Source organism: Gorilla gorilla, chromosome 21 (genome assembly GCF_029281585.2).
Source record: "Gorilla gorilla gorilla isolate KB3781 chromosome 21, NHGRI_mGorGor1-v2.1_pri, whole genome shotgun sequence".
In the NCBI taxonomy this organism is placed as follows: domain Eukaryota; kingdom Metazoa; phylum Chordata; class Mammalia; order Primates; family Hominidae; genus Gorilla; species Gorilla gorilla.
The window spans coordinates 28,763,002-29,724,387 of NC_073245.2; the positions used below are offsets into that span (position 1 = coordinate 28,763,002).

Sequence of the window (961,386 nt, forward strand, 5' to 3'; positions counted from 1 at the left end):
GTGTGGAGCCACATCTGGTGTATCCACCTTTGGGAGGTGGAGGAGGGCCTCAGCATGGCGGGTGGTGCAGATACCCTTTATCCAGTAGCTACATGGTTGTCCATGTATCCAAGTCACCACACCCAGCACTCTGGGAAGAAAGAATCACATTCTGCCAAAGTAATTTCTCAGTTAAATTTCAGTCTACTGGTGGCACACTCAGAGTAGTCATTTTTTGACATATGATTTAATAGCTTTATTTATATATCTAATAACGCTCGCATATATGCTCTTTGGAAAATATTTTTGTATATAGAAGAGACATCCTTAGTTGTGATTTTTATAATGCTGAAACTCTGTCTTCCGTGACCTTTATAATAACTTCTGAATCCATCTAGTCTGACCTAGTCATCTACTTCAAATGATAATAAATCAGAAAATGTGGAAAACAAAAAAGCTCAAAACACATCTCTTGGAATATAGAGTTGGAAAAGGGTCTGCCAGACTGCTTTGTTCTAAACCAATTCAGATGGTCCAGTATAATTCACAATGGTTTAAACCTCTAGATTTGAAGTCATTACATCCCAGATGCAGACCCTGGCCAGCTCCCTAAGCTGTATGGGCAGTGAGGTCCCAGAAGCTCTGCTGTTTGAGTTATCTAAGCAGGGTTTTACAGAGTGAATTCAAATTCACTTTAAAGCTACTTGAACCTACATGTCGATAAACTCAGTTATAGGGTTTGGCTTGCTGGATAACTGTCATGTTTCCCCACCACAGCATTTTATTGCCACCAATTAATGCTTATTGAACAGTTGCAGCCTGTCCTTGTAGTAAGGGGTAACGAGGATTGCATAGAGATACGACCTAAGGATCATGACATTTGGATGGTGGTAAAATGCTAAAGGCCTTCGTTGGTCACAGCCCAGTTCCTGGCTCCCATTCTAAAGGGACAGAGACATACCAGAGAGTAAGCACCATGTGGTCAAGTTGCTGAAGGATCTGAAACCATAAAGGAAGAGCTGAAGGAGCTGGGGCTGTTTCGTCTGGGAGGGGAACTCTAAATGTTTGAAAGATGTGGAAGAGAAGCTGGGTCAGGAATGAAAATAGGAGCAATGGGTGTAAGTTGCATCAACGTAGATTCTGGCATTCTAACAACATGATTCAAAAGTGGAAGGTGATGTTGGGAGCTTTTGGTGTTTGAGCAGAAATTCTGAGCCTATGTGTGTGAGGGGGGATCTTTGATTAATTAAAACATCTTCCTCACAGTATGCAGGAACATGGTAAAAGAAAGCGTTTACTACTTTTGTAAACATTTTGGATTGAAGGGAACTTCTCCATCATCCTGAAAATCATTTTCAACTCCTGGGATCAGAGAAATAGCAGTGAATACACCGAAGTCTGGCCTAAGAGGGTCAGATCTAACCACAGGGCCCGATTATAGAGAAAAATGAAAGCTCAAGAAGAAACTCCATAATATCTGCAGCTGCCTCAAAAAGGTGGTTAATTTCCACCCCCACCTATACTCCTGAAGGTCCTTTACTAGTTGCTTTGAAACTAATGGCTAAAATTAGATTTTGGGTGGCATTCTTGTGGAGAATAAATCTCTCAGTCTTTACATCTCTCCCAACATCTCTGCCTCCTTCTTTCTGCTTATTTATAAAGCATACTGTTTATTGTCCATTGAAACATCATTTGAATGAGGATGGGAGAGGAGAATCGTACCATGTATGGCTTTTCTGAGAAGCCTTGGCAGATCACAGACCCAGGACTTTAAACAGAGTGCTGTGCCGATAACACTGCATAGCAGGACCCATTTAATCTTGCCTTTCGTGGTTTACTTTACAGGAGACCAAGCTCTTGTGGCTACACAAAACATAGACCAAATAAAGGCATCTTTGGGGGCTGGATGTCCATAGCAGCACCTCATGGTTAGTGGTCCGAGGGAGGGCATTTTCTCTACCAAGCAGTGTCCTGGCTCAGATGGGTGCCAGCTGGCATATATATGGACAATTTGGCATTTCATTGATTTGATCATAAGGAACAAATAGTTCCGCAAACACCCTATTTCCTTTGATATGGTATCATTTGAGTAACTCCAAAGCCAGAGAGGCAATCTTTTCTGTCTCTGGTTTGTCAGATTTTCTGCCATTTTTCAGCCAGGCACTTTAAGAATTCTTAATTTGTTGTTCGTTATTGATTCAGGTCCTTTAAAAATAGAGTTAAACACCCTCATCTCAGAAGACATGGAATAATATCAAAAGTAAAGCCACCCACTGGCTGCATCAGAAAAGAAGAGGGAGGCCGGGCGCGGTGGCTCACGCCTGTAATCCCAGCACTTTGGGAGGCCGAGGCGGGTGGATCATGAGGTCAGTAGATCAAGACCATCCTGGCTAACACGGTGAAACCCTGTCTCTACTAAAAATACAAAAAATTAGCTGGGCGTGGTGGCGGGTGCCTGTAGTCCCAGCTACTCGGGAGGCTGAGGCAGGAGAATGGGGTGAACCCGGGAGGTGGAGCTTGCAGTGAGCCGAGATCGTGCCACTGCGCTCCAGCATGGGCGACAGAGCAAGACTGTCAAAAAAAAAAAAAAAAAAAAAAAAAAAAAGAAGAGGGAAAGCCCTGTTTCCCTGTTTTGAGGGGAGTCTGTCTTCTGCAGATGATGTTTTCATTCTCTCCTAGGGTACAGACACCAACGTATTAAATTTTTAGAGGTTCTAGGAAACAAAACCTTAAATTTCCATTAGGAAAGTATCTATTAATGATGCTATTTTAGGTTTGTTAAATCTAAATTACTATGTTACTTTTGATAATATGCTTAATATTTGTAGGGGCCTTAAAAATAACTTGTTTTTGAATGTTCCCTGAGGGTGGATGAGTTAGAGGCTCCATCACTGAGCAGGAAACACATTGGGGTGGTCTGTTGAAGATGCCGCAGCTGACAGTCCCCTGCAGCAGAGAGACGGGCTTGGACCCAGGCCGGGGTCTGAAAAGGTGGCCTCCCAAGGGAGCAGAGTTCAGTAGGAAGAGTTGGCCAGGTGACAGGAGGGTATAGAGGAGTGTGAAACAACCGGCGGAGCTGTCACAAGGTGTGAGAGGAGGGGAGTTTTGACGTCTGCTGGCAGGTCGGTAGGACTGGACTTGGGGGGAGAGGGAGCACGTAGAGGAACAGGGACGTAAACAAGACTTCGTAGGTGAGCAGGGCCTGGACCGCAGAGGTCTTGTAAGTCATGATAATGCGTTTAGGTTCTATCATGCCCCACTTGTCTTCTCCAGGCTGATTTGTTCTAGTTCTTCAGCAGTTTCTTATGTGATATGACTGTCAAGCGACCCTAGAGAACGGGATGCAGCTCTGCCAGTGTGGTGTGATGAAGGCCCACGATGTGGACAGTGGTGTTGTGGTCTTGACAGGCCATGGGGTTGCACAGACTTGGGGTCGAATCCTGGCCTTGCTATTGACCTGCTGCATGGCCTCAGGACAGTTTATTCAATTATTCAGCCTTCTGTGCTTCTGTTCCCTCATCTGTCTGAAGAAGGAAGTGCTTGCCACTTGGAGCATGGTCGTAAGGGTTGAAGGAAGAGGAGGCTCAAAGTCAGCACAGTGTGAACAGTCCCCGTTCCTGTGGCTGCATCACGTCTCTGGCTCCCACTAAGCCTGCGTCTGTATGTCACTGAACCCCCAGGTTTACTCCATGTAACCACTGTCCTCCACCAGTGAAGAACCAAAAGAACTTGATCTTATGCCTGTTGGGCTGGGCCTGTGGTCTGGTCTATTGAAATATTTCCAGGGTCACGTTGGTGATTCCTCTCAGCTTTGAGTTAACCTCGGACCTGTTTTCTCTGTCTTTAAGTCTTGGCTAAACACAGTTCACAGGATAGAGCTGGCACTCCATTTGGAATCCTCTTTCAGATCAATAGGTGCATTACTTCAATTCCCATCCAACCCTCATTCTTCCTTCCCATGTTGCCCATTCTTGCTGAAATCAGGCCATACTGTTTTCACAGTATTCTGATGATTAATTCAATGATCCTGTCAAAAAATATTAGTTCCGCACAGTGCGTTATTTGTGAATTCATTCTCAATTCCAATGATCACTGTGTTCTTTTCCACAGGCTCATGAGCCATCTGTTTAATCATCTATTCTAGAATGATTTTAGGAGCCCACATCTAACTGGGCTGTCTGCAGTGTCTGGGATCCATCTTGTTGAAACTGGGATTTTTTCACTTGTTCAGTTTTCTGTCCCCTCTCTTCAGATTTTTTTTTTTTGTTTTTGAGAAGGAGTTTCACTCTTGTTGCCCAGGCTGGAGTGCAGTAGCGCACTCACCAAAACCTCCGCCTCCCAGCTTCAAGTGGTTCTCCTACCTCAGCCTCCCCAGTAGCTGGAATTACAGGCATGCAGCACCATGCCTGGCTAATTTTTTGTATTTTTAGTAGAGATGGGGTTTCTCCATGTTGGTCAGGCTGGTCTTGAACTCCCAACCTCAGGTGATCCGCCCACCTTGGCCTCCCAAAGTCCTGGGATTACAGGTGTGAGCCACTGCACCCGGCCTCTTCAGAATATTTTTAAAAGTTGTCAGTGGTAACTGCCCCATGTGCACATCTTCAAGTTCTCTCAGAGCTTTTGAAACCTCAGTTCATTCAGAGTCCCTCGTAAGGCTATCTCCTCACCTACTGGGCTTTGAGTCCCCTTTTATGATGTTTATTTTGCCTTTTTTGAGTTTGAAACATTTGCTTACAAGAGTGGATGAAATAACTAACTGAATTTGAACCTGTAGCCATGGCCAGAAGCTAGTCTAAGACCCGTACCTGTGTCAGCTCTTGTAATCCCCACATCTCTTTCATTATTCCCATTTTACAGTTGAGGAAGTTGAGATAGAGAAATGAAGTCGCTGTCAGGAACTGTGAAAGGTCTGGAATCTTACTCTACTAACCAGTAGACAGTTAGTCTGCTGCAGTATCCTGGGTGCTGGCAGGAGACAGGAGATGCTGGGCCAGGGTCAGGGCTGAGCTTTATTACAACAACAGCAGGATCTAGTGTCAGCGTTTATGCCAGCTCCCTAACCTTAACTTCAAAAGGTGACACCTTCACACACAGTGGGTTGTGCTACAGAAGAATCCCAAGTGTAGAGAATCCAAATCTTCCGTCTTTGCCCTGAGAGAGCCACTCTCTCTCTTCCAGGGCTGCTGACTATAGAAATATCCTTGGAAAGAGTCCTAGAACAGAGGTGGACAATACCACGGCTCACCAGCTATGAAGAAACAATACAGACCCACAGAGAATTGTCTCCCAAAAGGAACTTAACCAAAATGGCTCCGTTAGGAGGTGGTGGTGTCAGGATTCAAAGCCAGGCCATCCGGTCCCAGAGCCTGTTCTTATAGCCCTGCTCCCACCATGCTGCCCCCAGGACAACTCAGTGCAGGAAGGAGGTGCTGAGCTGTGGCGCCATGTCTAACTGGTCACCAGCGCCTTCACACAATGATTATTTTACTTGTGAATGTGCACTGAACATTGCTCTCGTTTGAATCCCTCCCCTTCTCACCACTCCAGCCTGCTGAATCAGAAACTGAGGGTGCAGCCAAGAAATCTAGGTATTTACTCATTTATCTTTATTTTTTGTGGGTACATAGTAGGTATATATATTTATGGGGTACATGAGATATTTTGATACAGGTATGTGATGCATAATAACCACATCAGGGTAAATGGAATATTCACCACCTCCAGCATTTATTCTTTCTTTGTGTTACAAACAACCCAATTATACTCTTTTAGTTATTTTAAAATGCATACTAAATTATTATTGACTGTAGTCACGCTGTTGTGCTATCAAATACTAAATCTTATTCATTCTATCTAACTTTTTTACCCATTAGCCATCCCCACTACCCTCCCCACCATTACTTTTCCTAGCCTCTGGTAACCATCATTGTACTCTCTATCTCTGTAAGGTCAATTGTTTTAATTTTTTTAGCTCCCACAAATAAGTGAGAACATGCAATGTTTGTCTTTCTCTGCCTGGCTTATTTCACTTAACATAATGATGGCCAGCTCCATCCATGTTTTTGCAAATGACGCGATCTCATTCTTTTGTATGGCTGAATGGCACTCTATTGTGTATAAGTACCACATATTCTTTGTCCATTCACCTGTTGGTAGACACAGGTTGCTTCTAAATCTTGGGTATTGTGAATAGTGCTGCAATAAACATGGGAGTGCAAATATCTCTTAGATATACTAATTTCCTTTCTTTTGGGTATGTACCCAGCAGTGGGATTGCTAGGCCATGTGGTAGTTCTATTTTTAGTTTTTTGAGGAACCTCCAAACTGTTCTCTGTACTGATTATACTATTTACATTCCCACCAACAGTGTGTGAGGGTCCTCTTTTCTCCACATCCTTGCCAGCATTTGTAACTGCCTTTCTTTTGGATAAAAACCATATTAACTTAGGTGAGATGATACTTCATTTTAGCTTTGATTTGCATATCTTGGATGATCAATGATGTTGAGATATGTTCCTTCTATACCCAGTTTTTTTTAGGGATATTTAATTTTATCAAATGCTTTTTTTTTTAGCATCAATTGAAATGATGCCGAAAAGATCATATGAATTTTTTGTCCTTCATTCTGTTTCTTTGATGTATTACATTGATTGATTTGTGTATATTGAACCATCCTTGTATCCCTGGGATAAATCCCACTTGCTCATGATGAATGATCTGTTTAATGTGTTGTTGAATTTGGTTTGCTAGTATTTGGTTGAGGATTTTTTGCATCAGTGTTCATCGTGAATATTGGCCTGTTGTTTAATTTTTTTGATATGTCTTTGTCTGGTTTTGGTATCAGGGTAATACTGGCTTCACAGAATAATTTTGAAAGTATTCCCTCCTCTATTTTTTGGAATAGTTTGAGTAGGATTGATATTAGTTTTTTAAATGTTTGGTAAAATTCAGTAGTGAAGTCATTGGGTCCCAGGCTTTTCTTTGCTGAGATACTTTTTATTATGGCTTTTATTTCATTACATGTTATTTATCTGTTCAGGTTTTGGATTTCTTTATGGTTCAATCTTGGTAGGTTGTATGTGTCTAGGAATTCATCCATTTCTTACAGGTTTTCCAATTTATTGATATATAGTTGTTCATAGTAGCCTCTAATAATCCTTTGAATTTCTGTGGTATCAGTTGCAATGTCTCCTTTTTCATCTCGGATTTTATTTATTTGAGTCTATCTTTTTTCTTAGTTGGGTTAAAGGTTTGTTGATTTTGTTTATCTTTTCAAAAAATCAGCTTTTCCTTTTGTTGATCTTTTGTATTTTTTAAATTTAAATTTCATTTATTTCTGCTCTGATTTTTATGATTTCTTTTCTTCTAATTTTGGATTTTGTTTACTCTTGCTTTTCTATTTATTTAAGATTCATCATTAGGTTGTTTATTTGAAGTTTTTCTACTTTTTTGATGTAGATGCTTATTGCGACAAACTTTCCTCTTAGTACTGCTTTCACTGTATCCCATAGTTTTTGGCATGTTGCGTTTCCATCCTCATTTGTTTCAAGAAATTCTTAAATTTTGTGCTTAATTTCTTTGTGGACCCACTGGTCATTGAGGAGCACATTGTTTAATTTCCATGTGTTTATATGATTTCCAAAATTATTGTTGTTATTGATTTGTAGTTTTATTCCGTTGTGGCCAGAGAAGATATTTGATATAATTTCAATGTTTTTGAATGTTTTAATACTTGTTTTGTGGTCTAATATATGGTTTATCCTTGAGAATGATCCATGTGCTGAGGAGAAAAATGTGCATTCTGCAGCCATTGGATGAAATGTTCTGTAAATATCTATTAGGTCCATTTGGTCTACAGTGCAGATTAAGTCCAATTTATCTTTGCAGATTTTCTGTCTGGGTGATCTGTCCAATGCTGAGAGTGGCGTGTTGAAGTCTTCAGCTATTAATGCATTGGGATCTGTCTTTCTCTTTAGCTCTAATAATATTTGCTTTACATATCTGGGTGCTTCAGTGTTGGGTGCATATATATTTAGAATTGTTATGTCTTTTTGCTGAATTGACCTCTTTATAAATATATAATAACGTTCTTTGTCTTTTTTTATAGTTTTGGTCTTGAACTCTATTTTGTCTCACATGAGAACAGCTGCTCCTGCTCTTTTTAAGTTTCCATCGGCATGGAATACATTTTTCCATCCCTTTGTTTGTAGTCTATGTGTGTCTATAGCTGAAGTGTGTTTCTTGTAGGCAACAGATTGTTGGATCTTGTTTTTTAATCCATTCAGCTACTCTATGTCTTTTTATTGGATAATTTAGTTCATTTACATTCAATGTTATTATTGATAAGTAAGAACTTACTTCTTCTATTTTGCTATTTGTTTTATGATTGTTTTGTGGTCTTCTCTTTCTTCTTTACTTCTTTCCAGTCGTCCTTTTAGTCAAGGTGATTTTCTCAGGTGATGTTTTAATTTCTTGATTTTTATTTTTTTGTGTATCTGTTGTATTTTTTTTTATTTGAGGTTACCATGAGGCTTACGAATAATATCTTATAACACATTATTTTAAACTGATGACAACTTAATGCTGATTGCATAAAGCAAACAAGCAAAGGGAAAACTAATAAAATCTCTACACTTTAACTTCATCCCCTCACTTTTTAACTTTTTGTTGTTTCTATTTATATCTTATTATACTGTTTATGTCTTGAAAAGTTATTTTTGATAGGACCAGTTTTAGCCTTTCTGCTCAAGATGTGAGTAGTTTATATACCACAATTACAATATTATAATATTCTGTGTTTCTGTGTACTTAGTATTACCAGGGAGTTTTTTTTATTGGTTTGTTTTCTTTTCTTTTACCTTTAGATGAGTTCTTATTGGCCATTAATGTTTTTTTCTTTCAGATTGGAAGACTCCCTTTAGCATTTCTTGTAGGACATGTCTGGTGTTGATGAAATCCCTCAGCTTTTTCTTTTCTTTTCTTTTTTTGGTCTGGGGAGCCTTTATTTTTTCTCTATGTTTGAAGGATACCTTAACTGGGTATACTATTCTAGAATGAAAGTTTTTATTTCAGCCCTTTAAATATGTCATGCCACTCTCCTGGCCTGTAAGGTTTCCACTGAGAAGTCTGCTGCCAGACGTATTGGAGCTTTTCTGTATATTATTTGTTTATTTCTCTTGCTGCTTTTAGGATTCTTTCTTTACCCTTGACCTTTGGAAGTCTGATTATTAAATGTCTTTGGGTAGTCTTTTTTGGGTTAAATTGGCTTGGTGTTCTATAACCTTCTTGTACTTGAATACTAGCATCTTTCTCTAGGTTTGGAAAATTCTGTATTATTATTCATTTGAATAAACATTCTACCCCAATCTCTCTCTCTACTTCCTTTCTAAGGTCAATAACTCTTAGATTTGCCCTTTTGAGACTATTTTCCAGATCTTGTAGGCAGGCTTCATTTTTAAAAAATTCTTTCTGTTTGTCTCCTCTGTGTATCTTCAAATAGCCTGCCATCAGGCTCACTAATTCTTTCTTCCGCTTGATCAATTCTGCTGTTTATAGACTCTGGGCTGGGTGTGGCAGCTCCTGCCTGTAATCCTACCACTTTGGGAGGCTGGGGCAAGTGGATTGCTTGAGCCCAGGAGTTTGAAACCAGCCTGGGCAACAAGGCAAAACCCTGTCTCTACAAAACAAACAAACAACAACAAAAAATTAGCCCACTGTGGTGCACACCTGTAGTCTCAGCTACTCAGGAGGCTGAGTGGGGAGGATGACTTGAGCCCAGGAGGTCAACGCTGCAGTGAGCCATGATTGCACCACTTACAATCATGGGTGACAGAGAGAGACCCTGTCTCAAAAGAGAGAGAGAGAGAGCCTGGGTGACAGAGCAAGACCCTGTCTCAAAAAAGAGAGAAAGAGAGAGGAAGGGAGGGAGGGAGAGAGAGAGAGAGAGAGAGAGAGAGAGAGAGAGAGAGAGAGAGAGAGAAAGTGGCTTTGATGCAATCTTCAGTATGTCAATTGCATTTTTCAGCCCCAGAATTTCTGCTTAATTCTTTTTAATTATTTCAATGTCTTTGTTCAATTTATCTGATGGGATTCTGAATTCCTCTTCTGTGTTATCTTGGATTTCATTGAGCTTCCTCAGAACAGCTGTTTGAATTCTCTGAAAGGTCACATATCTCTGTATCTCCAGGATTAATTGTTCGTGCCTTATTTATATTCATTTGGTGAGGTCATGTTTTCCTGGATGGTCTTGATGCTTGTGGATGTTTGTTGGTGGCTAGGCATTAAAGAGTTAGGTATTGATCATAGTTTTTGTGGTCTGGGCTTGCTTTTACCCTTTCTTCTTGAGAAGGCTTTCCAAGTATTCAAAGGGGCTTGGGTGTTGTGATCTAAGTCTTCGGTCACTGCAACCATATCTGCTTTAGCGGCACCCCAAACTCAGTAGAGCTGTGGCTCTTGCAGACTTATAGAAGTACTGCCTTGGTTGTCTTGGGTAAGATCCAGGAGAATTCTTTGGATTATCAGGCAGATAATTTTGTTCTTTTTTTTTTGCTTTCCCCTAAACAAATGGAGTTTCTCTCCCTGTGCTGAGCTGCCTGGAGCTGGGGGTGGGATGACACAAGCACCGCCGTGACCACCACAACAGGGACTACACTGGGTCAGACCCAAACCCAGCACAGCACTGGGTCTTGCCCAAGGCCTGCTGTGACCACTGCCTGGTTACTACCAATGTTCACTTAGGGCCCCAGGGACTCCACAATCAGCAGGTGGCAAATCCAGCCAGGCTTGTGTCCCTCACTTCAGAGCAATGAGTTCCCCAAGCCTGGGACCAGCAGAGATGCTGTCTGGGAGCCGGGGCCTAGAGTTGGGAACCTTAGGAATCTACCTGGTGCTCTATTCTACTGTGGCTGAGCTGGCACCAAAGCCCAAGACAAAGTTCTTCCCACCTTTCTCTTTTCTTTCCGCAAGCAGAGGAGTCTTTTCTTATGGCCACCATTACCACAGGCCCATGGTAAATAGTGTCTGGCTATTGCTGATGGTCACTCAAGACCCAAGGGCTCTCCAGTCAGTGTGTGGTGAATGCTGTCAGTCCTGAGACTCTCCCTTCAGGGCAGTTGTCTCCCCTCTGGCCCAGGGCAGATCCAGAAATTCTGCCTAAGAGCAAAGGCCTAGAATCAGCAGGCCCAGGAGCCTACTTGGTTCTCTACTCCACTGTGGTGGAGCTGCAAGAAAAACTCCCCTTTGTTCTTCCCTCCTTTTCTCAAGCTGAAATAGGCTTTCCTCACAGCCACCACAGTTGGCAATATGCTGATTTACACCTGAAGCCAGTATGGCTCTGAGTCTCACCCAAGGCCTGTGGCGAGTACTGCCTGGCTACCACTGCCAATTATTCAGGGTCCAAGGGCTCTTTAGTCAGCAGGTCATAAATCTTGTCAAGACTGGGTCCTTCCCTTGAAGGTCTTTAAGGTCTGGACTGTGTCTAGAAATGTCATCTGGGAGCTAGGGCCTGGAATGCCTATTGCCTTGTCTACTGTGGCTGAGCTGGTGTCCACATTGCAAGACAAATTCCTCCTCACTCTCCCCTCTCCTCTCCTCAAGCAGAGAGAAGGAATCTCTCCTGGAGTTAGCTTCTCTGCCTGGGGTTGAGGGAGGACATGCAAATACTCCCTCAGCTGTTGCCTCCCTAAGTCATGTGCACACCAAGTCCACTGACTCCAAGCCCAGCACAGCATCAAGACTTGCCCAGGAATTGCAGTCCTTGTGGCTCAGACTGCCTTTCAAGTTTATTTAGAACCCGGAGCAATTTAGTCCACAGTGGCGAGGCTTGCTGGAACTCAGGTTCCAACAGCTGGGATGGGCGATTCTCTTCTGGCTAGGGCTGGTCTAAAAGCTGTCTCCATAAATGTCAGCTGATTTCTGCCCAGTGTTGCTTTGCACTGTGACAGGGCAGCACTGAGTTTCAATGCAAAGTGCCGTAATCACTGCACTCTCCCTCCTCTAAGTGCACAGATTCTCTCTCCGCACCATGTGGCTACTGCCAGGGGATAGAGGACGGGTGATAAAGGCAACTCAAGACTGTCTTTCCTACCCTATTTGGTGCCTCTTTCCTTAATATGATGTTTAAACCAGGTATTGTGATCATTTACCTGATTTTTGGTTTTTATGAAGATGTCTTTTTGTGTAGATAGTTGTTCAGTTTGGTGTTCCTCTGTTGGGTGTGTAAAAAGTAAAGTAGCGGTTCCTCTTCAAAGACTTTCCTCCCCATTTAACTAGTAATAAATAGTAACTTATCTTAGAAGCAAAATTTATTCAAAGACCTGTGCTAACATTTTAAAATATCTGCTAGCCAAAAAATTACTTCTCTTAGAAGGTCAAGCAAAGCAATTAAGTTAAAACATATTAAACAAGTTTGAAGAGGAATTATGAAATAAAAAGAGGGGGAATTATAAAAAGTAAAGTAGAGGGTCCTCTTCGAAGACTTTCCTCCCCATTTAATTAGGAATAAATAGTAACTTCTCTTAGAAGCAAAATTTATTCAAAGACCTGTGCTAACATTCTTAGATATCTGCTAGCTGTGATGAATAAATCACTGTACTTTATGTTCTTAGATCCCACAATTTAGCCTAAATATGCTGGCATGCTTATTCTGATCCAAGCAAGCATTAGCTCATAGCCTGTTCCTCTTCCTTATTTGAAGGTGTTTTTACCTTTCTCAGCATTCCACAAGTTACTTCCTCCTTCCTTTGTTCTCCTCTGCCTTTGCCTCTTTTAAAAAGTTCTAAGTTGCTAGCCAATCGGGACAAATACAGACTGTGAGGTCCCATTCCAGCCAATGAAAACCAGACACAGCAGTAGGGTGGATGCATCAGATTATAAATAACGCTATCTCCTTTGTTCGGTGTACTCTCGTGGCAAAACTGCTGGTGAGCGTATCCTTTCTGCAGAAAGTAAAAATGGCCTTGATGAGTAACTGAAATTTATGTTCAAGTGCTATTTCTTTATGGTACTGGGGAACAAGCATTTCAAACAGGTGGGGGAATGATTGCTGGAGACTTCTATTTGGCCATCTTGCTTTGCCCCCTCTTTCCAGAAATCTAGGGTTTAACAAGCCTCCAGCTAATAGTAATGTGCCTACATTTTGAGAACCACTGCTTTAGTCTATTCCGAATAGGAGAGTGGCAAGCATCACATGTCTGAGTCTACCAGTGGTCTCAATCTAAGCTGCATATTACAGCCACCTGGGGAAGTTTTGAAACTCCTGGTGCCCAGGCTGCATCGTGAAATTTCGTAGGTGGCTCTGATGATCAGCTGAGGCTGAGAACCACAGGTGTACTAGATTTTACATTGTGCCTTCCACCTTATAAAGCTCTTCAATCATGCCCTTCTTCCTTAAAGCCATAAGGATAATGCACATGGGAACGGTATCTTGCATTTGAAAATGCTCTAGCAGATGTTACTTTTTTTCTGGAACAGATGTGTTCCAGAGAAGATTCTTCACCACTGCACAGATGAAGCCACCTAGAAGGCAACTGACTTGCTCAAGATCAAAGAAAGTGACTGGGCCATGGCTCAAAACTAAGAATCCTGGGGCTCACTAATTTGCTTGTTCATTCATTCATTTATTCAACAGTCTATGTTGGTGACTGTGCTAGTTTCTGGACACATACGGACAAATGTCACTGAGCCCTGACGAAAGGATTTACAGTCTGCTGAGAAAATGGATGGACAGACAGACACACAGCCACAACAATGTGGAGAGTGCTTATGTACAGGTGGCAACAAGGTCTCCTGAGATGATCCAGCAAGAATTCCCAAGACTTTGGTGGAAGGGATAGCTGAGGAGAGTTTCCAGGGAAGTTTGGTTGGTGGTCTGGGACATGTAGGAGATGTCCAGGCAACACCAGACAGCTTATATCAAGGTGTACCTAGAGAACAAACCTGGAGAAGCAGAGTGTTCAGAGAATCTCAAGGAAGGCCTAGTACCCAGACATAATGCCCCATTCAAGACCTTGCAAGTCTTTTTCATCATAGTCTTATTGTCCATTAACAGGTTATTCAGTTACATTGGAGCGGTATCTGAGGGCAATGCCAGCACTCCAGACCCTGCACCATTTTTGGTGGTATTCCAGAGAAAATGGGATTTGTTCTAGGGGTCTTGTCTTCCTTTTCTGGGCCAAGCACAGGGATAGGCTTTGCCTTCTCTGTGGTATAATAAATGGGGTGGAACCCCAGGAAATTGTTGGTGGGGGTTGCTCGGTATGTGAAGTGGGAAACTTTATGCCCCAGAGCTCAGCATTACCAGAACCAGGTCTGGCTTCCGTCCTGTGCAAGTTATTAGAGGCCTGACCCTTTCAAGCCATTTGACCTCTGCATCTCTCATATTTGTACGGCGGCTGTGCCTCCCTCATTGGGTTGCTGTGAGACTTCAAGACAATAATTCGTGTGAACAGGAACAGCGAGATACCAGCTGCTTCACTGATGCTGTCACAGTGGAGGGAAGTAGGGGGCTGGAAGTGGACGACTGTGCTCGCTATGGCTGTGTTCTCTCCAAACCCTTGACTCCAGAAATGTGTTTCACTAGCTGTGGGCTGAGGGCAGATCAGGAGTGAGAAAGCATGAGAGGGGCCTGCTGGGACTCCCTGGCCACGCAACTCTATTCAGTTTTTGGTTTTCTTTCTGGCACACATTGATGCAAGTGTTGCTGCTGAACAAGGAAACAGAAATACCTCGTGGATAACTGACGGCAAATAATGTTCTCCTCACATTTCTTACTACTTCCTGAAGAGGGCTGCTTCTGCATGAGGACATGGAAAGAGGAAGCCCTCCCTGCCCAGAGGTGGATCCCAGAGGGAGCCAAGCAGTGGCTGTGCTTTGACTCGAGAGTGACGACCCTGCGCATAATCATTGATCCCCCCAACCCCGGCACCCATTTGGCTCCACCTAGAGTGGGGTCAATTTCCTTACACAGGCTGCTTCAGATGCCCCTCTTTCCCCAAGATGATGATCACCCATTTTAGCAAACTCACCACTCTGAAAATCAGTCCTTATTAACAAGAAAAACAGACTGTATTTTGGCATTTTGGGGTCAACAATATGGAAGAGAGTAAAAATACGGAGAAAAATCTCTGGATATCCAGGAATGTAGGATTACAAACTGCTATGATAAATGACTTAAAAGATTACTTTAAAGCTTTTTATTTGAAAACAATTTCAAACTTGCAGAAAAGTTTCAAGAATAGTACAAAATATATCCTGTGTACTTTATTCAGATTTGCCTATTGCTAACATTTTCCTACATTTGTTATTTCTTTCCACCCCCTTTGCATATATACATTTTTTCCTGAACCCATTCAAGGATAAATTACCTTCATATTTGAGAGTAATTTACATATCTCATGGTTACTCACCCCTAAATACCTTAATGTGTATTTCCTAAGATTAGGGACCTCCTTTTACTTAACTATTGCATGATTGTCAACTTCAGGAAGTTTCTTGTTCTTTAATTTATTGTCTGTAAGGTGTGTAAGAACAGTAAAATGTGTGTTTCTTTTTTTTTAGTAAAAGGGTATATGAAGGCATGGAAATGTAAACTTTTGCTGAGGGTTAAAGGATTGTTTTAAGTTAGATAAGGAAAGCTGAAGGTTCAAAAAAGTGGTGGAAAAATTGTGAAAATTAATCTTACAGAAGAGGTTCTCTGTGTGAACATGTTGACTAAATTCAAAAGGGTTATAAGGTTTTGCTTCTTTAAAATTTCTGAGTCGTGATTTTGGCAAAATAAATAACTTGCGGTAATCTGTAATTCCCAAAATCAAACTTCAGTTTCAAAATTGTCTTCCCTGGCACCTGGCTTTTCAAATACTTCAGAAGGCCCCCGAAATGTCCAGAAAAGAGAGGTAAACAGGATTATTTGACATGTTCAGGTACATGGGATTGCCAAAATGATGCTCAATCTTCTTTAGGTTACATTTTTGTGAATAATACTAATATATATTCTGAAATTTTATAGGATTTCTAAAATTCTAATGTCTAAGCATATGTTACCAATTACAATTATAGTTAAGTTATTGTAAACCACAGAAATAACTAAAAGGCATACGCTGTATATGACTTTGTAACTTTACTTCATCCTCTTCATTTACATAGGGTGTGCCCCAAGTAGAGGGTAGTTAAACTCACAAAAACTCTGTAACAGGGCCTTTGAGCTCCTACGCTCAGGCCTGCTCCCACACTGTGGAGTGTACTTTCATTTTCAATAAAACCCTTCATTCCTTCCTTGCTTTGTTTGTGAGTTGTGTCCAATTCTTTGTTCAAGACGCCAAGAACCTGGACATCCTCCATCATTAACATATTGACTGTTTCTTGCAGCTGGAGTCCATTTCCACTCCAGTTTGCCCTCTGCACACGCATATACACACCCCGGCCCTGCACATGATGCTGCTGCCACTGCTGCCACTCCTACCAGTGTTTCATAGCTGCTGTGTCCTGTGCTCCGTTTCTTTCCTCATCAATTGATTGTCTAACTTAGTGGCTTAAAATACAACCATTAATTATTTCTCACATTTCTGTGGGTTGGCAATCTTGGCAGTTTTTCTGCTGGTCTCATCTGGGTATACACACATGACTGTTGTCATCTTATGATTAAGCTGGGCTGAAGAGTCCAAGATGCCCTCACTCACACATTTGGCTGTTGGCGGGATGCCTCAGTTCTCTAAATGGCCGCTAATCATCCAGGAGGCCAACATGGGCTTCCTCACAGCATGGCAGTCTCAGGTTTCCAAGAAGTTGAAGATGGAAGCTGCAAGGTCTCTTAAGGCCTAGACTCATGAAACCACACACATCACTTCCACGATATTTTATTGGTTAAAATAATAGACAAAGCCAGCCCATATGCAAGGAGGTACAGAAATAAACTCCAAGGGTGAAGTCTTGATGGGAGGGAGAGCAATGCAACATTGTAAATGGGCATGGACTCATCAGGGGCCATTATTATAATGATCTACCGTACCCCATGATCTGGTGAGCAAGAATTAACCAAAACATGCCCCAATAGGAAAAAAGCAAGCCTCTTTCAACTACAGCACTGGCATGTCAGCTAGTGATCTTTGGTGGCAAACAACAGAAATAGACTGTAGCCAACTTAAACAGAACAGCCTTCCATGAGAAGGGCGTCAGAAAGCTCACAGGCTTGGTGGAGGAGTTTTGCAATGAGACCTCAAAAGCATCAGGAACAGGGCAGTTCTGGGGGTGGGGAGCAGTCTCTGAAGCAGGGATTGATGGACAGCCATTTGAGGGGACTACCATGGGAACGACTTTATTTTTGCTGACTTTTTTTTTTGGTCTTTTTGTCATTTGGCTCAAGATTCAGACTTCTTGGGGAGCACTGGCCTGACTTGGGACATGTTTCCAGGGCTTCGGTGGGTAAGTGGGCAGGAAACTTGATTGATAGGACCATGTGGGGTGGGGAGAAGGGAGCACCCCAAAGGAGAAGATAGGCACTGTGGCAACAAGTGGAGGAGGTGCTAGGCAGGCAACAATGCCCACTGTCTCCTGATGTCCAGCCTGTTCCTGGGGGTGCTTACTTGGATCTCTGGGGTCTGATAGTGATTTAGGAGTGATCACCTAAATCTAACTCAATGCCTCTGCTTTCACCCAATGAATGAAAACAATCATTAAAAAACATTTTTCCCTCCTACATGCAAATGCAATTTTAGGTTAATTTTGTCACACTGGACCTTTTTTTTCTCATTAAACATTGTTTTCATGGGTCTTAAAATCCTGTGACCAATGTTTGGTCAAATAGATTCTGATTAATAAGTACCGATTTTAAAAACTAATAACTTCAAAAAACCGTCACACACACACAAAAAACAAATGGTCCACAAAACATTCTCCTTTCCTTCTGGATGTTTTATGATGCATTTATTGTTAACCAGTCTTTTACTATTAACTTAAATGTCCACTTGAAACAAACAGTTCTGGGACTTTTTCCACCACTGATTAAGACTCGGGTGGCATGTATTAGGGCTAATATTCATTTGGCCTTCTGAGATTTCTGGGCAGACTTGGTGGCCTTGCCAGCTCCTGCAGGCTTCTTGTCCACTGCTTTAATGACGTCCACAGCAACTGTCTGTATCACATCATCAGCAGCAAAGGGACCCAGAAGAAAATGGTTAGAGAAGCTCTCTACACACAGAACCATATCAACAATGGCGGCATCACCCGATTTGAAGAATTTGGGTTCATCTTCCACCTTCTCACCAGAATGGTGACCAATCTTCTCCATCAGCTCAGCAAACTTGCAAGCAATAAGAGCCATGTGACAATCCAGCACAGCGGCACAGCCAGTATTGATTTGGCCTTGATGGTTCAGGGTAATCACCTGAGCAGTGAAGCCAGCTGCTTCCATTGATGGGTCATTTGTGCTGTCACCAACCAGGTTGCCACATTAAGCATATTTGACAGACATGTTGTTGACATTGAAGCCCACTTTGTCCCCAGGAAGAGCTCCACTCAAAGCTTAATAGTGCATTTCAGCAGACTTCAGTTGTGATGTTGACTTAAGCAAAGGTGCAGTATCCACGCTAGGCTTGAGAGCACCAGTCTCCATTTGGCCCACAGGGGCAGTATTGATACCACCAATATTGTGGACATCCTTGAAGGGCAGACAAAAGGGCTTGTTAGTTGGACAAGTTGATGGTAGAATGCAATCCAGAGCTTCCAGCAGTATGGTTCCACAGGCATGGCCATTTTTACGGGTGACTTTCCATTCCTTGAGCCAAGGCATGTGAGCACCTGGGTGCAGCCTTCTGTCACCATTCCTGCTGATAATTGGCCCAAATGCTTCTGTGTCTGGGCTGTAGGCAATTTCTTAATGTAGGTGCTGACTTCCTTAATAAATTCCTCATATCTCTTCTGGCATTAAGGTGGCTCAGTGAATCCATTTTCTTAACACCAACAATTATTTGTTTCACACTCAGTGTGAGCCAGAAGGGTGTGCTCATGGGTCTGCCCATCTTGGAGATAACGGGTTTAGATTCATCAATGGAGGCAACAGTCAGGAAGGACAGACAGCCCCAGATGTTCCCGTAATAATGTTTCTGGTAAAGACTCAGTGTCCTGGGGCATCAGTGATGATCACACAACACTTGCAGGTCTCCAGTTCCCACAGGGAGAGGTGAATGGTGATGCAACACTCACTCTCAGCCCTCAGTTTATGCAAGACCCAGGCTTACTTGAAGGAACCCTTTCCCATCTGAGCAGCTACCTTCTCAAATTCTCTAAGTGCCTCTTTGTCGATCTGCTTAAACTAGAGTCTGTTGTCTGCAACTAAGAACTCTGCCTGATATACACATCACACACACCCCCGCTGCCGAGCTGTAAATGTTAAACAATAGGCTCTCTGTGGAAAAAAATGCTCTGTGCCGTTTTGCACTCCCACCAGCAGTATAGGAGAGTTCAGGCTGCTTTGTGTTCTTGCCAGCATCTGTTTGCCAGCATGTTATTGATGTTGGTAAAAGAAACAATGTAATTAAAAGTTCCAATATCATAGTGTGATTTTGGGTCATGGGGCAAAATATTAACACGCCTTTCTATTCCTCTGTCACTATTTTTACTATTAAAGAAAAGCACACTTATTTCAGCCTAATACCTCCCATTTGTTGACCCATATAGTCACAAATGGAGAATTTGAGGAAGTCTACCCCTTGAAATATTCTTTCATTGAAACCAGAGAAACGTTTGAAAATGTATAGACACAGCTTCTCTAATTGTTCCTGTGCTCTCTGCAGCGGCATGAGCACATGGTGGGCACAGCTGTCCCACCACTGGTCCAGGGTAAATCACTTTATCTCCCTGGGTTGTCCTATGAATGGGAAGGAGATTATGAATAAAGTGAATCAGGTATAGCAGTTCAACTTCAGGATCAGTCTGTAATTTAGGGTCATTTTCATGTTGGATTAGGAAGCATATTCAAAGACAAGAGGCTTATGGTTAGTAGCTAATTAACGGCCTTGATGGAATTCTTAACAATTCAGGATATTGTGCTGATTTGAAGCTGTTGCCAGCTACCTCTGTTAATAAGCTGTGCTCTGTTCCCCCTCATCTCTGACTCCCAGAGTCTGCTGCAGAGCTAGATAAGGATTTCAGCCTATATGCCCATCAGGGCCCAACTTGCTGGGGGCTGGAATCTGACCTCAGGACCCTCAACTTCAGTTTTTCATCTACAGGGAATTTTTCTCGTCTTACCTTCCAAGGCAATGTTCTCAGCACATGATCCTTGACATCCAGAGAAATCCTTGTTATCAGTGTCAGAGTCTTTTAATAAGAGACTGGGCCCAATTTGTGCTCACTGGTGTGTGAGAAGAAGACCGAGAGCAAGGTGGGTGAAGGGGAGGCAGCAGAGCGGTGGTGAGCTCACACATTCCAAAGAACCAAATAAACGATTCTGGATAATCCGCCATTTCAGTATTGCCTTTTCTCCCCTCTTTAGTGCAGATGGCATGGGACTGTACTAGATCAGGTGGTGAGAGGAGGACAAGCACCTACTGAACTGCTCAGGCTGAAACATCTCATCCCCTCTGTCTCTTTAAAAGTAAACGTAGGAATTGCATTCACTCTATTGTAATCCAATTTTGAAGCTTCTAGAAATAGGAATTTTGTTGCCAGGCCTCAGTAGAAGGAATTCCCTTCCCTAACAATCAGGAAGGAATTAAAACAGCATGCAATGGGGCTGGTGAAGTGTGTCCTCGTAAAATATTAGACTTGGCTTGTTGTCTGGTTTTAACTAATATGCCAAACTATAGGTGTGGATATAACTTATTTCTGGATTCCATGATGGTTATTTTGTTGGATGTTTTCTCATTTGTGTATCTGAATTCTGAAGTGACAGAGACCCAATTTCCCTTTGATTCCCCTCCCCACCCAAGGTTTGACCCAGTGTATCAGTTAGCTTCTGCTATGTAATGAACCACTCCAAAAGTCAGTGGCTTAGAATGACATACATTTTTTAAAATGGACTGTACTTTTTAGAGAAGTTTTAAGTTCATGGAAAAATAGTGCAGAAAGTAAAAAGAGCTCTTACACATCCTCTGCCCCCACACATATGCAGTTTCCCTGACTAACATCCAACACCAGAGTGATACATTTGTTACGATTGATAAACCTACATTGATACACCAAGATCAACCAAAATCTACAGTTTACCATAGCGTTCACTCTTGGTGTCGTATATTCTATGTGGTTGGGGCAAATGTACGATGACTTGTGTTCACCATTACAGTATCATGTAGATTGGTTCACTGCCCTAAAAATCCTCTGCTCTGCCTATTCATCCTTCCCTCCTCCTAACCCCTGATAACCACTGATTACCACTGATCATTTTACTGTCCCCCAATTTTGCCTTTTCTAGAATATCATATATTTGGTATCCTACAGTATGTAGCCTTTTCAGACTGGCTTCTTTCACTTAGTAATATGCAGCTAAGTTTCTTCTATGGCTTGATAGCTCACTTTTTTTTAAGCATTGACTATTCCGTTATCTGGATGTACCATGATTTATCCACATACTGAAGGACATCTTGGTTGCTTCCAGTTTTGGCAATTATGAATAAAGCTGTATTAGCCCATTTTCATGTTGCTGATAAAGACATACCCAAGACTGGGCAATTTACAAAAGAAAGGTTTAATTGGACTTACAGTTCCACATGGCTGGGGAGGGCTCACAATCATGGTGGAAGGCAAGAGGAGCAAGTCACATCTAACGTGAATGGTGGCAGGCAAAACAAAAGAGCTTGTACAGAGAAACTCCCGTTTTTTAAAATCATCAGATCTCAACAGACCCATTCACTATCATGAGAACAGCATGGGAAAGACCCATCCCCATGATTCAGTCATCTCCTACCAGGTCCCTCCCACATGTGAGAATTATGGGAGCTACAAGATGAGATTTGGGTGGGGACACAGAGCCAAACCATATCATTCCACCCCTGGCCCCTCCCAAATCTCATATCTTCACATTTCAAAACCAATCATGCCTTCCCAACCATCCCCCAAAGTCTCAACTCATTTCATCATTAACTCAAAAGTCCACAGTCCAACGTCTTCTGTGAGACAAGGCAAGTCCCTTTCACCTATGAGTCTGTAAAATCAAAAGCAAGTTAGTTACTTCCTAGATACAGTGGGGGTACAGCCATTGGGTAAATACAGTCATTCCAAATGGGAGAAATTGGCCAAAACAAAGAGGTTACAGGCCCCATGCAAGTCCAAAATCAGCAAGGCAGTCAAATCTTAAAGTTCCAAAATGATCTCCTTTGACTCCATCTCTCACATCTAGGTCATGCTGATGTAAGAGGTGGGTTCCCATGGTTTTGGGTAGCTTTGCTCCTGTGACTTTGCAGGGTACAGCCTCCCTCGTGGTTGCTTTCATGGGCTGGCGTTGAGTGTCTGCAGCTTTTCCAGGTGCACAGTGCAAGTTGTGGTGGATCTACCATTCTGGAATCTGGAGGATGGTGGCCTTCTCACAGTTCCACTAGGCAGTGCCCCAGTGGGGACTCTGTGTGGGGGCCCCACATTTCCCTTCCACACTGGCCTTGCAGGGGTTCCCATGGGTGCCCCACTCTGCAGCAGACTCCTGACTGGACATCCAGGCATTTCCATACATCCTCTGAAACCTAGGTGGAGGTTCCCAAACCTCAATCCTTGACTTCTGTGCACTCCGAGGTTCAACACCATGTGGAAGCTGCCAAGGCTTGGGGCTTGCACCCTCTGAAGCCATGGCTGGAGCGGCTGAGAGGCAGGGCACCAAGTCCCTAGGCTGCACACAGAATGGGAACCCTGGGCCTTTGGAAACCATTTTTTCCCCCTAGGCCTCTGGGCCTTTGGAAGAGGCTGCTGTGAAGACCTCTGACATGCCCTGGAGACATTTTCTCCATTGTCTTGGGGATTCACATTTGGCTCCTCGTTATTAGGCAAATTTCTGCAGCTGGCTTGAATTTCTCTTCAGAAAATGGGATTTTATTTTCTATTACATTGCCAGACTGCAAATTTCCCAAACTTTTATGTTCTGTTTCCCTTTTGAAACTGAGTGCCTTTAACAGCACCCAAGTCACCTCACAAATGCATTACTGCTTAGAAATTTCGTCTGCCTGATACCCTAAATCATCTCTCTCAAATTTAAAGTTCCACAAGTCTCTAGGGCAGGGGCAAAATGCTGCCAGTCTCTTTTCTAAAGCATAACAAGAGTCATCTTTTCTCCATTTCCCAACAAGTTCCTCATCTCCCTCTGAGACCACCTCAGCCTGGTCCTTATTGTTCATTCATATCACCATCAGCATTTTTGTCAAAGCCATTCAACAGGTCTCTAGGAAGTTCCAAACTTTCCCACATTTTCCTGTCTTCTTCTGAGCCCTCCAAACTGTTCCATCCTCTGCCTGTTACCCAGTTCCAAAGTTACTTCCACATTTTTGATGATATTTTCAGCAACACCCCACTCTACTGGTACCAATTTACTGTATTAGTCCACATTTACTCTGCTGATAAAGACATATCCAAGACTGGGCAATTTACAAAAGAAAGAGATTTAATTGGATTTACAGTTCCACATGGCTGGGGAGGCCTCACAATCATGGTAGAAGGCAAGGAGGAGCAAGTCACATCTTATGTGGATGGCAGCAGGCAAAATAAAAGAGCTTGTGCAGATAAATTCCTGTTATTTAAAACCATCAGCTCTTGTGAGACCCACTCACTATCACAAGAACAGGACAGGAAAGACCTGCCCCTATGATTCAATCACCTCCCACCTGGTCCCTCCCACAACATGTGGGAATTATGGGAGCTATGCAGTCTATGCATGTCTATGCATGCTAACAAAATTACACTTGTACCCCATAAATTTATACAAATACAAGATGAGATTTCTGTGGGGACACAGAGCCAAACCATATCAAAAACTGCTGTAAATATCCATGTGCAGGTTTTTGTGTGTACATAAGTTTTCAACTTTTTTGGGTAAGTGCTAAGGAGCAAAACTTCTGGATCATATAATAATAGCATATTTAGTGTTGTAAGAAACAGCCAAAGTAGCTGTTTTCCAAAGTAGCTGCACTATTTTGCATTTCCATCTTCAGTGAGTGAGAGTTCCTGTTGCTCCACATCCTCACCAGCATTTGTTGTTGTCAGTGTCTTCAACTTCTGCCATTCTAATAGATGCATAGTGGTAACACTCATTTTTTACTTTTTAAGATTCTGTTGGTTGTTCAGGTGGCCCTTCTCATCTGAACTTCTCAGGCGGGATGCCATGGTCTTGGATGATCTTAATTTTATTACTGGGGCTTTGGCTGGAATGATTGTGGCCTCATTCCATGTGATCTCTCATCCTCCAGCAGGCTAGACCAGGCTTCTTCACGTGATGGTGGAAGGGTTCCCTGTAGCAAGAGGGTATGTCCAAGTAGAAAGCATTTTTCAAGCTGCTGTTTGGCTTGTTTGCTACATGAAAAAAAATGCAAGTCACACGTCTAGGCCTAAATTGAAGAGATAAAGAAGAGCTGGATTCTATCTCTTCGTGGAAGGATTTGCTCTATTTTCCCCTTCTATAGCAATTGGTGACTGTGATGTCTAACTCAGCACAGAGATAACCTCTGACGTTACATCCAGTCACTCTAAATCCCCATCTAAGGGGGCACCCATAACATTAGAGATTACTTGGTGGGTACAATGTATGTTATTTGAGTGATGGGTACACTGACAACCTTGACTTCACCACTATGCAGTCTATGCATGTAACCAAATTACACTTGTACCCTGTAAATTTATACAAATACAAATTAAAATAGACAAATAAAAACAGCTTCTTTAGTTAATACAGGGAAATATTATAGAAAGGAGATTAATTAATTCTGCTTTTCTAATTATTCAGTTGGTCTTGTTCCTAGGAGGCAGTCATCATCCCCTAAAACCCCAGCTGTAGGAGCTCAGAATCTTTGGTCTTAATGTTCTATAAAATAAAAGCAATACATTTACTCTTGCCTGCATTTCTTAACTGCTAAACAAGAAGCTTTCGAGGTTTAAGGGCTTACAATTAATTGTACTTCTTTGCCTTCCATCTTTAGAATCAGTTGAGAAACAGATACAAGCAATGGGAATTAAACATCAAAATGATACCTCTATCACTGACAGCATTGGTCCAGAGAAAGCAGCTTGGGGTACAGCCAAACAGGGCTCCTGCTTCTTCCAGTAAGGACAGACTTGGGATGCTCCATGGGAGAGGAGCCTGGGTCTGCAGAGCAGGTCCACTGGCCTGGCCAGAAAAAAGGAAAGTTGTTTCTTCTCACCTTCCAGATTATGGCAGTCAAGACACAGGGATCAGGGAAGGGCTCAGGAACAGGGAGAAAAGGGGCCATCAGGCTGTGTGTGAGTATGGCTCCTTCTCCCACCTCTTCACCAGTCAGCTACAGCCCTGCCCTTTCCAGGGGAGGAGTGAGGAGTGAAAGGATGAAAAAATTAGGTGGAAGTTTTTTCCAAATACTTTCTATTTTGACTTTCGGGGCAATTTTTCTATATGCATATTGTGTTAACTTCTTGTTGAAGGAAAATACACAGAGGAGAGCACTCAACATGAGCAGACAACTCAGCACATTTTCGCAAATGGAAGACACTTGTGTAACCAGCACCCGGAATAACAATTGAGGCATTACCAGCCCCCTAGAAGCTGTATGGGTTCTTTTTGTGTCTGACTTCTTTTGCTCAAAATGATGACTGTGAGGTTCACCCATGTTGTGTGTAGATGTGACCGGTTAATTCTCGTTGCTGTATAGTATTCCACTCTGTGAATACATTGCAATTTACCCACTCTACTGTTGACGGGTAAACTGCATCAACAGTAGAGTGGAATGCTCTGTGAATACATCTAGAAAACATGTCTAGTTTCTAGATTTGACTGGTTAAAACATTCCGATATGTGTCTTTTGTGAAAATATGCAGGTATTTCTGTTAGGCATATCCCTAGAACTATCCTTTAGAACCCAGAGGTTCCACTTATAGAGATATATGCACAAAAGATGCTTAGCAATTTTAGATACTAAAAACCGTTTTCCAAAGTGGAACCGTGTCATACTCCCACTGGCGGCATTATGAGAGTTCCAGATGCCCACCTCCTTGTCTCCCAATATTTTGAAAAGGGCAGAAGTTCTTGTTCTATAGATAAGTAAAATACTGAGAGAGAGAGAGAGAGAGAGAGAGAATAAGTCCCCCTATAATTGAAACAGGAAGAATTTTCCGAATAATTTTTAAAAAGAATTTAAAAAAATGCATCAATCCATCTTATTTTTTGATACAGTTCAAAATAAGCTGCAGACAATTATTAATAACAGACGGGGCCTTTTTAGGTGCAATACCTCCTTACAAGCAGAAGAGTGATTCATGATCTAACTTTAGAAACTTGAGATGCTCTCAAAATCTCATCCAGCTCCGTGGAGGAAGGATTCTGCAGACAAGATGTTCCCTCCACAGAAATTGTGATAAAGCACCAATTAGTGACTACAGCAAAGAAGTGGGAGTGTTTAACCTTTTGGGTGCACCAACAATGTGCTCCTTAATTTGAAAATAGGGTACAAAGTGTTAGCAAGCGAAGAAGAGTAATCGTTCATCACTCAACTTGACATATCTCCTTTGCAGCAGAGGCAGGAGAAGGGATCCTCTCTGCTCCATTTATTTTGGCTTTCATCTAACTTCTCTGAGAAAGGACCAGATGCTCTAATGAGGGGTACCAGACACTGAAAATATCTGGAGATCAGGATAAAACATGCTGACAGCTTTCCCCCTTGAGAAGCCTACCTTCCCTCCAAGCTCCTTAGAGCATTTTATATGCATTACCCAGCAGCAAGTCTTATTATCCTTTTTTTGCAAATGGTAGAAAAGTGATGCAGGGAGGCTGAGCTGAAAAAGCTCACTTGAGGATACCAGGGAAGCCAAATGTTCAGCTCAAAATAGAAACTGAGAACTCTGGGAAACTCAGACAGCCTGAGAAGGTCCTTTCATCTCTGGACCCTTCCATATCTTTTTAGACAATAAGCCTTTCCCTGAAAGAATTTTTCCCCCTAATGACAGGGCTGCCAACTCTCCCTCCAGGATGTTGTAAAAAGGTGACATTTAACTGAGGAAATGGAAACTCTAATTGACTTCTCCTAAAGCAGAAAAATAAGTGGCCTGTATTCCTTCTCTTGGCCAGATGTTTGTAATTGTCCCCTTGGGATTCTACCTTGGGGGAAGCTGAAAGAGGCAAAACAAAATAGTCCACTTGAATTGGTCTACTTACACCCACAAGAATTGTTTTTACTTCATGGTGGAAGATGTGGAGAGCCCATCCAAGAAGACAGTAATTTCAGGAAGAGGATTCCAGCTCATGTCACTAGCTGCCAGCCCCAGAATCTCTTGCAGTGATAAATAAGGAGCTTGAGGCGAACACTCCATTTTTAGATCTGGATATTTGGAGGCCTGTGCTTATTTGGACCAGTTGTGTTCCTTGCTTTGGATAATGGAATTTTAGCAGAGATGATGTGAGCAAAATCTTGAAATGTGCTTGTGTAGGATGTCTTGCCCTCTTGTGTTGCAGTCATCATCATGAGAAGAACATGCCCCAGGGAGTCTGTGGGTCCAAGAAGGATGGACCAGCTGAGCTCAGCCTACATGGGCCAACCACTAGCCACTCTGAAAACATGTAAGCAAGAAGTAATTGTTTACTATTGTGAGCCACTCAGATCACCACTGAGTTTTGTGGTGGTCTGTTATGCAGCACATTATGTTATAATGGACAAATACAGGGCTATTAAGAGTAGAATAAGTAGAGGAGGATTCTTAGCGTGCTGTGGACAATGCTTGCAAAAGTGCTTGGCTTAGGGTAGTCACATAGCAAGCACCTAGTAACTATGAGAGAAATGGAGCTCATCAGGTTGATTGTATATCATATAATTTAAAGATTAGAGTGAATCGCATTAAATACTCTGAATGTCTGGACTGTCTGTTGATATCTTCCTATTAACTGACAGTAACTTTTCTCTCTCTTTTTTTTTTTGAGACGGAGTCTCACTCTGTCGCCCAGGCTGGAGTGCAGTGGCCTGATCTCGGCTCACTGCAAGCTCCGCCTCCCAGGTTCATGCCATTCTCCTGCCTCAGCCTCCCAAGTAGCTGGGACCACAGGTGCCCGCCACCATGCCCCGCTAATTTTTTGTATTTTTTTTTTTTTTTTAGTGGAGACGGGGTTTCACCGTGTTAGCCAGGATGGTCTCGTTCTCCTGACCTTCTGATCCGCCCACCTTGGCCTTCCAAAGTGCTGGAATTACAGGCGTGAGCCACTGTGCCCGGCCACTTTTCTCTCTTTTTTTGTATCCTTTTCCCACGATTTCTTTACTATCTCTTCCCCAATCAGTATTTCGGTATCTATCTATGACTATCTATCTATGACATCCATCTTTCTATGACTCAAACCTGGGCTGAACTATATACTCGCCACATAGATTCTGCAATTAATATTCTGCTGTATTTGTTTTATGTATATGTCTATCTATGCTTGTATACATCCATCAATCCATCTTATTTTTTGATGCTTTTCAAATAAGTGGCAGACATCAGTACTCTTCACCCCTATGGTGAATTTTGACGAATGCATACACTCATTATCCCTGAAGGTGTCCTTAGGCCCCTTTCCAGTTAAGTCTACCCTCAACTCCCAAGGTGAACTCTGTTCTGATTTTTTCCCACCATAGATTAGTTTTGCCTGTTTTAGAACTTCATATAAATGAAATTGTACATGGTGTAATCTTTTGTGTCCAGCTTCTTTCATTAGCAAAGTATTTTCAAGTACCTGTGTTGTTATAAGGGTCCTCATTTTAAAACGAATAATTTGACAAGATCTTTGCAAACTGATCTTTACTTTAAAATTTTGGACTTCTCTGATGTGTATGTAAATACAGTAACCACCTTTAAATTAAATAGCCTAAATACAGTAACCACTTGAACTAAGCCTCTGAAACAGACATCTCTCCCATGTGTCTGTCAGACCTTGTCTTTTTGTTTTCATGCTCCCCACATCCCCCTACCTTGTTTAGCATTGATAAACATTTCAAAACTGCAGAGGGAATTTATCATATTTGTCTCAAGGGCACAGCGCTTTTGATTTACTGTGTTCAGTAAGATGCAGGGGGCTAACCAAGCTCTTAGGATTAACTGCATCTGACTTACCTTCAAAAGGTCATCAGCAGTACATCCGTAGTAGGCCTCACAATAGTGTGTCCACACTACGGGTTAGTGGGAGTGATTGAAAGGCTTGGAGAGTTGTCCTTCTGGGTTTGCTCTGGTTGGGCGATCAGAGTCCATAGCACTGGGTGGGAAAACATGAAAGAAAATAAGTGAAAGTGACATGTTCCTTCAGAATAGCTAAAGGTCAGCGCTCACCCCATTCAACCACTGCATTCCCTAGACTTAGCATGAGGCGGTTTCTAAAAATCAAAGCCACACTTAGCGTGGTAATGTGGCTTTGTACCATGTCAACCTAGCTAAGCGGGAACTACGTTTCCCAGAATTCCCTTGCCTGTAGGTTTCCGGGGTTAGCACAGGCCACGTGACCTGATGCGGGCTTCGTGAGGCGGAAGTGACGCAGCGTTGTCGTCACGTAGGCTTGAAAGGTAGGTGCCCGACATTGGGGACTGTCGCAGCTCGGGGAATTGTCCCGTCTGCTGGCTTACCTTGTGGGCGTGGAGCCCCTCTAACTTTCCTAACTCCCGGGCGGCCCGCGGGCCTGCGGCAGATTCAGCTCTCAGGACTCCACTTTCAGTTTCTTCCACTTCTGGGCCAGGCTGCTTGTCCTGCCGCTCTCAGGCCCCCCACCAGACACGGAAGCAACAGCTGTTCCTAAGTGTTCAACTCGCTCCTTCCCGCAAATGTAGAAGCTCAAATCCTTATAGCAAATTCCATATTCTATGTCATTCTTAATGCTTCCGTCTCTCTGGTTGAATCTAGAATGGATACAATCAGTGATGCACATTTACCAGACAGAGGATGTGCAGCGTTTACTGTTGATTTCTCTCTTTTCCTCCCTATCACCTCAGTTTAGTTCCAGGATCCACACTTCTCCACCATAGTCAGGAGATTCAGGGAAAGCTGGCAGGGTTCAGCTTTCAAGTTGACCCTTGATGAACCATGGCCAACCCTGTTAAGAGGCATGAAAGCCAATCCCAGCCAATGAGACTGGGGAGAAATCACTGAAGAACTTGTGGAAAACAGACCCTCTGGATAAAAAGACACGTGTGGGGAAAAAGGGGCTTTTTAATGTTATTCTTGATGTTTCCAAAAGTACTGCTGCTGCCTTGCCTCCCTGACAGACACTGGCCTTGGGATGACATGTGGCAGGAAGGAAGGACGGATCTGGGGTTTTTCAAGACTCACTGAGATGCACAAGGAACAAACCCTCAAGTAGCCAACTTGTTCCTGTTTGCATGTGTCGACTGAAAAGAATCAAAATAAACAAAATATAACTTTATTTCTAAGAGGTTATAACTTGCAGGCAGGAAGCAGGCCTCTACCTGAGGCCATAAAGCATACTTTGAAGGAGAAAAGGTGGGTATTTATGCTAGGTGGAGAGGTAGGATATACATATTCTGTAGCATACAGGAGAAGCCTATGAAAATTCATGGAGGAAACTCGTTAGAGACACGCACTGGGCTTACATATGAAGAATATCCAAGAGCGGATGACCTGTGTTCACTCTGGGGTGAAGATTTAACATTTAAATGTATTATAATTAGGCTGTAAATGCAAAAAGGTGAAACGTAGGGCACAAGTTCACGATCTGTGCAATCTCCAGAGACCAGTCTGATCTAGCCTGCAGCTGGCAGTCATCTGTCAAGAAGGGGCTCTTTGTAGCCCAGAGTAGCTGTCAGGTTGGAACCATAAAACCAAAAGGAGGGCATCGGCGGTTAGGTGAAGAGAAGAAGTCTTTTGGCCTTTTTTCCTCTTCAAGTCAGCTTTTATAAGATCTAGTAATAATAAGGGGATGGGTGTGGCTGCAGGTGGGACATGTCGGTTCTCTGTCCTGTCACAGCTAAGAACTAAGAACTTTAGAGTCTTTCAGCCATAGAGGGTCCTGTCATCCATTGAAGGGATCAGTCCATTGGGATTTTGCCAGTTTTAGCATTGATCCTGTGTCCTGGGAAACCCCTCAATACTTATCATAGCAGAAGTTCAGCCACTCTAGCCCTACCTCAGGACCGCTTTTATGGGAAAGAATAATTCGTTTAACTGCTTGAGCCATTTGAGTTGTGGCTGCTTTTGGTACTTGTAATAAATTGAAAGCATCTTGAATGTTCTGGGACAGTAAAAGAATGTGCCTTTGTTTCTGACAGCAATTATAAAATCAATTATATGTTTATATTCTAAAAAATGTTTTGAGTAATGCTGACATTGTTGGAAAAGTGCATCACTTAGAAAATGTATCTGTGTGTCAATTTTGTTTGTTCAAAATCAGTTTCATTAATTTGTGGGAAGATACACCTTGTACATTTTACCTAATTTAAAAAAATGTTGCCAGTTGAGCATACTTGTGATATATTCAAAGATAAATAAACTTTTTCAATTTTAGATATTCATATGTCTTTGGGCCTTTGTTTAGTTTTGTCCTAAAATAGGAATGCTTTTATATGGGCCAGATTCCTGCCGTGATGCCATCTGGGAAGGAAGGGAGGGCATGATCTTTGTTCTACATGTTTAAAAGTCTCAAATGAGTTACTGGGATGTAAAAAATATATTCGCACATGAGTTTGGTACAGTTCGGTGATTTTTTTTTTTTTTGAAAGAAAGAAAGGTTTCCAGGGCTTGACACTGTCCTGTGGGTGTGGTCAATTAATTGCATTATTGGTCCCGACTCTTTACACCTACCCTTTGCCATGTAGCCTGGTAGTGGCCTCTCACTATGACACTAGGATTTCCCATGTGATGTTCTTTGGCCAATAGGTGCAAGCAAAGGTTTGAAGAGCACTGGGGAGTTGGGATTGTTTGCTCATATCTCTGCTTTCATGATGACAGTGTGCCTTGGTTAGCCTGGGGAGAATGAGTGTCACATGGTCCAAGCACCACTATTGCCACAGCTGATGATAAGTCAGATAACTGCCAGATTTAAGTGGGCCCAGAGGAGACCAGAAGAATCACCCAGCTGAACCCAGCCTAAATTGCTGACACATTAACTCATGAGCTAAATAAATGCTTATTGTTTTAAGCCACTAAGTTCCGGGGAGGTTTGTTGTGTAGCATTATTGTGGCAATTCATAACCAAGACATCTTTAAAGCATTAGGGACATTTTGGGAAGGGCTGTAAGAGTTAAATATGTTGGCTTTATAGGCAGTTGTACCTTACACAGTTTAACTCAGAAGTTACTCAGTAATCACCCACTTATGCATGTGTATGTCTTATTCAAAGATGTGTGCAACAGTACCATTTTAAGTATATATGTGTGTCTTTATGCCTTTTGCCTTGCCCCAAAATGGGAGTGCCCTCAGATGGATCACATCCCACCAGTGGGAGCTGGTTTCTGTTTCACATGTGTAATAGTTATTGGGGGTTTTAGGAATGGGTTTTTCTATGTTTGGTGTAATTAAGTGATTAAAGACTACATCCACCAGATTCCTGTGTAACTTCCTTACAGTAGTTTATGACCATGTTGGGGTTGTTTCCTACAGTTCTGATGGGAAATCATATAAGACTAAATTTAAGTTAATTATAATTAAATAAAATTAAGAATTCCATTTGTCATTTGCACCAGCCATGTGTTAAATGCTCAGTAGCCACATACAGCTAGTGGCCACTGCTTTGGCCAACACAGATGCAGAACACTTTTGTTACCTCAGAAAATTCTATCCGGCAGTGTTGGTCTCAATGCTTAGTTCACATTTTTTATTTACAGAATCTTTTCTGCCTAGACTTCTAGTTTCTGCTGACCAGTTGCTTATGACAGATCCTCACTCTGGACCTCCCAGGAAAAATATTATTGTTCCCCAGTTTATTATATAAAACTCAAGCTAGCCTGTTTTGACACCTACATCATTGAATGTTCTCTTAGTTTACAGGTCACAGAGCTAGCCATTAAAGTGGAGTTTTTATTTTACAGAGGGAGTATCCATTCTGCCAGGGCAGAGTGAGGCTGTGGGAGGGAGTGATGGCCTCTGAGGAAACCCCCAGCCTGAGTTGTGAAAACCCCAGCAAAACCTGAGGGGAGAAAAGGAGAAGAAACCAAGGCACAGGAAAGGAATTTTGGGCAAAATCAGGAAATGCCCAGGTACCACTGTACAAGGTTCCCTTGTGTTTATCCTCCCATTTCCACCCCACTTTAGCTAGGATTTACTAGAGGGGACAGCCTGTCTCTGCTTTCTGGTTTCCTCAAAGGATTTTCCTCCAGTTTGTCTCCACACTCACTCAGATGGGGTGACCTTTCTGGATGATTAATCTAGGGAGTATAAACTAAGCTCCTCCATGTCTGGAACTTTCCCTGGGTGGGCCCCTCACTACCAGCCTTATGTTCAGAGGCCACCCAAGGAGGGTGACTGATGGGTGGGCGGGCACTCTTCTTTGTATTGTGGGGTTTAGTTGCAGGCCCATTGGGCCCTCATGTTGAGTCTTTTCTTTCAAAAATACTTCTGTCAGGGATAAAGGCAAAATTTTGGTTTCCATCTGCCATTTTTTTTTTTTGGTCTTTTTGTCTTGATTTCTTTGGAATTCAAGTGGGGAAGAAAGATGCTGTTTGTTGGGTGTTCCCGGAGACCTCAAAGTCTTGGTAAAATGTTTTTCCGAGGCTGCTGCATGCTTGACTTGGGCTGCATTTGTTCCCAGTTTAGCTTGTGTCTGAACCTCGTAGTCTGAAGTGTATCTAGCTCTATGTTCTTGTGGATTCTGCTGCATGGTGGTGGAAGGGCTTGATAAAGGCTGATGGCATTTAACTGAGGTTTGAAGGAAGAGCACAGTTTGGGTAAAGATGGAGGACAGGATGCAAAAAACCTAGAGACAGGAAACTCAAGGAGTGTTCAAAAGGGGAGTGTGAAGCCATCTGGGTTGGACTGAAAGACTCCTGCAGGCACATATTAAGAGAAAGGTCTGGAGAGATCAGGATCATCAGCTGGTGATATTTCTCTTCACCTCAAAATCATTGAACATCTTTGCTCATTGTCCTTTCTAGACAGGAACAGGAGTCCTCCACACTCCTTCGAGGTCTGCCTTCCTATCCCCTGCCACCTCCTCCAGCATCTCGTTCCCTTTTGTGTCCCATTTTATGAGAAGGGATAACCTTACTGAGCATTTATCTGTGTTGGACACTTTCTATGGATTATCTTATTTTATCTTTAGAGCAACAACCTGTGACACAGGTAATATGATCCTCTCTTTGTAGGTAGAGCATCAGAGGCACCAAGTGGATAGGCAGCCTGTCCAAAGTCACACTGCTGGGGTTTAAACCAAGGCCAGGGTGAAGCTCTTAACTACACTACAGCTTCTTCCTATTTCTCTTGTAATTTCTTTCTTGTTTTACACTCCCCTTCTGCATATAAAGATGTTCACATGTCCTTTCTCCTAAGAAACAAGAACTTCTTTTAACTGTTCCATCTCCTCAAACTTTCCTCTGCCTCTCTCCTCTCTGTTCCTGCCAAATTCCTGGAGGAGTCTGCTAAGGGACACTTCTTCCCCACCATTACCTCCATTTTGCTGCTGGAACGTGTGACATTCAGTGATGGCTCTCTCTTTATTCCCACTTTTGCAGTTGTCCTGTAGATTTGACTATTTTGACCATTTGTCTTCCTTCTGTCCTTCTTTCCTCTTGGCTTTCTTTAAACTCAAACTTTCAGGTCTTTCTCTCTGCCTGATCATTCTACCTGTTCTGAGAGCCTTCCTTGCTCCTCCTCCTTCCCTATCAATGTCTCACCCAGGGCTTTTAATGCATCAGAGAGCCAAGTCCTGATGGGTCCTAAAAGGCTGAACACAAATGTCTTCCAGGAAACGTCCTTTGATTCACCTCCCTCTTCCTGAACTCTCTTGCAATGTGTGTATTTTGTATCTGTTATCTATTGCTTCTAACAAGTTACCTCCACACTCATCAGCTTAAACATCAAACATTTATTATCTCACAGTTTCCATGAATCATACATTTTGGAGAGGCTTAGCTTGGTGGCTCTGTATTAGAGTCTTGATTGAGGTTGCAATTGAGATGTTGGTTGCAGTCACCTGAAGGTTTGACTGGGGCTGGAGGATTGTCTTCCAAGATGGCTCCCTCCATGACTATTGGCAGGAGGCCTCAGCTCCTCACCACATGGAAGTCTCCAAGGAGATGCTGCTTGGGAATCCTTAAACATGGCTTTTGGTTTCATCTAGAGTGAGTGATTCAAGAAGAAGCAAATAGGAAACCACAGTGCTTTTTATGTCCTAATCTTGGGGGTTATATACCCTCACTTCTGCCATACTCTATTTGTTAGAAATAAATCACTAAGTACAACCTACCTTTAAGGAAGAGGAATTAGGTTCTACTTTTTGCAGGTAGAAGTATGGAAGAATTTGTGAACATATTTTAAAGCCACCATATGTATTCCTGTCATGGTACTTATAATAGGTTGCCTTCTATCTTAGATGTTTATGTATATGCTTTTCTCAATTCTGCTAGCTACAAGCTGCTTCTTAGACATATTTCCTTTGTATTTTTTATTGTGATGAAATATGTGTATATATGCCATTGAAACAATTTTTAAGTGTACAATTCATTGGCATTAAGTACATTCACATTGTTCTGCAGCCATCACCACAGTCCATCTCCAGAACGTTTTCATCTACCCAGACTAAAACTCTGTACCCATTAAACAACAACTCCATATTCTCTACTCCCTGCACCCCCTGGCAAGCACCATTCTACTTTGTATGTCTATGAATTTGACTACTCCAGGTACTTCACATGAGTAGAGTCTTAGAGGATATGTCCTTTGTGAATGGCTTATTTCATGTAGTGTAATGTCTTCAAGGTTCATTCATGTTGTAGTATGTATCAAAATTTCATTCTGTTTTAAGGCTGAAAAAATCCATTGTACCTAATGTAGATGATGGGTTGATGGGTGCAGCAAACCACCATGGCACGTGTATACCTATGTAACAAACCTGCATGTTCTGCACGTGTATCCCAGAACTTAAAGTATATATAAAAAAATTCCATTGTATGTATAGACCACATTTTGTTTATCAAATCATATGTTGATAAACTCTTGGGTTGTTTCCACCTTTTGGCTATTGTGAGAAACGCTGCTATGAGCATGGGTGTACAAGTATTGGAGTGTGCTTTCAGTTCTTTTGGGTATATGCTCAGAAGTAGAATTGCCAGATCATGTAGCAATTCAATGTTTAATTTTTAAAGGAGGTGCTACACTGTTTCCCATAACAGCTGCACCATTTTACATTCCCACCAATAGTGCAATTTCTCTGCACCTTTGCCAATAGTTGTTGCCGTCTTTTTTTTTTTCTTTTTTTTTGGACACGGAGTCTTGCTCTGTCGCCCAGGCTGGAGTGCAGTGGTAAGAACTCGGCTCACTGCAAGCTCCGCCTCCTGGGCTCACACCATTCTCCTGCCTCAGCCTCCCGAGTAGCTGGGATTACAGGCACCTGCCACCACGCCTGGCTAATTTTTTTGTATTTTTAGTAGAGACGAAGTTTCACTATGTTAGCCAGGATGGTCTCAATCTCCTGACCTCATGATCTGCCCACCTCGGCCCCGCAAAGTGTTGGGATTACAAGCGTGAGCCACCGCACCCACTTTTTTTTTTTTTTTTAAAGACAGAGTCTTGGTCTGTTGCCCAGGCTGGAGTGCAGTGCGGCCATGATAGCTCACTGTAACCTTGACCTCCCAGGCTGAAGCAATCCTCCCACTTCAGCCTCCCAAGTAGTGGGGACTACAGGAGTGAGCCACCATACCCAACCAATTAAAAAACTGTTTTTTGTATAGACAGGGCCTCATTATGTTGCCCAAGCTGGTCTTGAACTCCTGGGTCCAAGTGGTCCTTCCGTCTCAGCCTCCCAAAGTGTTGGGATTACAGGTGTGAGCCACAGTGCCCGGCCGCCTTTTGTTTTTGTGTGTATTCCCAGCCCAGTGCTTTCCACACACTAGGTACTTAGTAAATATTTGTTGGATGAATGCATATGGAGGCAAACTTCATATTGTCCAAATTCTTGTGGCATTTCTGGTGAAATATAGTGAAGAAAAGATCTCGGGAATTCTGGAACATTTCCTCTGTATACCTGACTTTTGGAAAGGGGTCACCAGGGGTCAGGCAGGTTATGACTAGGAGCTGTTGGAGTGGGAACCCCTGCCTGCCTGAAGCAAGCAGCAACTTTGTTTTCAAAACTGGCTAATTGTCACCAGATAAAGGTTCAGATCCTTCTAGTGTAAGAAAAGCCAGAAATCTGGATCTTAAAATTTGACATCTCTCCCTTTTTACATGTCAGTAGCTATGGCAGATTGCATTTTCAGTCCCAATTTTGATCCTCTCGCTGCCTCTCACCCAGTTATGGCTTCATCATGGACAGAGAGTGTGTCCTAAATCTTCGACTTTAAGCCTGGCTCTGAGCTTTGCTTTTGCCATTGGTGCATGGGCTGTGAGCCAGTGCTGGGCCTTAAGAGGTCATGTGTGTTTCCGCTGCTGCTCTTATGCTGCTGTCATCATCATGGAAAGAACACACCTGGCTGTCCCAGAGAACAGACGAGCAACACGTGTGTCCCAGAAGAGCTGCCTAGCCAATCTCAGCCCAGGTCTGTATTTCTGACAGACCTGTGAGAAATAAACAGTGAATGTTACATGCTGCTGAGATTTTGTGGTTGGTTTGTTTCGCTTCATAATGTAGCAAGAATTAACTGATGTAAGAAGGAACTAAAAAGCTAAAATTTATGCATCATAATGCGATAATAGCAGTTGGTACTAATATGGAAACTAATTTAAAAAATAAAAATCCAGTATTCTAGATTTGGCTGTGACCTCTGCTTTAGAAAGAGCTCAGACCAGTAGCAATGCAAATCTGCCCACACATCTTTTTGCTTTTCAAGTCAGGTTTATTGAGGTATACTTTACATGTTTAATTAAATCTTTCCCAGTGCAGTTCTGAGTTTTGACAAAGGTAAAACAGTTGTGTAACCACTGCCACAATCAGGACAGAGTAAAGTCCCATCACCTTCCCTGCTTTAAAAAAACCCCAACAAAACTCTGTGCCCCTTTGCAGATAAATCCACTGTCTACCCCCAATCCCTGCAAACCACTGGTCACTTATTTTTGTTTCTGTAATTTGCCATTTTTAGACTGTCTTAAAATGGAATCGTATTGTGTGTTGGAGAATCTGGCTTTTCTCACTCAGCGTAATATATCTGAGATTCATCCCTGTCGTTGAGTGAATCAATTGCTCATTCCTGTTTATTGCCATGTAGTATTCTATTCCATGATTACACCATAATTTGTTGATACAATTTCCTGTTAAAGAACAGAAGATGAAGAACCTAAGATGTGGGGCTGGGTGCGGCAGCTCACGCTTGTAATCCGAGGAGTTTGGGAGGCCGAGGTGGGTGGATTACCTGAGGTCAGGAGTTCGAGACCAGCCTGGCCAACATGGTAAAACCCTGTCTCTACTAAAAATACAAAAAAATTAGCTGGGTGTGGTGGCAGGCATCTGTAATCCCAGCAACTGGGGAGTCTGAGGCAGGAGAACTGCTTGAACCTGGGAGGCGGAGGTTGCAGTGAGCCCAGATGGTGCCACTGCACTGCACTCCAGCCTGCTTGACAGAGTGAGACCCTGTCTCAAAAAAAAAAAAGAAAAAAGATTTGGATCATCTCCAGTGTTTTGCTTTAATGAGTAATGCTGCTGAGAACACTCATTACATGTCTTTCTGTAGACCTATATATTTCTCTTGCATAAATAGCTAGGAGTGGAAATAAAAGATTGTATGGTAAGTCCGTATTTAATTATGTAACAATGCCAAAGAGTCGGCTTCAGAAGCAGCATCATTTTGCACTCTTATTAGAAAAGCACAGGGTTCCAGTTGCTCCATCTCCTCACCAACATCTGCCATTGCCAGTTCTTCCAATTTTAGCCATTTTAGTGGGTGTGAAGAGGAATCTTATTATAGTTTTAATTCAAATTTCCCTAATGACTAATGACGTTGAGCACCTTTCCATGTGCTTCTTGGCCAGCTGCATTGGAATTTCTCTAATGATAGAAGCACCCACTTATAAGAGAGAAACTCATGAAGGGGGTGGAAATCTCTTTCTTTAAAGATATATTTTATGTCTTAATACATAATAACAATTCAACAACAAACATTATTCCAGAAGGATCAGGTGAAACAAAAATTTTGGTTTTGAAATGTCCAAACCCATAAACTCTTGGGTTCAAAGTAGTTAGCTATGTGCCTTTGGACAAGCTACTCAGCCTCTCAATTTCCTCATTTCTAAGGTGAGAACAATGTTAGTAACTACCCCAGAATATTATGAGGTTTAAAGGGCTTTACTACAGTGCTTGGAGGATTGTTATAGCTCAGTAAATATTAACAACAATAATAATAATATCAACAATTGGCTCAGTTGTTAAATACTTCAGTATTTTAAAAAACCTATAAAACAGCATAAGCTTATGTCCACACAAAATTTTGCACACAAGTGTTTATAGCAGCTTTTTAAATAACTGGCAAAAGCTGGAAGTTACCAAGATGTTCTTCAGTAGGTGAATAGATAAACTGTGTTGTAGCCATATGATATTATTTAGTGATGAAAAGAAATGAGCTATCAAGATACGAAAAGACATGGAGAAAACTTAAAATGCACATTGCTAAGTGAAAGAAGCCAAGCTGAAAAGGCCACATCCTGTACGATTCCGCTATATGATATTCTGTAAAGGGCCAAACTTTAGACAGTGAAAAGATAAGTGATTGCCAGAGGTTAGGGAGGAGGGAAGGATGAATAGACAGAGCTCCGAGGATTTTTAGGGCAGTGAAGCTGCTCTGTATGATACTGTAGTGGTGGATACATGACATTATGCATTCGGAAAAGCCCATGTAATGTACCTCACTAAGTGTGAACCTTAATGTGAACTGTGGACCTTAATTAAAAATAATGTATCAATATGGGCTCATCAGTTGTAACAAATGTACCACACTGATGCAAGATATTAAAAATAGGGGAAACTAAGCAGGGGAGCAGGGAGATGAAGTGTTTCAGAACTTTCCGTGCTTCTCAAATGTTCTGTAAACCTAAAACTGCTCTAAAGAATAAAGTCTATTAACAAAAAAGCAAATGAAGAAAAAAATAAAACATTTTTACTTGAAAATGTTTAAATTAAATGTTTCTTCTTAGTTTGAATCATGTTTTTCCCAAAGTGTGTGTGTGTGTGTGTGTGTGTGTGTGTGTGTGTGTGTGTATTGTAAACTTTAACCTAAAGACAAATTACGAGATAGTTTTTATTTTCAAACCAGTGAGAATGCAACAGGTATGTGGGGGATCATATTTATCTATATCTATGTTGTCTATAACTATATCTATATCTATCATCTCTATCTAATCTCTCTATCTTCGTGTTGTAGTTCAGCATATTCCACATTTTAATGAGCAGAGGAATCATTGGGCATCTTGTTAAAATGTGGACACCAATTAAGCAGGTCTGCGTGGGATCTGAGATTCCATATTTCTAACCAGCTCCCAGGGATGCCACTGATGCTGGTCCACAAACATTTTAAGTAGCAAGTGTGTAGACAAAAGCAACTGAGTGTGTGGAGCCTGACTCAGGTAGGGAACATTATGTCATCATCTCAGCCAAGCCCTAGCACTGAATATGTCTGTTTGTCTGCTGTGTGGAAAGACTGCAGGCTGTAACTTCAGTAAGATTTGTCTAAGTACTGAAGACTTTGCCCATAAGGACTGGTTTGCAAGCCCAGCTATTACTTTTTTTGGAATTTACCACAGTCAGTTAGGGCCACAGTAATGCTGAGTAACAAACCACTTAAAAGCTCAGAGGATTAAAATGAGCAGAATTTATTCTCGTGGGTCTACATGGTAATTTCCTGCTTGACTGATTTAGGTCAGCTCCACACGTGTCTCATCCTTCCTGGACCAGCAGCTCCCTAGGGCATGACCTTGTCATGGCCATGGCAGAAGCACAAGCATGAAAGCCCCACTGCGCAAGGACATTTCAAGCCTCTGCTCACATCATCTCCGATAACATCCCGCTGGCCAAAGCAAACCCCACGGACACAGCCACCTTCACAAGGGTGGGTAATTTTGCTCCACTTACTACTACATAATAATCCTACTACAGGTGTGATGGATTAAGACCCGTAATTTGACCTATCACAGTCTTTGCATCAACAGAGTAAGAGGTGAAATTCTACTTAGATAAGAGCCTCACCCACAGTAATACATGCCATTTCCTGAAGCCATATCAAATACAAAAAAAATTTTCACCACTGCCTCTGAACAGGTTTCCTGTTGCTGCTGTCACTGTCTTAGAACTCAAAGATATGTGGGCTGCATACATATATGCGTACATATAGAATGATGCTGTAGTTGGAATGTGTGTTTCCTCCACATCTCATGTTGAAATCTGATATCCAGTGTTAGAGGTGGGGCCTAATGAGAGGTGGTTGAGTCATGGGGATGGATCTTCATGAAGAGAGGATAACCTCATAAAGAGATTAATGCCTTCCCTTTTCGGGGATGAGGCGAGTGAGTTATTGCTCTGTTAATTCCCGAGAAAGCTGGTTGTTACAGCCTGGCACTTTCCCCCGCCTTGCTGCCCCCATGTGATCTCTGTACACACTGGTTCTCCTTTGCCTTCTGCCATGAATGGAAGGGGCCTGAGGCCTTCACCAGAAGCAGATGCTTCTTGTACAGCCTGCAGAACCATAAGCCAAATAAACCTCTTTTTTTTTTTCATAAATTATCCAGCCTCAGATATTCCTTCATAGCAACACAAAACAGATGAAGATGAATGGTGGAACAACCAACCAACCAACCAAGTGCTGACAAGTGTGCAGAGTGTCTTAGGTTGAGCTGCTGTAACAAAATATTATAGACTAGGTGGCTTAGATGACAGAAATTTATTTCTTACAATTCTGGAGGCCAGGAAGTCCAAGATCACTGTGCCTGCACATTCAGTGTCTCCTGAAGGCCCGCTTCCTGGCTGGTAGATGGCCATCTTCTGGCTTAGAGCATGTTCAGGATGGGCAGGGGGGCTCTCTTCCTGTTATTCTCTCTTCTCTGTTCTTCTTCCTTCTCCTCCTCCTCCTCCTTCTTCTTCTTTCTTCTTCTTCTCTCTCTCTCTTTTTTTTTGTAGAGATGAAGTTCCACTATGTTGCCCAGGCTGGTCTCAGACTCCTGGACACAAGTGATCCTCCCACCTTGGCCTCCAAAAATGCTGGTATTATAGGTGTGAAGCACTGTGCCTGGCCTCCTCTTTTCTTATAAGCGCATTAATCCCATCATAGCCTACCCAATTTAATTGCCTCCTAAAGTCCCCACCTCCTAATATCATGATGTTGGAGATTAGGATTTAATATTTGAATTTTGGGAGGACACAAATATTCAGTCCCTGACACAGAGCAACTAGAATCCTCATGCATTTGCTTGTGGGAATACAAAATGGTACTTTGGAAAACTATTTTGGAGAGCTTCCCAAGTGGAGGCTCAGTCCAGAAGTCCTTTCCCAAAGCTTGAAAGGACTAGATAGTTATGCAGTTTACTTATTTATTTGAGTTGTTTTTAAAATTTTAAAATTTAAATTTTTAATTTTAAACACAGTAAAATGCACAGGTCTCAAGTGTACAGTTGGGAGGTGGGTTAACAAGTGTGCACCCTGTGTAACTACTGCTGTCAAGTTACAGGACATTCCCATTATTCTAGAAAGTCCCTGAAAGTCCCCCAACCTTCAGTCCCAGGCAACCATGAATCTGCCTTCTGCCTTCTGTCATTATAGATTAGTTTGCTTCTTCTAGAACTTCATATAAATGGAAGCAAATGGTGCATAGTCTTTTATGTCTTCCTGCTATATGCTATTTGAGTCCATTTATTTTCTGACATAATGGGGCCAGAGAAATGCCATCCCAAAGCAGATTTTGGTGATCCCTGGTTACCGCAGGCATTAGTGATGCCCCACCCATACCCTGCCCCCAACACAGTGGTGCCTACAGCCTGGCTCCCAGCTGGCTGCACTTGCCCCAGGGCTTTCTCTGGCCATTGACACCTGCCTTGTTCCCATCTCTGCATGCTGGAATTAATGTCCTGGGAGCAGTGGCTGATGGAGTGGGTGGGTAAGTCCCAGCTTCCCTGTCCCTCATGGGAGTGGGGTTAACTTGTCTTACATGAGTTTCCTAGAGTTTTCCTGCAAGGTTAAACTCCAGTGGCCCAGGGTAACTTCTTCTTTTTTTTTTTTTTTTTTTTTTTGAGACAGAGTCTCGCTCTGTTGCCCAGGCTGGAGCGCAGTGGTGCGATTTCAGCTCACTGCAACCTCCGCCTCCCGGGTTTACGCCATTCTCCTGCCTCAGCCTCCTGAGTAGCTGGGACTACAGGCACCCACCATCATGCCCAGCTAATTTTCTTTTTTGTATTTTTAGTAGAGACAGGGTTTCACCGTGTTAGCCAGGATGGTCTCGATCTCCTGACCTCGTGATCTGCCTGCCTTGGCCTCCCAAAGCCCAGGATAACCTCTTGAGTACACACCCTCTATTGGCTGGTTTCCCTTCTCCATCTCACTTCTCCATTCCCCCAACTTCATCTCACAAATAAGCTACTTTGAATTCATATCTCAGGTTCTCTGTCTGGGGGCAGACAAACAAGATTCCAGGAAATGATGTTAAGTTTCAGACAAGAGGCTTCTGCCTGTTGGGTGTGCAGAATGGGGATCCTGACGTGCTACCTCATTGTCTTCTTCTGTAAGCAGTTATCATCAATCTCTTCTCATAGTTGGATTTTTAAACTTGTATGCATCTCTCCTGCCCATGTTCTGAGTTTCTGGGAGCAGGGATCACGTATCTGCCCTTCTGTGTATCCCATGCAGGCTCCAGCTCATTATGTTGGGCAGGATTGGTACTTACCAACCCTCAACTGAACCATCAATCCTGTGAGAATTTCTGGGACCCAGGCCAGGGCTCAGCATTGTTAAAAATGTGACTGGATTCAGCAGGGGCCAGGGAAGTGGGTGATGGTCCTACTGGAAACCAGATGGCCCACAGAACAAAGATTTTAAGCCTTCAGAGGAGTTCATAAAAGTTGATTTCCCATCTGTGTCGAGGCTCAGAAGGTATGATGTCTTCTCAATGTGGAGATCCTGGTTTATGCCTCTGGTCTTTGGGTCTTTGGTGGAGACACTTTCAGACCTTCCTCCGGGGACTCATGGTGACAGCCCCATGCTGCCAGGAAGCAGCCTTCCACCTGACGAGTGAAGAAGAAACCCCAGCTCCTGCTTGTTCATGCTTCTGCACACACTGCAGACGGCTCCATGCTCAAGGCAACTGGGGGCTGTGGGCCACGTGGCGTTCAGCTCCTTAGTACTAAAATATGTTATATTCAGGTGTGTGCATTGGTCAACTCTCAGCAAATGTACACTTAAGATTTGTGCATTTCTTTGTGTGTAAATTTTACATGAAAAACTAAAGAAATATTGTACTGTAGTAAATGCTTTGCATGCTCAAGTGTTTGGGGGCTACTGATGCCTGTAATTTACTTTGAAACATAAAAATAAGATAAAAATAAGATGGAGAGCTTCAAACAAGTGTAATATAGTGCAATGATAGAATATTGGTGAATATTTGAGTGTTCACTGTAGAAATCTTTCAACTTTGCAAAATACGCCTAAAAATTTTAAGAATAAGATGTTGGAAAAATTGTATTCAATTAAAAAACCACGGAGAGAGCGCACACTCATTACAAACAAAGCAGAATATATAAAGTAAAAGGTGAAAGTCCTTTCCTTCTCCTCTCACTGCATCTGATAACCAGGTGCAGGCACCTTGTCTGAGGCCCTCACAGCAAGGGTAAACTCGGTGACATAGATTTGTTCCCATTCAGGGGATGGGGGTGGGTGACACTTCTTAATCCCATTCCCCCATTCTGTTTGACCCATCTGCCAGCCCGACACCTGTGAGTGAATACACCTGCCCAGGTGCTGGGTTGGCAAGTGGGAGATGGATTTGTAAACTTTCAGAAAGAAAGCCCCCAGCCACATTTTGTTCCCAATGAGGAGGCTGGCAAAAAAGGGAAATGACCTTTTGTTATTGAAATGTAATGACACCAAAGCTCTCAAAAATGATGGGGTTTCTCCTTGTTGCCTTCCGAGGAGCAATGGAAGAAGCTGTGGGTACCTGTGGTGGGCACTTGTCGCTGTGCAACACCCTTTTCTTTCCTGTTACCCCAACTCCAATTCTGTCCAAGGGACGGGGAGCCCTGCTCAGGGGTGTGAATCCTGATGGACATGTGATTCAGTCCTTGCCAGTGAGACCAGTGGAGGCCTTGGGACCTTTTCTTTCTGGTAAGCAATAGGTCCAAGGAGAGGTCTTTTTTGTCCCTTTGGCTTGGGCTGCTGTCTTCTGAGGATGTGATGGAAGGAGCCATGGCAGCCAAGCAGCCGTGAAGTGACAAGCTGGGGACAAAAGGCAACACATTGAGGATGGTAGAATGCAAGAGTGGACACAGCACAGAGGTCTTGGCTGACCTCTCCAAGCCGTAGTGGAAAAACCCAATTTTCAGACCTTGGAGGGCCTGTTATAACCCCAATTGCTGGCATGATGGTTCACTTTATGTGTCAACTTGACTGGGCCATGGGATCCCCAGACCAGAGGTAAAACATTATTTCAGAGAGTGTCCATGGAAGCATTTCTAGAAGGAGGGGACAGCACTTGAATTGGTGGACTGAGTAAGGCAGATGGCCATCCCCAATGTGGGAGGCATCATCCCATCTATTGAGGGTCTTAATGGGACAAAAAGTCAGGGGAAGGTGGAACTCAGCCTCTCTGCCAGGCCTGAGACGTGGATCTTCTCCTGCCTTTGGACATCTGGGGTCCTGGTCCAGGACTTACACCAACCCCCGCCGCCCCCCAGTCCAGGCCTTCGGACCTGGAATGAGTTACACCCCCTGGCTGTGTCCCTTGTTTGCATGTGGGACTTCTTGACCTCCAAAACCATGTGACCCAGTTCCTATAATAACTCCTTTCATCTCTCTCTCTCTATATCATATTGGTTCTTTTTCTTTGGAGAACCCTGATTAATACAGCTGGGTCCCCTCGCCAGAGTTTTTGATTCAGCAGATCTGGCATGGGGCCTGAGAATGTGCATTTCTAATGAATCCCTAGGTGGAGTTGATGCCACTGGCCTGGGGACCCCATTTTGGGACCACTGAATTGAACCATTATCAGTTTTTATGGTAGTGGTTGTTACTTGAAGCTAAAAGCATCCTATTTAATAAAATGGTTTTGCAATTTTTTATTTTTAAATTTTAATTTAATTGTATTTCTTAGGGAACAGATCTCTATGCCTCTCACATTCCTTTAAAGCATTTGAAGAATTCAGAAACAAAAAGCTACAAATCTGCTGGGACCAGATTCTTGGGTCTGAATGGCAACCAAAGGGGAAAGAATCTCAACAGGGCTGAGGAAGATTGTGTCCAGCTGCAGGGTGCGTGTTTTCAAGATGCCAATGGGGTGGCAGTCAAGGTAGGAGAAGCAGCCTGCCACGGTGCAGGTAACAAGGCAGTAGTATCTGTTGAGAATTTAAATAATAAAACTGACTAGACAGTGTCTCTACTTTTATTATGTCTATTGGAGGACAATTCTAAACAATGTTGTTGAGGAAGTGCTCCCTTGAGTCCTGGCATGTTTTGGATTTCTTATGTATGAGCTGTGGAACTGCGTTCCCCTCGGACACACTGTGGCAGGAGAATGACAGCCCTATTGGGGACCTGCCTGAATAATTTAGATGGGACAACGCTGTCTTTGAGGAAAATGAGATACGGGCAGTGGTGGGGCTCAGTTCTTTGTTGACTGCTTATAGTGAACTTGCTGGGGAATTCCTGCCCTCCTCATTTTAAAATCTCTGTGCTGATGTTGTCCATACCTGGTGACCTCATGGCAAGAACATGGTTTTGGAAGACACTGGGCTTTGTTGAACTGCTCAGCGTTGATAACAGCAGCTCATCCATCTTTGCAAATGTACTTTGAAGCCTTTTTCATTCTTCTGCAACATTCCCAGGAAGAATGAAGTTTCCAGCGACTCCATATGACAGAGCTTTGCTTACACATAAGAGCAGTTTGATGTAGGAAAGGATACAGGCTCCAACTTGATTAAGCTCCCTATGGCCAAATCTGGGACAATTTAGAAAGGAAATAAACAATGATAATAGTAGATTATGACCCACAGAATAAACAAATACCCACAAGTCCATGCTGAGATAAATAAATAATTGAACAAATAAAGAAATGGGAGAGAAGAGGGCACTTTTCCTTAGAGCAGAATTCCAGTTATTAAATCTCAAGGGAGTAAGAAGCATAGAAGATGACTGCTAGGCCTACATCACACTGATTGCTGCAGGGATGGGCCATGGATGGATGCAACAAGAGTGGGCCAGAGGATGATGCAAAACAGGGCATTTGCAAGGTCTCAAGGCACCTCCCCTAAAGATACTAATCACAGAGGGAAAAACAGTAACTCTGCAGTGCAGAAGCCTGAAGGAGCCGCTTTAACCAAGTGATCAAGGACAACATCAGCAGAAATGGGACATAACATCATGGACGCCTGCTATGGCGCAGTGGGAAGAGCATAGGTCACCTCTGTGGCATCCTTGTCCCAAATGCATAACCTCCACCTAACCAGAAGAAAGCATCAGGCAGTCCTCAAAGGAGGGACATTTTTGGGAATAACTGGCCAGTATTCAAGTGTCAAGGTAACGATAGACAAAGACCGAAGAGCTGCCCCAGACTGCAAGGCACTAGGGAGACCTGAAACCAAATGGATATGGTCTCACATGGTCTGTAGATTAGTTAGTTGTCATGAACCAATGTGAATTTCTCAGATTAGATCACTGTACTGTGATTATATAAGATGTTAGTTTTGGGGAAAGCTGGGAGAAGGTTAAACAGGTACTATTTTTGCAAACTTTTTATAAGACTGAAATTATTTCAGAATAAAAAGTAAAGAAATAAACAGGTGGACTTTGGAGTCATTCTGCCTCTCCTCAAATCTGGCTACACTACTTACTAACTGTGTGACATTGGGCAAGTTACTTCATTTCTCCCCTCAGTTTCCTTATATGTAAAATGGGGATAAAAAGAATACCTATCTGGGAGGCCGAGGTAGGTGGATCACTTTAGCCCAGGAGTTTGAGACCAACCTGGGCAGCATGGTGAAACCCCATTTCTACAAAAAGTACAAAGATTAGCCAGGTGTGGTGGCGCATGCCGTATTCCCAGCTGTTTGGGAGACTGAGGTGGGAGGATCAAATGAGCCCAGGAGGCAGAGGCTGCGGTGAGCAGAGATCATGCCACTGTACTCCAGCCTGGGTGACAGAGCAAGACCTTGTCTCAAAAAAAAAAAAAAGAAAAGAAAAAGTACCTATCATAGAGGGTTGTAATGAGAGTTAAATGTGTTAATACATGTGTAGTACTTAGAACTCTGCACCTTGGCCCAGAGTAAGGGCTATACTATTACGTGTAATTATCAGAGGAGACTGGCAGCATCTTCTGATCTTAGGGACATTTAATCTCTCTGTGTGTGTCTCACTGTGCTTCTGGAAAGTTTCTGATGCAGGCCCCTGGACTGATTCCTTCTCCAATCAATTACTCTGGCCTAAAAGCATTTCCCTTTCTACCAGCAGCCAGATAAAGCCAAATTCAGCACTAGGATCTGTAGTATTAACTTAAGTAGTACCCGCTTAATGGGACTTAAGTGTTACCCAGTTTTAGAGGAATAAGAATAACTTCTGTCTCACGTTGGGTTTCACTGAGGAGATGTCTGCATTGGAAAGACAGAGCTCATGTCACCAAAGAAGCTTCTGGGGCCAGTTTCCCTTAACCCCATTGCAGCCTGCAGACCTTTTGGGCTTGCAGGACCAACATCCCTGATTGGTTTGGGAGGGGCGTGTGTGTGTGGATCTGCCTCACAATGGCCTGTCTGAGCCCTTATCTGAGGTCACACGTTATCATTTGTTTGGCCAATAAGACTGTAGCACACACACCAGCTTCAGTCCCCACTTGGCCTTACCTTTGATGTCACAATCTGACCTGTGGGTATTAATCTGGTCACAGCTGCTCACAGACTAGATGGCAAGGTCCAGGGGACTAGCACAGGAAGATGTGGAAGAGAAGTGACCATCAACCCAAGATCAGAGCAGAGGATGGACCTCTGGTGGGCCAGTTCGAGGTTCTGGGTTCAGTTCCAGAACCTGCCATGCCACATCCTCTAGAGCTGTCAGAATTTGAGAGCTTCCCAGTGTTTCAGGACATTAGGCTTCACATCAGGGAAGTGGGAGCTCAATTGGTCAAGAAAGTCAATGCCGTCTTTCAGCTGGACATCACCAAAAATGGGAAGACCATTTTGCGATGGACCATTGATCTGAAGAATGGTTCTGGGGACATGTATCCGGGACCTGCCAGGCTCCCAGCAGACACTGTCTTTACAATCCCGGAGTCTGTCTTTATGGAGCTGGTTTTGGGCAAAATGAACCCGCAGAAGGCTTTCCTTGCCGGAAAGTTCAAAGTGAGTGGCAAGGTTCTGCTTAGCTGGAAGCTGGAAAGGGTTTTCAAAGACTGGGCTAAATTTTAAGCATGCAAAAATACCAAGGAAGAACTTCTCTTCGATGATAATGTCGAGTGGAAATCATGCTTAATCTGAAGATTAAAGTAAAAAGTATCCAATATTTTTACTCAAATTCTTCCTATTCGAGTTTAATTGATTTTCCTGTTGATGGGTAAATTTTCAGGGGGGGTTCTGAAGCAGTAAAAAGCGTTGTAGTGCCTCAGTTAGAATCTTTGTCTTTTTCTCTTTTTTTAGCTCCATTTATGCCCTTTATACTCCATTTATGCCAGGGTGAGAACCACGTGTAAAGAAATGGGTGATTATGATCATTAGAATTAAATACTCCAATGATTGTGTTCTTGAGACATTTTTCCTTTTCTAAAAAAGTTTGATGTTTTGGGGAAAGAAGTGATAACCATCATTGTGCAGGTGTGCATTCTGCATGGTAACTTGATTCCATGAGGAAACTTTACTATGAGACTGTGGGGTGCTAAGGAAATTGGGCACCACAGGTCTGTGGTGGAACCCAGACAATAGAGGGGATGGTGCTGTTGGTGTATTATAATTTCTGATGGTTTCAATTCCAAGAAACTTGAAGGGCTTGGGAGGTGTTCTAGGCCAGTGGTTCTTAACTGGAGCATGCAGCAGAATCACCGGAAAGGTTGGTTAAAGTCTGGATTGCTGGGCTCCATCTCAGAGCTTCTACTCAGGAAATCTGGGCTGGAGAGAATGCACATTTCTAACAAGTTCCCAGGGGATGCTGATGGCACCACCCTTAGAGAATTCCAGCTCTGCTTCACTTCATGCCAAAGCTCTCAGTATTGACTGTAACTATTCTATTCTAGGCCAATGAGATGGTGCCATTAATTAAAGGATCTCCCAGAGACAGACCCCACAGCCCTCTGTGAGCCATTTATAAAGTATCCATGCTGTCAGGAGCTTGTGCATTGAACATTTTACAAAATCAGAGGGCAGCCTGGGAGATTTCCCTTCTGGAAGCTCCCTTCACGTGTTGTCTGGGAGGATAGGATGAAGTCTGATGCAGCTGATGCAAACTCCTTGTGGGTGAGTGTGTGTGTGTTCTTGGTTCACATGTGGTTTGTGTGTACCTTTGACTTGTGGGCTAAATATACACAGTGTGGACACTCTGAAACCTAGAGGAAAGTTTCATCACAACTGCCATGCTCAAATACACGCCTACCAAATAATCCCACCATTCTGTTCTTGGGTATTTTGTTAAGAGAAAAGAAAGCATATGTACAAGCATAAAATAAACACTCGCATGCATGTGAATGTTCATGGCAGCTGTGTTGGGAGTAGTCCTAAACTGGAAACAAGCCACATGTTCATCAACAGGTGAATGGGTGGACAAATTGTGCAGTGTCATACCATGGAATATTACTTAGCCATGAAAAGGAAGAAATGATTGGCATACACACAAATGACAATGTGGATAAATGGCAAAATAATTATGCTAAGTGAAAGTAGACAGAGAAGACTGAGCATATACTATATGATTCGATTTATATTAAATACTAAAAAATGTAAACGTAGTGACAGAAAAAAAAAGGCAGTGGTTGCCAAGAGACAGGAGCATGGGGAAATGAGGAAGGATGGGGGGATTATGACAAACGTCATGAGGACACTTGGGGGTAGTGGGTATATTCATTATCTTAATTGTGGTGATGTTTTCCCAAGTCAAAGCATCACCCTGTGCAATGCATATAAACCCATGCAGTTTATTATGTGTCATATAAGCTAATCAGGTTGTTTTTAAGAACCTGCCACCCTCCCTTAGAAATAAGGCTTTTGTGTGGCTGTGTTCCTGAAGAGGAAGGATCAGCAACTCTCCCCTTCTCTCAGCAAGATGAGCCCTCTCACCTCATCTTGGTCTAGTGTTCAGCTCCTGACTATTTGGGTGGCTCTGCAGAGGCCTTCCTCCATTTCATATTAGAGAAAGGCAGAGTGAGAACTTGTTGCTTACAAAATGTCATCCTCTCTGTGGGAAACGAAGAGATCATTTGTCCTGAGAGTGCTCTACTCCACAGTTAGACATTGCTAAGGGGATGGGCACGGACTTAGTGCACATCCTGGCTTCTTCTCTCATGTGCGTCATTATAGAGGTGATCTGCATCTTGTCCCTGTCAGTGCCCCCAGCCTGTGAATGTCTCAGAGGCTTCCAATGGATTCTGAGCTCTGTTGTGAGCACTCAGCTCCACCAGCCCAGGCCACTCCCATTCAACCATGTTTGAGTGTCAGGCGTGGGGCCGGCAGGTGTTTGGGGTGCCATTGTGCCACATTCCTTTTTTCTTTTTTCTTTTTTTTTTTTTGCGACGAAGTCTCACTCTTGTCCCCCAGGCTGGAGTGCAATGGAACGATATCCGCTCACTGTAACCTCCGCCTCCCGGGTTCAAGCGATTCTCCTGCCTCAGCCTCCTGAGTAGCTGGGATCACAGGCCCCTGCCACCATGCCCAGCTAATTTTTGTATTTTTAGTAGAGACGGGGTTTCACCATGTTGGCCAGGCTGGTCTTGAACTCCTGACCTCAGCTGATCTGCCCACCTCAGCCTCCCAAAGTGCTGGGATTACAGGTGTGAGCCATTGTGCCCAGCTGTGCCACATTCCTTTTTAAGGGAAACGGCTCACCTAAGCCCCTGCTACCTGGGAGTCCTGCTCATACCATGTGTTAATCATTTGGCCCTGAGATGGGGGTTGCTTAGAGATGGGAGAGTGGGCCAGAGGGGTTATGCAGGCTCATGCCTGGGCTGGCATCTGACCTATGACCCATTCTGACTTGGGACAAAAAAAGTGACCTGAGCTAACTCGATTCCTTTCTCAAGAATTTGGAACTGGGAAAGTGAGAGCCTGAGCTACAATCAAGCAGCGAGAATGGAATCGGAGAGGCTGGGATGCAGGGGGTGAAGAAGGGGCTGTGAGGAAGGGCAGCCATGGGGCAGGGGCTGGAGAGATGGAGGGGCAGGAGCCTGCAGTAGGGAGAGAAAGGTGGTCAACAAGTGAGGAGTGGGAAGCCCAGGCCTCGGAAATGTGACCGCAAACCCCTTTCAATCTCAAGAAAACGTTCAATGCTGGATGCCACGTGAAGCTGCTGGAAGGACTCAGATTCTGGAATCAGAAGTGGAATTTTGAGCCCAGCATCACCATTTTACACCTGCCTGACCACAGGTGGGTACTGAACTGCCTCTTGCCCAAGCTTCCTCATCTGTAAACGGGACCAGGAGCCCTCGTGACGGTGGATTGCTGGGGAGCCCTCATTCGGGCGGCCCAACAGATCCCCTGGCTGGAAGTGGGCTTCCCGTGCATGTGAGTCCCTTTCTCTGCTGGGTAAGAGGAAGGGCAGGCATTTAGGCTGGCTCCCCACTGCCTCTAGGGACTTTCCTGCTTTTTCTCCTATACTCGGCTGGTGCCCTAGAAGGTCACATGTGGCTCAAAACACACATCTGTGTTTTGTTTGGTCTATACAAGGTGGGCCAACACAGTGTTAGTAAAGTTTGAATTAGGACATTGTATATAAAAAATTGGATTTCTGTATTCTCTTTAAAAATTCGGTTATTTGGATACACTGAGCCTGTATTCCTGCCAGGCAACAGCTGTGGGTGTGGAGCGGGTGGGCTATCCAGACAGACCGAGGCCCACTCCTCCCAGCTTGGCCTCCCTGGCTCTGAAGCTGAGTGTTGGTGGCTGCAGTTTCCTTGGGCTGGGCCAGCCTTGCAGGGCCCCTGTGCGTATTTGTGCTCATGACTGTGGCTCCCTACCATACATGGTCTTACTCTTTGCCTGTCAGTGTTCTATGGCTGTGTAACAGATTACCACACATTAAGTGGCTTAAAACAACACCCATTCATTAACTCACAGCTTCTGGAAGCCAGAAGTCCAGGCAGGCTGGGCTGCCGTCTCAGCTCCCATGGCTGATCTTAAGGTGTTGGCCACTCTGGGCTCTTCTCTGGGGGCTTGAGGGGAGAATCTTTTCCAAGCTCATTCAGGTTGTGGCAGAATTCACCTTCTTGTGGTGATAGGACTGTTTCCTATCAGCTGGGAATGCTCTCAGCAACTTGAGGCTGGCCAGATGGCTCCTCCGTCTGCAAAGCCAGCAACGGTGTGTCGAGCCCTTCTCAGGCTTTGAATCTCTCTGAATTCTTCTGTTTTCATCTTCTGCCTCTTCATGAAAGGACTCACGTGATTATACCGGGCCACTCAGATAATTCACAGTAAGCTCCCTATCTTAATGTGAATTTATTAGTAATCTTAATTATGTCTGCAAAATTCCTTCTGCCATGTGAGGTAATGCTGTGGAGTGAATGTGTTACCCCAGATTCATATGTCAAAACCTTGAGCCCCAATGTGATGGTATTTGGAGGTGGCGCCTTTGGGAAGTAATTTGGGTTAGATGAAGCCACAAGAGTGGTTCCCTCATGATAAGATTAATGTCTGTATTAGTCTGTTATCACATTGCTATATGAAAAACCTGAGGCTGGGTAATTTATAAAGAAAGAGGTTTAATTGGCTCATGGTTCTTCAGGCTGTATAGGAAGCATGATGCTGGCATCTGCTCGGCTTCTGAGGAGGTCTCAGGAAACTTACAATCATGGCAGAAGGTAAAGGGGGAGTAGCACTTCACATGGCCAAAGAAGGAGCAAGGATTGGGCAGGGGAGGTTCTACACACTTTAAAACAATCAGATCTTGTGAAAGCTCCATCAAAAGAACAGCACCAAGGGGATGGCGCTAAGCCATTCGTGAAGGAGCCACTCCCATGACCCAATCACCTCCCACCTGGCCCCACCTCCAACACTGGGGATTCCAGTTTGACATGAGATTTGGTGAGAACACAGAACCAAACCATATCAGTGTTTTTATAAGAGGAAGAGACCAGAGCGCTCGTTCGTTCTCTCTCTCTTTCTTTCTTTTCTTTCTCTCTCTCTATCTCTCTCTCCCTCTCTCTCTCTCTCTCTCCATTCCGCCCTCTCTCTTTCTTATTCTTTCTGCCAATGAGGATGTAGCAAATAGGTGACCATCTGTACACCAGGAAGAGGGCCTTCACCAGACTGGCACCCTGATCTTGGACTTACCAGCTTCCAATGATAAGAAATAAAAGTCTGTTGTTTAAGCCGCCTGTCTATGATACTTTGTGATAGAGCCCACACAAAGACAAATAATGTATTCATGGGTGTGATATCTCATCCTAGCCACAGTCCTGAAGACTGAGGTGCAGGATCTTCTTGGAGGCCATAATCCTACCAACACCCCCGCCTCCACCATCTACATTCCATGCATGTTCTCAAGGTCATCCTCCAGGAAACTGCCCGATTGAGCTGTTGTCTTTCTCTCCTACAATTTGTATACCTCTCCTTTTTCCAGCTCTGTGTTCTGCCTTTGCATGGGTGTGGTCCTATGTGGGCCACACAAATGCCCTGGCTTATCTGGGACATTCCCAGTTTGCCCCCAGAGATCCCACCTCTTTTGTCTCTGAACAGGGTTAGATGTGCACTGTGCCCTAGGAAGGATGGAGCAAATGGCTCACGGCCCCTGTGGGAGTCTCAATGAGGTGCACCTGGCTGCATGGAGACCAGACTGAGATTCTGGATCCTAGGGCAACTCTTAGGGACCTCACGATTTTGCAGGTGATTTTTTCCATTCTCCAAACAAGAAACAGGGAAGTAGGACTGTCTCAGCTCCCATGGGTGGATCTGTTCACATGTGTTTTGGCACAAGTTCCAGGACAGCACCACCAAAGAGGACAAGGTTTTTATTCTGGAGGTTTTAAGTTAGGGAAGATTTTGGATTTTTAGCTGTAAATTGCCAGTTTCTTCTGTTCACTGACTGAGCAATTAATCTATTTGCCTAAAAAATATTTTTTGAGCACTCATGATGTCTTAGGAGTTAATTACTTTTGGCAGGGCTGATAGTAAGCTGGGATATATGAGGCCAGAATTGGTTCCAATTGGTCAAACACCATTCTGGTTTTCAGTGACCCGTTCTGATGGGTTTTTTTCCCTTTGCCATATGGTTATGAAACATTCTGGAAATCACTCCTGGTTTGAGGAGCTGGTGGCAAGCAAGCTGAGGTTTCTTTTCTCCTGGAGCTTGTATTTCCAGATGGGAGTTGTGGGTGGGTTGTGGGGAGACAAGCAATAGACAGCAAACAAATAACCAGAGAAGACACTTGAGAAGGGAAGAGAATGTGGCTAAGGGGGCCTGGGTGGCCAGGGAAGGCCTCTCTGAGAAGGGGCTTCCTGAACCTCACACTGTAGTGGCAGGCCCTGGGGCAAAGATGCAACTGCCAGCTGTGGATTTGTGTGGTGATTCCAGGAAATATCCCTTGGGGAGTGGGGCAGTGGGACAGGGAGGGAAGGAAGGTGATACAGGGCATATTATTGAGCAGGTCATTGTTGAGGGGCTCAACCCCACAGAGAAGTTCAGGGAGACAGGGTAGAACACCCCTCAGCATTGTCCAGCCCAAGGAAAGAGGGAGTTGCAGAATTTTTAAACTAATTCCCATCAGTCTTTGATTGAGGGCTTGTGATGGTAAATACTGAGTGTCAACTTGATTGGATTGAGGGATACAAAGTATTAATCCTGGGTGTGTCTGTGTGGGTGTTGCTACAAGAGATTAACATTTGAGTCAGTGGGCTGGGGAAGGCAGATCCACTCTTCATCTGGTGAGCATAATCTGATCAGCTTCCAGCGAATATAAAGCAGACAGAAAAATGTGAAAAGGAGGGACTGGCCTAGCTTCCCAGTCTACATCTTTTTCCCGTGTTGGATGCTTCCTGCCCTCGAACATCAGACTCCAAGTTCTTCAGTTTTGGGACTGGGACTGGCTATCCTTGCTTTGCAGCTTGCAGACAGCCTATTGTGGGACCTTGTAATCATGTAAGTTAATACTTAGTAAACTTCTAAATAAATATATATATATATCCTATTAGTTCTGTCCCTCTAAGAGAACCCTGACTAATACAGGGCTGCTCCTGGGACAGGGGTTTTTGATTCCCTGGGTCTGGGCATTTGAGAGAAAGCCCTCCAGCAGTTGGAAGTCAGGTGCAGCAGACTCTGATGATGAGGTCCAGAGAAGGATCAGAGCAAGTGCTGAGTCCTGGCGATCTCCAGCAGCGCTTGCATTTGAAGGGGCACCAGGACACAGCAGTTAGAACTCGAAATCTGGAAGCAGACTGCCTGGGGCTGGATCTTGCCTCATTGGGCAAGTTGCTTTTATTTACTTTATTGTTTTATTTATTTTTATTTTATTTTGAGATAGAGTCTTGCTCTGTCACCCAGGCTGGAGTGCAGTGGCACAATCTCAACTCACTGCCACCTCTGCCTCCCGGGTTCAAGTGATTCTCCTGCCTCAGCCTTCTAAAGGACTACAGGTGTGCACCACCACACCCAGATAATTTTTGTATTTTTAGTAGAGACTGGTGTTACCATGTTGGCCAGGGTGGTCCCGAACTCCTGACCTCAGGTGATCCACCTGCCTCACCTCCCAAAGTGCTGGGATTACAGGCGTGAGCCACTGCGCCCGGCCTATTTACTTATTTTTTAATGCATTTTTAAAATTGAAGAATAACATACATAGGAAGAAGTCTACACATTCTAAGTGTGCAGCTAACAAACTTCCCCAAATGGAAAACACCTGTGTAACCAACACAACATGTGGCTCAAGAAATAAGGCATGACTGGCGCCCCAGTAATCCCCACTCACACCCCCTTCTAGTTACTGTTGTCTCCAGGATAACCACTATTTTGACTCTAATGCCATAGACTTTAGTTTTGCCTACTTTTGTGCTTTATATAAATGGGACCATGCAGTGCACACTCCGCTGTGTCTGGCGCCTTCCATTCAGAATTCTGTGTCTGAGATCCATCCACACTGTTGTGCACAGTTACTGCTCGTTTGTTTTATTGCTGAGTGGTGTTCCATTGTATTTGATTGTTTCCAGTTTAGGGTGATTTCAAATAGCATTGCTGTGAGCCCTCTTGTATACCTATGGGAACAGAAGTCTCATTTTGCCACTTAATATTAGTTAGTGTCTTATCCCAGTTTGCAGTGGCAGCTACAGTGTGGTGTCTTGCACACAGCTGGTGCTTTATAAATGTTTGTGGCATGAATTGAGAGGCAGGGCAAGTCCAGAGGTAGAGAAACAGGCCTTGCTGGAATTTGGTGTCTGGTTCACTGGGCCTCTGACCTCCTCCATGATCCTAGACTTTGGGCCCCACTTGCTGGGTTTCAGAGGAAAACTGACAGCCACAGGGCAGAGGAGACAAAAAGGAAGTCTCCCAGGTGTGCCATTAACATGCGCAGTGCTTAACCATGTTGGGAACTACCCCCAGATGACAGCTGAGAATCCTCATTGACTTTTCTTTGAAGGAAAAAAAATTCTTCCAGATCTGTAACTAGGCTAATCACAAGAAACATCTGTGACCTCCTAAAAATATCTGCTTGGTACCATTTTGTAGAGCATAATATTTATATAGCCCAGCAGTGTAATTAAATTGATGTTTAGTTAACTCTTGGAAACAGCTGAAGGCTCCCAAAGCCCAGGATGAGATCTGCAGGCGGCCCTGGAATGGGCTTGAAAGGGGCCCTGGGAGGTGTTCCTGCAGGCTCTTGGTGGGGGGTCCTGGAGTGGCCACAGAGATTGGGTGGGCCTGAGGAACTAAGGAACATGCTGTGTTGAGGGACTGCGTGGCTCGCTCAGGGGCAGCTGGATTATAGTTGTTTCTATATTTCTGTCCAGCAGCCTCTGGAACATCATTTCCTGCTGAGGAAAGGTTTTCTCTTAAAGGACTAATCAGAAAGTGCTCTGTCTCAAAGCGCCTTTGCTGTTGTTTTGTAGCCTGTGGAGATGAAGTGGGGTAATGGTGGGTTTTTCTGGAGGGTTTCATGCTTGTTTCTGGAGAACTGCTCGTATTGGTGGGGATCTCAGCCGGCAGAGAGCGGAGCCCGTGCTTTCTCTTACTCCTCATCAATAAAGAAAAGAGCAAAGCTGAAGCGAGTTTTTTCTTTTTTGGAAAAAGAAAAAATTCAACTTTTATTTTAGAGTCAGATGTGCAGGTTTGTTACCTGGGCATATTGCATGATGCTGAGGCTTGTGGGCGACTGATCCTGTCCCCAGGTACTAAGCATAGTTTTTAGGCAAAGGGGCTCCATAGCTTTTCAGCTGGGCAAGTTTCTCACTGGAGACCCCGAGGCCTGCAAAGCAGGACTGGAGCCTACTGTGGGCAGGGCCTGCTGTGGGGTCTCTTCTGAAGCCTTGAGATGCCATAAAAACATCAGGCCTTTACAGGGGTGCCTCCAGAGTGCGGTTGGGGGGGGCATTCAGAAGGGTCTCCAGGGAGCTTGAGAAGTCTAGAGTTGGGAAGGCAGTCCAGGGACAGTACCTCCCGTTTTGGCCATCCCCTTTTTTTGGAATTCTGCTCTTTGCATGAGGAAAAGGGAAAACCCATTGATGTTTTGAGCCCATAAGCATTCCTTTATTCATTCATTCTGTGATAATTACCAAGCAACTACTATCTAATATACCTTCTCGGCCCTGTGCTGAGAGTACGGGATGCAAGGCTGAGCAAAATGGACACCTCCTGATATGGTTTGGCTGTGTCCCCACCCAAATCTCATCTTGAATTGTAGTTCCCATAATCCCCACGTGTGGTGGGAAGGACCTCGTGAGAGGTAACTGAATCATGAGGATGGGTTCGCCCATGCTGTCCTCATGATAGTGAGTAAGTTCTCATGAGATCTGATGGTGTTATAAGGGGCTTCCTCCTTCACTTGGCTCTCATTCTTCTCCTTCGTGCTGCCATGTGAAGAAGGACGTGTTTACTGTCCCTTCTGCCATTGTTTTGTTTCCTGAGGCCTTGCCAGCCCTGTGAAACTGTGAGTCAATTAAACCTCTTTCCTTTTTAAATTACTCAGTCCCAGGCAGTTCTTTCTAGCAGCGTGAGAATGGAGTAATACACCTCTGATCCTCAGGGAACTCCCAGTGTGGTGCCTGGCTACACACACAGTGAGGGCTCAGGAGGGAAAGCTGAGGGGCTCTTCATAGACTTGGTAGGGGCTTAGGACAGACTTCCTGAGGAACAAGATCAGAGGAATGAGTGAGAGGTCCCTGAGACAGGGCAGAGATGAGACCATTCCAGGCGAGGAAACAGCATGTGCAAATGCCCTGTGGCTCACAGAGCACGATGAGTTCCAGGAACAGAACAAGACCAGTGAAGATGGAGAAAGGGGGTCAGTGGCAGAAGGTTGGAGCCTGGGGCCCAGCTTTGTAGACTGAAGCCAGAACTCTGGTGGTCATCCTTACATGACCTGAGACCTGGAACCACCTGCTACGGTGTGGACTCCATGCTGGCCTTATTTTATTCTGGAAAAGAAAGTTGGGGTGGGCAATGGCACCCTTAAGGCTGGAGTTGCCAGAAAGATTTAGGTTTTCTCCCCATCTTGAAATGTGTAACCCCAGACTCCTCCAAGCCCTGATGGTGACCATCAAGATGGAGGTGGCTCTATGACATCAATGAAGGGACAGTGAACAAGGACCTAAATCCAAACCCAGCTCCATGAAATTGAGGGCTTCATCTCAGTGTCTGTCCAAGCCACAGCCTAATAGGTCCTTAAACAGACTCAAAGGGAGAAGCGGCCCAGGGAAGAAGGAAAGCCACCACTTGCATTTCCCAGTGGCGCCGCCTTTTATTCCAAGTCTAAAGTTATCCCAAGGCCACACATATGTGGACAGGGGATGGTGTGCTTGGGTGGGCTGGTGGTGTGGTGCCATGGGAAGTGGTTTGGAGGATGAGAGAACGTGGTGCCCAGATCCACAATGCCATCCTTACCTCTCTAATGGGCTCTTGTGGGACCCCTCCACAACGTAGGGATGACTCCAGATGGTCTCTGTTTCCCTTGGATATTTATAATCCTAAAAACAGATCAGTATTTAAAAGTTAATGAAGAAAAGGAAAGTTAGCTCAGTGATAACAATAAAAGGTGGTGTTTTGGGCACATTTGTCTATGTTCCTGGCATTGCATTCAGGGCTTAACATGTATCACCTTATTTCTTGTCACCACTACTTCTGAAATTAGCTCCATTTCCACTGGGAGGGTGAAAACCTGCTGAGGTTTTGGCTTTAGAAAGGTGGTGGTGCTTCCCCCTACTTCCAATCCATGTAACTAAAAATCTAAAAAATAAAACTATGCTAAACCATAAATCAAGTGCAAGATAGATTAACCAAGTTCTGGGTGTTTCTCCACAATGACTAGTTTGATGTGTATTTTGAAACATTATTGTACATAATTGTGGTTCTTTTTATGTAAATTTGAATTATATGATTCTGAAATAGTTTAATATAAAATAAAAATAAAGTCTCACTTTACAACCCAAATATGAAATAGAATACCAAGAGATTAAAGAGAGTTGGGAATCTCATAATTTCAAGGGCCTTAAGATAGACTGGTTTGTGAGCTTTGTTGAAACTTGTCCAAGATGGGGCTGCTCTCAGCTGGTAAAAGAGAAACCCATCATGCTTTGTGTTGTTACTATGGAAAGGTTGGTCTGGACTTCAGTGAGCTGGGATTTACATGAGGTCTTCAGGAAAGTATCTCTCTAATAAATAAAACTGCCATATAGCAAATTATGTTGGAAAAAAAATCCCTGAGTGCCTTTGAATTGTGTGTGGCCACAGTAGGTACTTTCTCTGCCTACTGGGTCACTTAGGAGAAGAGAAGTTAAGTGACTTGCATAACAGCACAAGGTCATGGTGGAGCTGAGGTTTGGAAATGGGTCTGCTTGGTTCCAGGTGTCTTGTTGAGAGAGATCTAGTGTTCCTGACCTCCTCTTTAAATTACTAAAAAAAAAAAAAAAAAAAAAATCAAAGAGCTAGACAGGTCTTTGAAACTCATTTAATCCAGGGCATGCGTTTTAGAGATGAATGAACTCAAATCTACAGAAGAAAAACTGAATGACGCAAAACCATGGTTACTGTGCTTTGGTTGGCTTCACCAGTTTTCCAGGGAAGCTCTTGAAAGAGGCCTGAGCTCTACTTCAAGCTGGTTCTTAGCCTCGCTGTGTGGTCACAAGGAGGCTACTTGCCCTCTCTTGGTTCAAGGCCTGCCTCTCAGGGAATCAGGTGGGTTGGATTATGTGTACTCACATTCCTTCAAGCTTGAAAGCTCTCTATCTCTGATTCCGGCCTCTTCTCATAGATTGAGTTACTTCCCATTGTCTCTTGTGGATAAAACTGGGGTGGTGGTAAGGGGAGGCCCCATAAGAAATGGGGTGGCATAAATGAACCAAGAATGTAGAGTCAATAATTTTTCCAAGGGAAATTTATTTAGTAAAGAGAAAATAAAATTTCTTTCCTTTTTTATTTTAAAGAAGTAGCCAGTATTGGAGTTCAAGATGACTGACCAGTGTACAATGAATTTCCGTTTTTCTTTATTACAAAGAATCATTCAGAGATGCTCTCCTGTTTTCATACCCACACAACACATAAAGCTCAACACACACTTGCACACACATGCACATCAAACATGCCCTGTCAATCAAGCATCACAATGAGCTGAATTAATGAGTTGTTCAAGGCAGACAGCTCTGGGCAGGACTTGGTTATGGCTTTGGTGGGAATCCCTTTGGAGAAGTCCATTTGGTGGGGTGCATAGGCACAGAAGCTTGAAAAACTTTCCGAGATGTCACTGACCAGCTTGGCCGGTATCTAAAATTGTCTCCTGTTTATATTTTCTTCATCTTGAACAACTCTGTGACATATGGTTAGTTATAAGGTTTCTCATATCTCCCAATATTTTCTCTGAAGTTGGATTCCAATGTCTTTTTTGAGTGGCAGTGTCCAAATTACTTAGAGCCACGGCAACACTGAGTCACAAGCTATCTCAAAACTCTGCAATAAGTAGTGCTAAGGCACAGCACTGAATTATACTCATGGACCTGCGGTCTGACTGAGGATCTGCTAATTCAGGCTGGCTGGGCCCTGCCCCTCCAGTCTCTCATCTCTTTTCCCTCCCTGCTATGGTTTGAATGTGTCCCTCAAATTTCATGTGTTGGATACTCAGTCCCCAATGTGGCAGTATTGAAAGGGGGGGCCTTTAAGAGGCGATTGGGTCATGAAGGCTCTTCTCTTTACAAATAGAACTCATTCATGGGTTAATGAATTAATGAATTGATGGGTTATTGTAGGAGTGGAACTGGTGGCTTTATAAGCAGAGGAAGAGAGGCCTGAGCTAGCATGCTCAGCTCCCTCGCCACGTAATGTCCTGTACGGTCTCAAGACTCTTCAGAGAGTCCCCACTGGCAAGAAGGATTTCACCAGATGTGACCCCTGAACCTTGGACTTCTCAGCCTCCAGAACTGTAAGACATAAATTTCACTTCTTATAAATTACCCTGTTTCAGATATTCTGTTATAAGCAACAGAAAATGAACTGAGACACTCCCCTTTAGACCAGTGGCATGGTCCGAGCACATTTTCCCCATGATGATGGCAGAGGGGAAACGCATCATTGGGCTAACATCCCACAGGCCAGAGCAAGTGATATGGCCAAACTCAGAAGCAGGAAGTACGGCATTAAAATGCACATCAGAAGTGAAGGAAGAGAGTGGAAATGTGAAGACAGTCATCATGGTCAATATCCACTGTGACAAACTTATCAGTTGTGGTGGTTTTAAACATTTGCAAATTCTTTGTTACTCCTCCCATCAAGAGGTGGGATCCAGGTCCCCTCCCTCTGAGCTGGGGTGGGCCATTGTGGCTGCCTCGATGAACACAATATGGCAGAGGTGATACTGCATGACTTTCTAGGCTTCTGCTGGTTTCTTGCAGACTTCTGCCCCTTGTGAGAAGTTCTGACACCCCAAGGTCCCCATGTGGGGAGACCAGACAGAGATGCTCAGGGATGCCCAGATTCCCAGTGAGGAATCTCTGGAGAGGGCTGCAGACACTGCATGTCTCTGCAAACACATGGGAGTCCCTGAGCAAGAACTGCCCAGTGGAGCCCAGTTGACCCCCAGATCCATGAGCAAATCATTGTTCCGGTTTTATGCCACTGTTTTGGGGTGGCTCATTATGCAGTATTAGATAACTGGAAAATCAAGGCTACAGTTTCTAGCAAGGAATGGTGCATAGGGGTGAATTGCAGCTCCCCCACTTGCCACTCGGTTGTGACCTTGGATAAGTGCTCTGATGTCCCTGCTCAGCTTTTTCATCTGTAAAAATGGGGATCATGTTCCCTGCCTCCTATGATTGCTGCCAGATTAAACACCTAGCACAGGGCCTGGATGGTGGCAGGTACTCAGTCAATATTGATGGAGTAAATAACTGCTTACTGCTCAACGGGGCTCATAGGGTGAATTCTGGCTGGGTAGAGCTCAGAGGCCAAAAAATGGGCAGATGGGATGACTGAAACAGTGCTGTGATTCAGCCTAGGCTACAAATTATGGCTGTTAGAGACTGTGTGTGTGTGTGTGTGTGTGTTTGTGTGTGTGTGTGTATGCTTTCAAATCTTCCTTTAATAAGGAAGTGGAGACCTTTTTTTTTGCCCTGTTGCCCAGGCTGGAGTGCAATGGCGCGATCTTGGCTCACTGCCACCTCCGTCTCCCAGGTTCAAGCAATTCTCCTGCCTCAGCCTCCCGAGTTGGGATTACAGGCACCCGCCACCACGCCAGGCTAATTTTTGTATTTTTAGTAGAGATGGGGTTTCGCCATATTGGCCAGGCTGGTTTCGAGCTCCTGGCCTCAGGTGATCTGCCTGCTTTGGCCTCCCAAAGTGCTAGGATTACAGGCGTGAGCCACCGCGCCTAGCCCCTTTTGTAGTCTTGATTGATGTGTGTGAAACCCATTTCCTGGAGCTCTCAGGGGAACACTTTTTTTGTGTGCAGATCCCTATTTCATGAAGTTGCAGGGACATAGAATATATAATTTGTTTGGGGCATTGCTTTGAGCAGGCTGATAAAAGTGGAAGCTAAAAAATTAATGTAGTCTCCTCCCTCAGATCCTGTAGCCAGCCTGTTTGGGTTTCTTCCCCATCTCTGCAACCTGAAGGGAAGGATCTTCCTTTTTTTGCCCCATACGATCCACAGGAAGGATCTCCTTTTAACAAACTTCTTCTTGACAAATAACACCCATAATGCAGAAGGTGCATGCATCCTGTGTTCATCTTGATGAAGTTTCATAAACTACAGGCACCCGTATTTTCATAAACCAACTTCCAGATCCAGAAACAGAATCCCTTCCAGCACCCCAGATGTCCCTTCTCCTCTTTCTTGTCCCTACTTAGTCCTCCAACCCAGGGAAACCACAATTCTGACTTAAAAATAACATTGTTTAGTTTCCCCAGTTTTTGCTGTTCCCATAAACAAAATCATGCACTCTGATTTTGTGTCTGGATTCCTTGGCTCCACACTGTCTCTGTAATACTCACGCATTTGTTGCACATCTTTTGGCTCATTCATCCTCTTAGTTGTATCACATGTTATTTTAGGAATATACCACAATTTATTTATCTGTTCTACTGTTGATGGGTAGTTTCCAGATTTGTGTCCCATCTACCTATCTCTCCAGCATGAAACTTATCTAACTTACCTCTCCAGCATGTGGCTGAAATACCTGGAACATTTGCTTGGAACATGAAGGAAGGAAGGCAGGTTCTTTATAAATTCAAATCCATCCTGTCCGGTTGCCCACACTGTGCTGAGTGTCCTCACTGGCTGCTCCAGCCTCTCCCACCCAAATGGCCAGACTTCAAGGAGTGGGGGGTGAGAACCCTCTCCCTTGTCTGTTCGAACGGCCAGTGCCTGAAATCCCACCTTCGGAGGGCCCTTCCTTTCCCACTGTTAAAATACAACAACCCGGCCAGGCACCGTGGCTCACGCCTGTAATCCCAGCACTTTGGGAGGTTGAGGCGGGCGGATCACGAGGTCAGGAGATCGAGACCATCCTGGCTAACACGGTGAAACCCCGTCTCTACTAAAAACACAAAAAATTAGCCGGGCGCGGTGGCGGGCACCTGTTGTCCCAGCTACTCGGGAGGCTGAGGCAGGAGAATGGCGTGAACCCGGGAGGCGGAGCTTGCAGTGAGCCGAGATAGCGCCGCTGCACTCCAGCCTGGGCAAAAGAGCAAGACTCTGTCTCAAAAAGAAAAAAAGAAAAAAAGGAAATACAACACTCCCTCCACCCAGAAGGCATGTTCTCCAAAGTGAGCCTTCTATGTCACTTGTCCCGAAAGAAAAGAAAAGAACAAGACTTCCTGATAACTGATCTGGGCCAGGAATGCAGCAGCACTTGATGTCTGAGGGAAGCGGTTTTTCATTGAAGAGGGGAGGAAGAGGAACGTGCCCCAAAGCAAGGTGGGGACTTTGACTACAAACTCAGTGGGGCTCCGCTTTCTGCCTGTTGCTGGCTCGTTTTATCGGGCACTGCGATTGAAGCAGGAGATTAGATTTGGGACCTTTAACTCAACCTAATCCCAAATGCACCTTTATTTTATGTCTCACTGAGGAAGAACTAACATTGCAATGGAAAATTATGGCATCCTGCTTTCTTTAGAATTTTATTTTCAACTTATTTGAATGGGCTTTACATTTAATTAGGTAAAAATTTTTATAATATAGTACTTGGGTGAATATAAAAAGAAAAATATAAGCAAAATAAAATTGGTTAATATATTCTAAATTTCTTAACATTGACCTGATTTTTCTGATTCACTTTTGACTCCCAAATTGTTGTTGCCTGTGGTCTCTCCACTCCTCTGGCAATGTCATCCTGAGTGCCATGAAGAGCCTTGGTAATATGGTAATTCTGTTCTTTAATTTTATCTTTAACTAACAAAGAATGATTGCATATATTTATGGGGTATAATGTGATGTTTTGGTATGTGTTTACATTGTAGAATGATAAAATCAAGTAAATTAACATATCTACCACCTCATGTACTTATCAATTTTTATGATAAGAATATTTAAAATCCAATCTTTAAGCAATTTTGAAATATACAATGCTATGATTAATTATACTCATCATGCTGTACAATAGATCACTAAAGCTTTGACCCTCTGCCTGGCTGAATATTGTACTTTTTAATCAACATCTCTCTTTTCTCCATCCACCCCCATCCCTGAGCCTTTGATAAACACCATCCTATTCTCTCCTTCTATGAGTTTGCCTTTTGTCATCCATGCACGAACTAAAAGCATTGGCCCTGGGTTCTGAAGCTGGTTTCACAGACTGCTTCTGATTCCTGCTTTGGAGAGAGCTCCTGAAGGCATATTTTCCCTTCTCACTCCCAGACCAATTAAGAGAGGCTCCAGGATTTCCATGCACATGGCGGATACCACTCTGCTGGGTTTGATGCTGGTGCTTTTGATATTCATGCATGTAACAGGCAAAGGCAACTATATGGCATGACTACTTCTTAGAGGAAGTGGTTGTAAGGAAGCTTTGATATATACTAAGATGCATTCCAACTTCAGAGCTGCTAAGATACAGAAAAAAGTATAAGCTAGAATCAATGCAAAAATCACAGCCCCATCCCTGCTTGCTGGTCAGCTGTGCCATCCCCCAGAATCACGGCCTCCCAGAAGCATGCAGCCTTGTCGTGAGTCGTAACCTGTGTCTGAACACTTGATTTATCTTCATCTTTCTGGAAAGACTGTACGTAAACTGATTACATTGCTCTACTCCCCACTTCCCTCCAAACTAAACCAAGTAACACAATTCATTGGCTTTTCTGGAGCAAGAGGAGAGAGACTGATATCAGCATTCAGACCCAGGAGTGCTGTGGGTATGTTCATTATCTAGGCATAAAATGGCTCAGCATCAAAGCAGCCCTGGGGAGGGTTAATGTCCAGGCTCTCTTCTGCTTCTGCTCCTGATCTCCATCATACTTACCTCTTTGCAGGGTGTGCTGCAGGTCTGGACTGGTGAGAACTGAGCCTGGGAGAGGAGATCAAGCAAAGGCTTAATTTTCTGCTCTGTTTTCCCCAGTTTGCCCGGGGATCATCTTTAGTGCTGGCAGATGGGAGGTTTTGTTCTTCATTGCTCCTCCATTAAAGTGCCGTCCCTGAGATCCCTAGAAAGAGTTTGTTTTATTTGTTTTTTGGTCAGAGGTGCATTCAGAAAAAGGCCCAGGCAACTCCCCAGAGGAAGTTCATTGTTTATTTTTAGTGGCTCAGGAGCCTGGAGATGCAATATTAATCTTCTTCCACTTCAGAGCTTGCTGAGAAAGGATTTGGGGGCTTAAAGGGGATGGCTTACTTGTCTTTTGGTTCATCCTGATAGTGGCCACAGACTCTGTGAAGGGACTCTGTCTGTTCTACATGAGGTTTTGAACAGATTACTTTTCTCAGCCAGCTTCCTGGGGAGAGACTCACTTTCATTGAGAAGATGCCCTGAGCTTTGTAGAATAAAACAATGCTTCAGGCCCGATGAAAGAGACACCGTTCTGCAGAGGCCAGGGAATGCTTTTCTTGATGTTCTGGAGAGAGGCAAAGTGGAAGAGAGAAAGGAGAGGGAGGCTGGGGACTGGCAAGAGGCCCCACTGTGGGAGCTCAGATCATTAATCGTTAATTCTCCCACACCCCTGCCATGGCCCCAGACGTGGAGGAAGGGGATGAGGTGTTTTCCTCTGACTTTAACTTTGGCTGTGTGACTTGTTTTGGTCACTGGGATGTTAGCAGATATCACGTGGGTAGAGGCTTGAAAGGCTCTTGGGTGGGGATTTTGCTCTGTTGCACTCCTGACTTTTACCATAGCAAGAACATGCCTTGGGTATTTGTAGGACCAGGAGCAAGAAGAAACACATGGAACAGACCTAGGCCCAACCCACAGCTTGTGCCAAGTCCACCCAAGTCCAGACCCTTAGCCAAACCCCAGCCAACCCACAGATATGTGATCAGAGAATAAATTCTCATTGTTGTGTAATACTGTGCTTTGGGTTTATTTGTTATGCAGCACATTGTGGCAATAGCTGACTAATACAGAACTCTTTCTTATTCTCTGAAATCATTAATAAAGTCAATAAATTCATGAAATGCTTGGGATAAACGATGTTTTAAAAATGGGAACCAGTGAGGGATTGTGTGTGAATTGTAAGGCCGTATTGAAGGAGAAGGAACCATTTGGAAGAAAGTTCCAGATAGAGAGAGGCTGCAGGGACAGCTTTAGAGCCTTATAAGGCCATGGAAATTGGGGTTGGGCTAAGTTTTACTGGCTCTCTGAGAGACATAGACCACTCAGTGGATAGTCAGCTTAAATAAGAAAGGATACAAGACAGACACCAAGAATTCAGGTCCATTAGTCAAAGTTTTCCAGAGAAACAAAACCAATAGGATTTGTGTGTGTGTGTGTATTTATGCATATGTATACATATATTTTATTTATGTTTTAAAAGAATTGGCTCAAATGATTATGGAGGCTGACAAGTCCAAATTCTGCAGGGTGGGCTGGCAAGCTGGAGACCCAGGGAAGAGTCATTGTTGCAGTTTGAGCCTGAAGGTAGTCTGCCATGGAGCCAGGAAGAGCCAATGCTGTAGAACAAGTCTGAAGGCCTTCTCATGGCTGATTGCTTCTTGCTCAAGGGAGGTCAGCATTTTGTTCTATTTCAAGTCTTCACCTGACTGGATGAGGTTCACATTATGCAGGATGATGCTTTAGTTCACCAATTTAAATGTTCATCTCATTCAAAACCACCCTCACAGAAACATCAAAATGTTTGAGCATGTATCTGGGCACTGTGGCCCAGCCAATTTGACACATGAAATTAACCATTACAGTTGGCTTTAATCTTTCTCTAGTTCTACAAAAAGAAACCCATTGGCTCCATATCAGCAAGTTATAAGTTACCAAGGAGATAGCTAGCATCCAACTCAAATCATATCCCAGAGGATGTGACTTGTGGCTATTGTTGAGAAAATTTTCTATTGGGCCTACTGAATACACCAAGCTTTGTCAAAATATCATTGCTACCATTCTTTAAAAAGTCTTTATTGGGCTATAGCATACATAAGCAGAGTGCACAAGTCATAATGTGCATCTTGATGAATTTTCACAAAGTGAACTAGCACTGGGTCAAAAAACAGAATATTAGGAACACCTCCAAGCCCCTCTCACGCTCCCTTCTAATCACTACTCTCTTTCTAAGGGTAACCATTACCTCGCCTTTTAAAACCACAGATTAGTGTTGCTTGCTGTGTACATTATGGCAGGTGTATTTTCCAAAGACCGCTGCACTAATATATCCCATCCTTCCTTTCCTGAGAATGTGCTGCCAACATTCCTCCGTCTCTGTTTCCTCCCTTTGAGTATGTGTGGTCCTGGGACTATAGCAGCAGTAATAGCATGTGACTTCTGGGGCTTAGTTATAAAAGACAACGACTCCCTGATCCTTTTGGGGTGATCACCCTTGGAATCCAGCCACATGCAAGGCCAAGTCGATGTATTCCAACCACAGCTCCAGTTGAGGTCTCAGCTGACAGCCAGCATTGGCTACCACCTATAGGAGGAGAAGCTTTCAGATGATTCCACCCCCCTGCATTCCCATCTTCCCACGTACCTCAGAGTGGAGTAGAGATGAGTTGTCTAGCAAGCCTTGCCGGAATGCAGACTTATAAAAAAATGTTGCTGCTGTTTAAAGCCACTAACTTTTCAGGTCATTTGTTGCACAGCAAGAGATAGTTAGAGTATACTTCATACAAATAGTGTCATCCAGTAGGTATACGTTCCTGACATTCCACATTATGTCTGTGAGAATCTCCATGTTGTTGCATGTAGTCACAGACTGTTTATTCTTTTTGCTTTATAGTATGTGGTTATATGAATAAAATACAATTTATGTATTCATTGTGCTACTGACAGACATCATTTATTTCTAGTTGGGGCTATTAATAAAAGTCAAAGATTCTAGCACATGTCTTCTGGTAAATGTCAGTACATGTTTCTATTGGGCATGTACCTAGAATTGGAATTGCTGTGCCTTAGAGTCCATCTGTGGTCCACTTCAGTAGTTACTGTCAAAAAGTTTGCTAGTATTCTTTTTTGAACAAAATGTTAAAAGCCATGTCATAGGCTTGTTTATGGAGTGATGCTCTGACGTTTGATCCTGTGAGGGAGGGAGGTCAGATCAGAGGTGCCCTAGTCATCTCTAGAAAAGACACTAGGTCAGCATTGGATTTATTCACTCTGTAACCCCATGGCCAAGTAGGCTTGCAAAGAATGTGATCTTTAACAGCAACAATTTGTAGACTGGGAGCGTCCTGGTGTTACACGACTGTGGAGTAGCCCTTTCTTATATTCCTCTTTCTGACTTCCCTTTAACAAATTTGTGAAAACACACACAAAGTCAAAATTTGGCCTTGTCTTTGGAAACAATCATTGCCACAGTCCAAGGAAGTTTCCAGTAGGTGTTCCATGATTAAGAACATTCATGAGCCACACACCACAGGCTTTACCCTCTAAATCAGATTAGTCTGGAAAGACCCTGATGGAGTAAAGGGACAAGGCTAAATTGCCCTTTTATATGCCTTGGTTTGTATTTTCAATGGAAATTAAACCCAACAGCCACAGAACCTGCAACCCACAACTGAAGCGATGACATAATGCACCATGACTGAGATGATGGCAAAGATAACTGTAGTGCTGTTGCTGCCCATCCAACAGCAATTATGAAGACACCATTAATAATAGCCTTGATTTCAGGCTGATGACATATGAACAAAATGTGCTTGTCAGAATGGCCACAACACAGCATTTGAATATCACGCCCAGCCACAATTTCTCTCCTTTTGCCTGTGTATTTGGATTGTACATGCTGATTTTTGCCTCTGTCAGCTTAGATAATTAAAGATAACTTAAATGTGATTCCTGATTCGGTTAATGGTTTGAAATAAGTATTATAGCTTCTCCATGTCCCTATGTCTGAATTTATCAGATGTTCAGGATGGATATTTCCCAAAAGGAAACATTTCTTGTACCTGTCGCTGGTGTTGAGGAACGTTTGGGGTGCTCCTGGTAGGAACTGTTCCCTTGGAAATGAGATCTTAGATATCACCCTTAGGGCTAACAATGTCTGGGAAGCAGCTGAGTGGTCCGTGATGTGGACAAGGGAGAGAGCAGGACAGGGAAGTGAGAGAGATAGAAAGATTGAGAAGAGAGAAGCAATGAGACAGCAGCAGCCAGGATGGCAGGAAGATGTGGAAGAGGGGAGAAAGCTACAGCTGATAGAGATTGGTTAAGGCCTCAGAGGGCCTCCGTGGGCTGCTCCCATGTACTTTGGCTATAGAGCACAAAATAATGCACTTGAAGGGTTCTTGTGAGCTTCTTCTATAAAATGGGATGATGTTAATGATGGTGATGGTGATGATCTATATGTACCTCCTTATGTTATCATGAAGATTCGTAGAGATGATACTTACACGGTCTTTATCTCAGCACCCAGAGGGTAAGTGCTTAAGAAATGTAGTGAATGTTAAAATTCTACACAGGTGGTAATCTAGATTGTAAATAACAAACCTTGTCTGATAAAAATCTGGACAATAATCTGGCCATTTTTTTGTTTTTAGCACACATCAATGACCAGTTTTCAAAACAGATTATCATCAGGTAAATGTAATTGAAGCAAACAGAGTGACATGTAAGACACTTTAGAATCCTGCAGTGTCCCAGGAAATCTGCTGGGACCACGCTTTGCCATAGGCAGTAAAGCCTTTTGGGCAGGAGTTTATGTACTGCATGGGTTCAAATCCTGGCTCTGCCATTCACCAGCTTTATGACCATGGGTGAGTTGCCTAACCTCTCTGAGCCTCAGTTTCTCATCTGTGAAAGGGAAATAGTGATAGCATCCATTACATAGAGTTGTTGTGAAAGCTTAATATGGTTAGGTAGGCAAAAACTTAAATAGGTCTGGGCACACAACACTCAATATGGTAGTTCTCCTTATCCATGGTTTCAATTTCCAACTGTGAAAATAGTTGGAAGTGGCTGTGTCTTTCCAGGACTGTAGCTCCTGTCTGGTCCCTGCTCTCCACCCACCACTTGACCCCTCAAGGCTCTAGCACTCACTGGATTCCAGCTCAGACCTAGGTATGTTAATGAATTCTGAGGACTAAAAATAAAATCCTAAGCCCTGCAACTGACTGAATGGACTCCCTCTTGGCTAAGGGGACCCCAGAGAAACCTAAAAAACTGAGTTGCTGGCCATGACAGGATGGGAGGTCATACACACCTTATTACCCCCACCCTTTTGCAGTTTAGACACAACTACCAGCATTAATGTTAAAATAGAGATCATACCACTGACAGTACAGGCTCTCTGTGGCAATAAGATACCAAAATAGGACCTAAGGCTGTGCCAGGCAAGGGTTAAGTCATACAAGCAAAGAACTACACTAGAAGAATAAACTGTGTTCTACCTGCCACAAGGCTTTTCTTTCTCTCTATCAGCTAAACAAGTACCGGTCTTGAGATAAGCAATATTGAAACAGTTGCAGCTCACCTGCCACCAGATGCTGACCTCCACCTACTGTTCCACAAGTCATCTTTATAGCTTTGATTGGACAAGAGACTGATTTCTGTAACTTACTCCTGATTAAAGACCATTGACAACAGACCGGCTCTGGCTGGTTTTACAGAGCCTGCACGCTTAAGTGTCTTTGTATCCCTGCTTCACCTTTTGCCGTATAGGGCCTAATTGTAATACAGTTCATGTTAAGTCTCCACCCCAAGGTGAACACGGGTCATATGTAACATACATGTTTATTCAGTATGCATGTGTTAAGATTCCCCTGTCATGAATATTCATGGAGCATCCTATAACCTGTTGAATATTTATACTTGGCCAACCCGCTCAGTAAAAATTCCTATCTTACCCTTTCCTCCTTCAAAGTGCCTGCTAAAGGTCTTTGCGGGAGGCTACTTCCCAACCTGTCAGGATGGCCACCTCACAGGCTATAACCCTTTATATGGCAGGATAATCACTTGAGCCCAGGAGTTTAAGACTCTAGTGATCTATGATCACACCACTGCAATCCAGCCTGGGCGACAAAGCAGGATTTCATCTCAAAAGAAAAAGAAAGAAAGAAAAAAAGAAAGAAAGAAAAAAGAAAGAAAGAAAGAAGGAAAGAAAGAAGAAAGAAAGAAGAAAGAAAGAAAGAAAGAAAGAATCTTTTCCAAATTTAAAGGTCTCATGATTAGCCATTTCTAGTCTTTGAGTGCATCAGCATCCTCTCTTTTTGATCTTTTAATCCTTTCCATTTTATTACTATTATTATTTTTGAGACAGGGTCTCACTTTGTTGCCCAGGTTTGTGTGTAGTGGTGTGATCTCTGCTCAATGCAGCCTTGATCTCCTGGGCTCAAGTGATCCTCCCACCTAGGCCTCCCAAGTAGCTGGGACTTCAGGTGCACACCACCAGACCTAGCTAATTTTGCTTATTTTTGTAGTGGTGGGGTCTCACTATGCTGCCCAGGCTAGTTTGAACACCTAGGCTCAAGTGATCCTCCCACTTCAGCCTCCCAAAGTGCAGAGACTTACAGGTGTGAGCCACTGTGACTGACAATACTTTCCGTTTTAATAAATTTCTTTCTAAAACTACCCAAGGTCATTTTCTGTTTTTGCTGAACCCCTAAAATCCTTCTCTGCCAAGACTTGGGTTTTGCAATGTTGCTGCTTCTGCAGTTGTTGGTGTTGAGATTGACGTGTCATGATGAAGGAGTTCCTTGAATTTTGGAGGGGATAGACCTTGGGTGTTCTTTGAGCAAAATTGCATTATAAAAGATCTTTTCAGTCTGTCTTCACAGCTATGGGACAGTAGATGACTGGGCAAAGAATCCCTGTGGCTGGCTGCAGAAGGTTGCAAAAATGGCCACATTTGTTCATTCCTTGCTGTATGCATCTCTCTTGCAATGTGACTTTGCAGCTCCTCCCGTTGAGAAGGGAGTCTATTTGTATGCCCCCTGAATCTGGCTTTTTTACTTGCTTTAACTAGTAGAATGTAGTAGAACAGAAGGTAGGCCAATTCTGGGACTGTGGGCTTGCATGTTCCTGCTTGTTTTCTTTGAACCCCTTTCTCTACTATGAAAATAATCCAGAGTAACCTGCTGGGGGACCAGGGAGCTAATGCTCCAGAGCCAACTAGTCCCAGCTGAGGCCCATACATGTGAGAAAGCCCAGACAAGACCAACAAAGCCAATTTGCAGCTGCAGACATATGGGGGCAGCCAGCTGAGACCAGTAGAATCGCCAGCTGAGCCCAGCCTAAAGTTCTGACTCACAGAATTGCGAGCTAAAGAAATTGCTTTAGACAATTGTGTTACAGAGCTATACACAATTGTTATTCTGTCTGTTGGGTGGCCTAGGCTATAACCCCCATTTCCTGGTGACTCAGAGACATCTTCCAAGGGCATGTGGGTGGGTGGGCATTTTGGTCATGCCAGGCTGTTCACACTCCCCTATCGCTAACTTCATTTCTCAAGGGAGGGAACAAAGAAAAACTCCTTTGTTACTGAGCCTGATAAGGGAAATAGGAGAGAAGCAAAGCAGTTACTTCTGCCTTTGGTGTCAATCTCTGAGCTGAGAGCTGAAATTAGTGGTTTGCCACATACCACTCCGCTCAGCACTGCTTCCCCTATCCTGACTCCCCTGTTTTTCTATGGAAGCAGCTGCTACCCTGCTTCTGGTATGTCTGTATTTCAAAGCTAATCCTGTTTCACAAAGGCAGACTCCAGAAGCAAAGAATTCTCATGTCTTGACTGTTCAGCTGGCTTCTGAGCCATTCAGGAAGCAGTGGGAACCTGTTTGCGTATTGCTCTAAATGGGAAATTAGCAAACACAATATGGTAAAATTGCCCCGAATTGGAAGGATTAATGTAAGGATGTAAGATGGACGGGAGCAAAAACTGTAATCAGAAACAATGGCGGGTGATGAATGGAGGGAAATGAGAACACCCTGGCAGCACCCAGAGCCCCGTCTCACGTTCCTTCCCACTCCATTCCTCTCTTCCAGCCTGGAAGCTGATTTTGTTTGCCAAACCCTTGCCATTGGCTTCCTTGCACCATGTCCCCAGCTACAGGGTGGAGTGAGCACATCTGTGCCCTGCACGCTGGGCTACCCAGACTCATGTGTTTCTCAATAAAAAGATAGTGCAAATGCAGTCCTCACCTCCTTTCCTGCGGACTTGACTGCTCTTGGATTCCATGTCCTGGGTCTACAGGGTATTCTTTTTTTTTTTTTTTTTTTTTTGAGGTGGAGTCTTGCTCTGTCACCCAGGCTGGAGTGCAATGGCACGATCTCGGCTCACTGCAACCTCTGCCTCCTGGGCTCAAGCAATTCTCCTGCCTCAGCCTCCTGAGCAGCTGGGATTACAGGTGCCTGCCATCATGCCGAGCTAATTTTTATATGTTTAGTAGAGATGGGGTTTCACCATGTTGGCCAGGCTGATCTCCAACTCCTGACCTCATGATCCACCCACCTCGGCCTCCCTAAGTGCTGGGATTACAGGTGTGAGCCACCGCGCCTGGCCTCTACAGGGTATTCTTAGTGTGAATTCAAGGGCAGGGGAATAACTTAGGTTAGTGTTTCTCAGCCCTTATCGTCTATTAAACTGGTGACTAGCAGTTTAACCTTAACCCCAAGAGAGGAAGAGGGGCAGCTGCAGTCAGAAAGCAGTGGAATTGGAAGCCAGACTGTGAGGAGTTACCTTTTTGGTGAGCTTCTGTATTTGCGGAGTCCTGAATTGAATGACTTTTCAAAGACAGAATTAGATTCCCAAGAGGCAATTACTGATATGCTAATGATAACTTTGAGGGGAGGCCTGGAAACCTGGAGGTTTGTCTGACTGACTTTGGGATGACCATCTGACTTTGCTCTCATGACTCAAATGAGCAATCAAGGGGTTTGTAAACACATAAGGCTTTTGATGTATACTCAAACTGTTCTCTAGAAAGGTTGGCTTGACATCTAGGCGTGTGTGAGAGTGCTCATTGACCCATCTCTTCATCAGCACCAGGAGTTGTCATGGAAATGGTAGGTGAAAAATATGCCATGTTGATTTGTGTTGCTTTATTACCAGAGAGAGAGAGAGAGAATAAATATGCTTAATTTGATATTTGTATTTCTTTTGTAAATTGCTCAAATTATTTGTTTTTTTTTTGAAGTTTTAAAAATTGATTTTTGAAAGTTCAGTATGTATGAGCTATTATTTTTATACTTCAAGCTACATCTAATTGCCATTGCCACATTTCCCAGTCCAATATAATAGGAAACTCTGGTTAGGTGAATTACATCTAATTATTGAGTTTATCAAGCAATTGTCTTTCTTATGTGGCACACTTTTTTTTTCTAGATTGAATTTTACTTTTAAGTTTGAGTGGATAGTTGTGTTTTTGCCATTCAGAAAACTTTAATTTGTTGTAATGAGATCAATCTTTTCTTTCAAAGTTTCCTCCTTTTAGTGCATAGATAAAGCTTCTCCAACCCAGATTATATGGGTCTCTACTAATTCTATTGTCATTTTTTCTCTTACATCTAACTCATTCAGGCATCCAAAATTTATTTTGGTGTTCACTGTAAGGTAGAGACCTAACTTATTTTTAGAAAATGGTATTTAGATGCCCTGATGGGGCCACAGTTCCAAACATCCTGGGTAGACATCAGGAGAAGGTTGTCCCCACGCACGGCTGGCATCTTGAATGAAATTAAACTCTGTGCTGCATGGAGGCAGAGCATCCCCTGGGCTGGGGGCCGGGTGGATATCCAGCTATTAACTGACAACATGCTGCCTTCCCAGACCATTTCCCCAGACCAAGACCTCAGGAAAAGCTCCAGGCAGGATGATCATACATTTATCGTCCAGCCAGGACACTTTTGAGAGTGAAAAGGACATCATTTATAATTACACAAGGACTATAGGCATAAACTGGGGTTTTCCCCAGGCCAGCTGGAATATTTTGTTATCCCAGCCTACAGAAGACTGACTCTCCCTCCTCTAAGGACTGAGGATTGACATCTCTCTGTGGAGTGAAAGTTGCCTCTTGGCAGCTCACAATACTAGAGACCAGCTTCTGGGTGAGCAAAAGTTAACTAGCTAGATCCTTGGACAAATAGTATGTCTCTTTCCAGAGAGGAAACAGGAACAGGAGAGAAGGGAAGATAAATCAACATGTTTCCATTAGGATGTGCATTATTCCTGAGAGAAAGAGGGGCTGAAAACATGTTGCCTTTGGAAGAGATGCTGGTTGGGCATCAGTTACATAGGAGATTGATGGGAATTTCAATGGACAATTTGCATATCCATGGATCTCTGCTAGTTCTGAGAACAGTAATTAATTTCCTGGAACAAGAATGACTTCATTTTCTAGGAAAAGGATGGTCTGAATGGTTTTCTAAAGAGATATGATAGTCACAAAGGTCTTCCTGTCTCTCCTTTCTCCCCTTTTCAGTGCCAGAGCACAGCAGCCACAAGTATAGATATTGGATTGGCTATTGAAGGAAATTCAAACAATATCATAGTCTGTTGCTGGCCCACAGGCTTGAGGAGCAACATGCCCGCTTGACTTGCTCTGCAGAAAGTTTGCTACCAATTGCTTGGATGTGTCACGGTGTCCCCACTACTTCATGAGGGGCAAAAGGGGTGGTGATAACTTATCACCATGATTGGGGTATAAATGAAAACAGAATCATGCCCTGGGAACAGGTTCCCGCTTTGAAAGCAAATCACTTCATCTCGAGAGAGTTAAAAGACACCTTTCTGTTGCAAATCATCACAGCCTTAGTGGCTAAAAGCAACACCTTATAGACTTCCTTTATAGACCCTACGATTACATCTGAATCCACTCAGATAATCCAAGATAATCTCCCCATCTGTGTTAGTTCATGCTTGCATTGTTATAAAGAAGTACTTGAGACTGGGTAATTTGTAAAGAAAAGAGGTTTAATTGGCTCATAGTTCTGCAGGCTGTACAGGAAGGATGGCACTGGCATCTGTTCAGCTTCTGGGGAGGCCTCAGGGAGCTTTCAATAATGGCAGAAGGCAAAACGGGGCAGGCTTGTCACATGGGGACAGTAAGAGCAAGAGAGAGAGTGGAGGAGGTGCTGCACTCTTTAAACAACCAGATCTCGTGAGAACTCATTATCATGAGGACAGCACTGAACCATGAGGGATCCGCCCCCATGACCCAAACACCTCCTGCCAGGTCCCACTTACAACACTGGGGATTACAATTCAACATGAGACTTAGAGGGGACAACATCCAAACCATATCACCATCTCAGGGTCCTTAACTTAATCACACCTGCAAAGTCCCTTTCCCATGGAAGGTAACATTCACAGGTTCCAGGGATTAAAATATGGACATACTGGGAGTTCATTATTCAGCCTACCACAGGGTCACTTGAGACGCCTTTCAGAAAATGAATTCTAAATTCGATCAAGGCCAATGGCTCCACACAGAACGCCTCTGTCAGGACAGAGGTGATATCTTTGATTTTGACAGCAAATCCCTCAAGCAGTGCTCCTCACCAGCTTCTAAAATGCCAAGCACTTTCAAATGCCAAGGGACATATTGGTGGAGGTGGAGGGCATGTACACAGCAGATGGCATCATGGGGTGACATGTTTGAAAGAATGTTTCCAAAAGCAAACTCCAAAATATCACACCAGCTACAGATCATGGGGAGGCAGTGGAGAAATGAAACACAGTGTCATAGAAGGGAAACAGATGGAGGCCCACAGAGCTAAGAAGGGCGAGGGTTGAGGGAGACTTGCCGCTTCTTGCAGGACACAGAGAGTGGGGTTTTCAGAGGTGCTGATTAGTTGTTTTTTTCCTCTAGCTTTAGGGCACCAGAGTATCTTCTTGCATTTCACCACTTGCTCCACTGTCTGTAAATATGTAGGAGGTTTTGTATAAGCTATATAGGAAAGAATTTCACAGTAGCCTTTGTTTAGTTTACAGTTAGCAGAATAGAAGGAGACAGCAGGCTGAGTCCTTCTATACCTCCGATGCTTGCAGGCTTAGGGGATGACCAAGGAGGAGGGACAGGGCAGATGTCTGCCTTAACAGAGAGAACCTGGAAGGCCTGATATTTCAGAATGAGACACAGAAATTCCAAACCCTGCCTGGACAGAAAAAAATAGGAAATGTAGTTTGGTTAGGAAGTAAGTCTCCAAGACCTTGGACATTAAGGCTCAATTTGGTGCCCAAAAGAAGGAAATACCAGAAAAACTGGCCCCCAACCCCATACATGGCACCTTTTGATCATTCAGGTGGACCTATAGTCATTATTCAATATATGACATCAGGAACAGATTACTTTCTAAATAGGCAGCTTGAGAGAGTGAAAATCTAGGAGCTTTGGATTTGGGTCTGAATCTCTTTTTTAAAGGCCCCAAACATTTGTAGACCATTTGTAAAATGAGAGCTTTATCTAAATCGATGGTTTTCAGATATTTTGGGACCTCCTTGAAGACTCCCACACTAGTAGTTGTATTTTTTTTAATTGAAAGAATATATACATGTAATGTAATTGAGAGATCATATAAGAAGCCATGGCCTCCTACTTGTATTCTACCAAAAGCGGACTCCAAGACAAAAGCTTGAGTGGTGGGAGTTTATTTGGGAGGTGATTCTAAGGTAATCCAAATGAAGGGGTGGGAAAATGAGACTGTAAGGAGAAGCAGCCAAGGAAGTGTGCAATAGCGATCAGGGTGGCCTCTGCGGGCAGTAGGGACTCCGTTCCACTGGAGTCTTCTTGAAGAACTGCTTCTCAAAGGGTGATTCCAAGATCAGCAATGTGGCATCATCTGGAAGCTTATTAGAAATGCAAAATCTTGAGTCTCCACCCCAGGAGCTCTATCGTGAACTTCAACAATCCATGTCATGCAAGCCTTCTGGGTGATTCTGATGCATAAGAAAGTTTGAAAACCACTGGTATAGAACATGCCACAGAATTGTCCCACTGAGCAGTTGAGGGATGAGGAAGCTGGAGTGATAATCTGCCAACTCTCCTCCCTCATGGGTTGAGGTTGCTTGGGAACATGGATTCCTCAGCACACTGGGCTGCTCTGTGCATGGTCTGAGCAAGGTCCCCTGGTGTTAGAGAAAGCTCTCAGGCAGAGAAGCTGAAAGGAGGAGGTGCTTCAGTGTGGATATCGCTGGTGTACACAGGAATTCTCCATCACAGCTGCAGGTGAATCCAAGAGGGTAGCTGAGGGGCTTGGGTGGGAAAGCAACAGAATCTGCTACATATGCTAAGAATTTGGGGGCATTGATACATATTTGCAAATAGAGGTGCATATGTAGAGGTGCCTACATATATTCATTAAACATATGGTTAAGGCTAAGATAGGTGTAGAGGGGATACTTAGGGCCTTTGCATATTTAAATCAGTATAGAGTTGGTATAGTTTGGATATTGTCTCCTCCAAATCTCATGTTGTAATGTAATCCCCAATGTTGGAGGTAGGGCCTGATGGGAGATGATTGGATCATGGCAGCAGATACCTCATGAATGGCTTAGCGTCGTCCCCTTGTTGATGAGTGAGTTCTTGCTCAGTTAGTTCGTGCAAGATCTGTTTGTTTAAAAGTCTAAGACCTTCCCCCTAACTCTTGCTCCCACTCTCACCAGGTGAAGTGCTTGCTCCTGCTTCACCTTCTGCCATGCTTAAAAGCTCCCTGAGGCCTCACCAGAAGCTGAGCATATGCCAGTGCCATGCTTGTACAGCCTGCAGAACTGTGAGCCAATTAAACCTCTTTTCTTTGTAAATTACCCATCCTTAGGTATTTCTTCATAGTGATGGAAAAATGATCTAACACAAGGGTAGTGTTTTCACATCCGTGGATTTACCAGTCTTGTGGTATGTAATAACATAATTTTGCCTTGTCACTCATACTGTAACTTATGTGGAGAAACATAAAATTGATTTTTCTGTGAAAAGTGATTCAAGAAAGAAAGTCATCAGTCAGTTCAGGTAAGTCATATATGTGGAAAGAAGGCAAACAATTTTTTTTGACCTTTTTTTTAATTATACTTTAAGTTTTAGGGTACATGTGCACAATGTGCAGGTTTGTTACATATTTATACATGTGCCATGTTGGTGTGCTGCACCCATTAACTCGTCATTTACATTAGGTATATCTCCTAATGCTATCCCTCCCCCCTCCCCCCTCCCCCCACCCAACAACAGGCCCCGGTGTGTGATGTTCCCGAGAAGGCAAAAATTCTTAGCTGAAAGAAAAACGTTATTGGAGAAACAATAGGCAATGGACCCCTTTATGAGGAATTTGGGTTACTGGGTGGCATGAAGCTGTTGGACTGTGGCTTTTCCAAATGTCAAAGTCTACTTGGCCTGTGTCCTTAATTGTTTTTATTGATTCTCTCAATGTAGCTCAGGAAAAGGGGCTGGCAAGAACTAGGCAGGGTCCCAATGGAGAGAGCTGGGGTACAATGCCCATCTCTTGTTGCAATAGAACTAAAGTGCTGTCTTAGTCCATTTGTGTTGCTAGAAAGAGATACCTGAGGCTTGGGACTTTATAAATAAAAGAGGTTTGTTTGGCTCACAGTTCTGCAGGCTGTACAAGAAGCATGGTGCCAGCATCTACTTCTGGTGAGGGCCTCAGGCTGCTTCCATTCATGGTAGAAGGTGAAAGGGAGCCAACTTGTGCAGAGATCACCTGGCAAGAGGAGGCAGGAGAGCAGGGAGGTGTCAAGGTCCTTTCAACAACCAGCGCTCTTAGGAACTAGTAGAGTGAGACTTCATTTGTTACCCCAAAGAGGGCAACAAGCCGTTCGTAATGGATTCACCCCCATGACCCAAACACCTCTCATTAGGCCTCACCTTTGACACTGGGCATCAAGTTTCAACCTGAGATTTGGAGGGTCAAATACCTACACGATAGCAAGTGCTACGTGAAAAACTGAGGCGAAAGCCCAGTTGTCTTGTCTAAGCTTGTGGCAAAAATTAGGTGAAGGTTGGTGGACATTAAGATGAAGGGCTGCCCCTGGCTGGACACATTCCAGGCCTGCAATACCATGGCAAATTGCTGCTCTCATCTACTGGGTGGTAGGAATGGGAGTTTTCCAAGGCTGGGCGGAAGTGGTGGTGAGCTGTGTAGTGTTCTTGTTGCCTCCCATCGTATTCGCTGGCTCCACCTCTCACTTCTGCTGCAGTAGCAGGCTGTGTTTTCTGGAAAGCAAATGCGAGGTCAGAGTTAGGAATGCAAAATGTTTACCGAGAAAGGAAAAAGGAGGAAGCAGGATTGCACAGGGGGAGCTGTCAGTCCCTGATACAGACCTCACAAAATCTGCACCCATCGAGATTGTGCAAGAGAGGAGTCCTGTGTTGAATGAAGAGGTCTCGGCCCTTCTTTATATTGCTGCCTTGCTCAGTTATTGGTGGGGCACTGCCCTGACAAGAACCTGAACTTGGCTTGATGGTCAAGGTGGATCCTGAGGAGTTAACAGCTGGAGGATGTCAGCAGGACCAGTGACATAATTTGCGAGGCCCAGGGAAAAATGAAAATGGGAGTCTCTTGTTAAAAATATTAAGGATGTCAATCAAGATGATGCCAGCAGACTATTAAGCCAAGTGTGGGACCCTTCTAACTACGGGACCCTGTGAGACTCATGAGTCTCACCTATGACCCGGCCCTGGCTGCCAGCTGACCATCGTTTGCACCTCACAGCATGTCCCGTTTTGAAGGGGATCTTAGCAGGGTCCTCCCATGTCTTCTGCAGGTCAGAACCTTCTCTGAAGTTGCAGGAAGTAGCTCAACCTGTCCCTGGGTGCCACTCATAGCTGTGGGTCTGTGATTCTACTGGGGTCAGCCCTCAATCAGTGGAGGGACAATGCTGAGGTGTGTTCTACAGAGTTCTCAGAGGGTTCCCAGCAAGAATGAGCTGCAATTGTCCACAGCAATGATCAACTTAGTAAAATGCATTTTTTTTTGGCTTTTCCTTCTTCCCTGTCCTGCTTTCTCCACTCTTTTACCCTGGCTTTTCAGAACCATCTCCTAGATAAGCCACCTGCACCTAAGTCCTTGTGTCTGTCTCTGCTTTCAAGAAAACTCAAACAAAAACACATGCTCTTGGTCAGGACTAACTCAGGAATTGGTGTCCCTGGCAGAACATGGCTAAAGAAGGAAGAAGCAGATGTGCATAATATAAGTTATGTTTTCTCATATTCCTAAAGGAAGAGACTGAGAGAAGTAACTTGATTAACAACCAGCCAACACCCACTGCCAGGGAAACGAGGTTATTATTTGCTTTGGCCACAACGGGGATTCCATCCACCTTTTCAGTTAGAGACCCACATTGTCATCGCCAGTAATCCGTCAGACAGGCGGAAACCTTGGATTGGGGCTTTATCGCAAGTGGATTGACCATCCATTCCATGTAATGGGAGAGTTAATATTCTCTCCAGAGAATGGCTATTGGCACGGGTTCTTTCCAATTAAGACCTGAGTTGATATGACTTCTACATCCAATTTGGGGAATGAAGGAGGGAACTTTCCACAGGTCTGTAAAAGTTAGGGCTGCCCTGGTTAACTTTTGTCTTCAACTGTGTGTAAATGTTGATCGTTCAAGGAGGGTGAAGTGCCAACTCTTCATAAAAATTTAGGTCAGGGAGAGTGGGGTTTGCGCTAAAAGAAATGAGAAAGTTATTGTTATAAGTTAATTTTGGAGACTGTGGTGGGCTTTGTGATGATGAGATGTATAGATCCACTTTATGAAAATCTAGCCCTCCCAGCTTCTGAGAGTGCTGCTGGTAGACATCTGTCAGCTGTTAGCCCATTTGGGGACTGGCTGGCTCAGGGTTATACCTCCTTCCAGGGGCAACCTGCATCTAATTACCAGTTGATGTCGGGTAAGAAGGCATGATCCCTCCGTGCTCAGGAGTCAGCTCTGAAGAGCCACTTGGGCACCCGAGCTCACAGGGGGTTGGCTGAGGCCTTTGTTGAGATCACATTGCACCTTAGCTTTTTCTCTCTGCCTAATCCTGCTTCCTTCTCTTCCCTTCCACAAGCGTTGATCCCAAGAATACTTCCTAAGAGGCCTCCTGCAAGCTAATCTTCATCCCAGAGACTGATTTTCAGGGATCCCAACCTGTAATGATGATATCATCCATGATACTATGTATTAACAGCAACCTTCAGCTGGGTAGGCTCTTTGCTGTGTCTTGACAAATTGGGTTTGTCCCAGGCTTAACGTTTTCTGTTCAACAGTCCTTCTTTAGTGACAGTTTCAGGAGCATCTGATGTTTAGAGTGCTGCTGTTTTTTTTTTTTCAGGTTTTATCCAAATGAGTTTATTACAAACTTAAGAAAAATTACTGGCTTTCAGCACTTTTTAGATTTCAGAATTGTGAACAAGAAATTGAGGACTTACAGTAGTGCCATTTTTATAAGATTGTTGAGAAAATCAAATGGGACTGTTCTTAAGTTTTCAGGGAGAGAAGCAGCTCATGCTTCCCAGTGACATCTCTGTTTAGCAGGTGAGAGTTTTGTTTTCTTTTTAAGTTAAGGTGTAATTCATAAACAGTAAAATGCACAGTCCAACGAGCTTTGGTAAATTTATATGCCTGTATAACCAACACCCTCATCATGATAGAAAACCTCTCCCTCATCCCAGATATTTTTTTGTGCCCCTTTTCCAGTCAATACCTCCACCCCAGCCCCTTTCAAGGGGCAAACCTTATTCTGATTTCTATCATCATGGCTTTGTATGGCTTCTTCTAGAATTTCATGTGATGAAATCTTATGGTATATACTCTTGTTTCTAGTTTCTTTCACTTGGCATAGTGATTTTGAGATTCATCCTAGTTTTTGCATATTATTTGTTCTGTCTTCTCATTGCTAAGGAGTATTCCATCATTGGGATGTAGCAAAGTTCATCCATTTTTCTATTGACGGACATTTGGATTGTTTCTAGCTTTTGTTAGAACATAAGCGTGTGTGGACTTAGGAAGAAATATTTTTGTGTGGTCTTTAATAAATGTTTTTATTTCTTTTAGGTAACAAGGAGTGGAATTGGTGGGCCATCAGTAAATATATTTTTAACTTTATAAGAAACTGCTGAACAATTTTCCAAAGTGGCTGTATTTATTTACCTTTCCCAGGGTGAGAGTTTTGCTATTTAATTGTCCTTGATTCGTAGACTCAGCAAATATTAGAACAAGTGGTGATCTTGGAGCTTCTCACATTTTTCTACCAAGTGCCTCTGAGGTCAGAAGAGGAGAAAAGCATACTTTGGGAATGGAAAGTGTAGACTGATGCAGCCAACCAAGCATCAGTGTCTCATTGTTTATACTAAAGGTTCATGGAAACTTGCGTTCTACTCCATGGTATAGATACACTATGTACTTAAAAGTATTAACCGTGGAGTTGGAGTTCCCATAAAGATTCTACAACTTCATCCCATGGCTTTGAGCCCTGTTATCCACCCCCCACCAACTGCCCACACAGCCCTTCTCCTCTGAAGTGTACATCTGATGGATTTAAGCCCGTTCTTCTGAAGCATAGATCTAGTAATTCACTTTGTTTTACTGATTGCCACTCAGATGCAGAGAAGTGAAGTGGCTTTTCTAAGGTCACACAGCTATCTAATGAGAAAGTCAATTACTTGAACCTAATTTGCTTTTTTTCTTTGTTTTTTTCCTTTCTCTATTTTAGAGACAAGGTCTTCCTCTGTCACCCAGGCTGGAGTGGAGTGGTGTAATCATAGCCCACTGCAGCCTCAGACTCCTGGGCTCAAGTGATCCTCCCACTTTAGCCTCCTAAGTAGCTGGGACTACAGGCGTGTACCAACATGCCCAGCCAATTTTTACATTTTCTGTAGAGATGGGGTCTCACTATGTTGCCCGGGCTGGTCTCAAACTCTTGGCCTCAAGCAATCCTCCCACCTCAGCTCCCTAAAGTCTGGGATTATAAGTGTGAGCCACTGCACCGAGCTGAGAACCTGATTTTCTTAACCAGCAGCCAAGAAAAAGGAAATTATACAGAGCAGCACCCCCACCTCCTCCTTGATCCTCAGGTGGGGACAGTGAAAGATTTGGCCCAATGCCCTTTTCTTTGCCAAGGGGAGTTTTGTATCCTTTTAGACCTCAACCTTGCCCTTTGCTGATGAAGCAATTGCCACCAGTTCCTCAGAAGGAAGAAGGAGTCTTTAGTTTTTCAGGCAAATAAAATTCCACCTTTCACTTTAAGCAGCCTCGGGATGCAAGCACACACAAAATTCACATGGATTAAACTGTTAATATACCAAAGGGGATGCCAGCAAGTGGCAACAGTGATTAGAAACACAAGCATCAAACTGCAGGAAACTGCCCAGAAATAGCAGCCTCCTCCAACCCCCTGATGGGGATATTAGCATGTAAGGGGGAAAGATGACAGTGATGCAGGGAGGCATTTGGCTCTGTGTTCTGTCTGTTGGCAGAGAAAGTGTTTCTTCTTATTCTATGCAAGAAGGTAGCAAAGGGCTAGCCACACCCCACCTTAGATGGATTCATAGCATGGCAGCTGCAACAGAGCTGTGAGCTGGCCTGCAGGTGTTCACCCCAGACACCAGTCCTCAGCAGACAGAGTGTGCATAGAGGTGGTGCCATGCCATGACTATTTCATCACCAAGCCATGGTGGAAAGAAACAGAGATCTGAATTCTGTTTATGAATCCACTGTGAACTAGCTATGTGACTTTGGGCAATTTACTGCATCTCATGGAACTGTTTCCTCATCTGTAAAAGAAAGAGTTGTTTGTTTATTCATTCATTCTCTTCCAAGCTCTGTTAATGACTATTAAACACTTCATGGCTGGCACAATGATGAGCTTCTAGGATACAAATGAGTAAGATAGGACTCCTACCACAGGAGCTTGGGGAAGATGGCATCACTGCCCTAGTTCTCTATTCCACCCTGTATCTAGTCTATCCTCTTTGCATTTGATTTTTCAGCATCTCCTACTAAAGAGGTGGAGTCTATTTCTCCAACCCTTGACTTGAGGTTAGACTGCGTGACTTGCTTGGGGTCATAAAATGAGGTGAAAGTAACTGTGCCAGTTCTGAGCCTATGCCTTAAGAAACCTTGGCATATTTTCTGCTTGTGTCTCTGCTACTGCCATGAAAAATACATGTCCAGGCTAGCCCGCTGTTTCCAGAGGAGGATGAGAGACACATGGAGCATAGCCATGCCAGTTGAAGCTAACCCATATCTGCTGACCCCAGTCAACTCACAGACACATAAGCAAGTCAAACTCAGATTAGCAGAGCCACTAAGCCCAGATCAACCAAATCTTGGCTGATCTGTTAGTATGTGACATTACTGTAGTCATAGTTAACTGTAGAGAGTGCCCAGGCAATCAGACATTTCCATACAGGGAGATGAATACTCTGATAGAGGTAAGCCGGGGATGGTGAGGAGGTGGAGGTGGGCAATTTAAGTACAGAGAAAGGCACTTAGCCCAGTCTGGGGCTTTTATAATTGTTCATACATTTACCTTTAGCAGAGATATTTATTTCTTTGAACAGCTACGAGTTACTCTCCAGTGGTTTTTGTTTCAACCTGAAGGACTCCCTTTAGCATTTCTTGCATGGTAGGTCTAGTGGTAAAGAATCATCTCAGCTTTTGTTTATCTGGCAATGTCTTAATTTTTCTATCATTTTTGAAGGACAGTTTTGCCAGATATAAAATTCTCGATTGATGGTTTTTTTCCTTCAACATTTTGAATTAATCAATCCACTGCCTTCTCTCCTCCAAAGTTTCTGTGAGAAATCTGTTAACAATCTTATTGGGACCTCTTGTATATATGAATTGTTTCTCTCTTGCAGCTTTCAAGATTTTCTTTTTGTCTCTGGCTTTTGAAAATTTAATTATATTGTCTTGGTGTGTGTTGTTTTGAGTTTATCGTGCTTGAAATTTGTTGCTTCTTGGATGTCTTTATTCATGCCTTTCATGAAATTTGGGAGAATTTTAGCCAATATTTATTCAAATAATATTTCTTCTCTTTCCTCTCTCTCTTCTCCTTTTGGTACTCCCACAACGCATATGTTGGTCAGCTTGATGGTGTTCTATAGGTCCCTTAGACTTTGTTCACTTTTCTTCAATTTTTCCTTTCTATTTTTCAGACTGAATAATTTCAATTGTCCTATCCTGAAATTTGTTGATTTCTTCTTATGCCTGCAAAATATGCTTCGAATCATTGCAGTCAATTTTTCGTTTTAGTTATTGTACCTTTCAGCTCCAGAATTTATTTTTGGTTCCTTTTTGTTTTGTATCCTAATGTTTTATGTTTTCTGTCCATAATATTCCTATTATACTGTCTTTATATTTCTGTTTGTTCATACATCATTTTCTTCATGTAATAATTTGTCTATGCTTTCTTTTAGGTCTTTGAGAATCTTTAAAACTGTCATTTTAAAGTCTTTGTCTAATAAATCTGCCAGCTGTTCTTTCTTAGGGAGTTTCTGTTGATTTTTTTTTTTTTTTCATTTGACTGGGCCATCATACTTTCCTCTTTCTTTGTATGCTTTTTGTTTTTTTTTTTTTTTTTGGATCCACGTTAAGTTTTTTTTTTAGGGTACATGTGCACATTGTGCAGGTTAGTTACATATGTATACATGTGCCATGCTGGTGGGCTGCACCCACTAACTCGTCATCTAGCATTAGGTATATCTCCCAATGCTATCCCTCCCCCCTCCCCCCCACCCTACCACAGTCCCCAGAGTGTGATATTCCCCTTCCTGTGTCCATGTGACCTCATTGTTCAATTCCCACCTATGAATGAGAATATGCGGTGTTCGGTTTTTTGTTCTTGCGATAGTTTACTGAGAATGATGATTTCCAGTTTCATCCATGTCCCTACAAAGGACATGAACTCATCATTTTTTATGGCTGCATAGTATTCCATGGTGTATATGTGCCACATTTTCTTAATCCAGTCTATCATTGTTGGACATTTGGGTTGGTTCCAAGTCTTTGTTATTGTGAATAATGCCGCAATAAACATACGTGTGCATGTGTCTTTATAGCAGCATGATTTATAGTCCTTTGGGTATATACCCAGTAATGGGATGGCTGGGTCAAATGGTATTTTTAGTTCTAGATCCCTGAGGAATCGCCACACTGACATCCACAATGGTTGAACTAGTTTACAGTCCCACCAACAGTGTAAAAGTGTTCCTATTTCTCCACATCCTCTCCAGCACCTGTTGTTTCCTGACTTTTTAATGATTGCTATTCTAACTGGTGTGAGATGGTATCTCATAGTGGTTTTGATTTGCATTTCTCTGATGGCTAGTGATGATGAGCATTTTTTCATGTGTTTTTTGGCTGCATAAATGTCTTCTTTTGAGAAGTGTCTGTTCATGTCCTTCGCCCACTTTTTGATGGGGTTGTTTGTTTTTTTCTTGTAAATTTGTTTGAGTTCATTGTAGATTCTGGATATTAACCCTTTGTCAGATGAGTAGGTTGCGAAAATTTTCTCCCATTTTGTAGGTTGCCTGTTCACTCTGATGGTAGTTTCTTTTGCTGTGCAGAAGCTCTTTAGTTTAATTAGATCCCATTTGTCAATCTTGTCTTTTGTTGCCATTGCTTTTGGTGTTTTGGACATGAAGTCCTTGCCCATGCCTATGTCCTGAATGGTAATGCCTAGGTTTTCTTCTAGGGTTTTTATGGTTTTAGGTCTAACGTTTAAATCTTTAATCCATCTTGAATTGATTTTTGTATAAGGTATAAGGAAGGGATGCAGTTTCAGCTTTCTACTTATGGCTAGCCAGTTTTCCCAGCACCATTTATTAAATAGGGAATCCTTTCCCCATGGTTTGTTTTTCTCAGGTTTGTCAAAGATCAGATAGTTGTAGGTATGCGGCATTATTTCTGAGGGCTCTGTTCTGTTCCATTGATCTATATCTCTGTTTTGGTACCAGTACCATGCTGTTTTGGTTACTGTAGCCTTGTAGTATAGTTTGAAGTCAGGTAGTGTGATGCCTCCAGCTTTGTTCTTTTGGCTTAGGATTGACTTGGCGATGCGGGCTCTTTTTTGGTTCCATATGAACTTTAAAGTAGTTTTTTCCAATTCTGTGAAGAAAGATATTGGTATCTTGATGGGGATGGCATTGAATCTGTAAATTACCTTGGGCAGTATGGCCATTTTCACGATATTGATTCTTCCTACCCATGAGCATGGAATGTTCTTCCATTTGTTTGTGTCCTCTTTTATTTCCTTGAGCAGTGGTTTGTAGTTCTCCTTGAAGAGGTCCTTCACATCCCTTGTAAGTTGGATTCCTAGGTATTTTATTCTCTTTGAAGCAATGGTGAATGGGAGTTCACTCATGATTTGGCTCTCTGTTTGTCTGTTGTTGGTGTATAAGAATGCTTGTGATTTTTGTACATTGATTTTGTATCCTGAGACTTTGCTGAAGTTGCTTATCAGCTTAAGGAGATTTTGGGCTGAGACAATGGGGTTTTCTAGATATACAATCATGTCATCTGCAAACAGGGACAATTTGACTTCCTCTTTTCCTAATTGAATACCCTTTATTTCCTTCTCCTGCCTAATTGCCCTGGCCAGAACTTCCAACACTATGTTGAATAGGAGTGGTGAGAGAGGGCGTCCCTGTCTTGTGCCAGTTTTCAAAGGGAATGCTTCCAGTTTTTGCCCATTCAGTATGATATTGGTTGTGGGTTTGTCATAGATAGCTCTTATTATTTTGAAATACATCCCATCAATACCTAATTTATTGAGAGTTTTTAGCATGAAGGGTTGTTGAATTTTGTCAAAGGCTTTTTCTGCATCTATTGAGATAATCATGTGGTTTTTGTCTTTGGCTCTGTTTATATGCTGGATTACATTTATTGATTTGCATATATTGAACCAGCCTTGCATCCCAGGGATGAAGCCCACTTGATCATGGTGGATAAGCTTTTTGATGTGCTGCTGGATTCGGTTTGCCAGTATTTTATTGAGGATTTTTGCATCAATGTTCATCAAGGATATTGGTCTAAAATTCTCTTTTTTGGTTGTGTCTCTGCCCGGCTTTGGTATCAGAATGATGCTGGCCTCATAAAATGAGTTAGGGAGGATTCCCTCTTTTTCTATTGATTGGAATAGTTTCAGAAGGAATGGTACCAGTTCCTCCTTGTACCTCTGGTAGAATTCAGCTGTGAATCCATCTGGTCCTGGACTCTTTTTGGTTGGTAAACTATTGATTATTGCCACAATTTCAGAGCCTGTTATTGGTCTATTCAGAGATCCAATTTCTTCCTGGTTTAGTCTTGGGAGAGTGTATGTGTCGAGGAATGTATCCATTTCTTCTAGATTTTCTCATTTATTTGCGTAGAGGTGTTTGTAGTATTCTCTGATGGTAGTTTGTATTTCTGTGGGATCAGTGGTGATATCCCCTTTATCATTTTTTATTGTGTCTATTTGATTCTTCTCTCTTTTTTTCTTTATTAGTCTTGCTAGCGGTCTATCAATTTTGTTGATTCTTTCAAAAAACCAGCTCCTGGATTCATTGATTTTTTGAAGGGTTTTTTGTGTCTCTATTTCCTTCAGTTCTGCTCTGATTTTAGTTATTTCTTGCCTTCTGCTAGCTTTTGAATGTGTTTGCTCTTGCTTTTCTAGTTCTTTTAATTGTGATGTTAGGGTGTCAATTTTGGATCTTTTCTGCTTTCTCTTGTGGGCATTTAGTGCCATAAATTTCCCTCTACACACTGCTTTGAATGCGTCCCAGAGATTCTGGTATGTTGTGTCTTTGTTCTCGTTGGTTTCAAAGAACATCTTTATTTCTGCCTTCATTTCATTATGTACCCAGTAGTCATTCAGGAGCAGGTTGTTCAGTTTCCATGTAGTTGAGTGGCTTTGAGTGAGATTCTTAATCCTGAGTTCTAGTTTGATTGCACTGTGGTCTGAGAGGTAGTTTGTTATAAATTCTGTTCTTTTACATTTGCTGAGGAGAGCTTTACTTCCAACTATGTGGTCAATTTGGAATAGGTGTGGTGTGGTGCTGAAAAAAATGTATATTCTGTTGATTTGGGGTGGAGAGTTCTGTAGATGTCTATTAGGTCTGCTTGGTGCAGAGCTGAGTTCAATTCCTGGGTATCCTTGTTGACTTTCTGTCTTGTCGATCTGTCTAATGCTGACAGTGGGGTATTAAAGTCTCCCATTATTAATGTGTGGGAGTCTAAGTCTCTTTGTAGGTCACTCAGGACTTGCTTTATGAATCTTGGTGCTCCTGTATTGGGTGCATATATATTTAGGATAGTTAGCTCTTCTTGTTGAAATGATCTCTTTACCATTATGTAATGGCCTTCTTTGTCTCTTTTGATCTTTGTTGGTTTAAAGTGTGTTTTATCAGAGACTAGGATTGCAACCCCTGCCTTTTTTTGTTTTCCATTTGCTTGGTAGATCTTCCTCCATCCTTTTATTTTGAGCATGTGTGTGTCTCTGCCCGTGAGATGGGTTTCCTGAATACAGCACACTGATGGGTCTTGACTCTTTATCCAATTTGCCAGTCTGTGTCTTTTAATTGGAGCATTTAGTCCATTTACATTTAAAGTTAATATTGTTATGTGTGAATTTGATCCTGTCATTATGATGTTAGCTGGTGATTTTGCTCGTTAGTTGATGCAGTTTCTTCCTAGTCTTGATGGACTTTACATTTTGGCATGATTTTGCAGCGGCTGGTACCAATTGTTCCTTTCCATGTTTAGCGCTTCCTTCAGGAGCTCTTTTAGGGCAGGCCTGGTGGTGACAAAATCTCTCAGCATTTGCTTGTCTGTAAAGTATTTTATTTCTCCTTCACTTATGAAGCTTAGTTTGGCTGGATATGAAATTCTGGGTTGAAAATTCTTTTCTTTAAGAATGTTGAATATTGGTCCCCACTCTCTTCTGGCTTGTAGGGTTTCTGCCGAGAGATCCGCTGTTAGTCTGATGTGCTTCCCTTTGAGGGTAACCCGACCTTTCTCTCTGGCTGCCCTTAACATTTTTTCCTTCATTTCAACTTTGGTGAATCTGATAGTTATGTGTCTTGGAGTTGCTCTTCTCGAGGAGTATCTTTGTGGCGTTCTCTGTATTTCCTGAATCTGAACGTTGGCCTGCCTTGCTAGATTGGGGAAGTTCTCCTGGATAATATCCTGCAGCGTGTTTTCCAACTTGGTTCCATTCTCCCCATCACTTTCAGGTACACCAATCAGATGTAGATTTGGTCTTTTCACATAGTCCCATATTTCTTGGAGGCTTTGCTCATTTCTTTTTATTCTTTTTTCTCTAAACTTCCCTTCTTGCTTCATTTCATTCATTTCATCTTCCATCGCTGATACCCTTTCTTCCAGTTGATCGCATCGGCTCCTGAGGCTTCTGCATTCTTCACGTAGTTCTCGAGCCTTGGTTTTCAGCTCCATCAGCTCCTTTAAGCACTTCTCTGTATTGGTTATTCTAGTTATACATTCTTCTAAATTTTTTTCAAAGTTTTCAACTTCTTTGCCTTTGGTTTGAATGTCCTCCCGTAGCTCAGAGTAATTTGATCGTCTGAAGCCTTCTTCTCTCAGCTCGTCAAAGTCATTCTCCATCCAGCTTTGTTCCATTGCTGGTGAGGAACTGTGTTCCTTTGGAGGAGGAGAGGCGCTCTGCGTTTTAGAGTTTCCAGTTTTTCTGTTCTGTTTTTTCCCCATCTTTGTTGTTTTATCTACTTTTGGTCTTTGATGATGGTGATGTACAGATGGGTTTTTGGTGTGGATGTCCTTTCTGTTTGTGAGTTTTCCTTCTAACAGACAGGACCCTCAGCTGCAGGTCTGTTGGAATACCCTGCCGTGTGAGATGTCAGTGTGCCCCTGCTGGGGGGTGCCTCCCAGTTAGGCTGCTCGGGGGTCAGGGGTCAGGGACCCACTTGAGGAGGCAGTCTGCCGGTTCTCAGATCTCCAGCTGCGTGCTGGGAGAACCACTGCTCTCTTCAAAGCTGTCAGACAGGGACATTTAAGTCTGCAGAGGTTACTGCTGTCTTTTCGTTTGTCTGTGCCCTGCCCCCAGAGGTGGAGCCTACAGAGGCAGGCAGGCCTCCTTGAGCTGTGGTGGGCTCTGCCCAGTTCGAGCTTCCCGGCTGCTTTGTTTACCTAATCAAGCCTGGGCAATGGCGGGCACCCCTCCACCAGCCTCGCTGCCGCCTTGCAGTTTGATCTCAGATTGCTGTGCTAGCAATCAGCGAGACTCCGTGGGCGTAGGACCCTCCGAGCCAGGTGTGGGATATAGTCTCGTGGTGCGCCGTTTTTTAAGCCCGTCTGAAAAGCGCAATATTCGGGTGGGAGTGACCCAATTTTCCAGGTGCGTCCGTCACCCCTTTCTTTGACTGGGAAAGGGAACTCCCTGACCCCTTGCGTTTCCCAGGTGAGGCAATGCCTCGCCCTGCTTTGGCTCGTGCACGGTGCGCGCACCCACTGGCCTGTGCCCACTGTCTGGCACTCCCTAGTGAGATGAACCCGGTACCTCAGATGGAAATGCAGAAATCACCCGTCTTCTGCGTCACTCACGCTGGGAGCTGTAGACCGGAGCTGTTCCTATTCGGCCATCTTGGCTCCTCCCGCCTTTGTATTCTTTTTGATTTTTGACATTTGAGTCTTATAATTTGTAACTCTGAAAATCAGATTCTTCCCTTTCCACATGGTTTCCTTTATTTTTAATTGTTGTACTGCATTAAAAGTTTAAATGGACTGAAATTAATTGCAACTTTCCATTCAAGCTTTTGCCTGGAAGTTGAAAGCCTTTAAACAGACTCCAAGTTTCAAAATAGTTACATCAGACAGATCCTGCCAGTGCATTTTTTGTATTGGTGGGGAGATAGATTCCTGTGCTTTCTGCTTTGACAATCTTCTTGTTGTCACTCTGCATATTTAGTTTTATAAGAAACTTTCAAATGGGTTTCCAGCATGGATATGTCATTTCACATTCCTGTAAGCAATGAATGAACAATCCCATTTCTCTACATTATTACCAGCATTTGGTTTTGTCACTATTTTTTATTTTAGGCATTTTGATAGGTGCGTAGTGATGTCTCTCTGTAGTTTCAATTAGCATTTCCTGATGACTAATGATGTTGAAAATCTTTTCATGTGTTTTTTTTTGTTTGTTTTGTTTTGTTTTTTGCCATTTGTATTTCCTCTTTGGCAAACTCTCTGTTCTTAAGGTGCAGGTGTCTTGATTCAGCTCCTGGAATCAAGCTTCATTAAAGTCCTTCTACATTCCTTGGCCCTAAATGCCATAATCTCAGGCAGCAGCAGTCTACTTCCTTTTTGCCAGTCTTCATGGAAGCCTCATTTTAGCTCCTGGCTGCGAGCAGTGACCCCGGCTTGCCCTCTTGTCTCAAAATGGAACACCTTTATTCCAATTACCCTAGTTGAAAAGAGCCAAACTGGCCTGTTACTGAGAAAATCCACACAGAAAATACATCCTTCCTTTGTGTTCACTCAGGTTTTTCTGATTGTTCATTCCATAGTACCTGTTTCTTTGTTTTCCAGAACATGGATATCAACTCAACTTCAGGCATATGTGTTTTTTGAAGTTTCTCTGCCTAAAAGCCCTTTGGGTGACAGATGACTGGAAGGAAGATACTATGCTAGTGGGTAGGAGTTAGGTTGTGTCACTCTGGTAGACACCGTAGCTACCCTGTTCATATCCTCTAATCCCATACCAGAGGTCATCTGCAGGCCATTCTTGTACACATCATGGCGTCTTGCATCTCTGCCTTAGGGATTCTGGTGGTAGGCATGTGCTCTGTCCGTGAAGAGGGCAGCATGAAAGTGTTGCAGATTTAATGCCTCAGAGACAACTCTCAACCAAAGAGGAATGAGAGTTGGTGGATTAATGCCCCTGCTTCCTCCCACCTCAATGATACGATATTAAGACTTGTTTTGCACAGACTTTGATCACAGTTTCCTACCAAGACTGAATATTCTGTCATGTTTACTCATAAAGGCTCAATGTCTCTAAATAATAATGGGTTTTATTTTGAAATAATTTCAGACTTAGAGAAAACTTATGAGAATAGTACTATGGAATTCTTTTACTCTTTTCCCAGATGCCCCAAACATTAACATTTATCATATTTGCTTTATTATTCTTTCTCTCTATCTGACTTTCTCTCTCTCCATGCCCCGAGCTTCAGTTTCTTAAAAGACAGGGACATCCTCTTGCATAACCACAGTGCAATCTTCAAAATCAGGAAATTAGCATAGATGCAATACTGTTAGTTAATCTATAGACCTTCTTCAAATTGTGTCAAGTGTCAATAGAATCCTTTGTAACAAAACCAAACCAAAAACATTTCCTGATCCAGGATTCCATCCAGGGTTATGAATTGCATTTAGTTAACATTTCTTTCTTCTCCTTTAATCTGGAACTTATTCTTCAGTCTTTCTTTGATTTTCATGACATTGACATATTTGAAGAGCATAAGACAGTTATTTTGTAGACTGTCCCTCAATTTTGTTTTGTCTGATATCCCTTCTGATTAGATTTAGTTGATATGCTTTTGGCAGGAATACCCCAGAAATGATGTGCATACATCTTTCTCAGTATATCACATCAGGAAGGAGATGATGCCCACTTGTTCCATAATTGGTGACGTTAAGACCAATTGTTTTTTCTAAGTGAAAAACTTAAGAGGAAATCATCAAGTAGGAGCTCTGTTCTTAAAAATGAGGATTCATATGGCTGGTGGAATCAGATTTCCCTTAGACATTCTTCATTCCTATCCCTCATTTACATTATTTGTGCCTTGAGGGAAGGATTATGCATGTGAGAGGTGATGTATACACCCACATGTCAGGCCTGAGCTCTGGCCTCAGGAATTGTATAAGATGAGGATTCTGCTCTTCTGCCCAGCTCCTTGGATTCAGAGGAAGTTGGGAAATGGGGAGATGGGTTAGCGACAGTAATGTCCCTCCAGCATAGTCTGTTTTACCCAGCTCTGGTTGAGACATGGGTTAACAAATCCAGTGGGATCTATGCCTATCTATGTAGGTTTTACCTTCTTTGATAATAGACTAGGCATTCCAGCTGCCATGTTGTATGTTTGTGGTTTACAAATGCAGTGCTGCTCATAAATACTCTTAGAAGAATATCATGCGAGGTTTTAAAAGTTACTTAAACCCTTAAATACTAGTTTCTTCATCTGTAAAGTGGTGGTCCTAATACTTTCTAGTGTAATTATGAAAATTAAATGTTATAATTGATATAAAATGCAGTAAGCACCTGGAATACATAAATGTTCAATAAATATTATTTATTAATGTTAATGATAGTAACTAAAGAGAAGTCTGCACTGTGAGTTAAGGAATCTCAGTTTGAATTTCAACTTAAGTACTCCCTGGCTTAGTGAATTTGGCTAATCATCTAATCTCTGAGCCTTGGTTTTCTTGTCTGTAAATTGAGGGTAATAATATTGTTCCTAGATACCCCCATGGATTATTGGAAGGAAGAAGTGGTCTCATATGTGTGAAAGCCATTTGCACAGTGGAATAATTTTGTAAATATGAGTGGATACTTACATTCCATCTCTATACCATGCTGGGCTGCACATCCATGAAAATTGTCTGTGTTTAGCTCACAGCAATGGGGCTGGAAATGACCATTGGCTCGAAGACCCACCAGGGAAACCTACATTTCCTGCCTTGTCCCTCCCATAAATCCTGACTGTCTTTTAAGTCTGGCCCCAAAATGACCCTTGGAATGCCTTTGGTGATTCCTATCCCTTTGGTGACTGAATAGCCTGCCTGCTGTGGTATTGTGCCTCTATAGTCTCACTGCCCATGTAGGAGGCTGCTAGGCCTTGTGGGGCCCCTAGGCCCTGTGGAGCTCCACCACTGACACTGCTCAGGTCATTCTGCTGACCATGAGATGGGGAAGAACGCTCTCATCTGTGTAGTTGATATTGATAGGATTCATCACAATTTCTTACAGATCCATTGTACCAGTTGCTCTCAACCTTGGCTGCACATTGGTTATCACCTGGTGTGTTAGTTAGATTTCATATATATTTATGATTCTCTTTCTGTGGAATTACACACAGACACACACAAACACACACACACACACACACAAATATATGAGAGACAGAGGTTGATTTATTTAAATAATTGGTTCATGTGGCTGTGGTGGCTAACAAGTTCAAACTCTATAAGAACTTGCCAATAGGCTGAAAGTTCACATAAGAGTTGATATAGTCTTGAGTCCCAGATTCACAGAGCAGGCTACTAGGCTGAAAACTCAGAAAGAATTTCTATATTGCAATCTTGAGACCAAATTCTTTCTTCCTTTGGAAACCTCAGTCTTTCTCTTTAAGGCCTTTAACTGGTTGGATGGAACCCACTCACATTATGGAAAGTAATTTGCCTTAATCCTTGTTTACTGGTTTAAAGGTTAATTACATCTAAAAAATACTTTCACAGCAAGCAACATTTAGACTGGTGTCTGACCAAACAACTGGGCACTGTAGTGTAGCCAAGTTGACACATAAAGTTGGCCATCATATCTGATTCTTTAAAAAATACCAGACTGGAACCCAGATGAGTCATTTTGGGATTTTCCAGCTTTCTGTTACTGATTTCTAGTTTAATTCCATTTTGGTCTGAGAGTAGACATGTATAATTTATATCCTTTTAAATTTGTTATGGTATATTTTATGATTCAGAATGTTGTCTATGTTTAATTTTCTATGTGAGCTTGAGAAGAATGTGTATTTTGCTTTTTTTTGATTAAATAGTCTATAAATGTCCATTATATCCAGTTGATTGATGGTGTTCTTAAGATCAACTATGTCCTTATGATTTTCTGCCTGCCAAATCTATTCATTTTTGATAGAGGGGTGATATGGCTTGGATGTTTTTGTCCCCTCCAAATCTCATGTTAAAATATGACCTCCAATGTTAGAGGTGGGCATGGTAGGAGGTGTTAGAATCATGGGAGTGGATCCCTCATGAATAGCTTGATGCCATCCCCGTGGCAATGAGTGAGTTCTTGCTCTGGTAGTTCATGTGAGAGCTGGTAGTTTAAAGAAGTCTGGCTCTTCCTCGTTGCTCTATTGTTTCCTTGCTTGCTCTCTTGCTTCCTCTTGCCTGCTGTCCCTTCATTGTCTAAACCATAATTGTAAGTTTCCTGAGGTCCTTACCAGAATGAGATGCTGGCACCATGCTTCCTGTACATCCTGCAGAACTGTGAGCCAATTAAACCTCTTTTCTTTATAAATTATCCAGTCTTAAGTATTCCTTAATGGCAATGCAAAGAGACTAACACAGAAAATTGGTGCCAAGAAATGGAGCATTGCTAGAAGGATACTTGAAAATGTGGATTGGCTTTGGGACTTGGTAATGGGCAGAAGTTGGAAGAGTTTAGAGGGCTCAGTCACAGGGGTGGAAGGTTGGAAGAGTTTAGAGGTTGGAAGAGTTTAGAGGGCTCAGAAGATGACAGGAAGATGAGGGAAAATTTAGAACTTCTTAGAGACTTGTTAATTTGTTGTGACCAAAATACTGATAGTAATATAGACAGTAAAAGCCAGGCTGATGAAGCCTCAAGTGGAAACAAGGTAGTTATTGGGAATTAAAGTAAAGATCACCTATGTTACACCCTAGCAAAGAACTTGACTGCATTATATCCATGCCCTGGGGGTCAGAGGAAGTTTGAATTTAAGAGTGATGATCTAGGGTATCTGGCAGAAGAAATTTCTAAGCAGCAAAGCATTTCAGAAGTGATCTGATGGCAGTGAGTCATGGTAGAACCACTGCACTCTGACCTGGGTGACAGAGTGAGACCTTGTCTCAGAAAAAAAAAAAAGAAGTTGCGTGGCTGCGTCTAACAACCTATAGTCAGATACAGGAGGAAATGAATGATTTAAAGTTGAAAATTACAACTAAAAGGAAAGCATAGTGTATTAATTTGGAAAATTCACAGCCTGGCCACATGGTAAAGAAGGAAAGAGCATTTTCAGGAGAGGAATATAAGCAGGCTGTGGCTGCAAAACAATCACTTGCTGGAGAGATTTACATGACTGAAAGGGAGTCAGGTGCTAATATCCAAGACAATGAAAACAAGGTCTCAAAGTCATTTTAGAAACCTTCAGAGCAACCCCTACCATCACAGAACCTGAGGCCTAGGAGGAAAGAATGGTTTGGGACCAGGAGCAGGGCACCACTGCCTTGCTCTACCAGTCACAGTAGGAGACTACTGCCCTTATCCCTGCTGCTCCAGCTCCAGCCATAGATCAAAGGGCCCCAGGTATACCTGGGGCTGCTGCTTTGGAGAGTGCAAACCACAAGCCATGGTGGCTTCTATGTGGTGTTAAGCCTTCAGGTGCACAGAAAGCAAAAGTGAATGAGGCTTTGTAGCATTTACTTAGATTTCACAGGATGTACTGGAAAGCCTGGGTGCCCAGGCAGAAGCCTGATGCAGGGGTAGAGCCCTTGCAGAGAACCTCTACTAGGTCAGGGCTGAGGGTAAATGTAGGGCTGGAAACCCCACACAGAGTTCCCACCAGGGAACTGCATAATGGAGCAATGGGAAGGGGTCCACCATCCTCTAGACCCAAGAATGATAGAGCCACTGGCAACTTGTACCTGGTGCCTGGAAAAGACACAGGTGCTCAACTCCAATCCATGACAGCAGTCATGGGGGCTGCACCCTGCAAAACCACAGGGGTGGAGCTGCCCAATGCCTGGGAGCCCACCACTTGCACAGTATGACCTGGATGTGAGACACTGAGTCAAGGATTATGATGGAGCTTTAAGATTTAATGTCTGTCTTGCTGGGTGTTGAATTTGTTGCTCCTTGCTTTTGCTTGATTTCTCCCTTTTGAAATTGGAATGTTGACTCAATCCCTGTACAACCATTGCATCTTGGAAGTAGTTTGCTTATCTTAAAGGCGTATAGATGGAAGCAGCTCTACTTGAGTCCCAGATGAGACTTTGGACTTTGGGACCCCTGAGTTGATGCTGGAATGAGTTGAGACTTTTGGGGACTACTTGGAGGGGATGACTGTATTTTGCGATGAGAGAAGGACATGAGATTTGGTGGAGGAGTAGGGGGAATGGGGCTGAATCATATACTTTGGATGTTTGTCCCCTCCAAATCTCATGTTGAGATGTAATCCCCAATGTTGGAGGTGGGGCCAGGTGGGAGGTATTTACATCCTGGGGGTGGATTCCTCATGAATGGCTTGGTACTCTCCTCAAGGTAATGAGTGAATTCTTGCTCTGAGTTCACATGAGATCTGGTTGTTTGAAAGAGAGTGACACCTCCCCCTACCATTTCTTCCTCTCTTACCATGTGATATTCCAGCTCCTTCTTCGTCTTCTGCCATGATGTGCTCCCTGAGGCTCTCACCAGAAGCAGATGCCATCACCATACTTCCTGTATGGCCTGCAGAAACATACATCAAAATAAACCTCTTTTCTTTATGAATTACCCAGTCTCACATATTTCTTTATAGCAGTGCAAAAAGGCTAACACAAGGAGTGTTTAATTTCCAACTATAATAGGGAATGAATTTATTTCTCTTTACAATTCTGTCCAGTTTTGCCTCACATACTTTGATGCTCTGTTGTTAGGTGCATATATGTTAAAGAATTTTATGTCCACTTGGAGGATTGGCCACTTTATCATTATGTAATGCTGCTGTTTATCTCTGATAACTTTTCCTGGTCTGAGGTCTACTTTGTCTGAAATTAATACATCCACTCCAGCTTTCTGTTGATGAAAGTTATCATAATATTTCTTTCTATATCCCTTAAACTTAAAAAATTTTTTAATACATATCTTTTTAAAAAAATTTTTCATAAGTTATTGGGGCACAGGTGGTATTTGGTTACATGAGTAAGTTCTTTAGTGGTGATTTGTGAGATTTTGGTGCACCCATCGCCAGTATGCAGTGCAACACATTTGTAGTTTTTTTTATATATATAGTTTCTATTATACTTTAAGTTCTAGGGTACATGTGCACAACGTGCAGGTTTGTTACATATGTATACATGTGCCATGTTGGTGTGCTGCACCCATTAACTTGTCATTTACATTAGGTATATCTCCTAATGCTATCCCTCCCCACTACCGCCACCCCACAACAGGCCCCAGTATGTGATGTTCCCCTTCCTGTGTCCAAGTGTTCTCATTGTCCAATTCCCATCTGTGAGTGAGAACAAGCAGTGTTTGGTTCTTTGTCCTTGTGATAGTTTGCTGAGAATGATGATTTCCAGCTTCATCCATGTCCCTACAAAGGACATGAACCCATCATTTTTTATGGCTGCATAGTATTCCATGGTGTATTTGTGCCACGTTTTCATAATACAGTCTATCATTGTTGGACATTTGGGTTGGTTCCAAGTCTTTGCTATTGTGAATAGTGCTGCAATAAACATACGTGTACATGTGTCTTTATAGCAGCATGATTTATATTCCTTTGGGTATATACCCAGTAATGGGATGGCTGGGTCAAATGGTATTTCTAGTTCTAGATCACTGAGGAATCACCACACTGACTTCCACAAGGGTTGAACTAGTTTACAGTCCCACCAACAGTGTAAAAGTTTTCCTATTTCTCCACATCCTCTCCAGCCCCTGTTGTTTCCTGACTTTTTAATGATTGACATTCTAACTGCTGTGAGATGATATCTCATTGTGGTTTTGATTTGCATTTCTCTGATGGCCAGTGATGATGAGCATTTGTTTCATGTGTCTTTTGGCTGCATAAATGTCTTCTTTTGAGAAGTGTCTGTTCATATCCTTTGACCACTTTTTGATGGGGTTGTTTGTTTTTTTCTTGTAAATTTGTTTGAGTTCTTTGTAGATTTTGGATATTAGCTCTTTGTCAGATGAGTAGATTGCAAAATTTTTCTCCCATTCTGTAGGTTGCCTGATGGTTGCTCTGATGGTAGTTTCTTTTGCTGTGCAGAAGCTCTTTAGTTTAATTAGATCCCATTTGTCAATTTTGGCTTTTGTTGCCATTGCTTTTGGTGTTTTAGACATGAAGTCCTTGCCCATGCCTATGACCTGAATGGTATTGGCTAGGTTTTCTTCTAGGGTTTTTAATGGTTTTAGGTCTAACATTTAAGTCTTTAATCCATCTCGAATTAATTTTTGTATAATGTGTAAGGAAGGGATCCAGTTTCAGCTTTCTACATATGGCTAGCCAGTTTTCCCAGCACCATTTCTTAAATAGGGAATCATTTCCCCATTGCTTGTTTTTGTTAGGTTAGTCAAAGATCAGATAGTTGTAGATGTGTGGTATTATTTCTGAGGGCTCTGTTGTGTTCCATTGGTCTATATCTCTATTTTGGTACCAGTACCATGCTGTTTTGGTTACTGTAGCCTTTTAGTATAGTTTGAAGTCAGGTAGTGTGATGCCTCCAGCTTTGTTCTTTTGGCTTAGGATTGTCTTGGCAATGCAGGCTCTTTTTTGGTTTCATATGAACTGTAAAGTAGTTTTTTCCAATTCTGTGAAGAAAGGCATTTGTAGCTTGATGGGGATGGCATTGAATCTGTAAATTACCTTGGGCAGTATGGATATTTTCATGATATTGATTCTTCTTATCCATGAGCATGGAATGTTCTTCCATTTGTTTGTGTCTTTGTTGAGCAGTGGTTTGTAGTTCTCCTTGAAGAGGTCCTTCACATCCCTTGTAAGTTGGATTCCTAGGTATTTTATTCTCTTTGAAGCAATTGTGAATGGGAGTTCACTCATGATTTGGCTCTCTGTTTGTCTGTAATTTGTGTATAAGAATGCTTGTGATTTTTGCAAATTGTTTTTGTATCCTGAGACTTTGCTGAAGCTGCTTATCAGCTTAAGGAGATTTTGGGCTGAGACAATGGGGGTTTTCTAGATATACAATCATGTCATCTGCAAACAGGGACAATTTGACTTCCTCTTTTCCTAATTGAATACCCTTTATTTCTTTCTCCTGCCTGATTGCCCTGGCCAGAACTTCCAACACTATGTTGAATAGGAGTGGTGAGAGATGGCATACCTGTCTTGTGCCAGTTTTCAAAGGGAATGCTTCCAGTTTTTGCCCATTCAGTATGATATTGGCTGTGGGTTTGTCATAGACAGCTCTTATTATTTTGAGATACGTCCCAACAATACCTAATTTATTGAGAGTTTTTAGCATGAAGGACTGTTGAATTTTGTCAAAGGCCTTTTCTGCATCTATTGAGATAATCATGTGGTTTTTGTTTATGGTTCTGTTTACATGCTGGATTACGTTTATGGATTTGCATATGTTGAACCAGCCTTGCATCCCAGGGATGAAGCCCACTTGATCATGGTGGATAAGCTTTTTGATATGTGCTAGATTTGGTTTGCCAGTATTTTATTGAGGACTTTTGCATTGATGTTCATCACGGATATTGGTCTAAAATTCTCTTTTTTTGTTGTGTCTCTGCCAGGCTTTGGTATCAGGATGATGTTGGCCTCATAAAATGAGTTAGGGAGGATTCCCTCTTTTTGTATTGATTGGAATAGTTTCAGAGGGAATGGTATCAGCTCCTCCTTGTACCTCTGGTAGAATTCGGCTGTGAATCTGTCTGGTCCTGGACTTTTTTTGGTTGGTAAGCTATTAATTATTGCCTCAATTTCAGAGCCTGTTATTGGTCTATTCAGAGATTCAACTTCTTCCTGGTTTAGTCTTGGGATAATGTATGTGTCGAGGAATTTATCCATTTCTTCTAGATTTTCTAGTTTATTTGCATGGAGGTATTTATAGTATTCTCTGATGGTACTTTTTATTTCTGTGGGATCGGTGGTGATATCCCCTTTATCATTTTTTATTGCATCTATTTGATTCTTCTCTCTTTTCTTCTTTATTAGTCTTGCTAGCAGTCTATCAATTTTGTTGATCTTTTCAAAAAACCAGCTCCTGGATTCACTGATTTTTTGAAGGGTTTTTTGTGTCTCTATCTCCTTCAGCTCTGCTCTGATCTTAGCTATTTCCTGCCTTCTGCTAGCTTTTGAATGTGTTTGCTCTTGCTTCTCTAGTTCTTTTAATTGTGATGTTAGGGTGTCAACTTTAGATCTTTCCTGCTTTCTCTTGTGGGCATTTAGTGCTATAAATTTCCCTTTAAACACTGCTTTAGCTGTGTCCCAGAGATTCTGCTATGTTGTGTCTTTGTTCTCATTGGTTTCAAAGAACATCTTTACTTCTGCCTTCATTTCATTATGTACACAGTAGTCACTCAGGAGCACGTTGTTCAGTTTCCATGTAGTTGAGCAGTTTTGAGTGAGTTTCTGAATCCTGAGTTCTAGTTTGATTGCACTGCGATCTAAGAGACAGTTTGTTATAATTTCTGTTCTTTTATATTTGCTGAGGAGAGCTTTACTTCCAACTATGTGGTGAATTTTTGAGTGGGTGCAGTGTGGTGCTGAAAAGAATGTATATTCTGTTTCTTTGGGGTGGAGGGTTCTGTAGCTGTCTATTAGGTTCGCTTTGTGTGAGCTGAATTCAGTTCCTGGATATCCTTGTTAACTTTCTGTCTCTTTGATCTGTCTAATATTGACAGTGGGATGTTAAAATCTCCCGTTATTATTGTGTGGGAGTCTAAGTCTCTTTCTAGGTCTCTAAGGACTTGCTTTATGAATCTGGGTGCTCCTGTATTGGGTGCATATATATTTAGGATAGTTAGCTCTTTTTGTTGAATTGATCTCTTTACCATTATGTAATGGCCTTCTTTGTCTCTTTTGATCTTTGTTGGTTTAAAGTGTGTTTTATCAGAGACTAGGATTGCAACCCCTGCCTTTTTGTTTTCCATTTGCTTGGTAGATCTTCTTCCATCCCTTTATTTTGAGCATATGTGTGTCTCTGCACGCGAGATGGGTTTCCTGAATACAGCACACTGATGGGTCTTGATTCTTTATCCAACTTGCCACTCTGTGTCTTTTAATTGGAGTATTTAGCCCATTTACATTTAAGGTTAATATTGTTATGTGTGAATTTGATCCTGTCATTATGATGTTAGCTGGTTATTTTGGTCGTTAGTTGATGCAGTTTCTTCCTAGCATCAATGGTCTTTACAATTTGGCATGTTTTTGCAGTGGCTGGTACCTTTGTTCCTTTCCATGTTTAGTGCTTCCTTCAGGAGCTCTTGTAGGGCAGGCCTGGTGGTGACCAAATCTCTCAGCATTTGCTTGTCTGTAAAGTATTTTATGCCTCATTTACTTAGGAAGATTAGTTTGGCTGGATATGAAATTCTGAGTTGAAAATTCTTTTCTTTAAGAATGTTGAATATTGGCCTCCACTCTCTTCTTGCTGTAGAGTTTCTGCCGAGAGATCCGCTGTTAATCTGATGGGCTTCCCTTTGTGAGTAACCCGACTTTTCTCTCTGGCTGCCCTTAGCAATTTTTCCTTCATTTCAACTTTGGTGAATCTGAGAATTATGTGTCTTGTAGTCGCTCTTCTTGAGGAGTATCTTTATGGAGTTGTCTGTATGTTCTGAATTTGAATGTTGGCCTGCCTTGCTAGATTGGGGAAGTTCTCCTGGATAATATCCTGCAGCGTGTTTTCCAACTTGGTTCCATTCTCCCCATCACTTTCAGGTATACCAATGAGACATAGATTTGGTCTTTTCACATAGTCATATATTTCTTGGAGGCTTTGTTCATTTCTTTTTACTCTTTTTTCTCTAATCTCTTCTCACTTCATTTCATTCATTTGATCTTCAGTCACTGATACCCTTTCTTCCAGTTGATTGAATCAGCTACTGAAGCTTGTGCATTTGTCATGTAGTTCTCATGCCATGGTTTTCAGCTCCATCAGGTCCTTTAAGGATTTCTCTGCATTGGTTATTCTAGTTAGCCATTTGTCTAATCTTTTTTCAAGATTTTTAACTTCTTTGTGATGGGTTCGAACTTCCTCCTTTAGCTCAGAGTAGTTTGATCGTCTGAAGCCTTCTTCTCTCAACTTGTCAAAGTCATTCTCCATCCAGCTTTGTTCCATTGCTGGTGAGGAGCTCCATTCCTTTGGAGGAGGAGAGGTGCTCTGATTTTTAGAATTTTCAATTTTTCTGTTCTGTTTTTTCCCCATCTTTGTGGTTTTATCTGCCTTTGGTCTTTGATGATGGTGACGTACAGATGGGGTTTTGGTGTGGATGTCCTTTCTGCTTGTTAGTTTTCCTTCTAACAGTCAGGACCCTCAGCGGCAGGTCTGTTGGAGTTTGCTGGCGGTCCACTCCAGACTCTGTTTGCCTGGGTATCAGCAGTGGAGGCTGCATAACAGCGACTATTGCTGAACAGCAAATGTTGCTATCTGATCATTCCTCTGGAGGTTTCCTCTCAGAGGGGTACCCGGCCGTGTGAGGTGTCAGTATGCCCCTACTGGGGGGTGCCTCCCAGTTAGGCTACTCGGGAGTCAGTGACCGACTTGAGGAGGCAGTCTGTCCGTTCTCAGATCTCAAACTCCGTGTTGGGAGAACCACTACTCTCTTCAAAGCTGTCAGACAGGAACATTTAAGTCTGCAGAGGTTTCTGCTGCCTTTTGTTTGGCTATGCCCTGTCCGCAGAGGTGGAGTCTACAGAGGCAGGCAGGCAGGCCTCCTTGAGCTGCCGTGGGCTCCACCCAGTTTGAGCTTCCTGCCACTTTGTTTACCTACTCAAGCCTCACAATGGCGGGCATCCCTCCCCCAGCCTCACTGCCACCTTGCAGTTCGATCTCAGACTGCTGTGCTAGCAATGAGTGAGGCTCTGTGGGTGTGGGACCCTCTGAGCCTTGCGTGGGATATAATCTCCTTGTGTGCCGTTTGCTAAGACCATTGGAAAAGCACAGTATTAGGGTGGGAGTGACCCAATTTTCCAGGTGCCATCTGTCACAGCTTTGCTTGGCTATGAAAGGGAATTCCCTGACCTCTTGTGTTTCCTGGGTGAGGTGATGCCTCACCCTGCTTTGGCTCATGCTCAGTGCTCTGCACCCACTGTCCTGCACCCACTGTCTGACAAGCCCCAGTGAGATGAACCCAGTACCTCAGTTGGAAATGCAGAAATCACCCATCTTCTGTGTCACTCATGCTGAGAGCTGTAGACTGGAGCTGTTCCTATTCAGCCATCTTGGAATCACCCTATTTGTAGTCTTTAATCCCTTGGCCCACTCCCACCCCTCCACCCATGTCCCCAAAGTCCATTGTATCACTTTTTAAAATTATACTTTAAGTTCTGGGATGCATGTGCAGAATGTGCAGGTTTGTTACATAGGTATACACTTGCCATGGTGGTTTGCTGCACCCATCAATCCATCACGTATATTAGGTATTTCTCCTAATGCTATCCCTCCCACAGCCCCCCATCTCCTGACAGGCCCCGGTGTGTGATGTTCCCCTCCCTGTGTTCATGTGTTCTCATTGTTCAACTCCCACTTATGAGTGAGAACATGCAGTGTTCGGTGTTCTGTTCCTGTGTTAGTTTGCTGAGAATAATGGTTTCCAGCTTCATCCATGTCCCTGCAAAGGACATGAACTCACCCTGTTTTATGGCTGCATAGTATTCCATGGTGCACATGTGCCACATTTTCCTTATCCATGTGCGTGTGTCTTTATAGTAGAATGGCTTATAATCCTTTGGGTATATACCCAGTAATGGGATGGCTGGGTCAAATGGTATTTCTGGTTCTAGATCCTTGAGGAATTGCCACACTGTCTTCCACAGTGGTTGAACTAATTTACATTCCCACCAACAGTGTAAAAGTGTTCCTATTTCTCCAAATCCTCTCCAGCATCTGTTGTTTCCTGACTTTTTAATGATCGCCATTCTAACTGGTGTGAGATGGTATCTCATTGTGGTTTTGATTTCCATTTCTCTAAGGACCAGTGATGATGAGCTTTTTTTCATATGTTTGTTGGCCACATAAATGTCTTCTTTTGAGAAGTGTCTGTTCATATCCTTCACCCATTTTTTGATGGGGTTGTTTGTTTTTTTTCTTTAAATTTGTTTGTTTCTTGTAGATTCTGGATATTAGCCCTTTGTCTGATGGATAGATTGTAAAAATTTTCTCCCATTCTGTAGGTTGCCTGTTCATCACTCTGATGATAGTTTCATTTGCTGTGCAGAAGCTCTTTAGTTTAATTAGATCCCATTTGTCAATTTTGGCTTTTGTTGCCATTGCTTTTGGTGTTATAGTCATGAAGTCTTTGCCCATGCCCATGCCCTGAATGGTATTGCCTAGGTTTTCTTCTAGGGTTTTTATGGTTTTAGGTCTTATGTTTAAGTCTTTAATCCATCTTGAGTTAATTTTTTGTATAAGGTGTAAGAAGCAGTCGTTTCAGTTTCCTGCATATGCCCAGCCAGTTTTCCCAACACCATTTATTAAATAGGGAATCCTTTCCCCATTGCTTGTTTTTGGCAGGTTTGTCAAAGATCAGATGGTTGTAGATGTGTGGTGTTATTTCTGAGGCCTCTGTTCTGTTTCTTTGGTCTATATATCTGTTTTGGTACCAGTACCATGCTGTTTTGGTTCCTGTAGCCTTGTAGTATAGTTTGAAGGTAGTGTGATGCCTCCAGTTTGTTCTTTTTGCTTAGGATTGTCTTTGCTATATGAGCTCTTATCTGGTTCCCTGTGAAATTTAAAGTAGTTTTTTCTTATTCTGTGAAGAAAATTGATGGTGGCTTGATGGGAATAGCATTGAATCTGTAAATTACTTTGGTCAGTATGGATATTTTCACGATATTGATTCTTCCTATCCATGATCATGGAATGTTTTTCCATTTGTTTGTGTCCTCTTTTATTTTTTTGAGCAGTGGTTTGTAGTTCTCCTTGAAGAGGTCCTTTACATTCCTTTTAAGTTGTATTCCTAGGTATTTTATTCTCTTTGTAGCAATTGTGAATGGGAGTTCAGTTATGCTTTGGCTCTCTGTTTGTCTATTATTGGTGTATAGGATTGCTTGTGATTTTTGAATGTTGATTTTATATCCAGTGGCTTTGCTGAAGTTGCTTACCAGCTTAAAGAGATTTTGGGCTGAGGTGTGGGGTTTTCTAAATATACAACTGTGTCATCTGCAAACAGATACGATTTGACTTCCTCTCTTCCTATTTGAATATGCTTCTTTGCTTTCTCTTGCCTGATTGCCCTGGCCAGAACTTCCAATACTATGTTAAATAGGAGTGTTGAGAGATGACATCCTTGTCTTGTGCTGGTTTTCAAAGGGAATGCTTCCATCTTTTGCCTATTCAGTATGATAATGGCTGTGGGTTTGTAATAAATAGCTCCTATTATTTTGAGATACGTTCTATCAATACCTAGTTTATTGAGAGTTTTTAGGATGAAGGGGCATTGAATTTTATTGAAGGCCTTTCCTGCATCTGATGAGATAATCATGTGGTTTTTGTCACTGATTCTGTTTATGTGGTGGATTATGATTATTGATTTGCATATGTTGAACCAGCCTTGCATCCCAGGGATGAAGATGACTTTATCATGTTGGATAAGTTTTCTGATGTGCTGCTGGATTCAGGTTGCCAGTATTTTATTGAGGATTTTCATATCGATGTTCATCAGAGATATTGGCCTGAAATTTTCTTTTTTTGTTGTGTCTGCCAGGTTTTTGTATCAGGATGATGCTGGCTTCATAAAATGAGTTATGGAGGAGTCCCTCTTTTTCTATTGTTTGGAATAGTTTCAGAAGGAATGGTATCATCTCTTCTCCGTACCTCTGGGAGAATTCAGCTGTGATTCCATCTGGTCCTGGGCTTTTTTTGGTTGGTAAGCCGTTAATTACTGCCTCAATTTCAGAACTCCTTATTGGTCTATTCAGAGATTCATCTTTTTCCTGGTTTAGTCTTGTGTCCAGGAATTTATCCACTTCTAGATTTTCTAGTTTATTTGCATAGACGTGTTTATAGTATTCTCTGATGGTAGTTTGCATTTCTGTGGGATCAGTGGTAATATCCTCTTTATCATTTTTATGGTGTCTATTTGATTTTTCTCTCTTTTCTTTTTTATTAGCCTGGCTAACAGTATATCTATTTTGTTAATTTTTTCAAAAACCAGCTTCTGGGTTCATTGGTTTTTGAAGGGTTTTTCATGTCTCTTTCAGTTCTGCTCTGATGTTAGTTATTTCTTGTCTTCTGCTAGCTTTTGAATTTGTTTGCTCTTGCTTCTCTAGCTCTTTTAATTGTGATTTCAGGGTGTCAATTTAGATCTCTCCTGCTTACTCCTGTGGGCATTTGGCACTATAAATTTACCACTAAACACTGCTTTAGCTGTGTCTCAGAGATTCTAGTACATTGTGTCTTTGTTCTCATTAATTTCAAATAACTTCTTTGTTTCTGCCTTAATTTCTTTACTTACCCAGTAGTCATTCAGGAGCAGGTTGTTCAGTTTCCATATAGTTGTGCAGTTTTGAGTGAGTTTCTTAATCCTGATTTCTAATTTGATTGCAATGTGGTCTGAGAGACTATTATGATTTCTGTTCTTTTGCATTTGCTAAGGAGTGTTTTACTTTCAAGTATGTGGTCAATTTTAGAATAAGTGCGATGTGGTGCTGAAAAGAACGTATATTCTGTTGATTTTGGGTGGAGAGTTCTGTAGATGTCTATTAGGTCTGCTTTGTCTAGATCTGAGTTCAAGTCCTGAATATCCTTGTTAATTTTCTGTCTTGTTGGTCTGTCTAATATTGACAGTGGGGTGTTAAAATCTCCCACTATTATTATGTGGGAGTCTAAGTCTCTTTGTAAGTCTCTAAGAACTTGTTTTATGAATCTGGGTGCTCCTGTATTGTGTGCATATATATTTAGGATAGTTAGCTCTTCTTGTTGCATTGATCCCTTACCATTATGTAATGCCCTTCTTTGTCTCTTTTGATCTTTATTGGTTTAAAGTCTGTTTTATCAGAGACTAGGATTGCAACTCCTGCTTTTTTTTTCTTTTCATTTGCTTGGTAAATTGGTCCTACATTTCTTTATTTTGAGCCTATGTGTGTCTTTGCACATGAGATGGATCTCCTGAATACAGCACACCGATGGGTCTTGACTCTTTATCCAATTTGCCAGTCTGTGTCATTTAATTGGAGCATGCAGCCCATTTACATTTAAGGCTAATATTGTTATGTGTGAATTTGATCCTGTCATTATGATGCTAGCTGGTTATTTTGCCTGTTGATGCAGTTTCTTCCTAGCATCAATGGTCTTTACAGTTTTGTATGTTTTTGCAGTGGCTGGTACCAGTTTTTCCTTTCCATATTTTGTGCTTCTTTCAGGAGTTCTCATAAGGCAGTCCCGGTCATGACAAAATCTCCCAGCATTTGCTTGTCTGTAAAGGATTTTATTTCTCTGTTGTTTATGAAGGTTAGTTTGGCTGGATATGAAATTCTGGGTTGAAAATTCTTTTCTTTACGAATGTTGAATATTGGCTCCCTCTCTCTTCTGGATTGTAGGATTTCTGCAGAGAGATCCACTGTTAGTCTAATGGGCTTCCCTTTGTGGGTAACCTGCCCTTTCTCTCTGGTGCCCTTAACACTACTTTCTTCATTTCAACCTAGGTGAATCTGATGATTGTGTCTTGAGGTTGCTGTTCTTGAGGAATATCTTTATGTTGTTCTCTGTATTTCCTGAATTTGAATGTTGGCCTGTCCCTCTAGGTTGGGGAAGTTCTCCTGGATAATATCCTGAAGTGTGTTTTCCAACTTGGTTTCATTCTCCCAGTCACTTTCTGGTACACCATTCAAATGTAGGTTTGGTCTTTTCACATAATCCCATATTTCTTGGAGACTTTGTTCATTCCTTTTTATTCTTTTTTCTCTAATCTTGTATTCATGCTTTATTTCATTAAGTTGATCTTCAATCTCTCATAGGCTTTCTTCTGCTTGATCAATTCGGCTATTGATACTTGTGTATGCTTCACGAAGTTCTTGTGCTGTGTTTTTCATCTCCATCAGGTCATTTCATCTCCCTCAGGTCTTGTGCTGTGTTTTTCATCTCCATCAGGTCATTCTTCTCTAAACTGGTTATTCTAGTTAGCAATTCCTCTAACCTTTTTACAAGGTTCTTAGCTTCCTTGCATTGGGTTAGAACATGTTCCTTTAGCTTGGAGGAGTTTGTTTTTACCCACCTTCTAAAGCCTACTTCTGTCAATTTGTCAAACTCATTCTCCATCCAGTTTTGTTTCTTTGCTGTTGAGGAGTTGTGATTCTTTGGAGGAGAAGAGGCATTCCGGTTTTTGGAATTTTCAGCCTTTTTGTGCTGGATTTTCCTCATCTTCGTGGATTTATCTACCTTTGGTCTTTGATGTTGGTGTCCTTCAGATGGCGGTTTTGTGTGGACATCCTTTTTGTTGATGATGCTATTACTTTCTGTTTGTTAGTTTTCCTTCTAACAGTCATGCCCCTCTTCTGCAGGTCTGCTGGAGTTTGCTGGAGGTCCACTCGAGACCCTGTTTACCTGGGTATCACCAGCGGAGGCTGCAGAACAGCAAAGGTTGTTGCCTGTTCCTTCCTCTGGAAGTTTTGTCCCAGAGGGGCATCTGCCAGATGTCAGCTGGAGCTCTCCTATATGAGGTGTCTGTCGACCCCTGCTGGGAGGTGTCTCCCAGTCAGGAGGCACTGGGGTCAGGGACCCACTTGAGGAGGCAGCCTATCCCTTAGCAGAGCTCGAGCGCTGTGCTAGGTGATCCACTGCTCTCTTCATAGCCTGCAGGCAGAAACATTTAATTCTGCTGAAGCTGCGCCCACAGCCGCCCCTTCCCCCAAGTGCTCTGTCCCAGGGTGCTAGGAGTTTTATCTATAAGCCCCTGACTGGGGCTGTTGCACTTCTTTCAGAGATGCCCTGCCCAGAGAGGAGGAATCTAGAGAAGCAGTCTGGTTACATTGGCTTTACTGAGCTACAGTGGGCTCTGCCCAGTTCGAATGTCCCTGCGGCTTTGTTTACACTATGAGGGGAAAACCACCTACTCAAGTGTCAGTAATGGTGAATGCCCCTTCCCCCACCAAGCTTGAGTGTCCCAGGTCGACTTCAGACTGCTCTGCTGTCAGTGAGAATTTCAAGCCAGTGGATTTTAGCTTTCTGTGCTCTGTGGGGGTGTGATCAGCTCAGCTAGACCACTTGGCTCCCTGGCTTCAGCCCCCTTTCCAGGGGAGTGAACAGTTCTGTTTCACCGGCATTCCAGGTGCCACTGGGTATGAAAAAAAAAACTCCTGCAGCTAGCTCAGTGTCTGCCCAAAGGGCCACCCAGTTTTGTGCTTGAAACCCAGGGCCCTTGTGGTGTAGGCACCCGAGGGAATCTCCTGGTCTGTGGTTTGTGAAGACCATGGGAAAAGCATAGTATCAGGGCCAGAATGCACCATTCTTCATGACACAGTCCCTCTCAACTTCCCTGACCCCTTGTGCTTCCTGGGTGAGGTGATGCCCTACCCTGCTTTGGCTCACTCTCTGTGGGCTGCACCTGCTGTCTAAACTGTTCCAATGAGATGAGCTGGGTACCTCAGTTGGAAATGCAGAAATCACCCACCTTCTGTGTTGATCTCACTGGGAGCTGCAGACTGGAGCTGTTCCTATTTGGCCATCTTGCTTCAAATCCCCATTATATCATTCTTATGCCTTTGCATACTCATAGCTTAGCTTCCACATATAAGTAAGAACATACAATGTTTGATTTTCCATTCCTGAATTACTTTATTTAGAATAATAGTCTCCAATCTCACCCAGGTTGCTGCAAATGTCATTAACTCATTTTTTGTGGCTGAGTATTATTCCATTGTATCAATATACCACAGTTTGTTTATCCACCTCCTGATTGATGGGCATTTGGGTTTGTTCCATGATTTTGCAATTGCAAATTTTGCTGCTATAAACCTGTGTGTGCAAGTATCTTTTTCATATAATGACTTTTTTTATTTTTTTTTTATTATTATACTTCAAGTTTTAGGGTACATGTGCACATTGTGCAGGTTAGTTACATACGTATACATGTGCCATGCTGGTGTGCTGCACCCACTAACTCGTCATCTAGCATTAGGTGTATCTACCAATACTATCCCTCCCCCCTCCCCCACCCCAAATCAGTCCCCAGAGTGTGATGTTCCCCTTCCTGTGTCCATGTGATCTCATTGTTCAATTCCCACCTATGAGTGAGAATATGCGGTGTTTGGTTTTTTGTTCTTGCGGTAGTTTACTGAGAATGATGATTTCCAATTTCATCCATGTCCCTACAAAGGACATGAACTCATCATTTCCTCTGGGTAAATATGGAGTAGTGGGATTGCTGGATCAAATGGTAGTTCTACTTCTAGTACTTTAAGAAGCCTCCACACTGTTTTCTATAGTGGTTGTACTAGTTTACATTCCCACCAGCAGTGTGTATGTGTTCCCTGTTCACCACATCCACACCATCTACTGTTTTTTGATTTTTTGATTATGGCAGTTCTTGCAGGAGTAAGGTGGTATCTCATTGTGGTTTTGATTTGCATTTCCCTGATCATTAGTGATGTTGAGCATTTTTTCATGTTTGTTGGCCATTTGTATATCTTCTTTTGAGAATTGTCTATTCATGTCTTTAGCCCACTTTTTGATGAAATTGTTTGTTTTTTTTATTACTGATTTGTTTGAGTTCATTGTAAATTCTGGATATTTGTCCTTTGTCAGATGTATAGATTTTGAAGATTTTCTCCCACTCTGTGGGTTGTCTGTTTACTCTGCTGACTGTTCCTTTTGCTGTGCAAAAGCTCTTTAGTTTAATTAAGTCCAAACTGTTTATCTTTGTTTTTATTGCATTTGCTTTTGGGTTCTTGGTCATGAAATCCTTGCCTAGGCCAATGTCTAAAAGGGTTTTTCCAATGTTATCTTCAGAATTTTTATAGTTTCCAGTCTTAGATTTAAGTCCTTAATCCATCTTGAGTTTATTTTCATATAAGGTGAGAGATGAGGATCCAGTTTTATTCTCCTACTTGTGGCTAGCCAATTATCCCAGCACCATTTGCTGAAAAAGTTGTTCTTTCCCTGCTTGATGTTTTTGTTTGCTTTGTCAAAGATCTTTGGCTGTAAGCATTTGGGTTTATTTCTGGGTTCTCTATTCTGTTCCACTGGCCTATGTGTCTATTTTTATACCAATACCATGCTGTTTTGGTGACTATGGCCTTATAGTATAGTGTGAAATTAGGTAATGTGATGCCTCCATATTTGATTTTTTTTTTTTTTTTTTTTTTTACTTAGCCTTGCTTTGGCTATGCAGGCTCTTTTTTGGTTCCATATGAATTTTAGAATTGTTTTTTCTAATTCAGTGAAGAATGATGGTATTTTGATGGGGATTGCATTGAATTTGTAGATTGCTTTTGACAGTATGGTTGTTTTCACAATATTGATTCTACCCTTCCATGATCATGGCATATATTTCCGTTTGTTCTTGTCATCTATAATTTCTTTCACCAGTGTTTTGTAGTTTTCCTTGTAGCCATGTTTTGCCTCCTTGGTTAGGTATATTCCTAAGTATTTTATTTTATTTTTTGCAGCTATTGTAAAAGGGGTTGGGTCCTTGATTTGATTCTCAGCTTGGTTGCTGTTGGTGTATAGAAGAGCTACTGATTTGTGTACATTAAACTCTTATCTGGAAACTTTGCTGAATTCTTTTATCAGTTCTTGGAGCTTTCTGGAAGAGTGTTTAGGGCTTTCAAGGTAAACGATTATATCATCAGCAAACAGTGACACTTTGACTTCCTCTTTACCAATTTGGATGCTCTTTATTTCTTTCTCTTGTCTGATTGCTCTTGCTAGGACTTCCAGTAATATGTTGAAGAGGAGTGGTGAGAGTGGGCATCTTTGTTTTGTTCCAGTTCTCAGAGGGAATGCTCTCAACTTTTCCCCATTCGTGGGTTTGTCATAGATGGCTTTTATTACATCGAGATATGCCCCTTTTATGCTGATTTAGATGAGATCTTTAATCATAAAGGGATGCTGGATTTTGTCAAATGCTTTTTCTGCATCTGAGATAATCATGTGACTTTTTGTTTTTAATTCTGTTTATGTGGCATATCACATTTATTGACTCGTGTATGTTAAACTATCCCTGCATCCCTGGTGTGAAATCCACATGATCATGGTTAATTATCTTTTTGATATGTTGTCAGATTTGGTTAGTTAATATTTTGTTAAGGATTTTCACATCTATCTTCATCAAGGATATCGGTCTGTAGTTTTCTTTTTTGGTTATGTCCTTTCCTGGTTTTGGTATTAGGGTGATGCTGGCTTTAGAATTAATTAGGGAGGGTTCCTTCTTTCTCTATCTTATGGAATAGTGTCAAAAGGATTGGTACCAATTCTTCCTTGAATGTCTGGTAGAATTCTGCGGTAAATCCCTCTGGTCCTGGACTTTTTTTTTGGTAAATTTTAAATAATCATTTTAATCTCGCTGCTTGTTATTGGTCTGTTCAGGGTATCTAATTCCTGATTTAAGCTGGGAGGTTGTATTTCTCCAGAAGTTTATCCATGTCTTCTAGGTTTTCTAGTTTATGTGTGTAAAGGTGTTCATAGTAGCTTTGAATGATCTTTCGTATTTCAGTGGCGTCAGTTGTAATATCTCCTGTTTCATTTCTTAATTTATCTGTTGTATTTTGTTGTTGTTGTTTCAGTTTCATTTGGTTCTGCTCTGGTCTTGGTTATTTCCTTTTTTCTGCTGGGTTTGGGTTTGGTTTGTTCTTGTTTCTCTAGTTCCTTGGGGTGTGACCTTAGAATGTCAGTTTGTGCTTTTTCAGTCTTTTTGATGTAGACATTTAGGGTTATGAACTTTCCTCTCAGCATCACCTTTGCTGTATCCCAGAGGTTTTGATATGTTGTGTTACTATTGTCATTCCTTTGAAGAATTTTTAAATTTTCATCTTGATTTCATTTTTGACCCATTGTTCATTCAGGAGCAGGTTATTTAATTTACATGTATTTGCATGGTTTTGAAGGTTCTTTTTGGAGTTGATTCCTAGTTTTATTCCACCGTGGTCTGTGTGAGTGCTTGATATAATTTAAATTTTCTTAAATTTATTAAGTTCATTTTATGGTCTATCATATGGTCTCTCTTGGAGAAAGTTCCTTGTGCTGTTGAGTAAACTGTGTATTCTGCAGTTGTTGAATGAAATGTTCTGCATATATCTGTTTAGTCCATTTGTTCCAAGGTATAGTTTAAATCCATTGTTTCTTTATTGACTTTCTGTCTTGATGACCTATCAAGTCCTGTCAGTGGAGTATTGAAGTCCCCCACTATTATTGTGTTGCTGTCTATCTCATTGCCTAGGTTTAATAAATTTGGGGGCTCCAGTGTTAGGTGCATATATGTTTATGATTGTGATATTTTCCTGTTGTACAGGGCCTTTTACCATTATATAATGTCCCTCTTTGTGTCTTTTAACTGTTGTTGCTTTAAAATTTGTTTTGTCTGATTTAAGAATAGCTGCCCTTGCTTGCTTTTGGTGTCCATTTGCATGAAATGCCTTTTCCCATCCCATTTACTTTAAGTTTATGTGAGTCCTTATGAGTTAGGTGAGTCTTCTGAAGGCAGTAGATAGTTGGTTGGTGAGTTCTTATTCATTCTGCAGTTCTGTATCTTTTAAGTGCAGCATTTAGGCCATTTATCTTGTAGTGGTGGCTTGGTCATGGTGAATTCTCTCAGCAATTGTTTGTCTGAAAACGACTGTATCTTTTTCGCATAAATGATGCTTAGTTTCACTGGATACAAAATTCTTGGCTGATAGTTGTTTTGTTTGAGGAGGCTGAAGATAGGGCCCCAGTCCCTTCTAGCTTGTAGGATTTCTGTTGAGAAATTTGCCATTAATCTGATAGGTTTTTCTTTATAGGTTACCTGGTGCTTCAGTCTCACAGCACTTAAGATTCTTTCCTTCATCTTCACTTTAGATAACCTGATGACAATGTGCCTAGGTGATGATCTTTTTGTGATAAATTTCCCAGGTGTTCTTTGTGCTTCTTGTATTTGGATGTCTAGGTCTCTAGCAAGGCTGGAGAAGTTTTCCTTGATTATTCCCCCAAATATATTTTCCAAACTTTTAGATTTCTCTTCTTCCTCAGAAACACTGATTATTCTTAGGTTTGGTCATTGAACATAATCTTAGACTTCTTGGAGGCTTTGTTCATATTTTCTTATACTTTTTTTCTTTGTCTTTGTTGGATTGGGTTAATTCAAAGATCTTTTCTTCCAGCTCTGATTTTCTTTCTTCTACTTGTTCAGTTCTATTTCTGAGATTTTCCAGAGCATTTTTGCATTTCTATAAGTGTATCCAGTTTTCTTGGATTTCTGTTTTTTCTTTATGCAATCTATTTCCTTGAATATTTCTGCCTTAATTTCTTGTATCTTTTTTTGATTTCCTTGCATTGGGCTTCATCTTTCTCTGGTGTCTCCTTGATTAGCTTAATAACTAACCTCCTGAATTCTTTTTCAGGAAAATCAGGGATTTCTTCCTGGTTTGGATCCATTGCTGGTGAACTAGTGTAATTTTTTTTTTGTGGGGGTGGGGGGGATGGTGTTAAAGAGCCTTGTTTTGTCATATTACCAGAGTTGGTTTTCTGGTTCCTTCTCATTTGGGTAGACTCTGTCAGAGGGAAGATCTAGGGCTGAAGGCTGTTGTTCACATTCTTTTGTCCCATGGGGTGTTCCCTTGATGTAGTACTGTCCTCCTTTTCCTATGGATGTGGCTTCTTGTGAGCCGAACTGCAGTGATTGTTGTCTCTCTTCTGGGTTTAGCCGCTCAGCAAGTCTACCTGGCTCTGGGTTGGTACTGGGGTTTGTCTGCATAGAGTCCTGTGATGTGAACTATCAGTCTCTTAGCTGTGGATACCAGCACTTGTTCAGTTGGAGGTGGCAGGGGTGTGAAATGCACTCTGTGAGGGTTTTTAGCTTTGGTGGCTTAATTCTCTAAAGCTGATTGGCCTTCTGCTACGAGGTGATGCTTTCCTGAGAGCATCAGCTGTGGTAGTATGGAGAGGAACTGATCATGGGTGGGGCCCTAGAACTCCCAAGATTATATGCCCTTCATCTTCAGCTACCAGGGTGGGTAGGGAAGGCCCATCTGGTGGGGGCAGGGCTAGGCATGTCTGAGCTCAGACTCTCCTTGGGTTAGTCTTGCTGCAGCTGCTGTGGGGAATGGAGGTGAGGTTCCTAGGTCAATGGAGTTGTGTACCTAGCAGGATTATGGCTGCCTCTGCTGAGTCATGCAGGTTGTCAGGGAAGTGGGGAAAAGCTGGCAGTCACAGGCCTCACCCAGCTCCCACACAAACCAAAGGGCTGGTCTCACTCCCACCGTGCCCCACCCAACAGTCCAGAGTCTCTTTCTAGGCAGTGGGTGAGCCAGGCTTGAGAATTTGTCCCAGGCTACTCGCCTCCCAGCTGGGAAAGAAAATGGCTTGGTTCCTCCCCAGTCTGTGGAGTCTGCACACTGGATTCATGCCCTCCCCCATGTTCTGGCTGGGAGGCTTCTCACCCAGTTCAAATCGTTACAAAACTCAGCTGGAGATTTCCTTCTCCCTGTGGTGTTTTTCCCCACTCCTCTTGCTGCCCTCCTGATGGATCCCTGTGGTGCCAGGCAGGAATGGCCTGTTTGGGGACCCAGTGAGCTCTCAGTGTCTTTCTTGCTGCTTCTTCCACCCCTGTGTTTCACTTGGCTCTCTAAATTGACTCAGCTCCAGGTAAGGTCAGAAACTTCTCCCACAAACAGACCTCCAGTTTCTCCAGTGGGGATGTGTTCAGGAAAGGAAGATCTCCCTTTCCCACTTCTGCAGTTGGGGGCACTCGCAGTATTTGGGGTGTCTCCTGGGTCCTGCAGGAGCAGTCCACTTCCTTCAGAGGGTCTTTGTGTCCTCTTGGTATTGCTGGTTTGTTCTTGCAGTTGATCTGGAGCAAAAATTCACAGTGCAAGCCTCCACATCCTGCTCTGTCCCTCTGAGTTGGAGCTGCAATCTAGTCCTGCCTCCCGTCCACCATGATGATTCCCTCTCGCCTTTAACTTTTAATCCATATGTGTATTTATATTTTAAATGGGTTTCTTGTATACAACATATAGGTGGGTATTGTTTTTTAATCCACCTTGACAATATCTGCCTTTTAACTTGTGCATTTAGACCATTGATGCTCAAAGTAATTATTGATAGAGATGGATTAATATCTACTGTATTTGTTCCTGTTTCCTATTGATTACGCTTGTTCTTTTTCCTATTTTTGTTTTCCACTCTTCTGCCTTTTTGTGGTTTTAGTTAATATAATTCTATTTTCTCTCTTTTATTAGCGTATTAGTTATGTTTCTTTTTTCTTCTTAACTTTTTTAGTGCTTGCCCTAAAGTTTTCAATGTACATTTATAATTAATCCAAGTCCATTTTCAAATAACACTATACTCTTCACTTGTAGTGTGAGTACCTCATAATAACAAAATGTTCCTAATTCTTCCCTCCTGAGCCTTGCATCATTGCTGTCATTCATTTTACTTACACATAAGCATATATAAGCATATATACATATACACACACAAATAAGCATATATAATCAAATATATTTCTGTTATTATTTTGAACAAAATATTGTCTGTTAGATCAATTAAGAAGGAGAAAATTAAAAACTTTAATTTTACCTCGAATATTCCTTCATTGATGCTTTTTCCTTCTTCACATAGATCTGCGTTTCTGACCTTTATCATTTTCCTTCTTGCTAAAGAATTTCTTTTAATATTTCTCTCAGGGCATGTCTATGGAAAAATATTCCTTCAATTTTTGTTTGCCTAAGAAAGACTTTATTTCCCCTTCACTTTTGAAAGATAATTTCACAGGGTACAGAATTATAGGTTGGTAGGTTTTTTCTCTTAACACGTTAAATATTCACTCCACTCTCTCCTTGATTGCCTGGTGATATGGTTTGGATGTTTGTCCCCTCTAAATCTTTTGTTGAAATGTGATCCTAAGTGTTGGAGGTGGGGCCTAGTGGGAGATGTTTGGGTCATGGGAGTGGATCCCTCATAAATGGCTTTGTACTCTTCCCATGTAAATTAGTGAATTTTCAGTCTCTTAGTTCATGTGAGAGCTGGTTTTCTAAAGAAGCCCAGCACTTCCTCCTCTCTCTGGCTCCATCTCTTGCCATGTAACATGCCAGCTCCCCTTCCCTTCCAGTATGACTAAAAGCTTCCTGAGGCCTCAACAGAAGCCAAACAGATGCTGGTGCCATGCTTGTATGGCCTGCAGAACTGTTAGCCAAATAAACCTCTTTTCTTTATAAATTACCCAGCCTCAGATATTTCTTTATAGCAATGCAAAATTGACTAATACACCTGGTTTTTGAGGAGAAGTTGAGTATAATTCTTATCTTTGCTGCTTTACAGGTAAGATTGTTTTCCTCTGGTTTCGTTAAGGATTGTTTCTTTATCTTTGATTTTCTGCAGTTTGTATATGATATGCCTAGGTGTAGTCTTTTTGACATTTATTCTGCCTGATGTTCTCCGAGCTTCTTGGATACGTAGTTTGATATCTGACATTAATTTTGTGAAAATTCTGTCATTATTTTAAAAAATATTTCTTTTGTTCCTTTCACCCTCTCTTCTTCTGGAATTCCCTATGTGCATGCAGCTTTTATAGTCATTCCACAGTTCTTGAATACGCTGTTCTGTTTTTCTGCTCTTTTTTCTCTTTGGTTCTCAGTTTTGGTGGTTTCTACTGAGATATCCTCAAATTTGGAGATTCTTTCCTCAACCATCTCCAGTCTACCAGTAAGCCCATGAAAGGCATTATTCATTTATGTAACAGTGTTTTTGATGTCTACCTAGCATTTCTTTTTGATTATTTCTTAAACTTTCTATCTCTCTGCTTACATTGCCCATCCATTTTTGCCTGATGTCTACTTTATTCGTTAGCATGTTGATCATTGTTTAAAATTCCTAGTCTGATAATTCTAATTCCTGATGGATCTGAGTCTGATTCTGATGCTTCTTCTGTGTCTTCAAACTATGTTTTCTGCTTTTTAATGTCTTGTAATTTTTTCTTGATAGCTAGACATGAGCTACTGGGTAAAAGGAACTGCTGTAAATAAGCCTTTAGTGATGTGGTGGTAAGGTGTGGGGGAAGGGCAAACATTCTATTATCCCATGATCAGGTCTCAATCTTTTAGTGAGCCTTTGCCTCTGTACTGTAAAACTCAAAGGGATTTCATAGTTTTTCCTTCCTTTTAGGTGGCATAGAATGGCTATAGTGAACTACATTTGGGTATTTCCCTTACCCCAGGTCAGTTAGGGTCTGATAAAACAGGTTAGGCTCTGGTTAAACAGTTTTTCCTGAGGGAAGAACAAAGTGCTCTGACTTATTTCATAATGCTTCATTTCTTCCTTCTCCTGCCAAAAGCACAAGGTAATTTTTCTCTGATTTTCCCTGTGAGAACCTGATAGAGCTCCAGCAGGTAAAACTCACAAAAATGTGGAGACCCCTGATGGCTGTGTCCCCTGGAGTTTTGTCTCTCAGACTTGTCCACACTGTGCCTCCAGCAATTTGGCAGTTACAGTTCAGATTTTTTTTTTACCTTGGCAGTTCTGCGGAGATTGCTGTTTGTGGGTTTCTGTTCTGGCAAGCCACAATTCTCTGCATCTACCTGTGTCTCTCCAATTTTGTGGGTAGTGATTTGCCCTGTGGTCCCACTTTGTCATTGATCCAAGAAGAGTTGTTAATTTTTCAGTTTGTTCATCTCTTCTCCCTCAGCTTTATTGAAGGACACTTGGCAAATAAAAATGGTGTATATTTAAGGAATACAAGGTGAGGTGAAATAATTACTATAATCAAGCTAATTAGTATATTCATTACATAGTACTGATTTATTTTTTTGGTCAGAACACTTAAGATCAACTCTATGAGAAAATTTCAATTATATAATACAGTAATGTTAACTATACATACCATACTGTACATCAGATATACAACCCAGTGCACAAGCCAGATATTCTAGAACTCATTCATCTTGTATATCTGTACCTTTGTACAATTTGATCAACATCTTTCCACTCTCCCTACCCTCAGTCCCCCTCAACCATCCTTTTCCTCTCTGCTTTTATATTAAACTTTTGTAGATACTGCATAAGTGAGATCATGTGGTATTTGTCTTTCTGTGCCTGGCTTATTTCACTTAGCATAATGGCCTCCAGGTTCATCCATGTTGTAACAAACTACAGTATTTTTTTTTGTAAAAGGCTGAATAATATTCCATTGTTTATGTGTGTTTTTGTGTGTGTGTATATCTCACAGTTTCTTTATCCATTTGTCCATCAACGGACACTTAAGTTGTTTTCATATCTTGGCCGTTGTGAATAATGCTGCAATGAACATGGTTTGCAGATATGAGGTCCTGACTTTATTTCCTTTGAATATATACTGAGAAGTGAGATTAACTAGATCATAAGGTAATCCTTTTTTTTTTTTTTGAGATGAAGTCTCACTCTGTTGCCCAGTGTGGAGTGCAGTGGTGCGATCTCAGCTCACTGCAAGCTCCGCCTCCCAGGTTCGTGCCATTCTCCTGCCTCAGCCTCCTGAGTAGCTGGGACTACAGGCACCCGCCACCATGCCTGGCTAATTTTTTTGTATTTTTAGTAGAGACAGGGTTTCACCATGTTAGCCAGGATGGTCTTGATCTCCTGACCTCGTGATCCACCCACCTTGGCCTCCCAAAGTGCTGGGATTACAGGCATGAGCCACCACTCCTGACCCCAATCATATGGTAATTCTATTTTTAACTTTTTTGAGGAATCACCATACTGTTTTCCATAATGGTTGTACCAATTTACATTCCCATCGACAGTGTACAAGGGTTCCTTTTTCTCCATATCTTCACTAACACTTGTTACCTTTTGTCTTTTTGATAATAGACATTCTAACAAGTGTGACATGATATGTCACATTGTGGCTTTGTTTTGCATTTTCTTGATGATTAGTGATGTTGACCATCTCTTCCTACATCTGTTGGGTATTTGTATGTCTTCTTAGACATGTCTACTCAGGTCTTTAGCTCATTTATTTTTAAATCAGGTTATTTGCTTTTTGCTACTGAGTTTTTTGAGTTCTTTATATATTTTGAATATTAGGCCTTTATTATATATGTGATTTGAAAATATTTTCTCTCATCCTGTAGATTGCCTTTTTGCCCTGTTGATTATTTCCTTTGTAGTGCAGAAGCCTTTTAGTTTGATGCAGCCTCACCTGTCTATTTTTGCTTTTGTTGTCTCTGCTTTTGTTGTCATATCAAAAAAATTATTCCCCAGGCTAGTGTCAGGAAGATTTTCCCTTACATTTTCTTCCAGTAGTTTTAAGGCTTCAGGTTTTACAGTTAAGTCTTTATTAATTTTGAGTTGAGTTTTGTATATGGTGTGAGAGAAGGGTCTAATATCATTATTCTGCATGTGGATATGTAGTTTTCCCAGCATCATTTATTGAAGAGACCATCCTATCCCCATAGTTCTTGGCACTCTTGTCAAAGATCATCTGACCATAGACGCATGGATTTATTTCTAGTCTATTTTGTTCCATTGATCTATATGTTGGGGTTTATGCCAGTCTCATGCTGTTTTGATTACTTTAGCTTTGTAATATATTTTGAAATCAGTAAGTGAAATGCCTATGGCTTTGTTTTTTCTCAAGATTGTTTTGGCTATCCAGACAGAAAAATCAATAAGAAAACAGAAGAACTAAACAAAATTTTAGACTAAATGAACCTAACAGACATATACTGACCTTTCTACCCAGCAGAAGATATACATTCTTCTTAAGCACACATGGAACATTCTTTAGGATAGGTCACATGTTAGGTCACAAAACAAGTCTTAACTAATTTAAGAGGATTAAAATCATTCCAAGTGTCTTTTCTAATCACAATGGAATGAAACTAGAAATCAATGACAGTAAGGAAATAGAAAAATTCACAAATACATGAAACTAAACAGCACATTCTTGAACAACCATTGGGTCAAAGAGGAAATCAAAAGGGAATTTAAAAAGTATCTTGAGAGGAAGAAAAATGAAAACATAACATACCAAAGCTTATGAGATGCAGCTAAAACAGTGCTAAGAGAGAAGTATAAAGCAATACATGCCTACATTAAAAAAAAGGAAGATTTCGAACAACCTAACTGTACGCTAGAGAAAGGACAAACTAAGCCCAAAGTTAGAAAGAGAAAGGATGTCATAAAGAGTTGTCCAGCCTTTCACTTGTTGTTAGGATGGAGTGGTGACTTCCAGGTTCTTACATGCTGGACTGGAAACCAGAAGTCTGATATGGGTCTTTTTTTTTTTTTTTTTGAGACAGGGTCTTGCTTTGTTGCCCAGGCTGGACTGCAGTGGCACTATCATAGCTCACTGCAGCCTCAACCTCTGAGGCTCAAGTGATCTTCCCACCTCAGCCTCCAGAGTAGCTTGGACTACTGGTATGCACCACCACACAAGGCAATTTTTAAAATTTTTTGTAGAGACAGGGTCTCTCTATGTTGCCCAGGCTGGTCTCAAACTCTTGGGCTCAAGCAGTCCTCCTGCCTTGGCCTCCCAAAGTGCTGGGATTACATGGTTGGCCTTTAAAGCTGCTCCAGTGTTTAAAGATTGAGAACCACCACTCTACATGATTCAGAATTTTAATGATGTGGAAACTCAGAGATAATCTTCCCTATGTGGACTTGGATCTTCCTGCAGGTCAAGAAGTGGCTGCAATTTAACCGACTAGCTAACCAGGGGATCAGTGTGATAGAAAAGCAAGACAACCCCTTTAAGAGCAGTGCAAAATAGTAACTAACATTTATCAGCCTTTAGCCAATTTTGACTCTACATGATTTGCCCTTTTGACTTTGAAACATTCTGTCTATAAAAGCATGGCTGTGGTACTCAAAGTTATTTCACATTTCATTTGGTCCGAATAATGATTCTACAAGGTGAAGACTCATGTAAAACTCACTTTGCAACTGGGAAAACTGAGACTCAGGTGAGCGAATAAACTTCACTAATTACTGAGTGACATTATGCACTCAGGTCCTGCTACTACAGTTCGAGGTCCTACCACAAATCGAGGTCCTACTACTACAGTTTAATAAAGTACTTGCATCTCTAACTTTTGTGGTATTTTCCACAACTTCTAGTACAGGACTGGGCTTACAGGGGATATTTATTATAATTTCTAAAAAGCATTTTATAAAACATGAGAAGTATTTGTAAAGTATCTTATGGTTTACAAAGAACATTCAGGTCCACTCTTTTTCTATTAAAATGCTTGCAAAAATTATGAATAAATGAATGGACACATATAGTTTTGAAATAGAATTTGGGTTTTGCACTAGTGTCCTTTCGAACTCCCTGAATATTCAGGGGACCAGTTTTGTGGTCTTTGTCCATGGATGGCCTGCATCTCCAGTCCATTTAAAATTATACCTTGGTTCCTCATTCCCACTTCCATCCTTTCTAGCAACCAACCTCATCTCATGGAGTGATAAGGCCACTCAGAAAACACTTTGTTTTAATATTGCTTTTGCCACTGACTACCAAGGTGAACTTTAGCAAGTCATTTCTCTGGGTTTCAATATCTGTGCATGAAAAAGGAGAGGTCTGGACTAGACTGGTGGGCAAATACAAGGAAAGCACATATATCTCTCCTGATTGTGCACAAGCCAGACATTGCTAATTGGTCATGCAATGTCCTTCCCACTATATTTGGATACAGTCTTAAGACTCTTTCTGAATCCAGAATTCCAGGCAGCCATTACAAATTAGCCGGGATTAGCACTCAAGATGAAACTGATTAGTCATCTTGGCACTAGATGACATTCGAGTTTCCTTCCAGCTCTGCTATTCTATGGTTTTCTGGTTTTAAAAGCTGGGTTGCATGGATCTCATCCTGCAGGCTGTTACTTGAGGATGATCCCAAAGGTGGAACTGGCAGCATAATTTGGAATGACCAGAGCATTCATGGGGCTCAGAAATTTCTCTAAAAATTTCTTAGCTGTCCTAAGTTTGGCTGTACATTAGAGTCACATTGGCAGTTTTTTAAAAAATTGAGGTAAAAATATATCATACATACTATAAAGTGGAACATTCTAATCTTAGGTGTACAGTTTGATGGATTTTTATGTACATAACATCTGTGTAACCACTACCTTAATCAAGATATAGAATATTTCCAGCACTCCAGGAGGAGAGCTTATGTTCCTTCCTATCAACACTTGAAGGTAACCATTATTCTGTTTTCTGTCACCGCAGATTAATTTCACCTGATCTTCAATTCTGTATAACATGTGTGGTCTTTTGTGTCTGGCATCTTTTGCTCAACCTAGTGTTTTTGAGATTCATGTGTGTTGTTGAGTGCATTGATAGTTCTTTTATATTGCTGCTTAGTATTTCATTGTTTGAATATGTTACAGTTTATCCATTCTCCTGTTGATGGATGACTGAGTTACTTCCAGGTTTGGACTATTACGAGTAAAGCTTCTCTGAACATTCTTACACTTATCATTTTGTAGACCTATGTTCTCACTTCTCTAAGAGTGAAATTGCTGGGTCTGAGGGTACATGTAGAGTCAATCCTCATTATTCATGGATACTGTATTTGCAAATTTGCCTATTTGCTAAAATAGGCCTCAAAAATCAATACTCATGGCACTTTCACAGTCATTGATGGACATGTGCAGAGAGGTGAAAAATTTGAGTCAATTGATGTGCACATTCCCAGTAAGCCTGAACATGGCAAGGCCCCGCCTTCTTGTTTCAGTCCTCGTGCTGTAAACTGCTGTGTAGCTAGTGCCCTGTATTTTGCATTTCTGTATGTTTTTGAAGAGTGATTTCACTGTTTTAAATGCCAGCACCAAGTGTAGTGCTGAAGTGCTATGTAGTGTTCCTAAGCATAAGAAGGCTGGGATGTGCCTTTTGGAGAAAATACATGGGCTAGATAAACTTTGTTCCAGGCATTAGATTAATATGAATGTTATCAACAATATAAATTAAGTAAGAGGTCTTTAAACATAAACACATGTAAAACAAGGTTATGTATTGATTGGCTAAGTAAAGTCTTTTTTTTTAAATTTGAGACAGTGTCTCACTCTGTTGCTGCTGGAGTGCAGTGCTGAAATCACTACTCACTGCAGCCTCAGCCTCCTGGGCTCAAGCCCTCCTCCCATCTCAGCCTCCCGAGTAGCTGGGACTACAGGCATACATCACTGCCTCTGGCTAATTTTCTAAAAAATTTTTGGTAAAGATGGGGGTCTCTACGTTGCCCACGCTGGTCTTGAACTCCTGGACTCAAGCAATTCTCCTACCTCAGCCTCCCAAAATACTAGGATTACAGCCATGAGCCACCGCGCCTGGCTAGCTGACCAAAATCTTGTGATCAAGGGCTGGCAGGCATCTAATCCTGCAGTTCCCCTAGGAGCAGTGGTTCAGTAGTCACCAATTCAATGTTCACTGTGACTTTATAGAACATATACTACTGCGAATAATAATAGACTGTATGTTCAACTTTAATGCCTAATAGTTTACTAACATGATCGTATGATCTAGGGAGCTTTAAAAACTGCCCTTGGTCAGGCTATGCCTAGACCAATTAAATTAGCATTTCTGGTGGGGGACCCCAGGGTAGGCGTCTTCAAGCTGCTCAAGTGGACCCACTCTACAGCTGATGTTGACCATCACGGATCGAAATATAGGGAGAGAAGACAGGGAATAACAACAGAGTGAAGCCTGTGCATAAAGCTGTCACTCAATAAAAAATGGTCAATTTTACTTAATATGCTCTCTTTGGTTTCTTTTTATTCAGCCATTTATTCTCTTTTCTTTATGGATGGTTCATGCACATAAAAACATACAATCATGGAAAAAGCAATCTCTTGCCTGGAAAATAAATGACAAGAACTACCCTCATACCAAGGTGAAACTCTTACTCACAGACCTGGGCTTGATTATAAAGAACAAACAATGGCTTGGCAAACCGAATCACCTACCAGACATATGAACATTTATTATCACCTATGATTCTGCACAAAGGGAGGGAGGAAACGTCTGTGTAGTAATCAGAAAGAAACTGCAATGGAAAACAAAGGAGATGATTGATTGCCAAATGCAAACGAACACCTCGTTCTCATCAGGAAATCAGTATCTCCTACTCACAAAACTTGCAGGGCTAATTTCTGTGGTAGTCTGCACAAATTTAGCCAAGAAAATCAAATTTCCACTGTCCCGAGAAGGTTAGCTCTGTTGTTGAAATTATTATAATCACTTAGTTTAAGGGGTGAGTTTTTAAGAACCACTTCTCCTTTACCAAGGCAGACAGAGCTGTCAAAGGCACCCAGCTTACCTGGTCCTCAGGCACCATATGAAGGTACTTAGGTATTTACCTCCCGGATGGAAAACGCCAACCTTTAGCACTCAGAATTGAATTGGAAATTGCTGAAGGTGTGTCTGAATTGGCCAGTGGTTCTCTAAGTGCGGTTTCTGGACAAGCAGCATCAGCATAAAGTGGGAACTTGTTAGAAATGGGAACGTTTGGGATCCACTCCGGTAAGGTTGTCAGAAAAAATACAGGATGCTCAGGGAAACTTGAGCTTCAGATAAGCAATAATGATTTCTTTTTTTTTTTTTTCGTATAAGTATGTCCTATGCAATATGTGGGCCTAAATACTAAAAATAATGTTGTTCAACTGAAATTCAAACTTAACTCGGAATCCTATTTTTATGTGTAAATCTAGTAACCCTACACCCTACACCCCAGACCTATGGAATCAGAAACTCCTCAGGGTGCGGCTCAGTAAGTTGTGGTTGAATGAGACTTCCAGGTGATTCTGATGCTAGCTGAAGCTTGAGACCCAGTGCTCTAGTTTTAGCTCCCATCTTGCTATTGATGATAGCTCATTATCTTGCTCCCTTTGTAATTCACGTTGGTCAGGGCCCCAATTGTAAAGTGTCATGAATTGACCTCTCCAGATACAGGTGTGTGCTTCAGGGCTCACATTCCCTGGTTTCTGGCATCTGTGCCCTTTGCAGTTCACTGCCGATGCATGAGACCTCTCACCAGACAAATGGTGAGGCTGCCCGTCTCTGACCCATGGCAACCATGGGGACAATCTCCTTTGCCTTCATTGCTGCCACACCACAGTAGCTGTTTGGTTTTCTTACCTCTAAAAGTCCACCAAAGACTTGTGCCACCTGGATAAAGATATGATTAATTAAACAATGCCATCCCAGGCCTCTTTCCACAGCAGCAAATGCCACTTGACTATAGGAACCCATTAACGCAGAGCATCTGAGCAGGGTAGGTCCTGAGTGAAATAATTAGAGTCTGCATAATGGTGATAACAGTACCAATAACCATTTGTTGAGCACTTGCTCTATACAAAGCATTGTATAAGTATGTCCTATGCAATATTTGTAATTAATATTTAATCTTCATGATAACTTTGTGAATGCAGAAGTATTTTCATCATTTTAAGCTAGGGAAGCTAAGACTTGGCAAGGGCATGTAACTTGTTTATAATCTCACAACTATTTAATAGGAAATAGATGAGCTAAAACATAAACTCCTATTTGTCCAACCCCACAGCTGGTGCTCTAAACCATAATGGCTATTGATTTCTTTTGGGAAGAAGGTTCTGTGAGAACCAGTGCCAGGGTAGAAAACCTGAACTGTAACTGATGAACTGATGGAAGCTCAGTGTGGATAAGTCTGAGAACTAAAAACTCCAGGGGGATCCAGACATGAGAGGCCTTCATACTTTTGTAAATTTTACTTCCTGGAACTCTACTAGATTCTTACAGTGAAGATTAGAGAAAAAAAATCTCTTGAGTTTCTGGCATGGGTAGTCAGAATGCCAGAGCATTCACTTCTCAACAAGGCCTGCCCTCAAGAGGAACTGTTTTGCCAGAGCCTAACCTGTTGGTGTTTCGTGAGAGGTGAATTGACCTAGGGGAAGACAAATGCCCCACCCCAGCTTTCTTTAGCCATCCTGTACCACCCTGGGGGTGAAAAAAACCTGAGAAGCACTTGTAAAGTGTACAGTCAATGATTATAGTTTATATATAAGTGAAATAAATGAGAGCAATGGTATAAAGGGCAGGAGGGAGGGATTAAGAATATTTTATTATTATGAAGTACTCACACTACTTGTGAAGCAGCATAGACTTATTTGAAAACGGACTTGGATCAGTTGTAAATGTGTATTGCAAACTTGAGCCACGACTGAAAGAGTTTTAAAAATATAATTGATATGCTAATAAAAAAAGAAAATGCAATCATATAAAATGCTCAACTAATGCCACAAAAGGCAGAAAATGTGTAGAAAACAAATGTAGAAACCAAGAGAAAAGGCAATGAATAGAAAACAGCAGCAAATATGACCGATATTAATCCAAGTATATCAATAATAATTTAAAATGTTAATAGTCTAAATACACCAATTAAAAGACAGATATTATCAGAGTGGATCAAAAAACAAGAGTCAACTATATGTCCTGTCTAAGAAACCCACTTTAAATATAAAGATGCATATAGATAAAAAGTAAAGGAATGGGGAAAGAAATATGAAACACCAATCAAAAGAAAGATGGAGGAGATATATTAACTTCAGAGAAAGTAGACTTAAGATCAAGAAAAGTTATCACGGATAAAGAGGAGCACTAGTACATAATGATAAGGAAGTCAGTTTTCCAAAAAGTCATAGCAATCCTTAATCTGCGTGCGCCTAACAACAGAGCCTCGCATATTCTCACTCATAGGTGGGAATTGAACAATGAGAACACATGGATACAGGAAGGGGAACATCACACTCTGGGGACTGTAGTGGGGTGGGGGGAGGGAGGAGGGATAGCATTAGGAGATATACCTAATGCTAAATGACGAGTTAAGGGGTGCAGCACACCAGCACGGCACATGTGTACATATGTAACTAACCTGCACATTGTGCACATGTACCCTAAAACTTAAAGTATAAAAAAAAAAAGCAAAACAAAATATGTGAGGCTAAAACTGATAGAACTGTAAGGAGAAATAGATGAATCCACTCTTATAATTGGTGACTTTAACATTCTTCTATCAGAAATGGACAGACACAGCAGGCAGAAAATCAGTGAGGACAATGTTGAACTCAACAGTACTGTCAATCAACTGGATATAATTGATATCTATAGATTACTTCATCAAACAACAGCAGAACACACATTCTTCTCAAGCTTACATAAAATATTCACCAAGATAGGCCACCTTCTGGCCCTAAAATACACATTAACAAATTTAAAATAATAGAAATAATACAATTTAAGCTCTCAGACAACAATGTAATTAAACTAGAAAGCAATAACAGAAAGATAGCTAGAAAATCCCCAAATAGTTGGAGATTAAATATCATGCTTTTAAGTAACATATTAGTCCAAAAGGAATCTCAAGAAAAATTTAAAAATACTTTAAACTGAAAAAATGAAAGTACAACTTGTCAAGATTTGTGGGATGCAGTGAAAGAAATACTAAAAAAAATTCATAGCATTGCATGTCTGTATTAGAATAGAAGAAAGATCTAAAATCAACAATCTAAGCTTCCTCTTCAGGAAACTAAAAAAGGAGAGCAAATTAAGTGCAAAGTAAGACCATTTTTGGTCTTATGGAAATAATAAAAATTAAAGTGCAAATCAGTGAAACTGAAAAGAGAAAATTAATAGAAAAAATCATTGAAAACAAAAGGTAGTTCTTGGAAAAGATTAAAACTGATCAGCCTCTAGTTAGGCTAAATAAGGAAAAAAGAATAAATTACTAATATCAGAAATAAAAGCAAGATATTACTACAGATCCCATGGACATTGAAATAATAATAAAAATTACTATGAACAACTCTATGTTCATGAATTCAACAATCTGGATAAAATGAACCAATTCCTTGAAAGATACAATCTGCCAAGATTCACATAAAAATAGACAATCAGAATAAATTTTTGCCTATTGAAGACATTATATCAATAATTAATAACCTCTTCAAAGAGAAAGTACCAGGTCCAGATGGGTTCATCAGCAAATTCTACCAAACCCTTAAGGAAGAAGTTATACCAATTTTCTCTCTCTTCCAGAAGATAAAAGGAAAGGGAATATTTCTAACTAATTCTATGATGCCAGCATTACTCTAATAACAAAACAAAATAAAGATATTACCAGAAAACTAAAGACCAGTGTTGCTCATGAACATATCATAGAAGCAAAAAATCATTGAAAAATATTAGTAAATTAAATCCAACAATCTATAAAAAGACATATACAGCATGACCAAGTGGGATTTATTCCAGGTATGCAAGGCTGGTTCAACAATTAAAAATTAATTAATGTAATGCATCACATCAATAGAAGAAGAAAATCACAAGATCATATCAATAGATACAGAAAAGCACTTGACAAACTAACAACCATTCATGGTTAAATAAAACCTCTCAGCAAACTAGGAATAAAGAAGAACTTCCTTATTTTGAAAAATAATATCTACAAAACCCTACAGCTAACATCATATTGAATGGTGAGGAAACTAAAAGCTTTGCTGCTAAGATTAGGAACAAGGCAAGGATGTTTTCTCTTACTTTTTCAACATCAAACTGGAGGTCCCAGGTAAGGCCATAAGGCAAGAAAAGAAAAGAAAAAGATACAGATTGGGAAGGAAAAAAATAAAATGGTCTTTGCTAACAGATGAATGGTTATCTGGAATCTATAAAAAACCCTCCTGGAACTAATATCATAGCAAGGTTGCATGATACCAGATACAATCACTTTCCTATATAACAGCAATGAACAAGTGAAATTTGAGATAAAAATACTTTACTATTTACATTAGCACACCCCAAAACAAAGTACTTAGATATGAATCTAACAAAATATGTGTGAGACATAAATGAGGAAAACTACAAAACTGATGAAAAAATCAAAGAATGAAAGAAATGGAGAGATATGCCATGTTGATGGATGGGAAAACTCAATATGTCAGTTCCTTCCAATTTGATCTATAAAGTCTATGTAATCCCAATAAAAATCCTATCAAGTTATTTTGTGGATATGAACAAACTCATTCTAAAGTTTATATGGAGAGATAAAAGACTCAGAATAGCCAACACAATGGTGAAGGAGAAAAAGAAAGTCAGCGAACTGACACTACCTGACTTTAAGACTTACTATAAAGCTGTAGTAACAAAGACAGTGAGGCGTTATTGAAAGAACAGACAAATAGATTAGTGGAATAGAATAGAGAGCCCAGAAATAGACCCACGTACATGTAATGGTCAGTTACTCTTTGACAAAGAAGTAAAGATAGTCTTCACAACGGATGATGCTGGAATAACTAGACATCCACATGCACCCTCCCCCACCCTCGCCAATAAAAAGAATCTAGACATGGACCCTACAACCTCAACAAAAACTAATTCAAATGGGATCACAGTACTAAATATAAAACACAAAACTGTAAAACGACTAGAATACAACATAGGAGAAAATCTAGATGGCCTTGGCATATGGTCTTGACTTTTTAGATATAACACCAAAAGTATAATCCATGAAAGAAAAAACTGATATGCTGGACATCATTAATATCAAAATTTCTGCTCTGTCAAAGACATTGTTAAGAGAATGAGAAGACAAGCCACAGACTAGGAGAAAATATTTGCAAAATATCTGATGAAGGACTGTTATCCAAAACATACAAAAAGCTTTCAAAACTCAACAAGAAAATGAACAACTTGATGGAAAAACAGGCTTAAGACCTGACAAAATATCTCACCAAAAATATATACATATAACACATAAACATCTAAAAAGGTGCTCGACATTGTAAGTTAATAGGGAATTGCCAATTAAAACAATGAGTTACCCCTACACATCTGTTACAATGGTGAAGACACAGAATACTGGCAAGACCAAATGCTGGCTGGGATGTGGAGCAATAGGAACACTTATTTATTATTGATGGAAATGCAAAATGATACAGCCACTGTGGAAGACAAGTTGTCAGTTTCTCACAAATAATCTTACCATACACTCTAGCAATCATGTTTCTTGGTACTTACCCAAATGAGCTGAAAACTTACATTCATGCAACAATCTGAATATGAAGGTTTATTTTTAACTGCAAAAACTTGGAAGCAACCAAGATGTCTTTCAGCAGGTGAGCGAATAAATAAACTGTGGTGCATCCAGACCATGGGGTATTATTCAGTGCCAAGAAGCTATCAAGCCATGAAAAGACATGGAGGAACTTTAAATCTATGTTATTATATGAAAGAAACCCCAAAAGCACACATACTGTATGGATTTCCAACTATATGACTGATATGGTTTGGCTGTGTCCTCATCCAAACCTCATCTTGAACTGTAGCTCCCATAATCCCCACGTGTCATGGTAGGGACGTGGTGGAAGGTAATTTAATCATGGGGACAGGGTTTTCCAGGCTGTTCTTGTGATAGTGAATAAGTCTCATGAGATCTGATGGTTTAATAAAGGGGAGTTCCCCTGCATCTACTCTATTGCCTGCCACCATGTAAGATACGCCTTTGCTCCTCCTTCACCTTGCACAATGATTGTGAGCCATGAGAAACTGTGAGTTAATTAAACCTCTTTCTTTTATAAATTACCAAGTATGGGGTATGCCTTTATTAATGGTGTGAGAATGCACTAATACAATAACACTCTGGAAAAAGAAAATCTATCAGTAGTTTCCCAGAGTTGGGGGGTGAGAAGGATGGGTAGAGAGAGCACAGAGGAATTTTAGGGCAGTGAGATTGTTCTGCATGATACTGTAATGGTGGATACATGTCATTATACATTTGTCCAAACACATAGAAAGTACAACACTAAGAGTGAACCCTAATGTCAACTATGGATTTTGAGTAATTATGATGTGTCAACATGGGTTGGTTCATGGATTGTAACACATGCACCACTCTGGTGAAGAATTCAGGGAGGGTGTGCATGTGTGCAGGCAGAGGGTACATGGGAGCTCTGTACTACCTACTCAATTTTGCTGTGAATCTAAAGCTACTCTGAAAAATAATCTATTTAAAAAAACAAAACAAAATCAGCCAAGGTGAACTTGAACACTGAATTAATGATGTTTTACCCAGCCTTTGGAGTGTAGAAGGCTGGTATCTATGCTCAATATTTTCAACATTGAAATACAACATCTGAAAGACTTTTATACCCCAAAATATGAGGACAATGACACGTATTTTCCTTTATTCCTTATTCTTTCCTAAGAAAGCTAGGGTAGAAAAATAAAATGACGAGTCACCTAGTATTAACGCATTAGATTAGGGTATTAGAAGGGGATTTATCAGACTGTATGGTTTATCAATTTATGTGGACAGGGGAGACTAGGGTCAGAACTAATATATCTGAGCCATGTCATCTGTCTTAGTTTTGTTTCTCCTAGAAGCTGAGCTGAGACAAGGATTCAAGTTCAAGGACTTTATTTGGGAAATGAAAGGAACTCCAGTAGGGGAGTCAGGAAGGGATGCAAGGAAGGGAAGTGTGTTCTCAACTCAGCCACTGCTGTGGACAACTGGAGCTTGAGTTTGCTGGGTAAACTGTAAGCCAGTCTGCAAAAGGCTAGAAGAGTTATTGTATTAATATTTTGAAGGATCTCAAAGTCAAATAAAATATAGGAATCAATCTCTAAAATTAAAATGTTTTATTTTGGAGGAAAGAATTGTAATTTGGGGCATCCATGCAGGCTGGCTGGTCTTCGGTATGTCCAAAGAACAAAGGAGAAATGTTATGTATTACTCTTTGAGAAATTTCTTTGGCACTAGTAAGCTTTTGAGGAGCTGGCAAGTTCTGATAGGTAAGTGACGGTGGTGGGCAAAAGTAGTCTTAGTTGCAGCAGGTCATTTCAGCAGCCATTAGATAAAATTGGTTTCAGGTTATGGCAGGGAGTTCAGCAGCCAGGCTTGCAGAGAATTACATTTTTGGAGCAATGTTTTGTGCCCTGAGTACTTTTTCTCCTGGCCTCTTGATTCTGTTTTAGTTGGGTATGACAAGAATGCTCAATGTTTGTGATCAGCTTTCACAAGAGCAAGGGAGTTGGGATAAAAGAAAAAGTTATCCTTTAACACTTGTCTGAGTTGGGGGTTGAGATTCCTACCTGCTTCAGTTGTGTTTGTGGAGATAGAAATGGCATAATGACTGTATGGAAGAAGGAATGATTAATTAGCTTTGTCTGGGGTGTGGCGGGGTAGGTCATGGAAAGCTTTGCAAAGGAGATGATATTGAAGAGGGGTCATGGTGAAAGTTTTGGGGTCAAGAGAGGAAGGGACTTCCAAACATAATAAGTAGCACGTGGAAAGGCATGGGTGTGGGAAACAGCATAGTGAGTCTAGGGGACAGTACCCCATCTGGTCCTCTGGTCACCTGGTCTTCTAGTGCGGTGGAAGCCTGGGCTTGAGATGGGGCAGGGAGTTGGTGGGGAGGGAGGGATGGAGAGATGGACCACAGCCAGTCACAGAGGGTCTTATTTGTCTGGATTTTGTCCTATAAGCAAGGGGGTGGAATTGAAGTGTTTCAAATAAGGTTAGATTTGCATTTTAAGAAGACCATTTTGACCAGTGTGGAGGGTGACTTAGGGCCACAGTGGGGTGGTGGTTCGCGTAGAGCTTGCAGGAGGGACATGGAGGCAGAGAGACTGGCAGAATGCTCTGGGAAGAGCTGAGGGTGATAGGGGAGCGCTGGGAGGAAACCATGCAGGATTCATGGGATAAAGGAGCTCCAGAGAGAGAGGAGTTGAGATGACGTTAACTCTTATTTCAGCAACAGTAGCAATGCTGTGAGGTGGTTATTAACTTCTTTTAACTTTTAAATTTCGACACAGTTTCAGATTTTCCAAAAAGGTATGAGATTTTCTTTTCCTGTTTGAAAATAAGTTGCAGATGTGATGTCTACTGCAGACTGAATGTGTTCCCCAAATCCATGTGTTTAAATGCTAACCCCCACTGTGATGGTATTAGGAGGTGGGGCCTTTGGTAAATGATTAGGTCAGAGAGTGGAGCCCTCATTAATGAGACTAGTGCCCTTATAAAATAGACCTCAGAGAGCGCACCTGCCTTGTCCACTATGCAAAGACACAGCCAGTAAGAAGTCACCATCTATAAACCGGCAAGAGAGCCCTCACCTGAGACCAACTCTGCTGGTGCCTTGATCTTGGAATCTCAGCCTCCAGGACTGTGAGAAACAAATTTCTGTTTTTCATAAGCCACCCAGTCTATAATACTTTGTTATAGAAGCCAAAATAGACTGAAACAATACCCCTTTGCATTTTTAGTTATTGTTTTTCCCTAAAACAAAAATTCTCTTATATAACCATTGCACAATTACGAAAATCAGGAAATTAAATATTTATAAAATACTATTATATAAACTATAGACATGATTTAGATGTTGGTCCCTTATAGCAAAAATAAATAAATAAATAAATAAACCAAGAAATGAAAAAAATCCTGGCTGCCGCATTGAGTTCTGTTGTTATGTTTCTTTAGCCTCCTGCAATCAGGAACAGTACCTAGACTCTTTGTCTTTCATCTCATGTGTGTGTGTGTGTGTGTGTGTGTGTGTGTGTATATATATATGTATACTATATATATATGTATACGATATATATATCGTGTATATATGTATATATAATGTATATATATATCGTGTATATATATATCATGTATATATATATAATATATATATATGTACTACAATCGGGAACAGTACCTAGACTCATTGTCTTTCATTTCATGTGTGTGTATATATATATATGTATATATATGTGTATATATGTGTATATATGTATATATATGTGTATATATGTATATATGTGTATATATGTATATGTGTGTATATATGTATATATGTGTATATATGTATATGTGTATATATGTATATATGTGTATATATGTATATGTGTGTATATATGTATATATGTGTATATATGTGTGTATATATGTGTATATATGTATATATATCGTGTATATATATCATGTATATATGTATATATATCGTGTATATATGTATACAATAAATATATGAAAAAGTACATATATACATACATATACATGTATATGTATATATGTGTATATATACTTTTTCATATATATATACTTTTGACATATTTGAAGTGCACAGGCCCATTGTGTTGCAGAATCTCTTTCCACTTGAGTTTGTCTCATGTCTCCTATGACTAGATTCAGGTGATTATTTTTGGCAGAAACACATAGAGGTGTGTTGTGTCTTCTCAGGACATGTGACGAAGTATGAGGTGTTGACATGTCCATTATGAGGGTGATAGCTTTGATCACTTGGTTAAGGTAGTATCTGCCAATTTCTTTTGGTTTAAAGTCGCTATTTTTCCCTTTGTCATTTATAATGACCTCGTGGGGAGATACTTTGAGACTAGGCAAATAACCCATTTTTCCTCAAACTTCTACCCTGCGGTGTTTACTCTTAACACACACTTCACAGATGAGGAAACTGATGCTCAGAGAGGTGGAGCAACTTGTCGGGCTCATGAGGTCAGCAAGCAAAACTCAAGGTTCAGTTTTCTGACTCTAGGTCAGACCTCTTCACCCATGAGTGATCTCTATTCCTGGCTTAATAATGTCAGTTTCTAAACCATCCTTTGTGTGTCAGACCTGCCATGCCTTGCCGACATTCCCTTAGCCCTTACACTTGAACCTTGCTTCTGGGTGCAGCATCTGAGAGCTCAGCATGGTCACAGCACCAGCTCTGCCACCCTGTGCCCATCAGAGGTGGCACCCCCTGGGAGCAGCCCTGGACTAGTCAGTGACCCCTCATACCACTCAGGAGTTGCTGTAGACATTCCTCAGCAACCTTGCCCATTGTGTGGGACGCTCTGAGGTGTGTGCTCTACATTGTTTCCCAGAGAGTCCCAGCAGGAGGAAGCTGCAGTGCCCACCACAGGGACCTGCTCGAGTGATGTACTCTCATTGGCTTCCTTCACGTCCCCCTATCACCCATCCCCATTAGTTCTGGGATCACCTCCTAACTAAAGCACATGAATCCTTCTCTTGGACATGCCTCTAGGAAAATACAAACTAGGGTCTTTGTGAAGTTTTGTGTTTCCTCTCCATTCTGGTCCCGCCTGTGAGCCCCGTATCAGGGTCTCTCAAAAATCATAAGCCCCAAAATGAGCACAGCCCCGAGGTGGAGTTTGAACAGGCTAGGATGGAGCCTGCTGAGTTCTCAGGAGGGCACTTGAAGGGTAATCAGAGGAACGTATTCCCTTGCTCAACTCCAGCGAGCTGGAGACTTCCAAATTGGAGGCTGGATCCGATTGTATAGTCAGAGACATGGTTGAGAACATGCATATGCCAGAACTGAGGGCCTGAGCTCACTGTAGCCAGCAGTGGCCCTTCCCATCTCCCTTTAGGAGCAAGTGATAGGAGGAGTGTGAAATATGAAGTTGGCTTGAAGCTACAATGTTGGGGTGCACACATCTTTTGAGCTAGCATCTTAGGAGGGGCTTCCTTGAAGCCAGCCGTATGATGACAATCTGTGTGCATGTGTTTCATTAAGGCAGGACTCTGGTGAGAAATTGAAAAGGCAGTAGAGCAGGCAGGGGAGAGAAGCAGCAGCAGCAAGCAAGGGATTAATTTCAGGTGATACTGTGGGCAGTTCTGGAATGTGAATTGCACCAAGAGTTCGCTCCACCTCAAGGCCGGGGAGTGAGGCTTTCATACCCTGCACCAGGGAGGGCAGGCACATCAACTCCAAGGCACTTCTTGCTTTCTTTGTTCTGGGTCATAGTTCCAGCAGTGCAAGGGCATTGAAGTGGGTTGCAGGTGTGAGTGATAGGAGTGAAGGCTGGGTGTAGTGGCTCCTGCCTGTAATTCCAACACATTGGGAAGCTGAGGTGGGAGGGTCGCTTGAGGACAGGAGTTCAAGACCAGCCTGGGCAACATAGAAAGACCTCCTCTCTACAAAAAATAAAGAATTAGTTGGATATTTTGGTGTGTGCCTGTGGTCCCAGCTACTTAGGAGGCTGATGTGGGAGGATCACTTGAGCCCAGGAGGTTGAGATGGCAGTGAGCTGAGATCACACCACTGCTGTCCAGTTTGAGCAACAGAGCAAGAACCTGAGTCAAAACATAAATAAAAAAAAAAATGTGAAGTGCACAGAAGAGGGCTGGGCACCCAGAACTGGTGTATTAGTCTGGTTGGGCTGCTATGACAAAATACCACAGACTGGGTGCTTTGAGCAACAGAATTTTTTTTCTTACCATCCTGGAGGCTGGAAATCAAATATCAAGGTGCCACCGGGTTGATTTCTGGTGAGGGTTTCTCTCCTTGGCTTGCAAGTGGCCACCTTCCCAAATGGTGCCCTTATTTGGCCTTTCTTCTGTGCCTGCACATCCCTGGTGTCTCTTCCTGTTCCTATGAGGACACTAGTCAGATTGGATTAGAGTCCCACCCTAACAGCCTCTTTTTCGCCCCCCCCTTTTTGCCTTTACCTGAGAATCTAATGCTTTATTTAACCTTAATTACTTCTTTAAAGAAGCTAACTCCAAATACAGCCACATTGGGGGTTAGAGCTTCAACCTATGAATTTGGTGGGACACATTCAGTCCATGACAAATGGTGAGAAGGCTCTGAGTTCATCTGGGTGCAGTCCCAACAGTATCTATGCAGACACTTTAAGCTAAGACCTCACGAAACCTTCTTTAGTAACCACTTCACATTGTGGGTTCATAGTAAGTGTTCTGTTACCCAATCCTCAACACCAGAGCTGTCTCCAGCCTATACCTATACAGTTTACCATAGCCATGCTCTTGGTCTTTACCCATCTTCAGGGATGGAACACTCCCCTAGAGCTGAAAAGATCTCTGAAAGAGCTGAATCCATGGCTTCATTTTGCAGATGGAAGAAAATAAGGCTGGGGAAAGCCAAATGCCTCCCTGGAAGTTGGTGTCCTCATGGTAGAGTTGGGCTCACCGTCCAGACCTCTAGACTGAGCAGGGGAGAAAGACCTAACTTTCATTGGATGCTGCTTCTTTTTTATGTGCAAAGGAATGTGTAGCTGTTTTACCCCATCAGATTTGCATATTCTCTTCTGGCTGCCAGGGGTGCAACCTTTTTCTCAGGGTTAATGGTATTTACATCAGTCTGAGACACCAACAGGCGCTCAAGACCCAGACTTTGCAATTAAGCCGTTCCATAAGCAAACAGGAGCTTATGGAGCTTTGTGACAGGTTGAATATTTATAAGCAGGCTTATCTTAATCAAGATTGCTGAGTGGCCAAGCTGGAATGTGTTTTCCTCTTTCACACAATGTCTTTCAGCTGGGAGGTCACTGGCGGTCAGGTTTTCGGGATGGTGGGTGGGGGAAGATATGGCGATTGAATGAGCCACCTGCAGAAGATGGGAGAGGGTCAGCAGCTCATTCACAGGCCACCCTGAAGAACTTCTCTTGAGCAATCTGTTTACTTACCCAGCCAGCTCACGCTTAGCCTGGGGCTTGGCACTAGTTATTCTCTCCAAAGAAGCAATGTGTGCGATATGCAACATATGCATCTGACTATGGTTTATGGTAGACTCTGTCTGGTAGGCACGGAGCTATTTCATCTCAGCAGAGTCATCTTTACTCCCTTGATCCAGCTGGCCAAAGCAAATGGCCTGTGGAACCAACTGGTCCTTGTTTGCCTGGGATGCTTCTGGTTTTAAAAGTCAAAATTCTATATCCTGAAAGTTCTCTTAGTCTGGTAGGTCACTCTATTTTTAGACCAAGAAGAGAAATCTCATTGGAATGAAGGCCCATTACACCTTGGCGGACTCTATTTTAAAAAATTTGGGGAGGAGCCAAGATGGCCAGATAGGAACAGCTCCGGTCTACAGCTCCCAGCATGAGCGACGCAGAAGACGGTGATTTCTGCATTTCCATCTGAGGTACCAGGTTCATCTCACTAGGGAGTGCCAGACAGTGGGCGCAGGTCAGTGGGTGCACGCACCATGCGCGAGCCGAAGCAGGGCGAGGCATTGCCTCACTTGGGAAGTGCAAGGGGTCAGGGAGTTCCCTTTCCGAGTCCAAGAAAGGGGTGATGGATGGCACCTGGAAAATCGGGTCACTCCCACCCGAATACTGTGCTTTTCCGACGGGCTTAAAAAACGGCGCACCATGAGATTATATCCTGCACCTGGCTTGGAGGGTCCTACACCCACAGAGTCTCGCTGATTGCTAGCACAGCAGTCTGAGATCAAACTGCAAGGCGGCAGCGAGGCTGGGGGAGGGGCAACCGCCATTGCCCAGGCTTGATTAGGTAAACAAAGCAGCCAGGAAGCTCGAACTGGGCAGAGCCCACCACAGCTCAAGGAGGCCTGCCTGCCTCTGTAGGCTCCACCTCTGGGGGCAGGGCACAGACAAACAAAAAGACAGCAGTAACCTCTGCAGACTTAAGTGTCCCTGTCTGACAGCTTTGAAGAGAGCAGTGGTTCTCCCAGCACGCAGCTGGAGATCTGAGAACCAGCAGACTGCCTCCTCAAGTGGGTCCCTGACCCCTGACCCCCGAGCAGCCTAACTGGGAGGCACCCCCCAGCAGGGGCACACTGACATCTCACACGGCAGGGTATTCCAACAGACCTGCAGCTGAGGGTCCTGTCTGTTAGAAGGAAAACTAACAAACAGAAAGGACATCCACACCAAAAACCCATCTGTACATCACCATCATCAAAGACCAAAAGTAGATAAAACCACAAAGATGGGGAAAAAACAGAACAGAAAAACTGGGAACTCTAAAAAGCAGAGCGCCTCTCCTCCTCCAAAGGAACGCAGTTCCTCACCAGCAATGGAACAAAGCTGGATGGAGAATGACTTTGATGAGCTGAGAGAAGAAGGCTTCAGATGATCAAATTACTCTGAGCTATGGGAGGACATTCAAACCAAAGGCAAAGAAGTTGAAAACTTTGAAAAAAATTTAGAAGAATGTATAACTAGAATAACCAATACAGAGAAGTGCTTAAAGGAGCTGATGGAGCTGAAAACCAAGGCTCGAGAACTACGTGAAGAATGCAGAAGCCTCAGGAGCCGATGCGATCAACTGGAAGAAAGGGTATCAGCGATGGAAGATGAAATGAATGAAATGAAGCAAGAAGGGAAGTTTAGAGAAAAAAGAATAAAAAGAAATGAGCAAAGCCTCCAAGAAATGTGGGACTATGTGAAAAGACCAAATCTAAGTCTGATTGGTGTACCTGAAAGTGATGGGGAGAATGGAACCAAGTTGGAAAACACTCTGCAGGATATTATCCAGGAGAACTTCCCCAATATAGCAAGGCAGGCCAACTTTCAGATTCAGGAAATACAGAGAACGCCACAAAGATACTCCTCGAGAAGAGCAACTCCAAGACACATAATTGTCAGATTCACCAAAGTTGAAATGAAGGAAAAAATGTTAAGGGCAGCCAGAGAGAAAGGTCGGGTTACCCTCAAAGGGAAGCCCATCAGACTAACAGCGGATCTCTCGGCAGAAACCCTACAAGCCAGAAGAGAGTGGGGACCAATATTCAACATTCTTAAAGAAAAGAATTTTCAACCCAGAATTTCATATCCAGCCAAACTAAGCTTCATAAGTGAAGGAGAAATAAAATACCTTACAGACAAGCAAATGCTGAGAGATTTTGTCACCACCAGGCCTGCCCTACAAGAGCTCCTGAAGGAAGCGCTAAACATGGAAAGGAACAACCAGTACCAGCCGCTGCAAAATCATGCCAAAATGTAAAGTCCATCAAGACTAGGAAGAAACTGCATCAACTAGCGAGCAAAATAACCAGCTAACATCATCATGACAGGATCAAATTCACACATAACAATATTAACTTTAAATGTAAATGGACTAAATGCTCCAATTAAAAGACACAGACTGGCAAATTGGATAAAGAGTCAAGACCCATCAGTGTGCTATATTCAGGAAACCCATCTCATGTGCAGAGACACACATAGGCTCAAAATAAAAGGATGGAGGAAGATCTACCAAGCAAATGGAAAACAAAAAAAGGCAGGGGTTGCAATACTAGTCTCTGATAAAACAGACTTTAAACCAACAAAGATCAAAAGAGACAAAGAAGGCCATTACATAATGGTAAAGGGATCAATTCAACAAGAAGAGCTAACTATCCTAAATATATATGCACCCAATACAGGAGCACCAAGATTCATAAAGCAAGTCCTGAGTGACCTACAAAGAGACTTAGACTCCCACACATTAATAATGGGAGACTTTAACACCCCACTGTCAGCATTAGACTGATCAACGAGACAGAAAGTCAACAAGGATACCCAGGAATTGAACTCAGCTCTGCACCAAGCAGACCTAATAGACATCTACAGAACTCTCCACCCCAAATCAACAGAATATACATTTTTTTTCAGCACCACACCACACCTATTCCAAAATTGACCACATACTTGGAAGTAAAGCTCTCCTCAGCAAATGTAAAAGAACAGAAATTATAACAAACTATCTCTCAGACCACAGTGCAATCAAACTAGAACTCAGGATTAAGAATCTCACTCAAAACCGCTCAACTACATGGAAACTGAACAACCTGCTCCTGAATGACTACTGGGTACATAACGAAATGAAGGCAGAAATAAAGATGTTCTTTGAAACCAACGAGAACAAAGACACAACATACCAGAATCTCTGGGACGCATTCAAAGCAGTGTGTAGAGGGAAATTTATAGCACTAAATGCCCACAAGAGAAAGCAGGAAAGATCCAAAATTGACACCCTAACATCACAATTAAAAGAACTAGAAAAGCAAGAGCAAACACATTCAAAAGCTAGCAGAAGGCAAGAAATAACTAAAATCAGAGCAGAACTGAAGGAAATAGAGACACAAAAAACCCTTCAAAAAATTAATGAATCCAGGAGCAGTTTTTTTGAAAGGATCAATAAAATTGATAGACTGCTAGCAAGACTAATAAAGAAAAAAAGAGAGAAGAATCAAATAGACACAATAAAAAATGATAAAGGGGATATCACCACCGATCCCACAGAAATACAAACTACCATCAGAGAATACTACAAACACCTCTACGCAAATAAACGAGAAAATCTAGAAGAAATGGATAAATTCCTCGACACATACACTCTCCCAAGACTAAACCAGGAAGAAGTTGAATCTCTGAATAGACCAATAACAGGCTCTGAAATTGTGGCAATAATCAATAGCTTACCAACCAAAAAGAGTCCAGGACCAGATGGATTCACAGCTGAATTCTACCAGAGGTACAAGGAGGAACTGGTACCATTCCTTCTGAAACTATTCCAATCAATAGAAAAAGAGGGAATCCTCCCTAACTCATTTTATGAGGCCAGCATCATTCTGATACCAAAGCCGGGCAGAGACACAACCAAAAAAGAGAATTTTAGACCAATATTCTTGATGAACATTGATGCAAAAATCCTCAATAAAATACTGGCAAACCGAATCCAGCAGCACATCAAAAAGCTTATCCACCATGATCAAGTGGGCTTCAATCCTGGGATGCAAGGCTGGTTCAATATACACAAATCAATAAATGTAATCCAGCATATAAACAGAGCCAAAGACAAAAACCACATGATTATCTCAATAGACGCAGAAAAAGCCTTTGACAAAATTCAACAACCCTTCATGCTAAAAACTCTCAATAAATTAGGTATTGATGGGACATATTTCAAAACAATAAGAGCTATCTATGACAAACCCACAGCCAATATCATACTGAATGGGCAAAAACTGGAAGCATTCCCTTTGAAAACTGGCACAAGACAGGGATGCCCTCTCTCACCACTCCTATTCAACATAGTGTTGGAAGTTCTGGCCAGGGCAATTAGGCAGGAGAAGGAAATAAAGGGTATTCAATTAGGAAAAGAGGAAGTCAAATTGTCCCTGTTTGCAGATGACATGATTGTATATCTAGAAAACCCCATTGTCTCAGCCCAAAATCTCCTTAAGCTGATAAGCAACTTCAGCAAAGTCTCAGGATACAAAATCAATGTACAAAAATCACAAGCATTCTTATACACCAACAACAGACAAACAGAGAGCCAAATCATGAGTGAACTCCCATTCGTAATTGCTTCAAAGAGAATAAAATACCTAGGAATCCAACTTACAAGGGATGTGAAGGACCTCTTCAAGGAGAACTACAAACCACTGCTCAAGGAAATAAAAGAGGACACAAACAAATGGAAGAACATTCCATGCTCATGGGTAGGAAGAATCAATATCGTGAAAATGGCCATACTGCCCAAGGTAATTTACAGATTCAATGCCATCCCCATCAAGCTACCAATGCCTTTCTTCACAGAATTGGAAAAAACTACTTTAAAGTTCATATGGAACCAAAAAAGAGCCCGCATCGCCAAGTCAATCCTAAGCCAAAAGAACAAAGCTGGAGGCATCACACTACCTGACTTCAAACTATACTACAAGGCTACAGTAACCAAAACAGCATGGTACTGGTACCAAAATAGAGATATAGATCAATGGAACAGAACAGAGCCCTCAGAAATAACACCGCATATCTACAACTATCTGATCTTTGACAAACCTGAGAAAAACAAGCAATGGGGAAAGGATTCCCTATTTAATAAATGGTGCTGGGAAAACTGGCTAGCCATATGTAGAAAGCTGAAACTGGATCCCTTTCTTACACCTTATACAAAAGTCAATTCAAGATGGATTAAAGACTTAAACGTTAGACCTAAAACCATAAAAACCCTAGAAGAAAACCTAGGCAATACCATTCAGGACATAGGCATGGGCAAGGACTTCATGTCTAAAACACCAAAAGCAATGGCAACAAAAGACAAAATTGACAAATGGGATCTAATTAAACTAAAGAGCTTCTGCACAGTGAAAGAAACTACCATCAGAGTGAACAGGCAACCTACAAAATGGGAGAAAATTTTCGCAATCTACTCATCTGACAAAGGGCTAATGTCCAGAATCTACAATGAACTCAAACAAATTTACAAGAAAAAAACAAACAACCCCATCAAAAAGTGGGCAAAGGACATGAACAGACACTTCTCAAAAGAAGACATTTATGCAGCCAAAAAACTCATGAAAAAATGCTCATCATCACCGGCCATCAGAGAAATGCAAATCAAAACCACAATGAGATACCATCTCACACCAGTTAGAATGGCAATCGTTCAAAAGTCAGGAAACAACAGGTGCTGGAGAGGATGTGGAGAAACAGGAACACTTTTACACTGCTGGTGGGACTGTAAATTAGTTCAACCATTGTGGAAGTCAGTGTGGCGATTCCTCAGGGATCTAGAACTGGAAATACCATTTGACCCAGCCATCCAATTACTGGGTATATACCCAGAGGACTATAAATCATGCTGCTATAAAGACACATGCACATGTAAGTTTATTGCGGCATTATTCACAATAGCAGAGACTTGGAACCAACCCAAATGTCCAACAATGATAGACTGGATTAAGAAAATGTGGCACATATACACCATGGAATACTATGCAGCCATAAAAAATGATGAGTTCATGTCCTTTGTAGGGACATGGATGTAATTGGAAATCATCATTCTCAGTAAACTATCGCAAGAACAAAAAACCAAACACCACATATTCTCACTCATAGGTGGGAATTGAACAATGAGAACACTTGGACACAGGAAGGGGAATATCACCCTCCGGGGACTGTTGTGGGGTGGGGGGAGGGGGGAGGGATAGCATTGGGAGATATACCTAATGCTAGATAACGAGTTAGTGGGTGCAGTGCACCAGCATGGCACATGTATACATATGTAACTAACCTGCACAATGTGCACATGTACCCTAAAACTTAATGTATAATAAAATGAAAATAAAACAAACAAACAAAAATTAGCCGGGTGTGGTGGCGCAGCCTGTAATCCCAGCTACTCAGGAGGCTGAGGCAGGAGACTCGCTTGGACCTGGGAAGCAGAAGTTGCAGTGAATTGAGATGGTGCCACTGCATGCCAGCCTGGGCGACACAGCAAGACTGCCCCCCCTCCACCAAAAAAAAAAAAAAAGCGAGGGACATAAGCTTTAAACAGCTATTTGATAGAAACTATAAAAGTAACTGAAAATATTTATAATTTAGATATTTTAAAGATATCTCATAATTAAATAATTAAAGCCAAATAGTTTTGAGCACAGGCAGTATATCCCCAAGAACTTCCCTCCATTTTCTGCAAATTAATCTGTGTGAAATGCTGGAAATATGTGGTGTAACTATCATGGTGATTTCGTAAAATAAGTTATAACAAGAACAACCCATTAAAAAAAATTTAACTGACAAGTAATAATTGTATATATTTATGCGGTACAGTGTGAGGTTTTCATATGTGTATACTTATGAAATAATTAAATCAAGCTAATTACTCTGTCCATCACCTAATCTACTTATTTTTTGTAAGAATATTTAAAATCTACTGTTATAGTAATTTGGACATATATAGTACGTTATTAGTTCATTTTCACACTGCTATAAAGTTACTACCTGAGACTGGGTAATTTATAAAGGAAAGAGGTGTAATTGACTCACAGTTCCTCATGGCTGGGGAGGCCTCAGGAAACTTACAATTATGGTGGAAGGCAAGGGGGAAACGAGCTTGGACCTTTTCAAATGGCGGCAGGAGAGAGAGTGTTAGCAAGAGTGGGGAAAACTGCCTTATAAAACCATCAGATCTCGTGAGAACTCACTCACTATCAAGAGAACAGCATGGGGAAACCACCCCCTTAATCCAATCACTTCCTACCAGGTCTCTCCCTAAACATCTGGGGATTACAAGTCAAGGTGAGATTTGGGTGGGGACACAAAGCCTAACTATATCAAGTGCGTTGTTATTAATTGTGCTTACCATGCTGCCTCTTCTTTACAGTTCAGCTGGAGGCCAAAGCATTTGGTTTCCTGGGTGTGACCACCTCTACCTCTCCATAGCCATTTTCTCCATAGACTTGCTTGAAGCCTAAGGGATACTCCATTCCCTGTTTTCCCTTCTATAATAGTTCTGTGGATGGCTGAAGGGATGGCATAAGACTAAGGGGAAAGTAAAGGCGTAGGTGACCCAGTCATTCCTGTCTTACAGGCTAGGTTGGCTGAATCCCTAGACTGAGAAGCCAGGCCGAGTGTGACCTGTGGAGACCTAGAAGATTAAGAGGAATGGATATTGCCTTGCAGGGAATCGTAAGCCATGAAATGTTTTGTAAGAAGGAATGGCACATACAAAATATTGCTCCAGAAAGCGTTTACCTTCAGGAGTTGATAGAGTGGGCAGAGCCCTGCAGGCTGGAGTTTATGGACATCCCAGTGAGAAAGGGCATGACTCGGGAGGCTGTCGAACAGCAAGTGGCCCTAGCCTGAGTGAGTCCCTGCAGTGTCCAAGAAATGATGTTGAGACATAACCACCCAAGAGAAGAGACGAGGGTCAGAAAACCCAACTGTCCAAGCTCACCAAGGGGAGAGAGCAGTGTTGCAGATGTGGTTGGTGCCTTGTCCATCTGCACCCAACACTTGCCCTTCATCTCTCCATCCAAGTTGTGCTTGGTCAAAGCTGAGCAGTTTGGGAGATAGGACCCCAATGATGATGCTGTTTGATGGATAAATACCCCCACTTCCTCATGATTGTCCCAAGGTGGGGACAATTCTGAGCTGTGTTATACACCATCTCCCAGAGTGTCCAGCATGATTGATGTCAGTGGCCTGCAGTGGTAACCCAATAAATCCCAGGCATTGACTGCTTTCCCTTCCTGGCCTCACATCCCCCTCCTCTAGTGGTGGTTTCTGGGATCACCTCCCAAATAAGCTACTTATATTCAAATTCTCATTCCAGGGTCTGTTTCTGGGGGATCCCAGTCTAAGACAGATTAAAACCAGACGCTCTGGTATTCTGCATCTAGACATTCTCCTTTAACATTAGACAAATCACAATCACTGCTCTTTGAACTGTGAGCTTCAGTTCTTTGCCATTTTGGGGGAGCAGTTCTCTGGATCTACTTGTCCAGATGTATACAGGTTTCTGACGGTTTGCTGTATGACGTCTCACAAGTCCTCTGCCCGTTCTGGGCCACTGCTTTCCTTTGAGTGTTGTGGTGTCTTTGGGTTTTTGTAAATCAGGACATTCAGGGACATGCTGTGAGAATCAGCTTTGCACTGTTTGGTAGCTCCGTTGATGGAAGAGGGTGCATGGTTGCTGTGTGGCATTTGGAGGCAAGGCCAGATCTAGGGATGGAGGATAGGTGGCAGCAAAGTCCTGGTCATCTCAGCTGGAACTTATCATCCTTTTCTCAAAATGTTGGAGATGAATTTTAGTCTCTCCACTCCAGAGTTTGAAAGTCTTTTACTAGTCCTGACTCAGTTTTCCAACCAACTGACATCCCTGCCCTTGAACCTAGCACCCTCCGTAACCATATCGTTTCCCTAATTGTTCACAAAGTTAAGTTTGAAAATGAAAAGCCAGCAAGGGGATGATTCTAATAAAAGGAAACTGAAGAGGACTTTTACGTCTTAGAAATGCACTCATCTGCGCATCTGAGACTAATAATTGTTAGTGCATGTGCGTAAAAGTAATTTGTTACCTCTCTTTGTCTCTTTTTTACCCCTTTTTCTGAGCCTGACTCAACTATGGCTCCTTGGAGAGGGAAGTCAATGGGACTGAAATGGTTACTAATAACGAGTCCCAAAGTAGGCAATGTAGCCCAAGCCAGAGAAGCTATCAAACACTAAATGGACATCAGAGAAGTCAGACAATACGTAAATATGGATTTTGAAGATCAAAAAGTAATTCTAAGTAACCAGAAGCATTAGTATTGTCATCATTCAGGAAACACAGTTGACGACTGAAAGACCCATGGGGCACTTTTCTTAGGCAAATTTAGTGCCAATAATATTTTGAAGCCTCTTTGTAAGGTCATAGTCAAGCTCGAATTTCATTTGAGTGTCTAAAATTTTGTGACTACAGACATCATGAAATCTTCTCTATTTCTTTTTATGTTCCCCCTGGAACTATCTCTATTGAAAAGGTGATTTTGAGGACAAATTTACATCACCAACATAAATAACATTCCATCTTTAATTAGCTTTCATGATGGGCCCAGGTGGTCCTGACAGCCTTTTGCATCCTAGAGAGCCCAGAGGAATCAGAGAAGGTGTCCATCACCAACTGTTCTTGGTAACATGCAGAGGAGATGAAGATACTTTCCTTAGGGTGGTGTGAAACTTTGATGAAGGTGTAAAAAGACTGATCTGGAAGAGGAAAGGAGTTGGATAAAGGTACCAGAATGAGCATACTTTTGAATCATACTCCCTTCTGCATTAGATCTCTAGAAATTACAGAAAAGACATAAAACACATTCGTTACAGCTGTAGAAAATTAGATCTTGCTTTTCTTGGATGTGAAATTATGTATGCTAGAAGCGAGAGGAAATGAGGTTGAAAGTGGAGTTCACTGATCAAAACACATGTAGGTGAGTTGTTTTAAAAGGCAGAAGTAGTCCAGGGGTGCTGCACAAGAGTCCCAGGAGAGCTCCCAGCTTGAGGCTGTGGATGCAGAGGGTGAGAGGGTTGCCTGAGGTCATCTGCCCCGGTGACTGATGATGTGCCTCGGGTGCAGCCTGGTGGCTTGCCACCTACCTGTGTCAAGCAGCAGCAGACAGAGGCATTTTCTGCCAGGTGTGAGCAGAAACCATGAGTACTTGGGAAAGAGAGGCTGGTACCAGGTAGCTGCTGATACTGGGAGTTGACAAACTACTGACACATACATCTAAGATAACATGTCGATACAAAGTGTCTACCAAACACTATAGCATTTCTGTCAAACCTGGAAAAAAGATAGCACACTCATCACTGCCATTCAACATTATGCTAAAGGCCAGTGCAATAACAGAGGTGAAAATGAGATATTTGAAGATGATATGATAATTTAGAAAATCTAAGAAAATCAAGTGACAAATTATTAGAACTGAGATTGCTAAAAAGGTGTCTAATATAAAATCAACATTAAAAAGTCAAAAGACTTAAACATCAGCAATAATAAATTAGACAATGTAATACCAAATAGGATTCCATGACCACAAAACTGTAAAATACCTAACAAATATAATGACAAATGTGAAAGATTTACACAAAAACTTATGAATCCCTATTAAATGTCACCAATAGAAATCTGAGTAAGTGAAAACCTATACTATGTTTCTATATTGTATATTTCTCAATTCTTACTAAATTAATCCATAAAATACCAGTGTAATTTTAAGAAAGCATATAATAAGTAGAGTAAGTCAGCCAATTTCTTTTTATGAAGAGCATGACAGGGTTCTTGCCTTGTAAGATATAACCATGAAGCTACATGCAACAAATTAACAGCCAGATGCATAAATTGTAACTATAAAGGTAGCAGAAGAAAATACAGGAACATTTGCTAGTAATCTTGAGATAGGGAAATTTTCTTAAGCAAGGCACAAAATACAGAAGGCATAATTGATAGATTTTGATAGACTACATCAAAATGAAAACTTTTATGTAACACTTGCTGGTATAAAACCACACATTAAGACAACTTAAATAACCAGAAAATATTTGCAACATATGGGAGTTAAAGGATTATAAAAATGAATGTGACTGAATCACAAAATTATCATATACTCCAAAGTGCAGATAAAGTTATCTTCTACTTTATTTCTCTATGTTTGATTTCATCTCCTCTATAAGGCCTCCACAATTTTGTCCACTCTAGTAAGTGTACTATGAACCAATGCATCCAAAAGTTTCTTTAGACAATGCGGATCTCGTTTGGATGAAATGCCCAGACTTCCTCCCCAAGATGCAGGGGATGTAGGAATGAGGCTGTGGCTTGTGTGGCCTTGTGTGATGGTAAGGACAATGGAGGATTCATTGCTTGTCTTCTGGATTTCCCCTCATATCTACTTCAGTTCATGGATTAGTGACTGCCCGGGTGCAGCTGGTGCCATGCCTGACTGCTTAATTTCTGGAGGCACTTAGGGCTGAGGTTCACATTGATGTCTTCATTTCTGGTTCCTTTCCTAGCTGGGCCAATGCCTATGACCCTTTTGTCAGAAGCATTCAAACCAGAGTGACTCCATCTTGAGTGAGGGCTAGGAAAATGAGGCTGGGACTTATTGGGCTGCATTCCCAGAAAGTTAAGTATCCTAGCCTCTAGATGTTTATGGTTAAGGGAACAGATTGATAACATTTACTAAACAGACCCAGACTTGAGAGTGTCCTAATATCCCAATATCTTGAAAACAGAAGCAGTCCTAATTTTGCTTTAAAGATAATATTGATTCTTGCAAAATACAGTAATTAAGAAAATTAATCCTTTATCACACACCCTTGTAGCAGAGCACATCTCCCATGATCTTTTTTTATCCTATATAAATGAGTATTGTACCTAGGGTGGACGTGTTCCTCCTCTTATTTTTGGAAACACCCTGCTCTGTCTGTGGAGTAGCTGTGCTTTATTCCTGTACTTTCTTAATAAACTTGCTTTCACTTTACTCTGTGGACTCATCCTGAATTCTGTCTTGTGTGAGATCCAAGAACCCTCTCTTGGCATCTGGATCAGGACCCCTTCACGGTAACACTTTCTGGCTGACCCAGCCCCACTACTGCCCTCACTATGACCTTGCCTGAGGTCTATGTGTGTCCCCAGGCCCTGTGGCCTGTCCTGCAGCCCTCACCTGGGAGCTGCTTCTGTTCATCACACGGGCTGTTTGGTGTGCTCCTGTCTAGCTATCCGGGTACCTCTGTACCTGCTCAGGGCTACAGAGAACTCTAGGTTCCCTTAGAGCCTCATGTAGGGAGTGTCAGATAAAAATACAGGATGCCCAGTTAAATTAGAATTTCAGATAAACAGCAAATAATATTTTAGTATACGTGTGTTCCAAATATTGCAGGTCTCAAATATTACATTATATTAGTATATTAGTTATACTAAAATAAACATTGATTGTTTTTCTAAAGTTCTTATCTAACTGGGTATCCTGTATTTTTATTTGTGAAGTCTGTCAACACTAGCCATGTGGGAGCCAAAGGCTGCTTGGAAGAGGTGAACTCGAGGCCTTCCTTCTTTTGCCTGGCTGCCTGGCACACTGCGTCGACTTGGTTGTGCCCACTCCAGTTAGGCTGGGGGCTGAGCATAAGGCTGCCTCCTTCCTCTGTCTGGATAGAAAGTGAGGTTGAGGTTCTGCTGCTTTTTGCTTTTTCCTCAATTTGTCTCCTCTATGCCTTCAATCCAGAGCAATTAAACTAAGACATTCTCTTTACACAGGCTACTGGGACTTCCCCCTGTTTTCCTGTCTGTCTGTGCGGACTTTCCTTGGGTCCTCTAGGCTCTTAATATGTTCAAGGAGGGAGATAAAGGAATTTAGAAAATCTCTTCTCTCTCCACAAAGCCTGGATTTAGAGCCCATTATCTTGCTGTGAATTCAAACTCTACTTTGAATGTCAGCAGCTGAATATTAATTCTTGGTACCACTGCTATAGATAATTCTAAAATCCCTCCCTGGTCCTCAACTGCAAGGGCAGTCAAATTCCTTACACTGATTAGGGGAAACGCTGCTAGAGTATAATTTCCTAGAAGTTGGAAACGACTTTTATACAAATATAAAGTGAACAGGTGTCAAAGATTTTATTTAGCTCATTAATTATTGAAGGGGCAAGTCAGTTGTTAGAAGAGATTCAAATCAGAATTTGAGTTACAAAAAGAGTTATATTCTCTTTGGGACAAAACTCATTTGCATTGTTAAGGACAGGAACCATTTACATTGCTACCAGTTGTCTTCACTTTAACTGCTGCCCCTACAGGCATGTAAAATAGACTAATAATGGAAAGTCAATCCAAAGGCACAGGCCTCTCTAGACTCAGATCATCCCAGAAGGTCCCCTAGGCAATGCCCAATACTCTACTGAAAGAATTCTCAGGGATCTCTTTTGCCCATTTCCACATCTTGGACAATTTTTTCCTGACAAAGTACAATCTCAAATTTTTTTTTATCCTGTTACAATATGAAAAGATAATAAATTCAAAGAAGAGGAACTATAAATGGCTGACAAATATAAGATTAAATGCTCAACCTCGCCAGCCTATTCATGGGAAACATACTAAAACAACATAAGGGTTTTATCAGTTAATATCCAGGATGGAAAGACAAAGATTTCCACGCATTGATGTTGGAAGTATAAATTGGTTACATCTTTTTGGAGCACGATTTGGTAGTGTCTATTGAAATTTTAAATGTGGGCATCTGTTCGCAATTCCACTTACAGATATATCTTCTAGAGAAATAGTAACAAACATGCAAGTGAATAATGGTGAAAGCATCACTAATTCATTTACCAAATATTCATTAAGCACCTACTTTGTGTCAAGCTCAGAGATGCTTGGGACATAACAGTGAACAAACCAGCCAAAGATCCTGTTTGCTGGAATGTGTATTCTCACGGGTGCAGATAGACAATAAAAAATATAATGAATATATAAATCCCCTAGTTTTTTGGAAGATAATAAATGTGGAAAAAAAGAGTAAGTAGATTAGGGTAAGGAAGAATTTGTAGTGCTGAGAGTTGGGGTGGGGGTAGGGGAACGGGTTTGGGTATTAAATATGGCGGTCAGGGTAGACCTCGTTGAGAAGGTGAAATTTGAATGAAGACTTGAAAGGAGTGTGGGAGTGAGTCATGTAGGTGTTTGAGGGAAGAGCAAAGGCAAGGACACTGAGGTGGGAGTGTGCTTGGCATGTTGGAGAAAAATCAAGGAAGCCAGTGTCTGTGGATCCAGGGGAGGGTAGCAGGAAAGGAAGTTGGTGTGGATAACAGGACACCCAACTTGAGGGGCCTTACCGGGCTTTGTAAGGAATTTAGCAATCTCTGTCATTGAAGTGGGGAGTTTGTAAGGTTTTGAGCAGGGAAGTTACACCATCTGAGTGTCATGTTCCCCGAATCCCCCGAGGTTGCTATGTAGATAATACATATATGGTAGGAGCAGGAGGGTGGACACAGGACCAGTCCAGAAGTGTTGCTCCTGGTCTGGACTAGCCTATTGGGCCAGCAGTCGAGAAGTTAAAGGTGGTCAGCTTCTGCAAGTATGTGTGTGTGTTTTAAATAAATTTTATTGTGTATATACAACACGATGTTATGGGCTACATATAGATAGTAGAATAATTACTATAGTAAAACAAGTTAACGTATTCACCATTAACATATCACATAGTTACCCACACTTTTTTATTTGGTGACAAGGGCAGCTTAAATCTTCTCATTTAGCAGGAATCTCAAATAAAGTAAAATTTTATTACCTTGTAAACCAAAAATAAAATGCTAAGCCCCTCAATCGACTGAATGGACCCTCCTCTCTGCCAAGGGCTTTCTGAAGTAAACCTGAAACACTAGTTCATGTCACATGCCACGTTGGGAATGGGTTGTCAGGCATGTCTCATTATAACTTCCTTCCCCTCATTATAACTTCCTTCCCCTCATTATAACTTCTTTCCTTCGGAATTCAGGCAGAGCTGACCAGCACTAACACTAAAACTTAAGACTCATAAAACGGACTCTTTGTAGCAATAAGATAGCAACATGAGATAGCAGGCTCTGAAAGAAATAAAAGTATTTACCCCAAAATATATTTCTTTGACATATTTTGAAATGGCCTTGCAAAGTTGTCTCTTGTGGGGAAAATCCACATTGTGTAGAGAATTCCCTTTCCTTTGCAGGTCTTTTTCCTGATCCAGGAGAGAGTTAACTAAGTGTTTGGCACCTTTTTAAATCTGATAAGAAACGTTTACAATGTATTCTCTCTGAAGCCTGGTACCTGAAGGCTTCATTTGCATAATAAGAACCTTGGTCTCCACAACCCCTTATCTTAACCCAGACACTCCCTCATATTGATTTCAGGTCTTTAAATAAACTCTTTCAGTCAATTGCTGGTCAGAAAATCTTTGAATCCACCTGCAACCTGGAAGCCCCTGCTTCAAGTTGTCCTGCCTTTCTGTACTGAACCAATGTACATCTTACATGTACTGATTGATGTCTTGTGTCTCCCTAAAATGTATAAAACCAAGCTGTAGCCTGAGCACCTTGGACACATGTTCTCAGATCTCCTGGGGCTGTATCACAGACCATGGTCACTCATATTTGGCTCAGAACAAATCTCTTCAAGCATTTTATAGAGTTTGACTCTTTTTGTGGACAGCCTGTAGTCCTCATGTTATACATTAGATCTGGAGGCTTATTCATGCTACACATCTGCTACTTAGAGCTCCTCATTTCCTCCCCACTACCCTTGTACCCACTGTTTTATTCTCTTTCTCTGTATATTTGACCTTTTTTTTCTTTTTTTTAGATTTTAGGTATAAGTGATACTACAATATTTTTCTCTCTGTGTTTGGATTCTTTCATTTAGCATAATGTCCTAATGTCCTCTGGTTTCATCCATGTTACAGCAAATGGCAGGATTTTCCTCTTTCTTTCTTTTTTTTTTTTTTGAGACAGGGTTTTGCTCTATCATCCAGGTTGGAGTGCAGTGGTGCAATCATGGCTTGCTGCAGCCTTGATCTCCTGGGCTCAAGAGATCCTCCTGCCTCAGTCCCCCAAGTAGCTGGGACTACAGGTGTGTACCACCACATCTGGCTAATTTTTTATTTTTTGTATAGACGAATTCTTACTTTGTTGACCCTGTCTCCATGTTGACTTACTAGGCTGGTCTTGAACTCCTGGGCTTAAGCAATCTTCCTGCCTTGGCCTCCCAAAGTGCTGGGATTACAGGCATAAGCCACTGCACCTGGCTGATTTTCTTCTTTTTTAAGGCTGAATAATATTTCATTCTCTCTCTCTCTCTCTCTCTATATATATATACACACACACACACACACATAAAAAATATATTTATATACACATATACACTACAGTTTTTTTATTCACCTATCTGTTAACGGACACTTAGATTGTTTCCGTATCTTTCTGCAAGTGTTTCGAAAGTAGAACCCACATGATTTTCCAGCACGTGAATCACTGGGAATCAAGGCTGACTCCTGCGTTTTTGACCTGAACAATCTGGAAGGAAGGAGTTGTCTGTCAACTCCTGGGAGGCTGAGGGTGGAGTAGAGCTCCTTTCTGGTTGGTGGGGGCACATCATCAGAAGCTGAGTTTTGTAGAAAAGAGGTTAGCAATAAAGTATTTTTTTGATAATAGCTAGAAACTGAAAACAAGAGATCATCAAAAGGGTAACAATTATGTAAACTAAGGCTGTACAGAATACAGTAGGTCCATTTTTCAGCATCACAAGTATAGGGGCCAAGGAAGAACATCCCCCTTGCCCTCTGAAGGTTCACTGAAGATCAACTGACAAAAGACAGGTTAACAGGAGGAATGACGTGCAAATGTGTTATCACGCACGGGGCAGGGCCACAGAGTGATCTCCCCGTCATGCAATGGGGTAGAAATGGCTGCATACCTTCTTCTTAGGGGAAAGTGGGGGTAGTAAATGATTTTTAGCGGAATTCAGTGGTCTTAAAGAACACACCGTGGCCTGAGACAAAGTTTGTTGGGCCTGCAGAGTAGACAATGATTTGAGACAAAAGTCTGTCCAGGTGAGTTGAAAGACTTCAGTCTTTCTTCCTGCGACATGAATTCAATTAACAAAAACTCAGGGAAGGAACCGGAGGTGACTGTTTTCTTCTTTGTCAGGTCCAGACTTTAGACAGATCAGGGAACTTCAGGAAGCAACTCCATCCTGTGCTTTAGGGGAAACAGAAGATTGAGGGTGGCAGAAGGTCAGAGAGGATGTGAAGCCTCTGCTTCAGTTCAGCATGTCAAAGTGCTGTCTATTAGGATATTGGTTTCTGGGCTCCAGCAGAAGATCTCCAAGGCACAGAATTACAGAAAAAACAATGTTCAATACTACCTCATTCATCTGCACACTCCATTGACAACACAAACAGAACTGTAGACTTTTATATCCATAGCGATGTAGACAGGTATCAGAAATGATACACTTTCAGCTTACATAGATTTCTAACACAATCAGCTTTTAGGTAATGCTCATATAATTTAAATTTAATGCATAGAAAACAAAAGAGAATAATAAAAAACCTTGTCTTACCTTGGCTGGTGTCCTCATATATAAAGTGACCCGCAAGGTCCTTCTGCCTCCAGGAATCTGTGCTGTGTAACATCAGGTGAACCAGATTATTCTTGGTTTGAAGTCCAGGTGTATTTACTCTTTGTAAACTCATACCTGGTTGTGACCAGAGAAGGATGGAATTTGGCTTTTCCCCCTAATAAAGTTGGGGGATCACTTTGAAGTATGACTAAAATTTGGATGTACATTGGCTTTCAATTGAATTTCAGACAGGGGTTAAAGCAAGTGGCTGCCTAGAAAGTTCACACCTGTCAACGTGGTCTCTTAGAAGGAGACAGTGACATGTGTAGTGTTCACCATCAAGTTCAAGTCAGAGAGTAGTCTCATGACTGGGTGGTTGAAGCCTTGGGGCTTCCTTAGGAAATGTTTTCTTTTTACTTTACATGGTTGACCAACCTGTGGTATTTTATATACGTGAGTTTTGTCCATGGTTTCCTGGCTTATCACTCCTAAAATCCTTAAGATCTCCAAAGGGCTGTCTTTTAGAGTGGCTTTTGTCTGACAGGTTCACAATGGGGGCTGGTCACCAGAAAGACCAAGCCAGGATTAGATGGTTGGACTTTCAGCCACCTCCCCCAATATCTGAGAAGTGGGGAAGGGGCTGAAAGTTAAATTAATCACCAATGGCCAATTGTTTAACCAACCATTCCTACTTAATGAAGCTTTTATAAAAACCCAAAAGGATTGGGTTCAGAGAGCTTCCAGATAGCTGAACACATGGAGGTTCCTGGACTGTGGCACCCCGGGAGGGCATGGAAGCTCCAGGCCCCTTTCCCGATGGCTCACCCTATGCATCTCTTCATCTGTACCCTTTGTAATATATTCTTAATAAACCAGTAAATGCAAATTTGTACATTTTCTCCAGCTAATTAATCGAACCCAAAGATGGGGTCATGGGAACCCCAACTTGAATTCAGCCAGCTGGTCAGAAGTTCTGGTGGCCTGGACTTATGACTGGTGTCTGGGAGACAGTCTTGGGGCCTGAGCCCCCAATCTGTGGGATCTGACACTCTCTTGGGGGACACACAGCTGGTGTCTGTTGCATGTCTGTTGTGACCAAACCCCCATACATTTGGTCACAGAAGTCTTCCTGTTTGTTAATGATTGTTGTGATGTGACAGTAGAGGAAAAACATGGTGGGATAGAGTTTCTTTTCTGACATAAACCCTTACACATATTCAAATAGCCAAAGACCTACTGTGCCACTCCCTTCCTGACTGTTTCTTCTGTCTCTTGTGGCCACTCCTTGTGCACTCCTTAACTCTCTGATCAGGTTACCAGTCCCTAATCACTGGCTGATTGGATGTTTGAAAAGAAGATTTGGACAGGGCATGATTCTGAAGGTGAATGTGTTTCCACTAGACACTCCCTTCCACATACCAGTGCCCTTTAGGACGACCCATGGTGGGCAAAGCATTTCTTGCTTCATTGCAACAAAGTGGAATTTATTTTAAGAAGCTAAGAATAAACTTAAAAAATATTTGATAGGCATGGCTGTTGACTTTCGAAAACTTCAAATTAAAATACTTTCATTTAATTTTTTGATTATAAAAATCAATTTGTTGTACTGAAATACAATAAAGTATACAGTCAAGTACCATCCAGAGGTAATCATTCATGTTTGGTTTATTTCCTTCCAACCTCTCTCCCATGTATATGCTGTTAAAGAAAAATTTATTCTGACATTCATTAAAATGCTAAGGACAGCCTTATTCAGGACTATTGTGATCAGTGCCAAGACTCACAATAGAGGAGAGATGGAGCTCAACTCTGAATACAGCAAGGGCAAGTGGGGATTTAATGGTCAATGAGCAAAATGAAGTGGTCAGTGGATGGAAAATTACAAGTGGAGACATCAAGGATGGGGGATTCTTGCTAAGCTGACAGGATCCTTGCTGAAGGCAGGCCAGGGTGATCCAATATCATGGGTGGGGAATGAGGAATTTGGTCAGATATTGAGTGTGATCAGATACCAAGTGTGATGGGACCAAGGCCAAGGCTGAGGCCTCATTGAGAAGAGGGCTCAGAGGAGCCTGCTGGAAGTTTGGGCAAGGAGAGAGTCTTGGACAATGCAATGGGGACAAATGACATATTTATGAAGGACCATAGTTCCTCCTCCCATCTCTCTCCACACTAGCCCACCAGGCAGAACTGGAAAACAGAGAGAGGAAATAGCAAGAATAGGATACTAGCAAGCCAATTGTCTTGAGAAGGGTAAAGTAAGCTGAGCGGAAGAAAAAAACTCCACTTGTTTTGAGGGTAGGAGAAGAAGCTGAGTCAGAGAAAAGGAGTGGGAATCTGGACATGACATGTACTTTCCTCATAGTGCCTCTTGATAAAAAAGTGAGATCGAAGGTAGGGGAAGTAATATCTTTTTCCTGACTCCTCACGGTGTTCATGACTGAGACCCCTATGACAACAGATTAATGAGAAAAAGTCATACAAATTTATGTAATATAAGTTTTGTGTGTGATGGGAGGCTTCAGAAATGATGACCCAAAGAAACAGGGACGCTGCGTATTTTTATGCTTGGATTTGATGAAGAGTAGACAGTTATGCAGAAGTAGAATTGGACAAAGGGAGCGTGATCTAGTGGTAACAAGCTGGGAGGAGCTGAGCAAGGCCTGCTTGTTCAGATTCTTCTTGGCATATCTGTGTCTTTCTTCCAGGCATAGGACCCCTCTGGGATTAGGGTTTTATAACCTACTTTAAATAAAGGTTGGAAAATTCTTTTATGGCCTGCTTCAGGGGAGAACAGCGAGAGAAGGCTAGAGACCCTTCCTGCTCCTTCTCTTTTGCTAAATGCCAAGGTACTATATTTCGGGGTAGTGTGTCCTAATCCACGTCAGGGTATAGCATTAGATATTGGAATTAGTATTTGGGCTTCCCCAGGGAAGCACCAATTTTGACCCATGATAGAATGGAGAGCCCATTATTAGTCCCCAAAGAAGCTAGTCTTGAACTATTAAAACACAAACGATGAACTCAGTGCTATAAGAAAAGGGTCTCTGCATTTAATTTATCGGTCTGGTTCTGATTAGTCGTGTGGCCTTGAGCAAATCACTTGCATTTCTGGGCTTCACGTTCCTTATCAGTGGGTAAATGAATGAATGGAATTGGTCCATTTGTAAGCCCCCATGAGTTTATAAAATTAGAGCTGTTGAAAGGGAGATCTGTGCTCAGCCTTTGTCTGAGGCAGCTTCACCCCCTTTCACCTGGGCGACTGTATGCGCCTTTGCAGTCCTTCAAGATGGCAACTGGCCCTTGCCATCTCTCAACTCCTATGATGTTTCTGGCAGAGTTCCTCCTGTTGACTCATCTTCCAACCTCAGACTGCTAAGAAAATACAGACTAGCGATGACCAGGATGGGCCATGGTGGTTGAAAATTTAGAGCTTGGGGTAGGGTCGACCTGAGGGAAAGAACATTTTAATGAGTTTATGTGGGCAGTGAGATGATCCATGTAATGACAGGTAGAACTTAATGCTTCCTGCTCCCTCCCCTTCCTTCTCTCTTCCCCTCAAGGCTGGCTTTCCACCAGAATTGTGCCATTTAATTATCTTTGTTGATAAAGATAAATGGCAATCATTCAACTCCTGAATGAGTAAAAAGAGAAATTTCACGTGAGTCACCCAGGGTCTTCTTTCAAACCTCACTGGAAACTAAGCTGTGTTTTTTTATGACTTCTGTGCTTTGCAGGGACTCTAATTTCCTCCACTGGCGACCATTACAGTGCTTTATATAGAACAGTAAAAACAACATGGCACATTAACCTTTGTGAATGACACAGTCAGAAGGTGCCTTCGTCAGCAGTGGGCTCTGATGTAAACATGGGGAAGTGAGACACAGCTTTGGTACAGATTGCTTTGTATAACTTACAACCCTGTGGCCCGGGTGACACTTTTAAAAGTCACAGAAAATGCCAGCTTTGTCCCTCCCTATTGGAGGTGGGGGAGGGACTGTCACAAATGGCCAGTTTAGAGCAGGATGTGGACATCTCACCAGTTCTCACGGCCTTCTCTGCTGCCACCCTGCTCTGAGCCACCACCGCCTCTCCCCTGGACAATTGCAATGGCTTTGTGACTGGTTCTCCCTGTTTCTGCCCCCATGGTGTATTTTCAAATCAGCAGCCAGAGGAATCTTTTAAAAACATATTAGATTACATCACTGTTCTAGGTTACCCAGCCTCAGCTCACACTCTGAGTAGAAGACAAAGTCTTTCCAATGCCAAATGGGCTCAGGCAGTCTGCCCCAGGTACTTCTCTGTCCCCACTCCTGGCCCACATTACCTGGAAGGGCCTTGGCTGTGGCTGTTTCTTCTGCTGGTAATATTCTTCACCAGGTTTCTGCAGGCCCCTCCCACTCCCCTCCTTCCCGCCATTATTCAAATACTGTCTTTTCGATGGGGGTCTTTCCTGTCTTCCTATCTGAAGATGCAAACTTATCTCCCACACTCTCTTTCCTTTTTCCTAGCACTTATCAATGTCTTACATGCAATTTTCAGAATTTAAAGCAAAAAAATCCGCTGGTTACTTCCAAAATCACCAGTTTCATATCTCTAGTTAAATAAATAAATACTATATGTAACATTATTGTTATTATTTACCATTTATCTCTCCCAAGTGAAAATATGCTCCATGAAGATGGGAATTTTTGTTTTTGTTCCCTACTTTTGGGACTGTATCCTTTAGGTCAGGGCTTCTCCAACTTTAATATGCCTGGGAATCACCTGGGGGTCCTTTTAAAAAATGTAGATTCTAATTGGTAGCTTTGGGATGAGAACTGAGAATTTGCATCTCCAACAAGCTCTCAGGTGATACTTGCTATTGAATGAATCTGGGGTCTGCCCGCCCAATGCAGCAAACTCAAACACTGACATCAGGATTTCAGTGAGAGAAAATGAGGCATTTATGGTAGGGCAGTAAGCAGGGGGAATGGGGCTGCTAAAGCCTAAGACCCAAATTCCCTGAGGGCTTACAGATAAGGGTTTCTAAAGGTGGGGAGGCAGAGGTCACGGGAAAAGTCATAAGTCAATACATGGAGGCTATGCATTGCTTTGACCTAGAAAGGCAGGACATCTTGAAGCAGGGGCCCAAAGGTCATAGGTGGAGTCAAAGATTTTCTGATTTGCGATTGGTTAAGGAGGTGAAGCTTTGTGTAAAAAGTTTAGGATCAGCAGAAAAGAATGTTAGCTCTGGCTCATGGGTGTGACCTCCTCCAGGCCTTTCAGGAAGAAATTTAGAACAAAGGACAGCAGTGACAGTTTCCAGTCCTCAGTTTCTCCTTATCTGAGGTCTGTGTGCCAGTGGATCTGTTTGGTGTAGATCAAGATTTCTGAAAAACAACTCAGGGACATACTGATATGGTTTGGATCTGTGTCCCCACCCAAATCTTGTATCGAAATGTAATCCCCAGTGCTGGAGGTGGAGTCTGGTGGGAGGTGATTGGATCATGGGGGTGGTTTCTCATAGTTTAACACCATCCCCACTTGGTGCTCTCATAGCAATAGTGAGTTCTCGTGAGATCTGATTGTTTAAAAGTGTGTGGCACCTCCCCTCCTCTCTCTCCCTCCTGCTCTGGCTATGTGAAGTGCTGGCTCCCCCTTTGCCTTCTGCCATGATTTTCTGAGGCCTCACCAGAAACTGAGCAGGTGCCAGCATCATTCTTTCTGTGCAGTCTGCAGAACCATGAGCCAATTAAACATCTTTTCTTTATAAATTACTCAGTCTCAGGTATTTCCTTATAGCAATACAATGGACTAATGGACTAATACAGAAAACTGGTACTAAGAAGTGAGGGCATTGTTATAAAGATGCCTGAAAATGTGGAAGCAGCTTTGAAACTGGGTAGCCAGCAGAGGTTGGAACAGCTTGGAGGGCTCAGAAGAAGAAAGGAAGGTGAGGGAAACTTTGGAACTTTCCAGACACTTGTTCAATAGTTGTGACCACAATGCTGATAGTGATATAGGCAGTAAAGTCTAGGATGAGGAGGACTCAGGTAGAAATGAGGAACTTATGATTGAAGCAACCATTGCAAAATTATAACTGAGAAAATTATTACAGTAAAATAGATCTGACCTAACCAACTTCATCTTGCTTCTAACCTCCAAGCTGTCCTTGTTCACTCCTGGGCATAGGCCGAACTAACTGTGGGAGGAACTTATAGTTTAATTTTGAAGCAAAGATAATAACAGCCCTTTCCCAAAACAAACCCCCTTCCTGCCTGGGGACTAGACTGCCTTTGTAAGACTAACAAATTACCTACAAGATAAGAAACTATGGTTTAAGAATCATACAGCTGGAGGCTACAAGATTCTGACCCTCCCCAAAGTGCTTCTGGGGATAACATCACTATTGTAAAACCTATGATCAGTGATTGAGATATTGATAGATCAGCTGGAACCACCCAGATTGATAAACTGGCTCATCTGATCTTGTGGCCCCCACCTAGAAACTGATTCAGCAAAAGACGACAGCTTTGATTCCCTTTGACTCATCTCCAACCCAACCAATCAGCACTCCCAACTCACTGGCCCCTCTGTGCCAAATTATCGTTAAAAACTTCTATCCCTAAATTCTCAGGGAGACTGATTATAAAACTCCAGTCTCCCACAGAGGTGGCTCTGCATGAATAACTCTTTCTCTATTGCAATTCATTGTCTTGATAAATCAGCTCTGTCTAGGCAGTGGGCAAGACATGAGTTTTGGGAGGGGCCAGGGACAGAATGATAAGGTTTGGCTGTGTGCCTCCATCCAAATCTCATGTTGAAATGTAATCCTCAATGCTGAAAGTGGGGCCTTGTGGGAGGTGATTGTATCATGGGGGCAGTTTTGTCTCATGGTTTAACAGCATCCCCCCTTGGTTGTCATGATAGTGAGTTCTCATGAAATCTGGTTGTTTCAAAGAGTGTGACACCTCTCCCCACTTCCTCCTGCTCCAGTCATATGATGTGCCAGCCCCTTTCACCATCTGCCATGATTGTAAGTTTCCTGAGGCCACCCCAGAAGCTGAGCAGATGCCAGCACTATCTTTCCTGTACAGCCTGTGGAACCACGGGGCAATTAAACATCTTTTCTTTATAAATTACCCCTTCTCAGCTATTTCTTTATAGCAGTGTGAGAACAGAGTAATACACACGTTAGGATGTTACCTTTAGTTTCCATAGGGAATCAGACATCTAGTGACTCTAACTTCCTTGGCTATTGTTTCAAGCTATTATTACCTTCTTGCATATCAAGTTGCTCTCAGGGCTAGCCAGGTGCCTGGAATTTCCCTTGAAGGAACTCAAGATTTTCTTTTATTTCCATGCTTGGAGGGCCCGTAGCCTCCAAGAGGAGTCCCTGTTGTGTCTCACAGTGATTTGGAACAGCAAGGCTGAAGACTATGTGGTTTCATGCCTGGAGGCAGGACTGCTAGTTGTTGTTTTTTTTTTTTTTTTTTTTTGAGATAGAGTCTTGCCCTGTCACTTAGGCTGGAGTGAAGTGGCACAATCTCAGCTCACTATAACCTCCACCTCCAAGTTTCAAACAATTCTCCTGCCTCAGCTTCCTGAGTAGCTGGTATTATATGCACGAGCCACCATGCCTTGCTAATTTTTGTACTTTTAGTAGAGACAGGGTTTCACCATGTGGGCCAGGCTGGTCTTGAACTCCTGATCTCAAGTCATCTGCTGGCCTCGGCCTCCCTAAGTGCTGGGATTACAGGCATGAGCCACCACACCTGGCCCCACCAGTTGTTTTCTTTCCAAAGTCAAGTTCAAAAACCCAGGGCTGAGTTGATGGTATCAGTCACATGGGAGAGCTTTAAGTTACAGATTCCTGGCTGTCTACCTCAGAGTTTGTGATTTAGTAGGTCAGAAGAGGGCCCTAGGAATCTCACTATTTTTTTTTTTTTTAAAGTTCACTGGGTGATTTGGATGTGCAGCTGGGATGGGTAACCAATGATACGGAAAAATAAAGAATTTCTTACATATGCAGATCTGATTCTAGTTGTTGCCAAATTGTCATCTAGTCGGTACAAAATGGAAATTGGCATCTCAAATGAAAATAAAAAAATATCTTTTTTCTTGTTGGCATCATTTGGTTGGCTTCCAAAAATTTAATGATTTCAACAGAGAAAAAGGAAAAATGTGTATAATCATTTCAGAATATCCCTATTCATCACTTTAAAATTCTATTTAGTATTATGAAAATAGCACAAGCATATAGAAAACAGTTCAAACAGTAAAAAGATATGCAATGAAAAGTGAGCTTTTCTTCTATTTTGGACTTCCAGTCTCATTCTTTGGAGGAAATTTTTGTTAACAATGTCTTATCAATATTTCCAGAAAATTTCTAGGTACATACACACACACACACACACACACACACACACACACACACACACACACACACCCCTACATATTTTTTCTTTGTGAAAGCAGGGGAAATGTGACCAAACTGTTTGTACCAGGCTTTTTCTTATTACTGTGTGTCTTGGTTAGCCATGTATGGAAGAGTGTATTTTTACCCTGAGATCTACCATTTCCCAAGCCCCTGCCACCCCTCCCATTGAGAGGTGAGATTTATGGCTCTTTCTTTCGAATCTGGGTGGGCTTTAGACTATGTTGAAAGTGATACTATGTGACTTTTGAGGCTAAATCATGAAAAGTAATACAACTACCACCTGGTCCTCTTGGCATTCTCACTCAAGAACCCAGCTGCCATGCTGTGAAGATGTAGAGAGATGACATGGAGAAGTCATGTTTAGGTTTTCTAGCCAACAGCCCTAGCTGAAGTCCAAGCCAACAGTCAGCATCAACTTTGGGAAATGTGAGGGACAAACTTGAGATGATTCCAGCCTCCAGCCTTCAGGCCACTCCACTGTGGAACACAGATGAACTGCAAAGGAATTGGAGACAGAATGTCCTGATCCCATTTAAGGGCTCACAGCAGGAGTTACAGGAGGGCGGCATAACCTGTGTGTCATTCATGGGTGATCTTGAGCCAATCACTATGTGTTAGTTTAGCTAGTCTAGGCAACACTGCAAGAGCAAACAAATCTTCATATCTCCCAACTTCACAACATACACGTTTATTTCTCACTCTCACTGCAATCCCATGAGAGTCAGGCGGCTCTCTTTCCTATCATAACTTAGAGATCCAGTTTCCTTCTCTGTGGTGTCTCTTCTATCTTTGAGAACTTTCTTGGAATCCTTTATTGTATTCTCTTCATTTGGCTGGCCTAAGAGTGGAAAAAGAGGGCATGGAAAAATCACATGGGAAATTATATGGCTTGGCCTTATGTGAACTACATCACTTCTGCCCACAATCCAGTGTGGCAGACACAAATATATGGCCCCCTCCTAACTGCAAGGGAGTCTGGGAAATGTAGTCTTTTTGAGTACCTAGGTAGAGGACACAAAAGTGGTGGGTGTCTGGCCAGTTTCTGCCGCACCATGCCTCAATTTCCTCTCTTTAGATGAGAATAATAATGAAGTCAACCTCCCCAGGTTGCTGTGAAGATCAAACTATAAGAAGTTGTCTTATATCTGAAGTTGAATGGACTAGACGCATTTTAGGTATTATGGTATTTCCCATCAGAGAAAGATACCTGAGACAGTTTTCCTCAACAGTCCAGGGGCCCCATAAATGATGAACAATGATAGGCCACTGTTCCTTCCCTGGGCTATCCTAAATGTAACCACTGGCAACCACTGCCCTAATGCCAATGCCGAGAATGCTTCTCCCCCCACGGGTGGAGAGAATAACATGTTACAAAAGCAGCCCACCCATGTTCTATTAGGCTCAGAGAAAAGACTCACAGGAACACAGCTGGCCACTCACCAGACAACATTCAAGTGGGACATTAAGCAGAGATACACTTGTTCTTTTTCTCTCCAGCTTTGTACCACAATGATGGCTACCCATGCTCTCTTTCCACAGCAGCATATACATTTCAGATGAATGAGAGAAAGAGAAAATATTAAGTTAAAGACCCGGGAGCAAACATTGGCAACTCTCTTAGGATCTGGTGGTTCACAGGCTTTCTTGTCCATTCCCTCAGTAAAAATATTTAAGTTCTGGAAAATCTCAATCTTCTCACTGGTAAAATGGGGATGATAATGATATCTGAGCTGCAGAGCATACACAGTTGTGGGGAGGATCAGGTAAGGGAATGCTTAAAAAGGGCTTTGTAAAGTTTATAAAGTGCCCTAAACAGAGGTGAGTATAATGGCTCAATCATGATTCACAGCAGTCTCAAACTCTTGTGTTCAAGCAATCCTCCCACCTTAGCTTTTCCAAGTTGCTGGGACTATAGGCATACCCCACCACTCCTAGCTAATTTTTCTTTCTTTTTTCTTTCTAAGCCTAACCCCCTTCTTTTTTTTTTTTTTTTTTTTTTTGAGATGGAGTCTTGCTCTGTCACCCAGTCTGGAATGTAGTGGCATGATCTCGGCTCACTGCAAGCTCCGCTTCCTGGGTTGAAGTGATTCTCCTGCCTTAGCCTCTGGAGTAGCTGGGACTACAGGCATGTGTCACCAAGCCTGGCTAATTTTTGTATTTTTGATAGAGACGAGGTTTCACCATGTTGGCCTGGCTCAAACTCCTGGCCTCAAGTTATCTGCCCGCCTTGGACTCCCAAAGTGTTGGGGGTATTACAGGTGTGAGCCACTGCGGCTGGACAGCTTAACTCCCTTCTAAGTCTAACCCACCTCCTTATTCCTTACTGGTAGGGGGGTCCACTGCATGGTCACCACATCCGTTATTTCATTCCGAGTCCTGAACTTTCAGCTGCATTTTTTTTTTTTTTCAGAGAGGAGTCTCTCTCTGTTGCCATATTGCTCTTGAAACCCTGGGATCAAGCAATCCTCCTGCCTCCACCTCCCAAAATGCTGAAATTACAGGCATGAGCCACCAAACCTGGCCATAATCATCCCTTCTTTATACCCCTCTTCCCACTACCTTTTCTCTGATTATAAAATTTCTGTATAAATCTTGGAAAAGATGAGAAATAATAATTATAACTTCTGCTTACTGAATAATTTCTATGTCCAACTGATTTGCCCTCATGGACGGGTGGTACAGTTCTGCCCTCCTACTTGGATAGCAGACAGCTGAGCAGGCCTGTGAGATTCCAGGTTGTGAAGCCGCTTGCTTAATCTGCCTATTTCCAAAGGAAGTAGCTCATCAGTTTCACGACACGTGTCAAGGGCCCTAAAAGCATCCTTTTCCTTTGATCCTGTACATTTCCTCCTAAGAAACTTCCTTAAACACACAGTCTTTACCACAGCCCAGGTTTATGGCCAAATATTAAAAGATGGCTGCTTCAGCGGTATTTATAAAAGTAAAATTAAAAATTTAAATGTCTGTCATTAAGGTAATTGGTAAGTAAATCATGGAACATTCATACAGTGACATGTTTTATGACCTCTAAGGATCGTGTTTATGTTATACTTCTAATGACATAGAAAATTGTTTATTATGTAAAGGTTCACAGGATGGGCAATGCTACATACAGTTTTATGTCAACTGTGCTCAAAGTGCATAGAATAATAGCTGGGAAGAAATAGGCCAAAATGAACTGTATTGGTTTTGGGTGGTAGAATTATAAGAGACTTATTTTTCTGTGTGTTTCCCTCCCCTACACCGCCTCCCGCTTTCCCATACCTTAAAAAGTTTCTACATGGAGCAAGATTAGAAAAAAAAAATAAAGTAAAATGGTTAATATAAAGTTCAAAATCCCCCAAATCTCACTCTCAAAATGACATTCCCTATCTTAACTCTCTTTGTCTCACCTATCTAGTTTCATTTACTTTTCCTTATAAATGCGTAGGTTGCCACTGATGCTCTCAGAATGAGGTGAAATTCAATTCAAAATACATAAAAACCACAGCCACCCACTCACTAAGCCTTCATGTGCCAAGGAATCTTCAAAGGAACTGAGATGTAAGTGGTTCTCATATTAAATTCCCACCTTCCGTCACAAGTTAGGGAGCACAGTTGAATGTTTTTTATAATACTAAACATATCTTTTGCAAACAAGAGTAAGAGAAAAAGAACGTTTATCATGAATCCAATTATAACTGCAGCCTTTTAGAAATGAACTGCTGCAAAGAATCAGGTCAATGAAGAGAGTACAAGTTTGCCGAAGATACAAACAGCTTTGGTTTCCTTTAGAACTTGACAATTGCTGTTAAGGCTCAGAGGAGTCTTGTGTGAATGCAGACTGAATATTCCTTCAAGGATCTTGCTTGGAGGATAGTCCATGAAAACAACCTACAGCCAGGATTTCCAAACCTCATCAGAAGAGGAATGCCCACAGGGGGACTTGTTTTCAGGATCATCTTGTCTAGCTTATCTGTTCGTGCTGGCTACCCGCAGAGCCACCTTGAAGTTAAATAACATACAGAGTGACTGCTGAGCAGAAGCCAATGAAGTATGATGTGTATTAAATATCATTCAATGTATCCATTTGTGCCAGAAACAAAGGCAAGAGTATTACTTATTTCTAAGTGTCAATATTTTATGAGGCCTTGCAGAGCCCTTAACAACTGGGACCCTACACATATTTACTCTACATCAGAAGATGAGTCAAGTGTAGACTTCGTTTATTAGAAATTGTCTCAAAACTCAAAATAAAATGTTGGTTTGGCTTGGGGTGTGGACTCAGTGAATGCTCTTGGCGTTTGCTGACCCTAACAACCTCAGAGACATCCATGCTCAAAATAAATCTCCAGATTGAGCACTTTATTGCTTTCTGATCTTTTCTGATTAATAGCTGATGTCAGTCTATATATCAAGTGGGGCTGGTGTTTATCAGCCTTGAACTGTTTTGGGAACAGAAGTGTTTGCTAAGTTGGATGTTATATATGAGATAGTGTAGCTTTGAGACTCAACCACTTTTTACTTGGTTTGGTAAGACTACCATTTCCTTGCCTCTCTCCTCCTCTGCACTCACAAGGGGTTCACCAGCTCCTCTTACCTTCCTGGGCTCATTCTCACATTTCCCTTGCTGTCTGTCTGACCGGTTCTGGTTAAGGCACTGCCTTTGTTGTTTGAAGCCCAGAACCTGTGTATGTAAGTTATTATGGCAGGTTCTGCCATGTTTCCTGTCATGAATTTCCTGCTGTGGTGACCTGATGTGTACCCCTGCACACTCTTAAACCTGGAAACCCACTCTGCTCTTTCACGATCCCTGCCAGATATTTAAGCCCTGCCCTGAAACCCAAGGATAGGCCTTTCAGGTGCCAACCACTTCTAAGTCTAACCCACCTCCTATTCCTTTCTGGTGGGAAGGTGCATAAAATGGTCACCACATGTCTTCTTTTATTCTGGGTCCCCAGAATGAAATGGCTGCATTTATGAAATTCAGCCTACCCTGGGGACAGCTGCAGGGAGATACTCCTCCTTAAGAAGATGCTTTTTAGATGACTCAGCTCCACTCCTCAGATCCAAGAGATGACATTGACTAACTCAAGTGACTGCTACCCAGAAGCTGGTGCAAGTTGAAAAGTGGACTTCTTGGGCAGCTTCCAATGACAGCAGCTTGTGTTCACTCTGTGTGAGTGAGACTCAAACAACAAGATTCAGAAGAAGAGATAGATCTCCTTGCATGAAAGGAAGGTCATTCAGGAAAGTAAACAAAATTACAAGGGTAGTTTTACAGCCTCTGATGATGGGGATGGTACTGCCAAATATCCTCACTAATATCATGAGATTGTATAGTCAACTGTGAAATTGTCCACCTTCCTAAATAGAAAAACAAAATACAGATTATCTAAGGAGACTCCTTCCTGTGTGGGGTAGCTGGATCATATGGCCCAGATCTGTTCTCCCAAAACTAACCTTCTTGGAGCTTTCTCACCTATGATCTGGCTCAAATGGGCATATAGCCCTCTCTCTTAATAGTGTAATTGAGAAAAGACTGACTTTCCATAAAGGCTTCTGGGTTGCAAAATGGACGTGCACACCAAAAAGAACCATAAATTAGAAAATCTGACTGTAAGGTACAGTAGTTTTTAATTTTTTTTTACATTTTTAATTCTTGGCTTGGTATGTTTGACAGAGGGTGCACTCTTCTTAGGCCCTGGCTTGCTGCTATATTGGACCCTGGATAGAGGTTGGGAAGTCCATGTATGAATTTTACCAAGGTCCATGGGTCCCCTGAGATTGTAATTGAATGCCTGTGTGCCTATTTAATTTTTGGGAATAGAGTTCATAGCTTTCATGATATTCTCAAAGATGCTTTTGTATTCCCCAAATACAAAGATATTATAGGCATCTTAGTTATAGGCATTTAGTTATATGCATCTTAGTCCCTATAACTGAATCCCATGTACCTGGTCATCTCCACTATTCAAAGACAAGAAAGACAAAGCAAGAAAGCAAGAGTCAGTGGATGGAAACTCTCTCCAGCTTCCTTCCTTGGGTGATTTACTCCAAGAATGATTACTTTTTTCAAGGTGGGCCAACCCGTGCTGATAATCAACTCAAAATACAACTCCAATAGGCATAGCATCCCAACATTTAGGATCATGTTTTATTATAGGGCCAACCTCTACCCACTCTGGAAAATATTCCATATAAATCAAAGTTCTTCATTTTATGCTCTAAGACAGGGAACAATTTTCTTTAAAGCCTGCACATCTTTTCTTCCTGGACCTCAAATGAATTGGGTTTTTAGAATGTTAAGCAAATTTTGTCTTGATAGACACTCAGTGGGGAGAACTTTAATCTGTTGTACGTTCTCAGAAGGTTAGATCAATTAATATTGTAGAAACAATACCGCATGTAGTCTCAGGGATAGCTGTGAATATAAAATGAGACATTAGCTTAATTTCCCCCAATGAATGGCTTATTGTCTTTGCCAGCAAATATGGCTCATGGGTAATTGGCAAAATCACACAGATGAATCTCCAAAGAATCCATGTTGGGCTATTAGGGGATCAGTGGCAAAAAACACTGGTTCCAGTTTGATTGATCAGATGTTGATAGTAACTGATGGAGTCACTGCGAACTAAAATGACAGTTTGGATGTCCTTTGGAAAGAATGCTACCCTTGGAATGGAGAGGCCAGAGTTCTGGAGCTGTATTGGGTACCAACCAGGTGTGTAAACATAGATAAGTCACCTGGTCTGGCTGGGTGCCTGTCTGGGTTCTCATCTGTAGAAAGAGTCTCCCTAAGAGCAGCTTTGACTTCCATGAGTCTACTGGCTGTACAAATTTGAGTGACTCTGAAAAAGTCTTGGAGAAAACAAATGGCCTTAAATGTTGGTAAAAAGAGCAAGTGACAGAACAATTGTACTATGAGTTGGGGTTTGTACTAATATAGGTCTCAAACAATGGTCAATTTAAAAAACTGTTGGGACAATGATGATCTTAATTCACTATCTGAGATGTTCAAGTGGGCATTTCTGAATATATCAAATAATTGCATAATTTCCCACATATCTTTTTCTCTATCAGGCAAGCAAACTTGAATTGATCCCCAGAACAAGAAAGAATCATAAACACATTTATTAATTAGCGTCACATTTTTTTTTTATTATACTTTAAGTTCTAGGGTACATGTGCACAACGTGCAGGTTTGTTACATATATATACATGTGCCATCTTGGTGTGCTGCACCCATTAACTCGACTTTTACATTAGGTATATCTCTTAATGCTATCCCTCCCACTTCCTCCCACCCCACAACAGGCCCTGGTGTGTGATGTTCCCCTTCCTGTGTCCAAGTGTTTTCATTGTTTAATTCCCACCTATGAGTTAGAACATGCAGTGTTTGGTTTTTTGTCCTTGTGATAGTTTGCTGAGAATGATGGTTTCCAGCTTAATCCATGTCCCTACAAAAGACATGAACTCATCCTTTTTTATGGCTGCATAGTATTCCATGGGGTATATGTGCCATATTTTCTTAATTCAGTCTATCATTGATGGACATTTGGGTTGGCTCCAAGTCTTTGCTATTGTAAATAGTGCCACAATAAACATACGTGTGCATGTGTCTTTATAGCAGCATGATTTATAATCCTTTGGGTACATACCCAGTATGTGGTACTGGAACCACTCTCTCCTTCACTCATGGCAGTGATCTGAAGTAACAGGTGTACATTGGACAACTGTGAAGTAAATTTTAGGCTTATATTTCCTGGGAGGATTCAGATTCACTCAACTTCTGCCCTCAGGGACAAGGCACAAGGTCCTAAGCTAGGGAAATACTATTTTCTAAATAGCTCTAGATTGGGGCCTGAGTGGCAGACATGTGGAATGATTTTCATTTGCAGATGTTGCTCAGCAGTTTAAGCAACCTCCATTAGTCTTGCCAATTATGCACATCTTCCTCCCAGCTCTAACTTGATAATTTATTGTTTCCAAAACCTGAAGCAATCCTGGCTCAGTGGTGATTTAGCAAAAGCTGAGTGTCTTCACTTGAAATGTCTACCAGCAAACTCAGATTTGAGCCCCGGAAATATTTTTGATGGACAAAATTTACAGTAATCCCATTCAAACTGTGATCCAACAGAAGGCACCATTTATAAGTATTTACCAATGGGACTAAGGAGAGCAGAGTACAGAACAATAAGAAGACATCCAACTGAAAATAAATGCAGTCATCTTATCCCTCATGGGTTGAAAGTTTTGCTTAGACTCAGCCAGTGACCTGAGAAATTTTTGGCTAGAAAGGTGGTACATCAAAATGTTTCTGAGTAAAATAATTTTCAGCAAATATTGTTGTCAAACATAAGCATTGTACTAAGCAGGACACAAATGCAAATCAGGTACAGATATTCTATCATAAACGAGCTTAAGGGGGAGATGAGTTCATAAGTAACCAGAACATGTAGTGCTATGGGTACAAATATTTGAGAGGGAGGAAAGAGCCAGAGCCATGGAACAGTGGTAGAAAATGCTAGATGTGCACAGGAAACTGTAAGCTTAGCTTGGTTGGAAACTGGGCTGAAAGAATAGACTGGAGTCAGAAGCAGTTCGTGTTGCTTTTGTTACCACAGGCTGGAATGACATTAACCTTTTGAAAGCTAACACGTTGGCCTATCACATAGAGCCTTTGGACTGTTGGAGGCCTCTGGTAGTCAGGAGGTCCCCAGGAGGCCATATCCCAGCTGGATTGTCTTTCAATAGTTTTGAGATACTCATTGAACACCTGCGTAAAAGTATTCTACGAGGCCTTACAAGAAATGCTAAAAAGAATCACTTCTAAGAATCTTGAAGGGTAGAAACAGTTATAAGTATCTTAATAGAGGTCCAAGGAAAGACAAAATAGACACTGAAGGGGCATTTGGTGAATGTCAGTATCTGTTTCTTTTATAATAAAACTCTTTGAACTAGAAAGAGAAGGATGGATCTTTAATTTGATAAAGGATAATTGTGGGGGGCATTCACTGTTTTGGATCATTCTATATATTTTAAAATTGTTTTATAACTTTTTATTTCAATAGGTTTTTGGGGAACAGGTGATGCTTGGTTGCATGAATAAGTTCTTTAGTGGTGATTTCTGAGATTTTGGTACACTCATCACCCAAGCAGTATACACTGTATCCAATGTGTAGCGTTTTAGCCCTTGCCACCCCCCATCCTTTCCCCCAAACCCCCAAAGTCCAATATATCATTCTTATGCTTTTGTGTCCTCATAGTTTAGTTCCCACATATGAGTGAGAACATACAATGTTTGGTTTTCCATTCCTGAGTTACTTCACTTAGAATGATAGTCTCCAATCCATCCAGATTGCTGTGAATGCCATTATTTCATTCCTTGTATGGCTGAGTAGTATTCCATGGTGTGTGTGTGTATATATATATATATATATATATATATATATATATATATATATCACATTTTATCCACTCAATTGATGGCATTTGGGCCAGTTCCATATTTTTGCAATTGCAAATTGTGCTGCTATAAATGTGTGTGCAAGTATTTTTTTGTTTAATGACTTCTTTTCCTCTGGGTAGATACCTAGTAGTAGGATTGCTGGATCAAACAGTAGATCTACTTTTAGTTCTTTAAGGAACATTCACAATGTTTTTCACAATGGTTGTACTAGTTTACATTCCCACCAACAGTGTAAAAGTGTTCCCTTTTCGTTGCATCCACATCAACATCTATTATTATTTTTATTTTTTTCATTATGGCCATTCTTGCAGGAGTGAGGTGGTATTGCATTGTGGTTTGATTTGCATTTCCCTGATAATTAGTGATGTTGAGCATTTTTCCATATGCTTTTTGGACAGTTGCATATCTTCTTTTGAGAATGGTTAATGGTTTATTCATGTCCTTAGCCCACTTTTTGATGGGATTGTTTGTTTTTTACTTGTTTATTTGTTTGAGTCTTTTGTAGATTCTGGATATTAGTCCTTTGCCAGATGTATAGATTGTGAAGACTTTCTCCCACTCTGTGGGTTGTCTGTTAACTCTGCTGATTATTTATTTTGCTGTGCAGAAGGTTTTTAGTTTAATTAAGTCCTATCTATTTATCTTTGTTTTTGTTGCATTTGCTTTTGGGTTTTTGTTCATGAAGTCTTTGCCTAAGCCAATAACTAAAAGGATTTTTCAGATGTTATCTTCTAGAATATTTGTGGTTTCAGGTCTTAGATGTAAGTCTTTGATCCATTTTGAGTTGATTTTTGTATAAGGTGAGAGATGGGGATATGGTTTCATTCTTCTACATGTGGCTAGCCAATTATCCCAGCACCATTTGTTGAATAGGGTGTCCTTTCCCAACTTTATGTTTTTGTTTGCTTTGTCAAACATCAGTTGGCTGTAACTATTTGGCTTTATTTCTCTATTCTGTACCATTGGTCTATGTGCCTATTTTTACACCAATACTATGCTGTTTTGGTGACTGTGGCCTTATGGTATAGTTTGAAGTCAGGTAATGTGATGCCTCCAGATTTGTTCTTTTTGATTAGTCTTGCTTTGGCTATGTGGGCTCTTTTGTGGTTCCATATTAATTGTGTGTGTGTGTGTGTGTGTGTGTGTGTGTGTGTGTTTTGGGATGGAGTCTCACACTGTCACCCAGGCTGGAGTGCAATGGCATATCTTGGCTCACTGTAACCACCTCCCAGGTTCAAGCAATTCTCCTGCCTCAGCCTCCTGAGTAGCTGGGATTACAGGCACCCGCCACCATGCCTGGCTATTTTTTTTGTGTTTTTAGTAGAGACGGAGTTTCACCATGTTGACCAGGCTGGTCTCGAACTCCTGAGCTCATGATCCACCCGCCTTGGCCTCCCAAAGTGCTGGGATTACAGGCGTAAGTCACGTGCCTGGCCCCATATTAATTTTAAGGTTGTTTTTTCTAGTTCTGTGAAGAATGATTGTGGTATTTTGATGGGAATTGCATTGAATTTGTAGATTGCTTTGGGGAGTATGGTCATTTTTCACAATATTGATTCTATCCATCCATGAACATGGGATGTGTTTCCATTTGTTTCCATTTGTTGCTGATTTCTTTCAGCAGTGTTTTGTAGTTTTCCTTGTAGAGGTCCTTCACAATCTTTGTTAGGTATATTCCTAAGTATTTCATTTTTTTATGCAGCTATTGTGAAAGGCGTCAAGTTCCTGGTTCGATTTTCAGCATGGTGACTGTTGGTGTACAGCAGAGATACTGATTTGTTTGCATTAATTTTGTATCCTGAAACTTTGCTGAATTCATGTACCAGTTCTAGGAGCTTTTTGGATAAGTCTTTAGGGTTTTCTAGGTATATGATCATATCATCTGCAAACAGTGACAGTTTGACTTCCTCTTTACCAATTTCTTTCTCTTGTCTGATTGCTCTGGCTATGACTTCCAGTACTATGTTGAATACAAGTGGTGAAAGTGGTTCATCCTCATCTTGTTCTAGTTCTCAGGAAGAATGCTTCCAACATTTCCCCATTCAGTATAAGGTTGACTGTGGTTTTGTCATAGATGGCTTTTATTACCTTAAGGTTTGTCCTTTCTATGCCAATTTTGCTGAAGGTTTTAATCATAAGGAGATGCTGGATTTTGTCAAATGATTTTACTGTGTCTATTGAGATGATCATGTGACTTTTGTTTTAAATTTTGTTTATGTGGTGCATCACATTTATTGACTTACATATGTTAAACCATCCCTGGATCCCTGGTATGAAACCCACTTGATCATGGGACATTATGTTTTTTATATGCTGTTGGATTCAGTTTGCTGATATTTTGTTGAGGATTTTTGCATCTATGTTCACCAGGGATATTGGTCTGTAGGTATCCTTTTTTATTATGCCCTTCCCCAGTTTTTGTATTAGGGTGATACTGGCTTCATAGAATAATTGAGGGAGGATTCCTTCTTTCTCTACCTTTTGGAATAATCTCAATAGGATTGGTACCAATTCTTCTTTGAATGTCTAATAGAATTAGGCTGTGAATATATCTGGTTCTGGACTTTTTTTTTTCTTGGCATTTTTAAAAATTACTGTTTCAATCTTGCTGCTTGTTATTGGTCTGTTCAGAGATTCTACATCTTCCTGGTTTAATCTAGGATGGTTGTATATTTCTAGGAATTTATCCATCTCCTCTAGGTTTTCTAGTTTGTGTGCATAAAGGTGTTCATAGTAGCCTTGAATAATCTTTTGTATTTCTGTGGTATCAGTTGTAATATCTATTGTTTCATTTCTACTTGAGCTTATTTGGATCGTCTCTCTTCTTTTCTTGGCTAATCTGGCTAATGGTCTATCAATTTTTAAAAATCTTTTCAAAGAACCAGCTTCTTGTTCCATTTATCTTTTGTATTTTTTTTTGTCTCAATTTCATTTAGATCTGCTCTGATCTTTGTTATTTCTTTTCTTCTTTTGGGTTTGGGTTGTTCTTGTTTCTCCATTTCTGTGAGGTGTGACTTTAGATTGTGTATTTGTGCTCTTCCAGACTTTTTGATGTAGGCATTTAATGCTATGAACTTTCCTATTAGCAATGCTTTTGCCGTATCCTAGAGGTTTTGATAGGTTGTGTCATTATTATCGTTCAGTTCAAAGAATTTTTAAATTTCCATTTTGATTTCACTTTTGACCCAACAATCATTTAAGAACATGTTATTTAATTTCCATATATTTGCATTGTTTTGAGGGCTCCTTTTGGAGTTGATTTCCAATTTTATTCCACTGTAGTCTGAGAGAGTACTTGATGTAATTTCGATTTTCTTAAATTTACTGAGACTTGTTTTGTGGCCTATCATATGGTCTACCTTGAAGAATGTTCCATATGCTGATTAATAAAATGTATATTCTGTAGTTGTTGGGTAGAATGTTCTGTAAATATCTGTTATCTCCATTTGTTGTAGGGTATCCTTTAAGTCCATTGTTTCTTTATTGACTTTGTGTCTTGATTACCTGTTGAGTGCTGTCAGTGGAGTTTCCCCCACTATTATTGTGTTGCTGTCTATCTCATTTCTTAGGTCTAGTATAAATTGTTTTATAAATTTGGGATCTCCTGTGTTAGATGCATATATATTTAGAATTGTGATATTTTCCTTTTGGACTAGTCTTTTTATCATTATATAATGTTCCTCTTTGTCTTTTTAAACTGCTGTTGCTTTGTCTGATGTGTGTTTTTTCTGATATAAGAATACTCCTGCTTGCTTTTGGTGTCCATTTGCATGGGATATCTTTTTCCATCCCTTTACCTTAAGTTTATGTGAGTTGTCATGTGTTAGGTGAGTCTCCTGAAAACAGCAAGAACTTGGTTGGTGAATTCTTATTGATTCTGCCATTCTGTATCTTTTAAGGGGAGCATTTAGGCCATTTACATTCAATGTTAGTATTGAGATGTGAGATACTATTCTATTCATTGTGCTGTTTGTTGTCTGAATACCTTGATTTTTTTCATTGTGTAATTGTTATACAGGTGAGATTTATGCTTTAAGGAGATGCTGTTTTGGCGTATTTTTAGGATTTGTTTCAAGATTTAGAGGTCGTTTTAGTAGTTCTTGTAGTACTGGCTTGGTAGTGGCAAATTTTCTCAGCATTTGTTTGTCTGGCAAAGACTGTAGCTTTCTTTCATTTATGAAGCTTAGTTTCACTGTTTCATTTATGAAGCTTAGTTTCACTGGATACAACATTCTTGGCTGATAATCATCTTGTTTAAGGAGGCTAAAAATAGAACCCCAATCCCTTCTAGTCTGTAGGGTTTCTGCTGAGAAATCTGCTGTTAATCTGATAGGTTTTCTTTTTGTTTTTAAATTATACTTTAAGTTCTGGTATACATGTGCAGAATGTGTGGGTTTGTTACATAGGTATACATGTGCCATGGTGGTTTCTGCACCCATCAACCCATCATCTACATTAGGTATTTCTCCTAATGCTATACCTCCCCTTGCTCCCCACCCCCCAACAGGCCCTGGTGTGTGATGTTCCCCTCCCTGTCTCCATGTGTTCTCATTGTTCAACTCCCACTTGTGAGTGAGAACATGCAGTGTTTGTTTTTCTGTTCCTGTGTTAGTTTCCTGAGAATGATGGTTTCCAGCTTCATCCATGTCCCTGCAAAGGACATGAACTCAGTTTTTTTATGGCTGCATAGTATCCCATGCCATATATATGCCACATTTTTTTTTAACCGGTCTATCATTGATGAGCATTTGCGTTGGTTCCAAGTCTTTGCTACTGTGAATAGTGCTGCAGTAAACATATGTGTGCATGTGTCTTTACAGTAGAATGATTTATAATCCTTTGGGTATATACCCAGTAATGGGATTGCTGGGTCAAATGGTATTTCTGGTTCTAGATCCTTGAGGAATCACCACACTGTCTTCCACAATGGTTGAACTAATTTACACTCCCACCAACAGTGTAAAAGCATTCTTATTTCTCCACATCCTCACCAGCATCTGTTGTTTCCTGACTTTTTAATGATTGCCATTCTAACCGGTGTGAGATGGTATCTCATTGTGGTTTTGATTTGCATTTCTCTGATGACCAGTGATGATGAACTTTTTTTCATATGTTTGTTGGCCACATAAATGTCTTCTTTTGAGAAGTTATCTGTTCATATCCTTTGCCCACTTTCTGATGGGGTTGTTTGTTTTTTTCTTGTCAATTTGTTTAAGTTCTTTGTAGATTCTGGATATTAGCCCTTTGTCAGATGGATAGATTGTAAAATTTTTCTCCCATTCTGTAGGTTGCCTGTTCACTCTGATGATAGTTTCTTTTGCTGTGCAGAAGCTCTTTAGTTTAATTAGATCCCATTTGTCAATTTTGGCTTTTGTTCCTATTGCTTTTGGTGTTTTAGTCATGAAGTCTTTGCCCATGCCTATACCCTGAAAGGTACTGCCTAGGTTTTCTTCAGGGTTTTTATGGTTTTAGGTCTTATGTTTACATCTTTAATCCACCTTGAGTTATTTTTTGTATAAGGTAAAAGAAGGGGTCCAGTTTCAGTTTTCTGCATATGGCTAGCCAGTTTCCCCAACACCATTTATTAAATAGGGAATCCTATCCTCATTGCTTGTTTTTGTCAGGTTTGTCAAAGATCAGATGGTTGTAGATGTGTGGTGTTATTTCTGAGGCCTCTGGTCTGTTCCATTGGTCTATATATCCGTTTTGTTACCAGTACCACGGTGTTTTGATTACTGTGGTCTTGTAGTATAGTTTGAAGTCAGGTAGTGTGATGCCTCCAGCTTTGTTCTTTTTGTTTAGGATTGTCTTGGGTATACGGGCTCTTGTTTGGTTCCATATAAAATTTAAAGTAGTTTTTTTCTAATTCTGTGAGGAAAGTCAATGGTAGCTTGACAGGAATAGCACTGAATCTATAAATTACTTTGGGCATTATGGCTATTTTCACGATATTGATTCTTTCAATTTCCACGAGCATAGCATGTTTTTTCATTTGTTTGTGTCTTATTTTTTGAGCAGTGGTTTGTAGTTCTCCTTGAAGGTGCCCTTCACATCCCTTGTAAGTTGTATTCCTAGGTATTTTATTCTCTGTTGCAGTCGTGAATGGGAGTTCACTCATGATTTGGCTCTCTGTTTGTCTACTATTGGTGTATAGGAATGCTTGTGATTTTTGCATATTGATTTTGTATCCTGAGACTTTGTTGAAGTTGCTTATCAACTTAAGGAGTTTTTGGGCTGAGATGATGGGGTTTTCTAAATATACAATCATGTCACCTGCAAACAGATACAATTTGACTTTCTCTCTTCCTATTTGAATACACTTTATTGCTTTCTCTTGCCTGATTGCCCTGGCCAGAACTTCCAATACTATGTTAAATAGGAGTGGTTAGAGAGGGCATCCCGGTCTTGTGCCAGTTTTCAAAGGGAATGCTTCCAGCTTTTGCCCATTCAGTATGATATTGGCTATGGGTTTGTTATAAATAGTTCTTATTATTTTGATATATGTTCCATCAATACCTAATTTATTAAGTGCTTTTAGCATGAAGTAGTGTTGAATTTTATTGAAGGCCTTTTCTGCATCTATTGAGACAATCATGTGGTTTTTGTCATTGGTTCTGTTTATGTGACGGATTACGTTTATTGATTTGCATATGTTGAACCAGCCTTGCATCCCAGGGATGAGGCCGACTTGATCGTGGTGGATAAGCTTTTTGATGTGCTGCTGGATTCAGCTTGCCAGTATTTTATTGGGGATTTTCATGATGTTCAGCAGGGATATTAGCCGGAAATTTTCTTTTTTTATTGTGTCTGTGCCTGGTTTTAGTGTCAGGATGATGCTGGCCTCATAAAATGAGTAAGGGAGAAGCCCCTCTTATTCTATTATTTGGAATAGTTTCAGAAGGAATGGTACCAGCTCCTCTTTGTACTTCTGGTAGAATTCGGGTGTGAATCCATCTGGTCCTGGGCCTTTTTTGTTGGTAGGCTATTAATTACTGCCTCAGTTTCAGAACTCATTATTGGTCTATTCAGGGATTCGACATCTTCCTGGTTTAGTCTTGGGAGGGTGTATGTGTCCAGGAATTTATCCACTTCTTCTAGATTTTCTAGTTTATTTGCATAGAGGTGTTTATAGTATTCTCTGATGGTAGTTTGTATCTCTGTGGGATCTGTGGTTGTATTCCCTTTATCATTTTTTATTGTGTCTATTTGATTCTTCTCTCTTTTCTTCTTTATTAGTCTGGCTAGAGGTCTATGTATTTTGTTAATCTTTTCAAAAAACCATCTCCTGGATTCATTAATTTTTTGAAGATTTTTCGTGTCTTTATCTTCTTCAGTTCTGCTCTGATCTTAGTCATTTCTTGTTCACTGCTAGCTTTCGAATTTGTTTGCTCTTGCTTCTCTAGTTCTTTTAATTGTGATGTTAGCATGTCAATTTTAGATCTTTCCCACTTTTTTTCTGTTGGCATTTAGTGCTATAAATTTCCCTCTAAACACTGCTTTAGCTGTGTCCCAGAGATTCTGATACGTTATGTCTTTGTTCTTATTGGTTTCAAAGAACTTATTTATTTCTGACTTAATTTCGTTATTTACCCAGTAGTCATTCAGGAGCAGGTTGTTCAGTTTCCATGTAGTTGTGGGGCTTTGAGTGAGTTTCTTAATCCTGAGTTCTAATTTGATTGCACTGTGGCCTGAGATTCGTTATGAGTTCGTTATGATTTCTGTTCTTTTGCATTTGCTGAGGAGTGTTTTACTTCCAAGTATGTGGTCAATTTTAGAATAAGTGTTATGTGGTGTTGAGAAGCATGTATATTCTGTTGATTTGGGGTGGAAAGTTCTGTAGATGTCTATTATATCTGCTTGGTCCAGAGCTAAGTTCAAGTTCTGCATATCCTTGTTAATTTTCTGTCTCATTGATCTGTCTAATATTGACAGTGGGGTTTTAAAATTTCCCACTATAATTGTGTGGCAGTCTAAGTCTCTTTGTAGGTCTCTAAGAACTTGCTTTATGAACCTGGGTGCTCCTGTATTGGGTGCATATCTATTTAGGATAGTTAGCTCTTCTTGTTGCATTGATTCCTTTACCATTATGTAATGCCCTTCTTTGTCTCTTTTGATCTTTGTTCGTTTAAAGTCTGTTTTATCAGAGACTAAAATTACAACCCCTGCTTTTCTTTGCTTTCCATTTTCTTGTTGAATATTCCTCCATCCCTTTATTTTGAGCCTATGTGTGTCTTTGCAAGTGAGATGGGTCTCCTGAATACAGCACACTGATGGGTCTTCACTCTTTATCCAATTTGCCAGTCTGTGTCTTTTAATTGGAGCATTTAGCCCATTTATGTTTAAGGTTAATATTGTTATGTGTGAATTTGATCCTGTTATGATGCTAGCTGGTTATTTTGCCCATTAGTTGATGCAGTTTATTCATAGTGTCAATGGTCTTTACATTTTAGTATGTTTTTGCAGTGGCTGGTATAGGTTTTTCCTTTCCATATTTAGTGCTTCCTTCAGGGGCTCTTGTAAGGCAGGCCTGGTGCTGACAAAATCCCTCAGCATTTGCTTGTCTGTAAAGGATTTTATTTCCACTTCATTTATGAAGCTCAGTTTGGCTGGATATGAAATTTTGGGGTTGAAAATTCTTTTCTTTAAGAGGTTTGAATATTGGCCCCCACTCTCTTCTGGCTTGTAGGGTTTCTGCAGAGAGATCCACTGTTATTCTGATGGGCTTCTCTTTGAGGGTAACCCACCCTTTCTCTCTGGCTGCCCTTAACGTATTTTCCTTCATTTCAAACTTGGTGAATGTGATGATTTTGTGTCTTGGGGTTGCTCTTCTCAAGGAGTATCTTTGTGGTGTTCTCTGTATTTCCTGAATTTGAATGTTGGCCTGTCTTGCTAGGTTGGGGAAGTTCTCCTGGATAATATCCTAAAGTATGTTTTCCAACATGGTTCCATTCTTGGTTCCATTCAGTTACACTAATCAAACATAGGTTTGGTCTTTTCACATAGTCCCATGTTTCTTGGAGGCTTTGTTTGTTCTTTTTCATTCTTTTTTCTCTAATCTTATCTTCACACTTTATTTCACTAAGTTGATCTTCAATCTCTGATATCCTTTCTTTTGCTTGACAGATTTGGCTGTTGATACTTCTGTATGCTTCACGAAGTTCTCGTGCTGGGTTTTCAGCTCCATCAGGTCATTTATGTTCTCTAAACTGGTTATTCTAGTTAGTAGTTCCTGAAATGTTTTATCAAGGTTCTTAGCTTCTTTGCATTGGGTTAGAACATGCTCCTTACTTGGAGGAGTTTGTTATGCCCACCTTCTGAAGCCTACTTCTGTCAATTTGTCAAACTTATTCTCTGTCCAGTTTTGTTCCCTTCTTGGCAAGGAATTATGATTTTTTGGAGGAGAAGAGGCATTCTGGTTTTTGAAATTTTCAGCCTTTTTGCACTGGTTTTTCCTCATCTCTGTGGATTTATCTACCTTTGGTCTTTGATGTTGGTGACCTTTGGATGGGGTTTTTTCATGGGTGTCTTTTTTGTTGATGTTGATGCTATTTCATTCTGTTAGTTTTCCTTCTAACAGTCCGGCCCCTCTGCTGCAGGTCTGCTGGAGTTTGCTGGAGGTCCACTACAGACCCTGTTTGCCTGGGTTTCACCAGTGGAGGATGAAGAACAACAAAGATTGCTGCCTGTTCCTTCCTCTGGTAGCTTTGTCTCAGAGGGGCCCCTGCCAGATGACAGCTGGAGCTCTCCTGTATGACGTATCTGTCAAACCCTGCTGGGAGGTATCTCCCAGTCAGGAGGCACGGGGGCCAGGGCCCCACTTGAGTAGGCAGTCTCTCTCTTAGCAGAGCTCAAGCATTGTGCTGGGAGATTTGCTGCTCTCTTCAGAGCTGGCAGGCAGGAACATTGAAGTCTGCTGAAGCTGCCCCTACAGCTGTTCCTTCCCCCATGTTTTCTGTCCCAGGGAGATGGGGGTTTTATGTATAAGCCCCTGACTGGGGCTGCTGCCTTTCTTTCAGAGATGCCCTGCCCAGAGAGGAAGAATCTAGGGAGGCAGTCTGGCTTCAGCAGCTTCGCCGCACTGTGGTGGGTTCCACACCCAGTTTGAACTTCCCAGCATCTTAGTTTACACTATGAGGGGAAAACTGCCTACTCAAGCCTCAGTAATGGCAGACGCCCCTCCCATCACCAAGCTTGAGCATCCCAGGTCGACCTCAGACTGCTGTGCTGGCAGCGAGAATTTCAAGCCAGAGGATCTTAGCTTGTTGGGCTTCACGGGGGTGGTGGATCTGCTGAGCAAGACAACTTGGCTCCCTGGCTTCAGAGCCCCCTTTCCAGGGGAGTGAATGGTTCTGTCTCTTTGGCATTCCAAGTGCCACTGGGGTACGAAAAAAAAAACTCCTGCAGCTAGCTTGATGTCTGCCCAAATGACTGCCCAGTTTTGTGCTTGAAACCCAGGGCCCTGGTGGTGTAGGCACCGGAGGGAATCTCCTGGTCTGTGGGTTGGGAAGACTGTGAGAAAAGCACAGTATCTGGGCCAGATAGCACCATCCCTCACAGCACAGTCCCTCATGGTTTCCCTTGGCTGGGGAGAGAGTTCCCCAACCCCTTGCACTTTCCAGGTGAGGTGATGCCCCACCCTGCTTCAGCTTACCCTCCATGGGCTGCACCCACTGCCTAACCAGTCCCAGTGAGTTGAACCAGGTACCTTAGCAGAAATCACATGCCTTCTTCCTTGGTCTCACTGGGAGCTGCAGATGGGAGCGGTTTCTATTTGGCCATCTTGCCCTCTTCCTGATAGGTTTTCTTTTATGGGTAACCTGATGCTTTTGTCTCACAGCTTTAATATTCTTTCCTTCACCTTGACTTTAGATATCCTGATGATTATGTGTTAAATGATGATCTTTTTGTGATGAATTTCCCAGTTGCTCTTTGAATTTCTTGTATTTGGATGTCTAGGTCTCTAGCAAGGCCAGGGAAGTTTTCCTCAATTATTCCCTCAAATATGTTTTCCAAAGTTTTAGATTTCTCCTTTTCCTTGGGAACACCAATTATTCTTAGGTTTTGACACTTAGTCCAAATTTCTTGCAGGCTTCATTTATTTAAAAAAATGTTTATTCTTTGTCTTTGATGGATTGGGTTAATTTGAAAGCCTTGTCTTTGAGCTCTGAGGTGTTTTCTTCTGCTTTTTCGATTCTATTGCTGAGGCTTTACAGTGCACTTTGCATTTATCTAAGTGTGTCCTTGATTTCCAGAAGTTGCGAATTGTTTTTTATTTATGCTCTCTATTTCACTGAAGAATTTTCCTTTCATACCCTGTATCATGTTTTTGATTTCTTTAAGTTGGACTTCACCTTTCTTTGGTGACTCCAGAATTAGCTTAATAAATGACCTCCTGAATTCTTTTTCTGGCAATTTAGAAATTTTGTCTTGGTTTGGATCCATTGCTGGTGAGCTTATATAATCTTTCGGAGATGTTAAAGAACCTTGTTTTGTCATATTACTAGAATTGTTTTTCTGATTCCTTCTCATTTGGGTAGACTATGTCAGAGAGAAGATCTGGAACTCAAGGGCTGCTGTTCAGATTTTTTTATCTCATGGGGTGCTCTCTTGATGTGATGTTCTCCTCCCCACCCTAGGAATGGGGCTTCCTGAGAGCCAAACTGTAGTGATTAGTTTTGCTCTTCTGGGTCTCACCACCCAGTGGAGCTACCAGGCTCCAGGTTGGTACTGGGGAGTTTCTGCAAAGAGTCCTGTGACATTATCCGTCTTTAGATCTTGTGACCATGGATACCAGCACCTGCTCCAGCGGAGGTAGCAGAGGAGTGATGTGGACTCTGTGAGGGTCCTTGGTTGTATTTTTGTTTACTGTGCTAGTTTTGTGTTAGTTGGCCTCCAGCCAGAAGGTGATACTTTCAAGAGCACATCAGCTGCAGTCTTATAGGGAGGATGCAAACTTGCCCTAGGGACACCTGGTTCAGTATCCAGGATTCTCATGTGGCGGGCAGGGTAGGGCCATAGAGCTCCCAAGAGGTTATGACATTTTTCTTCAGCTACCAGGGTGGGTAGAGAAAGACCACCAGGTGGGTCAGGGATAGGCATGTCTGAGCTCAGCCTCTCCTTGGGCGTGGCTTGCTGTGGCTGCTGTGGGTGATGGGGGTGTGGTTCCTAGTCCAGTGGAGTTATATTCCCAGGGGGATTATGGCTGCCTCTGCTGAGTCATACAGGTTGCCAGGGAAGTAGAAGAAAGCTGGCGGTCACCAGCCTCACCTTACTCTCATGCAGCTGGCAGTCCTAAAGGCTGGTCTCACTCCCACTGTGCCCTGCCAACAGCACTGAGTCTATTTCCAGGCAGCCAGTGGCCAGGGCTGAGAACTTGTCCCTGACTATGAGCCTCCCTCTTGGGAAAGCAAGCCGACTCACAGTTTTTTGGCAACTCAGGGAGCCTGCAGCAGTGATCCAGTTTCTTCAAAAGTTCTGTGGATTCTCTCGGCTTTCCTGGTATGTTCCTCTGGTAGTTCTTATTAGCAAAAGTTCACAATATGAGTCTCCACATGCTGCTCTATTTGTCTGAGTGGGAGCTGCAGGCTAGTCCTGCCTCCTATCCACCAACTTCCCAGGATGCCCTCTCTATATCTATTTTTAAATTGACTGAAGCTGAGCAGCATATATATTCAACTTGGCCATCATGATTTGTGCAGGAATGGGCAAGTGACTGTGAGTTGGGCCAGTGCAGCACAAGGATATTTCTTCTGGCTCCTGGGAAAACAGCTCCCTAGAGGGATGTTCTCCTTCTGTTGTATGTGAACTAGAAAACTCACAGCATTGAGAGGCCTCTGGCAGACAGTGTGGAACCAGGGAGGAAAGTGGTCTTAGACACAGGCTGAGCAGAGAGCTGGTTGGCTGCGTCAGGCTTTGCTTGGACTTGCTGTGGGACTTATATTTCACGTTATAAGCCAGTTTACATTTAGTTTTCTGTTACTGAAAACAACTGGAAGATTGCTAACTGGTTAAAACATTGACCTTAAACTAACTCCACCACATTTAATGGAGAAACAGAGACATTTTCATTAAGGTCAGAAATAAGAAAAAATTGCTGTGGTTCTTTCTACAACTGAGTATTGTTTTATATGTTCCAGTCATTCCAGCCTTAGCTAGAACTCACCCTTAGCTAGAACATATAAAAGCACAATTTTTGGAAAGGAAGGCTTTGGAAAGGATGATATTATCATTATTTACAAATTATACAATTTTCTGTTTGACAAATAATCAGCCGAAACTATAAGAGAGTTCAGGAATATGGCTAGAAATAAAATATAGGAAAAAATCTATAATTTTTCTATATAACAGTAATAATCAGTTACAAAATATGCTGGAAAATGAGTTCATTCATAATTGAAAGAAATAGTATATAGGATCATGTTTGAAAATAACAGCATTTGACAGAGGGCAAACATTTCAGAAATACATTTAAATAATCCACAATTTAAGCGGGAGTGCAGGCCCCCTCAGAACACTAATATCAATCATAACAAAAGCTGCATAATTATTTTTGGAACTCTGTAAGGCAATGAATACCAAATGCTATAACAGCCTAAAAACTCTTCATTTCCTTGCCTTTATCTGTCAAGAAATTTATCCCATGAAAATTACTAAAGATCTCTTCAAAGACTTAGTTCCAAGGATATGCACTGGAGTATTTTTTATAAATCCAGGAAATAATTGAAATGTAGCACAAAATGGATAAGGTAAATAAATTCTGTTCTATTCATACACAAGGGAATAGTTTGCAATTATTGAAAAGATGCTTCTTACAAGGATATTTGTTGGTTTGGAAGGACTTATATAATATGATAAATGAAAAAGCAATTTTCTCAGTAGTAGGTACAGAGTGACCTCATTTTAAAGCAGATGTCATGTGACAGTGGGCAGATTTGGGAGAAAGACTGGACTAGGTGTCCCAGGGGGTGTCACCTGGCATAGAGGCCACGTGTCTGCAACGTGGGTCTTCAGAAGGTAGCAGTTCTGAGAGGAAGCACATAGAGACAGAGCCAGGGAAAAGGAAAGCTACACTTATGTACATAATTCTCTCCTATGGCTCCACGTGTCTTTAGTGGAACACACCTTTCTTGTGGAAGGTGCATGGGACTGAGTTTTGCACTATCACTGTGGACAGAGGAGTGCGTTAGTTATTTATTGCTGTGTAACAAATTATCCCCAAAGTTAGTATGTTTTATCTCACATTATTTATGATCTCACACAGTTTCTGAGGATTAGGAGTCTGGGATTGATTTAGCTTGATGGTGCTGGTTCAGGATCTCACACGTCAGGCTTGACTGGGGTGGGAGGGTCTGCTTCCAAGGGACTTTCATTCCTTACCACATGGGTCTCTCTATTGGGCTGCTCACAGCATGATGCCCACCACTGCAAGGAATCAGAGAGAGAGAGAGAGAGAGGGATTGAGTACACAAGACAAAAGCCACAGTCTTTACAAGCTACTTTCAGAAGTGACATACCGTTCTTCTGCCATATGCTACTGTCACAGAGATTTACCCTAACACAATGTGGGCGGGCACTGCACAAGGGTGTGAATGCTGGAACACCATTCTTGGCAACTGTGGGAAGAGAAAAGAGAGTGGAGGTAGGGTGGAGAGTGAGCCCTGATGACACAGGGGCAGACGGTGGGGTGATCACAGGTAATATGTTGAATTCATCAAGTGGTAAAATAAGAGTTTGGAGCTGAGTTCATCTACATCTCCAAGGGGTCTTATAAGCTTAAATTGCCATATGGAGTATACACAGGATTGCACTGAAACCTTTTGCTGTCTATTAGGGAAAAATTTGGGGATCAAAAAGAACCTGCTTGAGAATGGTGCCCTTCAACACATATAGCCTGAGCAGAGGGACTGGCAGTTCGCATGAAGGATCTTTACAATGGAATGCAGGCCTGGAAGGAAGGCAACTGCAGCTTTTGTATAAAAAAGTCTGCAGTTATTATTATTAATTTACAAGTGGAATGGGCCAAGTTGTGCTATAGGAGGAACATGTATTCCTCGTGAAGCTGTAAATGCACAAGCCCTGCTAGCAAGTTCTCAAACCAGCAAAGAATTTTGGTTTTGGCAACTGAGTTGCACTCATTTCAGCTAGGGAAACACTGAACCAAATTCAAGGACAAGGGTTTCCTCCCACCTTTTCATCCCACCCCAGTGAACCCACCCACAGAATCAGAGCTACCCCGCTTTCCCGTGAAAGAAGCAGAAGACTCCTTGGACGTCCAGCTGAAGTTTGAAGCAGCAGTGTCTGTAGGTACAAGAGGAGAGGGGATGAGACTCTACTGTCCTCTGGAGAGGGGTGCTTGGTAAAAGATGGGGCCCAACAGCAGATGGAGGGGGTCTTGAGGGAGGTCTACAAGAAAAGCAAAAGGAAGGTTGGAGGATAGAGAGTTAGGAAGTTAGGGTGTGTCCTTGAGGGACTCCTTCCGGAGGCCCCTGTGCGACACAGGATTCCAGGTAGCTAAGTAAAGGTGTGTCTCCTCATCCGCCTACCTGCAAAAAGGAAACATGTAGATTTCCATCAAAATTCTATGCCTGGTTTGTGGCAGACAGAAGAGGTTGTGCCAGGGAGAAGACAGCCTGAATGCTGATAATCTGATAAGCAGTAACTATCCTCCGTGGGTGCCTGGGTGAAGGCCAACCAACTATGGACAACTCACAGTCCAAGGTGCACAGAGCTGCTTCCTCTGACCTGTGCTTGAATCCTCCACACCCACCACCTCCTGCAAAGCACAAAGGGATAGTAGAGAATCCTAAGGCTCTGTTCCCATACATACACATACACCAGGTGCACACACATACACACTTATGTGCACACATATATGCAGAGACATATATACAGAGACAACATAGGAGTCATTTAATTTTATACAGCTCACGTAAAATCCAGCCCCTTCAGTGGCTCAGTCTCAGTACTGTGTCACATTCAAAGAAACGCAGTCTAGCCAACAAAGGTGACTAAATAGCACATGCTGTTATACTCTTTGCAAATATCTCCCAAAGAACATTAAAGGGGAACTAATTCTTAGCCCAGAGCAATTTTTAAAAATCTCCTCTGCTCCCCTTTTACTGTTTCATGCCCTGCAATTGCTTTCCAAACTCCTGATTCTCTGTCATGCCAGTCTTCTGCTCTTTTCTTTCTCTCTTTCTTTCCTCCCAACCCTTAAGGAATGTTTCTCTATAATTCATCTTCCAAATCTCCAGGGATCAAGGAAGGGAGAGGTCACATCTGCTTGTGGACAATGAGGAAATTGTCCCTGGAAAGGCTGGCATTGGAGATGCCCCCTGATGAATCAGCGATAGAAAAAAAAGGGAGGATACAAGGAGAGAGAAGAGATGGGGAGCTGCAAGTTACCTCAGAACCCCAGACTCATGGGCTCCTGAGCTGGAAGGGCCATTAGGGCCAGGCATGGCCATGGTGCAGTTGAACAGAGCTGCAAAGATGCATGATGCGGTCAACGCCCTCTAGTAGCTCATGTAACGGGACATTGACGGCAGTGGGGTGAGGGCAGTCTAGAGGTTTGCACTGGGAGATTTCGGGAGACACAAAAAGGGCCAGTGGGAGTTACAGAAGGCTTCCTGGGAGAGGGTGAGGCCAGAGGTGAGCTGGATGTATGACATTACTGAGGGAACCAGGGGCTGACAGGCTCTTCCAGGCAGAGGGAAAGGTCTGAGGAAAGGTAGGAAAAAGGGAGTGATCAAGGAAAGTATTATTTGAGCATAAAATATAAAGAAAGGAGTGATGGGAGATAGGCCAGAGAAACAAGCTTGCATGGAAAGTCTTGTTGGTCATGCTAGGGAGTTCAGAATGTGGCCTGTGGGGGAATCTCAGGGGGGTTTTAGCAGAAAGGGGTACAGGTAGACTTGCCCTATCCACACAGTTACCCAGGGATACGTGGGAATGCACTGGGGAAGGGGGAGAAGGAGAGAAGTATAGGACAGAAACTAGAGGAAATTTGGGAGGCAAAGAGTTAGGGTTTGGACATAGCAGGTGAGAGGGCAGGAAGGGCCAAGGGTGATTCTCAGGTTTGTAGCCGGGAGACGAGCAGACAGTGGGGTCTGCAGTGCAGGTGGGAAAGCAGGATTAGGCTGAGGATTGTGGGAAATGTGGTTTTGGCTTTGGGCACATTGACTGAGGGGCTGGACAGCATCCACGTCCTAGTCCACAGGGCAGGAGTGTGTAGAATGGGGAGGGGGTGGGGACAGGACCCTGGGACACCCACAGTCTTGTGGTAAATGGTGGGAGAGGCACCCACGGTGGGGCCTAGGCAAGGGGCAATGGGTGGAGGCCTGGGCCAGGGAAGGAGAGGGAACAAGGGGCTGGAGAAGTGTGTGGAGGAGCTTCAGTGCCAAACCACAGGGGAGTGACGGGGTCAGAGCCTGGACTGTCGGTCTGGCCATGGTGGGAGGATGGCTGGAAGGAAATGGTGTGGGGGTGGCTGTTGTGGTCTGAACACAGGGACTAGAGAAGGGCCCCAAGTGGACAACGCTTCAGCTAGGGGCCCACAATTCTAGAACCACAGTGTCTGGGTTCAGTTCCTAGCTCTGCCACCTGATGGCTGTGTGACCTTGGGCAAATCACTTAACTTTTCTGTGCCTCAGTTTCCTCATCTGTGAAAGGAGTATGTACCTCAAGGGTTGTAATGAGGAAAAAACAAATGGGTAAATGTCAGTTATGACTTGATACAAGGTAAGGACTGTGTCAAAAGTGCTATTATTATGTTACATATGATATTTTATTGTAGAGTATATGTATAGTATCTAAATATATGTTACATATATATAGTACATATACTGTAGTGTGTATATGTATTAGTCAGTTTGGGCTGCTATAACAAAATATGACAGACTGGGAGGCTTAAACAACAGACATTTATTTCTCACAGTTCTGGAGGCTGGGCCGTCCAAGATCAAGGTGTGGGCAGATCAGGTGTCTGGTGAGGGCTTGATACCTAGTTTGCTCTCAGCTACCTTCTCCTTGTATCCTTGCTTGGCAGAGAGAGAGAGAGAGAGAGAGAGAGAGACATAAACATTCAGTCTATAACAATATACAGTAAGTGCTATCTACTTCTATTACATATGTTACACATGCTATTATTATAGTAAATACTACTAATATATATTAGTATATTAGCAGATGTTTGTAATATTTATAATGTATTTAAATAATATGTGACACATGATTTAAAATAATATATGATATATAATATAGTATATATTATGTATAATATATTTAGTAATATGCATTATTATATATAAAATACTATGTGATTGCATGTACTGCTAGTGTAGATTCTGTATATATGATTACTGTAAAAGCAATTATTATCATTGTCTTTGTTATTAGAATCCATTTGATGCCACTGATACTGAGGTCAATAGAGAGATAGTGAGAATAACATAGAAATTGTGAATCCTGTTGATACTAGGATTAGAAATAGATCTGATTGCATGTGTGTTTGTGTGTCTGTGTGCTCACGCACATGTGCACGTTGGTAGGTAATGAATCTGGCTTTGAGCACAAAATCACAGAAAGAACTGATAGGAATACTGCAGACGATGTGGTCCCATTGCTCATTTTGTTGATGAGGAAAGTGACGTCAGTGCTTCATCAAGCAACCTAAGGTCCCACTATTGCTGGCAGGTCTCTTGTCTCCTCCCTTCTTGAATTTGGGTGGAATCCAGTGAAGATGGTTAGCAAAGAGATGAGGGAGTGGTCCTGGGAGGAGGCTCCTCTACTGGAAGATTTGGCTATTCTTCCTTAACTTGAGCCTAGTGCCATGCTTCTCTCCTGCCCTTCCCTGCTTCTCTATGCTTTCACTTCCCACCTTGACATTTAAAACCTCTGTTCTCTGACTAACACTAATGCTAATGTTTGTCTTTTTGGGGTCTCCTTCTGATGCTAGGCTCAGAGGACATTCAAAATAATAACAGATCAGTGCTTCTGAAACCCAATTTAATACAAGAAGGGGTGGGTGCCTGTTTTGGCTTGAAGTCCAGAGCCAGATGAGTCACTGTGCTCCCCATGGTCAATTTCCTGAGAGATTATCATCTTGAGGAGGACATATCAAGTACCTTCCAAGGAGGCATCCAAAATTCAGGGCTGTTTTTCCAGCCCATGGAGTCCCAGGAATTGTTTCTTCTCTATTGATTGATTCTTCTCTATTGAAGACCCTTATTGAGGACCAAAATTTTTTCTCTGTGGATTTTCCATGTAATCTTGGCTTGAGAGAAAATATAGTAATTTTAGGCAGTTTGTGATTCTAGAGGTGTTATGAAAGACATTTCCAAATACATTTTGGGATGTTGCTGGATAAATCTAACCCCTGCCTTCCCCCTGACTCCACCGCACGATCACTGGGAGGCAAGGCTGTGATTGCAGCTGGGTGTCTTTGCAGCATCTCAGCCTCGTCTCCCACACCCAGTTCTTCTCCAGCATCCGGGGCTTCCATGCTGTCGACCGGTGTGACCTGAGGACCAGTGTGACCACTCCCCCTGTCCTCCCTGAGCAAGCCCCTGCCATGCTCTGTCCATCCTCTGCCCCTGACAGGCATCGACCCCTGGTACCTCAGCCTCAGTGCCAGGACTTTGAGCCAGGAGCAGCAAATGGGGGAGCCAATGTGAGGATGGGGAGAATGAGGCCTGCCATGGTCTGGGTCTAGGCTGCTTTTGTCCAGTGACTCTCCCAGGGTGACCACCCCTGAAGTGGACATCATTTCCGATCTAAGTGGAAGAGTAAGACATAAAGGACAACTGAAGTGAGGGTGCAGGAGGCTGCCCCACTCAGACTGTGGTGTTTGTGTCAGAAGCTCTTCTCTGTAAGGGGAAGGTGGGAGCACCAGGATCTTGACTGTATTTTCCAGCTGAGTCTTTCTGATTTGGACACGTTTTAAAACTTTCGAATTTTTAGAGTATTGGTTTAGAGTGATGGAGCCAACTTCATGGGGTCAAACATATGTAATTTACATAAAAGTACTAAGCAGTTCATTTAAATTACAGTTACACACAACTCGATGGAACACTGAATTTTAAAAAGTCCTAGAAAGTGATATACCCTATGAAACAATTTTAATACAATTAAAAGCAACTAAAATGAAACAACATATTTTTAGAAAAACATGTGTTAAGACTATATGCAAAATAAAAAAGAAAATGTTAACCCAGGTGTGGTGGTGTGGCCTATAGTCCCAGCTACTTGGGAGGCTGAGACAGGAGGATTACTGGAGCCTGGGAGTTTGAGGCTAGCCTGGGCAACACAGCAAGGGCCTGCCTTAAAAAAAAAAAAGAAGGAGAAAGAAAAGAGAGGAAAAAAAGAAAATGTTAAACCTTTGGTTAAGTTAATTTTGGAGAGGTGGGGGACAGTGTGGAAGAGAAGTGTATGTGTAGATATAAATTATTCCTAGTATTTTGGGTTTTGTGTTCATAATATATTCATTGATGTTTATTATATTAGATTATTAAAATAATATAAATTATACTAATATAAATTAAATTGTTCAGGCCAATTACAAAAATGAATTATTGATCTAGTTAGCATTTATTCATATGCCAGGTAGTGTTCTAAGCACTTTACATATACCATCGACTCACTGAATCCTCAAAACAGTCCTATAAGGTGGGATTATTATTATTTCTATTTCCATGGGGAAATGGAGGCACAGAGAGATCAAGCAACTAACCCAATACCACACAGCTGAGCGGGAATTCTAACCCAGGCTGTGCGTCTCCAGAGTTCTGCTCTCTTAACCACAAATGTTGTGAATGATGTACTTTTGTGAACCCAGGGTTCCTAAAAAAAGAGGAACAAGTTACCTGAAGGAACTGGTTTCTACAGAAAGCAGGTAGAGTGTGCAGGAAAGGAGGATGTGTGGCCTTAGTCTGGGAGGAAAGTTGGTGGTTTTGTTTAGACTAATGTGTTGGTTGGTTACCATCTCTACCCTCCCAGGCAAAATACTTGCACTTTAGCAATGCCTTACTGGGTTGATTCTAATAGTGGGGATTTTGGGTGACATGGCAGACTGTAGGGAGACCATCTATTGACTGCGTGAGTCTTTGAGCTCTTTTCGTATCATACTGGTGATCTGGCTGCTGGCTAGATGGAGTTAGTGCCCCTTTTTGTTTTGCCTCAAGATTTATCACCTATTAAGCAAATATTGACTTCTTAAATTAAATTGTAATGCCTCTTGCAACAGAAGTCAATAGTTGTTTGATGACATCTGGTGACTAAGTGCAGCGAGGTGGCTAGTCTATCCATCAACAAGACCTAGCATGGAGGCCTCCTTTTCCTGTAAGGCAGAGGTTCTCAGAGAGTAGTTTCCAGAACAATAGGACTAACATCCTTAGGGAAATTTTTAGAAATGCAAATTCCTGGGCCTTGCCTCCTACTGAATCCAAAGACAGGGGGGTGGGGTCCAACCCCACCAGTGGTGTGCTGGCAAATATTTAACAAGTGGCTCTTTGAAAAAGTGCAGATATTTATGTACATAAATTTTGCTGATACATTGAATGTGTAGCACATAATTTACAAATAATAAAATATTCAATATTCTTTACTATAAATGTTATGTAGCCAATTGACTTTTGCAGAATGCTTTCATTCATTGTTTTTTCGTCAAACTCTTGTATCAGAGACAACCTAGAGTTGCAATTGATGAATGAGTGTAGTTCCAACATGAATGTTGATATTTTTGTTTATATTAAGGAGTAAGATGAAAGGGAAACAAAATGAAGACATATTGCACAATGTCACTTGTTTGTCAGTGATGTGAACAATTTGTTTGCTGAATCAAATGTTGGAAGACTATTTTCTCAACTTTTTTTCTATTCACAGTATAATAGCTACAGGTTAACATATTTTGAAGCTTAATCTGTATTTTTACAATTTTCTCCATCACTTTCTTAAGCCTAGACAATCAACAAAATAATAAATCAAGCCCATTTGCTCATTTCTGTGGTGTAAATATTTCTATCATGGCCAGTGTCAAGCCACAACATGATACTACTAAACAAGGAGTTAGAAAGAGATGTGTGGCCCCACATCATTATGTACTATGTCCACTGTTCAGACACAGTAGATGTAAATATCCTCCACAGATAATGGAAATATGTAGTACAATAATTAGGAAGTTGCTTCTAATGCAATTTGTTTTTCACATAATTTCTTTATCTACACATTTTTATCATTTATTTTTTAATGACAGCTTGTGTTTCACAACAGGCTTGCAGAGTTCCTGAAAATTTAACAATGGCTCTCATGAGCTGGTATGAATTCGGCCCTCATGAGCTGGTATGAATTGGGCCCATCAATCTGTGTTTTAACAAGCCTTCCACATGATTCTGATGATGCGAAATTTTGTGAACCAGTGCTTAAGCAGATGGTGAGGACAAGGAATGCATGTAGCTATACTTAACCTGGTACTACATGCTCTATGTCTGGCCAACCAAATGCTATACTCAAATGTTTAAGCAAGTTCACATTGGGGACAGTGGGGAAAGAAGGAAGTATATCTAAAGGAGAACAGAGGAATGAGAAAAGGTTTTAATTTTAGATCTTTGATTTTTTTTCTTCTGGATTTGGCCTGCTTTGGTAAACTGTTTATAGATATTCAAATAAATTAGGACTAAATTATGGCTCAGTTTATTCTCTTGAAACAAAATGGCAGCCAATGCAACTGCTCAAATGACGTATCTTCTGAAGTCTAAAAAACTTCAGTTAGTTCATTCAATAAATACTTACTAACTACCTACGATGTGCCAAGCACTACACCGGGTATTGGTTGTGCAGCATCAAATAAGGTAGATAAGGACACTGATCTCAAGGTTTTAGGAGGAAGAAATAGAAAAACCCAAGTAAGTGCCTTAGGTAAGCAAGATAATTCTTTGAGAAGGAAATTATATGGGTGGAGGGTGTTGGGTGGGAAGGGATTGCTTTCTGGCTGGGGGATTAGAGAGGGCCTCGTTGAGGAGGTGTCAATAAGGTGGGTGGTGAATCCAGCCATGTAACTACCTGGGCAAAGAGTGTCCAGGCAGAGGGGCAACAATTGCAAAGATATTGAGTTGGGAACAGATTTGATGTGTCGAAGGCCTGCCTGGTAAGAGGGCTGATGTGGCTGGAGTAATGTGAATGAGGCCAGAGTGAGAGAAGATGTGTTGAAAGGCAGGCAGGCAGGGGCCAGATCAAGTTTTAGGCTAAGCAAACATTTTGGATTTCATTCTGAGTGATGGGAATCCTTTGGAGGCTTAAAGCAGGGAGTGACTGGTCTAATTTCTGCTTTAAAAAGATCACTCACTGCTGTATAGAGAATAGGCTATAACAAGCAAGACTGGAAGCAGGAAAATGCACTGGGAAAATGTTTAAAGAGTCCCAGGGACCAGATAACATGGCTTGGAATGGAAGTGGCCAGATTTGGGAGGTACTGTGGAGGAATAGAAGATTGTCCTGGTTGAGAGAGTGTGGCAAATTCTAAGTACAAAATAGACCATTAACCCTACCATCTTTAAGCAAAGTAGACTAGAATCCTTGATATTTATGTCTGCTCGTGTCTTACCACACTGGTTGATCTACCTGTTTCAGAATTATGTATATAGGAAGTACTAGATAAGTGGTGACCCCTTAATTGGATGGGTGGCTGAGGAGGTAACACTCGAGACAGTCTAAGAACATGAAGTATAATCCTCTGACTGCAGCCCCATGAGCTTAGGCAGATAAGGGCCAAGCATGAGTAAGAATGGAGATTACCCCATTACCTCCTCATTCCTGTGTGTAGATGTGAGTAGCAATTACTGGTGTGTGTCTGTGGGATTCTCAGCCTGCTTGAATTGGGTGATGAAACCTGTGGCATGGGTCAGGAAACATTCACGTTTCCCATGCCATCTCCCCAGGCTTGGTGTGTGCATTTGCCAGGAGTGGGCTTGGAGAATAACCTTCCAAGGACTCTGGCCTGCAGGTGGCTTAGCCTGTGGATAACTGATAATGTCTTCCGATGCATACAGTACATGAGCTGCCACATGAAGACTCACAGCGATTTCCAACCCGATGCTGAGGTTGTTACTGTGGTCCATATTTTGTGAATTATTCAACATATGATTTTTATTCAGTGACTTAAAAGAAAATATGAACACACTAACGTCTCATTTATCCAGTATTCTTTGAGAACACAACATTCCATGTAAATGCATTTTTCACGTATACCTTTAAATGTCAAGGCAAATTTTATGTCATGAAACATTTTGAGCACTTGGGAGAGAAGGCTTTCTATAGCAAGCAATACCCTGAAGCAGAGGATCTGTATGGTTTAAACTTTCCTTGAAGCCTCCTGTTCATCATTATGATTGTCAATTACCACTTTATGCTATAATGCAGTGACACAGGGACTCTGAGCTCTGTGAATCAGACTATTGTGCAAATTCCTCATTCCCTCATTTTCTCTTTGGAGAACTAGGCCCCCCATTAGACTGTTTTACAACATTAACACTTAGTAATGGCACCCAGGGGCAAAGTACAAGCAAGCCGGGGTCACCTACCACAGCACTGTTTCTTGTTAGAAAATTGGTGCTTTTAAGAAGATGGTTCTTCCATGAGAGAGGTTTTGCCTAGTTGTTGTCCAGTTAGTTATCTGGCCTGCATTTACGGGAAGCAGAAGTCTCAGCGTCTCCAGAAGCTGTATCTCTCTTTTTCTGCTCATCTGAGTCATGTGCACTGAATGTGACTCCCCCACACATCTGTATTATTTATCAATACAAAAACTTAGTATTGCTCCTCACTCATAAAAAGCATCCTTAACATCTGGGAGGCCAAAAGAATGAAACGGAGTTAGAATGAGAAGGGCGAGATGCCTTCTGTGTTATCCAAGCAGAAGCCAAAGGAGGAAATTTGACTGCAGCAGACCAGGGTCTCCCCAGTATGTAAAATAGTGTCAGTGAGACCTGGGTCACCAGTCCTCACCATGGGGGCCATGCTGCAAGTGATAGTGAATAGGTGGATGCTGAAGGGGAGCTCTGGGGCAAACAGGCACAGCTGTACTGTGTTGAATGTTCTCCTAGAGCCCGTTTGTGTGTTAAGATGGACCTGGCTCTTGGAAAGGTTATATCACAGAATCTTCTAGAGGTCTCGCTACCTCGCCATGATGTGTAATGGCTCCCTTGCTCCAGAATTTGTGACAAGAAGCGTTTGATGCAGTCATTTACATTACAAAATAAATGGTGTCTTTCTTCCAGTCCCTGGATCCTGGCAATCAGAGGGCTGTTTCTAGTGTGCTGTGATGGATGTGCTTATCTTCCGCAGCAGTTCATCCTGCAACAGTAAAATTGCAGGCAGCACACAGACAAGTTTCTGCCAACAGGCCAGATACCAGAAGTGTAGGTGGGAAGGTTCAGGGCTGACTTTTGAACCAAAACAGAAGAGAGATGAACCAAGAAAGTGTCTGCAGTTTGCCTGCTGTTTTTTCCCTCCTTTGGGGAAATACATAATTATTTTGTATCTACTTATACACATATGCAGGTAATTTTTCTTTTTTAAAGAGAAAGTTCAAAGATTGTCTGTGTCACATCAAACTGAAACTGCTTCGGCCCCTTCCTCTGTATTTCTGTGGTAATTGGTTCTGTGAGCTACAAATACAACAGACGTGGACTGAATAGGATGAGACCATCTGTGCCAGGTCCAGGCATGCTTTTCACAAATATGGAAAAAAACAGGGCTGTCTTGGGCTGCTGGCTTTGACTTGAAGAGAGATCCATGGTCTAAAGACTCTCTTTTGTTCCTTGTTTTTCACTTAGACCCAAGGAACAAGGACTCCACCTGTCCGGCAGCAGAGGCTGTTGCCTAAGCCTGTGTCATGTAAACTGTCCATGAACCTTTACTGCCATTACTGACATAGTCTTTGGTGCATCTCGTTGTAAGTAAGACCCTGTTATTGGGCTGGGCTTGAGCTGCGTAACATCCATGGCACTATCCTTCAAGGGGCTTACAGTTTGGTTAGATAAACAAGAGTGATGCCTGAAAACAACAACAACAACAAAAACAAAGACAACACCAAAACCAGACAACAACAACAACAAAGACAAAACCAAAACCAGACAGCATAACCACCTACCCCCCAACCAACCAACCAAAATAAAAAACCAAGAAAACAGAAACAACAACAACAACAACAAAAAACCAGCCACCATCCCCCCATTCCTTCCCTCCTCCCTCCTGCAATGTAAGCAGCTAACTTTGTTGCTGATTTCTCTTACACGGAAGGTTTTTAGGGGCAGAGGGGTAACCACTTGTGGATTTCTTGAGCTGGAGATTATTAGAGCTTCATGCCCTATTAACGTGTCCAAAAGAGCTCTCTGTTTTCTAGGTTCAGGGACACAGTCTGCAAATCACAGCTATCCAGGAAACACTTTACAAAGAGTTTTCTGAACACTGCATTTCATTTGTGGAGAGGAAAAATGCCTGTATTTAACTTCTGCCTCCCAATCTGCAGTTGACAGAAACGAGGAAACTGCTCAATTTCAGGTGTTTACCTCAAAATACCCCATCTTAGCCAAGTGCATGGCCGCTCCCTTCTGCGAATGCAAGCCTCCACCGTCATGCCTCGTGTTTTTTCCTCTCTCCTGGTGTTGGCTTAATGCTCATGTCCAAAAAGCAGGCTTTCAGCAAATTGCATTCTGATTGACTGACCTGGTTTTCTGCTGGGGAGCAGAACACTAAAGCCAAATGAATTTGACCAAAACTTGCTTTGCTGAATACCTTCAGTTTCTTCGGAGCAGCCTCGGACATGTTTTATAAGAGGGAATGAAGACTATTATTTAAGAAGAATGGTACAAGCTAGAATCACAGAAAAGAGGGTTTTAGGGTTGGATGAAATCTCAGGTTATTTGTCCTAAGCTATTAGCTATTCACCTCCTGGTCTTCTTTGGAGAGCACCTATTGAGACCAGGTTTCTTTTCTTTTTTTTTCTTTTTGAGACAGAGTCTCGCTCTGTCACTCAGGCTGGAGTGCAGTGGTGTGATCTCAGCTCACTGCAACCTCCGCCTCCTGGGTTCAAGCGATTCTCCTGCCTCAGCCTCCCAAGTAGCTGGGATTATAGGTGTGTGCCACCACGCCTGGCCAAGACCAAGTTTCTAAATTTGTAAAACCATGTACCTTTGAACAATTAGATCTTGTCTTTTGACTTTCTGTTTACCTTGCCATTTGTTTTTAGCTCGAATCTCATACCCGTTTAATCAATCTAACTTAGGACCCTGGTATCCAAAGTGAGGTATGGCCCCATGGACTTCATAACAACACTTGATAGTGCTGGGGTAGAGTGTGTGTGTGTGTGTGTGTGTGTGTGTGTGTGTTTTGAGTTGGAGTCTCACACTGTTGCCCGGGCTGGAATGCAGTGGTGCAATCTCGGCTCACTGCAACCTCTGCCTCCCAGGTTCAAACGATTCTCCTGCCTCAGCCTCCAGAGTAGCTGGGATTACAGGCACCTGCTACCACGGGTAATGTGGTTTTTTAATGGGGTAAATTGGTAAAACCCGGGGATTTAGAATCTCCTGATTGTTCTCACGGACCCTTGTCTAAGCCATCCACATCTTGGACTCCAGCCATTTCCTCTTTCAACCCAATAGCACTGTCTTCCCAAACCCTAGGACTGTCACAGTCTTCCCCAAGCTAAACACTTTAATATCTCCCTATTAGTATTTTTTGAAATGAACTTTTTATTTTATAATGGTTTTAAATTTACAGGGAAAGTGCAAAGGTAGAAGAGGGTTTCCATATACTCCAAACCCAGTTTTCCCTTTATTAATATTTAATATAGTATAAGACATTTGTTCTAATAATGGACCAATACTTATACATTGTTATTAACTGAAGTCTATGCATTATTCAGATTTTCTTAGTTTTAACCTAAAGTCCTTGTTCTGTTCCAGGATCCCACCAGGATACTACATTGAATTTAGCAGTCATATCAGCTTCTCTCAGCTGAGATAGTTACCCAGACTTTTCTTGTTTTCGACAACCTTGGCAGTTTTGAGGAGTATTAGTCAGTATTTTGTAGAATGCTCCTCTAATGAGATTTGTCCGATTTTTTACCCCTCATGATTAGACTGCAGTGATGTGTTTTTTGGAGGAAGACCACAGAGGTCAAGTGACATTTTCCTCACCCTCAAATCAAAGGTCCACACTATCAAAATTACCTATCACTGCTGATGTCAACCTTCAACACCTGGCTGAAGTAGTCTTTGTTGGCTCTCTCCACTGTGAAGTTACTCCTTTTTCCTCTTAGAAAGTAACTTATCATCAGCAGCACCCACTAAAGGATTGGCAAGTTTTGCTCTGTCTCCTTGAGGGTGGAGTATCTACACAAATTATTTGGAATTCTTCTGCAAGGAGATTTGTTTCTTCTATCCTTATTTTGAGTTATTCAAACATTTATTTGGGTTATTATGGACTCAGAGATATTTATTTGATTTTATACTTTGTATTTTCTTTTTTTTTTGGGACAGAGTTTTGATCTGTCTCCCTGGTTGGGGTGCAGTGTTGTGAACATAGCCCACTGCAGCCTTGACCTCCTGGGCTCAGGAAATTCTCCCACCTCAGCCTCCCAAGTAACTGGAAATACAGGCACACACCAACACATCCAGCTAAGTTTTTGATTTTTTATAGAGATAGGGTCTCCCTATGTTGCCCAGGCTGGCCTTGAATTCCTGGACTCAAGTGATCTTCCCACCTTGGCATCCCAAAGTGCTGGGATTACAGGCATGAGCCACTGGTGGTGCCTGGCCTATTTTATGCTTTTAGTTATAATTCAATACTAGTTTATTTTGTTGTTCAAATTGTTCCAGCTTTGGTCATTTGGAGCTCTTTCAGTTGGGTCTTGTGTCTTTTTAACATAAGCCTACTGTTGTGGAGGTTTTTTGAGCACTTCTTATTTCTGGTGGTACAAGATACTCCAGGTTAGGTTCCTTTTGTATCTTTCTTGCCCCAGTCTTTTTTCCAAGGTTCCTTGGTTTCCCTTTTATTTCTAAAGCTACTTAGGTATACACTATTTCCTCAAACTTCTTCATTCAGGTTATTGCATACATTTTTAATGCAGTTAGATTGTTTTATCACATTTTGCATTCCATCCTGGGATCTCCTGACATCCTAAATGATTTTTTTTTTTTACATTGCATACATTAAGGGTCATTCATTGTGCCATCAAGTTCTATGGGTTTTGGCAAGTGTGCAGTGCCATGTATTCACCATTACAATATTTTCATTGGCTGAATGAACCCTCCAAAAATGTGCATGTCCTAAGGAATATATTACTATGAACCTGTGAATATATTACTTTACATGGGAAAAGGGAATTTTCAAATATGATGGATTTCACATTTCAGATAAGTGAAGGATTTTGAGTTGGAGAGATTATCCTTGATTATCTGAGCAGACCCAATGTAATTACAAGAAAGAGACAGAGTTAGGATTTAGAGATGTAATGGAAGCAAGAGGTTGGAGTGATGTGAGGAAGGGGCTATCATCCAAGGAATGAAGACAGCCTTTAGAAACTAAAAGGCAAGAAAATGGATTTGGTCTAAAGCCTCTGGAAGGATTGCAGCTCTGCTGACATATTGATTTTAGACTTTATTGTACAAGAAATACAAGAGGGTAAATGTATGTTGCTTTAAGCCATTAACTATGTGGCAATTTATTGCAGATTTTGGTACTTGAAAATGGAGTGCTACTCTAACAAATAATAACTTAAAAATATGAAAGTGGCTTTGGAATTAGCTAATGGGTAAAGGCTGGAAGAACTTTGAGGACCATGATAGAAAAAAGCCTAGATTTCTTGGACAGACTGTTGATAGAAATATGGATGTTAAAGTTTCACCCTGTGTGGGGGTTGTCAAACACCCTATACAGGAGTGTTCCTACTGGCATCAGGTTGGTGCCCCTCGAGGTCAGAGATCCCAGAGGATGGAGCAGGCACCCATCTTTGCTATTCTCCAGCCTTCTTGAGTGACATCTCTAGGCGTGGAGTGAACCAGGTGAATAGGGCCTGAAGTGAACCCTCAGCAAACCACAGCAGCCCTACTGAAGAGGTACCTGACCATTGAAAGAAAAACAAATAAACAAACAAACAAATGGAAAGCAACAACAGCATCCCAAAAAAGTCCCCACAAAAACCTCATCCAAGTGTCAGTAGCCTCAATGATCAAAACTAGACAAACTCATGAGGATGAGAAAGAATCAACAAAAAGACCCTGAAAACCCAAAAGGCCAGAGTGCCTCTTCTCCTCCAAATGAGTGCAACACCTTTCCAGCAAGGGCACAGAACTGAACAGAGGATGAGATGGATGAATTGACAGAAGTAGGCTTCAGAAGGTGGGTAATCACAAACTCTGCTGAGCTAAAGGAGCGTGTTCTAACCCAATGCAAAGGAGCTAAGAGCCTTGATAAAACGTTACAAGGGATGCTAATTAGAATAACCAGTTTAGAGAGGAACATAAATAACCTCATGGAGCTGAAAAACACAGCACAAGAACTTTGTGAAGCATACACAAGTATCAATAGCCAAATCAATCAAGCAGAAGAAAGAATATCAGACTTTGGAGACCATCTTGCTGAAATAAGGCAGGCAGACAAGATTAGAGAAAAAACATAAAAAGGAACAAACAAAACCTCTGAGAAATATGGGACTATGTAAAAACACTGAACCTATGATTGATTGGAGTACCTGAAAGAGAAAGGGAGAATGGAACCAAGTTGGAAAACACTTCAGGATATTATCCAGGAGAACTTTCCCAACCTAGCAAGACAAGCTAAGTCAAATTTAGGAAATACAGAGAACACCACTAAGATACTCCTCGAGAAGAGCAAGCCCAAGACATAATCAGCAGATTCTCCAAGGTTAAAATGAAGGAAAAATGTTAAGGGAAGCCAGAGAGAAAGGCCAGGTCATCTACAAAGGGAAGCCCATCAGACTAACAGTGGATCTCTCAGCAGAAACCCTACAAGCCAGAAGACAGTGGGGGCCAATATTCAACATTCTGGAATTTCATATCCAGCCAAACTGAGCTTCATAAGTGAAGGAGAAATAAAATCCTTCTCAGACAAGTGAATGCTGACAGATTTCATCACCACCAGACCTGCCTTGCAAGAGCTCCTGAAGGAAGCACTAAATATGGAAAGGATAAACCAGTACCAGCCACTGCAAAAACACATCAAAATATAAAGACCAATGACACTATGAAGAAACTGCATCAACTAGTATGCAAAATAACCACCTAGCATCATGATGATAGGATCAAATTAACACATAACAATGTTAACCTTAAATGTAAATGGGCTAAATGCCCCTATTAAAAGACACAGACTGGCAAATTGGATAAAGAGTCAAGACCCATTGGTGTGCTGTATTCAGGAGACCCATTTCACATGCAAAGACACACACATAGGCTCAAAATAAAGGGATGGAGGAAAATTTACCAAGCAAATGGAAAGCAAAGCAAAACAAAACAAAAAGATACACAACAAAAACAAAAACAGAAACAGGGGTTGCAATCCTAGTCTCTGACAAAACAGACTTTAAGCCAACAAAGACCAAAAAAGGCAAAGAAGGGAATTATATAATGGTAAAGGGATCAATGCAACAAGAAGAGCTAACTATCCTAAATATATATGCACCCAATACAGGAGCACCCAGATTCATAAAACAAGTTCTTAGAGACCTACAAAGAGACTTAGACTCCTACACAATAATAGTTGGAAACTTTAACACCCCACTGTCAGTATTAGACAGATCAATGAGACAGAAAATTAACAAGGATATTCAGGACTAGAACTCAACTCTGGATCAAGTGGACTTAATAGACATCTACAGAACTCTCCACCCCAAATCAACAGAATATGTATTCTCAGAGCCACATGGCACTTATTCTAAAATCAACCACATAATTGGAAGTAAAACACTCCTCAGCAAATGCAAAAGAACAGAAATCATAACAAACAGTCTCTTAGGCCACAGTGCAATCAAATTAGAACTCAGGATTAAAAAACTCACTCAAAACCACACAGCTACATGGAAGGTGAACAACCTGCTCCTGAATGACTCCTTGGTAAATAATGAAATTAAGGCAGAAATCAAGAAGTTCTTTGAAGCCAATGAGAACAAAGAGGCAATGTACTAGAATCTCTGGGACACAGCTAAAGTAGGTTAAGAAGAAAATTTATAGCACTAAATGCCCATATCAGAAAGCTAAAAAATCTTAAATCAACATCTGAACATCACAATTAAAAGAACTAGAGAAATAAGAGCGAACAAATCCAAAAGCTAGAAGAAGACAAGAAATAACTAAGATCAGAGCAGAACTGAAGGAGATAGAGACATGAAAAACCCTTTAAAAATCAATAAATCCAGGAGCTGGTTTTTTGAAAAAATTAATAAAATAGACCATTAGCTAGACTAATAAAGAAGAAAAGAGAGAGGAATCAAATAGACACAATAGAAAATGATAAAAGGGATATCACCACTGATCCCACAGAAATACAAACTACCATCAGAGAATACTATAAACACCTGTATGCAAATAAACTAGAAAATCTAGATAAAACGGATAAATTCCTGGACACATACACCCTCCTAAGACTAAAGCAGGAAGAAGTCGAATCCCTGAATAGACTAACATCAAGTTCTGAAACTGAGGCAGTAATTAATAGCCTACCAACCAAAAAAAGCCCAGGACCAGACAGATTCACAGCTGAATTCCACCAGAAGGAACTTTGAAATAGTTCCTTCTGAAACCATTCCAAACAATTGAAAAGGAGGGACTCCTCCCTAACTCACTTTATGAGGCCAGCATCATCCTGGTACCAAAACCTGGCAGAGACACAACAAAAAAAGAAAACTTCAGGTCAATATCCCTGATATCCCTGATGAACATTGATGCGAAAACCCTTAATAAAATACTGGCAAACTGAATCCAGCAGCTCATCAAAAAACTTATCCACCACCATCAAGTCTGCTTCATCCCTGGGATGTAAGGCTGGTTCAACATATGCAAAGTAATAAACGTAATCCATCACATAAACAGAATCAATGACAAAAACCACACGATTATCTCAATAGACGCAGAAAAGGCCTTTGACAAAATTCAACATCGCTTCATGCTAAAATCTCTCAGTAAACTATGTATTGATGGAACATATCTCAAAATAATGAAACTGAGTCTTGCTCTATCATCCAGACTAGAGTGCAGTGGCGTGATAATAGCTCACTGCAGCCTTGACCTCCTGGTCTCCAGGATCCTCCTGCCTCAGTCTTCCAAGTACGTTGTTTCTTTTTAAGAGCAGTAGTTGTACCCAGCTACTTTTTCTAGTCTCCTTTCAGCTAAGTATGACCATGTGAATGAGTTCTGGCTAATAAGATATAAGCAGTAGCTGTGAAACAGGACTTCTAGAATATTTTCTTAAATTGAGAGAAAGACTGACAGGGTATGCCTCTCTGGCCTTTCCCTTCTTCATCTTTCCTGTTCCTGGAATATGGCTAGAATGGCTGGAGATTCAGCAGCCATCTTGGCCCATTTGGATAAGCTGTATGAACAGGGAAGTCATATGATAAGAAAGGAGGAACAGAGAGAGCTAAGGAACCTAGGTTCTCAGTGGCTTTATACCACAACTGTATACCACAACTTTATACCTGCTGTAGACTGCCAACCTCTGGGATCAGGATCTGTCTGTAATAGTTCTCCATTTCTGTGTGACAAATCACTACACATTTAGCAGTTTAGGACAACACACATTTATTGTGTCATAGTCTCTGTGGGCCAGGAGTCTGGGTATAGGTAATCCGGGTCTTCTGCTCTGGGTCTTTCAGGCTGAAATCAAGGTGGCTGGGACTGTCTTCTCTCCTAAGGCTTGGGATCCTTTTCCAAGCTCACTGGTTCTTACCGTAACTCATTTCCTTGTGGTTGTATCTAGCAAGATGCAGGGCCAGGCTTCGAACCCAGGCAGTCTGGAGTCAATGCCTATTCTCAAATCAACTTTATTGTGCACACGAATCACCTGAGAACCTTTTTAAAATGCAGATTCAAATTACCACATTTTACAGGGCACGTCTAGTTGCCTTGTAAGATCTGCCTCCAGCCCAGTTAAGCCCCCACATGAATTTTCAGCTAATTCTTGAACTTACTTGCCTGACTCCAATGACCAAATAGGTTCCATCTAGAACTCCTTATTAACCACATTCCAAGCTGAGCTTTTCGTGGCTTCCTAACCTCACCCACCTGATTACCGTACTGCCTGGTTGCTGAGCTAGAAGTCACAGGGATGGTCCTGCCCTGCTTTCTCTCCTACTCCAGTAGATTCTCATTCCTGTTATCTTTCCTCCCGCCACTGCTCTGTTCTGATGCTCATCACCTCCTGTCTGGACCTGTGCAAGGATCTTCTTCGTGAGCCTTCTTTCTTTCTGTGTTTCCTGGCTTGTAGTTTGGATTATTGTTCCCAATTCTTCATGCCTCTGTAAGAGAATTATTCGTCCATCCTCTTGCCATGACCTTATGATGGATGGTCCCTTGGCCTAGGGCTTGGTAAGGTGACTTTCTTTGTCAGATTGACATGTTCACAAGTGTGATTGGAGCAGAGGCTTGAAGTGTGCTTGCACAGTTGGGCTTGCCCTCTTACACTGCTGCAAGCAGGAAGATGCCCTAGACAGCTTTTGGTGCAAGAAGCATGAGAGACGTGTGAAGCAGACCTGCACCCCACTTGTTGTCTGGAGCCAAGCCCACCCAAGCCCAGCCCAGGTCAGCCATACTTAAGCCCAAATGCAGGTGCAAGAATGAAAAATAAATGCTTCTTATTGTTTTTGATGTGTTTGTTACTTAGCAAAAGCTGACTAATATACAGCCCTAATTTACTCTCTCCACTGCCAAAGTCACCGTTGTGAAACAGATCTATCCTGTTACTGGTATACGATGTCCAATTTATTCCACAGGATAAACTCCTAAATATTTACCCTGCCCTGCATGTAAGCCAACCTTGCTCAACCTCAGTCTACTGTTCCTGTCTCATTCCGTCATGACTCTGACTCATTTGACATTCAGAATACTTGAAGGGCTGAAGCAGGCTTTGGTCTTTGACCAGTCTAAACCTTTGCTTCTTTCTCTCTGCCTGGACTCTCATCTCACATCTGCTTCCTGCCTTGTCAATTCCTGCTCATTCTTCAAAGCCTGCTCAAATGCCACCACTCTGAAGCCTTGCTTTTCTCTCCCAAAAGCGGCCTCTTGCTGTCCCCATAATAATGCTGTTTGAGTGTTCATTTCAAGGCACTGCAGCAGATTGTGTCTATGACCTGGCCTAGCCCAATAGCTTCAGGGAAGTGATTCTACTTTATTCATGCATGTGTTCCTTACATCTATGGCCAACTCATATCCTGGCATACAATGGATGCTCAAAACAGGTAAGTGAGTAATTTTAAGGGGCATCATTTGGCAGCCTGCCCTTCTAGGCAATGCAGTGAGCTTGTGGAGAGCAGATTAATTCAGAGTTCACATTGCAAGCAGTGCTGCTGTGGTTCTCAGAATAACTCTGCCAGGAAATGAGTTAGGTGTGTTGAAGACTTACCTGCCCTGCTCCAGGGCAGATGGCTAGTGGCATAGTGCCATAGCGGGAGCATGGGACTGCAAGTCGAGAGCCAGCCTGCAGCCCTGGCACTGTCCCCAACTTACCCTTATCTCTTTGAGCTTCACATTCTTTGTACAATGAAGCATGTAGATTTGAGAATCATCCCAGCTCCTGTTGACTCTGATGTCCAGTTGTTGCATTCTGTAGGAGTTTGGAACAGGAGAAGTGAAGAGCCCTAAGGAAAGGGCCTCTCACAGTGCAATTAGGGGAACCTGCCCCTTACTGTGGGTAGGGGACTTGGCTTTCACCAACCTCTCCCATACAATTGTTCTTGTTATCTATTTGCTGGGCAGAAATGACACCCAAACTTAATGGCTTAAGACAGTAATGTTTTATTATTTCTCATGCTTTTGTAGGTTGGATGGGCTTATCTGGGTAGGTTTCACTCAGGGACTTCTGTGCAGCTGTGGGGCTGGAGTTATTGGGGAGCCTGGCTGGGCTGAGTACCTGGTGCCTCATCTACACAGCTGGCAGTAATAAGGGCCGTTGGCTAGGGCTGTAACCAGAGCACTGGTGTGCGGCCTCTGTGTGTGGCTTGGGCCTCTCACAATGCGATGGCTGTGTTCCGAGTAGGAGTGTCCTAAGAGTGAGAGTTCCTAGTGACCCAGGCAGAAGCTGGGTTGACACTTCTTGCAAGATTTCTGATGACCTAGCCTCAGAATTCTCAGAACAATTTTGCCACATTGTTTTGGACAAGGAAGTCACTAAGGCTAGCCCAGATTTAAGGGTGGGGACTCAGACTCCCCCTCCTGTTGGGAGAATGTTGAAGAATTTGCAGCCATCTTTCCTTGCCTCAGCATGGAAATATGCTAAGAATCTTGGAACTTGGAAATCAATTAAGACTGAAAAAGGCCAGATGAATAGCTCTAAATATTTTGGGGTGCTTTGAGGTCTATCCTCAAGGCTGGTGGAGAGGCTCTCTTTCTTATCCCATCTTGAATCAGAGCATCTCTCTGAGGTTCAGCTTCAGATGCTATTAAAAGAAGAATTCCATGGGTTCTAAGGGTGATGTCATGACTAGGGTTAGGTATGCACCCCACAGCCTTAGCAAGCAAATGTATGCCGAGTGAGTTTCTCCCTGGGTGCCCCTAGGCCAACGTAAGTGCCTACAGCAGAAGACACAGATGCAGGCCTGGCCTGGCCTTATAGGAGCTATTCCTTAGTAGGCAGAGCTCCAGGGACTCCCTTTCCCTATTTGGAACTTTGTTAAATTTCTCACTGGGCTATAAATCCCTCTGCATCTTGTTAACTCAGTTTTCTACTTGGAAATTGGGTGTACAGACACAACCTGTAGCACTTGTCATATTTCTATCCTCTGCTGTATCATGAACTATAAAAGGAGCTGCTAACAGGAAGCACTTTTTGTGAAAGTCCAAGAGTCTCATCTTCCTGGGCTGTTTGTTACCATTCTACCTGGAATCTGTTTTAGTTTGCGTTTCCCTCCACAATCTTGCTGCAGGTGGGCACGGGGTTTTCCTCGTCTCTGTGTCCTGCTTGGTGTCTTATTTGCACACAAGAGGCTCTCCATAAAGTTCAGACCTTGGTCCAAGGAGTTAAAGAGCTCCACATTGTCCCACTGACAATTTCCTTGGGGATCCCTCTAGGAGCCTCTGAATAGCTCTAACTTCTCTGCTTTGAGGATGTTTTGCTCCTAAAAGGGAGAGGGATGTCTTTTCTCTTTTGATAGATTGGTGGCTGAGCTGGAGGGAGGAGAGGTTACTCATTGCAGAGGTCAGGGTGAACAGGGAGGCGAGGAGGCCTTGGCTGGCCATGCTGCTTGGGGAACTGCTCCAAGTCTGGGCTTGTCATACTCCTTGCCTGCTTTTAGTCATCGGGGTCATTAGGCTCTGTGGCACATGGCCCCGACTCTCTCCTTGTAGAAGCATAGAAAGATTGGCTGAGGACAATCCAAGTCCAAAATGTCATAAATTTGTCACGATTTGATTTCCCTTTTTAGGCCCTGCACTGTGTATGTATATTTATAGGTGCTTGAGGAAGGCCTGGGAATTAGATAACTCAGGGACAGTTGGCTGTCCGACCACATGTTCTTGGCTCCTCTGGAGTTAATGTTAGTGGAGAAAATGCAAAAGCAATAACTGGTGCCTGTGAGGGCAGTCTTCATTCTGCCTCTTCCCTCTCCCCGGAGTGAGTGGTTGGTTCATCTCTCTCTTTTTTTCTTTCATTTTTTTTTTTTTTTTTTTGGAGACAGAGTCTCACTCTATCACCCAGGCTGGAGTGCAGTGGTGCCATCACAGCTCATGCAACCTCTGCCTCCTGGGTTCAAGGTATTCTCTCACCTCAGCCTCCTGAGTAGCTGGGACTACAGGTGTGCACCACCATTCCCAGCTAATTTTTGTATTTTTAGTAGAGATGGGGTTTTGCCATGTTGGCCAAGCTGGTCTCAAACTCCTGGCCTCAAGTGATCTGCCTGCCTTGGCCTCTCAAAGTGTTGGGATTACAGGCGTGGGCCACCATACCTAGCTGGTTGGTTCATCTCTTAAGAATGACCAAGTTGAGTGATTCTTCCTAGTGTGTGTAGCTGTTCCTTGATGGGGGCTCAGGAACAACAGGAATGACTCTTTCTGGGTTGACAAAGCCAGACAATTCTGAGATCCTGTGCCTTCAGTAATGGAATCTGTCTTAGTTTGAGTTTCCCTCCAAAAGTAGAACCTGAGAATAGAAAGTTGAGTGCAAGTAGTTTTCTGGGAGGTGAACCCAGGAGTCAGGTGGGAAGAGCAGGTAGAATGAGACAGAGAAGAAAAAAGAATCAGTTTGAGAATGTGTTGCTTTGAGCAGCAGGACTTGATTTTGCTCAGACCTCTGAGAAGCAGGATGAGAGGCTGGGACACTTATCCGTGGGCCTGGCTTCCCTGCTGGTTGTGGTAGCCCCCGGGATGTTCACCTCCCTCTCATCTGGCTGCTCTGCTGCTGGACCTGAAAGGGTCTGGTGCACTGTAGAAGCAGACCCTGGGGAGAGAGAGCAGAAGAACAGGGGGCATGTGCATGTGCTTGAGGCGAAAAGCTATCATTGCTGGATGAATCTGAGCTCCTAAGGAAATGTCCACCACTCTGCCTGGAATCAGAGGTGGGCTGAGCAGACAGGATGTAGAGCATCTTTTACTTTCAAGTGGGGAAAACCTCTGATGATGTCTTCAACCGAAAGGAGGCATGGGTCCCTAAGACCTACTCTATAAAAGGGAACAGGAGCAATGGGTTAGGCACTGGGCTTGACTAACTCTGCAATGTTTAGGACAGAATTGTTACCACACAGAAGACCCATCACTATTGTTTCCTCCTGGCTCTTCTTTGACCAACTTCAGGTAGTTTCTCATCTGAGACCAAAAAGCCACCCATGGCCCCTTCTTTGGGTTAAAAAATATTCCAGGTCATGCCTACTCTTTTTTTCCCTTCCGCTCTACTTCCTTCTTTCATACACACACTTGTTTGCTCGCTCTTGTCTTTCTCTTTCTCTTCCATTTGTCCTCCCTCTGTCCTTCCATTTCTTCAATTTCCGTCTCCTTCCTTCCTCCCTCTTCCTCTTTTTCTCCCTTTGTTTCAACAATTATTATTTAATTTCCAAATACTTAAAGATTTTCAAGATTTCTTTGTTATAAATTTTGAGTTTAATTCCATTGGATAGAGGATATATTTTGTATATAGAGTACATATTTTATATGAATTGAATGATTTTAAATTTGCTGTGATTTGTTTATGGCCCAGAATATGGTTATTTTTGGTGAATATTTCATTTGTACTTGAAAATAATGTGTATTCTGCTGTTGTTGGATAGAGGAGGTTCTTTTTTTTTTTTTTTTTTTTCTGAGACGGAGTTTTGCTCTGTCGCCCAGGCTGGAGTGCAGTGGTGCCATCTCAGCTCACTGCAAGCTCTGCCCCCCAGGTTCATGCCATTCTCCTGCCTCAGCCTCCCAAGGAGCTGGGAGGCGCCCACCTCCCTGCTCTTTTAATTTTTTTGGTGTTTTTAGTAGAGACAGGGTTTCACAGTGTTAGCCAGGATGGTCTCGAACTGGATAGTGGAGGTTCTTTGAAGTTAAATAAGTTTTACTTGGCCCAAAGTATTGTATAGCTCTCCCATATCCCTAACTGCTTTTTCTGTTTACGTGCTCTATTGAGTACTGAGAGGGGAGTGATAGTTTCTCCAAATGTAATTGTGGATTTGTCTATTCTCCATTCCGTTTTATGAGCGTTTGTTTGATATATTTTGAAGTTATGTTGTTAGGCACCTACACACTTAGTATTGTTATATCTTCTTGGTAAATTGTTCTCTATATCATTATCTAGTGATACTCTTTATCCCTGGCAATTGTTCCTGTTCTGAAGTCTAGGAGGTCTTATTCCTTGTCTGATGCTGATACAGCATTCCAGCTTTCTTTTGGTTAGTGTTTGTATGGTGTACCTTTTCCCACGCTTTTATTGGTTATCTATCTTGTCTTTATATTAACGTGGATTTCCTGTTGAAAGCATGCCAATTTGACAATCTCTATATTTTACTTGGGATGTTTGAGACCATTTAGACAAATTCAATGTAATTATTGGTATAGTTGACTTAAATCTATCATCTTTCTGGTTATTTTCTATCTGTCCCATGTGTTCTTTGTTTTGTTTTGCTTTTTTTTCATTTTCTTGCCGTCTTTTGGATGTGTTGGATATTTTTTATGATGCTAGTGTATCTCCACTATCGGCTTATTTTGCATATCTATTTTTATACAGTGGTTGCTCTAGTTTTCACAATGCACATCTTTATTTTATCACAGTCTACCTTCAAAAAATATTATAGCACTACAAATACAGTATAAGAATGTTAAAACAGTAGATTTCCATATTCTCTCTCATCCTCTGTGTATTGTTGCCGTATATTTTACTGATACATATTTTATAAACCTCAAAATCTATTGTTACTATTTTTGATTTACATAGCCAATGATCTTTAAAGTTACTGAAAATAACAATGTGCTTTATATTTCCCCTCATTTTTACCATTTTTTACTCTCCATTTTAAAAAGTAGATTCAAATTTCCACCTGGTAACATATTTCCTCTGCCTGAGGGACTTTCTTTAACATTTCTTGTAGTGAAGGTCTAGTTATAGTAAATTATTTCAAATTTCATGTGTTTGAAAAAGCCTTCATTTTGCTTTCAATCTGATTTGACAGTTATTTTCATTTAGTATTTTAAAGACATCACTCCACTATCTTTCTGCTCACCTGGCTTTTGATGAATACTCTGCCATAATTATTCTCATTATTCCTCTTTATGTAATGTTTATTTTTTATCTAGCTGCCTTCAGATTTTTATCTTTGGATTTCAGCAGTTTGACTATGCTGTGCTTGTGTGTGTGTGTGTGTGTGTGTGTGTATGTGTGCTTGTGTGTCTATGTTTGTCTAACTTTATCCTGATTGGGGTACACAGAGCCTCTCACATCTGTAGTTTATAGTCTTTCATTAATTTTAGAAAATTATTGGCTATGATCTCATCAATGTATTTCTTCTGTCTAATTCTCTCTCTTTTCTCCTCTTAGGACTTAAATTACATGTATATAAGAAAACTTGATATTGTCCCACAGATTTTACATACCTTGCTTTTTTGCCTTTTGTGTTTCAGTATGTATAGTTTTTATTGACCTACCTTCAAATTCACTGGATCCTTGCTTAGTTGGGTCTAGTCTGCTAATAAGACCATAGAAGGAATTTATCTCTGAAATTGTGTCTCGCATTTACATTTGACTCTTGTTTTGACTCTGCTGAAATTCCCTATCTATCTGCTCGTGAATGTTGTTAACTTTTTCCATTAGATTTTTAACATCTTAATCATAGTTATTTTAAGTCCATGTCTGGTAGTTCTAACATGTAAGCTATCTCTAAGTCTGGTTCTGTTGAGTGTTATATCTTTCTACAATGTGTTGTTCTTTCTTGCTTTTTTGTGTCTTAAAATTTTTCATTGCATGCCAGACATTGATTGTAGAAAAAGAGTAGAGACTGAAGTAAATAGTATTTACACAAGAAATGGGCATGCCTCTTCTTTCAGGCTGTCAGCATGGATGGTTCAATCAATCTCATCAGCAATTAAGCTGGGTTTTGATTTTGTTGTTGCTGTCACTTCCTTCAGTACATCACAGGCTTCATATACCTGTATCAGTGGACTTTTGTTAGTGTGGAGATTGGAGTGCTAGAGGGATTGTTTCTCTGTTCCTGTTTTACACACAGCTCTTAACAACAGTACCTGTGTGGCCAGTTTCCCCGAGGTTTTGCCCCTCCCCAGTAATAGTCTCTGTTGCTTTTTACTTGGCATTCATGATGGGGACTGGGGGTAGAAAGGGTCTCAATTTTCCTCGTCTAGCCTCAGACTTAGGTAAGGATTCTGTACATGAGTCTTGAGGATAGAATTTTATCAGCATATTCCCTCCCCACACCCCCTGCCATGGAAACCAAATTCTGTTTTGTCTTTGTGTTGTGTCTTGGTTGGGAAAGAGTTTCCTGCCCCTTACCCAGTAGTAGCAAACCTCTGCTTTGTCTTGGTGCAGGATTCTGAGCTCAAGAGCCTTTCCTTCCCCTAATCTAGCAGCTTAAAGCTGTTGCTTCATCTGAATGTAGGGTCTGGGAAGAGGGCACGATGTGTACCTGTATTTTAGTGGCATCACCTGCATACCTGCTCCACTCTGGGGATGTTGTTCCAGTCTCTTTTCTCATGAGTTCCTGGTGAGGGCCCATGGCAAAGAATGTGTGAGTGACTGTGAACCCTCCTGGTGTCTGGGGATCCTCATAATTGCAAACAGATATGCTGGCCCAGACATGACCTTTCGAATTCATTAATATTTTAGCTGATATCTTCTTGTCTACTTTTGTGGTGGGTGCTTCTTCTTCCTGTGCTCTGACAAAGGTGAAACACTTTGTGTGTCCCATTTCTCCTTAGAGGGGCTTTTTGCCCTTTAGAATTTTGTTCATTTGGTTGCCCTGTGACCTCAACACTGATGGGCTCAAAAAAGTTTGATTTTGTAGATTTCCTGGCTTTTCCTCATTGGTATCATGGGGAGAAGTATTCTTTTTTGGCTTTCCACATCCTAAGTGGAAGTGGGGCAACTCTTACCTGAATGTCTGTGATATGCAGGAAACTGGGACAGGCCCTGGTGGTTGAGTTTGCACCATGACTTGTCCCTTTGGACTAATCCCCATTAGTTGGACAACTCTCTGGCCACCTTTTTGATTTGTGGAGTAGCCACCACCTGGATTTATCCCTCAACTGTAAGCACCACAGTCTTGGGGAAAAGAAGGTACCATTCCACTTCTGTGCCTGACATTCTGGGATACTGCCACCCCCCACCCTAACCCAGCAACACTTGCCTGGGAGAGACAGTGGACACATCTCATTTGCCATCTAAGGACAGTGTGGTAGAAGGGGAGATCAGTTATGTTGTCAGAACCACCAACTCCATGAGGGCATGAACCAGGTCAGATGTACCTTTTAGCTTGTGGCTGATCCCTCTTTTCCAGTTTAAGCAAGTCTCCTGAACCCTGGGTCACAGTTTTCTTGCCTGTAAAATTAGAGGTTGGACTAAATTATCTTGGAATGGATGGCCCTCAGACCGTGGTGTGCCAGTAGTTCCTGGGGCTGTGGATTCTATCTGCATATATGCATTTTCTCACTCAAGAGGCAATGAAAGGGAACTGCTGTTATGTGGGGTTAGGAGAAATGTTCTGTGTTAAGAGCAGTGCTCAGGTTTGGGAAGAAGGAGATACCTGCTGAGCTTCTGTGGTTTTCAAACAGGGTTTCTAGCTCTGCCCCATTTCATCCAGGACAAGTGCAGACTTCACATAGCTTATTTCTTGGGCTTCCCCTCAAATGTCTGTTTGAAGAAAAGGTTTTGTGAAAAAAAAATCCACTCAGAAATCAGGTCAGTGGTTGCCTGGGAGCAGGGAGTATAAACATGGGCTTCAAGGAGGTGAGAGATTTTTTGGCGGGCGGGGGTGTTCTGCATCTTGAATATGGTGGTTGTTACAGGAGTATGAATCTTGGTCAAAACTCCTTGAACTATACATTAAGATGGGTTAAGTGTGTTTTATGTAAATCATACTTAAGTTGATTTGAGAATTGAAAGCCACCATTTCGGACCAGTGTTTCTCAAACTTTTAAATATCCATGCTCCTTTAGATTAGACTAAAAACCTCACACTTTTCTTTAGTTACTTAGAATTTTGAAATGAATTAACTGTAGTGGGAAAGATTAAATCAAAACAATGGGAATTTTAGAATATGCTCCGTTGATTTGGAGACAAGAATAATAAAGCAGGTACACAGTTTTGAATTATTCAGAGTTTGTATTTGCACTTTTTTTTTTTTAGTGTGAAGGATGTTTTCAGGACTCTGGGAGGTGCTAATCTGGGAAGTTTCAGATAACTTTGATAACTAAAATATCATTTTTTGATAACTATATAATCATATTAATCATAAACATTTATTGATGCCTACTCTGAGGCAGGCACAGTTTTAAACAGTTTATAGAAATCAATTCAGTTGATCTTATACTGATAACAGATAGACTATTATTATAATCTCCACTTGCCAGATAAGAAACTGAGTCCCAGAGAGGTCATGCAGTTTGCCTAGAGTCACACAGTTGGTAAGTAGGGGCACTGGGATTTGAACTCAGATAGCATAAATACAGAATCTTTACTTTTAACTTCTACTGTACTACCCCACACTTAAAATAACACAGGGGACCTGGCTGAACTTTCAGGGATTCCTCTGTAGAATCTTTGTGCAATTTTCAGTTTGTTTACTTTTTTTTATTTTTTATTTTTTAAAATTTACCTTAAGTTCTGGGATACATGTGCAGAATGTGCAGGTTTGTTACATAGGTATACCCGTGCCATGGTGGTTTGCTCCACCTATCAACCTGTCATCCAGGTTTTAAGGCCTGCATGCATTTGGTATTTGTCCTAATGTTCTCCCTCCCCTTGCCCCTCACCCCCTGACAGGCCCTGGTGTGTGATGTTCCCCTCCCCGTATTTGCACTTTTTAAACTTTCATTTGTGTGTGTGTGTGTTTCTGTGTGAGGATAAAGTATTATTGATACATTTGAAGTTCCCTTTGGCTACCACCATTTCATCTCTGTCTCATTTTTTCCTCCCTCCTTTTTCTTCCCTCTTTCTTTCCTTCTCTCCCTTTTCTCCCCCTAGAGGCAATAGTATAAAAATATCGTGTACATTCATTCTTCCAGTCTATTTGTTGACATCTTTTCACACACACACACGTGCGCGCACACACACAGACACACACACACTCCTGAAAACAAAGTCTTATTTTGAACTTTTGTTTGTAAATGTATGCAATCAGTTTCAGAGTATACAGCTCATGCTGCAATTTGCTTTTTTCTAATCAACATTTTTGAGATCCACTCATCATGATATGTGTCTAGGTCTCGATAACTTTTTTAACCTTTTACTGTTGTGTAGATTTCCATCCTACTAATACAGCACAACCTAGTTTTCAATTTCCCTTGTTGTTGTTAGGTACCGCGTGGCTATGACCCTCCTTGCACGTGCAGCAGGGTTTCTCTAGCTTAAACCTACAACTGAAATTCCTGTTTTATGGAGCTAGAATATGCTTCTTTCCCAACTACACATGTACATCCCAATTCTCAGCCGAAGATTGTGATATTCACATCTTCTCCTTCTGTTACTTTGGCTCAATTGAGGGTCACAGCTGTGGACTGTGAATGTTGTCTTGTGAATGTGGTCCGTGGATGGTGAATGCAGACTGTGACTGTGGGTTGATGAATGTTTTCTTAAAGAGCCAAAAAGTAAATATCCAAGGCCTTGCTGGACAAGAGTTAAAATGGAGGAAATTATGTATGGAGAATATTTAAAATGTAACTATTAAAAAATGTGAAAATAAGCTGGGTGTGGTGGCTCATGCCTATAATCCCAGCACTGTAGGAGGCTGAGGTGGGAGGATCGCTTGAACCCAGGAGTATGAGACCAGCCTGGGTGACATAGTGAGACACCCATCTCATTAAAAGAAAAAAAATTTATAAAAACTAAAATAAAATAAAAATGTGAAAATCAAATCATCCTTAGTTTGCTGTCTGCAAAAAGCAGCAACTGGATGTATTTAGGTAATGCACTGTAGTTTACTGACCCTTGTCCTCCATGGTCTTCTAGTTCTAATATAAACTTACTTATTAACAGAAAAATCAGTGCATGTGTTGATACACACACACGGTTTTTGAGCAGGGTGAGAAGTTAGGTTGTTTGCATACACACTGGCTGTGGCTAGCCTGGGGGAAACAGTGTCCCATTTCCTAGAAGGCTGCTGTTGCCCTTCGCTCTCAGAGGCAGCAAGTCCCGAGACTGGCCTCATTTCTCACCCCAAGGTGCCCCCTGCCTCTCTGCCTTCTCTGCAGGTGCAGTGCCCCTTCCTTGGTGAGTGGACACACAGCACTGATGCTCTGTCTGCAGTGGGCATTTGCAGGTGCTGCACCCAAAGGCCTGTCTTCCTCAGCACCCTATGACACTGTCTTACAAGGATTGTGAAGTATGTGTTGGGCAGGGTCTCTCCAGTGGGCTCAAGGACAAAATGCTGTGAGGCGTTTGGAGGGACAGTGGAAGGGAGAGCCACAAAAATGGGCCATTTTGAAAATATGAAATCAGGGGGGTCAAAGGGTTCAGGGCCTTTTTCCAAAGACGGGGTCGGAATGGGATATAGACAAGGCTGATAGGGTGGAAATAACCCGCCTGGCTTGTTCCCTGAGATAACTAGAGGTAGTAGGATTAATGGAATAAATGACAGTTTTAAAAAGGCTCAGGTAAAAGCAGTTGTTTGTAAAATCCTTGTCCTAGGCAGAATTTGGCATGGCCATTTCCTGTCCTTCCAATAGCACTGCATTCAGATTCACCGTGACCACTAACATCCAGTGTACTTTTTACCATTTCTTTGTAAGGCGTCTCTACAATCACTTTCTCCAACAACTTTGAAGTTACCATCTAGGAGGTGCCTGCCCTGGGGACTCTGTAAGTTCCTCTGGTACAAGGCCCATCATTTGCAGGGAGTGGGAGGGATTACAGGAAGAGGCAAAGAGCGAACCACCCGTGTGCATGTGTGTGTGTGTGTGTGTGTGTGTGTGTGTGTGTGTGTGTGTGTGTGTGTTGGAGGGAATAGAGATAGAGAAACTTTCCCTTTTCACAAATGTCAAACTTGCATAGAAAATATTGTTGCAAGGCTGGGCACGGTGGCTCGCACCTGTAATCCCAGCACTTTGGGAGGGCAAGGCAGGTGGATCACGAGGTCAGGAGATCAAGACCATCCTTGCCAACATGGTGAAACCCCATTTCTACTAAAAATACGAAAATTAGCTGGGTGTGGTGGCGCCTGCTTGTAATCCCAGCTACTTGGGAGGCTGAGGAAGGAGAATCGCTTGAACCTGGGAGGCGGAGATTGTAGTGAGCCGAGATTGCACCACTGCACTCCAGCCTGGCGACAGTTCAAGACTCCGTCTCAAAAAAAAAAAAAAAAAAAAAGGAAAATAAGAAAAAAGAAAATACTCTTGCAAATCTGAGTGCCCACTTAAATTCTGTCAATTCCACCCAGTGTGGATGAATTCAGTGCTACCACTGTCCTCTCCCCAACCCTGCCTGCCTCTTGCTGCCCACCTCTCCAGATTAGGACAGCCCTTTTTGTATTTCCCTCCGGCAAACATGCTCCCTACTTCTATCCCAGCCTCATTCATTCAATAGAGATCAGAGAAGACATGACAACAAAGAAGAGACACAACTGACTGAAATTCTTCAAGACCCAGGACGCACCTGAGTCCATTCCAGGCCCCAGATCTGTGGAATGGGGCTTATGCCACGGCTCTGCGAGGCAGTCCCATGAAAAGATGAGCTGGAACTGTCAGAGATGGTGGACCAGGTGAGGCCCCTGGCCTTCTTTTTCAAATCTCTCTACATACACCATCCGTCTTTGCAGCGATGACTACGCAGGGCCGGAGGTGGTTAGCTGAGAGGGCTGGCAATCAGGTGGAGGTTTCCCACTGCTGGTTTTGTCATCTATTGACTCAAGCATCCTGCCTTTTACCTAGAGCAAACAACTCAGCAATGAAATCCCATGATTCCCCAGAGCTTGGGTTTGCTGCAATCCACACATGGAGGGCTAAATTAAGCTGTTTGCACCTTGGCTGACATCTTCTAAATGGTTCTGTGGATAATGGTGTTTATCCCCTGTAGAGACGGGGCGACACAGAGGGAAGAACTCAAAGGTAGGATTCCTTGAGTAAACAAAGCTCACCGGTGAACTAACCATCCCCAAGTTTAAATATTTAAATTCTAGCTTCAGTGGAGAGGAGAATGTGTCATTAAATGTTGTCAGGCTCCTGTGTTTATTCCCATTTCAGTAACACAGGGTTCACTGGAGAGTGTTTTATCCCCCTCTGGCCTTTGTGCGCACTGCTCCCTGAGCCAGGAGCCTGCTTCTCCCTCCCACTCTTCCTGGCTGACCTTAGTCAGGGGTTTGACGTCACTCTCTAGCTGCCCCTCCCATGCTCCTGCAGTACCCTGCACTCTCCTCATCATAGAACTGATCAGAGTGGGTTGTAATTGCCCATGCACTTGTCTAAGTCCTCATGAGATCAGAAATAGCTGCTGCGTTGCTGTCCTCACAGCCTGGACCAGGCTGAACAGAGCTGAGCTGGCTCTGAAATGGCCAAAGGCACAAAACTCAAAGAGCAGATTCCCAGAGTTCAAGGGTCAGAAAAGCAAGAGTCTTCTTCAAGCCAGTGGCGCAGTGAAGGTGCGGCGAGGAGAGGCAGGCAGGCAGGAGCTGCGGGCATGGGGACCAGGCCTTGGAGTAAAATTCCTGGTGGCTGGAGTTCCAGATGGCAGTGGTGAACTGTACCAGGGTGCCCAGGACTCACTCTGGTGCTGCTGGCTGAGGATCAGGAGGGGCAGGCAGGGGTTTCATGGTGCTGGGATGGGCCAAAGGCTTAACACTGGGCATGAAGAGTCCTAAGCTGGTTCTAGAAGCCCACCCTGAGGGGTGCCTGGCCTCTGCAGCACTGGTCCAGAGAGTGTGGCAAACTCAGGAGTGGCTTGGACATGGAAGCTCCAACAGTCAGGCAGGTGAGATGCTGCATACCAGGCAAGTTCAATTCATAGCAGGATTCATCTGGGGCTTGGGGATGTGGAGTGCAGGAGCCAGGCCCTGGAGGTGGGAGATGATACCAATAGAAGGGTTTCAGGGTCCAAGCGGAGCCAGCGAGGAAAAAAGCATGAGCTTTTATTAGGCTGGGTTTCCCAGAAGCAGACCCTGTGACAAGGACTCCAGGGCAGGTGGCTTATTTGGGATGTGAAGGAAATGGTGGGATAGTGAGGCAGTGACACAGGAAAGGGAAGGCCGCTGAGGTGCGTTATGCAATGAATGACTACTGTGGTAGCTGGGGCTCTGTCCTGCTGGGAGCTCAGGAAGCCAGGGTGGAACATGTTAGGATTGCCCCACCTGAGGAGTGAGGGAGCTGGGGCATTTACCCACCACGTCCCATCAGCCACTCGTTGAGAGCTGGTCTCCAAGGACATTGATTTATTCTCCCTTTAAAGTGACTTTAGTACCAGAGGAGACCCTCAGACAGAGATGGGGGTGCTGGCAGTGGGAGGCTGGGCCAGTGTGCACTGGATTCATCAGGCCTGACGGCTAAGCTGCTACAAGCTTCAATGTAAACACTCATCCCTGGAGTATCTGACCTGAGGGCTGGTTTTGAGCAGCCAGACTGCGTCGTGTGGCTATGAGCGCACTTGAGCAGGCTGCTGACACACCTCCAACCCGTGGCTCTGCATGTGGCTACTTCTGCAGGCAGCAGCTGCCGGGACTCCCCCTGGACTGAGTCACTTGTGCAGAGACACCCTACCTGGCTCCTCTGCATACCCCTGTCCTCTGGGCCTGCCGTGTAGAAGACCCTTTGGAACTACTGGTTGAACAGAACTAAAATCCAGTTTGGGAGGGTCAAAGAGGAGAGGGGACCAACTGCTCACTTGAAGGTCCTGAGGCCACCATCAGTGACCTATATCCCAGTAGGAATGCCCACCACATGTGAGCCCTTGATAAAGAGCTGCAGCAGCCATATTAACATCAGCTGATGTCCACAGAGAGCTTTCTGCCTGCCAGGCATGGTGTGCTAATGCTCACATACATTCTCTCATTCCCTCTGAATTACCCTCCTAGCTAGGTCCTGAAAGTATCCGCACTGTACAGATGAGGAAAACTTTCGCCCAAGGACTCAGTTTCTCTTGAACTTCTTCTTTGAAAGCAGCTGCACGTGGGTTACTTACCTCTTCCTTGCCTGGTACTGTGAATGCACAGCCTTTCCCAAACCCAGGCTGGTCATGCTGGGGTGAACTCTGAGCAGGATCCTTGCACTATGCGAGGGCAGAAGTGGACAGGACTCCAGCTCTCTTTGAGCTCAGCCCTCATTTCACAGCCAGAAAATGCCTTCTGCAAGGTCACAGAGCTTGGCCTAGCAGCCCCCTGTGTGGACTCCAAGGGTAGAGCTGTAGTTATTCCTCCACACTCCCTCTCCTGTGGATCAAAGGCAGTTTCTAAAATAATTTGGCTTATGTAGCCCATTTTCTGGGCTGTATTTTCTCAGATGAATAACTTTTTTTTTTTTTCCGGTGGGTAAGTGGATGACTTATGGGATTGTCATGCAACGTTTAGTCTAGGAGAAAAGGCCAATTTTTGGCTAGAGTCTTGTGGCTAGTAAGAAGAGCTTTGTGACCAGAGCAAGGGCTGAACCTTGGGAAAAAACACCGAAGGAACCTGAGGCAGCCCTTCCCTCAAGTGTCCTCAGCTGCCTGGTGCTGAGGTAGGTCTGGCCTAAGAGCAGGGCTGGGCAATGCCCTTGGAAGGCCTGCTTTGCCTCTTTCCCTGGTTTCAAAAACCTCACATCCTTATTCCAACACCAGGGCATTGTCTAGCAGAATGATTTTGACTGTTGCTGAAAAGGCATGTTTCTTCCTGAGATTTTTGGATGAGTTTAATTTCCACTTGTGAAAAGTGAGAGCAGTGTTTTTCCCACTGGGTCACCATCACTCTTCTGCCAAGCCTCACTCTCTCTCCCATGTGCTCCTGTCTGCCATTGGCCTGGGAGGGCCCAGGGTCAACCTTCTCCTTCAAGGCCCTGGAATGTTGTATCTCTGTCCTGTCCAACTCATCCTCCCTCAGGCCCAGGTTTCCAAGAGACAGAAAACCCGCGTGTCCCATTTCTATATCTTCTATTTGTCCACATCCAACGTGGAACTAGGCTGTGGTTATTTATCATGACTGTTCCCCAATATCACCTGTCTCTAGAATTAACCTGGAAAATGCCAAACTTTTCCATCAGATCCCGGGGTGGGGTCCAACATTGCCAGGCAGACCCCATTCTCTGTGGGAACTGAGAGGGAGTGGGTCTCGGGTAGAAGGCTTCCCTGGAGGCCTCCTTCTCCACGCCCCACTCCCTCAGCAAGGCCACAGCCATGTTCACATAGTGACACTGGAGGAAAGGTAGTGGGAGGTGGTGGTGATGGAGGTAAACACAGCATGGGGTCCCAGAGCAGACTGCACCATTGCACGTGCCTGGAGTGCTTAGAGAAATAATCAAACCTTGGGTCTTACATCAGTTAGCTTTTCCTGCATAACAAGCTCTTTCAAAACTTGATGGCTTAATTTGCCAAGAAAGTAGATTTTAGATGCTGTTACCATCCACCTCCTCCACCAAAGAAAAGGATGTGAAGAGATGGATCTGTTAATTTGCTGGACTGTGGGAATCATTTCACTATGTAGATATACGTCAAAACATCATGTTATATACCTTAAATATATACAACTAGAAGAAAACACTTAATAGCTTAAAACACCAGCCATTTATTTAGCTCACAATTCTGCAGGTTTATTGCAGGAGGTCAAAGCCTGTCATTTGGATAAGCCCAGAGTCACGTGGGATGGGACCACCCACGGCCGTGAATACGGAGAGGTGTGGACAAATTGGAGCGTGGCTGCTGTCGTTCACCAGATCTCTACTCCAGACTAGAATAGAGCCAGGCTCTGGGGATGCCATGACTCAACTTTTAGCCCATTTCCTGGGTGATTCTCACACAGCTGCAGCACAGAAAGTCAATTGGGGACCACTGCAAACAGTGACTAGCTGGGATTCCCACTTCTCGTTGTAACATCATCATGAGTTAGAAGTCAAAAACTTGCAAGTAATGTAGGTGCCTGAAGTGTCTGGTGTGGGGCGACCTGGAGTGCTCAGCCCAGGAAACACAGGCAGTCCACAGTGGAAGGAACTCAAATTCAGTTTTGCTACATGCTGACCAGGCCCAGTCTTGTGTCCGAGTGGCATGTGGCTGTAAGCTGCTGTCCCTGGTGGGCTCAGCTATATGGTGACTCTTTCACAGACTGTAAGAAAGGCCAGTGGTCCTGGAATGAGGGTCCACATCACTCCACGCAGACCCCCCATTTTCATCCCGGCTGTCCCAACCGTTGGGTCAAAGCAGGGAGAGGTGCTCAGCGGTCCCCGCTTCCTTTTTCTTTGACTCCAGTTCAGCCTCCTGCTGAAATCTTCCCTATCATCCCCTCCACTTGCCTGCTTTATTTTCCCTCCTTACCACCATCTGATGTAGAGTTTCCCCGTGTATTTGTTCACTGCCCCGCTCTCTCCCACAAGAACATAAGCTCCATGGATGGACTCCAGTCTGTTCTGTCCACTTCGGAATCTTCAGGGCCTGCTGCACAGTGAGCCCTTATGAATATTTCTTCATTGAATGAGGCCCCCTCGCTGGCATTTTTCAATGTGGTTGTTTCTCTTTGCTGGCCAACCTGGCCTGCACCCCCCTCTCAGCCCTCTGTGCCTCGCTCTGTGGATGGAAGCTGTGTTGATGGCATGGAGCTTCCTCCCTTGAAGGCACATCTTCCCCCAAGTCCATTTGCATTGCAAGAATTTTCTCTTGAGGAGTCTCAGAGAGATGATAAAATCTCCCAATTCCCTCAGAGCCAGGCCTCACCTGGAGGCAGAGGCGGGAGGGAGGGGGTGAGGGAGGGGCCTGAGTGTTGGAAGGGGTTTGAGGCCTTGGCTTCCAGTGTTCCTCCCATCCCAGGTCTAGAACATAGACCATTAGGACTAGAAGGTCCGTAGCTGTAATTTGTGCCAGAGAACTAGAGATGGGGAGGCTGTGTGAGTGTCTGGTGTGGGACTTGCTGCTTAGGGAATCACAAGACCCCTTACCTGGGGCATTTTAATTTGTGCCCCCAGGTCTTACAGGTGAGGAAATAGAGCTGCAGAGATGTTAGAAATTTGCCCAGGGCCCCAGAACCAATGTGAGATCCCACCTCACACCTCCACCTCCCACCTTGTCCCACTATGCCATCCTGTCCCCCTATATCTTGAGAGGGTGAGCAAGATGGAGTTTCTTTACCAAATCCAATTTTATTGTATTTTATTTTTTATTTAGAAATTAAATTTTTAATTTAAAGTATTTTTGTTGTTGTTGTTGTTGTTGTTGTTTTAAATAGAGACCAAGTCTCACTGTATTGCCCAGGCTGGTCTTGAACTCCTGGGCTCAAGCAATCCTCCTACCTTGGCCTCCCAAAGTGCTGGGATTAACTTGAGTACTCCTGAAGCAAAGAATATACGTGGACCCTAAACCATTTTTAGCAAAAGAGAAAAGGATTTTACAATTTTATAAAGACAAAAACTGCCAGGAGGCCTGGGGTCAAATTGTTCGAGACAGAACGAAAGCCCTCCAGATAGACTTTTGATAAGTCAGTTTAAAATACAAGGGACAAGGAGAGCAACATGGCAGGACTCAGTCTCTGTGGCGGTTGGGGGCGATGTTTCCGCAGCACAAATTTGGTACTGTCATTTCTCAGACACCATCATCCAACTGCTTGTTTTCCGTCTTGCTGGAAGCAGCCGTGAGCAGCCCAGGCTGTTTTAGATCACGGTTTATTGGCTGGAGATGTGGAGTGTTTCCAAGGGCCAAATGTTTCAGGCAGACACACCATGTTCCTATTAGGAAACTCGGGACTTCTTGGATGAGAACATCTCACATAAAACATGAAAATTCAGCAGTTCCAAGTATCAGAGAAGTTGCAGATCCGGGTCCTTTTCCAATATGCCTCAGAACATGTCCAGACGACCCACTGGAAAAGGCGTGTTGCTTTCGGATGCTAGGAGGGTGGCCTGCAGAGGTCTCCCCTAGTCCAGTCCACACGGGGCTGGTGGTGTCACCCCACCACCCTGGGGCTGCACCTCCAAAAGGGCTCAGCTTCACATGACACTCCTTCAGAGGAGATGCTCTGGGCTTCATCTGTGGGGCAGTGGATTTCCCCTCAGCCTCCCTCCCAGGGGCCTAGCAGAAGGGGAGGCTAATCCACCCCTGCCAGAGCGTCCCAGATTGTAACTGGATCTGTGCATTGGGGCCCATATTGCACAAGGACAGTGTCTGCTCAACTTGCCTCCCCCAGCATCCTTGGCTTTAATGTCAACAGCCAGTGCCTGAAGCCAAAGGGGTGCTGATTCTCCATTGGTATCCGTGGAAGGACATAAAGGGGCCATTCACCGGCACCTCTCAGAGTTGTCAACCACCCAAGAGAGAGCTACCAAGAGACAAGCCTGGGCAGAAAAGGTCTATGGGGATGAGCAAAGGAGAGACCTGGACATGAGTGAAAGCCCAGCCCTATGCCCTGAGAATTTGGGAGCCACATGAATGTTGGAAATGTTTCCCTACTAAAGGGATCCTACTGGGTTGTCTGAAGACCAAGAAGGGAATTCTACGGGCTGCCAGAAGGATTCATTGTCAACTTCCAAAACAACTGTCTGAGCCCAGCAATAATCAGTAGGGGAGTTACAGGCACCCTCCAGTTTAATGGAGTTATTATTCATTTTTGTCCTCAAAGGTATATGTTCATGTGGAGGCCAAAGCATCTCCATCTTGAATGCTAATCCGCCATGTTGACTTCTGATGAACCTCTGTTCTGGGAATGCCTCTAAGATTTCTACTTTATCTACTAATACCAAAAATCCTACCCTTAGGTCAAATCAAGCTTGACCATAGGTCCTGTCCTTAGGCAGGTTCACATAGCATTCTTGCCTTTCCCTGGTGGAGAAGTGGGGGCTTGGCTTCAATTGTCCTACACATTACTTCCCTATGGCATACAAGCCCTGGGTCTGGGGGTGATGGCACAGGGATCCACCACCTTGTCTTGCTGTCCCCCGAGATACAGATGTGGCTTCTGTTCATAAGTCCCTGTTAAATATTTCTTTCTGAGAAACTGCTTATGTCAGCCTCTTTCTTCAGCCTCTCAGCTTCCTTGAACTTTTTGGAGGTAGGTCTGCATAGAACAGTCTGGCCCAGATCTCTGCCCTGAAATTCACATCTATCTATCCCACTGCCTATTTGGCATCTCCACTCAGATGCCCAGGAGGCATCTCCACTCAGATGCCCAGCAGGCATCTCCCATTTCACATGTCCAAAGCAAGCTCTGGACACTTCCCATCGACATCTCCTCTTCCTGGTCTTTCTCATCTCAGTTAATTGCAAGTCTACCCTTCTGGGAGTGTAGGCAAAACATTTTCCAGGCACCCTTGATGCTTCCCTTTGTTCACACTGTGCATGCTCCTGGTGGCTTGACTTTCAAAATATGCCTGAACTGCCCATTTCTTACAGCCTCCGTAGTCCCCATCCTGGTCCAGAACACTGTTACCTGTTGTGTGCAGTATTGTGGCAGTCTCCCATCTGGTCACCCCTTACTATCCTTCCTCAGCACAGCAGCTGGAGGGATTCTCTTAAAAACAGGTTGGATTGTGCTGCTCTGCTGCAAACCATGCAATGGCTTCACATTGTACTCGGAGTAAAATCCAAAGTTCTGACTGTGGCCTAGAAGGCCCTGCATATTCTGGGCTGCCACCCTCTCTCTGACCTCATTTCCCAACCTGCTTTCCACGTTCCTTCCTCAGGACCTTTGTGCTTGCTGCACACCTCTCGTTGAGCTAGCCATCATTGAAAGCACCTTTGCAAAATGATAATAGTAAGAGAAATTTGACAGAGTTGACTCCATCTTGCTTCTAACCTGCAAGCTGTCCTTGATTATTCCTGGGCATAGGCCAAGCTAACCTTGGGAGAAATTTAGTTTATAGTTTAATCTTAAAACAAGGATGCTTGGTCAGGCACGCTGGCTCATGCCTCTAATTCCAGCACTTTGGGAAGCTGAGGTGTGAGGATTACTTGAGCTCAGGAGTTTGAGACCAGCCTGAGCAACACAGGGAAACCCCGTCTCTCCAAAAAAATAAAAACATAAAAAGAAAAAACAGTAGCTGGGAGTGGTGGTATGCCCCTGTAGTCTCAGCTTTTTGGGAGACTGAGGTGGGGGGTTGCTTGAGCCTGGCAGGTTGAGACTACAGTGAGCAGTGATTGTGCCATTGCACTTCAGCTTGGGCAACAAAGCTAGACCCTATAGACCCTATCTCAAAAAAAAAAAAAAAAAAAAAAGATGCTGTTAGCCCTTCCCAAACTAAACTGCCTTCGGGAAACTAATGAAAGGTCACAAGGTTAGTATTTTGAGAGGAGAGCCTGAATTCTTTAAGATGTAGGCTTAGTTAACCAATAACAAGCCATTGTTTTGGAGGTCACAAGTGTTGCAACGTCCCAGATTGCTCCTATAGATAACATCACTACTGTAGAACCTAAGATTGGTCTCTTGAGATGTTTTTTGGACTTTCGCATTCCTGATAACTGGCTGACTCCACCCAGACCAATGACTCATGACTCAATGAGTCCTGTGACCCCTACCCAGGAGCTAACAAAGAACAATTCCCACACTCCTATGATTTCATCCCCAACCAATCAACATTCCCCATTCCCTAGCCCCCTGCCCAGCAAACTATCCTTGAAAAACCCTAACCTCCAAGCCTTCCAGACTAATTTGATTGAGAACTTCATCTCCTACTCACCAATTAAACTTTTTTTTTTTTTTTTTTGAGAAAGGGTCTCACTTTGTCATCCAGGTTGGAGTGCAGTGCTGTGATCATGGCTCACTGCAGCCTCCATTTCTTGGGCTCAAGTGATCCTCCCACCTCAGCCTCCCAAGTAGCTGGGACTACAGGTGTGCGCCACCACACCTGGCTTTTTTTTTTTGTAGAGATGAGGTCTTACTATGTTGCCCAGGTGGGTCTTGAACTCCTGAGCTCAAGCAATCATCCCACCTTGGCCTCCCAAAATGCTGGGATTACAGGCATAAGCTGCCACGCCAGGCCATAAACTCCTTTTTCTTTCTTCTTTTTTTTTTTTTTTTTTTTTTTAAGGCAGCGCCATGGTCTTAGTGAATTGATTTTGTCTGTGTAGCAGGCAGGAAGAACCCATTAGGTGATTATATCTCCGGGCAGTCAAGTGATGGCTTCCACCAGCTCTACTATGGTAGATGCCTTGGCACTTTGTCCATCTTTAAGGTGGCTCAGATAGACACTGCTGATGCCTGTCCATAGCCCTCAGTGCTCGTCTTTCTCATGTGTGTCAATGGCATCCTTCTGGAAGCACCTGCCACTCTCTACATAGTATGCTCATGGCTTGCATGGCACAAGCCAGGTGGGCTTTGGAAATTACCCTTCCTTCCTTGTCCATTGGTTGGGACAATTCTGAAGCACATTTGACGTGGTCTCCCAGAGTTCCCCAGCAGAATTTCCATTGCCCATAGTGTTAACTGACCCGATAGCAGATGTGTTATTGGCTTCCTTCTCTTCCCCACTTTCCTATGTGTTTACTTGGATCACCTCCCAAATAAATCACTTGCCGTCAAATACTCATCTCAGGGTCTGCTTTTGGGCTTCAAGCCTCTGCTGGTGTGACAGCTATCTAGGGAGGCATCCAAGTAGCCAAGACCCCATCTCCTTGTGACTCAAAGCTTAGTGTGCAAAGTCCCTCTTTCCTAGAGCAGTTATTGTTCATGACTTCACGTAGGCAAATGACTGTAGGTCTCAAAAATATAAAAGCAGATACATCCTGGAGGCCAAGAAAGCAGTCCTGCTGTGGTTCCATATGTGTTCCTTATGTCCCAAAGCATCTAGTCTGCAGTTAAAATACCCATGCAGACCCAAAGAGGCACTGGCTGAAGATGATGTAGCAGGGGATTGTGGCTGGGCTTGAGCTGGGACCTACTTTCTTCTGCCAGGAGGTTGGGTGATTTCCCAGGCCAAGTGTCTGCATGTTCCTGTAGTCCTGCTCTGTTCCTCGCTCACATGCCAATGGACCACCATCCTTGCTGGTGTTAGTAATTTAAGCTTTGATCACCCAGGGGGAAGGGAAAATCAACCTTAGTTCCTATGAGACCTTGGAGTTTCAGAGCCCAGGTTTTGCAGATTGTCCTGGTAACTATGGCTGTGGAGCAAACCACCTTAAACCTAGTGACTTAAAACAATGACAACATTTATTTTGCTCATAAATCTGCAATTTGATCAGTTTGGCAGTAGCTCATCTCTGCATCCTTGGCATCAACTGGAGCACCTCAAAGGTCAAGGGCTGAAATCTTCACTCATCCATGTGTCTGGGAGTTGGTGCTGGGAAGATGTGAGCAGCCAGAGCTGGGACAGCAGGGGTCTACAAGAATCTCTCTGCTCTCAGTGGTCTCTCCATGGGATCTCTTCAGGGTGATGACTTTAGGGCAGCCAGACTTCTTACCCAGTAGCTCAGAGCTCCAAAGCTACATGTCCTGAGTGAGAGGGATCCTGGTGGAAGCTGTGTGACTATTTATGATTTAGCCCAGGAAATTATACAGCATCACTTCTGACACATTCTGTGGGAAGGAGTTATAAAGCTTCACCCATACTTGACCATGTTCGGTAAATATAATCTGCCACACGGATCTTTGATTTGGAGTCGGATGGTGTGATGTTCCTCGTGGCCCAAAGTATCTAGTCTGCAGTGAAAATGCCCATGCAGACCCAAAGAGGCATTGACTGAAGCTGATGTAGCAGGGGATTGTGGCTGGGCTTGAGCTGGGACCCACTTCCTTCTGCCAGGAGACTGGGTGATTTCCCAGGCCAAGTGTCTGCATGAGTTATACATATGCCTTGCTGATGCTGTTGTTGAAGAGAGAGGAAGATTTTTGGTAGTAAAAAAGGAAAGATGAAATGAAGGGAGGGATGGCAAGGGGTGGTTCCCTGCCCAGCCTCTGAGACTGCTTAAAATTCCCAGTGGGAGAGCCAGAGACAAAAGGCAATAGAACTTGTTTACACAAGGTGCTTTTGAGATGCTGAGCACAAGCATCCATACTTCAAGGTCCAGGCAAAGAGGTGCAGCACAGAATAGGGGAGCAAGGAATCCTGTTCTGCTCCGGCACCTTGGGAATCAGGGTTTGGGCAGCTCTGGGAGGAGGGATTTACAAGAGTGTGCTCATGGAGGGCACTGATATTGAGGGCCAAGGACCATGACAAAGGCCTGCAATAGAACATGGGAATATTTGTGCCTTTACATCTGTAAAACACCAGCTGGGAACATTCCAAAATAGTGGGAGGAGATGAGGGAGGACCTGTGTCCCTGCATCGCCAGGTGCAGCCTTGGAGCTGGGACAGGTATATGATGTGAGTATGTCCTCATTGTGTTCATAGTCACGGGTGTTTGGGGAGGGTAATAGAAGGTTAAAGATACAGTCACAATCATAGCCATTTTTGGTAAATTGCAGTGGCAGTCATGTCTGTGTGTATGTGGCTAAAAAGTGAAAGACAAAAGTTGAGTGGGTGAGTGTGTAAGACTGACATTTATACAAGTACCTGAGTCATTCTGAAGCAGGTGGCCTACCACATGGCCTTGTTGATTAAAAAAAAAAAGACCACTCTTCCATGACATGTCTGCTACACTGAGAATCCTGTCATTTCTGTGGCTGGGATTTGAATCTCAGCAGGAGACGAGGAGTTGGGAATTTTTAACTGAAAAGAGGCCATATGGCTTCAGTGTTTCAATATGGAAGATGTCTCCTAGAGACATCCTGGGGACATCGTAGCAGTCCTGGACCTCTCCAGAAGGTGGTCACCATTTCATGGCATGATTTTTTAACAACATTCACAGGAAATTTATAATTCCTTCAAGGAAAATTATGAGACTTCTAAATGCTACTGTGTCCAATATATTTTTATCATTCAAGAAAGATTTTTTATCATTTAGCAAAATGCATGTTGACTTTTGAAAAATCAAAGAAAAATTTGAATAAGCAAATAAGATAAAATCCCTTTACATCTTAACACTCAGATATATCCAATATTAATAGTATATATACACAAAAGACACAAAATAATAAATCATAAGTGCCTGCATTTCTCCCCTCCTTTTCTGAGAAGGGATGTCTTTATTATTCTGGGTAGAGAGATTGGAGGAAAAGAAATCTGGACAAGCTGAGAGAGACCAAGTTGATCTATACAGGAAAGGGCATGGAGATACCAGAAGGAAGAAAAATAGGGAAGGGGAGGAATTTGGAAGAGAAGGGGGAGGGGTTGCAGGGAGAGAGAAGAGGAGAAGGAAGAGAAGAGAGTAGTGAGGAAGAAAGGCAGAAAAGCTGGGAGTTTTGGGGAATGGAGAAGATCAAAAAGAGAATAGGAGGATATCCCAATAGTTGTAGTACTGAGTAGAATTTTAAGGAAAATATGGCAAAATATCATTATTAAAGAAGTATTTGTGGCCAGGCACGGTGGCTCATGCCTGTAATCCCAGCACTTTGGGACTCCGAGGCGGGCAGACCACAAGGTCAGGAGTTCGAGACCAGCCTGACCTACATGGTGAAACTCCCTCTCTACTAAAAATACAAAATTAGCTGGGCCTGGTGGTGCATGACTGTAATCCCAGCTATTCAGGAGGCTGAGGCAGGAGAATCATTTGAACCCAGGAGGCAGATGTTGCAGTGAGCCGAGATTGCACCATTGCAAGCCAGCCCAGGCAAGAAGAGCAAAAAACTCCATCTCAAAAAAAAAAAAAAAAAAAATAGAAAAAAAAAGAAATATTTGTTAAACACACCATCAGAAAATTTATTAACATACATTACCCTTCAGTTCTGGCTTGATGATTGGAGTTGTATTAAAGCCTGAAGATGACCCAGTATTATGACCTGCCAGTTTTTACTTAACAACATGCGTAGAACATAACCTTTAATGGCTACATAACATTCCACTGCATGAAAGAATGTACTATAATTTATTTAATTCATTCCTCATTGGTGATTGGAATTATTTCTTTTTTTTTGGTATGATTCTAAGCCATACACCAATGATGAATAACCTTATAAAAAATCTTCATGCACATGTATGATGATTTACGTATAGGATGACTTCCTTTGGATATATTTCTTAAAGTAGATTTACTGAGCCAAAGGATTATAAAATATTATAGCTTTTAATACTCATTGCTGGACTGTCTTACAGAAAACTTAACTAACTCTTCTCCCATTGTGAGTATAGCTCCTCACCTATTGATTCTAAACCATCTTCCTTTGCATTGTAACAATATCCAGAGAGTAAGTCAGCCAGAATGTAAGCTCCGGAAAGGCAGCAGTTCTCTCTGACTTTACATAACATGGACGGGAGCTCAATACACACCTTTGAATGAATGAATGATTGACGTGCTGGGTGGCTGGCTGGCTGGAATTGGAGTACTCAAGGGCAGGGTTTCTATTTATCCGAAGCCCTCTAATGTCTGGTACACTGCCAGGCACAAAGTAGGTATCTAATGCTAATACTCTCAGGAAGTTGGTTTTGGTCCAGCTATATTGCCATCTGGGAGTCAGTAATACTTTTTAATCTAAGAAAGTGGATGTTGACTTGAAAATGTCTGAATTCAGAAGAAGTCTATTGCCCCAAGAATGGGTTATATTTCCTGGAGGATTGTCTATCAATATTTAGTACAGCATCCATGCTAATGACTTCTGTTGATAAGTTTCTCTTGGGGTAGGCCCAACCTGAGTAAATCTTTGCTGTTTTCAGATAACAGACCAAGCAACCTCTTGGACATTGCTTTAAAATTCTGTGTTGTGAAGATTGAAGGACAGAATGGATGGGAGGCAACTAGCGCAGTGCCTGGCACAGAGTTGCCCCTCAAAAATGGTGCCCGTTACTGTGAGTAAGTCCATCACTCAACAGTGTTGCCTGGCCTCATCCACTTAAGAATAAAGTGAGGCTGTGTGTGGTGGCTCGTGCCTATAATCCCAGCATTTGGGAGGCCAAGACAGAAGGATCGCTTGAGGCCAGGAGTTTGAGACCAATCTGGGCAACATAGGGAGGCCCCGTCCCTACAAAAGTTGAAAACTTGGCTGGATGTGGTGGTGCATGCCTGTAGTCCTAGCTGCTTGGGAGGCTGAGGTCAGAGGATCTCTTGAGCCCAGGAAATCAAGGCTACTGTGATCCATGACTGTGTTACAGTAGGTAGCTAGTCAGTCATGAGCCCAGCAGGAGAGGGCTCCCGCCACCACCAGGAGTGTCAGGTGACCATCAGGTGATGATCAGGCGGTTGTTACGTTGTCTCTCCAAAGTAATAATTGGTCACAGCCAGCACCAGGGAAAAGCAGTCTCCCAATAGATAGAAAAACATAAAACTGGTGATCAGCAGCTTCTGGATAAGATCTCAGGAGTTGGGCGAGTGGGCTCATGCATGCACACTAAGAGGCAAAATGGTGGAGCTTAACTGGTATAACCTTTCTCTAGAAACACTGTTAAGGGAAGACCTCAAGTGAGCATACACACAACTTCAGTAAACACACTACACATGAGGCCCCTCCAAAGTGCTGGAAGGCCACTGTGCATGCTGACAGCCCACCCCAAGGGAAGAATCAGGGGAGAAGTAAGGCAAGAGCCAGAAGCATGCCAACACATAAAACCCCAAGTCCAAAGGTCAAACCATGATCTCTCATGTTACCCACTTGGCTCTCTTTCAAGTGTACTTTATTTCTTTTCATTCCTGCCCTAAAACTTTTTAATAAACTTTCACTCCTGCTCTAAAACTTGCTTTGTTCTCTCCTTCTGCCTTATGCGCCTCATTTGAATTCTTTCTTCTGAGGAGGCAAGAATCGAGGTTGCTGCAGACCTGTAGGGATTCACCACCAGTAACAATTGCGCCACTGCACTCCAGCCTGGGCGACAGAGCAAGGCCATTCCTGTCTCTTAATAAAATAAATAAAATAAAAATAATGAAACAGCAAATAACTCACATTTTGTTAGCTTTTGAGTTTATTTCTCCCTATGCTGCTATGAGTTAGTTAGCCAGTATCTTTTCCATTTTACTATTCAGGAAACTGGGGTTTGGAGAGGAAAGGCGACACTTCTGCCATCTCACAATGGTTAGCGGTCCGTTTGACTCAAGGAATGTGCGCAGCATCAGTTTTAGTCACTGTGTAAATTCCACCTTGAGTGTAGCTGCCCTTTTGACCAGTCAGTGGAGATGAAGCACAGAGCCGCCTCTGTCTCTTGGGCACTGCTGGTTGCCTGGTGCTTGTTATGTCCTTGATGAAGGTGGAAGCCATTTTCATCACAGCCGCCTTTCTGACATCCAGGCAGGTAGAGGCCAACTGTGTTTAAGAAGCTCCACTGAGGTCAGACAGACAAGCTGTGATCGCTCAGGTCAGACACTGTCTGTAAAAAGGAAGGCAACTCCTAAGAATTCTCTCGCCAACATGAGGAGAAGGTCCTGTGTAGAAAGCACAGTAGTCAAGGTTCGTTGCATCAGGTTGAAAGTGAAATGCTTATATTGAAAATAAAACCGACTGGGAAAGGCCAAGTTTTTTAACTTTGGTTGACTCAAGGTGTGGACCTGGCACTTTATTTGGCCTGGGTTTATGCAATTTTTAGTCAACTCCTGAGCTGAAGGAATACAGTGAGTTCCTATGGCTGGGCACAAACACTTGTTCTTCCCTTTGAAGCCCCTTCACTTGATTCTCTTTCCGTGTTTTCCCAGCTTTGCCAGCAGCAATAGAATAGTGAATTTGCTCAAGATGATTGCTTTTCCTTTTGGATGGGGGAGTTTTTGATCTTGGGATCTTCATCGTGAACCAGACCTCAAAGTCTAAATAGCAGCTGTCTATGCCCTGGTGTGAGGGATAAAAGCCGGTGCTTGGAGCAAAGGCTTTTCTTTTATTCTGTCAACACTCAGCTCTCCACTGCTCTGGACGGGGACTGTGTCTGGTGCCACCGACTTACCTAGAGGATGGTTAGGTGGACAGGACTGAGCAGGCTGGGAGGAGAGGCAGGCGTGTGTACGTGTGCGGGCACACACATCACAGACATCGCAGAGAGCGGTTTCCTTTTCATAACTCTTCAAACTTGATTTGTGTGTGCGTCTAAACAGATGCCTGAAAGAGGATGTCTGTGTGGCAGACACTGTGCTTGCAGGCTTCTCAAGGGCATGACAGGGTGCTTGATTCTTGACCAGCCATGTGACTTTGAGTGAATCATTTAAGCACATGGAACTTCATTTCTTAAGTGCAAAGTGAAGGCCAATGGTATCCTGGGTAATGTTAATATATTTAAAAGGGCCCAGCACATAGTGAACACGTAATAAACTCCCAATTCCATCTTAATTCCTTCAACCTTAATTTTTATTCAAATGCTCTGGATTACCTAACACAGATGCCCTTTAGGCAGCTGATTGTAAGGACAGTCACTGCAATTTGTGCTGGGTTGAATTGATGCCGCTTCTAAGGCATTCAAGGTCATCTTCTTAGGAAGTCTAAGAGACAAATCTCAGACAGTGTTCATTCTTTTCCAGATGGAAAATGCAAAAATGTGGTCAAGCATCCAAATGTTTGGTCTATAAAACACTGAAAACATTCAGACATTTGGTATTGGGAGAATAAGGTGCCATCTAAGCATGTGAGTGTCATAAAGTCATCTGGCCCTGCCATTGGGATCTTTGGCCTTAATCCAGTTACCTAGGAGAAATAACCCTGGCTTTGTGGTTTAACTCATTTTTTTTTTCCTCTTCTTTAGGAAAATTTGAATTTTTATCCTCACTCCAGAAGGTTAAAAAGAAGATTGCTTTGAAATTAATTGATTTGCAGGGGCTGGCTAAGATTCTTATAAATTATAAAAAAGATGACTTTATAAGGATTCAGATTTGGATGTTGGCTCCTTATTTCAACCAAATTTGTTCCAAAGGAAATTCTGAATTTACCTTAAAGAAAAAAGAAAATAAATTATTTGTTTTCAAGATTAGTTTTTTTAAAGCCAGGTCTTATTTAGTTCTTTCACCTACATGTTAACCCAAAAAATATTTTTCATATTCCTTAGAATATGGGTTTATTTTCAATGCTGTTTGCAAATGGATGCCATAATGTTAAATATTTCCCTTAAAAAAATGAAAGTCTTGCCACCAACGTTTCCTGCACCCATGGAGGAAGAAAGGGTGTTGGGCATATGAGATCCATGTGTCTAGGGTAGATTTGCTTACATCAATGGCCTCAGTTGACTCCTGGCTCAGCCATGTGACTTGATTTGGCAATGGGATGTTAGCACATGTGATGTGTGACATATAAGTTTGAACAATGCTTCTATGTTGGGGCTTGTTCTCCTGCTGCTCTTGTAATAACCTGGAGAACATGCTTGAGCTAGCTTGTTTGGATTGTTACACATGAAACAGAGTCCCATTTTCCCTGATCCCAGCCAAGGCCATCATGAACCAGCTGACAGACCTGAGCGCCCCACTGAGAATAGCCCCAAACCTATGGCTAACCAACTGGGGAGGACAGATCAAAACCAGCAGAAGGCCCAGATGATCCACAAACTCAGGAGCAATGAGAAATAGCTGTTGTCAGCTCCTGAATTTTAGGGTGTTTTGTTACAGAGCATGATTGTGGTCATTGACAACTGATACATTGCTGTGTACACTGCCCTGCGCTCTGAAATCAAATGGACCTGCTTCACCCTAGCTTCGTAACATACTACAAGGAGCATGCCGCCTAATCTCTTTGATTGCCACTTTCCCCACCTGAATTATGAAGAAAACAGTTCCTATCAGGCAGGATGGTTGAGCAAGTAGATATTAATTATCACTGGACAATTAATAAATAGCCCCCTTAATAAGGAGGCTGCTATTGCCCTGCCTTCTTCTTTATGGGTAGCAAATGGAGAGAGTGAGGCAGCTGATGTCTTGTTGCACCAGCGTGGATTTTATAGACCCTTTTGTTCAAAGTCCTTGGGTTTCAGAGACTCACTCAGAGGGAAAGTCCTGGGATATCGTGCTTGGAAAACAGTATGAATTTTACTGCCAAGAAATAACCTTTGAATCTGAATTTTGGCCTTAGTTTTCATTTTTTATATTGAAGTGAGGATAAAGTAGAGACCAAAGAAACCTAGAGACATTTCCAGACTGAGTTAGTCTCTTTAATCCTGAACTTTTGGATACCCAGGCAGGACCAGTTCATTGTCTCTTAAGCAAAGACATGTGAGTCGGATATGGAGAATAACAGAGTTTCAGAAGATAAATTCCACTGCCTCAATAGGTTTTTTGAAATAAATACGAGGAATTGATCATCTGGGGCCCAATGCTTGGTTGATGGAATTGCGGAACTGTCCTTTTGGGTTGGGTCTGTGTTTGCATTCCAGGCTAAGAGTTAAGAGAGCTGATCATGAGAAATACAGTTATGTTTCTACTACATCCCACTATGTTTCCATGCTATGAGGCCTCTTCATTCCAAAAGTCTTGTTCAACAGAAGTCTCAACTCTTCAACTTCCCACAGAATTCAATTGGTGTCAGAGCATGGCTGAACACAGACACTTATTGAATGGCTGTTGGATGAATAAATGAGGGTATAAATGAATGAATTCATCCTTGCCATGAAATGGTAGTCTTTGTAAACAGAGGAGACCATTGATTAAGCATGGTAAGACTCTTAGGATGTGCACACAGAAAGGCACTTTAGGAAGCACTTTGTTCAATTCTCTCATCGAGGAGGAAAAAGTCTTGGACAGATGAAAGAGCTTGTCCTGGGTCACCCAGGCAATAATGTGCAGACTTAGAGAGCGGCCCAGGGCAGGAATCCAGCTCTCCCATCTGCTATGCCAGGATTTCTCCTGCTCTGGCCTGCTGGTTCCTCACCCAAGATTCCCTTCTTATATGCCAAGTTACAATGTATAGCCCAGGTGGTGGGAGGGGCTGGTCCCACATGCCTAGCATTTTAACTTTAATGTGTGTACTGTTACCTTTGGGAAGTTCTTTAAATTATCAGAATTTTCCTAAAGTCCTGCATTTTACCTATATACATACACACAAGTGTGTGTATAGTATATACATATATATTATGTGTGTACATGAATAAGTGTATAATATATACATATATTATATATTGTATACATATAAGTATATAATATATACATATATTAGATATACATATGTATATATTATATATAATATATGTAACATATATACATATGTGCACATATGCATATATGTATATGCTATATATACTGTACACATATATGTATATATTATATATAATTTATATATGTATATATTTATATAATATCCAATCATTGTACAAAATAACTTTCTGCAGCCATCAAGCTATAACCATCACACTGGGGCTTCATCGTTTCCATAGCAACTAATGTACTGCAAAGTGAGGAGCCCAGAGAGAAACTTGGTAGAGGATTAAAAACTATACCAAATGGGGATGGTTAATGGCTACAGAAAAATAGAATATAATACCTAGTATTTGCTAGCACAACAGGGTGACTACAGCCAAAAATAATTTAATCATACATTTAAAAATAATTAAAATAATATAATTGGATTGTTTGTAATACAAAGTATAAATGCTTGAGGTGATGGATAAAAACAAAAAAAATGACCCACCCTGACAAAACTACACCATATATGAGCATCAGTAAAACGTGCCATTGGATAGGGTGAAGGAGTGGCTCATAATCTTTTAAATTGATGCCTGCTTAGGAAATCTCTGCCTATCTGACTCAAGGCTTTGCTATTTATAAGCAGTCAAAATTCTAGCATTCCTAGGCATTGCGTCCTCTCTACTGATGGTGCAGAGGTGTTGAGAAGCTGTTTGCTGTCTGTTCCTCACAGAGGCATTGAAGTGAAATATTGAGGTTTCCAATTTTTTATATGTGTGGAGACTTCAAGGACTACAGGAGGTTCCAACTTTCTACCACTGGCACTTACTTGCTAAATCAGCCTTGCAAATTAGCACCTGCCCACATGCCTGGTGCTTGTTAGAAAGCCGGCCAGACTAGCAGATAAATGAGCTAGTGAACCACTAAGGGCTTTAAGGAGCTGGGCTTCTGGCCCAATCACAACTTCTTTCTCCTTTTCCTGCTTTGTTTTGATTATTTTATTCTTTGATCGCCTTTCTTTCTCACTTTTGTTTCCCCCTTCCCTTGTTTTTTCTTTGCTGTGCATGCTTCTAGTACTCATCTTCCTACAACCCCTTACTTTTGTCCTGGTTGCCCATATGGTTATTCTCCCTGGTATTTTATTGTTGCAGCACTTGCTTTCTCCTTCCTCCCACATCATGGACTCCTGAAGGACAGAAGCTCTGCTTCCTCCCAGCTCCTAGGACTGGGAATAAGGTGTGCCTAATTAATGAGCCTAGGTCAGTGGTCTTTCTATTTTAACATGCACTGGAATCTTGTGAGTTGCTGGGCTCCACCCCCAAGAACTTCTGATTTGGTAAGTCTAGGCAGAGATGAGGACTGAGAATTTGAATTTCTAATCGGTTTCCAGGTGATGCTGATGCTGTTGGCCAGAGGTCACACTTTAAGAACCAGGATCCTAAGTCAAGCATGAACCCTTGATCAAATGACATCTTGTGGTTTATTCCTCTAGCGTTTCTTGCTCTCTTTCTTTTTTTTCTTTAGTAGAATTGGCATCTTGCTGCACACAGTTTTGTATTCTGTTGGTTTAACCTCTCATACCCATGGGAATATTTCCCTGTGGTGAATATTCTCTAAGTCCAGGTGCAGACCAGCTCCGAAAAGCTAAATCTCACTTGAGGGCAGTGTTAATGGAAAAAAAGGGTTTTGCTTTCTCTCAACAAAGTGGAAGAATTTATGGTAAGTGGGACCAAGAGTTCCAGCTGAAAAAGCCATGCTTGTCTTATGCTGGTGACACTCAGCTGAGCTCAGGGCAAGGCACAGCCCCTCTTGATGGCTGGAATGTGCTCCAGCTGAATGCGTTGCTGAGGGGATGAGCTTAGCTACCTGTGAGGACAGCCAGAGCCCAAGATGCAGCCAGCAGACGCCCATCAAGGGAGCGCTTTCTGCAGTTAGGGTGGGCAGGGTCGGCCTGGATCCTCCAACCCCTGTTCTTGGAGCCTGGAGGAGCTGGAGGGTAGCCTCCATGCTGAAGTTCAGGCAGAAGCACAGATACGTGGGTGTGAATATAAGGAACTCCTCCTTGGATTTCAAAGTACATCCACAGGGGATGGGTGTTTCTGCATGAAGAAAGTCCTGGAAGAGTCTCACCTCCATTTTCTGTGTGGTTTTTGATAATAAGCATATGATTTTTAAGGAGATGTCCTGCCTTTGAAAGACAGCCTCATGGCATCCCCAAGGACACGGATGGGTCCAAAAGTGCTCATGTCTGATTTCAGCCACTCCGAGGGGGACAGTCCATCCAAGCAGCAGGAGTGTAAGTGCAACCCAGACGTGTGTGCGTGCGTGCCTGCACATATGTGTGGGGAGTTAATGCCCTGGGGCAACTCTCTTTCAAGGAGGTTCAGAGCTAGTGATAAATACCCAGCTGCCTTTCCTTCAGGCAGATACTTCTGGGGGTACCGTGTACATTTCCCAGTGGAGCTGAACCCCTGTTGCTCAGCAGAGACCTCAGTAATGCACCCTTTCAGGGGAGTGCCTCTTCTCCCCTATCTCTGTTTTTTTTGCAATCACTCTCCTAAAGAAATTACCTGTATCCAAGTCCTTATCTGAAAAGTCCTTAGTTTTGGGAGAGTCCAAACTGAGAGGGGTGACATGATTTGCTTGGTCTCTTCTGGGTGACCATAGGATGGCAAACCGCCATGACCCTCCATTCTATGGGGCCATCAGCAGATCTCCAGACATATCCCTGAACCGCACAAAATGTACTGATTGAGAGAAGAGGGCACCAAACGTTAGGACAATGGTTTGAACTGGGTTTTATGGGAACCTAGAGGTCCATACAAGGGTTGAAGGGCTGCTGTAGGGTTGGGGAGGAGAGTGGACAACAAAGACCCCGGCATCAACCACAGCAGCTCTTTGTTATCTATTTGTGCTGTGGGATTACTAAGAGAGAAGCTTAAAAAAACACATGATTTTGCTGCTAAGAAATGTCCCAGAGCCCCTGGGTTAGGGCCTAATGCATGTCCTAACAGGAGTGAACACTTTTCAACAAAGGATGTAAGCAACACTCTCTTCTCCCATGTATCTGTTCTGTGTTTGTGCCTTTCTTGGCAGGAGGAGGTGGGCTGCACCATCCTGGGGGCACAGATGGGAAGTTGAGGCCCTTAACTTCAGGATGTTCTCCCATTCCCTCTGACGGAGCTGGAGAGAAGGCTCCGGTCCCCACAATGGTCATACTCCATGCCCGCCATCCCTGTTGGGTGAGGCCAAGAGTGAATCACCTGATGCTCTCTGTAGCATTCTTGTTCATCTGAAACCAGGTTAGAACTCCCATCAGGGGCAATAAAGAAGGGGGATAGAAGTCACAAAAATGCACCATGCTGTCTAAATTAGGATTTAGGAAAAGTCTGAATCCATAAGGCAGAAAAGGGTTGATACTTTGCCATGGTGGATTGTTGTTGTTGTTGTTGTTGCTGTTGTTGCTTATTTTGAAATGCCCATAGTAGGCCTAAAAATATACACATGGGCTGTTACATAGACAATGTGAATGGATTTGAAAATCACTGGCCAGTGACCTCTTTGTGAGTTAGGTTTAAAAGCACCACCTTTCTTGGCCCAAAGTTCCTCCAGGGTGGTGGCTCTGAGTTGAGTGGGGAGGTATTGAGCTGGATGCCTGGACTCTGTCCCTGCAGAGCCTAATTCAGTATGTCTGGGGTGGGTCTTGGCATCTGGATGCCTTTTTCATGCTCCTTAGGTTATTCTGACATGCAACCAGACTTGGGAATCATCGTCAGGTTAGGGTGTGTTGGTCTTGTTTGTAGGTCATTCACAGCAAGAGCCCCTGTGGCCAGTTCTGAAATCTTGAAAGCTGTGGGACAACCAGCTGTGGTGCCCCTGAAACTCCTGGGGCTAGGAGACGCAGCAACCCTTGTACTAGCAATGCAGGGAAAAGGGCAGTGTTCTCTGATAGGAACTTCCAGAGATGGGGACAGAAGAGCTGGTTAAAGGGCAGATTGGATTAAATAGCTGCCAGGGACCTAGCCTGCAGTTCTTTCATGCCAATTTGAAATGTCCCAAGTTTTCAAGTTTCTCAGGGGATTAATCAAGGCAACCCACTCTCCTTTCTTCTAGAAAGCCATGTATCATGGACATGAGTACACTAGTCCTATTTTATTCTGAAGAAAGTAGAAATGTAGACTGAAGAAGGCTTTGCTCCCAGGGTATTGGGAATTGGGAAGGGAGAATCGGAAAGGGAGAGTGAAAGGAAGGAGAAAGCTGTGATGAGAAGAAAGAGGGATGTGGAAGAATGAAAGGGAGAGAGAAATGGAAAAGACAGAAAGGGAAGTGGCATAAGGACTGGAAAAGTGAGAGGCAAAGGGCACCTGTGGCTTGCTCAAGACTTCATATCCAGGTGGGATAGTTTCCTCCAACCCGTGGGGTAGACACAGCTCCAACGGTGCCACTGATGAGCTGGACTGTTGTGGAAACTGCCTTGAACCTTGCCTGCCACATACAATACCTAGACGTCAGGAGGCAAAATGGGAAGAGAGGTGTGGGGCACCCTGCGTGTCAGGGAAAGGGCTGAAGTAAAACCATGGTAAAGCCAGAGTCAGACTCACTGCTGGTGCCTTGATGAACGCACGGGATGGCAACTCTATGTAGACAAAGTGCCTCCACAGCTAACCTCTCATCTTTTGGATTCAGTGGTTTGTATCTCCTTTTGGGAATCTGCCTGTTTCTTGGCATTTGGTTGATTTCAGGTTAAAATATGTTTTGCTTGGGATTAGCCTTAGTGTCCAGATTCATCTTTTTCAGCACTGCCTTGCTTCTGACCTTGACCCTTTTCATGTTCCCCCTGCCCAGCTTTGGCATCCCTCTGGTCTACCTGGATCACCAAGGGCTCTGGTTCATCACTGTTCTGCATTCGTTCTTTTATTCATTCATTCATTGAATACCTATATATTAAGTATCTGCACAACCCTGTTGAGCCAGACACTGTGGTACAACTGAGGATGCATTGCTGCTCTTTTGGGGCTTATGCTCTGATACATCAGTTCTTAACCCTATCTGCACATTACAGTCCCTTCAAAGTCCCCCTGCCCAGGCCTTGTCTCTGACTTGTTGCATCAAGATCTCTAAGCTGGGGATCCAGCAGATTCTGAGGCTCCTCTAGGCTTTATTTTTTCTTTATTTTTAAATTTTTTAAAAACTAGTTTTCTCAGGTTAAATCCTCCAGGCTCTAGACCACTGAGAAAGAATACTCTCTAAGCACTGGTATTATTTGGGTTCTAGAACTGCACCCTAGCCCCTCGATGAGGGGCATGAAAAGCATCTGACTTTCCGTCTTTGCTCTGGGTAGCATTTCCTCCCTGGCTCTCTTGCTGCTGGACAGCTCCTTCCTCCATAGCCCTAGACCCACTGCTCATGCCAGCCGTGGCTTTAACTTCTGCACCGCCAGTAACACCATTTCCTCTCTTTGTCCTTCCAGCCCTGCAGGTGGAGTGGCCTCCAGCTGTCACTAATCTTTATGTGGCTTCTCAGCGGTTCCATCACCTGTGTAACCAATCCTCTTTCATGAATTCCCTCTGTTTGAAATGTCTGGGGTGAATTCTGTTTTCCTGACGTGATCCTAACTGATATAACATGAAACATAATGAAAGGCCTCTGTAAAGCGGCACTTCCCCATCTCTTGTGAGATGGTGCCTATGGTGTACAGGGAGGCAGAGACCAAGGTTGCTGGGAAAAGGATGTTCACGTCCTGCATCTGAAGCATCTGGAACAGAAATTTTAATAGATGGGCCATGGCCTGCCTGCATCCAACTCACCTGGGAAGCAATTCCTGGCTGTCACCACAAAAACGGCTGAATCAAATTCTCTGGCTGGGGTCAGAAACTGTCAATTTAAAGAAGTTCCTCCTGAGTTGATATGTCTCCTGATACATGCAGCCAGGCTTCCATAGAAAGCTGCCAGTAACAGGACACACAGTTCTTGCCAGGCACACTTCTTACAGGTCCAGTTTCAGTTCTGCCTCTAACTTGTGATCTCTTGCAGAAGGGAAATGTCCTTCCCTACACAGGGCAGTTATTTGAGGGATGACTGATCTATGGTTGGAAAAGCACAAACTTACCTGCAGCTCTCTCAAAAATCACAGTAGTTTTGGAATCAGGGGAGTGGCTTGTGTATAAAGCAGTGTGACCTGCCAGAGAGCAAAGGGCATGAGTCTTTCACCCTTTCAGGCCTGCATTCAGATCTAAGCTCAGAAAACCCTGGCTGGATCCTTAACCTCTAGAAATCCTCAGTTCGTTGACAGTAGCACCTCCTTGTACAGTGGGGGTGAAGCATAAATGAAATAACAGCTCTTACAACCCAAGCACCTCTTAGGCATTCACCAGTGATTGGTTCCCCTCCCTTCTTTCTCCCTTCCTCCCCCAAGTTGAAAGATGAGTCCAGCAGAGGAGACTGAACGTCAAGAACTATTTGGGTTTCCACTCGGCTTGGTCACTCCTTCCTCTTTCCTGTCACGGTAAACCATGGATCCTGTTGCTTGCTTTGGGTATTTCCTTTCTGTAAGCTCCAGTGACACATAATATTTATCATTATTTTTTCTCCTTATGTATTTATTGCTTTTTAAGCTAATCTCTTTTGAGGGTGGGGACAGCATTACCTCATAGTTTCTAAGCATCTTTCTGGGCACGTTATAGGTGTTCAATAAATATAATTTATTTCAATTATTCTTCCAGTGATAACTACAACCTCTCAAACAGGATTGAATATGCAAGGTATATGCCCCTAGAAATGGAATAAGCTCTCTCCGATCCTATGCTTGCAAATGGAATAGCTGTCGTTAGATGACGGTGTGGTACTGCGGAATGCCATTGAACTTGTTTGGCTCCTCGTCAGGCATAGGGCCTGACACAATACTATCCACTTGACCTGCTACAGAGGAAAAAGACCCTTTACCAAAACTACCTTGTAAAGCATTTAGCTAATCATCGATTAACTGCATATTCTCTGGTTTCTCTGGCCAGTCTTTTTCCCGCCCACTGCTTGTTGTTTTAAATGACCTCATTGCACCCCTTTCTTCATTTACATTCTACTCGCATATTCAAATAGCTCTTCCTAGTCCATGACTCTTACTTTCTTATTAGAATGCTCACCTGAGCACACTTACCTTTTAGGGTTGGAGGCTTTCCCCTCTCCTTTTCGTTTCGTGAATCATTTACTAAGATTCTGCTTGCTGTGGAATAAATGCTTAATTAATCAATACAGTAGCAGTCTTTCATTTTTTTTTCCCAAGAAAACTGCAGAATTTGCTGGTCGGAAAGCTACAGCCATTCTCCACTGGGAGGTTGTTTACCTTTCTTAACATTGGAACTGAGCGAAATGGAGCTAGAGAGAGAACTTTAACATGAGTGTGACATTGGTTTCCTCACTGTGCTCTCAGGACAGCTTTGTGTGGGTTCATGAGACACAACTGTAATTATTTTCTAAAGCGTGATATAAGATTATGATTACCAGGAAAACCTCTCTGCCCTTCCAAGTACAGCTTTCCAAGTTTTGGGGGTGAGAAGGTGTGTGTAACATAAGTGTGTGTGAGGGGAGGGTAAAATGTAAGAGCAGAAGTCTATGTTTGCCCACAGGGGCATCTGGGGTCTTTTTCTCACCCAGCCATCCTTAGAGTTCTGAAGTCTGAGCCCGTCTACACTTGCTTCTTCCTTGGGACATTATCTCCAAGCAGAGAAACAGAATCTGCTCCCCATGTGTGAAAGCACAAACATCTTTTGAGTGGTGCCAAGCAGAAAGGCCTGGCTCTGAAATCCTTCCTGCTGAAAGGAGGGAGGGCCAGTGAAAACAATCAATGGGGATAACAATATCTGATGCCATTTGGTGAGTGGCCTAGGGGTTTTATATGCATTATACCAAAGCCTCCCTTACCGTCCTATCCTGCTTACCTATTGCTGTGTAACAAACCTTGCCAAGACTTAGTGGCTAAAAATGATTATTGCCTTATATCTCATGATTTGTGGGTCAGAAATTCAGACCAAGCTCAGCTGGTGATTCTTTTGCATCACACCTGTCACTCTGTGTCATTTGGTCCCACTCAGCTGGTGGATGGACTCCTGTGGATGACCCACATGGCTTTGTCACATGCTTGGTCCCTTGGCAGGGATGGCTGGAAGGCTGGGCACAGCTGGACAGTCACCCAGAGAACCTACACATGGCCTCTTCAACAGGTGGCCTCGGGGAAGTCAGACTTCTTCCTCGGGGGCTCTGGACTCCCAGAAAGAATGTTCCAAGAGCTGCAGAAGAAAACTGCGAGTCCTCTGGCATTGTCCTGACATTCTCACAACATCTCTCTGGCATATTCTCTTGGTCAAGCAAGTCACAAAAGGAAGCCTTGATACCGGAGATGGGAATTAGGTCCCACCTCCCAACAGAAGGAGTAAAATGAGAAGGAAATAATATGTGGCCACCATCCTCTACCTCATCTGCTTTACATTCTCTTTCCTGTACCATGTATCACCCAACTTACTGTAAATTTACTTATTTATTAGGGTTACTGCTTATTGTTAATCTGTCCATACTTGAATATAAGCTACATGAGGGCAAGGATCAGTGTCCGTATTATTCACTAATGTATCTTAAACACCTAGAAATAGCGTCTGGCAGTGTGGCAATTCCTCAAAGATCTAGAAGCAGAAATACCATTTGTCCCAGCAATCCCGTTACTGGGTATATACCCAAAGGAATATAAATCATTCTATTATAAAGATACATGCAAGTGTATGGTCACTGCAGCACTATTCACAATAGCAAAGACGTGGAGTCAACCCAAATGCACTTAATGACAGACTGGATAAAGAAAATGTGGTACACATATACCATGGAACACTATGCAGCCATAAAAAGGAATGAGATCATGTCCTTTGCAGGTACATAGGTGGAGCTGGAAGCCATTATCCTCAACAAACTAATTCAGGAACAGAAAACCAAACACCTCATGTTCTCACTTATAAGTGAGAGCTGAATGAGGAGAACACATGGACATATGGGGAAACAGCACACATTGGGACCTGTCGTGGGGGTCCCATGATAAGAAACTGAGGCACAGAGAGGTTAAATCACCTGTTCAAAGTCACATAGCTAGTGAGTGGCAGAGCCAGAATGTGAGCTCAGGTCTCTCTGATGTGGTTTTGTAGGTCAGAAACTAATGGTAAACTCAGCAGAGGAGAGAACAAGCAAAAAACGGTAACTGTGGCCTCTTCTTGGCCCTGGATCCATGGTTCTCCCTTGAAATGACTTATCTCACACACTGGCTTTGCCTTTTTTTTTTTCCCCCCCCAGAAAGACATGCAGGGAGAAAGCAAATGTGGGACTGCTGGATTGCTGTGGAAGATCGAGTGGGGGTGAGCTTGTTGCTTCTTTCTCAGTGCTGCTGGTGCCAATAGACAATATAGGACTCTTGGAAGTAAAAAACGTTCTTCGTTTGATTGTGAAATCAAGCCAGGCCAAATGGGGATCAGCAGCAAATCAGCTTTCTGCATTCCTGTTGAATAATTCTATGTGCTGGCCTCCTGGCTATATTTAGAAGCAATTCATGGTCTCTATCTTTGCTAAGGAGATGGCACAACCCAGGGGATGATGTCTCTGAAGCCACCCCATGCAGGCAGAGCTTGACATCTGCAGTCATACCTTTCCTGTCGCCCCGCCCCCTCTTTTCCCATTGCAAATGTCAAGCTTCCCAGCATCTCCAAGGAGAAGTTAACCTCCCTGGACACTTATTTTGTTGCCTCTAGAGTTACTTCAGTGAAATGACCTCATATTACCTTGAGATCTTTTCCCTCTAAATATGAGTATTTGGGTGCATGTGATTTCCTTCAGGAGGGAGGGTCAGCATCCTGGTAGTTGGAGAAGTTCTCTGCAGTTTGTCATCTGTTTCTCCTTCTCTCTAGCTCTGGGAGACCCCTCCCTCACTGGATTCTTTACTACAATGCTGCAGCCTTCTGTGTGGTCTGACTTTGAAGTGCTGTTGCAAGTTGGTGATACTGGAACCTTGGGGGAACAGGCTTGGCAAAACAGAGCTGGGTGATTCCAGGTGGATGATGGAAACCATGGCCTAGTGGGGTTGTGTCGTAGCTGGGTTAGCAAAGACAATTCGTGGAAGGTAACAGAAAGATATTTTAAGATGGAGAGTGGGATCCAGAAAACCAATGATTGGAGGCACAATTAGGTTAGGAACTAGAAGAAGCTAACCATAGGATCAGGGATTAGAACAGATCTGAGGTCCCAGGACAAGGCTAGTTCATTCGTGGACTCATTCTCCCAGCAATATTTACTGAGTGTGTAACATGTGTCCCACATTGTGCTAGCTCTGAGAATACAGGGATGAGCCAAACAGTCATGCTCTTCCCCTCGTGGTAAAATCTAGCAGCAGAGGCTGCGGGGAAACAGGCTGACGGATGCATGTACACAATTGCACATGCGATGTGCATGAGAGAGAGATGGAAGGGGCATCTCAGGGGAGGCCTTCTGTCCTGGGGAGAACTAAGAGGGGTGGGAGAACAGTGTTCTTGCAAAGGAAAAGGCACTTGAGGTGGCTGTGATGGTGATAAGAGTTTGGCATGTTTAAGAAATTGAGCCAAGGCTTCAGGGAGAGGCAGATATTATAGGCAAGAGTGGGGGCTCCTGGCAGAGTGGCACCTTAGTCAGGTTTTAAGGGGCCAGTAGTTCATAACCCAATAACTTCTTAAATATGTTGTGCAGTTTCTGACTATCTATGGAGGAAACACTTCTGTGCTCACCCTTCCATATTTCTGGAAGCCTCTTCCAGGAAGTCCCTCTGGATTTCCCTGCTAAAATGAGCCACTACAGAATTCTGCACTGAATGCTGCACACTCATAGCACCAGTAACCCGTTCTATCCTTAAAGAAAGGGCTGAGTGTTTCTTCATCTTTGCATCCCCAAAGCACAGAATAGGGCCAGGCACATCATATATGTACAGTAAATAATTATGAATGAAGGGTGTTTCAGGGATTATGGCTGCATTATAAAGCTTAGCAGCCTAAGACAACCATCTTATCATGCTCACAGATCCTGGAGCTCAGGAATTCAGACAGTGTCTAGCAAGAGTGTTATGTGTCTGCTTTGTGGTATTCAGGGCCTTGGCTGAAAAGAAGAATCCATGTCTAGGTAAGGCTCAGTGGCTGGGAACTGGAATTATCTGGAGGGTCTTCCCTCACCCATGTGGCTGTTGATGCTGGCTGTGGGCTGGGACCTTAGCTAGGGCTGTGTGTTAGTCCATTTTCATGCTGCTTATAAAGACATACCCAAGACTGGGTAATTCATAAGGAAAAAGCGGTTTAATGGACTCACAGTCCCACGTGGCTGGGGAGGCCTCACAATCATGGTGGAAGGTCAAAGGCACATCTTCCACAGTGGCAGACAAGACAGAATGCGAGCCAAGTGAAAGGGGAAGCCCCTTACAAAATCATCAGATCTCATGAGACTTATTCACTATCAGAAGAACAGTATGAGGGCAATCTCCCCTACGATTCAATTATCTCCCACCAGATCCCTCCCACAACATGTGGGAGTTATGGGAGCTACAATTCAAGACGAGATTTGGGTGGGGACACAGCCAAGCCATATCAGGCTGTCAACTAGAACATCTACACATGGCCTCCCCATGAGGTCTGGGCTTCCTCACAATATGAAGGTCTTGGGGTAGTTGGGCTCCTTAGGCAACAGCTCAGGGCCTCAAAGTCAAGGGCCCCTACAGCACCTGATAATGGAAGCTGCATGGGCTTTTTGGACCCTATCTTAGATGTCAGCTGATGTCACCAGTACCATGTTCTCCTGGCTATAAGTGAGTCACAAGCCCACCCAGATGTAGACTCCACCTCTTCATGGAGGGGTGGGGTTTCCACTGTGCTAGCATCCCTGGCAGGTAAATTGGAGTACATTAATTCAGGTGTATCTAAACTGTGTTCTGTGGAGTGCTGTTAGGACCCTTCCTGGAGGAGCATGCGAGGCTCATCAGGCCAGGAGGAGGAAAGGAGGCCCAGATGTCCCCACGAAGGACTTGCAGGCCCTAGAGGACAGCGTGCCCTTCAGGCTCTGTCTGCCTTCAAGCAAGGGAAGAGGCCTGGTGTGGGGTGCAGCAGAGGAACAGAAAGCCTTTCAGAGTGACAAGATTGCACAATGGGGACGGGGAAGGACAGTGCTGAGACATCAGCTGCATATCCTGCTGCGACCTCAGGGGTGGGGGCTGGAGGCAGATGCCTGTGTGCCTGCTACATGGCTCCGCTGGGGAGGGGCAGGTGAGGGCTCTGCGCTCAGTCCTGGCAGCCACTCACATCATAGCCTTGGACAAACGCAGTGACCTCGTTGTGTCTGAGTCCATCAGAGAGAGGCAGCATTGAGAAGATGAGCTGGGAAGGGCTGGGACTGCTAATCCTGGCTTCCCGGGCTCCATATCGGCCCCAACACTCAGTCAGAGCTCCAGGGGTGGAGGTTGGTCTGAGTGCAGAGACAAGCCTTTCCTGGGATGAGGCTGCATTTATGGATTTATGGGGCTGGACCTGCAACTGAGCTCAGAGCCTGGAGCTTGGCTGCATTTCTTTGCTGTCATCATGGTTCCTGCCAGCCCACTTTTTAAAAATTAGAACAAAATTCATGTAACAAAATTCACCGTTAACCATCACTGTCATCTAATCCTAGAACATTTTCCTCACTCCATAAAGGAATGCTGTACTCATTAACACTCACTCCCCACACCTCCTGGCCCTCAGCCCTGGCCACCTGCTGGCTCTTTGGGCCTGCCTATTCTGAGCATTTCCTGTAAGTGGAATCGTACATGTGTCAGCCACATTTTTGCTCCTGATGTGGGTGTGACAACCATCTCAGGGCAGGGGTAATCTGGCCTCACGTCCCCTTGCTGTATCCGTGTCCCTCTGAGAGATGGGACAGTCCTTGACCAATGGGGGACAGAGCTGGGGAGGATGGCGCTCCCCTCCTCTCCATCTCAGGTGGCCGATTCACAGGCGCAATGCGCACAGGTTCTCCAAGGAGCCCATCGGGAAGGAGCTCTGCTGGCTCGCGGCGTGACCAGCTCAATAAAGCCTCTTTGGGTTGACTTTGTTCCCTCTCATCCTTGCCAATCCTGTTCCATGAGATCACCAGCACTGCCTCCCCAAACCACAGCATGAAAAGTAGCAAAAATTACTTCTTGTACGCAAGTCCTTCTCAGATTCTGCTTTTTATTGGGGATGGGGCAAATTACACCAGTGTCCAAGAGAGGAAAACACCCAGAAAAGGACTTTGCAGCCTTTGTAAGTGGCTGTTCAGGTCCCTATGGATGTGGAAGGGGCCCAGCAGTCAGAGTCTGATTTGCATCCAGCTGTGTCTCTCAGGTGATTCTTCCCCAGCACTTAGCTCCTCTATGCCTCAGTTTACCTGTCTGTAAAACGGGGATAATGGCCTGTTCTACCCTTCAAGGATGCTGGGAAGATTAAATGAGATCTTGTATGACAAGTGCTGTGCACGGGTGCTGGGAGGCAGCAAATGCTATCGTGATTACTGGGCCCCTTTAACTCAAAAATTCTACTGACTGCAAGGGATCTCCAGCCTAGTCTTACTTCAGCACTCCCAGGACCCAACACTCCAGACCTGTGCCGTCCAGTCAGGAGCTACTGGCCACGCGTGGCCCTTTAAATGTTGATTGCTTGAAATTAAATAAAGTAACAAATTCAGTTCCTGGGTAGCAGTGGCACATTTCAAGCGCTCAACGGGCCCATAAGGTTGGCGGCTCCCTCACTGCACGACACAGGTGTCGAGCATTTCCATCATCAAAGCAAGTTCTTTCAGACAATGCTGCTCCCACTGCTTGGAGCTGTTCATTCTTCTAGAAATATTTATTTTCTTTTCATTCCTCCATGCCCTTGTTCATGGTCTTCCTTTCACCTGAGTGGCCCGTCCACTCCCAAAATCTCACCAGCCATCCGGAAAGGGTGGCGCCCCCTGGGCCCTGACCAGCATGGGCCCTGCACCTCCTGTCCCACAGCCCTGCCCCGTCGGGTGGCTGGCTGCAGCCTCTGTTCCACACCGTGTGACTAGGAGCAGGAACATGACACTTCTTCCCACATCACACTGGCCAAAGCAAAGCATGGTGGTGGGGTGGTGGAGGAGGAGTTCATTCTGTCTTTAGCGGAAGGGACTGCAAAGTTACAAGAGTAAGGGCATGGGTTCACGGAGGGGTGAAACATTGGAGCCCATAACTGAATCCACCGCTGATGAGGAAGTTTAGGATTCCACTCTCAGCCCCCTTCCCCCTCCTCTCCTAGAGGCTCAGCTGTTGGTCCTCTGGCGTCCCGGAGGCTCCCCATCTGCACCTGAAGCTTCTCCCGCTTGGACAGCATCCTATGTTCATAATGGGCTCTTCCTCCCTGTCCCCAACACCATGCTGCCTGAGAATATCACCATTCCATCTCAGCTTCAAGGAAGGGGCTGCCTTAAAGTACGAGTCTCTGAGAATTAACTCTGTGAATCCATCCGAGATATTTGCAGGCTAAACCAGGACCCTGTTTACGCAGATGAGGGAGTCTTTAATGATGGTATTTTAGGCAGCATGACAGCTCTTTTGGGGCTCCATCTATCCTATCTGTGTATTGATAAACAGGAGCTGGGGCTAAGAATGATTCCTACGTGAGTCCTGCACGTGATGTGTGTGGCTGGAAGGAGCCCTGTTAGGGGTGTAGTGTAGGAACCAGGAGACTTGGGGTGGGGACCTGCTCCTCCTAGGTCACCTTTAGACAATTTCTTCCCATCTGTGGGCCTCAGTTTTCTCGTGTGCTAAACAGGTGCAGAGTAGGTGGTTAGGTTGATGGTTACCATGCTTCTGATGGCTTTGAGATGCTGTGGTCCCGAGTCCTCACTCTGTCCTCGAATGAGGCCAGCAGTTGATCTTGGTGGGATGTGTCCTGCTTTCTAGTCCCTGTCTCTTCAAACTTTTGCAACCTCTGACCCTTATTCTCTGCCAAAGAAACTGACTCCCAGACTCCCACAAAGGGGGAGTCTACTTTTTAGGGTCTGCTTTTTCCAGAAGATTCTATTCGTAGGGAGCTCAATGTGGACTGGGCCATGCCTGGACATTATAGCCCCACCTGTAATCCTGCTCACCTTTGCTGGGGTGGGAGAAGGTCTTTCTAGAACATCAATGCCATGTTGCAAACTCAAGTCAAAATAAATCAAATTCTAAGGGCAAATTCGGGATAACCCTAAAGCTACGGGGCTTTGATAATGAAGCAGGCCCTGATACTGGCTCCCAGGGCTTATCCCCACCTCTGCTACACCCACATGAGCATCAGAACAATGTGGCCTTTAATTTTTTACAGACAAACCCTAGGGTTTTCTTGCCAAGGAATCACATCGACTAGCATTTATCCAGAATAATTTGCTGTTGGTTTAGAAGTTCATATTTGGGGACAAGAATGTTTCTGAAAAAGGCCCAGGAATGGCTGGAGAAAATAATCTGTTTGTTTGCTCTCCTGCAACAATAGAAGCAAGTGTAATGATTCATGGCTCCTGAGGGAAGACAGCTCTGCTCCCTGCAGGATTCTCCCTGGGCAGCACCTCTCCAAAAGCATTTGCCAGGGTCAAGGTGTCTATAAAAGATTGGGAACTAGATGGAAGAAGTGTTGCAGAGGGAATTTGGGAGAAAAGGTCTTGGAGGTGCCGCAGGCTGCAGGTGCACTGGCCAGGAAGGTAGACACCAGGGGGGTGGTGATGGATTTCAGACACAGACCGCTGCGGGGGAGGGAGGGAAGAATGCCTGCCCTAATGGACCCACTAGAGCTAGGGCTCTTGCAAATCAGCCAGCCTGTCATCTGCTACTCACATCCCCCACTTGCATTGTATAGCCTGTGCCTAAAACATTTGTTCTGTGTCAGGTACTGTCTGGGAATCTAAGTATCTTAAATAAATATGACCCTTGAGGCCACTAAGGTCACTGTGGGAGTTAATTCTATACGATACAATGAATGTAATGGTTATACTAACAGAGATTTTCCAACATGCTGATGCATGTTCTTTTTTCCTCACTGTTACCTTAAAAGATAAGCCTTATTCTCATTTTATAGAGAAGGAAACAGTTTTGGAGAAATTAAATAATTTGCTTTAGGTTATAGCTCAGTCAAGAGGGGTTCTGGCAGAATAATCTATGAGACCAGCACAGTCCAATAGAAATAAATTGAACCACATGAGAAATTGTAAATTTTCTAGTAGCTACATTAAAAACTGAAAAAAAGTGAAATTAATTTCAATAAGGTATTTTATTTAACCCACTATATCAAAAATATTATCACTGAAATGTGTAAATCAATATAAATATTATTAGTGAGTTATTTTGCATTCTTTTTTATGTAACGTTGAAATTTGGTGCATTTTACATTCAGCACATCTCAACTGGGATTAGTCCATTTCAAGTGTGCAGCTGTCCCGCACTTGAAGTGTGGCATCCATATTGGATGGCAAGCACTGGGATTTTATGGAAGCCGGAAGGGGGCATGCAGCCAAGTCCATGTGTCAGGGGACATCAAGGGCAAGGTGCCACCTGAGCTGGACCTAGGAACACAAATGCCACACCACCAGGTGCAAACACCAGGGGGCGCCCATCTCTATCCAGTAGTGCCAGGGGCAGCCCTAGGGGTTAGCCAGGCAGAGGAGGGAGGTGAGCTAGTGCAGGAAGACAGACTCCTTCAGCACTATCACCTGTTGAGAGAACTGCAAGCATTTGCCATGAGGATGACATGGTGAGGTTAGACAGAGGAGGGGAGAGCAAGGTTATGGCAGGCCTCCCGTGCCACCTAAGGGGGCTGAGTTTCATTCTGCTGCTGATGCTGCGTTGTGACATCATCATAGGGTGCTCTTCAGCAGAGGACTTAGAGCAGGGAGACAGGAAGGAAATTCTCAGGAGCTGGAGAGAAATGTTTAGGGACTGGCCTGGGACAGGGGATGGAAGTGGAGACAGAGAGAGTCAGTCTGCTAGCTCCCCACTTGCAAGGTTTGTGATTTTTCTGCAGAAATCCTCAGCTACTCTAGGTCAGAGGTAGATTGTCAGAAATTTGGAGCACAACAACCTGTTTCACAAACAGAGAGATATTGATTTAAGAGCAAGAGGCAGCTAGGATCACCTTCATTCTCCCTGTGGCCTGTGCTATCTCCAAACCACCCTATCTTTAATATCCCCAGGCAGGCCCAGCACAAACCATCTGCCTCCCTCTGTCCCCTGATCTCCTCTTAGTTCTCATAGTTCTAAGCAGTGTGAGTGTTTCTTTCCATTTTTATTTCTCCTGATAGCTCTGTCATACTGGAAATACCTGTCTGCAGGATCAACCGAGCTGAGAGATCACCCAGAGGCCTCTTTTCCAGAATGCCTGTGGTGAAAAAGAAGGCAATTCACAGAGCACAAGCTACAGCTCTGACACTGGCCCTTCCTGCTGAAATCGCCATCATTTAACTACAGTTGTGGTTCTGCCGACACAATGTACTGCCCTGGCTGTGCAGGGGTCTGGACATCTGCAAGTCTCACCAACTCCCAGGGGTGCCTTTACTGCCAGTCTGTGAGCCACACTTTAAGTAGTGATTGGCCTGAGTGGTGCTGGGGGTGGGGGTGTTTCAGTCTTAGCTGCTCACTACAGAAGCTCTTGGAGAGACTATAATTTCTGATACCTGGGCTGCACTCTAGACCTGTGAAAGCACAACCTCTGGGTGTGGGAGCTGAGGACCAGTCCAACCGCCATGGAGAGAAAGGCCCTGGAGGAGGGGATGCTGTGTGGAAAGAGAGGCCACAGGGAGGTGACCTGAGGCCCAGACATGAGCCACCACCCCAGCTGAGGGCTCGCACACATGAGTGAGACCATCTTGGCCCTGCAGTCCGTGGCCAGCTGCCCCAGCCAACACTCTGGAGCAGAGGTGAGCTGTCCCTGCCCAGCACTGCCTGAATCCCTGACCGACAGCAGCATGAATTGTAATGTTTAGGCCAAATGATTGTTGTTCGTAAATCAGGAAGCTTGGGGAGATTTCTTATGCAGCAATAGCTAGCTGATACAACTCACAGGACTTTAACTGCCTTGAGAGTAGGACCTGTGTTGGTGCCCCTTTGCAACCCCTACACTTCAGTGGAAATTTGGAGAAGGCTGGAGAAATGCTAAATGCCAGGGAAAGGCCAAAGTAAAAAGCGCAGTGCTGTCCAGGCCAATGGAAGGCAGGAAGTGGAGAGTCATTGTTCGGAAATATGTTCAGCAAAGACCAAAGGAAAATGGACAGGGCTCCCCTCCTTACCCAGATGAGCATCTGGCCTTGTGTTGGCCTCACTGACCCTGCCTGCTGTTTCTCCTGTCCACTTTCTGCTCTCCCCATGGCTCCAGCTTCCAGGCACAGCCCAAATACTTGGAGCAGTGGACAGTGGGCGGCAAATGGCTTCAGGCCACTCTCAGCAAGGCACTGGGGGCACAGCCTGACTTCCCATGGCCGTCTCTATGGTGATTCGTGTTCCTGTGGTTCTGTGACTCACCCGTCATTGCCAAAGATGCCAGGATGGGGCCTGGAACTTCAAGGCAGCCCGGGAAGGGAGCTGGCAGGACAGATCAGGAAAGAGGAGTGTCCTGGGGTCCTAGCCAGATTTTGCAGTCACAGGGGCCTTTGGGGGCAGCAGCTCCTGGCCAGTCAGGCCTGACCCTTTTTTGGGACATGGGTACGGTTTGGGGGTGCGGGGCTTGGAGCTGGAGAGAGATGTGGCCGTGTCTGCTTTAGTTCCTCTCACAGGATCCTGTCAGAGCTCCTCTCTCAAGCCCCAGCACCTGCTGTGGCCTCCAGAACCATCTCTCCTTAGCTACAGAGGAAGGGTGCACTGGGGCTGGGCTTCAGGTAGGGAGGGGTGAGCCCGCCTTCATGCGTGTGGTCGCCGTCCTGTGGTTTCCTTCATACTTTTCCAGGGGGCGCACGCCCCATTTCAGGGCACAGACCCAGAGAGAATGACAGCCATTCCCTGTGCTTGGCTCATGCTGGGCCGTGGGCTGCTTTCGGGGTGCATGTGTGAAGATGTCTAGGGGACGCGGAGCTACATGGTGGGACCCCTCAAAGTGGCCCATGGCCTGGCGCTGGTTCATGAGCTCCTTGTTACCAGTTGGTGACAGGATGAGCATTTAGAAACATTCGTGGAGCTTCAACAGAGCTGCAACACCCACACCTGTGATAATATATTTTTTTTTCTTTGAGACAGAGTTTCCCTCTTATTGCCCTGGCTGGAGTGCAATGGCGCAATCTCAGCTCACTGCAACCTCCACTTCCCAGGTTCAAGCAATTGTCCTGCCTCAACCTCCTGAGTAGCTGGGATTACAGGTGCCCGCCACCATGCCTGGCTAATTTCTAGTATTTTTTTTTTCTTTTTTTTTAAGTAGAGACAGGGTTTCACCATGTTGGCCAGGCTGGTCTTGAACTGCTGACCACAGGTGATCCACCTGCCTCGGCCTCCCAAAGTGTTAGGATTACAGGCATGAGCCATCACCCCCAGCCGATCCTGTATTTTACAGAAGAATTAGTCCACAATGGGTTGGAACAAAAATAAAATGGGTCCATCACTACAGACGGGGAACACTGAGCTAGAAACCACCTGCTTTGTATGGACGCAGCAAAATGACCACTCCCAGGAAGCCCCCACCAGCTGCAGCTGCATGCCCCTAATTTTATACTTAACAGAGCAGCAAGGAAGGAATTAAAGTTCCCTAATATTCCAGCCAGGTCCAGTGCACGGCCAGCTCTTCCTTCTCAGAGCTTCTGCTATTCCAGTGGTTTTCACCGTGTCATCCTTGGACCAGCAATATCAGCCAGATGTGGGAGTGTGTTCGAAATGCACATTCTCAGGTCCCTCCCAGACCCATGGACGCAGGCACTCTGGGGATGGCACCAGCCACCTGTGCCTTAACAAGCCCCCAGGGAATTCTGATGCTCATTTACTTATGCTTGAGAACTCTGTGCTCTTGTCTCTAAAACATCGTTATAGATGATTTTATTCTCTGCTTCTGTTAAACTGGTCACTCTTTTCTCTACAACTACTTTCTGAGCTCCTTGAATAAAGGGACTCAGAATTCTACATCTGCATCTTCCACAAATCCTCGCCCAGGCTGAGATAGGGGCTGAATAAACCAACTACTGATATATCCCACCTCTTGAAGTTTCATCACAATTACTGTACCCATTATAGAGCTGGGCAAACCAATGAGCAGAAGGAACACCATAAAACTGATTTTGGGGCCAGACAATGGAAGAATTGGGTTGAAAATTTTCTTCCCGTTCTTTTCTCCTTGGCATCAAGCAGAGAATTCATTCTCTCCCGAGTTTCCTCTTCACTAATCCCACTACCCCCCATCCCTTCCCAAACTTGGAGCTTGCTGCTCTTGGCCTTTTGTAAGGCCTGCCTGGTCTTTTGAGTTTAAAAATAAAAATTTAAAGAATTACCAAAAGGACGTTCTGAGCTCCGTCTGGTAATTTGGGCAGAGAAGCCTGACATCTGTGGCCATCACTGCCCACTGCAGACAAAACAGAGTCAGCCCTGAGACACTCCTCTCATGAAAAGACACTCCAGGCACCTGTTCCAGAAAGACCCACTCGAGGCTGGGAGCAGTGGCTCACGCCTGTAATCCCAGCACTTTGGGAGGCTGAGGCAGGCAGATCATGAGATCAGGAGATCGAGACAATCCTGGCTAACATGGTGAAACCCCGTCTCTACTGAAAATACAAAAAATTAGCCGGGCGTGGTGGTGGGCGCCTGTGGTCCCAGCTACTTGGGAGGCTGAGGCAGGAGAATGGCACTAACCCAGGAAGCAGAACTTGCAGTGAGCCGAGATCGCACCACTGCACTCCAGCCTGGGCGACAGAGCGAAACTCTGTCTCAAAAAAAAAAAAAAAAAAAGAAAAAAAAAAGTGAGGTCTGGCTGGGTGCAGTAGCTCGCACCAGCACTCAGGGAGGCCGTAGCAGGAGGATTGCTTGAGGTCAGGCGTTTGAAACCAGCCTGGTCAACGTAGCAAATCTCCATCTCTACAAAATAATAATAAAAAACAATTAATGGGGTGTGATGGCACACGCTATAGTCCCAGCTACTTGGGAGGCTGAGGCAGAGAGTTGCTTGAGCCCAGGAGTTTGACACTGCAGTGAGCTATACTTTCCCACTGCACTCCAGGTTGGGTGACAGAGTGAGACCCTGTCTCAAAAAAATAAATAAATAAATAAGTAAAATAAAAAACAAAAGTGAGTGCTTGCACTGTCAACTAGGCATGCATGTGTGCCACCACCAAAATACGGATGGCACAAGGGAAATTTGTTCTGGCCTCAGTTCCCTGGATGTTGCTGCTCCAGCAGCCCCTGTTGGTGCCACAGGCATGCTCTGATGGCAGCTGCTTGAACTGATGAATGTTTTGCTGAGAAATCAGACAGACATGAGTAAACCAATCCAAGGACTGTAGCTCTCTCACAGTTTTGCAAGCTCAGCAAAGATAAGCAAAACTGCTTTGTGTGCAGAATGTCATTCCCTCTCTGGAAGGAAGATCTCGGTACCTTTCCATCAGGAGAATCTGGTCTCCAAGTTAACAGCACACGCTACGCAGAGGTGAAGGCTGTGGGAGGGAGGTCAGTGGAGAGAATATTGAAGATTACTGTAGGGCACGCCCTGGTTCTAATTGGAGTCACCTGGGGAGCTTCAAAGCCCTCCCACTTGGGCCCCACCCCCACAGCTTCTGATGTAGTCAGACGCAGAAGAGATTTTAAAGCAACCTGGGTAATTCTAATGTGTTGGCCATGTTCAAGATCGATGGGCTAGGTTCTGGTTAGGACAGGTTATAACTCCATCCAGGTTTGATGGTCTCAGGTTTGAGGGTTCAGCCAGATGATTAGAGGGGGAGAGGACCTCTTGGAATCCTAGTCTTGGCAAATTGGGAGTTTCCTTGGGAGTTCTGAAGATACAGATTTAGATACACACACCCAGCTCTCCAGGCGATTTGTGTATAAATAAGAGCACCTCAAGCTTTCCAGCGTTATCTGGATTTGGGGAACTGACTAGATAGCCCTGGGGACACCCTTGGGCTTTTCCTCCACCCCCTACTCAGGTGCTGGCAGATCTCACCTACCTCGCCCATCAGTGCTTCTCAGACTTTAAAGTGCACAATAATTGCCCAGGGATGTTGTTCAAGTGCAGATTCGGACTTGCTAGCTGTGGAGTGGAGCCTGAAATTCTGCACTGCTCACAAGCTCCTAGTGATGCTGTTGGTCCCCAGGCCCATTTTAAGCACTGAGGAGCCCAAATGTGGTCCATGTGAGCAGCCCACCAGCATCAGGCTCTTCCCAAAAGCCTTTTGCTGCTGAGTGGGCCCCTTCTAGCTGGGATTCCAGTGGCTTCTGGAGGCATTAGAGGCACCTGTTATCCCACTTCCCAGTTGTCCCTGATGGTACGCTGCCTGGAGCTGTTCCTGGTTTTCTCCCTGTGGTATCCTGACTCCCTGGAGCAATGGCTTGCAAACTTGGGTTCACCTTAGAATCACCTGAGGAGCCTTACAAAATGCTAATGCCTGGGCCCCAACCCCATTGAGTCAGATTTGTCTGTGGTGTCATCTGGGTATTGTGATTGTTAGAGATTCCCAGGTGATTCTAGTACAGCTGGCCTCAAGCCAGGAGTCTCAAAGTGTGCCTCAGACCAGCAGCAGCATGGCATCTGGGAACTTGTTGGAAGTGCAGCTTCTCAGGCCCCCAGGCTTCCTAAATCAGGAACTCGGGGCTGGAGCTCAGCAGCCTGTGAGCCCACAAGTCCTCTATGTGATTCTGACCCCGCCTTGAGTTTGAGAACTGCTTTCTTAGGATGCTAATGCAGCATAATGCTTGTCTGTAACCTCCTGACCACCGCTGAGGTGTGTGGGAGGCGGGGAACAGCTGTGGTTTCCTCGGAACCCTGAGTAAAACCAGGTGCTCCTGGGGAGGCCCCTAGGACCCTGCAAAGCTCTGAACCTTGAAGTGACTCAGGGTCCTTCTCAAGCCCCACATGTGGGGACCGGCTGCTCTGGCAGCTTCCACGGGCCACCTTCCAGCCCCAGACACATCACATCAGCTATTTAAAGCTCAGCTGAATAATATTTTCCATTATGTGGCACAGACTTTACTTCGGAGTCTTTCAGGGCTGCCAAGGGTCAGGTTTCTCAGCTTATCTGGGACTGTCTGGGACCCGAGTCCATGGGAGAGATCTCTTGTCTGTTTCTTCCCCTCCTAGTTGAGGCCTAATGGGGTGCAGGGGTTGGGGAAGAGGGAGAGGAAATGGCCTTAAGTGTCCCCTGTCTTGACAGGAAAGTCTCCTTGGGAACATGTAACTTTCATCGCCCTTTATTCCATGTGACAGGGTGGCTTCCAGAGAGGGCAAACCAATGGCCCAAACTCACACAGCTCATGCGGGAGAGCTCCAGGTCTCAAATAAAAATCTCTGGGTACATCGGGCTCATTGTCCCCCACACTGTGTTTGAGGGGAGGCCTCTTGACCCCCTCCACAGTTCTCCCTTCAGGCTACCAGTCTGCCACCTGCAGGAATTTATTCCAGATTCAAGGTGAGGAGACACACACTGCCAGGTGACAGGAGGCCCCCTGCTGCTCCCTAAGATGCCAGGAGTTTTGTGTTTCCAAACTCGTTTTGAGACATGGGGATATAGCACCCAGCAGCATCACCTGGGCTGCCCAGGCTCCTGGCAGTGGGCAGCAGACAGGTCCTTTCCCCAGGTCCAGATCTCTGCCATGGGCTTCCCCAGGCCCAGTCTGTTCAGACACTTGGGCAGATGGCTTGCTTTCCAGCCACCCCCACAGAGGGGCCATCTGCTTGCATGCTCACTGTCTCTGGGCTATACCTAGGACACTGGCTCTGAGGTGTGCTCACAGTTACAGCACCTGTGGGGCATGGAGCTGTCAGAGGGGAGTTGAGCTTCCATGTAGTCAGTAGTCAACAGAGGCCTTGGTCAGTGACCCGGGGCCCTGGGCTGCTGTGGATGGAAGCAGGGCAGGTGCTTTCACACTCCTGTGTCCACTAGGTGGAGGCTTCCCCTGCTGAGGGTGTAGACCGGGTTGGGGAGGGGCATGTAGGGGAATGCATCCCCTGGCCGGATGAGTATCTGGAAGGGCATGTGGCACCCACCACGGTCACATGCCAACTAGCCAAGGCCAGTCCAGGCCAGCTGAGAGTGGGGTTGGGCTGAGCAGCCATGTGGCAGTAAAGCAGTAGAGCCAGCGTGGCTGATGAGATCAAGGCAGGAAGTACCTGGAAGTACCTGGGCTTGAATCCCCCTCAGTGCTTACTAGCTATGGGAGCTTGGGGAGCTACGTGATTGCTCTGTGACTCAGTTTCCTCAACTGTAAAATGGAAATACGACTAGCACATATTTTGTTGTGAGGACTAAGTGAATCGTCATATACAGAGAATTTAACTCAGTGGTTGGCAAAGTGCTTAATAAGCAGCGTTTTTGTCCTGGACAAGGGCTCAGTGTGCTGAGGAACTTCCTCAAATAGAGAGAGGACGGAGTCTGTGGTATTGGACCTTGGGGTGGGCTGCTTGGATTGAAAGATCAATAGGGTATGCCCCTTCCTGGCACATATTCACCCAGAAATGCAGAAGGAATAAACCGATTAACACTCAGGTTTTGAGTTTCTAAATAAACTTTGAAGCCCAAGAAGAGTTTGAGAATCCTAGGGCAAGACAGCCCCAACAGGCAGCCCAGGTCGGGGCTCCCCCACTCACCTGCAAGACCCTAAAGCAGGCAAGGAGGCTCTCGGAAGGTTCCCATGTGACCCTCCCAGGCTCCTGGAGCTTTCCTGGGCCCTGAGATGAACGCAGATTTCACGACATCCTCATGCGGGAGGACGCAGAAGATGTGGGTCATCAACTCAAACCTGACAGGAGTGTCGCAATGCTGAGAACCAGGCAGGGGGTATGCAGCTTAGCAGACACTGATGCGGACAGGTGCCGAGCACGGTGGAGAGCTCCTGCGGATGCCTGCATCCCATGCGTGCCCACCTCCCCACTCCCTCAGCTACCACTTTTTTTTTTTTTTTTTGAGATGGAGTCTCACTCTGTCACCCAGGCTGGAGTGCAGTGGCATGATCTCGGCTCACTGCAAGCTGCACCTCCTGGGTTCACACCATTATCCTGCCTCAGCCTCCCGAGTAGCTGGGACTATAGGCACCCACCACCACATCCGGCTAAGTTTTTGTATTTTTAGCAGAGACAGGGTTTCACTCTGTTAGCCAGGGTGGTCTCGATCTCCTAACTTTGTGATCTGCCTGCCTCGGCCTCCCAAAGTGCTGGGATTACAGGCGTGAGCCACCACACCCGTCCAGCCACCGCTTTTATCAGGGACAAGGAAGGCAAGGGGAAAATCCAGATGAAATCCGAGATGACTCAGGTTATCCTGACATGGAGATAGATTAAGCCTTCTCGCCCCCAATGAATGGGGGGTACAAAATAGTGATTAAGTTGTATTGTTGAAGAAAACAAATTACAATGGTGCTCCCTGAAGTTTGGACCTGAATGTGTTATTAGAGAAATGCAAATCAAAACCACAATGAGATACCATCTCACGCCAGTTAGAATGGCAATCATTAAAAAGTCTGGAAACAACAGATGCTGGTGAGGATGTGGAGAAATAGGAACACTTTTACACTGTTGGTGGGAGTGTAAATTAGTTCAACAATTGTGGAAGACAGTGTGGCGATTCCTCAAGGATCTAGAACCAGAAATACCATTTGACCCAGTAATCCCATTACTGGGTATATACCCAAAGGATTATAAATCATTCTACTATAAAGACATATGCAAACGTATGTTTATTGCAGCACTATTTACAATAGCAAAGACTTGGAACCAACCCAAATGACCATCAATGATAGACTGGGTAAAAGAAATGTGGCACATATACACCATGAAATACTATGCAGCCATAAAAAAGCATGAGTTCATGTCCTTTGTAGGGACAAGGATGAAGCTGGAAACCATCATTCTCAGCAAACTAATACAGGAACAGAAAACCAGACACTGCATGTTCTCACTCATAAGTGGGAGCTGAACAATGAGAACATGTGGACACAGGAAGTCCCGGGAACATCACATACTGGGGCCTGTCAAGGGGTGGGGGGAAAGGGGAGGGAGAGCATTAGGACAAATGCCTAGTGCGTGCGGGGCTTAAAACCTAGATGACGGGTTGATAGGTGCAGCAAACCACCATGGCACATGTGTACCTATGTAACAAACCTGCATGTTCTGCATATGTATCCCAGAACTTAAAGTGAAATAAAAAAAAAGAAAAAATCTGTTCTTCCAAACTCTGCCTTTTAATTGGAGAGTTTAATCCATTTACATTTAAAGTAATTAGTAAGGAAGGACTTATGCCATTTTGCTATTTTGCCTCTCCATATATTATTCTTTGTTTGTTCCTCTATTCCTCCATTATTGCCTTCTTTTTGGTTTAACTGAGTTTTCACTATACCATTGTGATTTACCTCTCACTTATTTTTCTGTATATTTTAAAAGTGACCTTCTTATTGATTATTATGGGGATTAAAACTGATACTTTAAATTTATAAGAAACTAATTTGAATCAATGCCAATTTAGCTTCAATAGTATATAAATCCTCTGGTCATACAGTGTTTTTCTTCCCTTTATATGTTGTTATTTTCACAAATTACATATTTATACATTGCCCCTTAATGTAAATTTATAATTATTATTTTCCAAAAGTACATAATACAACACTGCATCCCAAAACAGTAGGACACTTACATTTACCCATGTGGTTAACTTTACCAGTGCTCTTTATTTATTTCTTTGTATGGCTTTAATTTACCATCTAGTGTCTTTTCATTTTGACCTGAAGAACTGCCTTTAGCATTTCTTGTTAGGCAGGTATTCTAGAGATAAACTCTTTTAGATTTTGCTTGTCTGGGAATGTTTTATTAATTAAATTAAATTTTATTAATTAAATTAAAACACTTCTCCTTCAACTTTGAAAGACGGTTTTGATAGATATGGAATATTTGGTTGACAGTAGTTTTCTTTCAGTACTTTGAATATGTCATTTCACTGTCTTATGGTGCCCATGGTTTTTGATAAGAAATTGGCAGCTAATCTTATTGAGAATTCTTAGTATGTGATGAGTTGCTTCTCTCTTACTGCTTTCAAGGTGGTCTGTTTGTCTCTGATTTTTCAGTTTGATTTTAATGTGTCTCAGTGTGGATCTTTTCATATTTAACTTATTTGGGGCTTATTGAGTTTTTTGATTGTGTAGGTTCTTGTCTCCCATCAAATTTGACAATGTTTTCAGCCAATATTTCTTCAGGTATTCTTTCTGCACTGCCCTCTTTCTGCTTTCTTCTGGGGGCTTTGTTGGGGGTATTGTCCTACAGGTCCCTGAAGCTCTTCCCATTTTCCCCCGATCTTTTTATAGATTTCATAATCTTTACTGTTTCATTTTCATAATTTTTATTGCTCTATCTTCAAGGTTATTGATTCTTTCCTCCATCATCTCCATTTTTCTATGTAGCCTATCCTTTTTTAAAATTTCATTTATTGTATTTTTTAGTTATAAAATTTACATTTTATTCTTCTTTCTAGCTTTCATTTCTTTGCTGATATTTTCTATCTTTCCATTGATTTCAAGGATGTTCAAACTTGTTGGAGCATTTTTGTAATAGCTGTTAAAAGTCTTTGTCAGATAATTCTAACTTCTATGTCATCTTGGTATTGATATGCTGACTGTCTCTTCCACTAAGAATGATGATTTTCTTGGTTCTTCACAGGATGAGTAATTTGGGATTGTGTACTGAACATTTTAAATATTTGCATTGTAAAACTCTGGATTTTGTTTTAATCATCCGTAGGATATTGATATTTTTGTTTTACCAGGCAATCAACCTTTTGAGGCCACAAGTTCTGACCAGTCTTTTTAGGTTGTGGTTTCAATGTTACGTTTTCAAATTGTTGTGGTGTTATTAGTATCTGTCCCATGTGTCTCACCCAGTTCCATCTGGTATCTGGACGGCGGTCTGTCCCATAGTTCAGTTCTTCATCTATGGCATGCTGCTCATAGGGAGATCCATGCATGCACAGCTTGCTGCTGAGCTGTAGATTCATGATGAACTTATGTGGCTGCTTTCCTGAGCCCCATCCTGTCGGTGACTTCCTTATACTTTCTGATTCCCTTAGAGACTCCCCTTTACATTCCTCCAGACAGAAACATGGCAGCATATTTACTCTGATCTGCCATACACCTTTCCAAGTGTACCAATGTCTATGGTCAAGCAGCAAGAGGAAAGAGAAAAAGAACAGGATTTTATCCTTCCCAGGGAGGATCACCGCTCCTCCAATTGGTGAGGGAAGTTTTCTTCATCAGAGTTTTAGGCTCCTGTGGGCCCTCATTGTTGTTTTTGCTGGTGCCGCCATTGGCATTAGATTGTTTGGAAGCCAGAGTGTGAGAGAATAGGAAAACAAAAATAAGGGGGTGAAGATTTCTACACCTTGCTCTCTATGAGTGTCAGAAGACCCCTTCCACACTCTGCAAGTCAGACTAGAGGGCTGCTCCTGGAACAGTCTCTATCCATGCCAATGGTCTCTATCCATCCAAGTTTTGGGCTACACTGAGTTCAGGCCAGGGAATACAGTAAGTCCTCACCTAATGTTGTCAATAGGTTTTTGGAAAGTGTGACTTTAAATGAAACAACATTTGATGAAACCAATTTTACTACATGCTACTTGATATCAACAAGAGTGAAGTTCCTAAGGAATACTTCTGGTCACAAAAGCATCACTAAACTTATAAATAAAGACCCAAAACACTTCTAATATTAAACATTGAAATAAATGTGAGCTATATATACACTTAAGAAGGATTAATAAAAACAAGTAAGATCACTATTTACCCAATTTTTGGTGAATCAGTGAGTGATGGCAGTCATAGCAGTGGTGAGTTAAATCAAGGAATAAATGTTTGCAAAGCGAAAATAGTAAGAAGCCCCTCTCACCATCCCACAGTTCAAAAACAAGTAATAACAAACATGGCGGCCCCCTGAGCACTTTCGTGATGCATTTACTGTCCTGCATGGGTATGATTGTTGTAGAGTTTATGAATTTTTTATTTTACAGTAATTTTCTTTCTTTTTCTCTTTCTTTCTTTCTCTCTTTTTTTCTTTCTTTCTCTCTTTGTATCTTTCTTTCATTTTCCTACCCACTTATTCCAGTGCAGGGTCACAGGTGACCAGAGCGTCCCTATCCAGGAACTCAGAACAAGTCAGGCACAACCCTGGACAGGACGCTCTCTCATCACAGGGATGCTCATACCATGCTAACTTATATTGAGACAATTTAGACATGCAATTAACTGAATGTGGACAGCTTTGGGAAACCAGAGAACCCAGAAAAAAACCCACAACCCAAACAGATATGGAGAACATGCAAACTCCACACAGACAGTGGTCCCAGTTGGGAATAGATGTTTTTCTCATTGAGTTTATATGAAATGACTTTGAACAAAGCAAGGTAATTCAAGGACCTGTTGTATTGGAGGGAAATAAAGCGGCACCACTGCCAGTCCAATGGCACTTGAATTCTAGTCTCCTTGCCCATCTGCCTGTTACTCCTTGTTTTTCAGCTCTTCACGTGACTGCTCAATGCATCCTTTACAGGGATTTGGAAGCAACAGGCTGGCGTGTACTTACTGCATCTTACCCCAATCCAGAACCTCTCCTGGATCCTTTTTAGGCCTTTTTGGGGTCACTCTCTTACCTCCCTCATCACTGAAAAGTACACTTGACCCCTTCCCTCTGTACTGCTCTTTTATCTATTCCTAAAGCATCCTCCAACAACTGTTAAATTCCAGTAAGAAATCTGTTGTTAAGTTCAATGGAAAGAATGGTCAGCCAAAGAAACCCCTCTGCTCAGGATGGAACAAAAGATCCAGGCCCCTTTCCCCTGTGACCACTTGTCAGACAAGATTCTAAACCAAACATGTATTGAACAAGAATTATATAATTGGTATTATACTAAAGTTGGAGCCCTTGTTGATCACTGGGCATTTTTTTACATTAAAAAGATATATTTATATAAAATATAGATAATAGGAACAGGATAAAGATGATGATAAAATACAATTAAATATTCTGCTCAATCACAATGGTAAGAGAGAAATAGTCAACCAATATTGCTAAATTAATAACAGTGCACATTGGTACAGCCTTCTTGGAAAAGAACCTGGAAAATGAAAACCCAAGAAATATTAAAGCATTTATACATACTTGGGAATTTATGCTAAGGAAACAATTCTAAGAATGTAGTCACTTAATTAAAGCATCATTACTGGCTGGGCACGGTGGCTCACACCTGTAATAGGTCCTAGTACTTTGGGAAGCCATGGTGGGCAGATTGCTTGAGCTCAGGAGTTCGAGACCAGTCTGGACAACATGGTGAAACCCCATCCCTACAAAAAATACAAAAATTGGCTAGGCATGGTGTGTGCAGCTGTCATCCCAGCTACTTGTGGAGAGTGAGGCAGGAGGATCACTTGAACCTGGGAGGTCAAGGCTACAGTGAGCCAAGATCGTGCCACTGCACTCCAGCCCGGGTGACAAAGTGAGATGCTGTCTCATTTAAAAACAACACTAATAAAGAAGAAAAGAGAGAAGAATCAAATAGACGCAATAAAAAATAACAAAGGGGATATCACCACCAATCCCACAGAAATACAAACTACCATCAGAGAATACTATAAACACCTCTATGCAAATAAACTAGAAAATCTAGAAGAAATGGATAAATTCCTCGACACATACACCCTCCCAGGACTAACCCAGGAAGAAGTTGAATCTCTGAATAGACCAATAACAGGAGCTGAAATTGAGGCAATAATTAATAGCTTACCAACCAAAAAAAGTCCAGGACCAGATGGATTCACAGCCAAATTCTACCAGAGGTACAAGGAGGAACTGGTACCATTCCTTCTGAAACTATTCCAATCAATAGAAAAAAAGGGAATCCTCCCTAACTCATTTTATGAGGCCAGCATCATCTTGATACCAAAGCCTGGCAGAGACACAACAAAAAAAGAGAATTTTAGACCAATATCCTTGATGAACATTGATGCAAAAATCCTCAATAGAATACTGGCAAACTGAATCCAGCAGCACATCAGAAAGCTTATTCACCATGATCAAGTGGGCTTCATCCCTGGGATGCAAGGCTGGTTCAACATATGAAAATCAATAAATGTAATCCAGCATATAAACAGAATCAAAGACAAAAACCACATGATTATCTCAATAGATGCAGAAAAGGCCTTTGACAAAATTCAACAACCTTCATGCTAAAAACTCTCAATAAATTAGGTATTGATGGGACGTATCTCAAAATAATAAGAGCTATTTATGACAAACCCACAGCCAATATCATACTCAATGGACAAAAACTGGAAGCATTCCCTTTGAAAACTGGCACAAGACAGGGATGCCCTCTCTCACCACTCTTATTCAACATAGTGTTGGAAGTTCTGGCCAGGGAAATCAGGCAGGAGAAGGAAATAAAGGGCATTCAATTAGGAAAACAGGAAGTCAAATTGTCCCTGTTTGCAGATGACATGATTGTATATCTAGAAAACCACATCGTCTCAGCCCAAAATCTCCTTAAGCTGATAAGCAACTTCAGCAAAGTCTCAGGATACAAAATCAATGTGCAAAAATCACAAGCATTCTTATACACCAATAACAGACAAACAGAGAGCCAAATCATGAGTGAACTCCCATTCACAATTGCTTCAAAGTGAATAAAATACCTGGGAATCCAACTTACAAGGGACATGAAGGACCTCTTCAAGGAGAACTACAAACCACTCCTCAATGAAATAAAAGAGGATACAAACAAATAGAAGAACATTCCATGCTCATGGATAAGAAGAATCAATATCATGAAAATGGCCATACTGGCCAAGGGAATTTATAGATTCAATGCCATCCCCATCAAGCTACCAATGACTTTCTTCACAGAATTGGAAAAAACTACCTTAAAGTTCATATGGAACCAAAAAAGAGCCCACATCGCCAAGTCAATCCTAAGCCAAAAGAACAAAGCTGGAGGCATCACGCTACCTGACTTCAAACTACACTGCAAGGCTACAGTAACCAAAACAGCATGGTACTGGTACCAAAACAGAGATATAGACCAATGGAACAGAGCGGAGCCCTCAGAAATAATGCCACATATCTACAACTATCTGATCTTTGACAAACCTGACAAAAACAAGAAATGGGGAAAGGATTCCCTATTTAATAAATGGTGCTGGGAAAACTGGCTAGCCATATGTAGAAAGCTGAAACTGGATCCCTTCCTTACACCTTATACAAAAATTAATTCAAGATGGATTAAAGACTTAAATGTTAGCCATAAAACCATAAAAACCCTAGAAGAAAACCTAGGCAATACCATTCAGGATGTAGGCATGGGCAAGCACTTCATGTCTAAAACACCAAAAGCAATGGCAACAAAAGCCAAAATTGACAAATGGGATCTAATTAAACTAAAGAGCTTCTGCACAGCAAAAGAAACCACTGTCAGAGTGAACAGGCCACCTACAGAATGGGAGAAAATTTTTGCAACCTACTCATCTGACAAAGGGCTAATATCCAGAATCTACAAAGAACTCAAACAAATTTACAAGAAAAAAACAAACAACCCCATCAAAAAGTGGGTGAAGGACATGAACAGACACTTCTCAAAAGAAGACATTTATGCAGCCAAAAGACACATGAAAAAATGCTCATCATCACTGGCCATCAGAGAAATGCAAATCGAAACCACCATGAGATACCATCTCACACCAGTTAGAATGGCAATCATTAAAAAGTCAGGAAACAACAGGTGCTGGAGAGGATGTGGAGAAATAGGAACACTTTTACACTGTTGGTGGGACTGTAAAATAGTTCAACCATTGTGGAAGTCAGTGTGGCAATTCCTCAGGGATCTAGAACTAGAAATACCATTTGACACAGCCACCCACTACTGGGTATATACCCAAAGGATTATAAATCATGCTGCTATAAAGACACATGCACACATATGTTTACTGCAGCACTATTCACAATAGCAAAGACTTCGAACCAACCCAAATGTCCAACAATGATAGACTAGATTAGGGAAATATGGCACATATACACTATGGAATACTATGCAGCCATAAAAATGATGAGTTCATGTCTTTTGTAGGGACATGGATGAAGCTGGAAACCATCATTCTCAGCAAACTATCGCAAGGACAAAAAACCAAACACTGCATGTTCTCACTCATAGGTGGGAACTGAAGAATGAGAACACATGGACACAGGAAGGGGAACATCACACACCGGGGCCTGTTGTGGGGTGGGGAGAGAGGGGAGGGATAGCATTAGGAGATATACCTAATGCTAAATGACGAGTTAATGGGTGCAGCACACCAACATGGCACATGTATACATATGTAACAAACCTGCAAGTTATGCACATGTACCCTAAAACTTAAAGTATAAGAATAATAAAACTAAAAAAAGAAAATGCAAAAAAAGTCATTATTAAAGGATTATCTCTAATAAAACTAGAGAACATTTCATTAAATATTGTACATAAATACTATGTTATGCAATATGGTAATTTAAAATAATTATTTTAAGTATATATAGGAGCAAACAAAGTTGTTTATAGTATAATGATGGATCAATTGTCTTGCTGTGTAATTTTAACACTTAGCTAGAGCAGAATGCTTTTTGTTCCTGAAACAAACAGGATGCTACCCAAATGAAAGAGACAGGAAAGAAAACTTTAACAGAATATTTATTAAAGCCCATCATGATATAAAAATGAAAACACTTTATATTTGTACTGCACCTAGCATGTTAAAAAAAACCCAACTCTGGCCAGGCATGGTGGCTCACGCCTGTAATCCCAGCACTTTGGGAGGCTGAGGCAGGTGGATCACAAGGTCAGGAGTGAAACCCCATCTCCACTAAAAAAAAGTACAAAAAGTTAGCCGGGCGTGGTGGCGGGTGCCTGTAGTCCCAGCTACTCAGGAGGCTGAGGCAGGAGAATGGCGTGAACCTGGGAGGCAGAGCTTGCAGTGAGCCCAGATAGCGTCACTGCACTCTAGCCTGGACAATAGAGCAAGACTCTGTCTCAAAAAACAAAACAAAACAAAACAAAAAACCAACAAAAAAAAACAGCCCAACTCTATCAGTAACATATATTTATCTTTTATATTGCCACATTGTTCAATCCTCATTCATTTTAGTAGGTTGTTCTTAGCAGTGTTCTGGATTTTCTAAGTATGCAAGCATACAGTCTTCAAATGAAGTTAATTTTGCCCTTTCATCTTTAATGTTAGTCTTTTTTTCTTTTTAGTCTCTTTCTTTGAGTTCTATAATATTCATCTTGAGTGATTTGTCTTACAGCAGAAAATGCTTCCCAAACAATGTTGTGACAGCAGTATTGATATATAATACAATCCTTTTCTATTACAGAATATTTAATGTAATTTATGATGTGAAAAATGTAAAGGAGAAAAAAATTATTATAGCAAATAACATTTAGCAAATGCTAAAAAGGCGTTTTACAAAATTCCACATTCAATCTTTATGAAAGTTCTAATCATAATTGAAACAGGGAGGTATAAAAAATGAAAGGAAACATTTTTCCCCAAAACTACTAACAAATACCTATTTTGTACATCACTACAAAAATATATTCAAATAGTCATCAAAAGCAAAATAGACAAATGGGATCTAATTAAACTAAAGAGCTTCTGCACGGCAAAAGAAACTATCATCAGAGTGAACAGGCAACCTACAGAATGGGAGAAAATTTTTGCAATCTATCCATCTGACAAAGGGCTAATATCCAGAATCTACAAGGAACTTAAACAAATTTACAAGAAAAAAATCAAACAGCCCCATCGACAAGTGGGCAAAAGATATGAACAGACACTTCTCAAAAGAAGACATTTATGCAGACAACAGACACATGAAAAAATGCTCATCATCACTGGTCATCAGAGAAATGCAAATAGAACCACAATGAGATACCATCTCACACCAGTTAGAATGGCAATCATTCAAAAGTCAGGAAACAACAGGTGCTGGAGAGGATGTGGAGAAATAGGAACACTTTTGCACTGTTAGTAGGAGTGTAAACTAGTGTGGTGAATCCTCAAGGATCTAGGACTAGAAATACCATTTGACCCAGCAATCTCATTACTGGGTATATACCCAAAGGATTATAAATCATGCTGCTATAAAGACACATGCACATGTATGTTTATTGCAGCACTATTCACAATAGCAAAGACTTGGAACCAACCCAAATGTCCATCAATGATAGACTGGATTAAGAAAATGTGGCACATATACACCATGGAATACTATGCAGCCAAAAAAAAGATGAGTTCATGTCCTTTGTAGGGACATGGATGAAGCTGGAAACCATCATTCTTAGCAAACTATTCGCAAGGACAGAAAACCAAACACCGCATGTTCTCACTTACAGGTGGGAGTTGAACAATGAGAACGCTGGGACACAGGGCAGGGAACATCACACACCGGGGCCTGTTGTGGGGGTGAGGGGATGGGGGAGGGATAGCATTAGGAGAAATACCTAATGTAAATAATGAGTTAATGGGTGCAGCAAACCAACATGGCCCATGTATACATATGTAACAAACCTGCACGTTGTGCACATGTACCCTACAACTGAAAATATAATTAAAAAAAAGAAAAAAAACTGTGTATGGTGACATAATATCTAGGTCCCATAATTTAATATATTTAATTCATGAGTTATTATGTTAAGTTGAATATCCTTGTGAACTCTCATTACTTTTTTTTTACATTTTTTTTTGGCACCATGTCTACAAACTCTTTGCTTAACTCCAAGTCATGAATATTTTATTCTAACAGCTTCATGTTTTTACATGTACATTTTAAATTCTGATCCATTTTGAGTTATTTTTTTAAAAAGGTGTGTGCTTAGGTGATTGTTTTGCATATGAATGCCAAATTGTCATTTTTTGAAAAGACTACTCTTCATCCAATAAATTTATCTTGTACCTTCCTTAAAAATCAGTTGGTCTTGAAAGGCCGAGGTGGGCGGATCACGAGGTCAGGAGATCAAGACCATCTTGGCTAACACCGTGAAACCCCTTCTCTACTAAAAACACAAAAAATTAGCCGGGCGTGGTGGCATATGCCTGTAGTCTCAGTTACTCAGGAGGCTGAGGCCAGGAAAATTGCTTGAACCTAGGAGGCGGAGGTTGCGGTGAGCCAAGATTGCGCCACTGCACTCCAGCCTGGGCGACAGGGCGAGATGGTGTCTCAAACAAACAAACAAACAAGCAAACAAAATCAGTTGATCTTATTTGTGTGGATCTATTTTTGGGCTCTTGTTTTGGTCTATTGTCTTAATTACTATAGCTTTATTAAGCGTAAGTCTTCAAATAGTGGGATTTCTCTAACTTTACCCTTCTTTTAAAAAGTCATCTTGGCTATTCTAATTCCTTTGCCATTCTAGTATATATATTTTAGAATCAGCTTGACAATATCTATGAAAAATTCTGTTGGAATTATGATTTACATTTCCTAAATTTCATAAGACATCAACTTATCAAAAAAATGTATTCTTCTGGGAATTGAGCCATCTACACTTGTGGAATAAACTCTCCCTAGTCATAGTATATCATCCTTTTAATATAGTGATGGATTCAATTTGCCAGTGCTTCATTTATATTTTGTATCTATAGTCATAAATAAAGTTGGCCTAGAGTAGTGGGTTTTATTTCATTTGTTTGTTCTTTGCTTCTCTTTTTTTAAAAAATAAATCCTATATAAAGTTTTTCCAGTATGGTTACACAACCTTCATTGAACAGATTTGAAAAGTTGTTCATCTTTTTCTACGGTCTGAAATAGTTTAATATAGGAATTATCTATGTTTTTCTATAGACTTTCTGAGTCTCTGCATGTCTAAAAATATCTTTGCTATGACAGATGATTGATATTATGGCTGGATATATAGGATTCTTAGAATACTGTCCCCATTCAATCATTTTTAAATGTTTTTCCAGTCTTACCTCTAGTGTTGCACACGAGTTGTCTGATGGTAGCCCATTCTTTTTCCGTTGTAAGTAATCTATCATTTCTTTCTATAAGTATGTAATATTTTCTTTTCCATAATTGGAATACAAAAACTTTATCAGGACATGTTACTGGAGGTCTAGGTTTTTAAAAAATTATAATTAACTTTACTTGCGACTCAATTGCTTTCTGTAACCTGAAAACTCAAACCTTTTTTTTTTCTAAGACATATTTTCTCTCTTGATTACCCTATTTATTACTTCTCCATCTGTTCTCTTTTCCCTTTCTAGTGAACTTTTATTAGTCACATTCAGATATCCTGGATCTGTCCTCCAAGTTTCTTTTCTTAATTCCTCATGAATTCCACATCATTTATAAAATACTTCTTCCAGTTGAGCTTCCAAAACAGTCATACGGTCCTCAGCAAAGAATGGTGTCTTCTCAGCTTATTGAACTTGTAATTTCAAAAATAAGTATTCTGGTTCTAGAAAATCTTTTGTTCTGTGCTAAATTTAATGCCCTTCGGGAGTTCTCATTTATTTTTGTTGTTGTTGTTTTTAAGTTCATCTGTCTTTTCCATTAGCTTTATTTAAACAATTGTCATCTGCTCTCCTTTTAAACTTAGTATTCTCCCTCGGGTTGCTGGAGTTCCTTAATCTGGCAGTTCTCAACACTGGCCACACATGAGAATCCCTCTAGGGAGGTTACAAAAGTCCCAGTACTCAGGAAACAGTGAAACCAATTAATAAAGACTTTCTGATGGTGGAACAAAGGCATCAGTAGCTTTTAAAACTCCCCAGGTGATTCCAGTGAATCAGCTAAGAATAAGCATTACTTTCTTAAATGGGCCTCATTTTATTTATCTTCTCAGGAGTGTATATTCCTTTAGAATTTTTACAGGTTATAGCTTTAGTATCACAACTGGCAGATGGTGTAAGGGACAAACATTTTTGCTCTCATTAGGTTGTGGGGTAAAACTCAGAAAACTGGGTTCACTTTGCTGGAGTATGGGAGGAGCCTCTCTGTCATTAGGTCTTTTTTGGGGCAAGTGACAGCAACTCCCTCATCTACAGAAACTGGTGCCAATGCACTTCAGTATTCAGCAGCTTTCCAGGTTCACAAAAGTCTGTGGACTAGGGAGGCCTTCTAAGGACCACATGCAAAACAGGGAGCAGGGGCAGGCAAGAGCTTTCTCTTCGAAGGTGATTGTTGGTTGTGACTTGCTAGTTCCAGATGGAGGTAAACAGCTATGCATGTAAACACCCGTATTTCCAGAATCCCCTCTATGATTTTCTCTGATAATTAAAACTTTATTACCATTTAGATTTGTATGATCACATGATCAGTGTGAATGTAAAATGTACACAGCCTCCAACTGGGTGCATCAAGAATCTTATGTAATCCACACAACAACATGGATGAATTTCAAATGCATCATGATAAGTGAAAGAAGCCAGATGCATGAGGCTGAACACCCTGTGATTCATGTATATGCCATTCTGGAAAAGACAAACCAGAGGGATAGAACACAGATCGGTGGTGACCAGGGGCAAAGAGTCAGGGGAGGGAATTGGCTACAGAGGAGCACTGGAGGAAACTGGGTGTGATTGAATTCTTCTATATCTTGATTCTGGTGGTGGTTACATCATTATATGCATCTGCCAAAACTCACAGAACTGAGCATTAAAAATGGTGTGTTGTATTACATTTAAATTATACCTCAATAAACCCTTTTGGAAAAAAAATCATGTGTCTTCTCCATTATACTGAACTCTCTGCAGATCCCCCCAAATCTCTCTTAGGCTTGTCAGCCTTTGTCTACTCTATTTTCTCTGCCAAGACGTTTTCATTTAATCCTTAAGACTTGGATTAGATGCTACGTCCTCTGGGAAACCTTCCATTTCTCTGCATGACTCTTCTTGGTGTTTCTTTGCTATCCCAGCCCCGTTTGTGTGGTGTTGAGGTGCGTGTCTGTGTTTGTATTCTCTGCTAGACTGTAGGATCAGTAAAAGTAGGGATTTCATCCTGTTTATCATCATTGTATTCCTATCACCTACCTCAGTCTTGCTAAGTATCTAGTAATCTATAACTTGCAAGGATAAAGTGGCTACTCTCCAGCATATTCACCAGGACTTTCTGTTTTCGGAAACCTCCCTGGAAGCTCCAAAAAATTAAGAAATATCATAGAAATTACTTGCAAAATCCTTGCACTAGAGCAGACATGCTTGACTGTGGAGCCACTGAGCTTATAAACCTGAGAGGTGGATACCTAGAGGAAGATATTTTGAGAAGATGGAAGTGAGTTCCCTGAAAATCCATGGTCCATAACATCTTATCCATTTTTATAGCTGCAATCGACAAGAATGCTCATCCTATTTGCTTTCCTTGCTTGACAATATAATTTCAGAGACTGGTGAAAGATGTTTTCAGCACTAGAATCAATACTTCGGATTACAGCTGCTTTTGTGCTCGTCTCTCCCCAGTGAAAACATTGCTGGGGAAATGGGAAGATATATGGAAGCTCCATATCTTCTGATATATTAGCTCTCAAGAATCTGTCTGTTCTAATCAATTGCTGCATTTATTTTGAAGAATTTTGAAGGCAGGGGTATAGGGTAAGAGGAGAGAAATGATAACTTTGAGGCACTTGTTCTAAAGCTGTTGTATCTGAACAAATAAGGAGCCATACGCCCACCTCTGATTCAGAATTGCGTTTCTTTTCCTACAGATCCCAAGCCAAGGGCATCTTGTAAAAGCTCTTAGTGTAGTTGGGAAATGCCCCCATATTTCTCTTAATCTATACTTTCAAGGAATTCTCATTCAAGATGGAGGATAGACCACCTGCATTGGGAGAACGGGCCATCACCTCCCTTGATAGCCAAATCCCACAGAAATGTCCCTCTCAGGCCACACCCTCAGGTTAGCCAGAAATGTCACTTTTTCTGCTTGTCTTTAACAGAATTGATTTCTCTTTGCATTTGTCTGAGTGGTGGAGACTTTCTCTCTTTCAGTTCAGGGTTTCTCCTCCTGTAACATCCCAGTTGCATTAAGTTCTGGGAAACTTCAGAGAGCCAAAGTGTTCAGGGATTGGGGGTGAGGGGTGCCCATCTTTTTCTCAGTTTCAGTTTTCCATGATAGACCTCATTCCATCTGGCCCTCAGTCATTGATTCATGCTAGCAGTTTCCTCATAGATATCCAGTTCCATTATTTGTTTATTTATTTTTGAGACAGGGTCTTGCTCTGTCACTCAGGCTGCAGTGCAGTGGCATCGTCATAACTCACTGCAGCCTTGAACTCCTGGGCTCAAGCAATCCTTCCTCCTCAGCCTCTTAAGTAGCTAAGACCACAGGTGGGCAACACCATGCCTGGCTAATTTTTAAAATTTTTTTGTAGAGACGAGGTCTCACTATGTTGCCCAGGCTGGTCTCTAACTCCTGGGCTCAAGCGATCCTCCTGCCTTGGCCTTCCAAAGTGCTGGGATTACAGACATGAGCCACCACTCCCAGCCTAATTCCATTATTATATCCTTCTTCAACCAAACTGCTGGGCCTCTCTCTCTGTCACACAGAACATTTTTGTTCTTTCCCTCATTATGCAAGGGATCTCTTAGCTTGTTTTGGCCCATCTACTTAGAGACCACTCATGGCTGCCTTAGGCCCTAGAGGCATGTGGCAATTCTGTTTGGCTCCTGGGGCAATCAGGAAGTGAGGTGTCAGGTTCTTGGTTCCCTGGAGTTCCAATTACTACCCCAAGTTTCTACTTTATTGGAGCTGGAGATGGGTGGGCTTGGGGTACAAGTCCCTTTCTCAGGGCAGCCGTGAGAGTCTAGGTTACTAGACGCCACACAAACATATAGATTAGGTTGAACCATATAAAATTGTCAATTTTTTTTTGTTAAGTCTGGTTCAATAGTAGCAATTTTATACATTGTGAGCTATACATACCAAATTATGATACACATTCCTCAATCTGTTCCTCAGCTTTGCAAAGGGTTTTGTTTTGTTTCGTTTTGTTTTTTATTTTTTATTTTTTTTTTTGAGATAGGGTCTTGCTCTGTCACCCAGGCTAGAGTAATGCAGTGGCTCCATCATAGCTCACTGCAGCCTCATCTTCCCAGGCTCAAGTGATCCTTTCACCTCTCAGCTTCCCGAGTAGCTGAGACCACAGACATGCACTACCACTCCTGGCTAATTTTTGTATTTTTTGCAGAGACGGAGTTTTGCCATGTTGCCCAGCCTGGTCTTCGACTCCTGAGCTTAAGCGATCTGCCAGCCTCGGCCTCCCAAAGTGCTGGGATCTCAGGTGTGAACAACCGTGCCCAATTGCAAAGGTTTTTGTTAGAATTTTTCCAGCAGATTTTATTCTTCCTTGGTAACCTTTAGTTGTTTTTGCAAACTAATCAGAAACTTTTGTGCTTGCCTATTTTGAACAAAGTGTTTTAAAACCCCTGACACTCTTCGTTTGGAAGATTGTCTAACAGGCTAGAAAAGGTCCCAAATTTTTAAAGTGTGAAAATAGCAGCATTTTTATAGGTAAAACACATGATTTTGGGGGAAAAAAATCCATGTCATATACCCAAACATCTCTTTTAAAAATGTTCTCTTTATAATAGACATTTCTTTGAAAAACAGTGTCTTTTCCCTCTTTGTTTAAATGTCATATTTACCTTGAGTGGACAGTGAGGCACTTCTTTTAAAAAGAAAATATTTGTTAGATAGCAAAGCAGTGACAGCCACTTGTCATCACCGAGGAGATCAGCAAATTTGAAACATTTGTCTTTTTGTAAAAGAAAAGTGTATAACACATCTTTAAGTCCGACAAATCTTTTAAGTACTTTGCTGTGAGATAATGTACAAATATTCATAGGTCACAAAAAAATTTTAAGTCCCCTTCTATTATGAAGTGTTATAAAAATTCTACTTGATCTTAAAGGTCCTAATTTTATAAGTTTTCCAACATCATTGACATCCTGTAATCCTTGGTACTTCTGACTGTAACATATTAGCCACAAGAGTGCGCCCAGCATGAGGCAATGTGTGACATGTGGCATGTGTCATACCATCCTAACAGCCCTACCCCAAAATTCCTTTTTAATCTTTTAAGAACTTGCATTTATTTAAGGAAATCAGTTGTTAAGATTATATCTTTCTTTGCACATCTTTACCATACCGATCTCCTAAAATACTTCTTTGTGGATTATCGGAACCAATCTGGCAAATTCCATAAGCTAAAACTTGTTAGAAACATCTGTACTTGATCCGTTTACAGTCTTCTGCACTGAATGCTTGCTCAAATGCTTATTTCCTCAGTGGCGTTTTCTGTGAGTATTCCAACAGTGTTTGCTGATGAAGGGATGTGTTTTCATTTGTTGCCATACTGTTTTCCATGGATTCTTTTAGTCATCTTTTATTGTTGAAGAAAGACAAGTGTTTTTTCAAAGGTAAGGTAGCTTTTTGTCCACCAATAAATAATTTTTTTGAAATTTTGTAAGGTAGTAAAGTAGTTTCAGTTAAATGTCACTGAAAAAAGTCAAGGTTTGCCTTCTTGTTTTTGATGCTTTTCAAAAAATTGTCTTGCTGAACGTGATGGTTTTATCCAGCAGTTCTGAACTGAATTATGACTTACAGAAAGTGATTTGAATAATTTTCCTGTATTTCTCTGTATGGCTAGCTAGTACTATTCTAGATGCACAGGGTGAAGCTAATCTCTTACATTCAGTGGATGTCTTAGGTCATTAGGACTTAATTTCCTGGAATTTCAGTTGAGAAACTTACTGTATTAATCCATTTTCATCCTTCTATAAAGAACTGCCTGAGACTGGGTAATTTACAAAGGAAAGATAGGTTTGATTGACTCACAGTTCAACATGGCTGGGGAGACCTCAGGAAACTTACAATCATGGCAGAAGGTGAAAGGGTAGTAGGCACATTCTTCACAAGGTAGAAGGGCAGGATGGAGTGAGTGCAAGCAGGGGAAATGCCAGACACTTATAAAACCATCAGATCTCCTCAGACTCACTCATTATCATCAGAACAACATGGGGGAAACCACACCCATGATCCAATTACCTCCACGTGGTCTTATTCTTGACATGCGGGGATTATGGCGATTACAATTCAAGGTGAGATTTGGGTTGGGACACAGAGCCAAACCATATCAAGGAATATTTAAGATTTTAAAAAATCACTATCAACCCCTTTGCATCATAGAATTCTCTTCCTTCCTTCAGGATCCCTGGGGACATGACTAGCATACAGATCCTTTGGCAATGCCATGTCATTCCATACATTAACTCTCGGAAGGCTAAGGTTGCTTTTGGTTAAAAAAAATATAAATATGGGCTTAAATATTTAATTTGATAAATATTTTATTTCTGTACCCCCAAAGAAGTGCCTGCCCTATCCCCTGGAGTGTAGACACCTCATTCCAGAGATCATAAGTTTAGGGCACAAAGTGTCACTGTTCTTTATCTTTATTATTTATTTATTTATTCGTTTATTGAGTAATCATGCCAGTAAAGCTTTTGCATTGAGAACTGAGAAATAGTGAAAGGGGGATAAAAATAAAGTCCAGTTTCTATAATAGAAAAAGGCTGGATGCACATAGGATCCCAGGAGTCTGTGGTAGATTATTTTCTTTGTTATGCCTCACTGTTGCAGCAGAACCCTACTTATCCTGCAGAGGATGCCCCAGGTAACTTCTTCATCCTAGGTTACAGAATGTAAGTTACACAGAGCAGAACCAAACTTGCCCTGTAGCGTGGAGCCAACCTCTGCTGAATCCAACAGAGCTATGGCTGACCTGCAGATCCACGAGTAGTATCACAGTAAAATAATGGGACATGACAAACTTTTGCACATAAACCTATGACTGTGCTCAGTACTGAGTCCAGCATCAAGGACCTTTGCTCTCTCCAATCCTAAGTTCTATGAAGAGTTCTTCACACAGACACTTACATGCACATGCATTCTCTGAGCAGGTCTGCTCAGAATTGCCTGGCTATGCCTTTGTTCTCAAAATATGTTGGTGTTTGGCAGCTATGTCAGACTATCAGCCAGTCCCTAAATACACCTTATTATTTCTCGTCATTTATGTCTTTGGGATGAAAAATATATCAGCCTGGTTGGTAAGAACAGAGTCGCTAAGTGTGTTAAAGAAATAAAGGGTTTCATACAGGATTGGGGCTTACCCAAACATGGGAGGGGCTGGGAGAGTCATGGTCTGAAGGCTGCAGTTAAAGGGTAGGAGAAACAGTCACCTACAACTCAGAACTGGAAAGACTGGAACTCTTGGGTGTGCCTGAGAAGCTGCTGTGACTGCCTGCCAGAGTGGGAGTGCCCAGTGAGGTTTGCTAAACCACATGCTCCATAAAACTGCTGTGTGAGCCGACATGACCTCCCACGAGCTTTCCTCCTGCCTTCCCACCACAGGCTTCTTCATTGGTAATAAGATTCATGTTCAAACCTGGAACCTCTCAGGGAAAGGAGTGCTAGGAAGTGGCTCCAAGTCTCAGATGGGACTCCTGGGGGTGCCACGTTGACAACAGGTGATTCAGCAGAAGGACTGACATTTGTGTGTGTTTACCAATCTAGGGCTTTACGTACCTGAGTCTGTTTGATTCCTGCAACAATGTTGAGGAGTAAGAGCTCCTCCAGGTACACAGCTGCTAAGTGGACAAGACAGGACTGGAGTTCTAAAGCCCATGGTCTATCTGCTTAGTTCCTTCCTGACCACGTGGCATTGCTAGGGGTTATCCATCTGTTTCCTCCTCTAGACTTCAGGTTCCTTGGAGAGGGGATCTCTCTTATGCATCTTTGTATCTTCAATGAAGTAGAATTTTTGTACACCTTAGTATAGCATCTGCATATGAAAAGAATTCAATACTTCTTTTTTTTTTTTTTATAGACAAGGTCTCATTCTGTTGCCTAGGCTGGATGGAGTGCAGTGGTGCAACCATAGCTCACTGCAGCCTCAAACTCCTGGATTCAGTGGGGTCCTCCCACCTCAGCATCCTGAGTAGCTGGGCCTACAGCTGTGTGCCACCCTGCCTGGCTAATTTAATTTTTTCTTTTTTTAGAGATGGGGTCTCTCTATGTTGCCCAGGCTGGTATTGAACTCCTGGCCTCAAGTGATCCTCCCACCTCGGCCTCCCAAAGTGCTGGAATTATGGGTGTGAGCCACTGCACTCAGCCAGAATTTAATACATTTTTTAAAAATTGAAGTGTTTAGATCTAGAAACAAAGAGCCAAGAAGATGCTCACCAATACATATCTTTCTTCTTGTCATTTAGGTTATGTGTATTTTGAAACAGGAAATCTCGCCATCCTCACCAAAGCCATTTCCTTGAGAGGATTTTATCTGGTTTGTCTCCTTGACTCCAGGCAGGGCTCCATTCCAACCAGATGGAAGATAATCTTTTATCTTCTAATTATTTAGTTAATTTAAAGATTTTTTGCTCTCTCTCCTGAAGTTGCTCAGGAATATGAAGAAAAGGGAGGGAGGCCAGACCAGGCCATTCTCAAACAGCATAGAACTTCCCAGTGACTGGATGAAAGATTTGCATTTCAGAATAGCAGCTGTTAGCTTGGTTGCTGGAATTTGTTTTCCCTCTCAACCCCCCAGCCAGCCTGTATCTCTCAGCTTCTAAAAATATAATCTTATTCTTGCTCTCTTTTCAACTTGAAATGGACATAGAATGCAGACATCTCACACCATTTACACCCAGAAGGCTGTCAGCAGCGGCACTCAGGGAGTGAGAGTGTTTAATCTCGAGGAGGAAATAGAATGTATACACACCCTGCAAACTGAGATGTTTTACGTTGGCTCTGGCTCCTACCGCCCCCATGTGCGGCAGCAGCTACCAAGACTCTACTGTGAATCCCCATGACTGGTAAGTCCCGTTGATCAGAACGATCGCGAATGTTTTCCTGCTCCGTAGACACTGGGCCCAGCCAGGCCACCCAGTCATCATTAACTGGGCTGCTGGTCCAGCCCTGTTTGCTGACTCTACCAGGGGTAGCTATTTCATGACAAGTTTACAGGAGGGAGAAATCAAGAGTACAACCTTACTTTTTGCTGGTCTCTTCCATCCTCTGCTGGCCTCATGTGACCTCCCGAACATGGCACAGTCATCACCAGCTCCCGTTGGTCCCTGGGGTGGTTTGGCAGCAGTTACATTGGCACAGTCATCGGAAAAATCATTTCTGTAAATCGCATCACTGGTGCATCTGGGCTTCTGCCTGAAGCACATGTCAGGAGGAATTGTTGGCAACCCTGAGGGCGAGGACGCATCTGCCTTGGGCTCCAGGGGTGGTGTGGCTTGCTGGAGTGGGAGGTGCGCAGCCCAGCAGGGTCAGACATTTCAGTACGCCACCCCACCCACCACACCCTACTCAGAGTGCAGGCCCCTGCGGCAAAAGCCTGTGCATGTGCTTTTCTCTCACGGCCCTCAAGAGAGGCCAAAGCTTGTGTTACTCTCACTTGCATCCTCTGATGACCTAAAAAGGGGAGAGAGGTCATTTTCATGGGGCCAATTCTATTCTCTTTTTCTCTCCTCCCTTCTCCTCTTCTTCCTCTTTTTCCCCATGACATATGTATTAAAAAGTCCACAGACTCTGGTGTACTTCTGGTGGGAATATAATTAATATGACCATTGTGATATACTGTTAGTTACATCTCATAAAGCCAAATATATATGGATACAGTATGACCCAGCAATCTCACTCCTAGAAATAAACCCAATAGAAATGCATGCAATTGTGCATCAAAAGGCATGCACTAGAATGGTCTTAGCAGCATTATTCGTAGTAGCCCCAAACTGGAAATAATACAAACGTCCATCCACAGTAGAATTGCTGAACAATTTGTGCTATACTTACTACAGCAATGAGAATGAACAAAATGAACAACCTGCAGCAACATGAATGGACCTCACAAGTATAATGTTGAACATAAGAAGCCAGGCACAAAAGAGTGCATATTTTTGTGTCTGACTCCATTACATGAAGTTCAAGAAGAAGAAACATTAATGTATGATTTTGGAAGGCAGGGTGTGGGGAGGTAGTTGAGGCATGAGGAGGTTTTGGGGGTACAGGGTGGTGGCAGTGTTTTGCTTCTTGTTCTGGGGGATGGCTAAGTGTGTGTTCATTTCATGTAAGTTCATATGCATTTGTGCAATTGCCTGTAAAGATGTCATACTTCGATAATATTAAAAATATGAAAAATAAAAATATAAAGCCCATATGGGAGAGCATACTTCTTTGCATTTTTTTTGCACTTTGGCGATGAGCTGACAGAGGGGTTGTTAACAAGCACCCTACTTGCTCACTGTGCTTGGTAGGATCCTCAACCTAGCGAGTCCCACCCCATTCCCCGGTCCCCAATCTCAAGCTCAAATCCCACACTTCCCCCTTCTCTCTAATCACACCACCAGCCCCTTCTCCCACTTTCCCTCCCTCCCAGCATCTGTAAGGCTCGACTCATGGCTCTAACTGCTGTGCCCTGCAGTGCGGGGCCTTAACAGGGCTAGCCTTACATTCCAGCTGCTCGTGGTGCATACTGAGGGACTCAAAGCGAGACTGCCTTCTCTTCGTTTCTCTGTGGTATCTGCAACCTCCATATTGCTTAGTTCTTTAAGATTATGACATTATATATTCCTACTTAAATGTTAAAATGGAAGTAGCGTGCTAATACTATCTTCAAATCCGTCCATCAGCCCAACTTCGCATTCAGGCTCCCTGTGAGCGAGAGAACCTTCCATCAATACCCGCTTGAAAGTGGCCATCGGACTTTTGACCTTCAAGTTTTGAAGAATGGTCGGAACATTTTGTTTTCCTTTTGTGTTTAATAATTGTATACTGTCCTTTCTTGACATAAAGTTGTGGCTAGCAGAGATATTTTTAATCCAGTGATTTTTCAAACTGCTTTTGTTATCTGCTAAAGCCCTTCTTTTAACACTGTCTAAATGAGAATAGACGCTTATGAGAGATTAGAGCAAAGTTGTTGGGCAGTGGGGGAGGGGACTTCCAGGGCCCTCTCAGCTCCTTCCCAGTGTCCCCACACAGGTCAGTATGGGGGCCCACAGGGCCTCAGGTTGGAGCATCAGGTAACTTGCTCAATCTCTTTATTTTACAGTCTCTGCTCCAGGTCACCCTGGCCACACTCCAGAGCCAGGCAGAGACTCTCCCTCCAAAACCAGGGCTCTTTCCTTTCTGTTTCAGAAGGAATTCTGGCTTTCCGTCTCACCTCAACATTTGCAATTAGCATCTCCTTCTCTGCTTCCTCATGAGATTTCCCCTCACATTGTGCACATTTTGATTTGGGTGTGTGCTTGCATTCTGATGATTGGAAGTCCAACTTCTTAGACACCCGTAATCCCTGATTTAGGTCTGCAGGTTTGTGCTAGCAGAAGTTGCTGGAAAATGAGTCTGGGTCCTGGGGCTTTCCCCAGGGAATCTGAGACTTGGCTTCCAGGTTAAGGGAGCATGGAGTGGGTTCTGCACAGAGAGACGACCAAGGGCCAACTGAGCTTGGAATCTGGAAGAGTCCTTCAGCTGGCCATTTGCTGAATTAGTTGCCTATGAGGTTGTTGAATTTGGTGGACACAATCAATCACTGAACACACTATTTAATGCTTTAGAATGGTGTGTATGTGTGTATGTTGCATATGAATTGCCAAAGCCACACCAGTCAGAGACTCTAGGAACACACTTGTCAAGCAAGGTTAGGTTCATTTAACTTTCTGCAGAAGAGGAAAGCACGCACCAGGGGAATCGGGTATCTCAGAAACAGGACACTGGGACGGGGCTTCTGATAGGGCGTGGGCTTGTTGGGTGATTCTAAGGAGGGTTTGGGGAAGTGGAGGCTACTTCTGGGTTGGGTCTTATTAGAAAGCAGAAACAGTTCTGTTGTTGAGTATCTTCGTAATTGTTATCTAGGAAGCTGGAGGATTAAAATGGGGCTAAAGTTATCACTTGGTAAAGAAACAGAAGCTAATTATTAGTTAATTTTGTGGTTGCAGTGTGCCCTTGCCTCTAATTAGTTTTAGACATAATTATAGAGGGGTCTTGTTTCTGTCTTGTTTCATCCTGGTCACTGAGTGTCCTTGTCTGAATGCCTATATTCTGTGAAAGTTGTTTAAACTCAGTAGGCAGCACTACAGGCTGCTTGCTGTTTGAGGTCAGCTGTCACGGCTGTTTGTTAACCACACACACTCATGTTTATATTATATGACATATTTATATTATATCCATATCCATATTCATATTTGTGCAATGTGGACATATTACTAAATGATACAGTATATTTGCAGGTATCCAGCATGTGTGTCTGGCATATACAATCTGGAGAGACAATCTCACATCAAGTTTACTAGCATGAGCTTTGGAATCAGACAGACCTGGGGTTCTAATCCCTTAAGTAGATTTCTTCATCTAAGTTTCAATTCTCTCATCCATAAAATGGGGATGGTAATACTGATGATATATGTCTACCATGAGAAGTGAATGGATGTATGTATGCAAAATGATAAGCACAATGAGCACACATGTGGGTTAATCCCTTTGGTCCCCACAGCCATCCTGAGATAGGGACTAGGATGACATGGCCAGGATTTGTGGCCGAGCGTTCTGATGCCTGAGCCCGGCTGTGACAGTTGTACTCTGCTTCCTGGCACTTGGCAGATACTCCAGAGATGGTCACTGAATGTCAGTGCACTTGGGGAGATTACATATATGAGTACTTCATCAAAGCCAATTGCAACTTACCAGCAGGAAGAAATCAGCCCTTCCTCTGTTGGTGTCAGTGAGATGTGCAGGACAAGCAAGCCTGGCTTACTGATGGACAGTGGAGAACACTGGGGCCTATGACTGAGGCAGGAATGCTGCTTATCCACCTGCTCTGACCCTGTTTCTTCTCAGAGAGACTGCTCCTGTGGGCAATGGAGTCACATGACCCAAACTGGCCACTCAGAGTCCCTTTCCAGCAACTTGTCTCTGTTGGGCGTTGACTGGAGCTGCCATGAGGGAGCTGCCATGAGGGATGAGGCTGAACTCTTCCCACCAAGTGCTTAGAGGAGATGAGACCTGTACTCAGTGACAGAGGATGCAAATGAGCAGAGAGGGAGAAATGAGAAGTCATTAGCCTCTGGAAGAGTTTTGGCCAAAGAGTTAGGGAGAAATTTGTCTCTTTCATTCCCCACTAAGGCGAAGGAAGGTGGTGATTGGCTGTCACTTAGAACCCATGAGCAAACAAGCATGATTTCTAGACTAGAAAGGACAAGACAGGAGATCTGTAGACCAGTGTTCTAAAAGTATGGTCTCCAAACCAGCAGCTAGAGCTTGTTAGACATGCAAACTCTCAGGCCTCACTGGAGACCTATGGAATCAGGAACTCCAGGAGTGCAGCCCAGGAATCTGAGCTATAAGAAGCACTGTGGGGGCCAGGCGCAGTGGCTCACACCTGTAATCCCAGCACTTTGGGAGGCCGAGGTGGGCTGATCACAAGGAGATCGAGACCTTCCTGGCTAACACGGTGAAACCCTGTCACTACTAAAAATACAAATACAAACTAAAATACAAAATACAATTACAAAAAAAATACAAATACAAAAAATTAGCCGAGTGTGGTGGCGCATGCCTGTAGTCCCAGCTACTTGGGAGGCTGACGCAGGAGAATGGCATGAACCCGGGAGGCAGAGCTTGCAGAGAGCCAAGATCACATCACTGGACTCCAGCCTGGGCGACAGAGTGAGACTCCCTCTCAAAAAATAAAATAAATAAAAAATAAAAGAAGCACTGTGTGGATTCTGATGCCACTCAAGGTTGAGAACCACTGCTGTGGGATGGCAGGGTCTCCCTTAACACATGTGTGGAGATGGTCCTCTACGTATGTGCCTTGCTTTGGAGCATAGTTCACAGTTAAGGCTGTTTAGTCCATCTTCTTGCTCTGAGGATGAAAAGCCATGACAAGTGGCTGTGAGAAGCTGCAGGCCTCAACAGGGGACTACTCTGCGGGTTCCCAACCACACCTGGGTTCTTTGTGGGTTTTCCTATCCAATCCTAGACCCTAAGAGACCTGAAGATATCATGTCTCCAAGCTTATGACAGAAACTGGGAGCTGCCCTTTAGGGCTGTTCCATGTCTAACAAAGGTATGGACAAAGCTGAAGATGCCTGGGGAAAATGGTCTTAGCTTTGATTTGCTGCAAGAAGTTTTACAAAGTACTCTGTGTCAGCCCTGGGGTTTCTGGAATTAGGAAGCAGGCACAGAAAGAAACGGAGTTTACTAGCTAGCTGGGAAACCAAAGTGACCTTCTTGTTGGCTTTGGGAAGTTATGGGTTACTGGTAGAAATAACCCTGTTTTCGCTTTTCCCTACCAAGTTTCCCAGTGTCTTGGGCTTATTTAGGTTCCTTAAGGGATTCTCAAGGGCACCTCAGACTTTCCACCTTATGACCTGTCCAACCCAGTGGCCCTTCTCCCTCCTCTAAAAACTTCAGGCTGAGCAGCCACACACACAGAATCACTGTTTTTCTGCCTAAACCTCCTTCTCTTGGTTAACCAAGCACAATGCACCAAACAGCATTATTTTACAGCTAAACAAATTAGTACTATTTTAGCTAATTTAATTTTTAAAAAGGCATTCGTTTAATCCTTTTTGTGAAAACCAAAGTGTCACCATTTATATTAACACCAAAAAAAGTTCTTAGGTAACGCATAAAGTGAATAAAATTTGCAAAAGATCTATACATATCTATACAGAAAACTACAAAACTTTTGAAAGAAAGCAAAGAAGATCTATTATTGATAATGGAAGGATGTTCTGTGTTCAGGTATTATTACAAGATTCAATATTGTTAAGATGTGTGCTTTTCTCAACTTGATCTACAGATTTAATGCAATTCCAACGAAAATCCCAGTAAGGTATTTTGTGGGTGTTGAAAAATTGATTCTAAAGTTTACATGGAAAGGCAAAGGAACCAGTACAGCCAACACAATAATGAAAAAGAAGAACAAAGTTGGAGGACTGACATTACCCAACTTCAAGGCTTACTATAGTAATCAAGACAGAAATTAAATGATCAAGATGGTGTAGTATTGGTGAAGGAATAGATACATAGGCCAATGGAACAGAATAGAAAGCCCAGGAATAGACCCACACAAATATACTCAACTAATATTTGACAATGGAGCAAGAGCAATTCCATGGAGCAAAGATAGTCTTTTTCATAAATGATGCTGGAACAATTGAGGGTCCAGAAGCAAAAAAAAAAAAAAAAGAAAAAAAAATCTGGGCACAGATCTTAACCCTTTCATAAAAATTAACTCAAAATGGATCATAGACCTCAATGTAAAGCACAAACCTGCAAACATGCAGGACAAACCACAGGAGAAATCAAAGTGACCTTTGGTGGAGTGATGAGCTTTTAGACAAAATACGAAAAGCATGAATCTATGAAAGAAAACGCTTATTTAAATTTGACTTTATTAAGATAAAAAAACTTTTGCACTGCAGAAGACATTGTTAAGAGAATGAAAAGACAAGTCACAGACTGGGAGAAAATATTTGCCAGACAAATATCTGGTAATGGACTTATATCTGAAATATAAAAAGAACTCTTAAAACTCAACAACGACAACAACAAAAACTCATGTGGGCCCATCTGGAAATTGGGATTTTTGTCCAATTTAAATGAGCAAAAGATCTGAATAGATCCTTCATCAAAGAAGATGTTCAGATGGCAAATAAGCATATGAAAAAATATTCAACATCATATGCCATTAGGGAATTGCAAATTAAAACAACAATGAGATACCACTACATATATATTGGAATAGCCAAAGTCCAGAAATCTGACAATACTAAATGCCGGTGTTGATGTGGAGCAAAAACTCTCAGAGGATCAGGGTAAGATGGCAGATAGGAGGCAGGACTAGCTTGCAGCTCCTACTTGGGTGAACAGAGCAGCGCATGGAGACTCACATCATGAACTTTTGCTCTAAGAACTGCTGCAGGAACATACCAGGAAAGCCGAGAGAATCCACAGACCCTTTGATGGCACTGGATCACTACTGCAGCCTCCCTGAGATGCTGAAAAACTGCCAAATCAGCTTGCTTTCTCAACAGGGTGGCTCGTGGTCTGGGACAAGTTCTCAGCCCTGGTCACTGGCTGCCCGGAAATAGACACAGTGCTGTTGTGGGGGGCATAGTGGAAGTGAGACTGACCTTTAGAACTGCCGGCTGCATGGGAGCTGGATGAGGCCAGGGATTGCTAGCTTTCTTCCACTTCCCTGGTGGCCTGTGTGACTCAATAGAGGAAGCCATAATCACCCTGGGAACATAACTCCATTGGACTGAGAACCACACCCCCATTCCCCAATAGCAGCCGCAGCAAGCCATGCCCAAGGAGAGGCTGAGCTCAGACACACCTAATCCTACCCCCACCTGGTGGTCTTTCTTTACCTGCCCTGGTAGCTGAAGATGAAGTTCATAATCTCTTGGGTGCTCTATGGCCCTGCTCACTAGCTAAGAATCCTAAATACTTAACCAGCTGTCCCTTGGGCAAGTTTGCATCCTCCCTATAGGACCACAGCTAATGTGCACTTGAAAGCGCCACCTCCTGGCTGGAGGCCAAACAACATAAAACCAGCACACTAAAAAACACAACCAAGGACCATCACAGAGTCCACTTCACTCCCCTGCTACCTTCACCAGAGCAGGTGCTGGTACCCACGGCTGAAAGACCTGAAGATGTATCACATCACAGGAGTATTTACAGACACTCCCCCGTACCAGCCTGGAGCCTGGTAGCCTACTGGGTGGCTAGACCCAGAAGGGCAAAAACAGTCACTACAGTTCAGCTCCCAGGTAGCCCCATTCCCAGGGAAAGGAGGAGAATACCTCATCAAGGGAGGACCCCATGGAACAAAATAATCTGAACAGCAGCTCTTGAATCCCAGGTCTTCCCTGTGACATAGTCTACCCAAATGAGAAGGAACCAGAAAAACAATTCTGGTAATATGACAAAACAAGGTTTTTTAATACATCCAAAAGATCAAACCAGCCCACCAGCAATGGATCCAAACCAAAACAAAAATATCTGAATTGCAAGAAAAAGAATTCAGAAGGTCAATTATTAAGCTAATCCAGGAGGCACCAGAGAAGGGTGAAGTCCAACTTAAAGAAATCAAAAATAGGATACAGGACATTAAAAAAAAATTTCAGTGAAATAGCATAAATAAAAAACAATCACAACTTCTGGAACTCAAGGGCACACTTAGAGAAATGCAAAATGCACTGGCAAGTCTTAGCAAAAGAACCAAATAAGCAGAAGAAAGAACTTCAGAGCTTGAAGGCAAGGCTTTTGAATTAACCCAATCCAATAAAGACAAAGAAAAAAGAATAAAAAAATGAACAAAGCCTCCAAGAAGTTTGAGACTATAGTAAATGTCCAAACCTAAGAATAATTGTTGTTCCTGAGAAAGAAGAGAAATCTAAAAGTTTGGAAAATATATTTGGGGGAATAATCAAGGAAAACTTCCCCAGCCTTGCTAAAGATCTAGACACCCAAATACAAGAAGCTCAAAGAACACCTGGGAAATTCACTGCAAAAAGATAATCACCTAGGTGCATAATCATCAGGTTATCTAAAGTCAAGATGAAGGAAAGAATCTTAAGAGCTGTAAGGCAAAAGCATCAGGTATCCTATAAAGGAAAACCTATCAGATTAACAGCAGATTTCTCAGCAGAAACCCTACAAGCTAGAAAAGATTGGGGATCTATTTTTAGCCTCCTTAAAACAATTATCAGCCAAGAATTTTGTATCCAGCAAAAATAAGCTTCATAAATGAAGGAAATATACAGTATTCTCCAGACAAATGCTGAGAGAATTCACTACTACCAAGCCAGCACTACAAGAACTGCTAAAATGAGCTCTAAATCTTAAAACAAAGCTTTGAAATACACCAAAATATAACTTCCTTAAAGCATAAATCTCAAGGACCTATATAACAATAACAATGAAAAAAACACAAGGTATTCAGGCAACAAATAATACAATGAATAGAATAGTACCTCACATCTCAATACTAATATTGAATATAAATGGCCTAAATGTTCCAAGTAAAAGATACAGAATGGCAGAGTGGATAAGAATTCACCAATCAAGTTTCTCCTGTCTTCAGGAGACTCACCTAACACATAAGGACTCACATAAACTTAAGGTAAAAGGGTGGAAAAAGATATTCAATTCAAATGAACACCAAAAGTGAGCAGGAATAGCTATTCTTATATCAGAAAAACAAACTTTAAAGCAACAACAGTTAAAAAAGACAAAGAGGGACGTTAGATAATGATAAAAGGACTACTTCAACAGGAAAATGTCACAATTCTAAATATATATGCATCTAACAGTGGAGCTCCCAAATTTATAGAACAATTACTACTAGATCTAAGAAATGAGATTGATGGCAACACAATAATAGTGGGGGACTTTAATACTCCACTGGCAGCACTAGACAGGTCATCAAGACAGAAAGTCAAAAAAGAAACAATGGATTTAAATGATACCCTACAACAAATGGACCTAAGAGATATTTACAGAACATTCTACCCAACAACTGCAGAATATACATTCTATTCATCAGCATACAGAACATTCTCCAAGGTAGACCATATCATAGGCCACAAAACAAGTCTCAGTAAATTTTAAAAAATTGAAATTACATCAAGTACTCTCTCAGATCACAGTGGAATAAAATTAGAAATCAACTCCAAAAGGAACCCTCAAAATAATGCAAATACATGGAAATTAAATGACCTGCTGCTGAATAATTGTTGGGTCAACAATGAAATCAAGATGGAAATTTAAAAATTCTTTGAGCTGAACTATAATAATGACACAACCTATCAAAACCTCATGGATACGGCAAAAGCAGTGCTAGGAAGATAGTTCATAGTATTATATGCCTACATCAAAATGTCTGGAAGAGCAAAAATACACAATCTAAGGTCACACCTCATGGAACTAGAGAAACAAGAACAACCCAAATCCAAACCCAAAAGAAGAAAAGAAATAACAAAGATCAGAGCAGAACTAAATGAAATTGAAACAAAAAAAATACAAAAGATAAGTGGGACAAAATGCTGGTTCTTTGAAAAGATTAAAAAATAAAACCTGATAGACCAAAATTGAGATAAACCAAGAAGAGAGACGATCCAAAGAAGCTCAATTAGAAATGAAACAAGAGATATTACAACTGATACCACAGAAATACAAAAGATTATTCAAGGCTACTATGAACACCTTTATACACATGAACTAGAAAACCTAGAGGAGATAGATAAATCCCTGGAAATATGCAACCATCTAGATTAAATCAGGAAAATGTAGAATCCCTGAACAGACCAATAAGAAGCAGTGAGATTAAAATGGTAATTTAAAAAATTGCCAAGAAAAAAAAGTCCAGGACCAGATATATTCAGAGCTGAACACTACCAGACATTCAAAGAAGAATTGGTACCAATCCTATTGACATTATTCCAAAAGATAGAGAAAGAAGGAATCCTCCCTAAATTATTCTATGAAGCCACTATACCCTGATACCAAAATCGGGAAAACACACACACAAAATATAAAACTACAGACCAATATCCCTGATGAACATAGATACAAAAATCCTCAAAAAATATTAGCAAACTGAATCCAATAGCATATAAAAAAGGTAATCCACTATGATCAAGTGGGTTTCATACCAGGGATGCAAGGATGGTTTAACATATATATGTCAATAAATGTAATACACTACATAAACAGAATTAAAAACAACAATCACATAATCATCTCAATAGGTGCTGAAAAAGCATGTGACAAAGTACAGCATCCCTTTATGATTAAAACCCTCAGCAAAATTGGCATAGGAGGGACATACTTTAAGGTAATAAAAGCTATCTATGACAAACCCACAGCCAACTTATGCTGAACAGGGAAAAGTTGAAAGCATTCCCCCTGAGAACCAGAATAAGACAAGGATGCCCACTTTCACAACTTCTATTCAACATACTACTTGAAGTCTGAGCCAGAGCAATCAGACAAGAGAAAGAAATAAAGGGCATCAAAATCAATAAAGAGAAATCAAACTGTTGCTGTTTACTGATCATATGATTGTATACCTAGAAAACCCTAAAGATTCATCGAAAAAGCTCCCAGAACTGGTAAATGAATTCAATAAAGTTTCAGGATACAAAATTAATGCACACAAATTAGTAGCTCTGCTATACACCCACAGCAACCAAGCTGAGAATCAAATCAAGAACTCAATCCCTTTCACAATAGCTGTAAAACAAACAAACAAACAAACAAAAGTCAAAATACTTAGGACTATACCTAACCAAGGACCTAAAATACCTCTACAAGGAAAACTACAAAACACTGCTAAAAAAAATCATAGACAACACAAACAAGTGGAAACATATCCCATGCTCATGGATAGGTAGAATCAATATTGTGGAAATGACTGTACTGCCAAAAGCAATCTATATATTCAATGCAATTCCCACCAAAATACCACCATCATTCTTCACAGAACTAGAAAAAAAACTATCCTAAAATTCATAAATTTTGTGAATTTATGAATTTATGAATCAAAAAAAGAGCCTGCATACCAAAAGTAAGACTAAGCAAAAAGAACAAATCTAGTGGCATCACATTACCCAATTTCAAACTATACTATAAAGTCATAGTCACCAAAACAGTATGGTACTGGTATAAAAAATAGGCACATAGATCAATGGAACAGAAAAGAGAACCCAGAAATAAAGCCAAATGCTTACAGCCAACTGATATTTGAAACAAAGCAACCAAAAACATAAAGTGGGGAAAGGACACCCTATTCAACAAGTGGTGCTGGGATAATTGGCAAGCAATGTGTAGAAGATGAAACTGGATCCTCATCTCTCACCTTACACAAAAATCAACTCAAGATGGATCAAAGACTTAAATGTAAGACATGAAACCATAAAGATTCTAGAATATAACATCTGAAAACCCTTCTACTCATTGGCTTAGGCAAAGACTTCATGACCAAAAATCCAAAAGCAAACGCAGTAAAAAAACAAAAATAAATAGATGGGACTTAATTAAACTTAAAAGCTCCTGCACAGCAAAAGAAATAATTAGTGGAGTAAACAAACAACCCACAGAGTGGGAGAAAAACTTCACAATCTGTACATCTGACAGAGGACTAATATCCGGAATCTACAAAGAACTCAAACAAATAAGCAAGGATAAAACAAATAATCCCATCAAAAATTGGGCTAAGGACATGAATAGAAAATTCTCAAAAGAAGATATGCAAATGGCCAACAAACATATGGAAGAATGCTCAACATCACTAATTATCAGGGAAATGCAAATTGAAACCACAATGTGATACCATCTCACTCCTGGAAGAATGGCCTTCATAAAAAAATAATAGATGTTGGCATGGATGCGGTGAAAAGAGAACACTTTTACACTGTTAGTAGGAATGTAAACCAGTACAACCACTATGGAAAACAGTGTGGAGATTCCTTAAATAACTAAAAGTAGATCTACTCTTTGATCCAGCAATCCCACTGCTGGGTATCTACCCAGAGGAAAAATAGTCACTATACAAAAATGATACTTACACATGCATGTTTATAGCAGCACAATTTGCAATTGCAAAAACATGGAATCAGCCCAAATGCCCATCAATCAATGAATGAATAAAGAAAATGTGGTATATGAATACCATGGAATACTACTCAGCCATAAAAAGGAACATTTGCAGCAACCTGGATAGAATTAGATTCTAAGTGAAGTAACTCAGGAGTGGAAAACCAAACATCATATGTTCTCATTCATATGTGGGAGCTAAGCTATGAGGACACAAAAGCATAAGAATAACACATTGGACTTTGGGGATTTGGGAGAAAGGGTTGGGGATGGTGAGGAATAGAGGACTACACGTTGCACACAGTGTACACTGCTTGGGTGATGGGTGAACCAAAATCTCAGAAATCACCACTGAATAACTTATTTATGTAATCAAACACAACTTGTTTCCCCAAAACCTATTGAAATTAAAAAATAAAAAATAAACCTCTCATTCATTGCTAGTGGATATGCAAAATGTTACAGCTACTTTAAAGACAGTTTGTCAGTTTCTTACAAAGCTAAACATAGTCTAACCATAAAATTTTGAAATTATGCTACTTAGTATTTACCCAAATGAGCTGAAAACTTGTGTCCACACAAAAACCTGCATATGAATGATGATGGCAGCTTTTTGCATAATTGCCCTAAATTGGAAGCAACACAGATGTCCTTCAATAGGTGTATGGATAAACAAACTAGTACACCCATAGAATGGATTATTATTCAAGCCATGAAAAATGATGGAGAAACTTTTAATACGTTGACTAAGTGAACGAAGCCAGTTTGAAAAGACCATACAATTCCAACTATATGATGATTTGAAAAAGACAAAACTATGGAGACACAGTGATTTTCAGAGTTTCAGGGAGAGAGAAAAGGGATAAATACATAAAGCACAGGGAATTATTAGGGCAGAGAAACTATTCTGTATGGTAATGTAATGGCAGATACATTACAGTGACATTATCCATTTGTTCAAACCCATAAAATATTACAGCACAGAGAATGAACCTTAACGTATACAAATTTAAAAAAAAACCATTTGGGTATCGAAGTCTCTCTTGATTCCCTTGGTGGAGTGTTTGGCCTGCTCAGGGCATTCTCTAGATGGTTCTTAGGGCAGCTGCCTCTGCTTTGGCCCACCCAGACTTACTGAGTCTGTCATTGAGCATCATCTTGCTGCCTGGGGTCATTAACAATTCAGCTTTAGCTATATTTTCTAGTCCAGTTATCCATTCTGGGGTAGCTGGGCACATTTCTGGATTCTAGCATGTAAGGCATCTCATATTGAGTGGGATGGAGAGGGTGCAGAGAAGTATCACTGGGTTGTGTGAAGGTAGGAACTGGAGCTGGAAAGCCACTGGGATTGTGACTTTTATTACACCAATAGCCCAGTGAGAAGATGTACAGGTATATCAATGTAGACATGCTGAGAGCACCCAGTCAGTGAACTCTTGCCTATTGTACTGTACATGTGAAGTGTGATGGAAACCTGGTACTGTGGCCATCAATCATATAGCTGCTAGTAACTGAAGGTGGAAGGCCTTAATACATGTGTTGCCTGCAATAAATGTCTTTAGCACAAACTTAATCTCCCCTGCAGTTCTGGCATATGTGTGGAAAAGGAGTTTGGTGGTTGTGGGTGTACAAACCTCTCTCCCAGGACAGAGGAGGAGGAGTACAGAGGTTCATCAGACAATCAAGGCAAGACTCAAGGAGTGAATAGGAAAAAAGTACTTGAGGAAGTTTTACAAGCTGTGTTTGTTAAATATTTGTGAATCAGGGTCTTTTGGGAATTAGAAAGAGAGCCAATCAAGGTGATATGGTTTTGCTGTGTCCCCACCTAAATCTCATCTTAAATTGTAGCTCCTATAATTCCCATGTGTTGTGGGAGGGACCATAGGGAGAATTGAATCATGGGGGCAGTTTCCCCATACTGTTCTTGTGGTAGTGAATAAGTCTCAGGAGATATGATGGTTTGATAAGGGGAAACCCCTTTTGCTTGGTTCTGATTCTGTCTCTTGCCTGCCATCATGTAAGAACTGTGAGTCTATTAAGCCATGTGGAAATGTGAGTCAGTTAAACCTCTATTTCTTTATAAATTACCCCATCTTGGGTATGTCTTTATCAGCAGTGTGAAAACGGAAATTGGTATCAGATAGTAGGGTGCTGCTTTAAAGATACAAAAAAATGTGGAAGTGACTTTGGAACTGGGTAACAGGCAGAGGTTGGAACAGTTTGGAAGACTTAGAAGAAGTCAGGAAAATGTGGGAACATTTGGAAATTCCTAGAGACTTGTTGAGTGGCTTTGACCAAAATGCTGATAGTAATATGGACAATAAAATCCAGGCTGAGGTGGTCTTAGATGGAGATGAGGAGCTTGTGGACTGGAGCAAAGGTGACTCTTGCTGTGTTTCAGCAAAGAGACTGGTGGCATTTTCCCCTGCCCTAAAGATTTGTGGAACTTTGAACTTTAGGGAGATGATTTAGGGTGTCTGGTGGAAGAAATTTCTAAACAGCAAAGCATTCAGGAGGTGATTTGGGTACTGTTAAGAGCATTCAGTTTTAAAAGGGACACAGAGCATAAAAGTTTGGAAATTTTGCAGCCTGATGATGTGATAGAAAAGAAAAACCCATTTTCTGAGGAGAAATTCAAACCTGCTGCAGAAATTTGCATAAGTAACAAGGAGCCAAATGTTAATTCCCAAGACAATGGGGAAAATGTCTCCAGGGCATGTCAGAGACCTGCAAAGCAGCCCCTCCCATCACGGCCCTGGAGGCCTAGGAGGAAAAAATGGTTTCATGGGCCTAGCCCACCCACCAGTGTTCCCCTGCTGCATGCAGCCTAGGGATTCAGTGCCCTGCATACCAGCTGCTCCAGCCACGGCTAAAAGGGGCCAAGGTATAGCTTGAGCCATGGCTTCAGAGGGTGTCAACCCCAAGCTTTGGCAGCTTCCACATGGTGTTGGGCCTGTGGGTGCACAGAAGTCAAGAACTGAGGTTTAGGAACCACTACCTAGATTATAGAAAATGTATGAAAATGACTGGATGTCCAAACAGAAGTTTGCTGCAGGGGTGGGGCCCTTGTGGGGAAACTCTGCTAGGGCAGTGTGGAAGGCAAATGTGGTGTTGAAGCCTCCACACGGAGTCCCCACTGGGGCACTGCCTACCAGAGCTGTGAGAAGAGGACCACCATCCTCCAGACCCCAGAATGGTAGATCCACTGACAGCATGCACTGTGTGCCTGGAAAATCCACAGACACTTGACACCAGCCCTTGAAAGCAGCCAGGAGGGAGGCTGTACCCCCCAAAGCCACAGGGGTGGAGCTACATGAGGCCATGGGAGCCCACTTCTTGCATCAGCGTGACCTGGATGTGAGATCTGGAGCCAAAAGACTTTTTGGAACTTTAAGATTTGATGGATTTCAGACTTGCATGGGGCCTGTAGCCTCTTCATTTTGGCCAATTTCTCCCATTTGGAATGGGTGTATTTATCAAATACCTGTACCCTCATTGTATCTAGGAAGTAACTAACTTGCTTTTGATTTATAGGCTGATAGGCAGAAGGGACTTGCCTTGTCTCAGATGAGACTTTGGACTGTGGACTTCTGAGTTAATGCTGAAATGAGTTAAAACTTTGGGGGGCTGTTGGCAAGGTATGATTGGTTTTGAAATGTGAAAACATGAGATTTGGGAGGGGCAAGGGGTAGAATGATATGGTTTGGCTCTGTCCCCACCCAAATCTCATCTTGAATTATAGTTCCCATAATTCCCATGTGTTATGGGAGGGACTCAGTGGGAGTTAATTAAATCGTGGGGGCAGTTTTCCTCATACTATTCTCATGGTAGTGAATAAGTCTCAGGAGATCTGATGGTTTGATAAGGGGAAACCCCTTTTGCTTGGTTCTTTCTTGCCTGCCACCTTGGTTCTCTCTTGCCTGCCACCATGTAATACATGCCTTTTGCCTTCTGCCATAATTGTGAGGCCTCCCCAGCCATGTGGAATTGTGAATCTATTAAATTTCTTTTTCTTTATAAATTACCCAGTCTTGGGTATGTCTTTATCAGCAGTGTGAAAAGAGACTAATACACAAGCTATCTTAAGAACTGGAGAGCATGACTCTCATAGTTGCTGGGTATTCATCCACTAACTCATGGACTAGCTCAGGGAGTGGATATCCACCCACTAACTTAGGAGTCCCCAAACCCCTGGGCATAGACCAGTATCAGTTTGTGGCCTGTTAGGAAGTGGGCCACAGTGCAGGAGATGAGCAGCAGATGAGTGAGCATTACTGCCTGAACTCCACCTCCTGTCAGATCAGCAGTAACATTAGATTCTCATAGGATTGCAAACCCTATTGTGAACTGCGCAAGCAAGGGATTTAGGTTGTGCACTCCTTATGAGAATCTAACTAAAGTCTGACCATCCCCTTCCCCCACCCCTGGTGTGTGGAAAAATTATATTATATGAAACTGGTCTCTGGTGTCCAAAAGGTTGGAGATTTCAGCACTAGCTCATATCCCTCACTGAGTAAGGCTCTCAGCTGGGATATCAGCTCCAACACTTCCTGCTTGCTTGCTATGGTCTGATTTCACATGTTCCCCCCAAATTCATGTGTTGGAAGTTTTTTCCTCAATGCAACAGTGTTGGAAGGTGGGGCCAAATGGGAGGTGTTCAAGTCGTGAGGGTTCTGCCCTCATGGATAGATTAATGCCTCTACAGAAAGGGCTTGCTGGAGTGGATTTGCTCTCTTCTGCTCTTCTGCCATGTGAGAATGCAGCAAGAAGGCCCTCACCAGATGCCAGAACCTTGATCTTGGAAACTTTCCAGCCTCTGGAACTGTGAGGAAATAAATTCCTGTTCTTTATAAATTGCCCAGTCTGTGGTATTTTGTTATAGCAGTACAAAACAGACTAAGACACTGCTTAATTAAGCCCAGCCTGTTCCTGTGACTAGAGAGAGCTCTCAGGCTGGTAACCCTGAAGCCTTCCCTGAGTGCAGGTTACCTGCAGGCAGGCTGAGGGGCACGGGTGGCACCAACAGTAGCCACCACTTTAGAATTTTTGTCTTGAGCTGAGTGAGAAGGGCAGGGAAGGTGAGTTGAGCTGAATCGTTCCTGGGGCAGGTCTGCAAGCAGATTGTCCAAGACTCCTTATTGAGGCCTTTGTTGTTGAGCCATTCCTTCATGCTAGTGAGGTCTCCATGCCTCTTCTAAAAACATACTTACTTTTCCCCCTAAATTACTTAAAATTAGTTTGTTCCTTTACACTTTCAGAGTGAACTGACACACTATTCTAGCCAACTCTAGCTCAGGAGGGATGAGACAGAAGAGTTGGGAAGATCTTTTCCTCTTCCACCTCTTTCTGCGGTTTCTCACCTCACTGATTCTGCAGCCCCTAGAACCCTGCGTGGCTGGGACTTAGCTGAAGGAGGTCACATCCTGGTGTAAGGGAAGAGATCCTTTAAGGGGATATGCCATGTGGCACCATGTTGCTGGTTCCCAAGCATTGGATGGGCTTGCTCACTCCCTTGGATATTCTGACACAGAGCTTCAGACATGGCAGGGCCAGGGTCTCTGGGATTTTCCAAAAGGACTTTGAGATTTAATAAAATACCTCTTTTAAAGTTGTTTTTAATGGAGCTCTTATGATAGATTTTGTGCAGAACTAGAAAAACAGGAGTTAGTCAGTCTCACAGAGCTGAATTAGGAAGTACCTGAGATAAAAATGTGAAGGGGGGAGAAATTTGTGTACATAGCATCCTTTTTTCTCTTTTCATGTGAGCAGTTGGACTAGGTGACATCTAAGGTGTTGATTTTCAAAAGCTGGTTCATAGAGGGATGTCTGTCCATGATGACAATACCATTATCTTAGTTTGGGCTGCTATAACAAAAAATGCCATAGACTAGGCGGCTTAAACAAAAGAAATTTATTTCTTGCACTTCTGGAGGCTAGAAGTCTGAGCTCAGGGTGCCAGCATGGTTGGATTCTGGACAGGGCTCTCTTCCTGGTTTGCAGGTGGCTGTGTTCTCATATGAAAGAGAGAGAGAGGAAGCAAGCTCTTTCCATTCTGTTCTCACAAGGGCATTAATCTCATCACAAAGGCTTGACCCTCATGATCTAGCTACCGCCCAAAGGTCCCATCTCCAAATACCATCACATTGAGCATTAGGGTTTCCAACATATGAATTTGAAGAGGGACACAAATATTCAATCCATGGGACTGGTCCTTTGTAATGAGAATAAAAAGGAGGATGCACTGAGTCTTACATAAAACAAAATATATTCAATTATTTTTAATGGAATAATTACCTTAATAACTATTTTGTAAAAAATTAGTTTGCAACTCTAAGCTATTTTTACAATTTTTTAAAATTTACTGATAACATCAATCACTCAAATTAGGATGACTTGAGGACGGTTTAATAAAGAGACTATTTACAAAGACATGCTGGGGTGGGAAAAGCCACAAGAGATAGTACAGTACCCTGGGACTAGAAAGCTGGGCCCTGTTATCAACACTTGGCCTGAGTGGTAAAGGGAAGAGAAGTTTCTGGAAATTGAAAGGAGAGAGTCTTGTGGAGACAGCCACCCTAAGGGAAGCCCTTGATTATCCATAGAAAGACATCACCAGCCTGCGGAGACCTTGCAGGGAGGGAGCCTAGGAGTAATTACTCCAACACCTGCCTCTCCTTCCCTCTAAGTTGTTGCTGAGTAGCGTTGCTGGCCAAACACAGCAAGAAGACAGAGGCCAAGGGAACTGTTGGATGTGGTCCACAAAGGTTGACCTCCTGGGGCAAAGATCATGGAAGAGAAGTGGTATGGACTGACTGTGTCACCACAAAATTCGTATGTTGAGATCCTCAACCCCAATGCGATGGCATTAGAAGACTGGGCCTTTGGGAAGTAATTAGGTCATGAGGGTGGAGCTGTTAGAAATGGGATTAGAGCCCTTGTAAAAGAGACCCCACAGGCCAGGCATGGTGGCTCACACCTGTAATCCCAGCACTTTGGGAGGCCGAGGCAGGCAGATCACAAGGTCAAGAGACAGAGACCATCCTGGCCAACATGGCGAAACCCCGTCTCTACTAAAAATACAAAAATTAACTGGGCATGGTGGCGCGCACCTGTAGTCCCAGCTACCTGGGAGGCTGACATGAGAATTGCTTGAACCTGGGAGGGGGAGGTTGCAGTGAGCCAAAAATCATGCCATTTCACTGAAGCCTGGTGACAGAGCGAGACTCGTCTCAAAAAAAAAAAAAAAAAGGGGCCCCAGAGAGCTGTCTCACCCTCTTTCTGCCGTGTGCAAACAACAAGAAGTTGCCATCTATGAACCAGGAAGAGGGCCTTTGCCGGACACCGAATCTGCCAATGCCTTGATCTCGTACTTCTCAGCCTCCAGAACTGAGAAATAAATGTTTGTTGTTTAAGCCACCTAAACTATGGCATTTTTGTTGTTGCAGCAGCAACTAAGAAAAGAAAGGTCTAGAAGGCATCAAACAGAAGGCATCTGCAGAGTCCATTCTTTTGCCTCTCAACATCCCTTCTCCTCATCTGGGAAAAAATTCACAGAATATACAAAGTCCCATCAGAAACTACATCATTATGAGATAATATCAATGAGGTTACACTCCCAGGAGAAATCTGAAATGTTGGCCACTACTGGTGTCTCAATTTCCAATTCAGTAGAAACAATACTGCATTTCTAGAATAATCATTCCTCTTTTGAGTGTTTCTAAATCCACCCAAGAACATGGTAACAGGAAGCAAAAGTTCTTCAAGTAGGATAGTAGAAGTAACAGTAAGAGGGACCATTCTTGGACTTTTGCTTACTGGCTATAGCAGAGAGAACACTACATTTGGATGCTGGCTGAAAGCATGTTGTTTAGGGCAACACCCCAATCGCATAAAGGGTTGGCTCCCAGCTGGTGCCATTCCTGAGTCTTCAGCAGGTCATTCCACCACACATCAAGCCAGCCTCTGGGTGATGGGATGCATGGAAAGACTAGTGAATTCGATGTGTGTGGGCCCGTTGCCACAGCCTCTTTGCAGTAAAATGTTTCCTGAGCAGAAGCAACATTGTGTGGGAAACCATGGCAATGGATTGTGCGTTTTCTAAGTCCAAGAACAGTAGCTCTGGCAGACATGCTGCTGGCAGGGAGGATACATCCCTAACTGCAATATGTGTGTGTCCCTGTGAGGACAAAGTGCTGTTCCTGCCATGATGGAGGGGGTCAATGTATTCAATTTGTCACCAGATAGCTGACTGCTGCCATATTTATTATAGCACTGGCGGAAGCCGAGCAGAAGACAGAGGGTAAAGTTGCTGGTTGATGCCGCCCACACATGCCAACCTTGTGGTGGAAAGCCGAATGCAGAGAGGTGGAGAGCCACACATTGGTTCAGGAAACCCCCAAATTTAGGGCTCCTGCTCTGAGACCTCCACAACTTTATGACGTTTTTAAACTTTCAGGCCCTTGTGGTTGCCTCTTCTCCCTCTGTCAAACGGAGCCCTTTTGAGGATCTCTTCCATCTTGGTGGGGATGTAGAGAGCCCCTTGCTCCTTCTGGAAGAGTTTGCATTTTAGCTTTACCACTTAAAGTGTTACTGCCTGAAGTCTGGCTCATTCCTTTGTGGCCACAAAGTTGGGCCCTTGGGAGCAGAGAGTGTTATTTGATTTGACATCATCTTGACTCTTGAAAACCACACACACCTGGGGTTGCTGGTCACAGAGACATTTTGGGGAAGACTGATTTGCAGCAATTCTCAGCTAATTTTCATAAAATAAGCAAAGGAGAAAGAACGTGGCTTCAGGGTCAGAAAATACTGGGTTTAAGTCAAGGCTTTGCTTTGAGAGGTTCTAAAGGGTATGACTTTGGGGAAGTTGCAAACTCTTGGGGAGATTCAACTTTCCTCTTCTGTAAGCTAGGAACCAGAGTGACTATCCCTCAGGGCTTTGAGGAAGTTAAATATGTTGTGCAGGTTGTAACATTATGAGGTTCCAGGGAGTGGTAATAATGCACCAAGAGGATTTGGTCCCACACGCTGCCTGTGATCCACCAGGCCACCAGTAATCTCTGCATCACCCCCTGCCCCATCACCAATCCACAGAGTCAATAGTCATGTATTTTGCTAGGGGGTCTCAAGTTCTGAGCCTCAAAGAGGAAGTTGAGCATTACAAAAATAGAGGTGTTATATGGATAAAGCTGTAGCTTTCTACCTGTAAAACCCACCACATCAATCTGTGAAGATGCGGTTCATTATTCTCAGGATGATGCAATTAGTCTTAATGACTTGGCAGGCGCTTGTGAGCAGTGATTCTTAATAAAGCTTTCAGGGCTAGGGTGAAAACCACCCACTGCCTGTGTCTATTCATCTCACTCCCAAGCTCAGCCGTGCATATTCAGTTTGAATACGTGCTTCCTAAATCCATTTTAAGGGGAATTGTTTACTGATTTACTATCATAGGCATCCTGGCTTATAGCTAAGAGATGGGTTTGCCTCTTTCAGCAAGAAAAACAAGCCAAGATGAAGATCAAAGGCAAAGAACTGGCATTCCTCAGGAATAAAGACTGGTGGCTTGAACTGAGCCATCTTTGTGCATCACCCACTGAGTTTAATAATGTACCAAGAGGACTGGTTTTGTGTCCTATCCAAGGGGTACACGACTGCAAACTGGCTTGTTCATGAACCTCTTTCCAACTGGCACAGCCTCATGGAGAGCTGTTTATCTGAATATTTATAATACTTATAGTAGATTAATAATTGTTATATTCCTGTTCAACAGCCATCCTTGACTTTCTTCCTTGCTAGCCGAAGGATACCTCCTACTCTGAAACAGACTGGATGCTAGCTTTCCCAGACACGCTTTCAGCTAAGACATGAGCACGTGACCAATCTTGACCAAAAGAACTAGAGGGGAAGTCAGTTAAGGGCTCATGGAAAGGGTTTTCTTCTATATTAAAAGAGTAACACAGTGGAGGAACATACTGTATCACAGAGAAACCACATCAGTTTAGTTAGTGAACTAATGGGCCCTGAAGCTGCCCACCTCTGAACTTTCTATTTTATGAGATAATCAGTGCCCTTTATTGCAGGTACTTTCAGGTGATGGTTGCAGACACAGCTGTTTACCTATGCAAACATATTCCTCCATATTCCTTGCTAAAGGAATCCGAATTCAATTAATCTGGGGGGAGATCCTCTACCCTTGAGGGAGATGGGCTCAGCCTTTATGCTACTGGCAGGGCCTGGGGGTGGGGGGGCGCATATAAACCATCCTGGATGCAGGGATGTAAAGGGAAGCCTTCTGGAGGACCCTGGGGAAGACTCTTCTGCCCTAATAAGAGATAACTTTGTGAGCATAAAGGTTCTGCCTGACTCTTCCCCTTTGAAAACAGCATATGAGGACAAGTTGCTGAGGACGTGGCTGCTTTCTTAGGATCAGAAGAAGATGAAAAGAAAACTATAGAGGAGGCATCTTTCTTTGAGCTGATCCCTGAAACAATTGCATGTAGGATTTTAAATAAAAGCCATTTAGTAATATTTAATTTTTAGCCATGGGTGGACATTTTCCTGCTAAAGGGATTTTGAAGTGTTCAAGCTTAGACCCAAGGCCCTGGCAGGGGTTGGCAGAGGTAGATTTTAAGAGTGATGCCGATTTGTTTTCCAGTCTAAAAAAAGGGGGGCTTCATATCATATCTTTAGAGAGCAAGCGAGAATTGGACTGGACCAAAATATCCAGTCAAGTGAGAGAAGTGGCCCTTTGATTAGGGGCTTTTTAAGGCTCCGAATCCCCAGGCAGCCTGGGACTGTGATCTGGCCATGAGATGTGGGACAGGGAAGGGGAGATGCCCCAGATGGGAAAATATAGGGCTGTGGACCTTGCCCTCCTGAAGTGACCAAGCCACGAAGACAGGGGCTTCAGCACAGCCGAGGCTGGGGCCTGGACACCTAGTGACCTGGGGCTGCATCGTGAGTGGTGGGAGAGGGCAGGCAGCTGTTGCCCTCACAAAAGGCTGGATACGGCTACTTTTGGAAAGCAGAAGGGGAAAAATAGAGGTACATTTCAGTAATTTGCTGGTGAAGGAAGTCAGTGACTGTTTTATCACCCAGGTCCACAGCCCTGTATTGTACCACCAGGATGATGTGGCTTGGGAAAATGATAGATGCTCATGTTTACCCCCATCTCACCAGATATTAGATTGGTGCAAAAGCTATTGCGGTTTTTGTAATAGTTTTTAAGCATCTTGAAAGCACCGATGGTTTGTTACATTCCTCTGATGTTCCTGTGTACAAGCATCAAATAGTTTATTTTTAAATTTAATTCAATAAATATATGTTGAGACCATGCTGTGCCCCAGGCACCATGCCAGACACTGGGATACAGCAATGGATGTTTGCCTAAAGGAGGCTTGTGTAACTTGATGTAAGCTACCCCATAACCCTTGGGGCTGTACCCAAGGGGGGCTTCTATGCTGATCTGTGTCAACCACTAGAGGGCAGAAGAAGGGGCCCTTTTCCTGAGCCTGTAACATCCCCAGAGGGATGGCACCGGGAGTGTGAGACCAGGCTCTAGAGAGCTGAGACCTAAGAGGGAGGCAGGGATGGGAAGAGGGCTCCTTGTGATTATTTCTGAGTGGTGTTCTTGGGGGTGGTTTTTTTTCTCTCTTCCCAAGGCATTCTGCAAATTGGAAAATCACTCAGTCATGCTAATTGTGACAGCGTGAGACCTCTGTCAAATTATTGTGGTGCCTGTGCTCTGGGGAACATTGCCTTTTGAGCTGTAAAATGTCTTCTTTTACAGTAATGAACATCTTTTAGCAGCATAAGAATGCACCAGGGGGTTCCCAAGAAAATGGACTAGGTGGTTTCTCATGGGTAGGTTGCCCTACCCTCAACTTGATCTAATTATAAAATGACTGGAGTTTCCTTAGATAATGGAGATGATGACGAAAATCTACTTCATATATGAGCCAGAGCTTCAGACTGTGGCAGTTTGTTCGTCCTTGGGCAGTTGTGGTTGAGTAGCTAATTGAACAGCTTTGGGTATTGAGAAATAGCCATACGCCTTTATCTCCTCAATTTTCTCATCCTTTTATGTTTATTAACCTCTAAGCGTGGTTGTTCCGTCATGAATAAGAAAATTCTGAATCTTTGTTTTCCCTCTCCAGAAGGGATTTCTATCTGCAGTGGAGTGAGCCCAAGTTTACCACCAGGGACTAACTGGCAGAGATTCCTGGAGCACCTGCATGATGTGGGGGGCTTGTTGGCATTTGAGTCAGGAGGAAGTGGAGATCTGAGGCTTCTCAGAGTGAGCTTCAAAGAGTCAGAGAAAAGGTTAAAAGTCCTGTAGTCTTATTTATGTGAGACCTCACAACTAAGGTGACCCTTTAAACTTCCCATGGAATTACTGGCATGAACAACTTGCTACATTACTTTGGAATTATATCCTAGATATTTTAGAAAAATGTCCAAGCAATGCACGACATTGAAAACTGCTTATTTCCAACCATTCGTTGTTCAGTCACCAAGTGCTGGCCATTGTCTAGATCCTGGGAGAAGCGTAATGTTTGTTGGTTAAGAGTGTGGAATTAGACTACTTGGTTGTGGTCTGTGTAGGGTGCAGGGCAATGGGAATATTTGAGAAAAACCTTAAGTTTATTTCTACAGTCAGAAATGTGTTCCTCCACTGGAAATCACTTCATATTTTTAGAGGAAGTGAGAGAGATGTGGAAAGTGTAGATAGAAAATTTTAGTATGATTGCTAAAAAAAATTCCCCCGGAAAGCTATTTCAAGTAGAAAATGGTGTTATATGGTCAGGTTGGGGCAAGAAAAAAATGAAATACACCAAGATTCTGAAGAGAGCAGAACAGGAAAGATGAGCCATGATTCTTTGTAGCAATATCACATGCTGGAAGTGTCCTGTTGTGGTCACTTTGTCCTTTGTATTAACTCCACATCCCCCTGCACTTCCTGTCCCCTCCCACAGTTGCCCAACTCGGAAGTCCTCAGACAGGTCTCCGTGTCTGTCAGCAGCTCTGCCCTCAGGGCTGAGTGACACCTTGCAGCACTGGCTGGATCCTGCGCGGTTCCTTCCTGTCAGCTGTTGGCAAATGCTGCCTTTTGAGCAGGACTCACCTTCCTGCAGCGTGGGAACTGGGGGTGGTGTCACCAACTGCTGGACTGTGACAACTGGCATGGCTAAGAGTGTAGAAAGTATCTCCTACCCTGTCCTGCTCTGCCCTTCAAGCCGGGGCACTTCTTCCATTCTCCATTGTCCAAGGTCAAAGGAAGGGCTGGTTGACTCTCGGCAGTGGGATTCCCTGTCTGCCTGGGTACCCTCCCCAGCCCAGCGTCCTTCTAGGAGGTTGGAAACAGGCCCCGGTGAGCCTGGTGCCATGTCTTCTTGGGAGTCGCTTACGTGGTACACCAAGCCCAGGTATAAGAGAGGGACGAGAAATGTCAACTGTTTTCTCCGTCCAGGATTTCTCCTTTGCAATGCCTGGAAGGATTTTTTTATTTTATTCTTTACTTTTTCTATTGAGACGTGACATGCATAAAATGCCTAAAATGCACTTAGGAGTATACCGTCCTTCTACACCTGTATAAATAGCACCCAGATCAAGATTTGGAACCCTACTAATATTCCAGAAGGTTCCTTATTTTCCTCTTTCAGTCAGTAACTCCGCAGGCAACTACCATTCTGACCTCTATTTTCATCAGTTAGTTTTTCCTGTTTTTGTCATCGTATGAATGGAATCATGCCATATATACCCTTTTGTGTCTGGCTTCTGTGCTACTATGAACACTCTTGTATATCCTTTTGTATGGCATGGACTCTTTCACTTGGGTGCATGCTAAGAGTAGAATCACTGGGCTATAGGTCCGAATAATGTATTTTGATTATGTTAACTTAAGCATGTGCGAGTTGGCGAGTTGTTGTTGTGTTTTATTTATAACACAGCTATAAATAAAAGTAGCTATGAATAAATTATAAGTGAGTGCCCCAGCTTTCAATCAACCACACTACCAAATGGAAGCGTATTCATGTCATGTCAGGGAAAGGAGATGGCTACTGATTGCCTGGCTTCGAATCTTTGCTCTGCCACTTCCCTGCTCTGCCACTGGGAAAGGCCACATCAGCCTACTATGCCTGAGTTTCCTCATCTGTAAAATGCTGATACTGTGGCAGTACCTATTTCCTAGCAGCAGAGGTGCCTATTTGACACCCAGAGATTATCTCAACACGTCCTTCTCTATAGAACAAAATGATTCAATACTAACTGCATAGTAATACAAAAAATAACAAATTTCTTTATGTGTTCATTAGTTTTGAAGAATTTTTTTTGTTTGTTTGTTTTTTTGAGACAGAATCTCTTTCTGTCTCCCAGGCTGGAGTGCAGTGGCGCTATCTCAGCTCACTGCAAGCTCCGCCTCCTGGGTTCATGCCATTCTCCTGCCTCAGCCTCCAGAGTAGCTGGGACTACAGGCGCCCGCCACCACACACGGCTAATTTTTTGTATTTTTAGTAGAGATGGGGCTTCACCATGTTAGCCAGGATGGTCTCGATCTCCTGACCTTGTGATCTGCCCGCCTTGGCTTCCCAAGTGCTGGGATTACAGGTGTGAGCCACTGCGCCCGGACAAAAAGAAGAATTAAAATGCAATTTTAATAGTATTATTCAAGTTTGGTGAAACACTTTATGTATGAGTTAAACTTTTCACTTATTAAGCAAAATCAGTATGCCTTGTCCTTTGCATTCAGTTTTGCTGTTTTAAATCTTAAACACAAAAACTCCAAGTGGTCACATGGGATTGAAGTGACTCAAATTCTGTCTTGGTCTTCACAATCACTGTGCTATCCATATATATTTAAAATCTTTTGTTTATGTGCAGGCATTGGAGACACACACTGAGCTCTAAGGCCCAAGTATGAGGAAGGATTCTGAATAATTATGACCTTACTCCTGGAGTGAACCTGTCTTGCTGATTCTGCATGTGTCCGAGGCCAACTCTGTTACTGGGAATTCTCCAAATTAACTTCCATGTAGAACATAATGTTTATTAATGGGAAAGTAAAGAAAACGTACCAATTTAAAGCTTATTTGTGTATCGCTAAAATGAAGTGGTAACTACAGTAATTATTTTTAACATAGTCCAGCGTTTGGTAAGGAGTATTTTATCACTGATGTTGTTTGAAATTTCTGGTTCCTGGTAATAATTTAAGAAGGAGATGAACTTCTCATTGGTTTTCTTACTGACAAGGCATCTGTTGACTTTCTGCACTCCAGGTGGAGTGCTCCACTTCCCTCTTCCTGCCACTCTGCTGCTCCCTCCGGCTGCTCTGGAGTTATTCACAAATACTTGCTAAGCGCAACCATGCGTAGGGCAACACTTCCGACAATAAGGCTGGGGAGGGGAAGTGAACAAAGCAGATTCCTTGACCTCTTGGAGCTTATGTTCTAAGGAGGGGAGAAGAGAAAATAAACACCTAATTGTGTCCTATGTCAGGGAGCAACAGGTGCTCTGAAGACTAATAATACAGGTTAGGGAGGACAGAGAGGTGGAGAGGACAGTGTCATATGGATGGTCAGGAAAGGCCTCCCTGAAAAAGTGACCTGTGAGCAGAGACCTGGAGGAAGTGGAGGAGTGAGCCAAGCAGACCTCCAGGTAAACAGAGGCCCAGGCTGAGGGGGCAGGGAGGGCCGAGGCCCTGAGGAGAGGCTGGTGTGTCTGGACCAGGGTGAAAGCAGAGAGGAGGAGGAGAGGGAGTCAGGAACAGAGATGGGTCAGGAGGACAGGGCCTTGCTGGCACAGTGGGGTTGCTGAATACTACTCTAAGGATGATGCAGACTCATTGGGGGCTCCTATTTGAGCAGAGGAAGGACAAGCTCTGAAATGTCTTAGTGGAATCACTCTGACTGCGGAATCAAAGATAGATTTATGGTAGGATGGGGAGCAGGCAAGGGCAGCTATGGGAGAGTGTTCTTGGCAACAAGTCAGCAACCCAAGTGAGAGATGGAGATGGCTTGGACCAGGCACTAATCAGGAAGGTGGGAGAAGTAGTAAGATTCAGGGAGAGTCAGCTGGGCTGCTGGAATATGTGTGTGTGTGTGTGTGTGTGTGTGTGTGTGTGTGTGTGAGAGAGAGAGAGAGAGAGAGAGCAAGAGAGCAGAGAGAGACAGCAGAGAAAGACAGAGACAGAGAGACAGAATGAATGGTTAAGGATGACCGCCATAAGAGCTTTGGGTTGGTATCTGGGGAATGCTAGAGAGGAGCAGGTTTAGAAAGAAATCACAAGCTCAGTTTGACGCATCTGATTTGAAGTGCCTATTGGCATCCCAGCCGGAAGAGATCTGGGATGAAGGTAAGAATTCAGCAGTTGTCAGTGTGTACATTGTATTTAAAGCCCTGAGACCAGCTGAGGTCATCTTGGAAGTGATGAGAAGAATGAGGAGCCTGGGGTTTGATGAAGTGTGTAATGGACTGAGTGTTTGTGTACAGCACAATTCCTATGTTGAAATCCTAACCCCTGATGGGGTGGCATTAGGAGGTAAGGTTCTTGGGAGGTGATTAGGTCACGAGAGTGGGGCCCTCATGAATGGGGTGAGTACCCTTAGAAAAGAGACCCAAGAGAGTTCTCTAGCTCTTTCTGCCATGTGAGGATACACAAAACCAGGAGTCTCAGCCTGCAAGAGGACCCGCACCAGAGCCCAGCCAACCTGGCACCTGGGCCTCGGACTGCCAGACTCCAGAACTGTGAGAAATACATTTCTGCTGTTTGGGTCCCCACTCTATGGCACTTTGTTAAAGCAGCCTAAGCAGACTAAGACAAGGAGACTACCCAGTAGAGAATTAGGAAGGTGGGGAGAAACCAGTCAATGCAGGCAACTTAGAAGGAGCAGCCAGGAGAGCATGCTGTCCCGGAAGCCAGGAGGAAAGTACCTCATGGGGAGGAAGGTGCAATCTCTGTGCTGTATGCTCTAATGGGCTGGGAAGGATAGAGTGGGGAACTGACCAAGGGACTTCTGTAGGTGAAAGGTGTTAATGCGCCTAGAACAGGGCCTGGCTCCATGAGCACTCAATGCAATAATCACTGCCATCACCCTTATTGATTAATTCATTTTATTGTTCTTAATATTAATGTTATAACAATTAATATAAAAATATTACTTATTATTTACATGCCTTGGGATATCAGAGGGCTGCTGGCTCTCAGGCAGCTGATTAAAAATCTTTCTACATTTTAAGCAGGAGAGAAGAATTTTGATTTTTTTCTTTGTGGTGATTATTTCCAGTTTCATGTTGCACCCTCTCACTAGCCCACTCCACTCCAAGTGCAGCTGCTGGTGTTGAAAGAACTTGTTTTCTGCCTTTCTAGGATGTTGTTGTTTAACCCATTTATGTCCTGTTATGTAAAGGCATCGTGTGAGCATATTCTCACGCTCTTTTAGTTTTGTAACGAAGGCAGTGATGACGCACTCACCTTGGTAAACTGCCAAGTGCACTTATATTTTTGCTTTTTTTCCTCAGCCACATCCTCTCAGCTCTGATTTTTCCCGCTAGATGAATAAGTTCATTTATTTGAGGATATTGACTAATCTGGGGAATAATGGGGAAGAGAAAGTTTAGCCCTATATGTAACTCAGGTGTCAATGACACGTATCACACAAATACTCCAGGTGCAATGCCCCTCTGAGGGTCTAAGTCCCTTGTTTACATTGGTGGAAGTTGCTCCTGATGCCTCACACCTACAGGTACAGAGAATGGACAGCCGATGGCCCCTTATTTCTACCTGTCTGGAGCAGTAGGCAGAACCATGGCATGAGGGTGTGACCCAACATTGCTGCTGTTTTCTTTTGAATACTACACACTTCCCTGCTTGGCTCTGTCTATTCTCTCCAGCCAGCATTCTAGCTGCCACCTGTGCCTGGCAGCATCTCCATTAGTGCACTCTGAGGACAAAGAAGACAGATATAGCTCATATTCACCTGGAGTCCTGGGACAGCCTGGAGGAAGATGTGACACCTGGGCTCTTGAATATAGCCCTCAGAGATGAACCGTAGGCTGCGTGGCTAATTAAAAGTTGGCTGTGATAGAACTTAGTTATTTGAGACAGAGGGACAGAAACATTGACTGGTTTGAACCCAGTGTTGCAACAAAGAGAAGCTTTGTGTTGTTTATCTGCTCACATGTGCCTCCTGCACATAAAGTGAACCTTCGAAATGCCTGGACCTCTCACTAAATGCCACTTAATATCCAAACACCTGCTAGACATCCCAACTTGGATGTTAAATAATCATCTCAAAGCAGAGACATGTTTGTCTCATTATGTTCAGGCTTCTGTAAAAAAATACCATAGCCTGGGTGGCTTATAAGCAACAGAAATTTATTTCTCACAGTTCTGGAGGCTGGGAAGTTGAAGATCAAGGTGCCGGCAAATTTGGTGTCTGGTGAGGGGCCCCTTCCTTGTTCATAGCTGGTGCCTTCTTGCCGTATCTTTACATGGCTGAGGGAGCTCTCCAGGGCCTCTTTTATGAGGGCACTGATCTCATTCATGAGAGCTCCGACCTCATAGCCTAATCACCTCTGAAAGGCCTCACCTCCAAATACTATCACATGGGGGATTATGTTTCAACATATAAATTTTGAAGGGAATGTAAATATTTAGTCAATAACAATGTCTGAAACCAAACTTGTGATCTCCCGTACCCCCAAAACTCTCTTTCTGCAGGAATCCCTGGCTCAGTAAATGGCAATGTCATCTTTTCATTGGCTCATACACCAAACCTTGGAGTCAAATTTTGACTCCTTTATCATTTTTCTATCCCACAAAATAAATCCATAATCCAATCATTTCTCAAGACCCCCTCTTACTCCTGCGTCTGGGCTGCCTTTCTCTCTCATCTGGAACTTTTGGTGGAATGATGACTGCTCTCCTAGCTTCCACCCTTGTGACTGTCACCCACCGCCCACCACAGTCTATTCTTAGAATCAGGAGTTAGTCCTCCCAGTATAACAGGTCATACGCATTCCCTGCTCAGAACTCTCTGGTAACTCCCATCTCTCTCAGACAGCATCAAAAGTCCTCAGCCTGGCCTCAAGGCCCTGCACCATCTGACCCCCTTACTCCCTACCCTTGTTCTCTTCCCCTTTCCCCTCTGGCTGCCCTGGCCTCTTTAGTATTCCTGGAGAATGTCAAGCACATCCAGCCTTGGGACCTCTGCTCCTGCCACTCCTTTCTGGGGGAATTCCTCCCCAGTATTCCCATGGCTCACTCCCTCTCTTCCAGTGCCATCTTCTCAGTAAGGACTTCCCTTACTACCCAGTGTAAAATCCAGCCTCCCACCCCCCTTCTCCTCACCACCTGCACTCCTTTCATCTCCCTGCTTTATTTTCCTCTGTGGGGCTTACACTCATCTGACATTCTGTAGCATAGAGCAAAATGATTAACAGCAGGGGTCCCCAACTGCCAGGCCATGGACCAGTATCAGTTGTGGCCTGTTAGGAAACAGGGTGCACAGCAGGAGGTGAGAGGTGGGCAAGCAAGCAAACCTTCGTCTGTATTTATGCCACTCCCCATTGCTTGCATTACCACCTGAGCTCCACCTCCTGCCAGATCAGCAGCAGCATTAGATTCTCATAGGAACACAAACCCTACTGTGAACTGCACATGTGATGAATCTAGGTTGTGTTCTCCTTATGAGAATCTAATGCCTGATGATCTGAGATGGAGCTGAGGCAGTGATGCTAGAGCCAGGTGTGGCTGCAAATACAGATAAACATTAGCAGAGAGGTTTGGCTGCACAGAGTCCATAATCAATTGCTTGCAGATTCATATCAAAACCCTATCAATGAGTGACAAGTGACAATTAAGCTGCATCTGGTGGCAGGCTTTATAGTGGCAGGTGAGTTGATATACTTCAAATGTACAGTTGCATCTAGTGGCAGGCTTTAAGTCAGAATTCGATGTTTATTTTAGTCTGCATGTGGCCCGCCCATTATTTTACTTACCACTTCCATCTGCGCCTCTTTCCTGCACTGTGCACTTGTCTCAGTCACAGTTTTGGCAAGCTCAAAGCAAACGCTAGCCGAAATGAGTAAAAAACAGACATCATTGGAGAGCTTCTTCATAGAGGGGGAAATGCCCAGTGATGAGACAGCAGAAGACTCTAAGACTGCCAACAAAAAGAAAGCTGCATTTAAAAGAAAATACCAAGTCTTACTTAAATTATAGGCTCAAGGCAACAGGTGATCACATTCTCCAAGCTCACTTTGTATAATATGTGGTGACCAGCTATCCAACGAAGCCATGAAATCTTCAAAACTGCTTCACCACATGGAGACCACAAACTCTGCATTAAAAGACAAGCCTTTGGAGTTAAAAAAATTCGAACATGAAGAACAGAAGCAATTATTGAAGGCCACCACTTCATCAACTGTGTCTGCACTGAGACCATCATTCTTAGTGGCCAACCACATTGCTAAAGCTAAGAAGCCCTTTACTATTGGTGAAGAGTTGATCCTGCCTGCTGCTAAGGACATGTGTTGTGAACTTTTAGGAGAGGCTGCAGTTCAAAAAGCGGCACGCGTTCCTCTTTCAGTTAGCACCATAACTAGAAGAATTGATGAAGACATCAAGGCACAATTGTTAGAGAAGATTAATGAGTCACCATGGTATGCAATCCAGGTTGATGAGTCTACCGATGTTGACAACAAGGCAACAATGCTTGCTTTTGTGCAATATATTTTTCAGGAGGTTGTGCATGAGGATATGTTATGTGCACTTTTCTTGCCAACCAACACCACAACTGCAGAACTTTTGAAGTCTTTGAATGATTACATATGAGGAAAACTGAATTGGTCATTTTGTGTTGGTTTATGCACAAACAGAGCAGCTCCCATGACTGGATGGCTTTCTGGTTTCACTACTCGAGTCAAAGAGATCGCTTCTGAATGTGAGTTTATGCACTGTGTCATCCATAGAGAAATGCTCGCTAGCCAAAAAATATCACCCGAACTTAATAAAGTTTTGCAGGATGTGATTAAAATTATCAGCCACATTAAAATACATGCCCTTAACTCACATCTACTCACACAGCTCTGTGAGGAGACGGACGCAGAGCACATACATATTCTTTTGTACCTAGAAGTGAGATGGCTTTTTAAAGGTAGATCACCACCCAGAGTTTTCAAGTTACGGGAGCTGCTCCAGAGATTTCTTTTACAAAAACGGTCACCACTGGCAGCACATTTCACTGACACAGAATGGGTCACAAAACTTGCTTAGTGGTGTGAAGTATTCAACCTGCTCAATGAACTCAATCTGTCACTTCAGGGGAGAATGACAGCTGTGTTCCAGTCAGCAGATAAAGTGGTTGCCTTCAAAGCCAAACTGGAATTATGGGGGTGATGAATGAACCTTGTGATTTCTGACATGTTTCAAACATTAGCAGAGATTTTGAAAGAGAGTAAGCCAGGGCTTCTTTCTCCCAGCTGATGCATGATCACCTATCTCAGCTTTCAAAAGAGCTAGAGCATTAGTACCCAACCGCAAAGGACCCCAAACTGGGAAGGAATGGATCCATGACCCATTTGTGAATAAGCCAGGGGAATTGACTTTGTCCGTGACGGAAGAGGGTGAACTGCTTGTGATTGCAAATGATGGTGGCCTTAAAAATATGTTTGAGAAAACTTCAAATCTCCATACGTTCTTGATTAAAGTCAAGGCAAAATATCCCGAGATGGCCACAAAAGCACTGAAAACCCTGCTTCCATTTCCAACATCCTATCTTTGTGAATCAGGATTTTCTTCAGTGACTGCAGACACTTTGGGGGTCACTGTCTCCATCACCCCCAGATGGGACTGTCTAGTTGCAGGAAAACAAGCTCAGGGCTCCAGTTGATTTTACATTATGGTGAGTTGTATAATTACTTCATTATATATTACAATGTAATAATAATAGAAATAAAGTGCACAATAAATGTAATGCACTTGAATCATCCCGAAACCTGAAATCATCCCCTACCCCACTAGTCCATGGAGAAATTGTCTTCCTCAAAACCGGTCCCTGGTGCCCAAAATGTTGGGGACCACTGATTAACAGCATGGACCCTGGGGGTAAACCAGTGCAGTGTCTGAGTGACCTTGGGAGAATGGCTTAACAATCTGTGCCTCAATTTCCTCATTTGTAAAATGGAGATACTAGTAGTGCCTGCCTCATAGTGAATTGACAGATGTAAATAGTGTTATGTAAGTATTGAGTGATATTATTATATCTGTATGGTCTATTCCTACTCATTAGAGTATAAAATACTCTCACGAGGGCAGATAAGTTTGTCTGTTTTGTTCATGGCTGAATTTGTAATGCCTAAAATAATGCCTGTTACTTAGTAGGTGCTCATTAATATGTGGGGAATGAATGAATGATAAAAAATAAGAAGTAGGCAGTCCCTTCTCTGTTACTTTGAAAATAAAAGTCTACTTTTATGGTGTGTTTTTCATGCTTTTAAAAACTCCAAGTAATAGAACATTCTAATTAAAACTCAAAACAATTCAGAAAAATGCACAATACATGTATGTTTATTGTAGTGATAGACTGGATAAAGAAAATGTGGCACATATACACCATGGAATACTATGCAGCCACAAAAAAGAATGAGTTCATGTCCTTTGCAGGGACAGGGATGAAGCTGGAAACCATCATTCTCAGCAAACTAACACAGGAACAGAAAACCAAACACCGCATGTTCTCGCTCGTAAGTGGGAGTTGAACAATGAGAACACATGGACACAGGGAGGGGAACATCACACACTGGGGCCTGTCAGGAGATAGGGGGTTGTGGGAGGGATAGCATTAGGAGAAATATCTAATGTAGATGACGGGTTGATGGGTGCAGCAAACCACCATGGCACGTGAATACCTATGTAGCAAACGTGCACATTCTGAACATGTATCCCAGAAATTAAAGTATAATTAAAAAATAGTATAGCTGGGCATGGTGATGTACAGCTGTGGTTGAGCTATTTGGGAGGCTGAGGTGAGAGGATTCCTTGAGATCAGGAGGTCAAGACTGCAGTGAACTATGATTGCACTGCTGAACTCCAGCCTGGGCAACAGAGTGACACCCTGTCTCAAAAACAAGCAAAAAAAGTAAAGGCTATTTTTATGCTCTCCCCATCCTTTTCCCAGAGGTACTTTCTGTTAAGTTTGCTATCATTTTTGAGACTTTTTATTTAATTACATATGTCATAAATGAATTTTGTCCATTTTAGTCTTTGTGTAGTCAAATATATCAATTATTTCCATCATGGCACTGGAGATTTGTGTCTTGCATAAGAAGATCCTTATAGTCTTTATATTCTCATTTTTAGAACATTTTTGAAATTGAGTGCTTTTGGAGTTTTTCCTCTTTATCTTATAGTAATGTTTCTCTTGTAACTTCCATCTTGTTGTCTGTCACTTCTTTATTTTGACTGGAGAACATCTGATAAAGATAGTCAGTCAGTAGGCCGAGAGTGGTGACTCACGCCTGTAATCCCAGCACTTTGGGAGGCTGAGGCGAGTGGATCACGAGGTCAGGAGATCGAGACCATCCTGGCTAACATGGTGAAACCCCGTCTCTACTGAAAATACAAAAAATTAGCCAGGCGTGGTGGTGGGTGCCTGTAGTCCCAGCTACTCAGGAGGCTGAGGCAGGAGAATGGCATGAACCTGGGAGGCAGAGCTTGCAGTGAGCTGAGATTGTGCCACTGCACTCCAGCCTGGGCAACAGAGCGAGACTCCATCTCAAAAAAAAAAATAGTTACTCAGTAAATAGAAACATTGGTCTGCAACATGGGTTATCTGCTCACATGTAATGTCTTCTGTGGGGTGAGTGTGCAGTTATTGAAGTAAATGGTCATCTCTTCCTCACACATAAACCTTATATCAGCTAAGGCCTTCTGACCTTTCAAACATGTGTAAAATTTCCTTGAATCTCAAATCCATGGCTTGCTGAAGTCCAAGCCTACCCTAAGATGTCTGTGAGTTCCAGGCATGCTCAATGCTGATGACCTCCCTGGTCTGGAGTCAATTGCTTTGTTGCATAAAGTATTTTTCCTCTATGTGTTCTTCCAGATGAGAAACTCAATCTCTAGTTCAGTTTAAAAGTTATCTTCAAGCAAAATACTCTGAGGTGTTACTAAAGATCTGGAAAGAGATTGTCTAATGGATCACATAAGAACCAACTTGATCCTTCATAATATTAATCCCTTTTTTTCTAAGTCTTTGTAAAAAAAGTTGGGTTTTGTTTTGTTTAGTTTTGTTTTGAGACAGAGTCTTGCTCTTGTCACCCAGGCTGGAGCGCAATGGTGCGATCTCAGCTCACTGCAACCTCTGCCTACAGGGTTCAAGCGATTCTTCTGCCTCAGCCTCCTGAGGAGCTAGGATTACTGGCAACTGCCACCACGCCCGGCTAATTTTTTTGTATTTTTAGTAAAAACAGGGTTTCACCATGTTGGCCAGGCTCCAGGCTGGTCTCAAACTCCTGACCTCAGGTGATCCATCCGCCTCGGCCTCCCAAAGTGCTGGGATTATAGGCGTGAGCCACCACGCCTGGCCTGTTTTTTATCCTTACTGTATTTTCCAATGAACTTTTACTTTCATGATCCGGAAAAAAAGATTTTAAAAAATAGGGAAAAAGTAGCACAATCCCTTATCATCATTTTGAACCTATCCTCTCTCCTTATGGCACACAGAGCATTCCACTGTGAATTAGAGTTGAGCCTCAATCCAGATTCCTCTTCAGGCTGGATTTGGGCTCCTTAATGGTGGAGCCTGAGTCTTGGTTCTTTCTGACCCCTGCCTTGTACACACTTGGAATCTGACGCACACTGGCTGAGTTGAGCTGCAGTGCGCTGCCCAGGTCTGACGTGAAGGGCCACAGCAGGAACAGAAATGGAGAGACAAAAAAAGAGCAGAGAAGTCTCTAAAGAAGGCAATGTGCATGCAGGACATGGAGTGTTCTGCTTTACCTTGCTGTGCCTCTCTTTATTCATCTGTGACATGGGAGCAATAATAGTACCTCCTTATGGTGCTGAAGTCAAGATTACTTGAGTTCACTGTAAGTTAGCTGTAATTGTAATTTGTTCTAACTACTCGATGCTCTCTCTCAAATGCTGCTTCCCCCGTCAGTCCCACAGTGGGGGACTATGCTCTGTGACTGTGTAACTGAGGCTGTGTCTGGCCTCTCAATTCTCCCCACATTCTACCTTTTATCTGCTTCATTGCAAACTTCTTTACCCTCTGGGATGACAAATCCTCTGAAGTTAACCATTTATTAAACTTTATATTTCCTTCAATACATTTCACCTGGTAGGTACTAAATAAAACATATTTAATTAACTTTAAAATAATGTGTTTATTTCTCTTCCCAGGTGCCCTGACTCATTTTTCTTTTTAAATCATAGTTTTTGTTAAACTCCCATGTAAATGTCCTCTGCTTTTTGTGGAGCCAATTCCTGAAGAAAGGCACCCTTGGCTTCATCCTGCCTTTGGGAATGAAGCCAAGGATGCCTTTCTCTAGGAATTGGAAAGGCAGGCTTTGAGAATGGAAGGAGAAGTCATGGGTGCCAGCACACAGCACCCATGTAAAGACATACGGTATGTCTTTACACGGCTAGTAAAGACATACTTCAACCCAGGTCCCCTGTCTGCTGTGCCCCAGAAACTTCAAGGTTGACAGGAAGGGGTACACTTCTTATTTCCCATTTCCAGTCCTGTGTGGGTGGATAACCCTTGTGTGTGCACAGCTCCTGGGCATCCTGCAATGTTCCAGTGAATGAATATTTATTTATCATTACATTCATCTGCAGTTCCAGGCGGCTCAGTCACCCTCACCCCACTTCCTTGGCAGGTAGGGGACTGAAGCCAGTTTTTGAATTATTCATAGTTCTAGGGTTCTATTCATGTTTATCTCAGAGTAAGAGTGAGGAAGACAACCACGCTGCATCTCAGAGCCAGAGAGAATCAGCGGCCATTCCTTAGGGACCAGAGCTCGACCCTGGTAAATATAAATCACCATTTGGGAGGTGTTCTGAAACATGGGGCTGGCCCCAAGTTCGCATTCTGTCTACAGAAGCCACTTGCTGGGTTACATTAGTTAATGAGTTAACCCTATTAACTCGCTTGGTCTGAAGGGTATCCGATGGCAAACGGAGAAGCCAGTGTGCTGCCACCTGGACCTTCATTCTCCCCTGAGGGGCCGGGTGAGAATTCACGTGGAAATGACTGCTGGCATTTTTCAGGTATAAACGCTAATCAGCCATAAGCAGTTGCAGCACTGAGGTAGGAGCCTCAGGAGAAAGCTTCCTGTTTAATCTGCAAATAAAGCTTTCTGTGTTTGACGGGGGCTGGCCCTTGCTTGGTAACGGTAGTGGAGCATGTGTCCTCTGGCTTATGGCTCACAGGCCGCCTTTGTCTGCCTCTCTTCAAAAGAGGGGGGATGCTAGCGGCAGGGCTCAGAAGTGATTTTTTAAATTAAAACCTTATTTATATGTCCTCCAGAACAATCCAACCCCTTCAGGAGGAGACACAATGCTCTCTGTTTTGCTGGTGAGGCAGAAGAAACAAAACCACATTATGTACAATATCCCTGAAGCCAAATTACAATGTTTACCTCCACATGTTAACTTGACGTGCATAATTATCTGTGCTTAGAACAGAAAATGGAAGAGAGGATTCAATGAACAGCCACCTGTGCATTGTGAGTAATGTTATTCCAACAGAAACAAAATTTGAGGGGGAGCATTTAGGGAGGAGGGAAGGGAAGGTGGTATTGGAACTGCCTTAAGAGAAGAAGGAGAGAGGGGGAGTTGCTGTTGTATGGGTGAGACTTCAAAGGCATGGCCTGGCACATGGGGGCTCCCTTGTCCATCCCATTGGTGATGGGACATCACTGAACAATTGCATCATCGTTTCCCCCTCTGAACTAGCATTGGTGTCCCTAGCGATCTTCTATCAAGGATCAGGAGAGAATAGCTTCAACACAGTGAGACAAGCTCGGCGAGCATTCAGCATCCTATGGCAAAGAATTAAGTTTAATTCTGTGCAAGGCACCACCACAGCCTTTACGACTGGCTCAAGTTCAGTTGGGCTGGGCTGTGCCCATTGCAGCACAGATGCAGTGCTTTACCTGCACGCCCTCCCATCCTGATGGGCTTTCATTCCCAGCAGCCAGCACCTGTGCCTCTCTCATGGCAGGCTACTCCCAGTGGTCAAAGGCACAAAGAGACCCCAGAAGGCCCTGGGGATTTAACTCCTCCAGGGGCTTTCTTGACCAACGACTGATAGGTATAGGGGTATAAATAGTCCAGCTCTCTTACCTTGCTGTCCCCCCGCCCCTCCAACATGTACAACTTAGACAACTCTGATGCCTCTCCTGAGCTCCCCAATGGGACTGAGCCAAAGTCCCTCCATGGGACTTTGCTGGATACCACACAGTGGCTTCCTGATCCCACTTTCTATTCCCCTACCAGATTTTCCAAGGACACTTCTGATATGGTTTGGCTGCATCCTTACCCTAATCTCGTCTTGAATTGTAGCTCCCATAATTCCCACGTGCTGTGGGAGGAAACCAGGGACTGGGTGGAAGATAACTGAATCATGGGGGCAGGTTTTCCCATGCTATTCTCATGATAGTCAATAAGTCTAATGAGATCTGATGGTTTTATAAAGGGGTGTTTCCCTGCACAAGTTCTCTTGTCTGCCTCCATGTGAGATGTGTCTTATGCCTTCCACCATAATTGGGAGGCCTCCTTAACCATGTGGATCTGTGAGTCCATTAAACCTCTTTCTTTTGTAAATTGCACGGTCTTGGGTATGTCTTTATCAGCAGCATGAAAACAGGCTACTACAACTTCCTAGAAAATCACTTAAACATAAACCCATGGACCACTGATGATGGGTTGAGAAACATTCCCATGGGCAGAAACACAAGACTCTACTGCTCTGGTCACAGCTGATTGGAGCAAGGATGAGGGTTAGATCCAAAGCAGCCAACAATAGATGACTGGCTGAGGTCTGCCTAATGGTCCTGATCTTAGATGTTAGCTGGTTACCCCAATCATATCCCCTCTTACTCAGTTGAAATTGGAGCTACACAATTATTTGGTGACCCCAGGAAAAACAGAAGTAGCAATGGAGAGCAGTTGTCTCATGAAAATCGTGAAGCATTAGACTAGGGAGCCATTGGTTAGTGGAGAATGGACAAGCTTTAAACCATCTGAGCTTGTTTCAGCCTGAATAGCCTCATTCCTGCATGTCCTTGCAAGATGCTGAAGACTGGCTGTGTGGATCTGGAATCATTCTGTGTCCTCTTTTCTTTGTACATTTCACATAACTCTCCCTTCCCCCCAACTAACAGGGCTGTGTTCCTTATGGCCTAAAAAAGCTCACAGGTACAAAGAAGAATATGAAGAAACAATCCTCACATAATTCTAGAGCCCAGAAATAGCACTATAGAACCTGCTAACATTCATTAAAAACTTATATGCCTATTCATGAATATATTTTACAAAATGGGGGTTACATAATATATATCATGGGCATTTTCCCTTGCCCTAAAATACTCTTTAAGTACATTTTTCTTTTTTTGATATGAAGTTTTACTCTTGTTGCCCAGGCTGGAGTGCAATGACGTGATCTTGGCTCACTGCAACCTCCGCCTCCCAGATTCAAGCTATTCTTCTGCCTCAGCCTCCTGAGTAGCTGGGATTACAGGCACCCGCCACCATACCCTGCTAATTTTTGGTATTTTTTTTAGTAGAGACAGGGTTTCACTATGTTGGCCAGGCTGGTCTTGAACTTCTGACCTCAGGCAATCCACCCGCCTCGGCCTCCCAAAATGCTGGGATTACAGGGGTGAGCCACCCGGCCATAACTGACCATATCTTTATATAACCCTAATGTTCATCTCTGCATGGTAGAATTACTGGCTGTGGGGAATTCATGGATTTCTCACAATCCCTAATATGGCTGAGTCTGTGGTTCCACATTTGGCTGCACACTGGCATTCCAGGGGACCTTCAGAGAGTACTAATGTGGAGTCCCACCTCCAGAGACTGTGGTTTGAATGGTCCAGGGTTGGCCAGGGGCTTGGAATTTTCAGATTTTAAGGAGAACTCATGGGATACTATTAAGTGAGACTTGGCCGGGTGTGGTGGCTCATGCCTGTAATACCAGCACTTTGGGAGGCCGAGGTGGGCAGATCACTTGAGGTCAGGAGTTTGAGACCAGCCTGGCCAACATAGTGAAACCCCGTCTCTACTGAAAATACAAAAATTAGCCGGGCATGGTGGCACGCACCTGTAATCCTAGCTGCTCGGGAGGCTGAGATGGGAGAATTGCTTGAACCAGGAGCAGAGGTTGCAGTGAGCCGAGATCATGCCATTGCACTGCAGCCTGGGAGACAGAGTGAGACTACATCTTAAAAGAAAGAAGTGGGACTTACCATGCTACATGGTTTTGAGGGCAGCTTTTAACTTTAAGTGGGGAGAGACTTTAGGCAGCTTGGAGTCCCATTACCACTTTGTTAATGGCTTTCAAGTCCCTGATGACCCTTGAATGCCAAGATGTGTGGTCAAAGTTGTCCCAGAAGAAATGGCTTAGGCCTGAGTTTCTAGGAGTGTCTACCACATCCCCCTAACCCTTCTCCCACCAGATCAACTTCTGGAATCTTAAGAGTTTCCATTCTCTTCTGGCTGGCCACACAGAGGACGGGACTTATAAAAAAGAAGCTCACAATGACCCAGTTTTCAGAAGAGACTCTGCCCTGGCCTCCCACATAGCTCCAAGCAGTTAACCAAAGAGTCATGGTGACCCAGATTATTAGCAACCAGGGGACCTATTAAACCAAGGCAATGGTAGCGTATGTATATCCCCAGAAGAAGAAACCTAGTTGCTCTAAGTTTTGCTAGTGTGTGAATGACTGATCTTTAACTCTGGTTTGAGAATGGATTTTTAAAATAATATTGCCTTAAGACATTGCCATCAGGACAGTGTTGTCAGAGAAGTATAAATTTTTGCTGTTTCACCCTCATTTCATACATCATCCCATTTCTTGAAAGGCAGGCCCTGGGAAGAGAATATCTAAAATTCTAACAAAACCTAGAGATTAGGCTCGGTTCTCTCTGATTGAAAGGTGATAATACTGCCTGCTTCAAGTAAGACACACACTGAGAGAGAGAGCTGGGGATATGATCTCCTAAAGGCAAACCCAGCTAATGCTTGATGAAGCTCAGTCCCCAATCATCTTAGGATGCTACCGTGGGTTACAGGCTGTAGTTTTCACAGTCGCCTTGCTTTCCAGTTTTGCAGTTCCCAGCTGATTGTCATAGCCCACTTGGGGCTTACCCACAATGTCCAGCCTCTTGAGACCCAGTTGCTGGGCATGATTCTAACTGCTGAGGTGGGCATGTACCAGCTCATGAGAACCAACTGTTAAATATTCAGGAAATCGTGAGCTAGTTGTTAAACACAGCCATTATTATTCATTAAATTATACAAAGTTAGTTATAATTAAATACATTGTATTATAAATAAAGAGCATGATTCATCATGCTTATTATTTTACTTATTATTTTACTACATTTTGCTACATTACTACCTCATTATTTTACAACATTTTCCTGTTTTCTATGATTATTTATTGTCTCTTACCTCTATAGAGTGGAAATACTACACAGTATATGGTGTGCCACTACACTCCCCCTCCCAACTGTGACATCACTTTTGCATCTTGAAATTCACCATGGTGGGAGTATTTACGCATGAAAATAGGAAATGCTACAAATCAAGGTATTTTTGTCCTCTCAGGGTGCTGGTTGTTAAGCTCTGAGTTGGCATGATTAGTTGTTCCAAGTGCACACTCGGGAAATACCCATGACTGGGGTCAGTATGACACAGTGGCCTGGCCTTATGAGCAGTCAGAGGCTACAGAAGCAGGTAGCAGGTTATGTCTAAGCCTGGCATCAGATCAGAAACCAGGCAGTCAGAAAGTGCGCAGAGGGTCGAGGTCAAAGCAAAAAAGGAGATCAAAAACCAGTCAGAAGGACAGCCAATCAAAAGTGCTCACCCCCAGGAGGCCTCCAGCCAAGACAACTGTGGCTGATGCCGTGCTGTGGGCACCCCTCCCATGTCTGCCCAATGTCCACTGTCCTACAGGTGCTGACTCATCCTGCTATGAGTACCCGCAGCCTTCAGCTGCAAGTGCCAGGAAGTTCGTGTCCCTGGTATTGGCTGGTGATGGACAAGAGTTGGAGGATAAACACCCTCACTTTGGTGCTGTATCTGAGATGAGTTCCACCATCTTCCAGGGGTTCCCTGGCTGTATAATTAGAGAAACAGCACTTCAAAAATATCTGATATATCCAGCAAGGCAGAGCCCCATTGTCCACTCCTGTAACCTGTTCACTAACACACTTTTGATTGGTTTTCTTCTTCTTGTTGCACTTCCCCACTCACCTTTTGGTGTTTTCTGGGTTTAAACCTCAAATAAAGCCTTTGCACCCAATCCTTGTCTTAGCGAGACCAGGAAAAGTCTTATCTGCTCCTGTTGAGGCCAGGGTCCCTCCTGGCATGGCTGGTTAGTGCACGGCTGGCTAGGAGATGCAGGGCAGGTCTGCTGATATGCCCTGGGACAGTGGTTGGGAGAGGAGGCGTGAGCAAATCCCAACATGGAGCCACCCTGAGGCAAACCTCCTTGTCCCTGTCCTGCATTCCAGGAAAAGCCTCGCTCATATGCCCTGCAGGGGGCATTTCACATGGTAAGCAGGGGAGGCGCCCATCCTGAAATCCTGGCCCACTGCAAACTTGCAGTTCACCAGGAGGTAAAGACACCACTCCACTCCCTTGTTTGCTTAATCTGGAATCACCCTCCCCACTTGAGAGCCCTGCGCAGTTATTTGATTCTTTGGCTATTTCAGCAGTTCACAGCGTTGCTTGTTGGTGACTGGCTGTATATTTAGAGAAACAGCACTTTAAAAATATCTGATTGTTCTGCTTATCTCCTGCAGAGGCACCAGGTTTTTATAAATTAAGGATCTGCTAATTGCCACAAGAATTCAACTGTTAAACAGAAAATGGATAAATGCAGGCCCAGAGACACTATGCCATCATCTTCCTATATACACACACATGTGTATATATATATTTTATGCGTGTGTATATAATACACATATGTATACGTATACATATGTATTTTGTATATATATACATGTGAATGTAATATTTATGTATAAAATATATAAATATGTATATATACATGTGTATGTACATATATACATATTTATATATTTACATATGTATATATGTATATGTGCATATATACATATTGCATACTATATAACATAATGTATAGTATATATTATATGTATAGTATGTAATATATGGTATAATGTAGCATAATATAGTATAGTATAATATAGTATATTATTGTATAGTATAGTACAGTATATAATATATAGTATAATATATGCAATACTATACTATATATACATTATATATAGTAAATATATTATGTAGCAGATAATGTTTATAAATACTATTACGTAGTATATTTTATATATATATATATACACTTGTGTGTGTTTATGTGTGTATGTGTGTATGTATATATTTTTAAAATTTGATTGAAAGGACTAGTGATAAATAATGTATCTCAGAGGACTGTTGCCTTTGCCATAAACAGGTTGTCTGTTTCTCCCATGGGGTTGAGCCTGGTTCAGTTCCACATCTGCAGAATCCAAGCTGACTTGCTGAGCAATGGCCTGGTGGGAATGTGCATTGTGACTCAGCAAAATGTCCCAGTGTATGTTCCCATACATAATCTTATTTTATGATTCTTCTTTTCATGGTTTGCAGTTAGGTTGTTGCTGTCTTTTTGTGCTGTGTTCTTGCACACATTATTTTTGGATATATTGGGATATACATAAATTTAGCATCATTACCATTGATAGTAATAACCATAATGGCGTTTAAGTAACCAGAGCCAGGCTGAAGCAGAACCATCATTGGCAAATTGTCCAAACTCCTACATAAGTCAGGGGTCAGTCCTCAAATCAGAAATCATTCTAAGTCTTTCACTGAAAGAATATTAACACAGGGAATTAGTGGCACATGTGATAGAGGCCAAGAGACAACAGAGGGGCCTGTGAGGCAGCCTGGAGGAAGATGGGGCCCCCACTGGGCTGCAGGAGAGAGGAGGAGAAGGTCAGATCCCAGAAGCTGGGACTGCCCATGGGTGGTGGGACCATGAAGGAGTTGCAGGGAGGGCAGGAGGGAGAGAGAGAGAGAAAGAGACACAGAGACAGAGACAGAGTGAGAAGAGGGAGAGGGGAGAAAAGGAGAGGAGAGAAAGACACCTTACCTTGTCTTCCTTCTCTCTTCTGATTTTCCACCAGGGCTCTCACTGGCAAAATCTACTTGTTCCCAGCAATACAGAGTGGATCTGGGCATGGGCAGAAGATGGGTACAGCAGAAATTTGGCAGTTACTCAGCATGAGCTGCTTTCTTCACACATGGACACAACCACAAATACCTGCCTTTTCTTTGCTCCCCACCAACTTCCAGTCTTTCAGTTTGCTTTGCCCTGTGAAGGCTTGTAGTCTTTTCTACTCCTCTTGTCAGTCAGGAAAGTTACTCTGATAATCCTTGCACAGCAAGGTGGTAGACACATCCCATGCTTGATTTGGGGGGTGGTGGTCCTTGGCCACAAATAAATCAGAAGCCCACTCTAGCTGACTTAAGCAGAAAAAGAATTTGTTAGGGGAAGTGGATGTTCCCATAGGCTACACACAGACAGGAGAGCAAGGCTTGGGGCACCTCCCCGAGGAGGACACCCAAGGGGCACCATGGCCCCACTGCCATGCAGACACGCTTCTGTGGGAGTGCTAGCCCTGGGCTCCACCCCTAGATGTCCACTGCTGACTCTCCTGGAAATGGTTGTATTTGCCTTTGCTCTTGCCAGCATGAGTTCCAAGCACAGCCTGATTCTCTCTGTGGCTGTCATTCAACCCAAAGTCCCAGGAGCACGAGTCTGGTCTGTGGAGCCCAATCACATGACGTACCTTAGCTGCAAAGAAAGCTGGAACATGGGATTCAGAACTTAACCTGGGGAGGGAGGGACTCTTAACAAATTCCCCTAATGCAGTGACAAGGGATTAACTGTGTTAAACATTGACAAATCCTCCATATATACTATATCACCAACTGAGTTAAAAAATTAGGTAAGCTGCTATTTAACATGGAATCTGAGGCTTGTGGGCAGTGGGTGAGGGAGGTGAGAAGAGATATTTTGGGTCACAAAGGGAGCTTCTGAGGGCTTCTCAATGTCCCCGCATGGAAGACATCCTCCTTCACCAGCCCTGGGGTGCTGCCTCTGTGAAATATCATGGATTTCAACAAACCTTAAGGTCTGGTCTGTGAAACTTCTGTCTGCTAATTTGCAAGTTGGTAGGAAGGAAGCACCTTGGCACTTTTTATAATAGGCTTTGGGCAATTATTTGTTTGCTTGTTTCTATTCTTTTAAACTACTTGCATTAAAAAAAATACTATCTTTAAAGCTTCTACATTGGCCCAGATCGTCACAGTTTGCAAAGCCACTGCTCTTCTACCATCTCCTTTGACCCTGACAACAGCTTGGCAGTGAGCAGGCCAGGTGTGGCCTCCATTTTGCAGGGGAGGAAACTGATGTTCTCAGTGTTGCAGAGGAGGAAACTGAAGGTCTTAGTGTTACACAGATGACTGTGGCAGAGACAGAACCCAAACCTGACCTTTGCCCTTCCCAAGTGGCCTTTCCATACCCTTTGAGTTCTGAGAGACAGGGAGTTCACAGAGATGGCACATGGTAGGTCTCTGACCAGCCACAGCCTGCTGCCTTCGGGGCAGGTGGCTGTGTGTTCAGAGTTCCTAAAGGCTGGCTGAGGCCAAGGTAGATGGAAGGCATTCTGCCTGCTGCCAGCTGGTCTCCGAGCTCACTGTGGACAGTGTCCACAGCTCACCTTCTGTCCCTGCACTGGCCCTAGCTCAGGGTAAGTGTGCATTAGATGCTGACTGAATGACCGATGAGCATGTGCTCACAGAATGTCAAAAATAGAAGCTTCCCTGAAGGCTGAGGCTCCAGGGACAGCATTTCCTGGCTTTAGAGTGACTTACACTCAAATTAAGAGAAATTCCACATTGCCTGTGACTTCAGAATCTTCTGTTGTCTGCTGTGGCCTGAGACTTCAGAACCCTCTCTCATATGCTACCTGATGAGTTTTCTTAGTCCTCGTCTCTCAAGAAGAATCAGGCACAAATTTCAGAAATGTCCATAGTGGCAATGCTTGGCGAGCGCAATCTTTCCGTGAGTTTGGCCTGAGCTCCTTTGCCCGTCGTTGCTGACACCAGAGCAACTGCTAAGGGAGGCACCAGGGGCCGAGGGAGGGTGTCCAGAAATGTGGGGCTTAGTAGGAGAGGAAGCACAGAGTCAGATTACAAGTCATTTCCCAAGAACATTTCTACTTTCGGGCGGGGTGTGTGTCTTTACCGTGAGCCAGGTGGATTCTTGCACGCTTTATTTGAATCATCTCATAAAATGAGATAAGAAGGTAAGTAATATTTTAATCTCTATTTTATGGATGAGGAAGCTGAGGCTTAGAGGTTAAGGTCAGGCAGCTTGGAAATGGCAGAGTTTGTATTTTAACTCAGCTCTGTCTCTTCAGAGTCCTTGCTCCTGCAGCCCCCATGGTGGGCTGAAGTTTACATATTGGGGTTTTTGCCAGGCAACTCCCTGGACAGCCTATCACTGAGCCCTCACCTAAAACCACTGACAGTGGTTCTTATTTTGCTTACTGGACAAAAAAGAAACTGAGTTTCCAATGGATTTGGTTTTTGGGATGACACTGGGTAATCTCCCATGACAATGTCAAGGCAGCAGCTCTATACGGATGGGAGGACAGAGACACAGGGAGGAGGTGCCATTTGCTAAGGAAGAATTGGGGCTCCTGAATCACAAGCCAGGCCTCCATGTCCAACAGTTCAAAGTTTCCCTGGCTTGTGGGAAAGATGAAAACAGCCATAAACCCTGCACACAGCAAATCCAGCAGGAAGGCAGTTACCTAAACAAGGGAGCAGGTTCACGAGAAGAGTCAGCGACCACGCCATGTGGCAAACCTCAGCAGCTGGGCCTGTGTGCTCTGTGAATGCTTTAACTTGTCCTGACTTATTAAGACCCTACACACTGCCCTGGCCTCTTTGTGTTACCTTAAGCTAGTGCCTTTCAACTTGGGATGATTTTACCCCTAAGAGGACATTTGGAAATGTCTGGAGGCATTTTGGGGGGATGCTACTAGCATCTTGTGGATAGAGACTGACATAAAGAAACATCCTACAATGCACATAGTAGCCCCACAACAAGGAATTATCCAGCTCCAAATGTCATTAGTGCTACTGCTCTAATTAGTGCCATTAGCTCAGTGTTAAGGAACACTGAGCTAAGCAGAGCAGATGACACAAGGTCAGCCCGCTTACCCACAGACCATGAGCAGGGAAAGAAGGTCCAGCCCAGAGCATAAAAGAAAGCAGCTTGAGGCAGAACTACAATTTCTGAGTTATCCCACTGGGCAGATCAGAGGTGTGTTCCTCACTAGGGGAGTATTTTCAGGGGCACAAAAATCATTTATAGCCCAATCACCATGCCCCATTCTCTATTCTTTCCCAATAAAAGGCACATAACTTCTTAGTGTCCAGTTTCTTTGACAAAGCCAGAAGCAAAACCTGGATATATTTCAAACTTCTCCAAGTAAAAATCCCACTGAGTGTGGCGCTCACTGTTGGAGAGGTCATTGTTGTTGGTCACTGTGGGGAGCTGGTCAGAACCATCCCACTGGACAGCTCTATGGAGGTATCACTGGCATTGTACTTTGGTGACACAGGCGCTGTCTCCTGGGTCTTAAATAGCTCAAACTTCAGGTTGCCATTTGCAAACTTGGCCCCTAAATCTCAGCCTTGGAGATCTTTTCATGCAACTGTAATTCAAATTTTAATAACAAATCTAGATTTTTAAAAATCACAGTGTCAAGCACATGGCCTGTCTGACACATAGCAGGTGCTCAATAAATACTTGAATGAATAAATGAATGAGTGATTGAGTGAGTAAATAAAGCCCAGAGATAAAATGTGACTTTCCCAGGGTCACACAGGGGAATAGCAAAGTGGTCCTGCTCTCCCTCCATCTGTTCTCTGGTAGTACTTAATTTGGGGTCGATATTCTTGCAGCACTGACCTCTCTTGTCAGCAGTAAGTATCTGTAACAGGTGACTTATCTTTCCTGTTAGACTATACACTCCTCAAGGACAGTTGTGTGCTGTAACACCACTTAGGGAACTTAGCCAAGAGCCTTGCACACAGTAGGAAGTCAATAATGTGTGATCAACAGTGTGTTCCCTCTAATGCTGCACATTTTGGGCCATTGAGTTGGCGTATAGGGCTTTTAGCATCTTCCTTCTTTGCGTTGCTGTAAGTTGTCAAGTTTTGTTCTTATCGGTGCTTGCTTAATTTGTGGCTTTCTAATTTGTGTCTTCAAAGTTGGCATAGGCAAGAAATCAATAAATTAAAACCAAAATTGAGTATGTACACACAAACACCACACACATACACACACACACACACAGAGTTGATTCTTATTATTCAAGGTACTTATGTTCTATACAGTCACTGCAAACACTGAATTAATTGATGCTAGACCATTGTCCTGGAGGAAACACAGGGTTAAATTCCTGCAAGCCTCTGATCCCAACACAGAGCAATCCAAAGCCAGGGGCAAGGGATGGGGGCGGGGAGCCAGGGTCTGAGTCCTGACCACTTGGTCCAACCCTGTTCTGTCCTCAGACATTCTAACTTTGTGTGTCAGCAAACCAAGCTAATTGGAGTCACCTTTTTGCCACTTCCATGTGAACGAGTTCTAATTAACTTATTTGTTCAATAAAAAAGTACTTTATTGTATTCTAGAAATGAAATACAGCTGATGCTGCCTTATTTCCAATGACAGAAAATTCTTCATCTAGTGAAGCACTTTACAGAATACAGCTTTTGTTAAAACACTTCCCTGACACACAGATATACAGAAACATTCATTAAACACCAGTGGTGGCCCAGGCGCTGAGTGGGCTTTGGAGATGACAAATGCATATGACAGTCTAAACCTTCAGTTGGTTTCATGGTTTAAATTCTTTTCAACTTTAAAGAAAGTACTCCTTTTAATAGAGGAAAAATAACTTTCTTCTTAGCTTTTTTTTTTCCATTTAGCTTTTGTTATAATAATGCTGTGTAAAAAAACAACTAAAAAGTCTCAGTGGCATACAAGAGCATGCAGGTGGGCTGAGTGGCTTGGAGGGACTCAGCTGGGCTCACTCTCAGGTCTGGGGTTGGCTGGGGTTTGGCTGATCTAGACTGGATATGGCTGGGTGGCTCGGCTTCTTGCTCCATGTGTGCAGGTTGGCTGAGATGGGGTGGCATCAGATTGCGATGCTAGAGTATCTGTTCCACATTATTCTCATACTCCTCATACCAGTGGGCTAGCCAGGCATGTTCTTCTCTTAGTAATAGTGGAGCTGCAGCAAGGCAAAAGGAAATATGTGAGGTCTCCTAAGGCATGGGATCATTTCCACCTCATTCTGTTGGCTAAAGCAAGTCACATGGACAAGCCCAAAGTCAAAGGGGCGGGGAAATGATTGCCTCTTTACTGTGAGAGATTGCAAAGTCATGTAGTAAAAGACATGAGCACAGAGAGGGGTAAAGAATTGGGGTCAATAATGCAATCTTCTACATCATGCATTGGCCTTAGGTCCACCTTCTAGAAATCCACTCTAGCTAAACACGAGAAGCAATCACTATCTTAAAGATGACTTCTACTTCTGTTTTGGGTTGTTCCGCTGGACTTGGGGATCTCACTGTGGCTTTCTCCCCTCTGGACCTCACTTTTCTCAAATGGGGTGCATGGCAGGGGCCATCTGTCTTTGGAAGGGCTCAGAAAGCTGGAGTTGGTACCTTAGTGATGTGCTCTATTCATGAGCTCCCTGGAGGCAAGGCTCTGTATCATTCCAAGTTGCACTCTGCAAATTGCTAAGTTCCAGGGAAGCCAATATTAATGGCAATGCATTAGGAATGAGGTTATCTTGAATGTGTGTACTTGTTCCAGAAACTACCCTGAGAAACTGTTTGCATTAGGCTAATTTTGTTCATTCCTTTTGTAGGAACATGTTCTGGTAATAGGATTTGACAAGCTATGATATTTCCTTTAAAGCCTTGCTAGAGTAAGATTGATTTCCTCCATGTGAAGTACAACGCATCCCTTCTATTAAACAAATTAAACTACTTAGGTCGACAAGGCTACAAGAAGGAACAGTGGTGTGCTAATAAATGTTTAACAACCAACTCTCTGGAAGAAAATGTCTTGATTTGTAGTATTTGACAATTTCCATGGTATAAGCACTCCTACACGGCAGACTTTAAGCTGCCAATGTGATGATGTCCCAAATGAAGATTCAGAAGAAGTGCACCTGTATGAGCCTGCTCTACCACCCTGCTGCCCATGCTGCTGTGCTGTTGAGATGGATTCTCTTGCTGGGTGTTCCTAGGGGAGAGGACATGGCATTTACATGCTATGTAGAGTTTCTTAGAAGTTCAAGTCAGCACCGGATCAATCAGGGTGAATCCAAAGTGCTTATGGAAAGGACTTTCTCTGGGACGGCACTGTTTAAAAGTAATAATAACACTAGCTACTTTCCCCCCACCATGGTAACTCCACACCAGGCACTTTTTTCAGTATTTAACATTCATTAACGTAATTACTTCTTACCAAAACTCTATGAGATAGGCTCTATTGGCATGAAGAGTTAAATAGTGAGCTTTGAGCTACTCTAGTTAAATAGTGAGACTGAGATTTGAACCCAGCTGTTTTGACTGAGAGTCCATGACTTCAAAGTCATGAAGCTATCCTGATACCCACTCAGAATCAGGGGAGTTTAAAATTGGGTCTGATATCCCTACTCACTCCCATATGAACAGCTCCGCCGAACACTTTGCTCTTATCCACGTTCTCCATTTGGCAAATAAATCCTCTACAAGATGCAGCAACAAGCATCCCCATCCCCACAGCTGAGTGTGTCCCACCTACCTGTGTGATGACGCATACCTGAGGCCCCAGTCAGAGGCTCCACCCAGTGGTGGGCAAGCCCGGCTTTTACTGGTTAAAAGGTGTTTAAAACATCTTCAGGAATTTTGCAAGCCATTAGTAAAAATTAAGTTATAAGAACTTAAAACTAAATCTATCATATTAAAAAATAAAGGACATAAATACTCATCACTCACTACTTCCTAATTATTCTACTGTAATCTGTGCTTTTGGGGTTATTTATGTCGATGGCATCTGTATAGCGGAAATATCTATGTGATGATGGTCACTGAGCTTCTCTTCCCGACTCCATCACATCAGAAGTTTGAAATCATCCATGGTGGGACTATTTATAGCACGAAAATCAGCAAACGCTGCAAAACAGGTTTTGGTTTATTGTTTTGTGGATTGGCTAGACATAAGAAAATGTCAATAAAGCACATCAAACGTAGAAGTCTGCCATGTCTGTATTTGTTACATTGTAAATAACACAAAACTTAAAGAAATATATTCCCAATATTTTAAAACTATGATTCAATTGAGCAAAGAAATCCCTCAGTGATGAACAAATGGATATGCCAATATACAGCTTTGTGTCACTTTTGTCTCACTTGTTGATGCAAACAAAAATACCAACCAACATTCATGAGGGAAGTATACTCATTTGTCAATTGCAATCACAGGTTGGCTACAAGAGTTAGAGAAAAATCAATGAAAGCAACTTTCACTTTCAGCCAAGATGAACTAGATTTACCCTGCCACCTGAAACAATGGAAAAAAAAAAAAAGAAAGAATATGAAAACTAGCTCTCAAGGCATTGGACACCAGGAAAGACTGGAAATAGATAAAGTGAGATCCATTCTTACCCAGCTTAGTGCCTGGAGAAAGTTTCAAGGCAGCAAAACAGAGGAGGGGGTCACTTTGAAGAACGGGGGATGACTGGAAAGTTGGGAGACAGACGGAGAGTCCGGTTAGACTCCCAGAGTTGAGGAGATGAGGCTGGAAGTCTGGAGAGACCAAAGTGGCCATAGCATCACAGCAGAGTATCAGAGAAGAGACAGCTGCTCAGACGGAACACTTCAGAGCTCTTCAGAAGTCCCCTGTATTCAGCTGAGTACTCATCAGCATGATAGCTGTGCATTACCTGCTCTTTACCCACCTCCATCAGGTTAAAGCCTGCAGGGTTGTGCATAAATAATTGTTACAGATCAGATTTATGCATCAGTAGGCACCGCTTTAAATTAATTCACCTGGACAATGAAAGAGCGAGAGTTGATTTATTCACAGCACGTCTGGGATGAAGCATTATTAAGGTGGGGCGATAGAATGGCATGCAATGCTTTGCAATGTACCAACAGCTAATGGAACTCTGCAAGTGGCTGTATACATACAGATGCAGGTGTCAGCCTGGGCCAGGCAGCTGGAGCTACAGTTGCTATGTCCTCGGGATTCAGAGTCATGGGCAAGCTGGAGGGAATTATTATTTCTTCATGGTATAATTTTTTAAAAGCATGTATTGATATGTGTGATGATGAAGTCATTGTGCTATTACCAGGCTGGATGGCGGGGTGGGGTGGACAGGAATGGACACCACCACTTGGGTTGGGAACACAGACTTCCAGGGCAGCAGCATAAGCATGGGAGGGAGAAAGTTAACTTTTCTCATTTACCCAGAGCATCACTCTGGGTGCCTGGATGCTAGAAATTGTGCTTATATAATGCCTCTAAATGCCAGTCATCAAACTTGCGTGTAAAGCCACAGAGGTACACAGGATGGGCCTGGGTGTTCCAATGTGGAAAAAATCCTCATCCTACTGGTACTGCTACTAAAATTACCTTTCACTTGGGACTAACTATGTGTCAACTGTGCCACATGCTTTTACACACATCATCTCACTTAATAGGGGCTGGGGGTTTCCTCAGATGAAAATGCAGGCTCAGTGGTAAAGTTATTTCCCAAGGTCTCCTGAGACCTCCCAGTGATGTTTGGTTTACTCCAAAGCTTGCTTGCATTTTAAACTTTCATATTACAAAATGGTGCTTAAGGAACCACACTATAAAACATTATTGTTCACAGAGTGCTTTATTGTTTAATATGTCATCATCTGATCAATCATTTGCATACTCACAACCACCCCGTTGCGTAGGTGTCTTTGACCCCATTGCACAGGTGAGGAAACTGAGCTTTGGGTAGGTTGTGCCTCTTGCACATTTGGGGGCAGCTGCGATGTGGCAGAGCCAGAATCAAAACACTGGTGCTTTACCCCAAATCCTAATCTCTTCCCATTCTACCTTAACGAGAAGAGAGTTCTGAAGAGCTTCTCATTGTGCTAGAATATATGAAAGATTGGATCGAGTTTGGGCTGGGTTACTCAGAAGTTATTTCAAATCCTCGGCAAGTTTCACAGGGCTGCAGCACCTGGATGGTGGTTTAACATGGCACTTCTAAAGGACTCACACATTTAGACCTGGATGATTTTCTCTGGCCTCATGCTTAAGAGCTGGGCCTCCAGATTCAGTGGGTCTGGGTTGCAGCTCTAGCATCACCCCTCATGGGCTTTAGCCATTAACTTAACCTTTATGAGTCTCAGTTTTTCCATCTGTCAATTGGGAATATAATAGAACCCACCTCATCTGGTTATTGTGAGGTTTAACATGAGATGACCCATGAGATCAAAGTTTTTGTGTAGTCACTATTGTCAAGACTGTTGTTTTGCAGCATGCTCAGGCTTCAGCAGACTCTGGGGCCAGAGGGCCCCCAGGCAGAGTCACCTGCTCAGGCAGAGTCACCTGCTGCTGCTAGGTGTGCATGAACATGGGGAATGCTGAGGGGAAGCAGCTGGGGTGCCTGCAGCGGCAGCATCTTCTCCACTGCATCAGATTTTGTGGGGGATGGGGGCCTATTCTAAGAGATGTGTGAATGCCGTTAAGAATTCCAAAAAGTTCTGGAGAGGGAAAATCTGGAGAAAGGTTAGATTTTCTGCAGAGCTAGCAAGCATGGGCCTGAAGTCACTGTAACATGGGGCATTAACACTAATGCATCCTAACCATACTCATGGAGGGCTGATCCTGCAACAAGTGGATGGCCATCCATGAGGTTGTGCTGTGTACAGAGGAGGGGCGCTCCCCTCTCTTGGTCCACATAATGCCATAGATGTTCTCCACACTGGTCAATACCCTCTGCATTTCTTCTTCCTCTGCCACTCTTTCACCTGAGCACACCAGGCTTCATTATTGTAAGGAGTGAGATGATTCCATTAACATTTATGTAGAGAAGTTTGCACCTCTGAGATGTTTAAAAACCTGAGTAGGGAATCCCGACTATTTTAACTCAAATATAATAAGGTTTTAGGTATTAAAAATATGATTTCAACACTGTTGATTTTAATTGGCCTCATACACCTACACAAACACTTGGCAGACATTTAGGATCTGCTGTGGAGCACCGTGCATCATCACATAACGCTCCGGGAACTAGGGTCCCTGAGTCCTGATTGTGGTGATGCTTCATTCCCTGGGTGTCCTTGGGAAGAACACGTTTCTAAATTTAGGCCTCTGAACCTAGTTACAAGGAGGGGCTTGGGAGCACCTGTTGTTCAATGCCCATATCTTTCTTAATTTTTAAATTTTAAATGTAAATAAATGCAAAATAATTTTTACAATAAGAAGAGTGACAAATGCATGAGATCCTATATGCACCACCCAGATTCGGAATTGGAAAATTACCATTTCCACGGCAGCCCCTGTGGGTCTCCACTCCTTGATGTGATCCCCGGGATCTACTTCCACCCAGAGTTAACCACTGTCTTGGACTTTGTGTTTATTGTGATCTTGCTTTTATTTATAGTTTGCTTACATTTGTATGTGTTCCTCATTAGCATGTTCAGTTCTGTTCAGTTTGGTGCCAATGCATCCTATCCATACCCCTGGAGGGCTGACTGTAATAGGTGGAATAGCGTCTATGAGGTCGTGCTGTGTACAGAGGAGAGGCATGCTTTCTAACTTTAACATTTGATTCATACCCTACTTTGAGTCTTATGCTTCGAGTCTTACTTTTCCCCTCAGCATTGGTTTTGAGATTCTCCCATTTTGTTTGAGTGGCCGCAGTTCATTCATTTCTGTGGCTGTGTGGTTGTCTGTTGTTGCCAATGCCATCTACCACCTAATGTTATAGATTCTGTTTGTCCAGTCTTTCTTTCTTGATCTTTCTTGCATTTTTTCCTGGATTGCTTTTCTTTGTCTTTTTAAAAATTCCTTTAATTGCTTTGGAAGTTTTGCACTCTATTTCTTCTCATTTTAGTGAGCACCATAGAAATGTTAATTAACATACTTAATGAACTTTAAAATGTCTGAAATTAATCAATATCTTTACTTCTTCTGGAACAACACTAGACTTTAAACATGTTAACCCTGCTTATCCCATCCTCTCTTAGATGCACTTAATTTCCAGTATTTTAATTCAGTCTTGATTTTTAGTCTTCCAAAATTGGAGATTTGAAAAAAAAAACATTATTTCATGCAATGTTTGATTTTATTTACCCACATTTTCATCACATTTGTCCACTATTCCTTTTCATATTCTAGAACTTCCTTCTGGAATCTTCTGTGTAAAGTATACCTTCAGAGTTTCTTTTAGTGAAGGTTTACTACTGTGTGCCTGTGGTCCTGAAAATGTCTTTATTTGGACATTATTCTTGAACAATTGCTTCACTATACATATAATTTTAGGTAGAAGTTTATTTTTTCTAGGCATATGGAGAAGGTTTTTTTTATTATATAGTTGATGATGTGAAGTTAAACTTCAATTTACAGGTGATTTGTCTTTTCTTCCTGAATGGTTTATTTTCTTGTCTATGCCTTTGATGGTTCTGCAGCGCTTTTTTTTTTTTTTTTTGAGACAGAGTCTAGCTCTGTTGCCAGAGGCTGGAGTGCGGTGGTGTGATCTCAGCTCACTGCAACCCCCGCCTCCCGGGTTCAAGCGATTCTCCTGCCTCAGCCTCCCGAGTAGCTAGGATTACAGGCACGCACTCCCACGCCAAGCTAATTTTTGTATTTTTAGTAGAGATGGGGTTTCACCATGTTGGCCAGGATGGTCTTGATCTCCTGACCTCATGATCCACCCATCTCGGCCTCCCAAAGTGTGGGGATTACAGGCGTGAGCCACCACGCCCGGCCATTGATTTTCTTGTTATTAATCCTGCTTGGAATTTATTCTCCATTCTTGGTTTTCTTCATGGATTCTGGAAATGTTCCATTATGTCTTCCCTGTCCTCCCGCAGCAGGTCCGAGACTAAGCTGTTGTGGCTGAGACTATGAGCACTTGTTTCGGGCACAGAATTGAGGAGTGGCCAAAAAACTCAGTAATTGAGATAAATCATATTTTAATACAGTATTTTAAATATTTGTTAAAACAAAATCTAATGCAAAGAAACTTGTGGCCAACAAAATATCAACATTTTCAATAAAGACAGGATCTGCCATGTTGAGATATTTGGAGCCTAAAGCAAAAGGAAAATCTGCACTCCTATGATTTTTTTTTCCTAGAACATTAGTATTTTTCTAGAACATTAAAGTACTTGAAAACTATAAAAAATTGAAAGTAAGTGTATTAAAACTTGACATTATTTTAAGTTTAAATGTTTCATTTATACCAAGGTCAGAATTTATCATGTTTACTTTTCTAGTTCTAACAGAAGCAAACTCATCAAAAATATTTGCATTAAGACCATTAACCATTAAAAATACATAAAAGTCTGTATATGGGTGCAGATTTTTCCTTTCCAGATTGTATTTTCTCTACTCAGTGTTATTTTCCATTGCAGAAGCTTACATTTTAAAATAATAGTGATGATGGTGATGAAGATGAAGCATAGTTAGATTTGTCTAAATCTCTTCCGCTGGTTACAGGCAGAGTTAGGCCTAGAATTCTGATCCTTCCTTCTTAGAAGAGCTTTTTCCAATTATATCTCACTTACTGAAACCAATATTCTCATCTTATGACCAAAATCTCTGTAGGAGGTGAGGCCACATCAGCACCTTTGGGCCAGGCAACTGTTGGAGGAGTGACATGCCCACCAGGGTGAATGAGCTATTTTTGGGTGTTTAACTGCTGAGGAGGGATATGACATGTGGGCACTGTGTTTACATCAAGTCACTGGTTCTCGGACCTATCAAGGGGAATGGCACTAGGAAACTGTACCAGTCTTCGTGGCTCACTATAACATGTTGAACTATTACTTTACCCTTTGGTGCTGAATCCAATGCCATCTTAGATTCTAGTTTAAATGAACATGACATATATCACACATTTAAGAAACATTTCTAAGAGAAAACCCTAAAATTGAGACAATCCTACTCATTAACTTACCCTTTTTTCTATGAGTCCTATTATTTTCTTTTAGTAGCTGAATGCCTAGTCTAACTGGAGTTCCCCGGAGGCCTTGCTTGAAATTGACTGCCAGGTATCTCCTTCAGCGTAACTCTTTGATGAGAAGCAAAGCTGCTTTGCTGGCTGCTTGAGTGGAAATGTGATCCCTGATGATTACGTTCCCATAAAAATCTTTCGTGTGGTCTCAGAATAACAACTCTCTATTATGTCTCAGCTGCCAAATTTATTGGTGTGTGTGGGGAGGGGGGGAGGGGGACAGTCAACTTTGCCCAGATTATCTTCAATACCCCCTGTTTTAAGACTTTAGGGATGTTTATACAAAACGGTCAACGATTAGCCTTCTTGGCACTTGGTTCTGTGGGAATATTCCTCCCATATTGGGAAGGCGTGTGAACCACGGCTTACACGAAATCCTCAGCCATATCTTTTGCGGCTGATGTATGCACCACAGAGGACTAGAAACTGCTTGAGTTAGGAAGTGGCCCACCATTTTACTACCGACTTGGAAAGAAAGCTCCACCAAGTCCCCCAGACCAAGGATAATACTTTATCTTTTATTTTCTCCTTGTGAGATTAATGGTTTATGAGATACTTTGTATGCGTTAGGAATTCAGAAGCCAGTGGGTGGGGAGAGAGGAAGGTATTACTACACAGAAGGAAAACACCGTCTCTGGACACAGGGCCAAGTTTCAGAGAAACTATTGTGAGTTTTTGTCAAGTTGACCCCTCCTACTGCTTCTGGATCTTCCAAATAAGCTCCCACAGTCTAAGATTTTATATTGCTGGCTACAAATACGCAAACGAACTTCCCTTCACCTTTTTTGCCTTACTAAGAAAAGAAACACAAGTTTCAGGTAGCAGTTGCTTTAGATAATTTCTAGACTGCTATCCCTTGAAAAGTTAATCTGTAGCTCCTAGTGGGAAGGTGATTGGGAGAATTTACCAGTGATATGTGCTCTAAGTGATTGTAATTCATATCCAGGTGTCCTCAATTAGTTCTTCAAGCAAGATGATAGGATGCTAAGGGATGTTGTTCACCCCAACATTGAAAACTGGTCCACTTGGATTTCTTAGTCTACCTTACCTAGTGCTTGCCAGGTCTAGAACTGGGTTGCCTAATTAAAATATTACATTGAAAAAAGTCTAGATATGTCTTCTCTGATACTGTTGTCACTAGCCACACGTAGCTATTTAAATTTAAGTATAATTCAACATTCCGTTCCTGAGTAGCACTAGCCACTTTTTAAGTCCTCGGTAGTCACCTGTGGCCAGTGCCTACCACATTGGACAGCGCAGATATGGAACATGCCATCATAACATAAAGTTCAATTGGGCAGTGCTTGTCTCTGGATGGAGCACATAGCATTTCTGCCTGTTTCAGGCAGTGGAAGCAATATTCCTGAAGTTCTGATTTTCCGGCCTCTGGCTCTTACAAAGTTGTTACTGTATCCTCATTTAACAAACTTATGATAATAACTTTATACATAATATGTTCTTTTACAAAGTAGTTATTATATCTCTTATTCCTTCTATGTCTGCCACCCAAAGTTACCTGAAGATCTGCTGCAACTTTGGCATTTATACTGCTTTGGTGAAAATCATAACTTTAGCATCTCTGAGATTTTTCTTTTTTATAGAATATATCCTACAGCTAGTTTAGATAATGTTGGATGACTCTCCAAGTCCCTGTGTTTGGTTTTTATAAATAGATGCAGTGAGTCCTGCCAGTTGGCAGAGGAACGTCCAGGGCTGGCACTAGGTGCCAAGCAGGTGCTGTGGTCCTCAGCTGTGTTGCACGTGAGGTGATGGGGAAAGGAGGGCCATTGCCTGGGCACTCCTCTGGTGATACAGATAGCTGAGTTCAGGCCTGGTTTCCTGAAGTCACTAGATGGCTGTTATTGTATAGATTGATTAAAATAAGGGGCAGAGACTTCTGAAAATTATCTTGTGGTAGTTTTGCAAAAGGGCTACAAAATTAATTGCCACTCCTCCCATTGAGAGATGGGGATCTATGTTTCCTGCCCTTGAATCTCAGTAGGCTCCTGGGTGAGTTTTCTTTCTATTGCTCTGAAATAAATTACCATCAACTCAGCAACTTAAAACAATACCCATTTGGTAGGTCTTAGGTCTGTAAGTCTGAAGTCCAGCACTGCCTGGCTAGATTTTCTGTTCAGGGTGTATCACAGGGCTAAAATCAAGATGTTGGCCAGAAGGAATTCTTGTCTGAAGGCTCTGAGGAGAAATCTGCTTCCAAGAAATCCAATCAGTTTGGATTTCTGAACTGTATTCAGGCTTTCGTAGAATTCGGTTCCTTGTGGTTGCAGCAATGGGGTTTCTGTCTCCTTACTAGCTGTGAGCTGGGGACCTCTCTCAGATACCAAAGACCACAGCATTCTTTTTTTCATGTGGCTTCATCCATCTTCAAGCCAGCAATTGTGCATTGAATCTCCCTTGTTCTTCACATTTCCATGACTACCTCTTTTTCCATCAGCGAGAGAAGGCTCTCTGCTTTGAAGGACCCATGTGATTAGATCATGCTCACCTGGATAATCTTCTGATCTAAAGGTCACTTGTGCTATAGAACAGCACAGAATCATGGACACTCACAGGTTCTATGGATTACAGTGGAGAACCTTGGGGTGGCGCTTTAGAAACTATGCCACAGGTTGTGACAGTTTGATAGAATATGGTAGGAATGACTCTGTAGATTCTTAGGCTGAGTCATAACAGGTGACACATGTTTGTGCACTGGGATGAACGCTACTGCTTGGAGCCCCACCACGCCATAGAAGAAGTCAACTACTCTGAGGCCACTATGCTGTGAGGAAGCCCAGATATACGTAGCAGCCAGGCACTCTGGTTGTCAGTCCTACACTCTGAGCCAGCCCTGACCAGGCTCCAGACCTGGGAGTGAACTGGCCTTAGATGATTCTGGCCCCAGCCGTGGGGTTACTCCCAGTCTGCAAGTCTTCCAGTTGAAGGCCCAGTCACAGAATGGGAAACAAGCCATTCCCACTGTGCCTTCCCTGTTCAAATTCCCAACTCATGAACTGGAGAATATAATAATATGATTGTCTAGGCCTCTACGTTTGGAGGTAATCTGTTATGCAGCAATAGTAACTGGGACAAATTTGAAGGTAAAAAAGAATGAATATTTTCTCACTGATATTTTTTGAAGGTCCCAGGTAAAGGTGGGATGGTGGGGCCTGCAAACCACTCCTGCCCACGAGGAGTTCTAATAGGTGATGACAAACACCAGGAACCAAATTAATTCTAAAAACATTTATTATTTATATGTACCCTGTGCAAAATACTAGGCTGAATGCTGGGGACATGGGTGCCTAATAAGGGATAACATCTCTCCTTTCATGGAGCTTAGAGGCTAAGAAGAGTGAATTCCAAACATGTTCATATGCAAAATAATTTTAGATAAAGATAACTCTAAAGAGGAAAATAAAACAGGGCATTGAGTTGGAGCTCGGTGGTGGTGGAAGAGAGGCCACTCTTGACTGGTGCCAAGTGAGTCCTGTCTAAAGAGGTAGCAGCTGAAATCTGAATTACAGTCAGTTCTGCTCTCATGCTTGTTTTGAAAATGTGAATTTGTTCCAAGGAGATTGCTATGTTAGGAAACAAGTTTTGCATTTGCTTATGCATGATTTCATCTGTAAAAACACTAGGTAAACAGAAAACTGCACCCAGCTGAACTGAGCTGTTTAGGAATACACAAAAGACACATGCAGGGCCTCAAACGTCTACCCGTGACCTCAGCTCACCACAAGTGTTATGAGACACACCTATGCCTCTAGTGACACAGCTTTTGCCTAACTTTAGATCGCTTCCTCCTGTTGCATTCATAATAATTCACAGCTGCAACCCCTCAGATGTCCACTTCCACAAGCAAGTTTAAGGCCTTTTTCAAGGCCAAGTGACACATTTATCATCATATCTATCTATTTCTTATCCATTCACCTGAATGAAATACTGCTACCATTTTTATTAGGTTCCCATCTTTTTTTTTTTTTTAATGTGTCACATACGTTTTTGAATGCTGGGCCCCTACCCCCATTTTCCTCATGAGCCCTGTCGTTTTTAATTGCATGATTTTGCATAGCATGGTGATTTTTAGAAACAGGTAGCTCGTGTTACACAACGGACTATGCAAGATCCCGTGAAGATCTTGGAACAACGAGTGCACCATCTCAGAGGCAGAAACGAGCTCCATGTGTGATATGGTTTGGTTCTGTGTCCCCATCTAAATCTCATCTTGAATTGTAATAAGCTAAGATTATTACCTTGACACGGTCTCTCCTTGTCAAGGGCCAGGTGGAGATAATTGAGTCATAGGGGCAGTTCCCCCATACTGTTCTCGTGGTGGTTTTATAAGCATCTGGGATTTCCCCTGCTGGTACATTCTCTCTTGTCTGCCGTGATGTGAGACATACCCTCCGCCTTCTACCTTCTGCCTCCTGTTTTCCAACTTCTGCCTTCCGCCTTCCATGATTGTGAGGCCTCCCCAGCCATGTGGAACTGTGAGTCTATTAAACCTCTTTTTCTTTTGAATCTCAGGTATGTCTTTATCAGCAGCATGAAAACAGACTAAAATAATGTGTCTGAGGAACTGTGTGGCCAGCTGAACATGGCAGAGGTCCCAGAAGAGGGGAGGAGAGAAAGCCATGAAAGCTAGGTTACCTGGGGCCTGATAGTAAGGAGTTTGAATGGAACACAATAGAGGGAGTAAAATATAGCGTTGTTTCATTAACGGTGGAGTTGGATTGCAGAAGAGCAACAGATGGGAAGGAGAGGGCGCGGTTCTCTCCTATACTGCCTGCTGTGGTCCGGTGAGTGAAGTGCCCCAGGGAAGCTTGAGGATGGGAAATGGGTTTCCTCCAACAAGTTAACTCATCTTCTTTCAAGTTGCACCAGGGTCTAGCACAGCACTCAGAGGCAGACTAGGAGAAATGTAAGGTTGGTCTTGGGAGGCACCTTCACCACTCCCTCATCTCCTCTCACCCTGGAGGGGAATGCTGTGTTGTATTGTGGCGTGTTATAGTATTGTATGGGAATATGTTCACAGTGGCAAAGCTGGGACTGGAAACAAAGTCTAATGTATGATTGATTGATTGGCAGTAGATGAAAGCACATGTTTTCAATCTCTTGGGGAGCAGATGACTTACATTCTTAGATACTTAACAATACCCACATGGAAAGGATTTAAATAACTCATCGTTTTTCCTACCAATGTGTTCACAAGCATCATGAACTTCTTTGCCTGCACACTGGAAATTTTTTATTGTGACATTATTGCTACCCAGAAATTTTTGAGTCCTTGACTTTCGAATGCTTCTGAGGACAAAGTGGTACTGCCCTCTCTGACCTCTCTTTGATTCCTCAGCAATTCTGGGAAGCTTTTTCTTGGTATCAAGATGAGGTTTTAACAGGGCTGATATGTAAGTAGTGAAGGAACTCCAGTTAACCTGCACATGGTGTAAGAGAAACAACACTGACTCTATTCTACAGGGAAGGAAACTGAGGCTAGGGGGAGGGGTACACTGTAGCACAATAGAGTTCCAGGTTTCTCCATATGGCTCAGACTTAATGTATTATATCCCCATTCTTTTTTTTTTTGAGACAGAGTCTTACTCTGTCACCCAGGCTGGAGTGCAGTGACATGATCTTGGCTCATGGCAACCTCTGACTCCTGGGTTCAAGCGATTCTCCTGCCTCCAAGCGATTCTCCTGCCTTGGCCTCCAGAGTAGCTGGGACTACAAGCATGCACCACCACACCTGGCTAATTTTTGTATTTTTAGTAGAGACGGGGTTTCACCATATTGGCCAGGCTGGTCTCAAACTCCTGACCTCAAGTGATCCACCCACCTCCATCTCCCAAAGTCCTGGGATTACAGGCATGAGCCACTGAGCCCAGCCTATACCCCTATTCTTTTCTCCCACCACCTCACTTCCTCTGCTACTCCTTACCTAACTTCAGAGAGGCCAGTGACCTCCAGGCCTTAGCTAGTCATCCAGGAGAGCTGGTAGTGTTACCAATGGGTGCTTCCTTGGGCATTTCATTTCCTCATGTTCTGTGGCCACTCTTTGGAATTATCTGATGACATGAAAGCTCTCTTGGTCTTCCTTGAGGCTTTCCTCCTTGACTGTCGATTCCCCTTTCTCTTCAGAAAAGGACTTGATATGGGAATTCACCAGGATCTTCCCTCAGACTTGCCAGGCTTACTCCCCGATCTTCCATCATCTTCCTCTCACCACCATCATCCGAATCTCACACATCTTCTAAGGCCTGGACCCTTCTTGCTTCCTCTGAGAATATTCCTCTGATGATTTTGGCATATACCAAGCCTTCTTATTTATACATTTCTGTAGCCTTTACATTTCTATAGTCTGCACAGAATCTGTACATTTCTATAGCCTATACAGAAGCTATACATTTCTATAGCCTGTACAGAATCTATACATTTCTGTAGCCTTTAATTGGACCGACCAATTACTGTAGCCTTGGATTCCCAATCCAAGTGGGGAATCTTTTATTTGTAAAGTATTGACTGACAGAGGAGCTCAAGTTAGGAAAACCAAATGAAAGTAGTGTATGGGAAATTTACTCAAGAATAGAGAAAGGTCTAGAATGACTGAATAACTAGGCTTCTGGATAGGATAAATTGGTCAGTTCCAAGAATGGGGCTGGCCTCAGCTGCATCTCCAGCTAGCACAATCATTCTCTTTGTTGCTGTCCATCTCCGTCTTTGCTTTTCTCAGTTATTTTTATCCAATCTTTCCCCCCCAACCTGCATCCTCTGAGCTTTTCTTCCTTTGGTGTGCAAAATGGCCCCAAATGGCTCTCCTGTCCACCACTCTCTATGCCCACTGACACCCACAGCTGACCCAAACCTTCCCTCTCTGTCTTGTAGTTCTAATTCCTGGCCCAAGAAGACTTTGGTAGACCCATTCACCCTTTTGAACCATGACACATGAACCATAGGTCTAGCTAACCAATGGGTGAACTCTCCTTGGGCCTCATGTCCACCAAAGCCCCAACCACCTATGACCGAAAAGATGAGATAGGGTCGGATCAGGCTTGGTGGCTCATGCCTGTAATCCCAGCAGTTTGAGAGACGGAGGCAGGTGGATCTCTTGAGCTCAGGAGTTCGAGACCAGCCTGAGCAATATGGTGAAACCCCATTTATCTCTCTCTATATATGTATATATTTATTTATATAATTTTCTCTATATATAAAAAATAAAAATACATATATAGATAGTATATATATATAGAGAGAGAGAGAGTTCAAAAACATAGAGTTCAAAAACCTCTTTCTAGAAGCAGAAGTTTTCTTCCTGCTCTAAACATCTGTGAATTTATAAAAACACTGCAGAATTACACCCATTTAATGGAGCTATAAAAAGAGGTTCAGTTGATTATCTTATTGTAACAATAAAAGATTTATATTTTTACAAACGAGGTAGGGTGACATCCTATGATGCCCATTCCTCTGTGGTGCATGAATGGAGGCCTCGTTAAAGGCATGTTGGCAGGACAAAGAAAAAATTGACATCTTTAATACAACTCATGTTCATTTCCACACAGTTTAACACTTAATCGTCCTTGTGGTGCTTCAGGTGTTTGAATATTGTCTCCTTTATGAGATGGGCCTCTGGTGGCCCACCTGTCAAACAATTCCTGTTTGACCACCTTCTCCAACAGCTTCTTGTTGGGAGGATCAAAAGAACCAATGTCTCTGATGGTGCTTTAAAAATTAAGTGTTAGCTTGAGTGTCCAGTGATGGGAAATTGATTCAATAATGACATAACTGTGCAAGGGGACACTATCTCATCGTTAAATGAAATTGTAGCAGAATATTTATGTGGCAAGATGTTTAAGACATTGCTAAATGGAAAAAGTGAATTCCAAGCAGTATACACATTATGATTCTGTTTTTGAGAACACAAACACATATTCATCCTTGTATTTGGAAAAGTGCTTATCAAAGTATCAGCAGTGATACCACCTGGGTGGCAAGGTTATCGATGAGGTAAATGTTATCCTATTTTTCGAGCTATAACTTCTAAATTTTCTGCAATAAACATCTATCACTTTTACAACAAGAAAAATAAATAAATTTTACTAGAAAAAAAACCCTAAAATATAATGCAAGGCTGTAATTTCCTTTTTTGAGATCCCACTGCACTAAGCATGTATAAAAGGCTCAAGAAATAATTTTTGACTCCCTTAAATCCTGTGTGGAAAGGATGTGTGTAAATGCACAGGTCTCCCTGACTGCATCTGTGACCATGGAAAGACGTCATTACATTGAGTGGCTTTCTTAGGTTGCGCTCTCTTTATTTGAGAAGTGATCCCAGGAAGCACCAATCTGAGAGCAGGGAAATGAGACAGACAGTGGAAGAAAGCCGCTACTGGGCAACTGGGGCTTCATCCTACTGGGACCTCTGAGAGAAAGAGGGACACACTGCAGCGTTATTCTCCCTGAGGAGCAAGGAAGCTGGGGGTATTTCTCCATCACCCCCATCTGCTATTGGTTTAAGGATGATCCCAGAGCATGTCAACTCTTTGGCACTTCCAGCCTCCATGCCCAGGCCGAGCGGGCTCCAGGGACCTGAGAAACTCTTCACCTTCCCAAAACCACACAGCACTTGCCATTGGAAGGCACCGGGTTGACACACGGAAGCGTGATGAGTGTTGAGGGGATATGGGCCAGGTACCAACAAAATCCACTGCCATAGCATTCTGCTTTTCTTGTTAAGCACCACCTCAGCAGTCTTACTGATGATTCTGTCCTGGTGAGGCTGGGACTGTGGCGGGAAGGGAGCAGGAATGGTAGGGATGTAGTAGGTCCATAAGGGAAATCCTGTGACTGGGCTTGGTGTTATCCTGTCTCCTGTCAAATGCTTGAGTGTTCATTTAAAAGGCTGACCCTGCCTGATGACTCTGGGACTATTCAAAACAGAGGATGTGAAATCCAGGTTTCAACATTAACCCAGTATGGCCAGAGGAATTGAAGAATGTACCATGAAAACATGATATCAGAACTCAGAGATGTTTATTTATGAGTTTGGCAAGGTTTTAAAAATTTTTTTATGATGCGTTTGAGTTCTTCTGCATACAAGGCAAAATTCCATCAACCCGGCAAGCCTATAAAATCCCTCACAAATCGTTTTATGATGTGTTTGAAATACCTCAGGCTGAGTTATTTGTTGACAATTTGTCCTTTATTTTTGACACCTCGGCTGGGGATTATCTTCCCCAAAATAGAATTGCTAACTTCTTGGAGACCTGTGACCACTATTTGCTAGCAATGTCAGTCTACCAGGCACATAAATATTCATTTATTGGTGTTAAGCAGGTAGCAACAGAATTCTGGACCTTAGTTGCTGGAGAAGAAACAAAGACTTTTAGAACTAGAATCACAAATTGTTTATTTTATGGTTGAGGAAATTGAGGCCGAAGGTCACCCAGCCAACTTGATGTGGAGCTGGAGTGAAACTCCACCATCTCGTCCCATGAAGCCGCCTCTGCACAAGGTTGATTGGCGGCCCATTCTGGTTGGCTGATGAAGGACGCTGGTTCTATAATTCAGCGATTCGTTCTAAGTGCCAGATCAGTCTCCCCATGGTGGGATTTGATACTCTCCTCGTATCGGCCACTGAGTGGTTGGCAGTAATTTCACCCTTTATGGCTTTTCTGGGCCTTTTAGTTCCTTAGATTCTAAATTGGTCAGGACTGTGGACTTCAGAAAACACTGACCGATTACCTAAGAATATTGCTAATCAGCTAGAAGGAATTGTTATGGGATCCTAATATAATATTTTGGAGTGTCAGATACAGAGAGAAGACATAGCTGGGAGCTGGCACACTTAAGTTCTCTGGCCTGGTCCTCTTCCCATCCTGGTGGAGGCAATTCTGAAGATAAATTAAATAAATTATGTGAGCAAACCACCCTATGGTGAGGTTAAGTTCATTAGAGATTAAATGCTCAGAGGGGAAAAGGGAAGTTGACCTCTTTGATGATTCAAAAAGAACGTCAGCTGAAGTCAAAGTACAACATTCTAGGGCTACCTGCTGGCTGGTGGAGGAAGGCATGGCTTTCCCACAGGGCAAGGACAGACAAGACAGGCAGATAATTACAGCTTGTGCTTGGGCAGTGCATGTGCAAACAGGGCGGAGAACTTGTAGGTTATTAAGCCAAGGAAATAACTTTTCTCTGCTGCCATGCATTTATTAGTAAAATTGGAATAATTTTCATTTCTTTTTTATTGCTTGGAAAGATTAATTAGGATAAAACAGAAAAAGCACATAGAGAACTACCAAGAATGCAGTGTGTGCTGAGTAGATATTATCTATGTATCTGTCATCTATCTCTTTATCTATCCACCCATTTATCTATCTATCCATCCTATCATCTATCTATACATCCCATCTTCATCTATATCTATCTATCTATCATCTATCATCTGTCTATCCATCCTATCTAATCTATCATCTATCTGTCTATCTATCTCTCTATCTATCTATCTATCTATCTATCTATCTATCTATCTATCTATCTACCTATCTATTTATCAATCATCTCCATCAATGATAACAACAGATTCATGACCAACAAACATGGCTTCCTTTTCATCTTCTCCCTGAAACTTTGTGGTTTTATCTTTGCATCTGCCTCTATGCTCTTGCTTCTGAAGGAATTTTGAGCCCAGTTATAGCTTAACTTCCTTCATTGGCTATACATCAATGTAGACATGGGGCTCAATCCTTTTATATCAGTTTCCAACACTCTACCACTCATACAAGGTTTTTGGATGCAGACTTTACTGAAGGTTCTTAGTAGTTTAGGGGGTCCATGCTACAGCAGCACTATGGCAGATTCACTTTATTCCTATTCAACTGCCACTTCTCCTTTTTTGTTAGTTACAGAACCCCAATTTTGTCTGTGATGGCCACAGGCTTAGTTAAAAATAGTCACTCCTGCAGACTTTCTTGTAGCTAGGAGTGTGACATGATTTTGTCTAACAGGGTAAGCCTTTGCTTTCCTAATACAGACAATACCTCCTTTCTCCTTTGCTATGTTGTCTTATTCCTATCTGGAAGGTAAATGTGATGCTTGGAGAAACAGCAGACACCTTGTGACCATAATGAAAAAAGGCACATGCTGAGGAAAACAGAAAGACTCTTTGTTCTCCGTTACATTATAGAATAGCCAGATCATACCTGAATTGCCAACTTTGGATTTATTGTCAGGTGAGAGAAAAAACAAATGCTCTATCTGTTTAGGCCTGAGTCAAATGCTGCCCTACCATGAAGACAGAAAAATGATAACAAAAACTGAAGACTCAATGTCATGTTTTGTTACATGAGTCCCTGGCTATTTCTCCTGGTGTGGGGTCCAGCTTTCAACTACTTTCTTCATCTTCTATGCCCAGCCCTTCCCTGACCAACCACTCAAAAATTTCCTCACACTTTATTATCCAGAGAAATTCAGCACTTTTTTTTGCATTTCATCTCTCTTTTTTTTAATTTGTATTTTTAGGTCAGGGATGTATGTGCAGGTTGGTTGTATAGGTAAACTTGTGTCATGTCATGGGGGCTTATTGTACAGATTATTTCCTCACTCACTTTTTGCATCTTTATTTCCCAGTTTCAACATAAAGGAGCCATCCTGTCATGAATTAGGGCACTTATTTAGAAGACAGAATTGATTTAAATCCAGCATACATTATATACGTTATATTACTACAATTTATGTATATATAATATGTTAATATAAACTAGATTTTTGGACACATATTTTAAATTTTTAAATGTACTTAAATTTTAAATGAACTTGCTCCCTGATTGGCTATTCAGTGTGTATGGAGGGAAAGGTAATTTGGATTCAAGGAAAGGAAGCAGGGAGACATTCCAGTTTGGGGCTCTGATAAATTATGAAAAGAATCTAAAGAGTGTTCTTAAAAGAAAAAGAAAAACCAATATTTGCTATTTTTTTTTTTTTTTTTTGAGACGGAGTCTTGCTCTGTCGCTCAGGCTGGAGCGCAGTGGCGCGATCTCGGCTCACTGCAAGCTCCGCCTCCCGGGTTCACGCCATTCTCCTGCCTGACTCCCGAGTAGCTGGGACTGCAGGCGCCCGCCACCACGCCCGGCTAATTTTTTGCATTTTTAGTAGAGACGGGGTTTCACCGTGTTAGCCAGAATGGTCTCGATCTCCTGACCTTGTGATCTGCCCCCCTCGGCCACTAGTATTTTCTTAAGCAGAGCTTCATAATTGGGGTGTGTGTGTGTGTGTGTGTGTGTGTGTGTTTTTCTTTGAGACAGTCTGGCTCTGTCGCCCAGGCTGGAGTGCAGTGGCACGATCTCGGCTAACTAGCTCTGCCTCCCAGGGTCAAGCAATTCTCCTGCCTCAGCCTCCTGAGTAGCTGGGATTACAGGCGCCCACCACTGCGCCCGGCTAATTTTTGTATTTTTAGTAGAGACGGGGTTTCGCCATGTTGGCCAGGATGGTCTCAAACTCCTGACCTTCAGGCGATCCGCCCGCCTTGGCCTCCCAAAGTGGTTGTGTTTCAAAAGAGAAACACGTTCAGGGGTCCATACAACTTTAGACATTACTTAACTCAGCTTTCGCTTTGCATATAGTAAATTATAGAGTTATCAATGTATGAGATTCTTTTAGAGTGAAGATTTGCAGTTTTATAAGTTCTTTATGGACTATATATCTACTTCTCCTAATTCTACACTTCAAAAAATCCAGTCTAATTTCTGGGCACAGGCATGGTAGGAGACACCTCCGGTTTCAGGATTAGAGGAATCCTGAGAGTATTGAGGAATGCGGGGTTGGGGGGCTCTGCTCCCTCCATGGGACCAGGTTTAGCTGCGTTTGTTGATGAGTCCTCATTGTAGGCATGGTGATGTCGGAAGTTAGGCTCTGTGTGACTCCTGAGGCTGATGGCCTCACAGCCCCTGACTTTTAGTGTTAGTGATAATAGCTGACTTTTCTTGAGCACCGACTCTGTGCCAGGCACTGTGATCTCAGGGACTCTGCACAAGCCCCCCCGCTCCCGCGCCCCCCCCCCCCCCCCCCCCCCGCCACAGAAAGCACCATCTGTGTTGGGGTCTTGGATCCCAGAAAAGGTGAGTTCTCTCATCCAGGTCATGGAGCCAGTCATGGGTTGGGGGTCCCAACCCAGTGAGTCTGACTCCAAAGCCTCTTAATTGCCATGGTGTATGATTTATCTGTTCCACTTTTGTCTTGGTCAGTTGGGGCTGCTATAACAAAATGCCATCGACTGGGTGGCTTATAAACAACAGAAACCTCTTTCTCACAGTTCTAAAGGCTGGGAACTCCAAGACCAAGGTGCTGACAGATTCGGTCCCTGGTGAGGCTTGTAGACAGCCTTCTTCGTGCTGACAGATTCGGTTCCTGGTGAGGCTTGTAGACAGCCGTCTTCTCGCTGAGTCCCCACATGGGAGAGGTAGAGTGGCGAGGGCTCTCTTCTATCTCCTCTTAAAAAGGCACTGATTCCATCATGAAGATGCCACCCTCTTGACCTAATTACCTCCCAAACGTCCATCTCCTAATACGATCACACTGGAAATTAGTGATTTAGCTGTGAATTTTGGGAGGACAAAAATATTCAGTCCATAGCAACTTTTATTTATTGATGATCATTTTATTTTGGAATAAAGTATTTTCTCCAGCTTTATCAAGGCGAATAAAATTATATATATATTTATGGTATACAACATGATGCTTTAATATACATATTAGTGATATAATTACCACAATCAAGTTAATTAACGTATCTATTGACTAACATAGTTACCATTTTTGTTTTGTGTTAGGGACATTTAAAACCTACTCTCTTAGCAAATTTTAAGTGCACAGCACAGTATCATTAACTCTAGTCATCATGCTGTACATTAAATCTCCAGAACTTATGCATCCTGCAAAACTGAAACTTTGTGCCCTTTGAACAACATCTCCTCATTTCCCTATTCCCCAGCCCCTGGCAACCACCATTCCACTCTGTGCTTCCAGGAGCTAGAGAGTTTTTAGATTCCACATGTAAGTGAGATCATGCTGTATTCAGCTTTCTATGACTGGCTTATTTCAGTTAGCATAATGGCCTCCAAGTTGATCCACGTTGTCACAAATGAGAAGATTTCCTTCTTTTGAAACCTGGATAATATTTCATTGTGCATATGTATGTGTGTGTGTGTGTGTGTATATATACATATATATACACCATATATATACACCATATATATACACCATATATATACACCATATATATACACCATATACACACCATATATATACACCATATATACACACCATATATATACACCATATATATATACCATATATATACCATATATATACACCATATATATATACCATATATATACACCATATATATATACCATATATATACACCATATATATACACCATATATATACACCATATATATACGCCATATATATACACCATATATATACGCCATATATACACGCCATATATATACGCCATATATACGCCATATATATACGCCATATATACGCCATATATATACGCCATATATATACGCCATATATATACGCCATATATATACGCCATATATATACGCCATATATATACGCCATATATATACGCCATATATATACGCCATATATATACGCCATATATATACGCCATATATATATGGCATATATATATGCCATATATATATGCCATATATATACGCCATATATATATGCCATATATATATGGCATACCATATATATGGCATATATATATGGCATATATATATACCATATATTCACCATATATATATACACCATATATGTATATGAATATACCTTACATTTTCTTTTTAAAAATTCATTCATTTATTCACCACTTTACTGAGCTCAGTGAAGGCATCTCTGTCAGCACTGGGTGGGATTGCGGAAGTTGTGACACACTTAATGTAAAATTGTCCATCCTACCTTCTTCAATGTGTCTTTTCTTATTTCTTTGCACTACCCAGCTGTTTTAATCTTTCACCTGGATGCTTGGGTTGATTTCACATTTTAGCCATTGTGCATAATGCTGCAATGAACATGGGTGTACAGATATTTCTTTGAGATACGGATTTCATTACCTTTGGAGATATACTCACAAGTGGGATTGCTGGATCATATGGTAATACTATTTTTAATTTTTAAGCTCCATACTATTTTCCATAATGGCTATACCAATCTACATTTCCTCCAGCAGTGAACAAGGATTCCCCTTTCTCCACATTTTTGCCAGTTTCTTATCTTTAGACTTTTGGTAATAGTCATTCTAGCTGGTGCAAGGTGATATCTCATCACGGTTTTGCTTTGCATTTCTCTGATGACTAATGATGTTGAGTACCTTTTCATATACCTCATGTAGCCATTTGAATGTCTTTTGTGGAGAAATGACAATTTAAGTCTTTTCTAGTTCTCAATCAGGTTATGTTTTTGTTTTTGTTTTGCTATTGGGTTGTATGATTTCCTTATATATTTTGGATATTAACCCCTTATCAGATGTATGATTTGCAAATATATTATTCAGTTTCATAGATCATCTCTTCACTTTGTTGATTGTTTCCTTTGCTGTGCAGAAATTTTTAGTTTTATGTAGTATCATTTGTCTACTTTTGTTTTTGTTGCCTGTGCTTTTGGGGTCATATCTAAAAAATCATTGCCCAGACCAATGTCAAGAAACTTCTTCCCTGTGTGTCCTTCTAGAAGTTTTACAGGACCGTGTCTTATATTTAAATATTTAATCAATTTTGAGTTGATTTTCACATATGGCATTATGTAAGAGTCAAATTTTATTCTTCTCCACGAAGATATCCAGTTTTCCTAACACTATTTATTGAAGAGACTGTCCTTTCTCCATTGTTTATTCTTGGCACCTTTGTTGAAGATCAATTGGCCCTAAATGTATGGGCTTATTTCTGGGCTCTCTATTGTGTTCCAATGGCCTATATGTCTTTTTTAAATGCCATGCTGTCTTGATTACTATAGCTTTGTTTTATGGTATGAAATCAGGAAGTCTGATACCTTCAGTTTTGTTCTTGCTCAAGATTGCTTTGGCTATTCAAGGTCTTCTCTGGTTCAATATGAATCTGACAGTTGTTTATTCTGCTTCTGGGAAAAATAGCATTGGAATTTTTATAGGGATTGCATTGAGTTTGCAGATTGCTGTGGGTAGTATGAACATTTTGACAATATTAACTCTTCCAACCCATGAGTGTGAGATATCTTTCCATTTACTTGTGTTTTCTTCAATTTCCTTTCTTAAAAAAATTAAAACTGATTTTTATTATTTTGGTAATGGTATCTCATTATAGATAATTAGATACAGAATTTTTAAAAATTTGGTATATGAAACAGTAAAAGCTATATATTAATGCTGTTTCCCCAGAATCTATTTCAGTTACAGCTCTGTGCTGTTGCTACTAGAAGCATACGTGATAAAATACAAAAATAAGAAAAGTTTAAATAATAATTCATGCTTGAGTTATCTTAAGATGTTATGGTAGTAACATCTACCAAAGCACACCTTTTTTCACAGTCCATAAAACAAGCCTGAGACCTATTTTTTCAGTTTCAAAAAAAAGCAATTTTCTTACAAAGTCAAAGCTTTAATATGTAAATGAGGCAATTAATAAACAATATGCTCTAATAGCATAATAACCCAAAGTAAAAGTTCTGACTTTAATGTACAAATCATTAATCCCCTTGAATATGTTTATAAGTATTTTATTTTCTTTGATGCCATTGTAAATGGGATTGCTTCCTTAACTTCCTTTTCTGATAATTTGTTATTCGTGTATAGAAATGCAACTGATTTTTGAATGTTGATTTTTGTATCCTGCAACTTTACCGAGCTCATTTATTAATTTTAATAGTTTTTTTTTGGCAGTCTTCAGGGTTTTCTACATATAAGATCATGTCATCTGCAACCAGAGACAATTTTACTTCTTCCTTTCCAATTTGGATGCTTTTTATTTCTCTTTCTTACGGAATTACTCTGGCTAGGACTTCCATTACTATGGTGAATAGAAGAGGTGAGAGTGGGCATCCTTATCTTGTTCCTGATCTTGGAGAAAAAAACTTTCAGCTTTTTTTTGTTGTTGTTGAGTATGATGTTAGCTGTGACCTATTCATTTATCACCTTTATTATGCTGAAGTATACTCCTTTTGGACCTAATTTATTGAGAGATGAATTTTGTCAAATGCTTTTTCTGTGTCTATTGAGATGATATTATTTTTAGTCTTCATTCTATAATGTGATATATCACGTTTATTGATTTGTATATGTTGAACCAACACTGCGTGCCAGGAATAAATCCCACTTGATCATAGTGTATGATCCTTTTAATGTGCTATTGAATTTGGTTTGCTAACATTCTGTTAAGGATTTTTGCATGTATTTTCATCAGGGGTATTTGCCTGTAATTTTGATTTCTTGTAGTATCCTTGTCTGGCTTTGGTATCAGGGTAATGCTGATTTTGTAAAATGAGATTGGAAGTGTTCTCTCCTCTTCAAGTTTTTGAAAGAGTTTGAGAAGAATTGGCATTAAGTTTTATTTCAGCTCAGGACCTGATAGAATTTACAAGTAAAGTCATCAGGTCCTGAGCTTTTCTTTGTTGGGTGGCTTTTGATTACCTATTTAATCTTCTTATTTGTTAATAGTCTGTTCAGATTATTTATTTCTTCAAGATTCAGTATTGGTAGGTTGTATGTTTCTAGGAAATTATCCATTTCTTCTAGGTCATACTATTGGTCAGCATATAATGGTTCATAGTAATTTCTTATGACCCTTTGTATTTCTATGGTATCAGTTGTAATGTTTTCTCTTTCATTTATAATTCTACTTATTGGAATCTTCTCTGTTTTTCTTAGTTAGTCTAACTAAAAGCTTGTCAACTTTATCTTTAAAAAAACCCACTTATATCCATTGATCTTTTTCATTGTTTTTCTGGTCTCTATTTCATTGATTTCTGCTCTTATTTTCTTTGTTTGCTTCCTTCCTCTAACTTTGGACTTGGTTTGTTCTGCTATTTCTAGTTTCTTGTGGTGTAAAATTTGGTTGTTTATTTGAGATCTTCCTTTTTTCTTAATGTAGAAGTTTATTGCCGTAAAATTCCCTCTTAGAACTACTTTTGCTATATCTCATAAATTTTGCTAAGTTTTGTTTTTATTTTCATTTGTTTCAAGATATTTCTTTATTTTCCTTTTGAATTCATCTTTGACTCATTGGATGTTCAGGAGTGTTTTCAGGAGTGGAGTTGCAGGGGTCACAGGGGCTGGCCTGGTGCTGGGGTCTATGGAACCTGGGTCCTCGGGAGATGGCCTGGAGTCTGAGTCTGTCAGGGCTGGATTCTCTGGGAAAGGCCTGGTGCTGGGGTCTGTGGTGAAACTGGGTGCTCACCACTTCTCTGAGCTCAGTGAAGGTATCTCTCTCAGCACTGGGCAGGCTTGGGGGAGGCGTTGCTTAGTTAATATGAAATTGTCATTCCTACCCTCTTCAGTGTATCTCTTCCTATTTCTGTGCACTATCCAGGTACTATAATCTTTTACCTGAATTCTTTAGTTCTAGTGAAGATTGTTTTGTGTGTGTGGGTAGTGTTTCAAATTGATTTTCTATGAAGGGATGAGGTTTGAAATCTCCTATTCTGCCATCTTGCTTTGAAACAATTTTAAATGTACAGAAATGCAACAGAGATAAGTTCCTATATGTCCCTCAATATCCAGCTTACCCCTTTGTTAGCATCTTATATTGCCATTGTTTCCCTTTTTAAAATTTCTTTGATTTTTAGGTTTCACATTTTGGGCTATGAAAAAAAGTTCCCTGCTTTTCCTTTTTTCTTTTCCCTTTAACTGCAACCTGTCTTATCCTCTTCTTTTGAAGAGAATCAGAACTTGAACTAGGGAGAACTGATCTTTCAGAGAAGATAAATTCACTCTGGCCTAGGGACAGAGAAGGGAGATGAGACACCCTGCTGAGCCAGCCAGCCAGCCTCCTGCCGTCGCTGCCAGTACCCTCACCAGCTGGACACCAGCTGACCTGGCACACAGACATCTCTGCCATCAGGAAGACCTGTGGGGAGTTTTCCACTGTGAATGCCAAGAAGAGCCTGCCTTTCTTTAACAAGTCTGTTTGCTTTAGACTATTTGTACCAGCTTTTCATTTGAAGACAAAGACATGTGGTCATGAGAGCTGAAGTAAAACCACTTTGTTTCTGTGTTGTTTATTTAAGATGGCAAAGTATGTTAAGGGCATGGAGACCCTTGATCTTCTGCTGATGGAAGCATTTATATGACCCTGAGTGGTGTGCCCAACCCTTTGTTCAACAAACTCAGAGAGAAGGTAGAGAACTAGACCTGAGCACACCCTCCTGGCTGCAGGTGCAGCTCATGTGATGTAAGTGGAGAGAGGCCAAAGTGTCTAATTCTCCCCCACCCCCACTCCCTTGCCATGTGTCAGTTACCCTCCCCAGCTAGGGCTCTGCCTTCTCGCCGAGTTGAATTTCATACATTCACACAGGAGTCTTGGGGTGGACCAGGATGGTGGTGAGCACTGGCACAGCTGCTTTGGTTCAGGTGTAAATTGAATCCATTCTATAGCCAGAAAATTAATTCACCTCCTCATGCCTCGACCTGGCATCCAGGCTTCCTCAATCTGGGGGATCATCCCCACACCTTGTGTGTCCATACCAATCCAAGTGGGGTGGAGGGAAGGTGTGTTAGGAGATCTATTGGCCCACCCAGGGCCTGGGAGCAGGAATCCTTACAGAGACGGGGTATGGATAGGGCATATACAAGCTTGAGATTCTTAAAAATGTGTGTGTTTAAGGCACAAAAACACTTCCACAGAAAAATCAAATCTTAGGCTTATCTGTAGGGCATTATAGGATTGTCCATAGAGCAATGAATCTCAGAGGGCATTCATTTAGGAACAGTAAGACACTTGGGAGGTTACTCAATGTATTTTCCCTTTCCCAATCACACCGAAATGCTTCCAGAGAGATTTTATTGTTTTAAAATTCTGCCAATGAGGGGACCCCACTCCCTCTCCCCAACCTATTTTGTGGTGTTTAGTAGTTCACCCAAAAGTGGCTAAAGCTTTCATCAAGCTAAAGAACAGAACTCAGTCTCCATGGGGAATGTGGGGGCAGTCTTCATGATTTGCAGTATATAATAGTCTTTAACCAGCGTCTTCGGCTTTCTTCTGAAAATAGAACTTGTCCATTGAACAAGTAGCAGTAACAACCCCAGGGAATCCTCCTACCTCGATTCTCACAGTGCTGCTTGTGCACTGAGGCATGTGCAAGGTTTAACCTCGAGATGAGCTTCCAAGACGGTCACCAGGGAAGGCTTCATCCGGGCTGCACTAGTTTTAAACTAGGCTACCAGATAATGAATGTGTGTGTGTGTGGTGTGTATGTGTGTCTGTGTGTGTGTGTGCAGGTGTGCACATATGGTGCCTGTCTCCAAATGATGTTTGTTTCAGTCAAGTCATGTGCAGAGGCAGCAAGACTCTTTTGTGCTTTGCAGGGACATCCTGGCTTGAGATTATATGTACTAAATATTGGCATTCAGTTGTGGTAGTTCTGTCTTTCAGGTTTGGGGCCTTCTTGTTTAGTTTAGTTTCCTTTTTTTCTTTTCTCCTACTCTCCTTCTGTCTCTCTCTCCCTCTTGCTCTCCCTCCCTCCCTGTCTGTTGCTCCTTAAGGGTTTCAGGTCGGCCTCTGAAAAACAATTATGTTGACAGTCACTTACGGAGACTCTGCCATATGCTGGGAGCTTTACATCAGTGGTTAGAATCTTTGCAACAGACCTACAGAGTAGGCGCTGGTGGCAGTGGATATCTGAGGAGTCACTGTAGCAGACGCTGCTGTCAGTACTTCACCATGGCCCCTAGGATTTTATCACCATTTTTGTGCATAGCCAGCGTGCATTTGCCTCCAATGGCCAGCCCTCATGTCTCTGTTGGAGAATGGACTTCTGGCCTCTGGGACACTCTGCCTGCACTTGGAGACCTAGAAGTCCTTGGAGAATGGGTTTTATTTTGAAATCAAACTAACAATAAATGGGTAGATTTGACAAGAAGCCAATGCAGTGAGAAGCCAAGTTTGGAAGAGGTTTCTACTCCTTTCACTCTCCCTTGGCTTTTAAGCTGTTGAGATGTTATATATATATATATATATATATAATTATTATTATTTTTTTTTGCGATGGAGTCTCCCTCTGTCTCCCAGGCTGGAGTGCAGTGGCATGATCTCGGCTCACTGCAACCTCCACCTCCTGGGTTCAAGTGATTCTCCTGCCTCAGCCTCCTATGTAATTTATATTAAATGCAACCTGAAGGCCTTGAGCTTTGCCTAATGTATATACCTGTGTAACTCCCACCCCTATCAAGATAATGAACATTTTCATCACCAGAAAAGTTTCTTTGAACCTCTTCCCAATTAATTCTGACCCCTCCAAGGCCACAAACAACCACTTGCTGATTTATATTAACATCATTTAATTTTGCCTGTTTCAGAACTTGATGTAACTAGAATCATAATTGTGTACTCTTTTGTGTATACTTGTCCTTCAAGATTATGTTGTGTCTAGCAATAATTCCACCATTCTTGTTGTTGCATAGTATTCTGTCCTATGAATACAGTTTGTTTATCCATTCCTCTGTTAATGGACACTTAGGTTGTTTATAGTTTGGGGCTACTATGAATAAAACTGCTATGAGCATTTATGTACAAGTCTTTCTATAGAACAAACATTTTCTTCCAGATATTTTTTCCTCCTCTCTGATCCACCGCATTTAAGCATCCATTTTATTTTGTACTTGGAGCTATTTTTTGATAGCTTTAAAGCAGAGAAAGGGGAGTTTTATGATTAATTTCAGTAGTCTCCATGTTTTTACCAAGTAGCATCCTGAAATGTTTGAGGCTTAGAGGAGACAGGACTTCTGTCCAGACTACCAAAGACTCTCTTGGATAGACTTGGTGAGGAGAGATGCAGGGGGAGAGAGACAATCATGAGGTCAGAGGACCCCAGGGAAGACAGACAAGACTTCAGGGCCAGGAATGAGAGAAATGTGAGCAAAGGGCCATGTAACTGCCTCAGAGTCTTGGTTACAAACAGAAACTACATTCAGTTAAATTAAGCAGTAGAGGAATGTTTTGACTGGGTGAAAGGTAGCTGATACAATCAAGAGAAAAGCTATGGAACCATGATCAAAAAAATAGGAAGAAGTTTAAGGAACTGGGCAGGTTAGAAGAGTAAACAAGGTCATCGTGAAGGAGTAGCCAGGTTAGGAGATGTGGGTCATGAATGCAGCAGATTACACCACAGCAAGGTCACCCTAGACCTTGAATGTGCAGATGATACCACAGCCACAACCACCATAGACCTTGAAATGCTACAGATGACACCAAAGCCATGGCCACTCTAGATCTTGAATGCTTTAGGCAACACTGCCACTCTTGCCTCTAGAGACTGGATGTACAAGCTGACGCTGTCACATTGTCATCTGTGTGGTCCCTGGATGCAGGAGTTGATGTCAAGTCCACTGCCATCTCCAAACCTGAACACCGAGACTAGCACCACCCTGGCCAACCACCCTGAGGCTCTGGATGCTGGAGCTATTATCTGGAACTGCCACTAGCATTGTAATCATGTTGAACACTATCCTCTCCCCTGCTTCCAGACTAGATTCTAAACAATCCCTGCCTCCTGATCCACTAGTTTCAGATTCTAGGACAGGCTTTTCTGAGATCAAGCCCACATTCCACTCACTGGAGACAGTGGGCATCTGGTCTTCTATAATTTTTCTAGTGGAGACAAGTGCTGTCTCCTTGCAAGGCTCACATTGTGCAATCCCCAAGCAGAGCGAGGAGGGGCAGATACTGGTCAGAGTGAAGCACCCTGATGCCCAGCACAGTCACCCACAGGGGAGCTTGTTCAAGCACCAGGATTCTGGTGCTGTCACCTCAGTAACAACATATGCCTGACTCCATTCAACAGGCAACATCCATCAACTGCATCGTGGCTTTGTCATCTGTCCTTAGGTGTCCAGCAAGGACTTTTCTTCAGCAACAGCTGGCCAAGCACTGTTGATAGGGACTGATGACTGCTCTGCCTGAAGTTCTTCTCAGTGCCCACCTAACTTAGGCCACGTGGCCTTGTCTCCACCTCTAAACTCAAGAGAAGGCAGTGGGCCCTTTCATGCGCGTCCGTGTGAAGAGACCACCAAACAGGCTTTGTGTGAGCAATAAAGCTTTTAATCACCTGGGTGCAGGTGGGCTGAGTCCGAAAATAGAGTCAGCGAAGGGAGATAAGGGTGGGGCCATTTTATAGGATTTGGGTAGGTAAAGGAAAATTACAGTCAAAGAGGGTTTGTTCTCTGGCGGGCAGGAGTGGGGGTTGCAAGGTGCTCAGTGGGGGTGATTTTGAGCCAGGATGAGCCAGGGAAAGGACTTTCACAAGGTAATGTCATCACTTAAGGCAAGGACTGGCCATTTACACTTCTTTTGTGGTGGAATGTCATCAGTTAAGGTGGGGCAGGACATATTCACTTCTTTTGTGATTCTTCAGTTACTTCAGGCCATCTGGGCGTATACGTGCAAGTCACAGGGGATGCGATGGCTTGGCTTGGGCTCAGAGGCCTGACAGGGCCTAGGAGTCCTAATGAAGGAGTGCTAATGGGAAGGTGAACCTCTTTCATCTGAATCAGAGAGATTTGCCTGAGCGGACTAGCTAAAATGTTTTAACTTTTTATTATAGAGAATCTTGAACATACAATGGCATCCAATCCATGAACAATTCTGCTCTTTCTACACCCCCTTCTATATACCCCGGGCATCCCATCAATTCATTTCGCTTATAAATAGTTCAGTGTGTATCTGTAGTGTTTGAGGTCACACAATACACACAAGATTACTCTCACTTCTGACACCTACTGCAAAATTAGAGATGCGGGGGTGCTCCACAAACCACCCTCAGGTTAGATAATTCATTAGAAGGACTCAAATAACTCAATGATAGCTATTATGCTAATGGTTATGGTTTGTTACAGGCAAAGGATGCAGATTAAATTCAACCAAGGGAAGAGCACCTAGGGCATGGTGTAAGAGCGTTTCAACCACAGAGCTTCTGTTGTCTTCTCCCCATAGAGTCATGGGCAGCACTACTTTCCTGGTATTGGTTGTGCTATGGATTGAATGTTTGTTCTCCTTCTCAATGCCTATGTTGAAGTGCTAACCCCTAAGATAATGATATTAGGAGGTAAGGCCTTTGGAAGAAAATTAAGTTAGGTGAGGTCATGAGGGTGAAGCCTTAATGGTATTAGTGTCTCCATAAGAAGAGGAAGAGACCAGAGCCACTCTCTCTCCACAATGTGAAACTCAGTAAGAAAGCAGCTATCTGCAAGTCAGGAAGAGAGCCCTCACCAGAACCAGATCATGCTGGCACCCTGATATCAAACTTCCAGCCTCCAGAACCATGATAAATAAATTTCCATTGTATACACTACCCAATCTGATATTTTATACAGAAGCTGAGGAATACTAATACAATGTGTGACAATATGCACAGAGTATTGACAACCTGAGAAGCTCATCTGAGCTTTAGTGTCCACCTTCTTTACTGGGGATCCATGGTCAACTGCCCATGTGGCTGACCTCAGACTCAGCCCCTCCAGAGATCAAATTGATATCACACGACTCAAGGCCCCCACCATAAATCACAAATTTAGACTTTCTGGGTGGTCAGCCCCAATCTGAAACTAAGACCCTCCTATTAGGCATGACATTCCAAGGGTTTAGATTACCTCCCAGAAGCTTGGGGCAAAAGCCAGACCCTCTGTTAGGGCAAAGTTAGATTCTCTACTACACAATATCTCTGAATAAATAGAACCATTCTAATATGCATAACTACTATACAATTATCACACCTAAAATATTTACAATAATTTCTTAATGTCATCAAATATCTAGTCAGTGTTCACATTTCCACTAATTTCCTAAGTGTCATATGGTTAACTGTTTCTCTCTTTGTTGTTTGAATTGGAATCCAAATAAGCTTTGCATGTTAGTTGATATAAATTTAGAGTATCTTATTCTATAGGATCCCCCTCCATACCTTTTCCTTGCCATTTATTTTATTAAATAAACTGGTAGAATTTTCCACAATCTGGATTTCACTGATTGCCTCCCCATGGTGTGTTTTAACATTTTCCTCTGTTCCCTGTATTTCTTTGTAAATCGGCAGCTGGTTCTAAAGACTCAACCAGATTCACATTCAATTGATTTAGGCAGGACTACTTCATATGTGGTGGTATCCAATCCCTTGGGGGAGCCCTGCTACCTGGAATTTCTATTTATGTGATTTGGGGAGTCACTGATGGTCATTGCTTAGATCCATTAGTTCACTAGGGGTTGAGGAATGAACTGGATAAAATTAATCCTGAGCTGGGCCTGTGATCACACAGAGCTCTCCACTCCTTCTCATCCCCACATTTTTCACCCTACAGCTCAGGTATAGGAGGAGCCTATGTTTCTGCCTGTGAAAACGTTCCATTACTAATTTGTTGGGGACAACGATCATTCAGTTTTATTTTCTCACACCATGGGAGATGTTTTCTATCTCTGCAGGTCCGCAGGTCTCTCCACTGCTGCTAAGATGGGGACTCCACCTCATAGCTCTTAGTGTGGTGGGGCAGAGAATCACAGACCCCTGTCTTTGCTGGAGGCTCCATGAATTGATATTTCTTTACCCACTACTTCTCCCTTTGCATGATTTCCTCAGAGAAACCCACAGTGTTTCATGCTGCAGTTGTGTGACTTTGTGAACTGAAGTGTTGTAAAGAAGCTGTAATAGGGCAGTTTGGGAGAACAAAGGGGGCTTCTCCCCTCCCTCACCCTACACTAGGGCCTTGCAGACCCAGCCTTTAGGCAAGACTACACATATAGCTGCTCCTCTCCCAACCTCCCTTCCACCTTGCTGTCCCACCAGTCAAACCACACAGTCCTTATGTCACATCTCCTTCTCTTGGGAGATTTCAGCTCCTCCCTCCTTGTTAACATCCCCAGCCCTATTTACAAATGATCAGGCTCATTTGGGCCATAGTGGCCTTCTCTCATTCTTATGGGATCTGTACTCCCAGCCTCAGTGAGGTTCCAGCACCTCTACAGGAAGAGAAGAGTTCTATCTCCCCACATTGCTGTTTATAGCTGAGAAACCTAAGAGGGAGAGAAGTTAAATGACTTGCCCTAGGTTGCACAGCTGGAAAAGAGTGAAGTCAGAATTTAAACTCAGGTCTGCCTCATCCCAAAGTCTATACTTTTCCCATCCCCATATCCTATGTTATAAGCTATTAATACCCGGAGTTAAGAATAAGGAAATTGCAGGTCAAAAGTCTTTGAGGCCAGGTGTGGTGGCTCATGCCTGTAATCCCAGAGCTTTAGGAGGCTGAGGTGGGTGGAGTGTTTGAGGCCAGGAGTTCGAGATCAGCCTGGCCAACATAGCAAAACCCCGTCTGCACTAAAAACATACAAAAATTAGCTGAGCATAGTGGCACGTGCCTGTGGTCGCAGCTACTCCAGGGCTGAGACACGAGAGTTGCTTGAACTTGGAAGGTGGAGGTTGCAGTAAGCTGAGATCGTGCCACTGCACTCCAGCCTGGGTGACAGAGTGAGACTCTGTCTCAAAAAAAATCTTTGACTAGGTGCTTTTTTATATATAATTACAGTAAAAGGCAGGCAGGCTCAGGGCACAGGGGCCCGTGTGGGAGAAAATATAAATGACTGAACCTGGTGCCACAGGGGGATGCTTCTCAGGGTGAATGACGGGAGAGGGCAGTGATGCCCAGCAGCGTGACCCTGGGAACATTCTACAGATCTGCACATGGCTAGAGAGAGAAAGGGAGGGTGAATGTTTTGTTCAGTTTTAGTCTTGTGAAAAATACATTAAAAAATTGTAGTCTGGGAAAATGGAACATGAGTCAGCTGAAAACTCAGAATTATTGAGGGGTGGTGGTCCTTTCCTGTGCCACCTAGTGACAAAATGAAAGAAGGCATAGTTGAACATCAGACTGATTTAATTGTACTCATGAAATGCTGACCTTTAGAACCATTAGATGCTCTGGGCTTTGGGCACACCTGAAAATATCTGCAAACACTTCAGTGTACTACTCTGCAGGCTCTATTGTTTACTCTTTCCCCAACATGGAGATGAGCCACCACTCTGGGAATATGACTGGCTTGACCACCACTGGGCTCTGTGCCTGCAACGCTGAGGGCAGCACAGCAGGGTCCTCTGAGGAGGGGATGAGCAGGTGGAGACAGCCCAGCTGCTGGGGACTGCAGCACCACCTGAAGTGGCTACACAGATGCAGCTCCTGTAGCACTGCCTGGTCGAGGGCAGTGGTGAATGTGTTAGGGGTCAATGTGTGTTTGTGGCGGCATGCTAAGAAATGTTATATTTATCAAAGTAAAAGTATTGAGAGGGATAAATAATTCTTCCTATAGTAGAATAGGGTGTTCTGTCCAAGATTTATTGTCATCTTCATGCTTTCGATAGAATAATAATTTGAAAGTATACAAAAAAACATGATTTTTATTTCTATCCCTTGTATGTTACACAGCAGCCATTTTACAAAAATTGCTAGGAGAAGGGGGAGGTGGAGATGCCCTCTCAGGAAAGAGGCTTTGATTAAAAGGAAGTCCTGGATGACAGGAAGTGGAAATGAAAGCCCCAGGGAACTGTGGGGAGGAGGAGTAGTGATGGGGAAGATGGTGAGATGTACATCCTGATCCTCTCCAACCTGGGTCAGGGGAAATGTAGAGGCAGAGGGACACTAGCTGTATTAGTCTGTTCTCATGCTGCTATGAAGAAATACCCAAGACTAGCTAATTTATAAAGGAAAGAGGTTTAATTGATTCAGAGTTCTGCATTGCTGGGGATGCCTCAGGAAACTTACAATCATTGTGGAAGGCAAAGGAGAAATAGGCACATTCTTCACAGGGTGGCAAGACAGAGTGAGTACAAGCAAGGGAAATGCCAGACACTTATAAAACCATCAGATCTCAAGAGACTCACTCACTATCATGAGGACAGCATGGGGGAAACTGCCTCCACGTTTCAATTATCTCTGCCTGGTTCCACCCTTGACACCTGGGGATTATGCAGATTATAATTCAAGGTGAGATTTGGGTGGAGCATAGAGCCAAAACATATCATTCCACCCCTGGCACCTCCCAAATCTCATGACCTCACATTTCAAAACACAATCAAGCCTTTCCAACAGTCACACAAAGTCTTAACTCATTCCAGCATTAACCGAAAAGTCCAAGTCCAAAGTCCCATCTGAGACAAGGCAAGTCCCTTCTGCCTATCCTGTAAAATCAAAAGCAAGTTAGATACTTCCTAGATACAATGGGGATACAGGAATTGGGTAGGTACACTCATTCTTAATGGGAGAAATTGACCAAAACAAAGGGGCTACAGGCCACATGCAAGTCCAAAATGCAATAGGGCAGTCATTAAACCTTAAAATTCCAAAATGATCTCCTTTGACTTCATGTCTCACATCCAGGTCATGCTGATGCAAGAGGTGGGCTCCCATGGCCTTAGGCAGCTTTGACCCTGTGGCTTTGCAGGGTACAGTGCCCCTCCTGGCTGCTTTCACAGCTGGCCTTGGGTGTCTGTGGCTTTACCAGGTTCACAGCACAAGCTGTAAGTGGACCTGCCATTCTGAGTTCTGGAGGATGGTGGCTGTCTTCTCACAGCTCCACTAGGCAGTGCCACAGTGGAGACTTTAACCCCACGTTTCCTGTCCATACTGCCCTAGCAGAGGTTCTCCATGAGAGTTCTGCTCCTGCAGCAAACTCTGCCTGAACATCCAGGCCTTTCCATACATCCTCTGAAATCTAGGGGGAGGTTCCCAAACCTCAGTTCTTGTCTTCTGTGTACCCACAGGCCCAACACCACGTGGAAGCTAAGAAGACTTGTGGCTTACACCCTCTGAAGCCATGGACTGAGCTGTACCTTGACCCCTTTTAGCCAAGGCTGGAGCTGAAGCAGCTGGGACGCTGGGCACAATGTCTCCAGGCTGCATAGAGCAGTGGGGGGGCCCTGGGTCTGGCCCGGGAAACCATTTTTCCCTCCTAGGCCTCCAGGCCTGTGATGGGAGAGGCTGCCATGAAGGTCTCTGACATGCCCTGGAGATATTTTCCCCATTGTCTTGGCGATTAACATTTAGCTCCTTGTTACTTATGCAAATTTATGCAGCTGTCTTGAATTTCTCCCCCAGAAAAATGGTATTTTCTTTTCTATCACATCCTCAGGCTGCAAATTTTCCAAACTTTTATGCTCTGCTTCTTCTTGAATGCTTTGCTGCTTAGAAATTTCTTCCACCAGATACCCTAAATCATCTCTCTCAAGTTCAAAGTTCCACAAATCTCTAGGGCAGGGGCAAAATGCTGCCAGTTTCTTTGCATAGCAAGAGTGACCTTTACTCCAGTTCCCAACAAGTTCCTCATCTCCATCTCAGACCACCTCAGCCTGAACTTCATTATCCATATCACTATCAGCATTTTGGTCAAAGCCATTCAACAAGTCTCTAGGAAGTTCCAAACTTTCCCACATTTTTCTGTCTTCTTCTGAGCCCTCTAAACTGTTTCAATCTCTGCCTGCTACCCAGTTCCAAAGTTGCTTCCAAATTTTTGGGTATCATCCCACTCTCTGTGGTACCAATTTACTGTATTAGTCCATTCTCATACTGCTGAAGAAATACCTGGGACTGGATAATTTATAAAGGAAAGTTTAATTGACTCACCATTCCACATGGCTGGGGAGGCCTCAGGAAACTTACAATCATGTTGGAAGGCAAAAGAGAAATGGGCAGCTTCTTTACAGGGTGGCAGGGTGGAGTGAGTGCAAGCAGGAGAAATGCCAGATGCTTATAAAACCATCAGATCTCGTGAGACTCACTATCACAAGAACAGCATGGGGGAAATCACCCTAATGATCTGATTACCTCCACCTGTTCCTGCCCTTGACACATGGGGATTATGGTGATTACAATTCAAGGTGAGATTTGGGTGGGGACACAGAGCTGAACCATATCACTGGTCCTGCATTCCACTTGGAGTTTTAAGTCCTCTGATTAGGCAAAGAAGGGGAAGAAAACTTAAGTTAGCACTTCCATGGCCCATTGGTTCCCATGTGGCATGGTCAGGATCCAGGTAGACCCTGGGGACCTGAGCAGGGAGAATCAGAGATGAAGCCTCGGGAAGCTGACAGAGGGGTTGCCGTGTTGGGGCAAAGTGGCTTGGTGCATCCAACAGCTACAGAGAATGGCACCCAGGCTGGAGCTGGATGTGAGTACCAAGAAGATTTCTGCACCACAGTGTTGGGATGGGAGGCCAAGTCAAAGGAGAGGATTCCAGGTTCTGAAGGGGCCAAGAATCTGGACCACAAGTTTCCCAGCCACAACCACAGCTTCTGAAAAACCAGGCACCTCAAGAACAGACAGTTGAGGGCCTCTCCAAGGAGGCCACAGGAGCCACAGCTGCGTAAGACCTGCATGCAGCCTGACTTTTACAGTTAATATTTTAGAATTTTAAAGGCATATAATGTAGAAATAATTTTTAAAACTATTTGCTGTTAGGCAATGACTTCTTTTCGTGTTTTTTTTTTTTATGAGCCATTTTGAAACTCCAAGAGGCTTGGGGGCCATAAGAACCTCAGATTACCTTAGGAAAGAATTAGTTAATATTAAAATCCCTCCAAAAGAGAGAAGAGTTCACAGCCTGAAATTTCAGTCCAGCATTTTTATTTACCAGGAGACATGGGCCCTGAGACTTTTTTTACAGGTATTAAATTACAGTGTTCCTCTGTTGATTCCTCAATGCAATAAAAGGCAGAAAGATAATCACCAAGAAAAACATTAGAATTGTGTATAAAAGGCTCTCAAGATCAGAGAGACCAAATGGCAAATACCATCAATGCTTTTTTCCCCCACCGAGGTTGCCTTGAGCCCTGTGGGCTGTCAAGACCCAGGTTTCAAACTACTCAGAGATAGACACAATGAGTCTTGAGACTTTGGGTCTCTTCCTCTTTAAAGAGAAGGTTAGACTATCTGGGTTGTGTGAAGAGCAGCTGCATCTTCTTAGCTGGAGACATAGAGTATTGAGTTGATTCAGGGAGTGTGTGCAGGAGGATGTATATGGGTGATGAGTAGCTGGAGAGTTGAACATGCCAGGAACATGTTGTCTCTTCACTCCCCACTCATTCTTCTGTACTCTTCCTCATGGGCTGGGGCTGGGACTCATGTATGCTCTGCCTGCTGCTCTGCAGGTCTCCATCAGTAGGGGCATAGAGGAAGACCACAAGGAGGGGAAAAAGGCCTGCTCTTTCTCATTTGCTCCTTGTTCCTGTCTGCAGTTCCCCCGCCTTTCTTCTCCACACCAGTGGTGACTGCCCCTACAGCAGCAGCTGAATCTAGTTTGCCGCTTTCCCAACAGTAACAAAACCAGCTTTTTCGTGCTCCATTCCAGACACCAGCACCAGCTGGCCTGTGCAGCGTCCTCAGATGTCTTTATCCAGCCCCACAGGGCCACGCCTCTGAGCTCAGAGGCACCAACACAAGCTGCCTGATGTCCCCTCCTCAGTGGTGATACTGGTAGTTTTACCTTCATGGGACCCTTCCTCTAAGCATCTATGTTTTAATAATTCTACCTCTTCTTGGTGTCCCTCCAGTCCTAGAAGTGGGCACTGCTTCCTGCTGTTGCTGTCTTCATGATGACTTTGTGTTCTCTTTTTGCCTTTTCATGGCTCTAATCCCTAGGTAATAATTCTTTATACTAAGTTCTCTTTGTGATGAGAAACATCTCTGACTGGGTCATAATTGATAAGATGAGGAGCATCCACGTGGCATTGTTTGCACTGACACTCTTATGTGAGTCTACACCTAGAGACATCTGGCTCCAGTGTATGTCCACCGTTAGGGACTCTGACGGGTGTTCCCTGACTTGCTTCCCATCTGCTGCCAATCTTAAGGAGCCAGTTCATTTTTCCCTTTTGGGAATGCCTCTAGCCTCTGCTCAGCCTTCAGGCACAACCAATCACATGACCCCAGAAGGGGAAGACATTCTTCTACTCATCCCAGTGTAAGGCCTGTTTTCCCAGGCAACATATTGCATCCACTGTAGATGTCTTCCCAGGGGCTTAGAAAAAACTCTCTCTCTACTTGTGGGAGTCTGTTTGCTGTCTGGCTCTCACAAGTCAATTATTCTAGAACAAAGGGATCAACATCCAAACACATTGGGTTATCCAGGCTTTGAAATACCCAGGGATAGAAAGACTACCCAGAATGTGTTGGGCTCCCAGCTCAGTTAATTTTAATTTTGTCCTCAGCATGAGGTACAAACCAGCCTCCATCACTACATTCAACTTCTAGTCTGCTCACAGAAATTCACACATAACTCATTAAGTACAAGCAATAACATGGCAGTTTAAATTCATACTGGGAATATATACATTTTTCCCATTTAAGCAACAAATCCTATAGGCATAACTCTGGTAGAACACATGACAACTTTATGTTCCCCAAGAATACCCAAAGCCTCACTCCCAATGACATGATTCCCCACAAAGAACACTGAAGTTAACAGTGGTTCCCCCGAAGAACACCGGGTGTGCCCTTGATTTATATGTACCCAACTTAAAGGGCCATTATGTTGATTTTCTCCTAAGAGTAAAACAGATACTACTTCTTTTGAGTTAGAGAATGACTGAGCGTTTAAGTCAGTTTTTACGGTCACAGGGAGAAGAAAAGTGTTATTTTATTCTCACTTAGCTTAGGAAAAATGCAGAATCCCTTTAGGGGGGCAGGTATTCTGTAATTTAGTTAAGTAATCATAATGGGTGCTTGTACTGGGTTGAATTATCGGTCCCCAAATTCATGTCCATTTAGAACCTCAAAATGTGACCTTATTTGGAAATAGGGTCTTTGCAGATACAATTTACTAATATGAGGTCATTTTAGATTAGGGTGGGTCTTACTTTAACAACTGATGACATTATGAGAAGAGAAAACAGAGACACACAGGAAGAACATCATGTGTCAGTTGGAGTGATGTGTCTACAGACCAAGGAATGCCACAGATCACTGTGGCAACCCACAGAAGCTAGAAGAGGCAAGGAAGAATCCTTCCCCCATAAGCTAGAGGGAACATGGCCCTGCCAATACTTTGATACCAGATTTCTAGCCTTCAGAGCTGTGAGAAAATAAATTTCTCTTGTTTTATGCCACCAGTTTCTGGTGATACGTTGCAGGAGCCCTGTGAAACTAATATGGTGCATTTAATTTTGAAAGATGAGAAACCCTTGAGAATAGTTTTTAAATAATTTTTTAATTTAAATTTTAAATTGAAATTTTAATTTCCCGTTAAATTAATTTAAAATTAAATTAAATTTAAATTTTTAATTTAAATTTTTAATTTTTAAAAAATAGTTTTTTAAAATTACAGTTATGGATAATAGTCTACGGTACAGTAGAAATTTTTAATCTGCCAAATTCTTTGGCAGCTGACTCAGTGAAGAAGGTGAGAGAGAATTTGGGTAGAGGAGAATTTGCAGGAGCTGATGACAATCCCAGGAAAATTCTTGGAATTCCCACTACACATAATTTAGGATTGGAGCCACTTTACTGGGACACTAAAAGACAGTGTGACTCCAGAAAAATGCAGGGCTTCAGACCATCTCATTACATGTGTTTAGAAAATTTTGCTTCCCCTTGGAGAACTCAAGGAAATTAAAACACCATTATAAAAGTAATGCTTTTTTGTTAATGGGGTAAAAGAGGGAGAGAAGTTGGATTTTTTAAAAGTATATTACAATCTTTTGCCAATGAACAGAATCAAGTGAATACTACAGAAAGAAATCTGGAAAATCGGAGTTACAAACTTGATGTATTTTGGGACCACGTACTACACAACCATGTCCACAGAAGGAAATGTGTGGTCGAACCGCCTCCATTCCTTCTGTTTGGCTTAATGTGTTTCCTGTGGGACAGGAGAAGCTACTCGACAAGAGAACCAAAAATACACGGCATGATTCATTCATTCTCCATCTCTTTTTCTGTGCATTTCTCAGATGTTCCGCTAGAGAGCCTGTGTTCTACTCCAAATAGGCAGGATAATGACACCCCCTTCCCTAAAGATGTTCACAACCTAATCCCTGGAGACTGTGAATATTACCTTACATGACAAGAGAGGCTTTGCAGATGTGACTAAGGTTGATAACCTTGACATGGGTAAATTATCTTTGATTATACCAGTAGGCCCAATCTAATCACACAAATTCTTGAAAGCAGGGAATCTTGTCTAATTGTGGTCAGAGAGATGCAGCATTGCTGGCTTTGAAGCTCCAGAGGAAGGGTCATGACCCAACAAATGCAGGCAGCCTCTAGAAAGTCGAAAAGGAAAGAAAATGAATGCTCGCATAGAGTCTCCAGAAAGAAACGTAGCCCTCCAACACCTTGATTTTATCTCAGTGGGACCCATGTCAAAATAATGACCTACAGAACTGTTAGATATTAAGTTTGTGTTATTTAGCCACAAAGTTGACGGTCATTTGTTACAGCAGCAATAGGAAACAGTAAAGACCTAGCAGTATCCCTGTATTTGGCACCCTTTCATCATTCATGGACTGGGATTGTGATGCAAGTTGAACTACTATGTGCCAGACATCATACTACATATGGTGTCTCATCCCTCAGCACTCAGAAGGAGGCTATGATTATACCTCTCGCTAACAAATACTGTAAACCCTTGGAGGGTGGGGACTGTGTTGGTCTTAACTCTGCTGGCCTAGACCATGGCCTAATCCAGTGCCTAAAACATGGTAGGTTCTCAATAAAGATTTATCAAATGAAGAAAAGGATGTTCAAGGAGGTTATATGGCTTTCTCAGGATCAGGGGACAATATGGTTCTAAATCAACACCTATCCATCTAAATAAAGGTCATATACTTTCTGTTACAAGGTATAAGCTCCAAAATTATAGTACATGTATATAAAAGCAAGAGTACATAAATTTATTCAGTTTCCAGGGTCCCAGATTCTTTACATACAGTGTTTCATTTGGGTCTTATGATGAAGACATTAATTATATGTATTAGATGGATTAGAAAACCAAGGCTCAGAGAGGTTAAGAAACTCTCTCAAATTTTATGAGTGGTTGAAGCAGAAATAATTTCCAATCCCAAGTCTGTAAACATATTATTTATTTTCATTTTCCTGGGTTCATGAATTGCTCTATGAAAGCAGAATCTATTATTCTCTTCTGATATTCTAACTACTCACAATAACCATGATCTTTTGAAGACAGAAACCATATCTATTCCTTTTCTTTTATGTTCAGAGAAAGCTGATTTTATGTAGCATAGCACACACTCAGATGCTATTGACCTATGACAGAATTTACTGGGTTTAACACAGATATCAGAGATATTCTTTTACTAAATAGTGCTATTTAAAAATGATAGAACAACTGGAAGTATGTTTTCCAGAGTCACTCTGTCAAGACACTTTTTGGTTGCTTGTCATACAGAAGACACCATATTGAGCATAGAACAAAATCCACCTGCATGCAGTATTGTCTCGTGGTTAGATGCATGGGACTTAGTCTGACATGATTGGGTTTGGGTCCCTGAACCACCATTCACTAACTCTGGGACTCTAGCAAATTACACTACTTCCATGAACCTCAGTTCTTCATCTATAACAATAGTTCTTACCTATCAGGTTTTTTATTTTTTGCTTGTTTTTTATTTATTTTTAAATTTGGTTTTGTTCTTTTTTGGTAAGGATTAAGTGGAATAAATCTGAGAAGTTTTTAACATAGTGTCTAGCTAATGTTATTATTAGTTTAAAAATGATGTATATTTAATGTGCTTATTAGTGCAGTGTTTAGTATGTAATGAGCACTCAAAACTATTGTATAATACTATCAATAAGATATGGTCACTGTCATTACGGAGCTTTAATCCAGATAAGAGATAAGACTGATGTGTAGTTTTAAAAGCCTCAGAGTGAGGCTTTTGGTTTCCAGTCTGGCATGTAAGGAGCTTGTAAGTCATCACTCCTGTCCTTACTACATGGCAAAAGCAGAACATGCTGAAAATCAACTGTTCTTAGTTCCATCAGAGATTTGAGACCTTAGGGCAAATCCTTGACCCTCAAATTGGAGAGACAGGCAGAAACAAAGAATCACAACTTACTAGGCAAAAACTCAGGAATAGAAAACTCCACAGGAACTAGTACTAGAGAAGGAAAACCTGAATGTAATTGATGAATTGCTGGAGGCTCAGTGTGGAGAGGTCCTAGAATTACAAACTCCAGGTCTTAGGGAGGCCCCCAGGCTTCACTGAGTTTTACTTTAAGGAACCCTACCAGGTCCTCCTAGGGAAGATTGGAGAAAAATTCCCTGCGCTTCTGGCAGAGCATTATGTTCTTCCTAACAAGGACCTGTTCTCAAGAGAAACTATTTTACCAGAGCCTAACTAACTGGGCTTTTATCAGAACCTAAGTAATCTGGTAGAAGGAAAATACTCAACTCTATCCCTCTCTAGTCTCCCTTAATCACCCGAAGAGGAGAAAGGCTGAGGAGCATTTGTGACGACCACATCCCAGGGCCATAGGCTCACTAAAAGACCGTGAGAACTTATCATAGGAGAATTGAATGCTTCTCCTATCTCCACACTTTACCACCATACCAATAGGACTCCTGTATAATAATAAGGAATACAATTAAAATAACTAAGTATAAGACTTTTTTTAAGAAGAAGTATTTAGAGAAAGCCAAAGACAACAAGAGAGAGAAAACCAAAGACATTCAGAACATTTTAGATTTGGACACTGACAGCTATGACAAACAGTAAACACAGCCTAGCCCTTGGCTATTATTTTTTATTTTTTTTATTTTTATTTTTTCTGAGACAGAGTCTCGCTGTCTCCCAGGCTGGAGTGCAGTGGCGCGATCTCGGCTCACTGCAAGCTCCGCCCCCCGGGTTCATGCCATTCTGCTGCCTCAGCCTCCTGAGTAGCTGGGACTACAGGCGCCGGCTACCACGCCTGGCTAATTTTTTTTTTTTTTTTTTTTCTGTATTTTTAGTAGAGACGGGGTTTCACTGTGTTCGCCAGGATGGTCTCCATCTCCTGACCTCGTGATCCGCCTGCCTCGGCCTCCCAAAGTGCTGGGATTACAGGCGTGAGCCACCGCGTCCGGCCGCCCTTGGCTGTTCTAAACATCACACTAAACTCTTTTTTAGTGTGATAAAACTAAGTGCTTATTTGCCTCAGCTCCTTTTACCCGGGACATCATGTCTGGCTCTGAACAAAAGATTATATGTTATACTAATGAACAAAAAACACAGTTTGAGCAGATACAGCGAGCATCAGAACCAGATTCACATGAGAGGTTAGAATTATCAAACCAGAAATGTAAAACAACTATAATTAATATGTTAATGGGTCTAATAGAAAAAGTGAAAAGACATGTAAGAACAGAGGGGGTAATGTAAGCAGAGAGAGTAAAACTCAAGAATCAAAAGGAAACAATCATATAATACAATCATGCTAATACAACAGCAATGAAGACTGCCTTTGATAGGCTCATCAGTAGACTGGACATCTTCAAGGACAGAATCACTGCGCTTGAAGAAATGTCAATGAAAACTTCTCAAACTGAAATGCAAAGAGAAAAAAGAACGGAAAAGACAAGATGAATATCCAAGAATTACAGTTTAAAAAGGTATAATATATATGTAACGAGAATACCAGAAGGAGAAGAAGAAAAAAATGAACAGAAGAAATATTTGAAGCAATAATGGCTGAGAATTTTCCAAAATTAATGATAGGTACCAAAGAATACATTCAGAAAGCTAACATAATATCAAGTAGGATAGCAACCAAAAACTACCCATAGACATATCTCATTAAAACTGCATGCAATCAAAGATGAGAAAGTCTGAAAAGAAGCCAGAGGAAAAAAAACACCTTACCTACAGAGGAACAAGGATAAGAATTACATTGGATTTCTCTTCAGAAACTACACAAGCAAGAGGAGAGTGGAATGAAATATCTAATGTATGAAAAGAAAAACTCAACACCTTAGAGTTCTTTATTCACTGAAATTATTCTTCAAAGTAAAGAAGAAATATGGTTTCAGACTAACAAAAATTGTGGGAATTTGTCACCATTAGAACTGCATAGCAAGAAATGTTCAAAAATAAGAAGAGAAACTTTTCAGAAAGAAGAAAAATGATATAGCTCAGGAACTTGGATCTACATAAGGAAAGAGTGTTAGAGGAGAAATAAATGAAAGAAAAATAAAATATTTTCATTTTCCTATTTTTAATTGAACAAATAAAAATTTGTTCAAAATAATAGTATCTACAATGAATTCAGTGATTGTAGCTTATGGATAAGGGAAATGAATAATAGCAATGTTATAAGGAACAGAAGGGGAGGAATTGGCAATACTCTGTTATAAGATGCTTACATTATACATGAAATAGTATAGTGTTATTTTAAAGAGGACTTGGATTAGCTAACATATTTTAAGTTAATATATTAGCTAAAATAATACCTTTGACTAAACTCAAGTGTAGTCACTAAAAGAAGTACAAAAAGAAGTATTATTTATATGCTCAGAGGGATGAAAATTGGAATCAGTTAAAACCAGAGAAGGCAGAAAAAGAGTGGAAGAGTAAAAAGAGAAAAAATAAAAAGAATAAGGGCTACAGATAGGAAACAATAAAAAATATGGTAAATACTAATCCAACTATATTAATAATCACTTTAAAAATCAATGGTGTATTATTCATTAAAAGACAAACGCTTTCAGAGTGGACAAAAAACAGGATTCAACTATACACTCTCTACAAGAAACCCAGTTGAGGCTGAGTGTGGTGGATCACCCCTGTAATCACAGAGCTTTGGGAGGCCCAGGTGGGAAGATCAGTAGAGACCAGGAGTTTGAGACCAGCTTGGTCAACACAGTGAGACCTTATCTCTACAAAAAAAAATTAAAACGTTAGAAAAGAGTGCTGGTGCAGATCTGTAGTTCCAGCTACTTGGGAGGCTGAAATGGGAAGATCCCTTGAGCCCAGAAGCTCAAGGCTGCAGTGAGCTGTGATCATGCCACCACAATGCAGCCTGGGTGACAGAGTGAGACTGACTCTAAAAAAAACCACACACAAAAAAACAAAAAGGGACCCCCCTCTGGGCAAACCAGTTAAAAAGAAAATGACTTTAAATATAAATACATATAAATTAAAAATAAAGACATAGAGAAAAAATGTTATGCTAATACTAATCAAAAGAATTAATTTTAGATGATATAGACCTCAAAGAAAAAAACAGGAATAAACAGTGGCATTACCTAATAATAAAGGAGTCAACTCTCTAAGAAGATATAAAAATCTTTAATGTTTATGCACCTAAAACAGAGCATCAAAATATGTGGAATTAAAAACTAATAGAACTGCAAGAAAAGAGAGATGAATCCACTATTATAGTTGGCAACATCAACACCCCTGTATCAGTAACTGACAGATTCGTTAGGCAGAAAATGAATAAGAACACAGATGAACTGAATAGTACCATCAATTAACTGAACCTGATTAACACCTATAGACTGCTTCATCCAACAACAACAGAATACACATTCTTCTCAAGCTCACACAGAATATTCACTTTATGATAGACTGCATTTTGGGGTGTAAAGTATGCATTAACAAATGCAAAAAATAGAAACCATTCAATGTCTGTTCTCAGCCTATAATAAACTAAATATCAGTAACAGAAATAACTGGAAAATAATAGGTGGAATATCTGAAAACCTTGAAGATTAAACAACATACTTCTAAATAATACAAGGGTCAAAGAAAAAGTCTCAAGAGAAATTAAAAAATAGTTTGAACTAAATGAAAAAGAGAATATGGCTTATCAAAATTTGTGAGATGCAGTAAAACAAGTGCTTAGAGAGAAATTGATAGCATTGAATGCTTCTATTGGAAAAGAAGACAGGTTTAAAGTCAATAATCTAAGCCTCCAACTTAGGAAACTAGGAAAAGAAAAGCAATTAAATCCAAAGCAAGCAGAAGAAAAGAAATAATAATAATTATAGTAGAAATAAACAAAATTAACAACAGGAATTCAATAAGGAAAGTCAAGAAAACAAAAAAAATGGTTCTTTGAACAAATCAATAAAATTAATAAAACTTTAGCTAGGTTAACTAAGAAAAAAAGAAGACAAAAATTACTAATCTCAGAAATAAAAGAGGGGCCATCACTACTGATCTCATGGGACAGTAAAAGGATAATATAGGAATATTTTTACCAATGCTTTACTCACAAATTTAATAACCTAGATGAAATGGACCAATTCTTTGAAAGACTTAGCCTAACACAACTCACACAAGGAGAAATAGATAATATTCATAGGCCTATATTTTTGAAAAAAAGAGTCAATAATTAGTAATTTTTCAAAACAGAAAACACCAGGTCTACATCGCCTCACCAGTGAATTCTACCAAACACATAAGGAAGAAATTATGCCATTTCTCTACAATCCCTTCCAGAAATAAGAAGCTGAGGGAATATTTCCTAACTTGTTTTTATGAGGCCATCATTACCCTAATACCAAAACCAGACAAATATATTACAAGAGAAAAAATCAACAGATCAATATTTCTCATGAACATAGACTCAAAATCCTCAACAAAATATTAGCAAATCAAATCCAACAATGTGTAAAATGGATTACACACCCCAACCAACTGGGATTTATCTCATGTTTCCAAGTGTGGGTTAATATCTGAAAATCAATTAACACAACACATCACAACAGGCTAAAAAAGAAAAATTATATAATCATATTAATGGATGCAGAAAAAACATCTGAAAAAATCCAATACTCACTTATGATTAAAAAAACTTTCTCTGGAAACAGAGAAAGACTTCCTCAACTTGAAAAAAAGAGTATTTACAAAAACTTGATAGCCGACATTATATTTAACCATGTAAAACTAGATTATTTTGCTTATAAGATCAGGAACAAGGCAAAGATATCTGCTTTCACCATTTCTAGTCAAGATTGTACTGGAAATCCTCATTAATTAAAACAATAAAACAAGAAAAGGATATTATACAAGGTATACAGACTGGGAAGGAAGAAATAAAACTCTCTTTTTTTTTTTTCCAAACAACTTGATTAGGTAGAAAATCCCAAAGAACAACAAAAATATAAACTGCTGGAATAAATAAGCAATTACAGTAAGGTGGTAGGATATAAGATCAATATATAAAAGTCAATTGCTTTCCTATATGCCAAGGATGAACAACTTGAATTTGACAGTAAATACACAACACCACTTACATTAGCAACAAAAAGGAAAAGAAAAAGAAGTATTTAGGTATAAATCAAACAAAACATATATAAGATCTATATTAGGAACTCTATAAAACTAATGAAAAAATCAAAGGACTAAATAAATGATGATGTATTCCATGTTCATGGATAGGAGAATGCAATACTATCTTAGATGTAGGTTCTTCACAACTTGATCTATAGATTCAATGCAATTCCAATAAAAACCCCAGTAAATTATTCTGTGGATATCAGAAAAAACTGATTCTAAAGATTATATGGAAAGACAAAAGACCCAGAACACCCAACACGGTATTAAAGGAGAAAAATAGTGTTGAAAGACTGACACTTCCCAACTTCAACACTAAATATAAAGCCACAGTAATGAAGACAGTTTGGTTTTGACAAAAGAATGGACAAATAGATCATTGGAATGTACTAGGGAGCCTAGGGAAAGACCCCCACAGTTAGAATCAATTGATGTTTTATGAAGGAGTAAAGGGAATTCTGTGGAGAATAAATAGTCTTTTCAACAAATAATGCTGGAACAATTGGAAATTGACATGCAAATAAGTAAAAATAGGCATAGACCTTATACTTTTTACAAAACTTAACTCAAAATGGACCATTAATTTAAATGTAAGATATAAAACTACATACCCCCAGGTAACATAGGAAAAAATCTAGGTGACCTTGGGTTTGGTGACGAGTTTTTGGATACTACATCAGAAGAACAATCCATGAAAAAAATTGATAAGTTGGACTTCATTAAAATTAAGAAAAACAATTGCTCTGAAAAAGACACTGTAAGAGACTGAGAGGACAAGTCAGACTGAGGAAAAAATCTTTGTAAAACACTTATCTGTTAAAGGACTGGTATTCAAAATATAGGAGAAAAAACATCTTAAAACTCACAAATAAGAAAACCAATAAGCCAACTAAGAAATTGGTAAAAGGTCTGACTAGATATCTCATTCAGTAAGATATATAGATGGCAAATAAACATGAAAATATGCTCAACATCATATTTCAGTAAAGAATTGCAAGTTAAAACAATGAGATATCACTACATACCTCTTAGAGTAGCTGACATTCAAAACATTGGTAACAACAAATGCTGGCAAGGATGTGGGACAACAGGAACTCTTATTAATTGCTCGTGGAAATAAAAAATGGTACAGGCATTTTGGAAGATAGTTTTCAGTTTCTTACAAAATTAAACATAGTCTTACCATACGATCCAGCAGTTACACTCTTTGGTATTTAACCAGGTTGTTGAAAACATATGTCCACCACGATTTGCACATGAAATGTTTATAGCTGCTTTAATCGTAATTTCCAAAACTGGAAGCAACTGAAGTGCTCACTTCAATAGGCGAATGTTAAACCGGGTTCCATCTAGACAATGGACTATTATTTTGTCCAACAAAAAGAAATGATCAAGCCATGACAAGACATGGGAGAACCTTAAATATATATTACAAAAGAAAGTAATCAATCCAAAAAGGCTGTATACTGTATGATTCTCACAGCATCCCTGGCCTATGAGGTTGGTATTAAGGTTATTATTGGCTCCATTTTATAGATGACTAAACTAAGGCTTATCGTGGTTAAGTCCTGAAGTCACACATTAATGGCTGAGCTGGGGTTCAAACCCACATCTGCTTATTCCAAGTTACAGTTCTTTTTGCTAACTGGACCAAATCTATATGCATTTCATTCTTTGGCTGGGCCTTCACTACCCAAGCTTCCTATATTTTCTCTTATTGATTCCCTATTTCTTGCTCATCAGGATTCTAAGGTTTCCATTTTCCTCAAATACCATCTACATTATCAGGTAAACTTACCCTCCTTCTAGCCATCTGGAGGGTGACAAAATCATAGAAGAGCTGTCCACACCTGTTGGGATGTGAGACCCTGGAGGAGACATTACTTCTGGAAAAAAAGCCACCTGGGCAGATGACAAACCACGAATGGGAGAAGTGCCCTGGCCTCTCCCCCCTCTCTCCCTTCTGCCTGCCTTCTGCCAGTGCCTCCCACTGGCCACGCTGGCCTGGAATCCAGCTGGTAAGGAAGCTGAGACACATGGCTGGCCAGAGAAGGATGGAGCTTCTCCTTTCCCTGCCCCAGCTATAGCTCTCCATGAGGGTTTAGATACATTTGTCTTATATTTTCCAGTTTAAAAATTCAAGAAAGTTACCTGAAGGTTATTCCAAAAAATTATCTACAGATAACCTAGCCCAAATTTGTGGGGAAATTTTGGGTTATCTGCCAAGGCAGCCCTTACTTACACCATGTTCTGGAAACTTCCTTGTTCCCTTTCTCCTCTCTCCACCCTGATCTGCATGTTTTATTATCTTGTTCTTGTCCTGTCTTCCAGTACAGGACGCATGACCAAAAGGTCAATTCTGGGCCAAGAGAACTTCAGTTTCTTTCCATGTCACTAGAGATATCACCTGCATACTCAGCATTCTGAGTAGAAGTGACCTTCGCAAAAACTGTGAAATAAATCACACATACCAAAGGATGTATGTGATGAGTGTGTACATTTTAAAGAACAATACTTATTTTATAAAAGCCAAATATCTGCACTGGAACCTTTGGAATCTGTCATGTACCTCTCTCAGGTGTACCTCCCCACCTCCTGCCATTGCTTTGCTTTTATAGTTTTGCCATATGCATGTGTTTTTCTAAACAATATATGAGTTGCTTTTGAACTTTATATAAATGGAATCATGTCTTAGGCATTGTATTAGTTCGTTTTCATGCTGCTGATAAAGACGTACCTGAGACTGGGTAATTTATAAAGAAAAAGAGGTTTAATGGATTCACAGTTCCATGTGGCTGGGGAGGCCTCGCCATCATAGCAGAAGGCAAAAGGCATGTTTTACATGGCAGCAAGGAAGAGAGAATGAGAGCCAAGTGAAAGGGTAAACCCCTTATAAAACCATCAGATCTCGTGAGACTTATTCACTACTATGAGAACAGCATGGAGAAACTGCCCCCATGATTCAATTATCTCCCACCAGGTCCCTCCCACAACACATGGGAATTATGGGATCTACAATTCAAGAAGAGATTTGGGTGGGGACACAGCCAAAACATATCAGGCATCTTTCTAAAAGATATTTTCTTTTTCAATCCAGTATTATCTTCTTGAAATTCAAAAATATTTATGTTTTTAACTGTAGTGTTTTCCACTTCTTCCTGCTCCATTGTGGAATATACTGAATTTATTGATTCAGCCTACTTTCAATAGACAATAAGGTTATTTCTAGATTTTTTTGATGCCACAATGATGCTATGGAAAAATTTTGTAACTTTTACTTGGTGCATACCATTGTTTTTCTAGGGCCAATAAGGCAAATATATTAGGGTAGAAATGCTCAATCATTTTGCGTGTGCGCACACACACACACACAGAGTCATGCATCACTTAACCCCAGGGATATGCTCTAAGACAGGCATCATTAGGAGATTTCATTTTTGTACAAACATTATAGAGTGTACTTACACAAACCGAGATGGGATAGCATACTACACACCTTGGCTATATGGTATAACCTATTGCTCCCAGGCTATAACCTGCACAGCATGTTACTGTACTGAATGCTGCAGGCAACTGTAACACAATGGGAAGTATTTTTGTATCTAAACATAGGAAAGGTACAGTAAAATACTGTAAAAAAGCTAAAAATTGACACACCTGTATAGGGCACTTACCTTGAATGTTGCTTACAGGACTGGAAGTTGCTCTGGGTGAGTCAGTGATGAGTGGTGAGTGAAGGTGAAGACCTAGGACATTACTGTGCACTACTGTAGACTTTATAAACACTGTATACTTATGCTACAGTACATTTCTTAAAAAATATTTTTCTTTCTTCAAAACTAAATTAACCTTAGCTTACTGTAACTTTTTTACTGTATAAACTTTTACATTTTTTAAACTATTAACTCTTTTGTAATACCTTGCTTAAAACACACATTGTCCAGCTATACAAAATATTTATATCCTTATTCTATAAACTTTTTCCTATTAAATTTTTTTTTTCACTTTTTAAACGTTTTTTGTTAAAAACAAAGACGCAAACACACACATTAGCCTAGGCCTACACAGGGTCAGAATCATCAATATCACTGTCTGCTGCCTCCACATCTTGTCCCACTGGAAGGTCTTTCAGGGGCAATAACAGGCATGGAGCTGTCATCTCCTGTGAAAACAATGCCTTCTTTTACGGTGCCTCCTGAAGGACATGTATGAGGCTGTTTTACCGTTAACTTTTAAAAACAAATAGAAGTAAACTCTAAACAAATGATAGAAATTATTTATAGTAGAGTAAATATATAAATCAGTAACAGTAATTTATTGTCGTTATCAAATATGTGCTGTACGTACAATAATTGTATGTGCTAGACTTTTATATGACTGGCAGCACAGTAGGTTTGTTTACACCAGCATCCCCACAGACACGTGAATAATGCATTCTACTATGATGTTTTGAAGGCTATGACATCACTAGGCAATAAGCATTTTTCAGCTTCTGTATAATTTTATGGGACCACCATTATGTATGTGGCCCATCACGAACTGAAATGTCATTATGGACCACGTGACTGTATATATACATTGGGAAAGGGAGAGAGAGAGTCAGGTTTTCTGCTTAAATTATTTTCCAAAATAGTTTTAAGCCAATTATACACCATAATTAGGTATGAGCATTTCCACTTCTCTAAATCCTCACCGCCACTTGGAATCATCAGACCTTTTATGTTTTTCATTTGCATTTTTCCCTGGTTACTAATGAGCTTGAGGATGTTTTTGTGTGTGTATTGGTCATTTGCTTTTACTTCTTATCTTAATCAGTTTGGGCTTTTATAGCAATCTATCATAGATTGGGTGGCTTATAAACAAAAGTAATTTATTTCTCAAAGTCTGAGATCCAGGTGCCAATATGATCGGGTTCTGGTGAGGGCCATCTTCCAGGCTGCAGACTGCTGACTTCCAGCTGTACTCTCACACAGCAGGAGGAAGATGAGAGTGCTCTCTAGGGGCCCTTTTACAACGACATTAATCCCATGAATGAAGGCTCCATCTTCACGATCTAATTATCTCCCAAAGGCTTCACCTCCTAATACCATCAGCTTGGGGGTTAGGACTTCAACGCAGAAATTTTAGGGGAACATAAACATTCAGTCCAGTGCATTCCTCTTTGAAGTATCTCTTCATGTTTACTAATTTTCCTATTAATGCTATTTATCTTTTATGGATTTATAAAAGGTATTTATATACTTTTGATTCAAATTCTTTACATTGTATATGTATGGCAGGTGTCTCTTAATTTGTGGCCTGCCTTTTTATTTATTGAAATATTTTATTGAACAGAAGTTCTCAATTTTCATATAACTGAATCAAGCTGTCTTTTCCTGTCTGATTTTCCCTGTTTGTGTTTAAATAATTTTTGTTCTGTAGAAGATGCTTTTGGTGCCCCAGATCACATCCCATCAGCGCAAGGTCTGATTCAGTATTATTCGTGTTGGAAAATTCTACATGAACTTGGATTCCCTTCAGTAATTTCATTAATAGAGTTTCTACTATTGATTTAACTTTGTGCTCCAGGAATAAATCCACCTTAGTCATATTAAATATATATTATTTTCCTGTCTGGATTCAGTGTCTAACCTTCTGTTTAGCACTTTGTGCATTTCTGGTCATGCTGAGGTTGTTTCTAATTTCCCTTCCCTGTCCCTGTCTGGCTTTTCCATCAAAGTTATGCTTCTTTGGGGCTCTGAAAGAGTTTGTACAGGAGTACAATTGTCTATTCCTTGAATGCACAAATGAATCCAACTGTTAAACTGCCTGGGCCTGATATTGTATTTGTGGAACATTTTAAATTAATGATTAAGTTTTATTAGTGTTTTTTAAACAGCATTCAGATGTTTCTATTTATTTGTTGAGTCAGTTTTAGTAAATTATCTATTTCTAAGAATGTATCCATTTCATCGAAATGTATTGGCATGGTCATAATATCCTCTCATTCCTCTTAATGTTTACAGCATTCGTAGTGAGGTGCCCTTTTTCTTTCCTGACATTAGACATTAGTCACAGGTGCCTTCTGCATTCCTCCCTCTCTCCTCCCCCACCTCTCTCTCGCTACTTCCCTCTCTCTCATTCTTCTTTTTCATTCTTTCTGATCAATGTTGCCAGAGGTTTGTGAATTTTACTAGTCTGTTCAGAAAACCTACTTTTGGCAAAATCGATTGTCTCGATTGTATCTTTGCATTTCACTCATTTTGTTCTTATCCTTTTTATTTTCTTCTATTTCACTTAAGTTTATTGTTCTTTTACTAACTTCTTTAATTGGATGCTATGCTCATTTCTTTTCACAATTGTACCTTATAAAATATGTGGTTTTTTTGGTAAGGTTGTAGTTTTAGAAATGCCACTGTACCACTTTTGCAATGGCCCAAGAGTTTTAATAAGCAACATTTCATTAGTGTTAAAGCTATTTTTTAATTTTTATTTATTCTTGACCTATGAGTTATCTGGTAAATACATATTATTCATAGATCAAGTGTGATAATTATTCTGTTCAAATCACCTCTGACTTTATCAGCTGTTAGTATACTTGATGTATTGATTATTGGGAGAAGTGTAGTAAAATTTAACAGTGTGAGATTGGATAATGGATTAAAAATGTTAAATTTAAAGTTATGTTTTAGATGGTCTAAATTTAAAATTGTTATATCTTCCTGGGACAATGATATTTTAACCTGTATGTCATGAGCCTTTAGCTTTGAATTTATTTTGCTGGGACGTAATACACCTAACCAGCTCTCTTTGGGTTAGTATTTGCTGGTACCTTTCCTCTCCTTTTTTTGTTTACTTTCAGTTTTTCCATGTTTTGAGGTTTTAGGTGTGTCATTTTCACAATAAGCAACTAGGCTAAAGCATAATACAGTATAAAAAAGTACTTTTTCTGTGTAGTTCATTTACACCAGTTGTGATCACTGTGATTATTTTCAATCATCTTAGTTTTTACTTTTTATTTGTCTCATTTTTCAGTCTTTTCTCTCTTTGCCCCTTTTTAAAACTTCTAGCATTTTTTATTGTACTAGACTGGAAGATACATAATCAGTTTTGTGTGTGTGTGTGGGGGTGTGTTTCCTTTTTTTGAGACAGAGTTTCACTCTTGTTGCCCAGGCTGGAGTGCAGTGGCATGATCTTGGCTCAAGCAATTCTCCTGCCACAGCCTCCCCAGTAACTGGGATTAGAAGCGCCTGCCACCTCACCTGGCTAATTTTTGTATTTTTAGTAGAGACGGGGTTTCACCATACTGGCCAGGCTGGTCTCCAGCTCCTGACCTCAGGTGATCCACCCACCTCGGCCTCCCAAAGTGCTGGGATTACAGGCGTGAGCCAACGTGCTCAGCCAGTTTTCTTTTTTTTTTAGTGAACACACGGGAAATTCTAACCTGCATATTTAACCTAATAATGACCAATATTAATCAGCACCTTTATGCTCTTCTCAGACAATACAATGATCCAAAAATTCCTTAACCTTATTTTTCCCTCCATGTACGTCTTCAAATTTCTATTTTCTCCCATTCTGTGGTTTTTCGGTCTCTCGATAGTATCCCTTTATGCACGACAGTTTTTAATGTTGACAAAGTGCAATTTATCTATTTTTCTTTTGTTGCCTGTGCTTTTGGTAACATGTATGAGAAACCATGGGCAAATCCAGTGTCATGCAGGTTTGCCCCTATGTTTTCTTCTAAGAGCTTTTATAGTTTTAGCTATTCTATTTCTATTATTGATCTATTTTGAGTTATTTCCTGTATGTGGTGTGAGGTCCATCTTTATTCTTTTGCATGTAGATATCCAGTTTTCCCAGCACCATCTGTTGAAAAGACAATTCTTTCTCCATGTATGGGTTTATTTTTGGACTCTCAATTTTATTCCATTGGTCTATATGTCTATCCTCATGCTAGGACCATATTGTTTTGATTACTGTACCTTTGTAGTAAGTTTGAAATCAAGAAGTGTAAGTTCTCCAACTTTTTAAAAATTATTTTTCAAAGACTCTTTTAGTTCTTTGGGGACTCTTGCAATTCTGTATGAATTTGAGAACTGGCTTTTCCATTTCCGAAAAAAGAGTTGTTGGAATTTTGACAGAAATTACGTTGAATCTGTAGGTAACTTTGGATACTATTGATATCTTAACAATATTAAGTTTTCTTATTCACAAATGCAGGATGTTTTTCCATCTGTTTAGATCTTCATTTATTTCAATAATATTTTAAAATTTTCAAGTATTCACTTTCTTGGATAAATTTATTCCTGAGATTTTATTTTTTTAGATGCTATTATAATTGGAATTCCTTTTTAAATTTTATTTTTGGATTGTTTATTACAGATATATTTCTTCGTGTGTTTATCTTGTATCATGCAATTATGATGAATTCATTTATTAGCTCTAGTAGCTTTTTTGCAGATTCTTTGGTATTTTCTATATATAGGATCATGCCATTTGCTAATAAATATAGCTTTACTTCTTCCTTTTTAATTTGGCTGCCTTTTATTTCTTTTTAAATTTCCTTGGAAAAAATTCCAATACAATGTTTACAGTGTTGAAAAGAAGTAGTGATTCCTCCTTGGTATCAAGGATACCAAGAAGCTGGAATTCCTTGTTTATTCCTGATCTTAGGAAGAAATATTTCAGTCTTTCACCATTAAGTGTGAAGCTGTGAGATTTTCATAAATGCCCTTCATCATGTTGAGAAAGCTTTATTTTATGTTGAGTTTTCTGAGTGTCTTTATCTGAGGGTGTTGGATTTGGATAAATTCCTTATCTACATCAATTGACATGATAGTGTGTTTTTTTCTTCATTCTATTAATGTAATACATTACACTGATAGATTTTTATATGTTGAACCACCCTTGCATTTCTTAGATAAATCCCATTTTATCATAGTGCGTTATCTTTTTGATATGCTGTTAGATTCAGTTTTCTAGTATTTTGTTGAGAATTTTTCTGCATCAATATTCATAAGGTATACAGTACCATATGTAATTTTTTATGATGTCTTTTGTTGGCTTTGCATTGTTACCTTCATAGAATGAATAAGAAGTGTTACTTCTTCTACTTTTTTGGAAGAGAATGAGACAAATTGGTGTTAATTCTTTTTTTAATATTTGATATAATTTACTAGGTGTGAAGTTATCTGGTCCTAGACTTTTCTTTGTTGGGAAGTTTTTTGTTTTTTTTTTAATTACTGATTCAATCTCTTCGCTTGTTAGAGGTCTGTTGAGATTTTCTATTTCTTCTTGAGTCAGTTTAGGTAATTTGTATGGTTCTAGGAATGTTTCATTTCAACTAGGTTATCTAACTTGTTGGTGCACAATTGCTTGCAATATTTTGTTATGACCCTTTGTATTTTTGTAGGGTTGGTAGTAATGACCTCACTTTCATTTCTCCTTTTAGTTATCTATGACTTCTCTCTTTTTATGTCTCAGCTCAGCCAGAAGTTTGTCAGCTCTTTTCATATTTATTTATTTATTATTATACTTTAAGCTCTATGGTATGTGTGCACAACGTGCAGGTTTGTTACATATGTATACATGTGGCATGTTGGTGTGCTGCACCCATTAACTTGTCATTTACATTAGGTATTTCTCCTAATGCAATCCCTCCCCACTCCCCCAACCCCACGACAGGCCCTGGTGTGTGATGATTCCCACCCTGTGTCCAAGGGTTCCCATTGTTCAATTCCCACCTATGAGTGAGAACATGTGGTGTTTCGTTTTCTGTCCTTGCGATAGTTTGCTCAGAATGATGGTTTCCAGCTTTATCCATCTCCCTACAAAGGACATGAACTCATCCTTTTTTATGGCTGCATAGTATTCCATGATGTATATGTGCCACATGTTCTTAATCCAGTCTATCACTGATGGACATTTGGGTTGGTTCCAAGTCTTTGCTATTGTGAATAGTCCCACAATAAGCATATGTGTGCATGAGTCTTTATAATAGCATGATTTATAATCCTTTGGGTATACCCAGTAATGGGATCACTGGGTCAAATGGTATTTCTAGTTCTAGATCCTTGAGGAATCACCACACTGTCTTCCACAATGGTTGAATTAGTTTACAGTCCCACCAACAGTGTAAAAGTGTTCCTATTTCTCCACATCCTCTCCAGCACCTGTTTCCTGACTTTTTATTGATCCCCATTCTAACTGGTGTGAGATGGTATCTCATTGTGGTTTTGATTTGCATTTCTCTGATGGCCAGTGATGCTGAGCATTTTTTCACATGTCTGTTGGCTGCATAAATGTCTTTTTTTGAGAAGTGTCTGTTTATATTCTTCGCCCACTTTTTGATGGGGTTGTTTGATTTTTTCTTGTAAATTTGTTTAAGTTCTTTGTAGATTGTGGATATTAGCCCTTTGTCAGATGGGTAGATTGCAAAACTGTTCTCCCATTCTGTAGGTTGCCTGTTCACTCTGATGGTAGTTTCTTTTGCTGTGCAGAAGCTCTTTAGTTTAATTGGATCCCATTTGTCTATTTTGGCTTTAGTTGCCATTGCTTTTGGTGTTTTAGTCATGAAGTCCTTGTCCATGCCTATGTCCTGAATGGCATTGCCTTGGTTTTCTCCTAGGGTTTTGATGGTTTTAGGTCTAACATGTAAGTCTTTAATCCATCTTGAATTAATTTTTGTACAACGTGTAAGGAAGGGATCCAGTTTCAGCTTTCTACACATGGCTAGCCAGTTTTCCCAGCACCATTTATTAAATAGGGAATCCTTTCCCCATTTCTTGTTTTTGTCAGTTTTGTCAAAGATAAGATAGTTGTAGATATGTGGTATTATTTCTGAGGGCTCTGTTCTGTTCCATTGGTCTGTATCTCTGTTCGGTACCAGTCCCATGCTGTTTTGGTTACTGTAGCCTTGTAGTATAGTTTGAAGTCAGGTAGAGTGATGCCTCCAGCTTTGTTCTTTTTGCTTAGGATTGTCTTTGCAATGCGGGCTCTTTTTTGGTTCCACATGAACTTTAAAGTAGTTTTTTCCAATTCTGTGAAGAAAGTCATTGGAAGCTTGATGGGGATGGCATTGAATCTATAAATTCCCTTGGCCAGTATGGCCATTTTCACGATATTGATTCTTCCTATCCATGAGCATGGAGTATTCTTCCATTGGTTTGTGTTCTCTTTTATTTTATTGAACAGTGGTTTGTAGTTCTCCTTGAAGAGGTCCTTCACTTCCCTTGTAAGTTGGATTCCTAGGTATTTTATACTGTTTGAAGCAATTGTGAATGGGAGTTCACTCATGATTTGCCTCTATGTTTGTCTGTTATTGGTGTATAGGAATGCTTGTGATTTTTGCACATTGATTTTGTATCCTGAGACTTAGCTGAAGTTGCTCATCAGCTTAAGGAGATTTTGGGCTGAGAGGATGGAGTTTTCTAAATATACAATCATGTCATCTGCAAACAGGGACAATTTGACTTCCTCTTTTCCTAATTCAATACCCTTTATTTCTTTCGCTTGCCTGATTGCCCTGGCCAGAACATCGAAAACACTATGTTGAATAGGAATGGTGAGAGAGGGCATCTCTGTCTTGTGCCAGTTTTCAAAGGGAATGCTTCCAGTTTTTGCCCATTCAGTATAATATTGGCTGTGGGTTTGTCATAAATAGCTCTTATTATTTTGAGATACATCCCATCAATACCTAGTTTATTGAGAGTTTTTAACATGAAGGGATGTTGAATTTTATCAAAGGCCTTTTCTGCATCTATTGAGATAATCATGTGGTTTTTGTCTTTGGTTCTGTTTATATGCTGGATTACATTTATTGATTTGTGTATGTTGAACCAGCCTTGCATCCCAGGAATGAAGCCAACTTGATCGTGGTGGATAAGCTTTTTGATGTGCTGCTGGATTTGGTTTGCCAGTATTTTATTGAGGATTTTTGCATCGATATTCATCAAGGATATTGGTCTAAAATTCTCTTTTTTTTTGTTGTGTCTCTGCCAGGCTTTGGTATCAGGATGATGCTGGCCTCATAAAATGAGTTAGGGAGGATTCCCTCTTTTTCTATTGATGGGAATAGTTTCAGAAGGAATAGTACCAGCTCCTCCTTGTACCTCTGGTAGAATTTGGCTGTGAATCCGTCTGGTCCTGGAGTTTTTTTGGTTGGTAGGCTATTAATTGTTGCCTCAATTTCAGAGCCTGTTATTGGTCTATTCAGGGATTCAATTTCTTCCTGGTTTAGTCTTGGGAGGGTATGTGTCCAGGAATTTATCCATTTCTTCTAGATTTTCTAGTTTATTCGCATAGAGGTGTTTATAGTATTCTCTGATAGTAGTTTGTATTCCTGTGGGATTGGTGGTGATATCCCCTTTATCATTTTTTATTGCATCTATTTGATTCTTCTCTCTTTTCTTCCATTAGTCTTGCTGGCAATCTATCTATTTTGTTGATCTTTTCAAAAAACCAGCTCCTGGATTCATTGATTTTTTCAAGGGATTTTTTTTTTTGGTCTCTATCTCCTTCAGTTCTGCTCTGATCTTAGTTATTTCTTGCCTTCTGCTAGCTTTTGAATGTATTTGCTCTTGCTTCTCTAGTTCTTTTAATTGTGATGTTAGGGTGTCAATTTTAGATCTTGCCTGCTTTCTCTTGTGGGCATTTAGTGCTAAAAATTTCCCTCTACACACTGCTTTAAATGTGTCCCAGAGATTCTGGTATGTTGTGTCTTTGTTCTCATTGGTTTTAAAGAATATCTTTATTTCTGCCTTCCTTTCGTTATTTGCCCAGTAGTCATTCAGGAGCAGGCTGTTCAGTTTCCGTGTAGTTGTGCAGTTTTGAGTGAGTTTCTTAACCCTGAGTTCTAATTTAATTGGACTGTCTTCTGAGAGACAGTTTGTTATGATTTCTCTTCTTTTACATTTGCTGAGGAGTGCTTTACTTCCAACTATGTGATCACTTTTGGAATAAGTGCAATGTGGTGCTGAGAAGAATGTATATTCTGTTGATTTGGGGTGGAGAGTTCTGTAGATGTCTATTAGGTCTGCTTGGTGCAGAGCTGAGTTCAAGTCCTGGATATCCTTGTTAACTTTCTGTCTCGTTGATCTGTCTAATGTTGACAGTGGGATGTTAAACTCTCCCATTATTATTGTGTGGGAGTCTAAGTCTTTTTGTAGGTCTCTAAGGACTTGCTTTATGAATCTGGGCACTCCTGTATTGGGTGGATATATATTTAGGATAGTTAGCTCTTCTTGTTGAATTGATCCCTTTACCATTATGTAATGGCCTTCTTTGTCTCTTTTGACCTTTGTTGGTTTAAAGTCTGTTTTATTAGTAACCAGGATCACAACCCCTGCTTTTTTTTGTCTTCCATTTGCTTAGTAGATCTTCCTCCATCCCTTTATTTTGAGCCTATGTGTGTCTCTGCACGTGAGATGGGTCTCCTGAATATAGCACACTGATGCATCTTGACTCTTTATCCAATTCGCCAGTCTGTGTCTTTTAATTGGGGCATTTAGCCCATTTACATTTAAGGTTAATATTGTTATGTGTGAATTTGATCCTGTCATTATGATGTTAGCTGGATATGTTGCTCATTAGTTGATGCAGTTTCTTCCTAGCATCAATGGTCTTTACAATTTGGCATGTTTTTGCAGTGTCTGGTACCAGTTGTTCCTTTTCATGTTTAGTGCTTCCTTCAGGAACTCTTGTAAGGCAGGCCTGGTGGTGACAAAATCTCTCAGCATTTGCTTGTCTGTAAAGGAATTTATTTCTCCTTCACTTATGAAGCTTAGTTTGGCTGGATATGAAACTCTGGGTTGAAAATTCTTTTCTTTAAGAATGTTGAATATTGGCCCCCACTTTCTTCTGGCTTGTAGATTTTCTGCACAGAGATCTTCTGTTAGTCTGATGGGCTTCCCTTTGTGGGTAAGCCGACCTTTCTCTCTGGCTGCCCTTAATATTTTTTCCATCATTTCAAACTTGGTGAATCTGACAGTTATGTGTCTTAAGGTTGCTCTTCTCAAGGAGTATCTCTGTGGCATTCTCTGTATTTCCTGAATTTGAATGTTGGCCTTCCTTGCTAGGTTGGGGAAGTTCTCCTGGATAATATCCTGAAGAGTGTTTTTCCAACTTAGTTCCATTCTCCCCATCACTTTCAGGTACACCAAACAAACATAGATTTGGTCATTTCACATAGTCCCATATTTCTTGGAGGCTTTGTTCATTTCTTTTTACTCTTTTTTCTCAAAACTTCTCTTCTCTCTTCATTTCACTCATTTGATCTTCAATCACTGATAACCCTTCTTCCAGTTGATCAAATTGGCTACTGAAGCTTGTGCATGTGTCACATAGTTCTCCTGCCATGGTTTTCGGCTCCATCAGGTCGTTTAAGGTCTTCTCTATGCTGTTTATTCTACTTAGCCATTTTTCTAATCTTTTTTCAAGGTTTTTAGCTCCCTTGCGATGGGTTCGAACATCCTCCTTTAGCTTGGAGAAGTTTGTTATTACCGATCTTCTGAAGCCTACTTCTGTCAGCTTGTCAAAGTCATTCTCCATTGAGCTTTGTTCCATTGCTGGCGAGGAGCTGCGATCCTTTGGAGAAGAATAGGTGCTGTGGTTTTTAGAATTTTCAGCTTTTCTGCTCTGGTTTCTCCCCATCTTTGTGGTTTTTTCTACCTTTGGTCTTTGATGATGCTGACCTTCAGATGGGGTTTTGGTGTGGATGTCTCTTTTGTTGACGTTGATGCTATTCCTTTCTGTTTGTTAGTTTTCCTTCTAACAGTCAGGACCCTCAGCTGCAGGTCTGTTGGAGTTTGCTGGAGGTCCACTCCAGACCCTGTTTGCCTGGGTATCACCAGCAGAGGCTGCATAACAGCAAATATTGCAGAACAGCAAATGTTGCTGCCTGATCCTTCCTCTGGAAGCTTCATCTCAGAGGGGCACCTGGCTGTATGGGGTGTCAATCGGCCTCTACTGGGAAGTGTCTCCCAGTTAGGCTACTCGGTGGTCAGGGACCCACTTGAGAAGGCAGTCTGTCTGTTCTCAGATCTCAAACTCTATGCTGAGAGGACCACTGCTCTCTTCAAAGCTGTCAGACAGGGATGTTTAAGTCTGCAGAAGTTTCTGCTGCATTTTCTTCAGCTATGCCCTGCCCCCAGAGGTGGAGTCTACAGAGGCAGGCAGGCCTTCTTGAGGTGTGGTGGGCTCCACCCAGTTCCAACTTCCTGGCTGCTTTGTTTACCTACTCAAGCCTCAGCAATGGCGGACGCTCCTCCCCTAGCCTCGCTGCCGCCTCGCAGTTTGTTCTCAGACTGCTGTGCTAGCAGTGGGCAAGGCTCTGTGGGTGTGGGACTGGCCAAGCCATGCGCAGTATATAATCTCCTGGTGTGCTGTTTGCTAAGACCATTGGACAAGTGCAGTATTAGGGTGGGAGTGTCCCGATTTTCCAGGTACCATCTGTCACAGCTTCCCTTGGCTAGGAAAGGGAATTCCCCAACCGCTTGTGCTTCCCAGGTGAGGTGATGTGCCGCCCTGCTTTGGCTCACACTCTGTGGGCTGCACCCACTGTCCAACCAGTCCCAATGAGATGAATCCAGTACCTCAGTTGGAAATGCAGAAATCACCCGTCTTCTGTGTCGCTCACTCTGGGAGCTGTATACTGGAGCTGTTCCTATTCGGTCATCTTGGAAACTTCAATCAGCTCTTTTCATCCTTTCAAGAACCTACTTTTGGTTTTATTGATTTTCTCTATTCTTTTTATTCTCAATTTTATTTATCTTTAATCTCCATTATTTCTCCTAGCTTTGGGTTTAGTTTGTGTGTGTTTTTTTTAATAATTGCTCAAGGTGCAAAGTTAGCTTATTGATTTGAGATTTGGCTTCCTTTATAATGTATGCATTTACAGCTATAAATTTTCCTCTGAGCATTTACTTTGCCACATTCCATAAGTTATGGCATGTTGTGCTTCCATTTCATTCCTCTGTAAGTATGTTCTAGATTTCTTTGTGTTTTTTTTTTTCTTAGTCTTAACGGTCATTTAAGAGTGCTGTTTAATTTTCACATAATTGTGAATTTTCTAGCTTTCTTTTCACTATTGATGTCTAACTGCAATCCATTGTGTTCATAGAATATACTTTGTATTATTTTAATCTTTTACATTTTTTGAGATTATTTTTGAGGCCTTATATTTTCTATCCTGGAGACTGTTCTATGTGCACTTGAAAAGAATGTATATTCTGCTATGGTTTGGTGGAGTGCTTTATGTATGTCTGTTGTGTCTAGTTGCTTTTTAGTGTTATCCAAGTCCTCTACTTTGTTATTGGTCTTCTGTCTAGATGTTCTATCCAGTATTGGAAATGATGTTTTGAGGTTTCTAACTTTCATCTCTGTCTGTTTCACATTTTCTATGTTTGGGTTTTGCCTTTCTGCCACCGTGTATGTAGGCTAAATTTCTTTTTATTGATCATGTTTGGGATTTAATGGGCTACTTGAACTTTTTTTTTCACTGTGCTTCAATCTGTGTAATTTCTTTATTTCTCCCATTTATCTAATTTTCTTTTTTGCTAATTTTAAGCAGTTATTTAATATAACCATTGAGTTTCAAGTCCCCATTATTTAATTTTTTTCTTTCTCCCAGTACTATTTGGTTATTTAAAAAATTCCTGGTCAATACTGGTAGTTTTTTTTGTCTCTTTCTCATTGCTTCATAAAACTCTTTTTTATCTTTAAATATATTAAACATATTTGTTCTATATTTGTATCTGTTAATTCTAATATCACCAGCCTTTGTGAGTCTGACTCTGGGATTTTGTTGTTGTTGTTGTTGGCTCTTGCTCATGGTAACTTGTTTTCTTTTGGGCTTAGTGATTGTGTTTTGGCAGGTGTGGGGCAGGGGTGTCGGGAGGGATGAGAGACAGAAAGAGAGAAAGAATACTGATGTTTCCTGAACTTTTATCTGTGTGAATTATTTGAGGCCTATTTCCAAAGGGAATTAATTTAGAGAAAATTTCCTTTACTCCTGCAAGGTACCTATCCACAAGCTCGGGATACCTTTCAACTAATATTTTTGCCTCATACTTTTCACAGCAAATGAGGGTATAAATTTAGACCCAAACTCATGGAAATACGGGCTTGTGGTTAGGAATTTTCAGGGTAGAACTATTTTTTCCAAGTCTGCCCAGAGTCAATGTTAACTTAAACTTGACATATGCATACTTTCTTTTCTGTAGTAGAACAGAGGGAAGAGGTCATGGGTCATTCTTTTAGGGTTTCAGGGTCCTGGCTTTTGCAGGAGTCTCCAGCATAACTTTCCATCCTGCTAGGGCCCCACACTCTCCCTCCTGCCACCACGTGCATGGCAACCACCAGGATGGGCAGAGGCACCAGAGCACATCCAACTTCTGTTCCCACTCACTCCACTGGATTTTCATGTTCTCATCATGTCTGGTCTCAGCATTTTTCACTACTTAGAGTCTGCTGATTACTCTCCCAGCTAACTTCTCAGCCTAAGTGGGATGGCCTTCTCGTCAGGAACACAGTCTCTATATTCTGACTTTTAAGATATATTGATATGTGTTCTACAAGCAACGTAGAATAATTGAACTCAATGGATTCTCTTGCTTTCCAAACTCAGTTGGGCATTTTAAAAGATGTTTCGAATACCTTCCCCCAGTATTTTTAGGTATGTTATACCAAAATCATACATCTAAATTGGAAAAGTATATATATGAATTGGAAAAACATACATGCGAATTTCTACATATGAACTGGAAAGCTAGAAGAAAACAGTTTTTTGGTGGGGCAGGATTGTAGGGGAGAAGGGGGACAAGGAAAAAGAAGATAAAAAAGAGAATAAAAGGGGATAAGAGGAAAGAAAAAACAAAGTAAGGAGGAGGAAAAAAGGATAGAGAGAAAAATGGAAGGATGAAGTAAAGCAGGAAAGAACACATGTGTGGGATAGAAACTGAGTACTTCTTGAGTTCTCCATAGAATGCCTGTGTCTTGTTCCTGGAACTGTTGTATTCCTGTCCTTGGGATTTGGGAAATACCCTGGGTCTTATTTATTTATTTACCCATTTCAATGTAGTTCCTGTATTGCAACCAAAAGTGCCCTCTGTATACTCCATCAAGTCATGTCTAAAACTGTGGGCTGGCCTTCTCTCCAGGTATGTGGCCTCTCTGCTTTGCCTCCTTAGACACATACAACTGTGCTCAACAGGAAGTACAGGAAGGCACTGGCCAAGCCCTGACCACAAGGTACAATATCAAACTGGTCAATAGCTCAATTTAAAGCAACACTATTCAGTGGAGATTGCTTAAAGAATGTCTCGTCTTTCAGTTGTCTTAAGTTTTTACCCCCAGATCAGGCTATAACTAAAGAAAATTAAGAACCCAGATGGCATCATTCTGGTTTTTCTGCTGATTATTTTACTACATACCATTTTTATTTGAGGCTACAAACATATATTGATATTTGTTATAAGAAATATGGTCTATGTGGTTTATGGGTACCTTGCTTGTTGTTATGTTTCAATTATATCCCCCCAAATCCATATGCTGTGTTCCTATCCCCAGTACCTCAGAATGTGACTGGATTTGGAAAAAGAGTCTTTAAAAGGTAATTAAGTTAAAATGAGTCAATAGGGTGAATTCTTATCCAGTAGGACTGGAACCCTTATAAGAAGAGGAAATTAGGACACACACATTCACCTAGGGAAAACCAGGTGAAGACACAGGGAGCTGATTTCCATCCACAAGCCAAGGAGAGATACTTAAGAAGAAACCAACCCTGGTGACACCTTGATTTCAGAGTTCCAGCCTTCAGAATTGTGGAAAAATAAATGTCTGTTGTTTAAGCCACTCAGTATTTTGTTGTTGCAGCCCTAGCAAACTAGTACAGCACGAATCAGTCCACAGCTTCAGGGTCTGAGTTTTCACTGGTTCTTGTCAAACATGGTATTCATGTTCCTGTGAAAGCAGTGGCCAGGAGATTTGTGAGTGCAGTAGATTGTCTGGTCTCAATCTCCAGCTGTACTTACATCCTTGTCATGGCTTCCTTATGGGCAGAGTGTCCTTTCCTGCCCCTTGATTTTGGCCATGGCCATGCAACTTGCTTTCACCAGTGGCCTGTGGGCATAATTAATGTGGTGCCAATTTCAAGCATAGGCCTTAAGAGGCTTTCTGTGTTTCCATGTTTCCTCTTGCACCCCTTTCATTTCTATGAGAAGAACACAACTCGCATAGCTTCAGATCCAAGGAGAATGAGAAACGTGTGAGCAGAGGGTCCCTAGCTTAAAGTAGAGCCACCCAGTCCACCTCAGCCCAAATTGGCCGCCCCCACCCAACCTGCAGACCTGTGAGTGAGCCCAGGTGACATCAGTGGAGCCTCTAGACAATCTGTGGACACATGAAGCATGCATATGGTTAAATGGCACCAGGATTCTGTAATTATTACCCAGAATTATGTGGCAGTAGTTAACTGGTACAATGAAAATGTGGCCTTAGATTGTTTAATCAAGATGGAAGCTATAATTTTTTCAGTATTGTGAAAGCATTGTTCTTTCCTCCTGAAGGAGCAATTAGCCTGGAAGTTTTGGGCAGCCATATTGTACCTGTGTTGTAGACACTAAGGAGGAACAGGGAAATGGGAGCAATCTGTGTTCCTACAAATGTGGAGTCAGGAGATCAAACAAACACTAAGGCTGGAACTACCTCTGAAATGCCCAGTTATATCAGAAAAGAAATGCCTTATCATTAAGCCCATGGGATTTAGATTTTCTATTAATTCAAAAATACAGACAGAAGACTTCTGGTTTTAGGTCCAACATGTGAAGAGCTTAGAAGTGATCACTCTTGGCCAGGTGCGGTGGCTCACGCCTGTAATCCCAGCACTTTGAGAGGCCGAGGCAGGCGGATCACGAGGTCAGGAGATCAAGACCATCCTGGCTTAACACGGTGAAACCCCATCTCTACTAAAAATACAAAAAAATTAGCCGGGTGTGGTGGCGGGCACCTGTAGTCGCAGCTATTCAGGAGGCTGAGGCAGGAGAATGGCGTGAACCCGGGAGGCGGAGCTTGCAGTGAGCCAAGATTGCGCCACTGCACTCCAGCCTGGGTGACAGAGCAAGACTCTGTCTCAAAAAAAAAAAAAAAGAAAGAAAGAAAAAAAAAAGAAAGAAAAGAAAAGAAATGATCACTCTTGTCCTTACAATGTGAAAAATGCTGAACAAACTTCAAACAAATTTTCTTGGATCCATCAATAATTCAAGATCAGAGGCAAACTGTCACCCCAAAATCTGGAGAGATGGGTAGGTACAGAGAATCTGCTCACCTGGAGCAGAAGCTGCTGGAGCCACAAATGGGTAGGAACACTCAGATAGCACTTGTGATGAACATCTGGAGGCTGAGTATGGACTAGTTCCAGAGTAAGAAACTCTTGTGGTCTGCAGCCTTAGGGAGACCCCACACTTTCATGGATTTACATCTAAGAGCCCAATCAGGTTCTATACAGAAGAATGAAGGAAGATCTCCTGATGGCTTTAGCAGGAGGAAGGGAAAGGTATCCATTGTGAATTCAAAGAGTTGTCCATAGCATATGCTTATGTTCCAAAAGAAAGGATTTTTCCAGAACCTAATGGGAGGGGAAAAGCTAAGAAGCACTTGTGAAGATCATAGTCCAAGGACACAGACCTGTTAAAAGATTATACAGTTATAGAATACTTTCTTTTCCTCATACCTTATCACTACATCAATAGGGTTTTAGTATAATAACACTGGATTACAGCTGAAAGAGCTGCAAGGCATAGACTTTATTTAAGAAGCTCAAAGGCAATGGGGAAGCCCAAAGGCAACAGGGAAAACAAAAACTAAAATATCAGACAAATTTGAAGCCTCTGACACCTGCAGGTACAGCAAACATTAGACACAACCCAACTCCTGGATAGATTAACCTAAGACCTCACACTGAGGCTTTTACCTCACTTCTTATTACCTAATATATCATGTCTGGCTTTCAATAACAAATTACAAGCCATGCTAAACAGGAAGAAAAAGCACAGCCTGAAGAGAAGAAAGAAGCAATGCAATCAAGCTCAGATATGACATAGATTTTGAAATGATTAAACAGGGAAGTTAAAGTACAGATATACATCAGAGATGTTGTGGGTTTAGCTCTAGACCACTGAAACAAAGCAAATATTGCAGTAAAGAAAGTCACACAATTTTTTCTGTCTCCCAGTGCATACAAAAGTTTTGTTTACACTATACTATAACCTAATAAGTGTGCAATAGCATTATTTCTAAAAAATAATGTACATAGATTAATTTTAAAATATTTTATTGCTAAAAAATGCTAACAATATCCTGAACTTTCAGTGAGTCATAATCATCTTTCTGTGGAGGCCCTTGCATCAATGTTGATGACTACTGACTGATAAAGATGGTGGTTGCTGAAGGTTGGAGTGGTTATGGCAATTTCTTAAAATAAGACAACAAATGAAGTTTGCTACATCAAGTGGCTCCTCCTTTTGTGAAAGATTTCTCCGTAGGATGCGATGTTGTTTGAAAGCATTTTGAAAGAATGCTACTTCTTTCAAAATTGGAGTCAATCCTCTCAAACCCTGCTGCTACTTTATCAACTAAGTTTATGTAATATCTGACATTCTTTGTAATCATTTCAAAAATATTCACAGCATCTTCACCAGAAGTGGATTACATCTTAATAAACCACTTTCTTTGCTCATCCTAAAGAAGCAATTCCTCATTCATTAAAGTTTTATTGTGAGATTAGAGAAATTCAGACACATCAGGCTCCAATTCGATTTATCTTGCTATTTCTACCACATCTGCAGTTCCTCTATCGAAATCTTGAACCCCTCAAAGTCCTCCATGTGGGTTGTAGTCAACTTCTTTCAGACTTGTGTTAATGTTGATATTCAGACCTCCTCCCATGAATTATGAATATTCCTAATGGGTATCTATAATGTTGACTTATTTCCAGAAGATTTCCAATTTGCTTTGCCCAGATTCATCAGAGGAATCACTCTCTAAGTCAGCTATAGCCATATGAAATGTAGCTCTTAAATAATAAGACTTAAAAGTTGAAATTACTCCTTGGTCTATGGGCTGCAGATTGGATGCTGTGTTAGCAGGCATGAATACAACATTAATCTTGTACATCTCCATCACAGTTCTTGGTGGCCAGGTGCATTGTCAATGAACAGTAATATTAAAAAAATTTTTTTTTCTAAGCAGTAGTTCTCAACAGTGGGCTTAAAACCATGCTATGAACAGATATATTGTCATCCAGGCTTTGTTGTTCCATTTACAGAGCACAGACAGAGTAGATTTAGCATAATTCTTAAGGGCCTAGAATTTTCAGAATGATAAGTGAGAACTGGCTTCAAGTTAAAGTCAGCAGCTGCATTATCCCTTAACAAGACAGTCAGCCTGTCCTTTGAAGCGCTGAAGCCAGGCATTGACTTCTTTCTAGCTTTGAGAGTCCTAGATGGCATCTTCTTCTAATAGCAGGCTGTCTCATCTACATTAACTATCTGTTGTTTAGTGTAGCCACCTCCAAAGGTATCCTCAAAGCACAATAAATTGAAGCACAATAAAATGAGGTATACCTGCAAGCATGATTAGCTAGATTTAGCCATTCCATAATGTCCACGTATTTTGAAACAACATATTGTATATGAGACATATATAAAATTTTTATTTATCGAATTAAAAATTTTTTTAAAAGTAAAAGATCACATTGTACACCATAAATACACATAGTTTTTTTTTCAATTATACCTCAATAAAGCTGGGCAAAAAGAAAAAAATAGCCATGATTAATATACCAAGGGATATAATGGAAAAAGTAGACAACATACAAGAACACATAGGTAATATCAGCAGAGAGCTGAAAACTCTAAGAAATAAACAAAAAGAAATTCTACAAATCAAAAGCACTGTAACAGAAGTGAAGTTTACAATAAAGCCTTAGATGGGATCATCAGTTGAGCAAAGAGAGATTGAGGCTATGCCAATAGAAAGTTCCCAAGCAGAGGTAGTACAAACACACACAAAACAAGAATTGAAAAAGCAGAACAAAATATCCTAAAACAGTGGGGAAATTTCAAAAGGTATAACATACACACAATTGGAATATCAGAAGGAGAAAAAACTGTAGCAGAAAAAATATTTGAAGTAAAAATGTCAGAAAATTTTCCCCAAATTAATGACAGACACAAAACCACAGATCCAGAAAATTTAAAGTACATCAAGATAAATAAAAAATACATAAATAAACAAACACCTAGGCATATTATATTCAAACTACAGAAAACCCATGAAAAACTTTTTTTTTTTTTTTTTGTGAGACAGAGTCTTGCTCTGTTGCCCAGGCTGGAGTGTAGTGGCATGATCTTGGCTCACTGCAACCTCCACCTCCTGGGTTCAAGTGATTCTCCTGTCTCAGCCTTCAGAGCAGCTGGGATTACAGGCTTGCAGCACCATGCCCAGCTAATTTTTGTATTTTTCATAGAGATGGGATTTCACCTTGTTGGCCAGGCTAGTCTTGAACTCCTGACCTCAAGTGATCCATCTACCTCAGCCTCCCAAAGTGCTGGGATTACAGGCATGAGCCACTGCACACAGCCCAATGACAAACTCTTAAAAGACAAAGGAGAAAAAAAAGTATCTATAGAGAAACAAGGATAAGAATTTCAGAGGACTTCTCATCAGAAACCATGAAAGCAAGCAGAGAGTGAACTGAAATATGTAAAGCACTGAAAACGAAAAATATGGAATTTCATATTCAGTGAAAGTATCCTAACAAAAGGAGAAATAAAGGATTTTCTCAGTAAAATAGAAACTGAGGAAATCCATTGCTAGCACACCTGCCCTGCAAGAAATGCTAAAAAAGTTCTTCACAGAAAAAAACAATTATATAGGTCAGAAGCTTGGATCTACATAAAGGAAGATCACTGGAAAAGAAATAAATGAAGGTAAAATAAATTGTTATTTTTATTTTTATTGATCTAAAAGATAACTTTGTTTAAAATTACAGTAGTATTTTATGTGGTATAACAATGTACTGGGTGATTATAGCATATGGATAAATGCAGTGAATGACAGCAATGTCATAAGGGATGGGAAGGAAGAATTGAGAATACTCTGTTGTTATAAGGTAGCTACATTACATGTGATGTGGTATCATGTTATTTGAAAGTGGACTCAGATAAGTTGTAAATGTATACTACAATTCTAGGCCAACCACTAAGAAATTTTTAAAAGGAAGTATAGGTTGTATGCTAAGAGAGGAGAAAAAAATAGAATTATATAAAATGCTCAATTAAAACTAGAAAAGGCAGAAAAAAAAGAGAAGGGAAAAAGAACAAGTGAAATTAATAGAAAACAGTTAGAAATATGGTAGTGAAGTAGGAGGTGGAACTCAACCTAGCAGGTGGGGCTTGGACACTGGGCCAAATTGAGAACTAGCTGAAACAGGGATGGGGCAGAAGCAGCTTTCCATAAGACACACCCACCATGTGCCATGTCAGCTTACCATTGCCATGGCAACACCCAGAAGTGACTGCCCCTTTCCATGGCAACAACCTGACAACCCAGAAGTTACCACTGTTTTTCTAGAAATGTCTGCATAATTGACCTTTTAATTTGCATATAATTACGAGTGGGTACAGATATGACTACAGAACTGCTTCTGAGTGACTTCTCTGGGCACACTGCCTCTCGGGTAGCCCTGCTCTGCAAGGAGCAGTTCTTCTGTCACTGCTGTACACAGCCGCTTCAATAAAAGTTGCTGTCTAACACCACTGGCTCACCCTTGAATTCTTTCTGGTGGTAAGCCAAGAACCCTCCTAGGCTGGACTCCAACTTTGGGGCTTTCCTGCCCCAAATCAGTAGATATCAATCTAATTATATCAATAGTTAACTCATGCAAATGGTCTAAATCCACCAATTAAAATACAAGAATTGTCAGAGTGGATTAAAAAACAAAATCCAAATAACAGTGTCTATCAGAAACCATCTTTCAATATAAAGATCCAGGTAGGTTAAAAGTGAAGAGATAGAGAAAGTATACCATGCTAACACTAATCAAGAAAACTGGAGCGCCTAAATTAATTTCAGACAAAGCTGACTTCAGGACAAAAAAATTATCAGAGACCAAAAGGGTATTACAAAGTGATTAAGGGGTGAATTCTCTAAGAAGGCATAACAATCCTAAGTGCATATGCACCTAATAACAGAGTATCCAAATACATGAAGCAAAAACTAATAAAACCACAAGGAGAAACAGAAAAAAATCACTATTATTATTGGTGAATTCAACACCCACTTTCAGTTTATGATTGATGAAGCAGGCAGAAAATCCGTAAAAATATAGTTGATTTGAACAGCACTATCAGTCAACTTGACATTTATAGACTACTCCATCCAACAACAGCAGAATAAACATTCTTCTCAAGCTCACATGATACTTTCACTAAGATTGACCACATTCTGGATTACAAAATACACCTTAATGAATTTAAAAGAATATAAATTACGTAAAGCATGTTCTCAAACCACAAAGGAATTAAACTAGAAATCAGTAACAGAAAGAGAGCTAGAAAATTCTGAAATATTCGGGTATTAAAAACACACTTTAAAATAAACATGGGTCAAAGAAGAAGTCTCAAGAGAAATGTACAAATATTTTGAACTAAATGAAAAAGAAAACATAACTTATGAAATACATACTCTTCACCAACACACCCATCAAGTCAGACTGCCAGAGAATTGCTTGTGCTATTCTGGGAATAAGGGCACTTCTTCAGTGAAGCTATTACCTAAGGATCTGCTTCAATTGCTCAAATGACTAGCTCCACTCCAAGGCATCTGGGGCATTCAGATGGGCTTCATTAGGTCTGAGGGGCAGGCACACTGTGATTGAAAGCTTCAGAGAATAAGCTCTTGGAGAGTGAAAGAACTCATCCATTTGGTTCATTCTGTACAGAATGTTCAAATGCTGTCTGGTTTTGATTATAGACACCTCAACAAAGCTGCAAAAGTTTTCAGATCATAAATTAAAGTTATTCAAAAAATAACATTTGCATTCCCAAACAAGATCTGAGTCTCTGGTCTGTTAGTGATCACTTAGGCATTTTGAATTTAATCGTGTTTAATAGGAAGTGCTGGCACCAAATTTAGGGATGCATCAAAGTTTAGCTTTGGCCTCAATATTGTACTCTGATCTGCTATTTGCCTTTGCCTGACCTCAGTCTTTAGCAGTCCAAAGAGCCTAATTTGCCTATTTCACCACTTCATTTTGCAACAGCCCTATATTGTATTTCATGAATGATCAAATGATTGCATAGGTAACATATCCAATCAGAGACAATGCCAATAACAAGAATAAAACATGACCTTTATATTTCAATATCTGAATATTTATCTCCAAATATAATCATCCCTCCTTGTCCATGGAGGGTTGGTTCCAGGCCACCTCCCTATCCCCATGGAGACCTCCTCCCTATCCCCATGGAGTCCCTTATATAAAATGGCATAGTGTTTGCATGTAACTCATGCACATCCCCCTGTAAATTTCAAATTATCTCTATTACTTATAATACCTAATACAATGCCACACATCACTTCATTAGCATGGATTCAATGTAGTACTCAGTGCACAGCAAGTTCAAGTTTTGCTTTGTGAAATTTTTCTTCTGAATATTTTTGATCCACAGTTGGGTGAATCCATGATGCAGAACCAGTAGATACAAAAGGCCAACTCTACAGGCAAGCATTCTAGAGATAATGTGAAGTAACAAGTCTGCAAATGTTGACATTATATTAAAGTATGGATATATATTTATTATTGCAAGAGTAAAGTGTGCTAATTAATGATTGTGAGTCATTAAATTTATGTATAAAAGTAGTATTTTCAAATATTGTAACAGGGAAAGAGATCGATAATTGTTATAATGTAAATTTTAAAACTGAGAGCATTACCTAAATAACTTCAATAAGACCAACTATTTCATCCTTTCTGAACAAACAAATGTTTATCAAAATTTGAATAATAATTGTATTAGTCTGCTTAAGCTGCATAACAGAATACCACTGACTGGATGGCTTAAACAATGGAAATTTATTTTCTCACAATTCTGGAGGCTGGAAGTCCAAGATCAAGGATCTAGCATGGTTGGCTTCTGGTGAAGCCTCTTACTGACTTGCAGGCAGCCTATTGGATTAGGGTCCTACCTCATGACCACATTTAACCTCAATTACCTTCTATCTCCAAATACAGTCATATTGGGAGTTTGGGCTTCAACATATTAATTTGGGTGGGATACAATTCAATGCATAACAATTACATAAGGTAAAACAGTAATAATAATACCACTATTTGGTATACCAGCATCTATAGCATTAAATAACATTTAAGAACTGTATTAATTTTTAGTTATTTAATGCCATTTAATCTATAAATCTTTTAAGAAAACATCTTATGTAGGACTTTTTCATATCTTATGAAGCAGGACAAATTAAAATCAGGACCTCGACTTTGCTAGCCCAAGATTCCATTGAGAAGAAAAAAAAATTCTAAAATTCTGTGATAAAACATCTTCAGTCCAAATATGATAAAAAAGAATGATGAAAAAAATTTGAAAACTATGTAAAAATAAACATTTTGTTCTCACTAGTATAAATTCAAAATGAAAGAATTCAAAGTGTTTTAATAAGAAAATCCTTTATAGTGTTAACAGGCACTTGGTTTTTAAATAAAAATATGTCAAAATAAGAGCTCTAGATTGCAATAATCTCAGTAGTTTTAAATAAAGTTAAGAATCCTATGTGAAAAGTTTCTTCTAAAAATGTTACAAGGGTGTTTTATTGAATTCTACAATGCTATACTCAAAAAGGGTAATAATCTTACTTAATGTGCTGCTTTTGTATCCTGAATTAGGCCTTTGGACATGGAAAAGAAGAGGTCTTTTTTACCTTTGATAGCATGGTGGATGGCTTACTAATAATTTTTTGGGTTTCTCCTAGCTAATAAGACATGAATCTGCTAAAGAAACATTCTTGGCAAGGAAATGCAGTAAAGGAAAGACCCATGCAATTGACAATGAGATATAGATTGTGAAGGCCAGGAATGAATGAGGAGCTCACAAGCATGCCATGTTTTGTGCATATCTTCCAGTCATGTGTTCAAAATAAAGCAGAAGGTAACGAAAGAAAATTACTGGCCAGAAGTAGATAAATTGTGAGCTATGTTCTTCATTCTTCTTCAGCCACAGGCAGACTATGAAAGATACAGGAGATTCTGGAGCTGTCTTGTCAGGTGTTTGCACCAGACATGCACACCAGATACAGAGCAGCTGTTACATGTTTAAATGGGCTTAAAAACAAATGGACAAAAATAAATAAATAAAAATAACACTGCATTGTGCAGTATGCAAAACTTACAGAAGGAATCACTAACAAGAATGTTTACTCTCAGAGAAAATATTTCATTTGCTGGAAACTACTGAAAAGTTACCAAAATGCAGCATCTCGAAACTACAATTTATTTAAAAAAAAAAACTATGTTATCTGTCATAGAAGTCTTCATATTAATTTAGTTCAAACAACATACTGAAATGGAAGATGCTGATGGAAAGTCAAGAAATAATTTTGTTATCCTGAAAGTTAATTATATCACTGTTACTATGTTTCTACATTTGAACTAAGGGACAACATTTTCTCAAGTAATTGTGTGTTACAGCAAGTCCACATAAAAATAATCCTGCTACCTGTTTATGTATCTTTATTTATATCTAGATATAGGTATCACCTTAACTCTGTCCCTGAAAATATTCAAAAAGTATCTTCTTAAAGCAGAAAAAGTATCATGTTTTAGTACAATTTTTATCACCATTGAAATCTTTAAGTTCAGGTGTTAAAAGGAAAAATAAAACTTAATTATTTGATGTCAATGTCACCTATGCTGGTAGATCCAGCCAAAGATGTTTTACCCATCAATTAACAGTGAACATCAGTTTAATATCATTAAGGCATAGTATGGCAAGCACAATGTACTCTGGTTGGTGATATTCTGGCACTATGTTATCAAAATTTTAAAATGTGACTACTCAAAATTCTAATTAATAAAATTATAATGACAGTAGAATTTCTTTTTGATAACATTTTAGATTTATTTTGGTATTCCAGAAGTTCATTCGAAATGATGTGATATTTACTTTCTGTCTTGATTTCACCCAAATACTGATTTAGCATCCAGCCATATTGCATTTGTCCAGATGTGTTATTTGATGCCCCTCCATTTCATACACATTGAGAGTGTAAAACGTTAAGTGAGGAGGTATAAGGGGCCACAGTTTTCTGTGTGTTTAGTATTAACATCCTTGGAGGCAGGAGTTTAACTAAGAGAGCAATAATCATCACAACATGAAAATACCCATGAATAAACTGTTTAAAAATTGTGTTTTCCCCTAAGCATCTCACCCCACTGAAAATTAGTCATCTATCTTTGCCCATATGACCAACTCCTAAGTCTGTTTGGATTTTGGCCAATTGACTCATTTTTGTAAACCCCCAACAATTTGAGACAGATACAGCACAATTTAATTGCTAAGTGAAACTGCAAACCTAGCCAAAGATGTATGCTTTTAAGAAGTCAATGAAAGTGGTGCTGGAGAACTTCTGGGGGAACCTACAAGACAATTGACAAATGAAAATCTGGCAGAGTGCGTCATGGTTAATGGCTGAGGAATGGAAAACTGACCAGGTGGATGACAGAAGCCATGCCTCAGAAAAGGATGATTTTAATATCAAGGGATGAAATGGGGCTTTTAGAAAACTGAAGAAGTTATATGTTTATTAGAAACCTCTTTTTGTCTTATTAGGATAATGAAACATGATATAAATATAGTTGAAAATATAGCTTAAGCATCCCTAATCCAAAAATTCCAAATCCAAAATGCTCCAAAATTCAAAACTTTTTGAGCACTGACCATGATGCCACAAGTGGAAAATTCCACAGTTGATTTTGTGTACAGAAACTGTTTCATGCACAAAGTTACTAACAATATTGTATAAAATTACTTTCCGGCTATGTGTATAAGACGTATGTGAAACATGAGCGAGTTTCATATTTAGGTTTCAGTCTTATCCCCAAGATATCTAATTATGCAAGTATTCAGAAAATCTAGAAATATCAAAAATCCAAAACACTTCCAGTCCCAATCATTTCAGATAAGGAATACTCAACCTGTAATAGCTAATATTTATTGAATACTTATTATGTGGAAGACACTGTGTAAGGTGCTTTTCATACATAGTCTTTTTTTCCTCACAGCAATCCTATGAAATAAGCTAAGCAACTCTCCCAAGGTCACACAATTAGCAAATGGCCTCCTAACTGGCAATATATATTCTTTCAGAAGAATTTTCAATTGAGATATAATTTATATACCTTAAAATTCACCTTAGTAAAATGTATGATTCAGTGGTTTCCAGTATATTAATGAAGATATGCTGGCATCACAACTATCTAATTCTAGAATCTGTCATCACCCCCAAAAAGAAACCTCATACTTACTAGCACTCAGTCCTCATTTTCCTCTCTCCCAAGACCCTGCCAACTACAAATCTACTTTTTGTCTGTATGGATTGTCTTTTTCTGGAAATTTTATATAAACTAGATCACACAATACATGGTCTTTGTGTCTGGTTTCTTTCACTTAGCATAATGTTTGCAAGGTTTTTCCATGTTGCAGCATGTATAAAAGTAACTTCATTACTTTTTATACATTTTGTTTATCCATTCATGAGCTACAGTACAATTAGACTTTTTCTACTTTTTGGCAATTATAAATAGGCTACTATGAACCTTCAGGTACAAGTTTATATATATATATATGAATAGAATTTCTGGAGTATATATATGTAAACTGCAAAGCTGTTTTCCAAAGCAACCACACTGTCTAATAACTAACATTCCCACCAACAATGTAAGAAGACTAATTTTTCCACATCCTCACCAACACTTGTTATTGTCTGTGTTTTAATTATAACTATCCTAGTGGATGTAAGGTGGTAGGTCATTTTGGTTGTGATTTGCACCTTCCTTATGGTTAACGATGTGGTCTTATTGGCCATCAGTATACTTTCTTTGGAGTAATGTCTATTCAAATTTTGCCCATTTTTAAGTTGGGTTGTCTTTTTAGTGTAGAATTACAAGTTCCTTATATATTATAAACATTAGTCTCTTATCAGCTATATGATTTTCAGATTTTTTCCCATTATGTAGGTTGTATTTTACTTTATTAATAGTGTCCTTTGAAGCATAGTTACTTTTGATTTTTATGAAGTCCAATTAATCAATATTTTATTGCTTGTGTTTTTGGTATCATATCTAAAAAAAGCATTGGCTAATACATGGTCACAAAGACTTATGACTATGATTTCTTCTAAGAGTTTTATCATTTTCACTCTTACATTTAGGTCTTTGATTCATTTTGACTTAATTCTTGTATATTCTGAGATTTGACTCCAAATTCATTCTTTTTTCAGGTAGATACATAGTTGTTCCGATACCATTTGCTGCAAAAGCTATATTTTCCCCCATTAAATTTTTTTAGCACCCCTGTCAAAAATTAATTCATCATAAAAGTATCAATTTATTTCTGGACTTTCAATTATATTGCATTGATCTATGTGTCTACTGTTACATCCATACCACACAGTATTGATTCCTGGAGCTTTGTAGTAAGTTTTGAAACTGGAAGTGTGAATTCTCTAACTTTATTCTTTTTTAAAGTTTGTTTTCACTATTTTTATCTCTTTCATTACCAAGTCAATTAAAAAATACTTTATACTTTTAACGCAGTTACATGTTCACAGCAAAATTGGGCAGAAGGTACATGGAATTCCCACATATCCCCAATCACACATAGCCTCCCCCACCCAAATGTTACACCAGAGTAGTACATTTATTACCTTCAAGGGATCTACATTGGCACATTATTATCACCCAAAGTCCACAGCATATATGAGGTTTCACTCTTGGTGTTATTGGTTTTATGGGTTTTGACAAGTGTAAAATGATAAATATTTCACTATTATAATATCAAACAAAATAGTTTATCTGCCCTAAAAATCCTCTGTGTTCCACCTATTCATTTCTCTCTCCCCCACCCCACAATTGGAATCACAGAATATAGCTTTTTCAAAATGCTCAACACCACTAATGATCATGGAAATGCAAATCAAAACCACAATGTGATACCACCTTACTCCCGCACGAATGGCCATAATTAAAAAATAAAAAATAATAAATATTGGCATGGATGTAGTGAAAAGGGGAACACTTTTACACTGCTGGTGGGAATGTAGACTAGTACAACCACTGTGGAAAACAGTGTGGAGATTTCTTAAAGAACTAAAAGTAGAGCTACCATTTGATCCAGCAGTCCCACTACTGGGTGTGTATCCAGAGGAAAAGAAGTCATATGAAAAAGACACTTGCACACACAGGTTTATAGCAACACAATTCACAATTGCAAAAATATGGAACCAGCCCAAATGCCCACCAATCAACGAGTGCATAAAGAAATGTGACATATATATACACACACACACACACCATGGAATACTACCCACTCATAAAAAGGAACAAAATAATGACATTCGCAGGAACCTGGATGGAATTGGAGACCATTCTTCTAAGTGAAGTAACTCAGGAATGGAAAACTAAACATCTTACGTTCTCACTTATAAGTGGGAGCTAAGCTATGAAGATTCAAGGGCATAAGAATGATACAATGGACTTTGGGGACTCAGGGGAAAGAGAGGGAGCGGGATGAGGGATAAAAGACTGTACATTGGGTACAGTGTACACTGCTCGGGTGATGGGTGCACCAAAATCTCAGAAATCACCACTAAAGAACTTATTCATGTAACCAAACACCACCTGTCCCCTCAAAACCTATTGAAATAAAAAAATGTTAAAAAAGAGCACCAGTAAGCTACCACTTAACAAGGATGCTGCTAATGTTTAGTTCCATTTCTATCTCACCCCTCACCTCACTCTGACTTCACCCTACCGTAACAAACATCCCCATCTTGTGGTTACTTTTCACTTTTTTCAAAACTATAATCATATATGAATGTATCCCTAAGCAACATGTTTAATCATGCTAATTTGCAAGATTTATAGAATATATATCATACCAAAAAAAGAATATTGCTTTATCAAATTGGCTTATTTCACATAGTAACCTGTATTTAAGTTTCTTCCATGTCATTTCATGGCTTCCTCACTCATTTCTTTTTAGTGCTGAATAATATTTCATTGTCTGGATTTACCACAGTTTATCCATTCACCATTACTGAAGGACATGTTGGTTGCTTTCAAGTTTTGACAACTATAAATAAAGCTGCTACAAAATGTGCAGGTTTTGTGGGGACATGTCTTCAATTCATTTGAATAAATACTAAGAAGTGCAATTGCTGGATCATATCATAAGAGTATGTTTAATTTTGTAAGAAACTGCTAAACTGTCTTTAAAAGTGGCTATACCATTTTGCATTCCTGCCAACAATGAATGAGAGTTTCTGTTGCTCCACAACCTTGCCACCATTTGATGCTGCCAGTGTTCTGGATTTTGGCCATTCTGTTATGAATGTAGTGGTATTGCATTGTTGTTTAAATTTGCAATTCCTTAATGACAAATGACATTGAACATATTTTCATATGCATATTTTTCATTTCTAAATATGTTCTTTGTATGTGTCTGTTCAGGTTTATTGCTCATTTTAAAATTGGGTGGTTTGTCTTTTTATTGTTTATTTTTTGTTGTTGTTGTCGGGGATAGACAAGGTCTTGCTCTGTCACCTGGGCTGGTACACAGTGGCACAATCATGGCTGTCTGCGGCCTCAACCCCCAGGGCTCCGGTGATACTCCCACACCTCAGCCTCCTGAGTACCTGGGACTACAGACATGCACCAGCATGCCTGGCTAATTTTTGTATTTTTTGTAGAGTTGGGGTTTTTCCATTTTTCCCAGGCTGGTCTCAAACTCCTGAGCTCAAGTAATCTTCATTGTTGAGTTTTAAGGGTTGTTGATATATTTTGGGCAACAGTCTTTTATCCGATATATCCTTTCGGTCTGTGGCTTGTCTTCTCATTCTCTTGGCAATGTCTTTTGCAGAGCAGAAGTTTTTAATTTTAGTGAAATCCCACTTATCAATCTTTTCTTTCAGATTGTGCTTTTGATGTTGTATCTAAAAAGCCAACATCACACCAATAAGTCTACCACTTAACAAGGATGCTGCTAATGTTTAGTTACATTTCTATCTCACCCCTCACCTCATTCTGACTTCACCCTCCCAGTAACAAGCATCCCCATCTTGTGGTTACTTTTTACTTTTTTCAAAACTATAATCATATACGAATGATCCCTAAGCAACATAGTGTTTAATCATGCTAATTTGCAAGATTTATAAAATATATATCATGCCCAAGGTCACCAAGATTTTCTCCTATGTTATCTTCTAGGAGTTTTATATTTTGTTACATTTAGGTAATAATCAAGTTTGAGTTAATCTTTGTGAAACGTGTAAGTTAATCTTTGTGTAAGGTCTGTCTAGATTTATTTATTTAAAAGTAGATGCAGTTATTCCAGCACTATTTGTTGAAAAGACTATCCTTTCTCCATTGAATTGCTCTTGCTTTTTTTGTCAAAGATCAATTGACTATATTTATGTGGGTCTATTCCAGGGCCCTCTATTCCATTCCATTGAGCTACTTGTCTATTCTTTTGCAAATTCTTTGCCAAGGCTTATATTGTGTTAAAGTCGGAAACTGTCAATTCCCTGACTTTGTTGTTCTTTATTTTTTTTTATTATACTTTAAGTTCTAGGGTACTGGTGCACAATGTGCAGGTTTGTTACATATGTATACATGTGCCATGTTGGTGTGCTGCACCCATTAACTCATCATTTACATTAGGTATATCTCCTAATGCTGTCCCTCCCCCCTGTCCCAACCCCACTACAGGCCCTGGTGTGTGATCATCCCCACCCTGTGTCCAAGTGTTCTCATTGTTCAATTCCCTCCTATGAGTGAGAACATGCAGTGTTTGGTTTTCTGTCCTTGTGATAGTTTGCTCAGAGTGATGGTTTCCAGCTTCATCCATGTTCCTACAAAGGACACGAACTCATCCTTTTTTATGGCTGCATAGTATTCCATGGTGTATATGTGCCACATTTTCTTAATCCAGTCTATCATTGATGGACATTTGGGTTGGTTCCAAGTCTTTGCTATTGTGAATAGTGCCACAATAAACATACGTGTGCATGTGTCTTTACAGCAGCATGTTTTATAATCCTTTGGGTATATACCCTGTAATGGGATGGCTGGGTCAAATGGTATTTCTAGTTCTATATCCTTGAGGAATTGCCACACTGTCTTCCACAATGGTTGGACTAGTTTACACTCCCACCAACAGTGTAAAAGTGTTCCTATTTCTCCACATCCTCTCCAGCACCTGTTGTTTCCTGACTTTTTAATGATCGCCATTCTAACTGGTGTGAGATGGTATCTCACTGTGGTTTTGATTTGCATTCCTCTGATGACCAGTGATGATGAGCATTTTTTCATGTGTCTGTTGTCTGCATAAATGTCTTCTTTTGAGAACTGTCTGATGATATCCTTCGCCCACTTTTTGATGGGGTTGTTTGACTTTTTCTTGTAAATTTGTTTAAGTTCATTGTAGATTCTGGATATTAGCCCTTTGTCAGATAAGTAGATTGTAAAAATTTTCTCCCATTCTGTAGGTTTCCTGTTCACTCTGATGGTAGTTTCTTTTGCTGTGCAGAAGCTCTTTAGTTTAATTACATCCCATTTGTCTATTTTGGCTTTGGTTGCCAATGCTTTTGGTGTTTTAGTCATGAAGTCCTTGCCCATGCCTATGTCCTGAATGGTATTGCCTAGGTTTTCTTCTAGGGTTTTGATGGTTTTAGGTCTAATATTTAAGTCTTTAATCCATCTTGAATTAATTTTTGTATAAGGTGTAAGGAAGGGATCCAGTTTCAGCTTTCTACATATGGCTAGCCAGTTTTCCCAGCACCATTTATTAAATAGGGAATCCTTTCCCCATTTCTTGTTTTTGTCAGGTTTGTCAAAGATCAGATGGTTGTAGATGTGTGGTATTATTTCTGAGGGCTCTGTTCTGTTCCATTGGTCTGTATCTCTGTTTGGTACCAGTCCCATGCTGTTTTGGTTACTGTAGCCTTGTAGTATAGTTTGAAGTCAGGCAGCGTGATGCCTCCAGCTTTGTTCCCTTTGCTTAGGATTGTCTTGGCAATGCAGGCTCTTTTTTGGTTCCACATGAACTTTAAAGTATTTTTTTCCAATTCTGTGAAGAAAGCCATTGGTAGCTTGATGGGGATGGCATTGAATCTATAAATTCCCTTGGGCAGTATGGCCATTTTCACAATATTGATTCTTCCTATCATTGAGCATGGAATGTTCTTCTATTTGTTTCTGTCCTCTTTTATTTCGTTGAGCAGTGGTTTGTAGTTCTCCTTGAAGAGATCCTTCACATCCCTTGTAAGTTGGATTCCTAGACTTTGTTGTTCTTTAATATTGTTTTGATTATTCTGGGTCTTTTGCCTCTCCAAAAAATTTTAGAATTTGATATGGTTTGGCTGTGTCCTGACCCAAATCTCATCTTGAATCATAACTCCCACAATTCCCAAGTATTGTGGGAGGAACCCATTGAGAGATAATTGAAAAATGGGGGTGGGTGTTTCTCATGCTTTTCTCATGTTATTGAATAAGTCTCACAAGATCTGGTGCTTTTAAAAATGGGAGTTTTCCTCCACAATCTCTCTCTCTTTGCCTGCTGCCATCTATGTAAGACGTGACTTGCTCCTCCTTGCCTTCTGCCATGATTGTGAGGCCTCCCCAGCCATGAGGAATGTAAATCCATTAAACCTCTTTCTTTTGGAATTGCCCAGTCTTGGGTATGTCTTTATCAGCAGCATGAAAATGGACCAATACAGAAATAATTTATATCCACAAATAACTTTCTGGGATTTAGATTTGTATTGCATTGAAATATAGATGAAGTTGGGAAGAGCTGACATCTTGAAACTATTGAGTCTTTATGTTCATAAACAAGAAATATATCTCCATTTATTTAGTACTTCTTTGACCTTTTCAGAGTTTGTAGTTTTCCTCATAAAGTTCTTATACATATTTTGTTAAGTTTTTATGTAAGTATTTTATTTTTTAACACTAATGTAAATAGTATTGTGTTTTAAATTTCAAATTCCAATTGTTCGTTGATGGTAAAGAGGAAAGCAATTGGCTTTTGAATATTTATCTCATATCCTGTAACTTTGCCATAATTATCTATAAGTTCTGGGAGTTTTGGTTTGTTTATTTTTTGATCATTTTTTTGAATTTTCTGCATAGACCATTATATCATCACTGAAAAAAATGTTTTATATCTTATTTTTCAATCAGTATACCTTTTATTTCTTTTTCTTATTGCATTAGCTTTGATTTCAAGCATGGTGTTGAAATGATGAGAAGGGACATCTTTATTTTGTTCCTGATTTTAGTAAAAAAAAAAAAAAAGAGATTTTAGTTTCTCACCATTAAGTATGATTTTAGCTGTAGGTTTCTTATAGATGCTCCTTATGAAGTTGAAGAAGTTCTCTATCCCTAGTTTGCTGAGGGTTTTTATCATAAAAAAGTTAGATTTTGTCAAATGCTTTTTCTGTATCTATTTATATGATAATGTTATTTTTCTTCATTAACCTGTCAATGTGATGGCTTACATTAATTGATTTTCAAATGTTGAATCAGCCTTGCATACCCCGACTCGAGGTGGTGATAAATCCTGCTTGGTCTTCGTGTATTATTTTTTTACACATTGTATTCAATCTGCTAATATTTTATTAAAAATTTTTGAATCCATGTTCATGAGAGATATTGACCTGTATTTTTCTTTCCTCACTGTGTCTGTGGTTTAAGTATCAGTTTGCCTCATATAATGTATTAGAAAGTAATTTCTCTGCTTCTACCATATCAATGAAATTGTAGAGACTTGGTATAATTTATTACTTAAATATTTGGTAGAATTAACCAATGAACCCATCTAGGCCTGGTACTTTATGTTTTGAAAGGTTATTAATATTTTATTCAATTTGTTCAATACATGTAGGCATATTTAGATTATCTACCTTTCCTTGTGTGAATTGTGATAAACTGTGTCTTTAAAGAGATTGGTCCATGTTATCTATGTTGTCTAATTCACAGGCATATAGTTGTTCACACTATTTATTTATTATTCTTTTAATGTCCATGGAATCTGTAGTGATGTCCCCTCTTTAATATCTGAAATTAGTAATTTGTCTTCTCTTTTTTTCTTAATTAGATAGGCTAGAGGTTTATCAATTTCATCCATCTTTTAAAAGAACCAAATTTGAATTTCATTGATCTTCTCTGTAGATTTCCTATTTTTAATTTTATTAATTTCAACATTAATTTTTATTATTTATTTTCTTCTGTTTGGTTTGGATTAATTACTCTTATTTTTCAGTTTACTAAGGAAAACCTCACACTACTCATCTTAGATCTTTCTTCTTTTATAATAAATGCATTCAATGTTATAAATTTTCTTCTTAGCATTGCTTTTGCTATATCCCATAAATTTTGATGTTTTATTTTTATTTAGTTCAAAATATTGTAAAATTTTTTTGAGATATCTTCTTTGATTTGTGTATATTTCAAAGTGTATTATTTAATCTCCAAGTATTTGGGGGTTTTCCACATATCTTTCTGTTATTTATTCAAGTTTAATTCCATCGTAGTCTGAGAGCAGACATTGTATTATTTTCATTCTTTTGAATTTGTTAGGGCATATTCTATGGCCAAGAATGTGATCTGTTTTGGTGAATGTTTATGTGAACTTGAGAATAATGTGTATTCTTTTGCTGTTGAATGAAGTATTTGATACAGATGTCAATTATATCCCATTGTTTGAGTTTAACTGTGCCCTTGCTGAATTTCTACCTGCTCTATCTGTCCATTCTCATAGAGGGTTGTTGAAGTTGCCAACTACAATAATGGATTCATTTCTTTGTCCTTCAAGTTCTATCAATTTTTGCCTCATACTTTTTGACACTCGGGTAAGTGCCTGCTCATTAAGGGTATTTATGTCTTCTTGGATAACTGATCTCTTCATCATTATGTAATACCCCTCTTTATCACTGATAAATTTTCCTGCTCTGCTACCTGATATACCTGCAATTAATATAGTTGCTCTAGCTTTCTTTTGATTCATGCTAGCATGGTATATATTTCTCCATCCCATTACTTTTAACCTGTATTTTTCTTTATATTTAAAGTGGATTTCCTGTAGACACCACATCACTAGGTCTTGTTTTTTGATCCACTCTGACAATATCTTTCAATTGGTTTATCTAGACCATTGACATCTGAAGTGATTATTGATATAGTTGGATTGATGTCTGCCATATTTGTTACTGTTTTCTATTTATTACTCTTGTGATCTGTTTTAATTTTTTTCTTCCACTCTTTTTCTGGCTTTTTGTGGTTGTGTTTGAGCATTTTATGTAATTACATTTTCTCCTCATTCTTAGCTTATCAATTATATTTCTTTTTATTTTAGTGTTTGCCTTAGAGTTTGTAATGTACACTTACAATGAATCCAAGTCCACTTTCAAATAACACTATATTGCTTCATGGGCAGTGCAAGTACCCTATAATAACACAACATTACTATTTTCTATCTCCTGTTCCTCATATCATTAATGTCATTTATTTCACTTGTCCATTATATATATATGCATATATATAAAAGTGTATATATATGCATATATATAATATAAAGAGGGTTGCTGTTATTATTTTGAACTATTATTTTCTATTATATCAACTAAGAATAAGAAAATTAAAGTTTTCATTTTACCTTAACCAATTCTTCTTTGTTGCTTTCCCTTTCTTTATGTAGATCCAAGTTTCTGATCTATATCATTTTCTTTCTCTTTTACAGGTTTTCAACATTTCTTGCAAGGCAGGTCTACTTGCAACACATTCCTTCAGTTTTTGTTTGTCTGAGAAAGTCTTTACTTCTCTTTCACATTTAAAAGATAATTCCATAGGGTGCAGAAGTCTAGTTTGATGTTTTTTTTGATGAACACTTTTAATATTTCCCTCTACTCTCTTCTTGCTTGCATGGTTTCTGAGAAGCTTGATGTAATTCTTATCTTTGCTCCTGTATAGGTATCTCCCCACCCCCTGTTTTTTTTCAAGATTTGTTCTTGAATATATTCTAGGTGTAGTTTTTTTGGCACTTAACCTGGGTAGTGTTCTTTGATCTTGCTAGATCTGTGGTTTGGTGTGTGACATTAATTTGGGGGAAATTTCCAGTCATTATTTTCTCCTCAAGATATTTGTATTCCTTTCTCTTTTTCTGATATTGTCATTTTAAGCTTGTTTACACCTTTTTTAGTTGTTCCACAATTCTTGGATATTCTGTTCTATCTTTTTCCAGTGTTCTTTTTGCTTTTCATTTGTGATTTTCTACTGACATATCTTCAAGCTCAGAGATTCCTTCATCTGTGAGCTATGTCCAGTCTACTAATGAGCTTATCAAATTATCTCTAGCCTTTCACTTTGGATTGTTTATTAGAAGTTCTATCTCTCTGCTTACATTGCCCATCTGTCCTTACATGTTGTCTACTTTATCTGTTGGAACTCTTACCATATTAATTATAGTCATTTTAAATTCATGGTTTGATAATCTCAACATCTCTGCCATATCTACATCTGGGTCCAATGCTTGCACTGTCTCTTCAAACTTCGTTTTTGTTTTGTTTTGTTTTGCTTTGTTTTGTTTTAGTATGCCATCTAATTCTTTTTTCATACTTGGACATGATGTACTGGTTAAGTGGAACTGTAGTAATAGGCCTTCTGTGACATGATGATAAGGTGTGAAGTGGAAGGAAAGCAATCTACGGTTTTATGATTAGGTCTCAGCACTATAGTGAGCCTATCCCTCTGACCTGTGAACTTCACAGAGCACCACAATTCTCCCCAACCTCTACACCTTTGCTGGCACCAAATATTTACAGTTAACCCGAGTTTGATATTTCCCTTCTGTCAGATCAGTTAGTCTGTTACAAAAACTCCATTATTTCAGGCTCTGGTAAAATAGTTTCCTTTGAAAGCAGGACTTGTTAAAAAGAAAGTCCTCTGGCATATTTCGAAATGGTTATTTTCACCCTCTCCTATTAGAAGTATGAAAGGATTTTTCTCTGATACTCACCAAGAGAATCCGGTGGAGCATTTGAGAGGAGCATTTACAAAAGTGTAGCTGAGTGGGTTTCTATGACTACCCCATCCCAAAAGTGATTAACACTCAGATTTGTCCACTCTGAGTCTAGCAATTCCAGAAACTTGTCATTTACGGTTCAGGTTTTCCTCTCCTGGTATTGATTCCCTCGTAAATGCCTGCTCAGGGGTTTCCACTCTAACAAGTTGTGATTTTCTGTGTTTGCCTGTCTCCCTGATTTTAAGCACAGTAGTTTGCCTAGCTGTAATGGATCTAAGAGTTGTTGATTGTTCAATTGGTTCAGGTTTTTACTTGCTAAGACAGAGCAATGACTTCCAAGCTCTTTATATGCTGGACCACAAACTGGAAGTTCATTTCTATATGAATTTGAAGATCAGCTTGTTAGTATATGCAAAAGGGCACCTAGAATTTTATAAATATTACATTTAAACTGTAAACGAATTTAAAGAATATGGTATCTTAATTCCAATCCATAAATACAGGATGTCTTTTCACTTTTTAGGTTTCCTTTAGTTTCTTTCAATGATGTTTTATAGATTTCAGTGCACTTTTTGTTAAATTTATTCATAAATGTTTTATTCTTTTTGATAGTATTGTAACTGGAATGACTTTCTTAATTTTATTTTCATTGAGAATATTTTCTTCTATTTGTATCTCTATTGAGTATTTTTATTCATGTAGCGTGTTGAGTTTAGTCAACTCCTTTTTTTGGCCTCACTAAAGGTGATCATGTGTTTTTTGCCCTTTATTGATATGCTGTTTCATTGGTTGATTTTTGTATGTTGAACTAACCTTGCATACCTGTGATAATTTCCACTTGCTCACGGTGTTAAAACTATTTGTATGTGTTGCTGGATTCAGTCTGTAAATATTTTGTTGAGGACATTTTATCTATATTTAAAGGAATGTCAGTTTGTAGTTTTCTTTTCTTGTGATGTTATTGGTTTTGGAATCAGAAAAATGCTGGTCTTATAGAACGAGTTGGGAAGTATTCCTTTCTCTTCTAATTTTAGAAGAGTTTATGAAGGATTGGTGTTAATTCTTCCATTAACATTTGATATAACTCATTGGATAAGCCATCTAGTCCTGAGATTTTCTTTATGAGAAGTTTTTTCTTACTAATTTAATCTCTTGTTATAGGTATATTCAGATATGATCTTTCTTCTTGAGTCAGCTTTGGTAATTTGTACATCTCATGAATTTGTCCATTTCATCTAGGTTATCTAATTTTTTGTATATAATTTTTTATAATATTATCTTATAATTCTTATTTTTATAATTACTAAAATTTCTAACTTGAGTCTTCCGTCTTATTTTCTGGGTCAGTCTCACTAAAGATTTGTTAGTTTTGTTGATCTTTTCAAAGACTCAACTTTTGGTCTCATTGATTTCTTTCATTTTTTTTCTCCCTATTCTCTGTTTCACTATTTTTACTCCAATCTTTATTCCTTCCCCCCTTTGCTAGCTTTTTGGTGTACTTTGCTCTTCTTTTTGTAGCTTACTAAAGTGGAAGATTAGGTTGTTTATTTGATTTTTTAAAAATAGGTATTTATAGATGTCATTTTTCTCAAAGCACTGCCTTTTTTTTTTTTTTTTGGTTCTGTGGGGACAAAGTACCTGAAGTTTACCTCTATACACAGCAGAATGTGGGTTCAGTTTCATAGCAGCAATAATTGGTTGGGAAAGGCTTTGCAGCTTTCTATGAAGGCAAGTCACATGGGATTTTATTTATTTATTTATTTATAAAAACAGAAATGTATTTCCACAGTTCTGGAGGCTAAACATACAAGATCAGGGTGCCATGCATGGTTGTGTTCTGGTGAGGACCTCTCCTAGGTTGCAGATTGCTGTTTTCTTTTTGTATCCTCACATAGCAGAAAGAGGAGGTAAGAGCTCTCTGGGGTCTCTTTTACAAGGGTTCTAATCCCATTCATGAGGACTCCATCCTCAAGATTTACTTACCTCTCAAAGACTCCACCTCCTAATACTATCAATTGGGAATTAGGATTTCAGCATAAGAATTTGGGGGAACACAAACATTCAGTTCCTAACATATTTTTTTTATGTAATTTATGTAATCGTTTTCTTACTTTTAGGCATTTAGATTGTTTTCTACCTCTGCAGTAAATAATACTATAGTAGTGAGCACTAAAAATATATAAACCTGTGTCATTTTTTCCCCTTTATATTTCCTTAGGCTTTATGAATGACTAAGTCAAAAAGTGCAGGTATTTTTAGGTTCTGAATATACAGCTTTCCTGAAAGATTGTACTGCTTCACACTCATATCAATTTTCTCACTATACTCTTGCCACCATTTAGAATAACCTTTTTTATTTCTTTTAGTCTTATTAACTTGGTAAAATAATTATGTCTCATTGCTTTACTTTTCATTTATTTGACTCTATAATGAAACTTTTAAAAAGGAAAATGATAGCATGTTTCTAATGGATAGTGTGTTCAAATATGGACAATTTGTAAATATTATTCACAAAGATGCGTCTGACTCCTTTGTCTAAGATTTGGGGCCAAATCTGTAGGTGGTGGTCATGTGAATTCTGGGAATGCAATGTGTTTTTTTAAAGGGCCTTCTTTCTAGTGTATTGTCTTTAGAAGCATCTTTTGAAATTTTTTTGAAGCTCCCCTTTTTTTCACAGGTTCTCGAAGCTTGAGACAGTAAATCAGTATTATAATCACAGCTAATGTTTACTGAGTACTTACAATTATTTGCTAGGTATCTTGCCAAGCACTCTACTTGTATTAGCTCACTTAATGTTCATAACCACCCTATAAGATGTACAAAGCTTTTATTTACATTTTACAAATGGGGATTCTTGAGTACATAGAGATTAAGTTATTTGGTCAAAGTCACAAAGTTAGTAAGCAGCAGTACCTGGATCTGTACTCAGACATTCCTGCTCTAAAGCCATACTTTTAGGTACTTTGATTCCTGGCAAGATTACTGACTTTGGGATGGTTTTCTTCTAAACATGTAATCTGGTTTAAATTTTTTTAAAAATTTTAGATTCAAGGGGTACATGTACAGGTTTATTACATGGATATACTGCATGATGCTGAGGTTTGGGTTTCAATTGAAACTGTCACCCAGGTAGTGAACATAGTACCCAATTGGTAGTTTTTGAACTCTTGCTCACCTCCATCTGTCCCCCTTTTGGAGTACCCAAAAGGACTGTCTATTTGGAGTGTCTATTTTTCCCATCCTTATGTACATGTGCACCCAATGTTTAGCTCCCACTTATAAGTCAGAACATGTAGTGTTTGGTTTTCTATTTCTACACTAATTCACTTAGGATAATGGCCTCCAGTTTCATCCATGTTGCTGCAAAAGACAGGATTTTGTTGTTTTTTTATGGCTGCATAGTATTCCATGCTGTATATGTACTACATTTTCTTTATCCAGTCCACTATTGATGTGCACCTAGATTGATTCCATGTCTTTGCTATTATATGGTGCTACAATAAACATGGAAGTGTAGGTATCTTTTTGATAGAATGATTTATTTTCCTTTGGGTATATACTGAGTAATGGAATTGCTGGATAGAATACTAATTCTATTTATAGTTCTTTGAGAAATCTCCAAACTGCCTTCCATAGTGGCTAAACTAATTTACAATCCCACCAACAATATGTAGGCATTTCCTTTTCTCTGCAACCTTGCTAACGTCTGTGACTTTCTTTTTCTCTTTTTTAAGATGGAGTCTCACTCTGTCACCCGGCTGGAGTGCAGTGGCGTGATCTCAGCTCGCTGCAACCTCTGCCTTCTGGTTCAAGCGATTCTCCTGCCTCAGCCTCCTGAGTAGCTGGAACTACTGGTGCCTGCAACCACACCCAGCTAATTTTTGTATTTTCAGTAGAGATGGGGTTTTACCATGTTGGCCAGGATGGTCTCAATCTCCTGACATCATGATCCACCCACCTCGGCCTCCGAAAGTGTTGGGATTACAGGCGTGAGGCAGCAGGCCTGGCCTTGACATTTTAATAATAGTCATTCTGACTAGTGTGAGATGGTATCTCATTGTGATTTTGATTTGCATTTCTCTGATGTTTAGTGATACCGAACACTTTTTTTTATGTTTGTTGGCCACTTGTATGTGTTTTTTTGAGAAGTGTATATTTATGTCCTTTGCACACTTTTTAATGGGGCTGCTTGTTTTTTTTCTTGTTGAATTGTTTGAGCTTCTTATAAATTCAGGATATTCGTACCTTGTTGGATGCATAGTTTGCAAATATTTTCTCCCATTCCGTAGGTTGTCTGTTTGCTCTGTTGATAGTTTCTTTTGCTATGCAGTAGGTCTTTAGTTTAATTAGGTACCAATTTTCACTTTTTGTTTTTGTTGCAATTGCTTTTGAAGACTTAATTCTTAATTCTTTGTCAAGGCCAATGTCCAGAAGAGTATTTCCTAGGTTTTTGTTTATGGTAAGAGATAGAGGTTCAGTTTCACTCTTCTGCATATAGCTAGCCAGTTTTCCTAGCACCATTTATTCAATAAGGTATCCTTTTCCCACAGTTTCTTTTTGTCAACTCTGTCAAAGATTAGTTGGTTGTAGGTATATAGCTTTATATTTGGGTTCTATTTTTCTACCAGTACCAAGCTGTTTTGGTTACTGTAGCTTTGTAGTATAGTTTGAAGTCAGGTAATGTAATCTGGCTTCTGTTTTTGTTCTTTTTCTTAGGATTGCTTTGGCTATTTGGGTTCTTTTTTGGTTCCATATGAATTTTAGTATAGTTTTTTCTAAAATTATGATTTTAATTTTAGAAAAATTAAATTTATAAATTAATTTTCTAAAATTAATTTTCTAAAATTAATTATGTGAAAAATGATGTTGATAATTTGATAGGAATTGCACTAAATCTGCAGATCATGTTGGGCAGCATGGACATTTTGATGATATTGCTTCTTCCAATTTATGAGCATGGAATGTTTTTCCATTTGTTTGTAATTTCTTTCAGCAGTGTTTTATAGTTCTCTTTGCAGAGATCTTTCACATGCTAGGTTAGATGTATTCTTAGGTATTTTATTTTATTTTGTGGCTATTGTAAATGGGATTGTATTCTTGATTTGGTTCTCAGCTTGAACATTATTGGTGTATAGAAATGCTACTAATTTTTGTACCTTGATTGTATACCCTGATACTTTACTGAAGTTGTTTGTCAGCTCTAGGAGTTATTTGGTGAAATGTTTCAGGTTTTCTAGATATAGAATCACATTGTCAGTCAAGAGACATAATCTGACTTCTTTTTTCCTATTTGACAAACTTTTATTTTTTTTCTCTTGTCTGATTGCTCTGGCTGAAGCTCCCAGTACTATGTTGAATAGGCGTGATGAAAGTGAACATCTTTGTCTTGTTCCAGTTATTAGGGGAATGTTTCCATCTTTTGCTCATTCAGTATAATGTTGGCTGTGGATTTGTCATAGATGGCTCTTGTTATTTTGAATTGTGTTCCTTTGATGCCCAGTTTGTTAAGGGTTTTTAACATGTGGGGATTTGGGATTTTATTGAATGCTTTTTCTGTGTCTATTGAGATGACCATATATTTTGTTTTTAATTCTGTTTATGTGGTTAATCAATTTATTGATTTGCATATGTTGAACCATCCTTGTATCTCATTAATAAAGCCCAATTGATAGTGATGGATTATCTTTTTGAAGTACTACTGGATTTGGTTTGCTAGCATTTTGTTGAGGATTTTTGCATCTATGTTAATTGGGGATATTGGCTTATAGTTTTATTTTGTTGTTGTATTTGCTAGATTTTGATATCAGGATGATACTGGTTTTATAGAACGAGTCAAGAAGGAATCTCTTCTCTATTTTTCAGAATAGTTTCAGCAGGATTGGTACCATCTCTTCTTTGTACATCTGATAGAATTAAGCTGTGAATCCATCTGTTGAAGGGCTTTATTGGTTGGTAAGTTTTTATATTGCTGATTCAATTTCATAGTTTATTATTGGTATGTTCAGGATTTCAATTTCCTTCTGATTCAATCTTGGGAGGTTGTGTGTTTCCAGTAATTTGTCCATTTTATCTAAATTTTCCAGTTTGTGTGCATAGAGATGGTTGCAGGATCTTTTGTCACTGAGGATCTTTTGTATTTCTGTGGGATTGGTTGTAATGTCACCTTTGTCATTTCTGATTGACTTATTTAGATCTCTCTTTTTTCTTTGTCAATCTAGCTAGTGGTTTATCAATCTTGTTTCTCTTTCCGAAAACAATTTTTCATTTTGTTGATCTTTTGTATGTTTTGGGGGCCTCAATTTTGTTTAGTTCTGCTGTTATTTTAGTAATTTCTTCTGCTAAGTTTGGATTCAGTTCTTGTTTTTTTTTTTTTTAGTTCCTTTAGGTGTAACATTAGGTTGTTAATTTGAGATCTTTATATCTTCTTGATATAGGTGTTTATCACTATATGCTATAAACTTTTCTCCTAACACTGTTTTTGCTGCATCTCAGAGGTTTTGGTACATTTTGCCTCTATTTAAATTTGTTTCAAATACTTTTCTGTCTTATATTTTTGTTTACCCAAAAGTCATTCAGAAGCAATTTGTTTAGTTTCCATGTACTTGTATAGGTTGGAGAGTTCCTCTTGATATTGATTTCTAATTCTGTTCAACTGCGGTCTGAGCTGGTATAATTACATTTTTTTTTTTAATTTGTAGAGACTTGCTTTATGACCAAGCATGTAGTCAATCTTAGAGTATGTTCTGTGTCTGAGCACTGTTTAAGTTATATCTCATACATTTTGGTTTGTTGCATTTGTTTGTATTTTCATCTCAACATATTTTAAAAATTTTTTTTCTGATTTCTTCTTTGGCCCATTTATTTATCAGTGTTTAATTTTCATGGATTTGTGAATTTCCCTCATTTTCCTTCTGATATTGATTCCTAGTGTCAGTCTATTCTGGTTGGAGAATGTGTTTAGCATTATTTCAATCTTTTTCTTTTTGTGTGTGTGTGTCTTTTGTTTTTCTGGAGGATGTCTAATATATGGTATGGCCTGTGGAACGTTTCATGTACACTTTTGAAGAATATATTTTTTCTGCCATTCTTGGGTAGACTTTTCTATAGATGTCTACTAGGTAGACTTTGTTTATAGTGTTGTTAAAGTATTAAAGTAATTTATTTCCTTGTTGATCTTCATCCTAGTTGTTCTATCCATTATTGAAAGTAGGCTATAAGGGTCTCCAACTATTATTTTTGACCATTTCTCTATTCAATCACATTAGCTTTTGCTTCATGTATTTTGAAACTCTCTTGTTAGGCACATATATGTTTGGAATAATTATATTTTCTTGATGGATCAACACTTTTATCATTATAAAATGTCCTTTGTCTTTAGTAATAACTCTTAAAGTCTGTTTGATTGATGTTTTTTAAGCCACTCAGGTCTCTCTTGGTTACTGTTTGCATGGTTCATTGTTTCCCATCTTTTCACTCTCCGCTTATTTATGTCTTTTAACCTAAAGTGTGGCCCTTGTAGATAGTATATACTGGAATCTTACATTTTTGTTTATCCATTCTGCAAATCTCTGCATTTGGCTTGAAGTTTTAAATCAATTCCCATATAATGTAAGTATTGATAAGGTAGGATTTACAGTTGCCATTTGTTATTTGTCTTCTATATGTTTTATGTCATTTTTGGTCCTCTATTTTTCCATTGTTAGTTTATTTTGTGTTAAGTAGAAATTTTCATAGCATATCATTTTAATTCTATTGTCATTTATTTTACTAGTTTTTAAAGTTACTCTAAACTGGGGATCACAAAGAACATCTTACCACTGTATTTCCAACCTTAATTATAAAAGTGTATGCAAATTTTACTCTGACATAACTCCATTTCCTTCCCCTCTTCTATGCTGTTATTGTCATCAAGATTACATCTTTATACATAGTATACCCATCAACACAGATTTGTAATTATAGCTTCACGCAATAGTCTTTAGAATTAGATAGTATAAAAAGTTGCAAATAAAAATATAATTACATTGTTTTATATTTATCCATGTAGTTACCTTTACCAGTGTTATTTATTTCTTCATGTAGATTTGAGTTGCTCTCTAGTGTCCAGTCATTTCAGGCCGAAGGACTCCCTTCAGTATATCTTTATTTAAAAAGTGGGTTTTATTGTGTATATTTGAGGTTTACAACACGATGTATGGGTTACATATAAATAGTAAAAAGCGTACTATAGTGAAGCAAATTAACATATATATCAACTCATGTAGTTACTTTTTCTTGTAACAAGAGCGGCTAAAAATCTACTTATTTAACAAAAATCCCAAATACAATGCAATTTTATTAATGATAGGTCTCACGTTGGACATTAAATCTAGACTTGTTTATCCCACATATCTGCTACTTTGTATCCTTCGACCTATACCTTCTCATTTCCTCCCCTCTTTGACCAGTAAATAATTGTTTTACTCCCTATCTCTGTATATTTAAATTTTTAAGAAGATTCCACATGTAAGTGAGATCATGTGATATGTTTCTTTCTGTGTTTGGCTAATTTCACTTAGCCAAATGTCCTCCAGATTCATCTACATTGTGGCAAATAGCAGGAGCTCTCTTTTTGATGCTGAATGATATTCCTGTGTGTGTGTGTGTGTCTTTGTGTTGACAAGACAGGTTTGTTTATCTATTCATCTGTTGACGAGTCTGCAAGTTCTGCTTTCAAAAAATATGGAAATGTCTAATACCTTCTTTAATTTTGAAGAATAGCTTTACTGGTGCAGAATTCTTGGTTGATGGTTCTTTTCTTTCAGCACTGTGAACATGTCATTTCACTGCCTTCTAAATTTCATGGTTTCTGATGAGAAGTCAGCTGTTAACACTATTAAGCCTCCATTGTATATAAAGAATCTCTTAATTATTGCTGCTTTCAATATTCTCTCTGTATTTCAACACTTTGATTTAAATGTGTCTAGATATGGATCTCTTTATATTACTTGAAGTTTACTGGGCTTCTTGGGTGCATAATGTTTTAATCAAAGTTGGGACGTTTTGGGGCTTTATTTCTTTAAATATTCTTCCCAGTTATTTCTCTGTTCTCCATTTGAGGCTTCTATGATGCATATGTTGCATCACAGATATGAGGCTCTATTCATTTTTATTCATTCTCTTTTCTTTTTCTTTTTCAAACTACACAGTCTCAATTGATCTGTCTTCAAATTTGCTGATACTTTCTTCCGCCTGCTCAGATCTGCTGCTGAAAACCTCCAGTGAATTTCTTATTTCAGTTATTGCACTCATCAACTTCAGAATTTCTATTTGTCTTATTTTTAAAAGCAGTTTCTATCTCTTTATTGAAAGTTTCTATTTTGTAAGACATTTAAAGACATGGTTTCTTTAATTCTTCAAACATATTTAAAATAGTTGATTTAAAATCTTTGTCTAGACTACACATTGGGTACAGTGTACACTGCTCAGGTGATGGGTAACCAAAATCTCAGAAAACACCACTTAAAAACTTATTCATGTAACCAAACACTACCTGTTCCCCAAAAACCTACCGAAATAAAAAAAATAAAAGTGAAGTATTTGTCTAGTGTGCCCAATATCTGGGCTTCCTCAGACACTGTATGTTAACTTCTGGTAGTTGTTGTTATGGGTCATACTTTCTTGTTTCTTTACATGTCTAAAAATTTTTTAATTGACAACTGAACATCTCCAGTAACATAACATGACAAGTCTGAAAATCATATTCTTCCTCTTCCTTAGGGTTTGCTGTTGTTGCTATTAATACAACCTGGGCCAGGCATGGTGGCTCATGCCTATAATCCCAGCACTTCGGGAGGCTGATGCAGGAGTATTGCTTGAGGCCAGGAGTTCAAGATCAGCCTAGCAAGATCCTGTCTCTACAAAGAATGAAAAAAGAAAATACAACCTGTAGAGGGGCCCTTCTGTTTTCCTCTCCCCATTCCTCGTTGTTCATTGTTTGAGCACAGCTCTCTTTTCTAGTTGTCATTCAATGCTTCAGAAAAATGGCAAATAACTGTTTACATGACAGTTGAATACCGCAGTAATCATTGTTGCAGATAAGATTCATCAATGGATGTTAAAATTAGCAGGTGAAATTTTGAAGAGAAACAAAATTTGCATAGCTTCAAAGTACCTTTCCCAAAATATTAACTCCATGTTATCAAGGTTAGCACGAATAATAAGACATATTGACATCAGAAATCCCATGGTATGAGGCAATGAGAAGGACATGGCATAATTCCATTACCATGATGCATAACCTCATCCAGATAATGAGAACATATTAGACAAAACTAAATTGAGGGGCATTTGTGAAATAAATCATTCGTACTCAAAAGTGTCAAAGTCATGAAAGTAAGGAAAGACTTGGGAAAAATTTATGAAACTTGAATAAGTTCTGTAGTTTATTTAGTACTATTGTTGCTATGTTAATTTGTAGCTCTCGTTATTTTACCATTCATACACAAAGTGACAACATTAGGATGAGATCCATGAAGGGCCTCTTGGGATTCTCTGTACTATTTTTATGACTTCTGTAAGGCCAAAATTAGCTCAAAATGAAAAGTTAAACAAAAATGGTTGTACCCAAGGCGGGAGGACCACTTGAGGTCAGGAGTTCTAGACCAGCCTGGCCAACATGGTGAAACTGCATCTCTACTAAAAATACAAAAATTAGCCAGATGTGGTGGCACATGACCTTAGTCTCAGCTACTTGTGAGACTGAGGCAGGGGAATGGCTTGAATCTAGGAGGCGGAGGTTGCAGTGAGCCAAGATTGTGCCACTTCACTCCAACCTGGGCAACAGAGTGAGGCTCTGTCTCAAAAAAAAAAAAAGTTATATCCACTTTTTAGCATCTCAAAGGAATAATTTTTATTCCTTTAATAATTTTTGTCATCTTACTCAAAAACTTGATATTTTTGGACATGGTATTTTAATGAGAACATGACTAATGCCGACTATGGGTAGGAACACTTTGAAAAAATAAAAATGATTTTACCAAGATATTCTCAAATTCTCATGATACTTATTCATCAGAGTTTAAGTTATACCCTGTTTTGTGTTTAAAATGCATTATGCACTGGTGTTGTTGAACTAACATAGTTTACAATGATGTGGGATTTAACGTTGAAATTTTTCTTTTCAATATTATATGGAATAGGGTGTGTTGCTATTCTCAGCTAAATGTTTGATGCTGTAGCTGGAATTCTTATTCCTTGGAGACTTTAGAAGCTATTGCTTGTAGACTACTTTAAATGCTTAAACGTTGGAAATTTGGTTCTGGTGGTTTTCCATATTTAAGAGGTGTTTAAAAGCAAATGAAATGTGGAAAGTTGAAAAAATGAAAAGGTATGTGTAATCGTGAGTGCTGTAACATACAGTTAGCTATGAATACGGGTAGTTATGAATTCCTAGTCTTCTCATCTATGAGGAAATATCAACCAAATCTATGCTTTTCAATCTGTGGATTTTGTTAAAATGCAAGTTCTAATCCAGTGGTCCTAGGAGTCTACCTTTCTAACTAACTCCCAGGTCATGCCACCAACTCCTAGTGCCTGCTGGTCCAGGGACAACATTTGGAGTACCAAGAACTTAAATGATTGGAAAGAAAATGCTATGCGTGAGTCCTGTCTATTTCTGGCATAAACTTTCAAAGAAAGGGACTTAATTTTTAAAAAGTGAAATATTTAAGTACCTGAAGGAACTCTTTGAGAAACTCTTGCCAGTGAAACAAACTCGGGAGACAGGAAGAGCTGCATGCGACACACCAGTCATCTTAATGTCACATGTCACCTGAGTGGAAATGTGGAAAGAAATGAGGCTGTGAAGTCAAAGATTAAGCTGAACCAGTCAAGGGCAGGTAGGAAACACCTCTCAGGCACACAGAAATCCCCCAGCAGGAGAATTACCGCTGCCACCAGGGGGCGCACCGCCACAGCGATCCTAGGAAGAGCATCTGGACCCAATCATTCTGCAGTTCCGGGGCTGGAAACCTGGGCGATGAGCTGAGATGAGGAGATGGACACAGCACTGTATAACGTGAGACCATCCCATTAGCCTCAGGTCTCTCTGAAGATGACGACTTGGTGATGGGTCATGTGTTTACCACTCAAGTTCTTGCACTGGACAGCTGAGCTGGGCTTGAAGTGGATTCCGCAGTCAGATTTGAGGCCTTGGGCAAGAGGGGTTTGCTGTCATTATCCCCATCAGAATAACACAGGGCTGTCTAAAGTACAAAGAGCCAACTGACTTTGGCATCTCTCTCATCTGAATGTTTTGTATTTTCAAAATGCTTCATTGCCGCAAAGCACCCTTCTGTGGAAAGGTTGGCATCATCTTTTACCATTGAGGAAACTGAGGCACAGGGGAGGAATGGACTATACTTTAGATCTGTGGCCAAATCAGAATCAGAATTCCAGCTTCTTGCTCCAGCCGTAGCAGACCACCTGGCTGGGCTGCCCTTCCCCTGTCATCTCAGGGCTCCTCCGAATGAGCCTCGGGCACAGAGCTGCCAGCCATGGCAGGGAGGAGCAGCTCCTTGGAAGCCAGGCCTGGAGGCCCAGCCTAGCCTCATGCTCAACCCTGCCAAAGTCAAACCATTTCAATTCCTTTCATTTAAGTCAACTTGCCTTAACTGCTTACACATGAGCAGATTCTTTTAATTTTTCTTTATTTTTTTAATTAAAAAAATTGGACATACTGATGGAAGAAAAATAATTTTAAAGCTATGGAAGAGTATAAAATAAAAAGTGAAAGTCCCTCTACATTCTCTGATCCCCAACCCAAATCCTGTAATCCCACATCCCAAAGTAATCAGAGATAGAGAGAGAGAGAGAGAGGATTTTGCTTAACTTTACAAAAATGGGATTATACAATTCATAGTGTAGCTTCTTTTTTTTTCACTTAAGATGTACTGCATATCATGGTCTACCAGGATGAAGTTTTGAAATTTAAAAATGCTAAAACATTTTTTAGATCTATTGTCTTGATTTAAAATATGGGATACCTAAGCCTAATATTTGTATATTAACAAAAATAAGCCCTCAGGGCTCTCCCCAGGCTCCTCTGCCACACTCAGCACCTTGTCTGCCCAAGTTTACAAGGGCAAAATTAAATTAGTGGCATGTATGTGTTTTCTTTCTGAATGATCCTGACAGAATGAACAAATTCCTCAAATTGTGAATACTTAATGTTTGTCCTCTGTGGATTTAAAATTTTAATCTCTTTATTATTTATGTGGTTCTGAATTATTTCTTACAGGAGTCTTTAAGAAACATAGTACTCATGTGAAAAATGAAATACATATAGGCATAGCTATGGGTTGTGTTTTCATACTCTGTCTTTATTTCTTCCAAACACCCCAAACAAGTCAATTTAGAATATCGACAAATAGGTGCTGGGCGGTATATTTTTGCTTTTTAGACTTGCCCTCCAGGATTTACCAAAAAATACATGCCAAGTTGTCCCTTTCTCTGAAACAGCAGGTCTCAAATCTTAATATGAAAGGATACCTGGGACCTTGTAAATAGGGCAGATTGTTGGGCTTCCTGAGTCCCACATCCTCAGGATAGTTTGGGAATGCACATTACTAACAAGCTCCCACGTACTTTTTCTGCCCAGCAGAAAGGAATTTGATTGACAGGATCCTCCATGAGTTTGTCATGGCCTGGGTGTGAATCTTTCCTGATGGAACCTATTCTACTTTCCTCTCATTTAGAAGAAAAAGGAAATGGGTTGTACTGACTTTTGCCATTAAAAGCTGCCTCAAAGTCTAATGCACATTGCAGGAATTTTTCTGTGCTTGTCTTTGACAGCTTGGCCCCCTGAAGTTTCCCATTGGACCTGTTGTCCTGCAGTTTCCCTTGGGCTCCTCCTTATGTAGTGTAGCTGGTTTGAGAAGCAGCTGATGACTGTTTCAATTTCAACTGAAGTTCCTTACAAAACTAGCCAATCTGGGAGGTCATTTGTCTCTGATCCAGATGTAGTGGTTTGATTATTCTTGGCTTATACTAAAGTTGGAAGGGAACTGAAGCATCAGGTAAAAACCACCTACACCTTCACAGCGTGAAAAAGAACAAATCACAGCTATGCATGCCACAATGGACAGACATCACAAAAACGAAGATGGGCAAAAGCAGCCTCCCTTTATCTGAGGTTCAAGGACAGGCAACAATGATCTAGGGTACAGGGTTGGGAAGAGGCACTATCTCTGGGGAATTATTGCCTGGGGAGAGGCTGGCATAGGGAGACTTTCAGGGAGAGCAGGAAATGTTCCATGTTTTGGTCTGGAACCTGTGAGGATGTATACGTATATACAGAGTCATTGAGTTAATGCTTAAGCTGTGTGCGTTTTGCCTCATGTATGTTATACTTCAACACATTTTCTTTTTTTTTTTTTCTTCTGAGACAGAGTCTCGCTCTGCCACCCAGGCTGGAGTGCAGTGTCGTGATCTCGGCTCACTGCAACCTCCACCTTCCGGGTTCAAGAGATTCTCCTGCCTTAGCCTCCTGAGTAGCTGGGATTACAGGCATGCGCCACCCTGCCTGGCTAATTTTTGTATTTTTAGTAGAGACGGAGTTTCACCGTGTTGGCCAGGTTGGCCTCCAACTTCTGACCTCAGGTGATCCACCCGCTTCAGCCTCCTAAAGTGTTGGGATTACAGGCGTGAGCCACCATGCCCAGCCAACAAATTTTTTTTAAAGGCAATTGTGAATCTGACCATGGTCAACTAGGAAAAAAAAATCTATAGTCATATTCATGTGGTGAGTTAAAAACCAAACAAATGCACACAGTTGGGCAAAAAGGAAATTCAAAATTAAAAACTCTTATAAAATAAGCAGTCTATTTGAACTCCAGTCATAAACTGATCACCGAAAATAACGTGAGCCCACCTTGCAGACACAATGCTCTCAAAAGAGTAATTTTTTTTTTTTTTTGTCCTTTAAAATACAGCTGGCTCAGAAAGTGTCTGAAGAAGCAGTTTTCCTGGCTTTTTTATAAAGACAGTGGACAAGAATGGGCGTGAGAAGAAATAGCTGTTAGGTCTTCCTTAGTAAGGATGGGGTTTTGTCCAAGTCTATGTGACTGTGCAGGTGCAGGGGTTTTGTCTGGAGGTGATCAGTGCTATCAGTGTAATGTCTTCCTTGGCTACATTTGAGTGAGGCAATGACAGGAAGCCTGGCCCTTCAAGTCCCTAGGCAAGAAGGGGATGCGGTATACAGGGCCTGCTCTAGGCATACTCCATGAATTTCTCCCTTTCATCCCCCCATCTACTAACATTTGGTCTCACTGTGCTTAAAGGTTTTCCATGAACACCCAGGGGTCTTTCCCCTCTGAGCTTGGGCCAGGTCTCCTTGTGTTATGAAACAGCCATGGTGAGAAAGCTGATGTCTCTTTACCAAGAAAGTGCCTTTTCTGGTTTTCTCTTCCTCTCTCCTCCTCTCTTCTAAATCAATGGCTTGCCTGCCACACCTGGGAATGTTTGGTGTTGTGGAGACATAACCTTGCTTTGTCCTGGAAACTGCTCCATGAGGTCTGTTAGCTGCGGGCAGCAGGAGGCTGGAGAGCTGGAAATATCACAGGAGGGCACCGAGCTGCACCTAGTTTGGGCACAGACGAGGTCCCATTCACTGGCTGGTGGATGATCTGGCCCGGGCTGAGAGTTAGTGAATATAGTCACGGGAGGTTTTCTATTCTTTGTCCTAAAGGTAGAACTGTGAGAAAGACTAACCACCTTTATTCACCACATCAGGTCCAAAGTCTCTGCAGGGACCTGAAAACAGAATGTTTATGGGAGGTCAAAACAGGGGGAGTAGACAGTGACCCCAGAACCCAGCCCAAGGTGGGGAGGTGCTCTGTAAAGACACTTGTCTTATTCCTGAAAGGGTGAAGACCCCCACACGTCTAGGAGTGATGCCTCTCTCTCCAGGAAAGAAATACTCTCAGACTGAAGTATCAGAGCACATTCTTCATTTCAACTCTTGCTCCTTTCACAGTTCAGTTTCTGGAGGGAGCTTCCAAAGACTGAAAGGGACAGGTAGGAAAAAAAATGACTGTTTCCTTTGGAGAGGAGCTCCTGAGGCCTGTCTCACTTGGCCATCACCTGGGGGGCTGAGGAACCTATCAGGTCTCAGTTGCTGTCAGCCTAGGGATCAGGATCCCTACCTTTCTTCCCTAGGTGGTGCCTGGCCGCCCAAGGAATCACTCTCTGTGCTTTACTTTAAGAGTGCCCTTCACTCCAAAATCTGTCAAAATGAATAGAAACCCAAGAATCATTTCTGTGTGCCACAGGAGTGCTCTCCCCCTGCACCCCCACCACACACACACACATACACTCCTGGTGCTGAGATAATTTCCAAGAAATTACCAGTTCCTGGTTATTCTCCTTCCTCCTGGCTCCCTTCCTAACTCCCCCTCCATCACCAGATTACACAATTCCTTGAGCCTATGGTATTTTCCCCCGGAGCTAGTGTTCATTTCCTAACTCAATTAATTCCAGATTCCCTCTCTCACCTTTTATTTTCCCTCGTTTTCACTAGAAAACACTATTTGAGTGACTTTCCTGGTTAGTTGAATTCTTCTCAGCTCCTAAACTTTCTTTTCTGTGTCTGCAAAAGCTTGATGGAGATTACACAACTAGAGAATTCTCCCCACACACTCCAGCACGGATCAACTCGTATTTTTACACCCTCCTTAGTATCTGCAGCCAAAGCAAAGGGAAAACCACTCAGGCATTGTGGGGGAGGTACTCTGAGTGTCTGGAAGATGCCAGGCTGAGAACAGCAGTAATAAATGATATACCCACGAAGGAAAAGTCTCTGGTCTCCCTGGGTGAGATGGCCTTTCCCTGGAAAGGAGGCCACCTATGACCACTTCCTTTGCCCTTTGCTGTGACCTTGCTGTCCCCAGGTGCTGTCAGGGATTGTCTGGGAGGAGGTCGGGGGGGTAGGTCAGTCACAGGTGGGGACACATTTGAACGGACCTAGACTGGGGAGCCTTACACAGAGGTTCTCTGCTTCCTTCCCACCTCCTTAGGGTATGAAGCTAGATTCCCTGATCTGAATGGATTCCATGGAGACAGTCACCTAGACAGACACCTGGTTTCAGGTGATCCCTTTCTGGACAAGGTCTTTTGTTTTCAGCGCCCCCCTCCCCTCGCCCCAACAATGGCATCTCCTCCTCAGCCCAGCCAGCAGCCCCAAGCTAGCATCTGGGAAGAGTCCAGGGAAGCCCAACGAGGGAGAGTGGGCTGTGTCTGGGATGGCCAGGGATCCCCTCCAAATTGGCACCTGCGGCAGGTCGTGAGTCCAGCCATCTCTAGGGCAGCCCACACCTTCAGCAAGGAGGGGCAGGAGACCTAGAATGGGGGAAATGGGAGGACTAAGATTCTAACGTTGGAGGTAGGGCAGGCTGGTGTTACCTGCACGAGGCCAGAAGCCTCTTCAGGCCGCCTCTCCAGGGACCGTGCCAGCTGTCCCCACTTCGATCAGCCACAGTATTGGGCTTGGTCCAGCACGAACAGAAAGCGAAGTGTGAGCCCAAGCCAGAGAGGGGAGCCCGGACACCCTTATGGAACCAACAGCCTCTGGGGAGGCCTGTTCCAGATCCCGAGTCGGGCGCACAGGGAGATCCCCGCAAGGGGGCAGAGGGAAACCCGGGAGGCCCGCGAGAAGAGGCGAGGCCAGAGGCTGGGCGCGGGCAGCCAAGCGCACTCGCGGCGCCCCGACTCCAGGTAGCAAGTAGAGAGGAGGCTGAAGAGCCCCTCGGTTTTTCCGAAAGTTTCCAGCGAATCCTTCTTGGTGAAGATCGGCCTCTGGGAGGCAGCGCGTGTGCTTCCCGAGAGGGGGCCCCCTGCGCCGTCCCTCTTCCCCTGGCACAGAAGGGTTGAAGGACTGCACACAGGGATCCCTCCTCAGCCCAGTCTCCTCCCAGCGCGCCCCCTCCCCGCCATGCCGGCCAGCGCCGGGCTGTGTCCCAGGCACTGCCCCCCGCCAACCCTGGCCCGACCAGCCTCGCCGCTGCAGGCCGGGAGCTGCGCTAGCTCATGCTCCCAGCTCGCTCGGTGCTCCCTGTTCGCTCCGGCCCGGCCCCGGCCCCCATCGCGCCGACCATGGAATAGGCGGGCGGCCCCGCGAGGCGCTCCTGCAGCGGGCGAGGCCAGAGCCAGTCCGGGGTGGCTTCGCCAACCGGCAGAGTTGGCCAGCTGCGGGCCCTCCTACCGTCGGTCCTTTCCCGCTCCTCCTCCTCTGCCCCCGCCGCCCCCGCCTCCCGGCCGCCCCCGCCGCCCCCGCCGCGCCGCCGCCCCAGGCCGAGCGCGGGCGCGGAGCGTGGGAGCCATGGCGCGCGAGGAGGAGCGGGACCCCGAGCGCCGGGAGGCGGCGGCGCGGGCGAGCGGCGAGGAGGAAGAGGAGGAGGGAGGGGAGGAGGGACCGGGCGATAGCGACGAGGAGGGCGACGACGAGGAGACGGGCAGCGGCGAGGAGGAGGAAGAGGAGGTGGAGGCGGCGGCCGGGTGGGAGCGCAGCGAGGACGCGCGGCTGCTGCGCGCAGGGCTGCCTCCTGCCGCTGTCCCCGCCGCGGCCGCCCGCGACAGGAGCGGCCGCCGCCCCCCGAGGCCGCCGCCCGGCCGCCCGAGGATGCGGCCGTCCGGCGACGAGGACCGCGCGCGTCGCCGCCGCCGCCGCCGCCGCCGGAGGGACCTTCTGCTGAGCCAGCTCTGCTTCCTGGCCTCGGTGGCGCTGCTGCTCTGGTCGCTGTCGAGCCTGCGAGAGCAGAAGGGTGAGTGCACGCTGCCTGCCCCGAGTGGGCGCTGCGGCTCCGGCGGCTCGGGGCTCCCGGGGCTGGGCGCGGGGCTGCTTCGGGCGGCCCGGCCGGAGCCCCGGGATAAGCGGGCTGGGTTGGCGGGGGGAGTGGGATGCCAGGCACGAGGACTCCCCCTGCCCCACGCAGAGGCATGGAGGTGGGGACCCTGAGCGCCAGCAGCCAGCACGCTTAGGCGTCTGGCCGCCCTGGGAACATTTACCTGTGCCCGCCTGTGCGCTGCTTACTCGCGAGCTGGAGGTACTGCTGGTGGCGGTGGTGGGGAGTCTTACTCTCCATCAGCCCCCAAGGCCAGGGATAAAGTTGTGGTGGTAGACCCGGCACCTGTGCAGGTGACCACCTGTATACTCCTTGGCTTGCTGAAGGATTCAAGGGGACTGCTTAACACACAGTTGTCCGTATGTTCTCCATCCAGAGAGCAGGCGGGATGGCCCGAGTAGAGAGCTCTTCAACCCCCTTTCAGAACAGGTGCCGGGAACTTCAGGGAGAGAAAAAGTGTTGGCCCTCCAGCTACGGGCTAGTAGGGGACTTGTTCTCCTAAAATGACCACTCACTGGGAAGACAGGGACTTCTTCCTCAGAGGTCCCTTTTGCAGAGCTGCTGCTGTGGAAGAAATGGTTTGCAGTGGACCACGCATCACACTGTCCGCTCCTTTACCGGTGCTCTGCGCAAAGTCTGCCCTTTAACCCACAACTTTCGTCTTGTCTTTGTCCTTGGCCTTTCTTGAGCTGAAATAGATCTTGTGTGCTCAGAAACTGTTGTCTGCTGAAACAGTTTCGATCCTGGGATTCAGCTGTCTATAAAATGAAGGAAAGACATGGGAGAATAACTGTTGTAAAATGGTTTTATATCCCGGCCGTGGAAGTGGCAAGATTCTTGGGAAAACAGCCATGTAGAGGGTTGTGAGAAAGAAACAAAACAAAACAAACAAACAAACAAAAAAACAGTTACAAGTATGTGCTGTGGTGTTAAGGTCGACGTAGCTCTAATGCAAGATGTCATGAGGTGCAGAATAAAGACATTTTGATAGTCACCGTAAAATATTTTCAAAGGTGCCATGAATTTAAAAAGGGATCTCCCCCAGCTTGGCTGGTCTCCTGCTTGGTGGGGAAGTGAAACAGGCGTCAGTCTTCATTCAGGTCTTAGCAGACCGCTTGACAGACTTCATCATTTATGGTAATAGCAGAGAGTCCGTCTTGGTCTTCAGTGAAGCTGTTGAAGACTCCACGGCTCTCTCCATTGCTCTCCTGGATCTCAGATCCCGTAGCCTTGGGTTCTGACATCAGCAAGGGGGCCGTGCCGGTATGAGGGAAGCAGAATCTCTCCCAGAGCAGATTCACATCTGCCAGACTTCTGTCTACTGACAGTCTCATTAAGGGGGTTTTCCCGAATCCCGTTTTTATTTTCCTTTTTTATTTTTCTTCAGTGAAAAACCAGTTTATAGTTCATGCCACCTTTGGAAAGGGCTATTCCTAGCGGATTACACGCTGGCCATTTTTTTCTGGTATGTTGGGGCTCTATGAAACATAGAGTTCCCACCACTTTCAAGAATATAAAAGACATTTTTTTCAGGGTGAAGGATGTGACTCATATAGTTAAGTCAATCAATGACAGGGGGCTGCCTGGGCCCTGAAAAGCTGGGATTTGGGGGGAGAGGAGGCCAGACACTCTGCAGACTTGAAACCTGGGGACTGGAATGTCATTTTGAAATGGTTTCCCTGGTAGTGACATTTCTATTCAGGTGCCACTGACTCAGATTTAGTTCCATAGCACAGCCTTTTCCGCATCCCTCCCTCTGTCCCTTTCTCCTTCCTACCTTTCATATTCTTTTTTCCTCTCACTTCCTCTTCCTCCCTTCTCATCTCTGTTGGTCTTAGGACCCCTCCACACCCCCGTAACTGAAGATCTAACAGGCAAAAGCCAAGTGTTAAGGAGGATGCCAGCCAGCCTCCCTGTGTTGCCCCCGAATGACATATGAGTTGAAATGGTCTCCAATCACTTTTTTTTCCGTTAGGTATTGATGATTTCGGTATGTGATGCACAGTAGTATTTTGCAGCAAGACACAGGTTTTTCTAGATAATTTTTAACATATTAATTAATGTGTGTGAATCTGCAAATGATAATTTTGCAAGGGGAATTGTCGTTTGGCACACGTAAGCGTTTGAATGGTGACTTTTACCCTGGAAACTTGGAGCACACACTACCTAGTGGTCCTTTGGTACAGATACTGAAGTTTGGAATGGAGCATTGTTTTGAAGACCTTGTGGTGTAGAGAGGCTGAGTGATTAGCTTAAAGTCACACAGCATTCGAAGAGTAGAGGAAAAAACCAACCTGAGGTAACCTGGTTTTTTGTTCCCAACTCTGTCCTCGTATTCAAACCACCATTTGGGTGTAGCTTTGTAATATTTATATAATCCCATAGGTGGTACCTTCATAATGATCAAAGGTAATATTTTCATTTAGTCACCTTGAAAGCCATGCAATGATTGTTAAATGTAACTTCTCAGAAGCTCGTTTTCTAACACATATTGACCTTTCCCTCCCTCCTTCCTTCTGTTGGCCCTTCCTCCCTCTCTCCTTCCTTCATTCTTTCTTCCTTCCTGCTCCCTTCCTTTCTCTCTTCTTTCCTCTTAAAATGACAGTTCTTTTACCAAAGCAAAATAGAGATGTGTGATAATTATATTATATAATGTTTCATAACATTTCTAATCATATGGAATCCGAGATCCCTTTCTAGACATCTAACGAAACTCAGATTTGGCTGTGTACTGAAAAGTTTTGGTTATATACTGAAAACATTTTCCGCATATTCAGTATTTGGTTATATGCAGTAAGAATCTACATTGATTCTTTTCTGCTGAGGTGTAACATGAGGTCTGCTTAATTTAGGTCAGGAAGAATTAGTGCTGGAATCAAGAAATTCTAACAACAAAAGCAATAATAATAACTGGAATTTTTGTGGGCTCTTATGTGCCAGGCAATGTGCTATGCCCACCTTATAGGTATTGCTTTATTTAATCTGCAGACACTCTTTTCGGAGGCATGAGCCTTCAGTGGTGGAAAGCAATGAGCTCTAGTTGCCCTATTTAGTTGTTATGGATGAAGATGTCATTTTTGATCTCTGTTTTCAAAGCCAATTAAAATAAGGTGTTAGATTTGCTGAGGAGGATTTTCTTTCCTTTTTGCAATGAGAATAGATTACTTTTGTATATTTTGAGTGGTTTAAAAGTGTTATATTTTTCTTTGATGTAAACTACCTGGCCATTTTTTTCCAGAAGTAGTGTGGATAAAGCCCAGGGATTCTAACTGAGGAGTAATTCTAGACTTTCTCTCTAGAAGGTTCTCAGGGAGGTCAATAGTAATTAAGAAAAAATATACACCAGCCTAGGCAACATAGTAAGACCCCATCTCTTAAAACATTTTTTTTAATTAGCTGGGTGTGGTGGTGCATTCCTGTAATCCCAGCTACTCGGAGTCTCAGGCAGCAGGATTGTTTGAGCCCAGAAGATTGAGGTTGCAGTGAGCCATCATTGTACCACTGTACCCCAGCCTGGGCAACAGAGTGAGACCCTGTCTCAAAAACAGAAAAAAAGGAAAAAAAGAAAGAAATTACACACACATGCATGTACATATACACACACATATGTACATATACATATGTGCATGAATGTATGTATGTATTTATGTATATACTTTGAGCTACTTTCTATACTAGTTGCTATTGCTGCATAACAAGTCACCCCAGAAGTTAGTGGTGTAAAACAGCCATTTAATTTTTTTTGCTTATGGATACTTTGGGTCAGGAATTTGGATGGGGGTAATGGGACTGGCTTGTCTCTGCTCCACTACATCTGGTACCTCAGCTGGAAAGATTGCAAAGCTGGGTGGCTTGACAGCTGCATCTGGAGTCATCTGAAGCAACACCTCTCCCATGCCTGGGGTCGATGTGGCTGTTCACTGGACCCTCAGAGCTGGGCTGCCAACCAGAACACCCACACGTGGCCTCTCCATGCGATCTCTTTATGTGGCTCACTTTGAACTCCCTGAGAGCATGACATCTGGGTCGCAAGGGCGGATATCCCAAAAGGACAAGGTGAAAGTGTATGGCATGTTTATATCCTAGCCTCATAAGTCACAATCACAGAATGTCATTTTCGCTATTTTCTGTTAGTCAAAGCAGCGTTAGATGTCAGCCCACGTTGAAGGAGAAGGGCATAGATACCAGCAGTCATTCAGTGGAGGAGTGTAGGGTCACATTATAAGAGCCTCTGCTGTGGGAGATACTGCTGTGTTGCCTTTTTAAAAACCCAAAGATCTGAAGGGATCGTAACTTGGTAGTGAATGTAGGCATTTCCCAAGGTGGCTAAGGTGAATGCCACATATATGCATACATACAAACATATATAGACAAACGTACACACAGACGTATGTATGTATGCATATATTATCTTTGAAATATCTTCCATTCATGAAAATATTGCTGCTTATTTTAGCTGGTGTGGGGTCTAGAAGTGGTATTTGAAAAGGAGGTTGCAGTGGGTATTTGAACTGCAAATTTAAATTGCAGAGCTGAGAGCCCGTCTTTGCCTTTGTGGCTGCTGATTCCTCCTATGGCGATGACCACAGCTGTTTAATCCTTCTTATGGCTCAGTGTGAGGACTGCTGGAATCTCCAGCTTTGTTTCCCTCTTCTATTTCCATGCATCCCCACTCTGGTTTTTCCTCTGCTCCTCAAAAGGTCTATGATTCTTCCGATCTCAGATTCCTGGCGCTTGCTGGTCCCACTGACTGGACTGCTTTGTCCACCATGGCTAGTGAATTCCTCACTACCTGGCTCGAGATCTTCCTGAATAGACTGGGTCCCTCCATTTCTCTCTCTGAATACACCATATGTTCCCTTCATAGCATTTATCACAGTTGGTAATTATGTGTTTATTTGGTCATGATTTGGGTGATATCTCCTCTTCCCCAGATTCTAGGGTCCAGGAGGTCAGGGACCCTATGAACTTTCCTCACCTCTGTACCCAGTCACTGGCCCCATAGTAGGAGCTCAGAAGATATATAAATATCTTAAGTATAGAGGCAAGTATAAAAGGTATTTGGTAAATAAAGACGCTCTTTTCATCGCTGAACTACAGTGCCTGTGATAAGAAGTAGTCATCCTGTGTTAGGAGCCCATTAGCTGACATGGATTTTATTGTCATGATTTATTAGGTTGGCGCAAAACTAACTGCAGGTTTTGCCATTGATAATAGAATTCTGCTCTCAGTCCAGCAGATTCGATATCATTACCCATTTCTCATGGGATAGCACTGAGCTGAAGAAAGGTGGAGTGCAGTGCCTAGTGTCTGTTAAGTGGAGGGATTTGAACCCAAGTCCACCTACATCAGGGCTGCATGCTGCTGCATTTTCCAGCCTCTGTGGAGGAGGACATGAATAGAAGATGGGGAATCACCCTGCCTTTTTCAGTTAACTGAGGAGTAAGGAGTAACAGAAGGTTGGTTTCATAGAAGCAGTATTTTAGAAACACATTGCTTTTCAACCTTTTCTATTTTTTGCATAAACATATATAGATATGTCTCTTTCCTCTTGGCTTTTCTTAGCTTCTCATCAACCCAGATTTTTCTCAAAGATTTCCTCCACTTGCAAGCCTCAAATCCTTGTGGGAAGCTTTTTTTTTTTCTTCGCCCTGGAGGGTTGGTGAAGCTAAAAGAATTGCAAAACTAGATATTTGCTGAAAATTCCAAGGCCTGGTGGAAGATGGCTGATAGGACAAAATTTTGGCAATTTTCTTTTTCTGTATGGAGGTTTCTTTTCCTTGAGTGAAAGAACTTTTTGGAGGAATAATAGTACACAGACTTTCATAATGGGGAAACTGAGGTATGGGGTGGTTAGAAAATGTTCCCAAAGTTGCAAAGCAAATGGGTTATGCTGCCAGGAAGGTAATTTGGATTTTTTTTTTTCTGGTCCATTTTTACCTTCTTTTTCTATAGAGCTTGTTTGGCAATTATTTATATTTATTGTTTGCAATGGTTTCACAAATGGGATTATCCTGTAGCATTTGAGAATGTGAAGTATTAAGGACCCAAATGGAAGAAGGTTTTGTATGAACCAAGAGGTAATGGGCTTCAGGTTTCCTAGGATTCCCCCTGCTGTTCTCTTCCTGTTCCACTTCCAACCTGGAGAGTCAATGCTCCTTGCTGTTGCTAGTTCCGGATGGCCCACACTATCCCTTATTGGTTTCCCAGCCCTACTCTTACCCTTGTAGGCTGTTCCTTCATGAAACTCTCTCAGTGGGATCCCTTGAGGGAGTCCCTGCCCGGACCCCAGTTGCGTAAGACACAGGGACCTTCACCCATTTGTTCATTCAACAAATGGCAGGCTCTTTGCTAGTTGCTAGGGTGGCAGCGTTGTCTTCGAGGGACACCGTGATGTTCATCCTCGTGGTGCTCAAGCTTGAGTGAGAAGAGAGGTGCTGAACAAGTAATTTTCATGAATTATGAGAGATCGGGATGAGAAATACAGCATGGCATGGAGGAGGCTGTGGTGGTCAGGAAAAGCTGGAACCTGAAAAATAAAGGGAATAAAATTGAGGAAGAATGGAGGATACAAAGGCAAATGTAGAAAAACAGGCAAAAGATGCGGACAGGCAATTTACAACAAAACAATTGCAGATGGCCAACAGACACAAATAACAAACTTAATCTCAGTTTTAACATGAAAATCAAATTAAAAATAATGAAATACCATTTCTCAATATCAGGTTGGTAGATTAAAGTAAATTAAAACATGGGCTCACATCAAGGGTTTGTACAGATGCTGCAGACACAGCTGCTCTGGTTCACTTCAGAGGAGGACGTCAGATGGCACTCCAGACACTGCGGGGGACCATCATCAGGGGACCTGGTTATAGGAATAGACCCCAGATGAAGCCTTGGCCATTTAATGCGATTGACATGTAGAAAGGGAGGTGGTTGGATTAGAATGGCTATATGTAGATATTTGAGACCTGGGTAGAAACTCAGCTGGACCCATCCATGGACCATGGAGCATGTTGGTCATGACTTTTTCATGTTTAGTTGCTTAGGTGGGAGCTCCAGGGAACAAGGAAAGACCTGTGTCATTCCTGGAACTGTCTGAACCAATAAACGTCACTTATTTAAATCATGAAATCTAGTAATCGTTTTTGGCTTGTCAATAGTGATTTATTTTTAGGAGAGAGTGAACAAATAAAGTCAGCTCATCTGTGACCTAATTTAGGGACTTTCACATTTGCAACTTTTACATTTGGAATATTTGCAACAAATATTTCTCTTCCTTTCTCCCTTTGCATTTCTGCATTGTTTGATCTCAGCAAAAGTCATTTTCACTTTAGTCAGCCAGTCTGCCATGGAATTGAACCCACAGAGGACAGAGAAAGTAGCAGGTTTCTTGATTAGGACTTTGACAATAGAACAAAAGGGGTGGGAGAAGGGATTGGTGACCTCAGGAAGTCAATAATGCCATGTTTAAGACAGAACATGAAACATTTATTTTTGAAGATTTGGACTTTTAGAGCATCTAGGTGGAATATAGAGCTGACAGTTGAAAGTCAAGATGATAAGCATTTGTGGCTGCAGATAAAGATGTCGGAATGGTATGCATGAGGGTAAACATTACATCTATGGTTAGCTCCGTGCTTCTCAGTCTTGTCTGCACATTGTAATCGCTTTGGGAACTTTAATAATTACTCATGTCTGAGTCCCACCTCCCAGAAATTCTATTGTCATGCTCCCAGTTGTGGCCTGGGCATTGGGATTTTATAAAAAAGTAATACAGTTGGTGCCAGTGTATCTCAGCAGCCAGAGCTAAGAACCAAAGGGTTAAAGGTTATTCTTTACCTTATCACAAGCACATTTTGCTGTTCGTCACTGAGGTACGAAATACACCGTACTTAAATTTCCTGTCCTGAATGTGAATATATGTGTTTTTCTGCTTCATTTTCTAAGCCTTCACCACTAATTTAAACTTAAACTTCTCTCCAGTTGCCTAGATTTCCTTTTCTTTTTAGAGACAGGATCTTGCTCTGTTGCCTAGGCTGGAGTGTAGTAGCATGAACATAGCTCACTGCAGCCTCAAACTCCTAGGCTCAAGCAATCCTCCTGCCTCAGCCTCCTGAGTTGCTGGGATTACAGGTGCGAGCCCTCACACCTGGCTCTTCCATCTCCTCTCAATATGTGCAGGGACACTAAGTATTCCAGCGTGTCTTCTTTGGAGGAAGTCTTTACCAGATTCCTCTGGCCTGCTCTGATCTAGACAGGTCACTTGTAAAGTCTGCTGCCAGCTGTCATCTTGCCATTGCCCTTCAGCTTCATCCTGCATATTTCTTTTAATTTTCCCTTGGGATGAAAGCCCTGCTCCCTGGAACCCAGGTATGCGTCTTTCTTAGCTTATTCCTGAAATTTCAGTGTACATTTTTTGAGGGTCACACCCTCCAGGTGCCTCCTACAATAGGGAGTGTGGAAAGTAAAGATTCAAGACTGTATGTACTTTAAAATATATTCCTTCTACCTCTACACTTAGAAGATAGTTAGACTGGGTCAAGAATTTAGGTTGAAACTCATTTGCCTTGGAATTTTGAAGGCATTGCTTGAATGTCTTCTAGCTTCCATTGTTGCCTCTGAGAAATCTGCTGCTGTCTTGGTTAATCATTTTGGAAGCCTGTATCCACCCCTCCCCCACCCCAAGAGCATGTCTATTCTTTGCTTTGCTCCTAATGGTCTATTTTTCCTAATCTTCAGTCATGTCACAATTATATGACTGGCCTGGGTCTATTTTCATTCATTTTCTTGGACCTTTCACCAGGTTCTCTTAAACTGGAAGCTTGTCTTCTTTAGGTCTGGAAACTTCCCTTTTATAATATTCTCCATCCTAAGTACTCCCTTTTCTCATTCTGGATTGTCTATTATTTGGGTGTTTGACTTCCTGGATTGACCTTCTAATTTTCTTATCTCTTCTCTCCAATTTCTCTCATCCTTTTGCTCTAATTTCTATAGATTTTTTTAACCATGTCTTCCAACTCTTATACTGAGTGTTTAATTTCTGCTGTCATATTTTTAATTTCCAAGAGCTCTTCTTCCTGTGGAAGCTATTTTTAGTAGCATCCTGTTCCGCTTCAGTGGTACAATATCATCTCCCATATCCCTAAGTAGATTCATAGTAGTATTGAGGCTTTCTTTTCCCCATATGGACTCTTTTTTCAAGTTGCTGTTGTTCCTTTGTTTTGTCTTGTTTTTCATATTATACATGCTTTCTTCAGATGTCAGGGGATCTTTGGCAACGACTTATATTTAGGTGGTGCTGTGGAAAAGATGACTGGAAATTGTGCAAAGGAGGGTCTTGTTGATTGTATCTCTGTAAGGCTATCTAACTGGGCTATTTTATTGGGCAATGCTTCATATCTCAAGTTTTAGATCTCTGTCAGGGGGTGGTCAGTTTTCCCAGAGAAAGATCACTCAGCATCCTGTCTTGAGGGAAAAGACCTAGTTACTTTTGAGAATCCGATAGGAGAGGAATCTGGGAATGGGGAAGGTTTTTTCAACAGAAACGGTCCCCTAGACTCAAGATATATTCAGCCCTCACAACTGTGAGTAAGGAAGCACTAAATAATTTATTTAGATATATAGCAGGACCATCCCAAATTATTTAATCCTTCCTTCCTTCCTTCCTTCCTTCCTTCCTTCCTTCCTTCCTTCCTTCGTTCCTTCCTTCCCTCCCTCCCTCCTTCTTCCTTCCTTCCTCCCCTTCCCCTCCCTCCCTTCCTTCTTTCCTTCCTTCCTTCCTTCCTTCCTTCCTTCCTTCCTTCCTTCCTTCCTTCCTTCCCTTTTAACTACTGTACACATGAATGTGGTAAGAGCTACTGCCTCCTAGTAGAACTAATGGTCAGAAGTAAAGAGAAGGCTTAATCTTCCCCATACCCCTTTTTTTAATTGAAAATTTTTTTAGAGAATTTCAGATTCACACACAGTCATAAGAAGTAATACAGAGGGCCAGGCACAGGGGCTCATGCCTGTAATCCCAGCACTTTGGGAGGCCGAGGTGGGCGGATCATCTGAGGTCGGGAGTTCGAGATCAGCCTGTCCAACCTGGTGAAACCCTGTCTCTACTAAAAATACAAAATTAGCTGGGTGAAGTGGCGCATGCCTGTAATCCCAGCTACTCAGGAGGCTGAAGCAGGAGAATCATTTGAACCCAGGATGTGGAGGTTGCAGTGAGCTGAGATTGCACCATTGCACTCCAGCCTGGGCAACAAGAGCCAAGCTCTGTCTCGGGGTGGTGGCGGTGGGGGAGAAGTAATACAGAGACATCTCTTACACATTTTCCCATTTCCTTTAATGGTAACATTTTACAAAACTATAGTATAATATCATAACCAGGGTAATAACATTGATACAATCCACGAACTTTATTCGGATTTTTCCAGTGTTATTTGTATGGTAGTCCCTCAGTATCCATGGAGGATATGTTTCAAGACCTCCCAGTGAATGCCCGAAACCGTGGATAGTACTGAATGCTACATACACTGTGTTTTTTCCTATACCTATATAACCATGATAAAGTTTAATTTAGAAATTAGGCACAGTAAGAGATTAACAATAACTAACAATAAAATAGAACAATCGTAATATACTCTAAGAAAGGTTATGAGAATGTGGTCGCTCCTTCTCTCTCAAAATATCTTCTTGTACTGTGCTCACCCTTCTGGTGATGATGTGAGATGATACAGGGCCTACGTAAGGAGATGAAGTCAGGTGCATGACGTAGGCCTGTGACATAGTGTTAGGCTACTGTTCACCTTGAACAAAGGCACTGCCACACCGTGACAGTCGATCTGATAACCGAGCTGGCTACTGAGTGACTAAGTGACTGCAGAATGGATCAGCTGGACAAAGGGATGATTTATGTCCCAGGCGGGACAGAGCATGACAACTTGAGATTTTATCACATTACTCAGAATAGTGGCAATTTAAAACTTAGGTATTGCTTACTTCTGGGTTTTTCCATTTAATATTTTTGGACCATGGTCGACTGCAGGTAACTGAAACAGCAGAAAGTGAAACTGAGGATAAATGAGGACTACTGTCCCCATGTGTGAGTGTGTGAGTGTGTGTGTGTGTGTGTGAGTGTATTGAGTTACACACAGTTTTATCACCTGTGTAGGTTTGTGTATTCATTATCACATTCAAGATACTGTACAGATCCAACACCACAAGGATCCCTTATGCTGCACACCCGTGTGTCTTTTAGTACAAAAGGAGTAGTCCAGTAACTTATGTCACCTATTCCCAAAAAAGTCAATTAAAAAGTATAACGTCAAGAATTAAGGAAATTCTACCCCCAATAATTTTGCACTCTACACAAAGAATTTCTTGCAATTTGGGGCAGGTCAGTCTACATTAGTAAAATTGAACCATGAAGGGTTTTCTCCATGGATGCACTTTTATTACTGTCAGGTATGGTAACCTGAACTACGTGCTGGATAAAGGCCATGCATGGCTTGTTAACAATTTCTTTGATAATGATTTTTTTTTCTGTCATTTGCACAATATTTCTGAATGAATGCTCCATGAAAATAGCCTATTTGAGTAGTTTGTTCATTCAAGCAGCTTAGCCATGGCCCTTGCAATATTACTTTCACCATTATCTGTTTCCTAGAGTATTAGAGATGGAGAAACTCTTGGGGACCATTGAATCTTAACATCCTGTTTTACTTTTGAGGAAACTAATGTCAAAGGAAATTGGAATTGGGGCTGGAACCCAGGCTTTCTGATTCTTTGCTTAGTAAATTCTTTAAAAAATGCCAGAAAGTTAAGGTTATAAAAATATTTAATGCAAATTAACTCTTGGTAAAATTTTTTCAAATTCTGAAATTCTTCTGAAATGCTGGAATCTTTCTGGGAATTTTTTGGCATTTAGTGTAGTTAGTACATGGGAAAAATTAGGAATTTTCAGGGTGAGCCACTTCTTGTGACAAAAAAGAGATTTGTTTAATCAGAAACACTGGCTGTTGGAATGCTCCTAGGTTGCTTTAGAAGAGAGTTTGCATTGTTGGTTCACCACCTTCTACCTGGGTTGTAACCTCATATAACCATTAGGATGATTGACCGTTCTGAAAATGAGTGGCCATTAATTCGTTTTGTTAGGGGTCTTTGAGCTTACGGATTTTCAACTTTTTTCATCCTTCTTGTTGGAATTCTGGGTTGTGATTTGAAGATACTTCCAAAGAAATAAAATTTTCCTAGGACCTTAAGAACCCAGGCTTTGTAAACGTGATATGAAGGACCTCTTGAATGGCATTCCACAGTTTGGTTGTTTGAAATCACAGGTGTTTGTTGGGCCATGTGCAGGAAGAAAGTCATTGTACCTACTTTAAGTAAATCTGGGCATGAGAACAGGTCAATTCTGGTATTTTCCAAGCATTGTGGAATATTTCTTCCCTTACATATGTTAAATTGATATCATACTACATATAATGTTTTAGATCCTGCTTTTAAAATAAAAAAACCCCTAAACTTGACAGGGTGCAGAACAATATATCACCCCAAAAAAACCCCTCAAGCTACCCCTTTATATTCATACCCTTCTTCCATCTCTGAACCCTGATGTGTTTTCTGTTACTATAGTTTTGTCTTTTTGAGAACGTCATAGATGGAGTTCTATAGTTTATAATCTTTTGAGACAGGCTTTTTTCACTCAGTACAATGCTTCTCAGCTTCATCTAAGTTTTTTTGCACATCAGTAGTTCATTCCTTTTTATGGCTGAGTAGTATTCCACTATACAGATGTACAATAGTTTGTCCATTTAATGTTGAAGAACATTTGGGTTGTTTTTAGTTTTGTTAATTTATGAACAGAGTTGCTAAAAACACTCAGATCCAGGGTTTGTAATTCCTTTTTCTTGACTTATTACAGTGGCTAAGACTTTTAGTACAATATTGAGTTTGAATGGACATCCTTGTCTTGTGTCCCTGATATTAGGGGGAAAACATTTAGTCCTTCCCTGTTAAGTATACTATTTGCTGTAGGTTTTTCATAGATTGCCTTTATCAAATTGAGTAATTTCCTTTCTCGCCTTAGTTTTCTGAGAGTTTTTATCAAGGGTGGATATTGGTTTATCAGATGTTTTTCATGTATCAATTGATATGCTGAGGTGGTTTTAATTCTTTAGACAGTTAATATGGTGGATTGCATGGATTGATTTTCAAATACAGAATCAGCCTTGCATACCCTGTATAAGACCCACTTGATCATGGTGTGTTTTTCATTTTGTATTTCCTGGATTTGACTGATCATATTCGGTTGAGGGCTTTTGTGTCTAGGATCACACAAGATATGGACCTGTCATTTTCTTCATTTGGTACTATCACTGTCTGGTTTTGCTACCAGGGTAATACTTGCACCATAAAATGAATTAGGAGATGCTTCCTCATAGTTTCTGGAAGAAACTGTGTACAATTGGTGGGTCATGCTTTTTAACTTATCATGGGCATCCCTCCATGGAATTAATCTTACAAACTAGTTTTAATGTCTGCTTAATAGTAATAATAATCACAGTATTTTTCTTCATGTTACAGCATGTAGTGTTTATTGGGCATTTAGTGTGGCCGAGGACTGTTCTAAGTGCTTTACTTGTACTGACTCCTTTAATCTCCACAATAACTCTGTAGAGTAGATACCATTATTATCTCCAATTTACATGCGAAGAAAAATAAGACACAAACAGTTTAAATAACTTGCTCAAGGTCACAAAGTTTCTATGTGGTCAAGTAGAATTTGAATCCAGGCAGTCTGATTCCACATCCTGTGGTCTTAACTATTACATTGTATCCTTTGATTATGTCATAACTTATTTATTCATGGTTCCATTTGAGATCCATATTTTGAGATTTTCCGTGCCTTCACTTTGATGACTGTTCTTGTCAGAAGTCTTTGACAATCTCTGCCAGTTTCTTTAGGTTGGATTTCTAAAGGTGGTATTTCAACATCAAAAGGCATGCCCATCGTAAAGGCTCACACATACTATCATGTAACTTTCCAGGAATTGGAGCAAATTTGAAATCCCAACAGCAGTGTTTGAGAGAGCACAATTCGATGTTCTGTTGCCTGAATTATTTTTATATATTTTTAATTCAATTTGATTGTAGAAAGATGGTGTCCCGTTGGTTTAGTTTGCCTTCCTTCTTTACCGAGCAGGTTCAACGTTTTACACGTTTGTTGAATTTTTATATTTATTTTCTTGTGAGAAGGGTTTGCTCATATCCAGTCTTCATTTCTTCTAATGAGTTAATAGTGTTTTTTCTTAATGTTTTGTAAGAGCTTTTATATATTTTGTTTTACTTTGCCGTATTTCAAAAGTCTTGTTCATTCTTTTTTTTTTTGGCATAGAGGATTCTCATGACATCTGGCCCACACCGTATCTCTTTCTGTTTATTTTTTCATCCGCCTATTCTAAGATTCAGGCTCTTAGTCAACATATTTATTCCCCATTTGTATGGTTTACTTTTTAAAAATTTTAACTCTTTACTTCATTTGGAATTTATTTTAGCATAAGATTAAAATTTAATTTAAACAGATTAACATATTTAATAGTTAATTCCAGAACTGTTTATTGACTACTGTTTCCTCTACCTCCACATTTGTGGTATCACCTTTATTCCATGCCTATTCTCTTATGTACCAGAGGCAAATATTTTATGATATTTATTTTATTATATTTACTCATTAGTTAATTGTAACTTATTAGCATGTTAATTATCTGGTAGGTCAAGACACCTTTCCTGTTTTTTGAAAAAACTATTTATTTATTGTTGTCACTCATTTATCTTTCCAGATGAATTTATAATCCTTTACATTTTCTCCAAATCCTTCTAGGTTTTGATAAATCTATAAATAATTTATGGGAAAATGGCATTTTATAATGTTGATTCTTTTTGTTCATAGTGTGTTTCTTCATTTGATAAAGGCTTTTAAAAAATTTGTCAAGATTCATGATTATTTCTCTATTTCTTTCTTACATTTACTGGTGAAGGTTACTCTGGTATTTATTATTTGTTGTTGCTCTTGTTTCATCCCTTAATAGTCTTTTAAAATATTGCTTCTTTATATTTTATTCTTAAAAATGTGAAATTATACAATACTGAAAATAAATTTACTCTATGAATCAATATCTTTAGGTTCATTCTGTAGCTGAGGAGTTTTTTTACTGTTGGAAGACTATGTGCTGTCCATTGGGGTATGGATCCCGTTGGCTATTAGTGACACTGGTTACTTTTCATTATGCTGTGGAAGTTTCCTTTCATTTGTGGTTTTCTATATTAGAAAAAAATCAGGGCTGGGCGCGGTGGCTCATGCCTGTAATCCCAGCACTTTTGGAGGCTGAGGCGGGTGGATCACGAGGTCAGGAGATCAAGACCATCCTGGCTAACACTGTGAAACCTTGTCTCTACTAAAAATACAAAAAATTAGCCGGGCGTGGGCGTGGTGGCGGGCGCCTGTAGTCTCAGCTACTCGGGAGACTGAGGCAGGAAAATGGCGTGAACCCGGGAGGCGGAGCTTGCAGTGAGCTGAGATCACGCCACTGCACTCCAGCCTGGGTGACAGAGCTAGACTCCGTCTCAAAAAAAAAAAAAAAAAAAAAATTAGCCATGGATGTTGAATGTGATCAAATGCCTTATTAACACTTATTAAAGTGTTTAATATAACAATATATATAGAAAAAATATCCTTACTAAAGCACTTCTGAAAGTGAATCTTACAAAGGCATGATATATATTTTTAATATGATGCTGGATTTTATTTATTTGCATTTTCTATGAAATTTTTGCCTATATATTTATGAAAGAAATAAACATATAGCTCCTTTGCCAGGTTTTGGTGTCAGGATCACACTAACTTTACAAATGAATTGATAATTTCTATGTTCCTCTATGTTCTGGAATATTTTATGAAGCATGGAAATTATTTGTATATTGAAAATTTGACAAAAGCACTTATAGTGCTGCCTGCCTTACAGTCTTCTATGAAGATAATTTTGAACAAACTTTAATTTCTTTCATTGATACTTTTCTGTGTGGGTAATTTATGTTTTCCTAGAGAAGTGTTAATTTCATTAAGATTTTAGAAATGAACAAAATTATGGAGTACTTTTTTTGTTTTAATTTGTTCTGTAATTGAGATCATATAACCTTTTCTCAGTACTAACTTATATGTTTATTTTTTTCATTGATAAAATCTGACTGTATTTGGTGTATTTTATCAATTTGTGAAAATTTGTATCTTGTATTTCTTCATTAATTTTTCTCTTTTCCCTTTTCCCTGAGTCAGTAAAGCTTTAATATTTATTCAAAATCTCCTCTTAATTCCTGTGTTTATTTTCAAATATCTTGAATTAAATGCTTTATTTCCTTTTTTATTATTTCTTGCTTTATAATGCATTTGATGTTTAGTGTAGCTTTAGACTCAAACTATAAGTTTTAAAATGTCATGCAGTCATTATTGGTACTTTTCAAATAGTCTTGTAATTATAGTTTTTATTTTTTCTGCAATTAATTATTTGAGAGACTGAATTTTAACTTCTAAGTTGTTGGAGTGTGTGTGTGTGTATATATATATATATGTATATATATGAAGTTCTAATTTTATTTCCTTTTGCCCGGAGAATATGACCTTTAATTGTGGCTTCTTGTTGGTTTTGGTTGTTTCCCTTGGAACATGAACTGTTTGTAATTTGGATAGTTATTTGTCTGTGTCTTCATCTTTTTGTCTTTTCCTCTTCATTCTGTAAGAGCCTATGTTTTTTTCCCCTTGGTAATTTGATTTTCAGCACTAGTGGGTCTGCTGTCTGCTGCCTCTTATTCCCATTTATGTTTTGTGTTTGCATTTCTGGCTTTTTAACCATTTTATGTCTTGTCATCTCCATCTTAGCTGACTCCCCTTGTAATCTTAGCCTTTTCCATTTAGTGATTTTTCTTTCATATATCCTATGTTTATTTGATATTGAGATTAAAAAATGGATTCCAAAATTTACATCTTCTTCCCATAATAGATTTTTTTTTTAGAAGAATAATGTTTTACTTCGGATGTTGCAGAGAATTTTCAAAATTGTCTTGAGTTATCAACCTTTGAAAGAGAAGGTCCAGGCCAGGGGTGTGCCTGTGAACAGACCCTCCTGTCCCTTCAGCACCCTCACCACTCTCACCTGGCCACAATTGTCAGGTTACTGTGAGCATCGCTTATGCTGAAGGGGTGGTTGATGTGCATGGTCCCTGGCCAACCTTCCAGTGTTGATGTTGACTTTTCTAGGGTGACTCAGCTTGCCTGAGAGGGGATCTCCTGCTCCTTCTACCTTGTAGTTAGAATACTGAGGTGGAGCCTTATTCATTATAATTTTGATCAGTGATAGTTCTTCCTAGTTCTTATATCTAGAGGCAGTGTGTGAAAATCTGCCACCCTGGTTTGATCCCTCCTGTGGCTCTTTCCATCGCCCCTCTTTTCTGTTAATCTCCAGAAGGCTCTATACCACCCTCCTTTTGCTTCTTTGCCTAGTTGAGTTGCATTTCCAGGAACTGGGGTCTCTGAATGAATGGGTATAGAAAGACATATTGATGGCGGGGGGGGGGTGCCCTTTACAACAGTTCCTTTCAGCAACAAATGCCTCATGTTTCTGAGATGGGATTCACACCTGGGGACCCATGTGCCCTTCCACAGTCCGCATGTCACAATCCCTTCTTGTGTGTTAGGCATTCATCCACACTCAGCTTCTTTTATGCATCTCTGTATTTCCTTCAGTGGGAATGACCCATTGAAGGGTCATTGGGTCCTAATGCTAGGCTAATGACCATGCATCCCAGAATGCCTGTTCAGATTTTAACTTGAAATTTTTAGTTTGTTACAAAGAAAAAGAAATTGGGATTTGGGAACAACTAAAGCTATCCGATATTAACTACTCTGTCTTAGTATTTTTTAGGCTCACACCTGTTTCTATGGTTTACCTCACGTAATTATCTCTGCAGAACCATGGATTAGGTATTATTATCCTCATTTAAATTAAAGTAACTTTCCCAAGGTAAAAAACAGGTAGACAGGGCAGTTTTGAACTTATACTTTCTATGAAAACACTCTTACACTGTTTTCCCCATGCAAAACATCTCTGAGGAAAGACATTTCTGGATATTTCTGCCAGGAAGTTAGACAAGGAGCTACCCCAGTGTGGTTTGCAGAATAGTGCTCCTGAAGATGTTTATGTCCGAATCCCTGAAATCTGTGGGTTTGTTACGTTATGTGGCAAGGAGGAGTTCAAGTTGCTGATGGAATTCAGGTTGCAAGTTAGCTGACCTTGGAATAGTGAGATGATCCTGGATTATCAGGGTGGGCTCCGTGCAATCACATGGTTCTTGTGAAACAGGGAGGCAGGAGAGTCAGCCAGAGAAGGTGATGTGCCAACAGAAGCCGAGGTCAGAATGATGTCATTACTGGCTTGAAGATGGAAGAGGCCGTGAGCCAAGGAATGGGGGGTGCCTCCAGGAGCTGGACAAGGCGAGGCTGCAGATTCTTCCCAAGAGCTTCCAGTAGGAATGCAGTCTTGCTGACACATTAAATTTAGCCCAGCAAGACTTCTGTAGGATTCTGACTTCCAGAACTGTATGGGGCTGTTGAAAGCCACTAAGTTTGTGGTAATTTATTACAGCAGCAATAGGAAACGCACGCACCCAGTGTATCGAATATTGGCCATGGTCTAACTCTCTGCAGAGCAGGAACAAGAAGTCCTGAAGTGATTGGCTGTGTGTGCACACCCGCCACATGGAAATTTACATTAACATGTAACATGTTATCACTTGATTATATATTTATTAGCTCATTTTATTGTTGTCACCCTCCCCTAGCTAGAATGTCAGCTCCCTAAGAGCAGAAACTTGGTTTGGTGCATTCATGGCTGTATGCCCAGTGCCTCATGTGGAGGAGAGGCTAAAGTATTTATTGGATGATTAATTTTTTTCCCAGGTGACATTGCACCAACTAAATGGAAGCTAACTTATATCTTGTGGTGGAATACTGTATATTATATAAGTAATAATAGAAATAGAAGAAATTGAGTTAAAATTATGCTACCCTTGACAATCAAAATATTTATTTTCAGTGTTCAGTGTTTGGTCATAGGTGTAAATATTATTCACGTAGGTAGTAAATATTCCTATTTAAGGATCAAACATGCAATATGTGACATTCTGTTTATTTTGTGATGATCACCTCTCTTTATTTTATGAATATTTTTATGAATAAAATAAGAGAGATGGTTATCACAAAATAAATGCAATGTTGTATGTTGTATTTTTGACTTTTAAATAGAATGTTTCATGTTGCACTTTTGTGACAACATATTTGAAATAAAGGTCACTGAATTTTTTAATAATTATCTCAGTCTGGTTGGCATTCTGTTGACTGTATAGGTCATACTTGTTTATTGTTGGTTATTTAAAATATTATAGCTTATTTGAGATATTTGAATACTGTTAACTGAACACCTTTGTGCATGAGTCTGCTGTCAATCATGTTAGCTCTCCAGGCATCACCGTAGTAGTCCAGTAGCCTGCACTAGCTGGGAAAGCCACTGACGAGGACTCTGGAGTTAGAGAGCTTTTGCATATTGATAGAGAACTCTGTTGGCTAAGCTATCTGCCTTTAGGCTTGTTGCATGCTTTTATAATTTTTGTCTAAATCTATTTAGAGGGAATTCTCACCTGGCATCAGGTGTCCTCACCTTGCCTCTTCAACCTTAGCTTGTGCTTCTTCTATGGAAACTCATTCCTCATCAGAAATGCCCAGACCTCTATGACAAGTGTAGGCAAAAGCATAGTATGAACGGGACAATGATGGCAAAGGAGGAGCTACCAATTTGGAAAATGAATCGACTTGGAAACTGAATCAACCCCCAAGAGCGTTATTAGTATCAGACTAAATTATCTCCTTTAACTGCGTCACATCATGACCTTTACTTTTTAAACAGATATCTTGTTTTTCTTATCTTCTCTTCTTGACAGTTGCTTCGGTTTTTCTACATACTGACTGTTCCTCTGATAACAAAGCGAGAAGGAAAAACAAAATTTTGACCGTCAACTGAGTTTCGCAAGAGCGATGAGCAGTCCGGGGTGGGGAGGGGATCTCCCCAGGCTCCCCGTGGTTGTACAAGCCAGCAGCATTAACGGAAGTGCACACAGCAGTTCCAAGCCTGGGAGGAGAAGGATGTCCGCTCCAGGCAGTTTAGGATAGTTGTTTTGCCTCAGATGGCAAGAACATCACCCTTGCATCTTGAGCCAAGGAAACCATACATGGACACATCTTGTCCTACATGGGAAGGGATACCCCTGCAGGCTTCTGGGGTACCATAAGTGTCCCGGATGGCTCTTTCACCTTGGGGTTTGTTTTCCAAAGTTTTCTAAGTCCATTGGAAAGTAGAGTAGGAAGGAGGGGAGGAGGAAGGGGAGACAAGAAATACACTTGCCTGTGCATGCACTTTTCTGATTAATGTTCTGAGTGTCAGCACACAGTGAGGGTTTATTTTAGAAGACACCAGGAATGAAATATTTTATGTTGATATTGTGCAGGACTGATCTTTATTTTCGCTATGAAGGACGGTATAACTTCATGATGCTCCTGCATCTTTGTAGTTCCTGTCATGAAATCATTCAGGGGTAGGAAACATGGCTCACAAGAGTGAAGGGCATTGCCTAGAACAGGAGTGCTGGACAGTGACTCTAGAGACAGGAGTTCTAATCTCACTTCAGCTATTAACTTTCTGCATGTTCTCTTCTGTTCTCAGTTTCTTTATCTATAGAATGGGAGCATTTATGCTAAATTGTCTTTATATTGGTAACACTAATTTCTCTCTAATTTGATTATTGATTTTAAATCTCTAGCCTCCTGAAAGATGCTACCTTCTAAGGCTAATTTATAGCCAGAGTAATATGGTTTTGCTCTGAGCATGCCCTGAATCATTATTTGTTCTTATTTCATGAGAATTACTTTTGTAAGTGTTATTTTCTGTTGGTTTCACAGAGCCATTGAGATTGCACAGCTTGGATTTCTTCTGCATGTCATAAATTTTGCTAATAGTATAAACCCGTGTTTTTCAAAGTGAGAGCCTTGGAACAGCAGCATCAGCATCGCCCAGGTCCCCTGTGAGCTTGTTAGAAATGCAGAGTCATGGGCCCCTCCCCAACCTGCTGAATGGGAGCCTCTGAGGATGAGACCCAGGAAAGTTTGCTTAACGAAGTTGACATGTATTGCCTATGAAAGAGAAGTTTGAGAAGCACTGCTGTGAAACAGGGCAGCCAGGAGGTGCTGTGATTTTGCCCTCTGCACGTGGTCACACACTCAAGCATATGGTTCGCTCCTTGCATGACTGCACTTCAGATGAAATGCCAAGATTGAGACCCTTCTATGCTAGTGAAGCACAGGCTACTTTATTGAGAGCCTAGCAATATTGAGAGAGAAAAATGCAGACCTTCTTGGGGTAGAAAGGAGGATGGGTTTCCTTTCCTTATGAGATGGGATCCAGCTTCCTTACTACTCCAGAGTCTCCCATGGATGGTGGCTTTGCTGACTTCAGAGGGAGCTGCAGGTGCACAGGAGCACCGTGATGTCATTGGTGTGCTCTGAAGAAATGAGGCCATGAGAAGAAGGTGAACAGAAGGTATTTCTAAAGGGTCTGGGAAGAGGAACAGCACCTATGATAATGGCTATCATTTCTGTTGCACAGTACTGATTATTTTGATGTTTGGCCCTGGGCTTTGATTTCCAGCCCTGTGGTCACACACACTCCTTATAATCATCTGTTCCCAGGAGAAGGTGTCATGAATTCTCTCTGTTCCTCCAGCCTTAGCTGGCACTGGCCTGGAATACGGTGTGACTGTGTAGAAGCTGTTGGCATTGTTTCTGCATTGTAAACTCGCACACACTGAGTTAAATGCTGCTGAGCAGTTAACGTGCCCACTCCGGCTATTTTCTACCCAAGGATACTTGACTCATTTCTTGTATCCTCTACTGTCCTTTAAAGCTCAATAGTGCTCTATCGGGGCCATTTAATGTGGTGGCACAAGGCATGCCCTGCATGGGATGTCTGCTTATGTTTGAGTGGGACTGAGACCCTGGCCTGGAGCTGTAGCTGCTTGGAGCAAGACTGCCTTTTTCAAATGTGCATGAAGGTGCTACCCACTCATCTTCCCTGCCTATGCCCCTACCCAGTGCAGAAGTAAGGTGAGGTAGGGTGGTGCTGTCTCCAGTTTGTACAAAGGACTAGCTGCGGCTCTGGGTCCCTGTATGGTGCAAGGAGAAACATTTATTTTCACTCAGGTGCTCTGCCTTGATCTAAAGCAAAACTCATGGACTTACCTCCTACACTAGGGTCCCTTCCTATTTACACACCTAGGTTGAGTACCTGAGTCTCCTGAATTCCTGTGTCTTCATCAGAGCAGCATCTGGGACGCTGGGTCCCTGTACTAGCTCCTTCACAGCGTCTCTCCCATGGCCCCTCATCTGGACTGTCACCTCATCTCCCCTCAAGTCCAGATCTTGACACCTTGTACTTGCACCTTCTGGCTCCTTACCTGTCTGGCCCTCTAGACCCCAACCCCTTCCTCCTGACTATTCCAGCACATCACATGGACTGAGCTTCCTGCAGTAGCTTTGAGATGCTGGCAGGCGCATCCCCTGCAGAACATCCATTCGTATGTCCCAGTTTCTCCATTACCTACAAGGTGCAACTGAGCCCTGCAGCCTGCACCTGGAGCCTCCAGATTTCTGCTTCAGCCTACCTTGAAGATGAAGAGCCAGTCCATAGTCTTCAAGGTCAAGGTGCATATGGTTCATAAATGCGTTTAACAGCATGAACGCTGGGTGACAAACCCAATGAAGAAATAGTTTCACTCTTTCTTTGAACACTTGTGAAATGCTCATGTATGAGTCAAATTTCAAGGCCTAATTTGACTCCACCGCTTCTTCTATCTCATGGCGAACTTTTCTGTTTTTGAATTTATTCATAATTTAATTTGATATAATTCAACCAACTTTTATCGGGGAGTCATGCTCTGTTGGTAACATATGGGTCTAAACAGCATATGGGACACAGTCGTTGCTTTGAAGGCACCTAGAGTCAAGTAGGGAGAATGGGCATGTACAGTCAAAAGACTCTCATGCCACCTGTGAGGTGCCCCTAAAGAGCAGTGTGGGAGTGTGCAAGGGGTGTTGATAGTGAGTGATATGGGTTAATTCCACAATTCCACAAGACAGCTCAGGGGGAAGCCAGCAGTGCCTTCCTAGAGAAGCTTGGAGTCTCTGTCCCTCCCAGGGGGTTGATAGACCGGCCCATATATCAGAGTATGCTTCTATCCTCCACTCTACACTAGTTTTAGAGAAAAAATAAGCAGGCTTATCATGGTGGCTCATGCCTATAATCCTAGTACTTCGGAAGGCTGGGGTGGGAGGATTGCTTGAGGCCAAGAGCTTGAGACCAGCCTTGGCAACATAGCAAGACCCCAACTCTACAAAAAAATATGCAAAAATTGGCCAGGCATGGTGCTGCATGCCTGTATTCCCAGCCACTGGGGAGGCTGAGGAGGGAGCATCAGTTGAGCCCAGGCATTTGAGGCTGCAGTAAACTATGATTGCGCCACTTCACTCCAGCCTGGGTGACAAAGTGAGACCCTGTCTCAAAAACAAAACAAAACAAACAAAAAACAAACAAACTTAGCATGAGCACCAAGGGCATATTGAAAGGTCAACAGCTGTGGCAGAAACCCACAGAGAGAGAGGGATGCAAGTGTGGAGATGGAGTGAGGGAGTGTCCCTTGGGGATGGTGGCTCATGTTTATAAACCTCACTCTTTATTTTTCGGTAGAGTTTTCCTTTTCTTTTCTGGGCTGTTATTCTCCAAGGAACTACCTAAGCTCTGGACACTTCCAAGCCTTGCAACGAACTTTAAAATGTGATATTCATTACATTATTTAGCACTTGGCCTGAAATGATGACGATGACAAATTATGGCAATACAACAAACATTTGATTAGCTCTGTTTCATTGGGATTCTTCACATTTTGAGTTTAGAGACCCTCTAGGTTTTGGGAGCTGCAGATGTTCATCCATTTTCCTTTCCTTCTGAAGTTCCTTCTGCCATGGAAAGAGAAGTTGGGAGGAATTTCAGCACCTGGTGCTCCTGGGCCTGCAGGCAGGGGTCAGTGTCTGGTGTGGGTGGCAGGGTTGTGCATCTGGATTTGGTTAGCTGGCTGGCCATCTGCTGTTCCCTTGCCTCAGCTGCCCATCTTCACCTGCTTTGCCATCTGTAAGTCATCCTGAGAAGGGATTTCATGAGAATTACCTTCTGAGAAGGCCTGGTGTGCTGTCCCTTTCAAGTCATGGGAATCTGTGCTTTGTGGGTTCGGCATCTGTTCCTGTCATGTGCTAGCTCAGCTTGGGTCCAGTCTCTCTGAGACAACCAAACACCAGCAGGGCCAGGCTGGAATCTGGGCTCTGAGCTGATCCTTCCCCTGCTCTCCATGCATAGGACCTGTCTCTTCTCCTGCGTCGTCATTGAATGGACAACAGCATGAGCATTGACCTGTGGCTGAATTCAGCCGGATTGAGATTCACTCTTGGTGAGAGGGAGATTGAGCAGGAGAGATATGCAGCTCTCATGAGGGGCTCTTGGTTTGGCCTCCTTCTCATCAAATCCCAGCCTGCTCCCCCTCTTTCCTCGCAGCCTCCACCTCGCCTTCTGATTTAAGCCTGGGCCTGAGTTTCGCGTCTGTCGGTTTTACTTTCAGTCGATTTTACGGGTGCCTGAGCGGCTGTAACATTTTCCTGCTGCCTTTTCTATTTTCAACCCAAATAGGAAGTGACAAAGATGGTTTTGGTGCAGAGAGAATGTGATTCATTTTGTTACTTTTTTAAAACTTTTTTTAAAGTTCAATATATGTACAGAAAAGGGTATCTATCATAAGTGTATATAGCTTGATGAATTTTCACTAACTAGACAGCAGCTGCCAGATTAAGAAACAGAGCAGGATCTGCACCCTTGAAACCTGCACATGGTCCTTCCGAGTCACCCCCCACAAGAGTGACCACTGTCCCAGCTTCTAACAGCAGAGAGCAGCTCTGCCTGTTCTTATGCCGTTTGTCATCTGTGTGTCTGTTCTCTTGCTGAATGTTATGCTTGTGAGATTCATCCATGTCGTCATGTCTAGTTGTAGGTTATTCATTATTGTTGCCGTTCACAGTTTTATTGTGAGAACTGATGGATATTTGTGTGATTTCTACTGTTCATCTATAATGAGCTGTGCAGCTCAGAACATTCTTGTTCATGCCTTTCCGCCATCACTTGCAAGTATTTTGATCTGGCTTATACTCCAGAGTGGAATGGCAGGGTCTGAGGGGATGCTATGTTCGGCTGCAGTAGATCCTAATAAACAGTTTTCCAACATGGACGTACCTATTTAAAGTGTAACTTCGATTTTAAAGCAAAGTGAATGCTTGGGTTTGAACTTCACAGTCACATTTATTGGATTGAAAGGGCTCATTGGCAACCCACAGCCAAGAGACCAAGAGAGGGTCCTAACCATGGGGAGGGAGCAGTTGCCAGTGCCCTGGCATCCTGGTCCCCACCCTGGTCTGGTGTTGGGTCTCTGCAGCATGCAAAGGGGATGGCCAGACAAGACACACCGAAGACACACCTCCTGCCCTCTGGAGGCTGATTGTTTCAACAATGATCATCAGTATTACTATTGATCTTTCTCCTCCTCCTGTCCTTCTCTTTCACTTCTCCCCTCCACTTCACCCAAAAAAAGGAGTTTTATTCCCATCCCTCACCCAGCACACACATGGGTGCATGCACACACACACACACACACACACACACACACCCGCCAAATTCGTGGGAGGACCCACTCCTAAGGTTGGGATGCAGTCGGGAATCACAGTGTGGGGAAAAGTGTTAGTTACACTGGAGGAAGTGTGATGCAATCACTGGAGCTCTTTGAGAAAAGCTTATTTTTTTTTTTTTAAAAAAAAAAAACAACACAGAGTAAGAATGAGTCTTTCCAAAATTACTGTGTCTGGGGCCAGGCCTGGAGACAACCCTATCCCTCTCTTATGCTCCTTGCGCAGTGTTTGAGATGCCTAAGCCCGTATGAAGCACAACAGGAGAAGCAGCCCCAGTACCCTCAGATAAAAGCAACAGGTGATGCGTTTTCTAAATAGTGCATTGCCTTTCTAGTGCCACCTCCTGCAACTGGGGATCCCGCTGCCAGCAGCCTCTCCAGGCACCCCTGAGGCTGTCTCTCACAGGTGGGCTAGGAGATGGGGAACAGGGCTCGCTGCTCACCTGAGGACCTGCATGGGCAACTGGAAGGGGCCAGCTGGACACAAGAGGCACTGGGTGCTGTTGGAGAAGAGGGTGCTTCTTCGGGACATTTGTTAGCCATCAGAGGATGGTGACCCCAGGGTGGCTGACCCTTTCTTCCTCCATTCACTTCAGCTGGGCGTGGCAGAGGAGCTTGGACATGCATCAATTGCGTGTCTGCAGGGCCGGAGAGGTGTGTCATATTAGCAGGTAACCGATTTGATCCACACAACCCTGTCACATTGTTTTCACCCCAAGGGTCCTGGCTCCCAGCCTGAGGGATCTCAAAGGTCCACCTCGATGGCTTTGCCTTTGAGAAGTTGGGGGAGTGGAGGCATGGGTGAGGAAACTGCCTGGACACAACCCAGGGGCCCTGTGGGCAGCCTTGGCACTAGTCCAGGGCTAGGAAGCTGCCCCCTCAGTTCTATGGCCCTCATTGGACTGTGTGGGACCCCATGGTCTGTGGAGTGGGAGAAGCACAATCTGCGGTTGTCCTGAGTCTTTTCTGTCTTCCTGCAGGCTGCCCAACCCCAAGGGCCTAACAGAGATGATCAGTTTAACCAGGTAGAACATGGTGGTTTTGATACCTCCTTCTGTTAGTTTCTTCCAAATGGCCAATGTCTTGGAAAATTCTGTTGACCAGTAAAGCTTTATTAATAAAGCATTCATTTTTTCATTTTCCCACTGAAAATCATCATAGACCCACATGACTGCCAGTGGGGCTTCGGATCACACTGCAACAACTGCTGTGACTACTAGAGTTTATCTAACTCTGTCTGAAACTAGAGGCTCGTGATGTTCTTGTGAGCCATTGCAGCCTCAGTGGTGTACATCTGAGGTTCCTGTTGCTTTGAAATAACATGCAGACCCTCAATACCACACTGTCCTACTTCTAGAAGGAGAAGTAACTCTGAATGTGAGTTTGCATTGTAAAAGTAGTTTTCTCCTTCCAGGAGTTTCCAAATTCTAAGTGACAGGGAACTCCAGGGATAGTAAAACTCTCTTCAGAGTGGACAAAACTCTGTATGTGCAGACAGGCTCAGGAAGCCAGGGAAGCCAGAGGAGGTGCTGCTGCAGTAACTCATCTCTCTTGTGAAGGTGGAAATGAAAAAGGAATCTCAAACCTCCTTCTGTGGGTCACCCACTGTCTCTGGTTAGTGAGCCTGATTTGTGGGCAGGTGAGTAATTGAGGGAGGGAAGGAGGATAGGCTGGGGATGAAGGTTGGGTTGGGATGTTGTCTCTGCTTGGGTTTGGCTGATCCCACAGGGTGCTCTGGAGCACAACAACATCACACAGTTGATCTTATCTTGGGTCAAAGGGACCACTTTTTGTAGACCCAGTCAGCCACTCACTAGCCCCTGGCTGCCCCTCACATGGGGCAGGGGAAATGTGTGACTCCTAAGCAAGGCAGCTTCTCTGGACATGGGGGAAGCTGAGAGCCAGGAACAGCCAGAGCTCACAGCAGCAGGGTGCATGGCCGGCAAGGGTATCTGCAGGCATTGGCAGCAAGTGCCACGCCTCCCACTTGTGAATCTGGCTGGCCATGGGCTACCACCTCTCTCGGCCTGTCCCGGTGAAGAGGGTTGGTCTAGATTTAGATCCTACTGTTTGAATAAGTCTCTGCAGCCCTGCAGGGATCTTGCAGTAGATTGAGGGAAAGCAAACCAACCATGTCCAAAAAGACCATGCCAGTGGGCAAAGTGGAGCAGCGGAGATGTGGCTGTTAGGGTAGGGCACGGACGGGGTTATCCAGAGGTGTGGGGAGGCGTGCCTGTCTCAGACCTGTCCAAGATTCTTTCTGGATGGCATTTCTGCTCAGCCATGTGTTCCTGCTTCATCCATGTGCTTTGAGGCCCCAGGGTTTGTGCACACAATACTCGGGGCTTGGGAGCGCCCCATGTAGCTCAGAGCTGTCCACCCCTCACTCCCCAGGCATCTCCTCTCAGGCCAGGGATGCTTTTCTCAGGATGGCCTGGCCGTTTTCAGGCCACTCGGTTTCTCCATTTCTCCATTCTTGCGGTGGGCCTATTGATTAGGAGAATCTCACCCAGTCTCGCTTTGGCCGGGGTAGCCCTGCCAGGTCTGAATTCTTTTCAAAAATTGAAAAGTACTTGTAAGTAGATTAACCGTGCATGCCCGGGGCGTTTCCCAAAGCCAGCATTGACAAGTAGATAAGAATGATTTATAACTAGCACTTCAGTCTGTGTCAGTGGTGCTTGTGGACATATAACGGTGTCTTCGGCTCGATTTCTTCTTGGCTGAGTTGGAGATGCTCCTTCCAGGCTGGTGGCTCTGAATTCAAGAACTCTGGCACACTCAGCTCTCATTGAGGGCAATCGTGATGAATAGTGAATCAGCTTCCCCTGACAATGGGGGTCATTTTACTGCAAAATGGCTGCCCTTTGTGTCTCTGGGAAAAGGGTGCTGAGAAATGAATGTCGAGGGCTGTAGAAATGCTGAATAATAAGTGAACTTGATCCCATCGGGCAGCGAGTCTGAATGCTTCCCTTTGATTTGACCCAGTTATACCTTCAAGGTCCCAGGACTGGTGCTTTGGAAAAAGTGACTGGTTCCAGCACATCTCTGTGTGCCTCAGTGCTATCAGATCTCCATCATGGACTCTCATCTCAATAGAATGTTAAGTTTTAGAATAATAACTCAAAGACTTTCCTGGAAAAGGTGGAGGAGGTGAGGTGAGGGGTGGGATTGTGAATGGGCATACTGGAGACCCAGCTCCAAGAGGAAGATTAATTTAGAACTCAGAGGGAGGGGCCTTGGCTTAAGCTGGAGCCGAGCTGCATGGGCCCTGATGGGAATAAATAGAAGCTCCAGGTTTTGTAGGTGTTTCACCTGATTCCTTTATTCATTAAGTCAATGGGCAGGTGTGGGATTAGGTCAGTTTTGCTCGTATTGCATTTGAGATGTCCCATATAGATTGAGGTTTGGACGATAGAGGTTTGGGTTGTGGGAGGAAGCAATTCTTTACTCTTTTCCCAAGACTGTACTGAAAGCAGCTGGGATTGCATCTGATGTTTTCCACACATGATTGTAATCTGAAAGTACAGGGAAGTTGTCGGTTGTCTCTAAATTCACGGGGCAAGTTTGCATCCCTAGTTAAGTAATAATTTAAAGAAATGGTTAATCATGACCTTCCTACAGATATAAAATAAACATGTGTTGAAGATTTTGTTTAACTCATTATGAATGAGGAAACTGGTAAGATATTATAGACATTTCAAAGGAGAATCCAAAGAACAGACACAAATATAGATCAGGAGTATTGAAATGAATGTGCAAATGGAGGCAAAATTGGTTTCTTTCATAGTAGGGGAGAGAAGTCAATTGAACCTACTAGACAAAATTTGCATGTATAGATAATTATTTTGCATCACCGTCAATTTACAGAGTTGTAAAAGAGCTCAAATGCAATGAAAAGTAAGAATAATCTGGAAAGGTGTGCTGTAAACAATGCATAATTTCCTATTGAACCACATTTTTTTTCCTTTTCTCTTCTTAGTAAAGTTCAATATTTTTATCATTAAACTTGTTCAGAAAGTGTCTGTCTCTTTAAAATATGTAAGCAATAATAAAAGTTTATTTTTTATTTGAGATGTTTTATGTCTGTTTTTATGATATTAAATTTTAGGTAGGGCTTTTACTCTCCAAATAACTCTAAGAGTTAATGAAATTATCCCAGGTGATTTCCTGAGACATATGTTAATGAGTAGAAAGTATGATTTATAAGATTGATGTATATTATTTGTAAGATACTGGGGATATGAATAACATTGGAATAATGAGTCTGTGACCAGAATAAAATAGCTCAAACAACACAGAAGTTTCCAAAGCACAACTGTTACGGGGTGGGCTACAGGAGGTGAGGGAATAAGACACATTCAGAAACATCTAGATAATTCCAGAACACAACTTCCCCAAAATAACTGCGAATTTCTTCATGCATTATTTTTGAATCTCTGAGAACTTCTAGAGTGATTTAATGCAAGTTAACGTTTTTCCTAGTTCAGAAGAACCCCACAGGGTAGATGCCTCTATCTTGTCTGTCTTTCTAAAGTTTATCCTGAAAAGATGTACAGGAGAACATGGGAAGGAGTAGGTAATTCATGGCAGAATTGAACTTGCATAGCTTCTTCTGGTGTAATGTGGAAATAGTTCTTCTTGACCTTTCTGCAGCCTTTGACATTGTGGACTCAGCTCTCCTGTTGGAAACCTATCCCTCATTTCCTTAACCCTCTTACAGTCCCTGTTTCTCATCTGCTAGGGCTGCTTCCTGTGTCTTTCTCTGGCCCCTTCTTCTTTCCTCCCCTTGGTTCTGAGGACGCAGCCCCAGCCACCACGCTCCTCTCTCCCCAGAGCCTTCCCCAAGAACTGAATCCCCATGTGGAAAATCAGCCACCCACCTTGATTCAGATGACTATGATCTTCATTCATCTCCCGAGCATGATTCCAGTATTCCCCACGACCACTGGAGGTTTCCACCTGAATGTTCTTACACTCGTTACTCAGAGTGGCTGAAATGTAGATAATCAAATATCTTCCAGTGAAATATAGCTCCCTTTTAAACGTATTCTGTCATCCAATTGTTTGACAATTACCAAGCATTGTCAATTCTTTCTTCTCAATCTCTCTCCTATCTGACCTTTCCTCCCATTCCATTGTCAAGCCATAATCCAGGCCTTTATCCCTTCATCAAGGGGTCATCCTAATAGCTTCTGCATTCATCTTAATTCAGTGAGCATTCCTTTAGTGCCTTATGAGTAGATACCGTGAACCAGGTGCTGACGTGCCTGGTAGGGCTACAATGCCGAGAGGCTGCTGGGAAGACAGACATCTGTTAGATACTCACACTGTTAAGCAACTAATCATAAACTGCAATAAGTACTAGAAAGAAGGTGTGGTGAGAACATGCAGTGGGGAACTGGACATTAGCCTCTAGGGCCAGACACGGCATCTGAGGAATGAAGAGACATGACATACATCAAGGCGAGGTGGAGGGGAGAATTTACCAGGCAAAGTCCCAGCGTTGGCCAAGTCTATGGGGTGGTTGGAGGCATGGCATGTCAGAGAGACTGAGCATGAAAGGCCTGTTGCTAGAGCGAGGTGAGGTGGGAGAAGGCAGCGGCAGGCCGGCAATGTGAAGTTGCAGTAGGAATTCAGGTGTCTATCCTCAGGGCAGAGGCGAGTCTTTGAAGAGCTTAAGCAGGAAGGGAATGACAGGATCGGGTAAGCCTTTTCTAAAGGTCATTGTGACTGCTTTGTGATGTCCAATAGACAAGATAGCCTGAAAATCCTCCTGATCCAAAACAACAGGAAATGCTGGATAATATCACAGCAGAGCTGAACTTAGAAGCAGGTGGGAGATATCCTTGGAGCTGTAAATAAAGAGGAAGCTGAATACCTAAGGAGCATGTTGTCACTCACTACTGCATCTATCCTGGTGGCATTTGCCCATCTCAGTAAACAAGAAATGTCCGTTTTAATGACTGCACAAGGACAGAAGACAAGGCTGGGGGTGAAAGTGGGTTGGGGAATGGGATCTGTGACCCTGCCATGAAAGAGGAGCCTTTTGATTAATAAACAGGGGACTGTATGGTAAATCCGCTTCTCACGAAATAAAATGCTAGAAAGTTTGTCTCTTTTGATCTGGGCTCTAGGTGGGGCTGGGGGAGTCTTCTTAAAAAATATCTTATCGTGGACCTGCCCCAAGTGGGTTTGGAGTTCTTTACGCTATTTTCATGGTCCTGGAAACCTCATGCCAAGAAATTAACATATTATAGTAATGGGGTTCACACTGGTCATCACTGCAGGATTCCTAGAAGAAGAATGGAAATTTTCTCTGAAATTCTTAGTAGAAATGAACTCTAAATAACTTCAAATAATAATATTCATGAATATTTATATAAAAAGATATTTTAAATATTTCAGACTGTATAAAGCAATGACTACATAAGTATGATCAATTTGAGTTGGCGATCAGAATTATGACATTTTAAGTCCCTGTATTTTTGAAGAAGACAGTCAATATAGAGTGAAATTTAATTTTATTAAATGAAATGTTTATGTTAAAATTTATGGAGAATTACCAAGATAATACATTCACAACACAAAGGCACAAATGGTTGAAAATAAAAGAATGGAAAAATATGTAGTAGGCAAACACTAACCAAAAGACACCATTGGATTAGGTTGGATATTACTATCCAATAAAGTTGATTTAAGAGCAAAACATTCTTATTTGAGACAATTTTAATGCTAATGGTAATTTTAATGGTAAATGGTACAGTTTACTGGGAAGATAAAACAATTTAAAACTTCTAAACATTTAATAACATAGTCTCAACATGTCAAAAAAAAACTTCACCAGAAACTGAAGATATAAGAAGAAACAAGAAATTTTTTAAAATGACAAATTTATAATCAGATTGAGAGATTTTAATACAATTTTTTGGTAACTGAAAGATCAAATAATAAAAAAGTCTTTAAGGTATAGAAGATTTGAACAATGGTTTGATTTGATGGACATATATAGAACTTTACTCTCAACAATATAGCATAATATTTTCCAAAATATCTAAGAATAAAACATGTGTAAGAATTCACTTTGTACGTGGCCATAAGACAAGTCTCAAAAAATGTCATTGAATCAACATCACACCAGTTAAATTATTTGACTACAGAGAGACATATATAGCCTTATGTTGAATATTGTATATATTATCTTATGCTTTATTATATCACAGTAAAGGAAGACTAAAATTAAATATGCTAATTGTTCAGTGTGATAAGTTAGAAGAAAGAATAATAAACCTAAACAAATTAGAAGGAAGGAAATAATATATGTGAGTAGAATCAATGAAATAGAAAACAGCTATTATCAGTAGAATGGTCAAAACTCAAGTTTTGTTCATTATGAAGAACAGTAAAATACACAGATTCTTTGACAAACTTGATCAGCAAAAATGAATAATGTTAGACAAGAAAAGGAGGATATAGGTACAGCTATAGCAGAGATTATTAAAAAGATAAAGTGACTCTTACCGACATATTAGGCAACTCAGATGAGATTGACATTTTTTCTAGAAAAATATAACAACATGACTGAACAAGAAATCGAAAATGTGAAGAGATATATAACACTAAAAATTTTTATCAGTAGTTTAAAATATGTTTATTTAAATCTATGATGTAATTTATCTCATGAACAGATAAAAAAGAACAGGATTATTTCAATAGGTGCAGAAAAACATTTTTAAAATTTGAGCCTATTCTTTGTCTCTCTCTCCCTCTATCTCTGTCTTCTATCTCTGTCTCTATCTCTTTCTCTATCTCTATGTCTGTCTCCATCTCTATCTATCTCTATCTCTATCTGTCTCTATCTTGTTGTCTGCAAAGCAGGGCTAGTAGCGAGTAAAGACTATTTATCAAAACCTGAAAGTAAATATAATTATCAATTAAGAAATAATAAAAGCATTTCCTTTAAAATCAGGAACAGGCAAGAGTGATCATTATCATCCCTTTTAATCAATATTTTATTTGTGGTTATAATCAGCGTAATAAGTCATAAAAGGAAAGTAAAAGCATTTCAACATAAGAAGTACATTTGTTTATAAATACGTTTTTTAAATAAAAAAGAATATAAATTCGATGATTAGAGTTAGAAACAAAATCAGTTCCATATGTACACGTCAGTCATGAATAGAAAAGTACGTAGCATTTAGAAAGCAGGGCCAATGACCCCACTAGGCTCTCTGATGGCTCAGTGAGGCATTGCCTGGTGAGTGAGCCTTCCATTTTAGGTACAGAAAGAATTCTGTGTGCAACTTATGCCCACCCTCCTACCTATCCTCGCCAAAGTTACTTGTAACCCCAGTTGCTTTGCATAATATTTTTTTGACTAAAAGAAAATTATGGAGAAAAAATTTTAAATCCTCTTTCTGAAATGTCTTCCACTCTTTTTAGTGATCTATGACTTTCTCAGAAAACTCTTTTGGAGGAAAGGGTGTAATCCTGAGGTAGTAATGTTGTGGATAAAAATATGAGGCTCATAGCCACTGAAATGCTCATTTCTAGAGGAAGAAGACAGTTCCCAATTCTCTCTGGTTTGGTAGCCAACAATCACGTGTAGCTGATGGAGCAACTTGAAATGTGGAATTGACATGTGCCTTAGGTATAAATGCTCATCAGATTTTGAAGACTTCGTATAAAAGAATGTGACTATTTCCTTATTAATTGTATATTGAGAACATGCTGCATTGATAATATTTTTGATATATTGGGTTAATTAAAAGTTACTACACTTAATTTCTTTTAGAAAACTTCTAAAATGTGAACACTAGAAAATTTAAAGTTACATATGTGATTTGCTTTTTAGATGTTTTATATCTACTTGATGACACTGTTGTAGGTCCTCCAATTCCTAATTGTGTGTTTTGGGGTTAGTGCTTAATTTTCTCTCAGCCTCAGTTTCCTCCTTTGTAAATAAGTGAGATAAGTGTGTCCTCTACCTTAGATGATTGAGAGTATTCCATGGAGAAACCCATCCTTTAAAAGACAACTTTCTAAATGGTAAAGCTTTATAAAACCTACATAGGTTTGTTGTTTCTTATTTTTCAGTCCAGTTTTGTTCCAGAGGATGACATAGTCCCAAAAATAGAAAAAAACAAAACAAAACAAAACAAGGTGGAGGGCTTGGAGAAAATCTACCATGTTTCTGCCACGTTGCCTCCTTGTGGGAGCCAGATGTCAGAACCAACCTCTAGGCAAGGTTTTGCCATTTCTCTTCTACTTTCAAAGAGAATTCTGTGTGCCCTGCATCCCGTTCATCATGCTGCAGTAGTACAGAATTGTAAACATTACCATGTAAGCTGAAAATGTGCAATATCATCTAAATAATTAATAAAAAAAGACGATGGTTTTGTAAACTTTAACATTTTTTCTCAAATCTTTAAAAACTCTCTTAGTATTGGTTATAAAGCATAGTAAAATGGAAAATAGTGAAACTAATATTCAGTCAGTACATTTAACAGAACATTAAAAATATTGGCATGGAGAAAAGGGAACCCTAGTACCCTTTTGGCAGAAATGTAAATGAATACAGCCATTATGGAAAACAGTATGAAGGTTCCTCAAAAAACTAAAATTAGAGTTACTATATGATCCAGCAGCTCCACTTCTGGGTATACATCCAAAGACTTTGAAATTGGTATGTTGAAGGGATATGCACATTCCCATGCCTGTTGCAGCACTATTCACAATAGCCAAGATACGGCAGCAACCAAAGCGTCCATCGACAGATGAATGGCTAAAGGGAAGGTGGTGTATATATACAATGGAGTACTGTTCAGACTTGAAAGATGATGTCAGTTGTGACAACATGGATGAACCTAGAGGATATTGTGCTAAGTGAAATTAGCCAGGCACAGAAAGACAAATACCGCATCATCTCATATGTGGAATCTAAAATAACCAGACACATAGAAGCAGGGAACAGAATAATGGTTTCCAGAGGCTGGGGAGTGGAAGGAATGGGCAGATGTTGGTCCAAGGATATGAAGCTTCAGTTGGACAGGAGGAATAAATGATAAGTATTTGAGATAACGAATATGTTAATTAGCTTGATCCAGTCATTCCACATTGTATATGTAGATCACAGCATCACTTTGTATCTCACAAATAGATCCAATTACAATTTGTCAATGTGCAGTTGAAAAGCCATTATAATTTTGAGAACCAAAGTGTTTTATTTCTTTGTAAAACAAACTTACCAAGAGTAGTTTGAACAGTGCTTATGATGTGGAGCGAGTATCTTTCCTAAGCCCTGGCAAGCTTCCGTACTCCTTTCTAAGTTTGGCTCAGCTTCCAACATCTTATCTTTTGTGCTCTCAGTGTCATGAAATATCTTCAAGCATTTCTTTAAGACATCATCCTTTTCCTCAAGACCACTTTCTTCATTTGTGTTGTTTGTCTTCACTAATTCCTGTGTCTCCAAATCTAGAGTGTCTGTACCTCAGGAATGTCAACATCCCCACAGTCAGCTGCTTCTTCTCTAGCTCCATTTATATTCCATTCACATTTCATTTCCAGCGTGAACACGTTTCATTTCTTTGCTTCACTTTCATCTCATCTTGTTGGCCAGTTGTTTCTTTTGGCCATCTGTCTTGTAAAATGGGTTTATCGCTGGGAGACAGGAAGGCAACACAACTTCACGATTTGCTATCTATTGGTGGACTGAGTAACTGATGCACAGTGACCCCTGGCGACTCACTTTGAAAAAAAAATCAGCATGTTAGTCATGGATCATGGTGCACATGTTAATTGCATGGTGATTTGCGGACTGAAGCATTAGGGGCGGAATTTACACTTTTAGCAATTACAGTTAATATACCGTGCTAACTGAAACTTGGACAGTGTTATTGGGGCACTAAATTAATGCCTACAGAACTATGCCAAGTGAAGACTGCCTATGCTCAGCATTTTCAGACAGTTGTTCCTTGGAGGAGTCTTTGTCTCTTGTCTTTTGACTGACCTGAAAGGCCATCTTTCCTATTTGCAGACCTCACATGCTGTCTTCTGAGCATTCCAAGTGTGCAGAGGAGATGTGCAGGGGTCGGTAGTCATTCAGTCATTCAACAGCCATGTGTGCAGTGTCCACGCTGTGCTGAGCTCAGCGCTGGGTGCTGGCATATTTGCTGGCAATTTCCAGTGCCTTAAATTGCTGTCATTTTTGGCTTTTGGCAGCTAACTTTCCGGCATATTTTCCAAACCACTGCTTATACAATTTGCACAAGGTTTTAAAGTTACCTCTCACTTGCACAAATTTCCACTATCTTGATTGCTGGAATACACATACTGTCAGGAGCATCAGGTTCCTCCGGTTGGGATACAGTCCCCGTCCTGGCATGCCAAATGGGGCAGTCCCTTTCTAAACAGAACAATCAGCTAATGGACACAGTCTAAACTTGCATAGTTGCTGGTTAATTATTCAAAGCATGTTTCATTAAAGCCAGTCCCATTTCTCAGCATCTTCTTTCTTCAGTGTTTTTAATTGACCTGAGAATTAGCATACTCTGAAGGGTGTGTTAGAGTTTATTTAGAATCAGATGTCTTTGCCTGGAGCATTAAATTCCACTGAAAAACTACTTCAACCAGAAGAGAGGTGTGGCCAGAGAGAGAGGTTCATAGTTTTAGAGCTTTTTAAAAATGTTTTAATCCTTTTGAGATTCTTTGCCATTAAATATATTAAGTAGTTTTGGCAAATAATGTGTTTGCTTAAGAAATCCAAAACACTTTTTATAAGGGAGCTCCCTGGCTCCCAGTGGTTAAGGGAACCAAACGTTTATGGATCTGGGAGTGTGCCAGGGACTTTCACATATCATCATCCGCAATCCTCATAATGGCCTTATAGGATGGAAATTGTTATCTTCATTTTCACAGTTGAGGAAACTGAGGCCTAGACAAGTAAATTAAGATGCCCAAGATCTTACTTCTGTTTGATGTTAGAGCTGAATTCTGACTTTTTAGTTTGTCCGATTCCAAAATCATTATACTTTTCCATATATAAATGATTGCAAATGCCTGACATGCCAGCCACCACTCTTCCATTCTGGTACCATTACAGACATCACTAATTGATAACCTATGTATTCAACCTGCCTTTTGTCATGCAGCTGCCCATGAACGCTGCTCAGAATGGAAAACCCAGCTCACCCTCTAAATGGAAGATAATGTAAGCAAAGAGATTTTAGGGTAGCACTGATACAAGCTTTTAGGCCAGTGTAGCCACTCACTGATGTTGGATTGGAGGTGCCCCTCCCTCATACTGGCATTTTCTTATGCCCTCTATTTCTACATTAGGGATAGTAAGAGAGCACTGAAGCATTCCCTGTGGAAGAAGCCACAGACAGGGAAGAAAAGTAAGAACTTATTAATTTAAATTCTATCTGTTTCGCCAGTGTCTTGGTTTGGGTTCCTCTAGAAGCATACACTCAGACAAGGACTTGGGTGCAAGGAGGTGACCTAAGAAGCACAAGAGAGAGAATGAGGTAATGAAACAGAGTGAGGGGAAGGGCAGATAAAGGTGCATTCTTAAGCAGAACACTGCAGGGGACAACGAGGGCCCAGCTTTAGCCAGGGTCTCAGAGAGTCTGTGGAACAGGCTTCAGAATTGTCCCATGAGAGAGGCAAGGAAGCCAGGGTATTGATCCACCTAATTCAGTCCTCTGCAGGTTGAGGGTTGCTCACATCCCTCCACTCTCCTAGAATTAAATCTTATCTGCCTCTCAGTTTGTCTGTGCTGGTCCTGCAGAAAGCCCTCCAGGAGGAGCTGGGAGACTCCAGCCCTGGAGTTGAGGAGCTGTCATCAGGACACTGCACCAGGGCAGCTGGGGTCCCCAAGGGGGCATGAAGGGGGCCCCTCCAGTATCTGTGTGCTCTCTAGCTGGCTCTGTTGGGTAACTTTCTCTGATGGTGATCAGAGTTAAGTTGATCCCACTGTCCTAACTTTAGAAAATCACTGAGATTCTGTATATCCTGAACGCCACCTAATGGGATGTATAGACCACAGATGGCCTTTCTTTGTGGCCAGGCTACATTCTCAGTGGTTGCAGCCCAGCAGCATGGATTTGAAATGTATGGTGGTGGTTGATTCCACCAAAGACAACACAGAGTGTTGTGTGTAGCTCTTAGTAAATTCCTTGTTATCTTTTACAACCATCTCGGGCAAATATTGTTCCTCTTGACACAGTGGGCCATGTTAGCCAGAGCAAATGTTACCCCAGACAACCGTGAATTGAAGATGAAAGAGGAGTTGCAGCCAGAATAACTAGCTTGGAAATGGAGCCAGTCTTTCAACAGCAGAAGGGGCAGATAGGAGGCAGGGTGAACTCAGACAACCTTTGTGCTGAAGAGACCCTTTGCTGTGTGAGGGTCTAAGCAGTTGTGGGTAGCAAAATTTTTGCCACCAAGGCTTGGAGTAAGAAGAAAAATCATGGTGGTGACAGAGTAGCAATATACTTGTGGTCATAGGCGCTAATTAACCCAGACAGCTGATTTTAATCATTGCTGTCATCTGTTGCAATCAGCTAGCTGACAGAGGGGTTCAGTTTCATCTTTTCCAATAAGTGAATATTCAAAGCTATTCTCTTTTGTCTCTCTTTCAGCTTAAAAAAACAAAAAGCCTGAAATTGGAATTGGGGGGGGGGTGCCTGTTCCAGAAACCCCTTGCAATTGCCCTTCAGTCATCTTAGTACATTCATTTGTATGTGACTTTGTCTCACTGGATTGTGTAAACTAGGCAGAGAATAACTCCGCAGATCTTACTCAACAACTCCCATGATATAAACTTCTTGGGATCCTCCAGTGAAGCCTCTAGTATGGGGGAGGGGTCAGCATGTTTAGAATGAATGTGTCACTAGCTCTGTGCTAAATTCTAAAGAGACACATAGAAGAGGTGGTGCTTGATTTCACAATCTCATGGTACAGCTTTGGGTGCATTTAGATTTATATAATTATGCAATGGGTGCTTCGCCTGTTGGAGTGAAGCAAGGTCATGTGGCAACTTGTGGAGCAATTCTCGGACACTTGGGCTTCCCACGGGGTTAGGCAATCCTGCTGCTCCTAAGTGCCCCCAGGCAACAGACGGGATGGTATCATTTATAGAAGGCATCCAGCTTTGGGCCGGTGGTCTCATCTGCCATTTCCTATAGGAGTAGGTAGAGGAGGGGACAGACCTAAAGACTCACATTCTCTAGGGGTTTGTTGGGATGTCCCAGGGCCCTGGCACATCCTGAAAATTTCAACCAGGGAGTGCAAATGACCTGCCACGCTTGGTTGCAGGAATCTGTCATTTTCAGGGCATTTTCGCTTCAAGAGAGGCATGAAATTGTTTTAGACTCTGGGGTCTGATGAAGGTGTGCGCAGCACAGGCTCATGTTGCCCTTGCCAAGCGTTACCCCTATTCCCCTCAGGGCCTGAGATCTTCTGAGCAGTCAAATTGGAATCCTCTAGACTTCCCCAACCCTTTCCATGTTGTATTTGCTTCTGGCATTTGCTTCTCGGATTGTTTCCTGGTTGTTAATTTTGAGTCATCAGCATCTTTGCCTGTAGGATCCACATCTGTACACCCTCCGTGGCCTTCTGAGGTCTTGGCGTGGGGTTGACCAGTGAGGGGCTGTGTGAAGTCGCCCCGCTGTTACCCCCATCCTCACAGGTTTCCCATAGGCTCTTCTCACGTTGCATGAGAACCTGTTGTGGGCCTAACCCAGTCTGGCAGGAAAAGGAGAGAAGGAAAGTGCATGGAATGGTCCTGTCCTTAAAGAGCTTCTGGAGGAGATGGAGAAAGGAGGCATTCACATGTGAGATGAAAACAGCAAAGCAAGACCTGACAAGCTTGACAGGCCTGATGAGCCAGGCCACACCGTCCTCTTCCATGGCCCAGTCCAGTGTGCATGTTCCATGTCTAAATCAGAGGACCCAGTGGGAGACAGTAAGGAGTAGTGGAGGCTGTGGTGAGCACAAAGGAGGTTTTCCTGTCCAACAGGAGGTAGACGTTCCCCTCAGGGCTTACATGGCATGAACTCTGGCCCATGTTGCCATGTCTTCTGGTTTTTAAGAGAAACTGGAAATCTGGCTCTTTACATGGAATTGGGGACTTTTTATGACATTGTATGAGGAAATAAGCACGCCTGTGCCCATCTTCATCCTGACTGTAACCTCTGGGCTGTGCCATCCTAGTGTGCTCCCACAGAGTGACATTGCCCAGGCAGCCATCTACTCCCGACCGGACCCCAGAGTCTGGCTTCATTTGTGAGGTCACCTCACATGGTCCAGGGGTTCCCTCACAAGTCACGGGCTCCACTGAATGTTCAGTGAGTAGAGGCTGGGGAGAAGAGCTCATCTGTGGGGACACGGCCTCCCCATGCTCACTACATTGCTTGCCACCTCAAGGGAAGATTTCTGAGGCTGCATTTCAGGCACAGATTTCTGAGGCTGCACTCAGGTTGGGTAGGCACGTTTTGGGGACAAAAGCAGTGAGTCCAAGTGTTGTAGAGCCTGTCATTCCTCAGCAACAAACTCAGCAGCTTTCCTTCCAATTTAATAAATCCAGACCCTTGTGGCTTATATAACACGCGTGATGACAAGTAATGATAACTCATGAAGAAAAGGAAGAAAACTTTTTTTGTCTTTCTGACTCATGCCTCTAGTGTGGGAAATCTGGTCAGGGTGGCCACACATGTTCCCTGGAGCTAGAAGGCGAGATTCCAGAGGACACACAGCATGGGCTGGGAGGTCTTTTGCTTCCACTGAGGAAGATGAGATTTCACAGGGAAGGGTTTCCTGGAGTTCCAGGTTTCTCCAGGGCAGCATGGTAGTCGGGAACCTGCATCCTAGAGCCAGATTGCCTGGGTTCAAATGCTGGCTGCACCACTTACTAGCTCTGTGACCTTGAGAAAGTTACGTAAACTCTCTGTGCTATACTTCTTTCATCTTTAAATGCAGGTAATAAAGAATACCTCTCACACAGCGTTGTTAGGACTAAAGCTGCTTCCAGTACTGTATACAAAAGGAAGCATGCATCTGCCTTGCCCTTTCCCAGAAGTAGTAAATGCTTTTGATTCACTGGGTGGGGATCCATGTGGCAATATTATTTATAAGGGATAGAAGTTCACTGACTGTCATTACCCAACAGACCTCATCTACCCAGGCGTGTTTGTACCTCATCTCCAGGGCTACCCTGCAAAGCAGGAGATGTATGTATTGTTCCTCTGCCAAGAGTCCCCAGGGGAGTTGAGTGGCTTATCACGGTGACCCATCAGTTTAACTCTTGCTGCCTGTCAGTGGTGGCTGCTGTTGAGAATTCCCTCCGCTATAGGATGGAGAGGTGCTCTCTTTAGGATGATTGTGGCTGGGCTGTCCCAATCCTTGTCCCACTGGGCCTGTGCCCTGGTTGAAAACCAAAGATGATTAAGATTTGGAGTGTCGTTGAGAGAGAAGTGTGCACTTCCATGGATGTCTGTTTAGCCAGATGGATTTCCATCTTTGTCCTCTCCAGGTGGCCCAAAGCATGGGTGAAGAGGAAGCATGGTGCCACTGGATGGTCCCAGGAATGCTTGGGTTCAAGCTCAGATGGAGCCATTAACTGGCATGTGGCCTTGGGGCAAGTCATTGTCCTTCCAATGCCATACTTAGTTTCTTAAAAAGAGGTGGACTAGATCTGTGCTGTCCAATATGGGAGCCATGAGCCACACATGGCAACCGAGCACTTGCAATGTCACTTGCTAGATGAGATGTGCTGTGAGTATAAAATGCACAGTGGCTTTTAAGGGCTTAGTACAAAAAAGAATGAAAAATACCCCAGTAACTTTTTATCGGTCAAGTGCAGTGGTTCATGCCTATAATCCTAGCACTTTAAGAGGCCAAGGAGGGAGGATTACTTGAGGCCAGAAGTTTGAGACATCCTGGGCAACATAGTGAGACCCCATCTCTACAAAAAATAAAAATAAGAATTAGCTGGGTATGGTGGCACGTGCCTGTAGTCTTACCTACTTGGGAGGCTGAGGCTGGAGGATTGCTTGAGCCCAGCAGTTCCAGGCTGCAGTGACCTATGATGGTGGTACTGCACTCCAGCCTGCATGATCGAATGAGACCCTGTCTCTAATAATAATAATAATAATAATAATAATAATTTTTTATCTACACAGTAGCAATGAAAAGGAATGGAGCACTGATGCATGCTGCAACATGGATGAATCTTGAAAACATTATGATGAATTCATAAGCAATTCAGCAAAGCCCACATACTGTACAATTCCATTCATATGACGTGTTCAGAACAGGCAGCTCCATAGAGACAGAAAGCAGTTTCATGGTTGCCTGGGGCTGGTCAAGAGCATAACAGGGAGTGGCTGCTAATGGATGCAAAGTGTCTTTTTGGGGTGATGAAAATATTCTAAAATTAGATGATGGTGATGGTTACACAACTCTGTAAATATATGAAAAACCATTTAATTGTACACGTTACATGGGTGAATTTTTATGGTACTGGCGGGGTGCAGTGGCTCACGCTTGTAATTCCGGCACTTTGGGAGGCTGAGGTGGGCAGATCACTTGAGGCCAGGAGTTTAAGACCAGCCTGGGCAACATGGTGAAACCCCATCTTTACAAAAAATACGAAAATTTGCCGGGCATGGTGGCATACGCTTGTAGTCCCAGCTGCTTAGGAGGCTGAGGCATGAGAATCACTTGCACCCAGGAAGTAGAGGTTTCAGTGAGCTGAGATCATGCCACTGCACTCCAGCCTGGGTAACAGAGCAAGACGTTGTCTCAAAAAAAAAAAAAAAAAGAGAATTTTATGATACTTAAGCTATGTATTGATAAAGCTGATAAAATAGTTTTTATAATTATTACATGTTGAAATGTTAATATTTTGGATATATCAGGTTAGGTAGAATATATCATTGAAATTAATGTCACCTGTTTGGTTTTACTTCTTAATATGTCTGCTAGAAAATCTGGAATTCATGGCTCACATTAGATTTCTGTTGGACTGCTGCACCAAACCCTCTCTAAGGACCTTCCTAGTTCCAAAATTATATTCTTCCACAAAACGATCCCTAGGTTTGGACTTCTGATGACTCATCTGGTATCATGGCTATGACCCAACTTGAAAAAAGTTCATTTGGGTCTTTTTGAAAACCATTTGCAAAAACAGGTTTTTAAAGAGAAATCCTGAAAGGAGGCACAGAGTCACATAAGGTGAGCCCAGGAGCTGGGACCGTCACTTTCTCCTGCCTCCGTAAGCAGCCTGGAGCCATCTCCAGCTGTGGATGGGGCTGTTTCAAAAAATCTATAGTCTAAGCCTGAACATCGGTTTCCTTAATCGATCCTCCTCTCGGACGGTTGACTCCGCTGAGACTGGTCCTGCTGAGCATCAGGCCCAGGAGAATGGGCAGTAAATTCCCAGTTGGGGTCAGCCAAGAACAGGTGCTTGGGTTTCTCATGTTCTTATGGTCCAGGGGGCGACCAGGGAGGTGCCTTTGAATCCCCAAAAGGCTCAATGTCAAAACACAAATCTCGGCCTCCAGTTGTACCTCCAAGGAGGGCTCAGGACGATGTTGGGAAGCATCTTTTTACCTTAGTTCTCCTGCAGGAATTAATTAAGAATGCCTGTTACGTTTCCTACCTTTTTCTGGGTGCTGGAGGGAAATTCAGAAGTCTCACTTACATCTCTTTTCAGAGCAGCTTGACTCCTGCAAGAACCAGAGTGTGTTCATGTCCATAAAAACCAAATCCAACCAAACACCCACCAAACTCCTGGATATGGTGTGTATTTCCATTGGGAGCTTGAGTCTTTCCTGTTTACTCCTTCTACTGCTTCTTTTGATTTTTATATTTTTAGAGATAGGGTTTCCCTCTGTTGTCCAGGCTAAAATGCAGTGGGGAGATCATAGCTCACAGCAGTCTCAAACTCCTGAATGTAAGCCGTCCTCTCATCTCAGTCTTCTGAGTAGCTGGAACTACAGGCACACGCGCCACTGTGCCCAGCTCACCTGCTTCTTAAAGGCTGGTAAGAGTCTGAGCCCTGGGGCTGTGAGCCTTTATCAACCTCTGTTTTCTGCAGCACCTGCACTTAGGTAGTTTCCTGTTTGGAATGCTGTTCCTAAACTGGTTTACCTCCCTTTTCACCTGTTTTCATGTAAACAGCTGATACAAACACTGCCATCCTGGGGAGGCCCAGCTGCAAGCTCCTGGAGGCGGGCACCTTTGCTGCCTCTGCCCTCACAGCTCTTCTTCCCACCCCATGAGCTCTTCTTCCCCATTCCAGGCTTTGGGCAAAGGCAAGGGGAAGAGAGCTTTTGGTAAAAGCCACTCTGAACATTTTTCCAGAAAACTGGGCAAAAGCAAACTTCTTTGGGTACTGGGCATCTTTTTAGATGATAATTAGAAATGCAGAGGAATAGTAATAGAAACTATAATGACGGTGGGGTGCCGTGGCTCACGCCTGTAATCCTAGCACTTTGGGAGGCCGAGGTGGGCGGATCACGAGGTCAGCAGTTCGAGACCAGCCTCACCAATATGGTGAAACCCTGTCTCTAATAAAAATACAAAATTAGCTGGTTGTGGTGCACTTGCCCATAATCCCAGCTACTCGGGAGGCTGAGGCGGAAGAATCACTTGAATCCAGGAGGCGGAAGTTGCAGTGAGCCGAGATCGTGCCACTGCACTCCAGCCTGGGTCACAGAGTGAGACTCTGTCTCCAAAAAAAAGAAAGAAACTATAATGATGAGGCAGATATAAGAGTGAACATTTTCCTGTGGCTTTTCCACCAAGCACTGGCTTTTCAGAGAACTCCAGAGAACAAGCAGCAGACAGGCAGCTTGTGCAGGGTCGATCAAGCACAAGATAAGGCCAGTGTCTTCAGGAATCAGAGTGGTTTGTGAGACACTTAAGCAAATTGCATTCAGGCCCTATCTCCTTCTGGCAATAATTCACCAGAGAAATGAGCCATTTCACTAGAAGATTTCCATTTTAATATTAGCACAGGGACAAGCCTTGTTTCACAATTAAATTAGAGCCAGGTAAGTTTTCTAGTAATAGTGATATCTCGAGGAAGGATTGAAAATAGAGCCGCTCAGAGATAATTTGCTTCTGAGCCAAGTTATTTCATGGATCTCCCAGGAGGACGTCTTGCTGGTATGGCTTTGCTACTGAGGGGAAGCCCTCCAAGCCCCTCTGATGAGAAGATAAGTCACACTGCAGCTCTAAGAGGAAAGGAAATGAGTGTGCAGCTTGAGAGACAGCGAGGTGCTGGGACACTCTGACTCCACCGTGCAGATGTCTCAGGAGCAAAGGACCCAGCATGCAGGAGCTTTCCTTCTGGAATGGGCTGCTTCCGCCCGCCTGACACCTCTAGGATGTTGTCTTGTCAACAGTGGATGTTTATCATATGCTTGGCCACTGTGTTGGCACCATGTCACTCTGCTGGTGACAGTTCAGGCCCAGAGGCCTTTAATCATAGTAGAAACAGTCTCAGAAGTGGAGCACTGCTGAGTGGCAGCGACACCTGAAGATTGGCGACCAGGCAAGGTGATGTGACCACAGTGGCCACATGGCAGCCAGTCACGGCCACCCCTGGAGGGGTTCATGGAACACATCAAGCTTGACCGCAGCCCTTGCTGTTGCATTGATCTTTCTTCTTATCACCCTCAGATACTACAAGAGGGTGTTATCAATATTAATGTACCACTGAGGTATTGGAAACATTGTTTCTCCCCCAACATCGTATATGAAAATGTTCAACCATACAGAAACATCAAAACAATTAGATGGTGAACACTCAGATACCCACCACCAGGATTTCACCATTAACATTTCACTGTATTTATAGTTTTTTCCCCCTTTGCTATGGGAAAATCTCTTTTTGATGTTTCTATCATGTTTTCCTTTGAACAAAGTAGGTCTCTCCCTCCCATGTCTCAGATGGAAACATTGAGGGGAAGATCATGCCAAATACATAGCATGTTAGTGAAGCCAAAGAAAAAGAATCCGTGTGCCCTGAGATTAAGGTAGCAAAATATTAAGGGAAGGTCTCTGGAGTGGGATCTGGAAGGTGGATACCAGGCCCAGCTCTGCTGCTGCACAGCCTGTGAACCTGAGGTAATCAACTTCATCATTGTTATTTTTTCTTTTTCTCTTTTTTCCCATTATATTCAAGATCACCTCTATTCTGCCAGGATGGTCCTAAGCCTGACATTGGGCTAATTGTTGCCTGCAGTCTAGTCCTATGCAGAGATAACAGTTAGCCTGCGACCTTTGGCAACTTGCTGGACTCGATTCTGAGCTATTGATTTCTTCTTTCGGAAGTGAGGATAACAACACCCAGCTCTCAAAGCTGTTGTAAGGTTAAGTAAGGTGTTGAGATGCAAAAAGAAAGTACTGAAAACCATGCCCGGAATGAGGTCAGCATACTCAGCATGGCAAATATTATGACTCCTAGTACACATATTCCCTTGCCAGTGTCCAGCACATAATCTCCCTGAGGGTAAGCACTGCTGAAGTTAGAGCTGTGTTGTATTTAGAAATAATAATAGTAGCAAGAGCAGCAGTTATTGTAAAGTAAAACTGAACTGAAAATGAAAGAACTCGAGATACAATTTCTCAGTTCACAACATGTGCATCCTCTGAATGAATTTGTGAAAAGAGCTGCTGCACTTGTCTCTGTAGAAGAGCATGTTTGGTTTACTGCTTCCCAAAAAAGATTGAGGCTATGAGACCGCTGTCCTCCTCTGCCACCCTTTGCAGAAGGCCTGTGAGGCATCATTGCCGTAGGCATCATTCTCAGTATGAGATGTGGTTACTGGAGCTCTGCCTTCCCAAGTTAGGTAACCCCCTCCGGCATGGACGGACACGCTTCTCTTACTCAGTGACTTCCTGTTTATCATCTGGCGGTAGACAGCCTGTCATTGGAGAGGATGGGATCAGCTCGAGTCACAGATTCAATGTGTTTCTAATGGGAAACCGAATCAGGGTTGCCTTGGAAGCAGGACATGGCAATGAAGACTTTCTATAGCCCCTCAGAAGCCCTAGCCCCTCCTCATGAGGCTCAACCCTTGCTTCAAGCTGCCTTGCAAATCAGACACCACCATTCACAGTGCCTTTTCTGGCTTCACTGATCCTCTCTGAGGCAAGGAATCCCCTTGGAAAGATGGGAATTTATTCCAGAGACTCCTCATTCTGGTCTGTCCTCCCTCTCTACTGCAGTTTAGAGCTGAGAGGTGCTAGAGCTGACTGACAGGCTGTCCTGATGGAGACATGATGTGAGATAATGGACAATGGACCCCCAAGAAGGGGGATGGGGACTTTGTGGTGAGCATTCATTGTCCCAGTTTTATATTTTACTTTACTTTTAGAGACAAGGTCTCACTCTCTTCCAGGCTGGAGTGCAGTGGTGTGGCGTGATCACGGCTCACTGCAGCCTCGAACTCCTGGGCTCAAGTGGCCTCCCACCTCAGCCTCATGAGTAGCTGGGACTGCAGGTGTGCACCATCACATTCAGCTATTTTTTTTAATGATTTTTTTTTTTGTAAAGATCGTGTTTTGCTGTATTGCCCAGGCTGGTCTTGAACTCCTGGCCTCACGCGATCCTTCCACCTCAGCCTCCCAGAGTGCTGGAATTACAGGCGTGAGGCATTGTGCCCAGCCTTACTGCCCTTCACAAAAATCTTTGTGTCCAAGCTTGCTCGTATATGGAACAGTCCACACCTGTGTAGCGCCAGCTCCTGGGAAGAAGTTTATGCATTCATAAGGCCACATAGGTCCGAAAGTTGCAGAGCAGTAACTTAAACCAAAGTCTGGTGTTTCTCATGACAGTGCTTATATCTTCTTAACAAAAGGCTTAATCTGACATATAAATCATGAGGCTTCACGCTGTCAAAAATAGAAAACAATGCAAAATGCTTGATGTGTTGGAGATTTATCAGCAGCTGTTTCTGCAGGGAGTGTGGGTGTCAAGGCAGGTAGGATCAATGGGACAGTGATGTCATCAAGGACCCAGTGTTGTTTTCTCCTTTCCCTCCCTTCCTTATGTTAGCATCATTCCCAAAGAAGCTTCCTCCATGGTGGCAAAATGGCTGCAGCAGTTGCAAGCATCGCCTCTATACACAGAAAGAGAGAGAAATAGGACATCAGTAGCTCTCTCTGATAAACAGGGCTTTATTCTCAGAAGCCACCAGCAAACCTCCCCTACCATCTCATTGGCAGGAATGGGGCCACTTACCTCTCCCTGAACCAGTCCGTTTGGTCAAGGAGATGCCATATGCTGATTCCCCCAATTGTGCTACAATGATGATGGCCCATCCCTGGAACTAAGGTAAAGTCAGGCCACCCCTTCTCCCCTTTCTCCATAACTTTCTGCTGCTACTCAGTGGGGACTGGTGGAAGGGATCTTGAGAAAAAGACAATGTGTGTGGTATCTATGATGGGGACATTTACTAATCCCACCCACTTTACACTAACTACTGCTCTTGCTCTTACGATTACTTCTGAATGTAATACAGCTCTAACTTCAGCAGTGTCTACCCTCTGTGAGATTGTGTGCTGGGCACTGACAAAGCTGCGTGTGTCCTTATAGTCACAATATTTGCCCCGAGCCATTTGCCCTTTCACCACCCACTCATCCTGCTGCCATGGAGTGACCGTATGGGATTCCAGAAGAGACAGACACGCCCCTTTGTTCCTAGAATCCCTCGCTCCATCACCCACTCCAGCCTTTGTGTGTGTGTGTGTGTGTGTGTGTGTGTTTTTTTTCTGTTGACCCCCCCACATTTGTTCCTGTTTCTTTCACTTTTAGAAACAATGGAAAAGGATTTTCTTTCTGGCTTCCCATCAGAGGACTTGCTGACCTTGGCTGGTAGTGGCTGCAATGAGCAGGGTAGCTCACAGCATTGAGAAGGGAACAGTCTCATGTGGCTTTGGAGAGAGAATGTGGGCTGGAGAGAAGGAAGCAGAAAGCCACGCAAAGAGCAAACTGTGGAGAATGAGACAGAAGCCCTCAGCTAGGGGCACACAGCCAAACCTACATGCTGAATATTGCTTGTTTTCAAGGGGGGAAGTTATTGGAAGTCTGCACTTAGATACCAGTGCTCCTTGTCAGGAGTCTGAAAAATAAAAAAAGCCTGATTATTTAGGCAAATGCCTAATCAATTAGAAATATAGGGGTTCACTAGAGATGAGAGTGAGAGAGGCGTTGCTCTCTGGCTGAAATATGCAAAGCAAGCCTCCCCGTTTCTCAGGTGCAGGTGGTGGCCAGGAAAGTCCTGCTTGCATCAACCCCTCCTGGTCTGACTGAGCCACATCCTCTCTTCTTTCCCTGCCTTCCCTTACCTATCAGTGGATCTCAGACTCTGGGCTGAAACTGAGAGGGCATGGATCTATCTTTCTTTCCATTCAACCTTGCTATTCTCCTATTGCTGGTTTCAGTTTCCAACTTGGAAAGTTGCAAGCAATGGGCCAAAGAATAGGAAAAAGTGAGAAGAATAAAGTGGCTTTGTGTTTAAACGAAAGCTTCACTGCCTGTCCTCCCCTCAGTTCTGTCTTTCTCACTGTGAGCCATCAAGAGGATATTTTAGTTCTGGTGTCAAGTTCCAATGGTGAAAGGAGAACAGAGAAACATTATCAGAAAATCTATGGGCCAGGGGCGGTGATGGCTCAGACTTGTAATCCCAGCGACTTGGGAGGTTAAGACAGGAGTTCGAGACTAGCCTGGGCAACATAGTGAAATCCCATCCCTAAAAAAAAAAAAAAAAAAAGCTTACTGTGGTGGTGCACGTCTGTAGTTCTAGCTAGCTAATTTCCACCACTACACTCCAGCCTGAGTGACAAAGCAAGACCCTGTCAAAAAAAAAAAAAAAAAAATTATCCACTTCTGTGGCTCTGGACCAAACACATCTTCCCACTTGTTTTAAGAGACATTGTTTCCAAGATGAGGTCAAGGTTACCTTCAGGGCTGACATCACTTGGTGTCCCTCAAGACGGACCCTCGGCTCTCCTCTGGTGCCAGCCTCAGGTGCCATGGGCAGTTCAGTGTAAGCTCAGACTCTCGTTGCAATACAGCATTGCCCCAAGCATACGCTATGTGTCTCTCTGCTTCCTGGCTCAGGGCCTTCCTGAGAGGTGGGAGCCAGCTTGACTCACTCAAAAGTGCAGTCTGCCCAGCACTTTGGGAGGCCGAGGCGGGTGGATTGCCTGAGCTCAGGAGTTCGCGACCAGCCTGGGCAACACGGTGAAAAACCTGTCTCTACTAAAATAAAAAAAAAAAAATTAGCTGGGCATGGTGGCATGCACCTGTAGTCCCAGCTACTCAGGAGGCTGAGGCAGGAGCATTGCTTGAACCTGGGAGGCAGAGGTTGCAGTGAGCCAAGATCGCGCCACTCCACTCCAGCCTGGGCGACAGAGCGAGACTCCATCTCAAAAAAAAAAAAACAACAACAACAAAAAAAACGTGCAGCCTGGACTCTGGGGAGTTTGTGCTCCTGGAGCAAACCTCACCTAGTGAGGAACGGAAGCCACAGCCTCATTCTTCACGTGGACAATTCTGGGAAGCATTCTCAATGCATGTCTGAGCTTCCAGAGGGATCCTTGTCTTGTTACCAGTGGCAGCAACCTTTGTAATGCATGTTTATATATGCTTTTCCCCTTTATCTGTCTTGCTTTCCACTTTCTTTCACTGTTTCCTGGGATTCTCTCCAGAATAAACTACTTGCACCCAAGTCCTTGTCTCAGACTTGGCTGTTGGAAAACCCAAACCAGGACACCTTTCAGCGTTGCAAACACTATATTGCAACGTAAAGCATTACTGCACTACTACAATGACATCTGAGGCTTTTGTTTGTGTGACTGAGCCAGCCTCTGCTGTCAGTTGGCCCAGGCTAGCCAGGTATTTTGGGGGGCTAGGTGTCAACTATCTTGCTCCACCATCAGTGGCCAGCCTTCTCCCCTTGTAGCTTGTACTTGAAACTTTTATGTCCCATAGCCATCTTAATTCACAATTTCCCCAGGGCTCTTAGAGCTTTATTACTGTGATTCATAGAAGCCACTTGAGAGGCTCTGTGTTCATGGCATGGGGAGGGACATTCATGCAAAGAAAAGAAATAGCTCTTTGCACAGCAGGGCACTATGATGGACACAGGATGAAGCCAGGAAGGGCTGGGGAAGAGCGTTACTGGGGTTCTGTTTGGGATTTCAACAGACTTTACATGGGATGGGATTTTTTTAAAAAGTAGAAGCATGTATCAGCTATGAGCTTCTCAGGTGCTCTTAGAAAAAAGCCAGCCCAATCTGGCTCAGGCTAAAAAGGGAATACATTGCAACATGGAATCGAAAAGTTTATGATTAGTCTGGCTTCAGGTATCAGGGGCTGAAATGTGATGATGTCAGGACCTTGCCTATCTCTGTCCTTTGGTCTGACTGTACTCACCTTTATGTGCCATCTGCCGACTCTCAGCCTCCAGGCTCTCCTACTTCCAGGTTCAAGGTCACTGGGACAGAGTGGGTGAGTCTCTTTCTGGGAGCTCTGCTTTGATTGGCCTGGCTCAGTTACAGGCACCTCTCAGAACCAATCATTATGGCCTACAGGATATGGGACTTTGGCCTTTAGTTCAGGCAGCATCTTTGCTGGTGGTGCAGTGGGTGGGTGGAGCTTCCTCCCAGAACACGTAGACTTGGCAGGAGGGAGGGGTCTCTCCTAAAATGAAAATCTGAGGTTGATTCTAACCAAGGGAGAGGGGATGCTGGGAGGGGGAAGTGCAGGCACCAAACTTGCAGTGTAGTTAACACTTTAAACTTCCCAGTGGAGTTTTATTGAATCTCTCCTCTGTGCAAGTACTGGGGCCAATAAGAAAAAAAATGATGTCATCAGGAAGCTTATAGTCTAATAGGGGAAATAATCATACGTAGATAACTGCAATGTAATAATTGTTTGAAGGCACATTTCTTATTACACTGTGAGCAGATGAAACGTGCCTTCTCACTGTTCACATGGTAGCTGCTCTTTCTTCTCCTCACCCCTAGAGAGTCCCGATATTTGGTACTTTTGAAGAAAGGTGTTCCAGTCAGGATTGTGGAGAAGAAATCACTGTATTTCTTTTCCCTGTGCCTGACTCACTGGTGATAACTGTACTCTAGGCATGAATTAAGAAAAGCCCAGAATTAAGGAAAGACTGATTCCCTGCCCTGTTCTATAATGGCAGAGACAAGACAGCCTGAGAGAAAACAGCAGACAATTTTATACTCATACTCACAAATAAATTGGACTGTTTATCCAATCACAAAGGATGGAAGTGGCAGTGATTTTGAGAAGCCAAGTGATGTAGAGTTGTCAAATTCTACTCAGTTGGAAACAAAAAAGTGAGTTTTAAAGAGAACTGAAGAAACACATTTGGCAGGTTTGCAGGGGCAAATATATTAGATGTATGAAAAATACAAGTGTTCGGAGTATATCAACAGAGCCTGAGGCAAGGCATATATACAGCGGGAATGGACTATGTCATCTGAAGCTGTGATCCTTAGGAAAGTATATTTTTTAAGAAATTATGTTTAAGAAATATTGTAATATACATTATGTATATATATGTATAATGAGATATTATTTTTAAGCCTTATACCTATCTTTGTATTTGTAAAATTTTATATTTAAAAGAGTGGTCTCAATATTACATAAACTTCAGGTCCCATAAAACCTGGATCTGCCCCAGATTTTTATATACAATGAAAGATAAATGTAATAGGAATAAAATAGCGATGAAATAAACCATTTAAAAATAATAATTATATTTTAACAGAACAAAACATGTGGATTTTTCTAAACTATGATGATGTTAATGTTGTTATAGTTATGGTAGTATCTTATTGAGAAAACATGATAGAATATATTTAACCACTTTGAAAATATTAGTTCCATACTTTGAGATACAGCTAACAGAAGGTCTGCTTATTTTAATTTAAGGTTCAGTTTATTTTAAGTTTGAAGTTTAATGGCTGTCCTACTTGTAATAGATAATTCCCCAAAATATGTAGGTCCAAATGGAAGAAAAGCACTGTGGGCTCTAACTACTAAATCAAGATATTAAATTTTCAGTTTCATTCACCAATTACCCAAAGACTGTTGTTAACATCTTTCCATCTTTTCTGACTTCAGTAGATTAATCTTGCAACTTTTCAGAAGGTGTTGCATTTACATATTTCTAATAAATGGATTTATAAAAATCCATTTTTTTAAATAAAAGACATTGAATTTTAATTTCAATTTTCTAATAAAAGTCATTGAAACTCTTTGGGAATTTTTAAATCAGGTTATGTAATTTTGATTCCAAATTTTTAAGTGGAACATATACATGTTTTTAGAATGTACTGATTTTTATCATTTTCTTGATATGATTTATCATATGAAGACATAAAAATTCTTGATATTTATTTTCAAAATGCTCTCTCCATAGAGGAAATTTCTTTAGAAAAGCTTACTCTTTCACTGGTTGTTAAAAAGTCACCTTGAGGGATGTGGAGCGAGGGCAGACATGGGGGGCAGTGTGTTTTCTGAAAATATCCGCTAGGTGCACACTTAGCTGGTGGCCATGTCTTCCCAGAAAAGGTTAGCATATTTATATCACTTGTCTTTTTATAAGAGAGAAATGCATAATTCATCTCTAAGTTCAACAGTTTTAAAAAATTCTTTGCCAAAAGACAAGCAATGGACATGTGCATGGTGTAAAAAGATTTCACGATCATGTCCCCATCTCATTTCAAAATATTGTAAAGATTTTAATATTTCGAATAATATTGGCAAATCTGCTCAACTGAGCCCATGTAAGGTGCATCATGCTGTGATACTAGGAAAGTAGGTGAGCTAGGAAGGGCACCAGGTCCATCCTGTGCTTTTCCTTCAGGTCCCTCACCTGCTGTGGGCAACAGGTGCACTTCTATTACGTAAATTATGGGATATGCTGACAAGTGCACTCGGTGCGGGTGCCATTGTGAATTCATATTTTAAATATTAAATAAATATGTATTTCTTATTTTTAGAGTGGAATGTGATATAAAGGTTCCAATATTTTCTTTCCAATCTCCAATAAGTTATGTAGCTCATCCTCCAGTAGCACACAATTCTGAAGGTGGGGGACCCTACCAGCTTTTGAACATATTATTCTACCATAGATTTAATAAAAAAGACTCTTAAAGTCCAAACGCAAAGGACCTTAGAGGTCAGCTCATTCATGCTTTTTAATATTCAGATGTGGTAATCGGGCTAAAGTGATTCAACTTCTCCAACAGCTTAAAGTTCATGATAGATCTGAGACTAGAAACCCAAATTGACAAATCACCAAGATGACAAATTTCTGCTATCATAAGTCCATGTATCTTCCCATGGGGCCTCATGTGATTTCTTGGTCAACTTGAGTTGTGTTTACTTTAAATCCTGGTTGGGATGCTTCTATGCCATCACTATGCAAGATCACTATACCAAGTCACTATCATTCTTTTGGCTAAAAGGGCTTAAGGCTAGTTTTCAGTATTGATGCTCCTTTCCATTCTTTTCTAACAGTGAGACTGGCTGGCTTTCTTCTTCCCAGGCAAAGAAGGAGGCCAGAAGAAAATAAAAGTCAGACAAACTCCATCTTTTTTGTCTCATCAGAATGTTTAGTAACCTCTATCTAAAGGCCATTGCACTTTCCTTTGTCTCCTCTTGCCACTGCAGTCTTCTGACAGATTGGGGTTCTGCCTTGGTTCTTGGCCTTGGAATAGGGGACTCAGATTATGAGATAAGGCCAGTCCTTAGTTTAGTCACTAGCCACATGTGTCTATTTAAATTTAGATTTGCATCAATAAAATTAAAAATTCAGCTTCCAGTTGTATAGTCTTATTTAAAGTAAATAACAGCCACATGTGGCTGGTAGCTACCATGTTGGACAGTGCAAATATGGGACATTCCCATCACTGCACAGGGTCCTTTTGGACTGCACAGACCTAGATTGATCATCATGGTATTTGGGAGTTTCTGCCTCTCAAATGTGGGAAATTATCCTGGGGAGTGTTTCAGGAGCTCAGAAGGGGATAGGTAACCACTCACCTACCAGATATGTCTCTGTTAATTTCCCAGTATTCCCTGGCATGTTAGATCTCAGGCCAGGTGGTCAAAGAGTAGCCCAAGAGTGATAACAAGTAGCATTTAACTGACAATTTCTGTCTGAAAGGCGATTTCAATTTCTAGGCCAGAGGCCCACATTGTTTCCATTAAATTGTGGGTGCACCTGTTGCCATCTGCCCCCCTTTGCTCCTCCCTTTCCCCTTCTTTCCAGCACCCTTTGAAAGCTGAAAGCTGTCTTCATTGTGAGACCCACTGCACAAACACCTATACAGGTTGAGTTGAATTGGATTCCTGCACTTGAGTGTCATTCAGTATAATGGTAGTGGGTGGGGTATGGCTGGCACAGATGCCCCCTGTTGCCTGAGAAACATGTGGTTCATTTCACTCTCCATCATCAGGTGAGGTGGGCACACAATTATAGTATTTGCTCCTGAGGCCTGTATAATAATAGTTGAGACCCAGCAGGCTCATGCTTTCAACGGGGGTTAACTGTAGGTCTACAGAGTTATTGCATGAAGAGAAGAACATCCTGCATGCATACCTTCATCGTGACTCTTCTTCCTGCTGGACAGAACCCACTACCGGTCAGAACATCATCTTCTTCGCTTCCATTCCTACGATTTCTCTTCCAACAGCACCCATTTCATTGGGGCTGCTCTGTCCAGCCTGATTGGGAGTCCCTGGGATTGCTTGGAGCTACTACACAATGCATTGCTCCTGAACTTGCATTTTCCTTTCTGAAACACAGCCCAGTTGGGGTGCACATTTGCATATGCTTGTAGTGACTCAGATCCTTTCATGTATGTGTACATTCACTTAAAAATGTGTAATTGAGCCCAGCTGCTCAAAGTGGTGCTTGGACCAGCAGCACTGGCATCCACTGAGAACTCTTGAGAAACACAGAATCTCGGTGCCCACCCAGACCTCCTTACTCAAAGTGTACATTTTAACAAGGTCCCTACATTACATGCATGCATGTGCTTTAGAGTTTGAGACATATCTTAGTTCAGGCTGCTATAACAGAATACCACAGATTTGGCAGCTTAAAAAACAGCAGTTTATTCCTCACAGTTCTGGAGCCTGGAAGCCTAAGGTCAGGGTGCCAGCGTGGTCAGGTTCTGGTGAGGGCCCTCTTCTGAATTGCATACTGATATATTATTGTATCCTCATGTGGTGGAGAAAGGGCTACAGAGCTCATTAGGGTCCCTTTAGCAAGGGCACTAATCCCATTCTTGGGATTTGGTGGATGTATTCTGGTCTTATTACCTAATTACCTCCCAATTGGGAGTTAGGATTTCAACATATGAATTTGACACCAACATTCCATACTTTGTAAGAAGAAACCCCATATTGGACATTGTATGTATGTGAGTGTGGGAGAGAGATAGAGTTAGAGGGGGAGGGGGAGGAGAAGGGGTGGAAGAAGAGAGAAAGAGAGAGAGAGAGATACTAGAAGAGAGGAGAGAGAGAGGAAGGGTCTTCATCAGGTGGGGCAGTCAACATCCCTGAGCTTTGAGCTACTACAGATTGTGAAACCTGGGGAAAGACATCAATAGGCAAAGGGTGGCAGGAGAGCTTTTGAAGTCCAGCAAGGGCCAGAGGAAGGGGAGCCTGAGGAGCAACTGTTGCCTTGGGGCTGAGCTTGGGCCCTTGAAATACCTGAAGACCATCACAAGAAGGGCAGGCTTTGAGCAGAGAACTCCTGGGCTCAGCCCTATAGGTCATTAGAAAAATCACATTTACGTTATTTAGTAGTTCAATGGAGAAAGATGGGGATGTTCTGAAAAGAGAAAGCTCTGAAACCAGGATGCTGGGACTTGATTTTGTGAAGCCTTCTGAAGCAATTTCAAAATGGGAATGTCAACCTCGCTAATGATCAGGGAAATGCAAATTAAACCCACAGTGTGATACTACCTTACTCCTGCAAGAATGGCCATCATTAAAAAATAAAAAAAAAAAAGATGTTGGTGTGGATGTGGTGAAAGGGAACACTTCTACACTGCTGGTGGGAAAGTAAACTAGTACAACCACTGTGGAAAACAGTGTGGAGATTCCTTAAAGAACAGCAAGTAGAACTACCATTAGATCCAGCAATCCCACTACTGGGAATCCACCCAGAGGAAAAGAAGTCATTATATGAAAAAGACACTTGCACATGCATGTTTATAGCAGCACAATTCGCAATTGCAAAAATATGGAATCAGGCTAAAAGCCCATCAACCAATGAGTGGATAAAGAAAATATGGTATATATGCACCACGGAATACCACTCAGCCATAAAAGGAATGAAGTAATGGCATTTGCAGCAACCTGGGTGGAGTTGGAGACTATTATTCTCAGTGAAGTAACTCAGGAATGGAAAACCAAACATTGTATGTTCCCACTCATAAGTGGGAGCTAAGCTATGAGGGTGCAAAGGCATAAGAATGACTCTGGGGACCTGGAGGGAAGGGTGGGAATGGGGTGAGGGATAAAAGACTACACATTGAGTATAGTGTACACTGCTCAGATGATGGGTGCACCAAAATCTCATAAATTACCATTAAAAATCTTATCCGTGTAACCAAAAACCTCCTATTCCCCGAAAACTATTGAAATAAAATTTTTTAAAAAGAGGACTGTTGGCGGATAGGGGAGAAAGCGTATTCAGGTGGCCACACCCATGTGGATGCTGAAGTATCTTCAGCAGGGGCTTAGGCCCCTCTCCCTTTCTCCATCAGAACTTCTGCTTTCTCTGTGCTGCCCGCCCAGCCACTGGGGGTGGAAACCATTTCCCTGATCCTTGCAGCCCTCTGCCAGGCACTTGCAGGCTCTGCAGCCTCCCTTTGCTGATCCTGCTAGGAGGATTGCCCCTCAGGGTCTGAGAGCAGTAACTCAGACTCCAGTGGTCTCAGTGAGGGGCCTTCCTGGTCCTGGGGATGTTGAAGACTGCATATTGGGCTTTAGAGATGGAGAGATCAAGCTGTGCACTGTGCTGGGAACTTTGAAGGCATGCAACAATGTCTGTGAGTGGAGCTGGGATAAAATAGGTAAGCACAGGCTGTCAGGCTTCTCCAAAATTGCTGGGCACGTGAGTCACCTTGTGAAAATGCAGATTCTGATGCAGCATGCTGCCTGTCTCACAAGCTTGCAGGTGATGTTGATGCCGCTGGTCTAGGGACCACACTTTGAGAAGCAAGGCTGTCATGCAGACAGTTTTGTCCAGCAACCCAGAAAATCTGGATTCTGGCTCAAGCTTGCCACTAAAATTCTTGGGCTTATCATTTAAACTTAATCCCCAGGTCAAGGGGCATGGCCCTGAGGGGTGGGACCCATGGACCTGGGATCTTTTCTGTACGCTGTGCCTCCCTCCTCCCTTGGTGGTTCAGTGATTACCCAGGTGGTAGCTCTAATGAAATGCTGGGACACAATGGCTACAGCATCCAGGCTGTCACTTTGGGAGGTGGGGAGACACAGCTAAGAAAAAAACACAACTGAATTTCCCTGGAGCTTACAACCCACGGGTGGGGGTCAGGGATGGGTGATGGAGTAAAGATGGACAGGTTTTTGTGAAGGAAGTCCTGGAGGGTCCAGGAAGGCTTCCTGGAGGAAAGGCTTCCCTCTAGAAAAAGTGGGAGAATATGTGGGCTTTCCCATCTTTGTGCCACCCTCACAACCAGCTTTCCTTGATCTGCCCAACAATCACAGCAGAATCTGCCCTTGGGACCAGTTTGGACTTCTGGCTTAGGACTTTGGTCCAGGTGCTTTGGGCCATCCCTTGTTCCCAAGGCCACCCTTGCCAGGGGCTCAGCCAGTCTCCTCTCCTCATACCTAACCTAGGCCAGTGTGGGCGAGGCCATGTAGGGGTTGGTGTCATGTGGGACAGGAAGGCAAAGGGATTTTGATGGGAAGTAGAGAAAGAGCCAGGACTCTCTTTGCCCTCCCATAGGGGAGTTGCACTGGGACTGGTGATGGGGCCATTCTCCCAGGGTGCAAGACACAGGTGAACCCCACAGCCTCACATCAGAGCCCTGAAGTCCCAGCTGCTGGCTTAGCTGCCTGCCTTTCTCCATCAGGACTTCTGCTTTCTCTGTGCCGCCAGCCCAGCCACTGGGGGTGGAAACCATTTCCCTGAACCTTGCAGCCCTCTGCCAGGTGCTTGCAGGCTCTGCAGCCTCCCTTTGCTGATCCTGCCGGGAGGGCTACCCCTCAGGGTCTGGGAGCAGTAACTCAGACTCCAGCATGCCCAGGGATCTGCTGCGGATCTTGTGAGATGCAGATTCTGACTCTGGTCCAGCCCCGGGAGGTGCCAATGCTGCTCCTCCTCTGACTGGAAGACAGGGACTCCATCCAGAAGACGGAAGATCTCCAAGCCACAGGAGGCCATAGGTTCTGTTTAAATCCTCTTCCATGAGCTGTCTCCACAGCCTGTCCAATGGGCAAGGGGATGCTGAGAACACCCCCTTGGGCTGGGTCAAGGTCTCCCTCTAATGTCCCCAACTCAGCAACGACAATCACAGGCATCACCTCTTAACTGGTGTAAATTTCTTGCCAGTATCAATTGAGCCTTTTCAGTCCCTCCAATAGGACAGGCCTTCCTTTAACCCAAAGGCGAAGAGGGGAGAAGGCACGAAGTGCCCTGCCTCAAGTGAGCAGGTGGCTAGGGTTGCCTTCTCCCCTCTTCCCCTCTGGGTTAAAGGGAGGCCTGTCCTATTGGAGGGACTAAAAACGCTCAACTTTCAATCTGGGTTTCCTCTTGGAGTGGAGGTGTAGCGCCTTGACACTGGTGAGAAATTTACATCCAGTGTAAGAGTTGATGCCTGTGATTGCCGCTGCTGAGTTGGGGACATTAGAGGGAGACCTTGACCCAGCCCAAGGGGGTGTTCTCGGCATCCCCTTGCCCATTGGACAGGCTGTGGAAACAGCTCATGGAAGATATTTTAAACAGAACCTATGGCCTCCTGTGGCTTGGAGATCTTCTCCCAGCCACCTTCTCTGGATATTCCCTTCTCTGACTTTCTGGAAGCTTTGAGGCAGTTGAGGGGAATGAATGTATGGCCCTCTTAGCCTCTGGCTTCCTCCTCTCCTGCTGGGTTAGGAGAGCTCCATTTGGGGAATGTATGGCCCTGTTAGCCTCTGGCTTCCTCCTCTCCTGCTGGGTTAGGAGAGGTCCGTTTGGGAGATGTATGGCCCTGTTAGCCTCCAGCGTCCTCCTCTCCTTCTGGGTTAGGAGAGCTCCTTCTGGGGGCTGCAACCTCTCCACAATTGGTGCTCCTTTCCAAGGACCATGAACAAAAGCACAGGGAAGCTTTTGCTTCAGCTGGAAAACCCATGAGAAAAATCTACCTGTACGAAGCCAGGGCCTCCACTGCTCCCCTCTTCACCCACAGAGGGTGAGGACACCAGGCTCATCCTTCTGAGACTTTAGGGGGAGGGGCAGGAAAGGGGTCATTTGGAGAGCAGTGCTGCTCACTCAAGTCTGCAGAAGGCGTCCGCTGGCTGCGGGCTTATGCAAACCTGACCTCCAACCCCGGGGTGAAGACCCAGGGTGTACAGAGTGGAGGCAGCTGTGTAAACTGTAGGGTGGGGTATTTATAGCCTTAGTGAGGAGCACCAAACCAGCCTAGAGAGCCTGAGTTAGTGCTGCCGCCCTTGGCTGTGTTTCTTGTGCCGTTAACTGAGTTTTCCAGACATTCTTTCTCCAGTGTTGCATTCGGCTTTACAAGACTCAGTTTCTTCATCTGCAAATGGGAGGCTGTTGCCATGGCCCTCTGAGTGCTTCAGCCAGATGGTTCTCTGCATCCCAGTTTTCAAAAAGAAAAGCAGTATTCCAGTTCACAGGGAGGGGAGAGTTAATACGTCCTCTCAAAAGGAGCTGCTATGCCCCTAAGGCCACTTCCCTGGGCTCCTGGAGCTCTGGGACAGGTGAGAAACACATACCTGAGCTTTGCAGTCAGCTCTGGCCTAGGGTCCTGGCTTGGCTGCTTACCCGCATCAGCATTCCCTGCAAGAGGATGGAGTGAGATGGTACAGGAAGGGTGCTTGGCACATAATAAGGGGCATAAAAGATAATTTTGCTGATGATGCAGCAAACTTCCTCATCTGCTGCCACCACTGTGTCTGAAGGAGTTAATCCTCTTATCAGAGAGCAGGCAGCTCCACCTCTCCACCAGGCCTGGGGCTAGTGTTTGGGAAGGGTTTGCAAGCCCTGTGGGACAAGGTTCACATAGGAGACAGTGTTAGGGTGAAGGCTGCTAGTCAAGGCTATTTGTCAGGGGGCATGCAGGGAGATCCATTCTTGGTGTCAGAAATCCTTGGGCTCTCTAAGCCCCAGTTGTGGGGAGGAGGGCGGTAGGGGAGGAGGAGGGAGGAGAGCACAAAAGGGTGAGCACACAGCTCTGTAATGGAAACTTGGCGTCCAGCCTCACTTTGTGTCCTTCCTTAGTGCATGCGGCTTGCTTCTCGAGTTGAGAGCTTGGTTTCCTCCCCTTCTAGCCAGCATCCCGTGCTATCCCCACGGCCCACTCCTGTCCCCTCTTCTTAGAGCCTGCAGTCCTGCAGACTGCCTCCACCCGTGACATGTGACATGTGAGCCTGCTGCCTCCCCTCTTCATCCCCTACCCCTCCCCTGACTAATTAGGCCAACATGCAACTTCCAGGGCCTGGCAGATGAGGAGCCAAGAATGCCATGGACAGGGGCCAAGTGTTTTTGTTGACATTGCTCAAGTATAGCTTTGTGGAGCGGCCTCTTTGCTGTAGCAGAGAAGTCCAAGGAAGCTGGAGAGGTGAGCGAGGGGAGAGCAGGGAGGATAGCCAGTGTGGGCGCCTCTCCGTATCCCTTTCACCTTCCCACCCTCCAAGCCTTCCCAGCTGCTCACCCTCTGCCCCTCCTCCCTAAGTGCAAGAAGATAGCCCTCCATGTCATAATTTGTGGGACCAGCCCAGTCTCTAGGAAATCACACTAAGCAGAGTGAGTTGCACGCAGTGGGACTTTAGAAGTGTCATTTCTTCGTTTGTGAACCTTTCATGGGGGATGCTCGTCCTCACTGCTGTTCCCAATTCAGTCACATGTCCCTTAACAGTGGGGATATGTTCTGAGAAATGCACTGTTAGGCGATTTTGTTCTTGTACCAACATCACAGAATGTATTTACATAAACCTGGATGGTATAGCCTATTGCTCCTAGGCTAAAAACCTGTACGGCAAGTGACTGACTGTACTGAACACTGTAGGCAGTTGTAACACAGTGGTAAATATGTATGTATCTAAACATATCTAAATACAGCAAAGGGACAGTAAAAATATGGTGTTAAAACCTTATGGGGCTGACTGTATGGTGGCTCGTGCGTATAATCCCAGCACTTTAGGAGGTCGAGGTGGGAGGATCACTTGAGGCCAGGAGTTTGAGACCAGCCTGGGCAACATAGTGAGACTCTGTCTCTAAAAAAAATAATAAAATTAGCTGGATGTGGTGGCATGCACCTGCAGTCCTAGATACTGGGGAGGCTGAGGCAGGAGGATCATGTGAGCCTCGGAGTTTGAGGCTGCAGTGCACCATTGCACTCCAGCCTGGGCAACAGAGCCAGACCATGTCTCTAAATAAAAAAAAAAAAAAAAATTGACCACTCTTATATATGCCCTCCGACACTGACAGAAATGTCATTTTGCAGTGCATGACTGTAATTTCTGAGGAAACAACCATCTTTGAAATAAGACCAGTGAGACTTATTTACCTCTTCACTGCTAACCTATTATAAGGTGCAGGCTGCATTACTGAGCTACTTTACTATAGCTGTATAATGAAACCAGGATGGATTTCATCCTATTCCAGGATCTACCAAGAATTTGTCCTTTGAGGTCACTATACCTGGGTTCAAATCCTCATTCTGCTACTTGCTCACTGTGTGACCCTGGGCAAGATATTTAGCCTCTCTGCCCATCAATTTCCTTATTTACAAAATGGAACTAGTATTTCCATGTAGGGCTTTCATCCATGAAGATGAAACATGGTGAAGAATGGAAAGGTTTCTGCACATCACAGACATTCGGTGAATGGAAGCCATGCTAACTACGAAACGATAGTTGATGTAGCCACGGATTGGCTCTGATCTTAGGCAAATTGCTTATCCTCTGACTTATGTACTCTAAAAGTAAATTGACCCCAGAACCAACTGCCTCTTCCTAGCTCAGCAGGAGTTTTGTGAGGACAAATGAACTGTGCTATAATATTGTCAAACTTGGTTCTCTGTGGGAAGGAAATGGATGCAATGCATTGCTTCATCATTCTTCTTTTCTCAGACTCTGGTCTCTGTGTTATTACATCAGCCATCAGTGGTCAAATACATTTTTGTTGAGATAAAAGTTTGCAGGTTTTTGGAATCCAGAGGTGCTGCCTTAAGAGTCTAATTCCTGAAGATATTGAATCATTATGTTTAAAAATCCTCTAATTTTCTGCTACAATAGCTGGCTTTATTTTTACATCTCTTAATTGGTATCAGCTTTTCTCTCAGAATTACGGAACCATGGAAACTTGGCATATGAAGGAACTTTGGAAGTCATTGGAAGGGATACTCCTGCTTCTTTTTAAATCTTTGGGGTCTTCCTGAGCATTAAGATTACAGTATCACAAAGCATTTCTCCTTGACCCAGAGAACAGTGGAATGGCCACACTGCTGGCCACAGCATGACTCTCTCTTTAGGTACCGTGTAGATGGGCAGATGCCGTGGTGCTTGACCCGTATTACTTGGTTCTGACCTCTTCAATGCCAGCTGGCACAGTGCAGCTTCTAGCACCTGCCTGTCATTGCCCAAGGCCTTTTTCTGGGCATCACCTTGGACATCCATGTGGCAGATTAGAAATGCTGGGGGATTATGTCCTCTTTCATCAGCTTCAACCAATGTTAGACTAGGAGTAGGTGGATGAATACCTAAGCTTCCTCACATCTTGGGTGTCCGAGATGCATGTCTACGCTGGCCCCCAAAGCTATCCAGAGAGATCAGTTTCTAGTTATTCATGATGGCAGCTGACTTAAAATGCACCTACTATTAGCATTTCCTGTCCTACTCTGCTCTTCTACCAATTCTTCTTGGGATCACCTCCCATATAAACCACCTTCTCTGAAATCCTTCTCTCAGGGGCTGCTTCTGGGGAAACCCAGCCTGAAACAGAGGGGATGCCCTTCTCCACACTTTCAGATTATTTGTGATAATATGGGAGTTTAAGGCTACTAACCTTAACGTTTCTTCATGAGGTTTTGTCTCTGTTCATCACTATTCTTAACCATTAGAATCCACCATTCAGGTTATCCAAACTACACAAATGCCTTGCTTTAACCTCGAATTATCTTTGATATTGTCCTCATAATCTGGGCTAAGCTGATACATGTGGTCACCATGTAGAATTTTGTATTTCAAGAGTCTGAAATTATTGTTTCTTTTCATTAGACTCCACATCCTTCCTCCATTTTTTGGGGAAAAAAACCTGGGAGGCTCTCCTGGACGATATGCATAAACTGTAATTTGATATCTTGCTAAATTTACATGTGGAAGCAGGGTCTGTGTTTGAGGAAGACCTCAGTTCATGAGCTACTGCTATTATGTGCATCGTGTTAGCTTAGGTGAGGTGCCCACAGGCATTGTGATTTCCAGACACTTCCATGAGTCTCACTTTCTCCACTTAAAAAGTGGGACTAATTATTTCAACACATACCTACTGAGTACCTACCCTGAGCCAGCAGTGATCAGGTGCTGGAGAGGCAATGTCCACACTCTCTTTCTTTTTGAGCGGTGTTGTGAGGTTTGAATTCAGTAACGAAGGAGAAATCATTTGGGAAACTGAATCACTGTGGAAGTAGAGGAGAGGGCAGAATGCCCTCCAGCTCTTCAGTGACCACTTCAGACACCGTGTTGGTGTGGCTGGGTGCACCATGTGGCCTTGTGTGAAGGCCACTGGGCCCATTGGTTAGGCCCACGTCTTGTGTTTCGATCCGTTTTCCGCCCGCGGCAACTTTGGACATTCAAGAGGCAGCATTGCCTCAGGTCCCTTCTTCAGTGCCAAGGCCCTGGAAAGAGCCACTTTGGCAGCTTGGCTTACTGTCTGTGTCTCCCCATGGCCCCATGATGCCAGGCCCCACCTGTCATGTTTCTGCCTTCATCTTACCTGATCTGTCCATGGTGGTCAAGGCTGTTGGCTACTCCTTCCTTCCTGAAATTCTCTTTCTGCTTACCTTCCACGACACCAGCTTTCCTTGCTCTTTTCCTTCCTTTTATGATCCCTTCCTGTATCCTTTTGCTCTGTCTCCTCTCTGAAGGATATTGTGTTCTTCCATTCCTTCTCCCTGGTGCCCCCTCTTCTCCACCGGGAGACCCCATTCATACATGTGCCTCCCACCCTTCCCTATTGCTGATGACTTCCCTGAGGCTTGCTGTGGCTCTGCTTTTCTGCCCGAGGTTCCTCCACTCGCATTTGCAGCATTTCTAATCTGCCACATGGATGTCCACGGTGATGCCCAGAAAAAGGCCTTGGGCAATGACAGGCAGGTGCTAGAAGCTGCACTGTGCCAGCTGGCATTGAAGAGGTCAGAACCAAGTAATATGGGTCAAGCACCACGGCATCTGCCCATCTACACGGTACCTAAAGAGAGAGTCATGCTGTGGCCAGCAGCGTGGCCATTCCACTGTTCTCTGGGTCAAGGAGAAATGCTTTGTGGTACTGTAATCTTACTGCTCAGGAAGACCCCAAAGATTTAAAAAGAAGCAGGAGTATCCCTTCCAATGACTTCCAAAGTTCCTCCCTTTCCGTGCTCTGCAGGCTCTTCAAACTCAGCATGCTCCAAACAGAATGCACTGCACTGGCCCCTTCAGTGTGCTCTTTAGCCTGTGTTCTTTCTTCTGGCACCTCCAACCCCATAGTCATTGCAGCCCTGAGCCCTGTTACCTGCTCTCCCAACCTACTGTTTCCTAGTTCATGCCTTCATCTCTTGTTCATTGAAAACATGCTGTGTGGCACTCATGAGCCTATGCTTTGGGGATGGCAAATTATGTCTTTGCTTGATAACCCCCAGAAGCAGATCCTGATGTATGTTCAATGGTGGGTGGTTCATTTGGGGGCTGGTTTCAGGAGATACTGGCAGGGGCTAGACCTCGGTGGGCTGGAGCCAGCTCTTATTGACTCAGTGGAGCTGATTGTGTCCATCTCTTCTGAATACCATTTTCAATGATGTCATGTGGGCAGCTTGGCATTGGCTACAATGGGAATATTGACACCACAGAAGTTGGCCAGTGGCTGCAAAACAGGGCTTTTCTCCCCCTTCAAGAGTTGGTTGTTAAACGTTTCTCAGCACGTCACTGGGAGCAGGGAATTGAGACAGGGAAGGGGAGGCAGTTGATCAAGTGTGCTTTATCAAGAGAGTTACACAGTAGACAACTGGAGCTTGATCCCACTGGGAAGAATCTAGAATCCAGCTTAGAACATACACCTCAAAGTCATCCCACTGGTGTGGCAAGGAAGCCTTCAGGCAGCTAGAGGCAGAGTGGATGGGGGTGCCGGCGGGGCTGAGCAAGTGATGGCTGATCAGGGCAGTGGGCATGCAGCGTCGGCAGAGGCTGAAACCCAGCTGTGAATGATGTGTGGTTATTGTCTTTGTCTCCCCAGAGCTTGACCTCATGGACCTCATAGGGGAAGACAGAAAGTGGATGATGGGGAGGAAGCTGATGCAGGTGAACAACACTCTGACTTCCGAAGATGCCGGACTCCGGAACAGCAAGAACTGCACCGAACCAGGTAACAGTGCTGGCTACTCATGGGCAGCAGCTGTCATTTTCTCTGGTTATGGCTGAGGAAGAGCCAGCTGCTGTGTGTTTTCTTAGAATTTTAATCCAGAAAGCCTCTAAAGATGTTTAGGACGGGAGTCTAAGAAACTTTCAGGTGACATCCTAAGGGACTATTAAGTTGTGTTTTGACCTCTGTGTTCATTTTCTACTGGAGCTGGGGGTAAGTCAGAGACAGTGACACTCCTGATGCGGTACTGAGATCAGATGTGGAGGCTGGTGCTGCCAAGTGAGAAACCAAGGCAGGAGCAGGGTGGGTGAGGATATTTTGTGGTTAACTTTGCTTTGATCGCTTTGGTCCTCTTTGGCTGGTTTTTAATCAGGAACTTTGTTTCTATCACAGTAGAGACACAGGGATTGGGCCAGATCGTCACTCACGATGTTGATCTTCTTGGAAGAGGCGAATATTAATTTATTGGTTGTTAGATTTGATATCTATTATGCCATTCCCCAGAAATATATATGGAACATTTTATCTCTAATGTTACTAAACAGAAAAAGAAAACAAAGCAGATCAAAGGGAATGAGGAGCTGTGAGGACCCAGCCCACCAAGCCTCAGGGACATGACAGGCATCCCTCTGGATGAATGGAGTCCCTGAAGGTTTAGACCTGGAGTCGGTAAACTTGTTCTGGAAAGGGCCAGACAGTAAATACTGTAGGCTTTGCAGGCCACGTATCGCATCTGTAGTGTATTCTTAAAATAATTTTTTATAATGCTTTATCAATTTAAAAAGCATTCTTGTCTCACAGGTTGTACCAAAACAGGTGGTGGGATGGAGTAGGTCTGTAGCCATATTTTGCTGCTTTGACTTGGACCTCGAAGCTCTCTGGGGCTTTCTGTCCTTGCCTGGTGGGGACTTGGCCTCATGTGTGCCACTGTCAAGGGCCCAGGAGCTCAATGACATGCTGATCCTACATCCAAAGGTCTGTCTCATCTTTAGTGTCAGCATGGAAGGATATAAACAATCTCCATTGCAGCCCAAAGAACTACAGGCTGTTGAGAACAGAAGACGTGTCAGAGAATTGCAGGTCTGCGATCTATTGGGAAGATGGGTGGGAGTGCCCTTCCCACCATACTTAGACTCTTAACAATCAGCTTTCAAGCAAAGCTGGAAAGAATTAAAAATAGTTATCTGCCCTGCCTCCACCACCACCACCAAAAAAACAAAAACAAAAACAAATACAAACAAAAAAAACACCCTACGTAGTCTATGTTCCTCAACCTGGAGAATCCAAGGGTTACTGTGGCTGTTGTTCCATGCTCACAAGGAGCATTTTTCACTTGAAAGTGAAGCAGCACATGGGCAGCTACGTGAGTTAGAAATGAAAATGGGTATGAAAGGTCCAAGTGCCCCAATGAGGGACTGAACCACGTGTACTTTAAGAAACAGAGATTTCCAAGGACTAGCCTGAAAAGGCATGGCAGGGAACAGATCTGGTCCTGTAGTCAAATAGTTTTCAACATCTTTCTCCAACTAATAAGCTAATTAGGATTAATCAGCTAATAGTATTAGAAAGCCCAGGTATCACTTCTGGTATGGGAAAGAATGGAATCAGACAGGACATGGTGACCAGCTCTGAGCATTAGGTTCAGCCATATGCAGAACCAGCAAGGGTGGGGGGATTCTGTTCCCTGTTGCTGGGGTGTGTTTTGGGGGCAGGTGGTTGGTCTCTCTGTGAGTAGCATTGCTCACTGTATTGGGAAATACCTTTCTCAGAGTGACAGATGTGGAAGCATAAAGCACATTCAAAGTCATTCCAAGAGTGGAAATAACTCAGCCTCACAGATAGAAAAGAAAATGTCTAGGTAGATAAAAAGAACGGGAACCCGGGATCTGCCCGTGTTGGCAGGGGCCACACAGGGAAAGGGAGGAGAGGAAAGGCTTCAGGAGGAATATGGGAGGAAGCAAAAGCAAGCTGAGTCATGCTGCGAAAAGCAGGTCCAAAGGGAATATGGATCCAGGAGGGACAATCTTGATTTCCTTACCTGCAGACCAAAAGGACTGGGCTTGGTTTCTGAGGCCCTTGATTCAGAACCAAATTCCACAAGGAAGATGATCATGCCTGAAACAGGAGAAGTTCTGTTCAAATCCTAACACATCAAGGGCTGGGTCAGAGCCCATGTGCTTCATGAAGCTTGCTTGGACCACCCCAGACTGCAGCATTCTTTTCTGACTGCTGCTGATATGAAATGTCTCCACATGTGCTATTAAATATGGACATTCAATGGCAATTTCAATTCAAATGAATTCAAACCAGCTAAAATTAAATATTCAGATTCTCAGTTGCACCAACTACATGTCAAATACTCGATAGTTGGATCACAGATGACAGCACAGGTCCCAAAACATTTCCATCATCACAGAAAGAGCTATTGGACAGGGTGGTCAGAACTTGCAGTTGTCTTTGGATGTATCTCCTGTCTTTCCAGCCCAATTGCAAACATCTCAAGGGTGTAGAGCAAATATGTAAATCTGAGGGCCTTATCTCTACCCCGGGTCTTAGAGTCACACTGACCTGAAGCTGTGGACTTTGGCCAAATAGCCAGGTTCTCTGAGTCTCTGGGTGCTTCTCTAGAAGTTGACATCATCATTCTGATCTTTCATGATTGCTGTGAGAATTACTAATAAAGTGTGGACAGCTTAGTGCCCTGGGTTTGATGGCACTGTAGTAGGAGTGTATTCGTGAATTTCCCACCCTCTGTCCTGGGGCATCATTACGGGTGGGGCACAGTGCAAGATTCCTAGAGCAACATTCTCCAGCTACTCCCTGCAGAGCGAGTCTGTCAGCAGGCCACACCACAGGTAGCTCAGGTCTAAACAGACCGTCATCTAGACAGGAGGCTTCAGTACCATCTTCCCATGTAGGCAAGCCCTGAAGACCTCAGGCATGGCAATGAATGCCATCATCTCTGCTGCATTGACTATTTCTAACAACAGGATCAGAACATTGCCACAGACACATGTGAGCCCTGGTTACCTCCATGCCCTTACCAGAATGCTGTCGAAGCTGGCTCCTCGGTCTGGACTGGACAGATATTTTATGAAAAAAGTTGAGAGCCAAAGCACCCATAAGGTCCTGATTTAGAAGCATCATTTTAATAATATTCATCTTCCCTGCCTCTAACTTGTTGTTGGGTGAAATGGTTGAGCAGGAGTGAGGTGAGGGCAGGTTCATTCTAAAACATTGTTCAGTTTTCCTTAAGAGGCCCTGGGCACAATGAATATTACTTGTGCTGGTTAAATATAGTGCTGTCTGCCCTCGAAAATCTTAAATAGAGAGGCTAGGAAGTGAGCCCTGTGGTTCCTGGACTCTCTCCCTTCCTATTTGTGATGATGTCAGCAGCAGCAGTACACTTAACAGAGCCTACGGAGCAGGCTTCCCTCTGTGCTTGGAGGAGTGAAGATTTACACAGGGACTTGAGTGTTTGGGGTGCAGTGTGTGTCCTGGCTGTCTGAGTTATGGTGGCAAGGTCACAGGCAGGAGTTAATTTGGCATTTGTCATAAAGTACACCCAGCTGCCACTTGTGATGTCATGGGGCTTCTCAGACTGTGCTGTCAGAAGCCCTGGCTTTAGATGCTATTAGAGGAAGCCTGTAGATTCAGAGACTGGAGACAGAGTTACCTCTATTTCTGGTTATATTCCCTGTTGGGGCATGATTCTGGTTTGCCTCTCAGATGACCATTCCCTCACCTACAAAATAGATCTTCAACTACATTTATCCCTTCCCTTGCACAAATCCACTTATTCCAAGAAATTTCAAGAATAGAAATTCAAGAAAACTTCTTCCCCTAGACACTCTCCCATTTCCCTTAATAACTGCTGTGTTTGCAGAATTCCATGCCATACCTCAAGCCTTCCTCTACTCCCTCTCCCCTCCTCCCCTTCCCTCTCCCGTGCCTTCTCCCTTTCTCTCTGTCTGAAAACCAGGAGCACAGAGTGCCCAGTTTTGGTGCCAGAGAAAGCCCAGGGTGCTGTCTTCTTATGATAGCTGCTACTTTAAGGATATATTACTTTATACATTTTCTGCTTTCAAAAACATGGCACTGGGCACGGTGACTCACGCCTATAATCCCAGCACTTTGGGAGCCCAAGGCGGGTGGATTACTTGAGGCCAGGAGTTCGAGACCAGCCTGGGCAACATGGTGAAACCCCGTCTCTATAAAATGTACAAAAGTTAGCCAGTCGTGGTGGCATGAGTCTGTGGTCCCAGCTACTTGGGGGGCTGAGGTGGAAGGATCGACTGAGCCTGGGAGATGGAGGTTGCAGTGAGCTGAGATCACTCCACTGCGCTCCAGCCTGGGTGACAGAATGAGACCCTGTCTCAAAAAAAAAAAAAAAAAGGCATTTTTCCTTTGCCCCTTGAAGACCTAGTTTTGGTGGAAATTTGTGAATTTTTTTTTTTTTTTTAACCTTCAGAACTGCATGAACAAGACTGACTGACCTCCGGGCTCCAACTTTTCTTTGCAGTTGTTCCAGCTCTCTGTGAATTTTTAAGGTTGTTTTCTTAGCCTGACACTGCCGATTTCATCTGAAGCCTGGAAACATTTTTTTTTTCTTTTGGCAAGTAACACTTGAAATTGTTTACTCAGATGACCTATTAAGAGAAATTTAACTTTGAATAAATTTGATCCATGGAAAATTAAGTTAGCTAAATGTAATATTGAAGATAGTAGACAACTGTAGCAGAAATGAATTCTTTGTAATATTTATTTGTGCACTTTGCAGAATTTTATTTATACACTTTGCAGTCTGTCTCCAGAAAAATATATCATCTTTTGGTTTTTGGTTCCTTGATATTTTAAGGAAATGAGCTTTTCCTCAGAGTGCTTTTTTCAAATAAACTTTGGAAGAAGGAAAATATTTAAAATGATGGCCTTTGGTGTGGGCTTCACTGCGAGATCACTGGATTTCCCTTGATAAAGGATCATCCCACTCTGTCTGGCTTAGCTGGGCCTAAGGCCTCGAAAAGTGAGGAGGACGCTTGGCCTGTGTTTCAAGACCAAAGTCAGGCTGGCAGGGCACTGCCCTATGGGGATGGCCAGGAGTGCCTACAGGTCAGCTGTTGAGTGGCCCGAAGCCCACAGTTAACAGTTAAATGTGAGCTGCAGTTGACGAGGGAAACCGGGAAGTCTATATGAGAGAAGCAACAGAAGGGGAGGTTCAAGGGGTGCCTGTGGTCCATAAACAAGAACTGGCGTCCAGGTACAGACCAGCAAGCAGAAAACATGCGTTCAGGGTACTGGCCATGAACAGTGTCAGGATCCCGCTGTTTGGGGTTTAAACTGTGACATCAGAGTGGGCTGGTTTAAAATCAGAGGGCTGGACATGACCAGTCTACAAAGCATGATAGGGCCAACACTGTCATCTTTTACATGAAAAAAACAAGAACCAGAGGGGATAAACAACTGCCCAAGGTCACAGGGCTTGTCAGAAGTAACATAGGGCCACCCAACACCCGTGCAGTGCTCAATACCCATTAATAATTGAATAGAAAATCTGAGGTCTGCACAATCTAGAGTAGCACTGTCCAGTAGGAACATGATGTGAGCTACAAGCGTAATTTTAAATTTTCTATTAGCTACATTACAAAAGTACAAAGAAACAGGTGAAATTAATTTTAATATTATATTTTATTTGACCAAATGTTTCTGAAATACTAGAAGTGACAAATTGCAATTAGGTTAATGTGGTTATTGCTGGGTTTGAACCCAAGAAAGAACTAAATTTAAAGACTTAAGATTCATCTGTACATTATTTCACTAGCTTAGGTAACTTGAACTTCTTTCTGAAGTTGTAATTCTCATAATGATTCAAATCATAGCTGTTGAGATTCTTAAGTGGAACAGATTTGGAACTAATGTGATCTGCTTTTTAATTTGTATCAAATTGTTTGCTGAATTATTTAGATAGGGTAATAGTAGCTGCTGTAACAGAGAAGTCCTCCAGATTTCTGTGTTAACACAAGAGAAGTTTATGTCTTTCTCATGGAATGTTCTAGTCTATAGTTGCACCTGTTGCAAGAAGGGGTCCATGGACTCCAGAACCTTCTATCTTTAGGCCTTTCCCTCCTCAACTTGGCTTCCAAGGTTGCTGTGCTTCTTTGCATTAAGGGGAAAGAGCATGGAGGATTTGGGGTAGCAGGGTTTTATGGGCTAGATGCTCACTGATGCTCACATTCCCTTGGCAGAGCTCAGTCACATGACAACTTCTAACCTCAAGGGAGGCTGGCCCATGTACATCAGTGGAATGTAGAAAGAAGAAGAAACAGGTTTGGTGAACTGCTAGCTAGTCTCTGCTACATTAATTTCCCCCAAACTTGTTTCTTCTGAAAAAGCAAATTTCCCACTTTTTCTTTATGCTTATCTCATTTTCAAAAGCCAAATACCACCATTATAGAAAAATCATAACCCAAATTTATGTCTGCCAAGGCTGGCTATAGCTCTTGCTTTAATCTTCATAACAATTCCCTCATCAAGTGAAACAATTTGATTCTCTTTTCACCTTGTGGGGGTCATCAATGAGGTAGAAATTGTCCCAGTGGTGCCATTTGCAAATTGCATCTTTTCTTTGGTAATAAAAGAACCCTGGGGAAAATAATGAATTCTTTTGTATAGATGAAGTCATTTGGCAATTGTGTGGAAAGAACTTGGGTTCTGGAGTAAATCCTAAATCCCAACTCCATCACTTTCAACCTATGTGATGCCAAGTGGCTTCCTAAATTATTTAGACCTCATTTCCACCCTCCGTAAAATGCAAATTAAGATGCCTTCTTCCCAGGCTTGTGGTAATCATTCAGTGAAGTAAGCTTTGCAGAGCAGCTGCAAATCATAGTATGTGCTTAATAAATTGTAGCCATATTATCTTTGCTACCAGAAATACAGTGGAAGGTAGACTGATGGAGATCATTTATAGGGAATTTACCACTCTGCAGGCACATTAGAACTTTGTGGGAATAAGATTGTTTTAATGATGAATAGATTATTTAGTGTCATTCAGCAACAATACCACATTCTTACAGGTTGGGCTGCGTGTAGGAGACATACAGTGGTATTAACTACGAGGCTTCTGACTAATAAGTTTCTGGCCTAAGAGTCCACTATGTAAACAAACAGGATGAAATAGGGAGTAGAGGATTTTCTACTTTATACTAATGAAGAGTTTAAAAGTCTCAGGCTCTAGCAGAAAGGGCCAGACACTATTTGTTTTTTCTAGCTTTGACATCCCTTTAGGGCATTTTTATTGAGGCATTTTTTTAAACACTGTTCTTTAAAAGCAGCCCAGGCAGCCTAATTTGGTGAGTGGTGTCTGGAATCTTTCTGAAACACAGGTAAAGGATGATAAAACTCTGCTGTTAGATGCAGAGATTTTGTGGATCTATTTGTAAAGTCCTTTAGACATTTCAAAGCATTTTCACATTCATTAGCTCATTGGAACATGTTTGGCTCTTGGAACAAATACCTCAAGGTCAGGAAAAACGGTATGATGATGGCCAGTTGATAGATTAGTTAGTCTGAGAGCAAAGCAAGTTGAGTTAAAGAACTGAGAATTCAGAGTCAAAAATGCAAAAACAAACATAGGGATTATGGTTTCTAGTGGCTTCTAAACCCTTTTCCTCTAAGCCAGGGCTCAACAAACAAGAGCCGTTGGCCACAGGGGGCCTGTCGACTGTCTTTGTGAATAAAGTTTTATTGGAACACAGCCACACACATCCATTTATGTGTTTCTATGGCAACTTTTGCTCTGTGAAGGCTGAATTGAGTAGTTGCAACACAGACCACAGGGCTTGAAAAGCCTAAAATATTTATTCTTGGGCCTTTACAGAAATGTTTGCTGCTGCCCCTGGTTCCAGGCTCTGTGACAGTTGCCTCATGTGCTCTGCAGGGGAGGTTGAGGCAGGAATGACATTTCCAAGGTCCTCTCTACTCTCCCTGATCTTTCCCCCAGGTAGTGCCTGTGCCATATTGCATATTTTTAATGTCACCCCTGGGCTGGGGGTCTGTGATTCAGGTACTCTCCCCTCCTCCTGCCCCCACCCACTGGCACACAATCAAAAAACTCCAACATTTTTCCTTTCGTATGTTAGGGATGTGTTTAAAATTTTATTTGAAGAGTAAAAGTTTACCCCCTAAAAGAGCTTGAAACCATGGGCCTGGAACACCCCTTGCTCCAGAGCATCTGGGTCTCTAGACCACATGTCTAGTACTCATTCTACCTTGGAATTGCTTTCCTCTGGGGTTCCACAGTAAAGCAGCCACTTAGGGTTGTCCACCTGTACTCATGGCTTGCTCTGCACGAGGACAGTTTCCCCAGAGCTTATCTCACAGGCACCCCCGGAGCAGTGAGCAATGCACTCAACTGTATGTAGAGACCATGGGTATTACAGCGGGGTGCTGGGAACACCCACCTTGGGGAGTGGAGAGCCTGCAAGAGAAGTCACCTCCTGGTCCCAACACACCTCTTGGCTGCACTGTCGCCTATGACAGTGATAAGCCACATAGTGCTGCTTCCTCCTGGCCTGGGAGCACATGTGGCCTTGGCCATGTCTCCAGCCCTCTGGGGTTCACTCCCACCCACCTGGCTCCCCACTCCTCAATCATTTCTGGAGCAGCAGTGTGCCCAGGGGACTTGGGGCTCTTTTCTTCAATCTCTTACTGAGATTGTTACACAGATAATCTCGTTTTGCAGATGAAGCTTCAGGTTTAGAGACATGAGGGGCATCTCCAGGGTTCCCTGCTAGTTGGCACTAGAGCAAGGACCAGGACTCTAAGGTTGCCTGTCTCCCAAAGCCTTGTTTGTGTGTGGTCAGCCTTAGGTCACATAATCTGGGTTGCCAGGTGGGCTCTGTTCTGCCCCCTTTTAAGCACTCTCAGATGTCTTAGGACCACCACCACCAGCAGCAGCAGCCCCTGGGTGCCTGTTACAAATGCTCATCCTTGAGTTGCACCTGCGCCCTACTGGATTGGAACCTCTGAAAGGCAGGCCCAGCCATCTGGGTTGTAACAAGCCCTCCAGGGGCTTGTGAGGCACACTCAAGTGTGAGGACCCCTGGCTTAGCTCATTGGAGGCACCTGTGGAGATTTTAAACCCAGGTCCACCCCAGGCCAGGAAAATCTCAGCCTCTGGGACTGGGAAGCAGGTGTCAGAGGTTTTCAAGCTTCCAGGGGGTTATAGTCTGAGTGTTTGTGTTCCCCCAGTATTCATTTGTTGAAATTCTAACTCCCAAGGTGATAGTGTTAGAAGATGGAGCTTTTAGGGGAACGATTAGGTCATGAGATCAGTCCCCTCAGGAATAGGATTTAGTGTTCTTATAAAAGAGGCCTGAGAGAAAGCCCTCACCCCTTCCACCCTGTGAGGCTAGAGCGAGAAAGTGTCATCTATGAACCAGCATGCAGGCCCTCCACCAGACACCAAGCCTGCTGGCATCTTGATCTTGGACTTCCCAGCCTTCAGAGCTGTGAGAAATAAATTTCTGTTGTTTATAGGCCACCCAGTCTATGGTGTTCTGTTATAGCAGCGTGAACAGCAGGTGAGAATGGTGGCCTGAGACCCACCTCTGTGCATGGGTAGTCTCTGTCAAGCTGGCTCAGGGGAGAATAGCCGTGCTTGCAAGGCCTAGAATCTTCAACAAGCTGGCAAACAGATGAATAAAGGGAGACCGCCAGCCACGTGTAAGACACCAAACCTGTCTTCCAGCAGAGTCCATGTGTGTTCAGCACTACTCCCAAGCCCTGTGAACATTTGTTTTTTCACTCTATCTTGGAGACCACGGGTTTTGTTTCTAAGCTTTCTTGCCCTGGGAAACACCAGGGTGTGTTTCACACTAGCTGCATTTTAAAATCTCTTTGTATTGAAGTCGACAGGGAATGTTCCTGCCTTGTCCTATTTGTGGGTCTAATCTTGCCGTCGGGTCCTCAGTTGCCTCAGCACTTGCCACTCCCACCCACTCAGAAGCCAGGGCTGGCCGAGGTACAGGGCGAGGTGCCCCTGGGGCTGAGGGCAGGGCCTTGGGGCGCATCTCCCGGCTGCTCTCTGACACTCCCAGGCCTGGGTGGACTCTGGTGCTTCGGGGTGGAATGAGGCCCAGGGAGGCCCAGGTAGGCCTGGTCTCTCTCCCCAAAGGCTCTCCAGGCCTGATGAGTTTCTCAGCAGGCTCCATGAACAATGGGGGTGGCCTGTCTGAGGGCTGTGAAGGTCAGGGATGGTCTGAGCTACGCCAGTGAGTGCGCTTTGGTCTGGTCAGAGGCACCGAGCACAGTCTATCCCTGGCTAGTGGGCCACGGCCACACCTCAGTTTGTGTGCCCTGGGGTAGGTTCCACTGAGGCCCAGGACTACATTCACATTCCACCTTGGAGAGTAAGTTTAAATAGGTACATGTCTAGGCTATCCTACGGACGCTTCTGAGGTTCCTGATAGAGTGTGACTCCCATTTCTTTTGGCTGAAATGTCTATAATAGAACAATAAAATCCTTGAACTAAAGATTAGCAGCCTTTCTTAGAAGCTGACTCAGAACAAAATGGATTTGGGCCCAGCCCAGTGGCTCATCCATCCCTGCCAAAACCTTTGTGCCAGGAGCTCAGCCTGGCTCCCCAGCCCTGGGCCTGCAGGAGACCTCAGGGCCCACTCAGTGTCCACGTTGTTGGGATCAGGGACACTGGTATGGAAAAAAGAAAAAAGGCAAGAAGCTGCAGACCCCTGGGACAGGCTCTGGAAGGAGCAAAGGACTGGGTCCAAAGAGCAGGCTGGACTCAGTGAAGCTTCTGTGACCTCAGTTGATAAATGGGCACTCACAGTACCCACCCTGTCTTGGGGTCATGAGGGAACCTTTCAGATAGATAAGGAGAGGCCACATTTTGTAATTGTAGGTACTTCTGAGCAGAGTGATGGATGTAGGGCCTGGGCATCACAGGCCTGGGGAGGACCCATGGGCTGTGGGACCCTGGACCAGCCACGTAATCTCTCAAAGCCTTGGTTCCCTTCCCTGAGAAGTGGGGATCATTCATGAGTTGGTGGAACAAAGCGTGTCAAGTCTTTAACACACAGCCAGTGCTCGGTCCCTGAGTGGATGCCCATTTTCCAAGCACCCACTTTGCAACAGTCCTGAGGGGTCCTGCAAACAGAGTCTCAGCTTGTCACACTTAGGAGACTGTAGTTATTATTCATGCTGCTGATTCCTTTCTCTGGTTTTTAGGGCGTGGGAATTTTCTACTATGGGAGGCAGGTAAAATGAATCTGACAGGCACTAATACTACAAAAACCCAGGTGGAAAGTAAAAATAGTCTTAGTTGTCAAAGCACAGGAGCCAGTCACACGAACAGCCTGTCAGTATCAAGGTAAGCCTCCCCGTGAAGCTTTTTCTGGGGAACGGGAATTCCACTTCTGCTGAAATCTTGTTGACTTGCCCTGGGTAAATTTATAGAAAAATCACGGATGATGGGGATTTTGGTCTGTAGGCTGAGTATGCAGGCTGGGTGTGTAGAATGGATAGCAGTGGTGGCAGGGATGAGGGTGAGAGGCAGAAGCAGGTGGGAAAGGAGGGTTTGATCTGCACTTGACTGACCTTCTTGTCGTAGTCTGCTCAGGCTGCTAAAACAAAATGCCATAGACTGAATGTCGTCTAAACAACGGAAATTTATTTCTTACAGTTCTGGAAGCTGGAAGTCCAAGGCCAAGGCACTGGCAGATTCAGTGTCTGGTGAGGACCTGTTTCCTGGTTCATGGTTAGCGCCTTCTCACTCTGTCCTCACACTGAGGAAGGGGCAAGGGAGCCCTTTGGAGTCTCTTTTATAGATTTAGTAATCCTATTCTTAATCATCTTCCCAAAGGTCTTACCTCCTAATCACCTTGCCAAAGTCCTACCCCCTGCCTTGGGGACTAGGAATTTAGCATGAGAATTTGGGGGGAACATAAGCATGAAGACCATAGCACCCTTGCATCCATAGGACCATTGAGGTGGGAGGCTGCCCTTTGGACAATGTCTTTCCACATTCCAGCAGCACAGTTTCCCCACTGCCTGCTCCATTTTAACCACAAATACTAGGCCAATTCATTAAATTGAGTTATTTAATACTGAATTTAAAGGAAGGAAAGTTGTAACGCAGCTGCCCCTCCCCACTCTCAGCCATTTTTATCCAATTGCCCTGGTTTCATGCAGGACATTGGCCCCTTTGTGGAATCATTTTATGTTCGTGGCTCGGAAAAGGATGTTTCCCGGCTGGGCATGGTGGCTCATGTCTGAAATCCCAGCATTTTGGGAGGCTGAGGTGGGTGGATCACCTGAGGTCAGGAGTTCAAGACCACCCTGGCCAACATCGTGAAACCCCATCTCTACTAAAAATACAAAAATTAGCTGGGCGTGGTGGCAGGCACCTGTAATCCCAGCTACTTGGGAGGCTGAAGTATGAGAATCACTTGAACCCGGGAGATGGAGGTTGCAGTGAGCTGAGATGGCACCACTGCACTCCAACCTGGGCAACATAACAAAACTTCGTCTCAGAAAAAAAAAGGGTATTTCCTTTAAGGATGCCCAAGCAAAATTACTCAGTTCCTGGCTCTGCTTAGTGGTTCTCAGGAGGACATAATTCCTCAGTAATTCCCACTATAAATATAGAATTACTGTCCCATCAATGCCACAATTTGATGTGCTGTTTATTTAAAATTTTGCTTCCTCTGTCTCCTCATTCAGTCTCAAGAATCTTGCCTTTAGGTCCAGTGGTCCCTTGGTATCCACGGGGGATTGGTTCTAGGACACCCCCCCCCCCCACCTCAGAATATCAGAATGCACGGGTCCTCAAGTCCCTGATATAAAATGGCATAGCATTTGCATATAACCTATGCACATCCTCCCATACACTTTAAATCATCTCTAGGTTGCTTATAATACCTAATACCTAATACAATGCCTATACATCACTTCATTTACATGGATTCAATGTAGTACTTGAGACGTGGCAAATTTAAGTTTTGCTTTTTGGAACTTTGTGGAATTTTTTTTCCAATTATTTTTTAATGGAAAACTCTAGCATTTATTCATAAAATCTATAAATGGAAATCAAACCATTTTAATTGATTACTCTAGTCAAAATTACTTTTAATCAACAAACACTTTTTTTCTTTAAAGAAAAAATTTAATTGTATTTTATATTAAGTTCTGGGATACATGTGCAGGATATGCAGGTTTGTGCTTTGGTGGTTTGCTGCACCTATCAACCCATCACCTAGGTATTAAGCCCCACATGCATTAGCTATTTATCCTGATGCTCTTTCTCCCCCTTCTCCCCAACAGGCCCCAGTGTGTGTTGTTCCCTTCCCCGTTTCCATGTGTTCTCATTGTTCAGCTCCCACTTACATGTGGGAACATGCAGTGTTTGGTTTTCCGTGCTTGCATTAGTTTTCTGAGGATAATGGCTTCCAGCTCCATCCATATATATATGTATGCAAAGGACACTATCTCATTCCTTTTTATGGCTGCATAGTATTCCATGGTGCATATGTACCACATTTTCTTTATCTAAGCTGTCATTGATTGGCATTTGGATTGATTCCATGTCTTTGCTATTGTGAATAGTGCTGCAATGAATATATGCATGCATGTGTCTTTATTGCAGAATTACTTATATTCCTTTGGTTATATACCTAGTAATGGGATTGCTGGGTCAAATGGTATTTCTGTTTTTAGGTCTTTGAGGAATTGCCACACTGTCTTCCACAATGGTTGAACTAATTTACATTCCCACCAACAGTGTAAAAGTGTTTCTATTTCTCCACAGCCTTACCAGCATCTATTTTAACAATAAATAGCTGTTGTTTCTTAACTTTTTAATAATTGCATTCTGACTGGCTTGAGATTGTATCTCACTGTGGTTTTTATTTGCATTTCTCTAATGATCAGTGATGTTGAGCTTTTGTTCATATGTTTGTCGGCCGTACAAATGTCTTCTTTTGAGAAGTGTCTGTTCGTGTCCCTTGCCCAATTTTTAATGGGGTTGTTTGTTTTTCTTCTTGTAAAATTTTTTAAGTTCCTTGTAGAATCTGGATATTAGAATCATTTCCTGAGACTTTGCTGATGTTGCTTGTCAGCTTAAGAAGCTTTTGGTCTGAGACCATGGGGTTTTCTAGATATAGGTTCATGTAATCTGCAAACAGAGACAGTTTGACTTCCTCTCCTCCTATTTGAATACCTTTTATTTCTTTCTCTTTGCCCTGGCCAGAACTTCCACTACTATGTTGAATAGGGGTGGTGAGACGGGGCATCCTTGCCTTGGGCCAGTTTTTAAGGGGAATGCTTCCAGCTTTTGCCCATTCAGTATGATATTGGCTGTGGATTTGTCATAAATGGCTCTTATTATTTTAAGGTATGTTCCATCAATACCTAGTTTATTGAGAGTTTTTAACATGAAGGGATGTTGAATTTTATTGAAGGTCTTTTCTGTGTCTATTGAGATAATCATGTGGTTTCTGACTTTATTTCTGTTTATGTGATGAATTACATTTATTGACTTGCATATGTTGAACCAGCCTTGCATCAGGGATGAAGCTGAATTGATCGTGGTGGATAAACTTTTCGATGTGCTGCTGGATTCAGTTTGCCAGTATTTTATTGAGGATTTTTGCGTCGATGTTCATCAGGAATATTGGCCTTAAGTTTTTTTTGTTGTTGTTGTATCTCTGCCAGGTTTTGGTATCAAGATGATGCTGACCTCATAGAATGAGTTAGAGAGAAGTCCCTCCTTCTCAATTGTTTGGAATAGTTTCAGAAGAAATGGTACCAGCTCATCTTTGTACCTCTGGTAGAATTCAGCTATAAATCTGTCTGGTCCTGGGCTTTTTTTGGTTGGTAGGCTATTTATTACTGTCTCGATTTCAGAACTTGTTATTGGTCTATTCAGGGATTCAACTTATTCCCGGTCCAATCTTGGGACAGTGTATGTGTCCAACAATTTATCCATTTCTTCTAGATTTTCTAGTTTATTTGCATAGAGGTGTTTATAGTATTCTCTGACAGTTGTTTGTATTTCAGTGGGATCAGTGGTGATATCCCCATTATCATTTTTTATTGTGTCTATTTGATTCTTCTCTCTTTTCTTTATTAGTCTAGCTAGTGGTCTTTTTTTTTTTTTCTCCAAAAAAAAAAAAAAAACAGCTCCTGGATTCATGGATTTTTTGAAGGGTTTCTCATGTCTCTGTCTCCTTCAGTTCCACTGTGATCTTGGGTATTTCTTGTCTCCTGCTAGCTTTGGGGTTTGTTTGCCCTTGGTTCTCTAGTTCTTTTAGTTATGATGTTAGGGTGTTGATTTAAGATCTTTCTAGCTTTTCGATATGGTCATTTAGTGTTATATATTTCCCTCTTAACACTGCTTTAGCTAAGGAATCAATTCAACAAGAAGAGCTAACTATCCTAAATACACATGCACCCAATACAGGAGCACCCAGATTCATAAAACAAGTAAAACAAGTTCTAAGAGATCTACAAAGAGACTTAGACTGCCACACAATAATAATGGGAAACTTTAATACCCCACTGTCAATATTAGGCCATTGAGACAGAAAATTAACAAGGATATTCAGGACTTGAACTCAGCTCTGGATCAAGTGGACCTGATAGACATCTATAGAGCTTTCCACCTAAAAACAACAGATTATACATTCTTCTTGGAGCCACATGGCACTTACTTTAAAATCAATCACGTAATTGGAAGTAAAACACTTCTCAGCAAATGCAAGAGAACTGAAAACATAACAGTCTCTCAGACCATGGCTCAAATTTTCCAAATATTTTTTATCCTCAATTGGTTGAATTCACAGATGCAGAACCCATGAATACAGACAGCCAGCTGTATTTTCTTCTCCAGCATTTTATTATGAACATTTGGAAACATATAGAAAACTAGAATGAATTTTATACTGAATGCATATAGACCCAGCACCTAGGTTCTATAGTTTACATTTTACTATACTGGCTGTTATCACATGTTTATCCCTCTACCCAACCCTGTGGCCATCCATCAATCCATGCTATTTTAGTAGACTTCAAAGTAATTTCAGAAGTCAACCCATTCCCTCTCACATGTGTTGTTAGGTCATGTATATCATTAGCTAAAGTTTATCACTTGTTACCCTTCTACTTTGGGTTACCTTTATACGCATGATGTGCACAAGTTTTGAGTTGCATCCATGAGTTCTGACATATAGTAAACCTTTGCCCCCTGCCTCTGTCAAGGTATAGGACATACCGTCATCCCAGGAAGTTCTCTCTTGCCCCTTCTCAGGAAACCCAGCTCAGCATACCCCATACAACTACTCTTCTGATATCACCATAGATTAGTTTGTGCCTGTTCTAGAACTTTATGTGCATGAATCCCACAATATGTGCTTTTGGATGTAAGGCTTCATAGCACTCTGTTTTTGAGATTCATCCATGTATTTGTATGTAGGCACATTCTGGACACATACACATCCTCATATACATACATGTAGATACACATCTATACATATTGATGACATATACACCATGACAGACTTTCCAGGTAAATGTTAATTTGTTGCATGTATTTCTCTTCAGGAAATGCCTTGTAGATTTTAGTCATTTTTCTTAGATACTTATTTAGGTAAACTTTTAAAGAGACTTTTGTGAAAAATGGAAACTTAGAGCTTTGATTGACCACAGAAAGTAACTTAACAAGGGCCAGTTATCCCTAAATATCCCTCTCACTTCCCTCCAAAGCAGAACCATGAACTGGACTCAAAAATCTTGTGCTAGGAAGGGAAGGGAAGAAGGAAGGGAGGAGGAGGTGTCCCTAGTCCTTGGGTCTTATAACCATTCACACCTTTCAGGTGCAACACTGCACATTCAGCTATGACAGTAAGTGGGAGGAGAGAAGCTAAGAAGGTGGGGGAATGGTCTGATTTGCCGAGTAAACAGCCATGTCATTCTGTAGTGGAAGCTGCTTTCAGTGGCCAGCAGCCTCTTCATTATAAACACAGCATCAGAGAGAGAAAACAATTCCTTCTTCAAGTACCTTTATTGGGAAATGGATGCCTGGAATAGATGTAGGGATACGAGGCCCCCTGCATGAACACGGGAGTTGCATGTGTCAGGGTCTTTGGAAGGAATACGATCGTCATTTTTTCCAACAAACTCTGTCCCAGCAGAACACTTCATTGGAGTGGATCCTCATTTGTTTCTTTGTGATTCTTTTTTATGTGTTGGTTCCTGACACACAAGTTGATTTGGGGTGGGTAACTTGAGGTGCATAAATGACATGTACAGCAGTGGCACACCCTTGGTGATCATTAATATGTTGCTCTGCCATCAAGTGCCCTGCTAAGTTCTTGTTCCCCAGAAGCAGATTCTAAGACAGGGATGTGGGTGTGTATAGTTTATTTAGGAGCTGATCCCAGGAAACAACAGTAGAGGATGGGGAAGTGAGACCAGGAAGGAAAGATGAAGCTCAAAACAGGTCAAAAAAGAAAGAAAAAGAAAAAAAAATAGAAGGAACTGAAAAGAAAATTCTGCCTAAGTTCCTTCTGCAAGAAAATAGAAGCTTTACTCACAAAGATTCCCTTTGCCAGGCAGATCTTTTTATTTTGCAAATCAATGAAATAGTTGGTATCATTCGCAATTACCACTGTAAGCAACTCAGTTTAATCTGGCTGGGGTCCCCAGGATACAATGTAGAACGCATACCTCAGAGTTCTCCCTTCAAGGGGTGAGGGAGCTGGGGTATTTATACACCATTTCCACCAGTCATGGGTTAGGGGCTGTTCCCAGAAGTGTCAATGCCTTGGCACGTCCAGCCTGCCCCTCACACAGGAAAAGCAGTCCCCATGGCCGAAGACAGCCTTCAGGTAAAAGAGTGCAGGTGCTGGCAGTTGGAAGTTGGGCCATTGTGGGTGAGGGGAGAAAAGCCGGCACTGACAGTCATTGCTAAGTTCCCACATCCCCCCAACTACACGATTTCAATGTTGTTGAGTTGGGGTGGAAAGCTCATCTTGACCCAGAAGACTACATAATAGTTCTTCCCCTTTGTGTGTGTGTGTGTGTGTGTGTGTGTGTGTGTGTGTGTGTGTGTGTGTTTTCATCTTGCTAAGTCCCGGCACTCAACCTCAGCCCATTATTTTTCACTGCCTCATAACATGTGTTTGTACAAGTGCTGACTGCTGGCAAGCCATCCTGCCACAGCAGTGGGCTCAGCTGAATGGGTGATCTGAGGAGGCATTTCAGACCTAGGTCTAGAATGAGAGGAAAAACATTTCTTCTTTCCTCATTCATCTTTTACTGCCTCCGTCCATGTGTCAGACTTCTGGGGACTCCAGTGAAGCTCAAAACAGGTCAAATTTTTTTAAAAAAGAGAGCCAATAAGAAAATTTTGCCAAAACTCCTTGTACAAGAAAATAGAGGCTTTACTCACAAGGGTTCCCTTCACCTGGACTGATCTTTTTATTTTGTAATACAAAAGTAAAAGAATTATTTCTAGAAGTGTTGCTGGGGCCTGGGGCCTGGGGCCTGGAACTTATGTAAACGCAGAGAGGAGACTCCATTTGAGTCCTGAGTAGAAGTTAGGAGATATGGTATCAGCACAGAAGCACAGTCTGTTCTGGAGGCTTTGACCTGTGTGTTATTTTAGGGGCATACACTGGCTTTCCTGGCTTCAGAGTCAAAAGAAAATGGAACTATATCCACAGGCAACTGGTTAATCCCTCACTGGGCTCTACCTTGTGTGAAATGGAATTTGTATTTCACACAAAATCTTTGAAAGTGACTCAATATGTTTAAAGCCAGGAACGCTGTGGCCCTGGCATTCAGGTCTTCCATGATTTCTTATTTCCAGAGCCTCCCAAATGTGGACACATCCAGCTCAGTGATGCTCCTTAGCCCAAAGCCAGGCACAATGAGAGGTAATTCCTGCTCTGGGAAGTGATGTGTGGATTCCTCAAAGGCGATGGAGTACAGTTTCTAAAGGAAAGGTTGTACCTGTGGTCTTCTAAAACATGCTCACAAGTGCTTTGATATTTCTCTTATATGAAGTGACTCTGATTCCCCTTTACCTGAATATGGCTGGCCTCTGTGAGTCCCCTGTAACTGACAGATTATAGCAGAAGTCATTTGCCTTCAGAAGCTCGGTCATAAAAACAATACAGCTTCCACCCAGCTCTCTCCCTTTGAACCTGGCTGCCATGTTGGGAGGAAGCCCAGGCATCATGGATGACCCCAGCTGAGGTCCTAGCTGACAGGCAGCATCAACAACCAGAGGTGTGGGTGAAGACACTTCCTAGGTGACCCCATCCTCAGTCACCACCTGACTGCAACCACTTGAGAATTTCTGAGTGAGAACTACCTGACTGAGGCTAGTCACACCCAGAACCAGGAGATGTAATGACAAGAAAAGAATGCTGCTGTTTTGTGTTGCCAGTGCAGTCTGGTTTGTTATGCAGCCACAGTGACTGATACACACATATGCTCATTGTCACACGGCTAAAGAACTTCCGGGGCTCATAAAGGATCTCCACTGTCCATCACTCACTTCCTTCCTTTGGTGCAATGACTGACTGGCTTCTTGACTCTCAGGAAATCAGTGTCTGGGGAGAAGAGACAAGGAGGGGTGTCTCTCTCTGATTCCTGGAGTCTTCAGCTTGCTGCCAAGTTTTGTGACCTAGAGGCAGGCAAGAGGTTTCCAGCTGTTTCACCCTCAACAGGTTGGAGATTGAGGGACTGTTCTCTGTCTGGCTGCAAGAAGTGGGGGTGGCAGCTGCTGCCTTTCTTCCTCCAGATGAGATCACAGTGGTGGTGGCAGCTGCCGGGAACAGTTCTCCATGTTGTCCCCACGTGCTGTGCCTCTGGCCAACATAGCACACCTAACTTGCTTTTAGGTTGTGACCTCCACACTGAGCCTCTGACCTTAGGAAGTAGTCAGTTGCAGGGTGCATGGCAATTGGTGCCAATGTCTTTTCCAGTGCTTCAGTTCCGTGGAAGGCAGGTCCCTCTATGCCCAATCACAGGCCTTTCCTCTCACTTTCTCCCCTGCACCTCTCCCTGTTCAGCTTAGGATTGGATCTGCTATTTCTTCATGGGCTCTTGGGGAGAAATGTGAAAATGCATGTGAAAGGACTTTGAAAATATCCAAAGATGTTGCAAAAATGGAAGCTACTGTTAAGGGATTAGTGAGCAATTAGTGGGACAGGCTGGAGCAGGACACCTATCCAGCTGTTTCAGCTCCTCTTAAGACCGTAAGTTAGTCATAAACTCTCAACACTCAGAGACTTTAAAAAAGCATGCAGCCCAGAAATCGATAGAATGCTTGGATTTCCTTTGTAGCATCACCACAAAGTGCTCTTCTACCACGTCCTTGGTTATCCTCAGTGATGGGGAACTCACTTACCACCTCCTTTTAGAGGTCTTTTATTCCATGGGCAACTGGAATTATTAACATTGTCTTCCTTGTGGCAAGCCAAACTCATTTTCCTTTGCGTTATCTTGAATTCTATAAAGTAAGTCGTATTTCTTTTCCTCATGGCATACTTTTGAGGTCAGCTATTAAGTTCTTCCTTGTTCAGGCTTCTCTCTCTTCAGTTTTTTAGTCGCCCCCTTATGTGACATGGTTTGATGACCCCCCTCAGCATCTCCCTTCTAGTTACCTTCTGGGCCAAATGCTTATCTCCTCTTCAGCTCTTAAAAATCAGCCTCCTGTTATTATGTTTGAACAGCTTGTGAAAAGATTGGACCTCACTCCGCCCATGTTTAGCTGTTGAATATAATTATTTCAGATGCAAACCCAGCATTCCTAAACTAGCACTTAAAGCCCTGCATTCTCTCAAGGGACAAAGTAAAGGAACCGGGCATTTGTTGAGTGTCTCCTTGGAGCCAGGGCTGGGCTAAGGGCTCTAGCTGCAGAATCACCTTAATTCTAGTAACATGCCCATGAGTCAGGCATTCCAGGAACACCCAGAAAGGGTAGGACATACAGGAGTTAAATCTCAGCTACACCTAAGTGCTCCTTCTAACCACCTTCCTAAACTGAACTTCAGGGAAGACTCTCAAGCTGGTGGACTATATTTCCATAAGGAGTGGTCGTTGCCCTACATGTGCTAAGCCCTGTGTGGGCAGGGGCTGGGGCTGTTTTGCTCACTAGTAGATTGCCAGGCTGTAGAGAGTACTTGATACTATCTATAATGGTAATGACATTAAATCTTTGGTGAATTAATGAATGATTGAATGAATCCATGTAACTTCTCTGTGACAAGTTTTTAGTATTTTATCTTGAAACAACAAAAATTAATACAGAAAACTGTAAAGGAAAATATTACAAACTCCAGTGTATTTATTTGCCCAATTAATAAATGCTAACATTTTTATATTTGCTTCTAATCTTTTTCCATTTATAAGAAATAAAACATTGCACATCAAGTTGACATCCTTTTTATTTGCTTTGTCAGGTCTTCTACTCCAGAAGCAACCATCATCTTTATTTGGGGAGTGTCTGGCCTGTGTTTAATATTTTTGCCTCATATATAAGTATGCATACGCACTAAATAATTGTATGTGTTTTCAAATTTAAGTAAATGTTGTTTTACTATATTAATATTTGTGATGTTCATTCCACTCATGTATTTTTGAGATCTATGTGTATACTCTACTTCATTTAACTGCTGTCTAGTATTCCACCTTATCACTTGATTGCCATTTGCTTATTCATCCCCCAGTAATCAATGTGTGGGTTGTTTTCGGTTCCCTGTTGTGGGTAGTTAATATTATCGTCACCCTAAGTTTTCAAGCAAGGAAACTTAGAGTCATCAGTTAAATGACCCATTTAAGGTGTCAGTTTTAATAGGTTGTGGAACCTGATAATGAACTTAGTGGCCTTTGTTTTTTTTTTAACTTTTATTTTAGTTTCAGCGGTGCATGTGTGAGTTTGTTACATAAGTAAACTGCATGTCATGGGGGTTTTGTGTATAGATTATTTCATCACCCAGGTAATAAGCATAGTACCCAATAGGTAGTTTTTCTGATTCTTCCTCTCCTCCCACTCTCCACCTCAAGTAGGCCCCAGTGTCTGTTGTTCCTTTTAGTATCCATGTGTTCTCATTGTGTAACTGTCACTCATAAGTGAGAATATGCAGTATTTGGTTTTCTGTCCCTGTGTTAGTTTGCTTTGGATAATGGCCTCCACCTCCATCCATGTTGCTGCAAAGGACATGCTCTCATTCTTTTCTTATGGCTGCATAGTATTCCATAGTGTATATGTGCCACATTTTCTTTAACCAGTCTGCCGTTGATGGGCATTTAGGTCGATTCCATGTCCTTGCTATTGTGAATAGTGCTGCAATGAACATATGCGTGCCTGTATCTTTATGGTAGAATGATTTATGTTCCTTTGGGTGTATACCCGATAATGGGATCGCTGGATCAAATGGTATTTCTGTTAATTTCTTTGAGGAATCACCATACTACTTTCCACCAATGGTCTTTCTCACTGTATCAGTTGTCTGCCTTCAGGAAAGGGAGTGAATTAAAGGAAATGTTGGACTGCTTTATCTTCTAAAACTCAAGAAAGGAAAATGATCATTTTTAGAGGAGACCGTAAATGTTCTATGCAAAAGGAAGTCACCTCGTGTGTTCCAAGGATGAGAAAAAACTCATGCATGATAGGAGGTTATCTCTGAGGCTAAGTCTTGCCTTCCTATCTCCCATTTTTGTTGTCACCACTAGGCATGAACAACGTTGTTACCAAGTCACCCTACCGTGTGGCTGCTGACTATTCACCCATGGCTTCTGAGCAATAGACAGATCAAGTATTACAACCACCTTGAGGTTGGCCCGTGTTTCACAAAAACCAGGAGGCCATGGGTGACCTTATCTCCCAGCTTCGAGGATCCAAAACTAACAAATCCCTGGAGGATGCAGCCATTTCTGCCTTTGGTTAGCATCCTTCTTTAATTTCAATGGAATATAATGTCCCCGTAGAGCAAGTTTAAACAAGTTAACATAAAAAAAGCGTGATCATATCTTCCCTAGCTTCTCTTTAATACATAAGGCTTTGAATAACATTAATCAAGTTTTACAAATTTACCAAAAGATGTGCTAATTTCTGCTACAGTAAAAACCTTATTTTCACTTTTCTAGGGATGGGATGGCATCATGGTCTTTAAGCCACCTGGCTCTGTTCCTTGCTATTGAGAGGCTCAGGGGCAATTTGCGTAACTTCTCGTAGTTTCCTCATCTTTCAAAGCAGATGTTGTCGATACCTGCCTCATTGCCAGAACAAATTTACCAGAAAACCTGAGCCTGGGAGTCCCTACTTGCAATGGCCCTTCCACGACGTTCCATCTCATTTCCTATTCGTTAATTTGGTAGGCTTTTTTAATAAAGAGGGTCCCCTGAGTTGATAAGCTCCTCTCCCTAAGCCCTGGCTCCACCTCCTTGTACATTGGGTTGTTGTAAGGAAGATGCACCCCTCGCTGTGCCTGTGGCGTCATTCGTGCCCAGTAATTGTTAGCTGTGGTTAGGTTAATTTTTTCCCCTTCTTAAAAGAACATGAATATGAAAATTTCTCAACTAAAAGCCAATGGTAAAACATTTTACAAGGGGGAAAAAAGCATGTAAGAAAATGCTGATTACCAACAAAAGCAGAGAAAAAATTGTTCCTGAAAAAGATGAAATTGTACAAGAGAGGAAAGGAGTCATGAAAAGTCTATTCTTGAGCATCCTCAATGCCTGGCTTCTTAAATAATCTACACCCTGAAAACTTGAACGCGACTATTTTGGTCCTGTCTGAACTTTAAGACCTGATGAGTTATTTTTTTTCTTTCCTTTTTGAATGCAAAGTAACAGTTGTGTTCTAAATTTAACTTTTCCTGTTGGCTGCTTGGACTTTTTGCTCACATCAGGCCCAAGTGGGATGTGAGCGGCTCCGCATGAAGGATCAACTCTGCCATGGGCTGTCACATCCCTGGGGAAAAATGGTCTCAAGGGCCCTGAGGGATGAGTGGCTCTTGGATGTGTCCATTGTTTCTGTGCAGTGATATTTTTTCCCCAGAGTTAGTTTCCTTGACATCATGTTCCTCAGCCTCCCCAGGAGTCCCCAGCATTGCCTCTTTCATGAGGAAATGTGGGAGGATGGTTGCTTCCTGTGTAATTCTGAAAGCCATTTATGGGATCTTCTTGCAGTTTCTCACCTCTTTGAATGCCTTCTTAGCACTCACTATGCCATGGAGACCCAGACTATTTGTAATTGAGGCACCCGAACCACCAGGAGGGTAAGGGATTTGGCCAAAGGTGCATCACATGCTAAGAGTGAATGCTACGCCCTGACGGAGGGTAGAGGTGGGGTGCTGCTTCTGCTTGGACCTCCATTCTTGCCTTGCTTGAGTGTTTATACTTAGGATGTTTACACCAGGTATGACTTGTGGGGTTAAGAATGATCTCCTGATACATAGACCAATGGAACAGGATAGAGAACCCAGAAATAAAGCCACATCTGGTCTTCAAAAAAGTCAACATTAACAAGCAATGGGGAAAGGACTCCTTACGCGATAAATGATGCTGGGATAAGTGGCCAGCCACATGCAGAAGAATGAAACTAGACCCCATTCTTTCACCATATACAAAAATTAACCAAGACCTCAAACTATAAAAATCCTAGAAGAAAACCTAGGAAATATCATTCCGGACATTGACGTTGGCAAAGAATTTATGACTAGGTCCTTAAAAGCAGTGGCAACAAAAACAAAAATTGACAAGTGGGATCTAATTAAACTAAAGAGCTTCTGCATAGCAAAATAAACTATCAACAGACTAAACAGACAGCCTACAGAATGGGAGAAAATATTTGCAAACTATGCATCTGACAGAAGTCTAATGTCTAGAATCTATAAGGAACTTAATTCAATAAGCACAAAACAACCCATTAAAAATGGGTAAAGGACATAAACAGACATTTCTCAAAAGAAGACATACATGTGGCCAACAAATATATGAAAAAGTGTTCAACATCACTAATGATTAGAGAAATGCAAATCAAAGCAACAAGGAGATATCATCTCACATCAGTCAGAATGGCTATTAATAAAAAGAAAAGAATAGATGTTGGCAAAGTTGTAGAGAAAACAGAATGCGTATATACTGTTTGTGGAAATGTAAATTACATCAGCCACTGTAGAAAGTAATTTGGAGATTTCTCAAAGAACTTAATACAGAACTACTATTCAATCCAGCAATCTCATTACTGGGTATATAGTCAAAAGACTTAGGTACTCATATGTTCATTGCAGCACTATTCACGGTAGTAAAGACATGAAATCAACCTAGGTGTCCATCAATGGTGGACTGGATAAAGAAATTGTGATACATATATACCATGGAATATTACACAGGCATAAAAAAGAATGAAATTATGTTCTTTGCAGCAATATGAATGGAGCTGAAGGCCATGATCCTAAGTGAATTATCGCAAGAACAGAAAACCAAATGCTACGTGTTCTCACTTGTAAGTGGGAGCTAAACACTGGGTACACGTGGACATAAAGACGGGAACAATAGACACTGCAGACTACTACAGGGGGAAAGTAGGGAGGGGGTGAGGGATGAAAAGCTGCCTATCAGGTACTCTGTTCACTACCTGGGTGACAGTATCATTCATACACCAAACCTCAGCAACACACAATTTACCCATGTAATAAACCTGCACATGTACCCACAGAGTCCAAAACAAAAGATTAAAAAACAAAAATAAACAAACAAACAAAAAAAAGCTCTCACGTGACACTGCATAGCTTTTCTGTCAGTAGAGGTTTATGTTTCACTGACCTTTCCTCTGAGTGAGATCTGGGTCTCCTAAGGACTTGAGGTCTTCTGAGCCTTCTGAAGGCTCTGGCTGTTCTCTTCCCTGGTGAGGATATTGGTTGGAGTGGGATCAGCATTCTAGGTGAAACTGAAACAGCAATGAACTGGGAATCTGCAGATTAAATTTTGGCCATTGCGTTTCCATTGATCAGTTGGATGAAAACATCCATCCTCTCATCTCAAAATGGGGATATGAACTACATTACTGTGTTATCATGAAGAGTAAATGAGATAATATTTGCAATCATGCCTAATATTTATAGTACCGGGTGTATGATCAATGCTCAATCAATGGTCACCCCCCTTTGAATCCTTGGATTTTGTATATCAAATGCACAGACTGACTAGATGATCTTTAAGGCTCCTACTAGCACCAAAATGGAATGATTTTATCTGTTAAGAGGGATCTTTTTAAATCTGTCTTTATGTAGATGAAAAGCTTCATGTAGATGAGAAAAGATAAAACATTTTTAAAAAGCGTCTTTCATCCTCAGCAAACTAACACAGGAACAGAAAACCAAACACTGCATGTTCTCAGTCATAAGTGGGAGTTGAACAATGAGAACACATAGACACAGGGAGGGGAACATCACACACCGGGGCCTGTTGGGGGGTGGGTGGAAAGGGGAGGGAGAACATTAGGACAAATACCTAATGCATGTGGGGCTTAAAACCTAGATGATGGGTTGATAGGCGCAGCAAACCATCATGGTACATGTACACCTATGTAACAAACCTGCATGTTCAGCACGTGTATCCCAGAACTTCAAGTAAAATAAAAATAAAAATAAAGAAAAGTTTTGGCAACCAAAAAAAAGTGTCTTGTTTGTAAAGCCCTTTACACAGGAATACACATGGCAGGGAAACTGAGGAGTCCACCTTGGGACCAACTCTGCATCTGTGGTGACCCAGCAGACATCGGTTTGCTTAAGCTAACTCAGCACAGGAAGATTTACATTTTCCTTGTGCCTCATATTTATGGAAACAAAGAATTTTTTAAAGTGAAATGTTATCTTTATTAACCATACTTGACCTCACGTCTACATGACACATGACACAGAGGTCCCCTCCACCAGAACACAAAGAGGGCCCTTAGAAAATTGATGTGGGAGAGTGAACCAGGTAAGTCTTTATTCCCTTCAACTTGGCCATTGTTTAAATTAAGGAGGTATCATATTTATCATATTTTAATTCAGTGCTATGAGGTTTTCTAACGGACTCATAAAGCAGTGCTTTGAAAGGAAAAGGTCTCTAGTGGTATATTGACCAACTTTGATGTCACCAACTTCTTGACTTTTAGTTTCTTCACTCTACAGCTGTAAAGATTGCTCAAATGGACCTTGCAAAAGGGAAGCTTCTAGCTAGACAGGGAGTGGCTTCATTCTGAAATTGCAGAAGACTGAAGTGACTTTCATTTTGTTATGCATTTTGTTTGGAGGGTGCAGAAATTAAACCTGTGAGTCTGCCTCCGCAGTCCTCAGGCCACCAGCTGAGGGGAGGGGACATTTGTGATGTCTTCTGAAAGCTGGTGTTGGAGAGCTGAATCATGCCAAGTCTCCCATTCATTTACTGTGAATTTGTCTGAGGGCTTATCAGGATAGATTCTATACTTGATGCACTTCGCAAACCTTTATTGAGCGATTTTTTATTAAAGTATCTGAAATCAGTGGTGTCATTTGCAACTCGGAATGGAGAAATACTAAACGGGGTTGCAGGAGGGGCTTTATTTCATTGTTAAGGAGCCCGTATTATGACTTAAGTACCTCATTTATCTGGTATCGTTGGGAAATCGTTTCTGCCTAAGTGGCTGCTGCTGAGGGTGCAGTTCCCTCCACATCTAGGAACTCGACAAATGTCTGCAGAATGTGGTTGAATGAACTAAATGAAACATCTCTGCAAACGCCAGGCCATTTTGAAAAGTGATAAGCATTTGATTGATATCTTTCTAAGTAAATTTAATACGTTCTTGTCTGTGAGTCACAGTGCATAGAATGTGGATTGGACATTCTAGTGATAAATTGAAGCCATGGATTCGTAGAGGACATATGTTATTTTACCATCTTGTAATTCAGACCAGGGCCTCCTTTTTTGTTGTCACTGTGTCCACTGTCACTTCCACTACTTCCTAGGTTTGTCTACCTTTAAAACTTTCACACCCTCAGATCTTCTAAAGTTTCATCCCGACAGCAGATCTATGGATAGAATGTAAACTTTGGTGTCAGGCAGATCAGACTTGAAATCCAGTTCCTCTCCTTTTCTTGCTGCAGAACTTGATCAGCTTTCCTAACTTCACTGAATATGGGCTTCCTCATCTATCAGATAAAGGATCTGTGCTTGACCTGATGGCATTACCAGTTCATTAAATTAGCTAAGGTATATTAAGGGCCTAACCAGGTGGTTAGCATGTTCTCTTGCCTTCTGCTACTCAGTGTGGTCCAGGGACCAGCCTGGAAGTGTCAACACCTCTTGGAAGCTTGTTAGAAATGTAGAATCTCATACTCCACCCAAACCTACCAGACCTATGGAATCAGAATCTGCATATTAACTAGCTCCCCAGGTGGTACCTATGCACACTGAATTTTGGAAAACGCTGGCCTAGAGCTTCTATTTTTTCTCCTCTTTGGGAGGGATAACAAGATGTTAACTTTAGTTTGTCAAAGCTTCAGTTTTCTGGAAGGATGAGGGGTTCTAAGCATCATGAGAAGTGGCCTTCAAAAAGAGAGTTGGAACTTTTTGCAAGCTTCTTCTCTGTGTGGCAGCTTAATTTGAGATGGCCCTTTATTGTTCATTTCTTACCCATCCACATACCAACATAGAATCATCATTTGGGGGATGTGAAGACAAGGGACTCCTCCTTACACCCTGGGAGAGCTGGGCTTCCAGTCTGTGCTCCAAGCTTTCATGCCCCAGGAGTGACTCTGGGTCATTGGGACAGGTCAGGGCGGCAAAGCATCACACTTTTCCTGCTATCAGTGTCCGACCAGCCTGAGTCCCCATCCTGCACAGTGAAAAGAGTCCAGCAGGCACAGTGGGCCTGAGCAGAGCCGGACTTGACATTGGAGGCAGCCCTGGGAGATGGTGCCTGGTCTCTTCGTGGAGTTCATTCCATCTTCTGGCTACTTCACCTAGGTGTCATGACATCTAATAACTGATTTTTCATTTTCTTGAACCAATAGACCCTTGCTTTCACATTACCCCTTCTAACATGTTTCTGCCACATTCTAAACCCTTGCTACTCAGAGTGTGGCCTCAGGCCCAGAGGCATCAGCAAGACTGAGAGCTTATTGGCCACACAGAAGCTCAGCCCCCACCAGGAAAATGCACTGAGTCTGACCATGAATTTCAAAAGTTCCCAGGTGGTCATGTGCACAGAAGACTTGGACAAGTGCTGAGCTAGTGTATGTTCAGTAAATATTAATTTTCTCTTCCATTTTTAAACCTGGCGTATGAAATAAAAATCAACAAGGCTCTGAATTAGGGCTTGAGAAATGAGAAGCTCAATATCAGGGCAGGAATTCCATGAGGACTGTCTATTCTCTGGTCCAGGCCAGTTCTCTGGAAGGTCCGGGTTGCTTCAGGACTGACCTGCGGCTACCTGGGAAGGAAACTTAGTGCTCCAGCCACTGTTCTTCCTCATAGATGTCTGCAGCCTATGAAGCCTTGCTGAGACAGTCATTATCTGTGCTGCAGTCATTCAGGGCAGCAAGCATATAAACAGAGCTTGATGCTGCCTTCAGCTTCCAGTTACATAACCTCACTTTGGAGTCATACTTTCCAGATGTTGTGTATGGACATGCTCCCTTCTTGCACTACCTGTTTCTTTAGCCACATTCAGCTTTGGGGGGAAAGGTCTAAAGACAAGCTCCAAGGACAGCCAGCATGCTTTAAATCTGAAATAAAGCCTTTTTTGAGCTTATAATCATGTTTATTTGCTTTGCTGGAGTCTTTCTGAAAGCTTTTCGTTTCTTTTTTTTTCCCGTCTATGTAATCTTCCTTCGTTCCTTTCTTCCTTCCTTGCTTCCATCCCTCCTTCCCTTTCCTTCCTTCCTTCTTGCCTTCCCTTCCTTTTTTCCTTCCTTGCCTTCCCTTCATTTTTTCCTTCCTTTCTTCCTTTAATGGAGAAGCACCGTTTGGGGTCACTGGAGCTTGGGTTTTGGTTACTCATATGTGTGTAGAGAGTTGAGTTCAGATTTGCGAGGAATTTGGGCATGAACCTAAACCTCATGTTCAAGGGCTCAAGGCTTCAAGAGAACCCCAGGCTTGCAGTCAGCAACTTTTGGCCAGCAGGGCCCGCGGGTGGGTTCTCTGTATGTGGTGGATCATTCCAGGGCCCCACACAGGAAATCAGGATGAGGTCACTCAACAGCCCCATGCTCCTTAAGCTTTCATGCTGGTCCAGGCATTCTGCTAATGGTGGGAAGGTTTGGAGAAAGAAGAGATACAGTCCCAGCCCTCAGGGATCACTTGCTGAAGGTAGTGGGGAGAGGAATCCAGCTACATCCACTCAGAGTGATCAATGCTGTACTACAGGTGTGCACGTTGGCCCCCACAGAGGGCCAGGATGGGGCCTCCCATCCTGGGAGGTGTGGGGTAAAGGAAGGCTTCCAGGAGGAGGCAGTGTTTGAGTCAACAAGTGCCAAAGGAAAACAGTTAGATCAGATTTCACCAGGGAGGATGATGGTACTCATTTGAGGAGGTGGAAGCCATGAAATCAAGATAGCCTGTTAGTAACAACAGTATGCATCTCTCTTTTTTCCCCTGTGGCCGGCAGGGAATTCATCTGCCACACTTACTTTCCACACTCATTAAATACATCTTCCCAAAGGGTGGCATGGAGGAAATAGGGATGCAGTCTCCTGATGGGATCGAGGCCCACTGAGGAACATGGCTGCCGGTGCTCTGTGTGTAGCATGAGGGTTTCCTTCCCATGCGCCCTTCCTCTTTCCTCTGTTGTGGGTCATGAATAACTATGAATCCATTCGCTGCTCTTGTTCTACTTCATGTTTCAAACACAGGAAATGAGCCTCTAATATAAGAACAATAAACTCAGAGGTAGATCACTGCCCGGATGGAAAATTGCCATGTGAACCAAAATGACACTTGATTAGTTTGTTAAGGTGAAAACATTTTTCTAAGTGGCAGTGGGTGTCCCTCAGTGAGATCCCAGCATTGGAAGAGTTCTTCAGGGGTGTAAGACACAAAGTTCCATTTTCCCTTCAGTGAAGGGCTTCATTCTTGCATGTAGGGAAAGTATAGGTGTGCCAGACTTCATCAGTGGGTAGCCCAAGGCGCAGGGGACAGTGTTCCAGGGAACTGGTCAAAGCTCTAGGAATTTGGAAGTTAGAACAGTATAGGTATATGTAGCTTTTATATTTATATGGTTGATTTTTTAAAACTTGAAGAATCATTTAAGAATGCATACATATCGTAGAGAACCCAAACAGTACTGAACTATACAGGGTAAGAAGTTAATATCATTCTCCACTTACAGCTTACCTCCTCCAGCCACTCTGCACAAGGGTAACTGACCATTGTGAACAAGGAGGCCCAGAAGGTGGGATTCTTCATGATCTCTTCCTATTCATTCACAAGTATATATATAGGTTATTAATACACCAATGAGATACACTTTACACTTTATTTTGGGACTTGCTAAACTGCTGCCTTGATGTTTTATTGTTTTGTTTTGTTGCCCTCACACCTTTTGTCTGGACTTTATGTTGACAAGTGTGATGGAGAAGGGCCTTGGGGTTGTGAGTTTTATCCCAGGACTTAAATGGAACCAGAGAGTTCCCATTTGCTTCCAAGGTTGCTCAAAGCTCAGAGTTCCATTGGTCTGGTGTGCTTTATGTGGTGGCAGCCTGGGTATTGGTAGCGATGGTGATGCTGGCACAGCCTGGCCACTTGGGTTTCCCTGGCCATTGTATCGTAAAGTTCCCATTTACTTTGTAGCAGTGTCAGGACCAACAAGATGAGGGAAAACAGAAATGTTCTCCAGGGTTTTCAAGTATTCTTCCTTTTCTCTTGCTTTTTTTTTTTTTTTTTTTTTTTTTTTTTTTTTGACATGGAGTCTTATTCTGTCACCCAGGCTTGAGTGCAATGGCAGGATCTCAGCTCACTGCAAACTCTGCTTCCCAGATTCAAGTGATTCTTCCCCCTCAGCCTCCCGAGTAGCTGGGATTATAGGCACCCGCCAGCATGCCTGGCTAATTTTGTATTTTTATGGAGACAGCATTTCACCATGTTGGCCAGGCTGGTCTTGAACTCTTGACCTCAGGTGATCCACCTGCCTCAGCCTCCCAAAGTGCTGGGATTACAGGCATGAGCCACCACACACAGCCTCTCTTGTTTTTTTATGACCTCTTCTTTCTGGCAAAGGGAGACGAAATGAAGCATGTTGTTTCAGAGCTGCTCCTCCACCCAGAGATGGAATTAAATCAGAGCCTTCCAAGGAAAGGCAGTGGGGTGTCTGGTTCCTCCCCTGTTTGCTCTGGGCTCTGTACCTGAGTGGCACTGAGAAGGGCCAGGGAACCTGAGCTAGGCTGGAACCCAGCCTGTTCTGGGTCAGTGGCCCATTTCAGCTCTGAGGTCTGAACTTGCCTCTCCTGCCACTCCTAGGTCTTTCTTTTCTTAGTTGACTTAACAAGTCAGATTTTGAGATTTAACTAAGAATCCAAGGCATTAAACCTAGCTCAGCTACAGTAATCTGGCTGCTGATTCCATGTGGACATGTAACAGCTCCTGCTTTCAGAGCAGGTCCTGGGGATCACGGTGATATGGGGCAAGTTTCTCTTGTGCTTGAACCTTTTCTTCTGCCCTTTTCAAACTAGTAACAGGGAGGTACCACACTGACAAGTTTAATCCCTCTGGGGCTTTAGAAACTTGTTTTGCTGCTCCACTTCAACCCCATGAGGAGATGATACATCTTAAAGGATGGGCAGAGGGAGAGGGCGATGCCAGACACATGAGCTGAACTATAGAACTTCAGGTCTTGAGGTAAGGAAAGGAAAATTCATGCTGTAAGCATCCCCTGATGAAATTCACAGACCGGTCACTCTGGTCATTTATCCAGCTCATGTTTACAGAACCCAGGGACTGTTGATAAACAACAAAAGCCTTCACCTTTGAAAATTTTCTGTCCCCAACTTTGTCTGTGGTTTTGCTGTAAGGTCCCAGGCCTGCAGACAGGTGTTCTTCCAAGGGCCAATATTTTTTGAGGAAGGTTGGAGTAAAGATGCACTGATACCTAGTTCTATTCTAAATCCTCTTTTTTTGTTTTTATTTATTTATTTTATTTTATTTTATTTTATTTTATTTTATTTTATTTTATTTTATTTTTTGAGACAGGGTCTCACTCCGCCGCCCAGGCTGGAGTGCAGTGGCGCAGTCTCGGCTCACTGCAACCTTGACTTCCCCTGGCTCAAGTGATCCTCCCACCTCAGCCTCCTGAGTAGCTGGGGCTACAGGCATGCACCACCATACCTGGCTAATTTTTGTATTTTTTATACAGATGGGGTTTCACTATGTTACCTAGGCTGTTCTCATACTCTTGGGCTCTAGCAATCTGCCCACCTCAGCCTCCCAAAGTTCTGGGATTATAGGCGTGAGCTACTACGCCCTGCCTTTAAATCCTCTTTACTGGAATTGTAGACACTTAAGCATTCTCATTCCTTGTCTGCAGGATGAAGGGAGTTGCTGCGGAAGCTTCTCTGCCGTCAGGCAGCCTGTAACTCCTGCCATGCCAGCACACTTCCCATCCTTACTCACAGTCTTCCGGAAGGAATGTCAGCAAAGCTTGTCATAACACACCTTAGTGGTTACCAGGCCTTGGCCTGTCGGTGTGTCTGGACATGAGTTACCAACTGTGGGCAGGAAGTCTGACGTTTCAGATGTGTGATTTACACATGGTGTCTGCAGTGCACAGAATTGCAGTATCACCCTGTCATCGACATCATTAACTGCATGTTTTGGCATTTGGTCGAAGGCCACACATAAAAGTGCTGAAGAAGAAATTTGCTTTGATTTTCTAGGTGGTAGGGCCAGTGTGCTGGCAATCAGGTCACTTGCTTCTGAGGCACCCGCGTTCTGTCCCATCTGGTCTGTTTTTGCTATTTTTGCAAAGAAAGGGTCCTTGGCATTACTGTGCTCAGATTCACCTATTCTTGCACCCACACCTGTCTCTATAGTTCACACAGGGTAGGTTGGTTTCCTCTGTGCTGGGCAGACCTGATTTCCCTCTTCTCCATCAAATTAGGCATGTTTTAAATGGGAAATGGAAAGGAGGCTGTGGCAGCAGCCTGGCAGTGGTCCCAGGGTAGGTTTTCCAGAACATGATGCTGTTAGGACGAGATCACTGGGGCTGGGGTGCCAGAGACCCCATTCAGGTGCAAAGAAGCAAGTGTATGGTTGAGGGATTTTCTATCCAGCACCAAATAGGAATGGAATGGAGTGTTCTGAAAAGAGGCAAGATCTGTGCTGAAATCCTGGGGTCATGGTCTTAGAAAGTCTTAGAAAGCTAAGTGGGTTATATGGCTGGGGGCAGATCCCTGAACCTCCCTGGGCTATGGATTCTTTCTACAAAGTGCTGATGTCCCTCCCTCCTGGTTGTGGTCATAGAAATTACATGGAAGCGTGCACTGCTGTGCTCAGGGCATGATCAAGAACACAGGTGCTGGTGACTTTCATGATCTGTTGATGTGGATCCAGTGGCTCTTCTGGTAGGAGAGTCATCACCCTGCTGGAAGATTACAGCACTGTAACCAGAGTTCACAGTTCTTTTGTTCACTCGTGTACATAAATGTAGGTGCTCCTAAATTTAAAATGGGATTATGTGCCAGTAAGCCTGTCCACAACTGAAAATATCATAAGTTGAAAATGCATTTAATACACCTAACCTAGCAAGCATCGTCACTTAGCCTAGCCTACCTTAGACATGCTCAGGACACTTACATTAGCTTACAGTTGGGCAGAATCATCTAACACAAAGCTTTTTATTACAAAGTGTTGAACGTCTCATAGATCTGTTGAGTACGATGTACTGCCGAATGCACTGGTAATAGCGTGGCTGGGGGCGGCAGCTTACCGCAGCTGCCCAGCATCACCAAAGCCTATTGAACCACATATTGCTAGCTCAGGAAAAGATCAAAATTTAAAATTTGAAGTACACTTTCTACTGAATGTGCATCACTTTCTACCGTCACAAAGTGGAGAAATCCCAAGATGAACCATCAAAAATCTGGGACCACCTGTACTAAGGAAGCTCTAGTTAAGTGGGGGTTTGAGCAAAGACAAGGCTGCACAGTTCCTACCTCTTGGTGCTTCTGTAGAGGCTGGAGTGAGAAGGGTGAGATAAAGGCTTACCAGGGTTTACATAAAAGGCCAAGGAAGGCAGCGTGTCCCGCAGCCACTGGGTCAGGGTGTAGGCTGAAAACCATCAGGGTTTGCTCCACCTCTGGGGGGAGCAAGTATGGTGGTCCCTTTGACAGGACAGGGTTTCCCTGTTTAATCTGAGCTATGGCTCATAAATCAGTCAAATAAAAAAATCCAATCTTGAAAATGTCTAGCATTTTCAAAAATTCTGGGATTCAGTGAAGACAATGGGAGCCATAAATCAGCCAGACACCAAGTCATGCCGACTCCCCCTGGGCAGGAGCACAGAGTCCAGGCCAGGTTGGCCCTAGGGGCTGGGGAGAGGTCACCTGACCTGAAATGGACTTTGCTGAGGAGAAAATGAGAATGATCTCAAGGTCTTTGCTGAGGAGGCAGACTTCTTTAAGTGTTCCCAATGAACTCTCTTTGCAAAATTTTTAAAAATAGAATCTCTTGATTTCTTTTTTTAAAAATTTCCAACTTTTATTTTAAGTTCAGGGGTACATGTGCAGGATGTGCAGGTTTGTGACATAGGTAAATGTGTGCCATGGTGGTTTGCTGCAAAGATCATCCCATCACCCAAGTATTAAGCCCAACATCCATTAGCTATTCTTCCTGGCGCTCTCCCTCCTCCCACCCCTCTGACAAAAGGCCATACACCTACAACCATCTGACCTTTGACAAACCTGACAAAAACAAGCAATGGGGAAAGGATTCCCTATTTAATAAATGGTGCTGAGAGAACTGGCTAGCTGTATACAGAAAATTAAAAACTGGACTCCTTCCTTACACCATGTACAAAAATCAATTCCAGATGGATTAAAAACTTAAATGCAAAACCCAAAACTATAAAAACCCTAGAAGAAAACCCAGGCAGTACCATTTAGGACATAGGCAATGGCAAAGATTTCATGACAAAAATGCCAAAAGCAATTGCAAGGAAAGCAAAAATTGAGTCTCCTTGATTTCTAAGTGAGCTACTGGTGACTGGGCAGACACATGCATTCAAGGTCTTAGAATCATCTCATTTCTGTTTCTCTTCAATTGCCAAGTGTTACTTTCATTTCCACTCTGCTCTGCAAGATGACTCCCCTGTGACCTGCTGCATTCACAGAAAAGAGGCAAAAGGAAAAAGATCACTTCAGGACAAAGCAGCCACAGCCAGGCCCATGGGCCATGCCTTCTCAGGCCACCCCTCACTCCTGTGACCCCAAAGGGTAAAACAGCTTCCCATCCCCCACCCCAGGACACCTGTTTAGAAAGCTTATGAGGAAGATCTGTTCCTCCTTTGAGTTGCTGTAGACAGGTACACTCATCTTTGGGGAGGGGTCTGTTTTGTTCTCCCCTTCACCAGCTCACCCCTTCTTGCCGGGAAATAGAATTGCTTGTCTGGGTGGATAAGCATGCCTTGTGTTTACAGGACACCTCTCTCCTGAGGAGTGTAAGCCTTTTACATAAAGGTGCCCTCGGGCATCACAGCTGGTATAGTAATAGCTGCATTCTCTGGGTCATTCAGGAAGCAGACACCACTGTGCCTGCCCATGGTTCCTTGCTCTTACCACATTGGTGCACACTGGCCACATACCGCCTGCTCACACCTGCGTTCCTTTGCCCAAAGGCTTTCTTTGGAGGCCAGAGTCCACACTGCTTTGTGCATGGCAGGCTGGAAATGTCAGAGAATTAACGACCTCTGGAGCAGCCCTCAACCAATGGCTGATGGGAGGTGGTGTACAAATACCCCAGCTCCCTCATCCCTACAGGGGGCTGACTCTGAGGCACGAGTCTGCACTGTCTCCTAGAGTTGCCCAGTAGGATTATGCTCCACTTGCCCGCAGCCATAACCTGATGGATAACACAAGCCTTTCCCCCTCTCTCTATTCCTTCTTCCTCTATCTTCACCTCCCAAACACATTACTCTCAGTGTCTGTTCAGTGGGATTGAAAGCCAAGACATTTACTTGCATCCTTTTGTAGGTGGGTGATGGTAGACCTAGGGAAGAAGTAATTAGCCATGATGAGGAGGCTGAGAGACAAGACCCAAGAAAGACCAGAGCCAGGGGGAAACACTGGCACCTCTGCCTGGGGAGGCTGTGCTACTTCCTCATCGCTAGTACTGATGTTCACGACTCTTCCAGAAAAGCCAAGTTAGCTCTCCTCATGCTGATTTCCTGAGACTTAGCTGCTCTTATTACCAGATATGAAATCAAGAGTGGGAGACACCACATGTACTCCTTTGCCACAAAGAGGCCCCCTTGCAATCTCCAGTCCTAGTCTCTTGCTTGTCCCACAGGTAGAAGGGTAGGTGTGGGGAGGGAATACTGCTGTGCACCTGAGACACTTAGTTTTAGTGGGAAAGACAGCACAAGGACACGTGGGATGCTCTTCAGGGCTGGAAGAGAGGCTGATGGGGGTGGGGCAGTCATGTCCCCAGAACTGCTGTCCTGTCACTTGCAGGGTTACAGCCTGCCTGCGAGGGGAGATAAATATTCTGTCTTGTTCCATGCTGAATGGCTGCCTCGGTCTAAATGATACTTTTTTTTCTCCTTTTGAGATAGCATCTTTACTTCCACACAGTTCTTCCCCTTGTTACCAGCATTTTCCAGACCTCAGAAGAAAGTTCGAGAAGGATCCTGGTATTGGTGATGTGAGAGCTCCTTTGTGCCATGTTTTAGAGCCTCTGCTTCTTTTTGCCTGCCAGTGAGTTCACTGCACTGCTGTTCTTTGCCTCTTCCTGCTCTAAACTTTACAATTGGTTTGCCAGGGTGAGGCTCTGTTTCCTTTAGGGAAGTAGAAATAGAAGATCAAAGTGAATCTAAAGGAACCATGGACTCTACTGTCCCATGAGCATGACACTGGTAGGGGCTGGCTGGGCTTAATTTTTGCTCCGTAAATATGCATGTGTGTTTATTACTTAAAAAGTGTATCTCAAGTAAGCATTTTCCAGCAGAACTGCCTTATACATAAATCAGTGCCTCAGACCTATTGCGATTCATAGGCTCTGCACCTGAAACTCAGATGTGGCTCAAATGCAGTGGTGTGATACCTACCACAGCAACTCGCCGCTGCTCACTCTTCCTCACTCACAGTCAGCCCTGCCTCATGGCAAGCTCCTCTTGGGTCCTTGGTGGATGCATTGAACTGATACTTCTGCGGGTGTGGCTTCAAGACATGCTAGAGATGCAGAAATTAATAAAATAGACTCCTTGTCCTGGAAGCACCAGAGTCTAGGAAGCAGAGTGCTGTTTAAAATACTCAACAGTGACAGAGTACCTGGCCCTAGGTTGGATGCAGTGAGATTTTAGCTCTTGGAGTTAATGGGTCATGGGGGAGGCGGTGTTGAGGGGTCCTGGTGGAGGAGGCAGCAGGAAAGCACAGGAGTGGGCACTGGAGGCATTTGGAGGGCGGTTATTTACCAGCTGGTACAGAGCATCTTGGTATTTTAACAGCTGGTACACCTGTACATGTGTACCCCAGCTGGCCTGTGCCCATTTGACCATGGGGTCATGGGACGCATACCTAAGGAATCAGTGCACTGGGTTTGTCAAAGGGTGGGTGGCTCCCTGCCAAGCATGGGGAGGTCACAGCTTCCTCCTAAAACTCCTAGGGCAGCTCTTCTAGACCTGCTCTACTTCTCAGCAGCTGCAGCATGGATTGGGAAAGCTGGATCCATGCAGCTTGCTCACCTCTAATTACGTTTGCTTAAATCTGTTGGCAGGTCAAGGCTGTGCCTGGAGCCCAGTGTGTTTAAATAAAAGCTGAGCTGAAGACGCGCCAATGTCCCTTGTCCTGCTCTGTAGCTGTTTTGTGGCTTTGTTTTCTGTTGGGCGCAGACGGGCCGGGCTTTGTCATTTGGAGAAGTGGTGTGCATGTGTTTTTGTTTCACTCAAAAGATGGTAATTTCCTAACATCATAAAGGTCGAGTTATGAAATTAACATGAGGGGATGCCTGAGTGGAACTTAAAAGATTATTTCCACCTCATTTAAGAGATTGATGCTGAATTGCTATTCTGGAGCTCTTGGGTTTGGGCATCTGCTCATTTTTCTGGGACAGATGTTGTCCCTAGCTTTGTTCATGGGATGGTCATTCTGCTTGGAGTGTGCTGACCTCATGGACTCAGTTCATGTCTGGCTTTATGTCCACATCCTATGCAGGGGCTTTATCACATCTGCTTGGTCTCTCTCTCTCTATTATGCATTATGGACACACGCATGCATGTTACATTACATTACACATATTTTATTACTACAGTTGTCTCTCGGTATCTTCAGGGGATTTGTTCCAGGACCCCTCACAGTTGCCAAAATGCGAGGGAGGGTGCCCAAATCCCTGATTTGATCCCCCCATATATTTTAAGCCATCTCCAGATTAATTATAATACCTATTGCAATGTAAATGCTATGTAAGTAGTTGTTTTACTGTATTGTTTAGGGAATAATTACGAGAAAAAAGTCTGTACATGTTCAGTACAGATGCAATTTTTAAGATATTTTCAATCTGAAGTTGGTTGACTCTGTGGATGTGGAATTCATGAATGTAGAAGACTGACTGTATACAGAATATGTGTACATGTACACACACATATATATGTATTGAATATGTGGATATATATGTATACATACATACATATGCATGTATTGTGTGTATATGCAGTTAGTCCTCTGTATCCACGGTGAATTTGGAATCCACAGATATAGAGGGCTGACTGTGTGTGTGTATATATATATGTATTTATATATATAATTTACTTTTTTTGTGAAATCATTTGACAGTAAGCTGCAGAAAGACATCATGACTCTTTGGCTCTAAATACTTCAGCCTGATCTAGAAACAAAGCCATTATATTCCTGTTCATAACCACAGTGTCATTATCACACTCAAGACATTGGAGCAGTCACCTTAAGAAGTTTAAAAACATTACAAGTAAGGTTTTTGTCACATTAAGGACTTGAGTGATGGAGCGAACACAGCGATTACTCATTATGGACTAAGCGTTTCCCAAGTCCCTGGCATGGGCTGAGCACTGCACTTAGCACTAAGGAGGCAACAGGCAGAGGAAAAACATGAATCGGTGAAGACAGTGAAAACATGTGAAGGAAAGGAAAGGAAACTTAGAGAAGCTCATGCTACGTAACTTCAATCTTGGAAAATCTTAGAAAATTAAAAGCCACTTCTATCTCTAGACTGTTAGATCATCCAGAAATCAATACAAATCATCCTAAGATTATCTTATGTCTTAGATCTCTAAGACACTTGTTACATTTAAATGGGCTTAAAATAATTAAAACCATATGTTAAGGGACAGTGGATAGAAGATGCTGTAAAGTTTTGTATAGTTACCTTCCAAGATGTTGAATAAATACAGTTCCATTTTCTGGTCAAAAATAATGTCAATAATGTCTAATATATTCCTATATTCTTATTTCTCCAAATCATCTCCAAAAGTTTTCTATAGTTTTATTTTTTAAATCTAGAATCTAGCCAAGGTTCCCACATTGCATTTTAGAAAATCTCCTGCCATTTTCTTTTTCTTCCAGCCACTGACATTTGGATGCATCCAGGCCTGTTGACTTGCAGAATGCCCCATGCTCTGAACTTGTCTGATTAACGGATTACCTCTCTCTGATTAGATGCAGGATGAACATCTTTGACATCAGGGATGTGGTGCCCTTCCCAGTGCATCACTTCAGGAGCCACACGATGTCAATATCTCTCATATTTGTTAACTCTGACTGCTTGGTTATGAAGTGTCCACCAGGTTGATGCTTTGTCTATGTAAGGTGCTCCTGCTTCTCAACAACCTTTCCCTCTGTGGCTTTAGCATCCTTGGATCATCCTCTCCTAGATCTTTATTATAGCAGGGTGTGCAAAATGGTGATTTTCCTATTCAATCATTTCTTCTACATTAGCTGGTATTCCTCTCTAAATATACCCCTCCCGTTTTATTATCATTATGGATTCATGGATTGAGCCTTCCTTCCTTCCTTCCTTCCTTCCTTCCTTCCTTCCTTCCTTCCTTCCTTCCTTCCTTCCTTCCTTCCTTCTTTCCTTACTTCCCTTTTTAATCCATTACCTTCATTGTTCTTTTTGGTTTTCAAATTGTCCCAATTTTGGACATAAGAGCCCATTTAAGCTGACATGGTCCTAACAGAATTTCCAAACTCACCTTGTTCTTTCCTGTGTGGGTATTTTTGACTTTCAAAGGCTTGGGATTTCCCTCTAGCCTGCATCTACCTGTTCTGTGAAATTTAGTTAGGTTATAACAGTCTATCTTGTAATTATCGAGCACTGGTCTTAAACACATAGCGCTCCCTCATGTTCACTCTGCACACACAGAAGATGCAATTTGCACACCAGACCTTGGCTCACAGCCACAAGCTCCTGGAATGCAGCAAACCCAGGGCCTGTGGTTAAGCCCTTCTCTGAGCTTGTAAGGATGAACTCTTCTTATCAGCTGGAGCCAGCAAAAAGACGGTAGACATAAAGACAGTGGGGCTGGAAGGAACCCATTTTGGATGAAGAAATTTTCCTTTAAGAAGAAATATAACCTTCTTTATTCTTCAAGCTATTAGAGCATTGAGAATAGAGCTTTGTAATTATAAGCAGAATGACCTGGAGCAAAATTTATGCATGGACTAGCGGAGGTTAGGGTGTAAGCAGGTCCATGCCACATAAGCTTTTGGATGACCCAGCCTGAAAATGTTCCAGATTTATCCTAGGACACACAGGTTTCAACTAGAGTGGGTGTTTCTGGCAAAGTTGATCATTTCTTTTATATTTAAGATATTTTAAAATATAAGGGTACCTCAAGAACCAATGGAATAAGGCCTTGTGGAGCAAACAGGACTAGACCTTCATATCCAGACAGCTGTCCACCCAGCACACATCCCTAGCCTGCTGCAGGGATGTCCTCACTGTCAGTTTTCCGCCTGTGAACCCCACATCCAGTGGGTTCACCAGGCAGTTAATATGGGAGGCCAAGACCTAAGGGGGACTTTAGCTACCATTTATACATTTTATGGAACCTTCTATCAGAGAAGTGCTGGAAGCCACACTGACCCATGAGGAAAAGTGAAAGCTGGAACTTCATTTGCTGAGATGGCAGAAGAATAAGCTTCAGCTGGAAAATTGTTCCTTTCCATTACTCAGTTTAAAAAAAATTTTTTGATAGCTCTGCAAACCATTTAATTGATGTTATTATCATCAGCAGCATCATTAGCATTTCAAAAAAGTCTGCTAAATTAAGAATATTTGCTTTCTAGTCTGTCATAGATAAGAAGAATACCTGCCTTGCAAGGTCGTTGATTGGTACATGAGATCACACACAGGGAGCTCTCATCACAGTGCCTGGCACAGGACGAGAGCCCAGAAAACGCTGCTGGTGATGACTGAACAAGCTTGGTTGCTGTCATGATCTGGCCTAGGAACACTTCCAAATGAAAAATGCTCTTCCCAAGCCATTAAATAATTCTTCCTGTTTCAGTCATGTGAAATCTCCTGGCTGTTCACTGTGGCGGATGAGAAGTCACAAGTGGATGTTGGGGGGCAAGTTTGACTGTCCCTTCCCCTCATTAGAGAAGGGGAAATTAGCCAGAATCCTGCCTTCCTTGGTGCTAAAACTTCACTGGATTGGTTTGCAACCATTTTTGATTTGAATATTTTTAACTGCAGTGAGATTGGGTTACACAGATACTATCGTGTCTAAATTATACATCCTGTGGCATTTATCACAAGACATTTTCACTGCTCTAACAGATGAGTGGGAAGTTCTGCTTTTAAGAACGTATCTTTCTCAGGTTGGCACTAAGTGGTGTCACAATCCCATGTCCCCCAGGGTTGTCCTGGCCTTGGGGTTCACTGTGTTCTTTGGCCTCAGCCACGCTTCTCACTGCTTCTTCTGACTTTGCGCCATGAGGGTTTGACATTTTTACCCATCCGTATAATCAAAGGCAATCAAGTTGTTGCTTCATTAATGACGTTTCCTTAGGCTATGTCTATAGAATACCAATTATATGGCTGGAAATTGGGCTAAGTCAATTATCTTATTTTTCCCAAAGAGTTTAACACAATCTGAGATTTGGATTAATATTGTGACACATGCCGTCCTGAGAAATGTCTCAGACTTTTGTTCAGCGAGTTAATCCTCCTGCTATCTTCACTTTTCTTTTCTTTTTTTCTCTCAAATTTTATTACAAAATATTCACTAACAATACAAAAATCCAATGTCTTCACTTTTCAATCGTTACCCTGGCAGTTGACATTCAAGAACCACAGCTCTGCTGTTATGACAGCTTGGAGGTGAATGGATGGTAGAGCCTTTTTTTTTTTTTTTTTTTTTTTTAATGACACCATCTCATTCTTACTCATGTTTGTCATTCTCTTGCACTCCTAAAATACCTTAGGTAGCTTTTCGGTCAGTGGGGTCACCTCCTTAGGAGAGAAGGGACCCAGGCTGGCTACGGTGGCTCACGCCTATAACCCCAATACTTTGGGAGGCTGAGACAAGGGGATCACTTGAGGCCAGAAGTTCCAGCCTGGGAAACATGGTGAGACCTTGTCTGTACTACAAAATAATAGTAATAATAATAATAATAATATTAATAATAATTACCTGGGTATGGTGGTGCATCCCTGTAGTCCCAGCTACTGGTGGGGCTGAGGCAGGAGGATCCCTTGAGCCCAGGAGTTCAAGGCTGCAGTGTGCTGTAATGGCATCACTGCACTCCAGCCTGGGTGACGACAGTGAGACCCTGCCTCAAAAAAATAAACAAACAAACAAAAAAGGGAATCCAGACCACAGCCTTGGGTGCTGCATTGGATGAATAGTCCTTCCTGTTCTCAGAATCGATGGTGGTTTCTTCCAGTGCCCTGCTCCTTTCTGACCACCTTCATGGGAGAGGAGGCAGCTACCAGGGCCCTAGGGATGTCCAGGTTGAGTGTTCCTTATCTGAAGTACTTCAGACCAGAAGTGTTTGGGATTTGGAGATTTTTTTTGTTTTTTTGTTTTTGGATTTTGGAATATTTGCAAATATGCATATATATATGTGTGTGTGTATATATACATATATATATAGAGAGAGAGAGAGAGAAAGAGAGAGACATCTGGAGGAGGGGGACCCAAATCTAAACATGAAATTTATTTATGTTTCATATACACTTTATACACATAGTCTGAGGGTAATTTTATACAATATTTTAAAGAATTTTATACACGAAACAACGTTTTGACTGCAACCAGTCACATGAGGTCAGGTGTGGTATTTTCCACTGGTGCTTCATGTTGGTGCTTATAAAGTTTTGGATTCTAGAGCATTTTGGGTATTGTATTTTAGGATTAGGGATGTTGAACCTGTATTTCTCTCTGAGTGTGTTGTTCTGCCTGGCACGTGAATTCTTCCTTTGGCATCCAGGGCCTGTAAGCAACAGATGGGGTATGCAAAGGGGGTAATGCTTCATGAAGGGCCCCCATTACCGAGATGTGGGCAGGACAAGGGAGCCAAGAGCAGATGGTGAAGCACCCAGAGGACCAACAGTGAGGGGCCATCATCATCCTCTGCCCAAGGGAGCAAAGGAGGACAGGGACGAGCTGTGGACGCTGGGGACTTGATGGGGACTATGGGCTGGGAGAGAACTACGAGAATAATAATCCTGACTACTCTCTTCTTTCACTCTTTAACTTCCTGCCATTGGCCAAATCCACCTGGAAGCCAGAGGGGAAAGGAGCCAGGTCCGGCCTCCTGGGCCACAAACTAGGGGCAGTGGGTGTGTAGAGCTGGATCAGGGTAAAAAGGAGAATTTCTAGCACATTCAGTTTTTTCTTTCTTTTCTTTTTTTTTTTTTTCTTGAGATAGTGTCTCCCTTGGTCTCCCAGGCTGGTGTGTAGTGATGCAATCATAACTCACTGCAGCCTCGACCTTCCAGGCTCAAGAGATTCTCCTGCTTCAGTCTCCAGAGTAGCTGGGACTATAGACACATGCCACCACACCAGCTAATGCTTGTACTTTTATTTTTTGTAGCGACAAGGTCTCACTGTGTTGCCTAGGCTTCCCTCAAGCTCCTGGCCTCAAATGATCCTCCTGCCTCAGCCTCCTAAAGTATGTTGTCCTTTTTAAAATACAGAACAAAGCTTGTTTCCTTTGTTTTACAGAAATAGATTATTTGGAAATCCAGGAAAAGTAGATCCTGCCAATAATTAGGTCCTGTTTAGAAACTCATTAGCAGAAGACTTTGCTCTGGGAAAGAGTTGCGGCCTTCCCATTTTATGAAGGATTACTGTTCTTTACATTTAATTTAACTTTTTTATTTCTTTAATTTAAAAAAACATACTAATATTTAGCTACCAAGTATTGGATCATTTTATCCTGTTCTGTTTCAAACACCTGGAAGGTAATTTCTAAAACTCTTTTCTCTGGTGATTACTGGAGAGGTAGATTACTGGAAATGCCTTGAGCTTGTCCAGCTATTGAGAAGGTCACTGTTGACTCCCGTGTGTCCTCACTCCATGGCGGGGCAGGGAGAGTGACGGAGCAGCCGGCAGCCGCAACTGCTTTGTTCCCAAATGTCAAGGCATTGGGTTGTCAAGAAAAAAAACATTCTTTCATTTTCCCATGCAAAGTGCCCTCAGGTAGAGATGCCAACGGATGGAACATATGAGCAACAAATGATTTGTTAACTTCACAGACTCTTGCCAGAATAAACAAGAGAAGTGGCAGTGGGTGCTCTACCCAGAACCCCCTCTGGAACCTCAGCATGAGACTTCACATATTACAACCCTTCTGACAAGGGTTGTACAAGGTCTCCACATCTTTGCCTCAAGTGGAGCTGGCTCCAGGACATGTGGTTCTGCTCTGATGACTGTCTGTTCCGTTTGCATGTGGTCTTTGTCGTCATATCATTGTTAGATGTTACTGACGTGAGCTTGTCTGCTCCCAGCCTCAGGACGCCTGTGGCTTTCTTGGTTTCCCCGATTTTCATGGTCTGATGCATGGGTGCATCCTTCTTGTTTTGTCTCCATTTCCACAAGATTGTGTAGAAGCGCGTTCATTCATTCAATATATATTTATTGGACACCCACTATGTGTCACTCATTATGTGTTCTGGAACATAAGGACAAGGAACAAAGAAGGAAAAGTCCTTCCATGCATGGAGTTTCCATTGGGGTGGTGGGGGCTGGCGGTGAAGACAAACAAAAACATGCACAAATAAATGTAAAGTACGCTCGAAAGTGATACAGAAAAAAATGAACAAGGTGAGAGGGATGATGAGTTGGGGGAGTTTGGAGGGCTTGCTATTTAAGGCCAAGGTTGAGGTGACATTTGAGCAGTCTCTGAAGGAGGGAGGGAGGGAGCCATGGAGAGTTCTGAGGAAGAGCATCCAGGCAGAGGGGCAGCAAAGGCCAGGGATGGAAGCACGCTTGGTGTGTCCAGAGAATGGCACAGAGGGTCACTGTGGCTGGAGCAGAATGAGGGAGGAGGAGAGGAGTTGGAGGGACGTCAAAGGTCGTGGGGAACCAGGTCTCTTAGGGCCTTGGGGGCTGGTGGAGGTCTTCTGCATTCACTGTGGAGTGGAGAGCCGCCTCTTGCTTCCCGTGACCAGGCGTACATTGTTAAAGGATCAACCAGAATGTTGGATTGATAATAAAATGTAGTGGGCAAGAGTAGAAGGTGAAAGACTCCAGAGAGTATTATAATAATTGTGGCTCAGTTCAGAGCAGTAACAGGGGCAGGGTGAGGAGGTATCTGATTCTGGACATGGTTTGCCTTCTTGCAGGATTGATTGGACATGGTTTGAATTGGTGACAACACCCTGAAGGAGTGGATGTGGGTGAGAAAGAGCAATAGAAGACTCTGCAATTCCTGGCCTGAGCAGTTGTAGGAGAAGGTGAGGGGCGGGTGGAGTGAGCTTCATGGGAGACCGGGTGTCCTGTGTTGGAAGTGCTCATTTTGAGATGTGTCCTGGGTGTCCCAGTTGAGATCTTGAGTAGGATGATAATGAGAGTGTGTGCATCTGGAGTTCAGGCTGCAGGTCAGGGCTGGAGATACCAAGGGGGGACTGGGAGGAAGACAGAAGCTTATATTGATAGCCATGAAGTGGAGGGGATTCCCCACACGAGCAAGCGTAAGCAGAGAAAGGACTAAGAGCCCAGCCCAGGCTCTGCGAGGAGCCAGCAGAGGAGGCTGGGAGGAGCAGCCATCAAGGTGGGAGGAGGATCAGGAGAGGTGGCCTGAAAGTTGGGCACCAGGGAGGCGGGAGTGAGCAGTGGGTTGCAGGCTGTGGATGCATCAGGCGACTCCAAGGCCATTAGTGACATGGACAGGAAGAGTTGTGGTGCTGGTAGGAACAAAATTCTGATTGTAATGGGTCCAAAAGAGGATGGAAGGGGAAGGATTGGAAGCAAAGCAGATTGATAATTCTTTTTAGTTTTGCTACAGAAAGGTGAAGTAGTATAGTAGTTCATAGGAAAAATGGGAATAAGATTTTTTTTTTTACTGGTTAGAAATAAAACTGAAAGTATAATAATAAAAAAAAGAAAAAAAGCTTGTTTTTATGCTAATGAAATGGTTTCCTGTTTACCTGAATGTATTGGCTTTACAGAGCCTTTTTTCTATTCATATTAACTGATCTGAATCCATTTCTTGCACTCCTTCATTCCATGAGCATACCTTCTCTCCTATCAGTAGAGCCAGTCATTATTCCTATAGGAAACACAATGAGATGCTCTCAAGTCCAGTTTAGTTCACCTATTCCTTGGGCACTTATAAATCATTTCATATGCTCAAGAAAGAAGTTTGTCACATTACTTTGGTCATTATAATGTTTGATTGTTTTATTCTGTCATGAAGCTATGAAGGCTATTTTGTATGCAGTATTATTGAATTTGTTGCCTAGTTTGCAGGGCAGTGAGATATATTGTGGATGTATTCTTCTGGGAACAGATAAGATCCCTCCTTCTGAATCTTCTGCCCCAGAAATATTTTTCCCCCTTCATAGCTAAGTGACTCAGGTGAGTTAGTTTGTGGTTGAAAACATGTTCCTTGATTCGAAGTTTGCTGTTTGCTTCATCTCATCTACTTAATACACAGTGAGTGCTAGCCTTTTACCTGTGCTATTTGAAGGTCAAGGCTTTGACCTTGGCAGCATGTGGGGACCCTCTGTGAGCTGATGTATGTGAAATTTTGCTTGTTCCAGGTTGGAGGCCTGCCATGTTACTGGACACCCCTCGAGCTGGTTGGAATTAGTTTTAATCATCTGCAGTCTCTACACATGATTTTAACTCAGAAGGGCTCCTTAACATACATCATAGACCATTTTACACCATGTTTATTGCAGCAAGAGTCTGGGGCTAACCAGATGACACACTCATCTTCTGAAACAAAATCGTGCCTTAGGATGGAACCATCTTAGTTGCTTGCAGGGATGCGGTGCTGTTGTCTCCTGGCCAGAGGTTTCCCTGGGCAGGGCTGGGCTGAGGAGGGCCTCCAAGCGGTGGGTCTGGACCCGCTCGACTCCTCAGGGCTGGTTTCTCTTTGTCCCAGAGGAGGTGGTCAGGGACAGTGAAGAGCTGTGGCTGAGCCAATTAAATGGCCCCCAGCTGTCCAGGGCCTTGATGTGGGAGAAACGCTTATTTCCCCATTAAAGGGGAAAAAGGGCATCTTTGAAGCAACCAGGATTTTATGAATGTACTTAAAAATTATCCTCTTTTATACAGAAGCCATCTTGAAAGGGCTCTCACTGGCCAAATATGGTATATTTCAGGAGAGGAGATAAAATATAAATCTTGGGAAATAGGAATCCGTGATTTCATACTTATAATAAATAGATAAAGCAGTGGAGAAGCAAATGTGGAAGGAGGAGGGCTCTTGCTTTCAGTAGAACACTGACTATTAACTGCTAAATGTGGAGAAGGTGCTGAGTTGGAAACTCATAATTTTGTAACTATCACAGCAAAGATTGGTCTGATAAAAGTCATCAGTAGATGCAAAATCCATGGGAAAGTTTTGATGAGGATGTTTGCATGGTCTTCAAATGCCTCTCATAAGTGTACAGTGGGTAAATATGACAGCACCTTGACTGAAACTTCCTTGTTAAAGTTAACATCACCAAGAAGACCGATGGTCATGGTGCCCTCCACATGTGATACACCTTCCCTTCTGCAGTATTCTGGCAAGGAAGGCATGACTTGAATCTAGTTATGAGGAAGCACCAGAAAAACCCCCAATGAGGAACATTCTATTGAAGCAAGGGACTGTGTTCTTCCAAAATGCTGAAGTTGTGAAAGACAGGAAGGCTGAGGAATAGCTCCACATTAGAGGAGACCAGGGAGGTGGGACAGCTGATTAACCACACCTGAATCAGATCCTGTACTGGAGGGAGAAGTGCTTTAGTGCATATTATCGGGTCAATTGACAGCTTGAAAATGGACAGAAGTTTAGATAAAAGAGTTGTATCAGTGATAAACTTACTGGAATTGATGAGTGTGCTGTGGTCGTGTTAGGGAATTCCTTTATTCCTGGGAAATAAGCATTGAAGTATTTAAGGGTGAGGGGCAATGATGCTTGCTACCTACTCTAGAACAGTTCAGGAAAAATGGTATAGATAGATGGATGGATGAGTGGCGGACAGATAGGTAGGTAGGTAGATAGAGTAGATATGATTGATAGATGGATAGATAGGATAGTTGGATGAATGCATAGATAGAGGATAGAGAGAGATAATAGATAGAGATAGAAATGATATAGATAGATAAACAGAATGCTAACAAAAATGGGTACAATATTGACAATAGGTGAATCAGGGTAAAGGGTTTATGGGAGTTCCTTGTATGATTGTTGTAATTTTTCTACAAGTTTGAAATTTCTTCTCTGCAAAAAATAGAATAAATAAATCAGGCCCCCTTTTTATTGACTGATTGATGCCTTCTTGCAGGATTGATTGGGCATTGGTCCATCTCAGGCCCCATCTTTCATGCTGTGAGCCACACAGACAAGCTCCTGATTCTTATGAAGCTTCCATTCTAGGGGGAGGTATCAGAATTAAGGAATAAACAAAGAACAGTTAGAAAGCATCTGATCTTGATCAGTGTTACGGAAAAAGGGAACGAGGAATAGGTCGTGATGGGGGTCGATGGGAGGCGTCCTTTGGATCAGGAGCCATGGGAAAAGGAATTTGATTGAGGGAAGGAGTCATTCCTATAACCAGCCAAGGAAGAACATTCCAGGCAGAGGGACCAGCCGCTGCAAAGGCACCCAAGCGGGAGGGAGACGGAGGTGCTTGAGGAACACAGAAGGACATTGCAGCTGGGGATTAGGGAGAGAAGGAGAAGAATTGGAGCTTCTTGCAGGGCTGGACCATCTAAGGTCTTGTCTGCCATGGTAAGGAGTTTAGATTTTATTCTAAGCAGAGGGAGTCCATGGAAGGTTGGAAGAATGAAGTGACATTAATGAATTCATGTCTCCATATATCACTCTGATTATTGTGTGGAGCTTGAATTGTAGTGGGACACTGAGCAGGAACAGAAGCCAGTGGGCCACCGCTGTGGCCTCTCTGGGGACACAGCCACCCCCTCAACAGGGAGCAAGGCAGCTCCCTGAGCCCCCTTGCCTTGTTTCCCCTCACCAGCCCTCACCCTCATGGGGTTGATGTCTTTAGGAGTATAGCATGATTCCGGCACACCATCTTTTTTTATTTCTTTTATATCAACACATGTCTTTAGTGCAGTCACTCAATGCCTTTCAGCAACTCTAAAAATTTACCAGGTTTCGTTTTCCAACATTACTTTGACACATGCCAAGAATGACAAAAATGCATCTCTCTTCAACTGACTTCTTTCTGCTATTGAGCTGCCTTCAGTCTTGAGCACTGGGGAAGAATAAATAGAAACCCAGAATGGGACTGAGGAGACCCAGTTCCACAGGGAGAAAACCACCTCGAGGTTTCAGAAGGGCATTTGAGGGTTCCCAGCGCTCCCTAAAATAGGAGGGGTGGCAAGAGGACCTTGGTCCTGTGGACACTCCAGCACTACATGGGATACTCTGAGGACACAGAGGTTGTGGCTTTTCTTGCCTGTTGGTGGGTTCTCTTCTCTGCCCCTACCCTGTGCTACCAGCCACCCTTATTGAGAATTTGGAATTCTGAAGTCTAGGGAGCCAGGACAATTTAGGGAGGATGCTCTAAATAGCTTTCTGGTTTTGTCTCCTCCCAGGGTCAGATGAACTGAGGTTTTTCTTTAGCAGGCTGAGGGGGCTGTGGCTGGGTTCTTGTGGCTAATAGAGGGCTATTTTGTTGTGGGATCATCCTGCCAGAAACTGGGAGGGCCAGGGAAGTGTCCTTCAAAGCTGTGAGTGATTCTTTAAAGAGGGGCAGTGGTTGTAAACCCTTCACACTTCAAGCCATGTGGCTGGCTGTCTGTTTATCTGTCGTCTGTCTGAGGAGTGAGGGGATGTGTAGTGGGACAGTGGGTGTCCCTGGAAAGAAATTTATCCCTGACATCAGTAGTTGTGGTCAGACATTCAGTTGGTTATGAAGAGTGGTACCCTTTTATCTTCCCCCCTGGACTTAATATTTATCTGCCCTAATGCCTCTGTCCATTACAACCAGGGTGCTCAAACTAGGGGCTGAGAAACAGATTCTGGTGGGAGCTTCAGTGGCCCCAGCAGATGCAGGAGTCTTAGGGGGAAGTGACAGATTTGGCCTGTTGCAAAGAGTGGTGTGGGAAGAGAAGGGAATCGTTTCACCAAAGCGGTTTGTGGTATCAGTAATAATCAGAGAACTAGGGAGAAATGGAATTTTTTAAAAGAATACATTTTTGTGTGGGAATTTGTATTTCGTTGAGCAAACAATATGTTACTGGTGAGTCCAGTCTTGCTAGTGTGTGTGTGTGTGTGTGTGTGTGTGTGTGAGAGAGAGAGAGTGTGTGTGTGTGTGCAGTGTAACTGATTATTTTACTGCCCTGGGGATTAGGTGAGTTGATGACTGAACACGGTAATTCTGAAAAAATGGAGGGGAAGGAGCAACATTAGTATAACGATTGCATATTCTGTTGCCTAGCCTCAGTGCCAGTAAATTGTCCTCCACCACACATGACTTGGTCTTTGATTTTTGAATGTAGCCGTAAGGTTCTTAAGCTGGACTAATGTGTGAGGTCAAACTGCCTGTTTCCATTTATGGTGAAAGAAGACAAGAAAAGACATGGTTGTACATCCTGTGAGTATACTAAAAAAAGGTGGAATTGTACATTTTCAATGGTTAAAATGTATGACAGGTGCATTATATCAGAAGAAAAGCTGTTAGAAAAAAAAAGACAGCAAAGAGAAATAGACAAGTGTGACTATGAAGAAATCAAATTGTAAAAGTCACACAGGAAACAAAACATGTAAATGGGTGGTCGTTGTCTCCGTGAGTATGGTCCGTTTATCCTAATGACTTGTTATTGGCCAAAGGTCCTGAGAGCCAGACTGTGAAATAGCTTTCAGAGCCTGGGATGTATTCCCTTCAGTATTCTCAATGCAGTCAAATGTTGTCCTTGGAGAGTGGCTTGATTTTTGGAGATAGCTAAAATAATTCAAAAGTGGGTTTGGTAATTAAATGAAATGATCAAACTGAGAAATATCAACACAGTAAAAAAAATAAAGAGTGCTATGAAGCATACAAAAGTATAGGAAGTATATCAACACAGTAAAAAAAAAGAATTCTGTAATGTAAGGCAACAGACTTAATTTTTTTCTGAGCTCTCACATATTGATTCCATAAGTGATCATCTTTTTCACTGGTAAAGTTGGCTAGTTTTCAAACACCAAGATTCAGTGCCAACATCAATGTGACTATCTTACAATTTGTGAACTACCAGTGAAGTTCATTGTCTTAGGTGGGTTCTTAAAGAAGGCAACCCAAGTCAAGCCAATTAAGGGAATTTCAGCAAGCAGGTGATTGCTGTGGACAGCTGGGACTCATTGCAATTTGGCACCTCTGGGAGCCTCTGTAGGACACGCCTCAGAGCTCTGTAAGCCAGGAAACATGGACGCTGGGGTGCTCATCTGCTGATTCCCACCTGCCATTCGCTGAGCCCTGCTTCTAGGGGTATTTGTTGGCACTGCTGGCTTGACCCATCCTGCATGTGGGCTGAATGTCCCCTCCCAGCCAAAAACTAAGCATACAGACACAGGGTTAGCGTGTCAGTGGTGAACAGCCTCTGCTGTGACGTATGCAGGAGATAGGCACAGAGCTCTGCAGCACCTGGTACTTTAGTCTGAATCAGAACTTTCTTTGATGATGGACATATTCTCCCTCTGCACTGTGCAGTAATATAACTTGAAATAGGACTGGAATATGACTGAAGAACTAAATTTTTAATATTATTTAATTTTAGTTTAATTTTAAATAGCTACATACGGTTATTGGCTACCATCATGGATAGTGCAAGTCTAAACAGAATATTAGAAAATGAATCCCTCAAAGTCTCATAGTCTCAAAGTTAGGAATTAAGAGGGCTAGAATGAAATGAGTGGTGTCCACGGATATATATCCACTGCCCCTTAAATCTTGTCTTTTCTACTTTAGCTGGATGGGTTTCCAGCTTCTCTTAGCCCACAGATAGGACTTTGTGTGCTCAGCTGAAGATAATTGCTAATTAATGAAATTCAACAGGTTTTTCGAGGACCACTGTAGGAAATTGCTGTGGCCCTGCATCCTGGCTCTGCACACAGAGAAGAGTAATTGCTGGAGCCTTCAGTGATAAGGAATTCATTCCTGTAGGACTGCCCAAGTGCTTGACTTAGCCCAGATAAAGGCTGCTCAGGTAAATATTGTTGCAAGGGGGTTACTGGAATTATGCCTCCAGCTCAATGCCCATATTTGAAGATAGTAATGGTTAGGCAATTTTGCCTAGTCCTTTCCAGATTCAGTGTATTGACCAGCTCTTGACTTTTAAGGTGAAATAATTGAAGCTGGCAATCAGATCACTGGGTCAAGGGTATTCAGAAGATTATTCACACCTGTTCCTGAAAAGCATCCTGCATGATCAACAATTCATTTTAAATTGAGTTAGCATCAATTAACTTGTATTGAAAATGGGTAATGATGATGTAGAACATACATGACCAGTGTGTGGGATATTTGACTCATTTCATGCCATCTTTCTCCCTTATTTTGCCCAAGACAGACATTGCTAATCAATCACAGTGCCCTTTCATGTGGACCCACCATATAGCCCCTGGGTCTTTCTTAACACAACATCCCTGGCACATAATTGCAAGTCCATCAAGATGAATATGTTCAGTAAGAAATAATTAGTCATTTCTGTCATAACATAACAATAGGTGATTCAGATATCACTTAGAAGTAAGAGACTTTAATAGACTACTTGTTTCTTAACTCCAGGGAGTGAGGGCACCAGCATTACTGTGTATTTCCCCTCTTCTCTCTCTGTCCTTTAGGCCAGGGCTCAGGAAACTACCCCCGTTTTTGTGAATAAAGGTTTACTGGGCATAGCCCATAGACACACCTGTTGGTTTATGTGTTATCTGTGGCTGCTTTTGTAGTAGAACAGTGCATTCAAGACTGTTTGACCTGCCAAGCCTAAAACATTTACTACCTTGCCCTTTATAGAAGAAGTTTTCTGACTCCTGCCCTGGGCATTTTTTATTTATTTATTTATTTTTTTGAGACGGAGTCTCACTCTGTCACCCAGGCTGGCGTGCGGTGGCTCACTGCAACCTCCGCCTCCCGGGTTCAAGCGATTCTCATCCCTCAGCTTCCTGAGTAGCTGGAATTACAGGCGCCTGCCACCACACCTGGATAATTTTTGTATTTTTAGTAGAGACCAGGTTTCACCATGTTGGCCAGACTGGTCTTGAACTCCTGGCCTCAATCTGCCCCCACTTGGCTTCCCAAAGTGCTGGGATTAGAGGTGTGAGCCACTGTGCCCGCCCCCCACCCCCCACGCCCTCCTGCCCTGGACTCTTATTTTGACTTTTATACCGGGAGAAAACCACTCCTTCCTGTTGGCACAGAGAGCCACGTTAGATTCGCCTATGCTTGTCCTCTCCTAGACTGGGTAAAACCGGTAGGCCTTACTACTTACAAAACTTCCTCTTTATAAAATGTACACGAACATGCTGTGTGGCCATGATGGAAATTTCAAATCCCAGCACATCATGTTAATTCATTACAGAGACAGAACTTCTCAAGCATACTCTGTAAGCATGTGAGCTTGGGATAAGTTGCCCTTGGGTTCATGTTAGCCTCTCTGGGTCTGTTTCTTCATCTTTCATATGAGAATATTAAATCCCAATTCTTGTGTGTGGCTGCTGAGATAATGTTGCTGTGAAGATTAAATTACAAAGGGACTAAAAGTGCTTTTCCTAGTACCTCATACATATTAACAGTCCACACATCGGCCGGGCATGGTGGCTCACGCCTGTAATCCCAGCACTTTGGGAGGCTGAGGCGAGCGGATCACTTGAGGTCAGGAGTTCGAGACCAGCCTGACCAAAATGGAGAAACCTCGTCTTTACTAAAAATACAAAATTAGCCAGGTGTGGTGGCGCATGTCTGTAATCCCAGCTACTCAGGAGGCTGAGACAGGAGAATCACTTGAACCTTGGAGGTGGAGGTTGTGGTGAGCTGAAATCACACCATTGCACTCCAGCCTGGGCAACAAGAGTGAAACTCCATCTCAAAATAAGTAAATAAATTAATTAATTAATTAATTAATTAGTTAAATAAAAGTCCACACATGGTAGTTCTTCTTGAAGCAGCATGTTTTAGTAAATAAGATGATGGACTTATTATGAGCTCAGAACAAGCTCATATTTGCCATGTGTCTTGGGGAAAGATTCTCCATTTATGCCTTGGGAACCCTATTGTTATCAGTTAGCTACAGCTGTATAACAAACTACCCTAAAACATGGTCGTTTCTAATGCTAAGCATTTACTATGGCTCATGAGTCCATAGGTCAGCTGGGCAGTTATGTTGCTCTGGGCCAGGATCAGCTGGTGGTTGCTGAGCTTGTTCATGCCTCTGTGATCATCTGGTGGTCAGCTTGGGGCTGGCTCGGTTAGGATGGCCTCTCATGTCTTGTGGTTGGCTGGCTTTTGGCTGGCACTTGCCTCTCATCACTCAGTAGCCAGTTGAGACTTGTTCATAGGGTGGTGGCAGGGGCGGCACAGCATCACTTCCTTCAATTATCTTGCCCATATCAAGTCACAAAGATGGCCCATCTTCAGGGGATAGAGGCACCACATGATGGGAGGAGAAAAATCCAATTGCAAAGGGCGTGGTTACAGGGATGAATGGAGAACTGGGAAGAAAAAAATGTTGTAATTATCTATCACATTGGCCCCTTCACCAAGATGGTAAAAAATATACTGTTTTCCTTTAATAGAAAGAAGCTATTAAATAAAGCTTTTCATTAGGAAGTTTCACATGGCAAAGTCAAGCTCTCCCCTGCCCTGTCACTCTTGCTCTGGCTTTGGTCAGCAGAGCCTCTGACATGGTAGGAGGTTAATTTGGGTCCTGCCTCCCAGGGTTTGTCTCTTGTGTGACAGGGTCAGCAAACCTTGGGGCCTGTTGGCTGGTTGCATATCGGATTTCTTCCTCTGACATTCTCACAAGTTCCACAGCCTTTGGATTGGTTTATGAAGGAGCCCTCATGTCCTCCACTTCTCAGACGTGTGGAACTTCCTGAGGCTGTGTCTGCAGATTGCCACTGAGACCACTTGAGAAGTGAGAATCGTGTCTGCTCAGTGCATTGTCTTGGCCTCTGGGATCAAGGCCTGCTGTCCAACCTGCCCATATGATCACAATGCCTATTCTATTTCAGTCAGTTGTTTGGATGAACTGTTGAGATGTATGAGGCATTTAAGAGCTTGGCTCTGGAGTCAAATGGAACATGGAAATCTGGCTCCTTTACATGCAGATGTGACCTTGGGCAAGATGCTGACCTCAGGGGACTTCAGGTTTTACATCAATAAAATGGGAGTAATAACAGTGCTTATGATATGGGGCTGCGAAAATTGCATGGGCTTGAGAAGCACCTTATCTGTGTGTGTGGAATAAGCCCTCACTCAATGATAGAGGTTATTAGCACGATTATTTTTATGACTCTGACCCCACCATATATGACGAGTTTCACCTCTTCAAAGGAGTCTCTATTACCATTTTTTAAGGCTGGGAAGGCTTAGTTTTAGCACATCCATGGGTTGTCACAGAGATGTCATTTTTGATTCACACAGGAACGTTCCACATTTTGAATGGGATAGCTGGTCCTCAGCAAAGGGACACTGCCAAGATTCGGAAGAGCTGTGAACTTGCTGAGTCGTGGAGAAGCATTCTTGGACACATAGCTCCCAACAAGCCTGACTCTGTTTGTAATTAATTTGAATGTTTCCAGAGCTTCCTTTTATACCCTCCCTGTTGTAATTCCATGGGGAGTTCATCAGGCCGGAGCTGCAGTTCAGATCATTGCATTCAGTCCTCATTCTTACCATCTGGGCTTCATTTGAGTGGAGGACAGTTATTTTTTAGGCATCTAGTTTTTTTTCCCCTTGTGCAGCATCTGTGGGTGTTTGTACCGCAGAAGGAAGCATGTAAATAAATGCACTTGATGAAGAATCAGTAAGAATATTAATTCCTAAGCTATCACTCAGTCTATATCACCATTTGTAAAAGAGAAAAATGTCATTTCACTTATTTAGCTGTTCAAGAATTCTAATATTTCTCATTTTATAAGGAAAAGTAGAAGAAACAGGTTAGGAAAACTAAACCCAAAGTATGACAGTGCTAGAAGAAACAGAAATTGTTAAGTAAATGCTGGAGTTGCATTTCACATTGCCTCCCACATGGTGTTTTAGAGAGATACCACCCTGATCTACCTGCTGGGGAAAAGTGTGTCCTTAACCCAAAGCGTCCAAGTTTGCCAAGACTTGGGGGCTGAGGGCCAGAAACCAACCAGGAGATAGGGTACCAGGGTAACCTGGAGACAACCCTCGTCAGATGCACGTGGAAACCTCTCCAAGCCAGTAACATTTTACTAAGCATGTTTGATAAATTAGGCTTAACCAACAGCACATTGGGTAGAGAGAAGAAGGGAGGAAGGCAGAGGAATTCTAGAAGGAAATTGAGTGATTTCCATATAATCTGCAAAAGAATTCCTTCTGGCAGTTTATGAAACGAGATGTTTGATGAAGTAACATTCTAACCAGGACCTTGCACCTTGGTAGCCTGTCTTCTGTCTCTGGGACTTGGGGCATGTGGGAGATCCAAGGGGTGGGCTCAGGTGTTCAGGTTTGGGATGGTGTTGTGGATTGAATTGTGTCCCTTAAAAGAAGATATGTTGGCGTCTTAGTCCTAACCCCCAGTAACTCACAATGTGACCTTATTTAGAGATAAGGTTTTTACAGAGGTAATTAAGTTAAAATGAGTTTATTAGTATCATACTAATTCAGCATGCCAGGTGTCCTGATAAAAAGGGGACATTTGAAACCAGACGTACACACAGGGAGCACTCCATGTGAAGATAAAGGCAGTTGTTGGGAGGCTGTGCCTGCAAGATGAGGAAAACCAAAGCTTAGCAGCAAACCATCAGAAGCTGGAGAGAGGCATGAAACAAATTCTCCCTAACAACCTCAGAAAGAACCAGCTTTGCTGACACCTTGATCTGGGACTTCTAGCCTCCAGAACTGTCAGAGAATACGTTTCCATGGTTTAAGCCAATCAGTCTGTGGTAGTTTTTGACAGCATCCCTAGCAAACGAATACAGATGGTGTCATGATAAAAGGCATGGATCTTCTCACTGCATCACCCCACTTTCCTGTTTCCATCATCCCCACAGCCTGGGCAGGGAGGAAGAGTGGGGTGAAGAGAGGCCAGTGACAAAATTTGGGGATCAGGCATTCCCAGGTCCTCCAACATGAGGTTGGGAACCACTTGGCAACTTAGATTCCTGTGTTTCAAATAAACATCCAGAAATAACATGATGAGCTCAGATTTCTGCCTCTTATCTTGTCATCTAGTTTTTCTGTTTACAACAAAAATGGTAATATGAAAAGTACAGTTGTATGATGTGATTTGTTGAGGGAGCGACACAGTTGCACAGGGTAATTTGTGTGCAGATCACATGTTATCCCCACCACCATGGAATGAAGAGGTCTCATTGGGCCCCTTTTGTGAAGCAGCTGACTTGTACAGGAGGCAGTGACTTGTACACGGTGAATGATAGAACCACAGTTCAAGTTCAGGACTCTTGACTTGCTTGCATGTAAGCTCTTCCCTCCTGCCTGTAGGATGAGTGCACCAAGGTCTGGCTGGGATGGCCCAGAGAGTTCTGAAAATACAGATGCCTGAACCATCCCCAGAGGGGCTGAACTAATTGGTCTGGGATGTGGTTTGGGTAGCGGGAGTTTTTGAGTCTTCCAGGTGGAGACCCACCACAGTAGGCAAACCAGCAAAGCATTTTAGGTTGACAGCAGCCTGGAGAGGTTAGCTTATTCAGAAGTTCTCAGGGGCTTGTGACAATCCCTGGGAAAGCCATTCCTAAAATACAGATTCCTGGGACCTGCCCAGACATAACAGATCAGAATTTCCAGGAGTGGAGTCTAGGAATCTGTATTTTACAAAAGGCCCAGAGGTCATCTGAGGATCACGTAGGTTTGGGAACTGGACCTAGTCCATCCACTGTGCCTGTGGGGTGTGTTCTGGAGGGATTCTAGGCAGTAAAGCACTCTGTTGTTTTCACTTAAAGCCTGCGCTGTAACACCTTACCAGAAACAAGGTCATCTGCTTACTTCACAGATTCCAGGGGTAAATATAGTGTCACACTAGGAAGGACTCAGGACTCAAGACAGAGTAAACACTTCTTCACTCAGCAACTGGGCACAACTCCCAGCCACCCAGGAACGCTAATTTGGAATTAAACAGAGACTTGCAGAAGTCCCCCAAATAGCAGCAGTTTCCCATCCTGTAGACCCGCAGAATACAGCCTTTTTGATATCCTCTGTCTCAGTTCTTCATTCTGCAAATGAAGAAGTTGAAGCCAATGAAGGTATGACCATCTAATCTCTGTGATGGGCAGATCTTGGATGCCCTCTGCAATGGGCAGCTCCTAGTGCCAGCTGCTGTGTCCTTGTCATTGTCTCTATGTGTTTCTGACCCTGGACTCATCTGGCTGCAATTCAGTGGCCACATTTGTAGATACAATACCTATTTTTGAAGTATTTTTGAAGAGTAAATGAGATAGCATTAAAAGCACTTTAACAGTTTGTAAAATACTAGTTGTTGTTATTGTTGAAATGTCAGTTTGCATTAGATTGATATGGAAACTTAAGGTGGGGCACCAACTTTGATTTGTACCTGTAAGAATAGTCATGTAACAATATTGTTTGTGGATCTGGTTCCCTTTTGCCAGTCTTTTAAAAATTTCCTAATGTAATGCCCTATACAGTGAGTTAAGCTAATTATCTATCTGTTCTCCTGGAGCTTAAAGCCAAGACAGAAAATACTGGCAGTGGCAAAGATGACTGGGCCATTGGCCAGAGTGGATCCATTGATAAATCCATCTTTATGTCTTGCCCAAGCACTGTGGGAAACTGGAACAGAACCATGGGACCTATACTCTGCCAGTGTTCCAAAAATCAGGTCCTAGGCATTCATCATGGCAAATTTCTGCTGAGTTGGCCATGTTAATCTTTGGACAGATCAGATGTTTAAGATCATATTCAATTATACAGCAATCATACATTGGAATATGGGAAACTCATTATAAATTAGGTTGTTGAATATTGAAAGACATGGGAATTTATTTATGACAACTGTTTTAGGTGCAAAAAGCAAGCTGCAACATGGAAATGTATGTACCAAATGTTAAGAAGGAGTTTCTAGTGGAAGAAGGAGTGTCTTTTTATTTTCATCTTTGTATCTCTTGGCATTTTTTAAAGAAACGCTAATTCTTCCAGATGAAGGTGGCTTGACGGAAGAGATAACATCAAAGGTGGGTCTTGATGGATGTATAAGAGTTTGAAAAGGCAGAAGCGCCGGGCGCGGTGGCCCACGCCTGTACCTAGCACGTTGGGAGGCTGAGGCAGGAGGATCATGAGGTCAGGAGATTGAGACCATCCTGGCTAACATGGTCTCTACTAAAATACAAAATAATTAGCCGGGTGTGGTGGCAGGTGCCTGTAGTCCCAGCTACTCGGGAGGCTGAGGCAGGAGAATGGTGTGAGCCCAGGAGGCGGAGCTTGCAGTGAGCCGAGATCACGCCACTGCACTCCAGCCTGGGCGACAGAACGAGACTTCATCTCAAAAAAAAAAAAAAAGAAAAAGAAACAGAAAAAGAAAAGGCAGAAGCATCATCCAAAGGAATGAGAGTAGCATTTGTGGAGGCATGGAGTAGTGAAATCCCATAGTTTGTTCTGGAACTGGCTGGCTGTTCCAGCTGGACCACATTCAGATGGCTGACTGGTTATCAAGGCAATGTGCCACTGAGATTGAGAGCAGTTTGTTTGACCCACACAACCTGAGTTTGAGCCTTGGCTTTACCATTTCAATTGTGTGACCTTGGGCAAGTCAGTTTACATCACCTACTCTATGTGTTTTCATGTGTGATATGTGGATAATAAAAGGACCAAGGTATGGGGGAAGGTTAAATGAATTAACACACGTGAAGCAATTAGACCCCTCACCTGGAGCATAGTGAATGCTTCATAATTTAGTCTATCGTATCTCATCATTACGGCAGATATTGTTTTGCACCCAGTAGAAATGTACAGCCTTACTTCTCTGAGAGTTGAAGGAGAAAAAAAAAATGGTGAGTTGGAAGTAATACTTCATGGAGTACAGGGTCTCTGTGGGGCTGTTTGGAATTGTGCAGACAGAGGGAAGACAGGAGGGCATTGCCATGAGAGGGTGGCACCAAGTGAGAGCAATTCTTCTGAGCTCAAGATTTAAAGCCAGTTCTAGTTGGAGCAGAAAGAGGGACTGGAAAGTGTTAGGAAATAATGTTGGATGCATTCAATGAAGCCGGATTATAGAGGGCCTTATGGACCAGTTGGTAGGTGTCTCACTCATAAAAAGGAAAAGGGGATTAGGACATGATTTTTACAGGTGATATACGCCTGGTGGAAATGTTACAGCATGAAGGGCCTGGCCTCGGACTTGTTTTCTAAAGCCATTGGGTGATATTTCCTGTGGACCTCACCTGTAGCCAGTAATGATCTGGAAATATTTCAGACCTTAGTAATAGACCCTGGTTTCTGCACCTAGAAAGAACCATGGTGGACTTTTCTTCTGAACATTGGTTTCTGACTTGGGGAAAGCAGATGAGTATCTGTGAACACCTCCTCCTTCAGTGAATAAAGAGAACAATGGTGGATGATGGAAAGAGCAGTGAACATGTTGCAGCCACAATAAAGTGTATTGCTAATTCATTTTTAAAATGTGTTTGTCTTCTTACTTTCCTTGATTTTTTACTACCACATTATTTTTGAAGTTTAATAATATGGTTGAGATATATGACTAGCTGGGTTTCTAGTGGATAGGATACTCTGTCTCTGAGCAGTACTTGTGAGCATTCTGAATCCTAGCCTTTTACACCTGTAGATAGAGTGAAACCATAACTACATATGTACATGGCTTGGTCTTGGGTTGGGGTTCCCAAAGAAAAGACTCTGAGACTAGCATTTAAATTCAGTAGTTTATTTAGGAGGTAGTTGCAAGAGGCACTGGTAGCGGAGTGGGAAGTGAGACAGGCAAGGGCAGGAGGCCAAAAAAAATGTGATAATAAGTAAGTCACTTCTGTGGACAATGGGGATTCAACCCACTCAGTGGCTTGGGAGGCAGGGAGGACTGGGACACTGCAGACAGTATACCACAGGCTTGTCTCCCAAAATAGGTGAGAATACTGTGGAGCATTTATTTACCAACTCCTGTCTGCTATTGGTTGACGGTTGCTTCTGGAGAAATTAACTCCCCAGCACTCCTGGCTTCTCCACATAATGGATGGAGCCTGGTCTGTGGCCGGAGAAAGCTCCCAGACAAGGAAGATTGAATGCCAAGGGAAAATGAGTAGAGCACCTACTACTCCACGTCACATGGAGGGCTTAACAGTGAAAGTAATGGTGAGAAACTAGATACTTTACCCCTAAGATCAGAAATAAGGCAAAAATGTCCGTTCTCATCATTCTTATTTGACATCATACTGGAAGCCCTAGACAATGTAGTGAGAACAGAAAAGCAAAGAAAAGACACACTGATTTGGAAGAAAGAAATAAACTGGTTTTGTTCACAGCTGACATGATTGCCTGTACAACGTCTCAAAGAACTGATAAAAATCTCCAGGAACTAATAAGTAAGTATAACAAGGTTGCAGGATACGAAGACACAGGAGTTGATTGCTTTCCTGTACGCCAGGAATGGAGAATTAGAAGAGTATAATTCTAACAAAATATATACAAGACTGATATGAAAAAACTGCCAAACTCTGATGAAAGAAATCAAAAAAAGAACTAAATGGATATTCCATATTCATGAATAGGAAGAGTCAGAGTCAAGTTCTTCCCAACGTGTTCTATACTTTCAATGTAATTGTAGTAAAAATCTCAGTAATTTATTTTGTGGATATCCACAAAGTGATTTCTAAAGTTTATATTGAAAGGCAAAAGGCCCAGAATAACCAAAACAATACTGAAGAAGAACAAAATCAGAGGACGGACACTATGAGACTTCAACACTCACTGTAAAGCTACGGTAATCAAGACAATGTGGTATTGGTAAAAGAAGGACTAATATCCAGAATCTACAAAGAACTCCAACAAATGAGCAAGAAAAAAACAAACAATCCCATCAAAAAGTGGGCTAAGGACATAAATAGACATTTCTCAAAAGAAGATATACAAATGGCCAACAAGCATTTGGAAAAATGCTCAACATCACTAATTATCAGGGAAATGCAAATCAAAACCACAATGCAATACCACCTCACTCCTGCAGGAATGACCATAATCAAGAATAAAAAAAGAGTAGACGTTGGTGTGGATGTAGTGAAAAGGGAACACTTTTACATGGTTGGTGGGAAGGTAAAATAGTACCACCACTATGGAAAACAGTGTGGAGATTCCTTAAAGGACTAAAAGTAGATTTATCGTTTGATCCAGCAATCCCACTACTAGGTATCTATCCAGAGGAAGTCATTATACAAAAAAGATAGTTGCACATGCATGTTTATAGCAGCACAATTTGCAATTGCAAAAATATGCACCCAGCCCAAATGCCCATCAATCAATGAATGGATAAAGAAAACTATATATATATATATATATATATATATATATATATATATATATATATATATATGGTGTGGGTATATATATGGTAATATATATGGTATATATATAGTGTATATATATATGGTATATATATGGTATATATATGGTGTATATATACACACACCATATACCATGGAATACTACTGAGCCATAAAAAGGAATGAAATAATGGCATAATGAAAAGGAATGAATAATGGCATAATGGTATTAGCTGCAACCTGTGTGGAATTAGAGACTATTATTCAAAGTGAAGTAACTCAGGAATGGAAAAGCAAATATCCTATGTTCTCGCTCATATGTGGGAGCTAAGCTATGAGGATGCAAAGGCATAAGAATGATACATTGGACTTTGGGAACTCAGGGGAAAGGGTGGGAGTTGTCGAGGGATAAAAGACTACACATTGGGTACGGTGTGCACTGCTCGGGTGATGGGTGCACAGAAATCTCAGAAATCACCACTGAAGAACTTATTCATGTAACCAAACACCACCTGATCCCCAAAACCTATTGAAATAAAAAGTAATAAAAAAAGAAAAAAAGAGTAATTATATAAAGATCACTGTTTAAACACACAAACAGTAAAAGAATAAACAAATAGGCTAATAGAACAGGATAGACAGCCCCAAATTTGGAAGCAACCAAGATGTGCTTCAACAGATACATAAATAAACAAACTATGATACAGACATACAATGGAATGTTATTCAGTGATATGAAGAAATGAGCCATCAAGCCACAAAAAGACATTTAGGAACTTTTAATGCATATTGCTCAGCAAAAGAAGCCAATTTGAAAGGGTTATATATTGTATGATTCCAACTATGTGACATTTTGGAAAAGATAAAACTGTACAGACAGTAGAAAGATAAGTAGTTGCTTGGGGCTCCAGGGGTAGGGAGGAAGGAGGGATAACTAGGTGGAGTGTAGAGGGTTTTTAAGGTGGCAAAACTATTCTCTTATGATACTGTAATGATGGATACATGACATTACATATTTTCAAAACTCACAAAATGTAGAACATCAAAAGCTGACCCTAATGTTAGCCATGCACCTCAGTTAATAATAATGTATCAATATTGGTTAATCAGTTGTTACAAATGTACCTCACCAATGCAAGATGTTAGTAATAGGGGAAACTGGTTATCGGGGGAGCATTTGGGAACTCTGTACATTCTGTTCAGTTTTTCCCAAAACCACTCTAAATTTGTTAAGACCTTATTTTAAGGTCTATTGACAAATGACAAGAAAAAAATTATGTAGATTGGAGTTTTAAAAATTAGTATTTGTGATTATTAACTTACAAAATAAATTGGAACAGAATTCATGGTTTGCTTGTTAAAAAATGAGTTCTGTTTGAAAGACAAAAGGGCGACATTATAGAAATGGAAAATACTGTGTTTGAGGTTGTGCATGGTGTAGTGGAAGGCCATGGTTCAGGGGTTGGTCACTCTGTGTTTCAGTCCCCTCCAGCCTGTTTCTGAGAAGTACTGGGACTTCAAATTAGTTACAGCTAAGCTTCGGACTTCACATCTGCAAAGTGAGGATAGGGAGACCTACCTGATGGGGTTGTTGTGAAGGTGAAGAGAGAGGAAGTCTGTCAAAGCAATTAAACAACACCCGGCATGTGGAGCTCTGTGCCTCACCCTGCTTCCAAACCTTTCCCGGTGCTGACCTGAATGTTTCTCTCTGATTCAGTCAACAGTTGTGCCATTTTTGGCTGGTGATCTGTGGCTGGGCTGCCAGCCGATGACAGGCAGTTCCCCAAGCAGGTCACAACAAGGTGGCAATTGACCTTGCTCCCCGAGGATGTCTGTTCGGGTTCTGCTAGAAGCCAAGGGCTCCCTGATGTGGGGTTTCGGTTTCACACTGTGGCACTCTGAACATTCTTTATGGGCTGGCAAAAGGCGTTTCACACTTCAGATAGGCCCCAGGAGGATGATTTGCTTTCTTCAAGGAGAACTGAGAATTCTCAGATGATTGGAAGGTTCTGTACTCTCATTTTAGCACCTCCGATAGATTCTCCCACATGTGGCAAACACAGTCATAGCTGGAGGTCCATTGTCAGTCGGTAACAGGCAGTGAACTGTTGCTGAATCGGACAGTCCAGGTATAGGGCATTTCCATCATCACAGAAAGTTCTGTTGGTCAGAGCATCTAAAGCATATTCGGCCTCTCCCACTAGCCACCCTGTTTATCTCTTGCTTGCATTCCTACTTGCTATTTGTGCTGCCGCCACCCCAGTTCCAGCCCCCAATGCCTAATAACATCCTGATAGATCGATAGAGTTGTGTTTTAGCAGGTCTAACATCGTGTTGTATCTCTGGCCTCTCAAATGGCAGAGCTACTCCTCTGCTTGGTGCTTAAGGCCTCATCAGGGCCCTGACCGCCTGTGTCACCTTACAGTCTCCATCCTCCAGGATATGCCCAGGAGTGCATGGAGTGCACACACAGACTGCTTGCTGTTTATTGAGTAAGCTTTGTCAGTCTGTGCTAGGTCTGTTTCACAATCCACTCTCCATCTGCCCTGGTCAAACTCTTCTCCATTGTGTATCTGCTTCTTATATATCACCAGAGACAATTTCTCCCTCAGGTAAACACCTGAATACTTTAGGTTTCCCTTCCACGTGACACCCAGCACATCCTGCTTCATATGCAATTTGTCTGTCTGCATACCCCAGCCTCGCTTCTTCCTGGAGTACTTGTTGCTTTAGGAACAGGTGCTCTAGGCCTTCCTCTGTGTAGGCTAGCCCAGCAATACATACTTGCCAAGCAATACATACTTGGTAAATTGTAAGATGCTTTTTCCAAGATACAATTTCTAAATTTCTTCTCTAAGAAGTTCTTTCCTAAACTTCCATAGGAACAAGCCAGCATACTTGCATTGACTCCACATTGGGAGACTACAGAATCGCTCCCTCAAGCAATCCTGTCTCCTTGCATCAGTCTCCTGTCTCTGTGCCTCTAGACTAACATTCAGCCACACTAGCTGAGTGTCCCCTTCTGCAGACCAGGAGGATTGGGTTGTGTATTAGACACTGTCCATGCCTAGTTCGTATCTCTTAGGCGTTACTACTTAGTATGTATTATCAGAGCCTCCCATTGCCTGAACCTGAATCTCTTTGCCTGAGGGTTTTGGGAGACTTCTCCAATCCCTAAGAGGACCACACCACCTGCCCCTCAAAGCAGACCAGAAGTTCCAGGAGAATGAAGACCCCTGAGAAAAGTCCTTGACCAAGAATTGATGAGTCAGTGTGTAAATATCCCAGTTCCCTTGCCTATTCGATGGGATGGCTCTGAGGTGCATGCTCTGTGTGGTTTTCTGGAGGCCCCCAGCAGGATGAAGCTTCAGTTGCCCACAGCAGTAACTGGCTTGATAAATTACTTTGTTGACTCCTTTGTTGGCTCCTTTATTCCCTATCCCTTTCTCCTCACATGTATCTTTGTCTTAAGCTCTACTTGCTGAGGAACCCAAATTCAGATTGAATGACTCCCAAGTAATCTTCCTTTCCAACTCTCTGGCTGCTTTGGTTTTTATCATCCTTTGATTTGCTCTGTTTGGTGTTTTGCCTACACAGGTTACCACTGTGTGGCATATGTTTCTAAGCTTCAGATGAAATTATTGTCTCACTCATGTCACAAGACTAATCCTTGTAAATGGCGTGTCCAACCAGGGACCCAGCAGGGTGAGACGCAAACCTCGAGAGCATGGGCACCATTAGAGGCCTCCAGGAGTCCTGGAGAAGACAGTGCAGAGAAGCTCTTGGCTGCAGTAGCTCTACCTTAAGCCAGGGATTACTGAGAGTTACCCACTCTGCTATTTATAAGGACTGAATTCATAGCTAGGGAGTTTATATATGAATAATGGGAAATAACTTTTTTATGTGATATTTCATTTTGTTCTGTAGTTGGTAAAAAGAGCACTTTATTAAAATAGAATTTGGTAGATGAGATCAAAGTTACCTTGAAAAATTACTTTTACAAATTTATTTCTGTCTGAGTTTGCTCCTACTTTTCTTAATTCTGACTCTCCTGTTCTTTCTTTTCACTCTTCTCCTTCCTTTTCTTTCTGCCTCTCTTTTTATGATGATTTTTTGTGCTATTGCATTTAGGAAACATTAAGGTATTTTCTTTTTGAAATGCACATACACATGGTATCATTTACCAGTTTAGCTTTTGAATCTATTGGAAGATTCTAAACAAAAAGACGTGTTGCTGTCTCTTTGCCACTATGCCTGCCAGACATCAATAGTCAATTGTAGCATCATTCTCAATCTTGAGCTCCAGGGCACCATGGTAATTGATGGGTATCAGCATAGGAGAGGAAACTGTTATGATCTAATGGAAATGATTAGATTAGGTAGACCAATGTAGGCAGATACTTGATATTCTTTTCCTTTCATTTGTCCTTTGTTAGGAGAAGGAGAGTGAATGATTACTTCAGAAGAAGGGAGGTTCTTGGACAAATTCTTGAGTTCCATGGGTTGTGAGTCTGTCTTGGGTACAGACTGTGCTGTTTCTCATCCATCTTGGAGAACTCCAAGAAAGAGTAGAACCACAAGCTGGATGTTCCACTCACCTCTGTCCAGGCCCCAGTGGCAGTTTAATTCTCAATATGGACAGATGGGATGCTGACCTTTTCTCTCCTCCTGTGGACTTTATACATATTAATGCCCTGGCTTTCCCCATGGCCCAGCCTCCATTATTGACATTACCTGTCCTTAGATGCTTTGATGTTTGGCTGTCTTTTTGATGGTGGCCAATGGCCCAGGCCCAGGGCTGGCCTCCATAGGGTCTCTTGGGAGGGTGATAGAGAGGAGACAGTTCCCTATGTCAACACCTTATCTCAGTCCTCCCCAGAACCTTGGCCTTGTCACTGCTGCAGTCTGAAGTTCTCATTTGCCCTTCAGATTGTTGGATTTCCTCATACACCCAAACGTGGGGATCATCTCCCACTCCTAAATACTTTTGCAAAGCTGAAGCTTGTTGTTGCTATTTCCTCTCTATCTCACCTTCACATCATTAGCAGACAGTATCATCGCCTGCCTGTGGGCTTAGCTGCTTTTCTCTAGGTCTGAATGTGTGAGGAAACAAGAGCTCTTCCCTCTGACTTTGTGACCATCCCCCTCCCCAGCTTCTCCTTCCCTCTTGGCCTTATGTCCTGGCCTGCGAGTCAACTTGGAGAGCTTTTCCAATTTTTGTTGTGGAACCTAAGCTAAGTGATTAAGCTTCCCATGGGCCCTTGTGTGTCCAACAACAGGGTTAGTAACGTTTTCCTCTCCCAGCCTCCCCTAGGACTCCTTTCCTGGGGTATCTGTCAGCATCTTTTATCGATAGTTGGACTGGAGGTTTGGCTTTGTCAGCTGTCTTCTGAACGCTCCCCAAGGCTTCATGCATTTCACCTCAGTTTCCACCGGGTGATTAGTTTGAAGCAGGCTGAACACAGTAATATCCAGAGACTCCATGGGTTTAATCAAACACAGAATGTGTAGAAAATGCCTTCATCTGGGATGCTTTCACACTCCAGTGGTTAGAGAGCACAGCTTCAAAACAAAAAGTTAGCCTTTGTGCCATTAATGCATTGTGAAGGAAATGGTGCCCCTCAAGTTCCTGGGTGTCACAGGTGGGGCTCCTACAAGCAGAACCTGAGGTAAGGACTCCGGAGCCTGTGTTTTATTGAGGGAGAGCTCTCAGGGGATACCTATGAAGGAGGGAGAGAAGCAGGACAGGGCAGGGGAGAGGCTGCACAGGGAGGATGAGGGGGTAGCAGGGCAGCTCAGCCTTGGCCTGAACCATTGTCGGTGGGAGGGGCGGGGAGGGGGTAGTTCTGTGGCTTAAATTACACCCAAAGTTGCCTTTCTTGAGTCAAGGGCCTTAGCATTTGTACTTAAAGTGGTCGGTCATTGAAAGCCCCCAGGGCAGAGTGGGGGTACAGCCTTCGATGAGGCCCTATCCAGGGGGCCCTATTGATGAAGAGCAGTTCTGCAGAGAGTCTCAGCTTTAGCCCTGCACTCACAGTAGCTGGCACTGCGGTACCAACCACTAAGAGAGACCTGGGCCAGCACCAACGGCAGCAACTACCCAAGCCTTCTTGGCTCACGACAAAGGAAACTAACATTATTAACGGCTGCTGTGAGTAGGTGCAGTGTGGAGAGCTTCTACACCCATCTCCTCATTTGATTATTGAAACAGCCCTTAAACACATTATTATTTTTCCTGATTTTCAAATGAAGACTCTGAGCCTCAGGGATTCAGGAACTTCCTAAGGTCTAAACTGTAAGCAGAAGAGTTGGAATTTGAACTCAGATCCCTCTTTCTTGGTTTCTCACCCCAAAGCCCAAGTCTGCATTGAACCTTAAGGTTAAATTGCTGCCTGGACCAGAGACACTTGTTTCAACATGTGAAGTCTCAGCTGTTGTTGGGGAAGAGACATTGTGTAGGAATTTCCTGTACAATCATCTTTTAAAGTCTTTAAGGTCATCACTCAGGCCTATTTGCTTTTATTGTCATGTGTCTTGTACCAACATTTTGTCAATGATGGACCACTTATGCAATGGTGGTCCCATAAGATTATAATGGAGCTGAGAAAACCTTATCACCGAGTGACATCACAGCTGTTGTAATGTCATAGCATAATGCATTATCTTTTGTATGTTGAGATACACTTAGATACACAAAATACTTGCCATGGTGTTCCAGTTGCCTGGAGTATTCAGTGCAGTGTCGTGCTATACAGGTTTGTAGCCTAGGAGCAATAGGCCGTACCTCATAGCCTAGGTGTATAGTAGGCTATACTAGCTAGGTTTGTGTAAGTATGCTCTATGATGTTCGACAACCATGAAATCATCAAAAGATGCATTTTTCAGAACACGTCTTCATCATTAAGTGATGCATGACTGTATTTATACAGTTGTAAATTTAGAAGTCAAAACAAACTTCTATGTCAGCTCCCCAAACAAGCCCACAGTAGATTCAAATCACCAGTTTGGAAGGTAGGTCATCTACAGGCAGCGGGAAGCTGAAGATTTGATGTGAAAGCAGAGACAGTTTAATCACAGCTATTTTAAAAAAAATAGTAGTCTTGGGCCATTCAGTTAGAGAAAGCTGCTGCTTTACACTCTTTAGTAGGTCACAAGTATGTCATCAGATTACATCCTAGAATTAACTGGAATCTGTTTGCTCATCTTTTTTCAATAGACTTATTGAGTACCTTCAGTGTGTCAGAAACTGTGCTAGAGATGCAAGAACTATTAAGACATGATCCTTGTGCATAAAGAGCTTGCATCTTAAAAGCTTGAACACAAGGAGGCTGCAGAGGAAGACAAGAGCAAGCACCTCTCCTGAGCAGAGTTCTTTATCACATTAGCCAGACTAATAAAAATGCATGACCTGATACACTCATAAAAGGATGTTCAACATCATTAGTCACTGGGAAATGAAAATTAAAATTGCCATGAGATAGTACTGCACTAGAGTGGCTCAAGTTTAAAAGCTGACAATACCAAGTCTTGTCAAGGATGTGGAGACTCTGGACTCTAATATATGGTTGATGGACATGTAAGATGGTGCAGCTATCTTGGAAAACAGTTTGGAGTTTCTTATAAGACATATGAACCAGCCATTCCACCCTTAGGTATTGACCCAAGATAAATGAAAATATATGGTTACCAAAAAGATGTTCACATGAATGTTTATAGCAATTTTATTCTAATAGCTCCAAACTAGAAAAATCCAGATGTCCTCCAACTGGTAAATGAACAGTTAGAGGCACATCCATGCAATGGAAAGCTACTCAATAGTTTCAAAGAATGCACCCCTGAAACCCACAACCACATGAACGGACCTCACAGACATCATACTATTGTTGAGCTGAAGATGCAGGGTAAAAATAAAATTAAGTTTAAAAATAATTAGAAATAAGTAATTTGAAAACAGAAAAAAATAATTTAAAAACATGCCGAACGAAAGGAACCAGACACAAAAGAATACATGCTTTGTGATTCTAGTTGTATGAGAGTCTAGGAAATGCAAACGAGGCAATAGGAGCAGAAAGCAGCTCAGTAATGTTATGGGGGTCAGGTGCAGGGGGTTGGCCTACAGAGGAGGACAAGAAACTTCCAGGGATGGCAGAATTGTACACTTTAAGTGGCTGCAGTTTATTTTATGTAAATTATACCTCAGTAAAATTCATTTTTCAAAAAGCACCTAGAAGCATGCCTAACACATAGCAAATGGTCAATAAATGGTGGACTTCATAAAAAATTTATGTGTGTGTGTGTGTGTGTGTGTGTGTGTGTGTGTGTGTATGACCCAGTAAGCTCATAGAATGATGTTCAACATCATTAGTCATTAGGAAATGAAGATTAAAACTACATGAGATCATGTAGTACTGCACTAGAGTGGCTTAAGTTTAAAAGCTGACAATACCAAGTCTTCTCAAGGATGTGTAGCAACCAGGCTCTGATATATGGTTGATAGAAATGTACGATGGTACAGCCACCTTGGAAAACAGTTTGGAATTTTCCCACTGCATGCTAGGTTCTTGCCAGCCTCTCCCCTCAGATAAGTCACTTCTCCTCCTTTGGGCAGCAGCAAGGTACAGAAACTTCAAGCTCTTCCCTGTAAGGCAAAAATGCCAACTCCAACTCACCTTCTTGGTGGCCTCTTAGCATCAGAGAAGGCTACTTCCTGACAGAAGCAATTGTGTTCTCTGTTTCATCTTGGCTTCCTTATGACCCCGGTCAGACTTATCAGGACTGTGTGCCACTCCTCAGACTGGGCTGAGTCAGGAACCCAGCCGGATCTCCATGCCTGTCCTCCACATGGCATCAGAAGGGAGGAAGCTACATGTGGTTCCAATCACTGCATTACAGACTCAGCCTTTATGCCCTTCATTGTGTTTGGTTTGGAGTCCCCCTCGCAGACTTTATCCACTAGCTCGGTTCTTATGTTAAATTTGTGTCTAGGTTCAGAACACTTCACATGATAACCACTGATTAAAATCCAAAAAATGAGACAGAAAGAAGACAGGATAAGAAGGATGACACATTTGAAAATAAGTGATCTTAATTCCTGGGCTCAACATTCTTCATCTGCTAAGATAAACAAGTGCAACTTCCTTTGCCTCCTTACATTGTGATTTGATTCTTCTCTCTGGCCTCTACCTGGAGCTGTAGGGACCCCCAGGGTGTTAGCCACTGACCTGACCACTGGACCCTTGGAGAATCCCCAGCCCCTCTGGAATGTGCAGGGATTTCTAACTCCATGACATTTTGGTGAAGAATTTTATTTTTAAAAACATAGCATAAAATAGAACAACAGCAGGTATTTCCAACCCATAGTGAATAAACAACCTGGTGGTGAAGGAATGTATATGCTTCTTTATCCGCACATTAGTAGCAAGATCTGGTAGTGAGCCTAATAACTCCTGTCAGTTTGAATTGTTGATGAGCATAAATGCTATTTTGAGATGCCTGCTACATTGTAATGGGCTGTAAAATACCTGACTGCCGTTGATGATAAAGTCATGGAAATTGCTAACACTGTGTGGTGTGCTGCCTACATTCATATTAGGAGGAACTGCTACATTAGGGTGAGAAGTTATTTAAAAACATATGTATTTTGCTCAATTCACTTTAGAGACCCCCTAAATTCTACCCATAGTCACCTAGGGGGTCTATAGACCCCAAATTAAGAACCCTTGGAATTAGGACCAAACTCTCCCACCTGCCAGGTATTCTCACTGAGATGAGTGACCTGTCACCACTCCTGCCAACAGCATACGCCACCTCCTAAATTATTTTTAAAAAGTGACAAAACATTTCAGATACAAAAACATATAGGGAGTAACATAATGAATATCCATATACTCATCACTCACCTAAGACATAAACTGTTTGCAAATGTATTTTGAAATCCCCTGCAGACTTGTCACTGCTCACAGTTTCAATCTGTTCCTTTCTCCCAAGGGCAACCACTAACTAGAATTGTCTTTTGGATTCCTGTATGTATCCTTATGCCTTTTCCACAAATGTATGTACCCATGAACAATGCCAAGTATCAGCTGCATGTTTTTAAACTTTGAGTGAATGAGATCATGCTATGTGTATTCTCCTGCAATGTGCTTTTTCCTCTTGACATTATTTTTGTGAGGTTTATCTGTGTCACTGTATGGGACCCCAGTTCACTTATTCTCAATTTGCGCGGTGTCCTATAGTGTGGCTCTACCACAGGTAAGCTAGCTATTTTGTTGTTGATTGACATTTGGATTGTTTCCAGTTCTTCACAATGACAGTACTCCACAGAACATTCTTGTGGGTGTCTCCTGGTGGGATGAATTTGTCTATCAGTGGAATGGCTGGGGAATAAGGTATGTGCATCCTTGGTATCTACAGGTTCTACCAAACTGTTCTCCAGCATGGTTCTTCCGATAGATTTACGCTTTGACTAGCAGGGGATGCAAGTTCCTACTGCTCTACATGGTCATCAGTACTTCATATTCTCAGACTTTGTATTAATAATAATAATAATTCCTGCAGTCTGATGATGTGAAATGGTATTTCAATGTGGTTTTAATTTGACTTCCCTGGTTACTGGTTGTAATGATATAAATTGTGCCCCCAAAGAGAGAAGGTCCTAATCCTTGGAACCTGTGAATATTGCTTTGGTAAATTATTTTGCAGGTGTGGTTCAGTTAAGGATCTTGAAATGAAGAGATTATCTTGGATTATCTGGGTGGGCCCTAAATGTGACCACAAGCATCCTTGTAAGAGAGAGGCAGTGGGAGATTAGACACACAAGAAGATATGAAGGTGGAGGCAGAGATTGGGGTGATGCAGTCACAAGCCAAGGGAGGCTGGCAGCCCCCAGAAGCTGAGACAGGCAAGGAACAGATTCCTTCTTAGAGCTTCTGGAGGGGGCACGGCCCTGCTGACACCTTCGGTTTGGACTTCTGGCCTCCAGAACTGTGAGAGGCTAAATTTCTGTTGTTTTAAGGGACACAGTTTGGGGTAATTTGTTCCAGAAGCATAGGAAGCAAATTCATGGATCAAATTCAGCTTCTGTTCACAAGTCTATTGGGCATAGGGATGGCCTCTTCTGTGGATTGATTATTCATCAACATTGCCTATTTTTTTCTTATTAACTGTAAGAGAACTTGCTGCATTATGGATATTAATTCTTTCTTGTTATTATGTTTTGTCCATGGCTTGTCTTTTCTGTTTTTGATGGTGGTTTTTTTATATACAGAAGTTTTAAACTTTAATGTAGTCAGTGTGCCATTTCTTCTTCTTATTGATTTGTGTCAGGTCTTGATTGAAAAGTCCTTACTGTCCTGAAGTTGGAGATACATACATATCCTGTTATTGTCCGCTAAGTATCTCCTGCTGTGTTGGGGCATGGCCAGCCCTTGCCTCTTGGGTGAGAGACCCCAGCTGGGAAGGGGCTGCCTTGTCCTTCAGATAGTGGGCAAAGCCATGCAGATATCCCAGGGAACCTGCTAGAGCACACTGGACAGGGAGGGGGTGTTGGCTCTTTCAAACCTTAATTTTGCCAAATGGCCATGCTAATGATTTTGACATTGAGTTTGTGTAGATATCGACTTCTCTGTTGGTAACCTGTGCTTTTTAATCATCACTTACCATTTACCACTTTTTGGTTCAGTTACCACCACCGTAGGTCCAATGAAGGCAAGATGTGCCCTCCAGCTCAGCTATATGTTGTCAGGGTTGTTTTCCCTCCTGCTCCAAGGTTGTCTTCATTTTCACGTAGTTAATTATTTGCAGTGCCTAAAATTCCAGTCATGACAGTTTTGTTTAGTATTTTCCTGTCAAAAATCCAGATTGCAGGCCATGACCTGGGGTGCCTTTGGGCTGAGGCAGGTGATACGTGAGCAAGGAGGTGAGTGAGTGACCTTAGGGACAGCTGCGGAGGGCAGGCCCCCGAGGTCTCAGATTGGACTCAACATCCACCCGCGCCACACCTGGGCCCTGGGCTCCTTGATGGATGGCCTGTTATAGACCTCCACTATGGAAACTTTGGTCTCATTTTGGGAAAAAGGAGACTAGAGCTTCTAGCAGAGGAAATGACCCCTCCTGATACTTTTTGCAACCCTGACCAAGTCATTAACTGCCCTGCGTCTTTCTTGAGCTTTCAAATGGGATTACAGATGAGTGTATTTTTAAGGCCCCTTCCAGCTCCTAAAAAGTGTCCAGTGACACTTAGGAAATCCAAAGGTGTCCAGTTTCACAGACATATCTTCCTTTTAAGAAAACATGGTGTAAAGTATGCATAATGTAAAATTTACTGTGTTACTCATTTTAAGGTGTACGATTTAGTAGTATTTAGTACTTTCACGTTGCTGTACAACCATCACAGAACTTTTACCACCCCAGGGGATATTCTGTATCCGTTAGCAGTTGCTCCCCACTTCCCCAGTCCCCAGGCCCCCGGCAATCACCAATCTGTGTTCCTTCTGTATGGATTAGTCTAGATTGGATATTTCATATAAGTGGAATCATATAATTTATGGCTTTTTGTGTCTGGTTTATTTCACTTAGTATCATGTTTTCAGGGTTCATCCATTTTGTAGCATGTGTCAGTACTTCATTCACTTTTATAACTGAATGATAGTCCACTGTGTGCATATATCACTTTTTGTTAATCTATTCATTCATTGGTGGACATGTGGGTGTTTCCACCTTATGCCTATAGTAAATAGTGCTACTGTGAACATTTGTGTACAGGTTTTGGTTTGAACACCTGAATTTACTTCTTTTAGGTATATTCCCAGGAGTGGAACTGTGGGGCAATGTAGTAATTTTATGTTTGATTTGTTGAGGAACTGCCAAACTGTTTTCCATGACAGATGCGCCATTTGTGTTTTTCTTGATGAACTGTTTCCCCAATTAAAAAAAAAGTTCTTGTTCTTTCAAATTTCCCGTGTTTATGATTCCTCTGTTCCTGAAAGAATCCTTCATTTATTCCCACCCAGAGATTCCAGGAAATATTTCCTGTGAATGGCCTGTGTAGCTTTTCAGTACCTTCTCTCCCCACTGAGGAGCCATACTGGGGGCTGCCCCAAAAGAGAGCTGCCAACCCGTCACCCATGTCATCTGGGTGCAGAGGGTGAGAAGCAGCCCTTCCAGGTCCCTGTGTGATGGGAGGTGGGTAAAGTCAGGGAAAATGAGCATGTCCTCAATCTGGGAAGGATGTTGATAGAGATTGAGGCACCTCCATAGATTTCTATCCTCCCAGTGACCCCTGCTTCTCAAGGGGCAAGTCCCCAGCCCCAGATGCCTCAGCCACCCTTACAGATTATAGATGGTTACCCGACAGTCTGCAGAGAAAAATATGTCTCTTTTAGCAGGGGTGGGTGTTCTGGCTCTGCTTTCTGACTGTTTGGAGACAGGACTGGTCCTTTGGGGATGGCTTAGTTAGGGTCCAAAATTGTTTGGGAGGTAATCCCAGGAAACACCCATAGGGAGTGTTACCACTGAGGACAGCTTGGGCTCAGTTTCAATGACTACCCTCTGGGAGACAGTGTAGAACCCTCAGTGTTGAGGCACTAATAGGTGAGGAGGGTGAGGTATTTATCCCCCAAATTTCATCCTACCTTGGTTGAGGATCACTCCTGAGGTTTGTCACTCCAGTCTACACATGTAAAGTCTTAGCACACTCCTAGGGCCAGAGAACATCCTCAGGCAGAAAGATGCAGGAAGCCATAGGCATGAATGGAAACTGGGGAGACCTCCAACAGTGCTAACACCATGCTAACAGGAAAGAGGTGTGTAAGAAGAATTTGACAGATATTGCCCAGAAATGATCAGTATCTATATCTTGGGTTTGGCTGATACCATCTTATGTTTGAAGTCAGACGCGAATGAGAAGGTCTTAACATCTCAACATGTCAATGAGTCAACTGATCCTGTCGATGTCTGTACAAGTCAACATGCAAAAATCTCAACAGCCAAATCTTCAAATGCCTCCACATCTGGGCCTGCGAATATCTCAAAACTTTAACATGCAAATGACCCAATATCTCAGCATGAGAATGTCCCTACATCTTAACATGTGGATGTCACATCAACAGCTGAATCTGTGAATGTCAACATTTCAGCATGTGAATACTTCAACATTTCAACATGCAGATGCCACCTGTGAATAATATGCCAACTTCTCAACATGAAAATGTCTCAGCATGGAAATTTTATGGCATCTGAATCTATGGATACCTCAAAGCTTCAATATGTAAATGTCTTGGTATCTTAACATGTGGATATTACAACATCTGAACCTGTGAATGTCTACACATAACAACATGCAAATGTTTTGATGTCTCAACATGTGATTGTCAACATCTCAGCAATGTCTAGACATCACAGCACATGTGACAACACCACAACTCCAAAACGTTGAGTGAGCCATTATCTTTCTTCTCAATCCAATTCCTCAAAACCCTATTGAAATACTAGCATGCAGAAATTTTTTTTTTTTTTTTTTGAGATGGAGTCTCGCTCTGTCGGCCAGGCTGGAGTGCAGTGGCACAATCTCGGCTCACTGCAAGCTCTGCCTCCAGGGTTCATGCCATTCTCCTGCCTCAGCCTCCCGAGTAGCTTGGACTACAGGTGCCCGCCACCATGCCTGGCTAATTTTTTTGTATTTTTAGTAGAGACGGGATTTCACCGTGTTAGCCAGGATGGTCTCGATCTCCTGACCTCGTGATCCACCTGCCTCGGCCTCCCAAAGTGCTGGGATTACAGGCGTGAACCACTGCACCCGGCCAGAAATTTTAACTCTTGTAGACATTCTGTTCTTTTGCAGATCAGCACTGGATCTCACATGTGGAAAGATATCTGCTAAAGCTTTGCAACAATCCATCAGCACTGCACTACGTTTATATGGAAATGAGGCTGCTGGATATCTCAGATGATTCCAGATCTTTGTTGGGAAAAGACCACCCTGAGACCCATCCAGTTTCCCAATAGTGGCTTTAGAATCCCTCTCACAATCCCATCCAGATAGTTGCAGATAAAATGAGGCTACAGATTAGAAACAGAACCTCTGACACTTGTAAAGAGACAGTTGACTGCAGAGGGGAGAAAAGGAAAAGCTGTAGAAAGTAGGATCCCAAGGAAGTGACAGTGGGATTGACTAGGACAAGCCCCAAGGAACTTCCTGGGACACAGCAATGCTCTTTATTTTGATAGAGCTTTGGGTTACACAGGTGCATTCCTTGTCAAAACTAGATTCAGATCACTTCAGATTTGTACATTTTATTGTATGTTTTTAAATTGTATCTCAGCAGAAAAATACTGTAAACAAATATTGATATGATATGCTTGCTGAAGTATTCAGGGAAAAGTGTGTTGATGTTGGCAATATATTTTGAAATGTATTTTTTAAAAGATTGATGGGTGGGTAGTTAAATATATTTGTGAAAAAACAAGTATTTTACAACGTTATCATAGAATCTAGGTGCTGGGTAACATTTTTTCAACTTTTATACATATCTTAAAATTTTCCTAACAAAATATTCCAAAAGAAAAAGTAGGCTGGGAAAACTAACAAGTTCAGCCTTTGGGGGTTGCTCTACCCACATCACAGACTCTGAGAATGCCTCTCAGTCGTATCTCGTTTTCATGCCTGATACTCATTAATGGGCTGGGTTATTTTTAGAAATCTTAAGTTCTGGTTCATGTGTAGTTAAGACAGCAAAAATGCATGTAATTGCTTCTGGAAATTTTCCATTAAAAATATCTGCATTAGAAAAAAGTGGATTCTTAATTAGGGGTAAGCCTTAGATGCTTGGAAAATCCCACTTAAGTGAAATCTCGCATTCTCTGGCAACATAGACGCAGGAGATGTTATTTTAATTAGCATTTCTAGTTAGTGGGTGATCCCATCAGCTTACCTTTATCCTGGCTTTATCATTTCCAGGGCATTTTTACATGTATCACCTCAGAGTTTTAGAGAAAGGGTTTTTGAGTTAGAGCTGCCTGAGTTTGAACTCTAGTGTGACCACTTGCTGGGTGTGTGACCGTGAAGTCACTTCTTGATTTGTTTGAGCTCAGCGCTTTTTCGTGACAAGTGGAAATGGTAATATCTAAAACACAGGCTTCTTATAAGAAATAAATAATTCAGGCAAACCACATTAAAGGGCCTGATCGGCCATAGGTACTTAATGAGATGGTGTTCTCGACTTCAGTTACTTTGATGCAGTCACCATGACGTTTCTGTGAAGGAGGAGAATGCATATTGGTTTATCATTTCCCAGATGAGATAGCTGATGTTCGGAGAAGTTCAGTTACCTGCAGACCATCAACCATGTGGGTCTCCCAAAGTAGATGGAGGACTTGAACCGACGTCTCTGTGTCTCCTGCTGTTTCTACTTCAGCCAGCCTCCCTACACCCCCGAGTCTGATGGGACAGTCACAAAAACAGAATAAGGGGTACAAAGATGAACTGAGCTGGAATCTCCATGGGTCTCGGGGCAAAAATAAGGTTGCCTTATGCTTTTGGGTGTCACAGAAAGTTTTGTTGAAAATTATTAATATCCATGATTGAACAATGAAAATGTAGCTGAAATCACTCAGCAAACTTGCTGTGCTGTTTTCAAACATGGTTAAGTATTTGGGCTTCCCATGCATGTGTCACTGGGGAAGCTTGACTTAGGGCTACAACTGCCAAAACTTTGAAATCACAGGATAGGAACTGACAGGTGTTTTCCTGGCCTGTGAGCTCCCCAGGTGGAGATGCTCCATGTTTGCACGTCCTGCTGCTCGTCACTCCATCCCCCGAGGCCCCTCACTTCCCACCTGACACCAAGCACTGGTGAGGAAGATTGGGGCATGGGTTGAGTGCACAAGCATGGATCAGTAGGGCAACAATGGCCTTTCGAAGGGCCGTGGGCCCCTTTGGTTCCCCTTTTTTGGCCAAAGCTGTGGAGTTCCCACACACCACAAGGAAGAATAGCTGTATTACTTGCCAGACCATTCTCCCAGGACATCAAATCTGCCTCAGACCTGGTCACTGGACAGCTTTATGCAGATATCTAAGTTCTAATGAAGACTTTCCCATCTTCTTAAGTTCATTATCCAGAATTGGCCACCAGCCTTGTTTTAGAATAAAAGAAGAAAACACATATCCATTGGAAAATCATGTCAGCTGTTTGAGTGCTCTATCAATGCTGACAGAGAGAGCCCTGGAGCCCAGTGTATGTCTGCTGGGGATGCCCATTCATGGTGCTCTATGGCAAGAGAGAGACCATGAGAGGAACAAAATACACTCACACCAACCCTGGGAGAGACGCTATGGCCAAAGAACACACACCCTCATGTGGCTTATTGTTTTTAGAGCATGCTAGAGAACTACAACAGACTGTTTGGAGCCTTAACAATCACTTATTTTGTATTGGATGTTTTAAAAAAGCAAAGGATTTTTTTCTTTGTATGTTACACGTATGCCAGGAAAAACAGTTCCTGCAGAATGAAAACAACATGAGGGTCAGTTTGCAACTTGAGAGGGGCCGTTGGGTCCAATTGCAAAGATGCCATTTTCTCTGAAGCAATGAGGCTGAGTGTCTGCGGGGAGACAGACTTGGTCAGGCAGGTGGGCTTGATGTCAGATGATTGGCTGTCTTTAGGGAGGGCCCAGTCAGATCTTCGGTGGGAACTGCAGATACAGTAATGACCTTGCCCCTGGCCAGCAGGAACATGGGCTCCTGAAAAACTGGTTTCCAGAACCTAATGGTAAACAGAGCTGTGCTGTCCTACAGCCTGGGGTGGTGGGTTTTATCGTTTCCAAGAGGAGATATCTGGTGTTTGGAGAAGTTCAGTTACCTGCAGATCACCAACCGTGTGGGTCTCCCAAAGTAGATGGAGGACTTGAACCCACGTTTTTGTATCCCCTGCTGCTTCCACTTCAGCCAGCCGCCCCTCTCCCCTGAGTCTGATGGGACAGTCATGAAAACAGAATGAGGGGAATGAGGGGTACAAAGATGGACTGAACTGGGATCTCCGTTGATCTCAGGGCAACCTTATTTTTGCCCTGAGACCAACAGATTCCAGTTCAGGAATAAGGTGTCCACACACGGCTCTAGGTTCCTCAAGAACAGTTAACTTTTTTTTTTTTTTCTTGAGATAGGGTCTCACTCTGTCACCCAGGCTGGAGGGCAGTGGTGCAGTCATGTTTCACTGCAGCCTCAAACTCCTGGGCTCAGTTGATCCTCTACCTCAGCCTCCCAAGTAGCTAGGACTACAGGTGTGCACCATCATGCCTGGTTAATTTCTGTATTTTTTGTAGACATGGGGTTTTGCCATGTTGCCCAGGCTGGTCTCAAACTCCTGGACTCAAGCTATCCTCCTGCCTTGGCCTCCCAACATGCTGGGATTACAGGCATGAGCCACCATACCTGGCCAAGAGTGGTTAACTTTCAAAGTTCACCTTGCCTCAGCATCCCCAGGGCTGGGTTGGGAAACCCACCCAGACCTCAGGTTTTCTCTGGGCAGTGCCATTATCTGCAGGGTCAAGAAACTAGGCCCTACCAGAAAAGTAGGCACGGAGGAGCAGCAGGAGAAATGAAAGGAAGAAAGCCAGAAAAGTAAGTTCTAAGAACTAAGTAAGTTCACCCAGGGATGCATCAGGCAGCCTCCATGTGGACCACAGAGAGGGGATCCCAGAACCTTGTGCACATCATCTGTTGAGAATGAGACCCTCCCCATGGCTACTCCATAGAGCCATGCAGCTGTGCCAGGATGCTCTCCCATGAGGCCTTGCACTTTGTACCGTTATACAAGGAGAAGGATGCTCACCTACTGGCCCCTTCAGCTTGACTTTCCCTCAAGCCACCTTCTGGGGTTGATAGGAATCCTTAAAGCAGAGTTTCTCAAAGAGAGTTTCCAGGACCAACAGTGTCAGCTTCCCCTGGGAGAAGCTTGTGAAAAATGCACATTCTCAGGCCCCACCCCATACCCAGTGAATCAGGAACTCTGGAGGTGGGCCCCAGGATCTGAGTTTTCCCAAGCCCTCCAGGTGAGCCTGGTTCTAGATACACAGCTGTAGAGGAACCACGATAGCTCCTGCAGAAAACAGATTGGGTGGGGATTCCACTGTGGGGCGTTTCTTTAATCTCTTTCACATTCTACACTCTTTAGCAGAGTTTCTATATGGGAATGCATCAGGAACATGTGAGGCAGTGATCTGGCTGATAAGGGGCACTAGGGGATTTTTTTTTTTAAGTTGCTATGCAGAAAAGCACATGGTTATTATTTAAATGATATGTTGTAGATCAATAAAAAATGATAAAATGTTTTAAATGATGCCTTTGTTCACACTTTACGTAAGAGTGAGTAAATGTCTATGGTTCATTTCAATGGCTATGACTGTTGTCTGTGGAGGGTAGAGCTACCTCCAGCCTCGCTGCCCCCAGCCCGTCTCTGAGGTTCCATCATTAACATATCCAACTGCAAAAGTCTCCTACTTTCTGGTTCGGGACACTGCCCTCTGAAAATAAAGCCTCCCCACTAAAATCCTTTTATTTGATTTCTGATTTTTCCCTGACATGTGGGTCCTTTATTATCTGTTTTTTTCTTTTCTCTGCCTCCAGGCAAGGACTATATTTAAGCCAATTCAAACTTTGCAAGTCTTAAAAATAACTCTCCCTTTGCTAACCCCTTCCAGGTTTGGCAGGGGCTTCCCTGGAACAGGAAATCCATCTCTTTCTACCTGCCCAACCCTCATGATTAACTTGCCCCATGATCTTTTCTTACTTTTTCAAGCTATTATGCTACAATTTGACAAGGTTTTTGGTGGTGGTGGTAGGGGAGGGTGGGGGTGGAGTCCTGCTTTTCCTTCCATTGCCAAGGATCCTGATTTTTAATGGTGAAGATTCACTTCTGTAAAGGCAAAACAGGCATTATGGCCCCTCATGAATATTCACACCTTGAATGAGTTCATCTTTATCTAATTGTTCCTAAAAGTTATCCCAGCCTTCTGGAAGTGAAAGCAACTATGACTATTTTAAAAAACGACCTTTAAATGTCATTGATAATTGTCTCCAGCGTGAATTACTTCCATACTGAAAGGAGGCCTCTGAAGAATTTTCTTTTTTTTGTAGTTCCTCCACGTAATGGGCTTTTGAGCACATTTGTTAGTTCTAATCTCTCATCTCCCACTGCTTCCCATCTATCCCTAATGACCAGCCCTTACCCTGACATGTTTTTCTGTCCCCGAAAACCACTGCAGTAATCAAACTCTTCATCCCCTGAAGGGGCCTCCTACAACCATGCATCTCTCTTCATGGGACCCTTAGTAAAGATGAGTGGGAATCTTTGATCACGGAGGGATCTTTGGTAAAATCAAGTCTACTTTATTAAAAATTAAGAAAAAAAAAATAGGGGCTGACAATTGGGCCCCATATTGAGGGGAATGTGTCAACTTGCTGAGAAATGAAGCGTGCAAAATATTTGGAAGGTAAAAGATCAGTAAAAGAAGGATAAGGGTCAAATGATCTTCCATTCCCACCTCCCACCCCCAGATCTACACACCCTGCACCTGACCACCGTTCATGGGTACACATGGAGACAGCATTCTGGGAAGTCCTCGAGTGGCTCAACCCCAAGCACTCTCTACTTTGAAACAGATGCACCAATTGGCCAGCCCTGATATCCAAAAGAACCTATTGTGATGGCGGAAATATTCTCTCTCCTATTGGTACAACAGACACATGCCAATGTGTGTACTGAGCACTTGGCATGTGGCTAGTGTGACAGAAGAACTGAATTTTGAATTGTAGTTAATTTAACTTTAATTCACATTTACATTTAAATGGCCACATGTAGCTAGTAGCTCCCAAGTTGGACAGCACAGAGGTGGACAGAAGGAAGTGGAGTTGCCTGAGCAATGTCTACTCTTCCTCAGCTACCAGAAAATTCCTCTGGATAGTGGTCACAGGAGCCGATTGGCTCCCCAAAGAGGAGTTCCTTACCAGTTTTAAATCTGGAAGCTGAGGCAGGAAAAGACAATTGTTTGGAAAAGAAACAAAGATAACCGAGGCTTGAAATTTTCACTGAGGTGAAACAGAGCCTTCCTTATTAACAAACAGGCTTGGGAAAAAACAAAACAGAAACCTAAAAAAATAAAAAAATAAAAAAAAAGAAGCCCTGCCTTTTTTTTTTTTTAAACCCTGCTTAGGTATGAATCCCAGAAAACTGTGAGTGTTCAAGGGCTCTCCTTGCCTAGAAAAGACGTGGAGTCACAGTTGTCTAATTAGATGCCCAGGTTCTCAGACTAGCTGTGGTCTCCCTGCCTTCTGTTTACCATCTACTAAGCCACACCTTACTTGGGAAGGTAGAATAAGGTGGGAATGAGCATTAGTTAATTTCTTCCTTGTTGGCCAGGTTCATGAGAGGGTCTGGTGGGGAGGCTCATGAAACATCCCAGACAAGGTCCAGAGGATCACAGATAGCCCTGGGCCCAGTTCCACTTGGCATTGGTGCATTGGCCGTGTTTGTCTGAGAAAGCTAGTTCTGTTTTGGAATGATCCTTAGTGATGATCAACCAGCAGCCATCACTGGATGTCTACTGAGTAACAGGCTCCATGTTTTCTGCTATGAGATTCAAAAGAAACATGATGTATTAGCAGAGAGCATAATCTATAGAGTTGGAAAGATAAAATATACTCTCTTGGAATAGATGGTAGTAAAGGTAGTTATTCAAGTGTTAATTTCAGGTAGTTATTGAAGTAAAGAATAGGGCTGTGAGGGTGTGTATGAATGTGAGTGTGTGTGTGTGTGTGTGTCCATGTGCATGCACATTTAGTTAACATGTTGGGGGCAGTTGGTGGGACAGAACCTAGAGGGATGTTGGGCTTCTTTTAACCTTAGAAACATCATGGCTGGATGGCTGGTATCGCTACTGAAGACAGGCCAGTAATTGGAAATGAGTAACACTGGCACTTTAAGTTGGGCAAAGTACAGCCAGAGAGAATATGGGGCAGACAGAGTTAAAAGCAGCAAACCAAGATCCCAGGACTGCCCTGGGACCCTCGTGCCCCTACTGGCCTGGTCAGTTCCATTTTACTCCCCTTGATGGTGGTGTCACTTCATGGTCCTCGTTAGCACATGCTGTCGGCCCTGCATCTCCATCAGCAGCACTGACCAGCTTGGCTTGGCTTCAGAGTCTGGTGTGTGCCCTCTATTCATACTGTTGGCTGGCACCTCCAGCAGCAGGCCACTGCATTCAACTGAGGTCTGGGCCTTGCTTCTTCCTGCATGCTCAGGGGGCACCACCCCCATTCCATCTGCAGTCTCTGGTACATCTGCTTCACTTCTCTCCCTGGGGCAGGCAGCCATGACAACCATTGGCCCCAATACCCAGCAGTGTAGCCAAATGACGCATTATTTAGACAAGCATTTAACAAACGTTACATCTATTCTGAAACAAAAATGGGGTCCGTGGTATCTCAGCATCCGGGAGAATTTTCCAGTTCTGACATATCAAAAGGACACAGGAGCCAGCTTGAAGAAGATCCCACTGACCAAAGCTGGGACAATTTGAACATCAAAATAAATAATGACAATAACAGGTTATAATCCATAGAGTAAAATAAAAATCTGTGGGTCCACATGTGAATGAATGAATGAACAAGATGAGAAAATGTCTTCCTTTGAGCAGAAGACATGATGGAATTAGAAAAATTACCATTTGACAATCATCATCATAATAATTGTTTCAAGCAAAAATTCTAAACTAACACTAAAACTAGTGGATAAATGCTTGATAAATAGGATGTTTACATAGTTTCAAACTATATCCCCTTAAGATACTTATAAATTGTAAAGGAAAAAGTAGTAACTTTGCAGTGGAGGAACCTGGCCACCTCCCCTAACCAAGTGCTTGCAGTTAGCGTCACCAGTGAAGGCACCTGCATTCTGCCTCCTGTTGAAGGGCAGCACAGTGTCCTGTCAAAAATGCAGAGCCTGACTATAATTTTGAGAAATCATCAGGCAAACCCAAACTGAGGGGCATTCTACAAAATAACTGGTCTGTGCTCTTCCAAAATGTCAAGGGCATGAAAGACAAGGCAAGATGGAGGAACTGTCCCAGATTAGGGGAGACAAAGGAGATAGGATGGTTAAGTGCAATGGGGGACCTTTTGTTGAATCCTGGACCACAATTTTTTTTACTTTTCTTGTAAAGACATTAATGATAATGAATAATATGAATAAAGTCTAACATAGATTAGATAATAGTAGTGTTATCCTTGTGAATTTCCATTTTTTGATAATTTCACAGTGATTATGAAATAGAATGTCCTTGTTCTTAGGAAATACACTAAAATACTTAGGTATACAGGGGCACAATACCTGGATTGGGGCCTCAAAGGAACTGTCCAGAATGATGGAAATGCTCTGTGTCTTTTTAAAAACTTTTTTTGTAGAGTTGAGAGTTTCACTATGTTACACAAACTGGTCTCTAACTTCTGGGCTCAAGCAGTCCTCCCACTTCGTCCTCTCAAAGTGCTGAGGTTACAAGCGTGAGCCACTGCACCCGACTGAAATGTTCTGTATCTTGATTGGGATGTGGGTTACAAGGGGATTCACATTTGTTAAAACTCATTAAACTGTGCTGGAAATCTAAGCTTTTTCCCATGTATAAATTGTGCCTCAATGAAAAGTTATATTAAAGCAAATTAAATTCTTAAAAAAAAGGATAATTCCAAAATCACTGTGTGCAAAGCCATGGAAGTGGTTGTAAATCTGTCCACAGTGGCTACTTTGAAATTCCAGAGTATCCCTGATCTAAGCATATTAATTGTTTTTTTGATGATTCACTACTTTCTGCTCACACATCATTTCCTTCATAGCATTTCGCATCATGTGGAACATAAATGTTTGTCTGTGGTTTGATAAGTGATGTCATTGACTGTATAATACATTTCATCTTATTTGAGATCCGACAGACTGGAATGACATTTGTGTTTTCAGGGAGAAGCAGATGACCCAGGTCAGAACTTTCAGGCACCCACAGCCTCTATGGGAACATTTTCCACCCTAAGAAATGTTCCTGCCATCTAACGCATGAAAGTGGCAAGCCTCATGGTCCTATGGCTTGAAGCCAGACAGTCCGTGGATTGGAGTATCCATTTAATGGACAACAGCCGGCTCCCTGCCTTGTTTTGAAAAGGTTTGAGAATGTATTTGTTGCTTTTTAAATCACGCTCCTGTGCCAGGAAGCTTCTAAACACTGTAATCCCTCTGCCTCCAAATCAGGTAGAGTAAAAATTTCCTGCCAACCTATCCCAGCAGGAGAAATAGGAGGTTTGAGCACATTGTCAGGTCTTTCAACTGAGGACTAGAGTTCAGGCCAAGGAAACGGGTTGAAGACTTCATCATGGGAGTTCTCACAGTATTGTGGCTCTGGTTGCTCAAGGAAAGAAACACAACTCTCTGGTTAGACCGGCTCTGGGCTGTCAGCAGCCTGATGGGTCCCGGTGGTGGTTCTCATCCTTTAGCGTAATATTTTGATCCTCATTGGAAGATGATGAAATGGAGGATCAGAGATTTTAACTCACTAGAACCTGAGCTTTCTTTTCTCTTTTCCAGGGCTCTTGCCTGTCTTGGTGTGGGTCTTCCCAGAAGCAGCTCCTGAGCAAGGATTTGGGTGCAGTGCATCCCTCTGGGAGGTGAATGAGGACAGGAGCTCTGGGGGCAACTGGGCTGAAGTTTGTCCTCCATGGGATTCTGGAAAGCAGTGTAGAACAGGCACCTCAGCATTTCCTCCCCAATAGGGGAGGGAGCAGGGTACATATAGGCCAACTGGGAGGTAGGGGAGGACGCTAATTCCAGGCACTTCTGTCCATCACTCATTTCAGCAAAGAGATACTAATGTCTGTGTGTGAGAGTGGAGAGGGCAGGCCCTGGGAGGGTAAAGGCCCAGGAGGTCTGGGGATCACCGAGCAGAGTCTGCTCTGCTACTGTTTAGGTGTAGGCCCTGTGGTGTGGAACAGCTGGGAGCACTGAGAAGGAAATGAGCAAAGCATTATGGACAAGACCCCAAGCCTGGCCTTGGACTAGGATCACAATGCCTGGGAACCAGTGGCTGGGAAGACACAGTTAGTTTTCTAGCTAGTTCCTGAAAAAGGGATTTGGGTCCCCCAGGTTCCTACCATTGGTAATAAACCCCACCATCCCCCACATACAGGGACAAAATCCCCACATTCTCCATATGGGGGAAAGCTTTTGGCTGTCCATGTTTTTTAGTGGTATATTTCCCTACCTTTTTTGGAGTGGGACCCCAGACCCAGTTCTAATCTCATATCTGGACCACCTGGCCATGTGAAGCTGAGGAAAGTCCTTAGACTCCTTGTATTCTGCAGCGTACAGGTCTATTCAAACCTACCCCAGAGTCTGAGGAAGCTGATAAGCTGAGTAAAAAGGCTGGCTTACGGATATGGATCCATATCTCAGGTGGGTATGCCAGCCTTTTCTTCAGCCCATCAGCTTCCTCAGACTTCTCTGTGGAAGTCATGTCTGTGTCTCAGGCAGCAGTGAGGCAAGATGGTAAATCCCTATGCCATCATCCCCAGACCAGACCCAGGGCTTCTATATCATAGGGAAAAAGTATACATGCCTTGGAAGGGATGTGTAGGACAATTGCTTAAGGGCAGGATTTATGGTAAGGACATGCTCTTACACAAGGAACAGTAAATAAACTGGAAACCTTAGAACTGTGGTTGCTCAGAAGTCAACATGGTGGATTTTCATCCAAGATGGAGTTGCTTTAGCTTCCATACCTTTTGTCCAGAATTCCTCATGTGCTATATCTGTATTTGTTTGGAATCTTCTAACTCAGGGAAAGAAGCAGAAGTTGAGGGAAGGCAGGAATGAATATAAAGAGACCATAAAGGAATCATTTCAAGACAAGTGAAGCCTCATGAGGTACACAAGAAAGACAGGAACATCCACAGCTCACTGATGCTCTCACTTAGCATCCGGCTCAGCCACACCCACTTTCTGAGGGTAAGGGATGCTCTTGCAGGACAAAGAGCAAATTGAAAAACAGGAAAAAATGGTTCATGCGGGAATAAAGGCCGTGACCTTGACCTTATTAGCACTATCTGGGAGCAGGCTCAGTGTGTCGTTCAATTGCTTCCTATGAAAATGGTGAAACAGAAAAAGGAGCAAATCAACAAACAGACTAACCAAACCTTGGAGAAGCTTCCTGTGTGTTTACTAAGAATCAAATCCTGCTGGAGTGAGAAAACTGGGATTCCTTTGTCCAAGCCCTGCTGGTCACCTTAGTTATGAAGAGTGACGGAGCGGGAAGAAAGGGTCCCCAGGGAAAAACAGAAAACACAGGAAAATGCCCAGCTTTCCCTCCCCAAGCTCAGCACCACTGAGCAAAGGACACCGGTACAACCAGCACATTTCATCCTTCTCTGTGGCAGCCAGAATTACAGATTTAATCAGGTGGCATCAGAAGGCAAATATTTGGACCTGTCTATGGAAAGTTCTTCCGATCCACAGTTTCCTGTGGTGGCCCCAGGGCTGGATGGGACCAAAAGTGAAATGAATTGCACAGAAAGACGCATGCCTAACTTAGTTACCAAAAGAGAAATAAAGAAAGAAAGAAATTCTTTAGTTTTGTGATTTTTTTGGCCCATTTTTATTAAGGAGAGATCCTGGCAATGTCCTCTGTCCAGGGGCCTGCAGGTGGGATCCTGTGCCTGTCTCACTTTGTCTATTCACACCGAAGCTTTTAGGTCTGGTTTTTGTTTGTTGCTGGTGTTTAGTTCCTGAGAGATGATCCGATTTCTGCAACCTAAGTTTTCCTTCAGCAGACCCCAGGGGAAATCAAGGTCTCTCTCGGAGGCCCCTCCTTGTCCTGCCCAGTTCCAGCCCCATGGTCACCTCCTCTGCAAAGGCAGATCCTTGGAATGGTCTGACGTCAGGGTGGGAAGTTCTTATGGTCAGGGAGACCTGGTGGAACATTCGAGAAGCCACCCCTTTTCTCTACCTTTTGGAGGTCAGAGCAGCCCACGTGCTGCCTGAGCACTCAGCAGGCGGATCCTTGCCATCTCCATGCCTTTTTCAAGGATGTTTTTGTCTGGGATGATTCCTAACTCTTGAGGGACACTGAGCCCATGGAGGATCTAATTATAGTGGCTATAGATTTTGCCACTATATATATAGATTTATATATTCTGACTTAGATTTTGCACATATTTTGAGGACAGTCTAGCCCACCCTATAGATTCTTAGTTCCTGGATCCTAAGTTAAGGAGATTTTGTCCAGACTGATGTAGGTGAGGGGAGAAATTTAGTGGAGAGGAGCTTCAGCTGCTGCTATCCATCATTTTCCTGGAGTGGGTGGGCTTCTGAATTTGGAGGCATCTACTAAGAGCATGACCTGTTTTTAAGCCAAAACGAAATGAAGCTGAGATCAGCGGTGGAGCAGGGTGGGCAGGGAGGAGTGTGTGTCTATCTACGAACCCTAGATCCCTAGTAGGTTAATCACAGCTTCTTTCAGGTTTTCCTTGAATGGGTTGAATAACTGGATGAAGGATTCCTTATCCAAGTAGTTGTCACTTGGCCACTGATGTCCGTTTTTCACAGCATCATTTTGTAACGTAGCATAGGTACTTGAATGCCAAATGCCTTTGCTTGAGATCCGGTAAAGAAAGAGCCTCAGATCGGGGAAGCGTAGAGGAATGGTTTATCCTGTGGTCTAAGGGCAAAGCAAGGAATTTCCATCATGTTTCAAAAATGAGAAAGTTTCCCAGTTCCTCTGCTTACCTGACCCTTAGATATAACTCAAATATCACCACCGTCTCAGTGACAGGGTGGGCCATCACTCCTCCACATGCTCAAGTTGCCATTTCTTTCTGGTCTTGCATGAGTAACCATAACCCTGTTAAAATGACAAATGTTTTCCCTGAGCTGGGACACCGGTGAAGCAGGCTGGATTTGTGCCCCTGAAAATTAGGCAGCCTGCCCGCTAAGTGCTCAGACGAGCAGAATACTGACTGTTGAATGAGCCTCCCCTTTGCTGCTCAATTATAAGACATGGGGAGACTAAGCCTGCACACCTTTTCTATCTCTCCTGGAGTTCTGGGCACTGGTGGGCTCCTACCCTTCCCTGTGAGTTTATGGTTTAACAGCCCTTTGTAATATGCACTGTCCTTTCACAGCATTACCTGACTTGATTCTCACCCCAAGCCTGTGGGGTAGGCATGAAGGCACTCTTTTCTCAATGTGAAGCTCAGGTATGGGTCAGAGAAGTTAAAGGATATATCTGAGTCACAGCTCTGATCAGCAGCAGAACATGGATTCATAGGCTTTCATGGCCTTGATCATATTCTTCACCCATTCTTATCAGGGCACCTGCATTCTTTTGTCAAAGGCCTCTCTCTGGCCTCCTAAGTGTAGCTTGCCAGCCTTTGTGGTAGACCAGAAGTCAGAGGAATGAATGCTTTCTGGAGCCACCCGTAGCCGATGATGGGAGTTGGTGTATAAATACCCCAGCTCCCTTACCCCTTGGGAAAGGTAACACTGAGTCTGTGTTTTTATTTTTCCCCAGAGTTTCTGCTAGTAGGAAGCCCCAGGTACACCCAGGGATAACTGATGCAACCACTCATGCCTCATTGGCTGGTGTCTCTTCCCAGGATCACCTCCTCACTCCCCAGCTGGCCCTGCTTCACCTCACAGATCAATCACTTGTACTGAAATCCTTGCCTCAGGGTTTGCTTCTGGGAGAACCTACACTATACCCCAGATTCCTGGGCACCAAATCCTGGCTTTTCTCATCTTCTCTCTGGGCGTAAAAGTTCACCAGGCTCCTTAGGGAGAAGGCAGGCTATGTCCCGATGCTCAGAACACCCTGTCTCAATACTGTGGTGCATAGACTGTAGTCAAAGTTGATGGTTTTTATTTCTTTCTTTTACTCTGGGAGAAAGAAAACTCACTGGCCCTCCCTTATACACTCCATCATGAACTGCACGGATCAGCACTGTGTTTCTTATCATAAAGAGAACTTGGCTGAAATGGAGGCGGGGCAGGCAGAGACCCAGGAGGAAACCCCAGTGTCAGAGCTGCTGGCCTGGGAAGACAGATTTGTCCCAGATAGGTTAAAGCGTTCATGGAGTGACTGCATTTCTTCTGCACATTGCCTTATGTTATGTGAGAGGAGGAAGTGCCATATGAAACTCCATGACAGATGTTGTAAATCTTGGGAAGTGTGCTGCGGCCATCTCTGCACTGTGGCTTGCAAATGAAGCCATCTGTCAAACCAGGGGCCAGGCGCCCAGCCCTCACTCACCTGGGCTGTGCCTCTGGCCAATGGCTGAGGTGAGCTCCCCAGGCATCCATAGTGGAGTATGTTTCTACTTTATTGAACACCCTTGAAAATCAGAGAAGCTGAGGAAACCATGTCAAAATTTTCTGAGAAATTTCTCTCCTGCACTTGGCAAAGGTGAACTAGAATTTGCCATGTGAGTGAGGAGGACTTTTTTTAATGAGGCAAGAGCTCCACAATTCCCGCAGCTGCTTAGAAAGTTATCTTGCGTGTCTTGAGAGAGACTGAAATAAAGGGAAGTCGAGGACAGCCTGGCTTTGTTCTTTGAAACTACTTGTCAAAGTAAGATCATCCTAACCCAATATGAGAAGTATATGTGCAACTGTGTGAGTGTGTGTTTGTGTGTGGGGGTACACACTGAAAGAAAATAAATAAGGATGAAGGAAAGAGGAAAACAGAACTGTTTCATGGAATACCTTGTGTACCCCAATTAATGCTTCCTATACTTTTATTATTTTGTTTGTAATTTTATTTATTATTAATGAAACTGCCAACTTGGGAATAACGTTTTAGGTGCTAGGCACCACATTCAATAAGAACCCAAAGAGTGAAAGGACAAATGGAGGGCTATCAGTGTTCAAGATGGCTTCCTGCTGGTTGTCCTGGTGAAGAACAGTAACATAAAGGGTAAGAGAAGGATTAATGGAAACTATTGAACAAAGTGAGGCTTCCGAGTCATCTCCAGATTGCCTTGGGCGCTGCTGTATCTGTACCGTAGCGTGGATACTTGTGGCAGGCTATCGTTCTAGCCCTGCTGGGAGACAGATTCCAATTCATTATTTCATTCCCCAGCATGAGCCAGCCAAGGGAAAAGGATATTCCCAGAACCAGAGTGTTCCAAGTTTTCTGAAAGGTCATTGCCACGTTTTTTTTTTTTTTTGGTAGCTCCTAGCAAAGCAGAAACACTTGGAAGTCAACCCTGTCCCTTTAACACTGCTGTGAGCTGACTCCATTTGTCTGAGATAAAACTTCCCTCTTGATCCAGTAGCGTTCATGGCTGAGTTGGCCACGAGACAGAGGACCCTGTGTTCCTAATTATTTCTGGATGAAAAGTCCTGCAGGCGAGTAGAGATTCGGGGCAAAGATGGCCAGGTGGAGCCGTCACCAGCGAGCAGTGGATTGTAGAAATGGAGAGATAATTAAATTAAAAGTGCCAGGTGCAAGCATTGAAAAATAACCCTGGGTGTTAATTATGCAGTTCAGTGTTAGCAGAGGAAATGCCACCGGCCTGTCCATCACGTGGCAGTTGAAAAGCTTGGGAAAGACACATTCATGGTTTCTAGAGAATTTGCCAGGGCTGCCTACTTGGGATTCTGGTGAAGCAGAGATTATTTATTAGTTGGAGTGTGTACATTTCCCCCATTTTCCACTCAGCCAAGTTGGGCATTTGGTGGGTACTTGGTGTGTGGGGGATTAACTTTGATCCACATGAAAATTTGAACGTTTGAGTGTGTCACTTCCAATTTAGGCACTTAGGAATATTTCTTCTCTTTCTGATTTGAAATGAATTTGATTTTAGGGGTCAGAGGCAGTGTGTCCCTGTCATGAAGATGGAGGGATAAATGGTGGCGTGTTCAGACAATGGAGTAGAGCACAGTAATCAAAAGGAGGGGACCCCAGTAGCGTAATAGCAGCATGACTGCATTACAAGCACAGTTGAATGAATGAAAGAAGCCAGACCTCAAGACCCATTCTGCATGAATTTATTTTGGTGATGTTCTAGAACAGGTTAAACTAAGCTATGGAGGTGAATGTCAGGTCTGTGGCTGCATCAGGGAACTTTTGGGGTAATGGGGTAACTTTCTTGGGCTGAAGGGCACATGAGTGTAAACATTTTTCAAAATCTGTTGAATGCACGCTTAAAATCTGTGCATATTCTTGCATGGAAATTATCCCTCAATGAAAGGAATGTGAAAAGATCTTCCCATGTTTTGTCCTTCCATGGATTTTGAACCCTGGTCAGTCAGTTCATTTCAAAGGGTGATAAGGATTAATCTGTTTGTGGTCCTTCCTGACCACCCAGCCTTTTCCTGTTCACAGACCTGTTCAGAAAAGGCTTTCATTCCAAGGAAGCAGAATTGAAAACAGGGTGGCCCACTACAGCCTTTGGGCCAAATCTGCTCAATCACATTTTTGTAAGTAAAGTTGTATTGGGACACAGCCACATGGCCAGTCATTTATGTGTCTTCTGTGGCTGCTTTCATGCCACAGTGACAGCCGAGGAGCCTTTACAGAGACTGATCCACCACCTAAAGTGTTTACTCTCTATCCCTTTGCAGAAAAGGTTTCCTGACCCTTGGTCTAAACATTCATTTCTTTTTGGAACTTCTCCCTTCAGATCTGTGTGGGTGGAGGTTTTGGATGGAGAGTGCTCTCCAGGAACGAGAACCCTGTAGAGCCAGGTACTTAGGTTGAGCGTGGTCACAATTTGGATAAGCTGTCCTTCATCCCATGGAGTTCACTGGGCATGCGTGCTGTCACAGATCTACAACAGTGCACAGAGCTTGGCCTACGTAGAGGTTTTTTTTTTTAAAAAAATAAAGTTATCCAGGCCACTGTAAAGAGAAGAGGAATAAATAAGGCCTGGAAGCTATCAGTGGCCAAAGCTAGACTCCTGTTTTAAACTCCGAGCTACTGGCTATAAATTAGTCCTGCATGGAAAATAAAACTAAGCTAACTGATTTTGATAAAAGTAAATGTGATCTGGTTGAATTGGGTCCACATGGTTGGCAATGTTTGTTAAGTCAATGAAGGAACAAATTGAACTGATGTAACAATTCAGTTTTGAATTTGGGGCTAAATGAGCCATTTTGTTGAAGACACCCTGTGCCGCTGTTTTCTTCAGTAAGGTTTAAGCCTCCCTTCTCTCCTTTACCTTCCACCCAAGATGAATGCACGTGATCAAGCGGGAAGTCTCTGGAGGATTTGCTAACGAGACACACAGGTCCCGAAAGCTCAGTCTTTCTTCATTTTGCAAGTATGTATTTCCTTCATCTGTCTGCTTTCTCATTCCACAGTTACTGGAATTAAAGAGTTAGATCTTGGGGAAAAGCGATCAATAGCTTTTTTAATGAAAGGGGACAAATGCAATTGGTATCACCTAAGGCTTGAGAAGTAGATCTCTACTTTCTTTAAAAAAAGCTCAAAAAAAAAAAAAAAGGATGCAGTGGGGGTAATTATAGACCCCAAGAGTCCATCTAACTGGGGAGTTTTAAAAAGTCAAGGGAATGTCTTGTATTATATTGGACTGTTCCTTAATGACTCCAGGTTACAGTGGCTGTGAGCAAATGAGGAATAATTGTTAGAAATGGAAAATTACCATTTAACCAAGAGGATTTCCAAAACAAGCAGATGAACCATGAGCGGTAAAAATGTGCTCTACGGAATGTGATTATTGCTGATGTCATCATATGTCCTGGGCATCTTGGGTGAGAATTCACTCATTTACTCCGTCACATATGTTCAGAGCCTCCCCTAAGTCTGGCACTGTACTAGGAGCTGGGGGTACCCTTTTGAGAACCACCCATGTGTTTCTGCCTTCAGGGATCTTCACTCTGGAGTGGGGTGGTAGAGGTGGAGAATAATTGGAGATAAGGCTGGAAGGCCAAGATGCCAGCCACGTGGGATCAGCGTTTTGCTGAGTTTTTTATTTAAGCCTGTGGTCAGTGGGGTGCCATTTTTTTACTGTTTTAGGAATGAGGGGGTATGATAAGCCCAAGTCTCACCAGATTTATAGTGAATCTGAGCTGGGTCATGTTGTTATTTGTGCTGCCAGTGATCCTGGGGAAGGACTGTCCATGGGCCATGGTGACCTGTGCTCACAGGTGGACACCCCCAGTTACCTTTGTAACCAGAAATTAGTCAGGGGTTGGCAGAATTAAGCCAGTGGCTGCTTCCACTGCATAATAATATAAAAAATGATTAAGTCTCTATACAAGCCTCCCCTCCTCCCTCCAGGCCACTGTATCTTACAACAACAACAACAACAATGACAAACACCACACCATTATCTGATTTTACCCCTTCTAGCTTGTTTCATCTATGGATTTGGGATTGAAGGAGAATATGATTGTCCATATTTTCATCAAATGTAAAGTATTTGTTCTATACGTATTCTTATAGAATTGCTAAAATAGACCTATGACCCAGACATAGGCTGGCTAGCATTGTCTATGCATTCGTTCATTTATTAACTCATATATATGAAGCACATTGCTGTATGGCAAATACCCTACTTGGTGCTTGGGAATAAACAGTGAACAAAAGTGAACCCAGTTCCTGCCTACAGGGAACTTACAGCTTAATAATGGAGGCAGGTAATAATCAAATAATATTCAAATTTATGCTTGCAAGTTTAGAAAAGGATTGTAAGTGATGCAATATGATGAGATGGTACAACAGGTCTAGGGGTCAGGAGAGGTTTTGCAGAGAAGAAAGTGACACTGGGTCTGGAATCTACAGGAAACGTATTGACCAGGTGAAGGTTGCAGGAAGGCCTGTTGGTGCAAAGAAGCAGGGCACATTAGAAGAATTGAAAGAAGCCTGCAGAGAATCAGAAAAGGAGAGTGCGGTGTGAGACGAGGCTGGAGACACTGGCAGAGACCCGGCAATACTGGTCCTTGTGGGTTGTGCTAAGGAGGCCGGGCCTGATTTCAAGAACAGCAGGAGGCTGCTGCAGTGCCTTAATAAGGGTGGATTTACATTTGGAAGATACACATTTGGATTTACATTTTGGAAAGGTCTCTCTGGCTGCTGAGCTGCTGTGGACTGGAAGGGGGAAGATTCAACCTCCGACGATGGCTTTCTGCTGATTTGTTTTCCTTCTTTCACTTTTCTTCTGGGTTTGGGGGCTCTTGGCTGATTTAGTCTCTACTAGCCTCTGAGGAAAAGCACTGGTCCTGGGGTATTTATTAAACGAAGCATGATGGATTATTTTGGAGGGATATTCTTTGAAATCTGGAGTGAGAGGGAGTACCATATGCCAGCAGCAATGGGCAAAATGGTGCTAAGAGGTAAACTGATGTCCAAAATGATTCCATCCACCAACCTTGGCCATGAGAGTGAAGTTCCTATTTCATAAATGGAAATATAAACCTAGTTTATCCTTTGACATCCAGAATAATGTGTAAGAAGTTTTCCTTGGCAGCAAATCTTAAATGATGGAGCCTTGGGGAATGACTTCTGACCCTTTATAATAGTTAGCCAGGCCAGGACACATAGGTAAGACACCTGGTGACCAACAGCCTAAGGGTCGGGGGCAAAGGGTGGTAGGACAATATAAGAGTGCTTAACTCAGTGTCCTGCATAGATGGTAGCTATTAGCATAATGACTGTCACTAATATACACACCACTATTACCAACAGAATTGTCCTATATTGCTCTCTCATCTTTTAAAATATTTATTCATTTATTCATTCAATTCATTGTTTCAGTGAATGTTTATTGAACACCCACAATGCTATGCATTGTTATGGGAGGTGGGGACTCAACAGTGTCAAAAACTAAGTTCCAGCCACCATGGAGCTTACATTCTGGTTGGGAGAGGAGAATAAACAAATAAAATTAAATAAAGGAATGCATTGTCTGGCAGACAGTAATAAGAGCTGAGAAGAGAAATACAAAGCAGGATAAAGAGATGGAGAATGATGGATAAGATGATCTGGGAGGGCCTCTTCGAAGAGGCACTGTGAGCCAAGCTCTGAATAGAGGGATTGAACTATGCAGATGACTGGAAAGATGGAACAGCAGGTGCAAAGGCCCCACAGCAGAAGACGCTTGCAGGATTTGAGAAGGGGTGCCCTCCACTGTGTGCCCAGAGCTTCTTTCATTCTATAACTACTAACCTTAGTAACAGGAGTGACCCCTCTTCCAGGAGAAGGAGATGAGCAGCTCTGATAGCGTAGCATCCACTTTCAATTTTCTTTCTTTATTTCTTAAGGCTCTTATTTCAACCTCCCAACTACGGTTTTAGCCCAAGTTAGGTGAGCAGCTATTTATGTACTAGGTGAAGGTTCCCAGAATAAATATCTTGAGATTTTAAGCAAGGTGTAGTATTATCGTATGTCTCTTCTGACAATTTTCCAGGTTGACAAAAATCTGCGTTTGTCTAGCAACATGGTGACCGGAGGGGCAGGCAGGCATTCTGTTCAGCATGGAACAGAAATAAGCAGTGGGAGCTGATGTGCTGAAGTAGCAATTGAAGGAAATACAGCTTTGGATAAAATGGAGCCACTCAAATGGCATTTGAAATGTCTGCTCTGAATTCGACAGATGATGTTCTCTGCCACCGGCATCCTTTCCGATATTTAATGCAGACGTTTGCCACGTGTCAGTTCTCAGCTGGGGACTAGGAAGCATTCTTCAGGGTGTCAGCGTCTTGATAAACATGTCACCAATTTGTATGATTCACTACACATGAATAAATGCTAGGAATTTGGCTGATCAATTCATATGCCAGGGCCTACAAATGTGGAGGAAAATCACACTTCTTATCTGTGGGTGGAAATGCAAAAACCAGCGTGATAGTGCACAATGCATGATCTGAGTGTGTGAAAAGTTTTAAAGACTCGATTACTGTTGATGATGATGATCTGAGTAATTGAAGCCGTATCAGAATTAGTCTAATTTACTGCAGTGGGAGGAAGAAAAAAAAATATTTATTTTTATACTCTTGAGAATCATAGTGATTGAAATTAAGCAATTTCCTCATCTTTTTAAAAGACAACCTAGAGACACTGTTATCTTTGTTCCAGGGGCCTTGCGGCTGGCAGACATGCAATGTGAATTTACTTGTCCTTCCTGATTTCGGAGCTGCTCAAGCCCTGGGTGTAACGAGCATCTGTCTCTCTGCTTGGCTCCTGTCTCTCTGGCCGTGCCAGGCAACACCAAAACCCCCAGAGGGCATTAAGACTGGATAACCAAACTGCACAAATGTGAGGGGAGAGAACAAGGTTTAATTACAGCTTCCCTTCATTGCCTGTCTTCTCCCACCCCAAAATTAATTTGTAAACAAACATAGCATATTGGGGTTTGAAGAGGATTCAAGCAGGAGGTTGTTTGGTTGTAGCCAGGATAGATGATGGGGCTGCAGTGTGCTCCGATATATTCACTCAAGTCTGGCCGCCCCATGTCTCTACGGCAAAGCCTGCAAAATTGTGAGCATTCAACTCTGCACAATTACCCCTGACTCGGCTGCCAAAACGTATTTTCCATCCATTTTTGACAGAGGCTTCTGTTTAAATAGAGAGAAGAGGAGAGATGATCTCTTTTAAAAGTGATTCCAGGCTGATTCTCGAAGTGCAAGTGGTAAAGTCACCAAGCCTAATTGGAATGAATTGATTTATCCTCTTTGGCAGCCCTGATCAGTACCCTCTCAAGAGACTGGACTACATATGGGAGGTAATCATGATGATATACATATTTCTTTGGATGCTGCTTGGCTCATCCAGTCCATTTTCCATAGATATTATCACTTAAGACAGCTGCTATTCTATCACTGGTCTTGGATTTTTTATTTAATCCCATACTTCAAAAAGAGAAATCTGTTGGCTTTTTGAATGCAGAAGAATTGCCAGAAAAGATAGGGGAGACAAACTGTTTCCTTTAACAGTCTTCTATGGAAGTTAAGTTTTTTTTTCCCACTACCCCCAGGCAAAAACTGAATGACCATTTATCCTGTGAAATGTCCTGAAGCTACATGTAGTATACACATAGTAATCATCTGTGTACTCCTGCCGCCGTTCTGTGTTCATCCATCAGACCCATCAAGCCTTGAGTTGTCCTTCTGCCTGTCCTGCTTGACCCTGAGAGGACTGAGGAATGTGGGGTTGGGGGCTCAGCCTCTTAATTGCCATGGTGTGCGATTTATCTGTTCCACTTTTGTCTTGGTCAGTTGGGGCTGCTATAACAAAATGCCATAGACTGGGTGGCTTATAAACAACAGAAATTTCCTTCTCACAGTTCTGGAGTCTGAGATCAAGGTGCTGGAGATTCAGTTCCCCATGAGGCTTGCAGACAGGCTTCTTCTGACTGAGTCCCCAGATGGGAGAGGCAAGGGAGACTGTCTTCTGTCTCCGCTTATAAAGGCACTGATTCCATCATGAGCATGCCACCCTCTTAACCTAATTACCTCCCAAACGCCCATCTCCTAACACCATCACCTTGGGGATTAGCGATTCAATTGTGAATTTGGGGAGGACACAAACATTCAGTTCACAGCAGCTTTTATTTTTATCTTTTGCTATTCTTTTTATTTTGGAATAACTTTATTTCTCTAGCTTTATCAAGGCATAATTGGCAAATAAAATTATATATGTTTAAGTTGTACAATATGATATATTCACTTTCATAAACATTATGAAATAATTTCCACAGTCAAGATAATTTAAGATATTCACTGCCTCACATAGTTAGCATTTTTGTTTCATGTTAATAATATTTAACAACTACTCTCTTATCAAATTTCAATTATACAATACAGTATTATTAACTATAGTCATCATACTATACGTTAAATCTCCAGAACTTATTCATCCTGCATAACTGAAACTTTGTGCTCTCTGAACAACATCTCAACATCTCCTTTGCCTCCCAGCCCCTGGTAACCACCATTCTACTTGCTGCTTCCAGGAGCTTGAATTTTTTAGATTCCACATATAAGTCATACCATTTGGGTTTGTCTTTCTGAGCTTGGCTTATTTCACTTAGCATAATGCCCAGTAGGTTCACCCATGTTTTAGCAAACAAAGAATTTCCTTCTTTTTTAAGGCTGAATAGTATTCCATTGTTTATATATACCACCTTTTCTTTACCTATTCATCTGTAGGTAGATGGACACTTAGGTTGATTCAGAATCTTGGCTATTGTGAATACTGCTGCAATGAACATGGGAGTGCAGATATCTCTTCAACATACTGATTTCATTTCCTTTGGATACATACCCCAAAATGGGATGTGAGAATCATAAAGCAGTTCTCATTTTAATTCTCTGAAGAATCATCATACTCTTTTCCATAATGGTGGTACTAATTATATTGCCACCAAAAGTGTAGAAGAGTTTCTTTTTCTCCACATCCTTGCCAACACTTGTTTTCTTTTGTCTTTTTGTGAATAATCATCCTAACAGGTGTGAGGTACTATCTCTTAGTTTGCGTTTCTCTGATGATTAGGCATTTTTCTTGTATACCTGCTGGCTGGCCATTTTTATCAGGACCCTTGATCATTTTTTAATCAGGTTATTTGTTTTCTTGCTGTGAAATTGTTTGAGTTCCTTATCCATTCTAGATATTAATGCCTTATCAGATGTATGGCTTGCAAATATTTTTTCTCATTTCTTAGGTTGCCTCTTCACTCTGTTGATTGTTTCCTTTACTGGGTAGAAGGGTTTTAGTTATGATGCAATCCCATTTGTCTATATTTACTATTGTTGCCTATAATTTTGGGGTCATACCCAAAAAACCAAAATCATTGTCCAGACCTATGTCAAGAAGCTTTCACTCTATATTTTCTTCTAGTAGTTTTAAAACAGTTTCAGCCCTTATGGTAAGTTTTTAATTAATTTAGAATTGATTTTTGTATATGGTGTGAGATAATGGTCCAATTTCATTATTAAGCATGTTTCCCTAATGCCATTTATTGAAGAGACTGTTCTTTCCCCGTTGTGTGTTCTTGGTACTTTGTTGAAGATCAATCAACTGTAAATGCATGAATTTATTTCTGGGCTTTTTGTTCTGTTCCATTGACCTGTATGTCTGTTTTTATGCCAGTGCCTTGCTCTTTTGCTTATTGGAGCTTTTCAATATATTTTGAAGTCAGGTAGCGTGATGCCTCCAGCTTTGTTCTTTTTGCTCAAGATTGCTTTGGCTATTCAAAGTCCTTGTGGTTTCATATGAATTTTAAAATTGGCTTTTTTTTTTTTTCTGAGACAGGGTCTCACTATGTCACCCAGGTTGGAGTGCAGTGTTGCAGTCATAGCTCATTGCAGCCTCAACCTCCTGGGCTCAAATGATCCTCTTACCTCAGCCTTGCAAGTAGCTGGGACTAGAGGCACACACCACCATGCCAGGATCTTATTTTTGTAGAGACAAAGTCTCAAACTGTGTTGCCCAGGCTGGTCTCAAACTCCTGAGCTCAAGCAATCCTCCTACTTCAGCCTTCCAAACTGTTGGGATTACAGGCATGAGCCACCACCTGGCCTATTTTTCTATTTCTGTGAAAAATACCATTGGAATTTTGATAGGGATTACATTGAATCTGTAGATCACTTTGGCTAGCATGGACATTTTAACAGTATTCATTCTTCCAATGCATGAACACAGGATATCTTTCCATTTATGTGTGTATTTTTCATTTTTTTCAGCAGTGCTTCATACTTTCTAGTGTGTGGACTTTTTCTCTCTTAGGTTAAATTTATTCGAAGTATTTTGGTTTGGTGCTACTGTAAATATTATAAGATTGTTTTCTTGGTTTCTTTCTCAGATAGTTTGTTGTTAATGGACAGAAACTGCTGATTTTTTGTATGTTGATTTTGTATTCTGAAACTTTACTGAATTTATTTATCAGTTCTAACAGGGTTTTTTGGTGTAGTGTTAAGAGTTTTCTGTATCTAAAATCATGGCATCTGCAAACAGAGACAATTTAACTTCTTTTTCAATTTGTATGCCTTTTTATTTCTTATCTGGTTGCTCTAGCTAGAACTCCCAGTACTATATTGAGTAGAAGTGGTGAGAGTGGGCATCCTTGCCTTGTAATAGCTCTTAGAGTATAAGCTTTCCATTTTTCACATTGATTGTGAGGTTAGCTGTGGGTTTCTCATAAGTGATCTTTGTTATGTTGAGGAAATTTTGCTCTATACCTAATTTTCTGGGAGTTTTTATTATGAAAGGATGTCAAACTTTGTCAAATGCTTTTTGGCATCTATTGAGATGATCATGTGGTTTTTATTTTTCATTCTATTAACGTGATTTGTCATGTTAATTGATTTGCATTTGGTTAACCAAACTTATATAGCAGAGATAAATCCCACTTGGTCATATTACATAATCTTTTTGATGTGTTGTTGGATTCAGCTTGATAGTATTTTATTGAGGATTTTTGCATCTATGTTCATCAGATATATTGGCCTGTAGTATTCTTTCTTGTGATGTCTTTGCCTTTGGAGGAATTTAAGGAGGATTGGTATTCATTCTTCTTTAAAGGTTTGTTAAAGTTCATCCATGAAGCTACCTGGATCTGGGCTTTTCTTTATTGGGAATTTTTTGATTACGGATTCAATCTCCTTACTCGTTATTGGTCTGTTGAGATTTTCTATTTCTTCATAATTTAGTGTTGTTAGATTGTATATTTCTAGGAATTTATCCATTTATTCTAGGTTATCCAATTTGTTGTTATATAATTGTTCACTGTAGTCTCTTATGATCCTTAGTATTTCTGTAGAATCTATTGTAATGTTTCCTCTTTTATTTATAATTTTGTTTATTTGAATCTTCTTTCTTTTTTCTTTAGTTATGATTTGTCAATTTTGTTTATCTTTTTGAAAAACCAGCTTTTAGTTTTATTTATCTTTTTATTGCTTTTTTCTCTATTTCATTTATTTCTGCTCTGATTTTACTTTTCCTTTCTTCTGCTGACTTTGGGCTTCATTCTTTTTTTCTAATTCTCTGATGTGTAAAGTTAGTCTATTTGAGATCTTTCTTTCCGCTTATGTAGGCATTTATCACTATAAACATCCCTCTTAAAACTGCTTTTACTGCATCACATAATTTTTGGTATGTTGTGTTTCCAACTTCATTTGTCTCAAGATATTTTTTAATTTTCTTTTTGATTTCTTCTTTGAGCAATTGGTTGTTCAGAAGCGTGCTGTTTAATTCCACGTATTTGTGAATTTTCCATTTTTTCCTGTTTTTGAATTTCTGGTTTCATACCATTGTGGTTGGAAAAGACACTTGATATGATTTCAGTCTTCTTGAATTTGTTAAGACTTGTTTTGTGGCCTAACATGATCTATCCCGGGGAACACTTCTTGTGTGCTTGAAAAGAATGTGTATTCTGCTGCTGTTGGATGGAATGTTCTGTATATGTCTGGTAGGGCCATTTGGTTTATAGTATTATTTAAGTCTGCTGTTTCATTATTGATTTTCAGTCTGGATAATCTATCCTTTGTTGAAAGTAGAGTATTGAAGTCCTCTACTATTATTGTTTTTAATTTTTTTAATTTTTAATTTTTTGTGTTCATAGTGGTATATATATCTATGGGGTACAAGAGATGTTTTGATACAGGCATGCAATGCATAATAATCTCATCATGGAGAATGGGGTATCCATCCCTTCAAGCTTTATCCTTTGTATTACTCTTAATCTAATTACGCTGTTAGTTATTTTAAAATGTACAATTAAGTTATTATTGACTGTAGTTAACCTGTTGTACTATAAAATAGTAGGTCTTCTTTATTTTTTCTAACTATCCCTACTATTGTATTGCTTTCTATTTCTCTGTTTACTTCTGTTAATATTTGCTTCATATATTTAGGTGTTCTGGTGTTGGATGTAAATGTATTTAAAATTGCTGTATCTTCTTCATGAATTTACCCCCTTTATCATTATATAATGACCTTTTTTGTCTCTTGTGACAGTTTTTAACTTAAATTCTATTTTGTCTGATATAAGTATAGCTATCCTCAGCCTGGTGCGGTGGCTCACGCCTGTAATCCCAGCACTTTGGGAGGCCAAGGCAGGTGGATCACCAGGTCAGGAGATGAAGACCATCCTGGCTAACGCGGTGAAACCCCATCTCTACTAAAAATACAAAAAATTAGCCGGGCGTGGTGGTGGGTACCTGTAGTCCCAGCTACTCGGGAAGCTAAGGGCAGGAGAATGGTGTGAACCCGGGAGATGGAGCTTGCAGTGAGCCGAGATTGGGCCACTGTAAATAAATATAGCTATCCTCTCTTGCTTGTTTTTAGTTCCTATTTGCATGGAATTTCTTTTTCCATCTTTTCACTTTCAGCCTATGCGTGTTCTTAAAACTAAAGTGAATCTTTTGTAGTTAGCATATGGTCAGCTCTTGTTTTTTTAATCCATTCAGTCTTTTAATTGGATAATTTCAGCCATTTATATCTAAAGTACTATCATTTTAAAATTGTTTTGTGGCTCTTTTGCAGTTCCTTTATTCAATTCTTCCAATCTTGCTGTCTTCCTTTGTGATTTGATTATTTTTGTAGTGATGTGCTTTGATTCTTTTCTCTTTATCTTTTGTGATTTATCTTTATTGTTACCATGAAGCTTACATAAAACATCTTATAGTTATTACAGTATATTTTAATCTGATAACAGCTTACCATTCATTACATACAAAAACTCTACATTTTAACTTCTCTTCCCCCAAACTTTGTGTTATTAATGTCATAATTTATATCTTTTATATATCCTTATTAAATTATTGTATATGTAGTTATTTTTAATACTTTTGTCTTTTAACTGTTACACTGGAACTAAAAGTGATTTATACACCACTAGTACAGTATTAGAATACTCTCAATTTGACTATATTCTTACCTTTAAATTGAGTTTTATACTTTTACATGCTTTCATGTTAGTATTCTTTTGTTTCTATTTGAAGAACTCCCTTTAGCATTTCTTATAATACAAATCTAGTGATGATTAACTCTCATACCTTTTGTCTGTCAGGGAAAGTCCTTATCTCTCCTTAATTTCTGAAGGACAGTCTTGCAGGGTATAATATTCTTGGTTAGCAGGGTTTTTTTTTTTTTTTCTTCTTCAATACTTTGAATATATCACTGTACTCTTTCCTGGCCTCCAAAGTTTCTGGTGAGAAATCTTCTGATAGTCTAACAGACATTCCCTTGTGAGTGGCAATTTGCTTTTCTGTTACTGCTTTCAAAATTATTACTTTTTGTCTTTGACTTTTGAGAATTGTGTTATAATTGTGTCTCAATGAAGATCTCTTTATCTTTAATATATTTGGGGCTCTTTGGAATTTATATATCTGAATATTAACTTCCCTTTCCAGATTTGGAAGATTTCCCGTCATTATTTGTTTAATATGCTTTTAGCCCCTTGCTCTTTCTGTGTTCCTTCCAGAACTTTCTTATTGGTATGCTTGATTGTGTTCCATAATTCCCATATCCTTTCTTCACTCGTTAAATTTTTGGTGGTGGTGTTGTTGTTCTCACTGGGTAATCTCAAATGACCTTTCTTTAAGCTCAATGATTCTTTCTTCTGTTTGATTGAGTTTGTTGTGAAAAAACTTTCAGTTCAGTCATTGTGTTCTTTAGCTCCAGAATTTTTGTTGTTTCCTTTTTATGGTTTCTAGTTCTTTGTTGAACTTACCATTTTGGTTTTTTGTTTCCTGATTTTTATTTAGTTGTCTGTTATCTCTTGCAGCTCACTGAGTTTCTTTAAGATTATTATTTTGAATTCTTTTGCCAGACAGTTTATAAATTTCTATATTTTGAGGTCAGCTAATGTTTTTCATTTCGTTTCTTTGTTGGTGTCATGTTTCCCTGATTATTTGTGATCCTTGTGGCCATGCGTTGGTATCTGCCCATTTGGAAAAGCCCTTCACCAGTCAGCTGATCCAGAGATGCTCAATGGACCATCTGGTGTGGTCCATGGGTGGGCTTGCCACTAAAGTCCTTGGTAGGCTTGCCTGGTGCCTCATTCATCAGTTCACCAGGCCTGGTGCCTGGGTCCACAGGGGCTGGCTTGGAGGCTAGGTCCATGTGTCTGGCCTGTAGTATAGGACCATGAAGAATGGCCTGGCACTGGGGCAGGCCTGGAGGCTGGGTCCACAGAGGTCTACCCAGTGTGATGATCTACAGAGCAGAATTAGATGCTGAGTTTGCTGGACCATGGAGCTGTGGGGAATGACCTGTTGCTTGGAGTCACAGGGACTGGCTGGACCTGGAGCCTACATTTGCTGAATTTCCTGTATCAGCTATAATTGCTGAATTTCCAACATGGGAATTTCCAGCATAGGCCTGGCAGGGAGGCTGCATCTACAGGTATTGGCCTGGTGCCTGAGGCCAAAGGGACTAACATTGAGCCTGGGGAGGCCTGGAGACTGGGTCTGCAGGTGCAGATTTGTAGCTCGGGGCTGCAGAGGCCAGCCTTGCACTAGGTGGTCCTGAATTCTGAGGCTGCAGGGGCTTGCCTGGAAGTGTAGCAGGTCTGAGGGCTGAGCCTTTGGGAGCCAGACTATAGCCTTGGGCTCTGGAGGCTGGCCTGGCACCAGTGTGGGCTTGAAGCCCAGGGTTGCAAAGCCACACTGGTGCTAGGGCAGGTCTGAGATCAGCAGCTTTGGGACCATCCTGGAACCAGAACATCTTGTCATCACTGCTCACGTGGCATTTAACCCAAGCTGTCTTGTTCTGGTGTTTAACAGATTCGAGGAAGCCTTTTTATCCCTAACCCCACTAACACCCTTGGCTCCTTAGGTTAGGCCTCATGAGAATTCTCTTTTTTTATTTCCCAAGGCTACTAGCCAAGCTCTGGGCCATAGTGAACCACCAGTAGCGTCTTGATGACTTCTTGATGACTGAGTAACTATGGGTGAATGAATGTATCTCGTAGTCCCTGAGTGTGAGTCTAGATGTGTGTTACTGAGGAATGTAGAGGAATGTCTGGTCTGAGGGTAGGCTTTTCAGATCTCCAAGGTGAAGCATCCTGTAGCTCAGCTTTTCTTGAGGGCACAAATACAAAATCTAAACCAGTGGATCTCAGACTGGTGTCCCACATCCAGCAGGCCACATCACTTAGGAACTTGGGAATGCAAATTCTCAGGGCCCATCTAGACTTCCTGAATCAGAACCTCTGGGGTGAGGCCATGCAGTGTATGCTATAACTAGCCTCCAGGGAATTTGGAGGCACTCTCAAGTGCAAGAACCACTGGCCCAGAACACTGCATTTTTAGCTATGCTGCCAGAGGGAGCATAGTCTTTGGGAGTCTTCAGTCTTTGGGACGGGCCTTGGCTGACCCCAAGAGAGTTTACACAGCCTCTATGTCTGGAAAAGTCTCACAGAAAAATGCAGAGGTTTTTCCTTAGCTAAGAAGACTGACTCCTCTGGCCTCTTGAGGCTTGTGTCTATAAAGAGACATTCTGGAGACTTGGCTTCTGTCCCTGCTACATTGACTTTTTGTCAGCAGGCAGGTAGCAAGCAGTGTCTCCAAATCTTGTGCCTGGAGAAGGGAACAAATGTTCTGGGTACAGATGACCCTTCGTTTATTTTCCATCTTCCTTTCAGAAATCTAACTTCATGAGACCAGTGATAGAGTCCTGCTGTTTGCCTAGGTGTCGGGGGCACACAGTAGGTATACAATTAATGTTTGTTGATTTAAAAAAAGAAAGGTCCTTGGAGCATAGATGTTTAGAGGTCAGGTGAGGAATTAAGATTTATGTCTTAACAGTTTCCTGAGCCTGAGTTGTAATTCTAAGGAGTAAACAAACAACAGTTACATCTGAAGGTCCCTTGTATTGGGCCCTCTGATCACCTGTGGGTACAGGTGGGCAGAAGGGTGGTCACGGAGGGACATAATTCATTCAAATGTCTTAGTCTGCCTCAAATGCCCCAAAGCACATGGATTCCAGCATGTTCTATTAGCGTTTCTTGAGAGTGGAGGATATAGGAACCTTCTCAGTGTTTAAAGTTTTAGAGAAGACTTATGGAGTGATGAGAAATGTTCCAGCATAGCTCCCAGGGCTGGGCCTGGATACTTCTAGCTTGGCTGTGAGCTTTGCTGTGGCTTCTTCAGCTGTTTGTGGGAGAGCGCTGACCAAGCAAGATTTCTCTCAATAAGAACTAGAACCAAATACAAAACTGAGGATGTGCCCTGGCTCCCATGGTAATGATATTGTAAGATTATATTATGTGCCATTGAGATTGATGGTCTCCTGTTTGCCAGGCAATGGTCCTCCTGTTACCCTAGCTGGATGACATCATTAAGCCAGAGTGAAAGTGTATCAACCATTGGCCTGTAACATATAGATCTGTCATGCATCTTCATTTCAAATGGCAAATGTGAGTATGACATGTGGGTAAATCTTTACCAGAGAATAGACCACCACAAAGGCAGGTGATCACATGTTTAGTTTGCTGACAGTAATTGAGTGAGCCTTTCCCTTCTTGCAAGGAAAGGAGAGCTTGCAGTCAAAAGGGGAAAGATCCTCTCTTATCTTGTCCATCTTTATGGCCAGAACAAAAATATACCTCACTTCCTGTCTATCTCTTATCTCTGATCACACCTAGTTATCCTCAAGCAGAGAGTACATTTTTCAGTGAAGTAGTTCAATCATGATCTGGCCAACAAATTATTGTTTGTTAAATAACTTTTAATCTGATTATTAAAAATATGCATAATCTCTTACAGAAAACTTATGAAATATAGAAATATACACAGAAAACATAAAAATCACTGATACCCATAGCCTGACATCATTCTTTATGATGAAAGACTGAAAGCGTTTTTCCTAAGATCAGGGTGGCCATTCAGGGTACTCGAGGGTATGATAGAGACTGTGGAAGAAACAAAGCACACTCACACCAACCGCTAGAAATGAGGATGCCTGCTTTTGCTGGTTTGCTCAACATACCACTGGAAATCCTAACCAGAGCAATTAGGCAAGAAAAATAAATAAAAGGTATTGGAAAGGAAGTAGTAAAATTATCTCTGTCATAGGCAACATGATCTTATATGTAGAAAACGAACTGTTGTTACTAATAAAGAAATTTAGCCCAGTTGCTGCATACAGGATCAACATACAAAAATCAGTTACATTTCTATAAAATAACAATGAATAAGCTGAAAATGAAACCAAGAAAACAATTTTATTTATAACATTATCAAAAAGAATAAAATACTTAGGAATAAACTTAACCAAGGAGGAAGGCAAAAGATTTGTCCATTCGAAACTACAAAATGTTGATGAAAGAAATTTTTTAAAAATGTAAATAGATGAAAAGACATCACATATTTATGTAATTGGAATAGTTAATATTGTTAAGATGTCAAGATTACACAAAATGATCTACATATTTAATATAACACCTGTCAAAATTGTAATAGTGTTTTTTGAAGAATTAGAAAAATCCCCCCTAAAATTCATATAGAATCTTAAGGGACCCCAAATAGCCAAAACAATCTTGAAAAAGGATGAAGTTGGAAGTCTCACACTTACTAATTTCAAAATATATTACAAAGCTACAGTGATCAAAACAGTGTAGTACTTGTGTAAAGACAGACATAGATCAATGGAATAGAACAGGTAGCCCATACATTAACCCTCACATATGTGGTCAAGTTATTTTCAACAAGAGTTCCAAGACTATTCAATGGGGAAAGGACAGTCTCTTCAACAAATGTTTTTGGGTAAACTTGATATCTACATGCAAAAGGATGCAGTTGAGCTCTTACCTTACACCATAGACAAAAATTAAGTCAAAATGAATCAAAGACCTAAATATAATATCTAAAAATATAAAATTCTTAGAAGAAAACATAGGAGTAAAGCTGCCTGCTGTTGGATTTTGCAGGGATTTCTCAGATATGACACCAAAACCATAGGCAACAAAAGTAGAAATATCTAAATTGGACTGCATCCAAATGAAAAACTTTCACCAATTAAAAAACACTATCAACACAATGAAAAGGCAACCTACAGAGTGGGAGAAAATACTTGCAAATTATATATCTGATCATAAGTTAATATCCAGGATATATAAGGAAGTCCTACATCTAAAAGCAAATAAGAAAACCCAAATAACCCAAAAAACTCAATAAAGGACTTGAATAGACATTCCTTCAAAAAAGATGTACAAGTGGCCAACAAGTGTATGAAAAAATGCTCCATGTCACCAGTCACTAGGGAAATGCAGATCAAAACTGCAGTGAGATATCACCTCCTACCTAGTAGGATGGCTGTCATAAAAAAACAAACAAAACAGAAAATAACAACTGTTGATAAGTCTGTGGAAAAATTGGAACCTTTGTGTACTCTTGGAGGGAATGTAAAATGGTGCAGCCACAGTGGAAAACAGTATGGTAATTCCTCAAAAAATTAAAAGTAGAATTGCCATATGATTCAGCAATTCCACTTCTAGGTATATGCCTGAAGGATTGAAAGCAGACACTCAAACAGATATCTGTACCCACATGTTCACAGCAGCATTATTTACAGCAGTCAAAATGTGGGAGCAACCCAAATGTCTAATGATTGATGAATAGATAAACAAAATGTGGCATATACATACAGCATTATTTAGCCTTAAAAAGGAAGACAATTCTGACACAAGTTACAATATGGATGAAATAAGTCAGTTATAAAAAGACAAATACTATATGGTGTCACTTATGTGTGGCATCAGGTACAGGCCGACTCACAGAAACAGGAAGTTGGATGGTGGTTGCCAGGTACTGGGGGGAGAAATAAGGGGAGCTATTGTGTAATGGTCATAGAGTTTCAGGTTTGCAAGATGAAAAAGTTCTGGGGACAGGTTGCACAAAAATGTGCGTATACTTAACACTACAGACTGTACACTTAGAAATGGTTAAAATGGTAAATTTTATGTCATATATATTTTATCACAATTTTAAAAAGTCACTTATGATCCACATGATCTCAACATCAGAACTGACCAATGTTAACATTTTGGTATATAACTCTGTCTAGTTTGTAGATTTTTCTTTCCTGGGTGTATGTGTTTGCAAATGTGTGTGTGCATACATACATACCAACACAAAATTTGCTCTGTTGGTCTGACAGTTCTGTAGGCATGTAGAGAACTACAAATTAGACAAGATAGTTCCTGCTCACATGAGCAGAGAGATACTCAAATAATGACAATGAAATCTAGCTGTGCTCTAGTAACTAAACGCTGAAAATGTCAGAACACTGCGGGAGCCAGAGGGGGATGACCTGCAAAGAAGGAGGCATCCAAGTTGGGTTTTAAAGTATGAGTAGGAATTTTATAGCAGAAAGAGGGGATCATAGCATTCCAGGAAGGAGAATAGCATGTGAAAAGGCATGGGGTTGTAAAAGGTTGTGTGTACTTGGGGAATAATGAAGAGTTCGTGCCTGTGTTTCGAGAATTGGAGTGGGGTAGGTAGTGGCAGGTCACGAGCCTAGAGGAGATGGTTTGGGGCCATTTGGGGCTTTGGTCTTCTAGCTCTGAGCCAACAGGACCCACACCCTCCAAACCCTGAGATGATTGGTTTGATTGATTTTAATAACGAGAATGATATTTTGGCTGCAACATGACACAAAAATGATTACTAGGAATTACTTGTCATTGTAGAATTTGTATGATAACCCTTGAAAAGATGACCATTTATGGCTCTGCAAAAGGAAGTTACCAATATCCTCATTCCCAGATGTTTAAATTTCTAATGGGTATACAAGTTAGCTCACAAAGGTTGATGTGCTCTTGCTGTTGCCTTTCAAATTGGTGCACTTTGAAATAGACCAAGCAATGAGTATACAAGGTTTATTAATCTTTACTGTTTATAATAACAATAAAGCAAGACATAATAAACTTTTAAATTTTCTAATAGCTACATTAAATAAAGTAAAAATGAACAGGTAAACTTGACTTGAATAATTTATTTTACCCATTTTAGTATTGAGACAATATCATCAACATGAAGTCAATATACAAATTATTAATGAGCTATTTAAATTCTCTTTTTATAGTAATTCTTCAAAATCTGATGTATATTTTACACTTATAGCACATATCAATTCAGACTATTCACATTTTGAATGCTCAATAGCCACGTTGTCAGTGGCTATCCTATTGAATACAGCAGGTCTAGAACATGCAGTGGTTTAAACCCAATAAATAATAGCCACGCATTGTTCACAGCCTTTGGTTGGAATGAAACATGATCAGTATCAGCACTGTTTTAAGACTTTGCTCATAGTGCAGATCAAATTACTTCTCTGGCATTTAGGAAGGTTTAAGCTGATGGAGTATAATTTTCACTGACACTTTCATTTGCCAGGATCATATAGTGTCTAAAAAATATGCAGTCATGTCAAATCACGGTAATTAGTGCCAGAAAAAAAAATGTGTCAAAGCATGCATGCAGACTCTAACATCTCCACTTGCCAACCTCATGTGTGAATGTTCTTTTGCATTTTCATCTCAGTCAACAGAACTGAATTCTGCTTCAGGATATGTACCCATGGCCTGTGTTAGTATAGGTGGAATTGAATTTAGAACAGAACTTGGCCTGAAGGGTAAATGAGAAAGTAATCTTTAACACTGCTAAATATTGGAGGTAGCAAACACATGAGCATACACTAGACACTTTGATAAATGTGTTTGTATATGCGTTTGCATTTCAACCCCACTCAGTAGAATTCATTCTTTCAGTCTCAATGTAAACATATCATACCCACTTTTCAAATTTTCCCTCATTCCATGTCTTACATATTTTTAAGATACAGATTTGAAACTCTTAAATCACACATTATCTTTTTCTCATTAGCAAAATTTCTTCCACAATCCATATTTTTTCTCCTCTCAAGATACACGCAATTTGTTGTACATCATAACCAGTTAGGTTCTTGCCAAAGGTATGAAATAATTTTTTTGAGATGGCGTTATCTTGACGCCAAGCCCTCCAATCAAGATAAGAAACTAGTTGGAAACCACAACAGTTGGAAAGAAAACAAGACTTGCGCCCAGGAGTTGAGCAGTGTTTTCAAACTTTGAAGGAAAACAAAATCCTAAAAACAATTTATTATGGATAACAGACATTTGTTGTCTTCAAAAGCAGAAATGGTTTTTCCATATCTCTTATTTCATTTTGCCTTAAAAATGTTAGCTTTTTTCAAAATGTGGTTATAAAGGAAAAGGTTGTGCTTTTTTTTCTTTTCTTTTTTTTTTTTTTTTGAGTGGTAATTAAACAGATAAAGAAAACAAGGTAAAGATTCTAAAGTTTGAGGCTGTTAAAATAGCCAGACTCTGCATCTATTAAATAAGTTGGAAGCTTCCAGGAAATAACATAATTTGGAACTATTGTTATGATGTTGAAAGGGCTGTTAGCTGTGTGAGAGTCTGAAGGAGGAGGAGCTCTAGGGCAACAGGAAATGAGATTCCAGTAGGAAGTGAGAGGCTCATAGAGAATGAGAAAGCTGGCTATTCGTCTGCCACTTGAGCAAGGAAGAGGCCCTGTGGAGAAAATCAACACCATTTTCTTAAAATATGCTGTAGAGGAATAATAACCTACCTTATTAGATTATGGATGTTTTCTACTTCTTTTTTCTATCTTGGCTTCTTTCTCTTAAATTATTACTTTTTACTTATCTCAGGAATTAAAGCCTTCTCTCTTCTATTGGTAATCATTTCCTTTTGACTTATGATTTTACTTGTTTGACTTCCCATTGATATACCTTTATTACTTAACTTAAAGGCTCTGTAACTTTTTTCTTCTTCTTTAAAAAAGACTGTTGGGATTTTGATTGGGATTGTGTTGAATCTATAGATCAAACTGGGGAGAATTGATATCTTAGTAATAATGAGTCTTCCAACACATGAATATGGTATATTGCTCCATTTACTTCAGTGTTCAATTTCTCTCAGCAATGTTTTGTAATTTTCATTGTACAGATCTGACACATCTTTTGTCAGATTTATCCCATTTTTGACGTTAAAAAGTGTGTTGCTTTTTAAATTTTTGATATTTTGTTTTCATTTCAACTTTTAATTATTCATTGTTAGCATTTAAAAATGTGATAGATTTTTGCATATTGATTTTGTATCTTGCAACCTTGTGAAACTCACATATATGTTCTAATACCTTTTAGTCTACAACATTAAATTTTCCACATAGAGGGTTATAACATCTGCAAATGAAGACAGTTTTACTTTTGTCTTTCCAATGTAAAGAAAGACATTTTATTTATTTTTCTTCTCTTATTGCACTGGCTAGAACTTCTGTAATTTTGAACAGAAGTGAGGAGAGTAGCTATCCTTGTTTTGCCCCATATCTGGGAAATGCATTTAATCTTTCACTATCAGATTAATTATTCTGTTTTAGTCTTCAGAATAATTCTGTCTTCATAAAATAAGTTACATAGGAGCTAGACAAGTTTTGTGCGCAATTGGTATTATTTATGTTTTAGTTGGTAGAACTTACCAGTGAAGCCATCTGGGCCTAGAGTTTTAGTTCTATTTGCATTAACGTTTTTAGATATAAATTCGATTTCTTTAGTAGATGAGAGCTATTCAAATTATCTATTTCTTTGGTAGTTTGTTCAGAAATGTGTTCATTTCATCCATGTTGTCAAATTTATTGACATAAGATTGTTGAAATATCTACTTAGTGTCCATTACATATATATAGAATCTGTGTTGATATCACCTCCCTCATTCCTGATCTGTCTGAATAGTTATCATTTTTTTATGACCATCTCAAGAATCAGCTTTTGGTTTCATTGATTTCCTTAATTGTTTTCTTTGTTTGTTTATTTTGTATTTCGTTGATCCCAATCTGATCTTTATTATTTTCTATCTTCCACTTCCTTTGAGTTTTATTTGCTCTTCTTTTCCTAGTTTCTTAGGTTGGAAGCTGAGATCACTGATTTGAAACCTTTCTTCTTTTTCAATATAGATAAGTTCTGTATATTTCCCCTTACTTGATGACATCTGGCAATGTTTGATATGGTATGTTTTTATTTTCATCCATTTCAAAAATATTTCTAATTTCTCTTAGAATTCTTCTTTGACATATTGATTATTTAGAAATATATTATTTGTTTCCAAATATTTTGGAGATTTTTCAATTATCCCTTTGTGATTGATTTCTAGTATAATTCCACTGTGGACAGGGAACAAACTTTGTATGACCTGAATCCTTTTAAGTTATTATAATCGAGGCTAATTTTATGGCCCAGAATATGGTTTGTTTTGACAACTGTTCTGTGTGCACCTGAAGAGATCATGCTTTCTGCTGTTGTTGGATGGAGTGTTTTGTAACTGTCAATTTGGTCAAGTTGGTTGGTAGAGCTGTTTAAATCTACTATCTACTTACTAGCTTTCTGTCTACTTGTTATATTAGGGATTGAGAGGAAGTGTTGAAGTATCTTTTTGTTCTCTCTTATTTTGGATAGTTTCTATTGGTATATCTTCGATGTCACTAATCTTTTATTAGATGAAACATCTAATCTGCTGTTAATCTTGTCCAGCATATTTTTCTCAGATAGTGTGGTTTTCACTTAGAGATGCTCAATTAAATCTTTTTTACATCTTCCATGTCTCTACATAACTTTTGGAACATAGAACAGATAGTTATAACAACTTTTCTGATGTCGTGGCTCTAATTCTATCATCTGTGTCCATTCTTGGTTAGCTTTGATTGATTGATTTATCTCCTCATTATGGATCCTGTTTTTCTACTCCTTTGTACAGTTGGTCATTTTTGATTGGATATACAGACATTGTGGATTTTACCTTATTAGGTGCTGGATATGTTTGTATTCTTATAAATATTCCTGAGTTTTGTTCTGAGATTCAGTTAGGTTACTTGGACACAGTTTGATTCTTTTGGATCTTACTTTTTTGACTTGTTGGGCAGAATCACAGCAATGCTCACTAGGGCTAATTATTACCCACTTCTGAGGCAAGACCTTCCCATGTACTCTACCCACTGCCCCAGGAATCTTTCCATTTTCCAGCCTTGCTGTTGAGAACAGGCACTATTCCTAGCCCTGTGTGAGTGCTGGGCGCTGTGACCTCTAACCTCTTTGACTGGTTCTTTCCCAGGTAGGCTCTTCATCTGTATGTGCTGATCAGTGCTCAGCTGAATGCTCCTGCGGGACCCTCTGCAACCCTCTAGAATTCTGTGTCTGATCAGCTGTCTTCTCCCTAGTGCCCTTCCCTGAGGACTCTAGCTGTCTTGGTCTCCTTAGACTCTCAACTGCATCTCCCCAGTTCAAGAATCCTGCCAATCTGCTTCTGTGTTTCCCTCCCCATGCTGCAGCATCTTGGAATCTCTCTCAAGGCAGTAAGCAGAGGGATTTCTAGGGCTCATGCCATTCATTTCTCATCTTTTGGGGATCACTGCCCTTTTGTGCCTGATATCTATTGTCTTGAAAACTGTTTTATATATTTTGCTTATTTATTTATTTTTGGTTGTTTAATGTAGGAGGGTAAATCCATTCCATTACTCCATCTTGATCAGAAGCTTGATCTGGGGCAAATATTTAAATCCCAGTTCCTCGATTTTCTCAATTTTCACCCATGTTTCATAAGGCTGTCATCGAGTGTGTGAGCTGCTCAACGTAAAGTGCTTAGAGCATGCCTGGCATTTGGTAAGCTCCCCTCCATTTCAGGAGGGAAAATGACTGAGGTCCAAAAGAGACAATGGTCCCAATTGCTCTTCCTGAGATTGTCAGAAGAATCATGAGACAGTTCCTAGAATGAATGCTAGGCAAACCTCTGAGGTCAGACAGTGGCTGAAGCACGGGTCCACAGAAGTGGGATGGTGCTGCCAATGATGACACCAGCCTCTCTCATCTCTCACGGGTAGTCTTGGAGAGTAAGAACAGCTCATGCAGCAAACTGCCATGAGTGACAGAGGAACCGATGAAAGATTTCTAGATGGAAACGATTGTTGCATCTGATAGTCTACTGTCAGTCTTGGGGATAAGAGGCATCCACTCAGATATGTATTGGAAAGTAGTTCAGAGCCTCAAATAATCAACAAATGTTTCCAGAACTTTGGGGATCATCTACTTTGGACCCATTATTGGGCTGACGAGAATACTGAACAATGGAAAGGTTAATTGACTTGTCCCAAAGGATTTCCCAATAGAGACTGATTAGGAACCTGATTGGAGAGTGGAGCAGCTGCTGTCAGGACCCTGCCTGGAGGTCCTCACCCTTACCACATCAAGTTCTGACTTCACTTCTTTGTCCAAGGGCTTTCTTTGACTCACAAAGCATGTTTTGCCTGTCGAGTAGAAGCATGAAAGTGTAGAGAAAGAATGCCCTTGTCCAAGAATCCCTCTCAAATGACGACTGCGGGAATTGGTGTGTAAGTACCCCAGCTTCCTTCCTCAGGAGCACATGCTTTACACTGCTTCCTGGAATTCACTCGTGGGATTGAGCTCTAGTTGTCTACAGTGGTAGCTGGTTTGATAACACACCTTTTATTGATCACCTTCACTTCACTGTCTCATTTCTCTACCTCCTACTGGTGTTTCTTGGGCTCACATCCCCAAAATCATTGCTTGCCCTTAAATCCTTGTTTTGTTGTCTGCTTCTGGGGAGAACCCAAAATAAGGCAGGGGCTACATGGGGACAATTTACAAGTTTCAGGAAAGGAAGAAACAACTAAGGCAGAAATCCCTTTTTAATGTAATGTTATGAAAGAGGAAAGAAAGAATTACTGCTCTGAAGCTCTAATCTAAAGATTAGACAGAAGCCTGGGAGGAAATGATCACAAAATAATCAAATCCTTGATGATCTCAGTAGGAATAAGCCAGAAAATGAAGAGAGTTCAGTTTACGAAAGCAGATTTGCTTAGATTTTCTCTCCAGCCTTTTTCCCCTAAGGATTACAGGAATGTGAGTGAAGGATGAATGGAGATATTAGAACTATTATTTAGCAGCCTAAAGTTTGCTTCAGAAACAAACAAACCAGGGTCTCAGAAGGACAGAAATGATGAGAAATCAACCAAGGCCTCACTGCAGACTCTGTGTAGTTAGGGCACATTGGAAATGAGGCCATGTCCTCAACGAGAAGTAGAATTAGACAGCCCCGCAATATTAAGCGGGCCAACATTGAAAGAAGTTGTTGCCAGCAAAGGGCATAAAAATAATGACAACAAACAGAACATTTAAAATCTATTGGGCAGAAGGAAAGGATCAGAGAAGTTGTTTTTCTGACAGATGAAAGCTGTAAAAATCTTTCTCACTTCTGACTTTTCAGAAAAGACCAGCAGTGAACATTTGGTTACAGCAAGTTCTAGTTATGACATTAGGAAAGAAGGCAAACTCTAGACAGGGGGTGATGTAGTTCAAGATGACCCAGAAATATGGGATGCATTGAGCTTAGCAGGGCCCTCACAGTGCTATCCAAAAGGACTTTCTGCATGGGTGGGCATGGTCTGCCCCAGTGGTGTCCAGGACAGTGGCCACTGGCCACACATGGCTCTTGAGCACTGGAAATGTGACTACTGTACCCAAAGAACTGACTTTTTGAATTTTATTAACTTTTAATCACTGTAATTATAATTAACCATGTGTAGCTGAGGGCTTCCATATTAGACATCCCAGGCCTAGAATATATTCCCCCAGGTAATGTGAGATGTCATGGAGGAGCCACTGGCCTCCCATTTTGAGACATCACATAGAACAGAGAATAAGCCCGAAAACTGGGGAAGGGCCAGTGTCATTGTTGTACTTTTCTAAGAGAAATGTGACCACTGGAAACTACAGGTTCGTCCAACATCTTAAGGTACATGGGATTGTACCCTCATAGTAATGAACTGTTATGCATCATCTTCATGCTTGTTAAACTTGTCATTCATTATTCCTTCAAGAAATCGGAGAATGTTTATTCTATTATAGAGAATGAAGTTTTGCCTGATTCTAGGACCACAAATAAAAGTCAATGAATTTTCTTTTAAAGAAATAGTTATTGAGTAATACATATGAGGTCAACTCTGGGAGCCATGTGGTGAACAAACAGACCCCATCTCTGCCTTCATCTCCTGGAAATGTTCCTCTGGCAAAAAGAACAGACCTCTGACCAATAATCACATTGATGTATTTCATTATAGTATAACTATAAAAGGTACTGTCAATAAAGAGGACAAAGTACTGTGGGAACAAATAACGGGGCCTCAGACATAGCGGAAGACAGCAGGGATGGCTCTTCTGGGGAAATAGCATTTAAGTAGGAGTTAGTCACGCAGAGATGTAGCAGCAGGTAGATGGGAAAGGGCATTCCAGGTAGAGGGAACAGCATGCGGACTGGCCCTGGGGAAGGAAGGACTTTGACATATTTCAGGAATCATAAGAATGCAGTGTAGCTAGAATGGAATTTGAAATATCATCAGGTGGTAGAGCCTTTTGGGGCAATAACGCCCAGTGGTTTTCTCAACCATTTATGATTAGCAGGGGAATCCTTTAGTCAAACAAAATAAAATGGGTAACCCTCATGATAAAACAGGTAAAAGCAGCTGTGCTCCGGTCTCCCGTGTGCTTCTGCACGGAAGTGCCTTCGCTAAGCTTTGGAACTTGATGAAGGTCACATATCTTGATAAGAGCAAGGGGAAATCAGCATTGTGGTCATCCAGCCCCACTGCCAAAGGATATTTCTGCTTTACTGCAAAGCAATAATTCTGAACCTGCTATCAGGGATTTCTTGGCACCCCTTTAAAATTCAGTTTTACTCAGCAAATATTTTTGAGTGCCTACTATGTGTGTCAGGTACTCTCCTGGGAACTGGGAATATCTCGGTTAACAAAACAGACCATGGCACCTGGTGGAGCTAAATTTTTGTGAGCTGGTATTTAGACAATGAAATATGGGCTGGGTAAGCCAATAGCCTTTCTAGTTGCAGAAATCCTTAGGTTCTTACGACAGCACTGTGGACAAATAAAAATTCCCTTACCCACTTGTCATGGGGGTGTAGGTAAAAGTGGAAAAGCAAATGGGCAGTGAGAGCCGCAGTCAGTACTTTGTAAGTAGGGCTTGCAAAGGAATTACCAGGAAACAAGAAATCCCCTGGAGCCTAACGGGTCTAGTTTTATCCCAGTTTTTTGCCTGGCCTTCCATCAGCCTTTCTCCTTCTGTATTTGTTCAGACGCACCTAGCTGATGATTTGGGCATGAGTTTTAATCCAGTTCAGTGCATTCTTCAATGTGATACAGCATGGTTGCTGATGGGGCCCAGAGGTCGGGCTGGACACTCCTGTGGGGAAGTCATGTGTGGTCTGTTCAGAGTGCAAGCATGTCCCCTTGCAACTGCATGATGCATGCAGCTCCTCACAAGAGCTTGGCCATGACTGAAGGACTGAAGGGGCTCTTCCCCAGGAGGCTGGCTCTTTCCCTAATTAAGTGGCAGTTCTTTCACCTGGTGCCCAAGCAAGATGGTCTTGCATTCCTGGTTTCTTTCAAGCTGATTAGGGTTGAAATGGTTCTATTTTTAAGAGGCCAGTCAGTTTTTTTCCACTCTCTCTCGGGGTACTTAAGACAGAGAGAGCAGACAGTATGACACACCCCAAAGTCATCCTTCCCTAGTGACCACTAGCCAGTGCCCCAGGAGGTCCTACATCCACAGGGTGGGTTCTTGCTAAACATGACTTTCTCTGAAAGACAGAAATCACATCTTTTCAGCTGCCCCCGCCCCAATCCCCAGCTTCTCTGGAATCTTAATTCCAAGGTGCAGTGCATTTTTCCATAGTCCCTAGTCCCCAGGTCTCCAGAGGGCCCGGGCCCACTCCTAGCATCCACTCTGTACAGTGGCTTGAGTGAGAGGTTAGTTGGCGTGACTGAAACCAGGACTTGGGACTCCCATGTCGGTGCTTCTTCCAGCAGCTCTTTGAGAAAACCAGGAACCACTAGCACGTCAGTCTCAAGTCTGTCTTCCCTTTTTTTCTGGAAAGTAAAAGTTACTGTTAGGAAAAAAGATTAGTGTTTGAGAAAACAAAATGTTGGTGCGCCTTCTGTCAGTGGCATTCTAGCTGCCTCAAATTTCTTTTCATTTTGAGTCAGGGAATAAACGACCAAAATGTACTTAGTACCCTGGCCACATGTATGGAAGCCAAAGGCAGAATAGCGACTTGGGTTAGATCACAAGGGAGAAGAGTAATTTCAGCCACATCTATCTTCACAATCACTGCTCCTCTACATTTTCGTTGAAAACCATCCTGACTTAAATAACCTGATTCCCAATAGTGCATTTGGTTTCAGTGCTGTTTCCAACCAGTTTAAAACAAAATCACAAGCCTTGAAGAATTTGAAGAATTTAAATTTTATTTCTACAAAGGATAATTATTGAAAGGTATAGCTTCCTGGGCTTATGGTCACACACTGGACAGTATAAAATGAAGGTGTCTTATTTTTGGCAGGTGTAGAAGGAACTTTGGGTAAAATAATGAAACAGTTTTAACACACGGATTTGGAAATGTATTCATGTTTATTCCGTGAATGATTTTCTCTGCTGAAGGATTGTGTTAATAAATATTCTGCCAGCAAATAGATTTTCTAAAAGGAACTTCTGAAAATATGATTTTGAATTGCTTCATGGAACTTGCTGGAGTCTTGGGCCTGCCCCTCCTTCTTATTTAATTGCTTTAGAAAGTTCTTAGAATGCAGTCTAAGAGGCTTAACTGCCTTCAAGAATATTGTAGCAGCCCATCCCGAAGTGCTTATTACATTAGAACATTTAGTGCTCTTAAAGATGGTGTGTGTGTGTGTGTGTGTGTGTGTGTGTGTGTGGGAGAGAGAGAGAGAGAGAGAAAGCATATCTAAATGTTGGCACCAAATCATATCCCATTGGAAAGATTCAATTTTCTGAAATTCCACCTAAGAATTTTTGTATGTATATATGAAGGCAATTGTGAAATTATAGAGAATTAGCAAAGTTTGTTTAGAATCTGAGGGGTTTGGAGTGCAATTTTACAGATTTTCTGCCTCTTTTTTCTTTAATGTCCATGCAGAGACTAACATAATTGACTTTTAGATCTTTATCCAGAGAGTCAGTCCAATTCAATTCAAAAATGCTTATTGCCAGTCCACTCTGAACAAACAGGATGTGATTTCTACCTTAAAGGAATTTACAGTCTAGCTGGGGCTCAAGACACATGTTGACACATTTATTGCAATACAGAGTGATGAATGCAGTGAGAAAAGTGGGGTGAGCTACAGGAGCCTGGCAGAAAGACTGAAAGGTAGCACAGAGGGGGAAATCATTACATTTGGGGACCTGGGGGTGCAGTAGACATCACAGCGTGCTCTATGCCCTCGGTGGCTGGTTCAGCACCCCAACTAGAATGAGACAGTGCCATGACCTTGCCATCCCAAAGCACAGTGAGGTTGTTTGCTTTTTCTATTGTAAGTTAGAGAAATATTGCCCCCCATTTATGAGGTACTAAGTTTCCAAGACACAAGTGTAATCCCTGGTGATGTGAAGGGAGGGGTCCAGTAAGAGAAGGCAGTTGACATGTGGTGCTGCCAGGTGTCTGTGGCTAGCATAGACACATATCACTCACCAATCATGGCACTCTTTTCTGTTGATCTCTGACAACACAGTGAACCAGGTAGTTTCTACCAATCTGTGAGGTTGGGATCCAGAGGATATCGATTGACAATTACCAGAGGATCTGTTTCTGGAAACTGAGTAAGAAGATGGGATCTTGTTGGATGTATTAATCCAGAGACGATGGAGGCATCCAAGGACTGGAGCCCCTCCTTGTCACAGAGTCCACAAGCAGAGTGGTTGAGCATTGTGGGAGTGTATTTGGCAGCAGCAGCACTAAGAGGATGGCGGTAGGAGACCTTTGGATAGTTGGAAATGCCCTTCAGATGGAAAGCATTCGCCATCTTTAGTTTTTCTGTGTCCCGGTGCTGTGTCCTCATTCTTGTCTTCCTCCTGTGAGTTGAGAATGGGGCAGGTCGTGCTCTGATGCTGCAGCTCCTGCTGCTTCCAGTGTGAAGGGGCACCTGGCAGAGCAGAGCTGCCTTTCATGTTGGACACAGAGGAGGGAAAATAACAACAAAGTTTTCCTGCTTTAGAAGAGAACTGCAGGAAAGATGCAGCAGAGAGAGCTCTTCGTGGAGAATAAATGAATCACGGAAGTGTCTATTTTAGGAATCTTTACTCTTGATTAATCTCAGACATAGAAAGAAAAGAAAGGAAAACAAGTAGCCAAGAACAACAATAGTAATGATAGTTGTCATTTAAACTATGCCCTTCTTTTCCATGTTATATAGGTTCCCATTCTTCACCATATTGATGTCTGAATCTTTTATATTTTAGCAAGGACATATTGGCAATGGTCAGTCTCTATCACGGCGTCTGCATGCTAACCATGAAACCACCACAAAAGAATTTGGCAGAAGGTGTCACTGAAATAGGAGTAAGTCCTTCTACTTCTTTCTGCATTCGTGGTGGTTGGGACACACCAAGGATGAAGGCTGCTACAGTTCTAAAGAAACCTTGTGGCTTTATGGGAGTAAACCTGTAAAACTGGTTCCTTCTCTGAACATTCTTTCTGTAACACTTAAAATAATACCAACAGTTTGCAAAACACTTCTAAGAATAGAAAAGAAGTCCTCCCGTACCTCAATAAAATGTGGAAATAAAATGTTGAGTACAAATGCCTTTGAACTCAGAAACTGTAGAATTTGTAATATTTTACTTTTGTCTGATTGTGAAACACATGCCTGTTCATTGGAGAAAAGTTGTAAAACACTAAAGTACCAAGTAAAAAATACTAATTATATCATTCAGATATACCATTAACATTTAGTATATTTGTTGTTATTAAAAATTCTATAAACATTTTTTAAAAATCTACATAATGCTTTGCCATTCCTAAGAGATTAACCCGTATAATAATTTTCCCCTTTTTCTATGTGAGGGTTTATTTTTGACATTAAAAATACTTTTTTTTTTTTTGAGACAGAGTCTCGCTGTGCCACCCAGCCTGGAGTGCAGTGGCACAATCTCGGCTTACTGCAGCCTCCACCTCCCAGGTTCAAGCGATTCTCCTGCCTCAGCCTCCCAAATAGCTGGGACTACAGGTGCACACCACTACTCCCGGCTAATTTTTGTATTTTTGGTAGAGACAGGGTTTCACCATGTTGGCCAAGCTAGTCTCGAACTTCTGGCCTAAAGTGATCCACCCACCTCAGCCTCCCAAAGTGCTGGGATTACAGGTGTCAGCCACCACACCCGGCCTAAAAATACTGTTCTGATGACCATCCTTGTGCCAAAATTGGTGTCTCCATTTTTGTCTATGTCATTAGGAGAGATTCCTAGAAGCAAAATACTGGTCAAAGGGTTATGGACAATTTAAAACTCCTCTGGAAATAAAGGACATCCATATAATGTGGCAAATAATTTATAAAGCATTTCACCAGGGAAATGAGATTTACCTTCATGTTTTCATTCATTCATTTGTTCATTCGGGAAACATTTATTGAGCTCCTGCTGTATGCTTTCACTGTTCTGGGCGCAAGAGACACAGAGATGCACATGAGAAATAGTTTGGCTAAAGGGAGAAGACGATCCAGAAACACATCAAAGCACCAGATATTATCAGGGAGAGTTCTGTGAAGAGCTCAGTGTTCTTGGGTCATGTTACTGAGTTGATTGGTGAGGAGGGATACTTAGAGCTTCTTTAGATTGTAGCTCCAGGAGGCCTCTCTGAGAAGGTGACTCATAGGCTGGGACTGAATTACAAGGAGACACCCTATGAAGACCAGGGAGAAGGAGGAGCCCTTCCCAGGAAGAGGCGCAGCAGGAGCGGAGGCCCTGCAGGGGACCTCTGTGCATGGGCGAGGGGAGGTGGAAACAGCTGCAGGGATAGTGGGTTCAGGAAGCAAAACATGAGTGCAGATGATGACACTGAAGGGTCTAGAGGCAGGATGTTTCCCATCAGGTGAAGACCCGGGTGTGCAGCTTTTGGAGAGTATGCATGACCTGAGAAGGAGGAGAATGTTCTGTGCCTGATCAGACAAGTGAACTAGAAAAGGTTCTGAGCACCTTTGTGGATGACCCACTGAGTCAGAAAGACTGCAGCACAATTATGCTCAAATGTCTCATTGGAGAAGGAGTAGGGGAGATACATTTCTTATATGATTGTAACAAGCAAGGAAAAATAACCCAAGTGTCAAGCTAGGAAAATGATGCAATAAATTATGATAGACTTGAAGTATAAAATATTATGTGACTATTTACAATCATGCTTGTGAAGAATTTTAATAACATAGGAAAATACTAACACTACTATATTAAATTTTAAAAGATCTAAAATTATACATAAAAAACTATACACGGTTATATAACTGTGCTATTATGTATAGTTTGAATATATATAATATGTGTGTGTGTATGTGTGTGTGTATATATATGTATTCAAAAAATGTCCTGGCATAGAGTGGTCCAAAATGTTATTAGTGGAAGTCTTTGGGTGGTAGAATTGTGGTTATCTTTAATTTTTATGTTTATCCTTTTTTGCATCTTTCAAATTTTTAATGATACATGCATCACATCTAAAATCTAAAAAATAAAGTATGTCGACAGTTTTTTGAATGCCAGAATTCAGATGAAATTCATCGCACAGTTATTCAATTACAGAACAAGAAACTGCGGAAAGAATAGAGGCATTAGCTAGAAAAACGTTGGAAGGAACCATGTAACAAAGCAAGTTCCTCCCAAGAAGCAGGAGACTTTATCAAACTCCTCATTAGAGGCCTAGAAAAAATACCTACAAAGAAGCAAGAAATGTGGCACCCAGAGGGAGAAAAATAAATTATCATCTTAACAAAAAGGCATTAGACAGTGTCCTTGAGGAAGCGAATCCAGCGTGCGGTCATGGCCTCCAAAAGATAGAAGAGAAAGAAAAGAAAAAAGGAAGCAGCCTCATTGTCATGCATCTCAGGACACATTTAGAGGAGAAACAGAAGGTGCTGTGCTCTGGCCTGGGTTGCTAGGCTCTCTCAGGCTATCTCACCACAAGGAAGGTGGTCAGAGAAAGAGAACACTCAGGGACAATAAGTATGTATCAGATCATGAGATGACAAAATGGCAGAACTGGAGGAAATACGCCTCTTCATCCCTGGTTGGGTTGAAAAATAAGCATGGTTCTCTTGGGGAGGTCTCTGGATTCCAAAAAGCCGAAACCACATCTAATTTTGGTTTTGGTCATAGCCCCAGCACCAAGAACATTGCCTGGCACATAATAGGTGCTCAGTAAACCCTGAAAATAAGTGAATGAAAGAATCCAATGAACCATGATTTGAAGGTATCTCAAGTGGTGACACTAGCAACATCTTCATTCACCAATTCATTCGTTTTCTCTACAAACATGTATTGAACATTTTCCTGTGAAAGGCACCATCTTTAAAATAAAAACTGGTTCACAACAAATTTGATGAGCTCAGTGGGCTCACATTCAATTGTGACAGGGAGCTGTGGTGGGAGTTGTTTCTGGAAACATCCCAGCCTTTTGAGTTGAAGTCTAGGGAGAAGCCACATAATGCTGTTCTGCTTTCCTTGGTGCCTAAGAATGGCCACACATTTACGATTTGGTTTCTGAGTCCCTGCTTTCCAGGTGATGTTCCCCTCTGCCATTTTGGGCACCGATGGCCCATGGGCTGGCTGCTGTGGAGGATGCCTGCTTGAACCCAGGGTGATCACAATCTGAATGGTGTGATCTGTGACACCCTGAGCACACTTTTGCATCAGGGCTCCCATTACCCCTTCCTTAGGTGCTGAATCTCCCCATGTTCCCAAATAGGTGTTACCCACCTTGGGCCTGAATTGGTCTTTCTTTGAATTCTTGCTTCAAAAAGAAAGTGTTGGGTTTTTCTTTAGGGGGACAATGACGTGGACTTTATTTTTTCTAACACAAGTCTTCAGAACTCTGTGGTATCCTGTTAGTTGGCAGGACAGTAAAGTCAATATTTGGGAAATGTCAAGATATGTTTGGACTTTGCCTTGGACATCGCCGAGCAGATTGATGTTTCTTCCTCCCAAGTCTAGGACCTGGATCTTTTAAGTGCATCCAGCAGCAAGAAGGAAGTTGAATTTCCCAGGCAACTGAAAACTCTGGCTGTTGGAACAATCTTGCTGTGATGCATGAGTGAGTCAAATAAGCTTGAGTGATTTGAGGGAAACAAATATGGAGCAACAGGGTATCACTTGGAGGAGGGTCTCATTGGCTTCCCCTCAAAGCTTTGGCCACCTTTCAGTCAGTTTGAATAATTGTAGGTTATGCTTTTGAAGAGCAGAAATGCAAATGTTCCACTTGAGCAACCTCTGACGCAGTTGATCTCCAGTAGTACATTATAGCTTTGGGCATGAGGACACTGAATTTCCCTTGACACTTCCAAAATAGTTGACAATTTTTTCGTACATATTTGGTGACCTTCCTTTGTGTTCATCTCAGGACTGTCGGCGTGTCAGAAATTCACAATGTGAGCTAAAGAAAAGCTCTGTGATAGTCCCCAACCCCAGCCCTTACTTGTTCTTCACTGTATTTTTAACTGTGAGTACACGGGGTCAGGGTCACGGCCTCTTGTTCTGCAACAAGCTAGGGAAAACTCTCGAAAATATGAAATTACAGTATTATGGAGTATACCACTAGGCAAATTCTGAACTCCAGTAATTCTAGGAATTCAGTGCATTTGGCCTGCAAATTTATCTCTCACTATTTTTCTTCAAATCCATCCAGTGCATCTTTGTTTCAAGCCTAATAAAATTAAGCCTTAATAAAATTATTCAGGCAGGAGTGACCCAGACAAAGAAAGATGGGCTTGGTTGGGGTGGCAAGACAGAACTGTAAATTCATGGAAAAAACCTTTTGATAGGATAAAGATGGGAAAGTCATGAAGAAGATTGTGACCATTCAGGTTCCCCTATGAGCGAAATGTCAAATTGAAGAAGAAAAGAAAAAGATGGAGGTGGAGGAGGAGGAAGAGGAGACAGGGAGGAAGAAGAGGAAGAGTGGATGAGGAGAAGGAGGGAGAATAAGAAGAGAAGAAACAGAAGAAGGAGATGAGGAAGCAGGAGGAGAAGGAGGAAAAGAGGAAGAGGGAGAAGGAGGAGGGACAGGAGGAGGAGAAAGGAGGGCAGGAAGAGAAAGAGAAGGAGGAGCAAGCGGAGGGGAGGGGGGAGGAGGAGCACCTGAAGGCAGCAGCATGCCCTGATGAAATTCTTTCAAGATCTCCCACAGAATAGTATAGGGTGCATATTTTGGATGTCACTTTGACTTAATATCTTTTAAGGAAAGAGAAAATGGGCTGTTTTCTCATGGCCTGAATCCCTTGGACTTCATATGTGCAGTAACAGCTGAATAGCTTGCATTCAGCCCCTAAACTCCCAGTAACCAGCCAATTGATATTATTTTGGAGGCCTCTTTTTCTTTGATGTATCTCTGTTGAACACATCACAATGTTTTTGGGATAAATATAAAAGATAGTCCAAAGTGGGAAGAGTGGCTTAAATGGGGAGGAATATCCCAACTGATGGTTGCTATCATAATGCGTCATCTTGGCATGAATGCTCTAATTGGAGATTTCTGATGCCCAACTGGGACACTTCTAGGATCTGTTAGCTCCTGAAGTAATTTTCAGCCCTTTTGCCTTTGGGCTACTTACTTAGTCGTTGAGAAAGACCAAACCCAGAAGTATAGGGCCAGGACTAGAAGTCTTCCAGAATTGGACTGGACCTAGAGGTAGTTACATTTTCATAAGTCAGACCATTTTCTGAAAACAGAAAGAAAATGGAGAAATGAGAACTTGCATCATTACATGGTTTATGATGCTTCATGGAGTATCTTGAGCAAAACCAAGATGCAATGAATATTTGTTGTATAAATAAATCAATGGTACCAGACATTGGGGTCCCTGGTCTCTAGGACAGTGGAAAAGAGCAGAGGAATTGGAGGAAATGCTGAAGAGTTAGAAAAATTTTCTAACTTCTCTTCAAGCAAGGATTACTGTTTCAGGTGGGCCCTTTGAGCTGCCCAGTTCTTTAAAGGAGACTGTCTGGGAAGATGCTCCATGCTGAATGTTCTAGCTGCACTGATTGTCCCCCCCCCCCCCGGTTGCTTGTTTGGTTTCTATCAAGAACACCCAGTAATCACCTTTCACTTTCCCCCCAACCTCACCTTTGCAGCAGACTGATGATTACATTTTGATTTGCAACTTCTTGTTCTAAAACAGGTAAGCAGAAGGAAAAACATGTCTCTATGACATTCTACCATAGTTCCCCAGGACAGGAATATTTAGTCAAGCTCTTTGTTAGAATGGCTTAAAGTAAATGCATTGAAAGAAATCATCATGGAATCAATCAATAGGTTTGACGTGATAACATTTTAAAATTTCTCTTTATAATGTTATCTCATGAGCAAAATCAACAGACAAGCATCAAGCTGGGAAATGTTTGAAACCAATATGTTGGAGAAAAAATATTAATATTCCTAATATATAAAGAATGCATACAAATCAATAAGAAAAACATTAAGACCCAAAATAGATACCCAGGTAAAGGACAAACAAATCTCTGAAGAGGAAATGCAAATGGCAAATCAGCATATGATACAATGTCCAGCCCTCCTTGGTTTTGAACAAAATGCAAATTGAAATAGCAGAAGGACATCATTTGCCCTATCAAATTAACAAAGATTCTAAAATGATTGTCGAAGAAAGGGGGCAGTGAAGTAGAATGTCATGTGCTACTCAGGAGAGGCACAGATTTTCTGGAAAATAACTAGCCCATTATAAATCAAGAGCCTTAAAATAGGTGGATACATTTTGACCTAGGAATTCGGCTTCTAGAAATGTATCATGAGGAGGTCATCAGAAATATGGGAACTCATTTATATACAAAGATATTAATAACAGACATTTGCTTTATTTAAATATTAATTATCAAAGAGTCAAAGTGCACCAAATCATGAGAATGGCTCAATGAATATGGCTTATCCATTCCATGGAATATAGAGCTGTTAAACATGGTATGTGTGTAAAGAGTTTGTGTGGCATGAAAAAACCTTTAAGATATAACATTAGTAGAACAAAATAGGAAAATATCACTACATATCATTTTATATATTTTTAAAACCGTAAAGAGACTGGAAGAAAATACTCTAAATTCTCACATCAGTTATCTCAGGACAATGCAATTATAAGGAACTATTATTTTCTTTTTAAACATTTTTTTCTCCAGGTTTTCAGAAAGTGTATCTTTTCCTCTTAAAATAGAAGAGAGAATAGCATTCTCTCAGAGAGGCCCTCAGTCAAGATCAATGACCTCATGGTTTAGTGTTATCTTAGAGCATGAACTCAATCTGTGGACAAATAACCTGTAAATTACATAATGCATCATATCACGTTTCCCTTTCTGCCTTGGCTGTCAAAAACCTAAGGCCAATTATAGTGTTCAACCAAAATAAATAATTATCTTGACTTTGTATTGAGTTTTCTCCCACTTCTTTTTATGTCACTTCATGAATTTTATATTTATTTTTATAGCCTTGTAGTATGTATCTTTAGTTAGAAACCACTTCAAATTCTTTTTATTTTAAAAGTAGTTGGCTCTCTCATTATAATACCTACAAATGTGTATATCGAGCTTTAGAGTCAGTAAAAAGCATTGACCATATTTAGTTTTGATGTGTTGTCCAGCAGCAGGGGTCTTTGGGAAGTGATATAAGGATCCTGGTTGTGTTGAGAGTGGACATGCTTGTGGATACACAGGTATGTGCACACCACTGACACACTCACACCTGCTCATCCTGCATGTTCATTGTAGAATATAAGCCTCAGGGCTGCACCTTTTCATGCCTGCATGTTATTCCAGAACTGTGTAGGCTCCTGTGCCTTGATTGTGCAGTGCACGGTGTGACCTGAATGACAGAAGCCACCTCACCAAAGTGAGGCAGAACTTTATTACAAACCCTCAAGTCCAGTCTCCTGCATGTCTATAGAAAAGTTGAGGTGGAAACAGCTGCTTCCAGCCATACCATTCATTTTTCCTAAAGAAACCCTAAGTAAGTATTCTAAGTTCCACTGTTTAAAAAAAGTGAGATAAAACAACCTTTCAAAACTAACTCTGGGCTCACCAGAATGTATACCTTAAATATGTACAAGATTTTGTGTATCAGTTATACCTCAATAAAGCTTAAAAAAAAAAACTGAATCTAGGTGCCTGGTCAGGGATTTCGGCTTTCTCTTAGGGTGAGGTAGTGTTCAAAATTAGCATGCATTTCAGAGAATTTGTTTTGTCAAGTGAATTATCTCATCCTATTATATTCCAATTCCAGGAGGGGAAAGCTAAGATATACAGTAAACCTAAAGTCATGATTTCAGACTTCCAAATAATGTCTTAAATTAAAAGGAAAACCCACCAAGGCTCTCTTGTCCTTGAAAGACCTTTTTCTCTAGATGTGCAAGGTGGTAGGCATATCATGGTAGCTAAGCAAAGGTCAGGGGTTCAGACAGGCCTGGCTTTGAATTATATCTCTCCTGCTTATTAGCTCTGTAAGTTTGGCAGTGATATTTAACTCCACTGAGCCTCAGTTTTCTCATTTGTAAATAAACCCAGTAATGATAGTTAATGTGTTACATGTTTACTGTGTGCCAAGCACTGGGCTGAGTGCTTCACACATATCGACTCATCCCATCCCCCACCACCTCACCAAGGTGGGTGATCCATGGACTACCATGGCAAATGGGGAAACCAAGGCACAAAACACAACACAAAAACAAAAACAACACAATCATTTGCTAAAGTTCTGTGTGAGCTTGTAAGTGGCAGAGCCCAGATTCCGACTCAGGAAACGTGGCCCTTGAGCCTGCATTCATAACCACCGTGGGAAGGTGGTATGGGAAGACAACTCCAGCCTTGTAGTGGATTTTTATTTTATGGCTCGCCAGCTAACTAAAATCCTTTCAATAAATTGTCCTTCTGCTGAGCTCAGGCAGAGGGGCTTCTTTCTCTTATAATGAAGACCTTTGATTGATAAGGGTCCTTCTCCCTCACAGACAAGGACACCAGTGAGGAGAGTGGCTCTGCCGAAGGACACCTGCAAGCCGGTGCCTTGTCCTGCTGGTTCCCAATCAGTGCACTTCCTTGTCTGGAGTAAATTGATATAGTACAAGAGAGATTCAAGGAAAAGATGGAATTTTAGCAGTTCACTACAGAGAGCCTGTAACTTAAATAGGAGAGTTGAGTAGGAATTTTAGGTTTGGAACCAAGAACCTTCACTCATTCCCTTGCTTGGTCATTTCATTAAGACTGAGTGTTTACCACTTCCTGGGCTCTGTGCTAAGTACTTGAGATGTGAATGTAAGGAGTCTTTTAAGGAGCTTCCTGTCTATGGGGGAGACATGCAGATACAATAAAATGCCACCAGTCGTATAGCAAAACTCGCAGAAGGTACTGTGGGAGCACAGAAGGGAAGCTGTTAACCTAAAACCAAAAGGAGCAATCTTGGAGAACTTCTTGAAGCAGGTGGCACTTCAGCTTAATTTTTTAAGAATAAACAGGAATTAGACAAATGAAGGGTGACAGGAAAGACAAGATAGACTGGAGAGGCCATATACACAAAGGCCGATGGCAGGAGAAATGTTAGGTGTTTGAGGAACTGCAAGTAATTTGGGGTGTATTAGACCAGTGAGGAAAAAAACAGACCCATGAACAACCTTTAGCATTAAAAAATTTAATTTTATCCTGAAGACAGTAAGGAATGGTCAACAGGAAGTAACATGATCAGATTTGCAGTAGTGTAGAAAATAGATTGGAGACAACTATTGGTTAAACATAGTGCATTATATATGTGTTTATCTTTGTTCTCTCCAAAAATCCACGGAAATGATAATAACATAAAAAAAGGCATTAATCTGCAAGTACAGACAGAATGGAACAATAGCGGGCAGATGAGAGGTGTCAACTCAGTTGTACAAGATGTCAAGTGGATGGAAGGGTGATACCTCATCAGTGAACTAGAGACAGTGGGATCCCTGCTTCTGCAGGATGGGAAAGGTGAGACACCAACTAGAAGCAAGCTGATTCACATTGAGAAACCTTGAAAGGTTCAGAAATCAGGGTGCCAGGTATCCATAAATGTACAGACTTGGGAAAGGCTGAAAACAGAAGAGTAAGTTGTTTATTAGGAACAATTACGTAAACTTCTAGATATGCTCTCTTCCCATACCACACAGTCAGGAAACCAGCCTGCACCCCAAACCTAGCAGAACTCTGAAGGCACATTTTCTGAGTTGAACTAGAAACATTCTGACTCAGGCATCAGCCGAGGTGAGGATGCTGGATGAGGCATCACATTACAATGGTGGGAGTAAGTGAAACTCTACATACTGAATGGTGAGACCCCTGCCTAGCACCCAAAAATGAAAGCCAGACCTGTACTCTCTAGGTAGGAAGTTGGAGGAGTGGAGGAGTCCTTTTGGGAGAAACCAATCTGCTCAAAACAAAAGGCCTACATAATGTTGACATTGGAGGTCCCCTGAGAGATTGCTAGATCCCTGCCTGCCCACTCTGCAGTGAAACCCTGAGGGAAATAGTCTCATCCTTCACAGAAACAGAGCTTTCAGTCAACATTTTAGCTCCTCACTCAAATATGAAAAAACAACAAGGGATCATTAGGCACTTGAAAGGGAATGGCAGAAACCAAAGTGGAAAAGCAGGACAAAAAGGAATTTTAAACAAACAGATACAGCGTGGAGCACATATGAAACATCAAGAAAAGGATAAGTGATAGCTTCAGGTCTAGGAGAAGTTGTTGCACCCATGGAACAAGAACAGCATGCTGTATAAAAAGAACATTTAGAGAACACAATAGAGCTCTTGGAAATAAAAATATGTAATAGCAAAAACAAAAAATCCAAAAAAATAGTGCCAACATAAAGTTGAGGAAATCTCCCAGAAAATAGAATAAAACTACAATGGATGGAATAAAGTAGGGGGAAAAAATAAGAAAATTAGAGGACTGGTCTGTGCAATCTAAAACCCAGATAAATAAAAGTTATAGAAACAAAACAAAACAAAAAACAGTAAATGGAAGAGGAGATGAAATTATCAAAGAAAAATACAAGAAAATATCCAACTCATAAATATGAGTTGACTACTTTGAAAGGGCTCATTGAGTGCCCATCACCAGGAATTGTAAAAGACCCTAATAATATAATATATAATATAATAATATAATAAATATCACTCCTCTTTAAAAGAATGAGATTCTTAGAGAAGTGGATAATTCTAAGTCTGGGGCAGGAAATGCACAAGATGGAACATTATATCAAACCAAATAGCAAAACAGTCATGGAAGTAAGTCTGTTTGGGTCATGTCAGTGGGACTCAGGAGCCAATTTGGAGAGATTCCCACTGGCCAGAGGTGTAATGATTTGAGCATCACTTAGAATAATGACTGTAATGCATCAGATATGTTTCAAACCATGAGTCTATTATGATGCCTAAAAAAAGCAGTCATTGGCCACCTTTGGAAGATGCTAGGAAATCAACTCATTATTTTGAAAGCTGATAAATAACAAGAAAGAATCAAGCATTTATTTTGTCTTTCATGTAAAACTGTAGTTCAAGTAACCAAACAGTTGATGAGAGAAGGTTTCTCTTTATACAAGTATTTCAACTCATAAACAAAGAAGGAATGAAAACAAATGTGAACTTCACCACATTGCATCTCCTGGTGACATAAAGGATCTGGGCCAAGATCACTGATTATTGCTAACACCAAAAGGAGTGACAAGCAGACATTTGTGCTTCCTGGTGGAAGTACACACCACCACCTGTGAGGCCCTATTGCCAAACTCCCTCTCCTGCTGGCACAAATCAGGCAGTAAAAAGCTAGCTTCTCATTTTTTTTTTTTTTTCCTGGGCATTTAAGCCAGAAGAGAATATGTTTTGCAGAGGCTCAGTTTACACTGAATGCAAGGACCGGGGATCTGGTATAAAGGTTTTTGCAAGTGATGGATTTAATACTTAATGACTGATACAGAGCCTCTAAGCAAAATTTCCTGAATCTCTGCCCAGAAGAAATGTTGGAGGTTTAACTCAGCTGTCCATCTGTCATGTGGACCGTCTCTGCAGTCCCTCAGGCAGATCCTGAGGGGAGGGATGTGAAGGGGCTGGGAAAAGGGTGTGCAGCCTCCTGGGTAGGATCTTTGCAGCAGCTGCCCTTTCCTGCCTTCCCGTGGGAGGCAGTGCTGGAAGCTGCACACCATCTCCTTTCACTTCTGAGGGCTTTCAGAGATGGAGTCCACACGGGCTCAGAGACGTTAATTCCAGGTCTCGCCATGTCCTCGAAAGCCAAGTTTTGAGTTTTGAGTTTCTTCAACAGCTGAGCCTGAACAAGGGCTTCAGTTTAGGAGGAGGAGACAGGAAGCAAGGTAAGCAAATGAGACAGGAGAGCTCATATTGTTGCAGGACTTCTTCCTTAGTTCAGCTAAGATGGGGATCCTAAATTTAGGCTTGCAGACGATTTGAAGAGTGAGAAAAACGGGATTTACTGGGCAAAAAGGAAAAAAAAAGTGGGGGGACAGAGACTCTTAGCAAAGCAAGAGAGTGTGCTTCTTGGCCATGGGCTTCGCGCCTCACAGCTTGAATTCCAGGTTCAACACAGGAAGAAGAGGGGCCAGGCTTCTCCCTTCTGCAAAATGCGCGAACTTCCGGAGGCTCCACCCCAGTGGCACAGGCTGGTTAGAGTTTTGCCAGGGAGCCCTTCCCACCTGGCTGTCTCAATACAAGATGTGTCAGGGAGCGAGTTACCACTGTGGGCACTGGGAACCTCCGGGAGATTGTGAGGAACACGCCTCAGCCTCAGAGTTGTCCCATCCGGGGACAAAGAAGTGGGAGTCTCTTTCCCCCAATGCTTGAGGGTCACTCCTGGGTGCTGACTCTCTGGCAGTTCTGGTCGATCCTACTGAGTGTGTTCTCTGGCCAGAGAACACATGCAGACTGGGTAGAGCTGTCTGCAGGTAATCTCTGAGGGAATCTAAGTCTCCCCCACATGGCCAGTAAATGGCAGAGCTCAGAGCAGAACCAGACCATCTTGGCCACAGTGCTGTGCTTGTAGCCACCGCACTAAACAGGTGTTGGGTTTTTTAAATAAAGCTCAGATCTGGAACTTGGGGAGAGAGGGCAGGCTGCTACTGGCTAGACGTGCCTTTGTCAAGCAGGTAGTGACACAGGTATTGTGTGTTGGGAGAGCAAGCAGTTACGGGAGTAGGGCTGCACCTCCATGGTTCTGGCCTGATGTACCCCAGAAAGAACTGAGGATGCTTGTGATCAGTGGGGCTGTCAGGCACCTGGCTTCTGACCTGGGCTATCCTGCTCTCAACATCTTCTGTAGTTTTGTTGAAAATGCTGACGGTCATTCTCAACCCTGGCTGCACATTAAGGTCACCTGGAGAACTTTAAAAAATACTGATGCCTCTGTTCCTTCCCCAGAGTGAGGTAAGTAATTGGTCTGCAGTGAGTCCTGGCAGGGGGAGCTTTAAATATCTCCCCAGGTGTTTCCAATGAGCAGCCACAGCTTATAAGAAAGTTCTAAAAGCTTAAGCAGGAAGCCTCTATTGCAAGAAAGTATTATTTTAGCAATCAGGAGGAAATTTCTCACCTCTTTACAAAACCCCACCCAGTGAGTTGGGGGAAGAACGAGCCCCCATAGAAGGATGTGTGAGTGAGCCCTTTTGCCTGCAGGCCTCTGATGGAATAAGAGAGTTACACATAAGTGTAATTGATTAGTAATTGATAAAGTTAGGAAGTCCCTTATCAGTGTCACCTCCTGGCCATAAAACTCTGCTGATCAGTGATGCTACTTTAATTCCCAAGCTTCAGTTTTCACATTTATAAATGAGCATATTCATGTGGCCTGAGCAAACTCCTATGGCTGGGCACCTGGCATGCTCAGGGCAGACACACTGGCAGCTCTTGCCCCGCATCCAGCCGGTCTGGCCAAGAGTGGTTCAGTGTTCTGGGCCACAACTAAGGTGCTTTAGCAGAACAGGGAATGTTCGATTTTCTCAGCCCTACTGGTCATCCAGATGTTGTGGGAGGGAGACATTTGAGGGGCTGAGCTCAGAAGGGGCCATCTCCTTTCCTCTAGCTTTTCCTGCTTTCCCGCTCAGCCCCAACTGCAGAAACTGAATCCTAGCAGCGGGGTGAGTGCAAAGTGATAAGGGGCCTTTGCTCAGTCTGAAAAAGATGGCTGTGGTAATTAGGACAAAAGAAAATGTAGCTAGGCCATTTAAAAACTTTGCAGGATGCTTTCCTTCCCAAAGAATGAGCTAAGCAGGAGCCCTCGGGAGGTGTTTTTAATGGGGCTAAGCAGCAGGAGGGTTTGCAGAATTGTTTTCTCTGCTCCCAGGGGTTCTGTTTCTGTTTTGGTATAGGCACTGAACTTATTGGTTTTCCAGAGCTCCATTTGTTGTTATTAATAACACAGCATCATCCAGAGCTTGAGCAAAGGCAGGCAGCAAGGAAGCAGGAATCCTGATATTTAGAGAGGGCTGCATGTTTAGAGACATCCCTGCCCAGCCCCGACAGTAGGTTGGTTCTGTGGACATTGAGGGTGCCAGGTCCTGACAGTGCACTCAGGATTTAAAGCCAGGTCTGCCTGGGGAGCTTACTGTTTAGTGCAGGATGCCAGGTTTGTCAGTAGTCAGCAGTTCATGTCCCACAACAGAGTGCATGATATGATGGAGGTAGGCACCCAAGCCTGGAGGGGTAGGGGAGGGGTGTGCAGAAAAGGAATTTGTCTCACAAAGAGTCTTGTCTGAGATACGTTTAAAGGAAGTGAAGTTATGAAGCATGAAAAGGAAGGAATCCCTTAATGGTGGGAGGAACCACATGAGCCATAGCAGAGCGAAGAGGAAAGGCATGGTGTGATCTAGAAACAGTAGACAAGTGGGGGTGGCTGGTGCAAGGGAGGCCAGGGGTGACAAGATATAAAGCTGAGAGATTAAGCAGAAACCAAATACCCAAGACAATTTCCTGGGTCCAGGAGCATAGACTTGACTCCAACTCCTTCCAGCTTTTCATTTTGAAACTTACAAATCTACAGAAAAGTTTCAAGAATAGTACCATAAATAACTGCACATTCTACACATGGATTCCCAACTTGTTAACAGGTGCCACATTGGTCTTCTCTTCCTCCCTGTATATTTTTGCCAAAACTTTGAAAATAGGTTATAGACATGATGACTAAATAATTGAGCATGGGGCCGGGTGCAGTGTCTCATGCCGGTAATCCCAGCATTTTGGGAGGCCGAGGCGGGTGAATCATTTAAGGTCAGGAGTTCAAGACCAGCCTGGCCAACATGGTGAAACCCCAGCTCTACTAAAAATACAAAAATTAGCCGAGTGGTGGTGGTGTGTGCCTGTAATCCCAGCTACTTGGGAGGCTGAGGCAGAATCGCTTGAGCCTGGGAGGCAGAGGTTGTGGAGCCAAGAGCCAAGGTTGTGGAGCCAAAAGGCTTGAGCCTGGGAGCCAAGATTGTGCCACAGCACTCCAGCCTGGGCAACAGAGTGAGACCCTTTCTCAAAAAAAAAAAAAAAAAAAAAAAACTTGAGCATAGGTCTCTAGGAGAAAAAGACATTATCTTACATAACCACAATGTCACTGCTATTCTATGGAATTGAACACTGAAAATATATTGAACGTATTATCTGACACTCATTCTATAGTTAAATTTTCTGAATTATCCCACAAAGGAACTTTATAGGTCTCCTGTTCTTTATGGAGAGTCTGATCAAGGAAGACATAAGAACACTAATGGCCAATACCCGCAAAACATACCTGCTAATAAAAATTTTTGGGCCGGGCACAGTGACTTACGCCTGTAATCCCAGCACTTTGGGAGGCCGAGGTGGGCAGATCACGAGTTCAGGAGTTCAAAACCAGCCTGACCAACATGGTAAAACCCCGTCTCTACTAAAAATACAAAAATTAGCTGGGCATGGTGGTGTGCACCTGTAATCCCAGCTGCTCAGGAGGCTGAGGCAGGAGAATCGCTTGAACCCGGGAGGCAGAGGTTGCAGTGAGCCAAGATTGTGCCACTGCACTCCAGCCTAGGTGACAGAGTGAGATTCTGTCTCAAAAAAAGAAAATTAATTACTGGGGACATTGGCTCTTTTATCTCTTTTAATGACCAGCCCCCGGCCTTTTTGTTGTTATTGTTGCTTTGTTTTTCTTGACATTATCATCCGTTAAGAGTGCAGGCCAGTCACTTTGTAGAATGTCCCTCAGTGTGAGGTTTGTGCAATTGTTCACTCATCATTAGATTAAGGTCAAACATTTTTGGCAAAAGTACCACATGGGAGAAGTGGTGGCCTTCCCATTACATCGGTTCCAGAGGCTCATGGTGCCAGCTTGTCCCAGTATTGCTGTCCTAAGTTGTCCACGTGATGTCTCTACAGTTTTTCCATTTTAAAGATATATCTTACTCTTCATAATTAAGGGAGATTTTACAGTTCTATCTTTCATTCTCCATTTGTAGCTTGACATGCTTCTCCGAAGAGAAACTCCCACCACACACTTCTTTAAATTATCACTGTAGACTCCTGGGATTCATTTTTTATTCAATGCATTATAATTCATTAGTGTCATTCATTATGCATGTTGGTGCTCAAATTGTCCCAAATTGGGCCAGTGGTTGCTCCTTCAAGCCAGCTCGTGTGCCTTTGATGGTCCTTACTCAATTTTGCGCACTTCCAGGCTTCCTGCCTAACTTTGTGCTTTCTTGCCCTGAACTTGGAATTATCACTTCTCCAGAGAGCCCTAGTCCCTTTTAGTGAGGAATAATTACTAGAAACCGAGGTCCATGTGCTAACTGTGCTTTATTGCTACCGAAATATCGCTGCTTCTAGGCCCTTCAAGTGGAAAGTGCTTAGAAATGTATATTTTCCCAAACTTACTAGTTTATGCCAATGACACCAATTCAACATGAGATTCTTCCTCACTTCCTCCCATTCCATATCCCTACATTGGTTCTCAAATATATGAATATATTTACTTATTTGTGCTCTATATTACAATATACACAAAGTTGTTTCCAGATTACTATATAGGTAACACCACCACCAACAGCAAACTTACCAGGTAAAATGTAAGATTTCTTGGAGCTATTTTCTTTCTTAGAACATGTACCACTATGGGCGTACACTCAGAGGACTGTGTTTAAAATTACTTAAATATATTATTTGTGGTTAGATTCAATTGTTTATATACAACTTTAGGCTTGCTTATCTTTGAATTTATTTTTTGGAAATGCAAAATGCTTACATTTCAAAAGTCAACACTATATAAAATTGTTTATCTAGCCAGTGTCCTAGGGATAGGCACTTGGATTGTTTCCAATACTTTGCTATCACAAATAATGCTGTGGTCAGTTATTTTGATTCATGGATGTATTTTCGAGGTAAACTCCTGAAAATGAGATTGCTGCATTGAAGGGCACATGTGTGTCATTTTGTGAGATGTTGCCACATTCCACTCACTACCGGCTGTACCATTTGAGTTTGTATTGGTTCTCTTGGAGAATGAATTTGAGAGGAAATGAGGTTGGACCTAGGAGCATGGGTCAGGAGGCTACTGCGGCCATCCAGGTGGGTGATGACGAATACCTGAACCACAACAGTGGGACTGGGGAGTGAGAGGAGGGGCCAGGTTAGAGGCTTGGCCGTTGATTGGACATGGGCAGCAAGGGCATAAAAAGAACAGAGAACAAAGGAATAAAAAGATTCCCAGGTGAATGGGTGAAGGGGAAGCAGGCAGTTTGGTGTCCACACTAGGACAGGAAATACAAGGGTGAAGAAGATATGCATGTATGTGTGTATGCCTGTGTGTGCATGTGTGTGTGCATGTGTGTGTGTGCGTGTGTCTCTGTGTGCATGTGTATGCATATGTGTGCACACGTGTAGGTAGGTGTGTGTGCATGCATGCACAGGAATGAATGCCATCTGGACACGTGGAGTTTGGGAAGCAGATGCCCAGGAAGCCTGGAACACCAGGTGAGGTGGGGCTGGCAGCAGTGAGACACCGGCATGAAGAAAGCAGCAAAAGCCATGATCGTGGATGAGATCAGTACACACATCATAGTGTCCCCAGACTCGGACACAGGGAAAATGGTGCATCTGCTTTACTTTTGTCGGGTGAACAAGTGAACTCATTGCTTTAAATTTCAAGGTATTTCATCTGAAGAGGCATCTGGAGGCTGAAAAAAATATATTGAGCATATTATGTAAAAATGTAAATAACTACTGTTTAGAAAGAAATCGATTTTATGTTTCTTGACTTTTCAAATACCATTTGCGCTTTAGTGTTCCACTGGGGGCTGGGGGAAAAGGCAGGTGGATGCAGCCTTGGCCCCAAAAATGAGGTGTGAAGACGCTCCCTGTGAAACAAGCTGCTGTCGGGAACCCGGAGTCCATTCCCACTGCGGTGCCTCTGCCTATTACAGGCCCCGCCCTCTGACTTGTCCTCCTCCCAGGCCTGTCCTGGGCTGACCCAGAGAGGATAAAGATCTCTCCTGGAAAAAAGTATTTGCTGGAGGCTGGGAGGAGGGACTCCAGGCAGTGGGAACCAGTGGGACCTGTAGAGGTTGTCTGGAAAGGGGCTTTTATCTCCCATCAGGGAACAGGCTCTTCATTTCCAGAGGATAGTTTATATTTCGCTCTGTGTATTCATGCACAACTTTAATATCAGTGGGTTAATCCACAGTTTTAGAAGCTTATCAATAATTCTGCTGTCCGCACACATATAACAAAACAGCACATTTGCAGTAACACATCAGGGATCTTGCATTGCTGTGCTCCTCATATTTGAATTACTCAGATAATTGGAAGTCCAACGTTTGGTTTGGACTTATTTCAGTGCAGTCTTTTGAAAATACGTTCTTGCCACCTTGCACTGTGTCTCGTGCATATTCCTCAGCCATCTCTCCATGCAGTGGCAGCAGCATGAGCCCGGTCTGGTTGTGGGTATTGCAGTTTCTGTTTGTTCCCTTCACGGGTGGCCGTCAGCTTCTACTTCTGTTACCTTCTGGTTTGCCTCAACCAGCTCATTTCACACCAGTAAAATTCAATCAGTGTGCTTATTATTTGCTAGCTTAAACATTCACTGAGCTTGGACACAGCACTCAATCCACACCGTGTTAATACTGTGTGTTAAGTAGGAGTCATTAGACTCTGAGGGACTTCTCAAAAATAAATGTCTGACTGGGGTTCAGGGCACTGTCAGCAAGGGCTGCGAAATTCTAAGATGAGAACAAGGATGTGGAGGAAGTTCCACATTTGCATGTTGGTGTCTAACCACTGGCACTTGCAACAGACATTATTTTCCCCAAAATGATAAAACTGCCAGAGCCACTGAGCAAAGTAAGCTACAGTGTAATTGCTCATGTGAGTTCTCTCCTTTGAGTGGGCAGGATATGGCATGGACCATCCTTAATCCTCATCTGGGAGGCGGAAGAGAAGCAGCCCTAGATTGTAGTTCTGAGTTCTTACCCACTCCAGATTCCATCACTTCTTGGCCATGTGGTGTTGGGTACGTTGCAGCTTCCTTATCTACAGCTTCCTTTTCTCTAAAATTGTAGCTATTTAACCTGCCCTGCCCAGGAGGTGGGTGTGAAGAGGCTTTATGCAAGTAATGCAGTCTACAAACATAAACTGTCTTTATCAGTATCGATATCCTTACTTGCAAGTTGGGGATATGGCAAATGTGTAATAGACAAGTTGTGAATTGTGGTTTTGTCAGCTACGGCAAGCATGGGATGCCTTCTTTCCATCTTTAGGTTCTTCCCTCCCCCTCCAGTGTTTCCGCCCAGGAATTTAAAACAGAAATATAATGCTATTTTTTAGAAATCAGAAATAATTTCCCCTCTGTACACTATTAGCAGCCAGAAACTTTCATTTCTCTGAAGGATACTAAATGCAAAAGAGGTATGAACTGTGTTTAACAAAACAAAAGCAAGCAACTCAACTATCCTCACTGTTCACTCAACCATCCTCCACTATTCTCACCTTTACCTCTGTTATCATTGAGAAAAGAATTGATGTATTGGGTTGACCCAGAGGAGGCTGCTGATATTTGATCACTTCTGGCATGTCATTTTTGTATGCTCAAATTATTTTTTCTGAGAAAAGAGAATTACACCTTTGGTTCAGGATTATCCAGGCAGCATTGCAGCATAATGCTGAAACTCTCATTTTTATGGTGCAAAGCCTGGAAAGAAGCCTGTGGAAAGCATGTGAGTAAATGCAGAGGTAATACACGCACTATCTCTAATACTTTGTATCTACTCCTCATTCAGGAGACACTGTTCTTTCTTGAGTCAAGCTTAGCCCGGGAAGGACACATATTTATGTGGAAGACGATGAGAGTTAGACTTGAATTTACTGTGTCATTTTAATAGACTGCTTCATCTACTTGACAATGAGGTTCTTCCAGGATTATCTTCGAAGCCCTGATGATCTGCTAAATAAATAATGTTCTGAGCCGGCCGACTCTATATATGGTCATCCGAGAGGGCCATAAATCTGTGCTCCTAGGGTAGCAGGAGTTCAGTTGTCCCATTTTTATTTCTAACTGACCCATAAAAGGCATCTTCAGTGTTGCTGATTATGCTCTCGTCATTTGATTTGGAGTTATGTCACCCTAAAGCAGGGAGAATTTCCTCACAATAAATCTCTCATTTTTAATCTCGAGCTACAGTGGGAAAGCCTGTCTGCACAGCTGAGAAAAAAAGAGAAGGGCCTGGGCTGTGATTTAATAGCGTGAAGGGTGGGGAGGTAGCCACCCTAGGGGCTGCACAAAGGCATCTCTGGGGAAGCCGCTGGGAACTGAGTCCCAAGGGGGAGAGGGAAGGAAGGAGGAAGGGATTTGGTTTGATCTTTCTTCCCCAGCCCCCGACCCCACCCTAATACTATGTCTTTCTTTGAGCTAAGATTTGGCTCTTGCTGGGGTAAAGCCCACCTTTAGGGTTTGACTCCTTGGAGCCATCATCTCTGCTGGCACTGATCTTACAGACATGGCCAAAGGCATCATTGTTCTTCTGTTTTCTGGGCTCACTGAAGACAAACAAGGCTTAAAGCAGAGAAGATCAATAATCAAAAGAGAGTTTTCCCTTGGCTCACCGCTCAGGCAGGTGCAATCTCCAGCCCGACCAAGGGTCTTGATGCCAAAAGAAAGAAAATAAAGGAAGGAGGGAAGTTGGGTGAGGAAGAGAAAAAATAGGGAGAGAGGAAAAGGAGGGAAAGGACCAGGGAGGGCAGGAAAGCAAGGGGGAAGGAAAAGCCATTCTCCCAGTTTATTTATGTGGAATTTAAAAACAGAACGTGGACTATAGGATTTCTGTAGTCTTCAGGGAGAGTGCTAATGGGGAAAATAGTGCATAGAAATGCAGCTGATCCACACTAGCAGCCCTTCTCCCTTGAGATGCTCCTGCTCCAGCCTGTGACCACATACTCACACACACATACACATTTGTATATGTGCACACTCAGTCAAATTCACACATGCATACAGGCCCATGCACAAGCACAGCTAGGTAGACTCACACACTGGCATGCATGCACACACACACACAGGCACTTGCACTCATGGACACACATATGCACATGCACACACATGCAGGTACACACTCACCTAGGGACGGACACATGCACACACACACGCAGACATGGTCACACCCTACTCCATCCTGCCTGTTTTGAATTTTGGCCTTTGAGGTTGTTGATGACTTTGATCAGCGGTGGAGTCTGCACAAGGTCATGTCCTCCATCCTCTGCCTGCCCTCAGGACCCCAGCACAGACAGGTATCTCTGCTGGGGGCAAAAGGAGCACCCAGGCTTTGGGGTCAGGGCAGTAGAGCAGCTTTTATGCACCCTGGGAAGATGCTAACTGGCTGGTTGGCCAATGGGAAGGGAGCGTTGATGAGCACTACAGTGAGGACTCTGGTTCTGCCCTCAACCCAGCCCCATGTGACATCCCAAGGTCATCCCTAGGGGAAGCCTGGGTCCTCCGAGAAACAGATGCCAAGACAGAATGAAGGATGCAAGGGTTTTATTAGAGAAATGCCTATAAAGAGGGCAAGGGAGCTGGGGGAGGGTTGGGAGGAGCGGTGGACCCCTGCGCCTTCTGACCCAAGTGAAGGAGGGAGAGAGGGAAGCAAGGTTGTGTGAAAGCGTCCACGTGTGGATGGCTGTGCAGTACAGACAAGGTTCAGCAAGACCAGCAGAGCATTACTGAGTCCTTGGTGTTCCTGCTGTGCTCAGTCACAGGCTGGGAGCAGCCCCTCCATGGGGCCGTGGGTCTCAGTCACCCTTTGGTCAGTGGTGAGGTGCCTGTCACCCGCCAGATAAGCACCCAGAGCCTCCCCTCCCAGCTGCCTTCCAAACTACTACTGAGCAATTGGAGGAGGTAGATTGAAAACTCAGCCTGGAGTCAGAAGCAGTAGCCCCAGTCAACTTCATACTGAGTTGAAACAGAAAATCAACGATTCACTCAAGAAATAGATTCACTTCAAAAAAAAAAAAAGGTAAATTCATTCAAATAATAACTTGTTAACAAGGTGTTTTCTCTGTCTGAATTTGAGGAGTTCTCTCTCCATATCCAACTGGGCAACACAGAGGCATGGCTGTTATCAGCACCGAGAAATGTCAGGGTTTTAAGCTGCCACAGAGAACATTTAGCTTGAAAATAAGAAAGACTTTCTGGATGGTGGGGGGAGCTTTAAACATTGCAAAGGGTTATAGAATTATTTTGTTTTAGAATCCTTAAAAATCAGGTTTAAATCTTACTGTTTTTAGGTAAGTTGAGTGACTCTATCTGAGGGAAGATGCTTTGAAGTCCTAGCTTTGCAAACTACCTGAATCCTCTCAGCATCTGGTTGAGGTCATCAAAGGCACCAATGAGGTGACAGCAGGGAGAGGTCTTTGCTTTGAGGCTGACAAAATATGCAGCATGTCAATGCAAACATAGTGCTTAGCAAAAGCCAACCCCCAATGCGGGTATCCTAGAGGAGCAGATAGTTGGCTACTATCATTTTTACAGAATCAAACAGATTTATATATATATCTGTTATATATATATAAGATTATATATATATAATCTTAATAATCATCCTAATAAACAATTTTCATCCTAATAAACAATTTTCAGAGTCAAAATTTAAAAAGTTGAATCAATCAAAGAAGACAAGAAAAAATGCCTGATTAATTTGAAAGTATTAGATTGCTTTTTCTGTGACCATCTTTCAGTTCACCTATTGAACTTTCTCTCATTGTTCACAATAATTCACCTAAAGGCAGATGACCCCATGGAGAATTCCAAGCTGAAGTCTACCACTCTCTGCCTATCTAAAGCCCCAAGACATTCATAAGTGGAAAAAACGAAAAAAGCAACAAAAGTCAGCAGCTAAAGAAAGTCTTCAGTCAGAAGCTTGGGGTCTCTCTTGTCACCTGGGTGAGAGTCAGGTAATATTGCACTGCGGAGACTGGCTCAGCTGTGTTGCCTCGGCTAATAAGGGGAATGCTTTGCTTGCTCTTTATAGCCAGATGTATTATTAAGCACAGGTTTACAGAAGCATCTTAAAACACTGACTTAGTGCTGTAAATTGTGAAAAGTAGAAATTCATGTGAATGCTTCAAGTTTTTTTGATGAACTTTCAGTGGATGATGGTGGTTGTAACTGTCTGCTTTTTATTTTTGCCTAGTGTTCCACTATTGGAACATAAGCATGTGACAGTTATTTATATCCTATTGCTCAAGGTCATCGCCAAGGTCTGATTGCAAAAGTTCAAAAAATTGCAACCTCAGGCATAAATGGGTTCAATAACATTAGAAGGACTATATTTCATTATTCAGGTAGTTCCAGTTAAGATATAGATGTTTTATCTTGTGCAAATAGCTCTCTCTCTAGGAAGTTCTCCTCACTCAGGATTTAATGGAACATGCCCTTTCTCTGCAATGTATCATCCAAGGCATTTCAGGTTATATGTGGGGCAGTATCACCCTGTTACTTATTAATAGACTAATGATAGATGACCAAATCCTCGTACATAAAACATTTATATTTTATTTCTGGAGTTTGGGGATTGAAACTGGGTCAAATCACAGAGAGCTCTTACACAAACTAATGAGATTACAAAATCCAGATCCTCAGAAATCATGCAGTGGTTTTAATGAATGTTCCGCAGGGAAAACACACCAAGATTTGTTGTTTGAATGAGGCAGTGACTAAACTCAGGTCACTTTAGGTAAGTTTTCTCCAAGATGCAGAGTGTTAAACTTGCATCTGCATCTCTTTGATTGTTTTGCTTCCTTTTTAAATCACAGTTGTTGGTTTTTCTGTTTGAAAAGCAAGATAAGGATGAGAACACCAAAATTCTTCTGCTGCCTTGTGGTAGGCCCTGGAATTTGGTAAGAGTGACTCAGTAGAGACTCTCACTTTGAGAAAATATAAAGTATTAATAGAAAATGTAAAGTATGGTAACACCAGCAAATTAGGAGACAACTGCCACTGAAAAAATAGTGCATAGCAATAGCAAGCAATTTCAAAAGATGAGTCCATAGCTCCAAGGAGAAGTAGGACTGATTACCGTCTCATTTTAATGTCTCTCTAGGCCCCATGGTTTAAAAGGACTCACGTTCTTCACATAAAGGTTCCTTTCTTTTCTCACTAGGTTTTTGGCACCTGGCCCTGGGGTGACCTGAACAGTGGATAGTGGTCCCAAAGTGGAGAGTGAGAGTCTAATAAAGGAGATGGTTGGGTGTGAGCTCTGGATTGATTGGTTTGTATTTGAAAAGCACAGTCTTGGGTATGTTGCTCCCTATCTCTAGGAGCTGGTTAACCCTGGGAAGGGCAGTCCCTCAGGGTCAGCAAGATGCAGTATCAGAGCACCGAAATACAGGAAATGAAAGACGTGATTAATACACATCACTGAGCTGAAATGTCAGTGGTTTACCAAACAAGATAAGTAAAGATTTAGGACTACATTTGTGCTCACAGAAACCCCCATATATGGGAAATTTTCATGGGCAGTAAAACCAAGGAACCGCTGAACTGTATTCTCCCATGGAATTTCCTAAACCTGGCATCCATCAGCCCCTTTTGATCACTCTGCAGCGAGGGCTTGGGAAAGCTCTCTAGAGAGAAGCAGGAAGCTGAACAAGGTGCAAGAGAGAAGGAGCATCACTTTGAGTCTGAGCACATGGTGGGAACAAATGAGAAAACGTTCTTCAGGTGACCTCAGCTCAAGAAAGTGTACACTGCAGGAAGAACATTTCAATTCTGGAAAAAACAGAAAACGTTATAGAACCCTGGTCTGCACTGTTAGCATTGGTGCACTGGTGACAAATGATTTTTTTTTTCTTTTGGAGAATTTGTCATTTTTGCTCAGAAAGAAACAAATAATACCTACAGTGAGGCATGCTATCTACCATTCTCTTTTTTTCTCTACATCCCTCTAATAGGCAGCACAGCTGCCTCTGGGTGGTTATTTGTTCTTGGCTAATTACAAAGTAAAGGGATTTTACAGTCTTACAGATGGGAACTTAGAGATAGGATGCTTTTTTTTTTTTTCTGGAAAGAAACGGAGCTCATTTAATGCCTAATTAGGGAGAGTCACATGTGCAGGGTAGGGGGAATGGTGACTGCTAACCTGAAGGGAAGGAATTCTTTCCTTCTTGCTGGCATCATACAGGGATTCTGTCTCTTACTTTTGTAAGCCACTTAACAATTGACAGTTATCTTGGCAACAGCCAAGATATTCAAAATTTCAAAAAATTCAAAAAATTCAAAAAAGGCTATCTTTCCTTAGTCTTCCCAGTAGCTTGAGGTTCTCTGCATATCTTTGGACAGATACTTGTTGATCAACCGATCCAATTACACCAGCTTTGGATTTTGCCAAAATTATTTACAAATGCTGCCCTCTCTATTTTGAGACAATGCACAATGGAGAGAGAACAGGCTTCCAAGTAAGGCAAGGCCAGGTTTAAATCCTGGCAGAGCTAATTACCAGCTGCAGAAAGTTGGGAAACTTAACTCCCCAGAACTTGAGTTTTCTCCTCTGTAAAATGAGCATAACAGCACCTACTCCATCACTTCACTGACATGATTAAATGGTACTGCCCATGCAAGAACCTGCCATCTTACAGACTTATCTTCAGTATATGTTTTACATTTCTACACCAAACAGCATAGAAAAGGATTTTAGTAAAAAAGACATTCATTGTCACCACTTATAGTCTATACCATAGCCTTAAGTGCAATTTCAAGGAGAGATGTTTTGGAAGGAGATTCATCTGCCCACTAAAATGTTAGGAATCCAGAATGAGCTACTTGGCTAGATGATGTGCTCACAGTTCAGTACTGGACAGTTAGGGGTATCCCAGGGCAATTAGTATGTGCTTAAAGTACTCGTGGTCACCTTTGGAGCTTTTTCCCCAGGCAAAGAGTGACCCAGCTGGAGTGCACACCCCTGACAAGCACTGACCTGTAGACTCAGAATCCAAAGGTGACTGTAGTTTTCTCATCTGTCTAGTGAGAGTCTGTGATAGCTTTCCTTATCTTTACAGTCTCTTCCAGCTGGAACAGTCCTGTAACAGCTCATGGTTATAGGAGAAACAGAACAGAGAAAAGTCTGCCCTGCTGACTTGCCTACACCTCACATTGTAGTAGATGCCCAAACTGGTTCCAAGAATGAATGATATAATGATGCAGACATTCATTTTCTTGTCTCTTGGCTCTGCAGCTTAATCACCTGAAACTCTCTGTACCAAGTGACCTGCTGGCATGTCCTTCCTACAAGTGCTGACTTGTGCTTGGTAAGGAGACTGGTTTAAGATCTTCCTCAGTTCAAATGCAAATAGTGGAGATAATGATAGCTAACAGTTGTTGAGTATTTACCATGTGCCAGATAGTTTCCAGAACTTGGCACATATCAGTTGATTCAGCCCTTACGCCCTGAGGTAAGGATCACTGTTTTCATATCCTATACTAATATAATAGTACTTATGTTTTCCTAGTTGCACTGAGCCACTAATGGAACTTCTAATTGACCCGTCCTTTTTCAACGGTTGGGAATACTCTCCTCTGACTTCCTTTAAAAAAGCCATGTAAAAGGACCCAAGTAGAATTTCAGCTCATGATCTTGGCATTATTTAGCATGACGCTCAGATTTATGTCTCTTGGACTTCACAGATGGATGTGAGAAAGAACTCCTGCTCTACCTGCTGAAAAGGTCCAGTATGCTCATGTAGCTTTACTGACCCCAGTACTTTCAGGGGCTTCTCCAGGGGATATCTTCCCCACCTCAACCCTAGTTTCTGGCTGGATGCTCCCAGGAGCTTTGTGGCTGATAGACAGCACTAGAGCAAAGGAGCCCAGGAGGTCTTCTGGCTGCCTCTCTCATCATATCAGTCTTATTCTCTTTTACCCTTTTCCTGGTGTGTATTCACATATCTGCTTTCACAGGCAGCCGGGTCCAGGGTCACCACTACACCTGGACCCAATCTTTACACCTCAGCCTCTAGGGATAATGGGACTCTCTCCCCATCTCTACTTAGGAAAACCCCAAAGAAGGGCTCTGATTGGTTACAGCTGGCACCTGTGCCCTTCCCTGGACCAATCACAATGGCTAAGAAAGTGAGGGACCATTTTTGGTTCAGCACAGGCCATGTCTCCACTTTTGATCAATTTCTGCAGCCAGGGGATTGGGGTCACATCAGAGGATAGCAGCCCCCATTGATGAGAAAGCTAGAAGGGCAGTGGGGGCTAGGTGTACCCATGAAAAGAGAGATCAAGTTCCAAAAGACAGAACAGATAAATGAGTGAACAGAATAACATGGTGAGACATGTAAATGTTGGTGAGTAAATGTTGGAGGAGCAGTGAAATGGCCTTGTGGGGACATCAAAAGCAAATGGACTGTGTCAATGTAGGGGGGAGAGAGGATACATAAGAGGAAAGATATGAGAATAGGTGATATGGTTTGGCTCTGTATCCCCACCCAAGTCTCACTTTGAATTGTAGTCCCCATAATCGCCAAGTGTCAAGGGCAGGACCAGGTGGAGGTAATTGAATCATGGGGGCAGTTTTCCCCATGCTGTTCTCATGATAATGAGTGAGTCTCACAAGATCCGATGGTTTTATAAGCACCTGGCATTTCCCCTGCTGGCACTCATTCTCTCTCCCGATTCCCTGTGAAGTGGTGTCTTCCACCATGATTGTAGTTTTCTCAGGCCTCCCCAGCCATGCAGAACTGTGAGTCAATGAAACCTCTTTTATAAATTACCCAGTCCTGGGTATTTCCTTATAGCAATGTGAAAATGGACTAATACAGTCAGAATTAGTAGAAGTGAGAAGACAGAGCAAGAAGTGCTGGGGCCAACATCATGCCCTCAAGAATCCCATGAGGAGGTGGGAAGAAGGCTGAGGCTTATCCAGGCCAATTGACCCAAACGGCCAGGACAGGATAATGCCAGTGAGCATCTGGGTTTCCACAGCCTGGCCCTGCCCTGCAGTTCTCCATAGCAAACCCATGTGCCTGAGGGGAGATGGTTTTCAAGACAGCTGGTAGGGATGCCAGGGAGCTCTTGTGCTCCTCAAGTGCGTTCTGATCCTGTCTCCATCCTCCTCCACCCTGTTCCCCCTGCTCTTTGGGGCATGGTGGTTGGTCATGCTTCCCTCTTCCAGCATAATTCCAGAAAATTCCCCACCACCATTTTGCCACAAGCTGGTGAAGGGACATTAATGAGGTCGTTATAGGGCCTGCTGCATTTTCGGAACAGAACTCTGCACATGAGTCTAACTGCCAAGTGAGCTGATGGAGAACACCATGGCTTTCCCTTAAAGGCTCTGGCATTAGTGCCCAAACACTCACTTCCTCAAGGTCCCCTGTGTTTTTGAACCCAGGGCCACTGTGTTTTTGAAAACGTGAAATGATAATTGAGAAAATGAAGTGAATCAAGTTTTGTGGGTCCTTGGTGTCTGGGCATCAGGCGCTCAGCTGTGAAAGGAAAATGCTGGTCTTTGAGCACACAAAAGTCATCTGACAGAGTTAGAATGAAGGGGCTTTTCACCACTTCAGGGCAGTAAATTGAACTTTGAAAAGGGCACCTTTCCTTCTGGGAGGACTGATTTGCACAGCCATTATTTCTGAGTGATATAAAGATGGTCTTAGAGATCTTCAATGTCCAGCTCCTGGCCCATCACCTGCTTAGGGGGTGGTAGGTAGTGTAGACAGCAAACTGCTTGCTGGCCTCTATACAGGACATCCCTACATGGTAGGTAGTGTGGACAGCAAGCTGCTCATTGGCCTCTGCACCCAGCACCCCCATACAGTAGGTAGTGTAGACACCAAGCAACTCATTGGTCTCTGCACCTAGCACCCCTACATGGTAAGCAGTGTGAACAACAAGCTGCTCATTGGCCTCCCCACCTGGCACTCCCACATGGTAGGTAGTGTAGACACCAAGCCACTCATTGGCCTCTGCACCCAGCATCCCCACAGGGTAGGTAGTATGGACAGCAATCTGCTCATTGGCCTCTGCACCTAGCACCCCGACATGGCAGGTAGTATAGACACTAAGCCACTCATTGGTCTCTGCCCCTGGCACCCTCACAGGGTAGGTAGTGTAGATAGTAAGCTGCTCGTTGGCCTCTGCACCTGGCACCCCCACAGGGTAGGCAGTATAGACAGCAAGCTGCTTTTGACCTCTGCATCCTCCCTCTCCGGTCCTCAACTTGTGACTGCCTGAGGCACTGTAAATCATGCCCAGAGACAAGCGCATGGTAAGACGAGTGCATACCCGGGGGAAGAAGCCTTTGGCTGTGGCTTTCTGGGATGCAGAGTGGCCTCCCAGGAAATAAGGCTGATTGCCTCCAGGTTGGCACCCCACATCCCATACAGATGTTCCCATTCCACTGCTGTGCTTGTCTCCACTGCCACATCTTCCTTGCCCCTCCACCAGCCTGCTGCCCCCTTAGCACTCTGTGACGGCTGTCCTGTTGGTGACCTCAGACCCACATTCAGTGGAGCATGGAACGCTGCTAGGCAGCCATCCCAGGTCTGGGGATCAGGTCTCCCTCATCTTGAGAAACGTTCCTTTACTTTCAAAACTTTGTAGGAACATGGCACCAAATTTTCGTCTTTGTATTTTTGCTTGGTTTAAAAAATTTTTTTCTTCTGTGGAAAACGAACACACGTGTAAACAAAAATTATATATTGGGACATAAGCCTGCCCTTCCTCGCCAAAAAACAAAACAAAACCACAGATAGATTTGGCTGTTCCTGTTTCAGAAGTATATTTGTGAAACACTTGTGAATGATTTATATCCCATATAACTCCATACAAATTTTGTTAGCACATGTGAGTAACTTCTTAGCACCCCACCAAAATGATTACTAATAATAGCCTGATTCACCAAAAACAAACCAAAACTTATTTCCTTCCAAGCAAGAGTCTTCCAGATCTCTTGCTTTCTTCCTTTACATTTATCCATCAATTATGTCTGTATAAAGTCAGAACAACTGATGGTTTGGATCTGTGTAGTGGGCAAGTTCAGAGGTCTCTGAATGGAAAATAATGGAATGCCTCACTGATCTGAGTGATTGATTTGGCAATGACACGGTCTCTCCGTGTAGACGTTGTTAACTCTTGCTGAGGGTAAGAAGGGGAGAGAGAGGTTGAATTCAGTCTTAAACTGAGAACGCTGTTGGCTTTGCATGTGGCCAGCTTTGGGTGGGAGGGGGATGTTAGTGGCTGGGTTTCTGACGGGATGTTGGGGTTTTAGTTCAACACAAGAAATACGTATTCCTACGGATTTATTATATTTCACTTTTTCAAATATGGGAAAAAAAATCAAAGTTAACCTTAACAATTTGTCTTTGCTGAAACACAGTGATGTGAGAATCCTCAAGCACTGAAAACAGACATCATTCTAGAATTTGCATTTTCTTATCCGGGTGAATTTAACTTATTTCAAAGCTCAGAGATATCCAATGTAAATTTAAGAGCAGCACCACAGCCTATACTTCACTTTGATCATGCTAGTCCTATCTGACCATGCATCCACTCACCTTATCTGTCAAACACCTAGTTGTCAAGTTAGGTGCTCTGTGGTGTTCAGGCAGGAAGGTTCTATCTGTAATCTCAGAAGGAGCTGGCAAGACAGCTGGGGAGAGAGAATGGGACAAGTGTCCAGAGATCTCTTTTGTCTCTGACTGTAGTAAGTGCCTTAAAAGTTGAATGCTGCAGAGATATGCAGAAAAGTAATACCCCAGCCCCTACGGTGTTTCCTAGCAAGGGACAAACTACCTTTGACCTATAAACCTGGCTTCCAAACCATGAGGTTAGAGAGAGAGAGTGCCGACAACGAACATTTCCTTACTTTTCTAAACCAGAAGAGATTTCATTACTTGGAAAAATCTAGAAACAGTTCCTGGAGGAGAGGCCTCACTGTTTTGTTTTTTTTTTAAGAATGAATTTATTTAGTAGAATGAATGAATTTAGTAGAATTTCAGCTACTAGAGGTAAGTCCAGCTCCAAGGAACTGTGTCAGCAGAGGAAGAAGAACGATGAGAGTGTCCAGGGTTCTGCCAGGCATCTGGAGGGATGGATGGAAGATGAACTTAAGGGCTCGGGTGGAGGGCCCTGGGTGAGGGCTCAGCACTGGGCCGACAGCAGCCTCAGGGTGCATTTGGATACCGAGGGACTGTTTTTTCATCACATGTGAGTGACAGGGGAGTTTAGATGGATGGGTTAAAAGCAAAGCCATGTATTCTCTGAGTGGGAAGCAGGCCGGATTCTGAGAGTTCGTAATCATTGAGATTTCACATCGCATACCTGCAGCCATGTTTCAGACAAGATTGTGGACCCACTCCTGGGTGAGGCAGCTTTTGAAACCAAGCTGGAAGCCTTTAGCCTTCCTGCTGTCTCACCAAGCTAAGGATGGGCTGACCTCTGTATGGGACCTTCCCTTCCTTGCACCGTGGAAGCCCATTTCTAATTCACATTCTGACACTGACAAACTCAGTGACCTTGGTTATGTTATCTCATCTTCTTGGACCCCGGCATCCCACCTAGGGGCCGGAAGTAATGACGGTTGACACCTCACAACCACACACAGGGCTAGCACAGACTGCTCCAGACTTGCTAGGTGAGGGCCCTGTGCATCTGAAAGCAAAGGAAGGAAGTGTGGTTAGGACTGCAGTTAGCATGGACTCAATGCACAGTCCCCACTCTGCTAATCAGATCATCACTTCTTAGACCTCCAGGGAACAGAAATATATTTAATGTTTATTTGAGATACTTTAAGTTAATAGACTTTATTTTTAAGAGTAGTTTTAGAGTTACAGAAAAGTGAGTGGAAAGTATGAAAAGTCCCCATATCCCTATCACTTACCCCATCTACCCCCGTTTTCCCTGTTAACGTCTTATATTAGTGTGGTACATTTATTACGACTGATGAACAAATAATGATGCATTATTATTAACTCAACTTTATAGTTCATATTAGGGTTTATTCTTGGTGTATAGTTCTGTGGGGTTTGCCAAATGCATAATGTCCTGTATCCATCATTACTGTATCCTACAAAATTGTTTAATTGCCCTAAAAATCCTCAGTGCTCTGCTGATCCATCCCTCCCTCTCACTGACCCCTGGAAACCACTGATTTTTTTTCTGTCTCTGATAAAAATCATAAAACCACTGATTTTTTTATGTGACATTTCTTCCAGAATGTCACATAGTTGACATTATACAGTATGCAGCTTTTCAGATTGGCTTCTTTGACTTAGTAATATGTGTTTAAAGCTCCTCTATATCATTTTGAGGCTTGATAGCGCATTTCTTTTCATTGCTGAATAATATTCCATTGTCTGAATGTACCACAATTTGTTTATTCATTCACCTACTGAAGAACATCTTGATTTCTTCCAAGTTTTGGCAATGAAGAATAAGGCTGCTATGAATATTTATGTGTAGGCTGTTGTGTGGATATAAGTTTTCAGCTCATTTAGGTGAATATCAAGGAACACAATTGCCTGATCAATCATATGGTAAAAGTATGCCTAGTTTTGTAATAATCTGCTAAGCTATCTTCCAATATGGCTGTACCATTTTTCATTCCCACCAGTAATGAATAAAAGTTTCTGTTACCCCACATCTTCACCAGCATTTGGTGGTGTCAGTCTTTTGGATTTTGGCCACTCTAATAGGTGCATAGTTGTATCTCATTGTTTTTTTAAATTTGTATTTTCCTAATGACATATGATTTGGAACACCTTTCCATATGCTCATTTGTCATCTGTACATCTTCTTTGTCAGAGTGTCTGTTCAGACCTTTTGCTCACTTTTTAATTGGGTTGTTTGCTTATTGTTGAATTTAAAGAATTATTTGTATAGATTGCTTACTAGTTCTTTATCAAATATCTGTTTTGCAAATATATTCACCCAGTCTGTGGCTTGTCTTTTCATTCTCTGAGCAGTGTCTTTCACAAAACAGTTAATTTAGTGAAGTTCAATTTATCTATTTTTTATTTCTTTTATTTTGTATGTTGCATCTGAAAAATCATCACCAAACCCAAGGTCACCTATATTTTCTCTTATGTTATCTTCCAGAGGTTTTACAGTTTTGCATTTTACTTTTGGTCTGTGATCCATTTTGAGTTAATTTTTGGGAAAGGTGTAATGTCAGCATCTACGTTCATTTTCTTTTGCATATGGATCTAACTTTCCCAGCACCATTTATTAAATACTGTCTTTTCTCTATTGCATTGCCTTTGATACCTTGTCAGAGATCAATTGACTATGTTTGCATGGGTCTATTTCTAAGCTTTCTGTTGTGTTCCATTAGTCTGTCTTTGCTTTCAGAAATATCACATTATCTTGATTACCATAGCCTTGTAAGAAGAGATGAAGTCAGGTAGTTTTTATCCTCTGACTTATTTTTCTCCAATAGTGTGTTGGCTCTTCTGGGTATTTTGCCTTACTGTATAAACTCTGGAATAAGCTTGTTCATATCCACAAAATTACTTGCTATGATATTGATTTTAGATTGCATTGAACCCATAGAGCAAGTCAGGAAAAACTGATATCCTAACAATATTTAGTCTTGCTATCCATTAACATGGAATGCCTCTCCTTTTTTTAGTTCTTTTTTATTTCTTTTATCAGAGTTTTATATTTTTATACAGATCTTATACATAGTTTATTAGATTTATACTTAATTTTTTGTTATTTGGTGCTAATATAAATGGTGTTATGATTTTACTTTCATATTTCAATCACTCATTGCTGGTAGGTAGGAAGGCAATTGACTTTTGTAAATTAACCTTGTATCCTACAACCTTGCTCTAATTACTTTCAGGAGTTTGTTGTTGTTGTTGTTGATTCTTTGGAATTTTCTACATAGACAATTCTGAAACCTGTAAAAGGACAGTTTCATTTTTTCTTTCCCAATCTCCATGCCTTTCATTTATTTTTCTTGTCCTATTACATTGGATAGGACTTTTATTATGATGTTGAATAGGAGTAGTGAGAGGAAACATCATTGCCTTACTCCTGCTGATCTTAGGGGAATAATACCTGGTTTCTCACCTTTACTTTTACTGTTAAACCCTCCCCATAACTGGGGAGTGCTCTACCCATAATTGCCTTGGCATCCACTCTTCCTTGTTTAAGGCTTTTCTCTAGCCATGGATAAGGTGCAGCCCATAATGTGGAGAAAGACAGGAGTGCTTGAGAGTTAATAAAGCATCTTGTTTCTTACCATTAATGTTACCGTAGGCTTTTGATAGGTGTTTTCTGCCAGGTTCCCCTCTATCCTTAGTTTTCTGAGAGTTTTTTAAAATCATAAATTAGTGTTAGATTTTGTTAAATGCTTTTTCTGCATCTATTGATAAGTTTATATGATTTTTCTTCTTTACCCTATGGATGTGATTAATTACATTAATTGATTTCAAATATCAATCCCACCTTGCATAACTAGAACAAATATCACCTGGTCATGGCATATAATTTTTATATACCTTACTGGATTTGATATGATGATATTTTGTTGAGGATTTTTTTGCATCTATGTTCATGAGACATATTAGTCTGTAGTTTTCCTTTCACGTAATTTATCTGGTTTGGTACTGAAGTAATGTTGGCCTTAGAGAATGAGTTAGGAAGTATTCCCGCTGCTTCATCTTCTGGAAGACATTGTAGAGAATTGATGTAATTTCTTCCTTAAAGGCTTGGTATAATTTACTAGTGAATTCATCTGGGCCTGGTTTTCTTTTAGTAAATTATTAATTGCTAATTAAATTTATTTAATGATATAGGCTTATTCAGGTTATATATTTCTCCTTATTTGAATTTGGTAGACTTTGTCTTTCAAAGAATTGGCCCATATCATCTAGGTTATCAAATTTCTGGGTATAGGGTTGTCATAATAGTCCTTTATTAACCTTTCAATGTCAATGCAATAAGTAGTGATGGTCCCACTTTCATTTCTGATGTTAGTAATTTGTGTCTTCTTTTATTTTTCTTTTTACCTGGCTTGATCAATTTTATTGTCCTTTTAAAAGAACTATCTTTTTGTTTTGCTGATTTTATCTATTTTTTTAACCTTTTTAGTTTCATTGATTTCTGCTCTAATTTTTATTTTTTTTCTTCTGCTTACTTTGGATCTAATCAGCTTTTTGTTGTTGTTGTTGTTGTTGTTGTTTTTACTTTCCTAAGGTAGAGGCTTAGGTTATTGATTTTGGGTCTCTTTTTTCTGATACGTGCATTCACTCTAAGCACAATTTTCTGTGTCTCACACGTTTTGATACATTTTACTTTTATTTTTATTTTATTTGAGACAGTTTTAAAAATACAAAGATAACACACTCTGTATAACCACCAACCAGAACTGACCTTTTTCATGATCTTATATCTGCTTTATCTCTTTATAGTAAAATCCAGTACAGCGTTACACATAATATGGATCTTGGCTTCCACCATCATTAGTCTGCATCATTCCTCACCCCTTATTTCTAAATATAACCACTGGCTTGAAGTTAGTGTGTTCTTTTCAACCCAATTACTTCTACTGATTTGGGTTACAACCTTAATTACTCCCACATCAACAATGTGGACCTCAGGAAGCTGGAAAGGATAGCAGTATAATAAAAGATAGTAGCAGCAGAATTCATAGATATCTGGGCCAGAATGCATGGGTGTGTATTTATGCACAATGCATCTGTCTTAGTTTGAAGTTTCTTAGAAGCAGACTCAGGGTCAGTTATTTGAAGGCAAATAGTTTATTTGGCAGTGCAGAATAGGGAATTGGAATGTAAGACGAGGAAGGGAAGAACTCTGAGAAAAAGTACATTATCAAGAAAGTTATCACTTTGGACAACTGGAGCTTAATCCGTCTTGAAACTCTGGGAGGCAGCGTAGAGCACACATGGGGAAGTGGGATATTCATCCGCAACACCCATCAGCCATTAGTTAAGAGCAGACAACAGGTGCATTGAACCCCTGGTATTTATGGACATAGACAAAGTCAGCTCTGACAGCCAGGAAGTGCCCTTGAGAGGGGAGGTATAGGTCCTCACATGCAGAAATCAGACAGATGGGTGCTGACATGGTCAAGGTGAGGAGATGTGGGCAGTCCACCAACAACATCTGTGCAAACCTCTTATTAAAAATTCCTTTTCTGAGATTTAGCTTATTTAGTAGGTATATAAAAAGAATAAAAAGTAAGAGCACTATCCTTACTGACTACATGCTGTGTACCAGGTACCGGCATCTCATTCTATCCTCACAGTAACCCTTTAGGAAACTGTTGTTACCTTTATCTTCATTGTCCAAATGAGGCCTGTAGGGGTTCACTGCTTACCAGTGGCCAGTGCCAGCACCAGAACTCTGACTCATCTGCCCAGGACCCCAAGTTGCTGCTCATAGAGTGTGGCTTCAGTAACCCTTAAGAACATTCAGGAAGGGAAAGGCTGTAATGGCAAAGAAAGCTTATTTTGAGTCAACTTTTAGAGGGCAATGTATAATGAGTTCTGGGAGCCTTTTAATTAAACATGGAAAAGCACGAGAGGTTGAAAGCAAGCTGCTTAAATGGGAAAGCTAATATTTACAGATTTAAAAACCATGTAAAAGTCTGAAAATCCAGGTCTCTCATTAGGTGTGATATAATTACTGAATTTCCATTTCCTAGCAGTAAGGAAAAAGATGTTAATTCTCCATCCATGGATTGCATTTAAGCAGGTCTTGGATATGGCCTCTGGCTGAAGCCTGTTGTCAAGGGATTTATCTTTGGACTTTTTAATGGAAGCAAGCGTTCGGGGAAATTGTTCTGTAAAGGATGGCGTTACTCTTATTCTCTGTATTCAGGTGACTTGGATGAGATGTTTGGGCAGTGAATGTCAGAAAGAGAAAGTGCTCTTTATGTGACCTTGACTCATTCTTCCAGAATGTCTGCCTACAGGGAAAACACCTAGGCTAAAAACAGAGACCTCAGCTTTGCCACTAGCCAGCTGTGGGACTTTGGACAAGTCTGTAGACTTCTCCAAATTTAGAGTGACTTTTGGTGAGGTCCTGTTCAGCTCTGTTAATTGTACATGGCTGTAAGTGAACCTGTGAGCAATGGAGCCTCTGACAAAAGGCTTTCGCATGCACCTGCAGTGCTCGACGTCGGCTGCAGCCCATGTCTGCCACCAGATTATCCCACTTTGTGTCATTAAATGGATTTCCCCTTGGCATTAGGCCTAACACTTCACTGTGGTCCCCAGCATCTCTCATATGACTTGGATGAGGGCATTAAAAGCATACACATCCACTTTATGGATCCCACAAAGCTGGAGCAATGATCAGAAAGTACCTTGTTTAGAAAGAAATGGAACCTGGACAAACCCAAGATAGATTTGAGTATCATCTGCCCCACACCAGCCCTGTGACCTTGACCAAATTCATTTGATCTCCTTGAGCCTCAGATTCTTTATCTGTGAAATCTGGGAATACTTACCTAGGAGGGTGGGTGTAAAAATGAAATGAGATAATGAATCCAAATGCAAGAAAATGACCAAGTAGTCAGTTCTCAATGCCCTCCTCTGGCAAATAGGGAAGGGAGCAGGCTCAGTGGTGAGGGACAGGCATGGTGTCAAATTCCTGTTCTGGAGGGAAAGAAGGGTGCCTAGTGTTGTTTGCTCTGGAGAATGAGCATTTTAGGTGGCTAGTCCGTCTACTGGAAGGAAGGGAATACTGAATGGACAGGTTTTCAGAGCCCCAAGCAGTAGGACTAGGGCCTGAACAGGTGCAGTTATGGGAGGCAAAGTGTTGTTCAATAGAATAAAGTGGTTTTTTTGCCTTAAAAAATGGAGACGCATATACACACACACAAAATAAAATAAAACAAAACAAATAAATAGAAACAGGAAGATGGCAGGTTTACCATCATTGGAAGTATTTAGGTTATGCTGGGCACAATTTTCTGGCAGTGGTGTTGAGAGAATTCAAGCACATCTTGGTGGGGTGCGATGATGGTTGTTCCTCTATGAAGCTATACCAGGATGCCCCATAGGTAGAGGGTCTGCTTGCTCTTTTGAGCCCCACTATGCTTTTGGAAGAGACCTGTTTCTGCACTTGGGATTCCTTAGTGAACTTAATTTCTGGGGTAGACTTAATCCACCTTCAGATCTCCAGTGGTTATCACAGAGTGGGTACTTCGTGAAGGCTGTAATTAATGAATGAATGCATACATGCGTGAATGAATGTAGGGTTGGGAGGTAGGGACATATGACTTCTTAGGTCCCTCTGACCCCAGACTTTCATCGTTTCATGAACAAAATGAGCCCGCTCTTCCCAGAACTGACCTGTGGATTTAGCTTTTCCGGCCTTAGCTGGTTCTAGGTTCTAGGGGAACCCCACAGTTCCAGTCATCCCTTCCTCCCAAAATGCCGGATCCAAGGTTTTCACTGCCCCTCTTGCACATGCCAGGATGGCTAGACCTGGTCTCCAAACCCTCAACGGTAGTTCAGAGCCAGACACAGTGCTGGGCCCCATGATCTGCGATTATTTTCGCATTGCTAAGAACATTGTTGATATTGTTAATAGCTACTATGTATCAGGTACTTATATACACAAGTCACAAGTGGTTACTTTGCATACTCTGTCTTTTAATTCCGGTAACCAACTGTAAGATAGCCTTTATAATTCACATTTTTCGATGTGCAAACACAACCTTGAGTTTCAGAGAAGGTCAATGGCTGATTCCAAATGCAAGCCTCGTCCGCCTGACTTCAACACCGTGTTTTCCCAGGTGTCACACGATTTCTCTGAACCCTCGAATCACAGCGTCCAACAGTTACCATTTGTCCTTTTCTCCCCAGAAGTAGTCTTGAGTGGTTTCCCTAGTCAACATTGTATCCCAGTGTGTGTGTCCATGGTGAATAGGATGAGGCTCCCACAGTCGTGGCTGGAGGTATGAGACTGGGTTCAAGCTACCTTTTGGTCAAACCTGGGCCGCACCATTCAGCAGTATATTATTCTGACATCCCTGTTTTCCCCTTTGTACGGTGTGGATGACACTTGTGCCAGTCTTCCCAGAAAATGGTCAAAGAATCAATGAGACAAACCATGCAAAGCCACTTAGCACAGTCCTGGCCCCTACTCAACCCTCCATAAATTATTAGGATTTGAGAGAAAGCAGAAGGCTGTAAAGCCATTTTCTCCTCTCCTACTAATAAAGGAGAGAAAACCACACTTTGTGGGCAGGGAAAGTGCAACTGAACAGCAGCCATTCAGCCCCTCCTGGGTGTGCACCCTGGGATGGACACATGTAGGGACCTGCCTGTTTTGTTCAGGAGTCATTTATTAATGAAGTAGGCAAGAAAAAGAAGTGAGTGGGCAGGGAGAGGGAGGCAGGAAATGGGAAGGACCCATCAAGGGGCAACATCCAGGGACTCCATGGCAGTAGAACTGGGTGAAATGCCTCTCAGAGTTACGTCTCTGCAGAGGTGGCTGCAGGCAGAGTTCTCTACCACCCCCGACCCTTGGTGGCTGAGGGCCAGCTCCCCTGCATTCCCAGGGACTGAGCAGCTTTGCGAGGCTTTGGAGAGAGCTCCGAGGCAGGAAAGCTGAGAGCTGCTGCTGGCACTGACAGTGGGATTCTGCCCCAGATGTGGGATGTGCCTCACAGCCACAGTGAAATAAAAGGTCTTCCTGCCCCACGTGGTGCCCAAGCTCTGGGGCCGAAGACACACATTTCCAGGAAGATCAACCTGACAGAGTCCTAGGCTGGGGCTTGAATCAGGAATTTAGAAAATGCCTTGACCTCTGGCAGGAAAATAAAAGTTCTCAAGTCTTGCCAGCCACAGTGCTCAGCCCAGTGGGATGTCCAGGCCTATGGCTCTTGAGCTAGGGTCCTCCATCTTTTCCTCTCTTTGAGCTTGAACATCCCACTAATTCAAAAGGGGCTGGCAGATGAGATGAATGAGAACTTCTTCCTGGGCAGTCATGTTTGCAAGTCTTGGACTTAAACCACATGCCTTGGAGCTTTAGGGGAAGAGGAGGAATAACTTGCTACAGTAAGTTCTCTGATAGGAACCTCATCTTCCCCACTGTTCTGTATCTAGGGGTCCAAACTCCAGCCCTTGAATGGCTCCCAATAGAGCGTTCATTCCAGATAGGCTTTATCTTCAAACTTTTTAGAAAGGAGCATTAAGTAGAAAATAAGGGGAAATAAATACCTTTCTTTTTTAATGAACTTTGCACTCATTTATGCATGCATTCATTCAGTATTCTCATTTTTTTCAAGAAACAGAGCTATGGTGTCCAGACCTCAAGGCATTGACAGTCTGGGGAGAGAGAAGCAGAAGATGTGAGTCACTTTGGAATGGGTCAACACAAAACATCAACCATAGGTGCCAAGTGAGAGCACGGTGATTCAGAGGAGTTGGGTCTCTACAAGTTAATGTGGTCATAACATACTCCTTTTCTTTGGCTCATAAGAAGTTAGGTGAGAAAGCTTCAGACAACATGATGGCAGTCCTCTCCACAGACAGTAAACTGGACTTGCTTCCAACAGTCAGACAGTGGCGAACCAGCAACTTTCAAACTCCAGACAGCTCTCATGTAGGATGGGGTTGCATCCCTGGCACTTGTTACACTTTCTTTCTGTTCTCACTTCCAATGAGATTCTCATTCTTGTTTCATCTCCCCAGCCCTGATCATGAGACACTATGATATTTACTGTGGGGAGGAGGAGGTGGCAGAGGGGAGGGAGGTTGGAGGGGTGTGGGCAGAGGAAGTCTTCCCTCTGTGCAACGTCACGTGTCATGTTCTCATCACACAGTTGTTACCTTTGCACCTGCCCAGTCCCCTTCACAATATGCTAATTTCTTAAGGATAGTGGCCACCTTTCCCGAGACATCACCAGCTCATAGAGTGCTTTTGCGCATACTTAAAAGGTGCCCCCTTATGATGATCACAGCCTTGTGGGCACTGGCTTAGTGAATAGATGATACCTTGATTCAAATTTGTAAAACAGTGGGCTGGGTTCGATGGCTCACACCTGTAATCCCAGCACTTTGGGAGGTCGAGATGGGTGGATCACTTGAGGTCAGGAGTTTGAGAGTAGCCTGGCCAACATGGTGAAACCCCATCTCTACTAAAAATAGAAAAATTAGCCGGGCACGTTGGCTCAGACCTGTAGCCCCAGCTACTAAGGAAGCTGAGGCAGAAGAATCACTTGAACCCGGGAAGTGGAAGTTTGCAGTGAGCTGAGATTGCACCACTGCACTCCAGCCTGGGTGACAGAGCGAGACTCTGTTTCAAAAGAAAAGGAAGAAAACACATTTTTAAGACGACTACTGGGGTTTTGTTAATGCTCCATTATGTGACCCAGGTGCTGAGTACATGGTTGTGTTCAGTTTGTGAAGATTTATGGAACTTATGATTTATGTATTTTTCTTGTATGTATGTAATACTTCAGTGAAATTTACAAAAAGATCAAAGGTAAAAGAAAACACATATTTTAAAATACTCCTTCCTCCAGCTTGGCTTGGCAAGAGGAGCTAGTGGCAGGATATCAGCACCCAGTTGCCTCTTCAGTCAAAGGTCCTTGGGCATTGCACATCCTACACAACTGTGTATGACTGTTCTTGCCTGAATCAACATCTTATGTCTCTGGGGTTGGGGGTTTCTGTAACAGTCCTTGGCCCCGGCGGGCTTTCTTATCAGTGGCTATCCACTTGGTCCATTCGTCATCATGTTGAGCCTCTGTAGCCCTTTCAGCGGAGCCAATCTTTATCTCCTTCATTGCTGACGATAAGTCTGCTATGTGGCACAGTGTAGAGATGACTTGTGCCAACTCATGAGTTTTGTTACTTGAACTAGTCCTCTGTTTTTGCAAGAGTGAATGAATGAAAGGTTGACTGGCAGCTCCCTGTCATGGAGATGTTTTGAATGTTGGCTGCAAAGGCAGGTAGGACTGCGAGATTCTCAAGGTCATCAGAAAGGTCACATTTTCAGCTGCCAATGAATAACTTTCAAGTGGTTTCTTACAGACTCTGTCTCTTCCTGGTGCTGTGTTCCTCTTGCCTCTTCTCTGCATGCCTGCCTTGGGAGTGCACCACACAGTCATGTCATGCGCTGGCACCTCAGATCCCAGGCCATCCAAAGGGAATCGACTTGGTCTCTGTTTTTTTTCCCCTAGCAGTGCTAGAAATGGGCTTTCAGCCCCAATAAAGTGAAAGAAGGAAATGTTTACCAAGAGCCTCCCTCCCCATCCCGTTTGCTTTCCTTGACTTGCTTCAGTCTGTCCACATGTTATAAAACAGGATTCTCTCTGTGGCTATTTTCAGAAGCTCAGACCACATCTCATTACAGCGCAAGAACATAATTCAAAAGAAGCCCAGCTCCGCTCCTGGGAAACGTTGCGTGTGATAGATGAGGCGCTTAAGGCTTATCCCACAAGTGCAGTAGTGCTTTTTCAACCACAGACCAACATTTGAGAAGCCAAGAGGAAGACGTGGTATACTTTTTAAAGAACAGGGCTAGAATTTACCAAGGGGGAGAGGTTAGGTTCACATCAAAATCTACTATCTAGCCGTCAGGCTCCGAGCAGTATTTGTGTCCTAATTATTACAACTTGTTAATGGCAATTTTAGAAAAATGAACAGTAGGTGGTCAGTGTGGGATCCTGTGGGGGATGTGTGTGTGTGTGTGTGTGTGTGTGTGTGTGTTGGGGAAGTAAGGTGGTGGGGAGGAGGGTCCTTAGAGAAAGGAAGGGAGAATGTGAGAGTGATGGGGTACACTGGGACCCTTAACTGGGAAAGACTGAGGCACTTGGTGGAGTTGGAAATAGTCAGAGGGAAGAAGCTGACCCTTCTATAAGAGGCCTGTGGGGACATTATGTTCCACTCTTCATAGAGCATCATACAGGGGTCCTGGGTGAATCATTGTAGGCCAGAGAGGTAATTGTGCTATGGATGGGATACAGCTGGTATATTAGCAACTGATTGAAAACAGCTTCAGCAAGGTGATTTATGGTTGGGCACAGTGGCTCAAAGTGCTGTAATCTCAGCACTTTGGGAGACAAAGGCAGGAGGATCACTTGAGGCCAGGAGTTTAAGCCCAGCCTGGGCAACATAACAAGACCCCATCTCTACAAAAAATAATAATACTAATAATAAATAAAAATAAAAATATTAGCCACCTGTACCAGGCGCGGTGGCTCACGCCTATAATCCCAGCACTTTGGGAGGCCGAGGTGGGTGGATCACAAGGTCAGGAGTTCAAGACCAGCATGGCCAAGAGGGTGAAACCCCATCTCTACTAACAATACAAAAATTTGCCTGTGTGGTGGCGGGCGCCTGTAATCCCAGCTACTCAGGAGACTGAGGCAGAGAATTCCTTGAACCTAGGAGGCAGAGGTTGCAGTGACCCGAGATCGCACCACTGCACTCCAGCCTGGGTGACAGAGCAAGACTCGGCCTCGAACAACAACAAAAAAAAAATTAGCCAGTTGTGATGGTACAGGCCTGTACTCCCAGCTACTCAGGTGACTGAGGCAGGAGGATTGTTTGAGCCCAGGCGTTTGAGGCTACAGTAAGCTATGATCATGATCATGCCACTGCCTCCAGCCTGGGTGGCAGAGTCAGACCCTGCCCCTCAAAAAAAGTGTGATTTATGGCTTTGGTGGGGGGATTCTCTATAATGGCATGTTTGCACTTGACCCCAACAACACCCTGATCTGGCTCTTTGATGAGGAGAATGTATTGGTGGAGACAAGGAACATACTGTTAACCACCAGAGTCTCTTGGGAGCCTGACCAAGCTCTGGAGGTCCTTGACTTCTGGCCTCAGGAGGAAATTTGCCAACTTTCCAAAGACACATGAGAAGTGGGGCGGGAGTGGCCGATGGAGCCTGGAGACAGATGGTCAGTGTTGAAGTTCTACTTGAGGCATATTCACAAGATTTGCTTTAGATACTCCCAATGTCCTTCCATTGCCATAGGCTCTGCTCAGACCTGTGCGCCCACCCCACCTTTCCTTTCTGCAGCACTCTAGCATGGTCTCACCCCCATTGGAGCTGGCTCGCTCTCCCCAGATCACTTGCAGGGCCTGCCCACTGTGAGAACAACGAGGACATCAAAATACACAGAGGCACAGGAGAGGGCTTTGGGGGCTTAGAGTGTCCCCAGGCCGCCCAGGCTGCCTTAAAAAAGACTGAAAATACACGCAAAGTCTTCATTTACTGCAAGTGTATGAGCTAAAGAGCGCCAACACCGCTGACAGAGCGGTTTTTCCACTTTACAAGCTGCTATCTTCAGATGCTAATGAATTATTCCTTGAATCCTGACCAGCCTAGAGATACTCCCATCTCAGAGTTCAGGAGGGAGACATGCTGGGGGTTAAGAAGCAGTGCTCAGAGCCAGTGATTTAGAGGCGGGTCTGATGTAATTGAATATTTATGGCCCATGGTGTGGGGAGAGGCTGGGCAGCTGGGCTTGCCTGCTTCCTGCCCATCTAAGCAGTCAAACTGTCATCAGAGTAGCCGGGGAAGACCCATCAATGTTGTGTTCCCCAACCTCTAAACCTCTGATCCATAATGGATTTAAGGTTCATTGAGGGCATCTTTTGCACTGATAATTTATTTCCTGATTTTTGATAGGTTTTTCAGGCTAATAATTCAGGACAATGAAATAGATATTTGGTCTTGATTTCATTGTAGGATTTGCAGAATCTGTTATGCTATCATTTTAGGCCAGACTGTGCTATGGATGGTATACAGCTGCTATGTTAGCAATTGGTTGAAAACCACTTCAAAAATGTGATTCATGGCCCAGGCTTGGGGGGACTCTCTATAATGCCATGTCTGAACTTGATTCTAACAAGTTTGACATTTTTACAAATGATAGAGAATTAGAAAGGTTAAGCCATAAAGAACTTCAGTGAAGACATAAAAGGCGTAATTATCACGTTTGCAAAAGACCCAAGGGTTGTAGGAGTAACCACAAAGTATAATGAAGAACCGGGATTTTAGGCTATCTGCACAACCTGCAGATGAATGAGATGAAATTTAATCAGGTTAAATGCAAAGTCCCTCATGTAAGTTCCCAGAACCAACAATGTAAGTGCAGGATGGGTGAACTCTGTCTAAAGAGCAGTTCCTCTAGAAATTGCTTGTATTTTCTAGTTTTCATCAGTGTTAGTATGATCAGATATGGCTGAGAGTACACATTCTCAGCCACTGAGAATTATAGACAGAGTCTAGGTGATAGTGTCACTCTCAGAACTCCTTCCCGCTCCCTTCCCTCCCTGTCTCTTGTTCTGTGTCTTTTTTTATCAGCAAGGCAGACTTTTAGTGTCCCCCAATACCTAACCCTCATATTTCATGCCCATTCCCAAGCTAAGCATTTGCAAGTAGAATGGAGTCACCATTATTGGTTGATGAGCACCATGCTCGGAGGAGGAGAACAGATCCTGTGAGCAAAAGCGGGACCCTGTTAGAGAGGAGGAAGGGGACAGATGGATCTTCTGCAGAAAGTGAACAATTTTTGTTTTCTTTTTCCATAGACCCTGATATAGTGTTGAGTCATTGGTGGGTTGATTGATCTTATGACGTTTATTTCTTATCATCACTATTAGGTAACCAGATAAACCTAATGGTTAGATGGATGAGATGTGAAGTTGTGGCAGATGCTATCAGTGCCCTTCCCATGTTGCCTCAGCCTACCCCAGAGGTCACCTGTAGATACTGTTCATAAATGTATGTAAACAGATTCTTGCGTCTGTCTCCCTCATGGTATCCTTTAACCATGGAAGTATGCTCAGCATAAACATAGAGAGAGCCGAGAATGTCTGGAAACCAATACACCAGGAGCAATCTTTAATCAGCAAGAGATAAGAGTATAGTAGATAAACCCCAGCCTCTTCACCTCTTCATGGAGCAATAAAAGGTAATTCAGCATCCTCTCTCAGAGCATCCCCAGGAGGATCAAGCCCTAGCTGATGGAGGTAATATGCTCATGAATGTTTGGGCCACCTTCTGGGCTCTGTCTCACTTCCTCACTCCCTTAATGGTGCTTCCTGGGATCACCCCCCTAATTTCACAGTCACCTTCTGGGGGAAGTCAAATGAAGATGGAGGCTAAATAATTAGAACTACTTGGTTGAGAGGCTAAAATTATAAGTGTCACTATAATATATAATTGGTTCCTTAAGTAATGTTTATTAGGCGACTATTGTGTACAAGGAACTACACCCTGTGTTGGATATTTCGACATAGATTAATGAGCTATGAGTTTATAATGTACTGGGGAAGGTAAGGTAAGTACATCCCACCCAGGAAGTCCTCTGTGCTGCCAGGCAGTGAAATCTCCACAAGTCCTATGTTTGCCCTTTTTTTTTCCATCTGTATCTGTAACACGTTTCTTAAAGTTGAAGGAAAGACCCTTTAGAAAAAGAGATTTGGGCCCCACAATTAGGGTAGCCTTTGGAGGAACACTTACCGCAAGAGAAAGACCTTTTATTCCTTCCAGGAGGAGACATACAACCAGATATGGTTTGGCTATGTCTCCACCAAAATCTCGTCTTGAATTGTATTCCCATAATTCCCATGTGTTGTGGGAGGGACCTGGGGAGAGATAATTTAATCATGGGGGCAGTTTCCCCCATACTGTTCTCGTGGTAGTGAATAAGTCTCATGAAATCTGATGGTTTTATCAGGGGTTTCTGCTTTTGCGTGTTCCTCATTTTCTCTTTGCCTGCTGCCATCCATGTAAGACGGGACTTGCTCCTCCTTGCCTTCCACCATGATTGTGAAGCTTCCCCAGCCATGTGGAACTGTAAGTCCAATTAAACCTCTTCATTTTGTAAATTGCCCAGTTCTTATTGGCAGCATGAAAATGGACTAATACACAACCCATTCTTTAAATCTTTCCACATTGCCATGAGATGGCCAGGATGTCAGTAACCAGGCTGTCACCTCACTGCCCCTCTACAGCTAGCAATGGCTCAGACATCCACTGTCAACTCATGAATCCCAAACCCTAGTCATTGGGCAAGATAGGCTAACAGGGCAAGGAAGTGATTGTGGGTGGTGACTTCCTGCCTTGGGACAGCTTTGACCTGGGAGTCAGTGCAACACATCAGTCACCACCCTGGGCTTATTACACTCCCCAGTACTCAATCTGGCAGGCACAGTGTACAGTGTGTTCACAGAGATAAAAGATGATACTGTGACTTTGTCCAGAATCTCTGTTAATGTCTTGGAAGCTTAAATATTAGAGCCTGAGCTTTCTCTTGGGATTAATATAAGAGGAGGCATGTGCCAGACATGGCTCCTCCATGAGCTATCTGATGCTATAAAAAGAAAAACTGCAAAGGGCATCCAGAAAAATGTCTGGACCCAAGAAAAAAATGAATAATGTAGTACTTACTGACCTGTGGCCTGGGATGTAAAGGGAAACCCTAATGGCGTAATCCCAGATCCATCAACTGTGGAGTCTCATATTTTATGACCAGTCTTTCTAGTCGTGGTGAGGGGGGAAATGTGGAGGAGGGCAGAGTCTTGCTTTCAGCTCTGCATCTAATTTGCTGCATAACCTGGGGCAAATCATGTTACCACCCTGAGCTGTAACTTTAAAATGAAGGAATTAGGTTGGGTCATTTTCAAGGAACATTTTCTTTTTGCATGATACAAATTCAGACTAAAACAAAAATTATTTATAGTCTATTTACTTTTCACTCAAGATGAAAATGCTTTATTGAATTCCATAAAAGAAAATAGTATTTTTACAATTTAGATGGTTTATTCTACTGAATAGAAAAATGCCAGTGACAAAGTCAACACTGCTTTTTAGCCTCTGAAGCGTTCGCTAGCTGGGAATATTTAAGAAGTGGTACAGTAGTGGAAGCTTTCTAATGTTCTGCCTTAAAACTGGATCTCTGGGCTGTCTTATGAAGCCAAGCAAATCCTGTACATCCTGACAGCCACAAATCACTCATGGGACCAAGGCCCCAACCTCAAGTTCCATTTGAGGACTCACATTCTCTGGATCTGTGGTTCTAGCCTGCTGTGAATCCCATCTGGAAGAGGTTGAGGGAGTCAGCTGTGAGAGCTGAGCAGTCCCCAGAGAAAGAACTACACGTGGCTTCTGCAGGAATTACCTTCAGCCTGTGGTAATCGAGAGTGGCAGCTCCAGCTATGAGGTTCAGAGGTGGCAAAGCCTTGGGATTAGGTGGCCCCAGGCGAATCACAGAGCATCTGGAGGACCGTTGATTAATTCCTTCCCCACCTTTTTCCTCCAGAAATTTCAGGTTAAACTTACTCTACAGTTTCATAATGACTGTTTCATCCATGACTTCTGCAAGCCTAAGTTGGCAGGGCGGGGTGGGAGCTACAGTGCTTTGTAAGTTGGAAGTTCTGCTTGAGAACGTGTTCTGGACTTATTCTACATCCTGCAAAAAAGATGGCTTCAAGCTCCCCCCTCACATGCACACACACACACACACACACACACACACGTATATCTATGTTCATGTGTGTGTTTCTGTATTCTTTTTATTGTTAGTTTCACTTGAATAATGTCAGAGGCAGGCTTTGCACCCAAGCCCTTAAGGGTAGGTATATAAAAATTATTTTTTAGCAGACTGTGTTTTTAAAAGTTTCAGCAGACTTGGTTTTTAAAATTGTCGTAAATACAAAATTTGCCGTCTTAACCAATTTTAAGTGCACAGTTCAGCTGCATTGAGTACATTGACATTGTCTGTGCAACTGTCACCATCAGCTATCTCCAGAACCCTTTTCATCTTGCAAAACTGAAACTCATCATGCAAAACTGAAACTCATCAAACAACATTAAATAATCACTTTCCATTTCTCTCTCCTCCCTAGCCCCTGGCAACCACCATTCCATTTTCTGTGTGTATGAATTTGACTACTCTAGGTACCTCATATAAGTGGAATCATACAGTATTAGTCTTTTTGTGACTGGCTTTAAGTTTTATCCATATTGTAGCATGTCTCAGCAAGTCCTTTCTTTCTAAAGAAGAATATTCCATTTTATATACATCCCACATTTTCTTTATCCCAGACTGTATTTTTCACAGTTGACTGAGCAGTCTCTTTTTTGTTGTTAATACATACCCTATGGCCATCCATTTCTTAAATAAGAATTGTATTTAATTCTGTGGAAGCAGCAGAAAAAGTGATTTTTTACTGTGTGAGCGTTCTCAAGTCCCTTACTTTGACGGGCTTAAGAATTATAACCTGTAAAACTTGAGAACTTAGGACTGGTTAACACACTTGTTTTAGCCCATTGGAGTGGTTAAGATAGTAGTGTTATAGTCAGATTTGCTTAGAACTCACTTCCCCCCTCCAACATGAGCCCTGGGATCATTGAAATATTCTGAGATTTTGGAGGACTTGAGTCTCAGCACCTACCTGTGGGGACTGCAAGATTGATATGTGTGATACATCCTTCTTGATTGACTTGAATTGGTTGAGATACCTGGTTTACCGAGTTGCTTTCAATGGAAAATATATACATACAGATATATTTTAAAGAGATATTTAGCATAACCCTAAACATGTTGGCCAGTCTTGTTATAGTCACAATTATCTTCTGGTCTCCATTTAGTGCTTCCCTAATATTTCACCTGCCACCATGTGTCTCCACCCCCCTTGCAATCTAAGCCTCCATCAGATAAAACCGTCCAGTATATGTGGATGGCCCGTGGTCTCTTGACCTCCCTTGTTAGTAACTGGCTCACTACTATTCTTCACATCTTCTGGTTGTGGAAGGAACAGGAACTTGGACATGTGCCTGACACATTTTGCTTTCAAGTTCTGTATGCCTTTGAGACATCATGTAAATGTTTATTGATTTTCATTGCATAGACTGTATTGACATACTGCAATATTAAATAGAATCTTCATACTATGGAACCTTAGGGGGTGGTTGTGCCTCCATCCAAATACAGTGTGTGAGCTTTGCTAAATATTTCATAAATGGTCAATAAATACTTCTTTTAATATAATCAGTGTGATGTCTCCCTGGAAGCTGAATATAGGTTTGTGATCTCCAGGTGGCCTGAGAGAGACTCAGGGAAACCCTTGGGGAATCTTCCTTCTGCTGGTATCACTCGATCACCTCCCACCCCCGTTTGGACCAAGGCTGAGATGGCAAATGGCAGACGAGCCTGGGGTTCTGCCCTTCCTTGCCTCTGCTACCTCTCAAATATCAATTGTGCCGCTATAAATCTCCTGGAGGTCTTGTCACCTTGCAGATTATGACACAGTAGGTCTGGAGCTAAACCCAAGGCCCTGCATTTCTAACAAGCTCCTAGGGGATGCTGATACTGCTGGCCTGTGGAAAGCAAGATAGAAAAGAAGTGGGCCAGGGTGAGGGTGAGGCGAGGGATGCATCTAGGCCACAAAATTTAGGGAGGCACCTGCTCTCAGAGTCATCCAGCTGCTCTTAGCGAGGTTCGCCTTCTTGGTTGGTGCAGATGTGGACGGGCACCTGAGCGTGGGCGACTTCTTAAATTTTGCGCACCAGGTACTTCAGGCACCTCTCACTAGTCCTGGCTCTGAAAGAAAGATATGGGTCCAGGGATTTGAAGTCTGTTGTGCTGTTTGCCCTGAGTTACCCTACAGGCCAGTGCAGTAGATACCTCTGCCTGTTTGACCAACTATGCCCCGTCTTTCCTGCTCCCTGAGCCATCTGTAGACAGAGACCCGGGCTCATGTAAACGACCCCCACAGCCTAACCAGATGTGGGCAGTATTCTCTCACAGCTGAGTCCCTGTAGCTGCCCAGATAGTGCAATGTTTTAAAAAGAAGACTTTTAGCATGATTTCTTCTGCGTGCTTTGTGGTGCAATGCGCATGATGTCCTGTGGCAGCAAGCAGAGAGGATGCAGAGTGAATTAGCAGTGGGGCCATGACTCGAACCCAGGCAGTCCCCTGACTCACTGTGTCTTAACCACTCTACTCAACTGTTTTATTTGGATGTGTTTCCCTCCAGGGTGTTTACAGTGGATAATCATGTTCTCTTCAGCATGTTAGCTGTGTGGAAGGAGAGACTGCAAAGCCTCATACTGCAGGCCTTCCCTTGTTCTTTTACCTACTTTCCCTCTCCTCTTTGTAAGTCTATTGGCATTTAGTAAAATTAAGTTACAGGAAAAAAAGAAAAACGAAAAGAGTTGTTAGCCAACAGTTGACCAGGCCTCCTCCAGTTGTGGACTTTCTGGGAGGGTCCCCATGAGTGAGGGGAAGGGTTTTGATTTTCCTGGTAGAGTCATGTCCTAGAGAAGACCAGGCTTTGGTTGTTTTAAAGCTAAGCAGTTTTCTTAGCCAGCGGAGGGATTGGGGCATCTTCCCATAGCACAATGGGGTCTCCAGTTTCTGGAAGAGATCAAGGTGAGGCTGATGGACTTCCATATCTGGAGAATGCCCCTGATCATCTGCCTTTTCAGAGGCTGCTTCTCAGCTCACCCTATGTTTGTTGGCTTTAAAAAAGCCAAACAAGCCTCCAGGGAGGAGCTTAAGATGCCAAGCCTGAGTTCACTCCATGTTCTCTAGATGGTCTTGGATAAGTCCCTGTCCTCCACCTTAAGTTTGGATTTTGTCCCAAGAAAGATTTGATTCTTATTTCCTTTACCAGAAGAAAAATGGGGAAAGAAAAAGAAAAATATATATACACACAAATATGCATATACATATATGCACATATATACATATACACATACATGTACACACATATACATATATGTTCACACATATTATGTATAGTCTGTATATAATATGCATGCACTGGGCACTTATTATTCGCCAGATACTTGTCTACGTCCTTTTCTTTTCTTTTTTTTCTTTTTTTTTTTTTTTTTTTGTCTTGCTCTGTCGCCCAGGCTAGAGTGCAGTGGCACAATCTTGGCTCACTGCAACCTCCACCCCCTGGGCTCAAGTGATTCTTCCACCTCAGCCTCCCAGGTAGCTGGGATAACAAGTGTGCACCACCACACCTGGCTAATTTTTGTATTTTTAGTAGAGACGAGGTTTCACCATGTTGGCCAGGCTGGTCTCGAATTCCTGACCTCAAGCCATCTGCCCGCCTCTGCCTCCCTAAGTGCTGAAGTTACAGGAGTGAGCCATCGCGCCTGGCCCCCAAGTACTTCATCTACCTATTTTGTTTATGCCTACAAGCCATCTTAAGGGAAAGTATAAGCATTTTCCCCCGTTTATGAGAGGTTAAGTAAAGTCTCTCAGGTTAAACAAATATTCAATGGTTGGTCAAGGATTTGAATTCAGGCGTTCTGACTCCAGGGTCTTAAATCATTTTTTTCTTTCCAACTTTTATTTTAGGTTCAGGGAGTCCGTGTACAGGTATCTTATCCACCTCCCATCCTGTACGTGGGTAAGTGCATGTTGCAGAGGTTTGGTGTACACATTATCTCGTGTCTTAAATCTTAACCATTAAAGCAGTAGTTCTCAAACTGTAGTTCCCCTCAGAGCCCCCTGGAGGGACTATGAAACCCAGATGACTGGACTGCTGTCCTCAGAGCTTCTGATTCCATGGGTGTGGGGAGGCAGATGGCAGGTGGCTTGCTTTTTTTTTTTTTTTTTTTTTTTTTTTGGCTCTCTCTGTCGCCCACGCTGGAGTGCAGTGGCACGATCTCGGCTCACTGCAAGCTCCACCTCCCGGGTTCATGCCATTCTCCTGCCTCAGCCTCCCTAGTAGGGACTACGGGCGCCTGCCACCACGCCCAGCTAAGCTTTCTAACAGGCTCTCAGGGGCTGCTGTTGCCTGGGGTTGGGGCAGGGCACACACTTGAGAACCACTGCCCTGGACACAACCCAAACTTGGGAGAAAGCCCCAAAACTCAGTGAGCAAGTTAACCGACATGGTGAGACCTGAGTCCCCGCTGGGATGAGCCTGGGAGAGGCGTCCCTTTGCCTCTGGTCACATGTGCTTGTGCACTCCTGGCTTGATGATCATCTGGGAGTCCATGTGGAGTGGAGCTTTTGGGCTTCCGTCCAGCCAGAGAGAGGCCCAGGACACAGCCAAGGCTTCTCATTGCCATCACCATGAAGTCAATGAAACCAGAGCTGGGAGGTGGTGAGTGCAGATGGAAATGCATTAGCCTGGAGGGGGCACCATAGACCCCAGCCCTGCCTTCCACATCCCTAGCAATGCTTTTCCACTTAGAAAAGGTGGGGCTGGACTATCTATCCCTGGCAGTTTGGAATTTGAATTCAAATGTATCAAATTTTCACAGGTCATAGTTTGAGATTCTGTTTCTAAGTGCCTGTCCCACCCTGCCTTAAGAAAATGTGTCTTATCCACCTCCCATCTCTTCACTGCCTGGGGTCTGGTCCTGCCCACTCTTTCCAGTTTCCCAAGGACTTCTATGTAAGTTTCTTTGTTCAGTTAGCAACATATTATTAACCTCTTTTCCTGTAAATAAAGAGAAATATTCCATAGCTTTCAATAACGGTGTGACATTTATCTGTGTGGACCCTTCGTCTTTATTTATTTAGACTTCTCTTATGAGGCACTCACGTGACTCCTGTTTTCTCTCTGTCGTAAACACACTGCATCCTTGTACATTCATCTTTCCTTATAACAAATTCCTGGGAGCGTATTCACTGGGTCCAGTAATGACAGTATTTCCCTAGTGAGGTACTCAAGGGCGCAGGTGCCCACCAGTCTCTCGATCCGTTAACATTTCAGTCTTGGTGAAATAATGTCACAGGCTCCCAGAATCCCTCCACTGAAGCACTTATTCCTCACCACTGTGTTTTTCTATTAGCAAGTATCAAGGCACAGGCGAGCTTTTGATGTCTTTTCCATGACTTGTTTCAAGACAGGTCCCCGAGTGAATGCAGAGCATGAATTTGAGGTTGTCCTAGGATGTGGATAGAGTTGGGTCATGGGCCATCAGTCAGTTACAGTGGGAACTGTGGTGGGCTAGCCTGGACTCAAGGGCAGAAAGTCCTTAACAGCCCTGACTGAAGAGCCAGGATGTGCACACAGGAGCCCTCTTCTGGGCCACATGTGCGGATTGAGAAATTCAGGGGAAAACCTGACTTGCGGAGGTGGCCAGAAAATGGAATCAGGGCTGAGAAAGCAGGGACAGGATGTAAAGGGCTCCCCCTGGCTAGGCTGAGGCCTCTTGGGAAGGGTTCAGCGCAGGTTGCACTCTCCTTGTCACCTACAGGGCTTTCCCAAGATTGCTGGGGGGCAGCTCTGGTAGTGGGTGGGAGGTGGCCCTGGTGCTTTTTCTGCCTACTCTTAAAGCCCTGTTGAAAATAAAAGGCCTTTCATACAGAGCAGCCCAGCCCTGAACACTTGTGAAACACCAAGAACGAAATCGCAGTGCACTGCCACCTAGGCCATTGGAAGTTAGTAGTTTTTATTCACCAGTGAAAAGATCAGTAGAACCTGGAGAAAGGTGTCATGAAAGGCTCTTCATCACAGCAGCTGTCAGGCCTTGCCCAGCCTTCTCGCCAACCCTGGCTGCCAGAAATGGGCTTTCCTATGTCCTCTTAGAGCTGGACCAGCGTCTGGCTCGGCCGCTCCTGCCACACAGCTCTGGCTCTTTGACTTCCGGGCTCTGGCTCATGACTTCCTTGCCTTCCTCTGTGACTGCCCCTCAGGACTCCCGAGGCTCTCAGTTCAAGAGCACATGCGTGCATATTAATGCGTTCATACCACACACATACGTGTGCACACGTGTGTACACACACACACATGCACACACACACAAAGCCAGTAAGAGAGGTTGTGGATTTGAGCCCATTCACGTGCATGTTACAAAGCCAGGACCGAAGAGAGAGCTAGAGTCGATTGGGAAAGGAATGATCACATAAAACTCTCTCTGCTTTAGATCACCAAATGGTGAACTCTTCGTATTCTCACTCATTTGCTGTCAGTGATTTTTTTTCTTCCTGGGCCTGGTGTCTGGGGGCTGTTTGTTAGTACTTAATGTTGAAATTAGCAACAATCATAGCACAATCTACAAACAGAGTACATTTGTCTCAGCAATTTAAAGCTCCCTTTTTAGCAAGCCTTTAAGTATATTGAGGTCAAGAGAAAAAAAGGAGTGAGTATGCCCATTATACAGGTTAAGAAACTGAGGTCTATAAATGCACCATGATTCCCCCTTACCCCAGAGTATGATCATGGGTATACTTTGGCATTTGATTTTCCTTTATGTCTCCAGCCCTAGTCAATATTGTCTAGTATCAGTTGGCAGGATACTGCAGGCTGACAGCAGCGCTGTCCAGTGGATCTTTCTGGAGTGATAAAAGCACTCTGTGCCTGTACCATCCAGTATGATAGCACTTGCCACATGTGTGGCTGTGGAGCACTCGAAATGTGGCTGGTGCAACTGAAGGCTTTATGTTTAAATTTTACTTAAATTTAACTCATTTAAATTTAGATAGCCACATGTGGCCAGTGGCTACCACACTGGACAGACCACAGGCAGAGAGCATGAGAAGGAAAAAGTCCTTACCAGGGCAGATTTCACGGAGCGATAGCCAGCTCTCCTCGGCTCATTTACACTGGAGATGCCATCAGGGCAGCAAGTTGGGAGGGTGGAGAACTGGGAACTCCTGAGAGGCCCAGGGGTCTGAGGACATCATTGACAGCCAAGGAAGTGGACACAGTGCCCAGTCCTCTCAGAGAAACTTCCCATTTGGAAGAGTTACCCCAGCAGGGCTGGAGAATTTTTTTTTTTTTTATCAAAACACAAAAACTCAAGAGACTTTTTACTAATGTTCTTTCACATGGTTTGCTAGAATGCACATTTGTTTGCTACAATCCAGCCAATGAACAATGAAATTTATTTAAGATGCTTCCTGCAAAAACCAGAGTTGATGATGTGCCATTATATTAGTGATTCTATAGAACAGGATCCATGTGATCAATTCATGCATGAGTCTGGGGGCTTCCAGGAAAACAAGATATCTTGTCTCTGCAGACCAACTGTGGTCTCCTCTTAGCAGATGAAATTGATGTGGCTCAGCAGGTTCCCCTTTGTCATAGATGTCAGAAAATGTACAGGCAAAGTCACTGCCCAATTGCACTCAGCAGTTCCTCTCTGTGATGTAATAGAATCTCACGCTACTTTCTCTGGGCTTGTGCTTCTACCACTGGAAGCACATTAGAATCACTGGAGAGCTTTCCAAATAACACAGTGAAACCCAGGCCTCATCCCAGGATAATTAAACCAGAATCTCTGCATGCAGCCTGAGAAATGACATCTTTTAAAGCTCTCTAGGAGCTTCTTCTGTGTGTCCAGGGTGAGCCAGTCCTCTTTAGGTAGCCTTTCTCCTTGTCTCCCCAGCTGTCTTATTTTGTATTTGATTTCCTTGTGAACTGCCCAAGGTCCATTTAGAAGTACACTGGGATAAACCTTAAATAAAATTCTATAGTGTGTTTGTTAGACAAAGTACAAATGTATTTTCACTATGTAGAGAAGTTTGGCTTTTCTTGAATGTAGGAGTCTAAATAATAAATCTGAATAGAATTTCTGTGAAGTGTCAAATAATGTCATTATTTCAGGTTGATTCCTCCCATACCTATTCCCTGCAATAGTTCTTTTAGCCACACCGTCTGATTGCCACAGGAAAGGATGCTGCAGACCTCTCCTGAGTGGTGATTAAGTGAAATGCACCAAAGAAATGAGGACAGTGAGCAACTAAGATGCCTGAAGCAACACTGGAAAGGGAGTCAGGTCTGAGCCACCTCTTTTTGCAGCCAGTGTGCAGTGGAAGTGGCTCGTGGGTGTTCCATGTTTGGATTGGAGAGCAAAGCATAATCACAGCGCTAAGGGAAGCCTCTTATGCTTCTGGAATAGTGCCCCATATTTCCCTGAAAAGGTAATAAAATATGTGCATTCGCTGATTAGGAACAAATGTCAAAGCGTCCACCATGATGGAAGTGTCCGATTTCCATGGCTCTGATAAGTCGCCACAGGATCTCATGAATCTTTAATGGCTGGCCTATATTTAGGGGCTTTCAGTTTCTGAGGGTGGTAAAAGGTCCACAGAGATGCTATTCTCCTAGCACACTGGCTTCTGCCAAGACCGGTGTCTATTTAAAGCACCTCTCGTCTTTCGAATGTACAGAGATTCTGCTGACAACAAGAAACTTTCTCGGGCCTGAAATTAGATGAAAAGACCTCCCACTCAGAAAGTGTTTATTAATTTATTTAAAAATATGATCTGGATCATCACTACATGTCAGGGCTTATTCTGGGCACACTGAGGAATAAGACAGGGTCCCTGACCTCTGAGCTTGCATTCTAGTTAGGGGATACAGGCACTAGGTAAGAAAACAAATAATCGAGGTAATGACAGTACAGGGTAATGGCTATGAAAAGAATAAGCCGGGCAATTGGACATCATTTAAGCACAGCAGTGACATGAGCTTATGTGCATTTTGAAAGATCACTCTAGCTGTTGGATGGGAAAAATGGATTGTAGGGGGATAAAAGCAAAAGCCGGGAAATCAATTAAGAGGCCATTGAGTGGTCCAGGGAAGAGATGGTAGTGGTGATAGAGATAGAAGAGAGCAGATGTGCAACATATATTTGAGAATGGAAGAGAACGTGCTGGTGATTGGGACAGAATCGCAGAAAGAAAAGAAGCAAGAAAAACTCCAAACGGGTGGCTTAACCACTTGGTGGATTGTGACAACATTTCCTGAGACAGAGAAGGCTGGGTTGTACATATAAAGAATAGATTTGGGGGAAATTTCAAGTGTACAGTCATCTAAATTATCCAAGTATGGCTATTATCTAAGGGTAGATATGCCTAGAGTCTGGCTAGAGGTCAAGCCTAGAGATACTCACTTTGGAGACATAAGCTTGTAAGTGGTACTGAAAGCTAGAGCTGACCTGGAAAGACAACTCAGTTAGAAAATGAGCCCTTTGAGGCCAGGCATGGTGGCTCATGCCTGTAATCCTAGCACTTTGAGAGCCCGAGGAGGGTGGATCACCTGAGGTCAGGAAGTCGAGACCAGCCTGGCCAACATGGTGAAACCCCATCTCCACTAAAAATACAAAAAATTAGCCAGGCGTAGTGGTGCATGCCTGTAATCCCAGCTACTTGGGAAGCTGAGGCACGAGAATAGCTTGAACCCGGGAGGTGGAGGTTGCAGTGAGCTGAGATCACACCACTGCACTCCAGCCTGGGTGACAGAGTGGGACCCTGTCTCAAAAAAAAAAAAAAAAAGCCACCTGATTCTTCACCCCGCAGCATTCAGGAGCAGAGGTAACCAAGATGGAGCAGCCAGTGAGGTATGTCCTAGAAACCAGGAAGAGAGAGAGCTTCCATAGGAAGGAGTGGTCACCAGGGAACATGAGGTTGGAGAAGCATCATTGAGATGTTCAGCACCATGGAGCAGACAAGAGCAGTCTTAGAGGGAAGTTTTAGAGTGGAAAATGGATTGGATGGGTCAAGAGTGACTGTAATGAGAAAGTGGAGTTAAGCTTTTTCAATTTTGTCTTTGAAAACTAGAGCACAGATATAAGATGGTAGCTAGACAGTGGATACTGAACAAGATAGGGACCTGTTTGTAAGATAAGAGATATTTCTGAATAGAGATTCCGTAGCATATTTGTTTGCTGATGGAAATGATGGAGTAGAAAGGGAGAAGTTAATGTGGCAAGGATTGGGGAGCTGTCAGAGTAAAGCTGTCAAAAATCCAAGGCGGGACAGGCCTCAGAATCCGAGTTCACCAATACACTTACTAAAGCAGCAGGGACATTTCCATTTTAACAGCAAGCGGGAGAGAGTATGGGTATAGAGACCAGGAGGCTGGGAGATTTGGTGGAGAAGGTGAAAATCTCGTCACTCCTATTTTCTTCCAAATATAAGGCAAAATCCTGAGTCAATAGAGATGGCACATTCAAGGAGAGAGAAGAAAGCATGAAGCAGTCACCTCTAAGAGCGGGGAGCAAACATACTAAGAAAATGTGGTCTGATTGCCCAGCTCTGCTGGTGCCCCTTTGAGCTTCCATGGCCTGTTTAGGCTGAGGTCAGCTAGCTCAGGCTTGTTGTCTTCTCTGGCCACATAAATTGCTCGGATATGGCCCAGATTAAGTGTATGTTGGGTTTAACCATGGCCTGAAGTTTAGCCAGCTAAGTACTACCCGAGATGAGAGGGGCAAGGAGGTGAGTGTATTTGAAAAGAAGAAACTGGAAGGATAGACAATGGGATCTTGTGGGCAGCCAGTGCAGTAAAAGTAGGAAGGGAACGGTGGGTAATGAAAAGAGGGATTGGAGCCCTGAGGGTTCTAGAGTGAATGGCCTGGACAGATGCGGGAGTTCAGAGAGATGGATACTTAACACCAGCATGTCTGATGTCATGACGTCGTTTATGATAACAAAGGGCAATGCTTAGGAGGGGCAGAGAGCATGATCATTAGGAAAAATGAGGTCACAGCTCTGGATGGTCATCTCCATGGATCCTGGCGTCACCATGATTGTGACAGAAGCGGATGGATGAGCAGAGACCAAGCCTGGGGATGAAGGATGTGCATGGGGCAGGCAGGAGATGAGGAGGACTGGGAAGGGTGGCGTAGGAACTGGATGACAGGAACTTCAAAGGGTCTGGGACTCGAACAAGGAGATGGAGAAATGGTTTGGCAGCAGCAGTGGGGAGCTTTGATGGAAATTAAAATTATATGCATTGCTTGAGTTTTCTCACCTTTTGGGCTTGGAGACAGTGTTTTAGTTAGCGCTATAGAAGCTTCTTGGAGAACAACATGTTCCCAAGCCACCCCTGGTCAACCTGCCATACTGGAGAAATTCCAGCCTGCCCACAGTGCTGAGCAGGGAGCACTCCACGTAGCTGCATCCACTGTTGGGTAGCCCAGAGTCAATGTCGCATGATGCCTTCATCTCAGGACATCCAGTAGACATCAGTGACCTGAGGACCAGTCCAGCTCTGCCAGTACATTCCTGTGTGACTTTGGGCCTGTGACTCCACCTCAGCTCACTGATTTGCAAAATGAGAGTCAATGTACTTCTTGGCTTCCTAAATCCATTCTCGTGCTAGTCTTCCATGATGTTACATGTCTGGGTCGGGGAAGAGTGGCCTGAGGTCTCTCCATTAAGCTTTGGGAAAAACTAGCAAGCACACCATCACTTTATGAATATTGGCAAAGGAAACGGCTGTGGTCACATGCCCATTCAAGCATGTCATCTTTCCAACCTCGACTCTTCAAACCTAAAATTATTCCCATGCAAGGGTGACACCCATGTTCATACTAAGGTAGGGAGTCTGCCCACATAGACCTCCTCCCTGCAAACTTAGAGGTGCTCTAGGGCCAGCCAGCGACCCTTGCTTGAGAACCGTTGGCAAGCTCAGGTCGTTCCCACAGTTTTAGGACTGTACACAAGTGTGTGAAGATGCCCCACCACCTGTGTTCCTGATCAATTCCTTGGCCCATTCAGCTCTACCTGTCTTGTCAGCCAGTTAGAGATTCACACTGGAGACCAAAGTCCTACCCCCAAATGTTTGTGCAAATATCCTTTCTTTTCCATCTGCTGTACAACCACTCAATGTGTCTGTTTCCCAAAAGTGAAGCAGCCTCAAATGTGGCTCAGAGATGACAATGCCCAAATTAGAGATAGGAGGCTACACAGGTCCCTGAGCAGGGCTGTTATCTCAGCAACTCCAGGTATAGGATTTTAGGGCCAACTTTTTTTCTCTGAAAAGAGGGAGGGCTGAAACTGGGAGGCCAGGCTGCACTGCCCAAGTATCAAGAGTGTTCTTCTCTCTCCCAAGTATGGTTTGCTCAGACCTTAAAATATGGATGACATCAGAGTCTGGGGAATGGTCACTCAGGTGCACAGCATTAAGTCTGTACACTGAACTTCTCCCCCTCCTTTGCACATACACTCGGGTACATGTGCACACATGTACATACACGTGCACACACACATAGACATGACTACTATTGGCTGATGCGCTGACATTAACAATGCAAAATGCCAGAAATTAGATACAGAAGAAGACTTTGACCCACTCATTTCTGTGTTTCTGTGCATTACACAGGACTTGGCACCAAGTAGATCACACACGTATGCATGCTAATTCATTCCTTTATTCCCCATTCACATGTTAGTGATGTGAAACTCACGTAGACCCAGACATTTAGGGAGGTGCAGGCTAGCTGAGGTGCAAAACACACACAATAGCTGTAACACCAGTGTGGTAAGTAACATAAGGGAGATATCAGCAAAACACTGTGGGGGTTCGAAGCAGTATAGATTTCTCCTAAAAGGCATCAGGAGGGCCTCAGAGGGAGATGGCACGAGGTTGAGCATCTAAGATTCAAGCCAGCAGACTGGGAAAGGACAAGTCCCCAGCAGAGGGGGTGTCAGGGGCTTGGAGAACATGTCTGGGGTTCTCAGGTTGCTATGTGGTATTTTGATGTTTTTGGGTAGAGATGTCTTGAGGGCTTGAAGAAGAAGCAGAGTAAGAGGGGAGCCCCCGTGCTGGAGCTGTGAGTGATGATCTAGTGGAAAGGCCCCTTCAGTGTTTGGCGTTGCTGTGCACCTCTCATCCATGAGAGATCCCCGGATTTGCCCAGTCTTCGCTCTAAACTGCTGTTTTGGTCAGTCCATGAATATGGTCCTGACAGATTCACAGAAACTGCCTCAGATTTCAGCCTTAACGAATATACTATCAAAATCAATGTGGCTCCAATTTCTTCCTTAGGGTTCATTGCTAATGCATTTCTCTTTTTGCACTGGAAGCTGGAAAGCCAGATGCCATCTCTGTGAATGTTTCTAGATGTTGAATGCATGTGTGTTCAAGGGAGTGGGGGCAGGGGTGTCCAGATAAAACGGCTGGGTGGGAGAAGTCCCTATTTCTGTGGTATAAATACCCCCATAATGGCCAATGTCAAGACAAGGACATTTAACAACTAGCCCATAACATCCCTGCATGTTTCTACTTGGCCCTCAGAAGCTGGTTCAGGATGGCTCAGCCCATCACTCTGTCGGGGAAGAGTGGGAATGAAGAAAGGAAAGTGTGTAGTAGATAGAGGTGGCAAAGTTTCCTTCCCTCCATACCCTGATGTCCCCTGCAGCACTGTCTATAATTAGTTGCTTTTTTAATTAAAAAGAAAAAGTTTTAACTGAATGGAGGCAGCCAATTTGTCTCCTTATATCCAAATTTCAAACGGTTCCTTTAAAAAAGAGCAACATTTGAAAATCGAAAATATGAAAGTAATAGTCTGCAAATCTCTGCATGACAGAGAGATTATTGCTTTACAAAGGAATTTGCCATGTAGTTCTTTAAATCCCAAGTTCTCCTGGGGTTTTAAAATTATTCAATTTTTGCAAATATTTAATGTACTGTTTCTTTTAAAATTCCTGTCGTGTAGAGCAGAAGTTCTTAATTTGGGGTCCATGGATCCCTGGAAGGATCCACTGGGGTGGGAGTTTAGGAACTTGGTGAACGCTGTGAAGTGGTGCACTTGTGCTTTTCCTGTGGAAATGGTGGGTAGCTTTCAACATATTTTTAAATAGATCCTTCACTTGAAAGGTAATGACCTATGTCACCTGCCTGGGGGCCCTGCGTTACGCACATAAAAAATGCATGGGTGGCCAGCTCTAGGGGTCCAGTGAGGCATTTTAAAACTGAAGGCACATTTAAAGTTGGTGCAGATTTAGTCTATGTAATGGCCTTCTTTACCTTCCAGAGAAACTGGGCTTGCCCTGGGATGGCAGGTAGGATGTAGACTTTGCTAGCAAGCCTCTGCCACAGATTTTTGATGATGACAATGCCAATGATGAGAACACTTCAGCTTCACACATGTGGGGAAGGAAACCAAGCCAGAAGTCAAGTGTGTTACTTCCCTCCTCCAGCCATGAGGACGCTCTACCTCATTTGCATCTATGAATCTCCAGGGTCATACCCGTTTCCTTCACCAGACCTTCGTGGGGACTCTGGAATAGTTTATCTCAATCTCCTGGTTAACTAGGGGAGCCAAGACCTCCTACACTGGCTTTCCTGGGAACTGCAGGATTTTCTGTTGGATGAACGGGATTGTGGACGTCCCCACTACCGTTGCCTGAAATACAGGGGTGTGCTGTAGTGAGTGGGGTAGGAAGAGAAACCACCCGATTTTCAATCGTCCACGTTCACACCCTTGGGCATGCGGACTTCCTGGGCCACTAGCAGGGTTCCCCTGCGGCTGCATATGACTGTACAGGGCCGGCATCAGCAGTGGTGGGAGCTGCTTGTAAGAACGAGGCTGGGAAGGGAACAAAGGGTGTTTAGCCCATTGAACAGCACACTTGCTGGCCACTGGGCACTGTGGTTGCTAGCTGGGGTTCGGGGGCCACTGATCAAGGCTGGATCAGACATACAGAGGCCGCTATGCATCTGATACCAGAGTTAGTATTTCTGGCCTCTCCCCTCCTTCCTGAACCCCCAGAACCCTAGCTTTGCCACTTTCAAAGCCAAAGATCTTGCTCCTGAGACTCGGAGGTTTAGGGTTCTTTTATGTTTGCTATTGTTATCCATTCAGCAGAACATGAAGCTTGTATCTGTGTGGCTCTTCAGGATTTTAAAGCACATATTCTTTAGAACTCTGTAAAACAAGATAGAGATTATTTATTTACATTATAAAGGTAAGAAAACAGAGGCTTGGGGTTTATGGAATTGGCTAAGTTCAAAACTCTAGATTCCTAACTCACAATCCACCACACTGCCTGCCCAGGAGAGATAATAACAATGATGAAATAGCAGTAGTGGTGGTGGCGGTGGTAATAACAACAGCAATGGCAGGTAACCCTCCTTGAGCACTTACTGCAACTACGTTAAGCCCTTTCTGTGGCTTTCTTTTTTTCATCCTACAACAATCTGTGACATACATTAAGTACTTTATTCCCATTTCTGAGGTCATGTAGCTGGGGAATTGGGGAGCCAGGATCTGAACCCCGGAAGCTGAATTCCAGCCTCTGAGCTCTCTCTGGCTTCATGAACCATCTCCTTGTGTGGTCTGTGTCGTTCATACCAGACTCTCTCCGGGACAATGCTGTCCACAGAGGGTCTGGCCACTGCTATGCAGAGGCTGATGGGCTCCAGTAAGCGCCCTTCCAAGGCAGTGTAGGTGAGATCGGGCTGGCCCAGGCCTTTGCCCCAGTGACCTCTCACCGTCCTTTACAATCAGATCAGTCCTTAATTCGGTGGTTTGGTCTGCAGAGACTTCTAATTAAAAGATGGGTTTTCTAATGAACTTTTATTAATTCAGCAATCTGTCTGGATGCTGAATTGTCATTTTTGCTAATAGAGAAAATGGTTTGGTTTATTTTCCAGAACAGTGAAAGTCACTCAACTTAATTAAACTGTCGGAGGAGATTTTCTACTTGTCTTACTCAACACGGGCCCCTGAGGGAGCTCGCTTCATAAAGCCTGTCAGCCGCAGTGGCAATTCCAGTCTAGCTTTTCTTTTGAAGTCAGGACGGATTTGGTGTCAGCTACTTCTAAAATTCCCGGTCTGGTCTCCAGCGGCACCAGCCTGAAGCAAGGCACAGCAGGACAGTGTGCACATTATATGACTTCAGGTGATCAAGAAGGCCCTGTGTCCCCCGGGGCTCCCCCACTTCCCTGTGCCTGGTATCCAGAGAATGGTGGAGGGAGGCTTTTAATTCCCAATGCAAGAAGACTGCATAACCCAGATTTTAAAATCTGATAGCGAGCACCTGAAAAGAAAATTATTAAAAATTCAGAACTGTTAAGGAAAATACTAACTACATTTGGCAATACATTAAAAGAATCACCTCTCATGGGCAGTTAGGGGTTTATCCCGGTGATACCAAGACTGATTAATGGTAGAATATCTACCAGTGCCATCCATCATAGAGCTGGGTCTCCGTGGAGAAAAACACTATGTGAAAGAAAAATATTTTAGGAACATTTTTATTTTTTCTGTATTGTATGTATTTAGGGGGTGCAACATGATGTTTTGATATATGTGTATATTAGGGGATGATTAAATCAAGCTAATTAACATATTCATCACCTCATGTTGGAATTTTTTTGTGTGTGTGGTAAGAACATTTAAAATCTACTCTCTTAACAATTTTCAATTGTACAGCATCTCATTACTACCATGCTCTATAACAGATCTTTAGAACATATTCCTCTTAACTGAAACTTTAAACCCTTTAACCAACATTGCCCTATCCATTTCTCACTCCCCCAGCCCCTGGTAACCACCGTTCTATTCTCTGCTTCTGTGAATTCAACTTTTGAAAAATTGTTTGATGTGGAAGGAAAGGGTATCTTCTGATATGAAAAAGGCTCTCTGACACTAACAGTTCACAATAGAGATGACCAGGAAATACACACACCCCATAAAAATCACATCCAGGCCGGGCGCAGTGGCTCACGCCTGTAATCCCAGCACTTTCGGAGGCCGAGGTGGGAGGATCACAAGGTCGGGAGATCGAAACCATCCTGGCTAACACGGTGAAACCCGTTCTCTACTAAAAATACAAAAAAAATTAGCCAGGCGTGGTGGCGGTTGCCTGTAGTCACAGCTACTCGGGAGGCTGAGGCAGGAGAATGGCGTGAACCAGGGAGGTGGAACTTGCAGTGAGCTGAGATCGCGCCACTGCACTCCAGCCTGGGCAACAGAGCGAGACTCTGTCTCAAAAAAAAAAAAAAAAAAAAAAATCACATCCAAGGCAGAGAATGGCCACCATTCCCATTTCCATTTACCGTTTTAAAGGGCCCAATGGATGGCTATTGTAAATACAAAGCTAACTGCTGTTATTTGCAGATAATATGATAGACCTAGAAAATCATGAGAATCTAGTGATAATCTCTTAAAATTCATAAGAAAGTTTTAATGATTGAATATAAGATAAATATGCAGAAACTAATAGTTCTTCCAGTTACTGGACGTGACCAGTTAGAAGATACACTAAATCTTTTATTTGCATTATAACAACAAAAAAAAACATAATAAAATAACTAGCAATTGACTTTAATCTTGCACAACCTATATAAAGAAAACTATTTTAATTAGTATGTGTTCTTGGGTGAAGGATGGAAACTTATTTTTAAATCATTTTTTCAGTTTAATTTAAAAATTCCAAAGATTTATTTTTAGATTTACCTAAAGACCTGAAAATATTCTGTTGGAGAGCAACAAAGAAACATTTTCTTCCTACTCTATACTTGGAAATGTGTTTTGGGTTTTATTAAAACTACAGCATCAAACCAAACCAAACCAATGAGTGGTGTGAAGGAGATAGCCCAGAACTGACATTAGGACTTGAGCCTAATCTATAACAAAGGAAATAGCCTTGGCCAAGTCAGACAGAAGGACAGTTTAGCAAAGCATGGGGGAAAACAGGCAAATGACTTGGGAAAACTCACTGTGGATGTAACATCCTCCTTGACCTCCCATTCTTCTGTCAGACCCACGCGATCCACTCCCAGGCCAGAGAGCTAGAGTCCTCTGCCTGCCCAGTGTCTTCCTTGCTGGTGTTGCAGCTGGTTATATAAATGCCTTCAGAGATTCATTTTGGTGAGCAATTGATATTAATCTGAGATGTTGGTAGTTAAAAATAATGTCTGAGCTTGCCTCAGGTGTAAATCCTGGACTTGATGAAAAACAGAAGTAAGGCCATCCCTGATGTTCTTACTGGTTAGCGAATGACTTTTCTTCCTGCTGTGCAATATTAAATGTAGGCCTCAATGTAAAATGCAAAACCATAAAATTCCTGGAAGGTAACATAGGAGAAAATTAGGTGACTTTAGGTTTGGTGATAATTTTTTAGATCAATACCAAAAACATGATCCATGAAAGGAAAATTTGCTAAGCTGGCTTTCATTGAAATTCAAAACCTCCTTTCTGTGAAAGACACCATGAAGAGAATAAAAAGCCACAGACTAGGAGAAAAATCTTGGCAAAGTACATGTCTGATAAAGGACTAGCATTCAAAATATGTAAAACTATACAACATATTGTCAGAGAGAGTTAGGTGAATGCTTGAAGATGGTTACTTCAGAAAGGAGGGAAATCCAGCTGAAAGTATGGGGCCTTCCGTAGCAAGGATGTCAGTGTCCATAATTATGGGAACCCAGACAGGGCTCCTCTCCCAAAGCACAAAAAATTCCAGAGGCATCCACCAGAGGAGGAACGATAGCACAGCAATGCCTGCTTGCTCATTAATCCTCTCTCCCTCTGACTCTTTTGCCCTCCTCTCTCTTCTGGGCACTATAAGGGCATTTTCGAGACTTAGAAACAAATAATAATGCAAGGAAGGTAAGGGCTTGTCTTCCTTGCTGTGGGTAAACCCTACGGGTGTCAGCTGGGCTGGGGTGGGATAAATGCAAGACAAGGACTGGTGCCCAGCCATAGTAAGGACTGTGGTCCTCACTCTGCTGACAGCTAAGCTGACACAGGGCTGTTAACCAGGCAGACGCAAGCAGAAGAGACTGGGAAAGGAAGTACTCCTTCTTTATAATGGATCCAGCAGGTGGAACTCCTAGGACCTGCCAGATGGCAACGAGGTGAGGAAGAGTGGAGGCACAGCTGAAGTGAGCAGGAGATGGGCCTCCAAACTTGGAAACTGGCTGGACCCTGGGCTGGGTCAAGCCTGAGCAGGCCAAAAGATTCCAGATCCTCTGTTCTGAGCTTGTGTGGATGCCACTAACGTTTACAGGAATAACAAATCCAGGAGAAAGAGGCAGGTGTTTGCAACTGGTAGAACCTGCAGGGAGTAGATCGCCAATTTATTTGGAGGCAAGCTAAGTCCGAAAAAGGTGAGATTTTAATAGCAGATAAAGTCATTACCCAGAAGTATTTTTGAGCTACAAAATTTCTCTTCCACAGTGTATGTGTGTGGAAGGAACTCAACAGAGAGAGATCAATGCTTCATCCAGAGTTCAGCATCACAGACACCACAGTCCTTGGATAGGCAGAGAGTTTTTGGCTTTTGGTTCAACTCTGGCTCCTCCTGGCAGTGCTATCCTGGCATGAGGGTGCCATGTGCCATGTACCTAAAGTGTCGATGACATCCCAATTAAGGCAAATGGCTTGATTATGGTCTTGCTCCTCTGACAATTTCTCCCATTTGCCAGTCTTACACGTGAATATAGTATACACTGTACCTACTGACTCTACTCTGTGTGATACAAAACCATTAAGACTCGATCCAAAAAGGAACAAAATGGCTACTATTGGGTTTTGCAGGTATTAGAAGTGAATGAAAGAATGGGTTCGCATTTTCACAAAGGACAGTCTATACCGGAGGATAGGAAACTATCCAGAAATAGAATGCCCAGGTCCCTGGACATCAATTCCCCCTTTGGAAAGCCATCAGGAATCCCATCCTCGCTGATAGCATTCTCATTTATTGCCATCTGTCACCTTGGTTATTTGCAGGGATTTCATTTGGTGATCTGAATCCAGAGATTGTCCGTCAAAGTCAGGAGCCAGGAGATGACCTTGTGTCCCTGGTTCTGGTCCTGTCTCAGCCTTCCTGAAAATGATAACTGGCATTCCCCTCCCTCTACTCCCTGGGAGAAATGAAGTGCAGGCTCAGAGCCTTATTGATTTCCCATAACAACTGATGGATCTTTAGGGCTCTATTTTTATTTCAGAAGTGGCCATCTGACCTGATCAGGTCTGTGAATGAGCTGATAAAATGTTTGCTGCTCTTGTTCTCGGCATGATCTTTCATGCTATAGTTTTTTTCTTATATTTGACATAGAGTATATCCTTGGGGTTTAGGTACATCCTCTTCTTTTGAGGGGAGCTTTTCTGAAGTGTAACCTCAAAGACAGTTTTTAAAAGGGGACTGAAAGAACCACAGCCCCCCATCCATTGTGGTTTGACTAATCCAGCTTACAAAGCTACAGTGCGCCCATGTGTGGCTGTGTCCCCAGCAACCAGCAGTGTTTCTCAGCCCCTTTTGGGGGAAGGGTGAACATTTCCACCAACAAGAGGAGTCTGGGCCCATGACCACACTCGAGAGCTTTTATGCTGTAAAAGAACCCTGCATGCCTTCTGTGTCCGATAGATAAGTCGAGGCTCACCAGGCCATTCGAACTCTGCCCATCTCATTCATGTTACATGATGAGGAACTGCAAACCAAGTGCACTTTGAGGACAGGAGTTGTCTCAAGTTCATCTGCATCCCCAAAATAAAGCCCAGTGTCTGGCAGTCACCCCAGTGTCAATCAACTCCTGTTGACTGAACAAACCAATAGATGGTCTTGCTTGTCCGTGGCAGGTCTCCTTCAAAAGCGAAGCATTGTTCTTGTTCTCACACGGGCTGTGGAACTTTCTCTTTTCTCCTCCACAGAAAGCTGCTCTGCTGTCCTTTAGCATGTAGCAGGTCTCTGAGGATGGTGTGGCATTCTCCCAGGCTTCTAGCAGGCCCATGCCATGCTCAGTGACTGACTACCCCTAAGTTGAAAGATCAGTGCATTCAGAGAGTCATAGAGTACCAGTTGTCTTAGCCTTTCATGGCTAACACACCTCCACATGCTTCCTTCCTGCCAATGTCCACTTAGTTTCACCACCTTCACCAGGAATATCTGACTGTGGGTGAGCCACAGGTTAATTACTCATTGCCCATCTTCCACTTTACCCATTTTGCACACAGCTCTTCTTGGCTTTGTAATTGCTCCATATCTGTATTTACGAGTGAAGCTTGCACCTCTAGACTGGCTTTCCTGACATCTCCTTGAAGTGTTTCATACAGATCTTCTGTTCTCCCTTCTCGCAGATACAGAATGAAAACCATCCTCTTTTCTCATGCTGGCTTGGAATGGCTTCCCCAAGGAGCAAACCCCTGAGTGAAGATTCAAGTGTCAGTGGTTTATTTGGGAGGTGATCCCAGGAAGTTTGGTGTGTGAGTGGGGAAGAGAGACAAGAGAGGGAAAGGAATAAGATTAGCTGTGTGAGTGAGTGAGCAGATTGCTTTTGTGGGCAACCAAAGCTTTCTCCAGCTGGAGAGCTCTGGGAGACAGTAGGGGAGGGGAAGGCTGTGGGTTTTACCCTCCAGCTCCCATCAGTCATTGGCTGGAGCTGCATCAGGGGCATTAACCCCTAGCTCTGGTCTGTCCCATTGTCCCACATGTTGGATGAGGAAAGGACCTCGACACTTGCATGAGGACCATGAATGCTTAAGTCACATGGTTGGGACACTGACAGCCCCAGCTACACTCAGGTTTTGAGAACCTTGAAAGAAAATTTTAAAGGGCCTTGGCCTCAATACCTGCTCATTCCAGGGACTTGAACAAGCTGCTGAAACTCGGTGAGACTCAGTCCTTCCCTCTATCAAAAGGGACTGTTATGATGCATATTTCATATAGTGGTTGCAAAATCCAGGAAATGCATATGAGGTGCTTAGTGCTGGCCTGGCTAAGAAAGCACAAATACATTAGATTGATTAACAATGTTATAATCATACTCGTTTTTTGCTACCTCTTTTGGACTGAAGTGTGTTCAATATGGTGTGATGAGGTGTCTGCTGCATGCAGCAGAAAGTTGCAGTTCCTAGGAGACAGAGCACTTGGGTGCCTGGCCTTACGATGAGTGAGCTAAGAGAAGTCAATTCACCTCTCTGGGGCTGTTTTCTCCTTTGGACTAGAGGAGAGGTTCTAATCATTGATGATTCCGTGAAATGGTCACTCATACATATAAATATCATATTCTACATTGTTCTCTTGGCTTCCCAAACCCACTCTTACCCAGCTGAGCCATCCTGCCTTTGGGACTATATTACATCATTAGACACACAGCTGCCTGAATTAGGGGTTAAAAAGTTGGTCCAGTTTGAGGTGCACTATTGCAGAAACTAGTTGGGGTCTTGCCTACCATGTTGCCTACCTGACATGTGGTGGCATCCTCTGCCCTAGACTTGGTTCCATGCCCTTGTCTGACAACTAGCCCATTCAGCTCCTGGAACCCTGCTCACAGAGGAGACCAGAACATTCTGTAGACTCCATGTACCTTATTCTCATGGTTGGGAGGGCAACTCTGTGTGCTGATCTTGCAGAAAGGGGGAAGTTCCCCAAAGACCAATTGGCTTATCTGAGTCCCCTTGGCCAGTGAACTCAATCTAAGAGCTGGGTTTATTGTTCATGAATATTTGGGTCCTGGGACACTGATCCTTACTGGTTTTATTGTCCTCCTGAAAGGCTGAAACAGCAGAACTGAGTTTAGTAAGCCCAGAAAAATCCAATAGAATTTAACAAATACATATTGACTACCCTATTTAATACAAAACCTCTAAAAATACTTTGGGTTCTTGATAGGAACATTATTAATGCTCATTTCTCTCACTGCCCACTGCATGCCTGGCCTTATAAAATTTGCTGTGACTGCACATTCATGGAAGTAGTGGTCATTTTGGAGCACATTCAGGGCATTGCGACAGGAACTTGGGAACCAAATAGTAATGAGAAACAGCCTCTGCCCACGATGAGTTTCCAGTCCAGAGGAAGAAATAGATAGTATAGGCAACACTCTTAAGAGAAGGTGCTACATTGCTACGTCCTGGCTGTCAGTGTGCCCAAAGTATGTTGAAGAAGATATTAAAGTTGTGATAATAATAACTATTGAGCAGTGACTATGTGCTGGACACCCATTTTAGCACTTCACACGTACTGGTGCTTAGTTTATACAGCCCTGTGAAGTGTATGAGGCCACAGCCACCATCTTAGAAAAGGAAATTGAGGCATATCTGGTCTAAGGTTGTCCAGTTGGTAAATGGTGGAGTCACAGTGGAAATTCAGGAGGCTGGCTTTAGACTCAACAGAAATTCCATCCCATGAATAGGAGAAGAATCTGGCAGAGATTCAGGAAAATTCACAATGACTCTGACTTCAGCTGGGTGCCTGGAGAAACGGTGGTCCCACAAGTCTACGAAAGGACTAGTGGGTCTCCAAGCTGGGGGAGAGCAGAGTGAGTCTGATTTGGAATGAGCAGAGTTTGATGTTGGCAGGACAGCTGGGGAGAGTGTCCAGGGGGATTCCCTGGAGAAGTCATGAAAGCCAGATCAGCATTTCATTCCACCTACACAGAGCCCGGGGAGTGCTCCCCGAGTGACCTTCCTACAGAGGGCCCTTTTCTATGGAGTGAGTGCAAGGATTTCCCCTCTTTGGCCCCTACCCTTAGGGTTCTTCTTTGAGCTCTAGCCCTATAATCTTGGGCTCTAGACCTAGTGGACACCTCCTTCTGGAAAAACCATAGGCTTTTCAAATGCTACATGTCCAAACTGACCTCTAGACCCATCTCCCAGACCCAGTCTTCCTCCCGGGTTCCCACCCTGTGCACACATCTCCACTGCAGAGCCAAGCACTTCTTCCTCTCACCTGGACTCCACCATAGCCCATGTTGCTTCATTTGCCTCCAATACTCTCTACACATGACAGCCAGAATGATCCTTCAAGAAATTCAGCTTGGTTGTGCACCCCCTTTTTAGAAATGCAGATGGCTTCCCATTGCTCTAAGGGTGAAGACCAACACTTCAACCTGATCCTCCCAGCCCACCTGGCCCACCTGGCCCACCTGGCCTGCATTGTCTGGCACCCTCTGCACCTCACCTCACCATCATTCCTTGTTCTCTTTCCTCAAGCCTCATTCTCCTTCTTCAGCTGTCAACAGCATGTTGTCCTCCCTCCCCCAGGCTTCTCTGGGCTTTTCCTCTTCCTGGGACAGTGGTCCTCCACATCTCCCTACTTTACTCCAAATCTGCTTGCCCCTCTGCTATGTAGGCCAAGGGAATCACAGCCATCCTTGCACAGGTCTTAGACTCTCTGGGGACATCTTCCTGGTGCTTATCAAGTTGAAACTTTGCATTCATTAGTAAAATTAAATCACCACTTGCTTTCCCACTGCATGGTAATCTCTCTGTGTCCCCAGTGTCCAGCCATTGGCAGGCACATAGCAGTTGCTCAGGAAATTTTATTTGAATAAATGAGTGAATGATTCAATGAATGGAGCAAGCCTGAGATAGCCTCATTTCCTTTCCCATTGGAGGATTGTTCTTTCTTCTGTGAGGACAGAACCTACACCTTGCTGAAATATTCTGGACAGTGAGAACCCTTCTGCTGAGATTGTCCTTTAGCTCCTCACTTGGTGGGATCTCAGAGAAGAACTCTTGGAGACAGTTTGAGGACAGCACAAGCACATGGTTCAGTCAGTAGGAGGCTCTGCACCTGTGTGCACTGAATTCAATTGCAAGGTTTATGATTCAGTGTGAAGACCAGCTTAGCAGATGGGAAGGTGGTGAATCACAAAAATGGCCCATGGTGATGCTGTGGTCTTTCCCTCTCAGCGCATGATGTAGTCTTGCTGGCTTTGCTCACGTGACAACACACTTTCTATCTCCACTGCAGGGATATAGGCTTGACAGCAATAAGTAACCTACTAATGATTAGCTTGTTTGCTTGTGATTAATGGCTGCTAAGGCCAGGCACATCAGGGGCAATGATCAGTCCTGATTCATTGATCAAACTGTCCCACTGACCATGGACTCCAGAAGGCAGCTGCACTTGGTCACCAATAGTTTTCCTCCTACCCACCCTATCCCTGGGGAAGTTGATATTTAACTAACAATAGCTTCTTAGCAGATTTTTTAATGAGCTTGGCTTTCCAAAACAACTGGGGTCCCTTTTGAGAAGAGGGACCAAAGAAAGTTATTTGCAATTGAAATAAATGGAAAATAAATTTTGACAGCAGCCAGCCTAGGACACTTGACACAGAATTTGGCTGTCACATTTCAGTGGATTGTGGGGCTGTGGAGTAATTGTGTGTGTATGTGGTAACTAAACCTAAATTTAGGGTTTAGAATATTTGGCAAGTTCTTAAGGGTAGGTGGCATTTTCACCAGCTGTGTCTGCTGTTTTTCTTGCCCTGAGGTTTACTGACATTCCAAATGGAGTTGCCTCCTTTGCTGTGGATACCAGAGTCAGGGCAACTGTGAACAGGAAAAAAGCTACTGGATCTACATGGCCAGGAGGCTCAGCTAAGGGTCCTGAGGTCTAAGCCTATGTGGAGTTGCTGTGATAATAGCCCAGCTTCTTGCAGCTGTGGGGCCAGGTTGGGTCCGTGCTGCTGGTTTCTGGCTTTCTTCTTGGGTCACACTGGAAGTCAAAATCCCAGAGTACCAAAGAGAACTGAGGGACCTAAGAACAAATTCTGTGATGAGCTTGAGTATCCATGAAAGGGACTTCCAGGAACTGAGGTCTGACTGGTGTTTAACGGTTAGCTGGAAATAAAAAAATCAAAATAGAATCACCCAGCAATTCCACTTTGAGATATGTATCCAAAAGAATGTATATATCCAAAAGCAGGGTCTTGAAGAGATATTTGCACACCTATGTTAATGGCAGCATTAGTCACAATAGCCGAGAGGTGGACTCAAATGTCCACCAAAAGATAAATGGATAAATAAAATGTGGTAAGGGTTGAGTATCCCTTTTCCCAAATACTTAGGACCAGAAGTGTTTTGAATTTTGGATTTTTTCAAATTTGGGAATATTTGCATATGCATAATGAGATATCTTGGAGATGGGGCCCAATTCTAAACATAAAATTCATTTATGTTTTATATGCACCTTATACACGTAGCCTAAAGGTTATTTTATATAAATTTTTAATAATTTTGAGCCTGAAACAAAATTTTGATTGCATTTTGACTGCGACCTGTCACATGAGGTTAGGTGTGAGATTTTCCACTTGTGGTATCATGTTGACACAAAAAATTTTAGATTTGGAAGCATTTCAGATTTCAGATTTTTGGATTAAGGATGCTTAACTTGTATATCTGTACAAGGAATATTACTCAGTCTTAAAAAGGAAGGAAATTCTGATGTATGTTACACAATGGATGAGCCTTGAAGACATTACGCTAAGTGAAATAAACCAGTCACAAAAAGGCAAATGCTATATGAGTCCACTTGGGTGAAGTCTCTAGAGTAGTCAAATGCATAGAGACAGAAAGTAGAGTAGGATTGTCAGGGCCCGGGGGGAGGCAGGAATGGGGAGTTGTTCAGTGGGTTAAGAGTTTCAGTCTTCCAAGATGAAAATGTTCTGCCTAGTGGCTGCGCAAACATGAGTATACTTTAGACTACTGAGCTGTTCATTTAAAAAGGGTTATGATGAAAAATTTTATGCTGTGTACATTTTTACCACAATTAAAAAGAAAAAATTAAAACTAACTTTAAAAATAGGTATGTATTTTTTCAGGAGACTGAAAGATACTCAGTCTCCTCAGTTATAAGCAAACGTGCAAATTAGTGCTACCCTGGACAGCATTTTTCTTGGACCATAGTGGCAGAGGATCAAAAAGCTACATAATTAAATGTGTTGGCAATAGCATGGGACTCAGGCACTCACTCTCATGCATGGCTTGTGGGTGTGAAATTGGTATAAGCCCTTTGGATAGTATTTTATTTCTGTCATTTTTTTTTTAAATGTGCAGCACTTTTACCCATCAATTTCCCTTCTAGGAATTTATCTTCTAAATATTCTTGTCCAGATACACAAAGAAGTGTGCATAGGATGATGCTGTAGCCCAGTTTGCCAACACTGGCAGCGGCCTTGATGTCTGTCATGGGGCCCTGGGTAAGGGAGTCATTCCTTGACACCCAGTAAGTGAATGAGGCAGCTGGACTGATGAGTCCACGTGGAAAGATTTCCAAGATATGTTAAGTGAAAATTGCAGTATACATACCACTGTATGTAATTAGCTACTATTTGTGTAAAAACAAAGGAGGCTGTGTTTATGCCTAAGTGCACCATTCTCGTAGGAAAACACCTGCTAGGGCCTCGAGAGACTGAGTATCCTGGTTGTATCTGGGCCAGGAGTTGGGCGACTGGGGACTTCATTCCTTCTTATCCCTTTGATGGCTACTTTTTGAAAGCATGTGTTATTTATTTGTAACAAATACATGCATATGTAATATATCTATTCAAACATACATACACTTTTTTAGAGTTGGCCATGATGATGAAGGTCCCAGTCATACTGGCCTCACAGCTCCTTGCAGGGCCTCTGATCCACAGCTCCTAAGGACCAAAAAACCAGGATTCACCGACTCCCAAAACACACCTGCTCCAAGGATCTTACTCACATTGCTAGAATCTCAACAGAAACAAAGTGCCCCCCATGGGAGAAAGAGATCCCCCTCTAGACAATGGGAACAATTACCCATTGTCTATCATTCTGTTGTCCTGAAAACCTGACTGCCTTCCATTTCTGGGGTTAGCCCGGGTGGTCCATTGAGGGCCTTGGAGGAGGCCATCAGTGGGCACTGTTACCTGCAAGGGGTCTGGTGTAGGTGGGTGCAGGGTCAGCTGCAGTGTGGGGGTGTGGGAGGTAAGTGAGCTGGAGGGTAGGTGGAGGGAGTTTCAGCTCCATCTCATGGCCCTGGCTCAGGTTCACTCACCAGCATGCATGCCCCCACCACATCCCTAGGCTTAGCAAGTCCTTGCTGACCCAGGGAAGGAGAGTCTCCCTTCTAGTCCATGGTACTAAGTAGGAAAACAGAATTTATAAAGACTAGAAATAAGTATTACCATAGTAAATTCTGTTCCTAAATTGTAAGAACGGAAAAACTGATCGCTGTTTGCTAAGGATTAGGAGTTGACTACCAGAGAATTAGGGAGTGATGGAACTGTGGTGTGTCTTGATGGTAGCAGTGGTTGAATGAAGAAATGAAAGCCTTTGCCAAAACTCCTAGAATAGTACACCAAAAGTGGTGAATTTTATTGAATGTATGTTTTTAAAAAGTAAATGAAAATTTCTGAAAGAAAGTATCTGCCTGCTGGTGAGATAAATGAGGAAAATAACTGTTATCATGCGACTAGTGTCAGCTCAGGTTTGGGGGCCATGGCCCCACACCCAACCCACAAGCTCAACTTCAGGGACAAAAGTTTGTGGTTCTCATTTATCTCCTGTCTCCATACACAGCTCCATCAACAGCACTGACCTCCACTTCACGAGGGTTATTTTTGTCTCCTGTTTTATCCTTGTATGCCTCGTCAACCCAATGGCTTAATCTTAGGGACTGTAAGTATCTAAGAAAAGAGGTGATGAGGTATGTCTCATGTTGTGGCTGAAGTGGAAGGATGTGGATTCCACTTATCTTCTGCCAGGCACCCAGACCCTGCAGAATCAATAAAGACGTGCTACTGCATAGGAAGCCTGGGAATTAAATACATCAGATACTGCTCCCATGGGCTTGGACACAACTTTGGTCAAGTTCTGTCTTTGCCATGGAGCCCTGCTTCTCTGGAGGGCAGTTAGAGGTACAGACACTGGGGCCCGTCAAACCTGGGATTGGATTCTGGTTCCAGGTCCTTGAACACAGTTATTTAAATGCCTTAAACCTCAGCCTGTTTGTTTATAAAGTGGGGATAATCATATCTGCTTCATGGGAGAGTTTGGAAGATCTGTTAGGTGAATGTGGAGCGTCAGCTGTACCCTTATGACTCTTCTTTAGCGTCTCCCATAGAGCTGAGTGCTCAGAACACAGGAGATGCCAAATTGATGCCTCTTGAATTGAATTAAATGCCCTGTAATATGATAAGGAAGGACTCAGAGGCTGGAGACCCCATGCGTTAGGAATCTTTGTTTCCTTCCAAGAGCACAAAGAGACCTCTCTGTTTTCTTACCACCTTCATTCTCTTTCTTTTTCCCTTCATATTCATTGTTTTCATATTTACCATTCCATTTTCCTCCCTGTACCTTAACTAAATCTGATTGCCTTTTCCTGTACCAGATCAGTGCTTCTGAATAATAATAATAACAACAATAGCACTATACAGATTTCCATAGCAAAATGCCTTTTGCCTGATTTGGTAGGAAACCAGGGCTCAGAGGAGGCAAATGACACATCTGTGGTCCCCAAGCTAATACATATTTGGTGGACCCAAAGCTCTCTGAAGAACTGAATCCCAGCTTATTGCACAATAATATCAGTACTAGATGATATCAAGAAATTCCATCTTGACTCAATCACAGCCACTACACCTAGTCAGTCACTGTGAGCTGAGGTGAAGAAAAAGGTCTGTATGCCATGCTAATATCCCAGTGAATTTACAGAGCAAGCCATAGCTACTCCATTCTAGAAATATTTGCTGATCCCCAAGATACTGATGCCACTTTGAGGTCATGAAGCTTTATTCCAAGCCTTCTTAAAATGAGGCTTCTTTATGATTAGCTGCTGCTTCCATTTTATTGTCAAAATTCCTACAGAATTTTGTTTTGTTTGTTTTGTCCTGATGAACCAATATATGTGGGTTGTTTTCTTCTTCAATTTGTGGCCAAATTGAAAGATGTGTCAATGACCATCTCTGCATGTTGATGGGCCATCCCAAATAGGCGCTTATGGACCTCCTTCCCCAGAAGATTGATGGGGCTGGTCAACAGAGACTTTCTTGTACCAAACAAGAAGAGAATTGGCATGCGCTGGGTAGCATGACTATTGTTACTGACTCTGGCATTTTCCCCCCATTGCAGCTGTAATCATGGGACCTCAGGCAGTGCTCAGTCCCCTCAGTATTGCTAGGCAGAGGCCAGAGGGCAGGTGCTTTGGAGCAGGGACTTGACCCTCTCATCCCAGCTCTGCTTGCCTCTGCGCACATCAGGATTGCACCTCCTCTTGCCTGACTTAATACTTCATAACCTGGACTGACAAGTTAGGATGGGAATCCTTTATACTGGAAAACAAAACAAACAGGGCAGTGCTTCATTATAGAGCCTCATGTGTGAGGTTCTGTTCTCCCTCAGACCAAGATCTAGGAATTGCCTTCTAGAAAGAAATGAGAATGAGAGCCCAGCTCCATCCAGCCTAACAACCTTCTGGAGGGATAAAACATGCTGGGACTCTCGACTCTCCATTACTGTCACCACCAGGAGATGCTTCAGTTGGAAAATTGGCCAAACTACATTTCAACCTAGTTAACAGTGGGCACAAGTACAGGTTGGGCATCCCTTATCTGAAATACGCAGGACCAGAAGTGTTTCAGATTTTTTTTTATTTTGAAATATTTGCATATACGTAATGAGATATCTTGTGGGTGGTACCCAATCTAAATACAAAATTTAATTATGTTTTATATACACCTTATACACAGGCCCTGAGGGTAATTTTATACAACTTCTTAATAATTTTGCACATGAAACAAAGTTAGTGTACACTGAACAATCAGCAAGCAAAAGTGTCACTATCTCAGCCCACCAATGTGGCATTATGTCACTGATCCAAAGTCAGATTTTGGAGCAGTTGGGATCTGGGATTTTCGGATTAGGGATGTTCAACCTGTAGATTATTTAAGTTGTATTTACTGAGATCAGTCACAGAGCAGAAACCCGCATACATCTTCTTTGCTTTTTTCCTTTAATGCACTCAGGAAAGGAAAGCCACCCTTGGAATTTCTGGGGAAGTCACCTAGCCTAATTCAGTCTATACATTCAGAACTCCTACAGCCTATAATTTCTCAAGAGAAAAGGGTTTTGTCCCATAATAATATGGAGAATTGCTAGACTCTCAATCCCCATCACAGGGATTATCTCAATCCCCTTGTAGGTATGATTGACTCATTGGCTATATGAGGTTTTTATATTCTCAGTGTATGTGGGTTTTCATGTCTTAGAATCCTGAGTTAAGGTCACAGGTTTTAATGGCAAGCATCTCATTTTATTGTGTGTTATTTTATTTTAATTAACATTGCAGGTTAAAGCAGCACATGACTCAAAAGTATAAACATCATAGTAATATATTTGAAGTAGGCTTTGTTTATAGTTGATGAATCATTTGTTCTCGGTTCACAATTTACATGTACTAAATGCCTGCAATTTGATAAGTACTATTCTAAACATTTTCATATTTCTCTCTTTTATGGATTTGTTTCCCAATTTACTTTTTCAAATGAGCCCAAGGGCCTTTGGGACATTCCGGTATATGACCAGCCAGGAACTACAATTTGGGGGCACAGAGGGGCTGATCAGGGGAATTTTAACTGTTGTTGAGAGCTTCCTAGTGGCCCTGAGGATCTGTGGGTCCCAAATTGTCTTTGGAACATCAAAGACAAATTATATATGTTCAGAAAAAAGTGAGCACTGAGTGTACAGTATACCACGTGGCCTTTTTAGTTGATGGCCCATATATTAACCTATGGTGGGTGCCTCTCCCTCTGGAATGTGCCGTTCTTCACTGTTCTGAATAATGGAGTTGAATGTTGCCCCATTTTCTTTCTGAATCCAGCACTAGATTTAGAGGCTCTGGGTAGGAGGAAGTAGAAACTGTCTTTGGGAATGTGGAAAGTTCGTGTCTTTGGTGTATGTGGTTGGGGGGATCCTGACTTGCTCACCTGTCTCTGTGTTTGTAAACTTCCAAATACTCCCCTGGATCCCACAGATCTTCCTCCTTACTCATTGATGGCCAGATTGGCCATCAGAACTGTTGCCAGTTCATTCAAATTGTCCTTTTGATCCAAGGCCACATGTCCTCCCATCTTTCACTCTAGATGGTAATGAGATGGAAACCAATCTTGTGCCCAGGGGTAGCATCTCTCCAATACACAGCCCATGGCCCCTAGGGAATTGAAAAAATGGCTCCTGGTTTATTTTCCCAAAACAGAAACTCTCTCAGGCTCGTGAGAAATCTGGCAGTTGAAAAATGTCTCCTGCCATATACTTCATCCACAAAGCCAAGAGAGAGGCAGTCAGCACCCAAGAGTCCCACTGGCCTCCTTTGTTACCGAATCCCCTGACTTTCTGGAGAGAGGGATGCCCAGGAGTTTCCCAAGTTACCATGTGCATCATTAACCACCTTAAATAGCGGCTTTAGGTGCAGTGGTATTTGAACTACTGAAAAATCCTGACCTGGATGTCTGCTAAATATAGTAATTATGACTCAGTAATTGATACAGTTAGAGCTATTATTAAGATTGGGATGTTAGGGTGAAGATTTTGCCAAAGACACTCTAGTGTTAAAAAATAAACACCATTCCTCAGTTTGGTAGTTCCACACCTCAGACCCACCTTCCTGAGGGATGTGGGATTTCATGTGCTCTTGGTACACACATACAAAATCCTGGAGAACTGCCTAGGGGGCAAATGGGGACTTATATCTCCCATCCTTGCTCTTTGCCATCCCTTGAAGGTTTTAAAAATATGCATCTGTAGCCGTTGCATGGAATGAATGACTGGCTTGCAGGAAACAATTCTTTCTCCCTGCTCCTCCCTCATGGCAATCTGTGCCACTGCCACTTTCTAATCTCTCATTGCTTCTCTGTTTCTTCTCAGTGAGCAGAAAGTAATTTATTCATATTTTAAAATATGGAACATTCACAAAACTCAACTTTGCCTTTTCCTCTTTTCCCATGCACTAATCACCCAGTTATGGCAACAACCATTTGAAGCATGTGAACTTGCCCTTTCATTCCTTGGAGGGGAGGGGTCCTCACTGCCATCCTTGCATTTAGATGCCAGGGATAGCAGCACCAACCTTCTTTCCCCAGGTCCCTCACCTGAGCTCGTAGTTGTCCAGAGAGGGGAAGGGCTGTGCACCCCTCCCTGTCCTCTGAATATGCTTCTCATTCCGGTTCCTCCTGGTCACTGTGTTTCCGGCACATTGAATCCTCCTTCCTTGTTAGCTGTCTAGTCTGTAACTAACCTCTTCAAAGATGGTTCTTTCGACGTGCTTGGTTCCCTAGCACCAATCTGTGTTGTCTGCTGTGTTCCTGAGTTGGTTGAACAGAAGTGTCATCTGTCTTCCATGCCCCTTAGCACAATGACCTCAGGGCAGAAATGACCAACCCTTGTCCTCGATGGACAAAGGTTGCCTGAGCTTCCAGTCACCCTGGCTTAGGCCTTTCCAGGCCCTGTCACCCCAGGCACTGAGTGGCGCTGCCATCACATTCTGGCACCCCCCATACCTCCTCTACCCTCCTGCTCATGTGTCAGACACCCCTGCCCCTCCTCTGTTCCCAATGAGGATGGGCTCCCCAGAAGTGCTTTCAAGAGGAGGACTTGTTTGCAAATCACTAAGGACATGCTGGGAAAGGAGTGGGAGAGGAAAGAGGAAGAGAAGGAACCAAATTGAGGGTGTCTTTCCAGTCAAAACACTGCCTGGGAAGGCTTCATCTGAATCCCACAGGTACTCAGTGTGAATTTTCCCTCCAGGATGTCCCAGCCCTAGGCAAGGGAGCTGGGCTTGCAAACACCTTCCTCCATCAGTGATTAGTTAAGGGACCTGGGCAGGCCAGCAGTGTCATTACTGCCCAGGCTCTTCCAGAAGTGCTCAAGGGCCCCCCTCTTCACCCCTCTTCAAAGAGAAGGTGCAGGTGCTGGCTGTTACAAACTGGAGGCACACCGAAGCGGGATGCAGGTGAAAACCAGTGGTGTGGGCAGATACCCAGGTTGTTCACTGTGCACTAGATCCGAAAGTTATCTACCTTTTGATAGGAAACTTTGCAAGTATTTCAAACAGAGCTTTCTGGCCTTGACAAGGCCATGGATATTCTTCTTTATCCTCTGGGCCAGATGCTTGCTTTAGAGTACTCAGGACAACATTGTAGTTAAAAGCCTAGGCTCTGGAGTCCAAGAAAACAGGGTTTTAGATTTGTCTCTGCCACTTATGAGTCATGTGGCCTTGGGCAGATTATTTTCCTTTCTGAATCAAATCTCCACATCTGTGCAATGGTGACAACTCCACTTATCTGCCAGTGTGTTCGAAGGACCATTTGAGACAACGCATCTATAGCCTGGCACCAGCGTTCAGCCCACCACACCTGCTCAGTCCATGGGAGTTCTTACAGTCATTCATTTTTCCCATTCGAGAAGCAGAGGATTCCAGGAAGTTAATACTGTGGTAGAATCCCACTCACTATGGACCTTTAGCCTTTTACTCCTGAGGCCAGGGATCCAATGCTTTAGTTTCCTGCATCTCATATTTACATGTTCACCATATCCACATACTCCCTGGAGAATTATTATTTCCTGTATATTTTCCTTAAACTCACTTTCAAAAACTGTATTTTTTTTGAAGCTAATTTTATTATATCTGTTTCATAAATAAGTGTGGATATTTTTATAGTAATATTAAAATGATCATTATATAACTATTAACATTTACAGAGTTTGTTCTTGTATGGCCTGTCCTCATCTACACATCCCTGGAAGCACACCAAGCACCTTCCAGGCATCCTGTGTGTACTTCTCATACCTTAAGAGCTATCCAGCCATAGCAATGGGATTTCAACAGCCCTAGGGATTTAGAAGCAGTTCAGAGTATGGTATTTCTAATCTTTCCAATAATGTTTTATATGTCTCACTGCCGATATCTGACTCTGGGAATGGAATTATTTCTGGATCCTGAGGTTGCTTGTGAGGCTGCTGTGTAGCTCTCTGAATTAAATGGTTGGCCTGGCCTCGTTGCCATGGTGACAGGAATCAGTGCAAGCCGACCAGGTGACCAGCTGGATGGGGAAGCATCACAGATGTGGGCCATTTCTTTGTCAGTTATCTCAATGACTATCATTTCCATCCCCTTGAGTTGGTCACATGAGCAGTCACTATCTCAGATCTTATCTCTGACATAGCCGGTGGGAGGGCCTGAAGACCTTGGAAGTTGGTCTAGAATGCATACCTTGGAAGACACACAATTCAGTGATGTATTTTTAAAAAGAGTAAGAAAGATAAGCAAACCGGGTGAACACTGTCTATTTATTTACTGATGAATGCAACACCTGTTATAGAGTTGGTACTCCAAAATTTTAATTAAATGAGTGAATGAATAAACCAAGTACTAACACTGTACTATATAATAATCATATGTATGCTTCTTCAACCAGCATTTATTGACTATTTTCTGCATTCTTAGGACCAGGCTGAGGATAAAAGGGTAGAATAGCCTGAAAATGTGAAGCAGTCATCAGATGTCAGGGGGTGGGTAAGAGGAGAGAATCTGGGTGCTTTCTTAGGGAAAGAGAATGGATCATAAAATGGGATCACTGGAGCTGGAGGGTAAGAATCTTAGTTGGGGGAATCAGTTAGGCTAAGGGCAAGTCAGGGAAACACTTCTCAAGCCAATGGCCAGTTCATCCCCTTCCCTGAGAGAATGGCTTAGCCCTCCACACTCCAGAAACACTGCAATGAGGCAGACTTTCTAGGGTCGTGCTGCAGATGGTCCACTATGCTGCTTGCCTCTTTGGTTCTTCACAGGCCTGGTTTGGAGGGAAATGCTCTCTCTCGGGTGTCTTGCTGGACACTGTATCTCTTGGCTCCAACTTCCTTGGCCTAGCTTGCCGCATTCCAAGTCAAAATAGCTCATGCTCCTTCCGGGCGGCTCCCCAGGGCCTGGGGTGCATAGATCTGCATGGAGGGGGAGAGGGTCTGTGACTGGAGATCCTTCTTTTGATGGGTATCTCTCTGTGAGGCTCAGCCTCGGCCACCAGGCCCCCATGTGCCCAGCAGAGATGCCGCCTGTGTTATCTGAGTACTTAGACCCTGGGTTTGCCCATCTATAGTCCATACCCACCCAAATAAGTCATGCCTGTGGAAAACTTTTTAGACAGTTTTAGTCCTTGTGATGAAGGAGAGCAAAATCTCTCTCCAGAATTGAAAATGCTTCAGCAGAGAAGTACTCTTGCAGTAAACTGGCTCCATCTAGCAGATCTACAAAATTAGTGGAGAGAAGCTTTGCAAACACGAATCTTTAGGGCATCTTAATGAGGATGCTTGGTTCTGTCCAGACTCATTGCCTTCCAAGTAATGAAATCATCTGGGAAACAAACTTATTAAAATATAAAACCCGTCCAGAATCCTTCTTCAAGCTTCAAAGGGAGATTTGGGGGAAGGAAATACTACCCCATTTTAATGATTGCAAAGATGTTTGAGGTGGGAGTTTGGGGGTGCACATTGTTTTTGGTGTCTAATTCAAATTTGGTTATGTGCTGTAGGTCAGTTTCCAGGGTGCACAGCCTGGACTAGGGTTTTCCTGAGCCTGGAATTTGGGACAGAAGGAGCTAGACCCACTCATCCAGCTTTGGGCTGCAGTGACTTAGAGGGATTGAGAGGCAAAGCTTGCTCTGGCCATCCCGAAAAGGCTAGAGGACTCACCTCTGATGCATTTTACAATTCAAAGGGATGCCCCATTCCTTTGGAGACTTAGAACAAAAGCCAACTGAAGAGGTTGTCTCGGGTTGGGTCTCCAAGACAGAGATTCTTGTGCAAGTCATTCATTGTTGGAGAGATCTCCAGAGAAGAGGAGTGAGAGAAACAGGATCAGGCAGGAAAGGAGGCAACAAAGGAGTGGTCTTGGCTGCAGACCAGCCTCAGGTGGATCCCAGGAGACCATGGAGTGTGAATGGCACCACAGAGCTGTCCTGCCTTGAGGCAGGAGCTGGCCTTTGTACCCTAGTGTCTACCACCCCTCTTGGAGTGAGGACTTAATCTTCTAGGCATTTCTGGGTGAGGTTGCATGCACTGGCCAAGTGCAACTCTGGAGAACTTACTCTTAGCCTTTATCAGGAGCTGGATGCATCAGCCCCAGAAAGGGTTTCTGAGCGGGCACCAACAGCATCTACAAGACATAGTCATGTGGTTGTCCTGCCTGTATTTTGCATTGGACTGGATGTACAAGTTCTTGTCACCTTTACAAGGAGACATCATTCATCTGTCTATGAGAACTCCCTTTCCTTTCCAGCCCTTTCCTTCTCAGCTTTTAGACATGTTTTGTAAAAGTAGGGGAAAGGGTGGATACATAAGCGAATGTAGCTGGTCAGACATGAACGCCTCGCTCTGTAGAGCATCGCCAGCTGTGGATGTAGCCGCTCAGCTATTCATCCAGGCTTGTTAAAATATTAGAGCATAAAAAGGCTGATTTCATTCGTTGTATGGCAGTACAGCTTCCCCCAGGAAAGGCAAGGCTGGCCAAAATGTGTGTGGTCCATACGTTTTGGGTGGATGATATTTGCAAGACTTGACTCCCTCGGCTGTGCCCAATCTTGCCCTGACCATTCACTTCAGTTCTTGCCTTTTCTCTAGAACTTCCCTTTCTGTTATTTGGAAATAGTCACAAAAAAGTACAATCTTTTCCATTCTGAAACCCAACTTGCCATTTTCTTCCATACCATGTAGTTCTAATATCCACATCCTCCACAGCACCCCAGATTTCAGGCTGGGCATTCTGTTGTCACCTGAGTCTGCGCCTGCTTCCAACACACCAATACATAGCCACACAGTGGATTCTGTTTGGCTCTTTGGATCTGAGTTTCCGGCAAAAACAAGATTTTTTTAAAAAACAATGTGACAGAAGAACATAGAAATGTCTGGAACGTGTTCAAGCCAGTGAAAACACTGAGAAGACACTCTCCCTGCCGCCTCTCAGTGCAGACGAGTCAGACATGCCTCTGGGACACCCCGGCTCCCTTTGGCTGGCACAGGGAATGGAAACTTTGGCCACGGGTGGTTGTTTCTGCGGCTTCTCCACTTCTGGCCTCACCCGCTTTTCACTGATGATTTCGCAGAGCAAGCCTAGTCTAGCATCAATCCATCCTCAACACCAGCCAGCCGGTCTCCATGCAGCAAGGCCCCATAGGCATGCTGGAGTCTCAACAGGAAATGTGCTTTTCCACTGAGCAAAAACAGACACTCAGGAGCTGATGGGCTGTGGAGTGATGTGCATGGTTCACTCAGGACCCTGTCACATTAAAGGAGCATATGAAGCCATATCCCCACATAGCTCAGGGATGTGGGGAACAAGTTGCTGTCCATCGCCCACCCTCCAGCCTGCACTCCTGTGGTCGGATTCCCAATCTCTGTAGCAATTTATTGCAGGATTCCTTTGGAATGATCAAGAGAATGTTTGTGGAAGAAGCAGCATTTGTGTGGCTCCTGAGCTAGCCTGGGTTGCCAGAACCTGAGCCTGGCATGAGCATTCCGGTGAAAGCCATGTTGGACATGCTCCTTGGAAAAACTGGTCAGAGAGCATGTAGTGTGATCAGGAAAAGGTAGGAGGTCAAGAAGGGCATGGTGTCAAGCAGAGTCCCACAGAGAGGAACTTCAGCACAACGGAGCCCTGGGTGCTGGCTCCTGAGTGTAGAAGCACTCTGGGAGCTGGAGTTAGCAAAATGGTAAAGGGCTTTCCAGGGAGGAGGACAGAACCCTGACTGCCAGCTTCAGTTCCATTATAGCAACTTTCAGAGGAGTTTATGGGAGCAATAACAGCACCAGGCCTGTTCTTCCCCAGTGTCTAAACTTCTTTCTGTTGTAAGCTGAGCTCTTTTGCAAGCCCCAGTATCAACTCCTTCTGCCTTCTCCTTGTGAGTTCCAACACACTAAGTAGACATTAGGGTACCAGCCATTTACCCCATGGGGTACCAGCCATTCACCCCATGGCTGTAAAATGTGCACATGATAAAAAAGGGCCCTGGGCCATAGAAAGAGTCCCTACAAAAGGTGCCAACATGCTTTCCATCAGGATGTATCTCAGGCAACAGGAGAATCTGAGTCAGCTCCCAGCTCATTCTTAGCCCATGACAAATGTTGAGACACAAGTAGACATTTCCGGCGCTCAAATAAGGCAAGAACTCCAAACCAGTCCCTTTTTGGGTAGAAGGGGCTAGGACTGTTTCATCTGAATAGGAAGCTCTAGTTGGAGAAAGATACTTACCACAAGGCCTGCAGTGAGGAGCAGAATCCCAGACGCTATGTCCTCCGGGGTCATGTTTCTCCAGCCCAAGGCTTAGTAAAAGGCTAATTAGGAAGTTGGCCAATTTTAGTCTTGGGTCCCATTTTGGGCTCTAATGTACTGTGAAATGTAATGCAATTCCACATGTTTTGCAGATGCTTGGTGCAGTCATTTCTTTGGGAAAAAACAAAGTTAGGGTTTGCATAAGCACATTTTTTTTCCCTTTGAGCCTGGGGAGAAACGTGAACTAAACCATGTCTAATGTTGATCCTGAAGAGGCTGCTGTGGTGTAGAAGGAAGGACACTTGCCTCAGAAGATCAAGTGGATCTTCTTACTTTGTGAACTGGGCCTTAGTTTCCCACTCTGTGAAGCACAGAGCTCTCGAGTTCTCATGAGGATCAGGAAAGAGCATGCAATGGGAACAATGATATTAACATATTAAGAGTTGCTACTGTTTCTGCTGGAGAACTTGGCTGTTTGTTCAAGGAGAAATGGTTTAAAGCAGAGGTCCCCGTTCCCCAGACCATGGACCAGTACCAATCCCTGGCCTGTTAGGAACTGGGCCACATAGCAGGAGGTGAGAGGTGGATGAGCAAGCAAAGCTTCATCTGTATTTACAGCCACTCCCCACAGCTCACATTATCACCTGAGCTCCGCCTCCTGTCAGATCAGTGGTGGCATTAGATTCTCGTAGGAGCATGAACCCTGTTGTGAACTGCACATGCGAGGGATCTAGGTTGCACACTCCTCATGAAATTCTAATGCCTGATGATCTGTCACTGTCTCTCATCACCCCCAGATGGGACTGGTCTAGTTGCAGGAAAACCAGCTCAGGGCTCCCACTGATTCTACATGGAGGTGAGTTGTATAATTATTTCATTATATATTACAAAGTAATAATAATAGAAATAAAGTACACAATAAATGTAAATACTTGAATCATCCCCAAACCACCCCTCCCCACCAGTCCATGGAAAAATTGTCTTCCACAAAACTGGTCCCTATGCCAAAAAGGTTGGGGACTGCAGCATTAAAGAGCCACCAGCTCATTCAAACTCTGGATGGCTCTGCTCCTCCCCCACCCCCACACCTTGTCTCTACTTCCCTGTTCACCTGGACTGCCTCCTGCAGTCCTTCTCTAGGGCTCCACTCAAGCCTGATTTGCCCCATGCAGCCTCACTCACTGTGCTGGCTCATGCTGACACCTTCCTTCCTGACCTCACTTCCCACTCACTGTCTGATCCATATTAATAGATATCAATTGTTATCAATATGGTTATAGCTATGGTTATCAGTTCAGGTGAGATAAATAGTGGCAGATTGCATCTTCCCAAAAGACCACAGCAAGAACTTCAGGACAACATACTCTTCCAGAATCTTGTCCTCCCCCACCAAAAATGAAGAGATAGGGTCCACTTCACCTCCCTTTAAGACTGGTTAAATCTTTGTAACTGCCATGACCAGCAGAAGCAGCGGAAATGTTTTGCGTGACTTCCTATGCCAGATCATAAAAGGCTGTATGATTTCCTCCTGGCACTCTCTTGGCATGTGCACGTGCAGCTCTGAGCCACTATGTGAGAAGTCTCCAAGCTGAGAAGACCACATGGCAAGACCACAGACTTGGAGAGGCCAGGGAGCCCCAGCTGTTCCAGCTCCCAGGTGTTTCAGTTCCCCTAGCCCAGAGGCCAGAAGGCAGTGAGTGTTTGAGCCTTCACATTTCCAGGTCCAGCCACCATGTGATTGCAATTGTGTGAGCAGCCAAGTAAAGACCACCTACCTGAAGCCGGTCAACGCCTAAAAATGTGAGACATAACAATAAAATGTTACAGTTGTCTTAAGCCACTATGTTTGGGATGGTTATTATGCAGATACATATACATACGTACTATCTTAGTTCTGGCAGCTTTAAGAAAATACCATACTGGGTGGGTTTATAAACACAGGAATTTATTTCACACAGTTCTGGAAGCTAGAAGTCTGAGACCTGGGTGCCAGCATGGTTAAGTTCTGGCAAGAGCCTTCTTCTGGGTGACGGACCTCTGACTTCTCCTTGTATTCTCACGTGACAGAGAGCAGAGAGGGGAAACAAACTCTCTCATGACTCTTCTAGAGACAAGGTCTCTGTCCATCACCCAGGCTGGAGTGCAGTGGTTCTATCCTCCCACCTTAGCCTGCTGAGTAGCTGAGAATACAGTTGCATACCACTATGCCAAGCTAATTTTTCATGACTTTTATAAGGATACTAATCTTATTTGTGAGGGCTCCACCCTCATGACCTAATTACCTCCCAAAGACCCCATCGTACTGGGGATTAGGATTTCAACATATGAATTTGGGGAGTAGGGTATTCAGTCCATTACACACATACACCTAGATACTTGCGTATGCATATGTTTGTACATATGCACACACACATACATGCATACCTATATTTACATACATGTACACACATGGATGCTACATACGTACATACATGTACACACATGGATTATACATACATGCATGTTTAGGGATATAGCCTGATTTCTTCAATCATCCTCCAGTTTGTGCGTTTGTGTGTGTGTGTGTGCTGGAAGTTAGCTTCCCAGCTGGGCTGTAAACTCCTGACATCAAGACTGTGCTGAATACTCCCTGTTATCCTCTGCCAGCTGAAGAACGACATGGTGGATGTAGCGACTCTGCCCTGAACCCTTGAGTTATATTGATGAGGAAATGTGTGGTGCACACCTGTGTCCCTGAAAAGCTCATTACATGATGCAAGTGGGATCAGAGTCACTTTGGTCTTTGAATCTTTCTCAAGGAACCTGTATCCTTGGAAAGAACCATTTACCTGAAATTGTTGAGAAAAAGCCACTCGATTTGCTTCTGTGTCATAGACTCAGTGGAAGGCAATGCCGCTCTCTCCAGTCCCCCAACTGTGGATACTCGGCCGCCACCTCGGAAGCTATTAGGCAGGGTCTCCTTTCCTCATTCAGGATCCCCATGGGATTTGCTGCTTCTATCTTCAGATTCAAAAGCAGCTCTTTTGCTTCTCTCCTCATCTTAGTGTTACCTAGGAGATCAGAGATTTTTATGAGTTAGGATTGACAGTCTGATCATATTTATGTGAGCTAGGCAAGAAAAGTTAAATATTGGAGTCTCTCATTGAATACAATATTATTTGGATAAAAAATTGTCTCAAACATTGAAAGGGTCATTTTCTAAAAGAATTTATTTTAATAAATTTTCCTCCATAAATCTATATGAAATGCCCTGAAATTCAAAGTTATATAATATATGAGAAAACATCAAAGGAAGCAATGATATTAAATTCCTTTCCATCCTTGAAAATTCTGCTAAGTTATTTTACCCCACCCACTGCATGAACTCAAACATCGTTACAAGAACTCAAACAGCCCAGTGAGGTGCAACGCAGCTTCTTCAAGTACATGGTAAACCACTCCTCGTCTGGGAAGGCTGGAGAGGAGGTATTAGTATCTTTGATCAGCCTTTGACTCAAGTGGGCCTGAAATTTGTCCTAGCTCATGACTGTAAATGTATACATTTGCATGAGGCCTCTGTGACATCATGACCAAGGTTATTACATCAGAGTGGATGTTGCTACCACTACCTCTTGCATTATTTTGTCTTGTAATAATTGTATTACTTTATGGATCTCTTTTAATCTGTTTTCAACTCCAGCCAACCCTGCAATGATACATAAGTACATGGAAAGACAAAGATGACAATCTTTGTGCCAATGACACAAACTCATAGGTTCTGAGGAGGAGCAAGAAGTAATTGACTTATAATGGGTGATATGATGGCATTCTAACATAAGAATGAAGTGAAACCTTTTCCTCCTACTTCATGTCCACTTTTCCTCCTTACTTGGGACATAAATTATGGTATTTATCATTTTCATCTTAACTAACTCAACAACTAAGCCAAATTTTCACTTTCTTCCATAAAAAAAGTAAATGTTAATACTGAGGTACTTTATGTAATGGCCGGACTTGGTCAAAAGTTTTATTTTTCTGCCCACTTTTCTTTCGTCTTCATAAAGCTTCACAAGTTTCTCTAGACTCGAAAAGCATTTATTAAACACTTACCTTGCTGTTACCATGAATTTCAATTTGGCGACTTCACATGGGACATCAAAATCTGACACTTGCAGGAAACATCTAAGAGATCCCACAGATTCTAAAGGAAAGTAGAACACAATTTCACCTTCTTGGCTGTAACTGGTTTCCAATATCATTTTGCCTCTGAACACATGTTCTTGCCTCTGAGCCTTGGGGTATTACCTGTCAGAGACATTAGAACTGCCACAGATGCTTGTTTGGGATGACTTGACCTTGAAATATTTATAGTTGAGAGCTTTGGAAGGCTGCAGTGTCTCTTCCTGTAATCTCCCACTGTTCTGATTGCTCTTTCTGTCTGATTTTTGGTTTATCCACGTAAGTTGACGTGCAATTAGCTCATCTCCCAGGCTTTCCATCCTAGCTTGTCAGCCCATCCCAACAACCTTTACTTTCCCTAGGCTGTTATTTACCACCAGGCCACACCGTGACTCCAGGCAGCATAAGTTCCATGGAGGACTTAATGTGGCTAAGGGCAAGTTTGGGGAATCTTTAATGTGAATTTGGTTTGCAGTCGCTTATGAAGTAGAATATATTCCAGAGGAAAGTGAAGAAAACAAGCAGAGACTGGAGGGGATATGAACCTCAAAAGAAAACTACACTGGCAGAGAGCCATAGCAGTTAGCTTTTCTCCTCTGAAACCTCCCCAAGGTGTGTAGCATATGGGGGATAGAGCTCAGGCAGAAAGCAGCAGTCTTATTCGGTTGAGGCATCAGAGATTGGAACTTGGGTCCCAGAGCAGCTGAAAATTGGGGGAAATCTCAGAAAGAAAGGAGTCAAAGAGGGAGAGCCCTATAATAGACATATAAATTTCCCTCAGGTCCGTGACTGACTGCTGAACCTCACATGCTTGGGGATGACTCCACGCGTCCCAGGGAAAACAACAGCTGAAAGGCTGAAAGCGGATATGTCAGCTGCTGCCTGGCACTGGGGAGACAAACTGAGAAGTGCAAGCCTCTAAAGTTAAAGGGGCTTGATAAACAGTTCAGATGTTCCACTGAAAGCCTATAGGGACCACATCTCAGGACTAAGGGCAGACTTAAAACAGGCCTAAAATTACCACAAATGATGACCCTCCAGTAATTCAATCAAAGCTGAAAACCTAAAACCACCTCTGGCTTTGTGGCTTGTAATTACAATCCTCCGATAGTTCAACTTCCTATTAGAACAAAACTCAACACTGTTGAGAGGAAGATGACAGAATCCAGAATCTCCTGAGTCATCATCCATGAAGTCAAATATATAATAAAAAAATTAATAGAAGACCGGGTGCAGTGGCTTATGCTTGTAATCTCAGCACTTTGGGAGGTCGAGGTGGGAGGATAGCTTGAGGCCAGGAGTTTGAGACCAGCTTAGGTGACATAGCAAGACCCTGTCTCTACCAAAAAAAAAAAAAAAAAATAGCTGGGCATTTTGATGCACACCTGTTGGGAGGCTAAGGTGGGAGGATTGCTTAAGCCCAGGAGTTGGAGGCTGCAGTGAGCCATGATAGTGTTACTGCGCTCCAGCCCTGGCAACAGAGTGAGACCTTGTCTCAGAAAAAAAAAAAAAATACTAGATACACATCAAGTAGATTCTAAATTCTCTTGCTTTGATCTTGCTTGCTCCAAACTCTGACAGGTCTTCTGCCATCTACAAGGCAGCACAGTGCCCTTCCTAAGATACCTCTCATGTCATCAGTTTCTGTTCTTAATCTGTAACCCAAAATCCTAGCTGGACACCAAAGCACATTGTTGAAGCAAAAGGCACTTAGTATGTTTCATTCAGAGCTATAATGTGCCATCACCAGAGCCCTGTGACAGTTCAAGGAAATCGAGAAAAGTGAACAAATGAATTACATTTTTGGTTTGAATTAATTATGCTCTTTTCTTAATTTCTGTTCATATTCAGAGGCAAATGTTGTCCAAGAGATGGAGCCTTGATATTTGGAATCTAAACTTTGGATGCACAAACTTAGTGATCTAACAAAAAATAATCAAGTTCTAATCTACCCTTAAAAGAGTTTCAGGAGTAATTTGCAGATTCTTTAGTGCTTTGACCTAAAATTAGAGGTAAATGGTCAAAAAATATTGAATATATGGTAACATAAAAGGAAAAATGATTTCCTGCAGTCAACATCTGCATTTTCCCCTTAAGGAGGGGGCCAGAGGTGGCCAGGACCAAAACTGAGAAGTAAGCACAGCTCGTATTTTTTCCAACTGAGCTAATCAATATTTTTTGTCTGCTTATTTATGTCTTCCTACAACAGCTATGCATATTCTTAGATATTTATTTCATTATCATAAACTAGAAATCAAGGTAAAGATTAAAGACGTCTCAATAAATTCCTGAAGATACCAAATACATTCAAGCAGATGGATTAGTAATAACTCTCCCCCTTTTAAATGGATTATATTCTAAAATAGGTGCAGATCAAACAAAATGATATCAGGAATCACTATTACCAGGACCAAGGAGTGCCAGTTATTCTTTCATTTTAGGACTTGGTTAGCAAAGCTTCAGTATAGGGAAATAAGGAGCGCACATGTCCCTGTTCCCATTCCCCTAACCATGGTAGACATTGCTAATAGATGGAGATGCTCTACCACACTGAGCCCCATCCAAGACTCAGCCTATCAGTCAATCATTAGCAGTCAAGCAATGAACATGAATGAGACCAATTTTCTATCCTTAAAATTGGCAGTCATGGAATAACAACATCAGGAGGAAAGAAAAAGGGCAGTTTTTAAGAGGGGAAGCAGAGGGAAACTTTTGTGCTTTTCATGAAATTCTGTTATTATCCTCCCATCTATAGACCAATAGAACCATAAAGGTTACTTCCAGCTCTGGAATTTAATGAGTTAACATTAAAAAATGTCATTGATTTTGAAACCTCCAGCCATTTAGCATGCACACTTCACCTTCTATAAAATAAATGTTTAAAGTTTAAAAACTTTCCATGTAGATTCCTGTAGGGAATTACTACATTCCAAAAGCACTATTTCAAGTGCATTTTTTTTCTAGAAAATTTTTCATGCAATCTCATCCTTTCTGAGGGCATTGAACAGGAATGGGCATTCCTTGTAACCACCATGGGTTCCCTTGAGGAACTATTTAGTGGGTTCCTGTGTACATCAGCCTGTTGGTCTGGATCAATAGCAGACATAAGAACATGAGAGATGCAGCACTTGGGTCAGACCCTAGGTCATCCATTCAAACATTCTGTCTCTGATGTTGGCACCAAGGGACACTTTGAGAAACAAAGGAGTCCAAGAAGAGTATCAAGTTCTGCACACCACAGGGAATTTACCATAAATATGTCACTTTCTTTAATGAGAATTCATTAGTGACACAGCCTTGATAATCACATGTGAGCAACAAATGCATGCCGTAGGCTCTTGCCCTTGCAAACAGACCTCCTATCTGCTGCCATGTTTGTGGCCTGGGAAAACTACATTATTCATGAGATTGCTGTATTTTCTACAGTAGCTGCTGGCTCAAAGACATGAGCAGCACTGATGCCATGGTTTTTATTATTGATAAAGAAATATGTTTCTAGTTTGTCAAATTACATTTCAGTGCTCTGCTAGGCCAATAGTCTATGTAACTAATGATTGGGGTTCTTTAGTTCCAAAGAATGTCTGTTCTCTTCCAGGAGAAAAGTTTGTGGGCTGATTGTTTAAAATCTTCTGCCAATACAGACATGAGAAAAAGAGCTCTTACGTGGGAACCAAGGGGCTTCTCATGATGTTGGATCAACTTCAGCATCATGAACAAGGAGCAAAGGCAGTTTCTCAATCTGCATTCAGGAGTGAGGTAGTTCCATAATGCTATCTAGATTGCAAATCCACCGCAAATTGTCCATACAGACTATTGCCATGATTTAGGGGAAAATTCATCCAAATGTGTTTAAGTTCTTTTCTGGAAAAACAAATCTTTGTTGAAATAGAGAGAGGGAAAAGTGCAAAATTCCTAACTCTCCTTTTCTAAATATGGGTTTTCCAGAAGTAGTCCCAGAAACAGACTCAAGTACAAGTTGTTTGTTTCTGAGATGATCCCAAATATGGGAGTTGGGAAGTGAGACAACAAGACAATGACAGATAGGCAACCAATCATAGGCATGTTACCACCGTGAGCAACCAGAGCTTAGTTGTGCTGGGAACTCTTAACAGTGTAGAACACACCTTAGCGTTATCTCATCCAGGTAATGAGGAAGCTGGGGTACTTATACACCCACCTTTCATCAGACTTTGGTTGACAGTTTCTCCTGAGAGAAAGAGTGGTATTAATTCTCCAGCATATCCAGCCTGCAGTGCCTGGGCAGGGGATCCTTTCTCAGCTCTGGAGAAAGCCTTCAGGTAAAGAGATGCAGGTGCTTAGTACAAAAGAGATAGGGCCCCAGGACTGTAGGCCTGGTATTGATGTCTTGGGAAACTCCCCTATCCGTATTTCTCCCTCTCCATTATTTAATAAATTAGAGACAAACAGAGCTATCATTTGATAGGTCCTTGCCCAATTTTAGGTATTGCATATTTCATAAGCATCATCATCAATCCTCATAATAACCACATAAATGGGTATTGTTTTCATTCTCCCATTTTGCACATTAACAATTAAGACTCAAAGATGTTAAAGAATTTTCCCAAAGCCACAGAACTTATGAGTGGTAAAGGACGGATTCAAATCCAGGCCCTCAGGCTCTTGTAAAATGCTGGTTGCCTGTGGTAAGCAAATGTCACCACATAAGCATTTGGCTGATCCAAGTTTTCTTAGCAAATTTGATTGGCAATACCATTTTGATTGATAGTTTAATGATCCCTCTAGGCCATCTGTTCCCATGACTTGTGGTTGCATCTTCCTTCACAGAGATGCTTCTCATGACCTTGTTTTCATTCACACATCAATCCATTTGAATCTGAACTTTGTTTCTGGTTTTTGAAGGGAAGGACTTATGCCCTTAAAAAAACAAGAAAAAAGGGGGTAATTTGTTCTTTCTAGGACAGTGGAATCAACATATTAGAAAGTTGGACCCTAGTTTGATCTCAGCTCTTCCACTAACATCTATGTGAACTTGGACTGGTTACTTGCCCTCTTTGGGCCTCAGCTTACCCATCTGTAAATTGGGATAATGCTTCCTATCATATAGAAGCAATGAAAAAGTGATAAATATATTTGCAATACTTGATAAAGGTTATTTCCATTCTTAAATTCAGAATACTTAAGGTATTAGGATGATTTCAAAGAGAGTCCCCTTGCTCCCAAGCTAACCTCAACTGTTAACTCCTCAGTGATAAGGGCTGTGTACCTTTAACTAGTATTGAGTGTGGTATCCAGCAGATGGTAAGTGCTGAAAGTAAGCAGTGGTGTTTTGACACAGTATTGATTTAATAAATTTTCCAATGTTATTAAGATATGGTCTTTAGAATGAGACAAAAATTCAAAAGATGATCTAAGAACAGACTGGTTCCCTGGAACACCCAGCACCTCCTGTTGCCAGATGCCTTCTCCCATGCCTGCCTGAGGTTTACTTGACCTCGTTGAATGTAAGCATGCATTGAAATGTCTCTGAAACATTTCCAAAGACTAAATATTTAGAAAATTAAGTTATGCATTTATGTACTTTCACACAGATTCTTTTGTGGATAATTTTGTTCAGGGGCCTTTATTTATGACAAATGTGTTAATTGCCTCAACCAACACTATTAAGTGATTTGTGTGCCAGGTATTTTGCTAGACACCAGGGCTACAGAGAAGAATAAATATCCTACAACCTTAACCTCCCTCCCTCTGTCTACTGGAGAAGAGAGAAAACAACCAAAAATTGCTGCAAGGCAAACAACGTGCAAAAGGCTGTAGGGATGCCAAGGAGCAAGGACCATATGCATTTCTCACAAGGAGCTAGGATATGCTGGGTAACAAACTGCCCCCGAAGATCAGTGGCTACAAAATACAGTAATGTTATTTTTTCTCATGCTACATGTACAAAATGCATGTATTGGGGGTTGGGGATTCTGGTATCAGTCACTCAGGGATCCAGGCTGATGGGAGATGCACATTGCATCCTGATGTATTTTTCAAGAAATGCTAAGACAAGAAAATGCAAAATGGTGAGCCAGGCACTGGTTTGAAAGCCACATGCAATCCACATCATTTTGCTCACATTTCACTAATCAAAGCAAGCTGCATGGACTTACCTAACTTTGAAAGGGATGTAGAAATACTCCTCCTAGGTCTCTGGAACAATGAGAAATGGGGTATTTGTGAACAGCCCTCATTGCCACCAGAGTTGGGATCTAGTAGTTGGGAGTTTGACTGAGCTGTCCCTCCCAACACCATTTCTCAGCCAATAATTCTGTCTTGTGTTTATACAAAACCACTTCCTGAGAGAAAGGCCCTCTGCATTCAGTCACACTTGATATTTGTTGTCCTCTTTCATGTATCCCAGCCTGGTGGGTGCTGATGACAAAGAGAGAAATGACAGGGCTCCTGTCCTCAGGGAGCTGAGCTCATGTTGCCACTGAGTCCACGGTACACATGGACAAGCAAATGCCTACAGTGTGGTTGGAAAATAATTTGATGAGCACTGGGACAATGCAACTGGGCCACAGAAAGAGAGGCAGGGAAGGCTTTGTGAGAAGCGGAGGAGGTACCGCACCCGGAAGACAAAGTTTTTACAATGCCCCAGGAAAAGTGGGAGCAACAGGCTTTACTAAGAGAGATGAAAGCATGTGAAACAGAAGCTTGAAGCCACTCATCACTGCAGGGGGAAGCTGGGTAGCATCCAGACTGCCATCTTTCGGTGCAATTCCTGAGAGACCAATCCCTCAAGTTGCGTGGGTATTTTGTCATGAGAAGGTCACTGGGATGGCAGACTGGTATTCTGATGGCTGCAGCAGCCCATGTTCCTTTTGCTCAGACATGTTAAGGGAGCCAGGCTTTTTAGGATGTGTTGATCTTCATTTTGGCCTGCTCCATTTGATCAATATGTGATGAGTATGTCTAAAGATGGCATGAATGTTCCTGCTGCATTTTTTTTCAAGCAAAGGAGAAAAGACTCTACCTCTGTGAACCTCTGTTTAGACTCATCAAACTCGGGTCTCATGAAAGCAGCCAGGAGGGAGAAGCAAGGAAGCTGATTGCTGTTGCCTTGGTAAGGGGAATCCACTCCACTCAGGTCCCTGTGGTTTCCATGGGAACAGCACCGCTTGCTTCTGCAGGCCCCCAGAGCTGGCGGGATGCACTGAAAGGAAAATTGGGGGATGAAAGAGAGGAGCAGAAAGAGACTTTGAGGACCTTGAAGGTATTTGGGGAATGACTCTCAGCTGGATGAGGCTGCTCCATTCTCCCTGCATAGGTAGCTGCTCTTAACAGACCATGTGGGCCATGTGGCCCCAACAGGATGAGTACCAGAAGCACCCGCCTAGAGACACATGCATTTATGCAGCTCTCATGGACTAATCACCATCCAGGTAAACAGATGCCAATGCAAGACAGGAAGGAACTGGCAATATGTGGATTTCAACATCAAGACCAGAGATGAATGTGTCCTCTGCCCACACCAGGCCAGCATGTCATTGTTGCTATAATTTAGAATAATGATATGTGACCCCAGGAAGCATGGCGGTAGGTATTTCACATTCACTATCTACACTCTTCATAACAACCCTGCAGGGATGACATCAACACACCCGTCTACAGATGAAGGAAATGAGGCCCGGTGTGGCACAGAAGGAGATCTGGACCTGAGCCTGATTCTCCACTGTGGGATCTTATTCAAAATCTAACTGATCACCCAAGGAAAATGTTAGTTCCCAAATACAGCAAGCATCCTAGCTCAAGCCTTAAAAAATGCGCTGAGTACTTTTGGATTTGGCGCTAGGATGCACACCTGGAGAGGGTGACATCAGCACCAGCCATCAGCTCTGGGAGGCGCTAGAGGCCCCACATTGTCTTACCTCTTGTTCTAGAAGTGAACCAACTGAGGCCAAGAAGCACTTGGCAGAGCCTTCCAGTCCAGTGCACGACACTGTCCGCATACACTCTTTTCTTGGACAGCTGCAGCTATTCAGAAAATCGCATGCCCCACACACACCTGCAAGGCACCAGAGTGTGTCACCAGTTGAAGAGCTGTTGCAGTCTCCAGGAGGAAAGCACAGCTGCTGTTGCAGCTCTTTTCTTGAACCACTGGGTCAACTGGGCAGAGTGGATTTACCCCATCCATGCCTAAGGTCTGTTCCCAGAGTTCTTCATCCCACTGAGACTTATCAGGCATCTGCTGTGTGCACTGCACTGTACTGTGTTTGGACCAGAGGCAATGGGAAGGAGGATCCTCAGAGGCCACTTTTCAAATGGCCAAAAGGCAAATTGAGTCCCAGAGAGATGAAATGACAGGTGGCCAAAGCCACACTTTGGACATGTTGGCATTGAGCCCCACATTTCCAGATTCCCAATTGAGGACACTTTTCTTGACTCCAGGCTGACCCCTTCCCTAGGAAGATTAAACACTGTGATACCAAATTGCTTTAGAACCACAGCAAGGCAACGAGTGAAATAACAATGTTATTAGTAGGCTGTGTATATAGCATGCACGTAGGAGCTGACAGAGATCAATGACAATCCTTATGGCCTCCCTAAATGAAGCTGCTGCCCCAGTGGGTCTCTAAGATAGGATTCTTCCTGATTTACATTCTGTGCTGCAGGGTCATCTGGCAACAAATGCCCTTTGCAAATGAATCAAAGAAGCTTCTAACATGGTGGAACTGGATATGTAATATAAGAACATGTTACAACCCTAAGTCTTAACATTGGGGTCCTACCATGCTAGATTCAGAATGCAAGTCTTAATAACAGTTTATCCTGATGTTATGCTTGTGCAGAGGGACTCCCTTCTGCCACCTCCACCCCATGCCCCACTGCTGTGTGCTGAAGCTAATTATGTGTGTATAAGTTATGGTCTCACCTTTCCTGCAATAAGATACCTTGCGTCTCCTCTTCAGTTCTTATGCAAAGGGGGCTTGGGAGATGCTGTGAACTGAATGTTTGTTCCCACTTCCCAGATTCATATGTTGAAGCCCTAACCCCCAAAATGATGGTATTTGGAGATGGGACCTTTGGGAGGTAATTAGGGTCACATAAAGGTGTAAGAGTGGGACCCCAATCATGGGATTAGTGTCCAAATAAGAGGAGGAAGAGACCAGAGCTTACTCATACTCTGACATGTAGATACTGTAAGAAGGCGGCCTCGGCCAGCCAGAAGACAGCCCTCATCAGAACCCAACCATGCTGGCACCTTTATCTCAGACTTCCGGCCTCCAGAGCTATGAGAGATAAATGTCTGTTGGTTAAGCTCCCAAGTCTACGGTATTCTGTTGTATCAGGCTAGGGCAGACATGGGGCATTCCTACACCCAGACATGTGGATGGTTTCTTGATATATCACCTGTGACTCTTTCTAGGGCCTTCTCTGGCCCCAGAAGCATGCTTGGCTTGGCCAGTGCAGGGCTGAGCAGAAGTGTTGAAGGGTCAGTGCCTTTGGGACAGCCCTAAACAGTGACAGGCAGGCATCAGTGGACGGAGCCCCCCACCCTGCTGCTGACCCTGCAGTAGACAACTCTGAGACCTGCTTTCCTCTGTCTCCCAGCAAGCTTGAGACACTGTGCCAGCCCCTTCCCCTCCCTGCCTCATCTCTCCACCCTGCTCCCGATGCTTCCTGGGATCACCTCCCAAACAAACAGCTGTCATTCAAATCTTTCTCTCAGGGTCTGCTCTTGAGGGCCCCAGCCTAAGGCATGGGCATTTGGAACCTATGAGGGAAGACTCACCTCTCACAGGGTAGGAGAAGAGGGCTTAGCTGTTTTTTTTTTTTTTTTTTTTGAGACGGAGTCTTGCTCTGTCACCCAGGCTGGAGTACAGTGGCGTGATCTCCGCTCACTGCAAGCTCTGCCTCTCAGGTTCATGCCATTCTCCTGCCTCAGCCTCCCGGGTAGCTGGGACTACAGGCACCCGCCACCACGCCCGGCTAATTTTTTGTATTTTTAGTAGAGACAGGATTTCACCGTGTTAGCCAGGATGGTCTCAATCTCCTGACCTTGTGATCCGCCCACATCGGCCTCCCAAAGTGCTGGGATTACAGGCGTGAGCCACCGCGCCCGGCCTGGGCTTAGCTCAATTTTTAGATGAAATCTCTCCCTGTGACTTTTTTTTCAAATGATAATGCATATCTAAAAGGGAAAATAAAATATATGTAGTATTCTTTGCAAGCTGTGCATGAGTCCTTTGAAACCATTTTTCCAATTTTGTTATTTTCCTTATACGTGTTTTCTGAGAGGAGCTGTAATGAAAAAGTGGTCAGAGTGGGTTGATATCAGGTGAAGTTTGCTAGGTGAGTATTTAACTTGGTCATTCTTTCCACATTGCTATTGGCCATCAAATAAGACTTTTTGTTTTTCTTGAAGAACAGTGGTTCAAAACCGTTAGACTGTCCTCTGCCTTGCCCACCCTGACCCTGGAGCTCCCACATTCTACCCACATTCAACTCGGTGAGGAGGCCCACAGTGCTGGCCGCTCCATTCACAGGCTCTGCTGCTGAGTGTGCCAGATTGGAGGCTCTCATTGCCCCATGGAGAATTTTCACACACTTCCTCATGGCCAGCTGTGACTGCTGACAAGAGGAGACAGTTTTGATAGAGGAGCTCCCAGCTGGGCATGGATCAGAGAGCAGGCCCTGGAGAGCAGACCAAGATCAGGTCACTGGTAAGCTGCCCACTCCCTGAAGGGAGGAAAGGGAGGGTTGCTGAGCCTCCAAGGAAGGAGGACCCTGACGAAGCTCCTGTGGTTTCTCTTTGGCTCACCCCTGCCCAGCCAGGACTTTGGGCAGCTTCTGGGTGGACTGTCCTGAGCCAGCATGGGGCCCTTTGGGTCCTGCTCCATCCAGGCCTTAGCCTCCAGTGTGTCTTCCCCAGGGGTCCCAGCTGGGGCCACCATGTGGGCTGGCATGGAGACCCCTGACAAGAAACCTCCTCCACCAGAGAACCAGGCCCAGTGAGATACACATATCTGCAGTTGCTTCATTCAGCCAGTTGCTGTTCATGTTGTGGAGAATTGAAACTCAGAATGCCTGGATTCAGAACCCAAGCCTGTCACTTACTGACATGGTGTCCTTGGTGGAACAGATGTGCTCCCTGGCCCTCAGTGGCCTCATGCACGGGGCAGCAGTGAGGCAAGAGAATAGAGCTGGGCTGGGGAGAACCCAGTGCAGACGTGGATGATGCTCATGGGGTGACTTTCACTCCTTTCCTCTGCTCCCTCGGTCCCTTGTTATTGATCATGGAGGAAGCTTGTGGGGCGGAAAGTAAAGAGCTAACTGGATGCCACATATCTGTACCCCTGTACCCCTCGTTGATAATTGGGGACCTCAAATAAGGGGTTTCCACACATGATTCCTTTGCTTGGCACTGCCCCAGGGCATATGACTGGCTTGTTTCCCATGGGTGATGGCTGTTGTGATTGATACATTAACTCAGCATCCCATCTCTAGCTTCCAGCTCTGAGACTAGGAGAACAATAGGAGAGGTGACCTTTCAACCCTAGGGCTGGCCAGTGCCAAAACACCCTGTGGCAGCTACACTGAAAAATGCAAAGAAAAAAAAAAAGCCTATTGCTTCTCCTCCAGGAGTGTGGCAGCTGAATGTAAATCAGGTCAAATCCTCTTTTGGAGGAGGTCACAGAAGGAAGTCAGAGGGCGGAATGGAATTGCAGATCCATGCAGGAGGGGGGTGGCATGTGTGAGGGGCGTCCCCAGCCCTGGGTTTGCCGGGTGTGCAGCCCTTCTCCCACTTTCCAGCCATGGAGCCCAAGCGTGTTGCCCCATCTGTCTTCCCCTTGGGTTCCTCATCTACAGAACTGGAATAATAATCTGTTTGTGAGGATAAGATGGGATCACAGGGGCAAAGTGCAAGGTACAGTGCTTGCCAGGAGCAGGTGCTCAATAAATGCTCACTGTTGTCATCCCTCTGCCCCTCACATTAATTTCCAGATCGTGGCTTCATTTTGGTCCCCAAGGGAAACTCCTCCAGGCTTCTCCCAGTTTATTCATTGTTCAGAGGGGCTCTGTGCTGCCTGTTTAGAGCAGCTTCAGCTTAGAAAAATCCTCCCATAATCATGATGTTCCTGTCTTTTCTTGTCTCCTTTTTTATGTTTAAAGGACCATACAAAACTAGAGATTGTGATTGGCTAGACACACAGGTGGGTCTTGCTTTTTTTCTTAAAAAAAAAGCCTTTTTGAGATATTATTGACGTATAAAAATTGTATATGCTTAAGGTATACAACTTGATCTTTTGATATACAGATACATTGTGAAATGTTAACCACATTTCAGTTCATTAATGTATCCATTACCTCTACATAGTTACCATTTATGTGTGTGTGTTTGTGTGTGTGTGTAGTGAGAAGATTTAGATCCATCCTCTTCGCAAGTTTCAAGTATATAATGTAGTATTTTTAACTGTCCCCCACTTGCTGTACTTTGGAAGGTGAGCCTTGCTTTATGTACTAGACGTACCCTTTGGCCCAAACACTTCGTGTGGCTCCAACCCAATACCTGCACAATGCCTTAAGCCAGTGCTGCCTTGGATGCAAAGAGCAGAGCCTTTTCAAGCAGTGACCGATGGCTTGTGTCTTGCACAAATCCTCCGGGCAAGCCAGGGGTCCCCAGCAGAATTGGGCCTGGGTGTCTCAGAGGTCATCCACTCACTCCTTAGCAGCACTGTCTTTGTCTCTTCTCCCCTTCCTGGCTGCACTGCCTCCCTCATGCACAGTGCATCCTGGAGTCATCTCCCAAGTAAACCACATAGCTCCACATCCTTGTCGGAGGGTCTGCTTTTAGGGGAATCCAAAATCAGACAAGTGGCAAGCAGGTATCATCTAGCATATCCTCCCCATCAAATGGTGGTGGTTTCTCTAAGAACTTGCTAGAGAAAGACTTGGAGACATCATCAGGCTCAGAGGGAAAGACTTCTTTCAGCAGCTGGTGATGTCTGCCCATGTGGGGCTGTGGGTGGGGGTGATGTGTGCTGCTTCCTGCCGCGCCTGGTGGGCACATCCTCCAGCAAAGGAGCCGTGGATTCCTATCGGAGGGACCACAGGAGGCTTCATAAAGGAGAGGAGATGTGAGAACCTGGCCCAGAAGGTTGATTGGATTTTATGAGAGGAAGGGACAGGAGGCCTGGTTAGTGGTGGAGGACCTTCTTGGGACCGTCAGTTCACAGACTCCAGCTTTCATCTCAAGGCAGAAAGGTTTTAGAACATTGAGAAGGCATGAACATCCCTGTGGTTGGCATTCTGGTCCAGCCACAGATGGAGGTCAACTTAGAAAGGGGAGCAGAGAGAGGGAGCAGGGAGGGGGTTGTTCTAATAGCACACGAGGCCCACACCCTAAGCCAGGTCAGGCAAAGTGGAAAAGGAGCAAAATGAAGACCCACTTAGAGCAGGGGCTTCAAATCTGTCTGAGCCACAGACCCTTTTGGTGATCCAGTGAAGCCTACAGCCCCCGCTCAGAAAAGCAGTTTTCAATGCATGCATGCAGCAAAGTACATAAGGTTACACATGGAAACTGACTGAGTGGAAATGAAGCTGTCAAAATATTAGAAAACAAATTTTGCAATATAGTAGTTCACGTGCTTCCTCATTAACACTTTAAGTCACAGGTGGTGACCTAACAACCACCATAAGATTGAAGCAGTGGGTGAGAGCTGCACAAGTATGATGGTATGACGTGTTATGAAAATATCTGTGGGGCCGAGCCCCAGGTTCTGCTAACACTACTGTGGTTGGTTGCCCACGTTCTTATCTGAAGGAAACACTAAATTCTGGTTAGTTTTGTGAACTTAAAGATGCAGGATCTTTTTTTCATCCAAGTTCGTGGACCCCATGTTAAAACCAAGACTCCCAGACCTACAGCACTGAAAATGTGATCACCTGTGCTGAGACGGTTTTCTTTCTCTGTTCTTTAGCCCTGCATGAATTCCCCAATGACATCTTCACAAACGAGGATAGAAGACAAGGTGCGGTGGTCCTCCATGTGCTCTGTGTAAGTACCCCTCTGTGCCTCTGCCTGGAGGGTCCATAGTCCAGGCCTAGGGGTGTGGGGTGTGGCACCTGAGGTGCCCCCAGTGGATTCTCTCCGCCCTCCTGTTCACACGCTGCCTGGTGGGGGTCCTTCGAGCTCTGTAGGGGGCCATCACCAAATGGAGATGAAAGACCACAGCTTTCGAAGGTGGAGCCATCTGTTATGCACTTTCCCTTCATGTTAGTGCCCAGAGTGTGGACTCTAAAGTCAAACAGCCCCACTCTCCATGACTTAACCCTACTCTCTGCTCAAACACCACCCTCTTGGGGAGCCCTTTCCTAACTGGCCTTTCTGAAATGCCACCATATTTCCTCTTACCCTGCTTTGTTTTCCTCCATGCTATCTGCCATTGCATAGTTATTTGCTTTTCAACTTTTCACCCTCACTCACACGTAAGCCCCATGAGAACAGGAACTTGGTTTTGTACACGGCTTCATTCCCAGACCCCTTCTTGGCATGTGGTAGGGACAGAACATTTGCTCACTGAGTGGATTATATGTAATGGGAACTAGCACCATGTCTGACACATAGAAGATGAGCAAGAAAAGCTTGTTCTGTTCCCATCTGGCCTCTTACTTTCCACCACTGCCCAGCATCTTCTGCCACAGAGCCAGTGGCTCTAAAGTCTGTGGTCCTCTTGTCCCCATTTGGAGGGTTTGGGGGAGGGCATACATGTGACGATGTCTAAGGAGTGGACAGCTGTCCAACAAGAAATCTCTGAGCCAAATTCTCAACTAGGTACATTACTGCTTCCCCATCTCTGTGGCATTCCCTCCCCCTTAATTCCATTCTAGTTATTTATCGCTGTGAAGCGAGCTCCCCACATTCAGTGGCATGCCTGGTCACCATGTTGTTTTGTTCTTGGGTTGTTTGTGTTGAGTGCTCAGAAGGAGCACAGTGGGAATGCTGCTCCACGGAATCCAGGGCCTCAGATGGACCGACTCCGATGGCTGTGGCTAGACCAGTGGTCCTAAAGGGTTTCTCTCTCCCATGCCTGGTATGTGGGGTGGGATGGCTGAAGGGCTGGCTCAGCTATAGCTACTGAGAAGCGCACCTACAGTGACTTCTACAGTGTGGCAGCCTCAGGCAGTCAGACTTCCATGTGGCAGCCCAGAGAGCTCAGAAAGGGAGGGTGACTTAGCCTTGAAGTCCCACGGTGTCATTTCTACCGTTACAGTCACAGCCCACTGTGATTCAACGGAGGGGTCAGAGACCTTGCTTTCGACCCACAGCTGGAGCAGGTCAGCAGGCACAGCCTGGGCTGTGGAGTCAGAGAAGACATGGGCTTGAAGCCCACTTCTGCTGGCCTTGCTTTATGTGTCACTTCTGGGAGGACACTTGACCTCTTACGACCCACAGGCCACCTTGATCTTGACTCTGGGTAAAATCAATCAACTCTTCAACTGGTCTCCCACTCCCAAAAAAAGGGAGCATGAAAAGTCTCTTTTCTACAAGGACATTCTCTAAAAATACCAAATGAGTGAGGAGAGCCTTTGCAACCCCCCAGCCCTCCCTGCCTTTCAGGGAAGTTGTGTGCACTGAGCCATTAATATGGATGGCACCTTCGGCACCAAGGAGGCTACCCTGTCGCAAGGCTGAGGATCCCCAGGCACTGAGTTGGATCCAGAATTCCCTGGCAGCCGTTAGCATCCTGATGCTTTGACATCTGAGATATGAGATTTCCACTCTGGACCCAAACACTGCGTGCTTTCATCCTCCTGAAGAGATGTTGTCGCCTGCAGCTGTATGGCCCTTTCTCCCCACCTCCATCTCCCCTCTGGACTCACTGAGTCATCAGCTGGAGGTAGAGGGGGTTCATTTTTCTTGCTCTTCATGAGCCCAGGATACCCAGGAAGGTTTCTGCTGTCTGTGGTAGTGCGTTTCCAGGCTGGCATAAAGGCAACATGGACACAAATGCATACTATCATCCTTAAACACTTCCCTAAGAATGGGCATAAGTCTACATGTTAGCACTTCGTAATCACTGGAATCCAATGCCACTGTTAGCCCCTGCCCTGGGCCCTACACTTTAGAATCCATAGGGCAAGGAGTTCATGGACCAAGGCCAGTGCCCACCCCTTCAAGATTATGTTCCAAGCACACAGAAGCCCAGAATTCTCCACCCAAATAGCCATGAGCCTGCTGCCAAGGCCCTTGCAGGTTTTCTCCCTGGCTCCTCTTCTTGGAGGGAAGAGACCCAAGTGGGGCAAGCTTCAACACACAACATACATGCCTGTGTCCAACGTGAGGCCAGGTGGGCAGAGCAGCAGGGCAGAGACAAATGTTTGGGTGGACCTGCTGGTGCCATCCCCAAGGCCCAAGACCAAATCTTGTTATCCTACCCACTAGAATATAAGCCCCTACCACCAGAATGTAAGCCCCAATAAAGAAGCCCCTTCGTACTGTGTCCAGCCATTGAATGCCTGGAGTTGCACAGTCACTTTTTGTTCAGGGCAGGAGTAAATTATTCTTTCTATCCCCTTCACCTTCCATGTTGTGCAGCACACTTAGGATGCTCAGAAATTGTTAAACAAACGTCACTGGATGTAAGAACTGCTGGAAGGGTAACATCTGGCATTTGACTGGCCAGCAGGAAACAGATGAATGCATGGGTCAAAGCTGCAAGAAGCAAAATACAGACTTCCTGCACCTGGACATCTAGAAAGCATTTTTTGAGCCCCTGCAGAGTAGTGCTGGGCTGAGTCCTTCTAGATGCTCAGGACATGGCCTCACTCTGAAGGAACCTGCTGTCTTGTGAAGAGAACCACTTATGGTCAGCACCTGCTATGCACCAAATGCTGATGAGGGTCTATACAGTGTGCTGTGCTGTGGGAGCTTAGAGGAGGCACCTCAGTGTCAGGAAGGCCAGGTGGTGCTGTTCTTGAAGAGTGCAGGCAGATTCCAAAGAAGCATGGAGAAAAGGGACTCCACACAGGAATGGGAAGCCTCATGGTCAGAGACACAGAGAGGTGAGAGTCAGGGAGTCTAGAGAGAGCAGAAACCAAGGGTGTCAGTGGTGGAGAGTGAGAGAATATGAGCGTGGAGAGACCGGCAGGACCTCACATGGGAGGCACCACAGGTGATTTAGCTGCTGCGTTGGAGTGGTGAGAGATTCCTGACCTCACCGTCCCTCCTTGCCTAGGGTTTGTGCTGCGTTAGCTCAGGCTTCGCCCGAAGTGACCCAGAGGCATCTGCCCTACAGTCAGTTGAGAAGAGCCCAGGCAGGACATAGAAAAAGGCTCAGGGCCATTTGGGCAGGTGATCTCAGAGTCCCAGGGGCCCTAGGGAATATCCAGAAGGGAATGTGGAGGACAGAACGTCCCCAGGAGGCTGTCTCTAGGCTCCTGAAGATCTGGGACTGCCTTATCCAGGCAGGGGAGTGATGGTCTTCTGCTGGAGGGTCCCAGAGGGATGTCCTGCCACCCCAGGCTTCCCCCAAGAGAGGGCCATGGGGCTGTCTTTTCCTGGGGTTCACTGCTCGTAGCCATGGATCTGGACCAGAGGGCCTAGTCCTTGCTGCTCCAGTTTGATCTGAAACCTGATCACACTTAACATTGGCACCTACACTCAACCTGCCCCTTTCCATTTGGGCCCCACGAGTTTGCTTTGCTCCTAAGGCTTGCAGCCTTCAGCCTCAGTCTGGGTAGAAGTCTGGGGACACAGATGGTTCTGACCCCTTGATACACTCTTTTAAACCTTAAATGACAAAGCTTGCATTCTTTTTTTTTTTTTCTTGTAGATACTTCCCTGTTTTGTGTGTGCTTTGTGTGTGTTTTGTGTGTGGCTTTGAACAGCCATTGCTGGTTCAACTTTCTGAACACCGCAGCTTGAATGTTCCCTTGGATCTTTTGTGTTTTGTGTATTTCAGAAATCCCAAGCCTGAGAGTGTGCTTTTTAAAAAAGGTTTCTGTTCCTTCTGGCTGTTTGTCATGTATGGTTTCCTTACTAGTGGGGAAATCCATGATCTTGACAACTTTTTCAACAAAAGATAGCCCCAAGAAAACACTTGTCTTAGAACTTGCTTTATATCTAATCTATTATAACGTTGAAACACTAAAAGCAGGATTTCCTGTCTGTGAGGAAATTTGCACCCTATAGATTCATTGAGCCTGTGCCAAGTAAAGGAAGAAGGCTATGAATAATTTTCTAGAATTGTAGTTTGTTTATGATTTATCAAGATCTTGTGAAATTTTGCTCATTATCCCCATGACACAAATAGCTGAATCTTGGAGATTATAAGCCAAGCTACACATTTCTCTTCCAGTAAGAGTCTTTAAATAATCAATATTTGGAATTCTTTCTCGAAGTTGGTGTGGGTGGCTGCCTATCTTTAAGAGATCAAACTCCACAGCAGGAATAAATACTCTCTGTACACCTTTTCAACTTTCAAAAGTATTCTTCCTAAGCTTTGAGCCTTGCTTTCCGATTTTTAGTATAATTCCTGTCTTCTGGCAGGCAGATATTTCTATATGCTTGTGTGTATGAGAGTAGAAGGTGTCACACCTTAGAAAATGATTCTCTATCCCATACCAAGGCAAGCTCTTGTTAAGTGAGTCTGTTTGGTAGGAGGGCTGCTAATTAGTCCAGCAACCCAGACCTGTCAATAGATTTGCTGGGAAAAGACATATCAAGGAGAATATTTTCAATGTGCGTCTTCATTTTCTAAACCCTAGGCACGCCCTGAGATGTCCCATAGGAAACTTGGGAATTCAGGCAGAGGGGACTTTTCCCTCCACTGAGCTGTTGGAGTTGCTGCCATCTGCACCTCCTCAGGTTGATCAGAGCAGCAAAAGGGATGTTCTGGCCACGTGGGAGGTCCCTGGCCATCTGCCTTAGGCCCCTTCTGTTTAGTGGTAGGGACTCCCTTGTGCACATCTCCATCTTCACACTCCTGTGTCCAGTGCCCATTAGGGGCTCATGTTATTAAAGGAAATAGGCTCTCTACAGCACAGATCATTCCGGAAGTCCAAGCAGGATTCTTGTGCTGAGCTGAGCCGTCAAGCCGGGGCTCCCTACAAGTGGAGGTTCTCCAACAATGAGGAAGAGGACCATTAACATCACTCCTTTTGGTGTCCGCATGGTGAGGGTGCCCAGGGCATGATCTCAAGGTTGGTGGTCTCCCCTGTCCCCCGCGTCAACACCTGTCCACACTTCTTTCTTCCTCCCCTGGACCCAGGGAGTTTTATCTGGTCTGGGAATTGGGGAATCTCACTTATGAGCTTACATCCAAATTCTCTCTTATTCCTAGATCAGCTTTTAAACTTCAGAATGTGCTTTCTGTCTCATGATCCCATTGTGACCTCTTTGCTCCCCAAAACTGCAGAGGAAGCTGATTAGCATTGGAGGGCAGCCTTTGATATAGAAGCGATGAAAGTGATTGGAGTACTGGGGAAGGAAGGAGGCTAGTCACATCTTACCCTCCCTCTGGCTTTGTGGTTTTCACGTCCATTGTCTATTTCTGGATTTTGTGGTATTCCTAGCCTAGCAGAGTACCTAGGTGCCCTGAACCATGCTTTCCTTCCCTCCTTCCCTCCTTGCCTCCCTCCCTCCCCACACAATCCTTATTCTCTCAGAAGAAGTGTGTCTCTGCCTCCACTCTGGCCCTGGCTCTAGCTGTTGTCATCTTTTGTGCACTTGCCGTGCTTCTTCAGTACCTCCCGGCACTGGTCAGTTTCCTAATTTATAGTCCCCAGAAGTCTCTAATTATTGGGCCAGCTCATACTTTTCCTGCCTGGCCATGGGGTGACCATCCCCTATAGGTTGACTCCCCCCGGGTCAGGTCTTAACCAGTCAGTGTGACCAAATCACACAGGTTTCCTTAGGAGGCCTGGAGGGAGAGGAGTCTCAGCTCCACAACCCCACCCTCCCATCCTCAGCAAAAGTGGAGACTTATGTGGATGTGTTCTTGAAGGAGCATGAGGCTGGGACACCTCCTGGGAGAGCCCAGGTTCCAAGTGGAAAGGGGTCCCTTCCTCCCAGCTGACTGCTCCTCTTTCAGGCCTGGGGGAGGAGAGGAGGAGGAAGCTCTTCTTTCTGGAAGGAGCCTCACCAAATGGATGTCATTTCCTGGGGTCTGAGGTTCTTCCAGTTATTTCTGCTATTTAATTTTAATATCTGAAAGAATGATTTCCCTGGGTGCACTCCCCCGGGCCCAGATTGCTGTTGTTCAGAGCCAAAGAATAAACTAATGATGCAGTAGCCAGTTCTTAGGGGGCAGAAGACCAGGGTCCTGGCAGGAGGTGCAGAAGGCCCCTTCCCCAGCCCCTATCTCCTCCAGTATTTTGTATATTTAAGCTCACTTTCCACCTCACTCCCAGGGGTATTTTTTTTTCATGGTCTTTCAAGGATGTCTTTTCACTTTTTTGGCCCTAAGACTCAACTCTCCATTTGTAGGCCATCAGTGTCTAGCAGACCTTCCCCAGCTGTCCAGTAGTCTAAATCTGTGCTGTCTAACGTGGTAGCCACTGGCCATGGGAGCTATTGAGCACTTGAAATGTGGCTAGTGTGAATGAGGAGCTAACTTTTTTTTAAATTAATATAAATGTAGATAGCCACATGTAGCTAGGAATCACCCTAGAAGGCCTAGCGATGAATTCTAATTCAGCATCTTCCCTTCCTCGTTTATGTCATCAACTTGAAATCAAGAAGCAGAAGTGGCTGGAGAAAAGGTTGTCAGCAAAGAGACGCTGCTGCTTTACTCAGTCCTCTCAAGGGCTGGCCTGGCTTTAGCCATCCAAACAAGCAGGATGTATAGAAGGCACTGCCAGGCCACCGGACTTACCAAAACAAGGGAAGGATGAGATGTTCTGGTAAGGAGGAAGGACACCCAAATTAAAAGCTAGAAAAACATGTATATGACCAACAAGCTTCCTGCTTTGGAACAAGTCCCAGAACTTCTCCTGACCTCAATATCCACATCAATAAAGTGCGAACGCATGGTAGGTGCTCCGTCAGTGTTAAGGTTTTTGATCTTCACCGTCTCTTCCCCTGCAAACGCCACCAAAGGCAGCTCAGCTGTGCTTGCCAACCCCATCACAAAGTACCTCCTGTCACAGGGCCAGAGCCCAATCCATTCAGACGGAGCTGCCCTCCTTGTGAGCAACAGAACGGGGTGGCGCAGGAGGCCTCTCTGCAACTGGTGTTGCCGCCATGCCCAGGGCTCCAGGAGAGGCTGCTCCTGCAGGGTTTTTTTTTTTTAACTGAATAACAATAATCATCTATATTTATGGGGTATAATGTGATGTTGTAATTACATTGTAGAATAAGCAAATCAGGCTAATATATTTATCACCTCACATTCTTACTTGTTTGTGATGAAAACATTTAAAATCTCTTTTACCAATTTTGAAATACATATTATTATTAACTATAAAAAAGGAAAGGGAGAAGTGAAATTGTCTACTAGTGACGTGGTCTTGTATGTGGAAAACCCAAAAAATCCTGCCAAAAGACCGTTAAAACTGACAAACAAATTCAGTATAAAGTTGCGGGGTACAAAATCAACACACAAAAATCAGTAGCATTTCTATACACTAAAAACAAACTATCTTCAAAAGAAATTAAGAAAACAAACTCATTTACTGTGGCATTAAAAATAAGATAGGAGTGCATTTAAACCAGGGGGGTTTGAAATTTAAGGGGACCTACATGATCTGGTCAGAAAGGTCCCACAACAACTCACTTGCAGGGCAGACGTGTTTAGTTAAGAGATTTTACTCTGGAAGAGAAAAATGATTAGAATAGCTTGTGGAATTTGCTGTTTACTCTTGGAAAAGTGCTGAGCATGTCCTTAATTTGTCAGTGTCAACACAAAGCTAAAACTGGTGTCCAGAGAGGATTAGCACAAAGAGAGTAAATTATGTTTCCATACATCAGTGATTTAAATCACTGCCTCACCCCCTTGATCATGAGACTTAATTCAGAAGGTCCAGGTCTAATCATTCAGCCCCACAGGCCCCATGGCTTGCTGGTGGGTTGATATCCTAGGACCTGAGCTGGATATAAAGCATGATGGTTAGAGCATGCCCTTGCAGTGAAACCCATCTGAGTTGTAGTCCTGAATTTTCCACTTTAGCTTGTAGCCATGGGAAAGCTGTTTTGCCTTCCTGAGCCTCAGTTTCCTCACCTGTCACAGCACCCACCTCATCAGGCTGCCTTGAAGAACACATGAAAGCAGGTGGATGAAGCTCTTGGCAGAGTGTCTGGCGCTGAATAGACGATACCTTACTTGTCCCCCCGCTTAGTTCTTGCTACCTGTGCATGCCCACCCAACTTTCAAGTTCCAGCCCCTGCAACTCTGGGCATTTTCTGGACCCCCACATCCTATTCTACCTGAATACTGGACAGGCAAGAAGTGCCAGGAAATCAGCATCCCCCAGAAGAAGGCCTTAGACAGACAGGGGATTGGTGGTGGATAAATGCCTGTTCCCTCTTGCTTCAGCTGGGCTAACAGAAACACATGTTCTAGCCTGCCCCCCAAAGTACCCCCAAAGGAATAAGCCCTCGCTGTCTGCCCCAGTGCCCCGCTTGGTAACACACCTTTATTAGATGCTCTTCCTGCCCTGACTCACTTCCCTGCTCCTCTCCTGGAACTTCCTGGGATCCCAATTAAATGACATGCACTGAAAACCACCTGCTTCTGAGGCACAGCCTCCATAGATGTCACCTACCATTATTATTATGCAAAACCCACGAAGACTTCAGGACGTACAGAATCCTGAGACTCCAGTCCCTCCTCGACATCCACAGCAAAACTCTGGCCAGAGTTGACCTGCAACCAGTTTGGTTAATGTCTTGAGGCTGGGCAAGATAGAAGGGTGTTTGGGGAATGAGCTTTGAAGTAGACAGTTTCCAATTTGATTTTATCATGGCGCCAAATGGTGGTAGAGGAGACATAATTTTGTGTTTTAGCTCATCCCTGCCCTTCAGTAGAGAGCTTATGCACATTGCTTAGATACCAAACGTTTACATGTGGAGATTAGATACATGCAGCCTGCTGTATGCTCCTCTTCATCTTACTTGTTTATGACTCAGTCCACCTGTTCCCCACTTCATATATTTCCTTTTTATTTATTTTATTTTATAGTAAATAAGTTTTATTTATTTGTTCTTCTGGGCTGACATTGCAGCAGTCACAGATCTGCATAACATCGTTACGTGTTGACTGTGTCTACAATTTACAAGAGTATTTTTTTCCTCTGAAAAGCGTAAAAACAAAAGCTAAGTAAATAATGAGGTACTACTATTTGGAATGATCATATGTCATAGCTTAAAGAACTAGTCTTAGCAAATATTCAGCAAATCAATCTGGATAAAATAGCCAACCAAATGCTCTAATTTATCAGGGTGCACTCCATGTTGGCGCTCAATGGTTTTGTCTCTTTGCCAATAGTTTTCTGACAATTTTGTACCTGGGAAAACTGCAGAACAAGACCTGCTGCTTATCATGACTTGAGACTTCAGTATAAACACTATCCAGCAGGAGTTTTGTTTTTATGCCATCCTTCCCCTTTCTCTCCCAAGCCAGCCCCACTTATATAGTAGAGACTCCGGATAGGGGTTTCAAGCTTAAGAAGAATCTGATCTTACGGCAGAGAAGCTTCCCTATCCCAGGAACCTGGATATGCAGCGTATTCTGCAGCCAGTGTCTTGAGGAGTCACTTCCTCCTGAGGACCCACACCAGAAGAGCTACAGGAGCCAAGACAGCTGTCTCAGGCTGACTCCCCCAGAAGCAGACCCTCAGACAAGGAGGCCAGGGCAGAGACTCTGGATGATGGTCCCAGGAAGTCCACTATGGGGAGTGAGGTAGAGAAGGAAGGCAGCCCTGAGGGTCTGTGGGAGAGCCAGTGACCCCTGGGGAGAAGGAGGCTGGAGCTTCATCCCACTGGGGAACTGGCAGGTCATGGAGAACATCCACAACTGATGACCTCAAGCAGGGCAGGGGAGGAGGGGCATTTATCCACCAGCTCCTATCTATCGTCTGTCGAGGGCTGCTTGGGGGTCCCAAACTCATAGCATTTCCAGTCGGCCCCACCAAAGCCCTCACACAAATGGACGTCGTGGGGTTTGCATACTCAGGAAGTGAGTGGCCGAGGATGAGGACGGGCACCAACGGTGCCTGTGACAACACACACCAGATCCCACCCAGCTGGGCCGCCCAAAGAGGGGTAGACTTGCACCTGTGCCCACCCCTAGGCTTCAGCTGAAGCTCCCAGCCTGCAGACTCCCCCTGAGTCTTCTTCCCAGCCCCTCATTCGACAGGCGCGGCTGTGCGGTGAGGATCCACATGCTGCACGAGGGTCCTCTGGGAGTCTCCTGAGGTAGGTGGCTCTGGCAGATTCTCCTGGAGTTTCTGCAGTTCTGAACGAACTCGGAGGTAGGGGAGTGGGAGAGGATGCCCTGCCTCTCATCCAGCTACCCAGCTTCGACACTCCACCTGGAATGGTCACACCCTCTGTGGGTGTGCTGTGTCACCCCGCTGCCAGTCTCCCCGACAGCTCTTCTTTCTATTCAGCTCACATGTTTCCCTTCCTACCCACTGAGCCATGAAGAGCAAGCGTTTTGACTGGTCCCAAAGCATCCTTGTTCTCTTCAGTGCATTTCCTCCAGTGCTGGCTCTGATTTGGGACTTGACAAGTCCTATTGGCCCTCCCATCACTTCCCAGGATTAGTGTGGAGGTCACGAGTGCAAGCCCTGGCTATGCCACGTACTGCCTGGGTGACCCCTAATATTCTGGGCCTCAGTGTCTCCATTGAGGTAGCACCTGCCTCATGAAGATGAAGAAGATAAAGTGTGTAACATGTTTAATCCAGTGCCCCGCTCACAATAGGCACAAGGAAATGTTAGCTGTCATATTATTTTCATCTCTTCTATGTTGGATCAGGCTATGGTCACTTTTTGTCCAGAAAGTGGCCATCTAATTGACCTTGCTGGATTCAGTCTATTCTCTTCCAATCAAAATTTAGCTCTACCAACACCAGATCAGCCCTTGAGAGCAACGTCCAGGTCACGCTTTGCTCGGAACTATCCTTCCTCCATCTCCCCCACTATCAGAGGGTCCACATGGCATGGTGGGGAGAGTGGGTTTTCAGAGTTAGACTTCCTGGGTTCAAACCCCAGCCTTGCTGTTTTTTAGGTACATACTACCTAAAGTAAGAGTATAAGTTATTTTCCTTCTGTCTATCTTGATTTTTCTATAAAATGTGGATAATGATAGTATCTACTTCATAGGGCTGTCTGCGTGAGAATTGATCAATCCATGCCAAATGCTTTGAGCACAGCAGGGCATTTAGTAAGGACTTAGTCATTGTTGGCCGTTGTCGTTATTGTTATTTCAGTATCACCATAATCCATGTGATGACTATTTTTGCAGTCTTGCTTTTCTCTTCTCATAAACCCCATGTATCATGGCCTAGCAAAAATTAATTATTCACCACCCACCAAGAAATCCCAGTTCCTGCCTAGGCCCCAAAACCTTTGGTCTCCCTGAAATCCAACTACAAAGTCCAGCTAGAAGTCATTGCCTCCTTGAAGCTTTCTTTGACTTCCTATAAGGAAGAGTGGGACTTTACACTAGCACAGATCTCCCTCTACTCTAAATTCCCACTTTTCTTTGTTGCTGTCCTGTAACATGTCCTTCCCCTCTTCCCAGAATGATGTTGGAGACCTGGGACCATGCCTTACTCATCTTTATGTCCCCATCATGCCCAGCACGGCACCTTGCATGGAAGAAGTGCTCATTGAATGTGTAGTGTGACGGTGAATGAATGAAGTGTGCTTAAGATCTTGGTGTCTGAGTATAGGGTCTATCCACTAAGCTGGTAAGTGAGTGATTTAGCTGTGGTTTCGTAAGGCTCTGGGGGTTTCATCAGTCCTAAGCATAACAAGATGAACTTTGGGGGGCCAGACCTTCCTTAAGAGACATGGACTAAGTTAAATACTCAGGAAACCCCTGCTCATGAGGCAGGAGAGAGCAAGATGAAGTAAGAACACACAAGTCTCTTATGCCAGTGGCATGCCCTGTCTCTCTAAGAGGTCCAGATAGCTTGGGCATTGCAAAGACAGCAATCCAGGGACAGCAGAGACCCTGCCCTGCAAAGACATGTGCATTTCGCAGTTTAAGAGTGACTCAGAGCCCTTTCTGAACATTTGCACAAAGACATAGCATCTAAACAAACGTCATCATTACTGAGGATCACGATGTTCTCCAACTTTTATTGAATTAAATTATTTCCCTGAAGGATTGGCTTCTATCTACTGAGATATTATTTCAGCAGCCAAATTCAGTGTCCCACACATGAAAGGTACCCAAACATATCACCAACTAAGGGCGGGTGGAGTGAGGTTTGTAAATGTGGCTTTGGTTTTCTAACCCCATTCAGCCTGAGAGGCAACTACTAGAAAGTAAGCAGTCCTGTTTGTCCCAGGCTCCAAGATTCCACCTAGTAAGGGCCCAGGAGTCCAAGCTCTTTAAGACCCCTTTGTTTCCCTGATATTCTAAATCCTTTTTTGTCCTCTTTAAAGGCTCCTGAAAATTTTCCCAAGCTCTTCCCATTTCTGATGCTTCTTTGTTTTCACAGTTTAAAGAAACTCAAGGGCCCCAAAGATAACTTGTCCTTTCAGTTTGAACAACTTATTTAGGAATTTGGAACCGGATCCCAAAGTGCTGGTTCAGGGGACATTTGTAATAAACTGTCAGCCATCAACCCTCCCACTCACCATAAGCTAGGGACACAGGTTGGTGCCCATTTTCCCATCTCTTTACCTTCCCATCTCTTTACCTTTGGTGCCCTTAACCCATCCTTATTTCCTAAGATGCTTCACCATTTCTCCCAATAATCCCAGAAGCTATTTGCAAATAGATTTTTTGATGACATGTCCTTTTACTTGGAAATCGCCAAGCACATAGGAAAATCAGGTCTACACGTGGCCCTCACTATTGGGACCTTGGTTTGGATGCTTTTTACTGATTCTCATGATGTATCCTGAGAATACTGAAAGATTCCCTGCTGCTTGCCCATGAGTGGATTCCAAAGGTGGTCATGAAACCTACCTTCTCAGCTGTGTCATTAGCACTCTGATTGCTGCTGTTTTGTGCACCAAGGTAGAAGCCTGAGGATTTATTTTTTCCCCTTATTGAACTTGTTCCAGCTGTCTTTTCCTCTGTACTGTGGACCACAGGAATTAGGCAGAGGGGTATTTTTGGCAGTTAGCTTAATGCTTTTTAGCATCAGAAGCTTTCATGGGACCAGCGGTTTGACTGATTGTGGGCCTCTCATTCTCTCCTGGACACAAGCCCAAATTCATTGGATTTCATGCCTTTGGTTTTTCAGAATTAGTTTGGGGTGAGACCCATTACTCTCCTTTATAGAGGATCAAACCTGGAGGATAATTGTATCCCCATGCTTAGATCTCAGTGTACACATTACACACACACAATTTATATTTATGGTACTCCAACTCTTTTGTAAAATACAATAGGCACTAATTTTTAACATATTAGGCACAGCTATTTAAAGTATGATTCTGAATAAATGTACATTTGTATGCATGTGAGAAATACATGTATGTGTGTATATGTGTGTGTGTATATGTATATACACACACATAAATATGTGTCTCCCGTGGCAACCCATACAACACTTTTTGGGTTTACATAGAGTCTGAACGTAGTTTGAAATGGAGCTATGAGGTTTTAAAAGACAAAATTATTTCATTCTCCTTGCAAACCTGTTCGTCTCTTAGCTTTGCCATGTCAATAATTGTCACCACTCTTAGCTTTGCCATGTCAATAATTGTCACCACCATGCACTGAGCTGCACATGCTGGAATCCTAGAAATCAACCTTGATTTCTCTCTGTAGCCCCACCCATCAGCAAGGTCTGGCCACTTTCAACCTGGGTCTCCATCCCATCTCCTCTCCATCTCCACAAGCATGGCCCTTGATCAGGCCGCTGCCCATGGCAAGAGCTCACTGATGGATCTCACCTTCACATCCATATTCCATGTGATGCTTTAGAAACATACATGAGGATCAAGACTGCACGATCTGGCCCTGACTACCTCTCCCAAGTTCATCCCCTCCTCCCCCCACCATCATGGCACTTGGGCCTCAGACCTTCCTCCTGTTTGACAGATCATCCAGGCTCATCCCATCCTAGGTACCTGGCTGGGTACAGCCCCTTTCTTTGATACCACTCTGACCTTACACCCTGCTGCCTGTGCAGTTTGTTATACATGTCCCAGTTCTTGCTTGCGTGTGAACCCTCACCAACAGCCTGCCACCTGAAAATTTGATTCCACTCTTTGCTCTGCTGGCAAATGAATCTGACCTTTCTATACCAAAAATGGCAAGAAGTGAATCTTCTTGTCTCCCTTCCTATAGTAGATAGACTATATAGTAGATAGACTGAGTCAGCTCAGAAAGGAATTTGTTCAAACTAGAAAGGGCTCAGCATGACTAAAGAGATGACTGACTATGTCATTCCCTATAAAACCAGCTGGCCTTTATTTTTTATTTTTTATTTTTTTAAAAAGAGTGTTGGAAAGGAAGTAAAAAGCTCCTCTGTGAATGTATTCATATATACTTGATTCAGTGATGGCGTTGGCATGGAGACACAGCATGAAAGGGGAACGGAAGGGGTCTCCTGCACTGTAAGATATGGGCAGAGACTTTTGTTTTCTATTGTGATCCTTCTAATAACATGACATAGAGAAATCGTACTCACTGGGCAGCAACAGAATCACCGTGCTACTCTGAGTGTCTCGAAATCAACTGAGTGCTGAGGGCCTCTCTCTCTCTGTCTTTTGGGGTAAGGTGGTGATGGAACTGGTTCAGTGGTTAAAGGAGGGAGAGTCTGGGTGGGTGAGGATGTCAGTAGCAACAACTTGTTGATTTCCATGACAGCTCAATGGTGGTGGGTCATTCTGTCCCAGAGCCACCACTGATCAGCTCTACGACCTTGAATATGTCACTTGCCCTTCAGGGTTTTGGCTTCTTCATCTTTAGAATGAGGAAAAGCTTCTTAAGGTCCAGCCTAAAGGTTCTCAAGGTCCGAGATCTGTGATTTATATAGTAAAAGAGGAAGGAGCTCCTGGGTGACCTGAAGCATCCATCCCTAGACAGCAGGGGCATTGTCAGATTCCCCAGAATGCAACCACCTCTGATGAGCCTGAAGTTCCAGGGAACACAACAGAAGGCTTGATATTGCCTGATGAAAAGTCCCTAGACAGTAGCTGCGAGCTTGAGCACTGGGGTCTAATCAGGCACTCCAGGGGAAAAGGCTCCATACCCACCTGTCCAAAGTAAACAGGTATGGCTCCATGCCCTGGGGTTAGACAGAGTCACCTGACCAGTGCAGGCAGAACAAAGGCCCACAGCTGCTCCATAGAAGGAATAGGACTCTATCATAAATAAGAGCCATTGTCCCCAAAATAATAATATTAAAGGTAAGGGCAAGACGCTAGCCAGTGCCTGACTTAGGTTGCCTGTGGTTCAGCCTATCCGTGTGCTGTAGTCACACCAATTCTGAACCTGTCCACATGCATCAGGATGGGAGTTGAGCAGAAAGGCCCCCTGATGTTTATTGCTGCTCTGCTGTAAGCCCAGCCACCAGGTTAACAGGCCATTGGTCACCCATTTTATTTTTCAGTCACAAATGGACCCAGAAGTGGGTATTGAGTGCATCAGAAGTTTTTCTAGAAGTTCCAAAAAATAAAACAAAGCAAAAAAGCAGTCAGTCAAGTAATTAGGAATTCTTCTGTCCTACTAAGATGCTTACAAGGAAGAGTGGAATAAAAGAAACATGGCATGTGGAAATATGTCAAGTACAAATACAGCAGTTCAGTTGTTTTGCTCCTGGGCCATTAAGAGGAGGAGAACTGGCATTGACTGGGGCCCACTGTGTGGCAAGAGGTGTCTGGGGCCTTCCCCATACTCTCTAGAGTGTGGATTAACACCCATCCAAGAATGTACAATCCTCCCTATTTTATAAATGAGTAAAGTAAGGCTTGGAGGAGGAATTAGTCCAAGGAAACAAATTGTTTATATTGTAGTTAGCCAGTGTATGTGTAAATACATCAGGTTCAATCAAACAAAGAAGTATTACGAAGAGCTTTGGAAACCAGTGATGCAGAATGGAGACAGGGAGGGATAAATAATACATGGCTGCCGCCTCTGAGGAGCCTGGTGTCTCCCAAGGTATGAACTGGGAAACATTAGACCACAGCAAAAAGTGAAAGCAGCTTTCCAAGCCCCCGCGTGGAGATCAGAGTGTCCCGACACGTGGCTGTTCTGACGTCCATTTTGCAGATGGATAATTAAGGCTCAGAGAGGTTAAATGAGTTGCCCCCCCATGACAGAAGTATTATCTCCTCCACGTTAGAGGTAAGATAACTGAGGCACAGAGAAATTAAGCAACTTGCCCAAGGCATGCAGCTCACGAATGGTGGAACTGGGGGTTGACTCCAGGCTATGGGGCTCCAGTGTTCCAGTGGTGGGGAGGGCAGCCCTCTTCCCATGGCAATGGCTTAGAAGGAAGTCCAGCCTTGAGCAATGGACATGTTGTTTGATCAGTTTTCTCAGCTTTTGATCTAGACGACGGATCTAAGAACAACGTTCCTTGATTCCTGTATACAGCCAGGGGACCCAGGAGGCCATGGATAGAGACAAGGACTATGGCTCTGCTCTCAGGGCCCAATCAGCCAGCCTCAAGTCAAGCACAAAGCAGGGCTGGATACTTGCGGAAGGCCCCACAGCCCTCCATGTCCAGACCCCTGAGTGCTTGGGTCTGCCGTCACTGCTCCCTCATCCACAAGGGGCATTGCATCCCCAGGACTGTCCCAGCCTCTGGTGCCCAAGTCCACTGTGGTTCATGGAGTCACCACCACATTGGGGCCCCATCTTGGAAATGAGCCTGGCTGTCTGTCCTGGAGGAGAATTCCTGGGGTAGCTATGGCAGAGCCTCCCATCAAGCCATTCACCTGAGTTGATCTTCTGGAAAAGGGCAGACAACAGAGGATCAAAACCAAGCATCCATTTTGCTACCTTTGGCAAGCACTCCTGAGTGTCTGCAGAATGGGGAGCTCAGTGGTAGGTGACATGTTCAGAGCTGAAAGACTCTGCCCATGGAGCACTTGCACCAGACACTGTGCTAGGTGTTCCACACACCGTCTTATTCCACCCTGGCAACCCTCAGAGCTAGGTACCATAGAGACCTGAAAGTCACAGAAGTAGGGTAACTTGCCACAGCTGAAAGATAGGATATTAATTGGTATAAAGAGGTCAGCACAGGCTATTGAGAGAGCACATTGGCAGCCCCCTGATTGGGATGTCATTCAAGATATTTAATAACTGGAGACAACAGAGACGCTGATCAAGCAGACAGATATCAGCTGTCAACATCCAGTTCAGCCAAATCAACACATATTAGCTGAATTTCAGAACTGCCTGATTCTTCTTGGGCACAGCATGAGCTACCTTTCTGGATATCTACTGCTGCATTAAAAAACACCCAGTATTTAATGGATTAAAACAATTTGTTATCAGTCCTGGGTCTATTGGTTGACTGCACTCAGCTGGGTGGCTCCTGCTTGAGGTCTCTCATGCACTTGCAGTCAGACAACAGCTGGAGCTAAAGTCATGTGAATGCTCTATGGGGCTGAATATCCATGATGGTCCCATTCACACATCTAGTGTCTCTATGCTGCTCCAGGTTGCTTCTCTCTCTAACAGAGGAGGCTGAATGGTTTACACAGAAGCTTGAATCTCCAAGAGGCAGAAAGCAGGGGCTGCTGGGTATTTCGTGGCTACCCCTGAAACTGGCCCACCATCACTCCCACGTGCCCAGATGTAAGAGGAGTTGCAAGGTCACACTGCAGAAGAGCAGGTGGGATGCAGTGATAATTCCATGGCCGTCTTTGAAAACCATCTGCCACAGCAACCTTAGAAGAGGCAATACCTATGTGGAGCCAGGTGAAGGGGTCAAGGAAGGGTATCCCAGGCAGTGAGACACTGTATGCAGAGGCAGAGGGGAGAGAGAACACCAAGCACCTGTGCTTATAAATATAGGGCACTCACTGTGGCTGGCATGGTTGGGTCAAGATGGGAAATGGCAAGAGCTTGGGCAGGAGAGAGACTTAGATCTTTGAGGGTCTCCAGTGCCTAAGGAGTTTAGATTTTATCCCAGCAGCATTGAAAGCCATTAAGGGGATTTGATCAAGCAAGGAGTTGACCCAACCATATCTATATCTTGGAAAGATTTTGCTGGCTGTAAGATGGAGTAGTTGAAGACAGGTAGACCAGCTGCCTTCCCCAGCTGTCCCACATCTCAAAAGAAGAGCTACCAGGATAAAGCCTTGTTGTAGCTTTGGCCTTAGCCCTGTCCTGGTTCTTCGTTCTCATCTGAGCAACAAGGCTGCATAAAAGAACAGAAGCCCTGGGGCAGTGGTGTTTGCAGGGTTCAGTTGACTCTATCTGTTATGCTCATTTGTCTGAGATTCCGGAAGCCTTTGAATAGCACTTGTGATAATTACAGAATCCCCACATATATTGATGAGAAACAGCTACATAAATAGCAAAGCTTGGTATTTGTGAAGTGCCAGTTTTCTGTAAATATAGAATGTTGGCAGTTACTGCTGTGTGGCTTGTCTACTCTCTGGAGCCAGCACTGGTTTTATTACAGCCCTTTCCAGGGAGGGTTTTATATCCTGCCTACCTGTGGCCAGTCTACTGGCCTCACAGGTACAATTGCAAAAAGCAACAGGCAATCTGAGACCAAGAAAGGCAATCCTCAATCTCTTTTAAGTGTGGAGAGTCCTGTTTGACATCCAAAAAGGCTTTTCTGTTGTTGTTTTTTTGTTTTGTTTTGTTTTGTTTTGTTTTGTTTTGAGACAGAGTCTCGCTCTGTCACCCAGGCTGGAGTGCAGTGGCACGATCTTGGCTCACTGCAACCTCTATCTCCCAGATTCACGTGATCTTCCTGCCTCAGCCTCCTGAGTAGCTGGGATTACAGGCATGTACCACCACGCCTGGCTAATTTGTTCGTATTTTTAGTAGAGACAAGGTTTCCCCATGTTGGTCAGGCTGGTCTCAAACTCCTGACCTCGTGATCCACCTGCCTCCCAAAGTACTGGAATTACAGGCCTGAGCCACCATGCCTGGCCCCAAAAAGTATTTTTAGCTATTCCTACATCTATGTGTAGAGAACCCTGACTGCTTTAGTAGGTTGAGGCTCCTTAGCAGGTGTATAAGGTACAGATTGGAAACCAAGGCTTATTTGTAGATCTAGACCAGCATTTTCCAAATTGTTTTCTCAGGACACTAGTGAAAGAATGATAGGTATTGTATAAGTATTGTATAGAAAATGAGGATCTCTTAATCAAGTGTTTAAGAAATGCTAACTTACTATGTATTTTCTAAATGCAGGGTTTCTCACAAACTTTAAATATGCTAATTTGGGCCATGACTCTGCACAAAGGAAGTGTAATAGCTGGGTTTTCAAAATTGACCACAGAACTCTTTTTAACAGAGTATTTTACAGGAGTTGGGAAAGAATTCTACTTTGAGTAATGATGACTAACCATCCTCAAGGCTCATTAATTGATCTCAGCTCAGCTCTCAAAGGAGTGATATTGTATCAGTTAGCTTTTGCTGTGTAACAAATGATGCTACATTTTAGTAGCTTAAACCAATAGCTATTTTTTTAACTCATGATTCCCTTGGTCAGTAATTTGGGCTGGACTCAACTGTGTGGTTCTTCTTGTCTTGGCTGCCTTTCTCATGTTTCTGTAGTCAGCTGTCAGCAGTTAGACCAGCTTGGTTTTGGACAGTTAGTTGGCTGTCAGCTTGGGCAATGAGAGTAACTGAGTCACATGCTCTGTCATCCTTCACCAGGCTAGCCAAGTTTATTCACATGGCAGACAAACAGGGTTCCCAGAGATCAATTAGAAGCTGCAGGTCATACTGAGGCCTAGGCTTAAAACTGACACAACTTCCCCTCCAGTACATTCTATTGGTCAAAGCAATTCAAAAGGCCAGCTGCTGTGATTTTCAAGCCAAAGAGAAATTAGCTTGAGAAATAGGGGCTTCCACATTTTGTATAAGAGAGTCTTAGGGGAGGTGATTTGCTTGAGAGAGTAGGACTGGGGTTATTTTTGAAGTTGTGTCTGCATAACAAACAAAAAGAATCTTGGACCTAGATTGCATATTTATTTAGGGTGCTGGGAGGGTGTCTTAGTCCATTTTGTGATGCTATAACATAATATCACAGACTAGGAAATTTATAAACAATAGAAATATGTTAATCATGGTTCTGGAGTCTGGGAAGTCCAAGATCAAGAGGCTGGCATCTGGCAGGGTCCTTCTTGCTGTGTCATCCCATGGCAGAAGGGCAAAGAGAGGGAAAGGGAGAGAGAAGATAGGGAGGCTGAACTTGTTTATTTGTTTTAAGGAGCCCACCCTCACAATAATGGCATTAATCCCCTCTTAAAGGTCCCACCTCTTAATTTGCCACATTGAGGATCAAGTTTCCAACGCATGAACTTTGGGGGAAGCACTCAAATCATCTCAGGGAGAGATGCCGCTGATGGAGATTATGTGGGGCTAAAACCACCCCTCAATCCACTCCTCAGTACTCTCATTGGAAGTGAGTCTAAATTTCTCTCTCTCAATAAGTAATATACCAAAAGCCCACCAACTGAAGATGACTAGGAACATATTTGTAGTCATACGCAGTACAACGTTTGATTTTTTTAGCAAGTGCAAGCAAGGTTAGACCTGCCCAGAGGAACTTTGGGAGGGTTTCTGTAAGAGGAAGGTTGGCTTTGGGATGCATGACTCTGAGGACAGATGATGGAGTGGGGCAGGTCTGGGTTGGATGCTGCTAAAAAGTGGGGGTAGGCCATACTGCCCAAGGTAATTTATAGATTCAATGCCATCCCCATCAAGCTACCAATGACTTTCTTCACAGAATAGGGAAAAACTACTTTAAAGTTCATATGGAACCGAAAAAGAGTCCACATTGCCAAGTCAATCCTAAGCCAAAAGAACAAAGCTGGAGGTGTCACACTACCTGACTTCAAACTATACTACAAGGCTGCAGTAACCAAAACAGCATGGGACTGGTACCAAAGCAGAGATATAGACCAATGGAACAGAACAGAGCCCTCAGAAATAATGATGCATATCTACAACTATCTGATCTTTGACAAACCTGACAAAAACAAGAAATGGGGAAAGGATTCCCTATTTAATAAATGGTGCTGGGAAAACTGGCTAGCCATATGTAGAAAGCTGAAACTGGATCCCTTCCTTACACCTTATACAAAAATTAATTCAAGATGGATTAAAGACTTACATGTTACACCTAAAATCATAAAAACCCTAGAAGAAAACCTAGGCAATACCATTCAGGACATAGGCATGGGCAACGACTTCATGTCTAAAACACCAAAAGCAATGGCAACAAAAGCCAAAATTGACAAATGGGATCTAATTAAACTAAAGAGCTTCTGCACAGCAAAAGAAACTACCATCAGAGTGAACAGGCAACCTACAGAATGGGAGAAAATTTTTGCAACCTACTCACCTGACAAAGGGCTGATATCCAGAATCTACAATGAACTCAAACAAATCTACAAGAAAAAAACGAACAACCCCATCAAAAAGTGAGAGAAGGATATGAACAGACACTTCTCAAAAGAAGACATTTATGCAGCCAAAAAACACATGAAAAAATGCTCATCATCACTGGCCATCAGAGAAATGCAAATCAAACCACAGTGAGATACCATCTCACTCCAATTAGAATGGCGATCATTAAAAAGTCAGGAAACAACAGGTGCTGGAGAGGATGTGGAGAAACAGGAACACTTTTACACTGTTGGTGGGACTGTAAACTAGTTCAACCGTTGTGGAAGTCAGTGTGGTGATTCCTCAGGGATCTAGAACTAGAAATACCATTTGACCCAGCCATCCCATTACTGGGCATATACCCAAAGGATTATAAATCATGCTGCTATAAAGACACATGCACACGTATGTTTATTGTGGCACTATTCACAATAGCAAAGACTTGGAACCAACCCAAATGTCCAACAACGATTGACTGGATTAAGAAAATGTGGCACATATACACCATGGAATACTATGCAGCCATAAAAAATGATGAGTTCATGTCCTTTGTAGGGACATGGGTGAAACTGGAAACCATCATTCCGAGCAAACTATTGCAAGGACAAAAAACCAAACACTGCATGTTCTCACTCATAGGTGGGAATTGAACAATGAGAACACATGGACACAGGAAGGGGAACATCACACACCAGGGACTGTTGTGGGGTGGGGGGAGGGGGAGGGATAGCATTAGGAGATATACCTAATGCTAAATGACAAGTTAATGGGTGCAGCACACCAACATGGCACATGTATACATATGTAACAAACCTGCACATTGTGCACGTGTACCCTAAAACTTAAAGTATAATAATAATAAAATTTTAAAAAAAAGTGGGGGTAGTTTGGTAATTGGATATCTCCATAGTATCTGTCCAAGATACAGTACATGTTAAGCCACGGTGTGGTTTCCATTGGTAAGAAGGTGGCAACGGTCACTCAAAAGGAAGATGTTGGCCATTTTAGGGTTGAGGTTCAGCCTTGTCTATGTCCTGCTAGACATGTTTCTCAGGATCCACTGGCTTGTGTAGAAACATCAAAATTCTCTTGGAAATAGTGTGATTTGATCGTCAGTGGGTAGATTATTGTTTCATCACAGACCAGGATGGAAGCTGGTCAGCAAGAGACTTAACTATAGATAGAGATAGAGACATCCAATAAAGGATGTGTATCCAGAGTATATATTTTTAAAAACTGTTAAAAATCAATAAGAAAATAACAGACAACTTTGCTTTTTAATGAAAAAAGCAAAAAGACTTGAACTTCATAGATGAGAATGTTCAAATGGCCAATAAACATGAAAAGTTGTTTGACTTCCTTATTCATTAGGGAAATTCAAATTAAAATCACAATGTAGTACCACTATACACCCACCAACATGGCTAAAGAAAGACGAGCAAAACCAAGTGTTGACAAGTATCTAAATAAAGCAACTGGAATTCTCATCTGCTTCTGGAGGAACATAAACTGATGCACTCACTCTGTAAAACTGCTTGGCACTAAGTAGTAGAGCTGAACATATGCATGCTCCCTGATCCAACACCACCACTCCCCAAATCAACAGAAATTCATATATACGTGCAACGAAGGTACTAGAATATCCACGGCAGCACTGTTCATGCCAAGCACTGGAAACTACCTAGCTGTCTCTCAATAACAGAAAGGATAAGCTGTGCTGTGTTCAAACAACAGAATGCTATGCAACGATGGTGATAATCTACCATGATCCACAACTGCATAAAACAACACGGTTGAATCCATGAACACAATATTGAACCAGACACACAAAAAGTATGGGCTGTATGATCCCACTTATATTAAGGTACAAAAGCAGGCAAAACTAGTCAGTGGTGATAGAAGTCAGGATGATGGTTAGAGACTGTGGGGATGTGCTAGAGCTTCTGGGGTGATAGTTACATTCTGTTGTTTCTTGGGCTGATTACAGATTACATAGTTATATTCACTGTGTAAAAATTCATTCAAGCTATTCACTTCTAATATGTCCATTCCAATTAGAAGGAAACATAACATCAGAATCCTTGTGTTGCTGGTGACATGGCAGCTCTGGCCACACTGGAGCACAGTCTTCCTCCTGCCCTCCCCACCTCTGGGCAGCAGCTGAAGGTGAAATCCTATGCTGGATTTCATCTGGGGGCAGGGTTCCTTCACACCTTCCAAGTTGGCAGAGACACAGCTTTGAGCCTCGTGGCCTTGTGTGGGGTCGTGAGCTTAGTCTCTGGAGCCAGCCTGCCTGCAATTCTGCTGACTAATAAACATCTGCCCTCATAACACTGAGACACAGTAAGCACTATATTTATTTTTGCCGTTATTTTCTGCTCCATTTTACAGATTTAAAAAACTAAGATTCAGAGTGGGCAGATGATTTTAGAGGAAGAAGGGGGAGACACCTTTCCTCCCCATCATAAGGGTCTCAACTGACACTCCTATAACAAATGGCAGGTTAACAAGAGAAAAGCATAACAAATGTATTTAATCAAGTTTCATATGACACAGGGACCTTCAGAAATGAAGACCCAAAGACCCAGGGAAAATTATCTGTTTTGACACTTACGTTTGATGAAAAATGGACAGCCATATAAAAATGTGATGGGACAAAAAGGATGTAATCTAATGGCAAGAGATTAAGGGGGAAACCTAGCATGCCTGTGTGTTCAGCTTCTTCTTAGCCTCTCTGACTTGGATTTTTTCCACCTAAGTAGGAGGCAGAACTCTTCTGGAATGAGAGTCTTCAAGGGAGATGGAGAGGGAGAAAGTGACCTTTCGGAGTTGTATGGCTTGCTTTTGGGAGAGACCTGTTTTGGGCAATAGGAATCCTGGTTTCTGTGGTTCACTTTGCGGGAGAAGAGGGATGGGAGACAGGAGGGCAGAAAGTCAGAGAGAACTTGCTTCTGAGCCCCTTGCAGTGTCCTTCGGTTCAAAGTACTCAGCATACCAAGGTGCCACACTTCGGGATATGATGTTCTGAGTCCCAGCATGACCCATCCCAAGCCATGCAGTAAAACACGTTCAGTGCAGAGCTGCAACTGGGACCAGCATCTCCTTGACTCCAGAACTTGTGTTCTGAAGCATTCAGCCCTTTCGTCAGGAAGGGGAGAACAAGGAACTCAGGGAGTGGTGCTCCTCGAGAGAGACCTGCTCTCTCTGCCATCGCTGGAACAGCCAGAAGCCCCTGAAGCTCTCCACAAAAGGGCTCTGCCTGAACACCCATTTTTTAAATGCAAACTAATTCTTCAGTCTGCCTTGGAAACACAAAAGCTGTTCTTTTACACAAAGATGAAACCAGCAGGCTCTCAGAGGCCAGTAACACCCACTCCCCTGCATCATAAGTTCCAAACAGTGTGTGAGGGACAGAGCCAGCGCCACAGTGAGGAGTAAACATCACACACGCCACACGTGGGTGGTTAGTACTGCATGAAGCCCAGGGGAGGCCCATTTCCTGGCATTCTGCTTCTATGTTTTAGTCAGTGCTGCATTCATGGGTAAGTTTGCATTTGATTTGCTTTATTTCCAAAATTATTTCCAGCAATGGAAAGGGAAGTCGAGAGGAAAAAACCAAAACATTTCCCATCTTCCGTCCCTTTATATAATAGGGCAGCCTTAGCTCACTCATTACATCACCAAAGATCCATTGCAAATGTCAGTGAAAAGAAAATCTGTTTTGATAACAACGTCACTTTAGATGTATTTGAAATGTCTAAATGTTGGTGCAATTTTGATACTAATAATCCTCCCCGTGTCCCAACCCTACTTTTTGTGGATAACCCCGCACAACAATCCTTGGTGGGAATGTCAGATGAAGACTTGAAAGGCAACTGCTTTAAGAAAACCCCATACACACAGCTCATGTGTTCTTCTGATTTAAAAGCAGCTTTTTACTTTAGTCTACATTTGTAGTGGACATATTTAGCTTAAACCTTACAGCAAGATGTACCTTTCAGGATAAAACCCATGTGGAAACCTTTCAGGCAGGAAAGAATGGCTTGTATGGAAGTCTTAATAGTAATGGTAATAACAAGGATAATGGCAGCGGCTGCAGTGGGGAGATGTCTCTGGAAGATGTTGGAGCTATCCTAACACTCCTCCATCCCCATTCACTGTGATCTGCCCGTCCCTGAAGCCTGGCTTCCTTCTCTTCTCTTTTTTCCCACTTTTAGGAAAGCCCAAGTCCAGGAGCAGCCTCCCTTTTGTTGCCTCCTGCAAGCCCTCTGTATTAGCACGTGTGTGTCTATTTACACGCACCATTAAGTGCTGTCCCTCAGTTAGAACAGGTACTGAAGGAAGGGGATTGGTGTAGTCTAAGGATGTGGGGCACCCCTGCGCCCTCCGCCCCCATCCACTTGGAATCCCAAATCCCTAGCATCTCAGGATTGGGAAGGGTCTCAGGATTCATAGTCTCACTCCTATCAAAGCCATTGCTAGAGAACTTAGTTGCCATTTCCGGAATGCTCCTATTAAACTATAAAAATCCTACCTGAGATTGTGAAAACTTTTGCACTATTTTGAAAAAAGTCAGGGAAATGTGCTTCCCAGTTGGCATTTTAGTTGGCCACCCTTTCGGGGTTGGGCGGTGTGTGCGGCTATGGGTCCATCTCTCCTCTCACACATTCTCGAGGTTTGCACATCCTTACCTGTAATTAATTAGTCAGCACACACTGTGGTGCTCCTATTGTGTGCACTACCAGCCAGCCTGTGAGTAAGGGGAGCAAGGAACAGGGAGAGGAAAAAGCCTCAGCTCCTGCCCTTCCGGGTTTTCCAAACCAACGATAATACCAAATGAGAATCCAAGATATCTCACTCCACAGAGTATTATCAAATCAAATGAAGGGGGGACCTGCAGCCAGGCTGGAAGGTGGCATTGAAAGGGGAGAGATAGCAGGTGGAGCAGTGTTCAGAGGCAATGCCCAGAGGAGGAAACACACTTAAGTTGATGTGGAATGTTGAGATCAAGGTGAAAATTGCAGTTCAATTTACACAGTCCAATCTTCACCTAGAGAATGTGAAGTTGGGAGCTTGTGCATGCATATGTTTACTAGGTATTGAAATTGTATAGATGAGTAATTAATGTGTTTGAGATTGAAATAAGCTGCTGGTCGTCATTTTGAAATCTGTCTCTGGACTTCCTCTTCATTAGAATGCAAACCTCAGGGCAGGGCTGCTGCATCAGGGCGGTAAATTGACTGGAAACCAGGCCTAGGACTTCCAGGTGAAATCACCTGTGTTTTGTTTCTGAAGTTGCCAAGGTTTATTTTCTTCCTGCTGTGTTGTTGTTGTTGCTTATGACTGCAAGATGAACATTAGAGTATCGGTAGAATCTGCGTCTGGGGGCTGATAGTCACCCCAGAATGAGAGCTGCCTCCCAAAATGAGAGAGAAATGTTTCAGCATATAGATGCCAGCTGACACATCTTTGCTACTGTAATTCCATAAGTGTTCAGCCCAGACTGAGGCTGTGCCTAAGGAAAAATGAAAGGAATGTACCCAAGAGATTGAGTATTGGTGGGGGGCTATGGAGAGGAAGGAATCGGAGAGCGCCTCTGAGATCATAAGCCCATGAGAGAGAAGGAGGAGCCTCTTTCAGAAGACAACCATACACCAGACTTGTTTGGACATTTATCCAGAATCTCCAGGATGGTCTATGGAGTTCAGGCTGACCTAATTCTCCTTAACAGAATGACCTAGGGAGGGTTACTACTGTCCCACAGATTCAGTTTTAGCATCTGTACAATGGGGATAATGACACCAACCATGCAGCCTTAAAGAAAGGGTTACATTAAGGTATGTATTTAAAGCACTTAGGAGGAGGCCTGAGACACAGTAAGTGCTCAGTACACATGGGATTTTTATTATAATGATCATGGCCTTGTCTATTCCTCAAATGAGCCAGGGAGGTTCATCTCACTGTCCCCATTATACAGGATAGTAAAAAAGAGCTTTATAAAGATCAAAAACTCCATTAGATGAAATCGCTTCCTCAAGGTTATACATCCAGTGAGTGACAGTACCAGGAAGTAGCCACATGCATGTCTAATCCTCACGTGGGTGTTACTACCCCTGGAGATGAGCCTATGGCAAGGAAAGAAAAAAACGGATACCAGTGGTTTTTTGCAGAGAAAGCGAGCTTTATTTTGAAACGGCGTGTCACAGACAATGTTGGCAAAGCCAAGGATGCTAGGCCGTAAATTTGAGCCTCTGGAGGGCCCGAACTATGTAGCATTTATTCAGTGAGTACTTACTGATGTCCTATAATGTGCCAAGGTGGTGCTAGTGTTGATGATGCAAAAGTGAGTGAAACACTGAAGCAGAGTGCAGCTGCCAGGCCGGGGAGGGAGGCCAACCTGCGGTGCTGCATGAGAGGTCTCCCCACAGCAGCAGAGGGAGGGAGAGGTCCACTCCCACCGGGTAGGAGGGAAGTCTTCACATAGGCCACAGAGGAAGTCTGGCATCTTGGGCTCTAGGATGAAAACAGTCACCATGCTTAGTGCGTTGCCAACCCCCAGTAAATACTGGTTGAATTGCTAAATAAACTAGGTTTCTTAAAGGTGGTGGTACCCTTATTTGCAAAAAGGATAGCAAAACTCTGAACACGAGAATCCAGTCCTGCCTCGGGTACAATTTATGGCTGTAAAGAATGAGGTTTATCTTAACAGACATTCCATAATGTACACCCTGAAATGAGTGCTGCCCCCTTTGGAAAAGAATCCTGAGTGACTCCACATTTATTCCTGTGATTTTGCCTTTATCCCAAACAGTTTTGGAACTCTTCTTTGTCAGGTGAAGAGTTTTGATGTTTACAGGTCCCACCAGAAAGTCAAACTCAATTTGTTACTGCAGTCATACTTCATTTCTAACCAAAAATATCATTTACCAGCCTGACTGTCCACTTGATTCATGTATTTTACCTCCGAAGGGTTTTTAGACCATTTTCCAAATTCAAAACACCCTCTAAGGACCTAGTTTGCCACATTTGAAGTGGTTAGAAAGGATAAGCCACAGGCTCTAAAAGCAATTCCAAAGAACAGGAGCAACACTACAGAAATCCTTCCTCAAGGACCCCTGAGAGGTGCCCAGTGTGCACGTGGCCCTGTAGAAACCCTTGAAAAGTGAGAAATAGACCAGCATGAAAGATACACCCTTTTCATTCTCTGCCTTAGTTCTGAGACATTCCAGCTATCCAGATGTTACACAGCAAGAGAATCAACAGAGAGCTCGAAAGAAAAAACAAAATAAGCATAAAAGTAACGTGAAATTCTAGCGCTTGTGTACAGATGTGGGAGGGGAAGCCTGACTGAGTGGTACCATTTTTGCACCAGACTAAAATTCACAGGGTTAAAGATTGTAGGAGGGAAGATTGCTCATCATAACACCCACTCTTCCTCTAGGGCATTTTTTTTTAGCAAAGCACAATAAGAAAATTAAAAATCTGTTATGCATCTGATAACCACCAGTGCAAAATTCCGATAAAAACTGGATTTATACACTCAAGCCCGAGATTCAAGTGATTCCTCTTTCTCTCTCCATATTGGATCCAAGATGGCAGTTGGCAAAATGGACCTGACAACCCAGATGGGACAGAAAGAAAGGGAGCGGACAGGAACCCAAGGCAGTTTGAATGAAGCAACTCCAAGCAATAGAAAAGCATGGCCACCATGAACTTGAACTCTGACCTCCGATTAGCTTTCTTATCGGAGCCAATAAGGGAAACGAGCAGGGAAATAGAAGCGTGGAAAGGAAATGCAGCCTCCTCCTAGCACCAGATCCAAGGATTAAGGAAGAATAAGGCTATATGGGCATATTCATAATTTTTTTAAAGATTTAGTAGAAGATAGATCACACGGGGTTTAAAAACAATGCAGCTCTATTGTTTTGCTTCCAGTGTTTACTAGGCTCCAAGTGGTGAGAAGGAGAAGTGGGACATAAACATGGGAAATGCATGAAGCGGCTCTTAACTCAATATACTCACAGTGTGGGTGAGAAGGCAGCACATAAGTACATGCAATTATCCAGCTCCGCAGGAGCAGATATGAGTTCGTAAGCAGTCCAGACAGCAAGTGTGAACAAACGCAGGTCGGGAGGAGAGGAATTCCCTATTTCCATATGGATCTCCCAATGCTCAGCTTCTGCAAGACTCCTCTTCAGAGGTGCTCCCCCTGGAGTCAGCTGGCCTGGCATCCGCACTTGGACAGAGCTGCTCCCTGTATGCAGATTGGGTTTAATTAAGACCAGATTAAATGGCTGTTTTTTTTCTGACTCTTGCTCCCATGTGGAGTTGAAAGGAATCAGACAACTAAGTCAGCCACACCCTCTGGCCCTGGGAAGAGAGTGATGTTAGCAGGTCCCTCTGAGATAGGCATGGGGACATGGGTCTGGGCCTTGCTGCGTTGCCACCCCTCATCCCCATCTTCTGGTCTGATCACAAGACCACCTGCCCCCCACTGGAGCATATCCTGCAGTATTTTCCCAGGACTGGGACAAAATGCAATGACTGGTTTGGAGGCATGTACCTTTTCAGGTTCCCAGAGGAGTCAAAGAACAGTGTAAATTTTGTTTTTGCTTTTCCTGATGTAAATGGATTGATTCGAATAGTGCTTTCATTTCTTTGGACGTAAACACCATTCCTTATAATAACCCATAAAACAGGTCATCGACCGGCCAGGCGTGGTGGCTCACACTTGTAATCCCAGCACTTTGGGAGGCCGAGGCGGGGGGATCACGAGGTCAGGAGATCGAGACCATCTTGACTAACACGGTGAAACCCCATTTCTACTAAAAATACAAAAAATTAGCCGGGCATGGTGGCGGGCACCTGTAGTCCCAGCTACTTGGGAGGCAGAGGCAGGAAAATGGCGTGAACCTGGGAGGCGGAGCTTGCAGTGAGCCGAGATTGTGCCACTGCACTTCAGCCTGGGCGACAGAGCAAGACTCCGTCTCAAAAAAAATAAAAAAAAAAAAAGCCAGGTAATCGACCTGAGCCTTCTTAGTGCTCCCTTCCCCAGGACGCAGGATGTGGCTGAAAGGAGTATCTTGATGCTATAATGAGTCTTCATCCTCTCTCTCTACACCCCTGAGCCTGTGTAGGAACCCAGACCCAGAAGATGAGAGAAGGCTTTGCAGTGACTGCCAGAAACTAGGCCACATTCCTGTGACACCGAAATCCTTTCCTTCCTTCTCCCATCTTTTAAAGTAATAGATTACAAACCAAATCTCATCAATGCCTAAAACAGAGCTGCTTGACAGAAGTGGGCTGGAAGGACTGGAGCCCTGCTCCCTGAACCCCATCACCCTCATGTCTGTCCCACTCTTCACCTCCTCCCTGCAAGGCAGCTGCATAGAATGTTGACAACTGGACAGCATAGCTTGAAAATGCTGCCTCCTTTTATTGAGGGGAAAGGGGGTGGGGGGCAGACTCGCAATTTTTAAGGTCCTTTCCAATTTGTAGTTTCTCTGATTCCCTGCGGCATAGTCACATAATACCCTCAAGCCATCTGCTCATGGGAGTAAATCCAGAACTTGCCTTCCCAACCTGGTTTCTGCCTAGACCACTGCAGTCACCCTGCCTCCAGGAGGGGCAGCTCTGGTGCATTCACACTCCAGAGTCCACCCTGGGGTCAGGCTGAGGCAGCACCCCCCACACCTTCCCTTTCCACCCACCCACTGCATGCCCACAGGGTGCTCCAACAACTCTGACCTGCTTCCATTTCTTCAGACAACTAATCTCTTTGGAAAATTAACTACTGCTCCTCCCTGAGGTGTCAGCTGAGAGGTCCCGCTCTCTGAAGGTGTTTATGACCACCCAGGTCAGATCCTGTGTCCTGCCTGCATGAGCTAGTCTCCCTCTGCACTATTCCTGTGGTAGCTATTATCACAACATGTAATTATACATTGTGGGATTATTTGATTAGCATCTTTCTTCCTCTTAGTCTTAATCTCCATGAGGATAGGGACCATGTCAATTTCACTCATCATTCCAACCATAGGGCCTAATTTAGTGTGTAACACACCATGAATGTCCTATAAGCATTCAGCTAAGTGAAACAGGCTAGGTCTAAAGTTCTAGATGCTGTATGATTTTAGTGATATGAAATTTCTAGAAAAGGCAAACTAATGAGGCAAAATGCTAATCATTGGTGGCCTGAAGATGAGGATAGGAGTAAGGACTGGCTGCAAATGGACATGGGGAAATATTCTGGGGTGATGGAAGTGTTCAAAAACTGGGCTGTGGTGATAGTTGCGTGATTTCATAAATTTCCTCAAAATGATAAGTGTACACCTACAATGGGTGGATTTTGTGATATGTAAATTATACCTCAATAAAGCTGTTCAGAAAATGAAATGAAATGAAGCCAGATCTCACAGGTGACTGCATTCACTCGGCTGCTGTCATATTTCCCTGTCTCCTTTGTCCAGCAAAGAGATGTGCACTATCAGCAGAAGCTGAGTGAATGGCCAGGCCAAAAAAAACTGCCTCTCCCACCCTCCCCTTGCCCTGAGCCCAGCTCAGATGCAGATGCTGAAACTGCAGTTCCTTTGATGGTATGCCAGAGCCAGGGCAAGAGAAAAATTCATGATGTCTAATAACCCTCATCTCTGGTTGCAGCTCTGTCCTCTCTCTAATTAGAGAGATCTCCTTTGGGCACAGCCCAGAAGTCAGGACATCTTTGCAGCTATCACTGCAGAGTTTAGCAAAATAACCAAGTATTGGGAACTGTGGTACAGTCCAGGATTTTTTCCCGCAGATCAAAAATGCCCAGACAAGTTTTGTTATTTTTAGAGTTCTTCTTCTGACTACATTATTTTCTCCTCTGAATTAACATGGTCTTCTCAGTCATCATGCAGAATAGTTCAGTCCCGGTACATGAAGAATGTGGGCCTGGTATGAAAAGGGGCTGATTTACAAGCAAGGCTGATGTTCCGCGCTTCTCGGCTCTTACTGGGCCAGCATCTGTGCTGAGTTGCTGGTGCTCATGCCTTACCTGGTATTATGTATTTGGATGACCCCTCTGCTTACAAGTAGCACACTTGTCTCAAATTAGAAGACTTGGCCTCCAATGTAAGTTTTTCGTTTTCCCATATGCTAACACTGTAAATAATGGCCCTGGAAAATCTGTCATTAGTTAGAAATTTTCACTATAGCAGTTTTTTTAATTTAACAATGAGATGTTATGTGACATTTGACTCTAAATAGGTCTGTGTACTAGTATGGTAGGCTAATTGTAGTAACAAATAAACCCTATGTTAGTTTTCTATTGCTGTGGAACAAATTACCACAAACGTAGAAGCTTAAAACAGCAACCATTTATCATCTCAGATGTCAGACACAGCATGACTGGGTTCCCTGCTCAGGGTCTCACAAGGCTAACGCCAAGGTGTCAGCCATCAAAGGAGAATATCCGTCAAGGCAAATGCCTCTTACCCTTGGAATCTCTTTCAACAGAAAGCGTCCAGCCTCTTTCGAGGACTCCCCTGACTAGGTTGGACGCACCAAGAATAATCTTCCTCTTTTAAGGTCAACTGATGAGAGGCCTTGATTACACTTGCAATCTCTGTTTTCAGCAGCACCCATATTTGCATTTGAATACACCAAGGTGTGCACACATCAGAGGTTATCTTAAGAGTTCTGCCTACCACAAATGCCTAAATGCATCATGGAATGAACATAATAAGGGATTATTTCTTCCTCACACAAATATTCCAAGGTAGTTGCAGGTCAGGGCAGTAGGATTAGCTCTTTCCATAGAGCCAACCAAGGGCATAGACTGGTGGAGGCCCTGCTGTTTTCAACAAGTGGCTTTCAAGATCTTTCTGAGCCGTAACGGCCAGCCAGCAGGAATAAAACACAGAGGCACATGAGACAAAAGGTCTTTATGGACCAAGCCTGAGAGTGGTACCTGTCACTTTGCCTGCTCACATTGGATTAAATAGAACTCAGTCACATGATGGCACCTAACTGCAAGGGATGCTGGGACATGCTGTCTTTAGCTGGGTAGCCACTTCTCTGTGAAGGCTTTACACCATGATTAAAAGAGCATCAGGTTTTGGTAGATAGCTAGACATACCTCTACCATGACTGAATTTTAGGGAAACAATCCAGAAGGAATACATGTAAATGAGGTATATTGTCCTCCAAGATTAAAAGTTGATATTGTAGAATCAATATCTCAGGTCTGACCTAAAGACAGATCATTTTTTAAATGTCAACATATGTATTATTCATAATTTAATTGCTCAATGTATTTACTAGATTCAGCCTCAAAAACCTTTGACTTGGCCAGGTGTGGTGGCTCATGCCTGCAATCCCAGCACTTTGGGAGGCCAAAGCGGGCGGATCACTTGAGGTCAGGAGTTCAAAACCAGCTTGGCCAACATGCTGAAACCCCATGCCTACTAAAAATACAAAAATTAGCAAGGTGTGGTGGCGGGCGCCTGTAATCCCAGCTACTCAGGAGGCTGAGGCACGAGAATTGCTTGAACCTGGGAGATAGAGGTTGCAGTGAGCTGAGATCATGCCATTGCACTCCAGCTGGGGCAACAATGCAAGACTTTGTCTCAAAAACAAAACAAAACAAAACAATACAAACAAAAAACCTTTGACTCTTGAAAAAATTGTATCCACTTCCAACTGATGAGGGGTTAAATGATTGAAATTATCCCAAAGAATATGATGGAGGTCATCAAAATCTGAGTTCCAAATATGTTTTGAACAATAGAAAACATGAGAAAAACTACATAACCTTCCAAAACCATTACTTTGAATTGTGACATTTATTTGAAAATAAAACTTCCAGATATTTTATTTAAAGGATCTTATGTTGTTTGAGTCACACTTCATCATTATCAGTCCTTCCTGTCAGAGAAAAGTGTGTTTGGGAGAAATACAAAGAAAAGCTCTGAGTTGCCAAGATAGCATTTACTAAATTTGGTCATAAAAAATGTTCTGAAACTTACTTTCTGTATGCTGTTCTAGATGCAGCTCAAGAATTACAGAAATTTCCTTTTTTCTACACTCTTAATTTTTCTACTTTATGTATTTCTTTTTGGCTCTTTAAAAGGCAACAGATTAAAAAAAAATTAGAGGAAAAACATTTGTTCTACTAATGTGCCACTTGAGAATCCCAGAAAATACATAGTATCATTGAGCTAAAATGTGTTGTAGCCTATAGAACTTAGCACTTCTCTCAAAGAGAGAAGGGGAGACCCAATGAGAGAGGCAGACATGGGTGAGGCCAATGAACACTCAGAAATTAAAAAGAATAGTTCTACCTTCTTGACTTATGTGTAGCAACTAAATCACAATTAGAGAAAGATATATGTGTGAGTGTGTGTGTGTATACTTGTGTGTGTGAAGGTGTGCATGTGTACAAGGAAAATGGAAAATGCATTTCTACCTAGTGTCATAATGAAACTAGGTTTTCGGCCAAGATATTTTCCTTTTGCCTTTGCATATCTGTGGCCTGCTGGACCCTTATATTGTACCTGTGTAGAAAGGAAACCTCTTAGTTGAGAGGCAAACTGCCTTGAAGGCCGTGACCCATTAAGGAACCATATTGAAGAAATGTAAAGCCAGGCGGTAATGAAGAGCAAATGAGGCCAGAGGTGAGCACGGTAAGTAAATTAGACCCAAGTGGGCAGTGAAATCTGAGAGCAAATGAGAGTGGTGAGGAAAGAGGATGAGAACGTAAGGCATGGGCCACATGGACTCTGCATCTTTAGAGTGCTGTTTGGCCACAGGGACTAGAAACCCAACTAATAGTGGCCTAACTCCTAGATGCCTGTTTCTCTCAAGGGAATGGATTCAGAGTAGCCACTTCAAAAGTTAGTGCAGTGCTTCTGCAGTTTCATTAATGCATCAAGCCTGTTCCATCTTTCCACTTAACAGAGCTTCTCTTTGGTCCTCATAGTTTCAAGATGGAAGTGAAAGGACTGTGGGAGTCAGGACCTCACATGGAATAAACCAGGAAGGCAGGAGGTGAAGATGAGAATGGAATGCATGAATTTGAAGTTGAGGAAGGTACAGTAGGTATTCATAATGATAAGGTCTACTATGGTATGATTATGGAGGTGAGTGAGGTTGGATGGACAAGACCGTTGGAGAAGAAATCAAGAAATGGAGAAGCAGGTATTAAAAAGATCATCTACAGGTACATTGAAACCTCCAAATATTAAAACAGAAGCGGTATTTTAAATGAATTATGACTCCCGCCTCCCCATCCCACATCCTATAACCTTCCATTGTCTTCATGGTGAGTGTAGAGAAATAAATGCCTTGGTGGAGTTGCTATAACATGCCATGAGTCGCTTGTTTTTCTTCATGTGCGGTTTCCTCCTAGCCTCTTCTACAGACCGCATATTGCCCTGTGTTGGAGAGAGTGCCACCTTTTAGCCTGGGCTGCCATGCTCCTCAGCTCCTGCTGACTGACACACTCTGGCAGAAGGCTCTTCCCTCCTTTCTTCCCATAGGACATGCTCTCAGCTCTCCTCCCAAGTCCTAGCAATCAGCTCCAAGAATCTGCTTCATTACTTTCATCCTCCTTCCCTCCACTGCCCAGAGGACCAGGCAGGCTGCTCTCAGCTGCCTGATCCATTACTGGGGCTCAAAATACATCAAACTCTCTTAACAGCCAAAACTTTTTTTAAAAAAAGAAAGAAAACCAAAAACCCAAAACTTGTCTTTCACTGACTGTATGTGGGGCTACTCACGTCGCCACTGTTTGCTCTTTTATTTGCCTGGAAGCTATTTTCTCAGTTTAGTTACCTCCCACCTAAAAGAGTTTAGTTTCCAAGATCTACCTTTAGGGAAACTTTTTCCCCATCTTTGAATCTTTCATTGTTAGTACGTTCCTAGAAGTATTTCTGTCCCCTTAAAAAATGTGAAAATTGCATGGGGCCCTCTGGTTCTCAGGCATCAGCCAGAAATGGGCAGGTGAGCTGGTTCTTCTAAGACTCTCTCTCCAGCAGAGGCAAAAGGGCTCTGAACAACTCCCCTCCCACATTCCCAAATCACCAAGGACAGCCCAGCCTCCCTCCTGTCTGCGCAAGCAAAGCTCCTCCCTCTCACATTGCTGTCTACACAGCCGCCCAACAACTAGGGGAGAGACCAGCAAATGCATTCTGCTGACTCCGACTTTACCCCAGCTTTGAATTTTCCAGGTCTTTAGAATATAGCTGCTCCTGTGTGGCCATCTACATAGAAGTTCAGAAAAGTAAATGAATCTTCCTATTTCCCCCAAGTTAAGACACTTCTTGCCATTATTTGATTGACAGCAGAAATCATTCCTTTACTGTTTGCCAGCTGGGTCTCTGGGCTCCAGCAAGGTGGCTGAATACAATTTCATTATGAAACAGCACCTGATTTCAGCTGATCCCATTCACTTTCACTTTGAGGTTAAACACTTCAAAAGATTCTTTTTTTCCTTCTTTCTGGCCCCTCTTTAAACTCCCTGTTTGGCGTTTCTCAGCTGCCTGCACTCTCCCTGGCCTGTAATCTCACAGACAAAAAGTCTCCCTCCGGTGACTCCTCCAGTGTCAGTTTCTGTGACAAGTATGGACAGGATTAGGTGACAGCCTACATCTGTGTCATCTTGCTTCATCAGAGGAAAGGGGAGGGGGCCCCGATCTGTAAACCACAACCAGCAGGAATTTGTCCTGTGCAGTGCGGGCCTGTGATTGTCAAGGTTTGCAAGGTCCCCAGACTAGGGACCTCGCCTTTCCCTCCTTCCCTCCCTCCCTCCCTCCTCCCTTCCTTCCTTCCCTCCCTCCCTCCTTCCTTCCTTCCTTCCTGTCTTTCTAAAATTATTCTGGCAAATCACAAGCAGCTTACAGAACACAGGGCAGCCTCCGCACCTCTGTGTGCACATCTCTAGGTGTGTGTGCAACTGTGTGTACACCTCTGTATGTGTGTGCACCTTTGTGTGTGCACTTCTGTGTGTGTGATCAATGTAGGTGATGCCCAGTATTCACAGGACACTTAAAAACCATGGGGAAATAGACCAGTTTCTGTATGTGACTTGCTGCATCACAAGGAAGTAAGGTGACTTTCATGATGAGTGGGATACACTCAATTCAGAAAATGAGAAATCTCATGTATGGAAGGGTAGAATGACCTCTCTGTAACACAACTGTGTACACTTCAAGAGGTCATAGTTCAAATTGGAATAATCCTTCCTTCTCCCTCAGAACATGTCTTTCATATGATGAAAGACCCAGCATGGTACTCAGTAAATAATAACAGAATGACTGGTGAGGTGTGTAAAACTAATGCTGACAAAAGCATTTGGTAGCACCGAGGCTGTCCATGTCAGCTGGCTGATATGGCAACTGCAAGCCTTGTAAATGACATTATGAAGTTGAAGATGACTCCCAAGACTGAGGAGCAAGAGGGCATGCATTGGAGTGTACAGGTGTGGCTGAGACTGTTTCCAAAATGTACCCCAGGGGAAACATAAAATATTTGAGTGCAAAAAAAGAGGGAGCGTATAAAGACACAGGCCAGCCTGTGCATTTTTTGGGTGAAGTTGTAGATAACTTACATTGGCAGAGTAGACAATCTGAGAATAGCAGGAGGGCAGTAGGCAGAGTTTGTGAAAAGGAGGAAAACGATTCAGAAAAGGCAGAAAGTGACTCTAAGGCATTGAATGCAAACCAAGAGGAATGAATCCGGTGATAACAATGAAGTCTAAGAAGAAATAACCCAGAGACTGGAAATTGGGTATCCTCTATCCAGTATGGTGGCCAGCAGGCATGGATGGCTCAGGCACATGTGAAAGTGCCAAGTTTAAACTGAGAATTGCTGTAAATGTAGAACACATGAGATGGCAAACAGGAGGAGAAAGAAAGTAAAATGTCACATTAGTATTTTTATATGGATTCCATAGTGAATGATAATATTTGGATACATTCAGTTAAATAAAACATTAACATTAATTTCATCTTTTTTTAACCTCTTTGAACTAAAAATTTTACTTCAGAAGTAGAAATTTTTTTCATTGCATATGTAGCTCACGTGATAGTTCTCTTTGATAGCCTTACTCCAGAAGTGCTTCTAACAGAGTTTGTGGAGAGAAGAGAAAAGGTGGAAGAGAGATAATATTGTGATGGTAGAAATTACACTGGGCTCAGAGTTCACTTCCTGGGTATAGGTTATTGAGCATTACATAATTTCAGAAAACCTCAGTTTCCTCATCTGTAAAATATGGTGCTTGCTAATAATGTCTGTTTGATGGAGTTGTTGTTAAACCTAAATAGGAAACCATGCAAAGCCTCTAATGGGATACCTTGCATGTAGCAGAAGGTCCTCAAAGAGTAGTTCCTTTCTTCCCTTCCTTTCCCCCACCCAGAGTAATACATCCGGGGCTCCAGAGGCAGCAGGCAGAGCTGAAATAACCTCAGTGAGTTCTGAATGTGCCAGCTTTCTAAATGCATTGGATTGCAGGAGATGGGGCAAGTGAAAGAGGAGTAGAAAGCTCAGTGGAGAAGTCAGAGTTTAGCAAGGACTGCAGCCAGTCTGCAATGACAAAGCCACCCACCAATTTAAAGGGAGCGTAGAATGGCAACAGAGAACAAGTCCTGATGGTTAGCAGGCAGGACTTAGAAGTTCCCTGTCCAGTTTTGCTAAAAGCTGCTGTCAGGTACAATTGGATTAAGCAGATAAGTTTCCTATTAGGTAAAGTATTATTTTCTAATTCTTTGTGGTTTCGTAAAGCCAACTCTGAGTTAGCCGTAGCCTCAGCAACTTGCAGCAATAATGAATCTTCAAATAGAATTTAGCAACCCTGAGAAAGATGCCAAAACTCATGCTTAGTGTTGAGCTAAGAGACTCACAAAGAGAAGAACTTATGTACTTGCTACTCATAAATAAGCCACCCACCAAGGGACACCAGATAACAGTGAATGTCCCAGGATCCTGAAGAGGCTCAGTGGTGGCAGCAAAAGCAGATTATGTCAGAGGTCCCTGGTCATGATTTGACACTTCTTAAAGAAACAAAACTGGGCCGGGCGCGGTGGCTCACGCCTGTAATCCCAGCACTTTGGGAGGCCGAGGCGGGCGGATCACAAGGTCAGGAGATCGAGACCATCCTGGCTAACACGGTGAAACCCCGTCTCTACTAAAACTACAAAAAATTAGCCGGGCATGGTGGCGGGCGCCTGTGGTCCCAGCTACTTGGGAGGCTGAGGCAGGAGAATGGCGTGAACCCGGGAGGCAGAGCTTGCAGTGAGCCAAGATCGTGCCACTGCACTCCAGCCTGGGTGACAGAGCAAGACTCTGTCTCAAAAAAAAAAAAAAAAGAAACAAAACTGAGGCCAAGGAATTCTGATGAATGAGAAATTCATCCAGTTCCAATCTACTGGATTTATACTTCAAGAATGGCCATATTTCTTCTTCCATTAGTCTCGACAATGGGAAAGAAAAATAGATGCACGGCTATCCTAGAATGGTAGACAATCCCTGGATTACTCCAGGAAGTATTACAAAAACCACTGGTCTACAGAGACTTAAAGAGATCTGCTTCTGCTGTAATGGCACCAGTGACTTGTTCCTTCCCCACTGAGAAAATTGAGTCTCTCTTCTATGGACCTTAGTTTCTTGATTTGAAGACGATTAACAGAACAGAGCATCGTAAAACCAGTTCCCTTATTTTATGCATTCAAAAGAAGCCCCATCTTTGTACATGACTGAGGAATATTGTAAATTATTCTGAGTTTTGAAGGACCCCTCTCCTCTCTATGACAAATACACCACACCAAGGGTTTCAAAAACCCAAGTCAAGTAAATGCTGGTAGTCACAAAGATGTACAAAAAGACATGGAATGTGTCTCAGTCAATTCAGGCTGAAATAATTAACAAAATAGCTTAGACTAGTGCCTTATAAACCACAGAAATTTATTTCTCATAGTTGTGAAAGCTGGAAATTCCAAGATCAAGGAGCCAGGAGATTTGGTGTCCGGTAAGGCCTTTCTGGTTCAGAGATGCCACCTTTTTGCTGTGTCCTCACATGGTGGAAGGGGCAAGGCAGCTCTCTGGGGCCTCTTTTATAAGGATATTGATCCCATTCATGAGGGGTCTTCCCTCATGACCTAATCACCTCCCAAAGGCCCCACCTCCCAATACCTTCATATTGTTGATTAGGTTTCAACATATAAATTTGGTGGGGACATACACATTCAGACCATTAGCACCACCAGCATCCAGAGTTGCCTGTTTCTCATCTCCTTCTCTATGTGCCTTAGGCATAAGGAAAATCCAAAAATAAAATTCTTTTCTTGCTAGCAAAGTGTTCTAGTGGGAAAATCAGTCATGGTGTTAATAATCAGTTTGTCTTATTAAATTGTCCTCTCTCCCACCCCTATCATCCAAATTAGTAGAGAATTTAGAGTCAGCTAAATAATTTCACCATTAAGTCATTTAATATGTGTGGGTTTTCTTCCGGCAAACCCTAAATAATTATGCTGAATTGAGAAAAAGATGTTGTTTTTAGCTAGAGTGTAAAATTGTCACTGTAGTGGCCAGTGTGTGAAAAAAAAAAAAAAAGAAAAGGCAATTTTAGCTTGGTGGCTCAAACAACTCAGATTTAAGTCACTGCTACAAATGGCTTGTCACACCTGGTTGGGACACCTTTGCCCAAGATTCTCAAGTGATTAGTTTTGTGAAATTCTTCCACTAAGTGGTATTTTCTCTCTTAATGCACAGACAGGACTGTGCCACATCCTTACTGACCTCAAACCCAAAGTAAGAGAGAAAAGAAGTCTAACTAGAAAACAACACCAGGCAATCATGGGGTCTGCAGACGACGGCTTGTGGAAGCTGAATATTCCTTACACTTCTCAAAACAAAACCCATTTTTTTAAAAAAAGTATTCATTTCCAGTGGCCTAAAATGTAAAGTCTTCTCCATGGTCTGACTGCTCCCTGGGCCTCTGCTATGTGCTGCCAATGAGATGCCCAAGGTTCTCTGGGCTTATCCACAGCCCCAGCCCTTTGGAGATCCTTCCCAGTGGGGCTCAGGTTCCTGCAGGATTTAGAAGTCTGCAGCTCATGCACTCAGCAGAGCAAACTGTGGTTGTTTACTCCTCCTGTCATCTTGGTTCTTTTGTCCTAGTGATATCTTGACTTTTCTATGGCTTTTATCCGCTAGATAAAGAGATCTTTTCCACCTACAAACACTTGTGAAATCCTCTCCCAGTTATCAGTATACTGAATCCTGCCCCAGCATGTCTGTGCAGTGGTGTGCTGGAGATGGCCTGGGCTGGCCTGCAAGAGTCAATTATGCACAACTCTTCCCAACTTTGACATCACAGGGGTAGCCTCCAATCAATCATGGTGGTAGTATTTACACCATGAACATCAGAAAATGCTACAAATCAAGGTTTCATCCCCCAGTGTCAGTTACTAAACATCTGCAAGCTCACCCCTGTGTCCATCTATTGACAAATCACTTCCTCAAACTCAGTAGCTGTCTCCAAAACCACCCTAAGTGTGGGGAATATTCAGCTCCCATAAGCCGTCTGCAGACCTCATGATTGCCTGGTGTTGTTTTCTAGTTAGACTTCTTTTCTCTATTACTTTGGGTTTTGAGGTCAGTAAGAATGCAGCACAGTTCTGTCTGTGCATTAAGACAGAAAATACCACTTAGTGGAAGAATTACACAAAACTAATCACTTGAGAATCTTGGGCAAATGTGTCCCAATTGGGTGTGACAAATCTGTTCTAACAGTGACTTAAATCTGGTTGTTTGAGCCACCAAGCTGAACTTGTCCACTTTCATTTTTCTCAAAGGCAAGTTTCTGAAAGTTAGACCTAAATGGAATGTTTTGAAATATAAAGGTATTGAAATTTTCCATAGTTGTTAGCAATAATATCCCCCCTTTTTAATGGAGTCATAACAGAATAAATATATTTATGTGTGTATGTGTGTACATGCATGGGTAGGTGGATGGATGGGTGGATGAATGATGTTAAAATAGAACTAAATTCATTGAAGCATAACCTGCAATAGAGGATGGGGGAGGGAAATGAGGATGGAGCTTCCCCTCTTTACTGTGTCCTCATTTCAGGGCCCTTGAAGAAACATCAGGTTCTCTGAGTCACAGTTTAAGAAACATGGGCTTACTAAGTTTTTAAATCACCTTTACTGACATATAATTTTACACAAAGAAAATATCATTTTTATAAACTTTTTATTTTTTATTTTTTTATTTTTGAGACAGAGTCTTGCTCTGTCACCCAGGCTGGGGTGCAGTGGTGTAAGAAACTTTTTATTTTGAAATAATTTTAGATACACAGAAAAGCTGCAAAATAGCAGAGAATTCTCTTATACCATTCACCCAGCTTCCCCTAATGTTAACATCTTACATAATCACAGTGCAATTATCAAGATCACAAAGTTGACGTCTACAGACATTTTTAAACTTCACCAGTTTTCCCACCAAGCTCTTTGTCTGGTCCAACCCAAGATCCCACAGTGCATTTGGTTGTTGTCTCTTTAGTAGCCTCCTCTCCATGTCAGATCCTTGGTCTTTTCTTATTTTTAGGACCTTCAAAATTTTGAACAGCTTGGGCCAGTTTAGGTTTGTCATCTCTTTCCTCATGATTTTGTTGAGGTTATAGATTTTCAGCAGGAATACCACAGTGACGTTGTACAGCTGTCAGCATATCGTATCAGTACATGGTGTTGATATGCCTTATTACTGATATATAATGCTTTTGAGATCCATCCACATAGTTATATGTATGTGCTGTGTGTAAAGAGGCAGTTTATTCCTTTTTATTAACAAGAAGAACTCCATTGTATGGAAGTACTAAAGTTCGTTCATCCATTCACTAATTGATAAACATCTGGATTGCTTCTGGTTTGGGGGTATTATGAATAAAGCTGTTATGAACATTTATGTACAATAGTTAGTGTCTACAGATTTTTCATTTATCTTGGGTAAATACCTGGGAGTGCCATGTAAGTATAGGTTGAATTTTATAAGAAACTACCAAACTGTTTTACAACATGGCTTTACCTTTCACACTCCCACCAGCAATATCTGAGGTTCCAGCTGCTCTATGCTCTCACAAGCACTTGATATTGTCAGCTTTCTTTACTTTAGTCATTCTAGTGAGTGTGTAGAGGTACCTCATTGTGGCTTCTATTTGTTTCCTTAATGACAAATAATATGGACATCTTTTCATCACCTTCTTGTTCATTATCTTTTTGGGTGAAGTGTTTGCTCAAATTTTTTGTTCATTTTTAATTGGATTATTTCTTTTGTTTTTGTGTTGTACGTATACTTTATACATATTGAATACATGTACTTCATAAGATACATAGCTTGTGATTATTTTCTTCCAGTCTATGGCCTGCATTTTCATTTTCTTAGCAGCATCTGTTGAAAAGCGAAGTATTTTTATTGTTAAGTTTTGTTTGGTTTCGTTTGATGTAGCTCATTTTATCAATCTTTTTCTTTCCTAGTTTTTCGTTTTCCTATTGTGTGTTCTATCTAATAAATCATTGTGTAACCCAAGGTCACAAAGATTTTCTCCTATATTTTCTTCTAGAGGACTTTCAAGTGGCAACAGCTGCTGGTATATTTTCCTTTTAGTTTCTCTACCTATTCCCTTAACTCTAAATCTAGTAACAGATTATCTTCCACCAGTTAAGTGCCCTGAGAATCATTAATTACATAATTATTTGTAATAATTATGAGAAATTTTGATTCTTTTTTATCATAAATATTCATATGTTGGCTTCTGTGAGCACTTGCTACTCACACTCATAGTTTCTGTGCTCCCAAAAGCAAACCCTAGATGAGGACTTGGGTGAAAACAACAGTGTGCTCATAAATATTTAACAACTGGCTCTCCTAAAATCAATAAATAATAAAAACCCTGACATGTAGCATTTGCACATTTCCGTGGTGTAAATACTCACATGGCAAGTTTTCAACTACTAGTGTTACATTAACTGATTTACAACAGTCCTGAATTTTTAATAATTGTCTCTCATGACAGTTCATGAGATACAAGCCCACTCCAGCACAGCCCCAGGTGCAGGTAGTTTATTTGATCCCCAGGAGTGATCCCCAGGAGTCAAAAGTGAGGGAGTGAGAGAAATGAGACGGAAAAAGAGGAAGCCAACAAAGGGGGGAATTAAAGAGCTGATAACACTGAGGACAACTGGGGCTTGATCCTGCAGAAGAGTCTCAGAGGAACTGTGTAGACCACAACTCAAAATCGTCCCAAGGAGGGTGGAGAAGACCAGGTCACTGAGGCATCAATTCCTACTCCTGTCTCTCTGTTGTTGTTAATTGTTCTTGGGTTGTTAAAACCTGGGCACTTTCAGGGTGCTCTGCACATGGGCTGAGAAAAGTTCTCTAGCACTGGTAGGAGCTGCAGGCAGAAAAGTAGAAAGACACAGGGTGAGGTGTGGGTAGGAAGCTGTCATGGGTAGGAAACTGCCAGTGTATCTTAAGTTGTCCATTGTCAGAAGTGGGCAGAAGGGTACATCTGCTCCCTGTACCAGACACGTTTTAAACACTGGATCATTGCTATTCCACAACACCTCCCATTAGATCCACAGTCAGAGGTATAATTCCCTGTCTGGTGCAAAGTTGATGATAAAATATAACCAAGAATAGGGACCTTCGGTGTCCATTAAATAATGTTTTCTTTATTGGCTGATGTCAGTGAATTCAAAGTCCCCACTGACCAGACTCTAGTGACACTTGCATTCCCTACAGGAGCATGACTTTCATCCTTCTGTTCAATTAGTACATTTTGTATTATTCGAAGAAGGGGTAATTCTTTGTCAGTCCTTAAAATATATGTAAGTATAATTAATAGAATCCAAACAAATAATTTCTCCATCCAAGCCACTTAATAATTAGAATCATATGTATGTGTGGATGAGGAGGAGGGGGTTGTCTCACAAACTGATAGGCAAGTCAGATTCAAATATTTTTGGCTCCAGACTATCTCACTGTGGTAGCATCTTGAGCTCCTGTAAGCCGTCTACATTCCGGGAGTATTTCCGCTGACCTTTCCTTGTTTGGACCTCTGACCTAATGTTTCTGTGGTTATGTAGATCAGAGAGAATCTTATCATGACAAATAATAAGATATTTTCTTAAATGCAAAATCCCAGTCTTTCTTGGGGCAAAAAGAAATTGGCTATGGCTCTGTCTTCTCCACTGGGGAAATGTCCCACAGATGTGGAACAGATGGGCCTAGATTTAGACACCATCTGCTTTTCAGTTGTAATTAACATCGGATCCAGGGGCAGATTGGATTTTACCACTGCGTTGGTCATCCCTGATGCCCGCTGGGGAATCCTAAATCATGTGTTTGTTAGAATGTGAAATCTGGTTTGGGTTTCTTCGGATGGGCAAAAGCTCTTAGGAGTCAAAGGAAGAAAAATAAACCAACCTCTTCAGCATACCACTCCTATGTGTCTGTTTCTATGGAAGTAGCCCCCACAGATGCAGTCGAAGAATAAGCCTGCTGACCTTTCCTGGTGATTTTGTAAAGAAGAACATATGCAAGCTTCCCTAAATCCACTTCTACTCAGTTGGTCCCAGTTTTTGAACAAGTGGATTAAAATAATAATGACCCCCAGCAACAATAAAACTATCTAGCACTTACTGAATGCTTGAAACATTCCAGCTATTGCGCTAAGAATTTTGCACATATTATCCACTTTCAAAACAACCATATGAGGTTGGCACTATTATTTTTCCCATTTTACACACAAAGGAAACTGAAGCCTTAGTGAGGTCAAAATAACTCGAGTCATACAGCTGAAATATGGACCCAGGCTGTCTGATTCCTGGTTTGTAACCACAGTATTGTTACTACCTTCACCGACTTATTTACATCTGGGGAGAGCAAGGGTAACCAGCTAGCAAATTTCTTCCATTCCTGTTTTGTAAGGTGCAGAAGAGAACTGCAAAAACTCAAAGCTACCACTGTAGTCCAGTCTTTTTATAACCTCAAGGAAATTTATTTCTCTCATGCTTCAGCATGCCTTACCCCAGTGTGCCTTTATATGATCTCCTGGATTCCCATTTGCGACTCTGCTTCTTGCTTTTTCTGAGCCCTAGGGAAGGTAACTGGAAGCATGATTAAATTTTAGCTCTCTGCTTTGTAGTCATGGCTCCTAAACATTGGTGGCAGCATCTGCAAACTGCAAGTGTAGGTCCTTCTCATTAACAATGAGAATATCTCACATTGTTCCTCTTAACAGCAGTAGAACCAAAATGTTGTCTGAGAACATCTTTCTCTTGAGTTCTGATTGCTCTCTAAGGGCACACTGGGTGAACAGATTGCAAGAAGGACATACTGAGACCAGGAGTCATTTGTGCTGATGTCCAGGTACCAAGGTTTCCCTGGAATACCCCTGAATTTCAAGCTAGCCTACATCAGTCAGAGACAAAGGAGCCCATGTGCCCAACTGAGCTAATTGTCTAACAAGAGAGGTTTTGAACTTCCTAGTTAGAAGTCCATAGTAATCATCTGGTAATTATTTTAATGGGTTGTCATTGAAGCGTGAAGTTGAAAGTGCTGTAATAAGAAGCTTCAGTATGGCTTCGTTAGCTGTACTAAATCTTAAGCAATGAAACCGAAAGTCAGAGTTTAAACCCCACACAAGTATGTTGGCTTTGTTCATTTACACACACAGCCTCAGATTGGGCCCCTAACCCACTGCCATCCAGCTTGTTAGCTCTTTGTACCTATCATGAGAACGATCTGGCTAGACACCCTAGGGTGACCTAGTTGGCCCATCACTGCTAAAGAGAAATCATATTCCACTCCAGGAACACATCCTATGGGATTAGGTCAGTTCTGGCAATAGGATACAGTATAGAGAGGCAGTTAAAGAAGTGGTCCCAACCTGGGAATCTTACTATGGCTTTCAGCAGCTGGGTGCACAAAGCTAGATTGTAGGGTGACCCCCTGAGCACCTTCTCAGGGTGCCAATCTACAATGGGCACTCAAACATCATTATAATAAACTGGAAATACGGTGTTGCTTAACTTGGATCTCCACGTGACAGAAGTCATTATACAACTGAAGACAAATTAATCCGCACAACTGAAGACAAAAACCTATCCCCTCTACCTGAAGGATCTTTTTTTCTTCTGCTATTGCTAGCCTAAATATACATATTACATATATCTCATAGGTGCTCACATTGTCCCCGCCAGCTGAGATTTTAAAATTGAACAGTGTGTGATAGCTACCCATGTTAAATAAAATGTGTTCACTGTCTAAATATTAAATATTAAAACTTCAAATTCACCCACAAGAAGTTGCCTGCTTGAGAAACATACAAAAGAAACTTGAAAGAAAATAACAATGAAAGGAAAATGGGAGATATTTTGCAGAATTGTTGGCAGAATATTGACTATGCTTGTGCCAGGGGAAATGAATTAGTAAGAGGCTTTATTTCTATACACATTTTTTTATTAATAGAAGATTAGTTTTCTCCTCCCTCCTCCACAGAATAAATGTTGAATAAATATTTAAAGAATATAGGCTTGAAGAGGCGCCAGATTACGAGCCTGCTGGCGTCCTGTGTCTCAGTCCTATTCTGTTTTTGGAAGTCCTGGTTGCTTGCCCTTGATTGGCCAGCAGTTCCACTGTTTGATGTTATCTGGTAGCAGCAATGTCCATCAGCTCCTGAGTCTGAGTTTGCAGAGAGAACAAGAAAGTGACAGAAAGGCAAGAATGCAAAAATCTTGATAACTTTAACCAGTCTTGTATCCTTTAAAAGCACAATGTTGGGCAATAAACATTGCTGTAACTCTGGCACGAAAATTCCTACCTTATTGTGATAACCCTCGGAAAGGCTCAGGTTACTAATAAGAACCTTTAGGCAAGAAGTAGGTTTCTTACCAACCTTGAAGTGAAGAGCTCTATCATCTTGTAGACAGTTGAATGAGTTTTGAAATTTCAAAGGCCTCTAGAAAATTTAAATGATCTAATATTTACAATAGATACCTAGACAGAAGTCATCGTCCTCACTTCTCAAGTAAGCCTGAAGAGGAAGATCCGAGTGTTGGCAAACAGGACCTCTAGCCAGCCAGTGTTTACCTGGGATCAGAAGAACTCCCACAGGGTATGCCACTGGGGTTTAGAGGAGTATTAGGGAGGGAATATCATTGAAAAGTGGGAGAGGGTGAAAGGGAAGAAAGAATCTGAAGAACCAGTAGAGGTCACGGGCATTCTGAGCTTCCTCTCATGTTGCTGAAAGCAATCAGGGTTAGATTCATGGGTTCTGGCTTGGATTGGAGTCACACAAACAGGATTGAAGTCCCATCATCAATGCCACCATCATCACTATCATCATCACCAACATCTTTGTCATCGTGATCACCATCTCCTCCTCATCACCATTACCATGATCATCTTCATCATCCTTGTCTCCACCATCATCATATCACAATCACTATCATCACCATCATCATCACCACTACTGTCAAAACCTCATTGATTATCACCATCAGATAAGGTTCATCTAGTGGAGTCAGCAGTGATTCCTGTTCAAGACAGATAACCTGAACTTATACATCCAAGTAGCATGGTCCTTCCTAGAATGAACTTTCCCTGTTCCTCCAGTCTCATCTGTTTTTGCTCCCTCATGCACGATCTACATACTAGCAACAGTGAATAATTTGTAGTTTTCAAGATAAACCACATTAATTTTTTGACACCATGCTTTTACTCATTCTGTTCCCTTGCCACTTCCTTCCTAATGGCTAATGCCTGTTTATCTTCTCAGATGTTATGTAAGTATCAGTTCTTCCAGATAATCCTACCATATTATCTTCTCACTCTCAGCTCACTGCAACCTTTGCCTCCTGGGTTCAAGCAATTCTCCTGCCTTAGCCTCCCAAGTAGCTGGTATTACAGGCATGTGCCACCCTGCCAGCTAATTTTTGTGTTTAGTACAGATGGGGTTTCACCATGTTGGCCAGGCTAGTCTTGAACTCCTGACCTCAGGTGATCCACCCACCTTAGTCTTCCAAAGTGCTGGGATTACATCATGTGCCAACACACCCGGCTTCCATCCTCTCATTCCCTAAAACCTAGGTTAGGTGTCCTTCCTCTGTGAGTATGTGGAATCCAGTAAGTCTAGGTTTAGCTTTAATTTCAAAGGCTCCGCTTACATATGTAGAAGATATATTGGGGCTCCATTAGATCCACATGAATTCTCTTTCCTTGTTTGTGTGTCTATCCAGCAGCTCTGTGTGCTTTGCTACTAATGCTTCACCCCTACAACCTTCAATGAACTACCTTAGGCTACTAGAGCCACTTCACCAGGAGGCACTGAGAGTGAGAACCACCTGGGAATTTGTGCTCTCAGGGGGTGGGGGGTCAATAACCAATGATTGACTGGTATAGTAGTAGGAAAGTCCAGCTGCTTTGCCTCAAGGTGAGACAAGTTCTGTCGTGCAATCCACATTCTGTGTGGGTGAGGCTAAGGCTGAGGTGTCACCTGGCATCACACCCCTCATTGGCTGCTTCTTCTTCCTTGTCTTGCCTTTGCCACTACCTTATTGGTCCCCCATTGCATATGGATTCTTATCTGAGGGTCTACTTCTGAGGAACACAACCAAGACCTCGGAGCCTTTTTCCTTGTATTGATTCCTATCACCTGAGAGCCAATTTCCCTCTCACACTAAATGGCACCTTTAAATGAATGAATGAATGGGATGGTGACCAGACAGGTAGGGAATTCTGCATCTTCAGTGCCTAGAGTCTACTGAGAGTAGAGGCTGTATGATTCAGATCAGGGGCTTTGAAGTCATGTGGCACTAAATTTGGATGAATGCTGACTCTGTAAATCGGGCATCTTTCTTATTTCCTCCAAACATAAGTTTACTCATCTGTGAATCAGAGATTCAGTAGGCCCAACTTCTGTATGTTGGTTATTGGGAAAGTGAAATGAGCTAATACATATCAAGCACTGAGCCCAGGGCTTGGCCCACTGGAAGCTCATTCATTCATTCATTCATTTATTCATTCAAATTCCAGAAGGAGTACCAGGTACTGCTCTGGAACTAAGGATACAAAAGTAAACTAAACTATCCCAAGATCATTCAAGCAACAACCAGGAAGCCAGTGTGCCTGGCACAGAGGCAGCAGCAAGGGAGAAGGATCTGAGAACAGAGTGGCTACTTAGTGTCCATTACTCAAAATCAAGAGATTGTATCTAGAAGCCCAGCTTTGCAGCTTTTCTTGAAGAATCAGAAGCTTTGACCACACTAAGCACATATTCTCTTGCAACAACTGGCTGAGTCAAAGATGGTCCTCCACTGTCCAGTGAGCAGTGGGCCCTACCTCATTCATTTCTACATTCCCACACCCTGCTGTTTCCTGTGGGCAGTTGAGGTCATGGCCCAGGCAGCAGCCTCTGACAACACCAGGGACTCCCACACTTCTCATTGCTCACTGCTTCCACCCTATGCCTGTCATTCTTTCCCTCAACCACAGAATGGGGATAAAGAACCTCAATCATCTATGCCTGTTCTTGTACAAACCAAATGAAGACTTCTACTGGGTAATACTTTGAAAAGGAAGGAAACTCATATAGATGTAGGAGGAATTAACATTCCTTATTCTACAAGAGAGGCCCTTCCTTGGAAAATAATTAATGGACTCAAACCAGGAAGGTATCTTCCTCTAGAATCATGCTTCACAGAGCGTGTGTGCGCTTGCCAGGGGAAAGTTGCCAGGAAAACCAGGAAACATTTCTGCTTCTCCATCATACTTGGCAGCAGGGCTTCAGGAGGATGGCAGTGAGAGGGGATTTCACTTTTTCAAAAATGAACTTTTTTAAAGACATAAAAACACAGCCAACAAGTGCATGAAAAATGCTCAACATCACTACTCATTAGAGAAATGCAAATTCAAACCACAATTAGATGCCATCTCACTCCAGATAGAATGGCTATTATTAAAAAGTCAAAAAATAATAGTTGCTGACAAGGTTGAGGAGCAAAGAGAATGCTTATACATTGCTGCTGGGAATGTAAATTAGTTCAGCCACTGTGGAAAGCCATTTGGAGGTTTCTCAAGAACTTAAAATAGAACTTATCATTCGACCTAGCAATCCTATTACTGGGTATATACCCAATATATAGAATAGTTCACAAGTGGTCCAAAAGAATATAAATCGTTCTACCATAAAGACATTGCAGGCAGCACTATTCACAAAAGCAAAGACATGGAATCAACTTAAATGTCCATCAACAGTAGACTGGATTTTTTAAAATATGGTACATATACACAATGGAATTCTACACAGCCATAAAAAAGAATGAGGTCATGTCCTTTGTAGCAACATAGATGGAGCTGGAGCAAATTAATAAACAGAAAGTCAAATACTGCATATTCTCACTTATAAGTGGGAGTTAAACACTGAGTACACATGGACACAAAGCTGGGAACAACAGACACTGGGGCCTACTTGAGGGTAGGGGGTGGGAGGAAGGTGAGGATTGAAAAACTACCTATCAGGTACTATGCTTATTATCTTGGTGACTAAATGGTCTGTACACCAAACTCCCACAACATGCAATTTACCCATGTAACAAGCCTGCACATCTATCCCTGAAACCTAAAAGTTGAAAAGAAAAAAATAAACTTTTTAACCAAATCCAAAAGTATGTCTCAGTCACCTTCTCTTGGCAGCAGAAAAATAGATATATTGACCATCACACACACATTAGAGTGGCTGAAAAAATAAATTGGAATACATCAAAAATTAAAACTTTTGTCCATCAAAGGACACAATCAATAGAGTGAAAAGGCAACTCACAGAATGGGAGAAAATATTTGCAAATCGTGTATCTGATAAGGGGTTAATATCCAGAATATATAAAGAGCCCTTACAAGCCAACAACCAAAAAACAAACAACTTGATTTCAAAATGGGCAAAGGACTTGAATAGACTTTTCTGCAAAAAATGATATATAAATAGCCAATAAACATATAAAAAGATGCTCAAAATCAGTAATCATTAGGAAAATGCAAATTAAAACCACAGTAAGATACCACTTCACACCTATTAGGATGACTACTATCAAAATATCAGAAAATAACTGGTGTTGGCAAGGATGTGGAGAAATTGGAACCCATTTACACTATAGTTAGGAATGCAAAATGGCGCAGCTGCTGTGGAAAATAGTATGGCAGTTTCTCAAATGATTTAAAACAGAATTACATGTGAACCATCAATTCCACTTCTGGGTTTATACCCATAAGAATTGAAATCAGGGACTCAAAGAATATTGCATCATTCACAACAGCTAAAAGGTGGAAACAGACCGTCCGTAGACAGATAAATGGATAAGCACATTTGGTATAGACATATAATAGAATATTATTCAGCCTTATAAAGGAGGGAAATTCTAACACATGCTGCAACAGGGATGAACCTTGAATATATTATGCTAAGTGAAATAAGCCTGTCCCAAAAGAGGAAATATCATATGATTTTACTTGTATGAAGTACCTAGCACAGTCAAATTCACAGAAAGGAGAATGATGGTTACCAGAGACTAAGGAGAAGGGGAAATGGGGAGTTATTGTTTAATAAGGACAGAGTTTCAATCTGGGAAAATGAGAAAAGCTCTGAAGATGGATGGCAATGATGGTTTCATGGCATGAATGCACCACTGAACTGTAGATTTAAAATTTATTAAAATGGTAAATTATGTTATGCCTATTTTACCACAATAAAAATAGTTTAAAACATTTAATCCAAACTAATAGATATGTGGGAATATATATAATATTTGTATATGTTGATACATCCAATATATACTGTGTATATATGAACAGTGACTAAAATAGAGGGAGAGATAGATACAGAGAGGCTTTTTTAATGATGCAGCCCCTCCCGGAGTTATTGGCCCTTCCAGTTCCCCAACTAGGTTTGCTTTCCTCTATCTTACTTAAGAAAACCAATACATAAGCTGACTTAGAAATGGAAATGGTTCACAAACCCCAGGAAGCAGTCCAGCTCAGGAACCCAAGAAAGAGTGGGTCAGGAAACCCTTGTGGGAGGTCAGACCTGTCCAGCCGTAATGGGCCTGCCCTTCCCTGGCCAGCCCCCAGCACTTCTAGGAGGCACAAATCCACAGGGGATGTAAGATGCCATATCAGTGTTCTTCTGCTTCCTCCTCTTAACCCACTACTTGTATTTTTATGTTTCCTGTGTCCTGATGCTTTGCACGTACTTGTTTTGTAGAATGATTTTATCATGTATGTACTTATTGAGGGCCTTAGTAAATCGGCAGTGAGGGCAAGGAAGTGATAAAGGCCTGGTGTCTTCATGTTGAGTTAGACTTAAGGACTTGTCCATGTCCCTTTCCTCATCCTTCCACTCCTGTGGCCCTCCTGTCCCACTGGTGCCTCCCATTTCCTTTCCATCCTTTCCCAGGCTTCCTGGGAGGTTATTCTCTGCTCCAACCCCTCTCCCATTCTCCATTTTTCTCTGCCCTGCTCTGGACAGGGAGATCAGCCTCTAACAACCTTAGCCCCAGGGCTCCCACACCTCTAGCTTTCACCTCAACTGATGGAAAGCTGTGACAGGAGAGGGGAGGGCAGGAGGAGTGAGAGGCCCAGACACTTCTTTTTTGCTCCCTCCTGGTTCTCCAGGGTCTGGCGGCAGCTGCTTCCCTCCACTCCTGTGATCATCTACATGCTCTTAACCCCCTTCCCCACACTTACCAGGCTGCAGCAACTCCATGTCCTCTTGCACCTTCAGGCCAAAGGTTCCCGTTGTTACTAGGCTCTGGGGTTCTCCACCATCTTTGCTGGTTCCCCTAACCCTGACTGCACTGCTACAAATAAGTCCTTCATTAAATTCTCTTCAGTTAGAAAAGAGTTCTCTTTGGTCAAACCCTTTTGAGTTGGCTTCTGCTTTCTGCCCAGACCCTGACAGGTACATTAGACCTCCCCACTATTCTGGATGTATTTATCTGTTCTCACACTGCTGTAAAGACCTACCTGTCACTAGGAAATTTATTAAGAAAGGGGGTTTAATTGGCTCACAGTTCTGTGAGTTGTACAGGCTTCTGCTTCTGGGGAGACCTCAGGAAACTTACAATCATGGCAGAAGGGGAAGGGGAAGCAGGCACATATTCACATGGCCAGGAGGAGAGAGAGCAGGGGGAAGTGCTACACACTTTTTAACGAGCAGATCTTGGGAGAACTCTATCAGAAGAATAACATCGGAGATGTCTGCCCCTATGATTAAATCACGTCCCACCAGGCCCCTCCTCCAACACTCAGGATCACACTTCAACATGAGATCTGGGTGGGGACACAGAGCCAAACCATATCACTGACCCCTTCTTAAGGAGTTTTATGGAAGCAGACCAGGAAATGTACAAGAATATCCCCCAGTGTGTTCCCATGCAGCACCTGGTACTGGTTAGAAATGGAGATCCCTGGGCCCCAACCCAGATTGCTAAATAGATCTTCTGGAGTGATGCTAGGGACCCCCATTTTATCTGCATTTTCAGGTGACTCTGGGATACATAAAGTGATATAGTAACATAGGATACTTTGTTAATACATTAGATAGAAGGTCTAGCATTAGGTCTCATAGCTACTTATTTTTGAAGTAATGATGAACACAAATGATAGTTTGAGGTCTCTGAAACATGAATAATGTGATATGAAAGATCTGTGACTTCTGCTGGGGACATATTCCCAGGTTTTGCCAGTATTACTGTGGCATATTGCCTGTATTCATAGTGGAAGGAAGTGCTGAATTCCAATTAGAGGTTAGTGAGAACAAGGATGTAATTTGTTTGCATCCTTAGCAAACTCACAAATTCTTTCTGAGTGCTCTTTGGAGGGTAGAGGGGCTTATGGACCCCAGGGTAAGAGCCTCAGTCTTAAGAGAGGTCTCCATAGAAGGGGATTTGAGGCCTGGTAGAGGTTAGAGCTGTAGACGTTCCTCAAATAGAAAGCAGGCTTGTCCTCTCCCTGGAATGCTGTGTGGTGTGGTGTGGTGTGGTGTGGTGTGGTGTGGTGTGGTGTGGTGTGGTGTGGTGTGGTGGTCAGGATTTGAACCCAGTGGGTCACCTGGGTTCAAATCCTGCCTCTATCACTTACAAGTCATGTGGCCTGAGCTGCTGGACTTCTCTGTGCCCCAGGTTCCCACCTGTGAGGCTGGATGAGGCCCATTGTCCCCTGCTGCAGGTGGGGAGGTAAATGGAGAAGGTGTGTACTGGAATCTCAGTATAGCCCTGTAGGGAGCACATCAGCATCAGCCCAGCTGCACAAACCTTGTTCCCAGAGCCTTCATTCAGAGGGTTTCAAGGGGAATCAGCAATGATCACCTGAGAAACTGACAACCAAAAGAAATAAATGACTTCCTCAGTAACACAGGAGTCAATATCTCAGCAAGTGGACCTTGTGAAAAAGGCATCTTCAATGAGGAAGAGGGAGAGAGAGGAGAAAAAGAAGGAGAACAAAGGGGGGAAAGTAGAATAATCTTTTCCTGCTGAAAAATTTCTCCAGAGATGGCAAATCTCTCATTCCCAAGGCTCCAAAACAGGGACCCCAGTACGGTGACCTTCAAGCACACTAAATGGTCAAGGACACATCTGGGCACCTTTAAACTCCTTTAAAGTAAAATCATTCAAGGATTTATGTTAATGGTGCAGGTACATTCACATATGCTCGTTTCCCTTGGAATTTGAGCCCCTGCAAGATAACTATTTCAGCTGGTAATGGCTCCCAGACTTTCCCAGTGCCAAATGACTAAATAACCATAGGGTGGGACTCAGGAGAGGCTCCCATATACCTTAGGAAGGCAGTTGTTTCTGAGAGTGGCCCATTTTGATTTAAAATTGTATTTCATTCCCTTCACAATCTTCCTTAACTCACTCCCCTCTTGTTTTAATGTGGGCTCTCTCAGAAGCAGACCTTGAGACAAGGATTTAAATGTAAGTGATATTGGAAAAGAGGAAGAAAACATCAGTAGGGGAATAGGAAGTGAGACAGGAAAGTCAAAGCTACTAATAAAAGGTACATGACCTGAGCCAGGTGCAGTGGCTCACACCTGTAATCCCAGCAACTCAGAAGGCTGAGAGGGGAGGATCGCTTGAGCCCAGGAATTCAACACCAGCCTTGGCAACACAGGGAGGAGCTCCCTCCCCCTCTAAAAATGTTAGGTAAAAAAACTAGCAAGGCACAGTGGGCATGCCTGTAGCCCTAGCTACTCAGGAGGCTGAAGTGGGAGGATCCCTTGAGCCCAGAAATTTGAGGCTACAGTGAGTTATGATCATGCCACTGAACTCCAGTCTGGGCAACAGAGCATGACCCCATCTCTAAAAGAAGAAAAAAAGAAAAAAACAGGTCCATAACCAAGCCAGCAATGCAACATAATATTCTGGGCACCTGAAGCTTAATTCAGCTGGGAAACTCTGGAGATAGCGTAGAGTTAGCCCACTCAGGGGTACTGATATGCCAACTCTCAACATTTGAGGGCTCCCATGGGTGTTAATTTTCAAGCATTTCTTGACTTCTTTGTGTGGTAAAATCAAAAGCCTTCAAAGAAATTGAGGCATTCGCTGATATTTGAAAGTCAACGGAGCTCTCTAAATTAATAAGGCCTGAAGAATATAGTGAAGGGAAGGGGCACCAGCAGCCTTCTGCTACATTCCTCTTCCCTGCAAACCCCCACCCCAAATCCTCTTGTTCAGAACCTGGACTGTGAGACTGATCATTTCTCTCTAGTGACTAGAATCAATGAATGGTTCCAGAACAATGATATTCACACTGGCAGCAGCACCCTACAGCAGACCCATGGTCAGTTCCACCTTGTCCTCATGGGGCTATTAGATACAGAGCCTGTGATCAGGGAAAATAAATTAAAAAAAAAACTTTTATATTCCAAGCTTAATTATATGTGGTCACTTGAAACTATGAAAAAGAGGAGGAAAAGGAAGATTTTATTATTATTATTCCAGCCATGTTCCCTGGGAGGTTTAAGATTTAGAACAATTTCCACCAAGGCCACAGTTCTGTAGCGCTTCCCTAAGAATTGCTTCTCCACAACACCTTCACTGAAATTAGAGACAGAGAGACAGGAGTGCAGATGATGTAGTAAAAAGAAATTGTCTGTGAAAACCGCTGACTGTCGATGCAACATAAAACAGCAGGGTTAATGTCCTGCCATTCAAATACATTTGCCCTCAGTATTCAGAAGCCCTTATGTGGATCAGCATTCCAGCTAGAGCCTGCTCACCTCTAATATGTCATGGGCCATGATGATTTCCTGTTATCTTAGGTGTTTTTCCATTTAACCACTGTAGACAAAGTTCTTTAGTTTTATTAGTCTCAATCAAGCTTTGAAATTGCCTGATGAGATAGTAATTATTTCTCAGAATCCTGGGTCAATAGCCACTTCCTCAATCTTCTCCTTGCACTACCTCTACCCAGCACAGTATCTTCTGTGGCTCACATCAGTTAGGGAAGCACATGGCTTCAAGTACAGAGCCCCCGGCTAATGGTGAGTGAAGCAAGTAAGGAAGTCCTTTCCTCACATAGTTAGAAATACAGAAGGAGCTGATTTCAGGAATTAGTCCAGATGGTGCATGGTGTTCTCAGGGCCCTGCTGCCCTCAGCATGTTGGTGTGTATCCTCAGGCTTGTTATCTCATAGTCATAAATGGCTGCTGCCATTCCAGACATCACATCCAAGTTGCACGCCGGAAGATAGGGTGACTTTAGCTGGATTTGTGCTTTCTTCTCATTGGCCAAAACTGTGTCACATGGCCATGACTAGATCCAAGAAGGCCAGAAGAGTTGAGCATATTGTTACTTAGAACAAAATTGAAGTTGTGTTTGCAAAATAAAAGGTTTAATGACTAATGAATAGGCCACCAACAGCATCTGCTTCATTACAGAACTCTGTCCTAAGATCTCCACACTGAGTTAAGGTGAACCTCTTATGTTGGGTACTTCCAACTGGGCCTCAGGCCATTCTTCTTTGTTGAAGGACAGTAACTTATTAAGTCTTAGACCCTTCCCACCAAGCAGCGCATCTGGCTTTGAGTTGGTGCTGCACACATTATTGTTGAATTAATAAATAAATAACTCTTCAAATCCTAAGGCAGGCGTGTCTCAGAATAGAATCATCATTTTCCTTGGTGGCCTCTGAATAGTGTATGCTTTAAACATATAAATATGATTTCAGCTGAGTGGAGCTATCCCTGGAAGTTCTACTTTGTCATTTAGTTTGTTAGGAATGTTTCAAGTCTGCTTCTTGGAAGTTACTCGTTATTGTTTTTTCACTGTGGCTCTTTTTATTATCTGGGCTGTATCTGTTACCTGTACATCAAAGGACACTATCAACATACTGACTGCCACAATAATGCTGCATAACAAATGGCCTCACAACTTCAGTGACATACAATAAACAATTCATTGGTTCATGGGTTTTTCTGGTTCAGCTGAACTGTTGAACTTGGACTGAGCTGGGCCTGTCTCAGTTGGGCTCACCCACATCTAGGGGTTAGCTGCTTGCCAGCTAATCTCTGACAGCCTTAGCCAGGAAAACTGAGGTGACCTGTCTGTATCCTGCATGTCTCTTTTCCTCCAGCAGGCTAGCTTGGGCATGTTCTCATGGCATCATTATTGTTGCCACAACAATGGCAGTGCATGAGGGGCTGCGCTATGTCTAAGCTCCTTTGCTCATTGCTTTTCGTTTACTTCTCACAACAGCCTTGTAAGCACTAGGGAGCATGCTGTGACGAGGCCCATGTTGAAGGGTAAACAAAGTAAGAAGAGTCACACAAAGTCACACAGCTTGGAAGTGTCAAGTCTAGGACCTGATGGGAGATCCCATACCATGCCCTGGGCTTCCTCCAAGGCTCTAGGCTTTGTTGCTTTTAGCAGCTGCTTGTGCCCTGTCCCTGCTACTTGGGCATTTCCCTTGCTAGATTACACCAGGCCAGCTGCGGTGGCTCACAGCTGCAATTCCAGCACTTTGGGAGGCCCAAGTGGGTAGATCACTTGAGCTCAGGAGTTTGAGACCAGCCTGGGCAACATGGTGAAACTCTGACTCTAAAAAAAAATACAAAAAAAATGCAGGGCATGGTGGCACACATCTGTAGTCCCAGCTACTCAGGCAGCTAAGGTAGGAGGATTTCTTGAGTCTGGTGGAACAAAGCTGCAGTGAACTATGAGTGCACTGCATCACTATACTCCAGCCTGGGTGACAGAGTGAGACACTCTCAAAAAAAAAAAAAAAAAAAAAAAGGCAACACCAGCTACTCCACGAACACCACCCTCCTTGGGATCCATCACTTCATATATAGAGAGCCCATGCTTGGGAGGGGTGGATATTAATATGTGAGGACACAGCTGCTGCCCTCAATAGAAGGGAGGCCAGATACATGAACATAAAGCAAAAGGGAGGCCAGAGACATGAACATAAAACACGGCTCATGGTCCAGGCTACACATGATCAAGGCCAAAGCAGATTCCACTCAGAGGGTTCTAAAAAGTTCCCTGGGAAGAGAAGCCTTGTGATCATGAGACAAAGCTGAAATTCCAAAAGACCCCCCGTCTTCTCTAAATGCCTATCATTCATCATTTCCAGAAGGCACTCCACATTCACTTGTACCGGCTGCCATGGGCTTGGATTCCAGGGTGAGTTACAGCATATTTGGGCTGCCTCAGGGTGTTGGGCCAGCCCAAGCATTTTCAGGAGTTCAAACCTGTCTCATATTTTGTAGTGCATCTGGTAAAAATAATAATATTGATAAAGAACTTCAATGGCTCTGACAGGCAGCCCCAAAAAGTGGATGGCTGGAATTCTAAAAATATCCCTCACTGTCTGCAGTTGGAGAAGACAGCTCACTAGTAGATGAGCTGAACATCAGAAAAAGTGGAGATGGGGTGGTGAACCAGAAATGATCTTTATACAGGGAGATAGCTGGGCTCTGTGGGAAGGCTTGGAGGGAGTCCTGGGGTCAAATTTAAGCCCTGCCATTTGCTAGCCATGTGTACTTGGGTAAGTTCCCACACCCTCTGCATTGTCTGGGAAATGGGACCAGTAACTGCCTGCCTCATATAATATTTAGAAGAATTGAGAAAGTCCGGGTAATATACCTGGAGCATGCCTGGAATTCCTGTCTCAACAAACAGTGGCAAATGTGATTATTATTATTATTGTCAATGATATTAATATATCCTTTGAAAATATAAGAATGGTCAAAGTAACCTAAAGATGCCTTACTCTATTAAAACTATTTGTACTAGTTGTGTTAATAGTACCATCAGTGTCACACTCCCGGTAGGTTTTCTGCATCCTAAAATTTGACTTTGAACCTTTGTTTTCTTCCTTTGTTCTCTTTGCTTGTGCTGCAGGAACCTGTTTTCCAGTGAGTAACATGAGAGAGACTTAGAGCAGAGTGTTTTGTAGCCAGAGTGGCAGGCCCACCGTCAGGTGCCAGGAAGGGCTCTGCAGCTGGCAAGGGCTCATCACCTTGCAGGCCTCTCTGGGTGCCCAGAGGTGCTATGTCAAAGGGCATCTGGTTAACAGTGAGCATCCTCGCCTCATGCTGCCCAGCTCACGAGAACTAACACAGCTTTTGATAGTCATTACCCTCAAAAGTCCTGAGTGCTTGGCAGGTCTCATTTCTCATCCCCCTCGAAGCATGGATACAACAGTGTGTTAGATGGAGCTTCTTGCCACAAAACCAGATCAATATGTAATACTGGAACATTTTCTTGGTGAGATGGTTTATGGACTTCTAGGCAGTGTTGGCTGTTTCAGTGAGTTGAATATGTCAGCTATGGACAGCTTATTTAGATCTTGATTAATCTACAAATGTGCAATTCTGTATCCCAATTACCTAATGTGAGTGTCCTTTCAAAGCTAATCCTAAAACCTGCATATCATTGGATCAGCCAAGTCATACAGCAAAAGAGGGTTTGAGTCCATTGCAATTTGGGAATGTATTTTCTGATTTATTCCCAGGCTACAAAGTACAGCAAGAATTATTCTTAATTGACATTTTCTTTTTTTTTTCTTTTTTTTTTGAGACAGAGTCTCACTCTGTCGCCCAGGCTGGAGTGCAGTGGCGCGATCTCGGCTCATGGCAAGCTCCACCTCCCAGGTTCATGCCATTCTCCTGCCTCAGCCTCCTGAGTAGCCAGGAGTACAGGAGCCCACCACCATGCGCGGCTAATTTTTTTGTATTTTTAGTAGAGATGGGGTTTCACCGTGTTAGCCAGGATGGTCTCGATCTCATGACCTTGTGATCTGCCCGCCTCAGCCTCCCAAAGTGCTGGGATTGCAGGCGTGAGCCACCATGCCCGTTAATCGACATTTTTAATAAAAAGCCCGTTGGCAAATAATTTTGTACAGATTATGAATAGATCTATCAATGAGTTATTTTTGAGATTTTTTTCCATGCCAAGCATCCCAGGCTCCTCAGAAATTAGAGAAGTATAAGACAGAATTCTTACCTCTAAAATCTCCCATCACCTACAAAAGTTACACAAGAAATACTATTTCAGAGTGAAAATATTACAAAATATAGATAGGGATTATAAAATACAGATAGAGTCACACCAACTGAGAGAGAAATGTAGCCACTATTTTGATTAATGGCCTTGCAAACTCTTATATGCAAATATATAATATGTGTATATACATATATACATAGATTATTTAATAAAAAAGAGATTGTAATGCTGTTTTTCATTTAGCAATGTATTATGAATGCCTTTCCTTGTCACTTCATATTGGATTTACACAATCCCTTTTAAGGGCGTCTTATTGAATGATGAACCACAGTTTATATAACCCATTCCCCAAGGTATATTTTGCTAGGTTTGATAACTTATTGTAGTCAGCAATTTTGGAATGAAAATACTAGTGCATATGTCTTTGTGCATTTGTCTGATATTTCCACAGGATCTAGTGTTAAAGTATACTTTAGAATCTTACGATCTTATGGAAGAGACCAAACATATATGTGAAAAGCAAACAAGCTCATACAAAGCAGGGATCCTGGGGCTGCGTTAGTGCAACTGCTAAGAGTCAAAGGCAACAGAGATCATTTCATGCTTGGGTTGCCACAGAGGCTTCATGAAGGACAGTTGCAAGTGACAGAAACTTAAAACTGCTTAAGTGTAAAAGGCCTATTATTGGCTCATGAAATTAGAAAGTGATTTTGATTTTAGACTGGAGCCGGGGCCAGGGGTCACATGGTGTCATTTGGGACGTGTGTGTGTATGTGTGCATGCAAACTTGCGTGCATATGCCTGTGTGTGTACTTTTCGTGTATGCATGCGTGTGTGTGTGCATGTGTGTGTGTGCGTGTGCCTGTCCCATCTCTTGGGTCGGCTTCTCACTGTGGGAGCAGCATTCTTCTCAGGCAAGTTTTCTCTATATGACAGCTGCCTCTAGCAGCTCCAGATGTGGGGTGTTTATACCCATAAAAAGAGGGTGTCTCTGCCTCAGCTTCTCCACTTATCTCTGCTTGGCCCCTTACAGACCTGTCCCTGACTCTCCACTGTGTGACAGGGCATGGATGTTCTATGGCTATCCTGGGTCACGTGTGTGCGCCCTGTGTGAGGAGGAGGGGATGTATGACTCCCATCCTGAGGAGCACTTCTCAAAAGGAAAAGATACTGGGAGGTCAATAAATGAATGCAATGTCACTGCTGAGGGTGCTAGAACTTGAACCACACCTATTAGATGCTTTGAGAAGCGAGTAACAGAGACATTCTAAATCAAACTGGCCTCAACAATGCTCATGGTATGTTATGAAGTCAAGAGGCAGGGTGGACACCTGATCAAGGGCTCAGTGATGTTATCCGGGGGCTTAGGTTTTTTCTGATTCAGGGTCAACTTCCTCTCAAGTCAGGTTCCTTCAATATGACTGTCAGTGGCAATGAGGGCTCCCAGCTTCCTGGTCCACAGCAAGCAACAGAGGGTGAGAAATGGCTCCCTTTGGCAAAAAGTAAAAGCCTTTCCTGCTCTCTAATTGGGCCAACCTAGGTCATGTGCTCACCTCTGAAACAATGGCCACAGCTAAGGAATACTACATACTGATTGACCAATCAGCAACCACTCCTGGAGAAAAGGATAGGGTCACCTTCCACATGGGGCATGGTGGATATTTGGACAAAACTGGGGTCTCCTTAGGAAAGAGTGGGAGAAGGATGTTGAGTGGTCAGTCAACACTGAAATCCTAGTAAGATTTCATTAGTTAGAGAGGAAACATGCGGTTGGATACAGTGGAGAGGCAATTTCTGGCCAGAAGGTAGAATTCCAGGGAATACCCTGGTCATAGCTGACCAAGATGCAGAAGCAAGTTTGCAAAGCTTTCCTGCAGGGATCCGGTGAGTAAACAGGTTCAGTTGGAAGTGTTCATTTATTTATTCCCTCATTCCACATACCTTTATGGAGTACCTACTATATACCAGGCCCTGTGCTGACTGCTGCGGATATGGCAATCATTATATGAAATTAATTATATGACATCATATCCTCATGAACTTCTGGTGGAGGAGACAGACAATAGATGAATTAATTTAACATATAATGTATCAGGAAAAACCAAAGAGATAAATGACATAGAGAGAAATGAGAGCGGGGGAAAGAGGTTGCCATCTGAGCAGGGACCTGAAGGGTGTGATGGCGTGAGCCAATGGGATATCTTGGGGCAGAGTGTTCAGGGCAGAGGGAAGAACAAGTGCAAAGGCCCTGAGACAGGAATCCATGGCATGTTTCATGGAAAGGGAGGTGGGCAAAAGGAGAGTGACAGGTGATAACATCAGAGAGAAAGCTGGGACCAGGTCACAGGAGAGTGTTGTGGGCATTGGAAAGACTTGGTATTTAAGGTGTTGAATTCATGATGGCAGAAGACATTATCAAAGCAGAAGGTGGCTGGACGTTCATCTTCCTGGCTCTGCCTCACTCTAACTTTAACCCCTTTTATTTCCTCTCTTCCAGGCCATATACATGTTCTATGCGCTGGCCATTGTGTGTGATGACTTCTTCGTCCCTTCCTTGGAAAAGATCTGTGAGGTACGTGCCTCATATTCTTGGTATGTGTGAGCCAGACTGGGGACTGGACCTGTGCCCTGTACTGCTCCAGCCTCCTCACCAAAGTCCTGGGGAGCCCTCGCAGGGCAGCTGCAGTGGGAACACCAGGCATCACCATGTTTGAGAGCAATGGGCAATATTAGCACAAAAGTGTCATCGGTCTACTGAGCATTTCATGACTCTGATCAATAATCAGACGAAAACCCACAGGACCAACCTCCCCAACTCCATTTAGACCTAACTAATGGTACTATTTGTGTTTTCCTTCCCCATTTTCTTTTCCTTTTAAACTCACTCTTCCTTTCTCTCTGTTACTTCCTCCACCTCTCTCTCCTGTGTTTCCTTCTGCCTCCATAACTCTCCTTTGATATCCATGGCATCCTCGCAGGATTAAAAACCTCCAACCGCATACCTCTGCCATGCTTCCTCTCTCTGTATATGTACAGAAATGCTCCAAGCGGAAGCACCGAGATGAAAGAATTGGCCACGGAGATCAGGAAAGTGTCCCTGTTAGAAATCATCATAGTGCATGCCAGGCTGAACAGCAAGTTAAACCCCTTTCATCAAAAAATATTCAGCAGATCTAGAACTCTTTCATTCTCTTGCCTCTTTCATCTCTTTGTCTGTTTGGAAATGTAGCTTCCTTTATCTGAAAGCTTTCCATTTTATTTATTTATTTATATTTATCTATTTATTTTTAAATTCAGAATCCCTGTTTCCAGAAGGCATCTCCCCCAGACACATCTGTCCGGAACTCAGTTTCTTTACGCCAGTAGTTCTCAAAACTGGTTGTGTCTTCCCTTTCCTTCTCTCTCCCCTGAGTACCTGATCCAGTAGGTCTTGGGAGAGTGGGAGGGGTAGAATTTGCATTTCTAATACGTTTTTCAGGTGATGCTGAGGCTGCTGCCTGGTCCAGGAACCACAGACTTAGAGAACCACATACCCTAAGCAGTGTCTTCTACATCCTGGAAGTTAGTGTTGGATACTTAAATAAAAAGTGTCCCACAATAACAATATTTAGAGAGCCACAGGAGGGGTTTTCTTCCACAGTAGCGCAGAGTAATTGAGGTGGCGTCTGAAATGCACAGTGGGCAGGTGTGGAAGCCCTTTGTCCGAGGAATTCCACCTGGGAGTGGGGTCACCTTATGTTGAAGGGGAGAAGGTGTTCCTCACCTGTAACTGGAGTCCTCTGTGATCTCTGAAATACCACCATTGGGTGTTTTATTATTCATGCAGAGCAAAACAACTCTCTCTCTTTCCCATGCAAATTTTTTGGTGTGAATATCAAAATTATATTCTGGAAATGTCAGTACAGTTGTCAGCATGTGTTCTACTCAGTTGAGGACACAGAACCTGTGAATACCCATGCCCTTGTAGGGAGAGGCAATCAAAGAGCCAGAAAATGGCAGGAAAAGAGGGCAGGTGTGAGTCTTTTAACAAAAAAGTTATAAGGAGAGGAAAAGGAAAGAAAATGTTTAAGGAGGCGGAGGTGTTATTTTATTAGGTCCCTGATATGGTTCAGTCGCTAAACAGTGTGGTGTGACTATGTCTACCTGTCTTTAATCATCTCAAGAATTCTGCCAGGTGACTGATATTATCCCCTCTTTACAAACAAGGAAACCAGAGCTTAGAGAAGCTGAGCAACTTGCCCTGGGTCAAGGGATAGAGTCACTATTTGAGCCCAAGTCAGCCTGATTTCCAAGTCTTCAGGCTTTTCTCTACTCCATCCAGAGACGAGCCTGGACCAGGTCATGGTGGTGTTAGAACTGGCTGCACTGCCCGGACCCACAGCGATACTGGAGGAGTGGGCACACAAAAGCAACCACGTTTTCCTGGGCTCTCCCTGCTCCCACCCCAAATCTGGTCTTATAAGCAAGATTCATATAACAAGAGTGGGTGCCCCATGCCTGTCTCCTGCAAAGACAATGTTGGCTCCATGGACCTTAAACAAGCTTAATTGCTGGGGAAACATTATGTCTGTGAAGGATGGGTGGGCTGAGGTCAGAGCTCATATATATTTAGAGATCCTGACATGTTTACATCTTCTAAGAGACGTGGAATCAGTTCTCCCTGGAGTCACACTTTCTCACAAGATGAGAGGATCATGGCGTGGGTCCACCAGCAGTGGCCTAGAGGGCCTCTCGGCCCTGGATTCTGTTTACTGCCTGTGCTTTCCTTAATCACCTTTTAATGATTTGATACTCTGTGTTTCATGGTTACTCGTAGACTAAAACTGGGAGTGGGGCAGAAAAACACAGAAGGTTGTTGTTTCCAGCTTTTGTGAAAGATGAGTGGGGAGAGAAATCCACACTGTTCAACAAAGCATTGCTTGGAGGTCAGGGCAGATTCTCACTCAGTCTCAAATACTTTAAAGTTAAAAGCAGAAAAATGTGGGGTTCAGGAAAAGGCAAAGAAAAGAAAATGGGAGAAAGAGAAGGAGATAAAGGCAATGATCCAGGATCCGAAACTGGGGTCAGGCAGGCCCTGGTGCTTGCAAAGCACCTGCTCCATGCCAGCCCCTTCCCCTGTCTGGACCTTACTTTCTCCTTGTGTGAAATGACAGCCCCTAGATTTTGAACAGTCAAGAGATACCATTGCAGGACATGCAGAGAGGGTCTCCAGAGTTTAGAGAAATCCTATAAGCCACAGTAGACAGCCTCAGCTGCACTGAGGCGGGAAGGGAGAGAGGCATTTCAGGAAGAAGAGTGAACATGAACCAAAGCTCAGCGAGTGGAAGGGCCTGGCATCCCCAAGGACCATGAGGTGGCAGCCCTGGCTGAGCAGAGGCTTGTCTAGGAAAGGTGAAGTCGGATGGGGAGGGTGGGAGGCTTTGGGACCCATGTGGAGGCTTCCAGGACAGCAGTGGGACATTTGAGCAGCGGAGGATGTGACAATAGGTCTGGAACACAACTCACCCCTCTGACGTCAGCACTAAGCTGGGCTCTGCCTGGACCAAGCTCTATGCCAGGGGCTGGGAGGAAACTAGATCACACACAGCATGTCCCATCCCATCCCAGGGCTCCTAGCTGCAGAGCAACTCCAGGGTAATATCCACAGGGGGCTGGAGGAAGTGGCGGGGAATTGGCAAGTGCAGAAGTGCAGAGAGAGAGTGGGGGAAGGAGAGATTGATGCTGCGAGGGACAGAGTTGGGAGGAGATCAGGAAAGGGCTTGTGCAAGGGACAGGATTAGAAGAGCCCTTAGAGGGAAGGTGTCAGTGGCCAAGTATTTTGAGGAAGGGTATTTGGTGAGAGAACGTCTGAGCCGCAAAACCAAGAAGGGGTTTTGCACCAGCATACGGGGAGCCCTGCAAGCCAGGCTGGACGTTAGGAATTATTCCAAGCTCTGGAGGGAGCTGGGGAGGGCTTTTGAGGGCTCTGTCATGGTAGATAGGAGTCCAGAGTCAAGAAGACTAGAGTCCTGTGAGATATTGCCAGGACTGAAGTGAAATGGGGATGATGGAGGGGTATAAGAAGATACAGAGGAAGAAACAAACTGGCTGGATGAAGGAGAGAGGGGAAACGGACATGAACCCAAGGTTTGGATGCCACAACTAATACCCCGGCAGGACAGAACCACAGCAACGCATGGCTCCCGCCTCCTGGCAGGTCTCGGCAAACCATACAGGGAGCTGCGAGCTGTGTCAGGCTACCTCACTCACAGACTCTTAGCTCCATGGGACAGGAGTGCTTGGGCACCCCTCACAGCCACACCTTGCAACTTTGCGCTATCTGCGCCTCTCTCTTAAGGTCTGCTCGGCATCCCATGTGAAGCTTCGCTGTCCAGCCGACAGCGAAGCAACCCAGGATCCTAGATCAAAATCCTCAATTAGGGCTTCTCCTGCAGACTATTGTGGGTCACTCAATGGAGGCCAGTGACCTACATCAGGGCCACACCGCCCCTCTCTGGCTGAGCAAGGAAGTGCAGCTGTTGGTGCCACTGGGAAGAGAAGGATGTCACTCAAGCTTGACTGCCAGGAGGGAACTGGCTATTCACTGGCAGCCAGCAGCATACTTTCTGGGTCATGACTGAATGCAGAAATGCAAAATCTGGTTACCAGCCTCTAATGTATAATTGCCTTGTCTTCTTGTAAATCACCTTTTGGTTTAACAAACAGAGTAACCTGGAGAGCTCATTGTATAAACCCCACCTTGGCAGGGCTGATGCCTCATTACCTTCTTTTCAGCCTTAAGCCCCCACTCCTACTCTCTGATCCCGGGGTTTCCAGACTGCCTCAAGGAAGGGGAGTGGGTTTCAGGAGGGTGATCCCCACATCCACACCCCAACATGCCTCCATAACCTCCTAAAGACTCACAAACTGGTGAGAAAGAGGTGAATGACCCCACCATAGCCTCAGACCTACCGCCTGCTGTGGCGTCCCATGGGCCCTCTCCACTCCTGACTGTCATCTGCACAGCCCCTGCGGGAATTGGGTTGAAGACCCCTAGATCTTCCCAAGAGCCTTTAGCTCATAAAGACATGTAGTTCCCTCCCCAAACCTGTCCCTTAAGGAGGACATTGAGAGGAGCTCTGACTCAGCAGGGGATCGGCAGCAGTGGCTGCGCTCTGTGAGAAGGAGAAGGAGGCTGAGAGGGACTAAGTACCAGCCCCAGGTCCCATCGGTCCTGCTCTCGCTGAAGCCCCGGCCTTTGCTTCTCAGGGCTTGGACTCTCGGGTGTCACAGTCACCTCTCTTCCGAGATGGAATCCCAACTCACCTGTGCTTTGTCTTTGCTCCTCTGTAGCGCCTGCACCTCAGTGAAGATGTGGCTGGGGCCACATTCATGGCGGCGGGCAGTTCGGCCCCAGAGCTGTTCACATCAGTCATAGGTAGGTGACAGACTGAGGGACATCTCAGCCCTTCACTGTCTGAAGGAAAAGGGCTCTGGGAACAGATGGCCCCCAGACCGAGATTGTGTGCCACTCATAGAAAATGATAATCCAGGGACCCCAATGAGTAGAACATCAGCCTCCCATCTGCTGTTGTTGTTTTATTTAAGTGATGCTTTTACTGTGCATGAACTTGTCCCAGACCCCAAGCCCGTCACACTCCTGTGCAGCTATCATCCCTCTGTAGATTAGAAAGCTCTCTCCACCGCTCAGCTATTTCCTGTAGATTCTGAGAACAATCTAATGCTTATGAAAGGTTCCCCACGCCCACCTTGGAATGCAACAGGGCCACAACAGCCAGGCTGATGTGGGATCTGTGTTTCAGGGGTCTTCATCACCAAAGGCGATGTGGGAGTTGGCACCATCGTGGGCTCAGCGGTATTCAACATCCTGTGCATCATTGGTGTCTGTGGGCTCTTTGCTGGGCAGGTAAGACTGGCGGCTTCTTTGTGATGGCAAAATGTGACATTGGGGAAAGGGGAGGCATGGAGTTTAGGCGGGAGACTGTCTTGCTGGAACACAACTTGCATCAGGGCCCAGTGGTTTGGGCAGCAGTGATTTGGGACCTCACATCCCAGGAGGCTGGCCCAGCTAGAAGTGGAAACTGGTAATCCACCATTACTTGGTCTCCATGTTGATGGAATATAGAATGCTCAGGTCCACATAAATAATTAACCAGCCTGAAAGATGTGGGTTACAATCTGAAGGGTTCCACATTCATTTTGGTATGTTACTGATCTGAACTAGAATGGCCTAAAACAATTTTAGGTATGATTTTTGCTCAGTGGAAATAGAATACATGAGAATCTGCTAAACAAAACATGCAGTCATCACGGTTTAGGACACAGCCTAACCTTTTCTGACTGTGGTAGAGCATTTCATTTCTCTATTATAACGTGCCTTTGGGGTCATGGAGGGCTTAGCAAGCCTGCAGTTTACCTGTGGAGTTGATGCCACTTCCAGGTGGTGTCCTGCTATCTGTGTTCTTTATGAATACTGGTGTCTGTTTTGGAAAGTCTGGGGAAGGTGCTCAGAAGCCACTGCGTGGGAGGCTCTGGGCAACCAAGCCTACACTGCAGCAGCACCTGGAGGTTTGTTTGCAGGGTTTGCAACTGTTTTGCCAACTCTGATATCCTAAATTTCTTCATAGGGATTTTATTCAGAAACAACACAACCCTGAGGTCTCTGCCCAAATACCCACAACTTTGTGTATCTTCTAGTAAAAGTCACTTCTAAAAGCTCATGGAGGCTACTCCACTTACAACATCAAGGAACCTGCTGATCCTAATCACTTGATCCGCAGCCTTGATATGAACAGTGCACTGTGCTACTAGAAGTGGCTGATTGGGTCAGGGGGCTAAGGAAAGCCCCGGGGCAGCCTTCCCCCTACCCTTTGCCAGGGCCCTCACCTCACAGCAGCGGCAAGGGGCACCCCATGCTGCCCGTTCCACTGATGTAGACTCGAGGGTCTCCATGCAGGATACCCCGGGTCCACCATTGCATTCTCCACTGCCCATTTTTACTTCCGTCGTCTTCATGCCTATTGATTTGTCTGGATTGCCTGGTGTGTCAGTTGCCTTCAGGTGACACGCAGAGGGACACCTGGATCTCATCGGGATTCAGCTCCAGGGCCCACAGGTGGACGGGTCTCTTCTATCAGGAAAAGGGGCTCCCAGTACATGGTGACTGAGCTCTGCTCAGCTCCTTAGACTGAATGATTTCCCTCTTCTCATCCTTTCAGTCAGTGAGCTCATGTCTTAGATTCTGTGCACCCACAATATGTGCTTTTTAAATCTCCCATAAACGTAGTTAGTATTTTTTTAAAAAATGAGTCTCTGCCTTTGCCTTTGGTGCTATTTGCACTTCCCTGGCTCTCCTTTGCCTTGGACACCTGCTCGTGGCCTTCCACAGATGAACAGTCGCACCCAGCAGAAGAGTCTGTCGCTGTTAGCGCTCTCCTAATTGGCATTGTCACCATCAGCAGTATGGTTATTAGTCTGGCTGTTATTAGTGTTGTCATTAGTTCATTCATCATTTGTACCTGAAGCTTGATTCACAAGCAAGCCCAAAGGAAGAGAGATAATGTAGAGAAATGAAACAAATGACTGGGGAGCATCTAGTCAGTGCCACACAACTAATTACTTATGAAATGGCTTGGATGCATGTGTGGCTCATCACTCATTAGCAACGCGGTTCATGCCAGCTTAGTTGGAACACCTGCATCAAAGGCAAAGGCCTCCCTGAACTCCAAAAAATGCTGGTGTCTGTCCCTTGACTCACCCCAGAAGGTCTTTGCTGGCTCACCTCACAACCCTGTAGCCATGGACAGAAGTAACAACCACGACTGTTGAGAGAAGCAGTCCACGCGATGACTCTGGATGCCAACCTTTCCTTCTGACTTTCCTGTCCTGTGCCCACCTGGAGATTTTCAAGGCCATCCAGCTCAGGGTTTTGTAGGATCCTTCAAGTCTTTGCAGAGGAAGCAAAATTATGTTTTGGAAAGAACATGGGCTGGGGAATCAGACAGGTCTGGGTTTAAATCCTGATTCTGCCATTTTCTGGCTGTGGAACACTGGAGAAGTTACTTATGTTCTCAAAGCCTCATTTTTCTCATCTATAGAGTGGGTACAAGCACACCTACTTCCTAGTGTTGCCATCAGGATGAACTATAGCATGTTCAGCATTAATAGGCCTGCTCTACATGGTAAGTCAGTCTCTGTTAGACACCATTAGCTATGCTCAGAATACGCATCCCTGGGGTTCTCACCTCCAAATTCCACCTAGGTCACTGTGATAATTTGACCAACTCATTGATGGAACTTATCTAACAGTCAAGGGTGTCCACAGCTTAATTAACAGACATGGGATACTCAGTGGGAAGGAAAGGGATAGTCAGGGAGAAAGTCCTCTAAATGGAAAAAGTCTTCTAAATGGAAATCAAAGTAAGGAGATGTTCATAGAAAAACAGTCTCAAAGGACTGGTACTTACCTCTGTGCTGTCTATCAGTGGGAGGTGAAAAAAAAGAAATGACAGCTTCCCAGCCTCAAACAGGGAGAAGCTCTCCCAGGCGGTGGAGTTGGTGCAGTGGAATGTTACGGCAAAGGCTGGATATTGGGAATTGAAGCGATTAATAAATCCAATCATGGATCTCACTTAGCATTTTATTTATGTCGATCTGCACTTTCATTTGGCTGGGAGAATTACTAGCGAGTGCCCGTGGGCCTCCCTCTACGAATTTCAGCATGGAGGGTTGCACATGACCAAGTCTGTTATCCATCTGAAATTAAAGTAATTAAGCTATAAGGTTTGAGTTCCTGTCTCAATTAGGGTTTTGATGAATTCAGTGTAATTAAATGTCTGCTGTATTTGCAGTTTGCAAACATAACCCTCGCTTTGGTGTTCGCCTAAGGTGCTTTGGGGAGTTTTATGGGACAAAAAGGAAATTGCTTTTTAGAAAGTGGCTTATAGAGAGGTTCTTGGCATCACTTCAAGACATTTACAAGGCTGTGGTCCTACAAGTTTCCTTTATTTAAAAACGAAGAATAATAACAACAAAGAGAAAACACCGAGCTCTTGATGCAACGTACTAATGTATCTTGTACATTGTATTGAAGGGACTTCATGCCAGTTTTGTAAAACAATGTACTTGTGAATTTTGATCTGCCATTCAGAGCATGTTAAGATTTAAATGCCTAACCACAAACAGAAATTATGCAGTTTAACTGCATCCCAGGTTAGGACTTTCATATTCAGGTTATTAAGGCCGGCGGATGGCTCCAGTTTATAATAAAGAGCTCCAACAGCAGCCCTACTGGCGTACTTAAAATGTGCCTGATGTTCTTTGGCAAGGCCCATCTCATCTTGGCTGGGTTTGCCTTTCTTCAAATAATACTGGCTCGTTTAAACAAACCCTAGCAGCACCCAAAGATTGCACTTCTGAATTGAAATCCACCTGCATTTGGGCTTCCCCAAGAGACCCTAAGCAAGGACTCAAGTGCAAACAGTTGATCTGAAAGGTGATCCCAGGAAGTGCTTGTGGGACAGTGTGGAAGGAAGGCAAGGAAGAGAAAGCAGTGGAGGAAGGTGTGTTAGCAAGCCAGTTATCACTGTGGGTAACAGAGATCTAATTCTGTGGGAACTGGGAGACAGTTTAACTGGAGAGCCACTAAGTTATCTCATGTAAGGAGGCAGGGGAGCTAGAGTATTTCTCCACCAGCTTCCATCATTCATTGGTTAAAGACTGCACTTAAGGGATATTAATTCCCCAGCATTCCAGCTTGCTGGGCTCAGGCAGAGTGGACTTTGCGGCCCAGGGGAAACCCCCAGGCAAAGAGCTCTAGGGGACAGCAGTGGAAAGGGCCTGAAATGGTAAAGGTGGGGAGATATGAGTGAGCTCATAGTAAAGCATTTGTTGTGAACTCAAGACAAAGACTTTAAAACAATCCACCTGCTGGGTCTCATCTTCAGCTCCCTTGGATGAAACACAAGCTTTAGTACTAGGCAGACTATAGAGTGTCTAGGGCCAGGACATCTTGCATTTAAAGAATTTCCTCTAATGTTAAAAATACCAGCTACTGTTTATTAAGCTTCTCCAACGTTCAGGCACCACACTAGATTCTGTAAAAATATTTGCAGAAATATACCCACTGAGTTTTAAGATAGTTATCATCCTTCTTTACAGGCAAGGAAATGGATACTGGGGGATTCAGTATTCCCCAGATGGCAAAGGGTCTATTGTGAGGTAGTTAAGGCTGAATTGGAGCTCACATCAGTTGGTTATAAATTCCATTCTCCTTCCAAAAGGGGGGATCTACGATTTAAAAACCTCCAGATGTTATCAGTGCATTCTTATGATTAGCCTTGGATTTTATGTGTTCTTTGGAAGTTTGGAGTGTAGGATCTGGGGTCAATGCCAAGAAAACAGACACATCAGCAAAATGGTGGTAGCCCCTGCTACAATGGAAGTATTAGGTAGGTGCAAAAGTAATTGCGGTTTTTGCCATTGAAAGTAATGGCAAAAACCGCAATTACTTTTGCACCAACCTAATATTTTACTTAGCCCAAACAACGTGCAGCTAGAAGTTTCTCTTATACTCAGATGGCATCTCCCACAGCTGGGCTTTTGCTTCCACCACAGATGGAGGACTCAGGCTGATAAACACAGTGGGACATCCACAGGCTGCCCCAGCTTACCCCGTACACCTTGATTTCTATCTTATTGTTCCCCAGACAAAACCCAACACACATCTCCCCTGTTCCAATCCTGAGATGCATCCAGATTTTCCAAGAAGCTGGGGATGGAGGACAGGGGAGGCCAAAAACCACACACCCATAGTGCTGCCAAACCTAAAAATAGGGGCTGGAGGCCTAACATCCATTCCAGGGAGGGAGATGAAATTGCAAGGAAGAGAGCAAGTGATCTGTTGAGAAACCAAGAGGGCAGGTGTGGCAGAAGGCCTCATCCAGGAGCCAGCGTGCTTCCATACATGATCCTGTGAGTAGCAGAGAGCAGAATGTGTAGTGCAGGAGTAGACCAAGGCCAAGGTCAGGTCCAGCTGAGGCAGCCAGTGAGTTCCATCACACCCAGTAAAACTGGGTTTCTCCCAGCATCTTCTGCAGGCTGTGGCATCAGGAGGCAGATTCCTGTTAGAAGCAGAGCCCCAGCCCTAGCCAACTGAATCAGAAGAGCAGCTCACCTGCTTCAGCTCCATCTGCAGGCTCAGCTCTCATCACGTTCTAGACCAAGCGTGGCCCTGGATGAGAGGCAGCCTCCAGCAGTTGGTCCAGGCAAGGTAGACAGTCCTGCTGAGGCCCCAGTCTTAGGACTGACCATCTGCCTGAGGCTGTCTCTTGCACTGTCCCCTCATAGTTTCTTTTCTCTGGCCATCCCCACCCCAACCCCCTCAAGGCCAGGTCCTGACAGGGCCCCACACCTGATCTCCCCCTGACAGATGCTGTTGGTCCCAGGCCCAGAGTTCTGCTAAGGCCACCAACCTGGCTCTGTGCTGCTCTGTTTTCATTGCCTCTACAACTTCACCCCAGATCTCTGTGTTAGCTTTGATCTGGGCTCACAAAACTTGTGTCTTGCTTGTTCCACTTCTTTGATACGATCTCCTGAAGTCAGATTCATTCTCAGATCCACATCTAGACTAATTAGAAGCTTTCAGTTTCAGGTAACAACAACAAAAAAATCCCAACTCTAACTGGCTTCTTAAATGAACGAAATTTATAGATGTCCCTGAAAAATGCAAAGGAAAGTGGACATCAGGTATGACTTGATCAGGACTTCCAGCCCCATTGTTGTGATTCTTTTATCTCTAATCTCCTCTGTTTCCTTCCTCATACTAATTTTTTTTTAATGGCAGAAAATAGCTGTAGCGTTTTCAGGCCTCATGTACACATACCACTTTGGCCAGGAAAGAGAAAGAGGATGTCTCCTTGGCCACCACATCTCCTTCCCCATCCCCCCATAGCATCATCAAACAAAAATCTGATTGAGCCAACTCAGGTTACCTGACCATCCCTGAACCAATCATTGTGGCAAAGGAACTAGTTACTCAATTGGTTTAGGTTAATCAAGAACCACATACCCATTTCTCCCTTCCCTCCAGAGCTAAGAATCTAATCACTTCCACCTCAAATACACAGTTTTCAGTTTATTATAAAAAGCAGAGATAAATGATTACAGGACAAAGCCTGTGCACTATCATGTGCTGCCTCAATGCCTGCTTTCCCCGGGCTGGTGGAACACAAGGGAAAAACTGCACACAGATGCACTCTAGGTCTTGGTGTGGACATATGCTCTCATTTCTTTCAGGTAAATAACCGAGGAGTGGGATTACTGGGTTGTGTGCTAAGTATGTTTGTAAGAAACCACCAACAGCTTTGCAAAGTGGCTAAACCATTTGTATTTCCACCACCTACATGTGGGATTCCAGGTGCCCTACATCATCACCAGCACTTAGTGTTATCAGTACTGTTTTGTTTTGTTTTCATTTTAGCCATTCTATTGAGCACGAGTGGCACCTCACTGTGGTTTTAATTCACATTTCCCTGACAAGCCATAATGTTGGGCATTTTTTAACAGGCTTCTTTGCCATCTTTTTTGGTGAAAAATCTGTTTAAATCATTGCCCATTTGTTAGTCAGGGGTTTTGTCCTCTTCTTATTATATTGTCCAGGCAGTCTCTAAACCATCACACTTGACTAAGCACTCCTCTGAGTCCTTCTGTCCAATTTATTTCCATAGCCAAATCAATAATGGGTAGAGCCATTAGAAATGATTTAAACTGATCATGGCAATGTTTTATTAGTTCTGTTGCTTGGATTTAGGTTTGCAAGAGAGGTACTCATAATCAGCACTGTGCAATGGGGGAAAGAAAATGAAGCAATCATTTCCCTTTAGTATGGCACACCTGGATGTATCTGAGATGCATCATTCCAGAAATGTGAAGAGAAAAGCAGGAACCTCTCATGGCCAGGGGTGAGGACTCCTTCCATGTAGTTTTCACATGCTCCTTCAAAGTGAGTAATTTTCATGTTTCTCTTGAAACTCACTTCCAAGGAGCACCATGAAAATTACTGGAAGGAATATTCACCTCCTGAAACTCACTGCCTACATCTTCGGCAAAAATTTTCTTTCTTTTTTTTTTTTTTTTTTTTTTGAGATGGAGTCTCGCTGTGTTGCCCATGCTGGAGTGCAGTGGCACGATCTTGGCTCACTACAACCTCCACCTCCCAAGTTCAAGTGATTCTCCTGCCTCAGCCTCCCGAGTAGCTGAGATTACAGGTGCCTGCCACCACGCCTGGCTAATTTTTGTATTTTTAGTAGGGACAGGGTTTTGCCATGTTGGTCAGGCTGGTCTCCAACTCCTGACCTCAGATGATCCGCCTGCCTCAGCCTCACCAAGTGCTGGACTTACAGGCGTGAGCCACCGCACATGGCTGGCAAAGACTTTCAATGTACAAGTTGCCCAGAGTCTTACCATCATGGCAGCTGAGCACTGTCCCGAAATGAGAGTCCATTTTTGGGGCACAAATGTCATTTCTTTCCATGACACCACATTCCCCACACTGCCTCCCATCACAGGCAAGTGGGGCTCTTAGCAAGAATCTGCCACATGAGCCCATGGCTAATTGAACCAAAGCCAGGTCACCCCTTAGCAAAATCACAGAAGGAGGTAGAGACTGGGCATCCAGGCCCCTCTGCCCCGCAAGTAGCTGAACCTGAGTTGAAGGTTAAGTATAGTGAGGACAAAAGCCAGTCAGGCTGGCAGATGCTTGTTTTATTTATGCTTCCCTTTAACAAGCACACCTACAGTACTTACCTTGTGGCAGGCACTGTCTCGCAGCGTTACATATGTGAACTCATTTTGATCCTTTCAATAACTCCTGGAGAAAGACATTGTTGAGAAAAGAGGAAACCAAGGCTCAGAGAGGCTGAGTAATGTGTCAGTCACAGAACCAATGAGTTGGGAGACGTTGAGGGCTACAGGGGTACAGCTAAACAACACAGGCAAGGCAGGGTAACTGCTTCCTCAAGCCCAGCTCCCAGAGTCAGCTTAGACCAAGGGCCTCACACCCTAAACCTCCCTCCACAGTGTGGCTGTCCTCAACATTCCTTCACAGCTCAGTGCCCTCTTATCACCATGAAACCCACTTCAGTGAGTAATCAGAGGGGCACACTTGGGTGCAAAGGGACTGGCCGCCCAGAAAATGCCTCCTTCCGCACTGCTGCAACATGTGACATCTGCTGAGCTCACATTCTCCTGCTGGACCCCGGCCATTCACTCCTGAACCCCACAACAGCTGCCGGGTGGGCCCAGGCACCCCTAGCCTTAGCACAGAGACCCCTCATCTCCACATCTGCCCTTTCTGCACAGGCAGAGCCAGCCTGCACACCAAGTGAGGGGAGGCGAAGGATTCCAGTCATGGCCTTCAAACTCCACCCTTGGGCAAAAAAGCACTGGAAAGCTTCCCCTGGTAAAAGGGCACACAGGACATTAGCAAGTCACAAAAGTGTATGTGCAGCAGGCAGGGAAGGCTTCCACCTCTGTTCCTTCAACTGGTGTCCACTGAGGACTCCCTGGTCTTCCCTCCTATCGACCCCCTACACAGGTCACCATGTAGGGAGTGACAGAGCAGACCAGATTTCATGCCCTAGGTCCAAGCAACTACAGTCCAGGTGGCTATGGCCTGAACCACACCAGGACCTGAGGCCTGAGACCTCCTAGAATCTAAAAATGCAGGCCTGTCTTTACACAATAATGTGAATTAAAGGTGGTTTGTCTCGTAGTTATTTCTGAATTTAAAGCCAGGGTCATAGTCCACTGATTGTGTTCTAGGGAGGAATGTTTATTATAGTCTTCTTTGGGCAGTAAGTTCATTCACTGATTTAACAAATGTTTACTGAGAGCCTACTATGTGCCAGGCACAGTTTCAGGCACTGAAGAGACACTAGAGAAAAAATTACATTCTAGTAGCAGGCTTCGAGATGTTAAATACTCAACAGAGATGATAGATTGGTAGGTAGGTGAGTGGGTGGGTGGCTGAGTGGATGGATGGATGGATAGATGGAGAGAGAGTAAGATATTAATATAGTGGGATAGTGGGATAGTGAGATAGGGAGAAGATATATGGACTCAAGTGATGGCCAATGCTATGAAAAAGCAATACAGCATGGTAAGCGTTAAAGAAAGTACATGAGAGAGAAGTTACTGTGTTATAAAGAGTTTCCAGGGAAGACACCCCTGCAAGCACTGATAGCATAGTGCCATGAAAAAATATTAAGACATTGCACTCTGTGAAGAAAATGGCACCATTTAAAATGTAGACTCTGATTTGGTGCAGTTTTGAACATGAGTCACTCTCTGAGCAGAAGGAATGTGCCATCCCAGTAAACTGCCAGCCATTGCCCCCAGGAACAGTGTAAAATGCTGGTCTTCTAGGTTCACAAGCTAGAGTAAGAAAACAGCAAGGCCAAGGACAACAGGAAGAGGCATATTCATCGACCATCCCCATCCCTGGCAACAGTGAAATGCATGATGTGTCTAAGCAGACACATCACGCATTTTTTCTGCTGAGGGAATCACTGTGCTAGGCTGTGAGTTCCCCAAGAATGCAGCCCGTCTCTACCTGTTCCTTACTGCATCTGCAGCACCAACTGTAGTGTCACATATGGTAAGGGCTCAAGCATCTTCAATAAGGACCTGGCTAGCTGATATCCTGCCCTTGATGCAGGGCAGGGGAGGATGGGTATATGATCAGAGTTCACAGGGCCCTTCAGCTGGCACAAACATGCTCAGGGACTATTCTAGGGGTGCCTGGGTAGTCAGATGGATGCATGGATGAATGAGTATCACAAGTTGCCACCAGATACACCAAAGACAAGATGAGTTGAAACAGCACAAACTCTTTGGGTAGCATTTGAGACACAGTCATGAAACCGAATTATTGATTTCTTGTGGACTTCCATTCACTGCTTTTTAGGGGCAGGCACAAAGCATACTGAGGTGAACAAAACAGGAAAGGTTTCTTCCCTTCTAGAGCTCACAGACCCATGGGAGAACACAGGCAAGGAGCATCTGAACCAATCGATGATCAGATAATAGAAGACAAAAGTTATTGATGGAAATGCCTTGGGCAATGGGATGGGTGGTGAACAGTGGAGAAGGTGGAGGAACAGCTTTAGCAAGGGTGATCGGGAAGTGTCTCAAAGAAACCCCAAATCATGACAGCAACTCCAATCAAGATCTGGGAGAAGAAACTTCCAGGTGGGAAGAAGAGTAAATGTTCATACAGAAGCAAGCTTGACATGTTCGAGGATCATGAAATAGGCCAGTTTGGAGCCTGGTGAAGAAGGGGAGTATGGCTGGGAGTGCTCAGAGAGGTGGTAGCCAGGGGCCGATCATGTCCAGCCTTGGGTCATGCTGAGGATATGGGTGCATTGGGAAGCTACAGGAGAGTTTTAAGCTGTTGACTACCGTTATGCAATTTATATTCTGGGAATATCACCCCAACTGCTTGGCAGAGAAAGGATACTACAGGGGCATGATGGTGGCCGGGAGACCAGGTAGGAAGCCTGTGGTAAGACTTGAGTGGCGTTGTCAGCAGTAAAGATAAGAAGTGGTTGCTGTCTTTAGAATATTTTTTGGAGGTGATGCCAAGAGGGTTTGCAGGTCAGTTGGAAATAGGAGTGATGACATGGGAAAAATCATGGAAGACTCCTGGATTTTTGCCCTGAGCAGTATAAATGGATTAAGCAATATTTGTTGACTGTACAAATGAGTACAAATCGCCATGAGCAATTAGGAGCTTGTGTTCAGAAAGTAGGCATCCTGTTATCCAACACATTCTGAGGTCAACCATTATGTGTCAGATCCAGAAAGTTGGTAGGGTCTCTGAGTAAATGGTGAGATTTTAATTAAAAGTTGTTGATGTTATTCACTGGCCCTGCCCAACCTCCTGAGCCGTCCAACCTTCTTACAGTCACAGCTTCCCTTGGTGGCACTTGTAGTGAAAGCCCTGATTGGCTCCTTCTAGGACTTCAGATACAGTGACACCTATGTCCTGGATAGCACTGCCCATCTCCAGGTCAACCTCAGTCTTTATGAATTTGAAATTGGCACCTAGGAGCTCCATAGACCCCTGGTGGCCATGCTTTTGCATATGGTGGAGCAGGACGTGAACAGGTGAAATACACAGCATTTGCTACAGTGTGGATTGACCCATATTCTTCTCTGTCCTCTGCTTTCTCACACCCCCTTTCCCTGCCCATCCTAGGACCAGCTAGAGTTTGGATATTTTATCAGACTCTGCTAGGCTGCAATATCATTAGCATGTCTTTATTCTGTGTTCCCTGAGCTCCTGACAAGACTTATCTCTACTTGTTAATCCATCAGACAAGAAGAACTCAGTTTGCAATTTTATTTTATTTTCTAATAAATACAATTTTTTGCTAGGCACTGTGGCTCACACCTGTGACCCCAGCACTTTGGAAGGCCAAGGTGGGTGGATTGCTTGAGCCTAGGAGTTCCACAACAGCCTGGGCAACATAGTGAGACCCCATTTCTAAAAAAAGTTTAAGAATTAGCCAGGTGTGGTAGTTCACATCTATATTCCCCGCTACTTGGGAGGCTAAGGTGGGAGGATCACTTGAGCCTGGGTAGTTTAGGCTGCAGTGAGCTTTGAGCACACCACTGCACTCCAGCCTGGGCAACAGAGTGAAATAACCCAAAAATAAAAATAACCCCAAAAATAAAATAAAATATATATAATTTTAGAAAACATGTATGGGATACATATTTTTGCATATTTATTAGGTACATGTGATATTTTATTACATGCATAGAATATATAATAATCAAATCCGGGTATTTAGAGTGTCTGTCACCTCAAGTATTTATCATTTCTACGTGTTGGGAATGTTTCAAGTCCTCTCTTCTAGCTACTTTGAAATATACACTACATTGTTGTTCATTGTGGTCACCCTACTCTGCCATCAAATATTACAACTTATTCTTTTTACCTAATTGTATGTTTGTACCCATTAACCAACCTCTGTTCATCTCCCCTCACCCCACACCCTTCCCAGTTGCTGGTATCCATCATTCTACTTTCTGCCTCCATGAGATTAACTTTTTTAGCTCCTACATATGAATGAGAACATGAGATATTTGTCTTTCTGTGCCTGGCTTATTTTCACTGAACATGATGACGTCCAATTCCATCTGCGTTGCTGCAGATGACAGCATTTCATTCTTTGTTATGGCCAAATAGTATTCCCTTGAATGTATATGCCACATGTCACCCACTCATCCATTGGTGGACACTTAGGTTGATTCTATACCTTTGCTATTGTGAACAGAGCTGCAACAAACGACAGTGCAGCATATCCCTTCAATATTGAGTTTGCAATCTTAAAATGGAGAAGTGAAGGACACAATCAAAGGAAAGTTTGAGGGGTGTTTTTGGGATTTTTTTAATATGACAGAATACTTTTCTAGTCAAATCCTTTTTATTCTAGGCCAATCTCCTTTTATTTTTTGTGAAGTAAGACATTTGTGGCCTCCTGCTGCAGCTGCTCTTTCCTGCAGGGGAAATCTCACTCTGCATTTGAATGGAAACCTGGAGCCTGGACCTGAGCCTGAATCGCCAAGTGAGAAAGAAACTAATGCCATTAACCTTTCCAGATGGTGTGCAGACCATCTAGGGCAATGGGAGGGCTCATGTACCACGTGTCCGGCTTTCACTGGCAAAGTAAGATTGTGTTGCAGTTGGCTGGGGGCTCTTCCTCCCCTGACCCAACCAAGGGGGTGACATATCTTGTGTGTGGAAGGGAGGATGAGTTTCTTCTTCCCTTCCCTATAGTGCATATACCTGAGTGCCATTGCCTGGGAGAGGAGAAGGAATAAAGCACACTGGCCTCAGTGTGCTTTATTTACTTGTGACTTTCTCCCACAGTGAAATTGTGACTGCAGTTGGGGCATGGAAAATTAGAATTAGGGCACTTGGTGAGGTACCAGCAGCTGGGGGACTCAAGGCGTGGGTACAGCTGTTAGACAACATTAAACCCCTGCCCTTCGTCATTTTAAGATCTTGGTCATTATACAGTAAACTTTACTTTTTCCACTCTCTTGCTCTGTCTTTGATTACTGCAACATGCAGCTTCTAAACACATGTGTCCCAGCCTCCCCATAGCATCTTTGTGCTTGGCCTTTTTCTTAAATAAAAATTTAAATATATATATATATATGTGTATATACACACACACACACGCACACACACACCTTTCTTTTACTATGTATACATATGTAACTAACCTGCACAATGTGCACATGTACCCTAAAACTTAAAGTATAAAAAAAAAATTGTTTTCATATGAATAGCTAATCTTTACTGGGAACTCAGTTGAGTCAATGTGAAATTATATGCATGAACTCGTTTAATCTTTGTATCAACCCCATGGTGTCGGTTCTGCTTTCTTCATTGTACATATGAGAAAATAGAGCCCAGAGAGGGAGGTTAAGAAACATACCCCAGGCCACACATCCAGGAATAGCAGAGTTAGGATGCAGAACAAGGCAATTTGCTTCCAGAATTTGTGTTCTTGATCTCTGTGGGGCACACATGAGTCAGTGGAGCAAAACAGGACAGAGGGGCTCCCGTCCTGGAGGCTGTAGAACATGTCTCACAAATGGAGGAGGAGGGCGTCCTCGACTGTCTTGCGGTCCCTCCCGCGCACCTGGCGGACTGCGTGTATGATGTGGTCCCTCCCGCGCACCTGGCGGACTGCGTGTGTGATGTGGTCCCTCCCGCGCACCTGGCGGACTGCGTGTGTGATGCGGTCCCTCCCGCGCACCTGGCGGACTGCGTGTGTGATGCGGTCCCTCCCGCGCATCTGGAGGACTGCGTGTAGGATGCAGACCCTCCCGCGCATCTGTATGTGTGTGATGTGTCCCTGGGCCTTTTTGGTTTAGAACACCTGATAGTGCTGAGCCCGGCTACCCAGGTGCTCATCTCTGAGTGGAACACAAGATGCTGCCTCCTGTTAGACACTGAGACCCTATTCCGATCTACGTTTATGCATGCCCTCATTATGGAACTTAGCGGGGATTGAAATGTGGTGTGGGACCAAATGGAATTTGAGGCCTTTCTGATACCATTTCCTGATGCCAATACGCTCTGGTGCTGGGATGTTCTGCAGAATGAAGCATGGGAAGACTCACCTTCCCTCATCCTGATGAGTTTGTTCAGCCCATCCTGTTCCTGGCATCTACTCTCTTTGGGAAGAATTGACTCTGTTTAAGGGATAAGGAGGAAAGCTTGAGAGGGGAGCAGCCAGGAGATTCTTCTACGACCCGCGGAGTCAAAGCTCAGCCATGTCCTTGGTAAACGTGTGCTTTCCTGTTTTGGAAACATGTTGGCGTCGGAGTCCTTGCAGGGCTTGGCTTGGCTTATGCTACCTGTGAAGGTCCAGGAGCCAGGTTGAAGGCCCGTGGGGGTCATTCTGAGGGAAGGCCTCAGTGCTCTTGGTACAGAGTTGAGAACCAGGTCAGGGTGGAAAACACGTGGCTTTCACCCAAACAGGGGTTGATCTCCCAGCGCTCCCAGCCTCCCCTCGGCCCCAGCTCCAGCTCCAGACCCTGCCAGCTTGGCCTAGACAAACCCATTAGGAGGCGCCATTTCTCCCTGGACTCTTAAATTCTGCCCAGCGGTTAAGTCCAGAACACCACTAAGAGTCATCATATTCATATGAAGGCTTCAGGAGGGCCTCTGAGAGCCCTTTTAAATGCCATCAAAAAAGTCAGCTCTGCAATTTCATGTAAACAAACAAGAATATCATGATCAAATATATCTCCTTAATTTCTATGACAATAAAATAAAAGAATTGTGCACATCTGTCATCTCACATAAATAAAAATGGATTTTAATGAAGTGCTACTCTACAAGTTTGAACTGAAGCAAAATGTTTAATATAAAATGTGCAGCTCCAATTCTGGCCCTAGGCAGAGAGAGTAATTGTAAATACTAGTCATATTGTATTATTATGCACAAGCACTAAGCTAAGTGGGTTTTGTGTATGGGTGCTTTCTTAAAAATATTTTAGAAATGAGTTCTTGTCCTGTCACCCAGGCTGGAGTGCAGTGGCATGATCATAGCTCACTGCAGCTTCAAACTCCTGGGCTCCAGTGATCCTCCCACCTCAGCCTCCTGAGTAGCTAGGACTACAGGCAGGTGCCACCACACCTGGCTAATTTTTAAAATGTTTTTGTAGTGGCAGGGTCTCCCTATGTTGCTTAGGCTAGTCTCAAACTCCTGGCCTCAAGTGATCCTCCCACTTCTGCCTCCCAAAGCACTGAGATTGCAGGTGTGAGCCACTGCACCTGGCCAACGCTAAGTTTTTCATATGGTTCTGGAGGCTAACTGCCCACATTCAAATCTTGGCCTCCCCACATCTTGAATACATGAACTTCAGAATTTACTTAACCTTGCTGTGCCTAAGTTTTCTCATCTACTAAATGGGAGTAATAATAATATCTACCTAATAGGGTTGTTGTGGTGTTGATATATGTTTATATATGTAAAACACCCAGAAAACCCATTCGCCTTCTCCTCTACCTGTGTTGCCAGCAAGACCCTGGCTTGGGCTTTCTGCCCAGCACAGAAGCTTGTCTGGGCAGTGGTCCCAATCCACTTTTTCATGGGGCCCTCTTGCCCAGAAGCTCCAGGTCTATTTTCAGCCTCTGCAGCTGCCCTCTCAGAAATCTCCTGTTTCTTTGGTGCCCCAGTTCCCTGGTCTGTTCTGGCCAGCAAGAGCTCAAGGAGTTGGAATTCCCTTTATGTGGGGATCCACACTTCAAAAAGAATAAAAAAGCAACGCACCCACAACCTATGTATCTGCGTCATCCCTCCTCCACTCATGGAGATCACAGACCCGGGGTGAACCCATGCTTCCCCCTTCTGACTCCTGCCCTGTTGACAAAACCAGGGAAGTCACCAACACCATCCTAGTTGTTCCACAGAGAGCTGAGGTTAGATGTAGCCCTTTCTCAGAACGGTGTTGACACATGATTCATGCAAGGGCTCCTGAGACGTCAGAATGTTCACGGCCATGCTACAAGCTGGGAATGTGAATCTGAGAGTCCTACAAGTCTCATCTCTCCAGTCCCTCCATGCACAGCCTCTCAGCTGGCTCTGGTCTGCAGTGCTGGTGTTTTCCATAAAAGAGGGGTGTAAGTTAATGTTTAAGGCTCCTATTACTAATAATAATTGAAATAGTAATAGGAGTAGTAGTAGCATTAATTTAAAGTTATTATTATTGGCCAAGCACGGTGGCTCATGCCTGTAATCCCAGCATTTTAGGAGGCTGAGGCGGACGGATCACCTGAGGTCAGGAGTTTGAGACCAGCCTGGGCAACGTGGTGAAACCCTGTCTCTACTAAAAATACAAAAATTAGCTGGGTGTGGCTGGCGGGTGCCTGTAACCCCAGCTACTTGGGAGGCTGAGGCAGGAGAATCGCATGAACATGGGAGGTGGAAGTTGCAGTGAGCCAAGATTGTGCCACTGCACTCCAGCCTGGGCGACAAGAGCAAAACTGTGTCTCGAATAAATAAATAAGTTATCATTGTTATTGTTATTCCTAACATGTATTGATGGCTCCTGGGTACCGTGCTTTGTTGTTTATATACATTATTTTATTTAATCTTTTCTAGAGTCCCCTGAAAAAAGTACTATCATTGTCCCCATTTTACAGATGAAAAATCAGAGATGTAGCTCATCAGTGTTGGTGCCAATGGGTGGCTTGGGAGAGCTTTTGCCCACCTACTCCACACACAAGCCCCCACAGTGTCCTTGCTATAAAGATATGACTTCAGAAAAAACCCTCTACCTTCTCCTTTACCCAGACAGATGCCTGGACCTCTTCTTTAAAGCTTCGAAACCACAGCTGTTTTTCAGTTTCACCCAGGTAGGAAATGTCCAATCCAAACTTCCAACCCAGGTCTGGCCAACTCTAGAATCCAAGCCATAACACACTGTATACTATTATATATTTACCAAAAGACATACATATCTACCAAGAGAGTCCCCATGCTAAGCATGGCTTGGCTTGAGAACTCCTTCTTCACAAGCATCAACATCTAAAGGAGTCTCTCATCACATACATGAAATCCCTGCTTATGGCTTTGTCCAGAGGAGGCCTGTCCAAACCAGATGGCAAAGGCACGGGAGTCCCTGACTCTCTCTCTGCGCTAATGAGTCAGCAGGCAGGTGTGTGGGGAGTTGAAAGCCAGCCACATGTCCGGCAAGCAGACCACTCTCTGCTACCACTGGAGGCATCAGCCAGCTGAGGGGGGCTTATCACACCCGCACCGTGGTTCAGCTGAGCAAGATTGCTTAGGAAAAGCCTGGCATGTTCATGGTGCATGTAGAGTTAAGTCCTAGTAAAACAAGTCAGGGTTTCAGTCTCTCTGGAATTGTCACCCTGTTTAAAGTCCTGAAATCACACAGCGTGGCACTAGTCATGGAACCAAAGTTCATCTACCAAAGCCCCAAGTGGGATTTAGAAGTAAATGAATCCTTACATGTAATTGAGTCTCTGGCCCTGATTTGACCAGAGTTGGACCTGACTCAGGAATTCCCTGGTCCTGGCTTAACTTTTGTGGGGGTTTTGGTCTGGGCAGTCCTGGCCACACCACAGCATCTGCCCGCTGAACAGATGCAGCTGTGGGATCAGACAGCTCAGCAGGGGGTGATGGCATATGCTGAATTTTGGCATCTTCAACTTTGTGTACTGTAATTTCTCTCCTTTTCCAAAGAAAAGAGTTCCGTGTGGAATGGGGGCTGGTGATGGATATTTCTGAGGTTGTTTGCCTGCTCTTGGTGCTCACATATCAAGTGGGACCATCAGAGAATCAATGGACTCCATAAATAGTCCGGAATGACTTCCTATTTGTGACCAAATCCCTCCTGAGTCTGAACACCTGTTCGCCCAGCAGGCTGGCTGTTGTCAAACCACTTGGCAGTTGTTTGAAAGCAGGAAGTCTTTTCTCCATCAGAAGAAAGAAGAGGTTTCCCATAACTATCAGACTTCGGGTACATATTTCCCTTCAGTTCTTTTTTTATTATTCCTTAAATTCATTGTTCATTTTGGAACTAAGTGTGCTGTCTATTGCTGGCCTTGGAGCCACATTATGCACATATTCAAAGAAAAAAAAAACAAGGCTGTGAGTTCCAGGGGTGACACCTGCAGCTGTCCTGGCATCCTGGTGCACACCGAGCTGGTGCGTATGAGAGCAACTGAGCAATGGTAGCCTCTGTTACCCCTGGGTCTGTGCTGAGCCCCATCATTCACATGTCTCTGTAAGGGCTTCGAAAGGAAGCTCAAGGCTCCCATGCTACTACATCATGAAAGGCAGCAGAGGTGTCTGCAATCCCCGGGCAGCACAGTGTGGTCCAGTCACTTACTCCATCGGTGAGTATCTTCTGAGTGACAATTCTAGGGCTTGGGGATATGATGGTGACCAAGACAGGAAAGGCCCATGCTCTCAAGGTGCTTCTGTGCTGCCAGAGGGAAGGTAGATGATCAATAAGAAAAAATAAACCAGCAAGGTAATCTCCAGTAGGAGTGGTCTGAAGAGAGTAAAATAGGGGGACGTCAGGGCCTAGTGGGAGTGAGGGGCTGGCATGAGCCACCACAGATGGGAAGGGAACAAAGGCCTCTATGAAGAGGGAATCTTGGGGCTGAGACCCTAGTGGTATGAAGAAGGAGCCATATGAAGACCTAAAACATTCCAGGAAGAGTGAACTCCCACTCCAAAGCCGTGAGGCAGGAACAGAGTGACTCAGTTAGGGGAACAGAAAGAAGACCGCTGATGCTGGAGAGCAGGGTCCTGGGTGAAGCCAAGGGCTAGGCAGGGCTGGGTGGGGGGTCCTGGGGCCTTGGTGAGCAGTTTAGTTGCAATTAGGACAATGATCTAGGAACTTGCAGTCCTTGGGAGCAGTGATAAATCACAGAGAGTAGAAAGGAGTCAGAACCTCCGGTGTTAACCTAGATCTCTGAAGGTGCTCAGTGGTTCAAACTAGCTTATTGTCATGGACCAAGCATTGCTAACACGACCTCAAGTGTGAGCCTCCACCAGAGCCCTAGATGCCTTTGAGTGTTGGCTCAAATCCCCCTACTGCAGGCTCTGAGGAATTTCCACCATTACCCTCTGCCTACCCTCCTCTCTCAGGAGCTCTGCATCCCCACTTCAAAGCACTCCACCTTCCCTCAGTCTTTGTTCCATTCCTGACAGATTATGCAGGTGGTCAGACTTAACCGCCTTCTCCTCATTGTCTAAATCTCATCCTTTTTCCACAGGCTGTCAGCATTCCCCTCTTACAGGTGACCATTTTGATTAACGGATCCCAGGCTTTAGCATTTGCCACCCTCACTCTGGGTACCATTTCCCTTCCATCCCATTTTGGTATTAGAACACTCGATCTGACCACGGCTTATGCTATTTTGAAGTATAGGAGTTAAATTAGGAAAAAAAACACGTTGGCCTCATCTCAATCCTGGAATGGTCCTAGATTTGGGAAACTCCCAGAGAGTGTGGGATGGTCAAAGATCAAGCAAAGAGATTATTTTCACCGTTTGTATAAAGTGTATGATTGATCAGATTTACTTAAAGCTCCATCATCACACAGTTTAACCACAGCTGTCTGATGTCTAAAGACTTTTACACTGTGTTTATTTCCAGTCCTTTCTCCTGTGATTTTTTTTTAATCACTTACATCTACTGGCTAGTCTGTTTCCAATTAAGACTTCTACTAAGCTTTCTCTACGAAAGAGATTTTTCTTTTCTTTTCTTTATAAAATGCATCCTTGGTATTAGAACGTAATAGCAACATATGAGTTTCTGAAGCTGAAGTCAACTGATTCTTAATGATTCTTAGAATATATATTGGCTGCCACTAAAGAGATTAATGTCAACCCCACAAGCCTGCCATATCAATTATCCCTATGTTTGTTCATTCAGAGCTGTAACACGTGCTGTCTGCTTTTTAATTCAGCATAGGCCTTCTTACATCTACCCATCGAGTCTCTGTTTAGTAACCTGATTTTTCGACATCTTCCCCAGAAAGTCACAACCACTGCATTTTTAAGCTTCAGTTTTCCCCTTGAATCAACCCATCGAACGTGCCAAACCAAAAGAAAACTAATAAAATTTAATAGCATTGAAAAGAAAAACAAATTATACCTATCAGACTGCTTTTTTTCCCTAACTCCTCCACTCAAGAGGTTTGGGGAGACTGGAAGGGAAGAGGCTACACCTCTTGTCCTCTCTGCTCTGAATGACTGTGCCCACTTCTGAAGCCAATTCTGACACCCAGCCCTGAATTCCTAGTCTGGGAACAGATACTCTAAAAGCCTAGAAACATCCTCAGCTTTGGTCTCATGATATCCCCCAGCTGGACTTGCTATTTGGCCAGCATGAGCAGCAAAGCAAAAGAAACTTGGCCAAACTGCCAGTTTCCCAGCCTTCCTCTCCATCAGGGCCTGTGGCAGCACACCCTAAACTGTGCTCAATAGATTCCTCTCCCTGAAAATTACCCAGGGGTGCAGGTGAGGCAGACCTGCCTGCCTGCCTGTTCCATGTGAACACACCACTCGCCAGTGTGCATAGCCTCGTCATGTTCTAGTTACTGCTTCCTGAGTGCTGGAGGCTTCCAATATGGGGAAGGATGACATATCATTTAAATTAGCTCCTTTTGTGGCAGGAATGATTCTGGTTGACATTGGCTCAGGCAGTGCCCATAGAAATAATAGCGGTTGGTATTGATTTTATTTTTTATTTTGTAGCTCAGGGTGTTTAAAAATGTTTGGTGCTGAAATGCAAAAACACAAAATTTTTGCAGGGGATTTTAAGCTCCAGTAAAGCTCTAAAACCTGTCACTAAATTTGAATCTGGATGACTGCTTTGCAAATGGTATTCATCTGACTTTGATGAGTGAATTTTTAAACTCAGGGAAGTAACCGCTTCTTTGTGCATAAATATAAATAGGAAGCTTTTGTGAATCCCTTATATGTAGGAGGGAGATGAGAAAAGCAGGGACTTATAGGACTGAGAATGCAGAGGGAAGAAGGCCGGGGAAGGTCATGAACCAGAGGAGAATGCCCGTGGCATAGAGGGATGTCAGAAAGCAGGAGGTCCAATCCCTCATTTTGCAGGTGAATGAACTGGTGGTCAGAACAGGGTGTGGCCTGTGCAAGTCCACACAGTGAAGAACTGTCAAACTAGGACTTGAACCCCACTGTTCTGCTTTGGTCATTCCAGTGTATATGTGGACAGTGTGCGGCCAAGCCATGCCTCGCACTTGGTACACCTGTCAACCCTTGTCGCTCTGCAGCCCCTCAGGCCCCTCTGTGAATTAAGGAAGAGAATGTAGGCATAGAAGAGGGTTGGACGTGTGAATGAGTTTAGATGGTTATCTGCAAGGAAGCCACCAGAAATATGAGTCAGTTCACAGACGTCCTTTGAGAACCCATAACATGGGACTTGCCTCCTTCTCCTGCCCTGATCCCCAATTGAAACTGATTCTTTAGACTCCCAATAGATCTTTTTCCTGGACACCAATCCAGTGAACAATCTCATTGTGCATCCTTTCCACCTTCTGTACTCTATGGAATGCTTTCTTCCTCCTGAAACCCCTCTTTTCTCACCCCAAATGGTAGCATTCCTTCTCCCACAGAGATGCTCTTGGCCACACCTCCTTCAAAAGGGATGGTCTCATCTGATCTCATGACATCAGTCCCCTCCTCTGGCACCCCACTCCTCATCCTTGGTCTTGATTTTTCTCCCATCCTCATGACTTAGTTTACAAATGGGTGCCAGATCTTTCCAGCCCGGGCCTTCTGAGGCAGCCTCCAATTGAGGGTCTAAGCTATGAACTAAATTACTTGCTCATTAATGTACCATTTCACCTGAGTTCTTCTGGTACATTGGGTGCACCTTTGTGATTTCTGTCACTCAGCCTTTAAGCTTCAGCCTCATGGCCAACTGTCCACATCCAGACTGCTGTCAAATCTAATCAATTCTTCCACTGTAGCATTTCTCATCCTGCCCCTTGCTTTCCAAGTCCACTGCACCATCCAATCCAGACCTCCACTCTTGGTCGACTGGACTGCCAAAGTCCCCTCACCCCTGTCTCTCTGTTCTTTATCCTCTGCTCCATCAAATTCATTTTCATACTGATAAGGCTTCCTGAGCCTCCACTCTGACCTTGCCTCTTGCCTGAAAGGCCCCCTTTGCTGGTCACATCCCAGTAGCCCTTTCCCATGTCTAGCTGTCTTTCCCCTGTCCATATCTGCAGCAGAACTGAACTGCTTGTTGTGTCTTACCTTTGTTGTCTTACCTGTGTGCTTGTGCTCATGTTGTTCTTCCTAACCAGAATGCCCTTTTTCATCTCTGTTCACTTCAACCCATCTCCCAATTTTAAAAGTGCAAGTCATTTTTGTCCTTCAAATCTGTAGTCTGTGTCATCTCCTGCAAGAAGCCTTCCCTGGTTTCCCCAGGTGGACACAATCTTCTCTTCTTTGAACTCCCATAGCAATCTTTCGGTTTTATCTTGATATTGGTGTGGGCCGATGATAATCTTTAATAGACTCCTAAACTTGTTCGTCTGAATTGATTGTTCTGGTATTTGCTTTCTTTGGTGACGATGATATGGAGTAAGAGTGTATAGAAAAATACATACACAGATGACTGTTAATTAGCAACATAAGATTTAAATACATATTAAAGACCACAAGAAATGTGAAGTTACTGGTTGGTAAATGATTACCAAATGGATTGTACAGACTTCAAGATCCCAATGCATCATTCTACAACATGAGTTAAAGTCAGTCCTTTAATATCTGTGCCATTTGCTGGTGTCTTCTCATTTAGGACACACAGTTCTATGAGAAGCATAACTAGGTAAATAACTTTTCTTTGCAGATTAGCAATACTTGCTCCATTTTTCATGTATGCTTTGGTTGTTTCTATAGAATGACCGTGTCACAATAAGGCTTTTAAAAAGAATAACAATATGTTTTTTAAGTTGTCAAAAAGGAGGGTGTAATGTATAATGGAGGCAGAGGTTCTTCGTTGATCTAAGTTCAGCATTCATTATCTGAATCACTGCTGTTGGCAGGTTGCATAGGAAAGCAAACTTGTCAAAACACACAATATTCACTAATGATCTGACCGCTTTAAAAACCTAGGCCCCCTCCTACTTCTTTTCCTGCTTAACAATAACATCTCTCCCCATTCATTACATAAGCCAATTTTTGGCCATTTGTTGGAAATTGTAACATTCCCGTAAAAATACAAACTGACTGCAAACTGAAACTGAGAATCTGGCAGAGATAGAGGGTTTCATGAGGCAGATGTGTTGAATGATGTCTCCATCCCACGTACAAAGGCATTAATGAAGGAGGCTCCTGCAATCGAGGAAGAAAAAAAGTCAAGGATGACAACCCAGGTTCTCTATCCCCCCAAACAAAATGATTCTAATATTAAAGGATCAGGATGGAGACTTGGAAAACTTGATGAAACTCTTGAATGTTTTTCCCCGAACTCTCTTTATGACCATGCGGGAAAATGAAATACGAAGGAGGGGGTTATTATCTTATGTTCTTCTACCATTTTATGGGGAAATTACACCAAGGAACAATTAACTTGGTGGCAGGACATGGTTGCTCTTATAACCTGATTTTTTTTTCAGTTATAAAGACTTTTATTTCTGTCCTACCACAATAGAGAAATCTTAATTTTTTAGTATTTATTTTTATGTATGTATTTATTTATTTTTTAATTTTACTTTAAGTTCCAGGATACATGTGCAGACTGTGCAGGTTTGTTATATAGGTATACATGTGCCATGGTGGTTTGCTGCACCTATCAACCTGTCATCTAGGTTTTAAGCCCCCCATGCATTAGGTGTTTGTCCTAATGCTCTCCCTCCCCTTGCCCCCCACCTCCAACAGGCCCCGGTGTGTGTTGTTCCCCTCCTTGTGTCCATGTGTTTTCATTAGAACCTAAATTTTTAAGAAAACATTAGGTTCACATGTTTTGCTTTTGAAGCTAAAATCTCAATGCAACCATTCTTTACTTATGCAACTTATTCCCATTTCAGGTAGTTTACCTGACCATGTCTTTTCTTTACCAGCTATCCTCATATTTATTAAGTTTAAATAATGGGAGAAGTGTCTTTCTCTGAAAAAGGATTTTGAGACCACAAAGAGTTTGGTTTGGAGCTGTGTGCCTGTGAGTCAGGTGGAAGTGATAGCAGTAACTGGAACTTTGCAGTGTTTGCCAACAAATGGAACAGACTTTCATTCATCTTAGGTTTAACCACAAATCCTCTGCTTCTACTCACTGAGTCAATACATCTTGAATCGCAGACCAGGAAACTCAGGTGGAAAACTGCTCATTTGTTTTCTTTATGAGCTAACTACAGTCCATTACCCCAATTCCAGTGAAATAAAGCTTTTTGTGACAGTTGGTACTTTTTTCTTATTTTTCTTTCCTGTTTCTTTTGTCTTCCTTGGCTTTCTTCTTCTCCTTTTCCTTCCACTTCCTTCTTATCATTCTCTTCATTCTCCCCTTCTTTTATTTTTCTTTTTGGTTTTCATTCTGTTTTGTACCAAATTGTTGTTTCAGTTACAAAGGAAAACATTGGGATCTCCTAGGTACAATTTTGCTTCTCCAAGGTGTACAACATTAATGTTAAAATAAACCCGAGAGATGAGGTGGTCTACCCCACTTTGGCCTAGAGACAGAACAGTGGGGCTGGGCTGGGACCCCACAGGTGCACAGCCCCAAGCCACATCCTTAGGCAGCTGCCTGCCATGCCTCTTGAGGGATAGCCACAGAGGGGATTGACAAGAATCTTGGGATATCAAATCTTGGAGCCTTTTTTCCACATCAAGTTTTGTATTCCCCAGAAGTAGGACCTCAGACAAAGATTCTAGAGCAGTTAATTTATTTGGGATAGGATCCTAGGAAACACTGAGTGGGGAGTGGGAGAGAAAGACAAAGGAGAGAATAAAGGCAACCAAAGGTGTGTTATCAAGCAGGTCACTGCTCTGGACACCAAGGTTTGACCCCATGGTGGAATCCTGGAAGGTGATGGGGTACACATATTTCAGAGTGACCACCTGGGGGGTCAGAGAGCTGGAATATTTGTACACCAGCTCCCATTAGTCAGTGCTGCCCCTTGAGGGTATCACTCCTGAGCACATCCAGCCTGGCCATGTGAGGGCAGAGTGGGCTCGGGCCACCAGGGCACTTGGACAGAGTTGTGGCCACTGGAAGCTGGAAGTCCAGCCCCCATGCATGGAAAGGGCTGGTAAGATATACAGGCAGGAACCAGCTGAATCTGCCACACACCACATCACAGAAACACACTGCAGAGGGCACAGCGTCCACTCTTCTACACTCAGGTAGGAAGATGCTGGCTTCACGGATGCTAAATTCCCTTTTCAACAAGGATGGCAGGAAGGGGTCCTAGAAGGCCAGGACAGACCTAGATCCAAGTGACTGCCTCACAGAAGGAACCCCATGGGGAAGGTCTCATCAATGCACTCAACGATGCGGATTCAACAGGCGGGCAGACTCAGCTTAGAGCAGAAGATGGATATCATTCAGCCCATCTCCACTGCAAGATTCCTCACTTCTCTGCCTTTTTCTCAGTCATTAGAGTGAAGGTCAAATCTGTCACTGGAGTGGTTCTTGGAACAGAGAAGAAAAGAAGTGGCTGTAACCCATTGAGAGATTTTTTGAATACAGGAGTCAGTCTGATAGCTCAACCAGGATTCTTGATCCCCACTTAGGACTCTCTAAGCAGAGTAGCCCATACATGATTGTCTTCATTTTCATCCATAAAGCCACTGGACAAATGGATGGAAATGGGAAAATATACCTGGCTGCAGCAGAGCCTTTGGCCAAGTCCAGAACCTTTCCAAAGGCTTTTTTGACTTTCAGGAATTGGGATGGTTTGTTCCTTCATCTGCCCTTCCACTAACCAGACCATCTTCCAGAATGGAAATCATAGTAAGAGTGAAGAATAATCTCAGGGTTCCAAGAGGACATTAGGGACTATTCAATCCAAATTTTCTCCCAATACAGTACTCCTTGAAGGGTCTCTTGGTCCCACACCCATCGGGCTGTGTCCCTTTGCTTCACAATCACTGCCCTTAGCAAGAGGTTCCTGCATGGCTGAGTCTAACACTGACCCTTGGCCTCTTCCTCCTTTACATAAAGCAGCCTTTGGCGCACTTGTTCACTCCTGGAATCGTTGCTTCCCGCAGCCTCCAGGCTCCCGGTTGCCCTGGCCATCCTCTTACCTCCCCTGCCTGCCCACCTTGGTTGCTTTTTCTCTCCTCCCCACTGAGGTGTTATGTCTTCTGACAGTGTTCCTTCTCTCTCCACACTCACTTTCAGGCTTGCGGCTTTCCATACCTTCTGTGTGCTGATGAGGCTAGCCACCCGTCCCTAGTTGTCTACTTGACATTCTCAAATATGTCCAGACCTGCTCTCCTGGCCCTCCCCTCAACATCAAATCTTCTAAGTAAATGGTGTCTCAATCTTTCCAGCAGCTCTAACAAACCTTGGGGCCATCCTTGGTTGACCCTATGCCCCATATCCCATGTCAAAGCTAACAGGAAATCCTGTGGATTTACCTTCAAAATACATCCAGATGCAAAGTTACTGCTAGACGGGAGGAAGAAGCTCTGGCGTTCTGTAGCACCGCAGGGCGAATATCATTGACAGTGATTTAGTGTATATTTTCAAGAAGCTAGAAGAGAGGATTTTTAATGTGCACAACACAAAGAAATGATCAATGTTCAAGGTGATGGATCTGCTGTGTACCCTGATGTGATCGTTAAGCATTGTATACACGTATCAAATATCACTCTGTATCCTACAAATATGCACAGTTATTTAATATCACATGTCAATGAAAAGTAAAAGGAAAAAAATAAAACTCAAGAACCCTTAAGAAAAGTTGTGTGTGTGTGTGTGTGTGTGTGTGTGTGTGTGTGTGTGTAAAATAAATGTTTTTAAAAATACATCCAGAATCTGACCACTGTGATCACCCCCTCTGCTGCCATCTGGCTCAGCTGCCACAATCCCTCCTTGGGATGACTGCAGGAGGCCCCTCAGGGCTCTCCCTGTTTCTTTCCTCATCTCCTGGTGGGTGCTCTGTGCCCCACCAAGCAGTCAGAATTATGTCAGAAGGTCTGAGTAGAGCCACTCCACTTACACCCTCCACCAGGGTCCCATTGCGCTTAGAGTAAAAGGCAAACTCAGACTTCCTCACCTACAGTCCACCCCTTCCTCAGGTCCCTCCAGTCTCCCTGGCCACCTTGCTGTTTCCCACACGGTCCTGCCTTGGCACCTGCTCTGACTTTGTTCGTGGACATCTGTGCCCCAGACTTCCAATGTTCTCTTCCTCATGACTTTCCAAATGTCACCATCTTGGTAAGGTCTTTTGTGGTCACCCTACTCACATGTTCACACACGTCCCCACCCAGAACCCCCAGTTCCCCTTCTCTGTCTTTTAAGTTTTAATTCTCCATCCTATGTATCATCATGAACATGCTGTATAATTTAAAATCTATTTGTGTATTATACAACTTCCTCCAATGGGATGTGAGTATTATGGGGCAGACAGCTTTATCAATTTTGTTTCTTGCTGTATCCTCAGTATCTGAACAGTGCCCAAAATCCATTTGGTGGCTGAATGATGGCTGAACAAACACCATAATCAAGTGCGTATCCCCAATGGCTTATAGTTCAGGGATAAAGAGCCTACCATTTTACAAGGCACTTCTATTAATTTTTTAAAGAGTTCTTTTTTAAAGAGTTCTTTTTTAGAGTATCTTGCTGAATTCTCCCTGGAATGTGTGGCAGTTGGTTCAGTTTCTGCATTCTCTGCCAAAACAAAATACATCTATTCCCCGTTTTAATCAAATAATCTCAGATCAATTCCTGGGCGTCACTTCCACCTGTGATGGAAACCATTCTCTGCCTCTTGGCCTCAAGACACCTGTTCCTCCTTGGGATGTTCATGCATGGCCAATGTCTCCATTACAGAGTGGGACCCAGACCTGGAGGATATTATTCTCTAGAAGTGTAATGAACAATGCTGAGCATGGAGAGATGCCCACCTCTTCCCCATCACATGAAAAGCCTTTTCACCCAGATGAAGGCTTCCTTGGTTTGCATAGCTGTTGATGCTCACCCTTGACTCATGGGAATGTTTGAGCAGCTCCAGTCTCCATGTATTTTTCCCATGCACCACCCTGTTCTATATTAAGATGTGAAATTCTTTGCCTTCAACCCGCTTACACCACCCTTGTTTGTCCTGGCGCAGACTGTTGACATCTTTTTAAATCTTGATTCTCTTATGCGGGGGCTGGCTCTGCTTCCCAGTTGTGTATATCCACAGTTCTGATGAGCAGTTTCAACAGTGTGATGAGGGTGGGCCAGTTTGCATCTGGAATCTTTAAGAGATTGCAATTGAGAGTGTGATTAAGAGCTTGAGATTTACAGCCAGACTGTTGGGACTAAAATCTATCTTTACCATTTGCTATCTGTATGACATTGAGCAAATTAATTAAATTCTCTGTGCCTCAGTTTCCTCAACTGTAAAATGGATTAATAATAATAGCTTTACCTCATGGAGTAATTGCATTAACTAAATGAGTTAATACACTCAGAGTACTTAGAATGGCACTAGCTATATAGAAAGTACTCAGTAAAAATGACCTGTTATTATGCTCTTGGACATGCAATATCTTTCTCCTAGAATGTGCTTCATGCAGGGCTGGGCCCAAGCCCATCCTCTCCTGGAAGCTGTCCCTTAGTGCCACAGGCCCATTGATTCTCCTTCCTCCAGATATTAGTTTTTACCACAGAACCTGGCAAAGATTGCTTTGGATCCCATTCCACCGTTCTTGCCCACTTAGCACATGTTATTCTGGGCCACAAAGATGGACTGTGGGCACTGGAAGAGCAAGTGCCATTGCACAGCAGGTTCTTATTAACCAAAGACGCAGCCCAAATTGTAGTGTTGGGAGAGTGCACTCGGTGACACTGAGGCCTCTGTTGTTGCCATGTGGATTCAAGTTAAAATGCCACTGACTCTACAGCTGCTGTGACTTTGCCTCTTTTCCTAGGTGGATCCTTGACCTGGATCACTCTGCTAAGAACACTAAGACTGGTAATGAATAATGAGGCTGGATTAGAAGGAAGATCAATGATCCACTGGGTTAGCGTTTAACAACCCAAATTGAAATTTGCTGGTGGGACATGTGTGTGTGGGTATGTGTGCACTGTGATTAGTGAATCTCTTCTGTTTGCTCATCATCCAAACCATAATCTTTTTGTTAAAGCCGTAATCTTTTAAGCTTTAATTTTACAGACTATGTGGTCTTTAGCTTCATCCTTAAACAGATCTGTAAGGGATAAAGCATCTTAACCACCAAGCAGTTTGATTCCTTCTCCCATTGGTTTTGTTGTTATTTGGTTCAGATTTTCTTATGTTTTTGGTGGGGGAAGAGGAGAGTCATTTAAAAATATATATATCATGGAAGGATCAAATCAGAGTCCGGAAGTTGTAAATGAATTAATTAAATGCTGTCACCAGTTGGGTTCTCTGGAAGCAGACACTAAGACAGAGTTTTGAGTGCAAGATATTTTTTAATCAATACCTATGTTAGTCCATTCTCAAATTGCTATAAGTAAATAGCTGAGACTGGGTAATTTATAAAGAAAATAGTTTTAATTGGCTCGCATTCTGCAGACTGTACAGGAAACATAATGCTGGCATCTGTTCTGTTTCTGGAGAGGCCTCAGGAAGCTTACAATGGTGACGGAAGGTGAAGGGAAAGCAGGCATATCACATGGCCAGAGCAGGAGCAAGAGAGAGCAAGGCAGGAGGTGCTACACACTTTCAAACAACCAGATCTGTAAAAAATTCACTCACTATCACGAGAACAGCACCAAACGGATGATGCTAAACCATTCATGAGAAACCCACTCCCATGTTCCAATCAGCTACCAGCACCAGAACAAAGCAGGCAGAACAAGAGGGGATAGCTTTGCTTGCTGAGTCTTCTGGCTCTTTTACTCTTCCCACACTGGACTCTTGCTTCTGTTCCTCCTGCCCTTGGACATCAGACTCCAGGTTCTTTGGCCTTTGGACTCTGGGACTTGCACCAGTGGCTTCCTGGGGACTCTCAGACCTTTGCCCACAGACTGAAGACTACACTGTTGGCTTCCCTGCTTTTGAGGCTTTTGGACTCACACTGAGCCACTACTGGCTTCTCTCTTCCCCAGCTTGCAGACAGCCTATGGTGGGACTTCACCTTGTAATTATCTGAGCCAATTCTCCCTAATAAACTCCCTCTATAGGTACATAGATCCTATTGGTGCTGTCCCTCTGAGACCCCTAACTAATACAATGCCTGTGAAAGGAAAGGAGAGGAAGATGAAGTCAAGCCATGATGCAGGCTCACCAGAGTGCCAGCCAAGCTGACAAAGAGTTCTGGAACAAGTATGGTTCTTCCTGGAACCAAACTGCCAGGAATGTATACCACTGCCTCTGTGTCAGTGGATGTGGGCCTTCCAGGAAGGGTGTGATGTGGGCGAGGTAGCTCTCTGCAGCTGAGGCTGACCCAGCCCAGTGGAGCCAATAGCTTGAAGCCACCTGATGGCCACATCCCTCTGCAGCTGGACAGCAGATCCTTCCTTGCAGGGAGTTTGTGTGTCACCTCTCCATGCCTGCCACGTGTGCTTTACAGCCCTCTAGACAGAGTCATTCAGGACCTCTGAACACTCACAAACACTTAGGCAGGGGACAGCATGTTAGGGGAGGTGGGGTGAGTGCTTGACAATTTTTTAACAAATGCTGTGACTTCCCAGTTCTCAGGCCAACTGTCCATCTGAGACGGCTAACCTAGATCGGCCCACCAATGCTGGGGCCACCCAAACAGTAGGCACTTGGACTATGAATGAAAAGTTTCCATGGTCAAAATCAGCCCCAAGAAAATGGGTTCCAGGAAGTGTCTAATCATCTGGAGGACCTGGGAAGATCTAGGGGCCATTTAGGAGTTTCGACCAGCAATGATGAGCCACTCCCTTAGGGATGTCAGTATGCCTCCCACCTCTCATTCCCCTTCTCGGCTCTTCAGCCAAGAGCCCAAACCTGCTTCTGTCCAAGGTGCTACTTAGGCAGCTGAGAACCCCCTTTAGGGCCTGTTTGATACATAGGAGGAAGGAAAGAAGCAAACCATTTCCTGCAGATGCCCCAAGTTCTCCATTGGGCAGAAGAACCATGGGCCAAACGCCTACTCTTTCTTTCATCCATTCAATGTTTGTTGAGTGCCTGTTTGTAGTGAACCAAGCAGATGAAGCCCCTCCCCTCATGAGCTTTACATTCCTTGGAATATATGGTGTGTCAGACACGATGCTGGAGATTGCACGTGAAGTCAAATGGAATGACCCCAGCCTAGAAAGCAAACAATCTTATGAGTCAAAGCTCAAAATGAATCTGACTTCATAGGGCTCCTCTCGAGCAGATCCTTTCAATTCATTTTCCCTGGACTCTCGAGTCTGATGAAGTATGAGAATCTAGACGGGGCCGTGGAGCCTGCGTGGTGGCCTGCAAGCCAGCGCATCTGTGCTGTGCCACCCACCTCTGCTGGTAGTTAGAAGGACAAGGACAGAATGCCCCTAAAGCACCTCTGAGTGTCACCTGGAGGTGTTGGGCAAGAAGCTCCCATGACTGTGGCAGCCACAGACATGCATTCAGGCCCTTCTCCCGCTGCCTCTAGCAGTGAGGAAGGGAGCAACACCCTGGGACTCAAAGCGGCAGGGCTTTGAGGTGTCCAGTGGAGCTGGCCTTAGTATCACAGTATTTTCTTCTCACATAGGCTCAGGAGACACTGTCCATGACTTTTGTTTCAGGGAAGATCTGGAGAGGCAAATGGTCATGAAACCTCTGCTGTTGCAAACCAAGACTGCCTGCAGGAGGGCGGCTTGGGCTTTCTCTCTGCGGTCTGGAGCCAGGGACTGTTCCCAGTGGGGAAGTTTGCTGCCCACAATCTCTATCCCAAACCACATATTCCCAGATCCCATCCCTAGCCCATAGGTTTCTGCCTGTCACAGCAGCAATTATAAAAAGAGGGATTTAATAAAAAGAATAGTGGTGTCCCAGCAGGAATTTCCAGTCCACGGTTCAGATGAGGTGGCATGTTACATAATGAAAAGACTAAAGGGCCCTGGGACTTTCTTTTTGATCTGCAACTTCCAAGCCAGATCCTGGGGAGCTTAAAAACTCCTCTCATCTTATTTTAAATGATCTCATTTCAGGTTTTGTTGTGTTTTTGTTTTTTGTTTTTTTTTTCCTTCTTCACTTTAAATTGACTTCTCCTCCTAGCATTTCCACGGAGCATCTACCTGGAAATTCGCAGGAAAGGAGTGTCAGCCTGTCCTAAAACATGTTTGGTACTAGTGGTGGGAAAGATGGGGAAGAAGGTCACTAGTGGGGAGCCCACTTTCCAGCCCCAGCAGTGGGATGGGTAAGAGTCAGGCTGTCTACATCCAGGTTCCAACTTCATTGCTTTGTTAGTCTACTTGGGCTGCCATAGCAAAGCACAGCCGAGTGGGTGGCTTACACGACAGAAATTTATTTTCTCACACTTCTGGAGGCTGGAAGTCTGAGATCAAGGTGTCAGGAGGGTTGCTGTCTTCTGGCTTTGCCTCCTCACCTTGCAGGTGCCGTCTTCCCCCTCCCCATGTCTTCACAGGCTCTTCCCTCTGTGCATGTATCCTAATTTCCTGTTCTTATAAGGACACCAGTCATGTGGGATTAGGACCCACCCCTGTGACCTCATTTTAACTTTAATTACCTCTTTAAAGGCCCTAGCTCCAAATACAGTTGCCTTCTGGGATACTAGGGGGTAAGACTTCAACATATGAATGTTGGGGGAGAGAGAACTCAGCCCATGACAACCATGTACCAACTAGGTGACCTTAACCAAGTGCTTTTTAAGCCTCTTGTGCCTCTGTTACCACATACGAAAAATGGGCACAGTGATAGTGCTTCCTAGTGGGGTTGTTGTAAAGATTAAATGAGTTAATACCTCGTGAGTTAGGTATGATCTAAAACAGTGTTGGGAACTGTTATTTCAGATGAAAGCTGAGCAAATTCTCAAGGCATAGCCCTTTCATGCTTATGATCCATGGGATCGAGGCATGCCCAACTTTGTCCTCAGATCCAGAAAGCTTGTGTGGCCAGTTATTTTTACTGTTGGAAAGTGCTGCGTTGTTCAGATTCCCACAAACCAAACTGTAAAACCACGGCAGGGTGAACCGCCAGGGCAGCCCAGAGCTCCAGCCAGCTACCCCACTTTGCTCCCCGAGTGCCCCACATCCCACCCTGCCTAATTACAGAGGCTTAAAATGTGACAGCAAATTATTTTACTCTCCTCCCACCAAAAAGTGGCATCTAATTACCCTTCTCTTGATAAGGAGCCAGCTCAGCAATTCCCTTACAGCAAATATGAGACAGAAGTGACCTTGCATGGCTCCCAGGCTAGGTCAGAAAAAGCATTATGGCTTTCCCCTTGGTTTGCTCTCTCTCTATTTCTTGGGACATTGATCTTTGGAGCTGGTAGCCACCATGAAGCAAGCCCAGCTACCTGAAAGCACCGTGCTGGAGAGACCATACATGGAGAGAGATGCTCAGGGAGCCTCAGATGTTCTCTCCCCAACTGTTTGAATGTTTCCAGCTGGGAAGCCAGACTCAGAATATGTACTATGCATGTGATTTCAGCCTGCAATCCTCAAGCCACCCCAATCGATGCCAACTAGAGCAGAGATGAGCTTTCCCGTGGATCCATAGGATCTGTGATCATGAGAATGGTTGTTTTATGCTACCACATTTTGGAGTAACTTTTTAAGCAACTGACATTACTGCAGCATAGATACATAGATAAAATCCAGCCACTTTCAGACAAGGTAATGTGGGTGCTTCTCAAGGCCCCTAAACAAGGAAGTGGCTCCAGCTCCTCCCTTTGGTGCATTGAGTTGTAGATCTATGATTATGAGCTCTACATCCTTTTTTATTAGTATGTGTTGTATGTATGTTATTAAAAACTGCCAGAAGGAACTTCTGTTTGTTGGTGAATGACAGCTGATAGGGTCTTAAAAGAAGACCAAGTCTGATTATGAGATGGCCGTGCGGGTAAAAAGTGATGTGTACAGATTAAACTATGGCAAGGGAAAATCTTGGCTGAGGGGAAAGTTTATCAAGAAACAGGTTTGGGGGATACCTATGGTTTTGAGATACTTTATTCTGCAGAGAAAAAATCTCCTATGACTCACCAAAAGGGTCACAAGACCACCCACCTTGGCCCACCAACCCTCTTTTGCATTTTCAGAGGAACTGGACCACTTTTTTCCTTGGCTGACTCACTCCACAGTCTCCAGTGTTAATTTAGGAGCTGCACATCCCATCAGTCTATCTAGCCTGAGGGTCTCCCAGCACAAAGAGGCTATCATCCTGCAAATCCACCCATGACGCCTTTACTAGTTAGGCAGATCTTTTTATCAGGGCAGCTTCCAGCATGTTAGAAATAAGATTAAACGATTACTCTTTTTCCTTTGGAATAAAAGAAATGATTATTGGGGAGTCTTAAGTGTCTGTGTGTTGTCAATCTTTTTTGAGGGGGAAGCTTGAAGAGATAACGATTGTATTCAAGCATCTCAAATTCAAGGCTCTTTCAAAACCAGTATATTCTGCAGTGCTCTGCAAGGAGAAACATTACAGAGGGTGAGAGATTAGGCATTATTAAGAGAAAGAAGCTGAAAGAGGAAGAAATGACCTTGCCAGACCCTCAGCAGTTTGACATTAAAGCTTGGCAACAAAGCAGAAGTTCACCAGGGAGCAAGCAGCTGGAATATTCACACCAGTTGTCCTAGCTGTCACTGGGACACTAGCACATTCTTGGGGAAATCCAGATAAGGCCCCACCTGCTGGGACATTAGCAGGTCTTCTGTCTTGTGTTTACAGAGCAGCTGGATGATTAACACATGTGTTGCTTACCTGAGAAATGGAATTTGAGCTTCTGTCTTGGGAGAGAGATGAGAAAGGAGAGAATATATGTGGGGCTGGATGAGGCAATAACTCTGGCCTCATTTGCAGTCTGTCTCGCAAAGACAGAGAGGGAGAGAATGATGGGGTTCACCAGCTCTCATTGCATTTACCAGAAAAAAATGTTTGCAAAGCCCAGACATTTTTCAAGGGACCTGAGTTTTCTGAAGAATGAAAATATTACTAACTCTGAAAAGGCTTCTTACTAGAAAAGTAAAACTCTCCAAGCTGCCAGATTCTTTTTGGAATGAGTTTGATATGAAAGGTGCCTTAAGATCATCTATTTTCTCTTTAGTGGCCATGGAGAGTTCATTTTCTAGACTCTGTGCCCACACCATTTGCAGGTAACAAAAGGAGGCAAATAGCATAATTTCCAGCAAACACAAAAGTAAAACACTGAACTTCCTGTTCTTAAGAATTCTTCCTGATTAACATCTCCCCATCTGTGCCTTCCTCTTTGTGCAGCAGTCATGCAGGATGCTTGAGTGGATCTCCAGAGACTGACATTATCAAACCAATGACTCAAAGCAGGCTCATTTCTCCCTATGTCTCTTAGCTCCTTGATGGTTACCCTGACTCATCCCCTCAACAGTAACCCCTTAGCCCTTAGACCTAACTTCCTCAGAAGTAGATTTGTAGAAGCGTTGTTGGTTGGTTTGTTTAGTTGTTTTTAACTAAAGATACTTAATACTGTTCCCCTAGGAACCCTCTTGACCCTCTTGGTTAGAGTGTGTTGGTTCTCATCCCCTCGGGAATTTCCAAACGCATTCGGTAGATGTTCCTTTTTTGTAGAATTCATGTCCCTTAGGTATGTCCCTGGTATCTTTTTACTTCTAGACCAATGTTTCTCCCATTTTATCATGCACGTGGATCACTGGGGATCGGGCTAAAATGCAGATTCTAATTTGAAAGGACTGGGATGGGGCCTGAGATTCTGCATGGTTCCAGGTATGGCAGCTCCTGGGTTCTGCTGCTGCTGCCGTACCCAGACCACATGAAAGAACAGCCTGTTGGACGTATCCAGTCTTCTGCTCTTTCCATCTTCCCTGGAACCCCTGGCTCCACCATTTCTCTTCAGAAATGCTCCTCTTAGCTGTTATGTTTATGAAAGATCATTACTAGGAGGCATTAAAGCCCAGAAATGCCAAATCTCCTGCTTGCCAATGCAGATCTGTCATGCTCATCAGCCCCTGCCCACCCCACTTTAAATATGGATTGAGCTCCTCCCCTGTGCCAACATCAGGCAAGATGCAGGGAGGTGACGGGTTCTGAGGAGCTCTCCTTAGGAAGTGTTTGTGCATTTGCAGAGTCAGGGACCCAGAAAGAAAACCAGATGAGAGAGCAAGAAGTAAAGGACTTCAGTGCATGATTGCACTAAACCAGTGCCACGAACCTTCAGGAACTTGAAAGGAGACTGGGGATGGAACAATCAGAGGCTTGGTGCAGAAAAAGAAACTGGAGCTGGGTTCTAAGATGTATGGAGAAGGAAGCAATGTGGAGACTAGAGTGAACTCAGGCTCACTGGAGGAATGAGCATGGGGCTGTTAAGGGCTAACCTGTGGAGAGCTCAAAGTCTATGGAGAAGGAGAAAACCAAGATATTATGGCTGGGTCATTTCTAGAGTATCCTTTAGTGAGCTGGTAAAAGTGTTTAATGATAGTTCTCTGCTTGTCATCAAACTAGTGCTATAATTCACACCCTTTGAGGTTGAGTTTCTGATCAGAAAGAGCTGAAAAAGGAAAAATCTATTTCAGGGAGCATGGTTCAACACATTTTCACTCTCATTCTTGGAGTCTGTGTTGACTTTTGAGAAGTTCATTCACAACACACCATGCTTTGGGCTAAACTGGGGAATAGAGTATCTGAAAATAAACTTAACATTCCAACCATGCTAAATTATTTTCCAACCCTGGAGCATACAGGTGAGTTCAGATGAGTTCAGTTGTGTATTAGCCCATTTGTGTTGCTATAAAAGAAATACCTGAGGCTGGGTAATTTACAAAGAAAGTAAGTTTATTTGGCTGTCAGTTCTGCAGGCTATACAAGAAGCATGGCACCAGCATCTGCTTGTGGTGAGGGCTTCAAGGAACTTCCACTCATGGAGGAAGGAGAAGGAGGAGCAGGCATATCCCATGTCAAGAGAGGGAGCAAGAGAGAAGGAAGGAAGATGCCAGGCTCTTTAAACAGTCAGCTCTCGTGTGAACTAATAAAGTGAGACTCACTCATTATTGGGGGTGGCACCAAGCCATCTGCCCCTATGACCCAAACACCTCCCACTTGGTCCCACCTCCAACACTGGAGATCAAATTTCAACAGAGATTTAGAGGAGACAAATATCCAAACCATAACAAGTTCTAACTGTTTTTTGTTTTTTGCTTGGTTTTATTTTTTAAACAAGAAAAGCTATCAAATACAGTGACTTGAATTCAGAGTCTTTAATTGAACAAGTGGCTCCCATGGGCTCTGGACATTGAAAAAGCCAGCACTGCAGGCCCATGTGTCTATTGCCTATTTATCAAGATGGCGGCAAGTCTAATGCCATAAATGCTTTCTCAAAATGAATGGCTCTTGGCAGTTGAGAACTTTGTGTGCTCACCACCAGCAGCAAGCATGCTCAGCTCTGAAACAGGAGCTGCAAATGACCATCAAGGCTGTGGCTAGTTTGCAAAGGCTTACCTTTCCAGTAGCTTTAGATTTTTATATTAGTAATGTCTATTAGAGGTTCAGAATGTATTGGGATTGGCCAGCACAATGCCATCTAGAATTCTGCTGTCCAGAATGGTAGCCACTAGCCACATATGGCCACCCAAGCTTAAATTAATTATTTTTTAATTAAAAATTAATTTCCTCAGTCACACCAGTTATATTTCAAGTGCTTAATAACCATATGTGTTTAGTGGCTACCATACTGGACAGCACAAGTTATAGACTATTTTCATCATCACAGAAAGTTCTATTGAGCAGCTGCTCTAGAAACTAATCACATACATTGTCTTAATATCCAGTGGTGGGTGGAGAATGGGCCTGCCAGGGTATGAGCGAAACATCTGTGGATGAAGAGCAAATATGTGTCCCTAGGAAGAAAGACTACACCAGTATGATACCAGGTGGACTAAGCTACACACCAACAGCACAAACACTTGGTGGCCAGCCGCATCCCTGAGACTCAGGAAGAAGAGGGGGAATTGAAGAGCATGCTTTCTTCTCCACAAAAGCCTCTTCTTCCTGAACTGGCCTGACAACTCCTTCTCTTATCACAAGCCAAGGCACACCCCTTTCTCAAAAGAGCCAAGGCCTCCAGAAATCTTTTCAGATCTCACCTCCTATTATTATACTTTGCTTCAAGAACTTACTTGCTTTGTCTGGGTACCTCTAAGCTATTGTTTTCAAGTATTTTACCTGTCACCTGCGTTTCTTCTCAGTTCCTTCTCTCTGATGTTCTGATTGGACTCCCTGCTTGGTTTGATCTTGCGTTGGCCTCTAAAGGTCATTTTTCCAAAGTCACTCAGTGACAGCTCTGTAGGCAAGTATCCTGGAACCCAGCATTCTAGAACTCAGGCCTAGAACAGTGCCTGAGATGCCCACTTATCTGGGAAGGAAATGCACACATAGTGGCGGTATCAAAATAAAGTTTTATGTATGAGACAGCTATTGCTGTGTAACAAAAAGCACCTAAATCTCAGTTGCACACAAGAACGAACATTTATTTCTCACATATCTTTCATTCTGGGGCCCAAGACAAAATAGCAGCAGCTACTCAGGGGGAAGTCTTCTCATGGTGATGGCAAAAATACAAAAGGAAAAGTGAAATATGCCAGGCCTCCTAATTCTAGGCTCAGAGCTGGCAAACCATCACTTCCACTCTCATTCAGTGTCCAAAGTAAGTCACATCAGCATGCTCAAAATCAAGGGGCTGGGAATCACATTCTACACTTTACAGGAAAAATTATATAGTTACTGAAATAGGGTGTGAATTCACACTGTGCATGACCACTTATTTAGATCTTGGGAAGAGGAAGTGAGCAGGCAGTCAATCATACAGCTCCCACTCATTGAGTTCTGATTTTGTGGATGAGTCTACATATTATCATTTATCTATTGCTATGTCACAAACTATTCCAAAGAGCTGTTGACTTAAAACAACAAATTTTATATAGCTCATAATTTTTTGGGTCAGCAATTTGAGCTCAACCCAATGGAATGGTTCTTATGATCTGGGCTGATCCTGGCTGGGTTTGTTTAAATGTTTCAGGCTGGGAAGGCTGCACCTCACATTCTCCAGCAGGCTATCCCAGGCTTGTTCACATAGTGTAGTGGAGAAGTTCTTGTCATGAGAGTGGATGCTCAAGCCCTTTTAAAACCTAGGCTTGGAACTGAAGCCCCATTACTTCTATTGCATCCTATGAATTAAAGCAAGATAACAGATTCAAAAGAGGAATTGGGGAGTAGACTCCACCTCTTGATGGAATGATGATCAAAGAATCTCAGATTCTTGTTTTGCAGTCTACTAGATGAATCAAGGATATATATTCCATTACTGGAAATAACATTATAAGGCTTGGTCCCCATCCAAAATTTACCATATAGAGGCAACTTGAGTGACACATATTAAGTGCAGATAGAGTTTGGAAGATGTATTTCCTTCCTCAGTTACTCCCTATACAGTGGGACATCTTTGCTTGCCCTGTCTTGATGAGACAATGTCAAAAGTATGTTGAAGTTATATAATATACTATGATGGCAACCAGTTATTACCAACTCAATGTCATACCAGCAATTCACCGGGGAAATTCACTGGGTCTGAATTTACTAAGAAAATCCCCATGTATGTCCATCGTCAGTATTACCACCTGTCAGTTCTTTTCTAAGGGATGGAGTTGCAGCTGCTAATAACAGCTGTCAATAACAGCTGCAATCATAACTCTAAATCCAAGTTTCTATAGTTTCATTCTTTCTGGGAGCCAAAATGACTGCAAACATATATTTTGTCATTTATTCCTACTGAGGTATATTTATTCAGAAACAGTTGGGCACAAGTGAATGCAAGTAGTAACTCCCTAAATATATATATATCTTCCCCTGAAGTCCCAGTTTCCCATTTCATCCCATCAAGAGTGTTAATGCAACACTTTCTCTTACTTCAGGCATTGTAAATCTATTCATCTGATTCACGTTTCTTTTGGATTGTTCCTTTCTCCACCTTTATTGAATTCTATTTTTCTTCCTGTTTATCTAGGGGCATAGTTTATTCATTTTTCCTGAGTTTAGCCCACCTGACTATGGCTTTATAGCCTGTTTGTGAATTGGTTTTAGTAATAATTATTATATTTTAATATCATTTGGATTCATAAAACATTAATTTTCAACTTACAATAGTCACTAAGTCCAATCAAAATCCATCAGAATTCAGATAGAAAGGAAACCACATTCCAAGCTCTATAGTAAGACTTGACGTGATCCTGCTCATCTTTATGTCAGTCCAGAAGGAAATGCATTATTACTTCCATGTTTCAGCTGAGAAATCTGAGGCTCAGATCAGGGAAGTACCTTTTCTATGTTCCAGGATAGGCATGAAGCAGACCAAGAATATTCTTGTCATTTTTCCTGATGATGAAACTGTGATGTAAGTTACATATAGAGAAAGAAATTCCAATATTTTTCTAAAAGACACTTATTTTTGTACATTGTTATAGAAGGTGACAAAAAAGGGTGTTGAGTTGAACAGAATAAAATCCACCTTCAGAGTAACTATGCAACTTATTTCAAGAGTAGGTGAATATTTCTTGGCCCTATTCTCCTGGGTTCTAAGTAGTTCTTCCCAGGAAAACATAAGAGAGATTACGTTTAAGTAGTTAGTGCTTCGTTGTAAATGTATAGTCCTTAATGCTGGTGCTCTGTTTATACCACAGCCTGAAAAATATAAAATAACTCTAGTGGCCTTGCTCCATCTCATAAGCATCCTTATCACCAAGTACCAGGAGTAAGAATGAGCAGTGTAGATGTGGAGGAAAAACATTGGTTTTCATGATCTTAGTCCCCCATTCTACTGAAAAGGCCTTGGGTATTTTGATTACTGACAATATACCTATTTGATCATTCCTCATCCCTTGCAAAATGAATATGGGCTGTCACGTAGAGCCAGTTGAATACTGTGAAAAGATCACAGTGGAAAGTCTTAAGGGAGACCTTGGACAAGAACCTGGATTCCTGCTTCTAATTGAAAACATCCTACAAGGTTATACAAACTGGTAGGAAATGGCTGACCTACTGGAGATCTGCAGATTGATCAGGAGCGAAGCCCCTTAGAGCGTATCAGATTCTCTTGTTATCTGCAAAGCAGGAGTGAGTCATTTCATTGAGCTGTTGGCATGCAACAGGCACTTAGGAAAGATCTGACGAAGTGAAAGTATCCATTTGGGACCCATTCTATTCAAATATGTGCCTACCCTCAAGACGCATGTATCTGTCTGTGTTGTTTCTTAGAAGTGGTACAACCGCACATAAGCCATTCTTCCCAACCACTATCTTCTTCATTTTAACATGTAAAAATATTGTTATTCCATTATGTCTAAATCCTTCATTTTCTTGACTCTCCTACTATCTCCATAGTATTTCCACATGTAAGATGTAGGCTTTTGTGAGAAAAAAAGAATTCCTTTAATTTGTTTCAGCACTCATTAACCTAACATGATTCTTGACCATTCTACATGGAAGTCTACTTACACTTTCCATGGACACAAAGGAACCTTGATTCTTATATTTACTTGGCAGATGGACTGAGGATGGGGGAAAAAAAGGTACAGAATGAAAACAAGTAAATAAATATTCTGGGGTTCAGGGAGATTATGATAAAATAAATAAAGGAACAACAAGCTGTAAGAAGAAAAGAAAAGAGTAAGTCATGCCTGATCAACATTATTTTAATTGTTCCACTACATTAATTAATGGAAGGAGGAACACCATTGTGCCCACCCTTGAGAAGAATGTTCTGTTGAGTGATTTGTGAAACATTTAACTATCACATTCATTGAACAAGTATAAACACACAGTAGTAATAAGTGACAAGGATTCTATAAGGAGATGTATATTAGCACAGGTAGGAGCAAATTTGAAGTAATTTCGAGGAAAATGTAAATCAGTCACTGAGAAGAAAATACCCTCAGCTGGGAGTTGTGGCTCACTCCTGTAATCCCAGAACTTTGGGAGGCTGAGGCGGGCAGACCACGAGGACAAGAGATTGAGACCCTCTTGGCCAACATGGTGAAACCCTGTCTCTGCTAAAAATAATTTTTAAAAAAATTAGTCGGGCATGGTGGGGCACGCCTATAGTCCCAGCTACTCGGGAGACTGAGGCAGGAGAATCGCTTGAACGCAGGAGGCGGAGGTTGCAGTGAGCTGAGATTGCGCCACTGCACTCCAGCCTGGCGACAGAGCGAGACTCCATCTCAAAAAAAGAAAAAAAAAGAAAAAGAAAAAAGAAAAGAAAATAATATCAGCCTGCAGAAGTGAGAGCACTCATATCATTGATGAGTAGAGAGAGCATCAGTGATTTCAGCAAGATGGTGGAACAGGAAGCCCCCGGTCCTTCCCCCATGTAGACATTAACTTAACAACAGTGTATAAACCACATTGCCTTTGTGAGAACATCAGAAACCAGTTGACAGGTTACAGGACCCCAGGTGAGTACAACACCAAGAAGAGACACATCGGAGGAGGGAAGAACGTTTGTTGGACTTACCTACTATATCCCATCCTCCAAACTCATGGCTTCTCCTTCAGGAGGAAAAGAAAAAGGCAGAACATGCACCCAATGCCTGGATTTTGGGGGTGCTTCTCAGGGGACTGGTTGCTTTCTTGCCTGACCTAGAATGCTGGTGGGGAAACAGCACGCTTTGGATACCTGGGGGCCACTGAGAACCAAGGCAACACTTCTGCTTGCCACACCACTACCAGAGAAATTAAAGCATCACAGACAGACACCAGGGGGAGCTACTGAGTAGAAACAGGCACACCACTTCAGCTGGGAAATTATACCCGTAGGCCCAGAGATGATGCAACCGCTGGGAAGATTTGAGAGGCCTGCAGAATCTCTAGTGGGGCTAATTGGAGAAGATGTTCCCTGTCTGAAGACAGTCCATAGAGACTGGGAGAGGTGTTTGTTTTTTCAAATGTCCACATATCAACAAAATATTGTAAGACATACAAAACAACAACAACAAACAAAAAACAGGAAAACATGGCCCAATAAAAGGAAAAAATAAATTAATAAATCTCCAGTAACTGACCCAAAAGAAATAAAGATTTATGAATTACCTGAAAAAGAATTAAGAATAACCATCATAAAAATGCCCAATGAGCTATAAAACACACACACACACAGACAACTAAATGAAATCAGGAAAACAATATACAAACAAAATGAGAGCATCAGCAAAAAGAAACTATGAAAAAGAACTAAACAGAAAATCTAGGGCTAAAGAACAATAACTGAATTGAAAAATTCACCAGAAGGGATCAACAGTATACTGTATCAAGCAAAAGAAAGAATCAGCAAACTTCAAGACAGGTTATTTGAAATTATCAAGTCATAGGGGAAAAAAATAAAAAGGATGAAGAAAAGAAAAGAGCTATTAAGAGACATATAGGATACGATCAAGTGGACCAATGTACACATCATGGGAGTTCAGAAGGAGAAGAGAGAAAGGACAGAGAGCCTATTTGAAGAAATAATAGCCAATGTCTCCGCAAATTTGAGGAAGGAAATGGGCATACAAATTCAAGGACCTCATATAACTCCAAATACAATTAATCCAAAGAGACCTTGCCATCAAACACACTATCATCAAACTGTCAAAAGTAAAGACATGAATCTTGAAAGCAGCAAGAGAAAAGTGATTTGCCTCATACAAGAGAAAATCCATAAGATTATCAATGGATTTCTCAGAAGAAGCCTTGCAGGCCAGAATGGATTGGGATGATATATTCAAAGTGCTAAAAGAAAAAACTGACGGCCAAGAATACTGTGCAGAAAAACTGCCATTCATTAATCATGGGGAAATTAAGATTTTCTCAGATAAATAAAAGCTGAGAGAGTTATCACCACTAGGCCTGCCCTACAAGAAATACTGAAGAGAGACCTTCAAGTTGAAACAAAAGGATTCTAGAAAGCCACACAAAAGTATACAAAAATATGAAGCTCTCTGGTAAAGGTAAATACATACACAAGTATAGAGTCCCATGGTATTGTGATGTTAGTGCAAAATCACTTAATTTTGGTATAGAATTTAAAAGACATAGGTACAAGCAATAACTATAAATTATTGATGAGTAAAGAGAAATCATCTTAGAGGCTTAGGGCACAAGAGATCCTATGAAAAGCCACTATGGTTTATTCTCATAAGAGATTCCATTTTGAGTAAAGTTGCCCAGATGGAGATGAGGGAGATTGTCAAAGTTTAAAACATTATACAACGTTGGAAAATAAGATTAAGACAGCTAGTAACTTTGAAGATATCTGTTTAATAATCACATTAATAACAGTAAGTTTGGAGACAACAAGCCACTCAAATTCTCATGAGATCCATCTATGTTTGACTTAAATGATCAAAATGACTTGAGATATATGAAATTAATTTGCCAAGTCTATTTCTGTAATCTTCAGGTCATCTGCTACTTACACTGACCAGGTAACTCTAGCTTTGTTTTGAAAGAAGGTCTGATGGTGAAATTAAATAACAAGTTAGGATCAAGGAGACCATTTGAGAGAGAAAAGGATCTAAATTCTAGTTCTAGAATGGAATCCCAGACATAACATATAACTGACCCCAATTATTCTTTAGGTAAAAGGTATCCTTTTCTACAACAGGATTGCAGTCACTCTTTTCCAATTGACTCAGCAATATATAACCTCATTTTATTATTTAACTTTATTTTCATAGCTCTGACATAAGCTAAACTCCATTTAATCCAAAAGGATTTTAAAAGTGTCTATACTGGAAAAGACTACAATGGAAAAGGACTGACTTTGTACCTAGACCAGGCCAGGATGAAAACATACCCTAGGACCAGAACAGCAAGGAGGGATGGGTTTCAATGGATGGTGCTCTGAAAACAGCCTCTTGAAATTTAGATGCTGGCCCTTGAACTAATTGTATGGGTGGAGCACGTTAGCTGCTTCAGAATAAAAACCAATTATATTAACAACCACCCTCATTATGCAGGACATAATCACCATGACCATGTCAATATGTGTGTGGAATATGGATTTTAAGTATTTTATTATAAAAGTATTGTGTGTTGGGCACAGTGGCTCATGCCTGTAATTGTAGCACTTTGGGAGGCTGAGGTGGACAGATCACTTGAGCCCAGGAGTTCGAGACCAGCCTGGGCAACATGGTGAAACACTCTCTACAAAAAAAAAAAAAAGAAAAAAAGAAATACACAGATTAGCGTAGCCTGGTAGTACCACATGTAGACCCAGCTACTTGGGAGACTGAGGTTAAGCCTTGGAGATGAAGGTTGCAGTAAGCTGAGATCACACCACTGTGCTCCAGCCTGGATGACAGAGTCAGACCCTGTCTCAAAAATAAAAATAAAAAGATATTGTGAATATTTTGCAAAGTGTTGTAAGGACGTATCCATCAAGGAATGTCTAAAATAAAGCCAAAATACATCAACTCTTATTTTTTTTTAAGTATAGGTACTCCTTGACTTATCATGAGATTACATTCCAATAAACCTATTGTAAGTTGAAGATATTATAAGTTAAAAATGCATTTTCTACATCTACCCTATCAGTTGTTTACACTCATGGTCACGTGGCTGACTGGGAGTTGTGGCTCACTGCCACCGCCCAGCATCACGAGGGCATTGTACTGCACATTGCTAGCCCAGGAAAAGATCGAAATTCAAATTTTGAAGTGTGCTTCCTACTGAATGCTTATCACTTTCTCGCCCTAGTAAGGTAAAAAAAATCTTAAACCATCATAAGCTGGGGACTATCTCTGTATCTGTGTGTATGAGTGAGTGTGTGTGTGTGTGTAACCACAATTTTTTAAAAGTTTTTCTAAAATGTGGACTTCAGACTCTGGGAAATGTGAGTCTGGCTCTGACTCCGCTGTTCTCAACTGTGGGACCTTGGGTAAGTCTTTCTGCTGTCCTAAGCCTCTGTTTCCTTCTCTAGAGAATGGGAGTAACCACACACACCTACACAGGATTGTTGGAAGAGTTAGATTTGTCAGGCTCATTAAAGACACTCACTCTCCATGCACAGCCTCAAGTGAAGGGTTTTGGCACACCAGCTGGCCTAAGGAAAGCAAACCTTTCTTCTCTCAGGAAAAGAATTGGAACCCCTCCTTTAGAACACTAGCTGTGCATGGAGTAGCTGGAGTCGGCAGCACCTGGTGCCTGGCATGCAAAGTTCCATAGCAGGGTAGGTGTGTTAAGCTTCCTATCACCTCTATCACAAATTACCACGAACTTAGTGGCTTAAAACAACCCAAATTGACTCTCTTACAGTTCTGGATGTTAGAAGTCTAAAATCGAGGTGTCGGTAGGACTGTATTCCTTCTGGAAGCTTTTGGAGAGAATCCATTTCTTTGCTTTTCTCAGCTTCTAGCGGCCACCTACCTTCCTTGACTTGTGGCCTCTTCCTTGTATCACTCCACCCTCTTGTTTCCATCATCACCTCTCTCACTCATCCCTCTGATCCTCCTTCTTCCCTCTTGTAAAGGACCCTTGTGATTACATAAAGCTCACCCAGATAATCCAGGCTAACCTCTCTATCCCAACATCCTTCCTCACTTCTGCAAAGTCTCACTTACAATGTAAGCTAACATATCATCAGATTCCAGGGATTAGGATATTCAACTAGTCATACCAGGCACTCTGTTTTTATAGGAGACCATCAGACAGATTGTTTACACCACCACTGAGCTCAGCACAAGGGAAAAAGAACAACTCTGCTGCAGGATAGGTGTCCCTGACAACAGCTCTGGCATGCTGAAAGGCTCTAGGCACCCCGTCCTAGAGAGTCTTTTAAACAATACTAGGCCTGGTCCTCCAACTCTTAGGGCTGTTTGAATTCAAGAACTGGACCATGTAGACTTTGCCTCCTATGCAGAAATTTGCCTTCACAGTGAGTTGTAAGCTCCTACAAGATACGGACAACTTTCCATTTTATTTTTACTACTTGAGAAAAATAGTTTTTTTTAATAAAATGCATGTAAGCATGGACTTTTGAGTCATTCAGCTGGCTCCATTGCTGGGCATATGCAGATTTATCAGTTTACCGTGATCTTTGGCTTTCCACATCTGTAAAATGGAGACAACTTTATGTAGCATATTCTTAATATGCTGACATAATAAAATACCACAAACTGGGTGGTTTAAATAATGAAAATTTATTTTTTCACATTTCTCAAAGCTAGAAGTTCAAGCTCAATGTATTGGCAGAGTTTACTTCTTCCAAAGCCTTCCTCCTTGCATTGTAGATGGCTGTCTTCTCCCTGTGTCTTCACATGATCTTCACCTTGTACATATCTGTGTCCAAATTCATTCTTATAAGAATGCCAGTCGTATTGGATTAGGGTCCACCTAATGACCTCACTTTAAGATAGTTCCTTCTTTAAAGACTCTATCTCCAAATACAGTCACATTCTGAGGTACTGAGGTTTAGGACCACAACTTATGAATTGGGCTGGGGGAAAGGCACAATTCCCCCCATAACAAGCACCCTTCTTAAGGAGTTGTGTGAGAATTACATTAATTAAAGCATGCAGAGGAAAGTCCCTAGAATGATGCCTGGCAATCATAAATATTCAATAAAATGCTGCTGCTGTTACTGTTTGTAAAGGAAGTTGTCCAACACTCCCTCCCACCTCTTTCTATATCTGCCATAAAATAGTTCACATGTTTATAAGAAAAAAAATTCTTGTGCCTTCCGTTTCTTTTCAAGTTCCCTACTCAGCATTTATTTTTATAGGCATGGCCATTCCTAAATACTGAGACGTCGCCAGTCAAAGGGGAAGCATTTTCAGCTTGTGCTCCATGGCAGTGGTGTTTATGTGCTATTTAAAGGGAAGCTGCCTATCTCTTTGAAACGCTTATTATCAAAGCATGCCTGAGTCAACTTTTCCAGTGCAGTAATGCTGGCTTTGATTTTCACAGACCACTTTTGATATGATTAGCTCGTTCTCTCCCACTCCTGAGAGCCAGCATCTTATCATTTACGGATGCTGGTTGCCCAGCGGCCACCAGAAATTCTGCTGGGGAGACTCTAGTTCATTTAAGGAGGAAACAAAGGGCTTTAAAGTATATAGATCCAGCACTCCTACAGTGTTCATCAAAAGGCTTGTCCCAAAATGTTCATATCAGTTTTAATAATAATAATACCTCAAAACCAGTAACATTCCAAATATCTATCAATAGGGAAATCAATGAACAAATCTAATAGTGCTCAACAATAGAAAAGAGAAAATTATTGATACACATAACTTAAATGAAGCTCAAAAATATGCTGAGTGAAAGAAACAAGCACAAAAGTATACAGTATGATTCCACTTATATGAGGTTCTAGAACAGTGAAAACTAATCTACAGTGAGAGAAATCCAATCTGTGGTTAGCTGGGTGGGGATAGATGAGGTGATTGACTGGAAGCCACTGGGGGACACTTTTCTATGTGGTAGAAATGTTCTATGTCTTGACTGAGGTGATGGTTGCAGGGGTATACAACATCTTATACGGATAAATTTTACTACTTATAAATGATACCACAAAAATTTTATTTAAAAACCAATCAACAAATAAAACACCATCCAACCAAGATAGAAGAAATTTAATTATCTTCACAGTGCGTATGTTTAGGAAAAAGATATTTGACTACATTTTTCGTCTTTGTGCATGCTATGTCATAGACACAGCCTATTTCTAACTCACTGATGGCTGTAAAATGTACCCAACTTGAGTAGAGGATCTATCTCTTTCTGTGAAGAATCTCACTGCTGGTTCTCAGAACAGACACTTACCTCGACTACAAGCTCGTTGAAATAACAGCCTGATACACAAAGGGGAGGGATGAGTCCATCATTGCCCAGATACCAAGAATGCATAGCAAGAGTAGTCTAGAGTTTTTAATGAATTTCTAGAGAACAGAAATAAGATGTGGTTGTATTGATCCAGAGTATGGAAATCCTTAAACTAAAACACACACAGGAAAAAGCTGAAGTGGGGATGAGGGACATGAATCCTAGAGGGTCTCTCTGAGCTTAAAGCACAGAATCAGAAAATTTGGTGTGTGAGCAGGTTGATGAAGAAGGAGTAATCAGGGTAATTAATTAAACAAATCTTTGTGCATCAGGTATCTATTGCTGTGTAACTAGCAACCCCAAACTTAGTTATGTAAAACAACCACCACATAATTCTTCTCAGTGACTCTGTGGTCCAAGAATTTGGACAAATCACAGCAGGGATGGCTTGTGTCTGTTCCACTGGAAATACTGGAATAGCTGGAGGTGACGTGAATGACTGGGGCTGGAATCATCTGGAAGATTCTTCACTCACGTTTGGCACCTGGATTGGGGTGACTTGAAGACTGGGCTCATCTAGGACTATCACCTGGAACACCTTTGTATGTTCACTCTATGTGGCTTGGGCCTCCTTACATCATGGCAGCCTCAGGTTATCAGATTACTTTCATGGCAGCTTAGGGCTCTGAGAGTGAATGTTCCAGAAAATAAGAAAGATCAGGCCAGGCGCGGTGGCTCACACCTGTAATCCCAGCACTTTGGGAGGCCGAGGTGGGTGGATCACGAGGTCAGGAGATCGAGACCATCCTGGCTAACACGGTGAAACCCCGTCTCTACTAAAAATACAAAAAATTAGCCAGGCGTGGTGGCGGGCACCTGTGGTCCCAGCTACTTGGGAGGCTGAGGCAGGAGAATGGCATGAACCCGGGAGGCAGAGCTTGCAATGAGCCAAGATCATGCCACTGCACTTCAGCCTGGGCGACAGAGCAAGACTCCATCTCAAAAAAAAAAAAAAAGAAAGAAAGATCTCCCAAGGCCTTTTATGATCTCGCCTCAAGAGTGATGTAACACCACTTCTGTCATGCTCTACTGGTCAAAAAGTCACAAGTCCACCTTTATTCAAGAGGAGGATACATAGGTCCCCAACTCTTGACGAGAGGAGTGTCAAAGAATGTGTGCCATATTTGAAAACATCCATCCATCGAGTAAATGGATCAGTTGGTCCTTGCTCATCACTATTAATAGACTAATGGCTTTCCCAAGACAGTACCAGAAAGATGCTCTTTAAGGCAAAAGAAGGTATGTCTAGGGAGGTTTGTAACTGAGAGAGAAAAAAGGGATGTCTTTCAACTTTCACAAGGTTCAATATTGCAGAGGTCTAACCAGGAGCCAAGCACACTTAAGTATTACATTCTCTCTTTTATTTTGGCTTTTGAGCCTACCACAGTGACCACACACCCTACAGTGAAGCTTGCCAGTCTACACATCCTATTTACCTCCACCGAGCCAGGAATCAGCCTTCCTGTTTGGAGGAATTTGGGCAAATAGACCTATACACCTGCAATGAACACTCACACTAGCTGCCACATCACTCATCCTGGCCACTAATCCATATGTATGAGGCTGCTTCCTCAGGCTACCAGGCATCTAAGGATCCTTCCCAAAGGAAGGACCAAAATGGGTAAACAGAGCAGCTGTCTACCAAGTAACCGAAGATAATTCCAGTAATAGAAATCAACTTCTTAAAAGTTTTAATTAGTATTCTCAGAGAGCTTCACAGGGATATTGAAGCCATAAAACAAGAACAAGCCGCTATTTAAAAAAGAAGAAGAAGAAGAGGAAGAAGAAGACGGCAGTAGGAGTAAGCAGTAAAAAAGAAATTGTTGGCCTGGCACCATGGCTCACACCTGTAAAATCCCAGCACTTTGGGAAGCCAAGGTGGTGGATCACCTGAGGTCAGGAATTCAAGATCCACCTGGCCAACATGGCAAAACCCCGTCTCTACTAAAAAAATACAAAAATTAGCCAGATGTGGCGGTGCATGCCTGTAATCCCAGCTTTTTGGGAGGCTGAGGCAGGTGAATCGCTTGAACCCAGGAGGCGAAGGTTGCAGTGAGCCAAGATCGTGCCACTGCACTCCAGCCTGGGCAACAGAGAAAGACTCTGTCTCAAAAAAAAAAATTGTTCTTAAAATTTTTAAGTGTGGCTTCCAAAATGTAAAATATAATGAAAAGGACCAAAATAGTGGAATTGATATGGTGATGACCAAAATAGAGACTTGAGAGACATACGGAATATTTTTTTAAAGATGATGTTTCAGATAACAGGTTCTGTTTTATCTTAACATAAGAACATAATCTTTTGAATAGGGAGTAGGCCAGCACATTGAATCCATACAAAAATATTATGTTCCTAGCACACTATTTGGCTCCACAGTGAGCAATGTTCGCTTACTAGTAGTAATAATATAACTGCTATTTATCGTTTAATCCACATTTAAAGGAATCCTTAAATAAGGCATAGACAACTGAAAGAGGATGACGGATTGGAATGTAAATGTTTTCAGTGTTGACAATATAAGAATCAAGTTATATCTAAGAAAAGATTAAGAGTGGAAGATGGAGTGAGGAGGTGGCTGGAAGATAAGAATGTGAACATTTTTGTTCTACCTAATATGGAATCGAGAGATACTCCCGAAAGCTAATGGTATGTGACACAGAGGGGAAAGCTTCAAAGATAGTAGCCCTAATAATTATAACTATCAAATAGATTAGGAGTATAAGAGAATGTAGGGCATAATATAAATTAGCTAAACCTTCATTTTTCTTTTTTTAAAATTTTATTTACATGTGCAGAACGTGCAGGTTTGTTACATAGGTATAAGTGTGCTGTGGTGGTTTCCTGCATCTATAGACCCATTCTCTAAGTTCCTTCCCCCTCATCCCCCACCCCTCGACAGACCCCAGTATATGATGTTCCCCTCCCTGTGTCCATGTGTTCTCACTGTTCAACTCCCACTTAGGAGTGAGAACATGCAGTGTTTGGTTTTCTGTTCCTGTGTTAGTTAGCTGAGGATGATGGCTCATTTTTCATAGTGGGATTCAATAGATGATACCAAAAGTAGATAAATCTAGAAAGGCCTATTATGATTCTTTTATTTGGCATTATATAAATAAGAACTAAAAGACTCCAAAATGAAAATAAATAAAAGTGTATACTACTGGGACATAGGAGGGATGAGACAGGGAAGAGTTGTTTTTCATTATCAACCTTAAGTATTATTTAATTTCATAATATGTGCAATTTAATTTTATTGAATATGGGAATAAAGTCCTTAAGATACCCACTCGAGGAACTCATTTTCAAATACCCAACAAAGGAGGAGTGGAGTGAGGGAGAGGAGAAGCAATGAGAGTAGCTGTCACTTATCATACAGACTTTATTACATGCCAGGCAGTGTTCTAAACCTGTTACATATGTCAGTGCATTTGATCCTCATAAAGACCTTGAGAGGGTGCTATTATTATGCCTATTTTTGAAGATGAGGAAACTGAGGCACAGAGACATAATTAATAGCTTGCTCAAGGCCAGACAAGTAGTAGTGTGTCCGGAATTGGTGGGTTCTTGCTCTCAATGACTTCAAGAATGAAGCCACAGACTCTCGCGGTGAGTGTTACAGCTCTTAAGTTGGCACGTCTGGAGTTGTTCGTTCCTCCCAGTGGGCTCGTGGGCTTGCTGGCTTCAGGAGTGAAGCTGCAGACCTTCGCAGTGAGTATTACAGCTCATAAAAGCAGTATGGACCCAAAGAGTGAGCAGTAGCAAGACTCATTGCAAAGAGTGAAAGAACAAAGCTTCCACACTGTGGAAGGGGACCCCAATGGGTTGCCGCTGCTGGCTCCGGCACCCTGCTTTTATTCTCTTATCTGGCTCCACCCACATCCTGCTGATTGGTAGAGCCCAGTGGTCTGGTTTGACAGGGTGCTGATTGGTGCATTTACAATCCCAGAGCTAGACACAAAGGTTCTCCACCTCCCCACCAGATTAGCTAGATACAGAGTGTCCACACAAAGGTTCTCCAAGGCCCCACCAGAGTAGCTAGATACAGAGTGTCGATTGGTGCATTCACAAACCCTGAGCTAGACACAGGGTGCTGATTGGTGTATTTACTAAACCTTGAGCTAGATACAGAGTGCTGATTGGTGTATTTACAATCCCTGAGCTAGACATAAAGGTTCTCCAAGGCCCCACAAGAGTAGCTAGATACAGAGTGTCCATTGGTGCATTCACAAACCCTGAGCTAGACACAGGGTGCTGATTGGTGTATTTACAAACCTTGAGCTAGATACAGAGTGCCCATTGGTGTATTTACAATCCCTGGGCTAGACATAAAGGTTCTCCACGTCCCCACCAGACTCAGGAGCCCAGCTGGCTTCACCCAGTGGATCCCGCACTGGGGCTGCAGGTGGAGGTGCCTGCCAGTCTGGCACGCTGTGCAGCCGCACTCCTCGGCCCTTGGGTGGTCGATGGGACTGGGCGCCGAGGAGCAGGGGGCGGCGCTCAATGGGGAGGCTCCGGCAGCACAGGAGCCCATGGAGTGGGTGGGAGGCTCAGGCATGTCGGGCTGCAGGTCCCGAGCCCTGCCCTGCGGGAAGGCAGCTAAGGCCCGGTGAGAAATAGACAGCAGCGCCGGTGGGCTGGCACTGCTTGGGGACCCAGTACACCCTCCGCAGCCGCTGGCCCGGGTGCTAAGCCCCTCATTGCCTGGGCTCGGAGGGCCGGCCGGCAGGCTGCTCCGAGTGCCGGGCCTGCCAAGCCCACGCCCACCCGGAACTCCAGCTGGCCCGCAAGCGCCTCGCGCAGCCCTGGTTCCCACTGGTGCCTCTCCCTCCACACCTCCCTGCAAGCTGAGGGAGCCTGCTGGGGCCTTGATCAGCCCAGAAAGGGGCTCCCACAGTGCAGAGGTGGGCTGAAGGGCTCCTCAAGTGCCTCCAAAGTGGGAGCCCAGGCAGAGGAGGCACGGAGAGCGAGCGAGGGCTGTGAGGACTGCCAGCACGCTGTCACCTCTCAGTAGCGGTAATGCAGGCACAAGTGTGTCATTTTTTTATCTTTCCTAACAAGATATCAATACAAAACAAGATACAGAAGTGGAAGCAAATTATTAAGGGTCAGTTTACTGACACCTGAAATAAGGAAAAGGAGAAATTTTAAGAATGCTGACCCCTGGTGAGGAAGGCTGGGGTGAGGCAAGGAGGGGCCAGAGATTTTTTTACTTTTATTTGATACTCAGTTGTCCTTGATTTTTTTAACTGTAATTGTCAATATCATTTTTTAAACAAAAATATTTTTTGTCACACCTGTAATCCTAGAACTTTGGGAGGCCAAGGAGGGCAGATCACTTGAGGTCAGGAGTTCAAGACCAGCCTGCCCAACATGGTGGAACCCCATTTCTACTGAAAATACAAAAATTAGCCAGGTGTGGTGGCGGATGCCTGTAATCCCAGCTACTCCGAAGTCTGATGCAGGAGAATCACTTCAACCCGGGAGGCGAAGGTTGCAGTGAGCTGAGATCATGCCACTACACTCCAGCCTAGGTGACACAGCAAGAATCTCTTTCAGAAAATATATATGTATTTTTATTTTTATGTCATACAAAACCTACAATTATCACTGAACTTTTAAGTTAAAATCAGATAGAAATAGGAAGAAATTGATAAAAACTTAATTTATGACCCTTTTGTCTCCTAAGATTGGAGATACAATTTGTATGTTTGCATGACTTTTGCAACCAAATGCACCCTTAGGAAATTTGACTTAAATATTTTATTATGTCAGGTGTTTGCTTCATTTGAAGGAAAACATATTTAAATTTTCTTGCCAGTACTTCTGTTCAGTTTTTAAAGTGCAGTAATTAGATTTTACCAGTCTTGTGCATAAGATACAAAGTGAGACTATCTGACTTTTAAGGCCACACCATAAAAGACTATATGGCTTCTGCCTGTTCTCTTGGGACACTTGCATTTGGAGCCTGAGCCCCCATTTAAGTTGTCTGATTACCCTGAGGCTGCCCTACTAAGGAAGCCCTGGCCTCAAGTTCAGCCCATATACCCATCTGAGATCCCTGTCCACAGTCAGTGTCAGCCACCCATCATTCTGGCAAAAAAACCTTCAGATGATTTCAGCCCCAAGCCTCTGAGTCTTCCCAGCTATAAAATTAAACCCAGCAATTCCACACATCTTGTTTTATGCTGATGGGACTCTCAAAGTAAATTTTTATTATAAATATAAAAGGGATATTAAAACAGATCTGCTTTATAAGCAGAGTGATGGATAGCAGCGCTGCTGGTGTGTGGACTCTGAGATAATCCTGAAGCATGTACAAAGTGCGCTGTGACTTCTCAAAATCTCATCCACATAGATGGGGCTTTCTTCACTGTTGTGTGGGACTGGGGAGTGCTAGGGTATTTCTCATTTTTTATTGTCTCACATCTATTAGCCTCACGGGGTGCAGCAGGAGGGCGCAGTGGTCTCAGTCCCTATCTCATGTTAGAATTACTTGGGGGTATTTTTAAAACCCCAGTGGCTGGGCCACAGCACAGCTCAGCTAAACCAGAATCTCTAGGGGTGGGACCCAGGCATGAGTATTTCATAAAGCTTCTAGGTGATTCCAATGTACAGCCAAAGTTGAAAACCAGGGCCTCCCTGAAAGAGTTTGATTCAGAAGGTCTGGGGTAGGTGGGCCCGGGAATCTGTACTTAACAAAGACACCCAGGTCATTCTTACAATGATGTAAGTTAGGGTCTTACCTCAACAAGGGACTAACCATGTGTACTCTGCAGTAAGTCAGACCTGGCTCAAAATGTAGTCCTATCACTTTCAAACTATGATCCTCACTAAGCCTTAGTTTTCTCATCTGTGAAATGGGAATATTAAAAGTTTGTAAGAAAAAAAGGCATGTAAAGTGCTGAGCACAGTGTTTGACACTTAAGAACCAATTGTTAAATGTTGGCTCTTGCAGGGAGAGGCTTCAGCACAGGCCATGACCTCCTGGAAAACAAGAGGTTCCTGACAGCCCCATATCATTCAGAGGGGTCTGTTCTTCCCTAGGAATGAGATAAGATGCTATAGCTATTTGCAAATGTTCACTGTTCCTTATGTATATATGCACACAGTAATCTTTTCATTCCGAAATCTTAGGATCTTCTCATACGTTTTTGCATGGATTCTTACACATTGCTGAGCATCTGTTATGGATAAATATTATCATTCCAGGTGGAAAACTGAAATGAGGAAGTGCATAGGCAGCACTCTTGATCACACAGTACCTGAAGGGTGAAGGTGAAGAGTAGCTCAGGCTTCCAGGCCCCACACACACCCTAAAGTGTGGAGGAAAATAAAGGAAGGAGGTGAGGCTGCACATGGAACCCATTCTCCCTTGTCTCAGCCTTCTCTGCACAATATAAGCACATATTTTTATCACTGTACTTCCTAGGCTGCAAATTGATTACCTTTCTGATCCTGTGAACAGCTAAGGTGCTAACTACACTCTGCTGAGATGGTCTTCATTTGCAAGCTGAAAATCCACATAAATGCTTTGATAACATAACCTCCCCCTATGTTTTTGACTAAAAAATATTCAGCTCCTTAAGGAAGGGTTCTTTGTTGGCTGGTTGACTTATTGGCTGCCTTAGTCACCCAATTCTCTCAGCTCTCTTCTTTATTGTCCAACACAGATCAAACCTAGATGTGTTACTGATGTGGTATTTTGTTTTAATTCTCAATTTCTTTAATGCAGGGGGGAAATATCTTCCAAGCACACATTAAAGAAATGTCCTTGTGTTCAATTTGCCCTGGCTGCAGAATTGATTCATGAGTGTCACCTGCTTTCCCTACCCTGAGTCACAAAAATTACTTAAAATAGATCGTCTGAAGATCAATTGGGGCCAGATCAGCCACACAGTCTTAGCAATCAGTATCCTTGAGTATAAAAATATCACTGTTCACCCCTAAGAGAAGACGGTGGCCGGCATCTGCACCTGAGGGGGACAGGTGCTTCTCTTCCAACCTAGAGTGCACACCAAATATGCAGAAGGGTTTTATTTGGGGGGTTGGGAGGAGTCACCCACATTTTTAAACACATGCTCCATTTTAAGCCAGATTAGCTCCTGATACTGTGAAAGTCCCCTTCATTGCCAAACACCACGTAGAAATCTTAATTTTAAAAGCACAATCAACTTTTCTTCTTCGTTGTTAATTGATGAAACCAGAAAACCTTGGATCCTTCCCGATATGAATCAGAAATTTCTAAATCCATGTCCAAGCCTGCGAATTGAAAAATAGCTGGCTCTTCTGTCTTTCTATCCTCTTTGTTTTAGCATTTTAATTTTTAGAGAGATGAGAGAAATGGAGCATCTGTCCCCTGTGATTCTATTACTGGCTCTCCTAACACCATGAAAAATATCAGCTTCTGCATTCTGATAATATTATAGACATCAAATGCCAGTGTAATAATGCATGTAATTTTAGGCAGGGTCTTACTTCCAAAAGCTTAAACTCAGATGCATAGTCTTAACTGTCTGATTTCTGAACTCACCTGGTAGGTATTCACTTCCATTTTTGTCAGCACTTCAAATGTAATGTTGAGTGAACTCCACACTATTTTGGAGACCAAGTACTATGATGGTGTATTCAAGTCAGGACACCAAAAGGATTCCTCAAGTTAGAGATTGCTCTTAGGTTTTGTAATTCATAAAACAAGGAAATATTTGCTCCCTACATAGCTCTAGCTACTAATCTGACAGGTATACATTTTAAAATAAATTCAGCTCCACTCTGGTTTGGACTTCTTTATACCGTGGAAGGAATAGGAGAGCTTGGGGGGAGCAGGAATTTTCTAACATGGTTCTATCCATTATACAAAAGGGTGATTTCCCCCCAGCATCTTAAACAGGGTTGCTGCTCAAAATAGATGAAGTATGAAGCCCCAAACAAGTGGTGCTTCTAACTTGCAGCTTCAGCCCACACACAGAGTCACAAGGTGTCCCAAAGGTCCCAGATGACTCTGTGCCTGCTGCATCGCGTCCAGATCCCACTTCTCAGGGGGAGGGCCGTGGACCTCCTCCCCAGCCTCTCTTTGCATTTCCAGTTTCATGGGTGTGACTCAGACCCTGAATTCTCTGTCCTCTAAGCCAGCAGGACTCACACTACAGTAAACCCTTGAGTCACCTGGGCACCTCAGCAGCATGCAGGTTCTGAGGCAGCAGGTCTGGAGGGAGGCCTGAGAGTTGCTTTTCTAACCAGCTCCCCGGCGATGCTGATACCACTGTCACCGTGTCTTTGGGGATAAACAGCAGGAGGCACACACTTAGCTGTGGGGAGAGTGTCTGTTCAGTCCTCACAGAAATGACTCCAGTTCTGCACTCATCAGTCTGAGATGACAGAATGAATATTGTGAGCCACTTTAATTCTTCCCGCAAAACTGTAAATATAGCCAAATTTCTCTCTATGATAATGAATTAAACAAACAGCACTCTTAATCAAAATCTACAGATAACCCCAAACAGTGTTTTTGCCATTAGTTTCACCTCCTCCACCTGAATTCTTATCAATATAGCCAGAATGGGCTGAGAGCCCATTTCCTCCTGCCCCCTTCTCCAGGGGAAAATTAGATGACCAAATGCCAAGAACTAAAAAGGAGTAGAACCTCAGGGCTTCCATCTCTGAAAACTAGATTAGGGAGTGGGTGAGCATAAATGGGAAAAAAAATACATCTTTATTTTCACTAAGCACTTTTATCTAGCATTTGGTCTTATTATACATGAGGCAACAACCATAGCCACATGAGCTGTATCTGTGATGTTGTCTCCGATAGAAATGTGAGCAATTGCGTGCTGGATTACAGTCACCGCAGTTATCTCAGAGCTCTTCTCATTCATCACTACTTCGGAGTGAATGGCTAACTCTTCTTATAATAAAGAAATTTACTGGCTCTTGTTAATAAGGAAACACATATATTAATGAATCTCTATTTTTCAATGTTTTGATGACTAGATTTCAATAAATCAGTTTCCTAGTAATTCTATTATTTATTGTATGCCTTTTAACACACTATTCTGCAAAGGGATCCACAGAGTGTCAGGGGGTGCATAGCACAGAAAATGTTTAAGAACCCCAGAGCATCATGTCAAATGTTGAAGAGATGGCAACTGATTGTGTTCAGCATTGTTGATGCTAATTAATATAATTATTTTAGATCAGGGATCACAAATGCATATTCCTGCAAGGCTCAGCTATACAGAATAAATAAGTGGAGTGGTTGGGTCTAAGGACAATCCTAGCAGAAAGAGAGTAGTATATGGCATCTGACTCTTGGCCTTAGGAGTTGGGGGCAATGAAGAGGTGGGCGACCCGTGCAAGCAGATGAACGCACATCCCATCTATACAGGGCACCGCTGAGCGGCTCCACAGTGACACAAGTTGCCTGGTCTTCAGATTTTTCCAAGAGAAACCAAAAGTCTTGATGTTGTGGACATCCCTCCTAAAAAAAATGCAATGTACACTTTAGCAACTATTTCAACTAACAAGAAACAAAGAAAAAATTCTAATCAGGCCAAACAACCAAAATAAAATAGGGGCTCAGGCCGAGCACAGTGGCTCACCCCCGTAATCCCAGAACTGTGAGAGGCCAAAGCAAATGGATTGCTTGAGCCCAGGAGTTCCAGATCAGCCTGGGCAACATGCAAAAACTCCATCTCTACTAAAAATACAAAAAATCAGCCCAGGATGGTGGCATGTGCTGTAGTCTCAGCTACCTGGGAGACTGAGATGGGAGGATCACCTGAGCTTGGGAAGTTGAGGCTGCAGTGAGCCAAGATTGCAGCACTGCACTCCAGCCTGGGCAACGAGAGTAAGGCCCTGTCTCAAAAAACAAGAAATATATAGTGGTTAATATCCAGCATAAGATAAATAGGCAACATAGAACAGGTTCAACTTGCCCTTTGTCCTAAAAATATTTAGTCCAAAATCACTAAACTTCCAATCTTGTGCTTATCCAAAGAAAGTCAAAATAGTTATTTTAATGAACACCCAAAATCTAATAAGTATGGTTACTAGGTTTATCAAACAAAAATACAGCATATCACATTAAATTTTAATTTTAGATAAGCAACTATACTATTTTTAGTTTACTGTATGTCCCCTGTGATATTTGAGATATGCTTATCTGAAATATCCAAGATAATTTTTATTTGTATTAAAAAATGACTTGGTGTTTTCTTGAAATTCTGATTTCACTGGGCTTCCTGTATGTTATCTGGCAACTTTTATAATAAGCCAACCCCACGTTGTGATGGAGTAATTACTATTAAAATTAATGTGTAATGTTAACAACAATAACAGTTAACATTGTAATTGCATTTGTGCTTTGTTTGAATAGCGTTTTTATTGAAGCACCACATACACTTAGGAAAGTGCACCTGTCCTAATCCTGCTCCATGGCATTTCACAAAGTGGGCACACCTGGTAGCCAGCACCCTGATCAAGAGGGAGAACAGTCATGGCCTCTGAGAGCCCCTCATGGCCTCTTTCAGACACTAGCCTTACCTCCAGGGGAACACTACTCCTGATTTAAAATGGCATGAATTAGTGGTGCCTGCTTTTGAGTCTTATACAAATGTGATCGGGTTGTACTTTAAAAATTACAAAACTCTGTGTGTGTGTGTGTGTGTGTGTGTGTGTGTGTTTATGCTTTCTCTGAATATTGGATTACTGTGTAAATCCACATTTTTGGTTAGACAGTCCTCATGCCCCACCCGTGGCTTTTCACCCTTACCAGTTCAGTTCCCACTGGCCTGACTGCCAACAGCCAAAACCTGCATTTCTTTGTCTGGGAGCTCCTCTTGGTCACAAAAGCCCACATTTTCTGCCCTTGGGGTAGGAGGTGCCAGAGAATTTACTCCTAGGTGCAGCTCTCAACCAGTGACCGATGGAAGTGGGTGGATTAATACCCCAGCTCCCTCTCCTCTCAGAGGCGTGTTCCATCCACATGGTCCCCCAGAGATCCCCACTAGGATGGAGTCCCAGTTGCCCACTGCCATGACTTGGTTCTTATCTTCCTTCCACCGCCTGCCTCACTTCCCCACTCTCCTAACACTTATCCTAGAATCACCTCCCCAGATAAACTATTTGCACTCAAATCTGGGTCTGTTTCTGGGTGAATCCAAGCTAATATATTTGGTTAAATTAAATTACCCTAAATGTCCTACATTTATTCAACAGATTTGTATCAAGTACCTAGTACTGCCAAATGCTGTGCCGGGTGCTGGCACATCAATGCCTGGCAGTGAATGCAGATATCCTTACACCTGGTATCCAGAGTGGGCTAAGGGAGCCAGGGGCACTGCAGGGAACAGCCCTGTGGCCTCAAGTCCAGCATTTTCTTCCCCACAGCAGAGCTGAGTCCCTGTGAATTCTGATGTGTGGGGGAACACTCTGAACTACCAAATTTTGAAGGCCTAGCAGGCAATAACTTACACTTAACATGAAAACTGCACATAATTTTGTGGATGATTGAGAAGGCATGTCTGAGTCCCGAGGCATCTCCAGGTCATTATGAGCATCCGTGGTTATTGTTCAGCAAGATCAATGAAGAGCACTCAAGAGATTATTCTATGTCTGCACTGTCCTGATATGGCCTTGTTTTTATTTAAATCTGTCTCCACTAGAAGCTTGTTTATTTGTCATTTGTTTTTCTCACACAAAACTAGAACTCAAAATGAGTTTTCTTTAAAAAATTAGATTTAAAATGTGAATTTATTTTGTGTTCCTGGTTGGGAAGATTAATAAGCAGCAGTTCACTGTATTTTGCAAAAGCGTGTAATTGTCTTTTTACATAGCCCAATTATTACTGTCCATTTTCGATAGTGAACTTCTAGAAAACAGCAGCCATTTGTATTTCAGTGATTTTTCCCGGCACAGAAGTTTTTTAAAAGTGTACTTCATGAGCAGACAGTAGCACTGAGACTGCCCTGTGGGAGGTAAAACCCACATCAGGCCTGTCTGAACTTCAGCACCACTTGGTGTCCTCAGATGGTTTCAGAGACACCCCAGAGCCCCATCCTCACTGCAGATCAGGTGGCTGTTTCCTGAGATGAGAATTGGCTGTAGAAATTGTGTCAGCTCAAAAGCTTGGAACAAAACTCATGATTTCTCAAATCCCTTTTCCATGAAATTTGTGTGAAATAACAACATTTCTCACAGACACTAACAGTTTTATGTTGTGTAACTATTATGTTGTTTTGTTTGCTTCAACAGTTTTTTTTTTTTAAAGCAAGTACTCACAAATCGAGAATATTTGTGCCTTTTTAAATGTGCCGGTAATGTCAGGTTATATTGTTCATCAAGAAAAGTTATCATAAATATTATATAATATTACAGATACACAATCTATCTTCATATATACTATATGTATATTATCATATATAAAAATAGCTGTATATAGATTCACAATGCTTATCTGTACACAGAAAATATATGGTTTTATCATAAACAATTACTTTTACCTCCTAGAGGGAGCCAGAATTCCAGAAGAGAATGTGTTGTTTTAAAAGTGTGAATTATTTTTTGCTTTATGCCACTCTGAAACTAAATGAAAGTATAAGAAGGAAACTGAAGCTGCATATTCAATAGAGAATGTGTGAATGCATTCCATAAGTAGAAAAAGAAATATCAAGATGAAATTCCAGCTGGGTGGGATTCCTAAAGCTATAGGGGGAAAATAGAGTCTCTGGCTGAATCTGTGGAGGAGTGGATGGGCTTCTGTAATCTGCACCATCTATGTTATTGACCAGTGAGGTCAAGGACAGAATTACTCACTGTTGGTTTTCTACTGGGATCTCTAATCTGGTCTCTTCGCCAGAGTGATTTGTCTTTCTTCCCTGCAATCATTTTGCAAAGGGCTACAGAAGGTGACCTGTCTTCTCATCAACCTACTGTGGCTTGGGGGACACCTGCCAACAGATGCAAAGAGCCTCCCATTTGATGCAGAGATGCTAACACGCCCCCTCTGCCAGGAAATGTGTTCAGGGCTGAGTCACATGGTTTCCGGTCTTCATCTAGAGATAAGTGATCCTTCACTGAGAGGCAAAGGGAACCACATGGAGCCCAGAAGACGAGGGTATTCATGTTTGTGAAACAGTGAAACATTCAACCACCAATGAGCTGTAGTGGTGTTTTATTTTTGTAAATTGAACTGGCCAAATGGACAGGTAGTTTCAGTGTTTATTTAACTGATTCTCTCCCTCCTAGAATATATCCATATCTAGAATATATCCCTTCCATATCTACATTCCTATCTATAGTTTTTATAGTAACTCTTTTTTTGCTTTGATCACTTACCTCGATTCTCTTGAAAGCAGTTAATTTTAAAATGTAGCTGTGGTCACTGTTTTTTGTTTTTTTTGTTTGTTTGTTTGTTTGTTTTTGTCTCTCAGCCTTCAACTATTCTCTTTTTTGGCTACAATTTCTATTATACCTGTTCTAATGGATACAGTGAGGGAGAAAGGAAAATCCCCATGGGAGGCAGTCGCAAGTGGGTGCCTGTTTTTCACCTTTGCCTGTAGTGAAGCACTGTAGTATAGTGTCTGGGAACAGGGACCCAAGGCCCAGGCTTCCTGGATTCAAATCCCAAACTCTTTCCCACTGCTGGTATTACCAACCTGGCTTAGTACTCAACTTCATCAAGATCAGGTTTCTGGGAAATGAGGGTAAGCCGAATGGTATTGGGCCTCTGCAAGGATACAGAACCCTTCTAAACCCTCTTCTTTGCAGGAAGGGTCAGATAAATATTGCTTTTGTGGTGAATGGTGGTGTCAGAAAGGTAAATCAGAGGTGGGCATGAGTTCACAATCACAGATCTCACTGTAAGTACCATAGAATTGTGAATTATTTGGGTGTATGCCTTTCTAAATTCCTTCTAGAGTGTGGAAAGAATTCTTTGGTTTGATGCCTTCTTACCTGTGCTCCAGTTTGTCACCTCTATGCAAAAAAAAAAAAAAAAAAAAATGATTTTGCTAAGGGTAGGCTCTGAATATGGGGCTGAAATTTGATTATAATCCAGACATTGAAAACTATTCTATTTATAAACAAGAGAAAGGATATCACTATCCACCTACATTTGACATCTAGACCTAGTGCAAGATATATTTCTTGCAGAAGTAAAACTAAGTGGATAATTTGTGATATATTTTCCTATTTTTATTAAAGTTATATGGGCACAGAGCTTAAAGAGGCAACCCACTCTAGAAAGCTTATTATGGAAAATAGCCATCTTCCAGTCCCACCATCACCATTTCCCCACTCTTCTAAGGCAACTGCTTTCCATTAGTTTGCCTGTTCCTGATATTTGCTCAACATCTCTAAATAACCTGCTTAGATGGCAGCTACTTGATTTTTTCGGTTACCGGCATTCTCCATTGAATTCACAGTATAGAAGAGGAGGGTTTACGTCTTTTTTAGCCCCCCCATCTCACTACCCAGCCCCCATCTTCCCCTAAAGAATTATAAGTTTGGTTAGACAATATTCTGCTTAGTTTATTATTACTATACAACCAGTCTTCATAGTTGAGCCATTAATACACAATGGTTCATCTTCTTTGGAGCACAGTTCTGTGTTTACCTTGTGGCTTATAATTGTCTTTTTTATTGTTTGCTTGCTCAGTTTTCTATGTTCCATTCTTAGAGCTCTCCAGTCTTCTTTCTGTACGTTCAAAATTATCAACTGTTCCATCAATTTTGTCCTTCTGGCAACATTTTTTCTGTAGCCTTCTGAGTCACTCCAGTCTGGCTAGGTTGTTCTCTAAGCCTGCTGTAAAAGTTTCATTTTGGAATTTCCTTTTATCATCCTTCTAAATTCTCCCTTCACTGTCATTCTAGAAATTCCCTTTAATTATCATCATAGATTCTGGTTGCTTGGTATTATGTTTTATTGTAACATAATTATATGTAACAAGTGCTTTACTCCCTTATTTTGGTGGAGTACATTCTCCAGTAGCTTTTTCAGAAAGGACACACAGGAGGCAAATTTTTTCAGACAACTAAAATTTTATTTTTATTCTTTTCTCATTTTTAATTAATAATTTGATTGGGCATAGAATTTCAATTGTTTTCCTTTCTAATTTTGAAGGCATGACTCCATTTTTTGCTAGCTTTCCATGTCTTTGTTGATTACAAAATGTCATTCTGGTTTTTATTTTAAATATATATATATATGTATATATCTGCTTTCCTCTCCTCTGGTAATTTCTAGGGTCTGTTCTTTGTTCCAGTGTTCTGAAGATTTATGATTATCTGCTTTGATGTATGTCTTGTTTTGTTTATTGTGCACTCAATGAAATAAACTCAGAGGACTCTTTTGCTATGAAAATGCATGTCCGGCCAGGCGCCGTGGCTCACACCTGTAATCCCAGCACTTTGGGAGGCCGACGCAGGTGGATCACGAGGTCAGGAGATCGAGACCATCCTGGCTAACACGGTGAAACCCTGTCTCTACTAAAAAATACAAAAAAATTTGCCAGGCGTAGTGGTGGGTGCCTGTAGTCCCAGCTACTCGGGAGGCTGAGGCAGGAGAATGGTGTGAACCCGGGAGGCAGAGCTTGCAGTGAGCCAAGATTACGCCACCGCACTCCAGCCTGGGTGACAGAGAGAGACTCCATCTCAAAAAAAAAAAAAAAAAAAAAAAGCATGTCCTTAACTTCTGGAATGGTTTCTGAATTATTTATTTCATCATTTCCTCCCTCTGTGTTCTCTGTTTTCTGGAACTTCAATTCTTCAAATGCTGGATCTCTTATTTTCTATTAAGGTAAAGAATGAGCATTAACTGGGCTGTATGAAGTAAGGAAGGAGGTTTGGAGATTAAATTCTTTTTTTTCTCTTTTTTTTATTTTTTTTTATTATACTTTAAGTTTTAGGGTACATGTGCACATTGTGCAGGTTAGTTACATATGTATACATGTGCCATGCTGGTGCGCTGCACCCACTAACTCGTCATCTAGCATTAGGTATATCTTGGAGATTAAATTCTTAAACAGTCTTTTGATTGTTCTGTTTTCAGGCCTATCTTTATTCTAACTTTTAGAACATTCCCAATTATTCTTCTGCTTTCCAGCTTCAAAACTTTTGTTATTCTTATCAGCTCTTCTGTTCCTTTTGCATTGTGGGTTTATGTCCTGATTGAAAAAACCCTTTAGTATTATCTTGTTATGGTATAACAAGAACGATAATGGTATGTACTCAATCTGTCGTCGTTAACTAAAAGTCCAAGTAATGTGTTAAAGAAATTCAAAATTGATATTTGCCACATGTTTTAAGCCCATTTGTCTGATTATAATAAAGTGAATAAATACAGCCTTTTATGACCTGCTGGAAAATGAACAATTTAGTCCAATTTAATCTATTGCATAAATGGTGAGTGATGACCACAGATTATAAGAGTTTACAGTACCGAGAGAGAATGAAAAAAGGGTAAAGAACACTTTATATTTATTCTAACATGATTTTTCTGATGTGAATTCTCTTCTTGACAACCCTGTCATGTGTGACTTAGATCTGCAAATGCTTCACCTAATAAGGCAAAATTAGCAACAGGAAATAACTAAGTGTTCATATAAGAAGTGGGGAATGCGTTAATGAAAAGAGGCTGGCCTCGTTATTCATTTATGGTCCTATTTAAGTCATGCCTTTCATGTTATTTGAATCCAGAAAACCTCTAGTTTGACTTGGTCTGATCTTTATAGACTTGCACAGCAGTCGGGGAGGGTAGAGGCTCAGGGATTGCATGTCCCTGGGGTCCCTTTTTCCCACTGTGTTTGGTGTAGCATGTGCCTGTCATTGCCACGGCTGAGAGTGTTGACTTGTGCTGTGTCTTTTTTCACTTACTATGCCAAGGGCAAAGGTAGCCAGGCAAACATCCTGTGGCCATGGGGTAGTCAATACTCCTCTAGGGAAGGGAAAGGGACTTGCCAGTGACAACCCTTGGAACAAGGTGTGTGGATTCTCCCAGACTTATTTGTAAGGTCTGCCAAAGTGGACCTACACAGTAAACAGATAAAAATACTAAATATCCCTTAATAAGAGACTTTGAAGAACTTTCCTGGGAGAAATGATTCTTTCTCCAGAACAGAAGCCTCAACCTGACACCCACAGCTCTTTCCCCTCTCCTCAAACTCTCCCGACCACTTCCAGCCCTGGCTCCTCTGCCCTTCTTTGCACCTAGCAGCCCCCTCCTCTTGCAGGGAAAGGCTGCTTTAGCCTCCAGCAATGTGCCTATCAGCTTCGTGTCAGCAGAGCCAGCATCTCTTTAAAAAGGGCTATCTCCAAATGCTAAGAACATTTTCCCCTGGATCAGTATGCAAATCAATCTTTCAAAGATTCTGATTAAACCGAGGTCAAATGCCAGCAAGGCCAGGCATATAATAGAGATGAGGGAAGAAGGTCTGGCAGAGACAGGCTTGTCCACACCCCTTCTGAAGGGCGGCAGCAGCCCAGCACATGTTGCTCACTCCACGGGGCAGGACAGGCTGTAGCAGACGCTAGAGTCATGGCAAAGGCACAGGTTAGGATTGCTCCTCCTATCCCCTTGACGTTAGGGATGTCAAGGAAGGCCTGTTCCTGGGCGGATGTGAGACTCATCTGATAGGCAACTTTGCATTGAGGGTTCCCTGGGCCTCACTGCACCTTCCTCAGACTGCGTGCCAGCTAGGACAGTGCACCCAACCATCCCTGTCTCCACGGGGGTCAGACCCGCATCACAGTTGGACAGGCTGCATGCCCAGCTCCCCCGATGCCCCATTTTCTATCACCAGTTGTTTCCCGCTAACAAAATTGTTGTAGGTTTAATTCCATCTTCATGTCTGCCTCTCAGAAGATCCAGACTAATATGCCTAAAGACTTGAATAAATTCCGATTGATTGACAGATTGATTGGGTGCAGGACAGGAGGCCTAGACAGGAAGCTGGCTAAACCTGCAAGAGTCCCGCCGTCTCATTTGTACAGTCTATATCCTGTTTGACTTTGTTTCCCTTGTCCTGCAGGTTGTGGCTCTTTCCTCCTGGTGCCTACTGAGGGATTCTATTTACTACACGCTGTCTGTGATCGCGCTCATCGTGGTGAGTCACTCTGGCCATTTCAGCTCCCATCAGTGCTCTTTTAAGCGCCAGGGGTGGTGTGAGGCTCCTCCACGTGGAGTTCACTCGAGGTCACTGGTGGCGAGTGCGTGATGCGTGTCTTTGCTTGGAGGCAGATTTATTTCTTTCAGCTACTTTGATCACCCAGAACTCCAGCCTGACCAATTGCTGGTCAGAACTGGCATTTAGACTTGGGTTATCTGGGTCTATGAGAGTCCATGGCTGTTCTCCTGAGACCCTCCTGAGCATGGCTCTTCTGTCACTTCATTGGCGTCCCTAGCTTTGGACATCACTTCTCCCCCTTCTCACTCTGTATGCTCTGCCAGGACTCCCTGCCCTCCCACAGAGCCCATTACCGTGGCCACCTTTGTGCCAACACCCACACATGTCACTTAGCAGTGACACCTCCCTGAGGTACAGTGGTGGATAAAGAACTCTCTACTAGACATCTCCATGCCCCAACTCAACATGTCCCTAAATAGAATCCTTCCTTTTTTTTTTTTTTTTTTTTGAGATAGAGTCTCGCTCTGTTGCCCAGGCAGGAGTGCAGTGGAGTGATCTTGGCTCACTGCAAGCTCCGCCTCCCGGGTCCCAATGATTCTCCTGCCTCAGCCTCCCAAGTATCTGGGACTACAGGCGTGCACCACCACGGCTGGTTAATTTTTGTATTTTAGTAGAGACGGGGTTTCACCATGTTGGCCAGGTTGGTCTCAAACTCCTGACCTCAAGTTATCTGCCCGTCTCAGCCTCCCAAACTGCTGGGTTTACAGGCATAAGCCACCGCACCCAGTCCCTAAATAGACTTTTGATGTTTTCCCCAGGACTTGCCTTTCTATATATTTCAGTCCTCGTTCCTATTTTAGCCACAAACTGGGAATGAGATTAAACTGACCTTTCCCTCAACTCCCAGCATACCCATTTGGCTTAATTGTACCGTGAATTTCAGGTTACCACAATCTGTCCACTGCATTCCTCCAGAGCCCACTTCAGCTGAGGCTCTCTGCATTGCCGGCCTGACGCAGCAGCTGCTGCAGTTCATTGCGGGTCAGTGTTTCCATGCAGTGCATCTCCACCACTTACTCCCCGCTTCTCTCCACCCCAGCCAGTCCTCACGGCCATCCAAGTGGTGTCTCCATAAAGAACACCTGCAAATGCTTCTATCCCTTGTTCAACTGCTCAGTGGCTCTGTGTCATTTGTGGGGAAAAACTCATACTCTTTAGTGTGGCAAGCTGGGCTGTCCAAAAAAAAAGGGTGAAAAATTGGGAAGAACATTGAAATAGGAGTCAGGAGATCTGACTCCTAGTTCTGCTTGCCCCTTTACCATCATGGTTAATTTTATGTGTCAACTCGACTGGGCTAAGGTGTGCCCAGAGGGCTGGTGAAAGTATTTCTGGCTGTCTGTGAGAGTGCTTTTCAGAGGAGATCAGCGTTTGAATCCTAGAAGATCACCCTCCCCACGGTGAATGAGCATGATCCAATTCACTGAAGGCCCGAATAGAACAAAAAGGCAGAAGGGTGAATTTGCCTTTTCTGCTTGAGCTGGGCTATGAATCTTCTCCTGTCCTCAGACATCAGTGCTCCAGGTTCTTGGGCCTTTGGATTCAAACTGGGACCTACAGCATTGGCTTCCCTGGTTCTCAGGCCTTCGGGCTTAAACTTGCACCACACCACAGGCTTTGTAGATGGAAGGTCATGAGACAACTCAGCCTCCATTGTACTGTGAGCCAATCCCTCATAGCAAATCTTCATTTTATATATGTATATCTTTTGTTGGTTCAGTGTCTCTGAAGAGCCCTAATACAGCCCTCACTGGCTGTCATGACCTGGGAGAAATCAATCTCTCTAGGTTTCAGTTTTCTTACCGACACAATAGGAATAGATCAACTAAAGGGTCTACTCACCTGTTTGACAAAGCTCCTACCAGTAGACTATTTTATTGTAAATCTTTATACAAATAAAATGAACATGAGGGTTGACGTGAGATTTTCCCTGAGGAACCAGACAGGTACTTCAGTGACCGGCAGTTTCTGACACTGAAAATCTTGAGTTTACAAACCATCACAAGGTTTGCCAGCAAGTCAATATTCCCTTAAAATGTGCTCTCAATTTTGTCCTCCAGTGTCCCCAGATTAAAACAGGAAGGGAACTGGACCTACCATGCTCCCCTAATTCCAGGGTCCCTTTATCATTGGGAGGGTTAGAACCCACCCCACAGAGCAGAGAGGTTCAGAATGTCATGCTGGAACTGAAGACATGCTTCTGTTAGGAGATTTAAGGACATACATGAACTATATTCTTATTCTCAGTTATTACCTGTGAAAAGGGTATGATCACCTGGAACCCAAGGACTCTTCCCAGGCTTCTCTAATACCCCTTCCAGCAAGCTTCATCCTTCTATGCACAAACCCACACTGACTGTGTGCACTCTGCTCTTCTGCCATTACAGGATGTTGGGATGATTTTTGAAAAAAATTTTTTTTCAAAAGACATGGTTAGGGAACAGTGTCAATGAACACAGCCCTCTACTTTGCTGAATTCCAGAAGGAGATGACTGTGCTCATGAAGACAAGGTGGTGGAACAGAATGGAGCAGATTTGGATCTTCTGGGAACACAGACTTAACCACACACTCCCAACAGCAGTTCTGCTGGTGTTGGCTTCTTTCCCTGTTTTCCGCATAGACACTAACTGGACTATGTGTGAAATCACTTGTCTTCTGTTCAGTGTATCTGGATATATCAAAGATAAAATGAATGTAATTGTTGTTAATGACGTGTGAATAAGTAAAGAGGTTTTGCTTCTTTGGGCTTTGAGTAACTCCCTCACCCGAGCCTGGTCTTTGGGCAAAGCAATCATCTGCCCTCAGGGTGCAGCATATAAACCCCAGAGCTGAGCTAGCTGAACACGCAGGCTGCCAGGGCAACTCCATATTTCATTCAGACAGCAACAAACCACATAAGCAAATGATTCTTTGCTGTTACCTGAAGATGTGGACTGTGTATTTACAGACCAGTTGTCAAGGCTAGAGTTTTGTGATTTGAGAAAAATTACATCTCTCCACTGTTAAGAAGAAATAGAAAAGATAAAGTTTGAGTCCTCAAGGTTAGGTCTTGGTTCTTTTTACTTTAACTGGTGTTCCTCCAACTTCAGTCTACACTGGAAACACCCAGGATGCCTATTTAGTTCAACAGGCTCTTGGGTAGGGCCTGGGAAATCGCATTTTAACCAACATCTTCCCTCCCCCACAGGTGATTCTGATGCCACTAGCATCAGAGAAACTGCACCTTGAGAAACACAACTTTAAATATGGCTGGAAACCATTTCCTTGGGGTATTCATCTGTTGCATAGAAATGATAATTTCTAGAGTCAGTTTTGAGATTCCCAAAGGAAAGGAATCATAGCAGCCTAAGTAACTTTAGTTGCCTGGATTTCTGACTATTGCTAGTCTGAGTAGACTCTTAACTCTTGTTAAATGGTGGCCAAACTCCCAGGGTCATTTTTCCATGAAATTTGAAACTGTCCATGAGGAGTAAAACAGAGTTTCACACTCAAAAGTGCTGCAGTTCACAAAGTACCTCTCACAATGTCTCCATATCTATTCCATGCCCCCAGCCAGAGGCTACAGGTCGCACGCACTCTGTGTCTTTTTTCTTATTCTCCTCTTTCTGTTTCCCCTAATATCATGGTAACAACATCATTTTTCTTCTGATTTCCCTTAGGTAATACTAAGTTTCTCTATAGGACTCTGCAATGAGCACTTGACATTCCTTTATTTAAAAGCCCTTCCTCGTACCCACAAAATAATTACCAACCTTCCCAAACAATGCATTCAACTCTTCGGGTTTTTTCAAACCACTCTCCCTATTATACAGCACTGAAATGTTCAGAAGGCGTATAACTGTCGGCGTCCTGAGGTTGTGCAATAAAGAGCTCCTTCACCTAGAGGGCAAGTCAGGATTAAGCAGGATCAGATGCTGTTCTGTGTACACGCTCACCAAGGGGTTCTTCAGACCTCAGCAGAGGAGCCCTGGAGACAAACCATGGGGCCTGGAGACCCACAGAGAGGCATGGCGACTTCTCCAGAGACGCTGATGGCTGCTGAGGGGCCAAGGGTTCAGAGGAGGGTCAGGAAAGCGCTAATAGAGTCCTTAAGACCTGGATTCAAAATGGCTGAAATGTCAGCTGATGCGGGCGGGGCATGCCGGGGTGGACAAGCAAAACCACAGGAGCAGGAAGCGCACGTGCATTCCGAAACCAACAGAGCTCAGAACAGTTCACTCGGACGGAGACGTGGGGCGGTCCACTTCCCTATTCGGGTATTTCACCTAAACTTTCCTCTGTGCTATTTTCTAGTTTGCTTGTTTGAAGGAGAAGCAAAAGAAATGAATTTAGTCATTGTCTAAAGCAATTATAATTTCAAAAACATAAAGTGTGTGCTTCTCGGGGCCCTTCCCCAGCCCCAGTCAACTTTCCCTTAGCCCTGGTGACATTCCGTACTTTGAAACATCTGGCCAGCTGTGGAGAGGCTGGACAGGGGCTCTGAAAGCGTTGAGGAGGCTCCCCCAATGCCTTCAGTCTCTTTTTGCAAGACAGACATCACCTTTTAAGTCCTGAACGAGTTCTAGGTTCTTTAGAGCCCTTCCTTGTGCCCATTCACCCAACAGCCAGGTGCAAATTATTGCAGATTCTTCGCTGCTTCTCCTCTGCCCCCAGTGAGCACTTCAACTTTGGGTATCTCCGGCCTCCCAGTCCTGTCTTTTCTCCAAATTCCAGCAGACGGACAGTTTTTTGTATTGAAATGTTACTGTAATTTACATAATCAGGTAATTTACATAAATGCAAATGATTCATTACATAGGCAGTCTAGCAGCTGCTCTAAAAGAAATACTTTATTTTTACCCTTCGTCTCTGCTGGAGGACGGGGACTGTGAACATGGAGAGGAGGGCAGCCCTCAGGGGAAGCAGATAGGCCTATGGGACAGGTCCCAGGTAACGTGGGTCAGCTTGAAACTCCAAATTCACAAGTGCTGTCTGTCTGCTGATGGGCCAGGTGAGCCCTTGGCAGCAGTTTGGGGGTCTTCAGGGCAACCTGAACACTGGCACAGCAGCGAGGTTCCTTCACACCAACACGTCTCCTTCCTTCCCTGGGACATTCATTGTCATGGCACCGAGTGAATGGAACCCAGGGGGATATGAGAGAGTTCAGCTGACTCACCTGCCACAGGTGCCCAGCACTTCTAGCAGAATTTACATGGTGATAGAAATGGCCTACAATCTTGTGCTGTCCAATGTGGTAGCCACTAGTCACACGTGGCTACTGACAGGCAACTAGTGGGACCAAGGAACTACACTTCTTATCTTATTAATTTTAATTTTTAACAAGCATAGACTTGATCCTCAGCAGGGGACTGTGTTGGGTCTACTGATAATTACTTTTTAGTTTAATGCTCGTGACTATGCAAGCAAGCTATTTTGTGAGTCCCACCTTAGAGATGGCATCACCAGGGCTCTGGTGGTTAAATGATTCACCCAAGGTCAGGGACCGGTAATACCTTGAGTTTGCCAGAACAGGTGTCTGACATGGTGCAGCTCTACTGCCCCAATATAGAATTTGGACATTCCCTCCAATAAAATCCTCCTCTTACAGTCTTTAAAATCATCCTACCCCACCACCCACTCCCCCTATTAGAGACGAGGGTTACCTTCACTTACTTTGTGGTCTAGTTTTTAGGCAGAAGGGAACAGCTCCAGCCACCCCCTGCTAGAATTTTTTCATTAAAATAACTAATCTGAAATAATCTGGAAATGATTGTTATCTTGCTCTTTCTGTGATAGAGAAGAAATCTCAGAGGTCGTGTGGAAGTCTGTCCATCACCGGCAGCTGGCTGACCTCCAAGGCCCTGCCCCTCTGACCCATCACCCTCCCCTCCTGCACCCATTTTTCATGGGAATTAACCTCTTCTCTCTCCAATTTAGAAACTTGGGGTTCTTATTTTTCTATTTCAATGGCTTTTGAAGTACATGTGGTTTTTGGTTACATGGATGAATTATATAGTGGTGAAGTCTGAGATTTTAGCATGCCCTTCACCGGAGTAGTGTACATTATACCCAATACGTAGTTTCTTTATCCCTTGCCCCTCCTCCCACCCCCCCCACCTTCTAAGTCTCCAAAGTCCATGACACCACTCTGTATGCCTTTGCATACACATAGCTTAACTCCCACTTACAAGTGAGAACATACGGTATTTGATTTTCCATTCCTGGGTTACTTCACTTAGAATAATGGCCTCCAGCTCCATCCAAGTTGCTGCAAAAGATATTATTTCGTTTCTTTCTGTGGCTCAGTAGTATTCCATGGTGTATATAAGCCATATTTTCCTTATCCACTCATTAGCTGATGAGAACTCAGGTTAGTTTCATATCTTTGCAACTGTGAATTGTGCTGTGATAAACATACTCACGCAGGTGTCTTTTTGATAGAATGATTTCTTTTCTTCGGGGTAGATACCCAGTAGTGGGATTGCTGGATTGAAGGGTAGATCTACTTTCAGTTCTTTAAGAAATTCTCATACTGGAAAACTTGAGGTCCTTCAGCTCATTGTGCCCTCATTACATTTCAGCTCTCAGGTCTTTCAGCTCATTTTGCCCTCATTACATTTCAGCTCTCTTTCTGGCAAAGTCGGAATAACTATGGTAGCAAGAAGATCCTCACTGAAAATGACTTTGACAGAATTTTAAGATCCTTAAACAAATCGACTATGGTCTTACAAAGGTCGCCTGTTTTGTAATCCCTGCTGTCGACAGGAGGAAGGAAAGCCCTGCTTTAATGACACTGGGTAAACTAGGAGGCCGGTTACACTCTCATTTGCTGCTTGGACAGGGAAGTGCATCCGCTGGCCTGGAGACCCCAGAGAGGAGCCTCTCATCTCTAACAAGGAAAACAACGTGGAAACTGTAGCTATGTGTTTGATTTTGGTTTTCCCTGCCCAGCAAACATAGTCCTTTCAGTTTAACAACCCCCATCTCCTATATCCTCAGTACTTACCCTTTTTTCTTTCCTGTAGCCTGCCTTTATATATTTATACAACATGATCAGCTCTGCTAAAGCCCTGCCCGTAGGTCATTTTTTCCCTGCCCTTCTGCAACCACAACCTTCATCAATCAAGCCTATAAGACATCCTGAAGTAGGAATTTCTGCTTAACTTTGAAATATAAGTGATACTGGTGCCTAACAGCCAGCTTCCCAGTGTATTCCGTTGGATCCCTCTCCTCAGATGAAATCACCGTGGCCTTAGCTAAGCCGTCTGCACCCCCACCCAAGAGCTGAAGAAGTGAGAACTACACCCACTCAAGGGAGTTCCCGTGATATTGAGTGGGAAAAGTCTACGGGGGGCTGTTTTCTTTGCAGCAAGGAAGGAAAGAGTTTCAGGTTTCAGTCTCTTGAAAGAAAACGATGATGTTGATTTTCTCCTATTATTTTCACTGCTTAAAATTCTCATGGTGCCAGTGATTACAATACATGCTATGAAGTCTTAGCTTCAGCAGTGCGGCCTCTCCTGCTTCATGGTGACAATTTACAGTAAGCAAACCCAGGGGCTGACACGGCGATGTTGAGACAGCCACCTGCCTCCCAGCTCAGCCAGCCTCTTCTCTCCCGCGTATACTAGGGGCTCCTGGCTCTTCCTCCCCTGCTCCTCCATGTTGAGCACTCCATTCCCTTGGCAGCTCCCTGGGTTGTTCTGATATCCAGGGATTCGCCGGCCTGATGTAAGCCCGTCTTGCTTGGAAGAATTCTGGAGCAGACACCAGGAATGAAAAGCCGGTTTCCATGGTACCCAGCCGTTTCTCTGAAGCCTGGAGGAAATGAGTGCTTTTTTCAAATTCATTCCTGTTTAACATTTAGCTCAGCAGCAGAACATGTGGAAACCTCAGGGCGAAGCCAAGGGTATCTTTGGATGAACCACATGTGGGTCAGAGGGCAGAGGCCCCCTGACCAGCTGGTGCTCAGCAGATCTGAGACCCAGCTGTCAGTGTCACCCTTGGTGGTCTCTGGGCTATCGCAGAGCCTGGCCCCCAAACAGAACCAACAGGGCACAGAGAGAAGAACTGCTTACCCAAGGGTTGCTTTCACAAATCTGATGGGGAAGAAGCTGAGTCAGTTCCAAAGCCCACAACAGGAGGTCCGTCAAGTGCAACTCATCGTTGAGGACTGAGTGTTGACCCCAGGACAGAGCAGCAGGCAGGACCTTCCCCTGGAACACCACCTTGCCTCAAGACAGCAGTAGCTAAAGCCGCCTTCAGTAGGCTGCCTGCCTTGAGGTGATTCCCTTCCTTCCAGGAGATTTAATAGAACTGCGAAAATGGACTTGAACTGACTTCATTTCAACTTCACTACCTTGGCAGGCTGGACATGGAGGGAGGACTGGAACGTGAGCACCACTTAGTGGTCATTTGCAGGAACTGCGGGTGCAACTTGTAGTCTAGAAAGAAATTATTTCAAGTTTCCTTCTACACTAGTAATACTTACCTAAGGGGTGGGGGATGTTGCTTTGATTTCTTTTACTCTCAGCTAGTAGAGCAGAAACTACAGAGGGATGTGCAACACGTGTCTTAAGTGTATTGAATAACATGAAATCTTTAAGGAATAACAAATTCATTTCCTAACCTTCAGCAAATTCAAGTGAAAGGAACCTCATCCTTGTCGTTTGAAGAGTTTTCTGAGGGAGCGATTCAAATGCTCCATCAACATGGTCCAGCAAGGTACCCTCCCGATAGAACGTTGTGCAAGCAGCGCCAGTCCTAATTTCCAGTCTTCGGAAGAGGCGATGACCAGCTGCTTGTTCTCCAAATAACAGCACTGAATGTTCACAGGCAGTTCATAGCTCATCTCCACCTTCTTTCTCATGATGAGGAAGCCCTGCTTCTGTTTAGAGTTTTTTTAGAGACAGGGTCTTGCTGTCTCCCCAAGGCTGGAATGCAGTGGCCAAATCATAGCTCACTGCAGCCTCAAACTCGTGGCTCTCAAGTGATTCTCCCATCTTGATCTCCCAAGGTGCTAGGATTACAGGCATGAGCCACTGTGCCAAGCCAATTTAGATTTTCTCAGAGTCCTGATTTCTAGTCCCTTTTGTTCATTTCATTGTTCTTTTCTGAGTCCTCTCATTCCTCCACACAGTCCTCTCAAAGGAGAAGGATAAACCCGAATGATGTTTGCCGTCAGCCACAGGGTAGAGAAGCCCTGGCTTTGTGGAGGCCTCCTCCTCCTCCACCTCCTCCTCCACCTCCTCCTCCTCCACCTCCTCCTCCTCCTCCACCTCCTCCTCCACCTCCTCCTCCTCCACCTCTTCCTTCACCTCCTCCTCCTCCACCTCCTCCTCCTCCTCCTCCTCCTCCACCTCCTCCTCCACCTCCTCCTCCACCTCCTCCTCCACCTCCTCCTCCTCCTCCTCCTCCTCCTCCACCTCCTCCTCCTCCACCTCCTCCTCCACCTCCTCCTCCTCCTCCTCCTCCACCTCCTCCTCCACCTCCTCCTCCACCTCCTCCTCCTCCTCCTCCTCCTCCACCTCCTCCTCCTCTTCCTCCACCTCCTCCTCCTCCACCTCCTCCTCCACCTCCTCCTCCTCCTCCTCCACCTCCTCCTCCACCTCCTCCTCCTCCTCCTCCTCCACCTCCTCCTCCACCTCCTCCTCCACCTCCTACTCCTCCTCCTCCACCTCCTCCTCCACCTCCTCCTCCTCCTCCTCCTCTTCCTCCACCTCCTCCTCCTCCACCTCCTCCTCCACCTCCTCCTCCTCCTCCTCCAACTCCTCCTCCTCCACCTCCTCCTCCACCTCCTCCTCCTCCTCCTCCTCCTCCACCTCCTCCTCCACCTCCTCCTCCTCCTCCTCCAACTCCTCCTCCTCCACCTCCTCCTCCACCTCCTCCTCCTCCTCCTCCTCCTCCACCTCCTCCTCCTCCACCTCCTCCTCCTCCTCCACCTCCTCCTCCTCCTCCACCTCCTCCTCCTCCACCTCCTCGTCCTCCTCCTCCTCCACCTCCTCCTCCTCCACCTCCTCGTCCTCCTCCTCCTCCTCCTCCTCCACCTCCTCCTCCACCTCCTCCTCCACCTCCTCCTCCACCTCCACCTCCTCCTCCTCCACCTCCTCCTCCACCTCCACCTCCTCCTCCACCTCCTCCTCCTCTACCTCCTCCTCCTCTTCCTCCACCTCCTCCTCCTCCACCTCCTCCTCCTCCTCCTCCACCTCCTCCTCCACCTCCACCTCCTCCTCCTCCACCTCCTCCTCCACCTCCTCCTCCTCCTCCTCCACCTCCTCCTCCACCTCCTCCTCCTCCTCCTCCTCCACCTCCTCCTCCACCTCCTCCTCCACCTCCTACTCCTCCTCCTCCACCTCCTCCTCCACCTCCTCCTCCTCCTCCTCCTCTTCCTCCACCTCCTCCTCCTCCACCTCCTCCTCCACCTCCTCCTCCTCCTCCAACTCCTCCTCCTCCACCTCCTCCTCCACCTCCTCCTCCTCCTCCTCCTCCTCCACCTCCTCCTCCTCCACCTCCTCCTCCTCCTCCACCTCCTCCTCCTCCTCCACCTCCTCCTCCTCCACCTCCTCGTCCTCCTCCTCCTCCACCTCCTCCTCCTCCACCTCCTCGTCCTCCTCCTCCTCCTCCTCCTCCACCTCCTCCTCCACCTCCTCCTCCACCTCCTCCTCCACCTCCACCTCCTCCTCCTCCACCTCCTCCTCCACCTCCACCTCCTCCTCCTCCACCTCCTCCTCCACCTCCACCTCCTCCTCCACCTCCTCCTCCTCTACCTCCTCCTCCTCTTCCTCCACCTCCTCCTCCTCCTCCTCTTCATCTACCCTTATGCATTCTGAGTGATGGGGCATCTTCACACCAGGCAGAGATCAAAGGGGAAACTATATCAGTTATTTGCATGTTTCCAGATCTCCTCCATTAGTTAGTACTTGTAGTGAGATCACCTGCATTTCTCTTTCCCTGTCTGCCTCCCTGAACCATATCCCCAACCACAACTCCCCAAGCCACAACCATCCTCTTGACTCCAGGGTCATGAAGCTCTGGCCCTAATTGCATATTTTGTCCAATCTCACCCGGATTTGCCCACTGTTTCTCTGATTATTGTGCTCCTGTTTGGGGTCCCTCCTAAAATTAAGCCCAATCTCATTTTTTCTTTGCTATGATCATTGAAATGATCAGTAGCTAAAGTCCTATGAATCTCAGGGCTGACTGCTAGCAGACAGGAAGAGTACTTTCTTCCAGGGTGAGCGATCTCCAAGCTTTTCCTTTGCAGAATCTGTGCCCACCTATGGGGAGGATCACTCAGAATAAGGGCTTTCTAAAAGCTGCTTTCATATTCTATGTTATTGCCTGCCTTCCCTGATAGAAGAAAATTAAATTGGCCTGGTCTAATAAACTCTTTCTCAATATCTTCTGTTCTCTTAAGTGGCTACAAATTGATTGTTCCAGCCTGCTGCAAGGACTAATATTGAATTAACCTCAATTAATACAAAATGTTTTCTATCTTAAATAATTTGATCTGCTCCATGATTTTTTGGCAACAATCTTTTTTCAAAAAAAGAAAGTTGGGGGGGTTATACAAAAGAGCTGTCAATGCCTTCTAGGGGTTGGGTTCCATGCCATTCAACCTGGATTATGAGATTGTTGCCTTTATTTCTTTAATTCTCTGCCCATTCTAGTTTGACATTGTCATCCCAGTGTCAACTTGTTGAATCTGATAATAAAGATGAAAGTAACAAAAATGATGAAGCCCACGTTTCCAATGGCTTGTTGGGAAGAATGAGTTACAAATGAGCACAGCTCCTTCCTCCTCATCCTCATTTTGACCTTCAAGATAATTGGAAAGAGTTGCTTTACGCGCTTTGTGACTGGTGCCCTGAGGTGTTCTCTACGTCTCTACCCAGCTGATGGTTACTGCCCTGGCTGGGGGCTGATGCCATGCCCACTTTGTTAACTGAGTTTCCCATCTCCAAGTTGTGATGGCAGTTGACACCCAGAGTGTCCTGCAAATGTCTGCTTCAGTCTGCCGAGGGCTGCTGCCTCTAAAGGAAAGGCCACTCTGGGACGACCATACTCAAAGCAGTTGTCCCTCAGGAGTATGAGAAGAAAGAGCTATAAACCATGTCCTCGGCTTCCTACTTCTATGAAATATAGGTGTACTCATTTGGTTTCGGCAACATGTCATCAGCCATGTGTGTCATGAAAAGGACACCAAATTCGGAGCTGGGGCTGAGTTCTCGAGCCAATTCTGCAGCAAATGGAGCAACCCTAGGAAAATTACTTATGTTCTCTGTGACTCAGTTTCCCTGTATAATCAAAGGATTACACTAGGCTTCCCCCCCTGCCCCCACAAGGTGGGAAATGATTTTAGATGGTATATAGACCAGGACTTCAGTAGATTAAATCCTGCCCTGTATTCTCTCTATATTCTCTTTCAAGTCCTAACTGATGAGTAAACCTCAGTGGGGTGCTAGTGTGCCTTTGACTGTTCTGACCCCTAATAATCTTCCTTAGTGAAAGGGCAGGACCATGCCCAGGGCTTGGGCAGCCAACAGTGTCCAGATGGGATTTGCAAACACCATTTGTTGTTATTACACTTATTTTTCGGGGTGATGGCAAGGAGTGTTGATCCCCTACTTCTGGTTGTGATGTGAAGTTTCCTTTGAAAATAAATTATTTTAAGGAAACAAAAAAAATCAATTAAAAGAAAAAATTGAGCCCATAGAAGTCCAAGCACTTGCATAAAAACTGAAGATGCACAGACATGCAGAAATCTTACAGAGACTAATATTTGGAAGAACCTGCTGAGCTCCTACATCCCCTTGCAGATCTAAGATTCTACAATGGGCCTTGCTTTACAAAGCAGGTTAGTCACACTTCCCCGTCACTCTGATGTTGTACAGAAATTGCAGGAAGAAGGGAATTACCTGAGGCTGTTCTTTTCCACACATGCCCACCCTGATCTACCAACACCTCCTTCCACTAACACTGGCCAAAGGCCAAACCAGTACAGAGGGAAGTTTACCCACAGGGACTCCAGGTCCCAGGACAACCCAGTCCTGATTACAACATCCCAGGAACAAGGTGGACACTGTGTGCAGCCTTAAAGCATGTGTGTGTGTGTGTGTGTGTGTGTGTGTGTGTGTGTGTGTGTGTGTCTAATCTTCTATTCTTTTTATTTTTTCACAGTTTATTTATGATGAAAAAGTTTCCTGGTAAGTACCTCTCTTTCCCCTTCTCATTTCTGAATGTTATGTTGCAGAGCCAAATATATTGAAGACCAGTGTTGGGATTCAAGAAAGAAAGGGAAGTGTCATGACAGCTTAGAATGAGGAGAATTTCCTAGGAACCCTCTGCACACCTCAGGGGAGAAATTAAATTCATTTTCACAGAGTCAAGACCTTTCCTCTTGGGCTAGAGTGGTGGGGTTCTATATGAGACCCTAATATCTAAATGTCTTTATTATCCTATGTCTGGACATCATGGCTTAGCTGTGTCTTTCCACAGTCAGCCATGTGCTAGGGTACAGTTAAGATTTGACTGATTTTTTGGCCGGGCACAGTGGCTCACGCCTGTAATCCCAGCACTTTGAGAGGCCAAGGCGGGTGGATCACGAGGTCAGGAGATCGAGACCATCCTGGCTAATATGGTGAAACCCCGTCTCTACTAAAAATACAAAAAATTAGCCGGGCGTGGTGGTAGGCACCTGTAGTCCCAGGTACTCAAGAGGCTGAGGCAGGAGAATGGCATGAACCTGGGAGGTGGAGCTTGCAGTGAGCCAAGATCACACCACTGCACTCCAGCCTGGGCGACACAGTGAGACTCCATCCCCCCAACAACAACAACAACAAAAATTGTGTCCAAACCAAGCTCCATGTTCCCAATCCCATGTTTATCTTAGGAATTAGGACCCAGGCACTTCTGTGACCATTAATCCATTAAAGTTCCCACTGACTTTCAAAAGATCTTAGAGCTCTGAAAATTGGTGTTGTTGGGGATGTTTTATTTTGATAGAAACTGTTGCCCAAATTAAATATATGGCAAGACATTTGCATTTGGTCCAACTGTTCAAATCCTCGTTTTCGAGATGGGTTCTGAGCAAATCAAACATGTTTGAAATGGAAATGGAAATCGAGTGTATTGTGCATTCTCGTTACATATTTTCCGAATATTTGATCTACAGAGGTAAGCAATGTGAAATAACATATTAGGAATAGGCGTAGGTAGAAAATCTCCCTGGTATTATTGAAAGCTATGAATGAGCCAGAAAAAGTAGAGTCCACCAGGCTTCACTTTCAGCAAAATGACTGCTAACTCTTTGTTGGTGTGGGCCTCTCTGTATCTGAGGACATCTCTGACTTTCAGAATTAGGGGGCAGTGGAGAACCCATCACATTGATGATAAATGTTACTTGCTATGTCAGGGTATTAAGATACTTTTGCTAACTCTCCTCTTTGCAAGAAGAAAGAGGAGGAGACAGCTAGGAGAAAATGAGAAGGAGGTCTTCTTTGAATCATAGTGACCAATAGGCTGAAAGGAATTGACATGCCCAGGAGGACCCCAGATCAGAGAGCCTCCTTGCTATATCATCCTGGAGGTGGCTGCCAAATGGAGTGAGGGGCATTTTCCCCCCCTGTCCTTGGGGATAAAGTGCAGCACGAGAAAACTTCCAGAAGCTGATGGCGTAGTTAGCACAACCACTGCTCCGCCTTAGCAAACAGTAGGTGCTTCAACGTTGCTCAGTGGTGCTAGTCTTTGCTAATGACACTCCCCAAAAGACAAACAAGTTGTGATCACAGTTGATCTCAGAAATGTGTGTGCTGCTGTTGTGCAGAAACATGTTAGGAAAAGCTACCCAGGATGGTTTGCTGTCAGCCTTAGAGGGAGCCGTCTTTTCTACCACCTCCATGGCATTGCTGTATGAAAGCCATGGCAAGTGAAGAAAGCAGGCTTCACCATCAGCCCATTTCACTCCGTATTCTCAAAACATCTCGGGATAGTTCAGATGGTTTGGAGCAAGAAAAGGAGTGTCTATTTCGTCTTCATTCCTAAGGCTTTTCCCATGATGTTAGGTAACCCCATCCTAGGGTAGGTGCCCGAGCCTGCAGCAGAAGGGTCTAGATTCTGGAAGGTACAAGTCATCAGAGCCCTCGCCCTGAGCACCGAGGCTCCCTCTCATCCAATTATGAGTAAGAGGCTGGGAGGGCCATGGATACATGAGTTGCAAATCCCCAGGTGTGTCTTGATCTATCTGGGGGGCGTTGGAATCATGTCATGCACAGTTGTGGCTTCCAGGGAAGAATTGGCCTGGGGGGCCTTGGTGGCACCAGAACTACATTCTTCCCAGAGCACTGGCCTGTCGTGTAACTTGTTATTACACGCATGGGCTGATGAAGAGCATTTTGCACGTGAGTGAGGCTGAGAAATTAAAGTCTGTGCCACTGGCCCTTATCTACTTTAGGACTCCCGGGGATTTCAACTTCTCATTTAATGGATGAAAAATAATGGAAGTTTAAGAATTTTTTACTGTTCACTTCTTCTATCTTCTTACCAAGCCAATCATGACCATTTATTTTGCTGAAATGGTGCGTCTAGGTGCTGATTTCTCTCTTTAAAATCAGAGTCTTCAGTCTGTGCAATTAAAGCACAGTAACATTTTGAAAATACCTTTAACAGAGAGTTCCATTCCTTGTTATAGAACATTCCAGCATGGCCTAGAGATTTGAAGGCAGGTAACCAGTTCACCCCAAAAAATCCTCAAAAGGAAACAAATTTCAATTGTGTTTATTTCGAAACTACAGTACTCTTTAGGAGGAAGTGAACTTTGTCAAATACAAATACACCAGGACAAAGTACCCCTGTCATGCAGTTCAGATTCTTTCACCATTCCTGAAGCAGCATTCTGCAGGAAGTCACATTCAGTCAAAAAATGGTGGTTGACAGTTAGTCAGGATTGATTTTAGTAGCAGGTACTAGAAGAACCAGCTACAGCGTATTGAATACATACTGGTGTATTTTTCTTACTATCAGTGTCCCGGATGTACGTGGTGCTGTGGCTCTGCATTTCCCCTGGCCTTTGCCTAATGGTCCCAAGATGGCTGCTGCAGCCCCAGCCACCAAGTTCATATTGAAGAAAGGAAGGAGGAAAAAGGGGCACTGTTGTTCTTTTTGGCACACTTCCACGTTGCATCTCTTTGGTTGCAAAAGGGTCTGCCTTGACCACTGAGCAGCCAGGGAGATTAGAATGACCACTTTAGACCAATCATGATTCATGCTCAGGGCCTAGGGGTCAGGCGCACCCTCTCTGAGATCAGAAGGGCTCCATTTGCTGCCTCGACCTAGTGGGTGGGGTTCTCTTAGCAGGGAAGAGGCGGGGGAATAGTGGTGAGTGCATTTCGGTTAGGTGCCCATGTGCTAAAAGACACTTGACATAGGAAGCATCAGCAGGGCATGGTGGCTCACGCCCGTAATTCCAGCTTTTGGGGAGGCTGAGGCAGGTGGATCACTTGAGGTTAGGAGTTCGAGACCAGCCTGGCCAACATGGTGAAAACCCATCTCTACTGAAAATACAAAAATTAGCCAGGCATGGTGATGCACAACTGTAGTCCTGGCTGCTTGGGAGGCTGAGGCTGGAGAATAGCTTGAACCCTGGCAGCGGAGGTTGCCGTGACCCAAGATTGTGCCACTGCACTCCAGCCTGGGTGACAGAGCAAGACTCTGTCTCAAAAAAAAAAAAAAGAAAAACAAGTGTCAGAGGCCCACATATTAGGATGTATGCTCGACCCACAGAGCAAGCCCGTGTTGTTGCCAGAAGGAATTCGGAATGTGGCTTCAGGGAGTCTGAAGGCCCAACAAGAAAACTAAAGAACGCAGGGCGATGGTTTGGTTTCTTCTTTTGAGTCCGAAGTTGTGACTTTGGGAGAGAAAAGAGACCCTGGGATTGCAACCTGGAAACTCTTCCTGGTGGGGCTGGAAAACAGCTTTTGCTGTTCTGGGACGTGTTCAGGAAACCAGAGCCAACAGTGTACCCAGGTGAGGAGAGGAGCAGTCCTCACATCTGAGAAGGAACCATCTTTGGTGAGAATCAGGGACCCATTGAAAATGATTCAAAATGGAAGCCTGGGGAGGGAAGAAACAAACCCAGATCAGCTACAGAATGGGATCCTCAGAGGACAGCGGGTGAGGTGTGCTCAGGAGGAAAGGGGAGAAGGTGCCCAGCGTCCTAGGTGAAAGGGCAAGAAAGGGGATCAAGGAGGGCCGAGTGACTTCCAAGGTCTGGATGCTTCCTAAGCACCTCCTCTACACCAGGGAAACATGTCATACAAAACCAGAGCTGGCCCGACCTGGAGCTCTCTCAGGCTGGAGGGATGCAGACCCTTGTCATGTAACTATGGGACCACATGGAGAGGCTCACCACACTGAGGAGAGGGGGTGGGGGGAAGGGCCCTGAAGAGCATTAGGCCAAGGCTTGATGATCCAAATTCAACCAGGTCAAAAATGCATGAGGAACAGCAGGTGGGGCGGCACAGAGGCCTCCTAGAGCCCACTGGGTTCACTGGGGAGGAAGCCTGGTGAGCCCTGTGTCTGAACGCCAACACAGCAAACTTGAAATGTCAACAAAAGCAAGGAATCTCATCCTACAGGCATCTCTGCAAAATGGCCAGAGAGAACCTGGTTTGAATATTGCAACAGAAGGGCTTTTGATGAGTAAAAAATTGAAAAGATCTAAAAGAATTAGAAAGAGCATACATACACCTGTTTAGAAAGTGCTGGACTTAATTCAATCTGACTATAATATTTCATTAAAGTTGATTCATTTTCTGGTGACTTCTCACTGAATCTATTAAAATGCATCTAAGCAATAACGTGACATCCCTTCAGAACCTGGGAGCCTGTTCCTTCCAAATGAATGGGCTGTGAATAAATCTCACTTTTCACCATGAAGTGTATGCTACGTATACATTGGTGTCGATGAGATAAGAACTATGTTCAGGCCACTGGAGGCATTTTGCAACTGAAATTTGATGTTTGGAGGGAGTGTCACCTGCACAGATGAGCTGAGGGCTGCTTTGTGCTGGGGAGAAGAGGCAAGTGGGCAAGACCTGGGGGTGTCTGCGTGGGGAGAAATCAGTTGTCGGCATTTTAAATCTCTGGATAATGAGACACCAGATACCAGGGAAGGTGTCAGGTGTGAGGAGTGGTGTCAAGTGACTGCTAGAAACAGGTGTTAGTTACATAATAAATGAGTAATAAATATATAAACAAGATAATCACAGACTGCTTAGAGGTTTGAAGAACATAAACAGGGTCATGTGAGAGAAAGTCGGGCAGGGGCAGGCAGGGAAGATTGCTTGGAAGAGGTGATATTTAAAAGCTGGTATCTGCAGGATAAAAGTGGCCAGCCAAGGAGTGAAGGGAAAGCCATTCCTGGCCAAAAGAACATTCAGTGCAAAGGCTCTGGGAGAGGGAAAGAGACGGCTGTGTGCAAATGAAAGGCTATTGAGATGGGGCACAGATAGGACACAAGACAACATGGAGACAGAAGAAAAGGCCAGGATTTGCAAGGAAAAAGGAAACTTTCATTTTTTTTCTTAGGCATTTTGGGAAGTAAAGATTTTAAGAAGTGCATTGACATGCTCCCATAGTATCAAGGAAACCAGTTCAGAGGTTGAAGTGAAAATGACCTAGGGAGGGCGCAGTAGAGAAGAAAGAAGTCAGTGATTGATGAAATACTTTTGAGACACAGAGTCCGATGGATATGGGAGTGAGGAAAAGGGAGTGCTCCATATTGATTTCCAGATTCCGGGCTTGACTGGGCAGGGAGTGTTACAGTTGACTGAAAGGACAAAGCCCAGGGTTGTTTTTTTTGTCTGTTTTTTTGTTTTAAGGAGGCTAGGAAATAAGAATGGAGAATTCTGTTCTGATAGACATTTAGACTTCCAGGTGCAGAGGCCAAATATATGAATCTGGAGCTGGAGAGTGGTGTGGTATGGGTGTGTAAATTGGGGGTCATTATCATGTATTTGGTGTTTATAGCAATAGGTCAGGATGAGGTCACCTAGGGAGAAAACATAGGCAATAAAGATGGCCCAATAATGAGAGGATGAACTGAAGGAGTGGAGGAGAAAAGGAGATGGAGAAGGAGAAGCTGGGGGCAGGAAGGAAGCCAGGGGTGTGGCCTCTCGGCAGTCAGAAGAGAAGGTTTTATGAAGCGGGGCAGAGGATCTCCTTTCAGATGCTACCAGGAAATCGAACAGGATGATGGACAACCACCCACTCATGCTTGGATTGATGTGGATGGAAATCACTGGTGCCCATGACAGGTGATTCAGGAGATCGGTGGGTGTGGAAGTTAGGCTAGAGAAATTTGCCAACTGAATGAGAGGCACTGAAATGCAGTGTGCACAGCCCTTTAAGAAGTTTTGCCATGACAGAAGCTGAGAAATGTGGCAGAAATTGAAAGGGCTTGGATACCCTGATTTCCTCTCTCAATAGTGCATCTGAGCACTTTCTAGAATAAATACATACATCTTTGCATAGTTTGTTTTGGAAGGGAGAGGGAAGAAAGGGTTTTACTGTGTCGCCCAGGCTGTGGTGCAGTGGTGTGATCATAGCTCACTGTAGCCTCCATCTCCTGAGCTCAAGCAATCCTCCCGCCTCAGCCTCCCGAAGTAGCTGAGACTCCAGGGGCACACCACCATACCTGGCTAATTTTTTAATTTTTTTCTGGAGACGGGGTCTTGTTATGTTGCTCAGGCTGTTCTGGAACTTGGGGACATAAGTGATCCTTTCCTCTCAGCCTCCCATATTGCTGGGATTACAGGAGCGGGTCACTGTGCCCAGCCTGCATAATCATTCTTAATGGATACATGAACCTACGTATCATTTATGTACCCAGTGCCCTATTTTATAACCACCTGGCTTCCTTCCAGCTTTTCACTTTTTTATAAACACTGCTGCAGGAAAAACCCTTGTGTATGTATCCTTTTCACATTTGACCAAATATTTCTTTAGGATCAGCTTCTAGACATGGAATTTGAAAAGAGAAAAGGAAGGATGGGTATAACCTGGAGTTTCCTCATCTGACCATTCTCCAGTAACCTACCATTGAAGCCAAAATTACTCCCTCAATGAGCTGATTTGATTCTGTAGCTAAAGTGAAACCTGGAAAACAAGCTCCTGGTTTTTAGTTGGAAGCCACTAAGATAAAGAAAACAGAAGTATTCAGACTATTAGAAGCTCAAGGCACATTCTAGCGGGTTTTTCTTTTCTTCCTTCCTGTGGAATGTTTTCCCACTTATTCCTTCTTACTCTTCGACTGGTACCTTCCCTGCCCAGGTTCCGTCTGTCTGTCTGCCTGCCTCTCTCCCCACTTCTACCCTTTATGCCTGGCTCCTATATATCCAACAATCCCTCAGGCATCCCTGGCAATTCCTCTAATTTTAGTTTCCCCTTGTAAATATGTCTGAATAGTTTCAGTGAATGATTAAGCTGAGACCAGATGTATACATATTGACCTATATTCAGCAACGTGTATGAAAGGCTTGCTGCTTTCAAAGAGCTCTTTTAGGTGACAAATAACAGAGAGGAACGGGCATTTTCCCTTTAGGTGAGGAGAGAAGAGAAAGATGGTTGACAGCCTTATGCAGCATAGAGAATGTCTCTAGACCAGGAAATATCCGTCACCTAGCACCGTCTGCCTTCTCCTTACTATCCTGGCCGTTTGCATCAAATATGTCTTTAAAAATGAGGCAGGGGATTTTCACAGATGTCCATGACTGTCTTTAACTGTTCTTGGTTTACACACAGGTGGGAGTCTTTAGTCCTTGTGCTGATGTATCTTATCTACATTGTCATCATGAAGTAAGTAAAATTCTTCATTTCTTTTCCAAAACTGTTTCTTGCATTCCACATTATGTGATGATGTGGGAAGAGGATTGGGGCGGGTATCTGACTGGTTTTTCAGTGTGTATCATCACAGTCACTTGGCTCCCTGCCAGACTGTTGTGAGTCACTGTAATTTTGATTAGTATCAATTGTAGTGACCCCTCCAGCCCATATTCGATGATAGACTCAAAGCTTCAGTGTTTCACTTGAGAACTCTCTAGAACCCCTAATCTCTCTTCAGGATCTGGCAGCTCTGGGAGGTTTCTTCACTCTCTTTCTTAACACAAAGGAGATAAAACTCAATACATTACACTGCTATAGAGGGTGAGAGAAGATGCAAGGTAGTCTGCTGCCAGTCTACTCAATATGGCAGCCAACATGAGCCAGCCATCCGGTGGTCTGTGTAGACCCAGTATCTAGGGCTTGCTTGTGAAGGGAATTCCTAGGGTAGGACCTTCATCAAACATATCCTGGCATGGAATTATCATGAGGTAACTGATGAAGAGTTAGTTAAGAGACAGCTGAAATCATGGATCAAATATCTGTGGACTTCCATTATTCATATGGTATTAGTCATCCACTGCTGCATAACAAACCATCCCAAAACTTAGTGGCTTAAAAGCACAAACATGTATTATCTCACACATTGTCTGAGAGTTAGGAACCGAGGAGCAGCTTAACTGCAAGGTTCTGGCTCAGAGTCTCTCATGAGTTTGCAGCCAGAGCTGCCATCATGTACTGGACTGGTGTGGGAGAACCTGCCTTCAAGCGATGCTGGCTCTTGACTGGCGGGCTGTTTCTCACCACATGGGCTTCTCCCTAGAGCTGCTTGAGTGGCTTCCTCCAGAGCAAGTGGTTCAAGACAGAGAGCAAGAAGGGCCCTGCAGCACCTTTTATAATACCCCAGAAGTCACACGCCATTACTTCTACCATATTCTGTTTATTAGAAGCAAGTCACTAAGTCCAGTCCACACTCAAGGGGCTGACATCACTTAGTGAAGGGAAAAATGTCAAAGAACTGTTGATGTATTTTAAAACCACCATGTTATGACATATGTTCTTTTCCCTCCTGGAGTTGGAGTAGCTTATTTATATCAAGAATTTGCCAGGCGCAGTGGCTCATGCCTGTAATCTCAGCACTTTGGGAGGCCAAGGTGAGCGGATCACTTGAAATCAGGAGTTCGTGACCAGCCTGGCCAACATGGTGAAACCCCATCTCTACTAAAAATACAAAAATTAGCCAGGCCTGGTGGCGTGCACCTGTAATCCCAGCTGCTTGGGAGGAGGCAGGAGAATCGCTGGAACCCGGGAGGCAGAGGTTGCAATGAGCTGAGATCACGCCACCACTCCAGCCTGGGTGACAGAGCGAGACTCCATCTCATTAAAAAAAAAAAAAAAAAAAAGAATTTTATGACCAATGTTTCCCATGCTGTAAGTTAAATGTAAGCACCATGGTGGTAAGCCTGCTGGTTCATCTTTTTGCCAGGCACCACTGGGATGAGGAGGTTATAAAGAATGCAGAGATGTTCTGTGCTGCAACTGCCCAACCCTGTGGGAGCTGCTGCTTTTCCTCTAAATTAGCCCATGTTTCCCCAGCATATGTAGCCGTAGGAGTGACTGCCTTCTCTAGGGGCAAGAAAGTAGAAATCCATCAACAATGGCCAGTTTGGACATATCAGGTAGCAGTCTGGAACTGACACATTAAGGTTTCTTATTGTTGATGCCTGACAAAAGTTAATTCTGGTGACCAGTGACTGAGACACTTGTTGAGAGAAATCAACATGGACATTGGCAAATATCACAGGAGCAATGAAGGTAGAAGCTGGCTTGGCCAGTGCCCAGGGTGGGCTGTAGGCAATCTGCTGCCAGTCTACTCAATATGGGGGCCAACATTTGTGAGGGGAGCCATCCAATGGTTACTGTATACCCCACATCTGGAGCTTAGTGGAGAAGGGCATTCCTAGAGTAGGACCTTAGTCATACATATCCTGGTACCATAAGGTAACTAATGAAGAAACCAGAAGTCACACACCATAGAACTAATCATTTAAAAATACCAATAGATGAGCTCTCATGAAAACCAGAGTTGATCCAAAGACTTTCCAAACTTTCCAGCCCCCAAAGGAAAAGCCTTTAAAGATCAGAGCACCCATCTTATGCCTCTTTGTCTCAAAGAGCAAAACTATATAGCAAATCAGTGCCAAAGTGGGGAAGCCTCAAACTACTGTCTGTGTGTGTACTCACACATCTTCCTTTGCTGTTTTCTAGTGTATCGTTTCAATTTTTTAACATTTTGAGGCTCTAATTGAGCTCCCAAAAGTGGATTAGTTGATTATTCTGGAAGAATTGCCACACAGTGTCTGCTCTATGCCCGACATTAATCTTGGGTCTTGAATCTTAATTTTCATGAAAGTATGTTTCAAAATGAATTCACTAAGGGCTTCAGAGAGTTAAGTATTCTTCAAAAACAGATGTGGCCAGAGAGAAGAAGACTTGAGGAATTTTGCTGGCATGCATCTTATAGCCACTGCTCCCCTTTTCCAAGCCACCTTGAAGCCCATGAGTCGCTGGCAGGACATGTGTACAGTAAGATAGTACAGCGAACACATCCTCTCCTCTTCCCCAAACCGTACCAAATGTGGAAGCTAATGAGGTGTGTTTCTGCTGATGCCTCACTTTTACCAACATTCCAGCTGTTCAAACCAGCAGGATACAAATAAAACTGGGAATGGAAGCTACTGTGCTCATGAAATTTTCTGCATAAATTCTGGTCCTAAGTTCTAAATTGAAATCTCTGCTCTTTAGCCATCCCCCTCTGCAATCAGAGGCTTTAATCATTGGGTTTTGTCAAATCTGATTTATAAAATTGCATGCTTCACAATAAAATAGCTTCAGGGTGCAAGCACAAAATTTAAAACATTCAATTAAAAATATAAAACAGCAACAGTAGTTAAGAAAAAAACAGCATATATTAGAATCATCAGCTGCCTCCTAGGTGGAGAGTTTTTAAATGACTTTAAACATTCTATCTGAAGGTCAAAAAGCAATTTCAGATTGTCCAGTTAGGTAGAAACCTTCAGGGAGCATGAAGCATGCCTGGCCTTGGCAAGGATTGATTTCTGTACATCCCAGGTCACTGCTCTGGGATTTGTTCCCCAGATGGGGTATGTGTGCTGGTGGTTAAGAACCAGTGCCTCATATTCAGCCCTGACAGCGGAGCCCCCTGCCACTGACAGTCATGGGACCTCAGCCAAGTTCTTCAGCCATCTTGAATCTCAGTTTCCTCTTCTGCAAAACAAGATTAATAATAATTTCTACTATTATTATATATATTCTATGAGAACGGAATGTGACAGCTTAGTTAAGCTGTCAAGCTAAGTTAAGCTTAGTTTAACATGGTATCCAGTTTTGAGAAAGCCCTCATTGTATAATATTATTATCCTGTTCTCTAAACCCTGATAAATGTATAATACATGAGTTTGCTTTTGTACTTTAAAAGCAAAACCTAATCACTGGGCACTGTAGTGCATGCCTGTGATCCCAGCTATTCAGAAAGCTGGAGCGAGAGGATTGCTTGAAGCCAGGAGTTTGAGACTAACCTCGGCAACATAGCAAGACCCCGTTTCAAAAAAAAAAAAGCAAACCTTTATGCAAGTCAGTATTTCTTTCAGGGAAATGGAGTCTAAGTCAAGATGACAGAAACACTGCCTCTTTCCCTGTCGCTCTACAGGGCAAGGCATCCTTGTCGAATCTAGAAAGTGTGGAGGCCTTTTCACTAACAGGAATTTTGAATATATACAGGAGTCCGCAGAATAGTATGATGAACCCCATGCATTCGTCACCACCCCCAGCAACCATCAACCCACAGTTGCCCCATCCACACCCTATTCACTTCCCTTTTCTCCTATAATTTTGAAGTCCTGGACATCATACTAGTTCATCCACAAAAATTCCAGTATACATCTGGACATCTCTAGACACAGCTGGATACTCTTTTGGGATTCTAAAAGGACTATTTTCTTTAACATAACCACATTATCATCATACCTAAAATTAATACTAATTCCTTAATATCATAAAATACCCAAAGTTCAAATTTTCAGTGGCCTCCCAAATGTCTTTTTCATTGTTTTCTTTAAGTTTCATAAATATCATAAATATTTTAAAAATGAGAATTCAAATAAATTCCACTCATTAGAATTGGTGGCCCATGACTTGCTGCTGTGTCTGTATGTGTGTGCGTGTGTGTGTGTGTGCATTTTCCTTGCACTTTGTTCTTCAATGAAGTTTGGCTGTTTGCTCTGCAGAGTTGCCCACGGTTGGAAAGCGTTGATTATATCCCATGATGTGGCGCAGTCTGTTCCCTTGGCCTCTGTGTCTGTGTGTGTGTCTGTGTGTGTATGTGGGTGCATGACTGGGCGTCTATGTGTGTGTGTCTGTGTGTCTGTGTGCTGTGTGTCTGTGTGTGTGTGTCTGTATGTGTCTGTGTGTGCGTCTGTGTGTGTGTGTCTGTGTGTGTCTCTGTGTGTCTGTGTGTCTGTGTCTGTGTGTCTCTGTGTGAGTGTCTGTATGTGCATGTGTGTGTGTGTGCATTTTCCTTGCACTTTGTTCTTTGATGAAGTTTGGCTGTTTGCTCTGCAGAGTTGCCCATGGTTGGAAACTGTTGATTATATCCCATGCTGTGGTGCAATCTGTTCCCTTGGCCTATGTGTTTCCTGTATGTCTGTAATTGATCTGATTCAGGCTAGACTATGTCCCAAGTGGTGGTAAAGTTCCATCACCAGGAGGCACGGTGATGTCTGCCTTTCTCTGTCTGTAGTGTTGGCAGCCATCAGTGCTCAGTATCTGCATCCATTATTTCGTTTGGGTTGCAAAATAGTGGTGTTCTAATTCTACACTTCGTGTCTTATGAACTACAAATGGCACCCGTCACTTTGACTAGTTTTCTGTTCTCTCTCATGCAATGTAGTAACTGCACGTTCCTAGAGAGTACAGGAAAGAACTCATGGATGAGACGGTCCAGCCACAGAGGACCTCTTCATCTCTCTGAGGTCTTGTTGCCATAGGCCAGCCACCTCAGAGCTGCACCCACTGAAGAATCAGGCACAAAGGAGATAGCTGGGAGGGAATCCAGAGAGCTTCATGTCTGTAGCAGCAAAGAGATGAGGAAGGGGAAGAGAAACATAGGTTGAGTGGCCTTCCAGCTGGCAACTTACGGTCACCATTCCTAACTGCCATGCCTATGGGAGGCTGGAGGTCAAACTGGAGGTCCCCAGTGGGCTGTCCTATGGCCAGTAAACGATGGAGGGGGGAAAAGCAGTAGCAGCCTTTTGTGACATGGAAACTGTGCCTGGCTGTCTTTGCCCATGAGTTTTTATGAGTTTTCTAGGATTACTCTGTGGGAATCTTCTCATACTAAAGCTAGGGAGACTGTAAAAAACCATCCTCGGAACTTGTACAAGCTTCTTCCCTTCCCACCTCAACCTGCTGGGGCATCTAAGGAACACTGCACAATGTATTCACTTGATCATTCTGGAGGATAATAGCCTAGAATTTTTTCATAAAGCTAAGGGCCCATTGGATCTGAAACTTAGGCACGATAGTCATAGAAATTTGGAGACTCCCAACCCATGACCTCAGGAAACCAAAGCCATACAGAGACCTAGACGGCCAACCGGACTGTAGCACATAGACTGTGACACACAGCCACTGTTCCTGGGGAGTGGTGTGGATGAAGCAGCTTCTCCTTCTCCCAAAAAGCTGGTCCCTGATTACAAAGGCCCTGGAGATGTGGCCCAGAGGAGGTAGACCTTGACCATCCTACTGAGTCTTAGCACAGTCCTTCCATGTGCAGACTGAGAAGGGGAGCTCAATCCCAGAGAGGCCTCCACTGGCATGAAAGAGGTGGCAAAGTAAGCAATGTGCCCATGTGCTCTGGTTTATTTCTATAATGGTGGTTTTCTTTTCACTTACCATTTGTTCATAAATTGGGAAATGGGACAGGTTGTGTATTCTGAGTGGGAATGGGTTGAGAAAATTAGAACACTAATAACTTGAGGCCTGGGGACTGTGCATGCAGACTGGGAGAGCTCTCAGAAGCACTTGGTGGGAGTTGAGAAATGGGAGAATGGCAAACACTGATGGACTCTGCCCACTTGTCGCTTTGCTCAGATATAACGCTTGCATACATCAGTGCTTTGAGAGGAGGACAAAAGGTGCCGGGAACATGGTCAACGGATTGGCCAACAATGCTGAAATTGATGACAGCAGCAACTGCGACGCAACTGTGGTGCTACTTAAGAAAGGTAACCAAGGAGAGCACTTTGGGGTCCAAGGCAGGAGGATCAATTGAGGCCAGGAGTTCAAGACCAGCCTGGCCAACATGGCAAATCCCCATCTTTACTAAAAATACAACAAAATTAACCGGGAGTGGTGGCCCAAGCCTGCAATCCCAGCTGCATGGGAGGCCGAGGCACGAGAATCGCTTGAACGCAGGAGGCAGACGTTGCAGTGAGCCGAGATTGCTCTACTGCACTCCAGTCAGGACAACAGAGCCAGACCCTATCTCAAAAAAAAAAAAAAAAAAGAAAGAAAGAAAAGGTAACCAAGGAGATATTGTGTGCGAGAAGAAAGTGCTAGAATGTGAGCCCATCTGCCCACTCTCATAGCCACACATGGCGTGTCCCAGCTGGCCTTGAGAGGGCACTCCCTGCCCCGAGAGAGCAGAAGTTTCCAGTCCTCCAACCCTCCCTTTCACTACAATGTCATGGAGCCATCTCATACCTGGTAAGTCCCTTAAAGCTCAGAAAGCCCCCTGGAAATTCCCAGGCAACACATTTGCTGGGAATGCTGCAGAGAACAGGATGGCAAAGGAAAGGAGACCCTAGGTTCTGAGATAGGGTTTTGATTGTGTGACCATGAAGCAGGTTATGTAACCTCTTGAGCCTCAGTTTTCTCTTCTGAAATATGAGAATCATTTTTGTAATAAGCAAAGTAGATAAATATGTGTCAGAGTTTAGTGCAATGCTCTATAAATGACAGGTGTTATTAGTATTTTACTAGATCCAAATTCACTTTAAGGCTACATTAACTCAGTTTCCAAGCTGCAAACAGAAATAGAAAAGTGCCTTCCTCTTCAAAGTAATTCTTGTATTCAGTCAAGTCTTACAAAACAGCTGAGATAATTAGATGGTGCTCTCAAATGTATAATATTTTTTCTAAGAGGAACTCAGAAAATAATCATTCAATTTTACCTGGAATGTGTTTTTTACTTAATTTTTTAAACTTTTCTCTTGAAATATGGGAGTTTATTTTTTCTTGGTCCCATATGGTTGCTTTGCAGGAAGAAAAAAAAAGAAATTAGAAAGGTTATTTTCAAATACATCTATGGGTTATTTTCAAATATATCTCTGACATCACTGCATCATTAGATTTTCAAAATTAAATATTTGATATATTTTTCTGAATGATTATACATATGTTTAACAAACGACTTAGGTGATTTAGTACCATTTCACGTGAGGATTTTATTTAGTTTCTTCTCTTCTGGGTAGTTTATAACCGTAAAAGGAATATGCTAAAGAGAGCTACCTAGTATTAGCCAGTGTTTCCAGAGATCACTTCATGCTTTAGTGGCTTGGAAAACAGGAGCTAGTACTACAAGAGGCTGCAGCCAAGTACCCTTGAACTGTGTGCATATACAGCTCATTCATAGAGAGGGAGCTGGACCCTTCGTGCAACATTATTTTTTAGGCCTTCTGGTGAACTATCACACAAGATTTGTCCCAAGCACCCTTCTGACCTCGGTTCTCTGTAACATGAACAATTCACCCAACACTTGTCAGCTCTGCTCATAGACTGGGCTGAGGGAATGTGTACATTTCACCACCATGTCCTCCAGTGCAGAACTGCACTAATGTCAATTCAGTAGCATTTAACAGCTCAGTATGAATATTGCTGACATTTGAAGGTCATATAGGGTACAAAGTTATTGTAGTCTTCTCTGTGCCCCAGATCTGAATGGTGGGAAAAGAATCCTTTAAGGACAAGGAGGAATTCTCTTATGGTATCATTAATTCTTACCATGTCAATGAATGAGGCTTAAATTGTTTCAAGTCCTTTCAAAAGATTTAACATGAACACCCATGGAAAGGAGATTTTGACTCTTGTTCAAAATTTGCTCACTGCAACCCTTCCTGGCTGGCTGGATGAATGGAAAGAAGGAAGGAAAGAAGGAATAAGGAAAGAAGAGTGGATGGATGGATGGATAGGTGAGTTGGTTGGATGGAAAGAAGAATGAATGCATGGATGTGTGGAAGGAAGGAAGAAATAAGGAAAGAAGAGTGGATGAGTGGATAGATGGATGGGTGAATGGATGGGAGGAAAGAAGGGAGGAAGAGAAATGAAGGAAAGGAAGAATAAATGAATGCCTCTTTCCTGCTCCTGGCCTCCATGTTATTTTACCTTATGTTTTTCGTTTCCCTAGCAAATTTCCACCGCAAAGCATCAGTGATCATGGTGGACGAGCTGCTGTCTGCCTACCCACACCAGCTTTCCTTCTCTGAGGCTGGCCTTCGAATCATGATAACCAGCCACTTTCCCCCCAAGACCCGGCTCTCCATGGCCAGTCGCATGTTGATCAATGAGGTACCTGGGAAAGCACTGTCCACTGCCCACTGGACAGGGGTGGAAAACTCTGGGAAGGAGAGAAGGTTTCTTGTTTGAAAGAAGAAGCACCTAACTCAAAATTTAACACCGCAGCATCCCTCAGCCATTTCCTAATCTTAGTTCCCTGGGCCAGCTGTGTATCTGGCCCTTGCTCTTCCCTCCACCTGTTGAGACATGGACTAATTTCCATTTATATAGAAAACTCCCCTGTTCCTTCTCCCTTTCACCTGCACTTTTCTTCTATTCTTCCATTTGAATAAAGCCCCCTGATGTGAACTTGCACAGAAATTGTTTCTAACTAAGGGTTACCTTAGTTTAAAGTAATCCAAAGTCCCTGACTTGAATTTTGCTGTGCATTCCTTTTCTGGAATATAGCCTTATTGATACACTAGACCAAACACAGTTGTGCAGCTTTCTCACATAGGGACCCAGGAACTCCTGCAGTCTGGGGAAGAAAGATGACATCACAGTGCACAGAGTGTCAAGGAACTGCACATCCCCTAAGAATTTTCCTCTAAAGGGATTTGCGAGTTCTAATGGGTCATAAAAGACTAATCTTTCCTCCCAGATGGAAGTTGTCTGGAGTTGGTTATCACATTGAGAGGCCCCTTAAAACTTGACTCCAGGGTCTTCTGGAAGGATATCGTCAGCTGCCAGGGAAAGATCCCAACAGTTCGTGTTCTGAGTGTAAGGTATTTGCAATCCCTCTGACCATGGTAAGAGTGCGCCTTTCTCTTTCCAGAGACAAAGATTGATAAACAGCAGGGCTTATACCAACGGGGAATCTGAGGTGGCCATCAAAATCCCAATTAAGCACACCGTGGAGAATGGGACAGGGCCCAGCAGTGCCCCAGACAGGGGCGTGAATGGGACACGGAGGGACGATGTTGTGGCTGAGGCTGGCAACGAAACAGAGAATGAAAATGAGGACAATGAGAATGATGAGGAGGAAGAGGAGGACGAGGATGATGATGAAGGACCGTACACACCATTCGACCCCCCCTGTAAGAGGTTCTATGTCTGGGCTGGGGTTGGGAGCTATTTTGAGCCACTGAGTAGATGCCCTTGACTTAGATTATCTTTTTACCATTCAATTTTTTAAAATCTCTGTATGAACATGAGACTATGTATATCAAGTCTCCTTTGGGCAGGACTTTGTTGTAGAAGTTCAAAGATGGCCAAGATGGGGGTCCATGATCATTGGTTGAAATGTGAGCTCTTTAATCAACTGTGTTTTGTGGAAGTGTTACTGAAATGCCAGGGATTTGTTCTAGGTCCTGCTCGTCAGTGCACAGAAAGCCAGTCACTGAGACAATGAATATTGCCAGGGAAGAAGGCTTTAATCAGGTGCTGCAGCTGAGGAGATAGGAGATCAGTCTCAAATCCATCTCGCTGACCAACTGCAATTGGGGATTTATATAGCAGGGAAGGAATGTAGCCACCTTCCAGCAAGCAGGAATTAGGGAGAAGTAAGGAAGAGGAATTGCTCCGCAGGAAATAGGCAGTCCATCAGGCATCACGATGAAGGAGAGATCTGACTCCTCATTGTCCAGACACAATGATCTGGTGAGTTTCAGTTCCTTGATGCCATCTGGGAGGCCTAAGGGTCCATTTCCTGAGAAAAGAGCTCAGGGAAGACAAATGTAAGTTTCGCAAGTTTTAAAGCTGAGAGAGAGTCAGTTTTTATCTTAATTCAAAATAAACTATAAGCATCAGTTCTATGGGACAGTTGGGCTGGTTTCAGGGGATGGTCTTATCTTACTTAGCTGTTCTGCAGGAACTTTTGGTATGAAGGAAGAAATGCCGATGACCCTTGTGGGCAAGGCAGCTTGGTGCACAAAAGGAGAGGCACGTCACTCACCTCCACCCATCCCATTGCACCTAGCCGGGAGAGCTGTCCTGCCAAGGCCAGCCTGGTGGATGCCAAGGCCTGAAGAAGCTTTCAGGACCTCAGCCACCAGGGTGGTGTCCTCCTCTCCCAACTGCTGCCTCCAACAAGGACTTGGTTGTTCCAGAAACTGTTTCACCCCACCCCACCCATTATCAGAGCAGGTGGACCAAGCCCAAAGAATTCAGCCTATTTGCTGGACCTTCCAGAAGCTTCTGGCTGTTTCAGGGAAGAGTACACTAGTTTGATTCACATTGACTGTCAAGTGTGTGAGGCTCAGTATACATGTGCAGCAACCTCTTTGGGATGTTTGAATGTGCAGGATTATCTGAAGAAACGTTTGATTCACTTGAAAGCCCATTTAATGATAGGACATGGTGCCGAGTGTCAGAGTCCTGTGTTAATTTTGGATGCAGGGTCTTGCTGTGCTCCAGGGGAGCTCCTTTCTGTCCAGAGGACAGCAAGTAAAACTTGAACCAGAGATGCTCCTGTGCCCACTCAGGGCACCCAAGATCTCAACCTCTTCAAGAATTTATCAGAAAATATTCATCCAGATTCCTATTCCCCCAGGTCCCTTACCTCCCACCCAAAGCTAAATCATTACTTGTTAGTACATTATCTTCATAGAAAAAATGTACACTCGTTCTTTATCCATTTTGCCACCATCGGATATATTTCTTGGCAACCTTTCCTATCAACCAAGACAAAAACATCTTAAGGATTAAATGACAAAACAGTCCTTTCCTCCCTTGTAAACCCTTCCATTCATTTTCTGTTGCTGCATAACAAAATACCACGTATTTTGCAGCTCAAAACAAGACCCACTGATTAGCTTACAGTTCTGTAGGTCAGAAGTCCTGCTGGATTCTGTCTCACAGGCCGTAATGAAGGTGTAGCCAGGGCTACATTCCTTTGCAGAGGCTCTGGGAGAAATCATTACCAGGCACCGGTTCATTGTGGCTGTGCAGGTCCTTGATGGCTGTCAGCTGGGGATGTCCCACTGTTCCTAAAAGCCACAGAGCCCCTCCACCTTCACCTGGATGTGTGGAGCTCTTCCCGCCATCATTCCTAATCTCTCTGGCTCCCCTTTTGCTTTTGAGGACTCTTTGCAGCTAGATCAGGCACCTGCACAATCTCTCTACCTAAAGGTCAACTGTGCCATACAACACAGCAGAGTCACGAGGCTGATAGCTCATCCCACTCACAGACCCTGAGAATCTTAGGGACCTGTGTCTAGAATTCCACTTACTCAACCCCTGTTTTCAGAGTCCGCCATTAGCTGGCCATAACCAAGCTCCAGTAATGCTTATTTTGCTAAACTCTTTCACTAATTAAACAGTCGAGCCAGTGGAAGTTCTGTAAGTGACCAAGTTCTATGTTAGCATCTTGGGAGCCCGGAATCCCCAAGTGCACCCCTCCAGGGGACAATGAAAGATGCGTGTGTGAGATGAGACCAAGTCTGGCCCAGTGCCTGGGCCTCATTACTGATTGGGACCAAGCACCCCTTTCAGATCCCTGGTTCCGTATTTCTCTCCTGGATGAGAGCTAACTGTGGGGTTTCAAGGTCTTTGGAACTCGTGCTCGCCACCCTCTGTCTCACTGTGATTAGGTTGCAGATGATGGAGGCCTCAGACCTTCCAGCCACAACTTCTGGGCTCCTGTGTATGAGGAGACATGGCTGCAGGCATCTCACCCCCAAAAGATGCTTCACCTGAGGCTCAGGAACCCCACATCCCCTCCCGTGTCCTTCCTGAAGCACAGACAGGAGAGAAGAGACAATACTCTGTGTGGTCGTACCATCCCGTGGGGTCTCCATGTCATTAAAGGGCTCCCAGCTGCCAAGATAGAAAGCAGAATTCCAAGTTCTTCTCTAGCAGCCCTTCTCACCAGGGCTTCCTTAATGAAATGCACGTTCTGATTCAGGAGGTCTAGGATGAGGCCCGAGTCTGCATTGCTAATCAAGAACCGGCTGCCCCCCATCCTGTGACACTGACGCTGCTGGTCTGTGTGCCACACTTGGAGCACCGAGAGGCTAGAGACCTAGAGGCACTCAGCAATCTTCCTAGTTCTTCTAAGATGCAGGAAAGCCTGATTCAGAGCCCGGGTCTGCCTTTGAAAAGAGTGGGCTCCCCCAATTACAACTGTCTCTTCCCCTCCACCAGCTGCCAAGGAATCCCAGGCCCGGAATTAGGAACTCCATTTTAAGGCAAGGGGACCGAATGTCCAGCCAGGCCCACTTCCTGGGGCAGGCAGGCCTCTGCTTATGGGTGAGAAGCCTGCGGGGTGCTTCCGGCCAGCAGAGGGCATTGAGAAGCCAGGGAGTCAGTTCTGGGAGCCCCAGATGGGTTCCTATCAAGTCAAGTTCCTGTGGACTGAAAAAGGTCCGTCCACATGATGAGGACATTTTTCTCTCTCATAGTCATCCTGCAAGGCGTGAGTACCCTGTTTCTGGCACCCAGCCGCAGTGCTTTCTTCTCTCAGGACTTGACTATAATGGGTATGATGATTACCAAGAAAGTAATTATTTAGGAGTATGTGAATACTGTTGTGAGTTCATATATGTACATATATGTACAGTGTGCAATTTAAGATTGATATAACATAGTGTTAACATGCACATGTATACTGTGTACACTTAATATATTGTATACATGTATAATATATGTGCAGATATTAACATATTTATGTTTATATATGTATATACTATATTATAGGTTATATACACACAATATACATATATACATCTATACTTGGTATATGCACATACGTACATATAAACGTGCAGCTATTGTTATCTCTTGGGTGAAGAAAGCCTTATTGTTGACAGACAGCAAAAGAAACCTTTTCATGTGTATATAGGTAAACACATTTCCATGGGGAAAAAAAACTAGAAGGAAATACACCAAAATATAAGTAGGTTTTTTCCAAAGCAAAATTATGTTTTTTCTATATTTTTTACTTTAAAACAGTGTACATTTTTATTGCCGATATTATCGGAACGAATGTATATGTTTAGGTCTAGGTCTAAAATACTGTGCAATAACTTTTTCTCTCTTTGATAGAATTCAGCTTTCTTCAAAGCTGACTGAGGAACATAATTTAGAAACAAATCCTTTTGCTTGTTAAAGCCAAGTCCAACTCAAAGGGATACTATCATGCTTACGGGCCAGCTCCGGCCCCTGGCTTCAGCTCTCAGTTGCTGGCTGACTTTTGTGAAATCAGGTAATCACCAACACATCAGGTCCATGGTCAGGGAAGTTTTTTCCCTTAATTCATTGCTGTACCCCCAGCACCTGCAGCAGTGCCTGGCACAAAATGGCATAGAGGACATTCACAGATATTTATTAAATGAATGAATGAAGAATAAACCTATCCCCCTTGTTGCTCTATTTTGACCCAATGGTAATAGAGCAGAAGATGGAAAAATGTCCAGAAATGTTGTTGACTCAAAGAGGAAAGGAAACCTTTTTAACCCCTTTATTCAGAAATGGAAATTAAGGGCTGGGCGTGGTGGCTCATGCCTGTAATCCCAGAACTTTGGGAGGCAAAGGGAGGATGCGGATCACCTGAGTTCAGGAGTTGGAGACCAGCCTGGCCAACATGGCAAAACCCCATCTCTACTAAAAATACAAAAGTTAGCCAGGCATGGTGGCACACGCCTGTAATCCTAGCTACTCGGGAGGCTGAGGCAGGAGAATCACTTGAACCTGGGAGGCAAAGGTTGCAGTGAGCTGAGATTGCACCACTGCACTCCAGCCTGGGCAAAAGAGTGAGACTCTGTCTCAAAAAAAAAAAAAAAAGGAAAATTAAGACCAGCTAAAATGTGGGTGATCTTTATTTGACTGCCTTTGTTCCTCAAAATCATTTTTAAAAAACACCTTATATTTGTTATATTTGCTGCATTACATTTAAATATATGATTCAGATGATGCTCATTGAATTTCTGCTTTTAAGGTTCTGTTGTTACAAAGGGGCAATAACTTAAAGAAAGCATATATGTCATTGAAAATGATGTTTTCCAGATATAATGCCCTCCCAGTGTCCAATCAGAAATTTTTAAAGCAGTTGATAAAAACTCAAAATTCACTGGCACTAACTTACACTTCTTACAACTTTGTCTAATCAATATCATTTTCCAAGCTCTTGCACTCGTAAGTTCTGACTTCATTTTTTTCTTCCCTCTTTTTTTTTATTTTGTGAAGAATGTGAAAGAGCCAAGTTGGGATCATTTCTCTTCCTCTTCCTGTGTTTCTTCGTAATCTTTGATTGGGTGTGTATTTTAAACTAAACCGAGTTACTCTGTCCGTTTGAGGGCATCAGCCATATGGAAGGCCGTTGAGGGGATTCTAGGAGGTTCCACATGGGTAAATGCCTTATCAGCACATTGCAGGATTTAGGAATGTGCCAAATTCCAGGATGCATTTGGGATCCAAAGAGCTGGCCATATCCTGGATTCTGCAGCATCTGGAAGCCCCTCTCCAAACAACTCTCAGCCAGGCTTCTTGATTTACAAAGCAAGCACAGTCTCTATGTTCTCATCATTCACTTGACCATCTCCAAAGCTTAAATCTAACAAGACTCATAGCAGCTAATAGGAAAACACTTCTCTTTTCTTACTATTTTTTTTGTTTGTTTGCTTTACTCTGTACTTGTAAATTGGATAGCCTTAGATTCTCAAAAACAAGTAATTTTCTTTGGTCTGTCTGATTAGATTGTTCATAATAACATTATTACTACTACTGTTATTGATATTTACTGAAAATGCAATATAAGCCCTGCACTATCCCTGCCTTTCAATCAGGTGCTAAACAAGTGAGAAGACCCCTGTTCTCATAGACTTTATTCTAATTTGAGGGAGACTGAAAATAGATTAAGAAACAATCCTGATGGTTTAAGACAGGAAATATTTGCATGAAACAAATAAAAATATTTGCTATGAAATAAATAGAAAAGCAGGAGTGAGATGATGAGAGTTATATTTAGATTTATCTGAGGGCTCAGTGACATTCGAGCAGTGAAGTGGCCTGCGTGACAGGGCAGACTCTGCCATGAGAAGATCCAGGCAGAAGACCTGCGAGGGCAAAGTCCTTGAGGCAGGAAAAGGCTTGGAGTGTCTGAGGACAGAAAGCTAGCCAAGACCAGGGAGTATGTGAGCAGGGAGAGTGGCAGGTGGGGCAAAATCAGGCAGTGCCTTACAGACCATGGTGGGGAGACCTGGTTTTACTCTAAGGGCAGTGGAGGCCAATGGAAGGTTCTAGAACAATTTGGTTTTTGAGACGCTTTCCTCTGGCTACTGGTAGCAAACAGATGGAGGTAGGATAGGCACTGGAGCAGTAGTCCCCGTAGGAAGCCAGGTTGTCAGCCAGGCCTTGGTGAACCTGGCCCCAGCGGAGGCTGTGGGGATGATGAGATGGTGGGAATGTCCTGTCAGGTTGCCAGGGTTGGCTGTGGGGGATAAAAGAAAGGGAAAGATCAAGAATGACTCCCAGGATTTTGACTGGAACGACTTGTGAGCTCATGTTGTCCCAGCCCTCGTCCTAATATCATCTCATTTAATTCTCCCAGCAACTCTGTGAGCTCAGTGCTGCTGTATACACATTTTCACAGATGAAGAAACTGAGGTGTAGAAAGTTTAATTAACTGAGTCATTCAACTCATAAGCCACAGAGCAGGGACCGGAGCCCAGCACCATCTAATGAGAAACCCCTCTGCCTCCCATAGACACTGTGCCTCGGCCCTTTAAGAGAGGCCAGAGGGTGCCAGAAATAATGTTAGATACTTTTTCTATCTATGCAGTTTTAAGAAACTATTTGGAGATTGGTAGGATATATGAAAGAAATACTGGATACTGGTCTAAAATTATAAAATACATTTTATTAAACATTTAATTACTGTTCAAATGTTATAAAAATTCCTCCTTAACTCTGGTGGGAATACAAAATGGTTCAATCATTTTGGAAAACTGGCAGTTTCTTATAAAGTTAAATAAATACCCACCTTATGACTCAGCAGTTTTCCTGGGTCTTCGTCCAAGAGAGATGAAACATGCCCACAAAAAAACTTGTACAACAATGTTCATAGTCACCTGGCTTGTAATACCCTCAAACTGGCAACAAACAAATGCTCACCCACTGCCATATGGATAACAAATCGTAGCACATTCACAGGAGGGAATACTACACAGCAATTAAAAGGAATGGATCACGCAACATGAATGAATCTCAATCACATTATGTTGAAAAGAAGAAGGAAGGCACGAAAACATCCTATATGGTTTTATTTGAAGTTGGAGAAGAGTAAAAACAGTATCTATGGTGGTAGAGGGTGAGGGTTTGACTAGAAAGAGGCACAGCAAATTTTCCGGAAGGTAGAGGCACTGCGTATCTGGATTGCATTGAGGAATACATGGAAATATGTATGCATATTTCCTTCTAGAGGTGAATTAGCAGTTAATCAGGTTAGTAATACAGGTCTGGGGAGAGCCTTCAAATCCTCTTTGAAGATTCCGGCCCGCTGACCGACGATGCTGAGAAATTCCACCAGGTGGCGCTGCGTCCGCTGACGCCTTATTATCGGGCGAAAACGTGGAAAACAGAAGCCCACTGGAGGTCTTCCTAGCTCCCCACCCCCATTTCGACCCCCTGCACCTACACACATTCCACCTCTTTTTTGACCTGAGTATCCTCCTCTCTTTTCCCACCTGGCCATCTGCCAAACCATCCCCCTAGCCTGGTATTACTAAGAAGTGATTCACCCTCTCATTTCGGAGACCTAATCAGCAGGTGGGCAGTGGATAATTTTTTTTTTTAATTCTGTTTGGTGTTGCATGTCAGGTTTCGTTGGTGATGGAAAGTCATTTGAATGTTCTAGGAAAAGAGCAATATAATAAGGTTTAATTCTGGGGAAAGCAGTACAGACACTTGGCAGAGCAAAGAAATAAAGCTAACTGGGGTTCTTTGTTTTTTTTTTTTTTTTAATTTCTTTTTGGCCTTTTTCATTTTTCCAGCGGGTAAACTGGAAACAGTGAAATGGGCGTTCACCTGGCCGCTGAGTTTCGTCTTATACTTCACTGTACCCAACTGCAACAAGCCGCGCTGGGAGAAATGGTTCATGGTGACGTTTGCTTCCTCCACGCTGTGGATCGCAGCCTTCTCCTACATGATGGTGTGGATGGTGAGTGCAATCGGGACCGCATGGCACTGTTAAATCTCTTTAGAGAATGAAGAAGGGAATAAGAGTCAGGGTTTCAGCCTATAACTGTACTAGTCAGCTATTGCTACAATAAGCTGCACAACGAACCACTCCTAAACTTAGTAGTTTAGAATTGCAGGCATCGATTCTCCTGCTCACACGTCTTCAGGTTGACTGTGGATTCATTATTCTTAGCTGGGACCTGCTATGCAGCTCTGTTTCAGGCTTCAGGGTGGTCATGTTTGATTCAGGCAGCAGGTGGGGTCCATGTCTACTCCACGTGTCTGCTCATTTTCTTTGTACCAGAGGCTAGCTACCTGGGGTATGCTCTTCTCACAGTGCATCATTAGAATGCAAGAGAGTACGTGGAAACACGAAATGCCTCCAGGATCTTCGCCTGGCCCTGACTTACCATCACGTCCACTCACATTTTACTGGCCAAGCCCCACATCAATGGCATGGGGGAAATGTACTCCACCTGCTCCAGTGGGAAGAACAGCCATGTCACAGGGCAAAGGACATGGAGGAAAGGCACAAAGAATTGGGAAATGATGATCAATCCCTATGGGCATCTTAGTTTCTTCAGCCAGACAATGAGGCATTGTATGAGGTGATCACTCAAGGGTCCCTTCTGAGGCTAAAATAATGACTCAGTGATTCACATTGGTTGATTGACATTGACTGATATTAGTTGATTGACATTGATTCAGTGGCTTTGACCTTAACAAAGCCATTTTAGGAAACCCAGCCTTCCAGAATGCATTACCCATTTATGGCTATACTTTTTAACTGGGGAGAAATTCCAAATCATTAGAATTGGACAGAAATTAAAAGGCATGGCAAAATGATGCAAATCCAAATTAATCTTGCCTTGAGTGTTGGATAGAAATGTAATATAAATTCTGGAGAATTAAACTCAAGAGCTAAAAAGAAGGTTATGAAAAAGATATTTTGGTAAGACCAAAAATACCCAGAAAAATTTTGTTACATGAGTTGCAAATTTGTAAACCTGACACAACTAATTCATAATCATCTCTTTCCTCAATATCACAAACATTTTTTTAAAACCCAAGTTTTATAGCCAGGGGTTTCTCCCTCATCCTGCATTCACTAATGTTTTCATCTGACATATGCACCAAGAGCCACCTCCTATCTGGATTTGGGGGACAGTGTTGACAGTCCCTGACCTTAAGGTGCTACATGATTTTCTGTGCAGCCGCCTAACCAGCAGCCTAACTGACCTGACTCATCTGAGGTTCAACTTCCTTCTGTTTGCTTCCTTTTCCTCCAGTGGAGGTTCTAATAAGTCCCAATCAATGCCCAGGAGTAGGGAGAAAACTAGGAGAAACCGGAGACCTGGTCCCAGCCACCTGAGCAGTCTGCTCCCCTGAACTCCAGACCCAGCCACAAACATGATCATGAAAATGATGAACCAGAGGCCAAGACTGGCTGAGCCAAACCAGGTTCCTACAGGGACTGAGCTGAGGGTTAAAAAGGAAAAACAAGGTTTGGCCAGGACACTAGTAGCTCCATTTGATCCAGAGCAACAAAATAGAAACAGCGTGTGTTTCTGCAGCTCACTTTCCTCCCTGGAGACCGGAAGTCAGAAAGCCCTGTGGCCACCCCAGGTTAAATTCTGTTCAGTTCTGCTCAGTACTGAACAGAAATGAGCTGCATTCTCTGTTTGAAAGGAAGCAAGGCAAGCATCTCTATGGATTTCACTCACATCCCCCCAGTCTTTGAACAGGGAAGGAGCGATTGTGGCCTTTGGAGTGAAGTCAGGGTTCCGGGTGTAGGTGTCGCTCAAGGGCTGACCCAGGAGGAACTGTGAGAAGAATGTGCTCCTTACAACATGTGCTTTGCATTTCCTGTAATTTTATGGCAAGTGAGGGAGACCAAGTGGCATCCTGAAATGACCTGAGGGTTTCAACTCTTGTGAGTTATCTTCTCCTTGGGCCCACATGCAGGGAATGTGTCTCTTTTTCCACTTACCTCTTTTTTTGCCACCAGCTCCCTCATCATCTGTCTCATCAACTGCTTTTGTATTTTTAAGCATGCTTGCATTTGCTTTTTCTATATTTGCATAAATTTAAGCGGTACAAGTAAATTTGTTACATGGATATATTGTGTGATGGAAGTGACGAAGTCCTGACTTTAGTGTATCCATGACTGAAATAATGTGCATCATACCCATTAAGTAATTACTCGTCACCCACCCCACTTCATTCCGTGCTGAATTTAAACTGAGGTGGCCTCTGGCCTTCCTGTTTTTCAGTCTCCAGGGAGGAAATTGAGATGTAGAAACACAACATTTCTGCCCCCGACCCTTCCAAGACTCCATTGGCTATCATTCCACACCCCATGTCCAAGTGTACACATTACGTAGCACCCACTTATGAGTGAGAACATGTGGAGTTTGACTTTCTGTGTCTGAGCTGTTTCACTTAAGATGATGGTCCCCAGAAGCTATTATAGTGAAGAAGATGTTGACAAGGACAGCAAATTGCTACCAAGCTTCAAGGAATAGAGAAAAGGAAATGCTAGTTATGGCTTTCCCCGTTTTTTCCTTTTCTTTTTTTTTTTTTTTTTTTTTTTTGTGAGACAGGGTCTCACTGTGTTGCCGAGGCTGGAGTACAATGGCACTATCACAGCTCATCGCAGCCTGAACCTCCTGGGCTCAAGCCATCCTCCTGCCTCAGCCTCTCAAGGAGCTGGGACCACAGGCATACACCACCATGCCCAGCTAATTTTTAAAATTTTTTGTGGAGACAAGGTCTCACTATGTTGCTCACGCTGGTCTAGAACTTTTGAACTTAAGCAATCCTCTCAACTTGGCCTCGCAAAGTGATAGGATTACAGGCATGAGCCACCGTGCCCAACCTTAGAGTTATGCCTTTTCTGACAAGTATGGATACTGTTAAATCCAGCCCCTTTGCAGTTCTTCTAAATTCCCATTGTCCATCCTCCCTGACATGGACGCTCAAATTCCAAGCAAAGCATCCATCCATTCTGGATGCCTCAGGGCCACCCGTAGTTCAAATATTCTGTCCCAATATTGCCTTTTTCCCAGAAATTCTATTTTCTCTTCTCAAACCACCTGCCTCACCTGAAAAGAACAAGTGAAAAGGCCAACGTTTTGTTAGAAAGTTTGGGTCCTATTACAGCGCCGTCCCCTGACCTGCAGCCCCAGTCGGCATCCACATAGTGTTTGTTACCCTCTGTATTGATACAGAGAGCAGACATTGCACCCCACAGAGATAGCCCAGACCATAGCCTGTTGTGAGTCTCCATCAGAAGAATCATGGGCAGGTGGGGCTTGAGGTAACCCTCAGCTGACCACCTCTTCCTGCTCCTTCTAGGTCACAATCATTGGTTACACCCTGGGGATTCCTGACGTCATCATGGGGATCACCTTCCTGGCTGCTGGGACCAGCGTGCCTGACTGCATGGCCAGCCTCATTGTGGCCAGACAAGGTGGGACTTCCAGTGGCAATGGGGAAGGAGGGAGGGAGGGAGGAGGAGAGGGAAGGAAGAAGGGAGGGAGGGAGGGAAGGAAGGCAGGAGGGAGAAGAGAAAGGAGGGAGGGAGAAGAGAAGGAAAGAGGGACGGAGGGAGTGAAGGAAAGAAGGAAGGAAGGGAGGAAGGAAGGCAGGCAGGCAGGCGGGCCTCTCTACCTGGGGGACCCACCTGGTAATTAACAGGGTTTGGAAGGAGGGAGGGTGATGCCGTGTTGGTTGAAAGGTTTCCTGGGCTCAGAAGAACAGAGAAATAATCCAGAAGGTCCTACCCTTGAGGAAAGCAAAGACATTTCCTAGGTAGCACCCATAGCCCCTTCTGGAGGCTGTATCACCATCCTCCTATTATTCAAAGTAGTAGGAAATGTACTGACAGCTAACCTTTACTGAGTAAAACATGATAGATGCACTATCTTATTTGATTTAAACAACAGCTCTGTGAAATAAGCACAATCGTACCCCCATTTTATGGACAAGAAAATTGAGGCTTAGAGAGGACAAACCTCATCCCTAAGTCTGACCCACCTGCAGTGCCCTCTGAGTGACAGGTCCCAGAGGTCAGTTTTCAGAGTGTGACAGATCCTTCCCTCCTTCAAAGCCAAGCTCACAGGCTCACAGCTTACCTTCCCAAACAGATTCCCCAGATGGCCACACCCTTCTGTAGCACTCATTCTGACGCATCTGCCTGATTTATGCTAGAGGGCATTTGTTTCAAACAAATGTGTGTTGAGCTACAAAACTTAGCTCAGTGTCCCATAGACATCCTCATGAAGCTCTACTATTGTCTACACTACTGTTCAGTTATTCCGAAGAAGGCCTGGAGACAGTACAGGGCAGTTGGAAGATGACCCAGTGTGCAGATGTGAGCTCGGGAGTCACTTTCTAGAATGGTTGAGTTTATTCCTTTCCATAAGGGTGTCTCAGAATCTCCAGAATCCTTGAAACCATCTGTATTAGTGCTTCTCACATTGCTGTAAAGAAATACCTGAGGCTGAGTAATTTATCAAAAAAGAGGTCTAACTGGCTGATGGTTCTGCAGGCTGTACAAGAAGCATGCCAGCATCTGCTTGGCTTCTGGGGAGGCCTCAGGAAACTTCCAGTCATGGTGGAAGGTGAACGGGGAGCAGGCATGTCTTACACGGCAGGAGCAGGAGGGTGGGGGGAGGTGCTACACATGTTTAAATAACCAGATCTCACGAGATCTCATTCACTATCACAAAGCTGATACCAATGGGGGATGGTGCTAAACCATTCATAAGAAACCACCCCCGTAATCCAATCACCTCCCGCCAAGCCTCACCTCCAACACTGGGGACTACAATCCACATGAGATTTTGTGGGGACACAGACACAAAGCATATCACTGTATTTGGTTTTTTGAATCACTTATATTCAATCAGTGATGATATTTGAAGTAAAGGTCAACCATTCAATAGAACGTGTGTTTCTATGTTTTATAATTCGTGTCATCCTTTCACATGGGTGATGGCCTCGAAAGAGAAGCGCATATGTGAGCTTGCAGAACCACTCTCTGGCTGTGAGATTAAAGGCTTGGGAGAGTCCTGTGTGGGGCCCCTGCACTCTCCTGGGTTCCCTTCCCTCTCTTAAGTGACCTCTTGTCCCTGCAGGGATGGGGGACATGGCTGTGTCCAACTCCATTGGGAGCAATGTATTTGACATCCTGATTGGCCTCGGTCTTCCCTGGGCTCTGCAGACCCTGGCTGTGGATTACGGATCCTATGTAAGTGGTTTTCTCCAGGACTTCTCCTGAAATCCAGGGCTACGTGACTGTGTTTTAACAGCCTTGGCCACAGGGTCTTTGTCTCGGGAAAAAAGGGGTGTAGAAATCGTAATATTGAGGGGGAAACAAATTCTCCTTGTCAAAGGCCTTACAAAGTCAGGCTTGCAGGGACATTCAGGACTTTAGAGCAGGGGCCAGCAAACTTTTTCTGTCGAGGGGCAAATACTAAATATTTTAGGCTTTGTGGGCCAGAGGATGTTTATACAGTTATTCAGCTTTGCTGCTGTAGCAGAAAAACGGCCATAGACAATAAATAACCAAACGGGCATGTCTGTTTCAATACAACTTTCCTAACAGAAACTGAAGTTTGAATTTTATATCATTTTTATATGTCATGATATATAACACTTCTTTTGATTTTTGTTCCAACCATTTAAATATGTAAAAACCATTCTTCCCTCACGGACTATGCAGAAACAATTGGTGGGCCAAATTTGGCCCATGGGTCATAACTTGCCAACACCTACTTTAGTGTACTTAGACTTGCTTCACCTTATTACAGGCTAAGTGATTCATGTCAGAGAAACACTGGAGAGATGCCATCCAGGTTGGCCACTGAAAGGGCATCGCCCTGGCGGGGAAGAGGGGAGAGGGTCACAGAATTCCAAATAACTCTTCTAAGTTCTGCAGCCCACAGGGTGAGACTTTTGCAGTCAGGCTCTTATGAATTGACTCACATCAGCCAAATTCACAAGAGTTTGATGTCTAGGATAGAATGTCAACAGATGGTAGTAACAGATGGTAAGATATATAAGGGCTGTGCAGAAAGCATGTGCTTATTTTGGATGATATGTTCTCTATATTCCCAGAGAAATATCTTATGTGGGAATTATTTTGGGCATCCTATGGCCATCCTCTGATTCAGGGTTTCAGGAGTACTCACAGATTACATTCATGGCTAAGGTTTATTATAGCACAGGATATGGGATAAAAGGAGCTGGAAAATGAAATGCATCAGGAGAAGCCCAGCGTGGTCAGCTGCAGGTCTCTAATTCCTTCCCTAATGAGTCACACAGGAAGTGCTTTCTCCCCTGCAGGAAACATGCATGAGATGTCTCTATCCAGGGAAGTCTGCTGGAGGCTGAGGCTTTTGGGGAGGGCTGGTCAAGTAGCACATTCCTGCTGCATGAACAGCCATGATGCCTGAATCTCAGAACCCCAGCATAGATACCAGGTAGACATTATAAAGTTTGGGAAATGATCGTGACAAATTGGTACAGCATGGCCTATTGCTTCTGGGGTACCAACCAATGTCATCAATTGTAGCATCCCAAGGGTCACATTCACAGGGGTTGGCCAAAGGTCAACCATGGTTCAGGACTCTCCTGGAGGTATGCAAGGATTAAATAACCAGGCCTGCTGTGTCAACAACTTTCGCACAGAAGGTCAAATTATGGTTTTATTTTTCAGAATAAGTGTTGCTAGCTACTGTATTACCAAAAACCCCAAAATTCCACTGGAGTAGCCCAACACGGGATTGGTTTTTTACTCAAATTCCACTGCAGATGTTCCCACCCTGGCAGCTCCCATGGCTCTTCCAAGCAGAAACTCAGGGTTTGTGGCACAGTCCATCCAGTGGTTCTACCATCTTGAAGTCCTTCTCCCATAGCTACACAGAAAGCAGAGAAGGCAAGGGCATGGAATATTGTGTAGATCACTTTCTGATGAGGCCTGGAAGTGGTGTCTGTCCCAACTGTTCCCTTCCCACTGTCCACATAAGTTACATGTACCCACTTGGATGCAAGAAGGATCCAGGTAATTAGGTTAGTGTTGTGCCTGAAATTCATATAGCCACATGTGGCTTGTGGCTGACTGTTGGACCCTGTAGCTCTAGAGGATTAAATGACAATCACCCAGAGTCTAATCCATAAATAACTATTGTTAACATTTCAGCATATTTCTCTTTCTCTAGGTTACTTTGTATAGCAAAGATCATCCTATATAGGCAATTTTATACATTGCTTTTTATACTTCCTGTTATATCAAACGTTTTTTCCTCAAAATCTCATTGGAAACATCATCTTCAAGGTGACCTATTATTACAGTATATTCCAAAATGTACTTAATCATGCTGCTGCTCTTGGACACTTATGTTGATTCAAACCTTTCACTGTTGTAAGTAGTGACACCACAGACATCTTTGTACATTAACCTATAGGTTTTAGAGTTTTACATAAATCTATACTTTTCAAGTTTACATTTCAAGTTTTTCTTTAGATGATTTTTCTCAGTGTTAGAAAAGTTATATAAAAGATTGTTTTCCAGAATGACAATATTTTTTACATGGTTATTTGTCCAGATTCATTCCTGAAGTTTTGGGACAGCTTTATGACACCCTCATATCCTGACCGCAGGAAGCTCCATGAGGGCTGAACATTGAGCCTTTCACATGTCTGTCTTCTTCATGGCACACAGTATGGGGCAGGCACATACTCAAGCCATGAAAAGCATGTTGAATAAATGGGAATCCATGTTTAGCTCTTCCATGGCCTTTGCATTCACTTTCACCAGCAGTGAAAGTTACCTTTCATGAATTAGAGGGACACTTCAGGTGCAGGCTGAGACACGAGGGCATGAATAACCTCGTAATTTGGTGCCCCCCAAAACATATTTTTATTAAAAAAAAAACATGAATTCTGCATTTGTTTTCAAGATGAGATAAATGCTTCGTGAGCAAAGCGGGGAGACGGGAGATTACTGGTTCCTTCAGTAATGCAGTCTTCCCTTGTTATCAAGAAGTTCAGCTCTGAACTCAAACTTGCATATCATGGTCTGAACAAAAGCTTCGCAGTTAACACAACCTAACTTCCTCAAAAAATATTTAGTGGCTTTCTGTCGCTACTCAGTCATACTTGACAAGGAAGCCAATGAAGATGCTCCTCAGTCCAACTCAGAGCGCTGCATACAGGGGTCTGATGAACCCATTGGCAGTCCATCTGGTTTACTCCTCAGCTTGTTTCACTTCCCCATTTACCTCTTATCAAAGTTATGAGGAATTAAAAATCAGAACTATCTGAATTTTAACTGCTTTTTGTCCCTCTGTTGAGGACTAGAAGACAATGGCTGAAAAACAGACATCAAAAAGAAGAAGGAAAAAAAACCTGGGCTCTAAACAACCTGAAGAATTCATCCCTGAATAATATATTTTCACCAGGATGACTCTCCAGTGAGGGAGGGACAGGCAGGAGCAGAGAATGAGAAACTTTCAATGTCCTTCAGATCCATGATGTTATTTCTTATTCTACTTTGATTAAAGGGGACAATCATAGAAGGTGAAATCAAAAACTTTCAAAACAAAACTAAAACTCACCCCAGAAGCAAACCAGTTTATCTTACTAACTTTGAAATCTTCCTGACTAGACATGGATATCAGGCCTGAAATTCCAACTCAATTCGGCACACCATAAGTCATTCTCCTAATGATCTCTCCTCCTTTCCTCCCCTTCTGACATTTTCCCAATACTCTTTAGAGAACAAAAAAAATTAAACATTATTCTTCTATCAGTAATTCCCAGAGCTATGAAAGCATACTCTTTCCAGATCTCAATGTCTACTGACACAGTGACATCATGAAAACAAAAATTCAGGCTTTAGTGGATGTTTGGCCCAAATTCATGTTTTTCATCTGAAGATGACATAATTGGATCACTCTGGTCATTCTGCTGGAATTATACAAGGGCCACATTAAGTCTTGAAATTGAAGATCTACTTTATCCTTGAAGTCAAGGGGGAAATGCAGGAGAAGAAACCACTCTGGCTTATTATGATCAATAGCCATGACATGCACAAGAGTCCTCTTGGGGGGGACTTGGTTAGGAAAACTCTAGAGAAAGGTGTGTCATGTTGTGTTTCCATCCAAATGCTGCTGTTTCTGTAATAAGTGCAAAAAAAAAAAAATCATTTTATGCCAGGGATACAAACATCCAATGCAGACCACTCTTTTGAAAGTAGAAAATCAGTAATATAATCAATAAACAGTTTATGAACTCCAGGGAAGTCAAGGAGATTCCATTTGATATATGGTGTGAGGTAGGGATTCAATTTTATTATTTGGCACATGGATATATAGTTGTTCAGCACCGTCTGTTGAAAAGGAGATTTCATTTTGAGCTTTAAAAATTCAATGGAAAAATTTCTGGTTAGCTTATTTTTCAGTAATAATCACAACCTAGGAACTACTAGGAAGCCATGATTTGGTTAAAGCTGTGAATGTTGCATTTCATAAGTAATGCTAACTTCCACTATTTGGAAAAGTTTTTTTCTTGAGTCAAGACTAAAATGTAAATGAACAAGAAACAGGGAAGGATCAACCTGGTGAACTGAATCGGGGAGTGAGGGTCATAAAATCAGCCCCAGATCCTAGTGGCATGCTTTAATATTCTGCTTTCTCCTTATTCTACTCAAGTAGTTGCTCTCCTTCCTTGAGAAGGCATTTAATAAGGGAAGAATCCCTATGAAGAGAAGAACCCCAAATGCTCCCCACATCCTAAATCTTCTAATCCTTCTAAGCTCTGCCCAAATACATCCTCACACTGCACATAATCTCTTTCCACATCCCTGCTGGCCCATCCACGTTCCTCCTTGTTTCACAGTTATTAACCGCATCTCTCTCTGCTGTTAGAATCTGAGTTTAAGACCTCATCCACTTAATGTCTGCCACTCACACTGCACCAATATCCATCTTACACATAGAAGGACATTTTATTTGTTTAGAGAATAAATTTTATTTTTTCAATTGCAGCAGCAAGCAATCCCTCTGTACATCAATAGCTGCTGAGATCTTTGCCATGTGTCAGCCCAGTTAAATAATTTATATTAATGGTGGTGATCCTGAGTCATTCAAGAAAAAGTTAAGTTAGATCTCATATCCTCTAGGATAAGCATCAAGTGTATGATCTATTTCAAAGTGAAATATTTCATCAAAAATAGTTAAGGAACTAGCCTATAGAAAGGTAGACTTTAATTTTCCAGAAGCCTTTGCTTGTACAGACTATGCTTCTTTGACTAATAATGTTAGATCAAAATAGTAACAGTATTTGGCCCAACCAAACAATGCCTTTTGGTTTGCTTGGAAGCTGGGGGTCCCAGAAAATGGCCCTCTGAACCCAGAGTACCTCACAGAGGGGGTTACAGGGGCCCCAACCAAGGGCTTCTTTCTTTCTCTAGCTCATCCTTCAGGTATCAATATAGATGTTGAACTGGGATTTCCCAAGCCTGGACCAGATGTCATGCCTGTGTTCAGCAGTTCTCATCAAAGTGCTTACCTTTACCCCTTGGTCTGAGTCTCCCCCTGGAGAAGTGACCTCCCTGAAGACAGGAACTGTGCTCCTCTATGCATTTATTATTTCATTTGTGCCTAGCGCAGTGCCTGGCACTTGGAACATATTCCACAAATATTTGTTGGATGGATGGATGGATGGAGAGATGGATGGATGGATGGAGAGATGGATGGACGGATGGATAGATGGATGGAGGAACATGTGTGAGCAAAGAAGAACAAAGCAGTAGGGTGACTTGAGAAGAGAGTAGGGGGGCAAGCACAACAGCAAAAAGAATAGCTAGAATTCACTGAGCATCTACTCTGCACCAGGCACTGTAGGAACACTGTATTCGCATGGTCTCATCTAATCCTTCCAACGCCTATGTAAGGGAATGATTATTCTTTCAACCAGGGCTTATTATGCACCCATATATGCCAGGAACTTATCAAGGCAATAGGGATTCAGAAGTGAACAAGGTAGACAAGACCTTTCCTCTTAGAGTATACATTGAGTGGGGAAGGATAGACAGTACATACGTGAACAAACGCCTGATTGCACTAACTTCAGAGGACATCTGCCTTATGCAGATGATGAGATGAAGTGATGTTTTAGAGAGAGAGGTGCAGGTGTCACTCTGTATTTACTGAACAGGAGATTAAGTTCTGTGTGGAGTCATGAGTGACAAGAGCCAGCCATGGGAAGAGAGGGGTGTTTGGAGAGCAGGGGAGCATTCTGAGAAGGAACTGTACTTGCAAAGGCGTCGAGGCAGGATGTGTCCTAGAACGGGAGACATGCTGGGCAGAGGTAGTGCAGAGTAAGGTGGGCAGGGGTCATACTGGGCCACCAAGACTGGTCACAGGGCTCAGGTTTCATGCTAAATCCAATATAGTTCTTAGCTCAATTCTGCAGATTAGGAAACCAAGGCACAGCGGTTAAATCACACAGCCAGAAAGAGGCAGAGAGGAGTGCTTTCCTCAAAGCACTGACAACTATTGCCAAAGCAAATCATGCCACAGAGGTCACCCATGCATAACTCTGGGCTCAGAGGAGAAATTTCAGACCAGATCCATCCCTGAGTTTGAATCTTTGCTAAAAGACAGGGCAGGGTCTGCTTATTAATGCTTAGGTGGCTTCTTCAACTTTATATAAAGAAGTGAAGAGCTAGAAGGGGAGGAAATTCTGATCCCCAGTTTTCTATCCTAAAAGTTCCAACAGGCATCATGGGGGCTGCACTCCTTGCTGTCCTGGGCCATGGTAACTGATATTTCTACAGGGAGTTTCTGTCTGATGGTTGGAGGAACCTCTCTGGATCCTTTGTTCAGTCCCTGGTCCCTCCCTGGCTCTCTTTGGGTGTCTTCAAGTGGTCGATTGCTCATGCTCAGCCACACTGGGCAGGGTGGGGGACATCACCATGGAGCTCATGCCGAAATGTAGACGTTATTTGGAAAAATAATCCCAGGTTCATGAAAAAGCAAATCTAGGCCTTATTTGCTGAGAGCATTTTGATCTGCCCTCTTCTCCACCACAAGCTTTTCCTATGAGAGGCTTTATTTCCAAAACGACACTCAAAAGCCTCTTTTCATGTAGCATGGTAGTGACCGCATGACATCTTTCTGCATCTCTGACATCAGAACCGAGCAGCTACTGTGGGTTTAATGGCCCTCCTAACCTCACAAGGGACCTGCCAACAATTTTGAGCAATTTTTCCATCTCATCTAGATGGGATTTCCAAGTCATAATTATCTGATAATTACCATCCAGACAGCTGTTTTGTGCACGGCATTAGGTTTAAGCATTTGGCAGGGAAGGATGAATGCAGTTTTACAGATTTTGACATTTCTTAACACTTTGTGGCTTGCTCAGAAGGCAGCTAGTTACCTAAGTGCCCAAAATAAGAAATCTTTCTAAAAGTCAAAGTTTGGAAAATGAGCACTTCTTGTTCCATTATGGTGATGAACGTCTGTTCCACAAGCTTTAAGAGAGCTGAGAAAGTCACCATGCAGGCTCCAGGAAGCCAGGGCAAAACTCATATTTCTAAGCTAGGGCTTAGAAATGTAAAATAAATCTGAGATGCAATGGAGGGAGGGTGTCTGTCTCTCTCTCTCCAAGCAAGAGACCACCAGAGTCCAGAAACAACAGAGACAAAAAGAAGAGCTGTCCAGAAATATTCTCACCCCACACTGTCTGCCTGGTTTATTCTTTCTTTGACAAAGTGTTAATTGAGTGCCTACTGTGTGCTATGCTGGTAACCACTGGAGATGGTGCAGTAAGCAAGACAGGCAGAGGCCTATGCTCCTGGACCTACAGCTATGGAAGGAGAGATTTGCACAAGCAATTCCAAAACAAGACGTGATGCCTGCTTTCCTAAGGGCTGCCTATACAGAAGTTTAGGTAGTGTGTGGCAGTGATTGGGGGATCTGGAATGCTGGGGAGGAAATGACAGTTATTCTGAGAATCCAAGATTATCAGGACAAGCAGGTGGAGAGAGGTGAGAACATTTATTTCCAAACAGAAATAAGAGCTTGTAGAATACCAAGATATGGGAAAACTTGTTTCACTGAAGCACCCAAGGGCTGCTTCTGTGGCTGGGGGGAGTATGGGAGGGGTGAGGAGTTGGGGAGCTGAAACAAAGTGGCAGAAATGAAACTAGAGACAGAGAGAAGCTGCATGGTAAAGGCCATGGTAATGGAAAGAATAAAGGGTACATGAGAAGGAGAGGTACGGTCATGTGTGCCTTTTAGAAAGGACGTTCTGACAATTCCGTAGAGAAAGCACTGGAGCCTGACAAGACTGATGGCAACAAGTTCAGCTATGGGGCATTTGCAGGAGAGAGAGAATAGGGTGATTGGATTAGGATGGTTGTATCTGTTAGCTATGGTTACCCTAATGCTAAGTAACAAAAGGCATGCATCCATTAGCATATATATCTCAGTCATACCTTTGTGGCTGACAAGTGTGTGGCTGATCTGGGCTTGGCTGCAGGCTTCATATGAGTCTGCTCCATGTGCCTCTCATTCTCTTTGGACCACTGGCTTCTCAAGACACAGTCTTCTCATGATGTGTCTCAAAGAAGACACATCATGTTTTGCTCTTCTCAAAGCAAGAGCACAAGAAGACGCACCCAGCTTTGGAAACACATTATGGATTCAGGCTCATATCAGGTCAGCTAACACCATTGGCCAAAGAGTATCACACAGCCAAGCCCCAAATCAGGAAGCAGAAAAATGCATCCACCCACCGTGAGGCTATGGAAAGTGTGTGGACATAAAACCTATTACAGGGAGAGGAAGTGAGACCAGCAGTTCACTCTGCCTCCACAGTAGCGGTAAAACTGGAGATTAGTGGTAAGCTAAGCAAGAGACTACAGAAAAAAATAACAGGACCTGGCAATTAGTTTAACTTTAGCCCCTAAACAGCTGTTCATGTGGAAGTAAGTCGGGAAAGGCAAGGATTTTGTAAGCTATTGCAAAATTTTCAGGTGTTATTATAACTACGATTGAGGATTTTAGCAAGGCAATGGCATGATTCACTTTACATTTTAAGATTACACTGGATGCTGTTTCTAAATGCATAGGAGGCAAGAGTGGATGAGGGGAGACAGGTCAAGGAGCTGATGACAAAAAGAGATTCTTTTTAAGGAACAATTAGTAAGATTTTCTGACAGTTGTATGGAGAGAATGAGAAGGAGGAAAATCATAAGTAACATGTGATTCTTTGCTTGGGCAACTAAGTGTATTGTGATGCCATTCATGGAGATGGGGAGACAAGCTGGTTGATGAGGAACACATTTAAGATGAAATACCAAATGTTCCATTTAGGACAAATAAAGTTTGATATGTTTGTGGGTCATCTGAATGGAGATATTAAGTAGGTAGTGGAAATGATGGGTCTGAAGTTCAGAGGCAAGGTCTTGGTTGCAGATATGAATTTGGGAGTCAAGAGCATTAACTGCAAGTAACAAAGTAAGAAGGTAAGTGTAGATAGAGGAGAGGGCCTAGAACATGTCGTGATGTTGGATGGGGGAAGAAACAAACATTCACTGAAGGAGACTGAGGAAGGGCCAGCCAGGGACAGGGAGAATCAGAAGAAAGGGGGCCACACAGCCAGAAGAAAGTTACAAGGATGTTGGAGCAGCCAAGTATATCAGACCTTGTCCAAGGTCCTTCTTCTAAGGCCAGCGCTTTCAACCAACCATCACCTCCTCCAAGAAGCCTACCCTCAGCCAAATTTAGTACCTGTATGACAGCATGGGGGTATATTCTATGATGTGTATGCCTCCCCCTTAACTCCCTGAGGGCAGAAACTGTATCTTACTCAACTTGTGCTCCTTAACACCTAGCAGAGGGCTTTCTGTGGAATGAATCAATGAACCCATCAGTTCTTGATGTCTCCCACGTCTTTCATTCTCACCTTGTATGGCAACCATTCCCAATTCAGGCTCCCAGCACCAGGACACTGCTCCCTCTGCTAGAACCAGTCTTCCCTTTTCTGCAAATTCCTTCCCACGCCCCCAGGGACAGTAGGGTGCTGGAGCCAACTCATATAGCCTCCAGAGAAGCTATCATGTGCAGCTCTTCATAGCTTCCTCTGGCGATGCCACGTTGGTAGCTTGAAATCAGCCATGATGGCAGTATTTACACCACAGAAGCAGGACCATGTCAGAAGGCCACTGCTAGGGTCTCCTACAAACTATCCCCACAGGACCTAGATAGGTAACTTGGGGATAATGTGGTGATGTCTTAATGAATGAGGTTTCTCAAGGTTATTCAAACAGAGCTCCTGGGAGCAAAAGTATCACCACCCAATCCCCTTAATCTTGACCATTGTGTTTCAGGCTCTATGTTAGGAAAATTAGGTGATGCCTGAGGGAAGGAAGGGTTCTTCCAGATCCTACTGTGGAAGGGCTTACCTGGAAAGCTGAATCAGTCTCTCTGTTCATCACAGTTTAGGTCCCTCAGAAACTATTCATTTCTAAGAGGAGGATCCAGGGTGAAGAGTTTATTGAGGGGGAGCAGTATGAGAGTGGAGAGGAAGAAGGAGGGAACGCAGCCCACAGCGGCTGTGCTAGCAAGACTATTACCACAGTGGGCAGTCAGGGCTGACTCCCATAGTGGGAGCTCTGGGAAACAGAGGACAGCCTCTGTCTCAGAATGACTCCATCCGAGGGTCAAGGGAGCTGGGGGGTTTATTCACCCACTCCTCAGAGTCACTGGTGGAGAACAGCTTCTAGGATTGTTCATTTCTTGGCACTTCTTTGGTTCAGGAGAAAGTCCTAAGGCAGCGAGGCAGGAATGGCTGTTGGGAGGCAGCTGGCACCCACCAAAATGGCACCTCAGGGAGATGGGGGGATGTGGGTGAGTACTGATGGCAGCTGCTGCAGGGGCATCTGTGATTCTTAAAGTTCATTCAGGACTCTTACAAACATGGTAGGCAGACACGGTGAAACCCTGTCCCTACTAAAAACACAAAAATTAGCCGAGCGTGGTGGCACACACCTATAGTCCCAGCTACACGGGAGGCTGAGGCAGGAGAATCACTTGAACCCAGGAGGTGGAAGTCGCAGTGAACTGAGATCATGCCACTGCACTCCAGCCTGGGTGACACAGCAAAACTCCAATTCAAAAAAAAAAAAAAAAAAAAAAGTGCTAGGCAGGAAAGGTCCAGATGCACTTCTGAGGGCTCTTAGAGGGTAAAGGGAGGCTTTACCCTGGCTTTCTGCTGTGCCTGGCAGAATACAACAAAAAGTGAGAATTTAGGGTCCAAAGTCCAACTCTAAATGCAGACTTGACCCCTCACCAGCTTCGTAAACTTGACTAAGTGGTTTAACCTCTCTGAGCCTCAGTTTTCTCATCTTTCAAATGGGGAGAACAAAACCCACTTTGCATATTTCATGAGTGGCCACCAAAACTAAATGCACTATTGTACTAAATGACTAAAGGACTTAGGGATGCAACTGTCATTAAATTGATTCTTTTCTGTGGGCTGGGTCAACAATTACCTCATTTAATTGTTCAAACAAAGAGATTGCCACCCAGTGATATTTTACAATGTAAAGCCACAGCTGGGAACATCCATTTGGAAACTACACCCAAACAAGTGTAAAACTACCCAAATAAGAAAATGTGAAATGACATGCCACATATGTTCCAAGTTAGAAATAAATTAGCAAAAATCCAGGGGCTTCTTATTTTTCCTAAAGGAATTTGTTGGTTGGGTCAAGCTGACCACAAACTAGAGAGAGATTTTAAACTGTAGTATTAGGGAAATCAGAATCTTTTAGGGTGGGGGTGTTGGCTCTCCAAAGGTAATAGGGTTCAAAGAACTGTTTTATGAGCAGCAAGTATGCATGAAACTTGGTATGAATGAGTATCTGTGTCTGCATCCGTACTAAAAAATATACATGCACTGTGGGCTAAATCCCTGTTGACTTTGGAACTAGCCACCCTCCTGTTTCCTCCACAACAACTGCCAAGAGGGAATTAGAGAATGAAAATGCATGCTTCTTAAGGCAAGAAATGAAAACAGCATTAAATGTCAGGACTGAACAATCTGAGATGTGCCTCACATGCTCTCAGATCAGCATTGCCTTGAAGATTTTCTGCATTGGCACTTAATGTTCCTTGCGTCTTTGAGGCAGGGAGGAGGGAGATGATCTAGTTCAACACTGTGCAGGCCTGTCCAAAGGTCATTCACGGATGAGAAGGGTTTGGTGATATCATTTGGCTTAGCATGCCTCAAGAAAGTGTTTTACTGCCTACAGGGAAAGTTACTGGGATGATGAAAATGTTTTTTATTTTTGTTGAAGTGTGGGTTACATGAGTATAGGTATTTGTCAAAACTCATCCAATAGTAAGAACACTTAAGATCTGTGCATTTTACTCTATGCAAATTATGCCTCAATTAAAAAGCAATTTGGTGCCCTCTTGCTTTGTTACTTGCGGAGATTGGCTTAAAGCCAACCCTCACCATGGCCTGTCTCCCAATCAACTCTCCACTCTTGCCCTTTGCTATGCAGTCTCACTGCCTCCCAGTATGCACATGCATGCACACATGCAGACACACACAGACAAAGGCACATAAACACATGCACACAGGCAGACACATGCAGGCAAACACACACACACACACATCCACACATGCAAACATGCAGGCAAATGCACACACACACGCATCCATACATGCAAACATGCAGGCAAACGCACACACACACATGCAGACACACGCAGGCAAATGTGCACACACACATGCACACATGCAAACATGCATGCAAACACGCACACATATATGCACACATACAAACGCACACACATGCATGCACACATGCAAACATGCCACACACATGCATGCACACATGCAAGCAAACGCACACATATCCACACATGCAAACACACAGGCAAATGCACACACACATGCAAACACATGTAGGCAAATGTGTGCACACACACACATGCACAAATGCAAACACATGCAGGCAAATGCACACACGTGCATGCAAACATGCAGGCAAACACACATGCATGCAAACATGCAAACATGCAGACAAACGCACACACGTGCATGCTCACATGCAAACACATGCACACAAACACACACACCCATGCTCAGAATCACCAACAGATGCTTTTTTCTTTTTTTTTTTTTTCGACAAGAGTTTCACTCTGTCGCCAGGCTGGAGTGCAGTGGCTTGATCTCAGCTCACTGCAACCTCTGCCTCCAAGGTTCAAGCAATTCTCCTGCTTCAGCCTCCCAAGTAGCTGGAACTACAGGTACGCATCGCCATGCCCAGCTAATTTTTGTGTTTTGAGTAGAGACAGGTTTTCACCATGTTGGCCAGGATGGTCTTGATCTCTTGACCTCGTGATCTGCCCGCTTTGGCCTCCCAAAGTGCTAGGGTTACAGGTGTGAGCTACCGCGCCTGGCTGCAGATGCTCATTTTTTTTGTTTGTTTGGGGTAGGGTTTTGCTCTGCCACCCAGGCTGGAGTGCAGTGGTGGGATCACAGCTCACTGTAGCCTCGACCTTCCCAGCTCAAGTGATCCTCCCACCTCACCGTTTCAAGTAGCTGGGACTATAGACACACTCCAACAGAACTGGCTAATTTTTATTTTTATTTTTTTGTAGAGTTGAGGTCTCACTATGTTGCCCAGGCTGGTCTTTAACTCCTAGATTCAGGCAACCCACCCACATCACCTTCCCAAAGTGCTAGAATTGCAGGCATAAGTCACCACGCCTGGCCCAGATGCTCATTTAAACATACAGTATGTGGAGCCAGGGACTGGAGGGGTGAGGGAATTAGGTGCTAGAGTGAGGAAAAACTCACGAGCCAGGCATCTGCCCTCTGAGCATTTGGACCTGCTGGTCTGGTAAGAACATGCCCCAACCCAAGCACAAGCAGGACGACATCAGCACCATAGGGACAATGGTGAACTTGGAAGAGGCAAAGGGACTTATGGCAGGATGGGCAGAGTAGAGGTGGGAAGGAGGTGAGACCCCCACCTAGCTAGACCGAAAGTCTCAAAGAGGGCACAGGAGTGTGCTTAAGGTGCTGACTACAGAGAAGGGGTGCTAGGATATGAGACAGTGACATGAGGTCCTTAGCAGAGCTCCTGGCCCTCCTCGATCTTCATTAATGGCTAGCCTGTCAGGAAGGAGGAGCCCTACAGGCCTCTTTTCATTTTGCTTTTGAATTATAAAAGTAATACACATTAATAGCCCAAAACTGGAAGTGGCCCAGATGTTCATCAACAGGAGCATAATTAAACACACCGTGGCATATTTACACTGCTGTAAAAATAAATGAGCTGTTGATGCAATGAAAACATTGAAGGAGTCTTTAAAAATGATGTGGATATAAAAGAGTACACGCTGCAGGATTCCATTGCTATGAAGCTCTAGGACAGGCTGAACTGCCTTGTGGTAGAGAAACAGAGCAGTGCCTGCCTCAGGCGAGGCTTGCAGAAGGGCACCCGAGAACTTTCTGGAATGACAGAAGTGTTATGAGCCATGGTAGAGTTTGAGTTACATGGGTGTATGCATTTCTCAGAACCTGTTGAATGGTACAATTTTGTGGTGGGAATTTTACCATGTAAAATGGCATCTAAGAATAAAAGACCCATGAACTGTGAATGAACTCTACTTAATGAGATGCAGGCAGGAGTGCTGAGGGGTGAAATGGCCTGGTCTCTGCAGTTTACTTTGAAGTTCCCACAAGCACACGTGGATATGCCCTGCTCTTAAAAAAATAAGATGGTATAATTCTTCCAACTTTCCTGAATGCTTGAAAACTTCCATAGCAGCATGCTGGGTTTAAAAACACTACATAGACTCAAAATAATTTAAGTAAAGTGGGGAAGGGAGAGAGAGTACATTGGGCAGAGACCACATTGCTTCTGAAACATTATCCAGGGAGTGGCATCCGGGGTCTCTCTGCTTCCAACCTCACTCTGACCAGTCCCCGCTGCCCCACAGAACACTGGCCTCCTTATAATGCATATTCCAAATGAGACTTCATGGACATGTCTTATTCATTCATCAATTACGTTTTAAGCAGGTGGTCTGTGCCCAGCCCTGTGCCAGGTGGAGGGTAAAGTCAGACGTGGTTCCTACCCTTGCGGTGTCTGTAATCTAGTAAGCTATTGTTCAGTGACAGGTTTAGAAAAGAAGCAGCCTCGGGTGCAAGGAAGTGGACCCAGCCCCCAATTATTCAGAAGGTATTACACACCAGGCCCTGTTCAACAGTTTTAACATGGATTAATTCAGTTCAACTTCATAAGCACCGACAAAGCAGGAACTATATTATCCCCATTTTACACTTTGAAAAAGTGAGGCCTAGAGAAGTTCAGTTACCCATCCATGATGATACAGCAAGTGAGTGACCAAGAAGAGATTCAAAACCCAGGAAGTTAGCTCTGGAGTCCATGCCTTAAACCAGAGGGTTGCAAACATTTTCTATAAGGGGCCAGAGAGGAAATATTTTAAGCCCTGTGGATCATACTGTCTCCATCAAAACCACTCAGCTCAGCTACTGTCATGTGAAAATAGCCATTGATGATACACAAATGAATGAACTGAGTTCCAATAAAATTTTATTTACAAAGACAGACTGGAGCCGGATGCCGTGGCTCCTGCTTGTAATTCCAGCACTTTGGGAGGCCAATGCTGGAGGATTGCCTGAGGCCAGGAGTTTGAGACCAGCCTGAGCAAACATAGCAAGATCCTGTCTTTACAAACAACAACAACAACAACAAATTAGCTAGGCATAGTGGTGTGTTCCTATAGTTCCAGCTACTTGGGAGGCTAAGGCAGGAGGATCACCTGGGCACAGGAGTTCAAAGCTACAGTGAGCTATGATTTCACCTCTGCACTCCAGCCTGGACAACACAATGAGACCCAGTCTCTAAAAAAAAAAAAAAAAAAAAAAAAAAAAGAGGCAATGACTCCTGCCCCAAACCATCCATAGCTGCAGCAGCTGGGAGATGTTTGAGCTGGGCCAGAAGGCAGCTGAAGGAGCCCTCGTTCCTGCCTGTCACATCCTGGTGGAAGTACAAGGGTCAGACAGCAAGGAGTAAATACAGGCTTTGAGAGCCCAGGTCTCTAACAATGAAAACACAAAAATACACCCCCGGGTGTGTATAGTAGTTCATGACCAAAGGAAGGCTATAGAGAAAAAGGTGAGAAGTTAAAAACACAGAAACTCCACAAAATAGTGAGTTGCCTTTGGCCTCTGGAACCAGATTTAGAATTTCAGCCACACTGTTCTTCGAGATTTCATGTGAACATAGGAAGAGTAAAGTTCAAAAGCTTTGGTTTAACAGGATTCCTTTTGAAAATGTTTGGCCAAAGGGAATTTTCCTGCTAGGAGCTTTGCTGTCACTGGCTCTTGGTTTCTTAAGGGCATGAAATCACTTTACTAAGTTCTTGTTGCTGACAAGGGTTTGACCCTGGAGCTCAGAGGGCAAGCTGTGCTGGAAATGCATTGCCCCTCTTAGAAGATATCTGTGTGCGCAGTGCTGAAAGTTAAGAGCTCAAAAGGATTCCTGAGTGTTTATCTACAGTTTCACATCTACCCAAGGGTGACTGAGGATAGCTCCAAGAGCCTCTTCCTCTCTCCGAGGGGTTGCCATCTTGCTCTGAGGAGCCCATCTCTCCCCTTCAACACTGATCAGAACACAGGGGATTATCACAGTCAGTGTGGACAGAATATTTGGAGGAAGAAAATCTTCAATACAACCCATTTGTTATGCAGTCCTGTATGTTGGCCTCTTTATACCAACCCAGCTGATGAAAGTAGGAAAGTCTATCCACAGTCAGGTTGAGTGTGTGCATGAAGTTAAGCCACCAGCTGGACTGCGACGGGGCCGATCTGCCATTTTTCCACACTGAATTAACCAGGTTAAGCCATTGCTCTAGTGTCGCAGAGATATGACTTGAATCTTCCTTTATTCTCGGGAAGGCATTTGGTGGCAGGGAAGCATGTTCCAGCTGGGGGCCAGCAAATGGTTGACTCACAGGGATTGCAAGTCACGAGAGAAAGAGTCCAGCTCAATCCCTCTGTGACAGGACATCACTAAGTCACATCTTCACAGAAAGGGTTGGCTGTTTAGGGCATATGGTGTCCCTATTTTCTGTCCTGTCAGAAAATAAACCTGACACACCCACCTATGGAGACTCCTTCCCATATGCACACTCCAGTAGTGAACTGGTGCAGTCATGCCAAGAGGTACCTTAAACCCTGTCAGAAGGGCCCAGAACCACTCCTACTCGATAATTACCACTTAGTTGTCTAACAGAAACAACGCACAAATCAACCAGCCTCACTTTCCCCTCCCAAGAACATAGAGAAGCTTTTCACTCCCTGCAGGAGAGTGTACATTGGTTGGGGTCTGTAGTCCTCAAACCTGAATGCACACAAGCATTTCCAAGAAAACATGTGAAAAATGAATGTCAAGATCTCTTCCGCAGAACCCTTGGAGAACAGAAGTGGATCTGAGCTTTATGCTTTCTCTAAATCAGTGGTTCTTAAACTATCCTGTGCATCAGAATCACCTGGAGTTAAAGCACAGATTCATGGGCCTGCCCCAGGGTTTCTGATTCAGGAGTTCTGGGTGGGGCCTGAGATCCTGCATTTCTAACAAGTTCCCGAGTGCTGCTGCCGCTGCTGGCCCCAAAACCACCCTCTGAGAACCACTGCTCTAAGGAATCTCTTCTATTTCGGGGCAGCCGGCCTCATGACTTTGGTCAAAGGCAGAAGCAGTGTCTTCTCTACATCATGAAAGAAACTATTTGGCCTTTGTCAGCCAAGTCAGCAGCCCAGTACTCTCTACCTGCTCTGCTTGATATTATAGCCACAACCACATGTGGCTCTTTAAATGTAAATTTGGTTAAAGATGAGATTAAAACTGTTTTTTTTTTTTTCAGTTGCATGAGACACATTTCAAATGCCCAACAGCCACCTGTACCTAATGGCTATCATGTTGGAGAGCACAGATATAGAACTTTTCCATCACCACAGAAAGTTCTGCTCATCAGTGCTATTCTATAGAAACTCCAAGGCTGGGTGCAGTGTCTTATGCTTGTAATGAGCCACTTTGAGAGCACGTTGGGCTGCTTGTAATGAGCACTTTGGGAGGCCGAGCTGGGAGGATCACTTGCTTCCAGGAGTTCAAGACCAGCCCGGGCAACGTAGTGAGACCTAGTCTCTACAAAAAATCAAAAATCAGCCAGGTGTGATGGTGTGTGCCTGTAGTCCTCAGGAGGCTGAGGTGGGAGGATCACTTGTGGCTGGGAGGTTGAGGCTATAGTGAGCCGAGATCACACCACTGCACCCCAGCCTGGGTAACAGAGTGAAACCCTGTCTCCAAAAAAAAGAAGGAACTCCAAATACGCTTCTCTTTTTCTCTTCATTAGCTGTTATCCCCATTCTGCAAAAAACAAACCTCCAAAAATCCCTTTACTAACATCAGAAATGGAATTTTAACTTTTTCTTCTGTTTTGTTTGCCCACAAGAGCAACCCTCCTCCACTTCTTCCCATCAAGTTAGGGGAAGGACAGAGACATTTTGGTGCAGAAGAGATGAAAAGTTTATTCATATTTTTCCATTGCCCATGTCATGAAATTCATCCTAAAAGCAGTACGGGTTTGAGAAAGCAAAAGTTCCCCAGAGGTAAAGGAACACATGGACAGGGATGTGTTGTGGGCCACAAGAATCTCACAGTCCCGGATGGAGGGTTCAGGTGGCCGTGGGGCACTCCAGCCAGGGGCCTGCTATTGAGGGTAAGGCCAGGATGGGACTGAGAGTGGACAAGACAAAGACAAGCCTTGGGTTTCCAGAAGAGCACACGTCTCAAGTATAAGCTGTGGAGCTGGCTGCTGAAGCTGTTGCTTTTTCATTCTAGAGGGGAGATGTGGAATCACTGCTACTCAGAGTTGTGTGGGCAGATGCCTTTTCCAAAGCCTAACTCTGCTTTGGAAGCCTAGCTTGTCAGAAGCCTAACTCTAACCCTCTCTTACAGATCCGGCTGAATAGCAGGGGGCTGATCTACTCCGTAGGCTTGCTCCTGGCCTCTGTTTTTGTCACGGTAGGTTGGCAGCTCTCTCCTCGTACTTGTGTTTGCCTGTTCTTTCCTCCCCTTGGTTTCTTTGGAGACCAGATGAGCTTGGTCTCCTGGTGACTGGGGACAAGCAACCTCCTTGTCCTATCTCCTGGCTCTTTCTTCTAGAAGTGAGTCCTAGCAACCCACTAGAACACCTTCTCCCTTTCTGAAAGAAGCCAGCCTTCCTCTCAAAGGCATGGCCCTATCTTACATAGAAAGCAAACCATTTTCCCAAATGCAAAGAGAAGATCCCACTTTGTCTGCAATATGAGTCATGGAAAGGTAGATTCCAATTCATTGATTGTTCCAGGTTCCCATACGAATCCATGAATTTGACTAATACTTGGAAACTAAAAATATATTTTATTGACAGTACTTTTTGAGGCCATTCCACTGTCTCAGCCATTACGCCCACTTGCGTACTTTAATATTCCCAACTCAGCTGTTGTGTTTGGAACAAGTTCACACCAATGCATGGACTCATCCACATGAAGCATCCATTAACATACAAATATTCTGTTGGCATTAATAAGCATTGAGACACAATATGTTTTTTCCTTAATTATTCAAGGAAATAGTCATTGAGTTATACCTGGCATGTTGTTAGCATAAATATGCCAGAGAATGGGAATTCAGAAGGACAGGCAGGAAGCAAAATAAGTAGTTTACAGGATCAGGGTGTGAATTGAATGTCAAGATTTCACCAAAGCTAATACTACCTTATGCAAAAGTGAAAATCGACATCATTCATGCTCTTATGGTTTAGGAGGTCCTGCAGTTCTGCTATGACTTGGAGTGGTGATATTTGTAATAGCCACACACCGTACTTAATGTTTTGTACACATATCTTCCCATTTGGAGCTCATCATGCCCCCCATGAGGTGTCACTAAGATCAGCCTATTATACAAATGAGCGACTGAGGCCTAGAGAAGCTAATTGACTCCTTTTTATTGACACCAAGTGAATGGAGGAACAAGCCATCTGACACCAGGGTGCACAGTCATAGCTATGGTGCATCTTTTTAGGCTATGCTCTAGTTATACCATCTACAGGAGACCTGGCTAACCACTAACTGGGCTGTCAAAATGAGGTTACCAAAATGCTGAAGAGAGGCAGGTTTGGGGGGAGGAAAAGCAATTTTAAACATCTTAAGTTTGCAATGCCTGTTTGACATCCAAGGGAAGAGGTCAAGAAAGCCATTGGAAATATAAGTCTGAGTTCACGAGAGATGTTCAGTCTAGAGACACCATAGTGTAGGTGGTATTTAAAGCCCTGCAGTTGGGAGAGATCTCCAAGGAATGAGTGTACACAAAAGAGAGAAGAGCCCCAAGATCTCAGTGTTGAGGCAGTCTGATGCTTACAGGTCAGGATGATAAGGAAGAAACACCAAAAGAAACAGAGAAGGAACAGTTTGGAGATGCAGGAATAAAACCACGAGAGTGCGGGGTCCTGGAAGCCACCTGCTGGAGGGTTTTCCAGGTGGAGGGAGCTATTGGCTGAGTCAGGGAGAGGAGCCCTGAGCATTGGCCATTGGAGTTAGCAGTGCAAAACCACTGGTGCTTAATGAGAGGGTAGTGCTGTGGAGTCAAGTGGGATAAGTTAATAGAGAATGAAAGGAGAGAGATTGGAGACCGTGGGCGGACATTCACAACTCTTTCATGTTATCTGACTGTAAAGAAAGGAGAAAAATGGAAATTCAGAAAAATAAGTGTTATTTTAAGATGAATAAGATAACCGAATCTTTGTATGCCAATTAGAATAATCCAGGGATGGAGTTGGGGCATGTGCTAGAGGAGAGGGAGTTGCTGGAACCAGGTCCTTAAGAAGGGTGGGAGATGGGATCTGGGGCATGCAGGGTGGAGTTGACCTCACTGCCAGGAGAGAAGGCAGGGAGGTGGGGTTGGGAGCTCTGTGCCGTGGGGATAAGTGAGGACGGGGAAGTGAGTGTCGGAGATTGGAAGAAAGGGGAGAGGTGTGAAGTAGCCATCTGGGGAAGGGAGAGACAAGGGACTAGGGAAGGATGAGACGCCTGCTGAAGAGCGTGAATGACCCACTTAATGTCACTGGTCTCTAATTTAAAATAAGACCCATCAGCATGGCTGACCGATTTCCTCCAACCCTGATGGACAGCTGCGTGGATGCAGCATGAACCAGATTGGGACTTGGCTTGAACTGAAGGGCTATGGCTTAGCCAAGCAAGGACAACCGAGCAAGAGAGAGGCCAGGGAATCAGGGTGGGTGCCCCGGAGTGACTCCAGCGAGTGTGGGTGGAATTGAATCAGAGGAAGGAGAGAAGGAAAGGGGCAAAGTGGGTGAAGCCTAGAGAAGTGGTGATGGTATCAGTGAGGTGTGGGCTATGGACATTTGCAGAGTTGTGGGAGCTGGGGAATCAGGCGGAGTAAGCTAGAAAGGAAGAGATTTGAGTCAGAAAGTGGGATGAGTGACACTAAGATAAGACAGATGCTTCTGTCACTGCCAATAGCAACATCTAGGCCCCAGTGCCACCCAGCAGACCTTTCTGCAGTGAAATGGCCTGCACCTGGGCTGGACAGTACCACTGGCTATGGTTGGCTGTAGCACTTGAAATGTGGAGCTGTGTTTTAATTTTATTTCATTTAAATTTGGGTAGCACATGGGCTGGTGGGTGTGAGTGGCTGAGGCCAGATGAAGGATGAGGACTTGATGGGGCAGGGTGTTGGAAAGACCCTCTCCCCTCTGGAGGTATTGAAATCACAGAGAAAGTCAGCAGGAGTGCAGTGGAGAGTGGCAAGAGCCGGGCGGAAAGCTTCAAGGATAGGCAGTGGCCGGGGTTACATCGTTGGCTCCAACAGGCAGAACCAAGAGGAACTGTGGGAAGAACCGAGATTCCAGGCTCAGTGTTTTTAGGGAGGAGAGAAGGAAGATGGTCTGGAAGCAGCCATGATTTGCTGTGGGGAGGGAGGAACTTCCTCACCTCCAGACGCAGCCGTAGGAAGAGATGCAGCCGCCACCGCCTGAGGACTAAGGGGTCAGTGTTCCCAGGGGAGTGGGGGTCTCCTTAGAGCAAGATGGGGAAGGCCCAGAACAGATGAAGGGCCCACAGGGGTGTGGGGTTGGAGCTTCGTGAAAGAGGGTTGGCTGCTGGGATGTGCTTGTGAGTCCTGCCATTTGTTTTAGTTATTTTTCTACAACCAGCAGCTTCTGGCTTCCTTTCTTCCTGATGTTGATGTTCTCACCTCCCACAATCTGAGACGAGAGGTGGATTTTGCAGGCTCAGAGAGGATCAGCACCCTGCCCGAGGCCCATAGTCAGCAGCCCTTCCCCGGGTCCCCTGGGTTCCCCTACCAACCCCCCAAAGGCTGCTGCCTCCTCCTGGTGCCCTCTGAACCTGTTCTGTGCCCTGCAGGTGTTCGGCGTCCACCTGAACAAGTGGCAGCTGGACAAGAAGCTGGGCTGTGGGTGCCTCCTCCTGTATGGTGTGTTCCTGTGCTTCTCCATCATGACTGAGTTCAACGTGTTCACCTTTGTGAACCTGCCCATGTGCGGGGACCACTGAGCCGCCGGGTGCCCACAGAGGCTCAGCTCCTTCTTTTCTGTGCAATACGAGACCCGGCCGCACCCCGAGTCACACAGGCCCCCGGGGCCACGGCGTTCGTCTCTCCCGTGCTGTCCTCAGGCCTCCGCTCCTGTTTTGGTGGCCCAGGCTCTCCCCTGCCCCATCCTCGCTCCCCCACCTCCTTGAGTCATGCCCACCCACCCTTTCCTGCCTCCTCCGTGTGAAGACATCCAACATCCACGTGACTTTTCCAGCTCCATTTTTGAACAGTGACTGAGATTCTAGAAAAACTGGCTGCTAACTGGCCTGAGCCAGGCAACACTGATTCCAATCCCTCCTCCTTTTTTAAGTTATTTGATGGAAGACTCACCTAATTTGTGACCTGAGACTGTTGAAGAAATAGAGAGGAGGGGGCCCGTTGATTACAGAGAGCATTTGGGATTTTGTTTGGTTTGGAGATGATGCCTAGGTTACTGGGTTTGGGGGGATTGTTTTCTTTTGGGGGCCTTCCCCTTTTACTCCTTTTATTCCAGAGATCAAGAGCTTCTCTTGCATCTTCTTCCACTGGGCTCTGGATTAATCAATTACCCAATGGCTGCACCTGCCGTGTTGTCTGGGCTTGCATCCCAGATGTGTTGGAGTATGCATGGATGTAGTGCTTTTTAGAGGAGCCATTGGGCAAGGCCACCAAGAACAAATGCATGACATTTTATAGCCAAGGACGCCTCGCTAAAGTCTTATGGGCATCCCCTGGGGTTGGGGGGGCACAAGGTTTTGGAGGAAGAAGACAACTTCCCTCATTCCATCATCACCATCTCTTTCTCACTAGGTTCTTTCTAGTTTTCAAGCAATAGTTCTAGCCTGCCTTGGACAAGGGGGCCCCAGTTAAACAAACTACCCAGTTTGAGGTGCCAGGCAGTCAAAAACAGAAGCTTCCCCGACTTGTGAGTCCCTGAGATGTGCTGTTGTTGTTTGGCATTTGCGGTGACAGGGAGTGACCCAGAGGCCACCACTGCTTTTCATGTGGGAGTAACAGACACTGGTTTCTTGGAAAATGGAGAGAAGCGCACTTTGCACAGACGTCGTCAATTAAGTCCCAATTTGCCACTTGGTATTGAGTACACTGGACCCTGACCGCTGGCTCTTGGGCAAACGTCCTTCCTCACGGGGCGCCTCCACCAAGCCGGCCCAGCTGCACCCCTCCCTTCCTGGAGGGATGGCCAGGGAAGGAGAAAACAGAGAACTGACACCTTTGAAACCACAGAATGTGTTACATGCAGACTCGCTCAAGGGCATAAGTTATTGTGAACGTTTTTGCCAATCACTGCTCAACAGCCCTGCTAGATTTTGTATGATGCTGAATTATTACGCAGACTAATTCCACCCAGTTGAGACACACCCATGCTTGTTCACTTGTATTTATTGAAACTGTGGATTCTTGCCCGTGCTGTCCCTTGTATTTACTTTAAGCACTGATCACTTATCATTCATTCGGTATGGTTTTCCCTGTCCCTTGTACACATTCTGGTATGAATTTGTAAAAATAACCTGCTACAAATTGGTTGAATGTTTCTGTCTGTGGTGCGAACCAGCATTAACGGATGGGGCACGTGCCCAACTGAGGAACAGGAGAAGAAATCACCAATTTGGGCTCTCAGAGCTAAGACACACTTATTGATTCTGTTGCACATTTTGCACTGGTTTATGGCGATTGTTTTCTTGGACGGATAGTGTAAAATAAACTTCTCTGTTCTCTATCCTTCCCAGAGCAGAGTGCATTACTTTCTCCCCTGGAAAGCTGTGCATTTTTCATTGAGGAGAATGTATGGGAGGTAAAATGATTGTAGTCACTATGTGGCCAGGTATTTGCCACCTGCTGTTTCTGCGTTGCCTCACCTGGAAAGCTGGCGTACGTGTGGCAGATTACGAGAATGAAGTGGCCAGCTGTGGGTCCCCTCTAAATCTTGAAGGGACTTTAGGCCTATCATCCTGTCACAGAATTCCAGAACTCTACCCGTCCTAGAATACATTAGTTAGGAATTCATTCTTTCCATTGAACATGAGAGAAGGAGCATCACAGTACTGATGATGACATTCTGGAGTGGCCAAGTTCTCCATTCTGTCTGATTTTAGTAGTTCTTAATCGTGAAAATTAAGATTTCCCCAAAGCTGATTCCTTAAAAGTGACAATAACATAGTTGTAATAAGCCATGATCTGATTCTAGGTGATGCTCAAGAAATAACTACCCACATCTAAATTAGTAAACACAGAGAGCTAGGCTTCCACTAGAAATGCAGCATAATTCATTTATAAGGGGCAGAAGAAAAATAGCCACTAATCCACAGCACCAACTTTATTTAACTGTTGAAAAATATATATTCCCAAGGTGGGAGGAATACTAGATACTTAGCATGTTTTGAGTGTTTCTATCTTCAAATGTTTTATTACTATATTTGTATATTTTACAAATATACCCTGGACACAGGGCAGGGTATTTTCATTGTGCTGATCAGTGCCTACAAAGCATTAGATACTTTCATGTTAAGTATCTTGTTAAACTAGTCTTAATTAGTTTTACTTTTAATATTAAGCAAAGACATTTAGTCAGAAGCTTGATTTAAAAAAATACATTTTCTATGAAATCTTTAGAAACTATAGTTCATGGCTGAATTT

General features: G+C 42.9%; 2 protein-coding genes and 2 long non-coding RNA genes across 7 annotated transcripts; 2 read left to right on the forward strand and 2 right to left on the reverse strand.

The window, feature by feature from the left end:
• Nucleotides 1-23,528: 23,528 nt before the first annotated feature.
• Nucleotides 23,529-29,547, reverse strand: LOC109024404 (uncharacterized). 2 transcript variants are annotated; one of them, XR_004068163.3, is made up of 3 exons: nt 29,206-29,547; nt 25,132-25,267; nt 23,529-24,395 (listed from the first exon to the last, which is right to left on the reverse strand). It is a non-coding gene; the product is annotated as an uncharacterized lncRNA (long non-coding RNA). The 2 variants fall into 2 exon arrangements; XR_008674532.2 differs by having other exon boundaries at nt 23,529-24,456.
• A 15,704-nt stretch (nt 29,548-45,251) lies between these two features.
• LOC101130261 (putative uncharacterized protein SCP2D1-AS1) lies at nt 45,252-65,564 on the reverse strand. 3 transcript variants are annotated; one of them, XR_004068170.3, is made up of 3 exons: nt 65,404-65,564; nt 60,626-60,708; nt 45,252-45,640 (listed from the first exon to the last, which is right to left on the reverse strand). It is a non-coding gene; the product is annotated as a putative uncharacterized protein SCP2D1-AS1 (long non-coding RNA). The 3 variants fall into 3 exon arrangements; XR_004068169.3 differs by having other exon boundaries at nt 65,380-65,564; XR_008674533.2 differs by lacking the exons at nt 60,626-60,708; nt 65,404-65,564 and adding exons at nt 47,110-47,357; nt 48,980-49,117 and having other exon boundaries at nt 45,552-45,640.
• Nucleotides 49,248-49,906, forward strand: SCP2D1 (SCP2 sterol binding domain containing 1). The gene has a single exon (XM_004061867.5). It carries the CDS (start codon nt 49,342-49,344, stop codon nt 49,810-49,812), a length of 471 nt encoding a protein of 156 aa, XP_004061915.1. The 5' UTR covers nt 49,248-49,341; the 3' UTR covers nt 49,813-49,906.
• Nucleotides 65,565-452,971: 387,407 nt separating the features above from the next.
• On the forward strand, nt 452,972-960,498 carry SLC24A3 (solute carrier family 24 member 3). Its single transcript, XM_004061869.5, has 17 exons — nt 452,972-453,855; nt 521,607-521,735; nt 753,692-753,768; nt 818,474-818,548; nt 823,309-823,393; nt 823,779-823,882; nt 892,256-892,330; nt 905,565-905,590; nt 913,185-913,238; nt 919,434-919,567; nt 921,748-921,908; nt 922,672-922,933; nt 930,824-930,990; nt 934,368-934,482; nt 936,152-936,264; nt 955,096-955,161; nt 958,563-960,498. Exons 1-17 carry the CDS (start codon nt 453,027-453,029, stop codon nt 958,710-958,712), a joined length of 2,622 nt encoding a protein of 873 aa, XP_004061917.3. The 5' UTR covers nt 452,972-453,026; the 3' UTR covers nt 958,713-960,498.
• Nucleotides 960,499-961,386: the final 888 nt, after the last annotated feature.

What these genes read in the sequence shown, in the direction of transcription:
- SCP2D1 (XM_004061867.5), top strand. Translation starts at nt 49,342, where the DNA reads ATGTGGAAGAGAAGTGACCATCAACCCAAGATCAGAGCAGAGGATGGA.
- SLC24A3 (XM_004061869.5), top strand. Translation starts at nt 453,027, where the DNA reads ATGCCGGCCAGCGCCGGGCTGTGTCCCAGGCACTGCCCCCCGCCAACC. An exon ending in CAAGAACTGCACCGAACCAG is followed by an intron (nt 521,736 to 753,691) that starts GTAACAGTGCTG and finishes TCTGTTCTTTAG; the next exon opens with CCCTGCATGAATTCCCCAAT. An exon ending in GTGGGCTCTTTGCTGGGCAG is followed by an intron (nt 823,883 to 892,255) that starts GTAAGACTGGCG and finishes CTTGTCCTGCAG; the next exon opens with GTTGTGGCTCTTTCCTCCTG.